The 1153433-nt window shown below is 44.5% G+C and overlaps 10 protein-coding genes and 3 long non-coding RNA genes across 50 annotated transcripts in view; 7 read left to right on the top strand and 6 right to left on the bottom strand.

Moving 5' to 3' along the window:
- Nucleotides 1-12948, top strand: part of LOC106842184 (RAB, member of RAS oncogene family like 2A) — a 21332-nt gene extending 8384 nt beyond the window's left edge. For 4 of the 18 annotated variants that reach the window (XM_070494611.1, XM_070494613.1, XM_070494614.1 and 1 more), the window contains exons 3-9: nt 1985-2014; nt 3146-3225; nt 3884-3963; nt 6982-7093; nt 7409-7506; nt 7855-7938; nt 8130-9190. In XM_070494611.1, coding sequence (XP_070350712.1) covers nt 1985-2014; nt 3146-3225; nt 3884-3963; nt 6982-7093; nt 7409-7506; nt 7855-7938; nt 8130-8210 — 565 coding nt within the window. In that variant the 3' untranslated portion in view covers nt 8211-9190. Of the gene's footprint in view, nt 1-1984; nt 2027-3145; nt 3226-3883; nt 3964-6981; nt 7094-7408; nt 7507-7854; nt 7939-8129; nt 9191-12277 lie in introns of those variants that run through there. The other 14 variants (XM_070494617.1, XM_070494619.1, XM_070494620.1 and 11 more) reach the window with 6 other exon arrangements.
- Nucleotides 4818-36635, bottom strand: TMEM19 (transmembrane protein 19). 4 transcript variants are annotated; one of them, XM_044755603.2, is made up of 8 exons: nt 36509-36635; nt 35852-35972; nt 34038-34151; nt 21720-21857; nt 21088-21342; nt 20005-20214; nt 18543-18738; nt 4818-5770 (listed from the first exon to the last, which is right to left on the bottom strand). In XM_044755603.2, exons 2-7 carry the CDS (start codon nt 35955-35957, stop codon nt 18575-18577), a joined length of 987 nt encoding a protein of 328 aa, XP_044611538.1. In that variant the 5' UTR covers nt 35958-35972; nt 36509-36635; the 3' UTR covers nt 4818-5770; nt 18543-18574. The 4 variants fall into 4 exon arrangements, with proteins under 4 accessions (XP_044611538.1, XP_044611535.2, XP_070350710.1 ...); XM_044755600.2 differs by lacking the exon at nt 36509-36635 and adding an exon at nt 36059-36361; XM_070494609.1 differs by lacking the exon at nt 4818-5770 and having other exon boundaries at nt 13088-18738.
- LOC106842185 (uncharacterized) lies at nt 36584-41928 on the top strand. The gene is made up of 3 exons (XR_006518054.2): nt 36584-36721; nt 39904-40062; nt 41791-41928. It is a non-coding gene; the product is annotated as an uncharacterized lncRNA (long non-coding RNA).
- THAP2 (THAP domain containing 2) lies at nt 41429-55685 on the bottom strand. The gene is made up of 3 exons (XM_070494610.1): nt 55230-55685; nt 48451-48646; nt 41429-45500 (listed from the first exon to the last, which is right to left on the bottom strand). The coding sequence occupies exons 1-3, from the start codon at nt 55556-55558 to the stop codon at nt 45105-45107; spliced, it is 921 nt and encodes a 306-aa protein (XP_070350711.1). The 5' UTR covers nt 55559-55685; the 3' UTR covers nt 41429-45104.
- On the top strand, nt 55611-106280 carry ZFC3H1 (zinc finger C3H1-type containing). 2 transcript variants are annotated; one of them, XM_044756408.2, is made up of 35 exons: nt 55611-56494; nt 61759-62175; nt 70008-70072; nt 72809-73007; nt 73255-73478; nt 75168-75291; nt 77241-77338; nt 78683-78892; nt 79091-79255; nt 80237-80374; nt 80933-81054; nt 81463-81612; nt 84789-84963; nt 85218-85349; nt 85718-86260; nt 86346-86455; nt 87002-87133; nt 87240-87361; nt 88305-88406; nt 88616-88735; nt 89615-89798; nt 91309-91495; nt 92845-93033; nt 93602-93839; nt 96223-96328; nt 96412-96610; nt 97156-97250; nt 100597-100707; nt 100981-101085; nt 101218-101383; nt 102479-102579; nt 104106-104207; nt 104832-104871; nt 105125-105187; nt 105317-106280. In XM_044756408.2, exons 1-35 carry the CDS (start codon nt 55906-55908, stop codon nt 105452-105454), a joined length of 5961 nt encoding a protein of 1986 aa, XP_044612343.2. In that variant the 5' UTR covers nt 55611-55905; the 3' UTR covers nt 105455-106280. The 2 variants fall into 2 exon arrangements, with proteins under 2 accessions (XP_044612343.2, XP_070350708.1); XM_070494607.1 differs by lacking the exons at nt 96223-96328; nt 96412-96610; nt 97156-97250; ... (6 more) ...; nt 105125-105187; nt 105317-106280 and adding an exon at nt 95649-95836 and having other exon boundaries at nt 55675-56494.
- Nucleotides 106281-125139: 18859 nt separating this feature from the next.
- LGR5 (leucine rich repeat containing G protein-coupled receptor 5) lies at nt 125140-238509 on the bottom strand. Of its 2 annotated transcripts, XM_044755908.2 has the most exons (18): nt 236453-238509; nt 185444-185515; nt 172736-172807; nt 165570-165641; nt 153012-153227; nt 151501-151572; nt 148875-148943; nt 147563-147634; nt 143467-143538; nt 143251-143319; nt 143042-143113; nt 139854-139919; nt 138656-138727; nt 134063-134134; nt 133149-133274; nt 131173-131318; nt 128698-128781; nt 125140-127735 (listed from the first exon to the last, which is right to left on the bottom strand). In XM_044755908.2, exons 1-18 carry the CDS (start codon nt 236662-236664, stop codon nt 126648-126650), a joined length of 2724 nt encoding a protein of 907 aa, XP_044611843.1. In that variant the 5' UTR covers nt 236665-238509; the 3' UTR covers nt 125140-126647. The 2 variants fall into 2 exon arrangements, with proteins under 2 accessions (XP_044611843.1, XP_070350075.1); XM_070493974.1 differs by lacking the exon at nt 138656-138727.
- A 140021-nt stretch (nt 238510-378530) lies between these two features.
- On the bottom strand, nt 378531-380478 carry LOC123279843 (uncharacterized). Its single transcript, XR_006518162.2, has 3 exons — nt 380263-380478; nt 379880-380122; nt 378531-379262 (listed from the first exon to the last, which is right to left on the bottom strand). It is a non-coding gene; the product is annotated as an uncharacterized lncRNA (long non-coding RNA).
- A 33055-nt stretch (nt 380479-413533) lies between these two features.
- On the top strand, nt 413534-443042 carry TSPAN8 (tetraspanin 8). The gene is made up of 8 exons (XM_044755910.2): nt 413534-414195; nt 425068-425130; nt 429306-429443; nt 430841-430915; nt 430998-431105; nt 434892-435026; nt 438300-438383; nt 442755-443042. Exons 1-8 carry the CDS (start codon nt 414136-414138, stop codon nt 442806-442808), a joined length of 717 nt encoding a protein of 238 aa, XP_044611845.1. The 5' UTR covers nt 413534-414135; the 3' UTR covers nt 442809-443042.
- A 152399-nt stretch (nt 443043-595441) lies between these two features.
- PTPRR (protein tyrosine phosphatase receptor type R) lies at nt 595442-808609 on the top strand. Of its 5 annotated transcripts, none has more exons than XM_044756166.2 (14): nt 595442-595712; nt 623055-623350; nt 707356-707469; nt 709791-709946; nt 716246-716356; nt 726276-726538; nt 767595-767781; nt 770374-770458; nt 776794-776873; nt 777300-777437; nt 787587-787697; nt 789176-789333; nt 792761-792874; nt 807432-808609. In XM_044756166.2, exons 1-14 carry the CDS (start codon nt 595655-595657, stop codon nt 807523-807525), a joined length of 1965 nt encoding a protein of 654 aa, XP_044612101.1. In that variant the 5' UTR covers nt 595442-595654; the 3' UTR covers nt 807526-808609. The 5 variants fall into 5 exon arrangements, with proteins under 5 accessions (XP_044612101.1, XP_070350936.1, XP_070350935.1 ...); XM_070494835.1 differs by lacking the exon at nt 807432-808609 and adding an exon at nt 800520-800798; XM_070494834.1 differs by lacking the exons at nt 792761-792874; nt 807432-808609 and adding an exon at nt 790430-790883.
- A 547-nt stretch (nt 808610-809156) lies between these two features.
- PTPRB (protein tyrosine phosphatase receptor type B) lies at nt 809157-918134 on the top strand. 3 transcript variants are annotated; one of them, XR_011497083.1, is made up of 35 exons: nt 809157-809313; nt 810529-810924; nt 820757-821013; nt 834800-835073; nt 847141-847416; nt 848469-848726; nt 850263-850526; nt 853014-853283; nt 854938-855198; nt 859674-859940; nt 863511-863774; nt 867566-867829; nt 868340-868603; nt 871439-871702; nt 872327-872596; nt 876195-876458; nt 877796-878059; nt 878660-878941; nt 886431-886709; nt 887173-887322; nt 888867-889110; nt 894509-894615; nt 897995-898094; nt 898856-898939; nt 899039-899056; nt 899172-899253; nt 899807-899897; nt 900572-900648; nt 902081-902215; nt 903203-903325; nt 903430-903593; nt 905009-905144; nt 910840-910960; nt 912828-913002; nt 913111-918134. XR_011497083.1 is itself a non-coding variant. In XM_070494832.1 (34 exons), the coding sequence occupies exons 1-34, from the start codon at nt 809169-809171 to the stop codon at nt 912848-912850; spliced, it is 6738 nt and encodes a 2245-aa protein (XP_070350933.1). In that variant the 5' UTR covers nt 809157-809168; the 3' UTR covers nt 912851-918134. The 3 variants fall into 3 exon arrangements, 2 of the variants coding, with proteins under 2 accessions (XP_070350933.1, XP_070350934.1); XM_070494832.1 differs by having other exon boundaries at nt 912828-918134; XM_070494833.1 differs by lacking the exons at nt 809157-809313; nt 810529-810924; nt 820757-821013 and adding an exon at nt 834274-834462 and having other exon boundaries at nt 912828-918134.
- A 9976-nt stretch (nt 918135-928110) lies between these two features.
- On the bottom strand, nt 928111-992249 carry KCNMB4 (potassium calcium-activated channel subfamily M regulatory beta subunit 4). Its single transcript, XM_044756220.2, has 3 exons — nt 991806-992249; nt 966427-966554; nt 928111-937420 (listed from the first exon to the last, which is right to left on the bottom strand). Exons 1-3 carry the CDS (start codon nt 992139-992141, stop codon nt 937252-937254), a joined length of 633 nt encoding a protein of 210 aa, XP_044612155.1. The 5' UTR covers nt 992142-992249; the 3' UTR covers nt 928111-937251.
- An 11602-nt stretch (nt 992250-1003851) lies between these two features.
- Nucleotides 1003852-1115587, bottom strand: CNOT2 (CCR4-NOT transcription complex subunit 2). Of its 9 annotated transcripts, none has more exons than XM_070494720.1 (17): nt 1114687-1114740; nt 1074253-1074325; nt 1056764-1056821; nt 1047773-1047895; nt 1036351-1036417; nt 1028177-1028324; nt 1027253-1027435; nt 1024602-1024681; nt 1021886-1022011; nt 1020007-1020131; nt 1018938-1019058; nt 1018692-1018848; nt 1015338-1015399; nt 1015199-1015248; nt 1013200-1013300; nt 1011331-1011475; nt 1003852-1004988 (listed from the first exon to the last, which is right to left on the bottom strand). In XM_070494720.1, exons 3-17 carry the CDS (start codon nt 1056782-1056784, stop codon nt 1004902-1004904), a joined length of 1596 nt encoding a protein of 531 aa, XP_070350821.1. In that variant the 5' UTR covers nt 1056785-1056821; nt 1074253-1074325; nt 1114687-1114740; the 3' UTR covers nt 1003852-1004901. The 9 variants fall into 9 exon arrangements, with proteins under 9 accessions (XP_070350821.1, XP_014714047.1, XP_044612301.1 ...); XM_014858561.3 differs by lacking the exon at nt 1056764-1056821 and adding an exon at nt 1113726-1113856 and having other exon boundaries at nt 1114687-1114729; XM_044756366.2 differs by lacking the exon at nt 1056764-1056821 and having other exon boundaries at nt 1114687-1115587.
- Nucleotides 1115588-1116305: 718 nt separating this feature from the next.
- Nucleotides 1116306-1132969, top strand: LOC106842194 (uncharacterized). 2 transcript variants are annotated; one of them, XR_006518471.2, is made up of 6 exons: nt 1116306-1116536; nt 1118919-1119051; nt 1123587-1123719; nt 1124827-1124945; nt 1131922-1132049; nt 1132790-1132969. It is a non-coding gene; the product is annotated as an uncharacterized lncRNA (long non-coding RNA). The 2 variants fall into 2 exon arrangements; XR_001400858.3 differs by lacking the exon at nt 1116306-1116536 and having other exon boundaries at nt 1118355-1119051.
- Nucleotides 1132970-1153433: the final 20464 nt, after the last annotated feature.

Below are 1153433 nucleotides of genomic sequence, written 5' to 3'. Positions count from 1 at the left end.
GTTTCCCATATAGGGACCGTGTCATCTCTCTCACTGCTTTCAAGGCTTTTTTCTTTGTCTTTTGATTTCAGGAGTTTTACTGTGCTGTCTTGGGGTCCATTTCTTTGGATTTATCCTTTGAGTTTTGTTCAGCTTCTTCACTCTACAGGTTTTTATGTCTTTTTCCAAATTTAGGAAGTTTTCAGGCATTATTTCGTCTATTGTTTCAGCCTGGTCCTCTTTTTCCTCTCTTTTCCCTACATGAATTTCATCATATAGTCCTTCAAATCCCTGAGGCTCTGTTCATTTTTTTCCAGTCTGTTCTCTTACTAGTATTTGTCTCGGGTGATTTCTTTTGTTCTGTTTTAAAGTTCAGTGGTTCTTTCCTTTGTTCTTTCCATCCTGCTAGGAGCCCATCCAGTGAGTTTTTCATTTTGGTTATTGTATTTTCCAAATGTCCTAAAATAGCCATTGGGTTCTTCTTTACATCTTCCATTTATATGCTGAAAAGTAGTCTGTTGCTGAGACTTTCTGTATTTTCAGTTATTTCAAGCATACCTGTAATTGCTCATTGGTGCATTTTTATGACAACTGCTTTAAAAGCTTTGTCAGATACCTTTAACATCTGTATCATCACAGGGTTGGCATCTGTTGATCGTCTTTTTACATTTAGTTTGAGATCTTCTTGGTTCTGGGTATGATGAATGATTTTCAGTTGAAACTTGGACATTTTGAATATCATGTTATGAGACTGGATCTTATGTAAACCTTCTGTCTTAGCTGGCTTCTTGTGGCACTGCTTCCGCAGAAAGGGGAGAGGCTGCACACCACCCACGCCCACCACTCCCCCAGCTGCTGGTGGGTGTGAAGTCCAGGCGCCTGTGCTCTCCACTGATGCTATGGGGAGAGGGAGCCCCATTACCATCTGGTAGGGAATTGGCCTTCTTTGACACCAACCCAGCTTGGGAACGTTGTGGGGGCCCCTCCTTACAGTCTCAAAATGGTGGAAGTCTAGGCCCCCCACTCACCCTTTGCTGATGGGGGGAAAGGTGGGCTCCAGTTTTGCGTGGTGTTTGGATGGTAGTTATAGTCTGAATGTTTTTTGTCCTAGGCACTGGGGATGCAGCAGTGGATTAAAAATCAAAAACTGCTTTCAGGGGCATTTCATTCCAGTTGAGGGAGAGAGACATTAAGTAAAATACTTAATATTTCAGTTGCTGTCACATGGCAGGGCAGAGATCAAGTACAAGTTGAGACAGACTTGCCTGCTATAAATAAGATAATCCGGGAAGGTCTCATTGCTCAGGTGACGTTTGAGCAAAACCCTGAAGGACCTGCAGAATATTGGGGAACTGACTTTCAGGCAGAGGGCACAGCCTCCCTGGCCTCGGTTTGCTGTGCATAAAGCGAGGGTAGTTGTGCTTTCAACAGTGTGAAGAGGTGAAAATAACGGATCTGAGAGCCTCACTTGGGCTGGTGTGTGCACTTAGGGCAACGTGAGCTGTTTGTTATGAGGGTTAGTCTGGTGATTCCTAGGTTCCAGGCTTGGAGAGTCAGGTGATGTGCTAAATAGATAATTTACAGGCAGGGGCAGGGTTAGTGGGTTGAACAAACTCACTCTCAGATCTGTTGAGCTTATGGTTCACACAGACTTCTCCAGTGTAGACACATGGTCTACCCTGGAGGCAGGCCTTTATTTCTTCAACTGGTATTGGTGATCAGCTGCTGTGGTACCCAAAAAGGATTAAGACGGGGTCCTAGCATGCAGGGAAAGCAGCTGTGGGCCATTATTACAGCGAGGGGCCGGGAATGTAAGGGCTGTCAGGAGCAGAGAGGGTGGGCAGTTCCTGGGCATTGTCCTTCAGAGGAAGCCGTGTGGCTGTGGAATAAATGGGAGTTGGGAAGCCACAGGTGGCTCCCAGGTTGTCAACCCTGGGGTCATGCAGCAGGGCAAGGAGGAGAGTTCGGGGGACATGTCTGACCACCTTGCACACTCTCCTTACAGACTTATGGAGAGATTTCTCATGGATGGATTGTATCCTTCAAGGTTTGAAATGCTCCTTGTTCCTGTGGCCCTTCCCACCCTCATGCCAACTCAACCCCACTGCCCACCCCTTTGCTCCAGTGGTCAAGGGAGGAGAGATAGGTGAGTGAATGCACCGGTTCCATTCAGGCTGGTTTCTTGCCGACTGACCCACGTGGCATTGCACATCATCGATGCAGCATGTTCTGGAGCTCACTCATTTGGATTGGCGTTGTATTAGGAGGGCAAGTAGAATGGCTAGTAGCTCCTGGTCAAATGCCTAGACTCAAGCCCCACCTCTTCTGAGTAGCTCTGGCCTTGGGCAATTCACTTGAGCTCTCTGACCTCAAAACTTGGGCTTTCTAATATTTAAAAATTCTCCAGTATGACTGAACTTTGTAAGATATGAGCTGCCAGCCTCTCCCTCCTCCCATGAATTGTCACGTTGTGTGGGTTTGGAGTGAGACCCTCCCTGACAACTAGGATAATTTTAAAAATCTTACCGGGGAATGCACTGAGGACCATGGGTGAGAAGCGCCTGGAGCCTGCTGCCCCTGCCCTGGGCCCCAGCCACCAAGGTGGAGTCTGTGTGTGTCTTGCTTCACCTTCTACCAGGTGCTCCTTTGCACCCTCCCACCTGCTTCGTCCGGCTTTGCTGGTTAAACCACCAGTGTCTTGCAGCTTTAGGAAGTATTATTCCCTGGGCTTTTTGTTAGGGTTTCACATACAGGCAAACTACAGTTCATAAGCAGCTTGTCGAGGCTTCTTTCCCTGGAACGGTCATGTTGCTGCCTATGGCTGGGTTTCCCCTCTGGCCTGCAGGAGCCCGTCCATTAAGGAGCTGGCGCATCCACGGTTGCATTTTCCAACTACCTGATGCCGTTCATGACAGCTGCTCTGTAAAATGCCGTTCCATGTTTCCCCTTGGACTCAGATGACCGGGACACACACAGCTTCTCCCGCCCTCGCCTTTCCATTGTGCCAGCAATATTTGAAGCTGATCCTCTGTCTGCAGCATTCATTCAATTTAAAACCTAACTCCAGGAAGCAAAGGAGAGAGGGCCTGTTCCATCACACAAGTGCCCCCCCAAGCACCTTCCTCACCTCCCTTTTATTCCTGTTTGCTGCTTAACCTGAATGCAGTCAGCCGCAGCAGCTGTCCACGTACGCCCTGACCCTGTACAAACACACGGCCACTGTGGACGGCAAGACTGTCCTTGTGGGTGAGCAGCACGGGGCCGAGCCAGCCGACTCTCAAGGGGGAGGAGAGGGGAGGGGGAGGGGAGAGAAGGTCCCTGAGAGAGAGTAAAGCAGGGAGGAAATGAGACCCCAGGCAGGGAAGACCCTGAGAATCAGGGGGCCAGGGAGGGTGGGAGGCAGCACTTGGACCCGGTGTTCTCATTTAGCCAGTGTAAAAAAATACAAATGTGATCTGAGTATTATCTTCCTCGGGGTTTTGACTTCCCGCGAGGTCACAGCCTTCCCCTTGGCCAGGCCACACATCCTGCCTGTGTCCATCTGCTGTCACCACTCTCGGAAAGTCTGCCCAGTTTTGACATTGGAGGGTCCTGTATCTTGTGGGTGGAGGCAAGGGGGGTACCTACCTTCTCCCTCTTCGGGCTTCCTGCCTGCATTCTTCTTCCTCTTGGCCCTGGGCCTGTGTCTCCCTCTCACCCACGCCCACGGGCATACACAACGCCTCTCACACACCAAGGTGATCGTGTCCTAATGACACACACGTGCGAGCTGCGTGGCCTCCATTCCGCCCATCCTCCCCACGTGTGTGTTGTTTCTGCACTCAGAGACCTGCACAGAGGTGCTTAGGGCGCCCAGGTCTCCGCCCTCCAGCCCCTGTCAGTCAGAGCTGTGTTCTTATTGCAGACTTTTGGGACACAGCAGGCCAGGAGCGGTTCCAGAGCATGCACGCCTCCTACTACCACAAGGCCCACGCCTGCATCATGGTAGGAGGCCAGCCTGGAGGTGGACAGAAGCTGGGCAGGTCTGGCCTAAGGGGTGAGGGGGTGAGGGGCTTAGCCCCACTGAGCCCTCCCCACCAGGGCTGGGTGCTTGGGGAGAGGGGACCGGCGCAGCCTGGGGACCCTTCAGAATGTACGTGCTCCCTGGAGGTTCTAAGTGAGAGCTTGCCAGGTGCACTCCTCTTCAGGCGGGGATGGGAGAAGAGCCACCATGCTAGGGGAGGGGCAAGTTCAGGGCTCCAACGTGAGACAGAGCATCTAAGAGGCAAACACGGGGGGCCAGCTCCGTGTCCTGGTGGTTGAGTTCGGCATGCTCTGCTTTAGTGGCCTGGGTTTGCGGGTTTGGATCCTGGTCATGGACCTGTACCACTTGTCAGCCACGTCGCGGCAGCAACCCACATACAAAAGAGAGGAAGATTGGCACAGATGTTAGCTCAGGGCCAATCTTCCTCACACAAAAAAAGGAAAAGCAAACAGTCCCTCCGTGATGGAGCCCAGCTACTCAGACAAGCTCCCAAGGCTGTCCTCAGACGTCACCTGGTGCTGCTCTCTAGGGGCGGACACGCGCTGAGTGGACTCTGCGGTTCCCAAGGAACTTACCTTCCCAAACCAGCCCCTCTTTTCCCTCCCAGCTCTCACTTTGCTGTCTGGAACACAGTCCTCAGGGGTCCACCCAAGTAGCCGGGGGTAGTAAGTCCCATAAGAGGGCCTGAAACTCAGCCATGGGAAGGACCAAGAAAGGAGGCAAGCTGTGTAAACCTGTGTCCCTAGGACCTCCTGCCTATGAACTCCCTGGCTCCATCCTCGGGCCCTACTGTCCTTTAAGCACAAGAGCCCTTGGGATTTTCCAAAATTTTAATACTAGTACCTATAAGGGGACAAAACAAAAGAGGGTAACAGGGTAGTGTCCAAAGTCGTACTTGAAGTCTTGCATAGTCAACATCTCTGACCCTTGAGACTGGGGAGGGTGGGTCCCAGCTGTTTCTGTTTCCGTTCTGCACTGGCACTTGGTGCTTTGAGCTCACCTCTCTTTTATCTCTGGGAATGACCTCCTCCTGCCTCTGACACATCTCCATTGGCCCCTTTTGGACCCTTTTCAGAGGCCCAGGGGTGTTTCTCCTGCCAGCATCCCTGCATGCCTGTGTCAGTAGGTGCCTAGCACCAGCCCCAGCCTCCTGCATGCAGCCTGGCAGGTAGAAGGCACTCACCTTCTGATGACCAGGTGGGGATCTGATAGTCGCAAAGGGAGCCGGGGTTCCACTTTCCCCCTTGAAACCCTGATGGGGATGCTCCTCGTCCCAGCCAGCTCCTCCTCAGCTCTCAAAACAAGGAGAGGAAGCTCAGGAACCCAAACCTAGACAAAAGGGGACTGTTTGATGGTGATCATGGGAGGCAGCCTGGTGTGAAGCAGGTTCCAGAAGTTCCACTACAAGCGTGCTTTATGAGAAATCTTCCTGGGAATTGAAGACAGCATGGTCATTTGCTGAAATGGGGCCTGGGGAGTAGCATGGAAGAGCTTCTCAGGTGGACCTCCTGCTGCCTCGGGGTGTGAAGGCTGCTGACCCATGCCCACCACCACGTGGGGCAGCCCCTGGCCCTGGGTGTGGTCCATGCCGCTCCCATGAAGGACTGGGTGGTTGAGAAGTGAGATCAGCCGCTCCAGGGGGTTTCAGGGCTGTTCATCTCAGTCCACTGTTGTGCTGGGCAGTTTGGGCCCCTGAGTCTTCTGGAGGACGGCTTGGAAGCAGGAGGCTGGCTTCTGAGGAGCTCCCATGAGGGGCTTGAAGGATCCCTGCAAGGGAGGAAGGAGCAACTTGAAGTGTCTTAGGATTGCTGGCCTCCCTGCCCTTAGAGAAGTCCATGTGCTCATGCTTCTTGTTGATACTTTAAAATAGGTAAAAGCTATAAATTATAGGAAGTTAATAAAAGTATGATAAGCTACAAAATAACAGATAAAAATTACTTTTAAAAAGTTTAAAACACAAAATGAATAGGAAACTGGTACAGCCACTATGGAAAGCAGTATGGAGATTTCTCAAAAAATTAAAAATAGAAATACCCTATGACCCAGCCATCCCATTACTGAGTATCTATCCTAAGAACTTGAAGTCAGCAATTCCAAGAGTTCCATGCACCCTATGTTCATTGCAGCATTATTTACAATAGCCAAGATGTGGAAGCAACTTAAGTGCCCATCAACTGATGATGGGATAAAGAAGATATGGTATATAAATAGAATGGAATACTACTCAGCCATAAAAAGGGATAAAATCGTCCCATTCACAATAACATGGATGGACCTTGAGGGTATCATGTTAAGTGAAATAAGCCAGATAGAGAAAGACAATCTCTGTATGACTCCACTCATATGTGGAAGTTAAACATGTAGACAAAGAGAACAGATTAGTGGTTACCAGGGGAAAGGGGGCGTGAGGAGTGGGCACAAAGCATGAAGGGGTGCACCTACAACATGACTGACAAACAGTAGTGTACAACTGAAATTTTACAAGGTTATAAACTAGCATAATCCTAATAAAAAGTAAAAAAAAAATACAAAATGAATAGGAAATTAAACAAAAGCTTAAAATTAAAAGGAAGTCAATAGTAACAAGGAAAATTCTAGTATTTAAAATTATTACAAAGGAATTTTAAAACAAAGCTTAAGCAATTAAGAATAGACTAGGAAAAAAACTTCACAATTTGTAACAGACTATACTGATTAGTAAAATTATGCAACTTTGTTAAAGTGGGTAAATAAGCTTAGGTGACAAGATAACAAAAACATGAATAAATATTTTAACACTTTTGGATCTGGAGTTCTAGAGGACTTCCCTGTGACGGGCACAGCTTTGCTGTCAGGGGCTGCAGCTCAGAGCAGGTGTCCAGTCCAGGATCGCAAACCTGTGGCACATGCCCATGCTCAGCTGTCTGTGCGAGTCACCTGGGGGTGGCCTGCAGATACGACGGCACACCTGAGCTGCCTTCCTTCTCTGCTCTTTGCAGGTGTTTGATGTGCAAAGGAAAATCACCTATAAGAACCTAAGCACCTGGTATGCGGAGCTTCGAGAGTTCAGGCCAGAGGTCCCATGCATCGTGGTGGCCAATAAAATTGATGGTGGGCGTCAGCACTTCATGGGGGACCCACCACCACACACTTCCTCCTCCTTTCCTGGGGCAACAAACCTTTCCATCCTCCTTCCCAAGATAAAGCCTTTGGTTGCTTGCCATCACTTCCCTTCCCAGTAAAAATGTCAACTGAGCCAACCTGCCCTCTTCCCAAGGCACAGATCCCCATTAAATTAACTCTTTCAGGGCACATCCCCTGACTGTCCCTGCTCATCCCAGTTTCTGGAATGGGGGCTTCCTGTGACCTACCCTGCAAAACCCTCTCCCTTAATGGACAGGCCAATGTCCTGCCTTCTCTCTACAGCAGACATAAAGATGACCCAAAAAAGCTTCAATTTTGCCAGGAAGTTCTCCCTGCCCCTGTATTTTGTCTCGGCTGCCGATGGTACCAACGTCGTGAAGGTAATGGTAGACTGCAGGTCATTCTAGTGAGGTCAGGGAAGGGCAGGTTGGTGAAGTGACTGGGGACGCTACAAAGAGAAGGGCTGTCTGCAGGGATGTTGGAGAGGATGGGGATTGTTGTGGGGACCATGAGTGGGCATGTAAGTGTTAGTGGAGGAGGTGATGGGCCTGGGCTTGGTGAGGAAAAAGTTCATGCATCAGGGTGATGAGGTGACTTGAGGGGTGACCTTGCTGATTTTAGGGGTGGAGTGTTGCGTGGACTTAGGATTGGGCCTCTGGGTACAGTGCAGGCCAAGTACAGGGAAGCAGTACCCACTGCCATGTTTTCCTTCCTACCACCTCCCCCAGCTCTTCAATGATGCAATTCGATTAGCTGTGTCTTACAAACAGAACTCCCGGGACTTCATGGACGAGGTTTTGCAGGAGCTTGAGGTGGGTCAGGCCCAAATGTCAGATGGGATAGAGAAAACGGCTTCTCGTCAGAGGGGTGTGGAATATAACCCAGTAGAGTGGCTCTTGCCTGCCTTTGCAGGCTGTACATGGTCATTATGCGCACCGCCCCTGGGAGTATCAGGGAGTTGGGCAAATTCAGGGCCAGGCCTCACCTGCAACCTTGTTCGCAGAACTTTGACTTGGAGCAGAAGGAGGAGAATGTGTCGGAGCAAGAGCAGCGTGGCAGTGTCGAGAGCCCATCTGCTTCCTGAGTCAGAGAAGGAGGCCTCTCTCCAGGGCCAACTTGTTGGGTAGGGGGAGAGCTTTCAGAATACCCCTCCCTCCCCCAACCCTCTAGCTCGGACCTGAGGAACTCTTCCAGGCCATCCCCCACTCTACTTCCTGCAAACCCACCCATCCCGTTTGCCTCCGCCACTTCCATGGCCCATGATACCCCTCCACCGCTGTCGCCAGGGACAGGGATGGGGTCAGCACCAGCAAGTACCTCGACGGTCTAAGAGTTCCACAGCACACCCTGAAGCGGAATTAGGGATCAGCAGCATACCCGTCTTCCCAGGATCGGACAGTGAAGAGAATCAGGGAACATGCTTTGTGTGTGTCTTAAATAAAAGGAAATTTAGGTGTTTGTTTTAATTCCCAAAACTGACCTCAGGGTTTACTCACCGCATTTCCACTAAGGGAATGACTTCTAATCCTGAACCACCCCCGTTCCCACCCCTGTGGAATTGGGGAGGCCTCCATCCTTTTTTCACATGGTCTCCCATTCTTTTTCTTCTTTAGTCCCCAACCAGCTTTTTTTTTTTTTAAAAAGGGTTGAGCGGAAGGAGCTCGTCCAGGTGCAGCCAGTATGTTGGTGAACAGTGAGGCTGCAGCCACAGGCACACAAGTGAAAGCAGGTTACAGATCTAGCCATCCTCACAGTACACAGACATCACTGTCACTAACACCAGGGTCAGTACAGCCATACAACAAGGCACACCCATTTGGTTGGAAGAAATTAAGAACAGCTTCCTTTAAAAGCCCTATTTCAGCATGTGAGGCTTTCCCTCCTCTTTTGAGGACCAGTGTGGACATCGTGCCTCCTCCATGGCGAGGGCTGCAGATGGACACACTGCCGCCTTTTCCACTTCTCGCTAGTACTTGTGGTCTGCTGTTTTTATGACCATCTTGTGCATCATTTCCATTGTTTATATTTTTTCTGTTTTTTACAGTAAAGGTTGAATTACATAAACTTTGAGTATATGTGCACGCTTTGTGGGTGTGGATTTCACTGAGCAAAAAGCCACCAAAGAACTTGTAGGTCATCAACTACATGAATGGGGGTGACTGTCTTGATCTGTCATGCAAGAGTAACCCAGGTTGACTCTTGATTTACTGTAACAGAGACCATTTCAGTGGAATTCGATGTTAAAAAATGGGGGGGGGGGGGAGCGCCAGCATGGTGGCATAGTGGTTAAGTTCACACACTCCACTTTGGCAGCCTGGGGTTCGTGGGTTTGGATCCCGGGTGTGGACCTACACATTGCTCATCAAGCCATGCTGTGGTGATGTCCCACATACAAAGTAGAGGATGATTAGCACAGATGTTAGTGACAATCTTCCTCAAGCAAAAAGAGGAAGATTGGCAACAGATGTTAGCTCAGGGCCAATCTTCCTGACTAAAAAAAAAAATGGATTGATTTGAGAGTTGAGAACAAATGATTTTCCCCTTTAAATACTGATACTTAAAATTTCACCTTAAGAGATTTAAAGTGACCAGGGGTTTTCAGGAGTGCATTACCCTGGTGAGGTAGGCTTTTAAAAACAACAGTAAGAAAATAACCCTTTAGATGTTAGCTCAGGGCCAGTCTTCCTCACCAAAAAATAAGCCTTTAGTTATTATAAATAATGTTTTTATATAATGGCTTTATTGAGATATAATTCAAATGCCATAAATTCACCATCAGTATTGGTTTTACATGAACCTTTTGCATTAGGTTCCCTAGAAGCAGAGCCTGAGAAGGCAATTCTTGTTCCGATGACTCAGTGGGGCGGTTCTCTCAGGAGAGTGAGTGAGTGGAGCAGGAGCGAGCAGGAGGCGGGAAGTTAACAAGGTTATGGTCTCAGCTGGAGGCTTCAGTCTCCCTTCCCCTGCCCAGGGGAGCTCTGAGGGCAGACTGTGCCACAGAGTGGGTCCCACTTTGAGACCAGGGGCTTTTTGTGCAAGTCAGCCAAGTGTTAGAGAAGAAGTAGGTAGAGGGGGCGGTTTGTAGCCTCCAGGGCAAACTGGCTCCTGTTTTAGGGAGGGCAATTCTGGGGGGAAAGGGCAGCTACGAGTTATCCATTAGCACTCAAAGCAATTGAGGGATTAGTGCTCAGGCTGGGTGCCAACCTGTCTTTACAGTGTTCGGCTCCACCTGCTTCTTAAAGTCCATTCCATCCTAACACAGGGAACACCACTCCTAAATCTTTTTTGAAATAATTTGAGGTAAAATTTACATAACGTAAAATTAACTATTTTAAATTAATGCAGTACCATTTACAGTTACAATGTTGTGCAACTATCGCCTCTATCTAGTTCTAAAACATTTTCCATCATTCAAAAGTAAAACCCCTTACTCATTAAACAGTTTCTCCCCAATACCCTCTCCCCTCAGCCCCTGGCGAATACTAATCTGCCTTCTGTCTCTATGGATTTATCTATCCTGGAAATTTTATATCAACAGAATCATGCAATATAGGACCTTTGGTGTCTGTCTTCTTTCACTTAGCATGATGTTTTCAAGATTCATCCATGTATCGTGTACTTCATTCCTTTTTATGGCTGGATACTGTTCTGTTGTATGTATATCCAACAATTTGTTTATCCATCATTGATGGACATTTGGGCTGTTTCCACCTTTTAGCTGTTGTGAATAGTGCTGCTGTGAACGGGCTTGGACATGAGTCCTTCAACTTTGTTCTTTTAATGATCGCTTTGACAACATTAATTCTTCCAATCAATGAACACTGGATGTCTTTCCATTTATTTAGGTCTTTAATTTCTTGCAGCAATGTAGTTTTCGTATACAAATCATTCACTTCTTAGTTAAATTTATTTCTAGGTATTCTTTGGATGCTATTTCCTTTTTTGATTGTTCATTGCTGGTTATAGAAACACAGCTGATTTCTGTGTCTTGATCTTATACCCTGAAACTTTGCTGAATTCTTTATTAACTGTACTAGTTTTCCTGTGGATAGTTTGCGATTTTCTGTAAAATAGAATATCATGTGCATATTGAAAAAGTTTTACTTCCTCCTTTCCAATTTGGATGTGTTTTATTTCCTTTTCTTGCTTAATTGGTCTCACTAGAATTTCCAGTTCTGGAATTGTTGAATTAAAGGAGTAAAAGCAGGCATCCTTATCTTGTTCCTGATCTTAAGGGGGAAAGTTTTTAGTTTTTCACCGTTGATTATGTTGTTAGTTATGGGTTTTCTTATGGCCTTTATCATGTTGTAGAAGTTCCCGTCTATTCCTAATTTTCTGAGTACTTTTATTATGAAAGGTTGGCGGGTTTTGTCAAATGCTTTTCCTGTGTCAATTCAGATGACTGTGTGGTTTTTCCACTTCATTCTATCAATGTGGTGTATTACATTAATTTTTGTATATTGAGCCACCTTTGCATTCTTGTGATAAATCCCACTTGTTCATGGTGTATAATCCTTTTAATATTTGTTGATTATGCTAGTATTTTGTTAAAGGTTTTTGCATCTATATTCATAAGGGATGTAAGGATATTTGTTGGTAATTTTCTTTGCTTGTGATGTAGCTTTGGTATCAAAGTAATTCTGCCCTCATAGAATGAGTTGGAAAGCGTTGTATTCTATTATTGGAATAGTTTGGGAAGGATGGGTGTTAATTCTTCTTTAAATGTTCGGTAGGATTCACCAGTGAAGTCATCTGGTCCTGGACTTCTCTTTCTTGGAAGTCCCCCCCCCCCCTTTTTTTTTAACCGATTCAATCTCTGCTTTTTATAGGTCTGTTCAATCTTTCAATGTCTTCTTTCTATTTCTTCTTGAATCAGTTTTAGTAATTTGTTTTTCTAGGAATTTATCCATTTCATCTAGGTTATATAATTTGGGGAGCATGTACTTTATAGTATTTTCTTTTCTATTTTTTTTTTTCTTTTACTGGCAGGAGGAGGAGGTTGGAGGAATGAGGCTGGGTGCTGGAACACCCACACTAACCCCCTGTTGCCTCGGCTCCCCCCAAGTGTTTTCTTATATTCCTTTGTATTTCTGCATAATCAGTACTGTCTCAACTCTCATTTTTTTGTTTTGTTTTGTTTTTTCGAGGAAGATTAGATCTGAGCTAACATCTGCTGCCACTCCTCCTCTTTTTGCTGACGAAGACTGGCTCTAGCTAACATCCGTGCCCATCTTCCTCTACTTTAAATGTGGGACGCCTACCACAGCATGACTTGGGTGCCATGTCCGCACCCAGGATCCAAACCGGCGAGCCCCAGGCCACCGAAGCGGAACGTGCAAACTTAACCACTGTGCCACTGGGCTGGCCCCTCCCAATGGCTTTTTATAAATAATTCATATCCTACTATACTCTGATAATTAAATCATTTTTCTATGATTCATAAATATTCAGATCTTCCCCAGGCCTTAAGAGTCCCACAAATTCTCACCTTTTCCTTCAGTTTCTACAACTGGGACCATATCCTACTACAAAGATGAATTAGACAATTTGAAGACAGATTTCAGCTCACTGCCATGAAACTCACAAATATCCCTGAATATCTACCCACCAGTGATCTCTCACCTGATAACACTCAAAGTTCACCTCTTACCCTGGATAAGCAGATTTCTGCAAATGTATCTCTCTCTCTCCTGCTCTCTCAAAGAGATTTTACTAATTATAAACTGAATCTCCTTTACCAGCAACCTCTCCATCACTTCCCCATCTATGCCCTTAAATTCATTCAATCTCTTCATTCTTGAAATAAAAGTCTTGTCTGAACCAATTTTTCTCTAGTTTATGCCTAGGTCTTTCTTCCTCTTAATAATGAATCTGAAACAGAAGTACACACTTTATTACTATTTCTTCATGCCCCACTCACCCCTTGATTTACTACAAACGATTTCTGTATTAATATTGATATGTAAATTAATTTTTCAGCTTTATTGAGGCATGACAAAAACTGCATATATTTAAGGTGTACAATGTGATGGTGTGATATACCTATATATTGTAAAGTGATTACCACAATCAAGCTAACAATCATTACCTCACAATTACTATTTTTTTGTGGCGAGAACATTTAAAATCTACTATTAGCAAATTTAAAGTACATAATACAGTATTATTAACTACAGCCATCATGCTGTACATTAAATTTTCTAAAACTTACTCATCTTAGAGCCAAAAGTTCGTCCCCAGTGACAAACTTCTCCCCATTTCACAACCCAAGCTCCTGGCAACCTCCATTCTCCTTTCAGCTTTTCCGAGTTCTAATTTTTAAGGTCCCACATATAAGAAAGAACATACAATATTTGTCTTTCTATGTCTAGCTTATTTCACTTAGCATGATGTCCTCCAGGTTCACTCATGTTGTCAAAATTGAAGGATGTCTTTATGCCTGAATAATATTCCATTTAGACAGCTACACAGATCACATTTTCTTTATCTATTCATCCATCAACGGGCATATAGGTTGACAAACAACAAGTGCAGGCAAAGGTGTGTAGAATATGGAAACTTCATACATTGCAGGTAGGAGTGTAAAATCTTGCAGCCACTTTGTAAAAAAATGGCATTTCTTTAAAATGTTATACATGGAATTACCATATGATTCAGAATCTATTTCACTCCTAGGTATACAGCAAAAAAATGAAAATATATGGCCAAAGACTCATATGTGAATGCTCGTAACAAACCTACATATAACAGCCAAAAATAGATGCACCCTAAATATCCATCAACCAGTGGAAGAAAAAATAATGTGTATATCTATACAACAGAATACTATTCACCAATGAAAAGGCATGAAGTAAGGATGCATTATACAACAGGGATGGAACTAAAATTATTAATCTAGTGAAAGAAACCAGACCCAAAAGACGACATCATTTATGATTCTACTTACAAGAAATTTCCATAAAAGGCTCATATACAGACAAAAAACAGATTGACAGTTATCTAGAACTGGGGTCATAAGGGAGATAGAGAGTGAATGTAAATGGAATGAACTTTCTTCTGCAGTGATGGAAAAATATCCTAACATTAGATCACAATTATGGTTATATAACTCTGCAAATATGCTAAGAACTTGGAATTTCATACTTGAAACGTTACTATTATGTTACATAAATTATATGCCAAAAAAGCATTTAAAAAATAAATGTCAAAAATTGTACAGTTGTTTCTGACTTTCAGAAACTCAAGTTACTAACTGAAAATTAATGTAAGTAACACATATCTTCATGCCTATGTACTATATTTTGTTTGAGACTGGATTTTTGCAAATTTTTCAAAATCTTGCTTAGTATTTGCATTTGGAATTACGCATGCAAACACTTAATTGTATGACAAAATTCTCAACACATCGTATTTTACTCTTTTAATTCATTGTTTATAAGGTAGTTTATAAAGGGAAGGAATATCACTTAAAATAATGATGGGGAGGGGTAGATGGGGAAGAGGGGTAATTCTCAGAGATTATTTTGTTTACTTTGAGTACTTTTTGATTTGTAGAAGAAACACATTTGATTGCAGACTTTTTAGAAAAGTACTTAAAATTATTTTTACAGATGTATTTTCTTTTTTTCTCCCCAAAGCCCCAACACATAGTTGTATATCCTAGTTGTAGGTCATTCTAGTTCTTCTATGTGGGACACAGCCACAGCATGGCCTGATGAGCAGTGCCAGGTCCACAGCCAGGATCCAAACTGATGAACCCCAGGCCGCTGAACCAGAGCGTGCGAACTTAACCACTCAGCCATGTGGCCAGCCCCTGCATATCTATTTTTAATAGCAGCTTTAGTGAGATATAATTCACATATCATAAACTTAAAATTATTTCAACAAAAATCATCTATAATCTTACCAGATATCATATTAATATTTAGGTATACATCCTTCTACTCTTTTTTCCTAAATAGGATTTTCTTGGGTGTAAGCACCTAACTTGAAGGAGCAAAATGATAGTACTAATTATAACAAAATTTCACTCATTAAGAAGAATGAGTGCTAAAACACACCCAAAATAAATATTACTTAGAAAATATTTCAAATTTCTAGCAGTAGCTATTTTGGGGAAGCGGGGATGGGGCTAGGTTTGTTGAGGGGGTAGTGGAGGTAAAAGGGTATTTTAGCTTTATCGCTAATGTTCTAATTTTTCAAGAAGAATAGATTCAGTGTATTACTTATGTAATTAAACACTAATAAAAAAGAAAAAAATCCAAACATTAAAAAAAGAGTTGCCACACGTATAAATCTTCAAGGGGGCGGTTATGACACATGAAAGAGAATTACGACATCTAGTCTCGGTGGGGAAGACTTTCAGGAGCCCTGTCTGCCAGCATGACCCCACCCTCACTCCTACAATCATTTCCTCACATTACTTTCAAAATCATCAAGATTGAGTCACATGATAGAGAAATAGGGAATCATCACAGTCCTCAGAAATTCAGGTAGCCACAGTGGCTTTTTCATTTTTGATTTTCCTCCAGAAATACGCTCCTGATTATCAACTTTCAGTAACTCTTAAGGAAAACAGTGATTAGAGTAAAAACAGTTTAGCAAACATATTGAACACTCATATATTTTAAATGTTTGGGACTGTTTGAAGTTATGGCAACAGATACTCCATTAAGGGATTAAAATAAGCTGCGTAATTGTGTTCTCATCTTCAAAGCATGCACAATTCACCTGGGAGTTTGGTGGCTAAATACAGTTTTTCTCACTGTGATAGCATGAGGAACATCAGATGATCAGGCACAGCATACCCAATGTGCACCAACGGCAGCAGCTGTTCACCCTGCAGGCACACAGCAAAGCTCACAATACCTGAGCTCACATGATTTTTCTCCACAATAGGTCTATATCCAGTTGGGAGGGGTTGGCATTCCTGAAGCCAACATCCTACATATACATACACACACACACACACACATATATGTAATACATATATATAGCAGCTGGAAATAAGAGAGATATATGCACCTTGGCTGAGGATAACCCAAGTAACAAGAGAAGCTAAGAAGGTTGTAGTGACTCATCGTTCTCTTGGTGGCTCCATCTGATGAGTCTTCAAGTGCCACTCCTTGACGTCTTTGGGTCCCTCAGGAGCTGCCCTGAGCCACAAACAACTTGCTCTACTGTGTAACAGCATGACAAGAAATGGTGCACACACCTCTCGGCTGCCTAGGCAGGCAGAACGTATTGTTTTATTGTACTATTACATGGAGCTCTTTCCAGGAAAAGGTTTTTTTATATGAACTGCTCACTCAGTAAAGAGGAAGAATAGGCTGAACTAGTTAAATATCCAATTATAAAGGATGTTACAGTAAACTACACCTAAGATTTTTTTTAAAAAGCCATAATTCCTTATCTACAATTTTCATACCCAATAAAGCTCTGAAAACAACAAGTTTCTCCCTAAGTTTGATGACAAAACCTGACCTGATCTGAGTTCTTTACGGTCTATTTGATAATGAGTGCTACCCTAGACTCTTTTGGGAGTTCTAAGTAAAATATTTTACTTTTCTAAAATCTGACAAACTTGGATTCCAAAACACGACTATCCCTAGTTTTCCAGATAAAGGACTGTTGTGAAGCAGTATTTCCCCAAAATACTAATGATATGGTGATTCTACCAAACTCAAAGATGGTTCCAATAAATATTTTTGTCCCATAGTACGTCATGAGGATGAATCTCGAGGAAAAGAGGAAACAAAGCTCTGCTAGAACAAGTGCATGAAGAACCGAGGCAGGAATGACGTGGGAAGCGACGCAGCTGTAGACATTCTATGATCACCGGCTGTTCACCCCCCTGCTGCTAACAGTTGTCTGCACAGAAATGAAAAGTGTCACTCTTCTGAAATCTCTTTTAGGTACAGTGCTTTAGGATATTCTTATGGAGTAGTTCTCAACCTGTTTAAACGTTAGACTCTCCCAGAGAGCTTTATAAAAATAACCCATGCGTGAGTCTCACTGTCAGACCTTCGATTTTCTTGCTCTAGAGAGGGGCCTTGGCAACAGTACTTTTGACAATTCTCTACATGATTCTTAGGGGGCAGCCAGAGCTTTAAAAAGTCACAATGCCCAGGCTGTACCCCAGACCAGATAAATCAGAATCTTTGGAGGTGAAGCACAGATAAAAGTATTATTTTAAGGTGCTCAAGTGTTTCTAACATAGACCCAAAGTTGAAAACCAATGGCTAAGACTCACTGAGTTGCTTGGCTTAAGGATTAAGGGTGTCAACTGTTTTATTTTTCCTGAACCATGTCAGTTCTAGATCGTCACTGTAGTAGTGTCACCTATGAAGTATTCTAAGCTTTATCCACTCTGATGGTGCCTTATTCATGGAATCTTCCCCCAATTTCTCTAAGAATGAAAAAGGGGCAGGGGGAAAGTTACAGAAATCATGAGAAATATTTCAAAATACTTTCAGTAAAAAAGTCCACAGCACATCACATTCCTTCACCACAAAGTGAGTCATCGTGAAACGCAGGGTGCACCTGAGCTGGGGATGCAGTGAAGAGGAAAGCACAATACAGAAGTGCAGAACAGAGAATCATGGCGTCTCCAGCAATTTCCAGGAGAGCAAATGAAAAGGATTCTCCCAGTGACTCTAACTGTTCAAGATGCCAATTCCAGATTCCTATACAAATTTCAAAGAAAGCTAGAAAATATATTAAAAAATTTTAAATTTCAGATAATTGCTGCTCAGAGATCAACTGAAATATATAGTAAGGTGCACGTTTTTCAGATACAAGATAGATCTCTTTTGCTTTTACTTAAAAATATTTTCGTGCATTCTAAATTGTCATATGAAAAAGACATTTGGTTTTTTTCCATCACTAACCCTGGGGAAGGAAGAACAAACATGGAGCAGGCCTCACAGGTCACTGGGAACCAAAGTCCACGCTCCTCACGACTGGAAATGCAAGTGACAGGAGAAGAGCAGGACACACCTGCTCGGGCTCCACACTCATTGGTTTAAACCACTCAAAACAGATATAACAATCGGCACAGCGGCACTTCTCCGCCAGAACTGAGACCACTTTAAAATTTTATCCCTTTTAGTCCCTACACTGGTTTAAAAAAACAAAAGTTTTATCTACCAAGTAGGAGCTTTCAGTTCAGTGCACAGCAACATACAGGGACATTTTAGCTTCACTGCTCAGGAAGTTCTGCTGAGTAGAAGGGAAATATGGGTACGGTCTGTGTGCTCGTCGCTCAGGAGGAAGATAGCAGCTGTTACGAGGAGCTGCTAAGAGGAAAATGTGGAATCCATCACGATGGACATGGAAGGAGCTGGCATCTTCGCCGTGTCATTACTGTTACTCTTCTTAGGATGAAACTCGGAATTGCAAATTTAGCTGAACTTACCACAGTTCCAACCTTTGTAAATGAAATAAAGTTCACTCCCTGGGCCAGAACCCCCAAGCAGCCGTTGGGAGCAGGAGGGCAGTGACCACAGAAGAAAACAGATTCACGGCATTGTTGTCCAGAATGGGTCTCCCTGCTATGTACTTTACCTCCCTCGCCGGGCTGTTGACCACCAGGCCAGTAACTTCATCCAAACCTGGAGTGGAAAATCCAAAGGACTTGATTTTAAAAAAGAACAAATTAGCTTTTCTCCTCCAAAGGAGATAATCTTTGAAAGATTCTCAGCCACTTGTAAAATGACTTTAGTGGATAATCTATATGGTGAGAGCTACAGAATCCTTGATTACAAAAGACCTCTTTGAATAAATGGGGCTCGGCACACCCCAACACCATTCTCAACACTGCTGGAGCCCTTCAGAAGCAGAAGGGAGACATGAAAGCAGAGATGGCTCCCCTCCAAGACCAGCCTGAGGCCCCTGAGAGTAGGGACCACTCTTTCACCTCCACGAATGGATACCCAAGACCCCGTAAGGTGCTGGCACAAGATTTACTGAGTGAATTAATCTGCCCCCCAGGCCATTTTTTTTCAACCCACTCAATATGATCAGAAACTTCCCCAGTTAGAGCCCACTTTAGAAGAAAACCTAGACTCTTTAAAAAACACGTGTAATGTCTCTATGTGCGTGTGTAGTGTCAATTAAAATCAGAGTGCTTCCTCCATAGTGTCTCAGTGAGACTAAAGAAGCTGAAAGAACACACATTCTGACTAGGGAGAGGGGAGTGGAAGGGCAGGTGATTACTTTGGGACACGAACAGAACGGAGAGGGGTGTCTCAGGGAACCTTCCTCCAGACGTCCAGCCTCTTTGTGTCTGACTCAAAGGAGAAAACACGGTTGGTTAGAGTATGGAGCAAATACACACCCAACAGAACATGCCAGTATACTGACATGACAGTAACGCCTCAGAAGCAAAGCACAGAAAACCTGGGGACCAAGTCTCCCAATATCCTGAGTGAGACTAAAACTCAGTAGGGAGGACAGCAAATAGGATGTCACAACAGAAAAGGAGATCATATGCATATCATCAGATCGACAGAGTACTTATTTCTTAAATGGACTTGGAAGACAGAAGAAGGGGCATTATAATGTTCTGATCCCAGACGTTCTGCTTTCCTGGGATTAGGCGAAGTCCCATAAGTAGAAGCATCTGTTTCCTGTACTGTCTTAGCCTCCCTGCATAGCTTCTGCTCATTGCTCCACAGGACTACTTCTCTTCTAATTAATTTAACACAAAAGCATAAGAAAATCAAAACCGTAGAAGACTTTGCCCTATCCTTCCTGGTCCAACAATCTGTGTCTCTGGGATTGTTTTCATTGTCACATCTTTTTTTTTTTCTTTTCCGTATCTGTTTTCCATTTCTTTAATATACCAATAAGTTGCAATAATAAGGTAATGTTCTTACCAGAAAACTGCATTGTAGCTCCTAAATATGAGTCCACAATTGATCCCAGTAATCCAGCTAAACCCCCAAATGCAATAATTGGCCACTGGGGAGCAGAAATGTCTAAATCGTTAACAAAAACCAACTGTGTGAGGAAGTACGTGATGCCCACACAAGTACCACCAAGGAGACTGGAGGCGAGGCCCACCATCGTAACCCCTCCGTTGGTCCCTGAAGAAGAAGAATGGATAAAATCATTTGGTTAACAATCAGCAAACACACAAAGTCAAGAAAAGCAAACAAGTTTGGTACCTATCTAACCAAAAACGACTATAAAGAAAGGTTCTCTTTGATGCGATCCAAAGACCACAGCCGACTTAGAAAACAGTCTTCTCTCCTCAGCTACTGCTGACGTTCTAAGCAGAAGTGGAAGGTTTAGTGGAGCCAGACTGCATGGTTTCAAACTCAGTTCTGCCACTCCCAAGCTATGTGACTGTGGCGAAGTTACCTGACTTCTTGATGCCTTAGTTTCCTTGTTTATAAGATGGAAATAATAAAAGAGCCAATTCACAGGACTACTAAGAAGAGTATAAACGGTCATCCACGTAGAGCAGTTACAACAGTGCTTTGCACAAAGTAGGTGCTCAGTGTTAGCTGCTACGATGATGATAATGATAAAGAGGAGGAAGAAAAAAGAAGGAGAGGAAGGAGGAGAAAGAAAAGGAGGAGGTGGAGGAGGAGATGATGATAAAGACAAAAAAGGAGTAGTAGCTGTTGACGACAATGGCAATGGGGAGCTGAGACAGATGCCAAAGCGCTCAACACCTAACGGGCCCTCAAGAAATATCCTCCAGTTCCCTTCCTCTTCCCTTCCCACTGATGTGTCTGTGGGTCAATCTCCATGTTTCTGTATTCTTTATCTAGAACTTGCTAACATTTCCTGAAAATATTTATTACCACCAATTTAAGAGCCTACAGCAATTTTACAATTAAGAAGACTAACCAAAATTCTTAAAATTTTGACTCAAATAAGAAACACAATAAATCATGAGGTTTTGTTCATTTCTGCTATTTAAAGAAACTTAAACCTAAATAAAGACTAACCAACTGGAACCTTCTCCCAGGTTGTTATCAGTCTTGGTGGGCTTTTACTCAGAACGGTGCCAACTTCTGAAGCCCATGTATCTCCAGCAGAGCAGGCAAGGGCAGCCAAGAGAGACAAACACATCCAGGAAGCAGCGTACTCCTTGGAAAAGTCTATTGCGATTTCCCCGGGGCCGTTCTCTATCATGTACAGCAGGGCCAGCTCTGTGGGCACAGCGCCATTGCAGAACACCTGGACCCAGTTCCGCTGCCCCCCTGGAGACAAACAAGCACAGGACAAGGACAGGAAAGCTTTCCTCCTGGAAGGAAAATCATGTGGCTATAGGAACTTTTACTGTAAACTTTAAGAAAAATGACTGTAATTTTAAAAATGACGAAAAGTGGGATGGTACCTTTGCCCACATACCATACTGTTTTAGAATACTTACTGAGAGATTTTAGTGGTTCTAAAATTCTACTGTGACTTACTATTGTGGTGAAGTAATGATAAATTAAATTAGGCTACTACTTAAAGTAATTCTCATATAAAATCTCTTTCAACAGTCTAAACATGTTCTAATTAAAAACTTATGATACCTTAGGATGAAACAAAGGTTACTATTTTAAGTAATATCAAACATAATTCACTTTACCTTCCTTATATTCTGAATCTAGACGCTTCTTTGTTTCTCCCTTCCATTTAGTGAGTTTTGAAGAAGAAAGGAAAAACATCAGCAAAGAGGTAAAAAAGCTGAAATTTGCAATGGTCAGGATAAATCCCACCACTAGCCCTGAAAGAAACACACACACACAGAATTATGCTTAGTGTCTACATTAATGATGCGAAAAAAGAATGGAATTTTTTCAGTTATTTTCACATTATAACCTGAAACATACATTTCCTATACATTTACATTTTTATCAACTAAGATATTAACAGTAAACTGAAAGTTGGTTTGATTAAATTGAGATGTATTTTCTTTTGCCATATTTTGATCTCCTTTCAAACAAACCATGCTAACTATGCTATGAATGTAAGATATTATTTTAGACACTTTATAATCAAGTTGCAGAACACAATGAATAATTGTGATTTTGTTATTATTGAACAATATGTAGTATATATGATATATGATATTTGGTTAGACAGCTAGTCTTAAGAATTTCTCTGTTTCTCTCAGGGTAGGAAAGACTACAAGTCTTTCAGGTTTCTACTTTTTACATTCCCCCCTACAGCTTGGTATTTTTTTTTTCTGCTTTATAAAGAAGATTCAAAAAAGATAAGCTTTTTATGCTTTTCAAAGAACTTTCACATGCTCTCTTGTTGAGTCTCACAAACTATGTGAGGAGATATAGTTTCTTAGCTAAGTTTTCCTACGTAAATCTATGAAAAATAATCCTGGATTTCATGTGGAACTACAAATGGTAGGTGTTCTGTGAATATGATTTTAGATTTTTAGACTTTTTTCTTTGTTTCTTTTGTTTGGGTAAACAAAGAAGAAAGGGGACATTACTTTTCCATGAGTGATCAATTTCAAGGACAGCTTGTAAAATCTATAGTTCAATCAGGAACATGAGAGAGACGCTTACATTTCGTGACACACAAGAGAACAAAGGGGAGGGAAGGGAAGATGTACCCTGGGAGCACAGCAACACGGAGAGGCCGCCGAGGCCAGCTGCTCAGGCAGTCAGACACGCCTGAGACTTAAAGAACTTGCTGCGGGCCAGTTAGGAAGTTATAAAACCTCTCTCTAGGGAATTCTATAGGGAAAGTGCACACATATGTTGGAATTGGCTTTTAAAATCACCCAGATAATCCTTAAGGCCTTCTGTTACAAAATTTAAAACAGTTCTAGTGAGTAAAACCTGGTAGTCAAGGTGGCAAAGTACCCTCATTTCTATTACCACAATGGTTAGTTAACCGCATAAAAATGAGTGCGAGAGAGGATTCTGGGAAGATGGAGGAACAGGAAGCACTGGGAAGCTGTCTCCCATCTAGACAACGACTGCACAGGCAGAATCTGTCTGATAAGACTATTTCACACCTCTGGAGTCTACTGAAGGCTTGTGGCTTCCAGGGAAAGACTTGGGAGGGAAACTGCAGTTAATTTTGGTCAATTTCAGCTCTTAGATGGGCAGTAGCTACCCATCCACCACCCCTAGACCCATGGCAGGCAGTGCAGGAGGTGCGAGAACAGCTTGCACATAGCACGTGGATGCCAGGGTGGGCAATAAGGACTTGTCTTCCAAACATCAGAATTTGTGTTCTGATCACTGGCTGCTGCTTCTGATCACGGAGGTACAGACACAGGCTGGTGGCCACCGCTGCACTCCACCCCCTGTGGCTGCAAGCCCCTCCTTTAGTCTGGCATAAGCAACTACCAGAGGATGTAAAGGGCTGGCACCAACCCCCCTTCATTTTGCTGTTTTTTCTCCTTTTGGGAGCCAGACATTAAAGACTAGGGACCTTCGAAAGCAACGGCATATACAGGGGAATTAAGAAAGCCACCACGCATACCCAGAGAAAGGCACAGGCTCAGAAAAGACCACGAAGACCTTGGGTTTATAGCTCAGGATGATCCCCAGCACAGAGATAGTCTGCAACAATCAAAAACAAAAACAAGCAAACCCTGGGGATAGAGAAGATTCTGATTTACAGAGTTACCACAATATTAGATTTAAACATCCAGTTTTCAACAAAAATATCACAAAGCATACCAAGATTCAGGAAAGTACGGCCCATTCAAAGGAAAAAAATAAATCAACAGAGACTGTCACTGAGAAAGGCCAGATGGTGGACCTAAACAAAAGACTTTAAAACAAGTGTCTTTAAGATGCTTAAAGAACTAAAAGAAGATGTGGAGAAAACCAAGAAAACAATATATGAATAATATGGAAATTTCAATAAAGTGATAAAAACCTGAAAAGAAACCAGAAAGAAATACTAGAGCTGATAAGAGCAATAACTGAAATGAAAACTTCACTAGAGATTCAAACGCACATCTGGCCAGCAGAAGAATCAGCGAGCTCAAAGACCAGATGATGGAAATTATCATGTCTGAAGAACAGAAAGGAAAAAGATGGAAGAAAAGTAAACAGAACCTGAGGCATATGTGGGACACCATCAAGTGGACCAACATAAACATGTGGAAATCTCAGAATAAGAGAGAGGAAGCAGCAGCAGAAAAATTACTTGAAGAAATAATGGCTGAAAATTTCCTAAGTTTGATGAAAGACATGAATATAAACGTGCAAGAAGCTCAACTCTAAGTAGAGTGAATTCAGAGACCCACTGAGACACAGTACAATCAAACTGTTCAAAGACACACAGAGACTCTTGGAAGCAGCAAGAGGTAAGCAACTCGTCACATACAAGAGATGCACAATGAGATTATCAGAAGATTTCATATCACAAACTTTAGAGGCCAGAAGGCCCTGGGCTGACACATTCAAGGTGCTAAAAGAAAAAAAACTGTCAACCAAGTATCCTATATCCTTTCAAACTATTTTTCACAAGTGAGGGAGAAATTAAGACAGAGTTTTTATATGTTATTGAAGTTACGCTGGCAAAAATTCAAATTAGAGTGTTATAACTTTAGGATGTTAAATGTAATTCTCATGTTCACCACAAAAAAAAAAAACAGCTATAGAATACACACAAAAGGAAAAGAGAAAGAAATTAAAACATTTCACTACAAAAAAATTATACACAAAAGAAGTAATGCAGGAAATGGACAAAAAAAACTGTAAGGCATACAGAAAAACAGCACAATGACAGAAGTCCCTCCTTATTAGTCATTACTTTAAATGTAAATGGATTAAATGCTCCAATCAAAAGATTGGCAGAGTGGATAAAAAAACAGGATTCAACTACATGCTGTGTACAAGAGACTCACTCTAAATCCAAAGACACAGATGGGCTGAAAGTAAAAGGACTGAAAAAGATATTCCATGTAAATAGTAACCAAAACAGGGCAGGAGCGGCTCTACTATATGCGACAAGAAACAAGCTTGCTACTGGGCCCATGTGACACGATCCCATCTTTTTTTTAAGCGTTTCCTTTCTTTCTGGCATAACAAGATGCTCTAGGCTCATCCCAAACCTACTTTGCCCCAGTCCTCAAAGCAGCCATTTCTTTGAGGTCTGGTTCATTTCAGTGGGGAAGGGACATCAGAGGTCAGGGTCAAGGCCCTCAGTGTGCTCACTGCTACGGAGCAAGTAAACACACACACACACATACACGAACATACAAACAGACACACATGCATATATATGCATGCACACACGTGCACATACACAGGTACACACACATACACGAACATACAGACACACATGCATATATATGCATGCACACACGTGCACATACACAGGTACACACACATACAAGAACATACAGACACACATGCATATATGTGCATGCACACACGTGCACATACACAGGTACACACACGAACATACACGAACATACAGACACACATGCATATATATGCATGCACACACGTGCACATACACAGGTACACACACACATACACGAACATACAGACACACATGCATATATATGCATGCACACACGTGCACATACACAGGTACACACACATACACGAACATACAGACACACATGCATATATATGCATGCACACACGTGCACATACACAGGTACACACACATACACGAACATACAGACACACATGCATATATATGCATGCACACACGTGCACATACACAGGTACACACACATACACGAACACACAGACACACATGCATATATATGCATGCACACACGTGCACATACACAGGTACACACACATACACGAACATACAGACACACATGCATATATATGCATGCACACACGTGCACATACACAGGTACACACACATACACGAACATACAGACACACATGCATATATATGCATGCACACACGTGCACATACACAGGTACACACACATACACGAACATACAGACACACATGCATATATATGCATGCACACACGTGCACATACACAGGTACATACACACACATACACGAACATACAGACACACATGCATATATATGCATGCACACACGTGCACATACACAGGTACACACACATACACGAACATACAGACACACATGCATATATATGCATGCACACACGTGCACATACACAGGTACATACACACACATACACGAACATACAAATACACACACATGCATATATATGCATGCACACACGTGCACATACACAGGTACACACACGAACATACAGACACACATGCATATATATGCATGCACACACGTGCACATACACAGGTACACACACACATACACGAACATACAGACACACACATGCATATATATGCATGCACACACGTGCACATACACAGGTACACACACGAACATACAGACACACATGCATATATATGCATGCACACACGTGCACATACACAGGTACACACACATACAAGAACATACAGACACACATGCATATATATGCATGCACACACGTGCACATACACAGGTACACACACGAACATACAGACACACATGCATATATATGCATGCACACACGTGCACATACACAGGTACACACACACATACACGAACATACAGACACACACATGCATATATATGCATGCACACACGTGCACATACACAGGTAAACACACACACATACACGAACATACAGACACACATGCATATATGTGCATGCACACACGTGCACATACACAGGTACACACACGAACATACAGACACACATGCATATATATGCATGCACACACGTGCACATACACAGGTACATACACACACATACACGAACATACAAATACACACACATGCATATGTATGTACGCACACACATATATACACTGACACATAAAACATCTTGGAAATCACAAGATCACACCTGACCCTACCCAAAGACTGCAGGAATACAGTTAAACACTGTGTTTACAAGCGATTCGTTTTTCTTTTCCTTTCAGTGTGCTTCTAGTGTTAATTTAAGACACAACTGAGCTCATGTGCTTTCGTTTGCGTTTAGTTTTAGATTCCTCCCTCCCATCTTTATTAATTCAATTGTATTTCTTAAATGTGTAGAATACTGGCATGCTTTCAAAAGTGAAACATACAAAAAACTACGCTCAGCAAAGTGTCGCTTCCTCCTGTCCCCTCCTCCACACCCTCTACATTTTGCTCTCCCTCCACTGTTTGAAGGTAACCCACCAGTTTTCTGGTTTATCATTCCTGTGTTTCTTTTCAGAAAGATAAGCATGTTTTCTCATTTTCCCTTCTTCTTCACACAAAAGGTAGCATTCTCTATACGTTCCTTTGAACTCGCAAGCACACTCTTGATACTAATTTGATAGTCCTTTCAGGAACAGAATGTGTTAGTCTGCCGCTGAGTGCTCAGATCAGTGGCACCCAAGGAATTTATATTCTGCTTTATAAACTGGTCTCTCACGAGTCTGACTGCTTCAAGTCTAAACATGATTCTCAACTTCCAGGTTGAGGGTTGGACAAATATCCAAGTTCTGGCCCTGCAGAGTTGGGAACCAGTTTCCCAGAATGTGACAACCACACCAAGGCACTGTTATCTTGTGTGGCCATGTCCAGGCTACCTACTTGTATTTTTAACTACAAATTCTTCCATCCCTGACTAACTCTATGGTTGACAATTTCTGTTCTCTGTAATTCTTAAGATATATTCAGGTTTGCTTTATGATTTTTATCAAATACACATTAAACAAAATTCTGCTAATAGAATAAAAGATATTAAATAAACGTTAAATGAGTTAACATTTATTTACTAAATAAGTATTAAACAATATTTTATTAAATAACAGAATAGGGACATGGTTCCTATTTCTTTTTTTTTCTTTTGGTGAGGAAGATTGGCCCTAACTTCTGTTCCAATCTTCCTCTTTTTTCTTTGAGGAAGACTGTCCCTGAACCAACATCTGTGCCAATCTTCCTCTATTTTGTATGTGGGACACCACCACAACATGGCTTGACAAGTGGTGTGTTGGTCTGTGCCTGGGATCCAAACCTGTGAACCCCAGGCCACCAAAGCAGAGCATGTGAACTTAACCACTACGCCACCGGGCCAGCCCCAGGTTCCTAATTCTACTGTACTAAGTCTTTCTATTGATAGCTCAAGGTTCAAGTACCACAACTACTGAGACATTCATTGATTGACCCATCCAGAGATACTCAATTATTGGCATTTTACTCAAGTTTAGTACACTTTAATTCAGAGTGCAAGAAATAGGGTGAACTTTATAAAGTACTAATAAAGTCCTTCAGCTCTGGAGTTGAACAGTCTTGAGTTCAAACCTCAGCTCCTCCACTTGCCTCTGCATGACTAAGAGAATGTACCTGACCTTAAGCCTCAATTTTTCATCAGTGGGATGAGAAGAATAAGAATTCCTACCTCACTGGCTTGCTGTGAAAAGTTAAACAAGATAATTTTTATAATATTATATTATCCAGCATGTAGGAGGCCCTTAATAAATGTTAATATCATTAGTAGCGTTAAAAAAGGAGGCCCAAAACAGAGTCACCTATAGTAAGTGAGCCCCAAGTCAGAAACCAAGACTTAACACCTAACTGTAGTGTCAGCCTCTCCTTTAACCAGTCAATCTGGAATTACCTGGTCAGCTCGGGGAAGGAGCTGACAGACCCCGCCTTCTCCCAAACGGAGGCACCTTGCCTGAAAGGACCCACTCTGCTGGAGTAACCTCCTCCTGCCTGTCACCCTCCACTCTGTGCAGTCCTTGGGGCTCCTTTCTACCTGCTGGGTGGGATGCTGCCCGACTCACGAACTGCTAAATTAAGCCTGTTACATCTTCAAATTCACTTGGTTGAATTTGTTCTTTTTAACAGTAGTAACAGCAGTTGCAGTGGCAAAATCTCAACGATGACATTATTTTTGTAATTATGTATTATTATTTTAACAATAATAATGAATATTATTATCATTATCTAATCTTTAAGTTTTTTCAATTGGTTTTTAAAATATTATGAAAGCAGTACATGCCTACTGGAGGGTAAAGCCAAACATACGGAAGTGTACAAAGTAAAAGTCGGAGTGTCTCTACTCACCCCCTCTTCAGGGACAGTCACTGTTAACAATTTGTTCCACTGTCTTTAAACAAACCTTAAGTAAGACAGCCCAAAAAGACTTGACACTGGAATGCTACAAAAGTCATCTACATTCTTTTTACTTCAACCACCTTAAAATACTACGTGAAGTGATCAATGTTCACGTTGATGGCAGGTGCAGACTGAGGAAATAAACTGAAGGCCTTAAAGGAATGATTTCTTTCCTGTAATCTAAAAATACCTTAGAATTCTGGGTAACTCCCAGCTCTGTCTGGACTCTCAGATTAGTACCTGCTGTTTCCAGTTCCCGTCTATTCCATCTCCCCAACCACCTCTGAATCTCTAAATGTCACTGACAAGAAGTTAACAGGCACAACAATAGGGTGCTCCCGAAGCACGTGAAGACTCAAGGATTATGGCTGACTTCTCAGTTTAAAATAGGTGAATTCTATACCTAACAGATTCCACTGGAGACATAAAACCACACTGTCTACAAATTTCTCTGATAGTGGGAGTAGAGTTACACCCAAAATTCCAACCAAGGTGACCTGGATATAATCTCTAGGAGTCAGAAAAGGGAAGGGCAGGACTAGAATTTTATAATTTAACAAACTCAAATCTAATCACTTGTATCATACATAATCTGCCTAGAGAAAGACTGTGGGAATCAAAAGAAGGCTGGTTAGCCCAAAATATAGAACTCAAAGGCCAAAAGAGCCAGAGGTTGGCAGACTTGTCAAACACTGTACAAGGTGGGGCTGGCCCCGTGGCGGAGTGGTTAAGTTTGCACGGTCTGCTGCAGGCGGCCCAGTGTTTCGTTGGTTCAAATCCTGGGCGCGGACATGGCACTGCTCATCAAACCACGCTGAGGCAGCGTCCCACATGCCACAACTAAAAGGACCCACAACGAAGAATACACAACTATGTACTGGGGGGCTTTGGGGAGAAAAAGGAAAAAAATAAAATCTTTGGAAAAAAAAAAAAACACTGTACAAGGGACAGGATTCTGGCCCGTGGATGTGCATCACCGACTGCTTCTCACAAAGCAACCTTCTAATTATAATCCGACTTCTCGAGTGGCCTGACTACAAGAACAGGGCACGCCTAAACAATGACGTCTGCATTCCGGGCTGCCTGGTGGCTCTATATTTTATCAGAGTAATAAAGTGGCATTCTGGCTCATATATCAGTCCCCTGTGACAATGAGCAGCATAAACCAGTTTTCTTGGCTCTTATCAACTCTGGGTACCTGACAGAATGAAGTTTCTTTTTCAGAAAGACTTTGGTGACCAAAAAGAGGTCAGGCCACCCTGTGCCACCACACGGAGCACAACCCCTGGCCTTCCCTGACAACATCCCGTTTGGGTGCACTCCTACTACACTTAACAGCATCTCCTTCTGGGGATTAAATGCCTCAAATCCATCTTACTGATCATCTGTCTCCCCTGAGACACAAATGTAAGCTCTCTGACAGTGGGATTTTTATCCATTTTGTTCACTACTAAATCCTAAGTGCCCAGAACAGTGCCTGGCTCACTAAATATCTGACGAATGAATGAACGCAAAAGTGGTAAACCACTAAGCCTAACACTCTTGGCAAGGGAAACCAAATTAAAACTTGTTAAGTTAAAAGCCTGATGACAAAGTACAACAGGGACATGTTCAAAGGAATACACTGAATAACTAAACTAGACAGTAATTCCTTGGAACAAACCACCTACACAGTGCTTTACAGTTTACAAGCACTCTCCCTCTCATATGCTCTCATGTGATCCTCTCCATAGTCTAGAAATACTTTCTCTCAAGGAAACCAGAGCCCTCCACTTCAGTGTCCACCGTAAGCACTGCCTCAACCCCTCCCCTCTCCTATCAATACCAAGACATGTGTTCCTGTGCCATGCAGGACTCTAAATACGCAGATCCTAAGGAAGTTCTCAATCTTTCTCAACCCCAAGCACACTAAAGGCAGGATATGGCATGCTTTAGTAACATTCCTATAACCGTGAATAGCAGTGGTAGAAGAAAAACAATAACTAACATTTATAAAGCACTTCTTATGCATGCCAGGTACCGTGCTAAACAAGCATTTGCAGGGATGACCGCTTGGATACGTCAGTGCTAGGGGTGCTATTGTCCCCCTGATTTTATAGACGGGAAAGGCATGACACTGCGAGTTTCAGGGACTTGCAGCCACACTCCAGGGCAGTATTCCCAAGGACTGCCACACTTTGACTCAGCATTACAGTTTGCTGTCCTTAAGGAAAAAACTCCAAACAAAAAGATACCAACATTCCATAGAATGAAACGATTAGGAAAAGAGCAGAGGTTTTAAAGTTAATCTACAGATACTCCCTCAGTGCCTATAACATGTGCAGCGCTATTCAAAGCAGGGACACAGAAGCAGAAGACATACTCTGTCTCCAGGGGGTTTATAACAGAGTGGAAAGAAGAGAATCACTAACAGTGAACGTCTGTATAACATTTTACGGTTTAACCAGATGTGCTGCCCCACACATTCTCGTGTTTGAGGCTCACCAATAAGCCCACAAGGACCTACTTCATAAGAGACAAAGAGTGTGAGGGCCTGAGGATTTAGGCGATGTGGCAAAGTTCACGGAGCTGGCAGGCGGCTGTGTCATGGTTCCAGAACCCACCTTCTAATTCTAAACCAAGCTGGGTAGGAATGGAAGAGATGCCCCAGGCTAGAAGGCAGGAAAGGAAAGGGCAGCAGGAAAGAAACCAAAGGAGAGATCAGAAAAGAGGAGAGCAGGACAGCACACAACATGGAAGCCACAGAAGACAGACTTCAGGAACAACTCAATGCTTCTTGCTACAGGTCAAGAACAATTTAAACATAATGGCAAGGCCACCTGAGAAAGGACATTTTTAGCAAAGCATAACTCTATGTTACTATACTGAGCCAGAGATTGTTCAAGTTATTTACAATAAATAAATGAATACTTCAAAAGTGCTAGTAGCAGTGCCTGGTACACAGTATGCACAACATAAGCATCTGCTAAATAAATAAAACATAACCATTCCTAATACTTATTGATTACATGGTAAGACAAAATTCATATAAAAATGTCAATACATCGGTTAACTATAATTCTCAACTACCCCACAGAAGGGAAAACACTCCTTAACAGAATTTGAACAATGTTTCTCAATTACGAAGAGAATTAGCATGATTCTGAAGAACTGTCCCTAATAACAAGCACCAATAAATGTTGGTGATGTGTCTAGACACTGAACTAAGAACTTTATAGTAATTATCTCATTTACTCCTTACTACAACCCTAAGAATGAAATCAGGGGTTTCATTCATTTTGTGGGGCGTGAAGCTTATAAATTTGGGGGCCCTCTTTTAAGAAAAAAGTACCTTTTACCTTTATAAAATTTATAAAACCATAGGACCATAAGAGCACATTGCTAGGACTCTTCCCAGGGCCTTGGAAGGTACTATTGCAAGTGAAATGCCATGAAGTTTAAGCTCGTTAAATTCATGGTATATCCTTCTCTAGGTTAGATATTAACAACCCCGTTTCTCTGAAGAGAAAACTAAGGCATAGAGAGGTTCAGTGACTCTCCCAAAGCCATAACTATATGCAGATGCATCCTGCCTGATTCTAGTGCTTGTTCCTTGACCATGATGTATCTGCCTCTGTGAAGGCTGCTCTAATTCATAACCTCATGAGAAACATCTGCCGTACACAGCATGTGAGGGGTAGAGGGTGTTTATGGTGCATCAGGGACTAACAATGGTGGGGTAGGTGGCCTCAAGACCCACCCGTTCTAAATAATCCTCATCCTGTAGAGATCTCATCCTATAGGAAGTATTTGGGGGGAATCCTCATGTCCTGGGGCTCATAACACTGGTAGGATATGAAAGACCCAATGTTAAATCAGATCAGGTCACTCCCCTGATTTGAGGCAGCAGAGACTCCACCTAGTTTGGAATAAGATCTTTACTGTGTCCCACAAGCCCCCACATTACCCGGCCCTTGCCTATTTATTTCATTTTCTCTCTCACGACTTTTCCTTTTCTTACTACTTTCCAGACAAATGAGCCTTATTCTCCCTCCAGAATAAACCAGGCTTGTCTATGTACACTTGTTATTCTGTCAGACTGGACATGCTTTTCACAGATCTCCTCATTGCTGGCTTCTTCAGGTTCTGGTTCAAAGCCACCTCCTTAGAGAAAAGGGTTATGCCTGACCCCATCTACAAAAGAATGCCCATACCCCCAAAATGCATGCTTTATTATCTTTAATTTTTCTCATAAACTTTATCATTATATGAAGAGTTTTATGTATTTTACTTGTTTAGTTGTTATCTAACTGTCCTAAAGAATAAAAGTTCCACAAGAACTAAAACCTGTGCTGTTCACAGCTGTAGCCCCAGTTTCTACAAGAGTGGCACACAGTCAGTGCTCAATAAATATTTGCTAAAAGAATAAATGGCCCACCCCTAACTCAGTTCTGAAAAATAAACGTAGACCACTCAGTACGGACTGCTCTGATTGGGGTTACCAGCTGCAATGCCCAGGAGGAATCCTTTCCACAGGCTCCCAGGAGGAGTGCTCCCATGTCTCTGCTAGCGGATGACAATTCAATTAAGCAGCAGAATAATCAAGGTCCTCAAAAGTCTAGCTTATCAATCTACTTGGGATCAATCACAAAGTTAAATTCGTACATTACACTAAAAGGGTATGCTAGTATCTGAAATTTTGACAACAGGAATGTTGAGCAATGTACAACTTTATCATTGCCTAAAATATACAATATTGTGATTTACAGTTTCACATATTCAGAATTTAGAAAACATGAGTTTAAATTAGGTAACCAAGCACTTACTACATAGTTAAATATTCAAAAGAAAAACATACCTCCTAAAGCCCCACTGTGATCTAGACTTTTCTTTTTAAAGCCATTAGAGACGATCAAGACAGGAACAACAATAGAAAACAGCCAACGCCAAGGAGAAATGGGCTGTAAGTTACCTGAAAAAGTATAAAGGTAGAACACAAATCATGCGAAGCCTGCACAAGTTAGTCTTGGCTGTAAGCTTTGATAACTTTCTGCATTCTGGACTAAAATATAGTCACAGGTAGAGAAACAGGGATGAAGTTACCAAAGTAAAATATTTATGTTGAGATCTGCATGTCTTCAGAGAGACAATCCCACTGGGGAATGACCAAATAAGTCCTTCCAGGTTTTGAGAACCATTTAGTTATTAATAATAATGGGTTTTTCATACATATTTGGAGGTTTGAAATGAATCCCTGGCTCCTCACTTCTTTGAAAGGAGGCAAGTATTAAATCTCAACAACAGCACGGAGCAAACTCCTTTCTTAACAGGATCCGATTATTCCTCTCCCTGCCTTTCAGGAGATTTTTTTTTTTTTAAAGTAACCTTCTCACAGGCTACACACCTCAGGATTCAGTGATTAGCAACTTATTTTTCCAAAAGTTGCATCTAGCTCACAGATGTTTTGTTGGGCTAGCACAATGTTTTCAAACAATTTGAGTCAATATCTAAAGATTAGGAGATTTCGTATAAAAGTCCAGATTCCTGGCTTCTTTTAAAAACTGTAAGTTACGCCCACGTGGCAGAACTGACGCCAGGTGAAGAGAGGCCACCTCCTCATGGCTTCCCGGTTTAGAGTCCCTGCCGTTCCTGAACGACGCCCAAACACCAAGGCTGAGTGATTAGAGTAAGAGTGTGAGCTGCTGTTTGCACCACGTTTCTATCAAAAACAGAAAAAAGAAAGACAAAGAGGCCCAAATGTTCAACCAGGAAACAGGAAAACCCTATTTCTGGAAGTGAAAACTACTCCCACGTGTTGCATATGCGAAGGCCTGGACAGCTTCACTCGTTAGCATCCGGCGCCTGGCCCCAGGGGCTCGAGCGCCCGAGCTTAGCATCCCGCCCGTTCTGTCGAGTCGAGAACAGGTGACACGGGCACTGAGTCTGCTCCTCCCGCACCGCCTGCCCCACGAACACACAGCCCCGAAAGCTTCCGTATTCGGTGCACACATCCGACTTTTCACGTGTCTCTTTCCAAAAGGACTAAAGTCTCAGAGGCTGCCACTTAGGATAGAACCATTTAAGAGTCCACTTTCTCACTCTACTTTTCACTGTTTCCTCTTAACCGAACAGTACTCTGTTTCAATGGGTACGAAGAAGTTTGTGCAAAGGCATACTCGTGCTCGAAGGGGGCTTCAAAACCTCAAAGATTTGAGCGCAGAGTACCTTAGACTTAAGCGAAGTGGCTTCAGACTTTAAAAGGAATCTGTTCTTTTGAAGTGACCAAACAGCAGACAAATCCCCCACGTCTCCAAATGTAAACATTATGCCACCTTTCGTTTTCACTGTTATTTTTACAGGACACACGGAATTGGTAACCGGCGTTACTAATGTTCTTTCCAAAAGCGTCACCGCAACGACTTTACAAAGCTGTTTCACTGACTTCTCCCCAAGACAGATGAAATAAATTCCGAAATAGGTGTGACTAGTACAGGACAAGCAGCATTTATTAAAACGCTTTAAAACGTTCAGGGCACCGCTTGTTTCCGTGCTGGCAGGCCACTTAGGCCGCGGAAGCTCGCGTCCACGCAGACACGGGTTTCGGGTCCCGCAGCGGCACCGTTTTAAAGTCCTCAGGCCGGGCGGCAGGGAGACGCCGCAGCGCCCACTCACCGTAATGGGTGCTGGCGGCCACGGACAGAAGCCAGAAGGCCAGGGAGACGCACAGCACCAGGCCCAGAACGGCGACGCCGGCGATCATCTTCACCACCTGCCGCATCCGCCGTCGCCAAGCCTGTCACGGGAACACGCCTTGGAGAAGTAAGCCGCGGGCGCCGCGCGAGCCCGAGCCCACCTCCGCAGACGCGCGCCCGCGCTCACCGAGCCGCGCCCGGCCACGCGGCCGCAGGTTCGGCGCCCCGAGTCCAGAGCCCAGTCTAAGGCCAGGCCGCAACGCCCCCCCGCTGCCCGCGCCGCACAGCCGCGCTCATGCGCCGACTGGGGCCCAGGCACAGGTCCGGGCGCGCCGGTCCCGGCGCAGCACCCCGTGCGCATGCGCCGGCCTGGGTCCAGGCACACGTCCGGGCTCGCCGGCCCAGGCGCAGCACCCCGCGCGCATGCGCCGGCCTGGGTCCAGGCACACGTTCGGACGCGCCGGCACGGGCGCGGGCTCCTCACGCGCGCATGCGTCGGAGACCCCTGCCTCGCTCCCGCGTCTCCTGGGAGACCTGCCGAGGGCCTTCGGCTTCGGACGTCGGGGCGGAGGCCGCCTCGGGGTGGCGACAGATGAGGGACGCGCGCGAGGGCGGCCCCGTCGCAAACGCGTTTCACCTGCGGCGGGGCGTGTCGCGTCGTGGAGACAAGCCTCTGGTTGAGCCGCTCGGGACGAAGGCACCGTCTGCCGCGACCTGCGCCCGTCGTGTCCTCTGACCGAGCGGCGCGGCGCGGCGCGGGGCGGGGCGGGGCGGCGCGGGCCGGTTCCGGCGCTGTAGGATCTCTCGGCGGCGGCCTCGTGCGCCTGTCCGCGTGAACCCCGGCGACAGGGTAGGGTGGAGCGTCAAGGCCGGGACCTCTGTGCCTGTGCGCGGGCTCGGGGCCAGCCGGCTGACCCACTTCCGCCGCCGGCGGGCCGGGGGGCCTGGGCGTCGGAGCCATTTTTCTCACGACCCTCTGGCTCGGGCACACGTGAATAACTGTGTTGGTGACCGGTGTAGGGAAGGAAGACATTTCCTCGTCCCAAATGTGGGTTCGTATGGCCAGAGACCGAGTTAAATTCATATGAGACAGAATAGCAAGAGAAAATTAAGCAAAGCTTTATGAGAAACCATGGCCTGGGGCCTTTCTTCCCAAAGGAAGAAGGGGCACCGAAGAAGTGGGGTGCACAGAGTGGTTATATACCCCCAAACAGGGTGTTTCACATGTCATTGAAATGTCCCTCCCACAATAGTCACAAGATTGCCCTGTCGCACAGGGCTTGATGGACACAGCAGGTAGTGGTCTGCTATCTCAGTGGGCGTAGCAGGAGGCAAGCCGATTGTCTTGAGCTGGGTGGTCACAGGTGAGGGCAGCAATCAGTTCCTACCCTAAGGAAAGACTCTTAATCCTTAAAGAAATGCCAACGTTGGGAGGGGGAGGGAAGTTAGTTACAGGAGGTTACCAGACAAGCACAATAAAATGCAGATTTAAGTCCTTGCCTTTGGCATTGATTAAGAGTTTCTAGAGAGAAGGTCATCTCCTTCTTCCTGGTACAGAGAGGGAGGCACCTTTTACAGATAGAGATTTACCTTACAAATGTAAATGTGTCCTAACAAACGGCAAGTTCCTTTCCTCAGAGCCTCCTTCCTTGTCCCGGTTTATCAAAAGCAATCAGCCTCAAATAATCCCGATGCCAAAGAGACATATCTTGGGGTGGCCAATTCCAGGTCCCTACACTGGCCTTCCAGCCAGCATGGCTCCTCCGTTCCTCCCAGTGTCCAGATTACTGCTGCGTTTTCCATGAAACAAGTCATCTGGCTTAAGGCTGAAACGGTCTGCCGGAATTAACGTCATTAAAGTATCCTTAGTCTTAAAAAAAACATGATCTTACTGATGCGGGGTCGGTGAGCCGAGGAGGCGAAAGAAAGATTTCTTAGACTCTCAAGATCTGGCAGGAGTGCTCTTTTATTTAGAGAATAGTGTGGAATAGCATGGGGACAGGACCCATGGGCAGTCAGAGCTTCTGCTGCCGGCATGGGGACAGGACCCACGGGCAGTCAGAGCTCCTGCTGCTGCTTCTGCTGCCCCCGCTGGCATGGGGACAGGACCCACAGGCAGTCAGAGCTCCTGCTGCTGCCTCTTCTGCTGCCCCCGCTGGCATGGGGACAGGACCCACGGGCAGGCAGAGCAGCTGCTGCTGCCCCCGCTGACATGGGGACAGGACCCATGGGGAGGCAGAGCTGGTGTGTAGGGACAGGACCCACGGGCAGTCAGAGCTCCTGCTGCTGCCCCGAGTTGAGGGTTAGGGCTAAATTTAAGGCATAGGTATATGATTCATCTCTTTACAAGACAAAGGAAAGAACATGAAAAAAAAGTTAAAATGGTATCAGTGCAGGTGGGGTCTGGTCATTGGGTGATCCCATGACTTTTAGACAAGAATCAAATCGGATTAAGTAAAGGTTAGAAAGGTTAGACGCCACCACCCTAAACCAGTTACATGAGATTGCCAGACAGCAACCAACTTAAGTTCTTGCCTTCCCCATTAAGAGCTTCTAGAGATAAGACCATTCCCCCTTCTTCCTGGTACAGAGAGGGAGGCATCTTCACAGATAGAGGTTTCCCTTAGAAATGTAAATGTTTCCCAACAAAGGGGCAAACAAATTCCACTCCTTGGAGCCTGAATCTCATCTGTAGTTTTAAAACTAACCAGCCTAAAAATCCTCATCATAAGCCATTTTAAAATTAAGCAGCCTAAAAATCCTCATCATTACAGTCCAGTGATTTTTATAGACATTAACTGATGGGGGCTCGGGAGCCTAGGAGTCAAAAGAAAGATTTTGTGGACTCTCAAGTTCTGGTAGTAGTGCTCCTTTATTCAGAAATGGTGTGGGGACAGGACCCACAGGTGGTGAAGGCCTGCAGGCGTGGGGACGGGACCCACGGGCGGGGAAGGGCTGCAAGTGTTGAGGGTTAGGGCTAAATTTATAAGGCATGGGTACGTGACTTATTTTTACCAAAGAACGATGATGTAAAAAGTCATGAAAATGGTATCAGTGCAGGTGGGGGTCTGGTTATTGTGTGGTCATATAACTTAAGATAAGCATCGGCTCATATAGATCAGCATGTAGGCCAGGATGCCCTGGGCTTCTCTCCCTGGGGCAGCCTTGGTGCACTCATTCACTAGGTTAAAAAATGTAGGGGCTGGCCCGGTGGCGCAGCGGTTAGGTGCACACATTCCGCCTCAGTTGGGATCCCGCGTGCGGACATGTCACCACTTGGTAAGCCACGCTGTGGCAGGCGTCCCACATATAAAGTAGAGGAAGATGGGCATGGATGTTAGCTCAGGGCCAGTCTTCCTCAGCAAAAAGAGGAGGATTGGCGGCAGATGTTAGCTCAGGGCTAATCTTCCTCAAAAAAAAAAATATGTAAGCAGTCTTTTTCTATTCATTTTAAAAGGCATTTTCTAGCTGGAGAATTGCTGGTGACAAATAAAAATGGCAAGCAATAGGATATATTGGAGTATATGAGGAAGCCATTTGGTATAAACCTAATTCGGCCTGACTTTTTTTTCAAAAGGGCCTGACTGTGGCTATTGAGCACACATTGCATATCTGCTTAGACATTTCCTTTGGCCAGAACAAAGGCCCTTGAGATAAAGGTGCAACTTACCCCCAAAATTAGCATTTCCTTAGGGATAAGCATTTTTCCTTAGGCTAGGAACTGATTGCTGCACTCACCTCCCAGCTCACCTGTGACCACACAGCTGGAGACAACAGACTGCCACCCTGCTGTGTTCACAGAGACAGAAGACCTACCTGCTATTTCCATCAATCGCTGTGCTGACAGAGCAGTCTTGCGACTATTGTAAAAGGGACATTTCAATCCTATGTGAAACATCCTCTTTGAGGGTATATAACCACCCTTATACCTCCACTTCTTTGGAGTGCTCTGTTCCTTTGTGGAAAGACTCTCCCGGGTTATAATCCTCAGATTTAAGCTCAGAATAAACTTACCCAAATTTTCATTTATAGATTGGATATGGATTATTTTCGTCGACACTGGTTAGGGGTGAGGACACTAGTAGGTGCGTCCACCACATCCAGCCTCCTCCAGCACCTCCAACATGTTTCAGGGCGAGAAGTCCCGTGTCCTCTCAGGACCACGACTGCATTATTAAATGCTGCAAGAAGGTAGGAAACGTGAATGCCTTTGTTTAAACCTTTCCAGCAGAGTTAACTGTTTTACCAGATTCCTTTCCCTCAGAAAACCTGACCGTTTGAGGATTTCTATAGTAATCAGAGAAGCAGACTGAAAATTCATTGTTGGACTAGTAATCATTAGATTTCACAATATAAATACGTATTTCTGTTGAAGCCTTCTTTAACACAAACAAGTTCGGATTTTTCTGGGATAGACACTTGGTGCTTAACACCAATTGTAAACTCATCTCAATGACAAAAAGCACTTAATCTTGCTGGGAAAATATCAGTGGATTCTATGTGCAGTCCCTTTGAATTTAAGCCAAAGGAGTGGTTTAGATTTTCTGAAATCTACTAATATTTGAATGCCCAATATATACATGTCAGACCCCTGAGGTGCAAAAAGAAAAAACAGAACACACACATACTTCCTTGAAGGAAGAGACGATGAAAATAGATATGTACAATTACATTATAATATGACTTTATCCAAGTTATGGGTAAAGCAGGACCCAGGGAGAAAAGCACTTTGGTATGTTAAGGGAAAGTGTGATGGAGAGACTAAGACTTGAAAGATGACAAGGAGTTTGCTAAGTGACCAAGCTAAGGGAAGGACAATTTGTAAAGGTCTAGTGGTTAAGAAGGGCATGATAATAGGAAGTTCAAGAGAATGCAGAAGAGTTAGCACTAACAAGGTTTGAAATATCAGCTAAATAAACTGATAATTCATCTGAGAGATGGGCACATATCTGCTTTCTTGACATTAAACACTCCCCCCCCAAAATTTTTTTTAACTTTTGGAGCACAAATTTTAAAAGCCTAGGCAGCAGTTTGAAGACTGATATGTACCTTAGATTCAACTCATTCTAAAAAGGCATTAGGGATGGGGTGGGGAGCAGTGAGGGCAGGAATAAATAAATGTAGTATTTTTTTCCAGTAGCCTTAAGAGGGACATCTATCTGATTCATCCTAGTTTCCTCTAAAGTATCAGAAAAAAAATTTAAAAATCACATCTTTCATTTTTGTTATTAAAATAATGCTTTGATACCATATCTACAAATAAATCTTTGTGCAAGTCTAAAATTATTGTCAGGATAGACAATTTTTATAGCCCTTCATATATCTGGTTTAGATTGCATAAACGGTATTTAAAAACAGTGCAAATAAACTGCAATGTATGTTTAGATATAACTTGAGTCACAAAAAAGAAAATGATAATTCTTCCAGGCTTTACATATCTTTGTTTTGTATACAGCCTGGCAATTTAAGGAGGGGGACTTCTACAGAAGTATTTTAGGGGTCAGTTTAGGGGAAGGACTCCTTTGTTTACATTTTTTGGAAATAACAGGCATGACAATTTCCTTGGGAAAAAGTTTTTAATATCAACATACTGGGAATACACTTTTTGTGAATACAATATGCAATTGTTTAATATTATAAAATCATTAATTTTAGAAAGTTTCCAACTGTCTAAATACCAAAAGAATCCCATATTGTGGCATAAACATGAACCATTTCTATATTATACCAAAATTAAAATTTACCCAGGTGCTAACATTGAGAAATGAGATAAAATACCAACATTATAAAGTTTACCCAGAAGAGATCAACAGTGACTTCATAGACTATCTTTACTGTATACCTATATAAAGTTTTTTATTTTAGTTTTTTGAGACACATGACTTGTTATTTTAATAATATGATTCATATGTTTAACAGAGAGTTATAATATGGAGGGCAGAGAAGAGGATTTGGAGCCCAAAGACCAGTGTTCAATCTAGAACCTTTTGGATTATTGGCATTTCCATCCCTTGTGCCAGCTGGCACATAGTAAATGTCTGAATGAATAAATAAATGAACACGGATTTCTTCATCTGTAAATTGGAGATACGAACACCTACCACACAGAATATTTGTGAGAACAAGTAAGAGAACTAATGGGTGCCGTAGTGCTTTGTTAACTTTACGACTCTGAGTTAAATTATTTTTAAAAGTCTGTTAGTAGGGTTTGTTATTTTATAAAAATATCAAATGTCAAATAAACTCCATTATTTGGCTTTGATGTAGTATTTTATTTAATTATGTTTTCCTTCTAACTAAGATAGCATTAACAACAAGTTTTTTCAGTGTTCATTTTAAACAGAAAAAATGTCTTACAATTCATTAAAAACACTCTGTAATTCAGGTCAACACCAATGTCCTTCTACCTCCTTTGGCTAAGTCATTATCAGGAAATCTGTTTCATTTCAAAAGAAAGCATCTTATTAGAAAAAAAGGTCTAAAGTTGATATGTTCTCATTAAATTCCAATTCAACAGCATTTACCAAAGCCCTTCACAGATATTTCATTTATAACATTTATCATATTGTATTATAAACAATATTTCAGGAGACTGAGCAACTTAAGGGCAGAAAATCATGTCATATTCATCTTTATATCAAGTTCCTAGGCTTTGGCTGGTTCTCTGTAGAGGTTAGTGCCTCAGACATTGAATGAATGACAGACATAGAATGAACGAACAGAGGATATGTGTTGTGTCCAGCAGAGGACAAAGAGCTGTTATAACTTTGATTAGTTTTATGGCATATGGTCAAAGTGATAAGAAGTTAATCAACAAACTGAAAACAGGATTTTTTTTTTTTTGAGGATTAGCACCTGAGCTAACATATTGCCAATCTCTTTTTTTTTCTTCGTCTTCTTCTCCCCAAAGCCCCCCAGTACATACTTGTATTTTCCGGTTTTAGGTCCTTCTGGTTGTGCTATGTGGGACGCTGCCTCAGCATGGCCTGATGAGCAGTGCTATGTCTGTGCCCAGGATCCAAACCCACGAAACCCTGGGCCACCAAAGCGGAGTGTGCAAACTCAACCACTCAGCCATGGGGCCGGCCCCTGAAAACAGGATTTTAAAAGATTGCTTTTAGGTTTTTTCTATGAATGAAAGTAGTTTTAAGGTAGACAGATGTGTGTTAATAAAATAATTTGATGCAGGGAGAGTTTGGAGCATGTTATCAGGACAGTAACATAAAAATGACATGGAGAAAACAGCAAAAAAATTTACTTTGAAATTACTGTGTGGTAGTTTAATCAGTGTTCTCAAATAATAATGAATGAAGACTAACTTTGCCAAAAGCTTGTATTTTAGAATGTTTTGTTTTTGTGATTTTTAAAACATTATATTAAGATATCAAGCTATTACTGTAGATGGGAACCAGCCTGCATTAGTTAGTGTTCTCTTTTGTATTAGAGAGGGGCGGTGAACCCCATGAGGGTTTATACTTGGAAAACATAGTTTACGTTTAAATGATTATTTGCCCAACTTATTTTGAGGTATAAAATACGTACAGTTAGTGTTTGCTCATGATTATATATTGGTGAAAAGATATTTGAAAGCGTATTAGGAAAAAAAAGTGACAATTCCAAGGAGCTACATCAATATTTAAGATAAAGATAAAATGACTAACAAGGTTTACAATATACACAAAAGGGTTTTCATAAATATTTGTTCTAAGGTGCCTGATGATAACTAAAAGAGATTTTTCCTACTTTTGCCTCTGTAAATCCCCTTATTAAAAGAAAGCGTGCTAATACTGTCAAAAGACTGTTGCTAGGATCCAAGCAAATATCATTAAAAAAGTTTTAAAAAGTCTTTTTCATCATCAAATAGCCATTACCTTAATAGGAAAGATTTACAGCAGTTTATGATTAGGTGTATGCTGCTTTCATATGGCAGTGTCAGAAGCTCGAATCAGGATTGAATAACTTGATTACACATTAATAAATTTTTACATGATTTGACCAAAGCTGTTTGAAGGAAAGGGTTCTTATTAAACTTTATCTGGTAAAATAAGGCAAACCGTTCAATTGTTCAAGTGGCAACTATAAGAATAGTTCTGATATTCTATTTGTAAATTAATTAGCATGTGCATAGCTTTATCAGAGAGAACCACATCTCATTCGCTTAGGCACTATGGTTGCCCTATTTGACACTCACTGAAAAAGGAGATATAAAAAGCAAGCTGATGTGTAAGATAAACTGATTCCATTTTAAGTTACAAGTTGTGAAGATATGATAAATACTTTTCTACAATTAAATTCTATCGTGGGTTCATAAAAAAAAAAAGCTTAAGAGTTTTGCTATCGACACACACAGGAGTAGAGGGAATATTCCTAAAATGGAACTTTCTGGCATGTTTGCTTATTAATGCATCAATTTCGAAAATGGAAATGTAATACTTTTATTATGAGAAAAATAGTATATTTATGTTTTTAAGTAAAAGCTAGATCCCCATCTCTGCATAATTTCACGACATATTTTCTTAGAAGGTGAATATAATCACTACAACTTTTTACTAGTCTAAGGTACCTGAGGCCTTATCTAGCTTGGATGACTCAAGGGTACTTCACATTCAAAATTATTATTTCAAAATACAATCTATTTTAAAAGTAATATTCTTATGAAGGAGGCCACGATTAGCTCACTTTTACTGGTAAAAAGATACAGAAAGTTTAAATAAAAGAATTTTCCCTGAACCTCAGGTTTTTTCCTCTAAAGTTTCCAAATCACAGTGCCAATAATAAATTAATACAAACCCTAGCAGTTCTAAAGTCATATTCAATGTTGGTTAACTCCTACTTACCATCTTATTTAGAATGTAATATCCCAACTTTGGTACAGGAAAAAAATATTTCCTAATATAAATTAAACACATTGTCATAGAGTGTTCTTTAAAAGTAGTTTTAAAAGACAAAAACACAAAACACCTTGCAAAATACAATTTACTAACAAAATTTTTAAGTATGTAGTTCTCACATAAGGCACTTCCATTCTTTTTCAAAGTTTCATAGGAAGTTTTCCATTTTTTTTGGTAATCACATCTTCATAAATTATACAGGAGTAACGGTACTTCAAGTAAAACTATTAAATACCCACTTTTGGCGTAATTGCGTTAAATATCTTTACCTTTGACTGGAACGAAGGATGGGCATCAAGTTCTATGCAGGGTAATTGTAAATGAAGGTACTCTTGGTCTGTTTTAGAGTTTGAAAATTTTTAACATTTTACCTTGTTGATCTTGTTCAAGAATCTTGAAATCTTCTAAAGGAAGGCTGCTTAAGGCAGTTGGTAAAATGTGTTCTGATGTGCCAGCAGGTAATATGTTATTTGCTTCTAGATTCTTCACCAAGCACGTAGCTTTGATCCATCTTCGAGTTGCTCTGCGCTCTTTTTGTAGGCAAGTTTTCATTTTCCTTCTTAAGCTTGCTATTTCTTTTTCCAGTTTAATTATCCTCTTTTTTGCCTCCATAGGATTCCTAAAGGCATAACTGTGTTCAAGTAGTACTTGCTGACTACTAATGTTGGATTTTAAATTCGATGGTCCGGTTGGAGTACTGCTGTTGTTTTTCTTCAAAAGATTCCTTGACTTGAGTTTCTGAGCCAAATAAAATTAGAGGGTTGAACATAAAACATGGAATATCACAAATAAGTAAAGTTTGTCCAGTTTTGGATAACAGTATTTAAACAGCTCTTTTGAAAATTGATTCTAAAAGTTTGATAGGAAACATCAGCAGCCTATCTCATGTAATCATGGATTCAGGTTTCTCAACTGGTTGAATTGATTCCAGCCACCCATTTCTTTTTGTCTTGCCTCTCCAGAGAGATACAAACGTTGGTTTGGAGATAGACAATGGACTTCCAAGGTCTCTTCAAAACTATGGAGTATGATTCTACCAACACTTAAAAAATCCTTTGCAATTTTCTAAGACCAATATAGAATGTATAAAGACATTTGGTGTATGTGTGGTACTGATGTGATCTCTTTTTTTAGGTAAATAGTATTCTCTCAATTTGGTTAATATTTCAGTCCTGGGGTCCTGCTTAATGAAAACATCTTCTCATGTATCAAGCTCCTGAATAGATCTGCTTACTAACTGTTCACAGTTACATCTTCCATTCAAGGATTTAAAATCTGGCTAGGAAGATTTTGCCCAAATCAGAAACCCAAGGACCCTTTTTTTCCTTTATCTCTTTCATCCAGTTAGTCATCAAGTCTTATTAATTCCACCTCCTAAATATCTCTGTCATGAATCCTCTCCTCTCCATCATTCTTAATGCCGCTGTCCACATCAGACCCATATCATGCCTGGCTTGAAATACTAAAAACTTCTTTCTAGATCTCCTCCTCATTCTGATCCTCACTAATCCATATTCTGCCACCAGAATAATTTTTCTAACAGATTTGATGTTTCTACACTGGCTAAATTCCTCTTTGCCTCCCCATTATCTAAAGAAAAAAATCTTTACATGGCATATTATACCATTTAGGATTTCATCCCATTCTGCCATTCATCATCCTGACTTATTCTCCAGCAAGACTAAACCACCTACAGTTTCCAGATTATGTCATAACCTCATAACCTCTTTCATTTATTCAACAAACATTTAATGAAACACACAGGAATTAACTTAGGAATTCCTGGGGACATAATGGTAAAGAAGACAAATATGGTTCCTGTCCTCATGAAACCTGTAATTGGTATTGCCTTCTGCCTAGGGGAATTGGCAGGGACTCTTTATTTTTTTGCTGAGGAAGATTTGCCCTGAGCTAACATCTGTGCCAGTCTTCCTCTATTTTGTATGTAGGTCACTGCCACAGTATGGCCAACAAGTCGTGTGTGTCTGCACCCGCGATTCAAACCCTTGAACCAGGGCTGCCAAAGCAGAGTGCACCAAACTTAACCACCATGCCATGGGGCCAGCCCCCAAGGACTGTTTTTGATCTTTTCTTCTTTTAATTTTTTTTAAGATTTTTTTTTTTTAGGAAGATTAGCCCTGAGCTAACATCTGCCACCAATCCTCCTCTTCTTGCTGTGGAAGGCTGGCCCTGAGCTAACATCTGTGCCCATCTTCCTCTACTTTATATGTGGGACACCTGCCACAGCATGGCTTGACAAGTTGCGCTTAGGTCTGCGCCCGGGATCCGAAATGGTGCACCCTGGGCTGCCGAAGCAGAACATGAGAACTTAACTCCTGTGCCACAGGCCGGCCCCGTTTTTGATCTTTATATCCTCAATATCTAACTTAGATTCTGACAAAGTTTAGTAAATATTTGTTGAATGAATAAATGATCAAAATGCCAAAAAATAAGCTATACTTCAAATTCAATAAATATCTGAGTATGTACTAAGTACCAGGCACTATTTGCGGTGCTGAGGGTTCAGAAGTGAGAGAGACAAAGTTCTTGCCCTCCTGGAGCTTTTCTAATATCTGTGATAATTAGTTCACCAGTTTCCTCTCCTGTTCACATCCTAACTCATGTATCTTCACACATTTAACTATCACAATAACTCAAGAAAAGCAGTGGTTTTTCCTCTTTCAGAGGAAAAGATGTCTGTCCCCCTCTTCAAAGCTACACCCTCTATTTTTGTTCATTCTACACCTTTTTTTTTTTTTTTAAAGATTTTATTTTTCCTTTTTCTCCCCAAAGCCCCCAGGTACATAGTTGTGTGTTTTTAGTTGTGGGTCCTTCTAGTTGTGGCATGTGGGATGCCGCCTCACCATGGCCTGATGAGTGGTGCTATGTCCACGCCCAGGATTCCAACTGGCAAAACCCTGGGCCGCCGAAGGGGAGCACGTGAACCTAACCACTCTGCCACAGGGCCAGCCCCATTCTACCCCTTCTTACCTTTCAGTGACCCTGTCTTTCTCAGCTAGCTTTTTCCTCTCTGATCAGATCTTCCCTAACTAGATAACATTGTTTTAATACATTCATCCTGTACCTTAATTCTCTCCTTCCTTTTAAATATCACTTGCTAACATGTGACTATTTTCGACTCACCCTCAACCCACTGGCTTTTGTGCTCACTGTGCTATTGCAACTGTCCTGTGAAAGGTCAAGAAGCCTCTCCTAAGTTCCAAACTCCAAGCTGAAGCCCAGCCTAAATGCTTAAGCTCTATGAAGTTTTCTTTTATGCCTCCCTCTGCACTTACATTTTTTGGTATAAATCTGCTATTCTTTGGGTGTGCTGTTCTTAAAGCACTTAGCACAAATTTTGTATATCTTAAAATCAGAGCAGAGTGATGCTGGAGGTTTCATTATTCATGATTTCTCAGTTTTACCATTGATTGAATTATTGATAACTGGCAATAATGTAAAAACCCAACATAGTAAAACAATTTGGATTGGGGAAAGAATATTGGAGTCAGCAGAATTGAGATCTAATTCTAGCCTGCACCTTTACTGCGCAAGAGGAAGTTTTTCAACTTTCTTGAGGCATATCATTATATATGAATTTCAGTACATTCTGAATTGTTCTATTTTATAAACAAAAAGGAATGGGTTCTAAAAATGGTAAAAATGGAGTAAAAGTAACATTACCTACCATAGACTTTATATGGGTACAAAAATCAAAAATGGTTGGAACAGCATCCATTTTAAGTCGTCGAGTCTGTCCTGTTAGGTCAAAACAGGAGGCTTCAAAGTGCTTTGAACAAAGAAAAGTGTGTTTTCCTGGCACAAAATTTTTGCGCCTAACCAGGCGAACCCATTCTTTTCTTCTTTTAGGATCCAAAGGAAACCTTAAAAAAAAAAAAAAAAAAAAAAAAAAGGCAAGTCAAATTCCAACTATCACACTTCTGGTTGCACCTAAGTGCTTAAAAGAAATTTTAAAAGGTGATGATTTAAAGTGTCTTCAATTTATATAAAAAATTTTAAATTCCCAATTTCCAGACACTGAAACAGAAACCAATTTATGCTAATTTTTATAAGTTGTAAAAAAATAAATAAAAAATTGACTTGAGGGTCAAAATTGACAGCCTGGTGGCATAGTAGTTAAGTTCACGCACTCTGCTTCAGTGGCCTGGGGTTTGCAGGTTCAGATCCCTGGTGAGGACCTGCACACCACTCATTGAGCCACGCTGTGGTGGCGTCCCACGTACAAAATAGAGGAAGACTGGCACAGGTGTTAGCTCAGGGACAATCTTTCTCAGGCAAAAAGACAAAGATTGGCAACAGATACTAGCTTAGCAACAATCTTCCTCACCAAAAAAACCTAAAGAAACTGACTTGAATGGTTTTATTTCTCAGAGTTTTATAGAGAGACCTTTCTTCCCAACCTATTATTTAACATGGGTAGTAAAAATAAACGACTAAACTGATCTAGATCAAGTTTATGTGGAACCACTATGAGCAGGAGTAATTTCACAATGTACTTTTTTTCAGGGAAAGATTCGCCCTGAGCTAACTTCTGTTGCCAATCTTCCTCCTCTTTTCTTTTTCCATCCCCAAAGCCCCAGTGCATGGTTGTATATCCTAGATGTAAGTCCTTCTGGTTCTTCTACGTGCGCCACCGCCACAACATGGCAACTGACAGATGGGAAGTGTGGGTCCATGACTGGGAACAAACCCAGGCCGCTGAAGCGTAATGCACCAAACTTGAACCACCACTAGGTCATCAGGCTGGCTCAGTTTCTCAGTGTTTTGATCTGCTGATGTACATGGTCAAGGCAAATCAGATACCTACAGATTAAATCTCATCAAGGAAAGCATACACAGATTCTGGTATTCCTTCCACTGTGTTTCTTCATTATGACACTAACCACATTGTTCTGTAATTTTTCCATTTTAATAAATTTCCAGCAAAATAAAAGTAGATTATAAATTTCTTGAAGACAGGGATCATTAAATCTTTTCATCTGTCTTTAACACTTAGCATAGTGCCTTGCAACCAGTAGGGACTCAACAAAAATTTGCTTAATTAATATGAATACAGAATATATAAATTAATAATTCATTGTATTACTTCCATGTAGTTAAAAGGCATATTTTTTAAAAAATAAACTCTTAAGCTATACAGTACAGTAGAAAGCATAATTATTACAGAGTAAAATGCTGCTGCCAAGCCCAGCAGAAATGTTTTTCCTTCCATATTCATTTTAAGTGCAAAATATACTGATAAGTACTCAGTATATACCTATTAAGAAAGAAAACATAAGGGACTGTCTAAAAATTCTGGCGTTGTGTTGACTGCCTTAGAAACGTAAGAATCTACATTGACTCGTAAGAAGTTTGAGTTGAACTCTTCTTTAGTTTGACTACCTTATCCTTTAAGTATTAATTACAAACTGACTAGTGTTTAAAAAGAACCATTAGATTCGTGTTAGACAATCATGTGGATCAGAAGCGCCCAACTGAAGCTTCAGTAGGTAACAGCTTTGGCTATATCAGATATACTAGGTTTGCTCAAATTACCAGCAGTGAGGGGCACAAAGAGGTGAAAGCCCAGATTTGCTGGTAAACACCCTCCCATCTCCTGTCCGTATGCCCCCAATCCCACACATACCCTAATCTGAGGATATTAACATTTGTCTATCACTCTACAGTTCAAATGTTTTCATACAAGTTTTTTCTATTTCATTAGAAACCTCTGATGGAGAATTTATCTACTCTGCCTAGCCCTCACCTCTTAATGTATTCTCATTTCAGAAATCTCTGTTCCAATATTTGGTGGTTTGGAAATGTTTCCTGAGGCCTAAACTAAAAATCAAGCTTTAATTTACAAGCACATTTCTTCTTGGGGACTCAAAAAAGGCTCAGAACAAATAAGTACTATCATTGTATTATCATTTGTTTAAGACTCTTCAGATATACGAAGAATGTCTTTCAGATAATATTTTTCAAACTTTTTTTTTTAGCTCTTTTAAACTAGCTCCCTAATTATGAAACCAGTGCCTCAAATTGAACCTTAATTTGACCAAATTCTGCTTCCTCTTTTTTAAGACTCAGTTTAGGAACCTCATCTTCCTATGGAGGTTTTTCATGGTCAGAAGACTGGGTTAGATGTCCACGATCATACAGAACTAACATCACTCTCTTCTAAGTGCTTACTTTTATGTCTCCACCACTAGGTCATTAAGTTTCTCCTGGTGAGGAGCTATGTTTTTCACTACTTTATCCTGTTACATAAGCACTACATGAATTTTTCTGAGTGAATCAATGAATGAACTAATGTGTTTAGTTTGGCATTACTAAATAATCTTTAGTTGTTTGTGGTGAAATAGAAGAATAGTCAACAATTCTGTATCTGATTTTGGATACTGTTTTATGCAGCATTAGCCTTAATCATGTTCTGCATGTGTGGTTTGGCTTTTTCTCAGCATTTTCAGAGGGTGAGAGATACAGCCTATAAGCTGAATTTAAGTAATAATAAATCATCCTGTAAATATTAAAAAGTTAACATGATGATAACAGACGGCTATATTTTTGTCTACACAGTAATAGAACCAAGCTTTCAGAAACATTAGATGTTTTGGAAAATCACTCAGTATTTTAAACGATGCTGTTTTGCTTGGATTTTTAATAAACAGCTGAATGCCTCTTACATTCCAAGCACTGTCCTAGGCACTAAAGACACAGTGGTAAACAAAACTGACCTACCTTTATGGTATCTACCTTCTCTGAGGGTATACTGTAAGGGGAAGGTAGAGAATCCAACAGCTCGATGTAGTAGAAAAGAGTGGCTGAGAGCACTGTCTCTGCAGTCAAACCAGGGTCCCACAATCCTTGCTCCTTCACGTAATAGCTGGGAGACTTTAGGCAGCTATTTAACCTTTTTAGGCCTTAGTTTTACCATCTATAAAGTGGAGTAATAATGGTACCTAGTGTGGTTCTAGGAATTAAGTAAGACAATGTAAGTAAATGCTTAGCCCAGTGCACAGTACGTGGTAAATACTAAATAAATGCTATTATTATAAAAGTAATTACACAAGTGCCATGAGTGTTATAAAAGGGCAAGTACAGGAGCCAGCCCGGTGGTGCAGCAGTTAAGTGCGCATGTTCCGCTTTGGTGGCCTGGGGTCCGCCGGTTTGGATCCTGGGTGCGGACATATCACCGCTTGGCAAGCCATGCTGTGGTAGGCGTCCACATATAAAGCAGAGGAAGATGGGCACGGATGTTAGCTCAGGGCCAGCCTTCCTCAGCAAAAAGAGGAGGATTGGCAAATGTTAGCTCAGGGCTGATCTTCCTCAAAAAAAAAAAAAAAAGGGCAAGTACAGGGTTGCATGGAACCATAACACAGGAAGAGCTCATCTAGTCAGGAGGACTTAAGAGAGGAGGAATTAGCTGGAGAAATTAGGGTGGGAGTAGTGAAGAGTGCAGAGTATCTTAGGGACAAGGAAGAATGTTAGGACATGAAATGATGCTGGAGGGCCTTCTAAATTAAAGAGTAATTTTGAACTTTACCCAAAGTGGCATTGATAAGCCATTAAAAGGCCTAATTTAGAGAGCTGATTGTTAACAGAAAAAAAAATTTTTTTAAGATTTTTTTTCTCCCCAAAGCCCCCGGGTACATAGTTGTGTATTTTTAGTTGTGGGTCCTTCTAGTTGTTGCAGGTGGGATGCTGTCCCAGCGTGACTTGATGAGCAGTGCTATGTCTGCACCCAGGATCTGAACCAGCAAAACCCTGGGCCACCACAGTGGAGCATCAAACTCAACCACTCAGCAAGGGGCCCCTAACAGAGAATGTTTTAACCAGTTGTTAAACACAGCCATTATCAAATATTGTTATGCCAATTTGTAGTTAAATTAAAAACAAAGGTAATAAATACTAAGAACTCTCACTTCCTGATTATTTTGCTATTATTTGTGTCTCTTCCAGCTACATGGTATAAGCACTATATAATAATGTGGCACTGCACACTTCTTCCCAACTCCATGATCAGCGATGTTGTTAGTTTTAAATCAGTCACAGTAGGAGTATTTATCTCATGTACCTTGAGCCAACACTACAAATCAGGGCTTTTCCCCTTCCCTGGAGATCCTGTTGTTAAACATTTAGCAACACACCACTGATTACAGAAGAGCAGTTAGGAGTGCATGAATGGATGCAGTGAACCAGCTAAGAGCTGCTGTAATAATCCCATCAAGAGGGAATGGTGAGAAGTCAAGGGAGGAGGACCTCCCAGTTTCTGGGTGGATGGTGTTTTCATTTACTGTACTGAGAAAGGGAATACAATATGGGAAGTGGTGTAGATTAGGGGAAGGGCAGTTCATTAGTACAGTTTTGATATGTTGAATCTGGGGAACTGAAGAGACCAAGGAAGTATTGAGACATCTGGCCTACAGGCATGGAACTCACTGGAGATTTGGACTGGAAATGTTAATTGGGGAGGCATCAACAAGTAAATGTTAACTGAGGGCACAGGAACAGTTGAAATCAATTTGATAAGAGTGGGAAGACTTAGGTCAGTGGGTGGGGAGAGGGGCTGGCAGAATAGATTGAAGATAGGCCAAAAAAGTAAGATAAAAATCACAAAATTAGTGTTAAATAATTCAAAAGTAGAGTATTTCAAGGAGAAAGGATCACATGCCAATGTAGGAGTGACAACTCATCAAGAGCAGTTTCAGAAGTTTGGGGAGACTGCGACTAGAGTGGGCTGAGCAAGAGAATAAAAATGGAGCCAGTAAATTTAGGCAATATAAGTTGTACATGGGGATAAAGAAGTCTACCAATGTCCTAGGAGAGGAGTTAGTTTTTGTATCTATGAAATAGGAATGTATTTTTATTATAATATTATTTTTAAGGCCTAAATTTCTGGGGTCACACATGAAAATGTTAATTTCATAGCAGGCAAATGGTCAAAATAGAAAGGAGGTATGCATGTTATTGTACCACTGTACTTCTCTTAAACATTCCATATTATTGGTGCCTTGACTCCTCCTTATCCCTCATCTTCCAAATCAGATTACCAGATACAGCAGTTCCCCCTCAAACAGTTCTCAAATCTGTCCACCTCTTTCCATCCCTTTTGTCAGCACCTCTCCAGTCTAGGCCACTAGGTGGACCCTCCCGTGTTTTACTACAGGTTCCCAACTGTTTTCTCTATCCCCTCTCAAACTCTTCTAACCTACTGCTGGTTCTGCCAGCAAGGAAGGACATTGTTTAGCTCACAGTTGACACTGTAGCAGGATTTCCCTGTGAAAGAAATAGTAAGCTCCTTGCTCATCAAATACCTCTCTTGATGATGCTTGACCAGCACTGTAAGTAACACTGTACTTCTCCACATTGCAGCCAGAGGGATTTTTAATATGCAATTAAACCCTCCATGGCTTCTCAAGCTCTCTTTGGGTAAAATAGAAAATCCTTAAAGCAGCATACTGGACCAAATCTATGTCATCCTTTGGTCTCATGTGAAATATCACATCCTTTGAGAAGTGTTCTTTGACTTTCCAAGGCTAAGTTAGGTCTCCCTGAATGTCTCTTCTGTGGCCCTCAACCGGAATTATTTGTTTTCCTTTCTCGTTACACTCTCAACTCCAGGAAGAGGAGAATTTTCTGGATCCCTAGCACAATGCCAGGCAAAATAAAAACACGGTACACATGCGATGGATGGATGAGTAAAGTAGTTGAAAAACAGAAACATCACAAGGATTTTTTTAAGTGGCAACTTTTAATAAGGGTTTACATTTAGTCATAATGAGATGGGGAAAAGGTCAAGGATATAATTTTCTACATTCTAGGATCGACTTAAGCTGTGAGGTATATAGAATCAGAACTGTTTGCACTTAACTTTTTTAACGCTTCTTCAGGCACACGGCAGGCACTTGCAAAGAAGGTAAACATTTACCGAGTACTTACTATATTTCACGTAGTGTTCAAAGTGCCTTCAAGAGTTCCGATTTGGCAGAAGGAAAGAATTTAGATTGCTCTTCCAGCAAACGAAGGAAAAACAAAACCTAAGGTCTTTCTATCGCTCTGTTCTTGTAAGAATAGAAAACATCTCTCGCCCTTTCCCAACCCCGCTCAGTCCACGGCTACTCAATCCTCCGCAGAGTTGCTGGACTCGACTATTAGACATCTAAGCGCTCCCCTGTCGGTTCAGCTAGTGAGAACGTCCTAATTTTAACGGGACCATGGCAGGCTCTCACGGTGACTGCTGCCTTCAACAGGACTCCTCTCGCGGCATCATTTATGTCAAGACCCGGCGTCACCTACAGGAGTGGAAGAGCAGGAAACTAACGCGTCCTCCCGTCACTTCTCCCTAAGGAGTCGCTACCGTACAGATCGTGGACCGCCTTCTTGGGGCGAAGACGCCTCCCCGAGGGCAGAGAATACGGGATAGACGCGAGACGCCCGCAGAGGGGAAGGGCCCGCGCCCGGTACCTGTGGAAGCTGACGTCCGCGTGCTTGTCGTAGGTGGCCGCGCAGCCCGCCGCCGCGCAGTGGGTCGGCATCTCCCCGGCCCGCCGGCCGCGCTCCCGCCGCTCAGTCGCCGCCCTCCGCCTCCACCAGCATGGCGGACGCACCCACCCCTCCCGGCCCCCGGCGCCGGCGGGACCCCCGCGTCTAGGGCGGGCGGCCGTCTTCGGAGCCGTCCACCCGCACAGCTGCCTGCCCTCTCCCCGCCCATTGGTATCAACCGCTAGCGGCGGCGACGAAGAGCGGACCCGCCCACGCCACGCTCCCAGACACCCCAATGGGGGTGGCGCCATAGACTGCAAGTCCCACCGAGAATCTCGTTGTCCTATTGTTATCGCGTGAACTAGGAGCCTGTTTCCTGCGTGCCGCAGGAAGTGACGTCACGGGCAGAGCCGCTTCCAGAGCCCCTTTCTCGCGAAGCGGAAGAGCCCTGGCCGCGGAGGAGCAAGGGGGCGCTAGGGCAGGAAGCTGGGCTGCGACGGTGCGGCGAGGCGGCGCTGGGGTGCGGGGAAGTTGGGGAGCAGAGCCCGCTAGGCGTCGGGGCGGTGAGGCCGCGCCACCGCGTCCGTTAGGGAAGCCGGGCGCCGAGAAGCAAGGATCCGGACGGAGGCTGAGGCTGTGTGGAGGGCGCCGCTCCGGGATGGCGACCGCGGAGACTCCGGCCCCGGCCGCCAGCGGCCTCTCGCCCAAGGAGGAAGGGGAGCTCGAGGACGGGGAGATCAGCGACGACGACAACAACAGCCAGGGCCGGAGCCGGAGCAGCAGCAGCAGCAGCGGCGCCGGGCTGCTGCCGTACCCGCGGCGCAGGCCGCCCCACCCGGCCCGGGGCGGCGGGTCCGGCGGCGGCTCCTCGTCGTCGTCGTGCTCGTCCCAGCAGCCGCCGAGGAGTTTCTCCCGCCCGCGGCACGCGTCGGAGCGGGGCCACCTCAGGGGACACAGCAGCTACCGACCCAAAGAGCCGTTCCGCTCCCACCCGCCCCCCGCGCGGATGCCCGGGAGCGCGCTGGCCGAGAGCAGCCCGCGGCCGTCCTTCTGGGAGCGCAGCCACCTCGCCCTGGACCGGTTCCGCTTCCGAGGCCGACCGTACCGCGGCGGCAGCCGCTGGAGTCGGGGGCGCGGCGGGGGCGAGCGAGGCGGCAAGCCGGGGGGCCGGGCGCCGGGCGGAGGCGCGGGGCCCGGGTTCGGCAGCGGCCAGGGCTGGCGCGAGCCCTCCCCGCCGCGGAAGAGCTGTATCCTTCACGTGGCGGTGCGCCCTGGGCGTGTCGCTCCCGAGGCCCCGGGCGGCGGGACGGGCTGGGAGATGAGTAACTTTCCCGAGCGGCAGAGCCGCTTGCTTGTCCCGGCGGCGGCGCACTGGGAGCGAGTCGTCCGCTGGTAATCCCCGTGCGTCACGCTGGGGTGTGCTTTCTCGAGATCGCTTTATGGGGTCTGGGGCTTTTCGGCTTTCACGTGTTGTGGATTGGGGCCGAGCTAGTGGAATCCGAGACCGTCTAAAATCAGATTTGTAATAGTGCTTCAGAAGCCCAGGTTTCCTTAGCATTTGTTATTGTTGGTATCGGAAGTTTGTGTTTGACTCAGGTTGATTTAGATTGTTAGGAGGAGGAAAGATATAGTCAAAGTCAAACAATTTGGGGAATACTTGCTTATGTCGTATTGCACTTTGACACTGAAAATTAGGAAGTTTGATTCTGCATAATCCTGCTGTTTTTTATTTCTGGTTCTGTTTCTACTTTTCTCGATTTATTCTTACACATTGCTGTCTTTTGAAGAGGAAAGGGGAGGAAAAAGAACCTGGTATCTTCACTAACTTTTGTTAATTGAGAGCTTTTAAATTCATATGTTTTTTCAGAAAACTTTTTCTGTTTCTTGTGTTCGCTTTTTTGATAGTTTATAACCCTCACTGTTGACAAATGTGGGCCAGAGAGAGAAAGATAAACTTAACAGCATTTTGATTTTAATATTTTGGAAGCCGTGGAGTGTAGTGGAGAGTGGAGATTATGGAGAAGTTGAGAAGTACAATAGCAAAATATCTAATTTTGCTCCTCTAACCTTATTCTTAGTTATCTTTAACATTCCTGAGTTTACTCAGGATATCCAGATTTGCTATTTTATGATGGATTTGTAGAACTGCATGACTTGTTCCATGATAACTGCATAAAAATAGTGCACTAAGCACTTTTATTTCTGGTTGTAATTTCCATGGTGTAATGATTTTTTAATGTATTCATGATGTATGAAACTTACATATAATGACGTTTGTTTGGAAGACACTCAACATTATTTTTATAGATACTTAGGGCCAAAGGGTCTTCCCTAGATATCAGGATATAAAGGGGGCAAGAAATGTAGTTTAGATAAGTAGTAGCAGCTTCTGGTGCTAGTGCCCTGAAAAAAAATTTGCTTCTGCAACCAAAAGTTGGGTTAGGAGCATTCCAGGATTGTTTCAGAAAAAATCATCTAGGTATTTAACTTTTAAAAAGACAGTGTTCTTTCAATGAAGGTAGAAAGCCTCTGTCCAAGATCGGTGGGGTGTGGCCGCCCCGCCCACCCCCCACGCCCCAAGATTAGCCCTGAGCTAACATCTGTTGCCAATCTTCCTCCACCTTGTGTGTTGGTCCCTGCCGCACCATGGACGAAGACGATGACGACGAGTGGTGCAGGTCCGGGCCCATGATCCAAGCTTGTGATCCCGGGCTGCTGAAGCAGAATTCGGCAAACTCAATCACCACGCCCTGGGACCAGACCCCAAGATATTTTTTAACCAGGGACTTGTTAGTTGTCAATTCTGCATCTAAAAACGCAACGGCTTTTTAAGCACATATGTATTCTTTTAAGAATAAAAGAAGATGAAACTTGTTATTTGTGTTCCAGAGAGAAATGTAAATAAATACAGTTTAATGTAAAAAGTTCAAATTGAGGTATGTAAAAAGTACTGAGGGAGCTCAAAATTTTTTCTTAATTTATTCTATATTAGGGAAGGGGGTGATGGGTGGGCTTGCCTGCCTCCTGCCGTTGAGCTTCTTTCTGCCTTTGTTGTCTTTCTGTAACCGTTCATTCAATACCACCTTGGCCTCTGTCATTTACCTTTATTAATTGTTAAGCTTACATGTTTTTATTAATAGACATATGATGTGAAAAAAGTACAGGCAAATAGCCAGTCTAATTTCTGTAATAACTTAGCAGAAATGAGATATCCAGTTGTTTTTCTTTTTCTTTTTTGAGGAAGATTAGCCCTGAGCTAACCCTAACTACTGCCAGTCCTCCTCTTTTTTGCTGAGGAAGCCTGGCCCTGAGCTAACATCCTGCGCATCTTCCTCTACTTTATACGTGGGACACCTACCACAGCATGGTGTACCAAGCAATGCCATGTCCGCACCCGGGATCCAAACAGGCAAACCCCGGGTTTCGGAGAAGTGGAACATGTGAACTTAACTGCTGCACCACCAGGCCGGCCCCTCCAGTTGTTTTCCTTTTCACAGATGCTGTACTTAAGAAAAAGATGCTTGTTTTGATCCTCTGCTCATTGTTTCCCTTGCGAAGTATCAGTAATCCATCCTAGGGGTGGTATTCTTTATAAGAATTTGTAAAGGAAAACTTAGTTCCCAGCCTCTTGTGTATAACATGAACAAACAAAATTTGCAATACAAAATTTTATTAATTCAAATTCTTTTAATACCACGATTGTACTCAGTTTAATTCATGTTTCTGCTGTGTGATTATAATGACATTTTTATTTTACAAATACTGCTTTAAGAAAGAATGAGGGTTATTGTGTGGCTTATTTCCATAATCTAGAAGTGAAGTAGCATGAGTACAGATGGTTGGTTGGTTTGTTTTAACTTCTTTCTCTGTAATGATTAAGATATGCTAGGTGCAGCTTTAAAGGAATAGAATAAACCAGATTTCTATTGCAGTACTTACTTTCATTCTTATTCATTTTTTAATTTTTCTTAGTGATAGATACTTGTCAATCAATCTTAGCATGTATCTCCTTTGGATGACTACTATTTTAAACTTCTAAATCTGATAAGAGCTAACATGATTAGGTTAGTGTCTCTGATCAATAAAAAGTCACTGCATTTTCACCTGTAGTTGTAAAGGTTGAATAGCAGTTCTTTTTTTAAATCAGGTTTCATTTAGAAATTGCATCTTGACCAGCTTAAAATTAAATCTGTTAAGTGTTGGTTTCATCCTGGCTGTCCTGTATAGACAGAAGTAGGAGATTTCACTTAACCTTGAGGGGAGATGAGTTGGTTATAGTCATAACTCAATTGCTTTTCCTCGTTTTTCTGTTCTTTAGTTACTTTAATTTTTGTTAGTGTATTGAATCTTTTCCCTTTATGAATGTTTCCAAGGTCTTCAGTCTTTTGTTTTTAATTACTCTGGTTGTACCTTTAGCTAACTTCATTGAAAAGTGAGCTGTAAATGGAGATAATTGCAGAATTTATGTGTAAAGAGTACTTAATGGTGGAATGAGGGAGCAAGTAATTCTCTGGCTTCACATAGGAGGTGACATTTGAATTGGGGTTAATTTGAAGAACAGAAGAACCTAGATACAAAGCTATGCATAAATTGTGATGAACAGGGAAAGGTGAGATTGGAAAGGAAGTATAGGTCATATCAGGAAGGCGTTATATGCCATTATAAGGATTTTGGACTCTGTTCTTAGATTTAAAAAAGGGAAGAGATCTGATCAGATTTGTATTCTAGAAAGATCAGCAGCAGTATTGGGGATGGCTTGTGGGAGATAGAGCCCCAAGTGTCTATCCCGGGGCCAGATTTCTCTCTTGTAGTATGCAAAATATGGGAGTGCTTTAAAATGCTCGAAATGCAAAGAGAAAGAGGCTAAGTAGAGCTCACTGGAGAGTACCATTATTGCAAGAGTTGGAGAGAAAGGGGTTGTGAAGAGTTAGGAAAAAAAAGAGGAAGGGAAACAAGGGGAGAGTGGAGTTATGGAAGCCGAGAGAGAGGTAGTTAACAGTGTCCAGTGCTGCACAGGGGTCGGGTAAAATAAGATTCGAAAACATGGTGGATAAATTCAGCCAGCAGAAGCCAGATTCCATTTGGTTGAAGAGTCAGTAAGACAGGTAAGGAGAAACTAGTATTCTTTCAAGAAACTTGACTGAAAAGTAGAGGTCAGAGAACCAATGATTTACCAGAACAGTTTTGCTGCAGATTTGTTAGGATTTTCAATCATAATGCTCATTTAGTTTCTAAAATGTTTGGTGGTGATTCCCATTCTTGAATTGGTCATTAGGAAAGTTTAAAAAATCTTTGCAGGTGGCCGGGCTAGTGGCTTAGTGGTTAAGTTTGCGCGCTCTGCTTTCAGTGGCCCAGGGTTCACAGGTTTGGATCCCTGGCCTAGACCTGGCACTGCTGTCAAGCCACGCTGTGGCAGCATTCCACCTAAAGTAGAGGAAGATTTGCACAGATGTTAGCTCAACAGCAGTCTTCCTCGCACACACACAAAATCTTTGCAAGTTGCTTGTCCTGTGAATTGTTAAACAGAGAAGAACCATATTTAGGGAGGTGTATGTTATATCCTAGCCAATTCAAATGATCTATAAATGACGTATTGGATTAAAACCACATAAAGTATTTGTCTTTTATTTTGTTAATGCTAGGCTGGAGAAGTGAGGTATGACAATTCTCATATGTATGAATTATTTTGAAAAAAATTGTAGTTTGCAACTTTGTAGCCATATCCAAGGAAGAAATTATGTTCTATGTATCACTATGTTAGAGAAGAAAAAAACCAAAAATAATTGGTTTAGATTATTGGTAATCCTGATAAATAATTGGTAATAATTATTTAATAATAATTTAGAAGATATATTTTGAATACTGTTTAAAGGTTTTATTTTTTATTATGTAACTGCTTTCATTGTTTTAGTTGTGCATATGTTAGATGTTAGCATACTGGATGAGCCCAAAAATTCTAATGAATTCGGTTTTTAAGAAAATGTTTTTTATTCATAAACTAGTCTTAACTATTAATTGTCAGTGTTTGTTTTTTCCTCTATTTTTAAAATTTGAGACAGGAGAAGAAACTGATTAAAAAGAAGAAATGTTTCTTTCTCATTATCTGAAATGTAAATTATCCATATCTGTGACAAACCATTCAGTTTCTCCCCTCCTCCTTCAGAAAGGAATTTTTAACATCCAGCTTGTGGGCTTCCCTGATACCTGTCAAAGAAGGATGCTATAACCTAACTAGAGAGAATATCTGTGGATGCTACGGGTAATAACTAACACTAGTGACTTTATAAGTGGACTATTTATGTGGATACTTATTAAATTTGAAATATGGGGACAAAATGAAAGTGGGTATTAGCAGCACATAGATTAAATGGAATTTAGTAATTTAAAAATACCAGTTCATCTTTCTTGAAAAACAAATTAAAAAGGGAGACAATTCATCTAAAACTTAATGTGTTTTTGTTAAATTAACTGGAAAATTTTGGGAAACTGGTTTCCTTAATATGCTGTTCAGCCAAAAGTTTTGGAAGATCTCCATCAAGAAAACAAAATTATTCATCAAAAAGTGAAAACTGTGGGGAAGAAACTTTTGAAGATTTACTTTTGAAGTATAAGCAAATACAGTTGGAACTAGAGTGCATCAACAAGGATGAAAAACTGGCTTTGAGTAGCAAAGAAGAGAACGTGCAGGAAGATCCCAAAACTTTGAACTTTGAGGACCAAATAAGCGCTGATAATGTCAGTATTACCAAGGACTCAAGTAAAGAAGTAGCTCCTGAGGAGAAAACACAGGTCAAAACTTTTCAAGCTTTTGAATTGAAACCACTCAGGCAAAAATTGACTTTACCAGGAGATAAGAATCGGTTGAAAAAAGTTAAAGATGGAACAAAACAGCTTTCCCTTAAATCTGACACTACTGAATCTAGTCAAGGTAATGGAATTAGAAATTGCAATGAGTCAAAAGATTCTTCTTTCTCTAAAGGCATAGCTAATTATTTTGGCAGTGTGCTTCATTGAAATGATTGTAGTATTTTATTTGAATTCTTTTTGCATTTTCTATATAGACTGTCATGTTATTGGATAATGTCAAGTTTTGTTTCATTCTGATCTTTCTTTTTAGTCTTATATGGTGGTCAGGACTTATGATACATTTTTTTAACATTAATGCTACTAGTGGACATCTTAATTTAAAGGAATGCTTTTGACATTTACCTTTAAATGTAATGTTTGTTAAGTTTTTGTAGGTATCCTTTATTGAATAAAGGAAATTTGGGATCCCCTCCCCCATTCCTTTTTTGAGATTTTCAGCGTGAATGTATGTTGAAGTTTATCAAATCTTTTTTCTTCATTATTAAGAGTGTCTCATTTTTCTCCTTTAATATATTAGTGTAATAGATTATATTAATTGATTTTGTAGTGTTAAACCATCGTGTGCTTGGAATAAATTTAGCTAGTTTGTGATATATTGTTTTTATACATCATAGCTTTGGTTTGTTAATTTTTTCTTTTCCTCTTTGTTGTGAAGGTATAATTTATGTACAGTAAAGTTTACCCTTTTTAGTGTATAGATCGAGTTTTGACAAATGCAGGCAGTTGGGTAACCGTTGCCAGCCGCCGCAGTTAAGATATAGAACGGTTCCATTAACTCCCACCAGTTTCCCCATGCCCCTTTGTAGTCAATCCCTCTCTGCCCCAACCCTTAGCCTCCCTATCCCTGTAGTTTTTCTTTTCCAGAATGTCATTTATAAATGGAATCATATGCTACATTGTCTTTTGATTCTAGCTTTTGTCACTTAGCATAGTGTATTTGAGATTCGTCCATGAGGTTGTGTGTATCAGTAGTTCATTCTTTTCTATTGCTGAATGTTCCATTGTATGGCTGTGCTACAGTTTGTTTAACCGTTTCCCACTTAAGGGACATTTGGGTTCTTCCAATTTGGGCAATTAGAAAAACCTTCATAACGAAAGGTTTGCTAATGTTTTGTTTAGAATTTTTTATCTGGGTTCATAGCCTGTAATTTTTTTCTTTTTCCTTGCCAGGTTTTCATACAAGGTTACAATGCTCAAAATGAGTTAGGGAGTGGTTTCCTCTCTATTCTCTAGAATAGTTTAAGACTGGAGTCATTTCTGGCATGTCTGGTAGATCTTGCTGGTAAAAGTGTCTGGGCCTGGATGGAGTTTTTTCTGGAAAGGTTTTAAATTACTGACTGTTCATATTTTCTATTTCTGGTTAAGGCAGTTTAGGTAAACTGTATTTTTCTAGTAATGTGTCCATTTTCTGTAAGTAGTAAAGTTTATAAAAAGTTATTCTTACAAATTCCACTTTTTTATTATCTCTGTCATTTATAGGTTATATCCCCTCCCCCCTTTTTTTCCTAATTTCACCAGGAATAAGTCCATAGCTTTTAAAACTCGTTAGTTTTCAGCCTCTGTCCTATTAAGATCATTTGGGGCTATGAAATGTCTGTTTTAGCTGCATCTCAGTTTGTGGTGTGTAAGTTTTTTTCATTCATTTCTAAATATTTTCTAATTTTTGTTTTGTTTGACCTATATGATATTTGGAAGTGTGTTTCTTAACTTCCAAACTTGTAGGCTTTCTAGCTGTATTTTTTGTTATTGATTTCTAAGTCAATCATATTATCAGAGAATGAGATCTATGTGATACCAGTCTTTTGAAATATTTACAGGGACCTGCTTTATTGTCTAGTATTTATTGATTTTTGTAACTGTTCTGTGTGTTTTTGGAAGGAATGTATGGATTGTTAGCTCAAGCTTTTTATATTGTTCATATCTTCATTTTTTGATCTACTTTGTCTATCAATTACTAAGAAGTTTGTTAAAACCTGAAACTATGATTGTAGGTTTGTGATTTTCAGTTTTTGCTTTAAACACTTTGAGGCTGGGGAATTAACTCATTATACTCATTATATAGTGACCTCCTTTATCTGTAGTGTTTTTGCCTGAAAGACTGTTTTGTCTCTTGTTAATAGCCACACCATCTTTCTCTTGATACGTATATTATGCCTTGTATTTCATTTTCCATCCTTTAAGTCTTTCTGTATTCTCACGTCTTGAATGTCTCTTGTATATAGTATAGAGTTGAATTTCATTTGTAATTTAGTCTGACAGTCTCGTCTTTTAACTAGAATGTATAATTTATTCACATTTTTCCAAGATTACTGATATTTGGCTTTAATTTTCTTTTCTTTTTTTCGGGCTTCTTTTGATTATTATTTTTCATGTAATTTTTTTCTTTTACTAATTTGAAAGTTAGGCACTAAGTTTCTGGTCTCATACTGGTTCTTCTAGCAATTATGAATTTTTATCAACATTTGAAGTTAATCAAGGTCTTTACCCTCTCCCTGATATACAAGGACCAATATTTGCCTAGCTTTGCCCATATATTTAACACTTTCTTGGCTCACTTTTTCGTCTATGTCTAAAACCACTTATGCTTAAAATACATTTTTTGGCATTTCTTTTGGTATATGTCTGCTGGATGGAAAACTTACTTCTGTTTGCCCTCTTTTAAAGATAACTTTTCTAGGTTTAGAATTCTTGATTGTTTAATTATATTCTCAATATATTGAAGTTATTTTCTGGCTTCCACTGTTGATTTTGAAAAGTCAGCTATTAGTCTTAAAAGTTTCTAATTTGAAGGAAATCTATCTTCTTCTCTGGTTGCTTTAAAGATTCTACTTTTGTCTTTGAAATTCTGTAGTTTAACTATGATTTTTAGGTTTCTTTTTATTTATCCAGCTTGGGATTTGTTTTGCTTATTTTCATTGATTCTGAAAAATTATCAGTATCTCTTAAAATGTCCCATTCTCTTTCTTTTCTGGAACTTTGTATAGCCATATGTTATAGTAAATCATCTCACTTTATCTTCCATTTCTCTTAATTTCTCTTAAGTTTTCATCTCTTTGTAACTCTATGCTACATTCTAGAAAATTTCCTATGATGTGTTTTTCAGGTCACTGATACTCTCTTTAGCTGTGTCTGATTGGCCTTAAGCCCACCTATTGAGTTTAAAATTTCAGTTATAATTTTTCTTTTAGTATTTTGTTTTTCAAATCACTTTAGTCATTCTTTTTGGTTTTTTTCTCTCTGCGTGTTTTTTCATATTTATCTTTATTTCTTTAAACATATTAACCATAGAGTTGTTTTGTTCTCAGGTTTAGTACCTTCTTTTATTGAATGTTTAGTGGTTTTTTTTTTCCTTAAGTGAAGTGTTCATTTTCCTTGGAATTTTTTTGGTGAGAACTTTTTGAGGCCTGGAACAAATGTGGATTCCCTAGAGAGGATTTACTTTTGCTGCTGCCAGGGACTTGTGTAGACTTTTGCTCTGCGACCACTTTATCATTGAAGATTTCTGGGCCACCCATGTGAAGTAAATTTGTTTGCACACTCGAGTGGTGACTGATTTTGGTTACACATTCTCAGGGACATGATTTTTCCTCTTTAAATTAGCATAATGCTTCCAGACAGGCAGTTTTGAAAAGTATAACCCCGTAGGATAGAAAAGACACACAAATAGCTATCATAGAGTATAGTAAGAGTTATATATGAGAGCCTGCAGTAACACAAAGGATCAAATATCCCCACCTGGATTTAGAAAGTTTTCATAGTGATGGAAATGTTTGATGTGTGTCTTGAAAAATGAGTCTTTTCCACTTGGGAAGTCAGAAGGTACCAAATGAGCAGATGAAATGACAAAGAACTTTTAAAGGATATTGAGGTTGATCTAATATGGGTGCAATGTGGCATATATGGTGTGTTTCTGGCAGTGGTTGGATATAAATTTATAAAATGATAGGTTGGGATTGTGAAGGTTTGCCAAGGCTTGCAAAGGGCCTTGGGTGTCTTGATAAGGGATTTAGGTTTCCTTTAAACATCCAGTGGGCCATCAGATATTTTTAAGCAGGAAAATGATGTGATCAGATGTCTGTTTTAGAAAAATAACTGGCAGCAGTGTGGAAGAGGTATTGGAGAAAAACCAAAAAAGCTAAAACTTACCTGAATCAGTAAATTATATTGATTAGTGTTTCTATTTATGTATTCCTGCCGACCCCCCCCACCCCCCACCAGTCTTCAACAAGACTCTCAGCTCTGCCATCAAACTTTAAATTGTTATCAGTCAGAGTTTTTTCCATTTCTTTCAACCACTCTTCTCAACCTCCATCATTTTTTCCAGGCCTTTTACTCAACCTTTATCCCTCTTGTCAGCCTGTGAGCTTGCCTCCTATTTCTGGTGATCTCACTCAGCTTCCAACTCTTCACTTCTGGCTGTCATCTTATATCCATATCAATTTTCACTTCAGTTCCTCCACTCTAAGGAAGCAGTGACCCTTTTGTTGCTAATGACCACTTTGTTTTAGCCTGTGTTTATGACTCTAACTTCTCCTACCTTCTCTGGCACCTTGCTCCATCTGTTGTTTATTCGGATTCATCTTTAACCACTTATTCTTAAGAGGTTCTTATTATAAACATATTTGAGTTTTCCATCCTAAAATATAAACACTCCCTTCTCCCCATTCTGCATTCTCTCTTCTGTCTGGAAAGGCTAGTCCACACTGACTCTTCATTTTCTCTCTCATTCCCCCTCAACCCATTACAATCTGCTTTTCTACTCTTACCAGGATACTAAAACTACTCATGGCAATGTTACCTTGACCTAATTGCAAAATTCATTTTTTATTTTCATTCATTTTTTATTTCATTGTTCTCTTCATTCGAAAATTGAGCTGTTTATTCCAGGCTCTTGGAAAAATATATCACTGAACAGAATAGTCATTTATGCCTTCATGGGCTTACATTTTAGAAGCGGAGACAGTAAATAGGATGAGTAAATAACAGACATGGAAAGAGAAAAGGTGTAACAGGGTAAGTAGGATGGGTGTAACAGGTGTGCTGGCAGTATTAACAGATGGTCAGGAGAGGTTTGAATTTGAAGGTGAGATTTAAACAAAGGCTTTGAAAAATGGTGAGGGAACAGCCTCTGGGGGATGAAGTTTCTAGGCAAAGAGAATAAATCGCTAGGGCAGTGATTTTCTAACTGTGGTCCTTGGACCAGCATTACCTAGGAACTTGATAGAAATGCAAATTCTCAGGCCCTAGCCCAGATCTACTGAATTGAAAACTCTGGAAATAGGACCCAGCAATCTGTGTTTAACTAACTTCCTGTTGATTATAATAGCTGCGAAAGTTTGAGAATCACTGAACTAGAGTAATGTGACACTTAAGGCAAAAGGACACCTGGCATATTTGGGGAATAACGGGGAGGCCTGTGCCACTAAAGAGAGAGTGAGGGGGATGAGTAGTGGGAGAGAAGAAGTCAGAGATGATGGATTGGGACAGGTCATGTAGAGCCTTATAAGAACTTCAGTTTTTATTCTGAGTAAAATGGGAACTGTTACAGGGTCTTGAGCAAAAGACTGGCATAATTTGTTTTATACTCTCAAAGGATCACTCTGGGCACAATGTTAAGAATATTCTGTAGGGAGTAGACACATCTATTATATTCGATGATGTTTTTCTTGCTAAATCTTGAAATTTTGAGGTTTCTATGATACTGTACACATCTGGAATTTTTTATAACTTTCTGATTTCCCTTTTTTTAAAAAAAAAATAATTACTTTTCCTTTGTAATTTCTTAACTGTTGGTGTCGTCCGTGTTCCATTCTCCTGGGGTATTCTCAATTATGGTTTTAACTAACGCCTGTATCCTGATGACTGTTTCTAGCTCAGTTTAAAATTCCAGGTAATAATTTTTAAAATACTGCATGACTGTGCAAGACCAATTTTCATTTTGGAAGTATTGAGTAAGAAGTAAAATAATAATTTTATTGTAGATACCCATGACAGTGGTAGGACAATGCCAAACTACATGTTTGGTCACTTAGGCTATAACCTGCTTTTATAATCTCTGTGTGAAGTTAGATGTATAGTTTGAAATTTATGGTTTGAGCTTGTTTTTAAGGTAGTCTTGTGCTCATAAGGTACCCGCCGGCTTAATGGATATTTGCCTCTATGTTACCTTAACGGGGCTTGCTGCCACCTTTTATAAACAAGAGAGATCCTCATCAACTAATAGGCTTCTCGCGACCTAATGAAACTCATAGGTTTCTCGTGTAGGAGAAAAGTTGAATGCTTTCTCCGTGTATTATTGGAAGTCTGTTTATGTCTTTATTTTTTTTCCTTGCTTGTTTTTGTCTAATAGTTATTACTGTTTTGGTGTTCTTTGAAGTATGGTCAGTTTTGCTATAATGTGACATAGGCATTCCTAGAAATGGCTACACTGCAAAATTACACAATAAACCACAGGGCTTATGGGCAAAATGGAGTTAGGGAAACAACATTCAAAGACTTTGTCAATGGCACATGGAAAAAGATAGGAACCCAATAAAAATGGTAGTGCAGCTTTACACATTAAATGGGTAAGAAAATGCTTGGAATGCTACAATAAATGTCAGTTTACCTTGAAAAAGATCTAAAGTGTGCTTGTGGAAGTGAAAGATTTGCAGCTTATGAGTTATGAAGTGGATCAAGGAAGGCAAGCTAAAATTGGACATTAAGTTATAACACCAGATGTGGACGAGCACAGTCTATAACATACACAGTGAACTGAAGTAGCTGATCGATGATCAAAGTGTGGGGGGTTTGTGTGTTCCTACATGGCTCACGTCACCTGTATAGTTTTCTGTATTCTCTTAGTGTTTCTCAGAGACAAATTGCTCATAAGCAAACGTGAAATTTGTGTTATGCTCAGATTGTTTTCTAATATATCAATCATGTTGCAACAAATTCACATTTCCAAAACAAGCCTTATAGCAGAACTGACCTAACTCAAAATTTGGTGGTTGCCTTCTATTTACTGTCTAGGGTACTTCATTAGCAATTTCTCTGTTTATTGAATGAGTTGCCTATTCTTTTACCAGTAGGCCTTCTTGAGCAATCAAATTAGGATGTTTGGAACACTGATAGACAGTACTATGGGAAAAAAAACTAGGCTTGGAGTTCAGGCTTAATTTGAATCCTAGTTTGCATCTTCAGTTGTGTCATCTTGAGGAAGATTCTCTTAGTTTTTAACTTCGTCTGTTTTGGTTTCACAAGTGTCTACCTCAGTACTGTTGTAAATGTACTATACCTTTGTTGTGTGATTTGTAGAGCTGTCATAGATTAGATAATATATAAATAAAATTTTATAAATGACTTCGTCAGAAATCTGGGCACAAGGCTAGAATTCTGAAAATAATACATGGATGGGCTTAACTTTGTTGATATTTAACCTACTTCTACTGATGCTTCCTAGCTAAATGGAACCCCATTTCTTTAATGCATAAATCCAGTATAATCTCTGAATGTTTAATTCATTTCAACTTTAGCGGTCTGAAATAATCCTTGTTATATTCTATCAGTGTATCTTATCTATTCAGTAATGAAGCTTTGCTTCTTGTCTATCTACTCCATAAATTCTGTTCTTATTTGAAATAATTAGTTTTAGTTCAGAAGTCACCCAAGTTCAGTTTTAATTTATTATTTAATATTTTGAATCATTTTGCCTTATAACTTTCAGAAATGAGGCTGATATGAAAAGTTTGGTCAGATTTTCATTCTCTCTAACAGCATTCTTTCCTTTTGGTTGAAAGATTGAGAAAATGAGACCCTTTTAAATAATTACTACTAAATATTATATAGCATTTTACTTTCAATTGATTGTAGCTATCTTTTAGAGTATTCAAAGTATGCTGTTTTATTTTAAAGGATTAGAAGACAAAGAACAAAATTTAACAAGAAGGATTAGTGCCTCAGATATTCTATCTGAAAAGGTAAGATATTGCTTTGTGGGATTGGATATCTCTGTAAGATTGTTGTACTGCTTTACTCTGTTCTTTTGAAAGGGAAATTCTGTCTTGCTTTTCACTCATTTTCTCTCATCATCGCTGTACCTTCATTTGAACATAAGCCTTAAAGATAAAATCTGGAGAGACGTCTTGGAGTATCTTCACTGGGTTCAATTAAATTATATCTAATAGAAGTGTTATATGTATCTGTAGATGATCTTTTTGTTTGTGTTTTGAAACTTCTGATTTTTATCGAGAGATTTTCTTTTCCTATTTCTGGGATTATCCTCTGTGTGAAAGCTTTGGAGTTCGGGCAGACCTTGACCTGTTATCCAGTTCTAGCTCCTCCTCTTATTAGCTGAGTGATCTTGTGTAATCTATTTAGCCTTTGCTTGCCTCTGTTTTCTTTTCTACGAAATGAGTTTGATGTCATCTGTTCTCTGGGTTGTTGTGAGGTTCAGCAGGATAAAGTGCAGAAGCATTAAGCACTGTGTTTGACATGTAATAGGCACTCAATAACCCAAGCCTTTTCTTTGTTGAATTAGAGATCTGAAATATGTACAGTTGCTTCTGTAAAGATTTCAGCTAGTTTTTATGAGTAAATGAAATGATGCAAAGAGCCTAGGAGCTTTAAGAAAGATATGGTCCTGAATTTAAGAATGATAATATTACAGGTACACACACATGCACACACAGACACACATGCATATGGATGTATATATGGTTTTGAATATCCTCACAGTAATTCCACAAAGTCAAGTGACATTATCTGTTTTACAGATGAGGTAAGATACATATAGATTTTACATACAAGTAGATTAAGCAACTTGCCCTAAGTTACACAGGACTTAAGTGTTTGAGCAAGGAGTTGAATGAGGTCCACTGCTCTTCTTGCTGATCAAGTAGCTGCATAAAGTAGCATATAATTGTGTGACAGAATCAGTGGCTTCTTTCTTTCATTCCAAAAGGAGTAGTTACAAGAAGTAATCAAAGACTTTTAAGTCTCAGTGAAGCAATGATGATAGCTTTATTTTAGTTAAACTCTAGATCAGCACTGTCCCTTAGGATTTTCTATAATAAGGGAAATGTTCTGTATCTATATTCTCCAGTATTGTAGCTGTTAACCACATGTGGCTATTAAGTACTTGAAATGTGATTAGTGTGGCTGAGGAACTAAATTGTTTATTAAATTTTGGTTAATTTAAATAGCTCATTACTGCCATATTGGACATTATTGCTCTAGAACTTGAGTACTAAGCAGTAAAATTTGATGCTTAAGTGACTTAGAGTAAAAAAGGCTTGTGATGATTTTTAAGCTCATTTGTTACATGTATTTCCCAACAGTAGAAAGGGTAACTATATCCTCGTTTGGGTAAACTGAAATACTGAAATATGTGATGGTAGTTCAGTTGGAGATTTGTAATAATTCATGTGACGGTAAACCCAATAAGTAGGATCCACTATTTTCTTTATGCTTAAGAATTAAATAACTGGATTTTAGAAAACATTAAATTATAATTCACCTATAAGAAAGTTATTAGGTAAGTGGGACTTCGGAGTCTTAGACTCTTTTGATTCCCTACCACCCGCCCCATACATACATATGCATAAAAGAAAAACATATACAGTTTTGTATTTAACTTCAAGTGGTGAGGAGGCCGAAGAACCCCCCCTTACCTTCTTCCCCTCCAAGTTCATGGACTCTAATTAAGAACCTCTGCTTAAGTTGCCTGATGTTTTCAGTTATATTTTTGCTAAAATGTAGAGAATAGATTAATTTTAAAAACTATCTCAAAGAAAAGGTAGAGTGGGAGCCAAGCCTGGTGGCACAGTGGGGTTTGCATGTTCTGCTTCAGCGGCTTGGGGTTCGCCAGTTCAGATCCCAGGTGCAGACCTACACACTGCTTGTCAAGCCATGGTGTGGCAGATGTCCCACATGCAAAGTAGAAGAGGATGGGCACGGATGTTAGCTCAGGGCTCATCTTCCTCAAAAAGAATAAAGAGTGAAAAAATTAAAAAGAAGTTATTTCAATCAGACGAAAGTTCTCAAACATTTGCTTTTAACCTATTTTCTTATTTTAGCTTCCCTGAAGAAAAATCTTGGGTGTTCAAAATATTTTAAATATTCAGATAAGTATCTGTAGCTTTCGAACATGTAATGTTCAAATATAAGCAAATCTTTACATATCTTTGTGCTTTAATTTAAAGAATTATAAAATATTATAAAAAATGTTTGCAAATTTGAATCTTGACATTCATTTTACCTGTTCTCTGTATTACTTGTAAGGCTAGTAAATCACATGATTGTGGAACCACTTCATTCTTCATTCTTTACCTCTCCTGGTTTGATTCTTTCTTGCATTCACTGCCATCAGATTGTTACTCTTTCTTGTTTGGGAAGTTCAGTTAAATGATAATGTCTAACCCTTATCTTTCCCCTTTTTTGCATCATCCTGTTCCATCAGCTGTACCTTTCCCTCCAACTCTCACACTTGTGTAGGCACACACTCTCCATGGATTGATCTTCTGTTTGTATTGTAGGGTTGGAACTAGGGTGTAGGATTATGGTAAGTAGTTTAGTTTCCTTTATTTATATTTGCCATTTCAATATTTGCCTTAAAACTAACTTTAAATTTTGATCTTATACAAGATTTGACTTGGTGAAACGTTTAAGGTCAAATAATAGAATTTAAAAATTGCAACTATTTCTTCTTTTTAAAGAAACTTGGTGAAGATGAAGAGGAGCTATCTGAACTACAGCTTCGTCTTTTGGCTCTCCAGTCAGCCAGTAAAAAATGGCAACAAAAAGAGCAGCAGGTGATGAAAGAAAGCAAAGAAAAGTTGACTAAGATGAAAACTGTACAACAAAAAGTTAAAACCAGTACAAAAACACATTCGGCCAAAAAAGTTAGCACTACAGGTGATCATTTCTGTTAAATTCTTTTGATGTCATAGATCAGTATAGTTTCTAGATTTTAATTCAGAATGTTTTGAGTTTGAGGCTTTATAGGGCCCTGAGTGGAGGACAGCCCTGTAATAACAGAACTTAGGAGCAACTGTACAACTTGGTGATAATGAAAAGAATTTTTAAAGCTGTTGTTTTCTTTTGTCCTCTAGGAAATTCTAACTCTAATAGATACTGATGTTTTTGTATTTTTAATTTAAAGCTAAACAAGCATTGAGGAAGCAGCAAACAAAGGCATGGAAGAAACTACAACAACAGAAAGAGCAGGAGAGACAGAAAGAAGAGGATCAGCGGAAACAAGTTGAAGAAGAGGAGAGAAGGAAAAGAGAAGAAGAAATCAGAAAAATTCGAGATCTCTCAAATCAGGAAGAGCAGTACAATCGATTCATGAAATTAGTTGGTGGAAAGAGGAGATCAAGAAGTAAAGTAAGGAGTGCAAAACTATAAATTTAAAAAATTACTCAAATTTAAGTGTCCTTATAGTGTTACTTCATAAATTTAGTCAACTAAGAAAAAAGTATAAAGTTCTTGTGTTTGATAGGGCTTTTATATAAGTAACTTTTGGGGAGACGGCAACGTAGGTTATAATTGAGAATGACTTTTTTGTAGTTATAGATATTAGAAATAGAAGAAATGAAAGAAAGACTAAAATTATGGTTAGCAAAGTCTACTTTTAGCTTTTTCATCATTTTCTATTTAGAAGAAAGTAGGATGATTAAATTGTAGTGAGGACTTATTCTAAAAATGGCCGTTCCCCAAGTACGGGAGCAGAAGTTCATTAGCTTTTTGTTGTTTAGTCATGTAGAATTAGAAATATGTCATGATTAATTGGTATTGACTATTTTAAAGAAAGTTAAATCATCACATAGTAATAGCTTTAATGCATGTGGCTCCTTTATTTAGTTATCAAGCATTTGTGAGCCTTTACTGTGTGTAAGTCATTGATAATGATTGAGTTGTCTTTTATGGATGGTGTCAGGAAGTAAACTGGAGATTTACTATTGATTTAGTTCTGTTAGCAGTGACACATTTCAGAATTCTGAGCAATTTGACTACAATTGTGAATGTACTATTAAGAATAGAGGGATACTGGGGCCAGCCCCATGGTGGAGTGGTTAAGTTTGCGCACTCCGCTTCAGCGGCCCAGGGTTTCAAATGGTTCAGATCTAGGCGTGGACATGGCACCGCTCATCAGACCACACTGAGGTGGCGTCCCACATAGCAGAACCAGAAGGACCTACAACTAGAATATACAACTATGTACTGAGGGGCTTTGGGGAGAAGAATAGAAAAAAAAGGAATAGAGGAATATTGAAGAGTAAGAGCTTTTTAATTGTAGGGAGTCAGGAGGTAGGTTTGCTTAAGCAAGGAATTTATAAATATTCATGCTTTGAATTTCTAAAAAGTATTTTGATAGAATCTTTTTTTAGAGAAAAGTATTTTATTTGCACATTACTCATATTTATCTGGATAGGTTTTGCTAATTTTTAGTTTGTTATGACCTGTCTCTGTAAGTGAAATTATAAGAAGTAAAAAAAAAGAAAACTGTATGTAAACATATTAACTAAATTTCTAGTTTTCAGCTATCATTAATTTATTCATAATTAAGATGTTGCTGAATTCTTTTGAAATATTGTAAATAAAGTCTTGACAACATAAAACTTGAATTTATTCATAAATATTGAATTTATGAATAAATTCTAAGTAATATCTAAGTAATAAATATCTAAGAAATATAATAATAATAAATAAGTAATAAATCTAGTTTCTTACTTAGAGAGAGGCCATAAGTGTTCAAGAACTTGGTGTCTTCTTATTTTACAGAGAAATAGCTGATGATTTAGTGGCTCAGCTAACTATGGAGGATTTCATTTGTATATATAGTATTTGATAACTTTTATTTTCTGTCTGACAGTTATAAAATGTCAACCCCAGTGTACCTATAATGTACGTTGAATTTCCCAACTCACGTGTGATAGGCAGGTCTAACTGGATCACCAAGATTTTTGCTACTGTTCCCTAGAAGATAACTGTCAATCCTTATATCATTTCTAGCCTAAGAATAGACTAAGACAGAAAATGCTTTGAAACTAAAAAAATATTTTGTGTAATTAGTCTTCAGATCCTGACCTGAGACGATCCTTAGATAAGCAACCTACTGATAGTGGAGGAGGCATTTATCAGTATGATAACTATGAAGAAGTTGCTATGGATACAGATAGTGAAACCAATTCTCCAGGTATGAGCCAAAACTTAAAACATTTGCATATTCATAAATTTTCGTAAAAACAAAATGGTCACAAAGCTACCCAAAACCTTGAAAAAACTATGTAATGAAAGTGAGATTTGCTGGTGAATTATGCAACCAGAGATATTATTTGGTGTAAAAATACTTAGAGAGTAAACCTCAAATGTGTAATGTTAGCCTTTATTTCCAAGTGTTCCTTTCTAGATAGGATTTAAATTAAAAGACAGTGTTTAAACTCTGCTGTTAACTGTTTGATCTAAAAAGTGAAGATTGTGGGAAAGATGAGACTGCCACTTTAAAAAAAATACATCGAACCTTTGATCTTTAAGTATCTTTATATCAAGGTACTTTCTGATTTAGTTAGAAAAAGAAATCTTTCTTGCTTTTAGACTTCCTTCCTCCTTCTGTTGATGATACTTTGTAGGAATTTGGAGACGGAAAGGGACACTAGTGGCATCTTAGGAAAGGCTGGCTAGCACTGGTCAAGCTGTACCTCAGCTGGATTGCACATTGTAGGATGTGGCTCTGTCTTGGAGGGCTGGAGACTTGCTTTAGTTGACACTCAGGTCATTGGCTGTGAGAGACCTATTCTCTCACTAATGAAAACACATACGACTCAGGCAGACAGCCACATGCAATTGGCGTTCCAGGAACTGCAACGCTTACTTATGATCACCATATTTCTCCCTATGGTCATATCATGAGACCAAATCAAAACTAGCATCTTACTTCAATGTGTCTAGGCAAGAGACAAAGAAAACTCTGTATGATCTGGGTAGTGTTTACCAAGAGTGCTTGGTAAACAATTTTCAGGTTATTGTTTTTAGGCTGATGTTTGATAATCTTACATTATATTATGTTTTCATGTCATAATTTAACTCTGTTTGGCCGGTTTTTAATTTTCTTATTTCCAGATTCTTGGAGATGATGCATTGCTGTTCCCAAGTATTGAGATTATTATTGACTCTTTATTTCTATAAAATAACTTTATGATCTATGGTTTTAAAAGAATTTTGTAAAAGATTATTACACAGAGAATATATTCTCTATTCAGCTCTGTCAGATTTAACCTTTTGCCATATTTGCTACAGATATTTATATTTTTAAGAAGTAAAACTTCCTAAAGGCCAATGTATATTCAAATAGTACCATTTGGGACATAAGTCAGCTATATAAGGCATATGGGTAATACCTGTATTGACTTGTGAGACAACTTGGGTAAAGAAGAAACATTAGTTTTTACCTAAGGTTATATAGTTATCGGGTAGCAAGAGTAGTCTTTGGATCTGCCATATATCATTGAGTCATAAGAAACCACTGAAGGTAAAATGCACAATTATTTTTTTTTGCTCCCAAGAGCAAGAGTTTAACTGAGATGCATCAGTTGTGTTTCACAATTATTAAAATGTGAAAAGATGTACACTTTATTGATTAAATGCAATAGATAGTTCTTCTCATTCCTAGTCCTGTTTGCTGTCTATACAGCTTAAATAGTCCCTTTCTTCACTTTTCTTTGTTCCACGTGAAGGGAAGAATAGAGCTACCACATCACTGTTTTCCTTTAGTTAGGGCACGTTAGCAGATCCGGGGGAATTTTTTGTTTTATTAATCCTTAAAAAGTATGTTTGTAAAACTAGATATATATTTCTAGCCTTTCCTCTTCTATTTCCTCTGACCAATCATTAGGTGAAAAGTGGAACAAACTGGAAAGTTTTGAGGGACTAAATGTCAGCTTAAGTGGAAGGCTGACTTTATGATGATATAAGGACAATTTTAAATAGATGGAGGTGGTCTCATGGAAGTTAAAGATTTTATTAGAGGTTAATAAAATCTAATTTTCTCTCTGCCTAGATGTATTTGTATTTCTTCAAACATATAATAAGTTATTTATTCCTGTTGAAGTATTTCTGTTATTAAACTCTTAAAAAAAATTTTTTCAGCTCCTTCACCAGTGCAACCACCGTTTTTCTCTGAATGTTCATTGGGATATTTTTCTCCAGCATCATCTATTTCTTTGCCTCCACCACCTCAGGTTTCTGTAAGTGAGAATTGATATGATTTCTGAGAAAATCATTTTGTTGCTTTGTGTCTTTTATTTGTTTTGGTTTGAAAAATTTGTTTTGAGAAAGATGGTTAGATTTGAAGAGCTTAAAAAATCAGAATTGTTTACCAAATTTAATAGCTATGAAATCTGAGGAATAGACAGTTGATTGTTTATTGGTAGGCAGTGTATTTGGTAGATTTTTTTGTGACTGATTTTTAGTCTCATGTTGACTTTCTTTCAATGCTTAGCATGTTTTATTCTTTCTTCTAAGCCGGTTGCTACTCAGACAATTTATTCCAAAGCAGAATAAGAATTATCTACTGTTTTGGATTATCTTTTCTGGAAATTAGCATTTGAGTACATTAGGATGCTTCTAGAAATAATTCTTTCCTTTCTCCTCTTTTGATGAATACAGTTATTTTTAATTTGAAAGTTCAGCAAAAGAAAGCATTGTGTGTGGAAGTTAATTTCTTTTCCCCTGTCTTTTTAAAAAAGAGCTGCCGTTTCCCCATTTAAAAAAAAAAAAAGAAGAAGAAAAAAGAGGAAGTGAGGGAATCATAAAGTAAAAGTTCTGAAGTTATTTCTAGATTGAGAGAGCCTGCAGATCACCAAACTGGGTCTCTTTCAGTAGGTTAGAAGGAGCCTTGCCATTTCACAGTTCCGGGTAGACATCTGTGTCTTCCCAGGAAGCTTAAGTTGAAGGGAATATTGGAGCAGAGAGTGAAAGACAAAACATTTTTTCTTTCTTCCTTGAAATGTTTTCTTTTGGGAAAGGGAGAATGGATGAGCTAAATGCCAAGAGAAATACTGGAAAGTCCTTGAAGCAAAAGTATATCCAAACTCAAGGATTTGTGTAAAATTGGTTTTCTTTATAGATAGTTTCTAAGAAGCCATTTCACGAGGATTTAGGAGAGTAGTGGTGATTCTTCTTAATGCTTAATTCTTAAGATACTCTGAACTATTTCCAGAATCCCTTTGGTTTCTAATTTTTTTTTTACTTAATTATCATATTTTCTTGGTTTTCAATATCTCTGCTTGTTCTAAAGTAGAACATCTAAAGACTCTAAAATTTGATTTCTCTGTCTTTTAGAGTGCTAAATGAAGGTAAGAACAGGAATGGAGAAGTTTCTATAATTACTTTCAAGTTCATAAATTAAATGTTTAAAAATTTGTTGATTTTTTTTTTATTGTAAAAATTTCTTTTTTGTGGCTGAGTATTGGAGTCTACATTAGTTTTGGGATTTATGGTATACTTAGTTCACTTATGCTTAAGCTAAAGTAATAACCTAAAGTTACCTTTTTCTAATTTATTATTTCTTCTTTTTTAAAAATAACTAGTCTCTGCCACCTTTGAGCCAGCCTTATGTGGAAGGCTTGTGTGTTTCTCTTGAACCTCTACCTCCTCCACCACCTTTACCACCTCTCCCACCTGAAGATCTGGAACAGCCTCCAAAACCACCTTTTGCAGATGAGGAAGAGGAGGAAGAAATGCTGCTTCGAGAAGAGCTACTTAAATCTCTAGCGAATAAAAGAGCTTTTAAGCCAGAGGTAATTTAGGTCCCTAAACCTCTAGGTGGTGCTCTTGAGCTTAGTTTTAGGGAGCTCGGGTTTTCTTTGCTTTTTGGGGATTCATTGGGCTTTTCAGTAAAGTAGGGATAAGTCTGATACTAATTTGCTCAAGATTTTTAAAGATGACAGATTTCTTTTTATTTAAAAATGTTTCCTGTCTGTCTTTTCCTTGTTTAGGAAACGTCCAGTAATAGTGATCCACCGTCACCTCCAGTGCTGAACAGTTCACAGCCTGTGCCAAGAAGCAATCTATCGATAGTCAGTATTAATACAGTATCTCAGCCTAGGATACAGAATCCAAAGTTTCACAGAGGACCTCGTCTTCCACGAACTGTGATCTCGGTAAAAACAAACAAAATAGTTAATCCTACTGTTGCCCAAACAGCGTAAGAGAGATTTGTTTGAAGTTGTACTGTCTTTGTTCCCCACCTCTTAGTTTATTTATAGACACATGTATTTATATGTAAATACAAATTTATTTATTTATTGTTTTTTATTAAAAGTGGGAGCAGCTTCTTCACTTGAAAACTGGTAGAGTTAAGTGATAATGTTTTTGGGGAAGCATTATTCTCATCAGAGTGGGATGCTTTCCTTTGCCATTTCCTCAGGTTGTTTTTTCTTTATAAATTGGTCCGTTCAGATTTTCTGTCTATTCTAGAGTCAGTTAGCAAATTGTGTATTTTTTATTTCTCCTATCTATATACTTTGCTCATATTTTTCCAATTCATAATTATACTGTAATGGAAGAATTTACTTAGTAAATATCTATTTATAATTTATTTTGTAAATGTCTAAGGAGGTTGAAATGACCATTTCTTTCTGCTTTACTTTGTAATGGCTTTGAAGTAAAATAAATGGAGTAAACCCAAGTTGAAATCTTGCTTCTCTTGGGTAGACCAGCTTTGTCCACTTACCCTCTGTATAACCACAAAAGCCAAAAAGTTTTGTTACTAATTATGTAGAATTATTAATTATTTCTTTTGTTGTAAAAGAGTTAGATGACGTTATGGTTCTTTATAGAAAATGGGAGAAAAGAAAACTTAAATGACAAAGGCAATCATAGTAGTATCTTTCTAGACAGACTGAGAATATAGACTATTTTGTTTTTGGCATATAAACAGTATTGGTGGAGTAAAACAAAGTCAATTAGGCAATATAACCAGAAGGAACCATAGATTGTCTACTTGAAGCCCATTGTTTTTATGGATTGAAATTTGGAGAGGTTAAGTGACTTGGCCAAGGCCACACAGCTAATTCTGGTAGAGCCAAGAAAAGAATAGAGATACTTTTGTTATCAAGAGTAACAGATATATTGTCTTGCAGCTTCCAAAACATAAATCAGTGGTTGTAACACTGAATGATTCAGATGACAGTGAATCTGATGTAGAGGCTTCCAAGTCGACAAACAGTGTTTTTGGTGGATTGGAGTCCATGATTAAAGAAGCAAGACGAACCGCTGAGGTGAGTGCAGTAATAACAGAGAGAGAGATGACTTAAATCATTACAGTTCATTTGTTCCTGAAAAGTGAACCTCAGAGGTACAGATTTTTAATATATTGAATTGTGGAAATATTTTAAGTATGTGTTATTAAGACTGTATATAATGAAGCATGTATTAATTTAGATATATTTAAGTATTAAAAATTCCCTTTATTTTTGTTTCCAGTTGACTAGTCCCTTTTTCAAAGGAGTAAAATTGAGTGGATAATTGTCCTCTGTACTAAGGAAATTTACTGTTTTATAATTGTGTTATGTTACCAGAAAAGTTTTTATTAAGGTGTATGATCTAAGTACAACATTTATTCCTGTTGCAACAGTTGTTTAGATATGATTTAGTTCAATTGTTTTCAGACTATAGGTTTTAACTACTTAGTGGATTATATAGTTAATTTGCTGGTTAACAACCGCTGTTGTTTTTTAGAAAAGGAAAATAACGATGAAGATATTCAGTTTCTAGGTATATGAGTGTGCACTGGGATTATTGAAAACTGTTGATCTAGTTGTCCAAATATTTTCTAGCAAGCTTCAAAACCAAAAGTACCTCCAAAATCTGAAAAAGAAAATGATCCTATGCGAACGCCTGAAGCTTTGCCTGAAGAAAAGAAGATTGAATATAGATTGTTAAAGGAAGAGATTGCTAAGTAAGTGGCATTTTGTGTAATTAGCTTTAAAGGCATGTGTTCTTTTCTTAGTACTTAGTCTGTGTACAGTTTATTGGCATTAGGAATTGAGTGATGGTGATTTTATCCAAGATGCAGAGTTAATGTTTTTATAACTCACACTGGAGGGGGAGCCAGGTAATCATATGTAGATTTGAATACAGTGATGCACTGAGATATAAACAGCTTAGAAAAAGATAAAAGTTGTTACAGAGGAGAGCTACACTGTCAGCTTTGAATGCCAACTTGAGTCATGCATCTTGGTCATCATTGCTATTATTAGTCAATATGATTAATAATTTTACTTTATGAAATAGAATATATCTTTAAAGAAAAGTAATTTCAGTTTATTCTTTGGTATAATTCATCTGTCTTTATTGATTGTTTTAGTCGTGAGAAACAGCGTTTGATTAAATCAGATCAGCTGAAGACAGGTTCATCATCCCCGGCAAACTCTGATGTGGAAATTGATGGGATTGGCAGAATAGCAATGGTCACTAAGCAGGTTACAGATGCAGAAGCAAAACTTAAAAAACATAGGTGAGCCTCATTATCTGATTAAATACTGCACGTATCTAAGTTTTTCTCTATTAGAGGGATATCTTTTTGTGGTGTATGTCAATAATAAGTACCCTGTATGATTAGAAAATCTTTTATACTTAGTAGAACTATAAAAACTATTGTTTTGTTGAATTATACATTTACGTAAAGTAATAATATTAACGTTTAAATAAAAATACCGAGACTTCAAAGGAGAGTTTTCCCCTTCAGATTTAAATGTGGCTTATTCATTGCTAAAAACGTTGGCGAAATTCCTTGTTTTGGAATTTTCTTTAAAACATCTGGAGTGTTTTTTGAAATTTGAAAGCATATTTTTATTATTAAGGATGGGCTTGATTGTTGAAAATAGTCATTACCTAGTCTCTTCAATAAGAAACATGGTCAAATACGGTGTTATTATAAAGTATGAATATTAAGTTATGATCATAAACTTCTTATGTGGTTTTTGAAATTACTGTGTTGTTCAAGTGATGTTTGAAAATTTTGAGAATACATGTAAACCCCACAAGATGAACATGTTGAATGATAGAATTCATTTGAATTTATTAGCATATTTTGGGGGGATTTAGTTATTTCATTGAGGTATAATTGACATATAACATTAGTTTCAGATGTACAACGTAATGATTTGATATTTGTACATATTGCAGAATGATCACCACAGTAAATCTAGTTAACATCTGTCCCCATACATAGTCACAAATTTTTTTTTCTTTTGATGAGGACCATTAGCATGTATTTGACAGAAATAATTACATCATATTATTGAGTATACATTTTCCACTTCAAACATTGAAAGCATTAGTTGATGAACAGCAAAATAGTCTTAGTTAACATTACCATTTCTGAGCTTTGTTCTGCTAGTCCCCTTTCAGATTACAAATATAAGAGGGAGGTTCTGTGCAAAGATGGGAAGATTTTCCCATCCTGTTTTTAGTAACTGACTAACCAATTCTCAAACTTCACATCTGGAAGTAAAAAATGGTTATAGTGGGGGCCTGCCCGGTGGCGTAGCACTTAAGTTTGCGCACTGTGTTTCAGCCACCTGGGGTTCATAAGTTCAGATCCCAGGCACAGACCTATATACCACTGCTCATCAAACCATGCTGTGGTGGCATCCCACATACAAAATAGAGGAAGATTGGCATAGATGTTAGCTCAGGGCCAGTCTTCCTCACACACACACACACACACACACACAAAGATTACAGTGATGAGTAATGTTGAAAAATTATTAATGATAATATGTAAGTAATTTAATGGTTTTTAAAACAAGCTTCAAAAATTCACCCATTCATAGTTAATTAAAGAAAAAAAGGTAGAAATTTACAGCCTCCTTTCTAACATTACAGCCACCTTGATACTCTTCTTTTTATTTTTTTAAATCACGGAAAAGAATGTAATTTGGAATGTTTTTACAAGGCATCACAGATAGCTCAAGGACATAGTGACTATGTACGCTTTTATATTAAGTATACAAAAATATGTTCTGTTCTCCATCTGCAAACAAAACATTGGAAATTAAGTATTCTGAACAAAATAAAATACTTTTTTTTTTTTTTAAAGATTTTATTTTTTTCCTTTTTCTCCCCAAAGCCCCCCGGTACATAGTTGTATATTCTTTGTTGGTGGGTCCTTCTAGCTGTGGCATGTGGGACTCCCCCTCAGCATGGCCCGATGAGCAGTGCCATATCTGCGCCCAGGATTCAAACCAATGAAACACTGGGCCGCCTGCAGTGAAGCGTGCGAACTTAACCACTCAGCCACGGGGACAGCCCCTAAAATACGTTTTAAAATAGTCCTTTTAAATGTCTTCAGTTTTGAATGATATTTGTCTTTGTGCTTTCGTATTTCATTACATCTAAGGAGTGCCATTATTTTTGTGTTTAAGAAAACATGCTACTAGCTAGTCTGATATGCGGTAGTGTTAAGACACATCCTGATATGAGAGCGCTAAAAAAATATGCTTCATAGATGAAATACTGTGGTGACCACAAATCTCCAAAATTATCAGTAAGAAATGGTCTTGTGTATGTTTTAAAAGTAAGAGATTAAAATAAATTAATTTAGATTCCATTTCTTTAATAGCTTTCATAACAAATGAAAAGGTTTTAAAAATATCTTTCTACTCTCTATCCTCTGTATCACATATTCCCTGTCTTTATGATTCATTCTAGATGTCAGTTGTTGGAACTGTTAATATATGGTATCTTTCTGGGAAAGATGTTTTATTTTTTTTAGCCGTAATACTCAGTAGTTGAAAAGATGCAAATCTATAACCATAAATTTGTCTTTTTTGTCCTGTTTTACTTCTCAGTTCCAAAACTTTACGTCTCTGTGGTCATGCACCACGTAATGACATTTCAGTCAATGGTGAATCGCATATGTGGCAGTCATCCCATGAGATTAGGACCATAGAGCCTAGTTGTGTAGTAGGCTGTACCATCTAGGTTTAAGTGCACTCTGTGATGTTCACACAATGACATCGCCTAACGACGCCTTTCTCAGAACATATCCCTGTCGTTAAGCAATGCATGACTGTGTATTGTGTAAAAATTAAGACTTCCTTTTCCCCTTCCTGCTTTACTTTAGGTAAAATGAGTTAGAGATTTTTAGGTTAATTAAATGTGCTCCCATAACTAGAAGGACCTGCAACTAAGATATACAACTATGTACCAGGGGGGATTTAGGGAGATAAAGCAGGAAAAAAAAAAAAAAGATTGGCCACAGTTGTTAGCTCAGATGCCAGTCTTGGCAGGGGGAATGTGCTTGATTATGTGTATATTAGGAGCTTTATAAATGAAGCTAATCAGCAATTTTCTGTCTTAAGTCTTCATTTTTCAGTAGTCATATAGGGTCAGATTCAGCCAACATTGAACATTTACTATTAATAGCTTTTCAACTGTAATTCACATTTCTCAGACTTAAGTGATTTTTTTTTTAAAAAAAGATCAGACTCATAGTTGCTTTCATAAAATGTGTCTATTTGAATATGTGATTGATGAATATGAAAATACTATCTTTTTAAATTCTCACCTGCATGTCATAAATTTATTTTTAAAAATGAACTACTGCTTTGTAGATTTTTCATTCTGATGGTATTTGTCCACTAGTTTAGAAAAACATTAATAGGAAATTTGTTATTTCCCAATTAGGATTCTCTTGATGAAAGATGAATCTGTTTTAAAGAATCTAGTACAGCAAGAAGCCAAGAAGAGAGAATCTGTTCGAAATGCTGAAACAAAGATTACAAAACTTACAGAACAGCTTCAAGCAACAGAGAAAATTCTCAGTGTCAACAGAATGTTTTTGAAGAAGCTTCAGGAACAAGTAATGCTTTTTTTTTTTTAAATTAAAATATTGTAGTCTCATGTTTACTACACTTTTTTCTGGGCCACTTTTTTATAAAACAAAGAAAACCATAAACCAAAGCCATCAAAATGTGTAACCTATATATTATTCTTCATTGACACTTAATATTGGAATATTTTTTTTATTTGAATACCCTAAAGCTGCTGTGTTAAGAAGAAATTTCCTGTCCTAAGGTTTACATTTACATTTTCAGAATTATCCTGTATTTTCAGATTCACAAAGTTCAACAGCGTGTTACCATTAAGAAAGCTTTGACTCTGAAGTATGGAGAAGAGCTTGCTCGGGCAAAGGCAGTGGCTAGTAAAGAAATAGGAAAACGTAAACTGGAACAAGATCGCCTTGGAGTAAGTTATTTGTAGAAATATTTTATTTTTGGAAAGGAGAAGGTTTTTATGATACTTTTGAGGGTAAGATGTATAAAATAACTCAAGCTTTTTCCTGCATATTCAAGGAGGATAAGATTAAAGCTTTGCTTTTAAATGACATCCACATTTTTTTGGAAGCTTGTTTTTAAATTTATTTTTGTTTTGCCCTTTTTTTTCATAGGTGATAGATGAGCTAGGAAAACTGTTGGAGACTTGTAAAACTCTTACTCTCATTATTGATTTAGTTTTATAGTGTTGACATTGATTGTAGGATAGTACAATTATCTTACCAACAATTGTTTATAAAATCATAGCAATATAAAATATTTGTCATTTTCCTCCCCCAGCCAAACAAAATGATGAGATTGGACAGTTCTCCAATATCAAGTCCAAGAAAGCATTCAGCAGAACTAATTGCTATGGAAAAAAGACGGTTACAAAAGCTAGAGTATGAATATGCCCTGAAAATTCAGAAACTGAAAGAAGCTCGGGCCCTTAAAGCAAAGGAACAACAAAACATGATTCCAGCTGTGGAGGAGGAGCCCGAATTTTCTTTACCTCAGCCCTCACTTCACGATCTCACTCAAGACAAATTAAGTCTGGACACTGAGGAAAACGATCTTGATGATGAGATTTTATCTGGTTCAAACAGAGAACGAAGAAGGTCCTTCTTAGAATCCAATTCTTTTACTAAACCTAACCTTAAGCACACAGATACACCTAACAAAGAGTGCATAAACAAACCTACTAAGAATACGGTAGAAAAACCAGAACTTTTTCTAGGGTTAAAAATTGGTGAATTGCAAAAATTGTATTCAAAAGCTGACAGCTTAAAACAACTCATTTTAAAAACCACCACAGGCTTTACAGAAAAGGTTTTGCATGGTCAGGTAACTGAACATTTCGTATTCTTTATAAAATCTAGAATTCACCCTAACCTTACTTGTCTTATGAAATGATTGTTTTCTTTTGCAGGAGATTTCTGTGGATGTGGATTTTGTAACAGCACAGAGTAAAACAACAGAAGTGAAGCCATGTCCTTTTAGACCCTACCGTAGTCCTCTTCTAGTGTTTAAGTCCTACAGGTATAAAAGAAAGATTCAATAAACCTTTTAGGAATGCTTCTTGTTCTTAATATTTTAACCTTGAATATTTAGTGATAATGCAAAAAATGTTGAATCATGGTCACTGAAAAATTGGGCTTGTCCTTTTAGGGAGAATAAAAGTAGAGTGTCTTGTTGTCAGATTTTAACCGTATCAGGAAATAAAGTTTAACACATACTTGGGTTTATTAATTCTTATCAGATTCTGATTTCTGGCCACTGGGGGAATTGTGGAGAATTCTGCATTGTTATCTGTTAGGGATTTTAGGAAAAGTAACTGGAGTCTTAGGAGAATTTTTAAAATACAGGGGTTTTTTGGTTTTTGTTTTCTGTTTCAGATCTTTTATGTTATGGGTATAAAAGTAGCTTGTCCCTATCACTTGATACTCTAGTTGTTCTCTAGAATTAATTTTGGTAGTTGGATAAATAGTAAGCTCAAAGTATAGAAATTTTAATTGAGAGGAAAAATGAAAATTTTCTCAACTTTGTGGGGAGTGTTTATGTCCTGTCCTCTTCTCTTCTCCGTAGATTTAGTCCATACTATCGAACCAAGGAAAAACTTCCCCTAAGCTCAGTGTCGTATAGTAACATGGTTGAACCAGATCAGTGTTTCTGCCGTTTTGATTTAACAGGAACATGTAATGATGATGATTGTCAGTGGTGAGTAGTTTTTATTTGTGAACATTTTATAATTTAAAAGACAGTCTTGGTTATTTAGCTTTGATGTGTACCTGATTATCTTTTCTGTATTGTCATTTTATTTTAGGCAACATACACAAGATTATACGCTTAGCCGAAAACAGTTATTCCAGGACATTCTGTCATATAATCTTTCTTTGATTGGTTGTTCAGAGACAAGTACTGATGAAGAAATTGCTGCTGCAGCAGGTTTTTAAAGACCATTTTTTGCTCTCCAAGTGAAAATTTGAATTTAGGCGATTTAAAAATTTTATATTCCACTGTTGATGTCTTTAAATACTATAATAATTCAATACAGTAGTCAATAGCCATATGTTGCTATTCACATTTAACTCAGTGAAAATTTACTTCCTCTGTCCACTAGCTACATTTCAAGTGCTCAGTAGCCACTTTTGAACTCAATAGCTCGGTAGTGTTAAGTGCTTACCAATAGGACAGTGCAGTTAGAACACACTTCCGTCAGTGCAGAAAGTTCTTTGGATGGAGCTTATCTAAATAGTTCAGTTTATTTGGAAGCATGTATTAACGTATTTCTATGGAAATTTTACTAATGATTTAAAAATAGACCCCTATTTTTATTTATTATTGTTTTCAAAAATAGAGGAGGGTTGGAAGTTAAGGTAACTGTAGGTTCAAATTCTACAATGAAATGAAAAGGATTTTAATCACTTTGACATTGTAGAAAGCACAGATTACTGTCAGGTATTGTGAGTAAATATTGTTAAGTTTTCCCCCAGATTTAGTGCCAAATAGTAAACCTTAAACTGTAAGTCTTTGGAAGTAAGGGAATTGGTGCTTATTAAATTTAGTGTTCTCACAACCCAGAGGGATTGTAAAATCACTGAGTCTATTTAATCATTCCAAATTCGGAACTTTAATTTTCACGTACTTGTTTAGTTTGTTTCAGGAAGTACTTTCTTTTCAGTCCAAATTGGATGTGCGATGTGGTCGGGTTTGACGTCGTAGTTGAGATAGTGTAGGCCTTGCCCTCTAGAAGGCCGTAGGTGTTTGTGACCAGTACCGTATACTTCCCTTTAATTCTTAAGCTGTTCTTCACTTCGTACTTTTTAATTAGCCTCATCTGTATTCCTTTTTAATACTTTTTATGAAGATAGTGTTGCTCTAATTTCAGAAAAATATGTTGAGAAACTTTTTGGAGTAAACAAAGATCGTATGTCAATGGACCAGATGGCTGTTCTCCTTGTTAGCAATATCAACGAAAGTAAAGGCCATAGTGAGTACATGTCTCTCACCCGGACACAAGGACCTTACGATTTCTTTATGACAGCAAGTTTTTTGCAGTTATTTTCTCAATATAAAAAAAAATGTCATTTCAGACTAACTTGATAGAATAAATTTAGCTGTTTTTGAATATTGTTTGGGTAGCCTTCAAAACTATTAAAAAACTAGTTATATCATCTAACAATCTCCTGTCTACTTTAGCACCTCCGTTTACAACCTACAAAGATAAAAGAAAGTGGAAGCCGAAGTTTTGGAGAAAACCGGTTTCAGAGAATAACTTCAGTAGTGATGAGGAGCAGTCTACAGGACCAATTAAGTATGGTAAGAAGTAATTTAAGACTCAAAATCATTAAATTGTAGTATTCCATCTTTGTCTAACACTTGGCTAATCTTTTGGTGTATCTACTAGCCTAGTTTTTTTATTTCTATTTTTTTAAAAACAGTGATGCCATTTGGTGTTTACGGCAATTAGTTCTTCATTGTGCAGGACTGCCCCTTCGATTGCAGGACATTTTCTATGCATGGCCCCTGCCCAGTGAATGCAAGGATCACTCTTTAGTAAATGTGATGGCTTCCGTTATTGCTAAACATGCTTGAGTCGGGGGAGAGGAGTGGTACTGCTCCCATTTGAAAACCTACCTAGCCCATGTCCTTCTTGAGGCGGGTGTTCTGTTTTGTGAGTCCATGTTTTCTGACTTGCAAGTAGGCTCACAGGATGAATGAACAAAGTAATGTGTGAATGGGTGCCTTATTTTCAAGCATATCTTGTGTGATAATCTCAAATTTGCATAATTTACTTGTTTACTATTTGTGGGTTAGCAAATATCTAATTTACGTTATTGTAACACTTTTTCTCTAATTTAGATGGAGTAGTATAAATCATCTTCATAAATTATAGCTTTCTCTTAGAATTTAATGAATGTAAATTATTAGATGATGTCACTTACTCTCAAAGTAGGGAGACCATGCATCTGGTTTGCCCAGCGGAGTCCTACTTTATACCTGTTGTCCTGGTGTCATTTTTAATAACACCCCCTTTTTCACTCTTAGAAATGTCCTAGTTTGGACAAGAAATTTTGTGATTGCTCTACCTTAAAACTATGAGTTACTTCATGTCATTAGAATCTTTAGAATATTTTAAAGATGAAGCCAATTTTTTTTAAGAGAAAGTGTGAAGCTAATGATACTTTTCCTATGTAGCCTTCCAGCCAGAGAACCAAATAAATGTTCCACCTTTGGATACAGTTGTCACTCCAGATGACGTCAGATACTTTACAAATGAGACTGATGACATTGCTAATTTAGAAGCAAGTGTGCTTGAAAACCCTTCTCATGTACAGCTCTGGCTCAAGCTTGCGTACAAGTACTTGAATCAAAATGAGGGGTAGGTTTTTTTAATCTTTGTGTGAACTGTTGCACATTTATATTTTTATGTTTGAGATTTATTTCATCTATGGTAATTAGCTTTCCTTCCTGGTATCAATGGAGTCTTTGTTTTTTGACAAAGCCAAAAGCACTTCATTGTTTAAAAGCTATTAGAAAAAATTTAAGATTAGATCTTGAGTTGTGTGTATGGGTAATAAATTAGCTACGATTTTTAACTTCAGTAGGCTCTTATTTCAAAGTAAGATTAGTTAAAACAGTAAATTTTGAATGGTATAAGTATTACTTATTGAGTTTTCTTAAAAGTCAAGTAGTTGTCTCATAATAAAATTAGGATAAAATCACAGTGTTAAAGTTTATGTTAATTTTCATTTGGAGATTTAAAGCTTGTCTAAAAACCTCTAAATTCTGGTGAATTGACTTCTGTATGTAGTGTTATGTGTATTCAGATAAGGTAAATAGTAATTTATCTCGCAAACTACAGCTCATATTGCGTAATTGCATTTTCTAACTTCTACTTTTTGATAAGAGTACCAGGAATAATCTTTTATTAGCATGATTTTAAAATTATAATAATACTGTTTTGGGGTTTTTTTCAGGCTACTCTGAATGTCTGTCTATCTTAAAACTTAGTATAAAAGCTTTTTGAGTAAGGCAGCATTGCGGAATGCTAACACACTACACACTCCTGAATGTGGTGTTTATTTAACTCACATTGTGTGTCATTTCCAAGTTAATAGGATAAGTTACAGTGTTTTCTTTTCTGACTCATTTACTGAGTGCAGGCCAAAAGAACCATACATTATTTTATGAACAGGATCATGAGAGACAATTATCTTCTCCAAGAGATAGCAAGCCCCATGACTGTTGAAAAGAACTATTATATTGAAAGCTTTGATATTTTGTGCTGGCAGTAGCTGGCCTTGAGGAAGAATTGTTTAACTTTTCCCATTCCTGCACCAGTGTAAATCATAAAAGGTAGTGCTGAATAAGGACGCAAAGCACATTTGAAGTTGATAATCTAGTGGTTTTATAGCACTGTGCTTTCATCTGGTAAATGCTCACCGAACATCCACTTAAAAAGGAATTGTTGGTTAGGGCTGGCCTGGTGACGTAATGGTTGGATTCGTGCGCTCCACTTCAGCAGCCCAGGGTTTATGGGTTTGGGTCCTGGGTGCAGACCTGCACGCCGCTCTTTGGGCCATGCTGGGGCGGCGTCCCACACATAAAGTAGAGGAAGACTGGCACAGATACTGACTCAGGGCCAATCTTCCTCACTCCCCTCCCCCGATAAAGCAAAAAGGAATTGTTGGGTCTATGGGAAATCAAAAGCTTTTTGGATAGATGTGATCTAAAATCCTAATCTACCTCCCTTTATCATAGGTGATTCTAGCTGCTTGGTATGTTCTAATAGAATGTAATTTAAAAATTGACTCATTAGATTAGCTCAATTTAAAAGTATTTTCAAGCATTTTTTTTTTTAAACACTCTTTTTTCTTTTAAATGTGTAGGCTATGTTCTGAGTCCTTGGATTCTGCTTTAAATGTTCTGGCACGAGCTTTGGAAAACAACAAAGACAATCCAGAAATTTGGTGCCATTACCTCAGATTATTCTCAAAGAGAGGAACCAAGGAGGAGGTGCAGGAAATGTGTGAAACAGCTGTTGAATATGCTCCTGATTATCAAAGTTTTTGGACTGTGAGTAGAAAAGATAACATAGTCCTGTATGTATGTACGTGTTCATAATTCTTTGGGTCATTTTAAATATTGACACGTAGCTATGCTTTATCTCCATTTAGATAGAAGAACCTTACTTTCAGTGTCCAGTAACCTCAACACTTCTCTGGGTCAGGATTAATTTAGACTAAACAAAAACAAAATATTGAGTGAAGGGTGATTTTTGTGTGTGTGTTGTTATTGTTAACTTTATTGGTAAGAGAAAAATATTAACATTTTATACGTATCTATTCTTAAGCAGTTTTAGTTTGGGTAAAGTTAAGTGAATTTTTTGCACAGCATCTGAAAACGATTTTTTTTTTAATTTCTTATGATTGTGTAACATTTTCATGAATATCAGGAAACACTTTGGTCTTTTTGTTATCTGTCCTCATTACCTATGGAAATAATCTGTAATTTGTACTAATATTGAACCTTGCCAAGATACAAAGATTTGGTGAAAAAATGAATTCTTCCTCATTCTTTGGGAGAATAGGATGTTTCCTACCCAGGCTTAAACTTAAAATTATAATTAATCCACTTGTAAAATAAATATTCAATGATATCTAAACTTTTACCAGCTGAACTCAGGAACCAGTAAATTCAGATATACTTTCAAATCTATTACTGTCAGGTCTGTTGTTAACTTGCTAACTGAAATTCAAAACAAATAGATTTGGATAACATGGTCACGCCTTAATGAGTGAACGTGCCACTCTCGTTCTCTCTCCTAGCTCAGGTACTGAATAGATCTGGACAGTGAAAGATGCTTGAATTTTGACCTGGAGCCTTGTACCAAAGTTAATGCTATCAATCACCACAAGATTTTACAGAGTTTAGGGGCCTTTTTTTTTTTTTTTTTTCCAGTTGTTTCATCTTTAAAGGGCCTCTTAATTTTTTAAGTCTTAAATTATTTATTTTGTCACATATTTGTAGTATGAATGCTATTCTCACAATTTTTACACAGTCACACACCTAAGCAATGCACATTGTATGTGATCATAAGCATAGGAGGTTTTGGAGATCCATCGTGGTCTTGCTGCTGTTTGCCTGTTGATTCAAGGAATGGAGAGATGAAACTGCTTCAGCGATAGTTCTGAGAGTACATCTGTGGTGTTGTAGTTTTCATCTGATTCCTCTTTCCACCTTGTGGGAGAAGTGGAAAGCTAGGTTGTATAGTACTGGAAGATGGGTTTATACATATTTATAATTGCCCTTTTTACAGAAATTGAAGATTTAGTATACAGTTTCTTAATGAAATTTCAAGAATCTGTAGCTTTACAGTTTATTGTTATGAAGCAGGATTAATTATATGAAACCCCTTTGGGCAGTTTCTGCACCTGGAAAGCACCTTTGAAGAAAAGGATTATGTATGTGACCGAATGGTGGAGTTTCTGATGGGAGCAGCCAAGCAGGAAACATCAGCTGTCCTGTCCTTTCAGCTTTTAGAAGCTCTTTTGTTTAGAGTTCAGCTGCATATATTTACTGGGAGATGCCAAAGTGCACTTGCAATTTTACAGGTAAACATTTATTCTATCATTTAATTACATTTTGTGGAGAGTTTCTTAAAGGTCTAAAACGTTATAGGTAACATTATTTAATGATAAGAACACAGGCTTATAGATTTGAATCCGTGTTTTGCCACTTACTAGAAAGTTGTGTGAAGTCAGGTAAGTTTATGACTGTTTCCTCCTTTGCTTAGGGGGGATAATACTTTCTTTAGAGTACTTATGAGGTTTAAATGAAAATAACATATGTTAAGTACCCACCAGAATAAACTTCAATATTCTGTTTTCTCTTTATCATTAGATTTTTAATATCAAGACACTTAAAATATACAAATAGGTTTAATCTTTTTTATGTCATAAACCTTAGCATAGTAAAAAATATGTTAATCTGGTATTGACATCTCAAGAGTTTTTTTCATTTAAAAAAATTGGTGACTATCAAAATTTTGACTTAGGTATTTAAGAACCATCCCAAGGAAATATAATACTTTTATTCTTATTTGCCTTTATATTCGAATCTTACTAAGAATAGAAGTCATTATTTTTAAAAACATTTTCAGATTTTTTTAATTTTGCCTAGAATGCGTTGAAGTCGGCTCATGATGGAATAGTAGCTGAGTACCTTAAAACAAGTGATCGATGTTTGGCATGGCTGGCCTACATACATCTTATCGAATTCAACGTTCTCCCTTCAAAATTTTATGATCCATCTAATGCCAATCCTTCAAGAATTGTTAACACAGAACCATTTGTAATGCCATGGCAAGCAGTTCAAGATGTAAAGACTAATCCTGACATGTTGCTAGCAGTTTTTGAAGGTAAATATAAGTATTTATAAATTAATTAGAACACTAACTTGTCCCTTGTTATGATTGTTTGTAATTAAGTGGAACAAATTTATATCTATATTGCATATTATAGTCTCACACTTTATTATATAAATCTCAAAAGATTAAGGATTGAATCAGATTAGATGGGCATTGACATCTGTGAAAGCCAGTAATTGTATACTACATTACCTATGCAGTTTTTCTGATTATGGCAAATGATAGCAGCTAAATGTAGATAATATAGATTATATAGGTTTAATAAATTGATCGAATCACAAAACCAGGTAATTCTTTTTTTAAGCAACCCATCAAGGTGAGAGTTAAAAGATTATAACTTACCTTGTCAAATAATTATTTTCTCCGTCAATCAGTGAGTTTTATTGCTACTATACACTAAATGATATATCCGCTATGGAATACATACACATAAGGTATAAAGCCTATTCTTTCCTAATGAGTAGATAGCCTAGTCAGAAGATAAAATCTGTACGTTTGACATAATTATTAAACATATGAGGCCATATAGCTGTGTATTAGTATAAAGTCTAAAGTCTGTGCTTAGAAGAGACTGGTATCGTGATTTATAGAATTATATGGTACAAGCCGTAAACCCGCAAGGAAGAGATAGTTGTAGATTGGCGTGATCAAGGAAGTCTTCATAGAAGAATTAGGTGTTGGAGTTAGATTTTGAAGCTTGTCTTCGATGTGACATAGTGGGCCTCCTCAAAGATGGAACACTTGTCCTATTTATATTTCCCAAGGTCCTATAATGTCTGACAGTATACTAAGTGCTTAATAAATGTTTATTTGAATAATCCAGTGAAGAAAAGGAGGACATTCCTGTTAGGGGAGCTAAGTAAACAAAAAGCAACATGTGGATGAGAATTGCATTGAATGTGAAAGGAGATTAGAAGAAGGGGAGAGTCCCTATCAAAACGAGAGGTTTGTGCTGGAGAATAGTAGGAATTAAGCTTGGTAAGTGGAATGATACCAGATTTTCAAGAATTTTTGTAAGTGTGGTAAACTTGATGGCAGTAAAGTTTCTTTAAGCAAGAAGGAATGAATGTGCTGAAGAGAAATGATACCAAAGGTAGGAAAACCAACCAGAAGCGGATGGCCATAACTGAGACACAAAAAAGTAACCTGGGAAAAAGAGAGTATTTATTAGAGACATTTGAAGTTATATGACATAGAGATGTGGGAGACAGATTAAATGTCAGGGAATAATAGAAGAAATAGTCAAAGGTGATTTCAGAGTTTTGAGACTAGGAAAAGGAAGCTCTATTGATAGAAAACTGGTAAATTGGGAAGACTGATTTTGGTAGAATTGGTATTTGTGAATGGTAATTGGTCACTCAAGTGGAAATTTTTGTTGACAGAAGGAAATAAGTAAGTGGACCTTCAGTGGATGATTATGGATAGAGAAATGGATTTGAAAGTTATTAACATAGAAGTTAGTTTATTACAAAGTGCTTTACAGTTTTTAATGTGCTTTCACAGTAAATTATCCAATAGTTGAAGCTATGAGATATTTCATCTGAGGAAATGGAGGCTTAAGAGTATAGCATTAAGGGATAAAAAAGAGAAAGTCAGTGAATGAGAGCCACAGGAAATATAAATAATCTCTTGGAAACAGAGGCAAGAAGAAATTAAACAGAGGAAGAACATTATCAAATGCTAATCCAGGAGAATGATTGTAGAGATAGGCTTTCAGGTTTGTTTAGATATGATCCTTATAAGCAAACTTCGAAAGTGCAGTTTCAGAATGGCATTCACTTTTAAACTCCACAAATTCAGGAAGTCGTGCTGCCATTGGGCGAAGAGGAAATGGTGGCAGTTGTGCAAATTAAAACAGCATACCATTCTCCAAGAAGTAGCAAGATCAAGTAAAGGACTCTTTACAGGGGGACATTGTGTTTTGAAGGAGTAAGAAAAGGATTAGAGGAAGACATATAGATGACTACGGAACAAACAGCAGAGCAAGGCCTCTTCTGAAGTGAGTCAGAGAAAGATGAAAAGATAATTCATTCTTTGACCTTTTATTCTTTTTTTTTTTTTGAGATCAGTTTTAAGGAATTTAGGATAAATGCAGAAACACTTGTTTAAGTGAAAACACTGCTAGATGTGAGAGCTTATATTGGATGTTTTTATTTTTTACCAGGAAAGTGAGCATAAGAGATTGAATTTTAGGAGTTTGGAGATGTCAGAAATATTTCCTTTGGGTAAAAGCCAGAGTTCAGTAAAGGTGAATAAGATGATGGTCAAGCAGAGGGATAGGCCATCTTTTCCTATTGGTCTCTTAGAGTTTAAATGACACGGTCAGATAATTCATCTTATGTTTGATTCATGTTATTGTGATGTTTTTGGATAGATGCGGTGAAAGCTTGCACAGATGAGAGCCTTACTGTTGAGGAAAGAGTAGAGGTCTGTGTTCCACTTTACACAAACATGATTGCTCTGCACCAGCTCCTAGAGAGGTAAAACTTAATTGACCAGCAGTTAACCTTGTGTTAAGAATTGATTTTTTCATGTGTTTAGACATATGCTTTTTCTTGTGAAGGTATGAGGCTGCAGTGGAGCTTTGTAAATGTTTATTGGAATCCTGTCCCATGAACTGCCAGTTATTGGAAGCCCTTGTTGCTTTATATTTGCGAACAGATCAGCACGACAAAGCCAGGGCAGTGTGGCTTACTGCGTTTGAAAAAAATCCTCAGAATGCAGAGGTTTTTTATCACACGTGCAAATTCTTCATTTTGCAGGTAAAAAAAAAAAAAGTGAGTTATAGTTCTTAAATACGATGTTTTTGTGTTTCACATTTAAGATATTTCAGGCATCCGCCTCTCCAGGAAACTTTCCCTGGTCCTTTTGCCCTTTGCAAACTGTGTTAGGTGTTCCTTCTCTCTCTGCCGTGATACCCTGTGCACGGTGCTACCACTGCACTTACTACAGTGTGTTTGATTTTGTTGAAGTCTGCTTTATTTGCTCTGAGAGCTCTTAGAGGGCAGGGACCATGTCTTATTCAGATTCAGAGCCCCTGCACCTAGGGTAGTGCCAAGCATGTAAGAGAAGCTTAATAGATAGTTGGTGTATGAGACTTGATGCTGTGTATATTGGGTGTAAACCTGTTTAATGGTTAGTTGGGTTCAATTTGGAGATCAGAATAGAGAGGTTATCTCTACCCCCACCTACTCAAGAAACGTAGTAGAATCGAGGATTTTTTTTTTTTTTAGGGCTTTTTCTTCCCTTGAAAGATTTTAGACATTGTAAGCCTAATGTATGTCCCATCTCCTTCTTTTTAAAATAGAATCGAGGAGATAATCTTCTTCCATTTTTGCGGAAATTTATTGCATCCTTCTTTAACCCGGGATTTGAGAAGTATAGTAACTTGGATCTGTTTCGGTAAGTTTGTATAACTCTTGATTTGTAGAGGAATGAGAGATAGTATAGTTCATTGGAAAGACTGCACATTTTTTTTGTGGTTTGATTACATTTAGACTGATTTAAAAAAAAAAAAAAAAAACAGTCCAACACTCTTAGAGAATTGTTATGAGATGGGGCCAGCCCCAAGGCTGCGTGGTCAAGTTTGCATGCTCCGCTTCTTTTCTCAGCCATCACTTTCTCAGTAATTTACGTAGAGCTCTGTATTTACTGCCTTTATTTGCTTCACTGTGAGCTCTTGTTCTAACGACCATAAGAGGCCACAGCAGATCATGAAGAATGATTTTTGAAAGGCTTTTAAAGTTCTCTTTCCTTCTTCCTGCTCGTCTCTCTGTAGAGATCAGCAGACATTTTTCTTAAGGGCCAAATAGTAAATATTTTAGGCTTGCAAGCCACTTGTTCTGTCACTGCTTCTCACCTATACTGCTGAAGGAAGAAAGTAGCCATAGACAATATAAAAATGAATGGGCGTGGCTGTGTTCCGGTAAAACCTTATTTACAAAAATAGGCATAGTTTGCTGATCCTAAGTAAAACAGCGGCAAAAGGAAAATATTTTATCATGACATACTCTATTATTTTCTGTTAGGAGGAGTTGAGAGAAGGAAAGCCTAAGCTGAGTATCTCCTGAAAGAATTTTTTTTTTTTTTTTTTTTCCTTTTTCTCCCCAAAGCCCCCCCGTACATAGTTGTATATTCTTCGTTGTGGGTCCTTCTAGTTGTGGCATGTGGGACGCTGCCTCAGCGTGGTTTGATGAGCAGTGCCATGTCCGCGCCCAGGATTCAAACCAATGAAACACTGGGCCCGCCTGCAGCGGAGCGCGTGAACTTAACCACTCAGCCACGGGGCCAGCCCCAGGAATTTCTTATGGAAAATACTAAGTGAAGATAAAAATCTTGGCTTTATATATGCAAGTCTAATGTTTGCAAATATTTATCTTTTCTTAGGTGCTCCCTCGGTCCGCCTCCCAGTATAGAAGTGTTATATGAAGACATATTTTAAAAAATAACCCACATTTTGTTAAGTTAGTGGTCCATCCACTCTAGAATGTTTTATGAACATGGCAATTTTATTTTGAGATTTGGCAAAAAAGTTTGGAGTCACTGTTCTTTCCCAGACTTGAGTCTTCACATCTGTCCTCTTATGGTAGCCAGTCTATCGACATGTGATTTTAGTACTCTTCCTGAAGTTCTTTCTGCTCTGCTACATCTAGATTAGTATCTTACAATTAATTACAAAAGAATAATTTAAAATGCAAATTAATAGAAAAGAAGTTAACTATAAGGAATTTAGAGATTGTTCAGCTTCCCCATGCTGACTTTCTCCCTGTTCAAATTAGATTGCTTTAATGTCTCAAAATAAGACATGACAAATCCAAGGCTGAACCAAATTTTTCATAGACTTACTGGTTCTGGTCTTCCTTTGGGCATGGAAGTAATTGGTTTAGCCTAAAAGAAGATGCTGCCCGTTTCTGCCGTGGTAACTAATCAAAGGTCTTCAAATTTTCTTGATGTCAGCTTAATGAAGCAGAATAAATAAGTGTTAATAAAAATTTGAAAATGGGCTGCCTCTAAATAATTTTTTATTGTTTACTAAGTCATCTTCCTTTATTAAATTTTTTGTGGGAGGAGTCATAATTCCTAAGAGTTACGAGGAAAAGGTATCCTATACTTCATTTATTTAGACAATACTGAAGTTCTTATTTACACAGAGTGTGCATATCTGTTAATTTAGGAAATCTTTTTTGCATCACATACTAGGAGAATGGCAATAGGTAGGATGGTTTTTGGCATTGTCATATTTACTGATACTGGTATAAATTTTTTAAATTTATAAATATAGCTAGAGTTGATTAATAGGAGAAGTCAGTGCTCTTAATAGGTTCAAATTTTTTTTTTTAATTTCATGAGTAGAAATTGTAAAGGCAAAATACTTAGAACTTAATATTTACCTAGAGTTGGAGTCTGTTGTTTCCCTTTCTGTGTAACGCTTAGCATAAAGATGAACAGAAAAGGGCCGGCCTGATGGCGTAGTGGTTAAGTTCATGTACTCTGCTTCCGTGGCCCAGGGTTTGTGGGTTTGGATCCTGGGTGCAGACCTACACACCGCTCATCAACCGTGCTGTGGTAGCATCCCACATATGAAAAATAGAGGAAGATTGGCACAGATGTTAGCTCAGGGACAGTCTTTCTCACCAAAAAAAAAAGACAGAGCTAGATGTGGTAAATTTCATATTTCGAATAATTTGCAGATCAGTGGATAGCCATAAATGTTAACTCAGGGATTTCATTCACTTTACTGAAGTTAGCCTAGGGATAGAGTCTTACATAGATAGATGTGAAGTCATCTTTTCTAACTTACCTCAATTTTCAGTTGAGAAAACCGATATCCTTAGAAATTAAGTGATGATAGTATGGCTAGTTATGACCAAGCCAGGATGGTAACCTGACTTCTAGATGTCCCATTTCTTCCTTTTCTTATGGTTCCTCCTCCTCCTCCCCTCAGCCCCAATACAGCCTCTCTAATCCATTGAAAGTTAGTCCCTTGAAATAATTTTCAAATCCAAGATAAATGGTTATACTAGATGATCATTGTTGAGATCAGTGTATTTCCTTTAAAAGTATCATTCTTGAAGACATTGGTAAATGTTATACACGCACATTCAAATATATTGGGGGGACCCTGAATTAGTCAAAGTCAAATAGATTTCTTTACTGATCAACTTCTTAGAGCCTTTAATATCCTAATATATGTTGTGGCTTTTTAAGAGGGGCTGTAATTTCCAGTGTATCCCAATCTTATTTGATCATAGACCCCTTTTTGACAAGTGCCTTGTGGGGCAATATGTTATATGGAATATGCTTTGACATCATGTCCAAAACTGAATCTATAATGGTATGTGTATGTATGTGATGGAAAGATTGTTTTCAGCTATCAAGTTTTATAACTCTTAAAGAACTTTTTTTTTTTAAGAAGAAAGTACAGATTTTGTAGGAAAATCTTAGATACTTGTTAGTTTCATTTGTTTTTCTGTTTTTAATTAGGTTTAATTAGATGATTATGGGGGTTTTTTGAGGCTAGAATAAAAAATTTATTTTAGGAGAGGAGTTAATTGTGTAGGTGTAAAATAATAACCATGTGATGTTAGAAATGTGACCAAAGCGGTATGGTATACATGTAACAGTAAAGTCTCGTTACTTAATAAAAATATGTGAAGGAAATTCACATTGAAACGGAGGATTTTTTTTTTAAGTATTAGTAATCCATTGTGTGCATCAGCATAATTTCAAACAGTGTGTTTTCTTTCAGGTATCTCTTAAATATCCCAGGACCACTTGACATTCCAGCCCATTTATGTAAAGGGAATTTTGATGATGAGGTGTTGAACCACCAAGTTCCTTATTTGTGGCTGATTTACTGGTGAGACCTTATCTATTGTGGAGAGAAATGTTGTATACTAGGCTCCCATTTGTTATTTATCACTGAATTGCAGGGTGTTAAAATCAACCTGATGTTAAAGTCATTGAACCAAAATTGAAAGGATGCTAAGGTTTATCCATTATTAAAGAAGAAAGATCCAAAGAAGGATTCCATTGTAATCATATCTGTAATGTTTAAAATACACATTGTCATTCCTTTACCTAATAGAATTGAGCTCCAGACATACAATGTTTTCCTTCATTTTTTAAACAGCCTTTGTCATCCTCTTCAATCAAGTATTAAAGAGACAGTGGAGGCATATGAGGCAGCGTTAGGGGTGGCCATGAGATCTGATATAGTGCAGAAGATTTGGATGGAGTAAGTTTAGTTCCTCTTAATAAGAATGGGATTTGGAATAAGGGGGTGTGGTGGGGAAAGGGGTGATCAGCTTTCTCGGTGAAAGAATTACTGGCTTAATTATTCTAAATTGTAATATTTTTCTTTTGGCAGTTATCTTGTCTTTGCCAATAATAGAGCTGCTGGATCCAGAAACAAAGTCCAAGAATTCAAATGTTTTACTGACTTAGTGAATAGATGTTTGGTTACAGTCCCTGCCCGATACCCCATTCCTTTTAGCAGTGCTGATTACTGGTCCAACTATGAATTTCATAATAGGGTAAGAACTTAAAGACTTTTTTCTTTAGATACTTGTACAAAAGAAGGGGACTTTAAAAATGACAACAAAACTCCCATTTTTATATCACGAGAGCTTTTCCTAGGACCACTTTCCTAGCATTTACTGTTATTCTTGACCATGATTCCTACTCTTCAAAATCTAGGAATAGAGCCCTTTAAGGTTCAGTTAAGATAAAATGTGTGTGTTGATTATGTCCTATTTAAGAAAATTTAACATTGAAGCAAAATGTAAGAGATGTTAAGGATTAATACATATTAAAGAAGAAAGATCCAAAAAAGTAATTGTAATAATATCTAACGTTGTGCTTGAATAGTTGGAAATGGAAAATTCTGTAACTTCAAAATAATAACAGGCTTACACGGTGCAGTTGCTCTTTTTGTCAGTATTTTGTCAAGCAAATATGTCTATACATAGGGCATAAGAAAGCTGAAATCAGGTGCTGTTTAGAATTTTAAGAGTAGAATCTGATTAATGATATATTTATAATGTTATGCTCTTATAGGCAATGAAGCAAAGGGTTTTTTTTAATTTGTTTAGTTTTCAGAGATCCCTTTTATTCAGTGCAATGTAGGCTAAAAGCTCTACTGAGGCTCAGTGTAGACCAAAACCTGGATGTATTTTATTTTTCTTTGGTGGGGTGGTTTTGTTGCCAATCGGGATAACCAATTATTATGCTTTGTACTTCTGTGCCATTCTTTATCCCAGGATCTCAAACCACTTTATGGACATTAAGTCATTTACACACGGGCATTCCATGAGCGAGATGTGGCAGGTATCATTAGCCCTATGGCTTGCCCAGCTATACAGCAAGTCAAGGCAGACTCAGGAATGAAACCCGGACTCTGGCTTCTTGTCAGTGTTCTCAGTCCATGGCCCTCATCACTAGACCATATTTCCTAATTCATATTTGGAAAGTCACTAATATAATTAATGGTAGGAACTGTAACTCACAGCATCATACATTATTATAATTTATACATTCATGTCTTAAAGGCCATGTTGGTTTTCTCATTAAAACAGAGATAATTGGATTTCACATTTTGTTGCATTCATTTCCCCCCTCAACCTTTACAGGTTATTTTCTTTTATTTGAGTTGTGTTCCAAAGACCCAGCATTCCAAAACATTGGAACAGTTTTGCTCAATTATGCCAACTAATTCTGGACTTGCACTGAGGTAAGAAAAAATAAAATTCTCTTGGTTCTCAGCTCAATGATATTGGCTCTTCATATAAAATTATTCTTGAAAACTTGTTAAGAACAGTCTGTTCTTCTGCTGTTTCCTACTTGATATATACTACTTTAATTCCAGAGTTGTTAACCAATGTATAGGTATTCATGTAAAAGTCAGTATAAGAATCTAGTCACTTCAGAAAATTGTGCAGGTTATAAGAGGGCACATAATTCAAGTTAAGTTCATCTGTGTTCCCTAAGCACACACCGTCTGTCCACAGCACATGCCTTATAAGCAGTAAACATGCTTTACAAAGGAATATTATTTCAGAGGTTTTTAAAGTGTTACAGAGACAGCAGCCAATTACACATATTTTGGTTACTATGACTTGTTTTCATAGTAGATCAGTTGCTCTCAAATATTAGCATGCATCACAGTCTCCTGGGATGCTCATTTAAATTGCAGAGTCCTGACCTTGAGTCCTCAAACCACATTTAAGAAACACTTATCTAGGGATTTCATACATTCAATTAGAAGGAGATTTCTGAGCATTTTCTTGTAGTTTCTGTGCTCCACTAGAGTAAACCCATTTTCACCCTCAAGAATTGTGCTTTCTAGTTCAAAAAGGTACCCTGCATGCTAATGCTTTGGCTTCTACTTGTGCAGTCATTCCACTGCACTTGTTTTGTCTTATGTTTCTAAGTTTGTTTTATGGATTATAAGTACCTAAAATATTTATCACATATTCCCTTGTGTTTTAAAGTATTTACATTCCATTTAGCATGTATGTGGGAAAATGGTATAAGAGATTGAAAAAAATCAAAATCCTAGGGCTGTGACAGAAATAGCCATAGTGTTTTATAATAAAAATTCTTAGTAAGCATGCTAATCTGCAGAAGCTAATTACAGAAATTTGTATAACATCGCTTTTGGTAAAACACGTGAAATAGAAAACGTGGTATTATTTTGACTCATTCGTATTTTCATAGGCATTTGGAATATAGGTGGTTTAATTGTTGATTTTGTTGGTAAAGCTCCCCTTCTGTGTTTTGATACGTCTTATTTCCCTGTGGTCATCCTTATCCTTTTTTTCAGAATAGAGAACTTAATAATTAGTCACTGCACTTACATTTTATCTCAAGAAACATTCATGATTAAGTATACATTGTGTACTAAAGAAAGAAGAAACCAGGAAATTGCATTACTGTATCAAGTCATTATTTTAGAAAATTTGAGGGAGGGGCCACATGGAGTGTCCTTTGAGAGAATGCTTTAATATTCTGAGGAATACCTGGGCCCTATTTTAGTTTGTTGAAAATGGCATGGGTCTTGACTGGACCTCTTGCTACTTTGCATGTTCCTGTCCAGGGTAATTTTTGTAAGAGACATACTACAGATACTTGCTGAGTAGCCTTGATGAAATTTAACTGACCAAAACTTGTACCTCATCAAACATTCTGCTCGGAGAGCACATTTGGGGTTCCCTGTACTTGCAATGCTCTGTTCATTTTCCTGAATGTACTTTACAGGCTACTTCAACATGAATGGGAAGAAAGCAATGTTCAGATTCTGAAACTTCAAGCCAAGATGTTTACATATAATATCCCAACATGCCTGGCCACCTGGAAAATGTAATGCAACAATCATGTACCTGTTTTTATAGCTATTGCTTTTATTTGTAAGATTTGCTCCAGACAGGTAATTTTAAAATGATGTCTGGTTTTTTTCCTGGACAGATCTCTACTCTAATTTAGAGGGTTTTTTGGGCACTTGCTGAAGTTTTATATCCAGAGTGAGGTGCTCATTAGCAATTGCTTCTAAAAGCAAAATGGATAGAGTTTTCATTTTCCTAGAAGGAGAACATTTAGATAACAATACTGTTATCAGACAAGCCTGTGAGACACATTTTAAGACCACCTCTTTTGAAATGCAGGGTTTTCCCCATGATAGTCTGGTGTCTTCTTTATTTAAAAGGTGTTAGTTCCAGGTATTTTTTTACTAGTAATTATAAGTATTTTTCATGAACGTTATTTATGTTCAAAACACTGGTCTGCTTTATTCTTGTAAAGTTGATAAAAATTGTTGAATTTTTCTTTTCACTATAGGTTACCCTCCTTGGAAGTTTAGCCTGTTACTTTCAGGAAGTTTTGTACTCAGATTCCCACAGTCAGTATTCTGCCAGTGGTAGTATCTCATTTTGTTCAAATATATATAAATTTTTCTTTTCCCTTTTCTATATTCCTTTTTTTTCTTAGAGCCATTGCTGCTGAGATTGTTCTAAAGGGACAAAGAGAGGTAAGTCATGATTGACTGTCAGATGGGTCACTTTTTTTTAAGCCATCCTGCCCCTTTTGTTAACTTCTCAATTTAAAAGGATTGAAGCATAGAAGTTAACATCCTAAGAACTCTAAATGTTTGGAAACTCCAAAGCCCAGTGTAACCATTTTGTCTTGAGAATTATATTATGAGTACCATTCAAATGGTTAGGATTATAAAGGTGTTTTTCATCGCGTTTCCTGATGGAATTGTGTGTATATCTATCTTATAGGTCCACCGTTTATATCAGAGAGCCTTACAGAAGTTACCTCTTTGTGCATCACTGTGGAAAGATGTAATGCTTTTTATCTTTTATTTCATCTTGAAGTTTTTCTATAAATTTTCTGCATGTGCCATGTCCATTGATGTGGTGATGCTCAAAGTCTAGCTAAGTCTTACTTCTGTGCTTCCCTGTCTTTTACAGCAACTCTTGTTTGAAGCATCAGAAGGAGGTAAAACTGATAACCTGAGAAAACTAGTTTCCAAGTGCCAAGAGATTGGAGTCAGCCTAAATGAGCTCTTAAATTTAAACAGTTACAAAACAGAAAGCAAGAATCACTGAACACTGGGTGCAGTCAGTTCTAAGTCCTTATAATAATTGCCAAAATTATTTGAATGATCCTTCAAGATTAGGCTGATCCCTGGCTAAGGTCTGTGTAAGGCAGACAAGCATTACTGATCATATCAAGTCCCCTACAATATCCTATCCTCAAAACCGGAAGCAATGAACATGACCCTCTTCGTTTGGATAAATGAACTTCCCGTTTGGCCTGCTTCTAGGCCCTGCCAGATTCTCATAACATCATGTACGTAAGTATAGTTCTTCAAAGTGACTGACATTTATTTTAATTTTGCTTTGTTTTTGTTTTTCTTTTTTACTCTCCCCTTCCTTTATGTTGTGCTGTTCCTGATTCACTTGACACTCTGATGCCTGAGAGATTCTTGTTTGGGAGTTAATTCTAGGGCTGTGTTTACAGTAGAAAGCAGGCAGTCCCTTTTAGTTCTTCCTCTTTAAACCTTTGAGATTCTTCATTTCAGGATTTAAAACTTAAGCAGTCCAACTTAAGGAAAGTGTAACTGCCATGGCCACAAGTCTGCTAGTTGCACTTGAATGCTCTAACAGGGTTGTTTATTGCCCTTTCTACGTTCTGGACTCCTTGCCGAGACTGTTTAACTTGAAGATTAAAGAAACTATTGCAAATGCAGTGCATCAGAACCTAAGAGTGGTCAAATATTATGTGCAATTTTTTTGTAAAGAAATTTTAATTTATAATAAAGTTTAACAGTTTAAAGAACAGTTAATATTTGAACTGCTTTGTATTGAAATACTACTTTGTAGTATTAAAATTGTTTATAAACAAAATATTTTTAATATAAGTTAACTTTTTAAAAAATGTTGCTGTCTTTATTCCCTTTGCACACTCTGGTGGGAAAGGGTTGAAGTAGGACACACAGACATTCGCTGTAACCATCAGTACTTTGTTAGCCTGAATCTACTTTCCCATGAAAACATTCCAGGGACTTTTTAATTCATGAGAAGATGGGTCATCTTCTGTTTTGAGGACAGTGAACAGATAGGTTTGCACTACCATTAAATTCCTTGTTCTCAAGACCACAGTGTTTAGAAAGTATCTCCCAACTGTAGGTTGAATGATTTGCTTAATGACATGCTGTCTTATGTTGAATATCAATATGACCAAATATAAAGGAGACCTTGCTTTGTTTTGTTTTCGGTCTATAGTGGGTTGTTCACACCTGGTAGAAAAATTGTTAATGTCACACACACTGCCACAAATCCAATCTTAACAGCTACAATGCGATCAAATTATTGGAGTCAAAGCAGCAGCCCCATGAAATACTAGGCAAGTTTATACATCTGTACATTTATATAATGCTCAGTCAAAATAAAACCATGTTTTGAGGCCCTACCAGACAGTGCATATTTAGCTAGTAAGTGCTGGTTGGTCAGGTTAAGAATGGAACCCATTTGTCTGTGTCTTTCATTAAAACAGAAAGAAACAAATTGGCTTTTCTCTAAAACCAAAGAAATTTGAGGGGAAGATAGCAATCCCAGAGGGATATCCTTCCATTGTCCACATTTAACTATTTCACCTTAAAAGCTTTTCCTGCTCTGATTATGGAAAAACATTGTTAGGTCCTTGGAAAAATATTTCCAGTCTATCCCCCCATGGTGTAACAGTTTTGATGTTAACTGAAATGTCTCAGTAGTTTTTCGGAGACACTGCTAAGTTTTTAACTTTTGTATATTCTAAAATCTACCATTTGTTGCATTAACAATTCCATCAGCAGTCACTTTTTTTTTTCTTTAGTGAGGAAGATTCTCTTTTAGCTAACATCTGTTGCCAATCCTCCCCCCATCTGCCTCCCCCCCACACACACTTGAGGACGTTGGCCCTGAGCTAACATCTGTGCCAGTCTCCCTCTATTTTGTGTGTGGGTCGCCACCACAGCATGACTTGAGTGGTGTAGGTCCATGCTCAGAATCTGAACCAAGGCTGCAGAAGTTGAGTGTGCCAGACTTAACCACTATGCCATGGGGACGGCCCCAGCAGTCACTTTTGCCTCTTTTTTTAAAAAAGAATACTTTGCATTGGTGCATGCAGCTCCCATGTTCAGCTGTGCAGGCCACACACTAATGATTCCGAGGGCAGGTTGTAAGCAGTCATGCAGGCAGAAGCCCTGGCATCTGTTAAGCAGCTGTTTTCTTTTTGATCAGTGGTCATACTGCTATTTAAAATCATGAAGCTATCTTACAGAAATTATATTGCCTTAAAGATACCCTCTTGTCACCTTTTCTTCCTGTCATTTTACAAACTCACTTTAACCTCCACAGAAAAATAGCAAACTGCGTACAAGTGAGGTATATGTTCCTGTCATCCTTCCATATTCAGTTTTACTTTTTAATGAAGTGCTTTCAACAGGTAATAATTAGAACATTAAACAAAACTTGAGGTTAAAGTTGATGTATTATTGTAGTAAGATGAATGTAAAATTTAATACACTGTATGACAGAAGTCTCGGTTGGCAGAGAAATGTCCTACAGTGAGAAAGGATCAGTCTGAAACCTGCAGTCCCTTGCACTCCCCCTTGTCTCCAGGCAGGGGTCACACAAAAGAGGCATTTTAGGCTATGGGGTTTTATCTCTGATAAAGGAAGTGGTGTGGCAGATTGCGGTGTATTTTTATGTGTTTTTCTTCATTTTAGAGAACAGCCTAATATTTCTATTTGCCTTTTAACGGAAAATGGACCTTGTAACATTGTTGCCACTGAGTTATCTAAGGCGGTTTGCTTTCAATTAAAGGGCCTATAAACCTACATTACAAAGCAAGCAGGGATCTCCAGGTGCAACATCTAAGAGCTCAAGGCACTAGGCAGACAAGTGAAAGGTCATGAAGACTGACAACAAGTGTAGAGGGACTTTATTGAAGATTGTAGTTCAAATATTTATTTTTCAAGATTGTTGAAGAAGTAGGAACATGTGGCTATAATACAAAGCAAGGCCAATGTTCTTAAAGTTGTCACATGTTCACAGATAAGTCATAATTTTCTTCAGTCTGCGTTCATATCTCTGTTAACATTAGCGTGAGGAAAGAATGGAGAAAACACAATTTTAGTGACCTTCTGGGTTTGGGAGTTATGCCTGCAAATGTATCATTCCTCCTCAGTTTAAATTAACAGTAATTATCCAGAGCATTTTGGAACAAGAGCTGTTCAAGAAAAGGCAGACTTCCATGGGATATTTTTGATGCTGTTTCTTTTTTGTCCTTCACAAATTTCACAATCAGGTCTAATCTTTATCTTTCCAAGCTGTGGTACTTAATGTAGGTGGTAAAGCTGAGCTGCAGAAGTTTTTTCTTTCTTTTGTGTATTTGTTAGGGCTCTATTCCATATACCACCAAAAAGCACCCCACTCTCTGCAGGTGTTCTTCAGGCATGTGTGTACTATTTCCAGGGCCAGTGAACAACAGCCTGAGGATGTGCTGCCCCATCCTGCCCTCGTTCCCGTCTTCCACCACCACTCCTTCCTCAGGAGTGTAGCCTTCCTCAGGAGTGGTTATGCAGTACTTTGGGAGCACTATTTGATGGCGAGATCTGCAATAAATGTGAAAAGGTGTTTTTTTTATTTTTTTCTGTCTGACATCTTTGAGGCAGATAATAGAAAACTGTATCTATCTTTCATAGATGGTAAAATGGATATAGAATACTTGTCTCCACTTTTCATTTAGTGACCTTCACAAGAGGGACCCCATAACATGTTTTCGGAGGTGCTATGGTGAGAACCAGGCATTTTTTCATTCCAGAATCAATCTGAACTCTGTGTTAGACACTCTCCATACAAAGATGAATAAAGGGGTCCCCAAGTCTAACAGAACAGCAGAGCATAGGCCAAGGAAGCTTCTCCAAAGGGGATCCAAAGTTAGGTTAGAGGTTGGGGAAGTCTTCCTGGATGAATTGTTGGCTAAGTCATAAAATAGGAGGAGGAAAACTTGAGGCCAGTAATACTATTTTCAAAAATTATGTGCCGCTTATACCTAAATATTGTAGAAGGGTTTGCACATATTTAGAAACCGGTGCATTTTTTAAAACTTCCTAAAAAGCTTCTTTGTCTTTATGCTGATTCACAGCTAACAATTTGTTAGACATGATGACAGGTAAGACGTGTAAAACTCCATAGCAGCCACATCTATCCAGAAGAGAGGTTTCTTGGGGCAGCTTGTGCTTTGAAATCCACGTGATCATGACAAATAGGAGTCAGATCTTATCAGGCCCAGTTTAGACAGCCTGGATGTGGAGAATCTGATTGGAATTAGAACTGGTGCTACTAGTTTTATTTTTTCTCTTTTTCCCTAACTTCTTGGGTAATACATGAATAAAATGCTACTGTCAACATTTACTAGTATCTACAACTTGCACAGCCCTGTTTTAACCCCAGTCAAGGCTACAGTTAACATTTGTTACTCTCTTTTAAGAGTCATGGTTATTTTTCTGTCTATATAGAAGAACTACCTGGAGATGACCCAGTCTCCAGTGCTTTAAACTGATTTTTCCAATGACGTTTTAGCCCAGTCCCAGAAATGTTTCAATCAACATGGAACTCAGTAAAGCCACCAATAGTTCAGTTGGGGAGCAAAAACTTTTGCATGAGCTTAGAAGGAATATGTGCTTCATCAAGAAAGCAGAAGGTCAACAATTATCTGAGACCAATTCGATTGGTCTTAAGTGATGTGACTTTGTGGTGAGTGCTGGTGGGTCTGAATTTTTTCCTCCTATTTAAAGATAACATTGCATAGAAGACAGTAAATAGAATGTTGAGTATGTGAGTCAATTGTATCACAAATACGATAGAATAAGGAATACTTTACTTTTATGCAAGACTGTTTGATAAATTTTGGAGGCTGCCCAAAATATAAACAAATATGACTCTTCAAAGGCCGCCATTTATGAATTAAGTAAAAGTCTAAATCCAAACATGAAAACTTTGCACATCTGTTCTAAAAGAGAATATACTGCATTTACCGTTGGTAATTTGAAAGCTTCAAGATTGATTATCAACTCAGCCAAAATCAAAGGTGGGTTTACAATATTGTTTGATGGATCAAGCAAATGAAATCTTGCAAATGTTCTTACCAGGTGCTGTAAGCCTTATGAAAGAATGATAGCCAACAGCCTAAGGGAGCTGAACCTGTTAGGGAGAGTGGTGAAGCTGTTTGCATTTAATGAAGACAATGGGGCACCTGCTGCCAAGGCCAAAACAGCTCTCAGCTTGGCACACCGTGCATCCTGAGCTGTGAGGCCACCTGTGGATGGATTGGCACTTGACGTTGGTTGAAATGGAGCTACAAAGAAATGGTTTCAGGAAATGGTGGGGTATAAACCGATGTAATAAAAAAGCACATATCTAGAAGATCTAGATATTAGATTTGGCTCCACCAGTAACTAGCTGTCATGGTAACAGGCCATTTCATTGCTCCTTGTCTGTTTCCACATCTACAAAATATCAAAATATGTGTACTTACCCCAGGGGTGTTGAGAGATCATAGAATAGAAACCATCTTTAAAAAATATTTTGAGCTTGGGATCTTTTTTTTAAAATTTTGAGGGCAAAGAGAATAGTACAAGATAACAGTTTTCTTTTGGACATTTCATTACCATCACTTGAAGCATATGGCCCTACCAGCGCTCAAGTGTGAGTTAGTTGCTGTCTCTAAATAGAAACGCAAATGAGAACACTGCCATCTAAATTCAGTGGCTCCTTCCTGGTGTTACCACCCAAAATGACAGATGGTCTCAACTTTAGGTTAAGTCAAAAGCTATCAATATGAAGATCCAGTCTGCTCCTATTTTCAATTCTGAGGATTCTCAGCATGTTAGCTGGGCTCTTTGTGGTGTAATGGAGGTAAAATGACTGCTTAATTCATGACTCACTTTTCACTTTTTTTTTTTTTTTTTTTTTGAGGAAGGATTAGCCCTGAGCTAACTGCTGCCAATCCTCCTCCTCTTGCTGAGGAAGACTGGCTCTGAGCTAACATCCATGCTTATCTTCCTCCACCTTAGATATGGGACACCCACCACAGCATGGCTTTTGCCAAGCGGTGCCATGTCCACACCTGGGATCCGAACCGGCGAACCCCAGGCCGCCAAGAAGCGGAATGTGCAAACCTAACTGCTGCGCCACCAGGCTGGCCCCCACTTTTCACTTTTTGATGGGTCTAGACAAGGGCGTTCATTGCCAATTTAAGTGCAGAGAGTAGCAAAAAAGTCCAAGCCACTTCCCACACGTTTTATTGGAGGTGGCTATGAAGGGCATGACAGTATTGGCCAATTTAAGCTTGCTTATTCTTGCAGGCAGAAGTAATAAATGACTGAATCTGGCAGCAGGACTTGCAAAAAGTTTGCATAGTCCTGGAGCTGGAAGACAGCCCTCCAGGAGCATACTTTGAAGGGAAGAGAATTGCTTTTCTTTTTAACTGTGATTTTACTTTTTACTATAATGAGGCCAGGCCTGACGGAAGCTCTAGTCCCATGCTGCAAAGAGAGAAAAATCTGAGAATGTAGAGCAGAGGTAATTGGTAGCATTCACTTCTGGTAATTGATTACTGTGGTACTAAATAGAAGCAATGTGATCTAGCGAGAGGGAAAAAGTAGGAGTCAAAATAGCCCGGAGTAAAATCCAGGGCTTCACGTATGTTGCACATGAGCCTTATGTTAGGATGGGCTAAAAAGGAAAGAGCAGTGGCTTGAACAAGATAGAAGCTTTTCTCTTAAGTAAAAACCCAAGTAGGTGCGCTGGCACTGACTGGTCGGCACTCCTGGTGACAGAGACCAGGTCACTTGTTGTCGGTCTGTCCTGTGTGACCTCTATTCCCAAGAGGCTGTCACATGTGGTTCTGCTGTTCATGTCTTGCACATGGACAAAAGGCTGAAATTAAGCCCATGCTCAGTTTATCGAGCATCCCAGGCACTGGTTGAGTCGGCCTGGAGGAAGGGCAGGCCTTTTTCTAATTCACACAACGGGACCACCTGGACCTCAAGTTCTCTGAGAGACTGGGCCTTTTTCTAAGTTGCACAACAGCACTCTGGGTGGTGGTCCTAATGAGGCAGGATGGCTTTCCCAGTCCCAGACCATTTGTTCACATTCCATTTAGCAGGAAGGAGAAACAAGAAGGACAAACCTCTCAAGGGTTCTTCCCAGAAGTTGGACATAACCACATCTGCTTTTGTCCCATTGTGCAGAGCACAGACACAGCCCTGCAACGGAGGCTGGCAAATGTAGGCTTTATTTTGGGTGGCTCTGTGGACAGCAAAAATTCAAGGATGAAGGACAAAATACGTATTTGGGGACAGCTGAACCTCTCTGCTACACCACCATCAAAGAGCAAACAGACCACAGGGTGAGGTTGGTAGCTGGAACCTAGCTTGTTCTATTCCCTGTGAAACTTGTTAGTGGTGAACCACTAAAATCCCTTCCAGTTCTGTAATTAATAAATCTTTAGTTTGGAATAGGAGAGCAGAAAGCACATTTCCCAGACTTAACTGGTTGGCACAGGTTCAGGGATGGGCATTTAATGACAGCTAACACTTACTGAGGCCTTCTCCATCAGATACTGTTCTAAGTGCTCAAGGTTTACTAAGTTACGTCAATCGTCACAACAATCCTATGAGATACTGTTATAATCCCCGATTTACAGATGATAAACTGAGTCATGAGAGGTTAAGTAACTAAGTCACAAAGACAGTAGGGGACAAACCTGGGAAGCTGACTGAGTGTATGCCCTTAACTGGAAACCTGAGATAAAGCTGAATCAAGTTGGTCCACTGAGAAGCAAGCCTGGGTGAGGCCTTTGAAGGAATCACTGAGAAGAGGCTTTTTCTTCTTTTTTTTTAAGATTTTATTTTTTTCCTTTTTCTCCCCAAAGGCGCCCCCCCCCCACCCCCGCCCCCGCCCCCGCCCCGGTACATAGTTGTATATTCTTCATTGTGGGTCCTTCTAGTTGTGGCATGTGGGACCCCACCTCAGCATGGCTTGATGAGCAGTGCCATGTCCACGCCCGGGATTCGAACCAATGAAACACTGGGCCGCCTGCAGCCGAGCACGCGAACTTAACCGCTCGGCCACGGGGCCAGCCCCAAGAGGCTTTTTCTTTTTGTTCCTAAACTGGTAGAATGTAAGCCTGGCACTGTGGTAGCTGCCTCCCCACAGCACTGGCCCCACTGGGAGTAGGGCCCAGAAGAAAGCAAAGCTGGGAAGTGGGAAGAGAGAGTTGTGGCAGCAGGATTTACTGTGTCTGAAACCAGTTACACTTGGATTTTTCAAGTATTTTTAAATTTTCATTTTTATTTTCATCAACTACCTCCCTCTCTCACCTTTTTTAAATTGAGCTTCTGAGGTTCAGTAGAGGTTCTTGTCCTCTGACAACACAATAGGTTAACCAAATTCAGCTAAACACTTGTGGACTTATGCCTGAAGAACATAAGTGGTACCAGTGATTAAGACAATGAGGACGGAGGCCGGCCCCATGGCTGAGTGGTTAAGTTTGCGTGCTCTGCTTTGGCGGCCCAGAGTTTCACCAGCTCGGATCCTGGGCGTGGACATGGCAACACTCATCAGGCCACGCTGAGCTGGCGTCTCACATGACACAACCAGAAGGACCTCCAACTAGAATATACAACTATGTACTGGGGGGCTTTGGGGAGGAAACAAGAAAAAGAAAGATTGGCAAGATGTTAGCTCAGGTGGCAATCTTTAAAAAAAAGACACTGAGGACAGAAAATGGAGTGAGTTCTTACACCTGCATGAATTAAGCGATTTAAGTAGTAACTTTATGTTGAAGTTGAGGGGTATGGAGGAATAGACAGTGAAAGAGTTGCATATTTAGGTCTGTAGGGGTGGGGCCGAGAAGAGAAGGCTGAAGCTTCAGAGAGGAAAGGATGGCAATAGTGCTTAAGACCCTTTTCCTTTTGGATTCATCACCCGGATAGATGACCTTGGAAAGTTCACTCATCTGAGCTGACGTTTCTTCATTTGTAAGATGAGATTAATACTAATATTTATTGATCTCACTTGGAGTTGTGAGGATAATAAAATCATACAGATTAAGGGCTTAGAACAGTGCCTGGAACATGAAATACTCAATAGCATCAGCTAGTCATAGCAGATGTGAGATTATAGAAGCAGTCTGAGGGAAGAAGCCTCTGAAATGTGGGCTAGGGTAGTGTTTCAGCATCACAAGAGAAGGCTTGTGGTGGTGAAGTGTAATTACTTGATAAAATGTCTTGAGAGTAAGAAAGACCTGAAGAACAAGTTAGGACAAAGAAAGTGGAATAAATCAAGCAGGTTAGTTATATGTATTCTTTTTTTTTTTCTTTTTTTGGAGGAAGATTAGCCCTGAGCTAACTGCTGCCAATCCTCCCCTTTTTGCTGAGGAAGACTGGTCCTGAGCTAACATCCATGCCCATCTTCCTCTACTTTATATGTGGGACGCCTGCCACAGCATGGCTTTTGCCAAGCAGTGCTATGCCCGCACCTGGGATCCAAACTGGCGAACCACGGGCCAGTGAGAAGCAGAACGTGTGCACTTAAGCGCTGCACCACCAGGCTGGCCCCTATATGTATTCTTAATATCAGGTTAGTGTGGACCTATATTTATTTGGCAAAATAAAGTTCTCATGAAAGCTTGGGAGCAAAATGGTGCTGAGGGATGGGGATGGCACTTGCTTTTTCAGTTGAAGATTCCCCCCAGTGGGGACTGTCCTAAAGAGACTGCAGTGATCTAGGCCTTTGCCCCTCAGTGTGGTTCGAGATCTACAGCATCAGGAGTATCTGGGAGCCGTCTCAGGGCCCACCCCAGACCTGAAGTAGAATCTGGATTTTAATAAGATCCCTGGGTGACTTTATGAACATTAAAGTTGAGAGGCCCTGCTCTAGGCTAGAGAGGAATGCATGGGTTTTCACTGTTTAAAATACAAAAGAAGAAGAAATGTGGTCCCAAATCACTGGGCATCTATCTAAATGTCTGGGACAGAGTGGCTACAAATCGCACAGTTTTCCTCAGGCTTTGTCTCATTAAGAGAAGTGTGCCTACCGGGTTTCAGAAATGGGGCCCTAAACACTAATGTATGTCCTCATCAGTGCTCTTTACAACTGATGCTAAGGAATAATTCTGGCTCCCTAAGGTTTAAATCTTAGATACTCTTGAAATTTAAGTGAATGATAACTCCTTGTTTATTCACAGGAGGATTGTGTTAATTATTTATTGGTGTGTAACGAATTACCCCAAAACTAAGCAGCTTAAAGCAATAAACCATTATATCACAGTCTCTGTGGGTCAGGAATCCAGCAGTGGCTTAGCTGGGTGGTTGGGCTCAGGCACTCTTATGAAGACCAAGTTGTATCAAGCTATTGGCTGGTGCTGTAGTCACCTGAGGCTTAATTAGGGCTGAAGGATCTACTTCCAAGCTTGCTCACATAGTCATTGGCAGGCCCCAGTTTCTCACCACGTATATGTCTCCATAGACTGCCTGAGTGGCTTCATTGCATGGCAGCTGGCTTTCCAGAGTGAGTGATGCAGGGGAGAGAGACAGAGACGGAGAGAGAGAGTGCACCAAAAATGGAAGTTGCAGCCTTTTATAACCTAATGTTGGGAATGACATACCATCACTTCTGCCATATACTACTGGTTGCACAGACCAACCTCAGTACCGTATGAAGGGGGTTACACAGGGTGCAAATTAGCAGGTGGAGATCACTGAGTGGCCATCTTGGAGCCTGGCTTCCATGAGGGTGGAGGAAGCTGTTTCCTCTTAGCAACAAAACTCATCAGTAGCTCCAGGCGCCACTTGTACAGCTGGAAGCCTCTTTAGTCTCCGTGGAGAGGAGAGAGGCAAAACAATGAATGACCTGCAGATTTCCCACCACGTCTAAACTACTTCAAGAACTACTGATCCAAGCAGAAATGAATTTTAGTCCTAACTGGATGGGGAAAAGGGGCATATGGCAGCAAAGAACATCCATTTAGTTGAGACTGCCTTTATATTCCAAAAAATTTGGATGCAGAGCAATCCCAGCAGTTCTTGAATTCACAGTTGTATCAAAAAAGGGGAAGGATGTTTTACTTGAAAATAGTCAAACCACCTCCTCTAAATAGGCCATGCCTGCCTGACATACTGACCTTCCCACATCGAAGGTCGGCCTTTTTGATCTGGAGCCAAAGAAGCATGAATGATGAGCATAACCAGATGCTGGGGACATGCTCACAGCTCCTCTTATCAACCAGGTCTGTAGATAGTGAAATAAGCTTCTGTCACTTCGCTACTGTTTCCCTTTGAAATAAGACTGCATCCTTCTGCTTCAGGCGATGCCACCTGATTCTTAATCAGCTCTGAGGACCTCCGTGCAATCTGCCACACTGAACCAGGCATGAGATGAACTCAACCTACTTTATATACCATTGTCCACAAACTATTAAAATTAGAAAAAAAAATTATAGACAAGAGCTATTATTGTCCACCTGCACTGAATTTTGGCTGGGATAGATACCTCCAGTCATATGTGAAAAATATTTAAACAATCTTTCTCCTTACTCTGAATATTCCAGAGGTTGTAGCAGGTAAAATCAGCTACACAGTCTTTTTCTAATTATTACAACAAAGCAACATATCAAGCATTCTCATTTTTCCATTGGAAAATTATGTTAATCAGAAACCATGACATTTAGTCTACTTTAGATCAAAGGCCCCTCCATTCCCCAGAGGGCCGAATTGCTCTTGTTAAGACAAAAGTCTTGGGTAAAAAGTACAAGGATTTTTTTTCTTCTCTTTTTGTGGGCCACTTCCTTCTTATTGCTTTCAATAAACCTCTCAGTGGTTAGCAAGTTTTGACCAAAATGTCAAGCAAAATCTTTTTCTACTATGGAATGAAGGTTTAAAGTTTGAGGAGTTAATCAGGTAAGTGTCAGATATACGTGAACTGCGACTCCCTCCAGTGAAAATAAAACTTTGCCTATAGTTAATATATCTTCATGTTCCATTTTACTCTCGATTTTTACAGTTCATTGGAAAATTACCTTTGTTGACAGATGCAGTTTACTATGGATATTTTATCAACTGTTAAGGTTTAGAGTTGGGATTTGAATTCAGACCACCTGGCTCAGAATCTGAGTGTTCACTATGTTCTGTTTGTCCTCAAAGTAACTGCTTGATGCATGTTTACTAAATAATTGAATTAATCTAAATATGTGCTACACAAATTCTTTGTAGACAAATGTAAACAAAGGATGGAAATGTTTGCAGATTTCTGTATTTCTCCCAGTCAATGCTTTAGCCAACATTTTCACTCATTTTTCTTTAATTTGAAGTAAATTTTCTCCTGTCTGCCTCCACCACTCCCCTCTTCTCTACACTCAGGATGCCACTGTTCTTTTCCTTTTGTCTCCTGTTCTCCCTCGCCCCAGGAGCAATAGCTCAATTCCCCTCAAAACCTAGCTCCTGTGGGCAGAAGAGGGTGGTGGTTCGAAACTCAAGCTGCATTCAGATCACCTTTGCTGGCTCTACCTGACTCTCTCAAGCAGTAGGTCTAGAGTGAGACCTGAGAATGTGACTTTCTAACAAACTCACAAAGGGACCACACTCTGAAAACCACTAATGTGGCTATTCAGAGCAATGCCTCAGAGACTCAGCTTCAATGTTTATTAGGCAAGTGAGCAAACTTTTATTTTGTCAAATCTTTGTGCCACAGCTTCCTCATCTACAAAGTGGGGGTGATAATGGGACCCATTGTCTCACAGGCTTGTCTCCTAATTAAATGACATATTGTACAGAAAAGCACTTACCACTGCCTGGCATGGTCAGTCTCCAAAAAGCTTAACTACTATTAGGCGCTGGCTTTCCCAGTCATGCATCCACTTAAAATATATTTAACAATAAAATAATAGATATCTGCAATAAAAAAAAGTATTGCTCCTTCTTGATACTTCCTTCTCAGCAGAGGAATCTCCATTCCTGCCCCATCCTGGTCTCTCAGCCGTTCCCTGGCTTCCCAGGGAAGTAGGAGTGGCAGATCTCCTGGGTGAGTTTGGGAGAGGCGTCGGGCCTGCGTGGGTAATCCCCTTCCTCGCTTTTTTAAAATTTGGACCGAGGCTGTCTGCTGCCCCCTGGAGTGATGAGAGAGAGCCTTGTGGTCATGTAGTGCTGCCTGGGTCTGGAAAAAGAATATGGCTGACTCTGGAAAGCTCACATTGATAAATTTAAGCCACGTTCTGCAATGTGTATTATTAGAAAATGTGAGATTGATCCATATCTGCCTTATTTTTTCTTATTTATCACTTCTTTAAAACTCAGGCTGAGAGAAAGGATGCTATTTATTGGAACCCTTCAAATCCACTATGAGGTTTGATTCTTCAGCTACGTAGTATTTTGACTTTGGCAGATTACTGAGGTTTATAGAGGCTGCATCCACAGATGAGTGTCTTTATACACACTACACTGGTGTTATGCCAATCTAGGGCATTCGAAAACTGAGAAAAGACCAGGTCTTTGGAGAACACAGAGGCTTCTGGAGATCAAATCTCCTGTGCCCAGTGGTTCCAGGAAGGATCTGTGGTCACAGTAGGGGCGGCTTTGTGAAGGTAGAAACAAAACTGCCCAGATACACAGCTGACACTGTGGTGGATCACAGCCCTGCTGGTTAAGCCTAAAGGATTGAGTAAAAAGAAGAAAACACAGTGAAGGCTTGGGGAGAAATCCTATTTCCCCTTCTGATGTTTCCGCCCATGTGGAGGGAGCTCCTGGCAGCCTTCCGTCCTCTCACCTGCTGTTTCCATTGGGAGGATGAGTGACCCGGCTTAGTAGAATTTAGAAGAACAGTTTCTCTACCCTCTGTTGGTGCCCTCAAGAAGGTTATATTTGGTTCTGTTCTTCTGTGCTATTTCACAGAAACATACCCCTGTGTGGGAGGTCTGTGGTGTCCAGCGTTCTCTGTGACTTGGTGGGTGAGTCCACCTAATTCTCAGTTGGGCAGGAGGAAGCTACTTGCCTGCAGATGAAAGCCCTGTTGCCTTTTATCAGCTTTATCAGTAATAAAGGTGCTGTCTGACCACCAGCTGCCTTGTTGTTTGTCCTGGTTTTCAGCGGGTTCAGAATGAAGCTAGGGAAAAGAGGTTCGATTTATTGGGCCTTCCCAAACTCTAGACAATAGCTGAACATGTATTGAGCACTTATGAAGTACTGAACACTTTGCACATGAACACTTCCTCAAGGTAAGCTAGGAGGTGGATGCTATTATTATTCCCATTTTATAGATGAGGAAATGGCTGTTTAGAGGAATTAACATGCCTACGGTCTATTAAAGAGTATGCCCACTCAGAACTAAGGAACGTGCCACCCTGGCTGGTCAGTGGTGGCACCGGCTCAGCATCGGACTGTCTGACCTGCAGCCCTGCTGCTCTCTCTGTCCACGTTTCCTATTTGAGAACAGAAAGGCCGTTTATAAAAAAAAGTAGTTTAGAGTTTTATGTTAAAAAGAAAATCCATCTCTATGTACTGTATGTATTTTATGTAAATGCAGCCTTCATTTTGTATAAGGACTTAAACAGCTAAAGAGATTTGATATGTGGTGTGTCAGCCTGGCTGTCTGTGCTCTCTGGCTGGCGCATCCTGTGACTTTGTGCTGCGACTCAGGCCTGCTTGGCCTGTACCTGCCCCTCCCACTACTTGGAAAGACAGCAGCAGAGAGAAGAGACTTCAAACTTGCTATAACCTAGAGAGTCCATATTGTTTCATCAGTAGTTTGAGAGAAGAAACAAGAGTCAAGAGCTGGAGAAATCAAGAGACTTGCCTAGCATTCTGCAGCAGGTCTCTGAGCGTGGGCATTAAGTCCCACATCTTTCTTTTTTTAAGAATTGTGTTATTTTTTAAGATTTTATTTTTTTTCCTTTTTCTCCCCAAAGCCCCCCGGTACATAGTTGTATAGTCTTAGTTGTGGGTCCTTCTAGTTGTGGCATATGGGATGCCGCCTCAGCATGGCCTGATGAGACGTGCCATGTCCACACCTGGGATCTGAACTGGCGAAACCCTGGGCCACCACACGCAAACTTAACCACTCAGCCACGGGGCTGGTCCCTAAGTCCCAATTCTTAATCCTTCATCGTCACTGCACGGACCGACTGGAGACCCATCACGAGTCATGATCGCAGCTGCATGGTCCCATTTTCAGGGTGTTGATTTAAGATCTCACTGCCTTCTCCAGCAACTTCCTGAATCTCTAAAATTCCTTCTACAATTCTGACACCAATTCCCGTGTGTGGGTTTTTTCCCCACACCAACAAATTCCTCCTCCGTTCAGATGCCAACTGCAAGTTCCAGGTTGTTACCTGTGCTTCTCACAAACTGGCTATAGATGGGGTGTTCCAAAGATCCCCTCCTTGGGTTTGATTAATTTGTTAGAGCGGCTCACAGAACTCAGAGGAGCATTTTACTTACTAGATTACTGGTTTATTATAAAAGGATGTGACTCATGAACAGCCAGATGGAAGAGATGCGTATGGCACGGTGTGGGGAAAGGCGTGGAGCTTCCCTGCCCTCTCGGAAAGCACCACTCTCCCCAGATCTCCATGTGTTTACCAACCCAGAAGCTCTCCGAATCCCGTCCTTTTGGGTTTTCATGGTGGCCTCATCACATAGACCTGATTGATTAAATCATTGGCCATTGGTGATTGAACTCAATCTGCAGCCCCTCTCCCCGCCCCAGGAGATCGGGAGGAGGGGAGTGGGGGGGTGGAGGGTGGGGACTGAAGGTTCCAACCCACTAACTACAGAGTTGGTTCCCCTGGCAACCAGCCTCCAACTTTAGGTGACCTGGGGCCTTTCTAAATCACCTTATTAACATAACAGAGACATCTTAATGGCTCTCCTCTCTTAGGCAATTCCAAGGGTTTTAGGAGATCTGTGCTAGGGATGAGGACGAAGACAAAAATATATATTTCTCATTATAAATTACAACATCACACCTTCCAAGAAGACTAACACAAGAATTCATCTAGGGGCCGGCCCGGTGGCGCAGTGGTTAAGTGCGCACGTTCCGCTTCTCGGCGGCCCGGGGTTCACCACTTCGGATCCCAGGTGCGGTCATGGCACCCTTTGGCACGCCATGCTGTGGTAGGCGTCCCACACATAAAATGGAGGGAGATGGGCTCAGGGCCAGGCTTCCTCAGCAAAAAAAAGAGGAGGACTGGCAGTAGTTAGCTCAGGGCTAATCTTTCTCAAAAAAAGAAAAAAGAAAAAAAGAATTCATCTAAAACACTGAGAAGTTAGCCATTATTTGGTTTGGCTTCTCACTCAATGTGATGGACCTTCTTTGGTATCCAAGACATCTGATGACTGAATCTTGCTTAGATTCAGGCCAACTCTGTCTCCTGAATTATTCACCAACTAGTTCTTGTTCTCTGAAAGAGTAGTTTGTGCCATTAAATAAAACCCAGGTTTTAATCCTAGCTCCTCATCTTTGACCTTAGCAAGTCACTTATCACTCTGACTCTTAGTTTCTTCATCTGCAAAACGTGAAGTCCTGCTTATGTCATGGGGATGTTGGAAAGGGGAAAAAGAGGGTGACCATTTATTAAATATCTACCACGTTCCAGGTGCTGTGATGAGAACTTTATACACACTGAATTATTAATACTCCCAATCTTGTCACCCATACATATCCCTGGTGCACCGACGTGTACTCTAACAGGAAGACTCAGCTTTGGCCAACACCTGACAGCTTCCTTTTGAGATGTTTTTCTGCTGAGCTGGGCTTCCTTCTCAGAGAAATCGCAACTGCAAACCAGCTCCCACCCGACCCGGGAGCAGGGCCTGCACAGAGGGACTCGGAGGGGACCTGAAGCTGCCTCTGCTGCTGTTTTTTTTTTTTTTTTGAGGAAGATTAGCACTGAGCTAACACCTGCTGCCTAATCCTCCTCTTTTTGCTGAGGAAGACTGGCCCTGAGCTCACATCCGTGCCCATACTCCTCTACTTTATATGTGGGACGCCTGCCACAGCGTGGCTTGCCAAGTGGTGCCATGTCCACACCCGGGATCCGAACCGGCGAACCCTGGGCCGCCGGAGGGGAATGTGTGAACTTAACTGCTGCATCATCGGGCATGCCCCTGCCTCTGCTTCTTTTCCACACAGAAATACGGCCCCTGCGTACCTTGCTAGGGACATTTGGTGCCGTGTGCAAAGAAGTTGGGAGGACTGGGCCCACGCCAGCTGTTCCTGGAAGTCTCCTCCCCTTTCCGGGGACCCTGATGACGCTTTTACTGAAACTGAAGCAGGCTCCCTCCTGGCGAGTTATATCAGACTCTCCACCAGCAGTAGTCGTCTCACAGAGTAAGCTACATTTGCGGCAAATAGGAGATCACAAGGAGGCATTTCCAGAGTCGTGGTGTCCCCCGAACAAAGGGAAGCAGGGACTTTTCATTTCGGATGGGGAATGAGTATTCAAAAGGGAGGGGTGGGTATTTGCTTGCACAGCCTCAGCTGGAAAACATGCTTCCACACACACTGCAGGTGATGGTAATAAGGCCTAAGCTCCTCCTGGAGAGATCTTAGCACTAAAAATAAGGCAAAGGTAGGGGCTGGCCCCACGGCTGAGTGGTTAAGTTCGCACTCTCTGCTTTGGTGGGTGGCCCAGGGTTTCGCTGGTTCGAATCCTGGGCATGAACATGGCACTGCTCATCAAGCCACGCAGAGGCGGCATCCGACATGCCTCAGCTAGAAGGATCAGCAACTAAAAGTACACACTATGTACTAGGGGGCTTTGGGAGAAAAAGGAAAAATAAGATCTCTTAAAAAAATAAAATAAGGCAAAGGTCACAGGTGGAGCTCTTGTGAGGCCTGGTCTCCTTCAGGGCGGTTGAGTGATGGCATCTCTTTAACATAACAAAAGGAAAAGGACAATTTGGAAAAACAGTTAAAATAGCCAAACTCCCCTTATGTTCCTCCAGGTAACGAGCCGATGACAATGCCACGACCCCTTGCCCTTTAAAAGTTCCCCATTTCCCTGTCTTTGGGGAAAAGTTGTTTTAGAGCACAGCTCCCCTTCTCAATTCCATGATTGACAAATAAAGTTTCTGCTCCACTATTCTGAATCCCGTCTCGTTCTATTGGAGTAAGTGACTCTAGGCAAAAGGCCCCACTTCTGGGTCACTGGTCCCTTAGGGCTTGCTAACAGTCCTATTAGGCTGGTGATATTATTCCCATTTTACTGAGGAGAAAGTTGAGGCTGAGAAACACTGAATACCTTGACTACTCCTACATAGGTAGTAACAGAATGAGGATTTGAAGGCAGTTCTGCTGGGCAGCCAACTCCTGGGCTCACCCATTTTAGTATTTGGCCTGCTATGAGCTGGTACTTAAGAAAGCACTTAGTAATTCAGTTATTCAAATATTTCAAATGTTGTCCTTTAGCCTTCTTTTCTCCAGGTGAAACATTCTCAGTTTTTCTGATTACTCTTTGATGAGCTCATTTCCCTCTCCTATGTCATTAGATTCACTGTCCTCATGGAGTAGCACATTTTTAACCTTCTGCTTAAAATGTAGTAACCAGAACAGGAAGTCATGTCCTAACGATGAGGATTTTTAGGCTGGTTAATTTTAAACTGCACATGAGAAGCAGGCTCTGAGGAGCAGAGTTTGCTTGCCATTTGAGAGACATTTGCATTTGTGAAGGAAATCTCCATGCCTCCCCCTCTGCACCAGGAGGAAGCGGGGATGGCCTTATCTCTGGAAACTCTTAATGGGGAAGGCAAGGACTTCAGTTGGTTACTGTCTGGCAACCTCGTGTAACTGATTTAGGGTGGTGGCTTCTGGCCTTTACTTAATCCGATTTGATTCTTATCTAAAAGTTGTGGGACCACCCAATGGCCAGACCCCACCTGCACTGATACCATTTTAACTTTTTTACATGTTCTTTCCTTTGTCTTGTAAACAGATGGCTCACATACCTATGCCTTAAATTTAGCCTTACTCTCCACCCATGTTTGCAGCAGTAGCAGGGGCAGCAGCAGCTCTGACTGCCTGTGGGCCCTGTCCCCACACAGCAGCCCTGCCTGCCCATGGGTCCTGTCCCCATGCCAGCAGCAGCAGCTCTGACTGCCCATGGGTCCTGTCCCCATGCTATTCCACACTATTCTCTAAATAAAAGAGCATTACTGCCAGATCTTGAGAGTCCAAGAAATCTTTCTTTCGACTCCTCGGCTCACCGACCCCGCATCACTAACATGGCTAGGGTTGGAAAACCCATACTCCACAATGACTCTGCAGCTGGTCAGATGTATTTCTAAGTTTCTGAATACAGACAAGCTAAAGCGTTGTTGTCATCCTACCCACTGGCTTCAAGGGTCAGACAGGCTGGAACTGGTGATGTCACCCAGGGAAGTCCCTAAATCATTCTCTATGTCTAATGCTTTGTTGTTTTTTTTTTGAGGAAGATTAGCCCTGAGCTAACATCTGCTGCCAATCCTCCTCTTTTTGCTGAGGAAGACAGGCCCTGAGGTAACATCCATGCCCATCTTCCTCCACTTTATACGTGGGACGCCTACCACAGCATGGTGTGTCAAGCGGTGCCACATCCACACCCGGGATCCAAACCAGCGAACCCCAGGCTGCATTTAGGAGACTACAAATTTGCCTAAGGACTCAGTGAAAGACTTGAGAGTATTTTGCTTTAAAGTCACACATTTCATTACGAATTTCTTTTATTTTGTATCCAATAGAAAAGAAAGTTTGGATCTATTTACAAGTGCTGTAATATTTACATATATTATACACAGTTAATGAATGTAAAGAAAATGGGCAGAGAAACACAGTATATATGGAAGAATATGCCACTGTACATGGCTTTTTATCATGGTCCTTAGTGTCACTGAATCTTTACCGTAGTAATAAATACAGCTCTATATTTACACATCTTATAAAACATCTCATAAATGTATTGTTTTCAATTCCAACTTAAAACATCTGATCAAAATAAACATGCTTATATAAAAATAAATCTACCTAACAGTCTCTCTGTTTGGATGCATTAAAGCCACTGTAGTATATCAGAAGTTAGAATTCATCCTTCGACCTTCAGCATTTAATAATTTCACTTCTTAAAATGCCTCACACATGTATTAAATACGAAATGAGCAGAGAAGTCCTGTTCCTGACACCAAGTAGGTCGACACAGCTGACACCAGGCTAACTAAGCAGGGCCTCATGGTACCAAGCCTCTGCTGAGTCCAAAGTGGCTTCAGACGTGGCTGCTGCTAGAGACACACGTGAGAAGCTGTCAGTGATTTAATTCATGTGCACTTGATCATTGCCTTAAGATGCACATCAGCTTGAATCAACTAATAAGAACTCTTGCAAAAAATGTGCACCCAGAAAAAAAAATCCCAAGTTGCCTACCCTCTTTTCTAGGTCCATCCACTGCCGGCAATGGACTTTTCTTCTGAGCTCTGGGCACCAGGGAGTTAAAAATGAATTAGATACGGCAAAGCTCGCCTGTACGTGACTGCCATCATGGCAGTTTAAGAATTTAAGTTCACATTCCTTTCCACATAGTTGTAAGCAGTTTTATTCTACTGAGGGTAGGAACTTCTAGTGCTGACACGTAAAACCTGGCATTTCTAAAAATGAAGTAACTATGAACAAATTAATAATACCTTATGTTATCCACTCACTGGGCTGGGGTGGGGAGGCTTGGCGGCCTGGAAGGAGCCTTTCTGACGAAAGCAGGGGAGGACGTCCCCGTGGTCAGTACACTTGAGATCCCACTGCCACAGCCTCCACTCAGTAACGCAGGCCACTTGGAACTTTCGTTTTCCTAATACCTCCAAACATCTGTTAAGGGGGTTTTTGGTTTAAAACCCCTTTGGTAAACAAGTGGTCCCCCGCCCCAAATCATTAGATTGGTGAGTTTCAAAAGAATTCAAATGAAATTATGGAGAATCGTTCTTGAACATTTCAATCTGTTTTTTGAGAATCTAGCTTACCTAAACAGTGTGACTGATCTCTCTCTTAGCTGAACAAGTTATCCAGGCAGCATTTAGACTTATTTTTCATTCTCCAGTATCAATAGGTTTTCAGCTTTTTCTCACTGAGATTAAAAAAAAATCAAGTTTCAACTCAGCTCTTTTCAGTTACTGTTCAGATGTACTCAATCTCACATTTTTGGATTTTCGATTTTAGGAAACTTTCTCTCACGAATTAATCAGAGACATGGGACGAATGCCACAGACGAGAGGTGACGGCTCTCAGGCCCTGGGTGAGCTGGTGGCACTGTGGAGTCGGCGGGCAGGTCATAGGCCATGCGGGCACTGGGGAAGGTCACCAAGGCCTGGGTGGAGTTGCAGGACTGCTTCTCGGCATCATCAGAGTTCACAGACATCAGGCTGGTGTGTTTCGATCTTGTCCAAAGGCGGGTTTGCTCTCCCAGGCTGCCCAGGTCCTCCTGAAAGTGGGGGTTGAAGAGGATGTACAGAAGGGGATTGAGACAGGCAGGAAGCGGGGCGACCACCAGGAGGATAAACCTAGGTACCTCAGGGCTGACAAAGGTGAGGTTCAGTAAAGAGGAGAAGGACAAGAAAGCCACGGGGCAGTGGAGGACGCAGTTGGTGAAGAGCATCAGCGCCACGTGCCTCACCATGCAGCAGTCCCAGGCGCTGCCCCGGCCGCCCCTCTCCAGGCCGCAGTAGAGCCTGGTGTAGGCCACAGTCATCACAAGGAAGCAGAAGGAGTTGAGCAAGACGAGGGCCACCACGTAGCCCGTGGTGCCAGGCTCGCCGAAGGGCAGCGGGAGGCAGAGCGGGGACGTGCTGTACTCACGGCCGCCCAGCAGTGGGGCCGAGGCCAGGGCCAGCGCCAGCATGGCACAAAGCAGGATGGCGGCTTTCAGGCTGGAAAAAGGGGCTTTCCTTTCAAACTTTGCAGAGCATTTCACAGAGAACCCACGCTCCAGGGCTGCTAGAGTCAGCAGGAAAACAGATGATTCCGAAGCAAAAACGGACAAAAACCCAACGACCTGGCAACCGACGCCCTGCTCCCACTGTGCACCATGCCGGGCAAAGCTGCCAAAGGTGACGGCGTCCACGCCAGCCAGCACCGCGCTGCAGGCCCCCGTGAGCATGTTCACCACGGCTGTTAACCCAATGAGCAGTTTTACGGAAGAGAGGTGCAGCGGGGCTCCGAATACTGTCGAGGTCACTAAGGCATTGCAAGTAAGGGCCAGAACCGCGATGGTCCACACGCCAATTCGGATCAGCCAGTTGCCCAACAGGTATTCGCAGAGTTTGAAGGGGCCTGGAAGTCCAAGGAGGAAGAAGACTGGGTATCAAATTGGGGTCAACAACTTTTGCCAAATTACCTTTCTGTTTCCCTCATTAGGGCACCAAGAGGAGGAGGCCAATGACAGCCACGGTTCACAGTCCCTTTGTGGCTCACCCTGCCACCTTCAACCACCGTGCTCGATGCCTCAGGTCCTCAAGGCACTGACCGGGTGAGCGCACCAGGTGGACACAGAGAAATGGAGATGGGAGCTTAAACCACTTGAGTAAGGTCCCCCAGATACAGCAGTGTTGAGCCACGTAAAAAGCCAGATCTCCCTGGCTTTGCATTATATTTTTTCAGGATGCTTCAAAAAGGTCCTGTAAGCAGAGAAGGGGAATCCCAGGGAAATACTCCATGATGCTAGGAGAGGAAGGAAGGGTGGAATGAAGGTGCAACTCATGCAAGTCTCATCTTAGGGATAGACTGACATTTGATGTTTGGGAGCTTGGGATAACCTAATTGTTGAAAATAATATATCAACCCTTCTCAGTGGTCTTTCTTTTAACTGGTCCATCCTGTTTCCGGGAATGGGACAGGCAATTAAGTGAAGTCAATATATAGACATTTTTTTACTTATCTGTATAAACTATTATTGGCTTTAACCAAGTAGCTATTTAGGGAAGATATAAAAGAAATCACTTTCAAAAATCAGTGATTACACGAAGCAAGACTGTTGCATGCTAGTTCAGGCTAAATTGCTAATATCATTTTAAAAATTACAGATGCTTCTAATGACGTGATTGGTTCTTTACTTTCTGTTAATCTGAATCAAAAGTCTCCCACAAAAACCCTATTTATGAATGGCGGCCAATGCCAGGGAACGAACCCCCCCGGGGAGGGTACTGAGGAGCAGAAAAGGCGGCACAGATTTGGCTGTGAAGTGCGGCCTCGGCGTGGATGGCGATGCTGCTGAGGTGGTCCCGGCGCCTCCTCACCTGGGGAAGGTGAGCACTGTACGGAGTGAAGGGCCTGCAGGTCTTCCTCAAGGTCAAGCAGGAAGTCCTCGAGATCGCGCTCATCTGCAGGAATGAGAGGGCCTGGAGTGATGAGTCCTGTTTCTCTTTTCGGGGGACCGAGTCCCAGGCAGGAGAGTCCTGGGCTGCCTGGAGATAGGAAGTGTCTCAACCGGAAAGGAAGGTCAGACGCCCCACCTTCCCCTGGGCTCTGGCTTTCTCGAAAGTCTGCTAGGGAGCAGCCTCTGGTTGCTCTGCTCAAGCTGCTCTGGGACATAGGATTCCAGCAGAACCAGGGAAAGGGGAGGAGCCAACTCCCGGCCACAACATCTAAGCTCCCTCGTTCTGTTCTTGCTCCCCGGAGCTCCCCATGGCCCCAGACTGCACTGACCTGAATTAAGGGGAGGCTGTGGGCTCTTCGTTCAAGGGAAGAGCCTCTTCGTCCAACTTTCTAACATGTGGACAGCCACAGAGCACAGGCTCCGGGCTGTGTTCTCTGAACACAAGAGGGAGAACCGGGCAGAGCAAGTTTCAGTCTTTTCTGGAGAATTCTGCTTAACGAGGACAAATCAAGCAGCTGCTTGGTGCTTGGGTGTCCAGGAAATAGGCTTTCTGTGATCTGACAGACTGAGACATTGATTTAATTGGTGTGGGGCTTGGGCATCAGTATTTTTAAAAAGCTGTGATTCTAATACGTGGCCCAGGGTTGGAAATCACTGCCCTTGAAACAAACCCCATGAAGAACCTCGTCCCTCTTGTTCACTGAGTCCCTGCTGGGCCTAGAACCATGCCCGACACAGGGCAGGACTTGAATTAGCGGTTTATTTGTTTTTTTAAAAATGAATAATATAGTAGAAATGAGGGTGGATGAGGCAAGAAGAACAAAAACTATAGCAAGACCCATAGCGAGACACATGCTGTGGCCAGAAACCGACAGCCGAGACCTCAGCCCTTCAAACCGACCGTGCAGGAGAAGCACCACGTGACACACACACAGACTGGAGTCAACAAACGGCGGAGGCCCAAGGAAGAAATGCCAGTCTGTTCAGACTCCGTGCGGACTTGCAAGGCTGGCAGGAGAAGACGTGGGGGCTGCCCGGTATGCCCCCTCCCTTCAGGTGTGTCTGAGTCAGGTCCCACTTCAGGGAAAGCTAAGGGCTTCACAGACATTATCTCATTTCACCTTCCTGACAGATGCCCCTGTGGGGCCGGGAGGGGAGCATGTTTTACAATTAGCTGGATAAGAAGCTGGATTCTGTTGAAATACACAGGCATCCGGCATGCCGCCATCCTCCGCTGGCCCCAGGACACAAGAGTATAAACAGATTCTATCTGCTGGAGAAAAAGCTCAGAAGGTGTTTGAAAAGGTATCCATAGAGATGAGGCCCTTTTAAAAGTCCATGGACATATTCATACCAATATTAATAATTACCCATGAGGACAATGTATGCTAACAGGAATGTAATTATAAATATAAGTATTAAGAATTCACTTACAGAAAAGATGAAGTTTTAGAATGAATCTTGACGGAGATTTCTCTTTCTCTAGAGTCTTTAAACAGTGGGGTTGACTCTCAGCTTGCTGGGGAGGTTACAGTGACTAGTCTTTTTTTTTTTTTTGAGGAAGATTAGCCCTGAGCTAACCACTGCCAATCCTCCTCTTTTTGCTGAGGAAGACTGGCCCTGAGTTAACATCCATGCCCATCTTCCTCTACTTTATAAGTAGGACGCCTACCACAGCATGGCTTTTGCCAAGCAGTGACAGATCTACACCTGGGATCCGGACCGGTGAACCCCAGGCCACGGAGAAGCAGAACGTGTGTACTTAACTGCTGCGCCACCGCTGGGCCGGCCCCACAGCGACTAGTCTTGATACAAGCTCAGTACAAGGTTGACACAAGGGAAGCCATACTGTAACTGTGAATGACCTCTGATTAACTAGCCCGGACATGCTCTGTAGATTTTGTGGCCCCTCCCAGCAGCTTTAAGATGATAACTTTGTTCTTTTGAGTTCCTTAGGAATGTGATGACTCCCAGCAGAGAGCCTTTGCTGATAGCCATTGTGAATGACAACGGAAAGATCAGGGTATGGGCATTGCTCCATGCTCTGATGCATATCCAGTAAAACAAAGGACTGTCAGGAACAGGGACCAGATGTCTGTCCCACCCAGAGACCAGCCACCTCTCCCACCGGGAGACCAGCCCCATATATAACTGGCCTGTGGTGTTTGTTCTGGGAGATGGTTCTTTTGGACGTGAGGTGGCCATCTTCCATCTTGCTAGCAAGCTGTAATAAAGTCCTTTCTCTCCCATCCCCTTCCCTCCTGACTGTGGCAGGTCTTGCAGCGAGCAGATGACCCCCCTCGGGCTGTAACAGTCTGGAGTTGAGATGATCTGTTTGATGACTTTTCAAGACCCTTCCAGAGACAATTTCATCCTGCGACAGAGCAGGTCTTACCTTGGACTTGAAGCATCCCCTCATCTTTCCTGTGAAGGTCGCCTGTGCTGCTGTTGTCACCTTCATTCCTCTGACTGGAAATTTTATAGACGCTCTCACACACACCAAATGCACAGCACTGGTAAGCATAAGGCATTTCTATAACCCTTCGAATGAGCAAAACCAGACAAAACACACTTGGAGAGAGGTTGTTAAACACAGTGTCCATCTTCTCACTCAATAATTCTGCCTGTGAATTTTAGCCTTAATAAATAACCTAAAATATTAACTATATGCATAAAGATGTTCATTACAGTGCTATTTATAACAACAATGGAGTTATTAAAAATTATTGCTATGGAATGTTGATAATTGCTGAGGCTGAAGATGGGTATGACAAATAAAAATGGCAAGTAATAGGATATATTGGAGTATATGAGGAAGCCATTTTGTGTAAACCTAATTCGGCCTGACCTTGTCTTTCCAAAAGGGCCTGATGGAGGCCGTTGAGCATGCATTGTATATCTGCTTTAGAGATTCCCTATGGCAAGAGCAAAGGCCTTTGAGATAAAGGTGCAACTTCTCTCACCCTCCCAAGGTTGGCATCTCCTTAAAGATTAAGCATCTTTCTTTAGGCTGGGAACCGATTGCAGCGCTCATCTGTGACCGCCCAGCCCGAGGCAACACACCTGCCACCCTGCGGCGTTCACTGAGATAGCAGACCTGTCTGCCGTTTCCATCAATCGCTGTGCTGACAGAGCAGCCTCGTGACTATTGTAAAAGGGACAGTTCAATCATATGTGAAACATACTCTTTGAGGGTATATAACCACCCTGTATACCCCCACTTCTTTGGAGTGCTCTGTTCCTTTGTGGAAAGACTCTCCTGGATTATAATCCTAAAATTTAAGCTCAGAATAAACTCACCCAAATTTTCATTTATAGATTGGTTATGGATTATTTTCATCGACCGGTATATATTATTTTCCCTACTTTTGTGTTTGAAAATTTTCATAATAAGAAGGTTAAAAAATGACTGCTAGGGGGCCGGCCCAGTGGCGCAGTGGTTAAAGTTTGCACATTCCACTTCGGCAGCCTGGGGTTCACCAGTTCAGATCCCAGGTGTGGACATGGCACTGCTTGGTAAGCCATGCTGTGGTAGGTGTCCCATATATAAAAGGTAGAGGAAGATGGGCACGGATGTTAGCTCAGGGCCAGTCTTCCTCAGCAAAAAGAGGAGGATTGACAGCAGATGTTAGCCCAGGGCTAATCTTCCTCAAAAAAAGACTGCTAGGAAAATTGCAGCACCAATAAAAAGTGCTTATGGTATGATATAATGTTGAGTGATGAAAACATGATATGTTTGTATACATATTGTGATTCTAACAAAAGCACATTAGAAACACAGTCTGGAAGGAAATAACATAAAAAGTTGCTTACGGGATATTTTTAGATTTTTTTCTCCTTTCTACTTTCCAAACTCTCTTGGGGTTATGGTTTTAATAGTAGTAAAAAGTACTGTGGTTTAAAAAATAATGTGTGTATATATATAATCTTTCAAGGAACTTCTTGATGGATAATAAGCATAACAGGTTTTAAAGAGCATTACTTCCTCAAATAAATATCAATTTAGTACATTTTATTAGAACCAACACACAAGCTAGATGAATTTAAAAATGTAAACAGGAGACCAATAATGTTATAATGTTATTTAATTACATGTCCTAGTCTATATCCTATGGATCAATGGTCTTCAAACTCTTTCCATGAACCGTCTGATTCTGGGAGGCGTCTTTGAGAAAGAACGGAAATGTGGTCAGCAGGACACACTCGCCCCTTCGGACGGGCCCTAACAATGCCTTGGGGGGCGGGCACTGGAGGGCATGAGATGCAATTCAAAGGAGTCCCGTGACCTCATAAATTTTGAAAACTACTATAACACGCCTATTATTTCACATGACCACAAATGTATCTTATTAGTTTCAATGACAGACTCACTTGAGTTCTGGAAAGTTTTCAGATGATATCAAGCTCTGCAGGCCATGATTTCCTGTTAATTTTAAGTGAGTTAAACCACGTAACCCGGTTACAGGAAAGGACGACAGGCGGTTGGACGACAGGTCACTGCAAAACATGGAACAACAGTGCTTTCAGTCTGGGCTGCACTAAACGCTCACATTAGAAAAGCAAACCAAAGAGTATCAAAACACTCGGTGAAGCATCTAAGCAGGGTCCTGACTCTTACTGCTAAAAGTAACCATTTTGGTTTTAGCTCCTGAGAACTTTTCTATTTACAATCAGAATTGCAAGGGGAAAAATGTTTAATTGCATCTAAATTTTAATTTCTATGTTCAGCTTAATTTTGCCAGGTGGGGACATCTAAAGCCATGTGGAAGGTGTTACATCTAATTTGAACAATGGTGCTGACTGGATTCGGTCAGGGTGAGGGAAGACACCACTGGGGTTTATTCGTTCCTTCTCCCCTTGACTTGTGTCTGACCAATCCCTTCTTTTTCTGTCAGACGAGGGAGATGGGGTGAGGAAGGAGCAAGAGGTAGAAAGGGGAGGAAAAAAGAGACAAGAAGGTTTACCGTTAGTCAAGAGGGTGAACCGTAAAATGAAAGCCCTTTAGCTCCAACTGACATCTTATTCCATTCCTCATGACTGCTCAGCAAAACGGGAGGTTTCGCCTCAATAACCAGAACCTGCTGTCACCCAGACCTTCACTGTCCAGGTGAGGGCCCTCACGGCCTTGGGGGCGGCTCCCTCTGCACGACAGCTCTGCAGTGGAGGACACTGAGGAATGGGCAGTCTGTGCACTGCAGGCTTCCTCTTCAAAACCAGAATTTTTATTAATTGGAAGCTCCCCACTTACTAAATGACACGCCATAGGGCAGCACTGAGATACTCACAGTTTTCTTAGAGAAGGCAACGTAGAAAATGCATTGGGGTGAATAATGGCAATTTTGTTCCAAGCTAAATTTCTAAAACAAAAAAAAGGCAAATGAGAGAATTATATAAAAAAAGAAGACTGTGTGAAGTTTTACCATATACATGCATTTTTCTACCAAAATTTAATTTCCATTCAGGACAGGAAAAATTAGCTTATCAAGTCATCCTTCAGATAAAGATATTAGTAGATAAAACGACTAAAGAGAAAACTTAAATCAACCTTGTTTAAGTCGATTGAGAAAAAACTATCCAGGCAGAAATTTTAGGTTTTACCCTCTTCTTGCTACAAGGTTGACTTTAACATGGTTGTAGAATTCCATCAGGGTGTTTCTAGGATGAGTTGGGGTGAAGGAAGTGGGAAGATTAAAGGACTCCTGAGACTCTTCCTCTGACAAGCAGCTCAAGTGAAGTGATAAAACATCCCTGGACGTGTGACGAAACTGAGCAAGACTCTGCAATACATTGCCATGTGTGTCAGGCCCCAAGAGAAACACAGGGAAGCTTTCCAAAGAATTCCCAGTAAAGAAGATGGACATTTAAATTCTTAACTGGGAAATGAATAAAAAAGGGGCTAACATACGTTGGAAATAAAATCCTTTGATAACAAAGAAAATCTACAATTTATGGAGAAATAAAATTCACTCAACATACACACGTAATGAAATGTAGATAATTTAGCAGGAATAAAGAAAAGGAGCCATGAACTTAAAATTTGTATTTTTAGAATGCATAACTAATGAGGGTAACTAAGTCTAGACATTTGAATAAATTGAAAGTCCTCACAGTTGACTTTTTTCTAGCCCAGAGAGGTGATTTATTCATGATTCTGGGTCCTCTGAGTCACTCTGGGTACAGGGTCGTTAAATTCTCATACATACACAGAATACTTGTATTCTCATTGGAAAGACTCCCTGACCTGGGGGAAAAGGAAGGCTTTTTTTTTTGCCCCTTCATTGATCTCAGAGCAGAAGCAGGTTCCAGCTAACAAGGGGAAGAAACGGCATGGAGGGGTGGGAAAGCCACAACGGCAGTCGGCAGTTGGGAAGTTGCCAGAGGAGATGGTCTTTGAGCGCTCGTCAAACACGAGTCCAGGGAGGAGTGAGTCCTCCATCCGTCAGTCTCCGCAGCTTTAAGCAGGACGTGGTGCCCGGGAGCTGCACAGTCAGTGTCAGGAACTCCCCCAGTCCTGCCACAGGCTTTATAGCGCTTTGACTGGGGTTCAAGTAAGAGGGTGGTGCAGTCACAGGAGGGTCACTCCATTCCCTTTTTTGAGCCTGTGTGTGGGGGTCCCACGGCCGCCTCGGAGGAGCCTGGTCCACTCTTCTGCCCTGCACCTGGGGCTGACCTGCTGACCCCAGGGCTCCTGCTGTTCTCAGCCGGGTTCCCAGGGGAAGCTCCCCGGGGGGGCCGGGCGGGGAGAGGGGAGGAGAGGGCTTGAGCCCTTGCGGCCTGCTCTTTCTCTGTCCTGGAATCTCGTCTCTGGTGGCAGCTGCACACGTTCTCAACCGCAGCATCCCCTCTCCACGCCTCTGCTCCTCCTGGGTTTTAGAAACACGAGTTCCTCCCTCTGTCTGTTGAGGCCCAGTCGTGTCACTGATTTCTGAGCACTCATCCTTGCCTGCTCCCTGCCAGCACCCATGCACATCTTCCTTCATTTGAACCCTCTGGGGTGAATTCTGTTCCCTGCCAGGACCCTCACCGATACACCCTAAAAGGATACACAGTTGTTCTAATAATGACAACAATAACGATGATACTGTTGCACATGTGCTATGTGTCAGCTATAGTTATGAGTTTTTCACAAGGATTACCTCATAACCTCAACACAACGTAAGAGGAAATATCATCATTCGCCCCATTTTACTGTGAGGAATGAAGCACAGTGTAATCTCAGGAGCTAGGGTTCACACCCAAGCAGACAGACCTCAAAGTCCATGATCTTTTGCTCAGAACATGTTTGGAATTCTTTTGTCTTTTTAAATTTTTTTTTCACTTTATTTTTTGAGGAGGGTTAGCACTGAGCTAACATCTGCCACCAATCCTCCTCTTATTTGCTGAGGAAGACTGGCCCTGAGGTAACATCCGTGCCCATCTTCCTCTACTTTATACGTGGGACGCCTACCACAGCATAGTTGACAGGCGGTATGTTGGTCTGCACTGGGGATCCGAACCGGTGAACCCTGGGCCACCAAAGCGGAATGTGTGAACTTAACCACTGTGCCACTGGGTCGGCCCCCATCGAATTCTTCAGTAAACAATGAGAGACCACTGCACTAGATCCTGGTGATAAGAAGATAGAGTGGTTTTCAGGGAAGGCATGTTCTACCTGATCAAGTGCTGAGTGTCGAGTCCTGTGGCAGAGAATGTGCAAAGCGCATCACAGTGCAGTAGGCTCCAGACAGGAGATCTTGTTCTCATGGGATGGACAGGGGGCAAGTTAAGAGTGTGGAGGAATCAATGGGCAACAGGCCCAGAAGAAACAGCGGCCTGTGTGTCAGGGGCTAGGAATGTGGTGAGAGGTGACGCTGTACCAGGAGGTTGGAATCAGAGTTTGAAGGGCGGTGCTGGGAAGTTTGGTCTGGATCTTGAAGACAATAGGAGAATAACAGAAGATTCTGAAGCAGGGAAGTAACATGACTAGATTTCCACTTAAGAAAGATTCTCTTTGGAGAATGAGATGAATGGGTAGAGACGGATGGTGGATGGACTGGTTAGGAGGAAGAGGATGGTGATGAGACAAATGGGTAGAGACGGATGGTGGAAGGGCTGGTTAGGAGGAGGATGGTGATGAGACAAACGGGTAGAGACGGATGGTGGAAGGACTGGTTAGGAAGAGGATGGTGATGAGACAAACGGGTAGAGACGGATGGTGGAAGGACTGGTTAGGAGGAGGGTGGTGGCGTTGGGACGAATGGGTAGAGACGGATGGTGGAAGGGCTGGTTAGGAGGAGGGTGGTGGCGTTGGGACGAATGGGTAGAGACGGATGGTGGAAGGGCTGGTTGGGAGGAGGGTGGTGGCGTTGGGACGAATGGGTAGAGACGGATGGTGGAAGGGCTGGTTGGGAGGAGGGTGGTGGCGTTGGGACGAATGGGTAGAGACGGATGGTGGAAGGGCTGGTTGGGAGGAGGGTGGTGGCGTTGGGATGAATGGGTAGAGACGGATGGTGGAAGGACTGGTTAGGAGGAGGGTGGTGGCGTTGGGACGAATGGGTAGAGACGGATGGTGGATGGGCTGGTTGGGAGGAGGGTGGTGGTGACCCAGGTGAGTGAGCCACAGGCCTGTGGTAGGGGAGTGGAGGGACTGGAGTTGGCAGAGTTTGGTGAGTGACTGGATGTGGGGTCTAAGGGGCAGGAGGAATTCGGGGGCTCAGACATGTGGCCTTCAGAGTCTGTGTCCATTCTTGTGGTATCTCTAGAGGCCAGCCTTTTATTTCATAGTGTATATATAATATGTATATATATATATATATATATATATTTCTGTCTGCTGAGAACATTTAAGTTCTGCTCTCTTAGCAAATTTCAATTATACAACACAGTGCTATCAACTACATCAGCTTTTTCAAATAGAACTGACTTTGGAAACGGCCAGAACTCCAACCTGGTGACAAGGCAGGTAATGAAATAAGTAATGCATTTGTGTTTTAAATTTATTAAAAAGTAAAAGAAGTTGACAAGCTGATTTAAACCAGAGATAAGGAAAGGGCAGAACAATTAAATTCAGAACAAGAGGCTTTCAAGGTAATTTTTGGGAGAAGATGCTTCTTAAAGGTAAATTTAAAGGTTTTGAGGTATTAATGGTATTATTTTACAGTATTAAAAACTTTAGGAAGATTTTTAACAAAATATAGTAGAGTTTGAGAATTATATATAGTCAAAATTTATCAAAATTACATTGCAATTCAGTTTCAAGATGGAAAAGTTTTAACTGTCACAAAAAAGAGCTATTACAAAGGTTTTTTTCCCTTCATTTATGGTTAATATATGGTGTTTTCAATCATAAAATGGAATTAAATATTTACAAATCTTAGTTGTCTGAGAAACAAGCATTTTCCAGGACAGTCACACTCAAACCTTACTGTGCTTGTTAAAATGCAGATCCCCAGGCCCCACCCCAGAGATTCTGGCTCAGGAGGCAGGTGGGGACCTGGAGTCTGCATTTTTACAGGTGGTTCACAGCCGCCCTGGCGATTGTTAAGCACTTTGAGACGCATGTCAAAAAACTGTTTAACCAGGAAGGAAAAATGGGCAGCAAGAACTGTGTGGTCACCGTTTGGCACGGAAATGAGCCCCGCCAGCTCCAGGCTGTGGCCAGAGCACACCTGGCCGGCTCCTTGCCTCTGTCGAAGTTCCCTCTCTGCTGACTGGCAGACAGCAGGTTGCAAATTTACTACTTTAGCATTTATTCCTGGAAATTATCACAAGCAAATTATTTGCCTTTTATAGCAAACATATGCACAAAGGCCCAACAATACACGTATAGAGTGAAGAGAAAAGATGAGAGATGCAAGAGGGAGACAGTGCTGTGGGAGGTGCTGGCGGGTGGTACTCACAGCGACCGGAGGGCAGGCAGCTGCTGGAAAGTGTCCACTCTGATCTCACAGAGCCTGTTGCGTCGCAGGTCTCTGAAACGACAGAGCGCCCAAGACTGACTTCAAAGTCACTGGTTTCGAAGGTGAGTCTCCAGAGAACTTAACTGAGACGACGCCCTCAATCAGAGGGACACGCGAAGTGCAACCATCAAGTGACTGTTTCTAAGAATTTTGTTTTGTTTATAAAAGAATACTAGTGTGCACGCTTCAGTAAGTGTCGCCTCTCCTTCAAAGAGCTGGTTCCTCTGGGTGGATCTAAAGCTACATTCCAAATGCTGCCATCACTCAAGCCCGGTGAGGACGCCTCTGCCCGCTCTGCCTGTGAGCTTCTCCTGTAGCTGAGGTCCTCAGGAGCCTCGAATCCTTACCTTCTAAAGATGGATTTGCTGCTTTTTCTCCCTTAATTGCCCAAAAGCATTCAAGAGAAATTAAGTGGGAAAGGACAGATGTTTAACAAAACTGAAGTCTGACTATCGAGCAGTAAGGCTGATGGTTTGTGGAGGAGGCAATCCTAAGAGAGGGATCAGGGCTGGCCCGGTGGCGCAGCAGTTAAGTGCACACGTTCCACTTCAGTGGCCCGGGGTTCATTGGTTCAGATCCCGGGTGTGGACACGGCACCGCTTGGCAAGCCATGCTGTGGTAGGTGTCCCACATATAAAGTAGAGGAAGATGGGCACGGATGTTAGCTCAGGGCCAGTCTTCCTCAGCAAAAAGAGGAGGATTGGCAGTGGTTAGCTCAGGGCTAGTCTTCCTCAAAAAAAAAAGAGAGAGGAATCAACTCAAATATGACAAACGTGGCACCTCTTCTAAAGATGATTATTGTTAAGCAAACATACCAACCAGCTCAAGTCCCCCCATAGTCAAAAATAACACCACCCATTGGAGGTGTAAGCTTAGAAACTCCAAGGCTCCAACAATGCTGGTTTGTTATGACACCAAGTTAGAAAAAAAGCAAATATATACATACAGTAAATGCATTTATATAGTAAAGTAACACTGTCTCTGTCGCCCAGCCTTATGGCCATCCTATGCAGTCACACCGTGTGTGTGAGAAGGGACAGGTCACGTCTCCCCAGGGAGCCCAGGGTGAGGACCATGGACCCTGGAAGCGCGAGCTCTGGCTCTTGGTCTTGGGTGGCTGAGACTCTCACAAACATACATTTTCTGAAGCTTTTGGCAGCCTGAGAAACTGGGCAAATCTTCCAGCAGGTTGTAAGATAGATCTCTGAAAAGCAGAAGGTACAAAAGGGAAAATCCGTTACAAGTTAATCATAAGGAAACAAGCCCGGCCCATGACACGGCTCTGACTGCCCCCCCCCAATGACATGGCTCTGACCGCCCCCCACCACGACACGGCTCTGACTGCCACCACCTGCCTGGTGTGGGGCAGGCAGTCATGAGCATCATCCAATTAAGCAGCAGATTCAAATGTTCACCAAAATGTACTGTTATACTTCTTTAATTGATTTAACTAATTTCCTTAATGAATTTATATTTTGTTAGTGATGATCTACAATGTTCTAGCTATTATCTTACTGAAATGAGTACAAACTAAATTAAAAAATTGTGCCTCTGTTTCTAAGAGCTACTATATCTCCAGAGCTAAGAGAATCATTGTTGGTTCTTTTCTAATCAACTAAAAAAAACCTCCAACAACAATTCAAAACATAGCACCAACTTTGAAATTAATCACTACAAGGGGGAAAAACAACTAAGAAAGTCTTCAGCCAAAACTCAACAAATTACAGAACAACACAAACATCTGGACACATTTACAGTGTAGTACAACTAATCTAAAACAAGCCATGGCAATTGGCAGAAAGCTTAGAAAAAGAAAGCTGGGAGATAAAGTAACATAGATATATATAAAAAACCTTGTCTCACGTTTTAAAAGTTATCAGATACTCAACTAACACACTTTCATGCCTGATTCTAATTCTTAAAATCAGATCACCACCATGCAACTGAAAAATCCATACTAAGAGGCATTTAAATTATCTTATTCTTGTAATTGATCACTTTATTCTACATTTACTGAATAAATGCAATTTATATAGAAATATAGTTCATTTACTACACATAAATAGTTCAGATGAAGTGGTTTGCAAACAGAAATTTGTAGTTTATACTAAAGGTTTGAAAGACCAGACAAGACCAAACCACACCAAACCAAACTAAACCAAACCAGAAAAACAAAACCATACCCCATACCTCTGCACAAGTAGAGCTGAATAATAACATGGTGTGCATCTTTGAAAAGCATTGAATGTGATAAAAGGGAATCACATATTGTCAAAGCTGATCGTAATTCGGTTCACTCGTCTTCACAGATTGCAAGGGGACAAGTCCTGCCTGGGTGTCTCAGCAGAGAGCGCATAAACCCTTCCAGATAAGACACAGTCTTGCCTTCCGCCCACCCTCCACCTCAAGATTTTTGTGACTGACACTGATCAAGCACTTCTGATATAGAGATGCCGTTCACAGCTGTCCCTGCATCGTTTCATTTAATCCTTGTGGTTGCCTTGGGTGGGGGGGCCCGGTTATCCCCATACAATGTGGAACGACTTGCCTCAGATCTCCAGCTCATTAGTGGGGAAAGCCACACACAGCCCAGTAAGTCCCAAGGAGGAAAAGAATCTTGGGGGCAAAATCACTCACATACAGAGAAATTTCCTCACAGACCAGGTACTCAGTGGATGGCTGAGCCAGAGGAGGGGCTTCTCAGACCTGTGCCTCCAGACCAGCAGCAGTGGAGGTGAGGGCCCTGGGCCCAGCCTCTCCTAACTCTGCTCGGCTGATACGCTGGCGGAGCACTGGGGTCTTTCTCAGTTCTCTCCTTGAATGAGAAGATGCCTGCGTTGCTGACTTTGCAGGGTTGTTGTGAAGAATAAATCAATATTACAGGTCGCAGTTCTCTGAAAATGGCACGATACTGCCATTAATGTATTTGTGTTCTTCCATGACTTTCGAGTTTCAACTTGAGGAAAGTGTGAAGGAGGTGAGAGAGGAGATGCTCAAGGCTAACACCGCCCAGCGTTTCCAAAGCTGCAGGTGCCGGTGTGAGTGTCCGACGTGTGGTCACTCATTTGATCCTCTGAAGGAAGTGGCTGCATGTCTACTTTACAGATGGGAAACGGAGCCCCAGAAGCGATAAACCACCTGCTCAAGATCCTGAGCTGCTACGTAGGAAGGCTGCACTTGAACCAGAAGAATAGGCCCAGAGCCTCTGCTCTTGACCCGTTTGCCAGTCAGCCTCCATTGGTGCAGTTCTAGACGTGGGTGGCTCACGTGGTGACATCGCGGAGTGGAGGCCATGTAAATACCGGCTCCCCACTTATTAGTTACAGGGCGTGAAATCCTGTCCTGTTACTGAACCAGCTTCCTCAAGAAATGAGAAGAACTATAGGCTCTGGGTGTGGTGGGCAGATTCTAAGACGGCCCCCAAGACTTCCACCTCCTGTCCACACACAATTTCTCCCAGTTAGTCAGCAAACTGCGTGCATTAGAATTCAGACTCTGCTACTTTCTTGCAGTGGGACTTCACAAATGGACTTAACTTGGCTAATTCCCTGTTTTCTCATCGGTACCTACACCTCGTTGGGCCCTGGGGGTGAAGAAGACGAGACTTGCTCTCTGTCCCCTTCCTTTCACAGCGACGCCTGACTCCAAGTCTCGCTCTGCAAACCCACGTCACTGAGCCGCCAAGTCTGAAGTGACTGGCCCGAGGACAGAGGACTGCAGGGTCGCCGAGGCAGATGACCCACTTGACGCCTGCCCTGCTGTGCAGATTCGACCCCCACAGGCGTCCACCACGTGAGCACAGAGCCCTGGTGTGAGGCTGAGGGTTCTCTCACTGAGCCCCAAGGACGCTGAGAGGACGATAACGGGGCACAGGGGGAGACGAGGGGGAGGCTTGAAAACCAACGCCCCTCCAATTCCTGTAACTACTTCCCATAACACACAGGCTGCCTCGCCATCAGATGGGATTATTATTAATTACTAATAAATAATTCATTTATTATTTTGGCATCCATATTGACTTTTAATCCACTGTTACTTTTCTAGCTCTGCAAAGCCTTTCGAGGGGAAATGAGGTTATTCTGGCTCGTTCACATCCATTTTCTGAAGGGAAACCTGTGCAGTTGAGACTCTGGTGGGAGGCTGCTTCGCACCTGGAAACAAGATCACTGCACCACGACAGGGCGCCTCAGAGAGCCGCCTCCCGGCCCAAGGGCAGAGGAGACCGGGCCTCCGGGACCCCTCGCTGCAGGATTACCAAGGAACTCGCCCTTGCCCCCTGAGAGGAAGTTCACCCAAAGCCACCACCACCGCCTCACGGACACGCACAGCGCTCGCAGGTTAGGGAATTGGGCGCACACGGTTCGAGGAAGAGACGAGATCTGTGCTCCAGTTAAAGTCCTGTGGAAACACAAACCAGACATCACTCCTGGACTCAGGTGTCACCCAGCGACATGCTCAACTCCCCGGGGCTGGGGCAGTCAGGCGTCCAGGGCAGGGCACGTTCTGGGCAGCCAGGAGCCTATGCAAGTACTTACAGACCCTCCAGGCTCCCAGTTCCAGTTAAATCAGGAAACTCAGTGATTTGTGAGGCACCATTCAAAGTCCTAGAGGGAGGGTACGTGAATATTACTGGGAGAAGATTCTAGAAAGGGGTAATTTTTATTGCCATTTTCAAAGCACTTCAACTTATAATATTCATTGGCTTTTACAGCAACCCCCAAAGGGGAAAGTATCTGTGAAAGAAAACTTACAGCGTTCTCAGTTCAGGCAAATGTTGAAAAGCAGATCTTCCGACAAGCTGGATGGGGTTGTCATAGAACTGTCTGAAAAACCCAAACACTGATGTCTGAGTATAAGATGGGAATGACAAGTGAACATCTGCCCAAATTCCAAGGAGCACATCAAACGTATCATGTAATTCTGATTGGACAATATTACATAACATTCCTGATTACTTGGTTTCAGGCAAACCTCAAAGGTGTTTTAACTCACATTATGAGACTTCTGGTAAGAAATCCATACTATATAAAATTGAAAATATGAGATACGAGAGAGAGTTACTAAGGAGAAAAGCAAATGAACTGACTATGGTTACACTTAAAAACCTTCCTCTGCCTCCAACAACTGTGGAACAGCCATTGAGTTGCAAAAAGGTAGTTCAAGGTGCTGGCAATTGTAGCACTAATTAAAGAAATGAAGTGCTGTATAATCTACATGAAGGTTCTAGTCTCTGTATATCTATGTGAAGGCTACAGTCTCTGTCTGTCTACGTGAAAGTTCTAGTCTCTGTATATCTACGTGAAGGTTCTAGTCTCTGTCTGTCTACATGAAGGTTCTAGTCTCTGTATATCTATGTGAAGGCTACAGTCTCTGTCTGTCTACGTGAAAGTTCTAGTCTCTGTCTGTCTACGTGAAGGTTCTAGTCTCTGTCTGTCTACGTGAAGGTTCTAGTCTCTGTATATCTATGTGAAGGTTCTAGTCTCTGTCTACGTGAAGGTTCTAGTCTCTGTCTGTCTACGTGAAGGTTCTAGTCTCTGTCTACGTGAAGGTTCTAGTCTCTGTCTGTCTACGTGAAGGTTCTAGTCTCTGTCTGTCTACATGAAGGTTCTAGTCTCTGTCTACATGAAGGTTCTAGTCTCTGTCTACATGAAGGTTCTAGTCTCTGTCTGTCTACATGAAGGTTCTAGTCTCTGTCTGTCTACATGAAGGTTCTAGTCTCTGTCTACATGAAGGTTCTAGTCTCTGTCTGTCTACGTGAAGGTTCTAGTCTCTGTCTACATGAAGGTTCTAGTCTCTGTCTGTCTACATGAAGGTTCTAGTCTCTGTCTGTCTACATGAAGGTTCTAGTCTCTGTCTACGTGAAGGTTCTAGTCTCTGTCTGTCTACGTGAAGGTTCTAGTCTCTGTCTACATGAAGGTTCTAGTCTCTGTGTATCTACGTAAGCCTTCTAGTCTCTGGTCAAATCTTGTAACATACACAAAGAACTCATCAAATTTTCTGAGAGGAAATAAACTATTATGGTTTTTTGGGAACATTAGAATTTTTTTGAATAGATTATTGCTCTAAAAGAGGAGATGTAAGAGCTTAGAAATATTTTGTTTTACAGACGTTTTGGAAGTAATGGTATTTGAACCACCTGGTCAATGGGGCTCCCCAAATAGTTCTGAGCTGAGATATCCTCCTAGTTCAATGAAATTCAACAAATACTTATTGGTGGCTCTTATGCTCAGAGTATGAGGGTAGGTACACGGGGATGTGAGACTGACTCATTAAGGGAGCTGTTGCTGGGTGTCTACCACATGCCTGACATTACAATACAGGCTGGGGTTTGGAGAAGAATGAGAAAATCTCCCTGCCCTAAAGATCCTGGAATCAGTTGGGATATAACAAATAAATAAGAATGTACCAGTTTCTAGTTGACAAAGCATTTTCACATCTGTAGCTCAATTCATCCACCCAACAACTTCATAAGATCCACAGCATGAACACTTAGATGCTATTTTCCTCAGTTTTGGAGGAATAAACCGAGGCTCTGGTACTTTGGCAAGTGTATTACCTCTCAGGGCTTCAATTTTCTAATTTGTTAAACTGAGGTAATAATACTGAGTTGTAGGGTTTGTGTGCATGTGAAAAGAGCTAATCTAGGTGTAACATCTGGATCTGTGTGGGGGGCACAACCGTCACTCTGCAGACCTGGTCCCTTCTGTGCTCCTATGCTCTGCCTCTGCTTTTCCCATTGATTAAACAATTGGTAAGAGAAAGAGCTAGGCTAGCATATAGGTCTTAGATTAAAAAGCAGAGTTCCTCGTAACAAATATGACATTACCGCTTATCTGCGCTGTGCTGCTATGTAGTAACTGTGTTTGTATCCGTGTACGTACATATGTACACTGGGCAGACATGGATGCCCGTGCTTGGGCACAGAAGGCGCAAGCATCAGATCAAATGGGAGCCGTAGGGCTCTCAGGGGAGAGTTCTCTCAGGAGCTCAAGAAAAACTTCATGAAATGACATTTGAAATGGACCCTGGAAAACAATTTCAACAAGCGTAGTGAGGGGATGGTATCATAGGAGCAGAGGAAATAAAGAGCTTCGTTCTATGAAGGGCTTAGTCGGTCTGAGTCATGGCATAGGGTCATTGAGGGGAGCTTGGGGAACTGGTCAGGAGGGTTGGCCTGGAACGTGGAAGGCTGTGAATGTCGGAGTTTGCATTTAACATAAATAGACAGCCCCGAGCCTCCATGTGTTCACACCGAGAGACAAGAGGGATGCTTCAGGGCGATGACACGGCTGGTGGAAGAGGCAGGGAGATGAGCTGACTGTAAAATCTAGAGGTAACGGAGAGCAGAGAGGCTGGTGGCAGAGGGGACGCAAAGAAGTGGATGGGATAGGGACTGCAGAGGTGCACAGGAGGCCTGGGCAGCAAGTGGGATGAGGGAGGCATTCACGGAAACCAGGAGTCGGGGCAAGGGTGGGGCAGTGACAAGAGACAGAAACAGACAGGAGAAGGAGAGGAGAATTTCAGGGAGAGAACAGTGGACACCATCTAACACTGGATAGAAGTGCTCATAAATCTTGGGGGCTGTGAGTCCTCCTCGAGGGGTATTAGCACGTCAAATGAGTGACGAAGAAAACCAGTCCCTTGGCTTCAAGGACCAAGGAGCAGAAGCAATGCCACTTGCCAACTTTTCAGTATGTAAGTACCCTCTAATGAGGACTCATGTTTATTGGAAAAAAACTGTAAAACCCTTCGTTTGCCAACATACTGCCAGAACATTTCAGAAATGATGAATGGCATTCTTTTCAGTTGTCAGTACTAATTGGGACTCCAGCTCATTTGTGACAAATGCTACACGATTCCAGAGGCCTCTCAATCAGGTTGGCACAGGACGGATATCTGTCAAGAAGTGCCCCAGAGTCACCTTCAACAGCTGTCCTTACTCCCCTCTCCATGACCCCTCACCCACGACCTTAAGCCAACACTATGCCCCAACCCCCAGCCGTCTTTTCATTAAGAGCCCACCTAACACTGGCCTCTTTTCATCGTCCTGTATATCTACATGTGATCAGTTTACCGTTCATGTGAGTGTGCGACTATTTCACGCCACGCGGCTCCTAACCCTCAGACAGACCTTCCACGACATACGCACCTTCTAGACTTACAGCCTAGTTTGCGTAATGAGACTCGATGCTTGGGCTTGAGGGTGAAGGATCTAGAGACACAGCATAAAGCAGAATTCCTCTCCCCTCCCCCTCGCCACACCCCCCATCCAGGCTGTAAAGGACTCTGTTTGCATATAGTTATTCCTTTATTCCCTTATTTTTATTTCAGCTTTATTGAGGCGTAATTTATGTATAAGTTGTAAGATATTTAAAGTGTACGTTGTGGTAATTTGATACCCGTACACATCGTGAAAGGGTCCCCCATCTAGTCAATTAACAAATCCATCACTGCACAGATTTACCTTTTTCTTTTGGTGAGAACATTTAGGGTAATAATTTATATTTCTAGTATACTTGGGTTCAAGTTCTGAATGACTAGGTGACCTGACACTGATGCTCTAAAAATCAGTTTTATTCCTTAGAGAATAGAGACAAATGAAAGAATCTCACGAGATCATTGTGAAGTGAGCCAAGGCGCTGAGCAGATCAGGCACAATGCAGAGGGGAACCTCTCACCCACTGCACTCAGCTAACACCGGCAGGCCACCTCCAGACGCGTCTCAATGCAGATTCCCATATCAACTGAGACAGCCCGGGGCAGACACAGGTCATTCACTGACAGCCTTTAAGTGTAGCCCACGCTATGGTGCAGGACAGGAGGGTCAGAAAGAACTCAGCCACTTACAATGTAACGAGAGAAGGGTTGCCTACAAACGCTTTCTCAGGGATCAGCCTGATGTTGTTGCTGTGGAACCCTCTAGAAAGAGAGGAAAACAATGTTTAGAGAATAATGTGGAGTAAAGTTATGTGCATTTGACACTCATGTCCTCACTCTCTAGGACAAAAGAATCACAAGCTGTCATCTTGATGTAGGAATAAAGAATCTGAAAATAACCGTGCTTTATGGAAACTTACAATCTGACGTTATAAAAAGGAAATCCACCTGTTAATTTACAGTAGAGCACCACCGCCTGACATCATGAGACGGGGGCCATCTGTGGAGAGAGGATCAAGATGGCTTCTCCTGATCCTGTTTGATGTAGGGAGAAGAGAAAACGAGGTGAGCTGCCGTGGAGTCGAGACTTGAGTAATCCCTTCATGAGGACAAGATTTCTGAGCCGAAGGAAGGTGCCCTGGCCCAGGGAGTCTGTAGTAATAACCATCAGAGCCTCATCTGTGGGAGCCAGTGCTGTCTGAAGGGCAGAGGGGCGCGTCTCTGATCTGTGAGTCCCGTGTGGCCTGAGGCTGGACGAGGTGACTGGCAGTCTTGGGGCTGCCTGACCACAGACAGTGATGACCTTCCGGACGAGCCAACCTGGAGGTTCCGGAGGCAGACCCTCGAGGGCCTTTCTTTACAGACAAGCCCTGCAGGCGGCCCCTTCAGCCGCGTGTCTCATTTCTCTCTACCTGCAGAACAGGCTCTATGCTTGTTTTCCTTTCCAAACGTGAGGAGACCCGTTACACAGGTACAAAGAAAGCTAATTAATTACAGTATATGAAAGACAAAATAGGCAACCTAACAGCTGAGAGTGAGCTTTGCTTTGGCAAAACTGTGGACTTTTTTATTAACCAAGATTCATTAAGCATTTAAAGAACAGGAAACAACGTACATGGAAGCACCTCACACACACACGTCCTTCATCCTGTCTCGGACTCGGGCAGCCTGGAAATAACTGAATTCTATTACAGTTCTCTGCAAATCTATATAGTATATAAATGTCGGGGGAATACGTCTCAGGAAAAGAGTATGGCTCAGAGAAACATGTATATTTGTTCTAATATTCATATATTAGAGAAATCCATTATAAATTAAAAAAACAGTATCTGATGCTTGCTGGTGATCGAATCAATTAAAACATATTTCAAGTGTACTTAACTATTATTTCTATGAACTTTTAAAATTTCCTAGTAAGTCATATTAAGCACAATAATCAAACATTTTAAAATCAGTTCACAAAGAACAATGTTCTCCCACTAAATTTGCTCTAAATACTTACAGTTCTTTAAGGTTGGAGAGTGTTCTGATTGCAGTGGGGAATTCATCAAGATTATTATAATTTAAATCTCTGAAAATAAGTAAACAGTATTTTCAGTTTTTCATTTACAAATTCCTATGTACAACATTTAAAGGAAAGTTAACACGCTATTCCAAAGGACCAGCATCACTGATGAAAATACTCATTCCTCCTCTTTAAGAAAAGGGATTTTCTTGGCTTGCTGACCATCATCATTCCACAAACATCTGCATCAAAATGATCATTTGACTGATCAACAGAAATTTCAGGGTCAAGGCTCAATGTCACTGGGGTGTTTAGAAACAGGGAGGGGACACACAGCTAACGCCCCGGGAGGAGGGCGCTGGGCTGGGCTGGGTGGCTCGCTGACGTCGCTCTTCACATGAACCTGGCTCACTGAGCTGCCAGCCTGGATGTGCATCCTCAGGGCTCCTGAATCGCATGCCCTTCTTGCTCCCTCCTGCACGCTCTGACTTTTCCCTGCTTTTCTGAGTCTCGCCTGAGAGGCCAGCGCTGTCCCTGACTCCTGCAGGGTGCCCTTTCTCTCCCAGCCTGAGGTCCGGGACGACCAGCAGCTTCTGGGGAGGTCTCCATGGTACACGGCACTCTCAGGAAGGACGTCAGGTCCAGAATTTCCTCAGGGTCACAAATAATGGTTCAGATCAGAAGTCTGAGGTTTTCCCTGGTCTGTGAGGCAGGGCTCTAAACTATCCTTCATGCGCGGAGATAGAATGGCCAAACAATGTCAAATCACTAATTTCTCCACTGTTAGGACACAAATGGCTTTTCAATTCCATTGCTCACAAGTGCTTTACAGACTCACCCTGCCTTATATCTATATCTTTGTATGAAAAAGCACTTGCCTCCCTTCTCTGGGCAGATTTCCCAGATGACGCAGGAAAGGCTTCGGTCAGGCCATCAGGTGTGGTCAGCTCTCCCTCTGTGGAGAGTAACTACTGTCTAAGTTTAAGCGAGATAGAGTCTGACTGAGTCAGTCCTTACCAGGATTCCCACTTGTGGGGCACAAACCATCCTTAAGCTGTGCTGCAGGCAGGAAACTCCTGTCTCTTGTGGACATAAATTGTCTTCCTGTTTGTACATCTCCCCAGACCTCTGTTGTGATTAAACTGGGATGGGGCCCTCACAAATTACTTGGGTTTCTAGGGAAAGGAAGAGGTTGGGAGTAAGCAATTTATTGGCCCTCTGCAGCCCCGGGCAGAGTGGAGAGGAGACAAGGACTCCAGGAATTAGGCTGAAATGTTTAACTCCATGGTATTTACATGCAATCCTGGGTCCTCACCTCAGACTTGGGGAAAAAAGAAAGACTACTTATGGAAACGCCCATCAAAGCCCACCTTATTTCTGCTCCTCTTGGGCTGAAAGTGACTGCAAGGTGTTTTCCATGCTAAGACTCCCACCCAGCCCCGTGCAGGAAGGGAGTTCTAACTCTTCCCAGCAGCTGATGGGGACTGCCTGTGTGCGCCAGTGGAGTGGCATCAAAGTCCTGTCTGGACGGGTTTGTCTTTGGCATCCCCTTATGACGATGAGTGCTCCCCTCTAAGAGGAACACAGTGACTGAAAGAACTCTGGAAGGAGAGCTATCAGTGTCATCGGCCTGGAGAAGACCGTCAAGAACACATGGTCCCTCAGCAAATCAGTGACCTAGACCTGGTCAGAAGCTAAACTGGCTGAGTACAAACTGCTGAGCTCTATGCGAAGGAACAGTGGGCTCCCACGGAACAGGGAGCTCTGGTCATCGGCTTCTGCTGTCGGGGGCAGAGGCTGCACTGCAGATCCAGTGGCCCTGTGGGTTTGTCACACTTGAGTATTAAAAACCCGCAAGAACTGTCCTCACGGCGGCTCTGGCACAGGCTCCAGGCGGTCAGGCAGGACTCTATTTTATCACAGGTACCAGCTCAGAAGTGAACTCAGACCTATTGTTTGGAAGTGGTGTACAGAGGTGAACACGGATTTCAGAGTCAAACTAGAGAAAGAAGAGAATCTCAGCTACGCTACTGAGCAGGCAGGTCCTGTTGGTAAAGTAGCCCCACCAGAGCCTAAGCTGGATGGCAGCGGCTGCTCTCACAGGATGGTCACAGGATGAACTGAAACAACGTGTGCCAAACACCAGCGCAATACATGGTCACAGATGCCCTCAACAAATGGCATGAACCCTCACTGTCTGCTAAGGAGACACCTGTTCCTCTCAGACTGGAGAGTCCAGCACCGCTTGGTCTGCGTCCCCTCATCCAGATGGAGGAGGAGAGGCACAAGCAGCACCTGAGGACGAGCCAGAACTGACCTCTGCGGAGTCACGCCCTCAGCACACAGTCGCCACTCAGCAGAGCATCTTGTTTAGCTCATCACAGTTCCAACCAACTGATCACTCTGTTATATCAGAGCAAACCTCAGGCTTGTGTTCAGCTGCATGTGTGTGCATGCATGTGTGTGTGTGTGTGTGTGTGTGTGAGATAAAGCCGCGTGAGCATCTGCCTAAGCTCAGGCAATTAACCAAATCAGACAGCAAGTTTGACTCTGAGGCCACGTTGATTCCTCAGAACACTCACAAAAACACTGATAAAAGGGGAACAAATGAAAGGTCACTCACAGCGTCTCCAGGCTGTGGAGCCCTTCAAAGCACTTCTTTCCCAGGGAGTGGATTCTATTGTTATGGAGATGCCTGAAAGGAACGGAAAGACGGGAAGGAGCTTAGGCACAGGTTTTGATGGCTTAAATGGAAGGAAACCTGCACTAAGGAAGGTGTTAGTTATATACAAGAAATGGTTGTTTACAGTTTTTTTGAAGGCTAACATGCACAGACGACTCTGTTCCACAGAACTGAGCAGCAGCCCCAGTTTCACCTGCTGGGTGTGCGATATTGGGGAGTGCGCAGTGACAGAGCAGCACGGCTGGCTGAGCGCACCTCAGAGGCAGGATGTGCAGGAGAGAGCCCGACCCCCACTGACAAAGGGACGCTCGGAGGGCCCCAGCTGCGCTAGGCACACTTCCCACCAAAGCTGACAGCTTATCCCGGTTGCCTTCCCAGGTTAACAGGACAAGGCAACTGAGCCACAGGGAACGTGGTCAGATGGCTGTCCAAGGAGATCAGCGACCTCGACACAGCATTAATGTGCATAATTATCCCCTTGGCTCCCTGGTCCGTCAGTGAGAACAGCTGTGCTCATGACTGAAAACCAGACCAAGTCCCAAAGAGAATTCTGGAAAATGGGCTTATGGAGGACAGGGTGAAAAAGCTGGATCTCTGCAAACTCATCCCCTCTCGTGGAGGAAAAAGTTAAAGCACTTCCCAGCTCCTGGTGGGCCAGTAGCATCATCTTTGTGAGATTCAGTACAGAAATTTGTTAATATCACCCCAAATTTCTGATCGTTTCAGACTAAGGTTTTTATTCTAACAAATACACACTGGTTTCACGGGAGACCTACGTGATGTTTACTGAGGATCTTCTACATGTAACACTGGGGGAAGGGGATTGAGGGGACCTAATAAGACGGAAGACGCCGGCCAGCCCTCAAAGGAGAGCAGACCACGTGCCAGAGACCTGGAGGCCAGGACAGCGACCAAGCGGGGCATGGCCCTCAGGCGGCAGCTGTGCTCCCACCTGCACTGTACACGCGGGGCACGTCCCTGACTCTTAAAGAAGACTGATGACCTTCCAAACTATCGCTTGAGAATCATTTTGGTTTACGTAAAATAGTGGAATCTAGACCTCTGGGGAAAAGCCACACAAACGCACAGCTCGCGGCCAAAGGGTCGTGCTCGCGCCCCTTCCGTGGCGGGGGTCCCAGGGGTCCCAGAGCTCCTGTTCCGATGACAAGGGCATATTTCAGCTATAAGGTATTATCGGGAACCGGAGTTCCGCCGCCCCGGCCACTGGCTGACTGCGCACGCTCCCCGAGGCGGAGCCGCAGGCCACCCGGACTCCGCGGGGCTCCAAAAATGTTCCTTCTTGTACACAACTGGAACATTTATGAGTCATTTTGGGGAGGGATTTGGGGGTTTTCTTCCCTTAAAAGGTCCCTATCAAGGTCTGAAGGGCCGCAACTTTAAGGCCAAGCCTGCAGCGAGTTTAGAAGCTAAGAGCAAAGCCGAGGACTTACAGAACCACCAGACTGGAGAGCTCCGCGAAGGCGCCGTCCGGGACGTGGCGGATGCTGTTCAGGGCCAGGGTCACGGCCTGCAGCGCCGGGAGGCTCCGGAAGGCGCGGACGGGCACCTCGGTCAGCGCGTTGTCGTCCAGCCACAGGTGCCGCAGGGCGCGCAGGCCGCCGAAGCAGCCGGGGGGCACGCGGCCGATGCGGTTGGCGTCCAGCCGCCTGCGGAGGAGGCGACAGTGGGCGAGGCGGCCCCACGGGGGCCCGCGCGACCCCGGGAAGCAGGAGGGGGCGGCCTCCTCCCTGGCCTGTCTGCTGGGGTGCGGCCGGTCCGCGCCGGGCTCCCTCCCGGACGCGCAGGTGCCGCCCCAGGCCGGGCCTCAGCGCGGGATCTGCCGGCCTCCCTTCCGACCCGACCCGGAGAAAGACACCCTCTCCCCACACCCCTGCATCCCAAGCCACACGCGCCTTGCTTCCCCGACTGCTCTGAACTCTGAACACGCCGCACGTGCGGATCCCCCGGTTTGCTCCTTAAGCCCCGGGAGGAGGTTATTTCAGTGTTTGAATGGGACTGAGTACTTTTCAAAGCGGGAAGATGGCCTCAGGGAGGGGGCGGCCCCTCCCTTTCTGTGTGCTGTGCTGAGAGGCCTGGAGACTCCTGCTTTCTTGTCATCCTAAACATTTGCATTGGGCAGGTGTTTTTCCTGACATTTTAAACAAATAATAAAATTGACAGCTTTGGCTTCCGTTTTCCTCACACCATTTTGTAAATGGGGAAATACATCTAAACACAGATCTGGTCAACGAGCCGCTGCAGCCTCAGAGCCAGCACAAGGGGTGCCACGCTTCTACTTCACACCAACCGCACACCCACAGAGGCCGGAATGGACCAACTGAGAGCAGCAGACTGAACTTTTCTACGAGGCGCATGAACGGCAGGACCACCGCCGCCCTCACGCATTCTTCCAATCTGTTCTGAAGGCTCACACACTTGTCTGCATTTTCAAAGCCAGGATTTAAAGAAAGAAAAAAGAGTGCATTTTAAGCTCTCCATGTATTAGGAGGGTTAGGAAATCACGAGCGGATTTTGAAAAATGTTTTAGGAAGCATTTAAGACTCAACAGATGCAGGAACCACACCAGGATCATGAAATAATCCTCTGCAAACCAAACTGAAACAATTCAGCAACGGAGAGCTAATCTCTGTGGAGAGCGGCTCCCTCACGTCTGGTCACAGATGTCACTCCCTCGTCCGTCCCTCGGTTCCTGCTTCTACTGACCGGATAGCACAGTGATGCCCTCCAGGCCCCGGGCCAAGTTTCGGTAAGAACTGAGATGACCAGTGTCAGGAGTTCCGTGTCACAGTCCACTCGCAATTAAACTTCTAGAACAACCATCTCCGTGAGCCGCAGAAACATAGCTTCCAAACGTCTCAAGGTTCTGCCAGCAAGCGGAGCTGGAAGTGTGTAGGAAATCCAGCTCGGCTCGTCTCCTCTGCTCCAGCAGCAACGCTCCAGTAAGGCACGTCTCCTTGGGGAGGAGGGGCGACGGCTTGTCTGACTAGAGGTAAAGCGCACCTGTGCGCTCTCCTTGACGATGCACTGACTAAAGAATGGAGACCTGACGCAATCTCCGCATCTCAGCTGGTGCTGTCTGATGACGCATGGAGACCACAAGGGGCCCAGGGGTCCTGAGAACGGCCAGGCGCACGGCCGGGCGACTGCCACGTGCACGCAGAGGGGGCGCGTCCGCGCGAGTCGCAGGCTCCGCCTCCATGTTTCAGCGACGAAAGTTTCTGCTGAGTCTTGAAGCGACTCTAGTCTCGGTTTTCATTGTTTATTCATCTCTGGATACAAGTCTTTTATGAATCACTGCTTTTCCCCCCAGAAAAAAAGTTGTACTGTAATCTTAGAGCAATTTGCTGTCTGAGATGAAATGAGTAAGACGAGTAACTTTTCACAGTCCTAACGCTCCAAATGCTAATACTCGCAGACCCCACATGTGGGTATCCTGTGTGCAGCACTAAAATGTTTCACTTCCTCGGCAGTTTCTTCAGATAAGAAGCTCCCAATAAATGAGACTCCTTCTAAATGCAGTTTCGAAGTCCACGTCCACCGGGCCTCAGTGGGCCAAACCTAATTTTAGCGTGGTGTATTGTTCACGCTGAGGCGGGATCTGACCTAATCTTGACAGAAGGTCCCAAGGCTAAACCGGAGTTTGGAATTAATCCCCCAGCACTCATACAGGTGGTTCTCAGAACAAGGTTAAGACTGTGGACAAAGCAGCTGGCAGAGCACGAATTGCGCCTATTCAGTGAGTAAACAGAGTCATGTCATGTCAACCTGGTCTTTTTGGACAGCTGGACACTTTCTATTCATGCTCGGAAAATGCAATATTTACACAGTGGAGTGTAAGAAAAACATCACTACACAGTACACAAAAACACATAAAAATATGGTTCCATAATACAAGGAACAGCAAAAATACCTACACTACACAGCTGCCCTTTTTAAGTGTTTCTTGTTATCACTTGTATCTCATGCAAGTCACAAAGGGTGTGTGTGCAGGAGCTCAGAATGTGTGAATTAGTGCAGAGACGGGGACGAGAAATCTCGGGTTCAAGTCAGCACTGGTGCTGTGTGACCTCTGCTTTCACGAGGGTAACACCTGTCTTATAGGGTCGCTCTGTGATTAAAGGAAATAATACAATGGGGCTTCGTAAACTATAAAGCACCTTCATGATTTTAAATTATTATTACTTGAAGCTGGTTAACAGTTTGTCTTGTCTTTTGACCATCGAAACCATTCAGAGAAAAAGAAGTAAACTCCAATTTTGCCTTAGTCAAAAGTTGGTAAAATGAGTCCTGGGTTGTTAGTGAATTTCAGTCCTGAGAAATGCAGACGACTTCTTTCATCCCTCATGGAAATAACTGAGGTGTCTGCAATTGCACTTAATAGAAGTTGCCCCTATCTTTCAGCCTTCAGTGTCATCACTATGTGTGTGAATCTCAACATCACAAAGGGCAAACAGTTTTGTTCCTGGCGCCTTACTGAGTATGACATCTTCATTCTTCAGGCGCAGAAGCGATGACGTGTCATCGACACCACATTCCAGAGGAAGTTCCTAGCAACAATCTTGGCATGTAAGTGTCCACCGAGAATGTGACAGTGCAGCACAAACCTGCATGCAGTCAGATGCCCCAAAACAAAACACGAACAACGGCAGCGGCCCCACCTGCCTTCAGACAAATAAAACCTCTTAATCACAATCTCGAAATACATTCTGAAAAGTAGTCACTATATGGGAAATGGCACCCATTTCGTCTTCCTAATGTTACTAATAACTTAGAGCAAAATGAAAGAGAAAATAAACTTTCACCCCACTTCTCGTGTCACGTACAATCACCTACATAGTGGGCATATGGTGAATCAGGAGAATTCAGACGCAAGTTAAGTCGAGACCCAGTCAGTTACTAATTCTGAGATTTGGGGGCAGATTGATTACTTTCTGGGAGGGTCAATTTTCCTGTGTGTGGAGCAGAATCTCAACAGGTCACAGGATGCTGTGGGCGTTAAAAGAGAAAGCGAATGTGGGGAGTGTGCTGTAAGCAGTAAAGCATTCTACAAACGACAGGCTTCATTGTCTGAGGAAAATCTTCATATTCAGGGGGTGGTATCATTCGCCCCGCTCCCATGCCCTGCCCTGAAAGTTTCTTTTGTTTTTTCTGAGGATGCTTCACCTTTGTAGTTTTGGATCTCTCAAGAGGAGATGGTCTTTTTCTGTCACTTGGGCTGGCAGGGCCACTGACCTTCTCCTGAATGTCCATCCTTAGCACGCATGTTCAGTGGCTACGCTTCGTGTTTCAGTTACTTTTGCAGGATGGCTTCCGTCACACATCTTCCATGCGGGGCCAGCAAAGGTCCACAAGGCCAGCAGGCTGAGGGGAAGTACGGTGTCGTCTGGCGCAGGAACATAATGTGCACTGAGTGAGTCTCTGCAATGTCAGCTGGAGGACGACACCCGACGAGAAGTGGTTTGTCATGACTTTTGGGCGTGTGTTGACGCAACTCCTTCTCTGGAAGGAGGACGTGAGGCTGGAGGATTCCACAACTGCCAGAGGGACCCCGCTGCACGGCCTGCTTGGCAAGGGGACCGTCTCTCCTCACTCCCAGGACCCGGTCAGGCCATCTAGTTCACTGACAGGCTGCGCTGACTCTGAGCATCCAAGGTGAGCATTTGGAGACCGGAGAACGGGGCCCCCAGGAGGTTTCCGGGTTACCTCACTATGGGAAATGTCCACCCTCTCCCAAGCAATCTTCAAGATCTGCATAAAAGTGTTTCTCAGGGGCAGGGTTGTCCTACTGCCTCCTGACTTTTTGTTGTTAGTGCTGTGGAGTGGATCCTGACTCCTGGTGACCCTGTGGATAGCAAAGGCAACCCTGCCCGGTCTGTCGGCGCCATCGTCTCCCCTTCCAGCGCTGCATCAGACGATGCTCTGCTGATATTCACAGGGTTTTCACAGCCAGTTTTTTCGGAAGTGGGTGGCCAGGTTCTTCTTCCTAGTCTGTCTAGTCTGGAAGCTCCACTGACACTCATCCTCCATGGGTGACCCTGCTGGTGTTTGAAATCCTGGCAGCACGGCTCTCAGTATTACAGCCACATGCAGTTGCCAGAGGATGACAACCAACAGACTGGTGGTGTGGTTCCCTGACCAGGACACGGACCTGGGCCGGATCTTAAACACGACAGCACCAGCCTCCTGGCTGGACCCCCTAATAGCAGACATGCTATCGAAAGGGCACTCTGATAGCAGCGTGCGAGAGGGACTCATGGGAAGTGAGTGACCACGGCAGCTGTAGTTGGCAGGGCAAGAAGAAATGAGTGCCTGAAGAAGTATGGAAGTGGAGAGGAAGGCCTGACCTCAGGGATGTTGCATAAGTGAGGCTGACAGAACGTAGTGACTGGCCAGATGTGGCCAGAGGGGGTGGCAGGGACGCTGTGGGGACCTAACGTTCCATCCTGGGCAACTGGGAGGATGGAGACCACAGACCAGCGGGAATGAAGGCTGCCCAGTGTTGTGCAAACTGAGAATAAAGCAGAACTACCTGCTCACGGGAGGGCAGTTCTGTAATGCCAAGGACCCTGTGTGGTGAGCAGCAGCCGAAGGGTGACAGCCCCAAATCAATCTTTTATGTTGGGCAAAAAAAGAGCTCATTTTCTTACCTTCTGTCTAAGGTTTTTTCTATAATGTTTTCATCTATAAAAGATTAATTGCATGAATTTTATTTTTTAAAAGAAACATTTGCCAATCTGCTCCACACTCCTGAAAGGAACTTTTGATTTATAAATGGCATTATTGAAGGGATTGGAGAATCTTTGAGATCATTCTTGCTATTGTTGTTGCAGAAAATGGCCCTCTGCTTCTATGCATCTTGTATATGACGCTTTGCCAACACATCACACAATCTCACGTCTCAGTTTGAGAATGTCTTCAATGAGCCATTAGCTACAAGGAAGAGGGCGTTAGTCCAAAGGTCAGCCACAGATCCTGCCTAGTCCCCATCTGAGGAGACTGTAGTAAGGCCAGCTGATAAATGCATGGCCCGAGGAGGAGAGCCACAGGTGAGCAGAGGCTCCTCCAGCCCACGAGGATGCCGTCCCTGTGCAGGCACGAAGCCTCTTCATGACAGACATTGCTCTTAACTTGGATGAGCATTTTTCTTCATAATTTTTAAGGAAATGACCAACTGTCTTGTACATACATTTGCACACTTTCTGAAACCATCTTGAACCATACGTGAATAGGCAAAGGACCTCAGTGATTTTGTTCATTTATAAAATTTTAAGAAATGAAAGCATTTTCAATTATTATCTTACTTTTGCTATGAAATGAAAGTGATGTAGTCCCAAGCTTGTATATGATACAGTTCGACGAGGTGCCTAAAGTCCCTGTCGTGGTGAAATCTTACCGCTTGGAAACACCATTGCACTGGAGTCAGTGGATCACTGGAGTTGAATTTGCTAGGAGATCATTATAATAATATTGTCGGGATAGAATTTTATCCATATGAACTCTTACAGGTTGAATGCATATTGACATATGAGTTCTTCATAATAATATGAGTCACTTTTGTTGTTAGTATGGCTTTTTAATATTTATGGAGCGACCACAATGTGAGATTCCACCTTTTAACGAGATTTCCCATCCATATCCTAGGAAGATATTAAGCATACGAATTCACATAAACACAATGATTGCTTATATGGGAATTTGTGCTTTTGTCTATTCTCCACCTTATCTATTGGTAAACTTAATGTTAATAAGGAAGAAAAATGATTGCTTTAGACTTACCCCTGAAAAAGGAAAACATTTTCCATTTTTCCAGCTTGGTGAGAGAGAATGTCTGCAGGTTCAGTGAATGCGGTAATTTAGAAACTAGTCAGCTGGCTTGACTAGCAGCCAAATTAAGTGCCGAACAGAACTGAATCTCTGTCTCTCTGGCATCAGGGGGGAGCACAAGACTCCAGCCAGAAATGTTAGGTCAATTTACGTCAAGTTGCTTGGTTTCTCAGAGGTGGTCACTGCTGTCAACTTTCTAACAGGGAGGTGATCTACAGCCAAAGCAACAAGAGCATCAACTTCTTAAGGTTCATTTTTCTCCAAAACAAAGACCGTCTTTTTGTCAGAGGCACCGTGAGTCTCCCAGGTCCCACCAGGGTTTGGAATCTGGGCGTCATCTCCGAATCTGCATGGCCTTCCAGCCAGTCATTGACCAGATTCTCTCCATTTATCTCCATCTCCCAGACTATCCATTTCCCGTCTGCTTAAGTCTCTTATCCTTTCACACCTGCCTTGCTGCCAAAGCTCTGAGCTGATCCTTTTGCTTTTGATCTCTTATCTCTTCAATTAATCCTGTCTGCTGCTGCTGGATAATCTCTCTAAAGTCGTGCTCTTTGTTAGGAATCCATCCTGCTTCCACATTACCATTCCCTTCAAACCCAAACTTCCCATCCTGATATTCCAAGCTCTCCATCTACCTTAGCTGGCCAAACTTTTCTCTCATTTTTCTGTCCCAGTCAAGTCCCTTTCCTAGCTCCTGGTGGTAAAATGTGCAGATTTTGGAGCCAGAAAAACCAGAGTTCTTATCCCAGACTCACCTTTAGCTTTATTCCATTACAAGCGATACAACCTTGAGAAGGTCAGATAACCTCTGAGCTTTTTGCTGCTTCATCGCTAGGGAGGGGTCACCTCAGCTGCCACCTTGGAGGGTCACTGCCAGGAGAAGTGGGACGATGGAGGTGCAAGTGCATTTAAGTATCCGTGGCTGCTGCTTTCATACCCACGAGTGTCAATCAGTCCTTGCAACGTCCTCACGCTGTTTGTTTTTTTTTAAGATTTTATTTTTCCTTTTTCTCCCCAAAGCCCCCAGGTACATAATTGTGTGTTTTTAGTTGTGGGTCCTTCTAGTTGTGGCACGTGGAACGCCACCTCAGCATGGCCTGATGAGCGGTGCCATGTCCACACCCAGGATCCGAATTGGTGAAACCCTGGGCCGCCGAAGCAGAGTGCGCGAACTTAACCGCTCAGCCATGGGGCCGGCCCCGACACTCTCCTCTTTATGTGCCTTCTCACAGTTCATCACAGACCCCATCTGTCCTAAGAAGGGGAAACGTTCTGCCCCATTCACAGCGTGTCTTCTAGTAGCTGTCACCCCTTTAGCTTCTCCAAGGAATACAACCTACTTTCCAAAGTTAACTTCCATTTCACATCACAAGGCTAAAAAAAGTTCATTTTACTTCCCATTTGACAACCTCCAGGTTCCTGTTTAGACGTCTGTCATTCTGGTTTGACTGTCACGTATGTGATTTGTATAGCACTGGCAGAGAACTTGATCTTCCATGCATGGAGCCTTGCATAAAGTATTCACTTTTTTCATATACAATTCTGAGGACCATGCTCCAATTTGAGCTGCCTTTTCTTGTAAACATTGTGCAGAAAGGGCTTTGTCTCTGAAAATAATTTTCTCCTAATGTTTAAATGAGGAGGTGGACAAGGCAAACTTCTCTTCCTCATAACAACCCACTGGATGCTGGTCTGCCAAGGTTCCATGAAATGAACTCTAACAATGCAACAGACCAACGCTCGGCCTCCAGAACTTCTGAGTCCATCTTCATCCCAACACATACCTAATATGCCAGCGCTCTTGTGAAAAAGCAAAACAAACCAAAACCACAGTATATTTTTATTGTGTAGGCTTGTAATTTCTCTTTTTGGAGACTACTTTAGTGGAAGGAATAATGTCATTAATACTAAAAGCATTTTTTTTTTAAACTCCTTTGATCCTTTAATCTTATCCTCTCGGCTACCTCACTCTGCTTTCCTCTTGTCTGCTCACAGCTCCTTGTCTTCTCTTCCTTCCTTTCCATTCTACATCCTGGACCTGAAACCCAACAGGCTGCTAGGTCTCAAGAGGAGACAGCTGCTGGGTCTAGGCTTGCTTCTTCCTGCTCAGCCCTGTGAGCCCCACCCCCTCCTCCTCACCTGTTTCTCTAGCTTGCTCTCTTTTTGGACTGTTATCAGCAAAACCCAACTAGGAAGAGTCTGGGTGAAGTTGCTGACATTTCACAGGATCTGGGGTGGGGTCTGTGGCCCTGAAGCTGATATCACAATAAGATGCACGGGCAGATCATGTTTCAGGCAGGAGTTATACATTCTTCTTGGGTTTTAAAATAAGTCTTGTACTTTGAAGATGAACATTAGCTAACTGAGACTAGAGATAACACAGAAGATATGTCTAATTCCCTTTCATTTTCTATTTACCAACCCATTATTTTTATGATTGTGCATATTCCACAATTAGCTTCGCTAGTGCAGATGTGGAATGAAAACCAGCACGGATTAAACACTGCTCTGGTTGATTGGACAAACATGAATGTGTCATTGTCTTTGATCATCTTGAACTTCGCTAATAACAGTGAGACGCCTGAGCATCCTTAATGACTATCAACAAACGAGGGGTGAGTATTTCATAGATGGATTTCTTAACCATTCAGATTAAGGTGTGAGGGTACGGGAGGGTTAAGTTTTGAGTTTCCATCAAACCCCTGTAATCTGACCCTAGTCATCAAATGACCATAATGCCGGAAGTTTCTTGGTGAAATACAACTCACTGTGAATTCTGATTACATTTCCTATTCCCTTCCAAAAAACAGAAAGGAAATTAAGTTATCTTTGATTACATTACAAAAATTCAATTGGTGTCTGGGCAGTCGTTGGAAGCCAAATGTTCTACTGCACAGAGGCAGGCTCTGGGCTCCTGGGCTCTGGACATGGCTTTGCCCTCTTATCCTTCAGCCAAGCAATTTATAAGCATCAGGAGAGAGTTAAAAGAACACAAATGTACTGTGTGTTTTCATTATGAACAAGGCAAACTATCTTTCGTTTATATGGAATAAACAGAAAATTACATCCCTTGAAACATGAGTGCATTTGTTTCTTCCTCATAGCAATGTCACCAATTTCAATATATCAAGTTTCTTAAACCTTACTCAGTGAAGCCAGGTCACATGGCGGAGCAAAGTACACCAGCGATCTACTTTAGGAGTTCTCAACCATTTTCGGGTTGTAGACCACTTTGTTAGTGTCACAGAACACTAAAAATTTTAATTTCTCAAATGCATTGTGCATACAAATCACCTGAGGGTTTTGTTGAAATGAAGCATCTGACCAGGTAAGACAGAGGTGAGGCCCAAGGTTGCATCTCGCAGGAGGTGCGGATGCTGTGGTCCATGGACCACAGTTGAACAGCAGGGTTATGCGGCATATTGCCTCCTAGCTGTATGTGCCCCAGATTGCCAGTAGAATTATTAGGCAGACATGAACTGTTTTAGTTAAACTCAAACAAGGCAATCCCTGACTACACCATAGTCTAGGTACATTATTAGTTCATACTGGGGTGCAAAGTACGGATTGTGCTATTATTTCAGGTTTGAAAAGAGTTCGGGAGAATACTTGCAGATCGTCTGGAGGAACGCTGCAGGACACGAGTTCCCCAATCTTCACTTTAAGAAGCACTTAATGTGCAATTAAACCAGTTAGAAAACAGCAGTGGTCGGGTCCTGCCTTCAGAGATCTGATCTTAACTGGCCTGGTGCAGCCCAGGCTTGGGGTTCTCAGTGCTTCTTTGTGCAGCGAGGCTGAGAAACCCCCTTTGAAGTTACGAGGCCAGGCATGTGGGGGTGATGCCCTCACAGCCCCGTGGGGTGCAGGTGCTTCTCAGAGAGCAAATGTAGACACAAGGAAAATAATCATGTGGAAAAAACAGAGTGAATTCAAGAGACAGAGAGAAGAGGAACTGTTAGAAAAAGGGCTGCGGGGAGGTCTCGGGCTGCCCTGTCTAAGAAGAACCAGGGAACTGAATGGAGGCCCCGCAGGCTCCGCTCATCACTCCTCGTCCTTATACGGAAGTGGCATTAGGTTGAGGGTGGCGTGGGAATGAACGAAGGATGGACAAGGAATGCACGTCTGTCATGACCGTCAAACCTGAAACTAGCGTTTTTGGTTTGGAACTGCTTAAAGGACGCAGGCGGAGCACTATTCAACACTTCGAATCTGGGACAACATTAATAAACCCTGAAAGGGGCCGCTGTGGCCCAGCCTCCAATCTGGGCAGGAGGCACTTTCCTTGGTACAACAGTGTCTGTGCTGGTCGTGACGTCTATGTTCATGATGCTTTCTTCACATCTTAATTCTTGTCTCAAAGCAGCACACAAAAAAATGTAAGTGAGAAAAGTGGCAAGTGCCCAGTGCCAACACTCACGCCCTGGGTCTGGGCGCTGGGGGCTGAGGGACCTGCGAACGCCATGTAACAGCCTGTGGGGCAGCCTGTCTGTGGGATGCCTCAGTTGGGCCGTGAGAAGGGTCCACTAGAAGGTGACCCCCGGCTTTCACAGGCAGCACATTCTTACCGGTTTCAAACACAGCTGTCTGCGAACCAGACACCAAACGCGAGAGACACCAGGAGCACAAGCAGCAACATCCAGATGGTGAGAAGCTGGATCTGAGCACCCTCCTCAGAGGCACCGCGGGTGCAGTGAACAAAGATCCCGGCTTCTCTCAAAGAGCTCACTGCCGCGGGTCTGCTGTGATCCTGTTTCAGCCGATAGTGGCTTTTGGCTTCAAACCCTTATCCTCCCATCTTCTGCCGCCTCACAGCTGCCTGAAGTTCCTCCCCTGCTATGGTCTTGCTTTCAGTTTAGCCAGCAGACCCTGTGCCCTGACGCAGACCCCCCACCGGAGGGGTCCTGCTTCTCCTACGGCAGCAGGGGCTCCCGACAATGCCTGGACTCGCCCGCCACCCCCGGTGAAAACTAGGAAATCACTTTGTTTGACTGGAGTACAAAGCTTGAAATGGCCTCAAGCACAGATCTGCCTTCATAAAAAGAAGAAAAAGATCAAAGGAAGAAGTCCCGTCTCCAAATCTCACGTGCTCCTGCCCTCGTGTCACCTCAGGGACAGGCGGCAGCAGATGACTGAGGTCCTTGACCAACGGGTTCTGGGTGGTTTTCAACCAGAGTCTGCAATACCTTTTGCATGCATTGACCTCCCTCAGCACTCTAGACTGGAGACCAGCGTTTTGTTTGGCAGATGAGGAGCTCAAGTATGAGTGAGACGAGAGCACAGCTCACACATGTGTGCACTGGAAATGCTGCACACAGTAACACTCGCACGCTGATGAGAGGAAGAGGCACTGGCCAGGGCTGGAGGCGCAGTCAGGCCAGACGACCAAGCTGCTCACAGCCCAGCTCCAAATGGCCAGGGGGGTGAAGATGCTTTTTGAGAGGAACAACTAATTTTTATTTATTCGGAGGTTACAAATCAGTGGAGGGTGGAAACTCCTGGTGGAAAGGTTTTGGATTCAGACCACTCTGTATGTCTGTGTGTCTGTGTGTGGCTGTGTGAGCATCTGTGCGGTTGTCTGTGTGGCCGTGTGTGCATCTGTGTGGCCGTGTGTGGCAATGGGGAGGCCCTTGGTTCACACACCTGCGCAGCAGGCTTTAGAATCCACTGTTGGCCTCAGCCTACTGATCTGAGGACCCCGACGTACATACACAACTTGAAAAATTAAGTTTTTGTTTGACTCACAAAGTTCATCACAAGGCAGCTCAGATAATCAAAAACAGAGTAAATGGAAGATGTCTAGACTGTGACGCCCATTTTTCTACCTAAAAGGAGAAAGTATTATTCCTGATTTGAATTCAGGAACTAAAATATTACAGGACCAGCTCCCGGAGGCCGATGTTCATCCTGAGACACCAGCACACAGCAGGGGCATTTTAATGGCAGACGCCATGGTTAAGTCTCGGCCCCGAACCCCCAAACTCCATCACCGTCCCCCCACACGTGCCGTGCAGTACGGACGTGAAGACCTGCCGCTGCAGTGGAAGCTCTCGTCAGTCTCTCCAGGTCCGCCTCCAACTGGGGAGTTCACCACACAGCCAGCTGGACATTTCAGTGCCCCTCCCAGCCGGCCCTGAGCGCGTTCTCAACTTCAACCTACTTACAGGGACTGAAGGCTTCGTAAATTCTGGAGAGCTTCTGCAGGTACCTGTCTCAGGTGATTGTTCTGCAGCATACTGCACATTAAAGCACAGAAAGAAAGATGTTAAAGAAAACTAACAATAATTGACAATAACCGGCCACAGCAGTGCCAGGCACTGCTCCAGGTGACAGGAACAGCAGATCTTCAGACGACACCTTGGCCCTTGGGAGCTGAAGCTCCTGTGGGGAGTGACAGATAATTAAAAATTAACGAGTGTATGATGTGAGACAGATGACAGATACTACGAATGAAAAGCAAAACACGGGTCTGGGTCAGACAGTAACAGGTGGTCAGGGAAGACTCTGAGGAGGTGACACCTGAGCAGAGACCAGGATAGAGTCAGGGGGCGAATCGCTTGAACATCTGGGAAGAGCAGCTGCAGAGGCCCTGAGGCCGGAGCCTGACGACCCCGAGGAGCGGCCGAGGGTCCCTGGCGACTGAGGAGTGGCGGGAGCGGGGCTGGGAGAGCAGCGGGGCCGCCTCTCAGAGGACCCTGCGGCCCCCGTGAGGCTGTGCTGGGTGACGAGGACTCTCGTGGAAGGCTCACGTGGAGAACGATGGGGTCTTATTTACGCTTTAAAGGCTCGCCTGGCGACTATGGATCAGACAAAGCGGAGGAGGGCAGCTGGGGAGGCTGGACGGGCGCCACCCTGCGTGCGGCCACATTTTGATGTGAACTAAACTCTTCCTGTGAGGTGTTTGTGCTGTGCTCTCCTGCTTCAACAGTCCGGAACAGTCCAGAACATGGGGCTGCAGGATGGAAACACTGACAACACTGAAATAAAGATAGATCCTGGCTGGAGGGAAACATTCCCATTAGATTCGTTATATTTTTCTACCTTATTCATAAACGTTTGTAACGCACTAACTTTGCAGCCATTTCCCCCCAGTATCTCACGGTCCACGTAAGCCGCAGCAGAAGACTATTCTAGGAAAGCAGATGCTTTTAGGAAACATTCCTACTTATCAGGTCACAAACTTACATGTGGATTTCAGAAATGGTTTGCCTGGTGTCTCATGTCCGCAGTTGAGAGTGTCTTTCATCGGTGGCCACCCGGGATTCTCCCCAGGATGTCTAACTGCAACCCGATGCACCTGGCTGTGCCCTGCAGTACCCTCTCGAGAGTGTCTGCCGAAGGCACAGGTGCCCAGGGCACACGTGCAGGGAGAGGACAGCATGCCTGAGAGCACGGGTTCTGGAGTCTGAGTGCCAGCAGTGTGGCTGTGGGGAATCACCCCACCTCTCCATGGCTCAGAGACCAGTGATGACACCGACGCCAGGGCTTATGCTCGGTCCAGCGAGTGACAGCACACAGAACAACAATGCGGCGTGGTCAACGGGCAGGATGGGCTGGCCCTTTTGGCGTGAACTGTGAACCCTTCTCAGACTGACGACAGTGAGATTGCACTGGACACAGCACTGTAATTGATGGGTTGGCAAAAAAGAAAAACCGATGCCAGTGGTTCTGACTTGAGACTCCTGCTGGGAGGTCTGTGAACAGTTCGCCAGGCTCCACCCGAAAGTCTCTGGTTCAGGGGGTCTGTAGGGCCAGAGGACTTGCATTTCCAACAGGCTCCCAGGGGACGCCGGGCCGTGGGGCAAGGCACCACAGGAGAGCTGCCCTGCACTGTGCCCACTGTTCCAGATGAGCGTTTCCACCTGAACTGGAGGCCACGCCGTGCTGGCCATAAGGCCCGAGCCCCGAGTCGGGGCAAAGCACAGCCCCTGCGCTCCTGGCCCGGGGTTTCCAGTCCGTCCAGTGGAGACCAAATAACATGCCCTGACTGAGAAGGTGCTGGAGGAGTGAAAGATGAAGGCATTTATAACACTTTCACATACGCAAATATGCGCTAATATTCAAGACAGATGTGAAAATATCAGGAGATCAAAATATTTACACTTTTCTCCCCATGGCTGAGATTCTCTTTTCTAAGGAATATAATTCTGTCACTTGTATTCCAATAGTTTTACTCAAGTAATTTCATTATGTTAAACTTGAATTCAACTAACTTTTCATAAATCAAGAGTCTCAAAAAGTCTCAGTTCCTTAGGAACAAAGTCACATTTTAGGGAGACCACACACTTCACTTCCCAGGTGGGAACTGGGAAAATTCTGGCATGAATTCCACATTTTGCATAATTTACTTGAATATTAAAAGTTTACATTTCTATATTTTACACTTTTCCAAGCAGTATTAATACACTGTGTAATTTTAACTTCACAGAAATGAATATTACATGCCTTGGAGAGGGTCTTTTCGCACTGACGCAATTAGGGGCTCTGTTGACTTCTGCCGTGTACTTGTAAGTCCAGCTCCCTCCCCAGGTTTGGAAGAGTCTCAGCTATTATTTCTTTGAACAGCTCTCTGCCCCTTCCTCCCTGTCTTCTCCCTCTGGGAGACCTGTAAGCCTTATGTTACTTTTCCTGATTGAGTTGGCTATTTCTTGAAGAATTTTTTCATTTTTTTAAAAATCTTAGCTCTCTATCCTCCTCCTCTACCTGAAGCATTTCTAGGTGTCTATCTTTGAGCTCACTGATTCTCTCCTCCATAAGGTCTGCTCCATTTTTTTATGCTTTCTATATTTTTTAAAAATCTCATTAATCGTGTTCTTCATATTTCTGTTAGAGCTTCAGTCTCTTTGGGGAAGTGCTCCTTCTGTTCATTAATCTTATTCCTGAGCTCAGTGAACTGTCTTTCTGTGTTTTCTTGTAACTCACTGAGTTGCTTTACGACAGCTGTTCTGAATTCTCTCAGTTAGACTGTGGTGCTCTGTGACTCCAGGTCTGGTTTCTGGAGAGCTGTCATCCTTATGTTCTGTTGTCTTGCTGGGGCTCCTCATGGTGTCTGAGGAGTTGATCCTCTGCTGGTGCATTTATGGCAGTAACCCCCTTTTCTTATTTGGGTATAGCTTTGGTTCTGAGCTGCTTCTGGTTGTATGTGAGAGCCTGCATGTTCCACCCTCCACTGCCTCTGCCAGAGGTGTCTCCCATGCCCCCATGTGCTGCTTGTGCCCCCAAGGCTGCTGGTGCCTTGCTGGTTTCCATGTCGCTGCAGTCTCAGGTGTTGACCCCAGGGTCACCAGGCTGCAAGCACCTCTGCTGCTTCTGGGATCGCCTGGGTCTTGTGTCCACCCACTTGCTCTCCACGGGCTCAGGTGCTGCTGCCCTGTGCATCCCGTGCACAGCTGCTCCTGGGCTATCTGGGGTGCTAATGGCACCACTGCCGGCGCTGGGTTCATGAGTGTCACTGTTGCTGTCGGGGCCTGGGTTCTTAGATGCAGCCCTGCTGCTGGTAGAGCCGGTGCTGAGGTGATGCCACTGGGGGCTGGGTCAGGGGTTCTGCTGTGGTTCCTGAAGCCTCAGGTCACAGGTGCCACCTGCTACTGCTGGGGGAGGGGAAGGGTAAGCCACAAGTGTTGTTGCTGGCCCGGCAGCCTCCAGTCACTGGTGTGCATTTTGAGACTTCAGGTCAGGGCACCCAGCTCCTGCAGGTGAATCTGCATTTTGGTTGCTGTCCTCACTGCTGGAGAGACCAGCACACTGCGTGGGGAGGAGGGGGCTGGGTCACCAGCACTGCTCTGTGTCCTGAAGCTCCGGACATGTGCCACCTGGCAGCCTGAGCCTCTGGTGGCAGCACTGGCACACACTGGTGGCCCACTCTTAAACCTTGGGTCAGGGCACCTGCCCCTGCTGGGGAGACTCATGCCTGGATGTTGTCCTCACTGCTGGAGAGACTGGTGCCACTGCCGGGGGAGGGGGAGGGCAGGTCGCCAGATCCACCCCTGTCCTGGAGCCTCAGGACGTGTGCACCACCACCACTGGGGGGCAGGGCCAAGCCAGGAGTGCCGTCTGCCCCGCAGCCTGTGGTCGCTGGCATGCGTGCACTGTGAGGCTCTGCGTCTCAGATCGCTGCTGTCAGGGGGGCTGCTCCCCTAGTTCCTCTGCCCCCGGAGGTCGAGTCCACCACCTTCAGACGTGTGGGGCACGGCATTCAGGTACTCTGCGGTGCTGTGCAGGGCTGGTTGCTCACCGGGTCTCTGAGTGGCCATAACTCAGAGGGTCACACTCAGCCACGATGCTGGCATCCTCCTCTGAACCGTTTCTTGGTTTTGCTAGTCAAACAGCAAAACTATTAAAATGTGGTCTTCCTAAAATACTGGAAAATTGGAGTAGAGGATGAGAGACATTTAGCTGGTTTTCCTCCATTGAATAGTTGCAAACTCTCTCAGTAGCTTCAGAAAATGGAACTTAAATCAGCTTTACCAACAATGGCTTTTAAAACTGCCCCAGCTACCCCAGCAATTTAAGTTTTCAACTACTTCTACCAGTAAAACACCAAAAAGTAATTAAAAATTACATAATTTAAGTCCTTATCTCTCCCTAAATAAAGAACTTTGTTTAATTCCTTTCAAATGACAAAACGAGCAAGTTATCTTGATTATATCCTTATAGGTCTCCAATGAGTTAATTAGAAAATTCTGTTTTTGTCTAAGATATTCCAGCGGGAGGTGGAGTCACAGCTGCTCAAGTGCCCCCAGGACACAGCTCTCGGAACATGGCCGGCTCTCCCCCAAACGCTCCCTCACGCGACGCACTGAACACAAGCGGAGGGCACCGCGAACTGAGCTTAATGAAGTTCAACAAGAGGCCTGTGTTTCATGTCTCCGCTGATCTAATGACAGCACTTTAGGAAGTGTTACTTCTCCGCGTTGTGCACCTTGAATTTGTTTCCTGGCTGCTGAGGTAGCTCTGCTGATCTAATGACAGCACTTTAGGAAGTGTTACTTCTCTGCGTTGTGCACCTTGAATTTGTTTCCTGGTTGCTGATGTAGCTCTGCTGCTGCACGAGCACCATTTTCAACGAAATGTGTAGCTGGAAATCATGCCTGAATAGACGGGGTGCACAGACTGAGCTAATCATCCACTGACTTGAGGGAATATATTTATTGCACTTAATTTTTCCTGCACAGATTGTCGGGCTTAGCAGAACCTCTTGTGTTGCTACGTGTGACAGTCCTGCTGGCGACACCTGCTGTGGAGGCACGGCCAGCAGATGCGGGAGGTCTTCATGCCGGCACATCGCAGGACAGGTCACCCCAGGCCAACCATCTAGCAAACCAAGGCCCCACAGGCTCCAGAACACTCTGTGGTGGGTGGACGATCGCGACTGAGAACTGCTGCTTTGATGCTGAAATGCTTTCAAGACATTTGACCACGGAAGTCCTCGCTGAGCATTGGTCTCCAAGCCGGCGAAGGAAAGGGAACAGCGAAGACAGCTCAGGGAGGCCTGGCTCCTCTAACCCTCTGCCCGCTGGCTGCGAGCGACCTCAACTGCCACGCCCTCCTCACATCCCTCCCTCGCCTGGAACAGAACACTGTCCTCGCTGTTTCGACGTGACACATGGGACCCCTGTGGCCAGGGCCCTTTCTCTCCTCCAGGCTCTTCTCCAGACACTCCTGCTTCTCCTGAAGCCTCGAGCACCAGCCTGCTCAGAGCTGCAGTCCGTCCAGGCAACTCCTGCCTCTTGTCTGTCTGCTGTCCTCCCAGGTGCCACCTCCTGTGGGCGGCTGAGTCCTGGCTGTGCTTTGAGATTCGGCTCCTGGGTCATTTCTCTGGAAAAACATCACTCCTGGGAAGCTGAATCTGAACCATCAGACTGAACAAATGGTTCCCAATGCCTGTGGTTCCACGGTCTCGCACACACATCCAGACACTTTCCAAAGGACTCAGAGGGGATCTGTCTGTCTGTGTCAGGCCCACTATCTCGACCCCACAACCTACTAGATTATGAGCTCCTCAAGGATGTGGACCACACTCACTGGTCTTTCCAGCAATAATTTGTTCAATGCCACTTTGAGTGGTGCACACACACACACACTCTAGCTCAGCATATCCAATGTGCATTTTTGTTAAGTGAATTAGAATAATTGATTCCAGGGGCTGGCCCGGTGGTGCAGCGGTTAAGTGCTCACATTCTGCTTCAGCGGCCTGGGGTTCGCCGATTCGGATCCCAGGTGTGGACATGGCACCGCTTGGCAAGCTATGCTGTGGCAGGCGTCCCACATATAAAGTAGAGGAAGATGGGCACGGATGTGAGCTAAGGGCCAGTCTTCCTCAGCGAAAAGAGAAGGATTGGCAGCACATGTTAGCTCAGGGCTAATCTTCCTCAAAAAAAAAAAAAAATTTCTTCCTAATAGCAAAAATAATTCAAGGGTGAGGGGACCAAACCCAATGAGCTAAGCAGGCCAAACAGTGGTTCTGCCGTTGAATTTGACCTTGAACAAAATATTAAATTTAAATAAAACTACTTTTTTTTAAAGAGCCTATGGATCTCTCAGCTCAATGAAATGCAGTTTTCATTAAGCAGAAATATATCAAATGCCTTTCCAGAGTTTATAACATTTATCTCAAAGAAAAAAAATAAAATCAGGCTATTTTCTCTGCGATGATATTTTCCTGGTGTGATGTTCAACTTGCATTATCTATTTTCTCTACTGAGATGCGTTGTTTTTTTCTACACAGAAAAAACTGAAAGAAAAGTAAGCCATGGGTCCTAGAAGAAGGAGGTATTCAATAATGGGTTCTCTGATAAACAAACTGGGAAGATAGACATAAAACAATAAGAAAACCTATTTTTATGTCTCAATGAGTTAACATTTCTGAGTGAAGCAGCTGCTCAGTGAGTCTGTGCATGAGGCCTCTCCGTGTCTGCTCACAGTGGGCACAAACTTGGCATTTTCAGCTCATCCTTACCCAGCATCATCAGCAAACAGACTTTGCAAATGGCTTGAAGCTGTGATCTCGTCATGTCAGCATCACCTGGTGATCAAATGATTCAAGAGACTCTCCCCACTTCATAACACACAAGGAAAGGGAAATGCTGTTTTAGAAGTTTGAGTTGATAAGTGGTTACTTAGAGGCAAACAAATTTAGTACTAAAGTTAGGAGAGGAGAGGTGAATTCCTTTCACACACGGCTCTTCAGGACCAACTAGGTGGACTGAACTGAGGCGAGTCATCCCACGGCTCCCAACAGCTTCCCAGAGGGTCCCAACCTTTACAAGCTAATTAGCATCCACTTGACGCTAAAATCAGAAATACAGCAAATAATAGCTGCTTTACTTACAGAACTTTGAGGCTGTAAAGGCCGGCGAATGCTCCCTTGGGAACAGAGGTCAAGGCGTTTCCGGCGAGGCGTCTGTGGGTTTCAAGGGAGAGGAGAGAATGAGCACAGCTCTCGTCACGAGGAATGCATTTTGTTGCTAAAAATGCAATACAATTATGTTCACACTCTATATACACATATATATATAAAACTCTCCTTTAAGAACATTTTTATACGGAAGCTTGGCAAGGGGATAGGCAACAGTGGCTGTGAGGCGACGAGCGTCACCACAGAGAAGACGGTGAGAGGCCACACCTGAGCCACCCAGGCATCCACGTGCAGGAAACAGCACAAAAACCCCAAGGTGGGAGTGGCCCTGGAGTGGTCCAGAAACGCACGGAGGCCACAGCATGGCTGCAATGGAGAGGAGAGGACAGGAGGGGAGGCTGGAGAGGAGAGGACAGGAGGGGAGGCTGGAGAGGAGTGGAGAGGACAGGAGAGGAGGCTGGAGAGGAGAGGGGAGGCTGGAGAGGAGTGGAGAGGGCACGAGGAGAGGCTGGAGTGGAGTGGAGAGGACAGGAGAGGAGGCTGGAGAGGAGTGGAGAGGGCACGAGGGGAGGCTGGAGTGGAAGGGAGAGGACAGGAGGGGAGGCTGGAGAGCATGCAGGGCCACCACACAGGGCTCTGGAGGCCACGATAAGGACCTGGAGCAGGGCGTGACGTGATCAGACTTGTGTTAAAAGGGTCTTTCTGCTGGGCCCCCTTTAATGAGCAGAACAGACCTTGGGGGTAAGAGGAGAAGCACAGGAGGCAGCGGGAGCTGTTCAAACCAGGGCGCTGGTGTCTCTAACGGGGGGCGATGGTGTGGCACAGCCAGTGGTGGTGGCTAGAGGTGGGCTTTGGTGTAGGAGAAAGAAGAATCCGCCTGACAAGCACTGGGCTCGAGGTGAAGCATAGGCAGCCCAACAAGCAACACTCTGTACTCGTGGCTTCCTTATATGTCACCCACACGCATCTGACCAGTTATCCGAAGGGCTCTACACCACACTGAGGTCAGTGAACTGCGTGAGACTGCACAGCAGAGTCGCTCGTTGAACTGACAGACTCAGGCTCGGCTGACGAGCACTGACAGCTTAGCTCATCCACCAGACTGACTGGTGGCCGTTCCTTTCAGCCGCATGTCCCTGACAGTCCTGCTCAGCCATGTCTTCGATAGTTTATTTTTGAGTTCTGGAACGTAGCCTTAAAATGGCTTTCAAGCTGCATGATGGTTCCTGGGACACTGACTTTGGAAACAGGAAGAACGGCAAACTTTTTATTTACTTATTTTATTAGTTTAAATCATTATTAGGGGTAATGTCTTTCTGTCACATTTCCTGAGGCACGGCTCTTTGCACGAATTGCTTTCCTTTTCTGGGCAAGACTTCCAGAGCCCGTGAGTCAGAACTCACTGTGGGACCAGTGGCCTGTGTCGTCAGGGGAGTCTGTCTGAGAGCTGAGGAAGTCACGACGGAATATGAGCTGCTCGCAGGGCGGTGCAAGGTCTATCTCGTTGACAAAAACAACCATTTAAGGAAATCACTGCATCCTCCCTTATTATGTCGTTACCATGTGGGATGGTTTCAGTCACTTTAAAATTAAACATATATGAACTATAGGGAACAAAAGACTTTCAGATGAGTTCACGAACGGTGAGCACTGCACAGGGAGCTTCCCCGTGGGGACGGGGACTAACGGACGCCTGCAGCCTCGTCCACCAGAGACCCACACACCGTGTGGCTGAGAGGTTTTGTTGTTTGTTTTTTCCCTGTTTCTAAAATTATTTCATGGGAATATCTCTTTCATCATCTTCATTTCTATAAATGAGATACAACTTAAGAAAAATTTTTATATCTTTTTATGTGATATGAAAAAGTTTTTATCCTTAAAGATACAGCTCCACATGTAAGACTCATATTGTCCCACCATTGTTAGTTGTACTGACTTAACTGCCATAAAAAGAAAAAAAATCATTAAGTTACAGCAGACACATTCCTCTTCGAATAAATCAAATAAGTAGATGTTTCGGTGCTGTAACAACAAACTAAAATAATTTTGAGAATGTATGTTTCTTTGAATCTCTAAAGTAAAGTAACCTCAAGGTTTTTTTTTGGTGGCTTCATTTCGTAAAATGGAGGAATGAGAGCAAAGCAAGCAGGTGTGGCCCTGATTTCTCCCCTGGACCTTGACCTGGAGAGCGAGAGCCGGGTGGATAAGGGTGAGCACCGAGCACAGAGGGTGCTGACCCTGCTCTCGGATGGGGACCCTTGGGAAGACTCCTGCGCAGGGGGCCATGGTCCAGCATGGTCCCCTCGGCCCAGTTCCAAAGGCAGAGGAGCACTTTCAGACTAAGGAGAGGCCTGGTGAGTGCTACCAGACCTCCCACGTCAGTTCTTGCAGAACCCTTTCTGTTGCCAGTCTTCCTCTTTTTGCTGAGGAAGACTGGTCCTGAGCTCACATCTGTGCCCATCTTCCTCTATTTTGTATGTGGGATGCATGCCTCAGCATGGCGTGATGAGCGGCGTGTAGGTCCGTGCCCAGGATCCAACCCTGCGAACCCCAGGCCGCCGAAGTGGAGCACATGAACTTAACTGCTGCGCCACTGGGCCAGCCCCAGCAAGAACCCTTTTGACTTCTAACTCTTAGGTATTTTTTTCTTCTTTCCCTTTTTAGTTTTCTTTCCTCTCACCACTAATTTGCTGTGAGACTTAACACAGGTCACCTCTCTTCCCTGGGCCTCATTTCACTTTTTTTAAATGATAGGGTTCTTCCCCAAGGTCTTTTTCTGCCCTAAAGTTGTTTTTATGTTACACGTGCAATTCCTGCTCACCCTCATGCTTTTCTCCCTCATCCTTCCTCCACTCCACTTTTTCTTCTTGTTTATTTTAAGACTTCTCTATCTGGGCTGGCCCCGTGGCCGAGTGGTTAAGTTCGAGCGCTCCGCTGCAGGCGGCCCAGTGTTTCGTTGGTTCGAATCCTGGGTGGACATGGCACTGCTCATCAAACCACGCTGAGGTGGCGTCCCACATGCCACAACTAGAAGGACCCACAACGAAGAATATACAACTATGTACTGGGGGCTTTGGGGAGAAAAAGGAAAAAAAAATAAAATCTTTAAAAAAAAAAGACTTCTCTATCACGTCACTAATATATTTTATTTATTTATTTTGAGGAAGATCAGCCCTGAACTAACATCCACCGCCAATCCTCCTCTTTTTGCTGAGGAAGACTGGCCCTGAGCTAATATCATGCCCATCTTCCTCCACTTTATATGTGGGATGCCTATCACAGTGTGGCTTGCCAAGCAGTGCCATGTCTGCACCCAGGATCCGAACTGGCGAACCCCAGGCCACCGAAGCGGAACGTGTGAACTTAACCACTGTGCTACCAGGTCAGCCCCTGTCACTAACATTTTAAAAGCACCTTCTCATACTTTATATCAGTAGATGCATCAGAGATTATTATGGTCAACATTTTGTAGATAAAGACACCAAAACTCAGAAATGCTTTAGGCAAAATGAAAGACATGGCCTCTGTCCCTTTGCTGATTTCATTTAAATGTAACCTGCTCTTTCCTCCGGAGCATGGAAGCTACAGCAGTGCTTAAGTGATCAGAGCAGGATGACCTTGAGTATGATGATCCTTATGATTTAAAGACGATATCTCAGACCACTCAGCAACTTCCTGCCGGCTCCTGAAGTTACTGTCATCTTCCAACCTTTACAAAGCACATGAGACGCAGAGGCACTCGCTCACACTTGCTGAATTAGTTTGCTCTGGAGATTTGGTGAGGGCAGACATCAGGCTTCACAGGACCAGTTTTCCCTTCTCCCAGTCTGAAGATCTGATGATGCCAGCTTATTTCCAGGTTTCTGGTACTATCGTCTTCTCCTATAAGACACTCATGCTGGATGCAAGGGCCAGACATTAGGGTTTAACTCTCCGTCATTCGTCTTCGGTAAGGTTTGCTGAAGTCTGTTCAGCAGCCTTGGACACAAGAATGATGACATTCCATCAACTGTTTCCCTATTGGAGAAAAAAGTCTTTCCTAATATGCCTGAAGAAATCGAGATTTTCAAAAACTGCGGTATCTACGCACCTCCCTCAATAAGTTAAGCATATCTAATTGGTCAAATCCAGGCCAAAATCATCCTTTCTTAACCTGTGTATTTACGACCATATTAAATTTTGTTTTCATTATTAGATAAGATAAAAAACATTCGGATATCAAGGTTTAAGGGCTAAGAGAGCACTGAACTGAATACTGGAGCTCTTCAGGTCAACAGGGAGCTCCTGCCGTGGGCGGACGGCCCTATGGTTTCTCTAACCACAGACTAACGACATTCAGTTTCCAGCTCCTTTGTGACGTCTTCCTTAGTGACCTCAGTCCACAGTCAGCTTCCCTGTAGGACATATTCTACACAATGCTGTCTATAGAGGTTCATTTTCTACTCTTTTTTTTTTTTTGAGGAAGATTAGCCCTGAGCTAACTACTGCCAATCCTCCTCTTTTTTTTGAGGAAGACTGGCCCTGAGCTAACATCCATGCCCATCTTCCTCTACTTTATATGTGGCATGCCTACCACAGCATGGCTTGCCAAGCAGTGCCATGTCCGCACCCGGGATCGGAACCTGTGAACCCTGGGCCGTTGAAGCAGAATGAGCACACTTAACTGCTGTGCCACTGGGCCGGCCCCTTCTCCTCTTTTATATGTAGTCTACCTGATTCACTTATAGGCTTCTAAGGTCAAGAATCTTATTGCCTGCCCAGAGCAGGGAGCTGAATCAATGGTTATTGATTGATCATTTGATCTTGTTTCCAAAAACAGCTGGCCAAAGGGCTGCAGTTGCTCAGGTCTGACATAACTGTTCCAAGATGGCTGGCTGGTCATTACATACCCAGATCAGAAAAGCTGAAGGATGTTCCTTCTTCATTCCGCATCAGATTTAATTCAGCAATTGACTTGAGTACTTTTAATTTGCCACCTACAGTGCTTTTGGGCATCCAAATAGTATTTACCTTTTATTAAACAATTTATAAGTGCTAGGCACAATGTTAAGTTCCTTATATACATTGTGCTATTTAATTATTATAAAAATCATATTAAACAATGACACGATTATTCCTCATTTACAGATGGAAAGTGGGCCTATGCAAGGCTAAGTTATTTGCTCATGCTTATGTACAAAAGTTTATACAAGAGAATTTGCTTCAACCATAGCATTTTGACTCCAAAATTTGAGTTTTTAACTATTACTTTGGTTAAAAGTAGGTTGGTCTGGAGCTTAGGTTGGTGAGGAGCAACCAATCTAAAAAAGGAAAAATACAAGGACACTTGGCTGCATCACTTGAGGTATTGGCCTTAAGAAAACTGTTGCTCACTCTTCTTATTCAAGGTCCTCTGGTTGCCCTCAGATTCCATACCATCTGACCACCCTCTCCACTAGGACCCTTTTTTAATTCTCATCCTCCACACACAGATGTTCCTCAAGCCTCTGTCGTCACACCTTCTCTGTCTACTTTAGTGTGCATTGCCATCACCATGCGAGGCATAAAAAGTCCGGATCCCCAGGCCCCAACACAGATTTAGTGGATTAGAGTTTCTGGGGGAAAGGATTTGGGAATCCGCATTTTTTTTAAAGATTGGCACCTGAGCTAACATCTGTTGCCAATCTTTTTTTTTCTTCTCTTCTTCTCCCCAAATCCCCCCAGTACACAGTTTCATATTTTTCAGTTGTGGGCCCTTCTAGTTGTGGCATGTGGGATGCCACCTCAGCACGGCCTGACGAGCGGTGCCATTTCCACGCCCAGGATCCGAACCAGCAAAACCCGGGGCTGCCGAAGTGGAGCATACGAACTCAACCAGTCAGCCGTGGGGCCAGCCCCTCGGGAATCTGCATTTTTAACAAGCAGCCCAGGTGATTTTAATCTGGGTCGAGCCCCACCCTGGGACACAGAGCCTATGTCCTCTCTCAAGGTCCTCATCTGCCCAGCCACCTCTGTGTAAACAACTCTCGAGTCGTTATCTCTAGAACAGACTCCTCGTGCTCAAGACCCACATTCCACTGTATTGTTGACATTTCCAATGTCCTGCGGGCACCTTACACTTAGGATATCCAGAACCCGACATCCTTTTGCTTCCAAAATATCAGTCGTTCCCCTTGAATTCCCCGTTTCTCTTGACTCTGCCCCACAAGTCTCCTGGCTCCTAATCCTTCAGCCTTACTCAGAACCACGTCTCACGTTCAGACGTCTCTTTCAGTCCCTACGTTCAGTCACCTGATGAGTCCCTGACTGTCTTCCTTTGCTCTGAATCTTCCACACATCCCAGCGGGTCTCAGCCCACTGCAGAGCTTTAAAAGAATGAACCTGGGCCCCACTGAGACCCATTAAATGAGAATTGCTGGGAATAAGCCTTGGTAATTAGTAGTTTTAAAAAAGCTCCAGGTGATTCTAATGCAGATTCAAGATGGGAGATTCCTAAACGATTCGCCCAGTTCAACACCACAGGTCACCTGGAGACTCTTTGTGGTCTCCATCCCCAGGACGATGATTCATTCACTAGTCGTTGGAGGATTAGGAGAGGGGATTCGTCAATGGGTTTCAACAGTTATCCGGAGGAGACAATGAGAACCTGAAGCAGGTGGAATGGAACAGAGTGAACACATGGAAAGACAATATGGAACTAAGAGCTTTAGGACTTGGAAACTGGCTGATACAGGAGTGTGAGAGGAAGAATGACAGACACAAAAGGAGTGAGAGACACAGCAATCACAGGTGTGGGAAATACGAACGCGATGGCCAGCAGGAAAGGCAGGAGGAGGAGCTTGCTGGGGGGTGTGGATGAATCTGGTTCTGCCCCTGCAGAGCTCTAGAGCACTGGGGGGTAGGCGGACGTGTCCCTTAGGGAGTGAAGATTCTCAGTGTGGTCCTGAGACCAGCAGGACGGGCATCCTCCCTCCCACCCCAATCTGCCAGAGAGACCGTGGTGGGGGGGTAGCAACGTGCAGTTTAACAAGCACCCAGGTGACTCTGATGTCACTAAAATTCGAGAACCACTGACTTAGGGGCAGTGGTCCTCAAACTTTGTCATGCATCAAAACCCCCTGGACAGCATGTTGAAGGCGGTTTCTTGAGCCCAGTCCTAAATTTCTCACTCACTGGGTTGGGGTTTGCATTTCTAAGAAGCTTACCTGTGAAGCCAGTGCTGCTGTCCAGGGAACACACTTTGAGAACCACTCGTCCAGCAATAAAAGGCAAAAGAGATCTGAACCAGAAATGCAGACCTGGGGGGTCATCCGCGTAACAGAAATAGTTCAAGTCGTGGGTTTCCTTCCCTGACAGCTGCAGCCTTCTCCCAATGGGTCACTCTGCTTTCGTTATTCCCAGTCTATTCTGCATACAGAAGTCAGAGAAATCTTCCAAAATCACAAATCCTATTACTTCACTAGCTTCACAAGAAGCTCCGTGGCTTCCCGTTGCCCTTATCTGAACTGCACACACAGTCTGATTGGTCCGCATGATCTGCTCTTTGCCTTCCTCCCAACCCTGCCCATGTCCCTCCCTCTCCTTCTCTCTCCAGCCACCCATTGTTCAGATGCACAGACACGGCACTCTTCCCCACCTCAGGGCCTCTGCCCACTACGTTCCCCTGCCAGAAACTCTCCACCCAGCTCTCAGGGCCACCCACCATGCTTCCTTCTGATCCCCACTGAGATGTCACCTTCTTAGAGAGCCTTTCCTTCCTTGTCGCCCCTCTTTATTTACTCTCTACCTAACCATGTCTGTGCTCCTCATCACTCTTGTCACAATCAGCAATCTTACAGGGGTTGGTTCCCTTCTTGTCATCTGTCCCCCTCACCAGGCTGTAAGCTCCCTAACGTGGGAACTTGTTGAACGAGTGTGAACTTAGCAAGTCCTGTGAGCTTCCCAGTGGCTCAACAAACATGTGTTGAGCGAATGAACCAAAGAGTATGAGAGAGGAGACACTAAAATTAAGTGTAGAAATTAGGGAATATGTACATTTTACAGGAGTTGGAGGAGAAAGGAAAGCTGCGGAGAACAAGAGGAGGAGGCAGAGGGGTAGGGAACTTTCAGAGGGTGCCTAGTTGTCAGAATGAAAGAGATAGTCACAGACATACACCTTCAGGGCACATACAAGACAAGCCATAGATAAACGTCTACATCTAGCCTCATGGATAGATGTTTGGAAGAGAACCAAAGTAGCTGCCGTGAAATAACACTGCAGAGTTTCAGGAGGCAGCATTCATGATCTAGGGCCAGATCTATGAAGACAGGAGGCTGAACACTGTGACAAGGATGAGGAGTGGGACGATCATTCACGGACATGAAGGGGTTTTCATTTTCCTAACACAATCCAACTTGCGAGTTACAGTTCACCAAAGTTCTCTCATCGTCACGTCATTCTATTTTCAGAAAAAAATCTCAAAGACCCACGGACGGCTCTCACCACGATGAGGAAGGAGAGGGCGCACGGCACTTGCTTTCAGGAAGGTGGGTGGTCTCTCATCACAAATTTCATCGGCATTAACAGACATCTGCTAATTTTGGACAGATTCTTCAAGGCCAACCACAACATGAGCAAACAGCTCTCGGGAACAACAGTAACTTAAAAACAGATCTCCCTAGAACTTCTCACCTTCCTTCCTGAATCAAGTATTTGATTCCAATAGTATTCGAATCTGGGAAATTTTAAAATACTACTCAGAAATAAAGGCCTTTAACTTAGACTGTTTAAAACGGTAAAAATTCATTCTCCCTCTGGTTTAATCAGACCATCCATCTAAGTCTGGAACTTGTAGATCAGCACTGGGCATAGTCTGTCATCAGCTCCTACATCTGACCCACTCTCTGATGAAATGTAGGATCTTTTATTTGTCCAAAGAGCAAACACAGACATGGAGCCTCTGAATGGACAGACTGGAGAAGACCCCGTTGGAGAGAACCGTGGCAGCTGCTCAGGTGATGAAGTCTGGTGAAGAATGAGCTGTGCCGGCGCCTGCGTCCCTCAAAGCTGGTGGTCAGAAACAGCAAGTCCTTCACAGGCCCGCATCCCCGGGGGCCTGCAAAACGAAGCTCACAAGCAGGAACAAAGGAGGCCAGAATCTTCCTGGGGCTGCTTTTATTTTACTAATACAGCGCGTTATACATGCATTGTATGCATGTACCAGATTCATCCTCCTTCCAGTCATCCTCAGAAACATCTCAGAGCACAGGCAGGCCAGCTTGACCGCTCCCTCTGAGGCCAGGGACGTCAGGGTCATCAGGTGGGAAATGGCAGAGCCCGGACGCCTGCTCCGGATCCCAGCACTCCTCTCTGCACAGCATGGCATCAGCACACGCAGAGACGGCTTCCGAACCCTAGCTCTAACACCTACCAGCTCCATTATCCTGGGGAAGGTCCTTATTTTCTCTGTACTTCAGCTTTTTTTTTAATCTGTGAACTGGGAATAATAACAACATGTACCTTGATGGGGTTGTTGAGAGGATTAGGTGGGATAACGTGTGTGAAGCACTTTGAACAGTGCCTGGCGCAGTAAGCTATTACTGTTATACTTATAGTATATTATTATTTCAAAGATCTAATACTCTAGAAGAGAATGTAGACTTGAACGTAGCTTAGTCTAACAGGACAATCAGAAACATAACAAAAACACACTCAAAATGTTCTCCAAAGCAGGTACTTTTTTAAAGAAAAACACAACACCCTAAATTCAGCCTTGGGAACAAAGGAATAAACCAAGCAGAGCTGATCACTTTTCCAGGTCCTACAAATACTATCCCCTTTGGCCACTAAATGAATAATGACGACTTCAAAACATCAGTCAGATGCAACACATAGTATCTTTAGGAAAATGGTCTTGATGCTAAATTCAGCAAGTCGGCCAGCTCAGCAGTGAGAAGTCCAGAACCGAGTGCATGATCCGTAAAGGGTCTCTACTTCTGAAGTTCTGACTCCACGGTCAAGATACTTGATGGAGTTTCCAGAAACATAAAAATAAGACAATACAGAAAAACAGCATTTTCAAATGGTTGTTTCCTGCCTCCCCCTTTTTTTTCCTGATTTTTCTCAATTATCTTTTAAAAAACTGGCCTTGGAAGAGAATTAACCTCCACCTCAAAGAAAGAGGAGTTACTTTGAATGAGCTGGGTCACTGAGAGAGGAAGCCTTTTAAACAAAGTCCCTGGGGAAGTGAATTATTTATTGATTCAGTTTGTGGCCTAACGTTGAAGTGTGTGATGGGGAGAGTGGGAGCCTTTTGCCATCGCATATTGTAAGGGTATTAAAGAAAGAAGGATAGGAAATGCATGTCTTAGAAATACGGGGGCAAATGAGACTAAGTGTTGTGTATTAATTATGGTGGAAGAGGGAGGGTGAGAAGGATGTAAATAAGAAAAAAATCCAGGCATTTAAAATTTACTAATATTTAAAAATATTGGCTAATGTTAACTAAATCTGTTACTTTTTTCTAATGCGACTCACTTGTATAAGAAGCTCCTTTTACACATTTGGCTTTCCCATTAGTTCATTCATTCATTCATCAAAAATGTACAGATTTAAAAAATTTTTTTTCTTCTTCTTCTCCCCAAAGCCCCCTAGTACATAGCTGTATATTCTGGCTGTGAGTGCCTCTGGTCATGGCATGTGGGACTCCTCCTCAGCATGGCTTGATGAGCAGTGCCATGTCTGTGCCCAGGATTCAAACCAGCAAACCCTGGGTCACTGAAGCAGAGCATGCAAACTTAACCACTCAGCCATGGGGCTTGCCCCTAGATTATTTATTACACACCAGCTGTGACTAAGACAGACATGTTCCTGACAAATAGAAATGGCAAGCAATAGGATATATTGGAATATTTGAGGAAGCCATTTGGTGTAAATCTAATTTGGCCTGACTTTGTTTTTCCAAAAAGGCCTGACATGGCCATCGAACATGCATTGTATATCTGCTTTAAACATTTCCTATGGCAAGAACAAATGCCCATAAGATAAAGGCGCAACTTCCCCCCACGTTGGCATTTCCTTAAGGATAAGCATCTCTCCCTAGGCTAGGAACTGATTGCTGTGCTCACCTTTGACCACCCAGCTCACCGCTGACCACCCAGCTTGAGACAACAGACCTGCCACCCTGCTGTGTCCACCGAGACAGCAGACCTACCTGCTGTTTCCATCAATCGCTGTGCCGACAGAGCAGTCTCACGACTATTGTAAAAGGGACATTTCAATCCTGTGTGAAACATCCTCTTTGGGGGTATATAACCACTCTGTTCACCCCACTTCTTTGGTGCCCTTTCTTCCTTCAGGAAGAAGGGCCCCGGGCCATGGTCCTCACATTTTAGCTCAGAATAAACTCACCCAAATTTTCATTTATACATTGGTTATGGATTATTTTCATCCGCACTCCCAACCCTGGAGAAGCTGACGTTCTAGCAATGGGAATGGCCAGAGAGAAAAGGGAGAGGGGAAAAGAGGCGTCTGAAACCCAGAGTGAAGCTCCATCCTCGAATGACAGAAACTCATCTAAGCTTCCCCAACAACCCCCTCGGTGACAGTCTGGGCATATCCAGCTGATTTCAGTAGTAAAATAATAGCATTTGTTAAAAGTATAAGGCCATCAAAAATAAATATAGATAAAAATCTAGGGAAGAAGTTAGAGAATATTATCCTCTTGAAACAAAAACATGTAATTTGGTAGTGACAGAGCATTCTTTGCACCTCCAAGGGTGGACCGAGTGGTGCATCAACAATTTAAATTACGCCCCAGCTGGACTCTGACTTTGGGATTTATAAAGGAAGTATTTTCAAAAGAGGTCATTGCCTAAACACTTCCTTTAATCAACAGTCAGAGGATTTACTCAACCGATGGTGCCAAACTCTTCTCGTGAAGATTGTGATGGCGCATCACGCCCTCCATCCTCTCACTCAAAAGGGTAAGGATCAAGTGGGTTTTTAAATGCAGATTTGGGGTTTATATAGTTCTTTTTCATCTTCTGGAAAGTGATTACTAGGCTTAATCAAAATTCCTCTGTGTATGATTAACTAATTTTAGCTCTCTTCTTATTTTTTCACAGTGAGTTTGGGAGAGCCCAGTTTTAAGTCCTCTGTGGATTTCATGTTTTTCTGTTGAAGCTTTGAGGGAAGAGTAAGAAAATAGTGAATTTTTACAGAAATGTAAATAGGAAAATTTAATTTTTAAATTTTGAAAATTAAAAGTGACGTGGACAAGAAGCTTTGGTGCTATGAAATATGTATTCAATTCTCCTGTCACAAGCCGAACCACGTGGCAGTTTTTGGTTTTGATTATAGCTTTACTTGCTATTTTAATAAACATGAACCAATATTCAAACTTTTAATATCCTGCTGTTTAACCATTTCCAAAGAGCCATCCAGCTTTTTTAAACAGCCTTTGTTTTAAAATTTTCATTTGTTTGGCTTAGTCTCACCTTCGAAAGTTGTAGCCTAATGGTAAACTCTTTTATAAGCTGATTTCCAGAATCATAAGCCGTTCTTTTTTTCCCTCCCAACTAAGTGTTTCCTCATGTGCCAAAATTGCTGGCGCTGACAGCTTTTCTGCCTTGTTTTATCTGGTTCCCACAAGTAAGTGCGGCACACACACACAGAACGCGTCCAGCGCTGACTGGCCGTCCCACGGCCACAGTGGTACTCACAGCTCCTCCAGGAAGCGGAGGCCGCGCAGGGGGTGCGGGGGCAGCTGGCTGATGTTGTTCATGCTGAGGTCTCTGTAGAGGAAAACAGACAGCCTGTGAGGAGCAGCGTCCCCACCACGAGGAAACCCAGCTGTTCAGTTCACACTTTTCAAGCAATGCAGCCAAATGAACTCATTCTTCTGCTTGACAAATGAATCGCTATTTTACATCTTAGACGCATTCCTTTCCTCTCGCCCCACCTCCCAACATCATGGGTCTCTATCAGATTAGAGACCCCAGGAAAGCTCATATGAATCAAAATGATTTGACCGTCCAGGCATGGTTGTAATTCTTCGTGTTTAAAGTTACATGAGTAGGACAGCAGAGGAAACACATAACTCAACTGTGTGTCCTGCTTTGAGTCTCGTGACAAAGAGAAATGTCTTCACCGTGCGACTCTGGGAGTCCTGCTTCTCTGGGACTATAAGCATCTTGTAAAAACAAATGTTTTGATTCAAAGAAACTTGAAAAAACAAAACAAAACAAAACAAGACAAAAAGCCTATTCCTTCCTTCAATGTGTTCCTCTTGCAGGTTCTCGGATTGCATTAAATACGTGAAATGAACCAGAAAACAAGGATGTAATGTGACCCAGCGCTGAGCACCCTTCCTGCTGGGCCTGCACAGTAGTTCCTGGCACAGGAAACAACAAGCCACTTTGGGCAGAACTCAATCAATTTTTGTTTTACGCAAAACTCCGCGTAATTAGATTTTATTCTGTTTTTACTTTTCTGTTTCTTTACCGTTTCCCAAGTGTGCCATCCGCACCTCAGAGGCCAAAGGCTGAGTGCTGGAGTCCCATCCGACCAGCTAAGAGTTGTAGAGACAGTCACTGGAGGTTAGACTTAAAAATGGCCGGCTCTCAAACCCGAATCAGCGCCAGCGCCGTTCCAACCTCAGACCAGGTCTGCACACTTAAAGTTCATCTCGAGGGAACACAATGAGCTTCTGTTTATTTATCATTTTTTATTGATTGACATAACATTGCATTAGTTTTAGGTGCATTACACTGCAGAATGATCGCCACAAGTCTAGTTAACATATGTCACTATACACCTACAAATTTTTTTTCTCATGATAAGAACTTTTAAGATTTACTCTCTTAGCAAATTCCAAATATACAACACAGTATTGTTAGCTAGTCACCACGCTAAGCCCCAGGACTTATTTATCTTGTAACCAGAAGTTTGTATCTTTTGACCTCTTCACCTGTGAGCTTTTTAAAATCTGGATTACTCCTGTTATCGAAGTGGCCACACCCACTGCACTCAGCCAGCCAACTTCAGCATTGATAGCTTGGTGCCTTTACCAAATATTAACTTTTAATCAGCGATGCTAAGAATTGAGGGACCATTCACTCACTGCCTTTAAAAAGTCACTAGCATGTACAAGGAAGATAAAATATTTTGCTAAGGTTTCAGAGTACAGTAAAAAAAACCCCATAATTATTAATTTTAGTATGTTAGTAAACAGCCACGTAGCTGAGTAGAATGTTATGTTCTCAAGCTAAAACTAAACAACACCTGCCACTCTCCTCTCCTCCCATATTTTCTGTGTGATTGGGACAAACACTGATCCCATCCATGTGAGAAAGCTCTAAACAGAACATGGAAATTCGCATACGAAGGAGGTTCATAAGCTCACATTATTTTAGCATCATTCTCTTATTTCAGGCGCCTGGAAGTGTTCCCACAGGAGCACTCCTCTGCCAACGGGATGGGCACACATTGTCAGGGCGCCCGGGCATGGATCCCCCCTCTCCCCATCCCCTGGCTGCACTGTCTTGGAAAAGTCACGTCCCTGTGCTGGCTTCCTCGTATCTGAACGGGGCATCTCTGCATTAAAAGTTTGATACCCTGTGATCAGCTGTTTCCAATCAGAAGGGAGTGACAATTTTCTTCTTAAAAGGGGAGTACCTCCCGTTCCCTCGGGAACCAACGACTTCTCAGAGTCACTGACCCTGTGGTTCCTCTCAGAAAAGGAGCTGGTCCTGAGAAGCCAGCTGCTTACGCCCTCTCTAACGAGGCCGCCACCCTCTTAGGAGCGGCCAGCAGTGCACGTGAGCCTACGGCAGAAAGCAACTCGGAATCCGTCTACAGTAGAAGGAAGGAGGCCTTCAAAATACAAACTCAAAGTGGGTAAGGCAGAAGCGAACTTGTCTGCACGCACCTCCCCCCTCTGTGTGCACCACTGCAACGATGTTCAAGTGAAACAGGTCCAAACTATCTGTGGCGACAGGACAATTTTTAAAAATGTCTAATTTGCTCTAGACTTACATTTTTATAAAATAAAAATTACTTACTAGAAAAGTGAAATAAAAACAAAGATACACAAAACAGAAGTTCAATAATTTGTCATGTGATTCAACAGAGATTATTAAATTACTATAAATGTTTCTAAACCTTTACTCTCAAATTCATATCTGTCGCGGGTCGGTAAAAAGCAGCCTAGCCAGCCAGGCCATGGGCCTCTCTGGTCACAATGCTGCTCTTCACCCAGCGGGCGAGGCTAGGATAGTTCAGCCCGCTGGGTGGAGAGCTAATGATCATGGAGGAGCCCCAGCTGTGGAGGGCAGTGCCCAATGGCCAGACGCTGCTGACCCACCAGGACCCCGTCCAGGACAGGAGGCTCTGAGGGGCGGCCTCCGTTGCATGGAGTCCGTGGGAGCCCTGGTGGAACGAACTGTCTCCTTGCCTCCGTGGTTTGGCTCTTCCTTTTTTCCAAGAACATTTCTACTCTGCACAAAAATATCCTCACTTTTACTCTTAAGTGATTTTTAAACTTTTCCTTTTTTTTCTATACCATTTGGTCTTTCTGATGCCTGGAACAGATACAGCCTTAGTAGCAGCGGGTGAAGGGACTTTAAAATAATTTTAAGCCTGTGCATTATTTACTTTTTTAAACTATTATTTTAAAAATGTCCCTATTTTGCATTTTGCTCATGATTCAGTTTCCTAACATCAATGAAGCCATGTAATGGATTTCTTTAATTTTTCCATCTTTGGCAAGATGTTGGAATTAATTTTGAAGAACTGGTCACTAGGTAAAAGACTTCATAAGCAATGGAGGATTTATTGTGACAAGACGGTGAAATGCGTTAAACGACCCCGTGCCATCTCTAGCCACCTCTTGTCTGTGCTGTCAGTGAAAGGTCCAGGAACCTGGGATATTCTGTGGGAGCAGGTGAATCGATTGGACTCACCCAAGGAGCTTTAGAAAGTATCATGCCTGGGTCCCATCCCCAGAGTCCTGAGTCGATTAGCCCACTGTGGGCGCTGGGACTCTGAAAGCTTCTTGATGACCTGAATGTCAGCCAAGGCTGAGAACCACCGCAGGACAAACTTCTAAATTTCTAGACGGTGCTCTGAGCTCGCCACTCACTCGAAAGTGAGGAGTTTTACGATTACTGAAGTGCTGTCCTCTGCACAGAGTGTTCCATTCAGGCAGACAGCACGTATCTCCCGAAAATGTTCTTGTTGCTTGCAGCTCTATTATTTTTCTTCATTTGACAAATATTGATTGCACACTAACTGTGGGCAGGTCTAGGAACACAGAGGAGAACGAATCTGAGTCATCTTTGACTCCTCCCTTCCTCGCGCCACTGCGTGTAAGACGCAGTGTTAGCTCTGCCACAGACCCTGCCTCTGGGTCCCTCTCCTCGCGGCTCCCTCGCTCAGGTCCTTCCACACTGACAGCTGTTCTGCTCTCTGTGCCTACTGCGTCTCCTCCTTCTGGGGTGTCGTCCTCACCAAGGCCAGAGAGGGCGCCCTGAAAAGTCCACCCAGTCTCGTCATGTGCTCAGAGCCACCGCCAGCCAGGAAGAGAGGCTCCCCCTCTGGGGGGTAGTGGTAAGTTACAGAAGAGGTCCTCTTCCACCCACTGAGGCAGCCAGAGCAGGTAGGGTGAATGGCTGGGCCAGCAGGTCAGCCCCTGTGGCAGGCACAGCAGAAGGCCCTCTGGGGTGGCCCTGCCCCCTGCCCGAGAACGTCTGCAGCTCCGGGTCTCAGAGGAACCTCACTGCTCAGGCCCTTCAGGATCTGGCCTAACACGCACAGCCACCTTGGTCTCTCACCACCTTCCTCTTCGCAGCACCTGCTCCAGTGGCACTGACAGTCCTGTCCCTCTTGGCTGTCTCCACACCCATGATTCTCTCTCCCCGGAATGCATTTTCCTCTCTGCTTCCAAACCGCCACTCTTGTGCTCCCCCACCCAGGATCTAGCTGAACAGACCGCTGTGTTTCTGACACAGCCTCTCATCATTCCAGTCAGGCTGCTCCCCCTTCAGCCTCTGGTCCTTGGATGCGCCCAGTGTCAGAGCCTCGTCTTAGCCTGAGCTCTCACATCCATCAGCTGGGCCACGATCTCACCAACACCCTCACCTCGCTCGCCCTGTCTGTTGTTTCACTCCACTGGCAAAACCCCAGCTCTGGAAACACTGTAATCATCTTCTCTGTTACTGTCCCAGAGTCCTGGGAGCTCCGAGGAAGAGAAAACTCACAGACGTGCAGGTCAGTCTACAAACCCACGGCCTCTGCGGCTCTAACAGGGCTGCACAATCCTGTTGTTGCTGCTCAGTTCGCTCCTGCAGGGACGGCTGAACCCTTGACTACCCGCCTCACACCTCTTAACTGATGACCACGCCTCGTGGGGCGCTTCCCTCCTACTCATGGAAATGACTGGACTCGAGGCCCGAGTGTGACACAGGCCACACGCTTGTTCTCTTGCCCTGCTCCCTCTACCCAGACTTCTCTCCTCGCTCAACCCTGCTCACGGGCGCCAACCTCCAGGATGCTACAGCACTTCACTCCACAAATCATTCCATTTCCTGTAATTGGCCTTTTCCTCTTCCCTTCAAGGTACAGGCGTGTCAAGTCTTTCCACGACTAGAACAAAAGGAAAGCAGGATCTTTTGACCCATGACTTCCCTTACCTGCTACCCAGTCTCTCTCATTCCTTCGGCCTGTTTCTAGTCTACAACTGCAGTCTCTTCTTCCCGCTTCCTTTCCAACCCGCAACACACAGGCTTCCACCTCTACACGCCCAAGAAACAGACACCTGCATGTTGTCAGACCCACAGAACTCACGACTTGCGGGCCCCTCTCCTGCGCCCTTTCTGGAAACTCTGCTCCATTGGTTTCCAAGTCATCATTCTCTCAGGACGCTTTCCCACTTTCCCAGCCTTTCAGCTCCCAGACCCCTCTGTGGGGCTTCTTCTGTCCACCCCGAATGCCGTGTTGTCTGGAGTCTGCAGCCTCCACCCACTCTCCCTGGAGGCCAGCACTTACTCTCGTGGGTTCAAGTGTCACTCAGATGCCATAAAAGCCCCAAATCCATATTCCTGGTCTTAATCTCTCTCCTAAACCTCTGAGCACATATCTGATTTCCTTCTGGATATGTCCACTTAGCCATCTTACAAGAAGGCACCATGTCCAAAACGGAGTAATTATTTTCTATTCCAAACTTCTCTCTCTCTCTGTAGAGCCAGTGTCCAGTTAGTGCCACCACCATCTTCCTGCAGAGGAAGCCCAGATCTTGGATGCTCTTCACGTCTTCTTCCTTTTCCATCCTCTCCCCATCCGTCTCCTTACTCTGCCTGGTGCAGGCTCTCACTCTCTCTGCCCAGTCTCCTGTAGCGTCAGCAGAGTCTCCACACAGAAGACACTCAGTGAGTGTCAACGTGACCGGTCTTCAACTGCCTCCCTCCTGTGAGCGAGCACAGGATCTTGCCCAGTCAATTTAAAAAATCACGTTTCTTCTCAAATGTCTACACTGCTCCTCAGCGTGAGGCACACAACTCTCTGGTATAAAATACTTTTGGGAACAAAATCACTCTGTGTCGTGCTGTCTTCCACACGACATTTGCTCACAGTGAGGGTTCTGGTTTCTCTTTTCAGTTGATCCTATTTGCTTTCTGTCCCAGGGATCTTCAGGGAGGCTCTCCCCTGCAAGGTCCCCTTTGTTCCACCCTGTGCTCAAGCTCCTTCCCACTCCTGCCGCTGCTCCTCCTCCTCCTCCTTCTTTCCATCTTCTATGTCCTTCTACTTTTCCCTCTCTCCTCCTCCTCCTGCAGAAATCTCTTTCCTTCCAGTTCTGTGCATTTGCCGTGGGAGTGACTGCAGCAGGCACTCAGTCCACCATTGTAACATCCAGCCACACTGTCTACACCTGTGACTCGGAACATGAATGGGTGAAAAAAGAGGCCGTTCCCTAGAGTGTGACTTATACAAATTAAGAAAACAACAAAAAAATGGTTCTTTAATCTCTGCCCAGTTGAAGACAAATATTTTCTTCTTTAGCAGCACAGTGCAATTCTTATTTCTTCTAAGTACAATCGCTTCCAATGTGTCTTGGGAGATCCAGGAGCATTTAGCTTTCTGTCAGGTGCCTTTGTTAACAATGGACCAGGCGGGAGCCACTCCAGCACTTCCTAATTGATCACTTTTCAAATATGTTCCTAGAGATAAGCCCTCCTGTGAACTTCAAAAGGAAAAGTGCAGGTTTGAGCAGCATTTTGTGAATAATGGCATCTCCAAGTACTTTTCTCATGTTATTGTTTTCAACTCTAAAACAACGTATCTTTGAAAAATAGTTTTTACTGAAGTATAACATATATGGGAACATGAATAAATCCTAACTATCCAGCCCACTGAGTTTTCACCATGTGAGCACACCCTGTAAAGCAGCACAAGTCAACAGAACACGGCCATCACCTCAGAAGCCTGTCGGGTTCCCCTCCGCTAACTACCCTCCCAGGAGGGACTAGTCTGCTGACTTCTAACATTTTATAGTAGTTTTGATTGGTTTTGGTCTTTCTATAAATGGAATCATACAGTGCATAGCTTTTTTTTTAAGGTGATTTTTAAGAGTGTTTTTAGGTTCACAGCAGAATCGAGAGGAAGGTACAGAGATTTCCCATACGTCCCCTGTCCCCACATGTGCAGCCTCCCACACTACCAACATCCCCACCAGATGGTTCACTGTTACAACTGATGGACCTACCGACACATCCCAACCCCCCAAAGTCCACAGCTCACGTCAGGTCCACTCTTGGTGCTGTACATTCTGTGAGTTTGGACAAAGGTATAATGACATGAATCCCCCAGCACAGTGCAATACAGAGTATTTTCACTGCCCTAAAGGTCCTCTGTGCTCCATCTATTCATCCCTCCCCTCCCCCACCCCAATACTCAACTTCCTGCTGTCTCCATAGTTCTGCTTTTTCCAGAATGTCGTATGGCTGAGTCACACAGCATGTAGACTTTTCACATTGGCTTCTTTCACTTAGTAATACAGAGCATAGTTTGTGTTTTTCTGGCTTCTTTCACTTATTATGAGATTTACCCATGTGTTGTGCATAGTAATAGTTTATTCCTTCTCAATGCAACATAGTATCTCATTTTATTATATCACAATTTATTTATCCACTCCACTGCGGATGGACATTTGGGTTCTCTCCAGTGTGTAGCTATTATGAATAGTGCTGCTATAAACGTTCCTAAACATCTTTTGTTGACCATTATTTGTGTGTGTTTTGGCTAGTACCCATCTAGGGGCAGAAGTGCTGGTCTTGGTTTATGCATACGTTCAGCTTTAATAAATCCTGCCAGACTGTTTCCTAAAGTGGTTCTATTGATTCATACTCCCACCAGCAGGGCATGAGAAGCCCAGTTGTTTCATATCCCATTGTTTCCGTTTGTTGACACTAAAACTGATATTACTTCTCTTTTAAATTTTAGTCATTTTTTTGGGGCCGCTGGGTGGCGCAGTGGTTAGGTGTGCACGTTCCGCTTTGGTGGCCCGGGGTTCGCCGGTTCAGATCCCCGGTGCGGACATGGCACTGCTCGGCACACCATGCTGTGGTAGGCGTCCCTCATATAAAATAGAGGAAGATGGAAACAAAACAAAACAAAACAAAACAAAAGATAGAGGAAGATGGGCATGGATGTTAGCTCAGGGCCAGTCTTCCTCAGCAAAAAGAGGAGGATTGGCAGCAGTTAGCACAGGGCTAATCTTCTTCCTCAAAAAAAAAATTTAGTCATTTTGGCTAAACTACACTGGTATGTCCCTGTGGTTTTAACCTGCATTCCCCCATGTCTAAGAGAGTTGAGTATCTCTTCATGTGACTTTTGGCCATCAGGATACCCTTTTTTGCAAAGTGCCAGAAGAATATTTTTTCTTATTTGATGATCTTCAAATTAGAAGTAAAACTGACGTGTTATAAGAAGTAAAACTATTCACTGAAACGTGAGGAAACGGCTGATAATCTCCTTAGTCACCTTCCAGTGTTACTACTTTTCCTGAGGTCCCAAAAGTATTCTTTGAAATGTCGACAGTGTAATAGTTAAGAGTGTGTATTCTGAGCTGTTCTGCCTCAGTTTGAGTCCCGGCTTTGCTGTTTCTGAGCTGAATAACCTCAAGCAAGTTATTTAACACCTTGTGCCTCAGTTACCTAATCTGTGAAACAAAGATAATGAGTATCTGCTTTACAGGATGGTTATGAGAAATAACATTTCTCACAAAATAACTTTTGAGCGAATATATGTAAAGTCCTTAAAACAGACCTGGCACGTTATATACACTACATATTTTGCTGTCATTTCTATTCTGACATAGAATCTCAATGTTTTTACAAATTAAAACTCTTACCTGTACAGATGTATCAACAGGAGAGAATTATTAACTTACTCATGTTTATGGTTATCTTGAAAAATCTTTCTAAAATTACAGGATAATTCTTAAATGTCTAGAGACAGCTGGCTTATGTTTTACTAGTCCTTTTGTTTTATTAATTTTTTAATGGACACTGTGAAAAGGCAGAGCCTCAAATTAAAGCTCATTTGAAAAATTTTACATGGTCATTCCCATCTCATAGATGGGAAAAGTTACGTGGCTGGCCATTCCTCCGCCTCATTTACTTTATGTCAACAACAAGAGAAGAGAGAGGTGTGGGGTGATCACGTATCCAAAAGCCTCAAGTACTCAGAACACCCCCAAAATGGGGAACTCAGCAACAGGAAACACAATAAAACAAACGAACAAAGGAAAAACAGCAATGGAAATCACATCCTCTGAACAGTCAGAATCAGAAGCCACAGGTCGGTCACGGATGCTCACACACTTTTCTCAGAGGAAAAGGTCCCAGTCAGCGGGAAGCATTCTTTATTTGGGCAATCTTGGTGGGTTTTTGTTTTGTTTTGAAGTCCACAGGAGCCAGTTACCTGTGGGAGGCAGACTCCACAAGGCTGGCAGTGACGCGCAGAAGCAGATTTAAGAACTAAAATCATCATCATCATCATCAAACACATGGTTCTTTGATCACTTAGTGTAACCGTTCTGGATGTTTCAGAAGCTTTCAACCAGCTTGGAACCAATTTTTCTCCCAATAGTGCAGTGCTTTGACATTCTAAGGGACAGTCAGTCATGAAAAATCATCAGGAAAGGTTAAGTGTCTAGGAACAGCCCAGGGTTCTCTCTCCTGATCTTCTCGGTGAACAGCTTACCACCTTGAACGAGCACCCAAATGACAGGTCTTCAATTCTGAAAGTCTTCACAGGTTAATTAGCCAGTTACGTGGAACTCAACGCATTTTAAAGGGAAACTGATCCCCGTCCCCCCTCGCCCAAAACCAGTCTTTCCCTCTGTGCCTCCTGCTCCTGGGTGATGCATCCCCATTATGAGTCTCTCATGCAACAGAGCTGGAAGCCTCAGACTTATTGTTCACGTCTTCCCATCATTCATCCTGAGCCTCCTCCAAATGGCCTTTAGCTCTACTGACTACATCTCTGAAATGTTCCTGGAATAACAACTAACACTGACCCCAGAGACACACACACACACACACACACACAGAGCCTAACGAGTGTTCAGGTAACAACCCATTTTACAGATGAGGAAAGCGGCACGGACAACCTCAGCTCTCCCAGGACGACGCCAGCAGTAACTGGGAGAGTCAGGGTCTGAACCCGGATCGTCTGACTCCACGGCTGTGGGATCAGCCTATGCAGCCACACTGTACACTGGAACGCACATCTAATTCCCACTTTTTGCTGCCTGTGGACACCATTGTGGATCTCTGGTTGCTTTTACCTCTTGGCCAGCCCCTTTGGAGTGACTCTATTCTGACCATTTCTCTGGACCATTGACTCTGTTCCACTTAGCCTTTGGACAGCATCTTTTGGCTCCTTCTTGACTCCAGGGTATGCAGCCCTGGTCCATCTCTCTCCCAGCCTCAGATTCCAGAATTCTAGTTGGAACTCTGGGCTTCCCACTCATCTGCCAGGGGAGGTCAACCAATCGCAATGAGATCTCAATGGTCCTCTCTGCTTTCATTCTTCCCTTCCCAGGCCATCTGGAGTTATCTTAATTTTTTTCCTGAAGGATAAAGGACCTGATATTTTATACCGTGCTTCCTTTTTTTCTTTTAACAATAACTCCACTTACTTGTCTAGGACTTTACAGCTTACAAAGCACTTTCGCGACCACAGATTTGTCTCTCTGTGAGACCTTTGAACGTGGCTATTTGCAGAGTCTTAACTAAGACTGTGCTATAATTCACAATACTACTGCTCACTGGAGTGATAGATTCTGATTTCCTTATGCTTAAAAAAATCAAACAACTGGCTTTGGCACTAGAAGAGGGTTTCTCAGCCTTGACACTTTGACATTTGGGGCTTGATGATTCTTTGCTTGGGGCCTGTCCTGTGCCTTGTATGGTGTTGACCCGCATCCCTTGCTCCACCCACCAGATGCCAGGAGCATCCCCCAGTCGTGACAACCCAGAACTTCTACAGACTGTTATGGGCTGAGTCATATCTGCCCCTCCTCCCCAATTCGTATGTTGAGCTCAACTCAGAACGTGACTGCATTTGGACAGAGGTTCTTTGAAGAGGTAATTAAGTAAAATGAGGTCATTAGGGTGAGCCCTTTCTGACTGGTGTCCTTACAAGAAGAGGAAATAGACAGGGACAGAGGGAGGACCATATGAGGACACAGGGAGAAGGTGGCCGTCTCCAAGCCAAGGAGAGGGGCGTCAGGAGAAACCAGCCTGCCGACCCCTTGTTCTTGGCCATCCAACCTCCAGAACCGAGAGGAAATAAACCGTTGCCGTGTAAGCCAATAGGCCTTTGGTCTTTGTTAGGACAGCCCCAGAAGACGAACGCCCAGGCACTGCCAAACAAACGTCCTCCAGGGTCAGACCAACTTGGGCTGAGAATCAGTGAAGCAGCACACACGAATCACACACAGAAAACCATCAATTTCAGCTTTTGTGATGACAGAGAAAGTAAGCTTCCAATTACTTTTTTTCTTCAAAAGAAGGAATTTCAAAGGACCTCCCCTTTCTCCTCCTCTTTCACATCATAAATTCCTTTTAGCAGACAAGTTCATTACTTTATTACGGGGCAAGACAAATACAAAACAAAAAGCAGAGCAAAAGCTATAAGATGTAGCAGGTAGATACCACAGGAGTGACTCTGGGGCCGTGTCACTGAGTCTCTTAAATAATTCTGAGCCGGTGCCTGTGCCTGAGGGCTCCATAATAATGACACAGGCCATATTTCAAAGAAAACCCTCCCAATCTTTCACTCCAGGAACTAGGTCTATTCTATTTCGCCCAGGCAGAAACTCCCATTGTTTTCTCTGTCCTGTGCAATAAGCAAGATGCAGAAATGTCTTACAGTGAACATGGTATGACTATGGGGTCCTTCCATGTCAACGGGAGGAAATCTTTCTCTCCCATCCGCATTCTGTATAAAGTCCAGAAACACATGCAAAGGCTCTGAGGTATTATTAAAAGAACGCACACCTCATCCATCATCCATCCCATGGGTTCAAAAAGCCTTTGCTGGTTGCCCATCACCCACAGAATAGAGCCTAAATGTTGTTTTCTAGCTGTGGTCTGGGGAAAGGAAAACGGGTTCTAGATTTTAAATGACGCCCAGGGTCTCAAATGACGGTTCTGCCACTAAGTGGCCGTTAGACATTATCATCTTTCTGCTCTCGTGGCCTCGCCTTCCCAGCGTTTTATCGTGACACCCGGTCCACGCTACCGTGGGGAGGATTCAAGGAGACGGGGTGAGCGCCCAGGCCGAACCCGCTGGATATGGTTTACCTTCTTAAAACTCTCCAAAAGGTCTATACTCCAGCATCCCAGGCTGCCTTCTATCCTCGCAATGTGTCCTGAGGTTTCACCCTTTAGGCTGACGCAGGAAGCGCATTGCCAGCGAGTAGGGGTTTGGAGCAGCCCGTCCGTGGCCTCCTGCGCCCAGGCCCCGCCGGCCCCTGCAGGCCGGAGAAGCTGCGGCCGGCCGCCTGCCCGTGTCCCGCTCGTCCTCAGTCCTCTCCCACCTCCCGCTTCCACTCTGGCCCGCGCAGACGCCCCGCGGGCGGGCCAGCTCCGCTGTCCCCAACAGAGTAAGGCAACTCCGGGCCTGCGCGGACCCTCTGATGGACCCCTGTGCGCAGGTTGGACGAGCCGCCTCGCTGGCTGAGGCCCTGAGGGTCTGGGCCGACCTAGTCCTCGCCTTGATGCCCGCACAGCCCACAGGCTGCTGCTCCCGCCCTGGGAGCCTTGCGCCTGCCTCCTCCTCCCCTCCCTCTCCCTGCGCCGCGCCCCGCCCCGCCCCCCACCTAGGCCAGGCCCTCCTCCCCTCCACCACGCCCTCCCACCTACACCCCACCTTCTTTCCTTCCACCCCACCCTCCCACCTACGCTCTGCCCTCCTTCCCCCTCCGCCAGGCCCTCCCACCTAGGCCACGCCCTGCTCCCCTGTGCCACGCCCTTACACCTGCGCCCCACCCTCTGCTCCTCCACCACGCCCTCCCACCTAGGCCACCTCTCCCCCTGCGGCCCCCCTCCCTCCCCCTCCGCTACGCCCTCCTCTTCCACCTCCCCTCCCTCCCTCTCCCCGTCCTTCCCTCTCCCCCCAGCCCTCCCTCCTGAGCACTGGCTCCTCACTTCTTCCCGGAGCCCCTCCTGACCTCCGTCTGGAACAGGGCCTGCCCCGCCTGCCTGCCCCCTCTCCTGCCTCTCGCCCCCTCCTTTTCTCTGAGGACGCGCTCGGTCCAGGTGTTTTTTGCTCCCAGTCTCCCGGGCACAGCCGTGGCCGGTGAAGGCTCCTGTTGAGTGACCAGCCAGCTGAGCGAACGCGCATTCCCTGGCACGAGTCCTTTATTTCTAGGAGGATTATTTTTACTAAGTATGTTTTCGTGGGTCTTGGAGGATAGTGCAGCAAGCAGATTAAAGAATACTTTAATATTTAATAAACTACTTCGTGTTTCCTTTAAACAGGTGGCTAAAATGTAGTTTAAAAGTACTGACTCTACTATAAATGCTAATCTGTTTATCAAAAAGATATTAATGAACAATGGATAGAAAAAAATAACATTAAATCTCACCGACTAATTTTTGAGTGAGTTTCCAGTTGAATGTGGAAGATGGAGAAACATGATTGTATTTCAGCATCAAACAGCGCACAGATTCTATCTCTACTTTGCTACTGAAGAGTGTGTGAGCCCGTAGAGACACAGTCACTGCTCCCTAAACTGAATTTTCCCTCCTGTTACATGGAAGAATCTTTACCTTTCTTTCCTGAGCGACATGTGGAATGTGAGTGCAATGTTTATAAGGCTTATTCTGACCCTTTGAAGTGCCTACAATACACTTAATGAGCTCTTGTTATTTCTGCAATGCTTTTAAGCATTTTAAATGCAAACAAAGTAGTAAAAACAAAAATGAAATTCTCCACAAGAACAAAATGCTACAAGATGGACCCTGAATTGAATTCAACTACCCAAGAGTTGGATTTAAATTCTCTTTTCTTTAAACTAAAATAACTGCATGAACCCTGGCTTCCCTACGTTACAAAGACAAGGGACAAACCTCCCCTGTCGCAGTGGCACTTTTCAGTTAGCTCCAGGAGTAATTTTCCAGCCTGACGTTTGTCTTCATTTCAGTCTGAGGGTGACAGGCCAACTCTGAAGAGACACTATTCAATTTCAGATAAACTTTTTCCATTCAATTTAACCAAGATTCCAGCAGAGGGAGCAGAGTTAACAATTAGAGAAGAGATTTTAAAAACAGACACGCAACAGTCAAAGAACCAAATGCTGAGTCAACCTGAGAAACAGACGAGACTCCCTCTCAGCTACCAGCACTGTGGCTTACCCACCTGCCCTGGGCCTTGCTGCCACGCGGCACCCTCCCCTGGCCTCTGCTGCGGGCACTCACCCACACGCTGCGAGCACCTCCAGTGTCAGAAAGTCACCCACGAACCCTGAAAACCACCGCAGCGTCATCTACTCATTGTTGCCGGTTAATGAGTCACAAAGCTTAGGAAAATGTAAAAATAGCTATAACATTTAGAGCCTTTTAGACCAAGTCTGACTACGTAATACATCAAATGTGTAATTATTAACTGAAAAAAGATGAAAGAGAAAAAAATGGGGAAACCTCAAAAGGAAAAAGCCAAGTTCTTATCTTTTCAGTGAATCGAGTGGCAAGTGGGAACCCGACAAGCGCACGCTGATGATCAGGCTAAAAAACACTCTGGAAACTCCCATTAGCTGTCATGTTGCCAATGCCCGCTGCCTGGAGCTGGGGATGCCCGGCTTGAGTGGCTGAGCGTGGCAGTCCTGCCCAGTGCACCCCGGCAGTGCCAGTGCCACGAACATGGCCACGAATAAAAAGAAAACCCCAGGGCAGCTGGTGGATTAAACTGTCAGTGACAAAATAAGCAGTTTATCCATTAATACAGTAGCATGTAGTTTTAAATGTGTTTTCATGAATATGAAACTTTTGATTCTTTTATTGTATTTCTTTAAATTAAAATTAAATTTTATTTTAGGTCAAAATGATTTTACACACACACACATATTTGTACCTATATACATACACATTATAATAAATTATTTATTTTATACATATAATATATAGTCTAAACAACTACAAGCCATATAATGAAAAAGCAAATACAAAACAAAAAACGGGTCGCCAGGCCCCGTCCCCTTCCACCCCGAGCCCAGGGCGACCAACGCCCCCTCAGCGGAGCCACTGGGGTCCCTCTGTCCGGCGGTAACTTTCTTGGCTTCTACCAGGTTTTGTTTGTGGTGGGAGTTTGGGTGGCGAGGACCATTGTCTTGCTGTGTGAGTGAAGGGAGATGTTTAGCGGCTTATTATAAGACTTACAATGAATCTCCCTATTTTCAACAATACTTGGATCTTCAAAAGTACCCTTTTCTAGGGTTTTATGCAGAAATTAGCTTACTCCTTGGCTTACTCTATTTCTCTGCTAAGTCATTTCACAAATTTAACACATCCTGTGTTATAATTTTCTCTCCTGTTCTCTCTTTGTAGGTTTATGTTTTGAAAGCACTTTTCTGCCACTTGAGATAAACATGTATTTAATCTGTTATGTTTCTGATATTTTTCTTAAGCTGAAACCACCAATTATTCAAATATCTACTTGTTTTAGGTGTAATGTTTATTTTTCTAATCCAAACCAGATTAAAAATGGCCACAACATATTATTTATGTGACTTTGCTCCTAGTCACACTTAGGGACTTCAGTCCCCAACAGATTTCCTTCCCAAATCATTCTGGAAGTTCCAGCCTTGGCTAGGACGACTCGTCTGCATGCCCACAGCTAGTTCTTTTGACCATAGGATGGCATCTGCTGTTTGCCCTTCTTCTGCCCTGACCTGCCACGGTGATATGTCAGGATGCGATCAATGATCAGTGAACTGTGCCCCAGATGCTCAACCCAGGCATTTTCTGCCTGAGACTAAAAGGTATCCAGGGTTCTCTTGGTACCACCATCACCAATGCCACCACCATTGCCAACGCCACCGCTCTTGACCCAAACTTTGCAGTTGGGCACAATTCCCTTCAGATACTTCCCGGAAGGGTCCTGGGTCCTCCATGTAAATAAACCCTTCCTCAGTCTGCTTGAATCCCAGAGTAGAGACAGCCGGGGCACGAGCTGAGTAATCTATCCAGAGATCCGATTTATAAGTCTGTGTACCTCCAAAGAACGTCTTCACTTGCTGCATGCCAGAAAGCTGTCAACACAGTTTCCATTTTCTGGGGAGGGCTTCTTGAAAGAGACGAGATTTTAGTAGGTTTCTTTAGCGTCAAAAGAATAGTAATGCAAGTGGGAGTTCCAACCAGCGGGTTTGGGTAGCTTTGCTGTCCACCTACGGACCTGGCTGGCTGGACAGCGTCCTATTCTTCCCTGATTAATACGTGATCCCATATGACCTTCTGCTCAAAGAGAACAACCTTCCTAAACAGAGGAACCCTGGGTTTCAATCATCAACATATTGCTGATTTTTCTATCCTATTAGCATCTCCAAGCTAACTCTCAAGGTCTTGAGGGGAGTAAAATGACCAAGGAGGAAACGAGATGTACAGAATAAATGTCTTCATTTCCTAAGTAAGATAAAAATGGTAAAAGTTCAGGGATGGCTCTGTGGTTGAGTGGTTAAGTTCGGTGCACTTGGCTTCAGCGGCTTGGGTTTGGTTCCTGGGCACAGACCTAGAACATTCATTAGCAGCCATGTTGTGGTGGCAGCCCACATACAAAGAAGAGGAAGACTAGCAACAGACGTTAGCTCAGGGCTAATCTTCCTCAGCAAAAACAAAAAACACAGTAAAACTTTCTTGGTCCTATGAATCTAATATAAGACCAATCTCCCCATAAAATCCCTCTCACATCTTAGCTGGTTGGGAACTAATCTCTTCCTCCATCAAACTCTCAAGGAACTTCCTTTTTACTTAGATTAAATAGTTAATCACAATGTTTCTGCTATTATAGATCTAAGAGGCACCCAACAAATAAACTGAGTCTTCACGAGATGTGTTGGCTGAGATAAAGGGAGGAGTGAAGGAGAGGGGCACTTCTGGTGGGAGGCAGCACATACAAACGCACTGGGGCACTTCTGGTGGGAGGCAGCACATACAAACGCACCGGGGCACAAGAGGGGAGGCAGCACATACAAACGCACCGGGGCACGAGAGGGGAGGCTGTGCTCAGAAACTACAAATGGGTTGACACGGTTGAAAAGAAGGGCCCGTGTGGTAACACGACTCAACACAAGGCCTGCAAAGTGCTCAGGATGAGGACCAGACCAAGCTGGCCTCACACTTCACGTGGAGCAGCTCTGACGGCCTGGGGCTCTGAGAGCCACTGCACAGTTTAAGCAGAGAGGTGACACCACCTTTGGATTCATTAAATCTCTTGGGTGGTAGTTCTTTTTCTTTTATTTGAAGACTTAACAAGAGAGTGTGTTTTATTTTTGGAGATTGTGTAGTGTATTTTATCATCTCTCTTGATAGTGAGCATTGAGTGTTTTGCATTTTTGTGCACATTCCGTATCAGTTTTGAATTAGACACACTAACAGGCGTAACTCAGAACAATTCTTCGCACGTTCTTCCTTTTGTCGTCAGTCTTCCTAGATGCATTTTTAAGAGACTTACATGTCTGCTGGCCTCAGACTGACCGTGAGCATCTTCTTGAACCCTACTTGCAACTCCAATTAGTTGCAGATCAAAACATTAATGTGGACAGATTAGAGCAGAGCCCTCAGGCTGTATTTCCTCATATCATCTGTCTGTGCTTTGAAAAGCACACCAGCGGGATCTTCTGCATCTGTACACTCCAAAGGCAACTTAATCTCCCTTGGCCGACATTAAAGCTTTAAAGTAACTCTACACTATGACGTATTTTTCCTCCTTTCCCAAGTTCAGGCATTATATAATTCACTTTTTTATCAGCCTCCTTCTTGTAGATGATCATTTGCTACATTGTTTATAGTTTTAACATCGTCTAAAAGAAATCTTACAAGTTTAAAGTTAAGTAAATTGTTTCACATATTATCACGTGAAAACAGAACACAAGAAGGAAATAGAGTCTATTAACATATGTTGCTTTGTAATATTTCTACTAATCTAGTATTTTAAGAGTTTGGAAGTAACCCACTCATTTATAAACCTTAAATTTGAAAACCAACAACTTCTCCCCACTTACTAGCTCTATTTTAGAATACATATTCCATACATATGGGTTTCCCACCTAAACTGAATCTTATCCTTTAAAACGCCAAATTTTTTTCAAAGTTAAAATTTCATATAAAAATCTTTAAAAATTTTTATTCCATACTTTAATGCCTTCTTGAAAAGAATGAAAATTTTTTTAAAACATTTTTTTATTGCTTTTTCTCCCAAAATCCCCCCAGTACATAGTAGTATATTTTAGTTGTGGGTCCTTCTAGTTGTGGCATGTGGGATGCAGCCTCAACATGACCTGATGTGTGGTGCCATGTCCGTGCCCAGGATCTGAACCAGCAAAACCCTTGGCTGCTGAAGCAGAGCGCGAGAACTTAACCACTCGGCCACGGGGCTGGCCCCCAAATTTTTCTTGATTATTCACAGTTGCCATCATAAAAACACCAGGACCTGTACTGGCACATCTTTTGAAAGTACTGAGTGAGGTCTGCAGAATTCCTTGTCTACACACCAAACACCGGCAGATGGGTTTGTGGTATTTTGGGGGTCTAATTTGGAAATTCTTTCTCCTTTGTTATTGATTAGGTTATCAGTCGATAAATCCTGCAGTTATCAATGAAAAGTGAAAAACTTCTTGGTGTTTAGCTTTTACATAATTGCAATTTATACTCAAATGCATTCAGAAGCTAAATAATCAAGCTTATCAAGATTGCCCCAACAGAAGACAGGACGTGAAAGAGGAAAGGCTCTTTTCCACGAGGCTTTACTGTACGGGATTTGCACAGTAATACTGGACACTGAGAGTCCTGTTACGTTTCTTGGCTCTGTGTTAGAGGCTGAAGATGCTAGAAGCCTGACCCCTGGGAAAGGGGGGAGGTGTCACATACCCACCTATGTGAGGCCAGCTCTTCACGGGCTGCAGGTGAGCACAAAGTGTATCACTTTGGGATCTGAGGATACAGGTAACTGTTTCATTTGTTTCGTAGAATAACAATAATACCAGTAGTCTGGCAAACGGAATTATCATATTGTGAAAATTAAAGATGATTTAGGTCATCAACACAAATTTACCCTCCTTTTTTACTCAAATCCTGAAAACATTTTTAAATGAATTAAACACACAGGACAGTGGAAATTAATGAAAACCTCATTCATTTTTCAGTCTCTTTCTGAAAACTCAGCTTGTCATATTGGTTCAGTTAAAGTCCATTCATTCACAATTCAGCAAATTAATAACGCACATTTTATAGAGTGTTGAATAAATGTCAATCTATACGTGCATTACGTAATTCTCCCCAAGTGATAATCCACTCCCTCATTCACTCATCTATTGACTCAAGCAGCATTCATCTGCTGTGTGCCAGACCCGAGAAAAGTGCTGGAACACAAAATCCGGCAAGATGTGGACGCTGTCAACATCCTTCAGACTAGGCTGTAACCTCTCTGAGGGCAGAGATTTGGTGAGGATCAAACACTCACATGCGACGAGGCTCATGCATGAATTATCCAGAACACACATAACTGGGCTGCAGCCTCGACCTGTGGCTTCACTGGCCACTCCCGGAGGGAATTTAACCCGAAGCCATCAAGTTTGCCCCCAGATGCTCCCAGTGGACTCCGCCCTCCCCTGGGATTAGTTCTGCATTGTCCCTTCTGATCACAGGACATGTTCACACAACAGGCTCTTGCTGTGGTATGCGCCAGCTGTGTGTAACATTTCTGCTACTGACTACAGTGATTGAAGTCAGATGTTCCAGACACTCGTTTAGCCGGTATTCCTGATGTGTCATAACACCAGTGTTCAGAGACAAGGACCACGCCGGTGTGCACAGACCCCCAGGCCTGCCCTTTCTCAGCATCTATTTGTACAGTAGCATTCTCGAGACCAAGGCTCTGCCTATTTTCCATCTTGAAAGAATATTTCTCATTGTAAAATCTCAGACAAGACAGGAGGGCCTGATGTGGCAGAGTGATGTGGGAGGTGCATCTGAATAAGGGAAGCATGGTGTTCTTCCCAATTAAGGTCGGCTGCATTATTTAAATATCATTTACTGTATTATTATTAAAGTTTTGGTTATTTGATATCCTGCTTGTCTGCCTTCCAGATAAAAAGAATCTGTTAATTCATCAAACCTTTATTGAAGAAATACTGTATTCTAGACAGGTGTGTCAGAGACCTAAACAAAATTCCTGTCCTCGTGTGGTTTATAGAATTTGAGAATAGATAAGCAATTTAAGAGTTACAGAAGTGATAAGTGCTGTAACAAAAATGAGACCAAGATGCTGTGGGAACTCAAAGTAGGGGACCCCAACTCAGCTCTGGGGAGCAGGGATAATGGGCAGGAAGTCTGTCTCAAGGGCTGCCTGGTGCTGAAAGCGAGGGATGAATGGAAACACCTTGGTGGAGAAGAGCCGGGAAGACAATCCAGGTGCAGGGACGGCTCGTGCTCTGCAAGGGAGCCCAGCGTGGGCTCCGCCTGGCCCGTCAGGGTTTGCCAAAGGTGTGTGTGAGCCGGTGAAGGGAGCCACACCGTCTGGAGGTAGGAGTGGGAGAAAGATGTGGTGGCCATGTAAGGGCTCTGGACTTCATTTCATAGCTTGTGTTTCCCAAACTACTCACTTATTATTTTACCATATAAGGACAGTTACTGAACTACTACTTTATATTCTTTTATATATCTGCATATGTGTATGTCCACCTACATGCACACACACAGATGTGTATGGACATACACCTATAGATATATATCAATTTATATATCTGCATATATGTATATACACCTATGCACACACACATAGATGTGTACATATATGGACATACACCTATAGATATATATCAATTTATATATCTGCATATATGTATATACACCTATATGCACACACACACAGATCACCCCAAGACCTCAGGAAGCGAGCAGACGCAGGTGATGGCAAAGCATCAAGGGGGCCAGTTTGAATCCACATTGCCACAGGTAATATTCTAAAATTGCATTCGGACTTTTACCCTGTGAAGAAATGTTTTGTACACAATCTCTTTGGAGATGTGTTACTCTTCAGGCTGAATAAACTTTACCTGGGCCAGAAACCAACAGTGAGATGCAAAGAATGAATGTGGAAGGAAAACGATGCCCATATTCATTAAAATCTGATTTATAATGTATATATAGCTGGGACATCCTAGAAGTTTAAAATATATCCATCAACAAAAACACTTTAAAAATCCAAACACCTTTAAAGAGCATTAATTGCATATTTGAATGTTACACTACACTTTTGACACCAGCGCTGTGTGCAGCTCCTGTATTAACAGCAAGGTAACCGAGAAAGACACTGTACGCGCAGCGGTCTGGCAAGAGTCTGCTTAATTCTCCCTGAAAAACAAAACTATGTGGGCACCTTCTGAACACAGAAGTATGTCAGAGGAAGGCTCACTGTCTTCTTTTTCTGAGCCACATGTTTTAGGAATTCAGTAAAGAGGTGGAAAAAAGGCAGGAAAGAGAAAACTCAGCAACATGTCCACACACCTAAAACCAGAGGCGGCCAGAGACCCTTCTGTAGTGGGGGATTTCCTCTAAATCCTTTTCAAAAGCATATGGCTGGCTTTGAAAGCTTAAATGGCATTTGTCAACCATCAGTAAATCTTTAAAATTGTTTCTGCAAATAGGCCAACTCAGTGCCGGCTTTTCCTATTAATCTTTATGTAGGACCAATGAAGACCATTTCAAAGCCCAGATAAAGCCCCCATTAAAAGGCTCGTTCACGAGGGCGGCTTTGGCATTCACTTTGGGCACATAGTCATTTCTCCAGGGTATTCATGGGCTGTTATTGCAACTCTGCAATTGTGCCCCAAACAAGGCATTTTTGCCACAAAGCTTTGAGTAGACACATTCTTTAGTGAATTACTGAAATCTTGCCCTTCTATTTGTCACAGCTTGTTATTTTTTGTCAAGTGTAATTCAGTTCAAATAGAAGCCTTAGATGGACAACTTTACATCTGCTACTATTTAGAACAGACAACGTTGTGTTTTATTTTTCCAAGTGCACCAGGAGTCCAGCTCTGACTACACGTACTGTCTTACCGGCTCATCATTTACAGCACAGCTTCTGGCAATCAAACACAGAAATAAATAAAACAGATGGAGGCGAAAGCATGAATAACATTCAATTATCATTTTTAACTTTCACAATGTCTAGTGAAAATTAATCTGCTTATCACACATCAATATTACATAATGTCCTTTGCTAAACTGGTGTCAGTTATATCATTATTATATCTCAGTTTCTGTACAGACTGCATCATGCTCACCAGCAATAATCTAGTTTTTATCTGTCACCATACATATGTGCCCCTTTACTCCTTTCACCCACCCCCCAACCCCCTTTCCCTCTAGTAACCACTAATTTGTTCTCTTTGTCTGTGTGTTTGTTTATCTTCCACATGAGAGAAATCATATCGTGTTTCTCTTTCTCTGGCTTATTTTGCTTAACATAATACCCAGAAGGTCCATCGATGTTGTTGCAAATAAGACCATTTTGTCTTTTATTATGGCTGAGGAGTATTCCATTGTATATATACACACCACATCTTCCTTATCCAATCATCAGTCAGAGGGAACTTGGGGTGCTTCCATTTCTTGGCTATTGTGAATAATGCTTCAGTGAACATAGGAGTGCATAAATCTCTGAATTGTTGATTTCAAGTTCTTTGGATAAATACCCAGTAGTGGGATAGCTGGGTCATATGGTAGTTATATTTTTAATTTTTTGAGGAATCTCCATACTCTTTTCCATAGTGACTGTACCAGTTTGCATTCCCACCAGTAGTGTATGAGGGTTCCCTTTTATAAATGGGATTGTATTCTTGAGTTCTCTTTCTGCTAGTTAATTATTAGTGTATAGAAATGCAACTGATTTTTGTAAGTTGATTCTGTACCCTGCAACTTTGCTGTAGTTGTTGATTATTTCTAATAGCTTTCTGGTGGATTCTTTAGGGATTTCTATATATAGAATCATGTTGTCCACAAACAGTGAGAATTTCACTTCTTCCTTTCCAATTTGGATATCTTTTATTTCTTTTTCTTGCCTAATTTCTCTGGCCAAAACCTCCAGTACTATATCACATATGAGTGGCGAGAGTGGGCACCTTTGTCTTGTTCCTGTTCTCAGAGGGCTGGCTTTCAGTTTTTCACCATTAAGTATGATGTTGGCTGTGGGTTTGTCATATATGGCCCTTATTATGTTGAGGTACTTTCCTTTTCTACCTATTTTATTGAGAGTTTTTATCATAAATGGATGTTGGACCTTGTCAAATGCTTTCTCTGCATCTATTGAGATGATCATGTGATTTTTATTCCTCATTTTGTTAATGTGGTGCATCACATTGATTGATTTGTAGATGATGAACCACCCCTGCATCTCTGGTATAAATCCCACTTGATCATGGTGTATGATCCTTTTAATGCACTGCTGTATTCTGCTTGCCAATATTTTGTTGAGGAATTTTGCATTTACATTCATCAGTGATATTGGCCTGTGATTATCCCTCTTTGTGTTGTCCTTATCTGGCTTTGGTATCAGTGTGATATTGGCCTCATAGAATGAGTTAGGAAGCATTCTGTCTTCTTCAATTTTTCAGAATAGTTTGAGAAGGACAGGTATTAAATCTTCTTTGAGTGTTTGGTTGAATTCTCCAGAGAAGCCATCTGGTCCTGGACTTTTGTTTTTTTGGGAGTTTTGTGATTACTGTTTCAATATTTTTACTCGTGATTGGTCTATTCAGATTCTCTATTTCTTATTGATTAAGTTTTGGGAGGTTGTATGAGTCTAAGAATTTATCTATTTCTTGTACGGTTATCCAGTTTGTTGGCAAATAGTTTTTCATAGTATTCTCTTATAATCCTTTGTATTTCTGTGGTATCTGTTGTAATTTCTCCTCTTTCATTTCTAATTTTATTTATTTGAGCCTTCTTTTTTCTTAGTGAGTGTAGCTAAGGGTTTGCCAATTTTGTTTATCTTCTCAAAGAACCAGCGTCTAGCTTCAGTGATCCTTTCTACTGTTTTTTTAGTCTCTATTTCATTTATTTCTGTTCTAGTTTTTATTATTTCTCTGCTTCTGCTGACTTTGGGCTTCGTCTGTTCTTCCTCTTCTAGTCCTGCTAGGTGTAGTTCGAGATTACTTACTTGAGATCTTTCTTGTTTGTTGAGGTAGGCCTGTATTGCTATAAATTTTCCTCTTAGAACCATTTTTGCTGCATCCCATAAGAGTTGGTATTTTCATTTTCATTTGTCTTCAGGTAGTTTTTGATTTCTTCAATGATCCAATGGTTGTTAAGTAGAACACTATTTAGTCTCCACACATTTGTTGCTTTCCCAGCCTTTTTTCTTCGAGTTAATTTCTAGTTTCATAGCATTGTGGTTGGAAAAGATGCTTGATATGATTTCAATCTTCTTAAGTTTACTGAGGCTTGCCTTGTTTCCCAACATATGGTCTGTCTCTGAGAATGTTCCACGTGCACTTGAGAAGGATGTGTATTCTGTTGTTTTTGGATGGAGTATTCTCTATCTATTAAGTCCGTCTAGTCTAGGGTTTCATTTAAGGCCACTGTTTCCTTGTTGACTTTCTGTCTGGATGACCTATCCATTGATGGAAGTGGGGTGTGGAGGTCCCCTGCTATTATTGTCTTGCTGTCGATTTCTCCCGTTAGGTCTGTTAATACTTGCTTTATATACTTTGGTGCTCCTGTGTTAGGTACATATATATTCATAAGTGTTATGTCCTCTTGGTGGAATGTCCCTTTTATCATTATGTATTATCCCTCTTTGTCTCTCATTGCCATTTTTCTCTTGAAGTCCACTTTGTCTGATATAAGTATGGCAACACTTGCTTTCTTTTGTTTGCCATTTGCTTGTGTATTGCCTTTCATCCTTTCACTCTGAGCCTATGTTTGTCTTTAATGCTGAGATGTGTTTCCTGGAGGCAGCATATTATTGTGTTTTGGTTTTAATCCATCCAGTCACTCTATGTCTTTTGATTGCAGAATTCAATCCATATACATTTATAGTCATTATTGATATATGAGGGCTAAATACTGCTACTTTATTTCTTGTTTTCTGGTTGTTTTATATTTCCATCGTTTCTCTTCCCTTGTATTTCTGACTGCCATTTCAGTTTGGTAGTTTTCTGTGATGGTTTTCTCAGTTTTATCTTTATTTATGTTTTATGGGTCTATTTTGATTCTTTGTTTAGTGGTTACCATGAGGTTTGTATAAAAGATCTCATAGATGAGATAGTTCACTTTCTGATAGCTTCATATGTCCATTAGCCTAAGCAGATTCCATCTTCCCCTTCTGAGCTATTGTTATCACAAATTATTCTTTTTTTGTGTGGTGAGTTTGTGACTAAACTGAAGTGTTTATAGTAATTTTGACGCTTTCCTTCCCTTTGTCTTTTATGTTATAATTAAGAGTTTGCTAACCTGTTCTGATAGAGAGCTGCAATTTTATGACTTTGTCTGACTATTTATCTCCTTGCTCAGAGCTTTTTAAACCTTTGTCTTTTTGTTTCAGGTAGGAGGGCTTCCTTCATCATTTCTTCTAGGAGAGGTCTACTGGTGATGAACTCCCTTAGCTTTTGTTTATCTGGGAGAGCTTTTATTTCTCCATTGTATCTGAAGGATAGTTTCACTGGATACAGTATTCTTGGCTGAAAGTTTTTGTCTTTCAGTATTTTGAATATATCATTCCATTCTCTCCTAGTCTGTAAGGGGTTTCTGTGGAGAAATCCACTGAAAGCCTGATAGGTGTTCCTTTGTAGGTTATTTTCTTCTGCCTTGCTGCTCTTAATATTTTTTCTTTGTCATTTACTTTTGCCAGTTTTAATTTTATATGCGTTAGAGAAGGTCTCGTTGCATTGATGTAATTAGGAGTTCTATTGGCTTCATGTACTTGTAAGTCCAGTTCCTTCCCCAGGTTTGGGAAATTCTCAGCTATTATTTCTTTGAACAAGCTCTCTGCTCCTTTCTCCCTCATTTGTCCCTCTGGAATACCTATAATCTTATGTTGCTTCTCCTAATTGAGTTAGATATTTCCTGAAGAATTTCTTCATCTTTTTAAAATCTTAGTTCTCTCCCCTCCTCTACCTGTAGCATTTCTATATTTCTGTCCCCTAGTTCATTAATTCTGTCTTCCATAACATCTGCTCTATTTCTTATGGTTTCTAGATTATTTTTTCTCATTATGCTCTTCATAACCAGAATTTGTGTGTGTGTGTGTGTGTGTTTTAGTGTTTCAATTTCTTTGGTAAAGTATTCCTTTTACTCATTAATTTTATTCCTGAGCTCATTGAACTGTCAGAGTTTTTTTGTAACTTGTTGAGTTTCTTTATGACAGCTATTTTGAATTCTCTGTCATTTAGATTCTAAATTTCTGTGAGTTCAGGGTTGGTTTCTGGATGCTGGTCACTTTCTTTTGCTGTGAAGTGTCACTAGTTCCTCATGGTGTTTGATGAATTGATCCTCTGCCAGTGCATCTGTGGTAGTGTTGGGTCACAGATTCCACCTGCCATGGCTAGGGGAGCAGGAGCTGTGTTTCTGATCCTGGCCCGTCTGCTGGAAGCTGTGTGGGTAGGGTTGTCTTTGCATAGGCTGGCCACAGCTGCTCTGCAGCCTGTGCTCACACAGGCAGGGCTTCTGCACTGGGCAGGTGGGTGGCGCACCGTAGGTGGGGACTCTGTCCTTGGCAGGGGACCAGCTGAGCTGCTGTGCACTAGGCAGGAGGGGCACTTTCTCACCTGCACTGAGCTAAGGACGAGGGGTGCCCATGCAGGGACTGAGCCACTGTTCAGTGTATCCTGTGGGCTGCTGTGCTCTGTGAGTGGGGGTGCCTCCTTAGTGGGTCCTGCGAGCTGCTGTGTGCCACGGGTGGGGGCACCTTCTCACCTACACTGTGCTCAGTGGGTGGACGACTTCACAGGGACTGAGCCACTGTCACTTGGTGGGGAGGGTTCCCACAACGGGGCTGCTTGGGCATGGTGGGCACTTCCACGGGCTGGGCTGCCCTGCCTCCTCTTATAGTCACGCTGGCTGCTGTGTGAGGCTCTGTGACCTGCCTCGCTGCTACTGGTGGTGGTGGGGGGGTGCTCACCTAGTTCCACTGCCTCCCAGGGATCCAGTCCACCCACCTCTAGGCACATGGCTGTGTGGATCTCAGGCTTCCTGTGGTGCTGTGTGAAGTCGCTGTTGGTTAGTGAGTGTCTGTTTAGTTGTAACTTAAAGGGAACAGCTCACTCCACCATGATGCTGACGTCACTTCCTCCAAGATATTTTTTGATGTTACTAATTATCACTGAAGTTACATGCAGACAACACTCTCCTTAGGAAACACCACGATTAACTGTCAAAGCAACAAACCAACAAAGCCACTTTGGGGGCCAGCCCTGGTTGCATAGTGGTTAGGTTCAGTGTGCTCTGCTTCGGCAGCCTGGGTTTGGTTCCCTGGCACAGACTATACCTCTTGTCTGCCAGTGGCCATGTTGTGGTGGCTGGTCACGTACAAAAAGAGAAAGATTGGCAGCAGTCAGGATGAATCTTCCTCAGCAAAAACAAAAAAACAACAAAACATCAAAAAAACACCTTAACTATGCCAGAAAGGATCCCAGTAATCAGAGACACAGGTGAAATGGCAACCAGCCATTCCTGATGCAGACATAAAAAATGACGACAGCAGGACGTGTATGGTCTCTTCAGCACTGAGGTCCCTGGCATTTATTGTACCCCCTTTTCTTCAGGCCAACTTCACTCCAATGGTACTTCCATACCAGTGAAATCTTGAACAATTCTCTCTCAAATGTACAATTTCCCTCACAACATTTTAAAGTAACTTTTTATTGATTAAAACGTCAGCCTTCGGAAAGCGAGCTGAAATAGGCTCACAGCTGATACGGAGGCAAGTTTCTTGTTTGGAAGTTCTTCTTGGGCACCTGAGGAAAGCACACACTTTGGAATCCGACAGACCTCTTTTCAAACCCCCTGTCTCCACTATTTATTAGGTTTGTGACCTTGGAAAATTCTTTAACTACTCTGATTTCTTTATTTATAGAATAGAAATAACAAATCTCACTGACTGATATCAGGAGTAAATAAGATAACATATGGGAAGTCTGGCACATCATAAATGATGGCTATTTTTGTTAAAAACAATCTGGTCTACATTATTTTCCTTTTTGCCTTCCTCATCCTCTAAGTATTCCGACGCTGCCTTAAATAACTATTTTGGTAACTCTCATTATCACTCAAGATTCACTGAAATGTTAAAATCAGTTGCATTCTCCTTATTTCCAAGGAGGACACGTTGCCAATTTCACTAAATAAAAGCTCCCCAAAGAGCTATAGTTATGCTCTCATCTCCTCATTTTCCTTAAATTCGGAAAATCTGAAAATGACAAGCAGATCTTAGATACCCAAGAAAGCCTTTTAATTTTCCAGTTCCTTATAATTTGCCAGATCTTCCTTAGATACTACTCATAAAAGGCCAGGGCAGACAAAGGAAATTATTAATCCCATGTAGAATCCATTTTTGTTCTTTTGGCAAGTAACCCAAATGCCAAATGGTATCATCGTGAAGAATACAGATGCGAAACATCTTTTTGTATTACTTTCTTTTTATCCCCCAAATAAATGGATTTTTATTTAGTCTGCTACATTTTCTTTCCTTTTCTTCATCATCATTCTATTCAGGTTAAAGGTGTCAAAGCAAGAAGATTTCTCTGCATGGTGCCTCAGTTCCATACCATCCAGTACTTTACCAGGCAAGAAGTCCTGAATTACGGCAAGCTTAGTAAGAGCAACTAGAATGTTTTGAGCTCTATTTAGTAAAAGAAAATCTTTGCTAAAATGAAATGAAGGAATGTGAAGCCCTTTCAGGGTTGATGATACAGAAGTAACGTAATTTCATAATCCTGTTTGTTCCTTCAGTTCTCCTCTTGATTCATAAAGGAGGATTATACCAGTATATTTTGTCCTCATTAAAAAAATACAAACACAAAACTTCTATTCAATGGATAATCCTCATAGCAGTCTGCCGAGATGCTGTAATTCATGACTTTCTACTTTTACATAAAGGCACAGGAATCGCTCAAGTGCACCAGCCGTCTAGCTGGTGGCAACCTGCCAGCCTTCCCAGGTGCAGCACTGTGTAAAAATTCTCTCATTCTGCTGAGTTCTAACAGTGTGCTAGACATTGTGCAATGGAAAGGCGCAGGGACAGGTGCTGCTGCTGCCTTTCAAGAGGTCACAGTTGAAGACCAACAAAAGGTCTTTGCTGCTATTGTTTCACTGAATTATTTTTGTTTAGGTTTTTCTGAGTGGTTAGGAAGTGGCCATTTGATAACCTCTGTGCTGTGAATTACCAGAGACTGCCTGTTTTCTCATTTCCAGTTAATCAGTTTATGTTACCTGGAAAGTGAGTTTTGAGGTACGGTCCTAACAGAGGGATGGAGAAGCATACTTTTGCCAGGTGCTAGATGGCAGGAGGCTCACAGGACGGAGCAGAATATGAATGTAGGAGGAGGGGAAGCTTGTGCAGCTAGCTGGGGGATGCAGTCCAGCTAGTACGGTGGTATTCTGAGGCTCTTCCATACCCGCCCACCCCGCCCCCAACTCGCCCCCCCCAGATCCTAGGAGACAGAGTCTTGTTTAAAAGACAGGTGGAGGAAGCGCCGTGTGGGCTGTCCAAACACTGGTGCCCAGCTTCGCTTCTGGATCTGCCAAACCAGAATCTCTGGGTGGTACCCAGAATGCGGACTTTAAAAACAATCTCCTGGAGTAATTCTGAGGTTTGCCCAGTGGTGAACCATTGAGCCAGAATATGAACGCATTCTAACATTTATGGAATTTCACCTCACCTATTGGAAAGTGGTTAAAAGTGCTACAGTTGTAATGTGGTGACCAAATTTTAACAAAATGTAACCACGGTGAAGTGTTGTTAAGTACAATTTTGCTTATTTGCTGATTTTATACTAACTTGTAAATGCATTATCCTAGTCCATGACACAATTAATGTTCACAGTTCAAGCCCCTCACAGCCCACTCGCCTCCATGGGTGACCTCAGGACGCTGGCTTCAGTTAGCCCTGAAGAGTGGTTGACAGGCGAGAGAACCACAGTGACCTGGGACGTTTCAGTGACGTCTTCTGAAGTCTGGTTTGCGGCCCCGGATGAGGTTAAGGCATGGTGGATCTTTACATAAGGGCGGCACAGCCAGAGCTGGCAAGAGGAAGACAGAAGTGACCAAAGTGTGAAGGCAGGTGGCTGGGGCCTGGGGCCGGGGAAGGAGCGAGGAGAACAAGGCAGTGGCTTATCTAAGGTGAACGCCCCAGGGAAGAGGACAATGGGCATCTGTCGGGCAGGATGACAACCCGGCCCCAGAAGAGGAGACGGCACTTGAGAAAAGTCTGAAGGAAGGGTCTCTCCACGTGAAGCCAAGAGAGCAGCCCGTCCAGCCAGGGGCACTGCTGAGAGCAGAGGACAGAGGGAGGAAGCAACGAGCAAGTGAAGGAATGGGGTGTTATCCAATCTGCTCGAAGAAGAAGAAGCTTGAAGGGAAAGTGTGGACAAATAAGGCTGAAACGTAAAATCATAGAATTTTAAAGCTGAACGGCCTTCAGCTTTAAATTAATCTGCTATTTCAATTTGCTAACGAAGACACAGAGATAAAGAGATGTTAGATGCCAATGGTCAGAGGCCAGGTTGGCACCAGGGTGCTATCTCCAGATGGTTCCTGCTGCGGTGGCACAGCAGGCCACGATCCAAGTGGACTGCACTCTCGTGTGTGGCCGGGGAGCGAGCTTTCCTGGCAGAGAAGGGACATGGCCATCATCACGTTCAGGAAGATGCATTGGCAGGGGTGCACATGTGAGAGGAGAGTGGTGAGGGGCGAGATTATGAGGCCAGACACAGATGGCAGCTTGATTAGCCCCACTTCACAGATAAGGGAACTGAGCTGCAGACTGTGGCCAGACCCAGGCCTGGCGGGTTCCAGAACACATGCATTTCAAGGCTGGGACCTCGGAGCACACCCCTGCTGAGGTGGTGGGCAAGTCCCAGGCAGAGCGGTCAGGAAAGACCCCCCTGGAGTGGCAGTGGGAGGTCAGTGGTGTTTGAGAGAGCATGACTCCAGCTGGACGGTGGGGGGCAGGCTGATTTCAAAAGGAATGAAAGAGTGAGTGCGACAATGAAGCGGCAGTGGTGAAGACAGCCTCTTTCAAGAATCCAGGCAGTGAGAGGAAAGAGAGAAGGGAAGCAGCAGAACAGAGGGAGCAAGCCCTCATTCCACCCACAGAAGACTTCACACGACACGTGCAAGTGCCAGGCACTCTGCTCGGTGGTGGGGACGTGACGATAAACAGACTGAAGAGGGGGCAGAGGACGCTGTGGCAACAACTACCTTTAAATGGAAGTCCCTTTACGGGGAACATGCCGGGTGACCAAACTTAATACCATATGGAATGATACCAACCTTTTAGACTTCAAGCTTCTAGAAGAAAATGAACTGACACTGTCTCACCTTCATGTCCTCCGGACTAGCTCGCATAGCACACTGTCAGTGAGTTTGCTGAATGAACAAGCCGTGGGTCCCAGGGGATAAGAAGGAAATCCAAGGTGGGGGGCAGCTCTGGAAAAGAGGCAGGACACCACCCTTCTGAGACATGAGGGAAGGGGAGGTGGGTGGGGGGACCTCCTGGGCCTTCAGAAGCCTGGGGGTCTAGATAAGCCACTGTGGATTCCAGCTACAGTGCTCACGACCAGAAAAGGTGCAAGAGCTGACATTACAGCAATGAGAGCAGATGGGAGCGATTCCTGGGGAAGACCTGTCACGCTCCTGTCTTCAGCAGAGGCTGTGGTGGCCGAGGGGGCTCGGAAGTGACAGCGGTTGAGTTCCCAGACACGGCAGAGCTGACAGTGCCGTCCGGAAACCACTCATTCATTCATTCCTATTTCGGGGGGGTGGAAAAGGCTGTGGGGAAGGAAGAAAGTAACGCGTCTTAGAGCTGGAGACGGAAGTGGCATCTGAGGCAGGTGGGAATGGAAGCCGTTCTGTAAGGGAGGAAGGCTCGGGGCTGGCTGACTCCTGAGAAGAGAAGTCAGTTGCGGAGGAAGCCCTGGGTCTGATTTCCCTGCTGCTCTTCCACTGGCTCGTGGACGTGCGATGCCTGTGTTTCAATGGGGTGGGGCTGTTAATTTGCAAGTCAAACACTCCTTGCTGTATATGGTTAATCCGGGGTGATATTCACACTGAAGTGGACACTGATGGAATCTCTCAGTTAGCAGATGAGAAAACAGATCAGGAAGGGTAAACAGTATTCCTCAGTCTCATCATTACTCAAGGCAAGACTGAAACCCGGGCTTCGGAGGCTTGGTCCGCTGGGGGCGCGGTCCTTCCAAGAAAACCTGAATAAAGTCCTGAGGCTGTCTGGCCGCGTGCGTCCTGACTGGAACACACTGGGAAGTCTCTCGGCACTGACTGCCTCTTCTTGAGAGCTGCTGTGGCCCCTCAGACGCCCATCTTCTCTCAGAGCTCTTGGTGCTCTTCGTGGCCGCCTCGTGTTCAGACACCCTGAACATGTCCCTCCAGGGCCTCCCCGGCCTGCGGCTGCTGAAGCGCCTCCTGCGTCTGGAGGACAGGCCCCTCGTGAGGCACACCCTCCCGTGGAGGGAACGGCTCCCCTCCGTGCTCCTGGGCAGGACCTCACTTGGCATGGCTTACCCTCCCGGGCCCGGTTCCAAGTGCTCTGCAGGTGACAGGCCTCAGGAATGATCGCACGAGAAATGCTGTTTTACAGAGCAGGACACGGATGCCACGCAGAGCTGAGGAAGCTGACCGAGGCAACATGTGGCCGTGCCAGGATGCCAGCAGAGGGTGTGACCCCAGGTGAGGTCTCTGCCGCTGTTGTGGCTCACCTGTCTGCCGTCCTGTACCACCTGTGACCCACAGAGGGCAGAGGCTGCTCCTCAACCCACCCCTCTCTGGGGCTTTGTCTAGCGCCTGTGGGACAGGAAGTGCCGAGCAGACGTTAAGTGAATGACTGAGAGAACGAATAGATGTGTGCTAGGTCTGTGAACACCAATAGATGTGTGCCTGGTCCACTCCTGCTGTGAACAGACTGGAAGAGCCCCTGTGAACGAGAAGGACAGGGGGAGCTCTTGTCCTCTACATCGGGGCTGCAGCTCACCCAGGGAAGACAGGCAGGTTCACATGGTGAGATTACCATGCCCTCTTTTCAGTTAAGTGTGAGAGGAGCAAATGAGTCAGCTCGTGATCATGTTTCAGGAGGACTGAGGAGGAACTCGGGATGCCCAGGAAACCCACAGGCTAGTGGAGCAGAAGGTACCAGAACACCACTGAGCCCCCTGCCACAGAGAGGCAGTAATATAGTCCCACAAGAGAGATCCCAGGGACGCAAGGTCAGACCTTGAGGAGGAGCTGCCCCAGAGGGTGACCGTGTCAGGACCTTCCGCAGTGCATTCAAGGTCCCCCAGCCCTTAGGGTCATGCTGTTTGTTACAGGTGCTGAGTGCATTGAGGAGAATTCAGCCAGTGCTCAGACTCAAAGGGCACAGTCTGTCTCGAATGCTCTTTCGCTCTCCGTATTCTGGCCAACTCCATCTTGTCCTCCAAGTCTCAGATCAAATGTCGCATCCCAGGGGGCTGGCCCTGTGGCAGAGTGGTTAAGTTCATGCACTCCGTTTTGGCGGCCTGGAGTTTCGCTGGTTTGGATCCTGACAGCACTACTCATCAGGCCATGCTGAGGGGGCGTCCCACATGCCACAACTAGAAGGACCCACAACTAAAATGTACAACTATGTACTTGGGGGGGGGGGCGCCTTTGGAGAGAAAAAGGAAAAAATAAAAATCTTTAAAAAGAAAAATGTCGCATCCCAGTGGAAGTCTTCCCACCAAGACCAGGCAGGCTCTCTTTCAGTGCACACCTATCCTCCTTCAGAGCCCTTTTATGATCTTAATAATGTACGTTTAAATACGCATTTGCTTCTCCCCTGCAAAGCAGGAGTTGTGCCCATCTTGTGCACTGCTATGCTCTCAGCATCTAGCACAAAGTGTGCAATTGATGAACATTGGTTTTGTCAATGAATGAATTTGCATGGACCTGAAGTTGATCCTGTTAAAGATCTTCTTCACAGCCACAGACTGAACTCTCATTCCTAAGAGTTGCCATCTTTTCTAGACTTTATGACAGCAACAAAGTGAAAACAGACTCATTTGCATTTTTAAACACCGTTATTCCCAAGAACATTTTGTTGTTGTTGTTGCTGAGGAAGATTCGCCCTGAGCTAACATCTGTTGCTAATCTTCCTCTTTTTGTATGTGAGGTGCTGCCACAGCACGGCCACTGACAGACGAGTGGTGCAGGCTGCACCCAGGAACTGAACCCAGGCTGCCGAAGCGGAATACACCAAACTTAAGCAGTAGGCCACCAGGGCTGGCCCCTAAGAACTTTTAAACCAATGATAAAAGAGTTAAAATCTTTGTTGACTGCTGCTTCCCAAAAAGAGGAGAAAAAATATGAGAAAAAGTAAATAAATTATTTTGAATCATTTTAAAAACAAGGTAGAATGGTGGTCTTATTTTGTAGTTTCCTTTGGAATTATTCTGCAACAATAGTTTCTATATCACCTTGAAACTTGGTGAGCTCCAACCCCACAGAGAGATCCTTTTAAAACATCCACTTCTTTCATAAGACACATTGAGTCTGACACGAAATGCACTCTTTGGTATCTAAGAACCCTAGCAAAGGAGATCAGTAGCCAAAAATGCAATTAAGTTTACAGTGGGGTTACGGATACTGTATCTGGTACAAGAGCTTGGAGAAGTAAGTAACACATGGTTATATCACAAAGAAAAAAAGCAACACAAAATAGCAGATTTTTTTTAAGAAACAAAATCCCATATTCCAAAATCTTTCTTTCTCATCTAATAACCACGTGTGTTTTGGTGTTTAGAAAACACAAGAGAGGAGGGCATGGCGTCACTGAGGTTGGTCCCTGGCACAGGACCTGGCGCCCCAGGCTGGGAGGCGTCAGCTTCAGAGTCAGGGTCCTGATCAGCGTTCCCAGGTCGATCTCAGACCCCAGTCTCCTACGTGGAATCCCAAGCTGGTGTGTGCACTTTACAGGAGCAGCGGCTTAGGGTTCATATAAACATATCCAACCACCCCAACAACTTAAGTATGGCAACTTCAATGCAGAACTTCTGGAAAAGCCAACAATGTTTTAGGACTAGGTGATAATCACACCTTTCGCATGAAGGTAGATGCGTCCCCACAGAGTACAGGGCTGTATGGCACAGACACAGCTATATGGCACCCTCGCTAACTGTCCAGTGACGTCGCACTGTGGACCCCAGGATTTACAAAGGCTGTGCAGCCCGTGAAACTGTCTTTAGCCGGAGTTCCTCTCCCGTATCAGTACCCTATTCTGAACCAACAATGCGCTCAGACGACTTGAAAAGATTTAGCTCCCACATTACAATTTCGGATCCTCTTTACTTTAGCTCTTTTGAAATAACATGAAGCCTTGGCTTGCTAATTACTCTTATCCCACCCACAGAAAAATTAGTTTATCTTCCTGATCAAAGCAAATTAGGTAGATCATGGCTGAGTAGAATGCAACAGTAAAATCGCCATACTTTCTGCTCCATCCCCTTTCTCTCAGACACAGGGTCTGTGTCAAATATGTAGGTATTTCCCACAGCCGGCCGGGCTCTGTTTCCAACGGGGACTGTGCCTTGGACAATGGTTCTCACACAGACACTAAGGTTCTTTAGTTTAGTCATTGTGTTCGAAAAGAACTAGTAACCTCTCAGCTAGCATTTGATGAAACATCTAGATTTACATATTTCCTTAATTACATTTTTGAATGTGAGTGAGATTTATCTGACCAGAGTTAAATGCCTCCTTTATTCAACCCTACCCAAGGCAAAATTCAACTCCACGCTCCTAAAAACAGCGAGGTGGGGGAGTATGGAATCTTAATTCCGATCTGGACACGTTTTAGGGTTTCAATACAGTGGGACGAGGGAGTTACATTACCAAAGACAGGAAAGATGCACCTCTGCCTTCCAGAGTGGAAATGTCAGTTTCTAAAGCTTGGCCTTGCTGAGCTCTTTCGAAAGGGCTATTTTGCTTTTAATCATGAATGCTATTCCTTGTTGCCAGATTCCCCAAATCAGTTGCCAAAAAGCTCCAAAATTATTTTCCTTAATAATTTCTCCCCAAAATTTCTATGTGACTATAAAAACTTGAAAGTTAGGTTTTATTTTATTTATTTACTATAAATTAACAGTAAATCTTGTATTTAGATCCATTTAAACTTCTCTCTGCAGCTGCCCATTTGAAAAATAAAATGGTTGCCTTCTTTCACTCCAGTAGGCACAACACAAAACAGCCACTGAGCTGTCCCTTTATCACGGCTGCCAATACCCAGGCGACTTTTAACAAACCAACCAAGCGGAATCACAATGCAGCTGCAACATTTTATGGTATTTCTGTTAGTTCTCTTTTGAGGCTGAAGGTGTTAATTAGGAATCAAAGAACACAACCCTGCCAGCTTTCTTTCACAAACCATACCCTGGTCACTGCAATTTTCAGAAGAAAATAAATGTAATAAAGGGATAAAAATGTTGTTTGTCACACCAGTAAAGTGTACTTAAGACCCTTTGATCAAAAGCTTTTTATACAGTCTTGTCAGATGGGCTGGAAATATTGTATTTTCCCCTTTTCTCTTCTTCATGCCGACTTCTCTGAATTTTGAATTTAAGACTGTCTGGAAGAGAGAAGTATGCGCATAGTCACATGTAGGATTCTTTATAGGTAATAATTGGTCTCAGAGTAGCACCATTTTGCTTCTTGGAAAATTATTCCTATTCCACAGTCCATCACCTTACAGCTTCATGCACTGGGCCTTCCATGGCACCTTTGTGACATCCTGCTGCCAGCGCCTCCTGCCTTGCTTCACATCCGCATCTGTCAATTCCCTGTTTAGGGTAACGATTCCTTGTCACACGAATGTCCTCGGAAGATCCTTTTTTACATGCACAGAATCGAGTGTTTCCATAAGCGTGAAACCACATATATACTCACACACACGTAGGTTAACTTATCAAATGGTCTGTCATTTTGCATAGTCTTTACGCATCTGGAGTATCACGCATTCAGACGTAACAGCGGGAAGTCATTACTCTCGTCTGCAGCCAGAGTTAAAAGCTTAAAGTCAGTTACGAAGTTAGCTCCTGGGAATTAGTCAAGCCTTCCAGCTCTGTCAGCACGAGGTCTGCTGCTAGATGCACAAATCATGCCCAAATCCATTAACCCTGCTGAGAGGCAGAAAGGGCTGCTTGTTGATTTAACGCGAATGAAATGAATGCGCTCCTGAGGCGACCTACAGAGGCCGTCTACACCGCAAAACAAACACGGTCCTTTCAGAGTCAACCACGCCCCAGCGCGGCTGCCTCGGCGGGTGCAGGTGCGGGAGCGCTGACGGGGGCGGGGGCGGGAGCCAGAGCCGGAATGGGAGCGGGTCCTGGAGCCGGAGCGGGTGTGGGAGCCGGAGCGGGTGAGGGTGCAGGAGCGGGAGTTGGAGCTGGAGCAGGTGTGGGGGCTGGTGTGGGAGCGGAGGCAGCAGCCTGGGCGGGACGAGCGTGCGGCCAGGGGGCGGGGGCGGGGACGCAGAAACCCCCGGCCCCGCAGCCCCACGACACCTGCCCCATCGCAACGCCCGCCACCGGCTTCAGGCCCGCGGAGGACGGACTCGGACTCGGCCGGCGCGTGTGCCCGGCTCGCGGCTGTGCAGACGCAGACGAGGACAGCGCAGAGCCCGCGCATCCCTAACCCTGCTCAGGTCCCCAGACTCGACCGCACGTGGAATTCGCCTGGGGACTGAAAACTCGGCGCGGTCTCCCTACAGGCTCCGCCCGAGCTGGATGCGTGTGACCCGCCTGGAGCCGGCTGACATGAGGCCTCGGCGGGAGCAGACCAGGCTGAGGACCGCGGAGCCGGACCTCCGACCAGCGCACGCTTCCAGTTCCTGGCTTTGTTGTTCTGCTGTGTGACAGTATTGATGGTGTCCCTGCTCCCGGCAGCGTGCCAGTCGTCCTAGCATCCTATAGATGACGCACGTGTTTCAACATGGAGGGTGTGGCCACAGATGAGTTTCCGTCTTTTCCCTGTGTAAATGCAGAGATGTGCCCGAGGGCATGTGTGGGCGTGGGCACGTCAGTCCCTGAACCCACCCGTGAGCGAGCCGACCCCACAGCGGAGCCGGTCCCACCGCGCCTGGCAGACCCCTCCTGCCTGGCTCCGCCGGCTCTCATCTCGCCTCCCCTGTGCATCCCTCTGACCCTCTCTCATTCCTCTCTCATCTGCCACAGTCTCGTCTGGCCATCATCTCCTCTCAGCCCCTCTCCACCTGGAGAATTCGCCTTGCCTGAGAGAGACCCTTCTGACGCTTCACTTGAAGTTGCTTGACTTCTGCTGCTTCTGACCCCCTTGGTTTAGCAATTATGCAAACTGCTTAACAAGGCTGGGCCACCTCCTCCAGCACATGCCGCTGGTGACACACCACACACCACAGCCACACGCCAGAAGGCCCATCAGGTCTGGCTTTCTGGCTGCAAAATGGGTCAGCTCCTGGCATTAGGCATTCAGGAGGCACGCAGAATTCCAGAGTTGTCTCCTCACGTGCAGGAAGACACACAGGGCCTCCTACGGGGGCTCCCTCGGCCCTTCAGAGCTGCTTTCTGACTCATCAGCCACGGCGCAGAGGCTCGGTCTCCTGCAGAAGGTGACACCACACCGGCTCACGGGCAGACCTGAGACTGTCAGTCCAGTCACTGCCTGCCACCACCCCTCACTGCTGGGGGCACGGGGCCTCGCTCTAGAGCCCCTGCTAGGATGGAGACAAGGGGTACTTGACTCCCTTTATAACTTTGAATCCCTCCCCGTCACAGATTCAAGCCACGGGCATTGATTATCCCCCAAGAAATAATCTCAGCCTGGCTGTCACCACTGGCTCAAAGATCCTGCTTCCAACTGTGTCAACCAGCCGCCGCTTCATCAGGCAGCTGGAAGTCCTCACAAAAGCTCAGCTCCTCTGAATGCACCTTCAGACAGACTAAGACTATTCCTTAAATTAGGTTTTTTTCCTTAGAGTAGAATTACCTTTTCAGTCGAGAAAAGAAAATAATCAAACGCATTTTTGTCTTGAACATCCAGTTTTTGCTGAGCACATCTTTGGCTGAGGAAAGCCAGACCCTACCTCCTCTCAGGCCCCGAATCCACCACCTCCTGCTGCTCCATAGCAGGTCAGCTGCTGACACTGGAGCTGCCAAGAGCCCACACAGTTACCAGACTGAGTTCTTCCTACAGTCAGGAAAAATCACGGGGACGGCGGGATGAACAGTGACAATCAAAGCACAGGGCCAGGACCACAAACTGTGGGCCATTCATTCACTCGATGTCTGAGGAGCGGACTCCGAATGCTGGGCTACCAGCCACCACCTGTGACAAAGGACTCGCTCAGTGCCAGCCACCCTGGAAGTCTGCGCAGTGTCCACACAACACCACACGCCCACGTGGAAAGATGCAACGCCACTCAACACACAGACCTTTCATCCACTCGACACCCAGTTTTGGGGACCAGAGGCAGACAATTCCCATGGCCAGGTCCTGTCCTCTCCTTGTTCTTCACATTAAAAAATCTTGTTTAAACAAATGTTGGAGGAAGTACGGAGAAAAGGGAACCCTCATTCACTGCTGGTGGGAATGCAAACTGGTGCAGCCACTATGGAAAACAGTAGGGAGACTCCAAAAAAAATTAAAAATAGAAATACTATGTGATCCAGCTATCCCACTACTGGGTATCTACCCAAACAACTTGATATCAACATTCCAAAGTGACTTATGCACCCTGTGTTCACTGCAGCACTATTCACAATAGCCAAGACGTGGAAGCAACCCAAGTGCCCGTCAACTGATGACTGGATAGAGAAGATGTGGTACAACGGAATACTACTCAGCCATGAAAAAGACAAAATCATCCTATTAACAACCACGTGGGTAGACTGTGAGGGCATCATATTAAGTGAAATAAGCCAGGCAGAGAAAGACAAACACTGTATAATTTTACTCATATGTGGAATATAAACAAACTTACAGACAAAGAGAACAAATTAGTGGTTACTGGGGGAAGGGCAGTGGAGGGTGGGCACAAGGGGTGCAGGGGCCACTTATATTGTGTATGACAGATAATAATGTACAACTGAAATTTCACTGTTATAAGCTATTATGAGCACACCAAAAAAAAAACCTTGTTTAATCAAACTTACGTTTACACTTGTAGTTTCAGGGCAATTAATTCAGCTGTTTTGGGGAACAACAATGAGAGGAACATTGTGTGTTTGAAAAGCATGGGCTTCAGTGTTATAGCATCGTCCTTACCAACAGAAACAGCAGCACCCACGCTGAACACGTGCTCACAGGAGTCCCGTGCCAAGCATGACGCGCATCGTCTCCCTGTCTTCACAGCAGCCCAGTGAGGTCGATGTCATCATTACTGCCATTTTATGGACGAGAACTCTGAGGCAGAGAATAACCAGCTGAGGTCACTCCAGTTGGGCTGTGGTCTTTGTCAAGAGACATTCTCATCTCTAAAGTAAACTATTTTACGTTTGTTATGGGGGTCAAATGAGAACCTGGGGGTAAGAGTTAAAAGCACTGTTTGAACTTTCTTCTGTCTTGGGAGTTCACCAACCACACAGCCCGCCATGTCTTGAGATTTGACCAGAGACACTGTCGGCCCATCTCACTCTCTGTTAGATGTTTGGCGGCCGGACAAGTGGCATCTTAGCGTCAGGTGTGGACTCAGTGTGAGTCTTCACAGAGTTGAATGTCCAGGGCGAGGAAGCAGTGCTGGCTCTCCCTCGAGCGTGCCCTGGGCACCGGCATGTATGGCTCAGGGTGTCATGAGATGTAGCTTTAATGTTCCTCGGGAATGGGGCAGCTAACAGGTCAAGTGACCGCTACTGAAGACAGTGTGCTCCTCGCAGGTCCCAAGAGGGGGCCACAGGCTGCCAGGGCCACAGGGGGCACCAGGGTCATCAGGAGGAAGAGAGGGAGGTGAGCGTGGGCAGGAGCTGCTACTGTGGTTCCCAAGGGGAGGAAGGGACAGGCCAAGTAGGCTTACAATCGGCTGGTCTGAGTAACATCAGCAGTCTGAGGTGTGGGGCTCCCCAAGCTGTCGGGTCCGGCCCCGAGGTGATGGGGACAGGAAAGATCAGCCCAGAGCACCAGAGGCCTGCGAAAGCCTGATGAGAGGTGGGGCGCTTGGATTGGCGGGCTTGTGCGGAAGGCCATTGGAGAGGAGTCAGACAGCCGGGGGACTGCGGCGGGGAGGGGGGGGGTCTCTCCTGGGTCAGCGAGGCCCCAGGAGAGCAGAGCATCACAGAATAAGAAATGAAAACTGTGATTGATGCACAGGGAATCTGTGCTCTGATCCACATCCAGGGAAACGCCTTTCTTCTTTGGTCCAAGAAAACTCTCCAGCTCCAGGGTAAACGGAGGAGTGAAGTTTTACCAGGAAAGTGCCGAAGGACTGCACAGACGGGCGACCTGCCCAGCGCTGCCCTATGGACACACTAATGTAGTGGGAGGGAGTGTGTGCGTCTCAGGGCCTATCAAGACCAAGCCCGGAGGGAAAAGCGGGGAGTGCCTGAACCCATCGCAGGGCCAAGAGAAAGGGAGCAGGCCCAGAGGCCCGGAGCCACCTCAGTATTCCAATTAAGGCCACAAACAAAACTTAAATCACAATAACACGTTTAACTGCTTTGAATAGAAATCTGGGAAACTATTTGTCAGACTCATCTGAGTATTTCCTTCTGCTCTGCAGATTTTCAGGTGATACAGAGACTTTACGTGTATCTACAAGGGGCCAAAAAAAGAAAAGTTAAAATTCAGGCACATCCTGGATAGGGACACAGAGAACAGGCATGTGCAACAGGCTGCTTGGCAACATCTGAAAAGCGCCTGGGAGTTTCAGAGTTCGTCTGAGCATCTGGCACTGGAGCAAAAGGTGACGAGAAGGAGCCGTCGCCCAGGGCCTCAGGAGACCTGGGCTGCAGTCCCGCTTTTGCCCAATGTGACCTGCCTCTTATGAGCGTGGATTTCACCGTCTGTGAAACGAAGGCGTGGAGGAGCCATTTCCAAGGTTCTTTCACTCTAAACCCCACGGGCAGACACAGCTGATGACTCACCAGAAACCTCTGTCACAGGTCCAAGGGGGTTTAATTCTGCTTACGTGGACAACCAGGTGACGCTGGCAATTACGGTTAATTCAGTCCTGTGCTGCGTAACCTGATGTTGGGAATGCAGCTGAGTCGTCCGGGTAATTTGTGGATGAAAGATTATCCTTCCAGTTCTTCACAGCAGAACTTACTCTAAATGTAGCTATTAGATCAAGTTCTGAATTGGTTTTATTACAATTCACACAAATCTACCAAAATTTGTCTTTCCTTCCCAATATACAGTTGACTATGTTCTGAGGAGTTTCTACAGCTAAGGGGCTTCAAATCCCTATGTCACAGTCATTTTGGAAGAGACCACGTCCCTCAACACCCGTCACAATGACAAGCCCCTGGGGACGTGGACCAGGAGGGAAGACAGGCAGCTGTAGGTGGAGGGTGGCCGCTCGCCCTCAGTTAATCACGTTGCTGAAACTTTTCAGATCTTCAAATGAGATATGCTTCCACCCCGGAGAGTCTGGTTTCACTAGGATTTCCTTTTGCTACCCGAGCCTGAAGACGCAATGAAAGAAGATCTGGAACTTCCTCCGGTGCTGCACCGCCAAGAGCCCAGGGCACCACGGCAGCTGGGGAGCGGGGCTGTGGGAGCGAGGGTCCCACGAAGTGGTGGTGACAGCTTCTCCAAGTGAATCAAAGACCCCAGCGTGGGATGCTTTAGTCCCGGAGATTCTACTTCCTAAACTTCTCTTGTCTTGTAGCTTGAAGCCCTGGGGGCAAGTGTCTGAGACAAGGAAAATGCAGCCTTCCAGTCGAAGGAGAAGGAAGGAGAGAGACGGGGGAAGGGCCCCTGGGCGACTATGCCCGGGGAGGCAGCAGTCTCTCGGGTCTGCACGCTGTTCCTGGCTCACACTGCCCACCTCTCTAGGCTTCACTCTACTGGGCAGCTGACCCTACTAACAATTACAGAGCAGCCCTGTCTGATAGGGATCCTTCAGAACAGGAATATTTCTTACCTCAGTCTTTACTGCAAGACTCCAAACTCATTCTGTAGATTCACTCAACAAACATTCTGAAGTAGACATTTATTTTAAAAGTCTCAATATACATACAAAATAGATGATTAAGGAATGTAACTCCTTCCACAGAAATTTTTACTTTGTCTTTATAACCAAATAATCCTCACTGTATATATATACAAAAAGTGAAAGGTTATTTTCGTGCTGATAGATTTAAAGACCAATCGATTATGTAACAGAGTTCTTCAACTAAGTGCCTCACATGAAAATTTACAACCTAAAAACTTCATGCACCATGTGGCGTTTTGTGTGTCAAACCAATAAACTCATTAAAATAACACACGGTCCACCCAAACACAACACATTAAAGGTCTAACACAGCCCACATTAACCAACCAACTTTAAAATAATATCTTTGTTATGTACTAAGGTTAAAAATTCAGCAAATTCTTTATACTTTTTCCACTTGAGATCATGTGTGGTTTTCTACTTTCCTGGGAAGTACACTTCTGTGGCTTTTTGATCAAAGGAAGGTTATTTTTGAAAATACATCTTCTGTAGAGGTCTCTGTTTTACTTAATCAAGGTTTCAAGAAAAAAGAAGCACAAGTATATTTATTAGCTCTTTAGAGAAACAAAAATTCTTAGGTTCTCTTCTTAGCATAGACTTTGGAAAGGAAGGCATGCATAGAAGGTGAGCCATCACGGGTGTGTGTGTGTGTGTGAGAGAAAGAGAGAGAGACAGACAGAGAGACAGAGAGAAAAAGGAGGAGGAAATAAAGGAATGTGGCTGTAAAATGGAGTAACAGTTTGAAACACTTGGCTTCTAGCTGTGAAAGATGAACGACACTGGGCCAGGCCGGGACTGGGCAAGTCTGGGCTGACAGGGACCACGGGAGGACAGCTTGCTCTTGGCAGGCTGCCGAGGGAGGTCCTTTGCCAGGAGACCTGTCTTCTGTACATCAGTGCTGAACCGAACTGTGGCTGCCTCCACCGCCGGCCCTCGGCCTCCCCTCAGAGGGCTGGCTCCCCACTGCTGGCCAGGTCAATGCTCTGGATCATTCCCGCCAGCAAGTGACCCACAATAGAAAGCATGTCCTGTTGGTGTGTTGAGTGCGTGTGTATGAGATGGCTACCTCCCCTGACCACTGTGGTCCTGTCAGAAGATGAAATACACAGACTCAGACGATATTGGCTTGTTCAGCAAGTTCATGTCTCTCTGAATTGGGAAGTAATGCCCAAGAATGCAAATACTTGCTTGACACATAGATCTGGTCATGGAAAACGAGTTTTTACTTTTTTTTTTTTTTAAGATTGGTACCTGAGCAAACAACTGTTGCCAATCTTCCTTTTTATTTTTCCTGCTTTTTCTTCCCAAATACCCCCAGTACGCAGTTGTATATTTTAGTTGTGGGACCTTCTAGTTGTAGCATGTGGGACGCCGCCACAGCATGGCCCGACCAATGGTGCCATGTCCACACCTAGGATGTGAACCAGCGAAACCCTGGGCCGCTGAAGCGAAGCGTGCGAACTTAACCACTCGGCCACGGGGCGGCCCCAGTTTTTACTCTTGACTGGGAAGTTATCAGTCCACTGGTCATTCTTTATGATGTGGCAGCTACTACAGTTTACCTTTGACGTGGACACAAGAAAGTGCTTCTGTGGTAGTAAGAAAAAGGACATATGAAAAGGTATCTACTAAACTTAAGACACTGGCCCTAGGCTATAACATTCTCATTTTACTGAAAATTAAAAACCGCATTTCCCAGGAGTCCCTGGAGAAATATTTCTGCTATTAGAGCTTCATAAATTGTGATCCTGAAAAGAAAAATGTGCTGAAATGTTTCAGCACCAACTACAGTTACTATGAGGGATAACTATAAATTAGGAGGCTGGTTTTCCTGTGTTTCTGGTAAACTGGCTGTCCGATAATTTCAGAGATCCAAAAGTATGTTGAATAATGCAAATGTCCTTGGAACAAGCTGACAGACCCCCGAGTTAGGGTGATAATAGTACCTGTGTCATAAGGTCTTTGTGGGACATATGATGCAGTAAACTACTTGGCATAATGCCTGGCACTCAGGAAAAACAATATCAACGTCAGCTGTTACTATTATTGTTACTAAATTAATAAAGTAATTTAGACATGTGAATCCTGATGGTGTGTTAAAATAAACAACTCACTTAAGCTGAATACGATTCAGCTGCATTTCAGACAGGCTGGGTCTGACTGTGGGACAGAGACAAGCAGCCTTCTGTGCCGTCACTCACCAGTGAGTAGTTCTCGTCCATCTGTCTCTGACTCCTTTCATCCACTGGGATTCTAGTGCTGGTTCAGCCAATTCTATTCAATGCGACATTACAACTATTTACTGAACATCCTTAAGTGTCAGGCACCGGTGTGGGCACTGGGATCCAAAGCAGACAATTCCCCAGCCTGGAGGGGTTCACCGTCCAGTGAGGAGACGAAGCCTGGAGGGAGGGGCCCCTCGTCACACCCTGGAGGGCGACTCCACCTGACTCTAAGGGAGGCGGCTTCACGGACACGGGCAGGTGCCTCTGCGTCCCTCAGAGTACACTCCAATCACAGACGTAGATGTGGTGCACGGGGGCGACACGTGGGGGCACGAGGACGGGGTCCTGCTAGGGAGGCGTCTTGTGAACAGCCTCTGACCAGCGCTAACGCTGTCAACTGCCTTCAGCATCACCTCTACGTAACGTTAGCTCGTTTCTCGAAGTCAAACGACTAACGTTCTTCCACCTAGCAGTTTCAGATAAGCCATTTCCACTGGGCTGAACCAATATAACAGAAAAATCAACCAGAGAGGTGGGAGAAAGTGCCAGGGATTCCAAGAATGGCTTGCTTCCTACCAGGTAAACTTGGAGAACAAAACTAACTTTGAATTATGAAAAATTTTACAAGGAATTGACCTTACAGCCCAGGAAAAATCTCCTCATAGATAATGAGGTCCGCCAGTGAAACTGAGCAGGTAGTCGGCTTCTACAATGAACGAATAAAAACGTGGATTGAAGCTGACGGATCTGGGAATAAAAGAGTTGTAGTAGGTTGGAACCCATGCGAGATGAACAAAGGAAATTCTCCCAGGATGCATCAGAAACAGCAACAGGTGGAGACAATGGCCTTGCTTCTCTGGGGTGTGAGGTACCCGCCACGGCTCCAATGCCCGTCTGCCTCATCTGTCTGCCAAGTGAGACCATGAGGGAAACACAGCAACACGAGCAAGGAGGCCAGACCTCACAGGAGGGGATCTGCCCTCTCTGAAGAATTCAGTTTACCAGAAATATCCACTCGTGGGGTGTTTGTAAGGAAACGTGCCATTTAGCATTATTCTGAATTTATATAAATAACTGAACAAAACCAACAAAGTACCTTGAAAATTGCTCAGTGCCGAGCTCACTACTGTTTTTCATTTGTCTTAAGGCACATGATCTGGATTAATTGTAAACATACTTCAATTTATGGCTAAAATGACTTAAACGTATGAGTTTAATAGAAGAAATATCAAAAACACTTTACTAAGGTAGGCAGACACTAGGTCTCACTTACACATTTGTGAACATTCTGTAATGTCTTTATTTTATGATGGATTTATTAGGTTAATTGCTTATTATTTCTATGCCTTTGACAATTATGTTTTAGAAATGTAAAACAATCAAATAAATCAGATAAAAAACTTAACTATGAGAAATCACAGACCAGTTTTGTGTTTCTGAACTTCTTTAAACACATCCAGTGGGAATGGCTCCATTATCAAAACATAATTTAACTACAAAGGTTATTTTTTATTCCAATCTTCTAACTTGTTTGTGACTGCTACCTCTTCCTGCTTATCAGAACCCCTTCACTGTGACAAAAACGCAGGAGGAAAAGATCGAAGATCTGACCGAAGATGACATTTATTATATGGAGAAATTCATTCTTGTCATACAAACTCTGCTGTGTACATGTTGAACATGTTCCCTAAAATATTTATTCTACATCAACGCTACACACTTGTTTGAATCAGAACCACTACTTAAAAAAATCACTCCAACAAATTTAGTCAATTAGCTTCAATATTGGTCCCCATAACAAAACACTACTAAGAAAACCCTGGGAATACTGGAGGAAAGGAAAGATCTTCACTAAAATGCAGAAAAGTCATGGACGTCATTACATTTTAAACAATTTTGAAAGTCGATTGTAGAGCAAACTGTATAAATTTTGCAATTGATCTAAATTTTAAGGCTGTTACAACAGTTAAGGCTTTTGTAATCATTTCTAAAGTACAAACATTTTTCTTCATTTAAAATACTTTTCTTAGCTTGAAGGGTAAGAAATATATTAAACCATTTTCAAAGAGGATTCTAAGAATATTCTTTAATTTTGAAACTGCATTGTAAATGCTTAAAACATGTGTATGACACCAGGGCTGCACTTAATTAGTTACAATTGATGTTTTTAATCAGTTCCTGTTAACACCAGTTTTATTAATTATGCGTAAAATTAAATTTTTTTACAAGGTCACCTATGGAAAAGTATCCAAACTACATAAAATTTTTAAAAACGTTCTTTCTCCTACTTCCTTTGATTCACGTGACATAAATTTGCTTGTGGATGAAATATTCATGTCTTTAAGCAACAGCAGGGAAAAACTCAGTTTTCATTTAAAAATAAAATGGTCTTCTGGATTAATGAAGAAAAGCAGGTTCACTGTATGAGGATGTTCATTAGGATTCAGTTTTCTGTCTGGATGCCACACTAACTGGATGAATACGCATCAAAGCAGCCAGGGGAGCTTCCTTTAAAGACCTCATTAGGAGAAATGCCCACATCTGATGCATCAGAATAACTGACCTCTAAGAAGATTAGCTGCTAGTGACTGTTTCTGACAGGTCGCTCCTGACGGGTTCAGATGCATTAAACCTTGTAGACAATCACTGGCTGCTCTTATGTCTTAACCTCGGGGTGTTCCTTATTCTCTGCTGAGCTTATTAGCCGCTGCTGCAAAATCAGAGCCCACAAGCACTGGGAGAGAGGAGAGAGATGGAGAGACTCAGAGAGAGATGGAGAGACTGAGAGACTGAAAGAGAGACTGAGAGAGAAACAGAGAGACTGAGAGGACAGAGAGACTGAGAGAGACAGACAGAGACTGAGAGAGAGACAGAGAGACTGAGAGAGAGAGAGAGAGAGAGAGAGACTGAGAGAGAAAGACTGAGAGACTGAGAGGGAGGAGACACAGACAGGCTTCCCAGGGCTCCCACCGTGTCCGGGCGCCCCGTGCCTCCCCTGGGAATGCCATGCAGTAAGAAAAGTTAGTGAGGCAACATTAATGTTGGGACTGGCTTGAGATTCAGCTTTTCTGAGGGAGAAAGGTTATCAAACTGCACGTGAACAGCTCCCGCCTTCTGTGGAGAGAGAGGAAACTCTCTTCTCCTCCCAGTCTGACCAGCCGGCCACCAGACGGTGGCAAATCTATGCGCCAAATGTGTGCAGCTGGAACTCGCCATCATCAATCTGTTTGACAGAATGAAATGCTTGTTCTCTTGTGGGGAGGAAGATGGTGAGATTACATTTTGACTCAAATGGTGATAACCGACTGCAGTTAGACAGCAGCTTGCCCCCCCCCCCACCAAGGGTCTTTGCACATGGCAGCTTTCTCGTCACCGCTGGGTCACCACGGGCCTGGAGCAGGCCTGTGGCCTTGTGTTCCCTTTCAAGAGGAAAGTGAAACTATTTCTTAAAATAAGAAAGCCAGTAAAACACATGCTTGTTTATCTGAAGACGAATCAAGACTCCTCTTTTAGGTTACCAGTGAAGTGAAGGCAGAAATGGTCGAACAATTCTAGGTGTCACCAAAAGAGGGCACCATCTACCCTTAGCGTCTACACGACGTTCCTGCGGTTGTAAACCCCAACCCCTCCACCCACAGGGAAGGGGTCCCGCGCTCCGGCGTTTTGTACTCTGTATGGACAAAGCTGAAAGCGCCCGCTGCGAAGAACAGGGTCTCGCTACTTCCTTCTGCAGCGACTCCGCGTTCAGCACTCACGCCGCCCGCAGTGTTAACCGTCAGAAGCAAGGACTTCACACCCACCGCGACACCTGCCACAGACGCTCGGAGTTTCAGACTTTATAGGGCACTGAGAAAATTTCCCCTTAGGCCACGGTTCAGGCCGTCAAGTAGCACGAGAAAAAGATGACAACGAACTTCTTAATGGCACCTTAACGCCAGCGGGTTATCCATAACGACAGGCAGATGGGGAGCGAGGAGCGACATCTCCTGAGCGCACGGGATGAGGACGCACGCGAGGAACGCGGGAAAGATGAGCCGCTTGCTCTCAGAAACTCACACACGACACAGGACTGTGACACGCTGAGGTCAGCAGTCCGGCCAGACACTGGGCGTGCTCTTCTCTCTGAACCTCGGACAGCTGCTTCGGAGGAGGAACCCCGAATTCCCAGAGAAGGATCCCCAGGCGAGCAATTTCCACGGCCGCGAACGCGACTCCGTCTGCAAAGACGCGACTGACGGGAACCGGGCGCGGAGGCAGGTCACCGCAGCCCACCCAGAAAAGAAAAGCGGCGAGCTCGTCCGACGGGAGGGGGACGCCCTCTGCCAACCGCAAGCCAGGCGTGCTGCCCTCTCTGAACGCAGGACTGAAGCAGGCGAGAGCTTTTCCCTCCACTCCGTGTCTAGAGAAGCGCCGCGACCGCGTGGCCAGCGTTGCGCAAGCCTCTTCGAGTCTCCCCGCGCACGGCGGCTCCGAGGGGAGAGGGCTCGCAAACAGCCCGGCCCGCGCCTGCCAGCACATCAGAAGCGCCGAACCCGGCTGCGCGCCGCGGGGTGGGCTCCGCCGCGCCTCCAGCTGACCCAGCCGTGTCCCCTGCGGTCGCGAGTGCCCCCGACCCCGTCTCTGCCCGGGGAACAGAGCCCAGATTCGCCATCGGGGGAGGGACAGAGTCGCCTTGGTCCCCGAGACTCGGGTCCTCCTGGGTCACTGCGTCCACGCGACCCTGTTAGCCCCCGGCCTGGGTACCAGCGGTGGGGCTTCGGACATTGTGGGGGGACCAGGGGAACCCCCGAGGGGGATAGGGCGCCCGAGCCCACTCCCCTCCCTGGAGGAGCGGGCGGTTAAAGATTACACCGCCCGCGGCACTTCAAAGGGCGCCCGGCCGCCGGAGCAAAGATAACGTCCTGGCAGCTCCCGTGGGGCTGCGGCCGCCACATTTAATCACGTCGTTAAAAAAAGAAAGAAGGAAGCAAAGAAGAGCAAAAGGTTACATCGCGCGACAGTGCAAGGGGGCAGCCGATTCTCCCCCGGGGAGCTTCCAGGGTCGTTCCCGGGCTGTGCACCGACGCGGATGGCGCCCCAGGCCGCCCAGAGCGCCCGCCCGACCCCCGCTCTCCCCGCGCTGAGAGTGACCCCCGGCGCAGAGCCCAGAGCGACCCCCGCATCCCCCAGGCCGCCCAGAGCGACCCCGCTCTCCCCGCGCCTAGACCGACTCCCGGCGCAGAGCCCAGAGCGCCCCCCGCGCCGCCCAGAGAGCACCCTGGCGAGGAGCCCAGGCGCGGCGCCTGAGCCCGCGTCCCGTCCCGGGTCCCCTCGGCGGTCGCCTCCCCGCGGAGCGCCCGCCCCCGGCGCGGCACTCACAGGAAGGAGGTGAAGGCGCTGAGGTCGGCGGGCGGCGCCGCGAGCCCCAGGTCCGCGCAGTCCACCCGCAGCAGCGTCCTGCCGTCCAGCTCGCAGCGACAGCGCGCGGGGCAGCCCCGCAGCAGCGCGCCCGGCCCCGGCGAGCCGCCCGCAGCTGCCAGCTGGAGCAGGGCGGGCAGGGCCAGGAGCGCGCCGACCGAGGGGGCGTCCATGCCGCGCCGCGCGCCCCTCGGCTCCTGCTGCTCCTGCTCCTCCTGCTGCTCCCGCGGCTCCGGGCCCGAGGGGAGCGCGAGGCGCCTGCAGGGCTCCGAGAACGCGCGAACGGGTAGGGCAGCGAGGGTGCAGCGCGGCCGCAGGGGCTGCCCGGACTGAGCGGCATCTCCGCCGCCCGCGCCCGCTTTAAGCACGGCCGCCGAATTGCGCGCCCGCTGACGTCAGCGCAGCCTGCTCCGGGCAGCCCGCCGCCTCCCCCTCCCCACGCCCTCCTCTTTCCCTCCCTCCTCCCCGCTTTCCGAGTCCTGGTGGGGCGGGGGGTGGCTCTCTTGCTCCGAGCGTCCAGCTTCGCCTGGGGCAGCGGGGCGGGGGCTGTCTGGAGCTCCGCACCGCGGACGGCGGGGCACCCCACCCGACCCCCCCCCCCCCCCCCGCGTCCTGGAGACCCAACCCGGGGCCCGAGGATGCAGACGCTGCCTCCAAGCCCACTTCAGTGCTGGATGGAACACGTGGAGTGCTTAAAAGAAGACTAAGATCCAGTCCAGAAAAACAGCGAGGTTATGAGGTGAGGAGGCCGGCGTCCTCGCGGCCGTGGGTCCTTCCCTCGCGCCACCCTGCCTGGCCCGCTCTTCACCTAAAGTCGAAGCTCTGCGTCAACCGCTAAATACCTGCGCTGGGGAGCGAGCGCCCACGCAGCCTTGCTGACTCATCGCGGCGAGAAGTCGAAGGGACCATTTTCAAAGTGTGTAGGGTCCCCCGGACAGGCAGGCCGTTTGCACTGGTTCGCGGGCCTCTTCCTCTGTCCCCGGTTCTCCGACGGGGCGCGGTCCACGCCTGGCAAGGGCCTCCGTGAGCCCGCGGCAGGGAGAGGACGGCCTCCGGGCCTGGGGGGTGCGCCCCCGGGGACGGCGAGGGCACTGGCAGGGCCTCGGCCTCGAAGGCTCTCAAGGCCTCTCCTCGTCTTCCCTTGCCCGTCCCGCCGGATTTCCCACGCACACTTCTGAATGCTCCAGCTGGGAAGATTTTCTTTCTTTGTGAAGTGATCTTCATTTAAGGAGTGATCCCCAAACCTGGGTGATCACCTGTGGAACTTTCAAAGATGCGTATTATCCTGGACCTCTGTTCGTGTGCCGAGCAGCTCTTTTCTCCAGCGAATCCCATCCTGAGCAAGTTTGTGAGTCTGGATTAGATGGAGGGAGAGAGTGGCTGAGATTTACAGATTCCATCCTCCTCATCCTGCAAATAAAGGACCTCGGCGCGGGGATCTTGGAAAATTTGACGGCAGTGCTGAAAACCCTGAGTTGACCCGGGTTTCTGGACGTGGGTGCAGTGCCCAGTTCTGGCCGTTCCCTCTCTTGTCCCTCACACGCCACAGGCACCACCATCCCTTGGCTTGTTCCCACCTTATTCTTGCTTCTCCCAGCCATTCCTTCCACGTCTACAGAATGCCTACCAATTACCTTTCTTCCTTCCTTTTTTTAACCTGTCTCCGGATTAGTTATCTTGTAAGTGCAACTCAGACTTACTCTTGGGGCTGACCGTGTGGCTGAGTGGTTGAGTTCGCTCCCGTGGCTTCCTTGGCCCAGGGTTTTGCTGGTTCGGATCCTGTACGGGACATGGCACTGCTCATCAGGGCATGCTGAGGCAGCGTCCCATGTGCCACAACCAGAGGGACCTACAACTAGAATATACAGCTATGTACTGGGGGGAATTGGAGAGAAAAAGCAGAAAAAAAAAAAAAAGATTGGCAACAGTTGTTAGCTCAGGTACCAATGTGGAAAAAAAAAAAGACTTGCTGTTTCTGTGAACCCTTCTGTGCCCAGTGTCTGCATTAAATGGTCTAAAGCTGCAGTCGGATGCAGTGTGTTCAGTCAGCTCTCGCCCGGAACCTGTGGCCTAAAGAGGATGAAAGACTGAGCAGGATCCCAGGAATCTCACTGAGGGGTATGTATAAAAACCACACAGGTTAGCCCTAAAGTTTTCTTGAATGCATATTTGTCTTGTTTTGCCAACTTTATGATGGTGACTCTGGAGGCGGAGACCAGGCCACTTGTCTCATCTTTGCCTGCAGGACTCACGGTGGTGGGAACTCAACAAGGATTTATGGACTCGACTTGTCAACAGGCATCCAAACACGGTTGTGTCCACCCTCTGGCAACACTGTCTCTGACTGCAGGGTTGCTGAGGAGAACACGGTGTTGTGGTTGTGGAAGGGGTCAGGTGCAGCTGGATTGGAACCCAGGTTCTGCCAGTTTCAGGTTGTTTGATCAGAGGTGCAGAATGAGCCCGTCTCAGGTGCCTTCTCTGTGAAGGGGGCTGTTACTCATCCAGGTTGTTCTAAAGGTTAGGACTTGTGGAACTTGACCTGGAGCCGAGTTGATGTCCAACCTGTGCTAGTGCCTTTCCTGGTCCTTTCAGGAGTTGAGGCTTGCTAACAAATTCGTGTAGAACAGAGGGATTTCTGATGCAGTTAAACGGAGGAGGACAGCTCTGCTGGATGAAGCTGGGTGTGATGAACATCTGATACTTTTTTGCAGGTCCAACATTTCTCCTCTCTCCTCTCTCCACACTTTTCCTTTGAGAAACTACCTCCCATACCTTAGGTGACTCCAGCAGGGTGCCGACCTGCTCTGTCTCCCAGCGCCTGGGGTGAGTATGTAACCAGAGCAGTCGCAGTTTGTTTGGGGGATTGTCATGGGCCCCAGGGGGAGGAGGTTTTCTCCTCTAGCTTCATGAGCTCTAAGGACAAGGAAATTTGGAGCTCAGGGGCTGCCCTTCTGCCTTGTGGAGAAAACTCACCGGACACTGAACATTAGCATCTGCAAGGAGAGAAGCAAAACCTTAGGTCATCTTTTAAACACCTGGATCTAAAGCCGCTTCTACTCCACCACCTCCCAACCTCCAAACAAAACCAGTCCACTTCGTTTGGTTTTGTCGCTTGAGGCAGAGGGTGAGGCTTTAGCGGTGACCACTCACATTTGAGTGCTCAGAAAAAACCTGAAAGCCCAGGAAGCGTGAACGTTTAAGAGGGACCTGATGAAGCCTCAAGGTCATGTTGACAGTAGGACATAGGAAATCATACGGGTCGAAAATAAGAATGGTTCGGCTAATGGTGATTTTATTGTCGGCATGTGTGCATGTTAATCGCTTTATCTTAGCTCATAAAGATGAAAACACAGCAAACTAGATTCCTTGCACACTAAAAAGAAAGTTCTAGTGAGGCCACTGAGCAGTGGTTTGTTTTGTGGCAAATACCATTTGATTTGTAGGATAAGGTTCTCAGATTGCATAAGAGCTCTTTGCACACCCTCACGCTCTCCCTGGGTCCTCACAACGACCTGGTGAAGTGGGGTTTTCTTGCCCGAGCCTGAGGATGGGAAACAGCTGGTTTTCCCGGTGTGGCCAGCAAGGCAGTGATGGGGCCAAAATCCTAACCTGAGTCTTCTGACTGTAAGTCCTGTACCCTTTTTCAAATCCCTTGGGAATTCCAGCTGCACATCAACTTAAACTGGGTAGGATCTTAGGTTTATTATTATTTTATTGAGAAAGAAATTCATGTATTTTTGTAAGAAAAGTGTAGTCTTTTTGAACTGCAGTGCAGCCAGCTGGAGCAGAGAATGGTGGTTTTCTATAGAAGGGACAAGAATATATTCAATCCTCTTTTCCCTTAAATACATATATTTCTAGTTTCTCTTGATAGCCAGTTACAGGAATACGTGTTGGTGGTCTGTCAGAGGACAACAGCGCTCCTACGTCTGATAGTCGGGCTAGGGGGCTGAAGCAGAGTCATTGGTGTTTTGTCTGAGGCATGTTCTCAGTTCTGGTTCTGGGAGGCCTCTCAGTATTAATGAGCTGACGTGTAATTGTCTCATGCCAGGAATGAAATCACGTTTTACTTCTTAGACTCTTAGATTGCAAGTTTTAAAATCAATTCTGGTGAAGTGCAGTCTGGTACATGTCTACTTTCTGGGCTTGCTAAATGGATAATTTCCTACTTCTTTAATCTTTGATAAAAGTCCACAACTAAAAACATTCATGTGCACCACAAGAATTGCTAATAAGCTTCGTTGAAGCATGCCAGGGTAATTCTAGTTAACAGGTAGGTCAATATTTCCTTTGCAAGGCAGTGAAATCGTGTTTACACAACCGGTGGGCTATTACGGACAGACCTGGCTTGTTTGAAAGAGTGGAGAGCTATTATTTCCCTGCTCATTTTACATTTATGGTATAATCAGCCTTGTGCTGAATTTCCTAACTTCCTTTCACCAACAAAGTCTAATTAATTGAGAAGGAGGAGGATTTAAGAATAAAGATCTATTTTCTTTCAGAATTATTTACTTTGCAAGAAAGCATTAGTTCAGCTAATTCATTACTTTGAAATAGCCTATTATATAAAACCAACTGGCTCTGTCTATGATATTATCCAACATAAAGGAAGTCTTTAAACATGTCCACATGTTCACAGCATGCCTCAAGGGAGGACAGTGGAATGTGATATTATCAATTCTCAGCTTATTTTGACCCCCTTGTCTTATCTCACATGTGATAATGGAGATGGCTCTGCTGGTGTGCGGCCTGCTGCCTGAGAGCAGGTGTCAGTCAAACGCACATGCCAGCCAGGGATAGATTTTCTTATCAAACTAAGAATAAAATTAATAAGAAAAAACAAAATACTTGAAACTAAATGGTCTTACTGCTTGTTCACATGCTTTATTTAATTCCATTAAACACTGAGTGTCCAGACAAAGTCTCCATGTGCCCAGTGTGATGGACCTTTTCCTGGTCAGTGTGGAAGCACAGTTTTGGGATTTTAAGCGTCTACCATGTCCATTTGCTCATGTTTAAGTGGCAGCGCTCAGACAGAGCATCGGCCTTGCTCCAAGGTGATGAGGTGTTAGCAGGTACCTGTTCCCATAGCTGCCCCCCCAAGGCCTGTTGCTGGAGTGTATGCAGACCCACAATCCCTCACCTGCGATTGTGAATGCTAAGAGCTCTGAAAAGGGAAGGGTTTTTGAAACAATTTAGTGGCACAATCTGCACTGAACGGAAGTGAGTCTGTCTTTCTCTCATTTCGTGTTAATATTCACCCACTTTGCCGCAGAAATGTCATACTTGATTGCAGGGTGCTTCCCCAGACTCCACTGGGGTTTCTGCAATATATGGGATATCGTTCTCAATATTGTCTATTTTTTAAATCCTCCAAAATTCTGCATCTGGCAACATCTATGACCCTGACGTTTTTGGCAAAGGGATTATCGACCTGTAAACATCAGCAAACTTTGGAATATTTATCTCATAAACCATTTTCAGAAGAAAAAGAAGGACAGGAAAAAGGAGCATCAGAGCTCGTTGGATGAGGAGAGGGGGAAGTACCATCAGGAGCAAACGCAGAGAGAGGAGGACGGTGAGGGCGGGCGGCCTCGCTGCAACACCCCACGCAGGGCACGGGCACACTTCCCTCCTCACTCCGCCCGTGTGTGGCGCTGCCAGCGGAGAACGTCTGTGTGTCAGGATGAGCCTCTCAAACCCAGAGCACAAATAGCAGTCCATAAGGATGTTCCAGACAAGGAAACCAGAGGTGTTGAGCAGAAATAGTAAAGTAAGAAGAAGGAATTGAAGAGCTCAGCTAGAAGAACAAATCTATGGATTTACAGGGTTTGTAGAGTAAACAAACACAGAGCACGTTATTTCCAAAATGCTTTATTTTGACGAGTCTGGTGTGTTTTAATTGAGTACGCGTGGTAGTGTTTCACTGCAATTGCAATCCCATAAAGGAGGCAAAGTACGTTGCACAAGCGTGCAGCTCAAGTCAGCGAGTCAACACGGCACCGTCCAGACGCTGAATGAAAGTCCGGAGACTGTCCGCTGCGTGTTGTTAGGTTTGTGGACTAATAAAATGAGCCTGTTTGTTTTAATTTTTCTTTAACGAGGACTAACACTGTGATTTCAAGTTTCATAGATTTTTCTTCTTTTGCGTAGATTTTAGGTTGGTATTTGACAGAAAGAAAACTCATTGCAGCTTCAAAAAATATGTATTCTAAATACATTTTCTAAGAGACTATCCCCTTAATTTCCTGACCCATTTTCGCTCTGCTTTGTTCAGTTCTCTTGTTTTCCCCACTCCCCTTCGTCCCGGACTTCCTATCAGGATTCTTGGGCATGGGTGGGATGCGTGAGGCCGTGGGCAGTCACCGGCAAGAAGGGCGGAGTGGCTGGCAGCACAGCACGGGTGTGGGTCCTTGCAGACTAGGGCCCAGGTCTCTGCTCTGTCATTTACCAGCTGCGGGACTTGAGCAACCTCATCTCTGCGGCCAGTTTCCTCCTCTGCAAGGTGAGGGTCACTGTGGAGAGTGTGGGACTGTCAGCCAAAGGGGGGCTAGCATGTTACAGGGCTCAGCATGCGGAAAGCCCTTAATAAGTGGTAGCAGTTAGGGACTGACCATTCTTTTCCTAAGAAAGTCTTTCCAGGGCCTGGCCCCGTGGCCGAGCGGCCCCAGGTTTCGCCGGTTCGGATCCTGGGTGCAGACATGGCACCACTCATCAGGCCATGCTGAGGCGGCGTCCCACATAGCACAGCCAGAGGCACTCACAACTGTAATATACAACTATGTACTGAGGAGGAGGAGGAGAAAAGAAGAAGAAGAAGAGGAAGAAGAGGAAAAGGAAGAGGTGGAAGGGGAGGAGGAGGAGAAAGAACAGATTGGCAACAGATGTTAGCTCAGGTGCCAATCTTTAAAAAAAACAAAAAACCAAAGTCTTTTCACCTCTAGAGACTGGAGGACTGAAACAGAGAAAAAGATCTTTCGCTGTTTTTTCTTTTGCTAATGACACGGGTACTTTGAACATTTAATGTGCTTTCGCATGAAAGTCAAGTGCAGATCACTGTGGTGGGGAACATGTGCTGGTGGGGCAGTCTCAGTGCATCCAGCAGGCCTCAGTTTCCAGTTGTGATTAGAAGGCATTTGTTCAAAGGCATCTGCTGCATGCCCGATAGAGGCCGGCTCGGGGACCCCGGGGACCATACACATGGTGCCTGCTTTCCAGTGATTCACGGGCGACTTGAGAAGACAGACGTGGGAGGCAGATGATTAAAATGCAGCATAGAAAATATAGGGATGAAAAGAATGCTGTTAGGGTAAAAAGGAGGCTGCAACCGACTATGCCTCAGAGGAAGGCTTCCTGGGAAAGGCGTTGTTTGGAGCGAGTTCTTGAAGGCACAGCAGGCGTTTGTTATGTGAAGTGGAAGGACGTTTCCGGAAGTTGGATGCAGACAAAGTGTGGTTTTTGAACAATTAGTGTGGCCGTAGCTTCGGGTGAACACGTGAAGCTGGGGGGACTGGCATGGGGTGAAGCTGGAGAGGTACACTGAGGCCGAGGGACTGTGAAAGGGTTGTTGTGTGCTGCCTTATAGACTTGGGCTTGATCTGGGGTGTAAGGGGCTAGGCCGTCTTCTCGCAGGGGAACGACATTGCCATGGTTTCTCTCTGCCAAGAGAGAACTTCTGTGTCAGCATGGAGAAGTCAGAGACGGGTTCTCACTGATTCGAGCGTGCAGATCTGAGCAGGAGGCGAGAAGCCCACAGTCGGTACGAAGCAGTGGACGTGAGGAGGAGACAGTGCTGGATTCCTGGGGTGTTTCTGGGGGCAGAACTTGGTGACTGTGGTACGTGCAGGGGACAGAGCAGCTGTCGTCTCCACTGCCACTGGCCTGGGAAGCTGGGTAGATGGGGATTATTTGCTGCATATATTGTTGCCATGTTCGAGTCCTTATTTGTGCCAGGTGCTGTGTGAAGAGACTTAAACACATTCTCTTTTTCATTTGTTTCTCTCAACAAACTGTAGGATAAATATAATTAATGTAATTGTCCTTTTTTTTTCTGAAGAAGATTCACCCTGAGCTGACATCTGTTGCCAGTCTTCCTCTTTTTGTACGTGAGCTGCCACCACAGCACGGCCACTGACAGACGAGTGGTGTAGGTCCACTCCAGGAAGCGTGCCGAACTTAAGCACTAGGGCACTGGGGCTGCCCACGTTGTCCCCCTTAGTAAACAAATAAGGAGAATGAGGCTCAGAGAAGTTAGATACCGTTCCAAAGTCACTCTGCCAGTAAGTGCAGAGCTGCTGTTGGGTCTGCGGTCTGCTGGCCTCCCGAGCCATCTTGTGGGCCTGGAAGGGGGAAGGCTTTGAAAAGAAGATTGTGCATTTAACTTTGGACGTGCTGAGTGTGCAGTTGAAAAAAGTTTCCAAAATCAGGAGGGGTGCTAACTGTAATATGAGCCTTTGCAGCTTCAAATCTTTCTTGACGCGGATTCTTCGGTTTGAGTGAGACCCAAACTCTCGATGACAGGCTCACCGCCATGTGTGCGTGTGTCGCTGCCTCTCCCAGCAGCAGAGCAGATGCGGGCTCTCAACACCAAACTCAGGAGCTGTGTCGGTGTCTGACTAGTTGTGGTGGCAAGTATTTCTGGCAAGTGATTTCTAAGGTTCTCTATTCTACACCCGCCTTTTCCGATCACGTTATGGCTGAAATGTGGTGCCTTTTGAAGGCATAAATGTCTTTCCCCCTTTTTTTGATGGTACTGAGCTTCATCTGTTACCCTAGTAATTTTTTAAAAAACATTTCCTTTTATAAACTTTTTTCTTAATCATTTTTGTATCATCTGGCCATAATATAGTTTCTGAAGGTGTTCTATAAATGTTTGTTTGATGAGTCAGTTACAAGAGGAATACACGCTAGTTGTAGAAATACTGGAAAATAATCAAGTATAGAACAAAATTAAAATCACGTACAATCCACCACATGAAGACAAGAGACAAGAGCTGTTAACTTTTTGTCTATTTCCTTTCAGTCTTTTTAGTGTATACACACACACACACACACATATATATATTTCCTAATTGTGATAATTTTCCGCTTATAATGGGAAAATGTTATCCCTCATTATTAATATGTTTGTACACACCAGTTTTTATGTCTTTGTGATAGCTTATTCTCTCATCCCGGAGATGAGGAAATTGAGGCTTAAAGAACTTGTAAAACCTCCCTAAGTATGAAGCAAATGTGGCTTGTCCTATACCCTCTGTGTTTAGCAAGGGAGACTCAAAATTTAGAGAAATAACCATTCCAGAACGTAGCATATTCATGAGGAGAAGCTCAAAGGGCTGTAGGAGATCGGAGTCAGGGAGAGTGTGTCTGCTGGTGGAATCAGGGAAGGCTTACAAGCAGGTTGAAGACTCGAGCTGGGTCCGAAAGGCTGCGCCCTAATTTGACGTTGAAGGAAGATTACGCAAGGGACCCATTTGGGAAATTGTGACTAATCCAATTCGGTTGACTTTTGGGCTTTTGAGAAGTTCCAGTGAGGAACAAAGCTTACACTGAAAGTTGGGAGAAGGCTGAAGTGAAGTTCAGATGCCTTGTGGGGGGATGAGGAGTCGGGCCTTCAGAGGCCGGCCCGGCAGCAGGGCCTGGGGACAGGAAGACCACGGATTCAGTGCGTACCAGCTGGAAGAATGCAGCAGGTGACGTTTCCGAGCTGGCTGGGAGGAAGGTGGTGCTATTAAAAATGAGCAGTTTTGGGGAAGAAAAGCCCAGATTTGGGTATTTTGAGTCTGAGTGGCCCTGGCCTCAACTGGATGTTCAGGCTGGGGCTTCAGAGAGAGGGGAGGGGGCTGTCCTTGTGTCTGGGGCCTGGTTGATGAGGTGGTCATGGGTGATGTCGATGTTGAGAGGTGATGGATGCAAGTGTGGGGACTGGGGCCTTGTGGAGGAGGCTGTGGATGAACGCCTCTGTGACTGAGCACTGCGCTCGCATTATCTCATTTAATCCTCAGTGCAACCCCACGAGGCGGGTTCTGTTAACATCTCCACTTAGAGAGACCCCATTTCACAGATGAATTGAGGCCACCATCACACAGCTGCAGAGTCCGATCTGGGATCTGGTCTCACGGGGCTGGCTCTGAGCCTATGTTGTCAGGCGTACGTTATGCCGCCTCCCAGACAGAAGAGCCAGCGAAGACAGATCTGCGAAATATCAACACTTAGAGGAGAAATCCGGAAGAGGAGTGTTGGAAAAGGCTTTGGGAAGAAGCCCAGAGAGGCTGAGGCCGGGAGGGAGGGCAGGCTCGGGGTCGAACGCCCAGGCACCTGTGTCTGTGAGCGGCACATCCTGTCGGCGCGAAGCAGGGGCGAGTCTCGGGCTACATCTGCACGTTGGAAACAAGGTTTCATTCAGGGCCTTGGCTGGGAGGCGCATCCAGGAGAAACACGGTTATGAAGCAGCTGGCACCTGCTTTGTTGATACGGTCTACAGCCACATCCTTAGTTTCCCAAGACCAAGGCTAAGTACTCAGTGGACGTTTGACATAAGCACATCCTCTAATTATTTTGAATAGCTGGGGGGATCACTCATTTGAGGGACAGAAAAGTCTGACGCATGTGCTTTTCACTGAAAAGAAATACGTTTGCTAGTTTAGAGTATGAACAAAAGAGAAAATTACAACTGGAATTATGTTTTAGTGAAATTGTGTCAAATTAAGCACAGGCCTGAGGAAAAGTCGCAAATGATTTACAATTATTGTTTCAGTGGTTTAATGAATAAATTTGTAAATCTAGAACCACCTCCTTCAAGATTACCCTCTTAACGTGATTCAATAGGAATTTGTTGACCACTCTTGCAGATTTAAGCCGCACTAAGTCCAGAGAGAGCTGTGAAAGGGGCATTCTCTGATTTGTTGAGTAAATATCTGTTGAGAACTCCTCTCGGCTTGGCCCTGAAAATAGAATGGTGAGGGAGACAGAAAGGATGCCTGATCTCCAGGAGCTTAAGGTTTATGGGAGCGACAGACGCTGATTAGAAACAGATGCACACAAGTAAATACTTGTTTACAAACTGATGTGAGTGCCACGAATGATCTTTTTGGGAAACAAGATTTACCAATGAGAGAACAGAATAAAACAGTATGCAAAGATATGCTACATTTCTTCCTTCTTCGTCTTCTTCTTTTTTTTTTTTGCTGAGGAAGATTGTTGCTGAGTTAACATCAGTGCCCATCTTCCTCTATTTTGTATGCGGGATGCCACCTCAGCATGGCTTGATGAGAAGTGTGTAAGTCTGCACCCAGGATCCAAACCTGTGAACCCTGGGCTGCCCAAGTGGAGTACGTGGACTTAACCACTAGGCCATGGGGCCAGCCCTGGGCTACATTTCTTGGAACGGTTTTATACCATTGATTTGTTTAGCGAACTCTTTCCACAGGCAGAGGGAGTGCACGCTATTCCTAATGCTGACGCATCGTTATCCTTCTCCATTAGCGGGACACTGCTTTAGTCTTCATCTGCTTTCTTCCTTTAGGATTTTCTTTCCCTGTTTTTCCTTTGCTTGTGAAGCTGTGTAATTGTGGTGGCAGCTTGTTGGTCGCTGGCTCATTCTAGTGGCACGCGGACAAAGAAAATGGGGCAGGAATCCTATTAATAATTGGAGTGGGGCCCCCACCACCTCGATTTCGAGGCTGTTTGGGTGTTGTGAAGGTGTGTGTGTCATCTCTGGGTGGGATACTGGCTATGTTAACTTCCTCAGATACTCAGATACAGGGTGAAGGCTTTTAAGAACAAGAATGATGTTTTCTAGTGTTAAGAAAATCTCTTGTGGGGCGGGCCCGGTGGTGCAGCAGTTAAGTTCATGCCCTCCATGTCGGCAGCCTGGGGTTCTCTGGTTTGGATCCCCGGCACGGATCTACACACTGTTTGTCAAGCCATGCTGTGGCAGTGTTCCACATACAAAATAGAGGAAGATGGGCACAGATGTTAGCTCAGGGCCAGTCTTCCTCACACACACACAAATCTCTTGAGTGACCACTTCTGTGCCAAGACTCCATGGACAGTCAATTGTCATCGACGCTAATGCCAGCCTCTCATGTTGGTTTGTCTATATATGAAAAGTCAGAAGAGGTATTTTTCAGTGAAATTCAAAATGTTTGACAATGTGCTTTTTATTTCATTGCCAAATGCTTCACCCTGAGAGCCTGTGCTCACAGCCCAGGACAAAAGCCGTGGCAAAAACTCGCAAGACCTTTTCAGAGAAAAAGGTATTATTAGTTACAAAGAAAGAAAAAGTGAATATCACAGACTTTGGAAATGGAGAAAAACTAAAAGAAGAGACCATTTTGAAAAGAAAAAAAAGAAAGAACTTAGTTTGTTCTGAGGTATAAATGGAAAATTTAAATTTCTAAAATTAATTTGTCTTTCCTTAGAAACCGTCAAGGTAGGCAACTTTTTTTCACTGAAAGCCATTTAACATGCAAAATTTTTGTTTATTTTACATAATGTGGGTAAGACTGGAAATAAAAAAATAAAGTCAAAAAAGTTTATGGCAGAATAGTGTTACAAAGAGTAGTTCCTTGGGTGGTAAGTTTAGAATAGTAAAGGAAAATGTTTATTCTAACAATAATATTTACTGATATCTCTGGCTGCTAGAATATAAGTTATGCCGATTTACTGGTCACAGCTCTAGGATTTTTTTAATAAGAATCAGCATTTGTTGAAGTACTAGAGGATAGTAAAAAAGAAAAACCAAACACTAAAAACCAAAAAATGTGGTTAAGAAAAAAGTTGTGAGCAAATTTCACACATCCTGTGATTTCTTTCCTTATTGGCTCTTTCACCCAGGTCCTGGGTTCTAGGACGAATAAATGGATTGTTTACATTCTATTGAAAACTCTTATGAAAGAAGGGGAGCTGCTCCCTGACTTCTAATTTAAATTCCTATGCACATTACCTATAATTCCAAAAAAGGGCCGCTTTGCAAAACACATGTCTTATTGTTACCCCCAGAGAGAAGCAAGAATAGAAATTCTTAGCAGAAAAAGAGCAGCATATTAGTCTGTTTAAATTCTAGTTAGATGTACAAGCTAAACTTAGTGAGACGCCATGAAAGGAATGTGTTTGCCTGGTGGGTTATATATGTCTGTGTGTGTGCGTGCACACACACGAGTGCTGGGTGCTGAGGGACCGGCTATTATGTGTGCTGGAATAGGTTTGCTTCACAAGCAAGTTTTTAAAATTTAAAATTGGTCTACTTAAGTGCCAAAAGCCCTAAGGCTTTGGTTACGTTTAGGAGGTTAATTAACATCTATCCTTGGCCCAGGAAAACCACCCTCATCATTTTCACTTATTCAACAAGTGGTTATTCGTGCCTGCTATGGCAAGACGCTGTTCTTGGTTCTGGAGACACAGCAACCAAACAAAACAGACATGAATTCTTGCCCATTACATTCCAGAAGGAGTTTACGTTCTAGAGAGGCAGACAGTTAACAAATAGATAACTAAAATGCATAGGGTGCCAGGTGGTGATCAGCTCAACTGAAGCAGGGATGGGCTGGGAGGTGGGAGTGTGAGGGCAGAGGCGGTGAGTCGTGGCCGGAGGGCTCACGGAGAGGTGACACTGGAGTGAAGACCTGAGGGAGGGGAGGGCTGCCCTGCAGGCATCTGCAGAGGGAGCTTCCTGGCAGAAGACACAGCAATTGCAGAGGCCCCTGGACGGTCAGGGGCAGGCCTGTGAGGATGCAGGGGACAATGGCACGGAGGCCGGGCTGCTTGAGGTCCCTGCGCAGGGCAGAGGCGCCTCCAATGGCCCTTGTGAGGACCTGGGATTTTACTCTAAGTGAGATGGGAGCCGCTGCAGGGTTTGAGCAGAGAAGCGACTCCGTCTAACTTGCCTTGAAAAGAGTGACTGTCTGCTGGGTGGGAACAGGTGGATTACAAGGAGGCAGGGCTGTTGTAACCCAAGCAACAGCTCGGGCCAGGCTGGCAGCGGCAGAAGTGACACCGTGTCTGGATTGGGATTGGGTTCTGGATAAACTCTGAAAACAGAGCCGACAGAAAGTGCTGACGGATTGGATGTGGGATTTGTGAGAAGGAGGGAGGAATCAAGGAGGAATTCAAGGTTTTTGACCTGAGCAACTGGAAGGATTGAAGTTGCCATTAATCAAGATGAGGAAGCCTGTGGGAAGAAAAGGTTTGGGGAAAAGGAGAGAAAGTTGGGCCTGGGCGCGCTACTCCTGAGAGCATGTTACACGTCTGAATGGAAACACTGAGGATGTAGCTGAATATATGTGTCTGGCACTCAGAGAAGAGCCTCAGGCCGGAAATTGCAGGTGGACAATTGTCAGAAAGAGGAGGTATTAAAGGCCACAGACTTTCCGAGATCATTAAGGGAGTGAGAGCAGACAGAAAGGAGAAAGGACCCGAGGACGAGCTTTGAAGTCTCCCCGGAGGGGTCAGTGTGAGGACGGGGTTGGGGGGAGGAGAAGATTGGAGACAGCAGTGCTCTGGAAGCTGGGGGAAGAAAATATTCAAGTGGGAAGAAGCATACGCTCCTAATAGGTTTAGGATGAGGAGCGAGGCCCATCTCCTGGGTTTGGCACTGGCAGGTCATTAGTAGTCTTTGCAAGAACAGTTTTGATGGAGTGAAGGGAACAGAGTCTGTTTGGAGCGGATTCATTTAACCTATTTGAATAGAAATGGAAGTGATCTAATCTATTTGAAAATATCTGAGACAGAAAAACACTCAAAAATATTCTCTATGCAAAAGACCTAAGACATACTTTCAGATATTGAGACAAAAATGACAACTGACATTTACTCAGCACCTACTTGTGCCAGGCACTGTGCAAAAGTACTTTCCACACACCTGTTTTCTCTGACTTCCACCATAAATGTGTAAATTAGGTGCTGCTATCTCCATTTTATAGGTGAGGAGATTGAAGTCTGCCTTGTTTAAGGGGCTTTTCTAAGTCGAGCCATGAGTAAGTGTCAGAGTTGGGAGTGTAGCAATCTTGAGCTGACAATTATTTTTTTTCCAAGGTATATCTATTGTTTTTGGAAATTAATAGTCTCATTCTTTAGAAGCGATCATTCTTTCACTGTGTTCATTCTATTTATTCTTTTCTTCATTCCATTCTATTCAACTTCTACAACGTTGAAAATTTATAACCAGTTGCTTAATAATTGTTTGCTTTTTTTGATGCAGAGAATTACCCCCAATTTTTCAATTCACTGAATTACATTAACATGGCCAATCACGTTAAAATGTTATGAAAGGGAATGTAATTTTCTAGAATGATTTCTATTTTTTGTATAGAAGTTTATTTTGAGGAACTGGATTCAATTTTTGGAAGTGCGTTCTTAAAATGATGATACGAAAAGCCACTGAGGGGGGAACACGCTCCTTTCACGGTGGCAGCCTCTCTGTGGGTGGGCGTTCTTGTCTGCGGTTTATACGCGGGAACCAGAGGGCTGGAGAGTCAAGACAATTGCCCGAAGTCACAGAGCTTGTAAGCGGTGGAGCAAGGACCGGCCCACGTCCTCCAAAACTGCACTCCCTGCTCTTTCCACTACGACGTCCACATCAATTTAGTTAATTCCGAAGCTCGGCTTGAAATGCTATCTCTCTGCCGTCTGTGGAATCGATTGCCCTCCCGGAGGCGCGCGGCGACCCTGGCAGCTGGGGCGCAGGCCCGCGGCCCCCGGAGCACGGGACACGCCACCGGGCTTCTCGGGACGCGAGTCCGCGGGTCGAGTTTCTCTCTTAGGGTTGGTTCTGCGTCGCCGTTGGCTGTGCTCTCGAAACTTGGGGCTCCTCTCTGGGGCTGTAACTGGGACTAGTGTGGGCAGAAGCGGAGGGACACACATTGCGCACGGATTCTGAGCCGGGGAGGAGAGTGCGCTGTCATTTTCCAAGACGACTCTACAGCTTCCCATCCCCCGGGGTGCACGTTCCATTCTCAGCACGGTTGTTGGTTTCTTTAGACTGGCATGCCCTTCCCACTTCTACTGCTGAGCCTCTTAATCAGTTTCCACTTTGGGGCCGGAATGGTCCGTTGAAAATGCAGCTCTGGTGACACCTGTGTGCTCACAGCTCTTCGGGCCTCCCCACGGGGCGTAAGGTTAAGTGCAGGGTCGCGCTGACCGACCTGGCCCTGCCCCTCTCCAGCCTCAGCAAGCCCCTTTCCCTCGGTGGCCCACTCTGCCCCAGCCCCCAGGCCTTCCTGAAGCTCCTCCCAGTGTTTTCCAGACTCCAGACTCACATCCACTGTCCGGCTGCCTAGAACATACTCTCCCGCCTGCCGCCTCCTCAGAGAGGCTCCCGACCCCCACTCTAAGTTACAGCCCGTGGCCACCTTCTAGTTGCCTTGTCCTCCTCCTTCAGAGTACTTGTCATGATTGGGAATTGCATTTTATCTGTAGGTTTGTTTGAAATCACTTTCCCCACATGAGCACGAGCCACGTGGGGACGGTTCTGTCCCTGCTCTTCTCACACTGTCCCGCTTACAGTAGATTTGCAGTACACTCTCTCCAATGAATTAATGCCCTTTCACAAACGGTTTTCTCAGCCTGAAATGCAACAAACATAGGTACCATTTATTTTGCACTAACATCCCAAGCTCTGTGATGATGTTTCAACTGGGTCAGTCCCAGAGCTGGAGCCAAGCAGCACAGTGCATGTGGGCAGCATGTGGCAGCAAAGACGCCTTGTGGACAGGAAGCTCGCTCTTTGTTCTGCTGCTGGATTTCATTGACTGCAGGTGACAGGGACAGCACAGAAGGATGGGGTTGAACATCACATTCTATCCTGTTACATCTGGATGTTCCTCCAGAGAACAGCGTGCAATCGAGAAGCTGAGATGTGTCAGTGGATCAATGTGGGTTTGTTTTAAAGAGATGAATATTCATATCAACTTTTCAATCTTTTGGTAGGGATAAGGAAAGGTAAAACTCAGCTATCCTTTATTTTCTCTGAATTTGAAAATATTCTTTTTCTGTCCCTACGGGTGCGTGATTGGGAGCAGATACTGTGTAAGCTATCATTTGAGCTCCCTCTGCTGGTGGTGGGTGATGCTTTTTAGCCCAAGACAGATGTCAGACATGCAAGTATTGCTACGAGATGGGGTGACGCTTCCTCCCACTGCTGCATCTCCCTCAGGAGAAGGATGAAGCACGGTACTCCTTGTAAATAGTTTTAATGGCTATATTGAGATTAATTTACATGCCATAAAGGTCACCTGTTTAAATTCAATAGTTTTTAGTCTATTAATAAAGTTGCGCAGCCATCACCATAATCTAACTTTAGAACATTTTCATCACCCCTGAAAAAAACTCCTACCCATTAGCCATCACTCCTCACCCCTCATCCCATTCTCCCCTGCCCCAAGCCCCTGGCAGTCATGAATCCTCTTTCTGACTCTATAGATTTACCTACTTTGGATATTTTGCATGAAGGGGAGCATACAATACATGGTCTCTGTGACTGCCTTATTTCGCTTAGTGCACTGTTTTTGAGGTTCACTCATATTGTAGCATGTACCAATATTTCATTGCTTTGTATTGCCAAATAATATTTCACTTTATAGACGTACCACATTTTGTTTATCTAGTCATTAGTTGATGGACGTTTGGGCTGTTGTTTCTACTTTTTGGCTGTTACGAGTAATGCTGCTATGAGCATTAGTATACAAGTTTTTATGTGGACATGTTTTCAATTTTCTTGAGTATATACTGAAAAGTGGAATTGCTGGCTCGTATTTGTGTTTAACATTTTGAGAAACTGCCAAGTTGCTTTCCAAAGTGGGTACCATTTTGCAATTCTCACACACATGGTTTTTGGGATGGATTTCAAAAGTAGTGCATAAGACAAAGAGAACTCGAATTTAATGTTCATTGTTCATTCTCTGTTTTATTTATGCACTTTACACGGCCCCATTTGCTTTTCATTTGCTCAGTCTATCTCTTCTTCCCCATTACTACTGCAAAATCTCTCTCGTTTTCTCCCCTGTAAAGAGCGGTGATGAGATGATGTCCAAGCTCCCACTCAGCTCAAAAATATTAGGTCAGAATGAAAAAACAAGGTTCTGTCTTGCCTGCTAGCTTCCTCTAGGACATGGGGTGAAACTCCTTCTGGAGAAGCGAGTTGTTGTGGCTCACAGTGTTGACTCTGCCATCAGGCTGTCAGTTTAGATCCTTGCATAACCTTGGGCAGGGACTTAACTTCCCAAGTCTCATGTCTAAAATGGCAATATCAATGGTAGTAATCTAACAGGATTGCTGTGGAGACTAAATGAGACAAAGGCTTCACACGGTGCCGGGAGCTCTGTAAACGCCAGCTGTTGTGATGAGCGTCGTTGCTCCTCTCAGTCTCTGAAGCAGGCAGTGGAACTATAAACAGGTCTGTAGGTGTAGAGAGCTCCTGAAGAGCACGGGCACTTCCTTAAGTGACAGCTCCTTCAGGAAGTAGGAAGAGGACAAGAACAGGCAATCAAGAGGCTGCTCTGGTATCGACGTCTACAAGTGCGAACCCCTCAATCTCTGTCTTTGTCTTCAGAAGCAAAGAGCTCAACCTCGGCAAAAATTCTGCGACATTAAAGGGCTGAAAAGTAGGATGAAATAAAGACTTCTTATTAATTTAAGTCCCCTAAATCTTTTTTTCGTGCTATAAACCCTATTTAAAATCTTGTAAAAGCGATGGCCCTGTCTGCATAAAATGCTCATATGTGCACATACTCAGAATTAGCCTACACCTTTGGGTGGTCATGCACTCCTGCATCGGGGCCACGGCAGTCTGTGTCAGTAAGTGCTTCGTTAGATGTGAAGGGTTACTTATTTATGTCACCCCCTTTAAGCATTCTGAAATACTTTGTTTTTCCTTTTAAAATATTTTACTCCAATTTTTCTCAGAAAACTTGGAAAAATCCATGTAAATCACTGTGTTTGAACCATTAAAATGGCCAATTCACTTTTTCCCCCCACAGTTTTAAAGAAAGATTATACTCGTGAAATTTAGGGAAAGATGGTATGAATCTGAAGTTCTTGGCACAACAGAGACAAAAAACAGTGATCCTCAGAGAACAATGCATGGCTCCCATATGGATGAAGGTTCCTGAGTCCCGGGGAAGAACCAAGTCTGTGTCTGCGAGAGCCTTGAGCATCTTGGGTGGGTGGGGAGGAGGACGGAGAGTGTGATGGCCTTTCCCCCTGCTGGAAGGGACGGGGGCGTTCTGTGGTCCCCTCTGAGGTTTCCAGGAGCCCTGGGACCTGTGATTCGTCCAGAATCTTCTCCCAGGCCTTGGAGCTCTGCCAGAGTCTCTGGGACTTCGAGGACAGAGCAGGCAGAGAGTGCCCAGGTGCTTTGAGGTTCATTCCTCATTGGCTGAAGAGTTCCCGCTTTGTCTCCAGAACTTGCCATGTGGGATTGAGGTCAGAGGCGGAACGAGGGGGCTTTTTCATCTTTATGTAGATGTTCACAGTTGAGGATGATACCTCATGGCTTTCCCTCTGTTCGCCCTCCTTGTGGACGTGCACTCTGTTGCCTGCTCAGTTCCCACCTCCCCAAACCCCCAGCCCTGCATGTGGGATTCCAGACCTGCTCGTCCTACACCTGGGGGCTCTGGGTGGACTCTGTCTAGAACTGGGCTCCAGAGACGTGGCCAAGTTTGAGCTCTTCACTCTGCAACCCACAGATTTAGAATAAAACCTTGACTTCTAAATCAGGAAGCTGAATCTCCAAAATGGGAGCTGATTGAAAAGGTTGTATGGTCATTTATAAATAGGAATTTTTTTGTGGCTAAATATGTTAACTTTACTCTCAGGGAATTGAAAGCTGGAAACTGCAGTTGCAGTCTGCAACTGTGAATAAGATGATAACCACAGATTTTATTTTAATTTTTCATGAGGGCTCCTTGGACCTGTAATGCAAGAAGCACTTCAAAGTTTGGATTGCCCTCGAAGAGAAAACGCCAAGTATGTTAAATTGTGCACTTAGTTTTCAGTGTGGAGGAATGAGGCCCAGATTCAGTGTACAAACGCGGTTCTTCAGAGCTCCAAGTGTGTCTGCCATTAAGACACTGTGCTTGCTGTGCGCTGGCTGACTCTTTCTCCCAGAAAGCTTTGTTTCTCTGTGAAACCAAAAATCTTGCCATTGATTTGTACTCACAAAACCCTGTTGATTTAAACAAGGCTCCCAGAGGTGGAGCAACGGCAAAACCGAGGGACTCGATTTACGGAGCTTGGGTTACAGGAAACACATTTAATAGCAGACAGTTCCTGTTTTCATTGTTTTCCATCTAAGTTCCTGCAAAATCAGATTGTCTTTAAATAGATGGTGCTGCACTGCGACCGGGTTCAGTTTCACGTCCCTGGAGAAATAAGGAGTTGTGTAAAGGCTCGCTCTCCCTCGGTCTCACGCATAATGGGCCTAAGTCAGGCCAAGAGGATCAAGATGATCAGCTAAAACAGTGATAGAAACACGACACCGAAGATGTGAACCACGTACTCTCTCAGACTCTTTAATGTAGCTCTCAGTGACCGAGGTTTAATTGCAGGTGGATGGAAGTGAAAGGGAATTTGTGTGAGAGCAATCCCGTTTTGTCTGCCTTGGAAGCACAATAGAAGTTAGACTTAAAGCTTTCTGAGGAAACAAGGAGGGGAAGGAGCTTGAGAAAACTGTCACCTGTGGTTGCTGTCATTGTTTGGAAGGAGCCTGGCTTTGGCAGGATTCCTGGAGTTTTGCCTTGAAAGAAGAGCTCTGACTGAACAGTAGTAAAGCTAATGCTGATAATAGTAATGACGATGGTGGTGGTGGTGATGATGGTGGTGATGATGATGGTCGTGATCATGGCTCGTGCTGACTGAGCGTGTGTTTTGTGTCACAGGTCCTGTGTTCAGCCTTTTCTAGATACCTGATCTCATTCAATATAAGAACAGCTCGTCATGTTTGGCTTGACGCTTCTACTTGCATGGCTGCGTGACGTGGTGGCTAAGGGAAGGTGCCGTGTTTTAGCTCTTCTTCCACTGCTAATTAAGTGACCTTGAGTAAGTTATCTCTGAGTCTTGGTTTCTTGGTCTGTAAGATGGCACAGTAAGGCCTACCTCGTTGGTTTTTGAGAGGATTAATGATATGGGCCAGTAGCGGACGCAAACAGACCACCCTGAAATTTGAACACAGTGAGGTCCATGGGACGTGAACTTTGGGGGTGCAGGACTTCCTGGAGGAGCTGTCCTCTGAGCGGAGGCTTGAGTTACCGGTGGGAATAAGTCAGGAGAAGGTGAGAAAAGGGTGTGCCAGTTCAAAGGAGTTGTGTGCTCGTGGGGAGTTGCATGTGGCTGCACTGCTGTGGGGAGGGGGCTTGAGACCGAGCTGGAGAAGGAAGCAAGCCCAGCTCCCACAGGCTTCGGGTGCCCTTCCAGGGAGTTTGAACTTCCTCCTGAGGTCAGAGGGGAGCCATGGAAGAGTTTCAAGTAGGAGAGTGACATAATTAGATTTGCTTTTTGTGACGTTCACTCTCCTTGAGATTGAAGATACTGTCTGTGAACAGAGACCATTTCTTGACCCTGAGTTTGAGCAAGTCCCTGACCTTGACCTCTTTGTTCTGGGAACTGTCATCAATGAGCTGACAGGTATGCAACACCTGCTGCTCTGATTTCTGTTGTAACCTCTTCCTGCTCTGAATCTCCCCCATCTGAGAAAAGTCTGGAGGATGGAAAGGTGGCTCTGCTCACAGACGCGGCTGCGGCCCATGGCCTGGGCCACACAAACACGTCTTTTCCTGAGTTGCCTTATTGTTTGTGGATTATGTACTTAATATACTAAATGCAGCTAAAATTTAATCTCAGGTTGACTTTCAACTGCTTTCTTCTGGATGGCAACCATTTACTGAGTTGGTTAGGTAAAGCAAACCATTTTTAATGTTAATCTAAATAAAACAATAGTGAAGAACAGTTGTAGACACCCCAGCTCTCTCTCCCTCTCTTTTTTTTGTGAGGAAGTTTGGCCCTGAGCTAACATCTATGTCAGTCTTCCTCTGTTTTATGTGGGGCACCACCACAGCACAGCTTAGCAAGTGGAGCTGGGGCGGCACCCGGGAACCTGCGAACCCTGGGCGGCTGAAGCAGAGCATGAGCTTAACCACTATGCCACTGGGCTGGCCCCACCCTGTCTCTTCTTATCCCAACCTGGCTGTTCGTTATTTGAGCAAAACACACAATGAAATCCAGTTGCATAAATGATTTTATTTTTTGAGGGGAGAGGTTATCTGTGTTTCTGCTCACTTTGAACAGAAAATTGACTCTATTTTATAATCATGATCTTATATTCCCTGAAGAGTCTAAGAAAATTCTCTTTTAAAATAAAATTAGAAAATTAAAAAATGAGCAAAGGCTCTGAACTGACATTTTTCCAAAGAACATGTACAAATAGCCAACAGGTATGTGAAAAGATGCTCAACATCACTAATCATCAGGGAAATGCAAATCAAAACCACAATGAGTTATCACCTCACACACACCTGTTAGAATGGCTATTATCAAAAAAACAAGAAATAACAAGGGTTAGCAAGACTATGGACAAAAGGAAACCCTTATGCACTGTTGGTGGGAATGTAAATTTGTGCAACCACTATGGAAAACAGTATGGAAGTTCCTCAAAAAATTAAAAATAGAACCACCATATGATCCAGCAATTCCATTTCAGGGTATTTATCCGAAGAAAATGACAACACTAATTAGAAGAGATATATGCACCCCCATGTTCATTGCAGCATTATTTAGAATAACCAAGATATGGAAGCAACCTAAGTGTCCATCAGTGGGTAAATGAATAAAATGAGATAGACGTATATAAATGGAATATTATTCAGCCATAAAAAAGAACGAAACCTTGCCATTGGCGACAATATGCATAGACCTCGAGGGCACTTTGCTAAGTGGAATAAGTCAGACCGAAGAAAACAAATACTGGATGATCTCACTTTTATGTGGAATCTAAAAAAAAAAGCCAAGCTCACAGATACAGAGAAAAGATTGATGTTTACAAGAGGTGGGGATTGGGGGTGGGAGAAATGGGTGAACTGTTGTTTTTTTAGTTTAAATAAACTAAATAAAAATTAAAAAAAGAAAAAAATTAAATAATAAGGTGTTTCTAGGTCATATTTTATATAATGATTAGCAATTACTATTTTATAAATATTTATCAAAGTATCAACACCGCACAGTTAACAGATTGAAGTCATGGGGGTTGTTTGGATTCCGGTGAAGCAGGCATTGGATGTGTTGACATCAGGCGAACCCTTGTTTAGAAATCAGTACCTTCTAGACTTGTGGTAAAGTTAGAAAGTTGTTAATCTATCCACAAATAACAATCTGTGCATAGTATCCAAAGGGTAAGCAATTACAATTTAATTTTAAGAGAAATTAAATGTCAAAGGATTGTGCTAAAACTTTTATTGGAAAATTTTAGACTTTCTTAAGAAAGAAAAATATGTACAATGGAAATCAAATATATTTGCTTTGAGTTCTTTGGGAGGTGGCTTAGGACTCTTGGAGCATTTTGCGTTTTACCAACGCTGTCAAATCCCGTCTGGTGCTGGTCAAGGCTTTTACTCTCCCTGCTGGCACAGGCAGACATTGGTTTGCATGACTGTGTGTTCCCAAAATATTTTTTAGAAGTATCTAGTGGATTTATACCAACCGTGGCAGGATGATAGAAGACCACATTTCCATTATAATGCCTTCAGGAATGGAGAGAAATGTCATCAGGTCACAAAAGATCCATCAGTTTTACACTGTGTGACGTTTGGGTAAGAATGTGAATGATTAGTGGTTTTCAAAAGTTGTTTGGAATTCAACATCCTGTGTCAATGTTACTTGAAAAATATTTATAGGTTCTGAGTCAATGAGATGCCATTTATTCCTCCATGGAATTCATTCTAAAATGTGTGGAATACTGCCTTGACCTTAGTCATTGCAATATATTCCCTGGAAGTATCATTATTGTCAATAAACAGATTGTTCTGCCTCCTTGACTGACTTGTATTGTATTATGACCACCCTATGACTCTGGAAATTAATGAGATCTTTGTATGAAGAGAAAATAATTTAATTCAGCAAGAATTTATCACATAACTTCTATGCTGGAGGAAGTCTGATGGGCATTGGGAGAAATGGAAAAGAATTTCCACTGGAAGTTTTAATTAACACACTTTATAGTGAATTCTGCTATAAGTATCGGATAGTGAAATTGCAGCTTATTACATGGAATAATGAATTCGCTTCTTTGGGGTGAGTACACGCAGTAAAGCTCTGTGAGGAGGGCTGGGAACCCCTGCACTTGCTGCCTCGTGCTCTCGTTTCTAGAATTATTGCCTCTGAAGCTGCCACACACCTCACTATACATCATTATAAATCTCCTACGGCAGACAGACAGACTTCTAAAGAACATAGTCAAGTACAACGAGTGCTTAAAGAAACATCCTTAAATTTAACACAGAAGAAAGAAAACCCACCTAGAACAGGGAGGATAAAGAGCAGTAAAGTCAGTGGTCTGGATTCCTCCATTAGTCAGACTTGGTTCCTCAAGACCAGCCCAGAGCTACTGACGCTGTGTTTCCTCCTCCGATCTCCCGGCTCCGTCACTCGCCCTGGACTCTACCCGCATTGTCCCCGGAGCTCCCATAACCTTCTCAGTCACAATTCGGTACACTTCAGTCACTAAGTTATCTAAAGGGCTGTAGAGGCAGTTTGGCTCCATAAAAATAAAGCCATGGCGATGTAACCAGATCCCTCTCATTCATGATTTTTATTTCTACTCAATATTTGTATGTGATTGGCCGAAAATTTGGATAAACGTAATGGTGGTGGTAGGAATAGAGCAGAGGAAGAGGGAACTACGTTCGCTGAGTGCCAAACCATTAAATGGGGTAAGGACAGTCTTTTCAACAAACAGTGCTGGGAAAACTGAATCTTCACATGCGAAAGAGTGAAGCTGGACCCTTGCCTTACACCGTATATAAAAATTAACTCAAAATGGATCAAAGATCTAAATGCAATTGTTAAAAATAAAAGTCCAACGAGAAGTTGCTGTTCCCTGAGATGGGGAGGACTATGAGGGGACGGGTCGGCAGGCAGGGAGGTTAGAATATCAGACATTCAATTTTGGACACGTACGTCTTGAGCTGTGTGTTAGATGTCCAAATGGAGACGCTGAGTAAGCAGTTGCATGGATGAGTTTACAGTTAGAACTAGAGAGAGAGATTTAGGCGTCCTCAGCATTTCGATGGTCTTGGAAGCCCTGAAAGTTGCAGTGATCAATGTATACGGAGCAGTCTGCGGATGAGCAGGGCAATACTCCTGGTAAGTGTTAAGAGATCAGGAAGTTGATGAGGGACGAGCACAGGAGACTGAGGAGGAGCACCCTGTGAAGTGAGAGGAAGACCAGTAGCACGGCCACCGTGAAAGCCAGGTCCGAGTCCCACGTAGCATTGCGACCATGCTAAATAGTTATTTTGCTTTTATTTTAACATAAAAATCATTTTTATGATTCTTAAAAAGGTTGTGGACAAGTGCATTAAAATATTTTCCAGGAATACAACCAGTAAACTGATGACTATCACAAAAGTGATCAACAAATTGTATCACTAAGAATTTTGAAATGACTGAGGATCTGTCAATCAACGTTCTTTCGTGGGGACTGCTTACTTTGGACTTTATTTGATACTTAGGCTTCATTAGTCCCTGAAACTGAGCTTCTCTCCTAAGAAAATTTGCCATAGTAAGCTTCACAGGAAATAGATTATAGGACTAGAGATCCAGGAAAAATGGCTCAAATCCATACAACATCAAATAGAGGTTTTTACGAAGTCTTGTGATTCCACATGAACGAAAAGGCCCTGTGTTTAGACATCTCTCAACGTGGAGAGAAAGTAAGGAGTTTATCTTTAAATATCACCCAAAAATTAGCTGGATGAACTCAGAAGATGCACTTGGATAAGGCAGGTGTAGGCTGATTTCTGCCCAAATATCCACTGACAGTCAGCCAAGTGCCACCCGTGGCCGTGAGTTTCTCACACGCGGTGTCTGTCAGCTCTGCTCACGTCCTTGCCGACTCTGGCTGTAATGTGGGTCAGTCCTGCCTGGACCTAGGCAGCTGCCGTGGAGTGTCTTTTGATGTGACTGTCAGCAAATTGCAACCATGGAACCTTCAGTTACTTATGATACGTTTACAGAGCTTCTGACGCTAGTGATGAGAATGCACGTGTGTTGGTCTGATGGAATAAAGCTGAAAGTGGGAAATTGTACATCCTGTCACTCTCTGTCTCAAACACTTTTTGGATTTCCCAGAGTTGTTTAGAGAGGAAGTTATGCAGGAAATGACTCTCAGCAGACTGACACTTGTTAACGACGGCAGTGTAGCCTGTACTAACAGATCAGTCAGCAGCATGAGGAGGGCTGAGCACGTGGTGTTGTGGTCCTGGTTACGGCTCCTGGTTGGGTTGGTTGGCAATTACTTGCTATTTTAAACTGGTTTTGGGGGTAGGTGAAAGAGGGCATGAAATTCCCTGGAAGAGCTTTCTCTCCTATTTTTAGATATGATTGGAAACTATTTTTTATTTATTTAGGAGAGTGAAATTGTGGCCACGTAAACAAAAATCTGAGCAGTAAACTCATCAGCGTCAATTATACAATCCCATTTACAGTTGCAACAAAGAGAATAAAATACTAGAATAAAAATAATAAAAATAAAAGAATAAAAAGTAGGAATAAACTTAACCAAAGAGGTGAAAGCTCTGTACACTGAGAACTATAAAATATTGTTGGGTGGTTGACCAATAGGTGCCTTTTTGTTTGTATCTTTGTTTCTTAGTTTTCAGTGTGTGCGGGACATATGTGTGTTTCCTGAACAGAAGCTGTGGAGATGTGGAAAGTCACTCTCTTTTATGAAAATACTGAATATCAAATAAGGAATTAACAAGGATCTGTTTTTCCACTCCAGAGATGTGGGAACTTAAAATGCATAAAAAACCCCATCGTGAATGCTGATTAGATTATTTGGTATTGTATTTTACAAGGTTAAAGTGCCTGGCTCAGGGTAGATGATCAGTCAATATTTATAGAATTTGATTGGGGAATTAAGTTGCATTGGCCTAGAAATCTCATCATCATTAATCAGTTTCTTTTGCTAGTTTGGTTATTAATTCATTACTCATTTATTTCACAGTTGATGCCTGCTATGTATAGTAGAGTGTGCTAGGTCCCATAAATGTGATGTGGAATATGATGTGGGCCTTGATTTCAAAGAGTTTATAATTTCAAGTGGGGAATGATATAAATGCAAGGAGCCAGAAAATAAAGTAGAAAATTATTACAATGAGAAAAGATATTCTGAGTTCCAAGTTTGTAAGTTCCAAGCTCATAGACTTTTGGAACCCCAAATGGTGGTAAGCTCAAGGCCACCAATGAACATTTATTTGTTTATCTTTGTTTATTTACTTGTTATAAACCCTCTAAAAATGATGTGATAGGAATTTTCATTTAATGAGACAATTTACTTTTAAAGTCCACTTCTGTGATAGCAAGGCTGTAGCTCCTGGTGAGACTGACGTGGAACCGCCAGAGGCTGGTCAGTGCTCCCCACAGGAACAGGGTCCCTGGATTCCACGTAGCTGCTTTCTCCTACAGGTAATTTATATTTTAAGACTTCATAATATTGGAGATTTCAAACAGGTAACATGTTTTTTATCTTTTTTTCTTTTCCAGAATTTCTTTTAAATTTTGTGCTGAAAATGCAACACTTTTCAAAATTAAGACGTACAACTAAACAGGTGGTTGTTACTATGATCCTACTGCTTTCGTAGGGTGTTTCCAAGGCTTTGATATAACAGCAACTATAAAAGCAATAATAACTTCATATTTATTATGAAACATTCAAGTTTTCTACAAAATAGTAAAAGGATCTTGTAATAAATATGGCATATGCATGTTTCTATTAATGTTTAGCCTTTATGATATTGAACTTCACAACTTTATTTGGTTAATTTAATTCGATCAACAGGATGGCACTGTTGACATTCTCGTCCTTCTGGATTCTCTTACGTTGTTTGCTTAGAGAGGCTGATACATTGAAATGATGGTCCATTGTTTTCCTCCTTATTTAGTCCATTACGTAAAATAGAACTTGGTGTCACGAAGACCCGGTTTGAATCTTAGGTTTGACATTTACAATAAACAAGGATGATATTTAATAATCTGGAACTCGTGGTCCCCACTGGTCTGTCTTCAAGCTCTTCTGTGAGCTGTGTGTTAGCCTTTTGGTTGCTGGACCATGGAGAGGCCCCTGGGCCCCGGGGAGGAGCAGGTTATGGGACTTGCGTGTTTGGGCAGCGAATCCGTATGGAGGTGTTTCAACATCTTAACACCTGATAATAATGTGCCAGTGTACACCCGCTAAATACTAGCTCTGTTTATGAATTTAATCTCACTTTCTTTATCTGTAAAATAAGTAAAAAATATACCCTCATGTAGGTTCTGCCTGCCTCGTAGAAATTTTGTGAGATTCAAATGAAGCAGTTGTTCAGTAATAACAACAGCTGTAGGTCTGGCATGCTTGTGAGTGTAATTGCTAGAACATACGATTCTCACAAAAATCTTAGGAGGTGTTATTTTTATTTCCATTACAACAACCCTAGGAGCTGACGAGTACATAATCCGCAGGTTCCAGAAGAAGTCAGTTTAGTGAGATTAAGTAAGTTGCCTAGAATCACATAGCTAGTTAGTTCTTGGGCAGAGAAAGGATTCAAACCCTGATATTCCCTGAAAATATGGATGTGAAAGCTTAATGTTTGATAGCACACACCAGTCCTGTTGGTCACACCTTGTGCACAGGGGTGCGGGACCTGTGGGCCTATAGTCCAGACCATCACTTGTTTCAGTCCTTTTTCGGATGGCTGCCAGTACTGTTACACTCTATTGCCCGGGTAAAATTTGGCAAAGAGAAGTGAGAAAACTTGGGAGGTAAAAGCATGATTAAAACTATTTTACTTTGGGAAAATGTGTTCAAACTTTTAGTTTAGTTTGGAGCTTAGTGTTATGTTGGCAAGAAATTCTGTCTTTCAAAATGAGGTTTTCAATTTCTTTATTAATAAACACACCATTAGACATTGTGTTGCCTAAGTGGCAGGTCCAGTAAAAATGTTCAAACATCATACTTGGTGGGAAACCTCAGAAGCCTCCCCTGTAAGGTCAGGAACAAACGAGGAGCCTGTGGTGACTGTTCAACGAAGGATGGGAAATATGGGAAGTGAAAGAAATAAGGGACAAGACTGTAGGAGGAGAGACAAAACTGTCAGTGTGTGCAGACGATGTAATTAGTTACATAGAAGACCCAAGAGAACCAACAGACAAGCTATTAAAGCTGAAAAAGGAGCCCAGTGCGGGTGCTTGAGCGCAGCTCAGCAAGTGCAAATGAGCAGATTCTTGGCTCCAATAGCCAGTTAGACCATAGCATGGTGTTTACAACAGCCAGAAGGAAACCCCTGGAGTATCTAGGAACTGACGTAAAAATGCAGAAGCTTCATGGAGAATATTTTAAAACCTTCTTAAAAGACATAAAAGTAGAGCTGACTTCCTAGGAAGAGAGAAATGACACACCGGTGGGAGGAACATTCAACATGGGAAACGTGAATTCTTCCCAAATTAAAGCGTAAATTTAATATAGTTAAAGGAAAAACCCAACAGAAGTGAATTGGGCACATACAAATCCAGACATGGCTGAAACTATTCTTCAAAAGAAAGGCAATGTGGGGAAATTTCTCACTGGATAGTAACCCCATGTGAGCCTGGTGGACACAGCAGAACAGAACCCAAAACAATCTGTGTGTCTGTGGGGAGGATCATGGAGGAAATGGTAGGTTATTTAATGCAGAGTGTTGTGAAAACTGGCAAGGTATTTGGAGAAAAAACAGCCCAAAACTCACAGCACAAAATAATACAAAATTATCCCCCATTGGAATAGAGAGCTAAAGGTAAAGACAGAATCATACAGCTGTCATGAACAATGTTGGAGAATATCTGTAACAATAGAGTGGGAAAGGATTTCTTAAAGGAGGTGAAAAAAAGCACAGACCATCAAGAAAAAATTGGTGTCATTGGTGACATCAAAATGAAGGATTTCTTTCTTTTTTTCGTTCGAGGAAGATTAGCCCTGTGCTAACATCTGCAACCAATCCTCCTCTTTTTGCTGAGGAAGACTGGCCCTGAGCTAATATCTGTGCCCATCTTCCTCTGCTTTATATGTGGGACACCTACCACAGCGTGGCTTGATGAGCGGTGTATATGTTCGCACCCAGGATCCGAACTGGCGAACCCAGGGCCGCTGAAGCAGAATGTGTGCACTTAACCATTACGCCACTGGGCTGGCCTCAAGGATTTCTGTTTTGTGTAGGACACTGTAGACAGATGGGAGAAGATATCTGGGATGTGAACAACCAATAAAGGGTTAAATATAAACAAATCCTACAAACCCACAATAAAAAGCCAGGTGATACAACAGAAGAATGAGCAAGCATATGAGACAATTCACAGGAGGCGAAACTAAAATAACTAAGAAAATCAAGAAAGCTCAACTTGGGTAATTGAAAATTAAAACTTTACACATGAGAATGGCAACAACTAAAAAGTTGGATAATATCAAGTTCTGCCAAGAACGTGGGAATGAGGACCGCTGGTCACTGCTGGGCGGAGCGTGAGCTGGTGCAGCCATCCTGGGGCAGTTTGGGAGCGTTTAGGGAAAGTGTGTGTACAGCCCCGTTGCCGCTGCAGCTCTGTGGCTGGGTGTGCCCGGAGGACGTCTTGCCTGGGGACACCGGCACAGGCCTGCGAGTCATCCTTCAGAGTCGTTCGCGATGGAATCTTCTAAACTCATCGAACGCCAACTTCTTTTACTCCTCGAGCATCTGGCTGGACTGGTATTCCGTGCTGTTCACGGTGGGAAACAGGATCTTGGTGAATTTAGGGACATGTCCCTCTGGGATGCCAGTGCGCACAGTGCAGCCCCACGTCGCCGTCAAACGAGAGCTGCTTGCGGTGTCCCGTGATCTGTTTAGGACGCAGTCCAGCCTCAGTGAAAGAGCTCCAGTCTGTGCTGCATTCACACCACCCCACAGGTGATGGATCGCAGTTTGCAAGTTTGCCTTTCAGCTGGTGGGTTGCGAAGAGACAGTGCACTTTTGAGAGGTGGGGATGACTACGCTGTAGAGAGAAACTACTGAAATGAGAACTTCTTTAAATAGAAATGGAATATTTGTGGGATCATTTTTAAACACACCATTTAACGTGTGTCAAACAAGATTTTAGTTATTAAACCTGCATAATTAAGATTATGCACCAAACGGATATTGGAGGCATCTCTGGAAAATGAGCTCGCCAATGATGTCTGGTTTTCTTCAGACCTTTCTATATCACATACATCTTTTACAATTAGTATGTACTGATTTTGATTCAGAAGTACAATATAACTACTTTCCTTTTGAAAATCAATTGAATATTAATTTCCTTATCAATGTCAAGAATGCAGTAGAAACTGTTTTCATCTATATAAATTGAGAAATGCATTGCACTGTTAATTCCTTCTATATCCTTCCACTTTTGAGTTTTGTCAAAAGAATCTGAGATTTTAGATTCAGAATATTATTACTAAATTTTTTTTTAGAATCCTGTATCATATTTTTTGAGACTTTAAAAAAAATTTGAGCAGTTTTATGGTAGTACTAACTATAATTAGGCAATACATTATATTTCACTACATTAATTGCTGCTTCAGTATCTATTGCCATGTGACAACCCACAGCAAAATTTAGTGTCTTAAAACCCACCAATTTGATATTGTCTCTCACAGTTTTTGGGTTGGCCGGGCTCATTTGGGTGGTTCTCATGTGGGGCCTCTCGTGTGTCTATAGTTGGGTGGAGATTGAGGCCGGAGTCAGCTGACGGCCTGGGGACTGTGTGCTCCTCCTCGTGGTCTCCCTCCAGCACAGCCTGTGTCTTCCCACACGCTGCTCGGGGCTCCCAGCGGAGGGAACGGGAGCCCCAGGTCAGTTAAGGGCCGAGCCTGGAATGTGCGCAGCATCGTGTCTGCAGGTCTGTCCACGTGGCAGTCACAGGCCTGACCCAGAGGTGAGAGGGTGGAGAGAGGCTGCACCTCCTCCTGGGAGAAGCAGGGCCATGAGGGAGATAATGTCACAGCCACATTGGGAGACCTGCCACAGTTGTTCACTCATTTCTTTTGGTTATGCTTTTTCCGTCCTTAAAACACTTTGATTCGAGTCTCTGTTGCTGGAGTATTTCCTAGAGTAGTTATTTCACAAAGTGATATGCTTCCTGAATCTTTACAGGGCCTTTTTGCCCTTAGATGTGAAGGATAATGTGAATGAATGCAGAATCGCTGGATCACAGTCTTTGTCTTTAAGAGCATCCAAAGCATTTAGTGTAGACGAAATGTCTGTTTCCAAACGTTTTCCTCTTTGTGCATTTTCTTCTCTTTTTGGTGAGGAAGATAGACGGGCCCTGAGCTAACATCTGTGCCAATCTTCCTCTACTTTATCTGGGACACCTCCATGGCGTGGCTTGATGAGCAGTGTGTAGATCTGTGCCTGGGATCCAAACCTGCGAACCCTGGGCCCAGTGAAGCGGAGTGCGTGAATTTAACCGCTACCCCACCGGCCGGACCCCCTTGTGCATTTTCTCTTTTCTTGCCACCTCCCATCCCCTATTCTGGTTTGGATATATGTAGTTTTCTTTTCCTAAAGACTTCAAATTCAGCAGTTTCATCAGTAAATGTCTAGGTTTGTTCCTTTCCACGTAAATTCGACCGGACACACGTTGATCCATGTGGCTGAGGAAGACGTGGCTTCCCAGCTAAAATAAGACTTACTGTGTAGTTTCTGATTTATCTTTATGCATTCTGTCTCTATAGAGGGTTCCTGTGGTAAGTAAATCGCGTCTCTTGCATTTGTTGTTCTTAGCTCCTCTTTTTTACTGTTGTGACTCTGGAGAGGGCCAGTCCGTGCCATGGCTGGGGCTGCGGGAGTTTCCCAGGGCCGTTGGAATGACGTGCGCAAACTCGGCGGCTTACAACAGTGGAAATTCTCCTCCCCATGGAGATAACAGAGAGAAGCCCAGAGCTGGAAGTCTGGAGTCAAGGTGTCAGCAAGCCCACAGACTCTGGGGGCGTCCTTCTTGCCTCTGTCCAGCTCTGGGTTGCCAGCCATCCTTGTCGTTCCTCAGCTTGTGGGTCATAACTCCAGTCTCTGCTTCCATCCTACGCTGTCTGTCTAGGTGTGTCTCAGTGTCCCTGTGTCTGCACATGGCCTTCTTATAATCACACGGGTTACTGGATTTAGGGCCCACCTCCATCCAGTGTGACCTCATTTCAACTTGATTTCATCTGCAAAGACCCTATTTCCAAATAAGGTCATGTTCACAGGTACTGGGGAGGGGGTTAGGATTTCAATATATCTTTCTGGGGGACACAATTCAGCCCACAACAGGGGCAGGTCAGACTGCAGTGGTCTGAGAAGTGGATTTTGCAAGGAAGTAAAGATAATGAGTAAAATCTTTTTCAGAAAACACAGTGGTGAAGAGAAGGAGAGAAGCGAGCAGGAGTTAGAGAGAGTCACAGGGTTTGGGAAGATGTTTGAATGGCTACGGGAGAGATTCACCGGGGAAGAATAAGAGACAGAGGGGGGAGAAAATGCAGACATGATGAAGAGCAGGAGCAGGCAGGAGAGGACCGTGGCAGAGACTGTGCCCCCCACATCCGTGCTTCCCCTCTCCGCATCCTTCGATGTTTAGCTGGCTTCGTAATTGTCCATCACAAAAAATGTGTGTCCTTGCCTCCTCTGCAGCTAGGTGGGCGTTGTGATCAGGTTCTGGCCAGTGGGAGGAAAGCTGATGTGTTGTGTGTTGACTGGAATGCACGCACCTCGGCCGGAGCTTCAGTAGTCATCCTGGACCATGAGGTGGAAGCCATATGCTGAGAACAGTGGAGACGCAGGTAGGACGGAGCCGTATCTCTGATGATGGTGGAGGCACTATCTCAGCTCTGATTTGCTTAGGTAACGTCTTAATTTTTGCAAAAGACAAATTTCTATTCTGTTTAAGCCACTGTTATTTTGTGTTCTCCTTCACTTGCAGTTGAACTTAATTACGTTGACCTGAATTGTGACTGAACGTAGAGCGACCGGGCAGGAGGGCTCCTAATTCATGGAGGAAGGACAGGGGTGGACAGTGGTGTGGACGCAGACGCACTGGTGAGGGTGCTGGGGAGTTCAGCGAGTTCCTGTCTTGAGGCGTTGATTTTCTCTCTAAAATGAAAGTGGGTTTAGTTGTTGAGAATAACAGAGGGGATCTTGGCAGAGCAGGTTTGAGGTGAATAGTGAAGATTAACAGAAGGTTATTGTGAGGCCTGAGAGGAGCCGACAAGCAGGCTTGGGTGTGGGCTGAGCTGGAGGGTGCGTGGCGTGATGTCAACTGAGTCCGTGTTGCAGCGTGTGTCCTGTGGATGGCAGAAGGGACACAGGGGAGGCAGCCCAGTCAGACCTGCTTTATGGGGTGAACGGACCAGGGAGCTTTGCAGCAACACCTGGGCTACCCTCTTCCCGGCCATTCCCAGACGGCGGACGGACGGTGTGAACGGGCCAAGGTGCAGCCACGCAGGCTTCCTCCAGCTGGAAAAGGGGCCGGCTGGGAAGGCTTGGCCTTGAAGAAAGCTCCTGAACGCACGCAGCGTGTTGTGTGGGTGGACGCCGTTTCTGATCGTGTCGGGAAGTGAGGAAATGCCCCAGGGTTTCAGAGGTTGTACCATGTTCGCCATCTTTTTGACAAAGGGAGATAAATCTAACTGGGCAGCCGGCTCCTTGCTGCCCCATGCTTGATTCTGCTCAGTTATCGGGACTGAGCTGCAGTAACACAGCGCACGGGGAGGGTCAACAACCCCAGGCCAGAAATCTTTTTATCTTAAAGAAGTCTTTATTGGACGAATATTTTGTCTTGGTTTTATCACTGTCATGAAAAGAGTATTATTATTTTGAGATAAAAGGGAGCATCTGAACAAATAGTGTCAGAACCACAGTGAAATTTGTGCTACTGGTTTAGTACTCGACAGTTTTCAAGATACATTCCAAACTATATCTCATTTAATCTACAAACAATGCTGTAAGGTAGGTTTTATTATGACTACTTAACTTACAAAAGAGGACATTGAGGCTCCGAGAGGTTGATGATTTTTCCAGGACACATAACTAGCAAACATTAGAACTGATTTTTGACTCTAAGGTCCAACGGGTGCATTTCACTGTGTTCGTCCTCAATGTGGTGATTACTCGCAATGCGTCATCAGTCTGGACAGCTCCACTGTGATGGAGGCAAGGTTTTCATTTTCCCTGAAGGTTTTCCAAGAGTTTCAGGCTTTTTCAAATTATTGTTCAAAATTTCAATTTGTGTGTTTGTGGTTGTTAGTTCGAGGCAGCATATGCACCTTCAGTGGGATCTCTCTTCTCTTGAATTGCTCGGTTTTCTGAAGCCTATAAATCTTGAATGCTTGAAGACGGTACTTGGAGGCGCAGCTGAATGAATAAAGGATGTCACGTCTGCGTGGGCCTCCGGACCTCACGAAGGCAGCAGAGTCTTGTCCCCGTCCCTACTCCTCGAGGGTGTTCACAGCCCTCAAACAACCCTGGTTCTGGTGTGTGGATGTGGTCACTGTTCTAATGACTGCAGCACAAGAATGTGTTTGCTTACAAGTACGTTCAGAACTTTACTTTTAAAGTCAGCATCTTCTGAGTATTCATGGCCTTGGAGAACAGGAAGAAGCAATAGGAAGATATATTTGGGATCTCTGCAAACTATTTTTTTAAAATGCAGAGAGCAAGGCCATATTATTCTCAGAAGACCAGTTGGAACTATTTGCTATCACTTTTGGAATCTGGGTAAATCAATGTATCAATGACAAATAAAAAACACTTATTTTATAGATACAGGCAGTAAAAAATATTTGAAAATAGTGTATGTATTTGTGTATAAAAATAAATGGAAAAGTATTGTTTGCTATTTACATGAAATAGTTAAAATATTTAAATTGCTTAAAATATTATGAAAACATTTTAAGGAGCAATAAATTTGTGGTGAGTGGTGCTTTGAATTTTTTAATATTGAATTTTACGGTGGTTTCCTAATAAAAATCTCTACTACTTATTGGCCATTTATAACCCACCAAACATTGTGCAGAATGCTCTTTAAACACATTTATTTTCACGGCAACCGTATGCAGATATTTTGTTAAATTTAAAAACTGGTGCTTTGTATTTGCTTGTTTTTTCTTAGGAAATGTATCCAACTCTTTCCTATCATTTATTAATCTGGAGACAATAAGCGTAGCTATTTCAAACTTTAAGTGACTATTTTAAATGGAAATATCTGTCAGTTAAGAACATATGTTCGCATTGAGAGACAGTTTTAAGAAAAAAGAATTCCAGGGCAACATAGGCAGTTAATAAACCGCGGCTATGACTGTGACGTCCCCAAGGGCTCTGCTCACCACGTGCTCGCTGGCGTCGTGAGGCCGCTTCTCGGTGTGTGCAGGCTGGATCACAGCAACGAGCAGTCAGGGTCGGGAGGAGCACAGCCAGGAGGCAGGGTTGGCAGTTACTCCTTTCGTCCTTTTCAGGGGACGGTTACCACTCAGTGAGGTGTCCAGCTGTTGGGGGCTGGCATTTACCTCTGCACCCGCTTTGTCAGGGAAGAGTGAGCTGGGCCGGAGTGCAGCAGAGCTGGGCTGGATTCTGATCCTGTTGTCTTGGGCTCGTTACTCATCCTCTTGGAGCCAGAATTCTCTCTGTGAAAGGGTAATTACATGTTCTGGCATGAAGCTCCCAGCATGGGGTCTGCACAGCCTCCTCGGCCCCTCTGGTACCTCTCTGTGCTCTCTGACGGGCGGTCCTGGACTCCTCAGGGCTCACAAGAAGAGGGAGGAGCAGCTGGAGGGGGTCTCTTCTGCTCTGTCGTCTCCTCCACCTCCTCCCTGGCAGACGAGCTCTGTTAACTCTCAGCAGTCACTATGTTTTAATCGGATGATTGGAAAAGGAATGACTGCTGGCTGGTGTCTGGCTTAGCTGGCAAAGGCTAACATCCCATGTGAGTGAAGGGTCCTGCGCCTTATGCCCCGGTGGTCTCAGATGAACCTTCACATACAAAGGACAGCAGAAGAGCGGAACAGTGTGTGAGGTAGACGAGATGGGCTCCAGAGCCCGACCATGGGGCCTACCCGCCACCTCTGCCGCCTGCCAGGTGCGCATCCTCTGCACACTGCCCACCTTTCTGTGCCTCAGTTTCTTTGCGTTCGACGTGGCGATTATTAGAGTCCTGCATGGGCTGCCATGAAGGTTCTGTGAGCTAATGCGTGTAAAGTGTTAGAGCGGAGCCTGCCGCGCTCTGAGCCCAGCACAGGTGTTACTGCTGTCGTTGATGGTCACGAAATCAAACGACGCAAACTTGGCTGCCTGAGTTATGGAAAGTGTAAGTTAGGCTCTTTAAAAAAATCTCATGTCTGTAGGCTGTTTCCCTCCTTACCTTGAATTTTCGTCCCGGTGTGTGGGTTTAGATGATGAAAACAGTGCACAGTGAAATCAGAGTGTAAATTCCAAGAGAAGAAACAGAACCACCACATTTGTGGTTTTCACGCCAAACCTACGCTGCGTCCGGGTTGAAACCTCTGTCTGGTTTGGTTTTAAAGAGCAGGTTAAAAGAGCCTTCAGTTACGTGTTTCAAGTGTCTAATGAAGACTCAGCGTCTGCACGGACACCAGGCCGCGTGACTTCGTTAGAAAAAATTCACTTGATTTGCAAAATGCAGTTCGAATTTCTGAAAAAGACTAAATCTTTGACTACATCTTGCCAAATCTAATGTCATAAAGACACAGTGATAGGATCTGCCTTCATTTGCATGTTCTTTCTTTCCTTTTTGGCCCCGCGCACTAATTTAAGAAAACAAGCTCAGAAACTGGTTAAGACCTGAGTCAAGGCTGCGCTCAGTGGCTCGTGGGCAGAGACTTCCCTCACATCGGGGTGAATTTGTGTCCAGACGTCGACACTAACCTCCAACTCCGCACACTCTAGTGACACGCGTTCTCTCTCAGAGCCCTGTCCTGTGGCCCCTCCAGCCCCCTCGGAGCCGGTCACTCACCCCGTGTTCCACCCTGGGACACTGAGCCATGGTTTTGATCGTGGAATCTGGTTAATCTATATCCAGAATAACTGCAGAGTCTGTCTCCTTCCCTCCCAGGGCCGGCCTCACCCTCGGCCGCTCCGCGCTCGGCTCATGCTGGGCCTCGTGGGTGCTGCAGGCGCGTTCATGGTGTGGGTCTCGAAGCTGAAATTGTGCAACAGATCGTTGTAATGCCTTCTTTTAGTGACTCCTAGAATCTCGGTGCAGATTAATCACAGACTTCAGCTGCTCCCTCCAGCGGCAGGAGCCCTTCTCTTGCCTTCACTCCCTGACTGCTGTGTGTCCTGGACCCTGGCTGATGCCCCATGGATGATGCTGAGTGAATAAATAAGCACCCAGAAGGGTGTCAGTTTACTCCGGGGCCGAAGTGGCTTCGCAGGTGGTTTCAACTATGAAGTAGTTCTAAGAAACAAAATGCAACGTACTTCATCTGAGTTAATGGCTAGGTGGGATTCTAGTTTTAAAATCATACGCATCTTAGGAAACCTAAGGTTTGAAGAGAGGTGTTAGTGAAGACCAAGTTTTCCTCACACCCACAGCCAGTCATCAATTAGATCTGCAATCAGGTATTTTTTAATGGGATGGAAAAAAGCCAATTCCCCTCCGGCTCACCCCAAAAATCTGTGGCAGGAACGGCCGCTGACCTCCCGCGTCGAGCTGTGTCTGGGGAGCAGCGCCGGCCAGCCCTCCCGGCGGCGGGGATGGGGCGACTGCGCCCCTGGACTGAGGGGGCGAGCGGGCGGACCCCGCCGTCAGCGCCCAGCCACCGCGGCCTCGAGGGCTGCGCGCCCGCCAGCAAGCGGTGCAGAAACGGCGGGGCCTCCCCCTGCGGGGCCTGACCTGTCAGATCGGGTCGGCCCGGTGGGGCCAGGATGTGGGCGGCCCTGGTTCGGCCCCAGGGAGCGGAAATAGGGAAGCCCTGGCTCCAGGGTCCGCGGAGTGCGGTGCGGGGCCCGCGGGAGGCCAGGGCAGGGCGCGCGGAGGGCGCGCAGGACGCGCACGTGCGGCATCGGGGTCTGAGCGCAGAGGGCTGTGGGTCCCCTGCCCAGGCCCGACGGTCCGTTCAAACCGAACGAGAGAGGGAGTGCCTGTCACAGGCAGATGGGGGTCTTATGGGGAACTCCAGGTACTGGTGACTCTCCTGCTTAGGGCATGTGCTCCAGCCAGGGGCCGCTGTCTGCTGAAGCCCCTGCAGGCCGCTTGGCCACACGAAAGGAACTCCCCCAGCAACCTTGTGCTGACTGTAGCCAGACTTTCAATAGTCGTCAAATGGGGGAAGCCACCTTCAAACCCCGAACACGCACGGTGGACTCTCACATGGATGTGAAACAGACTTTCCTTGTTGGTTAGGCCACCAGAACTTTGGGGTGTATTTGTTACAGCTGCTGTATTTCCCTGACTGACACACTGCCCTATTCCTGCATATGCATGTTGACTCTGTAATAGTGTTGCTTGTCCCTCACAGGCTAGCAAAGTGTCTCATAAACTTTTGTACCCACCATAATACTCAATCTAGGGCTGATTAGATTGTTTTCAATTCATAAGCATCTATGTTTATAAAATTGTGAGCATCAGATAAGATGGTTGAAAGTTGTTTTTTTTTTTTTTTGAGGAAGATTAGCCCTAAGCTAACATCTGCTGCCAATCCTCCTCTTTTTGCTGACGAAGACTGGCCCTGAGTTAACACCCATGCCCATCTTCCTCTACTTTATATGTGGGACGCCTGCCACAGCATGGCTTGATAAATAGTGTGTAGGTCCTTACCCAGGATGTGAACCAGCAAACTCTGGGCCCCCAAATCGGAGTGTATGAACTTAACCACTGTGCCACCAGGCTGGCCCCTGAACCTTGTTTTGAGGGAACTATCTTCTGTGAAATCTCTCCTGCTGTCTTTTTGATTCATGGAACAGTGGTGTGGATGGTAAAGTCATCTGACTTGATCGCTGGTTTTTCTTTTTCTTTTTTTTTTTAAATTTCTTATTGAGTTAATGATAGGTTACAATCTTGTGAAATTTCAGTTGTACATTATTGTCTGTCAGTCGTGTTGTAGGTGCACCCCTTCACCCTTTGTGCCCACCCCCCACGTCCCGTTTCCCCTGGTAGCCACTAATCTGTTCTCTTTGTCCACAGGTTTAAATTCGTCATATGAGTGGAGTCATACAGAGATCGTCCATCTCTATCTGGCTTATTTCACTTAACATAATTCCCTCAAGGTCCATCCATGTTGTTGTGAATGTTTTGTCCATGTTTTGTTCTTTTTTACGACTGAGTAGTATTTCATTGTGTATATATATACCACATCTTCTTTATCCATTCGTCTGTTGCTGGGCATTTAGGTTGCTTCCATGTCTTGGCTATTGTGAATAATGCTGCAATGAACATAGGGGTGCATGGGACTTTTGGGATTGCTGACTTCAAGCTCTTTGGATAAATACCCAGTAGTGGGATGGCTGGATCGTATGATAGTTCTATTTTTAGTTTTTTGAGGAATCTCCATACTGTTTTCCGTAGTGGCTGCACCAGTTTGCATTCCCACCAACAGTGTATGAGGGTTCCTTTTTCTCCACAACCTCTCCAACATTTGTTACTATTTGTTTTAGTTATTTTTGTCATTCTAATGGGTGTAAGGTGATATCTTAGTGTAGTTTTGATTTGCATTTCCCTGATGATCAGTGATGATGAGCATCTTTTCATGTGCCTATTGGCCATCAGTATATCTTCTTTGGAGAAATGTCTGTTCGTGTCTTCTGCCCATTTTTTGATCGGGTTGTTTAATTTTTTGTTGTTGAGCTGTGTGAGTTCTTTGTATATTATGGAGATTAACCCTTTGTTGGATAAATAACTTGTGAATATTTTTTCCCAATTAGTGGGCTGTTTTTTTGTTTCAATCCTGTTTTCCCTTGCCTTGAAGAAGCTCTTTAGTCTGATGAAGTCCCATTTGTTTATTCTTTCTATTGTTTCCCTCATGTGTGGGGTTATGGTGTCCAAAAAGATTCTTTTGAAGGTGATGTCAAAGAGTGTACTGCCGATATTCTCTTCTAGAAGACTTATTGTTTCAGGCCTAATCTTTAGGTCTTTGATCCATTTTGAGTTTATTTTAGTAAATGGTGAAAATGGTTGATTTTCATTCTTTTACATGTGGCTGTCCAGTTTTCCCAGCACCATTTGTTGAAGAGACTTTCTTTTCTCCATTGTAGGCCCTCAGCTCCTTTGTCAAAGATTAGCTGTCCATAGATGTGTGGTTTTATTTCTGGGCTTTCAATTCTGTTCCATTGATCTGTACATCTGTTTTTGTACCAGTACCATGCTGTTTTGATTACTGTAGCTTTGTAGTATGCTTTGAAGTCAGGGATTCTGATACCTCCCATTTTGTTCTTTTTTCTCAGGATTGCTTTAGCGATTCAGGGTCTTTTGTTGCCCCATATGAATTTTAGGATTCGTTGTTCTAATTCTGTAAAGAATGTCATTGGGATTCTGATTCGATAGCATTGAATCTGTAGATTGCTTTAGGTAGAATGGACATTTTAACTATGTTTATTCTTCCAATCCATGTGCATGGAATATCTTTCCATCTCTTTATGTCGTCATCCATTTCTTTCAGAAAAGCCTTGTAATTTTCATTGTATAGATCTTTCACTTCCTGAGTTAAATTCACCCCAAGGTATTTTATTCTTTTTGTTGCGATTGTGAGTGGTATTGTATTCTTGAGTTCTTTTTCTGTTAGTTCGTTATTAGAATATAGAAATGCTACTGATTTATGTAAATTGATTTTATACCCTGCAACTTTGCTGTAGTTGTTGATTACTTCTAAAAGTTTTCCAATGGATTCTTTGGGGTTTTCTATATATAAGATCATGTCGTCTGCAAACAGCAAGAGTTTTGCTTCTTCCCTCCCTATTTGGATTCCTTTTATTCCTTTTTCTTGCCTGATTGCTCTGGCCAGGACCTCCAGTACTATGTTAAATAAGAGTGGTGATAGAGGGCATCCTTGTCTCATTCCTGTTCTCAGGGGGATGGCGCTCAGTTTTTGCCCATTGAATATAATGTTGGCTGTGGGTTTGTCATATATGGCCTTTATTATGTTGAGGTAGTTCCCTTCTATCCCCATTTTGTTCAGAGTTTTTATCATAAATGGCTGTTGGATCTTGTCAAATGCTTTCTCTGCATCTATTGAGATGATCATGTGGTTATTATTCCTCAGTTTGTTGATGTGGTGTATCACGTTGATTGATTTTCAGATGTTGAACCATCCCTGTGTCCCTGGTATGAATCCCACTTGATCATGATGTATGATCCTTTTGATGAATTGCTGAATTCCGGTTGCCAAAATTTTGTTTAGAATTTTTGCATCTATGTTCATCAGCAATACTGGCCTGTAGTTCTCCTTTTTTGTGCTGTCCTTGTCAGGCTTTGGTATCAGCGTGAGGTTGGCCTTGTAGAAAGTGTTAGGAAGTGTTCCATCCTCCCTAATTTTTTGGAATAGCTTGAAAAGGATAGGTATTAAATCCTCTCTGAAAGTTTGGTAGAATTGCCCAGGAAAGCCTTTTGGTCCTGGGGTTTTATTCTTTGGGATGCTTTTGATTGCTGTTTCAATCTCTTTCCTTGTGATTGGTCTGTTCAAATTGTCTCCTTCTTCCTGAGTGAGCTTTGGGAGATTGTAGGAGACCAAGAATTTATCCATTTCCTCTAGGCTATCCATTTTGCTGGCATAGAGTTTTTAGAGTTTTTAGTAGTATTCTCTTATAACTCGTTGTATTTCTGCGGAAATTCTGTTATTACTCCTCTTTCATTTCTGATTTTATTTGAGCTTTCTCTCTTTTTTTCTTTGTAAGTCTGGCTAGGCGTTTGTCATTTTTATTTATCTTCTCAAAGAACCAGCTCTTTGTTTCATCGATCCTTTCTACTGCCTTTTTTGTTCAATAGCATTTATTTCTGCTCTGATTTTTATTATTTCTCTCCTTCTGCTGACTTTGGGCTTTGTTCTTCTTTCTCTAATTCAGTTAGGTGTAGTTTAAGATTGCTTATTTGGGATTTTTCTTGTTTGTTAAGATGTGCCTGAATTGAGATGAATTTTCCTCTTAATACAGATTTTGCTGCATCCCACATGAGTTAGTATGGCGTGTTATTATTTTCATTTGTCTCCAGGTATTTTTTGGTTTCTTCTTTAATTTCTTCCATGATCCATTGCTTGTTCAATAGCATATTGTTTAGTCTCTACATCTTTGTCCCTTTCTCAGCTTTTTTCTTGTAATTAATTTCTAGCTTTATAGCATTATGATTGGAGAAGATGCTTGTTATTATTTCAATTTTTTTAAATTTGTAGAGGCTTGCCTTGTTTCCCAACATATGGTCTATTCTTGAGAATGTTCCATGCGCACTTGAGAAGAATGTATATTCTGCTGTTTTTGGATGGAGTGTTCTATATATGTCTATTAAGACCAACTGTTTTAGCTTTTCATTTAGCTCCACTGTTTCTTTGTTGATTTTCTGTCTGGATGATCCGTCCATTGATGTGAGTGGGGTGTTGAGGTCGCCTACTATTATTGTGTTATTTTTGATATCTTCTTTTAGGTTTGTTAATAGTTGCTTTATGAACTTTGGTGCTCCTGTGTTGGGTGCATAGATATTTATAAGCGTTATTTCTTCTTGGTGAAGTGTCCCTTTGATCTTTATATATTGGCCCTCTATGTCTTTCTTTACCTGCCTTATCTTGAAGTCTGTTTTGTCTGATATAAGTATTGCGACACCTGCTTTCTTTTGTTTGCTATAAGCTTGGAGTATTGTCCTCCACCCCTTCACTCTGAGCCTGTGTTTGTCCTTGGAGCTGAGGTGTGTTTCCTGGAGGCAACAAATTGTTGGATCTTGTTCTTTAATCCATTTTGCCACTCTGTGTCTTTTTATTGGAGAGTTCAATCCGTTTACATTGAGGGTGAGTGTTGATGCATGAGGGCTTACTGCTGTCATTCTGTTGCTCGTTTTCCGGTTTTCCTGTGTTTCCTGTGTGTTTTAGCCTGTCCATTGACTTCTGCAATTTCTTATGCTGGGTTTCTTAGATTTTTCCTTATTTATGTTTTGTGTCTCTGTTCTGTTTTTTAGTTTAGTGGCTACCCTGAAGTTTGTATTCAGAATCTCATGTATAACATAGTCCATTTTCTGGTGGTCTCTTACTTCCTTAGCCTAGACTGATTCAGTCCCTTTCCTCCTCCCCCCCCAAATTATTATTTTCATCTCTTATTCCAACTTGTGATGTGAGTTTGTGGTTAGAGTGATAAGATTGTCTTTGCTTCAGTGATTTCCTTCCCTTTTTCCTAACGCTATAGTTGAATATTTGCTATCCTATTCTGATTCTGTCTATTTGTCTCCCTGCTCTGTGTTTTGTGACCCCTTACTCCCTTTTTTTCTTTTCTCATGTATGAGAGCCTTCTTGAGGATATCTTGTAGTGGAGGTCTTGTGACTACAAAGTCCCTTAGCTTTTGTTTGTCTGGAAAAGATTTAATTTCTCCCTCATATCTGAAGGATATTTTTGCTGGATAGAGTATTCTTGGCTGAAGATTTTTATCCTTTAAAGTTTTGAATATGTCACTCCAATCTCTCCTAGCTTGTAAGGTTTCTGTAGAGAAATCCGCTGAAAGTCTGATGGGGGTTCCTTTGTAGGTTATTTTCTTCTGCCTTGCTGCTCTGATTATTCTTTCCTTGTCATTCATTTTTGCCATTTTTACGACTATATGCTTGCAGTAGGTCTTTTTGCATTGACAAATTTAGGAGATCTGAAAGCTTCCTCCACACACATTTCTCTCTCAATCCCTAGATTTGGGAAGTTCTCTTCTATTATTTCGTTGAGCACACTTTCCGCTCCATTTTCTTCTTCCACACCCTCAGAAATTCCAATGATTCTTAAGTTGCATTTTCTCATTGAGTCAGCTATTTCTCTGAGATTTTCTTCAGTTTTTTTCATTCTTAGTTCTCTTTCTTCCTCTGTTTGGAGCCATTCAGCCTGTCTATCTTCGATTATGCTAATTTTCTCTTCTATGGTATCTAGACGGGCATTCAGGGTATCCGTATTCTGTTTTATCTGATCCATTGTATTTTTCATCTCTAGTATTTCTAACTGATTCTTCTTTATAATTTCAATCTCTTTTGTGAAGTAACTCCAGAACTCGTTGACATGTTTCTCTATATTTCCCTTTACCTCATTGAGTATTTTGATGATAGCTATTTTGAACTCATCTTCACTTAGTTTATTGATTTCCAAGTCCTCAGGACTTGATTCTGTATTTTTATTGTTTTCCTTTGGGACTGGAGCTATTATAAATTGCTGGATGGTAGAGAAGTGGTTTTCCCACATGACGCTATTATTCGGCTGCAATTACAGCCTGTCGCCACTAGATGGGGGTCGAGAGGCTTGCTTTCTGAGCCCTGTGCCTTCAGCCAAGGCGGCGGCGCCCAGCGTGGTTTGGGGGGAGGGGCCCTTTCACTCACACTGACCCTATTGGATCAGCTCTCGCTTTCTGGTCTCCCGGGGCCCTGTCTTGCTGGGGCTCCCGACCCGAAAGCTTTCCCCTGTTAGAGGGTTTCGCTGCACTGGAGGCGGGCATCCGGGAGGATCCCCCGACACCCGGCCCCTCCCCTGCTCCTTTCCGCACCCGCGCAGCGATTCCAGTCTCTGGGGATGGGAGCCAAGTTCTCTCCTACCCACTCCAGCTCCTCCGAGGGCGGCTCCAGCCTCTCCGCCTTCCATCGGTTGGCTGCTGTGGGTCTCTGACGGTTTCTGTTCTTAGGATTGTTTTTTTGGTTGGAAAGCAGTTACTCTTTTTGGTTGTACTTTGGAGGGAAGAGAGTCCCGGGTGAGCTCACGCTGCCATGTTGCTGACGTCACCCCTGGTTTTTTCTTTAATAGCATAAACTTTATTGAAGAATTTTCGGCTCAAGCTTTGACTTTACAAAGCATTTCCTGACAGCCTTTCCCCTCATTTTTCCCAAGGTAGACATGACTGCCCCTCTTTTGAGCTTGTAAAGACGTTTTCCATAGTAACTACAACCCATGCTTATGTTGTCACTTGTGTATCTGTCTGTCTCTTCTCTACCATAAGCTCTTTGAGATCAGTACTGTGTTAAATGCGTCTTTTTATCTCAAACAGCCTACAAATTCCCCACTGATAAGATGTGGCCTATGCTCTCAACGAACCTACTGTCCTTCACTTACTAGTAAGTAAGGAATAGATGTTTCAATTCCCAGCTTTGTGGGTTACTTTCTCTTCCTAAGCTAAGACTGCGGAAGCAAATCGTCATTGGTTATCCAGAGGAAAAATGTGTGAAATGAGATCAGGATAATAAAATACTGAAACCTTTAAACATATCAAAATCTTGCCCATATACAAATCTGGAAAAGCAAGAAAGTTTTAAAACAAAATAGTTACTACTGTTTCTAGAGGTGTACTCAGAAATGCAAGAAGGTGAGCAGGACATCATATGTTTGAAAAATTCGGCACAGCACCATATGTTAACTCTCAGTATTTTAACTTATTGTCTCTTTTAGTCTCTTTAGAGAGCGGAATGATAAAATAGAGCATGACTGGACTGTGAGTCTTGATTCTAAAGTGGACTGACTGTAAATATGTGAGTTAGGCATTTAACCTTTCTGGGCGTGAATCAACTTATCTGTGAAAGGGGATTGATGCATCATGCATTCTAATTTTATGATTTAATGACTTTAATTTTATGATTTAAGTTTGAATGCAGGTGTAAGGCCACAAGCCCAGCTGGGCTAGGCTGGCAAGGTATCATGCTGAGAGACCAAAGAAAGGACCTGGAGACGGCAAACGAGACATATAGGTTTATTGGGACTGACTTACAGGAGCGTGTCCAGTGGCGGCCGGCTGGACGGAAGTGTGCACCTGCAACTGTCCCCCAAGAGAAGCTTGCTTAAGTAGGCAGAGGAACAAAGGCTGCATGCTTGCCAGCGGGCTGTCCTTGGTACGACCAGCATTCCCAGAACAGTAGCTCACATGGAGGGGCTCTCTGTCCATGTAAGACGTGCTGTTCTCGTGGGATAGGGGAGGATGCAGACGGGCCAGGCCCAGATCGTTACAGCAGCTGGGTGGCCTGCCCAGAAGGAGCCAGAGGACACATGGTTGCAATGGGCCTGGGGTTTCTGCTGAGCAAGTGAGGCCTGGGCCCTACAGCAGGATGATTGAAAAATATGATATTCATTGAACATGTTTTGTCTAGGAATTATTTTGCTCAAGTATATTATTTTCTAGAAGGTTTGCTGCATTTTAGATATTTGCAATCACTTTGATCTTGTGGTCTTCATTCATGTCTTGTTTTTCAATTACTTACCTTTTAAATAATGTAACTTTTTACTTATTTTGATTTTATTTAAAAATACATAAAAGTATAAAGAAGAAAGCATAAATCACTTATAGTCCCTTCACCCAAAGAAAGAAACTACTGTTCACATTTTGTTAAGATTTTTTTGGTATTTTTAGTGTATATTTTCTAAAAATTGGGATTGTGTGCCTGTGAACATTTCCTCTCTTCTGTTGTCTTTCCTTCTTTCTTTTTTGATTTTGATGTTACCTTTGGAGCATTTTCCCTTGTCATTGGTTTGACATTCCATTGTATGGAAGACCCAGCGTTTATTTAACCATTTCCCTGAGTTTACAGTTTATTTGTTTAGCTATTTTCGTGTTTTCAGTTGGTGAAAAGCTACTCTAAGTAGATTTCATTCTCATCGGGCTTTGTTTATAATAGCTGATCATGAAACACTGTAAAGTGTACTTCAAGTAAAAAAGACTGAAATTCTATATTCTTGAGTTAGTTTTCTACACATGAGTCAGGTTGGCATTTGTCATCATCTATTAGTTGACATTTTACTCTTAATTAAGTGTCCTTTAATTACTAGTAAAGCAAAACAAACTGGAAAAATCAAAGAGCATGAGAGTACCTTTTATTGGTCAGAAAGTATTTACAGAAACCTTCTTAGATAAGTAATTAGAATGGTTTATGTTCTATTCTTTTAAGAAATTATTAAGTGGCACCGAGTCAAACAAAGTAACAATAATCCATTTATATAATTTTCTTTCAATGGCAATGTAGTCATTTCATCACTATTATCTTTATATTCTTGCTAAATAATGATGGATAGAAAGAATCATTTGTAAAAAGTTGCTTTGTGTTCATAATAGTTCCTGAAAATGAAGATTTCATTTTTTGGATTAAAAAACTACAACTCTCCAAATAGTGTTCTGAAAAAAATGCATCCTAAGCAAAAAGTTATTACTACACATTATTTAAAGAGGCTGAACACTTCGGGGGACCAGTGGCTGATCTGATGGAAGAGCGTAGCTCCAGGATTTGAGAAATCTGTGCTTCACCTTGGCTCTGCAACTGTCCGACTGTGAGTCAGAAAACCTGTGCTTCAGGGTCCACACTGCTGAGCAAGGGTTGGAGAGCATGACCGCTCAGTTCCCTTTCAGCTCTACAATTTTATGGGTCTTGGATCCTCTTTTTCTAGGCTGGGGAAACAGAAACAGGTTGTATCAGAAAGAAATGGATTGTGACCTATGACACATTGATGGCAGGAAAGGCCCGGTTCTCCCTGTATCCACGTCCACTGCACGTGACTTTCAATTTCTCCCCATCAGGAAGTAGAGTCTGTTTCTCTGCTCCTTGAATCTGAGTGGGCCTTACAACTTGCTTTGGTCAGTAGAGTGTGCAGAAGTGGAGATGTGCACCTTTCTGAGCCTCGTGTGCATTCTCCCAGCCCAACCTCACCAGCGCCTGGAGAAGGATCCCACTGAGAGATGGAGCCGTGCCGAGCCAGCCCAGCAGTCACGGCCAAAGCTTTAAACCCAGACAAGACAGCTCGCACCTGACTAGAAAAGCATGAGTGAGTCTAGCTGAGACCAGAACCATCCCATCACCAGCAGAATCTTGAACTAAATAATTTCTTTCTATTTAGAGCCATTGAGTTATGTAGCTATGATCTGGGCTTGGGGAGCCAAGGAGTCAAAAGAAAGATTTCTTGGACTCTCAAGGTCTGGTAGTAGTGCTCCTTTATTCAGAGAATAGCGTGGGGACGGGACCCACGGGCGGTGAAGGGCTGCAGGCGTGGGGACGGGACCCACCGGCGGGGAAGGGCTGCAATGTATTGAGGGTCAGGGCTAAATTTATAAGGCATGGGTACATGGCTTATTTTTACCAGATAAAGGAAAGATGATGTAAAAAGTCATGAAAATGGTATCAGTGCAGGTGGGGTCTGGTTATTGTGTGGTCATATAACTGTATATATTAATTGGGTCGTATAGATCGGCGTGTAGGCCAGGATGCCCTGGGCTTCTCTCCCTGGGGCAGCCTTGATCCACATCAGCTGTTTGTTACGCAGCATCATTGCGGCAAACGCAGAGCTAGTCCGTAATCCTCTAGGACACTTCTGTCTTGGTGCACTTGCCCCTACTCCTGAGAATTCAGCTAGGGATGTTTTCTTCTACCAGTGCAGTGTCTCACCCGCAGGCCCCTGGTCCTGAGGGCATTAAGCATGCAACGTGTTATGATGGAGCTGGCGTTTCTCCCCGAGTCCCAGCAGAGCGGCTCCTTACGTATTTCCTGCCTTGATAGATATGGTGTCATGACTCTCCCAGGTTTTTCCCAAGAAGGAACGATCTTGGAGACGTCGTAATACCTCCTTTTCTTCTCCACGGCCTCCCTGTGCTGTCTCATCGCTGCTGTCTTGGTTTCAGCCTCAGCCTCTTGCTTCGAGAAAGCTGCGTTACTCTCTAACTGACCTCTCTTGTGTGTAAACTCTCCCACGGGCTAACCTGGGAACCTGGGATCAAGAGCACGCACTGAACCTTTCAGAGAAAGAAGGAATCTGATCCTCGTAGGAAACGTGACCAAATTATCGAAAAGACAGAAGATCAGCGAAGTGCGATGTAAAACACAGGCCACAGTTTTGTTGAGTCTGCAATGATAAAAAAATCTTAACAATCTCAGCAATACAGAAAAGAAAAACAACTGCGACCACATCTGAATAATTCACTTTGCTAAAATATTATTTCTTTGGGGGAACTTCAATACTTACTGGGAAATTTAATGAGTGACTTCATTAATCATGGCACTGAAATCACTTGCTAAAAGTTGATTTTTTAAAAAAATGAAAGTTTTTGTTCATTTCCCCACAGCCAGCCCAGCAGACACTCGGTGAGAACTTGTTGTTTTCCTTCACTTTGATTCAGCCTCCTCCGTCTGAACCTCACGTCGCGCTGAATTCCATGCTTAGGTTCTGTGAATATTTCACGTGCTGACGTGTGTAATCAGGGCAGCAGAGATGTAAACTGACATGGTTTTTCTTCAGTCAGAACTGGAAACAGTCGCTTTATTTTGTGGCCTTTTGAAAAGTACGAGTCTGTGTGTGAACATCAACCTCGGTTTTCAAAGACAGGAACAGCTCCACCAGGAAAGCGAGTCTGTGCTTCTTAAGACAGGCGCTGGGCTTGCCGTCAGAGGAAACAGGAGGTTGTGGCTGGCGCCTAATTTTTGGTGAAGGTCAAAAGGATGAAAGGAAAGTCTACCTGCTGCTGAGAAGAGGAATCTGAGGCCTCTCGGATCATCACGGAAGCACCGACCCGATGCGGCGGCCTTGCTGGGAAACGGCCTGTGACGACCGGCCCCGAAATCTGAAATGCCATCAGGGCCGCCTTCCAGTGCCCCGGGCAGAAACGGCAGATTCCTAGCCCGAGCGGAGGCGGGCCCGGTCACCGTGTCCTTTCAAAGCTGACCTGGCACATCTGGGCTCCGGCGGGGGGCACCGTGGCCACGGCCCATTCTTCTTAGGGCATTGCTGGTTTTCCCAGGGTGCATTTTCTGAAGCCTCCAGATAAACAGTTTTTGAAGAAAAGAAAGGCATAATAGTAATTTTTTTTAAAAGATAGATAAGAAAAAAGAATGTAAGTCAGGTACATTTTTTCTCCCCTGAATAGTGAGATATTTTTGGTAAAGAGACTATATAGGCCTCTACCTGTGGAATCTAAAAATGCAGACTCGGAACAGAGAGTAGAAGGATGGTCACCCTGGGTTGGGGGCGAGGAGAGCCGCTGGTCGAGGGTACAGACGTCCAGCTCTGAGACGGGTAAGTCCTGGAGATCTGACGGATGCACGGTGGCTGTAGTTGACGAGATGTTGTGTACTTGAGTCCTGCTGAGACAGCAGATCCTAAGTGTCCTCGTTACACACAAGAAGGGGCTTCCGTACATACACAACTACGTGAGGTGATGGGCACATTAATTAGCTTGCCAGAGGTAATCATTTCACAATGTGTACATATATCAAATTACCATGTTGTACACCTTAAATGTATACAATTTTTATTTGTCAATCCTACCTCAATAAACCTGGAAAAAAACATTAAAACAGCTAAGCAGAAGAAAAAGAAACTATACATGTCTCTGCTTTGACAAATTTTGTTTATAAATCTTTAAAACCAACATTTCTCTATTGAATCAGAGGAAAAATCATTTATCTTGGGTGGTTACAATTCTGATTTCATTTATTTTGTCATCTGGGCATCTTATGATGGGAAATATTGTGAAAATGCCTTTAAAAAATATTATGCTTAGCATTTCATATGGCTTATTTGCAATGTCACATTGTTTATTTTGTGCTGAAAGTTAAAAACTCCCTTTATAGCCAGTGAGCTATCAGCTGTGACAGTTGACTGCAGAAAGGGAGAAAGAGAAGGGAAGATATGAATCCTTTCTGGGAAAAGTTGGTCTGAGAACAAGTTCTAAAAACTCAAAAATTTCTCTAGGGATGGAGGGTCGAATTTTGTCAAAACATTGGCTGCTTTCATTAAAAAAAAAAAATCAATGGCCAAAGTTTCAGCTAAAACCCCTGAGAACTGTCAAGAGTCAAGAATCTACCAGATGGCAGCCTGCCTGCCTCGATGAAGCTGAGAGAGTAACAAGCACGTGAGTGGGGCACACGGAGAAGAAGCAGCTCTCCAATACGCCTGTTCCTACTTGGAGCGCTTTTTAAAGGGCGCATAGACGGGGGTCACAGCCTAAGTTTATGCATCTTTTGATGTTGTTCTGAATCAGGAATAAATTTCCAAAAGATGGCCCAGTGGGCAAGTCAAGAACAAAGGATAGAGATTAATCTCCAGTGGGAAATAAAGTTGAGTGTCAGTTATTCAGCAAATGCTTCTCTCCTCACAAGTTCCTTTGTGCCACCATGACAGGCGTGAAACACGTTTCCTGTTGTGACTGATCCAGAACAGTTTCTTGGTCCTTTGAAATTTACTTTTGTCCATTTAGTTGACAGATTTGCATACCTCGTGTGCTGGGTGCTGGGATCCAAGAAGAGAGAGCTTTCTGCCCTCACCAGCCTTTTGGTTTATCGGGATCCTCAGACTGTGGCCGAATCTGCCGTCACAGGGTTTTGTAAATGAAGTTGTACGTGGACAGAGCCACACTCATTCGTCTGCACGTCGATAGGGATGGTGTCACATCACAACAGCGGAGTGACCAGTGGTGACGGAGACTGGACGGCTCTTGCCTAAAATACTATCTGACTCTACAGAAAAGGTTTGCTGACTCGATCTAGGATCTTTCTGAAGCAGCAAATCTGGAATGGAAAAGGGAAGACAAGACACAGGAATATCAAGCCCATATGTTAAAAAAATCACAGTGCCAGGCACATAGCAGATACTAAAAAGTCTTCCAATTGGAAGGAAATGCCCTTCTCTGGCTGGCTCACAGTCATAACACCATGTTGACAGGTCCAAGACCACGCAGTCAGTGCTTACATGGGCAGTTGTCTTCCCTCTAGTTGTCACAACCTCGTCTCTGAGCACAGGCATAACCAACGCCAGTGGATTGTGCTGTGGATTATCGGTGTTGGTTATAAGGGTGACAGTTGAAAGCATATGACTTAATTGGTGCAAATTTTCCAACATGGCAGACCAAATAACGGAAAGCTTATCCCTTTCTGATGCTGGGCCACCGTGCTTTGTGAGTTACACAGAGGAAGAAGTGTTGGGAGAAGTAATGGTGGATAGAAAAGAGACCGAGACGAGACGGCAGCATCTCTGAGATGGTCCTGCTGAGTGGGGGGGCTGGTGTCCCCTTGGAAGATGTTTTAGTTGAGAAAAGTCAAGATTCTCCTCTTGTAAGACGGAACTGAGGGATGGGGCACAGTGCCCTGCTCTGTGTCACCAAGCTGCTGGTGTAAGACTCTCCAGAATTGCCCTGGAAGTGAGCCACGCGGAGAAGTCTGCCTCCAGCTTTGGGCTGTGAAGCAGAGGGGTCACCAGGGAGGATGTGGGACATTGCCGTTGCATGAATCTCTTGTTTGCCCAGGATGCTCACTCCATCGCTGCCTCCATACTGCCGTGACTGCGTGTCTGGGAAGCCACCAGCCTCACCTAGTAGGGTAGAGAGGAAGTGACTAGCTTTTCACCATCGCCCAACCAGTGGAGGATCACGGGTTCTCCCGGCTCTGGGAACTGGGGACGAAGATGTTCCTGCACTCCTACGTTACAGACAGAGGCCCGTCTACTACACGCACAGAGTGCTGATGGCCGATTTTAGAGTGACCTCAGTCCAGTGCTTTGGGTTGGGAGAGAAAGCAAGAAAATGAACAACTCAATTTCAATGAATCATCCAAGAATGCAAGATCTCATTTTCTTCAATTAAATTAGCTTTACTTTTTCATAATTTGATTTATGATATCACACTTGGTGACACATATAAATGTCCGGTTCTCAGTAAATAGGGGTGACTAATTCAAACAAACAACTTCTCTTGATCCAGGAAAAACCAAGTCAATACTCAGGAAAGGCTGAGAGAGAGAAATAACGTCCCAGCAGAGCATCTTCACGGGGAACCCTGAAGCTTGTGACTCAGGCAAGCCGTCTGGTTTCGGGGCTTCGGCCTTCAGTCGCCACATGAGCCCCTTGCTGTGCCGCTCTGCTAGATTCCGTGTCTGTTTCCTCTGGAGAACATGTTTTTTTTTAACAGAACCAACCCTCCCGTTGACTAATGTACAGCTCTCTGTTTTCTTCTCCAAGCTAAAAAAGGAACTGAGCTCTTGGAAGTTGTTTCTGTCCTGGGAAACACCTCCGTAATAAAGTCAACGCTACGCGGCAGGTGCTGGGGAAGTGCAGACACGGCTGATGGGGATAAACATGGAAGGTCTCCTTGCTCCTCGGAGAAGCTTGCTCCTGTTGGTGGCTCTCGCTGACTCTCGTGTCCTTCTGCTCTGTCCAGTCTGGTTGAGTCGACCGCTAGGGTGGCCCCAACTTTCCATCTCTCCTCTGTCTGGGGCAAGACACTTCCTCTGACGCCGTTTTCCTTCTTTTATAAAATCAGGGTTATTATAGCACCTGAGTGGGCTTCTCGTGGGTATTGGTAACACGATGCATGTAAAATACTTAGCAGAGTGTATAGCACATAGTGTTAAATATCATTATAATTCAGAGTCCAAAATAAAAAGTGGCAGACACTTCTCCCCCAGTGGTGTGACTCCAGGGTGCACCTCTCTCCGGAAATCAGACTTTGTGGGTTTAAGTCTCAATATGAGATTGCAAATGTTTAATTCAGGGGAATCCAGGCTATTTTTCTGAGCAGGATAATTTCTGTTCCTCTGAAGACTCAGATGCCCTGGGTGGAGGGCTGCTTTGTCCTCAGCACCTGGGGTAAGCAGAGAGGAAGTGGGGAGCCCTCGTCCTCCCAGGAAAGGAGAGTGTGGCCGAGAAGTTCTGACCATCCGGGATGGGCTCTGTTCTATCGAGGACCTGGTTAAGGCATGAGGACGGGCCTGGAGGGCCAGGCATGGCTGTTGGCACCCGTGCTGAGACTCAGAACGGGCACGTCGCAAGGGGATGTGGTGCAGGATGGGGGCCCAGTGTTCACGTGCTTCCTGCCGTTTGATGTGATGATGGTGGAGCGGTTGGGTGAGGGGCCCCCAGGGAGCTCTTCAGAAGAGAGCGCGGCCTCGCGGCTGGGGTGCCGGGGGGCGCCCGCCACGCTGTGTGCTCCGTGTGGGCTGCCTCACGTGAGTCTCACGCAGCCGCACGGACGCTGTCGTTCCTGCAGCACACGGATGGGGCGACAGAGCTTCGAGAGGTGGAGCCGCTCTTCCGGGGCCACACGGCAAGTGAACTGCAGGGCCGGGATTAACCTCCCATCGAGGCCTCTGGAGTTCAGCTCTTTTTATTCTATTTTTTAATTATAAAATACTTCTTCCTTTAAAATAGGATGTTCAGACAAGAGAAAGGAAAGGCACAGAGAGAAAATTCTCATACTAAATACCTGAGATTGTGGGGATGAGAAACAGCCTCAGAGAAAACCCCAAAACGTCAGCGCACAAGGAACTGCAAGTGGAGGCTGAGCCACGTTCTCAGAACTGGGACTCGAGGTCAGGAAACGGGCAGAGCCAGTGTGCCTGGCATGCCCCACTCATGGGGATGCTGGGGGACGGCGTGACGTGGCACTGGGGGCCCAGGCTCCAGGGAGGACAAACTGGGGCTGAAATCTACTGGGCACTCAATTGCTGGCTCTGTGACATTAGGCAAATCCCTTGACCTCTCTGAATCCGTCACATGGGGGTAATCTCACGTGCAGGTGAAGAGAAAAACTGCAAACGATCCAGCATAATTGTAATATTAGTCATTAGTGATCTCGAAACCTCTGCTGCTTCACGGTCACACAGATCCCGCTCCCCTCCCCCACATTGTCTTTGGTCCCAGGGACACAGGCTCTGAGACGAAGTTTGGGTGTGGAGACGCATCTGCGAGCCTCTCAGGAGGGACCCCTGTGGGAAGGAGGGAGGCGGGCTGGCGGGGGGAGAAGGGCGTCTGTGACACCCTTCCACCCGAGTCCCTGCTGGTCCTACCAGGGCTCTGAAGCTGGGACGGCGCGTCAGAAACGACCTGAAACATCCTTTGTGCCCTTCTCCTCCGGTCACAGCCTCCGGGGGCAGGACTTCCGCAGAGACGCCTCCCTTTGGCAGGGCCTCGTCCTGAAGGGACTCAGCTGTGGCCGGTCAGCACGCTCTGGTGACCGTGGGAAGTGAGGCTCCAGCAGCACAACATCCCCCACGGCCCCATGGCCCCCAGGGTAGCTGGTCACCCCCCGTGTGTCCTGCACGTCCTTTTCCTTCATTGCCCCCTTCGCCCGCCTCAGTCCTGCGTTCAGGGGACAGCGCTCACGCTTCCTGTCTCTTCTGTGAGCCTGGCACAGTGGGAGGGTGTCACAGATCCACTCTCGTTTAACCCTCAGAACAGGTCCAGGACGTAGGAGGCAGCTGAAGCCTGTCGAGAGCTTGCCCAGGCGGCAGATACAGGACAGGGCTCCGAGCAGAGCAGCTGTGGCTGGAGGCCGTGCCCCACACTGCTACCTCTCCTTGTCATCACCATCGTCTCCGTTCCACCTCCAGTCTCCAGTTGTAGGGCCTGGGCCTGCTTGCTCAGCGAGAGCCCACGAGCCTGTTGCAACCACGTGTCCTTCTGGCTCCTTCTGGGCAGGCCGCCCAGCTGCTGTGACGATCCAGGGCCTGGCCAGCCTGGATCCTGCCTTAGCTCACTCAGAGAACATCGCGTCTTAGAGGGACACGGAGCCCCTCCACGTGAGCTATGGTTCCTGGGAACGCTGGCCAAACCAGGGACGGCCTCTTAGGGAGCACATCCCCTCTGTGCCCCCTGCCTGTATAGGAAGCCCCCTCCCCACCCGTGGTTGCGGCCGCCGCTGGAACTCCCCATAGGTAAATCCCAATAAACCCATATGTCTCGTCTGCTGTCTCTGGGTCTGTCCTTTGTCTTTCTGCTACCTACCCCACACTGCTCGCACAACTGGGCGGCGGCCAGACGCCAGCATTACCAGTCCTGGAGCTCTCTCAGCAGGTATCTCCAACACGCCTGAGGATGCAGCTTTCTGGAAATGTGTTTATTTTATTTTAAAATACCTACATCATCCCTTTTAAGACTCTGTATTTAATTTGCAGGGAGTTATACAATTCAAATCTGGTAACCATCAAGGATCTATAAATATTAAGATGAAGACAAAATAATTTCATTATGTTCATCGGAAGTTCACTAATTGAATTTTGAATCTTTTCATCAAAAATCCTTATAACAGGCACTGGCCTGGTGGCACAGCGGTTAAATGTGCATCTTCCTCTTTGGCGGCCCGGGGTTTGCCAGTTCAGGTCCCGGGCGCGGCCATGGCACTGCATGGCAAGCCATGCTGTGGCAGGCGTCCCACGTATAAAGTAGAGGAAGATGGGCATGGATGTTAGCTCAGGGCCAGTCTTCCTCAGCAAAAAGAGGAGGATTGGAGGCAGATGTTAGCTCAGGGCTAATCTTCCTCAAAAAAAAATCCTTATAATATAAAACAAAAAGTATCTTTAGGTTGGCATCAGTTTCTTAGACCCCACATAACGAGTCACTAAATTCTGTCTTCCCTTAACTTTCAGTAATGACCTGGAGAATTACCTCTTGAAAGCAATAACATAATCAAAGAACTTCGTCTGACTATAGTAAATTGGGAAGGTTTTTTTTAGATGAGGATAGTAAAGTGATGTCAGGTTTTTTGTTTTTTTTTTTTTTGAAACCCTAGCCCTGAGCTAACTGCTGCCAATCCTCCTCTTTTTGCTTAGGAAGACTGGCCCTGAGTTAACATCCATGCTGATCTTCCTCCACTTTATATGTGGGACGCCTACCGCAGCATGGCTTGCCAAGTGGTGCCATGTCCTCATCTGGGATCCGAACCGCTGAACCCTGGGCTGAAGAAGCAGAACGTGTGCACTTAACTGCTGCGCCACCAGGCCGGCCCCTGATGTCAACTTTTGTTGTTAGTGCTGTGGAGTGGATCCTGACTCCTGGTGACCCCATGCACCGGGTCTGTCGGCGCCATCCTCTCCCCTTCCGGCACTGCATCAGACGATGCTCTGCTGATATTCGCAGGGTTTTCATGGCCGGTTTTTTCGGAAGTGGGTGGCCAGGTCCTTCTTCCTAGTCTGTCTAGTCTGGAAGCTCCGTTGAAACCTGTCCACCATGGGTGACCCTGCTCGTGTTTGCAATACTGGTGACACAGCTCTCAGCATCACAGCCACACCCAGCTACCACAGGGTGACAACCGACAGACGGCTGGTGTGGTTCCCTGACCGGGACACACACCCGGGCCTCGGCAGTGACAGCATCGGACATTAACCACCAGACCTCCAGATGTCAATTTAGTAACAGATAATCGGTAATTTTCTCTCCTTGATTTTTCTCCCTGTGCATTTTCATAGTAGTTACTAGCCCAAAACAGATCACAGTTTTTGTTTTTTTTTGAAAGCAGTGCCAAAGGGGAAAAATCCTTGCTGGTCAAATTCTTTCCCTACAGAGATGTTGACAGTTCAATGAATTTTAGACCAATTTCTGGTTCTTTCTTTACTTCCACTGAAATCTTTAAGATATCTTTGAAAAACCTTTGTGCGTCAGTCGCACAAATTGTCTCTAATACACTGTTGTGAGTCGCACTTTCATCCCAGCGACTTTTTTCCCTGCTGTCAAAGGTAATGTAATTCTTGAGAGTTCTTTGCCCACTAAAGTTCCGAGTCCTGGAAGCCGCTGGTTTTCTATACTTGTCTATCAAATCGACAGCACCTGCTCATCACGGAGATGCTGGTATAGAATGCTGAAAAGATCTTATTGCCTCTGTGCCTCCACGAGGGAGCTACCTTCCATTTGTGCGTTTCCTTACAAAGAGTGGATTTAAGAAACAAAATCCACCTTTCAAGTCGGAGTGATGGAGCTCAACAGCCAGAGGGGCCAAGTCCGTATCCAGCCTGCCATGGACTCAGCTCTGGGGCCAACGGCAGAGTGGAGGTTGGTTCTGACCTGGCATTTGATCGACTTTTTGGGTTCCCTCTTGCTGCTCACTCTTGGAGCTGGCCTCTGGGCCGTCTCTCCCGAGGATCCTTCTCTGCCTGAGCTCCCTGAGGGTTCACTTCGTACAGCTGGGCGCCCAGGATTGTGGCAACACCGCTTCTCAAAGGTGCTCTTGGCTCCTTTAACGCCACCTCCTTCTCCATTCTCTGTTTCATCTAAAACCAGTCGTATCTTTTCAGTGCCTTACTGATTAAGCATTTTCTATCAGTACCTTAAAAACGAGAAAGTGTTACTGAGTTCCGACCACTCTGATTAGTAAAAACATTGAAGCACGAAATGATTTACAGTGTAAATACAGTGTATTTACAGTGTGTACTTTAAAGATCAAGTAATTAAAAAATGCCCTTTGTTCTTGGTTTTATGTGTAGGAAAATGTTGAGGTTAATTCGCTGACCATGTGGGATAATTTGACTCTCAATCAGTATATTTAAAAGATCTTTCATAACATGAAAAAGATTGGGCCCTGCCAAGGACAAGGCTGGCAGTGAGATTCCTCTGTTAGCCTAAGTCATTGATATGTAAAACAAAAGAAAATCCTTTGGCAGAAAACAGAGGAATGTCCAGATGGTTTCTATCTATTTTCTCATTGATTGTATAATTAAAATCCCCTTTAATCATCAGAAAAATTGAGATAGAATGTTTGTAATAGAACTGTGCTGTGTTTTACAGAAATACTTCTGCGGTAGGTTCACTGGTAACGAGTACTGGCAGCGACTACTTTGTGGGTTTCCTGTGGGGAGAGGCATCCAGAGAGCTCACGAGGGGCTGCGGCTGCCTGTTTGCAGCGTTGCTGGTTGTGCCGGAGAAGACCAAACACCGGTCCATGAGCACGAACGCCTGGCAGTGACACCGCATTTTCAGGCGGCGTTTCCCTTTCCCTGAAGCAGGAGTCACACTTTTGATTAACTGAGAGGCAGACTGGTTCATTGGTGAGGTTAGTTACGAATGAGAGCGCCAATAAACTAGTCAGGAAACTGTTCATGCCATCAGCGGGCATGGGATGGAATGTATTTACCCAGGGAACCCTGGCCTCATCTTGCTAAACTGTATTCTGTGAAACGATGTGCCAGTTGGTCAACATAGCTACACTCCCACGTGTTCCTTCTGCATTCCCTCTATTGATGATTGGATTGTATATTATTACTCTATACATGTAGCATGTGCCTGTAAATGTGTGGTTTTATTTGGTGGATGGCTTTATCTTTTTAGGTTGAGTGACTACTTAGAACCTTGTGGTGACCTTGCACGACATTATATCTATATATCTCCTGGGTTTATAAATGGTATCAGTAATGGTTTTAAAATGGAAAACAAACAAATTTTAAAAAATCCCAAAATTCTAGTGATTGACCTATAATTTCTGTGGTGTTTTTTCACTTAGTGGTTATTTTCAAGTCTTTACTTTGGTCCAAGGAATGAGACAATATTGTCATGATTCTTTTTTTTTTTATTAAGGTTATGAAAGTTAACATCCTTGTGAAATTACAGTTGTGCATCATTATTAGTCATGTTGTAGGTACACCACTTCACCCCTAGTGTCCTCCCCCAATTGCCCTTTCCTCTGGTAACCACCGATCAGTTCTCTTTGTCCATATGTTAACTACCACCTGTGAGTGGAGTCATACAGAGTTCATCTTTCTCTGTCTGGCTTATTTCACTCAACATAATACTCTCAAGGTCTATCCATGTTGTTGTGAATGGGATGACTTTGTCCTTTTTTATGGCTGAGTAGCATTCCATTGTATGTATATATACACCACATTTTCTTTATCCAATCATCAGTTGATGGGTACTTAGGTTGGTTCCATGACTTGGCTATTGTAAATAATGCTGCGCTGAAATAGGGGTGCATGGGACTTTTGGAATTGCTGATTTCAGGTTCTTAGGATAGATACCCAGTAGTGGGACAGCTGGGTCATAAGGTATTTCTATTCTTAACTTTTTGAGGAATCTCCATACTGTTTTCCATAGTGGCTGCACCAGTTTGCATTCCCACCAACAGTGTATAAGGGTTCCCTTTTCTCCACAGCCTCTCCAACATTTGTCACTCTTGGTTTTGGATATTTTTGCCATTCTAACGGGTGTAAGGTGATATCTTAGTGTAGTTTTCATTTGCATTTCCCTGATGATTAGTGATGATGAGCATCTTTTCATGTGTGTCTATTGGCCATCCGTATATCTTCTTTGGAGAAATGTCTGTTCATGTCCCCTGCCCATTTTGTAATTGGGTTGTTTGATTTTTTATTGTTGAGTTGTGTGAGTTCTTTATATATTATGGAGATTAACCCTTTGTTGGATAAATAACTTGTGAATATTTTTTCCCAATTAGTGGGCTGTTTTTTTGTTTCAATCCTGTTTTCCCTTGCCTTGAAGAAGCTCTTTAGTCTGATGAAGTCCCATTTGTTTATTCTTTCTATTGTTTCCCTCATGTGTGGGGTTATGGTGTCCAAAAAGATTCTTTTGAAGGTGATGTCAAAGAGTGTACTGCCGATATTCTCTTCTAGAAGACTTATTGTTTCAGGCCTAATCTTTAGGTCTTTGATCCATTTTGAGTTTATTTTAGTAAATGGTGAAAATGGTTGATTTTCATTCTTTTACATGTGGCTGTCCAGTTTTCCCAGCACCACTTGTTGAAGAGACTTTCTTTTCTCCATTGTAGGCCCTCAGCTCCTTTGTCAAAGATTAGCTGTCCATAGATGTGTGGTTTTATCTCTGGGCTTTCAATTCTGTTCCATTGATCTGTGCACCTGTTTTTGTACCAGTACCATGTTGTTTTGATTACTGTAGCTTTGTAGTATGTTTTGAAGTCAGGGATTGTGATGCCTCCAGCTTTGTTCTTCTTTCTCAGGATTGCTTTAGCGATTCGGGGTCTTTTGTTGCCCCATAGCATGAAAAATCCATGAATTTTAGGATTCGTTGTTCTAATTCTGTAAAGAATGTCATTGGGATTCTGATTCGATAGCATTGAATCTGTAGATTGCTTTAGGTAGAATGGACATTTTAACTATGTTTATTCTTCCAATCCATGTGCATGGAATGTCTTTCTATCTCTTTATGTCGTCGTCAATTTCTTTCAAGAAGGTCTTGTAGTTTTCATTGTATAGATCTTTCGCTTCCTTGGTTAAATTTATCCCAAGGTATTTTATTCTTTTTGTTGCGATCATGAATGGGATTGAGTTCTTGAGATCTTTTTCTGTTAGTTCGTTGTTAGTGTATAGAAGTGCTACTGATTTATGTATGTTGATTTTATACCCTGCAACTTTGCTGTAGTTGTTGATTGTTTCTAATAGTTTTTCTGTGGCTTCTTTGGGGTTTTCTATATATAAGATCATGTCGTCTGCAAACAGCGAGAGTTTTACTTCTTCATTGCCGATTTGGATTCCTTTTATTTCTTTTTCCTGCCGAATAGCTCTGGCCAAAACCTCCAGTACCATGTTGAATAAGAGTGGTGAAAGTGGGCACCCTTGTCTTGTTCCTCTTCTGAGAGGGATGGGTTTCAGTTTTTGTCCTTTGAGTATGATGTTGGCTGTGGATTTGTCATATATGGCCTTTATTATGTTGAGGTACTTTCCTTCTATACCTATTTTATTGAGGGTTTTTATCATAAATGGATGTTGGATCTTGTCGAATGCTTTCTCTGCATCTATTGAGATGATCATGTGGCTTTTGTTTCTCGTTTTGTTAATGTAGTGAATCACGTTGATTGACTTGTGGATGTTGAACCATCCCTGTGTCCCTGGTATAAATCCCACTTGATCATGGTGTATAATCTTTTTGATGTATTGCTGTATTTGGTTTGCCAAAATTTTGTTAAGGATTTTTGCATCTATGTTCATCAGTGATATCGGCCTGTAGTTCTCCTTCTTTGTGTTGTCCTTGTCAGGTTTGGGGATCAGGGTGATGTTGGCTTCATAGAATGTGTTAGGGAGTACTCCATCTTCCTCTATTTTCTGGAATAGTTTGAGAAGGATAGGTATTAAATCTTCTTTGAATGTTTGGTAGAATTCTCCAGAGAAGCCATCTGGTCCTGGACTCTTATTTTTGGGGAGGTTTTTGATTACTGTTTCTATTTCTTTACTTGTGATTGGTCTATTCAGATTCTCTATTTCTTCCTGATTCAGTTTGGGTAGGTTGTATGAGTCTAGGAATTTATCCATTTCTTCTAGGTTGTTCAATTTGTTGGCGTATAGTTTTTCATAGTATTCTCTTATGATCCTTTGTATTTCTTTGGTATCTGTTGTGATTTCTCTCTCATTTCTAATTTTATTTATTTGAGACTTCTCTCTTTTTTTTTAGTGAGTCTGGCTAAGGGTTTGTCGATTTTGTTAATTTTTTCAAAGAACCAACTCTTTGTTTCATTGATCCTTTCTACTGTCTTTTTTGTTTCAATATCATTTATTTCTGCTCTAATTTTTATTATTTCCCTCCTTCTACTGACTTTGGGCTTTGTTTGTTCTTCTTTTTCTAATTCCGTTAGGTGTCGTTTGAGGTTGTTTATGTAAGATTTTTCTTGCTTATTGAGGTGAGCCTGTATTGCAATGAATTTCCCTCTTAGGACTGCCTTTGCTGCGTCCCAAATAATTTGGTATGGTGTGTTTTCATTTTCATTTGTCTCCAGATAATATTTGATTTCTTCTTTAATTTCTTCAATAATCCATTGTTTGTTCAGTAGCATGTTGTTTAGTCTCCACATTTTTTGCCCTTTCCCAGCTTTATTCTTGTAGTTGATTTCTAGTTTCATAGCATTGTGATCAGAAAAAACCCTCTTGAACTTATTGATGCTTGCTTTGTTTCCCAAGATATGGTCTATCCTTGAGAATGTTCCATGCGCACTTGAGAAGAATGTGTAACCTGCTGTTTTTGGATGAAGTGTCCTATATATTACTATTAGGTCCATCTGATCTAATTTTTCATTTAATTCTATAATTTCCTTGTTGATTTTCTGTCTGGATGATCTGTCCATTAGTGTTAATGGGGTGTTGAGGTCCCCTACTATTATTGTATTGTTGTTGATGTCTCCTTTTAGTTTTGTTAATAGTTTCTTTATGAATTTTGGTGCTCCTGTGTTAGGTGCGTATATATTTATGTGTTATGTCATCTTGGTGGACCGTCCCTTTTATCATTATATACTGCCCCTCTTTGTCTTTATTTATCTGTTTTGCTTTGAAGTCTACTTTGTCTGATATTAGTATAGTGACACCTGCTTTCTTTTGTTCATTATTAGCTTGGAGTATTGTCTTCCATCCCTTCACTTTGAGTCTGTGTTTGTCTTTGGGGCTGAGATGTGTTTCCTGGAGGCAGCATATTGTTGGATCTTGTTCTTTGATCCATCCTGCCACTCTGTGCTTTTTGATTGAAGAGTTCAATCCATTCAGGTTTAGAGTGATTATTGAAACGTGGGGGCCTACTGTTGCCATATTATCACTTGTTTTCCAGTTCTTTTGCATTTTGTCCTGATGGAGAGCTGTTAATATTGTCATGATTCTTAGGATTCTGATGAAACAAAATACAGGAATGTAAGCTCTCTTTCCCAGCCATTTTGGGAAAAGACTATAGAGCAAAATAAATGGTGGACTCAGTGCTACAGAGAAAGCAGTGTTGTGGTTCTAGTTGTCAGGTTCAGGGAGAAAGAGTGGGGAAGAATGTGGATATGGTTTTGTTTTCGATGGCTCCTTGCAGCCTGTGTGCTCCTGATGGGAATGACTCAGTCATGGAGCCTAATGGCCCAGGCGGGTATGGCAGGAAGCATAGGGCCGAATTACTGCTGTGCTTATAAGTACTTACTCTGAGTCTCCTGTGTTACTCAGGGCTTCGCATGAATGACTCATTTAACAGCCAGAGATGGGTACCCAAATTTTCCCCATCCATGCATGAGGATAGCTGAGGTTTAGGAAAATTAGGTAATTTGGAGGATCTGCAATTCAAATCCAGGTAATTTGATGCAAGAGCGCGACTTTACATTATCCTGCCTCGAGGGAGGACGTTGAAAGACCTGCATCACTACCAGGAAACAGCAGGCAGGAAACGTTACAGAAGGGACCTGCTGGCTGCTGCAGTCTCTGGTCCTTTCCTCTCCCTGAACCTTGGGGTTCATCGGGGGTGGGGTGGGGTGGGGGGTGGTCACAGGATGGATTGGAAAGGGGACAGGTGGTGCTCAGGGCTGGACCTCTCGTGACTAGGTTGACAGTCACAAGAATGCCTCCTTCCTGCTTGGCATTTCCAAACCAAGACGTGTTTTGTGTGGTTTTTGTTGGTCTGTGACTATTTTTTAGTTGACTTATAACTTAGAGTCCTGTGGTGATCCTGCAACATGACCTATCATTGAGCACATTGCTTTATTTCTTTTCCAGTAATCCAAGGAAGTAGATATTATTATTAGATATCATCAAGTCTAAGTCACAATCCCCCCCACCCGCCTTTTCTAACATTGCTAAGTCTGGAGGTCTCTTGCAATTGATGGCATGTGTGTATCTGGTTTAATTGGCAGGATTTTTTTTTGTAGTGGCGCATAAAATAATAGCACAGCTTTAAAAAATGGTGGTATTCTGGATGCAATGAAATATAGTCTCTCCACTTTACAGAAGCAGCTGCAGAGGATAAATAGCCTCGTCTAGGTTACCCAGCCAGAGTTTGGTTGTGACATGTGATGGCTAGTTGTTGAGAAAATCAGTCTTCCTTTCATCCCGGACATAGTGGTCCATATCTTCCAACCTCCCTTGTTAGGTTTGGTGTGAGACACAATGGAATATAGACGGGTAACAGGACCCATAGAAGCCATTTGCCTTCCTCCACACTTTCTTTTCCCAGTCAGTGAGCGGGACACCACCGTCCAGGGCCACCCTGGGAGCCACCTGTTGACGATGGCCGAACTTCTGCCAACTTGATTCACGAGTGACGACTTGAAGTGCCACCTGCTGTGGTCAGCTGATTGACTTCACATGAGTGAGAGAAAAACTTATATTGTGTTAAGACACTGAAATTTTGGGGTTAATATGTTGCAAATAAATTCTGTTACCTTAACTAATACATTGGTAGAACTGGGATTCAAACCTTATTATTCTAATTCCCACCCTGTCTTCCTAACTAGCATTTCCTCAAGTTAACAGGTTGAGTGACATCTCCCAGGGTGAGAGAAGGTGGGAAACGTGCAGGTGAGTGAGTTTCTGGACGTGTGAATCTCTGAGGCGTCAGGTGTTGTGCTGAAAGCTCTCCAGGACACTGACACCGACTCCCTGTGACAGGCTTCTTTGATGACATCGAATCGTGTCTGTGTGAACACGTGTTCCTTCGTACAGGGCCATGTTCTTAATGGAGTCTTGTAAATACATTTCAAATTATAAAGAAACCTCTCTAATCTTAATGATTTTCTGGTATTATTTTTTCTAGTCAGTAAGTGTTGTCTCCACTCAAGGGACTTAATTGCCGTATAACTTATTTTGTGTAAGTTCTTAAATGATAATTTTTATTAACACTCTTTTGAGGATGGGGTCTGGTTTGCTGTTCGCCTCTGCGTTCACGGCTCCCTGGAACGTCAGCGCACAGTTGGCACTCAGAAAACGTGCTCTTCCAGTCACGCAGGCAGCATGCGAAGTGGAACGAGCGTTGAATTAGGTGCCAAAGATGTCACTAATGTGGGATCTGTGAGCCTTAATTTCCTCATTTATAAAAATACGGATAATGCTGTTACTCCATTTACTTCAAAGGATTCTGTATGAGGAAATGAAATAGTCCACGTACACAGGAGCTCTTTGTGAGCTGAGATGTAAGCCGTGAGGACCACCCCTCGCATTAATGCCTGTGTTCAGCAGACGGGGTTTGAAACATGCGTTGTCCCACACTGTTGGGCTGGGTGCAGACTGTGTTACACACAGGGGTATCGATGGCTCTTCTGGGCGTGCCGGATGGTCACATGGAAATACATTCAGCGAGTGTTTAAAAGAAGTATATAAAATACTTCAGAAGGACCAGAAAAAGTTAGTTAAAAACCACATCATGAATAATCTTTTAGGTTATTTATCTGGGAAAAACAGACTTCAAGTTTGGAAGTCATTTTCCTTCCTTTCTGAATTTCACCATGTCTAAGTGACATTAATAATCAGAAGCAGAGGAGTGTCAGCTTCGCGTCAACCCCGGATTCCCCTGGGCCTGTATGAGAAGGGCGCCCGGGCTCCCCCGGAGTAGCGTCTCACTTTGAGAGCACGTGGGGAACGTGTCTGGTGGTGGAGCATTCTTCCTGAGGGTGCACTTCGTGTCCTCGATGTGCCGTTGAGCTTAAGTGTTAGAGCGACACTATCTTAGACTGCTTTCTTTCAAATGTCCATCTTTTGTCACTGCTGGATTGGATGTTTTTATTGCCAGATGACAGGGCCACATGTGTTGGGTATTTTCAGGCAGCGAAACGTGGAGCTGCAGCACGGGGAGGAAATAAAACCCGTAGGTTCTTGGTAATGCACCGAGTGACTTACTCCCTTTTCCAAGAAACCATTCCAGAAACAAAATGTTTTCTCCTGAGCTTAAATGAAAAGCAGATACAACAAAGGCTTTAAACTGAGGAATAATAGATTCGCTGGCACTGGGACTGGAGGAATTGCTCATTATTTAGACTTCTCAAAGAACTGGCTATGCTTGTTAGCTGGGGGTCCAAAAATTCTCTGGAAATTATTGTCTATGTTAACCATAAGACTACTAAACAGTTTATTATTGTCAAATTCACTTAAAATGGATAACCTTGATCTCTCAGCAATCCCCGTAGGGAATCGCCTGTGGTATGGATATATTTTAGAAGCTCGTTGTAAAGCATTTCAATAAATCAATAAGATTGAGGAAAATTTGATATTGCTATGGAAATTTCCATGCTTTTGTTGCTCTTTCCATACTATTAGGACTGTGATTCCTGTGCTCATGAGTCTGGGACTAACATTTCTCCGTTTAAAGTCTAGTTTATGAATAACGGTGGAAAGAATGCTCCGTGGAAATTCACTTGTTGTCTTTCGCCTGCATTATCCATCTTCTTATGCTCCAAGTGTACCTGGAACTCCTGCCAACCTCACTTAGTTCCGTTATCCAGTCACAGACACGACCTATACGTTCACCACGAGATGGACTCAGGCCCCCAAAAGTGGTTTAACCTAGTTTTCTGAGGGAGCCGCACAAAAGCCCTGCTCGAGGCCACCTGGAGAGTCGGGGACGTGGATTTCAGCTGTCAGCAACCAACCATCCCTGCGGGCCCAGGACTGAAGCATTTCCTGGGATGCGGACACTTCCACGCAAACTGGGAAGTTAGTCGTCCTAGTGTGTTAATAATATATGTTAAAAAGTATACGAAACATACTTGACCCAACAGCACAACATTAATTATAAAACACATGTCTCCAGGGGCCGGCCCAGTGGCGCAGCAGTTAAATGCACACATTCTGCTTCGGTGGCTGGGGGTTCACCGGTTCAGATCCTGGGTGCAGACATGGCACTGCTGTCAAGCCATGCTATGGCAGGCGTCCCACATATAAAGTAGAGGAAGATGGGCATGGATGTTAGCTCTGGGCCAGTCTTCCTCAGCAAAAAAGAGGAGGACTGGCGGTAGTTAGCTCAGGGCTAATCGTCCTCAAAAAAAAAAAAAAAGACAAAAACAAACAACACGTATCCCCAGCAAGTCTTTATTTTTTTAGTGGTAGTCATTAGGATTGAACTCATTCTTTGAAATATTGCTTTTAAAATTACTGATCGTTTCAACAGAAATAATTTAATTTTCTGACTTTTAAAAAACGTGATTTATCTATTTAGTCTACGTGGATTTTACTATGTTCAAAGCACAGAATTTGCTGTGACATTCCTCTGTTCTTTCTTAGTTTCAATTCAATAAGACGTAAGAAATTACAGGCCAGGAACTTCATGTAGAAATACTTTTTAACTGCTGATTTTCTAGTTGCTTGTTTTCCATGTTGAGATTCCTTGCAGAGGTCTTTAAACGTGTTTCCGCTTCTCTGAATTTGAGCAGAGTCATTGTAGAGTCCCCCATGCCCTGTTTTGCTGAGATCGGACATGTCTGAAAATAACTCTCTCGTCCACACTCCTCACTCGTTCTCTTCTCCAGAGCTCAGGTTTGTGGAGCAGGCCTCGCGCGCTGGCTTTCTCTTATAGATGACTCCGCTCCCTCTGATGAATTGTTGTAATCCAAAGCTCCAAAGCTCTTGAACTATCCCAAATATTGGATTTGTTAAGATTTGTTCCAGGGAGACTTAGCATGTGGGTGGAGAATACCCACCAGACTTCCGGAGACTGCGTGCTTGGATGAACAATCTTAGAGATAAGACTCTCCTTTCTTAAACTTTAACCTGAAGGGCTTCCTTCTTTCAGAGTCCAAAGAACCAATGTTACCCTAGAGAAGTAAAGTGGGTCGTAGTATTGAACACAGCAAAGTTACGAGAGCGCGCAATTCGCTCTGTGACAGCTAATGCTCACATTGCACGGACACCCAGCTGGCGCGGTTGCTTCTGCTGACGAATGTGCGGTGACAAATGTGTCGAAGGCCCGTTTCATTCCTGGAGGAAGTGACAGGAGACAGAGGGTCTGTCCGACCCCCGCTCCAGGGACTTACGGAAGTAGACGCTCTGACATTGGGCGGCAGGGGATGCCAATCGGTGGCCATATTAAACGACAGTTTGCTGGGCCTGTTTTTGCTTGCCGGTGTCGTTCCCAGGCTGCGATGCCTACCGCACATCCCCAGGGCCTGGATGCTGTCTGTGCTCTTGCAGTCCTCCCCGTTCTTAAAGAGAGGAGGCCCTCACATGAGGAAGGCTGAGGGTTGAGCCGCACGTCATGTCTAGTGTCGGGCAAAATCCTGCTTCCAGGAAGCACGGTTACTGTTTCCTTTGTTGGTCCGTTGTAGAATCTATGTCTACTTATCTATAATTACATCATTGTATTTTTAATATTTTAGTATTATTTAAATATTATTCGATTATATTTCAAAATTTTAGTGCTTTCTAGTATTTTGTATATTAATGTTTTTAATATTCATGTTATATTTATATATTTTTTGATTGGGAAAAGACACATTTTAATTATTTCACAAATAAGTTTTTATGATCTTAATTTATATCTACAGATCTGGTTATAGACCTTGAGTCTGAAATAGATGATAGATAGATAGAAAATCTTCTATAAGGGAGTAAAGTTGAGTGCTAACTCTTAGCTGTATTGCATGTGGCCTTTTGCAACTTAAACAATTCAGTCGTCTAACCAGGATTGGTACCTGACAGCTGCACAAGAAATGTTATCTGTTTTTGATTATTGAAGAGTGAATTTATGTTTTTCTCTTCGGATGGTAATGGGGAAACCAGGGAATGTGAATTTTAATCCTTGATGACCATCCTTAAAATTGTCCCTGAGCTAACATCTGTGCCCATCTTCCTCTATTCTGTATGTGGGACGCCACCACAGCATGGCTTGATGAGCAGTGTCTAGGTCCATGTCTGGGATCTGAACCTTTGAATCCTGGACAGCAGAATTGGAGCTCGTGAACTCAATCACCACATCGGATGCTTTCCTTGTCCCTCCTTAGCGCCTTGACTATAGAAGACACTCAATAATGCTCCTTAAAGTGGCGTATGTTATGTGTCTTGGGTTCCATTCTAAGCAACGGATGGTAAACAATTAAAGATTCGCTCTTCTCATATTTGTGGGATGCCCTTCATAAGCTCTTCACGTTTAACAAAGTGATTGAGATGTAGGCTGTGGAGCCAAACAGATCTAGGTTTGAGTTCTGGCTTTGCTTCCTGCTCGTTGTGAAGCCTTGGGCAAGTTACTAACTGACCTAAGACTCTACTTATTTATTTACAAATTGGGGCATAATAATATTTCTCATCTACTGTAGGGTAGTCGTGAGGACTGATGAGACGTGAATGTAAATGCTCAGCACAATGTCTCGCACGTTGTTAGAATGGCTGTTACCAAAAAGAGGAGAAACAGCAAGTGTTGGCGAGGACGTGGAGAAAAGGCAGCTGCTATGCACTGTTGGTGGGAACGTAAAAACTACTGCCTTTTATTATTGTTGTTGGTGTCGTTCTTCCAAACCTCTGCGGGGCCCTGTCCAGTCCTCAGACCTCTCCTGTCAGACGTCAGCTGGAGAGCAAGCTTTCCATGTCACTCCTGGGTGTCTTTGGAAATAGAGTAGACACGTCTTGTGACACACAGTCCTTGGTTACGTCATTTCTCACTGTGCCTGTTGTCACTCTTACCTTTCCTCTGTGGTCTTTTGAAAAAGCAAGACAAGTAAGTATAAACACTAACCATGGCACAAACAATGCTTGTTAATGATACGAAAATAAAACAATCATGACCTCATATGGATCACAAAGATAACACACTAAAGACACCAATGTTGTCCTCTTTACTTTCCTTTTGAACAACCATTTAAAGCTAAATTAATTTAGATTGCTGAAATATAATCTTGGCTACAGTTTCTGGCGTCTTAGAGCTGAAAGTAAAATTGCGGTTTAATTGGCTTCCCTGACTTTGGCAATAAATAGTATAATAGATTTTACTTACGAAATTTTGACATTTTCAAAAGAGTCACGATTTGCTTTTTAACAGTCTCTAAAAGATTATATTTAAACCTAATGAGAGAGAGTCTCATGAGAAAAGTGTATCTTCTGGCTCTGGACGAGTATAATTTTTGGATAAGGAATTGGACTGAGGTGATGTTTGTGAGACAATTCAAGCTTCGTGAAAGAAAACTGGCATTAAACACAGTGCTATAATCTGCATGTGTGTTTATGTGGTATCCATCAATATGCTGTAAAAGAATTTAGAAGGAGATAGTAAAGAGATGTCATTGAACATAAGGAGTGCCAGGTTAAATCTCAGAGCAACACCGTATCCTGGAGTCACCAAGGAGTCCACGCATGGTCTCGCCCAGTCCTGACCTCCGTCCAGAACACGCCTGACACGTGGAGGCTTTCCACAGGTCAAACCTGCCGGTGGAGGTCAGTGTGTATAATCTTTGTGGGAAAATTGCTTCCACTTCTTCAACGTTCTAGCTTTCTTTGGGTCATTGTTGTTGTGTGGCTGCTGTTTCTGTGCTTCTCTTATTGAAACACCCCTGTCTTATTTGTGTATGCATTTAAACATTGCTAATAAAAAGTGGCTAGACCTACTGTGATGATCGCTTCACTAGATATATCAAATCACCGTGTTGTACACTGGAATGATGCAATGTTATATGTCAATTATCCTCAATAGAAAGAAAGCACTGTGTCAGGGTTAGAACAGCGTGAAGGTGCACTCACGGGTCTACATGCGGAGCCAGTGGGCTTCCCTTTCCTCACCCTCGTCTTACCCCTCAGAGAAAGCTTTTTGATCTTGGGCTATTTTAGACTCTTTGACATTATTGAAGATCCCAAAGAGCCTTTGTTAATCTATCAATACTTATATCAGAAATTTAATCTTAGGAAATTATAAAATACTTATTTATCAATTCACTTAAAAACAATAATAATAAATCCATTGCACATTAACATTTAAAAAGGTCATTTAATAACAAACATTGAAAAAGATCTTCCATGATAGGAGGTGGCGGGCCTCGTTCTGTGTTGTGTAAATCTCTTTCCCTGCTGGGTGGACAGGAGACGGGGGATCTGTCTCTCTCTGCTCCACCCGCTGTGGCCTGTACATCACGTAGCCGCCAGGAAGCTCCGCTGTGCGATGAGGACAGAGAGAACGCAGGAGGAAAAGAAGAGCCGGGGATGGTCAGGAAGATAGTTTCGACCGGTCTGTGGAGTCTCATGGGTCCTGGGCCCTATTTGGAGAATTGCTGCCTCAGACAGAGTCATTTTGGACATTTCTAGGTTTGTCTTTTCTGATTATTACCGCCGTGATGTTAAACGGTGTGCTCACCTCTCTCGTTGTTTACTTTCTAGTTAGATTGGTGTCTGATCGCTCCCTCTCCTTACATTGTCTCCCGGTGGATGTCAGTCAGGTCTCCTTGCTCCCGGCTGTGTGAGGGGAACCCTTGGCCCTGTGTGTCTCTCCCCATCCCTCTTTCTCTTTCAAAATCTGCCAACTGGACCAGAGCTTCACAAGGTCGGGTTCCACAGCATTTGAGTTCTTTGCCGCTGCTGTGAATAAGGCTTCCATGCCATAAATTAAGGCTTTCCATTTCTGTAAATTGGATTTAAAATGGAAAATAAGAAGCAACATTTAAAATGTGATGATTGCATAAATATTTCTGTGTGTAAAAATCCATAGAAAAAGAAATAGAATCTTATATCCCTAAATCTGTACTGTTTGGAAGAAGATGTTCCAAGCACGAAAGTCAAGATGGCTGTTGTCCAAAATAGCGACGTTTCAATATCCTTCTTATTGGACCATAAACTTCTCATACAGTTTTTTGTTCTTCTTAGAGTTTCTGATTGCCTTTTGCATTTTTTTCCCCAGAAAGAACTTGTTCCTTTTTTAAAAAAGTATATCCCTCGGGTAGTTCAGTTTCCTAACTACACTATTTGTTGATTGCACCAGCGTGTGTCCCAAGCTGCAGAGCCCTCATTCTGGGTTCTCATGGATCTTCTCTCTTTGTTTTTTTGGTTTCTTTTTTTTAACCATAGTGCATTTTCAAGTAATTTTCTTTTTTTACAGAAAGAGAGATAAACTTAAGTCTTTATAACTTCTTCACACGTTGGTTGAAAATTTGGCCGGCACAAAATTCTAAGTTGAAATAACTTCTCGCTCCGTCTCTGAAAACATGGTTTCATTAGTTTCCGGCCCTCAGTGTGGCGGACAAGAAAGGATCCTGATGTGCCGTTGCTCCTTGTAGGTAACTCCGTCCCCGTGGACGCGCTCCGGTCGCTTTCTCGGCCCTGCTGTTCTCAAGTTCTGCGTGTGCCTGGAGTGGGCGTGAATTCGTCTGCCCGCTCCGCCACCAGCGAGACGTCTTAAGTTGAAGACCACCATTTTCAGTTCTGACACATTTTATTGTAGTCTTTCTTTTGTTATTTCCTTCCCTCGATTTTACTTTGTTTCTGGAACGCTTATTAAGTGGAAAATGGATATTGATTGATTCTCTATCTTTTGTCATTTTTTCCTCATATTTTTAATAATTATACTTTATTTTTTACTTGTACATTATCTTAACTTTTTCTTCCACTTTTCTACTGAAAATTTATTTTGGCTACCAGATTATTATTTTCTAAGAGCTCTTTCTCGTTATTCCTTTTTAAGCTTTTTCCTTTATGTGTCATTAAAATCTTCCTTAATATCTGTGATGATATTATTTAAAAATTTTCTTGATTGAATCTGAATTATTTTTGTTTCCTCTGGGGTCAGTTCTATTTGTTCAGCTTGATCCTTCTCTTTGGCATTGCTGATCTTTCTCAAATGTCTGATAACCTTGGTTTTCTATCCGTATTTGTGAATGATGAACAAGGTGGATTCTGCTGGGGACAGAATTTGCTATCCCCAGATGTGTCTCTCTGGCTTGATTTTTTTTTTTTAAGGAAGATTAGCCCTGAGCTATCTGCTGCCAATCCTCTTCTTTTTGCTGAGGGAGACTGGCCCTGAGCTAACGTCTGTGCCCATCTTCCTCTACTTTATTATTTTTATTTATTTATTTTTTTGAGGAAGATTAGCCCTGAGCTAACTGCTGCCCGTCCTCCTCTTTTTGCTGAGGAAGACTGGCCCTGAGCTAACATCCATGCCCATCTTCCTCTACTGTATATGTGGGACGCCTGCCACAGCATGGCTTGCCAAGCGGTGCCCTGTCCGCACCTGGGATCCGAACTGGCGAACCCTGGGCCGCTGAAGCAGAATGTGAGCACTTAACCGCTGCGCCACTGGGCCGGCCCCTGGCTTGATTATTTTTAAGAACAAAAGACTCAGGATGAAACTCGGACCTTGCCCCTAACTGCCTAAAAGAATTTAAGACAGAAGTCCTGTCTCAGGAAGGAGCTGTCACCACAGACGACTATACCATGATGTGAACTAGGTGTGGTAGACAGGGGGGAACCTAGCAAGGCCCATTGACTAAAGTCCTCTCCATGTCCTGTCGTTTTTTTGCAAGGCAAGGTGAACATTTGTTTATCAAATATTTGCCTTTCCACCTCCATGTAAATTGCCTTCCTCCCCTTTGAAGTCCCAAACCACTACCCTCAACATCATCCTTTGTGTTTAGCTGAAGATGGCATTTACGGTGGTGGCTTTGGCCATTTTGGTGAATTACTCATTTTTTCTGGGTTTCTCCCATGCAAACATGTGGTTAAACTTTGTTTGATTTTCTCCTGTTCCTCTGTCTCATGTCAGTTTAGTTCCTGGACCAGCCAGACGGACCTAGAGGGCAGAGGCATAGCTCTTCCTCCTCTCCAGGCCCTGCAGATGCCTGTGTTGCTGGACACCTGACTTTCCCAGCCTGTGTTCTGACTGAGAGTTGACTGAGCTCTGTGTGACGCGGACGCTTGTTGCCTGTTAGATCCACTCTGTGTTGTGCAGACTTGGGACAGGAAGGCAGGATCTCCACCCCAACCCCCACCAGACTTGCCGAAACAACGAGGGCCGTACTGTGTGGCTCCAGGCCTCTGCTCGGAAGCCCTGATTCCTTTAAGGCAGAAGCTCAGTGTCGTTGCAGTGTAACTTTCTGCGTTGGCTTGGGTGTGTGGGACTCCACTGCGCGTGAAGGAGTGGAAAGTCCATCCGTGTAGGAACGGGTTGAAAGGTCTTCCACCCCTCGCCCATTTTCTCTCCTTCTCACGGTTTACGCTCACTCTCACTTCTGCTCTCTCCTTATCTGCTGCCTGGTGGGGACAGGGCTGGACAGGGAAATCAGCTACGAGGTTCCTTCCAGCCCACGATGTCTTCTCTGTGGACCCCGGGACTGTGATGACACGTTCTTTGTACACTTTCGGCCCCAGATGAACACAGTGGTCACCAGGTTACCTTTTGGCCTGGTCCAAATTCCAGGTCTGGTCAGTTCTCACTCTTGACTCACGTCCAGAGGAGACAGGTTGGCGGCTCATGACATCCAGAAGGGAGCGGCAGGAAGCGCATCTAATGGACAAGTCAAGGGGTGAAACTCCTGCTGAGGGTTTAAGTGGCTTTGCATGTTTCAAGCATCATCTGAGGAACCCTGCACGGACCTGCGGCCGCGGCTCAGTGAAAGGGGGGGAGTCTCCAGAGGCCCTTGGAACATAAGCTGTGCTTTTAGGTAGAGAAAATGAATTCTGCATATTAATTAAAACGAAGGAGCTCGATTCAACGAATGTGTGTGCTCACCTTTTTACAGCAGCTGAATTGACCCTCCTCGTGGGGTATGTCAGCCTCTGTGAGCAAGACGTGAGTGGTACCAACTGGCAGGTATTCTCAGGAAGCGTTTAATGAGCAAAACAGGCCCTGGGACTCTGGAAGGAGAAGATCAAAGCTGCGTCTCACTGAGTCAGCAAGAACCCGGGAGCCTCATACTTGACGTCACACCCGGAGGTGGCGTCACCCCCGAGTGGAGAGCCGCCTCCTGCGTCCTCTGAGAGTGCCTGTGCGCAGCCTCCCGCCCCAGAAGTCTGAGTCGTGACCTGGCCTCGCCTTGGCCTGTCCTCTCCCTGCTCAGCCTCACGAGCAAACCAGCTCCGACCCGCAGAGTCCGCTGAGCGGCTGGGGCTGCCCCAAGGGACCCAGGCACCTGCAGCTGGAGCCTTCCTCAGGCCCGGCACCTTCAGCCCTGCTCTGTCTGAACACAAGATCCATGTCCAACGATTTTTGTTTTATCTTGAAACTAATTCATTGGGTATTTGCTTTTCCAAAGTTGGAAAAGGCTGGAAACAGGAGACCGATGGTCAAGCTGGAGCGTTGACAGACTGGGGCGCTGTTTCTGAAAACGTTTGGTCTCCTCTCACAGCGTTTTCCTGGACTCCCGGACATGGTGTGTCACCGTTAATTTCATTGTGGGCTGGAAGTAGGCATCAGTGTTTGAGGTTTTCCATCTGAGTCTTTAAAAATAACGGGAAAAGTGGCAGGCTTTTGAAACAGTTTTAAAGGAAAAAAGGGATTGTCAGTCCCAAAGAACTGACAGATGTTGACAAGCTCTCGGTCTTCGCACCATGAATCCGAAGGGGCAACAAATGAGTCTAGAAGGTTCTAGACTTGGGGCAGGAAGCTCCGCACAGCCTCTGCCGTTGCTCCAGCCAGCAGGCCCCCTCTGCCCTTCTCCCTGTGGCGCCATCAGCCTCGCTGTCCTCTGCTGCCTCCGCCCAGCTCGGCTGCCGCTCTGGAGCAGAGGACTCGGCCCTTTCCGTTTTAAATGGGTCTCCACGTCGGCCTCAAACCTTGTCAACTCCTCATAGGATTAAAATCTTTTTCTGAAAATGGTGCAGTAAATTACACATTGCCATGCAGTCAGACCAAGATCCCGTGTGTGGGGGTACCTTTTTTAAGTTTTGGGGAAAAGAAAGATTCAGAAAAATTAAGTTCAGTATTTTAGAGTAATACAGCATGATTGCCTGACAGACGTGCTTTTCAGACAAGGCGTGAACGGCGTGTCATTCGCTCTGCTGCCCCGATTCTGCCCTTGAAGGGGGAGCAGCAGCACTTACGAAGCTGAGACTGAAGAGGGGAACCCCACACCTTCTACTCGAGGATGCAGCATCCGCGGTGCGTTCCGCAGTCGCCAGAAGCAAGGTACAAGCGAGCCTCCACTGCAACCCAAGGACGAGTGATTCTGGAGAGACCTCGTCTCTGAAGGATGTTTTCAAATTCAGAGTGGAGGGGGGACTGGAGGTGGGGAGCAGTCACAGCCCCCTTAATCTCACTTCCTTGATTAAAACTTTCATCTCCAGGGAGCCCCCAGGGATGCCCCCATTTTGAATTTGGATCTCTGCCCCACACATTCAACAAGTGTTTACTGAGCACCATCCATCCAGGTCCTGGCCCACGTGCCGGGGACACAGAGATAAACGAAGCTCCCAACCTGGAGGGAGCTCACTTCCCAGCAGAAGAGACACCGTGTGTTCTGAGTTTCATCCTATTTGCCCGCTAAGTTTGCCTGCCACCTCCTGCGGACGCTTTTAAAAGACGTGAGATGCGGGGTCAGAGACGAAGGACGGTTTGTCACTCACAGTGACAGCAGCTGCTGGAGCGTCAGCACTCACGTGCAAGTCCCCAGGCCCCAATCCTGCAGGGCGACGCTGGAGGCAGCCAGATGATGCCTGCGTGCAGGGGGAAAAGAGCCTGAATCCTTAGTAATGGGCAGGAAGACGCCTGGCCTCCCCAGAGGGAACCCGCCTCTGTCTTCCAGGGCTGTGCACTGTGCGCACGTCCAGAGAAGGTGGCCTGGAGTGGAGAGCATCGTGCCCCCTCCTCGAGCTGCACAGAGACGTGGAGTGCTGTTTCCCAGCAGCTCAGAGCACAGGCCTGATCTGTCAGGGGAGAGCCAGCTCAGCCCAGGGTGAGAAGTGATTTTTCGCACCCTGCCTTCCAGGGCTTGTGGGTGTGACCATGACACTGAAAGGGGCATGCTTTTGGTGGGACGGAGGAGAAACAGGGCTGAGCCAACGAAACTTCGCAGCCCTGTGACCACACGAAACACCACCAAGCGTCTCGTGGTTAGAAGTGCTGGCTGCAGGCGGCAGCCGGGCCACCAGGGGGACGGAGCTCCTGCCAGGCGGGGGCCCGAGGGACCTGGAGGAGCGTTAAGAGGCAGTCACGGTGCACGTTAAATAGCCTGCTTTTGAAGCGACTTAGCCTAAGTGTCTCATGTTGGCAGGATTTATTTTATTTAAGTCTGATGTACAGGAACTTAGAAACAGCCATGTGGATTTTCTTGAAGGCTGGTAGAGCAAAATGTGCTTCTGAGCTGTTGCCAGGTTTCAGCCTCAGTTAATTTTATGGGTGAGTTTTAAACTCCTAAAAACAAATGTATAATAGAAGGGCTGACATGGCACAGACAACTGTAAAAACACGTGGTGGATGCTGAGATAGACATTGCGGAATTTTGTGGGAAGAATTCGATAAAGGTGTAATGGGTATGATAATAAATCTGAGACAGTAGTAAAATGGAGTAAAAATAAAGTAAATGCTACCGGTGGGAAGTTGTATGAAACGAACGGAGATGTCTCAGTCAGAAACTCAGGAGCGCAGCGTGCGTATTTCCTGACACGCTCAGTGCGTGTTCATCTGGAACAACAAATGGTCTAATGCAAACTGTCTGAATTCTCGGACCCGGTGTCTGAATGCTTCCTCAGCAACAGAGGTAACAAAAGATAAGTTACCACTGCTTTCCTGGGCTGCCCAGGAGAGACGCTGCGGGGCGGTCCGCGTCGTATTTAATTTTTTTATTTCACTCCCCTCCTCTACGCACCCTCTGCCAGTTTGCCTCATGTACGCTGGAAAAGAGTATTTGTTTCAAAATTTTTTAAAGTTTACAAAGTGCTTTTGCGTACCTCGTTGAGTTCCCTTTGGTCTAAGCACTAAGCTTTGCGTAGGGGAGGTATTACCTCCTTTTCGCACGTGGGGAAACCGAGACAGAGCTTCGCGGCTGCCCAGAGCCTGTGAGAGCGCAGACCTGCGGACGCAGGAACGCTCCGAGCCGGCTCCTCCCGGAGCAACGTTGTCGACCTGGTGAGACGGCAATTTTTAGTGTAGATCACCCTTCCAACGGAACCGAGTCCATGGTAGTAAAAATGTGTAAATGAACAGCACACGCACACACACGCACGCACACGCGCACACACGCACGCACACACACGCGCACACACGCACGCACACGCACGCACACACAGCAGTACACACGCACACACGCACACACCCGTACACATGCACCTGCACAGAAGTGTTTTCTGTGGTTTGGTTTTGTAAGAGGAGGAGTTAGACCACTTCGGCCAATGCTTCAAAAATGAAGGAAGAGCTGGGGCCGGCGTGGTGCAGGCGTTAGGTTTGCAGTTTCCGCTTCTCAGCGGCCCCGGGGTTCGCCGGTTCGGATCCCGGGTGTGGATATGGCACCACTTGCCAAAAGCCATGCTGTGGCAGGCGTCCCACATATAAAGTAGAGGAAGATGGGCACGGGTGTTAGCTCAGGGCCAGTCTTCCTCAGCAAAAAGAGGAGGATTGGCAGTAGTTAGCTCAGGGCTGATCTTCCTCAAAAAAAAAAAAAAAAGAAAAAAAAGAAGGCAGGGAGAAAATGAAAAGAAAAAAGGATGCCGGCCACGCCTGAGCCTCTCCTGTGGCTTTAACTTCTAGCTTGTGAAAAACTCAGAAGGAGAGGCAGACCTGGAAGATCTGGGATCCAGGCACTGACTTTTTATGTTAGGAAATTACACATCCTCTTTTGCTGAAAAATTAGGAGAAAAGTTCATTCACTTATTAAGTGTAGTTTAAGAAAGCAAATCTTTTAATAAGCAGATCAATTTTAACTATGCAGAGACATTAAGTATATTTAAAAATTCCCATCCTAGCCTGTACGAGTTTGAATTGCTCCCCTTTCCAGTTTAAAAACCAAACTAATTTTAGTGCTGGTTTAGTACTAAAGATAATGGCAACTGACCTTTTCACGGTGAAGAAAACTTTGCCGTCAAACGGGTATTGAGTTCAGCAGCAGCCTTGCAGAGTTGGAAAACTGTGTCTGTATTAACACAATCATGACTTTTCAATCTTTGTGCAAAGAAACTGGAAGTCAAAAGGGAGGCTCTCGAGCCGCTGTGACTTCCTGTGCAGAGAATAAGGGTGATCGTGAAGCATGAAACTGCGAGACCTCGGAGACCGACCACCACGCTGTCGGAGCATCTGGCCCGCCAGTCTCCCTTGTCTACAGACGAGGAGAAGTAGAAGAAGTGAAAGTAGCTCGTCTTGTCCTGAAGCCTTGTTCCTGGAACAGGCAGAAGGTTCACAGGATCGACCCAAGTCCACAAAGCCTGTCGTGTGGTTTGTTGGGTCCCTGCCCCACACCCCCTGCAGGCACCATGTGCTGAAATCTCGGCCTTTGGGCCTTGAGAACCTCTCTGGTGGAGATGACACCCTGTGTGGGGCCTGAGCAGAGGGAGCGCCGTGTTTTTAGATGGTGGCCTTACTACCTCCTGTGGGGATGAGCCGCCAGCCAGTGTCGGGGTTGGGTCCTCAGATAAGAGCAGGGAGCAGACGGAGAGCAGCTCGGAGGCCAGGAGCCCGGTCAGTTCGTCCACCTGCTGAGGCTTTGTCTGTCTGTAAATAATTGGTCGGAACTTACGCCTCCTTTACTCGGTGTTCCTTTCAGATCCCCTGCTCCTTCCTTTCCTTCCTCATCTGTCTTGTCCCAAAGTGGATTTAAAGGCATACTCGAGTCAGCATTATTGGAGTCATAGGTATCGTGAATAAGTAGGTAGTATGTACAGAGGCATATTAGAATTATTTCTACTGGCTATGCAGCAAATCAGCAATTTTCTTTCTTTTGTTTTTTGAGTGAGGAAGATTGTCACTGAGCTAACATCTGTGCCCATGTTCTTCTATTTTGTATGTGGGAGGCCTCCATGGCATGGCTTGAGGAGCAGTGTGTAGGTCTGCACCCCGGATCTGAACTAGCAAACCCTGGGCTGCTGAAGCAGAGTGCACGAACTTAACCACTAGGCCACCAGGCTGCCCCAGCAATTTTTCTTTTATGCATTTCTGCGTCTTTCTTATACTCATCTTCACTGCTTTTCAGGATATTTGGGGACATTAGACACGTTTGAAAATGTTGTACATTTTGCTCTGTGGATTCACAGAGGAGCAGCAATCTTGCCTTGTCATCTTTGTGAGCTTTGTATATCCCAGGAGTTGGCATTAAAGAAATCTTTATTGAAGGTCAAAGGGTGTGAGATGCTGGTTGGTGCTCAGAGGCGTGTTTCTGCAGAGTCTGTTTCTTGCTGGCTGACCTTCCGGGGTTAAGGGGTGGGGGACCGTTGCTGGTTGGTTGGCTTGCAAAGCATGTTAACTGAGGCAAAATCATCATCAATCAATTGAATAGATGTAAAAGTGGTTAATAGTTAAATAAATATTCAAAATAAAAAATGAAAAAATATTATTTGCTATATATTTATGAAAAATGAAATAGATACTTTCCTGGAAAGTCTGATTTGAGAACAAAATGAGAAAAATTGTATGATATTAGGTATGATAAAGGACATATAACTATAGATGTTATTGAGATTAACAAAATTAAAGAATATTATATGAAACTGTGTGGTTATAAATTTGAAAATTTATCAAGCAAAATGTAAGTACCATGTTTCTCCTACAAAAGACAGAAAATCTAAACAGAGCAATTGCTGTAGAAGAAATTAGAAATGTTGTTATAAAAGGTTACTACAGAACACTGAGAATTTTTAAACATATGAGGCCCAGATGTTTTTACATCTGTGTTCTAGGTAACATTCAAAAAGAGATATTCACTTATAATAAAATTATTCAAGGTCACAGAAAAAGTACAAACACCATTTGCAGAGCTAGCATAACCTTAATATCAAGCTCAGTGCTGACTGTATAAAATTCTAGACCTGGACCTGTCTAGGCAAATGAAATTCATCAGTGTATTAAAAGAATAATATCTCAAGTAAGTTTTCGTCCAGGAATGCAGGGATGGGTCACCAAAAAAACGCCAGCATCATAATTCACTTCATTATCAAGTGAAAGAAGAAAAAAGCAGAATCATTGTATCAATAGAGTCTAAAAAAAGCAAATGAAATTTAAAATTAACTGCATTCCTAATAAAAATGCTAAAAAAAATAGTGACAGAAAACTATCACAATACAATAAAGACCACTTATCAAAAAGTTCAACAGCATGCCTCATAGTAAACAATAAAATATTAACGTTATTATCATTAAAAGTAAGACTAAGACTAATATACTATTTTCCTCATTATTAAATGCTATTTTGGAGGTTCTAGACAAAACAATGAGGCAAGAAAACAAATAAGTGGTATAGATAGTATAGGAGACAACATCTTTATTTGTGTGTAATCCCAGTGATTCTACTAAAGATATTAGAATTTGGTAGAGTGGCTGGATATAAGGTTAGTGTAAAAACAAATCAATTGCTCCTGTTTACGTTAGACATCAGTTAGAATGGAAGGAAGGCACTTAAAAGAAAGTTTGAGGATATGTGTGGACCGAACTATAAAACGTTCTGAAGGTTCTAAACAAATGAAGAGACTTGCCCGTTCCTGCATTGAGAGAGTTAATATTATGAAAATATCAGTCATTCAAAGATGAATATGTAAAATCCATTTATATATATTCAGTCAGAATTTCCACGTGCTTTTAAAAATAGGACAATACAATTTCAAAGTTCATCTGGAAGAATACAGTTTGCAGAATTGCCAGTAATTCTTGGAACGACGTCAGTGGTGGGATTCTTGTGTTACCACATATCAAAACTCATCCTAAAGCTCTGTAATCAGGCTTTATGGTTTGGCTCAGAGACCGATGGGTGGACCAGTGGAACCAAATCCAGAATCCATGCCTAGAGCAGAGACAGCCTCGCGTATCATGAAGAGGACACCTCAACTCAACGGGAGGAGAATGAGGTATTTAATAAATGGCGCTGGCAGGACTGACAATTTAGTTGGGAAACTCATATACAAAAATAAATACAAGTCCTGCTCTAAAAAAGTGAAAACAAAAGGAAAAGGAAAATTAAGAAAGAAGAAACACCAGAGACCTTAAAGAAATACATACGTGGACGACTGCAGAGGACAATGACGCTCCTCTGGATGTCGAACCACAACACAAAAAGTCAAGTGACAAATTCTGAGAAAATGTTTTCAATTTAATGATAAATAAACGATTATTATTGCAAACATTTAAAGTATTGCTAAACATTGACTAACAAAAGACAAAAAACCTAATAGAAAAAGAATAATAAAGTCAAATATCCAATGAGTATTTGAAAATCTGATCAACTTCACCAGTAGTCAAGAAAATATGCAATAAAGCTATAATGAAGTCTAATTTTTCATCTGTCACATGGGAGACGTTAAAGGGCTTGATAACATCTACACTCATGCGTACCTGGAGAGAGCTCGCTTAGCTCTTCAGGAAGGTTCCCTGGCAGCAAATTCCTGTTTTGGAACCATGTCTTGGAAAAGTGCTTACTTGCACAAGTGCCTAAGGAAATATGTATGTGGATGTTTGTAGTGGAAACACCTGGAGAAAAATCTGAATGTCCACCAGTTGAGAGAATTATTGAAAATATTTATTTTAATAAATCTACTTTGTGGAATATTATGTATGTATCAAAATAGAATAAGGTCAATTCATATTTTATATATATATTATATGAATGCATGAATATATTCACCTACAGGCGTGTCTGAGATACATTTTTAAGAGAAATGCAACAAGTTGCAGAGTAATATATAAAGAATAATCTGAATTTTTAAAAACCCAGTAACAGAAACAATGTATGGGTGTGTGTGCTGCTGCATGCCCTGATGAGGATGGATACCGGGGGCAGATTAGATGCCACACGGGGAACACGGGCCATCCCTCGAGATGGAGTTGATGGGGGCTTAGAGGAGATTATTAATTTTTCTTTTTCTACTCCTCTATTGTTTAATTTTTACAATGAGCACATCCTACTTCAAATAATTGAAATAGTAAAAAACAAAATAAATATTTATTCGTAAAGAAACAGGTCACGTAAAGCATTTTAAGATGTCAGACATCGTAGAAAGTCAGGATCTCTGGGTAAAGAGCTGGTGCACTGAGGCGTTCCGGGAGCCAGGAGAAGGAAGAGAGAGTAAACACACTACGAATTTCTGGAGTTCCTGCAAACCAGAGCTCTGAGGTGACGACAGCACTGGGTAACTAGTGTCGCCAGGTGCTATTATATCCTGCATCCGTATACTTATGGCCAACTTGAAATGGTATAAAAAACGAGCAAGCAACTGACAAACAGACCCTGACGACTGAGTCCCGGGCGTTTATCTCACACAGGCGTCTGGAACCATCAGCCTCCACCCTCGTGGCAAAAGCAAGCTCTGGTCCTCGGTTCTCATCCAGCTTTGCTGTCCGTAGACGGACGTGGCGTTCAAGTCTTCTCTGAATCACCAGAACGCGGCCAGAATAATTAGTACGAGATGTGAACAACGAGGAAGTTGTGACTCAGGAGGTTCCAACCTGCGGAGGTTCAGGCCCGTCGTGGCGAAGCCGACGGGCCCCAGACGGTCGCTTAAGCAGGTTCCCCCCCTTCTGGATCTCAGGTACCGAGAGCAGGGTTAGGCCTTTTCCCCCAGCAAACCACAAATAATGCTGTTTTAAAATAAAAATGAACACATGTGATAGACTGTACTTGTTGTTTAATTTCTAAAATACCTAAAGATCATGTCGTTATTCATAGTTTTGGCCTTCAGTTTGCTTTCTTTACCCGATATATAAACTGACTGGATTAGCAGAGATGTAAATCTCTATGATATCCTGTTCCTGTTTTTTCCCGCATCGACATTTTACAGGAGACAGAGCTTGAGATAACAGGAACGCAATATAACTAACAATGTGGATGTTTATCTCAACTCTGTAAACATATATGGCTAATTCTTTTAGATTCTGTGCTTGAGTTTAAAATGAACAAAAAAAATATCTTGTGAAGTTCAGGCTCCCCAGGGGAGATCCTGATGGATGCCCGATTATGCTTATGTTCATGAAACCATTGGTTTTTCCAATAAGTGATCATTTAGAAGAAGAAATGTTTATGTCTGAGGTAATATGTCTTGTAACAGAGTATATTTTTCTACTTGTATTCACAATAAATGTATCCATATCATGACACAGGCATATCAGGTCAACCACAGGAGGTTGAAAACTGGAATAAAGTTACCATTTGCATTATTTTGAGCTTGGTTCCTTGTGAAAAAATATTTAAGAGCTTTGGGGACATGGCTTTAGGTTCGGTCCTACTGGACGTAATTGGAAGCAGCTTTGCATGGAAACATTCCCTGTGCTTGAGGCATGGGCCAGAGTCTAGCACGGCCAGCCTGTTTTTGTACGGCCCAGGAGCTGACAATAGTCTTTACATTTTTAAATGGTCGAAAAATATATAAAAGAATATTTTATGACACGTGAAAATGATAGGAAATTCAAATTCAGTGTCCATAAATCACACGGATGCATTCACCCATTTCCACAATGTCTGTGGCTGTTTTCTTGCAACAAGGGCAAAATTGAGTGTCCGTGGCAGAGACGGCACGTCCCTCAAAGTTTAAAATCTTTACCGTTTGGCACTTTACGTAAAAAGTGTGCGGACTCTTGGGTTAGAAGACCCCTGAGTGTATCTGCCGTGAGGACTTGCGTGTGTGACTTTGTGCGTGTGGTAGGCTGACGGACATTAATTGATTCATTTTTTCCTCCTTTTATTCTTTGATTACATAAAACCTTTCTTGAGTGCTGACGCTGACTGGCATTAGGATAGAGAGATGTGGGGACGAGATCTTTGTCCTAGAGCAGATTATGTGAAAGGATTATGTATTGTTAAACAGTCATACTAAGGATTTTTACAAAGAAATGCCTTATTGGGCAGAATACCATATATCGCAGGTCCTCCAAATTCTTTCCTAAGACGAGCCCCAACCCAAGGTTTGGCGCGATGTCTACGGATTGTGGCCTTTTCTCTACCCTCCCCTCCGGCATCCGGCACTTTGGGGTCGTCTTCCTGCCCACGGGCTCCTCAGTTCCTTGCTGTCGGGCGAGCGCGGGCTCCTCTCGTGACAGCCTGAGCGTCCGGATCCGCAGCCGCCATCCCCGAGCACTTTCCGTGGGACAAGCACTGTGTGAGGGGCTTCCCTGGAAAGGACATCATTGGAAGCCTCCGCAAGGTGGACGTGGTCCCCCCATTTTTGTAAACAAGGACACCGAGTTTCAGAAAGGTCGAGCGCATGGCTAGTAAGCGGCGAGTCCAGGCTTCCAACGTGAGGCTCCTGGATCTCGCAGAAACCCATCCTTCCGGCGCCCCTCCCCAGGCTCGCCTTGTTTCCAGGACCCCAATTCTCCCCACCGCGCTGTCTTGGGTTACTCTTGACATGTCAGTTGTTAGCTGGGTCTCTCAGGCTGTGGCCATGTGACAGCAAACCAACACTTTTCAGGAAATATGCTGCCTCCGTGTTTGTGGGCGGCGGTGTCTTTACACGTGAACTAGTTCCACCCCGAGTTCCACTTTTGTTTCTAAAACGAAAAGAATTTTCCAGGGAGGCAGCGACTCGCTCTAGGTTGGAGCCACAGGGTGGGCGGCAGAGGAAACACGGGTTTAAATTTGGACTCTGCACTTTCTCGACAGGAGCCTTGTTGACAACACTGTCTCTCTGAGCCTCGGTTTCCTCGTTTGTAAAGTCATTCGTGGTGGGACTTGAGATGAGGGTCTGCCTATCCCCACGTGCACACGGCATCTCTAGAGTCCTTCCCTCACCCGATCCGATCAATAGTGATCTCTTTGGCTGGTGGGATCACAGGATCCCAGGGCTGGGAGGAGCAGTCGAGTGTGTAATCTTTGAAGACAGATAGACCGACATCCTCACTGGCCGAGGGACCAGAGGCAGCCTAACTTCGTTTCCCTGAGACTCAGTTTCCACGTGTGTAAATGGGGGACGCCGGTGCTTCCCATAGGAATCATGATGTTCAGTGCCCACTGGCAGGCGCTGTTGTCATTGCTGTGATGAAGCTGTTGCTAATATGAACCCCATCTTGCAGAAAAGGAAATTGAGACAGAAAAGTCTAAGAAGTGGAGAAGCCAGGATTTGAAACTTAGCAACCTGGTTCTTGAGCCCAAGTTCTTAATAATTATGCCATAGCTCCCACAGAACTGTGCTGAGGTTTAATTAATAAAAATATATAACACAGAGTAATAAATAAATAATTATAAATAAACAAGTAAAAACCAAGTAATGAATAAAAAACATTGAGTGGGTTTTCAGTAAATGTTGGTAACTTTCCTTTAGAGTGTTTTAAAGTGTGACCCGCATTCCCGTGTATTGCTGTCACCTGTGATGGGGCATGGATGTGTCAGAAACGCTGATTCTTGGACTTCAACCTGGACCTACTAGATTCTGGGAATTCTACATTTTTTTACATGCTTCCTGGCTGAGTTTTGGTCACCAAAGCTTGGGAGACTCCACCTGAGGATCGATCCAGCCCAGTTTGGTAAAATGCAGAAACCCTTTCATGGCCTTGCTCCAATCACCCGCGGGCTCCTCGGGAGTCCTGGTGATGGTGAGCTTCCTCTCTGATAAGGTCGCTCATCTGGTTTTTAAAAAACTTGGATTGTTAGAAACATCTTCCTTATAATTGAATGAAAAAAAATCTTCTCCACCTTACTTTCTGTCCATATGACTTATTCAGGCTTCTGAGTCCCTCAGGTTATTGGTGTAGGAAGGCGACAGGAAGGCATATGGGACCTGGGGGTCAGACTTGTTTACGAGCCTGGCAGGGGAACCGTCTCCAGGGTCAAAGTCACCTAGGGAGGAGGTCCTGAAGGTGAGCTCCGTCCCAGCAGGGCCAGCAGCCTGCGAATGGATCAGACACAGGAATCCAGGTAGGGAGGGGACAGGGTCGCATCGTCAGGAAGATGATCAAGCGTGCAGAGCAAGCAGGGACTCAGATGCTGACACGGGAACGGGGTCACAGTTTGGTCACAGGGATAAGAGTCCACAGAGTCATCGTGGGGTCGCCAAAACTTTCACTTAACACTGAGACAACTGAGCTGCTACGTCAGGGTTCTTCAAGTTCTCCTTAGTGAGGACAAGGGTCCGTGTTTCCTCATAGTGCACATCAGATATTTAATGAGTAAGATGGTGGTGCTAGCAGTGGAGATGCCAAGGCAGGGAACAGGGCACATTTTCCCATAAGATCAACATATTCAAGGAAAGCCTTTCTTTCTCCAGTTTAAAAAATTCTGAGCTTTTTCCGCTGTCCAACATGGGAGCACAGGATCTGGTTTCTGGAGCTTTTTCCAATTGGCAGCCATCTCCTGACACTTGGGTTTGTCAATATCCCTCTTAAAATGTGATTCTCAGAGCCAGACGCAGGGCACTGATGTGACATGACCACGCTGAGAGTAGCGGGTCCCCGCACCCCGGTTCTGTGTGCTACATGCCACTAACGGCCACACCAAACTATTTCCTAATTAAAAGGGCTGAATATCGTAAATATCTCACTTCTGCTGAGGCAGCCTAAGAGCACACTAGCTTTTCCAGCAGCCAAATCACGCACTTGGCTCACATTAAAACTTCTGTCAGTGAAATCCCTGAAGTTCTTTGTCTCATAAAACACTACTAAACTAAGACAAATTTGGCTTGTATTTGTGCAATTGAGTGTTTGAGCCCAAGTGCAGGATTTTACATTGATCTCTGCTAAATCATGCCTTGTTAGTTTTGGCCTAGCAGTCACGCCTGTGGAGGTGCTTTTAATTCTGTTTCTGTCATTCAGCATATTTCGCTGACCTTCCATCCTTGTGCCATTTAGCAATATCGCCAGGCCTCTCCGCCCTCATCCAGGGCACTAACGGGGCATGTTGAGCGATCGCAGGCTTGTTGTGTTTCCCCAGGACCTCCCTTCAAGATGCCGTTCCCGCTTGTCAGTATCCTCGCAGGCACCTGTGACGTGCCAGGTGCCGCGTCACGTGCTGAGGACAGAAACACGAACATGGCCTCGTCCCCGCTCTCAGAGTTCACAGCCTGGAGAAGACCAGTGAGTTAGGAGACAGATGCCACACAGGGGCGAGGGATGCAAGAGAGGGAGGCCCGGGACTGGGTAAGATTGTCACAGAATGTTGAAAACCCATTTGGGGTCAAGCAGACCCACACAGTTTAGAATCACTTGTCTCTCGTGGTTCCAATCTTGTGTCACTTTCCTCACTCGTGTGCAGGACTTTAGAAATGACCACCTGGTGTTTGTCAACCGTCCAGGTGAGGACCAGCCGTGGAGCTGTGCTGTTGACTCCTCCTCTTGTCTGGGGCTCTTCTGCTTACTGCCCCGCTGGGAAGAACACTTTGGACCCTGTTCCTTTCACGTAACTGACCTCCGCCCCACCCGCCCCCAATTCTGCCCGTACCGTGACTGAGGAGGTTTCAGTTGGTCACAGATGGTGACAGTTAGTCTGTTTCCATTTCAAATTACAGCTGTGTTTGTGTGTGTTCCCTGCACACTGGTGGCTCCAGGGTCCCACCCTGCCATCTCGTTCAGCCTGGGTGTTACGATGCCAGAGCCAGTTGGGGCCTCTGCTCGGGTCTCCCACACAAAGCAAAGCAGTTGGAGGACAGTTGGCTCTTGCTCCCTCCCACTCAACACCAGCGGGCTGAAAGCTCGCTTCGGGATCCCATGGAAAAGGTTAGCTGTTTTTATATAGACAAGTCAACTCGAATTAGTTTAGAAACAGACTTTTTTCTTTCTTTTTTTAAAAAAATTTTTTCCTTTTTCTCCCCAAAGCCCCCCGGTACATAGTTGAATATTCTTCATTGTGGGTCCTTCTAGTTGTGGTACGTGGGACACTGCCTCAGCGTGGCTTGATGAGCAGTGCCATGTCCGCGCCCAGGATTCGAACCGACAAAATACTGGGCTGCCTGCAGGGGAGCGCGCGAACTTAACCACTCGGCCACAGGGCCAGCCCCTTTTCTTTCTTTCTTTTTTTCGACCATAAAGTAGAGCTAGAGAGACTTGGAGAAGCTTTCAGACAGAAATTGACCCCATTCAGCAGATGCCGCTCAGTGGTCTTTGCTCATCTCGGGTGTTAGATAAAGGGGGCTCGGCTCCTCAGATTGGGCAGCCCCGTTGGGAGCAAGGGTTGATTAAGTATGATTTAGTCTCATCCAGCAGATCATTAAAAAAATCTTGTTCTTTCCCTTTTTGGGAATTGCTTTAAGTTTTCTCCTCGGGTTTCTATCCTGTTGCCATTGGGGGGGCCCTGTGGATTCATGGTTTGCTTCTGGAGTTCAGGTGGACCTGGCTTGGCACCACATTCCTTCGTGGCTGTGTGACCCGGGTGGGTCACAACCTCCCTGTGCCTCGACATTCTTGACTGTAAAGTGGGGACAATCAACAGGTCATTCCTCACTGGGCTGTGTCGAGAGGATTGAGTAGTATTTGAAAAAGCTCAGGACAGCACGCAGTACAAACAATCTCCTCGATGAATGTGGGCTGTTCTGCTGCTGATGTTAAGATCCTGCTTTGAGGATTTGGATGATGAAGCTGACAAAAGTGAAAGTGAAACCACTGGATTCCCATGATTGTAGTGCGATAGCTCTAGACATTTCTGACAATGTCGCAGGGACGTGTCTGAACTACTGCCCTGTGGGACCGGAGAACTTGTGTCGCGCTTGTTCCTTTCCTTGGGCGGGGGGTGCTGTGCTGTGCATGGTAGGATGTTGGTCCTGGTCTGTTCTCAGTGGGTGCCAGCAGCACCCTCCCCCGAGCCTTGACAACCGAGACTGTTTTCAGTCATTGCCTCACGTCCCGTGGTGGACAAGCAGCCCCTGGTTGAGAACCACTCTTCTGGGAAAGGATGGCCGTCAGTCACTTTCTTCAGTCCTGGGGTCACGTGGTTCCCCTCGTCTTTCCTGGGAGCTGTGGAATTGAGTTTAAAGGAACCCTTGGCTTTGGTGGAGTGGATCTCTATGGCATTTAAGAAGCTGTGTTATTTAGAAACGAGACTAATGTTTTCATGTTGCTGACAATGTACCGTCTGAGACAACGGGGCTCCTCCGTGTAATCCTGCGGGGAGTGACGGCACATTGCAGGTAGCTGTGGTTTCACTTGCGACTTCGGCTCCAGCGCTGAATTCTGCAGGAGGAAATAAGGAGTTTTCACTAACAATAAATGCCATTTTCAATAAATATTCTTAGGACTCATTAAAGGCAAAACATTGAAGTAGGGAAAATAAATGGCAAAAAAATATTATTCACATCAAACAAATGTGCTAACTGGCAGGAGCGGTTCAAAAGCAGTTCTCTGCTCTCAGGACCCTTCGGATGTCACCCATCTTTCCCTGGCAGTTCCGTGTAAAATGGGGTCTCTGAGCCTCGTGATGACATTTCGTGGGGTTACAAGACACATCGCATTTAGATTTGTGATCTACAGAAATTCCACCTGTACCATTCATCGGAGACGGTGCCACTGATGACGATTCCAAATGCTCTATTCTTATTATGTATTTACCTGTTTAATAAAAGCAATTGAACTGAAGGAACAATTTAACTTGATTTGGAGAATTCAGTCACTTATTTCATTTCTTAGAATGGTTTGTGTGGAACAAAATGTTGTCTACGTTTTGTAAAGAGGCAGTTGATTTTTTTCTTCCTGAATACACATCAGAGATTTGTAAAGAAACTGCCATCAAAGGACCCTCTTACCAGGTGAGGGCTAGAGATGGATAAAATAGACGATATAGAAAGAGGTGGATAATGAAATCCATGGTTATGGTAAACCAATCATGTTTGCCTTCTTCCCAACCCAAGTTAACAATGTCAGTTGATTTAATGGGGCGACACTGTGCCAGTCTGAGATGCTATGGTTCTTCAAGGAACGGCCCCGTGAGAATGAAACACAACCTTGGGGACCAGTTGAATGGCTTCAGTTGGCAGCTGTTGTCATGGCCACTTGAGTGTCAGGGCCCTTGATGACCATCTGTAACCGTAACCTTACGTTTGAAAACACTGCTGCTTTCTTTGGCAGCCATCCTAACCTAATTAGGAACCAAGGCAGACGTGTACGTTTCCTGTAAACACGTCAGCCGGCTGTCGGATCTGGCCAGGACTGGGCACGGTTTGAGCCTGGCGGAGGGCTTATCTTCCTCTCCTTCCTCTGCACTCACGGGCTGAACCCTGTCCCGCAGATCTCCACGTCCTTTCACTTCCCCGATTTGACATTTCCTCCTCTCTTGTTGTTTTTCTCCCTCCCACGACTTTGTTTTGCCCTTTTTAAATTATTACAACTTTATCCTTTAAACATTACAGAAGAACTGGTCTGGCAGCCTGTAGACAGCGAGGAGCAACATTTCATGATGACACAAGACGTGCTGCTATTTGTCAGTGAGCTGTGCATTTCAACTTTGATTTCCTTGTTTCACCTTCTTTTGAGAGGAGGGCTGCATCGTCTCCTCTGGTTCTGGCGGCGGCCTGCCCCCCGTGAGGACCCCACGGAGGCGCAGTCCTAATGGAGCTGTGGCCGGGCCACCTAGTTCGACCCAGAGCTGGGCTGGACCGTGCATTTTAGATTTTGCAGATCACCAGTGATAAGGACATAATCCCCAGTGTGGCCTCTAAAAAGTAGTGATAACATGGAGAGCAATTTTAAGTGTTTACCATGTGCCAGGTTTTGTGCCAAGTACTTGACCTACTTTATATAATCTTTACAACAACCCTATGGAGGGTTTCATCACTGTTTTGAGGAGAAACTGAATCTCAAGGAGGTTAAGTAGCTTTGATACAGTCATGCAGCTGGTAAGTCTGATTCCAAACCCTATATTATCAGCCAGCACATTTGATGGTCTTCGCACTAATTTGAATATCATTCTTTTTTTTTTTAACACTGGCAGCTGAGCTAACAACTGTTTCCAATCTTCCTTTTTGTTTTTTCCTGCTTTTTCTCCCCAAGTCTCCCAATACATAACTGTGTATTTTAGTTGTGGGTCCTTCTAGTTGTGGCATATGGGACGCCGCCTCAGTGTGGCCTGATGAACGGTGCATGTCTGTGCCCAGGATCCGAACCAGCAAAACCCTAGCTGCCAAAGCAGTGCGCGAATTTAACCACTCGGTCACTGCCGGCCCCTCCAATATAATTCTTTTTAGACTCCTCTAGAAAAAGAGAATGAGAAATTGTACTGAATAAGACAGAGATGAGCAGCCACTGTTCCCGGTCACTGTCCATTGGGCTAAGAAAGACCTCGTGGGTGTGTCTGCGCCGCATGTCCCTCCTGGGTGCACCGACATGTTTTAGCAAATGATGAGGGGCTGACGTGGTTTTTCTTTTAAGCTTTGTTTAGTTTCATCTGTAAAACTTGTTCTTTCAAACTAGTTCTTCTACTAACTTTGGAAAGAGAAAATTCGATTTGGCACAGAAATGAGCAAAAGTTGCAAATAACACCTTTTCCTGTGGGCTCAGTCGCAGGAGTGAGTTCTCGGCTCATGGGAACAGTAAGTGATGGAGCTGGAATAAGGACACAGGGTCGAACTTCAAACAGTGAGCGAGGTGGTGTTGCTGTTGTCCGAAAGATCCTGTAGGTTTTGCATTTAAGATAAAAATGTTTATGGCTGAGTAGTTGTTTGGAGACTTGATGTGAAAGTAATGAATGTAGAAAGTTAGAACAGGGCTTGTTGTTGCCATGACATTTACAGGACCAGAGAGCGCAGGACAGACACCTAGAGGTCTAGTCTGGAGAGCTGCGCGTGGCTCAGGAAAGCCTGTGGGGGCGAAGGAGAAAGCAGGGTGAGAAAAGGACGGAGAGAGTAGAGCAGAAGGGGAGGACGGAAAGAGGGAGGGAGACCCCCAGGAAGGAAGACTGACAGTACACGAGGAGACCAGAGGAAAGCTGTCTTCACGGTGGATAACCAACTGCTGTCTCGGGCAGTTGCTAACGCCACAGTTTAATCCGTCTTCATGTGTGGAAGAGTTCATCTGGTCATTGAATGATATCTGTGCTGGGATAACGAACGACCTGAGGAACCATTCTTTTTTTTTTCTTTGTCTCCCCTTAAACAAAATGGTAGTCTAGGGTATACAGTTGTCTGCCCCTGCTTTTCAGGCTTCATGGTGTGTTGCGGAGATCTTCTGTGCAGGACACTGAAGGCCTCCTCTGCCTTTTTATAAGTGGATAATGTTCCTTTGGTCATATAGGCTGGTGTACGTCCTTGGTCCCCTGTGTTGTTTCTAATCTTTATTTCAAACAATGCTGCAGTCCCTGATGTTGTGCATGCTGTGCCGTGCTTGAGCAGGTTTGTCTGAGGGCAGCTTCCCAGACTCGGGGTTACGAGGTTAACAAGTGAATGCCCATCGACCACCAGTGACTGCTACCATTTTGTACTTCCAACAGCGATGCAGGACTATTCTTTAATCCACTGCGTTACTATTGCTGACAACCAACCTTTAACGAGTGCTTACTCTTTGCCATGTTTTGTTCTAAGAGCTTCAAATGGCTTGTCGTCCTGAATCTACCCTATGAGTTGGGTGTTACTGTCTCTACTGTACACATAAGGAAACGAGACGCAAAATAAGTAACTCGAGCAACATCAAAGACACTTCAAGTGGTAGTCCAGGACTCAGACTCCGGCAGCCTGGCCTCAGCACTTGCATTTTACTGTCACAACCTGCTACTCACCCCTGGACAGGGCAGGTCACCGTGGCCTTCTTGTTTCCAAATCCAACATGTCCCAGCATCAGCCTCATCTTTTTCAACTTCGTGGCTGCATTCAAAGTAAAGGACTATTGTCTTTGAAGAGCCTCCTGAATTGCCCATCATTATGGGTATTTCCAGGCCTTTAATATAAGCGGAAAAGAGGGAAGAAAAGTGTGTCATTTCCAAAATCATTTAGGAAGAAGAATGCTACATGTCAGTTTGGACTTGACAAAAATACCCTCGAATAAGAGAGTAAGGTGTCAATAAGAGGTCTTGGAAATGTTCTACCGTTTAATAATAGGGTTAGAAATTTGTGAAAGTCTCTATGAAGCTAAGGATTTTAAAATTTGGAAATATGTTATCTTTATGATTTATTTAATTGGAGGAAATTTTCCATGGCGTTCTTAAATATTTATACTTTGTTGTTCACATAATTACTTAAGCAGTACTTATTTGTGAGAGTAAAATTTTTGACAGTATACATCAACTTTTTGGCCTGGCCTTGAGAACTAAGGTAATAAGTAGGATAATAAGTTACACTATTTCTGATGATTTAATCTTAACAGATAAAGGGGAATATGTGAATAAATATATCATATACTGATATTTTTTAGTTCCGTGATGAGGTGGAAGGTAGAGGAAAGGATAAAATCTAGATATCAACCAAACTAGTTAACTAGTGATTTGTTAACTAGTGATTAAAAATTACTCCACATCACTAATCACCAGGGAAATGCAAATCAAAACCACAATGAGAGATCATCTCACACCTGTTAGCATGGCTGTCATCAGAAGACAAGAGATAAGTGTTGCGAGGATGTGGAGAAAAAGGAACCCTCAGGCACCATTGGTGGTGGGAATGTAAACTTGGGCAGCCACCATGGGAAACAATATGGAGGTTCCTCAAAAAACCAAAACTAGATGTATCATTGATCTAGCAATTTCACTCCTGGATGTTTATCCAAATGAAAATGAAATCAGGATCTTGCAGAGATAACCCTCATGTTCATTGCAGCATTACTCACAATAGCCAAGATGTGGAAACAACCTACATGCCCATTAACTGATGAATGGATAAAGAAGACGGGGTATATCCAGACAGTGGAATATTATTCAGCCATGAGAAAGAAGAAATCCTGCCACTTGCAACAACGTAGATGGACCTTGAGGGCATTGTGTTAAGTGAGATAAGCCAGACAGAGAAAGACAAATACTGTATGATCTCACTTATATGTGGAACCTAAAAAAGACAAACTCAGAGAAACAGAGAGTGGAGTGGTGGTTGCCAGAGGCGGGGGGTGGGAATAGGGGGTTGTTGGTCAAAGGGAACAAACCTCCAGCTGTAAGATTAACAGGTTTTGGGATCTAATGTACAGCAGGAGAATGATCGCTAACAATGCTGCATAGTATACTTGAAAGTTAACAAGTGGATCTTAGAAGTTCTCACTACAAAAAAGATGTAATTATGTGACAGGATGGAGGATGTAGCTCATGCCAAGGTGGTAATTCATGAGTTTGTAAATGTAATTCATGTTGCCATTGTAAATGTATCCAGTCAGCACATTGCACACTTTAAACTTACACAGTGAGTGTCAATTTATCCCAATAAAGCTGGAAAAATACATATATATATTTCCGGGAGAAAAAGCCTAAAAAATTGACTATAGTTTTGAATTAATTGTTCTTTGCTTGTCTCTAAGAAGGCAGATGAACTCTCTTGAAAGTGTAAAATCCTCTTTATTGGTTGTGAGAGCGTCCTGTCTCTCAGCTGTAGCCGGCCGGCCTCCACTCTGCCTCCACGTTGGGGCTGAAGGCCTGTAAACCACTTTCCCAGAGTGCCTTGCCAGCTGCCTTCCTGCCTCCACCAGTGGGAGGCGTTGGCAAGTGACGGGGGAACGGAAGAGGCCCACAGCCATCTTTTCTCCTGGCTTCGGGCAGGTGCCTCTGGCAGTGGGGGCCGCTGGCCGGTGTGAGCTCTGACTCGCTGCTCAGTTGCTGGTGGTTCGAGCTCTGCACGGAGGCGCCAGTGGGACAGCCGGGCTCTCAGCAGCTGCAGAGGCGCACGCTCTGGGTTCCCAGTTTCCTCTTTCCCTCTGGGGTCTCGGCACAAGAACGACTCCCTGCGGTTGCTGATCGTTAGGGGAACTTACTTCTGGCTCGTGTAGCTCTTCCAGCATCTTTGTGACTAGCTTCCTGGATTAAAGTCCCACTGTCTGAAATACCCAGAGTGGTTTCTGTTATCCTGACTGGACCTGACTGTTTATGGAAGTTTTTCTTTGGTCCATGAACCAGAGCTTAGTTTTTTAAGATGACGGTACCCAGACAGGATGGTGTCACATTTTTATGGCAATGGATATATTTATGGTATAGCTGACAAGCCAAAGCAAATGACTGTAAAACTAAAGTGACGAGAATCGCAGTCTTGTGCTGTCCCTGTGGTATGCCACAGCCCCACTCCTTCCAGTGTATTCTTGGGTTGGACCTCCAGCATCTGGAAAATCTTTTATATTGCACAAAAATAGACTTCTTTTTCTCCTTACATGAAAGGCAATGAAGTTAGGGGAAAAAAAGGACCATTGAGAGCCACACTAATTTCTACCTTTTGTGGTCACATGTCTTATAGGAGCTCATCAAAATTATTGTATAAAAGAATTGGCAACTACCCTGTAAATATATGTATAAAAGAAGTTATTGATAAGCTTTCAAGGCAGACATTTGTCTCACTTTTCATTTTTATTGTATTTTGTGAAATAAGTGATCCATTCCTGGTCTACACACTGCTGTGGGTCCACCAGAAGATAAGACATCTTGTCAGAACGTAAATCAAGGACGTCATTAAGCACACAGACTGAGTTCATCAGTTATTATTATTATTCTTGTAATAAGACTCTGGATGAAGAAAGCAGTATATTGGCTTATTTTGAAGAGCACTTCTCAAGAAGACTTTAATAAGTTTCAAATTTACTACTCCCATCCCTATAATTTCACATCATTTTGCATATACTATGATACAGAATTTATATATAATAGAAGAATTTATATATATAAGAATAATATATAATAATATGATAATATAAATAAGAATTAGTTGGTTGTGACTATCTTCCTTATTGATTATGACATCTTTGAAGATAGCCTGTGGCCTAATGAAAATAACAATAACAATTTCTTAAAATCATTTATCTTTAGGCACTTGGTTAGCATATCATAAACACTTGTTAAATAAATGTTTACATGACTCTATAAAGATACATTATATTCTCATTGTTTTTGAGGGAGTGGTACAAAATGTTTAGGTATAAAATATCTAAAGGTAGGAGAGTAAAAGTAATGACTTATATAAGGGACAACTCAAGGAGAGTTTATTTAAAAGAATGGACATTTACAAGGGATGGTACAGGAACCAGGGGCTAACATCAGCTCAGTTCTCACCACGCACAGGCACAAAGGACTGAGCAGAGAGCAGATCCTGGGACTAGAAGGAACCGGAGAGAACTGTCTTGAGCAGAGCGATAACTCTGGCGGAAGAGGCGGCCAATTCAAGGCCACCTAGAAGAAGGGAGACAAGGGAATAAAGATATTGACCAAACTTTACCCCTTCCACCTGATTTCCTGGGGCCTCACCACTGGCTGAGCCCAACCGGAACTCTGCGGGGGTGGGGATCCTGCTGGTGCAGGGGGTACAGGTCAGACTCCAAAGACACAGGCACTGCAGGAAAGGATTTCCAAAAGACACGCATGAAAAGAGAGACACAGGGTATTTATTTGAACGGAAGTCTCTGCGTAGAATTGCATCTGTTCTGAGGCCACTTAATGATTTCTTCATTTTAGAAATATTTCAGACATATGTGAGAAGGTTTACCTAGAGAGAACGTCACATGCCCATCGCCCAGCCTGATCAATAAAACATTACGAAAACGGATTCAAGCTCCGTGGATATTCTCCCTTCACGTGTGCTTCCTCCTGCACAGAGGCAGCCAGCCTCTGGAATCTGCTGGTCATTCACGTCTCTGAAATGTTACGATCTGTCTTTATCCACCCAAACAATGCATGGAACCGTTGTTCAACTGGTGTAAAGTTTCAGTGATGCAAGATGAATGACTTCTAGAGATCCGCGGTACAACAGCGTGCCTACAGGTAGCAACACTGTGTCGTTGGGAGGATAGACCTCGTTTTGTGTTCCTACCACCCTGCCCAAAAAGGAAAAAAAAAAAGAAAAGAAACAAAAAGGGACACAGGAAACTTTTGGAGGTGATGGACGTGTCTATGACTTCGATTGTGGCGATGGTTTCACAGGTGTTTGCGTATGTCCAAACTCACTAAAATATTACATTAAATATGTGTGGCCTTTTGTATATCAGTTATACCTCAATAAAGCTGTTAAAAGCTTTATGTGAATGATATTACACTGCTTGTATCATTCTGCAACTTGACTTTTTTCACTCAATATTTTTATTTTTTGGGATCTCCTCAGGTTGATACATTTAGCGCTATTTCTTTTTCATTCACTTTCATTCTTCTATAGCATTCTATGAGTTAATGATGCAAGTCCACTTTCTTTTCTCAACACTAGAATCCTATGATTTTAAAAATCAGGATCTTTACTGTGACATGCTTCTCATTTTCTTAATACGAGCTCATTTCTTTATTGGATTGTATTATGCCTCGTGGGCTAATGCACTAACCTGGCACAGAGTGAGTATCGTGGAGGGGCAGGGGGCATCAGGGTCAGGAGCCAGACTGGCTGAATCGCAGCTGTGCTACTCAGTCCCTGTGTGGCTTTGGGCAGGTTACTCAGCCTTTCTGTGCCTCAATTCTCTCATCTCTAAAGTGGGGGCATAATAGTCCTACCTCACAGGGCTGTTTTGAGAGTTGAGTGAGTAGATGAGAAATGCACAGAACAGAACACGCTCAGCCAGCAGTGAGTTGTTTCTGTCATTTCAGGTTCCTCGTGCCCTTTCTCCAGGCCTCGTGCCCCTGGACCCCACCCTCCCTGCAGGCTCGGGGTGGGAGACGCGGAGTCGGGCTGAGGCACTGGTGTGTGGTGTTTCCCTGTTACATACTCACGCCGAATGAGCCTGAGACAGCGTGTCCTGAGGGTGAGCACTCGGTCCCGGCACGGCCAGGGACACCACCCTATTTCCAACCCAGGCTGGACCGCCCGCAGCCTTCAGCTTCCCACTCAAGGTCCTGTGACACAGAGACTTTCAAACCTGTGCTGTTTTCCTTCTACGCGAGCATACATCTTTGTTAAAAAGGCTGCTAGGAGCTGAACTTGTAAAGTGCTGTTCCTCTCCTTCAGCTTAAGGCTCTCGCTCACGCAACTCAGATTTCCTCCTGCCTGGGTGGCGGGGGGAGGGGATGGGGTGGGGACCAATGCACTGGGCACTGTTTGGTGGGAAACCCAGTCACTGAGTTTCCACAAGTCCGGGAGGGTCTCACCACAGCCACACCCGCTGCCTCCCCTGGGATGCTCTCTGCCTTAGTCTCATGAGCATCACTGGTCTGCTGCCACCCCCACTGCCACCTGCTGTTGCCCTCGGGCCCTCAGATCCCCTGCCCCCAGGCTCAGACCCAGGTTCAGACCAGGGCACGGACGCAGAGGGGACACAGTCCCTGGAACCCGCCTCCTTGGAGCCCCTCTGCCGTGTCGGCCAGGCTTTGTCTCCACCGGGGCAGTTTTCCCTCTGAGGCTCCGCTTTCTCTTCCTCCAGTTGGCTCCTTCAGGGAACTCCAGCCCCAAACAATGGCACTCAGCCAAACCCCAGTTGCTGGCCAGGTTTCAGTTCTTCCCCAGGGAGCTCCTGGACCCCGTGCAGATGAGGGGCCCTGGCACCCTGTCAAGACAGGCAATTGCTCACAGTGCTGGGGACACGGGGGTGGAGCGGCCCAGCTCCAGAGCCACCCTGAGGGGTTGCTCTTTGCACCCAGCTTGACCGCGGCTGCTGGGGTTTCCATGTGGCTGTGGTAGTCGTTTTGGAAGCAGAAAGCCCAGAACATGTGCAGCTTAAAAAAAAAAGGTCAATTAGTTGAGTATCAAAATGAGAGTATTCTTGTAAAACCACATGAATGAAGAATATCAGTGTTGAAAAGTTTTAAAATCACTTTTATATAAAAATCCCAGACCGTGTTCTAAGGTATGAAAGGAATAGTGGCGTCTTTATGATTTACAAATATCTAGAGAGACGGATATACCACCATTCCCTTCACGGTGTTGCCAGTCACCCAAGTACCCCTTTGTGCACACGGTGCTGAGACTTGCCGTGACGGTTGCCAGGCGCCGTCCTTGGACTAGGAGATGATGGTGAGGACAGGGCCCCTTGCTCTCAGGGCTCGTGTTCTAGGGGTTTCAGGGCTTGGTTAGACTACCTTCTGGCAGATTTGGGAATCTAGTCATTTCACATCCAGAAAAGGTGGATCTTCCCAGTGTGAAGCGATGTAGTATGAGGGACAACTGTCCACTCGAGGACCAAGGGGCAAAAAGAATGTTCGAATCCAGTGAGGAAGTCAGACGAGGGTACAGACACGTGTGATCTCATGCAGAGTGAGCTCAGCACAAAGGCATTAACAAGATTTCACAAGAGGGTGACTTAGGCTCAACTACAAGCTAATGAGTGAGTTTCAGAAGACAGCACAGAGCTGCACCAGACCAGAGGCTTCCAGGCCTGAGAATCAAGGAGACCCCCGGAGGTACTTCCAGGGTAGCTCAGGACATCGGAACTGTGGCAAGGAGTCTTAGAACCACATGTGGGAGCATCTTTCTCCTGAGGGTCGGAGACGAAGGCAGGTCATCAGGGGTCGTAATATCTGGGAAAAGGTGGAAGCGTTTCTAAAGTAATACAGAGCCAGAAGCCCAGGTTCATAGCTTGAGAAGCTCAGCTTTCTGGCTGGGCTTTGTGTCACTGCAAAACAGAAAGAACAAGTTGTTAAAATAATTCAAATTCTTACCAAAAGGAAGCATTATCGGTAACAGAAATCTCTTGCAATTCAAAGTTTGTTATATGAAAATTGCCTAATCACTGGTAGGATTTGGAGAGATAATATATGGTTTCTTTTCTAATTTCCACTTAAGAAAAGGAAAAGACTTTAGTCAAGTTGGACAGGGTCAGAATAGGCAGGAGAACTTTATTCAGCTGCAGAAGACGCGAGTACCATCGTCCTTCATATGTGAAGCCGAAACTCTCGAGCCTCTATTAGGAGGGCGTATGTTTTGAGGGTTCCTGTGACCACCCCTCAGAGGTGAGGTAATTGGGTTGATGCCCTGCTCTCTCCTCATTGCTCAATAGCTAACCTGTTGGCAGCAAACACGTGTGCAAGGTCACAGGAACACGAGGACTCGTAAGACGTGGTGTGGCCCCAACCTCTACAGAATTCAGAATCTTGAAAGAACGATATGAGGTAAGAAACAGCAATACTAGGTTGTACAGAGTTACGGTGTATACTAAGGTCTCAGATCAGAGACCAGCTGTGGTGCCCACACACAGACCCAGAACCTCCATAGAGGAAAGATGAGTAAGCAACCGAGGCACGACATTTCTCCAAACTGGAATCAGGAAAGTCAGTAAAAATCAATTTCCAAAAAGTCAATTTGTCAAAGTTGATGAATTTATGGAAGTTTTTTTTTTTTTAAAGATTTTATTTTTTTCCTTTGTCTCCCCAAAGCCCCCGGGTACATAGTTGTATATTCTTCGTTATGAGTCCTTCTAGTTGTGGCATATGGGACGCTGCCTCAGCGTGGTTTGATGAGCAGTGCCATGTCCGCAGCCAGGACCTGAAACAACGAAACACTGGGCTGCGTACAGCAGAGCGCGCAGACCTAACCGCTCGGCCACGGGGCCAGCCCGTATGGAAGTTGTTTTTAAAGTTTTAGACTCACCAAGGCATTTTCCCCTCAGCCATTTTACTAGGGATTTACCTGTCCCGTTTAGCTGGATGCTAATTTCATGCACATTTTACACTTTCGATGCCTAGAATTTCTCAAATGCCTTATCTGATTTTTCTTAAATCCAGTCTGCAGCCTTCTCTGTTCTGGTGGGTTTGTGTCCCAGCCCTGGAACTGCCCTCGAATGTTTGCAGCGGAGTCCCCTCAGCCTGGGATGTGGAGCTAACGCTCCCCTCAGATGGTCTTCTGGTGGGTTTGCCGTGTGGTGAAATGGTTTGAATAAATGGATTTTCAGCAAATTAACCCAAAGCAGTTGAAAATAACCTGGAGTGCTCCAAACCACCTCAACTTCCTAAAGTCTTCTTGTCTCTGAATTATAAAATTAGACACCAACTAACACTTTAGTGACAATTAACAACTTTTCCGTTATCTTTCCTCCCAGTGTTGATGATAAATAGTAGTAAAAATAATCCTTAAAATGTTTTTTAAAGCTTATCTTTTAGTCTCTTCAAGGGAAACAGTCCTGGATGGGGCATAGTCCACACAGGCACTGAGCTGGTGTCGAGAGCCTGGACTCCAGTCCACAGCACGAAAGTAGACCCCGTGACCCCTTCATACTCAAATGTTTGTTTCCGTGAGGTAGCGATAAACTGCCAGCCTCTGCCTTCCTTGTAAAAGGCGTAGGACAGGAAGTCGAGGTGATGAAGTAACTGCTGTGACCACCGAAGAGGAAAAGACCGGTCCTTTGACCTTCACTCACAGCCATCAATTTAACGTGCTCCAATTTCATATTTCCTTGGCCCCTCTGCTCAAGAAACAGTGTTCTGTGCCCTGGGAAATAAAAAGATGCCAAGACAGCATTCTGAGCATCCAGGAGCAATCGTTTTAGTCAGATGAATAAAATTAATAAGTAACACTAGGAGGCAGAGCACAGTGAGTGCCGTGAGATGAGGGAAATAAACCGCATTACTGATTTCATGGAGGCAACACTGGAGACGCGTCCTGAAGACTGGAAAGATGTGTGTAGACGCAAAGTAGGAGGAGCACAGTGAGAGGCACGGGGCAGGGAGCCAGAGCACCTGCTGTGGACAGTGTGTCTAGGGGAGAAATGGGGAACGATAGCGCAGACTCGCTGGGGTCATACGGTGTCGGGATTTCTGCTCTATTGGGTAGGTGACGAAAATGGAAGATTTTAAAGCAGGGCGGTAAAAGAGGAGATAGAAAATTGTAGTTAATCTGGCAGTGGGATTTGGGACAATTTGGAGAGCTGGAGACGGAGACTGAGGGTACAGCCTGGGATCAAAGGAGTTTCAAGCATGAAAAGCAGCAACCAGGCAGCCTCTTTCCCGGGTGGGTCAGAAGTCCAGTGACTGTCGTCACACACAGGCGACGGGCTGGATGACGGGCAAGCTCTCCGACGTGCCGCACAGGTCGCTCCTGAACCGGCCCTGCTGTCTTCTCGGCTTCCTCTGCCTGTTTCTCCAGCTTGTCCTGCAGCTTGTATGCACTGTGTGCATCACCTGCACGGTTCCACGTGAGCCTCGGCACCCCTCCGCTTTGCTCTGCCTTCTGCCTGGAACATGCTGCCCTCCTCTGCTGCCCGGTTCATCTCCACTGGCCCTGCTCTTTCACTCTCTCCTTCCTCCACCCTCTGCCTATACCGGTTTAGGGGTTTCCACACCCTCTTGTAGGTTTTACATCCTATGTTGTAACCATCTATGTTCTTAGTTTTCTTTTTCCTCCGGACTGTGAGCTGTTGCGAGCTGGGATCACTTCATCGAGCAGCCAGCACAGTGAGGACGCTGAACAGGGGCTCAGGGTGTGTTAAATGAGTGGATAAGTGACCAATTCAGTAAGCTCCTCAAGCATTTTTTGGTAATATCGCATTCCCAGCATTTGTATGGGCAGAAAGTGTGACGCAAAAGGAAAACTAGTCCTTTAGCTGATGGGCCCGTTCAGCCGTCTACACAGACACCTCCAGAAGTATCGTCGCAGCAAATGCACGGCTGTTTGTTCCATATTTTGGATGTAGATGCCAGAAGACTTCAACACAGAGGCTGGCTTGCATGGCATCCATGAGGGAAGGCTTCGCCTCTGCTCCAACCATCTGGGGATTGGTGCTCGGAGAAAGAGAACCAGGGAAAGAACAAGGCGGTGATGAGAGAAGAGGATCGCTTAAGGCTCATGGGTTGTGGGCCTTAAGGGTTTATTTTCTTTCAGATCCTGTCCCCTGAGAGCTAAGTGAAGAAACGGGAGGCTGAGATGGCAAGGAAAAACCCACTTGGAGTCATGGAACACAGACATCACCGAGTTGTCTCAGCAACCTGTTATTGTCAGAAAAAGATTCAAAAGACAAACCAGCATGGGCTGCCTGGGGATTAGGTTACGGGAATTCTGATTATCGAATAACTAAGAATCGTGCCAAGAGGCATATTTGCAGTCATTCCATGCTAGGGATGAAAGAGGATGATGTAAGCTTCAAGGGTAAAGTAACCTGTGATGTATTTTGGAAGAAATAACTGGAAAAAAATAATAGGACCCTCTGGCTTGATGTTGCAGGAATACAGCTAAGCAGGCCAAGATTTTATTAAAAGAAACAAGTGGATATTACAGAAATGAGAAGACGGTGTTGCGTAGGTGAAGAGGCCCTGTGATGTTTGCAGCTGGCTGAATAAAGTAGAATGTGCAATGGAGACATGAGAGAGGCATGGACACGGGGCTGGAAGAAACCAGGTGCAGAAAATTCTGTTCTGGGAGCAGACAGCTGTTAATGTTGGTACACGGAGTTGCTGTGGACCTGCATTGCAGGTGAATTTGTGCATATTGAGGACTTGGCTGACTTGTGCTCATATGGTTAGAACATTGGGAAAATTGCATTGAATGCAGGGATTAAAAATCTTAATCTTGAAGAGGAACATATTTATTCTAGGCTTTTAACATATTTGAGTAGAAAATATAAGATAAAGAGAGGATGGAAGAATCAGAGGTAAACAGTTTGATCCTACTTATGTTTTGTAGAGGCAGATAAAGGATCTCTTAAAGGGAAAAATAAAAATATTTTTATTATTTAAAGAGAGAACAATTATTCAGAGGGATCAGAGAACATAAATTATGGAAAAATTTTCACAGTGTGATACATCAACCTGATTCTTATTTTGTAACGTAACCTTCTAGAAGGTACTATCTTTCTTAACGTGCTTTTTACTTTACTTTTAGCTCTTGGAAGAAGCAAAAGGGCACTGCTATAACCCAGTCCTGCTGCAACACTGTGTCAGGACACAGACTCCAAGAACTGCGTCATAAGTAGCAAGGGCAGGATTCCGTGAGAGTGAGACGAGACAGGAAAGGAGGAGAGAAATGACGAGCACAGACACCAACTGTGTTCAGAGCTGGCAGCGGCGGTTGGTTGGGGTGGAACCCGGGACGGTGCTCCGGCTGAGGCTGGAATCCTCAGAGCGAGGCCTCAGAAAACCAGAGTGTGGGGGCACCAGCCTGCGTGCCCTCGAACGGCGGCCGCGTGTCCTTGAGGCTCCTGTCTGGCTGTGCGCCAGCACTCACAGTGAGGACAGTCCTGGGCTTGGCCAGCCCAGCTGCTTTCTCGTGGGAGAGTTAGCACAGAGACCCTCGCGGTCTGAGGGAATGCGGAGGCCCTCCGGGGGGCTCTGGTCCTTGGAATGCAGGTCGTACAGGGATGACCCCCCCTTGACAAACATGCAGCCCTTGCTCCTCTGCCTACCTAAGACGGCTTCTCTCAGGAGCTCAGGGGGCGGCACATGCACATTGCTGTCCAGCCCCCGCCACTGGACCTTCCCTGTAAGTAACTCCCAGTAAAATATGTCTCGTTTGCTGTCTCCAGGTCTTTTCTTTGGTCTCTCAGCAACCTATCCCACACTGCTCACCCAGTTGGGTGTGTGGCGGAGCATAGAGGATACAGACACAACAATGAGTCAAGTCCTATTTGGTATCCTGGGGTGTCCTGGTCCAGTGGGCAGTAGACAGTTCAAGGATCTTTCTATTTGGTCAGAAGACCCTATGGCCGGGTGCCCTCTGTCTGGCCTCATTTGCTCTCAGTGGGTCCTTTTGTCCTCTGCAATGTTATGTGGGGCCCACATCAGTAGGTCACACATTCTGTCAGCACTTGGATAACCATGCTGCACGGTTTCATGCAGGCAAGAAAGGCAAATCCGTATTGGGAATATGTGTTGGTTTTAGTCAAGATAAATTACTGTGTTTTCCAGGCTGAAGGGAGTCTCGTGTAATCAACTTGGTGCCAAGCTGGTCTGGAGAGGTGGCGCCATGCTGGGGGCTCAGCGCTGGTCTCTACTGACAGCGGGCTTGGACTTTTGGCAGAAGCGATATTTAAATCAGCTTTGGTGAGCTGGAACCCATGCACTCAAGTTCATGCCTCCATCCCGACCACCTCAGCTCCCTGTCCACTGTGCCAGCTCCGCGTGGTCAAAGAGAGGCCACTGAGGCCGATGGCCGTCCTCCCGTCTGCCTCCGCGTTTGTTGTCTTCTCTGTGGCAGGCTGTCTCTGAGGGATGACAGGCAGCTCTTTTCCCACCCACATTGGTCGATGCACATACCCCTTTCCAGACCTCTTTGTCTTCAGTCTTCTTATTTCTCTTTTACACCATATTGATTCTTGCTTCAGGCCCCTTGTCTTCCCACACAAGTGGGCCAGCAGGTGGACCACCTGAAGCTCTGTCTGTTTGGAGGGTTTCCCTCCTCCCTCCCGTTCAGGGCCACCCTGAGTCGGCTGTGGGTGGGAACCGTCTGTTTTTGGCTTACACTCACATACTGAGTCGCTCAGTCTGTGAATCGAGCTTGGCCGTTTTCCTCCTCCGTTGGTCCATCATCGTGGCTCCCTGGGGAGCCCCAGGTGTGAGCTAAGGGAGAGGAACGGCGTGAGGTGGTAGACGACGCGACGGTCTGGAGCAGCTCTGCGGCACGTGGTCCCAGATGTACTATTTGCATCTTATTACGGAACGCTGCTGGGCCCACCAAACCTTGCGATCGGTGGGTCCGACAGAAGTCAGCTTGTGATGGACATACAAGTCCCGTGCAGTCTGTCACATCCTTTCTGTGAGACAAGAATCTCCCGATGCACTTAGGTTTCTGCAGTCGGGTCTCTGTTCCTAGCAGCTGAATACAATTTCTGGCACAGGAGACTTTCTCTCTCACAGCGTGTGACTCAAACTGTGTTGTGCGAGTTAGTGTCAGTCCACAACCTTTGCCACCAGTTGCAACAGAATCAGAAGCTAGCACCAGAATATAAAACAACTTCTTCACTAAACACAATTTGGAAGATGAAAGAAGGGAAGGGAGGGAGGGAGATGGAGAGAGAGACCGAGAGAGATGGAGAGGACACAGTTCGGCCCCTAACAATACTTACGTCAAAAATTTTTGTGTGGGGATGCATTTATTAAAAGTATTAGGTAAGAATCTAATAAGGAAAATCTATAAGAAAGTAGAATTTGTAGATAATAGGATTTAAAAATAATTTACAGGAGTCTTTTAGGAATGCACTCACAGGATGAATCAGGACTTGACAGAACTTGAGGGAAAGCTGAGAGGGGTCAGGTGAACTATGATGGGGATGGGCAGAGAGGTGGAGAGAGTGGAGAGCGAACTGGAAGCCCAGAAGAGGCGAGAGGGCAGAGCTGGGCCCGGAGCTGGGGCGGCTCCGGCTGCATGTTTCCATGTGTGTGCTGCTAGCAGGGTTAGAGCTGTTCCCTGCGCTTCAATTTATTCTATTAATAGGAAACAGAAAAATCACATTTTCCCAGCCAAACTAAACCCACCCCTACTCTGGTGTTCTGGGGTCGGCCCCCCATAGACGTTCCTTCTGCCAACTGTTAATATCGCAGAAACCGCCAAAACCTCAGGTAAAAATAGAGCCCTAATGACTTTGAATTAAAAGAAATTCTCATTTGAAAATTAAGTATCTTTTTGAATTATTATATGAGAATAGACTATGATACTTCTAACCTTTCCTCTTACTGGATATTTAGGGTAACATTCACTGGATCAAAAAAATGTATTTGCAGGTTGGAAAGATTGATCAAAGCAAAAGTTCTAGGAAAAAAAGCAGAAAGAAAGCACATCTCTTCACCTGATTTTGGACTGAAAAGACGCACCATAAGATAGAAATAAGGAATGAGGCCCTTTTTCATGCTTGACACGCACTTTACTTAGGATAAGATTCTTCTGCAGGAAGCTTCTAAGGATAGAAATATTCATAAAACAGCTTGTGCAAGTGCCATACAACTGAGCCGTGAACAACCGGGTTCCACTCAGCTGTTTAAGGTAAATGTTATCCATTTCCATGTATTTAAAATTTCAGCCAAAAATATTCTAACCATGTAACTTTACAGCATATAGAAAAAAACACACATATAAGTGAAAAATGTGTTTTGCAATGAATCTGCCGCTGATATGATACGAGCGGGTGGTTAAATGGGCCGTGATGGAGCGGGGAGGGCTGGCTCCTGGGCGGGGGCCCGCGGGGTCCTCGCGCTTCCAGCCTCACGTGTTACTGATCAGCGGCCGGGGCGCGGCAGAGCCAGGCTGGGAAGGTGGACACGGAACAGACCTTCCTTTCAATTACCGCTTGGGAGGGCTGGCGTGGAGCACCCTTGATCTGCTGTCAAATATTCCGTTTCAAAGCCCAACACCAAATGCAGCATAGAATTAGATTACTTTTACAGAGTTTACCCCTTTTGTTCCTATTTGCTTACTCTGAACTTCGCAGTGGCGTTTCCTGACGGTGTAGAGTGAGGAGTGCTAGACCGAGAGATGAAGATCCTGACCAGGGCGTCCGGCCACGGACTGTGGGCTGGTCCTCGGCCGCTCCAGGCCTCTGGTCCCTTGTCTAGAAAACGACTGGTCCAGATTGATTATCAATTGTATGGAGCGACCCTTGAGCACATCTGGCCTGCAGATGTGTTCTTGGCCTTTGCGATGTTACAAGATGTGTTAACTGGTGACCAATGTAAAAAAAAACAGGGAATTTCACTAAAATATAGATTTCCAGCTTCTCTGAAAAAATTGGAAGTTCTGGTAACTCAGGGTCCACAGTTTTGCAAAGCAACCATCTGTTGGTGCTGAGTGCAGCAGACCCTTGTCGGTCTAACGGGGAACGTCCTATTTCAGCGCCCGGCTGTCAGCCGTAGACCCATTCAACTAGCTACGTTCACTCATTTTATCGCCTCTTTTAGACACTTTGGTTTTCATCCCTTGTCTAGAGCGACGGCTCCTACACGTGTCTTACGTCACTGGAGGGACCTGGTGAAGAGGCTGTGGGCGGCAGTTCAGCCCCATCCCCACCCTGCCTTTAACCTAAGTTCGATTTTTCTTTGTTTTATATATTAGGATCTAAAATGACCTCTGGGGCAGACTTTAGGTTAATCGTCTGAAGTCTCTTCTGTCCTTGTTCTGTGGCAGCTGAGTTGTAGCGGGCACATGACTGTTTAGAACAAACACCACAACCCCCGCCTCGGTGCGTGCAGGGGCTGCCACCACGCTGATTTCTGGCCAGGAGGGTAGGAGCGGAGTGATGTGTGCAATATTCAGGATGCGCCTGAAACAGGAATTTGAGCAATCTTGGACCGTGTGGACAAAGCTCCCACTCTAGCGACGGCAGGGCCACGTGGCAGGACGGCCCTGGGTCCCCGACGCCCTCCCAGAGCAGGTTCGCCTGCCTCTGCAGCGTGACGTGAGGGAAAGCTCGCGTCCATCCTCCCTCAGCCAGTGTGCATCTGGGTCTCTATCATACACGTCTAGACCGGCGTCTGAATTACAACCACCTCCAGGTTCCTTCGAGCTCCAGGATTTCCGATTATTTTACCTCTGATTTTGAATTTGAATATGTTTGAGTAATTTTGACTGAAAAAAGACAAATCACTTTTTTGAACGTTTTGAGTTACTCCCTCGAATGCTTCTTTTACTGAGTGGAACTTAAATACATTTATTTTCAGTCGCGCACGTGGTTGTATTTTCATGAAATCATCCTGCAAATACACGGTGACCTCACGCGGCTCACACACGGTGAACAGGGGGCACGTTCTGCTTCCTTCCGGGTGACCGAATGTGGTGGACACCCTTTGCTGTTCCATTTCATCCAGAGAATGAATTTGCCCCAAGGGAGTGGAGTCAAATGTGAAAAGAAATGACGCGTTTGCTCTGTTTAACAACGTGGATGGCTTGAGTCAAAAAATATAAAGTTACCAAGCTGCCCGAGAGGTCTTTGAGGTCGGCTGTTTCTGGCGATCACGGCCCCTAAAGCTGGGGCTGCTACGATGTGATAAATGAACAGAGAACTTCAGTTTTCCAAGTTTGAGAAAACAGGAAATTTCTGTGGCAATAAATTTATTTAATTTTATTTTTTTAAATACCGTACCTGAGTGGAGAGTACTGCTGTGGTTTATCATTTTAAATACATGTAGCTGCCTAACAAAATTCATGGATTGTTCAAGACAAGAAAAAGATCCAAGACAAACCAGCCTTGGACCTCATTTAAGGGGCACCTTGGAAATGATGTTCTAGTAAGTTTAGCACCTACCCCCCCTCCCCACCCAAAAACTTGTTATATAATGTTTACGAGATCCTGGGAAATTCTCAAATCCTAAAATTTGGAACTAAGAGCTGCCACCAATAGAAATTACAAGGTCAGAGCTGCTTCCAGTGGACTCACCTGTTGGGACCGACACGCGCTTGATCTTCGGAAAGTAAAGTTCCTCCTTCGTGATGTTTGTGGGATGTATTTGAAGTGACATGAGCATAAACAGCAATGAGCTGCTCCTTGAGCATCAACAAGCTCCTTTGGACCAGCAGACCACCGTAAAGAAAGTTGTAGCTATTTTGCATTAAAGACTTAATTCAGCTTTCAAACGTCCCTAAGCTGCTCATTTCAAAATTTGACTTTTACAAAGTGAGGAACCATTTTCCCGACAGCTGGGCAGAGTAAACCACTTATTTTTAAGGTGAATTATCCGAAACCACGTTATTACATGTGTAGAATTAAATAGAGGAGCCAGTGTTCTAGGAGGGTCAGGTCAGAATATTTTGAGCAGTGGGTATTTTAAAGGCGTTAAGTAACTTCTTTCCGTCCAATGCCCAGAAGAATGTGCCAGGTTCCCTTTCTTTGTTTGAATTTCAGAACTGAGTGTGTGCTCTCAAGATTTAGTGAAGAAAACCTTAAGATTCCTCCCTGATTTGCTGAGTCAGAAAATGAATTAATCGAGGAAAAATCAATGCCTTTCAGGAAAGCTGGTGACTAGACAGCGGGGTGCCTCAATTTCACTCTGAAATAAACGTGTTCAGTGGCGGAATCTCCTTTCCTGTAATGCACACGTGATCTAGAGAGCCGTGTGGCCTTGGATGTTTACACGTCATCGACACTGACATCATGGAGTTTCAGTTACACCTCTACACACGTGAATATAGAAGAGAAAGCGGCTTCTCGCACTGAAGCGACAGGGACTTGGGTCTGGTCTCTGTTGCTTGTCTTTGACGTCAGTAAGTCCTCCAGCTCTTCCATGCCTCAGTTTCCCCACCCAAACAATGGAGATGTGTGCTTTCCTGGTTGTTGCCTGGGGCTCTTGTCACGAGAAACTCCTGTTCATCCTACACCAAAAAATGCCACCGAATAACTTTGAGCAAATGTTGAGGCAGACGCTCCATCCTAGACGAAGCTGCTCTATTCCGAGCGCAGTTCAGCACCGATGCTGGCAAGGAAGAGCACCCCAGAGCTGCCCGCGGTCCCAGCCGCCACCATGCGGCGGAGGCTGCGCTCCCATGGCTGCTCCGAGCCTGCGAGGGAACGTGATGGAGACCCCGAGCCTGGGAGACTTGTCTCAGGACCTCCCAGCAGCCTCGCTGAGCTGCTTCCCGTTGCGCTGCAGCCTCAGACGCTTCCTGCCCAGCCTCCGTCCGTCCTTCTCTGCTCCACCGGGTCAGACCCGCTTCTGGGCTGCCGGCTCCCTGGGCCCCACTGGCTTCCTTCTTCATTTCCCCTCACAGGTATTTCTTCCAGTAAATCTCTTGCGTGACTAATCCCATCTTCGTGTCTGCTTTTACGCAATCCCTTTTTGAAGAAAGATCCCTTTGAGACTGCGTCGTGAGGTTTCCCTGTTTGGTAATTTGGTGGCTCAGTGGTCTCTCAATCTGCAGTGTCCATTTCCACGAGGACGAGCCACAGCCTACTTTATGGACAACCCCGCAGACTTTTCCAACTATTAAATTTTTTCTTTACGAATTACAGGAATGGTTTGTAAGAAACACATTTCATGCCTTTTGTACTGACTATTTCAGAAGAGCTTGTAACTATGCTCTTAAGAATAACAAGGATGATGCGCAAAGGAAACAGCTCCACGGGTGGTTGTGAGTCATTGCACCATGTCTGTCTCTCCTCTCTCCCCAAGCACCTATCAAAACAGCAGAGGCAAAGCCAAAGGAAAGTGTTTCTATTTCCTTGTAACAAAGATATAATTATGAGACCAGCTCACAGGAACAAAGTAAAGTGGGAGTTAAAGGACGGTTCAGGCATGAGATGTTTTCGCTGAATCAACTGAATAATTGTGACTTCTAGTGAAACAAAAATATTTTCAGCCCTTTTTCTTATTTATAGGTTTTTATAACCTTAATTGCACTGTCCTTAAAATTTCATATTTCTTATTTTTCTGCTTATATCATAAGCATATTTTTATATTGCTTCTTAATCAGTCCCATAAAAATTATATAATAATCTAACTAGAGGAAACATCGTATGTTACATGGTCTGTTCGACTGAATATTTTGATTGCTTCTAATTTTTTACTGCTGAAAATTGTGCTTCTTTGTGCAGTTCTTAAAATCTCCTCTGTTTAGAATTGTTTGTTTAGAGTGAATTCCTAAGGGTATATTCATTAAGACCACATACTAACTAATTGGTTTCAAAAGCATTTGGACCAATTTGCACAACCCACAGAAATTATATGAGTTATTTCTTTCACCACAGCCTTGCTAAGCTGCCAGCATTGACTTCTACTAGAAAACAGAATCTCTAAGCCATTTTACAGAGAAAAGAGGATATTTCACTGAAGCGTGGCTAAATAGTTGCTCCTATGTTTACCATAGAGTCCTATTTCCACTTTGTGAGCTGTTTTTCTCATCCTCTGCACATTTATATATTGAATGTTTTCCTTATTTGTATGAGTCTTGGGCCAATGAAGAAATTGCTGTAGGTTTACTGTATCAGCATCAATGTTCCCCCAGCTGGTTGTTCCCTCTCTTGGTTTCTTAGTGTTCTTCCTATTCCTTTGTTCAGCCAGCATCTGTTGACCACTTAAGTTTTGTCAGGCTCATGCTGGGGGCCGAGGATGCAGTTTTGAATAGTCAGACGTGATCCCTGCTCTCTCGTAGCTTCTGCAGCGTCTCAGGAGGAGCAGGGAGTTAAGCTGTTATCAAAAGCACGTGATGAGTGCCAGACGAGGGAACCAACGCAGGAGGCTGCCGGTGTCCTTCACAGGCCGTGTAACTCAGCTTGGAGGGGTCAAGGAGGCAGTCGGAGGAAGAGCGGGAAGGGAGGAGGGACCAGCAGTGAGACTGCAGGCCGAGGACGCACGGTCAGGGGGTTGACGCCGCCTTAAGGAGTTTGGCTTTTATCACAAGGATTCTAGGAGGTAATTTAATGATTGTTTAGCAGGAGAGAAGCACCATGAGACTTATTGTAGAAAGATCATTCTGGCTGCTGTGCGGAGAACGGCCCGAAGGAGAGCAAGCCTGGAGACAGGACTGGTGGATGACCGGGGTGAGAGGCAGTGATGGCCTGGATGGGTGTTGTCTGTGGACACATCCCGGAAATATCTAGACCACAGACTGCAAAGCACCTGGGATGTGAGCAGCAAAGGGGACGGCAGACTCCCAGGCTTCTGGCCTGAGCCACCGGAGCGGGGGCCGTTTTCTGCAGGAACAAGTCGACAGGAAGGCGTCAGCTATACGTTTTCAAAAGCCATGTTTGCATGTAATAACATTCTTGGCAGTTTTTTATTATGTAAGATTGACTAATTCTTTGTTATATTTATTTTAGGTAAATAATTTTTAATTTCTTTTGGCCTTGGTTAGATGGAGGTTAGTGAGTTGCTTTAGGAGAGAATTTCCAGTCATTCTAAACAAACGTAGTTTATCCACTGGGATTCCCCAGACTTAAGAGAAGCTATTGGGTCTAACTGCACAATTCTAACACACTGAAGTGAGGTTCAAGATTTATTTGATAATAATGACAAAAATATTTTAAAAGAACAGGCTATTAATTACTATCTCGAAAGAATACACATAAATAAATGATCCAAGGATTTTAAATGGCGCAGTTTGAAGCATCTTCACTGTCTGTTATACGTAGTGATCCCGAAGGAGAGCGAGTCTGCAGCCTGTTCTTTGCATCCTCAGAATTAGGTGACGGCGATACGTGGATGCATGGGCGGTTCGCTTCTGTTCTGGAGGGAGAGAGAAGTCAGTGTAGAAAGCAAATAACTGAGTAGTTCTCAAAAGTACTGCTAACAAAATAAGCCATAAGTTATCTTGGAAAAAAGTCCTGGGACGTGAAACTTTTATTACAGTTACACATTCCAGTCTTTGCGCTCGCCTACACCACTAACAAATTTGTTTGCTAAACGGTAGTTGGGCACCTTTTTTGTACTTTACAACTTTCTTAATGGATCATTTGGAATCAAAATAAACTCCTCTTGGGAGCATCGTGTTCCCAGGTGTGCTAGACTCTTGAGCATCATGTGTGCTCCTGAAACCAGCTGTGACAGCTTTAGCCCCCACAGTGGTAAACTGCTCTCTGTCTGCGAGCACGTCATCTTGTAGATACTGTCACAGTTTGAGTTTGTGTCCTGCAAACTTCCACACCAAATAATAATTTAATATTACTTGGATTTAAAATTCAGTCTGTGCTTTCGTAAAAGTAAACAAATGGCTTTGAAAAGAGCCCTGAAGAGGCCAGTGGATGTGGGGGTGGCAGGGTCCTATCACTTAACCATAACCCACGGTGAAACACTTCTCAAAAAGCTTATCTGGTCTATCCTGTCAAAACTAGGGGAGATCACATACAAAGCATTTGTTTCCGTCCCATGGACAGCCCAGATGGCTGGCTGGCTACGGCAATTGTGTGACCTGCACATCCAGTTTTAAGGCTGCTCAATGAAGCTAGAAATCTTGCCTCTAAGGGAATTTAGACTTCTATTTATTAATCTGGTTTCATACAATATATATATTTCAACTTTTCTGAACTCTAAGGATCTTTGAACTAAAGCTCCTAGTTTGCTTTCTGTTTAACTCTGAAACTCAGCAACAATGGAGTTTCCCATTGTTTCCATCTAATTCAACTCAATAGGCAACAGGCAAAGAGTCTTAGGCAAGACGTTCCACAAGGTGCAGTGAGGTCTTCCTTCCAATGGGGCCTCCAGGTTTTAGGACAAAGTCCGTCCCCGGCTTTCGTTGGTGATAAGGCAGTTGGGGAGCGAACTCCCGCTTCTTGAGCCAAACGATTTGTTCAGTATGTTTCGGGGAGTGGGCTGGGTGGGTGATGGGGAGGAACCTTGTCTCACGTACAATTGGCTCCTGTTGAATTAGTTTTCAATTTAGCACTGCAACTGATTTTAATCTGTCTTGGAATTTTGCAATTTTATATTACTTCAGGGCTTAAACTGAAAACAGCACACTATTTTGGTGACCTTTTGGGAAGTGTTGGAAAACTCATGATAGAGCCCAGTCTCACCAGCTTTGCAATTAGAATCCGGACAGCATCATTGAAGTTTTGAAGTTTCTAAATTTAAGTATGTGCGTCCAAGTGATGATCTCCCCAGCCTCCACGAGTATGATTTCACAATACTGTGAACCGTAAATACTGCGGAAAAGGAGCTTTTTACACTTAACGTAGGTAAGATAGAGAATGGGCGTGTTGTTGAGAAATACACACGCAAAATGATTGATTGTGCACTTAAGAGCTTACCAACAAAAATAGGCAGGACAACATTCCTTTTTAATGAATACTACCCAGAATTCTGCATCCCAAGAGAAGAGGTCTTTGGGGTATATGAGGAAGAAGGACAAAGAATTTAGTTTTCCTGTTTTTGGACTGGCAAAACAAAATTTTGAAATGCACAAAATTTAATTCTGGCCTTGCTTCCCCTTGCTCTCCTGCCATCTAGCCGCAGTCCTTCACATCCTGTGGTGCCCTACAACCCGCCTTTAGCATCTGAGTCCCCTCCACGGGGCCCCGTGTGCCAAGGTCACCTGCCTCCCCTAACCCAGTTAGAGCCCCCATCCTGAAAGCAGTGCACCTCGCTGTGGAGAGGGAAGTGACAGGTCACTCTGCAACGTAACTGGAAATAGTCACATCACCTGAAAAATGGGATTTACGTCTTAAAGAGAAGATGCTTTTGTAACCTAAATGCATCTGGGTTTAATATTGTTCTGATGAGGAAAACAGCCATGGTCAGCTCCCCTAAGCTGGCTTTATTTTCCATTTTTCTTTTCTCTACTTTTGTCCTGTAAGGTTTTTGAGGCATAGGCTTTTCTCATAATGGGGTAGTCGTTTCTGTGTATGGGTGGCAAATGTATGGGGTCTGTGTTTCTAAGTATGAAAGCTGCCCAATTATAGCAGAGAAAAGAAGAAAGCTGTTTACCAAACCAGAAACACCTACCAAGGGTTTAAGTTGAATTTATTTTTTACAGAGGTTGTTTCTACGCTCTGGCACACTTGTAACAATAAAGCACAAGGCGTTGGATGGAGCTCACACATCAGAGCTGGCTCTTGGAAGCTGGAGCGCCATCTGTCCTTCAGGATCCAGTGGGGGCAAGGGGCCTATTGCTCTCTCTTCCCCTGACCACTTCTTCTACTCTGTGGAAGCTGGATCGCATATTCAGTAATCTTTCAGTTACTTTGAATGACCCAGATATAATGTCACATCACATCTCAAGACCCACAGTCAGTAAATATTAGCTTAGGATCCGAGAGCTGGTTTAACAGCAATGGAGCACACTGACCCTGACGCTGGCCTTATTTATCATAGAGCAATTCTCTCTGTGCGCAGTAGCAGTAAAGCAAGCTCAGCGTGGTGTACAGACGAGGCTCTGAGGAGAGAGACTGCAAATCAAGAGGCGTGATGGACGGCTGAAGAACTGGCTGGAAACCACGTTTCTCTTTATAAAAACTCCCTACGATACGTAAGTTTTCTTGGCTTAGAGAAGGAGACTTTGCAGATAGAAGCACCCAGTGCTTTTTGATAATGATAATGAGAAAGTCATTGGTTCAACTTCATTTAAAAGCTTTCTGAGAGTGTTTAAGATTGCTAACAGTTTTTCTGCTAACAAAACACATGACAAACATTAAAAAAACCAACTAGAATGAACGTATGTGGAGTTCCCTCTAGACTAGCGTTGTTCACACGTAGTGTAGTAAGTGAAATATCTCCCATTGAAGATATTTTTCTCCTGGTTTCCTGAAGGCCTGAAGATCCACTGTGAAGGATTTATAGTTTTGGGGTGAGCTGTGCAGTTATTCCTGTTGTCTCCTTTCAAAGACTAAATGCGTTGGAGCGGGAAAACGTGTGAAAGGACTGGCTTCGAGGAGCACATCTAAGTTCACTTATCCGTGAAGTCAGCAAAGAGCTGCCCAGCGTCTCCCGCGTCAGGTGTGCCACTGGCCCTGAGGGTGGAAGAGCCACCAGCAAGGTTCCCGCCCTCGAGGTGTACAGTCTCTCAGTCCTTGGCTTAGGTGCGCTAGGATCGTGCGTTTCCAGTGTCTATAGCGTGAGTTTTCTTTGATGGCTTCTCAGCCTCCTAGCTCGGTGTATCCGTGATGAAACGTCATCTTTTCTTGCCAGTTGGCCACACTACCACCTTTCTCTGTCCCGTCAGTGGTGCCGCCGTTTTCTCAGGCTATGGAGCGTCTCCTGACAGCTCGGCTCCACAGTCATCTTCCCTGTCTCAAATCTCTGCTGCAGTAAAGTCAAAACCACACAGATTGGCGCTCAGTTGTTCTCTAGCCTTTCAGCGCGTGACCAGCTCGCTCCTCAGCTCTGTTATAAAATGCTTAAGGGCAACATCACTTTTGGCCTCTTCCATGTCCTCCAGACCAGAGGTTCATCGAATGTAGACCCCGCAACACGTCATCCAGATGAATCTCATTAAGCTAAAGTTTGAGAACCACTGCTCTAGACCATTATGTCTCAAGTTTTAATGTGTTTACAAGTCACTTGGGGATTATGTTAAACCGCAGAGTCCAATTTAGCTGGTCTGAAATTCTGCATTTTTAACAAGATCATAGGTAATACTGATGCTTTGGGGAATAGTCTGAAGGTCAAAAAAAGAAAGCTTATAGTCCCATGTACAGAGCTGGGTCCGTGGGGAGATGTTCAACAGATATTGAGAGATTTCAGTCTAGACCACCTTAGTGTGAATTAGTTTGTGCAACTGACTGAATAAGTGAGTCCACAGCTGAGAGAAAATAACGTTAAGAAAGATGAGGAGAGCAAAGGAAGATGAAATTTAACTCTGTAACAATTTTAAGCAAAGACTTACCTGAATCCCCAATTTGACAGATTTGTAAAGTCTTATTTTGTTTTCTAATTTCTCTAATATCTTTTTTCTAAATATTTTTGTTCGCATAAGCATGTAAGCTAATCTTATCTTTGAAAAGAAAGTATATAGGATTTATCACAATGCCAGTGACTTATGACCAACTTATTAAACTGAGGTCTCTTAAGTAAACCCGTTCTTTTAGGTACAGAAAAAAGAAAGTTATCTTTCTTTGAGTAATTTTTAAAGCATAACACTAAAAATTATAGAACTTCTACAGTATATGTTCTTGAAACAATTGAAAGTGTTCTAAATACTGCCCTCGGTGGAATGTAGTAGTTGAGTGACAAATGGAAGAGAAGAAAATATGCATTTTGGAATAACCAGCTGGTGCAGAGAAGTGCATGACAACCATCAAGCCTTTTCAGGAAAGCATGAACGAAATAATGAACGTGAGTGTCCTGGCCCTGATGAGTTTCGTATTAAACTCTGACAAAAGCACAGTTGTCCGTCAGTATCTGCAGGGGGTTGGTTCCAGGACCCCCACAGATACCAAAATCCACAGATGCTCAAGTGCCTTCCAGGAAATGGTGCAGTGTTTGCACACAACCCACGTACATCCTCCCGTGTACTTCAGATCATCTCTAGGTGACTTACAACACGCAGTACAATGTGAACGCTGCGGGAGTGGTCGTTCCACTGTGTTGTTTAGGGAATAGTGACAAGAAAAAAGTCTGCACACGTTCAGTACAGATGTCTTTCCGTCTGAGGTTGGTTGAATCCATGGATGAGGAACTGCGGACACTGGGGGCCCACTGCTTCTCTGTTTTTCTGCTATTTCAGAACTCACTTTCTTAACACAAAACACTGTCACGCCTGGTACATGGTGCACTCACTAAGCAGTCAAAAGCAATTAAATGAATGGTTTGGATAAAGTCAATTTTTATACCTTCCATGCACATTGCAAAAACAAGTTCAAATAAACCTCAAACAAGACAAATTTAATAGTGAATGGGTTTTATATTTCATGAGACTCTTAAGTAAAGGCAAGCAACACCTACAGCATGTTACTCGACATCTGTCTCAAAGTTGGAGTAAGTAGTTACTTAAATTATCCACTTTTGCCAAGATCCATAAATGTTAGGACCGTTTCTGAAATTATGGCAAAACAATGCTTTTTTTATTACAATTTTTTTAATCATGAAGAGGAGAAAAGGACAAAAGTAACCTGAGTTCTCTTCAGTGACTCAGATTTATGGAAGTCTCTCCAATGATTTCACCTCTGACTGCACTGAACTTGTTCACAGGGCACGAATGGACTTTCCGTCCAGGAGCCAGCTGTGTGATTCAGAGAAAAAAGCAAGTGGACCAACCTTCCACCCCAGATCAAACCAGAATTGAGTGCTTTCCAGGGTTTAAAGCATCTGGAAAATCTTTTTAATACTGTCTCTTCTTTTGGTCCTATCTTTTCACTTATTTTTATCCAACATGAGAGGGAAAAAAAGGCTGAAGTGTCACGAGAAAGTTATACTCAGCTGAAGTTTATGTAAGAAGAACGAGTGCTTTTCCGTCCTTGACTTCCACTCCAATGTCGCGTACTCAAGGGCTGGTCTTCGAAGGGCGCCGGCGTTCCCCTGAACCAAGACAAGCGAACGCCCAGTCCTTTGAATTCTCTTCCTCAGAACTGTGACCCCTTATCCTGGGGTCTTGACAGAATGAAAGAACACTGCTGAATTGTAAAAGGTTTTCATATTTATCTGGATATGCAGGATTATAGAAGAATTTATCCATTGGATTGACCCTTTTCCATTAGAATCCTCCCATGCAAAATTCCTGAAAAATCGGAATTTTCATCTGTAAAATGAAGAGGCAATCAGAATAAATGTTGCTCCTGTTGTCCCAGAACCCACAGCCTAGTCCAGCAGCTTGCCGCAGCTCCATCAAGGGAATTCTGCTACAAGACGTCGCCCCACTGACGTGGTCACTTTGAACGAAGGTGTTGAAAGACCCCTGGAAACGAGTTTTACTGCTTTTGTAATCAGAGACCCCAAATGACTTCCGACTGGGGAACTTTCCCCTGCGGCCTTCGAAAATCCTTGTGCCTGCTCACGCCCCACAGCCGTTCCTTCCCATCTCCTCCTGCGTAGGACTTTAACCCCTAATCTTTCCTCTCCACCTTTCAGTAAAATCCAGACGGCCCAAACAAGGATCTTGTTCCACAAGAACAGCCCCTCTATTCCCATTTGCAAAACTACCTGGACTTCAGCCAACCCCCTCCTGTACAGCCACCAAATACTTCCGCTGTCCTTCTCCACGTCCGAGGGCCCCTCTGGAGCCTTCCTTCAGAGCCTGGTGCTAACGGCTCCGGTTGATTTTCTTCCACAGTTTCTCAGCGAGTGGGCTGCCCTTTGCAGCTCAGCCCAGGGCCCCTGCAGGCTGGACCAGCACCCGCCTGTGGGCTTGAAGCGCTGCCTCAGCCTTTGTCCTCCTGGTGGTTGTCTTTGGTGTACATCTCTTGTTTTGATTTATTCTACCAATGCTGGTCCTCGTGGTCATGGTGGGGCCTAGTGCCAGGGGGAAGACAGGTTTAACATTATAAAGACCACAGCACCAGACATTGGACGTTCTGGGAGGACTTTAGAAGCTGCTGGCTCCCGGGGAACTTAGGATATGAATAAGACAATCCACTTGCATGACATCTTAGAATCAAAGCATTCAGACATTCCAAATAGTCAACGGTCAACAAGTTTTTAACTGACGTGAAGAGGCCTCTTAAAGACAAAAACACTTCTAAAAGGGAAATTATAGAATTACTTGTCTTAAGGACTCCTTAGGGAAAGCTAATAAAAATGTGGAGGGTCTAAAAATCCAGACGTAAGCTCTCTTTTTCCCTTCGGCCCCATCTTTGACTGGCTTCCCCCCGTCTCTGCATCTCAGCTTCTTTCTCTTCCGGTTCTGCTCTTCCTCCAGCACCTTCTCTCAACCCTCTGCCCTATCTTCACCCCCTGCCCGCTGCCCCTTCCTAAACGCAGCCCTCTCATTGCAGACGCTCCTTTCACAGTGTCTTTTCACGTAGATGGAAATGACTTACAGCTTTCAGCCTTGGTGGAGAGGACATTTCCACAGCGTAGCTGAGGACTTCCTGATCACTCTCAAGGAAAGCCAGACGTCTTCGAAGAATTTAAGCATCATCTTAGGAATTTATAGCCAGGACTCCTGATCTCTGGCAACTAGTTCATCTCTTTGGGGGAGCCAGAAATGCCAGAACTTGGTTTGAAAAGCAGGATGGATGCATTACTAAAATGACATGAAAAACAGGAAAAATTTAACTGCAAGTGAATATGAAAAGTGAAAGATCTCTTAGCAGCTATTCCTGAGGCCTTTCCTGTCGAAACTCATTGCTCAGAAATCCAGTTATGCAAGAAGGGAAAAAATAGACTCACCTGGTTTCAGAGGCAGCTTAACTACCACCTTCCAGAACGCTCTTTGCTCGGTGGGAGGGAAGACAGCACGGCCGTCCTAACACCTGCCCTGCTGATGGTCTGACACCTGGGGCGACAGATCCAGTTAGAAACAGAGGACGGAGAGCAGACTGTCTTCTGTGTGGATTATAAGAGCGCGATGAGCACTTTGAAGAAACTTTGGCTCAGAAACAAAAAATCACAGATTAAATGAGTAACTCTTCAGATTAAGCAATGAGATACACCCAGGAACAAAAACACATCGATCGCTAGTCCAGACAAAGAGAAAAGGAAAGCAGACACTGGAAAACACTTGCTCTGCCTTCACTTAAAGACTAAAGTGATGAAGGACCAAATCTGGGTGACAGATGACTCCCTTTGAGTAAGCAGATTCTCTGCTGTGTCCAAAATCGCTCTTCAAACAAAAGGGAGAGATTTTCATGCAATTGCAAAAAAAACCCCAAAACCAAAAAAACCTCAGATGTTCCTTTTTTAAATTGATACCAGACCCACACACTGTACCACAAACCCACCTTCCTGTCATTCCTTCCTTGGAGTAACCAGACATTTCAATGGTAGGAATCTCAGGTACTCCCCTCACTGGTCAATTTGCTTTTCTGCATAGTGATTCCACTCTGGTGCGTCTTCGGGGTGAGACCTACTCAGCAAATGGGATGAGACTCTTCAACGTGGGGTGGGTAGCCTCTTTCTGAGACCCCTGGGAAGGGAAGAATATTTGATGCTGGTACAGATTGAATTCCCAGTACCTGAGCCCTTGCCTGGGAGAGACTCTCCTGGGCCTTCTGTGACTTAAAAATGCCCTGCAAAAGCGCCTACGCCCGCCCGACTCCCCAGTCCCCACAGGTCTTTCTTTCTGTTTGTATATGAAAGATCCAAAGACAAGCTGTGGGGGTTCCAACTCAACAGCACAGGGGGCTTCAGATGCCCGTCACTTGCAATAGCCTCTCACTTTACCCTGCAGCAAAAGCCCGCCCTCAGTGTGCAGTGGCAACAGCAGCAAAGTTAACCGAATCTTCTACCAACGGAGGCTTAGGATCTCTCCTTCACCTTACGGTCCCTCATGTCAATCAGACCTTTTTCTTGACCGAAAACACTCAGTGTTCTTCTGTTTCTAGAGTCACCTTCCGTGAAATCCTTCTCTTCTCCCTCAGGCATATTTCTATCCATTGCTGTAGCCCTAGGGCCCCCCACTTTCTTCCTCTCCCAGAGGAGGGGGAACCTCACGACTGTCACGCACTTGTTCAGGAGTTTTCCTTGCTTCACTCGGATCTCCTTGAAACCCTCTTAGACAACCCAGATTCAGAACTGTTTGTGGATGGAGCCTGTTGGATGACTGAACTAGGAGGCTGTCAGGCTCCAGATGTGACCGCAGCTCACTCAGACTTACTTGGATGTTATCATTTCCCAGAAGTCAGATCTGTACCAGTTGCTGAAATCGTAGCACTTACTACAGCCTGCCAGTTAGGTAGACGTACACAGACAGCAAATACACTTCCGGGGTAGTTCATGATCTTGGTATGCTTTGAAATCAATGTGGCTTCCTAATTGCACCTGGTAATACAATTAAACATGGTAGTCACATAAAAGTCCCACTAGATGCCTTGTTTCTTGCAAAGGAATTGGCTATGTTAAGGTTGAGCCCCGCAGTAAAAGCAGGCTCAAGAAGCAAGGGGTAACACTTTAGCGGATTACTATCCCAAAGGAGCTGCTTTCATGCCTCCAGGCTGTCCAAGGCCAAGAGGGGAAGCCAAAGCCAGCTCCCAACTGTTGGCAGCAGGTCTGGAGTTAACTTCAGCATCAAGAGCTTGATTCTGAAGAAGTGTGCTGGGAAAGGTCAGATCGTTTTCTCTTCCCAGGTAGCTGTGGTGGCACCAAGATGGTCTCTCCGTCTGCCCCACAATGCTGAAATGGGTCTTCTCAAAAGTGTGACATGCTGTGACTCACTATGGAAAGGAAATTTAAAAACCATCCCAAGTAAGCATTGGTGGGAGTATTTCAGTAAGATTTCAGAGGATGTCTCTGGTGCATTTCCCATCTGCCAAACCCACCATCTTGAGAGAATTGCAAAACTGGGGCATGGACACGAGCCAAAACCCTCAGCACCTTTTGAACATCTGTCTACAAATGGATTTCACTCGGTTACTCTCCTCGTGTGATTATGAATATGCCCTTGCTGCTGTGTCTCTGTTTCCTGGTCTTCTAGACGACTTTCACTGCCATCAAGTGACTGCCTTCATAGCAGCAGAAAAAACTTTTAGACTTTGTTTTCCACTTGGCAATACACACCTGTTTGTCTAGTGATAGAGGAACCAGCTGAGACTTGTCAAACTATCTCAGGAGCTTGAGTTACCAAGGCCAAAGGCTTTGCCCTTTGTTCTCATGCCTATTGGGGCCAATCTAACAGGAACTCATAGACTATCCCCACATGAACTAGTCACTGGACGCCCAATGCATCTAGGGCTCTCACCCCGTCCTAACTGCTCTTTTACAGTCCAACATGGCAAAGTACTGTAGGGGATTAAGGCAGCATACTCAAGTTTATGGTCAACAGCTTTCCCAATGATAAACCACGGGAACTCCTGCATGACCTGCAGCCTTGAGTCTTGGGTCACAGGAAATGGCAACAACGTGAGACTGTTCTCAGGCTTCACTGGGAGGACCACATCAGGTGGTGTCATACACAAACACTGCAGTCAAACTGCGGGGAATCAACCCTTGGATCCCTGTCTCTCAGTTAAAAAGTTGTCATACATCCACCTCCTGGATGTCTGTGTCAACAGGAGATCTAAAACTGCGAATCCGTTGGAATCTTCTGGAAGATGACATCATGGAGGTGGTAGCTTTTCCAAGATCTTTGGACCAGGCAGCAGGCAACTAGGTGTGGATATCTTCCATCCGTGGTCTTCACTCAAGACTCCTGCAGCCTAAGAGGAACTGACTACCACACCCTCTGCATCTCTTCCTCCTACCTTTCTTTTTTTTATAATGAAAAGTAACATGCTATACCATGAATTCACTTTTGGAACTGGTTTTTGCTCTCCTGCGATGCCTGGGTGCTGGTTAAACTGGCTGCTGTCTCTGACCTGTGATGTCCTTCCTCGTTGGGACACAGGTGTGTGGCAGACACTTTCCTAGCTGCTTTAATTTTGAGTTCGCTTCTGGCTTTTAGCTCAACTGAACCTTGTAGTCATGACGACATTCTTCTCTATTATGTTTTAATAGCTTTATAGTTTTTCTCTTCATATTTATGTCTGTAATTTCTTTGGAATTGATTTTAGTGTATCCAATTCATTTTTTAAATAGGGATCCAATTGTCCCAGTATCATTTGTTGTGATATTTTGAGATTTTTATTTCTTTGTGATTCAGTTTTGATGTTATATTTTTTCTGGAAATATTAATTTCTGGGAAAGTTTACTGACATAAAATTCTTCATAGTAGTGTCTCTTCTCTGTTCTGTCTTTGCCTTCTTCCTTTTTAAGCATGTTCGGCATCATTTTTCATTCCTGATTTTGGTTATTGGTGTCTTTCTCTTTTTTTTTCCTTGACTGGTTACTTTTATTAGTCTTTATAAACAACCAACTTTTGGCCTTACTGATACCCTCTGTTGTTTGTTTTTTTTAAAATTTTCATTAATTTCTGATTTTCTTCCCTTCTATTTCTTTGGGTTTATTTTGGCATCCTTTTTCTAATGTGTTAGGTGGATGTGTCACACATTAATTTTCAGCTGTTCTTACTTTGAATATCTGCCCTTAAGTCTATCTAAATTTCTAGGTATTGCTTAGCTCCTCCCTCATTAATTGATTACGTTAGACACGTGTTTCCCAATTTTCAGACATATGAGTATTTTCCTGGTTATCTTTTGGATTTTGGTTCTTGGTAAGATTAAGTTATGGTCATTGAACATGCTAAATTTCATTCACATTCTTTAAAATTTGTTGAGGCTTATTTAATGATCATTTGACCAAACATATGATCAATTTTTGTGAACATTCCATGTGTTCTTGAAAAGAATGCATGTTCTGCATAATTGGGTATGGTGTTCTGTATGTGCCCACTAGTATGCTTTTTAATCATGTTCAAATCTTTTAAATCCTTACTGATTTTTTTTCTGCTTGCTATATTAATAACTCAGAAAAGTATAAGATCTCTCCTACTAATTGTGGATCATTCTGTTACTCCTTACAGTTCTTCAATATTTGCTTTATTTATTTTTTTTTGAGGAAGATTGACCCTGAGCTAACATCTGTGCCCATCTTCCTCTACTTTATTTGTGGGATGCCACCACAGCATGGCTTGATAAACGGTGCATAAGTCCACACCTGGCATCTGAACCTGTCAACCCCGAGCCACTGAAGTGCAGTGTGCAGACTTACCCTCTATGTCACCAGGCTGGTCCTGCTTTATGTATTTTGAGGCTATATCTTATATGCACATAAGTTAAAAATTTTTTATCTTCTTAGTGAGTTGCATCTTTTGTCATTATGGTGTGTTTTTTTTCTTATAGTATTACTTTTTGCCTTAATCTATTTTTTTTGTTGTTGTTGAGGAATATTGTTGCTGAGCTGACATCTGTGCCTATCGTCCTCTATTTTGTACATGGGATGCCATCACAGCATGGCTTGGTGAGAAGTGTGTATGTCTGCACCCAGGATCCAAACCTCCGAACGCTGGGCCATTGAAGCAGAGCGCAAACTTAACAACTATCGCACTGGGCCAGCCTCTTAATCTAGTTTTTTATAGTGACATCATCTTTCTTTTCTTTTCTTTTCTTTTCTATTTCTTTTTTTTATTGCAGTAACAGTGGTTTAGAGCATTATATAAATTTCAGATGTACGTCATTATGTATTTTGATTTCTGTGTAGATTACATCATGTTCACCAACCATAGACTAATTACCATCCATCACCACACACATGTCCCTAATCACCCTTTTTTCCCTCCTCCCTCTCCCCTTCGCCTCAGTAACCACCAATCCAATCTCTGTATCTATGTGTTGTTTGTTGTTGTTTTTGTCTTCTACTTATGAATGAGATTGTATGGTATTTGACTTTCTCGCTCTGACTTATTTCACTTAGCATAATACCTTCAAGGTCCATCCATGTTGTCACAAATGGCTGGATTTCATCATTTCTTATGGCTGAGTAGTATTCCATTGTGTATAAATACCACATCTTCTTTATCCGTTGGTCCCTTGATGGGCACCTAGGTTGCTTCCAGGTCTTGGCTATTGTGTATAATGCTGCAGTGAACATAGGGATGCATGTATCTTTATGGATTTGTGTTTTCATGTTCTTTGGATAAATATCCAGCAGTGGAATAGCTGGATCATATGGTAGATCTGTTCTTAATTTTGTGAGGAAGCGTCATACAGCTTTCCATAGTGTTTGCACCAGTTAGCACTCCCACCAGCAGTGTATGAGGGTTCCCTTCTCTCCACATCCTCTGCAACACTTGTTTCCTGTCTTGTTAATTATAGCCATTCTGTTGGGACTGAGGTGATACCTCATTGTAGTTTTGATGTGCGTTTCCCTGATAGTTAGTGATTTTGCACCTCTTTCCATATGCCTGTTGGCCATCCATATATCTTCTTTGGAGAAATCTCTGTTCAGATCTTTTGCCCATTTTTTAATTGGGTTGTTAGTTGTATTTTTGTCGAGATGTATGAGTTCTTTATATATTTTGGATATTAACCCCTTATATGGTATATGGTTTGCAAATATCTTCTCTCAATTGTTATGTTGTCTTTTTGTTTTGTTGATGGTTCCTTTGCTGTGTAGAAGCTTTTTAGTTTGATGTAGTCCCATTTGTTTATTTTTTCTATTGTTTCCCTCGCCCAGTCAGACATGGTACTTGAAAATATGCTGTTAAGACCAATGTCAAAGAGTGTACTTCCTATGTTTTCTTCTGGAAGTTTCATGGTTTCAGGTCTTACATTCAAGTTTTTAATCCATTCTGAGTTGATTTTTGTGCATGGTGTAAGATAATGGTCTACTTTCATTCTTTTGCCTGTGGCTGTCCGGTTTTCCCAACACCATTTATGGAAGAGACTTTCCTTTCTCCATTGTATGTTCATGGTTCCCTTGTCGAAAATTAACTGTCCATGGATGTGTGGGTTTATTTCTAGGCTCGCAATTCTGTTCCATTGATTTGTATTTCAGTTTTTGTGCAGTACCATGCTGTTTTGGTTACTATGGCTTTGTAGTATAATTTGAAAGCAGGGAGTGTGATACCTCTAGCTTTGTTCTTTTTTCTCAGGATTCCTTTGGCTATTCAGGGTCTTTTGTTGTTCCATATAAATTTTAGGATTCTTTGTTCTATTTCTGTGAAAAATGTTGTTGGAACTTTGATAGAGATTGCCTCGAATCTATAGATTGCTTTAGGAAGTATGGACATTTTAACTATGTTAATTCTTCCAATCTAAGAGCACGGAATATCTTTCCATTTCTTTGTGTCTTCTTCAATTTCTTTCAACAATGTTTTATAGTTTTCAGGGTACAGATCTTTCACTTCTTTGGTTAAGTTTATTCCTAAGTGTTTTATTGTTTTTGTTGCAATTGTAAATGGGATAGTATTCTTAATTTCTCTTTCTGCTACTTCATGGTTAGTGTATAGAAACGCAGCTGATCTTTGTGTGTTGATTTTGTATCCTGCAACTTTACCACGTTAATTTCTTATTTCTAAAAGCTGTTTGGTGGGTTCCTTAGGGTTTTCTATGTATAAAATCATGTCACCTGCAAATAGTGACAGTTTCACTTCTTCCTTTCCAATTTGGATCCCTTTTATTTCTTTTTCTTGCCTGATTGTTTTGGCTAGGACTTCCAAAACTATGTTAAATCAGAGTGGTGAGGGGCCTGCCTGGCAGCACAGCAGTTAAGTGTGCACGTTCCGCTTTGGCGGCGCGGGGTTTGCTGCTTCGGATCCTGGGTGCGGACATAGCACCACTTGGCAAGCCATGCTATGGTAGGCGTCCCACAAATAAAGTAGAGGAAGATGGTCATGGATGTTAGCTCAGGCCCAGTCTTCCTCAGCAAAAAGAGGAGGATTGGCGGCAGTTAGCTCAGGGCTAATCTTCCTCAAAAAAAAAAAAAAGAGTGATGAAAGTGGGCATCCCTGTTTGGTTCCTGTTCTTAGAGGGATAGCTTTCAGTTTTTCTCCGTTGAGAATGATATTTGCTGTGGGTTTCACACATATGGCCTTTATTATGTTGAGGTACTTTCCTTCTATATCCATTTTATTCAGAGTTTTTTTTTATATCATAAATGGATGCTGTATCTTGTCAAATGCTTTCTCTGTATCCATTGAGATGATCATGTGATTTTTATTCTTCATTTTGTTAATGTGGTGCATCACGTTGATAGATTTGTGGATGTTGAACCATCCCTGCATCCCTGGAATGAAACCCACTTGATCATGGTTTAGGATCTTTTTAAGGTATTGTTGTATTTGACTTGCTAGTATTTTGTTGAGGATTTTTGCATCGATGTTCATCAGTGATATTAGCCTGTAATTTTCTTTTTTGTGTGTTGCCCTTGTCTGGTTTTGGTATCAGGATAATGTTGGCTTTGTAGAATGAGTAAGGAAGCTTCCCCTCCTCTTTCATTTTTTGGAAGAGTTTGAGAAGGAGAGGTATTAAGTCTTTGAATGTTTGGTAGAGTTCACCAGGGAAGCCATCTGGTCCTGGACTTTTATTTTTAGGGAGGTTTTTGATTACTGCTTCGATATCCTTACTGGTGATTGGTCTATTCAAATTTTCTACATCTTCTTGATCCAGTTTTGGAAGGTTGTATGATTCTAAGAATTTATCCATTTCTTCTAGATGATCCAATTTGTTGGCATATAGCTTTTCATAGTATTCTCGTATTGTCTTTTGTATTTCTGAGATGTCCATTGTAATTTCTCCTCTTTCATTTCTGATTTTATTTATTTGAAGCTTCTGTCTTTTTTTCTTGGTGAGTTTGGCTAAAGGTTTGTTAATTTTGTTTATCTTTTCAAGAACCAGCTCTTAGTTTTATTGAGTTTTTCTATTTTTTTTTTTTAGTCTATATTCATATATTTCTGCTCTGATTTTTATTATTTTCTTCCTTGTACTGATTTTGGGCTTTGCTTGTTCTTCTTTTTCCAGTTCCTTTAGGCGCACTGTTAGATTGTCTATTTGGGATTTTTCTTCTTTGTTGAGGTAGGCCTGAATTGCTATAAACTTCCCTCTTAGAACCACTTTTGCTGTATCCCATAAATTTCGGCATGTCGTGTTTTCATTTTCACTTGTCTCCAGGTAGTTTTTGATTTCCCCTATATTTTCTTCATTGACCCAATTGTTGTTCAGTTCTACTGTTCATAGCCACCTTTGAGATTCTTAAAATTTCTTTCCATAGTCTTGTTTCCCTGGGTGAGTCAGGAGGATGAACAAGTGTTACACAAACCTGTTGATGTCAAACCTCCCTTCTCCACAGACTCAGGGTGGAGAGAGGATTTGTTTTCTGGGATAATCCCAGATACGGCAGGATCTTGGCTAAGAGGCATTGTCCAAGGCCTTGTGATAATTCTCATGTCAATACTTGTCTCCACAGCCATCTGCTGTATCCCCCCTAGAATTTTAAATGCTTCAGCCACTCACTTGGCAAATGATGAAAACTCATTTACCAAAGCAGAATTCACCAGGAGGATAGGACAAAGAGGTCCAATTTTTAAAAAAGCCCTGATGGCCTTTCTTACCAAAAAGCTGAGACTATAACAGCCATGAGCAGTGTAGATCTGGAGACGGAACAAACCGAGATCTGGTTAAATGATGGCAGTCAGTCTCTCCTGAGTAAAGGAGGGGGAATTTCTGCTGTGACCTCTCGTGTCCTGGGCTCCTTCAGCCGTTCCTCCATACCCCTCCTGCACACGACTCCAGCTCCTAGCTGTTTATCTTCATGCTTGACAAAATCCAGACTTCCTGAACAATGGCTGCTAATCCACAGGAATGATCACCTCTATTCCCTTCTGACTCTGGATGGGGGAGTGGGAAGGATGGAACAGTGCTTGGAAAGGGAGAAGGCCCTGGGAAAAGGAGTAACGACAAGCAAACGGGCAAGAATCCGACCACTGACTTTGGGCAACCTCGGAAAACATCACTGATAAACCCAGGCACAGCTCTGCATGAGGCAGCAGCCAACCTAGAGAATCATGTTTGGGACAGAAGCTACATTAGGGAGGGTAAAGGCTGTAACAGAGAAACCCCGAGAGGCAGTAGCGTGTAGGAAAAAGAGGTTCTTGTCCTTTTCTCCTAACAGTCCTGGATTTAACTGTCAACGAAAATAATCCATAACCAATCTATAAATGAAGATTTGCATGAGTTTATTCTGAGCTGAAATCTGAGGACCATGGCCTGGGGCCTTCCTTCCCGAAGGAAGAAAGGGCACCGAAGAAGTGGGGTGCACAGGGTGGTTCTATACCCCCAGACAGGATGTTTCACATAGGATTGAAATGTCCCTTTTACAATAGTCGCGAGTCTGCTCTGTTGGCACAGCGATGGATGGACACAGCAGGTAGGTCTGCAGTCTCGGTGGACACAGCAGGGTGGCAGGTCTGTTGTCTCGACCTGGGTGGTCAGCGGTGAGCTGGATGGTCAAAGGTGAGCGCAGCCATCAGTTCCTAGCCTAGGGAGAGATGCTTATCCATAAGGAAATGCCAATGTCGGGGGAAGTTGCACCTTTATCTTAAGGCAATTTGTTCTTGCCATAGGAAATGTTTAAAGCGGATATACAATGCATGCTCGATGGTAATGTCAGGCCCTTTTGGAAAAAAAACAAAGTCAGGCCAAATTAGGTTTACACCAAATGGCTTCCTCATATACTCTAACATATCCTATTGCTTGCCATTTCTATTTGTCATAACAATGCAGGTGTGGACATGTCCCTGATCCGTGCGAACATTTAGAGATAGACCGTCTTGCTGGTCCGTTATCTCCTAGACATAGCGGAAGCTGGTCACAGGCACCAGCTTTTAGACTGTAGGAGGGGGACAGTGACAGGAGCACGTGTGCTGCAGCCAGGCATCCTGAGTGGGAGTCCCTGCTCTGACCCTTTCTGGGGGGAGCAGCGACCATCACCTATGGCTTCACTTTCCCCATCTGTAAAGTGGGGTGACAACAGCACCTGCCTCGTGAGACGGCAGTCAGGGGTGAGTAAAATGTGCACATGACAAACAGTGCCTGGGACTTGGTAATTTATCAGTCAACATAACCATGACAACAATTATTATTAAAGTCGAGGGTCAGACGAGATTTTTGTTGCTTCAGAGGAGTCTGTGTGGACACATGAAATCAGAGACAAATGCCCTGGAATGGAGACTCTGACTCCGTATTTTGGTAGCTGGCTGCCTCTTCCTCCTGCCTCCTGCCCCACATCTGGACACGCTGCTAAGAAAGCCTGGGTGCTCCCTGTTTTGGCGCCAGCCAAGCCACAAGCCCGGCCACACGGGGACCATAAGAAAAGCCCAGGCCAGTCCCTTTCCCCTTTTTCATGTTGGACTCGAGAGTCTCAGTCACGTAGGTAACAAGCCTCTCAGACCCTTTCGTGTGCACGGCAGCATCAGTGTCGACCTCAGAACCAAGCTCGGGTGGGCACCCCTCTGCCTCTCGGTGAGGTCACAGCCCGCCCCTCCAGACGCTGGGCCTAGAACCAGCACCGCATCGCCCAGCCCTGGCCCGCCTCGGGGCAGAGGAGGGAAGCCTCGAACTGACCCAGCTTCCTCTCCCTTCTGTGGAGAACGCAGCTTGCTTTCTGTCCTCTCCTGTCACCTTGTTCTACTTTGCTGGTCAGGGCAGACACCCAAAGGGGACAGGTCGGCAGGACGTGCCCTGCTCGGTGATGGAATCGTCAGCAACCTGCTGGAGCAGACGTGAATCTCAGCTTGCTTTCTACCCGCAGGGGTGTGATGTACGGCATGGTGACCACGGTTCACAGCACCATACGGTATATTTGAAAGTTGCTAAGCGAGTAGATTTTAAAATTTCTCATCACAGGAAAAAATATGTTAACCATGTGTGGTGATGGATGTTAACTAGACTCATTGTGATCATTTCTCAATATATAAATATATCAAATCATTAGGTTGTGCACCTGAAACTAATATAATGATGTATGTCAATTCTATCTCCATAATATAATATATATAAGAGTCCACATGTGTGACCCATGAGGACGGCCCCCCTGGGTATGGCTCAGCCTGAGAGACTCTCAAGCTTTGTGGATAGAAATGGGAATTACTGGAGGGACTTAAAAAAAATTACAGACACTGGGAGCCTATCCCAGACCTGTTAAGTGAGAGCTTGCTGGCCAGGGACAGACAGGGCTGTGACGAGGCGGGTTAGGAACCTGCATGTTTAAAAGAAGTTCCCCAGGTGATCCCAGCGGTGAACCGCGTCTAGAACGTGTCGACAGATTACCTTCATGACGCTGGATTGTTTTAACCCCGAGAATATCTTGATCCAGGGACACCTGACCCCAAAGATGTTCCGAACCCACCATTGGCTCTTTGCTCTGCCATCAGCAGAAGTGGTTAGTACAAAATACACAAATTGACTGGAAATATGTTAAAGAATTAGTCATCAATTTAGAAAAAATCCAGACAGCGGAACAACTTTGATGTAGCTGAGGGAAACTGCTACAGTTTTCTCATGCATTAGCTAAAAAAAAGAAAAACAAATCCAAACTATCAGTTCTTCATCCAATTTGTACTAAATATTATTGGTAGGAATGATCAGCAAAAAAGAAAATGATGACAGTCGAAGGTGCACGTGGTAAAGTTTGTTCAAGATGAAAATCTGCCTGAAGAATCGTGTCTTGATGCTCATGTTGGAACACGCATATACTGAGCGGGGAAAAATTAGACCTGGCTGAAGTGACCAACACTGAGAACAGCCAACAGCTAAAGGGGAAAATGTTAAATTTATTATTGCCTAAAAATTGACGGAACCATCCAATTTTTTGACTAAGTTTAGGTATGAATAATTTGAACTGAGATGATTGGGTTTGGTACAAATAATGACTATAAAAGAAAACTTGCAATTGCAAAAACTATAATCAGAAAAATTTGATATGAGCAACATGGAAAAAATAACCACATTGAATAACCTTTTTATTTATGTGCAAAGTAATTGATTCCAATGAAAACAATTTCAGTAAATTAAAAATCAAAATGGAAATAAAATAGAAATCTCTTAATGCCTTGAATACAAATTTTATCAAGGAATTAAAGTAGTTTAATAGAAATTAACTCTAAAAAATACTTTCTCAATGAGTATTTCTCCATGTGAGCATAATTTGGATGTAAAAGTTTCTACTCCTAAATGCAGGGGTCAGAAGATCCCCGGGTCAGAAAGTCCACAGGGTCAAAATGAAAGGCTCAGAACTTCCTGTTCCCAGTTACTTATTGCACAGTGTCAGGAAAGGATTATCTGGAAGAGTCTGGAACATGGGGTAAACCCCAGGGGGAGCATGGTGGAGTCCCACAGCTTCAGGTTCCTGCACACACAGATGGCAGATCAGGGCAGGTGCACCTGGGAGAAAGAACACAGAAGACAAAGTCCATCCTTCACACACTGTCTGAAGCCCCCTCTCCTTGTCTGGTATGTTACTGAGGGAACTGAACCATAATTCCAAGCCTTGAAGTTGCCAGAAACAGTCATCTTTCACAATGCAAATCATACTATAATAAAAAAAGATAAGTAATAACAAGTGTTGGGAAGGACATGGAAAAATTGGGACCCTCCTACAGTGCTGGTGGACTTGTAACATGGCAGCCACCTTGGAAAACAGTCTGGCGGTTCCTCCATATGGGTTCCATATGACCCAGCAATTCCATTCCTAAGTATATACTCAAGAAAAATAAAGTCATATGTCCGCACAAAAACCTGTTCATAAATGTTCATAGCAGCACATTCATAACAGACAAAAATGAAAACCATTCGAGTGCCTGTCACCTGGTGAACGGATGAACGGACTTGTGGGGTATCCACACAATGGAGTATTGTTGGGCAATAAAAAGAAATAAAGTACTGACATCCATTACAACATGGATGAAGCTGGAAAACATTATGGTAAGTGAAAGAAGCCAGACACAAAAGAGCACATATTGTATGATTCCATTTATATTGAAAGTCCAGAATAGGAAAATCTGTAGAGACAGGAAGTAGATTAATGGCTGCCCAGGGCTGGAAGGGGCTGCGGAGGAGATGGGAAGTAACTGCAAATGGGCACAAGGTTTCTTCCTGGGCTGATAAAAATGTTCTGCAGTCGATCGTGGCAATGGTTGCACGGCTCTGTGAGCATATGGAAAACCATGAGCCGTGCACTTTAAATCAGTGAATTGTATAGGACGTGAGTTGCATCTCAATAAAGCCCATATTAATGCATGTCTCCTCGAAGGAAGTCACATTCTAAAGGCTTGGGAAGTCAGTTCATGTCTCTGGGGGCTCATTTCCTCCTTTATACGATGGAAATGAAATATCACCTCAAAAGGATGTGGAAAAAGTAAATGAAGCAATGTGTGTGAAGATGCGTACACACAGGCACGCATGGTAGACACAGCTAACCGTCCAAACAGCTCTGTGCTCTTCCTCCCGTGGCGTGAAGTGGGCACAGGGAAGCAGTTACCCGGGCAGAGACTGCAGCGTCCATGGCTCCTTGCCTCCAGCGATGCCATGATCTAGTGCTAACAGTGGCCTATAAGCAGCAGTGATGTGTGTGGTCAAGGAGGTTGGGCATCCACATGTCTGTTTCACCCTCTCCTCTCCCACCTGGACGCTGAGCAACGGATAGGGAGGGTGGTGCCGTGAGGTGGGAGACGCCTGTCCCCTTACATCCCTCTGTGAGGAAAACCCGCCTGCCCACTGGGTACTCCACTTGGGCTGAGGTCTCGGGGAGAAAACGTTCTGTTTGGTTGAAATGTATTTGTTACGGCAGCTAGTGTTACCTTCACTAGTACAAAAATTTAAATAGGCACTCAACAAATTTTTGACAAAGAAATAAGACATCTTTGTCTTTCGTTTGTACCTTTGGATTTTTAAAATGAAAGCCTGTTGAAACTGAGAAAAGGCCAAATACGGAAATCTGAAAAGTGGAGGACGTGCGTGGATGGGGAGGCCGTTACTGACCCCATCGCACTGGAAATCTTGTTGAGTGTTTATGTGGCATTCCTTGCTCAGCCTGATGCAGGCCCTGCTCCCTTCACTGGCTCCTGAGGTCCTGGAGCACGTACCACATCAGTTCTGAGTTCTGTGCACTACTTGCCAGCCCTTGTCTCTACAGCGAGCCTACATTCTCCAGGACGCAGACAGACAATAAACTGAACAAATAAGTAAAGCACATGATGTATTGAATGGTGATAATTGCCATTAAAATTAAAAAGCAAGAAAGGCATGTGAGCTCAGGAGGAGTGTTCAGTTTTAAATAAGATGGTCCAGGAATGTGTCACAGAGAAGGTGGCATCGGAGCAAACGCTTGAGTACAGCAAGGGAGCAAGCCATGACTTCCAGACACACAGAAGAGCACTTCAGAGGCCCTGAGATGGGAGCATGCCGGGTGTGTGCAAGGAACAAGGAGGCCAGTGTGGTGGGGCCGGGTGTGTGCAAGGAACGAGGAGGCCAGTGTGGTGGGGCCGGGTGGGCAAGGGGAAGAGTCAGAGAGGCAGAGGGCGGGACTGGATTGCATGGAGGCCTGGGGACCGAATGAAGAGCTTGTGGGATCCCACAGAGTTCAAGACCAGAGATAATTGTCTGCTGCTGTTGACGTCACCTGTGAATGCCAGCACGAAGACCCCAAAGGCACACAGGTCTGGTTTCACCTTAGCTGATGTCAGTTCAAGAACTAGACAGCAATCCCACAGCAGGAACCAGCAAGAACTCGATGGTGAATGGGACCTGAGATGCCCTGTGCCCCACCTCTGCCACCATGAAGTCACATCAGTGCCCGCGGACACCAAGATGACACTTTCTGTAGGAGCAAGGGAGAGGGAGGGAGTTTGAGAGACGGAGTGTCTACCAGACAGAGATGTTTAATCTGGAGGAGATTGAGTTTACAAGGAGAAGGAAATAAAGACACTGTATTTTCTTTGTACATCTTAGTTCTATTGGACTAGCTTACTGGTGCCCACTGGTCCCTCAGGCTCTGCTCACTTTTCTTCAATCTCTTTTCTTTCTGTTCCTCAGCCTTGGTAATTTCCACTGTCCTATCTGCAAGTTTGCTGATTCTGTATTCTGCCTGCTCACATCTGCCTCCGAATCCTTCTACTGAATTTTTTCATTTTAGTTGTTTTACTATTCAGCTCCAGAATTTCTATTTGGTTTCCTTTTGGGTTTTCTCTCTTTGTCCATATTTCTTTCCTCCATACATTGTTTTCCTGACTTTTCCCATGCTTTCCTTTAGGTCTGTGAGCATCCTTAAGACAGTTTTTGCTTTAAGGTCTTTGCCTAATACATCTGCCTTTAGGTCTTTTTCAGGGGCAGTTTCTGTTGATTTATTTTTTTCCTTCGAATGGTCCATACTTTCCTATTTCTTTGCCTTGTGATTTTTTGTTGCACACTGGACATTTGAATTTAATAATGTGGTAACTCTGGAAATCAGACTCTCCCCGTCCCCAGGGCTTGCCATTTTTGCTATTGTTTTTATTTTTTTGACTGTTGTAGGATGTCTCTGTGCCAATGGCCAGCCTCTGGTGTCTTCTCAGGTCTTTTCTGAGCCTTTCCTGGACATGCATGGTCACTTTCTAACTTTCCCTGTGCATGCGACTGTTTTTTCAATGTCCTAGTCTTTAACGTCCGGCTCCCAAAAGGGGAAAAAGAGGAAAATGAACAGAGCAAAAAAGGGTGTTAGCCCTTTAAATCCCCTGGAAGTCACTTCGGCAGGAAGGAGAGAAGCCAACGACGATGGGAGAGGTGCAACAACGTCTGACCTCCGTGATGAGGAGCAGCAGCCTCCAAGCACAGATTCCTAAAATTCAGAGGAGAGGGCCCTTCTTGCCCACCCTGGCTCTCAAGCTGGGTGTAAGCTGCACCGGCCTGGGAGCCGGGGATGGGGAGCTGCCTGCCTGGGGCTGAGGGGTGGGTAGTTGCTACTGTGCTAAGAGTTGAAACCAACCAAAATTGACTTCAATTTACATCCGAGCCTTCTCTTGGCAGTTGCAATTCTTCAATAACTCCAGAGTTCCAAAATATTAGGTCAGAGACTCACCAGTGCGACTTCTGTCTGGATGGGAAGACAGAATCCTGGTGCTCCCTGCTCTGCCATCTACCCAGAGGCCTCTATCTGTGGATGGGGCCTTTATGTGTTGAATGATGTGTTGAATCTTATGTGTTGTATGAGTCAAGTTTCTCTAGAGAAGCAGAACCAATAGGATGCGTATATAAGGAGACAGACTCATTGTAAGGAATTGGCTCACACAACTATGGAGGCTGGCGAGGTTCAAGATCTTCAGGGCACAATGCTGCAGACCCAGGAGGGCCAGTGGGTGGTGTAGGTCCAACCTGAAGGCCAACAGGCTCAAGACGCAGGAAAAGCCAAAGCTTCAGTTCAAGTTCAAGGGCAGGAGAAAGCCAACGTCCCAGCTCATAGGCTGTCAGGCGGGAAGAATGCTGTCTTACTCAGTGGAGAGTCAGACCTTCTGTTCCAGTCAGGCCTTCAAATGATTGGATGAAGCCCACCGGCATTAGGGAGGGCGGTCTGCTTTACTCAGTCTAACAATTTAAACATTAATCTCATCCAAAAACTCCCTCATGGAAACACCGAATAATGTTTGACCAAATATCTGGGCATCCCATGGCGCAGTCGAGTTGACACATAAAATTGCCATCACATTTCTGATACCGAAATTACATCTGGAAATAGCTGGATGTCATGCTCCCTTTAGGGAAGATTGGTGAAAACCCACTGGCGGCATCTTCTCGGTGTGTTGCTCAAATATCTGTTGCATCTGTCAAGCGCACTGTCATCCTAGCCCTGGACAAAAAGGCGCTTTATGATTTTGTTGCTGCCGTTGCCGCTGCTGCTGCTGAAGTGCAAGTCACTGAAATGCTCGACGGTTATATTTATGGAGAGAGACATTCCCTTCAATACTGTTTTATGGGCAAGAGGGAAAGGTCTGCAAACATGTTTTGGGTGACGTACAAGTTGGTCAGGGTCTAGAGTTACTCCGTGCTCAGAGGGCAGGGGCACCTCACACTGACGTGGAGCATTCATGCGTACAGAGAGCTTGGGGAAGTTTCAGAATATCTGGAAAAGAGACTTTGCATCAGGAAGTTCATGCTGGATGGTGAGTGTACCTCAGTTTCCCCAAGGAACAGTGCAGTAGACAAGGCCGATTCAGAGGCAGCCTTGACCTTCGGGGTAGCTGCTGCGGAGTGTGGGGCAGAGAATGGACAGAGCTACAGCATCTTGTGTCCCTACCACCTTATTTAGGTGCGGGCACTTCCTTCAGGGCCAGACCAGGGAGCAGACTCGACCTGAGACGGGAGCTGTGAATGGAAACGTTCATCACATTTGCTTACCTGGAGCGCAGAGCACCTGGGGACGTGTCCTGGGCCACTCTGGTCGGTAAATAAGGGCCAGGAGGTTGTGACATCAGTCTTTTGGCAGTTACTGCCCCTCCCTTTTCTCCTTGGCCGGGTCGTAGACTCATATCTCGCAGCTGGAAGTGCGTTTCGAGACGGGCAGCTCCTCTGTCCAGTTCAGAGGGTGGGGTCTCCTTAGGTCTGGCTGGGCCACGCGTCTCATCGCGTCAGGGCCACTTTCAAACGCTGCTGTGCACATCCTTGGAATGTGTCTAACTGACGCTTTGAGTGGAGGAGGCCTCGTTCCTCCGTCACGCACATGCTGTTGGTAGAAGTGGTTTTATTCTTTCTTCCTCAGCAGCGGTTTTCATTTGACAAACATTTGTTGGTGTTTCGGTGTTGTGGCAGGTGTTGGAGATAAAGGGCAATTACAGCAGGCGAGGACGGTCCTGATGCAGCTGACAGCTTAGCTATTTTCTTAGTAATTTTCACAGTAATTTAATTATCATTTAGGTCTTTTACTTTACGTAATTTATCAGCATCAGGAGAAAAATAACAAAAGAAATGAAATTAAAAACTCGCCCTCTGCTACCCTATTTTGACTTCTTCTATTTAAAAGATTCGTTTCACGTTGTTGCCCTGTGCCCGTCTTTTTACCCTAATTTCAGTCATGGTGCACGTTTTGCCTCGACTTTTCGTGTGTGAATGATCTTGGCAAACTTCCCCATGAATGCTGCACCACAAGTATTTTCCAGATCACTGGCTTAAAAATGATCATTTCTTTAAATACAGATAGCTTGCCTTGTAATTTAATTATTTTTTTATTTGGGGGCATGCAGTTGTATATAATTCAGTAATAAATAACATTGAAGGAGCTTCTTTTTTCTTCTCTTGAACTGTGTCTTTCAGAAACTAAAGAGTCGAGATTCTATAAATTGGAGTGGGGACATGCTTTTGTCTCGTGCTGAGCAAGACAAGAGACAGCTTGACACACTTCTGGGTCCTCAGTTTACCCTAGAGTCTCAGCTGACTAGAAAAGCCAGAACCACAAAACGAACCAAGCGTTTCTCACCTGATGCGTGATACAAAGATGTTTTCCTCTCATTTTTATTAAAAATAGAAAAAGAAAATAGAGATATTGGAAATATTTCTATGTATACACGTTCTTAAGATTACGTATACAAGAAAAAAGAAACACTGAAACCATTGACTGCGTTTTAAAATATATTTTTCCAAGTTTAAATTATTCTTAAGTTGTCACATTTTTAGGTTGGCCTACTGAATTCTAAAATGTGGCATCATCACCAAAATGACCACATTTCTTGTAATATAGAAAGAATTCTTTTTGTCCAATCTTGTGAGATCCGTCGTTGCTTAACATGCCTTCTCTTGCCAACAGTGGGCTGCTGCTTTCTCGTAGAAAGAGGCCTGGACTGACTGGAGGAAGGCTGGGCGTTGGCCTCTCGCTTGGTTTGATTCTCTGAGGGGTCACGGCTGGGGAGATGGGGGTTGATATTCCTCCCGGAGCCTGCCCAGGCCCTCAGGGGATGTCTCCAGGGGAGGACAAGTAGGAAGGCGCTCGTGAAGAGCAGGATGCAGCAAGGCAGTGCCGCCGAGTCTCGCTTGCTCCCCCTGGACTTCAATTATCCGGCGGTCCCGCGGACTCTGAATTACCACCAGCTGCTGCCTTGCTCGCTTTCTCATCTGCACAGCTGCCAGCAGCTGTTCCTCTTTCTTACCCCGTGTCTAGATGCAAACAGCTGTCCTCTCTTTCTTTACAGTTGTCAGCAGTGGCTCATTTTGCCCCAAACACATGGACACCTGCAACAATAGGAATTTTATTTTTCAGTCGTGGGGAAATACTGGGCGGCTTTGGGAAGGCTGAATGGAGGAAGGGGAAGGGAATGAGAGGAGGTTAGCTGCAGGTGCAGCCTGTGTTGGCGAGCTGGAAGGTGGGCGGGTCCTGCTAGTCGTTTTCTGGGGGCTGCGCAATCAGTGACCACAGACGCCCACACTTCATCCTTACGGTGCATTCACTTTGGAAATCAGAGCATCGTCACAACAAACACACCGCAGGACGCTGAGCACCGCGGAAGAAGTGACTGTGCTGTAAGGGCTTGGTGTTCATTCGCTTATGTAAGAAATACATATGGACACTTGCTGCCTGACTGGCACTATTCTAGACACACAGTAGGTGCTAAATAAATGAGAATACACTCATGAATATATATGTATACACACACACTTGTCAGTCGTCTCTGTTGCTAACAAAAGCTAACCTCTTGAACAAATTTCCTCTGTTGAATTCAGCCTCCCGCATCATTGGGGTTGGGAAGTTTTGGGTTATCTCCTTGATCAAGAAACATCCCTGGTTCTCATGTCTCTGCAGAGGCCAGGGAGAGGATGGTGGAAATGGGGGGAAGGGAATAAACACTTACTGAGTGTTGACTGCATCGCCGAACTGTGCCGTGGTCTTCAGGTGGGTTATCTCGTTTCATCTTCATCAGAAACTGAGGAGGCCGCCGTTCCTGTCTCCTCTAGCTGGTGAGCACACTGACCCTGGAAGCGTGGAGCTGCTCACTGAGGCCACAGGCAGGGAGGCGCAGAGCCAGGAGCGGACGCGGATGCCCCCTCCAGCACAAGCACTTCACCGCAGCCGCTTCCTCAGATGCGTTTTCTTCCTGCCATTCAGAGAATATTAGTATCAGCGTTAGAGAATACTAATAGTGACAACTGGGTTTAATACTTGATTATCGAAGTCAACCTATAACTGGTCCAAAGGCTTCATCTTCAATTGGAAATGGGCCCCAAATTCACTTACCCTTTTAAGGCATTGTCATCGAGGATGAGATAAGAGACGGGGCACTGAGAGCTCCAGCTGAAGCCATCACACAAAAATCTCTACCCCCAAGGCTGTTCTCTATTAACACTGGGTTTGAAAGAGTATTTGACCAAAGATGGGAGCATTGATGCCCTCATTTCACACCCTAACTCCATCCATTAGTGTCCAAGCCATGGAGGCTCTACCCTCTGGGATACTGAGTGAGAAGGACGCTTCCTATGGTCTAGGGAGCCATTCGGAAAACGCTCCTTATTCTTGTAAAAATTTCCCAAACTTTCTGTGGCTGGCCGAGAGTCAGCCTCAGTTAGGAGCTTGCCAAATCGAGCATCAGCAGCTCGTTTGGCTTAGAAGAAGGAGAAATGAGAAACAACCAGCGTTTGTGTGCTTGAGATTATGAGCTGTTCTCTCACAAAGAGACTGAACGCGCTGGCTCGTTTCACGGTAAACACGGCGTCGGATGCTGGGGTTGGCAGCTGGCTGTGCATGTGGAGGGCGAGTGTGAACACATGTGGAGGCACAGAGCTCACATATGTTTGCTTGAAACGACACTGTCAAGTCATTTTATGTGTTCTCCGGGCTCCATTGTTTATAAAATCTTCCTAGAAGCTTAAAAATACAATTTCTTTCCCTACTGATTTTTGTTCTTTTTTTAAAAAAACAAATATTTTGAATGAAACTCAAATAAATGGGACTGGTTCTACTTAATAACAGATCCTGCTTAAATGTGTCCAGCCACACGTTGTCCAGTCAGAGACAGAGCACAAAGAAGGGGGAGCTCCTGGAAGGGAAGCGTGGCGTCTCTGACCCCAGAGGAGAGGCTCCAGAATGGAGGCGTACTCACGAGACTACCTCCTGGTGTTAGACGTCACATACAGGTGAGGGTGTCTATGATAAATCCTCTTTTTCTGTTTTCTAAAGTATTTTAGCAAAATTCTTCTTGCTTCCTCACTAAGCAAAAATCCTTTTAAAATATTCTTGCTTTGGGAAAAAGCTGTGAACAATTCAATCAAAATGGCAAAAGACTTGAAAAGCTCAAAATCACAACCAGCTGGGAAAACAAAAAGTAGAATAATGATGAGCTATGGCTTTGCATCCGTCAGGCTGGCAAAAAGTGAAAACACACGTTGCTCACAGAGATGTGAGGAGAGGGGCAGCGCCACACATCGCCGGTGGAAACGGGGATTTTAAACAGATTTTCAGAATTAAACCTGGCAACGTTTCTTAACATTAAAAATATATTCTTAACCTTCAATCCAGCATTCTGCTCCTGGGAGTCTAACATAGAGGAACAGAAGCCCTGGTATGTAGGATAGAGACATAGAAATTCCAGAGCAGCTTTCATTATTGTGGCAAAACAGAAACATTGAAACCAAGTGAATACCCTTCAGTAAGGAACTATTGTTGAATAAATTAAGGTACGTCTATACCATGGAGTGTGGTGTGGCCTCCCAAAAGAGTGAATTGGACCAAAACCAGTTGTTTAGAAGAATTCCCATCAGACATTCTTGGAGGATAAAAGATGTATAGAAAAGTAATTATATGAGCCCATTTTATAAATCATTGACCAAAAATCTACGTATATTTTTTTCTCTATAATTTGTACACATACACACAACATTTGTATAAGGTTGTGTGATGATACAAATGTATGTGAGTGGAGCTGTACTGGCTTGTTCAGGGGGATTATCTGTAAGGGGGTGGGAGGAATTGTGGTGGTCGGGGAGGAAGATAAAAAAGGAAAAGACTAACATAAGAAAAATCTGGTATGAAAGATATGGTCACATTTACATAAAATTATACATGAAGATACATACAAAGGGATTTTCAAAATAATAAGAGAGCGTTAAAATAAAATATTCTCCTCTTCTAGTTTTTAAGATCTCCACAGACTGGGATACACGAGGATGCGAAGGTTTTGGAATAAGTCAGTAACGATGAGGAAAAACTGAACGTGAGGGTTGGCTGAAGACTTTCACGAATCTAAGGTTTCCAGTGTAAGATCAGGACGGGCAGGTTGTGTTCAGTCACTTCAGGGTGCTGGTGCCACCAAGCGGTGTCTGGAGCAATTGTTGGTGGCATTTTCTCACCCAGCCGGTGAGAGAACCTCTTGGCTCACCTATGCCCGGCACAGGAGCGAGCGGCCTGCGGAGGGCTCCAGTTCCCCTGGGTGAAGCTCACGCCTGGACCCTGGCACCCACATGGACAGGAAGGATGAGAGTGGACAGGGAGCAAACAGATTCTGCTCTGGAATCTGAGCTGCCTTGGTTTCTCCTACTGGCAGGTGGCCCCCAGGCCTGACCTCACCGTCCGGTCACTTGAGATGTGTTCAGTGTTCTCTAGCTACTTGGACTAGCTTCACAACCTGTCCGACTTCTTCAACGGCCTGATATCGTATATAGATTTTCTCTTTTTATTGCCACCCTCCTTGCTTGACCTCTCATTATTTCTTTCCTAGCCATAAGCGAATCTTCATGGGCTTTCCTATCTTCGGTCCCTCTCTGCTCCAATCCAGCCATAACCCACTTCTACACTAAGCTTCTGGAGGTGCTGGTCATTTAACACTCCCCAAGGCCTTCAGTTGTTTCCTCTGTCCACAGCAGACCCTGACCTCAGAGCAGAGTGACCGTATGTCTCAATTTGCCAGGGACCGTCCCGGGTTACTTCGGTTGTCCTGATGTAATTATTGTGACTTTGTTCACTCTCAGAGGGCTCCGGTCTGGATGACACGTCATATAGATGCCCTACCTCGTAACCATTGGTTCTCCTGCCTCTAATAGATAAAATAAGTTAACAGATCCGAGTAGAGAGTATATTTTTTCTTTGAATATTCAAAAGCTAAATATAAATTACTTGGGATTTATTACCCTATTTAAGATGCATTTTCTTCTGTCATTTAATTGACAAGGGCTGTTTTTGTTTGAACTCTAGTAAGAAAATCTATCTTTGTATTTTTTATGTAGCTCTTTTCATTTTTCACAGATGAGAATAGTCCTACTTGGGACCTGAGGAATATTACACTCGTAATTTGTTACCCAATGTGAAGAACATTCAACTAAGTAATAGCATAGAAATTCTAAGAATTTTGAGGAGATCGAAATACTCAGGCTGTGAGCTCCTTCAGCACAAAATGTCCTGTGATTTATTCAGGAGTTAGTACCGTTGCTGGTGCGTACAGCTGTTGAGAAGAGTTTAGGCCACTGTGGCCAGTTCATAGGGCTGAAATTTCTGCATTCTGGTTTAATTATTTTCTGTGTCTGCTTGCTGCATTTTGGTGGCATTGATGGGTTGAATATGTACTATTTAAGGAAATGCTTTGTCTGTAGCTCACCGTTTGTAGGAGTGAGTTTTTCCTGTAGTGGAACAGAATTTGAGCTGCCACCCTCTTCTCTCACCCAGTCCTTTCCATAACTAGTTAAACACATTTTTGGGGCAACTGTAGTCCATGTCTTGAAAGGATATTGTGTGAGAACTGGTTGACCCGTGCAGGCTTGGAGCTCCGACCTCCTTAGCACCAGGTGCTCACGAAGTGACCGGTTAGTCGTTGAATGCTTGCATCTTCAGGTCATCACGGGCAGCTCTTTCTCCTTCTCTTAGGCTCTAAACTTGAGCCAATCCAACGTCCAGGAAGTTGGAGATAATTTAAGCTACTCTTTAACTAGCCGAGAACCATTCATTCCTCGTCATCCACTTATCTGCAGGGTGTCCCGCCAGGTCCTGAGTAACAAAGAAGGACCGCGGGACCTCCTGGGGGGGATTGTGAGCAGACATACCCACACCCTCACACACACGCACATGCATGCACAGACACACACACACGGGCAACTTTAGCTTGTCGCGTTAATGGACCGAGAATAAACTGTCTTCTTGATCTTCTTTTCTGATGTAACTTAATTTGTGGTATGTTTTTCCTGATTGCACTGGCATCACGAGGCGAAGAATCTGGCTGTAGACGTGATGGCACGTCCACAGACGCGTGGCACGCTGCTATCCATCAGCTTTCCTTTACGTATGGCTCCTTCTTCCCCAAGCGTGTGTTTAATGGATCTGCAGGATGTAGATATGAGGACAAGATGTTTGTGCCTCGTGTTTGTAAAGATGCCCCAGACTGTGAGCTCTTCCAGCTCGGGGACTGTATTTTATTTCAGGTGAGGACCCTGCATCTGAGTGCCTGGATGTGAGTCCCAACTCTGTCGCCATCAGCTCCACGACCTGGGACAAAGGATGTGACCCCTCTGTTCCTCTGATTACTGATTTGCACAGTGGGGCTGACAATGTATCTCCTGGGTTTTAATTTTATTTTTGAACAGTTTTATTGAAATACAACTCATACCACAAAGTTCATCCATGTAAGTGCACACTTTAGTACATCCTAGGGAGTTTACAGATGTTTGTGACCATCCTCACAATCTGGCTTTAGAACATCTTTTTTCACTCCAAAAAGAGACACGAGCCCGTCTGTAATCACTCCCCATTCCACCTCATGGTTTTTATCGGAATTGAATGAATTAACATGTGACACACACTCAGACTCTTGTCTGGCACCTAGTAAGTGTTTACTATTATTATCGTTGATGTTATTATCAACATCATGACTATTATCTTGGTTCCCTCAGTCGATACTGTGACCACTACTTAGTAGGTCCTTGTTGAATAAACGAAACAATGAAAGAGGATGAAGGAAGCCACTATTGGTTCATCATTCTGAGTGATGGTGAGATACATGCCCTACATCCTACGTCACACGTCCCGCAGACGTGAGCCTGGGTGCAGTGGGTCTGTGTTGGAGCACAATGCTTTAGTCAAGAAAGAGACTTTGAAATGCGCTCTTACTGCAATGACATGACCAAAGAAAATTAGTCCCGAGTCCTGAATGCTGACAAGTAGGCTTGTGACCTAGGGGAAGTCTCACCGTAGTTATTGGTAAATGAAATTGGATTTGCTAAGTAATTTCTAAATTTACTACTCTTTCTAGTGTCCTATGCTGTTGCCCACCAATGAATGTCATGAGAATTTTTATGTGTCATTTATATATTGTATCCTAGACACAGAACCATATGACACTCGTTTTATGATCTTATTTATCCCAGTTTCCAGAGCGTCCTGTGTTCCCAAGGAGAACAGCAGGTGGGTGCTCCCCACCCCTGCACCCTCCACCAGCTCCCTCTGCCTGTAGGGTAAGGCTCAAGCTCTTGGCAGAGCATCCAGGGCTCCCGTGGGTCTCTTTCTGCCTGTGGAGTATCCATGCTCAGTCGTCCTCGGAGCCCCAGAGTTGATGCCAGTTTGGGGAGATCTCAAAGCCTGCAGGTTGTAGACTGTTCTTCAAGGAGCTCTCGCTCCACTGGCCGAGTTGGGCCAGTTCTCTCCTGGAAATTCTCAAGTTTGAGTAAAGAGAAGGGAGGATTGAAAACAGTTGGAGGGGCCGGCCCTGTGGCCAAGCAGTTAAGTTCGTGCACTCCCCTTCGGTGGTCTGGGGTTCACTGGTTTGGATCCTGGGTGTGGACCCACACACCGCTCATCAAGCCATGCTGAGGCGGCGTCCCACATGGAGGAACTGGAAAGACTCACGACTAGGATATACAACTATGTGCTGGGGCTTTGGAGAGACAAAAAAAAGAGGAAGAGTTTTCCTCACCAAAAAAAAAAAAAAAGTTGTCTTAAGGAAAAACCCAAAATAGTTGGAGATGACTTGTCCCGGGCACCTGCCGTGGACCCTGCTGCTGACGCGTGTGGCAGACCCAGGTGCTGGAAGAAGGTGGTCCCTCCGCTCCTGTTACCTGGGTGCCTTCAGCTGATTCTCCCCTGATTCTCTCAAGCCGTGCTGATTCGGTGTTTTCTTTGCTTCTGTAAGTTTTCAATGTCCTTGCAACAAAGTGTCTTCTCCTTTTCCCTGTTCCCTTCCGCTTAAGTCAGTAGAAATTTCTTCTTCTGACTGCAGCCAAACACGACTGACAGACTCTTTCTTGATCTGACCCGAGTCTGGGTCTCCAGATGCTGCCTTCCCACGTGGGTTCCTGTGAGGGGACGGGCTTCCTCACGGCCACCAGGCAGAAAGGTCTCTCTTGTCTGCCTGACGAGTTCCCGGCTGTCCGTGCTTGGCTCCGGCAGTGGCCTCTTTCTGCGCAGCTACAGGCCTGCCCCTCCCTGGCCTGTCGCATCCCGTGTGCACCCAGCAATATCAGGAGCCGACTTTTATTATGTGTCCAAAGCTGTTCTGAGAGTTTTCAACACAATTCGATCCTTCCTGTTGCCCGACAAAGGTGGGTACAGGCGTCACCATTTCATTTTACGGATGATGAGAGGGGCAGAGAGGTTAGGGAATGCGCTAGAGCCCAGCCAGGACCTTGACCCGGCCCGTCAGACCTGAGCCACTGTGTGGGACGGCCTCTCGCAGATGCCTCCCAGACCTTTTAGACGACGCGCTCACGTGCTCGGTTCCCTCTCTACCCTGAGGATCTGTTGAGGGCGAGGGTTTTTCTTGGTTCAGCTTTGCTATTCCAGGTCCCAGCGTGTGCCTGGCGCACGAGAAGACTCAGTAAATGAGAGAACAAACCAGTGAACAAATTGCCCCTTGGCATCTGAACTTACTTATTTTTTGCAGGCAGGTATTTTATCTCCTCATTCTAAGATCAGATTGAGAAAAATGTTTCGGAAAGTAGAAGGTATCTTACAAATAGTGTGTTCCTCGTTCAATAGGGTGGCTCCGGGCCCCTCACCCCGCCGTCCTAAACAGCTGATACTGAAGTGGCGCATCCCACGGTCCGTGGCCTCGTGGAGTCGAGGAAACACGAGGATCATCTTGTTTACCACCAACGCCAAACCATGGGACGGGCTCCTTGTTGGTGTCTTGCTTTCTGAAGCATTGTCCCTGTCTGCTCGACTCGCTCCCACTGAATTGGGTTGTTCTTCGTTTCGGTGGGTTCAGGAGTTTGCCCCAAAAAGCAGGGCTGTGGCCGTGGATGGGTAATTGTTTATGGGTAATTAACGTGGCCCTGGAAAGGCTACGCAGGTTTGGCCGTCAGGGAAAATCCGTTTGGAAGCAGCGATAAGCTGGGGCAGAGCCCTGGTGTTGGCTGTAGGGCCTCAAGCTCATACAAGGGCAGTGCTCTGACCACCGCCCCACCCCACTCAGGTGTGATCACAAAACTGGACCCTATCTACACCAGACACAGAAATCAACTCAAAGTGGATTGAAAACTTGAATGCAAGACCTGAAATCACAAACCTCCTAAGAGAAGACACAGGCAGTGAGCTCCCTGACATTGGCCTTGGTGATGATTTTTCAGATCTGACACCAAAAGCAACAAAAGCAAAAATAAGCTAAAACTATTTTTTTATTTTATTAAAAATAAAAAATAAAATAAAAATTAAATATAAAATATAATAAAAATTAAAATTAAAAATAAAATAAAACTAAAACATCAAACTAAAAAGCTTCTGCACGACAAAGGAAATCATCAACAAAATGAAAAGGCAACCTACTGAATGGGAGAAAAATCACAGAAACCATATATCCGATAAGGGGTTAATATCCAAAATAAACAAGGAACTCATACAATTCAATAGAAGAAAAGCCAAATAATTCATTTTAAAAAATGGGCAGAGGATCTGAATAGACATTTTTCCAGAGAAGACATACAGATGGCCAACAGGCACATGAAAAGATGCTCAACGTCACTAATCGTCAGGAAAATGCAAGTCAAAACCACAGTGAGATACCACCTCACACCTGTCAGGATGTCTATTTTCAAAAAGACAAGAGATAACAAGTGTTGCGAGGATGTGGAGAAAAGGGAGCCCTGGTGCACTGCTGGTGGGCATGTACGTTGGTGCAGCCACTGTGGAGGCTCCTTAAAAAATTGAAAGTAGAACCACCATATGATCTAGAAATTCTACTTCTGGGCATTTATCCAAAAATTTCCAAAGGAAATGAAATCATTATCTGAGGAGACATCTGTGCGGCCATGTTACTAGTGGCGTCATTGACAACAGCCAAGATATGGAAATAATCTAAGTGTCCATCAACAGATGAATGGATAAAAAAGTGTGATATATACACAATATATAGAAATAAATAAATATATAATGAAATATTATTCAGCCTTAAAAAGGAAGGAAATCCTGTCATATGTGACGACATGGATGACCCTGGAGGGCATTAAGCTAAGTGAGATAAGCCAGACAGAGAAAGACAAATGCCGTATCTGTGGAATCTAAAAAAAAAGTCAAACTCATAGACACAGAGCAGAGAAGTGGTTGCCGGGGCTGGGTGTTGGGGGCGGCGGAGGACAGAGAGAGGCTGGGAAAAGAGTACAGACTCTCAGCTGGCGGGTGCCTAAGTTCTGAGGATCTGACGCCCAGCAGGGTGACTACCGTTGGTAACGCTGTATCACAAACTGAACTTTGCTGAGAGAGTAGAACTCAGATGTTATCACCTAGGCTCCAAACAAAAGGTAAATCTGTGGAGTGATGGGTGTGTTGACAGCTGGATGGGGGACCCCTTCAAGATGTGCAGGTACCTCAAACCGTCAGGTCTCCCACTGCGAACGCCGCGTGATTCTGCCTGTCAGGTGCACTCATTTAAGCTGGGGAGGCGCCTTCACGTCCTCCTCCGTGGGTGGTCTGTCCCTCCCTCCATCACGCCCACCTGACCGCATGTGAGCTGCTTCTGCAGAACACGCTCGGGAGGCCAATCACTGCTCTCCCTGCCAGCCCGCGGTCAGGAGAACGGGTCACGGTGATGTTCTTCACCGCCTGCCCTCCCTCTCGACCACGGCCGCATCAGGGCGACGACGGCCGCATCAGGGCGACGACGGCCGCATCAGGGCGACCACGGCAGACGGCAGGTCTTGTTGCTGAAACGTCTCTGGGATTCGCTCCGATGTTTTCTGTCCAGAGAAATAGCCCCTGAACTGCCGACCTTGCTCGTTGCCCCTGCTGCCCTCCAGTCCTCTCTACCAGCTCTGACTACTTACTGTAGTAAAGCCAGTCCAAGAGCTCACTCACCTGCCGAAACGCCGGGAGGCCTCCACTACTTTCCACGTGGAGTCTCTTGCACATAGTGGGTCGCACAGCCCGGTTTCTGTTGGGACTTTAAGGGAGATTCTATTCCCTATTTTTCCAGTGTTAGGATGTTGTGGATGTTAAGTTACCCTAGCAATTGAATGCAATCTTTTAAAGGAGAGATGATAACTAAAAGGCAGCCTTTTTTTGAAACATGTTCTTTAAAATGCATTCTGAGACCATAGTAGCCAGCATGCGGTCAGTAAATTTCCAGAACTGAATTCTTCCAGGTCAGCTGGAGGCCTCTTAATTGTCACGCACAAATGCTTAATCAGAGACCTCCAGGGATGACATTTTTTTGCTCATAAAGTTTGAGTGTTCTTTGCAGGAAAGAAAATGAAGCAACACTTCCCCATGCTGTGGAAAACATGTAACTGGTTTGCCTCAGTTGTATAAATGTGAGAGTAGGAATCATTTTCCTGATGGGAGGATGCAACCAGCTCTTCTATATTTTGACCTGTTTAACCCAAAATTCAGGGAGGCTATCTTGGGCCGGGGGAGGAGGTGTTGGGTGGGTCCTGGAGGCTGTGGGGTGGAGGAAGGACCCGTGCTCTGGGCCGCGGCCCTGCAGGTCCCTAGAGAGCACGGCTTGTGCCCGGGAGAGCTGGGCCCTCTGCTGCCGCTGCCAGCACAGAGCCGAGGAGCCCGGGTCCTTCCTCAGGGGAGCCTCCGAGGGTGGCCCTGCAGCCCCAGAGCCCCATGTCCAAGAGGGCTCTGTGATGGGGGATCAGTAGCCCTCCTGACCCCACGGCATTTGTTTTCACATTTCACTCTTTATTTCTCATCTCTGCAAAAAGATGTTTTAAGTCGTAAGCACTGATTTGAGTCAAACATGCGATAAATCCCCTCAGCTCCACCTCTCCGCATCCTGAACCAAGGACCCAAGTGGCGGCTTCTCGAAACTTAGCCTGTGGCTGTTAGCATCAGTGGCGTTCATACTCCCGCACTGTGCCTGTCATGCTAAGCTGGGTTTGGGTTTTGAGAACTACTCAGTTTCTTCTTGGCCCACAGCTCCCTTGGCCTTAAGGACAAGTCACGTCCTTCACAGGAGGCACACTAATGTGCAGGGACTCCTTCAGTGACCGCATCTCGGAGGACACAGTGGGGATGGTGCAGCCTCCACTCAGAGTCCAGGGTCGGAGGGAGGGCTCCTGCAGAACCAACCAAAGGAACAAACCTGTAGTGGGACCGTAACTAAGAAAGTGTCCCGATGGACTGGATTGTTTCTCTCTCCCCTCAGATTTTAGGAGAGAGAGGCAAGTGGCTGCAGCATAACTTTACAACAGAGATTTATCTAAATTTTTGAAAGTAAGCAGATGACTTTGAAGGTATAATTTGTATGCATCTTCCCTCACCTGGAAGGAGGCCACAAAGACAGCAGTTCCTGGCCCATTTCGGTGCTCAGTGCTGATTTCTTCTGCGAACAAGTCTGGTTGACTCGCCTCTGCGGGTGAAGCCGGCACCCGAGGGTTCCTGCAGGCATTAGACAACCTGCTGTTTCCTGTGTAACTTGAGGGGAGCCTCAGGGGTCCTGGGGATTTGTGAGCCTGCTTTGTGGAAGAAAGAGGATGCCTTGGGGAGGTTGCAATCACCAGGTGGCAGGACCCCAGCAGCCGTTGACGCCCAGAAGTCAGACTGCCCAGGGGCTCATCAGAGCGACCCCTCTGTTTCCCGCAGCTCCTCCTGCCAAGCCCCTTAGCTCCATAAGGCCCCTGCTTTCTGTTCTTGGGAAGAAGGATTTGAGCGAACCCAGGCTGCCGCCTGCTCGTTTTGGCCAATTCGAATAGCTCTTTCCCCACCTCCAGGCTCCGATGTCTCAGGGTTCGGCCTCCTCCGCCCCGGGTGCACGAATGTGGGATTCAGAGGTTTGGCACCAAGGTCATGGTCTCAGCTTCGCTGTTCCTTCCACATGGACTTGTCACTAACGTCCAGAATGTTTGTGTTGATCCTGGTGCGAATGCTCACAGACTCACGTGGACTATCACATAGATTCACGTGAGCCATGTATATAACGTGGTGTACACACGTGTGTGCGCACGCATCCTCACGGTCGCCCGAATAGCCTGAGGATCAGGTATTAACTCCTACTGTAATTCTAACGACGAGGGACTGAGGCATAGAAAGGGTTAAAAAAACTGGCAGGGTCACATAGCTGGTAGAGTCATTGCTGGACCCTCAATTAGCAAGAACCCCCACATCTGTTCCTGAGGCTGCTTGCTGGACGCCGGACACAACCCTCCTCTCTCATGGACTGGGGAAGGGCGTGGTTGTGCGGCCTCAGTTTACCAGAAAGCCCATGACCGGGAGCTTGGATCTGGCCTCGCAGGGACAGGCGTGACCTGGTCTCTTATGGGGATGGACGTTGACTGGAAGTCTGCTCTGTGCCAGACGCTGTCCTGAGCCCTCCACGGCTGGCCCGTCCCGGAATGCTCACGAAGGCCCTGGGCGAGCAGGCTGCCCACGTCGTGCCCGGGAGGATGGGGAGGCTGGGGAGGCTGGGAGCGGAGGCCACCTGCCCGAGTCACCGCTGTGGGAAGGCTGAGCCGGACTCAGTCCCGGGCCCGTCGACTGTCAGCTTCTTTCGGCCCTGGTGTCACCCCTCTTTCGGGGCTTTTCTGGTCCATCTGTCTTCCCAGGACTGTTAGGGGCAATGTGGTCACTGACGTGTATTTTAATGAGCGAATGTTCCACAGAGAATTTCTTGAGCTTTGTTCTTACCCCAAAATATCAGTGAAGGAAATGGCAGGAATTCTCACCAAACTTAAGCTGAGATCGTTCCTCACCTGCGTTTTTCTCGCGCGTGGTTTGTTGACTGTTACAACGTGATGTTAGTGTAAACCGCGGGTGACAATGAGGGACAAACACAGCAAAGTGTGTGCCGCGCAGTCAGCTCTGTCGTCAGGCTGCAGGCTGCATTTCGGGTTATTGTGAAGGAGAATGGACGCTTCTGAAATCTCAGTTAACTTCAGCTCCCGTCCAGAGTCCAGTTGACCTTTTAGCTTAACGTCCGTTATTATCACAGAGGAAGAACCCTCGGTCCCATCGCTGTGTTTGGAAGCGAAGCACTTGATGGAGCAGGAGCGGGCGGAGGCCGTGACAGCGGCAGGGAGCCCTCAGCCTGGACTGTGGAGCCGGCAGAGTTCGGGTGCCTCCTTCCTTCTCCTCCTCGCTGCCTGTCACCCCTCGTCCGGACCTACCGCTGCTGTCTGCTCCAGGCCCTGACTGAACAGCCTGGTCACCACGAGCACTGGCGACTTGCTGAGTTACGTCTTTGAGAATATTCGCAGTTTCCAAAGGAGGTCAGAGGGAAGGCTGAGTGTGTGCAGACGGAGATCGGGGTCTGAGAGCAGGTGACAGTGGGTGGATCAGGCAGCTCCGGACGGTGGGGAGGCTGCGCTTTGCGTGCGGGCCTTAGCGTGTGCTGCCTTTGCTGGGTCTGGGCTCCCGCCTTCATCTTGCCTCTCGTCTCATCTGACTCTGTGCCAACGGCAGGATGAGTGCCGGCCCTCAGCTTGGGGCGTGTCTGCCCACTGCCCGTCTTTCTCTCTGTGCCACGTGGTCTCTTTTCTCTCCGTGTGCCCTCTTGTGCTCTGTCCCTGATCCAATATGACCTCAACAGACATCTCAACAGAGCCCAGATGAAAAACCTCCATAATTTCCTAACATTCTTCGAGGAATCGACAAACTCAGGCCCTTGGTCCAAATTCCGTCCAAAGCCTGCTTTTGCACACCCAAGAGCTAAGAATGGTTTTCGAATTTTTAAATAGTTGGAAAAAAGCCAAAAGAAGAATACTATTTTGTGAAATGAGAAAATTATGTGAAATTCAAATGTCAGCAACCACGGATAAGTTTCCACTGGAACACGGCCGTGCTCACTCATTTTCGTATCGTCCCTGATCGTCCCTGGCTGCTTCTGCACAGTGATGGCAGAGTTGAGCAGCTTTGACAAAGGCCGGCGAAGCCTAAGGAATCATTCTCGGGCCCTTTACAGGAAAAGTCTGTTGAGTCTGGATCCGGTCTCTCATCCTCATCCACGAGGCAAGTGGTCTGGACACCCTGGGAAGCTCCCCGCCTCCGTGCCTGTTGACGCTGGACAGCCGGCTCACCCGTGCCTGCGCTCTGAGCTGTCCAGGGGGGCTGGTGACGGCTGTGTGTCGCCGGGGCCCTGCATGGGAATAATGAGATGGAAATAGGAGGAGACATCACTGCAAGTTAACATTGTTAGCTCTATAATATAATTTTTCTGCCCTGAATACATTTCAGTAACTGAGTTTAAAAACCATTATGGGTACAGAACAAAGCAAGACAAACAACCGTTGTTCCTTTCCATTTGGAAAATGTGAACAAATGAAGGCCCAGAGAAACTAAATAAGCTTCGCGACCTCGCAGCTACTGATGGAAACGCACGTCCCGAGACCTCATTGCAGGATGATGCTGCTGCTCGTCAGGGAAGCTGCACGCGGACGACGCTGTGAGCACTACCCTCGCAGACGTCAGACTGGGCCTCTTCCTTCTACTCATTTCCCCGGAAAAGCCAGGTCAGGGCATCTAGCTGACTGAATCAGGCCTGGTCTACCCGCCCTCCCCATTAGCAGGTGGGGACACTGGTAGGGTCTTGCTGGAAGTTTCCCCAGTCCTTCACCAGAGAGGATGGGACGCTATTGGTGCTGAGGGCATCTGTGGGCTCTGGACTCTCCTCCCACTGTGGATCAGAGATGCAAATACTGATGTTTTATATAGATTCTTCCAGGGACAAGACCCCCTTACAACACAGGATGTGCTGAGTGGTGACCCTGTGATCCCGGGCGTGTGCATGCGCTGCTGCCAGCGCTTTGCAGTGTGAGCTGAAGTTAGGGGCTTTGACACAGGTTTTTGCGCTGCTAGGTTTTTGTAACTGTAATCACACCTCCTGGAGGTGGTGAGTTTCTACTCTTCTGAATACGTGGCCCCAACAAAGAGCCACGTGTTTGCAAAGTTGCATCCTGGGCAACTCCAAAGGAACATACCGCTTCAGAGAACAGTGCAAAGCTTACGACCTGAGCTAGTCTGTCTTTCTATACGGAAACCCACAGAAAGAAGAGGATCAGATGTGAGAAATTAGAATTAAAGAATTAGCGCTATGCATCCAAAATGTGTGTAAATGCAGCGTCAGCATTTCCTTTAATTGATTTCCAGGATTCTGGACTTCTCTCTTCTGCCATCTCTGCCCACCCGGTCGTTGCACCCCGTCTCCTGCTGCGAGTCGCTGCCACTGCTCAGGCTCTTCTCCTGAGAGCCAGTCCTTGGGGGACAGCCTTCTGGATGTTTCTACCTCAACTTCAATGCACCCATAACTGAGCTCGTCTCTCCTCCAAGTCTGTTTCTTCTTACTTTTTTTCTGCTTCAATGAATGATATCAAATCTCCCCAGTAACTTAAAATAGAAACTTTGTTATAAGTCACCTGAGGGTCATTGGTCTCTAACAGCCCTACATCTGAGTTCTGTCAACTCAACTTCCTTCACCTTGTGGTGTGTATGCGTGTGTGTGCATGAATCAAATACAGTTTTCAACACATGTTCATTTCATATCTGTGTGAGCATCATGACTTTATCTTTTAAAAAAATCCTTTAACTGTGCCCAAAACTTGTCTAATGATGATTTTGGACATTTTGAAATATTTTATGTGATGGTCTGAGTAAGACACTCTAGAGATGAAACCGTGCCTCCTATGGGACGTCAGATCATCTTTCAAGATTAATAAAACACATCAGTGCTTCGGGGCCAAGCTCAAAACCTTTTGTCTAATGGGAGGCCTGACTTCGGGATCTCTGCTAAAACGTGCACAGCTCTTCCAACAGCTCATCTCCTCCCATGAGGCAGAGAACAAAGACAATTTTTATGTATGTAGAGAATCATGTGGGGCCCTTATGGGGCTGTGGCATGTGGAATCAGAGATGTGAGAATGGCCTCGGGGATATTGGAAGGAAGACTTGGCAGAGTGATAAAGGAAGGAACACTATATCTTGAACGCCCTTTCAGTCTTTATCAGACTATAGCTACTGCGAAGGTCATTTAACCATGAAGGAATCCACCTTGACTGGATCCACTGACTTCAGGAAAGTGACAAAATATAAATTAGGAAAAGCTACTAAAGGAAAGCAGGCCAGTAGGACTGGCCGTACAGAAAACTCTAATCTGGACTCAGCGACGACGCGGAGTCTGAGTCTGAGTTCGGGTGTGCCTCATTCATGGCAAGTGTTGTCAAGAAAGACGAGTTTATGGGGTCAGGTGTCACCGAGTGAGACCTTAACTTGTGTTGCTTTCATGAGAAGATCCAAGTCATTTGCAATCAGCACATTAATTGTAGGCAAATGTATGTGGTTAAAGCCACTTGGAAACAACAGGGTTCCTTAATTAAATTAAACTTCTGCCTCCTTACTTTTTGATTACTTTGCTCATTGGCCTCACAGAACAAATGTAAAATCCCTAATTATCAGCATATGAACTAGTGAGGCTTTGTCATAATACACAAATCCAGATGAAGAACAATTCAAGGGAAGAAGAGGGAAAGGATGCTGAATTTCTCATGAGATTTTCTCTATGTTTTGTAAAATTTTCTGTTTCCCTCTTGTTTACAGATGTCACTACTGATGCTTATTGTTTGAGTGACTATTAGGATGTATTGCTAGTGACGGTAGGTTTTTATAGGCTGGCTACCACGTGTATAAGGTCAACAGCTACAGCAATAACAAGGATGATCGGTTGCTGAGCTTACAAGGGCCAGTCTGTGCCAAGCACTCGCTGTGTGAACTCCGAGCACGTCCACTTGTGAAAGAAGGAGGAGACCTTTCCTCTCACCGACAGTTATTTCCCCCTGAATCTTTCTACGGCTGGTTCCTTATTTCTCGAATCAACTGCAACATTACCTCTGAAGACGCTCTGACCATCGTGGTGTCCTCGATGTCTTGTCCATTTCCTCGCGGCCTCACCCTGGTTGAGAGCGCACGTCGTGGCAGATGCTGATTTCTTGGTGTGTTTGCTCTGCGTCCACGCCCTGTAGGATCGCCGGCTCCTCCAGGGCTGTGACTGTTCTCTCTGTTGGCTGTCACATTCCCAGCAGCTGGCACTTTACAGACACTTAAAAATGTTTGTTGAGTAGACAAAGAAACAAAGTTCCCTGAGCTGGTGAGAAGCAGATTCTTACTTTCAACCTCAGGACTCTGTGAATAGAAGCCCCTCTTTGCTGTGAGCGTGTGGCTTGTGCTGCTTCTCTCCAGATGGCTCATCATCTCCCTTTTGTGCCCCTTTCCTTCACAGCCTCTCTGATGGGGCCTTCTTGTCTGCCTTGAAAACTCAGCTGCCATGTGTTACTGTTTCAGAAGAAAAGTCATGAACCTCTCATTCTTGAAGACACTGCGTGATTCTGATGTCAGCAGACGCTGTGTTTCACCTGCTGTCTGTCAGCTTACTGGGGACCTGCTCCTCCTGGGAGCTGCGCTGTGCAAGGGACTGCGCGATGGGAATGCTGACGGGAAACCACTCCAAGGATGCCAAGCAGCTATGGGAAATGGGAGATGGATTTTAGTTAAGAGAGAAAAGGGATAAGAAGAGAGATGTAGACAACTCAGAAGGCAGTTTTTGGTTGTGCTTTGTTGCTTTCACATTAGGTTAAAATATTACAGCAGGTTTGATAAAAGGAAGCACTGAGTTTTGTGCCAAAACAAGCAGAAATTTGGTGACAATGAGAAAGTTGCTGGATCGGGGAACAGTTGTTTCATTGGTAAAAGATGATTGTTTTTCAAAATCCTACCCTCTTCTCTCTCTAGAAATTCCTTGGGAAAAAAGAAAAATCACAACATTTATCAATTCTTTTATTCACTCAACATTTGCTAATACAGTGCACGGTATGAGAGACACAAAGTTGAAGAAATACAGACCCTGGTCGCTTGCGTGCTAGTAGAGAGAAAATATAAGTCGATAACTGATTCTAATAGGGAATGCCTAAATTGAGTTATGGGGGAAAAGTGCTATAAGAGATGAAAAGAAGTAAGAGATCTATTTAATAAGCGTCTCATGTGAGAGGTATCGTTTGAGTTAAGAGTTGGACAGATCTGATGGTGTCAGTGAAGTTGTTGATAAGGGGAGAGTATTTGGGACACAGAAAATGGAAGGAAAAAAGGATAGAGGTGGTAAAAACAAGATAAAGGCAAAAAAGTCCATATTGTTTGGCATGGACGGTAGACATCGAGAAATCTTAAGAATTAAGATTAGAAGGAGCGATTGGGATACTGGTGTTGAAGGGCCTTGAATGCTATGCTAAGGAATTTATATTTGTTTAGGAAGTAGAGGACAACTAAGGGTATTTTTGTTAAACACAAGGAGCTCCTTAAATTGAATGCTTATTCTGACCGTCCACAATGAACTGGAGGGGTGAAAGATTATGCTGGGGGAAATTCTCCATGGGTCTCTCACCGTTCTGCATATCTTTTCAGCAAAGATAGTGAGAGCTTTTGTTTCAGATATCTTTGCAAGAATATCTTTGAAAAATAGAGACCATGTCTCCCTTGTGACAGAGAGAAGATTTTAAAGGGATCCCATATCAACAACTGCACTGACTTCACTCCTCTAAGAGCTTGGCGTTCCCTAAACTCTGAGTCCCTCAGAGCAGGACAAGCTCACCGTGTGCTCAGCATCCTCCTGGCTGCAGGCATCCCTCCCATGGTCTTGGGGACAAAAAGAAGTGATAGAAGCATGAAGCTCACAGAGCTTGCTGAGCCGTGAGTATAGAGACACTCATCTCTGACTCAGGAGTCTCATGTCTTCTGACAGCAACCATGAAGCCGTGGCAGGCAACGTGTTGGTTTGGAAGTGGGTAACATCTCAGAGCCTTCACAGTGTGTGACAGACTGAAACTTTGAAGTCCCAGGAGACAGTTCATATAGGAATTGAATGATGCACAATGAGGTATTGGCTGTGGACATGAGGCTAGAATTTTCCACAGATAGAATTAACAAAAGGTGCTGTAAACGGGGAAAAGAATTAGCCAAGAATGTTGGTTTTTGAACCTTAGTTTTCAGTGAGATGATGGTGGTCTCATTAAAAACAAATGGGATTAAGAGAGTGAAAAGACGAGCCACAGAGTGGGAGGAAATATTTGTAAAACACGTATCTGATGAAAGACTGTCTCCAAAAACTCGCAATAAGAAAACGAACAACCCAATTGAAAAAACGGGCAAAAGATCTGAAAAAGGCCTCATGAAGGAAAATATACAGATGGCACATAAGCATACGAAAAAGATTCGAATCATATGTCGTTAGGGAATTGTACATTAAGGCGACAATGAGATACTGATACACACCTGTTGGAATGGCCAAAACCCAGAGCCGACAGCACCTCACGCTGGCAAGGCTGTGGAGCAGCGGGAGCCGTCGCTCGTTTCTGGCGGGTGTAAGATGGTGCAGCCACGTTGGAAGACGCTTTGGCAGTTTCTTACAACACAAAACTTATTTACACCATGTGATTCAGTAATCATGCTCCTTGGCATTTTCCTAAATGAGTCGAAAACTTGTCCATACAAAAACTTGTACGTGAATGTTTATAGCAGCTTTATTCATTTTGCCAAAATTTGGAAGCAATCAAGATGGCCTCGTAGATGAATGGATAAACAAACTGTGGTACATCCAGACTGTGGAATATTTCTCAGTGTTGAAAAGAAATAAATTATTGAGCCATGAGAAGACATGGAGGAAACTAAGTGTGTATTACCAAGTGAAGGAAGCCAACCTGAGGAGAGAACTCTGAACTGTTTTTACTGCCAGCACTTCTGACACCAAGTGTTGGGGTTTTTCCCCAACACCAGCCAATTCTCCAGCTTTCCAGACATCAACTGCGTGTTCTACAATTCTGTTCAGTTCTGACACTCACTACTCAGAGTCAGCACAGACCCCACAGGTGAAGGACTCAGTCCCACAAGACTGCCCCCTGCCCCCACTTCAAACTCCAGTCACAAGTCCCAGGCTGTCGCACGTACTTCTGACAGACGGGCTATAAATTCAGGGGTTCCCACTCTCCTGTCTCAGGTTTGATAACTTGCTAGAGTGACTCACAGAACTCAGGAAAGAGCTTTACTTACAATTACTGGTTTACTATAAGGCTACAGCTCAGGAACAGCCACATGGAAGAGACGCCGAGAAGCTGCATGGAGGGGAAGGTGGGAGGAGGGGAAGGTGGGAGGAGGGGAAGGCGTGAGGGGTGCTGTTCCACGTCCCTTCCAGGCCTGCCACCCTTCCCGCACCTCGGTGTGGTCACCAACTCAGAAGCTCTCTGAACAGCACCATGTAGGGGTTTTTCTGGAGGTTTCGTTACGTGGGCAGGATGGATTAAATCATCACCCATTGATGATTAACTCACCTCCAGCCTCTCTTCCCTCCTGGTAGTTTAGGACAGGGCTGAAATTTGCAATCCTGCCTTGGTCTCTCTAACAACCAGCCAGCATCCTGAAGCTATTTTGGGGCTCCCAGCCACCAGCCATCTCATTAACACACAAAAGACACTATTATCCTCCGGAGATCCTAAGGGTCCTAGGAGCTGTCTGCCAGGAACAGGGGACAAAGGCCAAATTTGTATTTCTCATTATGCCACAGGCATACACTGTATGATTCCAGATCTATGGCATTCTGAAAAAAAGCCAAACTATGGAGACAATAGAAGGATCAGTGGCTGCCAGGAGCTGGGGAAGGGAGAGGGAGAGAGCGATGCGTCAGCAGGGCACAGGAGGTTTTAGGGCAATGAAACTATTCTGCGACAGTGTGGTGGTGGGTACTTCTCAATATTCACTTGTCAATACCCGCAGAACGTACAACACGGAGTGAACCCTACTGTGAGTTATGGACTCCAGTAATTAATAATGGATTAACGTTAGCACAGCAATTGGAACAAACATGTCGTGCTAAAGCAAGATGCTGCTAACGGGCGAACAGAGGTGGGGGCAGGGAGGGAGTTCGCGGGAACTCTGTAGTCTGCTCAGTTTTTCTGTAAACTTACAACTGTTCTAAAAGTGAAGTCTATTAGTCAAGAAAGTAATACGTAGTAGAGGTAGGAGATGATGGCTGTCTGGAGGAGCAATCAGTTTAATCTGACAGTCTTGAGTTTGAGGTCCTCAGGTACACAGAGACACCAGAATGGTACAAAAGGAATTAAACAGTCGAAGGGAAAAGTGACTCACGTAGGAAGGACAGCACGACGCTGGTGAAACAACAACTCGATTGAGAACAGCACTTTGCCCCGGTCGTGGGAAGGGAGGGGACACCCGCTCTCAGCTGCTGCTTGTACGAGCATCCTCCAGGAACCAGCCTCCTGCGTTTGCCGTCTTCATTAGCTTCCAGCTTCGGCAGAACCCACTTTCTTTTTTTTCCTCCTGGAGAATCATCTAACATGTACCAAACTGGTCCTTATACTCTGACAAAAAATTAAAAATGAAGGTTTGGAGCTAAGCCCCCCTGTCCTAGATGGGGCTCCTGGAACAGCGTTCTCTTATACTAACCTGCCTGCTCGAATCATATCCTGAGACAGTTACGCTCATTTTCCCTGTCCTGGAAACTTGGCTGCGTGTGGGGCTGGGCACCTGAGCAGGGCCTCCCCTTTATATCTCTGGGCTCCGTCTCCCACAGCCAGCACAGAGCTCAGAGCTCGCTGGTTCCCCTCTGAAGTGACCGACAGCAGATACAACACCATCCCCATCCTGTCTGCTGAGACTGGTGAGCTGTCTGTCTAAGATTCTTTCTGGAACATGCGTGATATTGCTATTAAAGTTCTCACCGTGGGTTTCCTTAATTTCCCATCCAGTACTTTTAATATTGCTTGGGTTAATTAGTTCAGTTGATATGTAATCTTTCTCATTAATATCTGTTGTGTAAGGTAACAATTCCTAATTACTCAAGTGTTTGAGTGAGATTTACCTAGGAGCCTGTAGGAAGTTATCCAAAAAACCCTACACTTTTATTTTCTGTCTTATTATTACAATTTATTAAGCTGTGATCTGCATTTATGGTTTCCTACAGGCCTTCATAGAATCATAATTCTATATGATACGACATCATAATCTTAATTGTACACGGGGTAAGAAACCTTCCCGTTTAATTTATATGGGAGGATGTTTTCACATCCCTCTGAAATTCCTGGTGGACAGTGAGCTTGGGTGGTTCCATACATATTATAGAATTTTTTTTCCTATTTCTGTAAAAAACGTCTTTGAAGATTTTATAGAGATTGCATTGAATCTGTAGATCACTTGAGGGGTATTGATCTCTTAACGAGATTATGTCTTCCAATCCACAAGCGTTGATGTCTTTCCATTTTGTGTCTGTTTAAATTCCTTCCTCACGGTTTTCTCAGTGTACAGATCTGTCACCTCTTTGTTCAGTTTATTCCCAAGTATTTTATTCTCTTTGGTGCTATCGTAAATGGGATTGTTTTCCTAATTTCTTTTTCAGATAGTTTATTGTCAGTGCGTAGAAATGCGACTGATTTTTGTATGTTGATTTTGTATCCTGCAGCTTTCTTGCATCTGTGTGTTAGTCCTAACAGGTCTTTTTTGGGAGTCTGTGGGGTTTTCTACATATAAGGTCACGTTGTTTGCAAATAGGGATAATGTGACTTCTTTTCAAATTTGGTTGACTTTTATTTCTTTTTCTTGCCTAATTTCTCTGGCTAGAATTTCCGGTACTATGTTAAACAGAGGTGGGGAGAGTGGGCACCTTGCCTTCCTCCTGGTATCACAGCAGAAGCTCTCAGATTTTCACCGCTGAGTATAATGTCAGCAAGGGGCTTTTCTTAGATGGCCTTTATTTCATTGAGGTATTTTTCTTCTATTCCTAATTTTTGAGAGTTTTTATCATGAAAGCATGTTGAATTTTGTCAAATGCCTTTTCTGGATCGATTTGAATGATCACATATTTTTATCCTTCATTCTGTTAACATGGTATTTCACATTTATTGATTTGTATATGTTGAACAATCTTTGCATCCCAGGGAGAAATCCCACTTAGTTTTGGTGTATGACACTTTTAACGTGCTGTTTGATTCAGTTTGCTAGTATTTTTTTTGAGGAAGATTAGACCTGAGCTAACATCTGCCAATCCTCCTCATTTTTTGCTGAGGAAGACTGGCCCTATGCTAACATCCGTGCCCATCTTCCTCTACTTTATATGTGGGATTCTGCCACAGCATGGCTTGATGAGTGGTGTGTAGGTCCACACCCAGGATCCAAACCTGCAAACCCCTGCCGCTGAAGCAGAGTGTGTGAACTTAGACACTACACCCTGGGCCAGCCCCTCAGTTTGCTAGTATTTTGTTGAGGATTTTTGCATCTTTATTCATTGGGCATATTGGCTTGTAGTTTTCTTTTCTTGTGGTGTCTTTGTCTAGCTTTGGCGTCAGGGTAATGCTGGCCTAATAAAATGAATTTGAAAGGATTCTCTATCTTCAATTTTTTTGGAAGAGCTTGAGAAAGACTGGCATTAATTCCTCTTTAAATATTTGGTAGAATTCACCAGTGAAGCCATCTGGTCCTGGGCTTTTCTGTGTTGGGGTGGTTTTTGGTTACTGGTTTAATCTCCATTCAAGTTATAGGAGGGGACGGTGTGCAGAGGAGAAGGTGTGCAGAGTCCTCTGTTTCCTCATTGATCTCCTCTCTGGACGTCCTGTCGTATTGAAAGTGGGGTATTTAAGTCCTACTATAATTGTCTTGCTGCCTCTCTCTCCCTTCAGTTCTGTCAATGTTGCTTTATACATTTAGGTGCTGTAATGTTGGGCGCATGTATGTTTGTAATTGTTACGTCTTCTTGGTGCATTGATCCTTTTATCATTGTGTAATGTTCTTCTTTGTCTCTTGTGACAGTTTTTGACTTAAAGTCTATTTTGCCTGATTAAGTGTAGCCACTCCTGCTCTCTTTTGGTTTCCATGCATTAAATATCTTTGTCCATACCTTTACCTTCAGCCTATGTGTGTCCTTAAATCTAAAGTGAGTTGCTTGCAGGCAGCATTTGGTTGAGTCATTTTTTATCCCTTCAGCTGCCTATGTCTTTTGATTGGGGAATTTAACCCGTTTACACTTAAAGCAATTATTGACAGGGAAAGACTTACTATCACCATTTTGTTCATTGTTTTCTGTTTGTCTTGTAGCTCTTTTGTCTCTTTTCCTCTCTTGCTATCTGCCTTTGTGCTTTGTTGATTTTTAGTGTTGATATGCTTTGACTCCTTTCTGTTTTTATTTTGTGTAAGTTCTATAGGTATTTTTTTTGTGGTTACCTTGGAGCTTATATAAGATATCTTATTGTTGTAACAGTCTCATTTAAGTTAACAATTTAAGTTCAATTGCATATAAAAACTCTACGCTTCAACTTCTCCCCTCCTTTCACATTTTATGTTACTGTTGTCACAATTTACAAATGTTCACGTTGTGTATCTTTAAACTTGTTTTTAGTTACACACTTTTTTTTTAAAGATTGGCACCTGAGCTAACAACTGTTGCCAATTTTCATTTTTTTCTGCTTTTTCGCCTCAAATCCCCCGAGTACATAGTTGTGTATTTTAGTTGTAGGTCCTTCTAGTGGTGGCATGTGGTGCTGCCTCAGCATGGCCTGACCAGCAGTGCCATGTCCACACCCAGGATCCAAACCAGCGAAACCCTGGGCCGCCAAAGCAGAGTGTGCGAACTCAACCGCTCGGCCACGGGGCCAGCCTCTCTTCTTTTTTTTTTTCAGTTACACATATTTTTAATGCTTTCATCTTTTGCTTTTTATATTTAACTTTAAAGTAAACCCACCACCATTACAGTAATAGAGTATTCTGTATCATCTATGTATTTGCCTTTACCAGTGAAGTTTGTACATTCTTATGCCAGCATGTTACTGCTTAGTGGCCTTTTGCTTCGAGCTGAACTCCCTTCTGCATTTCTTGTGAGGCAGGCCTAGTGGTTGTGAACTCCCTCAGCTTTGTTTTCTGGGAAGTCTTTATCTCTCCTTCATTTTTAAAGAACAGTTTTGCCGGATACGGGCTTCTTGGTTGGCAGTTTTTTTCTTTCAGCACTTTGAATTTATCATCCCGCTCCCCTCTGGCCTGCAGAGTGTCTGCTGATAATCTCATGAGAATCGTAACCAATTGCTTTTCTCTTGTGGCTTTTGAAATTCTCCCTTTGTCTTTGACTTTCAAGAGTTTGGTTATAACGTGTCCCATTGTGACTTTTTGGGTCCATCTTGTTTAGTGACTTTGGGGCTTCTTGGATCTGGATGTCCATTTCCTTTTTCAGATCTGGGAAGTTTTCAGCTGTTATTTCTTTGAATAAGCTTTCCAGCCCTTCTCTCTCTCTCTTCTTCTTCTTAGACTTCCATAATGCATATGGCGGCCCATAATTCCCTTATGCTTTCTTCATTTTTACATTCTTTTTTCTTTTTCTCCTCTGACTGAGTTATTTCCAGTGACTTGTCTTCGAGTTTGCTGATCTTTTCTTCTGCTTGATCTAACCTGCTGTTGAACGCCCCTGGTAAGTTTTTCAGTTCTGTTATTGCATTCTTTAGTTCTCTAATTTCTGTTTGGTATCTTTTTCATATTTTCTGTCTCAATGAAACTTCTCACTTTGTTCATGCATTGTTCTCTTGACCTCAGTCAGCATCTCTGTGAAGGTCATTTTGGATTTTCTGTGAGGTAAATCATATAACTCTTCTTCATTAGGGTTTGTTTCTGGAGATTTATCTTGTTCCTTTGTTTGGAACATCTTTGCCTGATTCTTCATTTTCCTTGACTTTCTGTGTTAGTGTCTGTGCGTTAGACAAAGCAGGGGCCTCTCGTGGTCTTCACAGACTGACCTCGTATGGGAGATTATTTGCACCAATCAGCCTGGAAAGGGATTCTTGGGGCCTCTATCAACTTGTTCCTTCTCCAGGGAGAAGCAGGCAGCAATAGATTTGGTCAGCTCACCCTGTGGTGAGCCAGGAGGGTGAGCTAGGGCATCCACAGACCCAAGTTGCCATCTCCTTTCTCACTCAAGCTGCTAGACTGTGGTTGGAGGACCTGTCTGAGCTCCAGGACTGACGAGGCAGAGGTTGGTCCTCTGGGAGGCCCGTCAGGAAAGCTGGAGCACTGGATGGGCAAGCCGACCCCTTCCATTCCCTGGGAGAAGCTGGGAGCCAGGAGGGCTCTTTCTGACCATGTGGCACTGCACCAGGGGAAGGGACGCCGGGAGGACGGTGTCCTGAATCTCTTCACTGACTTATAAATACAGAATAAATCTGTTTTGTGGTCGCCTAGCATTCAAGAGCCTTGCACTTAGTTTCTAGACTTCTCTTAAAGTAAATTTGTTGCTTGATTGGTGTGTTTGCGGGCAGAAAGATGGTCCATGGTCTCCTACTCCAACATTTTGCTGATGTCACGTTCTGACGTACTCGGGGTTAGGGCTTCAACATGTGAACTTGAGGCTGCACAATTCAGTGCATACGCCTGCCTACACTTCCAATAACACTTACATATACTCCATTCTCTTCTCCTTGGCTTACAACTCTCTACAGATCTGACCTGAAGAGCATCCTCTGATCTCGTCTGAGGGCATGATCCCCACAGCTCTTCGTGCTGCATACACACCAGCATTTCTTCTCCAGTGTGATGTTTGTCTCACCTTAGGGCCTTTGTACCATCTGCTAGCTCTGTCTGGAATTCTCTTACTCTACATCTTAGTATGGCTTGTGCCTTCTTATCATGCAGGACTCATCTATTTATTTATTTATTACAGTGTATTAATTTTTAATAATAATAATGGATACCAATTGAGAGCTTACTTTGCATGAGGCAATATGCTAACACTTACATGCTCTATTTGGTAGAAACAGCGTGCATAGTGGTTGAAGATACATGGTTTGGAGCTAGACTTCCTGGGTTCACATCCCAGCTGTATCACACTACGGGACCCTGGAAAAGTTGGTTAACTTTTCTGTGCCTCAATATTTTCCCCCCACAGAGACCATTTATTTTTATTCCAAACCATCTCAAACCTGCAGAAAAGTTGTAAGAATGCATGAAGATTGCCCATGCATTCTGCCCTGAGCCTCCATCTGTGTCCATCACCATGGCAGCGACGTCTTCCTGCAGTGAAGGGTCTGATCCAGGGTCGTGGATTTCACCAGGGTGCCATGTGTTTCTCCAGCCTCTTTGAATACGAAATAACTCCTCAGCCTTTCCTTAACTTTCAGGATCTTAAACTTTTGAATGATTTGGGCCAGTTCTTTTTAGCACACCCTCAATTTGGGCTTCTTGGGCATTCCTCATGATTTGACCCATACAGGACTCAGTTTAGACGTCACCTCCTTAGGGGTCCCCCTAATGTGAAATGGTTTCACGCAGTTACTTTTTAGTAAAGGATCCTGTCACTTTTCTCCTCTTGGAATTTTCTTGCAAATTTAGTTGTGTATTTGTTTGTTTGCTGTCTCAAGTTGATGGAATATAAGGTCCTTAAGAGCAGTGTGGCCTTTATTTTTCTTTTGCAGTGAGGTACCCCCCAGCACGTACAGTGATGGTAACCTGCCCATCGCTGTGCTGGGCAGCAGGAATCCATGGTGAGCACAAACTGATGCTCTTTGTTATTATTAAAAAGTGAATTAGATAATGTACTCAGGTAACTTGCTTTTAGTCATTCGTTCAATAAATATTTATTGAGCACCTTCTATATCCTGAGCCCTGGTGATGTGGCTCACAACACAGAAAATGCTCCTGATTTCCTGAAGTTTACATTCCAGAAATGAAGCAGAAATAGACAAATAAATAAGTCCATAATACAATGAAGGGAGAGGATGAGCCGTCCAGCTCTGCAGATGAAGAGGACTCCAGAGGGAGGCGAGGAGAGGGAAGGCCCTGAGCTGGGAACACACTCAGCAAGTCCAGGGATCAGCAGGGAGTCCGTGTGGCTGGAGCCGTGACAGGGAGAGTGGGTGACAGGAAGTCAGTGGGCAGACAAGGGCCCAGCTGGTGTGGCTTTGAGCCTCATTGTGATTGTGACGGGAACCCATTAGAGGGTTCGCAGTCCGGGAGTGATGTAATCTTTTACTGCACAAAGAGTTGCTTATGAACGATTCTTCTCAGAAAGCTCCACAGGGGATCGGTTGAGAAGCAGTGATTCTCAAGAATCTTGAAATTTCTGGCTGACGCTTCTTACCCATCAGGCCCCGTGCTGGTAGCTAGAAGTCCTGGAACGTGTTCCCAGATGTGCACATTTCTTCCTGAGGGGCCTTGGCGCGGCCAATGTTTCTGGCTCAACGACACCTCTTCACTCTCCCGTATTCAAGAGGAGAGAGAGCAGAGCACTTAGGGGAATTCTCTGGCTCTCTGAAGTCTCGAGTTAGGAACACAGTATAAATAAATTAGTGTGCAGAATGAGTTTGAGTCCATTCCACAACTGAAAAATCAGTAAGTCCTCCTTTGGAATATTTTCTGAAGGTTTAATGATTAGTGTAGGCAAAATCAGAGGCCAGCATGACTCTGTGAAAAGCATACCATCCCACGACTTTGTTTTACCCGTAGGCGCCTGAGTGACCCCATGAGCAACATTTAGAATGTTTCCAACTTCCTCACACGGTTGACCTATGGATGAAGCATTCAGCCAGCCTGTTAATAAGTAGAGAATTACTGGGAAGGTCAGGGAAGGACGCTTAATGCCTGAGAATAAACGAAGAAAGAAACCAGAAGAGAATTCTGGGAGAGATGGGGTATTCCATGCCCCAGGTCTGGAAAGATTGTGTTTGGATTTCATATTCTTAAAGACGTGTACTTTCATTTGATATGGGCTGAAATTAGGGTGACCCATTCACATGAGATGAGAGGGAGGAAAATGCAGCCAGGCCCTCTTGTTTTGGGAATGGCAGTTTCCACGTTAGGCCACACATTTCCTGGGATATCTCAGTGCCTTTTGTGCTCACATTCAGACAGAATCAGCTCTTCTAAGTGCTCAAGGAAAATCTAAATAGGACTGTCTGTGGTTTTAAAAGATTCAAACCAGGGTCTGAGTTCTTCTCTGCCTGAGTTTATTTGGGGTACGTTTAGTTGCTTCTTATAAAGGTGCGAAATGGAAGTTTGGGTGACTTTCTGTCATTTTACTTTCCCGGGGAACCAGAATAGCCATTCGATACGTTCCCACTGCACCAGGTTGAGCAAACTCTGCTGACTCAGAGCTGGCCCCTGTGGGGTCCCGCTCAGCATCGTGAGTAAGGTGTCTGCTGATTTCTGACCGCTTACGGGTAAGCCTGTGCTGAGTTCAGTGTACCCCTCTGTTGGCCCCTTCTGTCTGAGGGGCCGGAGTCTGATGCGAGGCTGAGCGTCCCCACCCTGTTCTCTCTCCTTCCTCTGTCGGTGGCCCCCACTCACTCCCCTGCCTCTTATCACTGTTACCTCAGAAGCTAATCGTGCTGTCAGCTAATGTGTGTGTTGGGAGCTGACCAAACAAGGGACCCATTCAGAGAGAGCTCACGGAAAGGCAGGCTGGCATTTAAACTTGAAAAGCAAACAACCAGGCAAATATTTGGCACAAAAATGGAGTATCCAGTGGTCTTGGGCGGGTGGCTACAACGGTCTGTTCTGTGGGCTTCATCTCCAGATGGGCATTGTAGTCCGTGTATGGACGCACAGCCTGACAGGGAGAGAAGAAAATAGGACTGACTTCTGAGAAATCAACCAGTAACATCCGTAGGAATGGACCAATCGTGTTGAAGTGAGGGATTTCAGCAACATCTAAAATGCAGTGTGATCTTGGTAGCAGGACTGAATCGTCATTGCAGCCTAGTGAGCGGACACTCAGTCAGTTATCACGCTCCTGGTCTGGCACAGGCTATCACGGGGGTGTGGACGGCGAGGAGACGAGGAGGCCACCTGGAGGAGAAGGGCGCTCGGGCTGTGTCACAGCCACATTCCAGGGCGGACGCTATCCCCCCTGAGTGTTGCTTCCAGGGCTTGGCTGTTGGATCCCCAGGGCGGTTCTAGGCTTCTCGGTCCATCAGATCCTGGCAGTGCATCCACTTACTGAGTTCACCCCAAGCAAGCACCTGTGTGCTCCAGCCTCTGTGCTGCTTTCCTAGACGGAGGGGGCTTTCTGATCAGCCACCGTCTGATGTCACATGGCTTGATGGGTGCCTTTCTCATGAGAAACTAAGACCTTGACGTCCTGGCTCCTGTGAGATCCTCCCAGGTGAGCCCGTCCTAAGACGCAGGTCACTTCAGGACGGGGGGCAAAGCTGAGATTCAGGGGCGGTCAAGCTGCTGACCTGACCTGGACCCCCCAGCGGCTGGCCCCTCCCTCGGCCGCTGCGATGGCTGTGAGGACAGGAGGAGGGTAGTGAGGCCTGATGGCATCAAGGGCGTCTCTAACCACCCCGCCCAGAAACCACATCATCAGTCACTGCACGGTTTGCCTCAGTCCTTACTTATAAACACCTAACAGTGGATTTTGGCGATCTAAGTCCATTTTCTTATGCACATTTTCATATTTTTCCTTATGTGACCTACGTGGTTAGTAACTTTATGTCCAGGCACAAATCATGAATATTTTAGAATAAACGTGTCTATAGAAGAGGAAGAAGATTGGATGTCCGTTGTCCATGAACACATTGCTACTTCACAGTGACAATTCCAAGCCACACCTTGTTTTCACCCTGGAATTAATACAAGTAGATACTGTTGTTTCAAAATGTCCTGCAAAGGAAGGAGGGGGTCATTCTGACACCAGATGCCCCCCATCCCGGAGGGAGTGGGTGAAAGGTGTCAATGCACCAGGCCCACGAGCGCTCAGGGTCGGAGGCACAGAGCCTCATGTGCGATGGAAGAGCAGGGACCCCGCACTCGGGATCTGGGACTGGACGAGGGGACGAGCCGAGGCTCTGCACCTGCACGAGGGTCACAAGACTCGAGGGCAAGCAGCCCCAATTTTCCAAAAGTGAGAAAAAAGGTCTTTGCAAAACGAGAAATGCTACAGAGCGCCAGCCCTTCCTGTTCACTGCTGGTTCAGAGTGTGTGAACCCACGACCTCATGCACTTACATGCCAAAGTGCAGTCGTTGGAAGAGAAGCTGCTGCATCACTTTTCTTGCTTCGGCCGCCAGCCTTTGAGATTCGCGATGCAGTGAAAGGACCACATGGCGTGGAGGACAGTGATGACAGGAGGACACACAGAGAAAAGAGAGTATAATCTTTTCTTTGAAACACACAGTTTGGTTTTCCAGTTCCTACTCCACTGACAAATATATTGGGTGATTAGATTTGAGGACAAAAGCACAAAGAGGAAGTCATCTTCGTTTCTAGAACGTAAGCTCAGAAGATCAGGATCGGTCTCTGCGGTGTTCACTGCTGCATCCCGGGGCTCGGGGCGTGGCGGGTGTTCAACAATATTCGTGGAATGAACAGCTAATAGCAAGCTGTCTGATACGCTAATCCATTTTCTAATAATAATAAAGAGCATCTCTGTGTTCACATTGCAGCGAGAAGATGACTTCCTCTTTATATCTTTGTTTCCAAAACCTTTGTGTCTGTTGTATAAAGTCCCTCATGAAGGCAGGGATGGTTATCTGGTTTGTAAAGTGCTGAATCTCCAGCACCTAGTGTGGTGCCTAGAATACAGGAGGCATTGCACACGTTTGTTGAATGAATTATTATTATTTTTTTTAAAGATTTTATTATTTCCTTTTTCTCCCCAAAGCCCCCCGGTACATAGTTGTATATTCTTCGTTGTGGGTTCTTCTAGTTGTGGTATGTGGGACGCTGCCTCAGCGTGGTCTAATGAGCAGTGCCATGTCCGCGCCCAGGATTCGAACCAACGAAACACTGGGCCGCCTGCAGCGGAGTGCGCAAATTTAACCACTCGGCCACGGGGCCAGCCCCTGTTGAATGAATTATTGAGTGTATCTTGCAGAGGGAAACATGATGTTGGATGAAAATGTGAACCTCTAATCTAGGCCTGCTCCTTGGTGCCATCCCACATGGAGCTGGATTTGCTTGCTGGCCTGGAGAACCCTGTATTTTGCAGGGTGTCTGCTGGTTCCGCTCGTGTGCCTTCCTCTGCTCTGGGTACAGGGATCTGTCTGCCCCACCTGGGCCCCTGCACTGTGTCCAAGCCTGGCCTGGCCGCCTGCTGCGGCGTTCTCACGACTGGTCAGGCCGGAGCTGGAGCCCACTTGGCCAGCACGTGCCGTGGGCGAGTACCTCACACAGTGGTGGCATTAGGGGAACTCTGAGATTCCTGAGATTTCTCCTCGCTCTTCCCCTCGGGTGTCACATTGTGAGCCCCTCAGTGCCTCTCCCCCGGCCCGTCTGCACTGGTCTGAGATTCATCCTGACCCTCCCAGCCCTCCTCTGTCCCACGTCTCTTCCACGACAGTTTCTCAGGGTCTAAGGGGTGACTGACTCATCTCGGGACCACAGCACAGAACTCGAGAGAGAACACTGAGCTGGTCGCAAGGAGACCTCATTTCTGGAGAGAGCTCTGCCTCCAGTCGGCTCTGTGAGCTCGGGCCCCTTGGTCCGCCCGGGCTTCACTTTCTCGGGTGTGAAATGTGAGGTTTTGTCTAGGTCAGTGTTTGTCTAAGTGCTGTAACACTGATCCAAGGACACGTCCTTCAAAAGTATCTTCTGGGGTCACGTTCATTTGGGGATTGTTGTGCATTTTGTCACCTTCTTGAATATTAGCAAGTTAAAGGTTCTGACAAGTCCTGAAATAAAGGAATGATTTCTCTTTACCTGATATTTACTTTTTTGGGGAGGGTAGCATGCCGGGGTTTCCTAACTCCATGAGGGAGTCCCTGGTTGAACCTTCTGAGGTCTCAGCTGCAAGTGCACATCCATTATCTCCACTGCCAGCTGCTGTGGGTGTAGACATAAGTGGGTCAGGATCTTGTCCTTTTAGGCATAAAAAATCCAATAGGGCAGAGACAAACACCAGTGAGCAGAGAATGACAACTGGAGACTAAGGTTTGCTCCAATTACAGTGGGCTGAGGACTGAGGAACCCAAGGTCTGCCTGGCATGGGCCCATTGGCCGAGCACAGAGGGGCGTTGGCAGTAACTCACCGGGTGGAGGAGCTTGGAAGGGATAGTCCCGGCAGGGGGAACAGAGGGCACAGAGGCCCAGAATCCCAAGGTGAGCTCTAGGCCTGCAAACTGATTCTGTGGTTACAGAGCCCGGGAGTGGGGAGAGCCGAGGGAGAAAGCTCTGGAAGATGAGTAACAGCCTGCTCGCCACGCGTGTGAAGTGCCGTTCTGAGGAGTCTGAGATGTACCCTGTAGGTGACAGGAAACCACCCTTAGATTGGGTTTTAATCAGGGGGATTACATGACCAATAAGTATTTTACAAAGAGAATCATGGAACAAAGAGAACATTCTGGAATGTTAAGGTAGAAAGAAGGAGGAAGAGAGGGCAGAAAACAAATTACGACTCTGCTGAAATGTTCATATGAGGGGATGAAATGCTGAACAATGGCAGAGCCAGGGCCGCGATGGAGGGGAGGCAGAGGCCCACGGACCGGGAGGCGGCTAGATGGGAGGCTAGATGGGAGGCAGGAAAGACAGCGACGCAGCTGGGCAGGTGCTGGGACCACCCGGCAATGGGGGCGGGAATTCAGAGCAGGGGACGGCTCTGCACAGATTTTGAACTGGACTGAGGTCAAAGAGCTCCCTTTCATGGGCAGGAAGTAGAGAGCAGCGTGCCCCCAGTTGCTGTCATGGAGTAGCCTCTCCTCCCTGACCCGGCAGGGCTTGCCTTCACCCGGGACGTCCGCCTTCTGTTAGCGCCAGAAGCAGGCTGTGCCATCTACGGCCACTGAGCTAGGACCACTGCTCATTGTGAACTTTTTGTCTGAGAGGATGGGCATCCAGAAACCGAGCTGGAGGAGAGGAGCTGCTGATGGACGTAAGTCATCAGAGAAGCGAAGGGAAGGGCGGGGTCCGCCTGGGAAAGAGCCGAGCAGCTGAAACGGCCGCCCTGCAACATGAACGCAGCAGGGGCAGGCAGGGGGTGACTCCGGAGAATTTTTTTCCTTTTGCATTGGAAAGAAATAAAGATAAAACCTGAATGGTCTTATGATGGGCAGGGTGGCCTCTCCCTCCGCACTTCCCCCAACTTCCCTGCATTTCGGGCAGCTCCGTGGAGCTGTTTGGAAATAAATGTAGACGCTGTGGGAGGCAGGTGCGCGTAATGTTTGTTCCTCCTGCTCTGGGGTTGAGGGTGGAAGGTTGCTGTGTCTGAGCCTTCAGACTTCCTGATTTCTAAATGCGTTTTATTATTGCATCTAGAAGAAATTTTCCATTCTTGAGGAAATGCAATGCAAACATGAGTTGGAGACACGATGTCCATTTATCTCAGAGCAAAACAACCCTGTTTCCCGTTGTGGAAACGGAGGGCAGGGAAGGCGGGCTGTGGTTTCTGAAATCAGCAGCCTCCTATCTCTGTGCCATTCTCTGCCAGGGCCAGCGCCACCCCTTAACTTGATATCTGTTTACTTTAGAGGAGGTAGTTTTGAGAAACGTCATAAATATCCTGGCCGGGTGCCCCAGGAGCCACGACAAGCAGAACACGCCTGCCCAGAGATAGCCGTTGTGATATTTGAATGTGCAGGTTAATTTTTTATCCACTTTAGTAACCGGATTGTTTTACTCTTCTGTTTCTTTGCTTTCTTTTCCGCTCTGAAGCTGCAGGCACAGAAATCTCTGCAGACAAATTACTCCGTAGCACATTGCCGGACAGGCCTGTGCAGCTAAATTCACAGCATCTGGAGCCTGACCCACTTCCGACATGGCAGGTGTGAGTGGCTGCATAAAATATTCTATGTTTATCTTCAACTTCTTGTTCTGGGTAAGTGTTTTTCTTTTAACTATCAATTTTATGCAAGAAAGGGGATCTTGACATAAATACCATAAATGAGAACAGACTCCGCACCGGAGAAACGGCAGAAGGAGGAAAACGTAGTTCCCATTTACTAGTTTGGGTTTGTTTGTTCTTTCTTTGGTTATTTCAGTAATTGAAAATGAGCCAATGACTCAAAAAAGTGCCCTTCAGGATCTGTGAGGATAAACATTTCATAAATGTTTCAATATTGTTGCAGAACAATCACAGAGGAAAACGCACCCCTTAATTAAAGGACAGTTATTGTTGGTTGTGTATCAGGCCGGCCTCCCTACTTCCAGTCCCTGTGGGGAAAATGCCGTCTGAGCCCCTCGGAGCCCAGCCCTGACTCCTAGTTACATCTGGGTTGAAACAGGTGAACGGTGCACGGTGGGCGTCAGACAATGGACAGGAGAATGGGATCATTTTTAGAGGCAAAGAGGAAACAGTGGGTAGTAAAAAACTTGAGAGGGAAGCAATAAAATTATTTAATCATGAAAAGACTAAACTAAACCACTAAATTGTATCAGGAATTTACAGTAGCATTTTAATGTGTCATCACCCACCTTTTCATCAACAGGATTTGTGTTTTAGCAAGTTCTTATGTTTCTCTTGAAAGTCTGTTGACATAAGACATAGCAAATAAATTAAGTAGCATCTAATGTTGGAAAATGAAGAAATAAGACATGGAAAGGCAGCAAGGTGAAGGCAGGCTGGGACGCTGGGACATTGGCATCATCATTTAGTGTGCATGGTGCAATTAAAGGCTGTTCAGAGTAAAACAGAAGAGATAGCTCAAAGTGCTTAAATGAAAGAAACATTTCGTATTCTGATTTTAAAACAGCTTGTCCAGCATAAGCAGCAGAGAGCTCTGTTCTGTTTTTCACCTGTTTACCTTCAGTGAACAGGCAGCTGGGGTCTATATGTTGGTAAGTTTCTGTGCTGTTAAAACAATGATGCACCTGATTAAACGTAACTTATTGCCTAGAGTGACTTTCCATTCGATGTCAGAGCCCTAATGAGCACAGATGAGATCTTGGTGACGTAAATAAGTGAGTGAGCATATAAATAAATTAAATTAAATAATGACATTTTCTTCTTTGTACTTCCTCTTTTCCCTAGAAAAATGGGCTGCTTTTGCAAATATTAAATGAAACTCATGAATATATGCCAGTTTTTTAAAGGTAGTCCTGATAAATTTCTTCCTTTGAAATATTTAAAACTGGTTAACCCTTGAGAGTAGAATATAAACAAAGAAATACTTGTGTACTGTGCATGGTTTTGTCTTTAGGTTTTTACTCTGGAGAGCCTCAAAAATTGACAAAAGAGGACAGGGGGTCACCCCACGCCCCAGCCCCAATGGCCATGAACCATCCCTGTTCATACTCTCACCCACTGTCCCCACCCCATATTATTTTGAAGCAAATCCCAGACATATCAGTCATCTGTAAAAATTTTAGTACATATCTCTAAAAGACAAATAATTCTTTAAAAACTGTAACCACAATGTCATTATCTACACTAAAAACTTGGTAAGAACTTCTTAATTCATTATCAAATGTCCATCCAAGGTTCAGATTTCCAACTGCCTCGTAGGTGTTCCTGTTTGAATCAGAATCCAAGGGAGGGTCACGCCTTGTGGCTGGTGATCGGTCTTTAAGTCAATTTTCACCCTTGGGTTCTCCCTCCATCTTTGTTTCGTTTTCCCCTTGAAATTTCATGTTCTGGTGTGTATGTTGTCTCCTGACATCCCCATGATCTGGATTTTGCTATTTGCATACCCATGGGGCCTTCCAACAAGTCCCCATCCTCTGTCTGATGTCTAACTTAGTAGCTGCATCTGGAAGCTTGCTATTTTGGGGCATACAACTACATTGTGAGAGATATTGTGTCTTTCATCAGGAGGCAGGTGGTGTCTGACCATGTCACTTTTTATGGTGTTAGTAGCCACTGATGCTCAGGAACCTAATCCACTAGTTTATTAAGAGTTTCAAATTGGTGATATCCTATTTCTATCATTTTTTTTCCTTTATTGGCTGGAATACTTTCAATAAGGAGAAATTTCTCCTTTACTGATTGGTTAGCAGTGGTCTACCGTTTTTATTTAAAAAGGCAGCATAAATGCTTCTACTCTATACTTAGCAGATTTCAGAATGATGAGTTAATTTTCTGGTCCTGTACAATGGTGGTAAGCAGGTATTTCTTTAAGTGCCTTTATAAAGTGATAGACTTAAGGGCCATCACAGGTCTCGTCCTCACTGACGTGCACTGTATTCTGTCTTTGGCCAGCGGGAGCATCTTCAGGTTGGCTCCTGAGCTTTTGGACATGATCCTAGTGACTTTGGTGACTTCTTCACTATTTGGTATGACAAGATGTTCCAGGCTCACTTCCTCATTTCTTGCCGCAGACCCAGAATCAGCCATTTCTCCAGGAAGCCCTGACACCTGTTTTTAAAAAACTACAACCATTGTCTTTTTGTGATACAGAATATATAGGGTCCATTTAAACAAACCAGAATATGAATATGCTGACAAACTCATGGCTTCTATTTTAACAAGATGTCCCAAACTGGTAGCAATCCTCAAATCATGGAACAGTTTGGAAAATATGTCTCTGTTGTTAAAAACAGCACACGAAGTGCTGGTGGCTGCTGTGGGTGCATCAGAGGTCAGAGTCTCATTAAATAGCTAATAAGGAATTTGGAATAGGTCTGAATTTTAAACCAAAATGACAAAGACAGTCTAAGAGAGGGTATGTTACAGGCGCAGGATTATGTATTTAAAATCAGCTCGAGGTGAGTTGTATCGAAGGGCACCACGCCACACCCGGGCGTCGCCACTGCTGTCCTGGGAGCTCTGATTACTTTATGGTTCCCATTATCTCTGTTTTTTGAGAATGAAGGCAAAGTCTTTCTGATGCTGTAGACTTCAGGTCTGTATTTCTAACTTCCCGGGGTAAAGGCCTTGTTCCTCCATCAGCCTCTTGGGGGTACCTGCATTCTCTCCATGAGGCATCTTGAAATGGAGTCCCTGAGGGACGGTTACATTTGTAAAGACTAGGGATAAATTCTCAGCCAACAGGTGACAGACACATTTCCATGAAAATCTAAACAGCAGGAGGAGTCTCTGAGGTGAGGGGACGGTTCCCATTTCTTCTTTCCCCTCCACCCCCAACCCAGAGTTCTCAGAATTTTACTATCAGTCATAGGAAACTAGCGATTTGTCACATTCCTAATGTTTACCTAAGCGAAATTTTAACGGTTCCACTGATGTGGTTTTCTTGTAGATATCTGTGGCCTCATGTTTTCAAATGCATTCTTTCTGGTGTAACTTGCAAAACTAAGCCTTTGCAAAGCAGGGCCAGATGCTGAAATATGGCTAAGACGTGCAAGCGCATGGTCATTGAGCTAAACATACCAGCTCCTTTTGTGAGAGAACTTGAGATATGCCGCATAAATGTCCACCGATTTCCACTCGTTAGAATTAGTGATTGAAGAAAACCTGTGGAAGTGAAAGTCATTCCTGACCACTCAGGCTAGAGGTGGAGTGACCGAGAGGGCCCGCAGGTAACAGGCGAATTGCAGCCCGAACCTGTTTCTCTCAGTCTCGTGTCGGAACAGACGAGCCGCCCGGTTCTCTCATGCTCCTCCTGGACAGCTCAGACTTGGGAGCAGTGTAGACACTCGGGGTGTCTCAGGGTCCGGGAGCGTGGACGCTTGGTCTGTGGATGCAGTGGAACTGCTGCCAGAGGGAGAGAGCTATGCAAAGCCCAGCTCTCAGGAAGAGCAGAGGGAGGAACATCCCCAGGTCCCAAAGGGTGGGGGTGAGAAGGAGCCAAGTGCATGAGCAGCTGACGGAAGCGACGCACGATGTCGTCTAAAGAGAACAGGAGGCCAGAGCTCGGGGTGTCAGGGGCCCGCGCCCGTGTTCAGCATTGTGTTCTCCACGGCGCCTGGGCCTCTGTTGGCTGTGCTGAGAGCGGAGGCAGAGCAGACGGAGCTAGAGATAGGGGCACATTGAAAAATAGGGCACAACTCTGTTTCATTCTGTCAGCTGATGAACCCCAAGACAAACCCTCAAAAATGGCTGCAATGTGTGAACTTTGTCAATACAGTGGTTGCCTGCCGCTCTGCTCTCAGCGTGGAACTGTGATGACGAGACGCTCCGGAGCCCCGTGGGGGAGCCCTCAGGCTGAGCCTCGGCTCCTTCGTTGCCAGTGTGTGATCTTGGGGAAATCAGTTAACCTCTCTGTACTTTAGTGTCCCTCAGGATAGTGGTAGTGTCTGCCTCATAGGTTTGTTGTGAAGATTAAATGTTAATACATATAAAGAAATCAGAATAATGCTGAATAAATGTTTAACTGGTATTTTAGTCAACACTGGATAGGCATTTTTATGAGACAAAGACATGAAACTGCTCTGCATGGTGCTGACCACACCCCCGTGTTAGATTGTGGAACAGAGGAGGAAGGAAGACAGACAGAATTACGATGAGGCAGAACTTCTTCTATGATGAGTCAGGAGAATGAAAAGAAAATGGATTGAGATTCAGATCCCGAATCCACCTGTATTGCTCTGTGGCCTAGAACCTGTTCCTTGACTTCTCTGTGCCCCAGTGTCTGCATTTGTTAGATGAGGACGATACTTCAGCTGGAAGGATGAATCATGAAGATTAACTGGGGTGCTTTGTGAAAGTCTGTAATGAGGACCGACACACAGTAATAATTCAGCTAATGCTATTTTCCCCAGTTCCAACCAGCATGTTGCTCTTTAATTTAAGAGCATTGGAAGCTGGTGTGATAGCATTAGGGATTTTTTAACACCACTCTGATCTTCCTCTGGCCTCTTGGGGTTAGAGGGGTGTTTCCACCCTGAGCCTGGCCTCCACTTTGGGCATATGGGACCCCAAACTTCCCTGCCCAGAGGGCCCCAGCCTGCTCCCAGAGCTGCACAGGCCCTTGTCCGGGTGTGGTCCAGGGGTGCTGTGCGCCGGCAATGGCAGCAGCTTGTGAACAGAGCTGGCTTGCGGGCGAAGGCTGCCCGGTCGTTCCTGGTAGATCCCCCGGGGCTCCAGACAGAGCCGGGAGGCAGGGCTGGGGTGGGGCCGCCCCCCTGGTCGCAGACCCCAAGGAGTCTGAGAATCTAAATAGAACCGTGTCTTCTGGGGCGTTAAGCTGGCACGTTTGTGAAGGCAGGAGGACAGGACACGTTTGTGTGTGTTATTGCCCTGACTTACAGCCTCTCACACGGAGACCCGTGGTCCGTGACGTTACTTGCATTGTTGCTCCAGGTCCTGCCAGGGTGGGGACAGGTCTGCGGGCATCACCTATACAGCAGTTGTAGCTTTGAAAAAGTGATAAAAATCTTCCTGAATCTGGGTCATTTTGTAATTTAGAAACGTCAGGACGCCAGTCAAATGCTGACCTCTCCCCTTCTTCACACATTTTGAAGTTGTGTGGATTTCAGTGATTTTACACTTTCGTGCAGGAAAGACGGCTTGAAGTGCGTTTCCTCAGGCCCTATTCGTGACAGGAAGAAACGGGGTTGAGTTTTCCCCTAAGTGGAGAGCCGTTTAAGGTCAGCTTTGCAGCCGTGCTCCTGGGTGATGGTTCCTTAATGGTTTAGAAGACGCACAAGAAGGCAACCCCGGAGACTCGCTGTGTGCTCGGCACTCACTGAGACAACCAACGTCACTTGTTTGGGGCTGAAGATAGAAAAACCCAGACCGCGGGGCCTGCTGAGAGCTGTGTGTTGATTGACCCCACTGGTCGGAGCATCAGAAGACCAGACGTTGCATGAGGAGCAGGACCAGCCGGTCAGAGCCACGCTCAGCCAGGCGCGTGGAGAGCGCACAGTGACCCCCTCAACAGGAGATGGAGACGTGCCATCCCTGCCTCGTTAGGGAAGGAGGCAGGCACCCATCCTGCACCCAGTGAATAAAGATCAGATTGGGGCTCTTCTTGTTCAAGGACAAATGAGGGAAAATCTAACAGAAGCCTAATAAACACGCTGTGAAGCGCATGCGGGAGAAGGTCGCCTGCAGCCCCAGAGGACAGCACATCCCTGACACACGCGGCAGCATCCTGAAGGGGGTCAGGCAGGCGGCACCAACGCACGGCCAGGAAACAGCCCCACGGAGCCGCCACTGGGGCCACGGAGAAGAAGTGAACTGGAGACCACGGGATGAGATGGAAAGGGGATGGGTAAACTGAGGAAGCGCTTCAAGTTCCCTGGAAGCACGACAGAATTAAAATCACTCCAGAGATCACGCTAAATGCAGACGGTCACACAGAAGCCCAGGGTGAGACGCGTTCTCAGAGGAAAATCAGAGACAAGGATGTGAAAGAGGACGATGGATACGCAAACAGAGGCCGGAAATCCCAAACCAGCAACAACTGCACAGCCCGCGTGATCTTACCGAGATGCAGTTAACCGAGACTTTCAAATAACTGTTTAATAACAGAAGAAACGTGGAAATTAACAGCAACAGCAGGTCTTTCCTAAGATGCCCGGGCTCCCGGGATCCGTGACTCCTGTCGTCATGGCCTCTCGTGTTCTGGGGTTATTGTAAGAACAAATCCTGTTGTTTTCCAAGTTGTCCGTTCGGATATTTTCTTATTCTTTCACAACCTCTCAGGAACAGCACAGGACAGGTTCCCTGAAGCTTGTGTAAAAAGTGTCCGTTTTGGACCAATCACGGCACAGCTCACTCCTCCATTTTCAACACTCTTCAAACACACTTTGCCCGGTACCAAATCAGGAGATGGTGTTGAGATGGAGGGAGCAGGGTGCCGGGGAACATGGCATCAGAGAGGCGGACGGACCGGCTGGGTCCGCACCCTCAACCTCATCCCATTTCCTTCCTGGCAGCTTATGGTTTTCAGCTCCTGCCCTGTCTTAGCTCAGGCAGCCATGACAAAATACCATGGACGGACTGGGATAAACAACAGAAATTGACTTTCTCACAGTTCTGGAGGCTGGAAGGCTGAGGTCAAGGTGCCAGGGGGTCTGGTTTCTGGCGAGAGCCCCCTTCCTGGCTTGCAGACGGCCGCCTTCTCGCTGAGTCCTCATAAGGCCTCTCCTCGTGTGTGTGTGGTGGAGAGCGACATCTCTCTTCCTCTTCTTGCAAGGCCCCCAATCCTATTGGATTAGGACCCCACCCTTATGGCCTCATTCACCCTTAATTACCTCCCCAAAGCCCTGTCCCTAAATACAGTCACATTGGGACTTAGGGTTTCAACAAACAAGTTTGGGGGAGACAATTCCGTCCACGGCATGCTCGTAAGCACACAGCCCAGTCACCTAACTTCTCAGAACCCGGCTCAGACCACCTGCATCCCAATTCCGTGAGAAGAAAGGTGTGCCCTGAGAGCCGAGTGACAGGTACAATGACTTCCTTCAAGGAGAAACCAGAAGATGGCTTGAGGCCCCTGGGGTCAGCTGCCAGTGGACGAGGGTCCCGCACAGAAGCTGCTTCCTTGATCAGTGGGAGGTGGACAGAGTCAGACCCTTCCTTCTTGATTTATGCTCCCACTTACGTAACACACTGTGATAAGACTCGGGACAAACCCTAAGGCCAAACTGGGCGAAGAGCTGGAGCACCGTGATGACGGCTGATACGGTGACAACGCAGGAGAACAGGTCAGCACGGGCCCGACCGCTCCTGGTAGAAAATCAAGTTACTGTTAAAGTCACTCAACATGTTTATGAATAATTTCATGTTATTAAGACTGTGATTTTATATGTGGATTTCTTCAACAAAATGAGAATGATATATTTTAAACATTTGTTTCTTTTAGTTTTTAAAATAAAGTTTGAAGAAAAGACAGAGATAGGGATGGAAATGTCGTTTGGCCAACTTCTAAATCCCTAAGAAAGTTTGCCTAACTGTGAAGATTGAAGCTGGGCAAAATATTCTCACCTCCTGAAATAACTGGAAACTCTTTCTTTCTGTCTTTCTTTTCTAAAGACAATTGTTTTTAGAGCAGTTTCAGGCTCAGAGCAAAATGGGGGGAAGGTACAGAGATTGCCCGTATATCCTCTGCCCCCACGCGCACAGCCTCCCCCACAATCAACACCCCCCAGGTGGGACATTTGTTATAGCTGCTGCGTCTACCCCGAACATCAGTGTCACCGAAGTCCACAGTTTACATCAGGGTTCGCTCTCAGTGGGGAACCGTCTGTGGGTTTGGACAAACGTATAATGACACTGACATGTATCCGTCATTATGATATTATGCAGAGTATTTTCACTGCCCTGAAAACACTGTGCTCCACTCGTTCATCCTCCCCCACCCCAGAAACCCCTGATCCGTTTACTGTCTCCGTAGTTCTGTCTGTTCCACAATGCCGCACAGTTGGAATCCACAGTATGGAGCCTTCACAGACTGGCTCCTTTCACTGAGTCACGTGCATTTAGGGTTCATCCTTGTCTCTTCATGGCTTGATAGCTCATTTCTTTTTAACACTGAATAATATTCCAATGTCTGGATGGACCACAGACTGTCTGCTCACCTGCTGAAGGACGTCCTGGTTGCTCCAGCTCTGTGAATCATGGATAAGCTGCTATAAACATCATGTGAGGTTTTTGTGTGGGTGTGTTTTCAGCTCCTTTGGATTGTACGTTAAGAGGATGCTTAGTTCTGTAAGAAACCACCAAACTGTCTTCCAAGGTGGCTGCACCACTTTGCATCCCCGCCAGCAGTGAGTGAGAGTTCCTATTGCTCCCCATCCTCGCCAGCACTTGGTGGTGTCAGTGTTCCAGGTTTCGGACATTCTCATCAGGGTGTAATGGTATCTTGTTGTTGTCTTGATGCTTTTTTTTTTTTGGTGAAGAAGATTTGCCCTGAGCTAACGTCTGCTGCCAGTCTTCCTCTTTTTGCTTGAGGAAGATTGTCGCTGACCTAATATCTGTGCCAGTCTTCCTCTATTTTATATGTGGGATGCCACCTCAGCAGGGCTTGATGAGTGGTGCTAGGTCCACACCCAGGATCCGAACCCGCAAACTCCAGGCTGCCAAAGTGGAATGTGCAAACTTAACCACTGTGCCACGAGGCCGGCCCCTGATGCTCCTTCTTTTAAGTGTTAATGTTACAGATAATTTTCAGAGGCTGAGAAGACTAAAGTCATCATTTGAGGCACAAATATGGGTGATTTTGTAAGATTTCTGAATGATTTGATGTCCAAATACATTGAAAAGTGAACTAAGAAGTCACACAGAAACAAACAAAAAGTGAAGAGTTTAAAAAATATCCCACTCAGTCTCCAAGGGTCATGCAGGTTTCTCGCTGATAGCTTCCTAAGATGTGTGGTTGTTATAATAGCTGTTCAGATAATTATTATTTCCAGTTAAAGCAAAAGGCCAGAGTGATTATTAAGAGAATTAGTGTAAATCTACTTGTTAAAGGAGAAGAAAAAGAGAAAGAAAATATCAGGGAACAAATGAAATAAACACAAAATCCAGCTGCCATAAAATTATTGAAAATCCCAGATGGTCTCATTAGCATTTGACACACATTCTTACAGACTCATTTATTGATGAGGAACCATAAAAAGGAGCATTTATCTCCCTCTGCAAACGAGATCAGGATTCAGCAGAAGGAGGGGAAGACGTAAGGAGGGTGTCCAGGCTTCGAGCTGTGCTTTCGATGGTCTGCCTTCTGCATGTGCACACCCGAGAGACCATCAAACTGCAGGTGCCGGCGACTCGTTGTCCGGTCCCAGTGAAGCACACAGCGGGCAGGACGGGCTGGGGGCGCTGGGTTCTCACCACTCGGGGTCGTCTCTCAGGGGTCTAGTCTCGTCTGCGAAGGCGGGTTGGCACCAGACAACTCTGGGATCTTTGCGGGAGCACAGATTCCCCGGTGGTTCCAGGGCTCCCTGCTCTCTGTCAAAGCCCTTGGCTCCGTGTCCACAGCAGCTCACGAGAAGCCATTAAAAGTGAAACTGCTGTTTGGGGATCCTGGGCGCAGGGCCCAGCCCTGCCTGAGACGGTCACGCGCCAGGGCCCTGGTTTGGAGGACTCCGCTTTGCTCTGTCAGAGCGCCAAGGGCCGGAATGGTCTGGAAAGTCCTCCAGGGCCTGCTGTGTTTGGTATGTGACCAAGCTTGTTCTCAACGTCTCCACCTAATAATAGAGCTTTGATTTTTCTTTTGAGGCCACAACATATAAATCTTAAACAAAAAAAACCCAAACCCGAAAGACAGGGGTTTTCCTTACACGAAAGTAAAATGTGTTTCCCATTTTATGTGTTGGCTTTGGTCCAAATTAAACTCATTAAAGAATTTAAGACCCGAAGTCCTCCTCCTCATTGCTCCTGCTTTCTGGGCAAGCTTCACTGCCGAACAGAGCTTATTTTGAAAGAGTTTGTTTGGGAACAGAAAGTGTTGCAAACCCTCGTTGCTCATCTGCAGACTTTGTCAGATGCTCTTCTGCTCCTCGTCTGTCCCAACCTCCTCCTCCTTGGATCTTGAAGGAATCTTTGGTGATCAGTCAGTTATTCCCTTCCTTTTTGGTCTAAGCCAGCTTCTCAGAGACCAACCAGGGGCATAGTGAGGATATTTTGTCTGTAGACTGTCACTGTCTTTCGTAGGTTACAATCTAGCAAACGCAGAGCATCCTTCCTCCCCAGGGGAGACGACCTCCCTCCGGGACCTGTGAGTGGACTGTAGATGGGAAATCAATTATCCAATGATGGTGGAACATTTTGGCAATTATCTGCACGTGGATGTGCCTCATTTAATGCATATGATGATAAACCTTGTAACCAGCGGGTTAGGGAGGTGTGGAATGAGAGCTGCAGTTTATCTTCCTGGGAGGCTAACATTTTCGTTTTTTCCTGCAGCTGTGTGGTATCTTGATCCTGGCAGTAGCAATCTGGATACGAGTCAGCAAAGATGGTCAAGAGGTAAATAAGTAAATACAAGTTTCTCTGCTTCCAGAGCAGTTTATTTCTCTCATAGTGATGACAGTAATAGTAATAAATATTTTTATAGCATTTTCTTTAACTGCCTCATGTAATCATTTGTGCCAACATGTGATTTTATAATTTAATTCAATTTGATTCATCGAAATCACTCATGATAGGCCTGGCACTGTGCCAGGCATGGAAGGATCCTTCTGAAGAATGGAGGGGGTGTTATTCCCCAAACAGGAGATGCAATGGAAGTGGAGGGGGAACCGACCAGTGGCAACCAGCCTCCTCCTGCGTTCCTTGTGTGAGACCAGCCCGACGTGTAGCTGGACGACAGAGCCCGCCCTCCACCCCACCAAGAACAACTTGTGTGTGGACAATAGTCCCGCTGATTGGGGCGGGGCGGGGCGGGGGGTGGTCCAGAAGGAAGGAAGGTGAGAAGTTCTCTTGAAGACAAAGAATCCGAGTCTGTGTTGTAAAGGCAACAAAGTCCGAAGGTGGTGGATTCCCTGCGGCCCCCGGCATTGACGGCGGCCCCTTGTGACGGCAGACGGCTGCTCACACGACTGCAGCTCAGCAGTTGGCTGGGGATGTCCAGCTTCCTGCTGTCAAGAAAAGACCCAGTCCCCACCACCCGCCCTTCCATGCCCCGTGCAGAGCTCTTACCAGGGTTTCCACGGGTCTGGAGGAAGGTTAGTTCACGCAGTTTATTCCAGCTCCAGCCTTTGGATTCCTCATTTGCTGTTTCTGTCCCGCACCGCGGTGTCACCGACGTAGGCGTGCAGACGTGGGAAGAAAGGGTGAGGCTGGGGGGCCGTTTCATTGGCTTTCCCACCCCATCTCCTGCCTCCATGGCTTCCATCTGCTTCCTCCTTCTTCTCAGGAATCTCTCTCCCCAGTTCTTCTTCTTGCTTTCTCCTCTGTTGTCTGGGCTCTCTTCACTATTCAGGGTCACATTTTCTACTAGAGCCATTTCAAGGTCTTTGCCCAAATAAACTTTCCCTCTCCAAGAGGATTTTGATTCCTATTTGATAATTATTAAGATACATTAAGCCAGCAATTAAGGTAACGCATTTTCTATAAAAACTTATTATACCACAATGTGGCTAAATGCCTTTGGAGACAGCCTAGTTAAAGGAAAGAGTAAGAAAGAGTAAGAGCAAATGAACTCTCTTCTGAGTCCTTCCGTAACTGGGTAGCTTTCTGTTTCTCTCTCTCTCTTCCTTCCTTCCTCCCTTCCTTCCTCCTCTTTCTCTCTCTCTCATTCTTTTAAAGTTTGATCTCAACTGTCAGGGCACCCAGGGGTGGCAGAGGCAGGGTGCTGTTCTGGGGGCTGGGCCTCACCAGGTGGGGATCGGGGGCAGGTGTGGTGCCGGCTGATAACACCCTTTCCATTGGACGTTGTTTCCTGGTGGAGGCTGATAAATGTGACTGGGGCTCCCTGGTGGCCGTGGGCTCTGGGTTTGAGCTGAGAAGGGTCTTCGAAGATGAGCAGAGTCTCTGTTGTCCGGAGACTGACATCTGATGTTGGGAATGAAAATCAAGCACTGAGATTCGCAGCCACGTGCTTAGAGGATGTCCTGGCCCTTCTAAGGTGTGTGCAGCCTGTGTTTTGCTTCATTCTCTCCTTTCTGATTGATATGGGAACATTACCCTTCCCCACAGTGCTCCTGTAAACAACTTTGGTGTTTAGTCTGTTAAGAAACTACACACATTGAATGGATTAAAGGAGAAGGGCTGTCTTGCGAGTCTGTCACTCCACATCTGGGCGGAGGATGCACTAACAGGGCTGGGCAGCATCACTGGTTACTCTGTCGGCCTCTAACCCTGGACAAAAGGCAGCTCTGCCAGGATGACAGTAACTGGTCTGATGTATGTGAAACTGGCCTGGTTTATGCTTATCCGAAGTCAGTGACAAAGGATCAGAGAGCTGGATTTTTCTGGTGGAAAACAGGCAGCAGCTTTAGGAGCGGCAGCAGGAGCACAAACACAGGGAAGAAGGCTGCCGGGATGCTCTGTGCACATCTTCGGCCTCTCTGTGCTGTGTCTCCGAGGGACGCTTTCTCCCTCACGATAAACTCAGCATGGAGGCCAAGCACATCGTCCTGTCCCAGGAGACCCCTCACGGTCCACAGGGGACCTGAGCCTCTGCTCCCAGGCTCAGCCGCTCCTCTGCCTTCAGGATTTCTCCGTGTGCCAAGACGGACACAGACACCAAGCGTCCGAGACTGCTTGGAGCACGCTGCCACCCCTCTCCGGGAGCGAACGCCGGGCTCAGATTTCCTCTCCTTCCCTGGGTGACAACAGCCCCTGCGTGGGCTGTAGCGAGACAGGGACCCCCGGGCATCTGGCACACTGCCTTCCGCCAGTTGCGGTGGGTCTGTGCCCACATCAGTCTCAGAGGTGCTTCGTCACTTGCTGAACGAGGGCCGGCCACACCAGCCCGGCCTCACGCGCAGACGCTTGACCTGCTCTGTCTGCATCTGGGCTTGTGACTGGAGTCCTGACACCTCAGCCAGCGAGGCCGCCTTCCCGGACGCCTGAGGGGTCTGTCTGCACCGCCACAACGTGCCGGGGAAGCGGATGTGTGGGTCGAGCCAGTTTCCTGATGCTGCTTTTTCATTGTGATCTGTTTTGACCCAGATGCCACGCCTGTTTATTAACAAAACTGACTCCTCAGCTCTGATCTTGACAGACAACAAAAAGCTGAAAAACAAACAAAAATCTCGAGGACGTAACCGAGCTCTCTAAATATGCAAATTGAAACATTCTCTGTAAGCGTGGACTCTCAGAGACAAAGGAGGCTTTGGTGGCTGACCCAGTTCCCTTTGTGAACGGGACGCGGCCCAGCCGGCTTAGCTGACTGGCCAGGGCTGGAAACTTGCTGTGTCTAAGGACGCTACTTGAATATAGATCTTTGTTTTAATGCCTTTACAACGTTAGCACATTCTTTCCTACTGATTGTCCCCTGAAGGTTTCCTCTAGGTTATGAGCTGATTTTAAAAGTCTCTGAAAACGTAAAGATCACGCGTAGTAGTGTTTATTTCCCGTCAAGGAGCTGACTTACATGCTGTGCAGCAGGTTCCAGGAGGCGGGGTCTCTGAGCCAGTCTGGGAACTGGTGGTCCACCTGGGGAGAGCCCCCAGACAGAGGCCACAGGGGAGGATGGGCTCCTGCCAGCCCTCATGTCTGCATACCCGGTTCCACTTTCCGGTTGTGATTTACTCCTGGACGCCTCTGAGGACGAGTGGTCGCCTGGGGCTGGGTGTTCTGACGAAGACGAGAATGTGTGGGGGGAAGAATGTGGGTAGCCCACCCATCACAGGGCCCTGGGGTCTTCCCCCAACATCCATTACTTCACAGTCAGGCAAAGTAAAGAGTTTCTGGAAAACCCTGTGGACTATTCCTTCCGGAAACAAGGAGAGAGAATTGATTCGGAATATCAGGAACTAGACTTATTTTCTTAGTTTAAATTTTTTTGTTTGTTTTGGCAGACGCACAGACCTGTGTAATCACTATTACAGTCAACACACAAAGCGTTTTTATTAACCCATAAAACTGCCTCGTTTTCCGTTGAGATCGAGCCCTTCTTTCCTTCCTCCACTGCTCAGCGTCTGCAATGATTCCTGCTGCGATGGCTTAGATTTGCTTGTTCTCGAGCGTCGTAGAAATGGAGTCATAGAGCCATCATCTTTTAAATACGGCTTGTTTGGCTGGACATGGTGTTTTTGAGATTCATTCATATTGTTGGGTCTACCATTAGTTTGAGGAACTTGGCTTTATAATTTAAATAATTAAATTGCCACAAAAAACACATACTTTACAATGCCACTCTTAGGTAAAAAACACAAAATATGCAAACTTTCATGGGTGAAAGTACCTGTCCTTCTACGCTTTTTAAATAATTGGTGTTTTAAAAGCCTATTGCCTTTCTTCCCTCCAACATCCAAATTGTCAGCTTAGGAAGATCAGACACTGGCCGCATCCTCAGACAAGCGATGCCTCAGTGGAACAGGAGCTCCTCAAGGGCGGGGCTCTGCTTGCTCTGGTCACGGAGCTTCTCCAGGTCCGGGAGCAGGGCCCGGGCAGAGCGGGACCCGCCGGGCATTTGTGGAGTGGCAAACCCCAGGAAAGGCATGTGCTGTCACTAATTGCTCTTTCATTTCCAGGTCCTCACGTCTGGGGACTCTGACGCTAACCCCTACGTGGCTGTGAACATCTTGATCGCGGTGGGCGCCGTCATCATGGTTCTGGGCTTCCTGGGCTGCTGTGGCGCCATGAAGGAGAGCCGCTGCATGCTCCTCCTGGTGAGCTCTCCAGACAAACCCCCGCGCCCGCCCGCAGGGTCCTGGGGGTCACCTCCCGCCCCGTCCTCTGTCTACGGGGCTCACCCAGGCTGGTGGGGCTCGACTCAGACTTCTGTCCAGACGGTTTGATGGTGGAAGGTAATGTGTTTAGTTAGATTAGAGGACACCCTGAGAGAAGACAAAGTTTAGTCATTCATTCATTCATTCACTCATTCGCTCTTTCCGAATACCTGCTCTGCGCCCGATGTTGTGCTAATGACACATAGGCATTAACACACTTAGAACCAGGAGGGAAGACAGACAAGGAAACAGTCAGCTACGGCCGGGCGGCCCGAGAAGAGAGAGGAGGGCACTTTCAAGCCAGAAGCAGCAGTGAATACGGTGTTGCTCTGGGTGAGGCTGTGACGAGCTTCCTGCAGGACAAGGCTGGCGTGTCCAGGGAACTCGAGGCCTTGGGTGTGGCTAGAGGGTGGCAGGGGCCGCCTTCCAGAAATGACGTGAGATGGATTGGAGTGTGGACTGCAGTCAAATCCTGCTCCAGGCTAAGGAAACTGTAAGGGACCAAGACAATCGGATCTGTCACTTAGGAAGCTCCATGGAGGGCAGATCGGGTCCGGACAACCCACAGACACTCACTTTTAACATATATATTAGAAAATAACAGTGGATATAGAAAAATATTAGAAAAATCCTCAAGTATTTATTAGCTATAAAGCAGACATAAGGATTTGTCAGAGTTCGTCTAAGCTCGTTTCTCTGATGAACTCAGTGGTGTCAGTCCCCGGGAAGCTATTTCTAACTGTCCCTTTATGACAGGGAGGTGGAGATGGTCTTAACGGGACTGTAATAGCATCTCTGGTGGCTGCTTCTTGAGTGACAAGGCCTCTTCTGCAACTTGGGGAATTTAATTACTTGAGGAGCTTGTGTTAAAAAAAACTAATTTGTGGGCCATATTCTCCAAACTTAGATTCAGCGGATCTGAGGCAGGTTTCAGGAATCCACATTGATAAGACCCCAGGTGATTCTAGAACTTTGTTTTGAAGTCGGTTCTGTTGCTGTTTTGATGTTTGATGAAGAAAGAGAAGGAGAAAGATAATATTCAAGAAATGTTATCTAAGTGTTCAAACTTCCCTCCATTCAGCATCACACCAATGCCCACAGTCCCATCAATAAATCCTCGTTTTAATCACTTTCCTTCATCAGTCTTTGCAGCAAATATTTCTTAGTAGTGATGCCCCAAAATTTGCTTCTTGAGGCAAAGGGTGGGATAAATGAAGAGTGTGGTTCACAGCCCAGCTGTGACTGGGTCCCCACTGCCGAGAGATGCTTCTGCCCGAATGTCCCTGGACGTTGCTGATCACACAGGAATGTAAAACAGATGCCCCTTCTCCTCTCAGTTCTTCATAGGCCTGCTTCTGATCCTGCTTCTCCAGGTGGCAGCCGGCATCCTGGGGGCCGCTTTCAAGTCTCAGGTGTGTACACACATGACATTTGACAACTTTGGAAATGCTACCTTCTGGCATGAATAATTTCACAATACTTTTCAATTTCCAGACTCAGCGCATTCTGAATGAGACCCTCTATGATAACGTGAAGCTTCTGAGCACAGCAGATGAAAGTGGGAAATCCTTCCAGGAAGCTCTGAGTGAATTTCAGGAAGAGGTAATTAGAACTGTGGTCATTTGGGGAGTTGGACATAGCGCTTCTGTGTTGACTTAATTTTTAACAGGTGTATTCTTTAAAGGTTGAAAGATGTGTCCATTTCGCAGATTTTGACTGATTATTCCGTCACCATGCAATAAGAAAAATCCAAGAATATTTCTAATTCTTTTCCAGCTTATTTCAAAGTTCTGAAGCAGTTTAGAATGACAGAGATTAAGAAAATATGTTTATGACAGATTAAGCTTGACTGGGCCAAGTCAATAATTGCTTTACTATTTGCCGTTTCGAAGGAGGGTGTGTTTGAGGAGTCTCTGTTTCTCTCTCTGGCTGCGTGCCTGCCCCCCTCTTGTGAAATAATTAGAGCTGACAGGCCTGCCACTCACCACGCGCCAGGCTTTATGCTCAGAGTTCACCAAATTCTCGCCACAACTCTGCGAGATGGTAATGCAGCTCATCTCATTGTCCCTATTTGACAGATGAAATTAGGGCTTAGAGAAGTCGGACAGCCAACAAGTGACGGGGTTGGAATCTGAACCCAGATCTGTCTGACTAGTTAATTCTTTCTAATCAGTACTCTTGCTCCTCCCTTATTTATTTATTCATTTGTTTATTTTGGCTGCTTCGCTCTCTTTTGGGTAAAGTAAAACCTTGGGAGGCACTGGAGGTGTACCCTGTCTGGCTCCTGCCCCGTCTCTGAGCCCTGCTGAAGACTGCTCCCCAAGGAGCATGCCGGGCAGGCCAGGGGCCCTTAGCAAGTCTGCCTTCCTGTCTCTGCACCATCCCCGCCCTTGCAGTATACTTACTACTTGTCTCTCTCTCTCCAAATACATCACATTCTTTGAAGCTTGCCTCAGATATTACTCACTGTGAAACTCCTCCCCACCACACCTTCTCAGCTCGGAATTCCCATCACAGTGACTGTATGGAGAGTTCATTCCACATGTGTCATAGAAATTCCCAGAATCCTAGAGGAGAGCTGGGTTTCACGACGTTTAACCAGACTTCTCATTGATTGAAGTATTTTACCTTCATGTGCATCCACCCTCTGAAGAGCTGAAAGTTTACCAATCTTTGCCCACCCCATCCCATTTATACCCAAGTCTGATGATCAGTGTGTTCTTTCCTAGTTTGAAACAAAATCTGCCTCCCAAGAATGCGCATCATTTAGTCCTACTTCTTCTTTCTGGAGTTTCCGAGGAAAAAGAAAATCTACTGATGCTTCTGCACATTCCAACTTTTTCTTTGAAAATGGCTACCATGTGACTGATAAAAGCTTTGTTTTTCAAGTGGAAGCATCCTTGGTTTCTTGAGCTATTGATCAGACGACATTTTTACCAGAGCGTTCCCCAGTTCCCATTTGGATAGACTCCAGCTTGTAACATTTCTGCTTAAAGTGTCGTTTCCAAGAGCAGAAGCCCAGTACATCAGTCCCCGTGTTACTGCCCAGGTTGTGCTGCCCCAGCCCCGCGACAGCAGCAGCCTCTGACCCTCCCCTCCACAGTCATTCCCCCCTCTAGAGCCCAGATTAACCCAGGTTTAACGCAGGAGGAATTTACACAGCTCAGTTCCTCTGCTGGGGGACTGAGCATCCTTGGTCCTCCCCACCAGGGACCAAGCACACGACAGGTGACCACTGGGTCTCTGGCCTGGGTCCTGAGTCACACTTGCTGCGTGTTGTCCCTGTTTCCCAGGTCTCGATGCCGACCACAGGGTCTACATGTTCTGTGGTCGTAGCACAAGTCCTAATTCCTTCCGTTCTCACACACAAATCCTGTGTCTGAAGCTCTCTGTGTTCCTAGGACTATAGGCCTTTTTTATGGTCAGTTCTGAGTCGTTTCTTTTCTTATCCACCAGGGCTTTGTTTTTTTAGTCATGTGTCTTTGGAGAAAGACTCCTACCTCGGACCCTGGCTGGGTGACCGGGGGCCCACCCCACACGGACAGAGCTTTTAGATACTACGTGGCTTTCTCTCAGAGTGTGCCCCTCTGGAATTCGCGGGGTGACTATTTGTCCAGAGGTCACTGCTCTGAGCCTTGTTCATCTGCTGATATAACACTTTCAGCAGTCCTGACCAGCCTCCTCCCCAGCTCCTCCCACTTCTCACCTGGTGACAGGTATCAGGCCACGTTTAGCCCCTTTGCCTCCCACTCCATCTCTGTAAGGATGTCTGTGCTTCCCGAAGGAACCCCAAGCTATATTGCACTCCAGTGTGGACTGATCTGTGCGTGCATAGAGTGGGACTTATGTTCTTTCTGGTCTGGAGTGTCTGCATCAATACTATTCAAGATTATTTAATCAGAAAGAGAGAGCAATTAGTCATGCTTACCGTGGAAAGGAAAGTAGTTGTTTCAAGATTTCCCTCTTTGCTAATATTGATTGACCTTGGGACCAGCGGAAACTTCCAGCTGTTTGTCCTATGAATGTCTAGTGAGTCATATGTTTGTGCAATTAAGTCTCCCAGCCAAAGTGCAAGACTTTATGTCCACCTCAGTTGAACTCGTTGGTTTGAGTCCATGTGTGAACTGTCTCTGGAAGTCGATTCTGTTCTCCAGTATATCGGTCACCACTCCCACCTCCATAGCAACTGCAGAGCTGATGAGAGTTTCACATCTTTATCTAAATCATCGATGTCCACGTTGAACAGACCACGTTCACGTGAGAGCACAATGGAAACGAGAACTGCCACAAAACAAAAGCAACAACGTAACAGCTGACTTGTAGTGAGCGCTTTCTGCAAGCCAGGTGCCGGGTGAGCACCGCATAGCTTCACATGGGTTTTCTCATTTTTATCTTTACAGCAAATCTACGAGTTAGAGCCTATCATTAGCAACTACTATTATCTGTGTCTTACAGATGAAGAAACGGTGGCACAGAGAGGTTTCGGTGATGTGGGTAACACGGTCACCCAGCCAGTATGGGGAGGTCCTTTTGCTGTCCTGGCATGCGAATGCATCTGAGGCTGGAAAACCACCCCGTCTTGGTTCTATTCTCATCAGCAATTTTTTTCCTACCGTTCTGCATGACGAGTTTTCTCCCTAATGGAGAAAATAGGACATGATGAGGCATAACTGCTTCTCTCTTTCGTCTAATAATATTACGTGCCATCTACCCTGAGTCGCTGGTCTTAACACTTCCTTGTTTTTCTTCCCCAAACATGACCACAAGTTCCTGTAGTGTTTCCCCATGTTTCTGTTTATTCTGGCCCCTTCCTGACGTTATTCAAGAGTTTCATCCTCATTTGCACCCCTTCCCCCATTTTGCGGCCGTCCAGGTAAAAGTCAATCTCACGGGGGCCCATTAAGCATCTTCTTTGCCCCTGAGATGCCTCGAACCCTCTTCTCCGTCTCTTCCAAAAGTCATCAAAGATCATGAGATGGAATTTTCATTTTTTAAGCCTCTCATCTCTTTTGAGCAAAAGTTCTTCGAAGAGACCATGACTCTGTGTCATGAACTCTTTGGAAGCTTCTTTCCCAGGATCTAGGATACGTAGATTGGATTCTGCCCTCTCTTTTGTCATTAAAAACTGGCAGGTAAGTTTTTTATCTTCTCGCCAAGTTCCTCACACTTTTGCATCTGCAACCCTATTTTCCTTCATCAATATTAAGAACAAAATGGACGATTCCTTCATTTTTGCTTCTACCTTCAGAGAGGTGGGTGAAAAGATTTACACGATATTTTAGTATAAAAACTTCTTAATAGTGGTTTCAGAAGAATATGAGTGAATGTGTTGACAATGTTTTTATCTTCTTTAGTGATACCTTTTCATATCTACTTTTCATCAAACAGTTTAAATGCTGTGGATTGGTCAATGGCGCTGCTGACTGGGGAAGTAATTTTCAACAACATTACAAGTCCTGTGAATGTACAGACACATCAGGTTCATCTTGTACAACTTATGATAATAAAAGCGTTTACAAACAGGTGAGAACTAAGTCAAATTTGCCACAGTAAGTAGTTCTGTTAACTTTTCACACTGAAAGTCTCTACAAAAAATTAGATTGCAGCACTTCCAACGGGAATCATGACATAAAGTCCCAGGAATTTCCGAAATAAAAAAGAAATCTTTATTTAAAGATAAAAGCAGATATAGAAAAAGGAAGCATTTCATTTCTTCTGTGAGTCTCGCGTCATTTAAACTCAATGGTAACAGATCAAAGAAACATTCCACCTCAGGGGGAGCAAAGGACAAACTAGCAGATGAAAGCTTATTTTGGCCTCTCTCTGGTGACTTTAGTCATTATTATCTTCTATTTTTCCTATTGTAACTTAAGTTCTAGAAATCTATATTTTCACAGCAAAGTTTTCTTTTTTTGTGAGAAGTCCCCTTTTTTCAGGTAACTGTATGGGTGGGAGGAAAGTACTTGGCCTGGGGGTTTGGGCTCTGGATGTTATGTGTACCTACCAATCTACCAAATTATCGCTGCGGTTGAGACGGCGCGAACCCAGACGTTTAAAGTCAGGTAGAAGAGCTGGGTTTATCTTGTACGTGCTGGAGATGCCATACTTATGTCACTTGTGGAGGTCGTAGTCGTATTTCTTATTATTGTTAATTCATCAAATATGGACTGACCGCCTCCCACACACCAGGCCTACTGCAGCCACTGGCAGTCCATTTCTGGACGGCGCGACGCCTGCATGCACGGGGCTGAAGTGTAAACAGGAAGGAGAGAAAGATAATCAGGCAACTTTGGTCCAATGAAGCCTGGGTGTTTCTTGGAAAGGGGGCACAAGGAGGTAGGGGACCATCTAACGCAGTGTCCTGGCTTCGAGGTATGGCTTCCTGGAGGACCTGACAGCTGGTCCTCAGCACAGGGCTCCACACATTTGCTCCTTCTGCCGGAAGGAGTGTTTACCAAACTGACACTGATCTCCATGTCCCGTTACTTGCCGTGGTAGGGGAGGAAGACATCTCCTCTACCCACTCTGGGTCCTTCTGGCTGGAGAAGGAATTAAATTCCCATGAGAGAGAACAACAGGAGAAAATTAAACAAAGCTTTATAACATGTATACATGGGAGAGGCTCAGGCAACCTGGGCAACTCGCCAAAATGGCTGAAGCCCCCACCTTAAATACCCTCTTCAGCTGCAAAGGAGGATGTTGGGGTGGGGGGAGTCAGTTACAGGAGGTTACCAGACAAGTACAGTAAACGAGAGTCAGGTTATTATGCAGATTTAAGTCCTTGCCTTCCGCACTGATGAGAATTTCTAGAGATAAGGTCATCCCCCTTCTTCCTGGTACAGAGAGGGAGACACCTTTACAGATGGAGATTTCCTTTACAATGTAAATGTCACTTAACAAAGGGTAAGTACATATTACTGTTCAGAGTTTCTCTCATGTCTGCAGTTTTTAAAAGTAACCAGCCAAAAATAATCCTCATGCCAAAGAGATGTATCTTGGGGCGGCCAATTCCAGTCCCCCACACCGTTATCCTTCAGGGCCAGCTGTGTGTCAGACAGACCCTGGCTGGAATCATTCAAGCTTCTGGACCTCGAGGAGATTACAGTCTCCTTGGGAGACAGCTCCACAAAGGCTGCTAGGATTCGGTAAACTAATTTCTGTAATTCCTGAAGGCTGTTCTCACTCTTGCTTTGGTTACTAATGGCGGCTGAGGTTAATCACGTATCAGGAAACAGGAGGGGTCTCGGGATCCTCTCTCCTGCTGACTGTCATGTCCTTTACCAGAATCCTATCGAGACTGAGTCCTGAGGGCGTTGCTGTTACTGGCATTTAAAGTAACTCAACGGGGAAGTTTTCTCCCGACTGAGCTATCGCGTGTTTTCACTGTCAAAATAACATCTCTAAAAAGTCTTATTCTCACCTTTCATATTCCTCCCTGCTCCCCTCCTGCCCACCTAACTTTAGACACAGTCTCTACAAGGAAGAGGGGAAATGATATGGGGCAAATGAAGGTGGTTTCCACTCAGGAGGAGGAGGAGACTGGTGAATTCAACTGCAGATTGCTGCCTCCTGTGAAAGATTCAACTTAAAGAGGTTTTCCTCAGGATAGATTTTGAAAAGCCCCAGCATTATCCTAAAAAATAAGAGAAATTCCCTCTAAATTCACACACAGATCAGCTGAAGTTAGGCTGATAGAGACACCAGTATCGCAAAAGGAAGGTTATAAATTCATAAAATACTTCCATTTGCCCTGTGTCATTTGCAAGAAGTCTGGAAAAATTAAAAATCAGGAATGGCCATAATTTACATTCCTTCCCCCCCCCCCTTTGCCAAGATAACCTGGTTATCTGGAGGGGACGGGGCCAGAAAACTTCTCCAATATACTGACTGTGACTGAGTACACGCAAGCATTAATCTCGCGCTTCACCCGACTGACGTAATTTCCTGGAACGTCCACCCCGTGGGATCAGATGAGAGTGGAGAGACTCGGCGCTCAGGAGTGAGGGGGAGAAAGCTGTCGCTCTCAGCCTTGGGGAGAACTCGTATTTTATGGAACAAAACAGCAATATTTAGTTGACCCTTTGTGCATGTAAGACTCTCATAAGAATGATCTATTTTCTGGCAATATAGACTATACCACTATTACACTGTGAAATATTTTTCCATTTTTGAATTATTCAAATAATTGACAATTGTTAGAGTTTTTAAGTCTGGTCTGAAAAGTTTGAAGCTTGGAATTGCATGCTGGTTTGGATAAATTTCAAAAACTGTGTCAGAGAGGAAGCTTTCTAAGTTCTCTGTAAAGTACGGGCATAATCGTGGACATAATGTGTTTTTCTTTTTAAGGTAAAAATAACCCTGATAAATATTATTAAGGGATTTTAGAAAAACCTTGTTTTAAAAATGAAAACTTGCAATACAATTAGCTGGAGACCCAGCCAGGGAACTCTCTGCTGTAGATTCTAGACGTAAATAACACACAGTCAGGGTGCTAACTGAAATGAACAACCACAAGTCAGGATAAAATTCTTATTTATAGCTAAAGATCCCTACATTCAGCAATCAGGTAGCTGAAGCAAAATTTTGCTCCTCAAATGCTTTCTAATATATAAACAAACTGCAACAATTACAACTTTTTTGGGGGAGGAGCATGCAGTGGTGGGAATAACCGAATTCCTTTTTGCTGAGCGTGTTCCTAGGGAGCAATGTACAAAGTCAACCCAATGGAAAAAAATTCATTAGAATAAGGTAAAAACTTGATTAAGGATAACTTTTTATGTTTTGTTCTCTTAACAGCCATGCATTTCTTTGATAAAAGACTTAGTTGCAAAACATATTCTCGTGGTTATTGGAATAGCGTTTGGACTGGCAGTTATTGAGGTACAGTACTAATAACTTGCATTATTGACTCTTCATTCGTTTCCTTGTTGGTTCATTAATTCTTCTAGCAAATATTTATGGTGAGCCAAATAAAAGCTGAGTGCTTCAGGAAAGCACCAGGGACCCAGGACCCCCATATCTGCTCTCAACACCCCAGCCTGCACCTAGCACCCCCATATCTGCACCCAGAAACCCCTATTCGCCTGAGTCTGGGGAGGGGGTTACAGTTGTATGAACTGAGCAGGGCTGAGGCTGTTACTTCTGAACGATCTCTCTACTGGGAAACAAAAATGGAATTAATTTCCACACAGTTCTTAGTCCCAGATAGCCTTTCCCACTGAAAACCAGCGTGAGAGGTAAAGTTTCCTGATTTGGAAGAAATAGCACCAAACAAACCTGGACACAACCTTCACCCTTTTATCTCCCTTTCCGATTTTGAAACAGAAAATAAAATCCGCATGCAGGAGTATGGGAGCTGTCTTCCCGCTATTCCATTCTAGAGAAATCCAGCAGGTTCCAGGAACGAGGGAGAGTTGACTGATTCCTTGCTGTCAGGATATGGACTCGCTTGGAGAAGATTTTAGGGAAGCTCAAGGCTTATGCGTTTACGCTCATCAATTTGATTACTGATGTTGAAAAACAATCCTGTATGGAGTTTTATATGTTGGCATGAATTTTTTTAGGAACCTGAAGGATATTTTTTACGTGGCCTAAAATTCTTTGCCAAAAAGATAAAATAAGAGTCTTCAGACAAGCATTTTTGGAATGGTCCCAGATCTTGGTTAATTTAGAGAGCAAGTGAGTCAAATTCACTCAGATCCCATTTCGGGGGGTTGGCAAGGATCCCCCACGTGTGAGGCGTCTCTGGTCAGCGCCTCCGAGGGCTGGCTGGTCAGCTCCACGTTCGCGCCTCGCTCCCTGGCGTTCTGGTGCTGCCCCTCCTGCGAGTGCCACACTGCGGCCAGAGAGGAATCTTAGCCGGCCCTGAGCACTTTAGTGTTCTCAGCCGTCATCTGGGTTCCTGGTGCAATTTCGCAGCAACCATTAGAGGGAGGGTGGGGACAGCCAGCAGCAAGCGGGCTGCTGAGTGTCGGTTCCTTGTAGCCCAAATGAATAGTCTAAAGATGCAGCGTCCTCTGACACGTGGCTGTTTATGACCAGAGCCCAGGAGTGCTGCGCAGTTCATCCGAATCTCTCGATTCTGCCTTTGGAAAATGTCCTTCGTTTCTCTGCTCTGTATTCTGGGTTCACGCTAATTTAGAAATACAAACTAGTGGCTGTAGAGGTGAGAGAGGAATCCCCCACGTCCACTCAGATGTTTATAAACATAAACTCACACACACACACACAAACACACACGTATGTTGGCAGAGTAGCCTTTAGACGAATGATTGAAAAGCAGGCTTCAAATGAGGAGATCGATGTAAGTGTCAAATTCCACATTAGACTCAAACCCACACAGCTGACTGTGACCGCCCACAACTCACAGATGCTTCTAAGAAGCTTCTCAAAAGCAAAGCCAGAGAAAACAAGGATGGAATCCCCTGGGAAGATTGGGGTCTCCTCTGTCAGAGCCAAAGGCGTTGCCAAGCATCCAAGTATGTGTAATGGAAAATGAGATTTCAAGAGGAATAGCATTGCAGCATTTTATGAAATTGGTGTGGGGGCTGGCCCTGTGGTGGAGCAGTTAAGTTCGTGCGCTCCACTTCTGAGGCCTGGGATTGGTGGGTTCAGATGCCAGGTGCGGACATGGCACTGCTTGTCAAGCCATGCTGTGGTAGGCATCCCACATAAAATAGAGGAAGATGGGGGCACGGATGTTAGCTCAGGGCCAGTCTTCCTCAGCAGAAAGAGGAGGATTGGCAGCAGTTAGCTCAGGGCTAATCTTCCTCAAATAAAAAAGAAAGAAAGAAATTGGTATGCTCCATGTGTTTGTTACATATTTAGATATTTTATTGGTCGTTCTAAAGATGTGTATAGGGAAATACCTTAATAAAAAGCTTCTGTTGATTAATTTATAGGAATGTAATTTATATGATAATATCATAAAATATAACTTTTTTGAGTTACGTTGGTTAAATTAAGAGCGATTTCTAGACTGTGGGTAGATATGATATAGTTGGTTCAAAGAACTATTTGAAACTTTTTTTTCACTTCCTCAGTCTAAAACCTGCCCTCCCTCTAGGATTTGAAGGGAAAAGCATCCTTTGGTGTTCCTCTCTTTTTATTCAAAACGGAGCTTAGAAAGCTGTCTCCTGGTAGCCAGTCTATGAAATGTATCCAGTAGACGCAGGCATGAGTGCAGCTGCCTAACACACAGGCAGCAACCCGCTCGGCTTACCAAGTTCAGATTCAAGAAGACACGAAGGTGCCTGGAGAGAAAACCCCTGCAGTAAATATTTTCAGGAAGGAAACAGAGCAAATAGCTCCCTGCGGAAAATACATTCAAACTATCTCCATAGAAAAACACCAAATGAAAAACCCACGCTCCGACACGTGGCCTCTGGCGGTGGTGCATCTGAGCGAGGCCCCGACGGGCCCAGGGTTGTTTTCCAGGCTCTGCTAAGACCACGTCCTGTGGGATTCTCCTCTGACGGGATGCTGGGAATCTATGTAGAATGCTTTATTTTTCTAAGAAAATTTTATCTAGAGACATCGGAATTCTCATTATTCTGAGTTAATTATCTAGACTATCATCTTTCTCCTTATTTGATTACAGCAAATTACAAGCACAAAAAAATGACCAGCACTTTCTCTCCTCACTTTAATTAAGAAAAAAAGCCCTTGACACTGGCAGTCATCACTTTGTAGGACAAAACTCATCCCGATGGGAGGTCCCGGAATAGAGCAGATAAAAGAGAAAGGTGATCATTTTACTTCTTTTTCTTTTTTGAGGAAGATTAGTCCTGAGCTAACATCTGCCAATCCTCCACTTTTTTCTGAGGAAGACTGGCCCTGAGCTAACATCCGTGCCCATCTTGCTGTACTTTATATGTGGCACGCCTACCACAGCATGGCTTGCCAAGCGTTGCCATGTCCGCACCAGGGATCCAAAGCAGCGAACCCCAGGCCGCCAAAGCGGAACGTGCACGCTTAACTGCTGCGCCACTGGGCTGGCCCCAAAACTTTACATTTTTCAGGCTGCCTCAGATTGTGGGAGCTCATGCACATGACTCAGTAAGTTTATCCCGAGTTTTGGCATCGCTATGTGGTGAATCTCTTTGCATTATTTGCTATTTTTATGAACAATGATAAAATTTCTTTTCAGAGGCAGAGAAAGGCAAGAAAGTGGGACATTAGCTGTCTGGCCTGCTGACAGGCGGGGGAGTCTGTTTCAAGGGGGCCGTGGAAGAGGGTAGTTGCCTGGTCCCAGTACTTTGCCCATTTTCTTGATTCTTTCTTGGTACTTGTCGCCCAGACTTAAGGCAAAAAGACAATTTCAGTCCTGACTTTTAGAAGATTCTGAATGAAATCACTACTTTTGCAGAGAATTGGCATCGACTTTTTTTTAAGAAGGAAGAAATACAGGGCAGTAGTTCTCGCCTGAAAAGCATTTCCGGGAAAGAATGAGCAGGCAGGACTCAGTGTGGGAGGGGCCATTGCGACGATGACTCGGGTACATGGCCCCTCATCCTCCTGTCCCCTCACGGGGGCCTGGGCAGCAAACTTTCCCCCTGACTCACACACAGCCCTTCTGTCATTTCCACATCAAGACCACAGCATGCGGGGCATGACTGCAGAGCCAACTGGGGCAAGTTTTGGGGTCCCTCATTCTTGGGAGAGGCACTTAATGAGATGGAAATTATGCCCCAGAGTTTCAGCTGTGATTTTTCATTTCAAAGGAAATTCCTGCATTCAGCTATTCCCCATAGATTTAGAAGCTTTGAAAAAAAATTTACTTTTCTTCATTTCTGTTGGCAATGCCTAAAAATATGGCAAGAGAAATTCTGGATTCCTTGACTTTTATGCAGATGATCTAAACCAGATGGTGGCAACCCTTTTATGGAACCGACAGGTACATTCAGCCCCCAGAGGTCTGGGCCCCCCAGAGCCACAGGGCTGCACGCCCCAGGAGGGATGGCTCGAAGGGCAGGGTCCTCTGGTGGCAGCCGTACCACGCGCGGTCCGGTAGGCAGGGTTAGACGTGGATTGGCAGCTGAAAACCCTCATTAAAACAGAAAGTACTCACAGAGCTTTTTCAGTGCTCTTTGTCCCGTTGGAGTCTCATTTCCCAGGAAGAGAGATGATTTAGAAAAATAGGATCAGAGCTCTCAGAGTCTTTTCATCACATAGAATGTTCTTTCTATCTATTTATCATGTCCCAGCGTTTCCCCTTAAATTCCACACTAATCCTGTGATTTTATTTTCCAGATACTTGGTCTGGTATTTTCCATGGTCTTGTACTGCCAGATCGGGAACAAGTGAACCCAGGGATGTGTCAAGCTCCCATCAGTCAAACTGCTTTAAAGTCTTGCTTTGGCTTTGTGACTAAATATTTGAGAGCTGTATATGTCAGGAGCAGCTGTCCTATTAAAACGCCTCATTTCGCTGGACCACAGATATCTTCCAGACATAGTGAACAGATTTAAGATTCGAGTGACACAAGGAAAATGACACGAATGTGCATTTTTACTCAAAATAAAACTAACATTGTTTACATCGGTGCTTTTTCATGTCTGATCATTGCGTTCAGGTGTTGGTGTGCTCGAAACGTCCGTCTGGAGCCGCCCAGTGGGGTGACCTCATCCCCAGGTGACAGGGCCGTGCTTTGTCGGGCATGAATCTGAGATTTCGGGAGCAGCGCTGTCTGTTGTGTGGTGTATCAGCCATCACTGCTGAGAGCGGATTAAATCTCAAGTTGAAAGGTTCAGAGTGGCCCAGATAAAAGAGCCACCATCTCCTGTATGTCTGTACCAGAATCTTCTCATGGTCTCTCCTTTCTCTCTCTGCTGTGGGCACGAGAAAATCTGGGTGCTGTCTTTCCAGCCACTGAGGCTCTGGTACCCCTCTGGATCTTCCTCTGGGACATAATGTAACTGCTTTTGTCTTTCTAGGTCTTACAGACATTTTTACATTTTACTTGCTACTGAGGTACAATTACACACAATAAAGTGAACAAATCTTGAGTGTACGCCTGTGTGAGTGCCATGCAGATGGAGACATGGAATGTTTCCAGCGCACGAGAACGCCCTGCGTGCCACCTCCCGGCGCGTGCAGAGCCGCAGCAACTTGCCAGGGCGGGCAGCACACATGTACATCTCATCCCGGCTAACTGCGCTCAGTGACGTCACGTTGTGGCTTGAAATCCACGTTGGCGGGAGTATTCACACCACAGACAGTGGCAAACGCTATAAATCAGGGGGTTTTGCTTCTTTGAGAGTTGGTTGTTAAACATTTACCAGTACACCACTGCCCTTCTCAGCAAAGACCTCCCCAGAGGTAGCCGCTCTTCTGACTTCTATGACCATAGATTCGTTTGGCCTGTTCTGGAACTTTCCATAAAGGGAACAGTAAGTAAGCTGTGGCTTGTTTTGCTCAACATTCTGTTTGGGAGATGCATCTGCATTGTTGCAATGTAGCTCATTCCCGTCGCGCGTGAGATCCGCTGTCCGTGAATACACAGCACGGAGCGCGTGTCCACCCTCCTGTTGGTGGGCTCGGGCTGTGCCTCCAGTTTGGCGCGAGTTTGAACAAAGCTGCTGGAAACGCCCTCTGACGTCTTTTGGCTCCTGCAGGTTCTCGTTTCTGGGTGGACAGGGAGGGGTGCGTTGCTTTGTAGACAACATTTAGATCTAATAGATTCTGTCAAGTAATTTTCTGAAGTGGTTGTACTGGTCCACACTCCTTCTAGAGAGTAGGGTATACTCAGCCTCTGAGAAGGAGGATAAGGAAGGCAAGCAGTTATCACCCGGTGTATCAGTGGGGGCAAGGAGCGGGAACACGGGGGCCCTGGGCTAGTTGGGCACCCCCATTCTAGCTCCTCTGTTAATGATAAACACGCCTATCTTTCTCCTAGGAGCTCTACCAGAAACTGTGCTTTCTTATCTCGTTTCTTCTCACCATGTCCTTATGGGGTAGACAATATGGACAGACACTATGGGCAGACGATTTTCCCCCAGGCCCTGGTCATGAGTCCTGCTGTGTTTGGCTTTCCTGTGGGATGTCTATTACTAAGCCTGCCCTATTTTATCATAATTGCCTGTTCATATACTGGGACTCCTCGAAGACATCGATCGTGTCTTGTCTTCACGGTCCAGTACCTGCCACAGGGCTTGGAGGATATTGGGCACTCAGTAAACTGTAGCTAAGAACTACACTTAGATTTACTGAGAACTTCCTGTACACCACAAATATTGTGAGCACTTTTCATAGAGCTGCTCACTTAACCCAGAACCACCCTCCAGGCTGGTACCATAATTAGACCCACTTTGCTGTCGAGGAAACTGGGACTCAGTGATGTAGCTACTTTCTCAGCCTGCACAGCCTGTTAGAGGAGGGGCTGTGACTCAGCCTCGTGGACCCGACGCCTGTGCTCCTTATGCTGTGTCATCACCCTGCCTGACGCTGTTGTTGGGAGAAATAGACAAGGAAATGAATGTGGAAGCGCTTTTTCATAGTGTCAGGCACATAGCAGGGTATTTGGTGGTAAAATCAATGATATAGAGACCGCGTCTGTCGGGCAGGCAGCAAAACGCAACTCTCTGGCTGTTTCAAACAACAGGAAGATAACTCAGGGCACAGCTGTCTCAGTTGGCTCAGCTGCCACAACAAAACGCCACAGGCTGGTTGGCCTCAGCAACAGAGGTCTCTTTCCTCACCGTCTGGAAGCTGCTAGGGCAAGACCAGGGTGCCGGCAGGTGGGTTCCCGCTGAGGGCTCTCCTTCTGGCCTGGGTGGGCGCCGTCCCACCATGTCCTCTCATGGCAGAGAGGGAGCTCTTTGCTGCCTCCTCCTGTAACGACGTTGATCCTATCAGATCAGGGCTCCACCCTCGTGACCTCGTTTAATCCTAATTACGTCCTTACTGCAAACACAGCCACACTGAGAGTCAGGGCCCAAACAGAGGTATCTGGGGGGACACAGTTCAGCCCCTGGCAGCTGTTTACACGGGTGATGGAGGAAGTGAGAAGCCAAATGGGATGGCAAGCTAACCCAGAGCTTAGCAACAGTAGGAAGGTGCTGCCACCCTTAGGACTAGGGCACAGAGGGAGCATTTCCAGAGCCCAGGATCCAGGCCACCTCGAGGGAGATGCGGCCGTGGCTGGACCACAGTCAGGCAGGACTGGGAGCCATGGGTGACGCGGCAGCTGTCAGAGCAGAGAAGGGCAGTGCCCCTGCTTCTCCTTCCCACCCCTCCGACCCTTTGCCAGCACCTCCCATTGGCTGAACTCGCCTGGAAGCCAGAAAACAGGGGAGCCTGGGAAATGCAGTTTCCTCAGAAGAAAAGCAAAGCAGGACCAGGCTGCGCAGCTGGAGGCCATCACAGCCCAGGGGAACGGGGAGCCGGGCTGCGGGCGCTGACAGCCGTGGGAGCGCAACCGAGATTAACGCCTTAGTGCCTTAGTGAGGAATCATACAAAGTTGCCGGGTTCTTTCTCTTTTCGCTAAAACTCATAGCATTTTACGGATAGAGAGGACTTCTTGTTCTTGTTCTTAACTGAACAATCTCTCAGTTGTTGCCCCTCAGGGACATTTGGCAACGTTTCGAGACATTTTGGGTTGTCAGGACTCGGGGAGAAGAGGGTGTTACCACATCTGGAGGGCGAGGCCAGGGACGCTGCTAAATGCTTCATGGTTTCATGATGCACACGAACAGGCCCCAGAACAAAGACCATCCTGCCAAACGCCCACACACGTGGCGCTGCGTTTGAGAGACCCTGCTCTGGGGACTCCGGTCTGACCACACAGATGCTCATTACCGAGGGAGCCAGAGGAGGCCAGGGTCATTGGGGCCGGCCCTGAGGGCTGGTGGGCTTCACAACCTCTGCCAGTCACTTAACTTGACTTTCCTCAACTGCAAATGAGAAATTTTATCTGGAAGAAGATGTGGATTGCTCACGACGGTTCGGTGGGGTTTCAATTGTGGTCTTTGGTACTGAAGGTGATTATGAGGAAAGCTTCCACTCTGCGGGGTGTTAAAATCAGACCTAAGAATCAGCCCACACTTCACATTCCTGCCTACAGCAGACCACGATTTTCAAAGACATTAACTTACTGGAGAATCATGGCGAGAGCAGCTAAAGGGACTCTCACCAAACTGATACTTCAGTGTAGATGGAAGTGTTTTTCCAATTGAGAGAAATGTAGGGCTCATCATCATTATGTGTAAGGCTGTACAACTGCACTAATTTAGATGTCAGAAATTTATATTAACTCTTGCCTAATGCATCTCAAACCCGCCGGCTTCTCCGCTTCCCTGTTGCTGCCGTCCTCGCGGATTGCTCGCCGTCCCTCTTGAGTAGAAGCAGTTAATGGTCCACTCAGCATCCTTTCTTTCTTGTCTGCCTCATGGAGAGATCGCTGATTTTGTTGGAGTACAACGAGCCCAACTGAAATATTTTATTTCCCACCTGCTCCAGTGACATTGCTCTCTAACACGCCAGCCGACACACAAACGAAGAACACACCTAATTAGTGTTTCTTGTTCTCCCCAGCAGGTTGATCCCATTTTTAATTGATCTCGCAATAACATAGAGCATCTTTCAAGCAACTGAATTTAACCTCACTTGGCATTAAAGTAGAGTGTTATCATATGTGATGACAGAGACACCGCTGCCTGTGATCTGAACTGGCCAAGGGTCACACAGTTTGAACCATGCACGGCGTGGCTTCTCCTGGACCCAGCCTGGGAAGGAGGCCGGGCGTTCGCTCAGCCCCAGACAAACACAGAGAGCCTGCTGGCGCCGCGGGGCCTTGTCCACACGGCCTCAAGGTCTGTTTCTGGACTCCTTGTTTTGTTCCGTCCTTGGACCAATGCTGTACTGTTGGACTTTATGAGGTTTGCTATAAAATAGGAGAAACTCCCTCTCCTTGCTGCTCTTCTTAAGTGCTGGGTATTCTTTGCCCTGCGTTTCTGCAGGAATTTTGGAATCACCTTGCCGATTTCCGCACGCACACACACATACACGCACACTCCTACTAGAATTTTTATTGAAATCACTTGGAATCTATAGCTGACTTTGGGGAAAATTAACATCTTTACAATAGGGAATCTTTCTATCCATGATATAGTTATCCACTTATTTAGATTCTCCTTAGTTTCTCTTAACAATGTTTTAGAAATTTTCTGTCAGAAGTCTTTCAATTATTCAAATTAATAAGTAAGTTTAGCAAAGTTGCTGGATTCAAGGTCAACACACACAATTGTAATCCTATATACCAACTACAAACAAGTACAAATTGGAATTTTTTTTAAAGATATCATTTACCGAATCATCATGAAATGTCAAATATCTAGCAATAAATCTAATGAATAATTGCAAGACTCCTAACAGAAAATTCATAAAATATTAAGAGAAATTAATGCATACAGAAATATAATTTTTGTGTGTTGATCTTGAATCCAGGAACCTTGCTGAACTTACTAATTAATTTTAATAATTTATCTGTAGATTATCTTGCATAAGGATTTTCTATGTATACCACTGTGTCATTGGCTAATAATACAGCCTTATTTCTTCCTTTCCAATACTTTCACATTTTTATTCCTTTGTCTCGCGTTAACTGAGATGTGCAGGGCAATGTTGAACAGCAGTGGTGTTTTCCGTGGGCACGCAATGTAGATACACAGTCACACGTCGCACGGTGACATCTGAGTCAACGATGGAACACTATACGATGGTGACCCCATGAGATTAGGACCATAGAGCCTGGGTGCGTAGGAGGCTGTCCCATCTAGGTTTGCGCAGGTGACTTGTGATGTTCGCACAATGAAATCGCCTAACGACATCTTTCTCAGAACATATCCCCGTCGTCAAGTGATGTGTGACTGTAGAGGATCTTTTACAAATTATAGAATTAGGACATATTTCTGCTAGCTCCATTAGTAACCAAAATTATTTTAAAATTTGGCATAGGACTAGGGAAGTATGTAAAGAAAAAGCCATTTTAGGTAACATTCTTGATTAGATAGTTCCCAAGTCTGGAAGAACACAGAGGTTTGGAGAAAGGGCTGGGATGGAGTGAAACAGGATTGAACAGCACTGGGGCTGGCAGCGCAGTGGAGACGGACCCGCGCCCCAGACGTCTATCTACCCGAGGACCTCGCAATGGGCATTGGACTGAAGGAAGCAGATGCTCAAACACATTTGTCTTATGTTAGCAACATGCACACTTCTCAGCAGGCGAACATTCAGCCGCTTGGAGAGCAGTCTGAGAGGAAGGTGACCTTTGCAGTGAAAACATCGGGGTTTGGATCCAGCTCCACTGCTGTGTAACCACAGGCAAGTGCCTCAGTCCTTCCGAAGCTGAGCTCCTCACCTGCAAATTGAGGGGAATGATTCCTACTTACTTATCAGGATCGTTATGAAGGAAAATGAGAAAATGTATGCATGTTGTGGGTTATATAAAAAATGGACAATAAATGTCAGTTTTCTGTCTCTTTTTGATTTGAATTCTTTATCATGTTGTATAATATTTATACATTATAATTATTTTATATTAATTTATATTATTTGCTATAATATTTTCATTTTGTATAATTGTAAAATTTATGTATATTTTATTTTTATAATTACATAATTTACATAATTATATTATTTACTATAATAGAATTATTTATATTATTTATCATCAGCTGTATAAAATTTTTGACGTATTAAGCTACATTCTTACACCTTGGTCCTTCTCTTTGCAGCCACCCCTAAGTTTCCACCCGCTTCGAGCAGACAGTAGGGACGCTGGAGGGAGAAGCAGAAATAACCCGTGGCCTGCCGCTCTTGCGTTGGGAAGCTTGCAGTTTTAAGGCGATGTCTTAAGCTGACGGGTTCTGCCCTGTATTCGCCTTTAGATGTGTTTTGTTTTGCTTCACAGTGTTTAAAATGTTTTAAGTAATTCTAGCACTTAAAAATTGAGATACTGAACGTAAAACTCTGGAAGACCTGGTGCCTCGGGGTCTGCTGGCTGAACTCCACAGGCCGGCCCCACGCGAGCTCGGCCCGTCTGGCAAAGCCCTGCGGGCTGCTCCGTCCGCGTGAGTGACCTGTGCAGCTTCTGGGGGCATCAGGGTTTGAGAGGCCTACCCGGGGACATGTGCTGAATCGAGGGTACAGGCGACTGTTTGAGAGAAGCGAGGGGCAGAGACGGGGCATTGCTGGCCCCTCGCCGGTTTAGATCAGATTCTCCTGGACCCAGACTGTGGGCCGGAGAGGACGAGGGGAGAGAAAGGAGAGAATGCGTGTGTGTGAACTTGAGCAAGACGTCCTGGCTCAGCGCCCGGGAGGGCGGGGGGGCAGCAAGGGCGGTGGGCCTGTGTAGAGCCGGCACGGGGGTTTCCAACACCCTCCTCCCCATGCAGGCACTGGAGAACAGAGAGAGTCTTGTCCTCCGCCTGGAGTGTGGCTTTGTCCCTGACATGGCCGTGGGACCCAACGAGGCCTTTCTCACGGTGCTCTCTCTATGCCAGCGTGGGGCCTGATGAACAGGAAGCAGCTCGGCCCCTCCAACCACACCCCCCCCCACCCCCCACCCCCGATATCCTGGCACTGAAGTTTCCAGAAACCTGCTCAGACTAAGTTTCTGCCTCAGTACCCAGTATTACACCTCCCCCTCCCCAGAGGCACTGAAATAGTCGCGTTCCTTTCTGTTTCTGTGAACTGAGAGTCCCGGCTTCTGCTCTTTCCTGACCCCTTGCCTCTCTGTCACCACAGCTGTCTTGAAACCCTGTCCTGGAGCTCCCGCACTCCCGCTGCCTCCCGTTTCTCCACCTCCTCTTCCACCTGCCTTCAGCCCTGCTCCTTCCAGCAAGCTGTCCGCGCTCGCTGCGCGCGCTGCCCTTTCAGTGGCTGTTCCATGCTCCATTACTGATGCTCATTCCTCAGGACTCCCTTGAATTTGGGTTCCTTAGGCATCTAGTCTTAGTCTTCTTTCCATTCTGCTTCCTCTTCTCTGTTGATCCTATTTCCAAGCCCCCAGCAAACTCTCAGACCTTCAAGTCCACAGTCGTGGTCAGGACTGCTCTCCTGAGCCCCTGAGCTGAATGTCACCTGCTAAACAGAGACGGCTTAGAGACGTCTGCTTCTCCCCCCACCTTATTTATTTTCATTATCGTCATTAACAAATACTTAGCATCCAAGAAGACATTTCTGGGTCATCAACATCTCCTCGCTATCTGCGACATCTGATCGTCACTCCTCTTTGTGGACCCTTCTGCTGTGTCTTCTCTCTTACGTTTTCTGTGCACCCCCATCTTTGTGTGCACCCCCATCTTTGAGCATACCCCCTTTGCGTGCACCCCCATCTTTGTGTGCACCCAAATCTTTGTGTGCACCCCATGCTGTGTGCACCCCCATCTTTGCGTGCACCCCATCTTTCATGCAGCCCCATCTTTACATGCACTCCCGTCTTTGTGTGCACCCCATCTTTGTGTGCACCCCATCTTTGCATGCACTCCCATCTTTGTGTGCATCCCTCCCCCTTTGCGTGCACCCCCACCTTTGAGTGCACCCCATCTTTGTGTGCACCCCATCTTTGCATGTATCCCCCTCTTTGCATGCACCCCCACCTTTGGTGCACCCCCATTGATGGTAACTATCATACTGTATTTCAAGGCTTTGTTTCCAAGTCTGCCTCTTTCATCTGATTGGGAACAATCTGAGGCAAGGAATGAGTCTTTTTTTTGCTTTATGCTCTACCCACACATAGCGTGGTACCTGACAGATGCTTGCCAACCAACGTTTATGGACTGAAAGAACAGGAAGTAGTACTTACATCTGAAGATGCTAACATCACCACATCCACAAATGAAAGTTGACAAGTCCTATGACTTAAGACCAGTTAACTTCACTCCAGGGACCTGGAGGGTGGAAGAGGCTGTCCTGTCCCGTGAGAGGCGTTCGTTCACTCACCACAACGGGCGGTGGTGAAGAGCCACAGAATCCAGAATCCAATTTGTCTGCATTCAAATCACGGCTTCACCACCTAGTAACTAAGTGACCTTGGGTGTGTTACTTACTTTCTCTGAACCTCATCCAAAAACCAAGGATAAAAAGAAGTCTCTCCAGGGCTGTTGTGAGATTAAATGAGACAGAGCATGCAAAATATTTGGAACCTAAGTACTCAGTGTGTTAGTCGCCATAATACCATCATTCTTATAAGAATAAGCAGGCAGCATCAGTATTTAAAAGTTCACTTATCAAGCGTTGCTTTTGATCACGAGGCTTCTTTACATTTGCAGAGAGTTTAGGGCCTTCAAGGACTTCATCTTCAAAGGTCTGAATTTTTGAAATGGATTTTGACGCCAGCTGCTCCACAGAATGATGAATCTCCTGCTCTGAATCTCTTTCCAAGGCTGCCGTCCAGCGATCATGTTAAGCACTGGAACCAAAAAGACGGGGCAGGGATAATGGGCCAGGAGCTGAGCCACATGGGAAACACAGAGTAAACCAAAGGGGTTTATTCCGGGAATCGCCGTGACATTACAGAGCTCACATCAAGCCGAGTGGAGAGACAGCTCCATCAGCTTTGCCGGCAAGGCAACACCCAATAAGTCAAGTCTACTTAACAGAATCTGAGCCCCCGTTGTCGCAAAGCCAAGAGCAACAAGTAACCAAGAGGAACAGGACATTGCACCTGGCTCCAGACATCTCCAAGAGTAATTTGTGACACTATTTCAAATGATTCCAGGAGAACATGTTGTTCTCTGAAGAAAGGGTGATTTTGGAAAACAGGTTAGGGTTCGTGGCAAAATATGAGATGAAAATGGTCAGGAATGTTATAAACAAGCAAGAAATCATTAGTAAGTTCGTAACTGGAAGTCATAATAACTGGCAATTGGACTTCTTTTTTTTTAATAGCCAAAAAAAGAGCTTAATACAGAGACAGGCGAGTCACACAAAGCAAGCCCAGTGAGTGCTCAGAAATGAAATGAGAATCACGTGTGTGACGGGCATCAGGATGTGGTGAGTTCTTGTGGGACCAGGAAAAGCAGTCTCTAGGGTCTGGGAGCTGGAACTGTGGGTTGTAAGTCAGACTGTGAGCCTGGCTCGGTGTGAAGCTGGCTAACCCCCAGTACCTTTTTTATCCTCATTAATTATCCCTCAGTGTTTTAAAATTCCCAACTTTGGAAAGCACTTTCCAAAGATCTAAAAATCCTTGCATAGAAAGAACAAGTTTCTGGTGGAGGAACCAACTTTCCTGGGAAGCATCCAGCCACAAAAAATCTAAAAATATCTTGGAAAGAGCATATATTTGAGAAATATAAAGCAGGACTTCTATTTTCCCCATTCCCCAGATTACTTTCACATGTAATTATCCTCTATCTTTATGGTGAAATGGTAGTAATGTGTGTCCTGGATAATGAACTGAGAAACTTGTACTTTTTAAGAAATTTGTTTTTAATATTTTTAGTTTTCCTGTAAAGATTGGCAGCTGAGCTAACATCTGTTGCCAATCTTCTCTTTTCTTTCTTCTTCTTCTCCCCAAAACCCCCGGTACATAGTTGTATATTTTTAGTTATGGGTCCCTCTGACTGTGCCATGTGGGACGCCGCCTCAGCATGGCCTTGATGAGTGGTGCCATGTCCGCACCCAGCATCCCAACCAGCGAAACCCTGGGCCACCGAAGCCGAGCTCGTGAACTCAACCACTCAGCCAAGTGGCCGGCCCTGAAACTTGTACTTTTCAGTGAAAGGAAGGAAGAAGAAAGGAACAGTGTTGGGATTGTAAGACCCTAAGTCTCCAAAGGAAAAGGGCTGTTCCAGTAAGACTTTCTGAGGCTGCTGGATTCAACTGCCATGTTGGATTCCCTGTCGTTGTCCAAAAAAAGTTGGTAAAATAATTAAAATTCCTTATGTGACTTATACAATCATCCCGGGGGGATGAAGGCCATCGTGTGGGAGAGGAAACTGTTGCAGGCACCGACGTTTATTTAGTCGAGGCCAGCTGTCTGTCAGGCTCGGGACCAGGCACTTCACAGGCTTTATCCCAAGTCAGCGTCTCCATACCGAGGCCTGGGTCCCAAGCCCAGAGATTCTGAATTAACTGGTGATTATAACGTGCAGCTGAAGCTGAGGACCGCGCCCTCAGAGACGTCGGGGAGGACCAGATCCTGCCCCCAGTGCCCTTTGCTCCCGCGGTCGAACCCCGGGCGTTTCCTCAGGCGTGTTCCCAGACGGCAGGGCTCGCCACCCTGAAGCACACATGTCCTTCAATGTCCCCCTTCGAGGCTGCGTACAGACCTCCTGGTCCAAGGTTGGGCCTGCCCGGGCTCCCTCCGGGACAGCCTCTCCGGACACGCGCGAATCTTCCGAGCCCTCGTCTCCTGATGGGGCGCAGCAGGCTCGCCCCAAAAGCCGCAACGCGCGGCTGTGCCTTCCGTGGTCTGATGCGGAGCGAGCATCCTCTCTGTAGACACGTGCCCGCGGAGCAGTGGCAGCAGCCTGGACGGTCCGGCGGCAGGCACCTCCCGGGGGTTATGGCGGTGCCCACTGCCCCGCCCGGCCCCAGGTCCCATCCCCAACGGCCAGGCATCGCGGTGAGGCCGCCACGCGCACAGCCCGGCTCCAGGAGCCCCCCTGCCTGTGGACAAAACGCCACAGGAAGGGTGTCTGCCAGGCTCAGGCTGCCCCGGGAACGCGACGGTCACACTCGGTGAACACCCCCTGCCAGGCTGAGACCGGGATGCGAACCGCCCGGGCTGTCCTCACCCACAAGTCCCCGTCCGCGTCCGCGAGTCCCAGGCCCGTGAGAGCCTCTTGGCGTGTTGCCTTGGTCCACAAATTCCGCTCCCCATTTTGCTCTCAGCGTTCAAAGCGCAGACGCCGGATGCTGGGTTTGAGATGACTCCCCGAACTGCAAGAGCAGCCGTGAAGCGAGCAGCCCAGGGGCTCGCCCGCTTCCGGGGAGGAGGGGTTCGCCGAGCGGTCCCCTTCTTCACCCCAATGTGTGTCAGATGGATGCCCCGCTCTCCCTGGGGAGGAGGGCGTGGGCCGGGGTGGTGTGGGGCGGGACCGAAAGGGTTAAACTAGCAGAGCTCCCTGAGTATGGGGGAAAATCAGGCCTGGGAGGGAGAACTTCTCCTAACACGCGTCGTTTGAAATAATATTTTAAAATGGTATTGTTTTAACTTCTACCTGAGGTATGGTAAATATTCAGAAAAAGGCCTACAGGTGTGAGGTTTTTAAAATGTGTGTTTGCTGCTACTTCCTCCAAAAGTACAGCCCAATTCTGCTCCCCTTGCATGTGGGCCCGACTTCCTGACCCATTTCTGACACGGGGGACGTGTTGGGAGCCGCAGAGTGACTGCTGAAGCTGGGTCTCCAAGAGCGCTGCGGCTTCCTCCTGGCCCTGCCGCCACTTGCCTGGAGGAAGCCGGACGCCCAGCTGTGAGGACACTCATGCGGCAGTATGGAGGGATCCGCGCAGTGAGCACTGAGGCCTCCTGCCAGCAGCCTGCCAGCCAGTCGTCCTGGAAGCAGACCCTCCAGCCCCAGCCGAGCCTTCACAGCCAATCGTACCAGCACCATTTAATAATTAAACCATTCTTTCCCACTGGTTTCTAGTCCTACCTCTGTCACATGGCAAGCTCCTATATTTAAATAAACATATAGATATGTTCCTAAACTTTGTTTTCCATTTATTTGATTTTCTTATCTATCCTGTTAGAGTATAATTCTGATTTAATTTCTATATGTTTGCAATTATAAGAACGGTAAAATGTGAATCCTTCCTTTTAAAATTCTTTCATTGAAATTTTTTGTCTATTTTTGCATTTTAATTCTTCTGTATAATTTGTAGGATGAACTTGACAATTATACTAAAAGAAAACTGTTGGGATTTTGGTCTTGCATTTAACTAATAGATGATTTTGGAAAGACTTGCCATCTTTATGAAATTAAATCTTCCCATCTCTCTCTTTATTAATCTATTTTATGACTTTCAATAAAATTCACCAACAAGACATAATGATTCAAAATGTGTTCACACCTAAATAACAGTGAAAAACACAGCAGAACTTAGAAAAGAAATAGACAAACCCACAATCAAAATCACATATTTTAATGAACCTTTCTCAGTAGTTAACAGAAGAAGCAACAAAAAAAAGTTTATAGAAAACACAAATAACATTATTCCTCACCTTGCACTAGTTGACATTTATAGAACACCACACCCAGCGAGGGCAGACTGCATATTCTCTTCAAGTACACGTGGGACATTTGCCAAAGTGGACCATATGTTGCCATACACAGTGAATGTTAATACGTTTAAAAAGACTGAGATCGTATTGTAGGTTTTCTCACCACAATGCAATTCAACTAGAAGTCAATAACAAGAACAAAAGTTCTAGAAAATTCCCAAATGTTTGGAAATTAAGCAGCATATTTTAAATGACCCATAATTTTAAAAAATCAAGAGAAAATTAGAAAATGTTTTGAACTAAATGAAAATATGATGTATCAAAATTGGCAGGCTGCAGCCACAGCACAGCTTTTAGGGAACTTCCATTTTCAAGAAGCTATAGAAAGAGAGAAAATTAAACTCAAAAAGTAGGAAGAAAAAAATATTAAATATAAAAGAAACATCAATAAAATAAAAACAAATATTTAACAAATAAAATTTTGAAAATGAGAAGTTAATTCTTTGAAAAGATTAATAAAATTGATAAATTCTAGCCGTATTGATCAAGATAAAAGAGAGGAAAACAATATCCAATACAAAGAATGAAAAAGAAGATACTTCCAACATTAAAAGGCTAATAAGAGATATTATGGGCAACTTTATGCCAATAAATTTGACAACTCAGTTTAAAAGGACAAATTCTTTGGGAATCACAACTAACCAAAACTACGGAAAAGAAATAGAACTTTAAACTCTTAGAAGTCATAAGTAGATTTAGCAAGGTTTCTGGACACACTATCAATACAAAACTGTTTTTCTATATACTAGCAACAAAGTGGAAAATGAAATGAAAAACTACACCCATTACAGTCCTATGGGAAAACATCAGATACATAGGATTAAATCTAATGAAAGATGTGTAAAAACACTAAGATGAAAGCTACAGACAGTATTGTGAGGAATTAAGGAAGTCATAAATAAATAGAGGAATAAATCATGTTCATGAATATATTCCTGTGTTTAAGATGAAAAAAATCAACACTAGAAAATGTCCATTCTTTCCAAACTGATCTATAGTTTCAAAGCAATCTCACTCAGAATCTCGGCATTTTTTAGCGGAAACTGATGAGCTAATTCTAAACTTTTGGTGAAGAGGCAAGACAATGCTCCAGGAGAACAAGGTTGCAGGACTCACACCACCAGAGATGAAGACTCATGTGACAGCACAGCGACCAAGACAGTGGGGCTGGTGGGAGAATGGACAAATGGGACCGCGACCCAGGACGTGGACTAGAGGCCAAGAACGTGCCATCTATGTGGAGTCCCTGATTTATGGTGACATTCTGCTGCCATTCAGCACGTGGACGGTGACGTTCCACCATCATTCGGTGAGTGGACAGACGGTGCCTCAGCTGAGGCTCTGTCAGAAGATAGAAACTGCACCAGTAATTCGAACAGAGAATTTAATATAAAGCGTTGTTCACCCGGTAAAGTGTGGTGAACCCCGAAATACAACCCGAGAATCTGCATGGTACAAGCGCAGGCAGCCACCGCCCGTCTGGCTGGAGGGCTGCAGGGAAGTCCCGGAAAGTTGGAAACGGTCTGCAGGCTGACGCTCAGCTCTGAGGGCGCTGCTCCGCTGGGCCTGTGCAATGAGCCTGGGAGGAGGCCTGTGGGGGTTCCGGGCCCCTGAGGAGGGAGTGTTCCTGCTTCTGCTGCCCCAGTGAGGAAATCCTGCTGGGTGCCATGCACAGAACCCACCGGCCACAGAAACCACCAGCCATGGAAGTCACTACCCACAGAAGCCACCACCCACGGAAGCCACTGGCCACAGAAGCCACCACACACAGAAGCCACCACCCACGGAAGCCCTCAGGGAAAAACCAACCAACCAACTGACACCTAGTCAGAAACAAGTGTCTTCCTTCTCCTCCAGTTTGGGAGCCTCTCTAACGACCCCTGTTGGTGGGCCTGATGGAAGCCGGCCAGCAGCGTGAGACAGGGGTGGGGAAGTCCCGGCCTCAGCATCACAGAGCAGGTGGGTTTGGAGCTGGAAGGGGACAACCTAACAGCTGGCATATGTAACGTTTGCAGTAATGGTCTTGGAGTGACTCTATTTCCATGTCATAAAGTATGGACTTTAACCACTATTTCAAACCAAACATAAAATTAATTCAAGATGGACCATAGACCTACATGAGAAAGAAATCAGTTTTCTGGAAGACAACAGAATATCTTTATAACCTAAAGATAGGCAAACACTTCTTAAACAGTCACAGAAGCCGTTAGCCCTAGAAGAAGTGTTTGAAAAATACACTTGGTTAAATTACAAATTTCTGTTTATTAAAAAATCATTAAAATGGTGAAAAGCCACAGACTCAGCAAAATATTCAAAATACATATAAATGATGGAACAAAAATAATATAATTACAAAAAGGATAGAATGAGAGATATAAAGCAGTCACTGGTCTATAAAGATTCAGAAATTTCACGAGGCAGATGCAGTCAAGTCCTTTAGCTCTGAGAGTGGGGACAGACTGTGATTAGAATCTAATTCAAAGGACTTACACCTAGTATGTAGAAAGAAGACTCTCAGATCATGAAGAAGAAGATGGGTAATTTAATTTAAAATAGGCAAAGACTTGAAGAGGCAATCTACAAGAGAGATGATCAAAACGCCCTATAAATACAAGCATCATTAATTATCAAAAAATTCAAATTAAAATCACAATAAGATACCACAATTTACCCACTAGGATTGTTAATTTCTTTTAAAAAAAACTGACAGTAATAAGCATTGGAGAGGATGTGGAGCACAGAAACTCTCTTACGTTGATGAGGAGTGTAAATTGGAGCAATCATTTTGGAAAACTGTTTGATCTGAAAAAAGCTGAACATAAGAGTTCTCTACAACACAAAGACTTCACCCCTGAGTATACACCTGACAGATAAAAATGCTTATGTGCACCAAACAACGTATGCAAGAATGCTTATAGTAACTTTATTTACAAGAGTAGAAAACTGGAAACAACATGAAAGTCCATCAAGATTAGAATGGATAAATAAATTTTGTTATACTCATACGATGAAACACTACACATCAACGAAAGAACAAATCACTGATACAAGAAGCAAATGGATTAAACTTACAGATGTAATGTTGAATGAAAGAAGTCAGATGCAAAGGCAGCGTGCCATGTTCCTCCACCTACATGTAATTCAGCAAAGGTTAGAACTAACCCATGATGATGGAGGTCAGGATAAGGGCTCACCAGGAGAAGCAGTGATAACTGGGACAGGAACAAAAGAGCCTTTGGGGTGATGGAGGCGCTCTATATCTTTTCTCTTTAGTGCACATCATACTTTAATCAACCATATTTGCTTTATGTTTACAAATCTATTTAACAATAAATTAATAAAGTAAAATATTTGGGACTTACTTTTGCCAGGATTCTCCTGTTTGTTTTATAGGTATTAATTTATTTACCCTTACAACAACCTCTCTTGGATGTGTGCATTAATATTTTTCATCAAAATGGAGATGTATTTTACCATTGTTTCCTGACAGCTTTTTCTTCTTTCTCTCTCTTTTCTCTCCTTGGACTCCCACAACGCACACATTGTTATGCTAGATGTTGCACAATAAATAGGTCTTTATGACTGTTCTGTTTTCTTCAGTCTTTATTTCTTTCTGTTCTTCAGATTGAATAATTTCTATTGATCTATTTTCAAATTCATTGATTCTTTCCTCTACCATCTCAAATATGTTGAGCCCCTCAAGTGGTTATTTCAGTTATTTTACTCTTCAATGATTTCTTTTTGGTTTTTTAAAATAATTTTTATTAAAAAATAATTTTTATGTCTTTATTTAGAACCCCTGTTCATCATTTATTGTTGTCATGCTTTCATTTAACTCTTTACTCATAGTTTCCTTTTGTTCTTTGAACATATTTAAAATGGCTCTTTTGAAGTCTTTGTTAAGTGTAATACCTGAGGACACTCAGAGACAGTTTATCGACTGCTCGTTTTCCTGAATGTGGGTTACACTTTGTCATAAGTTATTTGTTGAGATGTTGACGTTTCAGATGATACATTGTATCAATGCTGTATTCTGACATTTTCTTCCCTGAAGGTTGTCGTTGGTGCTGCTATATTTTGTTTGTGAACAAAAGTTACTAAACCAACTTCCAAGGCTGAGTTTATGAAATCTCTCTCTCTTTTGGTGTGTGGCCACTTGTGTCTCTGCCTGGTTTTTTTTCATTGTGGTCTGTTTTGATTTTTAAGTCTGGGCTCCTAGGGGTTTCCTCTGTAAGCACATCTTAGTCATCAGCCAATGACTGGATATTAGTTGTGCTCCCAACCCCCCAAGATGTAAGGCTTCCAATATCTGCTGATGAAGCCATGCGTCTGCTCTGTGTCTTGATCTGAAAAGTGGTTACCTGTGTGCATGCATGTGTATGATGAGTTGAGCTCTACCTTAGGATTTGTGCTCTTTAAGAAAGTTATACCTCAAAAAATGTAAATAAAAAGATTTTGTTGTTTAAGCCAGAGAGTGAACCACTTGAGCCTGAGGGCCAAATCTTGTCCATTGTCTGGTTTGGTAAACAAGGTATTACTGGAGGAGAGCCATGCCCATTTGCTTGCGTATTATCTGTAGTTACTTTAAAGCTACAATAGCAGAGTTGCAGCAAAGGCCACAGAGCCTGCAAAGCTGAGAATATTACCTCTCTGGAACCTTATAGGAAAAGCTTTCTGATGCCTGGTCTAAGCCATTGATATTTGGAGAAGCATAGACTAGCCTATCCTGAAAGGTTCAGTTACAAGTTTTAGGAGTGGAGTGGAAAAATAGTAAAAAATAAAATAAAATAAGAGCACCAGTTTGGGGTCAGTAGTCAGTGATTAGGAAACTTATGGAGGCTTTATATGTGGTGATCTATTTTATGCACTGGCAACATATTTGATTTCCACAGTAATTTTCAACACAGATGATGAGCCTAATAAACTTGAACTCCAGGGGAAAGATTGGAAATGTTAATAGTGTGTGTTGGTTGCTGTTGTCTGCATTTGGCAGGCTGCTAAAACAAAGATTTGGGAGCAGGAATAAAACAGAATAAAGAATCCAGAAATTCAGGTGCCAGTAGGGTTATAAAAGGCAACTGCTTCATAGTCACAAGTATTAACAGCGAAAAATAAGATTTTGACAACTTTGAAGGAAAAAAATTGAGTAAATCCCAGCCTTGCTGGCAAAGGTCAAGCTAAGAGTACTTTATGGCTTTCATACTCATTAAAACCCCTGAAACAATTAGTATTTTTTTAGTAAAGATTCAGTTAAATGTGGAATGCTTAATAGCTCACACCCAAAAAATCTATCAGAGCAAGAGAGATGAAGAGGGTAGCTTTCCCATGGAAGCCTGCTAGGCATGGAGTCCTTGCAGTTACTATTAAATGACGAGAAATAGGGACGAGGGGTGGGAAAGCAGAGGAATACTGTGATCTGAGGAGTGTCTCTTTAAAAAACCAGGTGTAGGTTATGGTACAAAAAGCTGACAAGAATTAGTAGAAAAGCTGTCTGTTAATATGTGAGACTGGCAATACTGGGAATGAAAGAGACTGTGCAAGACTTGAAACAATGCTTGAGTTCCAGCTGTCTCTGAGGACAAAGTGGGCAAGACAGTTGTTCAACCCCAAGTGGACCGTATTCCTCAATTCCTTTTTCAAATGTGGTTAAGGAGAATAAATAAAAGGGAAAACCTCTGAGCAGGAAGAGTCAGGGACCAGGGAGAACAGGAATGGGCATCCCCACCTAGAGATCTTAGACTTTGAATCTGCTGCCATGATGGGAAGGACTTTGAGCTGTCTCCCTCAGGGCAGAGCTGGACGTATGCTGCATGTGGGAAGGAGAGGGGACCGAATATTTGGCGACTGTAGGGGTGGATGCTGGTAGACGTTAATGTCCTTGACCTGTATTTCTAGTTCTCCTTCTTTCAAGCACAAGAACGGCACAAACTCAATAGGAATTTTCCTTCAGTCTGTCTCAGAACAGGAAGGAACTTGGAGCAGAGTCTAGCAGAATCTCAGCAGGCACAGCTGACGTGTGCCATCAACATCTAATGTGACTGAGAAATAGATGCTGGTCGTTGTAAGCAAATGGAGTTTTGGAATTTTTTGTGACCTTGTCAAACCTGATGAATGGCGTAAATATAATTTTTATTCTGCAATAAATCCTTACAGCAGCAATTAATTTAAAAAATGAAAGGGCATGTTTAGTGAAAAATTAGATGCTGAATTTCTGTTTCACAAGGAAGTAGATGATGAACGTATAACATGCACAAACTACTTTTGATTTACCACCTATCAGAGGGACCATGGTGATGTATATGACCACACGAAAAGCAAAACACACACATCTGAAGAAGCATATCACTCTGTGCTATGGTCTCAATGTTTGTGTCCCCCCAGATTCATGTGCTGACATCCTAACACCCAATGTGACACTATTAGGAGGTGGAGCCTTTGGGTGGGACGTAGATCATGAGGGGAGCCCTCATCAGTGAGATAAGTGTTGTTATAAAGAGACTCCCACTATGTGAGGACACAGAGATTAGATAACCAAAAAAAAACCCCACTTTTTTCTTTATTGTACATGAATATATGTTATTTTACTTTTTCAGAAGAATTTTATTTTTGTAAATACTTTTGGATAGAACTATTTTTTATAGGTCAACCATTGAAGTGAAACCAATTTATAGGTCAATAAATAAATGTTTAAAAATGATAATTTCCTCAATACCCCTTTCATTTCATGCTGTAATATGTCCCGCTTGGAATATTAAATTATGTGGTCACTTTACTTCTACAATTTTTATTTTCTATAAACATGTATATGTTTTTTGCTTTCTAAATCTAGCCTCCATCTATTTTAATCTCTTACATTTCCCTGCTTTTAATGCTCTGAGTTGTACTATGAAACCTTAGATCTTCCAATTCACTAATTCTCTCTTTGGCTATATCTAATACGCTGGTTAACCCATTCATCTTGTTTTTAACATCAGCTGTAATATTTTCCCTTCTAGAAATACTATTTATTTCTTTATCTAATCTGCTTTTCTTTGATAGTAGTCTTATTTCTTTAGAATTGTAGTGCTTTCTTATATCTGTAACCATTTTTTTTTCCTTTGGTGATGAAGACTGTTCCTGAGCTAACATCTGTGCCTATCTTCCCTCTCTTTTGTATTGGGTCACTGCCACAGCATGGTTGATGAGTGGTGTAGGTCTACGCCTGGGATCTGAACCCACAAACCCAGATTGCTGAAGCAGAGTGTGTTGAACTTAACCACTATGGCACCGGGCCAGCCTCTAACTGTTTACAATATATTAATTTTTTATTCTCTTTCAGATTGTTTTTATCTCAATTTCTTGAGCTTCTAGTTGTCTGTTGACCCTTGCTCAACTGTTTCCTCAGTGTGTTTTATACTTCTTCTTCTTCTTCTTTTTTTAACCATGAGCTCATTTTTAGAAAAGTTTAGTTTTTTGTTCCTTGTGTGCATCTCTTTGTGTTTTGGGTTGTGGGAGCTTTCCAGTGACAACATCCATCTGGGACAAACTGATATTAGTTTTTGGGCTTGGGTGTTTTCAGATGATTTTGGTAGTATAGATTTCAAATTTTAACATTCCCTCGTAAATTCAATCCCAAATTCTCAAGGGAGACTTTTGGCTCCCAGATCCTAAATGGGGACAACCAACGACCCTGCCCTATCTCTGAGTGGGTGAATTGGACTAGCCCGCCTTCTTATTCTTCTGCCTTTCTACGGAGAGTGCAGTACGTCGAGGATGGTGGCTTGACCTGGGAGTTTCTGTTACATTCTCCCTCTGAACATGTCCATGGCATCATCTTTAATTCTATGTCCCGAGAGTCCGAGACCAGGAACACCTTCAGAGAATTATCAGAATCAGATCAACACTTACCCTCTGGATTTCTGCACAGAATTAACTCTCATGAAGGAGACTACAGAGGCTCTTTCCTCATCCTTTGCTCCTTTTTGTGGACACTGTCTAGAGTGCGCTGGAAAGACCTGTATTAGCATTTACCTCATTCTAACATAAAAAATTATTGTTTTCGTGTCCATGTCGCTGACTAATGAGATTTTCAGGACTGTGGGGTCAGGGATTATATTTTGTTTATCCTAGTATTTAAAACATTTGGTGTAATATGCAACAAATTGCCAGTTTTCAACAAATTCAATAAATATTTTGGAATACATGAATGGAAGAGAGACACCAGGAAGACTATCCTATTGGGAAATGAAGAAAAACAAAACCCTTTGTCACTATTGTGTTTTGCATCTTTTATTCCTTCCCTTTGCCTCCACACTGTTCAGCCACTTTGGGATTGCAGCACCCGTGTCTTTCTCCCTTAGTTTGTTTCCTCGATTTACACTAATTGTGTCTTCTCCAACCCTGCTTCCTCCCTATGCCCTCTCCATAGGTTCCCTCATAAAAAGTGAAATAAAAAAATCATGGAACACTAAAATATTTTTCCCTTTCCCTTTAAAGTATATATAATGTATACTTCCTAAAATCTAACGATATATAATAGCCAAGTATACAAACAATGATACCTAGAAACCATAATTTTAAATGAAAGCCTTTTTTAGGTATTATATTGTCACTGAATTGCATGGACAGACTTTATTTGCCACCTCAATGAGCAATTATCTTTCAAGCATAGTCATTTTACAACTGTTTAAAAGTATTTATAAAGCCATTACAGGTCAAGTAAATATTTCTGCAAACTGAGCTACCATGGTTCATTGATTACCATCCTCTAGGAACTTGACCCTTTGAAAGGGGATAAAAGGCTCAGGAAATAAGAACAATTCCATTTATTCCCTTAGTAATCTTATCAATGGGTGGCATCAGATGTAAAGGAAAGCTAATATTTTTAAGAATTGAAACATTATGCTCTGACTCACAAAGGAAACCCAGGACGATGGGGACCATCTTGGACATGACCGTGAAGTCAGAAATGTCCTTCTTCTGTGCTGCCTCCTCCTCCTTCCTATCTCTTTCCCCACTGCCCTCTTTCCACTGCTGCTCCGACCCTCTTCTCGCCCTGTGGTCACACTCTTGGCGCCCATGTCTGTGTTTCAACCTTATGTCTATTTTTTCTTTTAATTGACTGCTCCTCTTTATCTTTTAAGGTGTTAGAAAATAAGGCTGAGAGTCCTACAAAACGGCAATGGTACTTTGCGGACCCAAACAAATGAATGTTTAGTATTTTGGGCACCATGCCAGGATAAGGGAGGTATTGGGGGCAGGAGGACATGCCCACATTGCTTAAATAACATGCTGGCCTCCCATTTACTCATGAATTAAATCGTAAGTTGATGACTAATAAACATAGTAAAATAAGTTTAAGTGTATACTCACTGGACAGCCAGCTACAGATTAGTTTTCACGGACACTTGCTTGACTATCATTCAAAAGTATAATCAGAATAAAAATAGAATCAAGCTAGACTGGGGGCTTGCTCATCTTATGATCACAATAATAAATGTTTTTACTTATTTAATTTAAATAAATAAGGTTTAAGTGTTTTAAAAGATACAGTGGTATAAATATTTAACTCCATTTTGCAAAGATAGAAGATGAATCATTCAACAAACATGTGATGTGAATAAAATTTGGCAAAGGGAAGATGTTAGGCTGTGACTGTGTACAGGCACTCACATGCCTGGTGATGGTGTTGATGGAGCAAAGTCGGTTCCTCCGGATCTAGTGGAGAGGAGGCACAGGCACCCCCAGCCCCCAGGTCAAATCCAGCCCATGCTCGCCCATTCTTCCATGGCCTATGAGCTGAGAATGGCTTTTACATTTTAAATGGTTGGTAAGAGAACAAAGAAGAAAATATTTTGTGACATGTGAAATTATATGAAATATAAATCTCAATGTACATAAATAAAGTTTTATTAGAACACAACCCATTTGTTTATGAATTGTCACTGGCTGTTTTTTTGCAAAATGGCAGATTTGAGTAGTTACAATGAAAGCGCTTGACCCACACAGACTAAGGTAATTACTCCCTGATCCTTTACAGAAACAGCTTGCCAACTCCTGTTGTGGAGCACGAAATGAAGAAGATAAACTGGAACACGAGCTACCAAATTTCCAACACTCTAGAGCAAAGACTAACTTTTCAGTCCACAAAAGAATTTTTGTGTAAGGCTTAGGTTCAGTACATTTTAATGTCTGGAAACTCATCCAAGATTAATATTTTTAGGGCTTTCTTTGGGAAGCATAGAATTTGCAGTAATATCTTCTCCCTTCAGATCTGATTTATTTATAAAGCATGGTCATTTCATTGAAAAATAATTTTCCTTTTATTTTAATTATTTCATTAAGGGTCTACAGTGACAGATTAGGGATACAAAGATGGATAGAGTTGGCCCTGCCTTTGAGGGGCTGACAGCCAAGTGGAGAAAGCAGACATGTAGACACTGGCTTGCAGGTTTTTTCTCCAGTTTTATTGAGAAATAATTGACATACATCACTGTGTAAGTTTAATGCATACAGCATGTTGGTTTGATTTACATATATTGTGAAATGATGGCCACAATAGGTTTAGCTGACATCCATCTTGTCATATGGATACAATAGAAAGAAAAGAAAATAATTCTCCTTGTGATGAGAACTCCTAGGATTTACTGTCTTAGCAACTTTCCTGCATCACACCGCAGTGTTAGCTACAGTCCTCATGCTGTGCATCACATCCCCAGCACTTATTTATCTTAGAACCGGAAGTGTGTACCTTTGACCACCTTCCTCCAATTCCACGCCCCCAACCCCCAGCCTCTGCTAACCACAGGTCTGATCTCTTTCTCCATGAGCTTGGTGACGGTTTTGTGTGTGTCTGTGTGTGTGTTTTTAGATGCCACATGTCAGTGAGATCATACAGTATTTGTCTTTCTTTGTTTTTTTTTAGTGGCTGAATAATATTCCATTGCGTATTTTTCACCACAACTTCGTTATCCACTCATCCATCCATGGACACTTGGGTTGTTTCCCTGTCTTGGGTCTTGTAAGCAATGCTGCTGTGAACGTGGGGCACCGGCATCTTTCGAGTTCGTGTTTTTGTTTCCTTTGGATGTATTCCCAGGAGCGGGATTGTTGCATCATATGGTATTCCTATTTTTAATTTTTTGAGGATGCTCCATACTGTCTCTATAGTGGCTGCACCAATTACCTTACAGTTTAATAGAGACAGTTTTCCAACATAGGTCAAAGCGCATATAGACTTCCCTCCTTCCAATCCGTTTCTCACCCAGCGTTCAGAATGACGTGACTCATGATGCACACATGACCCCACCACTCCCTGCTTTGATCTTTCAGTTGCTGCCCTCCTGATTTCAGGATAAACTGCAAACTCCTGAGTGTCGCAGTGCGGGTCCTTCAGTTCCAGTCCCTGTAATGCTGCCACCTCGTCTCTCGACGCTGTCTTCCTCCCCACACGTTCCCCCTGAATGTCCCTGTTCCTTTGACTGTAAGCCTTTGCCCTCCTTTCCTGCTCTTTCTCTGCCCAGAGCTGGTCTTCTGCCTGGCTGCTGGGAGAGGACCCTCTCTGATCAGTCAGAGCTCTACAGGCCCCCGTCTCAGTGGGGGGTTCAGAGTTGGGCAGAAGCCAATCCTGTGACGGATAAATCTAGGATTCCTGGTGGATTCCTGGTGGAACTGTTGGGACAAAGCTGTACTTTTTCTGTTGCAGTTGCTAAGCTTGTAGGATCTAAGTCAAAACCCCCTCTGACTTAATTATATGAACCACTTTTCTTCTTAAGCCAGTTTGAACTGGATTTCTTTTACTTGAAGCCAAAAGATTTCTAATAGAAGGGCCCTCACAGAAGGCTGACATGTAAGCTGGATAGAGAAGAGCAGCGTGAGTTCCCAGGTGGAGCAGGGGAAAGGCAGTGTTTACACACGGAATGTGTGTCCTTTTCAGAATGAAAAACTTAGAACCATTTTTATGAGGCTTCTGAATCCCTGCTTAGAAAGGCGATTATTCTGTTTAATTTTTTAAAATTTCTATGGATGTTTATCTCTCAAAAAAAGGTAAAAGTTTGACGAATCAGTCTGATGGTTTTGTAAGGATCCATATCGATGGGAACGCGTCTATTGCTTTCACTTCCCGTGATGCCCCTGGCTGACTGGCTTCCAGATATAGAGCTAGAAAACCAAAAATTTCATACTAAAAATGCAAAAAAAGTAAAATGGAAAATGCCCAGTACTAAAAATCTAACAAAACAAAATTCTCAGAAGGAATTCTCGAGGAACAATGCGCATGTTCCTATCTTCTATCTGAATTCCCATCATAAGTTTATTTCACGAGGAATAAATAGAAACAGAGAAAACCCATGCCTAATTGAACTCCTAAATTAAAATAAAATCTTCAGTTCGTTATAGTTTTAAGAGGATCGGAGTCTTCTTCTGAAAGGTATTGGCTCATGGGACACTGCCACATTTGCAGAGGCAAAATTCGTTAGCCAAGCAGTTTTTTGGCAAGTACGTTTGTTCTTGTGTGAATCTGTAAGATATAATCATGGAATGAGAAAGCTAAAGACACGCCAGCAAGGGGGACAACAAGCACAGTGGTGAGTGTTCCCGTTGTGTCCCTTTTCTCACAATTACTTAGACTTTGAGCATCAACAGCACTTTCACGTCAACTCTAGTACCCTCGATGGCTCCCACTTACCTTGAGATGAAGATGGACTCAGTTGGCAGGAGAGATTTTCTATAATCTCGCTCCAGGCTGCCTTTGGAGAGTGTCCCCACTCCACTTCCTTACAGAGTCAGGGTTCTTAGATTCCACTGAAAATTCTACGCAGGCATCAAAAATATCTTTTTATGGTTATGTAAGTGGTTACAGGTCCTTTATAGAACATTTGGAAAAGAGAGAAAAGTAAAAAGAAAGCAAAAGTTACCACAATCCCTTCATCCAGAATGAACTATGCTGAACATTTTCATGCCTTTTCCTCCAGTCTTTGTTTTTATATTTATCTTTTAGTAATTTTTCTCATGCTGTATCCTAGCATTTTTTCCTTCTAAAATTATGGTATCAGCAATTTCCAGCACCATTTAAGGCAAATTTGGAAACTTTGTCTTATTGGCTGTGTCGTTGCGTTGAGAGGGCAGCCTGCTGTGGGGAATGCAGGCTGCTCCTCATAGGGGTCGTAACTGGAGGATCCTGAGGTCGTGAAGCTCTTCACTGAGGGGCGTGACTCTGCAGAGGGGATCTGGGCTCCCGCTGGGGTTCTTTTATGAGGTGTGTGACCCTGAGTTTATTCATTCCCTCGTTTACTCAGCAGGTATTTAGGGACAGCCAGCTATGAGCCAGGCAATGATCGGGAGATGGTGAGACAGCAGGAAATAAGTCAGTTCCTCCTCGCGCCTGGCAGAGGAGCAGGACAATAAACAATTCGTGATGTTGGGTAGTGACAAGCGCCATGTGGGGACTTTGACGGACGGAGAGCAGGCAGGCCCCCAGCTCAAGGGGCTCTGGATGAGCAGAAGCACTTCATCTTATTCATGGTACATCCCTATGCAGACAGGTGCCCAGGGCATCATGGTGGAATAACCAGTTAATTTATGTTATCAACTGGGATAACTTATATTATCAAATGTAAGTAAATCACTAACCAAAGTTCTGCAGATGGCAATGTGCAAATTTCTGGAATGAGTCTGCTTAAATTTAACAAAACTTCACAGCAGAGTTTGCCTCATTTCAAATGATTTTTTCACTTTTTTAATATTCTGCTTCAAGAGAAAATCAATTGCTTTCTCAAGAAAATTTGTCACCAAAATTATAAAAACAATGGAATCAGCAGGAAAGGGGGCCAGCCGTTACCATGCTTCTGATTCATGAAAATTAAATTATTTTTGTGCACGTGTTTCAGTGACATCAGCTTACAGAAACCTCGCTGGCTTTCTTGCGACTGCTGGCTGAGGTTCAAGAATTGGTGGCTCAAAATGGCGAGAAGAAACCTAAAAGGGCAGCCCCGTGGAGGGTCCAGGGCTCTTGGCCTTGACTTCACAGCGCAGTGCGCGCCTTTCAGAACCATCTCGATGAGAGAGAGTCGTGCAGGGGAAAGTGGAGACCTGGCAGAGCGGGCTGTGTTTCCGAGGTGGTGTCGTCTCCGCATTTTGCTTCCCTGGGTGATGCTGCTGACTGTCAGCCGTGATCCGGTTACAGACGAAACACAAGCTGGGTTTCTAACTCATCAGTCATGGCTCGTCCTGCTTGTGTTGTGACTCATAAGAAAGACGCAGGACCTTATTTTGGTGTCGCCCAGCCAGGACGGAGCCCACAGCCTCTGTTGGAGACCACAGCTTCCCCCCGCCGGGTGTGGACGTCAGCCCCTGTCGCACAGCCCGCAGCAGCTGGTGTTCAGACGCGGTGCCCGTGTGTCTCGCTGGGAAGAGCATTGCGTGGACTCTTCTGTCCCCGTCACCAAGAGAGTGCCCGAGCCGGGAGCAGTCAGTCGTGCGTGGTCAAGCTGAGGAACAGGTGCCGCGCTCTGAAAGTGAGCCCTGTCCAGCCGCAGAGGAGGTCATGTGCAGTCTCCTCCCAACATCGGGAAGTCACTGCAGGGCTAGCGCCAGCGCAGTCCAGGCGAGCGCGGCCCAGGGGAACGGCGACTTTGCAGAACAGCGTGCACTCTGCTCTGTGCGTCTGGACAAAGGCAGTGGAAAAGCCGGTGCTCACGAGTTCACTTGTGGTTTGTTCCGTCCCTGGACTTGATTTAATTTGAATGATAGTCTCCAAGCGGCATCCAGAATGTTGGTTTAAAATGTAAGTCACATCGGTCACTCCCCCACAACGGCTTTCCATTGCTCTTAAAGAATCCAAACTCCTTCAAGGTTCTACATGCCCGGCTCCCACGCTCCATCCAACACCGCCTGCGACCTTTGATGACCATCCTTTAGCCACTCTGCACGTTTTCTCCTGAGTCCCCGGTGCCTAGAACAGCCCCAGGGCATAGCTGGGGCTCAGTTTATACTTGTCGAATGGTTGAATGAATGAATGGCTCAGAGCTGTGGTCAATTTGAATCATCCGGAGAACTTTTAAAAAATGTTGATGATATCTGAAACCCACTCCTAGGGTTTCTGATTTAATTTCTGCTCTGAAGTGGAGCACTGGTATTTTAAAAAGTGTCTCAGGTGGTTGTAACGTGCAGGTGGAGTTGAAATACAGTGATCTGGAAGAAAGGATAATCATCGATACACCACGAAAGGGGCTCGTCGGACCCCTGAGCTCTCGCCATCGTGCGCTGTCACTGTCATACAATCCGATATATTCTCAAAAAGAGAATCTTTCCTTATTTATTGCTATGAGACCCTGTTAGATTTCAAATTCCTGGTAGGTTCTGGCTGTTATAACACAATAAAGCTCGATTTACTTTGGTTTGCTCTGGGCTAGAATCACTGGGTTGGGTTTCTGGACGTTTCCGACGTGGAGAAGGAAGGGCCTTTGGATCTGGTTCATACACCACGCTCTGCTGATTAGAAATGTCTGGGTCGCAGCCAAAGGCGTCGTCACTGTGGCCGCAGGACTGTTGCAAACAAACCCCAGCCCCGGGCGGATCTGAAGTTCAAAGCTCACTCAGATGGGGAACGCTTATTAAAGAAAATGTTGTCTGTGCTCAGAATAATGGCCTGTGACTCGTCCAGCATTATTTTTCACCTAATCGGCTTCGTCTTCTGCAGAGCCAACTCCAGGGAGGAAATCTGGAGAGTCTGGCCTCGCATCCATAGAGACCAGATGGCCGGCAGGTACGGAGCTGGCTTTGTAGTGGGTACACTGAACGAGAAGGACAGGCTCTTTCAGACGACAATGAATTTCCCAGATGGTCTGTGTGAGCTGCTTCGAGGTGGAGGGTAAAGGTTTCGAGTCACGTCATCCTTACTGTGAAGGGGATAAGTGGAGCCGGTGGGCTGCTCTTTCCGGCTGGAGCACAGCTGTCTTCTGAAACTGTGGACGCTGGAAAGAAGCTGGTTGGAGTCTGGAGGCAGAGAGTTACTGCAGCGTCTACACTGGAAGCACACACATGTGCTCTCTGCTTACAGGCACCCTTATGAAGGCGGGACGCCGAGGCCTTGATTCGAGTGTTAGCCCTCGAAGGATTCTTGTAGCTTCTGGGAGTGGGGAAATAGGTAGATCGGAGGGCACTCAGGCAACTTGCATCTTCCTTCCGCATTCCCTTCTCTCAAATACTCGTCCGCTGCGGTCCACATTCACCTCAACTCCCAAATCCAAGAAGTTCTTGAAAGAGAATTTCTTTTTCATAATGCATTTCAGGACAGAGTTGTCCTGACTGGTGTGGGGCTGTTAGTAACCTTCATTTACCCCTCTGAGTGGGACCGTCCATATGTTTCAGTGACGTCACAATCACACGTCTGATGGGTGTTTCCTCAGTCTTCTCTGCGGATGCACGTGAGCCGCCTTATCCTCCAAAATCTGAAAAATCTGAGTCCCAAAATACATCGGGCTCAGGTTAGGAATGCACTTACTCAAACTGCTCAATTTGCATGAGTTAAAACACTCACTAGGGTTGGTGGACTGGCGATACCATACCAGGTGCTTTTGTCATATCGTGCCAAAACACGACCACAGCCGTGGCTGCCCCCAGGGACACTCCTCTGAGATGGAGGAAGAGAGACTGGGAAGACCTGCCTATAAATGGCTCCTAATTTGCAAAATAGAGGGATGCGTCTGGGACATGTACAGAAGGCTCTTCTTAGCACGCTGGGGCCGGTAAAGTTGGACTTAACATGAAGTTTTCATCTTTTTAGAATTATTGTTGTTCTTTTGGCAGTCCTCAAGCCAAACGCTGAGTGAAGACTGTGATAAGATTTATGTAAACATCACAGAGAAAAAAGAATTGGCCGAAGATGGTCAGTTGAACTGAGTTTGAGCTGGCCTTGGGTCGTTATTCTGGACTGACATGTAACAGATTTATTTGGACTAGATTTATAAGCTCCTTTCCTATGAAGCGGTCAAAGTTGGAAAAAATGAGTTGATTGCTTTGATTTTGCCTATTTGGAGTCAGTTAGACAGATGCATTTGCCTGAAAACAATTAATGAGGTTTATTTCCAACTTAATCCAGAGGCCTTAATATGAAGAAAACACGTGCACACACAGCACACACTCAGTTTCATAAGTGGAACTTTTTACAGTACTGAGCTCAGTTGTAACATCTGAGACAAGAACAGACAGTGACCTTTTTGTGACGGTTCATCGGTTGGTTAGATTGTGGTCAGTTGGTGGTTGACCATCGTGGTGACAGATCCCAGAGAATCTAAGCAGGAAGTTGAATTACAATTCGAGAGATGACTGGCTCGGGGTCTCCTCAGGGTGTGCTCATCATTAGGACGTCCACTATGAAGACCGTTTTTTCACATGACGTATTGAAAGCTACGGTAAGCTTACAGATGTCGTAGATTTTGTTCCCTGTGCCCCCTGTAATCTTGGAGAGTGTTGCCCTTTTGGAAGAACATAGGTGTCCTAAAAGCTTTTGGCCATCACCTGCCAGTCCCTATGTTTCACAGACGAGGAAGTGGAGAGTGTTTTCATTTTGCCTGTTCTGTGTTGAGCTGATAAAGTCCCAGGAAACAAAGTGAAATTGGTTGTGACTGTGTGCTCTTCTCGTCCACTTGAAACCCACTGGAGAAGGCCCTCTGCTCCTAGGCATCGCAGAGGAGGAAGCCTCTGCAATGAGTTAAATGTTCTTATTGTGGGAAAGTTTCCCATCATGCCATAGAACACCCGTCACCAGAATCAGTTAATTATTGAAAGCATTTGGTTTATCATTTCGTCTTTTTGGAGAACACAGAAGGTCCTGTAGGGCCACGTTGGGTGTGTTTTGCCGAGACCCTGATCTCTTTTGTGGTTCCCCAAGCCTCCAGGAGTAGGCAAGGCGGGGTGCTTCCTGTCATCTGTGTGTGCAGATGAGGACGCTGAGCCTCAGTCAGGCTGACGGACTTAATGAAGGAGTTGATCGCGAGTTAGGACTTGAGCCCAGTTTTTCTGTGTCTCCATCTTTCCACTTTACCGTTCTTTTGAGCGACGGATGAGCTGGGTAATAGAAGGTTCTAGTTCCAGATTCGCTGGATGTTGACTTCTTCTCTCGAATTTGCAGCATATGTAACGACTCCGTGGGCGTGTGACCCACTCCCGAGCTGGTCCCAGCCTTGCTCAGCTCCGCCCTCACGACCTGGTGACAAGAAGCCAGAGCCCAGGAACGCGTCCCAGCTTCCTGGAGCCCAGTGCCCCTACGCCAGAGTGCAGTCTGTTTAGCTTATTTATATTCTTTTCCTGGCCTTCATCTTGTTGTCCGCTTTTTTTTGGTATTATACACACTCACAGTTAATTTTGGGACAATTTTAGGTTCACAGAAAAGTGGCAGATATTAGAGACACCCGGCTCCCTCTGCTATGAACGTCTTGTGTAACCGAGAGACACTTAGCGCTAAAAACTAACGTCGGAATAAGACTGTTAACCAATCTATGGACTTTATTCAGACTCCCCAGATTCCCCACTAATGTCCTTCTCTGTCCCAGGATCCAGTCCAGGGTCCCATGTGGCACCGAGTGCTCCTGTCTGCTCAGTGTCCTCTGATGACAGCCTCTCGGTCTTTCCTTGTTTTTCATGACTTTGATCCTTTTGAAGAGCATCCTGTAAGATGTCCCTCCATTTGGGTCTGACCAATGTTTTCTCGTGATCAGACTGGGGTAATGTATTTTGGGAAAACTGTCCCAGAGGTGAAGTGCCCTTCTCACGTCAGAGGGCATGTGACAGCAACACGGCTCACCCCGGGCGATGTTAACCTTGATCACTTCACTAGGACGGCACCTGCCAGGTTCCTCCACTGTCACGCTCCTATTTCTCTTCTCTTCCACACTCCGTTCTTTGGAAGCAAGTCACTAAGTTCAGCCCACACTCGAGGGGAGAGACACGAGGCTCCACCATCTGGAGGAAGGGGTATCAGGGAATTTGTGGACCTACGTGAAAGCCACCACAGTAATCGGTGCATATTCTGGGGGAGATACGGTGACGCTATTCAAACATCCCCTTTCTCTGGAGAGTTTTGCTGCTGTTTCAGTATTCATCCGTGCATCTTGCCCGCAGCCGTGATTACCGTGCTGTTCTAACAGGGATTTTCTGTTTTCCTTGTTCTTCTACATTTACTATTGGGAATTCTGAAAGAAAGCTTTATCTCCTTTTATTTATTTAACTAATCAGTTATTTATATCAGTGTGGACTTATGGGCATTCGTTCTATTCTCTGGCTTCTCGTTCAATCCTGTCGTTATTCACCTTCCCGCTCACATTGTTCCAGCGTGGGTCTCTGGGGCACTGGGAAGCAGCAATCATGCACAGTCCAGCGTGGGTCTCTGGGGGCACTGGGACGCAGCAATCATGCATAGTCCAGCGTGGGTCTCTGGGGGCACTGGGACGCAGCAATCATGCACAGTCCAGCGTGGGTCTCTGGGGGCACTGGGACGCAGCAATCATGCTCAGTCCAGCGTGGGTCTCTGGGGGCACTGGGACGCAGCAATCATGTACAGTCCAGCGTGGGTCTCTGGGGGCACTGGGACGCAGCAATCATGCTCAGTCCTTCTGCTTCACTGTTACAGCTTCCCCACACTGTCTGGAAGCTGAGTTTTCTCCGTGTTGCATCCTCCGTAGGTCCATTGACTCTGACTGTGAAGCATGTCTTCTCTGGGAGCGGTGCTCCCCGCCTCCCTGGCCTTCGTGCTCAGTCCTGTGCTGAAGCTCAGCTCCGAGGTCAGGCTCTGACGCCTCTCCAGTCAGGAGGCGTCACCCTGGTACAACCGAGGCAGAGCACAGACCCGTGGCTCTGCCCTGCTCTGCTCTGGGGCCCACGGCTGAGACATTTCACAGAACACGGTTCCCACAGAACTGAAACCTAATCTCACTATCTTTCCACTTCAGATAGTTTTCATGAAAATAGTTTGAAAAACTCATGGATTTCTCAAAGCAAAATGAACACAGTAGATCTTTTTCTTCATATCTCAAGGTCGTGTCAGGAACATTTTCTTTAAAATTCCATTTTTACGAGGTAATGGCCTCAAGAACTTTTGATGTGCATAGGGCCGTTTGCCCTGACAACCTGATCGTCCTCGAGATCCCACCAGTTACTGGGTCTTAATCTGGTCATCCCAACCTCTGTGTCCAATAGCCCCACTTGCCAGGGGGCGGGACTGCCGCTCTCTCCCTCAAGGGAGGCTGTCTGATGTATCATGCACCTCCCGCTCTGTCCTCCCTCTGCTCCAGCCACCCCCACTTTCTCTGGTGCTGGCTGTCTGCTGTGGGTCCACTCACCACCTGTACTTCCTCCACGCATCTGTGGATGGACTCATTCATCAAAATCGTCAGTATTTATTAAACACCTACCCCTTGCCAGGGACGCTTCTGTAGGCTCGGGCTACATCAGTAAACAAAGTAGAGGAGGGTCCCTGCTCTCCTGGATTTGGGTGGGGGGGCGGACAAAGGGTCAGGTGAGTCTCCGCGGATGCTCTTCCTACTGCCTCCCTCTGGGTCCCCGCAGGTCCAGGGGCGTCTGGATCTTGGGCTCTTCACCTCCTGTCTCTGGCGAGCATCCCTTGCTTGTGTTGCTACAGCAGAGCTGCAAGGACTCCCGCATTTGTAATCTCTCGGGGACGGAATATAGGGCAACTTAGGTTCAGTCCCCAGAACAATTGCTTCTTATCAACACATCGTGTCCTGTCTCTGAAGCTCCTCTTAAAATGATGGCGATTTTTGATTCAAGGGCCCCGTGTAACTTGAATTTTGTGGCCATCCCTTTCTCGTTCTAACGTGGCTGCTTATGTCCGATCTCCAATTAGCTACATGACATATTTTTCACAATGAGAATCTTGGGATTCTGCTAGATGCCAGTGATGGCATCCTCTGAATTCATACAAGGCATCTCTGAGCCTTAGCTTTGTCCCAGCCGTCAGTGACGTGCAGCCAGCAATTAATGTCTTCTGTAGGTTGCCTGTGTCTAGAGGGTCCCTTTTTCCTGTTCTCATTTATTCTGGGTTGGCAAGCCCCGTTATTTTTTTCCAGTTTTATTGAGAAGTAATTGACATACATCAGTGTATAAGTTTAAGGCATGCCGCATGACGGTTTGATTTACGTATATTGTGAAATGATGACCACAATAGGTTCAGCTAACACCCATATTCTCATATAGATACAATAAAAAAGAGATAAGAAATTTTTCCTTCTGATGAGAACTCCCGGCATTTACTCTCTTAACGACTTTCCTGTATACCATGCAGCAGTGTTGGCTACAGTCATAACATACATCACATCCCCAGTACTTACTTACGTTAGGACTGGAAGTTTGTGCATTTTCACTACCTTCCTCCAGTTCCACTCCCCCCTCCACCTCTGGTAACCACAAATCTGATCTCTTTTTCTATGAATTTGTTTTTTTTTATGATTCCACATATAAATAAGATCATACAGTATTTCTCCTTCTCTGACAGGCACTTAGCATAACACCTTCACGATCCATCCCTGTGTTTGCAAATGGTGGGATTTCCTCATTTTTTATGGCCGAATAATATTCCACGTGTATGTACACCACATTCTCTTTATCCATCGTCCAGCAATGGACGCTTAGGTTGCTTCCGTGCCTTAGCTGTGGTGAACTCACGGTGTGGATATCTTTCTGAGTTCGCGTTTTCATTCCCTTGGGCAAACTGTGTTGTTCCTGTTCTCAGACGTCCATGTGAAGTACAGGAAACAGTCTTAGGGAGGCTCACAGGATTCTCTTTTACTAAAAGTGCAGGAAATTAGAGTCTGTGTTTTAAAATGTCTGGAGACTTGTTTTTTGCTTTTTATTTCCATTTCTTCCTTCTGGATCTGGTTCTGGTCTCGATAGCTAGCATTTTTGGTAAGTGAGGTGTTGCTGAGTGAAGATTTCGTGCGGAACATTTCAAAACTTGGGCATCAGGAACTGAGCGAGAGCACAGGGCTAGAGCTCCAGCAGTCAGGGGCTTTTGTCCGGGTCTCCTAGTGACCGTGCTTCTAGGCCAAAGCTTTGAGCCCCGAGGTCTTTCCTTTCCTCCTTACATTTAAATTTGGCATGGCAACTTCTTCAGAACCTTCAGGTGTGACCATTTCTACTTTCCCATTTTACCTCCAAGGGCATAGCTGGGTAATGTTCTTCCAAATTTACTGAAGGGAGCACTTTACTGTAAAAAGATCAAGTGGAAAATCTGGGTCAGGGGGGCTGATGATTCCGAATTTTCTGTCCTGTGCATTTCTCCTAACAGGGACAAAAATATGCATTCTTGCAAACATTACTGCAGTATTGGAAAATAAAATATTTAAATTTTGAAAAATCTGAAAGGAAGGTACTGTTGTGTCCAAGATGGCGAATGTGTCCTCATGATCCATAGAACATCCTTTGAAGACAAAGGGGGCTTCTAGCGTGTTGCTCCCCATCCTGTGTGACACGAAGAGAAGCAGGTTTCATGAGATGGTGTCGGAAAAGTGACTGAGCAAACGTGGAACCCCACTTTCGTCTGACGGACGGAACCGTGTTTATAAGCTTTGCTGTGTTTGTTTCCACATTTGTGTCATCCTTGGCTTTTACGTTCCAGATTCTAGGCAAAGAAGCAAAGAGGGAAGGAGAGAAGACAGGGGGGCGCTGTGAGGAATAATGCTCAAGAAAATGTTCAAACTCAATACACAGGCTCATGGGTGTGCATCATTTCGACAGGCTTCGAATAAGCGTCTAAAGTGACACAGAGCGATGTCACGGGATGTTCATCCGTCGCTGAATTTAACCTGTTGTCTGCATCATGCGTGTGTCCTGTGGCTTCACCAGCACGGTGTGTCTCTGGATGTCATTTGTCTTTGGGATTTCTCCTGTGGCTAGGAGAACAAATGTTGCCCTGTTGCAGGAATCGTTCCGTGGCATTTAAGGCCATGAACCTGACAGACCCGGGCCTGGGAGCCTCTGACAGAGCATCACCCCCTTCTCATCTGCACACAAAGACACCTCATTTCTTTCCTTAACTTCAAGTGGGGCTGTTTCAAAATCAGTTTCTCAAAATGTGACGAGTCAGTTTGCATTCGGCATGATGGCAGAGCATAAACACAGAAATGCATATTTCTGGAAAAAACAGAATAATTGTGAACCGGCTCCTTTCTTTTGGTTCAGTTTACTGACTCATAAACCTGCACCACGTCTCCTGCAGAGATGGCTCTGCTCTGCCGTCCTCACAGCGCTTCTCGTTCAGAGGCAGCTGTGCACGGACTCAAAGGCAGGGTCCTGCGCACTGTTTCCTGCAACCTCCAAATCTGACCTCAGGCAGGCGTCCAGTCCTGTCCTCTGGGCTCTTGTCCTCCACTGTTTGCCTAGAACCTTGGTCTATGGGCAAGGCTGCGAGACCGTTTCCTCCTGGCCTGTTCTCCCTGCGCAGGTGTCATGCAGGGTGGGGGTGTGGTTTCAAACAAGCCAACGTGGTTTACGTGGTTAGTTATTGTTCTCCCCGACTGTTCCTTCTAACACATTTTCATTAATGTTTTATTGAGCCTGAGGCTGGTCAAAGTCCAGGAGACACTTTTATAAACGCACGCCCCTCCTCTTACAGTTGTCCGTCGTTCACTGGTTCGCTTGTGGAACTGCAGATGACAGAGATTTTAAGGACAGCTGGATGTATTTTTAGTGGACTAGGAGCTAAACTTCGATCAGTGAAACAACCACAAAAGAAAAAAAACACATGAGTTTCATTTATCAGCTTTTCAGTGAGGAAGTACAAGCAAAATCAAGTTGAAATTCTCTCTTTTTTAATGTAGGAAGGTGCAAGGACTATGAGCTTGAGGCATGGAAATTAGGAAATCTCTCTCTTTGTTCTCTTAGATTCCCCACAGTGGCTGGGTCATTTATAATATGTCATTTATAATACAAAGTGTTATGACAGGCACAGCGGGGGAGGAAAGAAGTTACTCAGATGTAAAAATGTACCTTAACCCTTCCCACTTATGGAAGCATTCACTAAGAACTGAACAAGTTGTACGGATTAAAAATGAGACTGGAGTTTGGAGGAGGGAGGGCAGCTAGCTTGGGGTGGCGCAGTCCAGAAGTTCTTCATAAAGGAGCTGGGAACCTAAAGTGAGCATCGAAGAGCGTGGACAGTTCTAGCAAGAGGAGTGAGATTTGTAAAGTGAATTTGTTAAGCATGGTTTCTATGTCCAATGTCCATCTTCCTGCATGTTTCTGCTTCCTATCCATGCATCCATGGCATTATTGTAGGTTGACTCCATTATAAGTTTCAGGAGGTAACAAGTAAATTTCCCTTCACTCTTTTTGATAAGCGCCAATGACTATAATTGATGAAAATAATAAATAATGAAATTGTAGTTTCTAGCTTTCTTGTAACAATCGAAGTAAGTGTTCTGAGATTTGTACTATTTTAACTTTTTTTTAATTTAAAAAAGAAACATATTTTCCTTATAGAAATTTTGGAAAGTACAGAAAATTTACAAAGAGGAAAATAAAAATGCCTATAATCTCACCAGAACGATAAACAAAACCATTTTGGTAGATGCCCAGAAGGGTGATTCTGCACAACTGGGCTGGCTGTGGATTTTGTAGCTTTGGGGCTTCCCTTCGCGTCAAATGCCAACATCGTGCAAATGTCCTGCGCCACGCACCGCAGGGCCCAACAGCCATGCTGGGGACATGTCAAACTCTGATATAACCTAAGTCTTTCTTTTACTAATATTTCAAAATATTTTTACATATATTAATTATTTACTTCAAATATATTTTTAAATAGCTAACAGTATTTCATTTTTAATGTATCACAATTTTAAACAAATTTCCTACTATTTCACTTTTTCTTTCACTTTTTAAATTTAAATTAGTGTCATAATGAACATCCCTTTGGGTTATATTTGAAGTTTATTGTAATTTGTTTTTTCTCAGGTTAAATTCCTAGAATAAGACTTGATGGGAAAACCGTCTGAACACTTAAAAAAATTTCACTGGGGTAGAAATACTCACCAAAAGTGCCCAGGTTGTAAGTTTGCAGCTTCTGGAAGCAGTACCGTGAACAGGAAGCTGGACCCATGCTCCTGTCTGCCGCGGCCCTCCGTGGTGTGAGGCCTGCTGGGACCACGGGCTTTCTTGCCAAGTTTGTGCTCTATGCAAACGGCGTGGAATCATCCTCACGGCTCGTGAGGGTCGCCCACGTGGCGCACATGGTTGAGGACCGTTTGCCGGTTACTGTAGAATGCGTTGCAGGACTTGACCACACTTAATCCGTCCATTCTCCTGTTGAAAGACACCACATAGTCTGCTGTCTAGGACTCTCCCAGCAGTGCTGCCAAGAGCATTCTGGGGTCGTCTCTCGGTGAACATGTAGGAAGTTCTGCTCGGCACATGCCTGGGTAAGAAGTTGTCGGGGGCGCAGGAAATGCACATATTCAGTTTAGAAAACTGCCAAAGCGCTTCATGAAGTAGTCTTGTCTATCTGCCTCCCCGCCAGCAACATGGAAATCCGTGTTCTCCTCAGCATGGCAATACTGACTGTCAGTCTTAGCCGTGGGGTAAGGGAACACTGACGTTTCATTGCAGTGTTAATCCACATTTTTTTTCTGGACACTCGTGTAAACACTTTTTCATTTATTTACAGTTATTGGCATTTGGAAATCCTCTTTCGTGACATGTCCATTTGGGTCTTTTCCCCATGTTTCCAGCCAGTAGTATTTTTCCAATTGGTTTGTAGGAAGGATGTGAACGTTTTGTTTAAAGACCCTTTTGAAACCTCAGTGGTGTGCACAACCATTTACTCTGTTGAGAAATGAGGAGGACGATAGTCCCTGGAACCCACAGGAACATAAAGAAAGTCTGCTCTGTGAAGAGAACCAAAAGGATTCCCTTTAGACTTCAGAGAGTATTTTCATTCTTTTATGGCATTTTAAAAATAATGCTTTCTATAAAATTCCTAATGTGTCATAGTGCATGAAACAAAGTGTAAAATATAGATATTTATTCTGACACTTTATTTAGAAGTATTTAAGATAATCAAATTGTGTGAACGCTCCAGCCTGGCAATCTGGAAATAAAAGACAAGGAAACAATTTTAAATTCTCTAAAGAAAAAATGAAGAAAGAAATTATTCTACAAATGTTCAAGTTTCCAAACGCATCTCTATCAAGATGGTGATGATATATCCGGGGATATTGAGCAGATGTGTTGGCCAGGATCCAACCTGTGCAGAGGTTTTGAATCAAGGAAGATGGTTACATGGTGTGCGAAACGCCACCTCAGCTCAGAATTGGCCAGCAAATGGGTAAAACCAACTTCATAGTCTTTTCAGGCTGATTAGTGAGAAAAGCATTCCCAGGTGCAAATATCCTCAAGTTTAAATCATTTTAAAGAACAAAAAATGAGCAGGAAACAGCATATGATCTGTCTCTGGGCTCTTCTAGATTCCATGGGCTGAATGATTTAATAGTATTTCTAAAAGTAGATGCCTTTAAGGGCTACAATATTCCTCTTTCTTGAGGAAAATAAGGACTCCATGCCAAACTTTACTGACACTGCATTAAATTCTGTTGGTGAAAAGAGTTGAAGAGTTAAGCAGAATGACATCTCACTGGTCCGCTTGGGCATTCTTCCAAAATATCTTCACAAATTGTACAACTTTCACTGATTTTGGATTGTACAAACTACTGCGGAAGGTTCTGTCCATTATTTCCTCAGCTGTGAAAAGACATTATCTTCAAAAACAAAGCACAATGTACATGTGAGATTGTATTATGCAGCCTTGAAACATTTAGAAAGCGCATTCTGTAGAGATAAGACCAAAGAGTGCTCATGCGTGTGGCTCCGTCTCCGCGCATCTGGCTTTGCTCTGGGGCTCCTTTTCTTTCTCACGTAGCAGGGCGGTTTTTAATGGTTTGTGGGAGGGTCAAAAAAAGAAAGATATTTTAATGTGATAATAAAAGGCAAATAAGGGACATATAAACAAGTAATGAAGGATCAAAGATTTTTCTTTCCGTCAAGAATTTCCTGATGAAATCACACAGATTTCACCCAGGTGATCAATGCCTTGTTAAAACCCCTTCTCTGACTTCTTACCTAGGTTCACACAGGAAACTTTTAAACACATGCGAAAGCACAGAACTTGGGCGACCATCAGTCCATTAGGATAAAAACTGGGGGTGACTTGAGGAAACTGTGGTTGGCTTGACTGGAAGAACAGCTGCTCTTTATGGATTTCATCAACTCGTGATTTCATCGGCAAACGGTGCCTTTCTTTCTTCTACGGACTTTTGACCTGTGATGATCATGAATTTAAGATCAAGGCACATGACCCAGCATCCTTGTTCTGGGACTGATTATAGAAGGACGATAAATCAAGAAATGAGGTGCGAGGCCCAAATTAACAAAGAACATCACGTGCACGAGATCAGGGGCTTAGGTGACGTCCCCAGGCTCAGGGATCACAGGGGAAGTGCATCACTCATCGTCATGTCCTTGAGGCTCTCCAGTCGGAATTGAAATATCGTCATTTTTAGGTTGTATAAACGAAGAGGCAAAATATTACTATTTTAAGTTGTGTTTTTTTTTTGAGTGCTCAATAAACACAAATATTTTTCCTGACATATTTTTTACAGCATTTCATGAGGGAAAGTCATGAGACCGGTGTTTGTGAGCTGCCTGTGGAAACAATGTCACTGCTTCCAATCCTGCCTCAAGCTTTTCTGGGGCTTGAATTTCCATCTCTGCATATAATGGCTATGTGAGCAAGATGGATCAAAAAGACCCTTACAGACTATACTTGAAAAAGAACTCCTGGTATTAAAAAAAAAAAGTAAAAAGACAGAATGAAAAATTATGAGGGAATAGTTCATTTGAAACTGAGCATTTTAAGCCTGTCTCCCATCTACAGAGCTCACAGCATGGAGACCTACCTAGTCAGACGGTTTTTACTAGGTTTGGGACACTTTATAAATATAAGCTATAATGTAACCACAGAATTAGAGAAGCTAGATTTGACCATAAATCTGGGAAAACACTGACTTCAGAGTCCCCTCTGTGCTCAGGAGCTTTCAGATCACATCGTCTCTGCAGCGTGGAGGCACCACACCAGCCATCCCATTCAGGACCGAAGACCACACTGGCGCCACGTCCTGCTCAGAAATATTTAGTGGATTTCTCTTTATCTTTGGGATTAAGCCCAAACTCCTTAGCCTGACACTCAAGAGCCTTCATAATCTGTATTTCTAGTCTTATTTCCTCTTATTATTATTCATTCTTGAAGTAGGGTCGCTGAATCGCCTGATGCTCATTAAAACTGAAACTCAAGCTCTCTGAATACTTCGTGTGCACGTTAAACGCTGAGGTCCCGCCGTTCGGCACCAGCAAACGCGATCCGATGTCCCCAACGTGGTTTCTTGGCTTTTATCTTTGGGTTCTGGCTCATAACCCTCTTGGCAAGTCTTTTCTTTCTATTTTACTCGTCAGTCAAGACTCAACTCAATTCTGACCTCCTCCATGAAACCGTCCCTTGGCCTTACTTTTTTTCCATCCATGAAACAGGACGATAATAAGATAAAAATAAAGGATTATTGTGAGATTAAGCTATTACTGCAACTGAAACCTGAGCCAGAACTCAGAGATGGTACTTCCAGCATGCTGTGGGATTAGGATCCAGGCTCACGTGATTTCTGAGAACGGGTGCTCCTGCATGTTGTCCCCCTTGAAGCATAAATGTGTTGGACGGTTGAGTCAACCGCACCCTTTCCATCCACTGCACTCAGTTTGGGCCCCCAGCTCTTCCTTCGCGCCTCCCTGGGGTCTGCTTTGTGTTTCTTCGTTGCTCTTATCTCCGCCTGACCTTGTGTCCTAGAGTCCACACTCACTCTTTCCATCTAGGGCGTGGCCCTATCCCTGTCAGTGTTTTCTAGAACCTCAACTCATCTGTGGATGAACGGTGAGGGCCAGTGTGGCCAATACACGGAGCCGGAGGAGAGGAGTGGACAGAACCGGGTGGGGGAGGCGGGAGCTCTTAAAACACGTGAAGCCTTGAAGGCCATGAAAAGTCTGAGCTTTTTCCTGCTAGAAGTGAAGCCATCGAGGATTTTTTTTTTTTGAGGAAGATTAGCTCTGAGCTAACTACTGCCAATCCTCCTCTTTTTGCTGAGGAAGACTGGCCCTGAGCTAACATCTGTGCCCATCTTCCTCTACTCTGTACTCAGGACGCCTACCACATCATGGCTTTTGCCAAGCAGTGCCATGTCCTGACCGGATCTGAACCAGGGAACCCCAGGCCACAAGAAGCAGAATGTGGGCACTTAACCGCTGCGCCAGGGCTGGCCCCCATTGAGGATTTTTAAGGAGTAGGATTGCAATCTGGTTTACATTTTTAAAAATTTTCAATGAAATTGTGTGTGAGCCTGAATGTTTCCTTGACCCCAGGAACAGTTCAATGGACCTGCCACTGACGAATGCATTCTGAGTCGCTTTGTACAACTGTGTTTAACAAAAATCACTTCATGAGGTTAAAAATAACTCCTATAGAGAAGAGTAACCTGATATTACATAACTTTTAGTCTGGAGAGGCAGTTACTGCTGTGCGACTTTTAGAATGAGACATTTTAAAATACTTGAAATTTTACTATTGCCAAACAAAATATATTTTCCTGTACTTTTATATATTATGTTAAGCTAGTTAGACTTAGTTTCCTTTTACCCTTATGAAGACAGTAATTGAAATAGAATGCCTGTTCTGAGCTAGAGGATTAAAAAGGAAAAACAAAACCTGGGCGTTTTGAGCAGAGCCCGCCTGCAGCCCAGCGCCGCCTCTTTCCGGCGCCGTTCCGCGGCCGCCAACGTTCCCGGGATATTCAGAGGCCTTTTCTGTAAAGGGGATTCTGGCGCCAGACACGTTTCAGAAAGGACGGATTAAGTGAAGTTGTGTCTTTATTCAGCATTTCCAGAGCCTCTATCGCCACGTGACCTGAGTCCCCAGGGCGGGGACGGGCTCCCCAGGCCCCGCTTCGCTTCGCAGAGGCCTCCCTGCAGGGCAGGCGGGGGAGCCGCTGCAGGACGAGGCGCGGGGACGGCAGGCCGCCCCGTGGGCGCGGGGCTCAGGGGAGCGTCTGGTTCCACGCTCTGCGGGCAGCAGCCTGAAGCCTTTCACGGTGTTTTCCATCCTGGGCCGAGGGTTCCGCGGCTGGAGCGCGCAGGCCGGAGCAGCGCGTGGGCGCAGACACAGCGGCGGACGCTCCGGGGGCGCTGGGCTGCTCCGCTCGCGAGCGCGGGGTGGGGGCCGGTGGGGGCCGGCCAGCCGGTCGCTCCCGAGGCCGGTCTCCTGCGGCGTCCGCGCGGACTTCACCTTCAGGCCCGCGCGCTGGGCCTGGCCTGCTGCGTCGGCCTAAAGCGTTGAGCTCACACCGCGCTGGTGGAGAGGCCGGGAAAGCGTGTCGGCGTTACTTCCCAATAAGCCGTTCGCCCTCCTGACTCCGCCTCAGAATGTGCTGTGCCGCACCCCATGCTGGAGACGGGATTCGGCAGGGAGCAAAGGAGCGAAGGAGCAACGCATCATCCACGTTCTGGTCAGGAGAAGCAGGGCACCAGCATGCACGTCTCCTAGGAAGCGAAAGGCCAGGAGACGGGGCTGGGGAGGCTGATTAGTCAGCAGGGCAGGCGGGTGGGGCGGCACCGGCTGAGTGAGGCACCTGGGCTGAGAGGCTGAGTGACACGAGAGCGTGAGCCCTGGGGGGACCGCGGAGGACACCTGAAGGAGGAGCGAACAGCCAGTGCAAAGGCCCCGAGAAGGGCAGGGCTTGACCCGTTGGAGGAACAGAACCGGCGGCGCCGCGCGCTCCCGCGTGCCAGGGGCGGGCCGAGGTCACGGCGCCCGTCGCTTCGCCTGGTGGTCGCGGCAACCGTGCGAGGCTGGCACTCGCATCAGTGAGGGTCCAGCCGGAAACAGGTGACACAGGGGACGACAGTCCATTTACAGAGGTTCGGGGAGGGCTGGCAGGCAGGAGGGAGGGAGCCGCCCCGGGGCCGTAGCATCTGAGCCCACCCTTCTCGCCCAGCCCAGCTCGGAACCCCGTGTCCCCGAAAATAGTTCTGTCCGGCGTCCGGAGGGTCGCTTGGCTGGGAAACGGTCACATCCTCGCTGAACGCTCAGACTCCTGCTCGCGATTCGGTCTTAGACTAGTCTACGCTAAGGCAGCTGTTCAAGCCAGTGAGGTGGGGTCTGGTCACAGGGCTCTGCTCGCACAGCCGGGGACTCCGGGGCCGGTTCTGACGCAGCCAGAGGTGGTCATCCGCATTCTCGCAGGAGCACAGGGGTTACTGCAGCCTTCACGGGCTGTGGGTCCCCGTGTAGACGCTTTAGTCGCAGCCTCGTGCGCCCTCCTTAGCCTGTAGGTCAGCCCTCTGCACGCTTCCAAGTCCTTCGCGGAGCTTTTGGCTGAAACAGGCTGCAGGTTCACATCCAAACGGGTTGTTTTTCCCCTCGACAGTAAATTCTGAGGTCTTTTCTCTTAAGCACAGAACTGAGACAGTGGAAACAGCGGACAGTGTGCGGTCCTTCGTGGCTCATCGAAGCGACTGCAACTTCCCCCGAAGCTCCGGAGAGGTGGGGGCGCAGGGGCGGCTACGCCCACGGGGCTGGTGGAAGGATTCGGTGACTGGGACGGCATCTGAGCCCGGGTTCCGCCTCTCGCGGTCTCTGTTCACATTTTCTTAGAGCGCTGTGTGGCCAACAATCCTGGGGGAGCAGTTTGCGCCCAGGGCCTTGGGGGTGACCTCCGTGGTCTGACAGGATTTCCAGCGCACAGAGAAAGTTCCTTTTGTCCTAAATAGCTGCTTACGTGAATGGAACAATGCTTGAAATTCCACTATTACAGACACATTCCTTTGGATGAAGCAATCCCTCTCTTCAAACACTTCAGAAAAGAAAGAATAAAAGATTCTGTCTGTTACAGCCTAATGTATTTCTATCAAGAATTTTTTCCTCCGCGAGTGCTTTGGGGCCCTGACGTGCAAGGAGGGTACCGTTGCTACGAAGAAGGGCAAAATCAGGCTGGGAACAGAAATGACGTTCTCCAAAACCCTCCCGCGTCTGTTCAGCCATGACCTGTCAGGCGTTTTTTGAAGAGATCATCTCCTTTGTTTCTCTGCAAACACTGTGATTCAGGGGTCAGAATTCTCATTGTCCACACAAGGAAATGACCTGGGCTGGTTAAGTGGCTTGTGAAGATGTATGGTGATAAGATGCCACGGGGCTGGGATCTCCAGCCTGTCGCTCAGTTCCACGCTCCTCCCACTGCACCGCTGTTTCCTGAATGGCGCTGCCGTCAGTAAGTGTGTGACGTCTCTGCTGTGGTGGGAGCTGCGATGAACTGAGCACCCTGTGTGAGTGATGAGCGCTTGGGCCCAGGAGCTGAGTGGTCTGGGGTTAAGTCTCGGTTCCAGCAATTACTGATTGTGTGCCTTTCGCCAGATCACTAGCTCCGCTTGCCTTGTGTCTATAGATGGGGGTAATGGTCTCACTGAGCCCCTGGGGTGGTTGTGAAGTGATTTCAGTGACTGCGTGTCAGGTGCTCAGAACAACTCCGAGTGCACAGCGACTGCCCAGCAGTTCCAGCTGTTAGACCTGCTGCCTCAGTAAATCTCTGCAGAGACACTCTTAAGGGAAAAGCAAACTGGATTCAGGAAAGTTGGGTGACTTGCCTGAGATCGAGATCAAATGAACCAGCAAGAGACTACTTTATTTTGCACCAGGGTTCATTCTACCCTCTGCGGCAAGGTTGAGAAGCACCTGCGACCTGAGAGAAGAACTGTTTCGTATCCAGGACTGGCTGCACGTGAGCCAGAGAGCTTACATGAAGCTCAAGGGCCAAAATGGCTTCAAGGCTTTGAAAGCCACCGCCAGGCCAAAGGAGATTCTGGGGACAATGGTCACGGCTGTAGTGTCCACCTTGGAAGTCTGTCTCCAAGACAGCAGAGTTTGGGACAAAGCCTCACTTAGAGCATGGACTGAATGACGCACAGAAGGGGACAGGCGGGTGAGGCTGGGCAGGCACTGGCCTTAGGAGACGGCTGGGCAGAGGAAGCAGGGCTGGGCGAGGGCACCACACGTCTGCTGCTTCATGACAGTTGTCTCAGGCTCAGCGCCAAGTCAACGGAAACAATGGCCTGTAAAGACACTTCAGGGTGCGCTCCTCGTGCAGCAAAGATGATTGCATTTTCCACAGTTTCCAGGTAATGAAAGTGAAACTTAGAAAGATTCAATTAACAACGCAGGCCCACGACTAGCAGGGTGCCAGGACAGTGCTTGACCCTGGAGCTGTCTGATGGCAAAGCCCTTGGCTCTTTGTAGGATGGGCCGGCTGCTGAGCTCCAGGTGCTGGGTGTGGGAAGGAAATGGAAATGTGGGCTGGATTTCACTGAGAGATGGAATCACACCTTCCGTCACTTTGCCAGTTTGTGAACCCATTAAGGAGGTGGCCTCGTGACACCCCAGCATCAGCGTGGCTTGTGAGAAATACTAAACCTCGAAAGCAAGCTCCCTAGTAGTCAGTTCAAACTGACGTAACATGATGTAGATTGTTTGTAGACGTTAGCTATGTCTTGGGAGCTTGAAATCTGACCAAGGTCTCCAGGACTTTTTATGGCATGTCCATAGAAGTGTGTAAGCCCTGACGTCTGCGGCTTCTGACAAAGGACAGTGAGCGAATTAGACACGAGAGGCCGGTTGCTCAGAAGCCTTTGTCATTCTGTGTTGTCATTCTGGGGAGTTGTGTTGCTGAACCCTCAGGGACCCGTGACCCGCAAGTGGAGTGGACTTGGCTGGAGTCACTTGTGGCGATACGAGGAGACCGGGTTCCTGACAGCAGAGCAGATGCTTCATTCCCTGATCGAGGAATTGAGAAGGAGAGCTGTGCTCTAAAACACCTTCTCCTCAAAGACAGGGAAATGGGGGTCTTTTAAAGGGCAAGGGGTCGTGGCGTCATCAGGGTCCCTGGAAAAGGGAGGAAACTTCCAGGAACAGCTGGCGTGGGCCCAGTCCTACCAACTCCTTTGCACATGGCACCAAATGTGCCTAGCAAGGTACGCAGGGGCCGTATTTCTGTGTGGAAAAGAAGCAGAGGCAGCTTCAGCTCCGCTCCGAGTCCCTCTGTGCCCGCCCTGCTCCCTGGTCGGGTGGGAGCTGGTCTGTAGTTGTGATTTCTCTGAGAAGGAAGCCCAGCTCAGCGGAAAAACATCTCAAGGGAAGCTGTCAGGTGTGGGCCAAAGCTGAGTTTTCCTGTTAGGAACACGTGCGGGTGCACCAGGGACGTGCATGGGCGACGGCCGCCATCCCAGGAAGATCCAGAGCTCAGAGGAGCCTCGTACGAGACCACAGCGCTGGTCTGAGCGGCGGCGAGTCCAGAGCAAGGTGGGAACTTCAGTCTGTGTGCAAAGGACCAGATTCCTTCGTCTCTTGAGAGGGGTGCATGAGTAAAAATAGGACATAATTACTGTTGTTCATGTTTGAAAGCAAATTCAGCAAGCAAATGGCGGCAGGTTGGAATTAAACCCCAGGTGAGGGCCGCTCGCAGCTTGGGAGGTGACGCAGTGACCTTTCCTGCGTTGGCCTCGGCGCTGGAGGAGGAGTGGCTGGCATGTTTGGTGACCTCGGGCAGTTCCTTTGACAATAAGCAGCAGGACGATATTTAGATCTTTCCAATGATGATTCTGTTAGTGGAAGGCAAGGATGATTTAGCAAAAACATCAGCTGAATTGTGAATCCCAAACTGAAATGAACCTTACGAATTTGCTGGCCCCTCGGTGGAAAACAATTTTTTTAATCTTACGTGTATTTTTTATAACTTACAGGCTGCTACTTCCAGAAAGGACTTGACACAACCTGACCCCACTCCAAAGAGAAAGCACACCACACCACGAGGCAAACTAAAGTGTGTGTGTGAGCAAACCATCTGCAAAGCGTTGCAGAAGAATTCTGTCTTCATATTTGAATGAAAGAGTAAGAGAGCTGAATAACAATATCAAAATATTCTCTGCGTCTAACTCTACAAAACCAGTATTTTTTAAATCTGTCACAGCTCAGTGATCAAATCATCCCCTTTTTGCCCAGCCCAGGGCCTTTGCTGTGTTAGTTCAGTTATGCCCTGTGACACTGACGCACAAGTTGTGTCCTCGTCTGTGACCGGCAGCTAAATACTTGTCCCAGAGCTCCCGTGTCTGAGTAGGCGGGTGACCAGCTGTGACAACAGGGTGTGAGCAGAGGGCATTTGGCCACCTCAGAGCTGAGGGGCCAAGAACAGGGGTCCTTCATCCCCACCCACCAGCCGCAGGCCCTGTGACTCTCGAGCCAGCGGTGGTTCTCGGGGGGGGGCGGCCCCCTGGACCAGTAGCATGAGCATCACCTGGGAACTTGTTCAAAATGCAGGCTCCTGGGACCCAGCGCAGACCTACTCGCTCAGGAACTCTGGAGGCGGGCCCAGCATCTGTGGATTAACGAGCCTCCAGTGATTCTGAAGCGCCCTGGAGTCTGGGGCCATGTTCTAGATGGGGGCAGGGCCACAGGCTGAGAGAAGCCAGGGTCCCTGGAGGCTGCCTGGAGCAGAGGCTCCTGCATGGCCCCTCCAGCTCCCTGGGCTGCATCGAAAGGCCCATTCTGTGTTCTCTCAGCCCCTGGATCTTCGTTTTTCCACAGCAGTCATCCCGTCCTGGCAAATGCTGCCTCCTGTTCCTCTTCCTCTCACTGCTCTTGATGAATGTGACAGCGTCCTCTTTCGTCCCAGTCGCCACAGTCCCAGGATCAGTGAGGAAGGAGTGAACCACCCAGATGACAGGGTTGCTCTGCCTTGCGTTGCCGTGTTGGCCCTCCCCGAGTTCTCACTGACCGCTTCCTCTCCCTGGACCGGGTCCACATCGCCATCATTTGCACACTTAGGTCAGTCAATTCTCCTCCCTGGCTGCATGGAGTTTGAGTTGAGCTTCTGTCACTGGATTTCGAAAGCTGCCAGCTGCTATAAACATGGAAATCAACTAGCTCGTTCCTGAAACAGGGACGGCAGTGGGCCTTGGGCTGAACAAGGAGAAGAGAGACCGAGAAGCGCAAGAAGTGAAAAAACAGATGTTTTAAGCACGACAGGGAGACGTCACATAGAGAAATGGCAGATGAATGAGGAGGGTTGTCTCGGGCAGGACAGGGCAACGTGCCCAGACCTGACCCTTTATTTACCAGCTTCATGACTTTTGCCTTTTTCTTGCACATCTATGGTATTGGTTTTTTTTTAACGTTAGAAAAATTTAGCCTAGTTCTAAGCAGTAATGTCCACAAAATCATGGATTGATTTGCTAGTTTCGTATACGTAACTACTAGAATTTTGAGAAGCTCCTTTGTGGACGTCCTAAGTCACTGTACGTGCTATGAACTGTATGAATATCACACTTTGGGAAAGACCGGGACAAAGGGTTGGGTCTGCCCGGGGTGGAGGGGACGCACAGGGTGGTGGAGGGGACGGGAGGTCAGCTTCCTCGTTCCCAGCTTGAGTTCAGCCAGGTTGAGAGCAGCCTGCTGCCTTCACATGACAGCCTAAGGGAGCGACGTGACCGCGGCAGACAGGACCCCACGGTCCGTTCAGACACACGGCCCTGTCACTTGTTGAAACACCCAAGTGGTTCTGTGCAAGCTGGAAGCAGCCTGCACACGGCTCCAGCCCCCCAGCTACCTGGCTTCACCTCGCGACTCCCTGGACCACCCATGATCCAGCGTTGAGAGGGAACGGCCATAGCTGGGGGCCTCGGGCCCTCACATCGGCCTCGGCAGCTCCCATTCAGGTTGTTGGTGGCCTTGCCAACCAATTTTGAAATAATCTAACAATCTGCCTCTGTCTCTGTGTGGACCGCAGTGGGTCGCGTTTATTGGTTTATCTGTTTTCCTTTCCTGTGTCTCTAGTCTAGGGACAAGAACTATCTGTCATTTTCTCCACTGTCTCATATGAGTGGAGTCTTCCAGCTGGAGAGAGGCGAGGAGGTCACCAGGACCTAGAGCCTGCCTTTCTGCCTCTTTGACCGCCTTCTCTGTGCTGTAGGAAGACGGCGTAGCTGGGCAGGCCATCGAGCGCTTTGCGGGCCCCTGGACTCTGGAATTAGCCGGCTTGAGTCCAGATCCTGGTTCCGTCCTTTACAAACCCAGTGCTCCCAGGCAAGTGAGCTCTTCTCTCTGTGCCTTGTTTCCTCTTCTCTGAAATAGGAGCAATGGCAGGGCCTCCCACACAGCTGACGCGAGGGCAGAAGGCTGCCTCTCGTGTAGTGCACAGCCCAGAGCACTGACTGCAGTTCTCACTGTCGCTTACGCGGGTGCGAGAATAGACGTCACCCTCTTGCTCTCAAGCACGTTATATAAACAGCTGCACAGTTTCCATGTGTAAACAGGCATTCTGCATAGGGAGAGTCTGCGGTCAATTTCGGTTTGGAAAGGCTGAATTAATCGGGATCAAATGAAGTTTGCTGCTGGCTGCGTCGACATGCCAACGTAATGTATTCTGTGAAACTCCAAGACGTATTTCCTAATCAGTTAAAAAACTGATTTTTACCACCAAACTTTTCTTTCTGTTTCTGAGAATACTTTTCTGGAAATGCCACAATGAGGATTTTGACCTCGATCCTTATGTAGAAATCCCTGGCTCTCTCAACTGGATCACAGGGAACCACAACGGGCTTCTTAAGAAGTTCTCAGTTCTAAGTGGCATGGATGCAAAGCAGTTGCGGCCCCTCACCTCTTCCAGACTCGTCCTCTCACTCCTACGGTGAGATGAGGCAAAGAACGACCAATCCCAGCCAAAGAGCCGAAGGAGAAGGACCTTCTCCCCTAAGCTTGGGGTGGTGTACCAGCCCTCTCCTGGAGCTCCTGGACTCCGCCCTGGTCGGCTGGTCTTGCCATGCCAGATGCTTGCTCCTACGTGGTAGTCAACCCCGGCCCCCTCCTCCTATTAGTGGATTTTAGTTTCAGTGGGCATTTCGAAGAAAGACTTGGCTGAAAACAGCTACGTCGCATAGACACAGGAACTTCAACTGTCTTGGCTCATCGCACCAAAAGCGTCACTTACGAACTCTGGGGAGCAAGGATGTGCTTGACTGTGAGCGATGATGTGGTGCCCTCCTCGTGTCTGCAGCGGGGAGCTGGGCACAGGCTCGGGTGGGCCCCGGGCTGGAGCAGGCTCGGGCCAGCCAGCACAGCCACCCGCGCCTGTCGACTCAGGGAAAGGATTAGAGACGAGCGTTATGTGAGGTGGGAGGCAAACACCACGCTTCCAGTGGGCTCGAAGTACGGCCGACGCTGCGTAAATTCTGTCAATAGTAAAACCATTTATTTAAAGTTACTTAATCAGATACAGTAATTTTTTACTTCAGCTTATAGCGGAAATTTAGCCATTTTGGTTTTTTCTTCTCCCTTTTTTTCTTGGATCGTCAGTAGTTTCACAGGAGGGTTTGTGTGCCTGTGTGTCCCAACTTAGTTATGAGAGTTCATTGTGTTGACTTCCTGGCGTCACTGCTGCCCCTTCAGGAAATTCACGTCCGCTGCTCTCACTTGCTTATCCCTGAAGTGGATGTTATTGGTGACCAAGCGTCTTCCCATCAGGAGCGTTGTTAGGGCCCGGGCGCTCCGCCTAATGCCGCAGGGATCCCTGGGGGCGGAGAGCTCCGTGTGCAGCACAGAGAGGGCCTGTCCGCGCCTCCACGAGTGGACGACGCCCGGCCTGGCAGGTGCTCCGAGCAGGCCCTTCCGTCAGGACTGTGGCGTCGGCACCCGTTATCCCTGGCCTCGGGTGTTGCACAGAGAAGTCTGAGAATTCCTGATTTGGGCTTCTTTTAATATAATCTTACTTTTATAAGATTGGAAATGAAAAATTCTTTCATTTTTCTTGAAACTTAAAGATTTTTCCAGATTTTGGTTACTTTACTCTTACTGATTTTGATTAGGAAATAGTAAGCCTTTTCAATATCCAATTTCAGTTTTGTTTGTTTTTTTAATTCTGAGAAATTTTCTTCAGTTTCATCCCTGAGTGTGTGTCCTGATGTTCGTCCCGTTCTTTCTTGCAGGAATGGATATTAATTTGGGTCAGATTGCTGTCCTTCTTTCCATGCCTGTCATCTTCCCTGCATCATTGTTTCCTGTTGTGCGTCCTGCGTGTGTTCCTGGAGGCCGCCTGTGGCCTTGCCGATACGATTCTTCGCAGGAATGCCCGTGCTCTTACCACACCGCTGTCACCTGCGGGGTTCTGGGGTCCAGCCTGGTTTGCACTGGCCATTCCCCGTCTCTTCTTGCTGAGGGCACCAATGCTTCTTGTCCAGCTCTCCCTCTGAGAGCTCATCTTCTGCACTCTTCTTTTCCTGTTGTTGTCGGGCATTTTCTTAGTGTGGTTGCGTTACTCAGTTTCATGGATCCAGGATGCAGGACTCAGCGGAGGGTCCAGGAACAACACAGAGGTGGGTTGAGATTGACCTGTGGGTTAGAGACTGGGGAGAAAAGGAAGATCTGAAAGGGGGCCTGGAGTGATGAGGAAGAGCAAAGACCCCAGGACAGAGTCCAAGCACGGCCACAGCGTGAAGGTCAAGAGCGTGTGGAACCCGGGATGGAGAGCCACGTAAGCACTTCGGAATGGAGGGCAGAGGGCTGCGTCTTGAATCTCTGGGGCGCTAGAGGCAGCTGCTAAATGTCCTGGGCAATTTGGACAGAAGGGGAAGCTGGAGCAACACCTTTCCTGAAGCTTTTGCTGGACAGGCCTGGGATGTGGCCACGTAGCTTCCGGCAGAAGTCCTTCCTGGGACAGGATTTGTAGCTCAGGTTGGTGGCCAATGTGGACTGATCCTCCTGACCACAAATAGGAGTGTGCTCAATTCTGTTTGTTTCGGCAGCTGCTGGGGTTGCTTCTCTCTTGTGTGATTCTACAGGTACTTTAATGGAAAGAGGGAAAGAGTTCTCAGGAGCTTTGGTTCACTCTGCCATTTTCTGTCAATTCCAAAATTTTATTTAAAGATGTATATCTTTGTAAGGCACAGAAGAAATATGAATAGAAAACGTAAGTGCCAATTGCTGCATATAATATCCTGTAATATGCCTCCCCCACACCCACCTCCAGAACAGCCTAGAATAAAGCGTAGACGTCTAGCGTTGGAGGTAGACTGTTTGCATAAGACCACAAACAGAAGCGTCAGTTGCCTAAGCTTATATGAGGTGGAAAAGTGCCCAGGAGGAAGTAGGATGAAATTACTGGGTCACGCCACACTTTCCGGAGCCTCACATGCTAATCTCTCTGAGAGATGACTGGCAGTTTTGGTATTAAGTTTCAAGCATTGCTGCCATTTGAAAACTGGCCGTTTAAATGAAATTTATCTTTTCAGGGAACTTTAGAAAAGCCAATGTGTTAGGGTAGAAGTATTCATATAAGAGTCAGGGAAGCTTTCAACAAAATGTGCTTTACTTGGCCAAAAAAATGGCTGTCTAGCCCTGCCCTGAATCGGTGGAGCCCACCTGAGGGACTCGACACACAAACAGAACATTGAACCACAGAGAAACAGGCCTTCCAAAGTCAGTGCATGTTTTTGTTCCAGAGTTCCCCACTTAAGTCTATTTTACACTGAATTTTAAAAACACATGAGCAGAGTTGGTGTCCAGCATGTGATGGGTAGCTGCTGAATACACACAAAAACAAGGGACAAGCCAATGAGAGATTAGATTAGGACCTTCATAGTGAATTTACATCAAGTGATCTTTCCAAGCTTGGAGGGATGCTTCCTTCATTTCATTCATAAATCTTGTCTTTAAAATGTGCTCTAACATGGGGACTATTTTTCCTAGCAGTCATTTATTGATCTATCCATCCACTCGCCCGTCCATCCATCCTTCCATCCATCCGTCCATCCTTCCATCCATCCATCCATCCATCCGTCCATCCACCCACCCATCCATCCATCCATCCACCCACCCACCCATCCATCCGTCCATCCACCCACCCATCCATCCATCCATCCACCCACCCACCCATCCATCCGTCCATCCACCCACCCATCCATCCATCCATCCACCCACCCACCCATCCATCCATCCATCCATTCACCCACCCATCCATCCATCCATCCAGTATCTTTTGAGTTCTTAGAATGTGCCAGCCCTCATGTGAGTGGCTGGGAACACAATGAAGAATAAGAATAAGACAGACTCTGTTTTTGACAGTTTTGTGAAATCCAGCTGCCTTCGCCTCCCCAGACTCTTTGTTCCTCCTCAACTCAGGAGTTCACTGAGCTCTTCCTGGTCCCCTTCCCAACATGTGGCCTAGAAACTCCCAAAGCAGAATGCTGGGGAATCTAGGGCTCACTTGTTTGTCTTCCTGCTCTCGGGATCACCGTCCTTTGTTGCCTGATGCCCAGTACCTCGAAAACCATTGTGCCACATATTTTGTCCCTTCTGTTTTGGTTGTTTTAGCCAGGAAGGTAAATCCAGATCCTGTTATCTCATCTTAGGTGGAAACAGATGTCTACTATTGAGTTTTGAGAGTTCTTTGTATATTCTGGACACAAGTCCTTCGTCAAATATGTGATTTGAAAATATTTTTTCCCATTCTACAGTTTGTCTTTTTATTCTCTTAACAGTGTCTTTTGTAGAGAAAAGTTAATTCTAATGTTTAATTTGGTCTCATATCCAAGAACTCTTTTCCTGACCCAAGGTCACGGAAGATGCCACCCACGCATTGGGCACTGTTTGAGCCATTGTTCCTTTCATTCTGTTTCAGTTGTGTGCACGGGGAAAACTTATTTTTGTTGCTGAATTGTATGATATCTATCTCAAACCAGACATCCATTCTGGACTATAATCCTCTGGGATTTTAACACACCTGTAATTATTCTGAGTCTCCACTGGGTGTCAATACTGCTCAAGGAAAAGGAGTTCACACAACATGTTGGGTGCACAAAAGCCATCCATGCCTTAGAGAAGGGTTAGTGTGGGATGGTTAGAAAGGAAGCTAGGAGAGGTGAAAGACATGAAGAGGACTATCTCTTCTTCACCCTGTAATGGACGTCAGGTGGAAGGTGCTCATAGTGCTGGAATCTGAACCTCAGACTTGAAAGACTGAATTCTCTTTTCCACCCTGGCTCTTTGGTTGTTGACTTACGCAAAAATGAAACCACATTTTTTGCTTGAATTACTTGGCTATTTCTCACAAGGTGTTTTATTGAACTAGAATTAGGGGTCCAATCTTTATCTCATTTTCTTTGCTCACTTCCCAAACATCTACAAATTTCAGCAGTGATCAGGCGGAAAGGAAAGACTTTGGTAAGAAAATTACCTGGGCCATCTTGGTCCATATCCAAGAATGTCACTGAGCTCAGGATGACACAGGACCAAAGAGTCAAGTGGCTTTGGATTATACTTAGAGCAGGTTTTGCCTCAAGGAATGGCCTCATCCATTCAAGGACTGAAATAAGAAAAGTTGGATTTACATTGTTTTTGTCCTCCTAATAATCTGCCACAAAATTGCAATTTGAGGCTTAAAAGTTTTAAGAATTGAATTCTAGGTATTGTTTTTAGTTTCCTCATTCTGAAGTGGATAATTAGGTATGCTATGATTGTGTTTTTTGAGGGAAAATCATGTCTTTCCATAAGATGACCAATCTTGAAAATTGGAAAGAGTAGAACATACAGTGTTTTGACTCTCTGTCCCCAGGTGGGACATGAGGACACAGGACTAAGCAGATTCTTTTAGCAAGGAATTTCTTCAGTTGTATTTTGTGGAATATCTTTTTTTTTTTTTTAAGATTGGCACCTGAGCTAACAACTGTTGCCAATCTTTTTTTTTTCTTTCTGCTTTTTATCCTCAAATCCCCCCAGTACATAGTTATATATTTTAGTTGTGGGTCCTCCTAGTTGTGGCATGTGGGACGCCACCTCAACGTGGCCTGATGAGCAGTGCCATGTCCGTGCCTAGGATCCGAACCAGGGAAACCCTGGAACACCGTAGCAGAGCGCACGAACTTAACCACTCGGCCACAGGGGCCGGCCCCTGTGAAATATCTTATATGTGTCATATGAATACATTTGACAAGGCTCTCAGCTGACAGAGTGTAAAAATGAGTTTATCCTCATCATTGTCTAACTAGCCTTGTGAGGGCATGACTAGAATAATAAAAATATTGAACGAACAACCATGTCTAAAGCAGGCGAAATTTTTGAGTGAACAGTTAAAAAATGTTCTAACATTTGGGAAAAGATATCCAAAATACAGCTTAGAGTGTGGGGATAATCTGATTCAAGTAGAATTATCTCTTAAAAGTGAGGTGCTCTTCTAATAAACATTGTCCGTTCAGGTGTTGGTGATAGAGCAGACCCGAGGTGATTAACTCTGGAGACACTGAGTTTCTGCTGGGAACTGTTTCTTGTGGGAGCTCAGCTTCCCCGAGCAGCTGAATACCACAGGAACCTAATACTTGAATTGTCGTAATTGGGCTGCCCAACAAATGTGTGCCGCTGACACCCCGGGGTTGTTTTCAGCCCATGTGGTCGGTGGAGTTTAACTGCATTCGGTTTTGACATTTCATGTGGTGACACGACTCAGTCCTAGCAGCGTAGTTTTTAGGCTCTTTCTCCACAATGTATAACTCGTCAGATTGTTATAATCATACACCTGCTTTGGCAAGGGGCTCAAATCCTTGTACTATTATTCATTCCCTGGGTCAATAAGGCTTGTAAGATGTAAAATTTGACAACACTTTTATTTACCAAATTTCTCATGTCAAATGGAAGACCCAGATTGTCTGCTTGTACCTTGCAGTTGGATTTTCCTCTAGGTTGCTGGCGTAAGATACAGAAAATGTTGAAGATGTCAGTCATATTCCAACACGGCTCAAAGCTTTGCTCTAAACATGGTGTTGGCATAAAACTGAAAATATTGGATTGATTTTCCATAAGTTCAGAGCCATGGTTTTCACATCCTTTCCTTTAATGCCAGATTATATCACTAGTGCTATTTTTCTCTCTGTTGACATGATCTCGTGCTATGGCCCCGTCTTTCAAATTTCCTATTCAAATTACTCTCTGGCTTGTCTTTATCAAACCAGAGGAACTCCAAATCTGGAAGACTGCTTACCGTCCTTTGGATGACCACTTTGATACTTAAGAGTGAAATACAGCCATTCTGCAAAAATGGAATATTGGAAGCATTGCATTGGAATAAAAACAAAATGCTTAAAACATATTCTTAAATAGCAGTCACTGGTTCCAGTGTGTTAAATCAAATCTGTGCCTCGTAGGATAGTAATTTTTCCACTTTCAAATTAATTAAACCAAGTTTTAACTTGTATGGCATAATAAATCTTCATTTGTTTGGACAATGAATAACCTTTGGATTATCTGGATTAAGGCTTTGGTGTCTTCTAATAAAATTTTGCCCTAGAAAGAAATGAGTGGTGAGGAGAGAACCTATCACGCAATAAAAATAATTAAATGAATTTTAAAAATCCAGATAATTCAGGAACATATATTTTCTCAAGTATTGTTTGCTGTTTGAGACTGGCTTCACATAAACTCATTCCGCAGTGGTGTTTTCTCAGGTGACCCCAAGTACTGCTTTAGGGTTTTACCATCAAAATCCTTTGCGTAGAAGGCCTAAAGACAAGTGTCTCGCTCCTTGGCTCCAACAGCCTCGGTGAACTAGGAAGTCTGGGCTTTAGGAGCCCCCAGGGGCACCTAATAGAACCAATGAGTCCCTGTCCTGTCCTGGTGTGACGCGGCTCAGGGCAGGTGTTCAGCAAGTCAGCCGTGTTGACCGAATGGATGAGCTCGTGGGCTCGTGCATCAATATACAGCACGACCGGGGCTCACCGGGGAGCAGAGAGGGCTGGAAGCCAATCGTGGAAATGGAGCAGCAACAAAAGTGCCAGAGGCAGAGTCCGCGACGCCTTTGTCTCCAAACTGGTGATTTATCTTGAAGGAACAGACACGGGCCCACAGCCTGTGATGTCCACATCCAAAACCCAGAAAGCTCAAAACAGAAAGGCTTTTCCTTAACTTGTTTGGAGGTAAACCCAGACCTGACCTGAGAGAGGCTCTTCGTGTGAATAGCCAAAAATTCTGCTGCAGACACGGCGGTGTGTGTGATGCTGGAGCCACTGGTGGGAGGTTGGATAACATGCACTACACGCACTTTAACACCTCTCTGAAACGCGTACAATTGTGAGTTTTGGCCCTGAGGTTTGGGACAGGGGTTTGCGACCCTGCGTGAATTTTGTGAGTTGTAGGAATGTTTTCTGCTCACCGTCCAGTTTGTGGATCTTCGTCTCCTTTCTGATGCTCAACTAGTGGCGACTTCCTTGCAGGGGAGCCTCTCCTCTGGAGGGTACACACTCCTCTCTCTGCTCCTTGGCTCACAGCACGAGGCTCTGCCCAACATCAGCCATCAGCCCTCATGAGACTTGGTTCCCTGGAGAGGTGTTGTCTGTACCTGTGAACACGGGAAAGCCCTGGTGCCACACGTGGCCTGGAGGTGGGCGCGGCACGTAAGCAGGCTCCCTGGGCCGGGTCTGGGACTGTCAGAGACATCGCACCGTCTGTGTGGGCACACAAACTGTGCGAAGTTTTCCCCATGGTGTCGTGTGTGGACAGAACCGATCATCTGGGCTTTGTTAGCTTCAGATACCGCCAGTCTGGAGATCCAGGGAAGAGAATCCCACTACGTATTTATCCTTGACAAAGAACACTCCTTCTGTATCGCTGAGGAAGATTATCATCCATGAAAGCCAGTCTGCTCTGTCCCCATGGGGGACGATCTCAGGTGACGCCTTCACATCTGGCCTTAAGTGACTGACCTAAGAGGCCCAGGTTGAGACGGGGTCAGGACAGAGAAGGAGAGAAACTAAGTCCACTGATTCTGTTCCTCACTAGTAGCTCTGGCCGTGGGATTCGGGGCTGATTGCGGGTTAATGCTCTAAACTCATCCATGTAATCACTCTGCACTGAGACCTGGAGACCCGGACAACTGGAACTGAAAGTCTGCCGGGACGCCCAGGGCACAGGAGCCCGGGCTCTGTCACTGGCCCTTGTTGTCTCTTCCTGACTGTGGGATTGGGAGGTCCGGAGAAGACCCTGGTTCCACCTGGCTCCTCTGAGGACACCTCTCCCCCTTGTGCTCCCTCCTGTCTGTCTCTGTCTCATCACCCAGCTGTCACCGTCCCCCTCTCTGCCTGACTCTGTGTCCGTCAGTTTGTTTGCTTTTTTCCATGATGGGAAAGTATGAGAAAAGATGGGAAGGGAGACAAACAGGCATCTGCCATCTTTTAGTGAGACTGAAAAATATTGCTGAAATCACTATTTACACCATTTTTAGCCTTATAAAAGTGAAGCTTCATATGCCCACAACGGCAATTCCTCAATCTCATCTGAGAGCCGCTTAAACTGGAGAGTGTTTAGTTTGGGTGTCGGGAAACGAGACGCGGTTCGCACAGCCCTCCGAGCTCCTCGGGAGACGTCGGCCGGATGGAAGGGAGCTCACCCTTCGTAAGAAAACGAAACTGCTGTCTGTTGACCTGGAATACATTTTCCCAAATCACCCAGAGTTGATTTATTTAGCTATCTTGTCAGGGAAGGTTCTGAAAGTTTCATTTTAGAGGGGTCTCGTGAAATTTTCTCGCTAAAATTCTTGTTTTGATATGCTGATGCATGTGACTCTTTTCCTTAACCAGAAAACAGTTAAACAAATGAGTAAAACTTCGTGGTCTATAGAAAGTGGCTGTAGCCTCCTTGTTAATTTTCGGGATGCTCGTGCTCTGAATTGCACTGTGAAATGCCTCAGGGAATCTTCGTGCCTGTCTGAGCGCATCGTCAGCTGCGATGACAGCACAGTCGCAGCACGGCGGCTCCTTACGCGGCACCTCTGCAGGCGGGTAAACCCAGCTTCTCATTGAAACCAGCCGAGAATTGGAACTGTGGTGGCCTGCCCTCCTGCAGTCCACTGTGACCCCGGGGGGCCTGACACCACGGACCAAGGCTTCAGGCATGACCCTAGACCAGAGGTCACAGGCACAGAAGCACAGGTCCGAGCAAGAGACACAAGCGAGGGTGTGGGCCATGGCGGGCAGCCCAGCCTGTGCAAGAGGGGAGGGTTGTACTCTGCTCTCGCCCAGGACGAATACAGCTCCATGTTGTTGGAGATTCCATTTCTTATTTTCAAAAGAAACGCAAAATCCAGAACATCTTCTAGAAGCAGTTTTGTAATTTTTAAATATTCTGTTGTCATCACTCAAGTTTTTTGGAAAACAAAAACAGCTGCAGGCTGGATCTGGCCTGTGGGCTGCCTGCTGTGACTTCTGCTCTAAAGGAAACAACCAGGAGGGGACGTCTGAGCAGCTGACCTCTGCACTCGGTGACGCATCCATTCCACATGGGAGGCTTGGGGCATCTTTCTCCTTTGTTAGGAATCACAGCCTGGAGACTGTTCTGATGCCGCGGGCAGAGCGCATGCAGGAGCTCTTACTCCACGGTCTTGACCACTCTTGACCGTCGGAGGCATCCGCACGGCGCGTGAGAGGAGAGAGACTCGACCAGTCCGCGTGGGCTTGTGCTCGCCAGCGCCGAGCTCACTGCAGATGCCATCGACCCTGCAGCACGTAATCTGCTCTAACGAGGAGGCAGTGCCCGCAGGATGAACTCACCGTGAGGAGCCCCTCAGGAGCCCGCCCAAACAGATGCTGAGTCAAAGTCCCCGTAACACAAGCCATCATTCATGGGGATGAAAAGCACTGAAGAGATGACTAAAATTCACGGTGGTTTCAGACCCACGGGGCCTCCATCTCCTCCCGTACATGAAGCAACTTCATGTTGAGTCATTTTCTACAGTTGTGGTTGTTACGGAGCCGCCCGTCTAGGATCTGGACACGATTGTCTCAGAATGCAGCTGCTCTCAGCACAGTGGACGGGATCACCTGAGTGTCACGGTCGTGCCTCGGGCTCCCCTGGACCTCACAGACATAAACTGCCTACGTGATGCAAAGTAAGGGATGTATTTTTTTTATTTCAACAAACAATTGTGAGTTTTGTGTTAAGCGTTAGCAATTAAAAGGTAATTCTGACAATGCTTGCCATCAAAACCAAGAAGTCTGAGAGGAAAGAGAGAAATACAAGCTGCAAATTAAATATAAGACGTTAGTCACAATCACGGCGTGACTGTTCCCTCAGCGTCTCCTCTGTTCCCCGTGTTTATCTAGAATCTGTCCGCACCTCTCCACTGCGGCATCCTCGTCTAGGACGCTGTCCTCCCCCCTGGACTCCAGCCACAGCCCCCTGTCTGCCCTCTGCTTCCCTCCTGCCACCACCGTCCCCTCTAATTCATGACAGCAGAGCAATCGGAAATCAGTGACACAGCCCTGAGGTCCTGGCCGTCCAGTCTCCGTGGCCCCATCTCCACGGCCTCGTCTCCGCAACCTCGTCTCTGGAGCCGGGCGCCCTGGGCTGGACGCTCTAGGCTCAGACCCCTGCTGCTTGCTGCTTCCCCCACAAGAGACTCCCCCAGCCCAAATGTCACCTCCTTAGAAGGAGGGTGTCAGTTTCCCTGAGGGCCTCACCCCTCGGAATGGTTCTGACTGTCACTGCAATGTGCACTTGCTCTTGCTTGTTTCCCGGATTCCTCCGTCCCCACCGCTGGATTTCACAAACTTGGTGTCTTTGTCTCCATCTCTGTTGTACTCTCAACATCCAGCAGAGTGCTCGGTGACACAGCAGTCCCCTCAGTTAATACTCAGGAAGTGAAGGACCGACAGGGCCTGTGGGACAAACACGGAGCAGTGAATCCTGTCGAGATCGGAGAAAGGGGAGAGATGGTCGATCGTTGCAATGGTTTCCTGAGGCCGCTTAAAAAATGCACCACAAGCCGGCAGCCGAAAACCAGAGATTTACTCCCCGGCTGTCCTGGATGCTGGAAGTCTGAAACGAGGTGTCCGCAAGGTTGGTGTCCCTCGGGGACTCAGAGGGAGATTGGCCCACGCCGCTCCCCTAGCTCCTGGTGTCAGCTGCCGATTTTTGGTGCTCCTTGGCTTGTGGCGGCAAAACTCCAATTTGTGCCTCTATCGTCACGTGGCATCGTCCATGCGTGTCCATCTGTGTCCAAGTGTTCCTCCTCTTATGCGGGCATCAGTGGTTGTATTATGGCCAACCTTAATCCAGTAGGACCTCCTCTTAACTTGGTTCCATCACAAAGACTCTATTTCCAGACAAAGTCGGGTCCACAGGCACAGACAGTCAGGACGCGAACATTTCTTTTGGGGAACAGAGTTCACCCCAGGACAGTCAACTATCTTCCAGGGAGGGCGACATCAGAGAGGGGTCTAAAAGGTGATTAAGAGTTGGAGAGGGGACGGGTGGGCAGGGGAATGGTTAGGGTTGGAGGGAGAGCCAGCGCAGTACACTCTGCACAGGAAAGACGTCCACGTTGGGAGGTAGAGGGTAGGGCAGACGTGAATCCTGTAGGAAGGAGTCTTGATTTTACCCCGTAGTCTTAGTCCGCTTCTCAGGAGGAGCCCTGCCTGGTGTCTACGTCACAAATCAGGGCCACGCCAGGAACTCCTTCACGTCCAGACGCTGAATCTGCAACCCCTGGCCTCTGCACCCGTCCTTCCTGTCATCCCTCACAGGGCGTCAGACCGCTGAGAACAGCCCGGAGGACTTGACCCAGGACCCTGCCCCTGGGGAGGGTGGGGCGCAGGTCACTGCCGCAGGCGCAGCCCTGGGCGCTGGAGGAGGCTGGTCCGCGTGAGGAGGCCGCGCTGTTCCCAACTGGCATTTACTGAAGTCGGGCTCCAGCCCTCCAGAGACCGATACTGAGACGGCCATCCTCCTTGAGGATCCCATTTCACAGGAATGGCTCCCAGGTCCTTGAGAAAGACGCTCCTGGCCGTAGGAAACTTATGTCTCAAAGAGTCGCAGAGAGAACTTAGAATTGCAGGTTTTCTGAAGTAAATGCTCTAAGAAAAGGGCTGTCAGGAGCCTACGCGTAGGAGGAAACCTGTCTAAAGTTTGCTGAAGCCAAGAGGACTTGATGGCCCCCTTGGGTGCAGGGAAGGACCCCCTCCTGGAGCTCTGGCCCTGAGTCCTGGCTCCTCGAGTGCTGTCAGCTCTCAGCTGAAACCTTTCCCGTCTCTCCACCTTCTCTGTTGCTTCTGGGTCCTTCCTGACAGTATTCAAACATTTCAAACACTTCCAATACACTCATCTTAAACCGAACCAATAAAAGTCCCACGACCTTCCTCTTGGCCTCCGCGTCGCCCTCTGATGGTGGCTCCATCGTTCTGTCCCCGTCGTAGCCAAACTTGTAAATAGGCTGCTTAGACAGGCTGACTCCACGTTCTTACTTCTCCCGCCCCTTTTCTTCTCTCTTCTTTCTGTAGGGCACACAGAACTCAAGAGGTGGCAGCTGCTCTGCCGGCTAAGGGCAGTGCCCAAAAACCCGCACAGCTTTGCTTCTGCCCGTTCTGTTGATCCGAGCGATGAGAGGGCCACCCACATGCAGGGGCTGGAGAAGGGGCCCACCTCCCAACGTGGGATGAATCAGTTGTTGCATCTGTTTTTGGAAAATGCTATTGCCACGAGCCCTATACATGTGGATTTTAAATTTCTTTTTGTGTTCTGTCAGTGTTTTCAATCATATATTTTGATGCTATGGCATTAGTTGCAGGCAAATTTAAAATTATTTTATCTCCTTGGTGAATTCTATCACATTAAGAAGGGAGCCTCTGAATTTTGTGATGACTTTTGCTTTTATCTTTTCTTTGATAAATATCAACTTTAAAAAAATATTTGCCTGGGGGCCAGCCCAATGGCTGAGTGGTTGAGTTCTCACGCTCTGCTTCGGAGGCCCGGGGTTTGGCCGGTTTGGATCCTGGGTGTGGACACGGCACGGCTCATTAGGCCATGCTGAGGTGGCGTCCCACATGCCACAACTAGAGGCACTCACATCTGAAATATACAGCTGTGTGCTGGGGTCTTTGGGGAGAAGAATAAAGATAAATAAGTAAATAAATATTTGCCTGGTGCATTTCACCATTCCTTTGCTTTCAGCCTTTCGATGTCGTATGTTTTAGATGTTCTCTTTTATCTGACAACCTTTTTAACTATATCCTTTACTCTCTTGCACTGCCTGTCCAGTTGTTTAAGGATTCATCTGGGTTTATATCTACTATCTTACGATATATTCTATCTGCCCATGGTTTCTATGCTTTTTCCTCTCCTTGCTTGCCTTCTTTACAATTAAATTTTCTTCTCGTTACATTTTTTCCCTCATTGGTTTAAAAGTTATAAACCGTTTCTGTTACTGAGTGATTACCTTTGAAACTAAAGAAAACTAAGGTCTAAATTTAATCCACAACCTTACCTTTCTCTAGCACAACAATAACTTGAAAAGGTTTCGAGCAGTTTAACTCCATTGCTCTCACCCTGCTTTCTATATGTTACTGTTTTTGTGTAATTCAATTCTTGTGTTTAACCTTAGAGGACAGCACTGGTATTGTTTTAGACAGTTGGTGCTTATTTAGATTTACTCATAAATCTACAGTCTGCTGTGTTTTTCACTCCTTCTTGCATCTCACACTTTCTGTCTGGGGCGCTGACTTCCTAAAATGCTCCAGCGTTTCCTCTAGTACGCGGCCCTGGAGTGGAAAGCCACCTCTCTTAGTGTGTCTGGAAGTGGCTTCAGATCCACAATGTCATTTTATTCACTTCTCTGTCCCTTGATGCTACTTTTAGTCCAGAGTGATCCCATAACACGAAAAATAAAAAACACCAAATCCTGAAGTCACGGTTTTATTTAAAATCACGGTGCCCAGGCTCCAGGCTGAAGGAAGTCAAACGCTTTCTGGAGGAATCCACCTTTACGTCAGGCCTTCAAGAATCCCCGTAAGAACGTTTCCAACCAAGTCTGTAAGGAAACTGTGCTCTTTCTGGGGGCGGCCTATTTTCACAACCTCCCATGAAGAACCGTTTTCCCTGGCCCACTCCTTGGCCCCAGGGTTTTCCTTGCAGGCCCCTGGGAGTGGCAGGTCAGTGGAGTTTTCTTCTGGTTTACCTTTAACTGGACAGTACCGCTTTATGGAGAAGAGGGGGAGTCGAGGCCACGGACACCTTCCATCCCCACCCCGTCTGACCACTCATCACTCTTGACCCAGGAAACTGCTCCCCACTTCCTGAGTCGTTGGCTGCTCTTGGCTTCCGTGTCATCATATCTTCTGGCTCTTTAGCTCTTTTCTTGTCTGGGAACTAACCCTTCTCTCTGCGTCTTTTACATCAGAATTACTTATGCCTCAGTGGTTGACTCTCTTCTCCTTTTGTGCTCATTTCCCAGGTAAATTAATGTAAGACAAATTTAAACACCATCTTGATTCTAATGAAACCTAAACATCTATCTCTAAACTGAATCTTGTATCTCATCTGAGTCCGTGCCTACTTGACATCTCCACTCGGATGTCTCAAGGTTCCCTGAGACTGAACGCGTCCTGGACTGAACTCAGCCCGATGTCTCCCCTCCCCCAGCAGCCTCTGCACCCACCCTTCTCTAGTCTTACTTTCTTCAGTCACGAGACACCATGGTTCCCCATCGCTCCCTCCAGACACCTGCCTGCCCCTCTAGCTTACATTTTACGGCGTTTTCTCCCTTGTTCACTAGGCTGCCCCCACCCCCCGCCCCCCGCTTGTCTAGATTCCAAGCTTCTTGGGAACTCTTCCCAAGCTTTTCGGTCTGCCGGGACTGAGTCCTACGTCCTTCAGATCTTCGTGGGGACCTCACTTCATCAGGTGCACCTTCCCGACCTCTCCTCCCGAGCAGAGAGAGAGGGCTTCCTTTGTACAGTGTCCTCACACGCCATGCTTCTCTTCAGAGCACTTTTAACAACAGTCATGAAAATAATCATATGAAAAGTAAGTAATAATTTGGGGCCAGCCTTGGTGGCCTAGTGGTTAAGTTCAACACATTCCACTTCGGCAGCCTGGGTACAGCTCCCAGGTGAGCACCTACATGTCTGGTCAGTGGCCATGCTGTAGCAGCATCCCACATCCAAAATAGAGGAAGATTGGCAATAGATGTTAGCTCAGGGACAATCTTCTTCACCAAGAAAAAGAAAGAAAAGGAAAGAAAAAGTAGAAAAAAGAAAAAAGAGATAAATAAATAAATAATCTTCTTGGATTTTTCAAAACAGGGTTTTCTCTGTGGAATCATGTCATGCATTACAACTTTATCTTTCATGTCGGTTGTGTGGAAAATAACATTGAAGATTACCAATGAATGGGGAATTATTGAAGGTTTTTGATCAAAGGAATGGGGCCTGCTGAGGCATATAGTTTGGAAAAGGAACTTTAGGATCAGCATAGAAAGTAGATTGAATGGGAAAAAACCTCGGGCTGATGAAACATGGAGGGAGAGACTGGAAGAGCAGTGGTGAGGCATGGGGGGACTCATCTGGGACGCATCCCGGGGGCGGAGTCCCTGGGCTGGGCGCTGTCGTGGAGGGTGGGAGGGAGGGGTCAGGATGACGAGAGCGTCTGGGAGGCTGGGGGCTAAGCCCGTCTTCACTCCCTGCACTGCTGGCGGAAGGTTCCTAAGGCATTCCCTTTCATAAAGCCGAGACTGTACCCCAGTTTCCCCGACTCCTACTTTTTGTTTCCTGACTCTAATTTTCTCTACTAGGAAGCTTCTTTCCCAAATGCTGGCTGCTTGACTGCTTCCTGAAACCCCAACAGTCCTTCTTGGTCGCCTCTCCTGGAAGGTTGGGCTCCGCCCCTCACATGCCAGTCCCAATCCAGAAGCTGTTGTGATTTGCACCCCCGCCTGGTTTTCGTTAGAGCTGCTGCTGAGACAACACCACTGCGCACACGACACCGGCCTTTCCTGGTCCCGGCATGTGCCGGCCTCGCCTCTGGCCTTGCTGAGCCGTTTGGACGTTCAACTCTGGCTGTTTCCGTTAAGAGCCAGCTTCCTGCCAGGATCATTTCCTCCCACGCCTCCCTCCCATTCTCAGCTTTCTCCCAACTGGCCTTGATGTCTGACATCTTGGCCCGTCTTTTCTCAGCGCTGGAACCTTCTAACTCAGGCAGCCGGGAAGATGGAAAATCGCGTAGACAGCCATTCCTCCCCTCCTGCCCCGAAGGGTTTGTTGCCTCAGCAATTTTTTGATGCTTCTGCACCGTAATAAATATTTGTTCTTTCATAAGCGGTATAAATTTTATAACCTTCATGTTCACGTCGCCTTATCGATAGATAATAGCTTCTTCCAAATCTGAAAAGTTGAACTTCAGTGTTTGGCTGTAAGGTGCTGCACCTGGCTGATCCGACCAGCGGCCGCAAAGCTGGACGTCCCTGGGCTCGGGGCCGCGTGCTCCTGCCGCCTGGGAGAGCGCTGCCAGCCTCGAGAACACGGGGAGGCGCTTCTCGGCCCCACTGCTCAGGATCAGCCCTTCTCTCCCTCAGGGTCTTGCTGAAGGTACTTACATTCTAGGCATCATTTCGAGGCTTTAGAGAAATAAGAATGTTCTCCACAGAAAGTTTATGGAGCCCCTTTTGGAGTTTTGGTTGGTTCTACTCCCACGAGACAGCCCAAAGATGGTGTGAAAACTTGCAATCTGTAAAACGACGACTTCACGTATGAAAATAAGTAAACATAGTTAACTTATTAGACTTTTCCCAAATAGTTCTGGTTTGGGGAGTTTTATCAAAACTTACAGTTAAGTTGCATCCGTAGGTCCTGTAGCTTGTATCCTACAAATAGTTTAATGTGCGTTTACAGTGTAAAATAATTTGAGTTTTCGTACACATATTAAATTGCTTGAATATGAATTTTGTGAATTTATCTTAAGGGGTAGAAAGTAAAAATCTGTTTTGGAAGGGTAAGTTTCTGGAGGGAAGAAAAAGAATATTTTACAGGAGGATAGCTTGAATCACATGCCAAAAGAACTCAGAGAGAACAAATTCAGTTGTTTCAAATGTATCAAATATCAAAATGTAATTTTCAAATTAAAAAATACTATTAACGTTAGCATCTCAATTTTTATGTGGCTTCTTAATGTTAGTGAGCAGTGCCAAATGGCTCCTCGAACCAACTTACTCTTTTCCACTGAAATTGTTCTTTCCAAAGCCTGTAACGTTGTTCCACTCCAATATTCTAGGAAATATTTCTGTGAAGTATGAAGTCAACATCTTTAAATGTGATATTGAATATCAGATTGAAAGTAACATTTTGTTATGGGGGAAAATCTGTAGATATTTTACAGTATAAAATACTCAATTTACAGATGTGATTAGGAAAGACCCTTTAGATTTTTATCTTACGAAAATAATGGAAATCACTATCTCGGGTCGGGTCTCCTGCCTGGACTCTGCCTGAGGTGAGTTTGTTTCTTGTAAGTCGGCAGTTCCAAGATGGTTGCCTCCTTCCTGCTGTTCGTGAAACACACGGGGGCCGTGAAGACGTTGGTACTGGGGTCGGCGAGCTATCTCTCCCTCGAGACACTGCTACATCCAGTTTTCTCCTCCCTGTCAGTATCAGGTTTCAGTAGCTTACTCTGGAGTATGGTCCTTGAAATATAAAAATAGTCTTTATGTTATAAAATGATGTGCCATAGAGCTCCTTTAAGGGGCAAGCTTTTTAGCGGGCTTCGCCTCCAGCGGGGCCAGGATCTGGTCTGCTGTTGAGAGGACTATGTTTATGATTTTTCCTTTTTTCATTCACCTCAGAAGTTATTGTCACAAACAGAACAGAGAGACCCAACCTGCCTCCAATGTTCCTTCCATGCACAGGACACTTCCTTCAAAGAACCAGGAGTCCTCGTAGCTTTGTCTTTACACAGTAGGATGACCCACACACGTCCCAGAACACAGGGCGGAGATGAGTCTGTCCCTGTTCACAGAAAAAGTGCTGGACGCTCAGTGCCTCGCCCAGATGACTGCTGGATCCTGCGTCCGGTCACTGAGCAAGTCTCCCCAGTGCTGCCTCTGCACCTCAGAATCCACCTGTCTCCACCCCCACCGCCTCCAGCCTGGTTCTGGTCCCCACCGTCTCCGCCTGTGTGGCAGCCAGAGCTCCCTGTCACCTTGGCCTCCGTCTCACCTCCCAGAAGTCTGCTGTCCATGTTTCAGCGTTGCTGAAAAGCCTAGACTTCACATGCTTCTTTGTCACCAGGAAAAGTCCCAACTCCTCTGCATGGTGTACTTTTTACCTCTCCACCTTCAGCTCTCACTTTCACGTATCTGGCTTCTTTGTATCGTTTCTCCATCCTCAGTCTCTGCACCAGCTGCCGTGGCCTGGAACTCTGCTCCCCTCAGCTCTCTCTCGGCCCCCTCCGTCGCCTGCCCTCCTCCCTGACCAACCGTCTGGCCTGCCGCATTGAACCGTCATTTAGATATGAATCTTGATGTTTCCCGTTCTGGAATCTTCTCTGACACCCAAAGCTGAGTCGGAGACCGTGCTTCTGTGCTCCCATGAGAGACGCCACTCTGTGTGATGGCTTCTTTATTTCTTACCTCCCCCACTAGGCCATAAGTCCTTGAAGACGAGAGCACGTGTTGCTCATTGCCGCACCCTCAGCACCTGTGGTTTTGCCGGGCACGTAACAGGCATTTGCTTTCTATTTGTTAAGCGAATATTCTTGTGCCCACTTACCCCTTACTCCCGATTTCTTTCCTAGAAATCATTGGCTCCTGGAAGTCTGGCTGGGCTCCTTCGCGTTACCCTGTGCTTGCGCCATTGACTCTGACGTCCAGTTGACTTTTCTTATTTTCATCTTGGCAGCTGTTCTCTCTTGCATGTGTCTTATCCCAGCCCTGTCTGTTTTGACTGCTTTGGAAAACTACACTCTCCATGACATCTGGACATCGCTTGCCTAACCGATGTCCCTTCTGAGCCTGTGTCTGCATGGAGGGCCAGGGGATGGGATTAGATATTTTGTTCCTTATTACCTGTTATTACCGTATCACTCTGCAAAGCCAAGTGACTTTGCCTTTCTTTAACACAGCTGGAGAATCACTCCAGAGCCCACACCGGTCACCTGGGTCCATCCCAGTGCAGTTCATTTTCCTCGCTGGGTGACTGTGGGTGGTGAGATCCTCACTGTGACCGTCAGCTCTCTAACAGCCACTAGCCCTTTTCTTTATCTGAGTCTGCTTTCTGCGACCTTGGCACGGCTCAGGGAGAAACACCTTAATTGTGGCTTCCTCAGTAGCCTCTACCTTCTTTTTTTCCTATCTCCAACTTCCAACTCAAAGGATAGAGACGAAAATGTCCCCAAATCTTTCCCAAAACGCTGAGATTTTCCCCCAAAGAAAAGACAGTGACCAAGCTATTCTCTTGGTTCCACTTTCTCGTCTCTGCTTCCTGTTCCGTCAGGACGTTCTCGCTCCTCAGGAGTGATTTTGTTTGTCTGTTCACTTACCTGTTGGCCACCTGTATGTCTTCTTTGGAGAAATGTCTACTCAGGTCCTTTGTCCCATTTCTTAATTGGGTTTTTTTTTTTTTTTTTTTTGCTATTGAGTTGAAGGAGTTCCTTATATATTTTGGATACAGGGTTTGCAATTATTTTTCTCGCATTTCATAAGTTACCTTTTCACTCTAAGTCTTTTCTTTTGCTGTGCGGAAATTTTCAGATTGATGTAACCCTACTAGGTTTTGCTTTTGTTGTCTGTGCTGTTGGTGTCATATCCAGGAAATCATTGCCAAGACTCCTGTCATGAAGTTTTTCCCCATGTTTTCTTCTAGGAGTTTTCAGTTGCAGATCTTACATTTAAGTCATTTTGAATTAATTTTTGTGATTCCTCAAAAAATTAAAAATAGAAATACCATATGATCCAGCAACCCCACCTCTGGGTATTTATCCAAAGTAATTGAAATCAGGTTCTTGGAGAGATGTCTGTGCTCCCATGTTCACTGCAGCACTATTCGCAACAGCAAAGATGTGGAACAACCTAAAAGTCCATTGATGGGTGAATGTGATCCATACATATAATGGAATATTATTCAGACATGAGAAAGAAGGAAATCCTCTCATATGCAACAACATGGATGAAAATTGAGAGCATTATGCTAAGTGAAATAAGCTAGTCATAGAAGAGCAAATAGTTCAGGATTCCACTTCTATTAGGAATACGAGACAGTCAAACCCACAGAAACAGAGCAGGGTGGTGGTTGCCAGGGTCTGGAGGTGGGGAAATGGGGAAATACTGTTCAGTGGGTCTAAAGTTCCAGTTGTGCAAGATGGCTGTGTGCCAGCGACCAGCTGCACAGCACTGTGCCTGTGGTGAACGGTTCTGTGTGGCACACAGAAAAATTAGTTAAGAGGGTAGATCTCATTGTACGTATTCTTACCACAGTAACAAGAAAGAGTGGCGCGGCCAGGTGCAATTTGGATGGCTTGTTGAGTCAGGCGCTCAAGCAATTTAAAGCTTTTTATAAACTTCTGCAAACCCCTGCTTGAGCGACTTTGAATGATTCTTCCTTTTGAAAACTAAATAGCTCAAAAAGCGACTAATCTTGTAACAGCATCACCTCCGTGCACCCCTCAGAGAGGCCCCCAAATAATGTTTGAAATTCATGGGAAGTCTTTGTTCACTTGTGACAAGTTGTTCTGGTGGTCAGGAAGAGAGCGTGGGTTTTCATCTCTAAATATCCAAAGGATGAGTTCATGAGCGTCTGTCAGACTCTAAAGAAGAAACTTTATAGAAGATCCTCAAAGGAAAAGGGTTATTTTAATTTTTAGAGAAAAGGAAATGAGCTTCTATAGGACTTTGTTTCTGAGAATGTCTAAGCCACACTGTGTGAACTGAGTCAGAGGAAACTCAGCTAACTTTCTCATCGCAGTAGGTCCACTGGTCTGCAAAGTACCCGGGTAACAACAAGGGAAATGACTTTGCTTGACCAATGCAGCCTTGTGGTCAGGAGGAAAGACATGACCAGAGATGCAGAGCCAGGCTGTGCGGCAGAAGAATGCCACCCACGCATGTGGTCAGTGTTTCTAGCAGCTGTATTTAAAAAGTGAAACAAACAGGCGAAATTAATTTTAATAATACATTTAGCCAAATGTATCCAAAAATGATATCAGTTCAACATGTAGTCAATTAAATATTACAAATGAGGGCTCTTTTTGGTACTAAATCTTTGACATTCTGTGTGTTTCACGCTTACAGCCTATTTCATTTCTGACTGCCGTGTGTCAACCGCCACATGTGCTCCCACACTGACTGTCACAGATGCAGCGCCTGCAGGAGTGGCTCTCAGGTGACATCAGAGTGGACACAGATGAGGCCTGGGGGTCGGAGGTCCTCACTGTGTCCTTTGCCACGACACTCGTAACGTTCTCTATTATCTTTACGTGTTTACCATCGTCTCCCAAACCAGTAATATTAAAGAGCCACTAGGAGGCCCCACACCTCCCTGGGAGACGACCACCTGGATCTGCTTCCTGGACCAGGAGTACCGATGTGTCTCCTCCTTGTCTTTGCACGTGTGACTCACCCTGCCCACTCTTCCTTCCCTAATTAACCTGGACGCGCGGACATGTAGAAAGTATGATAAAGTGATGTGCTCTTTCTCGTAAACAAATGCACATACACAGAATTTTGCAGACAGTGCCTGGCTGAGACACAGTCTCCCCTAAGATTGTCCCAACACTGCCAGACCCCGACAGTGCACCCGCCTTCGTCGCCGTGTTTGAATGCTTGTTGATGTGTCTGACCACCTCGTGCACTCTGAGGTCCTACCCGATGGGCTATCTCTTATTCGGGCTTTACTGCCAGGACGCTCAATAAATATTTATTGAGAATCGATTCCTTGAGACTCAGCTGCCTGAGGCTCAATTTGTGACCAGTCATAAATATTTAAGAGCAAATTCTAAGATTTGGCTAAGAGGGGCTTCCGGACAAATGTTGAGTGAATACTACAGTTTACAAATAGAAATGGCAAGCAATAGGATATATTAGAGTATATGAGGAAGCCATTTGTTGTAAACCTAATTCGGCCTGACTTTGTTTTTTTCAAAAGGGCCTGACTGTGGCGTTGAGCACGCATTGTATATCTGCTTTAAATATTTACTACGGCAAGAACAAATGGCCTTAAGATGAAGGCGCAACTTCCCCCCACATTGGCATTTCCTTAGGGATAAGCATCTTTCCTTAGGCTAGGAACTGACAGCTGTGCTCGCCTGTGAGCCTGTGACCACCCAGCTCTGGACAACAGACCTGCCACCCTGCTGTGTCCATCAAGTGCTGTGCCGACAAGGCAGTCTTGTGACTATTGTGGGAGGGACATTTCAATCATATGTGAAATATCCTGTTTGGGGGTATATAACCACTCTGTTTACCTCACGTCTTTGGTGCCCTTTCTTCCTTCGGGAAGAAAGGCCCTGGGCCATGGTCCTCAGATTTCAGCTCAGAATAAACTCTCCCAAATTTTCATTTATAGATTGGTTATGGATTATTTTCGTCGACAAGTTTAATTGCCTGACTGTGTGGTACTTTGTAACATAAAAGATGTTCTTGTGTATTAATTTTATGAGTAAGCCAAGTTCACATGCATACCGGCAAGCAGACACACACATTCTAGTTAGAAGTGGACAGTGTAAGAAAGCTACTAACACGCCCAGTCCCACACACAAAACGCTAGAGTGTATTTAGTGCGTGGATGCTGTGGATCTGTGACTGAGGCTTCTACCTGAGGACAAAGAAGCACGACTCACCCTCCGTCTCTGCCGGTCTGAGGAAAGTCACCGAGACTTCGGACAGAAACTTTCAGGCTTGCCTCAGATTGTTGAACTGGCTGCTCCCTCCAGTGGTCAGGCCAGCGCTGACCCACCTCGGGATGACGGGAGAAGAACAAAGGGGAGGAGAGAGGGGCCCTGGCTTTCTGCTTCTGGGCGACAAATGGCTTCATGGCTTAAAACGACCCGGCTTTGTTCTCTCAGAGTTTCTGAGGGTGCAGCTCAGCGAGCCCTCTGCTCAGGCCCAGGAGCTGCTGTCACGGCCGTGCCCAGACAGAGCCTCACCTGGAGGCTGCCCTGCAGAGAGGTTTGCCCTCGAGCTTCCTCGGAGAGCTGGCAGAGTCCCTCTCTCACACCTGTGGACTGAGGTCCCCGTCCTGCTCACTGTCGTGCGCTGACTGCTGGCAGCTTCCAGAGGCAGTTCTGAGGTTGCAGCCTGCGGGCCCTGCCACGGCCCTTCACACTTCCACTCTCTCCGCTTGGAACCCAGAGCCCGGGCCCTTTGAATGCTAATTAGATCAGGCCCGTCAGACAGGTCAGGTCAGATTGGATTAGGTCAGGCCCATCCAAACGTCTCCCTTTTGATGGATCTGAAATCAACAGATTAACCTGTTCCAGGAGCAACGTCCCATCACGTTTGCAGGTTCTGCCCGTTGAGGGGAGGGCGTTACACCGGCAGGAATCTGAGAATTCCGCCGAGCACACGGGATGTTCTGGGAGGTGTCTGTGGGGCTCTGGAGGAGCCCTGAGAGGTTGCCTGACTCGAAGACGAGCATCTCACGCCCCAAGGCAGTCTCCCCTGGGGGTGCCGTGGACGGAGCCCAGCGAGCATGTAGGGAGTTCCTGGGAGGTGTGCCGTGCGTTCCCTGAAGTCTGTGGGTAAATAAGACTCACCATCGGTACCAGGACATTTCTGCAAAGGCAGAACCTTGAGGGGAGATCTGGCAGCAGAGGCAGTGACAGATGGAGGTGTGGGGCCTGAGAAGAGGGTGGAGTCGACCTGCTCCAGTGGTTCAAGGCTCTCTGGGGGTCACGGCGATGCCCCACTCTGCGGGACCTTGGGACGTGGACAACCTGAGGGAGACTAGAGGAGACCAGGCTGCCCTCTGAGGGGCCCCAGGGGTGCAGAGGCTGAGAGGGTGTTAAACTCCTTCCCGAGAGAGCCGTGCTCGGAATCTCCCAAGACCATCGCCTCAGAAAGGCAGACAGGATCCACCTGAGCCTGATGGAGACCTCGGCCGCCTCCTCGCCACCAGCAGGTGGCCCTCACCCCACACGAGCTCTGCCCGCCCAATCTCCCCAGTCAGGGCAGCTGAGTTTTGGAACAGGGAGGAGAAGGAAGGAACCAGATGTAGGCCCTGCCGTCTCCCCTCCAGATCTTTCAAGCGTTAGCCTGGTCTACTGGGAGGGGGAGGAGGCGTGGGCAGGAGGGGAGCAAAAGAGATGGAACCCAGTGTGAGATGAGCATCCTGAACAGCCCTGGACTTTCAGCGAAAGGTGTGGCACGTTTACACGAAGTCCCTAAGGAACAGAGAAGGGACAGTGAGAGAGCAAGACCAAAAACAGTGACTGGAGAAAAAGAAAAAAATCTCATGTTTGTGACCCAAGCTGAAGCTACTCGATAAAACAATTATACATATATCTAAAATTTCCCCCAAGCTTCCAATTTTTTCATGTTCAAAACGGAATGTTTTTCCCATGACTCCCAATTTTCCAGAAAACAAACATGGCAGAGGGAATTAGGAGCAGATGCCTTTCGCAAGAGGGAGATGGCTCAGGAAAGCGTGGATGAAATCCGTGCACAGGATGTGTGAGCAGGCCGATGAAGAGGGATGCGACCAAAACCTAACAGAGAAACAGCTGGGGAACATTTCTGGAGGGAAGCTAGTTTGAAACGGTCGCTTGTTACAGGCAGGACCTTAGAACAAGTTCCTAGTCTCTGTCTCTGAACGCAGCTATCATCACGTGTCATGCTCGACGTTTTAAAATAAGGTGAAGATACATCTGAAAATACAAAAGTGTTTCACAGGAATTCAAAGAAGCCAGGAAACCATGGCAACGAGCTGATTTTCTCCATCCCCTTCTAAATAAATTGACTCGTTACGAGGTGAAAAAAGAGTAGTTCCTATGATACTCAATCATCTGAATAGAATTGTACCGAATGTAAATAGTGTCTATAAAACTTAATGATAAAAGATGAGTCCACTAGCTGTTGCTCTTGGTTCAACTGGCACACGTTCCATTTTGAATTCCCATGGTATGTATACAACTTGTATACAACTGGTGTGTGTGTATTTGTAAGTCATCAGAGCATAGTAATCATAGTATAAACCTTTAGAAAGATTTATCTTCAACTCTACACAAGTAGTAAAAAGGTCAAATTAGCATCAGAAGAAACCAATCTCTTCAAATTTAACAGTAAGAAATATTCAGCGTGACAGTAAAGATCACATCCATGTGTTGCAGATAAACCACGAATGGTAGGCTACGAAGGACCAACTTAATTTTGCTGATTTGGCCAGTGGATAACCAGCACAACAAACAAAACATCTGAAAGCTAAAATAACTGTTAAAGACATTGCAACATTAAAATCAAATTTTGTTAAGCTTCTTGGTTTTAAGATACTTTTATGCAAAATTTCATTGTTTTACTATAACACTTTAAATACTTGAAATTATTACTTCAAATATAAGAACTACTTTGCTAGGAAGTTCTGTGTGCTGTGTATTTCAGGATGTGCACGTGTGAAGGCGCTGGCGTGAGATGAGGTTGATGGACGGCCACTGATGAGTGGTGGGCCCTGCAATGCTCCTAGGCAACACAACTGAGACTAAACAGCGTGCATTATGGGTGATTTTTAGATGTGATTAAGGGTATTAGAAGACATTCTCTTTCAAGCGCAGTTGTACCTTTTTATAAGAGACTCAGCTATCTTAGACTGTTGTCTAGGACATGGAGTATTCCCCTCTATTTTGGATAATTGGAAAATTGTTAAAAGCTTAAGTCGTACATACATAAATATGTCCACATGTGCATACACACGTATATACATACACACACGTGTGTAAATGGTTGCTGATGCAAAGGGTACTTTTGGGAGGGTGAGAAACAGTGGAAGTGGTTGTGTCTGGGGTCAGAAGAATGTGGCTGGGGACAGGGTGGGAGGGAGCCTTGCTTGGCTTCTCCCAAAGCAGACCCCGTGTTCAGAGCATGGGTGCAGGTAATTCATGAGAGCGGAGGCAGGAAGCACAGCGTCGGAGTGGGGAAAGCGAGGCAGGAGAGGGAAAATCCAGAGAATGCTGCTGGGGGTGTCACCACCGTGGGCAGAGCGGGCTCAGTGCCCTGGGGCCTTGCAGAGACGACGTGAAACAGTTCAAAACTCTGCAGAGGGGGAAGGAAGGTTGGGGTGTCCACCGACCGCTCCCGCCCTCCACCTCCCGTGAGGGGAGAGTGTCTCCATCCTGCTGGGCAAAGAAGGGGGTGACAGATGGGGTGCCTGTGAGCGGCTGTTGTCGGCGCCCGGAGACTCTGTGGGGGCTGGACGGCTGGGAGACCATGCTCACGTTTCACGGAGTCCCAGGTGGGCGCCGAGTTCCTGCCTCACGGTTCTGCTTCACCCTGAGTTAGATGCGCGTCCCACCCCGGGCCTGTCCCCCCCACACTCAGGCACAGGGAAACGAGACTTTACCTGGAACGACCTAAGTTAGTGATGAGCACCTCTGTTCTTCCACGGCCTTTGGAGCCCCCGGCCCCTGCTGGACCCTCCTCACTTCCTCTCCCGCTGTGTGGCACGGCCTTCTCCTTGGACTCACCCCTGAAACCTCTTCTTTCCCAGGAGCACGAGCCCCTGAAACTCTCCTGCGCAGCTGTCTGACTGCGCTTTGTGGCTCCAGCCGGCTGTTGGCAAGTTCTCACCTTTACACCAGGTTATCTTCCCAGTTCTCTCCCTAAGAGCAACTTCAGTTCTTACTGTTCAGATAACAATTAACACTTTTGTTTACCCTGCTACATCTGTAAGGTTGGTACACAGTAAACCATCGTAACAATACAGTGGGTTCTGGCACTATTACTTACTGATTGATTGAATCTGCATCTGCTTTTTTCCTTTTTTTGAGGAAGATTAGCCCTGAGCTAACTACTGCCATTCCTCCTCTTTTTGCTGAGGAAGACTGGCCCTGAGCTAACATCAGTGCCTATCTTCCTTTACTTTATATGTGGGACACCTGCCACAGCACGGCTTGACAAGCAGTGCCATGTCCTCACCCGGGATCTGAACCATCGAACCCTGAGCTGCCGAAGTGGAACATGCAAACTTAACCACTGCGCCTCTGGTCGGCTCCTGCTTCTTGGGTCCTGTTTGGCTCCGTCTCCCTACAGAGCCGTACGTGTTGGAAGGTCTACCTCTTGCTTCAAGGGCTGATCACTGATGTTTCTTAGACTTTCCTTGTTTTCCCCAGAAATCATTACGTAACGCTCCGTGCTAAGGTATAAGGGATTGTTAACCCTTCTCCTCTTGGTGCCTTTGTGAAGGACAGAAGTTCTTACAGAGAAAAAGATTTTCCTGGCTCATAGTTCCACCTGAAAACAGCTCCTGCCCTGCAGTTTAATCTGCCTCCCCATTGGGGTTGGACCCCGGCTCCTGCTGTGTGATGCCATCAAACCTCCCTGGGCCTCAGATCTCTGCACACGACTCTGATCCGCACATTCATGGCGCCGATTGACTTCCTTTTATAAGAACCAGAGGGCATGTGAGAAATCCTCAAACTGAGTCTGAGAAAGACTTGTATTTCAAGCTGCGTTTCCTCTATCCTGAGCTAAGATGAGTAGTTAATTTTAGAAAAATTTTAGGGAAATAAATATGTTCTTTATTTGCCCTGGAGCTTCTAATGTTGACTCTGTCACTCTCTTACCGTGAGGGACTTTGACTGGTGGCTGAGCCAAGGCTGTAATGCCAGAAACGAGAGAACAGAGCACAGGCAGGGTTCTCTCTGGCCCCCACTCCGCCCCGTCCCCAGGCCGTTACCGCTCAGGAGGGAGATGAGGGCTGAGGAAAACGCAACTCGAGGCAAGTGCTAGTCCCAGCTTTCCTTCCTGATAACCTAGTTCATAATTGGGCACGATGATTTCCCAAAAGGTTCTTGCAAATTAACATTCCGTTTAAACAAGCAACTTCCAATAAGCCATTGAACCAGGTCGTAAGATTTCAAGACAGTACAAATTCATCTCCTGGGGGATGTGAGGTGCGTAGGCAGCTAGGCTTGTCCATCCTCAGCCATCCTCCAAATTAGGATCCTCTTTCTCTTTCCCAGAGACCTGGCATTCTGCAGACAGCCTGGGAGGTCAATTCCAGCTCTGTCTCTGTCCTGGCCCCTCGGTTTCTCTGGGGGTCCAAAGCGGGTAATATTCCCAGGCTGTGTGACATCATGGCGGTGACTCGTAACTAGCAAATCTTATTTTAAAGCACTTCCAATTAGAAGGACTTTATGCAAATGATAGCTTATTTCAGAGAAGAAAAGCGGTAAGCTAGCACATGGAAAATATTGGATACAATGATAAAATACGTACCACCCTACCTGTTTTATTTAAAAATGCTTCAGATCAAGAAATGAGAATTTACAGTGACTGTTTCCTTAACCTAAACACAGAAAAAGACCTATCTATCTGTCTATCTCTGAACACTCAGGAAAAAATCTGCTTGTCCTGTCACAGACTCATAGGCTCAGGGAACACAGGGAAGGCAGAAAACAGGAAGAGCGCACCCCCCAGCCCCGTGCCCCCTCCCCACTGCGCCCACCCAGGGTGAGCGGTCACAGCTGGAATGGACGGGCTGCTCTGCCAAGCCCACGGGCTCCAGCAAAGAAGAGGAGGATGTTAATAATACTCTGCATTTGCATAGCATCTTATGGGCTCCAAAATGCTCTCATGTAGATTGTTCCATTTAGAGAGAAGCACTGCACAGATGTTTTGTGGATTTGCAACCATTAAAATCGCTAATTTTAATTAAACGAGTCTAATATTTCAAGTTCTGTTTCACTCGCGTATTTTATCCTGCCTTCTGGTTCACAAAGAGGTTTTATTAAGCTGATGTGAAGAGTCAGTCATTTTCCAGTTCCTAAAGCTCTTCCTCAAATGGAATCATAGAAAGTCTGAGCTGGAAGGAACTTTGGAGAAATATTATCCCAGTCCTTTTATTCTGCAGATGAAATGCCAAAGTTGGGAGGGACCGTTGAATGCCCAGGCCCAGGCTTGCGTTTCTGCTCTGAAGTCTGTGAGGTTTGCTGATGTGAAGTGTCGGGCGTTTGTTTTTTGATCCTTCCTGTGTTTTAGAAAAGGCCTTTCTGAAAGAGATTTGTTCCATATTTAAAACGAGTGCCTCCTTTTTCTTCTTGTCCACTATTACCAGATATTTATTCTTTTACTTAAATCCAAGGTCTTTAGATTCCTAATTAAGTGTTGTTGTATTTACTCTTTTCTCTTTAGATCCTTGTCAGAATCCTGTAAAACAGGCTGGGCAGGTGCTATTAGCATCATTTTAGAGTTAGGAAATACGATACTCAGAGGAGACACATGACGTGTACAAGGTCACATCACTGGTTAGTGGAATCACGAGATTGGAAATGACCTGGTCTGATTTTCAGTCTGGTCTTTTTTTTTTTTTTTTTTACTGTGTATTACACTGTTGGCCCTAGAATAGAGTTGATGATCATCAGATTTTCCCCAAGGTAGATTTTTGCATTTTTCCTAAATAGCCTGAGAAAAGGACATGGTAATCAATATATGCCATTGAAGTGGATACAAGTTGAAGTTGGTCATACATGCGTGAACTTGTGAAAACACTTGACTGTCACACGATGTGTTTCTTTTTAATATATTATTTCCTGTTTCTATGGTTTCCAAAATGAGATTAGGTGAAAGATTTTTACATAACATAAATTTTAAACTGAAGATTTTACATTTAAATTAGATATGGAGTCATAGGGTTAGAAAAGATCCCAATGGGGAAGTGGGTAACCAACATTCATTTTGTGTCTACTGGTCACCAACTGCTACCTTTTCTGTGTAAATACCCACAGCAAACCTGAAAGGCCCCCAATATTACCCCTCTTTTTTTTTTAACATTTTTTATTTTTTTCCTTTTTCTCCCCAAAGCCCCCCAGTACATATTGTATATTCTTCATTGTGGGTCCTTCTAGTTGTGGCATGTGGGGTGCTGCCTCAGCGTGGTTTGATGAGCAGTGCCATGTCCGCACCCAGGATTCAAACCAACGAATCACTGGGCTGCCTGCAGCGGAGCACGTGAACTTAACCACTCGGCCACGGGGCCAGCTCCCCAATATTACCCCTCTTTTTAGAGAAAAATGAAGTAATTTGCCCAGAGTCCCAGTTCTGCATGATTCCGAAGTTCATGCTTTTTGTGCAATATTTCTCACCTTTCCCAGAAAATGCAACTGAACTGCAGAGAAACACATCTCAGTGCTTATAGATCGCTAATCATTTCAGTCAGTTCAGAGGAAGAAAATACTTGCTTTTGATTGAATAGACCTGTAAAGATGTCTCTTTATTTACATTCCTAACAAAACACAAAACGTTCTAGAGTACGTGGCAAATGGTACCTAGTGGCTTCTCTGAGACTGATAGGATTAACCTGTCTCATTTTCACTGAGTTATGGGAAACATCCTTTCCCTAATGGTTAATTTATCCTTACTAGCTTGTACTTATGAAATAATGATCATGAGTATTTCTATCATAATAGAGGAGTTAAACTAATTGTATTTGAGACTTACAAAGACATCACAAATTATTATTCATGCACCCAACGTTTCACCAAGTCTATTGGCTTTAACTTTTAAGTGTGTAAGTCTTTTAAAGAAATCTAGGGGCCGGCCCAGTGGTGCAGCCGTTAACTTCGGCGGCCCGGGGTTCACCGGTTCAGATCCTTGGTGCAGACATGGCGCTGCTTGTCAAGCCATGCTGAGGTAGGCGTCCCACGTATAAAACAGAGGAAGATGGGCACGGATGTTAGCTCAGGGCCAGTCTTCCTCAGCAAAAAGAGGAGGATTGGCGGTAGATGCTAGCTCAGGGCTAGTCTTCCTCAAAAAAAAAAAAAAGAAAGAAGAAAACAAAGAAATCTAGCTTGTAATTTGCTTCTGGTTTACTGTCACGTAAGTCATGACATCAGGGTTGTCTGATGTAAACATCCTTGTACATATCTCCTGGCCCTCATACGGACGTGCTTCTCCAGGGTATATACCCCGGACTAGAATTTCTGAGTTATGAGGCATGCACATGTTTAAATTTAATAGATGATGTTGCCAATTTTTCGAACTAGTTGTACCAGTTTACACACCTATCGACAGTGAATGAGAATTCCCTTTGTTCCATATCTTTGGAAATACTTGATATTTTCAGACTTTGAAATGTTTTTTGAAGAAGACTGTCCCTGAGCTGACATCTGTGCCAATCTTCCTCTATTTTGTATGTGGGATGCTGTCACAGCATGGCTTGACGAGTGGTGTGTCGCCCTGAGCCCAGCATCTGAACTCGCCAACCCCAGGCTGCCAAAGTGGAGCACACGAATTTAACTACTAGGCCACCAGGGCTCCCCTAGAGGTTTGAATTTTTTCCAATCTGGGGGATACGTGCAGTCATTGTTATTTCATTTTAGTTTCAACTTAATGTTCTCCGGAAAGTTCATGAGGTTTAACATTTTATCATGTGTTTACTGGTCGTTGGATTTTCTCTTCTGGTGTGCCTGCTCACACTTTTTCCTTCATTATCCTATTTAATTTTGCCTTTCATATTGATCTGCAGAAGTTCTCTACTCAGAACATAAATCCTTTGTCAGTTAAATATGTTGAAAATGTCTACCTTCTGTGGCTTTTCTTTTCATTCTCTTTTTGACGTCTTTTGAAAAATACAAGTTCCTAATTTTAATATAGCTGAACTATTTTAATGAGCCTAGCATAGCGTAAATACCAATTATGAACCAATCTCTCAAGAACATAGATGAAAAATGGTAAACAAAATAGTGACAAATAAAATCCTGTGGTATATACACAGCTACCTATCTATCTAAAGTCACCTGGAGGTGACAAAAGTGACGATGCAGTTTAAAGGGAAGTGCTGGGCCCATTCGATGCACCCACGGGGGAAATTTTTCCTGATCTTTAGCCTGCGCTCAACACTGAGTGGTACTAGAAGTCCTAACCAGGTTGATAAGGCAAGAAAAATAATAAAATGCACACAGATCATATGGGAAAATATAAAACTGACTTTTTTTGCAGACTCCATAATTATCTACGCTTAAAACATTCTAAGGGATCTACGAAAAGCTGATAGAACTGATAAAGGAGTTAAGAAGATCACAGGACACAAGTGTAACACATAAAAATCAAATAAGTTCTGTGGATACAAAATTGAATTTTTAAAAATGCCCTTTACAATAGCAGAAAACCACAAAATTAATTGGAGAATAAGGTAATTCTGCACATTTGTTACTTAATTATATTTGGCCCAGATGAAGATTACTGCCTCCTTTAATAGCCCACATCCTATTCCGCTGGTAACAGAGATGAGCAATCCTCTCTGATTTCACGTGTGTTTGAATTCAGGGCCAAAGAGAGGGTGCCAGAAGCTGGCACCACGGCAGCGTCTCCATCCTCGCTGAGCATCCGTACGAATCCCATGGAAAGATTTTCAGTGAGTCAGCCTTTGTTCCACCCCCTCAACCTTATTTTCTTTTTTACCAGAGTTCATACGCATTGTCAGTAGCGCCGTTTGTACTAAAAAAGATAGAAAGAAAAAAAAAATCTAACATACCTAGTATTTACATTATTAAGACCCGAGGGTGCCAGGAATTGTGTCTATAGTTTGAGTAAATGATCCCCAGAGGGCAGTTTTGCACACTTGGTGGCGCAGGATGCGCCATAAATTTCCAGACAGTACTATGAGTTGAGACTCAAGTTTTCTTAAGTAAGCTTGTGATTGGCAGAATGCAAATACGTAACTTGGTAACTTGCTCTTCTGTACCAGAAATAAAATATTATTTGAACATGCAAGTTTACGCTCCAAACTAAGCATTTTACTCAGTTTTTAATTTCTTTTAAGAAAACCAACCCCAACTATATTCAAGATGTTGTAGGAAACATGAAGATGAATAAAGCTTACTTTTTTGGCCCTGGGGGGCTCAAACTATACATAAATGCTAAATTAAAACACACCCTGACTATAGTGGCATGAATAAAGTGCAATAAAATCTTTGGAAGAGGTTAATTGTTGCTGATAAGATCAAGAAACGTTTTATTGATGAAATGTCAAATGCTCTGATTTTCTCTTTCTTGGAGTTGAACTGCAGATGCTCTACCAGAACCTCTTCCAGTTGGAAGCCTTCCGTCTGTCTTCTCGGACGAGACAAGTGCTCCGTGCCTGACACAGCACAGCGGCTGAGGAAGTGTCTGCCCCTCTCTCAGGCCGGGACCCCGAGGTCAGTTCTGGCTGTGCTGGGAGAGCTTCAGCCCACTGAAAACATGCATGACAGAGTCAAAACTCAGCTATCCTTGGAAGCAACTGAGTACCATTCTCTGTCCCTGGAACATCCGTTCTTCCTCTCCTCCCCCTCCCACCACCATACGCACCTGGGCACAGCAAGAACCCCCAACTTCCAGCTAGGAAAAAACTAACATTTACTGAAAGCCTATATGCACCAGGGCCAGTTATAAAGGTTTTATGCATGTTATCTCAGGATTTATTGTATGATAAAATTAAATTCTCTCATGCACACTCACACGAGAACGTGCTTTTCTTAGAGAGAAGCAGCGTGGCGTAGAACAGAGGTCAACATTTAGGCCCTGGATTCAGATCTTAGCTCTCCTGTGTACTATCTGTGTGTCTGTGAACAAGCTAACTTACTTTTTTTGGCCTCAATTTTCTCATTTGTAAAGTGAAGATGATAACAGTGTTGTGGACTGTGGCAAATTGTGTTTTCCAAGGGTGGCTGGAACGACCTCTCCCACCTCACATGTTCTTCTTATGCTCCCACTCTGAGAGCTGGAACCCGTGCCTCTCCCCCTTGACCCTGGGAGGAACTGTGTGACCGCCTGAGCCAATGAAGGGTGGCCGCGGTGGTGCTCTGTGACTCCCAAGTCTGGCTCAGCCTTCTGCTGGCTTTCTTCAGGATGCTCACTCTTAGAACCCAGGCGCCCTGAGGAAGCTAGACACGGGGTGATCCAGCACACAGCCTTAGATGAGGTTGCGGCCTACAGCCCCTATTCAGTGCCATGCTGGTGAGGAAGGAAGCCGTTGAGATGACGGTAGCCCGAGACTGTGTGCATCCAGCTGTCTGAGAGATCCCAAGTGAGAGCTGCCGGCTGAGCCAAGTCACTCTCCAAACCACGAGACATGATAATAATAGTATAATAAATATAATTTATATAATTTTATATAATTATAAAAAATATAATATAATAAAATGACTGTTGTTGTTCTAAGCCACCATATTTTGGGGTGATTGATTGTGAAGCAATAAATAATGGATAAAATCAGCTGGGGTTTTAGCTGGAACGGTTGGGTGTGGGCTCCTCCTGTAACGTGGGCTCCCTCACAGCATGGCGGCTGGACTTCAAGAGCCCGTATCCCAGGGGCACCAGCTGAAAGTCATGTCTCCTTTCATGACCTAGTCTTGGAAGGTGCCTTGTGTCACTTCCACGGGAGCCACAGACTCACTCCCATTGGAGGGAGAACACCGCAGACTCCACTTCTCATGGGGTAGGTGTAAATGTCACGTGACAGGAAGAGCATGTGGGAGAGAAATCTTGTTGTAGCCATCTCGAAAAATACAACCTCCATGTGGAACATACATAAATTAATCTGGAGTAATTTTTCAAATAATGCCTGGCACAATTGAATGAATGTTATTTATCATTGCGTTTGCTCCAAAAGTGTAATCTAGGACTAATGGTGTGAAAGAAAAAGCAATTTGAGTGTAGGTAAGTCAACCCACGACTAAAACAAGAATAAATGTGGGCTCTCCCAGACATCTAGGATACGGGCTCACCATCTCTGGCTCTCTCTCATGGCCTGGGGAACTTCTGTACGTTTGTATTTTCCCAAAATGCTGATGGAGTTCATCCTCATTTCCCACTGGTTTAAAATGCTGGCCTTTATCCACATACCGGAGTAAAATTCTGGGTTTCCCACATTCCAGACCGGAAAGCTCAGAACTTCAGTCAGGTGTGTGAATAATCCACCGGTCTTGTACCGTGCTGCTTTGTCACTATTTTGATTTTAGCTTCTTGGTCCGTTTTGACGTCTAGTTGAACACATCGTTCAATTGCTTTCTTCCTCTTCAAGACTGTCTTGGTTATTCTTAAGCATTTATTCCTCCATATGAATTTTAAAATCATTTTATCAAAGTCTGTGAAATTCATGTGGGGATTTTGGTTTGGATTTTATTTAATTTATAGACTAATTTGGCTTATTAAAATACTTACAATATTGAGAATTTCTATCCATAAATATGGTTTATTTTCCATTTATTAAGTTTTCTTTAGATCCTTCAGGAAAGTTTTATAGATTGTGTCATAACCTGTTACTCAATTATTATTTATAACTGAATAAAGTTTTTATTGCTTTTTGTAAATGGAATCTTTTAAACATATTTATCTAATCTGTTTTTTTGTGTGTGTAACAGTAGGCTATTAATTTTTGACTGCTAATTTTCTCTCTGGTTACCTGACTGAATTCTTGTGTTAGTTCACATGGTTCTAAGTAAAAGACTTTATCTGTTCCCTTTCAATCTATATACTTATATTCTTACTTTTATTCCAATCTGTATACAATTTATTTATTGCCATGGATATTTCCACCTACAGAGGATTGAACTGAGGTTTATTTTTTTCTATTCCCCTAAATTTTGTGCAAATAAACACTTGTTGCTTTTATAGTCAGAAAAAAAATCAGGAAGTATTTCAAGGAAGGACTCTTCAACAGCTTTTCACTTTTCTTAAGTATCTTCAACTTTTAAAAGTGTATGTTGGAGAAGACAATTACTTAACTTAAAAAGTTTAATTCACTGTTTCCTACTACTTTATTCAAATAATCATTATATTTTATTTCCTCTATCAATTAATTGTTTCAGAAAAACACTAACCCTTGGGGCTGGCCCCGTGGCCGAGTGGTTAAGTTTGCACGGTCTGTTGCAGGCGGCCCAGTGTTTCGTTGGTTCGAATCCTGGGTGTGGACATGGCACTGCTCATCAAACCACGCTGAGGCAGCGTCCCACATGCCACAGCTAGAAGGACCCACAGCGAAGAATATACAACTATGTACTGGGGGGCTTTGGGGAGAAAAAGGAAAAAATAAAATCTTAAAAAAAAAAACACTAACCCTTACTGTTTGCTCTCAGGGTCTATTTGAAGCTCCTTTGTAAAGTTTTGTGTTCACACATTTACTCTCATTTTTTTAATGTAAAAATGGAGCTTGTAACTCCATCTGGATCCTGACGATGGTCGTAATCTTCCCCTTCCTGAGATTTAACTAGTCAAGTCCACTTTTCCTGAAACTTGTCATCGGCACTGAGGGAGCGTTGCACTTGCGTGGAGTCTGGTCTCATTTATTTGTCTCTGTTGCCTAAGTGCTCCCTTGTGTGTTTCATTTCAACCGTTAAGTTCGGTGATTTGCTTTAGCAAATTGTTTACGGGGAGTTATCAATTTCTTTCCCCAGGTTTCCACATTTACTCTGGTTTATGTTCCTGTCATCGTGTATGAGCGTGTGTGTCTGTGTGCGATAGACGTGAATGTCTGTATACACACGGATTCAACGTGCATGCACACGTACGCTATTGTGTGTCAGCGTTTCTCGAATGGGCTTCCGTGACTTCTCGGAGAGCACCGGGAGTCACTCTCCTGTGACGTTGGCTCCGAATATGTTGTGATGCATGTTTTAAGTGGAGAGCCGATATTTCCCCTTTAATTAAAAAGAATATTCTCAAACTATTACAATAGCCAAAGCTATTTCAGAAGGCACGAGCTCTTGCTGAAAAGCGGTGCTCCCATCATTACTGATGACCGTCATCCTATAACACGGGGTCATTTGACAGTTGTTTCTATGAGAATGGGGTCCATGGATACAATTTGCTTATAGTGAGTATTGTATCCGTTGTATGATTTTGGCATTGATAAGAGAAAGGAAATAAAATGCGACTGGACTGTGACCCTGTCAGAACTCTCTGTCTTCCTCTTTTTGCGTCTTGGCTGTGTCAGCCTTTGTAAATCCATGCAATGGTGAGATGCTTGCTGTACCTGAAGTCCAGTCTCATGAGAGTAATGACGTCTTCCTGGAAACTGACTGACGCTGAGCGCTGCCCTGGACAGGGGTGGAGCTTCGACTCGTGGAGGTGAGGCCGGAAAAAGTGGCAGCTCCCCAGACATTAATCTTGAAAATCGACATCTGTGTGAAACCTCCAATAAACAGACTATCCAAAAGTAGCACAACTAAGAACTTCGCGGTTTGTTTTCCTGAATAACAATCATTTAACTTTGGTTTATTATTCCAGTTAAACTTATTTCCAATAATTGAGATCATTTCAAATTATTGCCTCTCTTCTCAAACATTATTTAGCTACTTTCATACTCCTAATGATCATCCTTGAGAGAACCTTTCTATTGTGTATTTTTGTGTGTGTGTGAGGAAGACTGGCCCTGAGCTAACATCTGCACCCCCTCCTCTATTTCGTATGCAGGATACCACCTCAGCTTGGCCTGATGAGCGGTGCTACGTCCACGCCCGGGATCTGAACCTGTGATCCCCCGGGCTGCCAAAGCCAAGCGCTGGAACTTAACCGCTCAACCACCAGGCTGGCCCCTCTGTAGTGTTTTTAAGAAAGGTTTTCTCTAAAGTGGGAAAAAAAAATTTTGATGAAAAAAATCTCCAGACTTGAACTGGCTTTTCTCTGTCTCTTTCGGCACAGAGGACCTGACGAGTTTGACTCGGTGGGCTGGGTTGGATGTCGTGATTATTGATGCAAACTGTCAACCGGGGCTGCTCCCGGCTGCACAGAAGGTTATCAGCATGATCTTCAGCGAGGCCCCATGCTGCTTTTGCATCGAGTGTTGTAGCCATTGGTTTTTATTCAAGAACTGAAATTAATATTTGCATGACTTCATTTTCAAATAACAGAAGAGCAATGACTTTTTCTGAAATCCTCTGGTCTGGACTCCAGTTGGCCGTGGGTACACGTGGACCACTCAGTGACCCACCCCCGGCATAGTGAGCCCTGAAGGGCCTAGGCGGCCTGCCCTCCCAGCTGCCCTCTGCTTCTCTCCCTGCTCCTTGTGCATGGTCTCAGTTCTGCGCCTCTAAGCAGACTCTCTCAGTGTCCGTATTGTACTCCAGCCTGCTCCTGGAGCGTGCTTCTGCTGGCACAGCCAGGGAAGAAGCTGAGTGAGGAGTTTGCTGGCACTGTGCCTGTTCCCAAAGCCGACCGAAGTGTGGTGCCAGCAGGATAAGACCTGGGGGCTGCATGGGTCCTGTGAGCCAGATTCGTCAGTGTTCTTCCTGTCTGTTGTGTACTGTTTATCTTTTTAAAATAAATCTTGCATTCTCAAAATCAAGGATATTCTCCTATATAAAAGTCTATACTTTTCCCATTTGGATCGTTGATCAAAGTGAAATTGTTATTTGTCTGCAGCACGAGGTAGGAATCCAATTTCTTTTTTCCCCACATGGATAGCCAGTCGCCCTGTATCGTTTATTCATTGTCCTCACTGATCCGCGGTAACACTTCTGTCCTCATCACATCCATCGAGAACTGACAGACTGTCTGCTCTGTCCTGCTGGGTCCCTGTCTGTCCGTGCTCCACACCACAGGGCTGTGGTTCCTACAGCTGCATCCCAGATCTCGATGCCTGAAGAGCGAGCACTTACTCTTCCTCTCTTTCAGGGTCATTGTAGTTATTGTACATTGCTTTCATATAAATTTTGGAATCATATTATCATGTTTACAAAAGAACATATCATGAGGTTTTGATTAAAATTGCCTAAAACTTTTAGGTCTATTTGGAAATAATTGAAATCTTCATTTTGTTTACTCTCCCAACCATTTAACGTGGGGGTGTCTGTCCATCTCTTTAGGCCTTCTTTATTGTCTTTTAATGAAGCTTTAAAGTTTTCTTCAGGAAGATTTTGTGAATCTATATTAAATATATTTGTAGTTATTTTATATTTTTGTGGATAATTGGCGTATTTTTAAAATTTCAATATCTAATTCTTCCATTGTTGCTGATATATAGATATATAATCATTTTCTACATTTATTTTTCATTCCAAAAGCTTGGTACACTATCTCATTAATTCTAATGATTGGTTGTTTAGATCGTGCGTGTGAGCAATGTTATTGAAGGCCAGACTTTAGCATTCTCAGTCCTCGGGCTTCTGGGCTCGACTGACTCACACCACCAGCTCTCCTGGGTGTCCAGCTGGCGGGCGGCGGGCGGTGGACTTCTTGGCCTCCATCACCACATGAGCCAAGTCCTGTAATAAATCTCCTCTTGTATTTGTCAGTGTGTATGTATCCAGTTAACTCTGTTTCTCTGGAGAGCCCTGACTCAAGAGAAGCAAACTCTTCCCCACGGCCTCCAGATCAGAGCCCACCCAGCCCGCGTCTCGCTCACAGTCCCAGGAGATGCTGAGCGGAGAACACAGGCGAGCCCCACAGACCTGTGGGTAACGGATGAGGGTGGTTTGGGCAGCTGAGTTGTGGTAACTTGTCACACTGCAGTGGTAAACTAATACACTCACTTATTTTCTTCTGATTTCTGGGTAAACCACATCTTGGTCAGATACTATGACTGTCATAAATTTTTTGACGTTTGTTGAGACGTGTTATACAGCCCAGTGTGTGGTCAGCTTCTGTAAATACAGGTGAGCTTTTGGGAAAAGTGTGCACTCTGCAGATGTGTGCAGTTGCACACACATCATTGGATAAAACTTATTATTTGTGTTTTTCAATTTTCTCTATTTTTAAAGTTTGACCGTTTGTTTCTACCGGCTTAATCTATCAACTACTTAAAAATGTGCAGTAAAATCTCCCATTATGCTGGTAAATTTTTCCATTATTGGAACAATCATTATTAACTGTGGTCCATGAATGGGCTTCAGAGTGTCTGTGTTGTATTTGTGTGTGTGCATACATCCTCCTGCAGGACAAGGCTTTATAGCCCTCATCAGACCCAGCTAGAGAAGAGACCCAGGCCCAGGACCAGAAAAGCAGCCCTTCTAAGACTGGAATAAACAAATACGAAAATTCAGTAAGGGGCTGGCCTGGTGGCGCAGCAGTTATGTTCACATGTTCCACTTTGGTGGCCCAGGGTTCGCCAGTTCGGATCCCGTGTGCAGACTTACACGCCACTTGTCAAGCCATGCTGTGGTAGGTGTCCCACATATAAAGTAGAGGAAGGTGGGCAGGGATGTTAGCTCAGGGCCAGTCTTCCTCAGCAAAAAGAGAAGGATTGGTGGCAGATGTTAGCTCAGGGATAACCTTCCTTAAAAAAAAATTTTTTTTAATTCAATAAATAAATGTGTCGGTAGTATTTTACTCAGTTTGGAAATCTGAAAGAACTAAAGTGTGCACAATATTAAGCACAACTAAAAAATGAGTATAAAAATGGCTAATATTATTATATGGAAAAAGAAAGTATTAACATTCTGAAATTATTTAACCTGGAAGTGAGATGTGCCTGGAACCAATCGTCCTCAACCTTTTGTGCACATAAGCACATCCCCTTAATATTCTGATTTAATCAGCCTGGGGTGAAGCCAAAGAGCCTGAATTTTTAAAAAGCACCTCAAATGTTTTTGAGACAGCCGGCTCGTGAACAACGATTTGTAAAACACTGCCTTCAAGCCTTTCAACGTGAATGCAGACTGTGGTGACAACTTCCCTCTCCCACAGCAGAAGGCGTTCACTTCACCCTCTTATCCGTCCAGTTTGAATCCATTTCTCTCTGAAGGGCGGCTCCTGGACCACGTGGCATTCCAGCAGGAGCACCTGTCCCGCAGAGATGGTCACGTTCACGTGCTAGGAGCGGGAGCTGTCTCAAGGGAGGATGTACCTTCATGAAAAGGGCTGAAGGTGAAGGGACTCAGCAGCCGTGGGGATGAATATAGTGTTGTTTGTATAGAAGAGGTCTTGACACATAAGTGTTTCTAAAACGTCACTGAGAAGGCAAGTTGAACATCAATACCCCACTTTCTAATAATTTCCGAGTCTGAGTAAATGGGAGCACATACCGTATTTTGCTGACTGTGCTAACTCTACACCAACCACAAATTATCTCCCTAAATCAAAATGTTAGTTGACAGGGGCTGGCCCCGTGGCCGAGTGGTTAAGTTCACGCACTCCGCTGCAGGCGGCCCAGTGTTTTGTTGGTTCGAATCCTGGGTGCGGACATGGCACTGCTCATCAAACCATGCTGAGGCAGCGTCCCACATGCCACAACTAGAAGGACCCACAACTAAGAATATACAACTATGTACCAGGGGGCTTTGGGGAGAAAAAGGAAAAAAATAAAAAAATCTTTAAAAAAAAAAAGTCAATTGACAAAGCCCTACATTTTCAAAACAAATATTAATTAGCTGCATTTCAAAATTAGTTTATTTTGTAAATGATGTCACTTTGTGTTCATCAAAGACTTTAAAATAAAGGACTGCTACTGGATTAGTTACTTGTATATTGATAAATATCTATATCCTGGGTAACTAAGGATTTGCAGTGCCTTAAATATCCACAAGCATCTCAGAGAATGTCGTTATTACAAACCGGGATGTTGCTCTGTGGACAGATTTTGGTTTTGAACTTAGAAGACGTGAGGTCAAGTCGTCGCTCCACTGGCTTGCTGACGTATATTCCTAGATTGATTACTAACGGTTTTTGAGCTTCAACATCTCCCTCCATGCAGCATGTACAATGATACCTGCCTCGCAAGATAATTGTAAAGATTCATGATTTACTTATTGCCGAGCACACACTAGACATTTCAATAATTATTTTTGTTGAGTATTTGTAATTCCATGACATAAATAATAATGACAATTTATGGTGTTTTATAATTTGATCAATTTTTATATGTAATAATTATTTAATTGTCATCCAGGTCTGTGTGGCAGATTTTTTTCCATTTTCCATATTAGGAAACTGATGTTAAGGCAGATTGATGACTCTCCCAGGACGAGCAGCAAGGAGGCAACAGGACCAGCAGGGATCCCAAACACTCTGACTCCATGTCCAAATTTCTTTTCATTAGAACAGACTAGTTTTCTTTGAAATAGATAAATACTTCCTAATACATTATTTTTAACCAAATACAGCTAATATTTAGAGTCTGTCAGATGTATAAATTGTACAGCACCAAAGCAATGTTGTAGATGAAATGCGATTTTTATTTAATAATTCGTTTGGTAAACAAGTAGATATTGTTTCTGTTCACTATATTTGCTAATGTAAAACATTATGGTTTATCGTCCAAAGTATGATTTTATAATCACAACCTTATATGCTTGATGTACTCATCATTTTTCATGTGCATGTGTGTATATTCATCTCTGAATAACAACGGAGTAGGATTTAAGCTGTCTGTCCTGGCCATGTGTGATTAATCTGGGTCTAATTTGTTTGGTACCACATGTACCGCCATCTTTACGTTGGTTTCATCTGCCTGCTTCTCAGCGACAGCTCAAAGCAAAAACACCTCTCAAAAATCAATATGCACTTAAATACCCTAAGAGCCTTTGTATTCTATACTCTTGAGATCTCCACGGTTAATTCGGACAGAAAGTTGTTAGTAGCGACCAAATGGTGCATGAATGTTATTGAGCAAATACGCCCATGTTAAAACTGTGACCAATTAAACACGCCGAAATAGCAAACTGAAAGTAAAAAATTGAGTCAATCAAAGGACGTGAGTCCACTCTCCACTTAGCTGACCGGCTGCTGTGGTGTCACATAAACACCGTCTCAGTTTATGCCTTTGTGCTGATGGGGTTGACATGAGTAAAACTTAATTTAAAAACTTAAGAAAGACTAGAAGTTTCTTTGACAGTTATTGGAAGTCTTTCCACTTCGCCTCTCTTTCCGGGCTGTTGCATCAGTGACTGGCTTTGACTGCCTGACAACTGGAAGAAACTTGAGAAGAAATTCTGCAGGCTGTTCTTTCTTCTCCTTCAGAGCCGATCTTTGCTGGACTGTTGGCAATATCGTTTGGCTTAAGACTATGGTGAGGCTTAAAATGAGAGCCGGTGATTCCCAGACCGCCTGACACTATCACTCTGATGTGGCTGTTGGGAAAAGTATGCAGGTTCTGTCGGAGGTGGAGTTGTACTTCCTGAACAGAAATATTTTCTGATTGTTTTAAATGGTAAGAAGCAGTAGAAGCTTCATGGGGAATTGAATTTTAATCAAAGAATCTGACTCAAACCTTCTGCTGTTGTGAAAGAGGGAGATTTTTCTCTGCCATTTCAAACATCTTTCCCAGTGTGGACTGGAGCCTGCTCTCCTGCTCAGATTCTTTCACAGTTTGATCTTTGAAAATGTAGACTTCAAATGCACCCCACACACCAGCCGAGCAATGTCTTAGATGCTGTGGCTTCTTTTTCTTTGCTGAAGAAATAAGATAACGTATGAAAGGTGGCAGTTACTGGCCGTTGTTGTCAGGAGATCCCCGGCTGAATGATGGGTCCGTGAGAGCAACGTGAAGATGAGTTTCTGGAAGACGCGTTCACGGAACAGCTCCGACTGGTGAGTTCTCAGGAGCCTGACTGCATGTCTGCTTAACACTGTCTGGCTCACCACGCTCAGGCCAGTCTTCAGCTTAATCCCAATCCAGCTCACATTGTGCGACTGCTTCACAGTGAAAAATAAAACGGCTTCATTACCTCTGAGTGTTGTATTGGTTCTAGACTTTTTAAACTGAAAGGGTTATGAAAATCTAATTTGTTCACATAGTGTTAAAGCAACAGACGTGGAGGTTGTGACTTGCTCAAGGTCTGAAGTCAGAATCTGCACAACTGCTCTTCGGTCCGAGAACCCAGGCCAACGTCAAGGGCTTTTCATCATCAGAGAGAGAGGAAGGGAAGCGAGCTCTCTCCCCAGGGAACACTGTCCCTTGCTGACTGTGGTCTCCGGTACCAGAGAAGGGCCTATCCCATTATTGACCCTCACTCACCCATATGCATTTGTTTTAAAAACGCAAAGTTTGTTGTGTTTGAGTGGGCAGGCTTACATCGTCACAGTATAATTCACTGGGAATTTAGAACAGATCAAACATTTACTGGAAAGGAAAGTCACCTTCTGCTCAAATGAATCCATTTATCCGTAGCACTAAATTTCATATCTGTCCAACTTTTCTCCTTAATTAGCTAAAACTAAAGCTAAACGAGATTTGAAAGCTTTAAAGTAATGTCAGCTAAACCGATAAGATAATGACTGACACAAGCAGCTGAATGGCGTGGTTAAGTGGCCATGATGTAAACCATTCACGTCAAGTTGCCTGGCACCATGCTTTTTGGAGTGGTCCAGATCCAAAGAAAGCAGACTTGAAAGGTTACCATACTGAAAAGAACGACCATGAGCGTGTTTAAGCAAAAATGACTTTTTACCCCGACACTGGAAAGCAAAAAGAGGTGGATGGAGGCAGGTAACTTCGAGAAAAGAATCTAGCGTTTGCCTGGGGACCTGTGTCTTGTACTTTGATGGAATTTGAAGGGTGGGTGCCCAGGAGACCCTGCCTAGTGGAGTGCCCATGAGTGAGCTTTCATCATCCCGTCTGGGGAGGGTGCCCAACCCTATGTGAATCCTATGGGCAGTGCTAAGGCCAGCATGGGTTAGCTTCACTCCAAGTGCAGCAGGAACAGCCAGAAGAAAACATCTGACACTGAAAACAGTTTCAAGAAACCAGAGAGAGAGAGAAAGGAGGGAGAGGGAGAGAGAGATCAATATCAATCTGTGGAAATGTCACCTTCAACAATTAAAGATGCAAACCAGATGACTTTGACTCCTGAAACACTATCTGTGCCCTTGGTTTGAAACTGGTTTATAAAAATGTGGAAGTAATGTATTCTTTGAAAAACAGAGGGGCACACATTTAGAAAACTTCTCTGTCCAGGAATTTTCCACGGTTATGTGTTCTGGGCTGAAGCAAGCTACAAAACTCCTGCCTGAGAGTTTGATAATGTAAAGCCTTTATCAAAACAAAGTTGGGGACCACCATCACCCAACGTCTCAGCTTTTTGATATTAGGACAGGTTAGAAGAAGTTCCTTCTAAAAATTGCTGCTTTATGTGTGCTGAATTGTCAGGCGTGCGGTCAATAACAAAGCAGAAAGAAGCGCCACTGCTTGCAAGAGACTTTCAATTCTCCCTTGATTTAAAGAAATGAGGTTGAGTAACCAAGTCCAGTTTGCCATGCGATTCAATGGCTGCCAGCTAACAGAAACCTGACGGCAAACTCAGCAGGACAGTGTTCTGGGTCAGCTTCGCTGTGCTCCACGTTTGGTCTTGCTGTTTCCTCCATGTGTACTCTGGGCTGGAGATAGAAAGTGGAATAATATGTAAAAAACCAAATCTATCTCGACTACTGGAAAAGCAAATAAATGCCCTCAAAATGTTTCTCCTACACTGGTTGATGGTTGATGGTTGATAGCATTGCCTTCATGTACAAACATCAGCAAAACTAAAATGACCTATCAGGAAATCTCAGAAATTGAAATCAAAGTTGAAATGTAGATCGTTGTTTTCTTAAATAGAAACATACATCCAAATTATGTGTATCATAGTTGTAGAAGGACTCACAGAAAGATATGTCAGATTCAGGTCAACATATTTATATGTTTTTTTTTTCCTGAGGAAGATTTGCCCTGAGCTAACATTGTGCCAGTCTTCCTCTGTTTTTTGTATGTGAGCCACCGCCACAGCTGCTGACGAGTTGTGAGTCGGTGCCCGGGAAGCGAACGCAACCACTGAAGTGGATCACACCAAACTTAACCACTAGGCCATGAGGGCCAACCCCGATTCCACACATATTTTTCAGTGTTGCCCCATGAACAACAGGAGACAGTATTTACAGCTTTTCTACTGGGGGTAGAGCCTCATGAGTTGGCTTCATTCAAGCATCACCCCCACCCTAAAATTCTTTTTTTATCTCTGACTTCATAAAAGACTTCATAAATGCATACATGTACAGTTTTAATTTGAATTCAAAGCAGATTCTTGGATGAAAAGTGTCATACATTTTTGTGTAATTGTATAAACAACATTCAGCTGAAGACAGAGCATAGAACTCGTTGTGAGTGGATCAGGCAGCCGTCTAGGTGTGGTTTGCTCTGCAGCTGCGGTGACCGCCGCACCTGCTTCCCTCAGGGGTCACGGGGCACATGGGGTTACCAGTCTATGAAGCACTTGCCCCAGATGGTCAGAGTCCACGGAAACCGCAGGTCTGTGCTGAAATGCGTGTGACATGACAGCACTCTGAAACTGTTGTGCTTGATCCCCTGGGGCTCAGTGGCCTGGAGGAAGTCACCCCGAGAACGACTCGTGAAGGGCAGGCTGACTCAGGAGCGGCACAGAGGAGGGAACCTGCTCGTCCTCCAGGGCGTCTCCACTTCTCCTGTAAATGGAGTGAAGCAGATCAAATCCGCCATCCCCACATCCGGGTCAGAGTGACAGCGTTCTGTCCGGCTGTGCGGTGGGTCACCTTTGCTGGTTCTGGACTCAAGTTGACACAAATATCTCTAGGAAGAGCTGGATCCCTTTGTGGGGGAGACCGGGGAGGACATACATTTCAGACTTAAAATATTAAGCCCCGAAATTTTTCAGGTGGGTGTGAGGAGGGAAAGGCGGCCACAGTCTCAACAGAATGTACTGCTCGCTGGTCAGCTGCTGAACCATCCGCCAAACGACTGCAGGTCAAATCGAATTTTGTTGCTATAACAACCAAACAGTTGGCCCATTGAGGGTCCATTCTGGTCAGTAATGCAATCTGTTGTTCAGAGAAGGACTGTTTGACTGTCCTCAAAACTAAACCCGCAGGAGACTGTCGACCTGGTGCCATCAGGCCTCAGAACGTCAAGAAAGGACACGCGGGGCCCTTGGTCTCTTTCCTGAGTGTGGACGGCGCAAAAGCCAAACAATTTATATTTTTGTTTTTCTATTTTTGGTCTCCTGTTATGGCATTTGACATTTTGGGGGCACTTCAAAAGTAGAATGAATACTTTTTGTTAGATTTAAGACAAGTAGAGAGAAGCCAATCTTGACGGGACCTCGTTCCAACCACACATCAGAGGGTTGCGTTTATTTACGAACATCAGAGCTACAAGAGGAGACAGAAAAAGGAAACACACACCTGGGAATTCTTAAACCTGCTGGTGATCAGAGAAAGACAGATTAAGTGATAACAGGGACCCCGTGAGCTTGGGCCTGAGGACCAGGCAGCGTGGACACTGCAGGAGAACACTATTGTCATACTGAATGCAATCGGACGATAAATTTTAAGAACCAGAAAACATTACTCTACCTCTGAAATGCTTTATCCTGAGGAAACGGTTCACAAGAAGGAAAAGGTTGTTTGCAAAAACGTTTATGGCAGCAGAGGAGGATCATGTTTGTGAAAATGTGGAGGATCTGAAGCCATAAAGCTCAAAGGAATGACAAATGAGATGTTAGTGCTCAGCAGACTATTCCTGAGTGGCCGTAAGAATCATAAATACGGGGAGAACAGAGGAAAGGTGTTAAGTGAAAACAGGGCGAACGGCAATCTCCACATTCTCTGTGGTCACGATGTGCAATGTGTGTTTACATATGGACGAGATGTGAGGGGAACAGGAGAAATAAGAAGCGTTGTGTCTGAGTGGAGAAAACCCGGGTCATAAACGTACACAGGAGAAGGTGTCTCTTGAAATCACGAGGGCGTTTTGTAATGTAGCTAAAAACTAAATGAACAAAAATGTTTTGTTGGAAACCACGAGCCTTTTGAATTTGAGAGTATTTGAGAACAGTGAGGAACACGGACCTGAACACGCTCTATGTGCTTCCGCTTGCTCAGCGCAGCCCCCCAGTCAGGTTTCTTTACTTTTTTATGAAAGCAACATGTGTTACTTATGAAAGATATACACAAAAAACAAAAAGGACAGTCAATAATTCACCCACACCGTCTCTCACTTTCTTCCAAACCTCCTTTTTTATCTTTTACAAAAATCAGATTCTACCACAAAAAGTATTTAGTGACTTTATACAAAATAGTCTGAATCTTTTAAGCAAACTTCTCACGTTAGACAGTTAGTTTCTCTCCCTTTTCCAAAGCCATGAGCGGCTCGCAGCAGCTCCCGTTTGCTGATTCAGGCCCGTGCTGGTTCCTGCGCAGCTGCTCGCAAGCACGAACGTGTCATACGCCATCCTGCACAGCAGTAGGGCCAGCTGGGGTCAGAAGGGCTCAAGCCGGAGCCTCCTGCTCCCAGGCCCTGACCCCTTGCCTTATAAACCCCTCTCTGGAGGTGAGACTGGCCAGCCAGGCAGTGTCATCCGGCCTAGACCTGGGCCTCGTGTGCCTCAGTCCCCCTGTTTCCAGGCTGTGGCCCTCTCTCCCACACTCAGCCACATGCCCGGGGGAGCTCAGGACTCACAACCTGAGGTCACCCCTTTGTGGGGGACTGGAATTGGCCACCCCAAGATATGTCTCTTTGGCATGAGGATTATTTTGGGCTGGTTACTTTTAAAAAGCTGCAGATTCGAGAGAAACTTGAAAAGTAGAATTTACTTACCCTTTGTTAAGAGACATTTACATCATAAAGGAAATCTCCATCTGTAAAGGTGTCTCCCTCTCTGCACCAGGAAGAAGGGGGATGACCTTATCTCTAGAAATTCTCATCAGTGTGGAAGGCAAGGACTTAAATCTGCATAATAACCTGACTCTTGCTTATTGTGCTTGTCTGGTAACCTCCTGTAACTGACTCCCCCCACCCCAACATCCTCCTTTGTCTTTAGCTGAGTATGCTATTTAAGGTGAGAGCTTCCTCCATTTTGGTGAGTTGCTCAGTCTTCCTGGGTCTCTCCCCTGTACACATGTTATAAAGCTTTGCTTAATTTTCTCCTGTTATTCTGTCTCATGTCAATTTAATTCGTTGTCCAGCCAGAAGGACCCAGAGTGGGCAGAGGAAATGTCTTCCTCCCCTACAACGTGGAGGGCCCCCAGATGTGGCAGAGTGACCTCCTGCTGGCCTTTTGCAGGATCACAAGAGAGTCTAACAATAACACCAGGATGCTGGTTCGTGTTCCTCCTGAAAGCCACTCTGATCCTCTAACTTATTATTACTATTTTTTACTGCTGCTCAGCCAATGTTACCATATTATATGAATTTTGGAGAATCCCATGATCACAGCATCTCACGTAAGAAATGAATATTTGTCCAAACAACAGCTGGACTCCCCTTGGCCTAACGTCATTAGGATTTCATTACATCCTAACGTGAAGAGTGTCTACATTATCCTTCCTCATCCTAACAGCCGCCTGGCATGCCCTGACTGTGCTCTCACGCAGGCTTCTCCCAGAGACCGCTCCTTCCGCTATGGTCCCCTGCCATCTGCAAGGAACCTCTCAACCCCTTTCCTCTGTCTCACCATGCAGGCCTGGGTTAGAATCCTAATCCTGACTCGTACTGCCCCTTACCAGCTCTATATTTCCTTGTCCATAACATGAACACGTCAACGTCTAACTCACGGGTTGTAAACACTAGTTGTTGAGCCGTTGCCTGGTGCTGAGAGGTGCTGAATTTACTTTCTCCTGAGCAGAAGCTGGCATCCAGCCCCCCAGCATCCTGCCCCCTCTACCCTGGGTTCCTCACCCTCCTTCCTCTCTGTCCTACTCACCACACACATTCCAGCCCTTAGCGGCTGCCGTCTGCTCTCCACGTTCCCTCTCCAGTGCTGTTAACTGCAGCCCTACGCTGTCAGTCACTCACGCTACGCCATCCATGCTCTCCGACCTCACCTGCGTGACCCTCACTGCAGTGTTTTATTTTTCTCCTACTAGGTTGAAGTTCCTATAGTAACTTCTCAAAATTTCCATATTTTAAAGATCCCAGTTGCGTGCTCACTTCCTTACTCTCAGCGGGTGAACAGCTTATTTTGTTACAGAGAAGATAAGGACGGAAAAGACCATTGGATGGATCTCAGACAGCGCAATATGCCCCTGGAGCATTCCTGTTAGGATGACCACTGCCCTCCAGAGCATCTGTCCTCACACACAAAGCAAGGTCACGATCGTGATTTTGGTTTAGTTTCGTTTCGCCTTTCTGAACCCTACACTTCAGCCATTCTGAACGACAACCCCAAACCCCTTCCGATGCCACCTTTGCGCCTAAACTGTCACCATTTATTTCTCAGAATGCCACTCCCCTGCGTTTTCCATGTGCCAGAGTCCTGCCCATCTCCCAGCATCCCAATTAAAATTCCGTACGCTCCACAAGCTTCCTGTGATTACTCCCGCTCGCTGTCCCATTTTGAAACACGTGGCTCTTTGTTACAGTTAGGATGCGTCCACCTTTCGTTGTGTCGTCCGTCCACATTTCCTCGCTGCTCTGAGAGTCTAAGCTCCTTACCAGAATGCAACCAGGAGTTCCCCGCATTTCTGGATTCCTAGGAAGCCACTGTCGGAGTAGTTCACAGATAAAGGAGAAGGCCGGCTTGGAGGACCCCGTCGGCCTCTCTCCCTCTCTCTGTCTTTGAAGTCTCTTTGAAGTGAAAGAAAGCTCTACCCAGAGAAAAGCTCCCCAGGGGGATGGGTCAGAGGAGGACCAGGTCCTGAGTGCTCCGGCGGGGTCTCTGGAGCTAAGAGACAAAGCAGAGGGAGGAGGGTGTCCTGGAAAGGTGCTCCAGTGGGCTCGCCGCCTCCTGCAGCTCAGCGGGGTCTGACCCGCACTCTCTCTGGGGCGGAGAAGCCACTTTAGTCAGGTTGTGCGGATCATAACTTTGTCAAGAAAAGCTCCCTCTGCCTGCAACGTGATCCGTAGTGAGCTCAGCTTGTGCGTCTCACAAATTGAGAGATACAAACGCTGGTCAACGTGTACTCGCGTCCTGCCCTTTTCCTTAAAGAGCTCGAGTGGAAGGACACGGAAGGAACAATGGCCAGAAAGGAGGAAAAGCGAGTGTTGGTTCAAAAAGTGTGTGTGTCCACATATGTCTGTGCACATTACATATAGTGAGTGTGTGCATCCACACATGTACATGCACATCTCATGCTGTGGGGGTTGTGTGCCCACACATGTGTGTGCATGTTACGTGGAGAGGTGGTGTGTTCTCAGTGTGTGTCCACACATGTGTGTGTACATTACATGGAGGGAGGGCTGTGTGTGTGTCCACACGTGTATGTGTGCACTACATGCAGTGAGGGCTGTGTGTGTGTCCACACGTGTATGTGTGCACTACATGCAGTGAGGGCTGTGTGTGTTTACACGTGTATGTGTGCACTACATGCAGTGAGGGCTGTGTGTGTGTCCACACGTGTATGTGTGCACTACATGCAGTGAGGGCTGTGTGTGTCCACACGTGTATGTGTGCACTACATGCAGTGAGGGCTGTGTGTGTGTCCACACGTGTATGTGTGCACTACATGCAGTGAGGGCTGTGTGTGTGTCCACACGTGTATGTGTGCACTAGATGCAGTGAGGGCTGTGTGTGTGTCCACACGTGTATGTGTGCACTACATGCAGTGAGGGCTGTGTGTGTGTCCACACGTGTATGTGTGCACTACATGCAGTGAGGGCTGTGTGTGTGTTTACACGTGTATGTGTGCACTACATGCAGTGAGGGCTGTGTGTGTTTACACGTGTATGTGTGCACTACATGCAGTGAGGGCTGTGTGTGTGTCCACACGTGTATGTGTGCACTACATGCAGTGAGGGCTGTGTGTGTTTACACGTGTATGTGTGCACTACATGCAGTGAGGGCTGTGTGTGTGTCTTTACACGTGTATGTGTGCACTACATGCAGTGAGGGCTGTGTGTGTCCACACGTGTATGTGTGCACTACATGCAGTGAGGGCTGTGTGTGTGTCCACACGTGTATGTGTGCACTACATGCAGTGAGGGCTGTGTGTGTGTTTACACGTGTATGTGTGCACTACATGCAGTGAGGGCTGTGTGTGTGTCCACACGTGTATGTGTGCACTACATGCAGTGAGGGCTGTGTGTGTTTACACGTGTATGTGTGCACTACATGCAGTGAGGGCTGTGTGTGTGTCCACACGTGTATGTGTGCACTACATGCAGTGAGGGCTGTGTGTGTGTTTACACGTGTATGTGTGCACTACATGCAGTGAGGGCTGTGTGTGTGTTTACACGTGTATGTGTGCACTACATGCAGTGAGGGCTGTGTGTGTGTTTACACGTGTATGTGTGCACTACATGCAGTGAGGGCTGTGTGTGTGTTTACACGTGTATGTGTGCACTACATGCAGTGAGGGCTGTGTGTGTGTCCACACGTGTATGTGTGCACTACATGCAGTGAGGGCTGTGTGTGTGTCCACACGTGTATGTGTGCACTACATGCAGTGAGGGCTGTGTGTGTGTCCACACGTGTATGTGTGCACTACATGCAGTGAGGGCTGTGTGTGTGTCCACACGTGTATGTGTGCACTACATGCAGTGAGGGCTGTGTGTGTGTTTACACGTGTATGTGTGCACTACATGCAGTGAGGGCTGTGTGTGTGTCCACACGTGTATGTGTGCACTACATGCAGTGAGGGCTGTGTGTGTTTACACGTGTATGTGTGCACTACATGCAGTGAGGGCTGTGTGTGTTTACACGTGTATGTGTGCACTACATGCAGTGAGGGCTGTGTGTGTTTACACGTGTATGTGTGCACTACATGCAGTGAGGGCTGTGTGTGTGTTTACACGTGTATGTGTGCACTACATGCAGTGAGGGCTGTGTGTGTGTTTACACGTGTATGTGTGCACTACATGCAGTGAGGGCTGTGTGTGTGTCCACACGTGTATGTGTGCACTACATGCAGTGAGGGCTGTGTGTGTTTACACGTGTATGTGTGCACTACATGCAGTGAGGGCTGTGTGTGTGTTTACACGTGTATGTGTGCACTACATGCAGTGAGGGCTGTGTGTGTCCACACGTGTATGTGTGCACTACATGCAGTGAGGGCTGTGTGTGTCCACACGTGTATGTGTGCACTACATGCAGTGAGGGCTGTGTGTGTGTTTACACGTGTATGTGTGCACTACATGCAGTGAGGGCTGTGTGTGTGTCCACACGTGTATGTGTGCACTACATGCAGTGAGGGCTGTGTGTGTCCACACGTGTATGTGTGCACTACATGCAGTGAGGGCTGTGTGTGTCCACACGTGTATGTGTGCACTACATGCAGTGAGGGCTGTGTGTGTTTACACGTGTATGTGTGCACTAGATGCAGTGAGGGCTGTGTGTGTTTACACGTGTATGTGTGCACTACATGCAGTGAGGGCTGTGTGTGTGTTTACACGTGTATGTGTGCACTACATGCAGTGAGGGCTGTGTGTGTGTTTACACGTGTATGTGTGCACTACATGCAGTGAGGGCTGTGTGTGTGTTTACACGTGTATGTGTGCACTACATGCAGTGAGGGCTGTGTGTGTGTCCACACGTGTATGTGTGCACTACATGCAGTGAGGCCTGTGTGTGTGTCCACACGTGTATGTGTGCACTACATGCAGTGAGGGCTGTGTGTGTGTCCACACGTGTATGTGTGCACTACATGCAGTGAGGGCTGTGTGTGTTTACACGTGTATGTGTGCACTACATGCAGTGAGGGCTGTGTGTGTGTCCACACGTGTATGTGTGCACTACATGCAGTGAGGGCTGTGTGTGTGTTTACACGTGTATGTGTGCACTACATGCAGTGAGGGCTGTGTGTGTGTCCACACGTGTATGTGTGCACTACATGCAGTGAGGGCTGTGTGTGTGTCCACACGTGTATGTGTGCACTACATGCAGTGAGGGCTGTGTGTGTGTTTACACGTGTATGTGTGCACTACATGCAGTGAGGGCTGTGTGTGTTTACACGTGTATGTGTGCACTACATGCAGTGAGGGCTGTGTGTGTGTCCACACGTGTATGTGTGCACTACATGCAGTGAGGGCTGTGTGTGTGTTTACACGTGTATGTGTGCACTACATGCAGTGAGGGCTGTGTGTGTGTTTACACGTGTATGTGTGCACTACATGCAGTGAGGGCTGTGTGTGTGTCCACACGTGTATGTGTGCACTACATGCAGTGAGGGCTGTGTGTGTTTACACGTGTATGTGTGCACTACATGCAGTGAGGGCTGTGTGTGTGTTTACACGTGTATGTGTGCACTACATGCAGTGAGGGCTGTGTGTGTGTGTCCACACGTGTATGTGTGCACTACATGCAGTGAGGGCTGTGTGTGTGTCCACACGTGTATGTGTGCACTACATGCAGTGAGGGCTGTGTGTGTTTACACGTGTATGTGTGCACTACATGCAGTGAGGGCTGTGTGTGTGTCCACACGTGTATGTGTGCACTACATGCAGTGAGGGCTGTGTGTGTCCACACGTGTATGTGTGCACTACATGCAGTGAGGGCTGTGTGTGTTTACACGTGTATGTGTGCACTAGATGCAGTGAGGGCTGTGTGTGTTTACACGTGTATGTGTGCACTACATGCAGTGAGGGCTGTGTGTGTCCACACGTGTATGTGTGCACTACATGCAGTGAGGGCTGTGTGTGTTTACACGTGTATGTGTGCACTACATGCAGTGAGGGCTGTGTGTGTCCACACGTGTATGTGTGCACTACATGCAGTGAGGGCTGTGTGTGTGTTTACACGTGTATGTGTGCACTAGATGCAGTGAGGGCTGTGTGTGTCCACACGTGTATGTGTGCACTACATGCAGTGAGGGCTGTGTGTGTTTACACGTGTATGTGTGCACTACATGCAGTGAGGGCTGTGTGTGTGTCCACACGTGTATGTGTGCACTACATGCAGTGAGGGCTGTGTGTGTGTTTACACGTGTATGTGTGCACTACATGCAGTGAGGGCTGTGTGTGTCCACACGTGTATGTGTGCACTACATGCAGTGAGGGCTGTGTGTGTGTCCACACGTGTATGTGTGCACTACATGCAGTGAGGGCTGTGTGTGTCCACACGTGTATGTGTGCACTACATGCAGTGAGGCCTGTGTGTGTTTACACGTGTATGTGTGCACTACATGCAGTGAGGGCTGTGTGTGTTTACACGTGTATGTGTGCACTACATGCAGTGAGGGCTGTGTGTGTGTCCACACGTGTATGTGTGCACTACATGCAGTGAGGGCTGTGTGTGTGTTTACACGTGTATGTGTGCACTACATGCAGTGAGGGCTGTGTGTGTGTTTACACGTGTATGTGTGCACTACATGCAGTGAGGGCTGTGTGTGTGTCCACACGTGTATGTGTGCACTACATGCAGTGAGGGCTGTGTGTGTGTCCACACGTGTATGTGTGCACTACATGCAGTGAGGGCTGTGTGTGTGTCCACACGTGTATGTGTGCACTACATGCAGTGAGGGCTGTGTGTGTGTCCACACGTGTATGTGTGCACTACATGCAGTGAGGGCTGTGTGTGTGTTTACACGTGTATGTGTGCACTACATGCAGTGAGGGCTGTGTGTGTGTTTACACGTGTATGTGTGCACTACATGCAGTGAGGGCTGTGTGTGTCCACACGTGTATGTGTGCACTACATGCAGTGAGGGCTGTGTGTGTTTACACGTGTATGTGTGCACTACATGCAGTGAGGGCTGTGTGTGTTTACACGTGTATGTGTGCACTACATGCAGTGAGGGCTGTGTGTGTTTACACGTGTATGTGTGCACTACATGCAGTGAGGGCTGTGTGTGTGTTTACACGTGTATGTGTGCACTACATGCAGTGAGGGCTGTGTGTGTGTTTACACGTGTATGTGTGCACTACATGCAGTGAGGGCTGTGTGTGTGTCCACACGTGTATGTGTGCACTACATGCAGTGAGGGCTGTGTGTGTTTACACGTGTATGTGTGCACTACATGCAGTGAGGGCTGTGTGTGTGTTTACACGTGTATGTGTGCACTACATGCAGTGAGGGCTGTGTGTGTCCACACGTGTATGTGTGCACTACATGCAGTGAGGGCTGTGTGTGTCCACACGTGTATGTGTGCACTACATGCAGTGAGGGCTGTGTGTGTGTTTACACGTGTATGTGTGCACTACATGCAGTGAGGGCTGTGTGTGTGTCCACACGTGTATGTGTGCACTACATGCAGTGAGGGCTGTGTGTGTCCACACGTGTATGTGTGCACTACATGCAGTGAGGGCTGTGTGTGTCCACACGTGTATGTGTGCACTACATGCAGTGAGGGCTGTGTGTGTTTACACGTGTATGTGTGCACTAGATGCAGTGAGGGCTGTGTGTGTTTACACGTGTATGTGTGCACTACATGCAGTGAGGGCTGTGTGTGTGTTTACACGTGTATGTGTGCACTACATGCAGTGAGGGCTGTGTGTGTGTTTACACGTGTATGTGTGCACTACATGCAGTGAGGGCTGTGTGTGTGTTTACACGTGTATGTGTGCACTACATGCAGTGAGGGCTGTGTGTGTGTCCACACGTGTATGTGTGCACTACATGCAGTGAGGCCTGTGTGTGTGTCCACACGTGTATGTGTGCACTACATGCAGTGAGGGCTGTGTGTGTGTCCACACGTGTATGTGTGCACTACATGCAGTGAGGGCTGTGTGTGTTTACACGTGTATGTGTGCACTACATGCAGTGAGGGCTGTGTGTGTGTCCACACGTGTATGTGTGCACTACATGCAGTGAGGGCTGTGTGTGTGTTTACACGTGTATGTGTGCACTACATGCAGTGAGGGCTGTGTGTGTGTCCACACGTGTATGTGTGCACTACATGCAGTGAGGGCTGTGTGTGTGTCCACACGTGTATGTGTGCACTACATGCAGTGAGGGCTGTGTGTGTGTTTACACGTGTATGTGTGCACTACATGCAGTGAGGGCTGTGTGTGTTTACACGTGTATGTGTGCACTACATGCAGTGAGGGCTGTGTGTGTGTCCACACGTGTATGTGTGCACTACATGCAGTGAGGGCTGTGTGTGTGTTTACACGTGTATGTGTGCACTACATGCAGTGAGGGCTGTGTGTGTGTTTACACGTGTATGTGTGCACTACATGCAGTGAGGGCTGTGTGTGTGTCCACACGTGTATGTGTGCACTACATGCAGTGAGGGCTGTGTGTGTTTACACGTGTATGTGTGCACTACATGCAGTGAGGGCTGTGTGTGTGTTTACACGTGTATGTGTGCACTACATGCAGTGAGGGCTGTGTGTGTGTGTCCACACGTGTATGTGTGCACTACATGCAGTGAGGGCTGTGTGTGTGTCCACACGTGTATGTGTGCACTACATGCAGTGAGGGCTGTGTGTGTTTACACGTGTATGTGTGCACTACATGCAGTGAGGGCTGTGTGTGTGTCCACACGTGTATGTGTGCACTACATGCAGTGAGGGCTGTGTGTGTCCACACGTGTATGTGTGCACTACATGCAGTGAGGGCTGTGTGTGTTTACACGTGTATGTGTGCACTAGATGCAGTGAGGGCTGTGTGTGTTTACACGTGTATGTGTGCACTACATGCAGTGAGGGCTGTGTGTGTCCACACGTGTATGTGTGCACTACATGCAGTGAGGGCTGTGTGTGTTTACACGTGTATGTGTGCACTACATGCAGTGAGGGCTGTGTGTGTCCACACGTGTATGTGTGCACTACATGCAGTGAGGGCTGTGTGTGTGTTTACACGTGTATGTGTGCACTAGATGCAGTGAGGGCTGTGTGTGTCCACACGTGTATGTGTGCACTACATGCAGTGAGGGCTGTGTGTGTTTACACGTGTATGTGTGCACTACATGCAGTGAGGGCTGTGTGTGTGTCCACACGTGTATGTGTGCACTACATGCAGTGAGGGCTGTGTGTGTGTTTACACGTGTATGTGTGCACTACATGCAGTGAGGGCTGTGTGTGTCCACACGTGTATGTGTGCACTACATGCAGTGAGGGCTGTGTGTGTGTCCACACGTGTATGTGTGCACTACATGCAGTGAGGGCTGTGTGTGTCCACACGTGTATGTGTGCACTACATGCAGTGAGGCCTGTGTGTGTTTACACGTGTATGTGTGCACTACATGCAGTGAGGGCTGTGTGTGTTTACACGTGTATGTGTGCACTACATGCAGTGAGGGCTGTGTGTGTGTCCACACGTGTATGTGTGCACTACATGCAGTGAGGGCTGTGTGTGTCCACACGTGTATGTGCGCACTACATGGAGGGAGGGCTGTGTGTGTCCACACGTGTATGTGTGCACTACATGCAGTGAGGGCTGTGTGTGTTTACACGTGTATGTGTGCACTAGATGCAGTGAGGGCTGTGTGTGTTTACACGTGTATGTGTGCACTACATGCAGTGAGGGCTGTGTGTGTTTACACGTGTATGTGCGCACTACATGGAGGGAGGGCTGTGTGTGTGTTTACACGTGTATGTGTGCACTACATGCAGTGAGGGCTGTGTGTGTCCACACGTGTATGTGTGCACTACATGCAGTGAGGGCTGTGTGTGTTTACACGTGTATGTGTGCACTACATGCAGTGAGGGCTGTGTGTGTTTACACGTGTATGTGTGCACTACATGCAGTGAGGGCTGTGTGTGTTTACACGTGTATGTGTGCACTACATGCAGTGAGGGCTGTGTGTGTCCACACGTGTATGTGTGCACTACATGCAGTGAGGGCTGTGTGTGTTTACACGTGTATGTGTGCACTACATGCAGTGAGGGCTGTGTGTGTCCACACGTGTATGTGTGCACTAGATGCAGTGAGGGCTGTGTGTGTGTGTTTACACGTGTATGTGTGCACTACATGCAGTGAGGGCTGTGTGTGTCCACACGTGTATGTGTGCACTACATGCAGTGAGGGCTGTGTGTGTGTCCACACGTGTATGTGTGCACTACATGCAGTGAGGGCTGTGTGTGTGTGTTTACACGTGTATGTGTGCACTACATGCAGTGAGGGCTGTGTGTGTGTTTACACGTGTATGTGTGCACTACATGCAGTGAGGGCTGTGTGTGTCCACACGTGTATGTGTGCACTACATGCAGTGAGGGCTGTGTGTGTCCACACGTGTATGTGTGCACTACATGGAGTGAGGGCTGTGTGTGTGTTTACACGTGTATGTGTGCACTACATGCAGTGAGGGCTGTGTGTGTTTACACGTGTATGTGTGCACTACATGCAGTGAGGGCTGTGTGTGTGTCCACACGTGTATGTGTGCACTACATGCAGTGAGGGCTGTGTGTGTTTACACGTGTATGTGTGCACTACATTCAGTGAGGGCTGTGTGTGTTTACACGTGTATGTGTGCACTACATGCAGTGAGGGCTGTGTGTGTGTCCACACGTGTATGTGTGCACTACATGCAGTGAGGGCTGTGTGTGTGTTTACACGTGTATGTGTGCACTACATGCAGTGAGGGCTGTGTGTGTGTCCACACGTGTATGTGTGCACTACATGCAGTGAGGGCTGTGTGTGTTTACACGTGTATGTGTGCACTACATGCAGTGAGGGCTGTGTGTGTTTACACGTGTATGTGTGCACTACATGCAGTGAGGGCTGTGTGTGTGTCCACACGTGTATGTGTGCACTACATGCAGCGAGGGCTGTGTGTGTCCACACGTGTATGTGTGCATTACATGCAGTGAGGGCTGTGTGTGTTTACACGTGTATGTGTGCACTACATGCAGTGAGGGCTGTGTGTGTGTCCACACGTGTATGTGTGCACTACATGCAGTGAGGGCTGTGTGTGTGTCCACACGTGTATGTGTGCACTACATGCAGTGAGGGCTGTGTGTGTTTACATGTGTATGTGTGCACTACATGCAGTGAGGGCTGTGTGTGTGTTTACACGTGTATGTGTGCACTACATGCAGTGAGGGCTGTGTGTGTGTTTACACGTGTATGTGTGCACTACATGCAGTGAGGGCTGTGTGTGTCCACACGTGTATGTGTGCACTACATGCAGTGAGGGCTGTGTGTGTCCACACGTGTATGTGTGCACTACATGCAGTGAGGGCTGTGTGTGTCCACACGTGTATGTGTGCACTACATGCAGTGAGGGCTGTGTGTGTTTACATGTGTATGTGTGCACTACATGCAGTGAGGGCTGTGTGTGTCCACACGTGTATGTGTGCACTACATGCAGTGAGGGCTGTGTGTGTTTACATGTGTATGTGTGCACTACATGCAGTGAGGGCTGTGTGTGTGTTTACACGTGTATGTGTGCACTACATGCAGTGAGGGCTGTGTGTGTCCACAAGTGTATGTGTGCACTACATGCAGTGAGGGCTGTGTGTGTTTACATGTGTATGTGTGCACTACATGCAGTGAGGGCTGTGTGTGTCCACACGTGTATGTGTGCACTACATGCAGTGAGGGCTGTGTGTGTTTACACGTGTATGTGTGCACTACATGCAGTGAGGGCTGTGTGTGTTTACACGTGTATGTGTGCACTACATGCAGTGAGGGCTGTGTGTGTGTCCACACGTGTATGTGTGCACTACATGCAGTGAGGGCTGTGTGTGTTTACATGTGTATGTGTGCACTACATGCAGTGAGGGCTGTGTGTGTCCACACGTGTATGTGTGCACTACATGCAGTGAGGGCTGTGTGTGTGTTTACACGTGTATGTGTGCACTACATGCAGTGAGGGCTGTGTGTGTGTTTACACGTGTATGTGTGCACTACATGCAGTGAGGGCTGTGTGTGTGTTTACACGTGTATGTGTGCACTACATGCAGTGAGGGCTGTGTGTGTGTTTACACGTGTATGTGTGCACTACATGCAGTGAGGGCTGTGTGTGTGTTTACACGTGTATGTGTGCACTACATGCAGTGAGGGCTGTGTGTGTCCACACGTGTATGTGTGCACTACATGCAGTGAGGGCTGTGTGTGTGTCCACACGTGTATGTGTGCACTACATGCAGTGAGGGCTGTGTGTGTCCACACGTGTATGTGTGCACTACATGCAGTGAGGGCTGTGTGTGTTTACACGTGTATGTGTGCACTACATGCAGTGAGGGCTGTGTGTGTGTTTACACGTGTATGTGTGCACTACATGCAGTGAGGGCTGTGTGTGTGTCCACACGTGTATGTGTGCACTACATGCAGTGAGGGCTGTGTGTGTTTACACGTGTATGTGTGCACTACATGCAGTGAGGGCTGTGTGTGTGTCCACACGTGTATGTGTGCACTACATGCAGTGAGGGCTGTGTGTGTGTTTACACGTGTATGTGTGCACTACATGCAGTGAGGGCTGTGTGTGTGTTTACACGTGTATGTGTGCACTACATGCAGTGAGGGCTGTGTGTGTCCACACGTGTATGTGTGCACTACATGCAGTGAGGGCTGTGTGTGTGTTTACACGTGTATGTGTGCACTACATGCAGTGAGGGCTGTGTGTGTGTCCACACGTGTATGTGTGCACTACATGCAGTGAGGGCTGTGTGTGTGTCCACACGTGTATGTGTGCACTACATGCAGTGAGGGCTGTGTGTGTCCACACGTGTATGTGTGCATTACATGCAGTGAGGGCTGTGTGTGTGTTTACACGTGTATGTGTGCACTACATGCAGTGAGGGCTGTGTGTGTCCACACGTGTATGTGTGCACTACATGCAGTGAGGGCTGTGTGTGTTTACACGTGTATGTGTGCACTACATGCAGTGAGGGCTGTGTGTGTCCACACGTGTATGTGTGCACTACATGCAGTGAGGGCTGTGTGTGTGTCCACACGTGTATGTGTGCACTACATGCAGTGAGGGCTGTGTGTGTCCACACGTGTATGTGTGCACTACATGCAGTGAGGGCTGTGTGTGTTTACACGTGTATGTGTGCACTACATGCAGTGAGGGCTGTGTGTGTGTTTACACGTGTATGTGTGCACTACATGCAGTGAGGGCTGTGTGTGTTTACACGTGTATGTGTGCACTACATGCAGTGAGGGCTGTGTGTGTGTCCACACGTGTATGTGTGCACTACATGCAGTGAGGGCTGTGTGTGTGTTTACACGTGTATGTGTGCACTACATGCAGTGAGGGCTGTGTGTGTGTTTACACGTGTATGTGTGCACTACATGCAGTGAGGGCTGTGTGTGTGTTTACACGTGTATGTGTGCACTACATGCAGTGAGGGCTGTGTGTGTGTCCACACGTGTATGTGTGCACTACATGCAGTGAGGGCTGTGTGTGTGTTTACACGTGTATGTGTGCACTACATGCAGTGAGGGCTGTGTGTGTTTACACGTGTATGTGTGCACTACATGCAGTGAGGGCTGTGTGTGTGTCCACACGTGTATGTGTGCACTACATGCAGTGAGGGCTGTGTGTGTCCACACGTGTATGTGTGCACTACATGCAGTGAGGGCTGTGTGTGTGTCTTTACACGTGTATGTGTGCACTACATGCAGTGAGGGCTGTGTGTGTCCACACGTGTATGTGTGCACTACATGCAGTGAGGGCTGTGTGTGTGTCCACACGTGTATGTGTGCACTACATGCAGTGAGGGCTGTGTGTGTGTCTTTACACGTGTATGTGTGCACTACATGCAGTGAGGGCTGTGTGTGTGTCCACACGTGTATGTGTGCACTACATGCAGTGAGGGCTGTGTGTGTCCACACGTGTATGTGTGCACTACATGCAGTGAGGGCTGTGTGTGTGTCCACACGTGTATGTGTGCACTACATGCAGTGAGGGCTGTGTGTGTGTTTACACGTGTATGTGTGCACTACAAGCAGTGAGGGCTGTGTGTGTCCACACGTGTATGTGTGCACTACATGCAGTGAGGGCTGCGTGTGTTTACACGTGTATGTGTGCACTACATGCAGTGAGGGCTGTGTGTGTCCACACGTGTATGTGTGCACTACATGCAGTGAGGGCTGTGTGTGTGTTTACACGTGTATGTGTGCACTACATGCAGTGAGGGCTGTGTGTGTGTCCACACGTGTATGTGTGCACTACATGCAGTGAGGCCAGTGTGTGTGTCCACACGTGTATGTGTGCACTACATGCAGTGAGGGCTGTGTGTGTGTCCACACGTGTATGTGTGCACTACATGCAGTGAGGGCTGTGTGTGTTTACACGTGTATGTGTGCACTACATGCAGTGAGGGCTGTGTGTGTGTCCACACGTGTATGTGTGCACTACATGCAGTGAGGGCTGTGTGTGTGTTTACACGTGTATGTGTGCACTACATGCAGTGAGGGCTGTGTGTGTTTACACGTGTATGTGTGCACTACATGCAGTGAGGGCTGTGTGTGTTTACACGTGTATGTGTGCACTACATGCAGTGAGGGCTGTGTGTGTGTGTCCACACGTGTATGTGTGCACTACATGCAGTGAGGGCTGTGTGTGTGTCCACACGTGTATGTGTGCACTACATGCAGTGAGGGCTGTGTGTGTCCACACGTGTATGTGTGCACTACATGCAGTGAGGGCTGTGTGTGTTTACACGTGTATGTGTGCACTAGATGCAGTGAGGGCTGTGTGTGTTTACACGTGTATGTGTGCACTACATGCAGTGAGGGCTGTGTGTGTCCACACGTGTATGTGTGCACTACATGCAGTGAGGGCTGCGTGTGTTTACACGTGTATGTGTGCACTAGATGCAGTGAGGGCTGTGTGTGTCCACACGTGTATGTGTGCACTACATGCAGTGAGGGCTGTGTGTGTCCACACGTGTATGTGTGCACTACATGCAGTGAGGGCTGTGTGTGTGTTTACACGTGTATGTGTGCACTACATGCAGTGAGGGCTGTGTGTGTCCACACGTGTATGTGTGCACTACATGCAGTGAGGGCTGTGTGTGTGTTTACACGTGTATGTGTGCACTACATGCAGTGAGGGCTGTGTGTGTCCACACGTGTATGTGTGCACTACATGCAGTGAGGGCTGTGTGTGTCCACACGTGTATGTGTGCACTACATGCAGTGAGGGCTGTGTGTGTTTACACGTGTATGTGTGCACTACATGCAGTGAGGGCTGTGTGTGTGTCCACACGTGTATGTGTGCACTACATGCAGTGAGGGCTGTGTGTGTCCACACGTGTATGTGTGCACTACATGCAGTGAGGGCTGTGTGTGTTTACACGTGTATGTGTGCACTACATGGAGGGAGGGCTGTGTGTGTGTTTACACGTGTATGTGTGCACTACATGCAGTGAGGGCTGTGTGTGTCCACACGTGTATGTGTGCACTACATGCAGTGAGGGCTGTGTGTGTTTACACGTGTATGTGTGCACTACATGCAGTGAGGGCTGTGTGTGTGTCCACACGTGTATGTGTGCACTACATGCAGTGAGGGCTGTGTGTGTGTGTTTACACGTGTATGTGTGCACTACATGCAGTGAGGGCTGTGTGTGTGTTTACACGTGTATGTGTGCACTACATGCAGTGAGGGCTGTGTGTGTCCACACGTGTATGTGTGCACTACATGCAGTGAGGGCTGTGTGTGTCCACACGTGTATGTGTGCACTACATGCAGTGAGGGCTGTGTGTGTCCACACGTGTATGTGTGCACTACATGCAGTGAGGGCTGTGTGTGTGTCTTTACACGTGTATGTGTGCACTACATGCAGTGAGGGCTGTGTGTGTCCACACGTGTATGTGTGCACTACATGCAGTGAGGGCTGTGTGTGTGTTTACACGTGTATGTGTGCACTACATGCAGTGAGGGCTGTGTGTGTGTCCACACGTGTATGTGTGCACTACATGCAGTGAGGGCTGTGTGTGTGTCCACACGTGTATGTGTGCACTACATGCAGTGAGGGCTGTGTGTGTGTTTACACGTGTATGTGTGCACTACATGCAGTGAGGGCTGTGTGTGTTTACACGTGTATGTGTGCACTACATGCAGTGAGGGCTGTGTGTGTGTCCACACGTGTATGTGTGCACTACATGCAGTGAGGGCTGTGTGTGTGTTTACACGTGTATGTGTGCACTACATGCAGTGAGGGCTGTGTGTGTTTACACGTGTATGTGTGCACTACATGCAGTGAGGGCTGTGTGTGTTTACACGTGTATGTGTGCACTACATGCAGTGAGGGCTGTGTGTGTGTCCACACGTGTATGTGTGCACTACATGCAGTGAGGGCTGTGTGTGTGTTTACACGTGTATGTGTGCACTACATGCAGTGAGGGCTGTGTGTGTGTTTACACGTGTATGTGTGCACTACATGCAGTGAGGGCTGTGTGTGTGTCCACACGTGTATGTGTGCACTACATGCAGTGAGGGCTGTGTGTGTTTACACGTGTATGTGTGCACTACATGCAGTGAGGGCTGTGTGTGTGTTTACACGTGTATGTGTGCACTACATGCAGTGAGGGCTGTGTGTGTGTGTCCACACGTGTATGTGTGCACTACATGCAGTGAGGGCTGTGTGTGTCCACACGTGTATGTGTGCACTACATGCAGTGAGGGCTGTGTGTGTCCACACGTGTATGTGTGCACTACATGCAGTGAGGGCTGTGTGTGTGTGTTTACACGTGTATGTGTGCACTACATGCAGTGAGGGCTGTGTGTGTGTCCACACGTGTATGTGTGCACTACATGCAGTGAGGGCTGTGTGTGTTTACACGTGTATGTGTGCACTACATTCAGTGAGGGCTGTGTGTGTTTACACGTGTATGTGTGCACTACATGCAGTGAGGGCTGTGTGTGTGTCCACACGTGTATGTGTGCACTACATGCAGTGAGGGCTGTGTGTGTGTTTACACGTGTATGTGTGCACTACATGCAGTGAGGGCTGTGTGTGTGTCCACACGTGTATGTGTGCACTACATGCAGTGAGGGCTGTGTGTGTTTACACGTGTATGTGTGCACTACATGCAGTGAGGGCTGTGTGTGTTTACACGTGTATGTGTGCACTACATGCAGTGAGGGCTGTGTGTGTGTCCACACGTGTATGTGTGCACTACATGCAGCGAGGGCTGTGTGTGTCCACACGTGTATGTGTGCATTACATGCAGTGAGGGCTGTGTGTGTTTACACGTGTATGTGTGCACTACATGCAGTGAGGGCTGTGTGTGTGTCCACACGTGTATGTGTGCACTACATGCAGTGAGGGCTGTGTGTGTGTCCACACGTGTATGTGTGCACTACATGCAGTGAGGGCTGTGTGTGTTTACATGTGTATGTGTGCACTACATGCAGTGAGGGCTGTGTGTGTGTTTACACGTGTATGTGTGCACTACATGCAGTGAGGGCTGTGTGTGTGTTTACACGTGTATGTGTGCACTACATGCAGTGAGGGCTGTGTGTGTGTTTACACGTGTATGTGTGCACTACATGCAGTGAGGGCTGTGTGTGTCCACACGTGTATGTGTGCACTACATGCAGTGAGGGCTGTGTGTGTCCACACGTGTATGTGTGCACTACATGCAGTGAGGGCTGTGTGTGTTTACATGTGTATGTGTGCACTACATGCAGTGAGGGCTGTGTGTGTCCACACGTGTATGTGTGCACTACATGCAGTGAGGGCTGTGTGTGTTTACATGTGTATGTGTGCACTACATGCAGTGAGGGCTGTGTGTGTGTTTACACGTGTATGTGTGCACTACATGCAGTGAGGGCTGTGTGTGTCCACAAGTGTATGTGTGCACTACATGCAGTGAGGGCTGTGTGTGTTTACATGTGTATGTGTGCACTACATGCAGTGAGGGCTGTGTGTGTCCACACGTGTATGTGTGCACTACATGCAGTGAGGGCTGTGTGTGTTTACACGTGTATGTGTGCACTACATGCAGTGAGGGCTGTGTGTGTGTCCACACGTGTATGTGTGCACTACATGCAGTGAGGGCTGTGTGTGTTTACATGTGTATGTGTGCACTACATGCAGTGAGGGCTGTGTGTGTCCACACGTGTATGTGTGCACTACATGCAGTGAGGGCTGTGTGTGTGTTTACACGTGTATGTGTGCACTACATGCAGTGAGGGCTGTGTGTGTGTTTACACGTGTATGTGTGCACTACATGCAGTGAGGGCTGTGTGTGTGTTTACACGTGTATGTGTGCACTACATGCAGTGAGGGCTGTGTGTGTGTTTACACGTGTATGTGTGCACTACATGCAGTGAGGGCTGTGTGTGTCCACACGTGTATGTGTGCACTACATGCAGTGAGGGCTGTGTGTGTGTCCACACGTGTATGTGTGCACTACATGCAGTGAGGGCTGTGTGTGTCCACACGTGTATGTGTGCACTACATGCAGTGAGGGCTGTGTGTGTTTACACGTGTATGTGTGCACTACATGCAGTGAGGGCTGTGTGTGTGTTTACACGTGTATGTGTGCACTACATGCAGTGAGGGCTGTGTGTGTGTCCACACGTGTATGTGTGCACTACATGCAGTGAGGGCTGTGTGTGTTTACACGTGTATGTGTGCACTACATGCAGTGAGGGCTGTGTGTGTGTCCACACGTGTATGTGTGCACTACATGCAGTGAGGGCTGTGTGTGTGTTTACACGTGTATGTGTGCACTACATGCAGTGAGGGCTGTGTGTGTGTTTACACGTGTATGTGTGCACTACATGCAGTGAGGGCTGTGTGTGTCCACACGTGTATGTGTGCACTACATGCAGTGAGGGCTGTGTGTGTGTTTACACGTGTATGTGTGCACTACATGCAGTGAGGGCTGTGTGTGTGTCCACACGTGTATGTGTGCACTACATGCAGTGAGGGCTGTGTGTGTGTTTACACGTGTATGTGTGCACTACATGCAGTGAGGGCTGTGTGTGTTTACACGTGTATGTGTGCACTACATGCAGTGAGGGCTGTGTGTGTGTCCACACGTGTATGTGTGCACTACATGCAGTGAGGGCTGTGTGTGTCCACACGTGTATGTGTGCACTACATGCAGTGAGGGCTGTGTGTGTGTCTTTACACGTGTATGTGTGCACTACATGCAGTGAGGGCTGTGTGTGTCCACACGTGTATGTGTGCACTACATGCAGTGAGGGCTGTGTGTGTGTCCACACGTGTATGTGTGCACTACATGCAGTGAGGGCTGTGTGTGTGTCTTTACACGTGTATGTGTGCACTACATGCAGTGAGGGCTGTGTGTGTGTCCACACGTGTATGTGTGCACTACATGCAGTGAGGCCTGTGTGTGTCCACACGTGTATGTGTGCACTACATGCAGTGAGGGCTGTGTGTGTCCACACGTGTATGTGTGCACTACATGCAGTGAGGGCTGCGTGTGTTTACACGTGTATGTGTGCACTACATGCAGTGAGGGCTGTGTGTGTCCACACGTGTATGTGTGCACTACATGCAGTGAGGGCTGTGTGTGTGTTTACACGTGTATGTGTGCACTACATGCAGTGAGGGCTGTGTGTGTGTCCACACGTGTATGTGTGCACTACATGCAGTGAGGCCTGTGTGTGTGTCCACACGTGTATGTGTGCACTACATGCAGTGAGGGCTGTGTGTGTGTCCACACGTGTATGTGTGCACTACATGCAGTGAGGGCTGTGTGTGTTTACACGTGTATGTGTGCACTACATGCAGTGAGGGCTGTGTGTGTGTCCACACGTGTATGTGTGCACTACATGCAGTGAGGGCTGTGTGTGTGTTTACACGTGTATGTGTGCACTACATGCAGTGAGGGCTGTGTGTGTTTACACGTGTATGTGTGCACTACATGCAGTGAGGGCTGTGTGTGTTTACACGTGTATGTGTGCACTACATGCAGTGAGGGCTGTGTGTGTGTGTCCACACGTGTATGTGTGCACTACATGCAGTGAGGGCTGTGTGTGTGTCCACACGTGTATGTGTGCACTACATGCAGTGAGGGCTGTGTGTGTCCACACGTGTATGTGTGCACTACATGCAGTGAGGGCTGTGTGTGTTTACACGTGTATGTGTGCACTAGATGCAGTGAGGGCTGTGTGTGTTTACACGTGTATGTGTGCACTACATGCAGTGAGGGCTGTGTGTGTCCACACGTGTATGTGTGCACTACATGCAGTGAGGGCTGCGTGTGTTTACACGTGTATGTGTGCACTAGATGCAGTGAGGGCTGTGTGTGTCCACACGTGTATGTGTGCACTACATGCAGTGAGGGCTGTGTGTGTCCACACGTGTATGTGTGCACTACATGCAGTGAGGGCTGTGTGTGTTTACACGTGTATGTGTGCACTACATGCAGTGAGGGCTGTGTGTGTCCACACGTGTATGTGTGCACTACATGCAGTGAGGGCTGTGTGTGTGTTTACACGTGTATGTGTGCACTACATGCAGTGAGGGCTGTGTGTGTCCACACGTGTATGTGTGCACTACATGCAGTGAGGGCTGTGTGTGTCCACACGTGTATGTGTGCACTACATGCAGTGAGGGCTGTGTGTGTTTACACGTGTATGTGTGCACTACATGCAGTGAGGGCTGTGTGTGTGTCCACACGTGTATGTGTGCACTACATGCAGTGAGGGCTGTGTGTGTCCACACGTGTATGTGTGCACTACATGCAGTGAGGGCTGTGTGTGTTTACACGTGTATGTGTGCACTACATGCAGTGAGGGCTGTGTGTGTTTACACGTGTATGTGTGCACTACATGCAGTGAGGGCTGTGTGTGTCCACACGTGTATGTGTGCACTACATGGAGGGAGGGCTGTGTGTGTGTTTACACGTGTATGTGTGCACTACATGCAGTGAGGGCTGTGTGTGTCCACACGTGTATGTGTGCACTACATGCAGTGAGGGCTGTGTGTGTTTACACGTGTATGTGTGCACTACATGCAGTGAGGGCTGTGTGTGTGTCCACACGTGTATGTGTGCACTACATGCAGTGAGGGCTGTGTGTGTGTGTTTACACGTGTATGTGTGCACTACATGCAGTGAGGGCTGTGTGTGTGTTTACACGTGTATGTGTGCACTACATGCAGTGAGGGCTGTGTGTGTCCACACGTGTATGTGTGCACTACATGCAGTGAGGGCTGTGTGTGTCCACACGTGTATGTGTGCACTACATGCAGTGAGGGCTGTGTGTGTCCACACGTGTATGTGTGCACTACATGCAGTGAGGGCTGTGTGTGTCCACACGTGTATGTGTGCACTACATGCAGTGAGGGCTGTGTGTGTCCACACGTGTATGTGTGCACTACATGCAGTGAGGGCTGTGTGTGTGTTTACACGTGTATGTGTGCACTACATGCAGTGAGGGCTGTGTGTGTGTCCACACGTGTATGTGTGCACTACATGCAGTGAGGGCTGTGTGTGTGTTTACACGTGTATGTGTGCACTACATGCAGTGAGGGCTGTGTGTGTGTTTACACGTGTATGTGTGCACTACATGCAGTGAGGGCTGTGTGTGTTTACACGTGTATGTGTGCACTACATGCAGTGAGGGCTGTGTGTGTTTACACGTGTATGTGTGCACTACATGCAGTGAGGGCTGTGTGTGTGTCCACACGTGTATGTGTGCACTACATGCAGTGAGGGCTGTGTGTGTTTACACGTGTATGTGTGCACTACATGCAGTGAGGGCTGTGTGTGTTTACACGTGTATGTGTGCACTACATGCAGTGAGGGCTGTGTGTGTGTCCACACGTGTATGTGTGCACTACATGCAGTGAGGGCTGTGTGTGTGTCCACACGTGTATGTGTGCACTACATGCAGTGAGGGCTGTGTGTGTTTACACGTGTATGTGTGCACTACATGCAGTGAGGGCTGTGTGTGTCCACACGTGTATGTGTGCACTACATGCAGTGAGGGCTGTGTGTGTTTACACGTGTATGTGTGCACTACATGCAGTGAGGGCTGTGTGCGTGTTTACGCGTGTATGTGTGCACTACATGCAGTGAGGGCTGTGTGTGTCCACACGTGTATGTGTGCACTACATGCAGTGAGGGCTGTGTGTGTCCACACGTGTATGTGTGCACTACATGCAGTGAGGGCTGTGTGTGTCCACACGTGTATGTGTGCACTACATGCAGTGAGGGCTGTGTGTGTGTCCACACGTGTATGTGTGCACTACATGCAGTGAGGGCTGTGTGTGTGTCCACACGTGTATGTGTGCACTACATGCAGTGAGGGCTGTGTGTGTCCACACGTGTATGTGTGCACTACATGCAGTGAGGGCTGTGTGTGTGTCCACACGTGTATGTGTGCACTACATGCAGTGAGGGCTGTGTGTGTGTCCACACGTGTATGTGTGCACTACATGCAGTGAGGGCTGTGTGTGTCCACACGTGTATGTGTGCACTACATGCAGTGAGGGCTGTGTGTGTGTCCACACGTGTATGTGTGCACTACATGCAGTGAGGGCTGTGTGTGTCCACACGTGTATGTGTGCACTACATGCAGTGAGGGCTGTGTGTGTCCACACGTGTATGTGTGCACTACATGCAGTGAGGGCTGTGTGTGTTTACACGTGTATGTGTGCACTACATGCAGTGAGGGCTGTGTGTGTGTCCACACGTGTATGTGTGCACTACATGCAGTGAGGGCTGTGTGTGTGTGTTTACACGTGTATGTGTGCACTACATGCAGTGAGGGCTGTGTGTGTGTTTACACGTGTATGTGTGCACTACATGCAGTGAGGGCTGTGTGTGTCCACACGTGTATGTGTGCACTACATGCAGTGAGGGCTGCGTGTGTTTACACGTGTATGTGTGCACTACATGCAGTGAGGCCTGTGTGTGTCCACACGTGTATGTGTGCACTACATGCAGTGAGGGCTGTGTGTGTCCACACGTGTATGTGTGCACTACATGCAGTGAGGGCTGTGTGTGTTTACACGTGTATGTGTGCACTACATGCAGTGAGGGCTGTGTGTGTCCACACGTGTATGTGTGCACTACATGCAGTGAGGGCTGTGTGTGTGTTTACACGTGTATGTGTGCACTACATGCAGTGAGGGCTGTGTGTGTGTTTACACGTGTATGTGTGCACTACATGCAGTGAGGGCTGTGTGTGTGTTTACACGTGTATGTGTGCACTACATGCAGTGAGGGCTGTGTGTGTTTACACGTGTATGTGTGCACTACATGCAGTGAGGGCTGTGTGTGTTTACACGTGTATGTGTGCACTACATGCAGTGAGGGCTGTGTGTGTGTCCACACGTGTATGTGTGCACTACATGCAGCGAGGGCTGTGTGTGTCCACACGTGTATGTGTGCATTACATGCAGTGAGGGCTGTGTGTGTTTACACGTGTATGTGTGCACTACATGCAGTGAGGGCTGTGTGTGTGTTTACACGTGTATGTGTGCACTACATGCAGTGAGGGCTGTGTGTGTTTACACGTGTATGTGTGCACTACATGCAGTGAGGGCTGTGTGTGTGTCCACACGTGTATGTGTGCACTACATGCAGTGAGGGCTGTGTGTGTTTACACGTGTATGTGTGCACTACATGCAGTGAGGGCTGTGTGTGTGTTTACACGTGTATGTGTGCACTACATGCAGTGAGGGCTGTGTGTGTGTTTACACGTGTATGTGTGCACTACATGCAGTGAGGGCTGTGTGTGTGTTTACACGTGTATGTGTGCACTACATGCAGTGAGGGCTGTGTGTGTGTTTACACGTGTATGTGTGCACTACATGCAGTGAGGGCTGTGTGTGTTTACACGTGTATGTGTGCACTACATGCAGTGAGGGCTGTGTGTGTGTCCACACGTGTATGTGTGCACTACATGCAGCGAGGGCTGTGTGTGTCCACACGTGTATGTGTGCATTACATGCAGTGAGGGCTGTGTGTGTTTACACGTGTATGTGTGCACTACATGCAGTGAGGGCTGTGTGTGTTTACACGTGTATGTGTGCACTACATGCAGTGAGGGCTGTGTGTGTGTCCACACGTGTATGTGTGCACTACATGCAGTGAGGGCTGTGTGTGTGTCCACACGTGTATGTGTGCACTACATGCAGTGAGGGCTGTGTGTGTCCACACGTGTATGTGTGCACTACATGCAGTGAGGGCTGTGTGTGTCCACACGTGTATGTGTGCACTACATGCAGTGAGGGCTGTGTGTGTGTCCACACGTGTATGTGTGCACTACATGCAGTGAGGGCTGTGTGTGTGTTTACACGTGTATGTGTGCACTACATGCAGTGAGGGCTGTGTGTGTGTCCACACGTGTATGTGTGCACTACATGCAGTGAGGGCTGTGTGTGTCCACACGTGTATGTGTGCACTACATGCAGTGAGGGCTGTGTGTGTCCACACGTGTATGTGTGCACTACATGCAGTGAAGGCTGTGTGTGGTGTGTGTGCATGTGTCTATACAAGTGTGTGTACATTACATAGAGTAGAGTGTGTGTCGCCCTCCACACCAGCAGCAGAGTCCAGGGAGCAGGCCCTCTTGCCTTTCACTCCAGCCCATCACGCACGTGTGGACAGGTACAACCTCCCAGCGTGGGGCTGGGCTGAGAACAAGGCCCGAGTTCCTAAGCAAAATGCTTTGAGATGCTGGATTTCTCCTCGCTCGTTTCTCCGCAGCAGCAGTAACCCTAAGCAGCTTTCAGAAACTTCTCTCCGTGCGAAATCGAGGGAGGCCTGGGTACTCTGTTCGCAGTACCCGACTTCAGTCAGAAGGCACTTCCTCCTTGCTCTCTCTGTGAAACAGTGACATCTGCTGCTGGAGGGCCGATCCTAGGGGACGTCCCAGGATGGAACAGCCGCGTCTGGACTTTCTCGCCTTCGGACCGACACTGGACCACAGTCACAACCCCCACCTCCTGTCCCGTGAGGGCCCACAACACTGTCACGTTCGAGCTTTACACAAACTGGATTCTCTTCGTTCTGGAATAGTCTATTTCTTCTACAACCTGTTAGAAAATCCTTCATCGTATTGAGCCCAAACTTGTGTCTTTTTAACTTGCAGCTTTCTCTTGGCTCTGTGCCTGGCGTCATGCTCCACGGTACGATTCTCTCTCCACGGGACAGCCCTCAAGATGGAAGATGTTGTGTCCCGTCAGAGGTTTTTTTTCCATCTAGACAGTCCCAATTCCTTCAGCCCTCCTGGACTTTGTTTCAAGCCCCTCTCTACACCTTTCCTATTCTCTATGTCTTCACACTGATTCACACACATCAGAAAAGTGTAAGTGCGTGTGCCATGGAGGTCTCGCTATGTAAACACTGACTTCCTCCTCTGCTCAGTGGCGGCCGCGATGCGGCAGGTGAGCAGGTGGAGACGGCAGAGATCCGGGCTCCATCCTGTCTCCTCCACGTGAGCTGTGGGCCTGTGCAAACCACGGCCACTCTGAACTTGTATTTTCTCAGCTGTAAAGTGAACGTGGGAACAATAACCACCTGGTAGCTTTGCTCTGAGACTGAAATGAAAGTCAGCAAGGTGCTACTCGACGAGCACCGAGCACGGTGTCCAGGGGCCTCAGTGAGCAGAGGCCTTCTCGCCACGAAGCCACTGCTGCCGGACCAGAGACACGAATAGGAGAGGAGTCAGGGAGGGAGGGAAGTGAAAGGCAGCAGAGGGAACGGAAGAAAGAGAGGAATGTGCAACATGTTTTCAATTAACTACAAAATGTAAAATTAAAGTCTGGGCCAATTTTATGCATATCCTGTGTACCGAGCTCATATCCAGTGTCTGGCATATAAAGGGAGGTCGGTAAGTGTTTTCTGGATGAATGCACTTCACATAGATCAAAATATACTGCATAGCAATGGAGGAAACCATCATAAAGTTGGTATTATGGTGACATTTCCTGTATGAAATGTGATACAGTATGAAAAGCCCAGCACAGCAGATGTTGAGCCAGGCCTAGGTTGCACGGTACATTTAATAACCTGAAAGAGGCTGTGTGTTCAGCAATTTTTTATTCATTTAAACTATTGGAGCCATATTGCATGCATCTATTAAACCCTTTTCTACATAAATATCATCAAGAAAAATTCATTTTTAGTGACTACTTATGTTTAAGCGTAGATGCTAAGAATACAAGTATAAAATATCGTTTCTTCCTAGAGGAGTTTACAATATAATTGAGAAAATAATTAAGGCGTATAAATGATCACCAACAGTACAAAGAATAAAAGACTCGAACAGCCACTGGTGTCCAGCCCATTCTGGCAGATGTCTCGCATCATACCTAAAACCACTGGAACCATTCTCCATCATATGTGATTCGAGCCCACCAATTTCGGAGGTGTATCCCCCACTCTAAGTCAGCGGAAGTGGCTAAAGAAGGAAAAGAAAATGGGGAAATCTGAGTGAACTCTGAGACAGTTCAGTGCAGCTGCTGGCCATGCAGGGCTCAGAGGGTTGAGGTCTTCAGTGACCTCCAGGAAAGCACGCCGGGTCCTAGCAGAGGCTCCGCGTCTTCTTGTTGACTGTGCTTTCAGTGGAACCCGTCTTTGTCTGGTCTCTTCATTTGCACAATGAAGAGAGGAATAGCTGTGCTGTCTAAGTAACAGTCATGAGGATAATAAGAAAGAATAGAAGAAAAAGGCCTTTGAAACTCTCACTATGCAAAGGCAAGTTGATTTATCGCTTACATTACCCCCTTGCGAGGAGAAGCACATGCTCCTGTCTGTCCACAGAGGTCAGACAGGAGCAGGCTTACGCTCACACCTCTGCCATGAGTCATCCTGACAGAATAACCCACAGTCCACTTTCTAAAAATGAGCCTTAAACAAAGACATGTTAGATGGATCTGTACACAGAAAATAAATGTCCAGTGTGGCGAATTGTTTGGTCAACCTCATTAGTTGATGTGGATTCTGATATAGTCATTTTGGCTGCAGTAATCAATATTGATCATGAAAGATGCTAAAACGAATAATTTGGGCAGATTTGTGGCAATTTAACTGTGCAGTATGTACATGGTGGCTTTTAAGTGATTAACACACTTATACATGCAGAAAAGCCTGCTACTGACCATAATGACTTCCCAGAAGTCCATGTTCAACAGGCCCTTATCTCCAGTAAAAGTGGACCGTTGTACAAGGGGAACGGTTTTCTAGCACCGCCCATCTGAGAGACTAAATAATCCACATGAAAACTCGGCCGGCTCATGACTCCCGCCTGCTGACAGCGAGCCCACCCCTTCTCCTGGTCCCCCTAGTGTTTTCCGGGCAGTTCCAGGAGTCCCTGACATGAAGGCCGCTCCTGGTCTCCACTCTGACACCTTCATGGTTTGCTCCCTGCAAACTCCCCATGGGAGGCCCTGCGTCACCACCGTGGCTGCACTGCCTCCTTGACAGCCCCTGGGGACAGTGACACCACAAGGGAGTGAGAATGGTCCAGCTTTACTGAGGAACCCACATCACTGCTGCTTGTGCCAGAGTCTCTCAGGAAGGGGATTATCCTCTGACTGCAACCATACACAGACACATACACCCTAGGACACCCTGGGGTAGACACCGTTCTCTTCCGACCTTGGCCATAATTTCTCACCCTTATCCAATGAAGAATATTACACTTCTACATTTTCCTTGAGCCAAAAGAAAAGCTTCTATATGCACCAGCTTATGCAAGTAGATGTCCAGCAAAGTCACTAGGTTAGCAAAGAACCAGACCTTAAATCCCAGTTTAAGATCATCAAGAAAATCCTGTTAGAGTATTGCTTGAAAAATACATAGAGTCTTATGAAGATTACTGAAAGTACACACCTGTAAAATGCATTTTATTTTCCAATTGTTTTTAATACAAAAATCTGACGTTCCTTACTATTCAAAGACATAGACTGTGTTAGAATCTTTTGCAAGGAGGACATGCCTGTCAAAATTTTGGATTTTCTACATAAAACATCATGTCAGCTGTGAAAAAAGACAGTTTTATTTCTTCCTTCCCAATTTGTGCACCTTCAGTTTCCTTTTCTTGTCTTATTGCATTAGCTAGGACTTCCAGTATGTTATAAAAAAGCAGAGGTGAGAAGAAACTTCCTTTCCTTGTTCCTGACATGAATGGGAAAGAAAGACTTCAAGATGTACTATAGAGCAGCAGTGATCAAGGCAGTGGGATTGGTGAGAGAAAAGACCACAGATCAGTGGTACAGAACAGGCAGCCCAGAAATTGACCCACGTAAATTCAGTCAACTGATCTTTGGTGAAGGAGCAAAGGCAATACAATGAAGCAAAGATAGTCTTTTCAACAAATGGTGTTGGAACTACTGAATATTCATACGGGAAAAAAAAAATCTAGATGTAGACTTTACACCCTTCACAAAATTAACTTGAAATGGATCATAGACCTAAACGTAAAATGCAAAACTATAAAACTCCTAGAAGATAACACAGAAGAAAACCCAGATGACCTTGGATATGGTGATGACATTTTAGATACAACACAAACGGCAAGTTCCATGAAGGGAATTGATAAAATAGACTTCATTAAAATTAAAAACTTTTCTCTGTGAAAGACATTGTCAAGAAAATGAAAAGACAAGTCACAGACTGGGAGAAAATATTTGCAAATACTGTATCTGATAAAAGACTGTTATCCAAAATATACAAAGAACTCTTAAAATTCAACAACAAGAACACAAACAGCCTGTTGGGAAAGGAAGCTGCCAACCACACAGTCTTTCTACCTCCACTTGGCTGCACTGAGCCTGAAGCACTTCCTTACCAGAAGACGAAGTGCGTACACAGCCCATGTGGGCTTGTCACAGGGTGCAAGACTGTCTTTCCTTGTTTCAACTCAGTGAGCTCTCTTTGTCTCCACTTAAAGAGTGTGTGGCATATGGCACCTGGCCGACTCCACTGCGTTATCTGTCCTCGAGGGGAGGCGGAGGGTTCTTCCCACTGTAGCTGGAGAGGAGGAAAAACCTGTGGGCGGTGGGGGCCAATGCCCTCTGCTGAAGCTGGTCTTTCTCTGTCTCTTCTCCACGTGAGTGAAGTGTGTTCCATCCAGTGCTTGACTGCGCTGTGTTTTCCTTGGTGACTCAATACCAAGATGCAACGGGCAGAAGCGCGTGGGCTATTACTGGTGTAGCAATGATCTTGCTCTCCTCCACGGAGTGGGAGCCCTCCCCTGGGACTGGTAAGAGGTGCAAAGTGCTCTGCTTGACACAATCTGATTAAGAAGTAGGCCAAAGACCCGAACAGACACCTCACCAAGGAAGATACATCAATGGCAAATAAGCACACGAAAAGATGCTCCATGTCATACGTCCTCAGGGAAATGCCGATTAAAGCGAGAATGAGATACCACTGCACACCCGTTAGAAAAGCCAAAATCTGGAACACTGACAACACCAAGTGCTGACAAGGACGTGGAGCAACAGGAACTCATTTATTACTGGAAGGGATGCAAAATGGTACAGCCACTTTGGAATGCAGTTTGTCAGTTTCTTACAAAACTAAACATACTCTTACCATATGGTCCAGAAATCATATTCCTTGGTATTCACCCAAATAAGATGAAAACTTATGTCCACACAAAAACCTGCACATGGATGTTTATAGCAACTTTATTCCTAATTGCCAAAACTTGGAAGCAACAAAAACATTCTTCAGTGGTGAATGGATAAAGAAACTGTGGTACATCCAGACAGCGGGATATTAATCAGCACTGAAAAGAAATTAGCTATCAAGCCGTGAACAGACATGGAGAAAAAAATGCATATCAGTAAGTGAAAGAGGCTGATCTGAAAAAGCTATATTCTATGTAATTCCAACTCTATGACACTCTGGAAAAGGCAAAAGCACGGAGACAGTAGGAAGATCGGTGGTTGCCAGGGGTTAGGTGGAGAGAGGGATGAACAGGTAGAGAACAGGGGAATTTTAGGGCACGGAACTACTCTGTGTGACCCTATAATGAGGAATGCATGTCATTAAAGATTTGTCCAAACCGACAGAATGCACAGCGCCCACACTGAACTCTAACATGAACTATGGTTTTTGGGTGACAGTGACGTGTCAATGTAGGTTCATCAGTTGTAACAAATGTACCATCTGGCAGGGGACGTTGATAACGGGGGAGGCTGTGCATGTGTGAGGGCAAAGGGTACGTGGAAATCCCTGTGCCTTCCACTCAATTTTGCTGTGAACCTAAAACTGCCCTAAAAAATAAACTCTATTAAAAAAAAGTCAATGGCCCAGCCAACCTTTTTCTTTCCCCATCTGTTTTTCAGTATCTTCTACATGGTAAACTCTATACACCAATCGCATTTAAAATAATGGAATTAAAAATTATCTTGTAGAGTTTATTTCAGTGTATCTTTGCTTGAAGGATGGGAGACAAAAAAGTAACATGAAGTAGAGAGTAACAGTCAAAACCCTAAAGATTCCATTTTAATCAAATGATCTGGATAATTTTTTCGGGCAAGTAAGCAGTAACACTGGGATTTTAGATAAATTTTAGACAAACTAGATCTTGAATTTGGGGGTCCCATTTCCCTAGTTATAGCAACAATTAGATTTGTTTACCCAAAAACGTCGGGTCGCTAAGGTAAGCTGAACTTTGTGTGACCAGCTGGGCGCTGGTTGAAAGAATCTCATTACATATCTGTGAGCTATTTTGGTTACGGTGGACAAGAACATTTTTCATATTTGCTAAGATTCTTTAAATTCTTTGGGGAATTCCAAGCCACATAGTATTTAATATCAAGTATTGTTCAAAGAAAAATGATCTAATGCTAAGGAGACTTAGCAAGGCTTTCACAAGTACATTAAAGTAGACAAACACTAAAACGAGAATAAGTGCATTATCAAAAGAGGAGAAATAATAAATCCTGAGAATTTTGGAAGGCAGAATACACAGGACTTCTAAGCCAGTCCTCAAAATGGAACATGTTAGATCGTTGTGGTTGTTACAAGAAAACTGTTAAGGGAGTATTCGGGGAAATTGAAAGTAGACACATTAGCAATTCCAAATGACACGGTTCTGGAGGTCAACCGCTCACAGAGGGAAAAAAACAGCAGGCAAGCGACAAAGTAACGTCTACCAGTATGATGCTGTAGAAGTCAGACAGGACCCAGAGGAAATGGGGACAGAGGTTTAAGAAAAGCATCAATGTGGTAAAATGGAAATATGCACCATTGGAATGACCGTCAAACAAAAACTGCTACCGCTCTCTGAGATAAAATGGAAAAGAAGCAATAAGGACCCACGGGTCTGTGTTACATTCAGCTGTGTAACTCGTAAATAAGGAATCTTGGTTTTACGCTTAATGCTGTCCACATATTAAAGCCCTTAACAACCATGTTGACGGCATTGCCGGTCTACTGATGTCCATGATGACGGGGTGCTGGAATTTGGTAACATCGTGTCCAGGAAGAAAATTGGAAAAGGACCTTTTTTCTTAAGGAAGAAAATGAATTTACAAATTTTTAACCACTGGAGCCCTCATGGGAAATAAGAAAGGTGTATGTTTAAAGAATTTCATTCCAGACAGTTACAAATGCCTTTCTTTAAAAAATGGCTTAGCTGTCATACAAATGGCAATAACGAAGCCTTCTTTACCGTTGTGCTGAATGGCTCAGGAAATGGCTCAGGCTGGGGAATTAGGCAGCTAAGGTCACTGGTGGCTTGTTATTATGCAAATTGTACAAGCAACCGAGCCTCTGTGACCCTCGGTCCCCTCATGGTAAAGTGGGGACGTAGACGTGTTTCCTTTATAGAGCGAGCTCCTAGCTCGTGTCTGCTTAGCACTGAATGTCCGGGGGAGATAAACTTGACAGAAAGCTTGGCGTTATGGTTTTAAAACAAACACTTTGGGGGCCAGCCCTCATGGCCTAGTGGTGAAAGTGTGGCCCTCTCCTGGCTTCTGCGGCCCAGGTTTGTTTCCTGGTCTGGGAACCACAGCACCTGTCTGCCAGTGGCCATGTTGTGGCGGGAGCTCACACAGAAGCACTAGGACTTACACTAGAATGTACAACACACACTGGGGCTTTGGGGAAAAAAATGAGGAAGATTGGCAACAGATCTTAGCTCAGGGTGAATCTTTCCCTGAAAACCGAACAAAAAATCTCTTTGGAGCCTTAAATACTGAAATGGGACTATTCTAATAACAGTGGGTAACAGCAAGGTTATGGATTCTGGCCAAGACACTATGAAGAGAGCTTGTACCCAACAGGAAGGTGAGACTCAACATAGAATAGTGGGCGGCAGTTATGAGAACAAGTCAGTCCACTTCATCATAACATTCCAGTGGATTTAAATTCTTCAATCAACCAGTTACAATTACATATTTATTTAATACATACTCTAAATAATATCTTCTGAAGTTACTCAATATCCCCCCAACAAATCCCCAAAATTTTGAAACATGAATACAGTCTCATAGGAGAATAAAACAGGTGCCAAAGAGGAAACATAAGCTTCTTTTAAAGGATACTTTTCTAAGACATTTCAAATGTTTCTGCTGTGAAAAGACAGATGCTTAGTCTTTTCATCTAGAGCATTGCATTACTGACAGGTGGGCATTTTTTCTACAATCCTTTCAATGCACTGTGAATAACCAACTGGTACAGAAATGAGTTTCACAGAAAGAAAAGGGCTCCAAATTGTAAGTAGGATGGTAGTACTGTGATCTTCACTTTCTGTTGACTATAAGAACAAAAATAAAACAGCAAACAAGTTGCTTCTTCTGCTGCAAACAATTGTATCTTCTGCTGCAGAGAGAATTCTTTGAAACTTCTGTCTGAATGTCACCTGTCCCGCAGCATCGCCATAGCATCACACAGCCAGTTCTCTGGGACAGAGAAGCAGAGGAATGGTAATAATCTGCTGTTCCATAACGTAAGACTCCCACTTTCTTACCAGCGGAGAGTGTATCTCAGGTGGAGATCACGATCCCAATAATACGTAGCCCACAGAATCCTATTTATGTGTAAGATCTGAGGAATAAATATCCCAACGACCCCTCACATCAGGGATCTTCTGCAAGAAAACCTAGTGAAAAAGACAGTATTGGTTATTCTTTTAGTGTTAAGCCAGTATCTCTAGTCATCTGTTTACAGGGAACATTGGTGGACCACGTCTTTTAGACAAGCAGTTATTCTGAACGGGAGAATTAGATAGCATCATACTATGGCTTAAGGGCTCGACTTGGCCTCTTCTTGTTGGATTAGATTTGATTTCAAATCAAAGAAAATGTTAGTTTAGGTTACTATCTTGGTCAGTTTCACATCCACTGGAAACAGACTTTGTTTGATTGAGTGATGATAGCATGTCTGTTTTCAGGGCAATTTTATGCATTCAAACCAAATCGTTAATCTTTGCCATAAAAATAGGAAAGGATCACGTATAAAACAACTTAGCCTCCCTTGAGATTCTAAAGCTGGGATTAACCCATAATCCACCAGTCCTCAGAGCTGCTCTGGAAAAGGTAAGACCTCCATGGGTAGATAACTGTGTTCAGTTTCTAGGCATAGACGATGGAGAAAGCTTTGACAGCACGTGAACTCACAGGTCTTAAAACGTCTAGATTCACTAACACGGAACAAAGTCAGGTAGCTGGTGTCCCCTGCTCAGTAGAGTTCCAGGATGAGGTCTAGTGCAGAGACAAAGGGAGCAGATGTGCAGCAGCGAAGGCGACAGCAATCCTACGAGTGACACTTTTCCCACCTACGCAGTCTACACACACGGAATAGCATTCGTTCATTTAGTCATTCAACCAACAAACGTCCACTGACTTCCTTCCAAATGCCTTGCTTTATGCTGCATTACGGAGATGCAAAGATATCCATCTTTGCACAACGCCTGCACTCAATTTATTATTAGGGCAAATAAAGACTCCGATGTACCTGATTTTAGTGTCTCATCCAAGTACTGAAAAAATAGTTGTACAAAAAGATCTTGGCGTAGATCATTTTGTGGGTGTCGACTCGTCCACCACGGGAAGGGTTTGAATCAGTAATCTTTCCCTTTCCTTTTCTTTCAGCTCTCAAAATTCCACGCTCTGTTCCAAGTCCACACACCTCTCTCTGTGAGGAGTGCCTTTCTCGTTTTCAATAATGCTTTGCAAATTATTTCCCAATATCCTCTCATAAAGTCTGATGTTTGTATTCTCATCATTTTAAATTTTAGTTTGCTCTTTTTATATAACCGTTTATTTTTATTTCAATATAAAGCTGATGCTAGTGTTACTATTGCTTTTAAAACTGATCTGTCAGTTTTAAAGTTAAAACTGAGGCAGATGCAGAAATCGCTCGTCTGTCACAATTCCAGTCTGGCTTCTGATGGGGCCGCATGGGGGCTCTTTCACTTCCTTTCAGTTCAGACAACTCCTGCTCTGGGTGCTGTAACAGGCCTTGGAGCACAGAGATGGACAGGAAGAGAATTATTTAGAAGGGATAGATACCTGTGTGGCCAGCACATATTCGTAAAAGATCATCTGCACTGGAGAGATTCCCGGCCTCAGGGTGAATCATTGCATTCAGGCACATACGTAGAGAGAGAAAAGGGGTAATACGTCCACACACTGTTGAGATCCTACTGTGTGGCAGATATCTGATCTCCTGTGGATCCTCAGACCAACCACCCACATGAGCGAACTGCGGAGAGGGCTGGAAGTTTCCATGCGGAGTTTCTCGGCTTCCTCCAGATTTATCCAGATCGATACCAGTTTTGCCTGTCGTCTTCCTGCTCTTTGCACTCGTGTGTCTAGTTCTCAGATTCCCACTTGGCGTTAGATCTTGGCTTCCACTGCTTGGCTCCAGATCCCTGGCTGCTTTTAGACAAAGTTTCCTGGCTTAAAATTTCCTGGCCACGTCCTCTCAGAGAGGATTCTGGCTTTTGACGTCGTGACGCAAGTATTGCGAGCCATGGCTGTGCGACGTTCCTGACACCCGCCGTGGCCCCAGAATCACACAGAGCACCCGACCCACCCCGCAGGAGAGGCAGACAGCAGACGTGTGTGAACCACTTTTTCATCCGAGGCTTCACGGCTGGGTCCTGTCGTCTTCCTACGACGTCCTCCTCCCCAACACACTTTGCTGCTCGTTGTCTCCCTAGACACCTCGTGTGCTCCCGCCCTTCTGAGCCTGTGTGTTGGAATGTTCTCGTCCAAGGGGTTCCCACGTGCCCTTCAAAGGCAGCCCAAGCAATGCTTCCTCTCAGAAGCCGTGCGCCCACGAGGTGACCCTCACCTGTGACCCCACACCGGTTGATTCACTGTCCAGCGATGGCTTCTCTTTCTCGTCTGTTTTCGAAATATCCTATGAGTTCTGTGGAGTCCTAGTCAGCATCTTGTTCATCCCTGAGTCCCTGGCGCCCAGTTGGGAGCATGGGCTGCAGCGCTCGCTTCCTCAGGGGAGGGCTGAGTATGTGAGCGCGTCCACGACAGGGGCACCTTGACTGCAAGTGCCACAGTCTGGGAACCGTTTGGGGTTAGTGTCAGGTTCAGAAACAATTTCATCTTTTCCATTCATAACTACGTCATTTCTCCTGCTGCTGCCTGCTTTTCTCCGCTTCTCATTAAGAATAAACACTGAATATTTGATTTTTTCCCTGTGCTGCTTGGGGATGTTTCCTTGTTATGAACACCTGCCTTGGCTCTTGTCCCCTCCGGTGGGATGCCAGCCTTCGCTCAGGCGCACGTTCCCATGTGTGGGGAGTGTTTCACAAAGCACCTCAAGCATCGCGGCGTGACTTCAAATTCCATTATTGTAACAGAACCTTCTTTCCAGCACTTCGCTTCATCGCATCTTCCATTGGAGTCCCTCAAATGCCGCATAATCCTTCCCGGCTGGAAATGTACAGCCTACTCCCGAAATCAGCCATCCTCACACATCAGCTGGGCCTTCTCAACTTTGTTCAGGTGGCAGAACGCCTGGGGAACGAGGCACGCTGAGCTGCTGAACTCTCATTAGAAGGAGAAGCAATTTTAGTTACGAAAAACGTGGCTGTGCTGTGTGTCCACAAAACAAAAATCTCAACACCGAATGTACATATTCTTGGAAAAGAAGCGAGCTGGTGAACCAGACCTAATTATTGCAGTCATTTATTTCTTATTTCTCTCTCTGTGTTGTGGAAAAAACTGAATAGAAAGATTCTACATTTAAAAAAAAATCCTATGTGAAGACTCGATTCTTATGGCAAGCCAGAATTTCTCTCTGGATAAAAGGTAGTTGTATATTTCAGTGTGTGTAATGTCTTGTGAAGCGCTTTTTCAAAGAATGTTCTTATAGAACATGCTAATTTCTCTACTAAATTGAATGACAGAAATATTTTTTCTAATATATAGGTAACATTAATGAATATCATTTAGTCCATTTTGTGTTTTTCTCTCACGATTTTCCTTCACTCCTTCATTCTTTCTATGTTACCTGTTATTAAGACGACAAAATGAACTTACAATAGTGAACGAGTAATAATGCAAACTCCACAATGATGATGATAATAATAGTGACCACCATTAGCCACCTGTTCTACTCACACCAGGCACTATGTTGAGTTTTATTTATACACGATATATAATGTAGTTCTCCCACTGACACTAGAGGACTCTATTTCCATTTTACAGATGGGGAAACTAAGGTCACAGAGGATAAATAACTTGCCTAATGCCTCCTAAGGTTTCTGCCTCTCCTCCATCGTTCTCTCACCCAGAATTTCAGGTTCTCTCCAGGAAGTGTTTTGAGGTGGATAAAGGAGGATATTCTAATTAAATCTCTTTATGATATTTGTGTGATGGAAAAGATTAACCCAGAACTTATTTTTTTTTTGGTGAGGAAGACTGGCTCTGAGCTAACATCTGTGCCCAGCTTCCTCTACCTTACCTGTGGGATGGTGCCACAGCATGGCTTGATGAGCAGTGTATAGGTCTGCACCTGGGATCTGAGCCCACAAACCCCGGGCCACTGAAGTGGAGCACTCAAACTTAACCACTATGCCACCGGCCTGGCCCTCAAGCCAGAACGTTTTAGGCTGTGTTCTATAAAGCTTTTGTTTTGCTTCTAGTTTTGGTCGGTGGGGGGGGGGGGGGGTCATCCTTTCCATTTGTGAGGTGGCAAGATGTGAATTGAACTTGAATACCTCTAACAATGGTCAGTTGCAACAAGGATTCTGTAGTATCAGCAAGGTTTTCTCACTTAATTCTCAGTTTGGCTGCCCTCTTTCAAGCTCTATATCCATCGCTAGGATGCTGACTTGAGTAGTTTTGTTCTATCACACGAGCCTGAGTAAAAAGCAGGTGAGGTCAGGAATATATGAATTGGGATTCAATTCATGGAATAATGTATTTTCCTCCTTACAAAGAAAAATAGAGTTCTCTGGATTTATAGCCACCGAGGAGTTATTGACACATGAAATTCTGAACATCGTTTAGAGGAATCATTGAGATTTGCTGGTCCCATGACATGATTTGCGATGTTTTCTAGGACCTCTGGGCCCGGAAATCAATGAGTGGCTGGTGCTTATCAACACATGCCATTCTTCATCTATGACAGAAAGAGTATGGGAGATAGATTCCTGTTAATTTTTAATAAGATTCACAAATAACATCCCTTTGGGGCACAGAAGAGAATATAGCGGTACAGAGAGTTTGCTCTGTGATACATTAAGGACCCACATCAAATATACATCAAAACACACAGTAAGTACTCACAGGTGTATCCGAACAGCCGGCACGGGAGCATTGGTTTGCTGCAGATGTGTCTCAGGAGGGCGCGCTGCCCCACGCAGCTCACCACCTGCGCTCCCCTTTAGCACGGAGCTGGCAGACGCCCCTGGTCCCTGCGCCCCAACGCCTGCTCTCCTCTCTGCCAGCGCGGCCGCAAAGGGCTCGCCTGCAAACAATGCTCCCACCCTTCCCCCTTCCGCAAGGCACTAGGGTTTCCTGTACCCTCAGTGGCTGGACAGCCTCTTGTCACTTTAAAAAAGCTACCTGTGAGAAATAGGGACTATGGGTGACAAAGGAGAACAGAGGAAGGTTGCTGAAATGCCTGTGTTGAGAAACAGTGTGAGACCCACCTGGGGCACTGGATATGGTTGGTCTCACGCCTGACGTTGTCTGAGACTGGACACCCTCGCACCGTCACGACAGGTGAAGTCCCCTCGTCCGCTCCGCTCCGCTCTCTTTAGCGTTGGTGTTTCTCAGACCTCAATGTCGTAACCCCTCGCTCTTTTCTCCTCACACACTGCTAATAAGTCTTCTGATGCGGTCTGGTGTCTTCATCTCCTAACTATACGCTTTCCCCTTCTGTTCTAGCCTGGACCCTTGTGACTCAGTCCTTAAAGCTGAACATGGCCCGCACCCCTGCACATGACAGGGCCCCAACATCATCACACCAAAACCAGGGCCCCTTGTCTCTGCACTCCCTGCTGGAATTCTCCTGGCAGGTGGTCCGATCTTCTCCAGGAACGTGGAAGCCGTTCTGGACTCACCTCCCTCCTAGAAACCGCTCATTCGGCCGTCACCCAGTCACGGCGACTGCAACTTCAGAACGCTTCCAGGATGGGCTCCCTTCGTCCCCTCTCTACTCACTTCTGCTGACCGCTGAGACCCTCCCCGTCTCCGGCCTCTGCTGTTTCAGTAGCTCCCTGTTTTCTTTTACTCCAGTCTTGCTCCAGCTCCTTCATGAATCCCCCGCACAGCCTAAGTGTCTCTCTACAACGTACTCCTGATCCTCTCCCCAGCCCTTAAGACGCCTGGACTCTCCGTGGGCTCCGGAGAAGCGGAAGTTCCCTGGAGCGACGAGAGAGTCCCTTCGCGTCCTGACAGTCTCCCTCCGTGTCTAGTTTCTCCCCATTCTCAACCTCGCATTCTGTCCTCCAGCAAGTACGCATCACCTCCCGTTAGCATGTTGTGCCTTCACTCACTTTGATGCATCCGAGTGACACCCACCCTTCCTTCCTTGGCCAGCACTCGCTTATCCTTCCAGGCGGTACTTTCTCCCGGGAGTCGTACACTGAGTGCTCCTCTGTGCTCACAATACACCCAGTGTGTGTCCACAGCACCCTCATTCCTTAGGACACGTACTGTGTGTCAGTCTTACCCACTGATACCAGCTCCTGCAGAGCTGCCCCGTCTCACTCTTGTGTGCCGTTCTTCGGGCCGAGCACCCAGGACAGTGCCTGACATGTGGCGGGTGCTTCCTAACGGGAACTGAGAGCTGTTTCAAACATGAGTGTGGACGCTCGGGACGTGCTTAACTGTTGAGGTTCCCCATAATTGTATCTTAGTATACTATTTAAACAGTGTCGGGGCAGCCCAGTGGCGTAAAGGTTGGGTTCGTGCACTTTGCCTCGGCAGCCTGGGGTTCACGTGTTCGGATCCCAGGTGCGGACCAAGACACCAGTCCTCAAGCCATGCTGTGGCGGCATCCTAAACAGAGGAACATGGGCACAGATGTTAGCTCAGGGCCAATCGTCCTCAAACAAAAAGAGGAAGATTGGCAATGGATGTTAGCTCAGGTCTAATTTTCCTCACAAGCAAAAAAAAATGTGTTGAACGAATTCATTTCTGATTCTCACAGGGTAAAGATACAAGAGGAGGGTAAGGTACAGTTGTTAATCTGAAAGAACTTCCCAGTGTAATCAGGGATGTGAGATATTTCATGATCATTATTTAATTACATATATCACATGTTTCATAAAACGTACAGACATATCTGTGAATTCATATGCATTAGTGTTACACATAATGTACTTTCAGAAGATACTTGCGATTACCAATCGTATAACAGGCATCAGATATGAAACTAATAACGCGTGGCCCTCACCCTCCAGGAGTTTACAGTCTGGTAAAGAGAGGAGCCATCGGGAGCTTACAATGCAGTGTGCACGTGCTTTGTGCGCCAGGCCCCGTGCCGGGCACCAGGTGTGTATGTGGGTAAGAGAGCAACTTTCCTTGAGGAGCTCACACGGGAGCCAGTGCGATGGAGGGCATGAGCTCAGGGACGGGAGAGATGGGGGGAAGCCGAGAAGTGGGTAAGGAGTTCATGCAGGACGTGAGACCGCGTCTGACACTAAGGGAGACACAAAACGGGCTATGACGACACATCGGACAAATCAGCTCTTGCTCAGAATAGATGGGCTATAACTGTAATTAGATTGCAGTATGTATTTTCCTTTCCTCTCCTTTATCTAGAAAAGAAAACAGAATCATTTCTTCTTATCCTCTAGGAATAACACCAGTTCTTTCCTTTCATTCACAGTCGAGTTTCGTAACTGAAATTTATCTATAAAAATTATGCACAATGTTAAAAGAGTAGTTGAAACAACATGAAAAGCTGTTCTCGGGAAGCACTGACCTGGCTCTGACAAATTTTAAGCTGCAATCTGTCCTGTTTACCTGAGTTTCAGGAAGAGAACATGTCACACTCCTTCTCTGACAACACCTCGGACAGAGTGAGGAGAGAAAGGGAAGGCGCAGCACAGCAGTGACGCAGCGTCGGCCTCCGCTCCTGTTCCTGCTTCTCAGCAGGACCTGACTGGGTGGTGGTTTCTGGAACTTGGTATAACTGTACAGCAGAAAATGTCAGAGTATCGTGGACTTTAGGTCATCTTGGTCTAATGAGTGAGAACAGCATTTCAATCTCTATGAAACTAACGAAGCATCGAGTATCTCCAGGCCAAGGATTTCAAAAATTGGACCAAAAAGCATTAATCCAAATACCAAAATGAAAAATGGTCCTTTTACGCATTTAGCAAGTTATTTAACCTAAACTCAAGAGGAAACTTTAAGCAGAAATCTTCCTCAAGTAATGTGTGACGTAACGATGAGCAAGCGCCTGTTTGAGAAGCGTTCCCAGAGGACCGGAGATCGCTGGTCTCAGGAGTCAGACCACCACTGGCTCCCAACGGCCAGAGAACCCTGAGAGCAATGCTAATGCCACTCTCGAGGCAGGGGGACTGCGTGGCTTTGAAAAGTCTTCCTCTTCTGAGAGTAGAACTACATTTTCGTTGATCCGTGTCTTCTTGCTCCTTTGATCTCCCCGTGACAAGAGGCACACACGTTCGCGAACCAGCTGACCAGGTGAACGGTGTGCGTGCGGTGGGGGGACAGGCAGGAGCACACCGTTCACCTTCTTCATCAGCTCTGGATTCTGAACGGCCTTCAGCCTCTTTCAGCCGACTGGTCATCACTGTGACTGCATCATACTAATGTTTAGAAGCCGTTTCAGGCCTATTAAATAAGGAGAAGGCAACGATTAACTGAGTTCACGTTCCTATGTCTGTTCAATGTATTCAGAGAGCTCTTGAGGGCAATTCACAAAGAAAACTACGCTCCTGATTGAGCCTCCTAGCACTGAGTGGACCACATCTGGTTTCACACTGGTGCTCATGTAACGAAGCCCTCGGCTGATGCGAGCCAGTGGCAAGCCAGGCAACCTCGCTGAGCTGCACCTTATGGTGCGTTTCTGTACAACAGCATATGGATTGAGGAAAAGAAATGCTCTCATTTTTTGTGATTATAGGGATTTTTTTAGTAAAAGTTATAATCACCAACATCATCATCATTATTTTTTCTACCAGGTGACAATGGCTATAATGGCAAGTTTATGTCATGCTATTGCTCAAAGTGTTTCAAAATGAAGAACAATACAACAAAGAAGGCAAAGATAGTCTTCTCATTCCAACAAAATGGTAGACTGAACTAACTTCTTCTTAAGCCTTCTGTTTGAAAATACTTGGAAATGATGAATAAATGATGCCAGTTAAATTTAAAGTGTAGCCAAACTCAAAATAAAAGAAAATCTCTTAATGACAAAAATCGACAAGGAAATGGGAGTCAGGGTACTAAGCACATGACGTGGAGACAGGAGAGGTTTGGCCAGTGGTGGACGTGGTGATACAGAGGAGGGGTTCAGGGAGTTTATCACATTTTGTAATGAGGTTTTAATTCTCAATACAGACAAATAATGAACCTTAAGTACGACAGAGAGTTGTAAAATGAGAGATCTCTACGTATACTTGGAGCCGTTAAAGGACTGACATGAACAGGAGTGTAAAAATTCTGAGTTATGCATTTGATTTGGGCCAGATGCTACTGGACCAATGCTCTCGCAGATAATAACTATAAACCCTGAACAAAAGATACAAAAAAGATGAACTTCAGGCACTGAAAAGTACGTGAAAATAGGCAGGCAGTGGAGGAGAGGCGACATTTTGAGGGAATGGCATAGAGTGAGCAACTCATCTTTGTGGCTGTTAGCAAGAGGGCAAGCATCCTGTAGGGCAGCTAGAACTCCACTAAGAAACTCCCAGTTCTTCTGCAATAAAGAATTAAAGACAGAGTTTGGGGCAACTTCTGCTGCTGGAAAATCAAGAAGGAACTCCCTAAAGAGAGAAAAAGGAAGAGGGCACCCCAAGTCATATGTGCAAATTCTGCCCCAAGTCTGGCTAACCTCCAAACCATGGGTGGGTGGGCACAGACTCCTCCAAGGAGAGTGGACCTCTCTAACTCTGTTATAAACCTGCAAAAGGCCCTTGCTGACCCTTGAGCTGCTCGTGCGTTGGACGGGCCCAAACAGCATAGCAAGGGCTTGGAGAACTGAGCTACTGTTTAGCCACCACCCATCGCAGACAACTCCTCAAGCAGCGAGTGCCTGGGACGGGCCTGCAGCAGCTTAGCAGAGACTTAAATGAGCCGACCCTGGACCCACTATGAGCACCAGAGGGCAAGGCCGGATGTGTGGTCTTCACTGAGCCGACCATGGGCCTTACATTGCCAGGAGGTTTTAATAGGACCCCCAGGCTTGGGAGCACGGCATTCAAAGAGTCCAGGGCAAAATCTGAAGTTACTCAATATACCAAGAACCAGGAAAATGGGACCACTTCTCAAGCAAAAAATCTAACTAACAGATGAAGCCATAAGATGAGTCAGGTGCTAGAACGATAACTCCAAGTCAACAGTGAGGGAGGGATGACGTCTCACTCCCCAGAGCAACTACCAAAGAAATGACACAAAGAGAACTAGCCGAAAGGCCAGTAGATGAATGTAAATGGAGCACTAAAAATACTCCAAAAATCCAAAAGAAGAAATGGAAGGAGGCACAGAGAAACATTGAAAAGAGGGGACAAACGGGAAATAAATGATAAAATGATAGTGATAAATCTAGTCATAGCAACAATTACACTAAATGTAAATGGTCTGAACAAGCTAATCAAAATAGAAATTGTTAGATTATATTAAAAAAAAAAAGGACCTGACTACATACTGTCTACAAGAAACCCACACTAAGAACAAGGGCATAGGGGCCGGCCCGGTGGCCTAGTGGTTAAGTTCAGTGAGCTCGCAGGTTTGAATCTGGGCACAGACCTACGCCACTCCTTAAGCCATGCTGTTTTAGGCAACCCACATATAAAGTAGAAGAAGACGGGTACTGAAGTTAGCTCAGGGTGAACCTTCCTCAAGCAAAAAGAAGAAGATAAGCAACAGATGTTAGCTCGGGGCCAACTTCCTCAACAAAGTAAATAAACAAATAAGTAAATAAAACAAAGGCGTAGATAGTTCAAGAGATAGACTACGAATATGCTAATCGAAAGAGAGTTGGAGTAGCTTTAATACCAGCAAAGTAGACTTCAGAACAAGGAATATTTCAAGGCTAAGAAGGATTAAGAAGAACAGTGCCTAATGATAAAAATGTCAATTCACCATGACATGACAATCCCGCATGCGCCTAACAAGAGACCCTTCCAATAGCTGAGCAGAAATTGATTGAACTGAGAAGGCAAAGACTGAACTCGACACTGGCTCCTCCATAATCAATACTACAAGTAAACAAACAAACAGGAAAAATCGGTGAGGATACAGACCAACCTGACCCAATGGGCTTTTCTAGAACGCTCCACTCAACACGGAAGACACAGGTCTGTTTCAAGTGCACATGGAATGTTCTCCAAGACAGGCTGTGTTCTTGGTATAAACAGTCTTTAACAAGTTTAAAATAATTGAAAATCATACAGTGCGTACTTTCAGACTGTAATGGAATTCACTCAGAAAATTATAACAGAAAAATATCTGAAAAATTCCCAAATATTTGGAAATTAAACAACACATTTCTAAATAACCTATGCATTAAAGAGAAAATTATGTAAAATGCTTGAAATTAATTTGAACTGAATGAAAATACAAATAAAATTTATGAGAAGCATCTGAAACAGTGATTATTTATAACATTAAACGATTATATTAAAAAAGTTCATGATCTATGTTTCTACCTTAAGAAACAAGAAAAAGGAGTGAATTAAATCCTAAGCAAGAGGAAGAAAGGTTAAAGACAAAAGCAGAAATCTTTGAAATTGAAAAGAAAAGGCATAAAGTAAAATCAATGAAACCAAAATCCTGTCCTGTGAAAAAGATCAATAAAATTGATAAACCTCTACCCAGACTAATTAATTAATATGACTAAATTAAAATTAAGAACTATTGATCAAAACACCATAAAAATGAAAAGAAAAATCATACCATGACAGAAGATTTTTGCCAAATAAGTAAAAAATCAAATGCTTAGTATATAAATTCTAGAGTATATGGAGAACTTCTAAAAATAAATTGCAAAAAGGAAAAGTAGGCAAGGATATAAAAGAGCAATTCACAGAATAGGAAACACTATTGGCCATTACACATTTCTAAACATGCTGTTATTAGTAGCCAAGAAAAGACAAATTTTAAAAATGATACCATTTCATATATATCGATTTTGCAAAATAGTGAATCCGATACTTATGTGTGGATGAAGCTATAGGAAAATTGGTACTCCCATACGTCGCTGTTGAGAATGCAAATTGGTACCAACACGGGAGCAATTTAGTGACTTGAGGTGAAGGTAAAGACGGTCGGAGCGTATGAGAGGGCAGTTTAACTTTATGTGTCTACTGTAGGGAAACTGGAAAATGTGCTTGGAAAACACGAGTAAGGATGTGTTAAAACAACGACAAAATTGTAACAGGGAGAAAAAAGTGGAAACAATTTAACTTTATGGGATATAATGCCAGTTAGTAAATTTTAAAATAAAAAGTTACTGCATATTGTTTATGGATACCTACAATAAAGTTGAAAGGTATGATTAGGAAATAAACTACAAAAGGGAGGAAGAGAATCGGATCCTGAGTGTAGCTGTATCATCGAGGTTTTTGTGTTTGTTTTTAAATAAAAAGAAACCAGAAGCAAAGAAAAAATAATTTTTAAAAAGAAAGGAAAAGTCTAAATTACTTATGACTCGCATGTACACAATTCATTTTGCAGCCCTTTTTACCCAATGGGCTTTTTGTGATGGTTTTTGTGATGATGTCAGTGTCAGTGAACTGAAATATCCAGGGATGATGGAGAAAGGGCTCGAAGACTCCTCTGCCCTGTGCACAGCCACGATGCTCAGGGATCTGAGGCAGTGCCCACGTTTAGCTTCTTCCTAATGTGCTTGGTTTGAGGTGTGCCTCAGTTTCCTGTTGTGAAAGTCCCGACACCTGTCTAACACTTTAGAATTTCTTCTTTTACTGGAGTAATGGCTTCACCAGCACTGGGACTGCCTTGTTAAAAATATTGTAATTTTCATTCTGCCGTACACGTTTTCAAACATTCTGGGGGTAAGCAAACATCATTTGAATGCCTTTTCTCCCTCTTCTAAAGCAGCTCACATTAATTGAGGAAGAGCTCTAAAAACCAAGTCAGCAATAGAAAACTACAGCACAATGCTGTGCAACAATCAAAAACAATGACATGAAAATACGTTCCCATAATACTGCGGGGTAGAGAAACAGTTTCCAAATCCACAGCATGGTCCCAGTGATGCACAAGTTACGTTAAAATTAGCAATAATGACAGGTCCATGCATGGGTGGATACATCCATCCCCTCCCTGGGTGGTGGAGGGGAAATCAGTTCACCAAACATCAGCCGTGTTTATCTCCAGGCAACATGAGCCACAGGCACACCCTGTCTTCCTCCTTTCCGTGTCGTCCACTGTGCAATGGATGCTTTTCCTTTTGTAATTTAGAAAGCTCAACTTCAGGCTGAAAACAATTGATTTAGATAGACAAAAACTTCAGAAATATTGTGCCTGTGCTTTCCGTCTTCCTAGAAATAGCAATGTGAAGTTGGACTGCCATCTTACTATGACTATGGCTGGCTCAAAAATAATTAAATTTACTTGATTTCCAAATTTGTAACTGAATTTGGTTTTGAAGGGAGTACATTTTCCAATCTTTGTCATCATCACTTTCGGCAAAGACCTAATGTAAAATATGGTTTGAATGTAAGTTCTGTAGTCCAAATATCAGCTAGATGGCCTACTTTCTTTGCTGAAGTAGACTGCGTCTAAGACTAGGGGTTCCAGAGGACTCCTTTGCAAGAAAGATGATGTGTGTTCTCTCTCCTTTTGTATTTTGGTGAGTGCTTATCCCATGGAATTGAACAAAAAAAGACATTTATTAACATGTAAAATGAGGTTACCTTCTGTTCCATCCCAGAATAACAAAAAATCAAAATTATTTGCTTAAGCTATACCAAGAAACAGACAATTCGTGAGATCTTTATTCTCCAGCCTTTGGACAAAACCCAATCCAAGAATTTGCCAAGCGAGAGGCAGAGGACACAGAAGTGCCACCTGGTGCGTCCCTCAGCCTTTCGCTGCTTAGATCCCTCACCTGCAATCCATTGGGTTGACTTTTCTGTTGGTGGTTTAGTGTAAGGGCAGTTCACAAAGTTTTTCTCTAAGTTTCTTAGGATGAACAAAGTATCTGAGTATGCACACACATTTCTAAATTAATAAAGTGTTTATTTTACACCAAAAGTCTGAAGCAAAGGGTGGAATTGTGAGTCTCTCTGTCTGTTGGGGGTGGGTGGTTACAATCTCTAAGTCTTGTTAATGCCTTTGCTGTTCACAGCTGTGTTATTGTAATTTGAAGTCAGTATAACCTGAATTAACAAAAAGCTCTGGTGGAGAGCGCTTCATCTGGTCTAATTTGGCCTTTTTCAACTGTGTTTCTCTACGCCTGCTAAATATGCTTAAAGGTACGCTGGAACTTTTTTCTGATGCAGTGCATTTTTCCAGATTGGCTTACGTACCTGTGGAACCACAGGAGCCAGTACTGTAGCTGTTCCTTCCTTCTGGAAAGTTCTTTAACCAGATATCTGCCTTGATAACTCCTCCACCAACGGCAGGTTTCTGCTCACGCTCACCTCACACAGTTCACCTTAAAGACCCTCTTTAACTCTGCACACTCCTTACACTCACCTTCCCTCCCCGCCCCCACGCCCCCAGCCCCTTTTTTGATCGGCTTTTCCACTTTCCCACAGTGATACTATATAACTCACTTCTTTCTTATATGGACTGTGGAACGCATGCCTCTCCATCCTAGAGCACAAGCTCCACGAGAGCAGGAAACCAAACGCAGGACCCGAACCCGTGAACCCAGGCCCGGAGCAGGGCGCACAAACATAACCACTATACCACGGGGCCGGCCTCAGACAAAGGAACATTTTAATCTAAAAGTATTTCTCAACCTTAAATCATAGACTGATAAATCATCTCCTCTGTTAGATATACAGCTGCAAGAATGAGGGAAAGAAGAAAGTATGAGACAGAGAGAAGCACAGAACCAGGATTTTCAGCTTCCAAGGGGAGCCGTCAGTGAGAGACGCAGGAAGGCGCATGTTTGGGAAATATTCTTTTACACCGTCTTATGGCTACGTGAGACAATAACGTAACAGAGGTGGAGTGGGAGTGAGTGATCTACTCAAGCCATAGCTACATTCTCAGGATATTCTTCGTGTCTGGGTCTGTTGAGAGAATGAGTTGTTTCAAAGTGGCCTTGTTCAAGGAAATCCAAATGACCAAGCATCATAGCAAATGTGTTTGACTGGTGCAAGCAGCTGGTCTGAGCCATAACAGAGGCTCTCACGTCCGTGCTGCTCAGGATGAAGGATGGAGTAAGTGCAGCCTGATTAGTGTCTTGGGATGGACAGAGAGCTAATGCAGGAGAGTCAGCGGCTTCTAAATCCATTACTGACATCCGGGATGAGTCTGCCCTGTGCAGAGCCCGAGTGGATGACGGCACAGCACGCTGTACCAAGGGCCAGCTCCGAGGAAAGTTTGTACTCCATTTTGAATAAAATTTTAATGAGAAACCAATAGCAGAAATAGATACCCGCAGCCTTCCTGTCTCTGATATTTTGTTTTTAACTAGGGCCCCATATTTCACACATGTATAGAAAAATATATATCTTATTTTGGGTATCTAATTTTTTTTCTTAGAATACACATTGCTGTCTTTATGTGTTTGTATATGTGTGTGTGTGTGCACCAAACACTTCAAATAGATAAATCTTAACAAAAGTAGAGCTGTGTAAAGTTGTAAAATCTAATCGTCATTAACCATTTTGAAGTCTGTTTCTTGAGTAAAAACCCACCACATTTTCCACTTAAGCCCTGAAGTAAGTTCCTCCGCGAGCCAGGAGGCAGTGTTTGCCGTTTTTCACAGCATGGGGCCAGGGCTGCCAGTCCTGGGCTCCAATGCCACCTCCCCGCCCCTTCCCCCCACACCCGCGCCCCCGCTGCTGGTGACCACCCACAGATCGTTAGCCTTGCGCTGAGTTTCCGTTTCTTCCTCCATCACAGAAGGAGAATACTCCCTCACTGGGCTCTTGCGAGAGTCCAGTGTGATCATAAAGACTTTGCTAATTTTAGTGCTTTTCCTCCCATTATTGCCCTTTGCTATTTCACTCTTTTCCTCACTGAATGTTCAGACAGGAGGGTAGGTTGTTCTGCTTTGAAAATATTTTTAAAAATTGATGATGAATCCACACAGCTGAACGTGATGTCTTTGCCCATGAATTTCCAATTCATTCATTTTCACTCTGAGCCATTGCACTCTGAATATAGCTTAATTCACGTCAACTCTTTACTTAATAAAAATAAATTACTACTCTTCCTTTTCCCCTCTTATACACAGATATCTCTCAGACAAAAGAACAGACTTTGGGGCTGAGAAAGTGCCTCTGTAGCAGACGGGGTGGGTGATCACATTACAGATCCAGTGAGACATTGGGTACTGACACCTATTGTTCTGTGCACACACACGAGTTCCTTGAGTCCATTTCACCATTTCGCGTCTCTTCCACAGGCTACACGATCCGACAGCCTCTTTCTCCATGTAGAGCAGTTTGAACCTGCTCCTTCAGCGAGACTCAGTTCATTACTGTTCTCCACAAAGCGTTCCTCGTTTGTTCCCAGTCCCACCTCTGCACCCACCCTCCATCAAAGCGACGGTTTCCTCAATCCCGCTCTCCTTTACCTCGAGCATCCTTCTGACGTGGCCCTTCTAAACATGGTCTTACTTGCTGTCTGTCTCTGTCCACTAGATGCTGGACCCCAGGGTCACTGCCATGAGCAGCGCCTCATCCTCTTGGAGGCAATCTCGTTTCTCACCACAGAGCTTTCCTGCCAGGTCGGCTCAGTCTCTCCCGCCCTGGCCCAGATCCAATTCTAGCAAGCCACATACGACCGGCACTGTACATATTTATATGTGAAGTAGGATATCATAGTGGTTTGGTATCAAATTATCTGATTGTACATCCTAACTCCACCAACTTACCTTTGACTGATTACTCACTCTTTGATTTTGGGCAAGTTACTCCTCTGTGCCTCAGCTGTCTCAACTCTAATGAGAGAAGATAGCGTCTCCTTGTAGGGACATGGTAAAGTGTAAAAGGGACATCCATATGCTTAGAACAGAACCTGGCACCTAAAGCACTTAATCAATGTTAGTTCTCATTATAAATAGATAATAATAACTTAAATAGGAAAATCTAACAGTCAGCAGATCCAATTTCTCTATTTAATGTGTCTTAACAAAAGATGGCCAACACAAATGGTGTTCATCCACTTACAGACAAGCTAATGTGGAGGCTCATAAAAGTTAAAATTGGTTGAGAACAGGCTCTGAAAGCTCTCTCCTGCATCAATTCTCCCTGAATCTCACCATATAAGAAACAGAGATTATGCATCTGCTGGGGAGGGCAAGTCCACACGATGCTAATTTTCTACTTAGCTTTCGAAATGTAAATGATTTCCTTTAGGACACAGTTCTGCAGGCCAGTACTAACTTGCATGACTCTCTCATATTACTTTCCATGCTTCTCTGAATTGGAACTAATTTTTTTAAAGCCTGGTTCAGTGTTTTAACCAAGCTTTTTCTCTAAAACACCGAATCGCCTTCACTGGTGTTAGATCACAGGGTCGAGGAAAGCACATCTGTGGACTCAGAGGGACTGTTCTTCAAAGAGTGAAGGGATTAACTTTTTCACTAATTGGCGAATTCATTTATTGTCCTTCAATTTCACATGTCATGCAGTTGAATCTATTGGAGGTATATTACATCAGTTCACCAAGGAATATGAATTTTTCTTGCTCGTTCATCTTTTTCAAGCATATTAATAATGAATGTCCAGTCACCAAAATTACAGCTCACTGGAGGTTATTTTTACCATGCTGAACTATTCTAGCAGTATATCTAGTCAAACTGGAAATTGGAAAATTTTGCTGTTAAGGGGATTTTTATGCACAGTTTAATAATTCAGCTACCTGCACCCGGGGCAAAATAAACCACTAGCCAACTGCTTGTTAGCAAAGTCACAGCCAACAATATTATTTGAAACTTTAAGTGTCCCTCCAAATAAACGTTGGATTTGTTGGAAAGCAGGATTCGGAGCATTCTGGCAGCGTAGCTCCATCACCATACGGGCATTTTCTTCTTGGAGACCTATGGAAGTTCGGTAATTCGGCTTTTTTAGGGAGGAAGAAAACTAGGGAAGCACGTCCATTGTCGGTGGGCTACAGTTAGTTCCCCCACTCCCAGCCCCACAGCAGCTCTAGCCCACATGTTAGATGAGAAGGGTACTCCTTTAAGCTTTAAACACAGCTAAATAAATCACCTCAAATACCTATTTAGTAAGAATTCCAAACAGCTGGGCTGTCAGAATTGCACTTTATTAATTAATTGTTTTTAATTAGTTCATTTTTTTGAGCACGTATTTTGTGTGAGGCACTGTTCTAGTCGGTCAGCATACGTCAGTGAGTAAAATTGTCAAAGATCTCTGCCATTGTGGAGGTTGAGTTCCATTGTGGGAAAGCGGGTGGGGAAACAGACAATAAAAGACAGATTTAATAAGCAATTCTTTCGGTATGTTGGAAAGCAATATATGCTACAGGAAGAGAGACTGAGGAAAAGCGACTCCAGAGTCGAGGAAGAGGCTGCAGCTTAGAGTGGCTTGGGGGAAACGGTAGTGCTACAGGAACGGTGCGCGACCCCGGGGCCGGACGTGGAGGAGCACGGAGAGCGAGGCTGTGTTTCTCTGTTTTCAGCACGGAAGTCCTGCCGAGGTACCAACACACGTCTCATTCTCCCCTTCTCTCACTGCTGGAGTCGAAGTAGATTATAAAGGAAATGATGCTCTCTGGGCTGTGGGCTCCCCTCACATCCTGCCTGACCCGAGCTCTCGGGGGCAGCGTATTTCCCATCAGGTGCCCCAAGTCACAGAGGATGGAGGAAGAAAGCATTGAAGGACACGTGCATTTCAATCAACCACCACTTATTAGTACCTTTCATTTGCCTGGAATGGCTTTATTCACTTAAGTGACACAAAGATGGGGAAGTTCTTATGGAGCCTTCAACTGTGTTGTAAGACAAACCCCAGATAAATGAATATCTGAAAGAAAACTAGGAGGTAATGCTAAGCAACTTCGTGTATACATCCGTGTGTGGAAGAGAAACACCGCTGCACCCTGGAGGCAGCCCAGGGCTTTCTGGAACGGGAGCCCACTTCGACTCTGCAGGCTTGAGTGTGGTGGCGACCCGACTGGAGGCGACCGCCAAGGTCGCCAGCAGCCCACGAAGACGCAGAGGCAGAAAGGCCGGCGCTCCGGGAGAGTGAAGGGAGAGAAGTCAGGTCGAGGGACTTCCTGACCGCGAGCAAGTGGCCACCAGACTGATGTGAAGACCTCGGCACTGCGAAGTCTTACCCCGGGGTGGGGGGCACCTTGTGAGACGGACCGCGCGCCTCCCACAGACGCGGAGCCGGACCCGGAGCCCAGGTAGAGACGTCAGTCCACCACCTGCACCTGAGACGGTGAAATGGAGGCTAGGGACAGTTATCTCCGAAGAACAGAAAGGTGCCTTCTTTGCTCGGTTGCGTGGACATATGCCACTAGTCTGAAAGTATGGCCTCTCTGCTTTCCGTCACTGTGTCACAGACTTGGGACTTGAGGCAGAGAAAGTGCAAACGCAGGGACCGAGCTGGAGAGCGGAAGGAAAGCTGGGAGGACCGGGCGCCCCAGGTCCCCGTGGACCGCTCCGCCCCAGGCCCGGGTGCGGGCAGGAAGACCCTCTGCGAGCCCGGTCTTGGCCCGAGAGGCGGGCGCGCGGGGCGGGCGGCACATCTCCTCCGGCGGCGCTTCCGCGCGGGAACCCGATCTGGGCGGAACGCGCGGTGTCCAGGCTGACGCCTCCTCCAGCTTCCCCCGCAGGTGCTGCTGACCCCACCGCGCGCAGCCGCCCTCCCCGCAGGTGCAGCAGATCCCCTCCGCGCACACTCGCTCCGCGCCCCCCGCAGGTGCGGCAGACCCTCACTGAGCGCAGCATACACCCCACCCCCCGGTGCGGCAGATCCCCACCGCGCACACCCGCCCCGCCCCCCCGCAGGTGCGGCAGACCCTCACTGAGCGCAGCATACCCCCCAACGCCCAGGTGCGGCAGACCCCCACCGCGCACACCCGCCACCCCTCCCGCAGGTGCGGCAGACCCTCACTGTGAGCAGCAAGCCCCCGCAGTTGCAACAGACCCCCACCGCGCGCGGCCGCCCCCCGGCGGCAGCCAAGACCCAGAGCCGGGATTCAGGGAGCCCCGCGGCGGAGCGCAGTGCGCATGCCCAGCGGCCGCCCTACCCGGCTGCGCCCGGCCCCGCGCCCGCCGCAGACGCCCGCCCAGCGCGGCTCGGCCGGCCCACCCTCCTCCCCTCCCGGTGGCGAGGCCGGAGCCTGTTCCTGAGGGCGCCACGCAGCGCCCGGCAGACCCGGCCCGGACCTGCGGAGGGACCCGGGGCCAGGGGACCCACGGCGAGGCTCTCCTTTCGCCGACCCGCTCTGCCCGCGGAGGGGTCTTCTCCTCCACCTGTAGGGGCGAACGCCATGCGGGGGGCGGGCGGCGCCCCCGCGCTCTGCCTGCTGCTGAGCCTCCACGCCGCAGGTAAGGGTGCGGGCGGGAGCCGCGCCTGCCGGGAGCCGCGGGACGCCAGGCAGGGCCGGCTCGCGGAAGCCTCGGGGAGGCGAAGCAGGACAGTCCTGGCGGGGAAGGGGCGAGGGGTCGTGCACCTGTTGGAGGGCGGCGGCCGGAAACTTACGCTCAAATCAGCTCTCGGTTTTCCCTTGCCCTGTACGAATAGTAGGGCCGTGTTCCATGTGCATACAGCCTGCCTCCCCTCCCTCCCCTCCGTCGAGACTCCCTGATCCCGTTTCTCGGCTGTGCACTTGGCCGCCAGCTTTCCGGGAGACGGGCGAGGCGCCCTGCGGGAGGCGCCCTCCGGCGCTGCAGCGGCTGCATCGGTGCGGCCTCCGTGTCTGGGAGAGCTCAGAGGGCGCCTGGCTGGGACCGGGGGGCCACATCTCCGCCCCGGAGATCAGGGTGCACGGCTCGCGTTAATGATGCCGCTCCCGGCTCCTGCTGGCCCGGTCTCTGGTCACGCGAATTTTCTAAACCAGTAAGAGGAAGGAAAGCTTTGAAACAGCACCGTCTCTCCCGTTTCAGCACCACGGCCAGCGTCCGACAGACCTACAGTGTGGAGGCTGACAAGCCGGTAGGACTGTCCCTGGGGCAGAGTTGATGAGGCCAAGCGTGACAGGGGACTGCTCCCAAATGGAAATGTTCCTGGTGTCAGGACCATACCAGGTTTTGGTAGAAGCCAACCTTAGGAAGTCCCCAGGGAATTTCACATGCATGTCGCTACAGACCCTGCCTTTTGGATACATGCAGCCTCTATGTAACGCAAGGACTCACTGAACTGAAAGCCTTTATCATTTTTACACACGCATGAACCAGAATAGAATATGGCAGAGGGATTTTAGGAACCCTACTGCGACAGCAGTTGTCTATGCAGTAGTCCTGTAGCAACCGGAGATGGGGTGTTTTCCCTGAGTTTGCTTGTCATCCAATTACACATATTCATCCATTGCTTCAACTGACATCTACTGAGTATGTGCTATGTTCCGGGGGTAATGAATAAAAATAATGGTTGCAGAATTACAATTCTTGTGGTATCTTTTAAAAAGAGTGGGTGAGGATCTGGCCTGGTGGCATAGTGGTTAAATTCACCCGCTCTGCTTGGGCGGCCTGGGTTTGGCAGTTCAGATCCCAGACACAGACTTTACACCGCTGGTCAAGCCACGCTGTGGCAGCATCCCACATAAAATAGAGGAAGATTGGCACAAATGTCAGCTCAGGGCCAATCTTCCTCACACACACACACAAAAAGAGTGGACGATTCTTTTTCTGTGTGTGCAGTAATGAAAATGAAGTATGGTACTTTCTTATTTCTAGCTATTGCTATTTTAATGTATTGTGAATCTCAAGTAATGTATAGGAACATTAAGGCTATAATTAAATACACACATTAATTGTTATAATTATGATATTATATTGTGGAATTTTCAATAGTTCTTTTGCACCTTTTGAAAACTAGAAAATAACTATGACTTGGTCATTAAATTATTTGCAAGCAGCTGTAGGGGATCCTTTTATTAGCACGTACAATTTTTCAATGTTGAAATATGACATGGAAATATACACATTGGGTTGAGTTTCATTTACATTATTGTTTAAAGATAGCACTGATACAAACACCCATTACCAAAAAAAGAGACTCAATTTGTATCAAACTTAGGAATGATTTAGCTGACCTATCAAAAATATCAGTCTACTTATTTTTTAAAACTAATATATAGACAATTCTCAAGACCACATTTAATATAGCTTGAGTAATTATAGCTTAAAATTTATAAATAAACTTAAAACTAAGCAGAAGGAAAACATTTCTAAATTTATTGTAGATGAACATTTGGGATGAAGAAAATAGAGGACTTTTGTTCATCAGAGGAAAACCCTAGGATTCTGTAGCCCTAGATTCTACCTGGAGCTCTGCCAAAGGGCGTATTACCAAAGCCACATCAGCTGGTCTCTACTTGGACTTCTTAATTTGCAAAAAAAAAAAAAGATTATTCAACGAATGTGAATTTAATAAGGCAATGCAATGAAGGGATATCTTTTTCAGATTTCAGTTGCAAGATACTAGGTAGTAATTAATTGCATTCATATTTAACATAGAGCTTTTGATAGGTGTTTTCCACAGCAGATTGCAAGTTTAATACGTGGTCGTCTTGCCAGTTTCATTTTGAATGCATTTTAATTTTAAACAGCAATTTGTGGGTCACAAGCTGTCATCAGATTAAAATTCATCACAGTTATCTAATAACGTTGTTAGAACTTTTCATTAGAGCTGAAACAAACACAAATTTCTTGATCTAAGCTCTTGCTGATTTGAGTTATAAGAAAGTGAGTGGGTGGGAGGACAAAGATCAAGAAGACGCTGATTTCTCTACTTGTTGAATGTCTGAGTTTGTTTCATTTACAGAAGGCTTTTCTCTCAGGACAGAAATGGTCTTCATAAAGAAGGGAAATTAATTCTATATATTCAGGTCTCTTTGACTAAAAGCTAATTGATCCATTTTGGTGATGCCCAGGGTACCAGCAACTGCTTTATGCTGGTGGAACTGAGGACGTGTTAGAACCCTTTAGGGTGGGGAGAAGTTGGCTCCAAGGATGCAAGTGCTCTTCTTAGCTATACTAGGAACTGTTGACTTTGATATAGTCATTCTCCTAATGATAAGGTAGCAAATTGTTTTCAACTTGAGTGCTGTCTCTAGTTATTTGGTCATGATTGCCTGAGTCACTAAGCGAAAAAAAAAAAAAAAAAGATTCTGACCAACCCTGAGTTCTGATTGATGCAGTAGGGAAAAGTACTGTGGTCTGTTTGTACTGCCTATGGGAACAAAATGGGGAAGCGGGGTACGGTGCTGTGTAATTAACATCTCTGGGTAAGGTATCGCTAACGAATTGCTGAGCCTGAAGCTTGTTAGAGAACTCAGCTCTGTCCACGGCAGCTGATTTTCATAGGTCTCCATAACAAGAAAAGTTATACTGATTGTCCATCCAACTGCTTGTGATACAGATGAGAAAACTAAGATTCAGTAAATGCTAGATAGGAAAGTATCTAATTTAAATAGTAAAGTGCCAGTTCACAGCATTGTCAGGATGAAAACCCCGGGTTCAAGACCTGCAAGTGCATACTATATAAAATCACACACTGGCTCTAAAAGGTGAGGCCACCATTGAGTTAGTGGTACAGATCCTTTTTACTTAACTGTCCTTGTTCTTTACTCTTTCTGTGAACCAGTGTAACACTATAAACTCCATTTGAAAAGACCACTTCAGGAATATCCAGGAAGGCAGCTAACAGCCACCCCAATAATACGGACGGTGAAAAACATCATGTGGGACATCCACAGATAGCTTGTTTTCTTCAGCGTTTCTTCTCTTTCTTTGCCGAAAGAACTATATTCTGTTCCAGGTGATGATCTTTATTGGGTAGTATTTTAGTTGCAAGAGTGAAGGTCTTGGGATATCTTAAAAATTCTCGTGTGAAAGTTTGATTTTTCCTAGTGAATGTTCTGCTTAAGAAAACAGAACCTGAGTTCAATGCATTACTCTCTCCTCATGCTCTGGAAATTTCTTTCAAATTTCCACCTTGTTCTTCCTCTCGGCCTCTCTGGATGGCACAAAGACCGCCTTCAGTGTGCCTCCTGAAGATGCCTCTTCCTTCTCAGAGAAGAGCACAGCCCACTTCTCTAGTCTCTGAGAAGGAAGGGACCTGCGATGGGGCCAAGAGGATGAGGGAGCCATTTGTAGAAGCACCACCCCCAACAGAAAGGGTGGACTGATGGGAGAATGACGGCTATTGTTTAAGATTTTAAGGCGTCTTTTATCGATGAAGAGTCTCTTAGAACTCCAGAATCTGTTTTTCCTGCTCAGAATCACTCAACACAGTCCTGGAGTGGCCCCGGTTCTACTGTGTTCTCTCCCCGTTACCTTTCTTGTATCATCTCACAGGCTTTCCTCGTGTTTGTTTCTCTCCAGCCCCATTGGTCTCCTTTCTGTTCCTAGAAGATGCCGGGCACTTGCCCACCTCATATGTTTCACTTTTTTCTTTGCCTGAAACACTTTCTTCAGGCAGCTCCATGGCTTAATCCCTCAATTTTAGATCTTTACTCAAATGTTACTTTCTCAGTGAGGCCCTCACTGACCATCCTATTTAAATTTCATCTTCCCCCGAATTCTCCAATACCCCATTCCTGCTCTGCTTTTTCTTCACCACCTACCATGCCAAATGTTTTACTTGTTTGTTTTGTTTATTGTGGTCCCCCTCTCCTCATTCAAATGTAAGCTTCTTCAGGCACCAATGTTTGTCTGTTTTGTTTCCTGCTGTATGTACTACAGACCCCGCCCAGCCTAGCAGGGGGTCAGTGCCTGCATAAAAGCTGCTAAAGATTAAATAAATCCATTGAATAAATTAGAACAATGCAATGACTTTTCTGGTCTCTTTTTGCCTTAAATTTCTTCTTGGCATCGATGCGAGACACGCCTAGTCAACTTAGTCACTTCCAGGATGGCCTGGACAGAACTCATTTATCCAAAACTTAAGTTGCTCCCCAGGAGCCTCGCATGCCCGGGGGACACACGGTCTCAAACAGCCTCTGCTGCCTCTGTGAACTGAAGAGCAATAAGTGATGTGCTTGCAAGACCAGAACCACCCACCAACTCAGTGGCAAAGCCCTTCACACTGACTGCCAGATGCTGCACAGCCAAACGCCTTGCTCGTTGGCTGCTTTTCACTTCTTAGTGAAATGCTTTGTACGTATAGGAATGGCTATAGTCATATGAAAAGAGTCATCCAGCTAATTTACCAGCAGGGTTTAAGGCACTAGCAGAAGCCCATGGTCGTCTTTGGCATTTGAGAAGCGTAGGTATGTGTGTGGTGGACTCACCCATTCCCAGAACCATGGGGACTGCATTTCCCATTGGAGAGCACACCCTGACGCACCTTGTAGAAATTCCGGGATGCGCTATCCACCGTCAGCCTTCTCTTCTTCATTTCTCGTCTACTTCTCTACCAACTCCAGTCTTCATCCTGTCATCCTACTGTTGAACGGAATTAAGGTGACTAGTTTTCTCCTCCTTACCAATCGATATTTACATCTATCATTTATCTATCTATCTATCTATAATCTATCTATCATTTATCTAATTTGATCTCTTCCTGAATTTTGAATATTCTCCTCCCTGATTTCCTTGGATAGCCACTGTTTCCTAGCTTCCCTGTTATCTGACAGCCATTCCTCAGTTTGTACTTTTAGGTTTTCCTCTGACTATTGTTTAATGGTTAGTGCTCACTAGAATTTATGTGTCCTTGGTCTGTTTTTTTTCTTTTCTCTCTATACAATCTCCCTGGATGATTATATTCAGACCTACATTTCAAAGATTCCTAAATCCATATTTCCATCCCAGATATTTCTCCTGAACTCTAGTCCTGTAATTACAATTACCTGGGAATCCCACAAGCCCCTTATATCCAACTGTTAATAGTCAGTGCTTCCCATCACAATTGCTCTTATTTCTATATTTCCTGTCATTGTGAATGACTCTCACAATGCCCCACAATCACCCAACTCTGAAACTAGTAACTCATCCTGTACTCTTCGTCTGCTGCTTTCCTCCAGAAGGTCGGCAAGTCTTCTCCTCTCTCCATGTCCGCATCACTGCCTTGGAATAGGTCTTCATTTCTCGTAAAGTATCTTACAATACCCTACGATCAAATGCATCCTTCATAATAATATCAGAGAGAAAACTCTAAAAAGCATATCTGATCATATTCTCTCTTTGTAAAATTCTTTAATACAGCTATTTCCTTTCCTCTTAGAATAAAACCCAAACTCATTAACATGGCAGAGTCTGTCACTGTCAGGTCTTTCCTAATTCCATCCTTATTTCCTGTCATCATGTCCTCCTTTGCAGACTATTATCATACTAAGACCAAATTTCTTTTGGTTTGCCATGCCTCTCATCCTTTTCACAGACTCTTCCATTTATCTTAAATACCCAGACTCAGCTTCTTTTTCTGGACAATTCTTTCTCCAACTTCAAATCTTGGTCAGGCATTGCCTGCTCTGAGAACCCTTCCTTTGACATCCACCTCATTCGAGTAGCTTTCTAGATTTTTCTTTTGGGCCCTGTATAACCCTCTATAAATGTTCTTAACCTGGATATTGAAACTTCTTGAAGAACGATAGAATTATAGCTTTTATTTCTGTATACCCGTTATGTAGAACTGTGCTTTTTAACTAATATACCATCAATAAATGTTTAACGAATGGATAAATATATTCAGGATATATTTGGAAAAATAAATTATGATAAATTAATTTACATTGAAAGAGAGATTATATTTCATTTTTATGACCTTAAAGAGTGAAATTGACTTTTGTTACTACTTCTTCAATCTAATTTACATTTATTGGTTACAAAGAAGTGGAAATAGGACAGGAAAGCTTTCATTTAAACATAGTCTAATAGGCAAGTTTGTGTCTCTTGGGCATGGTGCTAGTTGTGATGGACGAGTCTACATGATTTTCTGGTACTTCAAGATGGAATGGACGAATGTCTTTATTTCAAAGAGATCAAGAGTCAGATCAGGTACATAGCATGACAGTTGTGCACTAAGGAATAGACCCTAATCCTGTTATTATCTATCTTGTAATAGCAAACCTGAGCCACCTACATGTGGGAGTGAGGCAGTGGATTCCATAAATCAACCAAAAGCAACCCAGCCTCCCAGACAAAAGCCAAACCGTCACAGAAAACGCCTGTCTTTGGATGGTTGTGTACGTTTTCTTTCTCTCTTTTTGTGTGTAGACAGAGTCTTTATAGAACCACAAAGTTTTTGGATCCCACACCTTTTTCTTATGGGAGAAATGCTGATCCCTGAAGAATAGAGGCTGGTTCATGAATTATGAAAAGTCACTTTTACAAGATGGCGGGATCACACATCAGAAGCCCCCTTATTGCCGTTAGCATTAATGATAACATGAGCGTTATGTTTTATAGTGAGTTTATTGTTAAACCTTTTTTTTAAAGATATGCTCTTTTTTTTGGTGAGGAAGATTGGCCCTGAGCTAACATCTATTGCTAATCTTCCTCTTTTATTTTTCTCCCCAAATCCCCAGGACATAGCTGTGTATCCTAGTTGTGAGTCCTTCCAGTTCTTCTATGTGGGATGCTGCCCCAGCATGGCTTCATGAGTGGTGTGTAAGTCTGTGCTCAGCATCCGAACTGGAGAACCCCAGGCCACCGAAGTGGAGCACACGAACTTAACCACTTGGCCACGGGGCCAGCTCCTATTGTTAAACCTGTTAAAAGCTGTCCATAAAGTCAAATTCAAACGGTAGAGAAAGTCATTTTTCCCTTTAAAGGGGGATTTTGAAGGAGCCTACTTGGCCCGTAAGTGCGTTCTTCATCTTCAAAGCACTTACAAATGCTGACACACTCAGAGTAGCATTGATACTTCCCAACATGAAGGATTTTAATAGCTTTGAAACAGTATTAACAGTAAAATGTTATTTTAAGATCAACTTTTCTATTGCTTAGTCACTGAATAATGTAACTATAAACGTCTGTTATTGTGATGATATTTGCCACAGAATGACAATTACCAAATTTATATGTGAATATTAGCACTTTATATTTAAATGATGTTTTACTAATAATGGCTGTCTGGACTTTCTTCATAATCAAACCTCATTGGATTTCAACTTATGAAGATGCTGATATCCATTAAAACTGCAGCCACGTGGACCAACAACACGGCACGGGTGACTGTTCACGCGAAGCGGTCTGAATCGATACGTGTGGTTGCAGCTGAAGGAAATGCCAAGTTCAGTGAGGGCAGGAATTATTTTTTTCCTAGTTCAGACCTGAGGCAATATCCATTTCCTGACTTAAATGTGCACAATGGCTCAAGGCAGCCGTAAACTGCTAATTCTCTGGAAGAGAGCACTGAACGAGCAGAGGGCGCGCGGCTCACGTGACTCCCTGGTCTGTGTGGCTGCGGGTACAGAGCAACAGCACCTTCTTCCTCAGACGGAGAAGGCTTGAACTTAGCTCCAATTACAGATTTCATCACTCTGTGTGTGCCTCCTAAATCTGAGCATTGACTGAAGCTATGAATGTGTAATAACAGGGTCTTCTCTCAAGAAAAACTTTGGATTTTGTACAGAAGAGACGAATAGACCTCATCATAAGAAAGGAAGGAGAATACGAACGAACATTTCCTCAATCCCTACCATGTGCTGCACTCTGTCCCAGGTGCTTCTATGAGATGATCGTCTCACCCTTTAGGATAGAAAGTCTGCTTTGAAATGGCATGCTCGTACTTCAGAAACAGCAAAATACGCTCTAATTCATGTAGCATACTGAAACAAACTGACTTAGGTTCTAGAATCGACTACCTGGGTTTGAATCCGTTCTCTACCATTTACTATTTAAATTCTCTGTGCCTCCCCTTTCTTACCAGACAAATAGGGTTAATCCCGTGGTAACTAACTCGTAGGGTTGTTGAGGATTTAAAGAGCTAGTTCCTGAGGCCCCGCAGCCTGGGGATGGAACGTGGAATGTATTCAGTAGCTCAGAGCTGTCAGAGTTATATTAGCATGTGAAAACTTCCGTTGGCCCTATATTTCTGCTCCCATCCCTGAAAAGATAAAACATACACATTGACTGTTGGTCCATCAAAGAGAAACCATTTAAAGGCCTTCTTTTGTGAAAAGTGCCTGCCATGAAAGTCGATCGACAAGCCCCCGTTTTTATAAATACTAATAGGAGGGCCAGCCCCGTGGCGGAGTGGTTAAGTTCGTGCGCTCTGCTGCGGCGGCCCATGGCTTCGCCGGTTCAAGTCCTCGGTGCGGACATGGCACCACTCATCGGGCCATGCTGAGGAGGCGTCCCACATGCCACAACTAGAAGGACCCACAACTAAAGATACACAACTATGTACCGGGGGGCTTTGGGAGAGAAAGGAAAAATAAAATCTTAAAAAAAAATACTAATAGGACCTTTGCCTTACAAATTTAGAAATGCTCCGAATTAGTAAGTTTGTGTTGGAGGAAATAAAGGCTGTTTTCCAGAGTGAGGTATATAGGGAAGGAAACCCTGTAACCACCAAAGGGGCTGCAATAGTGGGCAGCCCCTCTCCTGGTGAAGTACCTCGGTCTTGGGTCTGGGTGAGAGGTGTGGTGTCGTCACTCTTGCCGGCTCACTCTGCACACTGTGCATTCACAACATCCAACAGCGACCAGGATACCCAGCTTATAACGCTGAGCTCCCTCCATGTTCACGGACACCTTGGAAACTCTGTCCACTGCGTGCTTTGCCCACTCCAGGCTGAGGGCCCTGTCCATGTACCATTGGTGTGTGTGGCAAGGTGGGGTGCGCTTCGTGAAATCGGTTTCCACACATGCCTCCTGGGAGTCAGGTGGCCTGCCTCCCCCAGCGTTAGGTTCTGCTGACGGGCCATGAATTCCTAGGGGGAGCAGGGCTGTGCCTCGGGTCCCCCATACTTCACCCACAGCATCAGCTCCCACCGCTGGCAGCCCCCTTCCCGCCCCAGCGCTTGACATCTTGAAGGGCAGGGGGCCCATCCTCTCCTCTCCGTCCCTAACGCAGGCGAGGACCAGGGCAGGGGCCCATCCTCTCCGTCCCTAACGCAGGCGAGGACCAGGGCAGGGGGCCATCCTCTCCGTCCCTAACGCAGGCGAGGACCAGGCAGGGGGTCCGTCAGTGGCCACCATGACCACCTCCCTCACCCTCCTCCTGTCCTAGTGCCCGGCACTTATGTCTCTGTAGGATCATTTCTGTGGCCATATTTTAATTTTTTGTATGTTCTAATGTTCATTTCGCTATGTTTTAATTTAATTCCTAATCTACTATGAGAATTATTCTTAAAACAGACACTTCTTTTTCTCTGTCTTGTAATTGAAGCCCAGATTTTGAGTCATCTGGAGAACTCTACTATAAAAATGATGGAGATAGTTTATAATTTCTGTAACTGTAAATAATAATACTTTAGCTGTTTGTGCAATAATGGCTGGGGTATAGAATTAGATTTTACAAGGTATTGCTTCGTTGCTCAGTAAGTGCATGTAGAACTCAATTCCTATGATGTCTGCAAAGCTTAGTATTTCTCAGCTTCCTGGCCATGTGATCACTTTTCTTCACTTCTCATTTTCCCAGAGGGCATATCTTGATGAAGGTCTTCTCTTAATGGCCGTGTAGAACTTAAGAGATAGCAACATTCTCTTCCGTCAGCCTCTCCTCCGAGCATCCTTCGACTCAGTTCTTCAGGAACTGGGGACGTCTGACTGCTCCTGTCTGAGCCGTAAATCTCTTCCCCCGGCAGAGTCTGAGGCCAGGGCTCTTGACCCTATTCCTTCATTATGACTTAGGTCCAGTCATGTTGTCCCAAAGGGTGCTGGCCTATTTGTCCTATGTTCCACTCTAATATGCACTTATCAGATGAAAAATAGCTCTATTAAAACTGGGTAAAACCAGGAAACATGAAATCCTTCCATTATAATTTTGCCAGCAGCACATGGCATACAGTGGATTTTTCCTGAAATCGCTGTCAGTTCTGTGACCCCCCCAGTAGAGTTTTCCACTGTGCGGCTCAGCCTGGGGCGGGTGAACAGACAGGAGGAAGTGAGGGGCGCCCAGAGGAGTTGCAGTGGGCGGGAAGTGGGAGCAGGAACCACAGTTTGAGAGGACTATTTGAGGAAATGCCAAGGAGTGTTTCTATCAAAGAACACGCAGGAAAAGTTTCCAGGATGCTTAATTAAAATCTTCCCTCGTCTCGTAGGATTCAGTCCCCTCCTACACAGAGAATAATCGAGCCAGCTCTACCGAAATAGACTGATTACTTTAGTGCTGGTTTTTAATTTTTATTGGAGATATACTGGACACATCACTGGCCGAACACAGGAAACATTAAATACTATTAGGGATGACACAGCCCTTCCTCATGGGATTACGTTTTCACATCATAGAGACCAACGTGTGGCCCAGAGTTTAGGAAAACCATTCCTGGAAGGAGGTGTTCTTTCAATGACAAGCTGATGCAAATCTTTTTGGGGAGGCCCAGGATGGTTTACAATTTTTATAAATTTAATCACTGTTGCCTTATAGAAACTCTTATTTTATTGTTATTTTTATACTTTTTATGACAAAATTGCTGTTATGAAGAAATTTTTGGCAAATTGGTTGATTGATGTCAGGATACAAAATAACACAAATGGGTACACATATAAATAAATATATACATACAATACATACGTTGTTAGAATGTGACTAAGGCACACACTGAATCTTATAAAGCTGACTACGTATGCGGACAAGCCATACTGGACGCTTTCAAAACACTGAAGCAATTTCCTAGTTTAGGGTTAGGAGGTGTGAGGTTATCCAGTTATCCTGCAGACCCGGGTGTCACATCGGGAAGGCTGTAGCCTTCACTGGTGTTCCTGTGGGTTCCCTTAACTGGAGGTTAGTACTGTGGTGACCTCGTGGGTCACCGTTACCAATAGGATCACAGCACAACTGGAAGGGCAGTTTTAATATTCGCCTCCTTATGTCCAAGGATATCACTTCTGGAACTCTCTGCTCTTGTAGGTTCCCAAGGGGTCTTTCATTGTAAACTTATCTCTAGAAAAAATCAGCACATTGCGGAATCTGCCCCACGGAATTGAGGCTCCTCTCTTGCTAAAGTGTGCTGTGAATCCAGCTGCAGGTGCACAAGGACCTCCTGCAGTTTCTGGTGAGGGACCCGAGGCTCAGAGCAGTTAGGCGACTTGCTCGAGTTCACACAGATGAGCGGAGAGGGTTGGGGTATTGAAACTAGAATCTGAGTCCCTTTTACCTCTTAATCCATTGCTTTTTTTGAAGAGTGTGTTTCTTTCCTTTCTCAATGCTATTAATAGTGTTTTCTATATAAACTTTCGCTGGTTCTCCTCTGTATTTTTAGCTTTTCTGACAGGCATTAACACGTCAAATGAGAGCCTGGTCATTTCTCACGTAGAAATTCCCAAGGGACTTCATGAAGTTATCCATTTATATCTTCTTTCTAGAGAAGAAAGTGTGGGCAAAGCTTAAGAACAATGATGGTCCTTTCACAAAATGATCAGAGAACAAAGTTGCCTTTTTTTGATTGTTCGCTTTTTCAGGTCTCTTTAGAGACCTTACTTCATCCTTTTGCTCCTTTCCTAACTTACTGACGCTGGTCTAAATGGGCACTTGCTCTGAGAAGGTGTATGCAAGGCCAGTCCACCCTGTGCATCCAGGAGTTACCAATGTCAAATCTGAGGTGATGAATCCTAATGTGCTCTAACTCAATACTGCAATTTCATACAGTTCTCTTTCCTTTGTTAAGAGATTATCAAACTCATATCCAAAGTGAAATTTCAGTTGTGGAATTTTGTGACCATGGAGAAGACTGGTTAATCTCATGTAAATGTTGCTTCTGTGCTGAAAGTACTTTTATTTTAAATGCACGTGAGAATCTCTGACAAGCTGTTTCCTAACATTCTGGGAGAGACACTGTCCCTTGGAGGGTGGAGGAAGTTGTCGCTCTCAGGGAAGACGAGGGCGCCCACAGCGCATCTCACACCAGCTTTCTCCCGTTCTTTACAAGAACTGTTTCGGTCCTTTGCCTTCTCCTGAGACCTCTGATCGTTCCTCCCTCATCCTTGCTCTCTTTTGAGATGACTTCACCCCCTTCTGCACGGAGAAAATAGAAACCACCGTAAGATAACTTGGTCAACTTCCACCACCAAGCCCCTTAACACTCCTGCCCCCCCCCCATATTATAGTGGAAGCGACACCTCCGTCCACTCCAGGCGCCTCCCCCGCCTGACTCTGGGTCGGCTCCTCTTTCTCTTGGGGGAGCTCAGTCTACTGATTGTACCACCACTTTCTCCTGTTTCTGAACCACTGCTTCTCAACCGGCTCCTCCCTTTAAGGATTAAATACGCTCAGATCTCTCCCATCTTGAAAAACCACATCCCCTCGCCCTGCCTTTCCTCCCTGATCACGCCCTGGTTCTCCAGCACACCCGACTTGTGGAGAGTTGTCTCTACTTTATCTCCCACTTACTCCTCAATAGACTAAATCCAGCTTTCTCCCACATACACATTGAAACTACTTTCTATAGTTTTTTTTTTTTTTATTAATGTTATGATAGATTACAACCTTGTGAGATTTCAGTTGTACATTTTTGTTAGTCATGTTGTGGGTACACCACTTCCCCCTCTGTGCCCTCCCCCCACCCCCCCTTTTCCCTGGTAACCACCAATCAGATCTCCTTATCAGTATACTAATTTCCACCTATGAGTGGAGTCATATAGAGTTCGCCTTTCTCTGACTGGCTTATTTCGCTTAACATTATACCCTCGAGGTCCATCCACGTTGTTGTGAATGGGCCAATTTTGTCTTTTTTTATGGCTGAGTAGTATTCCATTGTGTATATATACCTCATCTTCTTTATCCAATCATCAGTTTCTGGGCATGTAGGCTGGTTCCACGTCTGGGCTATTGTAAATAATGCTGCGATGAACATAGGGGTGCAACGGACTCTTGAGATTTCTGATATCAGGTTCTTAGGATAGATACCCAGTAATGGGATGGCTGGGTCATAGGGTATTTCTATTTTTAACTTTTTGAGAAATCTCCATACTGTTTTCCATAGTGGCTGCACCAGTTTGCATTCCCACCAACAGTGTATGAGGGTTCCTTTTTCTCCACAACCTCTCCAACATTTGTCACTCTTGGTTTTGGATGTTTTTGCCAATCTAACGGGTGTAAGGTGATATCTTAGTGTAGTTTTGATTTGCATTTCCCTGATGATTAGCGATGATGAACATCTTTTCATGTGTCTATTGGCCATATTCATATCTTCTTTTGAGAAATGTCTGTTCATGTCCTCTGCCCATTTTTTGATCGGGTTGTTTGTTTTTTCATTGTTAAGCAGTGTGAGTTCTTTGTATATTATGGAGATTAACCCTTTGTCGGATAAGTGGCTTGTAAATATTTTTTCCCAATTAGTGAGCTGTTTTTTTGTTTCAATCCTGTTTTCCCTTGCCTTGAAGAAGCTCTTTAGTCTGATGAAGTCCCATTTGTTTATTCTTTCTATTGTTTCCCTCAGCTGAGGAGTTACAGTGTCCGAAAAGATTCTTTTGAAACTGATGTCAAAGAGTGTACTGCCTATATTCTCTTCCAAAAGACTTATTGTCTCAGGCCTAATCTTTAGGTCTTTGATCCATTTTGAGTTTATTTTGGTGTGTGGTGAAAAAGACTGGTCAATTTTCAATCTTTTGCATGTGGCTGTCCAGTTTTCCCAGCACCGTTTGTTGAAGAGACTTTCTTTTCTCCATTGTAGGCCCTCTGCTCCTTTGTCGAAGATTAGCTGTCCATAGATGTGTGGTTTTATCTCTGGGCTTTCAATTCTGTTCCATTGATCTGTGGACCTGTTTTTGTACCAGTACCATGCTGTTTTGATCACTGTAGCTTTGTAGTATGTTTTGAAATCGGGGATTGTGATTCCGCCGGCTTTGTTTTTCTTGCTCAGGATTGCTTTAGCAATTTGCGGTCTTTTGTTGCCCCATATGAATTTTAGGATTGTTTGTTCAATTTCTGTGAAGAATGTTCTTGGGATTCTGATTGGGATAGCATTGAATCTGTATATTGCTTTAGGTAGTATGGACATTTTAACTATGTTTATTCTTCCAATCCATGTGCAAGGAATGTCTTTCCATCTCTTTATGTCATCGCCAATTTCTTTCAAGAAAGTCTTGTAGTTTTCATTGTATAGATCCTTCACTTCCTTGGTTAAGTTTATCCCAAGGTATTTTATTCTTTTCGTTGTGATTGTGAATGGGATTGAGTTCTTGAGTTCTTTTTCTGTTAGTTCATTGTTAGTGTATAGAAATGCTACTGATTTATGCACGTTAATTTTATACCCTGCTACTTTGCTGTAGTTGTTGATTATTTCTAATAGTTTTTCTGTGGATTCTTTGGGGTTTTCTATATATAAGATCATGTCGTCTGCAAACAACGAGAGTTTTACTTCTTCGTTACCTATTTGGATTCCTTTTATTTCTTTTTCCTGCCAAATTGCTCTGGCCAGCACCTCCAGTACTATGTTGAATAGGAGTGGTGAAAGTGGGCACCCTTGTCTTGTTCCTGTCCTCAGAGGGATGGCTTTCAGTTTTTGTCCATTGAGTATGATGTTGGCTGTGGGTCTATCATATATGGCCTTTATTATGTTGAGGTACTTTCCTTCTATACCCATTTTACTGAGGGTTTTTATCATAAATGGGTGTTGGATCTTGTCGAATGCTTTCTCTGCATCTATTGAGATGATCATGTGGTTTTTGTTTTTCATTTTGTTGATGTAGTGTATCACGTTGATTGACTTGCGGATGTTGAACCATCCCTGTGTCCCTGGTATAAATCCCACTTGATCATGGTGTATAATCTTTTTGATGTATTGCTGTAATCGGTTTGCCAAAATTTTGTTGAGGATTTTTGCATCTATGTTCATCAGTGATATCGGCCTGTAGTTCTCCTTCTTTGTGTTGTCCTTGTCAGGTTTGGGGATCAGAGTGATGCTGGCTTCATAGAATGTATTAGGGAGTTCTCCATCTTTCTCAATTTTCTGGAACAGTTTGAGGAGAATAGGTATTAAGTCTTCTTTGAATGTTTGGTAGAATTCTCCAGAGAAGCCGTCTGGTCCTGGACTCTTATTTTTGGGGAGGTTTTTGATTACTGTTTCTATTTCCTTACTTGTGATTGGCCTATTCAGATTCTCCATTTCTTCCTGATTCAGTTTGGGGAGATTGTAGGAGTCTAGGAATTTGTCCATTTCTTCCAGGTTGTTCAACTTGTTGGCATATAGTTTTTCATAGTATTCTCTTATGATCTCTTGTATTTCATTTGTATCTGTTGTGATTTCTCCTCTGTCATTCCTAATTTTATTAATTTGCGATTTCTCTCTTCTTTTCTTGGTGAGTCTGGCTAGGGGTTTGTCAATTTTGTTAATTCTTTCGAAGAACCAACTCTTTGTTTCATTAATCCTTTCTATTGTCTTTTTTGTTTCAATATCGTTTATTTCTGCTCTTATTTTTATTATTTCCCTCCTTCTACTGACTCTGGGCTTTGTTTGTTCTTCTTTTTCTAGTTCTGTTAGGTGTCGTTTGAGGTTTCTTATGTGAGCTTTTTCTTGTTTAGTGAGGTGAGCCTGTATTGCGATGAATTTCCCTCTTAGGACTGCTTTTGCTGCATCCCAAATGATTTGGTATGTCGTGTTCTCATTTTCATTAGTCTCCAGATAAAATTTGATTTCTTCTTTAATTTCTTCAATGATCCATTGTTTGTTGAGAAACGTGTTGTTTAGTCTCCACATTTTTGCACCTTTCTCTGCTTTTTTCTTGTAGTTGATTTCTAGTTTAATAGCATTATGATCAGAAAAGATGCTTGATATTATTTCAACTCTCTTGTATTTATTGATGTTTGCTTTGGTTCCCAAAATATGGTCAATCCTTGAGAATGTTCCATGTGCACTTGAGAAGAATGTGTAACCTGCTGTTTTTGGATGAAGTGTTCTATATATATCTATTAAGTCCATCTGGTCTAACTTTTCATTTAATTCTATTATTTCCTTGTTGATTTTCTGTCTGGATGTTCTGTCCATTGGTGTTAATGGTGTGTTGAGGTCCCCTACTATTATTGTATTGTTGTTGATGTCTTCTTTTAGTTCTATTAAGAGTTGCTTTACAAATTTTGGTGCTCCTGTGTTGGGTGCGTATATATTTATAAGTGTTATGTCTTCTTGGTGGAGAGTCCCTTTTATCATTATATACTGTCCCTCTTTATCTTTCTTTATCTGTTTTGCTTTGAAATCTACCTTGTCTGATATTAGTATAGCGACACCTGCTTTCTTTTGTTCATTATTAGCTTGGAGTATTGTTCTTCATCCCTTCACTCTGAGTCTGTGTTTGTCTTTGGGGCTGAGGTGTGTTTCCTGGAGGCAGCATATTGTTGGATCTTGTTCTTTGATCCATCCTGCCACTCTGTGTCTTTTGATTGGGGAGTTCAATCCATTTACATTTAGAGTGATTATTGAGATGTGGGGGCCTACCACTACCATTTTGTGTCTTGTTTTCCGGTTTTCTTCAGTTTCCTTTGTTTCTCGTCCCATGGTTTAATCTGTTCTGATGTAGAGCTGCTACTTTCTGTTGTTGTCCTTCTACTTATCTCCTCTGCTCTTGGTTTTGTAGCCCCTTTCCTTTTTTGGATTTTTCAGGAATGAGGGTTTTCCTGAGGATTTCCTGAAGAGGAGGTTTTGTGGCAATGAACTCCCTTAATTTTTGTTTATCTGGGAAAGTTTTTATTTCTCCATTGTATTTGAAGGATATTTTCGCTGGGTAGAGAATTCTCGGCTGTAGATTTTTGTCCTTCAGATTTTTGAATATATCATTCCACTCTCTTCTAGCCTGTAAAGTTTCTGCTGAGAAATCTGCTGATAGCCTGATGGGGGTTCCTTTGTAGGTTAGTTTCTTTTGCCTGGCTGTCCTTAGTATTTTCTCCTTGTCGTTAACTTTTGCTAGCTTCACTACTATATGCCGTGGAGTTGGTCTTCTTGCATTGATAAAGTTTGGAGATCTATTGGCTTCTGTCACCTGAAGATCCATCTCCCTCACCAGATTTGGGAAGTTCTCAGCCATTATTTCTTTGAATAGGCTTTCTGCCCCTTTCTCCTTCTCTTCTCCCTCTGGTATACCTATAATCCTTACGTTGCATCTCCTAATTGTGTCTGTTAATTCTCGGAGAGTTTCTTCATTTCTTTTTAGTCTTGCTTCTCTCTCCTCCTCTGCCTGCAGCAATTCTATATTGCCATCTTCCAAATTGCTAATTCTTTCCTCCATATTATCGGCCCTACTGTTCAGAGCATCTAGATTTTTCTTAATCTCCTCTATTGTGTTCTTCATTTCCAATATTTCTGTTTGGTTCTTCTTTATCGTATCAAACTCTTTTGTGACATAGCTCCTGAACTCGTTGAGTTGTCAGTCAGAATTCTCTCTTAACTCATTGAGAATCTTAATGATGGCTGTTTTGAAGTCATCATCATTTAGGTTATATATCTCATTTTCTTTGGGATTGTTTTCTGTGTATTTGTTACTTTCTTTCTGTTCTGGAGATTTAATGTATTTTTTCATATTGCTTGATGTTGTTGATTTGTGCCTCCGCATGGAGATAGAGTTTAGTTGCTCCTTTCACTTGTTTCATCTGCTGCGGTGGGGGAGCAGCTGTTTATACTGCACCAACCAGGAACCCTGTCCGCAGTTGCTAACTGGGCCTGGGCCCCTCCTCATAGCCACAGTGGCCCTTTGGATTCCCTCCTCTGCCATGGGGGCCGTCACAGGGGGGCTTCAGGCTGCTGGTGCCTACTGTTGCAGCCCACCTAGATGTGCTCTCTCCTTGGGGTCTGCAACGGTGTTATGGGCTTTTCCAGCGGCCAGGGGTGGGATCACTTATATTTGTCGCTCCATTGCTGTCGGCACCCACAAAATCTCACTTGTCCTCTATGGGTCGCAGGAGAGCTATTGGCATCTTCTACAGTCTGTGGTTAGTTCACCTAGCTATGCTGCTTTTGCCCTGGGGTCTTCCAGCCTTGTGGCTGGCGGCTGGGTGCCTTCTACTGGTGCTGTGCAGAGGCTTTCCCTAAGGCTGCTGTGAGCCTGTAGGGTTTCCCCCTAGGCTACGAAGCTGGGTCTCTGGAACTCCCCCCAGCCCCAGTCCTCTCCAAGATCTCCGGCTATCCCTAGTCCCACGGGGCGGGCAACGGCAGCTGGGGGTCGCCCCGCCCTCTGGGATTCTCTCCAGGCCTCTCCCGGAGCCGTGAATGCTGGGCGTGGCCCCTCTGCTAATGGCAGACAGAGAGTTTTGTCTGCTGCCCGGGCGGAACTCCAGCGCATCCCCTCCGGGTCGCAGAGCCGGCCTTTGAAAGTTCCCCCAGCCCCGGTCCTCTCCGAGATCTCCAGCAATCCCTACTCCCACAGGGCGGGCAACAGCAGCTGGGAGACCTCCGTACCCTCCGCGACTCTCTCTGGGACCCTCCGGGCGCCATGAACACCAGGCGGGGTCTCCCCGCCAATGGTGGGGAGAGACTCTCCCCGCAGGCTCAGGTGTGCAACTCCAAAGTTTCCCTCTGCGTTTAGGAGTAATTGCGGGGGGTTTAGGTAGGGTTCTGGTCACCTGTTTCCACCGTCGCTCCTCTGTTGTGTACTCGCTCCTGCCCTAGATGTGTGTAGATCCTCTGGGGGTGTCCGTTGGAAGAAAGCCGCTTGCGGGTACTAGGCTGCTTGTCGGGGTCGGAGAGTTTTCACCTATTTCCACATCCTCCCAGAGGAAAGTCCGTCCGCCTTCCGATGTATAGTCGCGTGGGTGTCTCAGACGTCCTGAGATGCTGTCTGGATATCCTTTGTCAAGCGATAAGTGTCCAAATAATTGTAGACTCGAAGAGGGGAGAGACAAAGAGGACTACTCACGGCGCCATCTTGGATCTTCCCTCTATAGGTTTTTCAATCATTTGTCAATGATATAGATTTACATTTAATGATGAAAAAAGATGCTTTGATACAGTTTTGAGTGAAAAAAGTAGCTTACGAAACAATAGAGCATAATCTATTGATTTTTTTGGTATATAGTTCTATGAACCTTAACATGTATAGATTCATGTAACCACCACCACAGTACAGAAAAATTCAATCCCCCAAAAAACTCCTTCCTACTGTCTCCCCCCACCCCCAACCCCTAAACCCTAATGATCATTGATCTGTCCTCCATCACTAGATTTTTTCTTTCCCAGAATGCATATAAATGGAATCGTGACTTTTTGCGACTGTCTTCCTTCATCAGCCTGATGCCTTTGAGATTCATCCAAGTTGTTGTGTGGATCAATAGTTCATTCCTTTTTATTGATAAGCAATATTCCATTATATAGATGTATCACAGCTTGTTTTTCCATTCACCTACTGAAGGACGTTTGAGTTGTTTCCATTTGGGGGCAGTTGTGAATAGAGCTGCTTGTAGATTTTTGCGTGAGCATAAGTTTTATTTCTCTAGGGTAAGTATGCAGAAGTGGGATTGCTGCGTCATATGCTAAGTACATGTTTATAAGAAATGGCCAAACTATTTTCTAGGGTGCCTTTGCCGTCTTGTCTTCTCACCAGCAAGTCATGAGACTTCTACTTGCTCCAGATCCTCTTCAGTATCTGAGTATTGTTAGGATTTTTCATTTTGGCCATTCTAAGAGGTGTGAGTGATATCATGTGAGAGTTTTAGTACGCATTTCCCTACTGGCTAATAGGATTGGACAAATTTTCCTGTGCCTTTTTGCCACTCATGTATCTTTGGTAATGTGTCTGTCAAGTCTTTAGCCCATTTTTAAGTTGATTTTTTTGTTTTCCTACTGTTGAGTTTTGTGAGCTTTTTCTACTTTCTCATGGCAAGTCTTTTGTTGGGTATGTGACTTGTGAATACTTCCTCCCACTCTGTAGCTTGCTGTTTCATCCTCTTAACAGTGTCTTTCCCAGAGCAAAACTTTGTTATTTTGATCCAGTCCAATTTATGAATTTTTTCTCTTATAGATTGTTATTTTGGTGTCGTGTCTAAGAACTCTTTACTTAACTCTAGGTAACAAAGATTTTTTCCTATATTTTCTTCTAAAAGTCTTATAATTGTGTATTATGCATTTAGATCTATGATCCTTTTTGAGTTCACTTTTATATAAGGCGTGAAGTTTAGGTAAAGGTTCATTTTGTTGCATGTGGATGTCCAATGTTCCAATATCATTTTGAAAAGATTATCCTTTCTTTATTGTGTTTGCCTTTTTGTCAAAAATCAAATGGTGACATTTTCTCTGGATCTCTTTTTGAATTGTCTATTTTGTTTCATTGATTTATGTATTTATTCCTTTGCTAATACTATGCTATGTTGATTACTGTAGCTTTATAGTAAATCTTAGAATTGGGCAGTATTATTCCCCCACCTTTATTCTTCATTTTCAAAATCGTTTTAGTTTTTCTATTTCTTTTGCCTTTCTATATAAATTTTAGAATCAGTCTCTCTCTCTATATGTATATATTTATATGCATATATATATATATATTTATAAAATTCTGCTTGGATTTTATTGTAATTGAGGAGAATTGACATTCGTTATGCAGAGTCTTCCTGTTTGTGAATGCAGTGTGTCTTTCTGTTTATTTAGTTCTTCTTTGATTTATTTTCTCAGCATTTTGTAGTTTCCAGTACACATATCCTATACATGTTTTGCTGGAATCATATCTGAGCATTTTACTTTTTTTAACTATTGTAAATATTTTTTTAATTTTCAGTTTTCATTTGTACATTGCTGGCTGATAGAAATGTCATTAATTTTTTTGGTTGACCTTGTATTCTACGACCTTGCTAAACTCACCTGTTAGTTCTGAGAAGGTTTTGGTGGATTCCTTGGGATTTTCTACACAAACAATCATGCCATCTGCAAATAGAACAATTTCATCTTTTCTTCCCCAATCTGTGTGCCTTTCACTTCTTTTCTTTGTCTATGGCGCTGACTAGGCCTTCAGCCCACTGCTGTGTGGAAGTGGTAAGTGTGTCATCCTTGCCTCATCCTCTGTCTTAGGAGGGGCTCACTGGTCTTTGACCATTAAGCATAATGTTAGCTGTGAGTTAGTTTTGTGTAGGTACCTTTTGTAAAGTTGAAGGAGTTCCTTTCTATTTCTAGTTTGCTTAATTTTTTTTTTACTATGAGTAGATGAATTTTGTCAAATACTTTTCTGCATTAATTGATATGATAATGTTGTTTTCCTTCTTTCTTTTTGGCACCTGAGCTAACAACTGTTGCCAATCTATTTTTTTTTCTTCTTCTTCTCCCCAAATCCCCCCAGTACACAGTTGCATATTTTTTAGTTGTGGGTCCTACGCTGTGGCATGTGGGACGCCGCCTCAGCATGGCCTAATGAGCAGTGCCAGGTCTGTGCCCAGGATCCCAATCGGCAAAACCCTGGGCCACCAAAGTGGAGTGTGCAAACTTAACCACTCGGCCATGGTGCCGGCCCCATGTTTTCCTTCTTTAAACTATCAATATGGTGGATTACAGCGATTATGTTTCGAATATTGAAGTGGCCTTATGTTCCCAAGATAAGCCCCACTTGGTTATGGTGTATTATTCTTTTTATATATTTCTGTATTAAATTTGCTGATATTTTGTTGGGGATTTTTGCATCTTCTTTCATGAGTAATATTGGTCTGTAGTTTTCTTTTTTAGTATCATCTTTCCCTGGTTTTGTTATCAGGGTAATTTTGGCCTCATAAAAGTATTTGGGAGTGTTCTCTTCTCTTCTATATTCTGGGAGAGATGCTGTGGAATTGAGGTTATTTTTTTCTTTAAATGTTTGGTAGAATTTGCCAGTGAAACCATTTGATACTGAAGATTTCTTTTTCAGAAAAAAATTTAAGTAGGAATTCGAACTCTTCCATAATTTGAAGACAATTGAGGTTATTTATTTCATCTTGGTGAGTTGCGTTAGTTGGTGGTTTTCGAGGAGCTGGTCACTTCATCTAAGTTGTTGAGTTTCCATGCAGAGGACTGCACGTGGTGGTCCCTTCATATCCTTCTCATATCTGCTGGGTCTGTAGTATGTTCTTCCTTCCATTCAACGTTGGTAATTTGTGTTTTCTCTGTTTATTTGTTAGTCTTGCTGGAGTTTTATCAATTTTTTGATGTTTTCTAAGAATCAACTTTGTTTCATTGATTTTCTCTGTGTCCGACTTTGAATGTAATTATTTCTGCTTTTAACTTTTTAATTTCTTTACTCTGCATACTTTACATTTATTTTGCTCTTCCTTTTTTCTAGTTTCTTAAAATGGAGCCTTAGCTTATTGATTTGAGACCTTTCTGCTTTTCTTATATAAGCATTTGTGCTATACATTTTCCTCTAAGCACTGCTTTAGTTGCATCTCACAAATTGTGATGTTATATTTTCATTTTAGTTCAGTTCAAATGTATGCTAATTTGTCTGTGGTTACTGTTTGACCCACCGATATTTAGAAGTCTGTTGTTTACTTTCCAAGTGTTTGGAAATATCATGGTTTTCTTTCTGTTATTGATGCCTAGTTTAATTATTATGGTCAGAGAATATACTTTGTATAGTTTCAGTTCTTTGAAAATGTGCTAAGTTTGTTTTATGACCCACGATATGGTCTATTTGGTGAATGTTCCGTGTGCACTAGAAAAGAGTGTGTGTTCTGGTGTCCTTGGTTGGAGCATCCTAGGAATATCTGTGAGACCCAGGTGGTTGATGGTGTGATTCTGTCTTTCATAATCTTGCCCTTGCTGATTTTCTGTTTGCTAGTTCTATCTGGTATTGAGAGAAGAGTGTTAAAATCTCCATCTATAATTGTAGATTTGCCTGTTTCTCCTTTCATTTTGGTCACTTTTTGCTTCATGTATTTTTATGCTTTTTTGGGGGGTGCACACACATTTAGGATTACTATGCATTCTTATGTACATTACATCATTATGTACATATGTAACTATGTAATGTCCCACTTTATCCTTGGTAATTTTCTTTGCTCTGAAGTCTACATTATCTGATAGTAATATAGTCACTCTAGCTCTCTTTTGATTGGTGTTTACATGATAGACATTTTTTCCATCTTTTCACTTAAAACTTATTGATTCATTATAGTTGAAGTGAGTTTCTTGCTCTTCCACAACTCCATCTGAGTTCAGGGTCACGTGGTGGGAGGACAGAGAGAGGAGAAGCTGGGATGGTTGGCTCCATGCTCCTAGAATTGCAGCTTCACCAATATGGAGGAAGAGTCCCCTCCTGCAGAGTTCAAATCCTGTGGACTGTGGTTAATGGCCAGGCCCACAGCTGCCATAGGATCGCCTGGCATGGAGCATGGAGAATGGAGAAAAGAAAAGGGACCCCCTATACTGGGTTTCTTCAATTACTCTATTTTTCATTTCTATGATTTCCACTTGGATTGAAATATGCCTATTCTCTTTTCCTTAAATTTCCTATTCTTATTTTTCCTTTTTAATCTCTTTTGATGTTTTAAGTCAACTTATTTTAAAGCCCCTTCTCTTTTTCTCTTTTATTTATTATTTCATAGATGAGAATGTTTCCACCTCTTCTGTTTTCTGACTGTCTCTCATGGCAGGAGTCTCTTGGTGTGCTTTGTAATTTTTTTAATCTATGAGTATGTCTCCAGTGGGACTTTTCTTCCATGGAAACATGAGGATGTTCCATTTATATCCTAGTTTCGAGAGACATCACGATGAGATAGTTTTTCAATTGCTTCTGTCTAAGACCCTATGCTACATACAGGTTCTAAAACATTTTCCTTTTGAGCTTCTGTGGACACGCTATTGGTTTCCTCCTGCTCTGCTGCTGCTCCATCTCTCTTATCTTTGCTGGCTCCTTTCATTCAGCTTCCCGACACTCAGTATTGGACATCTGCAGTGCCCTGTCCTCCACGCTCTTCCTTTTTTCTATCTACTGCCAATCACTTGGCTTTAAATTTTATCTGAATTGGATGACTCACAAATCTTTCTCCAACCGTGAACTACACGCTTAGTTATTCAATTTCTAATTCAACATCTCCACTTTGATATTTAATAGGCATCTCAATTGTAACATTTCCAAAATGTTTACTTGAGTATATTCATAATGTTGAAGTGAGAGAGGTGATAGAGAGGTGGCATGTGAAGACAGAGAAGACAAAACTAATTCAGACACTAGCTCAGTGGTCCTCGACTTCAGAGTCTGAATGTGAGAATTCCATTGTAAATCCAGATTCCTAGGCGATGTGTCTGGAAGAGATTCTGCGATGGTCGTTCTCAGCGGGATCTGGGGACCTGCCTCTTAAGATACCAGGTGATTCTGATTCAGAGATCTAAGCACAGCACTTTGAAAACGTTTTTCCTACCTCATGGCTCTGGGGGGCTCCTAATACTATGCTGCCACGTGGGTCTCATTACTCAAGGACAACTCAGGACTAAGTCCTTTCCCTTATACAACTGGATAAGTCTGGGAAATTTTAATTGTGTTTCAATTGCACATAAAATTAGATTTTTTTCACTTTTCCCTGTAGGCCAGTTTTAGCACAAGAGATCTTTTAGCTGGACTCACGTATTCTATTTAGATAAGGTGGCTCTGAAAAGGTTTGCCAAGATTGATATCATATACAAAGAAAGATTGACAGTAATTGTGTATTTTATCCGTTCTTCATTCATTTCTCCCCGTCTCTCAAATCTGCATTCTCAGATCTTCTAAGCTGCTTGTTTCTTTCTTATTGAAATTCATCTCCACCCCCCACTATTTTATCTTTTACTTCTCAAATCTTGCCAGGACCTGTGCCTCTCTTTTGCATGTTGGTCTGTATTAACATGCCGTTTCAATAGCACTGTCATGGCAGATAGAGTTTTCATGCTACTGAACATGAAAGATTCCTCTTTTTGGAAGGAAGAGTCCTTCAGGTGAGAAGCCCAAATGCATTCAAGCATTCAATATGCCTTTCCCAAAGCAAGGGACCATCTTTAGATGAGGAGTATTAAAAAACTCAACTAGGATAGAAATAGTATGCCTGTTCTATTTCTTGACCCCCAGCTGACCACTTCATTGCTGCTCTTCACAATATCAGACTCAGTTCTCTGAGGGGGAAGGGGCGTGCTCAACTTCCAGGAGCGCGGAAGCCCTTCTAGGACTCCAAGACATCACTGAGTAAATTACTTTTAGTAACATGCTAAATGAACACCTAATATACATCTAAAACACTTTAGAACCATTCTCCATTAATAAAATGCTGCAAAATAATAACTCTGAAGTACCCCATTCTGAATTTCATAATATTGAATATGTTCCTAATGCTGGTTTCATTTCCAATATAAGGAACTCTTATTTCAGTCAGAGAAACAAAATTTACAGTGATTTCAAGGAGATCACTCCCCAGTCTTCATCTTTGGCAAATTATGGTAGCTTGATTGCTTTAAAAAAGTTACCGTCCAGTCAGCATGCTCAGGACAGGAGACATGATGATCCATTTCTATTACTATTTCGGAATCCACAGGAAATGTGATTGTGATTTGAGTGATCTGATACCCTACAATGATTCCCAAACTCTCTGTTTCATCATGGGAGAAAGCACTTGAGCTGGTAAGAAAATAACCTGCCTTTATATCTGTAAGCGAAAGTTGTAAGCATACAGGTAAGACAGAATTGCTGAAGATGCTAGAAATATACGCCTGTCACAGAAGTCCTGAGAGAGGACAAAAGCTATAAACCCAGAAACTCCTCTAGTATAAATACTCAATCAGAGTTCTAGGTACCCCAGAATTCTTATAAAAAGTGGTAAGTAAATTTCTCAGGGCAGTATTTGTACAGCTTATGGATGCCATAGGCACCCAGGGAGAATCTGGATGCCCAGGTCACATGGCTCTGTGGGTGGCATTGCCACATCATGATCCATTCCCTCCACTTATCGTCTTATGCAGAAGATCTTAAGTTTGCATTTCTAATTGATGTTTGACCTAGTGATGTTCTCTTGACTCACATGTATTTGTTACCTATTTTCTCCTGTGGTCAGTGACAAATAGGAGAAACAGTTACTCGATTCAACGGGTATTTAGCTAGCAGAGGAAATAAAGGTGAAGGTGTTACTTTACCTGGCGGCCGTGTCGCTAAGTCAGAAGGAGAGATTCGATATTGCTGCACAACCGGAAGTTGCTGTCGTGATGCGTATGCTCAGACTTCTGCTCTTAGTGAGCTTAAAATATTCAAACTTTAAAAAAAATTATACAAAGTTAACTATAATACAAGCAGGATAAAGTAGTATGAAAGAAGAATTGCATGAAATGTGATTGATTAAAGGGAGAAAATCTCGAATAAGATCTAAATGGTTATCATTTGGGGAACAGACAGGAAATCTTGGAATAGAAGCCCGGCAGGTGTGAGAACTGAGCCTGAGAAACAGGAGAGAATTCCTGACTAAAAGAGGTGTTAGAATATCAGACAAACAGGACTTTTTCCAACTACACCCACTTCTGTCCACCCGAAGTCTCTGAGATGCCTGCAACCACCAAGCGAGCTGTACCTGTTGGGGATGATGGAGCAGGGGGAAACGATGGGCACACTGACCTCAGTCCTTCGCAGGTCTTCAAGCCTCCTAAGGGGGTAATTGTCCTGGTTGGATGTTTCCACTCATCCACTGAATAAGGTCTTTGATTTTCATTTCTGCTTCTTCTTCTTTCAGGGTGCTTTTCGGGAAATAATGCTCACTTTTTGGAAATTCATCAGAAGAGCAGAAAGCCAGCATTCATTTACCACCATGCACAAGACATTGAGAAGAGCCTGGATGAAGCTCCACAAAAGATATATAAACACAGCTACCGCTCCTCTTCCGAAGCTCAGATAAGCAAACGCCACCAAATTGTTAATTCGGCATATCCTCGACCTGCGTATGACCCATCGCTCAATCTGCTGGCCGTGGCTGGTCAAGATCTTGAGGTGGAAAACCGTCCACTCCCAGCAGCGAATGTGATCGTGGTGGTAAGTACCGCATTTCGCTGAAGCTGATGCTGATGTTTCCTCCGTGGCTGGTGCTCGGAAAAGACACTAATGGCGAACGGCTCTCCTTGGGTCTCAGTGATTATTTACCACAGCACTTCTCGCTCTCTGATATTTCTTTTCTGTTGCTTGCGTATTGTCTGTTGGCTTACTCTTGAATGCGAGCCTATGAAATAAGAAAGCTTGTCTGCATCGTCTGTGCTCAGCACAGTATATGGTGCCTAGTAGATGCTTTATAAATATTTGAATAAAAAAGTGCTTTAGGAAGGCCTCTCCATGACAGCAGACCATGCCCTGTGGTCTGAGCTTCCCGCCCTGTGATAATCTTTTCTGAGCAGATAGGCCTCAGTCTCAGCTTCTGCAGCTAAGTATACTTATCAAAGATCTTCTGGTTGCTTGACTCAAATTGTAAGAAATGAGGAGACCTCTGGAAGGGAGGGGCTGCTGCAGCGGGAGAGTAGTTTCTGTCACTAGAGCAAATAAGATGGTTTGGCGGTAATTGGTGGATAATATTGCTGATACTCCTGAGCAAGCATCACCCTTGATCAGTAAGACGAGGCAATGATCCTGTTGTGTGTGCTCTTGGGTTGTGTAACCCGGCCAGAGGTTCCCACTTTGTGGAGGTGTCAGAGTTGAAAGTCTTGCTGAGGCTGACACCCTGTTTACACTATGGTCCCTCTCAAGTTTAAAATCACAGTAGGAGGATCCACCTTAAAACTACAAATCAGTAGTTAAATGGCTGTTATTGCATTTCTGCCCCAAACTATAATCAAATATGTTGACTTTTAAGGCCGTGATAATTCAATGAAACCATGGTTGCATTTTGGCAATCTCTCTATGCACCAAATGTAATTAAATTTAACAAACTTTTTTTCCTTTCCTTTATTTTTTATCTGCTACGTATAGGACACTTAGTATTGAGAATCAAAGATCATTCATGGATGCTTTCAACTAGCGTCCATGGAGTGTTTGTTATGAACTAGTCTTCATTTGGGATATCTAGAAAAACAGATAAATGGAATGGAGTCTGGTTTTGCTTGAGAAATGTCTGGGGGGAAATGTCAGTAATTCAATGAAAACCATACATTGAGAACACAAGATGAGCTCTTATTGAGAGAAAATATGTGGGTCATTTGGTCTGCTGAAACCCGTGAACAAATTTTCTGCATTTACATGATTAACAGAGGTTTTGAGGGTGAAAGCCACATACTCTCTCTCTTCAGTGTGGATGAGTGATGTTGACGGTGTCGCTGTGTCTGGATACGCCTGTGTGAATGCCGGGGCACATGGGAACTTTTCCTCTAGCGACCATCATATACCCCCCGTCGTCCATTTTTAAAGTCGCTGCGAATTACAGTTCAAGAGGTTTGTTCTGTCTTGTAATGTCATGTCCTGTCTAGCTAATTTACCGTTATGGAGGATAAAAGGTATCCATGAGGAATTCTGACAGGGCATTTTAATGTTAGCTGGTTTGTGGTTTGGAGATTCCTGGAGAAGCTGTGCTTTTTCTTTTAGGAGATGATGACGTGGAGGCGACGGCCGGTTTGGTGCATTCGTCTTCCCTAACCTCCCTCGATCTGGTCTTACCTGGCCGTGGCTTTGGTAGCTGACGACAAGAATTGCTGGCGCCAGTGTTTCCCGTGATCCACTTCCTTATGCACAGGGTGTTTAGTAGGGGAACCAGGGAGGGGGTTCTTTTTCAGTAAGTCAGCAGCGTTCAGCTTACTCAAAAAGCAGGTCAACATCAATCAAGTATCAGCTGGTTTGAAGGTTCCTTCTATTCAGAAAATAGGTTTAGGAATGGAGTGTAGATGACGAAAGGGAGGTATTCTGGTGGCTGAATGACTTTGATGGGGTAACTGATGTGTGTTTGTGTGGCTGAGGTGTACCCGGGTATATATTGTGTGTATATATATATGTATACACACATAGACCGTATTACCTGAGGCTATTGCAGTGGTACCAAAGGATTATTTGGTGGCTTAATTTATACCCAAATGATCAGTGTCGGTGAATATCATTTTCCTGAATTAGGGGAATTATTGGGATTTTTTTTTTCAGCCGGAGTAGAAAACCACTCCCAACTTCTGAGATGTACATGTAACTTTTAAGACTTCCGAGCCTGGACGGAGCGATCACGTTTTTCCTCCTCCTATGCGTCTTTCTCTCTCTCCTGTTCCTGACGTTAAGGCAGTGAGTTTTGGAATGAGAAATGTGACAGTGACGTGAAACACGCGTGTCCCTCCTCCTTTCCTGAGTCCAGTTACCCCCACAAAGCATTTTAGAAAAGCATTTGTCCAGAAATGATGTTTTTCTCTGTTTCTTCTTTCTCTTATAATCAGGAAAATTTGTAGTTTATTTATTCCAAGGAGAGGACAGCACAATTAGAATGTTTATTCCAAAGAATGCTAATTATGTTCCAGAAGCTCAATTAAGAAGCTGTTATTAAGATTTCTGTACAAATGCAATATAGAGGGAATATGAATGTCCTCAAAAAACAAACAAACAGCAAATGGTTTAACCAAATGTGTGCTGGAAATTCCATAGATGTATGTCAGGCCACGAGGCCACAGCCTCGAGGATGAGGTAACCTAGGGGTCTGAATGAAAATCATAGAAAGGAATCAGCTACATGCTCTTCCAGCTCAGCAAGTTCAGCGGAGGTTGCTGAGAGAAGAGTGTTCGAGCCTGGGCAGAATCTGGGGAACTGGGGCTAGGAAGGATTTGGAGTATAAAGAGTGGAAAGATTGTGGCTTATTCCACAGGGTGGACTTGAGGAAGGAAAATAAAAGGAAGAAAAAGAAGGAGGAAGAGATAGGAGGAAGAGGAGGAAGAAGAGGACGAGAGGAAGGAAGGAGAAGGGAGGGCAGAGCAGGCGAGAGAAAGAAGGGAGGGAGGAGGAAGGAAGGAGGCTCAGTTTTGGGAAAGTATGGTAAATTTTCCCAACACAAAATTTAACTTTGTAAGTTAAATTCTATTTAAGTTAATGATAATGTTAATTTTCATCCTCTGAAAATATGCTCAGTGATCACTAGATGTCAATGTTGGAGCCAGAGGGTGAGAGGTGGAAGATCTGTGATGGCCATTTTGCAGATAATAATAAAAAATGAATTATAGTGTCAGAGTTCATTTTATTTTTAAGAAAGTCTAGAAAAAGAAATTCTGTAATCTACTTCAGAAATTTGGTTAAATTTTTGTTCTTTTCTTAACGTAAATGCTTCATGTTAAGCTGTAAGCTCTTCTTATATAATCACCTTTCTTTTTGTCCCAAACATTTGCATTCTGGGAAGCTTTGTGCTTATATTCCCCTGCTCTTGCCGTACTCCTGCAAAACAGTCTTGACGCAGACTCCATTCTGTCCTGACAGTCAGCCCGCCATCTGCTCTGTCTCCATTTCTACTCCTACAGCAGCAAGAAGGTGCTGGAACATGTTCTGGGAACACTAGAGGTCAAGCTTAGGCAACGTCCCTGTGGTCCAACTGGACCGCTCAGCCCATCTGCTTGTTTTGGATCATTAGACTCAACATTAGGATGACGGAAGTCTTAAGAGAACTGGTTTAATTGATTACCGTACTAATTGGGTTGAATATCCTCATGTACAGAGAATAATTTGATAATAATTATGACTCCAAAAGTAATGTGCTTTCATAGAATTTCAGAATAGTTTGAGATATAGAGAAAGAAACAGAGGAAATAAAACTAATCCTTAACTATTACATAACAATGTCATCTTGATATATGTAGATAGCCTTTAAGCGTACGGTGTAGACTTTTTTAAACAAAAATATGGAATCTGCATACATAATGTTTTGTAGGATTTTTTACTTAGTTTATGTTATGGATACCTTTTTGTGTCATTAATTATTTTTGTATAACATCATTTCTAAAAGCTGCTAAAAATTCCATTGGTTAATGGATTTTACAGTTTTATGTATTGAGTTATATTCCCAGCACATTCAATGATTTAAAACAGCTAATTCTGAGAAGGAGAAATAAATGTTGAATCTCTCAAATAGAGTATTCTTTTCATTGCAACTGTCTAATATTACTGAGAGAATTTAGGGGGTTTATGTTAAGAACTACTCTCTTTATCAACTCTAATGAAGATAATTGTAACATAGGAACTATTTTTTTTCACTTGGCCAACTTCTTTATGTTCCATAGACCTTAAACCTTAAGCAAGAGAAATATTTAAGGCAGCCAAAGAAGTTAGCAGGACAAAAAATGAGAATGTTCTGTTAAGAACATATAAAATGTTTCATTTCAGGACTTTTCATTAAGAAAGATGGAAAGTGCTGTGTCTGTTTATGCTGGAGCCTAAAAACTTTTTTCAATTCAAAATTTCAACAATAGTATAAAAAACAAATGAGGTCTGCATATGAACAAAGAGGGTATCTTTTCTTTGGAGCAAGAGTTTACTTGTAAGGTCTCTCTACAAATTCCCTTCTGCTTTTCCAGCTGTCAGAATCTCTCTTGCACACTCTGCAAGTGACTTTGTCCCTTTTTCTTTATCTATTTCTCTCTAATCGTAAATATGTGTAAGTCCTGCTTATTTGTGTGTGTGTGGGGAGGGCTGTTTGTTTTCATTATGTAATCCTTTACTTTAAAATTTGACCACCAACGGGTAATCTTGTTGGGCTCTCTGGGCATCTGGCCCTGCCCGTGCGTGATGGGATTAACCCCATTTAGCAAATGCCTTAGTTCTCTCAACCTGATCCCTATAACTCAGATGGGAGAAACAATTTGTTCCTTCCCCTTGTTTTAGGAAAACCTAGGAGCTAGAAGTCTCTGGAAGGTTCTCTCCCTGCGCACGGTTGTGACGCTGACTCATTGGCCACTTTACCTTTAGCAACTGAGCTCAGCACAGCTGTGACTTCATACCACGGGCGACCACATGGCCATCCAGGGACCAAAGGCTCTGCATCGCCTGCCCTTTCATCTTCTCCCTTCCCCACAGCACGTGCTTCCATGAGCCAGGACTGTTGTCCAAGTCCCACTTCTAACGCCAAGGTGTAAAGGGAAAATTCTTCTGTGTTTCTCCTTTACTCTACATTCTCGACTCTCAGTATGTCACTTATGATGGTTCTGTCACCAAATGTGAACAGGGGGAAGGTTCCCCACACTGTACAGTTCTGTGACACCAGCTGAGGGCCCTACAGTTTAATTCAATTCTGACACTCCCTGGAGACGGCCTCAGATCCCACAGGTGAAGGGCTCAGTCCCACAAGACTGCCCCCCCTCCAGACCCCTGTCTCGAGTCCAGGTTGTTGCATGTGCTTCTGACCCACTGGCTAAAAGTCAGAGGTTCCCACAACCCTCTTCTCAGGCTTGATAATTTTCTGGAGTGGCTCACAGAACTCAGGACAACATTTTACTTACTAGATCATCAGTTTATTATAGAAAGATGTAACTCGAGAACAGGCAGATGAAAAAGATGATAGGGCAAGGGATGTGGGATGGGGCAAGGAGCTTCTGGGCCTCTGTGGGAGCACCACCCTCCCAGCACCTCCACCTGTTCACCAACCCAGAAGCTCTCTGAACCTTATTCTTCTGGGTTTTTATAGAAACTTCAATATGATAGGCATGATTGATTAAACCGTTGGCCACTGGAGACTGATTCAACCTCCAGCCCCTGTCCCCTCCTCAGAGTTGGCAGGTGGGACTGAAAGTTCTGTCCCTGTAATCATTTGGTTGGTTCCCCTGACAGCCTGCCCCATCCTTAGGGGGTTTCCAAAAGTCACCTCGTTAGCATAAATTTAGGTGTAGTTAAAAGGGCTTATTATGAATAATGAAAGATACCTATTTCACCTTCATGGTTCTGAAGTTATTTTTGGAACTGGGAGCAAAACTAAACAGTATCACCAAAGATGCCGCTATGGCTCTTATACAGGAATCTACAGGGTTTTAGGAGCTCTGTGCTAGGAACTGTGGATGAAGACCAAACTAGTTTTTCTTACTGTAAATCACAGTATCATATCACCTTAGCCATTTATCATTCTCTTTTCATATAGAAAATTGGTCACAATCTGTATTTTAAACGTCTTCCAAATTTTGTTTTTGAAGTCGATCCAGCTGCTTTCATATCCCCAAGTGGCTTCTTTCCTCGCCTGCCCGCCATATTGGGACCACGTGAGTCCAGAAAAATGAGTCAAGATGACATCATCACCTTCCCTTATCTTTCAGCTTAGCCTACGTTTTCATATGATTTAGTCTTTTAATTGAAACAATAAGTTTGCAAGAGATAACTTTATAGAAAAAAGAAGAAAAGACCCACCTTTGAAGGGTAGGCCAGATGTTCACAGACAGTTTCTAAGATTGCAGCAGAGCTATGTGCCTGAGGACTGTCTGCTGTCCTCTCTGGAAATGACAGCCACGTGGTGTGAATCCCGAGGGGCCTGGGAGCCTCAGAGGACTGAGGACAGGCATCGAGACAGTCAGGGCTGGAAGCTGTGTTGTGCGGAGATTTCGTGGACCGCGTTTATCAGTGTCATCCAGTCAGTTATTGTGAATATCTGGGGTTCTGCATGTGTCTGTGTGTCTGTGGTTCAAAAAGTTGCCTCATTATGTCATGCTCCTGTTGCTGACCTCTGAAGCTGCATTGTTTAAGAATTTGATTATTTTTCCTGCCTGAAAACATGGCAACTAGAATTAGGTGTTTAACCAGACAAAGAACATGTTTTTTGTGCTTTAAAACATCAAGTTGCTTTCTCTGTCTTTTTTAGAACCTTCTGTTTTTTAAATGGGAAATATTGGGCAGCAAATAGCAAAATCTGTATCGAACAGGCCACTAGGCAAATTCTTTGTAGGTAGGCTTTTAAAAATCAGCAATCATTTTTAATGGGCAAATGAATAAAAAAAATTTCTTCATGTGTGACAAGCAATGGTGTCATCTATATTCTTAACTATAATTTTTAAAGTTATAAGATCAAATGAATAAAATCAAGTCTGTGTCAAGCTGGATTATGAAAAATAGCCAAGTTATAGGAGACAATACATTTTTGGTGAGTAACTAATATAAGTCAGTCATGGAGCCTGGAGAAGAATATGTAAGTAATATCTGTAAGAGACTAAGAATAAGCAATATCTGTAAGGCAACTGGATTCTCAAACATGGAAAAGGTTTGAATGGACACCTAATGCTCGCTCCTTCAAACACTCATTCATTCAGAATGTTATTGAGTGCCTCCTGCGTCCTAGGCAGTAAAGCAGACCCCCAGGTACAAGGATGTCAAGACAGACAGACCATTGCAGCCACACGGCTCACATGCTAACAGGAGAAAGACAATAAAGTGAGTGAACAACTGAACACGATAATTTCAGATGGTGGTAAGTTCAATGAAGAAAACAAATCGAAGGGGTGGGTCCCGTGGCTGAGTGGTTAAGTTCGCGCGTTCTGCTTTGGAGGCCCAGGGTTTTGTTGGTTTGGATCCTGGGCGTGGACATGGCACTGCTAGTCAGGCCATGCTGAGGCGGCCTCCCGCATGCCACAACTAGAAGGGCCTACAACTTGAATACACAGCTACGTACTGGGGGGCTTTGAGGAGAAGAAGCAGAAGAAGCAGAGCGGTGTGCCTGAGGACTGTCTGCTGTCCTCTCTGGAAATGACAGCAAGATGGTTGGCAACAGATGTTAGCTCAGGTGCCAATCTTTAAAACAAAACAAAACAAAACAAAACAAATCAAAACTCTGTGGCAGGGAGGAAGTGGTGGGGACGATGTTTATTGGATATTGAGGGATTCTGTGGGATTTTCAGGGACCCTTAGGGACTGAATCAAGGCGTGGCTCCTCATGGAAGCCGTGCGGTAGAAGGATTACTGTGGAGGCCGCAGCGCAGTGTTGGATCCCAAATCAGCTGCTTACTAATTGTGTTATTTTAGCGACTTCTCTGCATTTCAGCTCCCTCGTTTGTAAAAAAGTGATGCTAATAATACCCATCCTATGGAATTGTTGTGGGAACTGAATGAGATAAAGAATTCGAAGCACTTGGCATCGTGTCTGACGTAGTGAGATCCTGAAAAGAATGGGCTGCTATTATTAGGGTTTTCTGGAACAATGGAAAGTATGTCTTACTACTCGTAGAACCAGGAATACTTGCGTTTCTCCTGAGCCACTGGCTGGGCTGTAATTATACCTTTAGATGCTGTGGGTCACAGTTCCCCCTTTCTCTTGACTGCTGGAAAGCTGAGAGCCGAGCTCGTCATCTGCCTCTAGCGGACACAGAGGGCTTGACTGAGGCTGGTTTGTTTGTGAACTCGCCTCATTTTGGCTGGATGTTTTCTTTTATTCACTCATTTTCCTTTTAATTCCATTGCCTCATTTCCTTACTTTTTTTGAATTTTCTTTTGTGTTATATGCGTTTTGTAAGCTGCCATGAATCCTTTCTGTGGCACGTTCTGTCTAAACAAATAGTCACAACAACAAAGTAGCAGTCAGTGTGGACAAGCTGAGTCTGAAGGTTCCACAGCAGGAAATCCCCTGACAGAGAATTGGTTTACCCCTCGGATTTGAAAAAATAATAAAATATGGCTGCTGTGAAGGAATCGCAGTGTGTGTAATGACTGTTTGGCTCACTGCTCCGCAGGCCTGCCTCAGCCCATCGCCGTGCCAGGGACCAGACTTCATCCCACTGAGAGCAGCCGATGACAGGTGGTTCCAGGAGGCATCCAGGTTCATACGCCTGTTCTGCCACTCACTCCCTTCATGATTTTGAGCAGGTCAATGCACATTTCTGAGTCTTTGTCCTTCTTTTTAATGGTAATTGTCACAGCTGACCTGGCTGCCTCCTTTGGATCTTTCTAGGGTCCGTGAGTGTGTTCTCTAAAGCGTCACACGTCGTCGTGATGTTGGTTGTCGCTGTGGTAACACTGATGGTGATGACGATGATCGCAGGCCTGTCGGTTTTGTTGCTGGTCTGCTCTGATCTTGGGTAAAACCCCAGCTTGTAGAGGGCTTCCGGCCTTGCTGTGGAAGGCTGGGAGGCAGCCTCACACTGCAGATGAAGCCAGCAGCGTCCCCGGAGCCGTGCAGCACGCAGCCCACACCGCGCACCGGGCCTTGCCTGAAAGCTCGGCTTCTGTCCATTGCTAACAGCCAGTTCTCGTCAGCGCCCTCCTTTGCTGAGCGGCTGCTCGGTTCAGTGACCGGCCCTTCCCTTCCTCTGAGTTCCCTTTGAACTCAGATCTCGCCGCCAGCCCCACCTCTGTCTGCTGGTAGCTTTTCGTGTTGCCGTGGGCATCTTCTGTGAAACACTGGCCTGCTGCTCTGAGCTGCTGAGAGCCGCTGCCTTCCCGTCGGCCGGGGTGTGCCGACACCTGCGACTCCTTTTCTGCGCCTGAAATTTCCTGAGTAAAATAATATAGTGTATAATATATAAAATATATAATATTCAAATAATAATATATAGTAAATATATATATTTAACATATAATGAATATATAATAAATAAAGATAAATACACAATAAATCCAATATGCATCTGTATAAAGTCTAATTATGATTAGCAATACATAATTATATATTTATTTAGTAAATAAATATAATAATATATAATAAATATAATACTTATATATAATATGTGAAAAGTATAATAGTATATAAAATAATGTATTTCAGAAGTAAAATAATATATTTATTGCCTTTAGGATCTTAACATTAGCTGTATTGTCAGTAGCTTCTGTTATAATGAAGACTTTTATTTTTTAAAGGTATTATTAATCCAAATGCAGAATAACTTATTGATAACCTAATAATTTATTAATGTAATAAACATCTTTTATATACACCCTTGGAGAAAGAAGAGCATATATATGTGTGTATGTAATATATCCATAAATATGTATTGTTTGTTCATTTATGAATTTTATATATATGAATGAATAAGAATTTTCAAGAGGGATTATTTATCCTGTTTTATTAATATATTACTAAAGTATTATTTTCCACGGCTGTGGAGTGCACCTCCCCCAGTGGTGTAGAGAGGGCCTGGCCGACTCGAGGGCTCTCTAGCAGCGGTTGGTGGTTGTTCTCTTTGATTTTTGCTGACCAAGGGAGTAAAGATTATTACAGTCAGCCCTCCTTATCCTCGAGCTCTGCGTCTGTGGATTCAACCAACCGCAGACTAAAAGGCCTGTGGTGTTTGCCTCTGTCCTGACCACCTGCAGACTTTTTTTCTTGTCGTTATTTCCTAAACGATACAGTGTAACGACTAGTTACATAACGTTTACATGGTACTGGGGATTATGAGTCATCTAGAGACGGTTTAAAGTATGTGTGTAGGTTGTGTGCAAACACTACACCATTTCCTATAAGGAACTTGGGGGTCTGCAGAGTTTGGTGTCCACTGGGGTCCTGGAACCAACCCCCCGTGGATACGCAGGGGACTGGACGCACATTTGCATTTCCACGACTGTGAAAAAGGAGCATCTGTCCTGTGTGTCGGTTGTGTGGATTTCCTCTCATGCACGTTGCCTGTTCTCCTCTTGTATATCAGGTTGATTATCCTCTGATCATTTATAACCTCAAATCTCCAGCTTAGGAAAGGGTTATCACTCCATCACGACACACTGATGGACTCTTACACACCACACTCTGTGTTGTCTCGCTCTCCCTGGGTCCCGCCACGTCGCTGACGTGGTCCCTATGGTGTCCTAAATGCCGGGTCTGGGAACATTTATAGTCTCTCCCACCTCTCCCTGAACGTGCCGCTGATGTATTCTCATGGTAGAAGTGTAGCCTGGACAATGACCGCAGTAGAGTGTAGTGGAGACAGCCCCCAGAAGGAGAGAGAGCACGTGAAGGGTGTGGTCCTGTGCACCCAGCACCCTCCCAGGGAATCGAGTCTTGGTCACAGGATTCCAGCTGTTCGATTCCGTAGGTTCATGTGTAGTGAGAAAATCCTTCCTCTCTCTTAAGGACTTTTTCATCCATCGTTTAAATTTCTTTGCTTTGGTTTTCGAGTCAACAAAGCTGACTTCTGTTCAGGGCTGGGTCTCCCATCCAGCTTGATTTCAGGTGAACAGACTCCAGCAAAATGGGTTTTGAGAATCCTGCTTTCTGAACAGTTGTTTCTCACTGGCATCTTTATCAGCTCGCATGGTTCCCTCAGGGGTCCGCCAAGCCTGGGCACCGACGAGAGGCGGCGAGCCTCGGAGCTCAGTTCTGAACCCAGAAGGCTGGCAGCCTGGTCAGTCCACACACACACACAGTGACGCCTGGCGTCTTCCACCACCTCGATCTCCACGTTGACACGAGGACCAGTGGAGGAAGTGGTCTTACCGCCCCCACCCCGTCTCACTCACTCATGTGCAGATAAGCCCAGAAATGTGAGACAGAAGGCTCATCAGGGACCAAAGAATCTAGAATCAGGTCATCTGAATCTCAATGTTTCTCATGAAAAATTAGGTATTAACTGCCCCATTTCTGTCACAAGGATTTTAGTGAGGATCAAAGCAATCGGTGTGTATGAAAACACTTTGAAATATTTATGTTACGCACAAATGTCAGGTACCACAAAATTGTTTTACAGTTCTGTGTTGCATCTCTTCCAGTAGGAACGTCAGAATCTCTGGATGGGTGGTCGTAGCCGCCATCTATCGAGTTCCTATGCACAGACCCACTACCAGACCCAGCTCGTCTAGAGAGTTCATTGTCCACCTCTGCCTCGTCCTAGGAAGCAGGGGATAGTTGGCTTGGGAGCATCAGGGTGTCCCTGCCGTCCTTTCTGGAAGACGCTTAAGATGGGCCCTGTCTCATGGGCCGGGCTCTGGGGCCAGGCTTCAAACTGGGCAGACCCTCTCCAGCGTCTGTGCACGGACACGCCTGTCTTCACATGCATTGTTCCCTGCGGGGTCCACGATGCCTGCCTTCTTGTGCACGGACCACACCTGTCTACACGTGCACGGACCACACCTGTCTTCATGTGCACAGCCATGCTTGTCTTCACGTGTAGGGAACACGCCTGTCTTCATGTGCACAGACATGCCTGTCTTCATGAAGCCTGTTTTATGTGCCATGATATGATCGTCCATAGATATGAGAGAGACTGATTTTACAAACATGAAACAAAAGCTGCATCTGAACCTAAGTTCCATTTACATCCATATTTTAAATGATCTTAAAAAAAATAAAATGGACTTTTAAAAAAAATGAAAGGTCACTCCAATCGATTCTGTTTATGGTCTTTATGAAAAATATGGTTGAGTGCAGAGTTAAAAAATAAGATTACTAAATTTATTTCCATTGTTTTTTGTTTAGAAAGATGGCCTATCTTTTTAAAAACAGGCTCGAAAGAGCCACTCCGAAGGCCAGTCTGTCCCCTCTTGCGCCTTCTCTGCTGACCGTCCTTTCTCTCCTAATGGGAATGAGGCAGGGTGTGACCTGAGGTGACAGATCCCTGCTCAAGAATGTCACCTCCAGCAGCTTGTCACAGCCCAGGCCCGAACCGTCAGGGGATGCCCTACTCATAGCAGCTCGGAATTCCCGGGACACCCGGGACGGAGAGAGTCTGAGGTGCACGGCGCTCAGGTACTGAGAGATTCTCTCACAGGAGTTTTCAGGTGCTGCCAATGAAGGCTTCACTTGCGCAGCGTGGCCTATTGGTCAGGCGTGATCCCGCGTGTTGTGGTCGTGAGGCTCCAGGCCCCCAGCCTTGTCCTGAGGGAACGAGTGTGACTTCAGACACATAGTTTTGCCACAAAGAGAAAGAGCGATCTGGGCCAGAACAACCTGTAAGCACAGCGAGGTCCTGCCAGGGCTGCTGTGAGCGGTGGCAGTGCAGGGCACAGGTGTGGACGCCCCGGAGGAGGGTATGCGAGGGAGGGGAGCGACGTGGGGACAGCTCTGCGGACAGACAGCTCCTGGACCCTGCTTCTCCCTCCGGCTGAGTTTCTGCTGTTGAATTTTTCGGCAAAGTATCATTAGCCCCAGGGTCCCAGGTGAACTGAAGTCAGCCCATACCCAGTCTGCCGGCCCAAGGGGTGTGGAGGACGTCAGAGGGAAATGCATGCACACAGGGCCTGCAGCCCGTGTACGCGGCCCCACCACTGGCAGATGCTCTGCTTTTCCCTTCGGGTTCCCGCCCGGATCCTGAAACCACTTATTTGTGAGCTGGTTCTGGATCCCAGAGTCCACTGAACTCTACATCCCAAGTGTTGGTTATACTTTTAATCTTTTCCGAAATACGTTCGTGTCCTCTGCCTGTTCTTTTCAGGATCGGGTCTGTGCATTCATCCTGCTTCCATATCCTCTGCTCAGTTAACGCGGCAGCTCTGTGAACACCTCGGGGGAAATGACGCCGCGCGTGTCTGTGAGGCCAGAAGCCGCGAGCCCGAAGTGTGAGGTCGGAGGCCGTGATCACTGAGCCGTTCTGCAGCTGGTGTTTACCTCAGTGTGCGTGCCTGGACCCCGTGGCTGTCAGCATGGCTTAAGGGCAGCGGACGTTTCCAGAAGCCTCTCATTCTTCTGTCATTCTGGTGGCAGGAGGTTGCTACTAATGTCACACTTTCACAGTGTGGGAAGCATCTGTGGCCCGCTGTCTCTGAGGGAGCAGGGCCTGAGGGTCAGACTTAAAGATCGTCCTCGTCGTCCTTCCCGCTGAGCTGCCAATTTGCTTCATGGGAAACTTAATCTTGCGATAAAGGCAAATCTAGAAAAAAAGGGTGGCAATAAAGGAATAACAAAAACAGCGATTTCTGCCACTGGCTGGGCTCCCAAAACCACCAGTTGCTGCGGTAGAGGATTCTGTCACTCCAGGTGGCTTTCTTATCCCACTTTACAGTCATGACCCTGAGGCTCGGGAGGCCGTCACATGGAAAGTGTCTCGTGTGGTTTTAGTGGTGGTGGTCTTTCCACCGTGTGGCTTTGAAAGGCCTGGTCTGGACTGGAGATGGTTGACACCATCCTCCTGGGCTCCCAGCATGGGGAGAATTGTTCCCGGAGGGGAGGTCGAGGGCCTTCTATCCAGAAGACAGCAGGTGCCAGCAGGGCCAGGGAGCTCTGAAAGTCACGGCCTGTGTCTGGCAATGAAATCTCCTCTCTGGCTCTTCCTCCCTGTGGACCAGAGGAGGATGCTCAGCTCGGGGAAGCTCTGTTGCCGTGTTAGAGCCCTGTGGCCGCTGCAGCAAACTCCTGTCAACGTGCTGGCTTACCACAACGTGACTTTGTCATCTTGTAATTCGGAGGCCAGAAGTCCGAAACCAGCGTCACTGGGCTAAAGTCACACCTCCTTCTCTGTGTGACTCACCCTCCTGCCTCCTTCTCATAAGAACTCTTATGGTTACATTTGGCCCATCTGGGAAATCCAGGATAATTGCCCATCTCAAGAAGCTCAACTTAATCACATTTGCAAGGAAAATGTTTGCCACATAAAGTAACATTCACAGGTTCCAGGGGTTAAGACAGGGACATTTTTGGTGCCCGTTACCCAGCCTACCACAGCCGCTGACGCTGGTGATTTCTCCATCAGTAGTGACACCCACTCTGGGCAGCTCAGGACTGCCTGGGGCTCCTGGGTCACAGCATCCAGGGTTTCCTCATGCACCTCCTCGAGGCAGGTGTGAGTGGAGAGGACAATTTGTGCTCCTTGTGGGCAGACAGGGCTTGCAATTTGTTAGACCTCAAGCTGGACGCAGCTCCAGATGTATTTTGAAAAGCCCTCAGTGTGTTTTTTTCTTAAGTGGGGAATTTCCTACAAAAATTTGCATTTCAAGTGTTTGTTTAAAAATTGGGAGGTTTGGCATCACAGTGCCATGTGTCGTGGCTTCCCTCTTCAGACAGAATATGCTGTCCCACTGCCCCTCATTCCTGCCGCTGTCTGATGGTGAGTTACAGCTGACTTGTTTCGCTCACTTATCTCAACTGCTTGCACCCTGTCGTTTAAGTGTCTGAGTTTACAATCATGATTTTAAAGCTACAGCATTCATACGTGCATCAGAGAACATCTGTCCAGTAATCTGGGCAGGAACAGTGGCTCTCTCTATGTGCCAGCAACCTGTGTCTGCATCCCCGGGTATCCAAGCAGAGCAGAGCCTGAGCCTGGTCATCCGGCAGTCATCCTCACGTTGGCAGGCTGGTTGGGTCTTCCCTTCAGGTAATTCCTTCTTCAGCCTGACTCCCAGCCTTTGAGCCACCAACACCTGGGCCACACTTTCCTGGTTGTCATTTTAGTGTCCATCCATTTCACTGAAGGCAAAATTTCCTGCTGTCATTGGGAAAGCGGCCCCCCTTTCCTCTTCCCACTGCTGTCTCATGAGCATATCCATTCCTTAAAATTTAAAATCTATTCCAAACAAAGATATTCATCGTCTTTATGTGCACACTCTCAGAGAGTGGCTGGCATACAGTGGGAGATTAATAAACGTTTGCCAAATGAAAGAGTCGGTGATGATGATGACAACGATATCGATAATGGGAGCCGACATCTATGAGGACTGAGTTGTGGATGAATGTTCTGTCTTTGAATGAGGTAGGAATGGGGATCCTGAAGACACGGGTTCGATGTGAGTGCCCGCCCTCCCACACGCCCTGGGAAGGAACCCCACTAAGCATGTGACCCTCGGTTCCTGGACACAGCTGATGGAACCCAGAAAGATCCCCAACCAAGGCCACTCTGTCCTCAGCTGCCCAGGAGTCTGTGACACGGCCTGTTGTGAGGGGCTCTCCCAAGAAAGAGCCTCACCCTTCAGGGTTTTCTCTTTTGAGAACTCAAGCCAAGAGGAGCCGTCTGTCTGAAGTTGGCTGTGGATGCTTCAGCAAATGGGATTTCGCCCGGGCTCCCAGTCTGGCCACATGCAAGACGATTATGCAGAAATAATGCAGCCACGAGGGACAGAGAAGAATGTCAGTTCCTGATTTTCTGGCGCCCAGTTATGGTTTGCATGAGGATCGGCTATTTTTGGATGACTGTGAAGTTACCATTTGTACTGCAGAGGGGAAAACTTTTCCTCTCTTCCCTTCTAGGTTCTTTGGCTGCTCTAATAATTAAAGTGACATAAAACAGATTAACAGGAGAAAAACAAATTTAATTTCATATGTACGGGAGCCCATAAAAATATGAGACTCAGAGAGGTGACAAAAGCGTGCAGCTTTTATGCCTTTTACACAAAGAAACAATGCATTCATGAAGAATTGATGAGACAAGAGGTTTGGGCTTGAGGTAATAGATTAGTAAAAGAGTAACGAGGTTTGTTTATGCAGCTTCCCCAGCGGTCGTTTCCCTGCCTCTGGGGACAAGGCTGTCTCTCTTCCTCCTGGTACGAGGAGGGTGCCTCACCCCTGGGAGGCTTATTTCCTGCTTTAGGGGATGGAGGAGGGTCACAGTGTCCTTCTTGGACCTGCTGTTTCTCAAGTAACTTTGTTTAAAAATAATCTATAGCCAAATGACATATTTGGGGATGGCGTTTTCTGCTCCCTTTCAGTATCCTCACAGCTTTTCTTCTCTGCCTTTAGCTCCGAGAGGCTATTCCTCGTCATTAAAAGACTGGCCTGGACTGTTGCCCTAACCCGGACGCCAGCCCGAAGCAGAATCTAATGAAGGGGGCTGGAGACGTGGCAGGGCGGGTTACAGCAGTGCACGAGTCCTGATGGCTCTGGGCACCACCAACTCCCCGCGAGTCGTTCTGAACAGAATTGGGACTCAGCAGTTTTAAGTGTGGAATGTTTTCCAACGTGTGAATGTTTCTGAGTCCTTCAATTCTGAACAGAAACAGAAAATAATGAAAACACCTGGGGAACATTTCACCCTGTTATGAAGCAGGAAGAAATGACAGCTGTTGGTTTGTTAGAATCACTGCACTGGAAGGATGTCAGTTAAACAGAAAGAAACTGTTCACGTTTAATTGGGCATTTTAGGAATCACCTTTCTAAATTTGAAAAGGTTGCATTCTTAGTTTTAGATATGCTTCCTGGAATAGCTACCTTCAAAGTGGATATAATCTTATAAAATAGCCTCAGCATTAATTTTTCACAAGTCAAAAAGCATGCTAGGGGATTACAGCAGAATAATAGATGTGCTGTACATAAAGTAGGACACGCATAAATCATTCACGACTTCCTTGCTCATCGGCTTGTGGCTTTTTGAATCTTGATTGAAAACTGGTGTGGCCATACTGTTAAACAAGTAAATTGGTTATTCTGGGAGCAGACAGCTTTCATTAGGGAGTTAATTAATTTTGGGAGGCCGAGAGCCGGGCGCATTGACCATACGTACGCAGTCCTGTCTCGTCACGGGACTTCATCTCATCAAGTCCTGCTCTGGGCAGGGCACATGGTGCATCTTCTGTTTTCATTTGATCAGCTAGTTCCACACAGTGTGAGTTACTGTGACCATAATTGTACATAAAAGCAAAAAGTGGGGTTAGGCCCCAAGTAGGCAACTGGGCAACTGGTTGAGGGGAAGACAGGTTCCCCAGCAGCCATGACACCAGACCAGTCCTCAGCCGTCCTGCTTCCATCTTCTTTTCGTGCTTCTTACTCACCCATTGCTGTGGTAACCCGGAACACTTTTTGGATCCCAAATGAGATGCTATTACAAAGGTAAATTAATTGCTCTTTTCTTTCTTTTTGATAAATTAAGCAATGGATGGAATGGCGGACACACTTTTTTTGTTCTTAAATTATTTAATTTCTTTCATTTTTACCCTTTGAACTTTCTAACTATCTTAGTCCCCTCCTTTAATACAAATAATTAAGTCTACTAGTTACAGAACACTTAACAGCACTAGTTATGAGACCTACGAGTCTGTAGGAGAGGCACCATTATCTTCATTTCACAGATCAGGAAACTGAGGCTCACGCATGTCACCACGGGTCACTTCTCCAGGCTGCAAGCTCACCAGTGCTGACAGTGGCCTCCAAACTTGTGGGGACAGTGTTAAGGACACCCTGGAGCACCTCCTGAGCTCTTGTGACTTTTTGCACACTGCTCCACTTTTGTGTATGTGTGAGGAAGATTGGCCTTGAGCTAACATCTGTGCCCATCTTCTTCTATTTTGCACGTAGGATGCCGCCACAGTGTGACTTTATGACTGGTGCTAGGTCTGTGCCCAGCATCCAAACCTGCGAACCCCGGGCTGCCAAAGCAGAGCGCGTGAACCCAGCCACCACGCCGTGGTGCCAGCCCCACACTACTCCATTTTCACCTGGGACGGTGACCATCGCCCCACTTTCTCCACCACTAATTGTAAACTTCGTCATGCTGACTGTGGACTGGTGTGGGAAAGAAAGGTCTGGTCAGGAGGAATTTGCCTTGTGCCCCCACCCTCTGGCCAGATGTCATTCTGTTTAAAATTCCTCCTTGAAAGAGCATGACAGTCTGAGGATCACTCCATTCTGAACTTAAGTTTACAGCCTGGTTTTGAAATCCAAATCTGATTGCTCAAGAACTGTATTAGGAAAGCGGTGCCCAGTTAAGGCGGGGTTCTGTGTTTGGAAGAATCTTCATATAAAGAAGGAGATTGATGGCACTTTAAGAACACTGTGACTCCGTTAGGCAGATGACTGCTACTTGGGGTTGGGAGCATGGATGCATCTGCTCACCCAACCCCAGGACCAAACACAGGTGTCCGTGTGACCCAGACCACAGCCCTGACCGTGGTGAACCCAAACCATTCCACAGGGCTTTGGGAAATTTGCATGGATGCTGCTGGAATTCAATCTCAATAAGGATATTTGGAGCAGAAAAGCCCAGCCTTCAATGGTTTTATAGATTTCACGTGACCTCCACAAAAGCATCTCCTATTTCCTGTTTGACAGGCAGTTTCTCCAGCTCAACTTCATAGCCACCATATCAAAACATTTGGGAATTTGAAAATTAAATACGTTATCAATTGTAGGAGTGGGAAAGACCACATGTGATACTAATTTTACAGAAACCCACGGCAAGAGAATGGTTTAACCGTACCGTTAACGAATGCCCTCACAGACCATGGAGAGACCTCTCTGTCTTTCCTCCTGCTGGCATTTTCTCCCCATTGGGTCGCTCCTCTGTCTTCCCTGCTGAACCGAGGGGGGCTTGTTCCATGGAGCTTCCGATCACTGCTAGGTTGTGTGGGTCTTGCCCTACTCTAAATCCTATTGCGGAGTCCTTCATTTATTCAACCAATATTTATTGAGCGTTTTTCATGTGCCAAACCCTGCTTTCACCTCTGGAAGTCCAAAATCAAAAGCTCTCTTTGGTTCTATTGGAGGAAGACAATAGGTGCATACTATTTCAAGCACTGATAAGTTCTAGAGAAAAATAAAACAGAGCAAATAGAGTGATATGGAGACCTGGCTGACATGACCGGGCTGGGAGGAGGCTCAGTTTTCCACATGCCCAGCACACGCACAACACACGCTAAAGACTCAATAAATATTCATTGCATTAAATATTCCAAAAGTGTTTGTTGACCGGATGCTCAGTGTCTTATGTGCCTAACCTTCCCTGACTCATCTGCTTTGCATGTTCCTGATGAAAAAAGACTGGTTCTAACATTTATTTTTAAATTCCTGTAAACACTACATAGAGCTAAGCTTAGAAGAGAATAGGGCCAGCCCTGTGGCTGAGTGGTTAGGTTCGTGCGCTCCACTTCGGCGGCCCAGAGTTTCGACGATTCAGATCCTGGGCATGGACATAGCACCACTCATCAGGCCATGTTGAGGTGGTGTCCCACATGCCACAACTAGAAGGACCCACCACTAAAATATACAACTATGTACTGGGGGGATTTGGGGAGAAAAAGCAAAAAACCTAAAAAATAAGAGAACAATGAGTATTGCTGGTTGGTAAAACCAAATCTGGTCATGGGGTTCTCATAGGAAGTGTGAACATACATGATAATAGGGCAGCTACATTCACACAGTAAGTGTGGGTCATGCAGCACCAAAGACAGTGTATTTCACTTTCATGCAGAAGTTTCCAGGACATGTAACTAAATAGCCACATGAAAGTGGATTCCTAGGCATGTATGTAATTTCAGAAATGCAAATCTACCTTTTGATTTACCCTCAGATGACAGGACTCTGAACTTTCCAGGCTTCAGTTGCACTAACTTGGTGTGTATCAAATATTTTTATATAGGATCCCATGTAAGAAAACTTGTCTTCAAAGGCTCTATTCGTTTATGCTTGTCATTATGTTGAAAACTGAAAAATGCTTTCCATAGGAAATATGTATTATATATCCATTTCCTGTGTTTAACTCTATTAATTCTGGTCTGCATTTTCTCAAAGTGGTATTGCCTACACATAATGCTGCCTTGTGGAGTTTAAAAGAGACACATTCACAGAACGAAAACTTTCACTGTGTTCTTTTTCCAGAAGGTAGCCCAGTGTCCACTTGGTCTTTTTCCAGAAACTGTCCCAGTGTGGATTTTTTGAAAGAGAAGATCTATAAAAACTTCATTAAAGGGAAGAGTTTGAACACAAACCATGAAGTTAAAAACAAAAAACAAATCAATGGCTTGGATTGAGCAAGTAATAAACGGTTTTCAGGATGAGGAAGAAAGAGAGAGAGAATGATTATTACAATAGCAGGAATGAAAAAAGAAAGGAAATTATGAGTTGAGATCAACTAGAATGTTTTTTGAGCGTGTGCCTTGTGGTCCCTGTAATGGGGAGTTGAGAAGAACAGAAACACGGAGTTCCTCTGTCATCAGGAAGATGATAAATCTGTTGGGAGAACAGACTTGCATGCGGTCCCGGCTCACCCAGAGCTAGGGTCTGGGTGCCATGAGTTTTCAGCCTCACTCTCAGCTGATAAACTTGTTTCTTGTTGCTCAGAAAAAAATACAAGGCGTCACAAAGAACTCGCTCTGCTTCCTGTCCTGCTTCTCATGTCTATAAACGTGTCTGGATTTGTGTATCTCCTTTCCTTCTTTCCCTGAGTTCCAGAGAAAAGACCACCCTCCTAACCAAGGGACACCCTGTGGCCTGGAGCCCTCGTCCTTCCACTTTTCAGGAACCTGCTCCATCAGTTACCCCCTCCCCCTAGAATCTGCATCATCCCTCTTCACTGGTATTTTCTCTCAGCGCACAAACATATGCTCCTATCACAAAACAAAATAGATCAATGATAACGTTAACAGCAAAGCTTCTCCCTTGACCCTGTGTCCATTGATATCAATGTTGGGGACATATTAGAATCCCCTGGGATCTCTGAACAAAATGCTGACAGCTGGGGTCCGACTCAGGTCCAGGGAACCAAAATCTCTGTGTGGTGCTACCCGCCTGTAAAGCTGCTCTGCTGATTTTAAGGCACAGCCAGAGGAGAAAAGTGTCGGCCTACAGAATCCTGTATCTCATTCTCCTCTCCCCTTAGCATCCAATCTTCTGTAACTGTTTATTTCTATTAAATTTCAAAGAATTCACAAATATAACACCTATTGGAGAGTAAAGACATGTTTAGATGATGGAGTTGGCATCAGTTGGTAAAAGATTGGGTGTCCTGGCATGAACAGCTGGTGCTTAAGCCATTGGTGCCATTTATCGAGATAAGAAATACTGGAAGAAAATCAGGTTTGTAGAGAAAAAAATAAATAGGGAAGTTTTATATGTGTTGAGTTCAAAATGCCTAGAAAACATGCATCTGGAAATACAGGCCATTACGAGTATTCAGCTGGATGTACAGGGCTAACGCTCAGGGGAAAATCTGTGCAGAAAAGGTCAGTTTAGGGAGTCGTTAATATACAGTGATAACTGAGATTAGGAGCAGATCACATCCCCCCCGACAGTGAGAAGATGGAGGGAACTTAGGCCACAGGGATGTGAGCTCACGGTTTGTGAGTGTAGCTCGGGGCGACAGACAGAGGAGATAAGCCCAAACCATAATGAGATGTGGCACCGAGGCAGGAGGGATCCAGGAGACAGTGCGGTCACAGAAACCAAGGCAAAGGTGCCCCCAAGGGACAGGAGGTACCACGCACACTTTTTCATCCCCTGGAGGTCATTGCTTGAAGGTCATTGGTGACGTCAGGGAGAGTTGAAAAGCGGGATGTGGGCGAGCGAAGACCTGGCTGTGAGCGCCCGTCCGGGAGTCTGGCTTTGAGAGGAGAGAGATCGCAGCCACAGGGACGAGGGCGCCGGGAGGCCTGGCTGTGAGCGCCCGTCCAGGAGTGTGGCTTTGAGAGGAGAGAGATTGCAGCCACAGGGACGAGGGCGCCGGGAGGCCTGGTGGTGTCCATTTAAGTTTGAAGAGGCTCAGTGTGTTCTAGCACAGACTGGAAAGCGACTGAGAGAGGGAGAGAGGAGACTGAACTGAGGGGCTGGAGCAGCACCGCTGAGGAGCCGGGCTCTCAGAGCAAGAGAAGACGTCGTTCCAACAGAAACAGCCTGAGAGGCTAAGGCGATCGGGTAAAGGACCACAGGACGCAGCATGTACGGTCGTGGACTCCACGGGGCTGTCTCTGATTTGTTACCAGTGATGGGAAGAGAATAGCTTGGAAACAATAAACAAGGTTGGGAACAGGCATCGTGGAAAATTGGAGGGAGAATGGAGTGGGAAACTGGAGTCAAAGGACAGCGAGATTGTGGGACCATCCCTGGGAAACGAGAGGGAGATGAGGACGGACTGGCTAGCAGCCTCTGACTCAGTGCAGCTCTGAGAGCCTCAGCTGGGCTGACGGGGAGCCAGAGAGCAAGGCCCGTCCGGAGACAGAGCTGCAGGTGGGCAGGACGGGCAGGCCCCAGTGCCCTGGGCTCAGCCCTCGGCTGCAGCCGTGAGCGGACGGTGACCTCAGCATGGAGCTGTGCTGGAGCCTGACGGTGTGGCAGCTCCAGACCATGAGCAGCAGATTTTCTCCCGAAGGGAGGCAGGGGCACAGCCCTGGGTGAAGGCCCTGCTTCTGGCTCCTGCTGGTCCTCTTCTGTGCTCCCGCTGACTGTCATCCGCTGTCTGTTGTGGAGAAACAATACAGTTGAGGGGCCGGCCCCGTGGCCGGGTGGTTAAGTTCCCGCGCTCCGCTTCAGCGGCCCAGGGTCTCGCTGGTTCAGATCCTGGGTGTGGACATGGCACCGCTCATCAGGCCACGCTGAGGCGGCGTCCCACACAGCAGAACCAGAGGCTCTCACAACCAGAATCTACAACTATGTACTGGGGGGCTTTGGGGAGAAAAAGCACAAAGAAAAAAAGAAACAAACGAAAAAAAGATTGGCAAGAGTTGGTAGCTCAGGTGCCAATCTTTAAAAAAAAATGTAAAAAACAATACAGTTGAGTTACGTGCCGCTTCCTGGGTTTTGCGTAGATTCTTCTCCTGTCTCCCTGAGATAAATCTTGTCACCTCAGTCAGGCTTGTGTGTGTTCCTGAACTCCTAGCACATCGCAGGTGATTTTCCGATGGCTGATCTGTTCATCGTGTACGGATTTCAAAAATTCAGCCTTATTTTGGAAACACTTTATTGTTGCACCACTGCCGACGTCCACCTCCCAAGTTTGTTAACATTGGTATATTTTACGCTCCCTGGTTTATCCTATGCAAGCTAAAATAATTACTAAATCTTACGTACTGTAATTGATAGTCACATTTAAAGTCAAGCTTCCTGAAAGAGTGGTCCTCTGCACCCGCAGCTCATCTGCCGACCCGGAAGACGCCCCCATCTCTCACGTCCCGGCAGACCAGGCCTCCCTCAGCTGCCACCGTAGTTGCTGTTACTTCCTTCACCCTCGCCATAGTCCCCCCCCCATCATCCTGAAGTTGTCCATGTGTCTGTCCCCCACACATGATGCTGGTTGGATGCAGGGCTGTGTCTTCTGGTCGGCCCGTCCCAGGGCTGGGCGGTCAAGCGTCTGATGATATTCATGTTTGAATGAGCGCACGAAGGAGTTCCAAGGGTTGAGCCTTGAAAATCAAGACTTTTTTTTTAAAAGTTAGTACGTCCTCACCTAAGTTATTCTCAAATAGTCGCCTGAAGAGATACAGGAGGGGAAAATAGGGAGGAGTGGAAAGTGCTGCGGGCTGTGGAGGAAGGTTTTCCTCTATTTGCTAAAGTGCACAGATTTCATTCTGTCACAGGCAACTTCAGAAGTTTATCTCCAACCTCCTGTAACAGCCTCAATTGTATCAAGAATTCCCCGCATAATTAGGGCACGAGGGAGTCAAAACGTGGTTATGTGAAGGGTTTCACATGCTGCGTTGTGTTTATAGGGATTTTGGCCTGAAAGCCTTAAAAAACACCTGTATTCCTACAGTGCTGGACAGGCGCCGGACGGTTTGCACGCCCTGATTTTATCTGGTGTTCGGAGCATCTCAGTGAGGCGGTCAGGACAAAAGTGATCGTGTTTTTACAGAGAACACGGGCTCCGAGAGGCGGGGAGGCTCGCCTGAGGCTGGCAGTCCTGGAGCTGCAGCCGAAGACAGGACTTCTGGCTGCTGAGCTTGTGTCCTTTCTCTCCCTCCTCGCGGCCTCCTGGTGGTTTCCGTCTGCAGGGCACAGAGGGCTGCAGGCTGTCAGTCCGTCCCCAGCTCAGTCTGCGTTCCTACAGTGCTTCTCGTGGCCCCAAGCTCGCCCGCCCCTGTCAAGACCGTGGGTGCTGTGGGAGCTCCCTCCCTTCACAAGTGCTTTTCCTCCACAGCTTTCCCAGTCGCCCGGGTTGAAGCTCCAGACGCCAGCAAACCCGTTTGCTGACCCCACATAATTACCGTTGCTCTTGGGTTTGTGTCGCAACGTCAGTCCTGCGTTTGGTGGTTTTACGGTTCCATCTCCCTGGATGTAAAACAGCCATCACAACAATTTAAAAAAAGGGGGACCTTAAATTCTTTAATTCCACACAGAGGACTAGAATACTCATCGTGTCATTCACAGAAGGGTTTTCTAAGCCCGTGTTTCTCTATAGCAGGCTACATTCACGGTGCTTTAAAAAGCACTTAGAATTTGAGATTTTAGGCTGAGCATGCGCTCTTGAATTTGCCATAGGCCCCAAAATAAGTCATTTATTTTGCATTTCTGTCCCCAGAAGAAATCTGAGTTTGCAACCTTGCCTGTGTTAATTTACCTCACTGGGTAAAATTTACCTCACTTGGTAATGTTTACCAAGCACTGTTTTTGACGTCCTACAAGCATGAGCTCATTTAACCCTCACGACAACCCCCCAGGGGTAGCTAACTCCTAGTGGTGCCGTCTCATCATCCCCACTTTACAGACGAGAAAATGGAGGCAGCGAGAGTTAAGTAACTCCCCCGGTCATGGTCTCGAAGTGGCAGAGCTGGATGCAGAGCAGGCAGTGTGGACCTGTGCTCGGGTGCCGGAGACAATGCCAGCTTGTGTGTGATTCATAAAGGAGACAGAAAACACGTCACCAGTCAGTAGGCCTCAGGGGAGGTCAGGACGTAGCTCTCACTGACAAGAGAGCTAGGGGGCCCTCGGGTAGTTGAACCGAGAATGGCGCGTTTGCACACCCAACGCCGAGCGCCTCTTTGCACGTCGAAAACTCTGAGGCCTGATGAGGATGTCACCTCAGTCAACAAGACGAGAGGAGCACATGGCACATGGTGGCCCACTGAGCCTTCTGGACAAGGCGCGCCTCCCTGGGCCTCCCTGCTTTTGTGGGACGTGGAGTGCTAGATGGTATCGGCCGGAGCAGCTGGCTTTGCTCTGCGTTTCCTCCTCCGCCAGCCCTTGAGCTTGCCCCATGTCACAGGGGTGAATGCGAGTCCCACGAAACCCTTGGCAGTCGAGCTGGGAACTGTGTGTGGTCCCGGGAAGGGAAGGGAGGGTGAGCAATCCTTACCCAATACATGGCTTCGAAATAACTGTGTCATTTCTGGCCTGTGTGCAATTTTAGGATGGAGAAGAGGAGAAATGATTCAGGTGTTTCTAAGTTTTAAGAGTTAATAGAACACTACTCTAGGTCTAATAATAATAATGATATTTTGGCTACCGGGCTCTCAGAGATTTGTTGTTGAATCAGTCTGATTGAGTTTATCCCACTTTCTGAAATACAGAAAGTGAGGGGTAGAAACACTCCCAGACTTATGTGTCTATGCTCCTCTCTTTCCCACTTGTTGACTGTAGTAAGCTTCTTCATAAACACAGTGCCCAGTATCTTTCATTTTTGTTAGAGCATTGCTGGCTGCCTGGTCCTGTTGCAAGCCTGGGACCCTAGAGCTGCCGGGGCCAAGTTAGAAGCAGTGAAACCAGACACAGTGGGGAGGGCCAACTGGTCCTGGGGTGCACACGGCAGGACCTCAGAGCCCCGTGCAAGAGGCAAACAGCTGTTTGGGGTTAAGGCAAGGTCACACGTCAGAGAGCAAGGCTGAGAGAAGGTGGGTGGGAGGCCCGAATCTGTGGGCAAATCTAGGAAAGGGGATGTGGTCAGGCAAGGGCCAGGATGGGTTGCTTAATACTTAGAAGTCTGGATTCCTATTCTCCTTCTTATTCATTGTGTGACCTTGTGCACGTTTTTAACCAGAACGTGCCATGGCTGGGTACTGGATTCCGTGATGGGATTCCTTAGGTGTGAATCCTGTTTCTCCACCACGACGATGTGACCTGAGGAGAGCATTTAATCCTTGGGTGTTTCGGCTCTGAGGCTGGGACCACCGCAGGACCTTCTGCATGAGGTGGATGTGAGGAATGAGTGAGTTAATATATGAACATCCCTTAGCACAATAACTGCAGAGAGTAGGCACAAATAATTGTCACTATCGTTATTAATAATCTTTCTTGTGTTCCTGTTCCTCCTCCATAAAATGAAAGTCATAACAGCCCCCTCAGAGGGCTGCTGTAAGGAACTAATGGGATGAAGTGCGGAGGCGTCTGGCTCCTGAGCGGTAGTCGTAATTATCTTCAGGCCCGTGGAGTAGACGCTTACGAAGGTTATATCCGCTGAGGACAGAACCTCTTTTGAAAGCCCCTGGGTCCTACTCATAAATCGTGAATAGAATGGTGTGCTCCAAGCCGAGCGTCTGACCACAGCTCCTTTCCTGCCTGTCTCATTATGTGGAGCATAATATCAGAAAATTGAAGAAGATGAGGTGGAAAGAAATTTAAAGTCCTGCATTCAATCTGTGCTCTGTACGAACAAGGGCACAGAAGCCCAGAAAGATAAGATATCCCACAGTGTCACACAGCCAGTCTGTTACAGAGCTGGTTTGTGAGTTCAGTTAGCTGGGCTCCCAGCTCCTGTCCACTCCACCCCGCCACACAGTGCAGCCCCCCCGAGTCCTCGCCGTCCACCTGGGCCTCCTCTGGGCTGACTTATGTCGTGAAGGGCGTAGCCTGACTTCAGGACAGAGGCAGCCTCTTCCGGGTAGCTGCCAATTTGTGCTTGATGAGTGCTGAGTCCTCCTGATACTGTATAAAAAGTATGAAAAGAAATAATCGAGTGTTAACAGGGAAACATTATGCCAGCGATGCGGAAACCAGGTTCTGGCCACGCAGCTAAGCCACTTTTACCATAACTTTGACGCAAGTTTTCTCTTACATATTTCTTCTTTCCGTAACCGATAACGTCTTACTCATTCTCATATCCTTCACATATCACATACAGCACACTGAGTTCACACTGGTTAATTTAACTTAATATTTGCTGAAAGAGTGATTTGAATAACGGATGTGTCTCAAGTCTGGCAGCTCATCTTGACGCCTGATTCAACTCCTTGCGTTTTCTGGTTCTCGTTGTCGCTAAGTAGCTTTGGATACTGAGCTGAGAAACTTTTAGAGTGTCCACACGCCCTCACCCTCTCCCCTTCACACCCACCGCACCCGCATGTCAGCCTTCCGTCCAGAGCTTTGTGCCTTTCTTCAGAGGACTTGGTACCACAATGAACTTTCAAGCCTAAACACGGGTAGCATTCCCAGAACAACGATACTAAGAACTGATGACTAGGCACAAAATATTTGAAAAATAATGAAGAGAAAGTGAAAAATAGAACTGAAAAAAATGAAAATGCTAATGTACTCAAACATTTAATTCTCCCAAATGGCTTCTTCTTTCTTCTCTATTCTTCACAGAATAATAAAAGGGTATTTCATGAAATCTAAGACATGCTTCTTTTTTTAACATTTCAACATCTCTGACACCAGGATGCATCTCCAGATTGATGGCATCTTGCACTTATAATAGGCGGGTTTTCTAGTGGAGCCGTACAGAAAATAGCAGGCCATTTTATAAGGACGGTGCCTTCAACATGGTGAAATGCAGCAATGACGACGTTAGCGAGTATTGTGTGCTGGTGTCGTCTGAGTACTTTATACACAGTCACTTCTCTGATCTTCACAAATGCCCTTGGCTGCTTCTTTTATTCCTGCTCATTTCAGGCTAGAGAAACAAGGCGGATTTGCGGGAAGCAGGCTGCCCAGGGCTCCACATCCCGTGTGTGACAGCGTAGGGGTGTGAACCTGGAAGGAATCAGGGCTGGGACTCTCTTCCTAGTAGTTTTTCTGCCTTTTCCATGTTGACTTGGATGCTCTTCTTGTTTCATCTCTGGGTTCGTCTTTTAGAATGCTTTCCCATCTTCCATAACATCACTACACTCTCCATTTCCATTCTCACTGTTACTCGTGTTGTGTGTCTGGGTATTTTACCAGAGGGTCACTAGGTTCAGGATAAACACACTAGTTAAAGGCACCATCTCCGGAACCCGGAACTACCTGGTTCAATAAGGCTTTTCCACTCACCAGCCCCCTCCCTTGGGCACGTTACCTAACTTCAGTTTCCTCGTTAAAAAAAATAAGTATTTAATGTTTTTAACAAGCCCACCCTACAAGGTGGTTATGCGAAATAACTTATGTGCACAGTATTCGGAACGAGGCCCGAGTGTGATGGACGCCAGCAGATGTGGGCTGCTCTTCGTGAACTCACATTTCATGGGATTGAGGTAAAAGGGAAGGGAACAAAGAAAAAATGTTAGGAAGAAACAGTCAGAAAAGCTGGCAACTTGTTTACTTACTCACGTTTTCAACCAAATACACATTGAGGATGTATTTTCTCCAAAGCAACCTTGGGACAGCATCTTCCTGCGTACGGCGAATGGTCAGCAGGAGGAAGACACCTTGCAAAGTGCCCTTGCATCCTGGACAGGGTCTGGCAGTGAGTGGAGGGAGGAAGGGAGGGAGAGGTACAGCAATTCTTATTCCCAGGTGGACTGGGGGCCCAGGCAGAGCTCTGAGCACTCAGAAGGGTGGAAGGACCCCCAGCCAGGTGGGTTGGAAGACCCTCCTTCACGTGTTTGAGGGCCAACTCTCCATCCTGGACACAGAGATGAAACACCAGCCCTGCTCCAGGAATGAGCTCAGTTGGGACTTGGTGGTGGAGGCTGGTCTGTGGCATCACTGATGTGTCAGGTGGTCATTTAGTCGACAGAGTTGATTCATCTCATTAATGCGGCGAGCGGGCCCTGAATTGCTGCTGTGGTGCTCTTTCTGGAAATGGACACAAAATGACTCTTTCCCCGTAGAGAAATGTATTACTGTATTTAAATATTTGAATTAATTTCAAATTTATGAGAACAAAAAACTCGAATGAGTATTTTGGTAAAGACTTAAATAAAACAATTGCATTTATAGTTTAGGCGATTGGATATTTTCTGTTTGTCATTTCCCTGCTGGATGATTGCGCTTAAAAGAACAGACCTTAATGGCAGCTGAGAAGGTCACGTGCTCGTGTCACCAGGACAGCAAATTCATCCTCAGAGAGCCTGGTTTCAATTGATTTAAAAAAATGACTAAAAAGGCATTTATTGAATACATATTAGAGGACCAGATGGAACAATTATCTTCCCAAGTCACCTGACCATGAATAATTATTCTTTTGTCAACTGTATATTTATGTAGATAGATAGATTGACTAATTTTTTTCATAAAAAAGTCAAAAAAGCATGTAAAATTTGAACAGGTAAACAAAACCCCTTTCGTTTTCCTTATTTCTTCCACCAGATGTCCCTCTTCTCAAACCGGGTGATGTGTTACTGCATGAGTGTCTGTGTTAATGAAAGAAATGGGTAGTTGAGTAAAATCCACAGACAATCCCAAACTGTTATTTTGGCAACTGCAAAATGGCAAACCTCAGCAGCGAGGCCTAAACACCCCTCCAGTCTTGGGCTCTCTCACCCAGCGTTGCTGAGTGGCCGTGGCCAGTTCTCAAGAACCTGCTTCCGCGGGAAAGCTGCTCACATCCTTGGCGGCCAGTCCATCCCGTCGGCTCCACCTGTGGGGAAATTCCTTCCTCCTTGGATCAGAAACTTCCCTCTTGTACCTATCACCCCCCGACTGGAGTTCTGCCTTTGGAAATTATATAAGTCACACCTAATACGTCTCTTCCAAATAATTCAATGGCTGTTAATTTCCCTGTATTCTCTCAAACGTATTCTGTGGACTCTCTTCTCTGGGCTAAATATATTGTGGCCCCAAAGCTCGCTCATGAGTCAGTTCTTTGGAGTAAGAGGCATCTTTTCCTATAAACACAAAATTGTAGATGATGATTAGGGTTGTGAGCTAGATCACATTTTAATTAACGTCTCAAGATGACATAGTCAGAAATTATGTATATTACATAAATATTGGTGAAATACCTCCTTAGTTTTCAATGAAGTTTATTAAATTTATTAACTGTATTTGGTTGAGTGGACCCTACACAGTAATTCCCTAGAAAGCTATTCCAAGATTCAAATCCTAATTCTGAGCATCTATCACATATTCTGCCCCAGCGTTTTGTGTGGCTGTGAGTAATCTGAATTGCAAATGATTATTTTTCATTATTCAAAATCTAAGAGTAACCAAATAGCATTCAAAGTACATTTCCATTCTTAAATTATTACATAATTCTCTAATCTGATCATTACAATTTAATATCCATTAATCCGCTTGAACACAGACGAGCATATAAATATCCAGAGGGAACAGGACTGAGAGAACGAAATTTGGCCACAGAACCAGGTAATTACTGCAAATGGAGATTTCTCAGCCCAGAACAGCTGTCTACACAACACATCATTACGTCCTATTTTTAGCGTTGTGTTTAGGGCTGTGTAGAGTCAGCGTCAGAACTCCATGCTGATTTTAAAGCCGTTCCTACCGATACAAGTGATACGAGTGGGTGGGCTTTCCTTGTAACACGTTGTAATGACCCTTATGACACATTCACTTCTGGGTAGCAACACATTATGATCACACCCACGTGAAATAGTTTCCTCTTCAGAATCTCAGCGAAAAGATGAAAGCGTACACCAAAATCAGCTGACGGCAAATTATTTTCACTGCAAATCATTATGTTTATGCAAATCAAGTACCACAAATTATATGTTACAACTATTTCTAAATTGTTTTTTAAAAAAAATAGAACAAATGCTTCTTAAGATGAAAATCCAGCTAAGTTTCCAGTTCTGCTGAGTCCTTCTGGAGTCTCTAGCCGTCCATCTGCTACTTGAAGCCACAAGAGTTTGAAAATCAAAATCCTCTGTCCCCACGCATTAGGGTTGTGGGAGGATTAACCCTAAAGCCCATTATCGACAAATCCTATCAATTGGCGGTTCATCTTTTGATGAGGCAGGAATAAGGGAGGGCCTCTAAACTTGGTTAAAAAGTGGAAAATGGAGGGGAAGGGTGAGACGTGCCTGGTCGTTCCAGAATTCAGCCTCACCAAACAAACCGAGGGAGGCAGACATCACACCACCACAGCCTGGGACCTCACATCACAGGACGTGAATTCATTGGTCACCTGAAATATCAGTGCCAGTCAGACTGACCATATTATAATCCATGTCAACCTTTAGTGAGGACATGTTGGACCAAATATTTGTGCTTTGAACATAACTTTAATGCATTGATAACACATAATAATGAGCTACCCTTTATTGAGCAGCTGCTCCCAGCCAGGCAGATGCTGAGCACATGACTTGTGCTGCATTTAATCTTCACAGCAGTCCAGTGACACAGACACCATTGTTATACCAATCCTACAGCTGCACACACTGATGGAGCAGGGCCTCTTGCCAAAGTTTTTGCCCTTAACTCCAAAGTTCTCACGTCAGGTGTTTGTTTTCCACATCCTTCAAAGCGGGAAAGTTCATCTTCCACTCACGAGCTTTTTTTGTGGAAGATTAGCCCTGAGCTAACTACTGCCAGTCCTCCTCTTTTTTGCTGAGGAAGCCTGGCCCTGAGCTAACATCTGTGCCCATCTTCCTCTACTTTTCATACGTGGGACACCTACCACAGCATGGCTTGCCAAGCGGTGCCATGTCCGCACCCGGGATCCGAACCAGCGAACCCCGGGCTGCTGAGAAGCAGAACGTGTGAACTTAACTGCTGCACCACTGGGCTAGCCCCCACTCATGAGCTTTTATAACAGGCAAGGCACTTGGTGTGACATGCCTGGACACATCACTAAAGATCCTCGTGCCAAGAGCCCGTAGTCAAAGTGGAGGGTGGGAGAGGACATGAAAAAGTGCAGAAATGCTGTGCTGGGACAGCAGAGGGAATTTTGGTGAGACTACGGAGGGACAGATGCCCATGTGTGCTTTCTTCTTTGCAGCCAAAACAACCATTTCTTAAGATAAACAAGTGAGTCTTAAGTGCCTGCCTGTGCCAGGTGCCTGTGCTCGGGGCTTCATACTGCACTTCCTCCAGCCGCGTCTGGTGAGTTACTGGTCCAGCCCCAAATGCTCACAAGCCACATCTCTATGGTCTTTCTAAGAACTCCAATGGGTTTCCCTGGCAGGTCATCTCATAATCTAGTCTTTGAATGGACCTAACAGCTTTTTTATGGTCTCTAATTGTTGAAATATTTTCTTTGCTCATTTCTTTCCGTTTCACTTTCCAAAACAATATGCCTCAAGCTGATTTGTCTTCTATTTTTTCAGTTAGATTCTGCAAATATTTGGAGATTGCTAACCTATGTCCTTTAGTTGTTTCTTAGTTGGGCTACATGTACTGTATTTCATTACTCATGCAAATCTACTTTCCATTCTTAGACTCTATTTATTTCACTTGTTATTTTTAAGTATTGAAGCTGCGTTTCTTCTCTGTACCAAAGCCCTAGGATCCACGTCAACGCTCTAAGACAACTGGGTCCTAAACGCAGACTCGGGCACTGTGTGGAGGACGGCCTCGTGAGCTTACCCCAGCTCACGGAGGAGCTGGGGCACCAGACAGGCCATCGGGGGCGGTGCCTCCACAGAGCAAGATGCAGGAGTGGGGTGACCTGCTCGCCCCTCCTTCTAGGCTCTCCATTTTCTCCCAGCTTCCTCAGCTACTTTCACGTGGCCGTTGATAGAACTACTGAGCACAAAGCACAGCACTGGATTTCCGGAACTTCTTGGGCATTTTAGCCAAGAAAGACCTAGATTCATGCTGTGGTTGAGGGTCTTCTTAAAGGAAACAATAGGCTTTTTGGGTTGTTGAAGAAGTGTGTGTGGTGTGTGTGTGATGCAGATGATTAATTCAGGGAGAACACGGGAACAGTGCTGGAAGGATCTAAACAAGCATTCTGAGTGTCGAGCTGAAGCCCACGGGTGAACCCTTCTGATGCGGCCTTTCCAGTCCCCTCTCTTAGACGACGTCAGCATCTATTAAGATTCTGACAATGCAACCCTACTATGGCTCAGCATTGTCTCTTCCCTTTTTGGGGGGAAAGATTTATTTTTCAAGCCAAGATAAGTGCTTCCAAATATTTTCTCTAGTTTTCACTTGTTGACTTGGTGTTTGGGGGGATATAAGCTTCTTCCTGCCTCGCCTCTCATACCTTTCAGCTCTCACCGACTGCAGAGCCTTCCTGGAAGAAGGAAGTGAGCATCCAGCAGCCTCTGTGATCTGCTTTCACGACGACGCCTAGTGCAGTGCTCAGCATTTGCTGTTTATGTAAACTGCACTGATCTTTATTTTCTGTAAATTTGTCTACTGGCTACTATTTCCACAGCATCCAGTTGAAATCTATTAGGATTTTTAAGTGATTCATTTTAAAATCAAATTAAAACTATTGTACAAATCAAGTCCAAATATAGTATAAACTTTCTTATGTAAGGTAGTCAAAACTGATAATTGGTAGACCACCCAATTCAATTCAATGGCAGTAGGAAATAAGAAAAATGATACACTTTTTAGTCTTGTTTTATTTCATTTAGCTTTAAATATATAACCTTAGACCATCTTTTGCATATGAATGATTAGAGTGACACATTATTTTTTCTTGTAAAAATTACACTCAAACTTTATCATATCTAATTTCTGCTTTTGATTTCTTTAAAATGGAGTGAGAACCTAAAAGAAACAATATGAATACAGAATCCGTCTAGAATTTTATAATTTTTGTTTTTCTAGTACAATTGTCTAACCTGAACCTAATTCTGTAGGAATTCTTTTTAGCAACATATGTGTCCCAACTCTTTCAGAGCTTTCAACTTAGTTTTCATAGAAATAACAATGAGGGGCTGGCTCCCTGGCCGAGTGGTTAAGTTCGCATGCTCTGCTTCGGTGGCCCAGGGTTTCACAGGTTTGGATCCTGGGCACAGACATGGCATCGCTCATCAGGCCATGCTGAGACAGCGTCCCACATGCCACAACTAAAAGCACCCACAACTAAAATATGCAACTATGTACTGGGGGGCTTTGAGGAGAGGAAGAAGGAAAAAAAAAAAAAGATTGGCAACAGATGTTAGCTCAGGTGCCAATCTTTAAAAAAAAAAAGAAAGATCTGGTTTTTGTGCTCATGTTAGTCATCTTACATAAGAGTTCTTACTTCAATAACAATAATAAATATAGTTAGCATAAACAGGTTTGGAAACATACTCAGCTGACTTTTAGTAAACAGACGAGTTGGTGTGGAATCACACAGACCTACTAGAAGTTAATCCACTGGTCACCAGCTGTCAGCAAGCCTTGAGAGTCACTCTGTCCGTTCCACAGAGCAATCAGGGAGCTCACTGCAGACCGCGTGACCCTGGGGATGGGTTAGAGACCTCCTGTGGTCACATCATGTTCATGTTGCCAGTTCAAACTTTCACGTTCACCTCCACAGAGACCCAGCACACAGTAATCGCTCAATAGACATCAGCCATTCACACGTTTCACGAGAAAGTTAAATATTTTTAAATGTTTTAAGTCCATACAGACTTTCGTAGACCGTCTAGCCTGCAGTCTCCATTTCTGAGTTAAGAGGAACATAATCAACGAGCAGAAAGCCCACCAGGTGGTGGTGAAGCTGCAGGACAGTGAAGGTCCAGGGTGTCCCTTCTATTCATTGATTCAACAGTCGACACACAGCTCCCACGTGCCAGCCGCTGCTCTCAGGGTAACAAAGTCAGTTCTGAAAAGAGACTATTGCCACTTTTTAGTACAAGTATTTCTTTGATTTTTCATTTTGTGGGGGATTTCTTTCAGCTGCTGGAGTAAAATACTTTTTCCAAACTTGACCAGAACAAGTTTCTTAAAATATTTAAGTAGCGTATATATACACAAAATTTTCTAGGATTATCTCTAGTTCTTTAAATATCCTAAGGGAGCAATGGTATTATAAAACAGAAAAACTGGGCAATTTCAAGCAAAATTGTTTTAAATGTCACGCTGTAATAGGTTCTTCAGAAGAAATCCACACCACGTCTCTGGAATCTGTGAATGTCACCTTATTTGGAAAAGGGGTCTTTTCAGATGAGAGTACGTTAAGGATCTTGACTTGAGGAGATAGCTCTGGATGTCCTCATGGGCCCTAAATCCAATGGTGTGTCCGTACAAGAGAAAGACAGGGAGAGATTTGAGACGGATGGAAGAGAAGACGCAGAGAACAAGGCGGCAACGTGGCCACAGAGGCAAAGACGCAGCCGCAAGTCAAGGAATGCCAACAGCCACCAGCAGCCGGAGAAGCAAAGACCAGGTACTCGCCTGGAGCTTTTGGACGGGGAGCAGCCTGTCAACACCTGGAGTCTGACTTCTGGTCTCCAAAGTGTGTGAGAATAAGCTTCTACTGTTTCAAGCCACCAGTTTGGTGGTAACTTGTTACAACAGCCCCAGGAAACTGATGGACGTGCCCTAAATCAATCTAGGAGGCGTCTGCCAGCTGATGCCTGTGCCACGGGCAAGACCCGAGACTAAATAGGTACCTAGGTCCTCGTCAGGCAAGATTCCAAAAGAAGAGTATTGAGCAGTTCAGTGATCAGATTGATCTGACGGTACTCATTATGATCTGTTGTTCTGCTTATAGAAAATCATGGGGAAAAGGTAAAGTATATTCATATAAAAGCAAAATTCATGAGTCATAATGAAAAGTGATAACAGTTGGTTCCAAATACAATATATTTTCATTTCCGTAGAAATTGCTTTATTGGGCTTTTGAAGAGGAAATATGGCTCTAAACTCCTTCAGGGAAAATATTAGCATTGCTATTTGGTTTAAAAAAACTTCTCGTAAAATTAAATTTGAAGATCTGAGACCTGATATTATCTAAAGGAAGTTGGCAATGCTAACAGGCACCACAGGATGTTCACAGAAAGGCTTATCCACAAAGTAAGTTGTTTGCAGGTCCTGTGTGCCCATATGTGTACTCCCATTAATAAAATGAGAATCGGAGTTTGAATTTATAGTGAAAACTAATGCCACAAGGGGGTAAATGAACAAACAAAGGCTATGCTGGCTGATGTCAGAAATCTCTACTAAATTAGGGGAAAGTTGTCTTTACTTTTAACCAGCTTAAATTTGAAACATATTGAATATCTTAAAATATGCTATTGCACAGAATTGGAATTAATGTACACTTTCGGTCCTTAGGTTATTTCCAGTAGGTTTTCCCATGACAAAAGTCTTCCTGCTGTCCTGACCTGAAGCCTCGTATTATGCAATCGTGTGATAGTTTCAGCTGTTTCCTAGGGACGCTGGAACTCAAGTCAGGAGCCCAGCTGTGAGGCTTAAGTTCTGGAGATCCTCGTCATTTGGGGATCACCCAAGTCGGGGCTGAGAGAACTAGCCAAGGAGGGAGGGATACCCAGTTTGTGACGCAAACGGAGGTAAACAAGAAATGTGGGAGACCACGCAGTACCCCACCGGAGGCGGGATTACCACCCCGCATCCATGTGTGTGAAATGAGATCTTCTCATGGAGCGCGTGGAGGCGCTGTGTCCCCGCTGCTGCTGACGCACAAGGCGGCCTGGGGAGGCTGCCCACAGCGGGTTTGTGTTGTGCTGTTTGGTTGGTGCAGTGGAGTCTGATCCCAGCTGCGACGGACCTGGAGTGAAATTTCCACACAACAGCTCTTCTGGGGCAGAGAAGAGGCCCAGTGCAGGAATTCCTCTAGGACCAAGCAAAGAAAGCTTCGTTGCTGAGCGTGCAAAAAACTTGGTTGCAAGGCTCTCTTGTCTCTGAGGTAAGCTGCATTTAAGAAAAAAAAGCTATAAAAACTTAAGACAGAGCGGAAGATAGTCTGACCGCTGATCACAGTGTGAGAGTCTGTGGTGACGTCACAGCATCTCTGGTGAACCCGACCCTGTCCTGTCCTGATGATTTTGGTGGGGGAGACCATTCTGAGCTCCCTTAACCTCCATCTCCTGCTGTGCAGCGAGAAGTGTCAATATGCTCCAGTGGAGACACAGGACAGCTCCTGCCCCTCCCCGTGGGCCCCAGGCCTCCCGAGAGGCGGAGGAATTTGCAGGAAGTGCTTCCTGTGGTTTCCAAAGACGACCCATGTTCACCTCTCCCGTGTGCTTTCATCCCAGTTGTTCAGAGTCACCTAAATCTGTCTTGTGTTGGAAAGAGAAGAGTTGAAGAAGTCCAGCTACAATCAGACTCAAAAATTAGCCTACTTAATTCAGAAGTGGTTGTGGTGGGCAGAATAATGGTCCCCCGTAGATGTCCATGTCCTAACACCTGGGACCTGTGAATGTGTCCCTTACGTGGCACAGGGGAAATACGGTTGCAGATGGAATCAAGGTTGCTAATCAGCTGACCCCGAGGTGCGGAGATTGTCCTGGATTTCTGGCCCAGTGTCATCACAGGGGTCCTTAAAAGTGAAGAGGGAAACGAGAGAGGACGTTAGAGTGACGCGATGGAGAGGGACTGAGCGTGTCACTGCCGGCTCTGAAGATGAAGGAAGGAGCCACAAGACAAGGAAGAAGGAGCCTAGACATAGAACCTCCCCAGCTCCTCCAGAAGGACGTGGTCCTGTAGACACTCTGATTTCAACCCAGTGAGACCCCTGTCGGACTTCCGACCTACAGAACTGTAAGATGAATGTGTATCATTTAGGGCACTAAGTGTGAGGTGATCCGTTACGGCAACAGTAGTAAATTAATACAGTGGCATTCAGGAACAAACACAAAATCAGGATGCAGTGACGCGTGATTACTTAATTCCTGCTTCAGAATCCAGAGCCGTGGTCACACTTGTGGGGCAGCAGCCCGGCCATGAGGAGGCATTCATGTGGCGCCCCAGCCATGAGGAGGGCGTTCACGTGGCGGCCCAGCATAGGCACCTTGGTGTTGAGCTGGCGGTGGTTTGTACCAGCTTCCAAGAAGGGAATTTTAAGCACAGATAAGAGTGCCTATGAGAGAGAAGCCGCACTCTGCATCTGGCTCACGAGTGGGCCGTCGGACAATCACTGAGAGGGTGAGCCCGGAACCGAATCGTCCCAGGCTGTGTGTGTGTCCCAGGCTGCTCATCTACAGTAGTTTATTGCACCTGCTACCTATGTCTATGGGGATTCTTCTACTGTTAAAAGAAAGGGGTTTGCAGACCATACGGACGATGTCTCATGGCTTGTTTTGTCCTCCTAACTGGATTCCCCAAACCAATGTGGGTACAATTACCCTGGGTTACTTTTTTATCAAGTTTTATTTACTTTTTTTATTGAGGTAACACTGGTTTATAACATTATATAAATTTCAGGTGTACATCATTATATTTCAATTTCTGTGTAGACTACACCGTGTTCACCACCCGAGGACTAATTACCATCTGTCACCGTACACACTGGGTCATAACAGTCATTCTAAAATAGCATGGCTAACTTCCCAGAGGAAGTGTATGTTGCAGTTGCGTATTTCCAGGACTTTTTCCCCGTAATCTTAAGTGATTTAAGTCATCTGACTCTTGGTAACCATGTTCAAATTATCAACGACGTAGTGGACGCCTTTGAGACACGTATGTCCAGGTGTACACACACCTGTGCACACGCAGAATAAAGAGGAATAAGAAAGACTCATTGAGCTGGGTTATTAGTTCAGCGGCTTAACCCTTTCCTACGAAAATCTGACCTGGTAGGCAGACCTGGTGGGCAGGATAGTTCTGACCCAGGAGTTCATCAGGGACCCAGTTGTGTCTTTGTCGTTGTTCAACCCTACTTTAGTGGATGACTCTTGTCCACGTGGCTCAGCGTCACAACTCCCAGGTTCTAGGCTGTAGGTGGGGAGAGAAGGGGGCAGACAGCCTCTGTTGTAGGGTGTGAAGAAAGCTGCGCATGTTACCTCTCCTGACATCTCAGGAGACAGACTTGCGTTAACACGGCCATCCCAAGCCACAAGCTCCAGGGCTGGGGGTGCAATCTGCAGACGGGTGGCTCAGCTAAAATTTAGAGGATTCTGTTAGGAAAAAACGGAGAGACCAGATACTGGGGGAATAATTAGCAATATCTGTGTAGAGGCTAGAACAAGCCCTACCAGTCAAAGCAGACTGATCCCAGGGCTCCGTGTGCGTCCTCGCTTCACTCCCGCTGCAGTTGCCTGATTTGGGTCCGTCTCTGGCTGCCGTTCGCTACCTTCTGGATCCAGGTTTGCCCACTGTGGCTTCACCTGCCTTTGCTGCCGGTTCACGGTTTTCGTTTTCACTGTGTTCCTGACATGTCACTCTGGTTTCTGGTTGTCTGTCCTTGCTCTGTCCCACAGTTAAGTGGTCACCTTCCTAACCAACCAAAAACCTGGAATCCCAAGTACCTCTGGTTCTTCTCTTCCACCCCAACCGATGACTGTGACACCAGTCTTCCTCGCGCTGACTGCGTCTGAGAGCTTTGTCCTTCAACAAAAAGCATTAAGGAGGAATGACATAAGCAGGCTTCAGGTTTTAGAGTTATTGACCAGTAGACTACATAAAGCTTGTGCTGAATAGTTAGTGGCCTACTTAAGCAAAAGGGATTGCTTTGAGACCAAATCTACACTAGGCAGTCAATACACAGCCTCGTTCACGAAGACACGTCAGTCCCGATACGGGGTCAGCAGAGAAGTGATGAGCCTCCAAGGACGCCACCCTCAGGGGATTACTTATTCTGGATATTGCTAAGAAGATATCTTATCTTCTTACAGAAGATAGAGAGAGAGATACTATCTTTGTTGGCACTTTGAAATTTTTGTTTGTTTTGTAAAGGAATGCTGAGAAAATGAGGTCCAGACTCCAGGATCAAAGAAGACACATTTCCAGGTCAATAGCTCTCTCTGTAATAATCGGGAAAAGAAAGAGGCACATTGAACTTGTGGTGGGAAATCGTAATATTCCACCAAACTGAGGGATATTTATCTCCCGTCAGAGTGACTGATGAGTGCTCACAAAGGCAGCCAGTGGCCTCAGCAGCAAAAACACAAGCAGTGGAAGCACGCTTAGCGACGGTACAGCCCAGCGTCTCATTTTACCGAGCGAGTGCCGCACCCAAGGAAGGGGGGTTTCTGCTGGGAGAGGGAGCTGGTCCAGGGACGGTGTTCATGCAGGGCGCAGTGTCCTGGATTTCTACGCTCACAGCCACATCCCCTTTTATCTCTTCTACCTTTTCTGTTTGTTTTTGTTTTTGTTTACACACAATGTTGCTTCATTTTGGAAAATGTTCAAGGAAATAAATCAGTGGCATGGTCTGGTCTCTTGGTGGATGAGCTCTACTGACCCCACACACCAGGTGAGCATTGGCCAAGTCAGGGGAGCAGAAACATGCGCACGTACACAAAAGCAGAAAGAGAACGAAACCCCTTCTCTGCCTTGCAGGAGTTCACATTCAGAAGCCTGTTAATAGGGCAAAACTCAGTTGAACACCGGAATGTGTTTTCAAGGTCATGAAAGAAATGAATTCCAAGTCCGTTTTATAAACCTAAAACAATATAGCATCACTGCCTTTTCTTCTAGCATTTATCAAAGTTGCATATGAGTTTTTAGAAGGTGATTGGGCCTAATTCTTGAGAATTTACTTTCTCTGAATTAGAGGGGCCTGAGAACAGTAGGATTTCCTGATTGGGTGAAGAGCAGCGGGAAGCTGATGTTCAGCCCGTCGGGGTCACCACAGCAGACATGCTGGCCTTCAGGGGCCCCCTGGGCCACAGCTCTCGGCTCCTGCTCTCTGTCTCCAGACCCACAGTGGACAGAACTCTGCTCTCGGGCTTATTACCCGGCATCTCTTCCCGGGAGCCGTCAGCAGGACTCACGGCTGCATCACCCCAGGGTCTGTCGCCAGCTGCCCCAAGGGGGTGTCCTGCTCAGGACAGGCTTGTGTTTGACCTAAGTCAATGCCCTTTTCAATAAGTCATCCCTGCACTAATTGTGGACGGGTTCCTTGACTGTAAATTTAACTTTGAACGTTGACCATCTCCAATTAGAGAGGCCAGAAGAATATTTCCCAGGCCGGAAGGAAAAAGATGAGGATGTCCTGCATCTAGAAAGGCAAATACCACCTCCTGGAATAACTACGTGATTTTCCTCCTTAAAACGTTCTTTTTGAGAGAACTGCTCTTAAGGATTATCTGGGAGTAACGTCCTTCTATTAGTCAACAATTATATACATATATCAGTCAAGCAGTTTCTCCACTAGGTGCCAACGCCAACTAGTGTGAGAAAATGAACACATTTTGCATTTTGCCCTAACCTTGTGATTTTATCAACCTGAAAAGATTGATCAAGGGAGATCCTCATGTATCGAAACTTTCTGTTAGGAGTCCGAGCCATTTGGGATGTGCAGTGCGGCAGCTCAGGACCTGGTCATTCCACCCGGCTGTGCTCTCAGATGTAGAAGCTCGTCACCATAAATGTGGAGCAAAAGCCCACAGCCCTGTAGAAAGTTAAAAATAAAACAAATTTTAAAAGATTGATAAGTAAAATGTAAGTATATTTGTTTTTAGAAATGAGTATCAAAGCTGGTTACCATATTCTAAAGGCTGCTGGGGTGCTATCAGTAACAGCCAGGTGTCTCTGGTGCCCAGTGATATTCTTCGGTTCCCCAAGCCCCATGAGGCTGCTATCTGTGGCAAAAGGCGAGGTTTCTGTCCCCCATGATTTGCCTGTGCAGATTCAAAAGTCAGTAACTGCCTGAGTCTCTGGGAAGCCTGCTCGTGGAGTCAGAGCCACAGTCATTGTCCACCTTTGCCAAGTGTGATAAAATGCCGGGCTGGTGCTTTTTGGAGAAGAATTGCAGGGGAGGGAACTCACAGCCCTGGGAAAGCTTCTTTACTGTTTCAAACGTGCCGCTGCAGCCCTTTTCAGAGCCATTGTCACAACTGGTTCCATCACGGTCTCCCATCGGATTGCCATCTGCACGGTGCGCCTGACGCCTGTCAGCACAGGTATGGGAACCATGGCAGCGTGTGGCACCCAGAGCACTGCTCTCTCCCACGATGGAGGCGGACTGTGGGATCCACGTTTCTGAGGGTACACGTGATGGGATCGTCTCACTGATCCCACAGTCGTCGCCCTCTATGCCCCACCTGACAGGCTGCTCTCCAGCCCCGGTTCCCGGGCTGTCTCTTGTCTCACCATCCACTCCCACGGCCTTTACTCTGACGTCTCCCGAGAAACTGTCTCCAGCCCTGGGGCTGCCACACAATCACGTCACACAGAACTTGTCGAAGGCTGAGCGCGTCCTCCACCTGCCCCACCCACCGGGCTACCCTGCCTGCTCTGCCCCTGCACGTCCAGCCTCAGTGAGCGACGGAGTCATTCCCTACTCACTCTTCCAACCCGGACATCCAGGCGACATCCTGCACACCTCCTTCTCCCTCACTCCCGCTTTGAGCCCCTCACCACGTCCTGCTTCCTGTCCTCCTGTGAGCGCCTGGGTCCGTCTGTCCCCTGCACCCTTGCCAACATGCTCCTCGGGACTGCTGTGGCATCCTCTGGTCCTGTCTCAACCCAGTTTTCTCTTTGACCCACCCTCCTGACCGCTCAAATATAAATATGAGTGTCATTCTGTCACGTCGCTGCTAATGTCCTCAGATGGAATCTCGTCACTACAGGATAAACCCAAGTGGCTTTGCAGCCCCTCTCCCCACTGTTCCCCACTGTGCACTCCACTCAGAGCGTTAAATGGCTTGAATTTCTCCAGACCCACCGCATGCTCTCAGGTTCTCTGTGCCTGGAAGGTCCTTTCTCCATAATATTTTAAAGTTTGATATAACACTTAAGAAGTTTTCACATTAAAAAATCTGAATGTTGAACTCCTCTTGAAGAATCAGATCCTGCGTCATCAAGCAGCCGGCTCTGCAGAGCGAGCCCAACTGTGTCCCATCGCTGTCGAGCCTGCTTGCTCTGCTCACTCACATCCTTGTCTGGTCACTCAACCTGCAGAGGTGCGACCCTTATAGAAGCATCGATCAATGAACCACAGAGCGTCCAGCGTCTGGGACACAGACACCGTGACCAAAATGAACAGCGTGCGTTAGGGAGCAGCAAGTTCCACCCTGTTGTTCTCTCCCACATGTTGGGGGGAACAAATCTGGTAAATAAGGTGATATCTGTGTAGGTCGTGGAGGAGACACTCAAGCTGGGAAAGAAAGGTTTCGTTTCAGAATGTGAGCATTATAACTAAACATGCTGGTGAGCAGGAAGAGGCAGCGTCGGGCTCTAACACAATTGGGGCCACTGGAAAATCCTTCGGTGTACGTGGGACAACCTGGTGGAAGGCTTCCTGACCTTAAGAAAGAGATCTGGGAGGAGCACTGGGGACAGTCAGAGACTGTGAGTACTACTTGAGGTGGGAAACGGTTTCCCTTGGCTGCGCACAGGTGAGCCAAAGGCAGGCCTGGGACGACGGCTGGCCCTCCGTCCTCCAGGAGCAGTGCTGCGAATACCAGCCAAACTGAAGATGGTGACACTAGTGCGGGCTGCTCTGCTTTGTAGCATTTGCAACAACAGAGTGTCCGCAGCCATTTGGACCCTGGCTTCCTCGGTCCCCCCATCTCCAGGCCAGTTTGGTTCATAGTGAGGTGGCACCCTTTGGTGAAATGCTTTCAACCCCACTCCCACCCCCAAATTCACTAGTTAAAATGAACAATTAATTAATATCGTCAGCATTTATTGTTCACGCCATGAGGGGACATGAGAGGGCCGCACTTGAGTCAAGTCTGAACCAGAAGAAGCTCATGGCGAACGGCCTCAGGGAGAAGAACATTCTGGACAGGAAAAGAGCGAGTCAAAGCCCTGAGGCAGGAGTGAGCTGGGCGTTCACGGGACAGGAGGCAGCCAACGTGGTGGGAGGCCGTGATGAAAGGGGAGAGGGGTGGCGTCAGGTCCTGCAGAGTCTCGAGGGGCAGGGCAGGGTCTCAGAGGTTGGACCTGAGGAAAGTCACGGGAGGGTTTTTGCAGAGGATTGGCGTGATCTGCAGCAGAGAGCTAATGAACTCAAGATGTTTTGCCATCAGCCACCCCCCCCTCCCCCAGCGTTCTTGCAATCAGTTTATGTTGATGTATCTTCAAAGCAGAAAGCGGGCACGTGAATTGCCAGGGTTAAGTCCATAGGACAGAGTATTTCACGTTGCACTGTCTGGGGAGGCCTAGGCCGAGTGTTCACCCTGCCTCCACTGTGCCTGGTCACGCGTCTTGTCACGGGGAGTAGACAGACTGGGTTCTCGCTCTGTATGACCTGCGGGAGGTGTTTCTTCAGTGTCATAAACAGGGCTCATTAGCACAAGTGGCTCTCAGTGTCACACCACCCCTGTCCCTGGGGTGTGGATCGCAGCCCTTCCCACCCTCTCCTCGCCTTCCCCATTAGCACCGTGCCATTTGCACCCCACGCCTTCTCTCCCACACCCCATTAGCGCTATCCGCCCGGACTACTTGGAGGAAAAGTGTTGCAAATTTCAGCTTTCTTCCCGGCAGTAGCCTAGGAGTTCAACGGGCAGACATCTCCCTCCTCCCTCTTCTCCCCCTTCCCCCTTCTGTCCCCTCTTCCTCCTTGGCTCCTCCTTCCCCAGGACGGGTTCACCCAGGACTTCAGAAGGTCCAGATTAAAAATGTTTAAAATCCACCGTGGTAGAGAAGCATATTTTCTGAGGAAGATTGATCATCAATATACTTAAATCAGGGGATAGGTACTTATAAGAGCTTAACGATATTTCGTAAAGATAGACTTGCAATGTTTTCTATGCTGAAAATAGCCGAGATTAATAAAATGCCACCTGAACGTGTCAGCCATTTGTCTCACGTGGTCGCTTCAGATCCGTCGTCTCTGCCCCGTTTGAGGAGGACATCTGTGTACCTGGCACAGACCAGATGCCATGAGCCAGCAAAGATACTCTCCCTGCCCTCCGGTGACACAGTGCAAGAGAGACTGTGACAAGGCCACCACAGAGGCCTGGGTGTCATGGTAGGACTGGGGACAAAGGGGACTCACTTCCACGGGGCCCTGGGAAGGCTGGGGAGGGGGGATTTGAGAAGAGACAACGTAAGACCATCGCTGACTGCCCTGAGGCAGCCGCACACCTCCTTTCTCATTAGCACTGAACCCGGGGCGTCCACCCACATTTGGGTGGTGGGTGGCTGGTTCTGGCTCTGCAGGATTACCAGTGAGCGTCTGGAATTGGGGGATGTGAGTGGGCACTCAGCCGGGCATCCAGGCTGGGACTCTGTCTCCATCACTTACTCTCCAGGTGAATTTAGACAAGTCACTTAACCTCTCTGTGTGGCTTCCTTGACTGGAACGTGGAGCAATCACATTGCCTGCCTGTAGGGCCATGGTGAGGAGTCCACGTACATGTATGAGTTCTCGGAACAGTCACACAAGCGACGCTGGGGCGGTTCCTTCTCGGGCCTGTCAGAGCGGATGTCAGAGGCGTCGCCAGTCCTCAGGGAGGGTGCTTTCCATCCTGACTCTCACGGGCGGCCCCTCATCTCCACAGCCCAGATTTGCAGCCGAGCCCCTGCTCTCCAGCACCAGGAGGACCGGGAGGGAAGCAGAGGACCTGGCAGCTGACGCCACGGCCACACTGCTGGCTGTGGCTTCTCCCCTGCCAGGCGACGGCCGAGACCCAGCTGCCTGGGGAGCCAGCACTGTGTGCGCAGCACGCTCAGTCTCTTGTGGGAGAACGCTTGCACGTGGATGTTGTGCTCTCCTGAGATGCTCAATACCGTTTTTCTTCATACCCTTCATGGTGGCTTTTAGCGTCATAGTTTCTCAGTGAAGAGGATAAATTTATTGTGTGATCACCCCTTACATTTTTAAACATTTGAGTTGCTCAAAATTATGTATTCCTTCAACTGAAAAACTATTTGTCGAGTGACTAAGGCAGGTACCGTGTGAGACATAAGAGCGACTAGAACACGGTGCCCGCCCTGGGAGCCTCCTGATCAGACAGAGGCGGGATGGTGAGCGCTGGGTTGGCATGAAGCAGGCATGCGATAAGGACCCCAAAGAGGGCACCTGACCAGGGGCTGCTTCCAGGGCGTGTGCTGTCCAGCCCTGGACGCTCCATCTGTGCTCCTGGAGGTGGGGGTCTGCCGCTCACAGGCTGGGGGGAGCCCCGTCCATGCCCAAACCTGGAGCCTCTCGCTCTGCGTGGCCCCACCAACATGGCCCCCGCCTGAAGGAGGCCCCAGGCTGAATGCACAGCCCGATCCTGGTGGACAGCAGGAGCAGCCCCTGGCTGGGGCGCTCCCCTCGGCCCTCCCTCTGGTGCTGGCCTCCTGGTCTCACCTCTCCGGCCAGGACCTGGCCCCTGGACAGGGGGGAGCACCTGGAGGACAGTCTGTGTTCTTGCTGCCTCACCGTGGAGACCATGGGGAGTGAAACAAGGCCTCAAGCTGAGCACAGGGAGGTAGGAGGGAAAGGGGGTGAGTGTAAGTCATAAAAGATGATACTAACAAATAAATGGAGGACACTTTGGGGACACCGAGGAGGGAGCTGGTGACCCTGCCACTGGGTCAGAACGGGTCCAGGGCGGGAGCTGCCGCCATGTTCTCTACTTTCTGTGAGAAAGGATGGTGAGCGAGGCCGGAGGCTTGTGTGAGAACTGATAGAGGTGTTCAGGTTTCCGTCACTGCTTTGCCGTCTGTGGGCCAGTCCTAGAATGTGCTTCAGCGGCTCACTGTCCATCATTTCTGTCATTGTCACAACTGCCTGGTGTCACCTGCAGTCACAGCAACGTCTCTGCTGCTCCTCTCTCCTTCCAGCCCAGCAAAGGTCGTCTCAGACCTCGGGGTCGTCCTACAGCCCCAGCCAGGTCATTTCAGAGAGAAAACAGTCAATTGCATGTGTGCATGTGTGTGGGGGGTGTGTCCTTTGCTGGAGGGAAAGGCAAAGGCAGAGAAAATTAGGGAAAGAAGGTGAGCCCACAGTGCTGTCTTTACTTGATTTTTTAAACTGGCCTCCAGGGGCAGAGGTTACACCCGAAGGTAAAGACATGCCCTCCCAGAGTTGGTCTAAAGAAGGGTCAAGCCCCACAGCCGTGGTGTTATTGGCATCGTGCTCTAATCAGCCAATGAATTAAACGAGAGGACGTTGCAATCAATTGTGGTCACATGAAGTCAGTGGCTTTCTCCGTGGTGGCAATTGTCTGAAGGCCAACAGAGCACTTGAAAGTGCTTTCTATCAGAGACTCTTTATTGGCGATGCTGCCCTGGTATTGACGGAGGCAGTCACTGAACGTCCCTCCTGTGCGTTCACTCAGGTCGGCTCTGGAAGGCAGGGTGGGGGAAGGAGCTGTCCCCATGACTGTGAACGGGGAGAGAGGAGGCCCCGCCGCCCGCGGTGTAACTGCAGGCAGGATCCCGGCAGCCGTGCTGTGTCCTCGGCTGCCTCCCCGCCACGTGTCTGGTACCAGAGACACGAAATTGTGAATAAGCACATAACTGGCTCAGCCTCTGCAGTGCACAGCACGTGCTTTTCATGAGCATTAAATTCATTGTTTTTAATTTGAGAGAAAATTGAACCAGGTTCTGGCATTAATTTCCACTTGTCTTCCTCCTGGCAGCACAAATTGTTTCCATGATGCAGAAGAGCATAATTCTCTTCTTTGTGTGTTTTGCAAACTCCATCCTTTTTCTAGGAAACGTTTGCTGTCTACCACTCACTCGTTGGACTCCAGCTGGTGACTTGAGTCTGTCCAGGTTCTATGTCACGTCTGTGTTCCCTGTCCTCCGGGTCAGGGTCAAGGGTTGCCCTTCGATGGACCCTTTTCTTTGTATTTCCTGCAATGTTGTATACAGTGATGCCCAATAAACGCTTGTGACATAAGTGGAGCTTCCTGGGATGTTAAAGTGGGGGGCAGTGGACAGAAAATTGCCAGGAGGAGACATGAGAGGCAGAGGATTCCTGCTAATCCGGCACAGCAGGATCCTTGCTGAAGGCAGGCCAGCGACTTAGACTCCAGAGGTGGGGTGAGAAGATGGACCAGGTGTGGAGGGTGATCAGGCATTGAGGATGGGGATTGTCTCAGTCTGACTTAGCAGGAGTCTTGCTAAAAGTGGCCTCTGCAGACTGAGGAAGGGCCCACAGCTGGGGCCGGGTGGTAGTGAGAGCTCAGAGGAGCCCGTCTTAAGTTTGGTCAAGGAGAGACTGTCAGGAGTCACCCCTGTGGTTTCTCGTCCTGCTGGGTGCCGCTGTTGCCAAAACAACGGAGCGGAGTGGCGTCCCCTGGTTATTTCTGAGCAGGTCGTCCGTCACGTTTCAGCCGCAGACGTCGAGCATCGTGCTGATGAAGCAGGAACGGCTCACCCTCCCCGAGTCCTGCACGCAGCGGGTGTGTGCCATAGACGCTGTTTCATTTTTCTCGTGTTGTTTCAAGCTATTTTGAATATTCTTCACTCCAAACATAAATATAGCTTTCTATTCTTTTTTTTATGCTTTTTGGTGAGGAAGGTTCTCCCTGAGTTAACATCTGTTGCCGATCTTCCTCTTTTATTTTCTCCTCCCTGAAGCCTCAGTGCATGGTTGTGGGTCATCCTGGTTCCTCCGTGTGGGACGTCACCCCAGCACGGCGTGATGAGCCGAGTGTAGGTCAGCCCAGGATCTGAACTGGCGAAACCCCGGGCCGCTGAAGTGGAGCGCACACTTCACCACTCAGCCACAGGGCCGGCCTCTATTCTTTTTTAATTTTCAGTTTGAGTTGTCATAAAATGGTGCTCTTTGCTCACATTCCTCAAAACTAGATTGTCGTAGTTGGGCGACATCATAGGTGTCGTTTAGACTGAGTACAGAGAATGTCTTTAAATAGTTCCGCAGTGTAGAAAGTGTACACGTTTATATTGTTGGACTATCTGATTCTGATGCCGCTGAACAAAAAGTCTGACGGGAAACCACACATGAGAGGCGATGTGGCCTCCGCCCCCCGCCCTCTGAGGCGCTGTGCTCCCTCCCAGGCTCCGCCCAGCGCCTCCGCCCCCCGCCCTCTGAGGCGCTGTGCTCCCTCCCAGGCTCCGCCCAGCGCCTCCGCCACACGCCCTCCACTGACCTTCACCTTACCGTTCAGACTGCCTGCTGTTCCCGGCTCTCCTCTGGGGATCCCCACGGGGCTGAAGGTCCCCCAGCGAGTAACAGCTTCACGGTCCCCCACGTCCAAGATGCTTCATTCTGTGGTAGCCCTCCCAGGCGACGTGAAATTGTTGAGCAGTTGCAGTTTTCCAGCGACCCCTGAAATTACAGCTCGTTGGCGACACCTGCTCTGGGGGACGCGGACCACAAACACTTTTTGCAAAGTATTGGCCAATCCCTAGGTTTTTCTATTTGTTCTTCGTCCTATTTTGTTCTTCCTTTCCTGTAGAAGACCGAGGTCTCCGAAAGTCAGGTCGACACTTCTCCACTGTGGGTCCCACGCAGTGGTACCCGCTCAATATGTGTTTGTAGAATTAAATCACACGACAAGCTCACAGAAGGCCCGTGTCACCTCTCATTCAAACGTGGAGGAAAGACAGATCAGCTCAAACTGTTCTTTGGTTTGCCATGACTTACTCTGGAGTACAGGTCAGTGAGGGATCAGTGACTGGTTTTTATTAATATCACTATTATTTTCTTTTATTTTTTCTGAAAATATCTTTAACATAAACATCTTAAAATTTGTTTGATGTCTGTTCCTGTTGAGTTGACCGGACGTGGATTCTTGGGAAAGTGTCCACAAGGTGGACTGAAACAGGCCCTCAAGGCAACCTGAGACGATGACCCGACGGTGACTGCCGGCACTCTGAGATGGAAGCAGAGAAACTCCGAGATCTCAAGTCATGTCGGCCTCTCTTCCAGACTATCAATTTCAGTCTTCTGCTGTAACTGTTTATTTACAAGAACTTCAGACTTTCTGAAAAGCACACGGATTTGCTCTCACGCACCTTCACCCGGTTTCCCGTTGTTAAGAGTTTACACTGACTTTGTTGTTCTCCTCCCGTCTCCTTCTCCCTCTTTCTAGATAGATGATGGGTAGGTAGATGGATAGATCAATAGACAGATATAGAGATACATATTTGTGTGTTTGTGTGTGTGGCCTGTCTCACGAATTCATATCTAGTGGGGGGAAAAAGGAAATAAAGACATTAATAAAAAAGATAACTTTCCAGAGCTGTAAACAGTTGAGAGGAAATATACTGAGTGGCACATTGAGTTGTAGCATCTCTGTGTGTGTATGTTTGTGTATCAAATGTGTGCTTGTTGACAAACACGTCTCTCGACACGTACGCACCTCCTGCCTTGGAGGACGTCGTGCTGCGTGAACAACAGCCTGTGTTCTTTGGGTCCACCGCTTGGAACTGGCGTTTCCTTCACTGTCAGTCTAATGAGCATCACTGTTACCAGACAACAGCCTAGGGCGGCATCTGACGGCCCTTTCCTGAGCAGCTCGCCCATCGTGGTTTAGGTTGTAGATGTCAACTTGAAAATGTACGAAATTTTTTGAACCATTTGAGAATATGTACAGACATGTTGACTATGTACTTGCAAATAGCTCAGTACAAGAACATTGTCTTTCTTAATCATAGAGCAATTGTTAAAATCAGGAAAATAACACTGATACAATAGTATTACCTAATATAAAAACCTTATTCATTTATTCATTGCCAAATTGTTCTATGTTTTTTATAGAAAACAAAAAGGAAAATCTTCAGACTAGCCATTTTTTTATTGTTTTCTTTGGAAAACTAGGACAGAAAGTCTACAAATATTTTATGTTTATTTCACTTTTCATATACTTTAAGCTTTTCAAATAAATTTAAACTATTTTAAGAGTAAATACATATGCTAAGTTTTGATACTTTGTAGCCCGTGAACACATTAATATGTACTGCCTGCTGGGCTCATTTTCCTGTGGACCTTAAGGCTTTTCCTGCCACCTCTGTTGAATAGAAGCCCTGCCAGCACTCATTCGTTTGTTCCTCCATCCACTAGGCAGACCAGTAGTACTGAGGATCCAGCACTGCCCTGGATGAAATAAGCTGGTGATACACTGTGGTTATTCACAGCTCCTCATCTGTGAGTATTGCAAAACCCATGGAAACAAATCCAGCAGCCAAGGCTGGTAAAATGCTACAATTATCCATAATCTTTCATTTCAAATCAAATCATCTTCATCAGTTTCATAAAAATCAAACATTATGACTTGGAAGTTGGAAAATAGTGTTTATTAAAAAATATTTTTTAAATGTTACTCATCTTTTCATTTTGGTGTTTCACATAAGAGTTCGAGAAGGGGAACTGCTTCTAATAATGTTTAAAAATAACTTCTCCAGACCTGTGGTTTCCAAATGTTTTTGGTCATACGCCCATAAGTTTAAAAAGTATTGTATTCCTAATGTGCGTATGCTGGCTTATTTATAGAAAAGTATACATTGGGTACCAGTACCTTATGTACGTTATAAAACTTACCCCCTCCAGAAATTGTAAAGAACTACGTGAAATAAATATGAATAAACCTTCTGACGAGTTCTTCCCGGCTGCACTGGCTCACTCGTACCCCCTCGCGGTCCTCGTACTGTGCTCTTCAGAACTTTGAGGCTGAGCTATTTTCTTCCTCATTGCTTGTCCCCGCTGTTGTTTCATGGTGGTGCCACTGCGATAGTGCGTACCCTGTTCAAAGGCCATTGTCCTGTGGACGGCTCCTTCACTTTCGTGTTTGTGCATCACCCACGTAGAGGTCATTGATCTTGGGTTGTGCCCATTTGTTTCACGTTTGTTTGTAAATATTTGTGCACACCGCATGACTGTCACGTCTCTACCTGTCAAACTTTGATAAGAAGCTGCAGGCAGGGTTGTGCCAGAGATAAGGGATGACGATTGAAAGAGGGGACTGAACGGGGAAGTATTCCACAGCAAACCGCGCCCGCCCTCCTGGAGGATGGTTTCACACGCTACGAAGACATGAGTGCCCAGGAAAGGAGCACTTCCTCCTCATCAGCTGTGGCCTCGTGTCCAGTGTGATGTGTGATAAGGAAGGAGGAAGGAACAGCTATGGTCTACGTGTGTGCCTGTCACAACTGTGGAGCAGTTTCAGCCGTAACACCCGGCAGGTAGCTCGATGCTCAGCGTGTGATGGCAGGGCTGGAGTCCTTCGTCTCTCTGTGTCCTCATGTGCCTTTGCAGAAACAGGAGCATGATGTCTGTTGAATTAATGTCAATGGGTTAATGAATGAATGAGATTTTATACCATTTTCCCAGATTCAGTGCAGATAATTTTGGTCAGGAGTAACAGCCTGAGTTGCTTAGCATGTACGAATCCTAGAAGTTCTCTGTTCCCTTTGAAGGCTGTTCTCATGACGCTAACCCACCACCGTGTTCCAGACGCTGTGCCTCCCTCACACCCGTCGTGCTCACCGTAAACTCAGTGTGGCCATCTGACCTCTGACATTTCAGCCACTGTGCGCTTTAGCTGCTGTGTCGTAGTTTTGCTGACGTTTCTTCTGCATTGGGTTCACTGAACTTGCACATGTGGTTATGATTTTTATTAAATTTGGAAATTTTTCATCCATTATTTCTTTAAATGTTTTTCTGAGTGCCTCCTCACCTAGGGACTCCAATTACATGTGTGTTAGGCCACTTGAAGTCGTCCCACAGATAACTGAGTCTCTGTTCATTTCTTCTCTGTGTATCTCATTTGGGATCATTTCCATTGCTGTCTCTAAAGTTTCTCATCTATTCTTCCGCTGGATTTAATCTGTGGTCAATCCCGTCCCCTGTAGCTTTTATCTCTAAAAGTGAGACTTGGGTCTTTTTATATCATCAATAGTTCTCCTTAGGGTGCTCATGCTTTCCCCACCTTATTGATCATATGGGGTAGAGTTGTAGGAACTCTTTCAACGCCATTACCTACTAATTCCATCATCTGCATCATTTCTGGATCTGTTTCTATTTCTTTTTATTTTTCTCTGCAGTATAGGTTGTATTTTCCTGCTTCTTTGAACAGCTGGCAAAATTTTTCATTGGTTTCCAGACACTGGGAATTTTGACTTACTGAGTGCAGAATGTTTTCTAATTCCCTAAATATGTTGAGCTTTGTTAAGTTTCTTGGTTAGATATCCAAGTGGTAAAGTTACTTAGAAACAGTTTCATTCTTTCAAGACTTGCTTTCTAATCTTTGTTGAATCTTTCAAGAATTTGTTTGGTGAGACCAGAGCGATGTTTCGTCCAAGGCAGGGGTCCTCACACTGTCGTCTGCAGGCCAAGTCCAGCCCACTGTCTGCTCTTGTATGTCCTGAGGGTGCCACTCAATCACGGTGAGCCACAAAGACGCAGCTGGGACCTCCTTCTCCATCCCCAGAGCCTGCTGGTGGCTGTGCCTCACTGCTGTTCAGGCCGGGCATGGGTTGCCGCCTCCAAGTTGGAGACCTCGCTGTCGGCACCCACCAAGCATCAAGCACAGAATCCGAGTCTGGGGGTCAGCACATTAGAAAGTCAACTCCCTCCAGCAAGCTGCCGTCTAAGACGGAGAACCCAGCACACAGGCTCCGGTGTCACCGGGCAGAGTGGTGCTGACCGAGGTGGCTACCCGTCTTTGTCAGTTTGGGCTGCTGTAACAAAACACCATCCACTGAGTGGCTCAAACAAGCAAACGTTTATTTCTCCCAGTTCTGGAGGCCGGAAAGTCCAAGATCAGGGTGTGTCAGTTCAGTCCCTGTTCCGGGAGAGAACCCTCGTGCAGACGGCTGCCTTCTCGCTGTATCCCCACACGGCAGAGACAGAGAGCAGATGCTCTGGTCTCAGGGGCAAGGGCCCTAATGGCACCATGGGGGCACCACCCTCACAACCTCACCTAAACCTGATTACTTTCGAAAGGCCCACCTCCTAACAGCATCACACTGGGGGCTAGACCTCCAATATGTGAATGTCGGGGACACAAACACTCAGTCCGTAGCTCTACCCTTCCCCTCCCACACACTAGCCAGACCTCTCCCCCAGGCCCGTGCTTTCATCTCAAGGATGTCTCCAGCAGATGGCAGTTAGGCGTAAAGCAGGCCCACCACGTGGCAGGGCCCATCTCAGTCAAACGCCGAGGGGGGAGAGGAGTTGTCTCTCTTGTTACAAAAGTACCTATGAAATGTGTTTGATTTTGCCTCTTGGCCCATAAAGCCTAAAGTATTTACTGTATGAACTTTGATAGGAAAAGTCTGTGGACCTTGGTCTGGGGCTGACTGTGCCCCACTCCTGAAGCGACACCGTTCTGACGCTCCCTCCAGTGCCCTGTGAGTTGTAAGGTTTTGACGCTCTGGCTGGAGGGCCAGGAACTCTTCCCAGCCCTGTGTGAGCTCGGAGGCTCCTTCTCCCATTCCTTTCTGGTGGCTTTTCCTCTTCCTTAGGAAGTTCCCTCCATCCACGAGCTAACCAGATTCAGCTGAGGGTTCCAGGGGGCCCAACGCTGATCTCCAGGACAATCTCTCTGTGCAGCTCTCTCTCCACGTAGGTCTCTGCTCTCTGTTCTCTACCCTGTGAATTCCAGCCTCCTTGGGCTTCCTGAATTCTGAACTCAGAGACACCTCTGGGCTCCATTCAGGTCCCCCCCCTCCTCCAGGCAGCAAACTTGGGTGGTTGTAGGTTCCCCCCACGTGGTTCCTCCCCTTGGGGTTACCATCCTGCGCTGCCTGTCGTCCAGCGTCTGAAAACTACTGTTTCATGTATGTTGTTTGGTTTTATATTTGTTTCAGGAAAATCAGTCCCTATTCCTCCATGATGCCTTAAAGCGTAATTCCTGACTTCTCAAACTTGAAGAAACATAATATCCATGGGACCTAAAAATTTGATGAATTAAGTTCGAAAGAGATGGGAAATGGATTTTGATAGGGAAATTTCTAACAAGCTTAAGTTCCGTTTTGGCAAGAAAGTAAAATGTCTGCCTTAAGACGAGGAGAGTTCTCAGAAGGTTTCCCTGAGGACATGTGGGTCAGCAGTGGAATGACCTTGTCTTCCAGAAGGCTTTGTCAGGAGGGCGTAGCCTTCCTTTAATTCTAAGATTGTTTTTATACATTGACTATCAATATTTTGGAAGGAAAATAGGTCAGAGATAGGGCATTAGCCAGCGCCGTGAACGGGGTGATGAATTTATGTGCTTGGGCAGAAGGACGGAAAGCTCAGTTTCTGAATGCGTATAATGAGAAGTTAAGGCTTCACATATTACAGCAGAAGAGAAGCTGCCGTAAACAATGGCTCTCCATCCTGATTTTGAGACAATCCGAAGGGCAGCAAATTGTGTCCGAGTGTGCTGAATTCTCCCCAGATTCTAAAGCTAAAATGAATTTGAGACCCAAACATTGATTTTTCAGAAAGAAGAATGTCTAAATAACCAAACAATTAAACTAGGGCTTGATTTTATGGATCCAGAAGGCATCGGGTGCCGTTTTTCTATTGCTGACTCTGTTCAGTGAAGTATTTCATCTGCCCGTGATTTATGAAAATGAAACACATCTGCAGTAATAATGTAAAAACTATTTAGCTCTCGTTTTATCCCTGAGAAGAACACTTTCCTGAAAAATGTGCTTTTCTTGCTAAGATAACATCCTTTTGACAGATAAACACACCAAACTGCCGAGTGCATTGTGACAGATTGCCAAGGGAGAAGAGGCTGATCTTCTTGTCATTAATAGTTCATTGTTATTTCTCAGATGGGGGATGTGGGCCCAGGGGCTGGTCTCCAGCCTTTGTGTAAGTGCCGGGATATTGTTAGAGCCATCTCACGGCAGAGCATACAGCTGTGCCCTGGAGGACGTAATGGAGTGGGCCTGTGGACGTCTCTTCTCCCTTCTCTAAAGCACTTCAGAGAGGCGCTCGCTTCCGCGAATGGTCCACCTGGGAGAGTTGATCAGTGCTGACGTTTCGTGAAGCTCTCGTGCTCTGGAACGATTGGCATCGATGCCTATCTAAAGCTCTATTCTGGGGGTGAGGCGGGTGCCGTGGTAGCGTTCACGCGTTACTGAAATGCTTCTTTGACCTCCTCCACTGCTAGGGTCTCTTGTTTAGAGCAGCATCTTACAGGACTGGGAGTGAAGGCTTCTGACGCCTCTGGGATTTTGTGGTTTCCTAATTGAGGAGAAGAAAGCTGACAAAAATGTCAACTGGGGAGGAGAATAAAGCAGGATTTTAAACTGTCCTTCAAACACAGCAGAGAGACAGAGAGCTCGCTTTGAGAATCCCTACCAGCAGGCAATGTGTCTTCCATGGGTTTTTGACTAAAGTGAGCTGAAAAGCTAAAATGAAGCCATGGCTTAAAAACGGAAAAATCTTGGTGTAAATATTAGTCGATGCTGAATGAAACCATTGAAATTTTGCTTTATTTGCATCAGGCACGGTCTCTACAGGGCCTCGTGACGGATAACGCCCCAGCAGCAGAGCTGGGCCTCCTCCGATGTGCACAGCTGTTTGACCTTGGCGAGTCCTTGAGCTCTCAGCTTTTGTCTGTAGTTTCCTCATTGGCAGAGAGGACATGGTAATGGAACCTGCTGCGTGGGGTGTGGGAACCAGAGCACGGAAAGGGCTCAATAGATGCTGGTATTGTTGTTAATAATCATAAATATCCAGCACAATCTGCATTTGCTTCAGTTGCCTGGTTAATATTCAGTGAAAGTAGCTTGGAGACCAGAACTGCCTGGGTTGACAGGTTAAGATTTCTGCTGTGTTTTGCGCGGAGGCCGACCCCGCCTAACGATGGGTTCAATTGGGAGACTTATTCAACAGCCAGAGCACATGCTTTGGAGCGTTTTGTAGACAGGTTTTTTCCTTCCTAAAATCACAGAAGTATATTAGAAAATGAATATTTTAACTTATTTAATCAACCAGACTATGAATATCATCTCTGTATTCATTTCGCCTTTATAGCTACTTGAAGAATCTCACATTTGGGGACATATTTACTGAACTTCTGACGTAAAATCCAAACAAAACACAGATGAGGATATCACTTGTTGTAGGCACCTGTCAGTTCGTAAGTACATCCCGTGAAATTATTACTTCAAACAGAGCCTGTCCTTGTGGACTTTGCGTCGGTTCAGAACCTGCAGTTGTGTCCTTCAAATGCGAACATCTAACATGGATGCTGAAGATGCCCTTTCTGTCTCTATCAATGTGAGATTTTCTTACAGGGAACCTTCATCTCCCGGTCCTCACTGTCACTGACAAGTCACAGGGACACCCGAGGGCACCCTGACTTTTGTTAATGCTTCACTGCACGTATGCTCACACGCATTACCCTTTAGAAGAATAATCTGTTAGATCCTAGTTAATGCTGGCAAGATATGCTGTGGTGGAATTTCCATAGCACATTGCAACTCGGTTTGATTTTCTTACCTACAAGGTCTTAAAGCTCGTCGGCTCAGAGAGCTTTTGTCTTCTTGTGAAAGATAGACACACAATTATCCTGTTTTGTTAAGGATAAGGAAGTATGCATGGCTCTGAGACTTCCATTATTTAAAGTGCTAGGGACCACGGCATTCTTATTCTAGTTGAGAAACTACTTAAGTTCCAAACACATTTATCAGACAAATGTTTTCACGGTAGGCGTTTTCAGGCAACATTAGTTTTTGGTTTAAATTTCATGTTTATTATATGTGACAGCAGCATCGCTGCATTAATTTAATAGTCAAGGAAATGGTCCTTGAAAGTGTAGACTCGAGTAGCCGTCAGGAAGTCAGATGGTTATCCTTCTTGAAGAGATCAAGGCATACTGACCTTCTACAACTGACTTTTGTGTGTACAAGGCAAGAAAATCAGGAAAAAGGCCGCAGTGAAAGTAATGATATCCACGTTCTTAAAGAGCAAATGTCTTTTCACATCACCACTCAAAGTTAGAAAGTAGCCCAGGCAGTTCCGTCTCTTGACATCTGATAACTGACCTTTACAAAATAAATTCTAGGGACTGTATGTGTTTTGTGTCCTTCCAATCCACCACCACAATTGCTTATTCATCTTAGAGGAAGTTTTTATTGGGACAAAACTCTGAAAATAACCTCAGGGTGGATCTCGAGGGTTTAACAAACACAGTGTAGGCTTACCTGGATGTGTTTACAGGGGAAGAGTCCAAACAAGGAGAGAGAGGTGGTGAAACACGATAACACCACTAAGGAGTCCACCCTGTTTACACGGCAGGTTCCTTATCTGTCCTCCTGTGGTGTCTGACGAAACCAGTCACTGAGAAGGCTGCCCTTCCAAAGTTCATCTAACGAAGGTGGAAATCGGCTCACTAACCTTCTGAGTTCAGCTTTGCCCAGATTAGATAATAGATCAACAATGAAAATGCTAAAACCAAAAAAAGGGTTTCACAGAATATCTTTTTAAAAAGTACACCATTAGGTAATGCTTCTTCAGCTGCGTCTACTTTCTCCCTCTCCCTGTCAGTTGAATTGATCACATTGATAGGTGAAACCACGTTCAATCAATTCAGCATTTATTGAGGGCTGGGCAATAAATACAAAGATGAAGCTATTTGAGACTTTCTGTCAAGGAATTTATATATTGAACCAGAAATTTATAATCCAGTGGTAAAGGCGGGCAAGCAGATGTATCCATTAGGAATGCCTTCAGCAGCAAGAAACAGAAAATTCAGTTAACAGAGGCTCCTGTGATTAAGAATTGTAATTTCTCACGTGTGAGGAGTCTGCAGGCGAGCAGTCCTGGTCAGGTGCAGTAGCTCAGCAATGTCCCTTCCCTTCGCTTTGCCGTCCTTGCATGTGCCTTCTGGCCGAGTGCTTTCCACCTCGTGGTTGCAAGGTAGCTGCCACATCTCTGAGCATCGCGTCAATGTTCACAGCAGAAAGGAGGAGGAGGCAGAGAGCTCTCCTCTGGTGCCTGTCTCCTTTATAAGGAAGCATAAGCTTACCCAGTAAGCGCCCTGTGTACGTGTCAGGACTGCGCCGTGTGACCACAGTGGCCTATAAGGAAGCTGCAGAAATGAGTGCTTAGATTTTCCATCCCTCTGTGGGACACGGCAAGGGAGAGGGAGGGCCTTGAGAGTTGCTGCTGAGTCCATCTCCCAGTAACATCCCCACGTAGACCAACTACGTGAGGCAGGAAGAAATCGGCTCAGGAGAGGAGAGGAGCGATTTCTGCTGTGGGACCAGGCTAGTGCAGATGCAGCACCCAGGACGAGTGAGAGTCAATCGAGGAACTGGGACCACGAGCAATTCAGAGCAGGACAAGCAGAGGAGAGGCACGGCGTGGGGGTGAGAAGCAGTGGTGCGCTGTCTGGATCTGGGGGTCTCAGTGCGCTGGGGCTCGTGGGCTGAGAATTCAGAGCGTTTGGAGACTCACTCACACCGGACTTTCACTGCTCTGCTAAATAGTGTAACTTTCACTGTTTCCCAGAATCCACAGAATCCCAATCAGACTTTGCAGCCCAGCCATCAAGGCTCTGGATTTGACCTGAGCTGCTCTGCCCGTTCGTCCTACGGCTCCACCCCGTGTACGTGCCAACGCCTTGGCTCAGCCTGCTTTACCTACGTGCCCCGAAACAGCACCCTCTTTCTACGTCCATGCAGCGCCTCCCGCGGTGGATCCTACTGAGATACTCCCCCCATTTCTTTCCAAACTGGAGTTTTACCCATGGAGGCTCATCCCATCGAGGGATGGAGGGGGCCCCTCTCTGACCCCTTAGTGCATCCAGTCGCTCTCTTTTAACTATCGTACTAGCATTTTAACTATTCTGGTCGTGTGTTGGGAAGGGTGAGCCGGGACGATGCAGACTCCTGGCCCAGATTCAAGGGCTGGCAGGAACGATGACTCAGACTCCGTTCAAGTGGCTTTCATGCCAGATGACTCCTAATCGACCAGGCCCTCAGGCAGTGCCGGGCACACCCAGGATTGGGAGGCCGGTGAGTGGACGCAGCTCCCGTTTCTCCCCAGGCCCTCGTGAAGTCGTGTCTGTAGCTGGTTGGTCCACTCAGGCCGGTGGGGGTAAGAAATCCCCCAGATCTGAGGAGGCCAGAGCCAGGGGTCCAGTACCTGTGTGACGCTGGCCGGAGGAGAGCCCACATCAGCACGTCGGGCTCTCTGTCGCCGTGGGGAGGGTCGTCCGCTTTGGCACAATTACAGTCCACGTTTTGTTCCTGGCCAGGACCCACACACACTGTCTCACCACGTGTTCTTTCTAACATTGGAGCTATTTATGTGTATCTTTTGGACACTGTAACACGGTGGTTAAGAGCATAGACTCTGGAACCAACCTGCCAGGATTTGAATCTCGACTCCCAACTCACGAGCTCGAGGTCTTGAGCGTCACCTGGGGATGCTTCCTCGTCCACGCAGTGGGAACAACCATGGCGTCCACCCATCTGGCTGTTGTGAGGATGATGTGACATCATCCCAGAGCCTCAGATCAGTCCATGTCCTTGTCAAACGTGGACAATTTTTTGAGGGGGAAGACTATCTCGTTCATGATTTTCCCTCTCATTTCTAAAACATGCTATGTGCACAATAAATATTTGAAAAATGAGTGAATGAATGACTAAATTAAGTGACTTCAGTGTTTTGTGGCTAAGAAATAAAGAATGGCCAACGGACAGCACAGGGTGACAGTAGAAGCTCAGAGTGAATGGGCTTGTCTCCAACGGAAAAGCGTTCGTCTGTTCCAGCTCCGCTGATGGAAACGCACATTTACAACCTCCCTGGAGGGCAATTTGGCAAAATTATCAAAAGTCCTTCAAAAATCATAGATTTTTGACCCAGTAATTCTATTTCTGTAAATTCTAAGAAGGCAATGCAAGAAGTGCACACAGAAAGTTGCAGGGTAGAATGGAGATGGCAGAGCTGTCCGTCGATAAGGGTCAATGCTGTGGGTTCTTCTAAATCCACAGGATGCTAAGACAGACCTATATTTCAACTGAGAAAAGCTATCATAGGTTAAGTGAGAACAAGAGGAAGACATCGTAGAGAGAATAAGCCTATTTCTTTACGAAGTAACTGTAATAAAAGGATGTGTAATATCTTATTAGTGTGAGAAATAAGCCTGGGGAGAGAGAATAAAATCTTAGTTGCTATCTTTTAGTTAAAGTATGAGTGATCTTAACATTTTTCTTTATACTGTTTTGTGAAATTTTCACGGCTATGAAAGCAACCATCTTGAAACTTCAGTTCTCACAGACATCCATGCAGTGCCCGTGTTCCCAGCGTGTCCAGACGTCCATCCACGGTCTGCCTCTGGACGGGACAGCGGGTGGTGTGGGGGAAGCTCGGAACCGAGAAGACTGATTCTAACCCCATTTCTGTTGCTGACTTCCCGTGTGGCCTTGGGCAAGCTGTCTCCCAGTGCAAAGAGCCATGTGGACACTCACACAGTTTGCTGTGAAGGGCCCCAAGTTTATTCATCTGTAAGTAGCTAGTATCGAATGCTTCGAGTGTGAAACAAAGAGCCCTAAGCAGCCCAGCTGCAAAGAGCATAACGAGGATGGAAAGCCCAAATCTGGAGTTAAAACACATGCACAGACACGCACGCACACATTTCAGCAGCAGTGGAAGGGGTGACACCTCTCTGAAACGATTGTCGATTCTATAATGTTTCCTTGTCAAATACATAGAAATGACCTGACTGCATAGAGAAAGAAGGAACTGCTGTCTTCTGATGGGTGACGGGGGACGATAGAAATCTCTGTTGACCACACGCTATCGCCTTCTTCTCTTTCTTCCTCACGATCCTGTTCTGCTTCCCCGGGGCTGTTATTGTCTTCTGGTGTGACCCCAGAATCTCCACATTAGAGTCCAGAGGAACCGCACAAAAAGTTCCCGTCCGGTGGTCTGTGTGTCCTCTTGGAGATCATGGAAATCTTCTGTACGTCTTCTCACCACAGGCGTCAAGTCTCACACGTGTGTGGCCACCTGCTGGCCTCTCTCTGCTTGAGGTCACATACCTCTTCTTCCTGGTGTTTCCATTTAGCTTTCGTGTCCACCTTGGATGTTTGAACGTGGTGTTGACCTGGCAGCCTCCAAGGATGCTTCTTTTGCCTCTGCCCCACAGTTCTTACCTCTGTGATCTGAAGTTGCTGACTCCCCAGGCCCAGAGCAGGCCTGGACTCCATGGCCAGAGGGACGTGCTGAAGCGAGACTTCACGGGTGCCGCAGGGTTGTGGGGACGATCCAGCACTTAGTGTGACCATCCTCTGTGCACACAGGCAGGTGGCAGGTGCCCTGGTGATGGAGCTTCAGCAGGACCCCAAATCGAAAATTACTTCTGTGAGATCTGATGTTCTCTTTAAAGTTTGGTTTTGAAGAGAAAGTGAGCATTTCAGCCTTGTTAAGTTAGGCTTTGGCTCTCTGTTAGGATGTAACATAAACCAAATCTACATGATCGTTCACCCACACACTCGCTTGTTCTTGTGAGTGGAAGTAGGTCATTCTGACGTGTGTAGACCAAGTTCCATTCGTATTGTCACTTCAGGCCTAAATCTGTTTTTAAATAAGATGTTTCCAAGGCACCATATTGGGAAAAATTTTATTCAATGCTGAGAGCAGTTACTTATTTATGTTCTCACAGAATCGTATATTGAAAAGCTGTTTCTCAAAATAGAGACACTAATTATAAATGTGATGAGCAGAGAGAACGTGTTCTTGGCATGAAAATCTGGAAACCTGGGTACGGGCCCCCGTCTCCCCTCAGCCGTGTGACCTCAGGTGGAGCACCTTCCTCTGGGTTTGGAAAATGCATCTGTCAATCGAGGGAGATAAGACAGCATAATCTCTGAGACCCCGTTACTTTGACACGCCTGGTTTCTCAACTATCATCTAACAGGTGTTTGCGAAAAGAATAACAGCACGTTCGGAACTGATTACTACACATCCACTCTCCTGTCATTGCAGTTAATACGTGAAGCCATTTGAACTGTTGTATCACTTACCTAGTTTCCATAACTATATATTGATCAAAATCTCACAAAGTGTGACTTCTTCTACACAGCTGTTCTCAATATAATTTTCTCATAATTGCCTAATGGAGTAAATGAAACAGTATTTTATGAATCACAAAAGGACATCTGTGAAAATATTACTCTTTATAAAGTTGAGTTAATTTAAATTATGTTTGCAAAGACAGCTGTTTTAAGCTGGTGTTGCTGATATTTTGTGAATAATTCTTTTACTTTTATTGTTCATTTTTTTTCAATGAGAACTCCGTGTAACCTAATATTTTTTCCTTGCTGTCACACAAGGGAGCTAAAGCAGAGGGTGACAACTGTTTCAGTTGCACAAGCATTCTGTTCAGCCATGTGGCAAAAGACAAACCTCTTATAGGTTTCCGATAAATATTCTCTCAATTTGGTAACCCGAATCGACTCTGCTACACCCCACGCCATCTGTTTTCACCCTGTGTCTATCGATGAAAGCCACAACTTTCTACAAATACAAGAAGGATGTCATTATATACATATCTACCATTATATATGTCATTATGTATGTCATTATATCATTATATGTCATTAGATAGATAGATAGATAGATAGATAGTGTGTGTGTGTGAGCAAGATTGGCCCTAAGCTAACATCTGTTGCCAATCTTCCTCTTTTTCTTGAGGAAGATTGTCGCTGAGCTAATGTCTGTCCAGCCTCCTCCACAGCGTGCATGATGAGTGGAGTAGGTCTGCCCCCGGGATCCAAACCTGAGAACCCAGGCTGCTGAAGCAGAGCATGTGAACTTAACCACTACACCACTGGGCCGGCCCCAGCAATCACAATATATTTGAGCAAACTGTTACAGGTCGTCAGTATTCTTAGACGGGTGTGTTAGTCTGAGCTCTCCAGAGACGCAGAACCTCGGCTGTGTCTACACCCTACGTGTTGTGTTTAGATAAGAAAGACTTTTATGAGGCGTTGGCTCACGTGGTCATGAAGGCTAAGCCGTTCCACGATCTGTAGTCGGAAAGCTAGAGACCCGGAGGAGCCAGTGGTGGGAGTTCCCGTCTGAGTCCAAATCCTAAAGCAGGAGACCAGTGTCCCCGCTTAAAGACAGAGCAGCAGAGACAGCAAGCTCTGTCTTCCTCAGCCTTTCTGTTCTGCTCAGACTTTCGACAGATTGGACAGGGCCCCACGTTGGGGATGGCGATCTGCTCAGTCAACCAGTTCCAGTGCTCATCTCATCCGGAAACACCACAGGCACACCCACTCACGTTCAAGCAAGCGTCTGGGCCCCTGGGCCAAAGTGATGGATGCGTAAAATCAGCGTCACAGCTGACGCCTCCAGAGTGTGGAGTCCGACTCCAGCCGTTGAAGCTGAGAGAGCTGGACTCCAGAGAAGGAGACTGCCCAGCTCATGCAGTGAGTGGGAGATCCGCGGTCATAACCTAAATCCTCACATTTTATGATAAATATTACATTATGTTATATTTTCATTCAACTCTCATTCTACTTTGCCACAGTGGTTCTTTTTTAAAAACTGCCTTTAAAACTAATTTAAATGTGATCTTCTCCATGTTCATGAGTCCCATTTGTGTGTGTGTGTGGAGAGGGAGAGAATGTTCATGACTTAACAGACGTGTGACCTTGGGAACATCATTAATACTCTCGAGCCTCAGTTTCCTCATTAGTAAATGAGGCTCATGGTTGAGCTTGTTGCAAAGATTGGTGAGGTGAAGTGTTACGGATCGGCGCTTACGGTGACTGGAACACAGCGAGTGCTGCCTGAGTGTTAGCCCCCATATTCAGTTTCTCCTTATTCCCCACCATGGCCCACCGTCTCTGCCCTAATCTCTGGCCAGGTGTCAGATGGCTCCCATCTCTCTTTGGTGCTGCATCTCCTTCTCTGAGTGCTCAGGGATTTCAGAGCCAAGCTCTTCAACCACACACAATGCAGAAGGAGGACAGCGTGTAGGAAACGTGACAGGCCAGGGCAAGGGTGCGTGGCTTAGACGAATTGGAGAAGTGGGCAGGGTCCAGATCAAACACCCAGATATTTCATTACTATTCTTTGTTAGGTTTGGGATTTTTGTTTTAGTAAAACAGCCAAACCAACGCGTGTGCCCACATGCACTGCAGTCTTAAGCTGTGCAGTCAGCAGCACGTTCCACAGTGGGTGTCATGTTTCCAGCGCTGGCTGTCCCTCCAGGTGGGCAGGTGGCCTGACCATGGGGAGACAGAGCTCTCTAGGCTGTCCTCGACTTTATTCACCTCGTCCCGACCGTCAGCTTCTCCTGCATCACCTGTGATGATGTTGCTTGCCACGAGGCACTATTGAAAGGGCTGGCAGAGCCCCCTGCCGTGCTGTGGCTCCCTCAGATTCCACCCCATGACCTGTCCCTCTGTGTGACAAAGTGCTCCCGACATGGATTATTTTGGGTGCTGTAAAAATAAAAGTGCTTAGACTGGGCTTATTTTGTGAAATCCCATCTCTTCTTTGAAATGATTTATACGTCAAACAATTGAGGTGTTCTTTGTTTCTCATCAACAAGGATATTTTCTGGTGTTTATTTCTCAGAAAGAGTAGACTTTTTGTTACTTACCAAAACTTTGACATACATATGAAACATATACATACCCACCTGAACGTATATGTCCATATGGTGTGAGAAAAATCAGTGCTATAGTATCTCTAACAACCAAGAAATAGAAATGTCACCCTTGGGCATCATTTAAGAAGTACATACAAGCTTCTCTCGTGGCCCCCGCCTTCCTTGAGACATCGTCTTACTAAAATTCAAGGTATGAAGATAAACCTTTGTGTTACAGGAAGTGAACACGTGGGCTGAGACTTCAATCAGAATCTTCAACTTGTGATACGGAATTAAGAACAACATCCCCAATGAATCATAAAATAATACATGGTGTGGTGGTATGTCTACCGTTGAGTGGGTTTTATTCAACATGGGTACATACAACATACATGTGATGTGTGTGTGTACCCATTTGACACGTGTGGACACAGACTCACCGTTCATGGCTGAGTGGTGCATTCCGTCTGGAGGTGCACTGCAGTGTCCTCTGAAGTAAAGACTAGTGTGTACAGGTGTCGTCGGGACACAAGTGGACCTTGGGCTTCTCTTCCCCGATGGAAACATCAGTGCCCTTGGAAGGTGCCCGTGAAGCCCCGTACCTCCTCTACCGGGGCCCTCAGACAGTTCTTTGTTACTTTCTGTTTGCTTCCACTGGTCTGTTCAACAAAGATTTATTGAGCACCTATGTGTGTACTCTCTCTCTCTATATATATAAATATTTACATTATATTTATATATGCTTATGTTCATTTACTTAAAGTGAATACGTAAATGTAGTCCTTCGAGATTGTAATAAGACCTATGAGAGAAACACACAAAGTACTGAGTCAGAAATCGTAGAGAGGGTAAGGGTGGGGTGCTTCTTAGATAAGATGGGCAGTGGTCTCCATGAGGATGGACGCTTTAGCCAAGACCTGAAGAACGAGAGTAAAGCAACATTTCAAGATTTGGAAGAACAACGTTACAAGCAGAAGGAATAGCCAGCAAAAAGCTTGCAAAGCAGAAAGGATGCCAGTGTGGCTGGAGCATTGGTAAGACAGGAAGATGAGGCAGGGAAGTAAGCTGGAGACACACACACGCAGGGCTGTGTGGGCCACAGTGAGAAGCTGGGCCTGCATTATAACAGCAGTGGGGAAGAAGCTTCAAGAGTTTTTGTGTGGAATAGATGTGATCCAATTTACCTTTTTAGAAGATCTCTCTTGATGCTACGTGAAGAATGGATTGGGAGGGGGCAGGACGGAAGCAGGGATGCTGTAATGGACCGCAGATGCGGATGATGGCAGCTGAGCTTTGTGCTGAGAGTGGAGACGGATCCAAATGGGAAGACTCTGTGTATTTGGAGACAAAACCTACAGCTTAGATGAGAGAAGAAACAATTCATCGGTGCTTCTCAGGTTGTTATCTGGGCATTTGGGTGGTTAATAGTTCCATTCGCTAAAATGGGAAAGTTAGAAGAATAACAGGTTTAAGAATAGTCGGAATCTCAGTTTTGGATGTATTAAATTTGAATTTCTTTTAGACATCCAGTGGAGATATCAAGTACCAGTTAGATGCTTGAGTCTGTGGACCTGAGGGGAAACATCTGGGCTGGAGATAGACATTGTGAAACATCAGCATATAGGGAGTGGAAAGCCTGTGACTGGATAATATTTACTAAAGGGTGAGAATGGATAGAACACAGAATATGTCCAGCAAGGAGCCCTACGTCCCATGAGCACTTAGACCTTGGGGGGGAGAAGAGTCAGCGAAGGAAGTGAGAAGGGACACCACTGAAGCCGGAGGAAAGCCGTGAGAGCATGGTGGCACAGAAGCTAAGGGAAGACAGTTTCAAGAAGGGAGAGTAGTCAACTGTGCCAAGTAGCTGCTGAGAACCGGATGAGGAAAGAAGTGTCTCTTGGACCCAGCACCGCGGCGGTCATTGGTGATCTTGACAAGATCGGTTTTCTCCCGTTGCTGGGGTCCATGTCAGATGAGAGTGGTTGAAGAGTGACATAGAGAGAGGGAAGAGGCAGAGACTATAGATGATTGCTTTGAAAATATTTCATGTGGCACAGAAAACAACTCAAAATGGATTAAAGACTTGAATGTAAGACCTGAAACCATGAAACTTCTAGAAGAAAACGTAGGCAGTACGCTCTTTGACATCGGTCTTAGTGTATTTTCAAGTACCATGTCTGACAGAGCAAGGGAAACAAAAGAAAAAATAAACAAATGGGACTATATCAAACTAAAAAGCTTCTGCACAGCAAAGGAAACCATCAACAAAACAAAAAGACAATCTAACAATTGGGAGAAGATATTTGCAAACCATATATCTGATAAGGGGTTAATAAGCAAAATATATAAAGAACTCATACATCTTGACAAAAAAACCTAACAACCCAATTAAAAAATGGGCAAAAGATCTGAACAGAGTTTTCTTCAAGGAAGATATATTGATGACCAACAGGCACGTGAAAAGATGCTCAACATCATTAGCTATCAGGGAAATGCAAATCAAAACTACAATGAGGTATCACCCCACTCTAGTTAGAATGGCTTTAACAAGACAGGAAACAGCAAATGTTCAGAGGATGTGGAGAGAAGGGAACCCTCGTACACTGCTGGTGGGAGTGCAAACTGGTGCAGCCACTATGGAAAGCAGTATGGAGTATCCGCAGAAAATTAAGAATAGGTCTACCATATGATCCAGCTATCCCACTGCTGGATATTTATCCAAAGAACATGAAAACACAAATGCATAAAGATACGTGCACCCCTATGTTCACTGCAGCATTATACACAATAGCCAAGACCTGGAAGCAACCTAGGTGCCCATCAAGGGTCGAATGGATACAGAAGATGTGCCACATATACACAATGGAATACTACTCAGCCATAAGAAACTATGAAATCCGGCCATTTGTGAAAACATGGATGGACCTTGAGGGTATTATGCTGAGTGAAATAAGTCAGAGCGAGAAAGTCAAATATTGTATGATCTCACTCATAAGTAGAAGATAAAAATAACGACAAACAAGCACACAGCAACAGAGATTGGATTAGTGGTTACCAGAGGGGAACGGGGAGGGAGAGGGCGAAAGGGGTGATTAGGCTCACATGTGAGTTGATGGACTATAATTAGTTTCTGGGTGGTGAACATGATGTAATCTACACAGAATTTGAAATATATTACGATGTACATCTGAAAACTATATAATTTTTTGTTTTGTTTTTTATTTTTACTTTTTTGAAGACGATTAGCTCTGAGCTAACATCTGCCGCCAATCCTCCTCATTTTGCTGAGGAAGACTTGCCCTGAGCTAGCATCCGTGCCCATCTTCCTCTACTTTATACGTGGGACACCTACCACAGCATGGCTTGCCAAGTGGTGCCATGTCCGCGCCCAGGATCTGAATCGGCAAACCCTGGGCCGCTGAAGCAGAATGTGTGCACCTAACCGCTGCGCCACCAGGCTGGCCCCATGAAAGCTGTATAATGTTATAATCCAATGTTACTGCAATAAAAAACAAAAATTAAAAAAATATATTTCATGTGATGGGGAACAAAGAAATGGACAATAGGTAGAGAGAGATGTGGACCCTATGAAGGTTTAATTCTCAAGATGGCTTATACCTATTTATATGGTTGTAGGGATAACCCAGGAGTAAGGAAGGAACTGAGGATGCAGAAGACGGAGGAGGAGGAAAATTCTTAAGAATACAGCAGCGGGCGGGGGAATGAGTGGAGGGCTTTGCCTTCGATAAGAGCAGGAAAGGACTGTGGGGGCAGAGATGGTGCTTAAATTGTATGCTCAATGTACGCAGTGCTCGGCACACATTAGATGCTCAATAAATGCTTGCTGAGCGACTCAGGTGGACATCCACTCAAGCCCAGGAACAGAGTGAGCAGCAGGTGCGCAGACAATGAAGAGTAAGCAAGAGCACAGAGAGAAATGGCTTGTTCAAAACCCGTGATCAGTCATTGCCTATTTGATCACGTGTTCCCTATGATCCCGATCAGATAGTTTAGGAAATTTCTTTAAAAAATCAAACTGGATATTTTATGTGAAAACACAGACCACATGGTGTTTTGTTGATTTAGTTTTTGGTTTGTTTAGTGTCTCTCGTGATCCACTAACTGTGTACTCTCAGAGGGAAGAGCTGTGTTTTCTACTTGGTAACACATTTCAGACCCATGGCAGGAGCCTGATAAATCTGTGATATGCAGGCAATTTCCCTTAGTTTCATGAATATCTTCAGCGCTGATAAAAGTACTGATTATATTAAACCCAAACACACATTTACGAATCGCATATCTATTTTGCCTTAAAGACACAAACTTGTGCTTGGTGGGATCCAAATATTTGTTTACACGGCTGAGCAAACTGTAATGTAAAAAAAGTCTGTGTCCTCTGGTCCAGTTCACAGAAACTCACTTTTATTGCACCCATGTCAGGGCCTCCAGATGAAATGGAGAACAGATTATCTGTTATTAAAAATCAACTAAATATATTTTGAACATATTAGGACTCAAAATGTTTTTGGAAATTTGCTATTTAGCAATTGCCTTCCTCAAAGGACGTGAGGGCCAGCAATCCTCAAAAATTGAACACTATAAAGAAAGCTCATCAAACAAGCTACATTTATAACCTGAAATATTTAAGATCTTGTTTTCTTTTTATATCAAGAATGAGTCTATTGATGTTAATAAATTATGAAACTTTGTCATTGCATTTGGAGTAAAGGGAATAATAAATTTTGAGGTTCTCATACATTTCTCTAGCTTCATGCAATACAAACAGAAATGATATATACACCCTAATGGAGTGCATGAATAATGAGTCAGGCAGCTGTATTTTCATCTTATGGTAATACAAGAGTGAAAAATAATATACTCGGAAGAATTCTGATGAGTTAATAACAAATGTGAATTTATCTCACATATTCAGTGAATGAGAATTTATGTTATTTTATTCCAGAGTTACTGTGAAATTTTTATTCATAGCTTGTTAGGAAATCATCAAAGATTTCATCTGTCATTAGTCTGTTCTGAAGCTCTTCCAGCATCCTGATTATTTACTTGAACTTTCTTGAGACTTTGAGCGATACTGTATAACAGCCATCTTATTTAGAAAGAATTTCAGCCTAGGAAATAGAAAATTTAATTTAATTCAAATCAGAGGGAGTAGCAAAGAGTCCCTGAGGAGGGGTCATTTAAGCTGACACCTGAATGATGAGAAGAGTGAGGCAGTCGAAAGGGACAGAGGGGGGCATGTTGGGGCGTGTGGCACCCCCGGCGTCCAAGGACCCCGTGTCCCTCGCCACCCCAGCGTGGGGCTAAGACCTGCATTCCCATGAGACCCCGGGCAGCCTCCCCGAGCCCGCCTCCCACGCAAACACCACCCGTCCCCAAATGGCCAGCCGTCTCTGATTCTTCCTCCCTCATACTCGCTGGGATCCCAGGAAGACGTCGACTTCCTCCTGAACGCAGTTCTTTCAGTTCTGCGTGACACACAGGAGACTCCTGCCTTGCTCCCTCGGGTCCCCTGCCCTGGGGTCCCCTGTGCCTCAAGGTCACAGCTGTTGGCGGTGGGGACATTTGCCAGCGTGCGCATGGCTTCCAAGACGGCGGCTGATGCCATGGGTCCCTCCAGAGGATGCTGTTGGCTGGTGGCTGCCGAGTCTCCTTGTTGGGGACCCTGCTTAGCTGGCCGACCCCCCGTGGGCTGACGCTCTGCTCTGGACGGCTCCATTCTTGTGTGCCCCTAGATTATGTGTGTGTCTGAAATGGGGTTTTCTTTTGTTTTATTGTTTCAGGCTTGATTTCCCTGGAGTTCTGGCACAAGCCTGGACCCCCATTCCTCGTTCCTCCTCTTCCAGTTCAGTGAAGTCCATTGTCCTTAAATCCTTCTCTCGAGACCCAGCCCTCATTTCCCCGGCATAGGCTTCTTCCCAAGGAGCTCAGTGGGTAGAACAGACTCATGGCTGTTTCTAGCTCACAGGTTTTTCTAGTGATGCCAGATTTTCCTGAGTCCCTAGGTGAACACCATTATTTCAAGCCATGGTCATCCTCATATTAATTCTATATTTTTGGCACCTAAGTTTCTCAACCAACATCTTTTACGAAAGGTTTTTCAATATGTGATTACATGTGGATTTTTAAAATTCCATATATGATTCCAGAATCTTCATTTGGTGCCTACGAGGGGACCTAGAGACAACACGTCTGGCTGGATCAGCTACCCCCCTCTCCCTCATCTCTTCTAACGTTGTTGAAAGTTCAGTAGTAAGGAAATATGATTACCTTGTAACAGACTGGAGGAGTTAGGGTGTGTATAGAATTCAGAGTAAATTGTAACCTTAATAAGAGATATGACGGGAAAGTTCACCAAGAAACAAGGCGTCATTCCCCACACCACCTGAGTCTGAGAGCAGGGTCCTGGGTGGGTCAAGGCTATAATGTAGAAGAAAGAGGAGATGAGAATGGAACCTGGGCCCCAATGTGGAGACATCAGAGAGGAAAGGGGACTGAGAAGGAGTGGCCAGTGAGTAAGAAGCAAAACGCGGCCAGCGAGGAGTCATGGCAGCCTGGCGGGGGGAGGCGGCCAGCGCGGAAGAGGGAGACCTCCAGTCAAGGCTGCTGGAGGGTGAAGCAGAGTGCAGAGGAGGGTGACCTCTGGGGGCAGCAGCGTGACCTCTGGGGGCAGGACCCTGACCTCTGGAGGCAGCAGCGTGACCTCTGGAGGCAGCAGCGTGACCTCTGGAGGCAGCAGCGTGACCTCTGGAGGCAGCAGCATGACCTCTGGAGGTAGCAGCATGACCTCTGGAGGCAGCGGACTGCTGTGCGTGCAGGAGCCGTGCAGGGAGAATGCAGGCGGAATGGAGGAATTGGAGACAAGGAACACGGACAACTCTTGCGAGACCTTTGTTTGGAAGGAGAGCAGCAAAAAGGGGCGACAGCTAGATGGGAGGTCTTTCGGTCTGTTGGCTTTTGTTTTAATGTGGGAAAGCGTACAGCGCGTTTGAAGGTAGGTTAGGAAGAGGACGGGGAGGATGAGCTGCGTCGTCAATGCGGGAAAGGGAGGAACCTCCCCCACGGTCACCGCCGTCCGTGCCTTAATGTGCTCATCCTTCGTGCTCTGACGTTCTTCTAAGTGGCTTCTCATTTTTTACGATAATGCTGCAAAGAAAATCTTTGTGTCTGTTTTTTATGCATTGAAATCATTTCCTTGAGATAAACCTGAGGTGGATTAAAGATCATGAACGTGTTTAAGACTCTCGACGGCGCCCTGATCTTTAAAAGGCAGTGTGCCGTGCCACCGGAGATGTGAATGGTTGTTTACTGCGCTCCCGCTGGAGCTGTGCGTGCATCTCAGCGCCGTGGTCCATGGCCCGCCGCGGTGGCTCCACCGCCTGTGCTCACGGACTGTCGGCCCCTTGGAGACGGAGGTCATGCCTTAGTTATCTTCGTTCCCTCCTTTATTCAGACTAAGCATTTCACTAATAATAATAATTACAGCAGTCGTTTATCTGAAACCCCTGTGTGTTAAATCATAATGGTGCGTATAGGTGGTGGGAGGACAGTCACCGTTTGTGGCCATTTGAACAGCAGGTCATTACTTGGGCTCCACTGCAGTCACTTTAACTTCCCCGTCAATGAAAGATCAGTAGTGACCCCTGCTCTCTAACGGGTGACAATCTGTGAAGACCCTAGCACAGACGAGGAGAGTTTGGGAGGAAATAGTGGGGCTTTAGGGAGAACTTTATCGTGAAAATATCCTGTGAACATATCATTTTTAAAAGACAGAAAGAAAACCCCTTCACTCAGCACAGCTGGTCTGTAGCCCGTAAGTTCTCCTCTTACTGTTTTGCTAATTACCAAGAAGAAAAGCCTGTGAACCTCCACTCCAGGGACTGGGGGCAGGGCCCCCGGGGCGCGGCTGCTGCAGGAGGCCCGGGTCAGCGGTGTCTGGAAATAGCAGCAGGCTGCTCCCTTGGGGGGGCGGCCGAGCGAGGCTTCCTTGCAGCCAGGGCGCAGGAAGCTTTCCATTAGGCCAGCTTGCTCAGCGAGGAGCACGCGGGAAGGGAGCAGATGGGGGTCAGACTCAGCCCAGCGTCTGGTTGGTGTCCAGACAGGTAGGCGCCTCTCTGGGGACGGTGCGGTGCGAGGGCAGGAAGGCGAATCCTGAGATTCATGTGTGCGTCTGTGGTGTTCGAGTGAATCAGGAGGCTCCTGGTGAGGTCGAGAGGAGTGTCTTTTGGCTCTGAGTTTGAAGTTAAAAGAAACGCTATGCAGTTACTCAACATCTCTAAACAGTGATGACCCTCCCACTATCATAAGAAGTTTCTCGTAAAATGTAGATCCATCCTAAAGAGAATGAATTCAAATACGTCTGCTTGGGCAGAACTGAAACATTTCACAGAAGATGCCAGGTGGAGCAGGTGTTTTCCTGGTTTATGTGGCGTGGATGCTACACTGACCCTGGGGAGAAGGTGACTGCTCACATCTGTGATAACGAGGAAAAGAAGCTACCACGAGCGAAGTCACCAAATCCAGACGTTTGCGTCATAACGGCGTCTTGGGGACCCCGCCTTTGCAGACAGGTTTCACTAAAAGACTAACCAGCACCTTGCATCGTAGTCGGCCGCGGAGACCAACGCATGAGAGGTGACACCTGGAGACATCCTAGCCTGATTCCCAACCAGGACGCAGCTTTGTTGTTTCTACCAGCAGATCAGGAAGCCTGTGAGTGAGGCTTGGCTGTCCTCACAAGAATTACAGGCCAATTAAAACCATGTATGAATTCATGGGTTAATCTACACAGAAAGTGCTGTCCTCAGGGGCGAAGTTTACAAGATATTCAATTCACTTACGTGTATTTCAAAACATTTGTGTTTAGTTCCCTCTGTGTTCCAGGCAATGATGAAGTTCAGGGCATACGAAGATTAAGAATAGAATTTAGTTTGAGTGTTTAAAAATGATATAGTGGTTCTGGTGTTGGTGCAAAGTTAAGGATAATTCTGATTTTGTCTGTGGTCCGTGATGATGACTAACAATGTCAAAAACAGTGCGTCTGGTGACTCCATCCATCTGAATAATAGAATAGGATTAACCGCCTGTCTGATTCAATATTGCAGAAAACAGTCATCAAGATGGCCCCAATAGTATATCATTTGATTCAAGAAGTCAGTCTTTATTTGCCATGAAATATAGCACTGCCAGATTTCTTTCTTTTCTTTCAGTGTTTCTCTAGTGGGAAACATGAGTAGATAATTATGCCAAATCATGGCTTGGCAATAATTTTAAAGTGGGATTTAGGGTTTAGTAGCAAGATTTCAGACCAAAGAAAAACAAAATTTTTTAGTGATTTTCCTCTTAATATCTAGTATATAGGTGATTTTTAATAGGAGGAGGACCAACCTGTTTAAATCTGTCGTTTAATAGAATTTAAAGCCTGAAGGAAGATGTGGCTTCTTAATTTTTACACCAAAATATCTTCCCCTGGAGCTTCCACGGTCTTAAATTTATTTTTTAAATTGCTAGCATGAGTTGCTCAGTTGATAATTGATGCTGGGTTGTGTTCTATGAAATTAGCCTTGTCTATATTTGGCTGTAACAAGGAGGAATAAGCTATATATAGTCTCCTTTGTTCTTCTGATCAATCCATGCACGTCTATCTAACAATTTAACAATTAGATCAGCAATACAGCAGTGCTAATAAAGACCACGGCCCCAGTCATGCTACGAGGGAAGAAAAGGTATTCCAGGCAGGACTGAGAAGTAATAACAGGATGAAACTGGCACCATCATGCTGTGCATTAAAGTTACAGACAGCGTCACTCAGAGTCTTTTCTAGAAATGAGATGGTTCTTGGGCAACTAATCACAAAAATAACACGTTGTGGAAAATCATACACATTATCATTTTGCTGTCTCCTTCTGTAGATGAACAAACCACAAGAACATTGGCTAAACCTTATTCCACGTTGTCTTTATTCATTCTTAGTTATGCAGAAAATTGTTAATTCCCACTGTGACAGAAAAATCAAGATTACCAAGAATAAAAGTTGAAAGGACATTAAATCATAGAGCTTTTATTTGCATCTCAAAAACACATGCCAATAAAGCTGGTTTCCTTTTACCCTGTTTCCTGGAGAATTGGGCAATTCACCAGAAGAGTGAAGAACAGAATCCTGTTCCAGTCACTGAGGTCAGACAGAAACTGCTTCAGGGAGGGAGCAGAAATAAATGTGAATTTGTGACGTCCTTCCGTGGACGTCAGCCTCCAAGCCACCTGTGAGCAGACCAGCGGCCCAGAGCCTTGGGGTACCCTGCCGCTCACGCTCAACCTCCTGCTTGTGAGACGATGACAGGCCCAGAGGATGGACTCCTGTGGACTGACCCTGAGCACAAAGAAAAGGGAGCCCTCGCCGTACTGTCCCCACATCTGGAACAGGCCCCAGTGGTCTGCAAGGCTGTTAATTTCTTCACTTTTTAAGTGGTATTTATAGTTTTTTTTTTTTATATAAATTTGCTTCTAGGCAGTTTTAGCTGCTTTAACTGTATGCTACAATTTTTTTTTTTTAGATTTTTTATTTATTTTTCCTTTTTCTCCTGAAAGCCCCCCTGTACATAGTTGTATATTCTTTGCTGTGGGTCCTTCTAGTTGTGGCATGTGGGACGCTGCCTCAGCGTGGTTTGATGAGCAGTGCCATGTCTGCGCCCAGGATTCGAACCAACGAAACACTGGGCCGCCTGCAGCAGAGCGCGCGAACTTAACCACTCAGCCACGGGGCCAGCCCCGGTATTTATAGTTTTGATGGGTTGGGACAGTATCGGTTTCTGACTAGAAAGCCAAGTGCTTGGGGGCTGAAGGACGACTATTCTGCCCTCAACGTCTGTTTCCGAGCACCCCTAAAAGGCACCTAGGAGTCAGTGTGGTCTCAGTTCTCACCGAATTGAGACAGTCTCCTCTGTCTTTTCAGGAAATCGGAGTGAGTGGAGCTGTCACGGCTGTGAGGGTTAGTCCGTCACCAGGACGGGGCTGGGTGGAGAAACCTGAGTTTGTCTGGCCGCGTTTTCAGGCACCCTCCGCCCAAGTGTTGGACTTTTGTCTGTACAGGGTTTCTGCCTGGCCCGATTCCAGCCGTTTTTGACTTGAGCTTTTGGCTGCTGTGTTCTGCCTCCAGCTTGAGAAATGCTGCAGGAAGGGGAGGGGGCGTAATTTAGGGGAGACTGAAGAGAACCAGGAATAAGAAGAGAGGGAAATAACACTCAAGACAAGATGGAAAACATAGTCAGGGGATGGATGTGGAAAGCTCTGTTGACTTGAACATGTTATAACGAGACCTGAACACTCTGTTAGAAGCAAGTAGCTCGCTATTATATTTGTTTACTGTACCCAGGAAATATCTATTTTTGGTTAAGTCGTGATTTTTCTCCTGTCTCTAAAGAACTTTGTGTTAAACCTCTGTTTTCTTCTATTTTGTCCAGAAATGTTTGTGACTTTTATAAAAACATTTTTGCGAGCATGAATGGACACAAAATCACCAAGAATAGGAATGATCGCATCGTGCAGGCAGGTGGAGCGCTGGTCCACCACCCGTGGGGCCCGATCTCCTCTGGGTGTTTGTATTTGGAAGACTCAAGACCTTCACCATCTCACGATTTTTAAAAGTAGCTAATTATAAGGATGAGGTTTACTCCAAATTACGCAGAATTTAAAGTTTTTGGAACAATGTATAAATGTTCTTTGCTTAATTGCTGAGTTTTATGAGTCTTTAAAGGCAAAAGAGAAGGATTTTTTTTATAAGAATGTTGTTAGGGGGTGTGAGAGGAAACACTAATTGAGAGGTGATGTTAAAATAGAGAAGGGAGATTAATTAAGTGAAGGAAAAACTAGGTTATAAAAAGCTTTTCAAATGAGTAGGATAAGGGCATCTCATCTCGTCACTAAACTGACTCTTTCAATATTAGTATTTAATTTGTTGTAGTAAAGAAAAAAGAAGAAAAGATGATGCATGTGAATTTAGTTCAGTGTCTGCAGAGTCTTCTACCCTCTTTGGGATTTGGGGTGACTGTCCGCACAGCCGTGGTGTGAAAGTTCAGGTAGGGAGTGAATGGAAGCAGAGACTCTGGAATCAAAGAACCCTCCCTAAAATGTGCCGTTTTAGACCTAAACCTCGAATGTGTATTCTCTCCGAAGATTATACCATTTTAACAAAACCAGGTTTCCTTGACCGTTGCTCCGTCCTCCACTGTAGATTCCCGAGTGGCTTTGGCTAAAGCTCCTTGACAGGTGCGACAGTCAGTAAACGTGAGCCCCGCAAACCCGGTCGGGCCGCCTCTGCGTCTGCTGATGTTGTCACCGTTCCGGGGACAGAGCACGGACGTCCAGCCAGCCCCCGGAGTTGCCGCTGCACTTCTCCTCTGACTGAACATCCAGAGAAGCGGGTCGTTCTTTAGCTGCTGTTAGCTGTGACGCACGGCAGATCCCCGTCTTTAAGCAAAGTTTGAGGAGCGCTGTCCGTCTGTCACTGTGGGCTGTCTTCTGTCTGATGGCTCATGCGGCCCTTAGACGCCCCGTGAGAGGGTGCAGTTTTCATCCCCATCTGACAGATGAGGAACCTGAGGCTCAGGAGAGTTAATGAGTGGACCGAGGCCCCCAGCCTGGGACCCTCAGCCTGTCTGTCCCTCGAGCGTCCTCCTGACCGTTGCATTAGGGGGCAAAGCTGTCTCCTCTGGCATTTGCTGTCCCACCTGCGCTTCCAGACACACAATCGCGGGGCAGAGCAGTGGTGGCGCAGGCGGCTCAGGGTGGGAGCCCCGTGCACCAGCTCCTCCCTCCACACAAGAGGTCACACGCCTTCTCTCACTCACCGCCATGTTCCTCGAGCTCCTTGTGAATTGCTGTAATTGATGAGCTGCTCTGCCGACTGAGCCGCCCGGAACCGGAGCAGAGCCGGGCTGCGAGAGACTCGTGAAGTCGGCCTTGACTTGTCCTCGGTGTGTCAGGTGTCCCTCTGACCAGAGCTCCCGTGCTGTGGCTCCACGTGCTGGAAAGGCTGGCTCCGCTCAGTGAGGGCGTCTCAGGAAGGAAGGCTGAACCGTCTGCTGCCGCGGCTGTGCTGTCCTACGTCAGGGGCAGACCCTGGGTTTGTGACCCCTTCCAGCCCGCTGTGGAGCTCAGCTCTCCCACTTGCTAGCTACACGGTGTTGGTTGTGACAATTCACGTGCTCCTTCATTCCGCAGGGCTTGTTAAGCCTCTGCCACATGCCGTGTGCTGTGCTGGGCCCGGGACAGACCAGAGACCAGCCTGACAAGGTCCCCACCAGTGGGGCCCACATTTTAGTGAAAGGAAATACACAATAAACAAGTAAAGAAGCTACAATCTGTCAGATCTGATAAATGCTATGAGAAAATAAAGCAGGAGGATGGCGGGGCCTGCCCAGTGGAGCAGCAAAGTGCGCACATTCCATTTCCACGGCCCACGGTTCACTGGTTTGGATCCCGGGTGCAGATCTATGCACCGCTTGTCAAGCCATGCTATGGCAGGCGTCCCACATATAAAGTAGAGGAAGATGGGCATGGATGTGAGCTCAGGGCTAATCTTCCTCACCAAAAAAAAAAAAAAAAAAAAAGGCAGAAAGCCGGCATAGGGAGCGGCCAGGCCCGGAAGGCCTCTCTGAGTCTCTGAGGAGGCAGCATGTAAAGTGAGCTGGAAGACCAGAAGGAGCTCCATCCAGTGATGCTGAACAGCCCTCCGCAGGTGAGTGCCAAGGTCCTAAGGGGAAAATGGGCTCTACTTGTCTTAGGGACTGGAAAAAGGACCAAGTGCCTTGAGAGAGGGATACGAGATGAGGTTCAGAAGTAACAGGAGCCAGAGAAAGTAGGACCTCTTAGGCCCATGTCACTGAATTTTACTCTAAATAGGATAGAAAGCCATTGGGTGATTTTAAGAAAAAAAGAGAAGCTGAACTCTTTGAAAACAAATAGATTTTAAAATGGATTCAAAAGACCCAAGAAACTATAAATATTGTGTCGCTCCTTGTGTGGAACGGTTAAGAGAGGGCATCCCAAAGAATAAGCTGGCAGAACTCAGAAGATAAATGAAGATAATAATAAAACTCAAATTGCAGAAATGAAAACCACATTAGAAACAAAAGAAATAGAACAGATTCTGCTGAAAACATATGAGGACAGTGAGCAGGCCTGAGGAAATTTCGACTGAATAAGGATATGCAAGTGGTAAGAGAAAAGAAGTATGTACGACAAAGCCGTTAGAGAGAAAGACAAAGAATGTAAGGTTGCCTAAGTGGTGTCCTTGAAGATGAGCCAAAAAATATTTAGAAGAAAAATCATTCAAATGTGTATTTGGAGAAAATATTTAAAGAGGTAAAGAGTCTGGAATGTGTAGACTTCAAGGGCATACATACCCCAAGCAGGAACTATGAACGCAGGAACGCCTGGTGACGTCTTGTAATCTTAAACTAAAGACTCCTATGAGATTGCAAGCAGAAAAAGCAAGATATCTACAGGACAGGCTAGCCTCAGGCCAGGGTATTTTTCACAGCAATATGCAACCCCAGAAGCCCTTGGAATAATAGCAGCAGAGTTCAAAGGCAAAAAATTAAAATAAGGATTGAATCATGAATTTAATATCCAACGAAGTTGTCATTTATTGTTAAAGGCACCATAAATATCTTCTCACTCACCTAACGCCTCAGGAAATACGGCACTGATGACCCCTGCCTGAAAGAAGCTGTTTGATCATGAAATCCAGCTAAATAAGAGACACACCAAGACAAAGAATTCACGCGTGGTGACATCCATTTAAAAAAATACCGCTCACGGGCGCTGAATCCGTTTGAATATATGACTGACACCATGGACTTTCAAACCCTTTAAACATAGCGCTGTGGCCGGAATTCAAGTGCTACATTTTGACCAGTCCCGTTGGACTGATTTATTTCGAAGGCTCACGGGCTTCAGCCGCCTTAGTGGACAGTCTGGTGACCAAAGGAAGTCTTACGAGGAACAGTGTCTCCTTTGTAGGGCGTGGAACAGGAAGGAACGGAGGCCCCAGATAGAGCAGTCGACTCAGGAGCGTCTTAACAAGCCAGAGGAGTGTGAAATCTTCAAATTTTTCGTTATGTTTAATTTTTTCTGTATGTTCACATATTTGTAATATCAATAAAAATACTCACTTGTTCTCGGGTGTAACTCTCTTTGGGTTGTTTACTGCTGTGAAGTGGCTGAGCGTTTGCATTTAGAAAGAGCGTTTTAATCTCTGTTGTCATTGCCGTGGAAATTGACATCCTGTCCCTGTTGTTCCGAGTTCACATCATGGGATGGGGAGAAGCTGTGCGTTCTAGCATCTACCCAGAAGGAAGGAGGGAGCATGGGCCCTAACCGCTTCCTGCGAAATTCTCATTTCGCCTTGAATCCTTTCTTTTTCTCAAATTGCACTCATATATGATGTCGGGCACGTATTAGGCCCTTAAACGTTTGTTTGTAGTACTGTGTTTTAGCATCACTGTTTTCTGGGGAGACGTCAGAAGTACATGCGTGCGCCGTGGAGTCAGTCCCGCTTTTCACGGGCAGGCAGAGCGACCCGGCCAAGTCTTCAGATGTTTTGATGCCGTGAATCAGATGACTGCATCTTTGAACTAATTTCTTCAACTCACGTCTTCACTTCAGGCAGGTGGTCTAAACCCGTTTCAAATGTACAGCTTTCACCTTCTTGGAAAGCTGCCTTTCTGCGCGATTTTTAGTCTTGAGCTCCCATTTCAGTCTGAGGGACTTAGACGCTAATGCTGTTTCCACAGTAACAAGCCTCACGGTAATCACAGCCCTGGGAATTGAGTTCTCAAGTGTGTGTACAACCCCCTTGACTCTGGGTTCCCAGCATAGACCGCTGGCTCCAAATCCTGCCCACGGGGAGCAGGGACGGGCCTGCCTGCTCACCTCTTGACAAGCACTGCTGATGAGCCACAAGTCCACGGCCCACAGGCTGCGGGAACTGAGGAGACGTCCTTGGCCTTGCAAAGAAGGGGGTAAGCAGTGTCCAGTACAACGCCCGGCTCTTGTGGCAGCGTCCACAGCCTTGCAGAGCCGGAGGTAAGCTGTTGGAGAAGAGGACGCCTCTGCTTCTCAGAGCCACCAGGTGGACTGAGTTTTTCTGATCTCCTGGATTTTCTGGGTAGATTCATACAACAAGCTTAAAAGTACAATGTTTTTCTCATTCCAAATCCTACTCGTCCTTCAGGGTTGAGCTTAAGTCTTACTTTTCTGCATTAAATTATGTTGTTAGACATTGGAAACATTTTTAGACTATAGGAAAGTAAGGGGAATAATATAGCAAACAGTTGTGTACCATTAGACGATTTTACTTAATAAGAAAGTATTACTGATGGTGTGAATGTAGCTTTTCTACCCACCTCCAACGTAATTCTCCTGTTCCCTCCACAGAAGCAAGCTGTACCTTATTGTTGGGCAGTTGGGTAGAGTTTTTCAATGGTTCTGCCCATTTCTGGATCTTAGTTCTTTGCAAGGAGTCCATTGACCGAGCTCTACGGCCGCCGCCCCCTGCCCCCTAGGGCGTTAGAAGATGCTAAGGTGCCAAAGGCGGCGGGGCTTCACTGGGCCGTTGGACTGGGAGCCCTTACTCCTCGTCTGACCTCCCCAGCCCCATCTGATTGCTGTAGCACTGAGCATCCAGTCCAGCTTCCGACCACTCGTTCTATACCAGCTTTACGTATAGAGTGTGTCTCATCTCCTGACAAACAGGACATTCTTGAAGCAGCCTCCGTCTCCTTTTCCAGCCACCCAGAAGAAGGTCCTCTAAGAGCTATTGTGCTGTAGTAGTCTACACTTGGAAGCCAATCTCTTTGTCAGAGACGTGTGTCAGAGAAGTGTGCCTCCCCTTACAGAATAGCTGATACCACAGCCATCCCGCAGTTATTGATAACCTACCGTGGTCAACTTAGTGAACCAAGCATGATAAAATATAAGATATGCATAAAGATTTGCTTTCCCCCTCCTTGCAAAGTATCTATCTCAAATGATTATGATGCATTTTTGAAAATACATAGTGAATTAGTTCATGGTTTAAGTGTAGTAACAGCATGCATGGGTTAAATTAAGGCTGTATTATTAATTTCGTAACTTGATTTGTGTTTTGGGAATTTTTAAATGTTTGGTTGTCTTTTCCCAAAAGAACCTGAAAATAAAGAGTGTTTGCCCAAACAACTGAATGAGAATTGTTTACCTTATGCCGAATTATCAGTATCACTGGCTTCTTTACCAGCATTTGAAAATTCGTTGTTGTACCTCATTCTTGCGCCCACACTGGCAGTGGGTCAGCGCGTGGAGAAATGCGGGGTCTGGTGTTATTGACCTTACACAGCAGCCTCCTCTCTGTGACTGCGTGAACACAACTTCAAGGTGGCCTTCAGTGTGCATTACTGAAATGTACTTGGCCACATATTTCATTTTGTCATCTGGACTTAAACCAAGCCAAAATAAACCAACACACATTTCAGTGAAGTTCTTTATAAATTGATCAGTTATTCGCATTATTCATTATAACTAGACAAATTGCGTTATTATACAATACGCCATCTTTCTTTTCTTTTCTTTTCTTTTTTGAGGATGATTAGCCCTGAGCTAACATCTGCTGCCAATCCTCCTCTTTTTGCTGAGGAAGACTGGCCCTGAGCTAATATCCACGCCCTTCTTCCCCCACTTTACACATGGGACACCTGCCACAGCATGGCTTGATAAATGGTGTGTAGGTCCGCACCCAGCGTCCGAACGGGCGAACCCCGGGCCACCGAAGTGGAACATGTGAACTTAACCACTGCGCCACCAGGCAGGCCCCAATACAGCATCTTTTTAACTAACACCATTTAAAATTTCACATAAAATATCTCTGTAACTTTATCTCAATTAAAAATGCAATAAGGCCCCGTGAGTGTGAATTTACCAAAGTCACAGAGATTGCTGTGGTCCGTCATCAGTCAGGAACCAAATGTCCTAAAAGCGAAGAATTGCCATAGTTTGGATTTCTTTTTCTCTTTATTTTTCAGACACTGCAAATGGACGTGAACAGGATGAACGTGACCTTGCTTCAGATATTCCGCCAGGGAGTGGCCGCGGCTCTGGGCGTCTCCCCCCAGCAAGTCCACATCAATCGCCTCATTGTAAGATGCCCACCACGCGCGTTCCCAGAACAAGCTTTGGCCTTCAGTGGTGGGTTCAGGAGTGAAGGGCGCCCTGCTCTGGTTCTGTGGCTCCCGAGCCACTGCTGGCGTCACGCCTGCTTTTGTAGAGGCAGAGTTATTGGAACAAGCCACACCATTGTTTACGTAGCGTCCACGGCTGCTGTCCGGCCACGAGGCCATTGCCAAGTGGCTGCAGCACCTTGTTTGGCTAAACCAAAAGCTAAAACATTTGCTCTCTGACCCTTAACAGAAAAAGTTGGCCAACCCTCTTATAGTTCGAAGCTGGCCACCGGGGAGGTGGGAATAGAGGAGCCCGAATGCCCATCTCACCAACCTGACACAACTCCCCAGATACTCTCCCTGATGCTGGAACCCCCTGTGTCGGTTGTGCTGTCCCCCAGACAGCGTTAAACCCCTTCCAGTACACCAGCAGGATGAAGGGTCCTGAATGCTCCAGGCGGAGGGTTTTGAATAAAGAAGAACCAGGGCTTGAGGACAGCAGCCCAAACGGAGTGAAGACTAGACAGTCCTGGTGTTAGGGGTCGGGGTGAGGTGAGCCCAGAGGGCCCCCGAGACCCTCTCTCAGTGACCACACCCTTTCCTCCCCGCCCCTCGGTGTCTGGGAACCTTGATGTCATCCCCGTGTGTTCCCCCTGCACTCGGAGGCGGGTCGGGTGAAGGCACCCAGGCAGATTCGAATAACATGGTTTTCTCTCTGTGAAAAGTGAGTCACCTGAGATGCCTGTGAAACGAGACTGTGGCATCAGCTCACGGTCATAAATTGTCCTTAACGTCCCGTGCCCTGGGCACTCAGGCAGGGCCTGTGGGTCCTCACTCCTCACGTCCTGCGCTCCTGCTTGAGCTCCGCAGCCATCGCCTCAGCGTCTGCAGGTCCAGCTGTGGGGAGAATTCACTTCTCCTTTTGGTTTACAGTGTTTCTTTCTTTTCTGTGTGGAAGGTGAGTTGTTTCAGTCCCCATCATAACTTTTATTCTGTGAGTCAACTATTTCTGGGACTAAATGAGCTTAAAAAAACAAAGCTGTTAGCTCAGTCGCACGAAGGAGAAAATAGAGCATTCCCCGAGGTCCTGAAAGAGTGAAACAGACTTTCCATCAGGCACACGCTGCTCCAGGCAGAGGACAGGGGAGAGCGGTGTCTGGATCGAGGTCTTTTACACATGCTTGGAGTCCTCAACAAACCTTCGTGCGTGTAGGTTTAGTGACATGACGGCTGTTTGCAGAGAAGAAAGAGGGGTTTCCACACCCGGCAGAAGTTGGGGGCATTTCCGCACGTCTGGGTCCAGGAAAGGGTGTAATAATCAGGAGAGTTAGGATGCCTGAGGCGGCACAGCACGTGCTTGGAGACAGACAGACAGACAGGCAGACCGCACCCCACCCCCAGCTTGGCCGTGGGCTGGCTGTGCAGCCTTAGGAAACTGTTTACGTTTTTTCGTTTGCAAAGTGGAGATGCATCTGAGGCCCGAGCCCCGGAGGCGTGCGGGGCATTGAGTCGGCTGACGGGTTTAGGGTGTGTAGGAGCGTGTGGGGCAGGACACGGGGCTCCGTTCCCGCGTTGCTGTTATTGGTGGTAAGCGTGTTTCATGTCAGCATTGTGCCGTACTTAGTCCTCGTCCGTTGTTCCCTGAAACCCGGAACCGTTTTGTCTGGATTGCTAGGCGTGTGTTGGTATCCCACTTTATACCTGGCTGACCTTCTGGGTGAATTGCATTAAAAGAAGATTTTCCAGCAGGAGAGAACTCCATGTACCAAAAGAAAAGCTAACAATGCCCTTCTCTAAGTGCGTCGTGCGAGTTGCAAGGAGACTGTCAATGGCATGTCCTCTTCGTGTGGGGTTTGTTGTGTGTGTACATGGCGTGTTAGCCACTTACGGTAGAAATCCCCCTTCTCCGTCTCAGCTGGCGAGGTCACACTGCTAGGAAGCTGTCGTGATTTTCCTGCGCGACACGTGCGTTTCCACCCGAGGGTAGAGTTGAAAGTGTGACATCTGAGGGAGCATCTGAACAATATATTTTGAAAATTACAGTATGAAATGGAAAATAAACCAGCATCAAATGAAATATAAAATTGAAATCTCGAGGTGTAGACTAGTTGAAAGACGGCCGGTGGAAGATTTTGGCTTTGGGCTGTGATGTCAAGTGTCCCAGAGAACGGGTAATAACTGATCTGCCAGATGCCTTTTAGGATTCTGACTTTCTTCAACGTTTCTAGAGGAAAAGTGAAGATATTTCCCAACGTTGTTTAAAATGTCTATAACACATACAACTAATCCTCTTTTTCTAGGAAAAGAAGAACACCGTTGAACTGTTTGTGTCTCCCATGAACCGGAAGGCAGGAATTTCCGATGCTTTGCCGTCTGAGGAAGTGCTGCGCTCACTTAATATCAACGTTTTGCATCAAAGTTTATCTCAGTTTGGGATCACAGAAGTCTCGCCTGAGGTATGTGGTTGCCTGGAATATTTTGTTAAAAAATGTGTCAGCATGTTAACAGCGTGACGTGGGGACCCAGTCCCACGAGGCCTGGAGATGAAAGCTGTTTATTATGTTATTTGAGAATAAAAATCTCCCGCAGGGTCAGAATTCTCTGATCCTCACACCGCATGTGTTTATTCTTAAGGAAATTCATTTTCACGAAGGTTCTCTTTTTGACCCGTCCTCTCTGAATCTTTATGGCCTTGTGCTCTACCCGACTTCTCCACTGAGTTGTCTAGAAGAAAGGCCGTTTGATATGTTGTCAGATGAATACCTGACGCTGCAGTGTCGGAACCGCCTGGATCTTCCTTCCTCCACAGCTGTCCCTCCACTTCCCTGTCAGATGGTCTCAGGGAGTCACCTTTTTCCACAACCTTGGAATTAATTGGAAATGTGATTTTTCTTTTGCTGAGGAGCCCAGTTTAAGAACTATGGATATTTTCTTCATAGTGTTTTCTAAATTTGGCACTTTTAAAATGTCCACACCCCTTCCACCATCCTCACTCCTGAGTGAACTCAGTCCTTTTTACTTCTCCTCCTGCGTCCCACTCTACCGAACTCGCTAGAGTGATCGTCATCCTAAACGTGTGTGATTAGAACCACAGAATCAGAGAATCAGACCTCGAGGGAACATCCGTGAGCATTTACAGATACAGAAAGGAAGGCCCGTAGAAGCTGAGCGGCTTCGTCCAGGTGACATCGCAGGTGACATGTAAAGCAGCATCTAGAGCCTGCAGGCTCACTTCCTGCCTGTTCCCCTTTGAGTAGGGCACACAGCCTCTCGTTTCAGTGGATCTCTGGCTGTGGTGTAAACAGCTTTGGTGCAGGACTGAGGCTGGTCCCTCGTCCAGCACGTGAGATGTGACCTCGGCAGGTCATTCAATCTCGGAGATTAAGTCTGTCTTTGTATAGTTTCAGCCTCTCCGAGCCTCAGTTTCTTCATATCCAAAGTGGGTACAATCCTTATCTTATAGACTTGAAACGTCAATTAAATTTTGAAAATACACGTGTGGGGCCGGCCCGGTGGCACAGCGGTTAAGTTCACCTGCTCTGCTTTGGTGGCCCAGGTTTGCTGATTCAGCTCCCGCATGGGTGCTCCCTTGATGAGCCATGATGCGGTAGGCGTCCCATGTATAAAGTAGAGGAAGGTGGGCACGGATGTCAGCTCAGCAAAAAGAGGAGGATTGGCGGTGGATGTTAGCTCAGGGCTAATCTTCCTCCAAATAATTAATTAATTAATTTAAAAAAAAAAACCTATGTGGAAATCCTCCGTAGAGTGAGCACCGAACAAACATTGTTGGAGGGCAGGATGGATCAGCAGAAACGCGTTTCATCATTGAACCGTGACTGTGACAGCAGCCTCCAGCCAGTCTCCTGCACTTGGTTCCTCTCCCTCCCTGCCCTCTGCCCCCACACGTGAGCGTGCACTCACGCACACACACGCACGTGCAATCGTTCTACAAGCAAACCTGGGTGCGCCCTCCCAATGTCGTGCTGCTTCTTGGGCTTCCTAAATGGGGCAGAAGCAAGCCTGGATTTCTTAATCTGGTGCGCGGTCCGTTGTGCGCTGGGCTTTATAATTGTTGAGCGACACTCTCTGTGTTCTAATAGGGCAAATAAGATACAAGCAGATAAGGACAATGTGGGGCTGTGATAACGTTACCAGTAGCACTACGGGAGCTGTGAGGATGAGGGGCCACCTCCCGCTTCAGGGCGGCCAGTGACGGGGTCATCCTGAGCCTCAGCTCCCTGACGCCTGCCCAGCCCGACCTACACGTGACTCTGAAGGGTCTCTTTTATCCATCAAACCAAACCCCATTGCCATGGTCCAGGCCCTTCACAGACTGACTTGCACACGTCTTGCCCACAGCAATTCTTCTTTAAAATTTAAAAAGACCATTGGATTAATTTATTCTGCTTCCCACAAGCTTTCAGGGAGCAATGTAAGCATTCCTCTGTGTGGCTTTATTCTGAGTTTAAATGCCATTGTGAAGGCTTTAGGAATATGGCGGCTCAGTGAGCCATCCAGATTTGAGCACCACAAGAAGCTCACCATCCAAAAAACCTAGTTGAAAAAACTAGGTAAAATGAAGTATTCGGGGTCCTCTGACACATCCAGGCCGGCAGGGGTGAGGCCCTCAGCCTGACTGCCTGTCACAGAGCCACCAACCCACAGTGGACCCAGGTCTGGACGCACTTGAATAGTCAGAGTGTAGCTGATGGTCAAAATGTGACTTTTAAAATGAAATCGTGGGAATCTAGAATCTAGGAAAACTTACATTACAGGAAACTGGGAAGTATTTTAGTTGAATATGAGGAGCGTTTCCTCAGCAACAGATATGTCCTTGGAGCCTCTGTCCAGGAAGCTCTGGGATGGCCAGCAGGACCCTCTGGCCTGAGCTCCAAGAGCAGACGCGGAGAGCAGCTGGCAGGGCGCCGCTCGCGGGGCTCAGACACGCGCGGCCCACGGGCCCTTATTTGCTGAGAGTCGTTCCTGCCGGTGAGGGTGTTCTGTGCGTCTCCCACTTCTTTATTCATCTTTGTGGCTAATATGTGATAACAGCTTATGTCCCAACCCATTCTCTCACATTTTTATCACCTAATTATAGCTCTGCTATGGGAACATATTTATTAACAAGAAAAAGGAATATTGGTGTTTTGGGGTTTCGCCCTTTGCATGAATTACAGAACATCGAGGATGACGTCTCAGAGCATCCGTTTCTGGACTTACTTTAATTACTTTCAGGGAAAGATGTGTTTTTGTTGTTGCTGTTTCTTTATTTGCTTGATTTCTTTTTAATCGCAATGACTCTTGGGAAGCTAAGAAAAATGCCAAAGAGAGAATTGCTTTCATTTATTCATCTGTTTTCATTTCAAATCTAAGTTTCTTGGGAGAAAAAGACATTATTTCTTTTATGTATTTTTATGTGGTACCTAGAACATTGTAGGCACTCAAATGATGTTTTATTATAAGATGCTCATAAAGATAAAACTAGATGTCCTCAGGCCTAATAAGTCAAATCTCAGGGAAAAAAAATTAAGTTTATTATTTCAGTTTCTATTTTTAAATGTTTTTACAAAGTTAATTAAGTATGTATTGAAACAGGTTCTGCACTGATATTGAAAAAATGATTTAGGATTTTGTAGTTGTTGTTCAATTGCAAATTACTCCAGTTTCACAGGTCTTAGATTTCAAAGGAGGAAGTTACTTTCTTTAAAGAACAGGCCAATATATTGACTGATACTTTCATGGAATAGCCACAAAGAGAAAACAGCCAGGCCAAATAAATACAAACCGTAATCCATGAGTTCGATGACTGTTCCTTCAAACCAGGATCATTAGCCAGCAGTCCAAAGAATCATGGTCCTGGCCGTGCACGGCCAAGAGGGAATGCAGTCAATATCAGTGTGTCAGATCATCCAGACCAAACTGTGCACCGTGTGCATAACACATCGGAAGTTTGGCATTTATCTAACAAAACCATCCTGTTGTGGACACACCCCGCTCATCTGCCTACGTCAGTCAGCTACCCAGATAATTTATGACGTTTCCATATCACCCCGTCCTGTGGGCTCCAGCTTTCCTGGAGCCATGTGTCTCCTGAGCCTCTGCACTGTCTCTCCCAGCCCTCGGGATCATTCCTACCATTTGGGATAACAATTGGTTTAAAAAAACCGAGAAAGTCATAGTGCATCAAATTATTAAACAGGATATAGAAAAGCCATTGTTATTGATACAAGAAACTGCCCAAATTTTAAATAATAAAACAAAACGAAACCTAGCAGTTTCTTTCACAAAAAAGTTACAGGACAAAGTGATGTAGCTATGAATAAGGCGTCAAGGTGACAGGGTGGCATGGGCGTGACTCGGATTACAGGACCCTGGGCACCCAGATAAAATATTAAAGATATGTTGACCTTAGGCAAAGGTTAGACTGGAGAGTCCTGTGAATTAAAATCTTTTGACTTGTGGGATCTTAACTACAGACTTTCCCATTTATTACCTGGCCCTTATCAAGTTGCTTAGATCTCTGAACAAATTTAGTGGTGCTCAGCAGGAGTAGCATGACTCAGAAGGAAATCTGTTTACCAGGAAGGTGCGGTGACTAAGTTCTAGGAGTTCAAAACAAGTGTCTTTCTAATGGGGGTTGGGGGTGGGGGTGGGAGGTTAATTCTTCCATCGCCACTGCTTTGGTTAAAAGAGAAAATAAAACAGAAAACAGATTTGTCTTAAAAGAAAGGAGCATGATGACGTCCCAGGGGTGTAGAGCTGTAGCAGGAAGAAAGAATTGAACCAAATCGGGTTAGGAACACAAAATCTCTTCCCGCCCGCCTAAACACCCCTTTTTATCCAAATTTTACACGAACTGGAGCTCAGATCCTCATCCTTAAATCTGACACGTTTATGCTGCCTACTTGAAGGCTTAACTAGTTTTCTTTTACAGCAAGCAAGAGGTGTTATTTAGTTGCCTGCAAAAATTCATTTCCATATTTATGCCTGATTTCTACAAGAGTTTTCTTTTCTATGAGTTTCCAGCTCTGTTTATAGAGACATTGGAAGAAAATATGATCTGGCTGAGGTCAAAGAGTAAAAGGCAGGTTGTCACTTGAACCCAAGATTTCCTTTCCAGCAGGACACGTGGTTTCTAATCATTTCGTCAAGCAAGTACTTTCAGATTCTCCATCAAGTTACCACTTCCATATTTTTAAAACATACAGAAATCATTTCTGGCATCTATGAGTTTGTCCATGTCTTAGAAAGTAGGCAAGATGTTATAGTGAGCACATCAGTGTTTTCCAGGCGAAAGAAATGGAAACTCAACTGCTCCAAGCAAGAGGCATCTCCTCCAGCGGTCTTGCAATCACAGTTGAACTCAGAGGCCCTTTCTGTCCCATCTCTCTCAACTCCCCACCAAGACTCGCTTGAGTTCCAGGATCAAAGTTTTCATAAAATATTTTTCAAGGCAAATATTTCTTTTTGTCCACTTTACAAATGTTGAATGTGTTTTATTTTTTTTTTAAGAGTCTTGAAAACTGGTTAGCAATGACTTCAAAGTTCAGACACCTACACGGACAGGTTTTTTTCAAGGCTTTTTTCTTTTTTTTTTGAGACAACTACTGTTTATTTCTCTTGATTCCGTGGGTTAACTAGGATGAGGTGGGTGGTTCTTGTGTCCCTCGTGGTGGAGGCTGAAGTCACTCCAGCGCTCACGTTAAGCTGGAACTAACTCACCCGCCTGGAGTGCCCGTGGCCTCTCGATCTCTGTGTGGCCTTTCACCGTTCCGTATCTTGTTGCTCAAGGGTTTCTTAATCCTTGGAGACCACATCCAGGGACAAGCAAGGGCTCTCACCGGGAAGAGGCCGACTCCAGCCACAGGGAATTCTAGATGTGTAGAAGCGTTTCTTAGCCTATATGCCTTTCCTAACTGTAGACCCTTTGGTTTCAAGCTAAAGTTTCTTTAACTATAAATCTATAAATTTCACTGAATTATAAAACTTAACTACATTCTAAGAAGTGATTTAGTGGATGTGCTTTTTTTAAAGAATAGGTGAAAAGAAAACAAATGGGTGAAATAAAACCAAGACACCCATTCACATGTTATTCCTGCTTCTTCTCCAGCTTCCACCCCAAAGAAGCAAGCAAAAAGTAAATAAATATAGGTAAAACTATTTATTTTACCTTTTATTACCAGTAATCTTGGATTTTTTGGTGTTCCCTGCTGCTTTAAATAAAATATAATATCCTAACAATGTAGGTGAGGTGGTACTTTAATCAGATTTTGACAAAGTAGACTGCATTTAAAAAAAATGATTTGATAAAAGAAAAAGCAGGAAATGACCCCGACATTGTTGCTCTGCTCATGAATGCCCCATGAGATTCTCTTTGCACCTGTTTCACTTTTGCTGGAAAGTTCAGAGCTGAATCTTTCTCGTAAAGCAGGGTGTTGTGCGGTGGGAGGGGCGGAACACGGGTGAGGAGCGCTCCAGAGCAGGTTCCTCAGCACGGAAAGAGCACTCTCTCACCTGTGTTGGGGGAATTTCCAAGAGGCGGTGAGGGGCGAGCTTGCTTCTGACAGGAGATCAGTGTCTCGTGTGGGGACGGCACTGCCTCGTCGGGATCGGCTGAGAGCAGCTCGCAGTGGGGGCTGTAGGTGTGTTCTACTCCACTGAATGGAGAAAGCTAGAAGTATGCTTAGAGTCTGATAAGAACGCCAGCATCCTCGAGCTCTCCTTTAACATCGGACTTTCTGTTTTGCTTTTAAAGAAAAATGTTTTACAAGGGCAGCATGAAGCGGACAAAATCTGGAGCAGAGAAGGATTTTATGCTGTTGTCATTTTTCTCAGCATCTTTGTTATTATAGTAACGTGTTTGATGGTAAGTGTGCTTCTTTCTATATTTTCCTCTGCCGAGCCCACTGCTTAATGTTATTTGATGCATTGCCATTCGAATGAACGCCGAAAAGACTGGGGACTCTGATCCTGTTGGATGGGGAATGTTTCATCTCTGACAGCAGAGACACAGCTGGAGGAAAACCTGCAGAGCTGTGGACTCTGGGCTGCAGGACGAGCTGTGAGGGGCCGAGGCTTTTAGTGACTTATCAGCCCTGAGGAGGAAAGTCACTGAAGGCCTCGAAGTCACGCAAGTCCCACGGCACACCTTGGGCTTACTCTGTGTCTTCTTTTATATCTTTGGGAACTCGGGAAAAAATTTGAAAAGCAATAGGTCTTAGGGGAAGCTTACTACTTAGAAGGGTTTGATTTCCTTATTTTTAAAGAGCTTGAAAGCATTCTATGAAATTCCAGGCATGAAAAGGAGATGATTACAGACTCGAAGGCTGAACAATCCCCTACCAGCTGATTTTTAGGTGAATGAATAATATAAAAGCATCCACTCTCTGCAAAGCTCTGAAAATTACAAATTAGAAATGTGTAGCCTTTCAACGTATATTTCTAATTTTAAAAAATAAAACCCAAAACAAACATAAAACCCACTAAAGTAGGCAATGCTACCTGGTGTCGAATGAGCTACCTTTCAAACAAAATGATAGAATTTTCCTGTTCTCTTGAAAATTCTGTGATGTGACCTAAAATATTTGAACTTTACAAATGGGTTTTAATATTTTTTCTTGTTTACGATGTTCTTTTTAATTTTGCACATTTTTAGAAACTTTCCTTCCTTAGTTTTTACATAGCCCCCCAAAATACATCGTGTTACTTCCTTCCACTGTCAGCAATGGTGTCTGTCTGGATTTGGCTCCTTTGTGCTCCCCCTGCTGGGAAGGGCTTCTGTTAGAGAGAGCAGGGCTCAGTTTGGAAAGACAGGCTGGGTAGGTGTAAATTTGAAGGATGTGAGACAATGAAGGCCGTTAGGAGGGTGAGGATGGCACATTTCCCCGAGTCTGGGCATCGGTGGTGGCCAGCTCCCATCATCGTGAATTCAGAGGTGCCTCCTATGGCCCAAGCATTGAGAAAGAAGATTTCTAAAAATTGTGACACAATAAACAAAAGGATCACTTGAGAACTGAGTAAGAAAATGGATTGTTATATACTGAATGGTGGAGATTCAGAAAAAATGATTTCAGCGAGAGAAAGTTGGAGGTTCTATGGAAACTGTGGCAGAGACGTCTGGGCTGTCTCAGTGCTTTGGGACGTGGCCCTTGTTCTGGTTAATGGCACTTCAGACTACGTGGTTCTTCTTTTCCTTAATTCAGGGAATCTCGATGCCGTTCTCTGTCTCATCCGTCACAGTGAGGGTGTTTTTCTCTTCACAGGTGAAAACAGAGGCAAGGAAGGAGAATGTAGAGGCAGAGAGCGATGAGAACGGAGGTTGTGCAGGGGTAGATGGTAAGATTCAGAAGAGCGAGGGTGAGGACGGAGGAACGTGGGACGCCGCCCCCGCGCGGCTGTGAGCAGAGGGCAGAGGGAGGCAGGGCCGAGCCAGCCTTCCCGTGGGGATGCGCTCCAGATAAACCCTGCAGGACACACTGTCCCACGCAGGGCCGTGGGGGCCACACCCTCAGCCACTCGGGGGTGGGACAGCTCCTCCTTTCCCAGTATTTGCAAAGCAGCAAGGTGAAAGTCAGAAACCGAGATGAGTTTTCTCCAAAGTTACTAGAACAAGCTGAGAAGGGAATGTTTCCAAAGCTTAGGTGAGTTCCGTCTCCTGGGCTGGTGGGTCGCCTCATCCATTCATTCAGTCCACGGGTTGCTGCTGAGGGTCATGGTGGGTCTGTCGTTGTGCTGAGGGCGAAGGAGAGACCGAGAGGATAAGCTCCTGCTCTCAGGAGTCTGCCTTCTAGAGGGGACACAGGCAATAAATATGTTAATGTTTTACAATCAAATCGTGAATATGCTGTATGGTTCCAAGAGTATGCCATTCAGGAAAAGGCAAAACTACCAAGACACTGAAGAGGTCAGTGTTGCCAGAGGCTGGGGGCTGGGGGGATGAGTAGGCGGAGCCCGGCAGATTTTGGGGGCAGAATGACACTGTATCGTCTGGGGAGGAGCGGGAGGAGGCATGCACCACTATATTCTCTGCTCAGTTTTTCTATGAACCTAAAACTGCTCTTAAAAAATAGAGTCTATTGGGGCTGGCCCCGTGGCCGAGTGGTTAAGTTCGCGCGCTCCGCTGCAGGCGGCCCAGTGTTTCGTTGGTTCGAGTCCTGGGCGCGGACATGGCACTGCTCATCGAACCACGCTGGGGCGGCGTCCCACATGCCACAACTAGAAGAACCCACAACGAAGAATATACAACTATGTACCGGGGGGCTTCAGGGAGAAAAAGGAAAAAATAAAATCTTTAAAAAAAAAAAAAAAAAAAAAATAGAGTCTATTAATTTTTTTAAAAGTTCAAATAAGTGCCACGAAGAGATAACATACTGATGAGTGGGTGGAGCAGAGCAATCTGAGACCCATGAAGACATGGGGAAGGGCCCCCAGGCAGAGGACGGGGCAGCGGAACAGCTGGGGAGGGAATGAGCTGAGCCTTTGTGGGTTCAGGAAGCGGTGGGAGCCGAGTGGGGCAGAGCTGTGCTGTGACCTGGGGTGTGCGAGATAGTGGAGAGTGTGTGGGGCAGAGCACGAGGCGAGTGTGAGAGCAGAGGACTCTGCTGGAGGCTGCTCTGTAAGCCGATGAGAAAGATGCGGTGGCCCCGAGTCGGTGGGGAGAGAAGGGAAGAGTTCCATAGGCGGAACTCACGGGCCTTGCTGAGCACTGATTCTCAGGGAGAAGGAGAGAAAGAGATCAAGGCTGACTCCTAGGTTATGTGGGTTAGGGATGGGGCCCCCAACTCCTGGACGTGGGGAGGAGGGAGAGGCAACACTTCTGATTTGTATTCCAATAGTTCTTGAATAAATAAAAGACAGAAGTAGAAGGACATATTTCAAAGCTTATCTTAAATTTTAATATGAAAGAGTCACTTAAAAAAGTAACAGAGGAACCAGCAGTACGTAGAAAGGAGTTAATATTGATAGAAAAATAAATGCTACCTAATAGACAAGACTCAGGTGAATTTAAGTTTATCTGGTGCAACTTAGCCCTGACAGGTCAGCAGTTCACAGTCGGGGCGAGTCAAACGTGACTCTCTAAAATGGGCTCCTACTGTAAACACCCCAATGTTTTTGATAATGATCTTGATTTAAAGCAGGTTTCTTACTTGAGTCTCTCAGGAATAGTGACACTACCACGTCTGTGATTCTCAAACATGTATATTCTGATTCTGTTTCCCATAATTTTGTTGATTCCATGGTAAAGGAAAGATATAACTCAGAATTTTCCCTATGGTATTAATTATATTTATGAAAGATCAAATAACTGTTATTTGCATCCAGCCTCCCTACATACCATAGAAATGAAAAGCGTGTGGCTTTATTATGCATTTATATTGGTAAATTGCTGTAATGGTGGACTAAGTGTGCTATATAACAATAACATAAGGCTTGGCAAAATTTTTGAAATGTGGCATATTGTTTACTTTCCATAAAATAAAAAAAATTATGTTGCCAAGCATAAAATTAGACATGCATGACATTTTCAAAAGTGAGACTTATTTAGCACCTCTCAAATGTGAATGTAGAGTGGGTAGAGTGACAAATAGATAAATACAATTTTCCAAGAAAAAAATGTGTGGGCAATTTCTAATCCATTCAGTCTGTTTTAGGTGGAGGAAATTTATTACTAAGAAGAATTATTCTTAAACTTGAATAAATAATAGAAAGAAGAGCATTTATCATCTCAATCAGATCTTCAAATGTGCTTAGAGGTTTATTAACAAGCGCAAAGGTATTTATGAAATGTCAGTGGAGATGTCTACAAGCCAGCTTGCTTCTGGAAAACGATTTTAGAAAACACATGAAAACAGCTGTTTGGGTCAGTAAAGCTCTGGCGTGTTGGACTCGCAGGAGAGCCATCCATGTGTCAGGCAGTTTCTCTAGTGATGGTCTTGGTGGCTGAGGCAGGAGATCCTGGATCAGACCACCTGCCGCAGCCCGAGCAGTACATGCGTGTTGAGGTGGACGGACACAGCACGCTGTTCTGGTTTGTTACGTGTAATCCCTAGGGTTTGAGGGAACCAGGACTAGATCCTAAGCTGGCATGATCTGGTTGCAGAACCATGTTCCAAAGTAGGCATGTGTCTCAAACTAATTTTCAATTTTTTTCTGTTTTGGTAAAAACCATTCAGCTAAGGATACAACCCTCTAAATAATAATCAAATAATAATATTAACAATAATAGTTTCTTCCAGTTATGCACACTTACTGGTTCTAAATTTACTGCCTGATACTAAACACAATATATTTTTTAAACCACATTATTGACATACAAAAACTGTGCACATTTAATGTATACCACTTGATGACTCTGGAGATAAGATACACCTGGGGAACCGTCACCACAATCTATGCCATAAACTTATCTGTCACCTCCAGAAGTTTCCTCTCGCCCCCTTTATTATTAGTATTTTGTGTTGTGATAAGAACATAGCATAAGATCTACTCTCTTAGCAAATTTTTAAGTAAACAGTACAGTATCACTAACTATAGGCTCTAGGCATGAACACTTCATGTGTTTCAGCTTCCTAATTTTAGGATGAGGAAACCAACATTCAGAGAAGATAAGTGATTTGACCAGGAACACGCAGTGGGAGGGTATGTTGTGGGGGCTGGTGTCTGAGAGGAGCGGATGAAATTCAAACCCAAGTCTGTCTGGATTGAAGTCCGGGCTGTTTGCCGTGATTCCGCGTGAAGAGGAGTTAAACTCCGGCTCCTTTAGGTCCTATCGCTCTATCTCATGCACGTCTATTCCTGGCCACAAAGGAGTCCAGTAACAGATGAGAATGCACGTATAACCCAGAGACACCACCCAGGCAGAGCTGATAAAGGGGCGCCATGCCACACCTGCTGTGCAGCCACCTCTGTTTTGCACGCAGTTTCCTGTGCTGGTCACAATTTACACACGCCTGTCTCTTCCGGAAGCCTGCGAGTTCCCAGAAGCCGGGTGGTGTGCTGTTTCTGGAATGCAGTAGCAATTGATTCACGTTTACTCAACTGAAAGGAATGAATGGATGAACTCTTTCAGACTACCTGTGAAGGAGTGTATGGACTGTCAGTTGGTGACATCTTTTTAAAATCTGAACGTATTTTAATCCAAACATATGGTTTTTGGTGTTACCTACTTACGAGATTTTTTTTAATGAAAACTATAAGCTGCAAGGGAGCTTATGGGATTTTTCCAGCGTCCTCGCACTTCCCTATTCCTCTGGTTCCCTTCTCCCTGCCATTCTTCTTTCCTCTTGCTGTAGTTTGACTTTTACAGCTCTCTCATTCAGTGCTGCTCTCTCTTTTCCTTTTCAAACCATCAGGTGACTTCATTGCACCCCAAGAGTCAAGCTCTTAAATGGAAAGTCAGGAATATTGACTAGCCGTTGCTGTGGTAAGCTTTCAGGGTGAGCTTTGAAACAATGTGCATTCCCGTGGAGAAATGTGCATATGCTCGATTTCAGATCTCGATCAGTGCAGAGAAAAGTCTCTGACGCCCTTTTCCAGAGACTTTGGGAAGAGGGTGTGGGTATAGAGGGAAGAGTGGAGGGGGGTGATCACAGGTGTGAGTCAGAACCTGGATCCTAGACTTTATTTCTAGCTTTCCACAGAGCATGCAACCACTCTGGGATTAAATGTGAAACGAGGAGATTATAGAGGATTTTTAAGATCCCTCATACCAGTTTCTCAATAGCAGCACTGTTGACATTTGGGGCTGGATAGTTCTACTGGGAGGAGAAGGCCCGTCTTGTGCATTATGGGGTGTTTAGCAGCATCCCGAGGGAGAGAACTCCTGCCTACCGATTGTGTCCACGGCAGCCGCCCTCTTGCCCATCAGTGACCCCTTCAGTTCTTTCCACGTCTTGTCAGATGGCCCAATCTCTCTCCTGAGTGTTTGGAACAGTGTCTTACACGTGTGATCCGTTCTACATGTTCTGCTTTTCCCTGATTAAAGCTTAGAATCAGCTTGCACACACACTGCAGAGGCGGATCAAGAAGCTGACCTGTAACCAGGGCTGCCGTCAACAGGGGGCTGGAGAATGTGAGGCAAAGGTTCCTCGTCAGGAACGTCAGCTCGGGGATGGCAAAGAAGGACTTTGGACCAGAGCTGGTTTTACACAAATAAAACCATAAAGGTGTCCTGTCGAGAACTGTCGAGAAGGCAGCACCTTCTTGGCTTTCTCATTTTCATTTTGAAATATGCTTCTCCAGCACCCGGAGGCGACCAGACAGGCAAGGGTTCCGAGATATGTATTATATTTAGGTGTGAGGAACCTAGAATATACAGTACCTACATGATCTTCTGTTAAATGTATGTCTGTAAAAGTACAGATGTATTTTTCTCTTTTCTCACTCAGGAAAATCACTCGCTTGCAATTAAAAAATAAAAAGCTATCTCACCTTAAATTCTCTCACCTCATCCTTTGGTAATTATGTATTCAGCTCAACATACACGTGTCATCTGACTGGTATTGTTCCCGTGTGGGTTTTGACGAGAAGCAGTAAGTTAAAAACCTCCCCATCCTCAGGCCCTGTGACAGGGCGAGGGTGTTCACCCTCAGTGCGGGGGAAAGCAATTAAAATAAGGGTCAGACGACTTCTCAGTGTCAGGCAGCTTCTTCTTCTTGTGCTGTAATATTTGTCACCAATTAGAATAATTAGAACACACTGTGTTCAATAATTTAAGATGGAGCTTTACCCTGCCAGAGTCAACAAATACCACTGGCATAAAGGTTTCTGGGTTATAACCAGAAAAGACAAGGACTCTCTTTAATTTCCCGGCGGTTCAAGGGGCAGCAGGTGTCTCTGGTCGTACCTCATACTCACACAGCCCTTTTCCTCACAGAGAGCTTTCAGTCCGCGAGGATGGGCTCTCAGATCCAGGGGTGCTGAAACCCATCGGTGGGATTTGCCTCTGCTGCAGGTGCCATTCCAGAGTCCGTCTCTAGGACGGTGACAGGGGAGAGTGGACACAACCTCAGGGCCGGGAGGTGAACAGACCCGCAGGTCAGAACCGGGTCAGCCTCGGCGCTGCCATGGCGAGTTGCTGACTCTGGGCGCCCTGCGGTCGTTAGCTGGACCGCAATTTCTTTAATGTGTATTTAGGTCAGAAGACCTCTAGGGACCATTCCAACTCCGGTCCCTGCCATATCCCTCATCAAAAACTCACCAAGCAGACATTCACCCCTCCTTTTACCCTGCTGCCCTCCCAGACTTCTTTCTTGTTGGGCTGAGACGGCAGCTGGGATGTTGGACCTGAGACATCACTAAATTTAGTTTTCACTCTGTGTTTAAGTAACCCCAAACTTCCCTTTTATATCACAGTTTCTAGTTCTTCAGTTCTTAATTTTCAGTCATCTTTTTACTCAAAAATTTGAGTAAGCTTTTTGCAGGAAGTGCCCTTATGAACTTGAGAAATTCTTTCTGTTGGCTTCATACACACGATCATCAATTTGTCTAGTTGTGGGATTCATGCATCCTCTGTAATAGGCGTTTTTTCCCCCGAGCCATGAAAATCGCTCCATTTTCTTCTCACATTTACTCTTCTTTCAATTGACGTACATTTTTCTTAAACCAGGAACTTTCCCCTTTCCACACCCCTGAATTCCTAGGAACAGGGTGGTCCGTTCTGTTCATAGCAGCTACTCCCTGCCTCTCAGGACGCCCGAGTGGGCACTCAACAAGAAGTAGTTGTGACTGGCTCACTTCTCTTTGTTTATCCTGGTTTATCATTTACAGTGACTTCTCTGACTTCCATATCCTATCTTTTCTCCTGTTTTCATCTTCACTTCTTTATTTTTTGCCCTACACTCCAGGAGTCTCCCAACTTCACCATCTGTACAACAATTATGTATCCTGCATTGTCAGTTCTGTTCTTTATTGCTTGCAAAGACGTACACACTGCCACTGAGTTTTCAGTTCTTTGAATTCTTTTCTTTATAATCTCAGCCTGATACCTTTTCATCTTAGATTGTTGCATTTTTATTTCATCCTGATTCTTTGTTATAATCTTATTTTATTAAACAGACTTTTTTTTTTTTTTGGAGGAACATTAGCCCTGAGCTAACTACTGCCAGTCCTCCTCTTTTTCCTGAGGAAGACTGGCCCTGAGCTAACATCCATGCCCATCTTCCTCTACGTTATATGTGGGACGCCTACCGCAGCATGGCGTGCCGAGCGGTGCCATGTCCGCACCCAGGATCCAAACCGGCAAACCTTGGGCCGCCAAGAAACAGAACGTGCGAACTTAACCGCTGCACCACCGGGCCAGCCCCTAAACAGACTTTTTTTTAACCAACATATTTTCAGAATACTGGACAAATATTTTCTAAATTTTTCCTGAAATAGATTATCGCAGGTACTTATTTCCTTCACAATTTCAGGTGAATTCTTTTCTAATTTTCTTTTCTCTTTAGTCATCCTTTAATAAGAAAAAAATTTATTTAGACTTTCTATCTTTCCAGTAGATTTCAAATATAGAGCTTACTAGAATTGAAGGGAATTTAAAAAAAAAAAGGAAAGGAAGGATTAGCCTCATGACTGGTTACAGTAAATGTGATTGAAAAGATCCAAGATCACTCTCATTCAGCTACCAGACTCCAGAAGTCAGACGGGGGAGCCCCCTGGCTGAGTCTCTGTGAGACGTAGACGCCACCACTGCTGTAACTGCAGATAACGGGCCAAGTGAGCTCTGCACTCGAAGTAACTTATCCGGTCCCTTCCTGGAGACGGACTTGAAGAAACACGAGGGCATCCAGTTTCTGCAGGAATCGGAGGAGAAGAGTCAGCATCAAGAGAAGAGAAAACATATCCAATCCTCACATTGTGCGCCTTAAACTTATATAGTGCTGTGTGTCAGTTATATCTCAATAAAACTGGGAAAAATAAAATGAACTTTAAAAAATAATAAATAAATGTTTAAGAGAGCAAAGGAAAAAAAGGAGGCCATAAGAAGGGAAGCCTGAGGACAGGAAAGACGAGCTTTGCTCCCCTCACAGTCTGGTCCATTGGAGTGTTCCAGCAAAGTCTCCAGTTCTTTTAAAAGTTAGGTGAAGGTCCTACCATTTCTAAATTGAATTAGCCATTCCAGAAAGAACTCTGAGAAGGAAGGAAAGTGATACTTTTGATTTTCTCTACATGCATTAAAACTTAAAAAGGGAAAGGCTAAGAAAGAAAATTCTCATTGTCCAAATGATTCTTCGATAGATTCCCTAGATGTAAGGTTTTCAAGTATTTACCAGACGCTCAAGTTAATGTATGACTGTGCAGATGTCTGCCAACATAGGAAATCATGGTTATAGCATAACTATCCTTTAATTAATATTTTGCAAGACTTTCTTACATGTTGTCTTCGATGGCGGTCTCTGTTTCTATAAATGTTGTAGGCCCACATTTTGTGGCTATTCCTTCTATAAGCTTCCATTTCAGTCATTTTGAGTAAAAGCTTACATGTGATCAAACAGACACCTGGCACCTTTATAAAATTAACTAAATTGCTTTTGAATATATATTTGAGGAATAGATTCCTGTACAAATAGATTTAACACATTTGTGCACTGTAACTAGAAATGCCAAGTGTATCCTTTTGAGAAAAATCTCAATACAACAAAACTGAGAAGCCATCCAGATGGATTTGCTTGCTGGTGTTACCATCAAACCTTTATTTTGCTTTGTCTTCTAGATTGGGGTGAAGGAGATGATGCTTTGTTGTTGAGTGGGAAAAAATGTGACGGGAGCCTTTATATCTCCTTCTATAGATTCTTTACAGAATAAAAGAAAAATGTCAGCTTTCCTTGAGACAAGATAAAGAGAAAAATCAAGAGATCCACCTGTCACCCATCACGTTACAACCAGCGCAGTCCGAGGCAAAGGCGGTCGGCAGCATGGTCCAGCATGAGCAGCCCCCGAAGGTACTGAATGTGGTCGTGGACCCTCAAGGCCGATACGCTCCTGAGATCAAAGCTGCCACCTCGGTCTGCCCTTCTCCTTTCAAAATGAAGCCCATAGGACTGCAGGAGAGGTAAGCGCGTTTCTGTACCCGCTATGTGTTGCTTTTTTGTTTCTGGAGGATTCACCAGCTGAAAAGGACAGACCTAGAGAGGATTGGCAGATTGCGTAGAAGTGTTCATCACCTAATGGACACCAGGAGGAGGAGGTCTTTCTTGACCCCAAAAGAGTCTAGCTGTGTTACCAAAAGTCTTTTAGTTATATCTGATTCTGTTAAGCTGGTGTAGACCCAAATCCAGGTCTTCTTGAGCTACCGGACAGCTTCTACCGTCATTTATTGAGTGGTTTTTGAGGGTCACTGACCTAACAGCACTATCTTGTTTACTTGTCATCAAAACTCCAGTAGACAGAAGGCCTGGGAATGAACTTAGGCTGTTTGTCACCCAAGACCATATTGTTTGGAGTAAGGTAGAAACAGTCTATGCCACAAAATAATCTTTTTAATAAAGTTTTCCCTCTGCTTCCTTTGAGAGAAACAAACAGTAAATAACTGAAGACCCACGAGGTTATTTTTGTTGCCTCACACGCCTTTGTGATGTGCTTACACTGATTCATTCCCATTTAAAGCAAATCCAACATATGAAAAGAAGGGCATGCAAAATACATACAGGAGAATAAAGCTTTATTATAGCTTATATTAAAAGCTTATATTTATTATAGCTTATATTATAGCTTTGCTATTATAAAGCTTATATTAAGTAAAGCTTTCCCATGGTATGTCTTAAAATAAGCTTCATGTTTATATTTACAATATGATTGATATTATATCCAACATGACATGCCAGGGTAGTGGGGGAACTGAGAGGTTCTCAAGGTTCATTCTCCTCTTATTTTCCTATATCTCCATTTTCTTTTGCTGTCCTTTTTGTTGCCTTAGGTTTTTAGATCACGTATGTAAATTTTGATTATATTTCCCTTCACACGCACACACACAACATCCTTTCAGAAAATACAATTTGGGGCTTTAAGAACTGCAGAGACCAAGTTGGTCCTTCAAATTTGTTTGAAAGTATTGTCAAAGAACAATGAATGATGTGAAAAGAAAGGGATCTGTTGTAGAGATCTCCAAAGTCTTGTGAAGGGAGAACACTGACCCCAAAACAGAAGGAAAATGAGAGCAGTAGAGTCATTCTTTCTAACTCCTCCCCCCAAAGACTTGGCTTCCTGACGGATCTGAGTGGGTCTCTGGGTACCATTCTCTTCCTCGGACACCACTAACTTGCCGTCTGGGCTGCAGTCTGGAAAGGCAGACAGGCTGGAAGTCTCCTCTGAGGCTAACGAGGCATCACGAGGCCTGGATTCCAGACCCAGCTCTGCCATTTCTGGATTGAGTGGGTCCATGAGTCATTCACCTATCTGGGCCTCGCTTTCTTCTGTAACACGAACGGGTTAAACCCTTGAAGCAGGCATTGGAGCGTCGGTGGAGTGGCATGGGCACGGGGGCGGAAAAGATCTGCTCGGATGAAGGCAGTAAGGGGTCATTTTCTATAGACAGTTTAAAGATGATAATAAAACTGACTAAAAGTCAGACTAATTTTTGTTGTCATCATGCAGCACAATTCTAAGCAAGGTCAGCGGCTCAGTCCTCCAGGGTGGACGTATTCCCAGCATCCTGCCCCTTGAAGGCCACTGCTGGGCACGTGGGAATTTCAAGGAGCATAAGGTTAAAGATCCGTTTATTCATTTCAGCGAAGCGAGTGTTTGAGAAGGGAGCGTGCAGGGATGGTGTCTCGCTCATCTTCGTGGTCCACATGGAGGCACTGGCAGAGCGAGGGTGTAATCAGTGTTAAATGGGTTCCCTGGACCCTGGTCTGCTGACTTCCCTGCATCCCCATCTATCTCCTCCCACCGCCTTCCCACCTCAGAGCAGAAGGAAGCTATTCTCTCCACAAGGGCTCCGGGTCATTCCCTCCCCACCCTGATAACCCTCCATCAGTTTTCCTTCTCTGTTTTCAGCTGTACCCTCTTTGCTGATGCAGTCTACTCAGCACAGAAACAGGTTCTGTTTTGTATCCTTGACTCAATTCCTCCTCTGGTTCTTGTCTCTCTTTCCTTTCCCAGGTGTGTCTTAAATGAGCAGAGCATATTTGTTACCTCGTTGGTCTTCTTCAAGCTTGCATCCTCCCCATTTCTCTCACGTGTGCTTGCCAAGTTTATCAGTGGTCTAACCGCCAACTCCAAAGCACGTGTCCTGTTTCTTTTCATATCCAGCACTAGTGCCTACTTCCTGTGCAAAACTCTCTCTTCCTTTGGCCTCCAAGACATTACTTTTCCAGTTCTTGGGGGCTACCTTTGGGTCCCACACAGACGCCTTCAGAGTTTCATCAGAGAGTAGACTCAGCTGGAGGCACTTCTGTAAGAATCATCTGTGTAAAAGGTAGTAAGAGAAGACGCACCTGTGGTTGGATTGCCCAGGGAGGAGAGAGGAGGAGTGGGAGTGAGGAAGGAAAGGATACAGAGAGGGAAATTCAAGCACCACCTCCTCTCGGAAGCCATCCCAAGCTCCCTGGGCCCCGTCCCCTTCCTCCTCTAGCCCGCCCCACCACCCCAGTCTCAGCTGCCTCTCTCTGCTCCCTCTCCGCCAGTCCCACAGCCTGTGTGCAGACAGCATTCGTAGACTTCTCAGGTGTAGGTAAAATGTCCACTTACTATCTCACCCCATAGACTCTAAGCTTCTCGAGGGCACACATATGATTCAATCGCCTCTTACGTACAGAACATAACTCCTGCAAGGCAAGGGCTCCTGAAATGGATGCTTGAGTGAGTGAACGTTACAGTGAGTGGTTCCCAGGTCAGCTCCCAGTGGTCGTAGGGACACACTGCTCATTCCACCATCCTTTCCTCTTCTGTTCTTACCCCATTTTTCTACCATAATTCTCTGCCAAGATGGCATAGGGGCGAGTTTTGAGAGTGATAAATAAGGATATATGGTGTTCCACGCAGTCACGAAACTTTTCTGAGAGTTTTAAGCCTTAAAACTTAATTTAGGTTCATGTATCCTAATGGCACATTTAAAATAGCCTTCTGTTTTACAGCCCTCCATCCCGATCCTGGAGTAAAATGACAATTCCCTGTTTATTGCATGGAAGTCTGGTTTCATTAAAGTCACCATGAGACCATAAAAGGCTGTAGTACAAGTCACTTGTCCCAAAAATCTTTTGGGTCGTGTCATATGGAGCTCTCAGCCCTGATGGGGAGACTCTATTACTCTGACATTATTAATGATAAAATATAATTTAAAATTTAAAATAAATAAAATAAAATATGGAAATAAATGCATATGCTTAACTGAGTACAAAGGCTACACCCTGTAAATTATGAGGGTAAGTCTTGAGTTCCCTCTTCTTTTCTCATCTCCAACCAGCCACCAGATCTAGTGACCCAGCTGCTCTGACCTCCTCATCATTGATTCTCTCTTTTTGTAGCCATCGCCCTGGACCCAGCTTGCATTATTTCATATTTGATTTTCTGCATTTTATGACTGTAAAGATGATGTCAGGACTAGTATGTGTTACGTATCTCACATAAATTATTTTGTCATCCTAGCTGCCTGATCTAATTCCCTGCCCAGACTGATCTTGCTGGAACAGCACTTGCACTCTGAACTTTGCTGTGTGAAAATGCCCCGTGGTTCCCCTTGGCTCCACCTTGCTAGGCCTTCGTGTCCTCTGTGCCTGGCCCTGACCGTTCCTTCCAGTCTGTTCTCCCGCGTGCTGTGTCCCTGCCCCCATTTGCGTCTTTGTTCACCGGGTCCATCTTTGTCCTCCTCTCCGCCTCTAGTCTCCAAAGCCCAGCACAAAACTTACCTCCAACCGTTGGCCGCGACACCTATCCATGTCCACAGTGACTTCTGACCCCTCTGAATGCTCTCACAGACGCTCCTCCTGCAGTGACGTTAAAGAATAATTCCGAGAGGGACTGAAACTGGCTTTTGAGTGGTCTGTCCTGTCCCTCAACCAGCTTGTAAGAATCTCAAGGACACGCACAGGCTCAAGATGCTCTTGGGTCTCCCCTGCTTCCGGTACGTGGTAAACACTCAAAAATATGACGGAGTTAACTGATTAATTAATGTTCCTTTACATCTGGGGACCTAATATCTTTCTGAAGAATCTTCCATAAGAACAAGGAGCCTAATGAGAAACTACAAGCTGAGTCTCTGGTTAATATGACTTCTGACATTTACTAAGTGGCTCAACAGGGTAGCTAACTAGTCGTTTGTGGTGTAGTTTTCCCAATCTGCAAAATAGGTATGAGAATCCCTGTTGCGCCTTTTTTCAAAGGATGCCATAAACCCCACAGTCGACGTAAACCGCACTGTGCCCTGGAGAGGCAGAGGAATCCAGGTGCTTTGTTCTGTTTGTTCTGTTCTCTGATTTCATTCCTCAAGCTTAGACTAAGTCAGTTATATCTTCAAACTCAGGAAAGTGAAAGCTTTTCTTTTACTGAATTGATAAGGCTGAACCTGCCATTTGACATCATAAATATTTTTTAAACTGTCAATTGACTTATAGTTTTTCTCATCCTACTTATACATTTATAAATTTGGCCATTTAATGTTACTTAACAAATATTAGTATCAAATTAAATCCATTCTCGTGTAACAAATGAATTCATTTCCCATGGTGAGTCCGTGAACTGGGAGGTGCGTTCACACCTGCCCACACCCGCCACGGGCACAGTGTGTTCACCGGCAAGAGGAGAATGGCATGTGCCCTGCGTGGCTCTGAGACAGTCAAGCCGGGTGTCATGTGACCAGCACGGCGTGAGGCTGTAGTGAGCTCCTGTTCCCCCTCCTTCGAATCCCCCACTGTCCTTCTCAAGGACACTGCACACAGGCCCAGTGAACAGAGGCCACAGTCAGACCCTGGAATGAGGGTTTTCTTCAGTCATAAGGCAGAGAACTTGCAAACGTGAGTGTCTGCAGGTTCCCCTTCAGCCTCTGTATGACTAACGGCCAACTGCACACAGGCAAATGGGAGGATTCACATGATTTCCTCATTTTCCTCATTTGATTCTCTGTTGGAAGTAAAAAGTGAGCAAGGACTGTTGGAGGGCTGTCTGGAAAGGAAGGGTGGACTCGTGATAACTCGTCACTCTGTTCCTGACTTACGTTCTCCTCGGTGAGCAGTTAGTGGCCCCTAGGAATCCACCGTGAAGGGGGCTTTCTGTCTGTCACAGCCGATGTCTCCACAGGCCCCAGGCGTTGCTGGTTCCCAGTGAGCAAACATCCTCTAACTGTTCTTAAACTGCACCACAATATGACTTATTTTGGCACCCATAAACTCTGTGCAAATAACACCCAGGCGTGTGAGTGTAAAGGTTTTCTTGGGGGTCACAGCCTGGCTGAGCGTGGGGGTCCTCTCAGAGCTGGAAACACGTCTGCAATGGTGGAAGCAAAGGGACATGGGCCATGCCCAGTGTCAGAGCCGGTTCAGTACAGCATCCTCCTAGCACGGTGAGATGTCCTGGCATCTGTCCCCGGCTCCCTCTAGCGGAGAAACACGTCCATGCTCAAAAGTTTTAACTAAGAAAACACTTGTTGGGAGACCGGAGCAAAGGAAAGAATATAGAACGGCTGTGACTCATCTCAGGGTGCCAAGTATATGAAGTGACTCTGGGAATCAAGATGTGTGTGCGTGAACCGGAGCCGGCAATGGCAATGGATGCAGCTCCCTCATTTCCTGTCACGTGAAACTGAGGCCCAGAGTCTCTTCTCTCGGGTCTGAGGTGAGCGTCCCCGGAGGCAGAGGCTGACATGAGGAGTCACTTATGGAGAGGGTGCTCCCGCACGTTGTCACTCCTCAGCAAATTTCCTGCTCGGCTTTCAGATTCCGAATCAAGTGAAATGCAGTTTGGTGAGGCGCGTTCAGAGCTCTCCAGGTGGACAGCCACTTCACTGCCGGGCGAGAAGCCCACCGTCAGTCTCAGGCTGCTCTGTCACGTGGTTGTCCCCATTCTGGAGGCCCAGCAATAATCCAGCGTAAAGGACCCAGAGGGTGGCAGACATGAGGACAGAGAAGAGGCCGAAGGGAGAGGGAGGTTTAAGGCGGTAGTCCAGGAGCCTCGTCAGAACTGTCCTCCTGGGAGACGGGGGAGGTCACTGTTGTCCATGCTGCTGGATAGTGACTGAGCCCACTCCTCTGAGTGGGCGGTGGACAGCGGGGCCAGAGGAGGGGCAGGGAAGGTGTGGGTGTGTGCCCCTCCGCCAAGCTGCTGTCCTCTGTGGGGAGAGAGAAACCTAACACACTGACCACGACCACCATACGCCCGCCACCGCAGATGCGCCATCCCATACGCTGGTCACAACACGCTTGGCAGGTGTTACTTCAATGCCCTTCCTGCAGGTGAGCTCACAGAGGCTTAGGGAGCTCGAATAACATGCTTGATGCCACAAAGAAATAAAGATGGAGTTGCAGATTCAAATCTGGAGAGTCAGGCTGCAAAATCCATGCAGAACCACTCTCTTCCACCTCCTCCTGGAGGACACACGTGACAGAGGCACAGAGGCCAAGCTTCTCTTATTTCTTATGACCAAGTCTTTATAAAATGCTGTTATGGGGATGTCCAGCGGGGGGCAGGCATTGGACACATGCCCAGTGAACATCAAGCTGTTTTCCTCTTTATTTGTAGGAGGAACGTGACTGTATTTTTATGTAGGGGGGCTGGGGTTCCGAAGGAAGTGAAAGAACTTTAAAAGGTTCTTTATTCTTTTTTAAAAAATAAAAAACCTACTGGGATTAAGAAAATGGAGGCAAAAGTTTTGAAATCTGCCTAAAAATGAACATCAAGTTATGAGGCCAAAGGTAATTGTGGTAAATGAAGTGACGTGGATACAACCCAGGGAGAGCAGGACAGAAGGCAAGATAGATTCTCCTGGAGTTAAACGCAGCAGAGCTCTGCCTAAAAAGGCAGGAGGTGGCCATCGCTTGTTGGCAATGCAGCCTGTTCTCTCCAGGCAGGCTGAGGTGGTCCAGCCTTCGTGGCTGATGGGCCCCAGGAGTGTGGACCTGGAGGCAGCTCCAGCAGCAATCGTGGTGATGGCTCCTTTCCTCTCCCACCTCCTCCTTCCCAGTCAGGGCTCCTAGCGGAACAACAGGAGGAGGTCCTGCTGGGCCCTCTGACTGCTGCATCTTCCCCAGACCACCCGTCACACAGGCTGCCTCAGCCGGAGACCCAAGCAGAAGGGGCTTCTCAGCACAGGTCCCCATCCATCCTTCAACATCCATTAACTGGCAATCTGATCCTGGACCGGCCTCCAGCTCTGCCAGGTGGTCTCCATTTCCACCCACACTACCCCCCCACCCAGTTCCCTCTGGGAGCTCTTGTGGCCTTCTGCACAGTGTGACCTATGTTCAGAGAGAATGATGCACTCTTCCTGGCTGCACACAGTCAGCATTTCTAGAGCGTTCTTGTTGTCCTGACCCTGAAGAAAAGGTGCTGCCAGTGTAATTTTTTGAGGTTTCTCTACCCGTGATCAAACTAGAGTTGCCCTGTGGAGAGGACTAAGTGTGGTGCTTTTTAAAATGAGCTTTGTCTCTACTGGAGACGGTGTTGCGGGTCCTAACGTAAAGGCTGACAGAATTCGATGAAACGGCGTGGTTGTGGAAGCCTCTTCATGGGGGGCGGGGGGAAGAGGTGGGGCGCCCTTTGCTCCGGTTTGGAGGGGGACCGGCTCGGTCCCTTGACCTGGTCGCGAGGCCGTGCGCAGGAGCCCCGTGCGCTCCAGGGGCCGCGCCCGCACTGTCTTCCCACGAGGCGGGGCGCACTCCGCTCCCAGCACATCTTCCCGGCTGCTGACACGGGGCCCCGCGGCAAGGGTGAGAGATCACGGGTGGTCCACGGCGGGTGGCTCCGGCACGGTCACGCTGCTGTTCAACTGCAGGGCTTGTTTTCTCCTTGCGAGTGTGTCACGGGCGCTGGAGCGCCGCCACCATGCGTCAGGACGCGCGGTCACGGGGCGATGTGGCCAGGGGTCTGCCCAGGAGGCCAGCTCCGTCCTTGTACAAAGTACCCGTCGTGATTGGATGTCCTCGGGCAGGCGGAGCGTACTCTCTCCTGGCAGACGCTTTAGGAAAGGTCTGGTGTGGTGACGAAAGGGCAGCGACCCCGGAGTTAACAAGCAGGTGTAGACACCCTCAGCGACGATGCGCTTTCCACCGCGCTGGGCAGGCGGTGATTTTCATTCCCCACTTAATCCACGAGTAAATGTCAAGGACAGTGTGTCGAGTGAAATTATTATTGCCAATATGTCTTATAATATATAGATCCTTTACTTAGGAGCCGATTCTTTCTAAATCAGAGGTTTGCGTGGGGCCTCAGTGGGTCTTCCCTTTCGGAGCCCGTTCGTCCTCCTCACTTCATACCTCCGCCCTGTTCTCTCCTGACTCTGATTTCCCCGAAGGGTGGTACCATGCCTGGCACAGACCACCTGTGCCGTAAATAGTTGTTAGAAAAAGGAATAAGTTCTCAAACTTAGGTTAATTTTATGGAAAGAACTACTTAGAAGACAAAACTGATGACCCCCATCACCTCCCACGCACCCTACAGACAGAAGTCTCCTGCGCTGGCGGGCACCCGGCCTCAGCAACCACACGAGGGAGAGCGCGAGCTGCTCTCCTTCACGTCCTCAGTGACGTCACGCTCGCCACGTGGCCTCGGGGAGATCGTGGAGACCCTCCTTCTCCCTCTGGATACGGCCTCCTGAATGACTGGTTTAGTCTCCTGTTTTATTCGCTGTTGCCTTTGACTCTTGAGTTGGTATTTTGTTAGTAAATCCCTCTTCAGAAGAACACTCTTCTCCTGACAGAATGCTTAGTCTGCCTAAGGATTCTGAGAAACTGTTTGAATTTTAAACCCCTCTTAATCAATAATGTGAGTAAAAATGATTAAGTGCTAAAGGACCCTTGAGAGTAAATACATTAAAAGTACAGCCAAGACCTAGTGTCTCCTGAGGGGACACCCTCAGCGTGGGTCCTTAGCTAGTCAGTCTCCGATGGACACTGGACGCTGCTCCAAACTCTGTCGCTTTTTCCCCTCGGCTCTTTCTCATTGCCCAGGGCAGCCTGTCTGTGTGTGCACCGCTCTCCTCAAATTCCCTCCCCTCATCCCATGCGTGGAAAGCACCCTGACCGGCAAGAATGAACGACCTCTGACCCACCTCCCCTCCCCGGTCCCACGAGGGCTCCCACACATACGCACACACGTGGACACTGCGAGAACTCCTTCACCTGTTTCCTGACTTCTGGTCCCACACAGAGGAGAGTTCTTTAAGTGTCGGTGAATAACACAAAGTTAGCCTTCCCCGCCTAGTTCAGCTCTGCAATGTCCACTTCATTCTAGAAGCATCTCTTTAGGTCAGGGAGAACCTCTTCCTTCACAGTTCATTCCAGCCAATTCATGTGACCAATGAGCTGTTTAGCTCTGTGGCCTGTCTGCTCCTGTTCAATGTATAAATCTTGTAACGTTAAAGCGACTCTGTCCTGAACCTGTTTTCACAGCACAAATAGACATCAAGACACTTGGCAAGAAGAACCGTGCGTGTTTGTAAAATAGTGGTTTAGAAGTCGAGACGGGGTCTCGCGGAGAACGAGACCGCAGGTCCCCCAGGGGAGGCGAGACCTCTTCATCTCCAACGTGCTGCCACATCCTCATCCTAGTCTTCACTTTCCTATTGCACATTTTGAACTTCAACCTTCTTTTACATAATCATCAGAGTTTTGCAGAGGAAAGATTCTTCCATCCAATTTATTGATCCAAGTAATCTTTATGATCTTGGTAATAACGGTAACAATGGCTTAATATGCCATCACTCTTTTGCAGAAGACAATTTATTTCACCTTTTAAAGTAACCTTTAAAGTGTATTATCTCAACTTTAAAAGGGTTTTATTGCCCACTCCATTCTCATCAGTCTTGGAGTGTTAAATACATTGGGAGCAGAAATTAATAGAAAAAGCAAGTTAATGGAAATAACTCCTATTCTAGCCAAAAATTGTATAAGGGAGGGGCCTAGGTACTTAGGTTCAGAATAGAGTGAACGCACTTCCTGTTGACGAGTGAGATTCAGAGGCTGTACGTGATAAAGCCTTGTGCATCTGTTAGGGACTGGGGAGCTAGCCCTGGGGGTCAAGCCTCACAGCCCAGGTTCGTTTCCCGTCAGGGAACCACACCACCCATTTTTTGGTTGTCATGCTGTAGTGGCTGCGTGTGGCTGTGATGCTGAAAGCTATGCCACTGGGATCTCAAGTACCAGCAGGATCACCCACGGTGGACAGGTGTCAGCGGAGCTTCCAGACTAAGACAGACTAGGAAGAAGGACCTGCCACCCACTTCCGAAAAAACTGGGCACGAAAACCCTGTGAGTAGCAGCGGAGCCCCGTCTGATACAGCGCTGGAAGGGGAGAGGATGGCGCAGACGGACCGGGCAGGGTTCCCTCTGCTGTGCACGGGGTCGCCAGGAGTCAGGATCCACCACAAAGGTGCAGGGGCAGAGCTTCTGTCCTTTGCTATCTGGGCAGGTCGAGTCTGAGAGCCTGGCTGGTGTGTGGAAGCCCGTGCCCGGAGCTGTTAGTAGAGGCATCAGCTCCCCCAAGTGTGAGATCCCCCAGCTCAGAGGGACACGCGCAGTGGAAGTTATTATGAAGTGGGGACGCAAAGCTTTCTGCTTTCTGATTCACATCTGTCCTGCCACGTGTGACCCTCAGGGGGCGCACTAAAACCACAATTCGCCCTAAAAGTGAGTCCATGCCCATCTGCGCGGCAGCAGCCCCAGGCGGCGCTCTCCATCCTCCGCGGGGCACAGGGGCTGTGAAGCCCCTAATGCGGGGTCCACGATAGTCTCCGGGGACCCCGCGGTGGGAGGGCCCCGTGCAAACGCAGACGCATCAGAATGTGAGGTCCTCAAACGCTAGAGGAAGTAAAGTCACGAAAGCATGGCTTTCGCAGGATTATTTGACCCCGCGCGTCTTTTCCAAGTCGTCGTTCTTCCTCAGAGTTCTAGGCCGTGGTCCAGCAGTGACTGGTGGGCCCCTGAGGACCAGGCGCGGGCCTGATGCTGTGTCCTTACACCATCGAGGGCCTGGCGCGCCGGGGACCCGGGAAGGCCTGGTCGGGCGGTTCCCACTTGCCGCTCCTATGCGTCGGGTGGTCCAGAAGGGGGGCGGTGTCTTCGAACTGGGGCTTCTTGGAAAGTCAGAAATACAGCATTTTGGATCAACGGTTCCCAAACCTAATTTCGTATCATGCTCACCTAGAGTAACTTCAACACTTCTAGACATTCTTCTAGATAGAAAATATTCTGGAGCTGAACCACAAAATTTAGCCTGGAAAGCTCCGGGGCAGAGTTGAGGAGATAGATAGATATGGATGTATACACTTATAGATACGTATCAATATATACACATGCGTGTATACTAAAATATACACATTTAAATGCATATATTTAAATACCTATGTCTACTCAAATAGTCTTAAATCACTCTATTTCTATATGTAAATTACTCGTGTTTGGGAGCTGTTATCTTGGGGTCCTGGTCCGAACCCCAGGGACTTTCTGGACTCTGCCGCTGGTGGCCGAGCCTCCGAGGCGAAGCAGCGGCCCGATCCCTCAGCAGAAGAAGCGAAGCTCTGGACCGAGGCCACTCGCGGGCCGCAGACCGGACACGCTCCCCGTGCCCTGGACTCCTGTTGCACTCCGGCCTCACCGCACCCGGCTGGTCCCTGTGGCCGGACCTCGAGCTGGACCGCGAGGATCCCCAGACGCAGACGCTGGAAGGCGCCCTCCTTGGCGTCTGCAGGGGGTGAACGAACTTCTTTACACAGGACGAGACTCCTCGGGAGCCCTCAGCCAGTGCTGGGCTAGTCAGCCGCTGAGCTGGGGCGGCATCCGTGCTGGCTGTGGATTATTCCACGTTCTGGGTTAGCTCGGGGGCTCCCCACTGCGCCCCACGGGGCTCTGGGGAGAGGTGCGCTGCCGGGCTGGGCGTCCTGCGACTCGCTGTGAGCCCAGCTCTGCAGACTCTGTTCTGCCCGTTAGTCTCCTCGAAAGGCTTTCTTTTATTTTTCAATCAGGAGCCCCCAGTTTTTGTCTTTTTGTTTTCTTAAAGAAGACTTTTTTTTGGTGAGAAGATTGGCCCTGAGCTAACCTTTGTTGCCAATCTTCCTCTTTTATTTTGTTCCCCCTGCAAAGCCCCAGTGCATGGTTGTGTATCCTAGTTGCAGGTGATTCTAGTTGCTCTATGTGGGACGCCACCACAGCATGGCTTGATGAGCAGAGTGAGGGTCTGTGCCCGGATCTGAACCTGTGAACCCCTGACCACCAAAGCAGGAGCATGTGAACTTAACCACTGCACCATCAGACCGCCCCACGGAGCCCCCGGTGTTGAAGAGTTTGAAGACCAGCAGTGTAACTGGTTCCTCAAGTACACTGCTTAGGATAAATCTCCTCACGGATGTTCCAGAACCATCCTCTCAGCCTCGGGAGGTTCGCGAGGATGGTGTCCGTGGCCTGTGTGGAAGCGTTTCTTATGAGACTGTGCTGGTGAGGTGATGGAGCTGGACTGAATTCTGCCCGCATCCTAGCCTTCCCTTCAGTGTATGTGAGACATCTTTGGGATTTCCTAGGGCTGTTGATAGTGAATATAAATCCAAAATTAATTCCTAGAAAAGCTGTTATTTATTCTCAGACACATTTTTCGTCGGCCACGTGGAAACCAGATCTCAGTAAAAAGTGTCTGATAACATCTCTTAAAAATTCTTTGATAAAGTTTTATAATTCTTTACAAATTAACTCTGATATATATGATTTATGCTTCAAAGTTAATTATTCTGGGATTTTTTAATCCTCCTAACCCATTCTAAATGTTGTGTTTTACTTTATCTTTATGATTAAAGTTTCCAGTCACCTTTTCCTGATATTCCCAAAGACAGCAGTAGTCGTTCGACAAAACCCTCTGTCCAGGGGGACTTCGAATCAACAGGTGTCTGAGTGCTCTCATCTTCTGAGAGAGGAAAAGCAGGACTGGGAACCAGACTCAGTTTCCTCCAGCTGGGATCCTACCGTGCAAGCATGGGGCCCCTCAAAGTCGATAACACAATCCCAAGGTTTCTCCTCCCATGACACTGCCGTCTGCCAGCCTCAGCTGACCCACACGCAGCAGTTAACGTGCGGCTTACCTTAGTGCTCGGCAGGAAGTTTCACACCTGTATTCGTTCCTTCCCCTCCCCACCCTCTTCCCTGGCACGTCACAATCTTGAAGAGCAGAAGGGGAGAAATGGGACTACGTAGGAAGGAAGCTTGTTTTAGATGCAGACTCTCCCATCAGATAATCGTGGTGACAGAGGGCGTTCACGGAGCACTTGCTGTGCCCTGCGCTCTGCTCCAGACGGTTTCCACGCAGGTCGAGATACTCAGAACAGTCCTGCTGTTATGGTCCCTTTTTACAGAAGAGGAAACCAAGGCCCCACGAGGTTATGGCCCTTGCTCAAGGTCACCTAGCTGGCCGTGGAGCTGTGAACCGACCGTAGGTGGTCTGGCTCCAGACCCCGAGCTGTCAACCTCTGCACATGCATTTCTAGGGCCTTAAATTTCTATCCAAATCCGAAGCCTGATTTTTGACTAAAACTGTCTTGCTTACAGTAGACACACAATAGATATTTGTTGCATTGATTGGATTTTTGCAGGCTGAAAAATGAAAGCAGCAGCAGCGTTCCTGACTGGGCTGGCTCGGGTCTCCTGGCAGCCTCCCACAAAGTTATGTTGAAACATGACTGTTCTCCTGATCCATCTGTGATGGGAGTCACGCAAGAAGCAACACTGTTGGACCACGATTTTCCGATTTAGGCTCAGACAGGCTCTGAAAGGCCCCCCTTGGCAGAGAAGGACAACAGCCCACTGAGGTTTCCTTCAGCCGGAGTTCCGCCAGAGTCCCCAGGGTGAATGCACCCATCCCAGAATTTGACAGACAGTCTAGAAATAAGGTCGCCATTTGTCATCTGTCTCATGGAGTCAGATATTTAACCCTTTGACATGTAAAGTTTCAGAACAGTAAAGGGAACAAAAAAAGGATTAAGGGTTGCTTTGTCATTATTCTAAAAAAATCACCTTATTTTGAATGCTTTTCTCTCTTTTCCCCCACCTTCTCTGTTCCACTAAAGCCATTTGTACCTCAAGCACAATTGTCAGTGTTTATAAACTCTCCCAAGTTGGCACTGGTATGTTAGTTTTTCAGTACTCGGCCCCCAAATCAATAACTGGGGAATCTGAGTTTTTTCTACCTTCTAGATTCTTTGGTGACAGAAGCATAAGAACATAATACATTGAAAGAAAAGCTTTAGACTTCCTGACTAAAATGTAGCGGATTTTCCTAGATCTGGTGGATAATTTTATCCATTGTGCTTTATTTATTCTCAGTGGAACTTTGGGGATTGTTTTCAGGATACAGTCAGAGTAATTGTTCAAAACTGAGCTAGGGGCCAACCCAAGGGCATTCTCCTGGGAACAGTTTGGCTAAAATATACAAAAGATCTCTCTTCTTATCAAAAATATTTTTTCTTAAACATAAAGATAAATGAGGAAGGGTTTGACATGAGGTAAAAATAACAACAAAATAAGTCAGTGAATAAATGCTCTGTGTGGTCTTAGTGCATGCTTAGATGGGAAACAAATTGTGCGTCCTGCCCTGTCTCTTCATGCTAATTATATAATAGGACGATATATGGGATGCTCTGTACCCTGTGGAAGGCGCCCCTGCACCCGTCCTTTCTCAGGAAGGAGATATTGACCTTGAGGCAGGACGAAATATTGGCGAATACGAGACTCAATGTTTCTCCAGCCCTTATTAATTTTTTTCAATTTTTAATGAACTATACAAAGAATACATTCTTATTGCATAAATTTTGAAAGCATATTTATTTATTTATTTAAAAAAATTTTTTTAAAGAGTTTGCAAATACTTTTGGTGAGGAAGACTGGCCCTGAGCTAACATCTGTTGTCAGTCTTCCTCTCTTTTTTTTTCTCCCAAAGCCCCAGCACATAGTTGTATGTGCTAGTTGTTAGTCCTTCTGGTTCTTCTATGTGAGATGCCGCCACAGCACGATGAGCGGCATGTATGTCCACTCCAGGGATCCGACCCCTCAAACCCTGGCCACCGAGGCGGAGGGCGAACTTAACCACTTGGCCACGGGCAGGCCCTTGAAAGTGTATTTAAGCCAAAACAAAGCATGGAAATTATTTCACAGTCAGTCGCACTCTGTGTACACTCTCTGGACTTACAAACACTCACACTCCCCAGAGTAAGCGCAGGGCAGCGGGGCAGGGGGGCGGCGGGGCAGCGGGGCAGGAGGGACCCTCAAGGCCATCTGACCCTAGCAGGGGCTACAGCCCGGGGTCCGCAGCAGCAGTGCCCAGAGCTTGTGCCCTGGAGCGTGGCTGGGAGAGTAGAGGCGGTCGCAGCAGCGGCTCTGAGGCCCGTCAGCCGCGGGGGCAGCAGGAGTGTCAATGACGCCAGTTGTTTGGTGCCAGGACCGTTCCAGGCGTTTTACACACGTTACCTCGATTACCCTTCACCATGGTCTGATGAAGCCTGGGTGCCGGCTGTTCCCCCATCTCACACGTGAGAAAACCGATGCACCTCCAGGCGGAGTGACTTGCCTGAGATCACACCTTTCTCAGGGGAAGAACCCGAATTCGGACCCGGGCAGACTGGCTCCGTGATCCCCTCTTACACACGACATGGGTAGTAATGGCAGAAGGAGCATGAATGGCAAAGTACAGTGTGAGCGGAGCTTACACTTTATATACGCTTACGTGAGGAACGAATGAATTTTGAGAGTGATTCTGAAACTGGAAGGAAAGAACAAGAGGATATGAAGTAACTTTCAAAAGAAAACACCTTTTACAAGTAAAATGGTCATTTTTTACAATTTTCAACTTAACTGTCATTCACAGATAGTATATTTTGCAAACTTTTTTCTCCCCTATTTCCTTAGTGCTCAACAATTTGCCCCCATCCCTTTGTATGCTGGTCTAGCTTTGGGGCTCTTGGCTGTGAATTCTTAAGAAATAAAGAGCAAATTAATTATGCTGCTCAGTTGTCATAATCCTCAGATTATAGGTGCGCCTCCATATATTTAGATGCTAAGTAGGAATGAATAAATCAATAAGAAATCAAGTTCAGAGTCCACACTGACAGCAAGTGGGGTTGAGCTGGACTGAGCACAAACCCCTCCTGTAGGGAAGCCGCCTCCTGCTGACGGCAACAGCAGCCGGGGTACGAAAATCTCAGAAGCAACAGCAAGGCAAATGTGGAGCTCTGGTTCTGTTTTATCTTCTTTAATTCCGTATTTTGAAAGTTGGGGCTGTATTGAATCTGCATGTACACTTGGGACCATCCTTACAGGAAAGTCCCCTCCTCCCCACAAAGCCATAAATCAAGACAGTGCAAAAACTGACACAAAAGTCACTGCAACGTGTTAGCAAAATTTTATCTTTTGAATGATGAGAAGTGTTGAGTTGGGCAAAATATGTGACCCCTGACTTAAGTGTGAATCTTTGCATCCTTTTTAATGACTTCAGACGGCCAGCAATAGTAAAATTGGATGAGGTAAAATAAACTTTAATTATAAAATAACTTTTAAAAATGCCCTCAAAAGTTATCTTGGGACCACTCTGCTCAGGGTTTCCAGCTGAAGCTCTGTGATCCGACTTGATTTAATTTCCAAGCCTCTTATCTGTGGTTTATTCTTGTTCCTGCCGTTGCTGCTGGTTTTAACTTGTACACAGGAAGCCGGTGCCCATCAATCCTGTTCCCAAGGTGACAGGAAACTTGGGCTGGCCAGATGCTGATTGTGCTTGCAGCTCATGCTCCACCCATCACATTTTCTTCCCTTTTGGCTGAACTTAAGACAAATTAATCAGTGGCTGACATCTGGCAGACAGTTTTGGTGTCTTCTCAGAGGTTTGTTGACCCACACAGTTAAAAGGTAAAAACTCGATGCGTGAAACTTACAGACACTAGATAGAAACACTGCCGAGAATCCCTCAGAAGGGCTTACAGGGAAGGCCCATCTTCTGGATTTTTAACTGTGAATTTTCTTGAGTGATGGAACATCTGGTGAATAAATAGTTCACCTTTTTTACGATGGAGAGCAGCTTACCTCACCCTATTGTAAGGTCCAGATATTGAGTGTGTCACGGGGGCGAGGAAGGGCTCAGAGAATGCTAAGCTTTTTAACAGGTCTCTGCTGTTTATGCTTCATCTTTAGCCACCTGCACGTTTTCTTCGCAGGGAATCCTATTCCACATAAACACGTCCCTGATCCCTGAACTCTCTGAGGACACATGTGGTACCCAGAGCACGACAGGCACCATAACTCATAATTAAAGGCTCAGTGTAGAATCGAGCCAGGTAGGCTGCCCACCCCTCAAAGCCAGGTTTCTGTGGCCTCCTCTTTCAAACTCACAGTCTACGAATCTATAGAAAGAAAAATGACAAACTGTCTACTGGCCTTGTGAACTGTTTTCAGAAATCATTAGTTTTAAACATGGTTGGCAGTAAAATGTATGTCTGATTTTATCAGGTCTGGTGATAGTACAGATCATGAGAAATGTACAAGAAATGTTTTTTTCTGCATGGGAAGATGAAGGAAGGTAACAATCAGGAAGGTGAGATTAAGATAAACCTAAAAAGGGCAGGTATGTTGGACCGGATAGGCTTTTCCTGTTCCTAAAATGTCCTGTGTTCTTGCACAGGAAAAGCATTCTTATTCACCCAAGGCATTTGCAAGTCCTCGGCACAAGACCCAAAAGCACGCTGGGCTGTGGTGGTAAGAAGGCAGGAAAGCAGTGGGTGGGAGAGGAAGCGTCCACGGTGGGTCCATGACCAGGACAGGTTTCCAAAGAGCACAGGAGTGTTTAGCCATTTATTCACCGATGGCTCCATTCTGAGAACAAACTCTGCTGGTTTGTTCTTTCTGAATATTTTCCACACCAGAATTTACCTACATCTAAAGTTGGGGTTGACTCAGCCACAGAGTTGCCAAGAATTGGTGAGCGTGCTCCTGGAGAGCTCGATGCCCTTGCCGACACTGTCAACTCCAGCGCCACCCAAAGGCCCAGGGCACCAGCGGGGCAATTTGGATCTGCTCGTTTTACTTTTTCTTCTAAGTGTTCTCCATAGAGAGGCCAGATCTGTGAAACAAAGATTAAATGCTACAACAGTTTGCGATGTTTTGCATCCTAAGCATTTTGCAGAGCTATAATCCTGGTTTCACCAAGAGCCAAATAGCAGAAAAGCGCAAGACGGGAAGTGAGTATTTTTAAGCAGTTGGGGAGAATCAGCATGTGCCAACGCCCCAAAGGAAACTCTGTTGGAGACCCCAAATAGAATCCTAACATGCATCTGAAAGGTGTTTAATGACCTCCTCCTTGCCCCTCATATTGTTCCCCATTTGATTTGATGACAATCTGTCTGGACAGGAGCAGCCTGCTGGGTGCCCGCCCTTCTTTCCACCTGTGGTGCCATCGCAGTGAAAGAAGTATGCCCAGGGCGGGGGGCGGGGGCTGCTAATTGTCATCCACAATAGCAGGGGGTGCCCCCCATGAGATGCTGTCCAGGATAGGTGAGTGTCTGCCCCTGGACAGCAGCGTTGCCATATGCAGCGTGGACTGATGACTGTAACAAAGTGTCCCCACGGCTCTTCAGCATCATTTCTAACCCACTAACCTGAGAGCTCCAGGATGTTTGGCAGTTGGGTAAGTAAGAGCTTTTGTAGGGCCCCCGAGCACTAGAGATAACAATGGGTAAATGTCTGTGATGCATTTCTTCCGGGGACATATGGCCAGTGTGCTTTTCTGGATGGTCTCGTTTATATAACACACATTTTAAATAACTAAACCTCTCTTGGCATGCTCAGAATAGAAACCGTTTCTGTTATGGAGTGCCCCTCTGTATATGCAGACTTGTCCAGTGAGGAACCATCATCAGCTTTAATCTGAACCCAGACAGAAGAAGCTGCTGAGGACAGAGACAAGGGGGAGGGCGAAGAAAGCTCACTTATTGGGCATCTTTAAATAGAAGATAAGATCTCAAGGTCTATATTAATACCAATGAAAAAAATGTCCCAGAATCACTGTTCTTCTCCATGTTGAAGGAGGGCCTGGAAAAGCCTCGACGTGTCTCTGCGGGTCCCTCACAATTGCCGAGCAGCTGCTCTGTGCCAGATACATGCAAGACGCACTACAGCTTTGTCGTATCATTTCCTCCTCATAAGACCTCGGGGAGATCGAGTTTATCATCTCAACTTTGTGATGAGGAACTTGAGACGGGCATCTAAGTGAGCATCGCGAAGCCCGTGGGCTGTGCAGACGGGCCCGGGTCTGCGTGCCACCAAACTCCTGCTTTTTCCCATTTCCTGCCTGCCCTGATGCCCGAGGCACCCCGTCATCCTTCTGTTTTCGCCTCTTCTATATTCATAATCTGACTGTTTTCAATTTGCCGGTGGAGCTATAGAAGCCTTATAAATAAAGTCACTGTCCTGCGGACCCGCGTGAACGCACCGCCTGGAGGAGCGCGGCCGGCTGCCTTCCGCCGCCAGGTGGCGCCGGCGAGCCGCAACAGGTGCGAGAAGACAGGTGCGCGCAGGTGGGCCCAGCTCTGTCCAGATGGTGGGCCTGCGCCTCAGACGTCCTGCTTGAGATATTGGTTGCCATTTCAAGATTTAAAGGCAAACCAAATGAGCACGGAGAGGGCGGGGAGGCGCGGGGGCCCCTGCGGAAGGCGCAGGGCCGCGTGCGCACGGCAGCAGGTGCGCGGGGCCCGAGGACATCCTCCCTCCGCGGTCAGGGCCTCTCCTGCTTCCTCGTCAGCGCTCACACACACTGCCGTGTGGAAGCAGGAGGATCCGGGCGCTTGAGCCTCTGCAATTTTCACTCGAAAACGAGAAAGCACTTGTCGTCTTGCTCCACTCCTGACACAGCCGCCCGGCGAGTCAGGGGTTCGGTTAGGTCCCTTCGGATTCGTTGAGACGGGCAGGTGGGACGAAGCGCCCCGCCCCAGGGCCTGCGGGTGGGGGGCCGGGCGCCTTGGCAGGACGTTAGAAAGCAGGTTCTGGGAGGGAAGGCGAGCTCGGCCTCCTGTCAGCTGTTTTCCTCCACAGGATGCTGGGTGTTGGCTGTCCTGACCAGATACTGATTACTTACGGCTCAGCCCGAGAGCTCTGTGGAAAGCGGTTTCCGCAGTGTGCTTTGACTTGCTGAGGCCTGAGAACTTCTGGAATCTGCGAGGTGTGGGCCTGAGCTCCAGGAACCGCGCGGTGGGGGCGGTTAGGGACTCCGCCCATTTGAACAGATTGTCTTAAGTGCCTCGTTTTCCGAATGCCCTCATCTGACGTGGAGAATTGTTGGTGGGAAATGCGTGTTGATAATCGAGACAAATGAAAGTAAAAAACGTCCAAAGGACTTGTCTTCAAATTGTTTTCTACAACATTTCAAACGTATGCAAGCTGCTGGCAACGTGTAATACAAATCTACAAATTTACATATTCTCGTATCCCCAGTGTAATTGCATTTCTTAGGTTTTATGAGTATTTCACTTCGTTCATAATATGGACAAACTCAAAATATTTAAACTATTGAAGACTTTTTTAGAGCGAATAAATTTTCTTCACATGAAATACAAAGAATTTATGTAGCATTCAAATTTTCTGTTCTACCAAATATTCAACCTAGAATGGTAAGACAAAAAGGGGGTGTGTTTGTACCTAAACCAGTGGACCACGAAGTATTTTTAAAATCTTTCTTGGAAGGACAACTCCCAGTACTAAGGCCTGCCTACTTTGTTGTTTCAAATGTCCGGCAGTCAAGAAGCAGTTCCAAACACCACAAATAATATAGTATTCAATCAAAGTAACAGATTTTCTAAAACTCATTCTATCCTGAATCAGACAGTTAATTTGAGAAGTCTTTCAAATACTGTGGCTGTGTGGGGTTGTTAAGAAGAAGATTTTATTTTTCCTGTCTGAGCATGGATCCCTGTTTGTCCTAGAAATCAATGGGCATCGTTACAGGAACATCACTGGCCGGTTGTCAGGTTCATGTTATAATCGTTCGGTACATAGTAAAAGCAAATACTGGGGTTTGTTTCTTTTGGAGTCAATGAAAAACATTGTGATAAACAGAAGAAACAAATCATTTCTAGTCAGTCTGGAAAATCTCTGCATACCTAATTCTTATTTCACTTCCCGCATCTACAAATCTCTGCCATGTGGAGGGGGAATGTGCGAGGTGTAGACGGAACTGAATCAGGCCGGTGTGCTTCCCTGGGTAGGGATGCCAGGCATTCTGTGTATACGGGGCACATCCTGTATTTAACGGTTTTGTCCTGTGTCCTGTACTGACTTTGTCAGGATGCCCTAAATGTCCTGTATTCAGCTTTTTAAGTTAAATTACAAAACTTTGGCAGTTAGAGTTATTTTTCAAATCTAACTGGGTGGCCTGTGCTTGTATTTGCTAAATCCGGTGACCCTCCACCTTGTTGTCGCTTGTTAATCTTTTGTAGTTGGACTCATTTGCATATTTCTGAAGTCCCCTCTAACCATCAGATATGACCATTTTCAGAATCAAGTGACACTGGACTAGCTTAGGACCACTTCATGGGCTCAGACGGCAGAGTTAACTGGTACTGAAGTCATTTTAGTCTTCCATTCTCGCTCTACCTGAAAGGTGATAAATGGATACATTTTCCTTGTTCATTGTTACATCATTCACAGAAACATGTCTTGGAGATTAATAAAAACGTCATTATTGAACATCTCAGAGATTAAAGTTTATCTAGATGAATATTAGGATTTCTGTGTTGAGGTCTCTGATGAAAAGAAATAATGAATTAACTTATAAAACAACACCTGAAGGAGAATGGGTTGTTAGAGAAACGGAATATTCCTGTAGCTGTTGTTCGAAAGCCTGTTTTTGCATATTCCACTGCCTTCTGCCTTGGAGAAGTGCCTGAATATAGTAAGTTTAGGACATTTTAATTTTGTACAGTTATCGACGTCATTTGGATGGCAAATTCTTGTTGTGGAAACAATGATTACCGTTGCTCATCTAGAGGGCAGAGCAGAGTGGCTTCCGTGACAGACAAAAAGTGCTATTTTAAACCGTCTTCCACGAGTAGTGACTATTGCTGATGTGGTAGACGTCCACTGCAGCGTCTCAAGCGCCGGCGTCTCGTCCATCCAAAGCAGGAGCAGGAAGCCGCTGTCTGGGTAACTGGGGTGGGGTGCGCACCCACGGGATGTGCAGAATGGCCTACTGGGCCTAGAAAGAAAAGATTAGAAAAACCATTTGTTTTTATTTTTATCTTGCCCTTTCTTAATACAAATCTTGTAAATGCTTTATATTTCCATAATATATAAGTACAGCAGTACATGTATGTAATTTATAAAGAAACTTCAGCTGAGATGTGCTCATTTTTTCCTTATAAAAATAAACAACAGAAAAAAATTGAAAATGACTAATAATTCTATCTGAAAATGGAAGATATATTTAGAATGCAGATATAGGGGAATCATCCAAGTGTTTTCTAGCATGTCATAACTCTAAAATTCTAAAAACTCTATCCTGTTACAAAGGCTTAGAAACTGACAGAAGGGAAAATACAAGAGAAAGAGGCTGCTTTTTTTTAAGTATGCTTTTTTCTTTTTTGTCTTTCTTTTTCTTCTTCTTCTTCTTCTTCTTCTTTTTTTTTTTTTTGGTGAGGAAGATTGGCCCTGAGCTAACATCTGTTGCCAGTCTTCCTCTTTTTTTTTTTTCTCCCCAAAGCCCCAGTGCATAGTTGTGTATCGTAGGGGTAGGTCATTCTAGTTTTTCTATGTGGGATGCCACTCCTGCATGGCTTGATGAGCAGTGTGTAGGTCTGCACCCATGATCCGAACCAACAAACCCTGGGCTGCCGAAGTGGAGCACGCGAACTTAGCCACTCAGCCATGGGGCCAGCCCCGAAGAGGCTGCTTTTTGTAATGTCTTAAATAAAAAGAAAATTTCCTTTCACCATACTTGATAATAGGAGAAACATTAATTATACCTTTTATAATTGTTCCTACAGATAGCTTTGCACAAAAAACAAAGATACAGTTCAAGAATGTCCATTGTAACATTGTTTGTAACAGCAAAAAGAATTGGAAGTAAATGTCTATCAGTAGATATTTATCAATACATGTGCATTATTGTATATTTATGGCTTAGGAGATCCTATTGTTACTTCAATAAGACAAGCTTTCCAACAGTTAATGTAAAGTGGAAAAGAAGTTGAAAACTATATGGAATTGTATGGTCTAATTTATGTTGAAGACTACGAACGTTTATCTTTGTAAATGCATAGGCAGTTTCTGGAAGGTGTGGTGAGCTCGCAGGCGAGGAACAGAAAGTCCGGGACGGGAGGAACCAGGGGAAGAAGGTGTTTTTCACGTGCCTCTTTCTGTGTTATTTGAAAACTTGTCCTAAGTATGTATTAATTTTATAATTAAGTTAAATTAATATTTTAAAAATCAAAACAAATAATTCAGATAAGTATTGCTTTCCCTGAATTAATAGATATTTATATCATAGAAGTGTCTCTCCAACGTAAAGTGCAGAGGGGCTGGAGCAGGAGCACATCATGACATCACGGGTGGTGACGTGGGCAGACACAGTCACCAAGACCAGGGAGCCGCCTGTGTTGTCTGCTTTAGAACAACCGAGCGGGGACAAACCACACTTCAGTCTACGCCGTGAGACACAGCCCTGAGGTGGCATGCCTCAGGTGCCCCTCGATATCTCGCTGCGTCACTCTCACATGTAGAGGGTTACATTATGAATAGCCATGCTTCTACATCCAGCGTAATTAATAATACATCATAAATCAATAGAGACTCCCCTTGCTTTTAACTCATCTAATTCTCCTCCCTTTCCATCAAAGACAGCGCTGTCCTAAATTTGGTGTTTGTCATTCCCACAAAGATTTTTATCGTTTTCCTTGATGTGCACGTATCAACAAACAGAATATAGTATGACTTTGCTAATCCTTCTGTCTTACCAGGTCAAAGACCTAAATGTAAGAGCTAAAACTAAAAAACTCGTGGAAGAGGACATAGATGTGAGTCTTCATGACCTTGAATTAAGCAATGATTTCTCGGTTATGATACCAAAAACACAGCAACCAAAGGAAAAATAGACAACCAGGACTTGATCAAAAGAAGAACGTTTGTGCTTCTTAGGAGGCAGTATTATTAGGGTTCTCCAGAGAAAGGGAACAAACAGGGTGTGTGTGTACACGCACGCACACACACACAAAGAGTTTCATTATAAAGAGTCGGCTCACGTGATTACGGAAGCTGGCAGGTCCCAAGATCTTCAGGCAAGCGGGAGACCCAGGAGGGCTGCCGGCGTGGGCCAGTCTGAAGGCTGGCGGGCTCAAGACCCAGGAAAAGTCAATGTTTTAGTTCAAGTCCAAAGGCAGGAAAAAATTGATGTCCTAGTTCCAAGACTGTCAGGCAGGAGGAATTCTCTCGGTTTGGTGGGGGAGGGTCAGCCTTTTTGTTCTTTTTTTTTGGTAAAGATTGGCACCTGAGCTAACAACTGTTGCCAATCTTTTTTTTTTTTTCTGCTTTTTTACTCCCCAGATCCCCCCAGTACATAGTTGTATTTTCTAGTTGTAGGTCCTTCTAGTTGTGGCATGTAGGACGCCATCCCAGCGTGGCCTGATGAGTGGCGCCATGTCCGCGCCCAGGATTCAAACCGGCGAAACCCTGGGCCACTGAAGCGGAGCACGGGAACCTAACCACTCGGCCACAGGGCTGGCCCCAGCCTTTTTGTTCTATTTGGGCCCTCAATAGATTGGATGAGGTCTACTCACGTGATGGGGAGAAATCTACTTTACTCAGTCTACCTACTTAAATGTTAATCCCACCCCAAAACACCCAGAATAATCTTTAATTAGATATCTGGGCACCCCATGGTCTAGTCAAATTGGCACATAGAATTAACTATCATGGGTACTATCAAGAAAGTGAAAAGACAACCCACAAAATGGAAGGAAAGATTTGCAAATCACATATCTGATAAGGGTCTAGTATCCACAATGTATAAATAACTTTTCAACTCAAAAATTAAAAGACAAATAATCCAATTTAAAAATTGGCAAAGTATTTGAATAGATGTTTCTCTGTAAAAGATATACAAATAGTACATGAGGGCTTGTTCGACATCATTAGTCATTAAGGAAATGCAATCGAAACCAAATGAAACACCACTTCACACCCACTAGAATGGCTTTAATCAGAACTACGGACAATAACAAGTATTGGCAAGGATGTGGAGAAATTGCAACCCCCAAATATTGCTGGTGAGAATGTAAAATGGTGCAGCCACTTTGGGAAAACATTTGGCAGTTTCTCAGAAAGTGAAACCTAGAGTTACCATATGACCAAGCTATTCCATTCCTAGGTGTATACTCAAGAGAAATGAAAACATGTTCACACAAACACTTGTATGTGAATGTTCATAGCGGAATTATTCATAACAGCCAAAGTGGAAACAATTCAAATGTCCATCCACTGAGAAGCGGATAAATAAATGTGGTGTATCCATACAGTAGAATATACTGAGCCATAAAAGGGAAGGAAGTAGTAACAGACACTACAACATGCATGAACCTTGAAAACAGTATGGTGAGTAAAAGAAGGTAGTCTCAAAAGGCCACATGAAGTATGGTTCCATTTATGCGAAATGTCCAGAACAGGCAAATCATCGGCACAGAAAGTAGACCGTTGGTTTCCAGGGACTCAGGGGGAGGGAGGGTGGGAGTAACTACCAGTGGGTATGGAGTTTCTCTGTGGGGTGAGGAAAATGTTATAAATTTGATTGTTGTGATGCATATACACCTCTGTGACTATGCTAAAAACCATTGAATTGCACACTTAAAAAGGGTGAATTTTATGGTATGTAAATTGTATCTCAATAAAAAAGGAGGGAAGTATACGTAACTTTAATTTTATATCAAAATGTTGGCTATTTCTAGAAAATTGATTGGACATTGCTTCTGGCATTTTTTCATTTTATTTGATTTGGTTGAAACACGCTAATTTAGGACATCTTTATTTATGGAAAAGCAAAGAGACATATTTCCTACAGCAAGTATAAGAGTGTCCTTTACACGACAAATTTCAGTTCACTCTTAAAAATGTGTATGGCATTTTGCATTCCACAAATATTTATTTTTACCAGTCCATCTGCTCCTTGGGCATAATATAGATAATAAAACCCAGTATCCAGAGTAAGAATTCTTTACTTTGTCTGCTATGCATGTTATGTGTACTTGGGTGAATGGCTATTCAATTTTCAGGGTTATCCTGCAATTATTCCATCTGACAGTGGATAAGAGAAGACCCAGAAATAAAAATGGATGATTATGAATGACATCAAACCACAAATCCCAGTTACTTGAGGGAAAAGCTTATTTTAACTATTGGCAACTATGTTCAATAACTTATATTTAACCATGTGTCCTTGTCCTGGGCGTCACTGATAACATGATTGTCTATTTGCATTGGCAAGAAGATGAACACGGGGATCAGATCAAGTGCCCTCTCTTCATTTATCGCTAACACAGCTCTTCCAGGTAGTGGAGGCCTTCCTTCCACCTGAGAAGAGATGGTACTTTAGATATAATCACTGGCCACAGAGCAACCCGGCAAAGTCATTGACTCTTCTGTGGCCAAAAGGAAGCAGCTCCCTTTTCTGATGTTGCAAGGTGAAAGGCCCATGACTCTCGCGGGTGCCGTCATCCTGGTTTATTCCTACAGCGTTCTCACAGGCCGAAGGCCCCGGCTGCACTCCTGGGTGGTGCACTTTTAAATGAACACTGAACAAAAGCAGGAATGTATAAATAAATTACTGTTCTTGGATAAACATTTGGGGGAAACTCTGGAGAGAGTTGGTTTTCATGAGCTTGACTGAGTTCATTTTAGGTAAAAACAGGCCTCGATGTGCTCTGGTTAGTGACTTAAGAAATCTGCTTCTTCCCTCAAAGGAATGAGAAAGAGTCTTCTAGCAGCTTTCAGATAGATATTAAATTTAATTACTTTTAAAATACTAATTCTTACCATGAATGTGAAAACTTGCTTTGTGAAAATTTAATTTTATGTGTTCCTCTCCAATGATTAAAAATCCTAGCGAGTGTGAGGTGGTATCTCCCTGTGGTTTTGATTTCAGACGCCTGATGATGTTGAGCATCTTTTCTTTTCCATTTCCGAATTCTCGGTTCTCTTCCATTGATCTGTATGTCTAGCCTTGAGCTAATGCCACGTGTTTTGGTTAGTGTAGCTTCGTGGTGAGTTTTGAAATCAGGAAGTGTGAGTCCTCCAACCTGGTTCTTTTTCAAGATGATTTTGGCTATTCTTGGTTCTGTGCATTTCCCTATGAATTTTAGGATCAATTTGTCAATTTCTGCAAAAAAGCCAGCTGGGACTTTGGCGGAAGCTGCACTGACTTTGCAGGTCAGTTTGGGGAGTGTTGCCATCTTAACATATTAACTCTTCCAATCCATGAGCGTGGTGTGTTCCTCCATCTGTTTGGGCCGCTTTTAATTTCTTTCATTGATGCTTTGTGGTTCTCAGGATACAACTCTTGCCCTTTTTGCAAAAGGTATTCCTAAGTATTTTGTTCTTTTTGATGATGTTGTAAATGGAGTTGTTTTCTTAGCTTCATTTTCATTATCCATTGCTAACATATAGAAATATAATTGATTTCTTACATTGATTTTGTATCATTCAACCTTGCAGAACTTGAGTATTACTTTTAATATATTTTTTTGTGGATTCCTTGGAGTTTTCTACATACAAGATCATGTCATCTGCAAATAAAGGTAGTTTTATTTCTTCCTTTCCAATCTGGATTTCTTTCTTTTATTGTCTTGTCTAATTGCCCCGGGAGAACCTCCACTGCGATACCGCCTAGAAGTGGTAAGGGCAGACGTCTTTATCTTGTGCCTGATCTTAGATGGAAAGCTTTGAGTCTGTCACATGAAGTATGAGGTGAGCTGTGGGTTTTTATAAACATGCCCTTTAGCAGGTTAAGAAAGTTCCTTCTTTCCAGTTTGTTCAGTGCTTTTATAGTGAAAGAACGTTGGATTTTGTCAAATGCTTTTTTATGAATCTATTGAAATAATTATGTGGTTTTTGTTCTTTATTCTTTTATTGGCATATTGCATTGTGTCATTTTTGCATATCTAATTAACCTTGCATTCCTGTGATAAACCCCACTTGGTCATGGTATATAATCCTTTTTGTATGTTGCTGAATTTGGTTTGTTAACGTTTCACTGAAGATTTTTGCACCTCCATTCATGCTGGTAGAGATTTGTATTGATGTTGATCTGTAGCTTGCTTAGGCTGTCTTTGGTTTTGGTTTGGGGTAATACTGGCCTCATATAACGAGCGGGGGAGTGTTTCCAACTCTTCTGTTTTTTGGAAGTGTTTGTGTCTTAAAAATTTGGTAGAATCTGCCAGTAAAGTCACCTGGTCCTGGGCTTTTCTTTGTGTGGAGTCTTTTTCGTTATTAATTCATTCTCTTTATTTATTATAGGTCTATTAGATGGTTCTATTAATTATCTACTTTATATTGAGTCAGTTTCAGTAGCGTATGTCCTTCATCTCCGTCATCTAATTTGTTGGTGTCCAGCTGTTCACAGTATTCCCTTAGAATCCTTTTCTTTCTTTCGAGTGAGCAGTGATATTCCTTCTTCTAATGAAGGTTTTAATTAAGTCTTGTCTTTTTTTCTTGGTCAGTCTAGCTAAAGGGTTGTCAATTTTGTTGATCTTCCAAAGAACCAACCTTTGTTTCCATTGATTTTCTCTTCTCTGTTTGATTTGTTTCTACTCTAATCTTCACTACTTCCTTCCTTCTGCTTGTTCTGGGTTTAGTTTGCTCTTTTTCTGTTTTCTAAGGGTCAGTTACTGATTTGAGATCTCTCTTCTTTTTTAATGTAAGAACTTACAGCTATGAATTACCCCTCTAAACACTGCTTTCACGGCATGCTATAGGTTTTTGAATGTTATGTTTTCATTTTCCTTCATCTCACAGTATTTTCTAACCTTCCTTGAGATTTCTTCTTTGACCCATTGGTTACTTGGGAGTGTGTAGTTAATTTCCACATATTTGTGAATTTCCCAAATTTCTTTCTGTTATTAATTTCTAATTTCATGCCATTTGATCAGAGAATATACTTTGTACAATTTCAATTCTTTTAAATTTATTTAGACTAAATTTCTTAGACTATTTATCATGGCCTACCCTGGAGAACATTCCGTGTGCACTTGAGAAGAATTGTGTTCTGCTGCTGTTGGTGGAGAGGACTGTGGAGGGCTTGTTGGGTCTGGTTGGCTTACAGTGTGTTTAATACTTCTATTTTCTTACAGATCTTCCCTCCAGTTTGCTGTTCTTTATTGACAGCGGGTTATCATGGTCTCCTGGTCTTACTGTGGAATGCCTCTCTCTCCTTTCAGCTCCGATGCTCTGTTGTTAGGTGCATAGATGATTATAATTCTGACGTCTTCCTGATGGATGGACCCTTTTGTCGTTATAAAATGTGCTCTTTGTCTGTAGTAACATTTTGGGGGAGTGGATACAGGAATAGAATAAGTTAAAACACCACAAAGTTAGCCATTTTACTGAGATTCAGTTGTTTTTCTTGAAAAAAAATCTCTCAGACTGTTACAAGCCTTTGTTAATTTTCAGAATTCTGAAAAAGTTGATTTGACCATTTTTGCTAGTATTCTCACTGCTTGTATAGGATTGGGTTTTTCGATGTCCTTACTCTGCCATTCTAGAAGTCATCTCCTGCTCATTTTTAAAAAAATATCCCTAGAGGTGGAAGATATTTGTCCTTTGAGGGTGGATTTGAATTTTGGAAACAGTCCAAAATTTCTTGGAGTGATGTATGTTGAAGTAGTTGATCACTCTGAGTATAATTAGTTTGGGTGAAAAATTGAAAAATGATCTGGACTATGAAATGATGAACTTGAATTTCTTCTGTGAGTCATAAATAGACTATAGGCAGAAGAAGAATTCCAAAAGAACATTTTGAACAGTGACAACTTCGTGAACCATGTCAGATCTGAACATGTGTTGGATGATAAATCCATAGAGGAATAACCCCTATTTCTAGACATCTTTTGGAATTAGCTTCAATTCCATCTGGCTATTATTCTAAATAATCCCATTCTTATTATAATATAACTAAAATCTTTAGTTGGAGAAAACAACTCTGATCCTTGTCAGAGATTAGGTCATTTGGTTCTGAACCTTTCATTTATTTGTGTCTAAATCTAGCTTTCAACTGGCTACACAAACTTCCAACTCAGACTGGCTACTTTCTTGTAGCATGGTTAAGATTCTAACTGCAGAATATCTTCAATATGTCCACAGCTGCATAAAGTTGCAAATTTAGAGAACAAAGGCTTGGTCAACTATATTTCTAAAGTTCTTGTTCTCATCCCAATCATAACAACGCAGTTCCACGTGTGCAAGGACTTCCACAGTGGCCATTTACGCTACATAAATATGCACACATGCCTGATAACCTGTGCAGAGGCAAGAGGAAGAAGTTTACCAACTGTCTGACTTTTTAAAGAGGAAAAATTGTACAGGCTGCTCCTTCTGCATAAGAGTCCTCCAATATTCAAAGTTTCTCTTTTCAGTGATTAGTTCCTGAGGTGTATGATTAGCGTTCACTCCAGCTGCAGCCGGAGGTGAAAATATCTGCTTACTGCCCTACTGTGGGCAGTACAGATGTGCCCGTATCAGTTATGTTGTGTTATAGCTATATTTCATACCATACTATTGATTATAAAATTGTGCCTTTGTTCCTATTTAAACCTGAAAACATAATCTTAAACTAAAAAGCAGTTAGATTTCCTAAAGGGCTGCAGAATTCAGTTTTAAAAACTTGGCCTGCATGAACAGATGTTGTAAAAAAAACTGAAGAAGCTGAGAAGTTCTATATTTTTTGAATATTCACATTTTAGTTGAGCTCTATGGCTCATTGTAATCATGTGTGTCATTTCTGGTCTTGAAAGTAAATGAATACATTTAACTTAGTTGTAATGTTCAGCACTAAAAGAATTCTTTGGTAATTGATTGCTCAAAGAGACAGAGTTATTAATTGTACTGTGTTACTTAGAAAATAGTGTGTGTGTACGTGTGAATATATATTAGCTAAAGTTCAAAGAAAGATGTCTCATTTCAGAAAGAATGGTTTATTCATTGAGACTTATTAATGTTTCTTCAGCATCATCTTTTTCTTAACTAATTATATGAACTTGGAAAAACTGAACTTGGAAACTAAAATTAGGGCTACCAACACTTTGCTCTTTTGTTAAAAGGGAAGCAGCCTCCTTGCCACAAGTGACAGTCAAAACAATACCAAATGCAAAAAAGAGAGTAGCAATTAGTCATACTTGGTTACAAGACAAAGCATTACCTTTTTTTCTTTTTTATGAACAAAATCAGCACATCTCCTTAGGATATTAATGCTCAGACTTCATTGATATTTAAATGAGACTCAAAGTAAATATCGACTGTAACATTTGCTGTACCTGAGTCAGCTTGGCTTCTGCAGTCCAAATTTTCACGCTCCTGTGTAACACGATCCGCACTTCCCCTCTTTTCCAAGGGAAAAGCCACCAGAACACAGTGGCTACACGTAGTGTGACCCTCACCATCGGCTGTGGCCATTCACACTTGCAGACCAGAGTGCTCTTTCCCACGTGTTCAGGATGGATACAGAGGGAGGACTAAAGTCAACGTCTTGCCTTCAAGGAGTTCATACTTTAGCGTCGGTCCCGCATAGTGAACACAGTGTTTATTGGAGAATGTTGGAAAAATTGCTAAGAGGTTTCAAAGGAAAGAGACCCTAGCGTTGAGGACTGGGTCTGAAAGAGCTGCGGTAAGCTCATTTCAGGCGTAGAAAACAGGGCTGCAGGTGGTAGGCCTGCCCGGAGCACAGACCTGGACAAGGACATGACAGGAGAGGAGGCGTTTTGTGTGGGTTTTATTGTCATATTTTCAGTGGTTGAACATCATTCCGGTGAAATCTGGAAGAAAACATGTAGGACTCTGAGATTTTAGAGTTAGGGAAACTTGCTAGGGAGCTGGTAGAAAGGTCTGAGCAAGAGAGGAAGGGGGTCTGAGCCAAATCAACGTCTGGGAGTCCAAGAGCCGGTCTTCAGCACGTCCACGCTCCACGTGTCCAGTGACTTCTCCAAACTCAGGGATTTTGAGTTAGCTTTTAAAACTTCTTGACCTAAAAGTAATCATGGAAATGCATAAATATTTAGATATAAGGATATTCATTTGCAATCTTGTCTATAATGGTGAAAAATTGAAAAAAACTCAACGTCCAAAAATAAGGTGTTGGTTAAATGAACTATGACACAGCCATCTAAAGGAATAATGTAAAGTGTTTAAAATTAGTGTTTAAATAAATTTGAAGACATTAAAAGACATTTGTGGTATATTTAGTTAAATAAAAAAGCAAGCCATGAGAGAATATGTAGACTAAAAATCTGCATTTCGTTACACGCATTTATACATATAGAGACTTGAAGGACATACCAGTAAAATGTCATTGTCAGTTACTCTAAGTGTTGATATTGTAGGATATTTTTCTTCCTTTTCATTATCTATATTTTTAGTTTTTCTACAGTGAATATGCATTATTTTTTAATCTGAAAAAAGTTACTAATTTTAAAGACATGAGGTAAGAATTTTAAGGGCTTGAGGTATGAAAAATGATCCCAACTTAGATGAGTTTGCATGTGTAACACTGCTGCTGACTCTTCATCACTAACCTCCTTTCCCAACCTTGCCTTCTTCACATGTTTATCAGCGTGTGTGCCATAAGCTCCCACACAGCCGTGCGCACATGGGTAAGCATGACCCGTGATCGTTATTAACTATTATAACCGTTCACATATTGTACTAGGCTGGAAAGGTTCACACATTTCTGCTTCTTTAGCTTTGATAATGTCAATCAACGCTGAGTTTGATTGTTGTCCCCATTTGCAGCTCAGGGAGTCTGAGGCACAAGAGTTTAAGGGAAGGGCAGAGCGTTCATTGAAACTCAGATCCCAAGGCCGACGCTCAAAGAACAATGTAACAAGTTCAATTTATTTTCCTATGATTGTTTTGATTTTTATTCTTTAAAATAATAGAATAAAGGTGTAGTGAATTTTGCTTTGTCCTGTGCAAATATGAAAGGTCAGCTATCGCTGTATGAATTCAGAAGCGTCTGTGAGCTCCCTCCAAAGGCGAGCAGCGTTCCATCCGGGGAAGGAGGTGCTGGCAGGTAGGGAACTCATTCTTCTCTCACCAAAAATGTTCTCTATGTTGTAAGATTTTCTTTTCACTTCGGGGTGAAATTCATTGATCATTTCCCTGGGCCCAGGCCTGCTATCTTTTATACTTAGTACATTTCTTCTCCACAGGGTTTCCTTTGGGAAATTTTATTATGGATGGTCACAATAGCTATTTATTTATTTCTGCTTCTAGAAATTAGTAACACTGCATTTACGTCACAATTTCACTTTCCAAGAGCTTTGAATTTAAGTTAGCATTCCTTATCTTCTTTTTAAAAAAATTTCCCCTCTCACCTGTCAAGCAATCCAGGGAGGGAGTTAGCACCATATGTAATTTATTTGAAGGTAAAGGGATGGAGAGAAACAGCAAACCACTCATTAAATACAATTGCCTTTGGAACCTAAAGCCATAGAGTCTGGAGTTTCAAAGAACCGTGAGGACCCTCAGTCCACACAGAGGAAAGGAATTTATTCTCTCCACTTCACCACTGGTTTTTCCTTTGCTATTCAAATGAGTAAGAACCTCTTTTTGTCTTTTTCTTTCTTTTTAATTAGACGTCTCCTAGAAACCTAAATATGTGGACAAATAGAACGAGCAAAAGTAATTAAGAAAATTCAAGTTGGGATGGGGCTTAAGCTCACCTTTACCATCAAACCAAGATTGTCAGATTTGTGATCATTAGGAGATTACAACCCACAAGGAGGAAAGGTTGCCCGAAGGTCTCAGACCCACGGCGTTTCAGCTCTGGAGAGGACGTCAGCATCAGACTGACTTCTCCCACGTAGCATTAGATGTGTGAACTGATAAAGACAGCTCTGAATGAATTATGAATATGTTTTACAGAACAAAAAAATTAAGATTGGAAAAGCTCTCAGAGATCTGTTTGCTTTCCTTCTGTATTAAATTCTTCGTATAATCTTTAGACGCATATTTTTCCGTTCTTGTTTCAAGTACTTCAAGATAAGCAGCTGCCACCGACCGTTTCCCATTGAAACTTAATTTCGTAATCCAATAGTTTCAGGAGCACATCTTCCGGGACTACAGGCACAGAGGTCGTTTGCCTCATTTTGTTCTGACTCCCATTCCCATCCTTTGTTGGCTGCTAACTGAGGCGCTGGGCCTGAGGCCCCCTCATCTCAGCGGCTGGGGTCCTGGGAAGGGGCAGCCGTATCTGAGAATTAGATGGAGCCCATGGACACAATGCTGGGCGCTGTCGCCCTCCAGCCCAAACCCAGCTTCTGAAATCCAGCATGTAGCCCCAACTACCAGGAAAATAAATGCCTAGTTTGAGCCATTCCAACCTTCAGTTGTAGTGTTCTTATATTTTTAGCTGTATTTTCTTCCCACTAGTTGGTCACTTGGAGCAGTGATGCAGAACTGAACGAGTTTAGCAGAGAGTCGGGGAAATTCTCTTGCTGAAGTGGATATGTGGCCCTGGCCCATGATTTTTATCCGTGTTTTCCGTCTTACTTAATTGTAATTAGCATGCTGTTCATTGCATTCCTTTTACCTTTCCTTAAGAATTTGCTTTTTCCTTCAATTGTTTGCACTGGTATCTTTTGAATTTCCTCCCTCTTATTTGTTTTCTGGCATAAATAATAATCCGTGCTGCAGTGGGAGCTTGATAAAGGATTTTATTATGCTCCCTTTTGTCCACCAGCAATCACGAGGCATAAAAAACCCGAGTGGTTTGTCCAGAGTTACACAACAAGGCAGAGTTGTTAAAGGATTTGTGCTCTTAGTTTCCCACATTCTGCTTTTATTAAAGGTCCAGGTCTCCTTCTATTATTTGTGTTGATTTTTTTTCTCTAAATCTTTTAGATTTTTTTCCTGTATCTTAATTTGAATTTTGTCTTAACTTCTTATGTTTGTTTTGTTTTTGAAACATCTTTCTGATTCTATCCTCACTTCCTATCGTTTGGCTTGTGGATACCATGGAATAAATGCACATCTCTTAGTTCGGTACAGTGGTGTTTTCTCCTCTAGATCATTAGTCAGAGATACTAGTTAAAAACCTAATATTCCCATGTTTATAAAACACATCCTTTCACTACCTTATTTAGTAAATTGTGTTGGAAACAATTGATAACCTATTTGGAGGGGAAAAAACCTAGATGAGTCTCACCTTTACCATACCCCAAAACAAATTCAAATAGATTAAAATATTAACTGTTAAAAAAAATCTAAACTTCTAGATGAATCTCTGTGTATTAAAGCAATGCAAGAAACCACAAAATAAAAGATTAATATGTTTGACTGAATGTAAATATGACTTTTTAAAAATCCTTAGTATTTTAAGGCAACTGTAAACTGTATCTATGCAGCAGATATGTCTGAGAAGTAATTATCTTATATTTCATAGTAATCAAAATAAATACGCTAATGCCATAATGTAAATATTAGTAAAGAGCATCAATAGACAACTCTCAAAGAGAAGGACAAACAAATGAGCAATAGTCATGTGAAAGCTGTTCACATTGTCTCTAACCAAAGCATAAAGGTTAGACCGTGAGTCACTGCCGTTACCCCTGCCGTTACCCCTGCCATTACACCTGCCATTACCCCTGCCATTACACCTGCCATTACACCTGCCGTTACACCTGCCGTTACCCCTGCCGTTACACCTGCCGTTACACCTGCCGTTACCCCTGCCGTTACACCTGCCGTTACCCCTGCCGTTACCCCTGCCATTACCCCTGCCGTTACACCTGCCGTTACACCTGCCGTTACCCCTGCCGTTACACCTGCCGTTACCCCTGCCGTTACCCCTGCCGTTACACCTGCCGTTACCCCTGCCGTTACCCCTGCCATTACCCCTGCCATTACACCTGCCATTACCCCTGCCGTTACACCTGCCGTTACACCTGCCGTTACCCCTGCCGTTACCCCTGCCGTTACACCTGCCGTTACCCCTGCCGTTACACCTGCCGTTACCCCTGCCGTTACACCTGCCGTTACCCCTGCCGTTACCCCTGCCATTACCCCTGCCATTACACCTGCCGTTACACCTGCCGTTACACCTGCCGTTACCCCTGCCGTTACCCCTGCCATTACACCTGCCGTTACACCTGCCGTTACCCCTGCCGTTACCCCTGCCATTACCCCTGCCATTACACCTGCCATTACCCCTGCCGTTACACCTGCCATTACACCTGCCGTTACCCTTGCCATTACACCTGCCGTTACCCCTGCCGTTACCCCTGCCATTACACCTGCCGTTACCCCTGCCGTTACCCCTGCCATTACACCTGCCATTACACCTGCCGTTACCCCTGCCATTACACCTGCCATTACACCTGCCGTTATCCCTGCCGTTACCCCTGCCGTTGCCCCTGCAAAATAGCAAAATTAGAAGTCAATTTAAATTCTAGTGAAGTTCATGTGACTCTGAGTGATTTTAATACCTTTTTTAAAACTTCTAAATTTTACAAATTTTCTACAATGAACTTTTATAATGAGAAAATTAACACTGCAAAATATACATGGATGTGTATTTAATCTCTTCTCTCCAGGCACGAGACACGACTAAGAAGGGCACAAATTCTTACACTGATTCTACTGATTCTATTTCCTAATTCCACTCTATTCCAAGTAACCTAAACATTGTTCACTTCTTAAAAAGAAGAATTAACAAAAGCGGAGATTTTTCCAAGTTAATGCCACCCTAAGGTAGTATTTCACAGCCAGAATAGGGGATACCTGCCACTGTAAGGGCTGTTTTGTGGAAAAGTCAATGGCTTGTGAAAATTTAACTCCACGATGGAACTTTGAGACATTGCCTGAGGTGTGGAGGTGAAGTGTCCTGGAATTGTTTAGGGTTCAGGGGAAATGGCTTTGCCGTAATAAAGGGAAATTTCCAGATAAATAGGTTATCAAGAAGGATGTATTTTTCTTTAGCAACAAATATGTAGATTTGATCCATTGATTTTAAAACGTTAACATTAATCTCAGTGTAGACAATTTTTGAATTTTGGTGAAGATCTCTTAAAATAGATCCCTTAGAAAAGCAGAAGGCGAAACTTTGTACGACTTTATTCATTACGACCCAAATTAATAACAGCCAGTCAATGCTTTTTGTGAGCAGTTTACTGACACTATTTGATCAATCATTGTGACAACCCTCTAAAGTGGGTGCACTTTATTATCCATTTCACAGAAGAGGAGGGAACTGAGATGCAAGGAGGCTCATTAGCCTGACTAAAGGTCCACCCCAAGGCCGTGGGAGAGGCAGGCCAGAGTGACCCCGAAGGTTGAATTCACGCCCTGAATGCAGTGCTCCCTCCACTTGACACTTCGGTAATCTCTTCCCCCAACAAGTGACCCCGACTCCACGTGGGGCACTGGGGAGTCTGACAAAACCCATCTAGCACACCCTTGCTTTTGGGTGGCAAAGTGGAGGGAGCTTGGGTTTCTATCGTAACTTGATTGAGTCCTTGCTCCCCCACTGTGTTTCTAAATTAGTTATTTCTTCACCGTACGATGAGGGAAGTAGAACCTCAGGTGGCCGCCGTGGGGACTGAGATGCCAGGTGTGAAAGTGCTTAGAACGGAGCTTGGCAGATGTTTAATAAATGTGAGTTTCCTTCCTCCTTCCCTTGCCGACGAAAGTCCTTCTTCCTTACGAAGTCAGTTTCGGTGAAAATGCTTCTGTGGTTCCCAGATCATCAGAGGAGCCTCGGAGGACGACTGGCTCCTTGGATTAAATGGGCCTTGGTGGGGACTTGCAGAGGCCTTGCTCTCGGGCCTGGGTGGGGTGTGCTGTGGGCACCCAGAGCAGAAGCCAGTTCCCTCTGATGTTCTGAATTCTCCCATTTCTGGATGTGGACAGGCTCTCCATAGTCTGATAGTTCCTGTGACTCTTGCTTCTTTCATCTCTCCCACAGAACCCACCCCCAATTCCAGAATGCGTTTTTGTACAACTGAACTCCAGCTCAAACTGCTTACAGGCCATTTCTCAAAGTTGCTGCATCATTTCCTGCTCCCACTTTTCCTCCTGCCAGGCTCCCTCTCTGAAACAGCCCTGCACCGAAAGTTTATCTGTCACACTTTTACCCTCGAGGCCTCTTGGCCCGTGCATCCGCTCTGAGCGCTCTGGATGGAAGAGGTTGGCCTGCTGCTGAGCCGCTGTGGCCCTAGGTGTCACTCAGCAGGCAGAGCGCGGAGACTTCCGTCTCTCGGGCCTGAACATGGACTGAATGGAGCAATGAACTGATGAGCAGTCCCCTAAGCAGCCTCTCCTGGCTCCTTACTAAAATATCTATGAAACCAGCAAAAGCCAAATTCTTCCAAATACACCAAAAACTAAGACCAATAGACAACCTATTATCAGAACCAAGAAGGAATTTCTGCCCATTTAAAGGCCAAAAAAACCAGATTGAGAAACTCGAAAAACTGCTTTCCCACTAAAAATAGATTAAAACTCTTGTCCTGAAAGTAGAACCGTTCTCTGCTCCCCCACAACTGTTTACCTCATACTCAACACACAGCCCTGCTGATCACCACCAACAGCCACCAGAAAAAGGGACGGGGGACAAACATCCCTTCATCAGATCGGTGATGGTTTACGGGGTATCAGAATGCCATCCCCTAATCCCTAAAGCAGTGATCCAAAGAGTCAAAAATAATCATACAGACTAGAAAAGGTTTTTCGAGAACATGCTAAAAAAAATAGTATGTCAATATTAATATTTTTTAAAAGTCAGATGTGAATCCAGACGTAAAATTAAGGGGAAAGTATTTAATATTGATAAAATTTACAGAAAAGGTAAAATTACGAATTTCTTCAAATAATACAATGTCCACAATGTATAAAGGAGGGCCAGCCCTGTGGCCTAGTGGTTAGGCTCAGCGCTCTGCCTTGGTGGCCCGGGTTTGGTGCCTAGGTGCTGACCTACAACACTTGTCTGTCAGTGGCCCTGCTGTGGTGGTGGCTCACATACAAAAAGAGGAACATTGGCAACAGACGTCAGCTCAGATGAATCCTCAGCAAAAATAAATAAATAGTAAAATATATAAAGTAAACTGTTACAAATATAAGGAAAAATAACATACAGTTATTATGGAAGACTCACATATCTCATGCTTTGACAAATCCAGTAGGAAAAAAGTAAGGAAACAGAAGATTAGAATAATATCTTTGATAATATAAAATAATATAATAAATAAGGTGATATATATTTGTGTGTGTATATATGTTTCAATAGCTACATAGTAAGTAACCAAACTAGTTCCCAGCAAAAGCAGCTATGAAATATTTAGAAAAATTCATAATAGTATTTGTCTCAAAGAAAGAGTGAAGAAATTCCAAAGATTAGAAGTCCAGCTGTTCTCTGACTTCCATGTGCTATAACTAGAAATTAATAAGGAAAATAAATGGGCAAACAAGTTAGGGCTTGAATTAAAACTACAACTACAAACCATTTAGAAATTAACAAAAATGATATAGCATTACATATCAAACTATGGAATGGCCCAAAGCTGCAGCCAGAGGGAGATTCATAGGAGGAAAGAACTGAGAAGTTCTTGTTCAATGGGTTTTTTTGTTGTATGTTCCAATAGTTTTCCATTGTTTAAAATTAAGCTCTAGCCACTTGAATGCTTCCTGGTGAGTCCTCCACAATAAGCACGTAAGACACCATCCAAATGAAGTCCTATGCAGGGCCTGTCTCTGATCTTGCTGTCTTACTTACGTTCGTTTTGACCGGTATTTCCCTGCTCTCCATTTCCTCGGGACACCAACCACCTGGTGCCGTATTTGATCACCTGACACATACCTCAGGCCCCTTCAGATGTGACAGTTCTTGAAAACACAGTCTCCGACTTTGATCCTCAGACTTGCACATGCCACTTTATAGTTACTCCTTGGTTCCACACAGTTAATGTTACTGTAAGAGACACTCACACCTCCATCCAGGACACAAGGGGTCTTTATAAGTCAGAGGAGCCCTGCTCCCCTCCCAAGAAGAGGAGGGAACTTACAGAGGAAAGATAAATTGTAATTTAGTGTAAGAGTCTGTGATCTTTATGATCCCTTATAAGTTTATTACAGAATTAAATAAACACAAACATACATATGCAAATACACACATATATGCATACATACATAAATGGTGGATACAAAAGCTATTTCTTAGGGACTCATCTAGAAGTTATAAAAAATATATTTTAAGCTTTTGAATTCTATTTCAATGGGAATAATTTGAACTAAAATAAAGACATTGTTTTTTCCTTTGAGCTTCCTGGGTCCAAAAAATCATGAGTACAGTATATTGATGTCAAAAATACTAGGCGGCTCTGTGACTTATTCACTAGACTCTCAGACATAACATAAATAAAGGTGATTTGTGTTACATCCGATTGCTCAATTCAAATGCGATGTTGACTTTTCCTAAAATTTTCACTTAATATCATTAACCATCCTATTATTTCTGTACCAAGTATACCCATTAATAAATAATAGTGCATTTTCTCAGTTCAGAGCTATTTCTAATGACAACACTGTCAGTTTCCTGTAAAGAAACTATAGATAGTTGCTATGGTCAATTATGGTGCCATAAGAGAAAAGGAGAATTGGTCCTTCTTTCTGTAAAAGTTCTCACTGAACTATGTGTATGTACAAAGACACATTTGTACAGTCAAAATAATTCATGGTGTTTAAACCTAACAACATTTTTCTCTACTGTAGACGAGGCTCCAATGTGTCTCTTACTTTGGACATGAGCAGCTTGGGGAGCGTGGAACCCTTTGTGGCTGTACCGACCCCACGGGAGAAGGTAGCTATGGAGTACCTGCAGTCGGCCAGCCGAATTCTCACCAGGTCACAGCTGAGAGACATCGTGGCAAGTTCCCATTTACTCCAAAGTGAATTCATGGTGAGCCTGCTGTGTATTATTCACTCTTCCATAGGTATTTTGATATACTGGGCACTAGAGGCAGGCACTAAAATGGCGCTGCCCTCCGCTCCAGCAGCTCACGGTGAACAGTTGGTTACAGTTCAAAAGGTTAAGGGCAGGGTCTTAGGTCTGCCCTGCGTCTCATCCGCCATGGACAGGCATTCAGACTAGAATGTGAGAGCTAAGAGGAGGCAGAGTGTGAAGGAGCTGGCCAGGCAAAGAAGGGTCAAGGAGGAGCTGGGCAGAGAGGGGGGCATTCAAGGAAGAGGGACCGGCCTTGCTGTCACTGTTTCGGGAATTAAATTGCTCAGTTTGACTAAAGCGTTGAAATTAAGGTGGGAAGTGATAAAAGGTGAGCCTCAGAGACGTAAAAATAACCCAAGTTGTAATACATATTTAAGAATTTGGACTTTGTCTTGTGTTTAAGGAGATCACCATCTGCCGTTGAGTCGGCGTTAGAAAGAGGTGTTTGGGAGACTGGAGATAATCCTGTGGAACTGTGATGGTGACGTAAACTAAGAGAGCAGCCGCGAACACAGGGAGAATCTATAGGAATCTACAAGAAATGGACTTATCGGATGAGGCAGCCAAGAAAAAGGAGTCTAGGATGATACCCCGATTTTTTGACTTGAGCAACAGGGTGCTTAGAGTACCCTTTAATGAAATAAGGAGCACAAGGGAAGAGCAAGTGTGGGCTAAAAATGACGGAGAGTTTCAGCTAAAAATGATGGTGCCCCATCAGTGTTGCTGGTGAAGCTTAATGTTTGAGAACACCATTTCCGCCCAGAGAGCACGGAGATAGATAAGACCTTCTTAGGTCCAATTGCTGCCCAAGGGAATGTCCATTTTGTAAACACTCTGTATCTTAAATCAGCTGTACATCTTAAGCCATGTCTGTTGAGTATAATAATTGACCACAGTAGGGTCATTTCAGTTTATTTGCGAGCACCTAACTGTGAAAGATCCAGCAGGGGGTTAGATCTGCCAAACTCATCAACTGTTATTATGTGTCCAGAGTAAAATACAGACAAGAAGTTGCTTAAATTAGACTTTGTAGCACGTCGTCTTCTATATATGAAGACAACGACACCTGGAGGGATGAAGGACCCAGTCAGTGAGCACACAGGTAGCCAAAGTTCCTCAGTATTCTTCTCCAGAATCGCAGGTAGGTCTTTATAAGATGAGCACTTCACGTAGCTACTTCCCTGAAAGGAGGGATGAGGCCGACGAGGACCACCAGGGAGAGAGAGAACCGGAAGAAGACAAGTGTCAGAAAACGGGAAGGAGTGGGGAGCAGCAGAGACGCTGCCAACCTGTGGCTTTGCCAAGACAGACCGACCTGTCTGAAATTATCAAACGTGAACATGGGTTTCTATGGAACATTCAGCAACTTTGCTTATTTTGGTAACTTGGAACCGAGAACTTATAACATTTAGCTGGAGTATCATAAATATCTAAAATAGTGCAGGCTTGGGAAAGGATATTTAAAAAAGTAAGCTACTCCTCCTGTAGACCAAATTTCAAATTCATGATACAGTCAGGCTTTTCTCACTTTTCAGATTGACTGAAAACTAGAACAATTCAAATTAATTTGTAGATAATTTCTTTCATTTCAATGAACATTAGGCTGTTGAGTAATATTTTCTGTTGAAGAAAGTTTAAGTAACAAAGATATTACTTCATGTGCTCTAGGGATAAAAGTCATTTTATTTCACATTACCCTTATCTGAGCAATCCTTTGCAGAGTTTAAGTGAGAGAACATAGTATCTGTTATGATCAAATCCTTCAATATTTGTCTGGGCCCTCTGAAGGCTGGCTTGTTGCGTCGTTGCCCCCGTCGGCGGCAGACGCTCACCTTGTAGTCTAACGCGTTTCCACAGAGCCGCTTCTGCCCCAGTTGTTCCCTGTCGGAGCATTTGAGGCGTGTGACATATGCTCTGACTGCATGAGAATATTTATGTTCCTGTTAAGTGGAAGAGAGCCGTGTCTGGATGCCCTTCACTAGAAATATTGTATTTACAACCACAAATGGAACAGGACAATTCTAAACCATTTCTTAATACAAAAAACATCATATCATCATCACTGAATCAACAAAAATGCCCTTTATATTTACCATTTGGGGAGGAAGGTTTTAATAATCCGAAAGAGTCACAATTAATGTTAAGAGAGAATTCATCATAGTGAAATTCTTGGTACTGAACCTACATAAAGATTTGAAGGAGTTTGAATACATTGTTAAAAAATCAATTTTTTAGCTACCTGTTTATGTATTCCTAGCAATTATGTCAGAACATGATTCTTAAAGTCTAACCAAAGTTTCATATGTCTCTTTAATGACTACATATAAAGTAATCCTTTCTAGCACACAGAGCTGTTTCTTAGTCCAGCTTGTCAGGGTGCAGCTGGTGTGTTTATAAAAGGAAAGGTGTTGGTCAGTCAGAGGTGCTGCTCTGTTGTTTTATAAGTGACTTTGAAGTCCAACCCAGCTCTCGATCATAGGGCCCCCTGTGAAGATTTTCCTTGTGGCGGCATTAGATACACTAATTTGATATCATTTATTTTTGCAGGAAATACCAATGAACTTTGTGGATCCCAAAGAAATTGACATTCCACGCCATGGAACTAAAAATCGCTATAAGACCATTTTGCCAAGTAAGTTTCTTGAATTAAACAGTTTGTGTTGTAAAGCACAGGCCTCCCCAATTCACCCCCACCTCACCCTTTCCCATCCTCACAATTTCCGAAAGCACACCAAAATGGTGTTGCAAACACATATCAAGACTGATAATCACTAAAGGGGTCAGAGGTTAATGGCTTTATCTGTATCACTCTTACTATAACGGTCAGCTCGCAATTCCAGTAGACACGTGTTCTAAAACTTTGTTGTGCCACACATTACGGTCGATTGACTTTCGTCAAGGGTATCAAACAATTCAATGAAGAAAAGACAGTCTTTTCAAAACAATTGGATATCCACATGCAAAAAAATGAGGTTGGACCCTGACTCACACTATATACAAAAATTAGTTCAAAATGGATCAGAGATCTAAATGTAAGAGCTAAAACTATGGAGCTCTTAGTATAAAACAGATGTAAATCTTCATAACCTCGAATTAGTCAATGGTTTCTTGGATATTGACACCAAAAGGACAGCAACAAGAGAAAAAAAATAGATAAATTGAACTTGATCAAAAAGTTTTGTGTTTCAAAGGACACTATTAAGAAAATAAGAAGATGATTCACAAAATGGGAGAAAATATTTGTAAATTATGCATTTAATAAGGGATTTATATCTAGAATATATAAGTAACTCTTACAACTCAATTATAAAAAGACAAATAACCCAATTTAAAAATGGGCAAAGGATTTGAATAGACATTTCTCCGTGGGAGATACACACTGAGTTGACTTGGTGGCAGTTAACAGGAGCAACTCGTGACTGTGGACACGTTGATGCAGGTGACCTTCGTGGAAAAAAGAAGATATACAAATGGCCAGTGAGCACAAGAGAAGATGCTCAACGTCATTAGCCACCAGGGAAATCACAACCACAATGAGACACTACTTCACATCCACATGATTAGAATAAAAAACATAACCAACGGAAAGTGTTGGCGAGAATGTAGAGAAATTGGAACCTTCTTACGTTGCCGGTGGATGTAAAGTGGTGTGGCTACCTGGGAAACAGTCCAGCAGGTCCTCAAAATGCAAAACTGAGGGTTACTACAGGACCCGGACGTTCCGCTCCTAGGTGTGTACCCGAGAGAAACGAAAACATGTGTTCCCACAAAAGAGTATACGAAAGTTTGTAACAACACTATTCATAATACCCTAAAAGTGGAAACAACGAGAATATCCATCAACTGATGAATGGATGGGTACAATGTGGTATATCCACAGAGCAGAATATTATTCAGCAATAAAAGGAGTGAGGTGCCGATGCATGTTACAGCCTGCGTGAACCTTGAAAACATCATCCTGAGTGAAAGAAGCCAGCCAAAAACCCTCGTACTGTGTAATTCCGTTTATGTGAAGTGTTCCGATGGGCAACTCCATAGAGACGGAAACTGCGCTAGTGGTCGGCTAGTGTCGGAGGCTTGGGAAGTGACTGCTAGAGGTATGGATTTTATTTTTTGGATAAAGAAAATGTTATAAAATTGATTGTGCTGATGGTTGCACAACTCTGTGAATAAAAAAAGGAAACAAACCCCAAAGATGGCTCACTTTAAATGGTATGTGAATCATGTCTCGATGAAGCTGCTACCAGAAAACTTCATTGTGCGTGACAATGACCTGGAGTCCTGATTAGAATCCCAGGGTGCTGGGCGCACCCCAGGGCTCTGTTTAAGTGGCTCTGCTTTGGGGCCTGAGAAACTGTGCCTCCAGCCAACACCGAGTGATTCTAACACAGACAACACCAGGGCAACACTCTGAGAAACACGGCTGTACACTGTCTTACAACTGAATTTAGCCTAATGAAATTTATTGACGTCAAGCAACGAGCTGATGCCAGAAGCCAGAAAGAAGGAAGGAACGGTCTGTAAGATGAAGGCGGTCACAGACTGGAGGTAGAGACACTTAGATGAGTAATTATGCTCAACGTAGGAAGAGCCAGAATAGAGACCCGGCCAAGCGGTGCAGGAGTATAGAGAGGATTAATTAATTCTGCTGGAGCGGCAAAAACACTTCAGAGAGGAAGTAACAGTGTCAATCACTAAACAAACAGTTACAGTTGGGGTTTTGGCAAAATCCATAAATATTTCAAGGCAACAACTCTGGAAAGATGGAGCCACAAAGCCTTTTAAAAAGTACCCACATTGAAAGAGCAGAGTCTTCATATTTCAGTCCATTAATTCACTAGTCAAACAAATTCTCCACACTTATGGTAATGAGGAGGATTGCCATCAATGGTGTTTTTGGGCTTCCCTCTCTGGTGGAGTTGGAAACATTGTTAAAGTCATTCCCCTGTAGCATATTTTCAACTGGTCTGAGTCTTTAAGTCTGTTTACCTAAGGTCACTATTGAGAGTTATCCAACTACCCCTGGCTGGAGGGCGTGAGGGCGCCGTGTTAGGACTGGTGTTTCTCTCTGTCTCTCTGTCTCTTTCTCAAGATTCTTCATCTAAAATTTACTGAACATAATTAGGGCACATACATCCACTGCAATTATTATATTTAACCATCTGATCTCAGAAGGATTTGGGAATTATTAGGATTATTCAAAAGCTCAGTCTTCTCTGTTTCCTGCCCAGATGCTATCAGACAACCGCTCCGTAGTCCTGTGTCAGCTTTTCCATTCCCAGAACTGGGTGGATCGCTTGAACCCGGGCACCTGTGCTGATAGCTGACGTTGCAAATGATGGATTTTCTGTTGAAAATGTCTGTAGCCTGAATGCCCCACCCAGCCCCTGTTGCACGGAATGTAATTTAGTTAATGTGGCTTGGAAAAACCACACCGTGGGCTGAAAATCGTCAGAAAAGACAAACGAATATGCAAAGCTGTTCTTTATGATTTATTTTAGGCTATAATATGGGATAAGTTTGAAACACTACAGGAAATAATAATCAGTAAATGATTAAGATTTAAAATATCAGGATTGTTTCATTGTTTTAACCCACAATAAACTCTCTCTCAAGTTTAAAACTTGCCAGTTTGTACATGTTAATGAGGTTACATAATTTGGAGAGTGTTTTGCAGCAGAAATATGGAGGGCCGAGAACCAAATAAATTATAGCAGTTTCTCTAAGGACAGTGTCAGCCTGTTCAGGACACTCCAAGTAGTAGATCAAGGTGTTAAGGTCCGATTTAATCAAGTGATTTTGCAATATAAATAAATATTAGTGATGAAAACATGTTTACGTCCTAAATCACAAAAGCAATGGGAAAAACTGATCATATATCAATATGAAATTATTTATACAAAAATGAAGAATAATAATAAGTTTTACGTTTATTTCTTCCATTGCAGTCAATTTATTTATACAAATATAAAACAATGTAGATAAAATTAAAGAATCCTATTTACTCTGGCCATCATTTCACATTTAAAAAGTTAAAATCTGGTGATGTTTCCTATTTAAATTATGTTTCCTGTTTTATTATATTAAGTACCTGTAACAGAGTAGATATGCACATAAGTGAGCCACTCTCTAAGGCAACAAGTTGTGTGGCTAAAGGAAAATATTGGAGTTAAATGATTTCCCACCTGGCAGAAACATTTACAATTTATGGCAGGCTGCTTAATCTTCCTATGTGATCCTTTCTTCATCCCTAAAAATAGTGCTAATAATATTACCCTCTAGGGCTGTTGAGAGAATTAAATGATAATATGTCAAAAACGCCTAGAAAAGTTCCCCAGTCTGTACTAGCCACATTTCAGTAGGCACACATGGCTAATGGCTACAATTCTGGACAGCACGGATGGAGAACATCTCCACTATCACAGAAAGTTTCACTGGGCAGTGCTGCTCTACACCGTCTGCATTGTCAGTTCATACTGAAATAAGCTCAGTGGACAATGCGTTTATATCTAATACCTTCTCTGAAAGTCACAAAGTCCTTTAGCATAAGAAAGACCCTAAGAAGTCTTGCAGTGGAAGAAATGTGGTTCAACTTTGGTTAATTCGGTGTTTACCATATTTGTTTGATGACTGAACTCTTTTTTTTTCCTTTTGAGGAAGGTTAGCCCTGAGCTAACATCTGCTGCCAATCCTCCTCTTTTTGCTGAGGAAGAGTGGCTCTGAGCTAACATCTGTGCCCATCTTCGTCTATGTTATATATGGGACGCCTGCCACAGCATGGCTTGATAAGCAGTGTGTAGGTCCACACCCCGGATCTGAATCAGTGAACCCCGGGCCACGAAAGCAGAGCGTACGAACTTAACCACTACACCACCAGGCCAGCCCCTGAACTCCTTTTTTAAAGACAATCTATTGTCTAAGTTCAGTGACCTAATTCTATATGTTATAGTAGAGATGATTTACAGATAACGGTTTGGGAAAACTGCTGTGGCGGTCAGGACCATGGATGGCGTTTAGGGAGGGAAGTGATGTGACCAGATTTTGTTTTACAAAGACAACCTGAGCAGCCCTGAGAAGGAAGGATTGGAGAAGAAGCAGCTTGAAGACAGTGAGACGGATGGGATGCTCAGTCCTGGTCTGAGAAGACGGCCGTGGGAAGAGGGAGCCTCAGAGCCCAGAGCATGTTAGGAGGTTGAGCAGACAGAATGTGAGTGATAGATGTGGAGGGTCAGGTCCAGAAAGACAACTAGTCTTCACACATGGGCTCTGGCTGCGGCAGCAAAGCCACGAAACAGAAAACACCCGACAAAGAATGCCAGAAGCTCTCAGGGAGCCCTGGGCACGAGGAGTTTCACAAACTGAGGTTTATCCAGAAGGAAACAACAAACAGAAAACCATGGTGTATAACCGAGGGAGAGGTCTGGTCTAAGATGAGGGTCTGGGGGACCTCGAGGTTATAGGGGATGGTTACAGTCAGGGGAATGAATTGATCATCCAGAAAGGCAGGTTCAAGTGAGTGTAGACAAGGCCCAAGCTGAATCCTAGAGTTAACCTCGTGAGATGAGAGAAGCAGGACGTTGAGAGAAGAGCAGGGGAGCAGGGGAACCGGGGTGCTGTGGCTCAGCTCCCCAGGAGGAGAGGGCTCCACAGGAGAGACGTGCTGGGTGGTCGTTGAGTCGTTCATGCCATCGAGAGAACGAGAAAGAAAACACCACCAGGCGCCCACCCGGTCTAGTAGCAAAGGGTCAGTGCTGGCCTGAGCAAGGGCGACCTCTGCGCAGGACTGGGGCGAGGATGGATCGGCGTGGACACGAGGAGGACTGGGTGGTGGACGAGGGGTAGAAGCGGGTGGTGATAAGCTCTCGGGATTCACCTGTCTGGAGAAGAAGAGCCAGAGAGCAGCTGCCGGAGGGGAGTCCTCAGAACCAGCTCCCTGGAAAGCGGAAGGATGATTTAAATCAACGCAGTGGACGTTTGCTGAGTGTCTGCTGTGTGTAGGAGCACTCTAGACACCGGGTCTCAGAGAGAGAATGAAACATCCCCAGCCTCGCCCTCAAGAGGCTCAGAGAATACCCAGTTAGAGAGATCATAGAGGGATGACGGGATCTCAATTCACTTATGTAAATGTTGGCAAAAATAGCTTCCATATTTTCTCACAAAGAGCCTTTCAACCTCTTGATGGAAAGTAACTTTAGCATTTAGACAATGTTACCAGCACTATAACCATCTATCTGATATCAGATATTCGCGCTGTCAGTGAACGTCGTAACTTCAGACGGCTTCTTCTGAATGGAGGAACGGTTCGTCCAGACCGAGCATCTGTTGTTGGGCAGGACAGGAGAGAGTCTGGAGGAGAGAGACCTGGTGAAATTGCAAATCCAAAGAACGAGAAAAGGAGCGTAAATGAGAAATGGGCTCAAGAGTCAAAACCTCACGAACAACAGCGAGAAGTGTAGACCCATCCCCTGGGGCTTATGGGCGAGATTGCATGAGGAACAAGGGTCAGGTGGCCCCAGTGCCCTCAGTAAACACGATGGGTCGCGAGACAGACACACAGACACCCCGTGGCAAACATCGATATTTGCCAAATGGTGGAGACGTAAGTTCACAGGGCCGTGTGTCCTGGTGCCTGTGCCCTAAGGAGCTTTAGAAAGAGTACAACTAGGGGCCGCCCCCTGGCTGAGTGGTTAAGTTTGCGTGCTCCGCTTAGGTGGCCTGGGGTTTGCCAGTTTGGATCCTGGGTGCAGACCTACACACAGCTCATCAAGCCATGCTGTGGCGGCATCCCACATAGAAGAAGTAGAATGACCGACAGCTAGGATCCACAACTATGTACTGGGACTTTGGGGAGAAAAAAAAAAAGAGGAAGATTGGCAACAGATGTTAGCTCAGGGCCAATCTTCCTCACCAGAAAAAAAAAAGAAAGAGTACAACTGTTTAATACATTCTTTTTTGTTCTCTTTATAGATCCCCTCAGCAGAGTGTGTTTAAGACCAAAAAATGTAACTGATTCTTTGAGCACCTACATTAATGCTAATTATATTCGGGTAAGTAGTTACATGTCCATTTCTTTCTGATAAGCATGTCGACTTACTGTTTAGAATTGTCAGCTTTAGTTTTTTTCCTCAGAGCAGATTAATTTTGATTTAACTTGATTACTAGCAAGTTTTTCATTTACTTAGTCGTACAACACTGGCAGTGGGTCCTCTGTGGTGATCTTCCCTTCCTGGGCGTCGGCGGCTCCAGGCGCCACACGGGGGCTCCGGGAGGACTGAGCACTGGGACCCTCAGTACCGTATGAGATGCTGACATTCCAGGAGAACAGCCGCATGAGCTCTGGTGCTGGAATCAATGAAGCCGAGGGATCTGGGCCGCTTTGGGAGGAGCAGAGCTGTTTGTTCTAAAGACCTTTCACCTTTCAGCTCAAGACGTGAACCTCAAAGCCAATATTTTTGTCTCTTTACTCAAACTAGGGCTACAGAGGCGAGGAGAAAGCGTTCATCGCCACGCAGGGCCCCATGATCAACACCGTGAACGACTTCTGGCAGATGGTTTGGCAGGAGGACAGTCCCGTGATCGTTATGATCACAAAACTCAAAGAAAAAAATGAGGTATGACCTTTACCCACGTCCCGAACACCCCGTATTTTCTATGTTGTCTAAGGAAATTGCCACGTACCTAACAACAGATTTAAAGGCTGGGTCACTTTATGCTTCTGAAAACTGGCCATTGGTGTTGCTCTATGAGCAGCGACTTTCTTTCAGATAAATCAATATATTGCATGCACGTGTCCCATTTGCACCCACATGTCTTTGTAAGGAAACGAGAGGCCATGAGTTAGCACTTGGATTTATAGGTGGGAAATAAAAATTTATTCATTTATATCTCATTTAGTTTTTGAGTGCCTCCTATGTGACAGGACAGCTTTAGTTGTTGCCAGTATGTTAGGAAACAGAACACAAGGAGATTCCTGCCCTTGGTCGATTTTAACTCTCTAGTGGGAGGAGACAGACACAAGACAACAAAATTCATAAAAACATGGCCTGTTAGAAGGGATAAATGCCATAGGGGAAGAGCGGGGAGGATCAGGGATGGGAGAGGGAGGGAGCCAGAGCATCCCGTGGGGCAGGCAGTCTCAGAGACAGTGAGATTTGAAGGAAGATACAAACACGAACCAACGTTCTCAATATCTTCATAACAAGGAATCCAAGAAAGAGACAAAATTTGACTCCGTTTCCACACTAGTGGTCTCCTCTAAGGATCCAGCTGACAGAACACGCATTCTGTATTTTGCATCATAAAATGAAATCGTGCAATTCCCAAGGATGCTGTCCTGTGTGCTGCTTGCATGTTAGAGCATCTTATTGGGATAATTTACAGTCTGACTTTAGTCACATTGGTGTTCGTTTTCTTGTCAAAATTACTACCTGACCTTCGTCATGATGACAGAAATTTCAGAAAGCCTAGCTGTCCTTGTACCCCTTTGGGGAGTTATAACCCTTGACTGCAGTTTGATCCTACTGCTTCTCAAGCAAATCCGGGCTCACAAATGGCAACTTTCAGTTTTTTAAAGTTTGTTGTTTTCTTCCATTTTTTGCTACAATAGATGAAGGATTTTTTTCTGAAATTTATCCTGGAAAAAACAATATGTTTTTGGCCAGTAGATGAAGTTATATACTTAATTAAGTATATGGCTTACTAAGTAAATGCATTTCTATGAATCTTATATGAAAGCCTGAAGTGGCATAGTAAAAATAACCCCTAATATTCTCAGCTGTTTCGCCCACTCCCAGTCAACATATGAAGCCACTGATAATTCCTGCACCATAGTTTAATATCTGTGACACTGTTCCTTCATGGTGGGAAAAGATTCTTCGGGTTTAAAAGGTATACTCTCTGTGTATATATACCCTAGACCTTGTGTAATACAGCAGCCTGGGTAACCCGAAAAACCTCCCATTACAAACCAGTCATCCTGAGTAAAATATGAAATAGTATGCTTAGCAGAGCTTGAAGAAGACAAAGTAAAGGAAATCCCAGCGGTCAAAAACTGAACAAAAAGCATAAAACCAGAGAATGACGGGTTTTTGTGTTTTAATGAGAACTCGAGAACCGGAGACAGAGCTTGGGGCTCACAGGAGCCAGGAGCTGGGGCTGAGACCCTCCCTGACATCAGGGGTAGGACGACTCCTGCAGAGAAAGGTGGACCTGAAAATGAGCTGCCTCCCAGCAGGACTGCGGCCGGAAGTTATCTGTCTGCCTCTGGGTTCCCACAGGATGAACCAAAAGGTTCTCCTGAGTATTTAGGATTCAAAAGCCAGGAAATGCCAAGTGGAGTGATCAGTATAAAAAGTAATCCGGGTTGGAGACGCCCTGTGGCACTTTACAGAAACAAAGGCAGACACTTGCCGGATGGATGTGCACACTCTCCGCATATACTTCCCAGGATTTCAACAGAGAAAGCCCAGCCAAACATAAGCTTGCAAGCCAAAATTACGAGACATGCAAGTAAATAAACAGCATAAGGAAAAATCAGAAGCAACAAACAGTAGAAACAGATCCGCAAGAAATTAAAATAATAGAAACTATAAATGTAGGCTGTATTTTTCATAATGAAGCACACAAAATATAAAATAAAAAACTTGACAAAGGAACAGGTTCCTATCAGAAAAGACTAGGAAGACAAAAATAAACTAAAGGGTCCTAGTAATAAATGTTATATAGACATCAAAATGAACCAAAAAAACCCACCTCACTTAGACAAGTTTAATGGCAGGCTGGACACAGCTGGATAAACAAATACCTGATTAAAAAATAGAACTAAGGAAATTAGCTAGAACCTCAAAAGGACCAAAAATATGAAAGAGAGTTTGACACATAGAGGACACTATTTAAATGTCCAATATATGTCTAGTGGATGTTTTAGAAGAAGAAAAAGGAGAATGTAAAAAAAGAAGTATTATTTGAGGAAATAATGGCTAGGATTTTCCAAAACTGATGAAAGACATGAGTTCTCAGATCTGAAAAGCACAATAAATCCTAGGCTGGACAAGTAACAGTAAATCCACAAGTAGACACATCTGTGGATGTGAAAAACGCTACAGAAACAATTTTAACAACCAGAGTGACTAAGAAATGGCTTCTCAATAGCGACAACAAGGGCCAAAAATCAGCAGAAACAGACCTACAAAGGGATGAAAGAAAGTAATTGACGAGCCAGAGCTCAGGCAGGATTTAGCGACATTTCCTGGATCTGAGCAGAATGCGTTCCTTCTGCCCACTTTGGTTTCAGTTATAATTTTCTGAATAGGTTGTCAGGATGTATGTGTTTTCTCAAAACACATTCATTCTATTGTTACTAATTCTATTTCTTCTTCAATTAAAAATAAAATCATGTACAATCAACATAGAAAAAGCACTGTAATTTATCTAGTTATATAAACATTTTGAAACAAATAAATATTATCCACAGAAAACATTACTCACTTGTCAGTGTTGCATATTTATTAAGGACTAACCCTGGGAAAGCACACGTGGAACCATATCTCACAAGGTTACAGAGTGGGTTGTAGGAACCACCTAAGCTAAACTATAAATTTTGTTGATTTGAGCATGTCAATCCTCGAATCTTGCGATATGCTTGTTCTCTTTTATAGAAAAAGTCAAAAATATACCTTTACTGCTTTAGCTTCTTGAATCAGGATTTCACCAGGACGGAAGAAGCTGAGGTGTTGGTTAGTCGGAAAGCATCGTCTAGAGGTTGAGGGACGTGCGACATATTTTGAAGTGCAATGAGGATGATACGAGCAACTGGCGAATGTGCCAAGGCCCCAAGAGACAGAAATTCTTCTCCTCTGTCCCTAAGACCAAGGCTGCCATTCTAACAGAACTGCCGTAAGAGATAAACACGTGTTTCCAAGTGAGGCTGAGCTGGCCCACTGGCAGTGCTCAGAGCTCCATTCTGAGTCTGCAGAGGAGCAGAGGCCATCTCGCTCTTTCCTTTCCAGGCATCGTCCTTGGAGCTGACCTCTTGGGACGGTTCTCAGAATTCACGTTCTCCATAGGAGAGCCAAGTGGATCTGTTGAGAGCTAGAATTTCTTTTTGAAATAATACCCACATTAAAGGGTGATCAAAGTTTTTATTTTTCTTTTTGGCCGCATAATTCAGAAATTGGAGAGGTTTTTGGTTTTTTAAACTATTTTTAGCCTCTTTTCTTTTTAAATGTCTGGAATATATCTTCTGGAAATATCAAAGTCAAATATATTATGTTACACATTTATCAACGTGTAATTTGCTATATGCTTTTCCTTTGGCCAGTCATAATCCCCAATATTGCAATAAAGACCTTGACATTTTTTATTGTTGATTACTCATAAATTAAAATAAAAATTTCTTTCTGACCAGACTCTCCCAAGATGTAAATATAATACTGGAGAGGAAACTTTGACATTTTACAGATCAAAATGATATGGAGAAGTCTGGCTCAAAAGAAATACACAGTAGACTTCACACTGCCCGGAAAATGCTGTTTACCAAGAATGTGCCAACTTTCAATTGTGTTAAGCGTCATTGTTTGGAATAGACAAAAATCATTTCCTCAAAAAAAAAACGAAGGTGGAGTTATCTTTAGAAATTCCCAGGCTTTGTATTTTTATGAACCTTTCTAATAAATAAATAAATGAATAACTACCAGCTCTTAGTAATCCCGATATTCTCATACTCACTTTTTATAGAATAAGAATAAACAACAAAAAATTTTTTAAATAGAGCTGAGAAGTTAGTTATCTTATATTGGAAGACAGGAGAAGAGATTTTATTGCTGGTAAGTTTGAGTTCCTTAATTTAGAGGAATCTCGAGAAGAAAGGAGTTGCTCTTGAAAGAAAGAGAACATGGAAAACACAGTGTTCAAACTTTTTTACATGAACTATTTCGTCACTGGGGAAGACACAGTGGCCAAAACCTGCAAAGGTGGAGTTAGATGCGTCCAAAAATGACAAGAAGCGACTGTGCATGTCTAAAGTCCTCAGGCCGCCCCGGGGTCGCACACCGCGCCTTGTCCCTTTCCAGGAAAGAAAGGAAGCAGCTATAAATGACAATCATGCTCTGTGTGCTGTGCAAGACGCTTTCTACCCACGCCCGTTTATTGAATGTATGTGCTAAGCATAGTTCATCCGTAAATTCAGCTAATTTCACTCTTACTCCACAAAGCAGGTTTTACTGTCCCTACGTTACAGACAAGAAACCCGAAACTCAGAGAGGTTAAACCATTTGCCTAAAACCTCAAAATTAATGAGTAGTGGAGTTCAAATTTTCATCCAGGTTTGTTTTGCTTATTCGTTGCCCCAACTTAATAATGGGCCAGATAAGGACGCAAGACAGCAGAAGGCAAGTGACCTGCTGTTGGCCTCAGGGAGCAGCCAGACGCCGAATTTATTTTTCACAAAGTGAGGCGGTCGCTTGGTGATTTGGCCTAACAAAATACTTCTCTCGAGTGTGTAACACGGCTGTCTTCTTTCTCGGTTTTTTCATGCTTCTTTCCTCCGAGCTAAGCTCTGCGACTTCCATACTCATAAACTCCATTTTGCCCATTGACCTGTTCAGCATTTTGCAAACAGTTTAACCTGAAAAATCCAAATAAAGACATCATATTTTGAATTTTCCCTTCTTCCTTTCTCTATCTGAAAAAATTGTAGACAAGATTGATTTTAATTACATTTATTTGGCCAAATAGCTCATGTGGTGCCTTCCAGCTTCTCAGCAGGGCCCCATAGAGTGAGTAGGTACACAAGGGAACATAATCCAGGCCATGTGACAGCTGGAACTCAGACACGAGCCACACGGCACGATGAGTGCAAGAGTTTGATGTGGCTTGAGCATAGGCAGCGCCATGGGAGAGAAGGGAGATGAGGCTGGAGGGTTAAACTGTGTGGGAGAATGTAGGACTATGCTAAAAAAAACCCCTCTGGGCTTCATTGTACAGGCAGTAGGGAGCCGTAAAGGTGTTCTTGAACTAGAGTGACATCATGTAGTCTGTCTACCAGGAGTAGGCTTGGTGGCAGGGGACAGGGTTGGGATTTGAGAAAGGCAAGGAGTAGCGGTGTGAGGTGGACAAGGGACTCATGCCTGGTACCAAGAATGGGAGAAGAGCAAACCAAGTCCCATAGCCAGAGCATCCGTCCAGACCAGCTCAGGGAGGGCGACATTGGAGGCCAGCCTGGCGTGTGGACAGCGGAGACCCCTGACTTCCTGGAGGACCAGAATGGGACACTATAACGTCCAGAGGGGCAGTGGGCCCAGCACCGCCCAGCAGCCTAGTCCCATTTCCTCCACGACCTGGGCTTTGACGGCGATGCTGCCGGAGCGAGTGAGGGCAGCCAGAACTGCAGAGGCTGACAGCCCCCAAGCAAAACACGCAGCCTGCTTTCAAACACGCTTCTATTCCCAATGTCGCTGGCACCTGAATTGTGAATCTGCTGGGCTGTGCTCAACCACTGAGCCTCTCCTACCTGTGGTTAGAAGTTGACAAGGTTAATCAGAAAGTTGACACAGTTACTCAAATAAGTCAGAGTAGGGAATCACACACACACACAAAAACAAGGTTTCATTTTATCCTAAAACATGTACATTTGTTCATATTAAAATTTGTTCATGGGGGTCTGCACAGTGGTGCAGCGGTTAAGTTCGCACACTCCGCTTCGACAGCCCCAGGGTTCATGAGTTCAGATCCCGGGGCAGACCTGCACACCGCTCATCAAGCCGTGCTGTAGCAGGCGTCCCACATATAAAGTAGAGGAAGATGGGCACGAATGTTAGCTCAGGGCCAGTCTTCCTCAGAAAAACAAAAAACGTGTTCATTATTTTATTACAGGACTGTCTTTTTTCTTCTGAGGATTGGTCTGAAGCTGGAGCTCCAGATCACAGAGCTCATGTAAATCCTGCACTTTATGTATCATTAAAATTTCCCATTTCAGTTTCTTTGAGACGAGAGAGAATACGGAAAGTTTGTGACAACATGAGCACAGGGTCCGTCTAGGTCGTCAGACTCTGCTCTAACTTCTACATCGGCCTCACTGAACCTGATTTGACCACAGTTTTCTTTCCCAATGCACTTTTTTCCCACTGGACAACTTATTCAACTTATGCAATTATCTCAGAACAACTTTTTTTCTTCTCACCCTAATGGTCTATTGATTCATGTAACGCTTAATTAAATTATCAGACTTTAACAACTTGTACAACTGCCATGAAGAGGTTTGAGTATAAATACTGGTTAGTGAGCACACGACCCAGCAGAGACAACACGACTCCTGGGATCAGTGCGCGGGGCCCGAGGGCGCTCAGCGTCCAGGAGCACTAGCATCTTCACAGAGGGAAGGGAGCGTGTTGGGTAAGAGACAGTGCAGAAATCAACGACGGAAAGTTGAATTAATAAAGTGATATTTGCTCAGAGGGTCCTAGCCCCCAAGGGAATTTTCCCAGAGATCCTACCAAAAGCCCTGGGCTTCAGTTTCTTCTGCTGTAAAATGATTGATAATTATTATTATTATTATTATACTTACCGCCTGCTCTACGTGACTCAGATGACCGTGAAAGGGATTAACGAAATGTTGGTGAAGACGCGTTGATACTAAATTGCTGCACCAATGTTAGTAATATTCAGCTGGAACACCAGGAGTGACAGTGACAGCAATAATAATAGCTGCGGGCGGTCTGCCCCATTCTGTCCTCTTCAGATGCTAATGGAGCCCAGACAGAGCTGACCCTCTTCTCTATGTGTTTAGAGCCACTTCTCATGTGACGACACACGCCTTTAGCTTGAAAAGCAAGATCTCTTTGATTTTAAATGCATAGAATTTTAAAAGAAAGTAACTTAAAAATAGATTTTTTTTCCAGGCCACTAAACTACTAGCTTCTTTACACACAAACAGCCCTAATGTGGTGGAGGCCAGAGGGAAGGTCATAAAAATAGGAGTTGGCTTTGCTGTGCACTGCCTTCGACGTCTGCTGTGGAGCACAGATTGTGCAGAACTGGTTGATGCCCAGAATCTTCACAGTCAGGGTCGGCTAACGGTTTGTTTGCACAAGACACATGTGACCCTCTGAAATGCTCTTTCTCCTCCAAATTATGAACTCTTAGAGCATATAGATAATTTTACTGAAAGGTTAGCAGAAGAAGAGTGACAATTTGGGGCTATGTTCAGCTAGATAGCATGCTCTTTTGAATCACCTACAATTAGTGTGGTTCCACAGCATTATCTGCAGGAGAGCGTTGTCCTTCCTTGCATTCTCTGCCTCTTTCATGTCATTGTTAGCACCGCAGTGAAGAAACCTAAAAAGCAGTTCTCAAAAATACTTGAAGGTGAACTTGTGCTCCCAGGAATGATTCCATTTGCTGCTCTCCCCCTTCGTGTTCAAAAGCACCACACTTATCTGGTCTCTTTTTCTACGCTCTCCTAAAAGGGAGAGAAACGTATTCAGCGTGTAAAAATAAGCTATTGTATCTCAGAAAGGAGATGGCATGCTAATTAAGGGTTGTTTGAATGAACGAGTCACACGGCATTGTCTACTGGGAACTGGCTGCCAATTGCATTTTTGGTAAAGAGTCAAGAAAAACATTCAAAAGGTCCCCGGCAAGCTCGGGAGAGAAGTGAGCAGCACTTCCCTTTATCAAGTAGGTGCACAGGCTGTTGAGGCTTGGGAGAGTCAGGGTGCAGGCTGCGAGCTCCTGCCTCCTGGCTTTTCCTACCAGTTTCGAGAGCCACCTTCCCAAATAGGGGCCTGCAGCTCAGGTCTGACCGTGGTCAGCGGGGTGCACACGCCGGACCGCTGGACCACTGAACGATGCTTTCTCTGCTCACTGCCTGACTCGAGGTGCCTTGCCACTCTTCTTGGATTCATCTGGGAGGCATGGGTTTTCAGATACACAGTAGCTCGGGTCTTGCAGCGAAATAATTGATGCTCTGTTGAAAGAAACGAGGCAAATTGGTTAGTATGATTATCTCTAACAAACCGGGAAATTTTAAACCTTTGACAGCTCACGAATGAGGAGGGAAATAAATTGCTCTGTTTTTCAAAGGTTTCTTTTCTTAATGTTTGCGTTATGTGAGCCAGACTCAGCCTGTAGCCTGATTGCCTGACAGTCTGGGGTGTGGGGAGTTGTGTAAATGGAGGTGAAAGGATATGCTTTGCTGGGAAAAGGACCACAACTGGAGGATGTGAGTGTGTTTTTGTTGTAATGGGTGGAAGCAATAGTGAGTCCAGCAGGCGAGTGCCGTTTCTGGCGTGTAGACAGCTGTTCACTGGCGTGGTGGAGGCCCGAGGTGTGTTTCTGACGCCCTGCATGTCCTTCCTTCAGTGCTGTGGGTCTGTGGTTCTCGTGCTGCTGTCTTGAATCCGTAAGTGCTTATTTTTTAAGGGGGGTCATCTGCCTTTGACTTAGATGTGAAGACACAAGTGTCCTGATTCCTAAAATGTCCTGGATGAAGGCAACAAGGGAAGGAATTTCTCTATATATGTGCCTGTGTGCTTGGAAGAAAATAGCAAGTTTTATTTAAGCATATTTTATATTTTAATATTTCTAAAATTACATGCTTTCCTGGGCAGTCAAAATAAAGCATCAAATTTCACACTTTACATTCTTAATCATTAAAATATGTGGTGTAAAAAAAGTTCTTTTGCAATTGTTTAAAAGGCAAAATAGTGGATAATATGGGTTTATGTGTGTACTTGAATCTCATTTTGTAGTTTTCCTTTAGTAATGTAGGTTGGATATAATAATAACATTTAATGCATAATTAAGTAATGATCTAATCACTTTAGATCAAAAATGCATTCCATCACCCAGTAGATGTAAAATATAACGACAACAATAATAATAACACATTTGAGTGAGTGCTGACTTTGTCCTAAGAGCTTTCCGCGTATTAAATCTGGAGGAAACTGAGGCCAGAGAGATTAAGCATGTTGTTTATGGACTCACAGCTAATAAATGGTGGAACCAAAATTTGGACCCAGGCTCTCTGACTGCAAAGCTTGCACCTTAACTATCGTATTATATTGCCTGACTTGCAATATAACTATTTTTGCCCATTAAACCCTTCAAAGAGGATCCATTATAAAAGTATTTTTTAGATAATTTTGTTATACATTTATTTCAATGGACCCCGTAGGTGAACAGACCACTGGTCCTGGGAAATATAATCCCGCAGGTGTATTGACGGTCACTGCGTCAGCCTCGCACACAAGGGAAATTCTGCAGTGGCACCTGGCACATCACAGATGCTCTTCTTAGGCGCTTCCATTTGACGAGGCAGGACAAAGTGGCTTGCCCCTGTCACTATGGGAGAACTTCCCTTTGTTTCTAGTCATCACAGGATAAACTCTACTATTTGAATCTTAATTTCTTAATTCTTAATTTTTTAATTAATTTTTTAAGTAGTTCTTAATTTCTCTGTGAAGTTTGGGAAATTTTGCTTTAATCCTATTTTTATGAGCTTAGTAGCAATGGTGTTTGACATGCATAGGCAACACTGATAGCTTATTAAAAAATGTGATTGAGATATAAGTTACAGCCCATAAAAACCACCTGTTTAGAATGGACAGTGTTTCAATGGTGTACGTACAACTACAACATTGTAAACTTGACAGTTGATTTTTTAAAATTAATTAAATAAAAACTTCTGAGATGCTTGGGTGAAAAGTACCCCAAGACCAACGCAAACCATCAGTATTCACCTTGTCCTTCTTAACCCCCTCCAGAAGTGTGTGCTCTACTGGCCGGAAAAGAGGGGCATCTATGGGAAAGTCGAGGTTCTGGTCATCAGCGTAAACGAATGTGACAACTACACCGTTCGGAACCTTGTCTTAAAGGTGAGAGCATGTCGCTATAGCTGGCTGCGAAGGGGCTGATGTCGAGGAGGACGTTTCCACCTTGCAATATTTATCTCAGTCAGTGCTACAGAGTCAACGTAAACAAGTTAGAGATTGCTGAGATCAAAGGGCAACTGTAACCACTCCCTCGTGGGTTTCTTTGCTGTCAGCTACAGTCAGTGTGTGGGATAATTAAATTAATGTAAGTAGGCATTAAGGAAATTCACTAAGAAGGAGGTTATGGTCTAGTTTGCATAAATAAAACAGCTCTGATTTAACCTTCCAAACGCCTTTAACTAAAGGCTCATGCTGGAGACTTTACCGTGATGATTTTTTCCTTTTAATGTCACTTCAGTCTCAGCAGCTTTAAGTGAAGCCTGGAAACTGAAGGAGAGAGTCTGCCCCGTGGGTGGCCGTGGGAGGGAAGACGAGCCCGAGGTGTGGATGAGAGCCTCCCAAACTCGAGTTACAGTCATTTATAGGGACTTCCCCAGACTGGATGCTGTCACAGAAAACTTGTCTTATTTAAGTCTCGGGCAGCAGACGCGGAGGATCGTTGCCATGGGATTGTGTTTGCTCCCAGAGAGCAGTCGTCCCACAGGCTCCAGGCCAGTCGAGGGCCTCGCTGCTGGGGCGGGATCGCCACCAAGAAAGGGCAGGAACAGGGCAGCACTGAGGGTTTCAGCAGGAAGTTCGGGGAAGGACGCACTGACCAAAACCTGATTGTCAACTCCTGTTCTCCGGAGCCTGGTCCAGGCCGGGCCCCCAGCCGGGTACGGGGTTGAGTTGATGTGCATGGACCCCTCCCGAAGCAGTTTCAACCTAGGGACCGCTTGAAGCTCCTTGACTATGGGACTTCTCACTGCTGTTAAAACTGGAATTGGGGGGCTGGCCCTGGTGGCGTGGTGATTAAATTTGCTGCGCTCCACTTCAGTGGCCCGGGTTCGGTCCCCAGGCACTGACCTACACCTCTTGGCAGCCATGCTGTGGTGGTGACCTGCATACAAAAAATAGAAGAAGATTGTCACAGATGCTAGCTCAGGGTGAATCTTCCTCAGGAAAAAAACTGGAATTGAGGATGAGTGTAGGAGCATTAGCATAATGGAATATAAAATTGTGTTCTTATATTGGTTAAAATGTTTATAAAGAGCAGGAAACATACTATATCCCAAGTCTTTCATGACTACATTTTCATCCACAATTTTGTTTATAACTTACAAATGTAACTTAGCATATGTTACATACACACTTTCTATGTTAAATATACATTCTCATTTAATAGAGGCAAGACTGTCAAACTTTTACATCAGGATATTTATAGTAAAGTTTTCTCCAGGCAAAAACTTTACTAGATTTTTTTCCACCTAGAAATAAGCTGCCATCAGGATGGGAGTGATAGAAAGCATTCAGTGTGGTGGTTTGGATGGCTTTTAGTTTCACAAGTAAATGAGGCATTTGCTGGCTGCTGTTGTTTTCAGCAAGGAAGTCACACCCAGCACGTGAAGCATTACTGGTACACTTCGTGGCCCGATCACAAGACGCCAGACAGTGCCCAGCCCCTTCTGCAGCTCATGCTGGATGTGGAAGACGACAGAGTTGCTTCCGCAGGCCGAGGGCCTGTGGTTGTCCACTGCAGGTAAGGCACGGGCTGTCCTTTCTGCCGGAGCAGCTGTCTATCCTTTGTAAAGGCATGGAGCTGCTGGAAGCTGGGTTTTGCTTCCTGCTTGTGACTTTGTTGGTAAATTAAATATTTATGGAAGTTAATTAATTTCCCAATATTTGTGTCTTGATCAAGATGACACAGAAATAAAGTGACATTATTAGGGCATTTTCGGCAAACAGTTACCTTGAGAACAGGAAACCTTACTCAGTCCCCTGCCTGGAAACTTATATTGATTCATTTAGTCTCATCCGTCTCATATACACTAGGAAAGACAGATTCTTTAAAAATTATCAATGACTTTTTTGTTGTCTGAAGATGGCACCTGAACTATACTTGAATTGTATCTTGATAATATTTATTATGCCAAGTTTGGTGACAACCAGTCAACTATTTTAAAAGTTACTTCGTGAAAAACAGATGGAACCAAATTTACGAAATGGGAAATGGGCAAGTGGCAGTTCAACAAAAGGAAAACCGAGTGCTGTTAGCAGAACATGGAGTACTGGGGGCGAGGCTGACAAAGAAACAGATGTCCATGGTGGTACCCTTTCCTACTGTCTAGCTTGAAGCTCTCCTCTTATAATGGCTATCTCATCCCTCTTGTCTTCCTTTTAGAATGCCCAAACTAGAGCAAATATTTTTGAAGTTATTTACATAACCAGTCATTTATTCTCCATACTATCTCAAAGTAATTTGTCTTGGTTTGTTTAACCTCATAAGTTTTATAAGACGGCTTATGATGATATCTTTAATAAATAAAATACATTATTTTAGATTATAATTTTGGCCTCCTTCATTTTTGAACCTTTGTGGTTTAATTGAGAATAAAGTTTACTGTATGTCTATTTATTCAAAGGCATCATTATCTGGTTTCTGGCATTAGGCCTCATTCTAAACTTAGCCTGGGGGCAAGGAAAAACGGCCTAATTGGCCATGCTTTAGGGCTGGACCTGTCCCCACCCCAAATCATAAAACACTCAGGATATCGAAAATGAAGTAGCCGCTTCCCCTATAAATCCTGCTCCCCTTCTGATTGCGGTTTCTAAGAACGAGACCATCTTTTTTCCAGGCGCTCGACGGCGAATGTCGACAGTTATCTTTGGCCTTCCCCTCAGCTCCAGCCGCCGTATCTAATCAGTCACCAGATTGGCTTTGCCTTCAAAGCATCTCCCGTAATCGTCCTTCCTGCCAACCACCCAAGTTCGGGCCCTCGTGACCTCAGCGTGTATTTTAGAAGTAGTCGGCTAATTGCACAAACACGCCCTACTTCCCCCCGCCCCGCCCCCACCCCTCTGTGGCCCGCCCTGTACACGTCCCTAAAACCCTCTCTCATCACAGGAGCCCCTGCTCAGAGCTTCTCGGTGGCCTCCCATTGCCTAGAGGAAAAGTTCTTGACCTGGGGTCTATAGATGAACTCAGGGGTCGGTGAACCCCTTTGAATTACTTGAACAAACCTGAGTACATAAAGTTATGTGAATTTTTCTGGGAAGCGAAAGTTCATAGTTCTCATCAAATTCTCAGAAGAAAAAAAAAAAAAAGAGTCCCGCTGTTGTAGAGAATGCAGCTCAGACCTCTCAGCTTTCCATGCAAGATCCTCTACAGACCCCAGCCTACCTTCCCAGTCCCGTTTCCCACTGTTTCTGTAGAAGAACTTTCCTTTCAAGCCAAGCTCGTCTTCTCGGTGTCGCACGTCACGCGGCCTGTTCAGCAGCTCTTTGTCTTCTCATCGTGGAATATTCTCGCTTAGTCATGAGAAGCGAAATGCCTGCCATTCGCAGGGTGCAGCTCAAACCCTCTCTCTTCAATGAAACAAGCCTTTATAGACACTTCATTCCACCTCTGAATTCCTCTGCACTCACATTCAGTAGGAAATAAGCACCAAATATGAGAAACAGGTGCTATTTGAGTGCCAAGAGGGGAACGATTAACTTAAACAATGAGGACCAAAGAAAGCCTCTAAAAGTTGGAATAACGCTGAACAGGATCTTAAAAAGTGACCTTTGTTTGTGGTTTTAAAAGGGAAGGCATTTCTGACTGAAGAAATATTGCCAACACGCAAAGGAAAACTGGAAAATAAAAGGCATTTTTGGCAATGATTCATGTAAATTAAAAATTGGCAGAAAGGTATGGGGAGTATGGTAAGAAGTTAGTCACAGCCACAGGCGGCAGGTAGGGACCACGGTGGCAGGGGCTTAGACACGGTGCCGCAGCTGGTGGCAGCCTCTACAGCCTGCGAGTGGAGAGCAATACGGTCAGCCCGCTGTTTCAGAAAGATGAACCTGGCAGCTGTGTGCATCGCGAATTCGTCCAGGGAGAGACTTGAGGCTAGGGAACCATCATAAGGTGTTTGCTAGTCATGAAGTAAGGAGCTGTCGAAAACGTGAGCACAGTCTGTGGAGGGCGAGCCTGGATCCCAAAAGCTGAGTGGAGGTGGAAAATGGAAGAATTGGTGACAGATTGAATGTGGGAGGTGAGGGGGGGAGATGTGAAGACAGCTCCAAGATTTCTAGGCTGGAAAACTTGTGGCTGACTGGTAACGCCATTGAGGGAAAAGGTAGTTAATTCTGTTTTAGATACATTGAGCTTAGACACATTGAACTGAAGCAGGTGCAAAATAGTAACATCCAGAGTTCCAGCTAAGGGATGGAATGCCAACCCAGAGCTTAGGAGAAATTTAGGGCACTTGGATGTAGATTTGGGAGAAATTTACATGAAGACCATTAGTGGTTGGAATTGCTGAGAGACAGAGAAAGAGAGAGAGAGAGAAAGTCTTGTTAGGTGGATGACAGCCGTCTAAGACAGACAGTGTTTCCATACAGCACCACCTGCATGTAAGTGACTTGGAAATCCGTGCCTCCAGCCACACTGTCTCCTGAATGGAACCGAATCTTCAGTTATTCTCGGGGATCTTCAGCATTAGTGTAGCTGAGACCGAGGTCGCCTCTCCCTCCCTCCAGCCAGCCCTGTTCCAGAACTCTCCCCGGCGTCGCTGGCACTACCAGTCGCCCCACCCTCCCAGCGAAGACTGCTTTGACTTTTTGCTTTTCTCGCTGTTCAACGCCCATCCTCCAGATTCACATCTGTGACGTGCCTAAGTCTTTCCCCCGTGTCTAGTGCCCACACCTCACCTAAATTCAGCCCGAGGTGTCCTTTGCAGAATTGTCACAGTGCCTTCCTCGCGTTTCCCCCACCCATCGCGCTCCACTCCACGCCTCCTACTGCCCGTGATAGCAGACGGTGTGGGGTGAGCATGGAGCGCGGGGCCGGAGGTGTGATCCTCAGCTCCTGGCAACTGCTGTTGATTCCAGCTGTCGCTTCAGATTCTAAGTGCCCTTTAAAAGAAGATATTTTGTCCCTGCTGTTTTTCCTCCTCTTTTCATTCCTCATCTTTCCTTTTCAGCGCCGGCATAGGAAGGACGGGCTGTTTCATTGCCACATCCATTGGCTGTCGACAGCTGAAAGAGGAAGGCGCTGTGGACGCACTCAACATCGTCTGCCAGCTTCGCATAGACAGGTGAGTGTCCGCGCAGCCGCGCTAGACTGCCTCTCAGGGCAGCCCGGTCCCGCACAGCTAATCTGGTCGCCTGCCGTTCCAAACATCACAGTCTCCGAGGTCCTAATCTCTGTAGAGATTTGTGTAAATGCTTAAGAATAGACACTACGTTAAAAAGCCAGCCAAGACAGAAATTATTGCAGCACGGACCGTCGAGAGTCCAAAACCAAACGCTCCTGCTCGCTCCCCCGTCGTCTCCAACCTGGGCTGTTTATGGTGGACGTGCGTCCTTCGAGGTCCTCACCCCTGCTCCTTTGCGTGTGCTCTGCATCTCCACTGGCTTTGACCGAACCGTCCACTTTAGGATCTTGATCCTTTAAAATGAGGGGCATGTATCATACAACCAAGAGTCATCTTTTTGTTTTTTTCAGTCTAGTTTTTTTAACTGTGAAAAAATGCACATAAAATTTACCATTTTAACCACTTTAAGAGTACAGCTCAGTCCTGTTAAGTACATTCACACTGTTGTGCAACCATCTCCAGAACTCTTTTCATCCTGCAAACTCTATCCCCATTAGACAACAACGTCCTGTCCCTTGCTCCTCACGGCCCCTGGCACCCACCACTCGCTTTCTGTGTCTGTGAGTCTGACTACTCTGGGTAGCTCATATAAGTGGAATCACACAGTATTTGTCTATTTGTTATTGACTTATTTCACTTAGCATAATATCCTCAGAATTCATCCATGTTATAGCGTGCATCAGAATTTCCTTCCTTTTTAAGGCTGAGTAATGTTCTGTGTATGTATATACCCCATTTTGTTTATGTGTTCAGCCAACGATGGACACTTGTGTTGCTCCCACCTTTTGGCTATTGTGAACAATGCTGCTGTGAACATGGGTGTACAAATAGTTGTTTGAGATTCTTTTGAGTATGTACTCAGAAATGAGACTGTTGGGTCAATAGTAATTCTATTTTTGTTTTTGAGGAACTACCATCCTGTTTTCCACAGTAGCTGCACCATTTACGGACCCACCAACAGTGCACAAGCATTCCAACTTCGACACATCCTCGCCAGCACTTATTATATTCTGTTTGTTGGATTTTTAATAGTAGCCATCCTAATGAGAGGGAGGTAGAAGAGCCATTTTTATAGAGAGATGGTTTGATCACCTTTGTGATGATCTCTGTTTATGTGTTGAAAACAGAGCAAGAAACTTCTCTTCTCCCCCGCTGCACAAGGGAGCCTAGCTGGGTGCGTGAACAATGAGTCAGTGACGGGGAACAGGAACAGGTGCTCCTGGAGAACAGGCAGAGATAAAGATGCCGCACTGGGCCGTAGGCAGCCGGGCCTCTGCCCCACAGTTCAGCGCGCTGCAGCAGAAGAAGAGCTGCCCTGAAATGTTCTCTTCTTTATTCATGCAGAGAATATTTATTAATTACCTCCTGTGCCCAGGGCATGGTTCCAGAGGCTGCAGGTACAGCATTACCAGGGTGAGTGAGGCTCTGCTCTCCTAGGGTTACAAGCTGACATGGAGAGACAGACAGAAAATAAAAAAGCTGAGAAACAAACAGGGTGATTTCAGACAGAGATCAATGCTGTGACGTAATAACACAAGAGGCCTCGGGCCTGAGCCCCTTGGACTCCAGTCCTAAGACCTGGAGTTTCTTGAAAGGAGAGAGCACTTTTAAGATTCACTCGACAAGTATTTATTGAGCACCTGCCATGTGCTGGGGTCTGAGATTTCAATAAAAGAGACAAGAGAATTGTTCTGGAAATTCAGTAAGATCGTACATATAAGGCTTTTAGAGTGGAGCCTGGCGCGTGGTGAGCCTTCAACACACGTTCATGGGCAGTTATCCTCTTGGTTACTGTAAGAATTAAACCTTCAAATCCCCTTTCAGGGCGGTGTTTTCCCTCCCCGTCCCTGTCAGTCCTCGTCTCCTTTTAAATATTAGCTCCCAGGTCTCTGTGAGCTTATCTTCTCTCTTTTCTCTTAATTCCGACTGGCTTCATTGAGGCTGTTGACCGTGGTGGTAAAGATTCGGGAAACAGATTGCGTGGGTTTGCATCCTGGCCCCCACCATCTCCTGCTAGTGTGGCCTTGGTTTTCCCGTCAGGAAAATGGAAGTAATGATAGAATCTACATTGTACTGTTGGAAGGATTAAGAGAGAACTTGTAAAGCCCCAGGCACAAGATAGCCATGCAGTGACATTCCCCATAGCTCCCGTCCATGCACGTGGCCTCTGTAGACCGGACACATTCCGCACAGCTCCCATCCGTGCACGTGGCCTCTGTCAACTGGAACTGTCATACATCCCACACAGGCTGCAGTACTGTGTCTTGAGGTTGCACGTGTGCAGGACTTAGCCGTGTTCCTTACCGTGTCTCTACTTTCCCCACCTCCCCCTCCATCCCCAACTTGTACCTGCTTCTGAAACCATTTTCTTGTTGTGCCTGAGAAGGGCAGCTCCGCTGATCTCCCCCCTCTCGTACGATCGCTCCCTTGGTCTCCTGAAGGCCCCTGCTTGCCTCCAGTACCGTCCATCCAGCGGGAATCGGGGCCTGTGGCTTCACTTCAGACCCTGGACACCCTTCCCCAGAAGAGGGCCCTGCGTCAGGGGAAAGGACACAGTCAGCCTGGAGCTGCTCCCACAGTGGCTTCTCTCTCCGGCTTTGTGCTTCTGTAAATGAGGCTCCTACACAAACCCCAAGTGCCCCAGGACCGCAGTTCACATCCCCTCCCCTGCTGGCCAGTCTGAACTCCACGAAACCCAGATGCCTGCATGGCTCTAGACTGACCGCGAGCCGACGGCCTCCGCACCTGCTCGACCGTCCTTGGAGCAACGCCCTGAGGAAGGGGCTTCCTGGTCGTTTTGTTCTCATTGGTCTTTAACTTGGGCCCTTCGCCCTCCGTCCTCCCACCACCCGCTGCTTCTGTAGCCTGACCTCCACCTGTGTTTCCACTTCCAGGTCACAGTCACTGTCAAGTCCACCGGATTGTCCTTGGGCTGTGGCTGGAGGTGCAAATGCGTTTTTAAACCGTATCACAATGCCTGCTCCGTCAGCGCCTTCCTTCCTAGCGCGAGTGGTCAGAGACTCCAGCCTTGGCCTGGCCTTCCCTCCCCATGAGCCTCGTCTTTTTACTGCTGATAGGACCCTGCAAACATCCAGCTCCTCTGTTGGCTCCTCCAACGCCTGCGGACTCCCCAGCCCCCGGATCTGAGTTGCTGCCAATACGTGTCCCGAAATCCTTCTCACTGGTTTATTAATCAGGATCCTTCTAAGTAAACTCTTTCTGAGCAGCTGCTTCTGTTGCTTGTGAAACGGATCCTCTCCTTAGAACTTTCCTTGAAAGGTCTTTCGTTTGCCTTCCTTCCGTCACGGGATCAACATAGATTTTCCTTTCCTTGTTGTGTGTTCCTCTAGTTATTATGAAAAGCAAAACAGAAACCTTCCCCCTTTCCTTGACCCCATTCAACTTCTCTCCCCACCCCTCTTGCCTCTTGCTTCAGTTCCTCAGCTTTTTCTGGTCATGCTTCGTTTTAAAATTCCAGTGCAGGTGACGGCCACCGTCGACTGCGTCCTTGACTCAGGCCGGTGAAGGGAAACCTGACTGTCTACCTTTCAGCTCTGGCAGCTGTCGGTCCTCATGAGTCCTTCGGGCCATGTCCAGCTCTGGTCTCAGGGCCGTCCTTGCCTTCGGTTCTGGGTCTGTCCTCAGACATTCCAGAAAGCACTCTTGACCCCAGAAGTGTCTTTGGTCACGGTCTCTCCACCATGGTCTTCAAAGCACAGGCCTCATGTAACCCTCAAAATGAACCCAAGAGTTGGAAAAGAGGTATTCCTTGCCATCTTTTTTTTTTTTAATAAGCAAACAAAGAATTCAACATATCAAGTAACTTGCCCAAAGTCATCCTCTTTGGAATCCAGGATTTCTGATTTCTAACTCAAAAGGCTCGACTGTTAGAGACGAAGGTAAACCGGCTTTGGGGATACGATTGTTACAAAACTGCCAGCAAAAACATGTCCCCTGGATGATGCCTTGACAATTAAAAAGAAATGCAAGGACACCGCAACTTTGAGAACAGTGTGAGGTGTGGATGAGAGTGGCTCATGGATAGACAGAGTGGTGCGTCAGCAGTCGCCGTAATGGTATAATTTGAGGGACGCGGGAAAGTTGCCTCCTCCCAAAGTGTCTGTCTCTGGAGGGAGCTGGACGTCTGTGCAGAGCAAAGCTCTGAGGCTCTGCTGCTCGAGGGCCGGTCCTCGGTGGACGGAATCGTTCCCTGGTCAAGTTCGTCCAGCCTGGAGGTGGGAAGACTGTCTTCTCAGCCGCTGACGCTCTGACCTGAGCAGGCGACCCAGCCTCTCCAGCGTGTGGCTAGAGCGAGGGGAACTCCCCACGTCGTCATGTCTTCAGAACGTGGGTTTGATGAAGGGGACTGAAGGGAGGGGTCCAGGGCTGGGCGCTCCTGAGGCCCCGCAGCCCGGGAGACTGGGAGACGGCACTGGGCACTGGGAAAGTGGGGGGCCTGGAGAGGGAGTGGCAGAGCATTAGCAAGGGACACCTCCATCAAGATCAGCTGCATAATTCGGGGGCACAGCGCGAAATGAAAACGTGGGGCCCTGTTTTCAAAAACCGTTAAATATTTCAAGATAGTGACCGCAGAGCATTAAGCCAAGCACACAGAGTGGCCCTGCTGGATGGTGCATACATTTGTTCGTTTATTCAACAAACACTCACTAAGCACCTGCTACTGAACGTGCGTCAGGCGCCTGGGTGTAGAAGGGTGGGTTCCTCTGCAGGAGTTTCCAGACGGCATCTCTCAGCTGCGAGGGGCAGCTAGTGCCAGACTCTTAGACCGTATTCAGGCAAAAAATAGGTTCTTAACTAAGTCTGAGCAAAAACGACATACTATATTCCTTCGAACCCCTCTCCACTAGGCTATTCACAGTAAGTGTTGAAACATTAAAGGATCTGAAAAGCCCCTGAGTCTAGAACCCGTCCAGCGTCCTTTAAGGGCTCCACGTTCATTCGATGACACGAAACGTTCCTCCAAGACCGTCCAAACGCGAGGGAGAGAAGATGGAAAATAGTAAGGATGAACTGTCCTTTCAAGGAGTTTGTGGTGGAGAGAAGACTGCAGACGGTGTGGGATTTCGAGCCTGGGTGGGGACCACGAGAAAGGGGGAAGGAACGGAGGAGGCTGACTCAGGGGAAACGCCTCGCTGCGTCTACGGAGGGCAGAGCCAGCGCAACGCCTCGAGGGCACGAGCGCACGAGGCTCCTGTCCTTCATGCTCTTCAACCACGGCTCTGCCCACGCCGGATCCACTGCACGCCGCACATCTTTCTTATAGTCTACACCCCCCCCCCCACACACAGACACACTCGTATCTGTCTCCTCCGGAAAGGCCTGGGCACGGCGAACAGCAAATAAAAAGAAAGGCAGTGGTTTGGATGCTTGAAATGGGCTTGTTCCATGACTGTTAAGTCAAGAGTTTGAGCGCTGAGCAGGATCAAAAACCTGATCCCACCCCCCAAAAAATTAGAACACCTGACCATTGTTACTCAGTATGACCAAACAGGCAATTTGTACTCACATCACAAATCTGCATGTTAGCGATAAAGTCAAACTGTCTTCTTTAGGGACGCGCGTGTTATGCTGAATGGATGTTTCCAGTGTAACAACAATGACAAAGCCATTTGATGGATTCTTCATTCTCTGGCAAGACATTATTTTTATTGGCTTTAGGGCAACTTCTATTAATAGATGCTACGGTTCCCACTGTGGATTCATGAGTCTGTGAGCCTCCTCTTAATAATACTTTTGAGCAAATTTTGAACTAAAATAGGATTTTTTTCCGAATAGGAGTTCAAATTCAGCACCAGGCATGCACAGGTGTTTTATTTAAAAGTGTGTCAATGGCATCATGGCGTTTGTTTTTAATTAAACGATGAAGTGGGTGGCAGGTGGTTGGAGCCGAGCGCTGGCTGGTGGGACAGGTAAGCAGGCAGCCATGAGAGAACGAGGTGCCAGAGACCCTGGGCTGGGTGTCAGGCTGCTGGTGCGAATCCTGGCTCTGCCCCTAATTTCCTGTGTGACCACTTGTCGCTCTGTCTACACACGTAAAAGGAGAGGCGGAGTGTACCAGTGGTCCCCAGCCTCTTCTGATGTGGGGACCCCTTTTTTAAGAGTAAAATGTTTCATAGACCTCAACCTAATAGTTGTATTTCAAATCCCGTAATGCTTATAATTTTCATTCTGTGACTCCAACAGCACTTCCGTACATTTGAAAATTAGTGGTACCTGTGTACGTGTGTTTGTTTGCTCTACTGACAATGCTGGGAGAGCAGGTGGATTTGAGGACCCCTCCAGTCAGATGCCTTTTCCATTCTGGATTCAGGGACTGGCAAGTGATCCATGGCTCTAAACCCCTTTCACTCTTGCAGTCTTTGAGTCTTTGAACCTTTGTTTCCGTAGAGAACAATGGAATGGCAATTATAGACGGTCATAACATTTGCGGAACGCCTACTAGGGGAAGGATAGTAAAAAAATATGGCCGTAAGAATACGGTGCGAATCTCTCATCCTTCAGGGGAATCCGAGACCTGACGGAGGGAACGATGCATCCAAGGTCACATAACACATTTTGGCTGTTTTTTTTTTTTAACATGCTGAACTGGACTTCCAATTTTGCTCTAATTAGATTGGCTAAATTCTGGATTTGTCTGGTTCCCAAAAGACTATTGTTTTCTAGGGTGGGAGCCCTAAATGGGTTAAGCACAGATTAAGAGACAGGAAGTCCACGTTCCAATCCCGCCTTTGACATTGACCCTGAACTAGTTGCTATATAAACCAGGGAAAATTGTTATCTCTGATGGTTTCGGTTCAGATTATTTATTATTAATATCTGAACACGAGAAGAGCAGTGAACTTTCTAGGGGTCAGCGTGGCTGTGAAAAGGGATATTTTGCTCAATCACATTTTCCTGTTAATGGAAAGTTACCATGCATACAGAGGTCAACAATTTTCAAAAACTATGATGAAAAGCAGGAACCATAACATTAGTGCTAAACTGGACACAGTGTGATCATGCTTTATTACTTAGAGAGCCCTTCCATACCTTGTTTAAGTATTCTAATCTTAAACATCACTAAATCGTTGTGACTAGACCACCTAATTAAAAATTCTAGTTTCTATTGAAGCTAAACCCGTCCGCTTTCACTGTGTGTAGCCTCTGCTACAAGAGATTCACTGAGGATTCTGGACACCAAGATTTCACAGTGAGATGGTGACAGAGGTCATTCACACATCGAGTGGGAGAGAAGCACCTGTCCCTTTAAAAAGTGATAATAATAATCCGTGGTAACAAGGTGGCCCAGGAAACTCAGAGAACGCTCCCATGCACATCGACGTACAGGAGGGCAACTGAGGAGCAAGACGTGACCGTCAGAGACGTCTAGGCAGAGACTCGAACTCGTTCCATCGCAGGCTGACCTCGGGCAGCTCTCTCCGCCTCATCTTTCTTTTGCTCCACGTTAGCACCTCTGGACACTGCAATAATGTGAGAACAGAACTGGAGAAATGAAACACATAAAATAAGATGCAGCCCCAAGGCCTTTTTCTTTTCTTTTCTTTTTCTTTTTTTTCTTCCCCAGAAACAGGAAACAATCTGTCGGATCCTCCTCTCAGAGAGTCGGTGGTGAAATCCGCGGTTGCCCTGGGCGTCCTTGCCGTGGAGGCCTGAAGCTGGAACGACATGCAGACAGGATAGAAGCTTCCAGTGTACGTCACATCATTGTTTAGACGCCGTGATTAATCACTTCGGTTGGACGGTTTTTTCTTTTTTTAACTGTGACAACTCAAGAGGAGGAATACATATGCCATCAGTGTCCTAAGATGATATGTGTCCCCAAAATATTCTTTGTTTCCAAAGCTTGGTTAAAATAACTCCAAAGCTAAAATGTCCCCAGTTGGCAGAATTTTTATCAGCCCTAGCCTTACGTTTAGCCGCATCCCCTGCATTCCTGACGAGTGGCCGAGATCCCTTTAATTAATGAATTTCAAAGATCCCATTTGAAGCTCAGGAATTGGGCATTTTGGTTTACTTATTTTAAAGACACTCAAAGAGCAAGCCCTGGAGGTTGGTCTGGATTTACCCACGTCACAGTTCCTGAGACCACAAGCAGAGGTCCTCTTGTACAACAGACGATGCCGACTGAAGCTCCTGGGTGGTTGCCAGGTCAGCCTTTTCCTTCTTCTCAGCTTGGAGATAACTGAGTGCTAACCTGAGTGTCCAGAAGAGAATTGGTAATTTTCAGGAAAAAATGGAACTCAAGATAAACTAGAGCATTAGATTATCATTGAGTTTTCATTTGACCTGTGCTGGCTTTTATGCCTCACAGATACTCTGCAGAGAAAGTTTTTGTGTTCAGAATACCTGGTCAGAATCAGCCACAACGTTTATGTCATGTTTTCCCTCTGTGAGGTGACGTCGGATAAAGCCATGGGGAAAAGCTTGGTCGGGGGCACCCCAGCAGCAACAGCACAGCTGACCCTGCTGGACTCAAGGCCCTGCTCGGGGCTGCACCCTCGGGGCACGTTAACGTCCACACCTTTTGTTCTAAATTTACTGAACCAAACTTTACCGAAAAGATTCCAGATTCCAACATAATAAAAAGCCAAGGCGCTAGGCCCATTGTTAGCCCATTGTGAGTCACGGCTGCAGAATTCCTCGTCCCCTGATGAGACCGGATGCCAGCTGGGCGGTGCGGCAGGAAAGCCTGTTGCTCTGTACGTGTGAGTTAATAGTCACAAAAGGTCACAGTTTTAACATGTTAAAACCCAGATCTCTCTCCTGGGCCTCTGGAGGAGATTTTTCGACACACTCGCCCAGTAGCAAAGGGAAAAACTACCTTTTTTCCTTCTGACCTGAGTTCACCCCCAGCTGACATAGCTACGTGCCTCCCGGCATGGAGACGAGCCGACACTGATTTTTGTGTTGGGCGGGGCCGGTGTGATGTGAGACATCTGACATTTCTGGAAGGGCCGTTTATCTGAATTTTCTCTGGCCTGGCTAAATGTACTATCCACAGTCTGTGGCCACAAAGAAATCAGAGCCACACAGCCAACACCACTTTTGTAATCAAAGAAAGGACTTTCTTCCACAACCTGGAACAGGGCCTCGTTAGGGTGAACAAATAACTTGTCATCCAAACCAAGGCACTTGTGAGAGTGAAGGGTTGCCCTATTAAGAATGACGCCAGGACAAGAGGCATGAACCGGGACCACCCCACAAACCAGATGCACGGTCACCCTCGGCACGGCATTAACTCAGCATCCAAAGAGCGGGAACGGAATGTGGAGCGCTCATTGATTGCCACTAATAACAGCCACTGTGCTGAACGTTTCACGCATTATCTCCTTTCAACCTCGGGAAACTCGAAACCAGACTCCGTCCTCGCTGTTTGCCAGGCCAGTGGGTTTCAAATTTCTTTGTAAACAATGGGAAACAAAACAATGAGGAGACAAAACCTCCCACAGAACACCAAGATGGAAAACCAATACAAAATGATAATTAAAAAAACCAGAAAGCAAGACCACCCTGGTCAAAACTGGGACCAGGAGCTTTTCCCAAAGGCCACCCTCCTTGTCCAGGCAGCCTCAGCCCCACAGGCACCACAGAGAACCCAGGCTCCTGGGGAGTTGGGAAGAGCTTGACTCATTTAATCTTCACTATTTGATGAGGTTTATCTTTTTTTTTTTTTTTTGGCTGAGGAAGATTGGCCCTGAGCTAACATCAGTGCCTGCCCTCCTCTATTCTGTATGTGGAACGCCTCCACAGCATGGCTTGATGAGTGGCATGTAGGTCCATGCCCGGGATCTGAACCTGCGAACCCCAGGCTGCTGAAGTAGAGCTTGCAAACTTAACCACTACGCCACTGGACTGGCCCCATCATTAACGTCATTTTACAATTGAGGGAACCCCAGCTGGGAAGGAGTAAAGGATTTGTCCAAAGTCGTAGAGCTAGCAAGTTCAAAAGCAGGAGTTCAAGCTTGGATCTGTCAGCTCCGAGCCCACTCCTTTCCATGGCATCACCCGCCTCCACCACTGCGGACTTCCAGGCTGCTAATATCTGGAGACATACCTGGATCTTTCCATCGACGCTGACTCAACCTGGCGACATTGTGTCCTCTGCCAGCACTGCTCTCAGTTCTCCAGAACCTCAGAGGCCCCATCCTAGAGCTTTCTGAACAGTGCTGTTGACCAGAGAGACCAAAGAGTAAGAGTAACAATGAAATAGCTAACAACATGGTACCCACACGTGCTCGGCTGTGTGCTGAGCGTTTTCAGTGGACTGTCCCATGTCTTTCTCACGACAGTGCTATGAGGCAGACGCTGTTATTTTATTAGCTCAGCATTTTGCCGATGAGAAAACCAAGCAGTGCAGAGATTAGGGAAGAGGTGGAGAAGGTAGCCATTGCGTGGTGGAGACAACAGCGAAGGGTGTCTTTTTACCTCTTGACACATTGGTCCCTGCTGATAATGAACCTGACCCCTTGGCGTTCCAGACCTTTCCAAGCCCATGGACCATCTCACAGAAGCTGGGCTCCCTGCCCTGTCCCTAGATGAGCCTTCTCTTTGATAGACTAACTCCTGCTCAGCAGTCGCTGAGTGTGTGTTATCCATACTGGAAAAGATGAGGATTCTCCAGGGAGAGATGATGCTCCTCCTACGTGATGGACGAGTGATGGTGGTGATGTCGGGCTGCCCGAGGGGTGATGGTCCGGCTGTGTGGGCTCCACAGGCCTTCTCCACGGAATCATCATCTTGACATCTATGGAAATCTTTTAAAATGTTAACCTTGGTTGAGTTTAAACTCTGACCTGTTGGAGGTCAAGGATGATTTTGGCGCCTGCTCTCTAACAGGGAGCAGGGTGATGCCCTTTAAAGTCATAAACGAGCATCCCTGCTTCCACCTTGCAAACCCAGCCGGGTTAGCAGATCTATGTCAGAGACCACATCCTAACTTCAGCAAGTCCATGGTGCCCTGTCTGATCTGAAAGGTACCTGGGGACCGAGTCGGAGCTCTCCTGGAGCACAGGGCTCTCCTGAGGGTGCCATAATTAGTGTGGCATTGCTCATTGATTCCATAATGTATTTTGTATATAGGACTATATTTGCTTCTTGGGTATTTTTTACTGTGGCCAGCCTGTAAAAAGACTGTATTTGTCCCATACCAGAGTAAAATCTGCAGGGTAACGCTGGGTTTTAAGTTCTTACAAAGGTCAACAGAGTATTCTATATCAATATATGCAACTGGAGATTATTAACTATTTTCAAAGATGATGGTGATGGTTCCTGAATTTCATGGTGATGGGTTCCGGCCTCCAGTGAATGCATTGTGGGGTGCCTTGTTACCACCTCTAGCCTGGAGTTTATCTGTTTCCCCAGGAATGGAAATAGCCTGGCCTGGGTAACCTGTTGACAGGTATTCACTCAGGACTAGTGGGTGCTTTTCACTGTTGCAAATTCAAGGAGACTGTGACCTCACGCTTGCCCTAAAGGCCCTACAACCTGGTTGGAAACGATTCTGGAACAAGATTAGACCGTATGTAACATGACATCAAACTACTTATAACAAAGACCCTCCCTTGGCCCTGTCTTTCTCTACCCCTTTATAAGTGGCAGATAAACAGAGAGAACGTATGCTTGCTAAAAATCTGGAACACCCAAAGTTGGAAGTGAGGCATGGAAGGCTAATATGCTAAACAACAGGAATAGTGATTTCAGTAAATAAGAACTTTGTGCTGAAATCAACAAGTTGAAATTAATAGGAATAAATAGAAAGTCCTGCATTTAGTTTCAAAAATTCATTGGCATAAGTACAGGATGGGAGAGAGTTGTAATTTTCACATTCAAAAAAATCCTATGGACTTTTTCATTAACCTAAACCTTCACTCAATATCCTAAAAGGCTTGCTGAGCAGCAGGCACTGCGTAGTCACTGTGGGATCTTACCACTGACGTAGCTACAAATGCAGCCTTGTTGGCACGCAACGTGCAGCTCACGGGAGAAACATTCCCAACGAGCAGATCTCCTCGGGAGTAGACACAACACTCTGAGAAGGTCATAGGTGATCAAATGACCTAGAAAAGAGGGAGACTAGACTGGTGAGTGACAGGGGAACCAGGCTGCCCAGAAATGTGGAGTGGCCACAGGATGTTTAGTCTAGAGAAGAAAAGATCATGGGACTTTGATGGTTGTTTTCCAGGATTTACAGAGCTATTGTGTGACTACAAGAGGAGCCGTAAGACTTTTTTGGGTCATTTCAGTTTGACCAGTGGGGTGACAGTTGGAGAGGGGCAGGTTCATTTTGATGCCTTAGAGGTGTTTCTGCCGACCCCGGGGAAGGCTGCCTCTTAGGCACCTCACCCACGAGCGTTCCGGCAGAGGCTAGATGACCATTGTCCTTTGGCTGCTCCCTTCTAGAAAGACCACGTCGTGCTGGTGATTGGAGTGGAAGATCTCTGAGGACCCTTCTGATGACAATTCTCTATTTTTATTTTCCAAAATTAAATGGAAAGTAACATGACTTTCCATATACCTTTCTTGAGCCTTCAGACCTGCAAGAATTTTGCTAGCCTACAGCCAATGAGTCTCTTTCCCCCTCTTCCCCACCTTTACCGGCTCAAACAACCTTGACTTAGTTAATAGAATGTCATGGTAAAGACACTCCACACATTAAAATTCACTGCTCAGCCGTTTGGGGTAAAATGGTTCTTAAAACCCAGACTGTATCTCCATTTGCTCACCAGTTGGACCTACAAATACCAGAGCTCACCAGAAGAGACAAGAGGGAGAAAATCTTGCCTCAAAGTGAGGGAAAGGGTGAGAGGAAGGTCACGGAGCAGAGCCCACGGATGGAGCACAGACAAGGCTCCACACGCCGTCTGCAGCCCAAGGGGATCGGACGGTCCCTTGAGTTGCATGAATGCCAGAGGAAGGGAGGTGCCTCCCAGCTCCTTGGAGCTGCCCTAATATTTACGGCTGCTGTATCTCCCAAGTTCACGGTCAAGGCCAGCATCTTCTGGACACCTGCTGTATTTTAGGTGTGTCCAGATGTCATCGTCCAGCTAAGAAGAGGAAGAGTTGCCACACCCTCAGCTGGCCGTTTCTGTTGTCATCTTGTGACCAAGGAACACGTTGGCCAGACAGTCGCCTTCAGAGCAACAAAATGTACAGTTCTGGGGGAAAAAAAAACAGTGAAAAATTTCTGCCAATTAGTTGCTGTCACCAAAAACTTCATATTTACCACTTTATTTCTTGCCAAACACATCATTTTGGCATCCCATTGACTGCTTGGTTTAGTTTAAGAGGATGAAGTCTTACTGCTTTAATATCTTGCAAGCTTATGTTTATAGAGATTGACAAATATAGATACAAGCCCAGTTTTAGTTATTACCGCTAACCAGAAATTGTGTCACAATGAGGCAATACGTCTTGTTTTTAAGTCGAAGTGCTTACATGGTCTAAAAATAATTATTTTGAATAGTAACAACAGCCACTAGGAAGGCTGGCTAAAACAATTTCAAAATTAGTTGTATGATTGCAGAGTTATGGAGATTTTATAGGACTTCCAACAATTACTGACAGTGATGCTGTTATTCAATGAGCAGGAAAAATAAATAACATTTGGACTAGTATCTAGAGGCTTTGCCCAGTAAAAGAACCATTACTGTAAAGAGCAAAATGTGACACAGCCATTTTATCTCTGGAAGGGTAACGAAGAGCATCACGTTTCTCACGACCGCAGCTGCCTTGTACTAACCCAGTAACAAAAGGTGTGCTGAGTAACTGTGATGATAATGACGAGAACAAGGGGAAAACCAGAGCCGATTCCCTTTTTCCAGCTCATTTGAGGGCCCACCCGCTATTGTGTGGCCAAGGGCAAGTCTGTTTCCCTGCAGCGCAGTCACACAGACCGCTCCCGGGTGGTGAGCTTTTTCCTTGTAGAAAGAGTGACATTTCACAGTTGAGGGTTTTTTTGGTAAACCTACTTCCATCGATTTTAATCCAGTTGCACAAGCCACTTTAACATAAGATGCATGATAAGGCACCTGAGAAGTCGTACGAACCCTCCAGACACGTGAATTCGTTTGACCTCACGACAACCCTGTGAAGTAGGTTCTGTCGTTACCCGACTTGAACAGTGGAGGACACCAAGGGGTTTGCCCATGATCACACAGCTCACAAACGGCCGGGGAGGGGTTTAAACTCACAAAGCCTGGCTGGCCCCAAAGTCCAGGTACTTCACCATCGGCTGTGCGGCCCCCCAGGAAGGCATGCAGGTGAACCTGAGCAAATGCTAGTGTGCACCAGCACCGTGTTAAGCCCTTGCATCCGGCAGTGCATCCACCCACCAGCCGGGTCATTTGGAAGGAGGTAAGAATCCCCAGGCCCGCTGCTGTGTGTCTCGGCACGACAGCCTAGCCTGGCTGTGGTCGCTGTGCCGCTTTGCTTGCAGGATGTCAGCAGTAAGACGTTCTTGTGTGGTCTCTTCCTGCAGGGGTGGCATGGTCCAAACCAGCGAGCAGTACGAGTTCGTGCACCACGCTCTGTGTCTGTACGAGAGCCGACTTGCGGCAGAAACCGTCCAGTGATTCTCTGCAGACTCACCAGACCCCCGATCTCCAGGGGGAGTAGTCAGCATGCACTCGAGGCTTCTAGAAGGAGCTTCCTGGAATGGAAGGAAGGAGAAGCCCCGAAGCCACGCTGCGGTGTGGACTGTGGAAGACGGCCGCCTGTTAGCGACGGCAGCCTCGTGCACGTGAACACGTCTGTAAGCATCCCGGCACTGCGATGAAGGCCCCCAGCTGAGGGGGTAGGACAGGCTTCTCACGCTGCCAGGGAGGACTTGTTTTGTGTCTTGACACCTGCCACACGGAATGTGAGTATGAAATGCTCAGTGACACGTGTCATCCAGTGACGCCTGGAAGAGCTGCTGGAGAGAGGATTCCTGTGTGTCTAGACGCTTTCGTGTTTGCAGGTCTGCCCGCGATGCGCGTCAGCTGGTGAAATGCCTGGCTCAAGTGCTGTCACCGTTCTCAGTTACCAGAATCTTGCCGCTAAAGTTGCAAGCGATTGATGGCAGATTTTTAACAAATAAGTCCTTGTTTTTGAAAACAAAAATCAAAAGCTGTAACTATTTTATATGGAAATGTGTCTTGATAACATGCCCTATTGCAAGTGTATTGATCAGTACCTCCTATCAATCAATCAAGAGCACAATGATTGTCACTGGGTGTCTATGTACTTACTCTCTATTCTTGGGCATCAAGGCGGCTTCTGCCCCAGAATCTGTCCACTGTGTTCCTACATTGTGAGTTATTTCACTTTAAAAGGGAAAAACAAATTTGTAGCAACTACGATGTATCAAGAATTTTAAATACTTGTCTCTTTTACTAAGAAGGAATTTTTGAATATGCTGTCTACTGGGAATCTCTCTCCCAACCAAAGGCACGTGCCTTTGGGAATGATGGAACCTGTCCCATTTTGAAAGGTTCTGCAAAAGGATGCTGCCATGCATATCCTTAAATTTCTGAAAGGTTTAAATCCTCAAGAGACAAAATAAAGTTTAAAAAACTACACTCAGCAACACTAGACGTTCTGCTCAAATATGAGTTTTTATTGCAGCTGTGTTGACTTTGTTTCATACTGCCAATAAACTCTTAATACTAAATATTGAGTAAAGCATCTACTTTTTCTCCTATTTGGAGAGAGGCCGTTATCTTTTGGGGGAAGCCTGAAGTAGATAAGGTGAAGGGTTTAATTTTAGTCTCTGCCTCTCCCCAGTGGAGATGACTATCTGAAAACATAATATTGTCACTCCGAGATAATGACCTAGAAGCGCCATCATCCTGTGGTTTCCCCGCAGACTCCTGGCGTATCGTCACACCAACGTGCACGTCTGTGTCACTTGCCATAGACCCTCATGAGTTACACGGTCTGTGTGTATTCAGCAGAATCATGTCACCTGAAGGGAGGTAACTCTGTAGAAACCCTCAGTTCTCGAAGATCACGATTCCTTTCTTCCCTCTTGAGGTTCAGAAGCAGTCATGTGCCAAAGGAATGGTAGGACAAAAGTTGTGAGCTTTGTCCTGCTCCTGGAGGCTGGGATTTTTCCTTCATAAAACAAGAGAGGGAATCAGGATCCCTTCTTTCTAAGGAAACAGACAAAAGGACAGTGGTGTAAACCTCCCCCCACAATTGAATAGGAGGAAGCGCTCGTCACCAACTCCCCACCATGAAGGGTTTCCTTCCTCCCCTTTACTTCTCTTATCTGGGAAAATTTTTTTTTCCCCCAAGCGAAGCAGGAACAGTTGTTAAGTGGAAAATGGAGGCTGGATTTTGTGTGGCGATTCTCACCTGCCTGCTCTTCAGGGTCTCAGGTGAGTGGGGGCCTCAGTGCCCTGTCTTTCTCCCGTCCCCAGTGGAGGAGCCCTGCCCTTGGGAAAGAGTCTGGAAGAAGGCGGAGACGGAGCCAGGTCTCCATGGCAGTTTAGTCAAAGACGACGAGCAGGGGGAGCGCCAGGAGCCAGCTCTGCCCGCACTCGGGCCCCCAGATGCCCGGCAGCTCCTGAAATGGCATCTTGACAGCAGAGCGGAGGGCCAAGGGGACATTTTTATTATTATGTGCTGTTATCTGAGCAGTCTGTGACATGCTCCAGGCTGTTCCCCAACCACGTTATAGTTTTGTTTTCTTTTGTCTTAAAGAAAGAAAATACAAGAAATAAAATTACAGGGGTGAAGAACTGGGGTGTGTTTTATTTGGGAGTCATTATTTGGAGGGAAAGTCTGAATATTTTCATGGGAGAGCTGGGCAAATTAAGTAAAACTCAGAAAATAGTTTCAGAACCTGAAATCTCACTTTTTAACGCTGATGTTTAGCAACTGGATGTTTAATATTCTTACCTCGAGAAATGCTGGTTTTTTAATCTATTAATATTTGAGAGAAAACTGTAGATATTGTCACAAAATAGAGAAATATTTCTCTCCAGGACTATAAGAAATTTAGTTTGTGATAATCAATATTCTGATTGGTTGCTATTAGCTAGCTAGGAGGGAGGGCTTAGAAGGGTGGGAAAATGAGTTTTATTTTTGGATAAATATATCCAGTTTTTAAATTTTTATTCAAACTATTCCATTTGTATACAAATACTTGTTGCAATAGTAACTTGAGCGAGGAAAGGGGTGCTTTTTCTAGTGGGGGACAGAGGTAAGATGGGAAAAATAAAGTCAAAACTGGGTTTTTCATAACTTCAGCCTATTTAACTAATGAGGCTAAAATATCACACCATATTTTTTGGATGGTTTCATTTCTTTTTCAACCTTCATTATTTCAATGGGGATGTGTTTTCCCCCCTAAACCATGTGAAAGTAAGAAAAAGGGAACTTTTATGTGTGACCTTTGGGCATTTTTACATTGTCAGCCATGGGATGTTAAATCATCTGTGCTGGGTCTGAAATATTCACTTGAAATGACAGCAATGGCAAAAAATGAGTAAACCTCGTATTTTCCTTGGCTGATTTGTGGGTGGGCTGTTTTGTTTTCTGGGGACCTTGCAACTCACCACATGGTGCTTCACGAGCTTTCCCTCTTCCAGAGAGCTTTCAGATTGCCCACGTCCAGAAACAGCAGTGCCTTTTCGAAAATAAGATAGTTGCTGTGGGCTTCTGCAATGGGACCAGCCAGAACCAGCAGTGGATGTGGACCGAGGATGGGAAGCTCCTTCATGTTAGATCTGCAAGGTGCCTGGGCATCTCCAACTCCACAGGTGGCCCTTCCCAACCAGCTGTCTTTGCCCACTGCTCCCAAGCACCCCGATGGACCTGCCATGAGAAGGAAGGCTTCCTCCAGGTGGAAAACACCTCTCTCTTTCTCAAGAAAGAAGGCTTCAAGGTAGTGGTCAGGAGGGGCAGGAAATACCTCCATAGCTGGATGAAAATAGATGTCAACAAAGAGGGAAAACCAGTCAATGAAAGCCTCTGCTTAAAAAAAGGTGAGCTATTCCTTTCAGAGTCAGTTCTGAAAGTTCTGCTAAATGTCTTGTTTTTCACATTCAAAGGAAGTCCACATGCCCCAACAGATTCCTATGGAAGCTTCATAAGCTAATGGAAATGGAGTGTGTGCCACCCATCGACTTGGAAAACTCCATTATTCTCATTATAATAAGCCCAACTTTTCTCTTTCTGGATCTCACTCTTCCTTCCCTTCTCTTCTTGCTTCTTTTGTTAATTCAACAAATATTTCTTGAGTTTCTCTTTTGTGCCGGACACAAGGCGCTTTGGTTAAGTACTATCAGATGTAGAAACACGGCCTGAGGCGCAAACATGGCGCATGTGTGGAAGGACTAAAGCCAATGACGAGGAGGTTAATAATTTTGCTGATGTAGACATTTCCATTCTCTGATTATGAGGAGCGATGAGAACATCAAAATCGTGCTTGAGAAGACTAGAAAGATAATAAACAGTGCTTTTGCAAATCTCTATGCTAGTGTTTACAGGTAGATACCTTTTGGAGGTGACATACTTTTGAAATGGTAAGAACCAATGTGCAGCCACAGAGTTTTCTGATTTGTTGACCAGGATGGATGTGACCCAGATGATAGACACGTGTAGACCTCGTACACAAGTGCGCAGATTCTTGGTGTGCCACACAGTTCAGAACTGCACTTGGAATTTTTATTTGTAGATACAGCTTAGTTTTCTATTTTACTTAGTCATTTTATTGCTTATTGACTCTTCTATTAGAGGTTTGCTTAAGGAAGTCGTGAAAGATAAAACTAATAGAACATTATATATCAGATACAAACAGACCTTATAAATCCCTGGAGAAATTATCTAGAAGTGAAGCCCTTCATTAAGGAGACTGCGGTCTGTCCAGATTAAGTGACTTGTGCCAGATAATGTAGTGGCAGAGGTGTGGTTAGAACCCAGCTTCTCAGCCCTTTGTCCAGGGCACGTTCCACTACACTGTGTTTCCCGAGTGCTGGTCCAGAGCCTTCTGCCCAGCTGGCCACGGACAAACACGTAGCACAGGGAGGGAATCGTTCCCATCATTGCTGCCCGACTACCACCTCCAAGATCCTGTTTCAAGAAATCTGGATTCGGGCATAAAACTTGATGTTTCTTAAAAAGATCCCCAGTTAATTTTGATCCATGATCCCAACTGGGGATCAGCATCCACTGTACCTTTATATGTTTCTCATCAGGTGTCGATTTTTGAGGCTTATTTGAGTCCACCACGCTGATCTTTGGACAGTTTTCCGTCACTCACTCATTTCATAAGTTAAGCATTTAATTCTATGCAAATGAATGCAACGGGTTCTTCTACAACAGAAATTGAGCATTATAGTCCCTGTTCTTATAAAAGACTATGAGAATAAGATAAAACAAAAGTCAATTAGAAAATTCAACTTTATCAGAGAACATTCAGCACATGGTGCCAATTTGTACAATCCCCTTCCTGCTCTAGCAAGGCCCGTCCTACACACACAGAAACGCTGTTCACACTCCCATTGCACCACAATACACAAGAAGCGAGGTTCCCCCCAACTCCCAGTCAAACCTTAGAAGAATATTCTTTCATTGGAACTTTAAAGAAGTAGATACGGATTCAGTGGAGAGTTATTCAAGATAGAAGACAATTCATGGAAAAAGTGCCTCCTTTGACCTTCCTACATAACGTGTCCGATAACGGACTTCATTCACTCCAAAGGTAAAGTGGATGGAATAGGACACTTTACAGTTGACCACTGAAGGTGCCGTACCCAAACATGCCCCATGACGCGTGCTGGAAAAAATGGACTTCTAGGAAAACCAGAGTTAAAATTTGCAAAATTGTAGTACAAAAAAAATCTTACATTTAATATGCTTTGAATATGCACAGGTATAACATACTTTTGCATATGCACAGGTATAACATACCTTTGAATATGCACAAGTATAACATACTTTTGCGTTAACACAGTCATAAGCTGAGACACATTTTTCTGCTCCCTCTCAAACTCACCATTGATTAAAGATACAAATGACGTGAGTTGACCCACAGCGTGAAAGCTCACTGACTTGCTAGAGAATCCATTGTGAAAAATTGCACTCAGATGAATGATCCCAAATGCTGCTTTTTAAAGAGTTGATAACTAAATACTATAATCTAAAGCAGCACAAATATGCATGGTGTTCATGCATAGGATGTGAATTTTTTGATGAAATTCTTCAGTAAAAGATAGTGTACCTGTGAAGATCAAAAGAGGGACTACATGTTTCACACTTGTTTCCCAGGGAACACCCGTGATGTCATTCGAGGATCTAAGCAGTGTTTCTGTAATACCTACTCTGTGTCAGAGCTGTGCTACAAGGACCATCCGTGATTCTCAGACCAAGCTTTGCACGGAATCCCAATGGAAGCTTTGAAACTAAACTAACGCCCAGGCTCCACCCTCCAGGCCACTTAAGTCATGCACTGAATTTTCTAAATGCTCCCAAGGTGATTCTAATGTGCAACCAAGGCTGAGAATCCCTAACAGAGTCTTGCTGCTTAGGGTAATGGGGAAGCCAGATATGTAAATAGTTAATTATAATAGAGTGTAAATAGAAAAAAGCATCCCTTCCTCCAATAGTCTTGCCGGTATGTCACGTTAAACAACTCTGTTTAAAAACATTTTTAAGGAAAATTTTTCAGTTGCACATTTCTTTACACAGTCCTTTGCCCACTGGATGTTGTTATAGTTTGGCTGTGTTCCATTCCCACTCGCTGCCTTTTTTCCCCTTCCTCTCCTTTGCTCAGAGTCCCTCTACAGCAGGGTGAATTGAGGAGGCTTCCGAAGTGGATAAAAATTCAATTAAAAAATTAGTGTGAAGTTTTTTCAGAGGAGGAACTGCACTAGAGTCAGAGCTCCTCAAATAATCATAGATACTGCGTGGTTCTCATTAGAAGACCGCAAAATTGGCCTGTCTTTTTTTATTTTCATATGGTTCTTATTTCTTTAAAACAACCATTTAATAGGATAAATAGAATAATAGAATAGAATTCAATGGGACCTAATTAAATAGAACATATAGACTGTAGAACCAGGATCACCTGTACATAACAGATTCCCAAATTAAAGATGAGATTGAGATTTTTACCACTTTCACTGAATTTCAAGTTTACTTTTAAAGATAATACTGCATTCATTTTGGGCAAAAGGAGAGTGCACTGGTAGACAGATTCTTTTTAAAAAATCAAACTTTTAAAATCTATTTTTAAAAATTAGAGCCCTATAGCTATAATTTTGAGTCATAAGAGTGCCAGTAAAAGCATTTTTTGCCAAAATGCAACATATCTGGATAAAAACTGAAAACTTTCATTCTCCCCCTATATTCTTTTGTCAGTCAGGTGCCATATATCCAGATATTTGCAAACATCCAAATGTCATCCTTTAGCAATATGTCAATAAAACAGGTAACTGACAGAATTTCTCAATTTTCCTCCGTATATTTTGATGTTATAGCTACAGTAGTAAAGCCACATCCTCAGAGCCACTGAATTAAGAGTAGAATTTTTATAAATCTCTTGTATATAATTTCTCAATCTCATTCTATAAATTAACACCAGGCAGCCATCAATAATGCAATAAGGAAGAAACAAATTTTGTCCTATTCAATAGTATTGCAATTTTATATAATCACATATTTGACTTTTTTTGAAAGGATTATTATTATTTTGGAGTAAAAATGCTTTCTGAGGTCCAAATCCCTAATTTGGAAACGCTTGAAACATAACACTCACGAGCAGAGGGCTTCCTGCATAGTATAAACCTTGCGAGCTAAAGGGAAATTATATTGGCCTACACTTTTGGGGGTACTTGCCCATTTCCAGGAAAGTTCACTCAAAATTCAATTGAAAAAGTCATTTCCCCATGAGCAAAACTTTCGACAATACAGGAGATGCAGAGGGAAAAGAGTTAGAAAAACTAAATTACTGGAGCTCAAGCTTATTCAGAACAGAGATCAGACCTTTGAAGTCTTGACTTTCTTTAAAGGTAATCTTGGTCCCTGTGCTTAACAAATGCTGATTAAATCAGAAAATGTCTCAGCTTCTAGAAGGTGTTGAATATCAGAACCGTGGAGGACAATACAGGAAAGCTGAGGACGACTTTGAGCAATGACACTATTGAAACCACGGCCGCTGCTTTTCTCTTCCACATCTTTTCCCACTGAAAATAGTATTGGCTCCACAAGCAGACAGCAAAGATGACAGTGGCCCAATTATTGAAGTTTTTGGACCTACATGCTATGGAACACATTTCCTTCCTTGGCCCCCTTTTCTATATGGGAAACAGAGGTATTTACTCAAAGGACATTACTGATTTGCAAGCATATCTAATCTTTGAGATGGGGAAACTAATCTTTATGAGGGGGAATTAAAATATTCTAAACTGGAAACGGGCTTCAACATCAGCACAAGTCTGTTGGCAGACAGGCCACATCCGTGTAGGTCTAGGGCTTTCAGAGGAAGGGTGCAAAATTCCATCCATCACTTGGATACCTTTTCTGGGGGGTACCAAGTCTCCCTACAGCTGGATGATGGTCTAAAGCTGTTACTTTCCACTCAGATGTTCCCTGTTGTATGTAGCGTAACACTGTGTATGTCAGCCAGCCAACTGGGGTTTAGGCAGCATCTGCTACAGACTCATTCATTCAGATCTGGTGTGTACCTGAGGACAGGCACATTTTTGCACACAAATTTTCAAGTGTCTCTGATGTGGCTGAGCCAGTGAAATCACTAAAAGAGATTTTGCTGCTGAAGTAAATCAAATTGCTGGCAGGCTGGATACAACCGCTGGTTAAAGCAATTGCTTAATTGTAACAACCTGAGCGAGGGAATAGAATGCACAAGGTTGAAATAGATAAACAATCGTATACCATGTAGTCTGGGAAGAAAGGAGTTCAGTGGAAGCTCTTTCCTTAGTGATTTTTAGGAATGCTTGTCAATACAGAGACTTGACGGGAAAAAGCAGAACAAAAGTGTCTTTTGTATACATAGACCCTGCTTTTACCAAATTGGCTGTCTCAGCCATTTTATGGTTTGTTTTCTCCTTGCATCATTATAACAACATGGGCTCTGCAATAGATGGTTTATTTACATGCTCACTGAAAGTCATATGATCACTGATTATTGATGTATGATTTATATGATTGCTGACAAGTATCTGGCGCAGCATCCAGAGCCCCAAATTATTTTCAGCTGTGACACATCAGTGAACTCATCAGGGCACGTCCCGGCCACATTCGACTCTCACAGGCCTGGGCCCTGATATCTTCATAGGCCCCTTCCTCTATTTAAAAAACAAAAGTGAAATAATTTAATGGATTTGCATGGGCCTTAAAATTCTCATTTTTTCCTGATGTGTGGAAAAATTTAAAACATTTTCTTTAACCCTGGAAGTTTTTTTTTTAATTTTCAAAGAAATTAAATCACTTTGTGGGCTCTAAAATATCACGGGCCCTGGGTGCTGTGCCTATTGTTCCTAATGAACAAGCTAGCCCTGGACACACCAAGCTGCTCATGCTCTTCCCACTTCCACTTTCCCTGAGCCTTTCAAGGATCCCCTGGCTCAGCATCTCTCGCCCACAGCCTGGCAGCCATGAGCTTACAAGCTCATCCATCCAGCATGGCTTCCTTCCCCCCACCTCATCCTTCTCCCGGTGTGTGCGCGCGCATGTGTGCATATGTGTGCACACGCGTGTGTGTGTGTGTGTGTGAATTCCTAAAAGAAAACATGGGCATTGGGAGGAACCAGGCGCATCTTCCTAGGGCAACTCATAGTTCAGTAGCTGAGTAAGAACTGGCCATTGAAAAGTATTTCTTTGATTCATTTTTTATTTTAATTTTTTTACTATGCTATGCTTTGATGTTTTATTACACCATGTCTTGGCATCAACTTCCATTTATTAATTTTAGTCAATTTCTAATCTTGGATCTTTTTTAAATTCTGTGAAAAAACCTTTTTGAAGTCTAATTACGATTTCTGATTTGCTTGTTCTATCTCCCCTAATTTGCAAATTCTCCACCTTTGGTGTCTCTTTTCACAGACCTTTCACCTCTTTGTTCACTTTCTCAAATTTTAGATACGCATTTTTTAATGTACGCTTTATTTTATTTACATTTTCTGAAATGTTAATAATTCTCTTTACCATTTCTAATAATTATTTACACTATAATAATTCCCATCCCTTCCACTTCAATTCTAGCCCAATCTTGTTTAATATATTTAGTGTATTCACATATATAAATGTAAATCATCCTTTTCCTAAAGAATCTTTTGTTTCATTTATCTCTTTTCCAGATTATTTTTCCACTTTTAAAAGGCACATTAATTTAGCATCTTCCTGCAGAATAGAAAGTACTAATATAGTTAAAATTTTCTATCTCCACAATGAGTTCTATTCAAGTTATTGTGTTTTCAACACACTTGAAAGTTTTTTGTATAATTTAAAGGAGGGAAATTAACAAATTGTGTATTGTCTTTATTATCATTATACAAGAATTCCATTTCTATTATTGATTATATTTGAGCCAGTCATAGACTAAGTAATAAACTTAAAATACATGTTTTTCTTAAAAAATGTATTCAGAATATGATCTTGATGTGGTGCAGTCATTGCAAATCATCTTAGGTGAACTGTTTGCAATTTAAGTGCTAAAACTTTTTATATTGGACCCAGGATGGTCCACCTTATCTTGAATTGTGTTCTAAGAGGAATTGAGTATAACGTGGAAACAATGTGTTAGCAGTGGTACAATAAAGCCTTTTAAAAATAGCTTCAACATATTGTTCCATTGTGTAAGAACTTTTCCTTGCATTTGTCAAAACACATCTTGCTCTTTCACGAACTGTAAAATGTATATAACTTTTACAGAACATCAGAAGAATTTATAGATACCAAAATGTCCAAAGAGATACTCTTTTAGTATAATTTCAAAGCACCCATTTCAACAGAGAGTTCCGGAGATGAAAAGATGAACTTATTTCGACCACCTCATATATTTCTGTAGTAGGTTTTCTTTCTTCTCATCTGCTTTACAACCCCTCAGGACCCACATAAAGGACGACTGGAGTTCAGCTTCGGCTCGTATTGTGTGCATAAAACCACAGAGTTACAGATACAGTAGAATCGCCTGGAAAGTTGGAAATGCGGGTGCTGGGTCCCTCTCAGATCTACGGGATCACAGTTTTTAAGGGGAGGGCTGAGGCTTCAACATTCTAACAAGCTCCAAAGGTGATTCTGAAGCCAAAGTCTGCAAACCACTGCTTTAAAATTCACGAACTTTGGAAATGGAATGTTCAGACTAAAGCTTCTTCTTGCTTCTTAAATAGCGCGTTGAAAACACAGACACAGAATGAAGGGGTACCAGCCTCGGATATTCTGTAGGTTCTTTCTTTGGGAAAAAGGTGGTCGCCTAAAACGGATAATGGATGTATTTGGTTTGTGGTGTTTTAAAAATACATTTAGAAGGTCAATTAAAGACAACCACAGAAGACTGAAATTTTTTCCATAAGACATTCCAGCTTCGTGCCATGGCAATAAGCTATGTTATTTGTAGAAGAATGCTCAAGAGTGTTTTGATCATTTATCTAATTTGGGGAGAGTCCTGTTTCATCCATTGAATTAATTATGTAAATTGAGTAATAAAAAAAGTCCTTAGGATGAGAACTTACCAACTTGCCCTCAGTGAAGAAGAGTGAGCACAGGACAGCACGCTATGCTAAGACATGTAATTACACACTGGGTGTGGAAGCTTCTCCTTGTCCTAACCCCATCATCAAATCTTTTTTTTTTTTTTTTTTGAGGCTCTGAGAGCTAGAATTGTCACAGGTGGTAATCATCTCAGAGGATTCACATTGGCTAAAGCTCAAAATGACCAAAATACTAATCTCCACATACAGAAATGTTTACATTCCAACAGCAGGCAAATGTCTGCTTAAAGGAACATTTCGAGCCCCTAATTCAATTAAGACTGTGAGTTAAGACCACTTCTTGGAGTTTGTTGTAAAGGAATATCCCTAATAGTACAGTTGGGTTTGTCACACAGAAAACACCCCAGGCATAAAGAAACCTCCTGGTCTGTGTTCCGAGTGGCTAACCCAAGCACAACCACAGAAGAAGCAAAAGAAAGAGAAACCAGGGGGCTGCTCAAAACCTAGCAAAGGCCAGAGCCAGCACACTGCCAGGTAGGGTGGCCAGCATCCTGTCACATGACAACTCCAGTTACATTCGAATTTCAGATAAATGACAAATAGTTTTTTAGTGTATTTCTAACCTACAATATACTTGTATTTTGGGGATATACTAAATATGCTGAGTTATTGGTTGTTTATTTGAAATTCTAAGTTAACTGGGCATCATGTATTTTCATTTGCTAAATCTGGCAACCCCACGTGCAAGGTACTTAGCACAACCATCCACATCTCAAGGAAAGGATGCTTAATAGTCATGATCATTTATTAACTTTTAAGAGAACTGCTGATATTTATATCTTCCTAAATTTTAAAAATACTTTTTCCATTTTGGTCCTCTTTTTTGTGCTTTATCCCCCTCTTCTTTATATACATTATCATATGAAATATGTTCATGAGTTGAAATTGGAAGGGAAATGATGAGATTCAAAACAGAGTTCAGTCAGTTGGACCAGGACAGGAAAAACACAGTGGGGACTCCACCTTGCACATGGTAGCTGGTTAATAGATAGTCATTTCAATGAACTGGTAAAGGAGTAGTGAAAATAAAATCTTTCCTCTGCTGGTCTTGACACTCTTCAAAGTGATAGTTACCTGATTGGGCAAGATTTTATATCCCAGAGAACTGTGATGCATTATGGAGCTGATGGAAGCATCTACACATCCCACCCCAGCCCATAATTGACCATCCTTTCCAACGCTCCATATTATATACCCATTCTCTATGTCTCTTTACACCAAGTGTGGTCCAGAGACCATCAGCCTCAGCATCACCTGAGAGCTGGTTAGCAGTGCTGACCTGACTCTGACAATCTACTGAATCAGAATTTGCACATTAGCAAGATCCCCAAGACATGGAGAGCACAATTTAAAATAATGGCTGGGTGAACCTAATCCACAAATCAATTTTTTTTTTTTTAAGTATGGCCAATTCAGCCTTGCAAAGCAAAGCTATAATTAATCCTACCAGCTCATAAGTTTTAAATCAACTTTAAATCAGTGTTCTTCCAGAAGATAAGGAGCTTAGAAAATACAACCATACATGATTTGGACTCATGCAATTAAGATTAGAAACAGTTTGCTCTGCGGTCAAAGAAATGTCATTTCCTTCCAACGAATTGTCAGTCTTCACGGTGAAGATTAAGTCAGTCACTAACAGTGATTCTCACCCTGGAGTCTTGCTTAATGACCTGTTTGAGAAGCAGAGGGAAGCTCCCCACAGAGGAAAAGCACATGCACATATGCTGAGCATTTTGCACGAAGTTGTTAGACATTCACGGACCCCCTGAGGCCAATTCAGCGACTCCCCAGATGTTCACAGAGTAAATTTAATTCCACCCTCTACCCAGAGCTAGGTTTTCTCTGATAGCACGGTTTCCACAACCCTCCCTCCGCCCTATAAAACTGGCCGGTGGATAAAGGATGGGTGAATTGGACAGGGCAAATCAGCAATTTCCACCCCAGGTATCGTTGATTTTTGTCTATAACTGAAGCTTATCCACATGCCTGTTATTAAAAGCCATCTTTTTATAAGTACAATTGCTTTTATGTGAAGAATCCATAAAACATGAGGGTAACTTTGGCAACTGTCGTTTCTTTCCCTCAGCTGGCCTGGGAGCAGAAGTTCCAGCGCGGACCACTAGGAACACCGCTCCGCTCCAAACCCCCACCACGTTCAACGCGGTTCCGCGCGGCCGGGGGCCCCCGGGTGGGAACACCACCGAGGCCTTCAGCAGGAGCACCGCGGGAACCTACGGCCAGAACAGCAGCCAGGGGCAGCCCCCGCCTCCGCAGGGCACCGGCGTCACAGAGGCGTCCTGGGCTCCCCGCGCCCGGCGGCCCGTCCCCAGCACCACGGAAGAGGTAAGAGAGGGCTGGGCAGGCCTGTGAGGGGCTCCAGAGGCCCGTCGTTCACAAAGACCCGCTTTGCTGGAAATGCCGCCGCCGAGGAGCCACTGGGGCCCTGCGTCCTGGCTGCTGGCTGTACAGGAACGCATGCTGTGCAATGAGAAGGTCTGTGAGGCGGAAATTAAAGTTTCCGCATCTTTGCAAGGTGAAGATGATTAGGCCGCCGTGTCGTCGCTGCGCTCCTGTAGGCCGGCCACGTTTCTGATCCCAAATCGGGGTTCCTGGTCCCACACACAACCTGACCCAGAACCAGAAATCGAAATCAGTGCCCTGCAGGTCCTCCCGCGTGGGTCACAATCATCGTGCTCCTAAGGGTAGAAAAAGAGTCACAAAGTCGTGAATCCGGTTAAACACGAGCCCAGCCACACGCCAGCCCCAGGTCGCCCCCCTCAGAGGACGGACCACTCGCGGGCGGAGGGGCGGCGGCCCCGGAATCCCCGCGCAGTGTTCCCGCTTCAGGAGTTCATCTCTTTACTTTTGCTTTCCACTCAGGGTTTTAGGCCACCGTTTTAGGGAATAACAGTGTAATGAAAGCAAATTTAAAAAGCTAAGGTTTCATTTTGGCAGTGTTGAGCTGTTTCCTAACAAGCAACCCGAATAATTTAAAGAAAGGAAAAGCCCCACCCTACGCACCCGACTGGGCGCCCGTTTCAGCGCCCGGGGCTCCTCCGCGCTGTGCAGTTTCTGCCGCGCGTGTTTCCCGGCTGGTGAGCACCGACGTCGTCATCCATCACAAAACGAATCCAGCCAGGCTCCGAGCGGCCCGTGGGATGTACTTCTATCTCCACTATTCCTTTCCTGTGAATCTTCCTTGCGCGTTGTTCTTCCTTCTTGGAGGGACGTTAGGAAGGCGGCCTGACTTCCCCGGACGCTCCTTCTGTCGCTTAAATCTCGACCCTGACTCTCAACCCATCAACAAAGACACCCGTTTCAGGAAATAACCCAAACTCGAGGTTCAATTTAAATGTTAGTTTCTCCTCTCCCATCTCCCCTCTGAGTTTGGGCTTGAAACCAAGAAAGGAGCGGGTCCGCATCCTCTCACTCCCCACCCAGCTTTGCACCCGCCTCTCCCGACTTCATGTGGCTCCAGGTGTGTCGGGCTTGGAGGGTGAGGAAGGGACACGGGGGCCGGGAGCAGGGGGCGGTTACTCAAGGATGGGCACCAGGCTCTGCACCTCCCGCAGCCCCCACTCCTGAGCCCTCCCGGCCCCCGAGCCTGTGGACCCACCGCTCACTTTAGAAATCCATGGCTTCTTGGTGGAGCACCTGATGTATATATACGTTTCATGTTTAATTGTATACGTGGATAATAAGCGTGGGAAGCGGAGCGTGCCCGAGCCACGCTCTTCCAAAGGCAGGTTCTAAAACTGCAGTTTTCGGTGCCTCCCTGCCCTGGTCACACGCCCCTGCTAGACATTATTTGGTTCATCAGGAGCGTTTACTTTGTAACAGCCAGTTATAAATGCTGTATTACTCTGGGGAGAAAGGTGAGTCACGTGGGGGGTACAAATGCCCGTCCCCTGAAACTGCTTCACAAGGGCCTCTGTCTTGACGCCTAGAAGAGTCTAAGAGAGGAACGAAGTCGCTCCAGGTAATTGCGTGGGGTCGTGCAGAAGGAAAGTCTGTGTGTGGGTCGTCATTATCAGGCGGCACCTGGTCTGGGAGGATCTGGGACTGACTTAGTATGTTGGCTGTCACCTGGGGTGGGCTGTTATTGGATGAGGACAGGAGACATCTGAATGTGGGCTTGTGGGACTGTATTTATTCAGCTTTGTGTCCCCAGCACCTGGACATAATGCTTACTACTTACTACAGTTTTATAGAAAGGAAGGGGCAGGCGCAGGGGTGGGGGCAGTGAGAGGGCAGAGAGAATGGGCGGACGTGTGGGGGACTGTTGACTGAGTGGGTGGAACTGTGGACTAGTGGGTAGCAGATGACCCAGATGGCCCGTCCACCGCCAACGTCCATCCACCGCCAACGTCCATCCACCGCCAATGTCCATCCACCGCCAATGTCCATCCACCACCAATGTCCATCCACCGCCAAGGTGAGACGGTCACGTTGAGTAGCCATGCTTTTCTATTGCGTAAGTGTTTTGAAGTCTGTGTATACCTACTATTTAATAGGTTCCAGTTTTCTAATATATATAGTTTTATTCAGGGTCCAATTATCCAGTTGCTTTTTCTCTCTTCGAATTCCCCCCATTTTCGCCTCTCAATCACCGTTCAACTCCCACCTCAGCACACACACACAAGTGTAAGAGAGCGAAGTGAAGGAGGCAATGATTACTGTTCAATTTAGTGACTTTGGAGAATTTCAGGCACTCGGCAGATATCTCCTGAGGACCTGACTCATGTCAGAACAGAGTGGTTGAGAACTCGGGCTTTGCGTCGAACGCCTCTTGCTGGGCAGTGTCTGGGTGAGTCACGTAAGCTCTCAATGCAGCCATCTCCTCACCCAGAGTGGGCACTCCGCCTGGAGGGCTTCAAGGCCTGGGGGAGAGGACACAGGCATTCCTGGTCCTTAGGAAGCGTTCGAGGAGTAGTAGCTGCTGTTGCCGTTTTTCATTGGGACATAGGGGTGAACGACAGATGCTACACAGCGTCTGCAAAGAGGAGCATCTAGGGCTGAAAACGAAGCCAGGGCTGTGTGCAGGAGCTGTGCTGAGCGCTTCACGCACTCCAGGAGTGGTGCTTCTGACCATATTCCGTCACTGAGTGGCAAACAATGACAGTCTGCCACTTCTCGTGATTTTCTGGGCAGTGGGTGGTCCCCCCGCTGGAGTCACTCTTGGAGCTGCATTCAGCCTGGGGGTCAGCCGAGCGGGAAGATTCACAGCAGCCTCAGGTGCGTGGCCAGCGGGTCGGCGCTAGCTGCAGGTTCGGAGTCTCAGTTCCCCTCCAATGGCTCCGCCCCGGTGGGCTGCACCAGCCTCTTGACACTGTGGCTCAGGGAAGCTTTGCGGGAGGCAGAGGCGGGAGCTACAGGTCTCTGTGGGCCTGGGCTCTGGAATTGCAGGATGTCATTTCGGCCACATTCCGTGGGCCGACGCAGTCACAAGCCAGGCCAGCTTTGAGAGACGGAGACACAGCCTCCACCTCCTGACGGGAAGAGCTGCGAAGCCACAGTGCAGAAGGGCATACCGTTGGGTGGGAGGAATCAGCAGTCATTAAACAATCTATCATAGTATTTATCGTTATATTATTCCTTTGCAGATGCCTAGTTTACGCTTAAAGAGGTTAAGGACTTGCCTAAGGTCAAATGATCAGAGTGGCAGAACAAGAAGGGCACACACGCACACACACTGCACACACGCATATGTGGTCACCTCGTTCTCTCACACAGAGGTCCTGTTAATGAAGGTCGAAGCCAGGGAGGACATGATTGGAGCCTAGCGACCGCTTGTTAGCGCTACCTCAAAGTTGTCCCAGGCTGGTTCTTTCTGTGGAAGAATTTTCCCTCCTTTCTCCTTCTCCCTCTTTGCTCACGTCCTTACCTGCTAGTGTGAGGGATCTGACTTGGGAAGGTTGTGAACTTGGGCCAGTCCTTCGCTTCCCAACTCTCTCTCTCACCCTGGACATGAATTAAGTGAATTTGTATGTCTCTCTTGCCAGGAGTAGCGCCTGGAAAACAGTGTTTAATGAATGTTGCTAATATTTAATTGATTAACATCACTGCTGCCGTTACAATTTCACATAGCCTCTCGCGTGGCTGTGTGTCTGCACAAGGACAAAGGTGCTGGGACAAGAGCTTGTCTGTAGAAGGAGTCAGGATGTATGCAGACCAGAGGCAGGTGTCAGAACTGCGCCCTGCACGTAGCAGCAGTTCCCTGCGGGCGAGGGAGGCAGCAGTGGGGGCAGGAGGGGGAGTTGAGTGCAGAGAAGCAGCCCCAAGGGGGGGTGGCCCTTGGAGTCCGTTTCAACCTCAAGACCTGACGAGCCTGCGCCCGTTCTTTGAGCGGTGGGCTCGGAAGCTCGATCTGGACCCAGCCCAGCCTGTGATGGCGGCGGCGGTGGTTTGACACGGTGGGTCGGAGGAAGCTGGTCTGAATGCCGGTGGGTCAGCTGCTAGCTGCTCAAGCGGTCGTCCTTGCGCCTCTCTGAGACAAGTGTAATCTCGGTACTCTATCTGCCTCATGAGACCGTTCTGAGGGTTAGAGGCTGATTAAGCGAAGTGCTTGGTACTCTGGCTGCGCGGGGAAGCGTTCGCCAGTGTGGCCGTTACTGCCCACCCCTCCTTGCTTCTGCATCTCTCCCACTCTGCCTCCCTCGTGCAGCTGGGGAGAGCCAGCTGAGCTAACGCTCTGTGTGAAGATGCTTTGAAAGGGACGAGATGCTGAGCCTGCACTAGAAACGCTCCTGGCTGGCTCTGATTCTGCTGAAAGCCCTCAGTCTTGTTTGGGACACACGCCCTCCTCCCCTCCCCACCGCCTGCCGGCCTCGGGGAGCAACTGCGTTTCCTCGGCTCAGGAATGGCCTTCGTGGTGCTGGTCTGGGTTTGATGGTTCTGTGTTTCCTTCTGTTTGGCTTTCAAAGAGGTCACAGCCCAGGGAGTCTCCACATAAGTGAGACGGCAAATGCACCCCCACCCCTAGTCTGGGGTAAACTCCCGTATCATGTTGCTTAGGTCACACAGGGGTCTCCCACGGCCACCACTGTTCTGTGGCCAGAACTCAAGATAGGACAGTATCCCCTCCACTGAGGCAAACCCCTGAGGGGAGAAGAGCACGGATGGAGGAACCCAAGAAATGAACCATCCCCGACTCATTCCTTGTGGACAAGGACCCCAGACTATCGAGTGCCAATGGGATGAAATGGACAGCTTCTGAGGCTGCTGGTGGGGCAGAAAGGCTGCACTGGGGAGCAGCAGATGTGAGAGGGGTGGGTCCCCAAAGACCCTCATTCAGAATTACCATCATTTGAGCCTAATTCTGACAAACGGCTGCAGTTTTCCGCTAAATCCAGCTGATTTAGCACGTGCCGATAGCATAACGTGGCTTATGATTCGCTCGACCTCCTCCGGCTTTAGAATCTCAAGGGTTTTTCTTTTCTTTCATTTTCTCTTAGTTATAGGTGATTCACATTACTCTCCATTTTGTGCACAAAAAGGCTGTGTTCATATTTTGTCACAATCTATCGTGTGCACATAAAATGCAACCATGAAACAGAACGTGTGCCTTGAAATGCTCTTTCCATGCCAGCATTTCTCTGGCACGCTGGCTTCCCCGGGCGGCCGAGGTCTCCCCCAGGCGAGGCTGATGCAGTGGGAGAGAGAAGGGTGGAGCGAGGGCAGAAGGGATCAGAGGAGGAGCCAGGACGTGCTCACGGAGACGGCAAGGCTGTGGCTCCCCGCCCTGGCCTTAGTACATCTGAATTACCTGGGAGCTTTTCAAAAGTACTGATTCTGCAACTCCGCCTCAGACCCACAGTCAGGATTTACTGAGGGGGGACCTCAGCACCAGAGTGGAAGCCCACCCACTGATGCTAATGTGCGGGTAGGGTTGTGATCCATTGGAGAATAATCACCTGTTAGAGAGAAGACTGAGCAGGAGAGAAGAGGACAGGTCCTGCTGGAGACACGGACCTGCAAGTGACCCCCAGACGCAAATGGAAGATGCTGCAGACGGAACTGAGCCGAATCTCCCCAAAGCCGAGGTCAGAAGATAATTTTAAAAGGCGGAGGAATTGTTCCAGATTGAGAACAATTGAGAGACTTGACAACTAAATGTAATGCAGGATCCTGGGTGGGATCCTTAATAGAGGAAAAAAACAAAAACAAAAAAGTGCTAAAAAGGACATTATTGAGACAATTGACAAAGTTGAAGTGTGGATTGTGGGTTAAAGCATTATGTCAATTTTTATTTTCCTGGATTTGATTACTTTACTGAGATTACACACAGTTCAGGATACATGGAGCCTACTCTGAAATGGTTCAGGTAAAAATATCACATTCAGAGGGAAAGAGAGAACGATATAGCAAATTTGGCAGAATGTCCAAAAAAACCCACATGTGTCTGGGTAAGGTATGTGGAAGTACTCTGTATGATTACTGCAACTTATCTCTAAGTTCGAAATTATTTCAAAACAAAAAAGTTTAAAAATAGAAAGAGTGGTTTGCTTAAGGGCTTTTAGACGGTCCAGTGGACACCGCTGAGTCAGGGAGCCCAGCGGCTCAGACCTGGTTCCTCGAGGACCAGGAGGAGAGAGGGCCGGAGAGAAGAGCACAGACACCGGGAGAGAAACGGTGGTGAATTTGCAAAAAAGAGCAATAAAGACAAGCGACAGCGCTGGGGGATGAGCCAGCTGCTAAGTATGGAGATGGGATCGAGAACCCTGGAAAAGGCGCTGAGCTCTTCAGATCTGGGCGGGTAACCCCGGCTGCACAGTGGGGGCACCCGCATGCTACCCGCCCGCGGACTGACAGCCTCAAGGGCCAGTCGTCGTCGTGAAGCTTGGCGAAATTGACCGCAGGGCAGACGCTGGAATTGCAGGAGTGTCTTTGAAGTGAAAGTGCTTCCCACTCTTCCCACACTTTGGGGAGCTGGCAAGAACACAACGTTGCTAAACCCAGAAGATCCTCCGCTGGACTGGGGACCCCTCTATTTGGGGGTGCACAAGAGACACCTGTTTCTTCACCCAGGCTCTCCTGATGGATCTCCCACAGATCTGGGCCGAGGAGCACACCCCGCGTGTGTGGCTTTACTGGCACCTGCCTTCGTCTGTGTGTCTGTGGACGTCTGTGTGTCTGTGGACGTCTGTGTTTGCTGCTCTTTCTGGAGGCTGAGCTCCAGCCCAGGACAGCAGAGTGGCGGCGAGGAGCCATGGAGTGTGCTGTGTGAGAGTTTTGCCCCTGGTGGCCTGAATCAGGTGACCTCCCCACGATTCGAGAAGGATTCCATCTTCCCTGGAGTCAGTTTGTTCACTGGAGCAGGAGCTGCTCGGTGCTGGTTTGTCGTGAGGCTGATGTGCGGGTGCCCGTGGCTTCTGTGATGCCAGGGTTCCAGGTCTGCACTGGAGCCGCTCGAGAGCGCAGCTGTGTGTCAGACTCACACGTTCTGTGCTTCCAGGCCCCTGTGTAGCTGGAGCGCCAACGTTTACTGTCAGTGTGAGGTGGACGTGGAGGCTGAGCAGCCTGGGACATGGGCACATGATGAAGAGACGTTACTCCTCCCTTCAAGAGGGTTCTGATCTAGCAATGGCTTTATCGTCACATTCTTGAAAAACGTGATAAGATCCTTTGATCTTCCATTTGGTCCCTCAGAGACGCCCTGAGTCTGCTCCCCCGCAGGGCAGTGTGGGAGGGGGAGCTGCACCGAAGAGGCAGCGTGGGGGCCCAGCAGGCCTCCAACTTTTGATTTTTCAAAGAAAAGTAAAAATCTGGAGTTTTTTACATATAAAGTTTTTTTTCTCAACGTTACCTACTTACCCCAGTTTTTTAAAACAATGCTAAGATCACGCTATAAAAGCCAGAAAAGGCATGTGTCCTGGCCAAATAGTGAGCCCCCCGCCACCTCCAGAGAATTCATGGGAAACAACGTTCCAGCAGCTGATGCACAGAGGAAAGAAGACAGAGTCTGCACCCTCCCATCATCGCTTCCTGAGGGAGAGGAAACGGGGCATCGTTTCTTTTTGTTTTTATTTTCCTCTTCCTTTAAGCCGATGTGAGCTATGTTTTGTTTACCTACCACCTTAGGGTTTGGATATTCGTGAAAATCATGACCCGGCTCCTGGAACCACATGTGCACCAGCCAGCCCACAGACAGCCCCTCAGGAGGCGGTGACGCCTTGACCGGGCTCATATGTGAGCACTCGTTTCTGAGGGTGGGGCGGGACGAGAAGCAGCAGCAGCACTGGCGGTTGAAAAAGTGACCAGCCCACAGCCTCCTCCGGTTTTAAGTTGTCTGTCTGTGTGTGGTCACACAGCTACGACAAAAGCTACGCAAAGCCCATTTCCCTCAGATTAAAAGAAGAAAACTGGGGGAGGGGAGGAGGGTGAGAAATCAGTGTAGAAAAAAGTGGCAGGAAACCCTGGAGATGTGTCTGAGAGATGGAGAGCCTGCTGTTGGAGGCAAATCCGGGGCCCCCACCTTCCCTCCCAGGGTCCAGAAAGTTGGCGCCACCAACAGTCATTCGGTGTCTTCCTGTTCATCTACCAAAGAGGTTCTGTTGGGCACGAGATTGAAGCAACGATAACTTATTGTCGTTTGGATGTTCCCAGAAGGACGTTCTCATCCACAGACTTCGTCATTCTCTAGCACCACCGGGTGCTCAGCATCCAGTTATTGTCGTTCTTATACAATTATCAGCTCGTGATCACAGGGTCTCACCTTGCTGAGCCCTTCAGCCCAGGGCTGCACTGTACGTAGCACACACACCTTCGTGCAGTCCTTGCAACCGACCCTCAAGTGCCTTCCTCATTTCCATTTTCCTGGAGACCTATGACCTAGGAAGGTTACAAGCTAGGGTGCCAGAAAGAGTCCTTGAAATATAAGTATCCCAAAATGGTATCTCTAAACACAAAACAGGATGGTCGTGGTCCTTTTTTAAAAAACTGCTTATCAAAATTATCTCACCTCGAATTTTAATGGGCTTCTTTCTAAATGCATGCCACCTGCTACAGGTTAAAATTGTGTTCACTTTTGCCGTAATTTGCTATTGAGCCAGTTCAAATGAAAACTCAGCAAAGGATTTGCCATCTTGAAATTGTTTTTAATTGACACATTCCCTGATGGCTAGGCTTTCTTCTTTTTAAAAATATCTGGAGAAACACACACAAGAGTCGCATAACAGAAGTGCTTCCTCGGAGGAAAAGAATCGGCCTGTCATCTAAGACTTAATAAGTTGGAAGCCTGTTGATCCTTTCTCCTTGAGCATCCGTACTTTATTGGGAAGTTAAAAATATCAAAACATGCATATTATATATTATGATAATATTATAATGTATAACATGCATATTATATACTTTAAATATATTATTGTATTTTATACATATGTCACCAATCTACTTATTTGACACATTCTAAAATTAAGACCTTCTAAATCATTTACACAGCTTCTTGTAACCGGAGAGCTCAGTGAAGTTTAAACTCATGAACTCTCTTTAATATAAAATGACCCCTGGTTCAGGGTTTAGGGTGGGAGTCTGACAATCTAAGACTTTTTTGGAGTTTGAATAGCTCTTTCTCACCAGCTGGAGCAGGAAGGCTTGCTCACACACACTTGCACACACGCATTACTGGGCCCCAACGCAGCCATCCTGACCCCTCAGGTTGAGGAAGGGCCCCTGGACTGATGTTCCCAGCAAGTCCTCCGATGATGTGACATTGCCTGTGGGAACCACTGTTCTCGAGGACCCCCCTCCCGCCCTCCCCTTTCTCCTGGTCCCCCCTCCATCTTCCCTTCATCCTCATCTTTTCCCACTGATTTCTCTTTCTCTTAAAAATCAGTCCTTTTACTCGTGCCCCCTTCCCTCTTCCTGTTTCCCTCCCACCCTCCCGGATGGTAGCTGAGGCATCCAGCAGGAGCTTGTTTAGAAGGACTTGTTTAGAGTATTTTTTCTCATAACAGTATTTACTGAGCCGCTACAAAGATGCATCATACATTCATTCATCCATCCACTCAACAAATATTTGTTGAAACTCTCCTTTCATGCCAGGGTCTGAACAAGACAGACAAAGACTGCCCTCAGAGAACCCCCACATGCCCAGGGAAGGCAGACAATACAATGTATCAATAATTAGATTTTTACCAAATCTCGTCAATGCTCAGAATTAAACAAATGGGTTGCTGAGACAAAAAATAATAAAAGGACACTCTTTCCTTGTGCGGTCAGAAAGGACCTGGCCCCATATGGGCGTGTTTAAGCTAAGACCTAAAAGTTGAGAGGAGGATAGCCAAGCAGAGCCCCTGGGGAGGAGTGGTCCAAGAGGATGAAATGGTAGGCACAAAGGTCCTGGGGCAGGAAAACATCAGTTCTGAGGAGGTGTCTCCAAAACCTAAACCAGAGCCTGGTGCACAGTATGTGGTCAGTGAGTATTTGTAGAATGAATGAGTAAGTGATCATCACCCAGGCCACTGGAGCATAGGAGGCAAGCAGGAGGGAGGTGAGGGGTGGGCAGAGGCCAGGTCATGAGGACATTTTAGGTCACGGGTGATGAGTGCGGGATTAACCAATCAACCTTATCAGTCCACTGCCCTCCCCTCGTGCAGCAGCTGTCCCCACGCCCAGCTCAAAGCCTGGTCTAAGGGAGCAGTTTTCACAGTGTGGCCCCTGGACCCCCTTGACCAGCTGTATCACTCAACATGTATGTTCATCATGTGACAAGAACCGAGTCTTCATCCATGAATTCATAATTAGTGAATATGTAAATTAGAACAATTATTAATTAATTGCCAGGACAATTTTTTTAAAAGGCAGCTGTTTATTCACTCATGTCTAATCAGAAGCAGCCCCACCCTTCCCGTGCGGTCTGGGAAAGGTTTCCTCATGGCACAGAGAAGACATTGTCCCCTGACAAGTCACAGAGAGGCTGGTCCCAAATTCCTGGAATGCGGTAACTTCTAAAGCAGACACAGTGTCATTATGCAGGATAATGGGTTCAAACGAGTGGAGGAATTCCAAACAAAGCTGAGAACAAAGAAAAAATGAATCCATTTATTTATGCTTTGGACACTAGTTTCAAATAAACTTCTCATTGATAAGTTGATAAGAAAAGATGGTATCTGGCAGCTCTTCCGAGTCCCACTGCCTCAAATCCCTTAAAATTCTAATTTCTCACAGCAATACAAGTGCCTTTAAGTGGAAAATGTAATCAGTAAAAGCCTGAGTTTAAACTTCCCCTCATTGTTTCGTGAAAGTTAATTCTGACGGGTTACTTAGGACCCGCAGTTATTGGGGGGGGGGGGGGGTCTGTTGTGAGCCTCAAGCTTCTCCAAAAAAGAGCTGGCAATTACAGACTTGGAAACGAAGCGTCTGTGGCCCCTGGTCCTGTCCTTCATGTATCCCAGAATGCTTCACGTGCATGGATGTGGAAATAGATGGAAGACAGCCCATGATTCTAACTGCATGCGTCTCTCCCTGACAGATCACAAATAACATCATTGTATTTACAAAAGTCACTCCTTCTTTTCCTAATTCCTGTTCCCAAGGGCACTCTTGGCAGACCATTGTGAATGACAGAATCTGGAAGAGTCTGAACTGTGTGGTTAGAGGATATTTTGTTAGTGCCCAGACAGTATATTGGAAATGAAGTGTAATTTTAAAATTAACTTACAGGGCAGAGTAGGTTGGTGGCACGAAGTGTTGAGGGGAAAAAAAGATGTTTAGGAAACTTGGAGGAGAGAGGATTTATTGAAGGTTTTTGCCAAGCACTGAAGAGTATTTAGTATATTTGGGTGAGAAGATTCCAAATCTAAGGGGCAATTTATGAGAAAATTTTATAAACCTTAATGGAAAAGACGAGGAGAAGGACAGGCAGCAGAAGTTAAGAAAGTGCGACCTATGTGCCTTTGAACGAGAGCAAAAAGCAGGCTTTGTGGGCACCCTATCACCAGGCAAAGTGACACCGCACCTCGCATTAAAGCTTCAGCGGTGCCTTAGCACGTGTGATCTTGCTCACGCCTCATGGCAGCCCTGGGAAGCAGTCAGAGCAGGCGTTACTCCGGTTTTGCAGACAAGGAAACCACATTGTTTTCTGAAGGTAGCAAGAAAAGAAAAAGTGGTGTTGAAAAGGACTCAAGCTGACAAAAGACCCCTGTGCAGGCTGACAGCCCCCGCAGGCTCCAGGCACCTGACAGTGAGGAGGGGCCGTCCCTGGGAGCATGCCAGGCTGTGAAAAGCCATTGAACTTGGGGCCAAAATACGGAGGGCAAAGCCTCTTTTGTGAGACAAGTGACCTGGGCAGAGAAGGAGGAAGGATTCCGTTTTCCCAGAAATACTCGCATGTTTTAGGTTCCACCTTCTTTGAGTGTTTACTAACTTGAAAAGGAGATTTGAGATCTCTTGTCTGGCAGCAGATTAAAAGCCTATAGAATCTTTGAAGGAGTGGAAACTCCATTTTTTCATTGAGATTTTTAAAAAACATATTTTCTAAAAGAATTGAAACAACTTTCACTTTTTTCCTTGAAGGAAACATGGCCAATATAGTAGCCAATAATATAGCTTTATGTATGATCTGTCTATTTGAAAAAGAAGGGACTATGTCATGCTTTAACTGGTTTAGCTCCAGAGTATTCTGTCGGGAAAATTGAAATGTGGACTCTCATCTCTCCTGGCAGTTGTCAAGGATGGCAGCCAAAGTAGACCAGTCAGACATGGTGAAGGTTGTTGATCCTTTGCTGTCAGCACCTGTGTACGGCGGAACATTTTTGCTCTTCGGTTATTGGGAACTCTCTTAAAATCCGTTTTCAGATACACGATCATTCAGGTACTGAAGCAGCCACTAAAAAGTGTAAAGTCAGTGCTGAAAACTGAGTGAATTGCAATTTCATGTAATTCGTGGGGGAGCTGAGCCGTCAGTAGTATTTTCCACAAACGAGAGTTTCTGTCGCTTGAAGTATGGAGGGAGGGGCTTTACCTACTGGATGGTGGGAGATGGACGGGCTTCGCCTGCGGGCTGAACAGCTGGTTGCGACGGCATTCGTTCCTGGTCCTAAGATTTAGGGAGGACACAGACGTCTACACAAGAGCAAGGGGAAAGTGAACGGCAGGAAACGGTCAAGTTGACAGTGACAGATGCTTCTGGGGTCTTTTGTCTTGCCGGTGTCGGGGATGCGCGCTGGGACGCGCGAGCGCTTCGAGGTGAGAAGGGCAAAGCGCTCCGCGAAGAGGCTCCAGGAAGGAGCGCGCGGCCGGGAAGTCGGCCGGGGTCAAGTTTAATGCCGGGAAGAGACCCGGAGAAAGCAGATGCGGGGTAGGAAGGAAGCTGGGGGAGGGGGCGCTGGGGGAGGGGTGCGAGCGAGGGTGGGAGGGGGCGCGCCGGGCCGCGGGGCCGCAGCGAGAGTCGGGGAGGGGGCGCGGGCGCGGGCGCGGGGCGGCCTGGGACCCCGGCGGCTCGGGGGCGGCTCCTCGGGCCCCCCCGCCCGGCGCATTGTTCCTCGGCCCCGAGACGAGGAAATTGCCTTTTGATTGCGGAAGTCGGCGGCCGGGCCGGGCGGGCCGCGCTCGGAATGGCCGCGTGGGGAGGGCGCGCGGCCCGCCCCGCCGCCTCCCGCGTCCGCAGCCCGCCCGGGGCGGCGGCAGCATCAGCACCGGCGGCGGCGGCATCGGCCGCGGCGGCCCCTGCGCGTCGCCCGCCCCGCGCGGAGCGCTGAGCGCGCAACAAGTGCCGCGCCCGGGAGCGGCCGGAGCGCGATGCTGGGCCCCGGGGCCGGGCTGGCCGTGTGCGCCGCGCTCAGCCTGCTGCAGGTGAGGCCCCCTCCGCCCTCGGGCCTCCGGGCTGTTTCGGAGAGGCAGGGGGCAGCCGTCATTCCTCTCCACTGGGAAGAGAGATCTTGCTGGGAGCCCCCGGCCAGACCGACGGCTCGTCCTTCTGCCACGGGCTAGAAGCCACCGCTGTCTCCAGCTGCTCCAGAGCGAGGCCCGCTGGGGAGAAGTCGCCGCCCAGCTCCCTGCGGGCCGAGGGCGAAGGGATGGGCTGAGGCTGGCGGCGAGGGCCAGGGAGGCGGCGTGGGGAGCTGGCCGGGACCTGCCCCTGGGCCGTCTACACTGCGCGCTTCAGCTGTTGTCTCTGGTTCCTTTGCAGACTGGACTGGGGGAGCCAGAGAGATGCAACTTCACCCCGACGGCGTCCAGGGTCTCCAGCCGGTCGGCGTCTCTCCAGTGGAGAACTTTGGGGTCACCGTGTAACTTTAGCCTCATCTATAACAGTGACACATCGAACGTCACGTTTTGCCACCCCGTGCGGCTAGACACCACCACCTATGGATGTAACCCCAAGGATTTACAAGCAGGAACCATCTATCACTTCAAGATTGTGTCTCTGGATGGGGAAGAGAGGACTCTGGACTTACAAACAGGTAAAGGGTGATAGGTGCAGGTGGACCTTCCCCCGGGGCTGACCCCTGCCTTTCCAAGCTGGTGTTTCATTTGAGTTCCAGGCATGTTTTAAAAAGGCAAAAATACCTGTGAAGATAAATACTGACAAGGAATTCTAGTCTCCTCGGACCCGGTCCGGAGCAGCTGGGCTGGCCTTAGAGAGACTTTCCTTAGTGGGAAAGGCAGGGGGCTAGGCTGGAAGGAGAGCAGTGAGGAGAGACCCGGCTGTGGAGGGAATTGTGGAAGTCATGTGGTCTCAGCCTCCATCGCATTAAGTTGTCAACTCCTGGAACAATTTTGAGTAAATGTTTTTAGAATAAATACTGGAAGTGGAGTGATTAAGGGTATGCCTTTCCCTAATTCAGTTTTATTTTTGGAACCAGGACATAAAACCTTCAGGAACAGAATAGAGCCATTCATGGGGGAAAATTAGAAAAGTCCCTTGAAACGAGGGTGCAAAATCATTTTGTAAAACAGCGTAACCTCGGAGAACATCCTTTGGTGACGCTGCACCTCAAAGCAATGATGTCTCTTGCACTTTTGGTAAACCTCCTATGCATCTCTGGTGAGAGTTTGTCTTTCCTGCCTCAGTTTTCTTACCTGTAACACGAGTGTTAGACCTGGTTGTTCCACTGCAAGTTCTTGCCAAGTGCCAACCACTTCTGCACGGGCTCCTTAACCCCTACAGCCACCCTCAGACGTGCTCTGAATTCTCAGACGACTTTGAGGTTTTGTAACTTCTGCAGTCTTCCTTTTAAAATTATCTTTATCTGTTGCAATAGAGAAACCTTACTTTCATCCAGAAAGCCAAATTTAACCAAGAAATTCTGGAAGTTAAATGTAGAAATGTGTTGTCCTGACTGTTCTTTCCATTTCAGCCTGAACACAGATGACTCCTTTAGCCTCAGTTCTCCCACGAAGCGTGAGCGCTTTCGCCTCCCAGGGTGTTACAGTACGGTCAGGACAGGTGCTGGGTTCAGGGAATACGTCAATCGAACAGTAATTCTCTTATTTTTTCAAAGAAAAAACTAAGAATGCCCAGTTACGTCACTTGACTTACTTCAGATGAAACTTTTAGATAATTTCTGAGATTTGCAGGAACTTAAATTGAAAAGAGACACTGCTTGTTATGAATTTGGTTATGTTTTTTATGTAGAATCAAAGAGAGACTGAAACCAGCCACATACTTAGAACAATTTATAGAAGTTTAAGCGGCTGGTTTTTATTCATAAAGTTGCTGGCTTCTTGGTCTGTGAGGATAGCTTTGCAAACACTCAGGCTGCTGATGCTGTGAAGTTTGTGGCGTAGAACTTCCAGATGAGTTCATTCCATTTGGTCAGGTGTCTGAGTTGAATGGGGCAGAAGGATTTGTAGACATAGGTGAGCCTTCAGAAGCTGTGGGAGAAAAGGGGAAGCCATTCGGAAGCCGCAGGTCATTAACCCAGAGGTTTTACTCTTTGGAGAAAATGTTGATGGAATAGGACTCGCTGTGGATGTTACTAGTTAGAATCTGCTTTGAGTTTATGCATGTAGGTGTTTCAAGTCCAAAGGCATTTGTGAAATGTAAGAAACATTTGCATTTTATTGACTATGTTGAGTTAAAAAAGACTTCATCAGCTAACACAATGTATTAGCATTCAGGTTCTCATCATTTTTCTTAAGGAGGTATTTTTTACAGTACTTTTCACCACAAATTTTATTAGCTCCATGATAAATGTGAAGAATGACATTTGCAGGTGATGTTTGTATGATAATTTTTTCACACTTGAAGAGTTATGATGATATAACCTTTCTTAGGATTCTCTACATTTTTCAAATAATTTTATTTAAATAAACATTTTAAAAATTAGGATATTTTATGTTTCAGGGGATTTTTTTTTGGTTCGTTATTTATTTTTGGTCATTAGGGCTTTCTATATTTTAAGGACATAGGCAAATTTTTCATTTAGTAAAGAGAAAGTATTAATCTTCCTCTATATTAATTGCTAAGCTCAGAGATGAGCTTCAGAAATCATAGTTTACTGTTATTAAGGACTAACTAGTAGAATAACATTAAGTCTGAGAAGTAACTTCAAGCAAAAAAGTCATTCAAGATGTGTGTATTTCCTTATTCCATTTTGCCTGTCTTGTTGGTCTGGAATGAAATAGAGTGACAGCAAGATGTGATTGGGCTGGAGTTGCTTAGATTATCTCTGTATCATTCCAGGTGTGATTTGTCTGATTGTTTTTTCTGATAAATTGTCTAAAATGGTTTTTTTGGTGTCGTGTAGACATAACCTTAAAGATAAAAAATTTTAACTAAATGGGAACTATTTCAGCAACAGTGTTCACTCCAGATTTAAAATCAGAATTGAAAAACATGTGTGGTTTCAAATTCGGTTCAGCAAACGTCTCTCGAGCATGGATACTGCAGGGAATTACCATCGAATAATGACTGGTGAGCTCGTAGAGAGGACGAACAGAGAGTGGCCCTGTCCTGGAAGTCCCATGCAGAGGGGAGAGGCCATGACAAGGTGGGGACAGAGCTTTAGCACGTCTTTGGTGGAGGAAGACCTTGCCCTGCCTCGTGCATCCCAAGCCTTCATGGTCAGAGAGAAGACGCAGCAGTACTCAGGTTTATAAGGGTCGATGCAACAGCGATGTAGCAAATTGAAAGCAGAATTATTTAGTCATGAACTCATCAGAAATCAGACAGTGGGGATAGCAGACATTGAAGAATTCGAGAATCTTATATGACTGTGTCCTCAGAGTCTAGAGCAGAGGCTGCACACCTGGTGTCTAGGTGTCTAGTAATGGATCTATGTTTTGTTTGGCTCACACAGTATTTATGAAAAATTCAGATTATTTCACCAACATTAAAAATGGAAAATTCACATAAATATCAGATGTGTGAATTCTCTTAAAATATTAGAAGACTTGATAAAACTGAGTCTGCCTAGAACTCTCTAGAACTGAATTGTGGCTTCTCTCCTTTTAGATACCAATTCTCTGGAGTCCCCCTGGGCCACTCATTTATTTCCTTACCGGATGCATCTGAAGGACATTTGAGTTTGTTTAAAGGAAACTTTAGAGTTTTCATTTAAAACTTTTGGGAGGCTTTTATCTTCCCACCAATAAGAAGTAGTTTCTCAGTAACTAAAATGGCATCTAGCACATGATACATGGTCGATAAATATTGATTAAATGGCTGGACAGATGGATAGATGAATGGACGGATGAATGGGTGGATCTGTGGATGAAAAGATAGGTAGATAGATTATGGATAGATATGAATGAATTAAAGGAATATTTTAGTGAGAGAATGTACAGATACTGAAAACATGGTGTGTTCTCTTTGGCTTAGGGTAAGTTATGGAGCCCAGGAAAGTAGGCTGGTGGTAGAGAACTTTACCTACAGGAAGAATATCTTAGTGGCGTGTATGCTCTTGTCAGTAAGTTTTAGTTACTTGTTGTTCAACCTAGAACAAAAATTTGGAAAAATATTTTAACTCTTTTAATATGGGTAATTCCTTTGTCCTTAATAAAGAACATTTTAAGAGCTTTAGTTACCAAGTCATCATATCAACTATTATTTCCACTTCAAAATGTTGCTTATTGTATTAGTTTCCTCGTGCTTCTATAACAAGATACCACAGACCGGGGGCTTAAACAACAGAATTCCTTTTCTCACAGTTCTGGAGGCTGCAGTCCCAGACCAGGTGTGAGCGGGATCCTCCTGAGGCCCCTCTGACTGGCTGGCAGACACCGCCTTCGCGGTGTGTCCTCACGTGTTCGCCCCTCTGTGTGTGTGTGTGTCTGTGTCCTAATGTCCTCCTCTTATAAGGACAGCAGCATAATGGACTAGGGCCCACCCTAACCACCCCACTTTAACTTAATCACCTCTTTAAAGACCTTATCTCCAAATACAGTCACTTTCTGAAGTCCTGCAGGTTGGGATTTCAGCATAGGAATTTTAGAGGAACACAATTCAGCCTATAACACTTACACAGCTTTAAACATAGGCTATTATTTCTCATAACATGTGCAGGCTACTTACATCAAAGTCTCTTGTAGAGCTTCTTGTAAAAGCATATTCTCGGCTTCTGGCCCACATGTAATGAACTGAGAAGGAATGGAGCCAAGGGTATCCAATTTTAAACAAACGTCAAAGTGAATCAGTGCACATTGAAGTTCGAGAGCTATTGACGTAGTTTTTCTCTTATTTCTCTTATTTCTATCCTATGTCTATCTACCATGGTTTAATTTTACCCTCGCCGCAGTCCGGTGGTGGCAGTATTGTGTGCAGGTTGAGCGGTGGTTCCGAGCGAGCTCTGGGAGTAGCCAGCTCCGTCACTTGACCAGCCAGGCTGCCTTGGGCGCATTACTAACCTCTCCAGGCCTGTTTCCTCATCTCTAAAATGGGGATGATAATAAAAATAATAATAATAATGCCTGGTTCATAGGGTCATGCTGAGGTTTTAATTGGTTCGTGCGTAAATTCTAGAACAGTTTGTCCCAGACTAAGTGTGAGGTGAGTTTACTATTGTTACTTTCAGGTTGGAGATGAGACCGATATTCATAAGCAGTAACTAGTCACAAGTCCACACAGCTAGTACGTGGCAGACCCAGAACCTGAGCCCTGGCTTGCTGGCTCCAGCTGCAGGTCTCTCCACTACTCTGCAGAAAGGACATCATTTTTAAGTTGGTACTAGCTCTTTCAAATTACCATACGACGTTTTGTTAGTACTTTTCAAGTCACCTTTTAAAGAGGAAAACGTATATTTAAAAATACTTTAAATCTATAGATACTTAGCCTACACACAAGTGGGGTAATGATTGAATGTGTTTTAGTGTGAAGAAATTATAAGCAGTTACTGACTTTCGATTGAGTTGCACTTTTGGTGATGGACTTTGGTGTTTAGCTGTCTGCCGCTTGTGGTCTATTTGTTTTAGCTGAGGTCAGCTGAGCAGCGTTTATGGAATGAACCAACCTCGTTCTCTGAACTTGATCTTCTTTTGGGTGCTTAGGAACCTTCCTCCCTTAGTCTGACTTCTGTTGGTGGGCATGGTGTTCCACAGGCTAGCAAGCAAGAAAGAAAATCTAACTTGTCCAGAAAGAATGAGAGAAGAACAAAAAAAATTGTTTCACCTTCCATTCCCAGCCGCTAATTCGCTGGAATCCCTGTGGGGGACAAAGGAAAATATTGACACCTTTCCTTGTAGGAGAAATCCAGCCCATACTGTATGTGTGAATGTTTATAAATGCAGATTAATAAATGCCCCTAGACATAAAATATGCAACTAAGGCTAACATGGTAGGTATACATATAGATTTCCAGAGATTTTTGTTTTTCATTTTGTTTTTCTTCCTTTTATATGGAAAAATTCAAACACATGAAAAAGTAAACAGAATAGCATAATGAACTACTGTGTGCTCCTCTCCTGCCTTCCACAGTTCCTAGTTGATGGCCAGTCTTGTTTCATTTCCATCCCCCACACCCCACTTATATCATTTTGATGCAATCCAAGTCATTTAATTTCATTTATAATTATTTCAGTATGCATTTCTGAAAGATAACTATTTTTTATCGTAACCACAATATCATTATCATACGTAACATTAACAGTAATTCCCTAATTTCTGGATGTCCAGGTTTGGAAGCAGACATCAAGGGAGAGCTCAGGAATTTCTACCTGAGAGGGCATCAGGTTGGAAGAGGAGGCCAAGGGACTTCTCTTAATGCTGCATTCATGTAGCACTTTAGATAAAATTGGGAAAGCCTCAATTGTGAGTATCAGGGAGCTGCAGTGGGGCTGCTGAGGGACGGCACGGGGATGCAGGCATCAGTGTCTCCACAGTCATCAGTGCACCTGCAGTGGGGCTGCTGAGGGAGGGCATGGGGATGCAAGCATCAGAGTCTCCACAGTCATCAGGGTACTTACAGTGGGGCTGCTGAGGGAGGGCACGGGGATGCAGGCATCAGAGTCTCCATAGTCATCAGTGCACCTCCAGTGGGGCTGTGAGGGAGAGCATGGGGATGCAGGCATCAGTGTCTCCATAGTCATCAGTGCACCTGCAGTGGAGCTGCTGAGGGACGGCACGGGGATGCAAGCATCAGAGTCTCCATAGTCGTCAGTGCACCTGCAGTGGGGCTGCTGAGCGACGACATGGGGATGCAGGCATCAGAGTCTCCACAGTCATCAGTGCACCTTGCAGTGGGGCTGCTGAAGGACAGCATGGGGATGCAGGCATCAGAGTCTCCACAGTCATCAGTGCACCTGCAGTGGGGATGCTGAGGGAGGGCACGGTGATGCAGGCATCAGAGTCTCCATAGTCGTCAGTGCACCTGCAGTGGGGCTGCTGAGGGAGGGCATGGGGATGCAGGCATCAGTGTCTCCATAGTCATCAGTGCACCTGCAGTGGGGCTGCTGAGCGACGACATGGGGATGCAGGCATCAGAGTCTCCACAGTCATCAGTGCACCTTGCAGTGGGGCTGCTGAGCGACGACATGGGGATGCAGGCATCAGAGTCTCCACAGTCATCAGTGCACCTGCAATGGGGATGCTGAGGGAGGGCATGGGGATGCAAGCATCAGAGTCTCCATAGTCATCAGTGCACCTGCAGTGGGGCTGCTGAGGGACAGCAGAGTGATGCGGGCATCAGTTTCCATCATTGTCAGGGTACCCTTGATGCTGACATGCTTCTCTAACACTCAGCAGATGAGCATTCCAGAGCTTTGCCTTAAACCGTGCTGGCACTCTGTGATGCCCCGCTTCTCTCTGATTTCTGAGTTCTGCTTGACCTTCCAAACTTGCTCAGTTCATTCCCTTCATGAAGCCCATCTCTGAGACCTCAGCCCTGGAAGGTCACCCTCCCTGTGCATGATCAGCCTTGATTCTGGCCTTGGTCTCTGAACAGGAAGCACAGCAGCAACGCTCCCGTCAACGGAGTGTCCGCCACGTGCCAGGGCGGCAGGTACCGCTTGACTTCTGCTCCCTCTGACACTTACAGCTCAGTAAAGCAGGTATTGTGAGTCCCATTTTACAGATCAGGAGACTGAGCACCAGCCAGGTCGAGCACCTCGCCTGCAGCCGCCCTGTGAATGACGGTGTCGGGATTTGAACCCAGGTCCAGTCTGATATCACGGTCAGCCTCCCTGACAATTCGTCTTTTTGTTCACCTTCTCACATGTGTCTTAACTACCTGAGTAGACTGTAGCCTCTCAGAGGGCCGGCCATCTGCTATTTGCATACCTGGTGCCAGATATGATGACCTGCAAAATAACAGGGCATCCTGCGCTATCAATGATGATGATGCAAATGATGGTGCAGAATGCTTTGATTTCCCTTTCAAGGTTGCTAAGGGGTTTGAAAGATTTTTGCTGCCTGAACCTTATGTCTGGTGTATAAAGGTGATAAATTTAGTGCATATTAATCTGATGTATTAGCCTAATACAGTGTATCATCTTTAAAGTAAGTCAGAAAGCTGATTGTAGTCAAACGGCAACAGTCACAAAGCAGAAGAAAGTGACCTCTCTATAAATGTATTTAGTTAACTGGAGATTGTGAGCAGGGCTTTTTCCATTTTGTTCTTCTGCCCACTTTCAAAGACCTCTCCCAAGGGATGGTTTGTGGCTTTTGCCCCACCCGACCCTGATTTCCATGAGAAAAGCCCCGGTTATTTTCTCTTGAGGTTGGTGTTCACTCCATGGCCAGCAGAGCACCACACAAATGCAGCTCCCAGGCCCCCGGCCATCGTGCTGTAATCTGGAATCACGTCCTCTGTACGTGCTGAGAAGAGGTCTCTTGGCCTGCAGTTGGTGGTGAAAGAGGGGGCTGGGCAGGCCGCTGTCACCCAGTTTGAGGAGACCTTGCGTCCTGCAGAGACTTGGACTTCATCTTGTGGAAATGTCTTCATCTTCAAGGGGATGAGGATGGCAGATGGGGGAGAGAGACAAAGAGGTAATTTAGCAATAGTGCAGGGAGGACAGAGAAGAAGGAAGACACCCAGAAAACTCTTGGAGCAACCCAGCGACAGGGAGCCTAGGTAAAGGCGGTAAGACTGGGGGAAGGGAACAGACAAGAAAAAAATTAGTCAAGAAAAGTCAGTGGAACTTTCCTGGCCATAGGATCCCATTTAGCTGTCATTAGTGTTGTTGCTCGTTTGGTCTACAATATCCAACCCGTCAAGTGAACATTCTGTAAATTTGCCTCTTACTTTCCTTAGATGTCTGGTTTGATTCTTTTGTTGTTAGACTGAATCCACTACTCATGACATCATTTCCCACCCTGGGACAGCTAAGGTGTGACGGAGTGAACGCATGGCTTGCAGCCAGGTGCGAGAAGCCCAGCTCTACTCTTGCTACCTGTGTGACATAAGTCTCTGCGCCTCCTTCCAACTGAGAAAGCACATTGACAGCTGCCTCACACAGGTAGACTGAGGTGCTGTCAGGACTTCGGGGGAAGCTGTTGGCACCAGTCCCTGGATTGGCTACACTCTTGAGATTAGGTTGAATTTATTTCCAAAGTAAATACTATTGTTTCAAATTCTAAACACTCTGGAAATTCATATATCAATAAGTAATAATGTTTTAATGGCCATATAAAAAAATGTAAAGCAAATATTACATGCGTTTTATATATATGAGTTTCTCCCTCTTCCTAAATTACATTTTTTTAAAAAAGGGAAAAAAGGAAGAGTTTGTTTTGGTTCAGGAATTTAGCTAAACTTCTTTCCCTCTGAGAATGGAAAACTTGGGTGGACATCAAGCCTACTTATGAAATTCTGGGGCTTCCTGACACTGGTAGATTCATTGAAATATAGCAGATGAACCGTGAAAACTTTCCATATTCCAGGTCTGTCTGGAACTAAGACGTACAAACAAAGATGTCTTAAATTTATGGCTAATGATAAATTTTGATATATTGATTGAGATTCAACAATTGATTTATGGTTTTCGACAGTTCTCATGGTTTATAATACTTCACTGTTACTGCATGTATGAGAGTGATGGGTAGAAAAACCAGAAGGACCGTAAATGCACACAGATGTGCATAGAAACCTCTGGCCGTCAGCGTCAACTACAAAGGTCAAGTAGGGTCTTCTAACTACCTATGATCTGTCCTATGATCAGAAGATTAGACACATGACTAGACTTTCAAATAGCATTAAACATCTCTTTCTTTCATATATATGTGTGACATTAGCACCCCTGACGGAAGTCTCTGATTTGTTTCTAATAAAATATTGGAAACCTTTTTTCATATGGCCCAGTTTTCCTGGGGTTCAGTTGGAAAAGCCGCCTGAGACTGTTGAGTTCTGCAGCCTGTGGGGTGGCGGGGCCCCCTGCCAGCGAGGGCTTTATCGGTGCAGAGGGGTTGGGCTGTTTGTCTCTGGCGCGGGTCTCGCAGCCCAGGCACTTCCCAGGCTCATTGTCCTTTGTTCTGGCGGATGTACAAAGGATTGACTGTTTTGTTTTCTGGCTCCGAGAGATTAGATAAAGTCTGCCTTTCTGAACTGCACCCTCCAGGCACGCAACCTTAAAATTCATTTTCTAGAGGTCATATTTTGCAGATTATATACATGTAGATTATCTTGACCCCAGCATCATTTTCTCCAGGCTTGATCTGACCCGATTGTAGACATAGTTGACAGTACTGATCCCTCGTGAACTGTCCCCAGGAAACAGCTGTCCCCCTCACCCTTGTCCTTGAGATGCCTCTTCAGCAAAAACGCGTCATCTGGGTCTGACGGCTTGTTCTTGAGTTCTGTTGCCTGTTGGAATCTCACAGTACTGAAGCGCCTTCTCCTCACTGGCAACAAGAAAACTTTCTGTGAGGGGCAAGTGATTCTTTCCTTTGATTACGACGCCCTTAATTATAGACCATTAAGTAAGATAGAAAATTTAAATAATATTGCCAAGAAAAAAAAACTGTTTTTCCTCAAGAACCTAAAAATAAGAATCATCTTGGGAATTTTTTATTTTATCTTAAGGCTTAGAAAGTTAGTTCATGGGAATAAACTGATAAGATTTTACCAAGGTTTTCTTTTATGAAGAAGGCAATTAAGGCTAGTATTGGTTTAGTTTCAAAAAGTTTTATTCCACTTTTGCCTCCATTTTGTCGGTGACTCAGAGGAATTGTCTTTATGATCAAAGTGACAGAAATAAGTTTATGTTACTGTGCCCATTGTGTGCCAGGTACGTCTCCTCCGTATCTGATGCTCCTCGAAACACGGAGAATGTGATGTTCTTGTTATGCTCCCCAGGCAGACGAGACGCAGCCTTGGGTGGCTGAGTGATCTGCCCAGTTCTGTGACTGAAACGGGGTGGAGCCAAGATTTGTATTTAGTCCTCCCTGACGCCAAAGCCCATGCTCTCTGCCACCACATCTCCTGCTCCTGGGACAAGATCTTCTCCTGAGTCAGGAATAATAATAGTAATAATAGCTAACATGGAATGCTTACTATGTGCCAGACGCGCTCTCAGTGCTTTAGATCAAGCGTTCAGTTTAATCTTCCTAACAATTCTACTGCAAAGGTAGGATTATCATCAGCAGTGCACCAATGAGACCGCTGAGGCAGAGGCGAAGGGACCACCCGGAGTGCCCGGCCCCACAGCAGGAGAACGGGTCCGAGCCCAGGCCGTGAGCCGGCAGAGCCTGCACTCCCCAGGCGACCCTGTGCCATGCCGGGGCGTAGTCCACACGGCCGCGTCCCCCAAACCCACCTGTGCTTTGGGATCTCGAAGTCACGGCTGCCTCGGTTTACTTGTCAGCTGATACTTGTATTACTATTGATTACTGATATTATAAAATGTTATGTGGCTTATTTAATTTTTGCAGCATGATGTACTCATGTAAATCATAGTATTAAACACAGACAAAGACATTGGACTGATCACAGGCTGCGTTTAGGCTAAGTGTGGTGTCTGTGGGTAACCCGTAGTCTGTGAGCAGTCCGGCCATCTATGGCTTTTGAATGTAGAATAAGGTTTCCTTGTTCCTATTTGTATTTATGTTGATCACAAGTGAGCACCTTCTTAAAACATATGCTGTTTGGAGAAGATTCCAGAGTTCCTGGAGTTATTTCATGAGTAAAATTTGATTTACCAGGAGGTACATAAGAACTGAGCTCCCGACAGCCGTGCCTCTAAAGCGTCAAATCAGACTCTCGAGGTTTAGTCTCCAGGGTCATCATTCTGCTTCCTAGACCAAGAACCGTGGAGGGTTCGCGTGCAGTGTCTCTCAATGGCTCTGCTCTCAGCACTTGGGGTGGGGAGCGCCTCGTTTCTCAGAGGGTCCCACTGCACCACAAGACGGCTGCTCACTAAATGCCCTTGACTCAGTCCCCAACCTGGAGACATGCTGTTCATCCCACTCCAGGTTCCACAGTGAAGATTCAACACGTGGGAAGTGGGACTCCTCAGACTGACCCGGGGCTTTGAGTGTTGAAGCTAAGTGAACAGCTGGGTGTGTGCCTAGCCCATCGCACCTGCTCTGGGGCTCCTGTCCCAGAACTCAAGCGGAGAAAGTCTAGGGCCATAGGGAACCAGCTGCTGGGAGAATTTGCTGTGTTGAGCAAACCCAGCTGAGGCTTCTGATCACATCTGTAGCTTCTGTGGTTTTCTGATACGTGAAAACACCCAAAAGTTATGTACACTTGACCCCCGAAATCCACAACCTAAAAAAGAACAAATTCAGTACAAATTTCAAAATCAGTTCTTAATATCTGTATTTGTTATTGAGATTTTCAGCGTTTATCAATGTTTGAAAAGTTTGCTAGAACTGCAAGCCAAAGAAAGTGTAACCTTACTTGGAATTCCAAGCTCAGAGCTTGGAATAAAACAAAAAAAGTCTTATTAGAAAAAGGAGTTTGTATGACTAGTAGCTAAGTGGGTTTCTTTTTTAAATAAAACGGTAAGTTTGGAAGTGAAGTAAACTGCCAGTCTGTTTCCTGGGCAGCGGATTCTTCAGATTTTTAAGGAAAGTGAATCTGGATTATAGTAGGGGAAGCAGGTATTTGCAAAAGTCTTCAAACCACATTCTCTTTCTTTGTATCTACCTTGCAGATCCTTTACCTCCTGCCAGGTTTGAAGTCAGTAGAGAGAAGACAAATTCAACCAGCTTACATGTTTCGTGGACTCCTTCTTCTGGAAAAGTCACCCAATATGAAATGCAGTTATTGGATGATAACCAAAAGATACAGGCGACCCAAAGCCAAGAAAGTACTTCATGGAATGAATACACGTTTTCTAACCTCACTGCTGGGAGCAGATACAATATTACCATCACAGCTGTCTCTGGACAGAAACGTTCCTTGACAATTTATACCAGTGGATCAACAGGTAAGACCTGTTCACAGGTGGTGGGGTACGTAATATTCTGTGCTCCTTTTGAAACTATATTAAATTCAAGAATCAGGAGTAAGAATGCCCCTAGACCAAAAAAATATAGGTAGGTAGATGATAGACAGATAGACGATAGGTAGATAGATAAATAGATAATAGATAGATAGGTAGATAATAGGTGGATGATAGATGATAGATAAATAAATAGATAATAGATAGACAGATAGATAGATGATAGATAGATGATAGGTAATAGATAGATGACAGATGATTGATCGATAGATAAATGATAGATGACAGATAGATAGATAAGTAGACAGGTAAATGCTGTGCCATCCAGTGGGAAGACTGGACTGAAAATAAGGAGGTGTGGCTTGCTGCTGGCTTGCTGGATGATTTGGAACAAATCATGGAACTTCCCTGGGAGTAGAATTTTCTCCAAAATGAAGGAGATGTTTCCTAACAGCCCTTCGAACTCAAATCTTAGGCAACAGCATTTCCTGCCTCCTTTTCTGGATTTGTGCCATAAATCTTATTTCTTAAATGTTTTCCTCCTCTGTAGATTCTTCTCCCACCATCAAGTCGTGATGTTTCCTACATATCCGTGTGTTTGGAACAAGTCTTTGGGTGCACCCACACATCCTGAGACGGTGACACGTTGCACCTCCTTCCCAAAAGTCTGTCCTTCCTGCCACTCGCTCTCCCCTCATTTTCTCCCTGCTTTATTCTCTTTCCATCTTCCATCTTCTATAGTTCTTTCCTTTTTCTTTTCCCTTTACCGCCGTGCCACGTCATACTTCATCAGCAAAAACTCCCTTAACACCTATCAGGTGGGGAGACGGGCAGGTAATCAATGAGGCAACTTTAGGCTGTGGACTCTGGAAAGAGCATTCATGCAGGTTCCAGCGGAGCCTCAAGATTTCATTAGTTGTTGCACAAGTTAGATGTACAGAGAAGCAGAAATGAACGTGTGATTTTAAATTAAATGTGTCTGTGTCATCCAAAGGAAATTATGAGTGACGCTTTGGAAATGTATTTTGTCCCACTAGTGCCATCTCCAGTGAAAGATATTGATATTTCAGCAAAAACTAATTCTCTCCTGATTTCGTGGTCCCACGGCTCTGGGAACGTGGAAGGATACCGGCTGATGCTAATGGCCGACACGGTCCTGGTTCACAGCAGTGCCGTGGACAAACACAATACTTCCTACACTTTCCGAGGACTGACGCCAGGCCACCTCTACAACCTCACCATTGTGACTGAGGCCGCAGGGCTGCAGAGCCACACGTGGACGCCAGCCAGGACCCGTAAGTGCCCCCAGCCAGCTGAGCAAGAATGAAGCTCAAGTCAACAAGGCTTACTAAGTTATTGGAATAATGGTGCTATAGGACAAATTGAAACTCACAGGCTATAGAAGGCCTTTATATGTGTCCACTCTTCTAGTTAGAGAAGTAAAGATTCCCTTTCATTCCAAAGTTCAGGCCAGCCCTTGGCAACACTGAAGGAGCAGTTAACCCCTGATACAGTCCCAGCTTCTCCCTAGTGTGCCACTCTCCTCCCCAAGGATTCCTACTTCCTTCCCTTCAACAGGCATCCGCTGCCTTGTGACATCACCCAGAATGAACCAGGATTACTTTTCTTGGGGCTGTTCAAACACCACTCCCGTGAGACAGCCATTTCTAACACCCTGTGTCCACACAATGTGTCCTGAGACCCACTGAGCTGTTCTCACAGCTTACCGTGGCTGCGTGAACTGACCCACCCCAAGTTTTAATGAATAATTCATGTACACGTTCATTCATTCAGTATGTACTGAGTGTAAACCAAATGCCAGGCATTGTGGATCTGACAGTGTCCCAGACAGACAAAGTGTGTGCCCTCATGCTGCCTACATTCTAGTGGATTCTCGTGCTTCGGGTGGGTCCAATGTGTTAATAAATCCCTTCCCTTGCTAAGCTACCTCATTTTAAGAGAAACTCTAAAATCTGTAGTGCCTTAGAAATCACTCTAGTGGAAAGAGTTCTGTAACTATAGGAGGTTGGTGGAAGAGATATCTGGGGACCCCTGACATTTACGTAACTTTCATATCACGCCTCAAAGACGTATAGACATTCCCAACAAAAATGTACCATATGTCTTAAGAACTGTTTATGTATAACAAGAGCAAGTTACAGTTCTAACGCCGATGCAAAATCAGTGTGCTATGCCCATTGTTATAATGAAACATTGTTAATTTATGTTGTGCCATTAGAGAGGCCCAAAATTACAGCGTAGACGGGAGGTAGAAAGAATGCTCGCCAAAGTAGCTCTCTTTTGTCGTCGTGTTCCTTTGATGAAATAATGACACAGCTCTTAAGCTTTAACTTTATCATGATTTACTATGAAAAATAAGATAGTTTTAGCATACAGAATTTTGTTATGGCCAATCAGTTGACCAATGTACTTATTATGTGCTTGCTGTTATTAAATACATAACGATGTGGAGAAATTAGGCAGATGAGAGACTTCTTTGAGCATTCCACTTAAAGAATTTCAGAACTGGAAGATGCCATTTGGGGTCTTTGGACCAAGCCTTCAATATGGACTCCCAAGCTCAGGGGGATGGACAGAGCTGCCCAGGGCTGCCCAGCCGACTACTGGCCAGGTCTGCTGGAACCCGGCTCCTGCCTGTCCTCTTTGTGCTCTTTCCACTTTGGTTTTGCAGCACGTTTTTCTCACGCGAAGCTGTTATTTTCTCCTGAGCAGGGAGCGTGCTCGTAGGGGTTCGAATGTAGGTCGGAGTTTGGCCACAAGACTGGCAAGACATCCTGAGTCAAAGTCTCATTTCCTTTCTTCCTACTTAGTCCCCATGGCAGTCTCAAATCTGAGGTTGACAAACGATGGCACTTCGACCTCTCTAAAAGTCAAGTGGCAAAGACCTTCTGGACATGTGGATTCCTACAACATTACCCTGTCTCACCAAGGCACCATCAAAGAATCCAGAATGTTGGCACCTCAGGTTATTGAAACCCAATTTAAAGACTTAATCCCCGGACGGCTGTATCAAGTTACCGTCAGCTGTGTCTCTGGCCACTTGTCTGCTCAGAAGACGGCCGTGGGCAGGACAGGTGAGTCCAGGGCTCAGAAGATGGCCGTGGGCAGGACAGGTGAGTCTAGTGTGCTCAGAAGATGGCCGTGGGCAGGACAGGTGAGTCCAGGGCTCAGAAGACGGCCGTGGGCAGGACAGGTGAGTCCAGGGCTCAGAAGACGGCCGTGGGCAGGACAGGTGAGTCTAGTGTGCTCAGAAGACGGCCGTGGGCAGGACAGGTGAGTCCAGGGCTCGGAAGATGGCCGTGGGCAGGACAGGTGAGTCCAGGGCTCAGAAGACGGCCGTGGGCAGGACAGGTGAGTCCAGGGCTCAGAAGACGGCCGTGGGCAGGACAGGTGAGTCCAGGGCTCAGAAGACAGCCATGGGCAGGACAGGTGAGTCTAGTGTGCTCAGAAGACGGCCGTGGGCAGGACAGGTGAGTCCAGGGCTCAGAAGACAGCCATGGGCAGGACAGGTGAGTCTAGTGTGCTCAGAAGACAGTCATGGGCAGGACAGGTGAGTCCAGGGCTCAGGAGTACTCCTTGGCTGCCCAGATAACTCTGATCCATCTTAGCATAGGAAAAAGTAAGTTGGTAGGAAGACTCCTTTCCCAACCTGGGAAGCAGGCTCTACACGACTGTGGGTGTCTGTGGCCAGGGCCCCAGATACAGAGTGAAGCAGGATCATTTTCTTCATCTGAGTTATTTAAACACACGTGTTTGGATTGATTCCTGAATGATCCCATAACTGGCTCTGCCCTGTGCTCTTTCATGTCCCACCCACATGTAGCATGAATGCATTAGCATGGATACTGATGAATAAAACATTTCCCATCAACAGTTATGTGAGGGCCAGTGAGCGCTCAACCAAGCGTCCCGTAAGTTATTTTATTAGTTTATGTCACCAGACATTTCTCCCGTGGCTTCTATGTGTAAATTACTGGACTATGAGTGTTGGGAGCTGTTAAAATGGCAGAGTTCAGGGCTGGCCCGGGGGCACAGCGGTTAAGTGTGCACGTCCCGCTTTGGTGGCCCGGCGTTCACCAATTTGGATCCCAGGTGCAGACATGGCACCACTTGCCAAAAGCCATGCTGTGGCAGGCGTCCCACATATAAAGTAGAGGAAGATGGGCATGGATGTTAGCTCAGGGCCAGTCTTCCTCAGCAAAAAGAGGAGGATTGGCAGCAGATGTTAGCTCAGGGCTAATCTTCTTCAAAAAAAGGGCAGAGTTCAGCAGACTATGCCCTTGGGCCAAATGTCGGCTGTGACCTGTTTTTGTATAGACCCACGCAAAGAGTGGTTTTGCATTTTTAAAGGATTTTAAAAAAAAGAAAATGAAAGAAAAATATGAGACAGAGGCCATAGGTTGCCCACAAAGTGTGAAATACTTGCTTTTAAGGTAGTTACATTTTAGTCACAAATGTAGAATACACACACACAAAATACAAATAGTACATTTTAATGACGGCTATTGTGTGTTGGTACTTCCATGTGTCAGGCACTCACTAAACACTTTACACCATGATTTCTTTTAGTTCTCACAATAAAACCATGAGAAAGGCCCTGTTATTGTCACCATTTTACAGATAATTCAGAGACGTCAAATAACTTGTCCTCGGTCATCCAGCCAGTAAATGGTGGGGCTGGAGGTTAAACCAGGCAGTCTAATTCCAAGTCCACTGTCTGTGCTGTTAGAGATCCCCAATAAGAGCCATATGGTGAGAAAGAACAGAGCAAAATTCTCTTTCAGAAGATCAGTGAAGACTTCCTGGAGGAAATGGCCTTTGAGTGGGACCTAAAAACTGTGAAACTCTTGGCAGGTGAAGAGGGGAAAGAAGGAAGGGCATTGGAGCAGGAGGAATAACATAGCACAGGTTCTGAGGCAGAAGAGCCAGGGGACGTACAGGCTGAAGAATGTGCAGCTGAGGCCAGCACTGAAGAGTAGGGGAGGAGGAGAGTGGCTGTGGCAGAAGTAAGAGCTAAGGCTGGAAGGATGTGGGTCTGATTTTGCAGAGCCACGAGTGCCACGCCAGACTTGATGCTTATTCTGTAGTTAAGGGAGAGACCTTGAATGTTTTGGAGCAAAGGAATAGTAAGATGAGACTATCTTGCAAGAAGATGGATCTCTTCAGTTAGAAAAGAGAGGGAGGAATGTTTCATGACCACGACATCCAGAGTGTCTTCCGAAGGTTGCCACACCCATCAACGTCACCATCTTGAGAAGCAACATCAGTATTGTCTCTAGAGCTGGTGTGCAATCGGTAAAGCAGTGTTCATATCACTAGGTTATTAACAGTGTTCCAGAAGATCGCATATTACAAAAATGATCTTAGGATACATTTCTTGAGTGTCAGATGTCTCCAAAATAAGGAAAGAGCGCTCCTTTGCAATTCTGAAACATCAGGAGGGGGTAGAAATGTTTTGAATTGCAGCCGTCAGGTCTCTTATCTACTGTTGCCCATGAAGAGCGACTGAGGATCTTACTCCTGGCTTTTAGTATCTCCCTTTGACCTCCTTTCACTGTTAGTTCCAGAGAAAGTTGGGAACCTGGAGGTGAACAGCAATGGTTCTCTGAGGTCCCTCGTGGTGAGCTGGTCGCCCCCCGCTGGAGACTGGGAGCGGTACCGGATCCTGCTCTCCAACGGCTCCCAGGCACTGCTCAACGCCACCGTGGGAAAGCAGGAAACGCACTACGCCATAGATGATGCGGGGCTCGTGCCGGGAAGGCAGTACGAGGTGGAGGTCACTGTGGAGAGTGGAAATCTGAAGAATTCTAAGCGTTGCCATGGCAGGACAGGTAAGCAAACAGCAAGGGGTAATGACTGATGGAACCTGAATTTGCAATTAGTGCCTCTCCCAAGGAACCCAGGTGACCATCAGTGTCGCTCCCCAGTGTTCCCTGAATCTGAGGGATTATAGACTCGCAGACTGAAAGAGGTTGGTAACGTTTGATTTTGTTAAATTAGGACATTAAAAATCACTTCCACTAGTAACTCCATTATTTTATAAGCGAAAGACATTTTTAAGCATCAAAAGAATGGGGAGGAAATCTGAGAATCCTTCCCTGGAGAGTAGGTAGTGATGACTTTGGCTGGCGCTCAGTGTTAGAGAACCTCTGCCTCGACCTCACGCAACCATGGGGGCGCTTCAGCACCCAGCCAGGTCACTGAAGTGGAGAGAGCCAGCTCCAGGTGTCAGGGCGGAGGGGACGGGCACCCTGAGAGCTGGGTTTGGGATTCTTGCTGTCACCACTATACTGTAATTCCTTGGGCAAGTCACAACCTCTTCGAGTCTGTTTCCTCAGCTTTCAAATAAGAGAGTTGCCCTGCTAAGCTCAACGTTTCCATGAAAATCCCTGGGACGTGGAATGGTCCGTACTTGGAGTAAGATTCAGACATCTTCTCTCTTAGTCTTGTCTGATGATAAGGAAATAACTACATTAACTCAACGTTCTTCTTAAAAGAATGTCAGCGAAAAGGACTGGGACACCTCCTCAGCCTCCCAACTGTGTCTTCCAGTAATCTCTTCGTTTTCCAAATATTCACATCCATTGGATGATAAGCAAGCACTTTTAGAATTTCGCAGAACAAGTGTCTGTGTCCTCTCAGGTGTTTGCTCGCTCCCCTCAGACGACCTGGGCGCACAGTCGAGGGCAGGAGGGCTCTCGGCACGTGCACGAACTCTCAGGAGAAGCCTCCTCGACCTGTACCTCTGGGGCAGGAGCACGTGCAAGCAGGCTTTGGTGAAAACACGCTGATGCATTTCCGTGTACTGTGTTGAAGACGGAAGGTGCAGATTTAGGGAGTCAATTAGAACGGAATTATAGAAAATTTCTTTGGTGCGAAAACCGCAATATAATTTTACACAATTCATCCATGCTTTGGCTTCCCTGTTGTTTGTGGGCCCAACGCTGTGCTCTTAACAATGTCTCCTAGAAATTGTAATAATAACACCTTTTAAGGAAATGGAAGCAATTTCAATTCTTTGCATGCTGGGAGTTCTTACTCAGCTACCATCATTACTCCCCGTCTCACGGCACGTGGGTGTCCCCCGCTCAGAGATGAAGGGGAGAATCATCGTCTTCCCAAGCCCTCAGTCCACGGACGTGGAATACGCGGACGTGGACCTTCCCTGAGGTTTTTGTGGGCAGCAAGATTAAACTAAATATTTTTGTATCACAGAATTCATATGAAGAGATAAACACTCATAAAGTACCGTGGTGAAAATTAAATGACCCAGTAAAGCATTTTCCAGTACTGTTCTTTTGAATCCTTATTTCCGTTATGTTACACGAACAAAGTTTTTTGCGATTAGCTTTTTTTTCCTTATTGCTCACAAGTATTCAGAGAAGAAATGCTGAGCTCCCGCGGATGGCCGCAAACAGCTCTCTAAAAACACTCGCGTGTATCTGAGTTTGTCACTGACCCGCGCCTCCACTGCTGTCTCCTCAGCCCCCCTGGCTGTCCTCCAGCTTCGTGTCAAACACGCCAACGAGACTTCGCTGAGCGTCATGTGGCAGACCCCCGCCGCGGAATGGGAGAAATACGTCATCTCACTAGCCGACAGAAACCTCTTACTCGTCCACAAGTCACTCCCCAAAGATGCCAAAGAATTCACTTTTACTGACCTGGTGCCTGGGCGAAAATACGTAGCTACAGTCACCACTATTAGTGGAGACTTAAAAAATTCATCTTCAACAAAGGGAAGAACAGGTAATAGGTTTTTAAATAAATTTTAGGCTTTAAAAGTATCCTGTCTGCTGAATTGTTCAACATTCAACTGACAAATGTTCGTTAAGTGCCTGTGATGTCCTGGGCGTTGTTTTATGGATCCTTTCTATTGTTTGTTTTCTATTTGACTAATTTCAGCTCTTGTCTTTCCTAGTACCGTTTTTTCACTTTGTTTGGGTTTATTCTGCTAAAAATTGAAACAGAACAGAGAACAGCCTTTCCAAGGAGTTTTGCTGCAAAGGAGAGCAGAGTAATAGGGCAGCATCTGAAAGAGGATGTGTGTTGGAAAAGAGGATTGTTATTTGTGTGTGTGTGAGGAAGATTGTCCCTGAGCTAATATCTGTGGCCATCTTCCTCTGTGTTGTATGTGGGACGCCTACCACAGCATGGCCTGATGAGCAATGTGTAGGTCCATACTCAGGATCCGAACCCATGAAACCCGGGCTGCCCAGTGGAGTGCAAGAACCTAACTGCTACGCCACTGGGCTGGCCCCACGGAGGATTATTTTTTAAGGATAGAAGAAATACTGACCTGTTTTGTGTTGGTGGAAATATTCTGGAAGAGGGAGGAGTGGTGGTGATGTAAAGAGAGAGGGAAGAGCTGCTTCAGTGATTCTGTGAGTAGGCAGAGGCCTTGGGACCTAGAAAAAAGGGAAGGAGTTGTCCTTAGAAGGGCGTGTCGGTGGTTTACCTCCAGGGCGGGCTAGAAGCAGAGAGGACACAGGTGCAGATGCCAGTAGACAGATGGGTGCAGTGTGGCCAGTTATCTGTCAATAGCTCATTTTCTCAGGGAAATAGAAAGCAAGGTCATCATCAGAGACTCCCCTTTCCAATTTATATATTATTGTTGCCCTGTATTTTATTTCTCTCTCCTTTTTTTTTTTTTGAGGAAGATTAGCCCTGAGCTAACATCTGCTGCCAGTCCTCCTCTTTTTGCTGAGGAAGACTGGCCCTGAGCCAACATCGTGCCCATCTTCCTCCACTTTATATGTGGGACGCCTACCACAGCATGGTTTGCAAAGTGGTGCCATGTCCTGACCCGGGATCGGAACCAATGAACCCTGGGCCGCCGAAGCAGAACATGCACACTTAACTGCTGTGCCATTGGGCCAGCCCCCTGTCTCCTTTTTTAATCCCACAAAAAATATAATTATTGTTTTATGCAGCCAATGTATCTTTTGGATTGATCCACCAATTTACCACTTTTCTTCTCACCTTTCCTTCCTGTATCTCAGAGGTTCCATCTGGGATGACTTTCCTTCATCCTGGAGAACATTCTTCACATTTGTTTACTGAGAGTTTTTATTTGTTTATTTAAACTTTTTTGAGAGGAAGATTGGCTCTGAGCTAACATCTATTGCCGTATTCCTCTAAGCGGATGCCACCACAGTGTGACTTCATGAGTGGTGCTAGGTCCACATCCAGGATCTGAATCTGTAAACCTGGGCTGCTGAAGCGAAGCCCATGAATTTAACCGCTATGCCACCAGGCTGGCCTCTACTGAGAGTTTTTAGGGAAAAACTCTCTACACATTTGTTTTTCTGGGTATGTCTTTATTTAGCTCTCAGTCTTGAAAGATATTTTCCCTGGGTTACAATTCTATGTTGAAAGTTATTTTCTCTCAGCACATTGATGATTTTTTTTTTTTTTTTGGTGAGGAAGCTTAGCCCTGAGCTAACATCTATTGCCAATCTGCTTCTTTTTTCTTTTCCCTTTCTCCCCAAAGCCCCAGTGCATAGCTGTATGTTCTAGTTGTAAATCCTTCTACTTCCTCTCTGTGGGACGCCACCTGAGCGCGGCCTGACGAGCGGTGCTAGGTCCGAGCCTGTCTGTCACTTGCTTTAGGTCTCTGAGAATTCCTTGCATTCTTGACAACTCATTCATGCATTTACGTTTTCATGTTTTATCCAACACCTGTAGTTGTGTTGACTGGGGGGCCTTTATGGCATGTAGCCTGCCATACTGCCAGGAATGGCAATCCAAGGCATCGCTTAGACTAAGGTCGTTTTCATCATCGCAGCACTCAGACCGCAGGGTCATATGGTAAGAATATGCTTAACTTTGCAGAAACTCCCAAACTGTTCTCCAAAGCGGTTGCAGATTTACTTTTGCGTCAGCAACATGTGAAATTTCCAGTTCCTCTTATCCCCAGCAGCTCTTGGTATTGTCAGTTTTTTTCTTAATTTTGGCCATTCTAATGAGTGTGTAGTGGTGTCTCATGTGGTTTTAATTTGCCTTTCCCCAGTGACTAATGGTGTTGAGCATCTTGTCATATGCTTATTTACGATCCATTTATCTTCTCTGGGGAAGAAGATATTTTCAAATATTTTGCCCTTTATTTCGGGGGGAGGTGAAGAAGGTTGGCCCTGAGCTGACATCTGCTGCTAGTCTTCCTCCTTTTGCTTGAGGAGGATTGTGCTCACGTCTGTGCCCATCTTCCTCTGTTTTGTATGTGGACTGCTGCCACAGCATGGCGTGATGAGCAGTGCAGGTCCCCGCCCAGGATCTGAACTTGTGAACCCCAGGCCACCGAAGCAGAACGTGCAAACTTAACCACTATGCCACTGGGCCGGCCGCTTGCCCATTTTTTAGCAGAATTGTTTGTTTCTTATCATTGAATTTTGAGAATTCTTTATTCTAAATACGTCTTTTGTCAGAAATGTGTGTTGAAATGTTTTCTCCAAGTCTGTGGCTTGTCTTGTCATTAATTTATTAGTGTATCTTGAAGAAAATGTTTTTAATTTTGATATCAATTTGTCATTTTTTTCTGTCATGCATCATGCTTTTGGTGTCCTATCTAAGCAATCTTTGCCTAACACAAGGTCACAAAGATTTTCTCCTAGAAATGTTGTAGTGTTAGGTTTTAAATTTAGGTGCAGCATCCATTTTGAGCTCATTTTTATATATGTGTGAGATAGGAGTCAAGATTTACTTCTTTACTTATGGACATTTAATACTTTCAGCCCTATTTGTTGAAAACACTATCCTTTCTCCACCGAATTGCCCGTGCGTCCCTGTAAAACATGAGTTGCCTGGATCTGTGCCGGCCTGTTTCTAGACTCTGAGCTCTGTTCCTCCCATCTGTGGTCTGTCTTCGCCAGGATCACACTGTCTTCATCACTGTAGCTTTCTAGTAAGTCCTGAAATTAGATGATGTTCGTCCTCCAAGTTTTTCTTCTTTTTTGAAATTGTTTTGGCGTATGAATTCCTTTGCTTTCCATATGAAATTTAGAATTAGAATTGAATCTTCTGACCCAAGCATAGTAATATCTTTAACAAATATGTTTGTATCTTAATCTGAAAGTCAGTGAATTCCGAGAAGGGTTGTGCCAAGGTCCCAGTCGCTTTGATCATCCTGATTCAGGGAAGAGGCACAGAGAAGGTGCGTGCTGATCAAGTGCCAGCTTCAAGAGCTGTGGAAACGATTCGTTCACAGGTGGTCAGAAGTCACAGTGGCTGCTGACCAGCAAGAGGGCGCAGGCTCACGGGCCAGACCGGGCCGGCTTCAGGCCCCAGGTGGACTGGTTGTTGGCACCGGGACACAGGCTAGCTTACTCACTCCTTATGATCTTCAGTTTCCTCCTCAGGAAAGGGAATAGGAAAATGAACCTTATAGAGTTTTCAATGAGTATCAAATAACGTAATCTCTATAAAGCATAGAGCCCATAATTGGCACACAGTAGGCACTCAGTAGTTCTTATTAATTATTGTTATATAATATAACATATTATTGCAACATTTTCATGTATAATAATAATAGCCCTCTCCAGAACATGCCAGCAAAGAATTAGCCCGTGTTCTAGACTGCAGCCTATCATCGGGTTGAAGGGATTTCCCAGTTCCACCCATAAGGACCATGGCTCAGGCGGGTCCTGTGGCTTTGAGTTCTCACAGGGTGTGGATGGATAAAGTCACCTTAAGTAAGCAGTCTTCAAAAGTAGCAGCCTTTCATCATGTAAAATTTAAAATCAAAACTACTTAATAGGCGTGCATCATCTCATCCTTGGATTTAAAATAATTTTGATTTCCCATATAAGCAGCTTTGTCAGAAGGGCAGAGTCTCTGTAGGGGAGTAGTTCTTCCTGATGCACAGGAAATAGACCCGAGAGTCTATAGTAAAAAAAAAAATACGTATATATATATATAGCATTTTCAATCGTGTCTCCTTTTTTTTTTTTTTTTTTGCTGAGGAAGATTTGCCCTGAGCTAACACCTGTTGCCAATCTTCCTTTTTTTTTGTGTGAGACACTGCCACAGCATGACCACTGACTGATGAGTGGTGTGGTTCTATGCCTGGGAACCACACCTAGGCTGCCAAAGCAGAGCGTGCTCAACTTAACTACTGGGCCACCGGGGCTGGCCCAAGACTGTCTCCATTTTTTACTCATTTCTGTTATGCTTCCTCAGGGTGAATAAGTGTCATCCGTCTTTTCTTCTCTCTGCCCCCTGTGTTTCAGTGCCTGCCCAAGTGACCAGTTTGCATGTGGCCAACCAAGGGACCACCAGCAGCCTCTTTACTAACTGGACCCGGGCACCGGGGGACATAGAGTTCTACCAGGTCCTGCTGATCCACGAAAATGTGGTCATCAAAAACGAGAGCGTCTCCGGGGAGACGAGCAGATACAGCTTCCACTCCCTCAAGTCCGGCGGCCTCTACTCCGTGGTGGTGACGACAGTGAGCGGAGGCATCTCGTCCCGGCAGGTGGTGGAGGAGGGCAGGACAGGTAGGGGGCTGCCTGGACCTGCAGCCTGAGCACGCGGAGCCCCCGAGCGTATCCTGGGGTTTGGGAACACCCTCCACACAGACCTGCGTTCCTTCCTTCCTGAGGGCCGCGTTTCCCTGCCATCCAGGTTGCACGCGCTGCTCTGCTCTCCCAGGAGTGCCAGTCAGAGGGCGGGCGAGCGCCAGGGAGACCTCTGTGGGATGTGATGGCAGCTGACGCATAGGCTTGTCCCTCATTCAGCTGATTTCCTCTGAAGTGTCTGTGTCGGTTGAGGAAAACAGCTAATGAGATTTAAAAAATAGTATCTCCCCCTCTCTTTCATATTCTTGGTTTCAAGACATAGAAAGGAGACGCTCTCCGACTTCTGTGGTCAAAGTTGTGTCGGTAAAATTCCTAGATCGCATGTATTTTCATAAGCAGCACTAGACGAGTGCGGGATGCTATACGCCACGTAAATGATGTTCCTGGACCCTGAGGGGCCCGCAGTCACACAGGCCAGGGTGCTGAGTAGACAGATACCTGCCGTCTGTTCACATGTGTCCGACGGAGGTGCCGCCCCAAGAAGGGATGTAATTTCCTACACGACCCAAAGAAAGATAGAAACACAGGGTAGAATCCACCTTCTAGTTTCCTAGAAAGAAACTAAGTAAATCCAACAGAAACTTTGGTAACCGTTGTGACCTTAGTCAGCTCGGTGGCTTTGCTTGCTTAGTTCTATGTGATTCTCACAAGTAGGATTTCCGGCTCCTCCTGGGTCTCTGGTGCTCAGACTCTGTGTCGGCTGCAGGGATTACAAATAGATCCTTTTCCAAAATCATGAATCTCGTCTACTTACTGAGCCCGCAGGACGTTAACTTCATTAACGCTCTCAGAAGAGCACCCAGGTCACTGTGAGGACGTGTCGCAATCTCGGTGGAAGCCCGCTGACGCATGCCCTTTCTGTCGTGCTGTGGCGGCTGACACTGTCGCGCGTGTCATTCTCCTGATCCTTCTTTCCTTCCCTCTTAGTGGTTCGTGGCACCTCCCACGGGTGTAGCGTTATTGGGGTGGAGGACTGGAAAGCTTAGTTTGAGAATCACGAAGCTTAGATTCTGGTCCTGTCTCCGCCATTAACTTATTTCTCTGTCTCGGTCTCTGCTCCATCTGCGGGAATCACCCCAACACTGGGTGTGAGAGTGGGGAAGGAGAAATATCAAGGAGGTGGGGGGAGTTGAGAGGGACCTCGCAGGCGCTCCCCAGCCAGGTGCAGTTGGATCAGGCAGGTTACGCTGGCTGACTGCTGCTCGCCCCGCTGTGCAGTGCGGGGGTCCAGACCGGACAGCTCTGTTGGTTGGTTTTTCTCCAAGCGGTGATGCGGGGTCCGGGCTCCTGCTGGCTGTGGTTCTTCCCTCCTCTCAGTCTGCGGAGGTCTCCCCATCTCTCCAGAGAACGGAGGTTTGGGGAGGGGAGTTTACCAGCCCGGAGGTAAACACTCGACACTCTAGTGTTGGGAACACAGTCGTACGGCCACACGTAACCACAGGAGAGGCTGAGAAACAGTGGAGCTGTGTGTCCAAGGAGAAGGAAATGGTTTGGTGAGCAACGAGCCAGACTCTGCCACTCAGGCTGGTTCCCATTTCAGACACCATAGGGCTGTCCAGCTTCTTGGGATAGAATGAAATAGCTTGGTGTCTGATATCACTTGAAATAAGTGGACTTGCAATTATTTTTGTACCTAATTTTAATGTAACAGAGGTATCAGTGTTTGACTCAGATTATATAAGAGGCATACAAAAAGAGACAAGAAATTCTTTGAAGAATGATCATAAAGTTTTGAGGAAAGGGCAGAATATGAATTAATACAAGCATGAGTTATTTTATTCAAACACATTAAGAGTTCACTGGCATTATCATGAGAAGGGAGAAAAATGGGGTACGACCAGAGAAACACAGTAACTAAGATTTTGAAAGACACCAGATTAGTAAATTTTGTAGTTGATTGTAAAAAGTTCAATGGCTAAAGCTTGATAATCATTACCATCTACCCAGGTTGCTGAAATATTGGTCAATACTGAAATAATTTTGAGAAGTTTTCTCATTCTCTTATATTTCCAGAATTGAAACATGTAAGTAAACTCCCAGCCCATATAAGGTGACAAAATAGTTAAAATTAAAGATATCATATATGCACAACAAATCTAATTCTAACCTGAGAAAATGCTCATTCTGAAGGAAAACAAACAAATTTTATATCTATTTTTTCTTAAACATGAATTTATATTGTTGGTATAACTTTTGATAATTGTATCTTTTCTAATAAAATGTTAGTAGTTGCAAATATTTCTAGCAGTTTTGAAAAACAAGCCTAGTTCTTTTGAGATTAGATGGAGGGAAGAAGGAAGAAGAAAAGCATCGATACATAAATATTATGGCTAAAAGTTCAACTTTACATCTAGGAAATGTCCATAGATATGGAACAACATTCGCAGGATTGTTCAATGAGGTGCTGTTTGTAATCTTTGGTGATGGATGAGTGCTTGTACGTGAGAAGAAGACTCTGGGGCCTAAGTTACAGAGTCAGAGTATAATATGTTAGAAAGATCCCCAGGGTCGTCGAGCCAAATCTCATTCATTGTATGTGATGTGCTGATACTGACAATTATATGAAAATATTTAGCTGAAGTTAATCAACTAATGATGGAAACAGTGGTGCCGTTCAGCTGTCCTGTAGGATTTTACTCTGATGTCACTGCTGGAAGCACTATTTACTGCCCACTTATGTCTGTTACATGGTGCAGCTGTTACTCAAATCCACAATGATGAATTTGCAGACTATCCTTCCAGCCAAGGAGCTCCTTGAAGGCGTCCTCATCTTTTCTGCTTTGTACACTCGGCAAATAGCAGGTTCTCAGCAAATGTTTGTGGCACCCCAGGTGAAATAAGCAAATGATCATGGCCGACGTCACAAAGCCCATTATCACGGCAGCTCTTGCTGCCCACAGTGGGTCGTTTCCAGACTCGTTGCTTCCAGGATAGGCGTTTAGGGTCATTTCTTGCCACTAGAGGGCAGGAAATGCTTTGCAAAGAGAAAACACAACCCCTCTGGTCGTGGTAGTTGTCAGACTCCCCAGGTACGAATAACTTCACCCCCAGACGGTGGCATCGTCCCAGAGCCCGAGGCCTTTAGAAAAGCCGTCGCGCTCTTCGCCTGTCCCCTGAGCCGTCTTTGCCTTATGGATGAGTTTGGCTCCAGCCGATTCCTTTGGAAAGTGTAGCGTTCATTCCCTTTCCCTCAGAGGGAACCTCCCGACACAGTCACATAAAACGCCCCCACCTATAACACTTTTCAAACAGCAGTGCCATAAAAATGCAGCCGCGGCGGCCTTGTGTCTGTGAGGCACCCACGAGGCCTCCTGCATTTTTATCTTGGTGGCTGCTGATGTGAGAGCGCTCGGCTTCGGAGCTAAGGGGGGCCCCCGCGCTCCCTCCACCTCCCGGCCATCCTGAGTCCTCACTATCTTTGCTGACGCGGTGGACGACCAAACTTGCGATGGAGCTTTTCCTCTTAACTTCCCCCTTTTTAAACCGCAGTCCCTTCCACGGTGAGCGGAGTGACGGTGAACAACTCGGGCCGTAACGACTACCTTGGCGTGTCCTGGCTGCCGGCCGCCGGAGACGTGGACAACTACGTGGTGAGGCTCTCCCATGGTGGCAGCGTGGTCCAGTCGCTCGTCATTGCCAAGTCCGTCAGCGAATGCTCCTTCAGCTCCCTCACGCCCGGCCGCCTCTACAACGTGACAGTGACCACGAGGAGCGGCCAGTACGAGAGTCACTCCTTCAGCCAAGAGCGGACAGGTGAGGCCACGGGAGGGACAGCTCCGTACCGACGGCTGCCACGTGGCACGGGCTCCGTAGATCTGCAGCGACTCTGTGACCACGGGGTTAGCGCCGCGGAGATCACAGCACTGTTGCAGAGTCTTCATATCTTACCCAGAAACTCCTTATGGGAGCAGTCACCTTTAGAGTGAGATAAACACCCTGTTCGTTTCTGGAATTCAGTGTATTCAAACATGTAACAATGTTTCCATCTTGGGAATACTTTGTGTTGCTAGACCCGGGTTTTACATGTATCACTAACTTAATCCTTCAAACTCTCCACTGAGGAGGTGGTTATTGTTCCCATGTTACAGAGCAGGACACCGAGGTCCAGGGAGGTGAAGTAACTTGTTAAACAGCCAGTGCATCTCAGATCCTGGGTTTAAACCCCATTCTAGGTGACTCCAGAGCCTACAAATTCTGTGTCCTGATCCTTCTGCAACCTCTGTGGGTCAAGACCACCGTTCACCCTTCGCCATACAAGGGGAAGGGTGAACAGTTGTAGTTCTGGGACCGGGGAGCCAAATCTTAGCAAAGGCGATGAATGCCAGGTCTTCCACGTGCTGGAAAGAACTGAATTCAGCCAGCTACCGTTTTCCCCAGTGCTGACGCTTGCTGGGGTTTACGTCTGAGAGCTCTGCTTCAGGTTGACGTTAATATTTAGTCAAACCTTTCCTGCTGAGTTATGGGTTATTTGCATTTTAAAATGTCAGTTTTTCCATGAGGATCTGGGACAATTGACGTCGTCCTATCACCCAGCACAGTGTCTGGCTAGGAGGCACCCAATAAATGTTTGATGGGTGAGAGAATCATCAGAAATCGCCTCGGTCGGGGTTTTCACCTGGTGCTCCACGCCAGACTTTAGGAATTTAGTGATGCCCGAAATTGTCCTTGAAGTTGCTGAGGATGGAGAAGGTGTGTGCATCTCCTTGAGGAGAGAGCACGTGGCTTTCGTCAGATCCTCACAGTTTCTGTGACCTCAGAAAGGTTAAGAACCCCTGATTTACGTCGTTACCACATGCTGGTGTTGAAAGTGTCCGTAGAACGGTCTAAACCCGCAGACGTCCCGGAGAGAAACTGTGGCTGCCCTCGGGCCACACGGCTGACCGGCTGACCTGTCTCTGCTACATGATGCAGTCCCTGAAAGCTCTAGTCAGGGATGGACAGAGGTGTCGCCACCCCGAATGATCTAGGGCCTGATTATCCTGATAGTCACGATAATGACTTAGATCTGAACAGCAGATTTCCATTCACAGAGCAGCCTTACGTCAGAGTCTCAGGTGATCAACTTGGAGGCTAAAAATTGCCAGAAGCTAAAGGATATGTCACCCAACCACTAATCCCGGCTTCCCCTCGGCATCAGTTCATGAATGTCTCCTGTCCACGTGGCCTTCATACTGCACGGCCTTTTGCTAAGATAGTTTTTAAGTGCAAGAAAAGGGGTCCTCTAGTTAGAGCGGCCTGTGGCTCTTCACCAGCATGAACTGGATTTGGTGCCGGGTGATGGAGGCAAACCATCGCCCGACGGCTCTGTTCACTGGAGAGTCGAGTCCGGGGCGTTGTCTTGTTCATTTGGGCTGACGGTCTCACTGCCTTTCTCCTTTCCTGAGGTTCTTGTTCTCTTTTGGGGTGAAAATACCAGTACTTCTGATTGTGTCTCATCATCTCACCATGCAGGGAGGCAGGTCTCACAAATTACCTCCAGGTGCACCTGCAGAGCCCCTGACGGGCGAGCGTGGTGTTCAGCCTGGATTTCTTCCTGTAACCCTGGCTTTGCCTCCAGTAAATTGCCTGGATCATGGACTTTCTTAGCCCGTGCGACAGCTTCAGAATTTCTTCCCCTTAATTCTGATGTGACTACTTCCGGCAGCACTGCACGTGGCTCAGGTAGACGCCCTGAGAGAGCGTGTCTGTGCTCGCTCCACATCTGCGGAGACATATGTTCCAATGCGGAAACTAACCTGCACACGTGAGCCAGCACAGGGTAACGGTGCAGCTGGAGATGTGAGAAGCATGGTGGAAAATGCAGCTGAGATGCCAAAATACTGTCTTTTCTGGGCCATTTCACACTTTGGGGGAAAGTAGAAGAGAAGACTTGGACACAGGCTCTGTCCAATTGATTGATCGATTCCTCAGTTGATTGAGAGAAAAACCGTGGGTACACAGAATTGTGTGTTTGTATCATAACTGGAGGGAACTTCAGGTGCACAAAATTGGATTAATCATATTCTTGGTTCAGGAAACCATGCATCAATTGCCACTTTTGTTTATTTTTTAGGCTTTTAATTTAACTTAGGCATTTAATTAATAATTTTTAGTAATTTAATATATACACAAGAAAACTACCCAAAATGAAAGCTAGGAGTTGGCAATAATCTATCAAATCACATGGTTCCCACGTCACTAATCCATCCCAAGGTAACCATCATCTTGACTCCTGTTTTCAACTCTCTCTTGCTTCATCTTGCAGGGGTTTTTAAAATTTTCTTTTGAAGAAGATTAGCCCTGAGCTAACATCCGCCAGCAATCCTCCTCTTTTTGCTGAGGAACTGGCCTTGAGCTAACATCCGTGCCCATCTTCCTCTGCTTTATATGTGGCACGCCTGCCACAGCATGGCTTGACAAGCGGTGTGTATGTCTGCATCCCGGATCTGAGCCAGCAAACCCCTGGGTGCCGACATGCAGCGTGCGAACTTAACCACTGCACTTCCAGACCAGCTGTCTTGCAGTTTTATTGTTTCTGTAGTCCTAAAATTATGGATTTTTGCATTTTTAGTTGTTTTAACATTATAAAAAAAGGTTATTTTATGTAGTGTGTAATCTTTAGGACTTAGTTTTTCACTTAATATTCATTCATATTTTGTGGGTTTTCTTTTTAAAGATTTTCTTTTTTCTTTTTTCTTCCCAAAGCCCCCCAGTACATAGTTGTGTATTCTTAGTTGTAGGTCCTTCTAGTTGTGGCATGTGGGATGCTGCCTCAGCATGTCCTGATGAGCGGTACCATGTCCGCGCCCAGGATTCGAACTAGCAAAACACTGGGCCGCCGCAGTGGAGCACGAACGTAACCACTCGGCCACTGGGCCAGCCCCCATATTTTGCGTTTTGATGTTAAAGGCAAGAAGTCTATATTTTTGTTTTTTGAGTTAAGAAGAAATTACCTATGACTGCTGTGTAATATTTCACTGTGTATATGTACCAGTTCATTCACACAATCTCCTCTGAGTGGGCATCCCCTCTCACACTTGGTTTTATCAGGTTTTTAAATTTTGCCAATCAAATGAATATAAAATGGAGTTTTGCTGGAGTCTTGACTTGCATTTCCTTCATCACCAATGACGTTGGACCCCTCTTGATGTGGTTGTTCCATGTTTGCTCTCTTCCATTTTCTTTGGATTGTTTATACTTTCCTTGGTAACTTTGTATCACATCTTGAGTCCCCAAGGTTTGTTGGAATTATTAACATTGTTGCCATCATTCGTATTAATCATGTTATCATGTTTAATGTTCCATCCTGTTCATGACATTTTGTGTAGGCAAACAAAGGATTAGAATTAACTCATGAGGTTCTGTTAAAAGATCCATTTAATCACTCAAAGTCGTGTAACAATCTTTCTCCTCCAGAAATTTGTGGTCTAAAGATCTAAGATTTTGCTTTTAAATGCACACAGTAAAAATCTGCTCACTTTCCTTTATCGTTCTGGATGTCATCTGTGCGCAGGTGCTCACTCAGAACCACTAAGTCTTTGGCTGTTCTCTGTTCTCCTTCTCAGTGCCTGACAAGGTCCAGGGAGTCAGCGTTAGCAACTCGGCCAGGAGCGACTACATAAAGGTGTCCTGGGTGCACGCCGCTGGGGACTTTGATCACTATGAAGTCACCATTAAGAACAAAAACAACTTCATTCAAACCAAGAGCATCCCCAAGTCTGAAAATGAGTGTGTATTTGTTAAACTAGTCCCTGGACGGCTGTACAGTGTCACCGTTAGTACAAGAAGTGGACAGTATGAGGCCAGTGAGCAGGGCACTGGGAGAACAAGTAAGTGGAAAGATGCAAAACCTGGCGGTTGGTTGGGACTCTGACGTCACCAAAGTAAATCATTTATCCGAGCCTTGAATCTTCTGATCAGCACATTGCATTCCCGGCGAGCCTCACTTGGAGCCAGCTTCGTGGCCTGCAGGACAGAATGTTGGCTGATGATAAAGAAAGCCTAGTTGGGGAGCACGAAGCCCAATGTCCCATTTTTCTTCCCTGTTCCCCTGCGTTGTGGCATTTACGGTTCTAGACTTGTCGTATCTTATGATTGAGGTCATAACTCATTTTATAATTATATTCTACCAACACGTAGCGTAAAAGATTTATGGCGGGGGAAAAAATCACAAGTTTAATGGTTGCTTCCATTCTTCTTGTTTAATTATGCATGAAGCAGTTCAAGAGGTTTATTTGGGAAGGGAGATGTCGGCTGGGTCCTTGAATGTGTCTCATAAATTACCGTGTGGGTACACTGCTCAGTCTCTCTCCTCAGAGTCTTCTCGTGTCCCTCCGTAGTCCCAGAGCCGGTGAAGGACCTCACCCTGCGGAACCGGAGCACTGAGGACCTCCAGGTGACTTGGTCACGAGCTGACGGGGACGTCGACCAGTATGAGATCCAGCTGCTCTTCAACGACATGAAAGTGTTTCCTCCTTTTCACCTCGTAAATACCGCAACTGCGTATCGGTTCACCACCCTGACCCCAGGCCGCCAGTATAAAATTCTTGTCTTGACCATCAGTGGAGACGTTCAGCGCTCAGCCTTTATCGAGGCCCGCACGGGTAATTTGAAGCACGGCTCTTAGACCTGCCTGGGTGCAGCGGTGCAGTCAGCGAGCTGGGGCCAGGCGTTCGGACTCCTTGGGGATTTGGGGGGTAGAAGGGGTGGCAGGAAGGGAGAAGGTCATCTTGATAGTGACAACCATGTTTTCCAATGCATTATTCCATGCATTAACAAAAGCGAAGTATGATGGAGGGGAAGAAAACAGAAGCTTTCTGAGAAATGGCATTGAGTTGATGTGACCGGCTGGTGCCTGTAAGGCACGAGATTAAGTACAAATAACTCTGCTGGCTGGTGTTCCTTCTCTGGGACTGTCTTAGGAGTGTTGCTAAAATAGTTAACATTTACTGACAGTTGACCATGAACCAGGCCCGCAGCACAGTGCTTTACGTGTACACTTTGTGCAATCATACGTGTGCATGTGCATGGGCGTATGTCATGTATGTGGGATATATGTCCACATGCGTGTGCACTTTGTGCAATCATGTGTGGGCGTATGTCATGTATGTGGGATATATGTTCACATGCGTGTGCACTTTGTGCAATCATATGTGTGCGTGTGTACAGGTGTATGTCATGTATGTGGGATATATGTCCACATGCGTGCGCACTTTGTGCAATCATACGTGTGCATGTGTATAGGTGTATGTCATGTATGTGGGATACATGTTCACATGCGTGTGCACTTTGTGCAATCATACGTGTGCATGTGTGTGGGCGTATGTCATGTATGTGGGATATATGTTCGCATGCGTGTGCACTTTGTGCAATCATACGTGTGCATGTGTATAGGTGTATGTCATGTATGTGGGATACATGTTCACATGCGTGCGCACTTTGTGCAATCATATGTGTGCATGTGTATAGGTGTATGTCATGTATGTGGGATATATGTTCGCATGCGTGTGCACTTTGTGCAATCATACGTGTGCATGTGTATAGGTGTATGTCATGTATGTGGGATATATGTTCGCATGCGTGTGCACTTTGTGCAATCATACGTGTGCATGTGTATAGGTGTATGTCATGTATGTGGGATATATGTTCGCATGCGTGTGCACTTTGTGCAATCATACGTGTGTGCATGTGTGTGGGTGTATGTCATGTATGTGGGATATATGTTCGCATGCGTGTGCACTTTGTGCAATCATACGTGTGCATGTGTATAGGTGTATGTCATGTATGTGGGATACATGTTCACATGCGTGCGCACTTTGTGCAATCATATGTGTGCATGTGTATAGATGTATGTGGGATATATGTCCGCATGCGTGTGCACTTTGTGCAATCATATGTGTGCATGTGTATAGGCGTATGTCATGTATGTGGGATATATGTTCACATGCGTGTGCACTTTGTGCAATCATACGTGTGCATGTGTATAGGTGTATGTCATGTATGTGGGATATATGTTCGCATGCGTGTGCACTTTGTGCAATCATACGTGTGCATGTGTATAGGTGTATGTCATGTATGTGGGATATATGTTCGCATGCGTGTGCACTTTGTGCAATCATACGTGTGTGCATGTGTATAGGTGTATGTCATGTATGTGGGATATATGTCCGCATGCGTGTGCACTTTGTGCAATCATACGTGTGCATGTGTATAGGTGCATGTCATGTATGTGGGATATATGTTCGCATGCGTGTGCACTTTGTGCAATCATACGTGTGCATGTGTATAGGTGCATGTCATGTATGTGGGATATATGTTCGCATGCGTGTGCACTTTGTGCAATCATATGTGTGCATGTGTATAGGTGTATGTGGGATACATGTTCACATGCGTGTGCACTTTGTGCAATCATGCGTGTGCATGTGTATAGGTGTATGTCATGTATGTGGGATATATGTTCACATGCGTGTGCACTTTGTGCAATCATACGTGTGCATGTGTATAGGTGTATGTCATGTATGTGGGATATATGTTCACATGCGTGTGCACTTTGTGCAATCATACGTGTGCATGTGTATAGGTGTATGTCATGTATGTGGGATATATGTTCACATGCGTGTGCACTTTGTGCAATCATACGTGTGCATGTGTACAGGTGCATGTCATGTATGTGGGATATATGTCCACATGCGTGTGCACTTTGTGCAATCATATGTCTGCATGTGTGTGGGCATATGTCATGTATGTGGGATATATGGTCACATGCGTGTGCACTTTGTGCAATCGTGCATGTGTATAGGTGTATGTCATGTATGTGGGATATATGTCCACATGCGTGCGCACTTTGTGCAATCATACGTGTGCATGTGTATAGGCGTATGTCATGTATGTGGGATATATGTTCACATGCGTGCGCACTTTGTGCAATCATACGTGTGCATGTGTATAGGTGTATGTCATGTATGTGGGATACATGTTCACATGCGTGTGCACTTTGTGCAATCGTGCATGTGTATAGGTGTATGTCATGTATGTGGGATATATGTCCACATACGTGTACCTCCTCACAGCTCTCTGGGCTGGTTCCTATTATCATCGTGACCATTTTTCTGATGAGGAAACTGAAACTACAGAGGTTCAGTAATCCACCTATAGCCCCACAGCCAGCAAATGAGAAAACCCCCAGGCACGGACCGCAGCAACCCAGTGAGCCCCTTGCTGTATCCTTTGTTTCCACCCCGGCCTTGGTGTCTCTCTAGACTTCCCCCCCACCAACCAGTCCAGGCAGAAAAGTCAGAGAAAACTGGTAAATTGATACCACTTTTTTGTATGTATTCTTTCAATAGATGTCAAAACACAGGGAGCACAAAAAAAGCTTTGGTGGAAATTTCCACATTCATTCTCTAATTGATGGTTTTTAAATTTGTTTTCTTTTTTAGTTCCTAGTGCTGTCAAAAATATCCACGTTTCTCCCAACGGGGCCACAGACAGCCTGACAGTGAACTGGACTCCTGGCGGGGGCGACGTCGACTCCTACACTGTGTCGGCATTCCGGCAGGATCGGAAGGTTGAGTCCCAGACGGTCCCCAAGCACGTCTCTGAGCACACGTTCGACAGGCTGGAGGCAGGGCAGCAGTACCACGTCGTGGTGGCCTCGGTCAGCGGGTCCCTGAGGAACCAGGTGGACGTGCTCGGGCGGACAGGTGAGCATCCGCCTGGAGAAGGGCCACATGGTTCCACACGTGGGCTTAGCTCTCCACGGAGTGAAAATACCCAGGTTCAAAACCACCTAACTTTGTGCCGTTCAACGTGGTTTCAAGAGCCTTTCTCATATTTTCTCTTTTTATTTTTCTTTCTTAATAGAGATTTTCAAAACAAATGAAAGGTAATCAGACACTAAATCATTTGAATAGATTTTTATACTTGCTAAAGGATATAAACATCTTAATTTTAACAAGGAGACTTCTTTAACTGTGCATTTTTCAAAATTTCACCCCTTTCTCAAAATTATTTTTTTAAGAAAATTATGAACCTGTGCCATATACTTTACCTGTGATAGCTAAATAACAAGCAACAAATGAATTAATAATGAATCTGTTTATTTATATGAATGTCACTATTAATAAATTACTTTTAACAAACATGAGCTATAAGCACCTGCTACTACCTGCTAGGCATTTAGAATTGTCTCTAGTCACACTACAGGGGAGAGGTCATTCTCTCCATCTTGCAGACCAGGAAAGAAAGGCTTCTGTGGTTGAGTTGGAGGAGCTCTCAGTGGGTTCTTGGCCCGCAGTGATGGAACCTGCCTGTCTTCTGTCCCGCAGTCCCGGCGTCTGTCCAGGGAGTGACCGCAGACAACGCATATAGCAGCCACTCCTTGATAGTGAGTTGGCAGAAAGCTGTCGGCGTGGCAGAAAGATACGACATCCTGCTTCTCACGGAACATGGCACCCTTCTGAGCAACACGTCCGAGCCAGCCGCCGCGAAGCAGCACAGATTCGAAGACCTAACGCCAGGGAAGAAATACAAGATACGGATCCTGACGGTCAGCGGGGGCCTCTTCAGCCAGGGGACCCAGACTGAAGGCCGCACAGGTAACTCGCACAGCTATGGGGGTGCGAGTCCCTGCGGGTCTGCTCTCCGCAGAACAGAGGGCGAAGCGGCCCAGGGTTGGAGGCGCGGTTCCTGGCACAGTAGGGGCTCACGTGCCTCTTTCGCGTCAGCTCCCTCAGCCCACCACACTCTCCTCCAGAGTTTCCATCCACACCGGCTGTGCTGTCTTCCTCTGGCTGCTGTAGTAAATTACCACTAACTTTGCATCTTGAAACAACACGGGTTTGTTATCTTACACTTCCGGAGGTCAGAATCTGAAACAGGTCCCCCGGGGCTAAAGTGAGGTGTGGGGAGACAGCAGGCTGCGTTTCTTCAGGGGAGAATCTCTTTCTTGCCCTTTTCAGCCTCTGCAGGCCACTCACACTCCTTGGCTTATGGCCCCCTTCCCTCAGTGGTGTCACTCCTGCCTCTGTGTCCGTCATAGTGTCGCCTTCTCTGCTCTTCTGCATCCGTCTTCCATCTTTCAAAGACTCTTGTGATCACACTGGACACCACCCGGATAATCCAGGAAGACCTCCCATCCCCAGAGCCCTAACTTAATCACATCTACAAAGTCCCTTTTGCCACATAAGGTGCCGTCCACAGGACCCAGGGAGTGGGACATGGACGTCTTTGGGGGCCACTATTCAGACAGCTCTGGTCTGGTTGATTACTTCTTTATCAAGTGCCTGGTCTGAAAGGGGATGGGACATAAGGATGGATTGGGCTTCTCGTCCTGGGATTGCTCACTGACTCACGGGGCAGACAGACGCATGGACAGTAGGGGGCAGTCACTGTGACAAGGGCTGTGTGTAAGAGCAGTGTCCACAGAATGGGGGCATGGAGGGAGCAGAAGGGGGAAGTCTTCAGAGAAGTGACGTCAGTGCTGTCACCAGGGAGGAAGCAGTGTTCCCTGTGGAGAGCAGGTGGAAGGACGCCTGAGCAGGCAGACCGTTCTGTGTGCAGACAGGGCCGTGTGCGAAGGAGCACAGAGAGGGTGTGGGTGCTGGAGTGTGCACGGCATCATGGAGGGAGGCTGGGAAGTCGGATTGGGGCCAGACGAGAGGGAGCCTGGTGCCTTCCTCAGGAGTGTATTTCTCATCTTGGAAGCAGTGAGGGGCCAAGAAAAGTTTTTCGGCCAGACAGTGAATGTTTTCTAGTAAAAACACCTTTAAAAAGATAAGTCAAATGGGAACAGGGAAATGATGGGTAGAGAAGAGAGCAGAGGGGGAGACCTGTTTGTCCATTCATTCATATCGAGCATCTACCGTCTAAAGGCTGGACGCAGAGTGAGCCAAACAAACCCTGGCGGGGAGGAAGCTTGTGTTCCAGTAGGAGAGCAAGACCATAAAGGAAATAAACACATAAAAGAGGGAGCAGGTTAGATGGCAACAAACACCAAAGAGAAAAGATGGCGGGGCAGCGGGGCAGCAGCAGGTCCTCAGAGGTTCTGTTGAGAAGTGACACCTGAGTTGACGTCTGAGCAGTGAAAAGGAGCGAGGTGCAGGTATTTGGGAAGACTGTGCCCAGGTGGAGCTCGCGGACCCTGCGGCAGGGGTGTGCCGGCCTGCGGGAGGAGGAGCGCAGAGGCCGTCTTGCTGAGGCAGTGAGAACAGGACAGAGGGATGAGGTCGCAGAGGGGACTGAGCCGCAGGACAGGAAGGGTGGGGCGGGTGGACCAGCGCAGGCCTGAGGAGGAGCAGTAGATGCCATCAGGACCCGTCTCCAGCTCAGACGAGGTGACACTTGGTGGCCGAGGGGAGCACAGAAGGAAGAACAGAAGATTCCAGAGTTTCTCCCTGGGGAGTCGGTAGAGACGACGATGCCAGCCCTTGAGACGAGGGAAGCAGGAGGGGGCGTGCCAAGGGAGGTGCTGAGATGGGGTTCTGTGCCGAGCCCCAGACGTCCTCATGACCTGCAGAGGGAGGTTAACAGCAGTTGAAAATATGGGCCTGAGCTCTGAAAAGTGGCCTAGGGATGACGATTTGGACAAAAATTCTAGTTAAATCCGTGCCTTAGTCTGTTCAGGCTGCTATAGCAAAAATACCATAAACTGGGGTGCTGACACACAAATGTTTATTTCTCACAGTCCTGGAGGCTGGACGCGCAAGACCAAGGAGCCAGGAGATTCTGCATCTTCTGGTTCATGGAGGGCACCTTCTGCTGTGCCCTCACGGGGGGAAGATGCCTCTCTGGGGCCTCCTTTTAGAGCATTAACCCCGTTCTCGAGACCTCCGCCCTCACGACCAATATCTCTGCCTCCTGATGCCGTCGTTGGGCGTTAGGTCTCAACACACAGGTGGGGGACACGGACATTCAGAGCATAGAATGTGCAGCATGAACGAGACTGTGGATGGCTCAGTAATGCCACAGAATATGAAGGGGACAGAGGACGGAGCCGTGGGAAACACCAACTTTAAGGGGCTGGCATGAGGAGAGGGAGAAAGCGAGGAAAAGGGGTTTGGGTTGGAGGGAGGAGAACCCACAGGCAGCTGTTCCACTGCCTCCTACGACCCCGCGGAATCGGGCAGCGCCTGGGCCGGCAGTGTGGGAGAGGCCGTTCTGGTGGCACGTGGCCACCGAGCCAACAGGAAGCACTGAAGGGGTTGCAAAATCCTAATGGAAACCCTTCTTTTTTTTATTATTGTTATTTTTTTTTGAGGAAGATTAGCCCTGAGCTAACATCTGCCACCAATCCTCCTCTTTTTGCTGAGGAAGACTGGCCCTGAGCTAACATCTGTGCCCATCTTCCTCTGCTTTATATGTGGGATGCCTACAACAGCATGGCTTTGCCAAGCAGCACCATGTCCACACCCGGGATCCGAACGTTCGTGTGAACTTAACCACTGCGCCACTGGGCCGGCCCTGGAAACCTTTCTTTCTTTTTTTTTTTTTTAAATTTTATTTTTTCCTTTTTCCTCCCCAAAGCCCCCCAGTACATAGTTGTATATTCTTCATTGTGGGTCCTTCTAGTTGTGGCATGTGGGACGCCACCCCAGCGTGGTTCGATGAGCAGTGCCATGTCCGAGCCCAGGATTCTAACCAACGAAACCCTGGGCCTCCTGCAGCGGAGCTCACGAACACAACCACTGGGCCACAGGGCCAGCCCCTGGAAACCTTTCTTTCTAACGCTTTGGGTTTTCCTCTGCTTTCCCGTATCCCTGACTCTAACTTCCTCTTGCTGTCTGCTTTTCCCCTTCCTTCCCACTGCCATTCCTCCGATGGCCATTTCTTAGCTCTCGGATGGCACTCAGAGGCAGTTTTTTGAGCTCTGATCTGGCCCTTTCTTTTAGAACATTTAGTCACACAGGTGAACATTTGTTCTGTACCCAAAAGATGTCTGTGGAGATAATTTCCCATTACTGGGTTTTCTTTTTGTTCTCTTATGGTTTTGTCTTGTGAAACTAACAGTTTCAGCATCAGTAATTCACAAAATTCAGATTTCTTTGCTTTGGGGTCTCCGTGACATCAGTACGTTTTAACGGCAGTGCCCACTGTGTTTTGAGTGGCCGCTTGAGTGTGTCCATCCCGCGTCAGTCCTGGGCTGTGTCAGGGATGTGCCAAAACAGTCTCTCTCTTGCTTCTCAATGTTTCCTCCAGTCCCGGCAGCCGTCACCAACCTGAGGATCACGGAGAACTCGACCAGACACCTGTCCTTCCACTGGACCGCCTCGGCCGGGGAGCTCGGCGGGTACAACATCTTTCTGTACAACCCGGATCGGACTCTTCAGGACAGGGCTCAGGTCGACCCGCACATCCAGACCTTCTCCTTCCAGAACTTGCTGCCAGGTCGAATGTACAAGATGGTCATCGTCACTCACAGTGGGGAGCTGTCGAATGAGTCTTTCATATTGGGGAGAACAGGTGAGGCCTGGACCCGAGCGGGAAATTGCCGCAGTGTTCACCCGCTTTTCCTTCATGCGCCCTTCATTCCCCATCCTACCCGGGGTCCCGCTGTCTGTGAGCTCTGACCCTCAGGCTTTCTGGCCCTGAATCAGACCTTGCGTACTTCTCAGAATGGTTCTGCGCTGGCATCTGCTCTGTGCCCTCCGCTTGTTGACCTCAGAGGGTTGGGTGTAAGATGGACCTGGCCCTCTGCTTGCCGGCCGGCCGCTGCAGGACGGGCAGCGCGCTGGGCTCAACATCTCATTTTCCTATGCGGTTTTTTTTTTTTTTTCATGTGAGTAGTTTTGAGAGCTCCTCTGTGCCGGGAACCAGGCTGCCTGCTGGACCGTGACAGTGACCATGGCAGACAAGGCCCCTGACCTCAGCACAGAGGGGAGGAGCTGGGACCCAGATTCTCCAGGGGATGCTTTGGGAACGCCTTAAATTCTGTGAAGGAAACAAACAGTGTGTGGGGACCGAGAGTGACTTGGCAGAGCAAGAGACTCCTTTAGACAGAGAAGGGCTTTCGGTGGAGGCCTGAAGGTGAGGGGGCCACTGAGGAGCACATTCCAGGCCCCCAACAGGAGTTCTCAGTTTGAAGGGAATGAAACAGAGCAGCCTAGAAGCCTCAACTGTGAACAGACTCAGTTTCCCGTCCCCGGGGCAGTCTGCCCTCTGCACATCTTTCCTTAGCTGCCCAGTAATGTGTAAAGTTCCCCAGCCAGGGACAACAGTCTTCACTCTCCAAAGAGTACTGGAGCTCAGTACCCAGGGGCCAGGTGCCAGTGTGGCCCATGTGCAGACTGGTAGAAGTGACTGCTGACCCTCCTTCCCTGGCGAGGGCCCACCAGTGTAGACTTCGGTGAGAGAGCGCAGGAGAGAACTGAGATCTCGAAAGAGGGAGAGGAAGTGCGGATGCTCAGAGAGGGACGTGATGGGGGGTGGCCGCCAGTAGGATGGGCCAGACGGAGGGGCTGGAGCCGCTAAGAGAATTTCAGGGCCTTTTCTGAGTTAAGTTATGGACCATTCGGCCAGCTTTGGTTGATCGTTTCTGAAGATCTAGTTTTGTGCGTTTATGGGTGCATGTGTGGGGAGCATATAGAATGACCGGCCATTGCATTCAGTTTTATTTTGATTTGTACCCCATCTCTAGACCACACCCCCTGAACTTAGGTGACCTGAGATGCAGGCGAGAGCTGACTCTGCACAGGGACCAGTCACCCACAGGCCCCCTATAGCTTGTGTGTTCACCTGGGGCCAAAATGCCTTCGTTTCTAAGTGTCTTGTTTCCAGTAATGGTTTCCCCTCTGCTTTAGTCCCGGCCTCTGTGAGTAACCTCAGGGGATCCAATCGGAACATGACGGACAGCCTCTGGTTCAGCTGGAGCCCAGCCTCGGGGGACCTCGACTTTTACGAGCTGATTCTCTACAACCCCAACGGCACGAAGAAGGAAAACAGAAGGGACAGGGACCTGACAGAGTGGCGTTTTCACGGCCTCATCCCTGGAAGGAAGTACTCGCTGTGTGTGGTCACTCACAGCGGGGACCTCAGCAACAAGGTGACAGGGGAGAGCAGAACAGGTAGGAAGCCAGGGGCCCACCGACAAGTGTTGATGGGAAGCAGCTTCCGAAGGCAGGTCCTAACTACAGTGTTGATGAGAAATAAAATTGGTGGTGGTGTGCCACGTGCTGGCCCTGGACTTGGGAGGGCGCTGTGTATAGTGGGTAAAGCAGACAGACTTTGGTCAGAAAGATCTGGGTCCTTATCCTACCTCTGCCACTCACCTTCTGAAGCTGGGCAGATCGTTGAGCATCTGTAAGCCTCGTGTGTAGATGGGGTAATCATACACGTCACTGTTGTGTGGCTGTGAGCCCTCGCATCCCAAAGTCTGATGGGATCAATCCTTTGCACACTTGTAACCTATTTAGACATACTCATGCTCCACAGCAGCCTGGTGAGGAAACTCTGGTTGTGAAAATGAAAGAAAATGTACATAAAACACTTGAGGGCAGTGCCTTACACACTGTTAACAGTGTAAACGGAAGCTCCTATGACTATATTATCACAGTGTCTCCTCTTAGAAAGCACATTCAAGTGTGTGTGGTGGCGTCAGCTGCCTCATGTGCATCTGCTGTGGCGTATGAGTGACCACGTGACCCCTCACTGTCTCCTGCACGCAGCCCCGAGTCCTCCCAGTCTTATGTCGTTTGCTGACGTTGCAAACACGTCCTTGGCCATCACCTGGAAGGGGCCGCCAGAGTGGACGGACTACGATGACTTTGAGCTGCAGTGGCTCCCCAGAGACGCCATCACGGTCTTCAACCCCTACAGCAACAGGAAGTCGGAGGGACGCCTCGTGTACGGTCTTCGTCCAGGGCGAGCCTATCAGTTCAGCGTCAGGACTGTGAGCGGGGATTCCTGGAAAGCCTACAGCAGACCAATTTCGGGATCCGTGAGGACAAGTAGGACGTGTTTTCTTCTCTTGGTTGTCAAATGGGGTGAGGAGGAAGTATGTGTCGCAACATCTTGCTCCCGTGGCACTCGATTTATATCCACATTTTTGTGTGGATTGGTTAGGATTGAATTCAGGCAGGAATCTATACAGATTTGTTCATTCATTCAACACTAAAAACCATGGGCGATAAAGAAATGATGTCTGCCCTGGTGGAGCTTACAGCCGAGTGGGAGGTGCTGTGGTTGAAAAGGCAGTTACGTTGTGGGTGTGTGAAGGAAGCCTTCGGCACTCTAGAAACGTGTGTTAGGGCATCTGACCCAAAACAAGGGAGCTTCCTGGAAGAAACACATGAATTGAAACCTAAGGAAAGAGCAAGATTCCCCAGGTGGAGATGGGGAAGGAAGTCGAGAATATTCCAGGGAGAGAGAATAGAATGTTCCAAGACTGGGCAGGAGAGACAGAGAGGAGTTCAGGTGGCCAGAGCCTAAAAGGGGCGGATTAGGAGGATCAGGTCGCGAACTGTCTGTGAGCCGTGGTCACGACTTTGAACTTTCTCCTCCATCAACTGGAGCCACTGAAGGATGCTCGGCCGAGATGTCACAGTCAGATGTGCACTGTAGAGAGTCACTCTGGGGGAGACTAGAAGGGGCAACTAGAAGCAGAGGGTCCATTGGGACACATTGCTGTGAATCCTAGAGATGAAAATCCTTCAGCAAGGAAACAGGCATCAGTTTCTTCCCAGAGGCATCTGGGGATAGAGACGACACACTTCAAAGGAACAGAGGTTTTCACACAGGAACCTCAATCTAAATATCCATTTTCCAATAATACCCAGGAAATGTGGCTTCTAGGATCAGACCAGATAGCTATTGGTTGTTGATAAAATCTGTAGCTGAGGGGCTGGCCCGGTGGCGCAGCGGTTAAGTTCTGACATCCGCTTCGGCGGTCTGGTGTTCACTGGTTCGGATCCTGGGTGTGGACATGGCACCACTTGGCAAGCCATGCTGGTAGGCATCCCACATATAAAGTAGAGGAAGATGGGCACAGATGTTAGCTCAGGGCCAGTCTTCCTCAGCAAAAAGAAGAGGATTGGTGGCAGATGTTAGCTCAGGGCTGATCTTCCTCAAAAAAAAAAAATAGATGTAGCTGAAAATTAGAAATTTAAGCAAACGGTTATTTTGCTTGTTGCACAAACATTAATGTTGTGACAGCTGTAACGTGTCCTCTGTGTCTTATCCAAAGAGCAGTTTGGGATCAGATGGTTGTGTGTCCCGAGGAACACGTGTCCAGCGAGCTCAGGGTGGGCTTTCCGTGGCTGACTGTGGCTGCGTAGTCTCAGGGCTCAGTGTGAGAGCTGGGAGGCGGCCGGGCTGGTCAGGGCGCATCTGGAGTACTGTGCTCAGTCCTGGATGCTAGGGCTGGAGAGCGGCGGGTACCGCCTGGGCACGGCAGGAGGAGAGCCGCCAGCGTGCGGAGGGCCCGGATGCCGCGTTTTGAGAGGAACGGCTGATGGAACTTTGAGGGTTGTATTAGCCAGGATTGGGTTTGGCTGTGGGTCACAGGAAACCCAAAATATCAGAGGATTGAACAGAGTAGAAGTTTGTATTTTCATGTAAAATCGGCCCAGCGCTCCATTCTCACAGCTGCGCTCCCGCTGTGGTGAACAGCTCGCAGGTCTCCTCATCTGCCTCCTGGTTCCTCCCAGCCCCACCCTTGGGGCCTGGGGTCGTGGGTCGTGGTTTTCTCTGCCTGAAATGCCCCCTTCCCAGGATCTTGGCGAGGTGCCCTCTCTGCAGAAAGCCTTTGCTGAGTCCTGCCCACCGCTCACGCCAGCAGCGGAACGTGGTCTGTCAGTCCACACAGCATCTTCTTGCTCCGCGTCTGCTGGCGCGTTCTTCTTTCCACCTTATGTCGTGGCTATTTGGGACTCGTCTCCCCTCCTAGAGGCTACAGCTAATGTGTTCTTCACCTCTCTGCTCTTCACAGTGCCTAGCAGAGCACCTTGCACATAGTAGGTACTCTTTTCTTAGTGAATGGGGATGTGACCTGAGCCTCAGAAGACAGCTGGGACTCAGAGGTGAAAATGAGAGAGAAGGAAGCGAGGGAGGAGGTTGAGGCAAATTTCCGTGATGTTCTTTGTGCAAATTATCAGACTTATGGCTTAGGCAGGATGTTTTCTTTTTTTTCTTTTTTGCTGGGGAAGATTCACCCTGAGCTAACATCTGTTGCCAGTCTTCTTTTTGTATGTGACTGACAGACAGTGGTGTAGGTCTGCACCCGGGAACCGAATCCAGGCCGCCAAATCAGAGTGCTCTGAACCAGGCCCCCGGGGCTGATCCTAGGCAGGATGTTTTAAAAAGCTTCCTCTGAGGCTGAAAGAGGAGGTGTCTGTGGGTCTCAGCCATGACTTGGTTTGAAGGGAGTTCACAAGATCAACAAGCAGTTACTGTTTGAAAACACACAATTACTGCTTGCCTCAAAGGCCAGTTCTTCCCCGAGCCTCAAAAATCTTCGGGTTGACTTTTTTCTAGCCTGTCGTGACTTGGCTGACATCTGTACCCCTGGACGTGCAACAGGAATTCACTCAGTGGTCACAGATGCTGAGCATTTCAGAGTCGGGGTGCTGGGGATGAGGACCCTACAGCAGGCCTGTGTCAGGGGCAGGTGTGAGTTCTGAATCAGAGTGACAGGCGCTGCTCTGGGAGGGCCGAGTGGGGAGGGCACATGGCCCCCAGAAGCTCGCCTAGGTCCTGGATCCTTCCTGAGCTGGGAGAATGATCTACTCTGCACGCAGGGCCAGCGTCACCAGCTGTGCAGGCATACGGGGCGCCAGGCTGGGAGGGGCCCGCACTTGGCTTAATTCTCTGCTTTCACCATCTGCAAACTCTTAATAATATTTTGAACAGGGGGCATCACGTTTTCACTTGGCACTGGGCCCGGAACATTATGTAGCCAACCCTATCTACAAGGTTTTTGAGCGAACATACAATTCTAATTTGGGGAGGCACAGGAGGTGGAGAAGAGAGGAAAGGAGGAAATTTTTGAGACCACGTAAAAACCCAACAGTGAAACGAGGGGTTTTCCCATTCGGTGTTCTTCAGGTCAAGCGTGACTGTCTTTTTCCTTATTTTTTTAACCCTTTTGATGGATTGGCCTATGGTTATTGCCGTCTGAGAATTCTTGCTGTATTTTGTGCTACGGTCAATAGAACAATGGACTGTCTTTTTAACTTTAATCTTTATGAAGGCTTTCGACTCTTGGAATGAAAGAGGGTGGTCTACATTTAGGTTTTCAAGTTCTCTTCTGGAGCCTGAGGCTCCTCAGAAATCCCTGTGGAAAGGGAGTCGCCCAGCGCTGACCCCGGTGCACGCTGAATTCACAGGGTGCACAGTGCACGCCGACAGACTGGGCACCTGAGAATTCTGCTTTAAATGGCTCAGCTGCTAAAATTAAAATTCAAAAACTACTGTCTAAATTTAATAACTGTCCATATTTAACTTTAATAAGAATTTTTAGGAAACAGCAGCAAGAAAATTTTTTTAAAAACTACTACCTGAATGGTACAAGGTAGCTTGCTAGCATGTAATTAGAGACGGTGGGCGTGCACGCTGGGCCCACGGGGTGTGGTTATTAACCTGCACGGTTGCAGAGCTGCGTTTCTTTCAGACCGAATCTTTTCCTCGTTGTGTCACTCACCCCCACTCACTGAGTCCCTCCCCAGTCAGGCAGGAGGAACTGAATGACCATAAGCACAGGGGCGGCACGGCTTGGTGTACACGGGAGCGAGAGCAGTTTCAGTGCTAGAAGCTCGGTGTGTGAGCAGGGCAGGCAGGCAGAGAAGGGAAGGGGGGACAGAAGCCAGAGCCTAGAGGGCGACAGGCCAGCACTGCCCGTCTTCACCTCCTTCCTGGGAGAGCAGCATCCACTGAGCAGTTACCCCGCCGGCCACGGTTCTGGGTGGGTGCATGTTTCATCTCATTGACTCATTGCAGAGGCCACGAGAAGTAGTGGCTTCACTTCTCCACTCCACAGATGGGGCGCAGACATGTTGCGTGACTTGCCCACATGTGTGCAGATGTGGGAAATAGACCTTGAATTCAGGCAGCCAAGCTGCACTTTTAGCCTCTAGACTCTCTGCCGCCTTCTCTCTGACTGCTGCCGCCTGATTCAGTGCCGGCCTGTGCATCTGTGTGTCAGTCACGCTGGCCCTGGAGATTTTCTAGAGGGACAGCATTTTTTTTCTTTTTTTTTTTTTTAGGAAGAATACCTTTATTAAAGTTTTCACTTCATAATCATTCTTGCTTTCTATTGGAGGTACACATTTTAAGTTTTTATTTAAGGTATATCAGCAACCAATAAATCTGTGGCAGAGAGTTAACCCATGCATGGCAAAATACATAAAATACATATTCCTTTGTTTCATAATAAATAAACCTGTAGCATAATAAAGAATAGTGCAAACTACCATTGAAAAAGTTGTATAAATAAAACAACTCATTATAAATCAGAAATATTTTGTTCTAATAGGTTTACAATACATAAATTATCCCCCCAAAGTTTATACCTTATCTTATTTTGTCTATTTGAAATAGCTTTGAAAGTGAATAATATGAAAATCAAATAAACTTTAAAACTGTAGAATCATTTTATATTCAAGTTTTATGGTCTTTTTCTTTATAAAGGAGGGGTCTGCATGTTTCATCTTCACCGTAACAATCTGAAGACAACATTGAAAGGCTTTCAAAGTGACAGCACCAGGCACTGTACTAGCAATATAATATATCTATAAACTATATGTAATCTCGTCAACACAATGCAAAAAAGACATGCAGGAAGAGTCCTGGTTTTCACATTACACTGTTCATTCAAGTAAGCTTAAAAATATATTTTCCCATTTCCTTTCCTTTTTTTTTTTCAAATAAACCATGGATCATAAACAACAATCTTTCACCAAAACATATAATATAATTCTTTGGTGTGCTTTGAACTCTTCCAGGAAAAAAAAAGGGATGACGTCTGAAAATAAATTAATTCAACTGTACAAATAAGAGTGTTCACATACAAATTATTAACAATGACAAGACTCCATCACCCACTCACAGTACATAAAACAAATTTCTACAGACCCTGGGGAGGGGAGTCTTCAGGGTCTCTGAGGATAAATTAGTGCCCTTTAGTATATTGGTATGATGTTTGTGATGGACTACATTTTGCACACAAGATGTGTTGTACCAACCAAAAATAAATTGACTAAGACTTATTGTCCTGGGTCCCTGACCTTTTTCATCCTAGCTTGACAGCTCTGGCAAAGGTCACACATTCATCAGTGTTTGGTGGTAACTATAAACCTTTTAAAAATTTTAATATGTCTAGCAACTCCCTCCCCTCTTTTAATGTAAATCATACACTTCACACACTGTCATTTTCAAATGGGCTAGAGTTCGATGTGCTCAGCGTTCAGGTGGAAGAAAATGCAGTTTCAGGCAATGAAAAATAAAGACTTTTTAAAAGGTTGATACAACAGTATAAAAGAAGGGTTGGCCTGTTTTAAAAACAACAGCTTTCCCAAAAAAATAGGCATGTTGCCAACATCCCACCTCCTTAGGCTTGCCTGTTAATTTTGGCATCCCAAAAAACTTAAGATCTAAAACATGGACGTAGCAAAGAGGCAGCATCTGAGATTTCAGATTAAAAAAAAAAAATACCATAGAGGAAGAAGAAAGCACTTGATTTCTTCTATTTTATAAAATATCACAGTTGTCTATCGCAGCAGCCTTTTCTTCTCTCCACTTTTGCTTGAACAATCACAGTAGCACAATACATGGAGACGTATGAAGGTTGCTGCCTCATTATTTTTTTTTCTCATCATTCAAGCAGGGTAATGAAGAAATAATCCTGTGTAAAAATATTGTGTTAAGGTGAGATCAGTAATAAAAGAGTGGAAATTAAAAATTACAAGTATTAGGACTTAAAGGGTTTTTACAAATATTTTTGGACACAGGTACAGTCCAAGATCTGTTGGCCATGCAGCAAGTGTGTGGTTGACAATCAAGAGGCCTTTGCAGAAATAGGGCCCAAGGAGGAGGCAAAGTGGCTCCAAAGAAGCCCACGTTATGGTGTCAAAGGCATTCTCGAGGCGCTCCAGGAAATGCAGAGAGCCTTGCTGCTGCGTCGAGTTCTGACTGAATGCTCTTTCTCTTCCCTTCTAAAAGATATATATATTGCATCGGTAGTATGTATCTTGATTAGCTAATCTCTCCATGCATTTTCCTTGGTACAATTTGCTCCCAGCCCTGTCCCCCTGCAACGTACAAGTCCAGCTTGGTGGTTATCTTGTTTGTTTTCTAAGGAAAAAAAAAGCCCAAATATCTTAATTAAATTAATTAAATGTACAAACACCATAGGGTTTCATACTGAATAAATAGGGCTCGTTAGACCCGGCGGCACGTCTGAGTCACGGGTTTGTCTCAGGCTCAGCATTATCTCAGGTTAGGATATGGTCCAAGGACTCCCACCTCTGATTTTACTTATTGTTATGACTAATAAATTCTAATGTATCGTCCGCACAACTTCAGAGTTCCCGTACATCTCCTCATCTTCAGACTCAGAAGTGGTTCCGTTGCTGGAAGGTGTGTGGAGGTAGCTGGGGGCCCCACTGGCCTGGCAAACGTACCACTCATTGAGGTTGGTCACCTGAGGGGAGAGAGTGCTAGAGCGACTCCTGGTTGGGTCCAGCACAGGGGACAAGGGGGCACCCACTGGAGTAACCGAGGGCGCCTGGAGAAGGTGGTGGGACTTGCAGTGAATCTGCATGTGCTTCCTTAGAGAGCTCGGGTGAGTGTAGGATTTGTCACAGCCTCACATCTTGCAGTAGTAGGGCTTGTCGCTGGTGTGGACATGGGAATGTTTCTTTCGATCACTGCTGTTGGCAAACTTTCTGTCACAGCCATCAAACTCACATTTGAAAGGCTTTTCCCCTGGATGAGCACGCTTGCGGATCTTGAGGTTCTCCGAGTGCGCAAAGACCTTGCCGCAGCCCGGGAAGGGGCAGCGAAAGGGCTTCTCGCCAGTGTGCACGCGGATGTGGTTGGTGAGCTTGTATTTGGCCTTGAAGGGCTTGCCCTTGCGCGGACAGTCCTCCCAGAAGCAGACGTGGCTGCTTTGCTTGGGGCCACCCATGTGCTCCACCGTGACGTGGTTCACCAGCTCGTGCATGGTGCCGAAAGTTTTGGAGCAGGGCTTGGCGCCACTGGCCGGGGGCAGTGGCGGCGGTGGCGTCTGCCCCTAGAGGGACAGCATTTTAACTTTTAAAGTTTCTCAGAGCAGGATCTGGCAGGCAGAAATTCCTTTGGTGATCTGTGAGAGTTTTTTCCTCGAAAAACAATCCAAATAAAGTTTGAGAATTATTTATTTAGATCTCTGAGCTAGTTGGACCCAAAGGAGCTGAGAAAAGATGTCTTACGAAGTTGTGCAAAGTGTCTCTCCTCCTCCCTTAGAGCCAGACAAGATCCAAAACCTGCACTGCCGGCCTCAGAACTCCACGGCCATTGCCTGTTCCTGGATCCCGCCAGACTCCGACTTTGACGGGTACAGCATTGAATGCCGGAAAATGGACACTCAAGAGGTGGAGTTCTCCAGAAAGCTGGAGAAAGAGAAATCTCTGCTCAACATCATGATGCTCGTGCCCCACAAGAGGTACCTGGTGTCCATCAAGGTGCAGTCGGCCGGCATGACCAGCGAGGTGGTGGAGGGCAGCACCATCACCATGATAGACCGTGAGTGTCCGGAGGTGTGCCCTGGTGCCTCTCTGTCCTGCCCTGCAGGCTGCCCCGTGAGCGGGCTCGCTGTCACTAGGACGGGAGGACCCAAGGGTTCCAGGAGGCGGAAACATGGCTCTGTGTAAAGGAACCAGGCGGCAGACAAGTTAAAGGATCTTAAAGTACTTGAATGAATTAGGATTTAAATACATCACTTCGCCCCGCGTAGTTAGAGCTAATGGGCTCTTAAGCAGTTTGACGTCCCAGCTTCAGGAAATCCTGCTGAGGAGCTGCCTCTCCCGCTATGTTTGAGGTGCCGCTGGCAGACGGCTTCCCTTCGGGGAGGGGAGTTTTCTTAATTACAAGCTTTAAACACATGCGTGCTCACACACACACACAGTCTATGCCCACGAGCAGAGACCCTCCTCTCACTGTCTGCACGTGAAGGCAGAGTCGTGACCTTCTTGCTCCCCCGTTCCAGGGCCCCCGCCTCCACCTCCGCACATCCGCGTGAATAGAAAGGACGTGCTCGTCAGCAGGTCTTCCATCAACTTCACTTTCAACTGCAGCTGGTTCAGCGACACCAACGGGGCTGTGAAGTACTTCACGGTGGTGGTGAGAGAGGCCGAGGGTAAGTGACGCGAGCCACCTCTGCTGCGGGGTGCAGGGCCGCTTTCTCAAAGGCCTCCACGGGGCTCCTTCTGCGACAAGCTTTTAAGAGCAGAAAAGTTAGTCTTTCTATCATTCCACTTTCTCTCTGCGGGATGCCGGGAGATGTAACAAAAACTGGCTCAGAGGCTCTTTCAGCGATGAAGGCTGTTATCTGCCGGGTTTAATTATTGAATGAGTGAATAATGATAACAGCAACCACAACAATAATAAATAACATCACTTGCTGAGCCGGGACCTCGTGCCGGCGCTGTTGGAATCGCACTGCATGTGTTGGCCCGCTGTCCTCCCCACCACTCGCTCAGCCCTGCTCACCACTCTTCTGTTCTGCCTGCCTCAGCTGCCTTCCCCGCCCCGTCCCAAAGACCTCAAGCCATCACACGCTCCCAAACCGCCCAGCAATCCGCAGAATTACTCAAAACCTCAGAAGAGGGAGAAGTTGATCGTGAAAAGCATTGTCCTTTCTCTACTGGATGTGCAACAGCATGTTTCTTTCTCTAGCCCATTCGACTATTCAATGTCCAGCTAATTCCCGCGGACCTGGCAAAGACCAGGTGGTAGTTATAACAGCGTCCCACGCAACCCCCGAGTGTGATCTTTAGAGTTTGTTATATTGACACTTGTCAAACACCTGCAGGGGTGTTGTATGTGGGGCACACATGTCCCCAGAAAGTCCAGATCACACAAATGCCGGTTATGGCACACGTGCTGAGCCTAAAGGCAAGTTTCCTTTTCAGCCACTGCCAGCAAGATAGTATTTCCAAGACCCACTCATTTTGAGCAAATTTTATTAGAGTCCAGGGTGCAATGAACCCAACAGTGCCACTCCTTGAAGTTCATTGTGGATGGTGTTTGATTTCTATAATATTTACCTTCCTAATTATGCTTTCCTCCAGCCAACCTCAGACTCGTCGGCAGTGCCAAAACACGCAGCAGGCTGGGTGGACAGGGACGAGTTCTGGGGCATATTCCACATGTGGGGCCACATCCAAGCCGGGATTAAACTGTGCTCAGGGTGGCAGAGAGCTGGGCCTCGAGCAGTCATCTGGCCGGGCGAGGCTCGTGGAGCGTGCTTGGGCTGCTGCCTGGCCTTGGACTTGATTCCTCTTATCTTTCCCCATTTCCCAGGCCACAGGGGTTTCCTCATTAGCTCAGCGACAGTGGGTACTGGCAAGGTGGAGGGCTGACCGAGTGGGCCGACTCTCACAGTGGGAGTCTGGGACACATTGTCATTTGATTTCTGGGCTACGCTCTCGCACACACACTTTATTTCCTGGAAAAGTGATGGTATCTGTGTGTGTATAAAATTTTGTATATACACACTTTATTTTTATTTTTTATGTTAGAAAAAGTGGGCCAAAGTTAATTTCATTGGAGAATTTCACAGCGTCCTTCGAGATCACAGATTCTGCACTCTGGGATGAGCAGACACAGTGGGTGAGGAGGCAGCCTGGTCACTCCAGTCAGCAGAAGGGCCATCCTTCACTGTGGGTTTTCTCGCTCCAGGCAGCGACGAGCTGAAGCCGGAGCAGCAGCACCCTCTGCCCTCCTACCTGGAGTACAGGCACAATGCCTCCATCCGAGTGTATCAGACCGATTATTTCGCCAGCAAATGTGCCGAAAGTCCTGACAGCAACCCCAAGAGTTTTGACATCAAGCTCGGAGCGGAGATGGAGAGCCTGGGTGGGAAATGCGACCCCCATCAGCAGAAATTCTGTGACGGACCGCTGAAGCCTCGCACCGCCTACAGGTTAGATGTATCCCCATCATTTTGCTGGAGGGGACAGGCTCCATCGCTGGGTGCTCAGCTGTCTGGGCGTCTGAGGCACACGAGCTCCTGTAGATTAATAACCTGCACCACAAGACAGCCTTGCGCTGTGTGGGTAATTTATAAAGGCCGCGTTCCTGCCTCCACTCACAGGTGATGCGTAAAGAGGACCTTGGCGTTTGTGCAGAAGTTCCAGTCCATTATATGAAGAGCTGAAGGCTCCTAATTGATTGTTCTTTCTCCTAGAACTTCCTTTAGTACAAATTTCCCAGGTTAACGATTGTGAAAATGTTCAAACAGAAAGATTGAGTTTAGGGAAGCATGAGGTCTTATCTTCCACTTTCAGTGAGGTCTGGAATTACACTTATTTATTTACCTTCTAAAGCGTAAAAACATGGAAGCGCTCTGTGACCTCCTGAAGGGTAGGCCCTGAGTGAATGGGAGCTCCTTTCCTCACGCCCAGACAGCAGCTGAAAAGCAGCCGCTGGTGGGCCGTCCAGGAAGTCCTGCTGTGGCTGACGCCCTCCAGCTGCAGGAACGGCAGTGCCCTCAGCCTGCACGGTCTCCCGGAGAGCAGGGACAGCAGAAGAACGGTCTCCCAAGCAGGGTCCTCAAGAGGGTGGGGACCTGTGCTGCTGCCTTGGGTGCAAGGATCCAGGCATCCAAGATTAGTACTTCTGCGAAGGCCATGCCTCCTCTCTTGGGTCTTCCCAGAGCTGACAGCCAGCCAAGATGGCAGCCAGCCAGGTTCTCTGTGGGCCAGCGTGCACTCTTGTTGGCCGGTGCCCGGGTCTTATTGACTCTTACGTATTTAAGTGTCACCCCTGAATCTCAGCAGAAGCTTTCCTGCTGGCTCCAAAAGGAGACCATGACGTGCCCTCACCCCTGAGCGCATCCTTAGCCCTCCCCTCGCGTCGACAGAGGCAGGCCAACTGTCTTCCTAGAACAGGGTAGTCATCGCTCCTTACCTTGCAGTTACCCGAGGTCCGCCGCGGTCCAAAAATATTACCTGGAAAATTCCAGAAACAAACAATTCATAAGTTTTAAGTTGCGTGCTGTTCTGAGTCACGTGATGAAGTCTCATGCCCAGGAGGTGACTCATCCTTGGCCCGGCGGATCCGCCGTGTCCGCCACCCGCCCGTGAGTCACTTAGTAGCCGTCTGGGTCGTCAGATCCTCTGTCGCGGTATGGCAGTGCTTGTGGTCAGGAAGCCCTTATTTTACTTAATAATGACCCAAAGCACAAGAGTCGTGATGCTGGCAATTCCGATATGCCAAAGAGAAGCCGTAAAGTTTCCTTTAAGTGAAAAGGTGAAAGTTCTCGACTTGGTAAGGAAAGAAAAATATCGTTTACTGAGGTTGCTAAGATCTATGGTAACTTTTATTACAGCTTGTTGTTGTAATTGCCCTACTCTAGTATTAGTTATTGTTGTTAATCTCTTACTGTGCCCAATTTATAAATTAAACTTTATCGTAGGTCCGTATGTATAGGAAGGAACCTGGTCTCTCTAGGGTTTGGTTCTACCCGCAGTGTCAGGCACCCACCGGGGGTCTTGCAACGTGTTTCCCACGGACCCGGGGGGACTGCAGTACTCGCTTTGGACAGCATCTCCGTACAGCTCCTTCTGCTCAGGACTCACGACGAAAAGGCTCTCGCCCCCCCAGCCAAAGTCAGCACCTCGAGAGTAAGCACACAAACTTCTGAGTGACGTTTGCCTCAAGAAGAGGCCGTGAGAGTCCGCCTGGAGCAGCTGAGGTCTCGACAGAGCGAAGGAGAAATTTAAGCGATCAGAACGCTGGGTCCTTCCATTCTGATAAGAATCAAGAAACGCCTCAGTTCCTGGTCACTTGGGCTCCAGGAAGTTTGAGCAGAAGCCCCCCGAGGGCTGTCTTCTCCTTGTGAGCTGGAAGGTCCAAGCTGCTTCTGTTGGTTTGCTGCTGGCGGGAGGAGAGAAGCCGACTCGTGGCTGCCTCTGAGAGACTAAGGAGCTGCAGGCGGTCCCCACAGACGGAGCCCGGCAGCCCCCACACACCTCGCGGTCCATGGCGCTGCCCTTTTCAGCTGTGGGGCCTGTGGCCCCCACTGTCTTCATCCACAGAACATCAGAGTCCCCCTGAGGACAAACGTGGGCAACGGATTGAAGCCAGTCACGTCCGTCAGGATGAGGGTCTGCCGGGGTTCCCGTTCACTTCCAGGCGCACCCACCCTCGCTGTCTCCCTTCCACTCACCCCACGGCTCTGTCTCCCGCCACTTGCCATGTGCACCCTGCCCCCTGCTTCTCTTGGCTCCTCAGAGCCCCCTGAACGGGACATGGCTCTCTTACACCTCTGAGCCTCTGCACTTTCTCTTCACTCGGTTTCGGACGCCCTCCACTCCCTTGTCTGACCCAGGAACTCCTATGGACACCCCAAAACCAGCTCAGCCCTCAACTGGCCCCGCACCACCCTGTCAGCCACAGCCAGGCAGCTGGCTCAGCTCCGTTCCCACCCCAGCCTGCACCGGCTAACAACCAGCCTATTGACCCTTTGTTGAAGTGCATGCTCCTTCTCTGGCCTGTGAGAGCTCAGCCAGAGATGGGACATCGATTATGAGATGATACGGCGTGGCCCTGGCACCCAAGAGCCACCCAGCAAACGTTTATGAACAACTAAGAGAACGCACCAAGATGCTTTATGAAAGTCACACATTCTTATTATAACGCAATCAACTCACGGCGCACAGATCTGTTTTCTAGAACACAGCTTTCCTTATTTCTCCAGAATACATTTGGTTCAGACTTGTGAAAATCATGCCAGGCAGCCAGTGCCTGACAAGAGGAGGTGCTCGGGGGACCGCAGAGCACGCAGGGAGCCACATCTCAGAGCCGTGGCTCAGGGCCGTCTGCATCCTCCATCTCAAGATGCTGTCTCCACCATGACCCTCAAGCCATCAGGTAGATGGGAAAGAACACGGAAAAAGAAAAGTCAGAATTGGAGAGAAATGGGAAACGCTGAGCTTAGCTGATGTGCAAGCTTGCGGAGTCAGTGAAGGCAATGTGCTCCCCTTCATCGTGGGGGTCCCCTCACCCCGCAGGTGACTAGCGCTGTTCCCTGGGGAAGGGGCCGCCCGAGAGGGTGAGAGGCAGCTGGAGGTTTGGAAGTGCCAGCCTGGTCTTGTTTCTGTTCTAAAGAGAACGGCAACGTGGCCACACCAGGTGGTCAGCTTCTCTTGACCTCATTTTCCTCAAATGAAGGAAACTGAACCACAAGATCTGTGCTTTAGACTTCTGATTCTGTACACATTTAAAGTAGAAATAATTGCTATCAGATATCTGCGCATTAACATAATCTTATTCCTACACGCATACAGAAAACAGGTCTGCAAAACACAGGCGGAAGTGAGGGAGGACCCAGACAGTGCAGGTGAGGAAGTGCTGTGAAGGTTCCAGAGGCTTCCTGGAGGAGGTGTCGTTTTAGCCGGGCGTTAGAAAGTAGGGAAGGATCTGAAAATGTGGAGACCGGGACCGGAGGAGAGTCAAGGGACTGGGAACAGAGGGGGTCAGCACAGAGGCAGAAATGCACAGACCCTTTGGAGGAGTGAATAGTCCAGTTTCGGGGTGGGCATGGAAAGGGGTACTGGGGAGACGAGACAGGAAGACAAGAGGGGATGGGATTCTGATGGGTGCTGAGAGCTGGGCCATGGTGTCCACTTTTGGACAGGGCTGTGAGCACAGAGTTCCTGATGACCCAGTAACTGTAAGCCAAGCCTCTCCCAGGTCATCGTCTCCTCCCCGGTCCCTAGAGGTCCTCATTTCTCTGGACCTGGTTCTAGTCTGCATCTGCATCTGTGAAGCCTAGAATTGTACAGCAGAACACGTCAAGGTGTCATATCCAATGCTTCACTGTACAGATGAGGAAACTGAGGCACAAAGCACTTTAGGGGCCATTCCACTCATCAGCGACAGAGCAAGAGCTGGACCTCAGACCCTCTGCTTTAGACCCAGCCCTTTTCATCCCTCTGATAGAACTCTGCTGTTAAACCAAGAGGAAGCCAAGAGGAAATGAGAGAAAGAGATCTAGCCTAGGAGTCAAGACGTGGAGTTTGGTTTTCTTGAACCAGCTTTCGCTGTGACCTGGGAGGAAGCGTCTGAGCCTCAGGTTCCAGAGGATGCAGTCAGCTTCCTTATACTACTGTAAAGGTTGGAGACCATCTTCTGGGCCATGTTTGTGCAAGCACTTCCACACTTAGAAATCACTGCACGAGTATAAAGAATTCAGGGCGAATCTTCCTCAGCAAAAAAAAAAAAAAAAAAAAAAACCAAAGCAAAGCGAACAAATGGACAAACTCCATGTCCCTGTGACGTGAGCCCCCGAGTCAGTTCCACCTTCAAGAAGAAAAATAGTCATGTCTGTTTCCTCGTCCGCATGGCAGACTTCCTGAAATTGAAGCAATGGCCACGTTCCTCTACGGCTTCTCTGCCTGCGTCCTGGTCAGTCACCTCGAATGATCTCTAATGCCTCCTAAACTACATGCCCAGAAAAATTGGGAGCTGCCTCGAGCCTGGGCCTGACTTGCCCCGAGAGCGTGAGCGCAGGTCCTGTGTTGGGACCAGAGGCTTCATCCAGGCTGAGACGACAGCTCTGTGTCTTAGGAGCTGCATCCTGCTCGCCTGTGGAATTCAGGGCCAGCTGGTCTCCAGGCACCATCCTGCATGGCCACATGGACGAACCCCATAGCAGCCTCCTGTCCACGTGGCTGGACTGACCCCAGATGTCGCTGGAGGGTTCTGAGCCCACATCTCACCATCTCTCTGAACCCAGTACAGCCCAATCAGGCTCACCCTCTCTCTCCATCCAGCTCTCCCCAGGTGACCTGAGCTCACGTCTTGTAGCCGTCCTCGCCTCCACCATCCTCCTCCTTTGGGCCAGCCTGCTCTGCTCCCTCCTCTGCCTGGAATGCAGCCATGGCCCCTCTCTCCCCTCCCGCAGGTGCAGGTGTCCTCCTGTCAGGACCTCCCCTGACCTTGCCCGCACGCCCGACGTTGCTCTCCACCGCTCTCTCTGCCCTTTTCCTTTCACAGCACATGCCACCATCTGGCGTATTAACTTTGTGCATTGTGGTCGGAGGATGGAGCCTCTGGGGTGGTGGGGACTTTGTCTGTGCCTTGCAGTGTCTCCAGTCCCTGGGACAGGGATGGGCACAGAGTAGGGCTCAGGAAATGTTTGATGAATGAATGAGAGTGAACGCACGAACTCAGGTCTGTCTGATTCCGTAATTCGCATCCTGCCCCACACACATGCTGACCAGGTGCCCACGCTTTTGCCCCTTGAACACATGTTTCCATCGGCCCTGCCCTGGTCAGCCACTGACGTGCACTCGACGAATGGGTTATCTTTTCAGAATCAGCATCCGGGCGTTTACGCAGCTGTTTGACGAGGAGCTGAAGGAGTTCACTCAGCCGCTGTACTCAGACACATTCTTCTCCCTGCCCATCACCACCGAGTCAGGTGAGCCCGGCCCTGCCGCCCCCGTGGGCCCCAGCCTCCTGTCACTTAGGGGGCCTCTAGGATGGGGTCTGCAGATGTGGCTGATGTGGCATATTTATTCTCACCTGGAATTTAATCTTATGTGACCACAGATTGAGGTGGATTGGAGAAATTGTACAACTTCTGTAGGAATAGACTGACGGGATTATAGAAATGCCAGCTTTTTTTTTGACTAAAAATGAATTTTTAAAAGCAGTGAATGAAAAACATCCACATCAAAGCTTGCATAGGGGCCACCTCGTGGCGTAGCAGTTAAGTTCACATGCTCCACTTCGGCGGCCCAGGGTTTGCTGGTTCGGATCCTGGGCATGGACCTACACACCACTCATCAGGCCACACTGAGGCGGCGTCCCACATAGAAGAACTAGAAGGACCTACAATTAGAATCTACAACTATGCACTGGGGCTTTGGGGAGAGAAAGAAAGAAAAAAAAGAGAAACAAAGATTGGCAACAGATGTTAGCTCAGGGCCAATCTTAAAAAAAAAAAAAGAGCTTGCACAGGTCAAAACATTAAGTAGATACAAAAGGCTTTCAGGGGCCAGCCCTGTGGCCCAGTGGTTAAGTTTGCGCGTTCCGCTTAGCAGGCCCAGGGTTTCACCGGTTTTCACCCTGGGCGTGGACATGGCACCGCTCATCAGGCCATGTTGAGGTGGCGTCCCACACAGCAGAACCAGAAGGACCCACAACTAATAATACAGAACTATGTACTGGGAGGTTTGGGGAGATAAAGCAGAAAAAAAAAAAGGCTTTCAGTCATAACTGGCAATGTGCATATTCATATACATAGAAATGCATAGAAAAAAACGACAAGGAGGAAAACACCACTGTACTAACAATGGATATCTCAAAGTAATGGGATTATAGGTGGTTTTTCCCTTTTGCTTTTATATACTGTTTTTACACTGTGAAAAATGTTAACATAAAAGACTTTACATAAACTTAGGAAAGAGACCTCTAGTATGTTATGGGAAAGCGTGAGTGACAGACGCAGCTCGGGTCTCCTGGCCCTTCTCATGAGATGCGGGACGTGGCCTGTACGCGGAACCGTTTACCCAGTCCTCACTCCACCCTTTGAGAAGCAGACACTGTTATCCCCATTTCACAGGTGAGGACCTGAGGCACCAAGAGGTTGAGTAACTTGCCCGAGATGGTACAGCTGGGATTCTGGCACTTTCCACCAGAGCCCTTGACCCCTGCCCTGCACGGCCTGGAACTTCCACCTGAAGCCGAGAACGGCATCACTTTTCGGCATGTTGTTCCCTCATAACATGATCCGTCCCGGCCTTTCCCTGCAGCCGGGAGCCGGCAGTGCTTGGCGCAGGAAGTTCTTCCTTGGAGCTAAAACAGTCTCTCGTGCTGCTGGAGAAAAGATGACTCAGCCTCGCAAACACTCCCGTCTATTTAGGCCAAATATAGGCATAATCTCCCACTTTTCAAACCAAAAAGGGATCAGAACACAGTTAAGAGGATTTAGATGTGTTTGCTTATCATTTAATGTTAAGTAGGGGCTTTGTAAACACAATTCTTTCCTATCTGAAATACTGTTATAGACCAAAAATTGTATGTAGTCCAGTAAAGGAAGATGGTAAACATATATTCAAAAAAAGAACGCTAACCACATGAAAGGAAAGATGATTGTGTTGGCTGGATGAGTCTTGAAAAGCAGCACTGAATAAACAAACCCACGGGCTTAAGAAGCACCTTCAAAGATGGGCTACTCCATAGACCTAAATGTAAGAGCCAAAACAAGAAACCTTTAAAATAAAACATAGAAGGCAATCTTTGTGACTTTGGGTTAGGAAATCTTAGATTTGATACCAAAAGCACAAGCAACAAAAGAAAAATATAGGTAAATGGGATTTAATCAAAATGGTAACCTTTTGTGCTTCAAAGGCCATCATGAAGAAAGTGAGGACAACCCACAGGATAGGAGAAACTATTTGCAAATCACGTGTCCACTAAGACTCAGGTATCCGGGATATATAAACAACTCTTACCTTATAACTCAATAATAAAAGATAAGTAACATTAAAAAACAGACAAAGGCCATTAATAGACATTTCTCCAGAGAAGATAGGCAAATGTCAATAAGCACATGAAAAGATGCTCAACATCATTAGTCATTAGGGAAACGCAAACCATAACCACAATGAGATACCACTTCACGCTGGCTAGAATGGCTATAATCAAAGACAATAACAAGTGTTAGCAAGGACGTGGAGTAATTGGAACCCTCACACGTTGCTTGAAATGTAAAATGCTGTCACTGCTTTGGAAAACAATTTTGCGGTTCCTCAAAATATTAAACCTAGAGTTACCATCTAACCCAGCAATTATACTCCTAATTATAACCCATGAGAAATGAAAACATATGTCCACACAAAAACTTGTACATGGATGTTCACAGCAGCGTTATTCATAATAACCAAAAAATAAAGATAACCTAAATGTCGGTTGATGGATTAATCGATAAACAAAATATGATGTAGCCACAAAAGGGAATATTATTCAGCCATAAAGAGGAATGAAATACTGACACAAGCTGCAATATCGATGAGCCTTGAAAACATGCTAGATGAAAGAGCCAGTCACAAAAACCCTCATGTTTATGATCCAATTTATATGAAATGTTAGAACAGGCAAATCTATGAAGACAGAACGTAGATTAGTGGTTGCCAGGAGTTAGGGAAAGGGTGGAGTGGTGAATGACTGCTAAGGGCTAGGGGTTTCTTATTGATGAAAATGTTATAAAATTGAATGTGGTGAAGTTTGTAAAACTTTGTGATTATACTAAAAGCCATTGAATTGTACAGTTTAAATCGGTGGTATGGTATGTGAATTATATTTCAATAAAACTGTTTAAAAAATGGGTTACTCATACCTGTTCATAAACCCCCATGGCAGCGTCAGACCAGATAATAGAAATGAGATTTTGTTAAAATAACCCTCCACATGTCACTGGATTTGCCAAAGTCCCAGATGCTGTGACCTGTTTCATGCAAGTGAAATAGCATTTTATCTTGGTGGCAAACGGCTGGCCTTTGTCTCACGTGCCCCAAGCTTTACCCACAGGCACAAGGGAAGTCCAGAATTCCTTTCTTGGCTGAACACCATCACCTTCAAAAGCAGAGTCACAGGCCCGCCGTCCCTGGTTGGCAGGCAGGCAGCATCTCGTCTTCCTGGTGGGACTGCCGGCCCGCAGGCGGTGGCGCCTCCGTGCGGCATGGCTGGAATTCTCTGTGGCGACGCTCCTGGGGAGGAGGGTGGCAGTGGCTCTTCTCCTGGCGCTTGGGCACTAATTCCTCCCCCGGTTTGCTGTCTCCCCCGGATTCTTGCAGAGCCTCTCTTTGGAGTCATTGAAGGTGTGAGTGCCGGGCTGTTCCTCATCGGCATGCTGGTGGCTGTGGTGGCCTTATCCATCTGCAGACGGAAGGCGAGGTGAGTGCCCCATGTGGAGAGGCAACGGGAAGTTAAGAAGGGAAAGTAAGGTGATTCTGCAGGTTAAATATGCTTTGTTTCTCAAGAAAAACAAGTCAAACCCTAAAACCTTGACTCCCTTTTTTAGCCTCTCTACGTGCCACTGTTGAATCCTGCCCTAACCAAATGACTGGGGCATGTGTAGCTTCATTTTAATGGGAAATACTCGTTTTGCACAAGAAAGAAACGTTGGTATGTGGTTTAGGCTCCTCATGAAGACAGAGATGTCTGCAAATCGTGTGCCCAGATATGTCTGAAATATGTGAGCATGTGGTTAACACCCCCACTTTGTGGCTCATCGTGGCCGTGCTGCCTTAAGAAGGGATGAGACCCAGCAGCCTGTAGCCCCGGCCACGCTCTCTTCTCGTGGGGAATTTCTCTTTTCGGCACATTGTCCTCTGTCTTGCACTGATGTCTCGCATCTGAAGTTTACTGGTTTTTTAAGGAAAGTTTTTTGAGAGTGTGGGAAGTGGTTGTGACCCGTAGCCAGAAATTAGAAGAAAAATCTTCAGCCATTCAGAGACCCGTTTCTAGTGGGAAAATCTGTTTCTCCTGTGAGCCCTTTCTCCCTTCCCCCACCCCAAAGAGACGTCGGCTGAATCTAAATCTACATGAAGGCAGGAAAATCCACATTGCACAGACAGCACAGCCTCACCATAAATGAAAGCTGTGTCTCAACAAGCTTCCTGGTGACAGCATGAATCCCCTCCCCTGTGTTCCAGCCACGGCCGAGAGGGGCCCTCCGCCCGTCTGAGCATCCGCCGGGACCGCCCGCTGTCTGTCCACCTGAACCTGGGCCAGAAAGGGTGAGCTGCAGTTTCCTCGCACGATGTCCTGAAACACGAGTTGGTTGTGTTGCGTGAGGTTTGCTAACAGGTCTTTCTTCTTTTGGTTTCCCTTCACAGCAACCGGAAAACATCCTGGTAAGAGAGAGAACCCCAGTTACCATATCATCTGCTTTTGAAATACAACTCGGACTTGTTATGGTATTTTCCCTTTTCTTCAGTAATTTCCTTTTCTTTCTGTTTTTAATTGTAGCCCAATAAAAGTAAGCCAGTTTGAAGGGCACTTCATGAAGCTGCAGGCTGACTCCAACTACCTTCTCTCCAAGGAATACGAGGTAGGGCCCCGGCGCCCCCGTCCGTGGGGGAGCTTCCTCCCAGCCCGCACTGAGCAGTCACGGGGGAGGGGCTCCTGCTAGGATGAGGCTTCGGGTCTCAGCTGAGCGCTCCTTTTGGCCCGAATGCCGTCCCTGCATGGTGCAGCCCCTGGTCTGGGAGGCCAGTTCACTGTCCAGAATGGCACAGCGAACAGGTGCTCCCTGGATCAGACGATGAGAAAGAATTAACCAGCTTCAAGTGCAAACCTAACTCAGTGTTTAGCCTGCCAGTCGTGTGCCTGGGAGAGAGTGTGGTTTGGCGACAGTGCCCAGCTTTGGCACCTGTGTGACTCGGGGCACGTGAGTTATCCTGTGTGAGCCTCATCTGTCCAGTGGAGATGAGAACCCCTCACACGGGGCTGCTGTGGGGACAGACCTGACGCGGGTCGAGTGCCAGGCCGTCCACACACCGTAGCTGGGGCACACATTCTGTCATCCTGGATCTCAAGGATTGCATGGTTTGCCTCGTTCTAGCTCATATTCTCCACTTGCAAACTTATTTTTGACCTAATAGGACTTAAAAGACGTGGGACGAAGCCAGTCGTGTGACATCGCTCTCTTGCCAGAGAACAGAGGGAAGAACCGGTACAACAACATATTGCCCTGTGAGTTTGTGCTGAGATTTGTCATACTGCTGTCCTCCAGCCACTTTGTCTCTTTTGCTGCAATGAAATGGGGCCGAAGAATAGGGTGCTGCAGGATGGGGCAGGTCTGAGGCTCTGACTGCCTTTACAAGGGGAGACTTGTCTGTTACTGTGCTTCTCTCCCGAGGGGTAACAACCAGCCTGGCTCTGGTCACGAGAAGCCTCATGCTGTTGGTGTTTCACCACAGGGTCCTCCTGCAGGCCTCGAAGGCCTCAGAGCAGGAACGGGGTTTGCATCGAGGGCCGACCTGGGCTCACTTAACAAAGTCTCCAGTTAGCAATTATTCTCTATGTTTTCATCATCCTTACTCTGTTAGGTGAAGTCATAGAAGATCGTTTTTCTGGACTGTGTGCATTCCAGCAGTGACAGGAGCTGGCTGCTCCATAGTGTTACCAAGGAGAGCCCAGAAGGGGCTTCGCAGGGCACGTGTGTGTGTGTGAGTGTGTTTATGGGCCACCTGGGCAAGTGAGCTATCGTATCTGAGCCTCAGCTGTAAATGGAGATGAGAACACGTCCCGTGTGAGGCTATTGTGGGAATCAGGACTAATGCATGTCAAATACCAAGCATTCCATAAATGGTAGGAAATCACCCCAAGACTCAGTGGCGAATCTGTCTCAATAAACTGCCTTCCAGATGACGCCTCGCGAGTGAAGCTCTCCAATGTGGACGACGACCCATGCTCCGACTACATCAACGCCAGCTACATCCCTGTGAGTGACCGCCCGGCCTGGGGCCTGGGAGGCGCCTCTGCTAGGACCACCCTGCAGACACCACTCCTCCCACTCACTCCCGCTGTTCTCAGGTCTGGACACATGTGGGCTTCAGAAGACCACGTGTGATGGCCAGAAGCGCAGGGTGTCTAATTGCATCATTGCTAAGGCCCACTCTTCACAAGGGCTGTAGTCACCCAGGGTTATAATGAGCCCAGGAGGCCTTTCAAAGGGCGTTTCCTCCCCAGAGAGATTAGCGCTCCCCAAGGAAGCTGGGCCTCCGCTGCTGAGGTCGCCAACTGGGGAAGCCGATTGCACCCACAGACACAACTCGGAGTTGTGTCAAACCTTTGGGCTCAGATCCTGGCTGACATCTTGCCAGCTTCCTGCAGTTCTCCACAGCGGAGAGAGCTTTAAGGTCAGACAGATCCAGGTTTGAATCCCATCTCCGCCCCTTGCTGGCTCTGTGACCTTGTGCAAGTGATGTGATGCGTTTGGGCCTCCAGTTCCTTTTCCACAAAGTGGAGATGATAATATTTCCTCAAATAATCATCGAGTCCCGCACTAAACACAACAGCTAAGTGCTAACGGTGAGTCGAATGCTGAGCTGTCACGGTAGGGGGGATACGATGGAACCCTGACCTCAGGGAACGCTTGGCGGAGTCGAGCGTTCAGAGTCAGGCTGAGACTTGCAGGACAAATGAGGATGCCAGCCGAGAGGCAGGGGCTGGGTGGGGCGGCGCGGGGCCTGCGGTGGAGGTCCTGTGGGAGCCAAGGAGGGAGGGAGCGTCGACCGGGATCTGCAGGTGACCCTGGATTGCTGAGTGTGAGCGAGTGGGCGGAAATGCCCCAGCCCAGAGGGCCGTGGTGAAGACTGAAGACCATCCCTACCCACGGCATGTTCTTCAGTAGATGCTCAACGAGCAGTGGTTTCTCTGCCCTGACGTCGCCCTGGCCTGGCAGCCTAACATTGATCTAGTGTCAGTTATCCAAAATGACAAAAACTTTTCTACATTAGACAGGGGAAGAGCCTATCAGGGTGAGTCTTCAGACAGTCAACACACACACACCCGCATGTGGACGCACGCACGCACACACATAAACGTGCATGCACAAGCACATGCACACATACAGGCACATATGTGCACGCACACGCAAGATGCACACATGCACACACACTCACATAGACACACACGCAACTGAGGGTGAAGTGTTGTCTGGATTACTGCCTTTTTGAATAGACCAGCCTGACAACAGGGAGTTTGGCTCTTGACCCAGGTCAGTGTCCGGCCTTCCTCCTCCTGCTCCCAGGCCGGACGCTGTGTCAGTGTCTTTTCCTCAGGGCAGGGCCTGGCAGACCTTGCGCATCGTCTAGTCTGCAGACCCAGCCCTTTGTCTACAGCTCTGAGAGGCCTGTTGTTCTGACTCGCAGGGCAACAGCTTCAGAAGAGAATACATCGCTACTCAGGGCCCTCTTCCCGGCACCAAGGATGACTTCTGGAAAATGGCCTGGGAACAGAACGTCCACAACATCGTCATGGTGACCCAGTGTGTGGAGAAGGGCCGGGTGAGTGCACGGTCTTGCTGACCCCCCAGCCCTGCTTCCTGCCGCCTGGATGGCCTTCTGCCCCATCCTCAAAAGCCACACCCCACAAAGCCACACGGGGATCCTGTGGGAGCAGCGTTGTGAGTTAAGCCTCTTGGTTATAAACATGGGCTTCAGCAGGTGAGGCCGATTCTGATCCTGGGCCTGCGTTTCCCTCAAAGGTGTTTCCACGGGGGCACTGGGATTCTCAGAGGTGCCCAGGAAGATTAACTGGCCGCTCGTCTGCTCCGTCCCCCCATGGGAGGAGACACCTTGCCAGAGTCACCGCTCGGCCCCTGGTGTTAGGAGAGAAGGAGAAGTGAACCACAGACACAGAGTGAGATGGTGCTCTGGGCATATGAAGCAGACCTCTTGTAATGCACTTGTAATCCTCTACTTTATATGGTTTTCTGAGGATTAAAAGAGAGACTGCGTGTAAAGTGCCCGGTATCTGTAGTCAGTCAGTCCACATCCACCATCCTCTTTCTCCCGTCTTCCTGCCCGTAAATGTGAGCTTCGCTAAGTGTTCTGACTTCTCCAAGACCCCTTGGCACAGGGCTCTTGGTCCAGGTTAAGACACTGGTGTCAAGTATGAACCCAACAGGGCCGGGAAGACAATGCTTCCTGTGCCAGCTCCGTCTTTCTTCAGAAAGAACCGTCGTACGACGTGGTTTATGTGCTAGTGGAACCGAAATGCTGAGGAAATGGACCACAGCACTCAAGCCAGGGGCACCGTGCCTGGAAGGCCAGTGGCTCCACGCTGGGGCTGCTCCTCGGCCACTGCCTCTCCCTCGCGGGCAGCAGTAGCCCAGCATGAGCGCCGGCCGGGGGCGGGCTGACGCAAAGCAGGTGGTCACATTGCTGTGGCAGCTGACCCTGGATCCAACTCAGGAAGACACTTCCAGAGGGAAAGTCCAGGTCAAAAAGGGGTCATGCTTCCAGACTCACCCTTCTGCTATCTTCCTCCAGGTGAAGTGTGACCATTACTGGCCCGCGGACCAGGATTCCCTCTACTACGGGGACCTCATCCTGCAGATGCTCTCAGAGTCTGTGCTGCCTGAGTGGACCATCCGCGAGTTTAGGATATGCAGCGTATGTCCACGCAACGACCCAGCTGGGGCTCCCGCACGGGCACACTTGTCACGCAAGAAGGCGTGCCCTGGGCCGTTCCTCTGATTGCCCCTCTGCCCTTACAGGAGGAACAGCTCGACGCACACAGACTCATCCGCCACTTCCACTACACGGTGTGGCCGGACCATGGGGTCCCAGAGACCACACAGTCCCTGATCCAGTTTGTGAGAACCGTCAGGGACTACATCAACAGGACCCCCGGGGCCGGGCCGGCCGTGGTGCACTGCAGGTACCTGGCGCCTGGGAGTCTAACGGGAGGCCTGAACGGGGGCGCTGGAGGGTGGAGGGCCTGACCCTCCTGCCCCACGTTTTCCCCTCCCGCCCCTCCTTCGCCCTCTCCAGGCTTCTCTCTCCCTCTGGCTCTTTTTCCTACCGTACAAATGCCGAGTCGTACGTGACTGCCAGGCCCCCATAATTGGGCCCATCTGCACCCCCAACCCAACTTCCCAGAAAGCCCCTCGCACCCCAGGGGGAAGGAGGCTGCGCCTGCTGCTTCTTGCCTCTGGCCCTTCTTATTCCGTGGAATGGCCCTGTCTTGCCCTCCACCTGCGTAAGCCCCTCTCCCCCTCAGGATCCCGTCTCCAGACCTCCCAGCAGGTCGAGCAGCACCCAGCTTTGCTCTTAAACGTCTGCTCCCTTGACTTCTCTTTGCTTCAGACAGTATGCCCACAAAATCAGCCTACACATTGTCTCTCTTTCTCTCTCTCTGGGGACCCCAGTGTTTGGCTAACTAATGTTTGCAGCAACACTTTGAGCCCTAACCGAGTGGCGTTCATAAGTGAGGGGCAGCAGGCTGTACAGTGAGAGGAACGTCAGATGCTGGCGCTCTCCCCCAGTCCGCCCCGCGCTCTGGGAGCCCTGCTTCTGTGTGCCCCAGGGACCAGTGCTTCTGACAGGAAGGGGAGGCCCCGGGAGCTTCCCGCTTTCTGGAGAACGGCAGGAATTTTTGCCCAGGACCACTGGAGAATGGTTCTTCTTTTTCTTGTAAACGTGTGCGTCAGAAATCCCCAGTTATACAATGACTTTGGGGAGCAGTGTGGTACACCCTCGTGAACTGAGGTTGTTCACACCTACGATCCAGCCGTTCTGCCCCTAAATATTGACCCTGGAGAACTCCCTACACACGCGCACAGTGATGTTCCCTGTAACACAATTTTAATAGAGAAAAACTAAGAATGGTCCCACTGTCTGCCATGGGGCGTGGGTCAGTGGTGGTTTGTGAGCTCTGTAGAGCAGTTAAGGAAATTAGATCTAATGTAACAACATGGGCAGATCTCGAAACACAATGTGGAGCAGAAAATTTGGCAGAAGGATACATGAAACCTGTCGCCATTTTAGTAAATTTTTAAAACACATAAAATGAACCTGTTTTTTTATGGATTTGCACCTGTGTAGAAACAGTGGAAAAACATCCTTGGAAATGATGCACACCCAGTGCAGGGCGGTCCTGACCCCTGACCCCGACCCCAGGGGAGGGGCAGGAAAGAGGGCAGCTGGGTCTCCAGGTCCTATTGCCTTAAGAGAGCACGAGGTGGGAAAGAAGTATTCCTGTATTCTCCCATAACTTGGAAAAGAAAGGTCGTGCTCGAGTCTTGAAAGGCCAATTGAAGGAAAAGGCTGATCTTCCTTCCGCGTCTCTTCCAGCGCTGGCGTGGGCAGGACTGGAACCTTTATCGCGTTGGACCGAATCCTCCAGCAATTAGACTCCAAGGACTCGGTGGACATCTATGGAGCGGTGCACGACCTGAGGCTTCACAGGGTGCACATGGTCCAGACTGAGGTGAGAGTCACAGGCTGAAGGAGGCAGACCATCCGCCAGCCTTCAACCCGATGGGGAGAAACAACCAGAACTCATTAGGGAGAGAAAGAGAATTGAATACACATGCTTTCTAGGACGCCTTACTTTAAAACAAATCTCAGGGACCTTGAGGACAATGACGTACTCATCTTTACTGAGCTGGTGGCCATCTTCCTCAGGTGGGTAGGAAGAAAGACAGACTTTTTAATCAACGCATACACATGGGGAAGGGCCAGGCCAGTCCACCTGGGTGATGGTTTTCAGATGGGCTGGTGGGTGAGCACAAGGGGAAGCAGAGCCCGCCCAGCCGCACGGCCGTCTCTGGAGACAGTGAAGGCACGAGTGTTGGTTGTGAAGGACAAGTCCTTCATTTGCAGGGCGTTTTGAACGTGGTATCTGATTAAATTTTCACCATAGCCAGATACGAGAGCCATCATTTTCTATTTCCAAGCTAGAAAACTGAGGAGCCGAGGCGAAAGGGCTTTTCAGAGCTGAGGAGGGGCCGAGCTGGGGCTCGGACTCTGCTCTGGAGAATCTCAACCCCCAGGACCACAACCCCAGGGTCGGGTCTGTGCCCCGCAGACCAAGCGTGTCACCCGCTGTGAAACCGCCTCACGAGACACAAGTTCGCTTGCCCGGGCGTTGCCCAAGTAACTGCCAAACCCTCTATGAAAAGGGTTCCCGTGGTCAAAAAGTGAAACGTTGCCCCGCTCCTCTCTCCCCTCCTGCCGTACATATTATGAACTTGCACCTACCCAAACTCCAGCTTCCACGACAGTCGATGTTCCGTTTCCTTTTCCATCTACATCCCACGTGTACTGTGCCCCTGCCCCACAACCTCACTGGAATATTTTAAAGCAAGTACCATTTCATCCTTAAATATTGTGGGTATAGATAATATATATTTTACAGATAAGGACTCTTTTTAAAATCATGACCACAATAATGCCATTGTCACACCAAACACTTTCAACCATAGTTCCTTAATATCATGTAATATCCAGTCAGTGTTTGAATATCTCTAATTATCTCAAAAATTACTTGTTATACATGGTTTGCATTAGACCCCAAGTCCACGAGGTGCATTTGACTGAAATCTCTTTCAATCTGAATCAGTTTTATTCTCATGACATTCACGTGTTGAAGAAACCAGTGCATTTGGTCCATCAATTCCCCACATTCGGACGTGGCTGATGCTTGTTCTTGGTGATGATGCTCCCTCGGTCCCTGTGGGTTGATGCTTGTTCTTGGTGATGATGCTCCCTCGGTCCCTGTGGGTTGATGCTTGTTCTTGGTGGTGATGGTCCCTTGGTCCCTGTGGTTTGAGGCTTGTTCTTGGTGGTGATGGTCCCTCAGTCCCCGTGGCTGATGCTTGTTCTTGGTGGTGACGCTCCCTCGGTCCCTGTGGTTTGAGGCTTGTTCTTGGTGGTGATGCTCCCTCAGTCCCTGTGGCTGATGCTTGTTCTTGGTGGTGACGCTCCCTCGGTCCCTGTGGCTGATGCTTGTTCTTGGTGGTGACGCTCCCTCGGTCCCCGTGGTTTGAGGCTTGTTCTTGGTGGTGATGCTCCCTCAGTCCCTGTGGCTGATGCTTGTTCTTGGTGGTGACGCTCCCTCGGTCCCCGTGGTTTGAGGCTTGTTCTTGGTGGTGATGGTCCCTCAGTCCCCATGGTGTGTTGCTTGTTCTTAGTGGTGACGCTCCCTCGGTCCCCGTGGTTTGAGGCTTGTTCTTGGTGGTGATGCTCCCTCAGTCCCTGTGGCTGATGCTTGTTCTTGGTGGTGACGCTCCCTCGGTCCCCGTGGCTGATGCTTGTTCTTGGTGGTGACGCTCCCTCGGTCCCCGTGGTTTGAGGCTTGTTCTTGGTGGTGACGGTCCCTCAGTCCCCGTGGCTGATGCTTGTTCTTGGTGGTGACGCTCCCTCGTTCCCCGTGGTTTGAGGCTTGTTCTTGGTGGTGATGCTCCCTCAGTCCCCGTGGCTGATGCTTGTTCTTGGTGGTGACGCTCCCTCGGTCCCCGTGGTTTGAGGCTTGTTCTTGGTGGTGACGCTCCCTCGGTCCCTGTGGCTGATGCTTGTTCTTGGTGGTGACGCTCCCTTGGTCCCCGTGGTTTGAGGCTTGTTCTTGGTGGTGATGCTCCCTCAGTCCCTGTGGCTGATGCTTGTTCTTGGTGGTGACGCTCCCTCGGTCCCTGTGGCTGATGCTTGTTCTTGGTGGTGACGCTCCCTCGGTCCCCGTGGTTTGAGGCTTGTTCTTGGTGGTGATGGTCCCTCAGTCCCCATGGTGTGTTGCTTGTTCTTGGTGGTGATGGTCCCTCGGTCCCCATGGTTTGTTGCTTGTTCTTGGTGGTGATGGTCCCTTGGTGTCTCTGGATTTTGTCAGCAGCCGTTGATCCCGAGGCTCCATCGAGTTCAGGTTCCCAGTCAGCCTGCAGTGGCTGGCGGTGGTGCTGAGCACTCCCCATGGGCCTCTCAGTGCTGATGATGTCTACGGCGACCACCACTGTGGCACCCCCGCCCTCCCTCCACGGCCTGGGCAGCCCCTGATCACACCGCACAGCTCTGTTGTTTCCTTAAGGGTTGAGGAGTTTTTACATCACACGACCCCAGGACACTGTCCTTCGGCTTTTTTCTCGAGAGAACGAGTTCCCAGACGGTGTGGACTCATCTTGCCTCTGTCCCCACATTATCTTCTCGCTAAGTGAATGAACAAATAGCCCATAATTATGTGCTACAATCAGCATCCTTGTTTCCTTATTAGTTCATTGTCACTTCCACAAACTCAAACGGCACTTAACTTGTAATTTCAGGAAGAGGAGGTTATCACATTTGAAGTGGTCTTGAGGTGCGTGTGTGTGTGTTCAGACTCCCTAGTGACTGTCAGAGGCTTCCCGGCCCGGTGACCACACCGCCCAGAGTGCTGGAGACACACGGCGAAGAGCAGGCCCACTCTGCTGTGACTCGCTGGCGGCCGCCCCGGGCACAGTAGCTCCACGTGCCCAAGCTCCCCTCCTTCGCCTTGGACATAACTCCTCCTTCTTCCCGTTCTCTCCTCCCCCGCCCCCAACGTCTCTGGGGCTCCTGTTCCTCAGCCTTTTCGATGTTCCAGTTCCCCAAGGTCTGTCCTCAAGCACTGCTCTTCTTTCCCTCCGTCTTCCTCTTTGGGATGTCCTCCACTCCCCTGGGCTCGCTCAGAGTTACCCTTCCCCAAGTCCCTGCCTCCCAGACGGTCCTGCCTGGAAGCCCGTGGGCATCTCAGACTCAGAAAACTCAAAACCAAACTCGTTACCTGTCTCTAAACAAACAACCACAGTGCGGCTCCTTCCGGTTCAGGGGACATGCTGCCATCTGTCTTCTCTCCACTGTCTGCCCAACAGGGACCTGACTTCTGCTCCCACAGCTCCCACATCCGGCAGTCACCAAGTCCTGTCCGTCTGCCCGTCTCTGCTCTGCTCTTCTCTCCCCCCACTGCCCTTGCCACGTAAAATCTCCACTGATGGCTTCTTAACTGGAGCTTTGTCCACAGTTCTGTCCTGTGTCTGTCACCTTGTGGGTATTTGTTCACACATGTGCAGTGCGCTCAGGGACCGTGACAGGCCATCCATATAATCCTATAAATATCATCGAATATTATGACGATTGGTGAATGAATGGAACTGAGGCTTCGCCAGTTATCTGGACAGAGCAAAACATGATCTTTTATGATCTGAAGCTCATGTATTAGACTTTGTCTACATTTCGTTGAGAATTAAGTGGGAAGCCTATGATCAATATGAAGGTTTTAGTAGTAATCATTTTCAAAGGGACATTCTGTTGGGAAAAGAAGAATTTATATTAAGACAAGGCAAATTAATGAATATTAACTGGTTTCAGAGCCCGTGTGGATCATTGTTGAAGGATTTATCCACAAGGCCTAGCACGGAGCTCGTTCACAGCTGAACTCTAAGGTCCCACAGTCATCTGGCATCCCAGGAGAACTGACAACGTGACTTATGCTCTGGATGAGAGGACACAGGGAAGCGTCAGCCCATAATCCGGCGGATTGCTTTCAAGGCGGTAAAAGTGACCGCCCATATAGCAACCGTTTTCAGGATAGCACCCTCCTCAAACTTTCAAGATCGAGGCATCACCCATATGAGTGACCTGGGTCGGAGAGCAGAATGCAGAGAGCGGTTGTTAATATTAATGCAGGCCTCACTTACTGTGGATCCATTTCTTTGAAATGTCCTCATCTAACGATGACACCAGACCCGCACTGGGAGTCCCATGAGTCGGGGACCAAGCTGGCTTCCAACCAGGCGCCGAGTGCCACCCATAAAATAAATACTTGTCCACTCTTAAAGCTCGTTGTGAGGAGGATCTTACAGTCTCTCTTTGCATCTCAAACCTTTAAAATATGCTAAAGCTCACTACATCGCCCACCTTAGACGCAGGGTCCAGCGACATTTCTGATATCCGTCTAATTGACGGCAATACAGAGTATCACACCTTTGACGGTCAGAGGACGTTGGCTGTGGAAGAGCCTTGGCTCCTTGTTTCCTAGATGGGAAGCTGAGATCGAGGACCCTCGTGAGTCCACACGGGTGGCTGGAGGCAGACGGAGAACCCAGGGTCCCTTGCGTGGAGTGTGCTGTCCTCCCAGCCTGTCCCCTGGGCTCTGGGCGGTTGCTGTGTCATTAGGGAGCCTGAGGCTGGCACCATGGTCACGAGGACATGCACTCCCTCCTTAGACACCTCGGCTGGCAGTCAGGAAGGGTCCGACGCACACGTGTGGCTCCTGTGGCTGAGCGTCTGTTGTCAGCCGAGGTTTGGTGGTGGCTTGTGGTCACTAAACACTGACTCTTCTGTTTTGTTTCTATTTCGAAAGCAGTTAGTTCCCAGGTAGCTGACAGGTGGGTCTGTCCTCACGGGGTCACCCTCTCTAGGTCTCTGTGGTCAGCCAGCACCTCTGAGGTTCTTCCATGAGCCAGACTCAGATGCAGAGAGGACCAAGACAGATAAGACACTGGCTTTGCTCTCAAAGAACTGATGGTCCCGTGGGGTCTTTTGTACACACCTCCTTTTTCTTCCTGTACTCCCAGAAGAAAGCGAACAAAACAGCAGTGTCAGGGACATGACTTTCTCATTCAATAGCACAGTGAACTCAGGATTCATCTAAGAAAACTGGTGTAGTGAGAAGAACATGAAGTTTGAGGTCACACACCCAGAATCAAGTCCTGGGTCCCGTTTCTTAGCTTTGTGACGTTGGAGAAGTTACTGAACTTCCCTGAGTCTCTGTTTATATAGATGATTGTATCTACTTCACAAGGTTGTCAAAATAATCAAATGACATAATTTATGTAAGACGCATAGCACAGTGTCTGACATTCATTCATCTATTTAATGAATCTTTGTGGAGGACCTACTTTGCACCAGACAGAGGTGGAGGCACGCACAGAACATGCTCTCTGTAGAGATGCGTGCGCGTAGAGAAGAATGAACAAGCCCCGCTTCTGCCGGTTACCATCATTCTCTTCTCAGCACTGACAGAAAGCACTCGTCTTCTGTGTCCTAGAGGTGTCCGTGAAGTGATGATCTAGGAATTTGCTGACCACACAGCACGCCATCACTGCTGATGCTTGGTGAGAGCCCCTCTTTCTGACGCTAGGACGTGCCCTCCTCTGACGCGCTCTCTGCTCTTTCAGTGTCAGTACGTCTACCTGCACCAGTGTGTGAGAGACGTCCTCAGAGCCAGGAGGCTGCGGAGTGAGCAGGAGAACCCCTTGTTTCCAATCTACGAAAATGTGAACCCGGAGTACCACAGAGGTAGGAGCTGACCCACTGACCCGGGCGTCCACTCGTCAACATACGCTCCATCTGGAAACCATTAGAAACCTAGAGCCCTTCCAACAGGCACCACCCTCTCTTCTACTCAAAGGCTTGAGGGGACGGCCCTCTGGAGGGCCGCAGGGGAGAGGCAGACTGGGGCTCCCCCCTGAGCACTGAGCTCACGTGGCAGCTCTTCCAGCCTGGCCTCGGATGGCTTCTCTTAAGGGCTCTGCTTAGCATTTCTTTCCTGAGCCCATCTTGGGAGGAGGCTTTGAAATCGCAACCCAGAGTTCTAACTGTAAAATCCCCTTGGAAGAACTTGGCCATAGGTCTTGAGGTCCTTAATAGGTTCTTATCTTGTCAGCCAGTATTTCCACTGCCACCCCAAGGACTGGAACAGCTTCTCATTGTTAACAGTTTGAGTGGAAAAACCTACATGACCAACAGTGAGGACCACGTATGCCATGGTACATCCACTGAGTAGAATATGATGCAGTCGTTAACAATGAGATTTTTGAGGAGATTATAACAACATGACTATCCTGATAAATAAGCTAAGAAAAGCAGAATGTAAAATGAACACAAACAACACATGGGGGGGGAAGATAGGAAGGGAATATTCCACAATAGTAAAAAGAATTTCTCTGAGCAGTAAAATGATAATTTTTCTTCCCTCTTATGTATTTTGTAAATTTTCTAGAACGGGCATGTAGCACTTTTAATGAAAAGTTCAGTAGGAAAAAATGTATAAACATTATAAGGCACTGCTTTGATCAGACAATAATTGCATGACCAGTGACGGGTCCGCTTGCCTTTTCTCACTCTGGACCATCACTGAGACCTAATTTATCACACAGGCTAATTGCAAATTTGAAGTTACATTGTATTTGTTATTGATTCTGCCTAACAAACTACCCAAAACTTAGCAGCTTAGCTCAACATTTATTATCTCGCAGTTTCTGTAGATGAGGAATTGGGGAGGGCTCAGCTCTGGCTCTGGCCCGGCGTCTCTCCTGAGGTTGCAGCCGAGACACCAGCCAGAGCTGCACCTTCTGAAGGCTCGACTGGGGCTGGAGGATTCTCTCAAGATGGCGCATTCATGCAGCTGTTGGCATGAGTCTCAGGTCCTTGCCACGTGGACCGATATCCATCTATAGATCAGATCTTTTTTTTGACACACATTATTTCAGAGCTATTTTGTGTCCATTTCTAAATGATCTTCAATTTTATTTAGTTCTCTGCACCCTCTACACCCACCCACCTAGCCAGTAAGCTAAACAGTTAATAATCTGTAAACCACAAATACACGAGAGGGCTGCTATTTAAAGGAGTCCTCTGTAAATCAGATAATCCTTTTGTATTATAAGTAATTATCCCCTAATTTGTCTGTATAGTAAATGAAAGTTTTGCATGTCAGATTCTTTAAGAAGCTCTCAGATGGAGGGGTTCTGGGGCCTCTTGGAGGTTCCTATGTCTTATTTTGAAATGTCTGAGAGCTCTTTTTAGAGTAGTCTGTGTGCTCCTGAAGGAAGCTGACTATGGTATGGTCAGCTTCAGGCATCTGGAAATTAAGATGCAGGTCCTGGCTCTGGAACTAGCTAGCTTCATCCAGCTGTGTGGTCCTGAGTGAGTTACTCTGCCTCTCTGGGCCTGTGGGCTCATCTGTAAAACCAGAGGGGATGGAGCAGAACCCCTAGCCCCTTCCAATTCTAGTAATCTGTGGTTCTGACCGGGTGACCCAGCCCCGACAGGGACAGCCGCATCCTGAACCCTGCTGAGCTTCAGTCCTCTCCCCTTGTAATTTTCATAGAACCAGCTGTGACGCCCCTGGCACAGTCTCTCATCACAGTGTCCTTCCTTGCAGACGCAGGCTACTCGAGGCATTGAGAATGTGTCGAAGATCTCCTGGACGAAAGCTACTCACTGTGTGATTTTTTAAAAAACTTGCTTCGTGCCCTACAGAGGCGCCAGCTATTCCTGTTGATACTGTGTATAATTTATTAATCTGGAGAATTTTAAAGAATTTATGTAATTTAAAGGTAACATATTATTGTACATAGTTGTATTTTGCAGTTCCTTCTGTAAATATGTATTTTTCATAATGTTTAATATTAATCTTTACGTAATGCTATTTTTCCACACTGAAGTGTTCGTGGACGGTTCTGCGTAAGCTGATTGGCCTATGTGACAGGACCTGATGGTGTGTGTGTGGAGGTGGCTGCAGAGGAGACCCCTGGGGCCGTGGTTTTCAGCTGTTTGAAATTCACTGGACAGGAGGAAGGGCCGGGCTGGAGAGAGCACGCAGGGCAGCCGGCTGTGCTGCATTGCTGTGCTACAAGTCTTGGCATCTGAAGATGATCCAAATGCTATTTGGGCAAATATAATGATCAAAGAAAGGATCGTCGAGGGGAAGAGACTCAGCAGCCAAGCTGAAGGAGCTGGTTGTGCCCGAACCCATTAGTGGCTCTCCTGCTGCCAGAGGCTCGAGCCACAGCTCAGGGCTCGGGGCCACGTAACTCGCGGGGTGAGTGCACGCTGCAGGGCTGGGGTTCTGACGGAGAATGGTCCCAACCGAAGTGAAGAGCTCCTTGTATCAAGAAGACAGCCACCTGGGCCCTGGCCGGAAGCACTGTCAACACGCAGAGCCCCATCCACAGAGACGAGGTTATTTCGCTGCTCTGAGAGCATGTTGCGTGAACCTGCAGACTGCGCCGTAACCACCGTGCTGGTCCGTGTCACATGCTCGGCTGTCTCCTTGTGAGTGGTCTGCATTCCTGGAAAAGTCAAAATTAGGCCAGTCATACTTGGTTTTCCCATTAAGAGAAGACTGTGGTGGCAGATTGAACGCCTGATAAGGGACCAAATGTCAGCATCCTTATAGAAATGTCCACAAACATCGTATCTAGTTAACTGAAAAACCAAACAATGAAAACAAAAACTCAGTGGTGCTTTGTGTAAAATTTTCCAAAAGACCTTTTTAGTAAATCCTCAAAGTCAAGATGTCAAGTCGTCACTTCACTTACGCTGCATTTGGTAGGAAAGGCATGCGCCCGCCAAGTTTATCTCCAGGATCTGTGCCTCTGACTACAGAAGGGCTCAGTGAGTCGGACGCAGGCATTGCCCTCCTCCAGGTCGGTGCGAGGTCTTCTGGGGGAACAGTTGAAAGGCATCTGTACGGAACCCTCCCAGCTGCCTGAGAAATGAGCCAGGAACGTTTGCCTCCTTCTCACTGCAAACCTCTCTGTAATAAACTTAAGAATTAGTGGTCAAGTTTGCTGATCTCACAGCTTCATTTGCAGATAGAGTACATTTATTTTCAAAGTGTATATTTTTGCTGCATACATAAAGTCTCACAAGCAATATGAGTGTAACTGGCATAGTAATCGAAAATCGTCAAATATATCTGAAATAGTTAATTATAGTTGTGTAAGTCTCCACCCAAACCAGAAGAATTTCTGGAACTATTTGAAGTTTATAAAAATGAAAAACTTTGTGAGTGTGAAGAGTGCTAAGAGGAGTCCTGGTTCTCCCATTTTCATTGTGCAGAATGTGGCTGTGAAATGACAGTGTTGGCTGGCATTCGGTCCCAGGGAAGTAGCTGGCCCTGCTAGAAATGGAAAGGAACAACTCTAAGTGTGGCAGACGTGCCCCCAGGGAGGAAAGAGAGGTCAGAGACTGATGAGATGTGGTGTCTGCTGGGAAGCACTTTCTCTGCATTAAAAAGAAACAGCAAGAGAAAAACCAAACAGAATTTTAAAGTAATGTGGCTCAGCGCAAAGCACGTTAATCCATGGAAAGATAAATTCATTTTTGGCTTTTCATTCCTTCAGAAGAGTTTTAGTAATGCCTGCAACCTGCTAAGCCCTGTCCTAGAAACTACACGTTTCTACAAAACAAAGAGAATGCTTCATAATAATAAAGTTAGGGTTGTCGTTACTATTTTCAGTTAAGCTTGGACGAGGCCTCCACGGGCAGTGACCTAACCGAGTGGCCCAGGGCTGCGCAGCCTTCTGATGACGCAGGTTCAGCAGCAAACCACTGACCTAAAGAGAGCCACTAATTGCAAAATGACGGATTAAAACCATTAAAAACCTAGAATCTGTGAGAGTAAACAGCACTCACACACCCTGGCATACTGGGGCAAAATCAGAGTTATGGAAACGGACTTGATGAGTGAAAACTATATGTCCTTTTACTCCAATCCAGGAAATATTCATTCCTACCCTCCACCTGTCTAATTTTAAATCTCCTTAGCAACAGATATTTCTCTATCTTCCACCGCCAAAGACTAAATACATAATCTAGTTGGTCTGTTTATTAAATTTAGGGAGGAAAGGGAAAAAAGGTTTCCTTGACATTCAGCTCAATTGGACGCATTTTAAGTTAATTCCGTCAGGTGTTGTGTCTTGTAAACACTCCATCTCCCGTGGAGGGGGCATCCTGTCTGTGCACCTGCGCCGTACACTATATTCAAGGCTTCTGAGCTATCAAATCTTGGGAGAGTCCTGTCTTGCATCTTAACAATTATTTATCCAAGTTCTTTATAATTAACTCCTTTGATCTCTACCCATTAAATCAATTTCATATTATCATTCTTTTGTTCTCTGGACCACAGCTGATCTTTGAGCTCTTGAATCAGAGTTTTCCAGGGCTGGTCTCCCTGTCCAGGCCTGCATATATTTGACCTCAGTCCTTCACTGTCCCTTAACACTTCTGAGTCCCTCTTTCTCACAGCTCTCCCCTTCTCCCTTTTGAATATGTTTGTTTTCCAGGCAAATGTGATTTTATTTTCTGGTCATCTTATCTGCTTATTCCCATTGGTATTTCATAGTCTTTTCAGGCTCCACATTATCGAAGAGATGACCATGATTTCCTTTTAAATACTAAAATGGTCACAGCACACAGACATTTTGGGGAGAGTTTCATTTGGGAAAGTCTTTAATTTTGTTATTACCTCTTGGAAGGAAGCCCAAAGTGACATGTGAAAATGACATGAAACCACTAAGCAGATGTCCAGAAAACAAAAATAGACTCACACGTCGTACTTCACACTCTGCTCCTCTTCCTTAGTCTCAGGATCCAGCTCTTAGATTAAACACTCTCCTTACCTTTTGCAAGAGAACTCTCTGCCACCAACTAAATTCTCATTCACTTAGCTTTCTGGGTCTTTGAGGTCGGGATCCTGATGTCACAAACCTGTCAGATCTGTCAGACAGCGTGAGGCAGGGCCTGAGCCCCAGCTCTGGGGGGCCCTGGAGCGCTAGTTCCCACCCGGGGGCCGGACCCCCCCCACCTGGTGGGAAGGAGAGGTATTTGGTTGCTTCTTCAAGATGGCGGTTCAAGGACATCTTGGCTCCTTTCACCAAGGAAATGAAAGTGATTGATGAGTCAAGACAGAGTGGCCAGAAGTAATGGGCGATGCTCGCGGTGGCTGAGAGCAAACCCTCCACCCTTCCTCACCCTGAAGAGTCAGAGCGGAAAAGGCCGTGGTCAGCCCACCCGCCCTGTGAAGTTCCTGAGACTTGTTAACCTGAGATTTCAGCTCACATCAGACGTTCAAAGACTGTTTCACCTGGAAGGAAAAATCTGTAAACCATGACCGCAGAAAGCAAGTGAAATAACACAAAGGAGGGAAAATATTTGAAAAGGAGGCTCTAACCACCAGTTGTCGGGAAGAGAAAACGGCAGCCCTCCTGTGTGTCCGGCTGTTCTTTGAAATGTCATGTGTTCCTCTCAGGACGTGCCATCCTTGGGGTCCACTCCCACTACGGCAGCCAGATGACTTAGCTGATTAAGCAGCTGAATTGCTTCGTTTAGTTTTGGGAAGTGACCAGCTGTTGGACTAAATTGACCGAGTCGGGGATTCCAAACACACTACCTTAGAGCCTCTAGTGGGTGACGCCTTTGAAACGTTTGGCCATTTTAGTTACAATGCAGGGTAACATTTGATGCAGCCACAATAATGACAGAAATCTGTTCTGCTCTAAAAACATTTCTAGCAATGGAAATATTTCTGACTAAAAGAATACTCCTGACTTGTAGGGAGGCTCCTAGGAATAAATGTACGCAACAAAAATAAGGCATTTCATTTCTTAAAAGGTTGTCTATATAGATACATTCACGAAATAAGGAAGTTGTTGGTGAATGCTCCTAAAATAGAGGTTTATGCAATGGGAATAAAAGAGATCTATTAACAGATTTACCAAAGATTATTTTTATAACCTATATGCCAATGTATTTGATCTTATATAAGACACTGAAATAAGTTGTTCAAACTATGAATAATGTCAGACAAATGTAATGTGTCCCTTCCAGAACATTCACAAGAAAGCTTAGCTATGGCTGTTTTCTGCCTTAAGTAAGTTCTTTTAAATAGTACTGTCTTCATCCCAAGAGCACGCTGTCCATTACATCTGAGATGCTGTGGTTTGAGTGAGCAGACAAGCGTCCCAACAGGAAAGGAGCACATCCAGCCGCGACTTCAGGAGTTGGAGGCAGAGCTGGACACGCTCCACCCACAGCTGCTCAGGGGCCTGCAGCGGCCTTTCGAGATTTCCCAGCTCAGCCACACTGACGACCGGGCGCACCAATGTTCTCAGCCTGAGGAGTCCTTGATCTCCAGTCTTCCATGCGGGCCCATCAGGCTTATAAATTCTGCAAGGACAAGGACCACGTCTTTAGTCTCTTCTCTCCTCCTCCATTGCAGAAATCAGTGCACTGCTCACAGGCATTCAACGTACACTCTTTGAGTGGAAATGCTTCTGATCCAATACTTTGGATGTGAGGTTGTCAGAGTCTAATAATACCATTGTCCGTGGAGGTTCATCTGGCTGTTCTTGAAGTTTGAATGAATAATGTAAATAAATCCAGTAGCCAAACTTATTATGTTCTATAATAGAGCACTTTTATGTTTTTAATATCATGTATTCTTGCTCTGCAGATCTGGTTCTTTAAAATGGCAGCAGATGATTCTATTTTTTCACACTATATACCTCCCCACAACACTGTGTTTCTAACCAGCTCCATTTGAACAAAGAACTTCATTAGTCTTCCTATTTAAATTATGTATTTGCTTAATATATTTTCATATTTGTAACTGTGGTCAGAAAATCTATATGGCACCTTACACGCCTTCTCACCAGTCCAGGAATAAAACTGTTTGTGGAAGGAATGTCCTGTCTTCCGTTCCCCTGTTTCTCATTTATCAAGTTCTGTCACCTTCTGCTCAGGAGAAAGGTCAGAAGTGGCTGCTTTTAAATGAGAGAAATCTTCCAGGCCATTACCGTGAAGCACTAGGCTGTCTTCACCTTTATTCCTGTGGGCGTTGCGCTGGCCACCTAGGGCGTCATGTCCACGCCATAGACTCTCCAGCCCACTGTCCCCAAGTAGCTTCCTGCTTCCAGCTCTTCAGTCATCAGTCGCCAGATGTCATCTATCCCCAGCCTCGCTGGTGCACCTCCGGGCTCGGCCCAGCGGGGTCCCGAGGGGCCTGCCGCCGCACGTCACGCATCAGCTGCAGTGTGACATTTGGTAAAGGGCTGCTGTGCCTGTTTCCAGAATTATTATTTTGCCCTTTTGCCTTTTTCACATTTCAGTTGAAAGATCAGTGTCCTTACAACTCCAGCATTTCATTTTTCTACAACTTACAGAAAACTTTATTACTAAAAACTGTGCAATAATAGATTTACTTATAAAGCCATCAAATCAAAGCAATCCTTTTTAAAACGGTCTCTGGATTTGAAGAATTAGTTTAACAAAATAATTTAACCTATGAGGCTGGGCTTTTTTTCCCCAAAGTAGCTGTTTGTTTGGTGTAATTTACTCTTAAAGAAAAGGAAAATATTACAACTTGAGCTAAGCACTTACCAGTTTGGCTGATACATCTTCCACAGTCCTAAAATGTTAGAGCTGGAAGGGCCACCTGAGGATGGACAATGAAGCGACACGGCAAAGTGGGGCAGGGCTGGAACGGGACCTTGTGTTCCTGTCTCTCGGTTGGGTGGGCGGGGGGAGAGGGCAGACTGTCTACATGTAAACAGAGACAAATCAGAAGCTGCTCAGAAGCCAGTGGACGTGACAGCCATCCCCACGCAGAGACCGAAGCTCCAGGGGACTGTTCACATTCCGTGTGATTCTCCCTCTTATTTTATGTTTTGTACATTTGTTAAATCTCAGATCATATTGAGAGTCACACTTTAGCAAAAGTCACTACAACCTGAAAGCTGAAAATTACTGAATAGAAAAGGAGAAAACATGACTTTCTAACATAATACTATTATAAAACATTATTAAAGCTAATTAAATCAAACCACCTAAAACCCAGAGGCTCTGCAGCTGGATTTTGCACGAATTGGCAAAGCTGTTGATGCTGCCAATAAAAGGAGCATTCATAATGGAAGAGTGAAAATTACCTGGTAGAATTCCAGCTTGTCTAATGGGGAAATAGAGGCATAGGGGAATAGGGGAACTGCTCAGGGATGGTCCTGAGTAGGACTAGGACTTCACCTCCTCACCAAAGGGAGACAAACCCCAAGGCCAAGCTCGCCTGCCCCACCCAGGGTCTCCCAAGGGAGCAGCTACTGTTATAGCAGGGAACTGTCCATCTGAGAAAAGCTTACCTTTTTCCTGGGGTTTATTGTTCTGATGCAAGAGGCTTTGTGTAAATTATCTTAAAATTAAATTACTTTCCTCTTTGCTCTTAGAGCTCTTGACCCCAGGAAGAAACTTGGCATCTATTTCCGTCTTTAAGAAAGAGCTAGCAATGAAATATGCTTACTGTCTCTGCTCCCCTGGTACAAGCTGTTGGTGGCCAAGAATGTTCTGTATCTTAGTGCTTGTCAAGGAGCTAAGGCGAAAACTAACAACAATAACAAAAATCAAACCCAAAAAGCTGACAATACAATGATAGAAACAAAGAGCATGAAAAATGGAAAAGTTCACAAGCTAAGAACATCCCTAAATCTCATCTCAATCAGAAACTATCATTTGTAAGACATTTAAATTAAATTTTTCTTTTTTTTCGTATGCTTTTTTTGTGTGTGGTGAGGAAGACTGGCCGTGAGCTAACATCTGTTGCCAACCGTCCTTTTTTTCTTTTTTCTCCCCAGAGTCCCAGTACCTAGTTGTGTATCCTAGTTGTAGGTCATTCTAGTTCCTCTCTGTGGGACATGGCCACAGCCAGGCTTGATGAGCAGTGTGTAGGTCCGCCCCCAGGATCCGAACCTGCGAACCCCAGGCTGGGAAGCGGAACAACGGCAAACTTAACCACTCGGCCACCGGGCCAGGCCCTAAATTAAAATTTTAAGCCGGATTCCATTCTTAGAGAACTTTCTGACTTTCTGATGCCCCCGACCCAGTCTTCGCCCGTGTAGACGTGGCCCCCGCTCCGGACGGAGGGCGCGAGGGGCCGCTGGCTCATACAGCAGGGACGACAGGCGCCCAGACGGGGGGGACAGAGGCGAGGGTCCTGCTCGCCGAGGACCTGGGGAGAAGCCCGGAGGCAGCCAAACCCGGCGCGAGGCCTGGGCCGGGCCGGGGGCGCGGGTCTGGGGTGTGACCCGCGAGGAGACGCCGGCCTGTGGTCCGCACTCCGGGGGGGCCGCGGCCCTTCTCCCGCCGGCGGAGGAAGTCTGAGGGTCGCGCAGCTTTGCTCCTTCATTGAGCTCTCAGGCCCGTATGTCACCGAAGGGCTGCACCTGCCGCACGCGGTAGGTCACAGGCGGGGGGCAGAGGCGCGGACGCCGGGACCTCGCCCCAAATTCAGCCGAAGCAGGGGAGCAACAGCCAAGCCCACTCTGCGCCGCGTGAGCGCGTGCCGACCCTCGGGGGGCCGCCAGCTCGCTCCTCCTCCCGCGGCTGCTCGGCTTCTCCTGGAGACGCAGACCGAAGTCCCGCGAGACGCAGGGCGCGGCCCGAGGCCACGCAGCGCCAGAGCCCCCCCGGGTCTGCACCCCGACCTCGGGGCCCCTCCGCCTCTGCCCGCTTGCCGCTCGGGGCGTGGTCCCCAGGCCTGCAGCGTCCGCATCGCCGGGGTCTCGTCAGAAACGCAGATCCTCAGGCGCCCCCATCGGTCCCCTGGCGTCTGAACCTCGGGGCGGGGCCCAGCCACGTGGGTCCCGGGAACCCCCCAGGCCACGCCCGTGGAGTTTGGGCAGCCTCTGCCCTGCGCTGCTCGTCGGTCAGCTCTAACGCTTTCAGAAGAACTGTCAAGCCCCGGGTGACCAAGAGGAATGGTAATGTGTGATATTTTGAGCCCTAGCACATAACAAGCTGTGAATAAATGTTAGCGGCTATTTTTACTGTGTGCCAGGTGGCTCTCAGAACTGCCTTATCTGCAGCCCTCTCAGCGGTAAATAAGGCAGGGACCACAATTGTTCCCAGTCGACAGGTGAAGAAACTGAGGCACAGAGAGAGTGAGTAGCTTGCCCTACGTCACAGAGCTAGCAATTGTCAGAGCCTTACTTGGATCAAGGACAGAGTGACTCTGGAGCCTGTGTTCTCAACCTCTCCCTCGTGTGTGGCAGGTTGGAGAAAAGGTGGATTCGCTGCACAGCTTAAATTAAATTCAACTCCGGGCCTCGAGCTTTCAACTGGGTTAGCAGACTCACGCATGTGCTAAAGTCACCTCCCTCCGTCCTCACCCTATTGACTCTAAGAGGCTCATCAGCCCGTTAGCTGAGGCTGACGTGCCTCCCGGCCTTCTGGATGGTTGTGAAGGCACAGTCACCCACTCCAAACTCAGCCCCCTGCTCCCTCGGCCCGGGAATGGGCCGGTAAACAGCTCTCAGGGCAACACCGAGTTCTGAGGGCAAAGGGACAGGGCTGTCCACACAGAAGCGGCATGTCAGCTCAGAATGGCAGACAGCGCAGAGGCTGCCCGCAGACCGTGGAAGGAATGGGCCCTGAAAGGCGCACCCAGCTCTCAGATTCCAGCAACCAGCAGAACCAGGTTCCAGCACAGTTAGGGAGGCAGAGGGACCCGGAGCGCCGTTGGAGCCAGCAGGACAAAGCCAGTGTCGCCTGGCCATGAAGCCTGAGGGAGAATGAAGGACAGGGGCCAGGACCTCAGAGGTGCCCCTGCCCTGTACCCCACAGAGCCCAGCCCTGAGCCAGGAAGACAGAGGAAAGCTCCTGGCGCTTCCGTCTGGGGAGGCGGCCCCCACTCACCGTCAGGGGTGCAGCGGGAAGCGGGGGCGCTCTGGGGCAGGGTCGTGCTCAGAGTCAGCACAGGGACCTTGTCGAGGAGGCGGGCAGTCCTCCCCTCCCAGGGTTTCCTCGGAGAGCGAGCTCTGAGCAGCTGCCCAGGCCTCGGCGTCAAGCCCCGCACACGCTCTGCTGGGTGGTGTGCACGAGGAAGGGGGGAAGCAGGAGACCCCACACCCACAGGGAAGCTGGGTGACCTTATTACGTCTCCAGGACCAGCTGCCTTCCCGCCCACGTCTCCTGGACGGGAGCCGGCGCCGTCTCTCTGACTGTTGCCGTTTCTGTTGACCTCCTGGGCACCAGCCTTTCTTACATCCTGTCCTGTCTGCTCAGCTCCCCTCATCCCAGCCGAACCCTGGGGTCCCTGCGCGGCGTCTGTCCCTGGTGGACACTCCACACCGCCACCAGGATGATTTCTCTAAATTACAGACAGGGCCGTGGTCCTTCTGGAATTGATCAGTGGCTCCCAATTACCCACAGGTGCAGCCCAGAAGCGCCTCGTGACTCAGCCTGGCCTTGCTCACACTGAAGCTGCAACCACTCCTCGCCTTAGGGTTTCTGTCCCACTCTCCCAGTCTGCTGTGCTTTCAGGGGTGCACCCTGCTGCCTTGTACAGTTTTGCTCTTGTATATTCCTTTTTCTCTCCCAAAATAGTTCTCACCTCCTCTCTGACACCCAGGACCCACCACAGAGGAGGCAGTAAGGCCGTTAGCCACGGCCTCATCCTCACAGAGGGCTGCAGATAGAACACTTTGATTTGCCTACAAATAAAGTTAAATGTGGGGTCTGGAGGACACAGACAGGAAAGCGATAACAACACGCTTCATGTAACTTTAAACTCAGGCCCGTTATTGGATCAATCTACCCATAATGCACTATAAAGAAACGTTTAAAAATAAATCCTTTCACTATTTTGTGAATTAAGCAATTTTATAACCCTCTTTAGACACTTTTTAATTTAGAGTTTATTTTTTACCACACCAGAAGCCCCGAAAATGGCGGTGACTGTCCCCTGACCTCTGAGATGGCCACAGACCTGCTCCCTCCTTCACGGTGTCATCCCGCATCTGCAGATGCTCCGCATTGCCCGCCGCATCTCGGGTGTGAATCGCTTGTTTTCCCCGCTGGACTGTGAGCTTCTGGGAAGAGGCACCAAGCGAGCAAGCGCGAGGCTGACTCCAGATGTTGACTCCAGAGGATGATAAACGGTAACTTGCAGCACCGATGGACACATTTCCACAAAGTGCCGCATCACTCACTGCATGCGGCCTCATTTCAGTTGACTGAGTCCTCCCCAAAACCGTATGAAATAAGAAACTGAGCCCTAAGAGGCCACAGCTGGTAAAAGGCAGAGCCAGGCCTCAAACCCAGGCAACCCAGCTCTGGAGCCTGCGCTCAAGGCCTCTGCCGGAGCTTCTCAAACTGTGGGCGCCACAGCCCACATAGCCCACATAGCAGGATCCCCAGAGGCTGGTTAGGAAGACACAGGTCCATAGTTTCCAGGTCAGGAGATTTATACTATGCTCTGGTGCTGTCAAAAATGATGAGCCAAAATTTTCAAAGTTATTTCATTAAATTATTTGACGATGATTTAATCTAACTAAATAGATAATGATATTTCAGAAAATAAGTTTGCCACTTTTTAAAAGGAATCAACTTTAAAGAGGATTTTGCAAAGGCTGAGTTCTCCTTTGTAGCTGGTCTTCTCTGCAGAGGAGCACAGAGTTTTGAGACTGGCCGATCTGGGCTCAAAAACCCCCCTGAGAAGCTGTGTACTGGTGCCTGTTTGCAATGAGGAGATGGGTTCGGGGGATAAATGAACCACTCAAGTTGCTGAGTCAGCAGACAACCCCTCCAGGAGGCTCCCCGAGGACAGGCTGGGCTGGGGCGAAGCCATCGCTGACCTTCCATCTGCTCACCCCGTCGCCAGCTCAGCCGCGTCCCCGCACCCGTTCTTTCTGCCGCGTTCACTCCTCTGTGTAAAGGACAATCTCTTTCCCGCCGGCCTTGGAGACGTGCCCAGATCTCGCAGACAAGCACCCTCTCTGCAGTGGTCCCCGACACCATTACTGTCATCCCTCCCCTCCCCACCCCATGCCCGTTTGCAATAATTCCTTCAGATAAATTCTCTCCTTACCTGAATCTGGGTTGATTTTGTATTTGACACCAGCTTGGGTTTGCCTGGACACGCACGTGATTTCTCACCTCCGTGGAATTCTAGGTCCGCACAATGCAAAGGCAGCATCTTCACACAGAAACTGATGCCCTGAATTATCGTTCACAGGGGCTTGAAGTGCTTACCTCTACAACTTTGCACTCGCTGGGATGTGACTTGACTGTATCCTGGTCTGTAATGAAAACCCAGGGTAAATTTTCCCAAGAATGCTATCGACGCCCTCAGAGCGAGATCCTCTCGGGGTGCACATTAGACGTGCTGGTTTAATGAGCTGAGCTCTCCTCAGTCTCTGAAGAGGATGCAGCTTTCCGGAGCTGATCACACTAAAAGCCCATCCCCTCCAGGTTAAGAGGGTGTTTCAAGCTCATCTTTTCTAAGAGTTTGGGCTGTCAAATCCGCCCTGCAACGTCCTGTCCTCACCAAGTGGTTGGCGGATGCTGGGAGACTCAGCACCCATGCACATTTGGACATTCCCACACACAGCACTTCCTTTACCAAGGCGAAAGTGCTCTGCCCACACCTTCCACCCACTGGTGCATTCGTCACGCACCCATCCTTTGGATTGTCTTATAGGTTGAGACGTGTCTCCCCAAACCCACATGTTGGAATCCTGGCCTCCAGCACCTCAGAAGGCGACCTTATTTGGGAACAGGGTCGTTGCAGATGTAATTAGTCAAGATGAGGTCATGCTGGAATGGGGTGGACCCTAATGCCGTAAGGCAGTGTCCTTGAAAAGGGAGAAATTTGGACACAGACGTGCTCACGGGGAGAATGCCATGAGGAAGGCAGAGATCGGGGTGAGGCATCTACAAGACAAGGAACCCCAAAGATTGCCAGCAAACCGCCAGGAGCCAGGAGAGAGGCACAGGGCAGATGCTCCCTCATGGTCTCAGAAGGCGCCAACCCTGCCGACGCCGTCATCTCAGGCTTCCAGCCTCCAGGCTGCACAACAGTAAGCTCCTGCTGTGTAAGCTATGCAGTGGGTGGCACTTTGTTACGGCAGTTTAGCGAACTAACACAGATTGTTATTAAAGATTAATAACGATAGGTGCTAGGATTTATCAAGTGCTCAGTCTGCCCCAGAACTCTCCGTGAGTGCAGTGCTATGAGGTGAGTGCTGTTTGTATCCTCACTATATTATTATCCTTATGTGGCAGACAAAATAGTGGGCCCCACAGAGGTCCACATTCTAATCCTGGAGCCCCCGAATACGAATGTGCGAGATTACATGGCAAAGGGAAATCAAGGTTGAGATGGACCTAGGCTGCTCATCAGCCTACTCTGGGATGGAGAGATTGTCCTGGACTATGTGGGAGGGCCCGATGTAATCACGAGACTTATAAACTGAAGAGGGAGGCGGGAGAAAGAACCAGTGAGACAGCAGAGAAGGACTCGGCCCAACGTGTCTAGTTTTTTGTTTCTGTTTTTATTTGTGCTGAGGAAGATTCACGCTGAGCTAACATCTGTTGCCAATCTTCCTCGTTTACTATGTGTGAGCTGCTGCCACAGCACGGCCACTGAGAGACAAATGGTGGAGGTCTGCTCCTGGGAACCGAACCTGAGAACCGAAGCGAAGCACTCCAAACTTAACCACTGGGCCACAGGCCTGGCCCCAACATTTCTGGTTTTGAAGCTGGAAGAAAAGGGCCATGAGCTAAGGAATGCAGGTGGCCTCTAGAAGCTGGGGAAGGAAAGGAAATGCATTCTTTCCAGGAGCCCCAGAAGGAAGGCCGCCTTGCTGACATCTGGGTTTTAGCCCAGGGAGACCCACTGGGAGTCTGGTCTTCAGAACCGTAAGATAATAAATTCAGGTTGCTTTAAACCGCTAAATCCATGATAATTTGTCACAACAGCAATGGGAAACTAATCTACCCCATTATACAGATAAGGGATCTGAGGCTTGGAGAGTTTGTGTAATTTGTCGAAGATCACACAACTGGGAAGTGATGGAGCCAAACTGGAACCCAGGTTTATCACACGCCCTATTTCCACGGCCGCGAGAACGTGTAAAACGAGCACTCGTTCCTCTTCCACACAACAGCCTTTCAAATGTCTGTGAGGAGATATCGTGTCCTCCTTAGTCTTCTCTAAAAAACACATTACTTCTTGGGGCTAGCTGGTGGTGCAGGGGTTAAGTTCGCACGTTCCGCTTCGGCGGCTTGGGGTTTGCCGGTTCAGATCCTGGGTGCAGACATGGCACCACTTATCAAACCATGCTGTGGCAGGAATCCCACATATAAAGTAGAGGAAGATGGGCACGGATGTTAGCTCAGAGCCAGTCTTCCTCAGCAAAAAGAGGAGGATTGGCAGCAGTTAGCTCAGGGCCGATCTTCCTCAAGAAAAAAAAAAAAAGCATTATTTCTTTAACCAATCCCCAGGGGAGAGTTTCAAGTCCCCCAGCCATCCTGGAAAGTGCAGCACCCGAGCTGAACACGGTGCCTGTCAGGCTCCAACACCCGCCTTGTGCATTTCAATCCAGCTTTTGCCAAAAGGAGATTTACAAATCATAAAACTTAAGCAATGCTTCTTGAGTTTAAAAAAAATGAGGTGATAGTTTTCTTATATTGACAAATTGGATGTGAGCTTAATGTTCCTACAAAATGAGTCATTTGAATTGGAACATTAATTTATTTGAGCAGCAGGGTCCACATTATCCTAAGAAAAGTGCCATTGCTGTCCCTACATAGATCATTTCCAAAAAGTCCTGACAGGGGCCAGCCCGGTGGTGCAGTGGTTAACCTTGCATGCTCTGCTTTGCCCTGAGGGTCACAGGTTGGGATGCTGGGTGTGGACCTACACACTGCTTGTCAGCCACGCTGTGGTGGTGTCCCTCATACAAAATAGAGGAAGATTGGCACAGATGTTAGCTCAGGGCCAATCTTCCTCCTTATAAAAATAAAGTCCCGACAGGTGGCTGGATTGGTACTGGCTCAGGCTTCCTTCTTGCCGTCCCACTCAACTCAACTCTCAGATCCCGGAGGTCAGAATGCCCCCAGGAGAGTGTGCGGGGTGCGTCTACCTGGCCACCCTCGTCCCTCCCAGAGAGACAAATTGCTGCCTGAGGCTAGGAGTCAACGGTGGCACGTGGTTTTCATTAGAGACAAGCTCTCTGTCAGAACAAGTGGCGAGAGACAGACAGCGCCTTCAGGTTTGAGAACCCACGTGGCCAGTGGGAACTGCAAGGGCGTCAGGGTCAGGGAAGTGGAGCCAGAGGGACACTCAGCTCTCGCAGTGGGGTTTGTCCCGGCCCACGAGAGCCGAGCATTCACGGTTCTGAACCCGCCATCAAACACAGCCCTTGTTAAAAGGTGTGTTATATAAACTTACAACTTCATAAATTATATTAAAAACAAGGTTACTAAATACTCAAAACTCATTGCTTCCTAAGTATTTTACCACATTTTACTACTCCTCTGCTCTGGAGGTTGTTTTTGTCCACTAATCTGTGTGGTCAGAACACTGTGCAATGGTGTGAGGCTGCGCATCTTCCCAGCTCCAAGTTCAGTGACGTCATTTGACAGCTGCGTCAGCCATGGTGGGTAATTACACCACAGAAACCAGCAAACACCTCGAAGGAGGGCGTCCTGCGCGCCCCCGGCTGGGTGTCCACACCTACCAGCACACCCCTCCCACCAACACACCTTCCACCCCACACCCCAAACTCACAGGAGCACTGCTCAGCCCCCATCGTGGGGAGGGCCCAGCCCCATCCTCTCATCCAGCCTCGGAACGGGCAAAGTCAACATCTCTGGAGGGGTTTTTTTCTCTTTTAAACATTTTATTTTTCTTGGCTCAGAAGATTTTATTCACACATTTATACTTCATCTGTTTCCTCTTTGAATTTCAGAGTAGATTTGAATTTCATAATAACACAGAGTTGCCATTTAGGATAAGAAAGGAGGATTTTAGGAACTGATGCAGACACGGCAGTTTCGGTGTCTCTGGTCCCTGATGTACAAGGACAGCATGGAAACCTCCCGGCACCTCCTGCCTAAATGACCCTTCGTGTTCATGGAGCTGGTGCCCTGCGACCAAAATACACCGAGGTGTCCGCTAGACCTCAGTTCACCACCTGCATAACTTAATCCAGACGCCCTCATCAGCCCCAACCTCATCCAAAATGCTATTGAGAAGTTGTTAGGTTTGTTCGTTTATTTAGGGAAAGTGACAGAACAAGAAATCTGCTCAATTATCAGGGGCAAAGTATTCTTCACTTTTCACTGTTAAAATCAAATGTCGCCGAACAGAGGCCTCCACTCAGTCCTCCCCAAGGAAAAGCCGCCTGCAGGGGCTAAGGACTGGATTCCTCCCTCACTTGCTGGGGGACTGAAGGGGATCGGGGTCAAATGCTGGAAGGAAGGAGGAGGAGCAGGCGGCCCCTGCCAGTGCCGCTGGGTGAGAGACCGGGGGTGACCCCTGACCTGGCGTTGCAGGCTGCTCTGAGGTGCAGGCGGAGGACTACGGCAGGCGCTGTGATGAGCCAGGACTCTGCGTGCTGCCTCGTGCCAGGACCTCGAGCACGCAGGCACTGCCTTTCCATCCATCATCTGACCAGGTACCTCAACTGAAAGGCCGGAAGAGTAAACACTCTTCTCCAACTGCCTGCACACACTCCCAAGAAGGAGATTTAGACGATCTAGTTAATAACAGCAAATAAGCTTTACAGAAACCAAATACTGCTTCTGGCTGCAACGAGGTGAATTTTGTTGGAGATCCCAGAAAAGGCTGTTGAGCCAACGAAGGTGAGTTTGTTGAATTTACAGCAGCAGGGGAGACGCCCTTGTCTACGTCTCGGCAGTCGCTCAGAAAGAGAAAGGAAGGAAAGGGTGTTTACAGAGTTTGGGGTCTGAGCCCAGTGGCCTAGGGCCGTTCTCTTCAGGGGCAGAGCTCACTGGGCTGAGCCAGGCTCACATGGCAGGAACTGAGGACTGGCACAGCAGTGAGCTGAGGATCACGAGACAAATCTCAATTAGATCTTGTTGTCCTTAATATGTGACGTTTTTTCTGGTTTGGGAGCCAATCCCTAGTGCCTTGTCATAGATTTGAACTTTTCCAAAGACCTGGCCCTCCAGGGCATCGTGGAAACTCTCAGAAGGAGCTGCCTGGCTGTCATAAGGGCGGGTAGGGCATCTCCTTCAACCTTCATGGCCCCCTCATGAATGGCATTCCACCTCCTCAAGAAACAGAATCTGTAAGAGTTTTTTAATCTTTGGACCATTTTTCTTTGCATTTTCCCCACGGAGATTAAGATCCTTAGTTATTTCCAAAACCTTCCCCACCTCTCGCCATTGTATTAATCCTGCTGCGTCTGGTTGGCTGGCAGTCCTGGCGAGTGCTGGGGGCTCTGCCTCGGGTGGCTGGCTCCAGGAGAGGACGGTTGCTCTAGGACACAGCTGACACAGCCAGCCTGGTAATTTCCTGCTTTTGCCTTCTGCTGTGACCCTTCGACCCAAGGTTAACTCTGGGTTTTCCGGAGGAGGGATTTCCTCAGGGCATGGACTGTTCCGAAACAGTCATGAGTTACCCCTTCTGCTAAAAGCAGCAGAGTAGCACGATTTAAAGCCTGACTGCCAGGGAAGGAGATGTGTGAAGGAGAAAGCAACAGAACTTCATGAGAGGCAAGGCTACCCGCTAAGAAACAGTGTCTCTTCAGAAAGCAACAAAGATGGTGCATCATGAGCGTCCACACGTCCGAGGAGACCCCCGCCAGCGGCAGCCTTCACTAATTTAGCTGCAGTTACCACCCCTCTGCGAATAGGAGGGGGGGACTTTGGCCACTGGGTCAAGAGAAAAGCTGTAGCAAGCTTCTCTCTGATAAATAACATGCAACTGAGTCCAAACACCAAGGCCTGTTCGGATTGTTTATGCATAAATAGGTAGAAAGGTTTAAGATACTTAAGCTGACCCAGGGTAAGAAGAGGTTAAAAAGCGAATTGTAAATCACAAAATGTTGGCCCATGTTTAGGTTCCCAAGGAAGAGTCTGGGTGACTGATAACTTGGTTACATGACAAAAAGGCAATTTCAGAACAGTTGGGAAGTAACCGGCATCCTCTTAATTAGACCTCTGAATTAGGTCTGAACGACTGGCCTGGGAAAGCTTTGAACGACTTTTAGTCTGTCTAAAGTGAGAGATTTGCCTTCTTGGGATAAATCTTGTCCTAGGTGATATAATTTGTTTTGGTGAAATTATAACATTCCTTCTAAGTTAAAGCCCTGTCTGAGTTAGAGCTGTTGAGAAGGTCGATGGCACCGAGAGCGCCCAGCTCAGCTTTACCACCCAGCTGGAGGGCGTCCAAATATTGGGTGAAATTAGAATTGCAGGGAAACTTCAGGTCCAAAAGGTCCTAGCCAGGGATTGGGGACAAAAAAGGAGGGCACCTCATTAAATTACAGAAGCTGAGCTGGCGAGGCACACGGCTGACTCTCCTAGGGAGGCACAACGGGTGTAACCATCTCAGTCTAAACGGAGAACCACTGCAGAAAGCACAGCACAGTGAGTGAGTCCAGAACACACACCCACGATGAACAGCGTCCCGCGGAAGTGAGGAACAGCTGCTTCATTTATGACCCGGAACAAATCTGATGCTCGCCCATCGAGTTTCCCCACTAGGAGGACAGGAGTACAAGGATCGGGCCAGTGAGGATGAGTCTGTTCAGTAGGCCTTCACCTCTTGGTTTCAGTCCTTTGGCTACTGTTTTTGGAAGTTACTACACAAGCTTGGATAGGGTTTGAATGTGTCAACATGAACCTGGATGGAGTCAGCCCTAAAAATTCTACCAGTTTAGGTCTTTCGAGTCCATCAGGAGTCTGGTACTTCATGAAGATCTTCAACTTGGGTTTGATTTAGACACAAGGATCCTGGGAAGTTAATTCCCAACTTCTCCCTGCCCTGAGTTGAATGGGGGAGTGTTTGGGGTCTCAAGAAAGAGGTCTTCAGAGGAGCATCTACTGTTGCAGGTCCTTTCACACAGGAGCCCCCCACTGAAGCAAGCAGGAGCAGTGTCACAAAGGATGAAGCAATGTGCCTTGGTGAGGTCCAAGGGGGACGTTATGGGCTGGGACGTGGGAGTCCCCCAGGATTAGGAGAACTCCCACCACTGGAGAAGTTTGTTGACCCTGAAGGAGAGGCAACATAACAGTGCCAGGGTCTAAGGTTGGTACTGTGGTGCCCACTATCAAGAAAGCATTTAACACTTAAAGAAATTTCAACTTGCGAATTTAAGAGTAAACGGCTAAGTGGGTACTTGGTCCCCTCACGGCACCACATTGTTCACTCGCTGTATTTCTTCCTTCCCTTTGTTAACTGGCACAGTTGTTTCCCAGGATCTCTTCTGCTAACATCACTGACAGGCATCTTCATCATGAGCTTCCCCCATGATGCTTCTAGCAGTTTTATCTGTAAGACATTAGTTTATTCTCAGTCTTAGGCCTCTGGGGCTCTTTCAAACATTTCCCCAAGGTGTTAAATAACGACAGTGGCACTATTTCCAAATCCAGTCTTTGTTTGCTTGTTAAATCCCATATTTCTGACTTAACATTATTCGCAAAAAGTGAGGAAAGACCAAGAGTTACATATGCTTCAGTATCTACTCTTGAAAACTGTCTAAAGTTACCGAAAAGTCTATTCCTGAAGCCTCCCGTGACATCTTCGGCCTCGGCAGCCTCTTCGTGCCTCGAAACACACAGACGATTGTTCGCAGGTGCTGTTACACGGTAACTGTGTCCTTGTCAGACGTGCCCTGTAATCCTGCAGGGCTCCTGCTTCTGGTTTGTTCCACCGTGACCCTGACTCGTGCGGCAAAATTTCACCAAGAATGATTTAGAATCACAGCTAATTCTAGAATTCCTGACTCCTGACTTTCAGAAACTGTCTAAGATAACAAATGTTTCCTGTTTTAAGCTGTTGAGTTCTGGGGTAATTTGATAATAGAGTGATTTTTCTGCTCTTCATTTGTTTAAAGGGGAGCATATGATATTTAAATACAAAAACCTTAGCTTATCTTTATCATACATTTTCATTTTAAGGCTAAAATTGCAATATGCATTTGTTTATTCACTAATTTACATTTTTCAGAGTTAACTCTGCCCGAATGTGTGATAAAGAATTCAGATGCACACAGGAAGCACTTAATAGTTAGTTGGGGGTTACTATTATTATTATTGTCATGTATAAAAAGATCAATAAGCTATGTTTCTTGTCTCACAGGTGGAAGATAAGGAGCAATCACTGGATTAGCAGCCATACCACACGGGATAAAAATGACGGTACACACTCAGTTCTTGAAACAACCAGGGTCACAGAGGAGGAAGTGATTGATTCTCGGGTAGGACAGGGGGACGAGGTGGGCCTTGAAGGTGCAGTAAAATTCCCCAAGACAGGAAAGGAGATAGGAAACATGTACAAAGGACGTCATGGACCTGGGAGCATTCGTGCACTTATCCACCCAATAAACATTTATTTAGCACCTTAATGTGTTGGGCATTGTGTGCCAGGGGAGAAAAAAAATACCCCCAACATCATTCCACCTTCATGGATCTTATCATCTAATGGGAGAGATCAAGAATAGACAAGTAAACAAACAAATAAATACCAGCAGCAATAGGTACTACGACGGGAGAAAGCAGGATAAAGAGGAAGAGGATGACAGGAGAAATCTGCTTGTATAAGAAGTTAGGGAAGGCTTCTAGGAAGAGTCATATCTAAGCTCAGACCTGATGGATAACAAGAAACAGACACTCAAGCATGGTGAGAAGAGAGGTCCACGTGGTGGGACATGACCACAGATCTCATCCCTGGGGAGAGTGGGGCTATATGGTTTGATAAACTTCCATACTTTTTCAGAGGGATAAATTGTCTGAGCCAGGTAAATGGTTCCCATACGTGCCAGCTGATAGTATTTCGTCCCATTATATTCTGTCACTGCACTCTCTGCCCATCGCTAAGCTTGAGACAGAGGCCTAAGCACGCATCCGAGCTATTGCGAGACACACCTGGGGCCTGGAGCAGGTAAGAGCTAGACAACATGGATCCAGGAGTCACCAGCTGGGATCACAGGTGAGACCATCCTAGGAGGGCCGTGGAAGTTACAGGCTTGCCCTAACAAGAAGCTGGAACATGTGGCTTGGGCATTGTTGCGGGCAGCAGCTGTGAGGAACCGACGGTGCAGGATGGAAAACCAGCGAGCCTTGTTACGCTTGGACTGACCATTGGGAGAAACTCACACTGCCAGCAAGGTGGACGGCAGGCCAGCAGCCTCGGGGAAAGCGGTCAGAAACAGCAGTGATGATGGCACTGACTGCTCCTTGCTGGTTTTTAGTGAGGGCCTGTGAAAGATAGCTGAAGTGAGACAAGACTAGTCTACAAGCAGATGAGACAGCTCTGCTGTCTGCGGGCCAGCACTTCCACCTCCATAGAGCAGGAGACGTTCCTGCAGAGGCCTTCCCAGGAGTCCCCAGTAAGTCCTACTGGCCCGGCGATGGGAGTCACTCAGCAGAAAAGATCAGCTAAAGGGTGTCGCGTTCCCACTTGAACTCCCTGTTGCAGAAGGTGACTGCCGGTAACTTGAGGGTCGGGGTCTGGGCCAGGCACAGAGACTAGTGGATAAGATGCTGCTGGTGTAAGACTGTAAAAGAGAAGCCCTCTCATTGTGGTTACTTTCACAAGAACTGAAAGAAAATAAACCAGGAACCTTCCATGTTTCTGATGAAATTTTATCACTAACATCGTGGGCACCCTCAGAGGTCTCATTGAACCCCCAATCCAAAATCTGGTTCAGATGTTGAGACTGATAACCACACACATCAAGAGGGTATGAAAAGGTTTATTATTCATCTAATGGGACTTTCAGGGTAGAGCAAGGCGGTTCCAAGCAGATCCCAAGGTGACTTGACTGGCTGGCTTCCTTGTTCTCGCGGTGTGGGGCCTGGGGCAGGTTCCTGCGCACAGGCCAGGGCTTGTGAGGTTGGAACTTCTCAGCCGGGCCGAGGTGGCGGGCCCCTTGGCTTGTAATCAGCTTGCCCAGAGGTGGAGCACGAGGGGAAAGAGTGGGGAGACTTGACAGCTGCAGCATTCACACGGAAACAGAGCCGGCCTCTAGCACAGCCACATACACGCTGAGCGATGAAAGCCTGCGTCCGCTCCATCTCGAAGGCCGTCCAGCTCTGCGAATCTGCAGCAGCAGGCTGGCACCTGGAAAAGCTGTGGTGCCCCAAAAGCTTCAGATGTGGCTATGAGTCTGAAGAGCGCGAATTTCCTGAAGTCAAACCACAGGCTACAGAGGACAACTGACACGGAGTTTTTCCCAGACGGCATATTCAAGGTTTAACCAAGAGCCTCATTTCCTGCCAGGACCTTTGCCGGATTTCCCTCCCAGCGCGACCATCAATGGACGGCTATCCATCGTTCTTGTCTTCTTCTCCAGCATTCATTCTCCCTTCTTCCTTTTAACAACAGAACCCTTCCCCTGGAGTTTTGCTAGAACATACGGCCATCTGGCTGGAGACAGCGGCCATAGCCTTCCGTGAAGCTACGTACAGCCAAGCAGTAAGTACTCAGGAACGGATTGTGCACAGAAGTGATGGGTAAAACTTCCCCAGAAAGAAACAGCTTGCTCCCAACTTCCTCTCCTTTCACAGGCCGCAAGGTGGGTGGGCTTCCTTGGGCCAGCTTTGAGCACGGAGCGGACGACACCCTTGGTAATGACAGACCAGCAAGGTAGACGAATGCTGGGTCCGTTGATCACCTGGTGAAACAGAGCCGCCCTGCCCGCCCTGGACTTCTCACCTCCCCCTGGATTGCCACCTCTCTCTCATGCGCCATCATAGTTTGGGGCTCTGTTACAGCAGCATAGATGGTTTCCTCACTTAAACAAAAAAGAGAATTAAAATATTAAGAAGTTAAGCTTCTTTATCTTTTATGATCTTAAAAATGTCCTCTCCTTGTTCCTTTGGATTTTATCCTTAACGACAACTATAAATAAACAGCCTCAACGGTAACCAGCTGTAAGCAAGTAAGACCCTAAAACCACATGCAACCTCATGAATTCAGCGTGCTCCTCCCCACTTCCAGACGTCGACCTGCAGAACACAGCCACGTAGGCTTTTGGACCTAAATAGAGGCATTTAGTTAATATCATTGTGTGAGTATCAAACAAATAAATGAACTCAGGTCAATATGTATCAGCTTCCCTTTTCTCTAAAACATAATGTATGCTACGCACTATTTTTATCTACTCTCTGTAATCACTTAATCATAGGTTATCGGATTAAGGTAAAAGGGATAAAGTAGACTTCATCGCCCACAATGTGACGCAAAGACAGTTTTCTCTGATTCCCCGTGTCGTGTCTCTGTGCTTAGAACAGTTCCCGGTGTTGCTAAGACAACAGGGATGCTGCACAGAAGACTGAGAATGAAGTCAAGGCAGCGTTGCTGCCTGAGAGGATGTCATAAATAGTGTGTTCAAGGCATTTGTCACAGTGAAACCTGTAACGCTTGAATTAGAAAAAAATTATCATACTCATTCAACGCTCTTCTGCAGACGAGCATGGCTCTGTCAATTACTTGCATTCTGAAATTAAGAAAACAGTGGTATGTGGACTAAAAGTCAGGAAATCATCATTCGCTAACATATGTGTTTCTTAGAACCCTGAGCAAATAACTGAGGGGAGCTTGTCCTTAAATTCCAGTTTGCCTTTATTCTAATGGAAGCACATCTGAAGAACATTAGAGAAAGAAAAGAAATTACGTTGTCAGTTGTTCCTCCACTAAAGATGTACACCTCATCTAAACAAAGGCTGCATTCTACCTGGTAAACACACAGGGGAGGGTTGATGTTCACTGAGACCTGTGGTTGACACTTGGAATTGGAGCTTGTGGCAGACGGGAAGTGTGGTCTCCACAACAAACTCTGAGAAAGGCACAGAGAGCTCAGCAGCAGCAGTGATGTGAGCTGGGCCGCATCTCCAGGTTTGTCCAAGCAAACTGAGCAACAATATTCTTGTTTTAATACTGATAACACCAAGGAAAAGACAAAGAAAATAAAAACGAAATGCTTGAACTGATTTTGAGTATTTTTTTCTGACCCGAAAGAAAAAAGAAATGAAAACAGCATTCAACTCAGCTGGAAAGCGTCCTTCACATCACGTACATTCTGCTGCGCAGTCCATCAAGGTGACAAGAACAGACGAATAAAGGACCACGTGCTCTCAGGGCCAGGACAGGCGTTGTGCAGAGTCTCCTCCCTCTCTGAAGAAACAGCCTGGAGAAAAATGGCAGAGACACAAAGCCGAGTGCCGGAGGACATCTTCCGGGTCTTCGGGGCCCCTGCTGCAGGGTCTCAGAAGTGCCTGGAGACTGAGCTGACCTTACAGCTGCCTTTCCTCAAGCAGGAGTCAAAGGTACCCTGTAGTGATGGAAACTGGGGATTATATAGTGAGGTCAAGACTTGTGCAGAATCCTTGTCTCCAAGGAGAAGTTTAATCTAGCAGAATCAAACGAAACCTAGAAGACACTTTTTTTAAACTCTGGTGTCCTAAGCATAAAAAAAGGAAATAGAAAAGAACACAGACCACTCTATTTTAATATATTTAAGTAGCATAAATCATAGTGGTTTATATGCTACACTGTACAATTATATACTATTACTTTCCAAAGAAAATTAACTTCTTATAGGATTTTCTGATTACTCCATACAGCTAAGAGCTCGACCCTTTGGCCATTGCCACGGCACATGGAGTACAATCGATGAGGCTCCACGTCTTCCAGTTGTGCCTGTTCCTGCTGCCACTGAGGGAGGAGCCTCTCGGAGACCCTGCATAGCCGCTTCCAGCTCCCGCGCCGGGACGAAGCTCTGAGGCAGACGTGTGCAATGAGTGCAGCTCCTGTGCTCCCTTCCACAGCCCCCTCCCCTCTAAGAGGACTTGCGCTTCTTCATGGCTTCCGCCTTGACGGCCAGGCTCTTGGCACAGATGGTCAGGACCACGATGAGGACGCCCACCACAAATGTCACCAGGGGCCAGAGGAAGCAATGCAGGAGGACAATCTCATCATGCGTGCGATGCAGGAGCACATCGTCCGGTCTGCAAGGCAGTGGAGACAGGAAAGAAAGAGTGGTCAACCGCCTCGGCACGGCATAACTCTGCAACCCGGGGCCCAACTTGCCCTCTAGCCCAAAGGGAGCGATCGTCATGGACTCTGACTGTAAATACTGTATGTGAGGGTCAAATCCATTATGAAAAGTTCTGAGGTCTTGAATCAAGTTATTGGTGCAAATCTGCAAGTTATTTACGAGGTAATTTACAGGTTGAATATGTCCAAAGTGAAGCCACCTCTTCTGCTATTATTTCCTCCACTCTTAAGTTGTTTCCATCATCCTCTGTCTCGCTGACCCTTCCATGTCTGCTGGTCAAAGTGGCTTGAATCAACCTAAAAACCACTGACGGCTGGCATTCTCAACAAACCCAAACTAGACCTCTGCACTTGGGTGGGACCCAAATGATCTTAGTTTACCAAAAAAGTCAGTTAAGGGCACTGTTTGGATTCAATCAGAAAGACCTATGATCGACTCGGCTTCTCTATGTGAAGGTTTTATTAACGAACAGACAAGAGAATGGTTGGATTTCATGCATTTTTCCATGCTTCTGCGTGGGATTAACCACCATTTCAAACCACTGACCACTTTCTTGATGAATTTTGCAAAGTCTTAGCAACATATTTCTATCCTATCAATGTGGAATTTTCAATTCCAGCATTGGTCTCATTCACAGGAAGTGAAGACGAGACCCATTCCACGAGCTGCGATCTCTCATCCTTGATCACGAGAGAGACCCTGGGAACTTAGCTTTCATCCAAGGGGTTCACCTTTTGCGAGCTGTTTGTTGAAGGTTTGTTCAGTTATGCTAAAGGAGCAGCACTTCTTCCAGAGGGTAAACTAGTGCAGAACCATGAGTCCAAGGCCCTCAGGAACACCCGCGTCTGCAGAGCACAGGGCATTTAACAGAGAGACGCCTTCCTAGGTGCCCTCACTGATCACAGCTCTCATGACTCAAGACCTGTTTTCCCAGAAGACTGACAGAGAGCGCTGGGTACTTCTCTTCTACCCATAATGCGGCCATCACGTGGTATCAACAAAAACAGTTTTGCAGACTAGCTTTCAAATTACATAATCCTTGCCCTTTTCTTGTGCACAGTATCATTTCAAATTTTGCACAGAAAGTGAGATTTTTATTGACATTTTATTTTACATCATTTCAATTAAAATTTGTACTAAGTGAATGCAGAGTCACTGTAACAATTAAGCAAAAAGCGTTCCAACTTGCAGGAGCTACTCCTTTTTCTGAATTCCCGTAACAATACATTATCTTCAAGATTTGTGCTCCCATTAATTTGTGACATATATTAATGTACACGTCCTTCTTTCCCGTAAGGTCCTTGACTTTGTCACTGCCATTATTCTACTCATAGGTGTCAGTAAACAACCGCCACTGATGAAGGGGACTGCCCGGGTGGCAGCCTTATTATCTGAGCAACAGTGCAAGAGACTTCCAGCCTTGAATGTGGAAAGGTAGAGAAGCAGGTCCAAAACAGTCAGACCACAACAGTCTTGGTCATACTGCACAGTCCTTGAAACCCCAGACCCGAACGCCAACGTGATTCTCTCCCCAGCCGTGAGCACTCACAGCCGTCAGGCGCCTCAGCTAAGTGTGCAAGGAAGGTAAACGCTGTCGCGGGTGATCCTGCCGCCTCCCTCCCTCCTTCCTTTTTCCCCTCCTTCCTTCTCTCCTTCCTCCCTCCCTCCTTCCTTCTCTCCTTTCTTGGACTGTTCTACTCCAGAATCTGTTGGTACAAAGATGAGCTAGATTCTTCATCAAAGGCGAAGTTGCACAACAATGCGAATGCACTCAATGCCGTGGGACTGTTCACTTATAAATGGTTGAAGTGGCTAAAAGTGGAGGCGTATGTGGCTGGGGGACCTTAACTTGTATTTTTAACACTATTTTAATTGATTTGCCTGTAATTTCCATCAGCGATGTGTATTACAGCTAATTTTCTAGTAAATGCCTCAGTGAGTATCGTCTTTGTGTTCCTTCTCCGTCACTATTGCTGATGTTGAATTCTTCACCACAGTACTGTACAACTGAGCCAGGAAAACAGCCACAGGTGAAGGTAGTTGGAGCCATTACGCATATTTCCCGAAACACAGTTTGAAGAACATTTACTAAAAAAGAATGTGAGTAAAAAGGAGAGAAATAATAACTGGAAATGCTGGATCCAGATATTTGTTTTATTTAGAAACTTCTTGGAGTTCCACCCCCATAAGAGCCCTTGAGGCAAAGCTTTATTTTTATATTTCAAACGACAAAACATCATTCACTTGAGTCAGCGATGTCGAATTTGTAATCGTTTCAAAATTCTGCCTTGAGATAGAAATGTTTCATAAAAATGTTCATGTTTCTATGAAAATAATGAATGTTTCTGTTTGGCACAGTTCTAAGATGCCCCACAGACCCCGTCCACGGCACGAAGGGGAGCAGAATCTGCCCTTTGGCGTGAGGATTATTTTGAGCTGAAGGCCATTGAGAAGAAGCACATCAAAGAAAAGCTCTCTGCCCTCCCGCCATTTGCCTAAAAGCAGGACATTAATTTGTAAAGGTGCCCCCTCCCCTCTCTTCCAGGAAGGACAGAAGTTCATCACCAGAGGCAGCTTGAGACCCTCATCAACCCAGAGAGGGCACCAGAGGAAGCCACACAACAAACGTAACTATCCAGCTCTTACCTTCCACTATCCCGTATAGTCACCTTCCCACACACGCTGCCCTAGAAACTCAAAGTCCTTTTCCTTTGTCTTGCCACCTCTCTAAAAACTTATTGCTTCCTTTAAGATGCTATATAAGCCTAAGTTCTAACCGCCTCCTTGGGTTACTCATCCCTATGTGGCCCCATGTGTCTGCACGATGTTAATGAACTTCTCTGTTCTTCTCTTGTTAATCTGACTCTTGTCAGTCTAATGTACCGGGACCAGCCAGTGAACCTAAGGCGGGCAGAGGGAAAACCGGTTTTCCTCCCCTACAGGAAACACTTCTCTGCACGGGAATGCTTAAGCCCATCATCCAGTTACAGGATTTACTGAGGTTTTCTCCAAATTGATACTTGGGACATAATTAAAGTCTGGGTCATTCAAACTGGGCCTTCAGGGCCTTAATTGAAGGCACTCCTCTGCCTCAATTTCCTCCAATTTTATCAGGCAGCTTTCAGATGAGTTAGCAAACATTACTTGCAAACGGATTTGGGCTTAGAATTCAGTCTCCCATAATTCCATAGCGGTGGGACTGAAGATTAACTTTTTTTTAAAAAACCACTATTTTTGCCCACCAACTGGGAAAAAATATTTGCAAATCATATATCTGACAAGGGGTTAATCCCCATAATATATAAAGAAGTCACACAACTCAACAACAAAAAATCAAACAACCCAATCAAAAGTGGGGAGAGGATATGAACAGATATACGGATAGCCAATAAACACATGAAAAGATGTTCAACATCACTAATCATCAGGGAAATGCAAATCAAAAGTACCCTAAGATATCACCTTACACCCATTAGAATGGCTATAATAACCAAGACTAAAAATAACAAATATTGGAGAGGATGTGGAGAAAAGGGAACTCTCATCCACCGCTGGTGGGAATGTAAACTGGTGCAGCCACTATGGAAAACAGGATGGAGATTTCTCAAAAAACTAAAAATAGAAATGCCATATGACCCAGCCATCCCACTCCTGGGTATTTATCCAAAGAACTTGAAATCAACAATTCAAAGAGACTTATGCACGCCTATGTTCATGGCAGCATTATTCACAATAGCCAAGATGTGGAAGCCACCCAAGGGCCCATTGACTGATGACTGGGATAAAGAAGATGTGGTATATACATACTATGGAATACTACTCAGCCGTGAAAAATGACAAAATTGTCCCATTTGCAACAACATGGTTGGACCTTGAGGGTATTATGTTAAGCGAGATAAGCTAGATAAAGACAAACACCGTATGATTTCACTCATATGTGGAAGATAAACAAACATGTGGACAAGAGAACTATTTAGTGGTTACCGGGGGAAAGAGAGTGTAGGGGCTGGGCACAAGATGCGAAGGGCACACTTATATGGTGACTGACAAATCGTAACGCACAACTGAAATTTCACAATGTTGTAAACTATCATAACCTCAATTTAAAAAAAATCACGATTTTTGGCATTTGAGGAACTGGATAAATGGGCTAATGAAATTTGAATATAATGCAGTAAAATCAGGATGGTGTGGAGGATGCAGGCAAAAAGCAAAAAGAGGATGATTACACCAAAGGACTCAAAAAAGTAAGCCAGGGATTTCTTCCGCGGTGTGCGGAAATGCTAACCGAGGGGGCGAGTATGAACGTTCCAAAGCAAGAGTCGGTCCGCGGGCGCCTGAGAAGGGCTTTCCAGGGCTGGCCCCGCCCCGCACCCAGCACTGGGCGTCTCCTGTGAGAGGACAGCATTTACTCAGTGCTTTCTACCCTCAGGTGCTCTGGCAGGACACTGAATCTCCCTTGATCCTTAAAATAACCCTGGGCTGCAAGAATTTTTAATTGTCCTTTTACAATCAAAGAAACTGAGGCACAGAGAGGTTAGTTTGCCCAAGTGTACACAACCGAACAAACGACAGTGACTCGAAACAGTCTCTGTATGGTTTTACCTGCACTATTGGCCCCTTAGCCAGCCTTTCTCAGATCTGGGTCACCTCTGGTGCTCGCTGAAATGCAGCCTCTTGGGTTTCAACCTTACTTGACTGTATCGGAATTTGGGGTCCGGGCATCTGCATTTTCGAGAAGCTCCCAGGTGATTCTGACACACAATAAAGTTTAAGAAGCACAGTGTAAAGTTCTAATAGTGAAAAAAAAAAACTGGTGTGAAACATGAAGCTACTGAGCCGGCTCTTTCTGAGACTGCCTGGTTGAGTCTATGTCCAGGTCCTGTTCATAGTGTCCACACACTTCCCTGCAGAATGAACAGGTGCCCTGGGACGAGACAGGAGGAGACGGGTGCGGAAATGGGGGTGGAATCCAGACCCTGACACGAGGTGCACCCAGAGGGCCCTCGGGCCTGAGTGGCAGAAAGGCTCCACGGGCCGGCCACAGACCCAGTTCCACCAGACAAAGAGACGAAGAGCTGGTGCACAGCATCCTAGACATCAGTCGTCTCTTCCTTGCGACTCCGTCTCTCCAAATGAGTTCCTTCTACCCCACACACCTGTTCTGTCAGCTGACAGGGAAAACAGCAACCTCTTCTTCAAACGGGCTGGAAAACTTCTTGAGCTTTTCTTAACCAGTTCATGTAAAAATCTGAACTGCATTACAATTTACTAGCATCGCGTGATGGCAGCTGAACCAATCAAGAGACAAGACAATGGCCTTCAACCTGAGCTCCCACGGGAAACAGAAATCTTAAACTTAGGACCACAGCTGCTTCCTGCTCGTCTGAGCAGAGTTTTCCTTTCCATGCGGGCTGCTAGCAAGGTGAACTTTGGGCCCATTTCCAGCGAGACACTGTGACTTTTTGTGCCAACCAGACCCCTCACGGTTTGTCTTTTCGTCACACGTTTCTAATTTATGTTGTATTGTTAAATTCTATCAGTCTTCAAAGCCTTCGTTAAACCCTTCTGAGAACAGGTGTTTCCATTCTCTGTGTTTACAAACCATGTAGATGAGAAACCTGGGCAATGTTTTCAGTTGTCAAGCTTGACCTGCATTTCTACGAGAAATAATACAGCACAGCATTACAGGAGTTTGCACTTACGTATTTTGCTGAAAGCTTACTTTAAAGTCTACAGTCTTCACCACTTTCACCATCACACAGTAATTCTGCAGGCGTGATGCCGTCCGGTGTGCCAGGCCTCTGGTGGGGCAGCACAGCCAACTGATGCAAAAAATGGCATGATTTATCCTCCACACCTTTTGAAGAGGTGCTATCTATTCCTGCTCTAAACCTTATTATTTATAACATGACCTACTTTTAAAAAGAATCTGAAACGGATCACAATAAAAACAAAAGACTTACGCACAATACAGGCCTTACTGACAGTAAAGAGCAAGGACGATGTGGGTAGGGTGGAAAAAATAGAAATCCCAGGCTAAGAAAAGCTCCTGCCTTAAGCATAAGTGGAACTTACCTCTGAGCGTCCCGGCACCCAAGGGAAAAAGAGCAGAGATGAGTCACACAGCTGCCCTCACTCGAAAAAGAAGAATGCCAATGCGTCAGAACAAACTTTTTGCTAGGACTAAACTCGATAAATTAGATTGCGTTTATTTTTACATAAAGTAACCTGTATAATACATTTAAAGGGCCCTTGATAGCAGTTTTACAAAGCTGGCTGATGAAATCATTTGAGGTGTTTTTATAATCCTGATTCCAAGGTCTCAGATCTATTGAATCACACTGAGGTTTTTTTTTTTTTGAGGAAGATTAGCCCTGAGCTAACATCTGCTGCCAATCCCCCTCTTTTTGCTGAGGAAGACTGGCCCTGAGCTAACATCCATGCCCATCTTCCTCTACTTTATACGTGGGACGCCTACTACAGCATGGCATACCAAGCGGTGCCATGTCTGCACCCGGGATCCAAACTGGTGAACCCCGGGCCGCCAAAGTGGAACGCGCGCACTTAACTGCTGTACCACCGGGCCAGCCCCACACACTGAGGTTTTAACCAGCTTTCCAGGTGGTGCTGATGGTTACTCACATGTGGGAATAACTGACTTAATGCTTTTTAAAGATCAAATGCATCAGCCTGGTTTTTGATGCAAATCATTCAAGACTGAAATCGCTCAGCAGCACGCTGTCACTGGTCGACTGGAGAGTCTTTCGTCAGGTTAGACTCCTGACACGGAAGTGACACAATGACATTTCATAACGAAGACTGAAGCACCTGCCGTGTAAGCATTCCCAGGTAGCTTAGTCCACGTGGAGCTGGGACTCAGCCGGCCTTTGTCAGTTTTCTACAAAAGCCTCAGTGTGTAAACAAATGCTCAGTGGAGATGCTACAGGTGAGAGGTGACCACATCACAGAGGATTTCCAGGCAGAAGTTGTCGATCGTTGATATCTAATCCAGACACGTTTGACGTGGTATTATCAGATGTTTTCATTTTTAGCAGACTCTGTGCTAGGGGCTTTCTAACAGGAGAGGGAATGAAAATGCACCTCATGGAAATACTGACTCGATCTACTGATTAATGATTTTTAAAAGATTTGTTTCTACCAAAAGATGTTGAAGATTGGCTGATAAAAACATTGAATTTGGTTTTGGCACAATTGAGCTGTCCTTACGGAGAATAATTAGCCAATGTGACTAGCTGCTGTTTGAAGCAATCATAAGAACTTGCCAAGAGAAGAGAAAAGAATGCTTGTCCTCTTGCATGACCACAGGACGGCACCCAACAGCTGATCCAGAAGCTGCATGAGGCTGTGTCACAAATCACAGGAGGGGCACAGCGGCCGAGACGGAGGCCGTGGGAAGCATTCTTACCTCGATTTGCTCCATCCTGAGCCATCTTGCCACTCAAGTTCAGCAACGACATTGTCCTAAGGGCTTCTAAAAGCTTGGGAGGTTTCATATCAACACCACAGCTTTGCTCCACAGCTGGTTCCACCTCTGGATGGAAGGCTGATTACAGATCTATAAATGTTATAAATATCCTTACGCTTTCTTTACTATGGTCTCCAATTAGGTGAACTTAGAGTCGTCACGTTCAATTGTGTAAGAGTTGTTCCTCGAGCTTGCCTATTCTTCACGGAGGAAATTAAACCAAGCCCCAAACCTGCAGTTTCCGGAGAGAAAATTTGCATTCAGCTTTGGCAGGATATACAGCAAACCGGCAGGTGTGTTATTTTGCAGCAATAAAGGTTTGAAACAATTATAAATAGGAAAGACTATACTTGAAGTCCACCCTGAGGGAAAACCCTAAGCAGCCTTGCGGTGTAGGACATTTCAGAACAGGAACTTGAGTTAGACAAACCTAGGTTTGAATAAGCCCTTTACAACTTGCTAACTCACCATCTTAAGAAAAATACTTAATCTCTCTGAGTCTTAATCTTTCGTCTGTAAAATGGGGATGATAATATCTACCTTGCACGGCTGTCCTGAGGAGTAAAGGAGAGAACATATGGGAGGTGCGTGGGGGGATGGCTTCCTGATGGTGAGCGTTCAGTACTCGATGGGGCTGGTCATGATAACGATTATCAGTACAGATCTGGGGCTCACAACTCGGAAAATGATTTTAACATGTTGGCAGTGACATATCTTTTCCAAGTTTCTTCTTCAGTGTAAGCCCGTCAGGCTAAAATCACTGGAAATTCCTTTGATCAAATTAAAACTCCTTTCGGCACTGCCTTCACTCCCCTCAGCCTCCTTTGCCCCTTGTAGTCGGCATTCCAGCCCCACGCGGGGAGCTCACAGGTAGCGATGGTGAGAAACAGAATAGGTTCAACAAGCAAATGACCACTTTCAGTTCCAACACACGCATCTCAGACAGAGATAAGCAAGAAAAAAATTAATTCAATACCATTCGTCCTTGATTGGGAACACAAATAGAAGGTGCCCCAAATTACCCCACAGCCATCATTTAACAACATCAAATCCCCAGGGGAGCTGGGCTGCACACACGTTTTCCTGCTGATTACGGTGGCTGTCCCCACAGACGCAGCCCTGGCAAGTCATCGCCTCAGCCCAGGTCTTCTGCTGCAGAGGCTGCTCTGTGCTGGGAGCAACAGACTGCTTATGGGGCGCATTCCCACGGTGTGGCAGTTATTTCTTATACATCTGTGTGTTTTCCCAACCCAAGGTCAGGGACCTATTAGGAATAATTGCTGACTGAGAAAGTATCTCCTGAGTTCTCAGAAAAAAAGGGGTTATTGGCAAGACTTGCAAACCAGGAGGATGCTCGTGACATGGTATCTTAAAAGAAAGCAAGGCAATGAATGCATTTTATCCTAGAGTCAGCTTGATAGACAGAGGTTTTATCAATTATAAGTCCTTTGTTGTTTCTCCACTGGAAAAAAATGGAGAGGGAATTTTTAAACTATCTAGATATTCTCTAAGATCAGACCTTAGAAGTGGCATTAAATTTATGGTGAATCCCTTTCCTCTTCCACCACGTCTGCAGGCTTCTCTGGGAGGGTCACCCCCATTGGTGACTGTGAGCTGCAAAGCCTGACTTCCAGCCTGCTGATTTCATCAAGGAGGTGAAGGACTTTGTTAAACCAGATGACAGTTTTGGTGCAGCAATTCTTGTGAGCTTTTCTTAAGAAAAGTATTACTGGGGCCAGCCCCAGTGGCCTAGTGGTTAAGTTTGGCACACTCCACTTTGGCGGCCCAGGTTTGGACCCCTGGCGTGGACCTACACCACTCATCTGTTAGCGGCCATGCTGTGGTGGTGGCTCACATACAAAAAACAGAAGCTTGGGAATGGATGTTAACTCAGGGTGAATCTTCCTGAGCAAAAAAGAAAGAAAGAAAGAAAAATATTACTATTCTTTAGGGTAATTCGGTCTGTTGTGTCTCTGAGTTACCAGGTAAGTTATTTATTTCACATTGGGCTGTAAGTGTTTTATGGCCAAAATGCTTAAATTTAAGGTCTAAGCAGAAATAAACTGGAGAAAAGAAACATATTTTCTTCTGAGATAGAGATTATTCTCATGTTAGTTCTCAGCTTGTGTACTTACTTTGTAGTTCCAACTTTAAAGTGAAAATCCAATACCATTTTAAATCAGTGTGGGAAAGACAAATTAGTCAATAAATTATGTTGGGACAATACTGGTCGTTTGGAGAAAAAAGCATTGGCTCCCCATCTTATTCTTTCCACCAAAAGAAGAAAATCCAGATGGATCAAAAACTGAATTGTAATAAACAAACCATGAACACTCTAGAAGAACACCTGAATTTTTCAAAATAACCTTGGAATGAGAAAAAAAAAAAAGCCTTTCTAATGGGGTTTTTGGTATAAGTATGTCCCAAATTTTCTGTTGGACCTATTTATTTCAAGATATGATTCATTGTTTATCGGAAATTAAAATTTAACTGGTGTCTTTTATTTTAATTTGCTAAATTTGGCAACCTTAATATCTAAGTAAGACACAAAACACAGAAACTATTAAAGAAAAACAGATGATGCAATTACAGAAATGTAAACATTTTTGTATAGCCAGAAAAACTCCACAAAGACCCACAGGCAAAAGTAAAAACAGATAGCTAATATTTATATGAAAAGATGCTCAATTCCATTTATTAACGAAAGAAAAGCAAATTAAAAGCAAGATACTATTTTTTACCTATCAAATTGGTAAAAATTAAGAATTGCTAATACTCAGTTCTGGAGTGGATGTGGGCAAACAAGCATTTTCATGTAAGTTGGTACAACTGTTTTGAGTGGTTGCTGGCATCTATTAAAATTTTAGGTGTATATAACTTTTGACTCAGCATTTATACTTCCATGAATTTACTCTTCAGATAGATTCCCATTAAAAAAAAAAAGCAAAGATAACTGGCAAATTTTTTCTCTGCAAGATAAAAATTTGAAATAGGGGCATAATTTAGGATATTTTCTTTCCTTTGGAATCTAAAACTCTCTATTCACTATAGAGTCATTCTTCTACACGAAAACTTCACTTTTGCATCTCGCTTTCAGTTCTTCAGTTATCCTGCCAATGTCTGCAGACGGATGACTATTAGAACTACTGGGAATGCATTTATTTCAAAACATTCTTCACACTGTAAATCACGGAAATCTGCTGTCCCATAGTCTCTGAGTTGAACCCATACTATGGTCAAACATGTTCTTCGTGAGTTTTCGAAGAACCTTTCACCAGTAGGGAGCAGCAGCGATCACAGAGAGAGAAAAGAAGAGTCACCTAAGAAAAGAACGAGGCTGGACTAGGATTCTTCAAAGAGAAGCGGTTTTAAAGGACATCTAAAAAAAGATGGGAGGGAGGGTGCAGGACCAAGGATGAACAAGCAAGGACATGAGCCTAGGAGAACACAGTCGGGAAGGCAGCCAGAATAAGATGAGGCTGATGAGAAACGCTGCATCAGTGACACTCTGTCGAAAGAAGAATCAGGACAAAAATGGACAGGCTCCCTATTTAGGACAAGCCACACGGTGTTAACAGAGAGAACCTGCAAATACGCATTGTCCTCATCTTCTCCGTGGAGGAACACACTACCCACATGGAAATTATAGCCCAAACCAGGACAACTGAAACTCAGGACAGCAAGAAGACAGTCAGAGACGACACTTGTAAGAGCTGTCCTTTGCTGGCAACAGGAGAACCCCAGGCAAGGGCATTCCTACTTCTAAAATAGGAATGACTTTCCACCTTTCCTTTTCTCACCAATGTGGAAAATTATCACCCTATGAAATGTTCATCTATCGTTGGTGCTTTCTCAATACCTTGAGGTCCCCAGGTGTAGACACATAGGCCCAACAGGGAGCTGTGGGACCCCAGAAAGAACACCGGCTTTCGGCTTTGGGAGTTCTGATTTGCCACTGAATTGGGGCAAGTCATTTAACTCACCAAGCCGCAATTTCCTCATTTGTAAATGGGGAATAAAACCTATATTAGGAAGATCAAATGAGGGTATTTATATGGATAGTGTTTTTCTACAATTCATACCCAGCACAGATGGCTCTGGGAGGTTATAAGAAATAGAGAGATTGGCCTCCGTCCCCGGTTCCTGACACAGAGCTCCTGAAGCATCGTAAGTTCCTAAGTGAGATGAGCCCTGGGAGCATCGTTTGCCCCGTGGAGGGGACGCTGGGTGGCTCCTGCTTGGGGGCTGGTTGCCAGAAACACCACACCGCGATGAGAAACTTGGAATTTTCAGCCTCCCCCGCTTCTCTGGAGAGGGGCTTGAAGTGGAGTCAATGATGAATCACGCCTACGGGAGGAAGCCTCCGTGAAATCCCACTAGTACAGGGTTCAGGGCGCTTCCAGGCTGGTGAGCACTTCCACTCCCGGGGCGCTCAGGACCCTCCCAGACCTCATCCTATGGATCTCCTCATCTGCCTCCTTTATCACGTCCTTTAATAAACTGGTCAATGTAAGCAAGTGTTTCCCTGAGTTCTGTGAGCTGCTCCAGCAAAGTGGACCCAAGGAGGGGGTCGTGGGAACCTGCAATTTGTAGCCGCGTCAGACAGAACTCGTGGGCCACCTGGGGAGCTATCGCTGCGACCGGCATCTGAAGTGGGGTGGGGGCACACTGAGCCCTTCACCTGCAGGACCTGACACGACCTCCTAGAAGACAGTGTCAGAATTGAGTTAAATTGTAGGACACCCAGCTAGTGTTGCAGAGAATTGCCTGGTGGGGGGCAACCCTCCCTCTATGACATTTGGTGACCAGAAGTGTCAGAAGTGAAGTGTTTGTGTGAGGAGTAAAGGAGACCGACCACAGGAGGGAGACCGGACTGAGGTTTTCCATCACAGCCTCAAATCAAGTCCACATCCAAGTTTCTGAACTTGGAGAAATGAACCTGTGAACCCACAGAATGTAACAACACAGAGCCAGAATCTTTAGAAATTTGTGGCATTGTCAAAGCTTAGAATTGAAGGAAAGCTCACAGGCCTTCATTGTAAAAGTCAACGACACTTACAGCTATCTAGAAACTGCGACCTGTGTGTTTTCTGCTGCTGCTGTAACACGTTTGGTGGCAGAAAACAACACAAATGTATTCCCTTGTGGTTCTGGAGGTCAGAAGGCTGAAATTGGATGGGCTTGGGCTAAAATGAAGGAGTTGTTAGGGCTGTTCCCCCTTTCAGCTCCAGGCGAGAGTCTCTTTCTTTGCCTTTTCCAGCTTCTAGAAGTTTCCCATGTTCCCTGGTTCACGGCCCCTTCTTGGCGTCACTCCAACCTCTGGCTTCCATCGTCACATCCCTGCCTCCTCCGTCATCCCCTTGCTTCCTCTTGTACAGACATGACTATGACATTGCGCCCAACCTTCCATCTCAAGATCCTCACTGAATCACATCTCTAGGTCCCTTTTACCACGTAAGGTGACATAAATCCACAGGAGTAGGATGTAGACATCTTTGGGCAACCACGCTACCGTGAACTGCTGTCCTGTGTTATACTCAATTCTTCACTGACACGAGCTGTCTATGCCTTTCCCCAGTTAGCCATTCAGAATTAAATCATCAACGGAAGCATTTAAAAAAACTAGACAATACTTTTCTATTATCTCCACCTAAGTTCTAAAAAATGTGTACTTTTGTCATTCGTTTTTCAACATTTGCCCTTTGATGTACAAAACACACCTACCCCAGGACATCACGAAACCTCGTCTTTCCCGCGTCCACACCATCCTCCCACATCCTGGCTGTGCCCACCTCGTCCTAGGCTCTGAGGCTCCTAACCGCATCCTTAACGCAACTTTGCAAATTCTGACAGCACACCCTTGGAATCCTCCCCAAGGAACCGCCACCTCATCCTCCACAGGACTTCCTTTTGTCTCAGGAACACATCTTTGCTGTTTCCTTTCCAACTTTAGTGCTTATCAATGTGTCCAAAGCCTCTAGACTCCTCTTTACTCAGCTCTTTCAGGAACAACACATCAGAAGCACCGCTCCACATCAATGTAACCACGATCCTACGCCATATCCTAAGTTCGACCTTCCGGAGCGTGTTTCCATTAACTACCCTTTACATCTTTTTTCAAATTCTGAATTTAAAAACGGAGGTGGAGTTTCCACACAGGGAAATTCAGAGGAAATAAGTGCACAGTGTGATCAGAACTTCATATCACTTTAATACTATTGATTTCTAACCCTTTACTCCTATTTTATAAAAACAGTTTTACAATTTCTAGCCAACCATTCTGCTATTTAAGCATGTGCATTCTTCCATGCAATTACTTCTCTCAGATTTGAAGATCGATGATGTGTCATTAAGTCAGATTTTAGGGAGAAGTGGAGAAGCTTGAGGGTGGGCCATTTTGTCCCACAGGAAGTGTCTCAGAACCCGTTTTCCACCTCAGCATGCCCCCTCCCAGAGAAACATCCTCAGAGACAGAAATGCTGATTTACGATGTTAATGCTGGAAATACCCTTCTGGTTTTCAATTCCTTATTGAGAGGAACTAATTCTAAACATCGAAACGTGCTGTTGTCATCCAGCATGTCTGAGGATACGGTGATACGAAAGGGACTCCTAACAAGCCTGGGCCGGGAGGGCCGGAAAACAACAAATTTGACCAGGACATCCCGGCACTCCCCTCCCTGACGGACACACAGCAGCGGGGCCCCCAACACGAAAGCAGAAACACAAGCTCTTCTTAGAGAAACGGTTGCGAACACTGGAGGATAAGCACTGAGCAAAGTTATTCTGTGTCTTTTTCAAAATCTTCAAAAACAGGGCAGAGGCTGTCCTCTGAAATGACACGAGATGACATCCAGGGGGTGTCCTCCAGGTCTGTCCAGCACCGTGCGTCTGCGGTCCTGGCTTCCGGGAGGAAGTCACAGGTTGCCCCCGCAGAGGAACTGCACATGTAGGAAAAGACTCTTTGGAAGGGCCACTTAACAACCACATCTTGTACGTTTCCCTAAGCTGCATCTTGTTCTCAGCCCTCGCTCCAGGCAAAGAGGATGCGGAGCCCAGAGGGAGGTATAACCACAGATCACACGCTGGCAACGTGGGTGTGAGAAACCGTTTCCAGGGAGAAGATGACAAACACACCCATGTGCCCAAAATATGCCCCGAGCAGGGACTCCACTGGTGTCTGTGAGGCTGGCAGGAGCTCCAGAATTTGGTTCTCAAGGAACTGAGGCGGGTAAGGGATCCCCCAAATGTCAACGTATCTTCCAACCATCTGAGCAACACTGGGCACGCTGTGTGCAGCTGAGACTGGCATTTGACAGAGGTCGAGATGCGTTCTCCCCACGACTTTTGATATAATCAAGATTGCAGGAGCTCCTTGGCTGGTGAAATCGAAGCAGGGGAACAGCAATGAGGCTCCCCCACCCCCGTGGCTCAAATGCAAATGCCCCACCAAGAGCCGTGGTCTCGGCAGGTCCACCCGACTCCACAAAGCCTGGACTTTCTCCAGCGGTTCCCACACCTAGGAGAGCATCACATCGCATCGCATCACGAGGCTGAGCTGAGCTGGAAGTGAGAGCTCAGTAAATGTCAGCGGAATAAGAAGGGAGTGAAAATCCAGCACCAGAGAGTCGCAGTTAAGCAAATCTTTGGGGGAGGGGAGCAGGATCTAAGGCTCATGGGAATTCTTTCAAAGGCCACAGACATTTGTCTGAAACTGTAAATACCATAGAAGTATTTGCATAAACAGTCATGTGTATTTGTTTGTGCTTTTGCAGATTGTGCCAACTATTTTCAGATAATTTCCAAGAGAAAGTGATCATGTCTACTATTCTTTCTGTCATTACAAAATTTCTTTTCTTTTCTTCCTGCTTAGCTATTTTAAATTCTCTCTCTCTAGCCCATCCAACCAACCCACGTGCGCATCACGACCGTCTCCAGCGTTTGCTGTTCCCTCAGCGCCCCGGCCCGGGCTCTGGCTCTTCACCCTCCTTGGGAAGCTGGCCAGCACTGCTCTCCCACGCGCGGCACTGCTCAGACCGAGCGCGCTAGGAAACACTGCCCCCACCGAGGGAAGCCCATGCCAGATGAGCCCAAGCAGGTGACACAGTCTACTTTCCCAAGCCTCTGAAAAAGATCCTGCAACTCATTCCACAGTGATTTGTGCTACGCTTTGTCTCAGGAAATCACCGCTAACGTCTGCTTAGGTCAAGTCCACTGACCTGTAATGAGATCCTCCGTGAAGAATTAACCAGTTGCCATGATTTATTTTCTTTTATCTATCTCTCCCCTCAGCATGGCTTTGTTATCTTGGCAGCTTTGAGGAAAGGATCTGGAATATGTCTGCTGGGTGGGGAAAAGTGACTTGCATATCTTTTTGATTATTATGAAAGCTCCAAGGAAGCAGGGCTACCTCCTGTTATAACATTGTCATTCCAGAAGTTTCCCACTTGTTAAAACCCCATTTCATGGTAACCTACTATGCACCGGACAGTTACTTCTTAATTAAACAATTAACAGAGTATATATACTTTGCCACTGCCTGTGGGAGGATAGAAACAGGCTGGCGTCTCCATCGACGCGAGCAATGACTCACTCACCCCAACCCCTGAGTCATATAGTGAAGAGCGTGTGACCAACAGCTTCACCTCAAGTTTTGCTGTCGTCTGTTAAGCAGTGATTTTTCTCGGTACAAGTGCATTGAACAGACACTGAAATACTTCTGCACAGCAAAATTAGCTAAATTAATCGTGAAGCTCTTTTCCTGACTGATCAATTGCTTATAAATATATGTTTGGAGAACAAAGGCTTTATGGAGAAATATGGGTGACAATTAAAGTGATGACTTATGGTACAATAATAGAATTTTTTAAACTTGAGTAATTAAAAAGACCCTTTTGGTCAATCTTAACGTTTCTCTTGAATATGCCATAACTTAACTTTACCCTGGTAGCATGCAATATCCAAACTTCAGGAAAATACATGTAAATAGCCACCAGATTGTTGAACTAAACATAATGAAGACTTTGAAAATCACTAAGAATTGTAGGCACAGGTATTGCTGGGAAATTTGTCGTCGTTTCCTCCGCTGAATCCCAGATGGGGCAGCTCCTTCAGCCCGGGTCCTGCAGGGACCACGCCAGGGGGTCAAGCTGCTTGTGACCCAGGACAGGTGCGTACTGTGTGCAGGAAATAGACTCTCATTGTCACGAGTTATCGAGTCTTCAGGCTGTCACCACAGCACAATTTGGCCTGAGCTGACCGAAACGCCCAGGTGCGGGCTGCATCTACAGTTTCACTGGGTAAACAGCCGTGATGAGCAAACTAGTCCTCTCCTAACCTAAACCACAAAACAGTTGACAGACGCACGTTCGAGCATCTTATGACCATCTCGGTACTCGGGTCTCTCCCTTCCAACCATGGGCATTTGTGGAGCCCTGCACGTGCCAGGCCCCAGGCCGGCGGGTGTCGGCCTTCACCAGCCAGCTGTACGCTTGAGGCTCGGACACTGCGGCTCGAGTCTGTGCCCCTCACCCCACACAGTGCCAGCACCTGCTCTGAAGCCTGTAAATGTGTGTCATTTGTTTTTGTTGAAATACATTTCAAAATGCAATAGGCAAACTGCGGACGTAACACAAAAGAAGGAGATAAAGAGCAAAGATGAAAGAAAAGGAGGAGTTTCGAGCCAAGTTCCTTGGGAGCAGAGACAGCACATGCAAAGGCACTGGTCCCTTGGTCTGGCATTCCAGATGAGTCTGCCACCAATGGCACATTTAAGGAATGTTATCGTAGCAACGCCACTGATGAGAGTTAATAGGGTCCCTTGTATCATCTCACCCCCTGTGGGCTCGAACCCCAAGGGTAGGTGGCAGTGCAGCAGAGAGCTTAAGAGCACGGACTCTGGGGGCGGAGGATATGGGGTTGAATCCCCTTCTGCCACTCGCCAGCTGTGTGATCTGGACAAGTTGCTCAACCTCTCTATGCTTCGTCCCCTCACGTATAAAATGAGTATTATGACAACAACCCCTTGTAGGGGTGTCGTGCAGATTCAATGAGATGCAGTGTCTAAAGCTCTTAGTTTCTGGAGCAGAGTGAGCGCTATGTGAAGGTATTGCTATCACCAGGCAAGACCAGAGGAGATCGTCAGTGAAACAGTCAGGTCTCCGTCTGACTACTGTAGTCAGAACCCGGCCTGTGTCAGCATTTCTATCGATAAATTGGATAAGGGGACTGAAGTCATTTTGATTTACAACTAGGATAACATTTTACGATGAAAAAAATAACACATACGATGCATGCCAGAATCAAGATTCAAAATAAGCATGAGAATGGAACAATCAGTAAAAAAGCAACAATGTGTATTTATATGGGGATAAATTTTAAATTCTTGCATTTAGATCCAGAACACCATTCTCACAAGTTTAGGAATGGGGAGAATCTCTTTTAAGAGCAGCATGTATAAAACAGACAAGGGGGGAGGAAGTTTATAAGATTATAAGCTCTGTGTGAATCAACAATGTGTGTGGCTGCCAAAAAAAGAATGCCAGGTGAGGCCTTACTAACTGAGGGTTCATCTCCAGTTGAAAGTGGTGGCAGACACATTCAGCGCCCCCCTGTGTAGGCCAGCTCACAACACGGGAGCACCGCCAACAGCGAGAACGCGTCTGCTCCCGCAGTGACGCAGGGGGACCAGAGGACACCCACGGTCCAGGGGGCAAGGACTCTGTTCGGATCCTGACCCTGCTCCTTCCTGGTGTGCGACCTTCTGTAAAACTCAGATAAACGGTCTACCTTCCTACTGAGACCACAGCGCTGCCCACGATGAAAACTGTTTACTATGGTAAAATACATACAATACAAAATTTGCTTTTAGTCATCTTAAGTATACAATTTACTGGCATTAATTACATGCAACCATCACCATTATCTATTTCCAAAATTTTCTCATCATCCCAAAAGGAAAGTCTGTAACCATTCAGCAACAGCCCGCATTTTCCCTCCCCAGTCCCTGGTAACCTCTACGCTACTTTCTGTCTCTATGAATGTGCCTCTTCTAGATATTTCCCCAAATGAATTATTGACAGCTAAAAATGTTTGGAAATGGAGGTGATGTCCACTGTCACCAGAGTTGTTAGAGTGGAGAATGGAAAACGCTTTCAAACAGTGCTGTGGCAGGGGTTCCTCTGGGGGAGTAAACGACAGGCAGAGGCCTCCCAGGTGTGATCCCCTCGCCAGGGTCAGAGGCTCACTCTGGCCCCATTTTGTCTAAGATGAATTGAGGCGAGAGTCTTCAGGAAGTAGCCCAAGGTCATAAACTGAGTCAAGGAGAGAGCTGTGGATAGACAGGGAGTCTCCTGACGCACAGCCCGCCCCGCACCCGCCACCTGACGAGGCCGCTCCCTGCGACCTACTTGTCCTGCGGTTCCTGTACTTTTCCTCCCAAATTCCCTCGGGGCTTGGCTTGAAGGCTGCATAAACTATCTTAAATGAAAAGTGATTTAATAACATCAAATTCTTAACTTTATTGCCATGACAATAAAAGCTGTTAGAAGATTAATTTGCAAGCCTAAGAACACTTTGAACAACCACTGGAAAACAGACCTCGACATTTCTCTCATATACGTGCTGTCCGGCCATCTGGACTTTGGAAGAACACGGGAATGAAGTCCATACGCATCCCGAAGCATCCTGGAGAAGCCATGGCAATCATTGCTTTTTTTAAAAAGTATGTATTTTGAGACCAAAGAGAGCTTTCAATTCTGATGTAATCTCTCTTAATATGGAAACAGACACAAATGTATTCGGAAAAGACTCAATTTGGGTAAGATTCCAGATTCACTGTTTTGTTTTTAAGACTCAAGATACATCATTGGACTCAGTGTCTAAAGAGAAAGCCAGCATGTTCCTTTAGAAATTAACTACAGAACCAGCCTCTTGTTTAACGATAGATAAGAAATATTTTTTCAGAGCAAATAAAAACAAAAGCAAAAAGCTCTGTCAAAATTAAATTTATACCAAATATCAAGGTTAGTATTTAGTAATTCATTCAAAAGTCAATCAAATTTCCCTACGGAATTTGTTCAGAGTATCATTCCCATCTTTATATACACTTTTTTTCCCATTTGTATCTTAAGAAATCTCCCAGTAAACATCAGGTTTTTTTCTCTAGTAATTTGTCCTATAAAAAAAGAAAGGAAAACTTAGAAGCCAGTGGAACAATTGAATTCAACTATAAATATACTAAAAGAAATCTGTTTTTAGGGCTTCATAAGACAAAAACAAATGCAAACATGTTGTGAAAATCAATTAAAATTGACCAATTGTTTTTTTACTGTATTGGTTAACAAACCAACTCAGAGGCACGTTCCTGAACATCTGAGAAATCCAGAGGTAGGCAGGCGGGGGGCCGCTGGCTCTTTCTACTTTTCGCTCCACTCTTCTTAAAGTGTGGATGTCAAGCTCACACTCTCACCTCCAGGCTACACGGCGGCTTTTGCACTCCTGGCATCAGGCCACCTCCACCCACTTTTCTGCTGGGACAAAGGTAGCGGAAATGGGCTGCTGGTACTTATGTCAGGAAAGCAACAGCTTTCCCAGAACCGCCAGTTGACACGACCGCCAACACAGTCACCCAGGACGGAGAGCGAGAGCCACCCCATTGCGCCCTCTTCCTGACCTGCATCACTCTCTGTGGACTCCACTGCCTTAAAGTCTAGAGTCCACCCCTTCTCCTCCTGCATGAATTCTGCCTTCACCCAGGCTCTTTTTACCCCATCTAGACTGGTGCAATAATCTCCAAATGCTCACCCTTCCTCCAACTCGGGTGTATACCCAGTCTACCCTCCATGCAGCCACCAGACCGGTCTCTCTAAAACACGAATGTGATGGCCACTCCTCCACTGCACGTGGAATAAGGTCTAAGGCCCTCAACATGGCATCAAAGCACAGTCTTACCTGCCTCAGCTGCTTCAGGTTCCTGTAGCGCTTTTCCCCTAAACGCACTTTCCGGGCATGTGAAGCTCCTCACGTTTCTTCCCGTTGCTCATGATATTTCAAATCTTAATCCTTTGAGCATGTTATTGTTGTCTCTGAAATCCCTTTCCTTAGGCTTCATTCATCTGGAAAATTCCTACTCGCTCCTTAAAACTCAGCTCAGCCTTCCGCTGTGAAGGCTTTTCTCGCTCCACCCCTCATCGCCCTCCAAGCAGGGCCAGGCACCATATTTACGTGCACGCCCTGTCATCATAGACTCACCACACTACATTCTGACCTCTTATTCTTGTTTCTCTTTTGTACCAGTCAGTGAGCTCCTTGAAGACAGAGATAAGCCTTAGTATCTTTGACCACTGCTGCCTGGTACACAGCAGATGATTAATAAATGCTTGTTGGGACCAGCCTGGTGGTGTAGTGGTCAAGTTTGTGCACTCACTTCAGTAGCCCAGGGTTCCCCGGTTCAGATCCCAGGTGCAGACCCAGAACCGCTAGTCAAGCCATGCTGTGGTAGGCGTCCCACGTATAAAGTGGAGGAAGATGGGCACGGATGTTAGCTCAGAGCCAGTCTTCCTCAGCAAGTAAACAAATAAGTAAATGCTTATTGACTAAATGAAAGATAAATGACTGACAGGTTGTAATTCTACAGGAACACTGAGAAGGGTGGCACCGTGACAGAAGAGCAACAAGCTGTTTTGTGGCAGGAGGGCTCTGTAGCCCCCTACAATGATGTTGCTGATTTCAAGGAGTGGAAGTAGGTATTTACATAAGTGAATTCTCCAAATAATTGAAGCTTAACCTTTGAAGTTGAATAAAAACTAATAAAACTGTGAAAATATCATTGGTAAAAATCTTTCTAAAAATGCATTACACATGTCCTTGCCTTTTAAGGAGAGTATGCTGAACCAAATTTAACCTTTTTTGACGACTCGGCGTGGTGGTTATGAAACGCAGTTATTGCTGAGGTCGGAGGACTGTGTCTCCTCCACTAACAGCTTCAGACTGTCAACTGTCTAGACTGCTGCGAACTTTCCTTCTCTTCCACCATCAGGATCTCATCTAGCGTCTTCAGCTGTCGTCATCGTACAAGCCGTCAGAATCAGAGATTCACAAAACCATAAAACCTGCGAGTTGAAGGAATCTTAGATCCTTTATCAGTCTGTCAAATTTTATAGATAAGAAAAGTGAGCCCTAGGTGAGCGCGAGGTCATTTCCAAGCGGTTGCTTTTCACCTTCTGTTTTAATGGCTTTCACACTGTGTTCTAAAGGGCACTCTGCTCCGTGTTAGCTTTGGCCATTATGTTCATCTGTCTCTAAAATGCTAAGGGTAAATTTAACTTGAAAATGTGTACTACAGGACAAACATACTTTAAATGAACCTAAAAAGTAGAATATATCAATTCAGTATCAGCAATACAAGATATTTATTTTATTTAACAATAGAATCTCTTCAGTTATTTTGTGTTCTGTTGCTTTGCTCAATAATAGAATCCCTATTATTTATTCATTCAACACCTCACTCAGCTTCTAACGAGTGAATAAACAGGCTATTCAGTGACTAGCTGTTTCTACTCTAGTTGCTAGAAATTTAGGGGGCAGGAAAGTAAACATACATGTTTACTAAGCACTCACCATTGTGCCATATGATCCTTATCAAAAACACCCTAAGATGGATAACGTTATCCCCATCTTATGGCTGAGGAATCCCAGACCAAGAAGCCGCACAATTTACAGAAGGCACACAGATGGGAGATGGAAACCCAGATGCCGGATGCCATGTGGCCGCTGCCCTTAGGAATCATAATCTATAGAAGGAGAGCACACACTCCACCAACCTGTCACAGCGCTGAGGCGGCCGCGGGGGCACGGGGTGCAGAGGAGGACATGGTCAGTTACACACGGGAAGGTGGGAGATGGCTGCCCGGTGCCACTGGAGGCAAATCCCCTTAATAGCAAGAGACACAGGAACAGCACACATGCTCATAGGAGTTACTCTGGTTCAGACACATGCCACCTCATTGACGAGTACAAGTAGTAATTGATTATTACCCGCAATAACCTTACTATTTCCCCTTCTGCAAAGGGATGGGTTGAAGTGACACACCCAAGACCACGCACCCTGGACAGTGGCTGGTTCCTGGGCCCTCCTGTGACCACTGTGTGTGCTGATTCCTGGAGGCAGGAAAAGGGTAAGGTGTCCCGTGGGGGAAGAGGAGAGGGGCGGGAGGAAAGACATCACTGTGCAGGAGAAACAGACAGCTGTCTACAGCCGGAGTGAAGTTAAAACACGTGACTCAGATCACGTCACCATGCCCCTTTACAACCTGTTCCGGCTGCTCGCTGCACGTGAGAGGAACCCAGCCCCACCTCGTCTCCCTCCAGTGTCCCCGCCACCTCTCCGCCTTACTCACAGATCCCCCCACGTTGGCCTTTCAGGTCCTAAAATTCGCCAACCTCTTTCTTGCCCCAGGACCCTTGCACGTGGTGGTGTCTCATTCCAAAACACTGTCCCCTCACATTTTACCAGGAAACTCCTGAATCCTCTGGTCTCCACCTAATTAGGATTTACTCAGACGGGTCTTCAAAACTCCCCACCTTGTGATACCACCTCTCAGTACCTCGCTTCTCCCTCTACACCGACTCTACTCCGATTGTCTATCCAACAGCGTCACGGTGGACTGTACGCTCCCTGAAGGGGGGACCAGGTCGGGTTTTTCCCTGATGTTCTGCTTCTGCTTCCCCATGACTGGCACATAATTAAACAGCAGAAGTTGAAGCTGAATTTGGGAGGGCCTTGTTGACGGACAACGAGAAGGCAGAAAAACTTAATCAAGGACGGTGACAAGATCAAATAGAGGCTTAAAGAAAGCAAAACAAACCTAGTGTCATGTGGGCGATGGACAGGAGGAAGGCCAGGCTGAAGGCCAGTCAAGGGTCCCGTCGACAATCTAGAGGAGAAGTCGTGAGGGCTGGAGCCCAGGGGCGAGTGCAAGACGTGACAGGTGGCACAGCTGGATTTGTTCACTTGAGCATCGTGTGTGTGCGTGTGCATGTGTTTGCATGTGTGTGCACGTGTGTGCATGTGCCTGTGTGTGTGTGAGCCTGCTCTGTGCACTCTGTGAACAGCTGTCCACTCAGGAGGATGAAACATGAGAAGCAAACCTGTATGAGAACGCTGCGCTCTAAGAGGAAAGGTTCAAACGAGAAGGACCGATGGCTCCTCTGGGCCTTAGGTCCAAAGGGAACGAGGATGAGTCACCCTTTCCAGGGCCAGCCCTCTTCACGGGAGCTGGGCAGGCAAAGATGGAGGAGGAGAGCCGCAGCGGCAGGCGGGACGGGCCGCAGGCCTGTGTGGAGGGAGCGGGCCTCCACGGTGCACTGGGCAGCTCTGGTGAGAGGGCCTGAGCTGGGTTTGCCGAGAAAGGACAAGCTGGGGAACGGCTAAGGGAAAAAATGGTCTAAGGAGGAAAGCGTGGCGTTACCTACCTGAAAAGTGCAAAGGAGAAATCTACACACTGGAGGGAGACGGTGAGCCTGAGGCTGCGGGAGGAGAGGAGCGAGAGGTTTAGGGGAGATGGTGACCCCGTGACCCGGGCCACCACGTGGGGACGCCTCCCGGCAGGCGTGGCTATGGTGGCTGCTCGGCCACGGCACAGCTCCGCCAAATGTGACCTAAGCAGTGGAAAGCTGAGCCTCCAACAGTCTTTGTCTTAGATTTTGAGAATAACGTCCTTTTCTTGAAAATGGAAACGTCTTGGTAACTATTCTCCCTAATTTCCTGCATTTGAGAGAAACCGAAAGGTTACTTTACACGAGAAGATCGTCTTCCCAGAGCATCTGGGAGTCTCCACAGCCAGGCTATTTCTGTCTGCCACGGCGCAGCAGTAAAGTGTGCTCGGCGTAGATGGCACCAGACCTGCTACCCCTCACGCCTCCAACCAGCACGCTCGGTCCCTCTCGCACACGTCACGGCAACGGAGCCAAATGCCAAGCTGCTGCTTCCTGGAGTCACTTCCAATCACGGCCTGAGTGGCGCTGGGCTGTGACAGGCCACCCACTTCTGTCCACACCCGACAGCGGGAATGGGACAGCGAGAGGATGGGGAGGGCAGGGGGCTCGGTCTGAAGGAGGACCCGGGCTCGGCTGTACCGTCACCAGCCTTCCCACAACCGCCACACGGTGCAGGGGGCCTTCTCAGACGGCCCTCACTCCTCGGAGGACCCATCTCGTCGGTCCTGAGGATGCTCAGAGTTCACATCCAACAGGAGGCGGCCATGCGCAGGGAGGGTGCCTCTGGAGACCCGGTGCTGAGAGGGGACGTCTATCACGACGACCCAGCTGGCCCAGACAGCCTGCGGGGGGCCCTGTTCGCTCAACCACAAGCGCAGCCCAGCCTGATCTGAAGGCAGCTCTGGGCCCCCAGGGGTCAGGGTCACCTGGTTCCCATGGCAGTGGGCTCAGAACCCACCTGTCCTGACCGGCGCCTGCCCCTGTTCCTGGGCTCCCACCTCGCAGAGAACACCCCTTGACCGAGGCTGAGGACCTTTACTCTCATGCCATCTCGTTTTCTTCAGGGCGTGTTCCACCTTTGCCTTATTTACTGTGTATAGTCAGCATCTCCGTCCTCCTCAGCATCTTAGACTGTGGGGGCCCGTTTCTCTGCACCCGCCACTCAGCTCTTCCCCAAACCTTTTCCAGTCATGGCAAATGCCTTGAAGGAGGAGTCCGCAGACGAAGGCCTCCCCTTCTCACCCCGGCACCGCGACACGATTTCCAGCCCCGTGCTCCAAGCGGGACCCAAGCTGTCTCCCCAAGGATCCCCCACCTCTAACTGCCAAGGCCACAGCTCCTCAGAGGCCCTCGGGATGACCCTGTCTCCTGAAACCCCCTCCAGGACACGCCTCTCTCCTGACTGTCCTCTCGGCGTCTGGCCCTCGTTCCTAGAACCTGAATGCAGATGATCCCCAGATGCTGCCCACGTCCCTTCCCCGGACGAGTCCCGGGATGTGTTTTTCTTTTCGCTTTGACAGCAGCTGGTGTCACTGGTCCCCGGCCCCGTGCCACCGGGCCCTCTGCTCTTGGTCCTGAATGAACGTCTGTATTTCTGACTCTCTCGAGCATCTCCTGGTGTCTTACGAGTCCCTCAGACGCACACGGCCAAGGCTGGGCTGTCCTCTCCTCACAGTGGTCGGGTGTGAGACTGGCTTTTCCTCATCGCTGATGCTGTCACCGAGTCCGGCTAACTGTGACTCCAGGACGTCGCTCTGACGCCCCCTCTGTCAGCTCCCTCCTGACTCTGCCCTCAGCCCAGCTTCAAGATCCTCCTCAGCACCAGTGGGCCGTTCAGAGACGGGCTTCGCAAGTCAGATTAACTCCATCCCGTTTTCTCACTTAACAGCTGTGCGCATTGGGCACGTTACTTAACTTAAGACTCAGTTTCCTCCTCTGTTAAATGGGGCTGGTACTTAGACCTATTATAAGAAACTTGGGGATGTGTAAACAAAATGTTATTCCCATGGCTGGCCCATGGTAGCCACTCAGAAATGGTAATTTTTCACTCAGGACTGTCCTCGCTTCCCCATCTCTGAGCTGGAGCCCCTGCCTTGACCTCCCCTCCCGCCAGCAGACATTCGACACTCACACAGTCACTTTCTAAACCAGGTTAGTCTTTGGTTTAAAACAAAAACTTTTCAGGAATTTTCGTTGCCACATGAGGATGACCATCTCGTTAGTGTGGCATTCCCTACCCTTCAGAAATCCAGGCTCAAGCCACCCTTCCAGCTTCCAAACTCCCTTCCACTCCCTGCTGTGTAACCCACGCACCTGACACACCTTACATAGCCCAGCCCTGGCTTCTTCATCACAGCCACCCCGTCCTCAAGGTCTCCCCTCTTCATTTCTAGCGGATGGAGTCATATTTATATTCGCAAAAGCGTCTGATTCCCCCCATAAATTCTAACTCCTTGGAAGCAAAGAACACTCCTTATGAATCTGGCACATTGCATTCATTCATTCATTCATTCATTCACCAAACGTTACTAACTGAGAGCCAGGCACTGTGCTCAGTGCGAGGGACACAAGGCCAAGCAGTTCCGGCCCATAGCAGCCCAGCATGCGGCCCAGCGTGCGATGCTGGGCGAAGGAGCAGTTCCAGCAGAGGGCAAGAAGCGACCACACACAGCAGTGGCCCTGCATCCCGCTCATGTGTCGGGCCCGGGGGTCAACACCTGCCTTCAGCCACCAGAGATTCTAATCCCATTGCTCTGTGGGGCCCTTTCTTGAAGCTCCTTGGGCACCGTTACATGGAGTGAGGACGGTGGACCTCGGACAGGGCTGTGCCCAGACCGCGGGAGACACACCTGGAGCTGGCACTAGTGGTTGTTGCACAAATTCTGTCCCCTTTATTCCTCTTTCCCAAATCTGCACGGGTGTTCACCCTTCCTCCACGTGACTCAGGAGACACTGCCCTATCCCAAAATCAGAGGTAGATTCTGATTGTTCTTGCTTGCGATTGCTTTAGGTGTAAGTAAAGGGACTCATTCTAGACAAGGGTACCTGGGGGGGGAGGGGGGTCAGTCGTGGGAAGTTGGGAAAAGGTTTGCTCATCTCAAGAAAAACATACCAGGAAAGACAGGTTTCTTTCTGCCTTTGGACACTGCTGTGCCTGGCTGTGACATCCGGAACCACAGCAACCATATTATAAACATGAGGGGAGCCACCCAGAGGTAGAACTGAGATGCAGGAAAGACCTGGCTTCTTGACGCTGTTAAATCCTTGTATGCAACTACCCTAATGTCGTCCACCTGTGCACTTCCTGATGCATGAAATAATACATTTCAAAATTCTTTTTGCTACTTTGAGTCAGTTTTCTGCTTACCTGCAGCAGGCGGTACTCTAACTGACGTACAAGTAAAGCGAACCTGGAGGTCAAGGACAGCCGCCCAGAGAAGGCCGCTTCTGGGAAGTCTTCAGCGGGCAGTCGAGGCAGGAGAAGCACGTGACAAGGCACAGGTGCCATTTGGAAGATATTCTGGGCACCACGTGTAGTTCAGAACGGCTCTGCAAAGGGCGTGAGGATGGAGACGAGGCTGCAGAGGGGAGGCCGGTGGGAACCTGAGGGCCTCGTGTGCTCTGGAGGTGAAATACAGCCACAGCACCGAGCAGCTCCTCCTGTCTACAGGCAGCGTCTACGTCTACACCCCACGAGTCTGGCTGGCTTCTCCACGCGCTGTGAAGGTGTCAGAAGGGATGTCGTGAGAGCTCCAGAGCCAGGCTAGCTGTCCTGGGATGCCGTCCTAGGCTGCACATTGTAAGGAAGGCCATCCACACGACTGGAGGAGGGGAAACCAGGTGGGGAGGACTAAGGGCTTCAGCTGAGCCAGGACCATCGGCGGGACCAGCGAGGGCCAAGGCCGGCCTGCAGCACGCGGCTGCCCAGCCGCCACCCCAGCGCACCTGAGCCCAGGAGAGGCCAGCCGGTGAACCGCCCAGGCAGCCCAGGGAATCACACGAGGCGATCAGTCACTGTTGGGTGAGCACTAGATTTCGGGGGCTCGTTACGCAGCAATAGCTCCGAGCACACAGGCCGAGGCAGGATGCGTGGACTTACTCCGAGCAGCGTGAGCAGGAACACGACTGTGCTCCCGTCTCGGGGAGACGCCGCGGCGGTGGGCCGGACGCTCAGGGTGGGGCAGGCGGGAGGCGTCCGCGGCGATGGAGCTGAGAAATAGCGTGGGCCTGAACTGGGACGGCGCCCAGGGAGGGCGGAGCAGGGGCATTTCGAGGTAAAATCAGGGTGACAGTGAATAAGCTTATGGAGTGTAAAGGAGAAAAGCGAATGAAGAAGTGCTCCGAGGTCCCTGGGCCAGGCCGAGCGGAGGACAGCGCCCCTCGCCAAGGGCGGGAGGGAGGGGAGGAGCCTGGGGTAACCGGGGGGCGTCCACGTGGGGACGTGCGCGCGGAGCTCTCGACGCTCGGTAAACGCTGGATGAGCACATCCCGTGAGCAGTCTGGCGGGTCCTGAAGTGTACGAGGCCAAGGAGCCGTGGTCGTGTGGCATCACTGGAATTCTCTGTAAGTCAGACTTTCATGGTCTGAACTCACTTTACTGACACTTCATCAGAAAAGGAAAGGAAAGATCCGAGGCAGTCAAATGCTGACGGCTCCGCACGCTGTCTAGCTCACGTGCCTCCATCTGTCATTCTCAGCAAACACTGCCAGTAACGACCTGTCTACCTAAAGCCACTTTCCAGCGTCCAGAGGGTGAGCTCTGTGACCCGAGTCCCCTCTCTTCCTGGCCTGCGATTGTCTACACGCCTCCCGGCCCGTAGGGCAGGAAAAGCCTTGGGGAAGGACATGCTAGAAAGAGCTGAGAGGGTGTCCATGTCGGCTATGCTGTCAAGTGAGCACCGTCTTGATTTACCAGTGGAACAAACACAGAGGGTCCAACAACCGTGACACACACAGGTAAGTACCGCTTACCTTTGAAATTGGTTAAAATAGCAGGTAAACGGCTGGGAACCAATCTCCTCCTCCCAGTACTGCTGCCAGTTCATGACGCTCTCCAGGTTCTTCTGATTTTCTCTCTTACAGGGAGGAATATAGGAGCACTAACAAGACAGAATGCAGAGGAAACCTATTATTCCACAGAATAGTGAAATACAGCCCATTTTTTAATAGAGAGATGGCATTATGCAGATGGAAAGTTAATCTAATTCTCACCTACCTAATTTTTAATATCACGAAATCGAAATTGCTAACCTACGTCTCAAATTTCCAACTTGGCACAATTACAATAAATATTCCAGTAACAAAAATACAGCAAAATAGAGCTTTCAGTCATTACTATAAGGATATTTTATAAACAACTAGTTACAAACTAATAGGAATCGATAGCCTCTCTTTTTGAAGGCCTGTCAATCAACAGAGGGAGGCAAAAAAAGAGTTGCTTTTCATCCCCAGTTTCCAGTGGACCGTGCTGTCTCCTCTTCCACCTTTAACCACAACTCAAGCACAGGCTCTCCTCAGACACTGCTCTCAACCACCGAAGCCCCGTGGAACCAACGAGCCCAGAACCAACGCACTTTGCTGACCGATGCTTTCCCAGCCTGCAGTTCCCCCTGAAGGGACTCAGCTGCTCTCTTGAGATTGAGCAGAATCAGAAAACTGCTCGTGTTTAGATGTTTAGTTAACCTGAGCACTCTCGTCCATCCCCTCCAGTTCAGGCTTTTGCGATGATGATGACGATCACGGGAGGAGATGCCAGCTTGGTTACTATTTACAAGACGCCGGACACTAAAAAATGCTCGCCAGCCTCAGCTCGCGCTTCTCGCCACGACCCTGGATGGTCTCCCCTCCACGGACGGGGAACTGAGCCTTCTGTCAGCTCTTCGACTGGAACTAGACGCCGGCGACTTTGTCACATCCCACTCTCAGATGTCTTCCCAAGCTGTCGACGCCGAGGAGCAGGAAAACGCCCGTTGGCTTCAGAGCATAATTGGAGGCACATTATTTTAGAGCGCGTGGTCTGCAGCCTCTCCCCACGATTTTACAGCAAATACAAAGGTTAGCGAGGCGGACGACACTCTGCACATCGGTCCCCGCCACGCTGTCCCCACTGGAGCCGGGGCCACACCCTGGAGACGCACCTGCCGCGCCGCCTCCCCTCGCTCCCTCCTCCAGGAGCCGCCCGGCGCGGCTGCAGCCAGAGCCACACAGCGTCACACTCGTCCCTTTCACGCCAGCCCCCTCGTTCGCCAGCAAGTGGGACAAGGGCCATGGTTTTTTCTTTTCTGTATCTTCACATTTAGGACTATGCCTCGTATGGGGAAGCTTCAAAAATGTTGGGAGAATTAATTAAATAACACACTTAGACACATTTTTATTCAAGATGATGAAGCTGTTTTCTCAGTGGTTAAAACATTTAAAAATACACAATATAGACACGTTTTAAATTTTGGTAAATTTGGTTATTTTCTATTACCTATAACAAGTCCACATGTTATGCAAATGTTATTTTAATGATTGAATCACCGGACATTTATCCTCTGCATACATAGTTCCACTGCCTATCAACAACAGTAGTACAGAGCTAACATTTCTGTGAAATTGTGAATTCGGAGTTCAAAGCAGCATTGGGACCATTAGATAGGGCTCCGGTCCTATTCTCTGTTGGGTGTTTAGGCTTCAATAAATTATTTCCTTTTTCTGGATTTCATTATTTCCAATCTGTAAAATCTCCAAAATACGTTAGTTCTACCTTTCGATGATGCTCTTCTTGGGGATACACCAAGACAGGACCCAGCAGAAGGCAGGACCACGAGCACTGCTGAGCACTTTTCCCAGAGGAGATTCTGCCCCCTGGGAGGTGGCGGGCAAGGCTGACCAGGCCAGCATGCCAGCCGCAGGAAGGACGGCCGGGGCTGGGAGGCCCTTTTTCGGGGGCCTCTATTTGCTGTAGGAAAATGATCACAGGAGGACTCTGACGTTCTCGTCGCTCGTTTCCTATACGACATTGACATGCCTTTTCCTCTTTTACAATAGTTTTTCCTATATCATGGTCAGTTTATAAAGTGAGAGTGGGGCCACTTGACTCTGCTCTTTGCAGGAAGGAGAAATTCCCATATTTGGAGGTAGAGCTGTGAGGGGTGAAACCCTAAAATCCACCACAGCCCTTTTTGCAATGAGTGTCCTCGATGTGAGGGACACTAAACATTTTAGCGAAAACAACTAATAACCAACTGTTGTCAAAGTAGATTTTTCAATTTTGCAAGTTAACTCCTTTTGAATTCTTTGCTATTCAGTTTTTTGGGGGAGAAATGGATTTAAAAGAAACATCTCTACTGAATGACAATGACTCCAGGACGTGACCAGGGGCCCAACCTGCGCGTCCCGAACCACAGGTGGAAGCTCTCAGCAAGTGTGTGCAGTTTCGTACAAGGTATGGTTTCACATGGGACAAAAGAAACGTTTCTTGCCTGTAGGAAACTTTGAGCCAATGTGGATGGATTTTTGGAAGCAAAATACTTTTTTACATTGGGAAAATACCCGAAGATCAAAATGCAAGTATTTTTACATGACTGCATTCTTTCCAAGGAGCATCCCAGATTAATGAGCACATAAGACTCCAGTGACTTTTAAAGCTTGCATTGCCTTCAAAGGACAATTTTTTAAAGGCTAAACCTTATGTTCTTAAAAATCATGATTGCTCATCTTCTTCTATCTTGATTCTCCAGTTGGTTTGTCTTTAAAATTTCTGTGAAGCCTAACTCAAACCCTCCCTGGACGCCTCCCCGATTCTACTCAGTGGATCAGGGTAGATTGTTAGAACTTTAAATAAGCTATGAATGAACATTCAAGACAAAAACAGAATCCTAGAAAAAGGAATTTGGAAATTCAGTCACAGAGACTCCTTTCCTTTCTAGGTTGTTCAAGACTGATGGTTTCCAGACACCACAATAGCTCCTCCATGAGTCTCTCCTCTGGGGGAGGAGCACACATAAGAACGTACCCCATCCGCCTCCTCCTCATCACTGTCTTCATCGTGGCTGGCATTTATCCACTATATGTTGTATCTCATTAATCTCAACCTCATTTAATCCAGGTGACCATATATTATAATAAGAAAACCCATTTTACAGATGAGAAAACTGAGGGGCAGAGGGATTTGAGAAAACTTCCCCTGAGTTACAATAACTAATGGGAAAGCTGGGACTCAGACTGCAGGGTTTTCCCAATCATTGCACCATACGGCCTCCCACGTCTCTGTCTTTAGGGCTTCCCAGTTTTCTCTTTGGAGCTCCCTGATTTGGGGGTAAGCAAGATGCCCTAAGTTTTGCATCCCTCTCTTGGAGGACCAGTGTATTGCTTCCTGGGGAATGGGGCTGGCACAGTCCTCCTGAGGGCCGAGCTGGGGCAGGCGCTGCATCCTTGTTTTCCAGTAGATTCTCAGAGAAATGCATCCTAAGTCTTTGCTTGTTCACTCCTGTCTCAGTTTGGCTCCAGGGCTGGGTTTTGGTGCCATGGATGTCATGTCACTTTGGTGAATTTATAGACACCACGTCACGGTCACGGAGGACAATGAGCACTCTCTTGGAGAAACTTCTTCATACGCTTCTGACCTTTTCTGTTTTCCATTTGCAAAGGCAGCATTTCCCAACTCCTAATACCACCAGTGCTCCAATAACCTTCACTGGAGTCTGTGTCATTTGCTGCCTAAACTTGCACGAAATCACTGTCTTTAAAAAGTCAGGAGGAAAAGAGGCATGTGATAAAATAGATTTGTTTAATGCCTACCTGTTAGAAAAAAAAATTTGGCTTTTGCATTCATGAGCAATGTTGATGGGATCCAGAGGGCTATTCTGAGTTTATTAACATAAAAGCTTCCAGTGCGTTTATTAAGGAAAGACACCACCATCACTCGACACGGAATATTTGATTATGCATTTATTATTCTTATTTTTCCATTATCTTATTTTAGGGTTTATCCAGGTTATAACAGTTCTTTTTCAGCCACTCCAACGGACTGATGCGTTCACAGAGCCCACTCCAGTGCCTCTCTGTGAGCGTGTCGTGAGGACTGTGTTTCAATCACTTGGGCACAGAAGCCAGAACTCATTTTCCCCCTTTAGTGAGTCATTTAAAAATCCGTTGCACAAATCACGTGGTCTGCTTAACTAAACGGTGGGCCCGGTTCTGTTAGGCGCCACCTAAGAAGCAGAAACCGAGAAGCTGGATTTTTCCCCAGTTCCTTTGACTTCACTCGGGTGGAAGGGTGGCATTGAAAGACACGATACTATAACTTACTGATTAAATAATTCCCAGAGTAAATCTGATTAGAAAATGAATTCTTAAAATCATCTACTGGAACTTCAGTCTGATTATATTTTATACTATAATCCCCCATTTTCTGAAATTCTGTGAGACATCTCTGTCAGCTGTGATTTGTGACTTTAATGACATTTTTACAATATAAACATATAACCAGAAAAGCACTGAGGAATAAAAAGTGTAACTGAGCTGTTGATAAACTCCACAGTGGTGCCCGCGCCCCCAGACCTCATTAATAGCGTGCATACACACGTGCACGTGAGCACCCACATTCTTTATGGATGTAGGTGAACTGAACAAACACACACAAAATTGCACATCAGCTAATAAGTTAAATTCCAGGGCCAGTGGTTCCAGAATGTATATCCATACCTGAAAGCTAAATGAGAAAAGTCTTATGGAGGAATCTAAAGGTCAGATAAATAGCTCAGAAAATGTGAAAAGCAGGCTAAGAATGGGATAAGCCACGATGAGTTCTTTGGAGAGAGCGGGCTGGAGGGAGCAGAGTGGCCCACAGTCCAGGACAGTGTGTGTCAGTGTGTCCCACAGACCACTCGGGAGCTTGCCACAGAGGCGCACGCTCCTGAGGGTCTGACGCCGTGGGACTCGGAATCTGCATTACTAATAGCTCTTCTGCTGCCTGGAATGACAGATTTTTAGAACTGATACGTCATGCAATAAATCATCCTGATTGCTGAGGACTGGAGAGGCTGCAAAGATTGGATGTTACTCACTCCTTACCCGCTCCCCCTCTCTTCCCAGGAGCATGCAGTGTAGTAACAGCAGCATAGTCACAAAGTGCTGTGTGAATACAAAAGAGGAGGGGAAGATTGTGGCTTTGGGGGTGTGTGTGCAGGAAGGTGCCACCGAAGAGATGACTTTTGATTTGTGCCTTTAAGGAGTCTGTTCTCAGAGAATGGGTTGGGAAAGTGACATTCCAAGAAGAAATGGAATATGCAAAGACGTTGTGTATGGATGTTCCAGAAAGACTGAGTCATCCGACGTGCTTAGCACAGGGGGCATGGAGATGGCGCTGGAAAATGCCCACATTATCTGAAGTACTGCTCAGTGAAGAATTGCTCCTCTCTCCTTAAATCTTCCATGAAAAGTCGCTCACTACCTCCCGTGGAGTATTCCCACCCACCCACCAATGGTCCTTTAGTTAGAATTTATTAACATGTGTTGATACTACATCTGCATTCTTGTAACAATAACATTCATTTAACTTCTGGATTCGAGCAGGCTGCTAAGGTTGGGATAGTACTAAAAATATGAGAAGTGTGGAATGACATTCACTTTCAAGAGAAAATAGTTCATTCAGTTTTAGAGTTAAAAAATAAAAATATACTGTCTTTGCCAAATATAGAGGTCAAACCTAAATATAAGTCAGACCAAAACACGAAGTTTTACTCTGGAAGAACCTCAATAGTAATTATTTATAACAAGCATGACAGCACATGTAAAAACTTGTTCAATGGCTTATGATCACAATTTAAAATCCTTGAGGAGATGGCCAGTCCTCTCTTGATCATATAGAACACTGCAATGAAAAAATCGTTCTTAAATGCTCACATACGCATTCGGATGTGCCTCATTGATGGTGCTATCTGTGTAGTGTACTGTGCACAAATTCAGTATATTTAATGAAATGTTGCCACCAGCATTTCTGCATGAAGATGACCAATACGCTCTGTCCATGATAATCCTGGTCCCCTGGAACTAGGAGTGACCAATAGTGGCGATGAAAAATTGATGCTTCCTATTTTGTGGCAGAACGCATTTTCCAAAGATGACTGTACCAATATTTACCCCATTTCACAGGCTCTTACAAGGTGATGTCGACACTCCTCGATTCAGGCACGTGGGTTACCCTTCCCCAGGACATGGATGAGCCTGTGATTAAGTGGGAGTGATGCTGTGGGACTTAAGGCTAGATCAGAAAAGATGATACAGCTCCCGCTTGCATCTGTCTCGAGAGTCCTTGCCCTTGGACTCCAGACTCTGCTGTGACGAAGCCCCAGCAAGCCCACACAGAGCGACCACACGGAGAGCCTGTGTGGAGAATGGAGCCCCCCAGCCACAGCCAGCATCAACTGCCTGCACGTGAGTGAACGAGCCTTCAGATGATTCCACCTCCAGCCTTCAAGTCCTCCAGCTGGGGCCTCCAACACCAGGGAGCAGAGACAAGCTGCCCCCTTTGTGCCTTGTCTGAATTTCTGGGCCCCCTGGAATTTGGAGCGTAATAAACATGATGTGATCCTCAGGGATCTTTGACAGTGGCTAATGGATCGTGGGACCTCCAGGACTGAAACAGGCAGACAGCCCTCCATGGTTCTCCTCCATCTACATTCCCGAAAAACTAGAGTCTGATGAAATGAAGTCCAGCCGTCACCAAGACCTAAGACAGGCTCCTCCCGTCCCCAGGCCCAGAGCTCCCTGAAGGTGACGGGGGGACCACTGAGGAAGGAACCTGTGGGAGCACCTCGAGGGGTGCCCCCTGGAAGTCTCCTAACCTTTCCCCAGAGAAGGCAGACACTTGGCAGAACAGCTGTGCGCTGGGGAAAGGGCGCAGGTTTAGAGGATTACTGGACACTGGCCCTGTGCGAGCCCTGACCCCTGGGGCCCCCGAGTATGACTGTGCTCAGAACAGGGCTCATGGCGACAGGGGAAAATGGAGTTTTGGCCCAAGTTGGGGGCACAGTGGGCCCAGGGAGTCCACGAACCCTCCCGTGGTCGAGACCCTGAACGTACAGAAGCAACGCGCACCTTAGCGCCCGTCCTAATTCCAACCTTGCCCCCTTACCGACGGCGGCAAGGCTTCGCGGTGGGTGACGGGAACTAGCTGCTCTTTCCCCGAACAGGAAACCAATAAACCAGTCCTGCGTCCCTGGGGAAGTCAAGAGTCCGCATCCCTGTCACGGGACCCGGTGACTGACGATGCGGCTCTTGAAGAAGACGGGAAAGTCTGGAGAACGACCGTGGAGCGAGTCCGGGCGACGCCACCTCCAGCTGCTGTCTCAGACTCAGGCTCTTCACTGGAGCAAAAGACCGGCCGCCGGGCCGATTCTGCGGCGCCTGGGGCGGCAAAGGCCGTTTCCTCCACCCCGCGCACGGACGGCACCGAGGCAGCTGGCAGGCGGGCACGGGGAGCCTGCACCACGCCACTCGGACCCCTCGCCGCCTCCAGCGCCGCACTCCCGGGCTGTCCTGCTGCAGTCTGCAGGGACCCGACCCTCGCCCCACGGAGCACCACGTCGGCACGGGGATGGCGCCGTGCTGTCCGAGCGCCGGAGTCTCGGCAGCGCCCGGGCCTGCGGGCAGCGGGAGCTCAGCGGCCTGCCCCTCGGGGCTGCGGGGCTGGAGGGCCAAGGGGTCCGGCGTCCCTCCCAAGGGAAAGGCAGATTGCTGCACTTTCACCCCTTAAAACCGGAGAAGGCCCAGGCGGCGGGCTCCTCTATACCCGGAGGCAGCGTGTGCGCGCCTTCGACAGGACCCGGGGGCTGGCCCATCCACCCGGGCGCGAGGGCCCTTGGAGTCCGGGGCCCACTGCGCGCCGGGGGTCTGGGTGCCTGAACGCGGGACGTCGAGCCCACCTCGTCCCGTGCACTGCGCTCGGGCCCCCGGACCGAAGCGGGTCCTGCAGGCCAGTAAGACTCGGGAGCAGGGCCTCACCTGCGTGCGCGCGCTCACCTTGCCCGGCCTGTGCCACCGCGCGGGTTACTGGGGCCTGTGCTCACACCGCCCGGCAGCGTTTGGGCAGATGACGAAGTCGCTCTCTGTGAGCGTAAGTTTGAGCGGAATTCCTGACTGCTTATTTGTCGGTAAGGAACGACGTTGGAGACAGACCGACACGGACTTGGGGGCGCTGCCTGACAGGGTGAACTGTCTTTAAAGGGGCCGGTGTGTTACATCCTCAGAAACTGAACTCTGATCAATACACACGATCTGAAAGTTGTATTTCCCACATGCCCTTTCTCAGGAAGCTCCTTGGGGATGTGCTCCCCCAAAATAAAGGTCTAAACCCAGAAACACGAAGGCATGGGGTCAAGGAAACAGAGTACCCAAGCCGGGAGAGACTGGCCCAAGGCGTAGCCGATCCTATTTGGGGCAGAAGGTGGAACGAGTCCAAAAGGCTGTCCCAGGAAATCTTTCTGAAAAGAGAAAAAAATGGAACTAAATGACGATCTATCCTAAATAACCATACGAAAAACAGCGGGCAAAGGAGTTTTCTAGCGCTGCGGGAGAATTTTGGAAAAGTTAGAGACAGGTGCTAAGGAAAGTAAGAAAATATGCAAAGGGGACGATTATTAGCTCAAGGAAAAGAAACGAACAATGCATAGTTAAAACAGCGTTCAGTATTAATTTAGCCAAGAATTATGAAGAACCGTACTTAAAGGAGGGGGGGGGTGGGTGGGGTGTCAGAACGCCGTCTCCTCATGGCCCCTCGGAGGCGGTCGGCGTGTCTAACACACATCAGAGCCTGCTGTTTAGAAACACGGAGGTGAACAGTAGAAAATAAACCTAAAAACAGTAAAGGCAGTTGTCTCTCAGTGGCAAGAGCGGCTGGGACAGAGGAGTCCCCATAAAGTTACCGCGCTGTTCGATGTCTTCACCGTGGTCCTAACACGAGCAAAGAGCCATCGAAGGCTTCAGGCTGAGAGCTGTTCCAGGGGCTTCCCACGCATTCGCTCACCCACCCATGACCCAGTGAGATGGGGCCACGACCATCCTCACCGCGCAGATGAGGGAACTGAGGCAGAGAGAGGTTAAGGAACACCCAAGTCACACCGCTCTTTTGATTAAAAATGTATAAATAAAGCATAATAGATACACAAGGTAGGAAAGCAAACAGTAGGAAGCGTTACACGCTGCAACGCCCCGGCTCCGACCCTGGACGCCCGCCGTTGGGTTAACCATTGCACGGCCCCCACGCTCCACGCTACCTGGATGTGAGCGCTCTCCTCGTCTCACTCTCTGTTGTTTCACTCAACGATCGTCTCGTGCTCGGGTGTCCCCACACGGAGATCGAACTCCTTCTGTTTTGAATTCTACTGCACGGATGTGTCAAACATTACTAACTGGTCCTCTCCTGAAAAGCTGCAAAGGCGTTTCCGGTCTTTTGCAATTACCAACAAAGGAGCAACAATCATCCTTCTACAAGCATCTCGCACACGCGTGTGAGAGCAGGAAAAGTAAAGAGATTCAAAACTTAGTGTGTCCCCAAGAGACCTACCAACCGCAGCTCCGCCAGCAGTTTCCCCATATCCTTAAAACATAAACTGGTACAATTAAACTTTCTGATAACTGAAGCACGGGAGTTCTTGTTTTAATTTCTATCTTTAAGTAAAGGTAATAATTTTTCATATACTTTAAAACTATTTATATTTCTTTCCTACAAACTGGCCATCCGTGATCTTTCCCACCTTGGTCATTTTCTTACTGATGTGTAAGAGTCTTTACATAGTGAGGAAATTAAATCTTTGTCACACGCTCCGATTTTCCCCTCATTTTGTCTTTCTTGACTTAATTTGTGGTACGTTTGCTATCTAGCCATAAGTAATTTTTATAAACTCAATCTGTGGGAATTTCTACAGTTAGACCCCCATCCATGACAGGCCCATCATCTATGAAGACACATCAGTCACTGAAGCAAGACCCCCACTTTCGTGCTGTCTCAGGCTTACAGGGTAAGCCAGGTGACACTGTTCGGAAAATTCTTTAGAAAATATAGACAAGAAAAATAAAAATTTCAACCTCTGGTATGGCTATCAGTCAGATAACTCATTTAGGATTTTACGTTAGGATTCTGAAGTGAGGCTGTCCTATAATTTTCACCTGTATGTGTTTGTTATCATAGGTTTTCATTGCAATGTAATCCTAAAATTATAAAAAAAATCTGGAAGTTTTCCTTCTTTTTGGGTGCTCTGGCATAGTTTAAGATAGGATTAAAGTTATCTGTTTTCATAGAATTGAGCTGGAAACACTGACAGTGGTAGTTTCCCTGAATATTCGTGAGATTACACATATTTTCACGTGTCTGGGTAGTTGCAATTCTTCACTGAACTGCCTGTTGATGCTCCTCCCTAGTAGTCAGGGTTCTCCAGGGAAACACAGCTAATAGGACATATGTAGACACACGGAAAGAGATTTATTATGAGGAACTGGCTCACACCATAACGGAAGCTGAGAAGTCCCACAGTCTGCCATCTGCAAGACGAAGATCCAGGGACGTGGGTGCTGTAACTCAGTCGGAGTCCAAAGGCCCGAGAACCAGGGGCGCCGACGCCGTGTCCCAGCTCCAGCACAGAGTAAATTCACCTTCTTCCGCCTCATTGTTCTATTCAGGCCCTCAACGGATTGGATGACACCCACCCACACTGGTGAAGAGGAATCTTCTTTACTGAGTCCACCGATTCAAATGCTAATCTCCATATAAATTTTAGGATTCTTTGTGCCATTTCTGTGAAAAATGTCATTGGAACTTTGATCAGGATTGCATTGAATCTGTAGATTGCTTTAGGAAGTATGGACATTTTATTCTTCCAATCCAAGAGCATGGAATATCTTTCCATTTCTTTGTGTCTTCTTCAGTTTCTTTCAACAATGTTTTATAGTTTTCAGTGCAAAGGTCTTTCACCTCTTTGGTTAAGTTTATTCCTAGCACGAAAACAGACACACAGAACAGAATTGGAGCCCAGAAATAAACCGACACATCTACGGACAGCTAATCTTCGACAAAGGAGCCAAAAACATACAATGGACAAAGGAAAGTCTCTTCAATAAATGGTGTTGGGAAGACTGGACAGCCACATGCAAAAGAATGAAAGTAGACCATTGTCTTACACCATACGCAAAAAATAACTCAAAATGGATTAAAGACTTGAAGGTAAGACCTGGAGACATGAAACTTCTAGAAGAAAACATAAGCAGTATGCTCTTTGACATCATTCTCAGCAGCATATTTTTAAGTACCACGTCTGACTCGGCAAGGGAAACAACAGAAAAAATAAACAAATGGGACTACACCAAACTAAAAAGCTTCTACACAGCAAAGGAAACCATCAATAAAATGAAAAGATGATCTAACAATTGGGGGAAGATATTTGCAAACCATATATTTGATAAGGGGTTAATATCCAAAATATATGAAGAACTCATACATCTCAACACCAAAAAAAACTAACAACCCAATTAAAAAATGAGCAAAAGATCTGAACCACCATTTCTCCAAAGAAGATATACAGAGGGACAACAGGCACATGAAAAGATGTTCAACATCACTAAATATCAGGGAAATGCAAATCAAAACTACAATGAGATATCACCTCACACCTGTTAGAATGGCTATAACTAACAAGACAAGAAATAACAAGTGTTGGAGAGGATGTGGAGAAAAGGGAAATTCCATACACTAATGGTGAGAGTGCAAACTGGTGCAGCCACTATGGAAAACAGTACAGAGATTCCTCAAAAAATTAAAAATAGAACTACCATACGATCCAGCTATTCCACTGCTGGATATTTATCCAAAGAACATGAAAACATGATGAATGCATAAAGATACACGCACCCCTATGTTCACTGCAGCATTATCCACAATAGCCAAGACTTGGAAGCAACCTAGGTGCCCATCAAGGGACAAATGGATAAAGAAGATGTGGTATATATACACAATGGAATATTACTCAGCCATAAGAAATGATGAAATCCAGCCATTTGTGACAACATGGATGGATCTTGAAGGTATTATGTTAAGTGACATAAATCAGAGGGAGAAAGTCAAATACCGTATGATCTCACTCATAAATAGAAGATAAAAACAATGACAAGCAAACACATAGCAACAGAGATTGGATGGTTGGTTCCCAGAGGGCAAGAGGGTAGGAGGGTGAAAGGGGTAAGTGGGCACATGTGTGTGGTGATGGGTGGTAATTAGTCTTTGGGTGGAGAACATGATGTAATCTACACAGGAATCGAAATATAATGATGAACGCCCGACATTTATATGATGTTATATACTCATGTTACCACAATACAAAATAAATTAATTTAAAAAATAAAATCTTATAAAACTTAAAAAAATAATTAATATACATTTCACATATTAATTCTTGATTTTTCATATAACTTGTAACCACAAGTTACAAGTATGTATAATGATTTTTAAATACAAAGTTTAAAAAAAAGATGCTAATCTCTTCCAGAAACACCCTCCCAGACACACCGAGAAATAACGTTTTGCTGGCCATCTGGACGTCCCTTAGCCCGCCTAGTGTTCTACTAAGGAATAGTCATTTATTGCTAAGACCTCTTCAAATGTCAAGCTTTGAATCTCTTCTCTACTGTAGTGCAAATATTCGCCCAAGTTTGTCATTTTTCTGTCAATTTTAATTTTTTTTAAGTGTAGGTAAGTTTTTCTTTATTACGTCACTAAATAAGTCAGTATATTTCCTTTATGAGTTCTGTCCCTGGTCTCATTCTTAGAAAGGCTCTGTTGACTTCCCCAAATTATGTAAATATTTACCTAGATTTTATATACTACTTTCATAGTTTATTTTTGTACATTAAAATTGTTATTGTCAAAATTGCGATTTTATTTTAATTAAATTTATATTTTATTTTTATTAAATTTGTTTCCAAATAATTTTTGAGTATTTTCAAAATAAACTTTATTTGGAAAATTAAATTTTTTAAATATACATTTTCCAAATAATAGGGAGGTTTTAATTATTTACTGAATAAGACAACTCTTTAGAAGTTATCTGAAATGCCAAAACCTGCAAAGAAAATCTACCATAAACATTTTTTCCTGGCAACAGCTTTACTGAAATTTAATTCACATGCCATGTAACCCACCCATTTAAAGCTTACAAGTCAATGGCTGTTAGTGGATTCACAGAACTGTGCAGCCACCAGCACAATCAGTTTTAGAATGTTTTCATCTCCAAGGAAGACCCCCTGGGCCCTTCAGCCATCCTTCCCAATCCTCGCACAGACTTCCCCAATCTAGACCGTTCATGTAAATGGAGTCATGTAACATGTGGTCTCTTGTGGCTGACTTCTGACATTTGGCACATTTTCATGTTAGCATGTATCAACACTTCTTCCCTTCTTCTAGTCAAATAATATTCCTCACGTGGATATGGCACATTTTGTTTATCCATCTTATCCACTCATCAGTCGAAGGACATTTGAGCTGTGTCCACTTTTTGGCTATTATGAATAATGCTGCTACGAATAGTCCTGTACAGGTTTTTTGTGTGGACTTGTGTTGACATTTCTCTTGGGTATATACCAAGGGATGGAATTGCTGGGCTGTATGGCAACTGTGGTTAACTTTTTGAAGAAGAGTCAACTATTTTCCAAAGTGGCTGCATCTGTTACCTTCTTACCAGCAATGCATGAGGGTTCCAATTTTCCCATCCACTCAGCAACACTTGCTACTGCCTTTGTTATAATAGCCTTTCTAGCGGGTTGGAAGTAGTATCTTATTGTGGTTTTGATTTACATTTCTCCAAGGACTAACCATGTTGAACATATTTTCATGTGCTTATTGGCCATTTGTATCCCTTCTTTGGGAAAATATCTATTCACATCTTTTGCCTATTTTTCAATTGGGCTATTTGCCTTTCTGTTGTTGTTCACTTGTGAAAGTTCTTTATATATTCTGGATATTTGACTCATCGATATATGATTTGTAAAGGTTCTCTCTCATTCTGTGGTGGTCTTTCACTCTCTTGACGGTGTCCTTCCAGGCACAAGTTTTCAATTGTGATTAAGTCCAACTATCTATTTTCCTTTGGTTGCTGGTGCTTTTCATGTGCTAATGAAGAAACTGCCTAATTCACAGTGACAAAGATTTATACCTTTGTTTTCTTCTAAGAGCTTTATACTTTTAGCTCGTACATCTAGGTTTCTGATCCATTTTGAGCTAATTTTTGTGTATGGTGTGAGGTAGGAGCCCAACTTCATTCTTTCGCATGTGGATACACACTTGTTCCAGCACCATTGGTTGAAAAGACCGTTCTTCCCCTGTTGAATGCTCTTGACGCCCTTGTCAAAAATCAATTACCCATAAATGTCTGCGTTTATTTCTGAACTCCCAATTCTATTCCATGGAAGGGAATGTCTATGTGTATGCCACTACCACACAGTCTCGATCACTGGAGCTTTCTAGTAAGTTTTAAAATTGGAAAGTGTGAGACTTTCATCTTTAATTCTCCTTTTTCAAGATTGTTTTGGCCATCCTGGGTCCCTTGCACTCCCATATGAATTTTAGGATCAACTTGTCAGTTTCTGCAAAAAAAAAATCCAGCTGAGTTTTTGATAGGGATTATAATAAATCTGTAGGGAAGTGTTGCCATCTTTACAACATTGTCCTCCAATCCATAAATAAGATATCTTTCCATTTATTTAGGTCTTTAATGTCTTTCAATAGTTTTTGTAGTTTTCAGGGGACATGTTTTATACTCTTGTTAAATTTGTGAAATATATTCGTAAGGATTTTATTTTTTTTTAGATTTTATTTTATTTTTCTTCTTCTTCTCCCCAAAGCTCCCCAGTACATAGTTGTATATATTTTAGTTGTGAGTCCTTCTAGTTGTGGCATGTGGGACGCTGCCTCAGCATGGCCTGATGAGTGGTGCCATGTCTGCACCCAGGATCCAAACCTGCGAAGCCCTGGGCCGCCAAAGTGGAGCACATGAACTTAGCTGCTCGGCCACAGGCCAGCCCCAGATTTTACTATTTTGATGCTATTGTAAATAGAATTGTCTTCTTAACATCATTTTTTGGATTGTTCATTACTAGTGGATAAGAATACAAGTGATTTTTGCATATTAATCTTATATCCTGCAACCTTGCTGAAATTGTTTATTAGGTCTAATAGCTGGGTTTGTGGGGGTTTTTTTGTTTTGAGGGATTTTTTGGTGAATTCTTTTGGAGTTTCTATACACAAGATCAGGTGACTTGTGAATAGAGAGAGCTTTCTTTCCTTCTTTCCAATCTGCCTGTCTTTCATGTGTCTTCTTGCCTCGTTGCCCTGGCTGGAACCTCCAGTGCAAGGTCAAACGGGTGGCAAGAGAGGACATCTCGTCTTGCTCCCGATCTTAGGGAGAAAAAACTCTGTCTTTCACCATTAAGTATAATATTAGCTGCAGGTTTTTCACAGATGCCCTTTATCAGGTGGAAAAAGCCCTTCTACTCCTAGTTTATTCACTTTTTAAAATCATGACAGGATTTTGTTAAATGTTTTTTTCCGCATATACTGAGATAATCACAGGATTTTTGTCCTTTATTCTATTAATATGGTGTATTACATTGATTGATTTTAGCATGTTGAACCAAGCTTGCATTCCTGGAACAAACCCTGTCTTGATCATGGTGTATAATCACAAACTCTTCCAAAAAATAGAAGAGGAAACACTTTCCAACTCATTCTATTACCATGATAACGAAATCAGACAAAAACATCACGAGAAAACTACTGACCGATATACCTTATGAAATTAGAGATGCAAAAATCCTCAACAAAATGGTAGCAAACCAAACCTAGGAACATGTACAAAGGATTATATATCATGACCAACTTAGGGGAATGAGTACTAATGTGTATGCGATTTATTTTGGGAGTGACGAAAATATTCTGGAATTAGTGATGATGGTTGTAAAACTTTGTGAAAACTCTAAAAATTGTACATATTAAAAGGAAAAATAGTACAATATGTGAATTATATCTCAATTTTCTGGAAAGGGAAGCTGCCTGCCCTCTGTTTTCTCTTTGCCCTTTTCTACTGCCTAAAACACAAACATGATCAAGTTAGGAAGAACACGCTAAGGGATGGGAGAGCAACAAGACAGTAGGAACCTGAGCCTTTGGATGGTCTTCCACGTCAGAATGGCACAGGTCCACACACTGCCTACCAGCTCCAACACTTACATAAGAGGAACACTAGCACCTGCTTTGTTCAGGTCACTGTCATGCAGCTCCTGTTAACGTATTCCATCCAATATCCTAATTAATTCAATTAGGTTGTTTTTACCCTTCACTCCTACAAACAGTTCTGCAATGAAAATGCTCATATATGTTTCCTTGGACATGTGTTAGAGTTTTTTAGGGTAAACACCTTGAAATGACATTGTTGGGTCGTCAGCCACTCACAGCTTCAGCTGCACTTAGTATGTCTGATTCTTTTTCTTAGTGGTTGAACCAACTTTCCAGCAACAACTAAAATTTATCATTTTCTTGAATCCTTACCAACACTTGGACATATGAAACATACTAAGTTTTGCAAATCTGATGGGTGTGAAATGGTATTCCATTATTGTTGTCATTTGAATTTCTCTGAGATTATCAGAATTGAGCATTTTTTCACATTTACTGACCACCTGTAGTTCTTTTATGGATTGTTTGTATATGTCCTTTGCTCATTTTCCCATTATGTCATATGTCTTTTTTTTTTGGTGAGGAAGATTGTCCCTGAGTTAACATCTGTAGCCAATCTTCCTCCTTTTGCTTGTGGAAGATTGTCACTGAGCTAACATCTGTGCCAATCCTCCTCTATTTTGTATGTGGAATGCCACCACAGTTTGGCTTGATGAGTGGTGTGTATGTCTGCACCCAGGATCTGAACCTGCAGACCCCAGGCTGCCAAAGCAGAGCGTGTGAACTTAACCACTATGCCACTGGGCTAGCCCCAAATATGTCATTTTCTTAAGGATTTGTAGACATTTTCATAAACTCTGGATAAACCTTTGCTGATTACTGGTTTTGTCATTATCTTCTACTAGTCTGTGGCTTACACTTTCCCTTTATTTACAATAATTTTAGTCACACAGAAATTATTTTATCATGCTCAAATGTATCAATCTTTCCCTCTTATGATTTGTTCTTTAAGCCTCATGTAAGAAAATCTTTTTTTTTTTTTTGAGGAAGATTAGCCCTGAGCCAACATCTGCCACCAATCTTCCTCTTTTTGCTGAGGAAGACTGGCCCTGAGCTAACATCTGTGCCCATCTTCCTCTACTTTATATGTGGGACGCCTGCCACAGCATGGCTTGATAAGCCGTGTGTAGGTCCACACAGGGATCTGAACAGGTGAACCCCGGGCCACCAAAGTGGAACATGTGAACTTAACCACTGTGCCACCGGACTGGCCCCAAGAAAATATTTCTTAAGCTTATGTCATAAAGATATTTTCCTACACCATCTCCTAAAAGTGTTATAGTTTTCTTTTCGCATTTAGGTTTTATTCCATTTAGAATTTGTTGTTACAAGTGTAAAGTATGTATCAAATTTTATTTCCTTCTTATGTAGAGCTAACTGTTCAAGCACCATTTATTCATAATGGTCATTTTTTCCCCTGATGAATTTCCCACATCTTTGTCTTTCAGTAACATTTAACTTCTAGTTTAATCTTACTGAGGATGTAATCTTAATTATTCTACTCCTTCAAAGTTCGTTGAGGCTGGCTTTATGACCCAGAACATAGGTTTTTGAAAATGTTACATGGGCCCTTGAAATAATGTGCACCCTGCTGCTACTGGACACACTGTTTTATACATGTCAGTTGGCTCAGTTGGTAAACTTGTTATTCAAATCTGCTAGATATGTATAAATATTACTTTTGTCTGGTTATGTATTTGAGGTCTGTTGAATTAACTCTCTTATAATTATGAAATGTCCCTTTTTATCTAGGAACACATTTGTGCCTCAAAGTCTACTGTTTCATATAATACAGACACTCCAGCTTTTCTTTCTTTCTTTGTTCGTTTTGGTTGATATTTGTATGGTGTATATTTTCCCATCTTTTAACTTTCAACCTTTCTGTGTCCTTGTATTTTGTATGCGACTCTTGAAAACAGCATATATTTGGGTTTGTTTGCTTTTTTCTAGTCTCTAATCTCTGTCTTTTAAACAGAAGAGTTAGTCCATTTACATTTAATATAATTACCTATAAATTTGGGTTTAAATTTACTATCTCATTATTTTTTATTTGTTCCACCTGTCTACATCCCTTTTTCTCTCTTTTCCCACCTTCTTTTGGGATATTTACCTATGTTATTTCATTTCCCCATCTATCAGCTTGGTAGTTGTGCACCTTTTTACTGTACAAATTCTTGAACTCCAACACAGAACTGCTAAATCAGACATTGGGGTGGAGTTTCTGATTCAGTGGCTCTAGGATGGGACTTGAGAATGTGCATTTCTGACAAGTGCACATATGATGCTGCTGCTGCTGGTCCCCTGACCACACTTTGAGAAGCACTGGTTTGGAGGAAGAAACGGAGTAGATATAAGGAGACCAGGGAAGAGACACTGTAATGAGAAAAGCACATGATAACAGTCTTGACTAGGACAGTGGCAGTGAAAATTTTAAAAAGTATTAATACCAGAGAATGACATTTATAGAAGCAAAAGATTCCAGAATAGAAGCTGGTTTTGGGGAGATGAGGATAAATTTTGTCGCCATCTTTATCCTTGAAATAGAGAAAACAGAAGGTAAGTAAAATCAGATCGAGGATTTAGCTTTCACTAAGTAGTATTATTGCCTGGTTTCCCATTCCTTAGAACTGTTTTAAAATAAAGTTGTCCTGATAATGATAAATAAATATATTTATTACAAAAGAAAAATCGGATTAAATTTCTAGGATTTAGGATTTAGTTTTCTAGGATTTAATTTCCTCTAATGAGATACAACACCAATATATACTCCGATACAGTTGGATTATAACCAGCAAACTGGGCATTGGAGAAGGTTTCATAGTCCGTTTGGTCTCCTGCATCAGTTAGATGAATGGTACAGAAGAAACTGAAGAACAGACATTCCTTCACTTGTGCTCAGGATACCGAGACTTCCAGGGACCCCATCAGCTGGATACTGCTATTCCACAGTCAAATACAGTCCTGTGTTGTCAACAAAGGGGATGCATTCTGAGAAAGGCACCATGAGGCGATTCCATCATTGTGAAAACGTCACAGAGTGGCCTTCACAACCCTAGATGCTATAGCCTACTACACACCCAGGCTCTGTGGTCCTAATCTCATGGGACCACCATAGTATCTACTGTCCATCACTGACTGAATCATTGTTCTGCCGTGCATGAGTGTACATGAAATAAATTTATTTGAATCAGTTTATTTACAAAAATGGTCGCAAAATTAAATAATTTAATAAACATGTGGTTTTCAGTTTACAACACTAGTTATTTTAAAAGAAGAGGATATTTCTACAACTCAAAAACACACATTTTGAAAACTGACAGTGTCCTAGAGAACACTTACGGCATAGCATGAGGGATAGTTAAAAACACACGGAACATCAAAACCTTTCTGTTTAATATTTTACTGTGAGTAATTCTGGTAATTGTAATATAAGTGTACTGTTTATCTACGAACTCATCTGAATATGAAACTCTGCTAAAAACTGAAAAAAAATTAAACCGCAAGTAAACAAAACTTGACATCTTCATTCATAAGTGAGTGCCAAACACGTTTTAAATAAACAAAATGTGACAACAACTTATAAAAAGCTTTATAAATCTGAAGCAAGTTTGCGATAAAATAAATGCATTTTTTCCCATGTAACTAAAATAGATTGTAACATCACCAATCTCTTTGGTAAAAGGAAATAGTTTCTGATTAGGGTTTTAGACACATAATTTCAGGGATCTCACAAATAATTGAGATCTTCATTAAGGACGCCCACAAATGGAGGGCAGCGCTGGGTGGCGGTCAGTAACCTTGGACAGGAAGACCCTAGTGGCCTGCATATGGGTTGCTTCCATGCAGCTGCAATTCAGGTGGATTATTAACACGTCTGACCAAGGCTTCAAATATCTAATCACATCAGTCACCTACTCAAAAGCCTTCCTTGGCGTCTGCATGAGTTTCCCATTGCTCCTGTAACACAAACTTCGAGGCTTAAAACAACACGAATTTGGGGCTGGCCCCGTGGCGGAGTGGTTAAGTTCGCGCGCTCTGCTGCAGGCGGCCCAGTGTTTCGTCGGTTCGAATCCTGGGCGCGGACATGGCACTGCTCATCAGACCACGCTGAGGCAGCGTCCCACATGCCACAACTAGAGGAACCCACAACGAAGAATACACAACTATGTACCGGGGGGCTTTGGGGAGAAAAAGGAAAAAATAAAAATCTTTAAAAAAAAAAAAAAAAAAAAACACGAATTTAAGTCTCCACATTGTGGATCAGGCCTCACTGAGCCAAAACCCAGACACCAGCTGCTTTCTTTCCTGGAGGCTCTAAGGCAGAATCCATTTTCTTGCCTTTTCCAGACGCCTTGGGAAACCGGGCTGCACGTGTTCCCGGGCTCGTGGCGGCTTCTGGACTGAAAGCAGCGGCTGGTCCAGCCTTCCTTGACCGGCTCCCTCCGGCCTCCCCTTCCACATTTCAGGACCCTGTGATCACACTGGGTACCAGGACAATCTCGTATTTCAATGCCAGCTATGTGCCACCTTAACCCCACCCGTAACCCCAACTCCCCTTTGCTGCGTAACGAGACAGGCACAGGCTCTGGGGACGAGGAGGTGGACACCTTGGGCGTGGGGGCAGTGTTCCTCCCGCCACGCTCCCCACTGTCCACCAAGCCCCTCACCGACCCCAAGCTCCTATCCCGCCTCACCCCAAGACCCCGCTCCCTGTGCCCGTGCTCCAGCCACATCAGTCTCTCCACTGACCCCCCGACACGCGCCGTTCTCCCAGCTCCTCAGCTTTGCTCCGGCATTTTCTTTTCCTCGATGTTCTCTGCATTCCTCCCCACCTTTCTTCCCAAGGCGAAAATTCTATTAATTCTCAAAAGCTCACGGCCAAGTCTCACTCTCCAGGAAGCTCTTCCCCAATGCATCACGCCTCCACTCCTAGTCATCCTCACTGCTCCTCGCACAGCCTGGCAGTCACTTGCCCCAGGGCCTTTGCACTTGCTGTCCCCTCACCTGTGGGACACTCTCTCCGGAGAGCCACATGATTCATTCCTCTATGTCCTTTAGGCCTCTGCTCGTTCCGCCACATTCTTTGGGTCTCTGTGCAACTGTCACTTTATCGGAGCCACCTTCCCTGACCATCTTATGCAAGAGAGCCACCCTCCATCTCTTGCATCACTGTCTATACCTTACGCTCGCTTGAATTTTCTTTACACACCTCTCAGGCCGTGACATGACATGGTGAATCTATTTCTCATCTGTCACGCGCCACCAAAATGGAAACATCACAAGGGCAGGGACTGTGTTTTGATCTCTATTCTAGTCTCAGAGCCTGGAAGCACGCGTGGCCAACGAGGCATTTAATGAATGTCCGTTAAGTGAGTGAACTCGTCTTCTACGTCCTCCGGTTTCCCGCCCAGGTCTTTGATCATAACAGATGCTGAATAAGTATTTGCAGAATTGGACCTTATGTATTTATCAAAAGTTATTTAATATGAGCCCCAGAGGAAAAACGTCAGTAAGCCACTTTTTCACAGAGAAATAAAGATTGCAGAGAAGTTGTCATAATTCAGGGGAGTCTTTGATTACTTAGTTTTGATAATGACAGATGTCCCCAGAGCACAAAGGACGTCACGTTGAATATCCGAGTCAAAGATGGAGCTGAGAAATTGACCCCAGCAGCCCACACGGTCTGCACGGGGAGCATGTGGGGCGTGAAGGACACAGAGAGGCGGCCTGAGCCACACTGCCTGTCGCCAGGCGCGTCCAGCTTCAGGGGACACTCACAGCCTGAAGCCTCTTCACCCTCCACCCGTTTCCACTCTTCAACGCATTTCTCTCGCTTTCACAGGACTGGTTTCTTAGAAACAGACTCTCATCCTTTGTTTCCAGGTTTTTCATGTCAGAGAAAGAAAAGAACTCAAAACAAAAACAAAGCACATGGCCTCCAGCCACCCACTCTCTCTTGTTGCCCATACAAGGGACCGGTTTAAAAATTCATCTTTTCTTTACCACCCAATGTATATACTGATGCAGAAGCAAATGTCCGGAACTGCACACATTCATTTCATTTACACTAAACCAATTTAAATCATTCTCTTCTTCTGCTTCAGAATTTCCTTGAGTCTTTCCTTTATACCAGCTCCCTATATTCAGTAGCATTGTAACAACTTTTACCCTAAAAACACAAATATTAATCACGATGAATCCCTCTGGTTTTTATTTTACTTTTCTTGCACAATAGATGAGCACATTTTCTAAGCTAGTGGTTTCTGACTGTGTCTACACATTAGAATCACTTGCAGAACTTTTTAAAAAACACCAATGCCCAGGACCCACCCAAGACCAAGTCGGAATCTCTGAGGGCTGGACCCAGGCATCAGAATTCCTTTTAAAGTTCTTCCCATGACTCCAACGTGCAGCCACAGTTAGGAACCAAAGCTCTTAGCACACACGCTGACGGCCACAAAGAAGCAATGCAGTGATGGGGACAGGAGTGGAGGAAGCCGACCCCAAACTTAGGTTTCACTTTGGTTAATTCACAGAGCAGATCATGGCCCCGTGGACCCCTAGTTACCTTGGACTCTCTATTACCGACCGGACACAGTGACTGCTTGAGACAATGAGGATACGATTCGAAACATAAATAAGTTGAATCGGACTCAAAGATATTTTACAGAAATTATTAGTCAAAGGTCAAGTTTATCCACACTCGCTTCTTTGTCGTCTGGGGTTCTGCCCCTTCCCTGCCTTTCACTGCCATGAACACAGCAAGCTCAGGGGAGGGGGCGTCCCTGTTCTAAGAAGTGATTTCTAAGTGGTTCCTTGGCGTAGAGGGTCATGAAGAGGAGGCTGAAGGTGACTGGCATCCGTGACACTGTGGGGAACCCAGACGTCTACAGAGGGAACAGGGGGTCACGGAGGCTCAGCAAAGAGGCCAGGGAGGCAGAGGAAAGCGCTCGGGGACCGAGCCGTGACAGCCCGGGCAGCGGGTCTTGCGTAACTGCAAGGACCCTGTGGACCGTCTCCTGATGTGCTGGACTCTGGCACAGTGTTCTGGACACATTCAATTTTTCCATCACTAATTGCTTACAAGAATTTCCAAGTTGAGCATTTAATTGCCCAAAAGTAGAAAGGTGACTGCAAAAGAACCAACTTATGTTCTATAAATGCTACAAAGCAATCGTAATTTGGATAAAGAGATATATACTGTTTTGGCTGAGGAATCCTTGACTACATCGACTGGGATATTGTTCATCATTTTCTGGAACATAAATACATCTTTCTCCAGTTCTGTCGTTTCTTGAACACTTTACTTTTTAAAATGCTATTTCGTTCAGCTACTTCTTCAAAACAATTGTTGCCAGGATCCAAACTGGCACTGGAAGAAAACAGACTATTTGCAACAAAAAGAGAGAGAGAAAATCATAGTATCACAGAGAGCACTATGGCTGCCTCCAATGATTGAAAAATCTATGTCTCAAGGATCCCAATGTACTTTTTCTGCCAGATCCTTCAAAATTGCCTGGAAATTGCAAAGCAGCCTTTTAGTAGCAAATTCTAGCTTCTCAATGTCTTGATTAGACACGAGCCATTTACTGATATATGTGTATGTAATTTACTGGCGCCTGAACCCCCGTCTCAACCAATCAGCAGTGTGCGCCAACACCAACAACGCCTTCTGAACGACGACCCACCATGTAATCTCTAAATCACTATTACTGCTTGGCACCTTTCTTTTATACTAATGGTTTAACTCTAAAAAAAGAAAAAGTGATGTTTCTAAAACCCTGAGATTTCTTTTGAAATTCCTGAGCATTAAGCAGATTAACTTACAACATTTATCTTTGAGACATTATTGCTTCTCAAGACTTTGAACATTATACTCTATCTAAATTCCGTATTCCTATATTTACTGCTTATATATTATCTTCATTTTCAAGGTAAATGAATATTCATTTGTCAGCAGGAGCCTCTTTTTTAAGAGGAGTCATGTTTTTAAAAAAGAATTCCTTTTCTTTAGTTTCCCAAATTTAAGAATTTACTGTTTAGGAGATAAGACCAGGAGTGTTACTGCAGAGAAATGGTAAGTTTGCTTAAATACTTTTAAAATATTAATTTGGCATTTTGCTGTGGGGTTGGTATGCTTACATCTCATCGCGTTTAACGGGAAGTTTTCCCATATACACAAGAGTCACTCCCTTTCCTACTGTTTCCTGCTCGATCTTCAAGCACAGACCCCACAAAGAAGGAAATGTCAGAAACTTAAAGAAGATACACACCTTTGCTGTGATAGCTAAGCCACAAAGATAGCAAAGCAGACCAAGAGAAGAAAAAGACGAAAACCCCTCTCGCAGAACCAGGTGACCCCGAGCTCAATTAGTCCACAGGCTGAGGACACGGCTTTTTATAAGTTTTTCCTCCGCTGGGAGCAGTTTTCTGCGTCTCCCTCGCTCTGCCCTCCGTCCCTCGGGTCCTAACCAGGTTTTTTGTGTTTTGCTGTGAGAACAAAAAAAGTTGCTGGGGAAGGAATATTCGGTCCACTTCACGGAGGGTTTTCTATTTTCAGTCATTTTCACGGTTCTGCAGGTGGCTCCCGACTGTCCCCGGACACGCAGTCGCCAGGCGCCCTGTGGACCATTTTGAGCATCCCTTCGTGAACGCCAGGAGCCCTCTGACCCCGCAAAATGGCCCTTCTCGGAATCTCGCGTTCGATTCCACAAATCCGCTTCTCGTCGTAAGTCAGAACGTCTGTCTCGGCAAAAGGCAGAGCCGCCACCCATCCCACGGGCTGGAGACCCCGCGGCTCCCGGGAGCGTTCCGGGCGCGGGCGGGGGGCAGAGGTGGGGGTGGGGGTGCGGGTGGCGGTCCCCGAGGCTCCCTGCTCTTCTCCCGCGCGTCCTGCCGGCGCCGGACCCTCCGAACCCGAGGGCGGCAGGTCAGGGGCGCACGCGGAGCCCAGGCGCTCGCGCCCGCGCGCAAACACCCCTGCCGGCCGGTTCCGAGCCCGCGTCCCGCCTCCGGCCCGGGGCGCCCCCGGGTCGGGAGCCCGCAGCCCGGGGTCCGCCGCCCGCCCAGCCCGCGGCCGGAGCCCTACCTTGGGGTTGGCGAGCAGCTGGCGCTCGTCGGGGTGCAGCAGCGCCCGGGAGCTGGCCTCGGGGCCGCGCACGAACACCTGCACGCACGGGTAGTGCGCGGTGCCGCTGCAGGCGGAGCCGCAGGTGAAGGTGCACTCGAACTCCTCGCGCAGCTGCTGCACCGACAGCACCGTGCAGTTGGCCGCCGTGGCGCGCAGCCCCTGCAGCGCGGGCCCGAGCCAGCAGAAGCCGAAGATGAAGAGGGACACGACGCCCGAGACGATGAGGAACAGGCCGAGCCGCAGGCTCTTGTCCTCGGCCTCCGTGTACTCGTAGGCCACGCGCAGCTTCGCCATCGCCCCGCCCGCGGCGCCGCCACCGCCGAGGGGACCGCGCAGGACCGCGGCCGACGGCGACGCCCGAGCCCCGAGCCGCGCCCGAGCCCGCGCCCGCCGCCCGCCGCCCGCCGCGCCAGCGCCCCCTGCCGGCCCCCGCGGGCCCCGCCGCGTCCCCACCCCCCGCCCTGTCCCCGCCCGCGTCCCCGCCCGTGTCCCCGCCCGGTGTCCCCACCTGCCGGCGCTGTCCCCGCGTCCCGCCCGCTGGCCCCGCCTGGTGTCCCCACCCCCGCCCGCTGGTCCCGCCCGTGTCCCCACCTGCCACCCGCTGGCCCCGCGCGCTGCCCGCTGTCCCCGCCTGGTGTCCCCACCTGCCGCCCGCTGTCCTCGCGTCCTGTCCGCTGTGCCCGCGCGCTGTCCCCGCCTGGTGTCCCCACCTGCCGCCCGCTGGCCCCGCGTACTGCCCGCTGTCCCCACCTGGTGTCCCCATCTCCCGCCCGCTGTCCCCGCCTGCTGTCCCTGCCCGCTGTCTGCACCTCCTGCCCGGTGTCCCCGCGCCCCCGTCGCCCACTGTCCCCACCCAGTGTCCGACTGGTGACCCCACCCGCTCTCCACGCCGCCCACCTGCCGCTCCTCGCGGGTTTGCCCACAGGTGCCCCGCCCTCGGTCGGATCCCCTTGGTCGGACGTCGGAGTTCAAAGTTTAGGATCAACACAGCTCAACCCGAGTCGGAGTTAAACCCCAAGGAGGCAGAGGGTGCGGCGCAGGCGGGGCGGCGGGACCTCGACCTCCGCTCGGGGCCGGGCCGGCCGGGTGGTCTCCCCCCAGGCCCCTGGCCCCGGGGTCTCCCTCCCCAGCCCGCAGCCCGGCTCGGGGACGCAGGATCCGAGTGAACCAGGCCGAGCGGCCGGAGCGCCTCGTGCAGGCAGCGCGCGTGGGGCCAGGAGCCTCGACCCGCAAGACCACGGACAGTTGCTGCCGGGCCCGGGGGGACCTCGCGCCTACTTGGGTCTCTGGCAGCCGGTGGACCCCAGCTCAGTTGGCCCCAAGGCCGGGGGACCCCATCAGGACCCGCCCCTCAGTCTGGGACGCCCGAGAACAGTCCTTCCCGTTCTGGTTCCTCCCTGGAGCCTTGCGCCCTCGGCGCGCCCGGGCCTGGTCGCCGGGCTGTCCGCTCCCGGAGCGCCCTCCGAGGTGACCACCGCGCACACCCGCTCGGAGCGGGTGTTTGAGGCCCTTCAGCCTCTGTTCTTTTCATGACTTTTTTAAAAAGTTGATTACCTTTTTCCAAACCACACTTCTATCGTATCAAACTCGAGAACTATTTCGACCTACATTTTGAAGAATCAGAATGTTCACTTCTTTGCAAAATAATAAACACATCTTTCTCTTGGTTTGCGAGTCCCAAATGATTATTCTCTCAATTAAATTCGATTGTGTTCCCGATGAATATGGAAACAGCGAATGGTGGATTCTTGCCTTCTCTTTGTTGGGTTCCAAGTTCGCTTGACTGATGTGGATGGAGCACCTTTCCCCTGCAATCTTTGAGGTACTGTGAGGTACTGTCTTCCTTTATAAGACAAGTAACAGTATTTCCAAGCAAGGGGCAAATTAAGTTTAATTACAGGAGGAGTTTTGAGTGTTTTTCTGAATAAATTAAGAAGATGCAGTGTTTGGAAAACTTCCAAATCAGGAAGACACTTTGTGCCTTAATATCTTTCAAGTTTTGAGAGAGTCAATTTCCTTCTTTCTTTACCTAGAAATTATATTATTTTCTTCCCTCTCTGTTGGCATAAAGACAATTGCTAGTGATTACATTACCTGAAAGGAAAAGCGAATTTAATAGTTGGAACAGCAGAACCGGAGATCAGAGCTCTTTCTCTGAGTCTTCTTCCTACTGCGATCACCTCCTTTTCAAGAAGGCTGAAGCCCGGTCTCGGACCTGAGGCAGAGGTGATCAGGGAACAAGATCCAATTATTCCAGTTCGCTATACTGAGCAACTTAACCTGGAGGTAGAATTAACTCCTATTAATACTCATAAGTGAAGGGATGGGGGCGGCTGAGAATAATTTCGTGAATATGATTCATTTTTCAATGATTCCAGAGCGTGAAGATCTCTGTCAATGAATCCTCTGCCTCAAAACTGAAGGAAGACGGTCTTCTAAGACGAGAGAACAAATATCAGAAAACGTCGTCTTCATTTAACCTAAGTCCTTGAGGGTTTTTAAATGCTTTTTATTGTTGTTGCTGAGGAAGATCGTCCCTGAGCTAACATCTGTGCCAGTCTTCCTCTAGTTGGTATGTGGGTCCCAGCCACGGCATGGCTGACGAGTGGTGTAGGTTGGTGCTGGGTCTGAACCCACAAACCGGATGGCCGAACTTAACCACTATTCCACCAGGCCGGCCCTGGCTTTTTTTTTTTTTTAGTTCCGCATTTAGTTGCTTTCCTTCCTTCTAATTATTCTCAAAGTATCTGAAGAACCTATTGCCATCTAGCCATCTGTGCTTTACATACTTACTTTTCTCTTCTTATTTCCTACTTTTAAATTAGCTGGCTTGTCTTCTGGGCCTTTTCATTAACTTCATGTCTTTTTTTACTGAAAATCAGACATGTCAAAAGACTTCACAAATTAAATCAATTTCTATTCTATCTTTAATGGAACACTGTATTTGTTATTAGTTTCATTTACTTGAGGTGGGTCTGCCTTATCACATTCTCCAGGAAGATGAGATATGCTGGTGCCTCAGTTTCTGAAAATGGGCCACCACTGACAAAGCTAGCACAGCAGCAGGGCCCCGGGACCTTGGCGTGCTGAGCCCTGAGCTCATCAGCACCTTCCAGCTCCGTGGAGGACAGAGGAACACAGGAAAAGAGGCTACTCCTTTCTTTCCATCATGTCCCACCGATTAAAATTAAGATTAAAAGGTAATAAGAACCACATTGACTTATTGATGTCCATTGTCCGCAGCAGTTTTGAGGAGTGTCATGGCCAAGCCTTGATGAAGCTCTATTTCAGAGAAACATAAAACTTATCTAAACAAGAACATTAAAACCATTGTTACTTATAGTTTGTTCTCATGGTCAACATTCTTCAAAAAGTCCTGTGACTGATGTTAAAATTGCAATATACAATTTCCTATGAATATATACATTCTTATTAAAAGACTCTAAAAAGAACTGTTACAGGAGTGCTTTGTACCCCAGGAATAGCAGGGAATTCAGAGCATGTTGGGAAAATGTTTACACACCGTTTTAAAAATTGGCACATTGTGAAGCTTTTCAACAACAAACTGTCACCTTACACTTGAATAGATAAATACACAGGGGAGAAAATTAATATTGTATAGTCACCTTTTCTCACTAGAATTCATGTTCTTGATCGATTCCCAATGTTTGCAGCTAGAATAATCAGATAAGAACAAACACAAAGGAAAGCATGAGGGATCCAACAACGAAAGCCTTGCAGAAAAATCCTCTCTTCTTTTTCATTCAGCTTATATAATTGTAGATTTTGTTACTGTCACAGAAAATTGTTTCCTTTTATTTGGTTTTAACTTAAAAATGTTTACAGTTGTACTAAATCATTTCTAGCCTGCTGATAGCAAGAAATTAACCTTCTCGCCAGGTTTTATTGTGAATGTTAAATATTTGTTATTAGCTTCAGAATTTTAAACTTGAAATAAACTTCTTGTGTGGTCACTATTTTTTCTAATTATTGTTTTTTCCTGTCCATATCATCCTGTCATTATACTGAGCATATAATTATTATTGAGAACACTACTTACTATTTCTAGGTATCTATAGTCATATTGGAACTGGGAGGGTTCTTAAGTATCACCTAGTTCAGCATTAAGCAAGAAAGGAAGCTCCCAAAGACTTTGCTTTTTGTTTGAAATAGTGAAGAATGATGATTAAAAATAGCTTTTAAAGTTCAAATTTGTTGCAAACAAGCTTCATGTTTGCAACTGAGAAAGGAAAGCAAAAAGCACAGACACTAAGTTCATAGTAGTAAATTCATAACACCAAACTGGAAGTGGGGCCAGATTCCCTAAATTCTTACTACCTTTTTGTCTTCGTGGTGATGGAAGTGAACTTCTGTGGGAGATAGACATCGCTCTCTCTATATCTCTCTACACACACATACATAGTAAGGAGGAAATCAGCTTTGGAACCAGAAAGCAAGTAGCCAAGAGGTTTTGCTCCCAACATGAACAGTAAATAGTTTGACAGAAGAAAAGGAATTGCTGTCCTTGGACTGTTTCCTCCTCCTGGGAAAGGGCTGAATGGGAAGATGGTTAGAACATTCTATGACATTTATTCCAAGTTGATTTTGTTCTTGCCATGTTCTTTAAAAACTTGGGTCTTACTATCTAACCCACCTAGTCAGTTTAAAAGGTCTTTCAATAATTCCAAAGTACGCAGAACGCCTTCGAGTACAGCGGCTAACAGGGAGAGTGCTTGTCTTCAGAGAAACGGGCCTGCCTCTGCTGAAGTCCTGACATAAACGAACGCCCTCCCGTAATCTTCCCATGAGATGAAGAGGGAACAAGAGACTAAGTCTCTTTCCAAGGCTGCACACATTGACAGAGCCAGACCACAAGGCCGTTCTTTTTCTACTACGCTGTGTAGGTAACACCAACGGGTGTAAACGGGCTTATATTCTCACACTCAAGTAGAGTCAGGCTTGAACAACGCCCACATTGTGAACCTGACTATGGTGGGGGGGGGGGAGGCAGCTAAAGATGCACCCCATCCTGTTTCCTTCACTCTGAATCACATGTTGAAAATGAAAATAGCTCTTTTTTAGAGGCATCGCAAATCTAAGTAGTATCATTTTATGCGGGAGAGGCAGATTACGGAGAGGCTCATTGGAAATTCAAGCTGGATGCAAAGGAGAAGGAAACACAGGGAAAAACCAGGTGTTCATGAAGCCAGGCCCCAAGTACTCTGGGGAAGAGGAGAAGCCTGCCTCCTGCTGGCAACAGTTCTCTTGCCCTTGCCTGGACCCTTCCAGTCCCAAAAAAGTCTGGAACTCCTAATGTTACCTGTTGGATTTTGGGACCTTGAAAAAAATTATGAAATAGTACTTTCTTGTAAATTGAAATCTGCCTCGTCATAACCTCTACGTCAAGGTCATTATTCTGCCCTCTGGTGTTACGTGGGATAAAAATACTCTGCCTCACAAATGACCCCACTTCAGATGTGGGAAGACGACCATTGTGTCCCTCCTAGGCCTCTTCTTATGCTAATCTTCACTTCTATCTCTTAATATGGGTTAGAAAACTAAGGTCAAATCTTTAGCCCAAAATGCTGATAAAAACAGATAATTCAAAGTTGGAAAGGATACCCAGTTTCAACATTCTCTAAAACAAAAGCCTGCACCTTTCTTTTCCATGCCATCCAACCTACAAACACTTCTAGGATGATGGATTTTGGTGTTCATTAATCAACGTCACTGCAAGCGTAGAGAGAAACTGGGAAAATGATTTGGGCTCATCCTCATTAGACAGAATTTGGATTCCAAATAGTGATGTGCAGGTCAACCAATTTGATATTCAAATATTAAATCACTTAGAGTGAACTGAGAAAATATATAAAAAATAAGATTTTAAAACGGAGGTCTAGAAATAACTGTTTTTTTTTTCTTTGAGAAAGATTAGCCCTGAGCTAACATCTGTGCCCATCTTCCTCTACTTTATATGTGGGACGCCTACCACAGCGTGGCTTGTCAAGCGGTGCCGTGTCCGCACCCGGGATGCGAACCAGTGAACCCTGAGCCACTGAAGCAGAGCGTGAACTTAAGCGCTACACCACCGGGCCAGCCCCTAGAAATAACCTTTTGTGAGCAGAGGAGTAACATGACTTATCAAAAAATGAGGTATAATTTTCATTCAATAAAGGAACACTGTTTTATATTTGAAGAATATTAAACATTTGAAGATAAATTACTTAAAACATTCAAAATAAAAAGTATGTCTAACTCTCTTAAGAGGGGAAATATTTAACAGATAAAATTTTCTTTTAAAGACAATCCATTTTTTCATGAAACTGTTACATATGGTAATGAAAACGACATCTTAAAATAAATGTTCAGTATGTAGCAGATTTAAAGGTAGCTTCCAAACATTCTGGCTGCCCCAAATCTTTATTTTTATACAAAAGATGAAACTATTTATGTCAGTCCCACATGTAACTTTTTCTTATTGAGCTGTATATTTTTGAAGAATGATCAATGTTTAAAACTTTTTTCACTACAAATGAGTATCAATAGGGCCGATCCTTGAAGAATCAGGCAGACTCAGCCGTTTGTTGACAACACACCACCCTTGAAACTTGACGCATTCTTCCAAAACGTTTAAAGAGCACTCATGTGTGATTACTAAAATTATCTTCAGTATATACTAGAGAATAGACTGGCTGGAAGAGAAACATCAGGTGTTAGTTATAAAAATCAAATTATGCGGTCAAAATGTCACCTAAACACAAATGCAAATGACCAAACATGCATTTCAGAGCATGCTTATGAAAATTAGAGACCAGCGCTGGCTCAGAGTGGAAAATTTTGTTTTCATCAGCTAGTAACCAATTATTACTGTTTAAAGAAACTACCACTTTTGGCATAAATAGGGCCAGTTTTATTTCACCTTCTCCAACAAAAATGTCAAAATAGATTTTTGGTGTGGTGGACGCCTATCCGGTTTTGGAAATAAAAACTAAGATAAACCTCATGAAGAATGAAAAACTAGTTTTGATATATAGTAGATTACTAAAGTATTTTGGCACGTGTCAACTGGTGATCATAAGCTATTAGACTATGCAGTAATCTGGGTTTTCAATAGATAGGAAATTATGACAATGAAGACTATTATTGTGAATTTCATGATATTTTCAAGAAGTCATTTAAACGATTGAGGGAAAACTGTATGGCAAACATCTGGGAATGATTAGCTTTGTAAACTGAATACTGAATCCTTATGATAAAGAAATAGCCCTTAAAATTCTGTCAGGTCATAGTATTTACACACTAAGATGACTGGATTAAAAATAAGTTTGAGTCGATGCACAGAATTGATAATGTACATAGTTGCCGTTAGAGGTTTTTATGCATACCAACTGAAGTGGAAATCCAAGATCTAGCAAAAATATCCCCAGGAAATAGCTGAGGCGGGAAAAGCATCTTCACTGTTTTACCCTTGGGAACAGCTCCCACTCCCTGAGTTCTGCTCTGATAATCACTGTGCGATAATGTGGTTTCTGAGCTAGAACACCGGGTGATACAGGAAGAAGTAAACCAACACCTCTGGTCAACGCGGGAGTTCGTTACCTCAAGATTAACTTCTGTGGACTTCACCAGAACCCTAGGATTTCATTCCAGTGAGTACTAGACAAAGGGAAGTCTAGGATAACTGGTAGTTCACTAACATCAGAAATGACTTGCCGTATTTACTAAAGTACATATCCCTGGCCTCTCCCTAGACATTTCAAAATCAGAATATCTAAACATGAGGCCTAAAATTGGTATTCTTCACAAGCTCCCCAGGTGATTCTCATGCACAGTAAGTTTGAGAATTACCTGATGAGAGGAGAACTCCGACTCTGGTGAGTTCTCGCAGCTATCGCAATCCACACTGAGCTTTTTATGCATCGAATTTAATGATCAGTTTTCTTTTTAAGCAAGCAATAGGATTATTGCTTTATCTAATTTTGTGATCACCATTGTAACAGAAAACAGGAGACTGCACAGTAACGCAATGTATAATTTCAGGCTAAACATTCACCTCAACGCTTGTCAAAAACTCTCTTCCTTTGCATGTAGAACATTCATACATAAATACATCTGGTGAATATATATATATGATTTACTATTTGTTTTGCTTTACTCATGTTTCATATGCCTATCCCTAAAGTTAAAAAAAAGTTGAATTGCCTTCTGTAACCTTATTTAAATTTCCTTCCCAAGACATAGGAGCAATTTTAAGTAAACCTTATCTATGACTCAGAAGAGCACCTTTTACACTCTGTCAATGCTTTAAGTATATACTTTTTAGCCCTGATGACATCATATTCCTCAACTTCAGATCAAGTAAAGGGTTTCAACAACTTAAAGAGCTGGAAAGAGGCCCAGGAGTTATCAAATCCCACTTTTTCCTCAAAAAGGCAACAGCAATTCTGACGGTCATCCAGTTTCTGCTTGAGTGCTTTCACTGATGGACTCTTCACCTCCTGAAGCAGGTAGTACTGTGGGGCAGCACCTTAACCTATGGAACCAAAATGTCTCACTCAACTGCCACCTGCTGGTTTCAGACTCACCCTCTTCCTCATTTAAGTCCTTCCTGTTGGACAGCAGCTGTCGTGTCTCCCCTCAGTTGTCTCTTCTCCAATGTCTCCATCTCACCAATTCTAAGACACATTCTTTCCAGGACATCTTTGAAATTGGTATGCATTTGTAACCAGCAGATGGCCGTCGTCCAACTGAGTTATTTTTTCCTTAGTGGTACACAAAATAACGGTGTAACTTACAATTGTTGGCAATTACGTCTGTTGAAATACAGGTATTATCCCACATCCTTTAACATGTTTTCAGTAAACGACAGAAACATTCAAGATTATCCAGTTCAACTCCTTACCTTATATACAGAACACCATCCAGCCAGTCTCTCCTTGGTTGTGTTTCACGAAGTTGAATGTAATGCCTTAAAAGCAATGCGTTTCACAACCTTTCCTACCTCAGTTACATTTTAATATTGCACTGAAATCTGCCTCTGCTGGTCCTAGCTCTGCTCTTCAGTCACATAAAGGAATGTCTTTCACTGGTAGCTCTAGAATTTGATAAAGACGGATACCATGCTCCAAAGTCCCTTCTCTAATACTCAATATTCCTTCCTGTTTTTTTCTTTTTTGTGTATTTTAAATTTAATGTAAAACGGGGATACTAAAACCTCCCTTATGATGCTGTGCTGAAGACAGGACACAATAATGCAGGTAAAACACTTAATACCTGCTTAGCAGCCAGAAGCCACAACACGTCCTCTTCTCTTACCTTCCCCAGTCAATGCAGCTCCTAAAATACAGCAGACTTCCTACTTTGTTCTAAGCACTATACTGTTCTTAATGTAGCCAAAGATTACATTAGTATTTTTCGGCAAAAGAATCACAATTTACATTGATCTACGTATGAACCACTCTTAAGCCATGATATAGTCCACCAACTTATAATTATTTAGTTTTAGCAACCAATGTGTAAACTAAATGATTATGCTGATTCAATGTGTCCTACTTGAAGCAATTCAACACACAAAATTACTGGGTTAGAATCAGATCCCAATTTTTATTTTCATTGTGTTCACTTGCTTCATCTCCTAGATTTATCATTATTCATGGTATGGTCTAATTCATTGGTAATGCTAGTGGCAAGCATGAGAGCGCCCTGTGACATCCTATTAGGATCCAGTTTTTACAAAGACACTGAGATACGTCTGGCTGATCTCATTCTCCAGACCTGTCTTAACGGACTCAGTTAGCGGGTATTTCTAGGTCTTCTTTAATAACTACACAAACCATGGTGAAGAGAACATTAAATATGGACACCCCCAGTGTTTACAGACATGCATGTTTAGGTTTTCTGTAACTTTTTTTTGTAAAATTGATGCTATTAAATTAATCTAAGTTAAGTAAAATGAGTCCTTCTTTGTAGCCATGCTCAGATGCCACACACACTTTAAGAGGAATGGGTATAAGAGAATGGAAGATCTATGATTTTTGAATGGAGGAGAATTCAGGGGAAGGATCAAATAAACGGGGCAGAGTGAGAAAAATCTGAATGTTTTGAAAGTTAACTGAAAATGCTTTCAAAGATTCTTTTGAAAATGAAATTACAGCAAAAAATAGTAAATTATTTCAAAGCTCAAAGCTTCAACATTTTATTTTCAAACTGAAATATCAATTTATACCATTCAACCAACATGGATTAATCAAGCACCTACTGGGTCCCAAGTTCAGTGGCAAAAGGAAAAGACCAGTCAGTCAAGTGGTGGCTTTATACACACTCTAAAGAATAAGTGAACTTTCCATTCTTAATTAAAATTTGTTTTATCTAAGGAAAGCTGTGCAGTGAAAAATCCCTGAACATGGAGTTTTATCATATAAGTTATAGTGTCACCACAATAAGCATAGAATATATATTTGAAACTAAATAGTTTAAAGGACTTCCCTTTGCAACTAATAGTTTTTGTTTCCAGAAAGCCAATTATATTAGAATCACAAAAATTATTTAACATAATGTACGCATCTATGTCACTATATAGTGACACATAGAAAAATTAACAGAATTAAACCTAAGAAAGAAAACCTGAAATATTAGTTTAGGTCAATTTCTGTACATGTATAACCACGAGTTATAAAACCAAGGAATATAACAGTGTGTTCTATTCAAAAGTTTAATATAGTACTTTAAAGATTTCAAGTCGAATTTTAAAATTTGGATTTAAAATCAGGAGTATGGCAATTTCTACTATTAACAAGGTATAAAAAGTTGGTTTACATGCAAGAGTTTTCTCATTTTGATGACTCAGGAGAACTCAGAAGACTGAAAAGGGTGTGCACTTCAAATTCTGAACATGGCAGTTAGAGCCGACAGCCAGAGCCAAGAGCACAGCCACGCGGCCCCAGCCCTCTTCCTGAGCCCTGCTACGGCACCACCACCACGTGTCCGATGACACCTTCTACGCCCCTACACGCGAGAGCAACTCGCCTTCCATTTTCTTTTTATTTTCCACCTGCTTCTCATGGTTATGTAGAAAAAGTTACACTTTATAAAGTAAGTCATTATGAAAAAATGTAGTCTGTTTAAGAAATTGATTTCTAGGATTTGACTCAATGTCAAATATGCTGTGTGTTCCGGGAAGGTTTCATGCACAGCAGTTAAAACTATAATTACCTAAGTGTCATCTTTCCTGCAGAGGAGATGCTTTGGCTTAAACCTGAAAGATTAAAAAGTCCTGACATTTTTATGTCAGTTTCTCATATCGCAAAATACATAGAAAAAGGTAAATCTTACATCATTTTATATTCCTGATACACAAACACAGCAATGTCATAAATGTTTCATTTTCAAACATGATTTGATTTGGTAACTGTCAACAAACTTACACTCATCATAGAAAAATAGGTTAAAAATGAAAATTTAAAGAATCAAACTCACTTTTTTTTCCCTACCTCTAGGTTCTGCTTTCATAATTTCAGTCTGCAGACATTTCTGAGACAGTATCTGTCTTGAGATGGAAAACAACCCATGAGCTTGTAAATGGGAGCTATCGAGGCTGACACACTGAAGGTACAGTCTGCATCAACCCTCTGGCTTACCTTAATCTGCGTACTACTTCTTGAAGACAAATCTCAAAGGTCTATCAAGAAATTTATCACAAAAGTATTTTGATTGGGTTCCAAAAGTATTCAGGAAGTTTTATTTCTAATGCTGCCATAATCTACTTTAAAAAGTTCTCTCTGTTCTGAACTTGGTTATTAATACTAAGAAATGTCTACATTTTTATTCTACAAGTGAAATAGTATATGGTTCCATTAAATTACTTGTCAAAAGCTGAAAAAAACCCTGTATTTTAAATTGTTTAGTCACACCATTCAATTAGATACTTGCACAGGATTAGGTTTTTCCTCTATTTCTCATGTTGAAGAAATAATTTCACAATTCCAAATCAAAGCCAACACTGTAGTGAGGAGAGCTTTTCTACTTTATTACAAAGAGAAGAAGCCTTTATGTGGTCAGAAAATACAAGATTGATCTTTTTCTCTTCCTATGAAACGCTGCTGTTCAAACAGCCAGAGTGAACTGCCTCAGCTCACTTCTGTAAGTCCCATCACATTCACTTGGGTATGATGTCCTTGGCTGCTGAAAATCTGGCCCTTCAGTGCACAGGGCGACAAAGTCCCCTGACCAGCAGTTCCAGAATGTCCCATTTTCATATATTGCATCCATGCACACCTCCTAAAAATGAGGTACAGCAGGGCAAACATTTTCCAAAATAGATGTCATATATATAATATATACACATTCGTACATACATACCTTTATTCATGTGATGTCCAAAAATTTAAAAAAAATGTACACATTTATTACAAAATCGTAACAAAGACTGGACAGTGTTTTGCTCATTCTGGAAAGATGAAGCTCAGTAATAACACAACCCTGGAAAGCAACCAGAGATTGTGGCAATATCTTTCTTCTAAACAGTCAGATACTCTTGCATTAAGCTTGGCGAAACTGCCTTTCAAAAACAGAAGGGGAAGTAAAATGAAGGAAGCAGACCTTGCTCATCTTTCCAAATGAAATACGAGAAGGATCTTCACATAAAAATGCACAAACATTTGTTATTTTATTACCAATAGTGCTACAATGAACAATGCAAATTTTGTGGTCTAATTTTGTTGAGTCTTTTGTTGTGGGTTTTTTTTTTTTTACATTTTAGAAACTAAATGGTAAACTTCTGTCAGTGTACTTGCTTGTCTTTACAGACCCAAGTCTGTCTGCTGGCAAAAAAAAGAAAATAAATGAAAAAATCCAGACCCTGCTCGAACTAGAGAAAAACAAATGACAAATTTAGTTGTTGGGCAGCACATAATCAGTAAGGCAGGACCTCAAATGGTGACCCTTTGTGTAAGCCAATTGCCAGATCCTCAAGGAGTTAAAGCCGGGGCGCCGGAGCCCCGTCTGCCCTGCAGTCCGCGGAGCATGGTGCCGGGGTGGCTGCGCCCGGGAGGGCCGCTCAGAAAGCCTGCTGAGCAGGGTTGTAGTTGAAGGCGGATGGCAGGTGAGGCCGCTCTTCCAGTTTGTCGTATTCCAGATGGAACTCCTGGAAAACCAAAGTCAAGAACTTAGGTGATTCCTCTCTGTCTCAGAGTTCTGTCAAAATACATTCCACTACACGAACAAATAAACACCTACACAGAGGAGAATGAACAGATGCTGACACGCAGCTCTTTGCCCCTCTAAGTTAGATACAGCCTGAGGAAATGTGCTGCAGTTTCTGATTAAGTATAGAAGATACGGACTTCTCGAGCAAAAGTCAGAGACTACTCATGAGCATCCATGTTCTAAGACTGAAATTTTATGCATTTTTTGGGCTTAAAAATAAAAGTTTGAAGGGGGCAATTACCATATCACTAATAAAAAGCAGAGAAAATTATTAAGATTTTTAAAGTAAAGCCTCCTTTAATGAAGTATAAAACCTAAAAATTTACTTTTTTCCCATGGAAAAAAGTTTAGAAATAAACAATTTTCCAATTTATCTTATTACACTTAATTTTTTAAAAAAGCAAACAAAGTTAACCTAACCTTATTAAAATCTGGAGAAAACGATGAACTTAAAACACACATCTCCAGACTTCTCACTTTATAAACCCAAAACCCTGAAAAAAATGTAACTACCACCCAAAACTACACAGTGGTTTTGCTACAGGCACATTTGAAGACGAACCATATAAGCTCATTTTAATTAAACTTTCAAAATACTATGTTAACTTCATGAGTTTTAAAATTTAAGAATGGTAAAGCAATTTCTCCATACTTCCCCAAGATGAAGAGATGCAGAATATAACTTTGTATATTAAAAAGACAAACAGCAAAAAACATACCTTTGCAAATCCAAAAAGCAAGAGGTTCTAAAATTACTAACTCTACAACCTGAATTCTATTAGCACAAACTATCTCAGTCAATCCCAATTAAAAATTATGAACCTTACTGTGTATTAGGTATAAAGAAAGCCAACAAGTAACGTTAGCATCATGGGTTAACACACTTTACCTTATCTGTCTTCTTTCAAATTGACTCCGTAATGAATATTTCCATTATTAAATTAAGCAAGTTTCATTATTAAATTAAAATGAAAATGTAGGTCATAATGATTAAATTTTGAGATACAAAACCAAGTATTTAAAATTTAAGGATATTACATTAGCAATTACAGAAATAGCACGTATAACTTATTTAAAGTCTAATATGTGTCAAAACTAGAGACACAACAAAATTTATTCTAATCTTTATGCTAACTCTGCAAAGTAGATATCATTATCTTCATTTTGCACTTGAGGAAAATGAGGTGCACAAGTAACCTGTCCAAGTCAGACAGTGAGTGGCAGATCTAGGATCAAGATCCAGACCCATGTGACACCAAAGCCCATGACTTGTCTAGTATAACATAGTATTTTTAATATTTTTAGCCCAAGATCCAAAATAGAATTACTTTATTACATTCCTATGCAGAAATAATGTTGAAAAAATTCAGTTCACTGATAAATGTTTATAAAGAAGGCACACTGTGATGAGTTTAATCTAAAAAGGTTCACTTTATAGGACTCATAGAGTAACTAAGGTACAGAAGTTACTCACGTATCAGTAAAACTCAGCAATCACCAGAATCACCGTATCCCCCCAACACATCGTGTAAGCACCCTTCTCTCTCCCTACCCGTCTAGGCTTCAAAAGAATTTTATTGCCTGGCTGAAGACGAATATACAAATTAGTGAAGAAAATATCTCCTTGCTATATAACATTCTTTAGAAATTAAAATTGGCATTTTAGTTCCAAAATATGTATATACGGTAAAAAGTCTATTTTTTGCAACTGTGACAAGTCATATACTCTACTACCTAAGTTACAGAAACTAAACTTTTGTTCAATTACCCTGTCCTCACCATTGTTCACTGGTGAGCTACGCTGGATTATGAGAATGTAAATTAGACTAACTTCATCAATACACATTGTTTTTCCTACACATTAAAAAAAAGGATCAGTTTAAACCTAGGGAACAAATATTTTAATATGATAATTAAGAAAATCTCAACGACCTTATACATCAGAGATTCAGAAACTAAACGGTCAAATTTTGTCTTCCATTTTTAAAACCTTTTTTGCGGTCTATATATTTTTATTCTTTTTAAAATACATAAAGCTTACAATATAGTGGTATCTCTGTTCCCTAACTTTATTTGACCGTTATATCTTTTACATGTTTACGTTAAATGTACACACAGCACACACGTGCACGCCTCTAATCCGCAGGGCAGGACATGTGTCTGTTTAGACAGTGCCACCTCCTGTCTAGAATGGTGCCAGGCCCCTAGTACATGTGTAATTATGGCTGACGAATAATAAACACATTTTCTTCATTTGTTTTAGGAATAGAACACTTAATTTTTGAAATATTCAAAGATTAGGTATGAGAAGGTCTATGTATATATTTGATTCTAACAGAAAAAAGGGATTTTTAGATTACAGTTTAAAAGGCTAGAAAGACTTCTGGATACTTTTTTTAAACAACATTTAATGTCTTAGTTTTTCTATTAATAAAATTAGGCTACATATTCTCAAAAGGTTACTGTGAAGCAGAATTAAAATACACGCACTGGATTCAGATGACCAAATAAAATTATTACAAAACCATTAATATCGTCACTGATCTAATTACACAGAAAATCATGCACTGAAAGAACGTTTTCTCAAATTCTCAGAAACATCAGTTTTCTTTTAACTAAGATAAATCCTCATTAACTCAAATTTTAGGAAGTAGCAAACTACCTTAAATACAATTATTAGAAATAAATGTCATTATTTTGAAGAAAAGCACACATTACTGATTAAAGGATAAAGATGTACTAATGTGTACCAGTGAAGTTAATGAAAAGAAATACTACATTGGTATCAGGCTATGACATAATAAAAGATCCTAATCATTAAACATTCTCTTCAGTCTACTCAGTGAACATTCTATTCAGTGTAACCTCACAAGGGGAAGTGACGCTGAAGGAGTTCTTAAATGTGTCAAGTCTTTAGTTTGAGGGAGCTGTTGATACTAGGACAGCCGCCATCACCTAAAAATTCTCCGTGGATGAAATTACTTAAAAATTTTACTCTTTAAGACTACACATACTATCTGAATTACCACAAATGTTAAATTAGTGGGATACTGAGTAGTTCTAAATTACACAGGACAGACCACACAGCCTACTGACAAGTCAAGAATATCTAAAAGGGGAGAATAAGCAAATACAGCATCCAAATTTGTATGTACATACATCTCCAACACACGGGAAATTCTTTAAGTAAATGATGGACTGGATCCTAGAACTAAGAGTCATACAATTTTTAGGGGATAAGAAATACTTCTGATTTAAATCATCTAATCGCTTACTTACTATTACAATTCTTCAACTCTCTGAAAATATTAAGTGATTTGCAAAAGAGAAAGAACTTTATCCAAGATATTGTGAATGGAGACCTGACTACGGTCCAGATCAGGTCGATATTTCCCGACAACATCATGGTAACATCAAGCTTTACTTATAACACTGACTCGTACTGCAGGCTTCTTACGACGAGGTGAGGCTATTTAACGCAAACTCTTTACCTGTGAGGAGTAAACCACACCCACTTTACAGATGAGGACTTGGACGTTAACTTGGGACATGGCATTTTAATGGATTTTCTGTAGTCTGATGAAGTCTGTTCATAAATATACTGTGAATGGAACTAAATTTCTTAGTTCCTAATCCAATTTCTGGGAAAACACTGAAAACATTCCTTAACAACAAAAAAACCTTAAAGCCATAGTGAAAAGTTTATTCTGTGAATACAACTTAAAAGTTTTAAGTTCATGAATCTGTATTTTAAGATAACCAAAAGAAGGGAGCTGCATATTAATACTTGATAGGAACCAATTATTTCTGCTCACTTTTACCACTTCGAAAATGATTTTGTTGAAGAACATCAGTGCAAGTGGCCAGCAAATTACCTCAAGAGAGGTTCCCTAGGGAAGAGTTTAATGACGTCTCTCGAATTTTATTTTCCAACTTCACAGCTAAAAATTTTTAAAGGTGAAAGACAAAAGCTCAACCATACAGGAGAGATCAGATAAAATTGGGTAAAACTATTACACAATAATACACACCATCTATTATTTTTATATATATGTATATATAAAGAAATTTATTTTTTTATATAGTCAGTCTTTAAATATATAATATATATAATATAAAGACAGATACATATATTTCTTTAAATGACATTTACCTGACTGAGTTGTTGCTCTTGTGGGAAAGTAAAGGGGTCCTATTAACGTTTAAGTTATTTCTGAATATTTAACTTATGGGGAGAACTTAGTTCTAGAAAACTGACTTTTTCCACTAAGTTGATTTCTTCACATGTATCAAAACTAAAATTTAACTAAAATTATACATCTATCTACTGCAAACATCCATTCCTTTTTGCACATATAAGTTTGGAATAATATACAATGATATTGAATAAAAAGCTTAAACTGAATGGAGAAAACTTAAGTTATTTACTAATAGAACTTCCCCCCCCTCCAAAGATACTTTCTCTCCCCCATAGAATCAACTAACTGAGAGATTCTCAAAGTATGGCTCCAGACAAGGACCAGCATCATCACTGGCTTCACTTGGGAACTTGTTAGAAATGTCGATTCTCAGGTCCTAGCTACAGACTTACTAAATTGGGAATAATGGAGGTATGGCCCAGCAATCATGTTTTAACAAGGCCTCTATGTAATTAGGACGCAAGCTGAAGTTTGAGAACCACTGATCTAACCTAACAACAATCAGGTACAATTTCTCCGTCTTTGGAAGAATAGTAATAAGCTGTGATAACAACAATGATAAAAACAACAACAAACTACCACAACTACTCCCATACATCAAATACCCAGTGTATGCCAAGCCCCGTACTCTAGTGCATAATCTCAGTTAATCTTCATGACAATCTAGCGGCCAGTGTCATTTCGATTTAACATGGAAGGAAGAATAGAAGGGAACTCACACAGGTTGAAATATAAATAGCAGAGACGAGTTAAGTTAAAATTCATGATACAAAGACTATGGCGTTCTATCACACTACACCTTTTAGAGAACAGGTAACATACATAATGTCTCATATACTATTTGTAATTAATGTAATTATTTCTATTTACCTAAAAGGTTAGGTCATGGATCTTCCTTTTGAAATCAAGATATGCATATTAACTAGAACTGTTAAAATAACTCAAATACAGGGTTTGGTATCTGGACTTGTTCTGAGCACTAATGACACTTAGCACTGAGAAACAACCAAAAATAATAATAAAACATTTAACCTCTTGTGTGTGTCTTCTTTTAGTGTTTTTGGCTAGGCTCATCTTTTCCTATTTTTTTCAAGTTTTATATGAAATCTTCCTGTGATGTAAAACTTTTTTGTGATAAATATCTGGTATTTTACACTGTTCTCTTAAAATATTTTACCTTTTTATTAGTTTAGTAAAGCTGCCTCAAAAGAAAAAGAGAATCCAAACAAAAAGTATGTCCAATAAGCTAATCATTAAGCAATATTTTTCTTCTGTTTAAATTTATTTAAAACAAACAAAACTCTTTAGCTTTTAATCCCAATAATCTCATCAATGAAAAAAGCATTCAGAGAAATCTGGGAGTTACGAAGTCACATAACGTGGGTTCTATCCTCTGCTAGGCAGACTGAGTACCTACATAAAGTCTTGAACACAAATGTGAGATGTGCATTGACGCTGATGAGAATACTGCACATGTGACAGCTAGTAAGGTGTTTCTGTAAGGAAAAGTTGCAAACCAAACCAAACAACCAACTCTTCCACAGCCCTCTTCCCCCCAACACTCAGCATACCAGTCATGGGAACAATCATGGTTAATGCTTGCAATTTTCTTTCTTTATATCACTTGCAAATAAAAACTCAGGCATCGTTCCTGCAGTGAGTGTGAGTGTTTTCAAAAGACTGTATCTGTTTATATACTGGTTTTACGAAAATCACATACTTGATTAATTTGAAGTAATAATAATATGAGAATACATGACTGGAATTGCAAGAGGGTATCTTTATTTTACAACTGAGTAAACACAAAAATAGTTCAAATGTTAGCAAGGAACTTGCTTGAGAAAAATTACAAAATCTCTTACCAAGTTCAATCATTTTCCTAAATATAGGTGAAATGAACTGTTTCCAGAAACTTTCCTAGAGTTTAAATCAAGCCAGGGAGATGCAGACAAAAGACTTGGCAATTATCTGGCAGATTACTGGAATGGATGCATTGGTACATACAAACAGATATAAGAGGATATTTCTTTTTAAAATCTAGATTTGCACATTTATACATTTGCACACGGAAAAAAATATACCTTAGCTACTTTCCTCCAGTTAAGACAGTCAAAGAAGTAATATGTTCCCCTCTCATATGTATTGGTTTTCATTGTTGGCTCCATGCCTGGTGCCCTGGTAATCCATACTCGTTCTTCTTTGTGGTATCTCCAATCACGGTTAAAACTTCAATTTTTAAGAGAAAAAGACAATTAATTTTTTCCTGTGGCTCACATCACACATTTTCTACATTTTGTAAAACTTTTCTCAGAAAATAATTACACATAAAATACATAAATATGGATGCTTCTTTATCCTGACTTTTATTGTTAAATACAGCCCTAGGGAAACAAATATAGGAAAATAATTTATTTGCCCAAAAACCACACTCTTTAATTATTATACACATCTTTATTTAACTGAAGAAACTTTTTATGCAAATAAAACAAGATCTTAGAAGCTCTATGAGCAAGGTGATAAAAACTTAGGCAGACCAAATAAAGATACACTGTTCCAGAAACTTCACTCCTTTCTTATTCTTCTTAACATTCAATAGAAATTGAGATATCTATTAAAACAAACAAAAACCCAAACTATCTGTATTATTTTGTAAGGAACTAAATACAAAGTCTGTTTGAATTAACTACTTAAATTCACCTAATTTTGTGACTATGTTGAAAATAGAATATCCACTTTGAAAATTCTTAATGAATGTACTACTTTCATTTTTTATTCAAATCTCATTGATCCTAAATTCTCAAGAACCAAAAAGATATCCATTAGAATTCATGCAAGAATCAATGAGGATTTATACCACTTGTAAACTGGGGAAGTAACATCCAAAGGAGGTACATGTACCACAAAACATACCTTGGGCAGAACACACCTCCATGTAAACAAACACCTTCCTACCAATACCATGAGGTAATTTTCAGACATAAATAAGATATGAGACAGAACTGCCAGTGATGGATGGATGAAAGACTGAATGAATTTATTTACTTATGAATAAATTAAAAGAAACAGGTAACAATTGCTATCTTACAAAAAATGAGGGGAAAACATGGGAAAAAACAAATTCTCAATTGAGAAATAAAAAACAATTTATTATCAACACAGTGAATTTTACATTTTTAAGTATCTGATTCAAGGCCATTTGCAGAAATGTTATGAGAAATATAAAATACTCAAAATGGTTAAAAATGTCATAAATCTTAGTAACAATTCACTTTATAATAAACATGATCAGTAGAATAGTCTGTTGGTAACAAAACATGTTACCAACTGGACATATGAGAAACGACACAAAATTTTTATTTTGAGAGCATCGGGTAAAAAAACAGAAATGCTCAGGAAAAAAACACATCAACAGACCAACTTCTTAACACTAATTTATTTAAGTTGGCCTATAGGCTTCTGATAACAAATGTGGACTTTATTTTATCAACATTTCAAAACACACAACAAATATGCACAGTGCCTTGCCCATATAATACTCCATAGATGTTTATTAAATGATGAAATTCACTGTTACTAGCATATGTGGTTCCACAAGGAGTATAATGAGCCACAGTTGTGAACCATATCTTATACTTCATATATTTATAAAAGTTAGATTCACCAAATTCATGAGTCAATTCTGTCTTCTTACAAATTAAGGGTTATCAAGTTTGAAATCCTTCTTTTATGTATATAGTGATTATAAAGCCATGGTAATAAAAAGTTTCAAGCTAAATTAACTTTATTGTACTAAATGTAAAAATGAACAACTTAAATTTCTTGATGGAGAAGTATTTCCAATTTAAAAACAAAAGGCAAAAACTAAAGCCATCATCATTTTAAAAAAGAGGCTTTCAGAATAAACAAGAGCCACTATAACACAAAAGTGTTTAAAAATACTTTGAACATACAGCTCTACTGCAGCTAAAAGTTGTAATACGTCTCCTCCATTCATGTAATAGAGATAGAAGAGAAGGTCTTCTCCGTATCGGGCAAGTTTTATTGCAGCCAGCTGGAAAAGAGAAATAAATTATTCTGAAATGTAAAACAAGTTTGAAAATCCTAACATATAACTGCTACCACTAAAGTAAAAACAGAGACAAACAGAAACTTTTCTTCGTGGGAGGTAACTGTTATTATATGACTACACAGGTAGTTATAATTCTACAGGGGGCTTTCAACATTTCAATGACTAGAGTCATTTATTAATTATTTCTGGTACATCTATTTTCATGTACTAAGAGGGAAAAAAGCTAAATAAAAACATCTGAGACAGACCAAATGCTGACTGTCTTCCTCAAGGGACTCCCTGGTGCCTAAGGTGGTGATAACAGCGGAACACCACACTCAGAGACACAACTCACACTCAAGTCCTAGCGCCATCACTTATTAATGTCGCCGTATCCACGTTACTTAACGTTGCGGAACCTCAGTTATACAAGGTGCAGTCACGCCTACAAAGGCTACTAAGAATGTAAGGGAAATTAAGTAAGCAACTGCATGGGAACACACCTTGTAGAGTGCCTGATACACGGAAGACCTGTGAGAAATGTTAACTGAATCTGTATCCGACAGTGATTCACAACTCAGCTGGTTACGTATTTTTAGCAAACCACAGGCGGTATGTACAAAAATCATAAAAGAATAGCTCTTTATTTTGTTTTGATGACTAAAAGACGCACATCCCTCAGCAAAACAGAAACATACCTGACCACCAAACTATAAAACCTGAGTGAGTTCAACAGTCTCAAATGACCACATTAAGATAAACTTTTATTAAAAGCACAACAAAATGAAGACACCTTTATCTCATTACCTAATAATGTATCTAAATGTTTAATTAACTGTTACACATTCTCTTAATGTATTTTTTCTCTCCATTCCTATTATCACCATTCAGGCTGCAGTCCCCCAAATGCAACAAATTCCCCTAAATTAGTGTCTCTTCAATTGGCATGGGGCAAGGCTCTGGAACCCTTAGGTAACTGGAGCAAGAGAGCACTACAGTGGAGGCGGCAGCAAATCACACAACCCACAAGTAGAAAACTAGCCTTCCCCATCTCAGACTTCGTCTCTCTCCTGCTCAAGGATGGAAACACACACTGAGAAACGAATCTCTTCAGCTGCCTGTCCTCAGCATCAACATCCATTTGACTACGCACTGCACGGTGCAGACGCAGAACACGGTCATTTATATGTACTTATGTTTTACATATTCAAATACATACATATGACATAAATATATAATTCTTAATAAATTATATCCTTTCATAAGGCCAAAATCTAGATACCATTTCTAACAGAATGAACTCTCAGTTTTTTCCCCTAAAGCGTTTATCATTTTATTTCTTGGATTAAAAAAAAGGTTGAAGCTGCAATCTGTTAATAGTTACTTTATAACTAGAATTGTAGGTAATTAAAGAATGGAAAAAAAATACAAGAAAAAAAGCCAAAGGTCATATATAGTTTTTAAATACAAATGTATTGTTCCATTAAAGACACTGTACCTGTAATATGTATAAAGAAAAACCTTTCTGATTGATAAATAAAATAAAATAAAATGAGAATAACAGCTGGAAATTCACCAAATTTTCCAAGTTAGTTATTCCCATCAACTGTGGTTACAGTTGTACCCTGTTGTTAATGGCTGTAAGAAATATTTTACTGGCCTTAACATTGTTTTGTTTTTAAAATATTTTTAAAATATAACCCAGGACTTCATCAAAACATTAAGATTACAAACAAAAATAAATAAACAAAATTGTTATATATAACTGAATGGACATACAAAAGCATACCCCTGAGGCCATTGCTAATTATTTCAGAAACATTATGCTGCCTGAACTGAAAACAGCACCTGACAAACAGATAAATTCATGCTGGCTGAGTAGAATAATAAACTACACTCACCTTATCCCTAATGTGAATGTTCGTTAAGTACTCAGATGGAACATGGAAGTCTAGACAATAAAATGAAAAAAGCCTTATTAACTGATTCTCAGTTACAAATACCTTTTTAAAAGGTCTGAACACAAGTAGATTCTCCTACCTATGTCTTGAGGTCGACAAGGTGAAGACGCCCAGGGTGATGCAAATTTAGGGTAGAGATTTCTGAATAAGGGGGAAAAAAAACACTCTGAAGCCCAAAGTAGAAGAAGACTTCTAATTTTATTTCAGGAAATCAGGAGAAACAATGACTTCAAATGTAAAATGAGCAACTTTACTTCCAGTTTCCTTTCTTGGGTTTACTATGACTTACATAGTGGGAAACTGAAACGAGGCTAAATATACACATACACACACAGACACACACAGACACACACAGACACTCTCTCTCAGAATGCTTTAAATTCCTTAATACCAAATCCCCGAGTAAAATTATTTTCCTGTCTACATGGGCAGAAAAAAAATCAGTAATAATTAAAAGCAAAAGTTCCAGGGGCCGGCCCTGTGGCTGAGTGGTTAAGTTCACGCATTCCGCTTCGGCAGCCCAGGGTTTCGCTGGTTTGAATCCTGGGCGCAGACATGGCACTGCTCGTCAAGCCATGCTGAGGCAGCATCCCACATGCCACAACTAGAAGGACCCACAACTAAACAATACACAACCATGTACCGGGGGACTTTGCGAGAAAAAGGAAAAAATAAAATCATTTAAAAAAAAAAAAAAAGCAAAAGTTCCAGTGGGCTGGCCTGGCGGCACAGTGGTTAAGTTCATGTACTACACTTCGGCAGCCTGGGGTTCACAGGTTTGGATCCCAGGTGTGGATCTACAGACCACTTATCAAGCCATGCTCTGGCAGCGTCCCACATACAAAATAGAGGAAGGCTGGCACAGATGTTAGCTCAGGGACAATCTTCCTCAAGCAAAAAGAGGAACAAGACTGGCAACAGATGTTAGCTCAGGGCCAATCTTCTTTACCCCCCCCCAAAAAAAAAATGAAAAGCAAAAGTTCCAATTCACCAAATATTTACTGAGTACCTATTATTACATGCTTGGCACTGTTCTATTGTTCTAGGTGCCTGGGACCCATCAGCGACAGAGCCAAGATCACTGACAACACGAAATTTACTTTCTGGTTGAGGATAGTGGGTTGGAGGGAGGCAAACAAAAACAATTTGCATAATAAACAAATAATATTCCATGCTGGTGGAGGGGGGGGAGGGGGGATTAGTTATATAATTAAACAGGGTAGTCAGGTTAGGTCTCCTGGAGAAGGATGTTGAGGGAGACAGCCGCAGTAGTTACGTGGCAGAAGACCACTCTAGTCACTAGAGGGAACTGCTAGATCAGTGGAGGCAGGAGGATGACCGACGCATCTGAGGTGCAGCCACAGGGCCAGCGAGGCCGGAGCAGAGTTGAACAAAGGGGGAAGCTGTTGAGGTAGGGGTAGGGGAGAGACACAGATCATGCCTGGAGAGACTGCAGGCCTGTAAAGATTTGGGATTGTTAATCATAATGAAACTGCAAACCGTTACTGGGTATTGAGCAGAGGATTAACTCATTCAAAGAGGACTGTCCTAGCCACTAAACGAAGAAGAGATGGTGAAGGGCACAGGAGCACCAGGGACACCTGGTGACTGGCTAAGGAAGTGATCCAGGCACAGAGGACAGCGATTCAAACTCAGGTGTACAGTTGAAAGTGGTTAGAAGCAACACACCAATGATTCCACCATGTCAAATGCTGCCGGGAGGTCAGGGAGGAGAAGTTCCTAAAAGTGACCTCCAAACGCCCTAACACAGAGGTCATTTGATGACCTTGATGACAGCTGTTTCAGTGCAGTAGTCAGGGCAAAATCCTAACTGAAACGGGTTTAACAGAGAATGAGAGAAGATAAGCAGAAGATACAAAGATGGCTCTTGTTTTTTTCTTTTTAAGATTGCTCACAGCATTTCAAATAAACATAGAATTCAACAGGAATTTTTTTTTTAATTTTTTTTAAAGATTGGCACCTGGGCTAACAACTGCTGCCAATCTTTTTTTTTTTTTTTTTCTGCTTTATCTCCCCAAACCCGCCGTGTATACAGTTGTATATCTTAGTTGCATGTCCTTCTAGTTGTGGGATGTGGGACGCCGCCTCAACATGGCCTGACGAGCGGTGCCACGTCCGCACCCAGGATCCAAACCCTGGGCTGCTGCAGCGGAGCACGTGAACTTAACCACTCGGCCACGGAGCCGGCCCCCAAAGATGGCTCTTTTCAAGAGTTTTGCTTCAAAGAAGAACAAAGAAATGGGAGCAGTAAGTCATAGAAGCAGCTGGATCAAGAGAAGATATTTGTTAACATGGAAGAAGTACACAGCATATTTATATGCTGGTGGAAATGATCCAACGAACTGCAAAACACTGTTAGAGCCATGTCCTTGAGTTTTCAAGAGAGGTTTTAAGTAGAAAGCACAGATCAACTGTGGCAAGACGGCAGAAGACAACAATAAGGAAGGTGCAGATCGTCACAGGCAGTTAGGTTTGGTGGCAGGACTATGCTGCCTTTCTGTTCTGATTCCACCTTTCTTAGTAAAATAGAAATAAAAAGCAAGGTCATCTGATGGACAGGGGAAAAGGAATTAGGGACCTGAAGAGGCAAGTATAAAACAGTTGCATAGGGGAACAAAAGAGTGAATGGACGAGCCTTGCCAGCTATGTTTATGGGGTAGAATTAAGGGCCCACTTTTGAGGTTCCTGGCCCTGAATCTGAAGTGAGACCAAGCAATGAGATCGTGTGTTTTCTCCAGTCATGCTCAGTAGCACAGGTCCAAAATGGAATAGACAGAGATACAACCAGGGCTGTGGTTTCTGCCCTGCTAGTCTGACAAAGTGAGAGAGGGGCAACGTAGTCAAGGGAACATATAAAGGAGCATCCATGACTCACCACAGAATTTAACTGGATGAGAAGGAAGTGAGGGGACGAGAGACAGGGATGGTGAGGAACAGTGAAAGGTAGAAGAATCAATGGATTGAAGCTCCCAGTGGAGTCAAATGATTACAGAAGCCAGTACCAGAGAGGAGAGAGAGAAAACAGAAAATGGCATGGGAGCACACACCTAAAACTACAGAGAAACTGAAGTCACCAGTAATGGCAAGCCAGGTGAAGGGATGACTAAGGAAGTCAGTAGGTGAGGTATGGGGGATGGTAAGATTTTAGGAGGAGAGAAATTCAAGGAACTAGGGTTTCAGGATTTTGGAAGGATCATATATGTGTATTTGAAACTGCCAAATCATGAGAGAAATAATACTGTAAAATGACAGTGATCCAGGAGCTATTATGAAAGGAAATGACTCAAAGAGTCAGCAAGTAACAGCAACGATGAGTGGCAACAGGTGATACAATTTGACGACACGAAATTAAACAGTGGGAGTCTGCAGGGACATATTATATACAAATGTGGAAGAAAAGAAAAAAACTTACTCAGGAGAGTTCAGATTGAGGCCTAATGTTGTTAAGTCACTTCCTAACGCAAGATGTACCATTCCCGGGTCTGTCTCTGCTGCCCTGATAAACGTTAAGAGGCCAATCATCCCAAACTGGTCCGTCACCATTCCCTGAGGAATATTAGTAACCCGACCTGGAGAAGAACAGAGTTATTTTTACCCTTGAGGAAAAAGCAAAGAAAAGAATTCTATTATATGTTCGACATATTTTATAGAGTCCCACCATCAGGTAACACCTGGATCCCTTTTTTCTGCTGGTTATTATTTTGTGTTGTTGAACTTTTATCTCCAGGGAATTTGGGTCCATCTGTACTTGAAGTTGTCTTGCCAGATGTATTCAAATTCTAACATAAAAAAAATTAAATGTGACATTAAAATTTAAGTGTAAAAATTTCAAGTTCACATATTAGTAACATTTCTACTATTATATTTAAACTGGCAGTAATTCACTTGTTTTTCAACTTCTACATGAAATTTTTTGCTTCCACAACTGTCCCATGGTATACAAATAAACCCCGTATTGTACACATTTGAATACTTAAAGGACAACAAACATACAGAAAATATCCTTATTTATCTCAGCTCTTCAGTCACAGAACAAAGACACTCCCTGTCTCTCTGTCTCAGGACTTGCTGCTTTGGGACACACCTGAAGTTACAGTCCTCAATACGTGCATTTAGAAGAGAGATTATATATAGTATATTACATAAAATATCACCCATAAAGACCTCCAGTTAAGTTAGAATATATGAACTTTTAAAATTTGCATTTAATTCTTACCCAGTAATCTTCTTTATCAATTATTTTAACAATATACAAACTCCCATCACACACACAAAAAAGCTATTTTCAGTGAAATGTGGAAGAAATAAATACATTCGTTAAGTCAGAAAGAGGAAGCTGAGTTGGCTGAATCAACACAGGAATAAAAATGTGTATAAAGATTCTTCAAGGAGAAAACTTACTCAAGAAAAACACAGCTCCTTAGAAGGCTATAATATCAAACTTCATGGGATCCAGCTGAGAGGGACTACAATAAAAGTCTAAATTAACTCTGAGAAGTTCAACAGAAATTTGCAAACCTACATGAAATAGGAAAACAACAGGCTATCTTCTAAGTTATAAAGGTTTTCCACATTCTTCAGAAGTTAAGATTATTACAGATTCAAGATACACAATTTTGTAATAGTAATTAGTAAGTCCTTAATATAGTCTATAAAACCATTAACATAAGAGAAATCTGAAGGGAAAGAACTACGTCACTCACATACATAATTCTCAAATTACTTACTGATTTACTGTCATCATTACTTGATGTTGGATCTTTATAGCTGGAACCAGGTAATGCTGGAAAATCTTCGTTGTGTATTGAGAAGTCCTGGGATTGCTCATTTGCTGGTTTTGTTACCATTCCAACTATGTAATGAAAATAAGCCAGAGAATTACAATTGATATTTATGATATTGTTACAAACTATAAAAAGTTAACTTTCCTCATGATAACAGACCAAAAGGATTTTTGTATTACGCTATGAAAGCATATTTCAAAAAGTATTCAGCATAACAATGAACTAAATTTTTATATACTGATTAATAACTCAATATATAAAATAATACAAGGGAAGTAAGTGGTAATTCTAATCTAAGGACATACAGAGATGCTTAAAAATATAATTTGATGTTGGTAATAATTACTAAAATTTTTGGTTTTAAAGTTTGCTTTATTTAAATATTTGACTAGCTATTACAAACACCAGTTAACTGTCGAATATAAAGGAACAAAAATAAATTTTAAAAGAACATGACAGTACGCTACTTGAAAGTGACTTACAGAGTGAGTAAATTGCAATCAATTATAAAACAACTCCATATTATTTCAGATTTTCTTGAACGCCATGTCATAGATGTAAAACATGCAAGAACTGGGAAGTAATCCTCCCACTATACTTGGCATTAGTCAGGCCCCCATTGGAGAACAAGTATCCAGTTCAGGGCTCCACAATTCAAGAACGATACGGAGAAACTAGAGATGGTCCAAGGAGAGCAACAGGAATGATTAAAGGGATGAAAGCATGGACCCATGAGGAAAGGTGAGAGCAGCAGAGTCTGAACTGACACCCAAGCAGCCAGGCGCTCCACTTCCAGGGCAGATCACTGTTTGTTATTTCTGGAAGACTGATTTGGAAAGTTTAGAATAGGAACAATACTTTTTCCCTTCTTCACATATTACTATTCGTATTCATATTTTAAAAGGCACAGAAGTCCTGCTTGGTTGAAAACAGGAAAGACAGCGATGTTAGAAAGCAATGAACTGATCCCTCTGAGTTCACTGTTTCTGCCACTGGTCTCCGTCAGATTCTCGCAAAGGAAGCTACTGCGCGCAGAGGATGAAAACAACACGGCTGCCCTGCAGTTCCGTCCTTCTGACGTCCAAACTGTTGTTATATGTGTTTCACATCCCCTCTGCTTTTCATTTAGCCTCCATTACAGCCAAATCTCTTATTCATTAGAGACAGTGAAAAAGGGTATTAATGATGACCAAGAGTCTACATAAACTATACATGAACGAGGAGCAGCAGTTCTCAACAGAAGGCATTTTTTTTTCCCATAGGACATTTGTCAATGTCTGGAGGCATCTATGATTGTTACAATGGGGGTAGAGGGAGTGGTGTTACCAGCAATGAGTAGGGAGAAGCCAGGGATGTGGCTTAACATTCTATAATGCACAGGACGGTCCTTCCTTTATAAGGAATTATCTGACCCCAATGTCAGTAGTGTCGAGGCTGAGAAACTGGCTTAGAAAAAATCTTCAGTGTATATGGTCAGTCATTATTAGTAACTAGGAATGAGGAATGGGTCCTTTAAAAAATGTGCAATGAATTAAGAAAAACCAAACCACAAAATAATCATTAAGGTGTATATTAAGGCAGAGATGCCAGAAGAAAATAACTTCTGAATACCAATGAGGATTTCCTTTTGGGGATTCTGTACAAACTGCTATCGTGGTATTCTGGGAGGAAAAAACACTTTGCATATATCAATGCTGACAAAACTGGACTACTCCAATTGGAAAACGTATCTGTGTGTACACACACGCAGATGTGTACGTATATGTATATACTTGTTTGCAATGCAAAGTCTCCACTGGCCATCATTAAAAAGCTGAATTACCGTAAGGAGCTCTTCCAGCCAAGGGGTTTATTAATGGAGTTGGGTTACCACTTCCTTCCCTTCTGTTTCGGTCTGCTAATGCTGGAAAATCTGAGAGGTCCAATCCTGTCACATTTTCGCTTCCATCTAAATAATGAGAAAAAGCACTAGTTATTCATTCCACAAACCTTTTTAACAGATTATTAAAGACCAACCATAATGTAACTTGATGTGACAGTGTCTTCTTCTTAAATAATGCAAAGCACTGTACTAGGTCTGTGCAGGTGCACAATAAATACTTGTGACTGATTTCATGTGGAAAGAACTTCATGAACAATTCAGCAAAGCAGTATGTAACTAGCATAATAAAACCTCCAAATCCTAGAGACTTAAAGCAGAGAATAAGGACTAGGTAGTACATTATCTCCCTGTGGAAGATGGTACTCTAAAGTTATAGCCTGCTAGCCAGCAAGAGGCAGACTGCTGTGATACAACTGCTCTTTTCATTATATCCAAAAGCAGAGGTTGCATGTGGAATGCTCAGAGCTCAAGTGTAACACGGGTGCAATAATAACAGTGCCTCCTGCAAATGGCCAGAAACATATCTGAGACACAGGAGGTGGGAGCAGAAGCCCTGAGGCCCTCTGTCCTGTGGCCTATTGGTCCCATACACAAACATGAAGGCATGCATGTGTGTGCAGTTGGGGGTATAGACAGGGTGGAGTTGGTAGGGTCTAAGTAGGGTTCCCCTGTTTGGTGAGTGCTTGGCAAGTGTGGGGATATGATGCAAAGCCCAGAAGTTTACATTACCTATCACACAGTAGGCGCTCAATAAATATATATCAAACGAATAAAATTTACTTTTGCTCATTTTATATTTAAATACAAGCTTGCTTTCTTTTAAAAGTTAAAATTTAACCCAACTTTTCTACTTTGCCTATTTGAATGATCCCTTTGATTTCTTCTCAACTTTTATTACTCTATTATGCTTACAATCTTGTAATCTCAATTTTTGAAGAATTTAATTTTCTACCTTAGCTTTAGCCTGCACTATGGCTTTTCTGCAATCTTTGTTTCATCCAGTGTTTTATAATCATTTTCAATTTACTTGGCCCTTTTTTCCAGTTAGTTTTAACTTTTCTCCATGTTTCATAATTAGAAGAATCTCAGAAAGAAACTATTGTCTCAAGATTACTTTGTTAATTGAAGAACAATACACTTTATTAACACCGCAAGTCAGGTGACAATTCAAAATTATAAAGGGTAAAAGAAAATCATCGATATCCATTGTTTAAATAATTGCAGCTTATTTGAATTTTAAAGATACTACTATATGAACAAGACAACAGAAATTGATTTATTTAATAGTGTTTCAATTTACAAAGTAATTTCTCAAATTATGATTACAAATTAACTATAAACTTTGAATATATATTAACTTTTAAAACACATCTTTAAATCCTTTAAGATGGAATTTAAAATTGTTATATGTTATTAGAGAATAATTTTAACCTAAAAATAGTTAATAAACTCCCAAATTTACATTTTTAGGGAAACATTTGGAAACAATTTTCCTAGTGTAAAATATACTTAATTAAAATTGGATTTTAAAAATAATTCTAAAATTTATAAAAGTGTATAAAACCATAATTCAGAATATAAGATGGCATTGTCAGACAAACTGTTACTTTATGGTCCATAAAGGAGGAAAAAACAACTTTCCCATAAACCATGATTATGCAGCCTGCTTTCAAAGATATTAAAATATGAAAAAATATTTTAAGAAACAATGGAATATGGTACTTCATGTTATTTTAACACCTTAAACACGAAACTATAATTTTCAAAGGCTAAAATTTGGAATTTAAAGTCTCATTTGATGAATCTATGTTGTTAGAGAGACATTTAAAAATTAAAAGCCCATAGCCACACAGGACATTTCATTACTAAATCTTCTCTCGTGCTGCCACAGACGCTGTTTCACTATCACGCTCACTTTCCACTTCCTCTCAATGATTGTATTCACCTTTGCTCCCATGACCATAACAAGATCCTCATCTCCTCTCGGGAAACGGTCTGGAGGCGAGGGTGGGACCCGAAGCTGAACAGCAACAAAGCCTCCTGCTCACTTCGGTGTGAAGCAGTTGACAAAAGAAAGAAACCAACAGACTGCAGGGACTGTCGACTGTCCAATCAGAATTGGTCTTCCATGTAATTAAATTTTGAATGTTTACATAAAATTGAATAAAAATTCATTTAAGGGTTAAATGTCAAAATGAGTATCATAAGAACTATTAAGAAAAAACTGTAAGTGCTCCATAGAGTTTTAAGGGTTCTTCAGTCTGGGTCTCTACGCCAGGATGCTCTACCACCCGACCTGGTTTAGAGTAGGTCTTGCAGTGAGAGGACTGAGGACAGGAGAAGCTCCTGAAGCAAAACAGATTCTGAGGCATAAACACAGGCTAAGCTGACATTCAGTTAGGCTTTCTCCAGGTATTAAGGAAATAATCCTGATTCTAGAACACTCTGCCATTACCATGCCAAGTGAAAAAATGTATTTACATATCTCTTGACTGTTCACTGAATTAATTCCTATCCCTGTCAGATTCTCCTTAAATTAAATTCTACCATTTAACACACAAAAGTCCTGTCAAATTTTCAGACCAGTCTGTTGAATTGCTTTATAAGTCAAAGATCTACTAATTTTTATAGGGTACTAGCTCCAGAATACGCTTACCTGTTCCATTAAAAATGTTACTTGATAAGGAGTTATTCATTCCAAATGCCTGATTCCTGTTCATTCCAAATCCAGACATACTGGGTACATAGAAAATAATTGTAGATATACAGTAAGAACACTAACTTTCAGATGAAGAAAAACAAAGTGTATACTTCTGATCTCCTCACATAAAACAACAGTATGTTTAAAAACAAATACTAATTTTAGTTTTCTAAATTTGATCTTTATTTTTCTTTAAAAACTTCCCTAAAGTCCTTCCATGAACTGAGAAACAAACGTCTTAAACAGATTAATTAAAAAACAAAACACAAAGTATCTATGTATAAAGCTGATGAAAACAGAGATTAAGGACACCATTTTGTGTACCTGGAGAGTCAATTTACTGCATATACTGGAAGAAGTAACTAACCTCAAAAACAGGCAGTTTAGCGGAAGACTGCTCTTCCTGAATACTTGTTTTTCTTCTACTACTGGTAAAGTCTTTCCCAACTAGAACATACACTCCCGTGGACAGAGTCCACGTCACATTCCTCTTTGCATCCTCTGCCCTTAGTGTTCAGGAAGATACAACAGGCACTCAGTAAAAGTTTAGCTGACCTGAAGTAAATGATGATTTTCTTTAACTAAATTCAGTATTCTAAAACACATTATTTTTATCTAAATATAGTTTATCTTTCAGCTACTTGAAAGAAAAAAAATCCCTCTGTAGTGCCCTCAATTCTGAATTAATGCACAATTGGTACCTGGTAAATAGTTACAAATGCCTCCCTTTTTTGCACAAGCCTGAACATGGGAAAAAACCAAAAACAAAAAATAAGACTGAACTGAAAGCAAGGCCAGAAGTAATTAAGAACGTGAAAAAGAATTGTTAATGCAAATTCTACAGGGAAAGTATGCATCTTGAACACCAAATAATCTGATAAAAGTGTATCAGTGTTATGAGTAGGGTTAAACTGTTTGAAAATGACACGGGTTTTTGTTTTTCGTCTAAATCTGTAAAACTAACTAAGGCCAAACAGCATTTTCATAAACTATGCAGCTGGTGAAACAATACTCCAGAGCAGAGCATGACAGCCAGCAGGAACCTGTGCAACAGCACCTTAGAGCTGCTGATGGCACAGTACCCTCAAACACCCAAGAAGTACTAAGAGGTGGAAACAGTTCACAATAAATACAACTTATCAAGAGTAACAAGCAGGGTTTCAGAGACCCATTTCATTGACAATTCATGAGCAAAGAAATTTTTAAGAACAATTAAAATGTGAAAAAATATGGAAAGGCAAAAATTTAAGTATACATTCAACAAACAATACTACAAGAATGTGGAGAGAGGTGATAAAGCCCAAAAGGTCTTATATGATTAGGAAGCTATCAAGGGGGTGAGCATTTTGATAACCTTTTACAAATAATAACTTTTTAAATAACCAAAAGAGCAGTAAAATTACAAAAGAAATACTCAAAAGTCTAAATGAAAGTAAGAACTGGAGCTTACTGGATGAAGGTTAAATGAGAAATGTGCTAACATTCTATTTTAATTCAGATTTTATAACTACTAGATAAAAGAAAGTGAATTAAATTAGTATGATGATAGCAACTAGATCCAGGTCCTTTTTCCCACTATAGTTTCCCATGGAAAAAAATGGCAATAAATTTCAATGCTGTTTTTGCAAGAAAGCAAGCTTTATATCGTAGACATAACTCATAAAATTACTTAAACAGCTTAAAAATCCTAACAAACAGGATCACTGGTCTTCATATTGTTATCACGATTACATAGTAGTATATGCAACGGGCAGTGCAAAAAAGAGTGAAAAAGCACAACAGCTCAAATTTTTATTCTAAGTCCCAGGATAGGACACTATTTTCAAATACTGTAGATGTTGTCTTAAAAAGTCCTTGGTCAGGGGCTGGCCTGGTGGTGTAGTGGTTAAGTCTGCGCATTCCACTTCAGTGAACCAGGGTTCACAGGTTCCGATGCTGGGCGCAGACCTACACGCCACTCATCAAGCCATGCTGTGACGGCGTCCCACATTCAAAAAATAGAGGAAGACTGGCACAGATGTTAGCTCAGCAACAATCTTGCTCAAGCAACAAGAGGAGGATTGGCAATAGATATTAACTCAGGACTAATCTTCCTCACCAAAAAAAAAAACAAAAAACAAAAAAACAACCCACCAAACAACAACAGCAAAAAAGTCTTTGGTCAGTAAGTCACCAAAGCACAGAACTGAATTTGGGTTGAAAAGGTCCTCAACCAAAGCGTGTGAGGCACAGGAGTCACAGTCAGACTTGTCTCCAGCCCTGTTTGTAAGGCTGGACTCTGCCCACAGGAGACCAGCCTCATGCAACAAAGGAAGGACGCAGCAACAAAAATGGGCCTGGTGGCAACCTAAAAACAATCCTTTTCTGACAACAGTAACAAAAAGCTTTAATGTGCTTTCTAAAATCAGACTGATTTTCCAAAAGAACATGTCTTTAGTTTGGGGGGGTTAAAGTGGTGGTGTACAACAGAAAGAGAATCTTTGGGCATAAATATATGGTGAGACACACTTATGAGAAAGAAGCCAAGAACAGAATGTTGAATATGAAAAGGCAAATTTGAAAATACCCAGAAAGACAGTTATACACAGTATCAATAAACGTCTTACCTGTTCACAGTAAAAGGCTGTCGAGAAGGCTGCTGCTTTGGCATACATATTATGCTTGGCGAGCTTCTGCTGGGGCTACCTAACCCTGAACTGCTCATGCTATTTGTCCTGCTAGGAATTCCAATGCCCTGACCAACCTGGGAGTGGTTCATCATATTCCTAGGATTCATAGGCAAAATACCCCTGAAAAAGAAGTCCATTATACTAAATAAGCTCTCTATAATCACTCATTAAATTCTCTGTAAATAATCAATTGATCTAACCCTAGAACCTCAAATATACTTTCAAATTGCACTGCTAATTTTTATTAGCTTAATTCGTTTATCATTCCAGCTCTTTCAAAAGAAAAATCAAACAAACCAACAAGAAAGGGCAAATTATAGTGGAACTAATTTAAGGTGATATCTAAGATGAGAGAAGTACTGCTGTGACTATGACATAAAATAATACAAACATATATATTTAGCATAATTCCGTTACAAATGCATGTCATTCCATCTTCTTCATACTAACATGCATCATCTACGGTCTACGTAACCTGTTTTATTACTCTCACTAGAGCAACGGGTGTGGTGAGGAGCAGTAGCCAGAATTATCTGAGGAGCAACTTGAAATTGCACATCCTCCTCTGAGGAAGAGAGGTGGCTTTCGGAAAAGCTCCTCAGGTGGAGATTACTTCTTGACACCCACCCAGCTGACACCCAGAAGGCTAGCTGCAGGATAAAACATCTTACACTATACTTATCAATTTGCAATGAAATAAAATGAGCACAGGGTATCAACTCTCTTTTCCTCAGTGAAAGACACTGAACCAGAAAATCAATAGTTTTCTTATTAAATAGTTACCTTATTAAAAAAACTAAAAAGCTTGCTTACTCTACAAAGACAGCATTTTGCAAGATATTCTGGCCCATCAATAAATACCTGCTTGGAGATGGAGGCGTGTGAAGTGACATTGTTGGTACCCCTGTTGTTGGCGTGACGTGGCTCGGTAACTGAGTGCCTTGTGATAAGCTGCGATTTAACTGAGGGGTATTGTTGCTCATCCCCCTCATTGGAAGGCCTAGTGCACCTATTAAAAAAATTCAGAAGAAGGAAATTCATTGCCACCAGGAATGAAATTGTTATCCATCTTCTGGAGTTGGCAATTTAAAACATTTTAAAATGACCTAATATGTAAAATAATATGCAAATTTTAAATGGATATATACTTAATTAACCCCCAAATGGACTCTGATTTTAACAAAAATATGTTCTATCTGAAATTTAATATTATGAATGGATATTTCTTTCACATTTATATCTTCTTTTCACATTTCTTTTTACAATAAACTATGTCTATCAATGACTGTAACAATTACATGACTTCTGTTTCAATAAAAACATGTTATACAAATACGTCTAAGAAATTTGTCGTCTTGTGTAAGCTTATGTTTTAAAATCGTGACTGAGGTACACGGACATTTAACCCTGCTCTACTGAGGAAGCTTTAATTTTTATATGATCCTTTTTAAATGCATTTAAGAAAAAGTCTCTGTACTACTATTTATACATACATACTACTCAATATTATAATTTTTATGAACTCAACATAAATGTCAGCAACTGTTTAAAAACTCAACCTGATACAGCTATGAGAGACAAGAATTTAAAATATTTTAAAAGATTTCAAAGTACAAGGACCTTGTGTAGATCTACTCCCCCTGGGGCTAGAGCAGGGAGGGATGTGTGCCAACAGGTGTATTTTTAAAGACTACTGAGGGTTCACCGTTCAGATACAAAACATAGAAAGAAAATTAACCAACTGGGATAAACTTATTTCAAAAATGTATGGCATATTTTCTACCTTTTTATTAATATGAAATATAAATTACTTTCTTAATGACTCAGAATAATTGCCATGGATAGCTAATGTTATAAATGTTTATTTTTCCCCTTTTATCCTTCACAGTAAGGATGTTCAGCTGTCACTACGATGTCATCATATCTGCCTATGATTGCCTCCTTGCCTCCATCATCCTGCCCCACTGTTAGTGCTTTCTATTTCTAGTCTGCCATGGAATGGCTCATCAGTCAACCAAGCTTGTTCTGCACTGGAGGTTCAACAAAAGTGATAGGATGGAGTGAAAGCTAGTGAATAAGTAGATGCCTTTAGTGCTAGGAATTTAAAGTGACTGTTTTTCTCCTTTTTGGTCCAACAATTTTAAAGACCTGAATATTTTGAAACTATGCCCTGTAAAAAAAATTGGAATAGTACATATACTCTGAATGTTTTCCTTCAACTATCTTTGCAAAATTTCTCTTTCAGCAAAACAATGTAGCACCTCCTAACCTAAGGATACCAGTGGATCACAAAGACGTCACTGGAATCTGCCAACCTCAGGACTAGGCTTACAGCCTAATTTTGCCTCTCAACTGAACGAAGCCAATGAATCCAATTCAATATGGCTGCCATGTCCTGTGTGTGCTCCTTCACTCGTGTTCCCTGAAGACAGGAGCTTGGCTCTGCATCTCTGTCAGTCATGGCCTAGGTTATACGTTGGTTTATTTAGTCACCACATGTATGTCTGGTCACTACAAGTTTTGTGACCATGAGTATGCCACTAGCTGCAGCCACTTTCTCTGAATCTGAGACAAAATAAGGAAGAATAGCAGATTAAAATCAGCCAATACAAGATATCTTGAGAAGAAATAAGTCTTTTCTTTCTGTCAAGCACACCACTTTCCCTCCAGGTCCTCTAGATGCTCCCACAATGACCCACCAAAGTGATACTTTTCACCTCACTCATTCGACAAACATTTATTGAGTGCCTACTATGTCCTAAGCACTGTGCTAGCTTGCTGGGGTTACAGTAGTGAACAAGACAGAAAAAGCTCCTACCACAGGGAGCTTACATCCTTCTCCCCAAACACGCTGTCCTAAAGTCAGCTATAGCTGCAAATTTCCCACAGGAATGTTTCTCATGGTTACTGATCACCAAGAAATATTACACAATTTTAGAGACAGAGGGACCTTAAAGATCACTAAGTCCAATGTTCACATTTTACAGATGAGGAATTTGAGCCTCAGATAAGTTACCTGACTTCTGCAAGGTGACACAAAGAACCAAGAGTAGAATTTAGATTTCTTAGCTCCTACTGTTCTTAATGGCAGTGCTGTGGGAGCCCAGCACCACGCTAAATGAACATCCTTGTGAGTGCCTACTGAACCGCAATGCCCATTATCCAGTCTATTCTCTTGCTTTCTTTTTCTTTTCTGAGTATGTTTACTTCTCAAACTTTTTCTCAACCTCCACCACTTGCTCTCTTCCCTCCTCTTTCTTTCTCCCTCTCTCTAGACAGCCAAGTTATTCTTCCCTCTAGTTTTCCTTCCCTTTCCTTTCACTCCTTCTGTATCTTCATCACTATAAATACTTTCCAAAAGTCTAGAACCATTCGGCTCTTTTCTACTAATTGATAAGTCCTACAAAAGACTCAGTGAGATTTCTTTATTTTAACCCTTTGTACACATATTATTCCACGCTGTATTATGAAAATTTATAACTTCAGAAATATTGCAGAGATCAGAGATTATCTGAATATTAGCAAAAAAAACTTTTGGAGAAGGAAACAAAAATGGGTACGGTTATTTATCTAGTGAATTGCGGATTGGCACATTTGAGTTAATTTATCGTGCTGAGAGTAGACGAAGACAGTATGATTTAAAGAAACTCAAAGATTAGCATTTATTTTTATTTTTTCTTCAACACTCGATTTCATAAAAACAGCTAATAAGTTCAAGAACTCCGAGTTGCAATTTGTTGAACTAGGTAAGTATGAAAAAAAAAAAATAAAAGAGAAGCAAGTAGTGCATCAATTTCAAACTGGATCTCAACCCTTGAATACTTAATAATAGAGTTATTTTAAATTCAATTTAAAACCTCAACTCTTTTAAAACATAAAGAATTAATATAACTGAACAGGAACATACAAAATTATATTTTTATGAAGCAAAATATACTGTCATTAAATTTGAGTTACTTGAATCAAACTATTGTAACCGGGTAGGGTCGAGGAGGGAAAAATTTATACCTCTACTAGTTTAATTAGAAAAAATCAGAGAAAATCATCTCCAAACACCATACCATGAAGCAGACATGCAAACTAAAGGAAAAAAGCAGTGCATAAAATTTTTTTTGATGTAAAATAACTTCAATAACTTTACCTTTAACGGGTAAAAACATAAATACGTATGCATGAGTTTGCATATGGGCAGGTGACTGGGCGGGCAGGAGAACGAAAATTCATAAAGCACCTAACAACTGTGTGTCAAGCACTACGCTACTTCATCTCCTTTCCTCCTCATAACAACCTCATAGAGAAGGTATTTATCCTCTTGTTTCAGATAACGAATAAAAGAATGAAGAAAAAAAGTTAAAAAGCAGTTAAAAATGTTATCATTCTGAATTAAATTTTTCTTTCCATTCAACAAATTGATAATAAAGAATACAACATAAGGAGAAATACACAAACATACTCTAAGTAGATTTCTACCTCTAATTTGGCAGGGTGCTAAACAAAGAATGAGTTCAATTCTTTATTGATCATTTACCAGAAATTCAAAAGAACATGATTTAAGAAATGTTTCCAAGAATTATTTCCACCGTACAAACTGATTAACAAAACATCCCTGAAATACTTATCACAAAATATGCCATCCTTTATTCAATCTTTGGCTAAAAATAAACAACATTAATACATCATAAGGAAAAAATTCAATCGCAGCAACCAAATCCCTAATACTCACACTTAAATGAAGTCTCCTGAAATCTTTATTAAGGAAAGGGAAGAAAATCCCTAATTGACGTAAGAGGGCTTAAAGTACCACCCTTTCCAATGCCAAAGCAACCTGCTTCCTCTAGGAACTCAATGTCTTGCCCACACTAACAAAGGACAACCCTCTTCGTTCCTCCAGCGGGTCCTGCACTTAGCTGGTTCATCTTCCCCATAATATTCTCTCATTATGCAATTTCCCTCAATAAAACCAAAGGATGTAACAGAGAGAAAATTCTCCAGAAATCACCCAACTAAGTTACAGATGAAGATCTGCTAACTATGTTACAGATGAAGAACTAACATCAGGCATTAAGTGACTTGCCCAAGATCACAATAATGAAGAGTAAAAATAATGATCCAATTTCTTGACGCCTATTTCAATCCCTTTTTTCAGTCAATCACTTTCTACTTCTTAGAGTAGCTGCTAAATTTTGCATCACCTGGGGAACTTTAATCTCTGGATCCCATGCCCAGAAATTGTGGCTTAGTCTGGGTCTGCATAATTCATGAGCAGCAGGATTTTGAAAACTCTCCAGGTGTTTCTAGGCGTGCAGCCAGGGTTGAGAACTGAATGCTTGTCATATCATGTACCGAGTACTGAGAATACAAGGCAATGAAGACATGCAATAACAAAATGCAGTAACATCAATGCGGTGTGTGTGCTGTACAGAGACGACACAACGGAGCGTGACCTCTCCCACCACGCCTCTGCACGATCTAGCATGGCGCAATATATATATATGGTAGGCACTCAGTGAGTATCTGTTCAACTCAACTCCCACCTCCTTTCAAAGCTTTCTCGCGCTGTTGCAGCTTTCTGTGCTCTTCTCTCCAAACCTAAGTCTGCCCCTACCACTCAACATGACACTTTTTAACTTACGCATCTAACAGCTGTGTGCTGTTATTCAACATTTTCCATATAAATATTTCTTGACCTCCCCAACTATAACATGTGCTTCTTGAGAGCAAGAAATCACAAAGCATTCAGTATTAATTCAAGTATCTGTTAAATGGTCCTACAATTGCCTGAAGCTACCAAAATGTACATTGCCCAATTACACTGTCAACACCACCACTTCTGAACCATACCACCTGTGCTCTGGTTCGCCACAATACAAGCAGCCTTCACACAAGAGTTCTTAAAACAGGAGGACAAAGGGATGTTGCTGAAAGCGTGAGACTAGGCCGCTGCTCTCAAGCTAGGAGTCAGATCCCAGAAAGATAAGTTTACTTCCTCTCCCAGCTAGAAGCTTAGGTCCTCTGAGAATTCAGATATAAATGTGCATAATGGATTCATACAGACAGCTAGTTAACCTATGTGCCTATAAGATAATAGGCATAACAGAAATGCACCATAAACAGTAATTTTCTTTTTCTATAATCCTTCAAGGCTCTAAATCCTGTTGGTAAATAAGAAAAAGTCACTCCAACTACACTATCACTTAACTTGAATGTATTGACTATCCAGGAGAAATTAATTCCTACTTCCCTGTTCATTCCAATATAGCAGACAGCTTCAGGGAGCCCAGGGGTCGTTAAACCCATAAGGTGTACCTAAAGCCTTGTGCATACAGTCACAGAAGACAAGGAAAGGTCATACAACTTGGATGCAAGACTCTGTTCACTGTCTTCCACGGTTATCATGGGCACAGTATTCACATGAACTCCTGGATGAAAAGTTACTCACATATTTGGATACAATCACACTATCCTAGAACCTGTAATCATACAAGAACCCTAGTCCAGCATTTGCTGGGTACCCTTACATACTACACAATCACTTCTACCCCAATCTGGCAAAATGTAGGTTTAAGCAGCTCTGTGTCCATTCCAAGAGGAATTCCCTCCCTTGTTTTATCTCCGTGAGTCTCAGTTTTGAAGGGGGCACTCGTTCTTCTCCACCTCTAACCTCTCTAATCATCAAGAACACAAGACAGCAGACCTCCATTTTAATGACACAAATTCCTACTCAACTTTGCCAGTCTGAATACAGTTAATGGTGGTACTCAGCACACTTGAGAGGCCAGAGAGCTTTTACTTATATCAAGCCCAAAGCACAATTACAATCAGTTGCCCTAAGAATAACATTACTAATCTACTCCCATCTACTTAATCCTTCTATCTCCTCATCCTTTATTAAGATCAGCCCTTCAAGTTTCATCATTCTGACTGACTGACACTATTCAAACCCTGACCCTTAAGTCCCACGTGGTGGCCGGTGTTCTGACAAGGTGTGTGTTTGGAGTGCTTCCCAGCTAAATGACCCAGCCGGCCCTCTCAGATCCATCCTAACAGACGCTGGAAACCCAGGCTGTCTTTTTCACTACTTGTAGTTCCTAGATCTGTACCCTGGAAAGGAATAATTGTACCTTGACTTGAGGCATTTTAGTTCCAGCTGATGTAACGTTCAATTTTCTGTAGGCTAATCCCTACAACGACAGTTAAGAGTGAGCCACGCAGTAAAAATGCTGGTTCCCCGGTGTTACGGGAATACAGCCATTTACTACACTAAACTCCAATGGGAAATGTTTGTTATATATGACTTCTTTCTAAACTAATAAAGTACCTTAAAATATTTTCTTCTAATGGAAATAACTATGCTTATTTATTAATCTTTGTACATCCTTAACAATCAGCACAATCATTTACACAAATTAAGAAGTCAATGAATGTCTACCGTACCAATGAAATAACTCTATTTGAAACCTAACCCATTCCATATGTTAGCCCAATTACAATTTCACATTTGCAGGTTGAAAAGATTAGATCAGATTTTTAAAGTCCATATAGCTGGTATTACATTGTAAAATAATTGCCATCTCCTTCATTCCATGCCTTAGCTTCTCAAATATAATTCTTCTCCATTCCATGTCTACTTTCTGCTGTGATAAATTGTGAGCTTAAAAAACCAAACCAAAACAAAACAAAGTAAGTTCTTTGCAGTTACTCTACAGAAATAAAGGGTAGCCTTAAAATAACTACTATTTCCATGGTAACGGTTACCAGAAAGGTGAAAGTCACAGGTTTCACAATAAAACACAGGCTAAATGAAACAAATTACTAGCTAAAAATATTCCCTCAACAACGAGGATCAACATTTGTGGATAAATAAGGAACACCTTTTTATGTAATAAACTTTTAAAATATGTTTTCCACTTAACTAGAGGAAAACTGCTAATATCTATTTATTTAATACTTCTGTATTAAGGAAATCATTTTCCATAGCAAAAGAGGAAGGCCACAAGAGATTGAGAGAAAAACGCAGATAGAAACCATATTTGTCTAACAAAGTAAGTTTCTTCCCCCTACTAAACTTCAAAATCAATCTGAAGGGTGAAGTGGTATTATAAACTATTCTGATATATATCAAAACTTTGCCTTTTATTATACTGGGAAAGAGTTCCAAATCAAGTAACTGATTTTAATTTGAAGCTGGTTAAGATGCTCGGTCATCAGACTGTCTCCTCCAGTTACGTGATGATTGCGTAATCTTTGCTAGGAACTTACAGCCCTTCTGACTCTCCCCTCCCATTACCAGAGACAAGAGATTGGCAGTCTCTGACACTAACAGAGACAATAAAATCTTACTAATCTATAACGGTTTGGGAAATTAATTTGAAAAACTAGAAGACTCAGTACTTTAGTTTTATAAGAATTTCATGTGATAATAACAGCTGACATTTATTGAGCGCTTACTATGCGCCGGGCTCTGTGCTGAGTGCTATGAAAGTGTCACGACATTTACAAAGAAATAAAAACCTGTACATGGAAAAAGCACTGGACTGTTAGTCAAAAACATAGATTCTATACCGAGATCGAGCTAAAGTAAAAGAAGAAATATTTGCTAAACAAAGAGAACATTTCACGGAATGTTAAGTAATGGGCTTACGTTAACAAAAAGGCCAAAAGACACAAACCACAAAACACCTACTCAACTGACCAAACAAAAACTCTTTAACTTCCTCTAATTGAAAACACAGAGGATGTCTATTTTTAATTTGTTTAGCAAATTCTTCTTCAAAACTACTATGAAGGAACATACAGATACAAAAGATATAGAAATAGATTTCAATCTATCCTGTATCTAAATAACAAATTTTGAATTAGAAAGCTCTGAAATAATGAAGTATTGCTATATAAGTAAAATAAGGAAAACTGAAAATTAAACGATCTTTCCTTTCAAACCCTAGAATAAACCCACGAGGGCAGCATTGGTTGTTCTTTATTTGGTAGTTATTTTTTTCCTTAAATAAAGTATCCCAGAATAAATACAAAATTCTTACTTTGTTGCCCGTATAAACTTGCCCCAAACTGAGACAGCTGACCTGATGTAGATGGTGATGCCAGCATCTAGAAACAAATTAATTATATTAGAGCATAAAAAAGTACACAGAGCATTGCATTTACACTTTACAAATCTATATACAATATACCATAATATGTGAGAGTTAAACCCACATTTCTCATTCTTCAGAAAAACATAAAACAACACATAATAAATTCCACGTTTCTTAAGAGAATATCACAATTGGATGAAATCAAACTCTGCAAATAAAATTAACTTTTGATTACTACAAAAGGTTTTTTTCCCCAAGTTACTCTAAATGAAACTATAGCAGCACCATTATTTCATTTAAAAAAAAAACAAACTAGGCTAACAAAAACATGGAGAGTATCTCAAAAAGTCAGCCTCTATAAATTTATAAGTGAAATTACTTGATTCTTAGATAATCTATTAAGCTAACTTCTAAACTTAGTTTACTAAAATTCAAAATAAAATTACCTAAATAGAAAAGTGTTGTATTTTGTAAGAATAGTTCCTGACTTTGAATATACATATAATTGATGTGTATAAATTGGGCAGAAAAATCTAAGAAACATACACACAACCATGTAACAGAGAGATGACACAACACCAAAGGACAAGTCGAAAACACTTACAAAAATACACAGACATGGCATATAACGTACAGTTTGTTAGTGAGTGATGTGAATTTCATGGCACCTGTGGACAATGCCTTTCAATTTATTGCATCAACATCTTTTTTTTACCCTAGAATTAAATTCTCTGAAGGCATGTTATATTCACGGAACATGTTATATTCATTTCTATTTCCTCAAAGAGACTGGCACTGAATGTGACAGTGCTGTACACAAAGTAGATATTCAAGCTGAGTACATGAAAATGTGTATGTATTGAAAGTGCATGTCTGTGCATTCCCTGCCTTATATTCTGCAACCATCAAAACACGTTAATTAGATAAGACACAGGCCATGTCATCAAGAGGGTTATAATGTAGTGGAAGAAGAGAACGAATTGCACAACTAGTTATATTCGAGGGCACAAAGTAGTAGGTACTCCAAAGGAAGGACAAAGTGTCATCAGAGGAAGACACTTCTAAACAAGGGTGAGCTAACAGGAATACTGGCAGAGGGTAACACCTGCTATGGGTACAGCTGAGGGGTCTCCCAGGCTGAGACCACGCTGTGAATATAGGTGTGACCAAAGTTAGTGAGATGGTTAGAATACAAATGCAACAAGAAACATGAGTGAGTGGATAAGAGGGGACTTAGGGAAAGGAGGTGAGACTCACTCCTGTGCCCACTGGGGCAGAGAAAAATGGGCCAGACTGCAAAGGGTCTTCTTAAATGTCCTACAAAAAGGCCTACCCACTATGGCAATAAAGAGGAAAAAAAGATTAAGCAAGGAAATGACATGATCAAGTTGTGCTTTGGAGAGACAATTCCTTTAACAAAACTGGATGGAGAGGGTGAGATACTAACTAGAACTGCTGAGCTGGGACTACAGAGAGGCACTCTGGCGGCAGAAGCAAGGGCACTTGATGTCTTGCTGTAACAGCTAAGAATGGGGAAAAGGAGGCGGGTAGAGAATCAGCAGACAGGGAACCATGAGAGGCCACTGTGCAGTTTCCAGTGAAGAAGTGTGCTGACATTGACCACAGGAGGAAAACCAGGAGGAGAAATATTTAAACAGAGGTTTTACAATACACATTTCATGCTATTTTCATGTCAAAATTCTGAGTTGTTTTAATTATTCCAAAATTCAGAAAAATTTTTATACAACAGTAGTTTTAAACTAATAATACACATCAGACCTCTTCTGAGGTAGGGACAAGCTACATACTACTCTCAAAACAGGAGTATTTAAATATAGTAACAAATTTCCTAAAAAAAGCACCAAACCTTATAAATATTACTTCTCAAACCCAGAGGGTATGCAATCTAAATAATTAAACTGAAAGAACACAGATTTTACGCCTGATCAAGTTCTTCATTAGGCACAACGCCTTTACTGTCACCACATAACTGGAAATACTTCAAGTATATTAAAGGTTCATTTCCAAATTGCAAGAATAAATTCATAGAAAATCTTTAATATATAATGAAGCTTTAGTTGGTGACAAAAAGGTAAAAAGTTCATATAAAATGCTTAAGAAGCATGATTTTGTCATTAAAGCTATAAATGAAAAATAAGAGTACAGTTCTTTCCAAAGCCTTCAAATATAAGACGTTGGTCAACATGAATGCATGACTTAGAATGATCCATAACATGAAGATTTTTAGAATGGACTACTTAAAATTTTACTTTTCCCAGAAATTTATATGTGAGTGAATACATAACTCCAAAGACCACATTTCTGTCTCCTTCCTCACAAAGGTTACACATCGACAAAGGAGCCACCAGTGTGCCAAGACGTCAGCAGTGGAGGTCAAGGAGGGAGGGGGCGCAGCATGAAGTAGAGAAGGATGACTCCCCAGTCCTAGTACTGGAGACCAAGAGCAGTAAGATGACCCACTTACCAGTGTGACATATTAAACAGCGTCATTTTCTCTATGTGTGAGTACACGAAGCAGGTTAGGAAACAGTTTTACAGGAATATGAAAGCAGCTTAATGTTAAATTTAAGAGTTTATAATCTTCAAAACATCCATGTAAAATAAGCATTGATCTTTTACATAAACAGATGTTAAAATGGCTGCCTCAAAATGTGTCAAAAATGCAAATACATAATTTCTTATGATATCAATCCCTAATGGCATTTACAGTCATGTGTCGCTTAACGACGGGGACAAATTCTGAGAAATGCATTGTCGCGTGATTTTGTCATTGCATGAACATCAGAGAGTGCACTTACACAACCCTAGATGGTACAGCCCACTACACACCTAGGCTCTATGGTACTAACGGGACCACGATCGCATAAGCGGTCTGTCACTGACCAAAATGTCATTATGCGGCGCATGACTGTATTTTTAAACTCTGAAACCATGCCTCATGGAATCTATCAGTGCTGAAAATGGATCTCACACACAATGAAGGAATGTCAGTAGGCAGAAATGCTACATGTGAGGGCAAAGAAAATGCACAAGAAATGCACGCTGGCAGAGCATAACTACATTTAACAGACAACAGAAAATTTATATATTTTTTAAATGCTGGAAGTTAATAATGTGAAGGTAAACTTCTTAGAAAAATACAGAAATATGGATCAACGACACATTACAGTAGGGTATGCAGCGTAAGTGGAAAGAGCCCAGTTTGGGAGTCAAAAAAACTCTGGGTGTTTGAATCCTGGTTCTTCCACTTACCCATGGGACACCAGAGGCACTGTTTCCTTCCTGTACGATGGAAATGACACGACCTACCTCACAGAGCTGAAGAGAAGATTAAATGAGGTAAGATGCAGCACACAGCAGGTGCTCAATAAACGGCAGCAGCAGCTGTTAATAATCTAACCTTCCCCATGCAGGACTCTTATTAACAACAGTCAGAGGGCACTCAGCCTTTGAGGAATTTGTTGACTAGCACCCTAAATTTATATGTTTTTAGTTATATGTTTGCCTGAGAAGCTAAGAAAGAAGTTTATCATCACAAATCCCAGGTAAAATAAGGAGTACAACTTGTGTCCTTAGAGGGGCAAAGGGTAGAAAAAGATTGGATGTCACATAATTAGTAGAACAGGAAACCAACAAGCAGGTTGCTGTGTTCCCAGTCCAAAGCCATGGTAACCGTTAGACTCTTCCTCATGGCTCTGAGTCTGTAACACGCACTGCAGTCGAACAACGACACTAAAGGTCAGAAAGTAACTAAAGCAGCAAAGTGATGCAAGTAACTTCCCTGACCTAACAAAGAGCCCCTTTATCTTTTGTTTAATATACAGAACATCAAGAAAATCAATAAATTACAAACTCGTTTTTAGGGGCCAGCCCCGTGGCGCAGCAGTTAAGTTTGGACGTTCTGCTTTGACAGCCTGGGATTCTCCAGTTTGGATACCGGGTGGGAACAAGGCACCGCTTGGCAAGCCACACTGTGGTAGGCGTCCCACATATAAAGTAGAGGAAGATGGGCAGGGATGTTAGCTCAGGGCCAGTCTTCCTCAGCAAAAAGAGGAGGATTGGCAGCAGATGTTAGCTCAGGACTAATCTTCCTCAAAACAAAAAAGAAAGAAAGAAAGAAAGAAACTGTGTTTTTAAAACTATTTCCACTGTTACTAAATACAACTCTGAAACCCATGACCAAAAAAGTCTAAAAAATTTTTGCTTAAAAAAAAGTGTATTTGAAAATAATAGGCAAATCTGGCTCCTGCCAGCAATCCATAACAGCAGAGAAGTGTTAAATATTCTATTCTCCTCATGCTTCTTAATAGTGATCGCCTCTCACAATCATTCCCACCAATAAATGTACCTTCAATCACAAAACCTATTAAGAAACATTAAAATCAGATTGGTCAAGAAATTATTTTCTACGTAAGAACAAATGACTTCAAAATGCAACAAAGTTTTGTTAAATACAAATTCCCTGACCACGAAAGCAATTAAAAAATGAAGTAAGGGCTGGCCCCATGGCCTAGGACTAAGTTCAGTACGCTCTGCTTCAGCAGCGTAGGTCTGGTTCCCAGACATGGAACTACACCACTTGTTTGTCACTGTCACGCTGTGGCGGCAACCCACATACAAAAAGAGGAAGACAGGCAACAGGCAACAGATGTTGGCTCAGGAAGAATCTTCCTCAGCAAAAAAAAAAAAAAAGGAAAGAAAAAAAGAAAGAAAGAAGTTTTAAAAAGTTCTTCCAAAGTTCATTGTACGGGGGCTACCCCTTGGCCAAGTGGTTAAGTTCATGTGCTCCGCTTCAGCAGCCCACGGTTTCGCCAGTTCAAATCCTGGGCACGGACATGGCACTGTTCATCAAGCCATGCTGAGGCGACATCCCACATGGCACAACCAGAGGCACTCACAACCAGAATATAAAACTATGTACTGGGGGACTTTGGGGAGAAGAAGAAGGAAAAAAAAATTTCATTTTACAATATACTTAAAGGTACAGTGATAACATAATTCCTAGCATTCTGTTATTATCCCAGGACAAAAACAATAAAGAAATATCACTCTATCATATCTACAAACAGAAAAACACAAGGAAAGGAAGTTCTAGTCTAGACAGAATCTGAAGAACATTTTAAAATTAAATACAGTATGGTTAAAAAAATGAAAGCACTGAAGTCAGAACGAAATCTAGCAAATAGGTACAAAAAGAGAGACTATAAGAAGATAATACATTAAAAAGACCAAAAGAAGACAGGGACAAGGGAGGGAGAAGGCAGAAAAAAAGTCACCAAGTCACAGGACCTGGCAGCTTATGAAAGAGATAACTAACAACAAATTATGAGTTCACTAGGTATTTTAAGTAATTTTGATTAAACCATCAAGTCTTCAAAAACATTTTTAAAAAGTGTAACATATGCTGAAATAGTTAATGTAATTAATTCCTATTGAACATGTAACATTCAAATTCTTCACTTAAAAAGCATGGCGATGAACAAGTTTGTATTGCAATGGGTGAATTTTAGGTTTGAGCCAAAGCTCAAATTTACAGAAAGGTATATGACTGATTCAAGGAATGGTTACATTTTTAAAGGTTCTTAATATGCATTGCTAAACTGTTTTCACAAAGTCTGTCCCTTAATTACACTTTCCCAGCAATCACTTCAATGCTCCCTCTCAGACACTGATTAGTCTTCCACTAGAAAAAACTCTTTGCTAGTATGATAGGAACAAAATGGTATTTTCTGACTATGAATTTTTATTGTTATTATTGAGATTAAATATTTTGTAATTATTTTTGTAGATAAATGAAAATTTGATATATCTTGTAAGTATATCATTTTAACTCCCTTTTATAAACAGGCTTTTATCTTGAAAATACTGAGTTTGAAGGTCACGTGAGTATCAATGAAATTAAGAGGTTTTAGAACATTCCCTTCAAACAATTTAACATTTAATTCTAATTTCTTTAGAGTATAGTCTGATTCATTTATATTTAATTCTATCAGGTTGCCACTGTCATATAAATATCTGACACATCTATATATTCATATTTTCTATTAAAAGTTTTAAAGATGATTTTATCGTCCCATTTGCAACAACACGGATGGACCTTGAGGGTACCTTGAGGGTATTATGCTCAGCAAAATAAGCCAGACAGAGAAAGACAAACGCCACATGATTTCACTCACACGTGGAAGATAAAGAAACACATGGACAAAGAGAACAGATTAGTGGTTACCAGAGGGGAAGAGGGCACAGGGGTGTTAAGGGGTAAAGGGGCACGTATACATGGTGACTGACAAACAATAACGTACAACTGGAATCTCACAATCTTACAAACTATTATATCTCAGTAGAATAAAATAATAAGGTTTTAAAGGTGATTTTTGAGTTTTTAAGAAAAATATCATCTGCAAATAATGTGAATTTTGTTATTTTTAAACATCAACTCCATTCCCTCTCTTTCTTTAACAAAGACTCACTGAGAGCCCACTATCTCCTATACATTGTTATAGACTCTAAGAACACAGCAGTGAACTAAACAGGCAAAGTCTTAGCCCTTGTTAAACTTAAATTCTAGTGGAGTAGACAGGATAACAAGAGTTAATACATACTTTCAGGTAGAGACAGGTGCTACAACTGTTAAAATGCAAGAAAGAATTCAGAAAGATACTGGGAGTAGTACTGATGGGTGCATACAAGGCTACTCAGGAGAAGAGTGATCAAAGAAAAAGCTTCTCAGGTTAAGATATTTTAGAAGATACCTGGATGCAGTGAGAGAGATAACCAGTCAAGAACTGAAAAAAGAAAGCGGCATGATACTGGGACAGAAATGACTTCAATGAGCTGGAGTCAGCCAGCATGACTCCAGCATGTAGTTAAATACTGATCATGAGGATGACAGCAATAACGGTGATGATAGAAGGTACTCTGATTTATATTAGGTCTTAGCAAAGTACAATTAATTGCCCTGAGGACAATTCTAGTTGCATAATTCCTGTAGGCTAACACAAGTACAAAAGCTAGGTATGAGTTCAAAATGGTGGTTGGTTGTCAAAACAGGGAAGTAGCCTACTCTTACCACTTTTAAGAATTTTTTAAAAGTAAGGAATAGGTGTCACATTTCATGTTTCTACAGAATATATTAAAACAAGGGAAAATAGGTTCCTACAAGTTTGTACTTCTAAAATGATTATGCTTAAGAATCATCAAATGAGTGCACAAAGACTCATAGGACTAGAAAACATGTTAGTAATTAAAATACAAACATACTAAAAGTTGCTTAGGTTACTATTACTCCCAAAGAGTAGTCTACTACATGTCTTATACAAATGCTTTTCCTTTTCTATAAGGTCTCCAAAAAGAAAATAAGTACAAGAAAAAGTAAATCAAGCCCATATCTGCTATGATTTATTTAACCTTGTCAAAAACTTAAGTAGCATATCCGTAATATTTATAAAACTAATTTTATACCTCAGAATAACCAATTTAGCATTCTACAGAAAGACATGAAAATGTGCAGGCATCTCTTGAAATCAAAGGACTTGGAAAATAAGAAGTAGCCCTAAAGAATCACTCACAATTTAATCAGCACACAATCCCACAGAGAGCAGTTCCCCAACACTTCTGCAACCACGCATACGACCAAGAAACACTCACATTCCACCTTCTGTGGACAAGGTAAATCAGGGAACTGGCTGAAGTGGGGGCTTATTTTTTGATAGTTGGTTTCAAGATTCACTCTACTGGCCCATTTTCCTTTATCATAAATTACACTTTAAAATTATTTTCTCACTGTTCCCAGAGAGAAAAACTACAAAATTATCCCAGTCATTTATTTCGTATGTTTAAAATTTTTCTCTTCAAAACTTTTATAAAGGACAAAAATAATCATTATTTGCAGATGATAAACATAACTACCTAAAAAAACCCAAGAGAATCAAATGGAATAATAATATTATTATTACTCATATTAATAGCAACATTTATTTAATATTTACTATCTGGTCTTCTAAAAATTTTGAATACATTTACTCATCCAATCTTTATAACCACCCATGGGTCATGTACCAGTAAAGAGCTGGTAAATCACGTGGCTGTGATATAAACTCAAATGGCAGGATTTCCAGAGCCCACATTCCTAATCAACAAAAGCTAATAAAAAAGCCCTGTAAGGTAGCTGGTTATAAAATAAATACATACACACAAACTATTCAATATATCAGTAAAAACCAATCAGAAAAACGTAATGAAAATGGCAATCATAAAACCCTACTTACTAAAGACATAAAGAACAACAGGAATAAAAGAGAGACATAATCTTCTGAAAGAAGGTAAATACCGGTATACATGTACAATAGTCAAAAACATTTTTAAAGAAGGATGTGAGAGACCTTACCTGACTAAGATGTGAAAATTGACTATAAAGCTATGGCAGTTCAACTATGCTGTAGTTCTGCCATAGAATCAATATGATAAACAGAATAAAACAGTTTAGAAACAGGCCCAAGAATACATCAGACATTAGTATATATTAAGGGAGGATTTCAATTAGCCATAAATGATGCTCTAAACTCAGGGGTGGGCAAGTTACTGCCCGAAGGCCAAACTCAGCACACTGCTTGTCTTTGCAGGGGGCATGAACTAAGAATGTCTGCTTATATCTCAAATGCTTACATAAATACCTAGATAATATCCTTGATTTAGTTTCTTGGGCCACAAAGCCAAAAATATTTACTATCTGGTCCACTATGGAAGTTTTATGACCTGTGATTTCAATTATAAACGGTGTTGGGGAAACTGGATAATCTTGGGGGGGGGAGTATTTGGCGGAGAATTTGGAGTATAAAATTCACAAGCAAAATACATTTCTACGGACACAGTTATACGTGAAGAACGACGCACAAAAGTGCTAGAAGAAAGTAGCTGGGAGAAGTCTTTCTAAGTATGATCTCAATACCAGAAACCATAAAAAAAAAAAAGACTGATGAGTCAAATTCAATAAAAATAATAAATATTTTTATATTAAAAAACCCCCATAAACTAAACTAAAGGAAAAAACTGGGAAATATTTGCAACAAATGACAAGAGATTATTCATCTTAATATATGAAAAACTTTTAAACAAGACTTGTCTCAATAGAGAAATCGAAAATGGCATAAAAATAGGTAATCCACAAAGGAAGAAATAAAAATGGCCAATAATCACATGGAAAAGACACAGCACCGTGTGTGTGTGTGTGTGTAAATTTAGCAATGTTTTAGCGTATGTTAAAACAATAAGCTGCTTTTGTCTATTGGCAAAGGCTTAGAGCTACTAGTTGGTATTCTCAAGGGCAGGAAGAGTGCTGATGAGAAGAAAAATTGGTACAAACTTTCTAGTGGAGAATATGTTAATATGTCCCAGAGATTTAAATAATATTATTTTAAAAATGAAAATAATTAAAGTATAAAATCAAAATTTGAGCAGTAAATTATTCCTGACATGCAACATAATGAATAATTTTTCTTCTCCTCCAAGCATATTTTCTGTGCTATTTTGTGATTTAAAAAAAAGTATCGGGAACAGCAGAAATTTCTAAGTAGCTACTCTATTATTATTCCACATTGTTAAGAAAAGAAAACTGAGACTTGGAGAAGTTCTTGCTAACGGGCAAAGCCAAGATCCAAACAGACATCTGTACTGCTTTAGAGCCCAAATTCTTAATCCCTATGTCTTATTACCTTCTTAATTAACTTAAGAAAAAACAGCTTTGTGATGCAAACCGTCCTCTTAGCTCTGTGACAAACGACTAAAGTGAACTGGTAGCCAGCACATGTGAGGACGTGAGTACATGGAATGATTCCTGCTAAAGCACGCTGACACATAGTACCCTGCTCTCTAGGAGACAGACATCTCTGTCATTCATTCTCTGAATACTTTACTTCAGATTCAGTGTGGAAAGCATCATATCTTCCCAATCAGAATGAATGCTTCTCATGAATAAGTAGCATTTCACTATCATTTTCCCACCAAACTGAACTTGCACTATACAATCAGGTATCACACACACGGACTAGTTTTATAGTTTCTGCAGTGATGCTACCAGAAAGACATCCCAAATTCTTTAACAAGATCAACACTTAAACATAGAAACTTATGTAAAAAATAATTCACTTGTAATTTACATCACATAAATAGCTAGAAGGGCAGTAAGATGACAGAAAATGAATCAGATGACATTATTCTATGAGCTATTAAACTGCTCACTAATTACTTAAAAAGCCACCAGACACATAATTTGAAAAGAGTGCTAATAATGCAACTGATACTTCGTTATAAAAATGACACAATTTTTCAAATAAAAATAAAGGAGAATAACACCAAAACAGGGAAGGGAAAAAAACACCACTACCAAAATCCTAATTTAAACCTAGGTTAAATTAATTTGTGAAATTCTAAGAGAGACAGAAGTGCTTTACTAATGATCACTTTAATGAAAATTGAGAGCATCTGTTACATATCTTAGCATTTTGTAAGTGTTTTAAGCATCAGTAAGAATCTCATTAGGTTAATAACTAGAGTTGACTGTTATATACCACAAGGAAATTAAGAATACCAAGTTTATAAAGGTTTGAAAGGAGAAGAAAGTTCGGCAGGTACAAAGGACAAGAATGCAACTTGTTTGAGTACTCTCTATAGTGTATAATTTAAGTAGCTTACTAGAATTTGAAAATAACAATTGAACTTTTTTAAAATTATTTTATCAATCTGTTATCTATGACTTGGCTGCGCCCTAAATCCTTTCATTCCAAGTGGGATTACTGAACTACCAGTCTTCCAAAGCACTGACTTCACACCTCTATAGCATCTTCCACGTTTTGAATGTAGTTCTTCAGAAACTTTTCTATTGGAGCATCCCTATAGCTCAACAGGAGAGATGCCCTTTCCGAGGTTTTAGGATTACAGCCAGAAGATTACCCAGCAAAGGTAACGTTTCACTGAAGCCTGCTATTCTATCTTTAAATCTGTGCAAATCTGGTTTCTACTCCATATGTGTATTTGTTTTAATATAAAAATAAAACTTCACAAATTAAAAAAAACAATCGATGATCTGGAAGTAATACTAGTTCACCCCATGTCTCTGCGTACTTCCTACTGCAGTACACCACATCCCAACTTTAGAATTATAGACATTTTACACCCCACTAGAATGCAAGCTCAGCATCTTTGTGTCCCCAGGGCCTAGCACTGTGCCTAAAACATCGTCCCCTCCCCCAGATCACACTCCGCAGTTCAGGCCCTGCTTTTCAGGACCAGGAGGAGCTGAGTAACGACAGTGTGCCTTCCACCTAGAGCATTTACATTTACATCTACTTACGTCTTTCTCTGGCCGATGTGGAAACACAGACGACTGGCTGTAGTACATGTTTTCGTCATGGTAGTCACTGTCGACTCCCTCTACAAACTTCTTTCTTGAAGCACCAAACATGCTGTTTGTCACCTAAACAAAAATATTACTTTTATTAAGAGTAACACTCTGGAAAACATCAAGCTTTATCTTACTCCCATGAGGAAAACAGACAATAAAGGGAACATTGTTAAGATGAAGAAACAGATCAACTAAAGGCATTTAATGGGCATGTGAGAAAGTCATAAATCTGACTATAACAATATACTAGTAAAAATAAAAACCAACAATATACTAGTATTAAATATTTACAATTCCAGGTCCTACAAGTAAGAGGAAAAACTTAAAGCCTTATGTATGCAATAACTCCACTTACTTTAAAAGAAATAAATATCACATTCTTGAAAAATAACCCCAAATATAATTTTCCCATACAAAGATTTTTTAAAAATTAAGTTTGGATTAATTATTCAAAATCTTCACATGCATCTTCAACATTAGTGTCTCTGTCATTACTACATCCACTTTTTAAATTATCTGTTTTCCAGAGCCTATCATCTTCACTTACAATCTAAATTTATTGAGACATAGCATTTTTTGAGTCAGTGTATAATAGCATACTGGAAACTTATCTCAAACCACAACTACCCACTCATATAACAGTAGGATTCTTTCATTCATCATCCTGGTGTAAATTTATGATCTTCATTATGTAACCTGCTTATTTACTCTTATGCTTTTTAAGTATTTACGACACCCAACACTAGTAATTCTGAGCCCACGCCAGGAAAAACAACTACTAAATGTGTGCTAATTTTTATTTATTTTTCTTAAGGTGGTCTCGATAAAGTTTCCAAAACTATCAGTTGATTGAGGTTATTTAAGGTCAATGTGTCTTCCCTCTAATAGTATTTTGTAGTTCAAAGTAAATTTTAACGTCATAAAAGGAGAGACTTGTAAAGACCTGACTACACGGTGACTACATCTCTTCACAAAAATTATGGAGAAAAACATCAAACTTGACATGTCTTGTAGACTCATTATGAAAAAAGGTATTTTCTTCAATTTTAAGAAAAGAATAATTTCTTTTACTTTGCATTTCAAAATGAAACACTATTATAAGTTACTATGCTTTATCAGTAGACATGGTAACTGATATACTGCAGACTTTAAAGGCCAAATTTTACACGCAAGTCTGTTGAAAGCACCCACACTATTTAATAATTGATTTATATCAAATTTTCTGTTAAATTTGAAAAAAACTCAATTATTTAATTATTCTTCCTGTCGAGGACTGAGAAAAAGCTATTCAGTTAAATATGAACAATAGTCTGAAGACACCTTAACCACTGCTTTGCTATAAGTTTTTGGGCTAGTAATCTCTTTAGGTGTGAAATACAGAAAAGCATTTTTAAAGGTTCTAATAATATTTTAGAATATATTTAATCTTCTCTGGGTGGTGGACTCCCTGGGAATCTCATGAAAGCTACTCTAGAATTCTGAAAGTAATTTCAGGAACTAAGATCCCACATGTCTATCCACCAACCCCCTACGTGGTTCCTAACAAGAAAAAGACGTGTTTTTTAGTGCATTTTATTTCAGAAAGGTAACAGTGGAAAAAGGCACTTTATAGTCTTCAAACTAAGACATTGCATATGAGATTTGAAGTTTGTTTTGCAAGCAAAAGTTAAGGATACATTTAATTCTCTTTAAAGGACCATTACCACTGAGTTCTAACTCTAAGAAAGGATATATATGGGAAAATGGCATGAAACTTACAGAATTCAATAAAATTTCAGGGGAGTACCACAGTATCTCAACAAATTTTACACAAATAAATTGACTCAAACGGATACAAAGTAAACTCTTTTTTGGACAATTTTTGTACAACATACATCCTCAAGACTAATTATAGACTCCTAGGATCCCCAAATTGAAATTAACTGTATAGAATAAAAAACTTCATGCTAATATTGTACAAAGAGGTTTCACTGTTTTGAAAGCAAAAGTAAACACAGGAAATGCCTCAAAGGGAAACAGACATGTTTCTCTTCCATCAATACCAGATCTTCCCAGACTGACTGTGTGTGTGTGTGTATGTGTGCCACAGAGAGAGAGAGAGAGAGAGAACACACAAATATGCATAATTTCATCTTTGTTTCGTGCGTTTCAACGCAGAAATGACACATCAGTGAAAATACTACTCATCCCCATGTGACTTCAGCAGAAAAGATCGGTAAGAGTGCAATACTCTGCTCTCTAAACACAAGCCTCAGTCCAGGGGTGGGTACTGCAACGAAACAAAGAATTCTCTGATCCACAGCAAAATCAGAAAGGAAATGAAAAAAAAGACAACACAGTAAGTTTTCATAAAAGCCAGTTTTATTTAATTTTAAAGGGCCTGTCCTTTATCCCTGACGGAATGGAGTCAGAAAGTATTTTAGAATAGCCAGGAAGGGTGAAACTAGGAAGACAACAATCAAGCAGAGAAGGCAGGGAACCAACCAGGCAAAGCCCTGCAGGAAGAGCCTTCCATACCCAAGAAGCAAGAAGATCCTTAGGGGTGAGGCTCAAGGCGTGAACTTGGTAGAGACACGGGGTTGGGGGTGGGGGGGGGGGGGGGGGGGAGGCAGACCACACAGTGCCTTACAGGCCTGAAGGACTTCATTTTATTCTATGTGAGTTGGGAAGCCAAGAGAGGGTTTGGAAGCAGTTTAAGAGTGACATAATTTGGCAGATATATTTTCTTCTATGACTGTTGTTACCTTGCAGGGAATAGGCAAAAAGAGGGGACGAGAGTGGAGGCAGCGTAACGGGCTCGTGAGAGAGGATCACACTACAGTGGTGGTGAGAGAAGGGGTGACAGTGGTCAGACGAAAGATCAATTTGGAGGGAGAGGTGACACTAACAGATGGACAGATGGATGGATGATACGAAAGAGTAAGGTATTCACAGTACCTCCTGGAAGAGAATAAGCAGGAATCAAAGGAACCTAGAAATCAATTTTGATCAATTTCAAAGAGGATCTGTCAAGACTATATTGAAATATGCTGAAATCACTGGTTATGCCATATAAATTAAAGTCAAGTTGGTAAATGGCAATTTTAAAAACTAACAAAAATAAAATCATACTTTGTTTTACATTACATATAAACTTTATGAGAATCTTTGGTGTGTACGATTTGTCAGCTTTTTTCAAGTGAACACATCAAGGGCCTACATCTACTTTTGTTAACTGACGACCTTCTCTCTCGACTCTCATACCAGATGTTATAACAAAAAGTAAAAACTGAGATTTTATCAAGAGAGAATATAACATGTATGTACCCAAAGCAATGGCTTTAAGCCTTTTCTGAACACAGATCTAAAGCATTTAATCAAGACACTTCACCTTTGCTTTGATTCCTCAAGAACTAATCAGAAAGTATACATACAGGTTAGCTTTCTATCAGCCCGTGCCCTCCCCCAGCCCCACTCTCCACCAAAAGCAAAGAACTAGCCTCAAAATGAAGCAGTGGGCCCAGCCCCATGGCCGAGTGGTTAAGCTCCCGCACTCCACTTGGGCGGCCCAGGGTTTCGCCGGTTCAGATCCTGGGTGCGGACATGGCACCACTCATCAGGCCATGCTGAGGCAGCATCCCACATGCCACAACTAGAAGGACCCAAAACTAAATACGCAACTATGTACTAGGGCAATTTGGGGAGAAAAAGCAGAAAAAAAGAAAAGAAGATTGGCAAGAGTTGGTGGCTCAGGTGCCAATCTTTACAAAAAAAAAAAAAAAAAAGAAGCAGTAAAGAGAGGAGAATTACCTGAGAGGCAGCATGGAAGCTGGATTTCTCCAGTACATGTCATTATTTAATCTGGACTACCTATGAATTCCTAAGGTATAACATTTAAAAACAGTATATTTCAAAGCCAAATGCAGTAAATCAGAATTACTACAGAAAAAGAACTTGCAAATCCCCAAACTTGAGATAATCGTTAACCAACAACTTCAGAGAAGACTGGGAAAAAGTTGCCCTGATCTAGGTGGGATGAATAGCAATTAGGAAAGAGGAGGAGCAAAAGGCAAGGCCCGGAGCTTCCTGATTGGTCAGGGAAACAGAACTAGGACTCTTTATAAGTGAAACTTGAAAGTGTGTGTGTGTGTGTTCTGTGTTTGTGTGAATATATATATACACAAACATATATCTCTCTATATATATAGACATATATATAAAGATAAATAGGAAAGAGTGAAAAACGGACTCAGATCCTGTCCAAGACAGGACAATATTTAATCCTACAAAGATTTCCTTCAGCAAGGCCTCTGGAGAGCAACTTACTCTGAAACCATTTACTGTCTATAATGCTGGCAAATGCTGGCCCAGGCATGGAATCCTATTCCCGGGGAAGAGAAACGCATCCCGTGGCAGAGTGGTCCTTTTCCCAATACAAACAAATGTAGACTGATTTCAAAATCTATCTCCAGTCTCAAATCAGGTTTCTAGTAGAGTATTTTAAAGTGCTGCTGGACATTTCTACCTGAGGAGTCCAATTTAATAAACTAAATTAGTAGCATTTAAATCTGGTGTTCTGGGTTACTACCTCCTGCTTTGTTCTGCACATCCATCCTCTTCTAACCTTTCTCCACAGTGGCTTTCACATCTGTTTTGCCATTCTTCCTATCATCATCTTAGTGTAAGCTCGGGGCTAGTTTTTTTTCAGCCTCCTGACTGGTCTCCCTTCACATTTCAATGAACATGCTGAGGATCGACTATATGAACTATGCCAAAAATTGTGCTAATGAAGACAAAAGCTGAAAAAGTAACAGCCCCAAGTCCTGAACAAGCTCACAGTCTAGCTAGGAGACTCACCTGTAAATAAAGACAATCACCACATGAAAATCTGTACAGGTGCTTTGGGAACACAAACTAGGGAATATCTAACTTTGCAGGAAACAGAAAGATTTTATTATAAAGGAAGTCCTGTTTGAACAAAGTCATGATCAAAAAAAAGTAGAAGTGTGGGAGGTGGAATCAAACTTTGGCATAAGAGAAAGCATGCTCACAAGCTCAGAAGTGAAAGCCACAAAAGACAACAAAACTTTCAATATAGCCAACAGGGAGGGTGTCTGGAAGGAAAGTGAAAGGTGGTGAGGAAAAAGAGGCTGGACTTCAACAGCAGGCTAAGAGGGCAAGAGTGTAGAAATCCAGGTGATGGGGGTTGGCCTGGTGGTGTAGCAGTTAAGTGCGCACGCTCCACTTTGTCGGCCCAGGGTTCACCGGTTCAGATCCTGGGCGCAGACACGGCACCACTCATCAAGCCATGCTGAGGTGGCGTCCCACATGCCACAACTAGAAAGACCCACAACTAAAATATATACAACTATGTAATGTGGGGTCTTTGGGGAGAAGGAACAATAAAAAATAAATAAAATCTTTTTTTTTTTAAAAAAGAAAGAACACTATTACACCAATTAAAAAGTAATTACTGTTTCCAAATTCCAAATGAATATTTTCAAGTACTTTCTAAATATACTGAACATAATTTAATCCTTCAAGGAATTAGGATGATTATACCAAAACCCTAAATTTCATTCCAAGCTCCTGAAATGCACATTGTAGCATTAAATATGTAGGAAACATCTAGAAACTGGGTTAAAACAAGAACAAACCGCTAATGGCAACATTTTTCTTGTGGATTCTCTCTATAATGTAGCCAGGAGTTTTTACTGTTAACATGCTGATGTATGTGTCCCATCATAAAATCAACCATTTCATAACATGCAAGTATAAAGACTTTTCACGTCTTCATAGACAACAATTTTCACTTCCAGCCACAGAGTTTGCACTCATCTTGTATTATAAAGGATAAAGAGGGCCAACTACAGGTCATATGGGGTGGCATGGGGGAGGGTGTTCTTTCTTACCCCATTTCTCTAATGAAGATTATACCAATTCACTCTCATTGCTGAATACAGAATTTGACTTCTTGCTTACTTTTCCCCTCCCAATTCCATATTTGCTGTGAGCAAACAGTAGACGTACATATACACACAAGTTCTCTGCTATCTACCAAGTAGACAGAAACTAATTAATAAAAATCACTGCTAACTGCCATTAACATTTATCTGTCTTTATCAAGATGTAGCCAATCAAAGTTTGAAGCCAATCATGAGAAGCCACAATATCTGAAGACAAAAATCTGATATTTTTATTATTGCCCTTTAGAAGGGTTAAGCTGACAGGTCTAATTTCACTGAGAGACTAGCCAAATTCTATGGAACTAGAATATTCCCATATCAAATATTATATACTACAACCTAGAAAGACTTATTACCCAAGGAATTTTTGTTCTAGCAGTATCTTTTAGTAACGGGATTCTGAGCCGCCAATCCTGCTTCACAGCTGTTATAAATAATCCTAATTTTGTTTCATTCCTGAAAAATACCAAAAAAAGAAATGTGCTTAAATGAAGGACAAAAGGGCACACACATCAGACCAAAAAAAAAAAAAACACCCTAGCTTCTCAAAGAACCAAGAATTTAGTATCTGAAAATCTTTAGAAAAGGAACAAATGATCTTTCTCTCCTCATGTAAGAAATGTATTACCTTTGAAGACCTACTAGTTCCAGAATACTGTGGTTTGATGTTTATAATATGATAAAAGTAAAATGTAAAATGAATGGTTTATGAATCTGCTTAGGATGGATCTAAGAAAAGTGAGAAGTTCTGATAAATTGTAAAGGTAGAATTTCTAAATTCATCAACTTGAATCGATAGCATGGAAATAAATAAAAGCAAATCATTTCATAGTTTTAGCAAATGCAGAAGGACTCATAAATGAGCAATAAAAGCCTTAACGAATACTGAAAAGCCAGTTAATAAGTAGATGCAGAGGAAACATGACTCTGCTTGGTAATTGATGCAGCAGAAAACTGGGGGCCTATATGAACACATCCACAGTCATTATTTTGGAGAAAAGGTAAATATTCTGGCACAGAGTACTTTCCACGGGTTACAGGAATATTTTATAAGACATCCCATCCAAAATACCAGGGCAGCCCACATCTGAGAAAAAGATGGAGAAGGCAGATGAAGAGAAGAGAACACATCGCTCTTCCTAATCCAAAGGCTGTTTGCCGAAATCTGTTGTCTGGAGCTGTTTTACTCAGATGATATTCCCAAAAACCATGCATACTATCCCGTAATACGTGCCAAAACATCTACAAAGAGTGTTAACAAGAATCTATAAATGCCCCTATCAGTTTGACTTTATTCTAGGGGGAAGATGTCGAGCATGCTTCAACTTAAAGAACAGACTTTGTGGTTTTCCAAAATCTTAAAATCACCTCTATCAATATGCCTTATACAGATTCAAACTTGAAACACTAACAAAAAAGCCTTAAAAGGTAACTGCATCATCCTAAAACCAAAACTCTAATAATTCAAAAAATGCTGATCCACAGAAAAAAGTATACAACAATATACCAACCATGATTGGTACACCTTATGAGCAATAAGTCAGAGTTGAGAACTCACACAACAGGGGCTAAAATTAAAACAAGCAGTACTTTATCTTTAAATATTAGGAATAAATTTATAAAACACAAGTGGAAGGACATGTAACAGTACAAAAACTTTAAGTTAAGGATACAAAACAAATCCTCTAAGCATAAAGGAAATTTTTAAATGAGGATGAATACCCTAAACCAATCCTTACAGGGGGAAGGAGATCGGTCTAATAAAGAGGGGAGAAAGGGAACCAGAAGAAACTGGATGTATGGTCTGCTTTGCTGGGAGATATGTATTTCTACAAGGCTCCCAGTGAAAGAAAAACGCTCTAGAACTTAGGACAGGAAGAAGAGAGATACACTGCTGAGGAGTCCGTATTTTGAGGATCTGTTCTGAGATGTAAAATGCCAAATACTTGGTGTCCCAATCTCTCCAAGTTTAACACACTTCCTCTGTGAAGAAATGTTAGTAATCACAAGCCATATTAAGTCAATTTTTCCTGGGTATAATTTTGAATTTCTTGTTATGCACAAAGAATCTAGAAACCAGGTGACTGAGAACTACAGTGGACGGATCTGGGACAACTAAAGAAACAGTTGTTGAAGGCTTTCTGAGAAGCAAGAGCTTAAAAAGACAGTACTAGCAAACAAAGTAGTGCAGACCTGGACTACACAAAATTATTTCTAAAAATCATGCATTAAGGAAAAAGATCTGTAACATTAGACTACGGTTGTCAGTACAAGGCAGACAAGGTGAAAATGCCAAGAGTGTTGGCATTTTACACACACACACACACAAGATTTGGTGAATTTATTCATTCTGTATATATTTGCTGCACTTTGTACCAGATATCGTGCCTTCACTGCTTCTATACTTGTTTTTGTTAACCTTGAACCTGCAGATGAGTAAAAATATTCGTCTTCCCATCTAGACTTCAAAGAAAAAGATGTTTGAAGTATCTATCCCTGCAGAGATTAAAAATATAGCTACCTGCTTAAAACCTTGAGAAAGAGAAGAACAGCATGTCTAAAGCCACTGAAAAGAAACTAAAACTTGCCTCATTCTGAGACCAAGTTACACGTGGCAAAATTTTTGTCTACGGATTTATGCCTTCCTCAACTTTTTTTCTTAGCTTCTTTTCTGAAAATGAGTTTTCTGGTCTTGCTATGCACTGTGGAGAATAAGGTGTTTTAAGGAAATCTAACAACCTTCCTTTGCATTACAACAGTAATGATTTAATCATTTTAAGGTTTTCCCTGTTTCACATCTAACAAGAAGTAAAATTATTTCTTAGAACACTAGACTTATTTAATAATTTATGTGACAGTTTTATGAGAAAAATAATTTATATGCAACATATTTTTAAACTAAAAGCACAACTCACTGGTAAAACGGCCCCCATCCACCCTCAAAACACTGATGACAGTACCATTTTTCCCCCAGCCTTTCCCACCACATACTCACCTGCGCAACTTCTTTCAACATTTGCTACTCTGGGGATGGGAAAGCTCAGAGCTGGAGGCTGAAGTGAAGAAGGAAAGGTTGGAGGGTGAGCCATGGCACCAGCCCCACACTAGGAGCTCCCCTGAGATACTACAGCAGGGTTGACACCATAGCTCGGAAGCTCAAACTCCAGCAAACGATAAGAAAGGAGTCCAACCAGAACATGATAAACGATGGGATTCTTCTGCTCTTTGAAAAATAAGGAAATCATGCTATAAAGATCTGAACGTCCAGTTTCAACATTATGACTCCCTGTTCACATCTTCATTATTCCCCAACCCCAGAATCTTCTCTTAGACTGATTCAAAGTTCTAATTAAAAAGGGGAGCAGGGCAGAGCCTTCTATAAACTTGCACACTTTTCAGGAAAATGAAAGGATAGGGCTTACCTGGCCACGAAAACATCTAAGACAATATATTAAAAAGATGTATTTAAATTCCTAAAAGTGGACCAGTGAGCTTTTTAAAAACCAGGGATAACTTTTGGTATAAGTATATTCCTTGGGAGGAAATGAATTTCTTAAAAGTGTCTCACTCTGATAAAAACAAATAGACTCCTCAATTAAAATAACTTTAATCAAACTAAATGATAAAGAGATAAAGATTTTTAAAGAAATCAATCTAAATATAGGATTTAAATGTGATTTATTCACTTTTATAAAAATGTGAATCCTTGTCTTAAATATAAAATATAGTGAATTATTGATTCAAAGAAAACTAGATTCTGACTATTATGAATACTAAGGCTAATAAAAATAGATGCTTATTTAAGTTATTTAAAGATGACTTCTACTTAGTAACATAAACATTACTGAAGGTGGCAAATATTTTAAAACAGTAAATACAGACAAGTATCCAAATCCTGAATTATGTTACATGAAACAGTTATAAAAATGAAAAGCATTGCTTCAGCAAGGGAACACAGGAGGTCTAAATTACTTCTAAATGCCTTGTGATCTAAAGTAAGTCAATAAACATTCAGTGAGCATCTACTATGTAGTGTGCTCAATATTACATTTACACTCTCATTGACTATACCCATTTGATTCTGAGAATAAAGGAACACCTCAAGCCAAAGGGAGCAGAGGTGAAAACACCTTTCCAACAGCTCCCTGCACCATCACCGTGGCCTCGAGCCCTCACGGCACTTACCCTTCATCCCTCTAAGCTCGGACATTCCCCTCTCCCACTGTGCTCCAGCCACACTGACCCCCCTTGCTGCTCCTCAAACACATGAGGCCTGCTCCTGTCTCCAGGCCTTTGCACTTGCTGGATCCTCCAGGAACGCTCTTCCCTTGATACCTCCATGGCCTCCTTCCTCACCTCACTTTAAGTACTGAGTTATCTGAGTGAGGACTTCCCTGTCCACTCCACTTCAAATCATACTACCCTTTTCTCCAGCCCCTTGGCATTCTCTAAACCCTTTCCTACTTCAATTTTTTCTTCACAGCAGGTATCATTGTATTATACACAATGCATTTTATTTATTTCATTTAATGTCTTCCTATGCTCTACAATGTCAGCTCCATGAGAATATTCTGTTTCCATACAATTTGGAACAGTGCCTGGCACAGAGCAGGCCCATACCATAAAGTGCCCTCTTCTTCCTCCACGCCTGCTGTTACCTGGGTGTTACTTGACCCTAACTGACCAATGCAGCGCTCACAGTCCATGGAAAAATTGTATGAGCATGAACATTATTTGAAAAAGTAATGGAATTATGCAGAAAATTAATGTTAAATTTTACATTTCTGAAACACATATGAATAAAATTGTTTAATGCCTTTTCCTATTGAAACTGACAACCACTTCCAAAATACCTAATAGACTATAAGAAACTTTCAGCGGTTAGAATGTCATACTTATGTGGTGTGACATAAGGATTTGGAGATTAAAAAATATTTTTTCCATTTCCAAATTTTTTCTCAAGTTAGAGTACCTTTTTTTAAAAAAGTTGTTTCAAGACTATTTCAGACTTACAGTTCAATATAAGACAACAAATGTTTCTTTTCTACCACAAAATCCCACTGGGAGAATTATACCACTTAGAGCCACTAGGCTGCACTGCAGTCACGGGAGTGCGCACTCTTGGAGCTGGCGACCAGCACACTTCTGCACAGTCTAACACAGTGGGCCTGGCACAAACACACAGTGCTATGTCCCGAGTGTCTAACAAACGGTGAGTGCCGCTCACAGCACTTTATATACATTACCTCACCTATCATAACAAAACCTCTGAAAGATGCTACTATTCCCTCAAACTGGGCCTCAGAATAGTCTATAAAGGGTTAGACTGAAGACGTCTCCCTGTCACAGTGATCATGGAGAAGACTCAGCCCCTGTAATCTCAAAAAGATACCAAAGGTTTATTCTCCAGAAAAACTCAAGCAGACAGGCTCCAAATTTTGGATCTTAGCCAAAGGGTAGGTGGGGGGTGAGGCAGGGGCTTGCAAATTGAGACACAGATCTACATTCTGAACTGTGGGATCCTCAGCTTTGTTTCCTTACCCTGCTTACAGAATGCTACAAGTCAGATGTAAGAACCATCCCTCTACCCTGCTCTGAAACTCTACATTTTCTGTGGAAAAACTGAACTGCTCCAGAGAAAGGAATGTCAAACACTACCAAAATGAGGCTCTCCCCAATGAAAAAGCTAACTCAACTACATGTTAACAACGCTGTTACCATTTTCTAAAAATTTGTTACTTGGAAATAACTTTAGACTCAGAGAAAAGGTGCAAAAATAGTAGAGTTCCCATACACTCTGCCTTCCCCTAGTGGTAACATCTTACACAACCATAGGACAAGTATCAAAACTAAGAAATTAGCTATTAATTAAACAACTTTACATGGGTTTCACCAGTTTCCCACGAATGTCCTTTTCTATTCCAGGATCCACATTACACTGAATTTTATGCGTCCTTAGTCTTCTCCAACCTCGGCCTATACCTCAGGCTTTCCTTGTATCTCACAACACCGATGTCATCAGTTATACTGACGTAACTACACTGTAAAATGCCCTGCAATTTGGGTACGTATGATGCTTTCTCAGGACTAGATGACTGAGGTTATGCATTTTTAAAGCCACATCACCACAGAGGTGCATGTGATGTTAGTATGTCTTACTATAGGTGATATTAACCTTGATCATGGTTAAGCTGGTGCACCTGCCAGTTTTCTCCACTATAAATTACTATTTTCTCTTTTTAAAGAATAAATGTTTTGAAAGAAGTACTTTGAGACCATGCAAATACCTGTTTGTCCCTAAATTTCTGCCCACTGATTACAGCATTCACCGTGGACACTGCCTGTGGCACCTAATACTGTGATGTTCTACTGGCGATTTTTCTTCATTTCTTCTGTACTACAGTGGGTAAGTGAAACGCTCTACAAGCAAACCAATCATCTTTTAAAGATCTCACTCTTAAATATGAACAGTCTCAAAGACTTTACCCAACTGGTCCAAAGTGATAAAGGTAGAAAGTGAAGAATAATGTCTCAAAATCAGGGTCCTTCACTCTACCAGGCACAGTCTTTCAGGTTTATTACATTGCCTTTATCCCAGTAGAAAAGAAGAGGTTTAAAATTTCACATGCCCCAAGCAGTCTCTCTTAGGATTTCTGGTTCTAAATAAGAAATATCTTTACTTTTCTGTTTCCTTAAAGAAATACCTTCCTATTTTCATTAGCACATGTAATATAATGTCTTTAATTTACTGAGCCAGATTAAACAATACAGAGATAATATACTATTCTATGCTATAGAACACAGATTTTTGCAGTAAAGAATAATAATTAGTAAAATTATTATCTCAGCTGAGAAGATAAACAGCTACTGCATTTAAGGGTCTATTAGATTCTAGGGAATCTTGAAGGAGGGAATTTAAGGGAAATAGTCCAATTTTTTGCTTTGGGTAAAACAGAATCATGGCTATGATGACTCCACACATGAACTGGACTTTATTTACGGACTTGGGCTGTTTAATCTTTCTTTCCAAATGACCTAAGCGCTGAGAACAGGCCCAACATTTCTGTGTACTGCACACCACAGTGTCTTACACAACAAAAAGTACTCACGCCTTGACTGAACACTGACACAAAAGCTTATTCTCTTTATCAGGAATGATTTTTCATTCATCTTCTCAACCAAAATAGAATCTTTTAAAAATGAAATCTTAGTACTTCTACCAAGCAAGATGAAGTAGTCAGGACAGCCTTCTGCCTGATCTGAAACAACTTAAAAAATGGGCAAACTATATTACACAATGGTTTTCAAACATAGGCCATCACACAGTGCAAGACAAGGATCCCTGAAAGCAGAGAAAGAACTGATGAGAGCCTTACAACTGCTCCTGCTGACAGCCTGGAGCAGCCTCCAGGCTGTGGTGCAGGGAAAGGACCCAGCAGAGCCCAGCCATCTCAGTGACCTGAGCAAGAGTGCTAGGAGGCTGGGAGGACAAGGCAGCTTGAGAGAGAAGCCAGAGCACCAGACAAGAGACAGCTGCAAAGAGAAAGAGTTCTAGAGATGGGAGGGGTCTCTGAGTCTTCAGCTAAGTCCTGATCAGCACGTGTATGTGAAGAAAGTGCCAGAGGCTCAGAACAGGAACAGGAGAAACAATCTCCAGGGCTCACAGGACTGTCCAGGGCACCGGGGTCAGTACTCAGAAGAGCACAGCCTCAGCACTTGGGAAAAATTAGCCCTGGACTAAAGGCTATTGTGGTTCTGTATAACAAAACTTTAAAAAAGAGAAAGAAGTCTCTTGAACAAAGAATCCTAAAATTCATATGGGGCAACAAAAGACCGCGAATTGCTAAAGCAATCTTGAGTAAGAAGAACAAAGCCGGAGGCATCACAATCCCTGATTTCAAAACATACTACAAAGCTACAGTAATCAAAACAGCATGGTACTGGTACAAAAACAGGTGCACAGATCAATGGAACAGAATTGAAAGTCCAGAAATAAAACCACGCATCTATGGACAGCTAATCTTCGACAAAGGAGCTGAGGGCCTACAATGGAGAAAAGAAAGTCCCTTCAACAAATAGTGCTGGGAAAACTGGACAGCCACATGTAAAAGAATGAAAATTGACCATTCTTTTTCACCATTCACCAAAATAAACTCAAAATGGATCAAAGACCTAAAGATTAGGCCTGAAACAATAAGTCTTCTAGAAGAGAATATTGGCAGTACACTCTTTGACATCAGTTTCAAAAGAATCTTTTCAGACACCTTAACTCCTCAGTTGAGGGAAACAATAGAAAGAATAAACAAATGGGACTTCATCAGACTAAAGACCTTCTTCAAGGCCAGGGAAAACAGGATTGAAACAAAAACCAGCCCACTAATTGGGAAAAAATATTTACAAGTTACTTATCTGACAAAGGGTTAATCTCCATAATATATAAAGAACTCACACAGCTCAACGACAAAAAATCAAACCACCCGATCAAAGAATGGGCAGGGGACATGAACAGACATTTCTCCAAAGAAGATATATGGATGGCCAATAGACACATGAAAAGATGATCATCACTAATCATCAGAGAAATGTAAATCAAAACTACACTAAGATATCACCTTACACCCGTTAGAATGACAAAAATATCTAAAATTAATAGTAACAAATGTTGGAGAGGTTGTGGAGAAAAAGGAACCCTCATACACTGTTGGTGGGAATGCAAACTGGTGCAGCCACTATGGAAAACAGTACGGAGATTTCTCAAAAAGTTAAAAATAGAAATACCTTATGACCCAGCCATCCCACTACTGGGTATCTATCCTAAGAACCTGAAATCAGCAATTCCAAGAGTCCCATGCACCCCTATGTTCATCGCAGCATTATTTACAATAGCCAAGACGTGGAAGCAACCTAAGTACCCATCAACTGATGATTGGATAAAGAAGATGTAGTATATATACACAATGGAATACTACTCAGCCATAAAAAAGGACAAAATCGTCCCATTCACAACAACATGGATGGACCTTGAGGGTATTATGTTAAGTGAAATAAGCCAGACAGAGAAAGACAAACTCTGTATGACTCCACTCATAGGTGGTAGTTAACATATAGACAAGGAGAACTGATCAGTGGTTACCAGGGGAAAGGGGGGGGTGGTCGGGGGAGGGCACAAAGGGTGAAGTGGTGTACCCACAACATGACTAATAATGATGTACAACTGAAATTTCACAAGGTTGTAAACTATCATAATCTTAGTAAAAAAAAGTGAAATAAAAAAATAAACTAAAATACATAAAAAAAAGAGAAAGAAGTCTCAAACAGCTTCTAAGTAACTTAACAGTGTCCCAAAGAGAGCTCAAGAATATTAAGAGAAATATAAAAAATATATAGCACTGAACAGCTAAAATTTCCAAAGACTGGCAACCAAGAACAATTACCAGGCATGCAAAGAAGCAGCAAAATAAAACACATAAGCAGGGAGGGAAAAAACCAACAATCAACAGAGACAGGCTCAGAAATGGCACAGATGATCAGATTAATAGACAATGACATTAACAGTTACTATAACTACATTTTGCGTGTGAAAGTTAGAATAACTGGCATGATGAAGAAAAGATTAGTGAGCTTGAAAACACAGCAATAAAAAGCTATCCTAAATAAAACATGGAAAGAAAAAGAATTTAAAATAATGACCAGAGAGCATCAGTAAGCTGTGGGACAACTTCAGGTGACCCAATACATGTGTAAATGTGATCCTCAAAGTAGAACAGGGACAAAATATTTTTTAAATGGATAAAAAAATTCCCAAATTTGATAAAAACTATAAACACAAATTCAAGAGGATCAATAAATCTCAAGGACAAGAGTCATGAAGAAAATTATACCAAGATACATCATAATCAAAATGTGCAAAACCAATGACAAAAAAATCTTAATAGTAGCCAGAGAGAAAAACTTACATTATGTAAAGAGGACCAAAGATAAGAATGACAGCAGACTTTTTGTCAGAAATGATCTAAGTCAGAAGACAGTGGAGCAAAATCTTTAAAGCACTAAAACAAAAAACTGTCAACTTTGAATTTCACATCTAGCAAAAATCTTTCAAAACTGAAGGTGAAATAAAGACTTCTTCACACATATAAAACCTAAAAGAACTCATCATCATCAGAAATGCACTACAAAAACGCTTTTTAGTTGAGGTCTATCCCAACAGGGCTTACTCTGCAGACCCACAGCGTTGCAAATGCCTCAGACTCAGAACTATCTGCAAGACCCTGTGGGAAAGAAAGAACCAAAAGACAGAGATGCTAAGAGTATGAAAGATCTAATAGTCAAATTTGTAAACTCTCAGGTATTGGTATACCGCCCAGATCTGTACTATTCCAGGGTGTAACAGCTTAGGAGTGAATACGATCTGAACTTATTCATGTTTAGAGGGTGTCTGAAATTGAAAACCAGGCAGATCGACCTACTCTGACCCTGAAAGTGGCCCTGAAGTAACTTACTTGAAGAAACTGGATCCCAACGATTATAGGTGGGGAGGTACGTCATCAGTATGTCCATATTCAAGTGGAGACCAAAGGAGCCCAAGTAAAAGAATTGTGGACTGACAGGACAACTGTGGATTACGGAAAAGTTGTCTTTTCTTTTGAGGAAGATTAGCCCTGAGCTAACATCCACTGCCAATCCTCCTCTTTTTGCCAAGGAAGACTGGCCCTGAGCTCACATCCGTGCCCAACTTCCTCTACCTTATATGTGGGACGCCTCGCACACCATGGCTTGCCAAGTGGTGCCATGTCCACATCCAGGATCCAAACCGGCAAACCCCACGCCGAAGATGCGGAATGTGTGCACTTAACCGCTACGCCACCAGGCCAGCCCCACAAAAGTTCTTTTTAAAAGGGCTATCTTGAAGAGAATGACTCCAACTTTGAAGGAACTAAGGTGATAAGCAGTGGAAGAAATCACAACATGTGAAATTCCTTAAATAAAAGTTGACAGATTTTAAACGATTTTGCCTATGTTACAGCACATTAAAAAAAAAACTTGAAAAAAATGGGTTTTTTTTAAGTCCTTCAGGTAGAAGGGAAATGATACTATAAAGAAAGAAGGAAGGAAGGAAAAGAAAGAGAAGTGAAGGAAGGAAGAAGGCAGGAAAAGGAGAGAGGGAAGATAAAAAGAAGGAAGGAAGAGAAGGGGTGGACAGAGAAAGGAAAGAACAGGAAGAAGAATCAGCAAATGTCCTGGCTCATGGACGACAACAAAAAGCAGCAACAACCCTAAACACTATCCCAACAGGGCTTACTCTGCAGACCCACAGCGTTGCAAACGCCTCAGACTCAGAACTATCTGCAAGACCCTCGCCCCAACTACAACAAACAAGAGAACAGACAACTGAGGTCTCACTGGGAAATGCTTCCCTTCAGAAGAGAAATTCCAGCTGAGACCTAAAGAACGATTAACATACACGTTTCTGGTAGCAAGGCAGACAACGAATAAAGCTCCACTCAAAGATAATTAAAAGTGCTCCATGAAACACTGATTCAGTCAATCAACAAATATTAACTGAGCATATGCCAGGTATTATTCTTAGATGGGGATACAGTATAAACAAAAATATCAGTGAAAACTATCAGAGATTACATTTTTATTTTTAAATGAATTGCTGAGCCTGGAAGGTAAGGAAGGAGAGATGAAGGGAGACTCAGCACCCAAAAACAAAGTATAAGCTGGAATTGAGAGAAGCCAGGAGCCTATCTCCCCAAAGGGGTATTTGCCCAAGAGATAAAAGCTATTAGAAGACCTTCTTATTAGGCAGGTAACTTAAAAGGGTACATCATAATTGCAGTAACTCCTTAGGGCACCAAAAATTCTTGATGGTCTTGATTTTGATGCTAAGCAGAAGGAGGTAACGGAAATCTCTTCTGAGACTCTACAGCCATAAACCAGCTCAAATTCACATTACGTGTGTGGACTGCAACATCAAGATTTTTGGTTGGTCCTGGATTGGTAGTGTCTTAGGCACTGGCAAAAGCTAATGCAAATTCCCTTGGGAAAAACATCCTTCCACCTAGTGCTCAAAGAATCCTCACAGTTCTAAGAAACATGGAATGGTTAACTTCACTAACACTAACACACACACAAACACACACACACACATACACACACACACACACACACACACACACGGTACCATAAGTGAGAACCAGCAGAAACAAGACATCAGAATGATCTGTGGCAACTTCCAATTGTTAGATTTATCGCATATTAAACATGAAAATGTAAACAATTTAAAGAAATACAAGAGATGGCATAGTGGAATCCAGGTCTAAAGAAAGGAATGAATGATGGTAGTATGTGACTAATAATGGTAAATCTGTGGGTACAGAAGACACAGACAACATTAACAAACTTGATCTAACGGAAAGAAAGAGAGCAACACACCCATCAATTGGTCAATCTGCATTTTGTTCAAGTACATAAACAAATAATTGGTACCATAGTGACCACATTCTCTAACTACAATAGAGTTACATGAGAAATCAGCAACAGAAAAGATAACTAGAAAAATCTCACAAGTTTGGAGAAATAAAAACACTTAAGATTAAAGAACAGGAAAAAGTCTAAGAAGTAAAAGGAAATAAACTAAAAGTACAAATTGATGAATATAAAAGAAAAAATACATTAAAAAGATAACCAAATGAAGCTAAAAGTTGATTGCTAGTAAAATGGACAAATCTCTAAGCAAGACTGACAGAGGGGAAAGGCACATAGTAAACAGCCTTAAGAATGAAAAAGGTGCGAGAAAAATATATAAGGCAGCATTATGAATAATTTCTTTATTGTGATAAAGTATACTATCTACAAAAAGAAAATCCTGAATCAAACATCATATTTACTGGTGATAACTTGAAGCCTGTAAGACAAGTAACAAGGGAAAGGCTTCTATTAATACTTCTAATCAACATTGTATCAGAAATACTAGTGAGTTCAGAAAAGATACTCAAGTTATAAAAATTACAAAGGAAGCATCAAAACTGTAATTTCCAGATGCTATGTGTAGTTACATGAGAATCCCCAAAGAACCTACAGATTAATTACAAAGAATAAAAAAGCTTAGCAACATAATTTAATATAATAATCAGTTTAAAAAGTCAATGGTACATCAATAAAACAGTAGCACCTATAAAATATAATTTTAAAAATACCACTTACTAAAAAAGGGCAACAAAAAAACACCTATGTACAAATTTGACCAGAGTCCATTATGGGGGGGACCCCTTAAAACTTTATTGAGAGAAAATACAGAAAACGTCAATATATGAATTCAAGGAGAGGAAGAATACCAAAAACATTATCAATTCTTCCCCAAATAAAAATAAAGCCAATGCAATTACACTTATAAACTCAATACTTTTTAAAAATATATTCTAAATGTGTCATTGAATAAAAGGCCAAGAAAGTAAAAACAACTCATGAAGGTGGATAGACAGACATGAAGATTTAACGTAAAGCCCTAGTAGTTAAGAAAATGTGATGCTGGTACAGGCATAGACAAACACATCAAAGTAACAGAACAGACATAAGAAACAGACCCATGAATACAGAGAAACTTGATTTACAACAGAGCTAGCTAGCACTGCTGATTAGTAGAGGAAAGCAGAACAAATCAATACATGATGGTAATATAATTATCTATATGCTGAGGAAAAGAAATTGGACTCCTAACTCACACCATACACAAAAATCAATTTCAGATGGATTAAATTTAAGTATGAAAGACAAAATGAAAAATCTTTGAAAAGATATAGGAGAGTATCTTCATTTACTTACTATCAATAGCGAAATATGTCTCAAACAAAACCTTAATAAATTCAAAAAAATTTAAAATTTGGCATTATCAAATGTCAGATCCATATGACCACAGTTGATGGGACTCAAAATTGGTACAAACACTCCTACACATATTCCTGGAAGAACTTTTGTGAATCAGAAACTTTTCTAACTTCATAAAGCTCCCTCTTCTGCTGTTTTCATGTAGTGTTTCAAAATACAACTGGTTGTCTTCTGAGCTTTTCTGGCTCTGTTTCCCTCTTTCCCTTTTATCTGGACCTTCTCTCTTCTCTGTCTCTGTTGTCCTATCCCACTCAATTGTGATTCCACTCCCAGAAACGCCTCCTCAGCAGGTCTAGAAGGGAGCAGCGGTGCATCAATCTTGAGAGCCCAGAGCTGGGCTTGAGTCACCACAGGCCTCACCCCAGGCCCCTTAGCTGATCCAACAAAGTGGGCAAAACCTCCCCCAATTTCAAGTTGGCTAACCAAACCACCACTTTCAAATTGGCTGTTCACCACTTTGAGGTGCTCCTATTCTCAGGTCCAGATACCCCAACGCTTCTCTCCTCTTTCTTATGCATAAAAACTAAGACGTAGGTCTTTTTGTTAGTTCTCACCTGCTTATATTCTGAGGTTCATGGGAATACCTCATCACCAAGTTTGTTACAAATGTTTTCATGGGTCTTGGTGGTACCAGCTAGTTGTTCTGTCCTAATGTGGGAATTCAGAGAGAGAAAAAGTACTAAGCTGCCACCAACGGTGCAATCATCCCAGAATCTAAGCAAGGTTTAAGATTATAACTTAAAAGATAACTTTGCTTACTTTTATATTTTCTCTGATTCACAGAAACTTTTGCACTAATGTTTTAACTTTCTAGTTAATGATGAATACATTCCATATTCATGACTGAGGCAAATTACTTAAATGTACAATATTTTTCTGAAAGAGAACACAGTATTTCATGTGCAAAAGCCTAGGGCCTAAGTTCCCAAAAAGGAGCACCGCAGTGAACACACAGGGGCGTCAGCAGACATTTTAAATCTTCTTGGGGAAACACAGCAGTATCTGTCGGATACCACGTGAACTATACTGCTGTAAGTGACTTGGACCTCATTACTTAATTTAACAGAGCTGTTAATATTTCTTTTGCCTTGGGCACTGTGAAAAAAATACCAGGACACTAAGGGTGCTAGAAACCATGTATCTTGATGAAACTTGCTTTTTGGAAAACAAATGTCACCTCATTTGATGATTTCAGTAAACAAGGGGGGAAAGTATCAGAATATATAATGCATACAAAGAAAGGCTAACACTGTTAGTTAACATCACGTAATAATGAACCAACCAATGAGGAACTTGGGAATTCATTTAACTTGATATTCTTGGTTGGCCAGAGGAAGAAGAGAAAGAGGAGAAATGAATGACAAATAGGTCAGGGAGTCAAAGTGACCTCTGTGGTGAGAATGTGATCATGAGCAGAGGCACCACATTCCAAAGTGTAACTGTAAGAGCAACCTCACGTTAGCAGTTGTGGAACTGCCAGTGAAGGGGAACTGTCTCCAGTGCGAGTTTTTTCTATCTCCTTGCCTCATCTCTGGCTACAGACAACAGGTCATAGCCATTTGTTTCTTTGAGTTTCTTTTTCTTTCTTTTTTTTTTTTTTTTTTTTGAGGAAGATCAGCCCTGAGCTAACATCCGTGCCCATCTTCCTCCACTTTATATGTGGGACGCCTGCCACAGCATGGCTTGACAAGCAGTGCCACGTCCGCACCCAGGATCTGAAGTGGTGAACCCCGGGATGCTGAAGCAGAACGTGTGCACTTAACTACTGAGCCACCGAGCCTCCATGAGTTTCAAGAGCAAGGAAGAGTAAATTAGCGTGACACAGTTTGTTGCTTTCAGGCATTTACTTCTGAACTAATTCCTTCCTTCGCTCACTCTTGTTCACCTTAACTCAACACCACACAGCAACAATGACTAAAGCCTCCATCTTTCTGCTCTAGGCACTAGATCCACTGACAACTCTTGACTTGCTAAGTAAACATTTTTTTAAATTCTTGTTCATTTTATTTTATTAAGTGTTCTTAATATTCATTATGTATCTTTAACATACTCGAAGTATCACAGATTCTAAGATCCTTCTATGCTGCTGCTGTTTCTAATCATATTAGAAGGTATGAAGAGAAGGTTGCCAGTTTACAACATTACACAATAATGTTACAACTATGACTCCAAGATACCATCAGTTGTAAGAGGCATCCTGACAGCAGAAGGGATAAAAAACTTCAATAATGTGTAACCTAGAATAAAAGAAATGGGTACCTCATTGCTTATTTACATTATACTTTTATTGTAGTACAAAAGAAACGAATGTAATTTGTACACAATACTGTACAATACTCTTATATACTGAATGGAAACATCTGCTGATGCATTTGTATGTGTTAATTAGTTGACTTGTGTTTTAAATGCTTTGTATTATGAAGAAATCCTTCGCAAATTATCACATAGGTGTTGAGTGTTTTAGCAATATCTAGGAAATTGTTTACAGTTTTGGATGGCCTGGAAATTATTGCTTTTCCTATTCAAAATAATGGAATATACAGTAGCAGCTTCCAAAAGATTGCTACACAATACATAAAAAAAGATGCACCTGTATAAACTGAAATATAGTGAAATATAAAAATGAAAAGAAGGAAACACAATTCAAACTAGCCATTACATCTGGGGAAGGAGGCAGGGGAAGGAGGCTACGTGGAAATAACTCCATTAAGTACAACACGCATGCTGCAGAAAAATACATGTTTGTTAAAAACAGACAAGTCACTTTTGCACCTGTATAATCACAGAAAAGATCTAAAAAGATACACATTAAACTGTTAAGAGTTAAACTGTGAAGGTAAACTTTCACAACTTTTTAATATTTCTTATACTCTATTTTTCTATCTCACATTTTTATATCCTATTGTATATTTCCGTATTTTTCTTCAAAGTTTTTGCAATGAGCATCTATTACTTCTGTGATTTAAAAAACTAATACAAAAAATAAAATATTCGACAGGGGGAGGAAATGGCAACACAATCACTGCCACAGTTCTCCGACACACTATATCGCACAAAGTTAACAGGGCATTTCAGATCACGAGGTATTCTGCACGAACATATGGACTGGGATGCATCAGATCTAGTTCATAGATAACATACTGAACTTGCCAGCATATGATGTGATCAATGACCTCATATTAAGAAGTTCCATTCAGAGTAACATCCAAAAATCCTGGAAATATTGGTAGTATGTTACCCAGCACACTTTACAATTTCTTCCTTTCACTTTCACTTCTGTTTAATGAAACTTTTTAAATTAATTTTTATTTTTAAACTTACTATTTATTCGTTTTATTTAAAATTTTTATTGAAACAACATGCACTGAACACCTATAATCTTCTGGGAACCATGCTGGGTACTCAAAGTACCAAAATAAATAGATACGGTTCATAACACACAGTAGTACTATCCTATACAATTTTTTGCGATGATGGAAAAGTTCTACATCCACACAATTTGATATGGGCGCCATGAACAGCATGTAGCTTTGAGCATTTGAAATGCAGCTACTGTGACTAAGAAACTAAATTTTTAATTTTATTTAATTTAGATGAATTTAAAATTTAAATAGTCACTTCTGGCTGGTACCTAGAGTATTGGACAGCACATGTCTACAGGAAGACAAGGACAAATAAACAGATAACTACAAAGTATTCTAGAAGTATGCAGAAGGGCTATAAAAGCAGGGAAAGGAGCACTAAACCATGAGAAAATGGCTTCTGCAAGTAGTGACACTTAATTCTTGAATCATGTGAAGAAGGCTAGGCATTACATCAAGAGGAACCAAAAGAAGTAAAGGCTTCCAAGCGTAAAAGTGGAAGGAGACGGAAAGCTGTTGTGTGTCACTAAACGGAAAGACTCACTAGACAGAGTCAGGGGAGAGACACGGAGAGGGGAGAGCCTGTGGGCTCAGGAGGTGGAGAGATGCTGGACACGTGTAAAGCTTGGCTTAGTATGTGAGACAGGGAACACTACCAAGGAGCAAAACTGGTAAGTAATATGATGAGATTTGCGCATGCTCATAAGCTGGAGAAAATCAGTGTAAATTAGAGGAATATATGAAAATTATAGCCAAAAATCGGAATTACATTTCCTTGGAAAAAGCTTGACAATCCTTTCCCCAAAAAACAACTATGAACCATTTAAATGACTAAATTATCTTACCTGAACTAATATACCAGTATATCTACACAAATAAACTTCAACTACTCTATTCAAACTCCGGAAGCTTAACCAGGCTTATAGTAAGAAATACACAAAGTATACACCAGTATAAAAAAATCAATATTTCAACCAACACCCATGAAAGTCACTAGCTTTTAGCACAAAGCTGAGGGAATATACCATCCTAAACTAAATTCCTAAGGTTTTAATCAGGTCTACAAGGAAATGAGAATTGGAGAAATACTATCCTTCTTATTAAACTCTAGAACATTAGCCTATTATTATCAGGATGTTTAAAGATCACTATAAGACATCAAGTGCCTTCCAAAAACAAAAGCCCTCAAAGATAAATTAAAATGAGTATAAACATGAACACAAAGAAATCCTACCTTACATCCATGATAACCAAATAAAATTCTTCCAAAATGGAATTTTTAAAAGTCCAAACCATTTCATTTCAGCACATGCAAACTCTTAGCACTACCAACACAAATGTAAGTGATTTATTTAATATTCCTTTGAATTTCCCATATGCTCTTAATGTATTCATCACAATATCAGACAGGAAATTGTATTTCTCTATATGTGCTTTCCAGAAGAGGTTTCAAAATTAAAATAATTTTACAACAGATTTAAACAACTGTTTCCAAGGATATTTCAATTTGTATTAAGTGTCACTAAGTAACAACAAAAGAGAGAAAATGGAAAATATTTTCAGCCAGAAAAATCCTATACAAGAATGTATTTTTCAGGTAAGCTCAAAAAACCTAGATTATTTGTAACTAATGTGACTGGAACAACGGAGAAGTTTTAGAGTTGAACAAACAGGAATCAGGAAATCTCTTCATGTGAAAAACATAATCTTGTTTCATTCCTTTCTTAAGTGTAAATTTTGGAATTCTATACTAATACGATTCCATGAAATAAATTAACCACACTGCGTCATCAGACAAAAGTTCTATACTTACACTTTAAAACTGGATTATCAGCACTGAAAAACCACACAATCTAGAATCACAACATTCTTAAAATATATTTAGCAGAACCTATCAAATGATGCAAGAGCTCAAGTAGTGTGACTAATTAAAATCTAATGAGTCAAGGTAGTTGGAAGTGGTTGTGAGGCAGGAGGAGCTATAGCCAGTATAAATAATTAGCAAAGGCCATATTGGTCAAGTCCATGAGAACAACTCAGAGCAGAAAAGGTTACAGGGAGAACTGATTCTGCGTATCATAAAGATCTGGCAAGAAATTGCAGACATCAAGTTAGGTGAAACTCTAGAAAGGTTAAATATGACATTATTCTTTATTAAGGACAGTGCCCAAATCAGAACCTCAGTCTTATAATCAAAGGCTCTTTGCTATTTACACCATGAACACCCAGTTACAATTTTCGCCACTGTTCACTTTCCCAATTCAAGGAAAGAAAAGATTAACTGGGCTAAAACAAATGATTAGCAGATAAACAGTTAGTTAACCAAAGCTGCTGCTGTCACACTAGCTGCCTTCACAGCCTAGAGGGAAGGAAACGAGTGGGTGGAAGGGGGAGAAGGAAGCTGAGTATGTATCTGAGCAGGAAGCCTACAGCTTATTCCTACTGGAGCTTTGAACTACTCTGCATTCTGAATCGCTACATAACTTGACAATGAATTATAACATCGTGAATAAAGCAGATTTTCTTTGAAAAAATTAAATTCAAACGTTAGGTTTTTTTTAAGCCACTATTTAACAGCACTATCTTTAAAATTCACCTTCTTTTAAAAGCTCAGAAAGAAACAGGAATATTACACTTCAACCATCCTTTCAGCATCCTTACACACTACATAGGGGATGGATATTATTCACCAACTTAATAAATAGGAAAACAAAATCTAGCATTCTAAGGACAACAAACTAGTGACAAATTCAACAGAAGTTGGGTCTCTGAGTATCCTGAGATTTTCATTTCTAATTCTATAATCTAACCAATTTTGTCTACATTTCTAAGGTGCTCTATCACCCTGAACACAGTCTAAGACTTTAGGGTTAGTCTTCCAGGAGTAACATGTATGCAAGCAATCAACTCTTCGTCTGATGGAGTACTAGCTCTGAATCAAACCAAGAAGTCATCAACTGTGTATCAGAGAATCTAAGTTTTGACAAAAAATACCCCAGAAAATTTATGTTTTGACACTAAAAGAATATACATTTATTATAAGCATGCTTTACTTTGAAAAACGTTCCCAACTATTTCAACTGTCAAATCCAATACAAACCCTTAAATTACAACCCAATTTTTTCAAACTGAGGTGTATCCAACCTGCTGGCTCTAGTTTAATACGACACATCAAACAGTTCAATGCAGCTAGATGACCAATAGAGAAAAAGAAAAAAATGAGTCTTACCTGGTAGTTTCTTTTCTCAGATAATGTATGTCCATCAGTCCTCACCATAGAGTCGTGTCCTGTCCTCACAGTACTGGAGGCAATCAAACAGAACTGTCACTCAAGGGTCGTGTCACAGGAAGGACCGCCCACCAGTTCTCCCTCTAGAGTGGAATTATCCAAAAGCCGTCAAAATTACTAACATGTAAATATATGAACAGTAGCAAAAATATCCAAAATGATACACAGAAAACAAAAAGTACATTTTTAACATCCTAATTTTTCTTTCTCTTAACCATCTAGGGAGGATTAGAGTGGCAAACATACTTTATTTGAGATAGAAATGACTAAATATGAGAAACTCTTCCCACCCACTTCTACTCTCTCCAATTAAAACTGCCTGCCAGACCTCACACACAAGGAAGAAACTTATAGTGAACAAAAATGGAGTGGACAAAACAGTTCAACCTTCAATTGACATGTTTTTTCTTCTAAATAAATATTCTCCTGTTAGTCTCAGAAATGTCTAATAATTCAGTTTCATTTAATTTCCAATCCCTCTCCTCCAAATGCTGACTTACACAGCTGCTACTACGCCGTTTATGAGGTTGATTCCTAGGGCCATAAGATGGGAAACATCATACATTCTTAGGATGATTAAGAGCTGCAAATTTAACGTAATATTCTACTAAAATTCACTCCAAATGAAGAGTAGCAACAAACGTCAACTTTCTGGATGCCTTTCTCCATCAGTCCTCCAATTTCATGCATCTTCTAATAGAATTTGCTTTTTATATTTGGGCAGAAAAATAATGGGGCTCATTTCTTAACTTGGACAGAGATAAGTCCAAAATTACCAGGCATTGTGCACCTCACAAAAAAATCACTGAAGCAAAGATAATAGTTGCTAGAGATGCTAACTCAAAATGTAAATTGAAAATGAGAGACCAAAAATTCAAAAGCGGTATCTACAAATTTTAAAATGTATGTTTTGAAGACAAATGTCTCTCATCTAAGTCTTAGTAAAACGCTTACCCTATGGAAGGAGTAAGTATACCTACTGAACTAATTATAGTTGCTAAACACTAAATATATTTAAATTTAGAGCAATTACTTAACATTATATGAAATTTACCTTGGGAGAGCATAATAAAAACTACTCTAAATTTATAAGTAGTATGAATTGATTTTATGAAAAACCAACAAGCACACACATAAGGATTACCTCTAATAATCTAATCAGAAGGGAAGAAAACATTTTCAAGGAAAATAATCATTAAAAATTAATACTAGATTCAAGGTTTAAGAAAGCACCTAATGAAAACCTATATTCTGGCTCCTATTTTATGCTCAATCACAAAGTTAGTCGGTGCTATACTTTTACTTAATTTTGACCACCTTATATTGTGTATATATATATATATGGCTGAAATACTTCAAGATACCTGGCTGTATGGCAAAAATGTAATTGCTCACTACCAAATTTATATGTACCATTGGTTATAAGTATGTCTCTCTCAAAAAAACAAGGAGAAACATTCCTTAGGCCCTAAGTACATTTGCTACTGCTAATCTAATTCTTACTATGTAGCAAGTTAGGTTATTCAGAAGGAAAAATAATCACGTGAATTGGATCTCCAAGAACAGTTAAGCGACACACATTTAGCTCCAACTTAAATGTTCACAATTGTCATACAATGAGAGCAAAACTATTTTATTACACATCCTCTAAACAAAATTAACCGTATTTTAATGTTAGTGTTTTATAATATTAATAGGCTTTAAAACAGTACTTGCCTAACTCTTAATGTATTCCTGGAAACTCTGAATTCAATGAATAATAGCGCAATTTCAGTTTTTTCTTATACAATAGGAATGTTTTCCTCCTTAGATAAGTTACGTTTAAATTAAAGTTCATGCATTATCTTTAAATCATACTAGTTTCATCAAAAAATATGTTAGAGGCAAGGGAAAACAGGATTGAAACAAAAAAACCCACTATTTGGGAAAAAATATTTACAAGTTACTTATCTGACAAAGGGTTAATCTCCATTATATATAAAGAACTCACACAGCTCAACGACAAAAAATCAAACAACCCGATCAAAATATGGGCAGTAGACATGAACAGACATTTCTCCAGAGATATATGGATGGCCAATAGACACATGGAAACATGCTCATCATCACTAATCATCAGGGAAATGCAAATCAAAACTACACTAAGATATCACCTTAAACCTGTTAGAATGGCAAAAATATCCAAAACAAAGAGTGATAAATGTTAGAGAGGTTGTGGAGAAAAAGGAACCCTCATACACTGTTGGTGGGAATGCAAACTGGTGCAGCCACTACGGAAAACAGTATGGAGATTTCTCAAAAAATTAAAAATAGAAATACCTCATGATCCAGCCATCCCACTACTAAGTATCTATCCAAAGAACTTGAAATCAGCAATTCCAAGAGTTCCATGCACCCTATGTTCATTGCAGCATTATTAATAGCCAAGACGTGGAAGCAACCTAAGTGCCCATCAACTGATGATGGGATAAAGAAGATATGGTATATATATACAATGGAATACTACTCAGCCATAAAAAAGGACAAAATCGTCCCATTCACAACAACATGGATGGACCTTGAGGGTATTATGTTAAGTGAAATAAGCCAGACAGAGAAAGATGAACTCTGTATGACTCCACTCATAGGTGGAAGTTAAACACATAGACAAAGAGAACTGATTGGTGGTTACCAGAGGAAAGGAGGGTTGGGGGGAGGGCACAAAGGCTGAAGTGGTGCACCTACAACATGACTGACAAACAATAATGTACAACTGAAATTTCACAAGGTTGCAAACTATCATAATCTTAATAAAAAGTTTTTAAAAAATACTAAAACAAACAAAAAGATATGTTAGAAATCTAAAATCAGGAAAGACAATTTTCAACAGTATAATCTAACTATATAAAAAAAGATAATTATAGCTTCATATGCTAAATAATACCTTGATTAAAAATAAAAGTTACTATTTAATCTGTAAATTTACCAGATAAAAGAAATCCTAACTTCAGAGTACTACGGATTTTAGCACAAATAGAAACTTGTTTCTGTTCATCTCTTTTGTTCCCCTTTTGGGATAACGAAGTATTTCACAGCTTACAGTTTCAATCAATAGCCACATATGCTCTAACTAATACAGGAATCAATATTTTATATTGAACTCCTAACTAAGGATCATATCTCCTTTCAGTAAGCAAAAGGAAAAACGAATAAAGCCCTCTATTTTCTTCCAGGCAAACATAAAAGCTAACATTTGTCACCACTATCAGTAATAGATTGTGTTGATACTTGTCACACCAAGAATAAAAAGATGCACGACAGATGAAAAAGGATGTGAGTATACATGTGAGACAGTATATGAAAAGGAGCAAGCACGAGTGAGAAAGTGCCTAAATTTGTGCAAGTTTATACACTGATTTTTCCAACAAAGTTCTACAAATATTCAAAAAGTTGGAAAAGATAAATATTTACAAAATTACAGTGAAATTTTTAGTAAGGCAGGGATGCCTTCCAAGATGGAAAAACAAAGACTATATTTACCCTCCTACCTTAAGTAATCAAGAAACTAGACAAAATACATGAAACTGATTTTCAGACACTGGACATCATCTCAGGACAGAGATCATCGGGAAAAGAAGAAATAAAGTAAGCCCTACTGCCCGCCAAGTTATGACGCTGAGACAGGAAGAGGGGACGTAGAACCCAATCAGAGCCCAATGGTTCCAGTGAGCTAAGGAAACGGAGTTCAGAGTTAGGGGACACACAACACAGCTAGAATTCGTAAGGCAAACAGAAAGAAGGAAGCTGCAGGGACAAAGAGCTCCAAAGATCTGGAGAGAGATTCCCCTCGAGGGTTTAGCTGAGTAATGATCTGTGCAAGCATGTGAAAAAACTATTGAGTCTGGAGAAGAATCCTCTGTAAAGCAGTCAGAATAATCCCCAGAGCTCATGTTCCCATCAACCAGAGAAGGAGCTCTTACCACACAGGGTATTGAATAGAGTTCAGAAGGTAAAGAATACCTCAGCAATGAAACCATATAAGCTTTAGACTAAAGGATGTTCTGGCGTAGCACTAACAAAGCTTAAAACCAAGCCTCAAAAGGATCAAACTAACTCTAAGTACCATAACTGTATCCCAAAACAAAGCCCAGCAATATTTAAAATAATATAACAAATTCCAGCATTAAGTAATGTAAAATTAAATGTCTGGCATCCCTGGGGCAGACCCGGTGGCGCAGTGGTTAAGTGCACACATTCCGCTTCAGCAGCCCAGGGTTCGCAGGTTCAGATCCCAGGTGTGGACACAGCCCCGCTTGGCATGCCATGCTGTGGTAGACGTCCCACACATAGAGTAGAGGAAGATGGGCATGGATGTTAGCTCAGGGCCAGTCTTCCTCAGCAATAAGAGGAGGACTGGCAGCAGATGTTAGCTCAGGGCCAATCTTCCTCAAAAAAAAAAAAAAAGAAAAAGAAAAAAGAAAAAAAAAGAAAGAAAAGAAAAAAGAAGAAAGAAAACTTAAAAATGTCTGGTATCCCATCAAAAGTCACTGGCCATGCAAAGAAGCAGGAAATACAACCCATAAGACGCGGAAATATAACAAATGGAAACAGACCCAGCAATGATTCAGGATGAGAGAATTAGTAGACAAGGAGGTTAATACTGGTATTGTAAATATGTTCCATACATTAAAGAAGATAAAGAAAAGTATGAACATGGAAACAGAAACGCAAGGTATCAAAAACGTAAATGGGGAGCACAACAGAGAAAGTTCTTTATGGTGACAGAAAAGCTTCGTATCTTGCTCGTGGTGATGGTTGTATGACTCTTCACTGATAAAATGCCACAGAATGACAAAGACATACAAACAAGTGAATGAATGCAAACCCGGTAAAATCTGAGTTAGATTTGTAGCCTAATTAGTTATATTGCACCAATTTCTGGTTTCAATAATACACTATAGTTACGTAAGATGACATGACTGGAGAAGATGGGTAATGGGCATATCGGATCTCTATGTACTATTTTTGCATCCTCCTATGAGTTTATAATTATTTGAAAGTTAAAAGATTTTTAAAAAGCTCAAATTGATCTTCTAGAGATAAAAATTCAATTAGATAGGATTAACATCAGATCAGATACTTTGAAGAAAAGTTTAATGAACTAAAAGACATAGCAATAGGAAAAATCCAAAATTAAACACAATGAGAAAAGCGACTAGGACAAAAGGAACTGAGACAATACCAAGCGGGACAGTGAACTGTTCGGCAATATCAAGCAGTCTAACATTACTGTTACTGGTGCCCCAGAAAGAGTGGGAGAGGAGGATAGAAAACGATGGCCAAACTTTTCCTAAATTTGATGAAAATTATAAACTCACAGATTCAAGAACTTCAACAACCTCCAAGGAGAACAGAAAAACACCTCATCATTTTAGAGTCAAACTGCTGAAAAACAGTGATAGAGAAATCTTAAAACAGCCAGAGGAAAAAAAACAGAATACAGAAACACATATAGCAACAACGCAAATCAGAGAGTAGATCAGCATTAAACTACAGAAAAGGGGCGAAAAACCCCTGTCAACCAACAACTTTAAATCCAGGTAAAATATCTTTCAAAAATGAAGGTAAACACAGCCACCCTGGAAGAGTCTGGAAGTCTTATAAAGTTAAACACATTTACCATATAACCCAGTAATTGTGCCCCTGGGTATTTAACAAAGTGAACTGAAAATTTATATTCACACCAAAACCAAGATATTAATATTTACACCAAGGAAGAGGTCCTTCAATAGGTGAACGGATAAACAAAATCGTACAACTATACAATAGAATTCTATTCAACAATAAAAAAAAGAATAAGCTATTAATTCATGAAACATAGATGAATCTTAAATGCATTTTGCTAAGGGAAAGAATTCAGACCAAAAAGTCTATATATTAAATGTTTCCATTCATATGAGATTCTAGAAAGGCAAACTACAGGCACAGAAAGGAGATCAGTGGTTGCCAGGGGAGTGGAGGGGGGTGGGGAAACAACTGACTGCAGAGGGGACACACAGCGAGACTTAAAGTGACTGAACTAGTCCAGACGGTACCAGAGTGTGGGCAGATGACACTACGCATGTGTGAACATCCAGAGAACTTCACAACATAAAGAGTGAACTTGAATTTATGTGAATTTTAAAAATCACGGGATGTCAGAAATGCAGACCTAACAAAAGGCTAACTGTATTACAAATGTGTGAAATAGCCACACTGCCGCGGGTATGGGAAATGGTGCTAACCTAAGTAACTTTGGAAAATGGAGTTCTGACTGGAAATGCAAAAGAAAAAAAAGAACCCTATATAAACATTGTATTCTAGCTGGTGAAGTGACTTCCCACAGTGCCATGGGTTAATAATTCTGCAACTGCTATGCATGTACACTGGAGATAGACAATAAGCAAAAAAGGTGGTGGCTGGCAGAAGCCAGGTTTCTCACTGTCACAGAGGGAAATTACAGACAAGCAGAGGAGGTCAATCTAGAACAAACTACGTGGTACTGGATTAGAGTCAAGGACAGCTCTGTTGTCATCAGTGTGTTCTCAATTATAAAATACTTTAAATACAGTAATCATTTAGACTGTTACAGAATAGTTACCATCATTGGTGTGCTGTATGCCACTTGAAAATAGATTAAGTTGATAAAATGCTAGGTGATTAACAGGTATTTCGAAATTATATTTTAAAAGATAAGCTTCAGGGAGCCAAGGGGTTAAAGTTCCACATGCTCCGCTTCAGCCACCTGGGTTCTCGGGTTCAGATCCCAGGAGTGAACTTATTCCACTCATCAGCCGTGCTGTGGAGGCATCCCACATACAAAATAGAGGAAGACTGGCACAGACATTAGCTCAGGGCAAATCTTCCTCAAGCCAAAAAAAATAACCAAAGAGGAAGACTGGCAATGGATGTGAGCTCAGGGTGAATATTCCTCACCAAGGGAAAAAAAAAATTACAATGTAAAAGATAACCTTGAGAAAAGGGTATTTTAAAGATTTTTTTTAACAATGTAAACAAAGCTAATATTGAAAAAGCTCCAAATTTTATTGAATATTTGCAAGTAACTAAGTCAAATAAGTTTCCCTCTAATCTTTTTAAGACTGATAGAATTAAATTTCAAGAATGCAAAGTAATTCATGTAACACACACATCACTAGTGTCGACCCCTATGCAATAATTTCTCTTAAATTCAAGATACTTTTTGAATAGGTTACTGAATTACACCACCATAAATGGTGAAGAACAAACATTTTACACCTTTTCTGTGTTGTAAAACCCTTAAAATAGATTTAGTCACGCTATCAGCTTAAAAATCTGACAAGGAGTCAGTAACAGGGAAAACATAAATCAAATCTTAATTAATAAGAAAAAAACAAGCAGGCTTATTCATCCTAGGTGTTTCCCTAACTCAGAGCCTAATAAAAATTCAGGACACAACATTCTCCAGACTAACAAATGCTAACTGAACCCCAATTTTTCTCCTTTCTGAAAAAGATTTCTCAAAACAAGAAATCAACAAGAGGGCTGGCCCCGTGGCCAAGTGGTTAAGTGGTTCCCCACGTTTCAGCAGCCCAGGGTTTCACCGGTTGGAATCCTGGGCAGGGACATGGCACCACTCATCAAGCCATGCTGAGGCGGCATCCCACATGACACAACGAGAAGGACCCACAACTAAAAACACACTACTATGTACCAGGGGGCTTTGGGAGAAAAATGAAAAATAAAACGCTTAAAAAACAAAATAAAATAAATAAATAAAAAGAACAAGAAAATACCTTACTGGAGAGGAGAAATAATTAACTTTATTCTCCAACTTCTACTAAATTTTGGATGTCACATCATCACACAAAAATATATACGTTGAATGGAAGAGAACCATAAAAATCTGAATTCTAGTATGAGCTTGATCAATTTCTCCTCTCTGGCCTCAGTTTCCTAATCTGTAAAATACAGTGATTGATTTAAATGAATTTTTAAAACACGAGTAGCTCCAAAGTTTTATATTGGAGTATCATGGTAATCCACTTTGGAAAGTGGACAATTACAGTTGATTTTTTCCATGTTTCCTTCTTTCTCCCATTTCATTGCTCAGTAGTACTTATAACACTGCCCAAATATTTTGGAATTTGGGAATGGTTTCTAAAATATCTATAATTTGGTAGTCATTGCCACACTCGACTTTAAGTCACAATGTGAGTTTGGTCAGGTGAACACAGCTGAAGCAGCAGACAGATTTGATTTTTCAATATGGAGGACACTATATTCTATGTTGCTATTAGTTAGAACAGACTACCAGATGCGACCAATTTCACTGAGGCTCAATGAAAGCTCAAGTAAATGCACTTGGCCATTAGCTTTAAAATCGAAGGGTTTCTTAAATTCCAGAACCATGTCAAGCAACTTTTTCTTGTTAATAAGTAGACTGTAGTTAGAAAAATGTTATGAACTTATTTTTCTGAACTAATTTCTGGTTGAATCACATAGATGAATGTTTTCAAAATTCTGAGTTGACGACTTGTGGTACATACAAGAAACGTGGACAGATGAAATAAAAGTAAATAAAACTCAAAATTTCCATTTCTGGGAAAAACTGTCACATTAACTAAAAATAGCTTTTCTGAATAATATAGGTTTCGTGGGTCTATAATTAACACGTAAAATGAAAAGCTGCCCATATTTACAAAGTAAAACAAAAATAAATCAACACTACTCTCTTGAAATCAGTTTACTCTCTGGATGTCATAGTTTAACGTTTTGTAACTTAAAATTGTGGCTCTTATTTCCTGTAGTGGCAGGCTTCCTGATGCACCACCTCTAACATATCTGCACAGGTCTCTCACATGTACTCCATGGAGGACTCCAGGCACCTGATACATACAATCTACAATATAAGTAGAAAATCCGTACATCTATCTGTCTAAAAGGCTCAGCATCTCAAGACAGAAATTTTCTACTACCAAGTCTTAAAAAGTCTCAAATAAAATGAAACATAATAGAGCCCTATTGAACTTAAATGATAAAAGTTCAATAATTTCTGAACCACAGGCTTGAAAATTAAAAGCTTCTCATTTGATTTAGGCTTAAATAAAACTGAAGTCCAAAATTAAAACAATCAAGGGATCTTTCTAGTCTTCCTGGTGCCTGAAACTTACATGTTTAGACAAGTTGCTTAACCTCTCTGTGTGATTCAATTTCCTCATATGAAGATGGTAATATCTGCATAGTCTAGCTCATGGCTATGATCAAATAAGTTTGTGGGCTAGATTTATAATACATAAAGCTTCATTTATGTAAACAGTTGTTGTTTGAATTAATTAGAACAGACTAGCAAATGTGACCTTTCTGAATGTGTAAATGACCAAACCAACTTTCTGCAAGTTTAGAGCTAAAAAAAAGTATTTAAATTAATTAAATGTTTTAGAACCTTTCGTTACAATTAGCTAAAAATCCACAAGGGTTTCCAAGGATTGACGTAGCTATTGCCAAAACAGTCCCTCTAAAATAAGATCAAGTCATTTAGCCTCACAATCTACTGTGGAATGGAAATGCTGGTTCTATTAATTCAAGAAAGGAAACTGTGTAAGTTATAATCTGTAAGTAAAACCTGTTAAAATAGATAACAGCTCTCTTCTTACTCTGCCTTATAGAACAGCTATAAGGTTATTAAATATTGTTATTTTACGTAAGCAACTGACCTACCATATGTGAACCAGAAATCTGAAAACTGTAACTCTCATACTAATAATTTTATAGGAGATATATATGTGTGTGTGTGTGTGTGTATATATATATATGTGGGGTTTTTTGGTGAGGAAGATTGTCGCTGAGCTTACATCTGTGCCAACCTTCCTCCTTTTGCTTGAGGAAGACTGTTGCTGATCTAACATCTGTGCCAATCTTCCTCTATTTCGTATGTGGGTTGCCACCACAGCATGGCTTGATGAGTAGTGTAGGTCTGTGCCCAGGATCCGAACCCCAGGCCACCAAAGGGGAGTGTGCGGACTTAACCACTATACCACCAGGCTGGCCCCAGATAAATATTTTTTTCATAATAATTTATATAGGTTGTTGATTCTACTGATAAGGTGATATTAAAAAGGTCATTTCAACTGACTAGTTCATATCAACTAATTCATATCAACTGTTCAGACTTAACAAATTATCTCAGAAAAAAGTGATAATCAAGTGATGGGGGAAATTATCTGGCTGCTTCTTACAAAAACGTAATTAAAAGGTTGCTCTTAATATAAATCTAACAGGTCAATTATATATTAAAATACATTTTTTTAAATCTTAAAACTAAATTATCTTTCCAGTTTTCATAACAGAGAATTAAAATAAAGCTTAAGTGAAAAGCAGAAAAGAATAATCACAGCTATCCATTTAAAGAAAACATAATAGCCGGTGAACAAACTAAATAGACATTTTCCCAACCCCTCAAAGTTAAGTTCTTGTAAAAGACAAGAGGGGCACCTGGTACACTATTTCTTGCCTGATGGACAAGGGAGCGGCTAGAGATGCTCTACAGAGCCCTAGGTCATGAATGTCTAGAGCGCTAACAGAGGAAGAGACAACAGGCACATTTATCAAGGACAGAAATAGACTACAGGATTTACATTGCTTTGATCACAGGATGCACGTCAGAATTGCCTAGGAAGTTTTTAAAAAATACTCATGTTTCCTCCCTTGCCCCTACTTTAATTAACCAGTCATGGATGGAACCTGGTCATCAGGTGCTTTTTAAAGTGCTCCAGATGATTCTGATTTACAGCCAAGTCTAAGACTGTACAGGAAAGTGAAATCCAAAAATGTTTTCATTCAGCATAAGCAGTGAGCAAAAAAGGTCCACTATAAATCGAAGGTAATGTATGAGCATTGTCTATTTCCTATGCACGTCAACATGCCCTTCGATGCTCTGAGCAACTCAAAGGAGGTTTCAAAACCACTTAACTGTTTCTCAAAGTTGTTTTTCAGTTATGTTAAGAGATGCAGTCACCAACTGCCCTGAACGGGTCCAAACCCAACCACAAGAGCAATGCCTGCACAGACAGGCGAGAGTGTCTAAAAGTTACCTTTGCTTCATTTTAATGTTAAGATCTCCACCCCAGGAGGAGCTGAAGCCTTATTATCATAACATGCGATGTATGTGAAAGCATGTTTTCAAACTATGCCTATGTGAGCTTATACCACCCTCTACGTGTGATGATGAAACTTCCCTTTTGAATATTCATTCCCCTACCAACAATAAAAGGTGCCTGTTTTCCCTTGTTGGAGAAGCCACAGCTTTGGAAGTGATCCCACATGGTCTCTTTATTTGCTGCAAATAAAATTGTACTCTGTGTGACAACTACTTCTGGTGAAGGCTTTGATTTCAACTCACCAAGAAGGGAACTCACTTGGATTCGGTAACACTTCCTTGCCCCTTACTCACTCACCTCTGAGAAATAATGCTAGGCCTTAAGCATTGATTTTTAAAATGTCTTTTAAGCAAAAGATTTCTTTTGTTGAAATACATACATTGTCAGGTCAGAAGTGAATAAAAAGAAAAAGCAGATGCAAACATTACAGTAAAACTTCTTTATTAGAAGAAATTTCTAATAAAAAAGTTCCTCTAATATATTCAATATATTTTAAAAACATGTCCACCATCTTAACGTTTCTTCCTAGAAATGTAATATTAACTATCACGTGCCAAGTATTAAGCACTGTGCACTAAATACCTGTATAATTTCCTTCAATCCTCAAAATAATTCTATAACTCCAATCCTGTTTTTCTTTTACTAATGAGAAAACAAACTCTGAGAATAAGGAAACTTACAAGGTCAAGGGCGAGTAAGTAAGCTACAAGTAGCAGGACCAGAATTTGAGCTTACATCACTTGACCTGAATCCAGTCTTAGCCACCATGCACTACTACCTCTCATACATATATACTTTTTTCATAAAACCATTTCAAGAAATACCAGCTGTTAAACAATACTTCTACTCAGAAGTCTCATTATTCTGTTACAAACAGGAAATTAGCAATGGAGAGGCAAGTAACAGACGTTAATCAGCTGGAGATTGAAAGTTCAGAAAGACTCTGATCAGGAAGTAAAGTGGCCACAATAGCCTTTCAGACACAGCATGAGAGCCTAAGCAGAGAAAAACAGGCAATGTGCTGCAAGGCCAACAGTACATCGTTTTGTTTAGTTTCAAAGCTGGCAGGTTATTTTGTCAGCGGAGGTCTTTGCATCTATCTCAGTCACAGAAATGTACAAATTCAATATATCTTACCTTTAAATAATTCTTTAAGAAAGGGGCTTCGAAATTCCTTCATAAGTCCACTTCCTCCATCTCTATTACCACCACCTTAGGTCAAGCCACAACTATTTCTAGCCTAATTGGTGTCCCTCTATTCTTTCCTGTAGGAATCATTTAACAGCCAATATGGCCTAGGCAGCAAGGCATTTTGACATCTAGAGGTCAAGAGATGAGATGCAACAAGCAAAAGAAATAGAGGAGCAGCCAGTGAGGGAGATGAAAATCAGAGGGTGTGGTAAATACCTTCACAGTTTACTGGGAAAAGTGGTTCAAGGAAGAGTGGAACCAACTTTTTCAAACGCTGTTGATAAAAAAATAAGATGAGAATTAATCTTTGGATTTAACAGCATGGAAGTCACTGGTAATCTTGACAAGAATAATTTTGGTGGAATGGTGGAAACAAAAGCACTGACTGGACTGTGTTCACAAAAGAACAGGAGAAGAAAAACTGGAGACAAAATACAGACATCTTTTTCAAAGAGTTTTGCCATAAAAGTGAGGAGGGAAATGGGGAATAGTTGCAGGAAAATATAGAGGTGAGAGAAGTCTTTTATGAAATAGGGAAGCTTATGGCATAAAGGCGAAAACTGATGACACAGATGGGAAGAATTCCCGGAGTGATGACTGAGGAGATGCGGATGGAATCTCTAAGAGCGACTGGGCTTATACAGGCAGGACATAGCAGTAGAAACAGAGAGAATACAGTAAATGGGTGGGGATTCAGGTAGGTGAATATATCTAGAACTTCCATCAGTTTGAAATTCTCATCTGGTTGCTTCTGTTTTCTATTTTCTTAGCAAAATAAGAAATGAGGTCATCAGCTCAGAGTGAGGATATAGAAAGAGGTGTTAAGAGATTTGAGGAGGGAGAAAAAGATGTGCAACACTCGTCCAAGAAAGTGGGAGGGGCCAGCCCCGTGGCCGAGTGGTTATGTTCGTGCGCTCTGCTTTGGCAGTCCAGGGTTTTGCTGGTTCAAATCCTGGGCATGGACATAGCACTGCTCATCAGGCCACGCTAAGGCAGCATCTCACACAGCACAACTAGAAGGACGGGCAACTAGAATATACAACTGTGCACCAGGGGGCTTTTGGGAGAAGAAGAAAAAAAAAAAAAAGAAGAAAAAGATAGGCAACAGATGTTAGCTCAGGTGCCAATCTTTAAAAAAGAAAAAGAAAGAAAAACATAGGGGGAAAAAAAAAGAAAGTGGGAGAGTGAAGAGATCAGAGGAAAGAGTACAGTTGCCAGTAGCACTAAAGGCCCACTTGAGGTTGGCGTTCATTGCTGCGCTCTTCTCGAGGCACACACAGCTGCAGTTGACGCAGGAGGAGTGTTAGGCAGAGCTGGATTTAACCAAAGCTGGTGAGTACGATGAAGCACGAGACCGGCAGCAGGCTTAAAGGGTACAGCCAAAGTGGTGATTCTGATGATGGGTAAGAAGAGAAGTAAGCACGGATCTTACCATTTGCCTATGAAGCTCGAGCCACACGGGATTTCTCTGTCATTCTCAAACACATCATTAAGTCAGTTCTCAACGTAGGGCCTTTTCATTTGCTGCTCCTTTTCAACGATCTTCCCCTAAATCTTCAAATGCCAGGCAGTTTCCTGATATTAACATCTCTGCTTAACTATCCCTCTTCAGAGGGGCCTTCCCTGAACACTCACTATCTGAATTTTGTTCCCATTTGCGTACTGTCTGTGTCCACCCCTTAGGATGTAAGCTCCTTAAACAGAAGAACCTTGTCTATTCTGCTCACTGCTATTAACTTCACTACCTAAAATAGTGTATCATCATAGATGGACTTTATTGAATAAATGAACCACAAAAAATACACTAAATCCTCTAACTTTAATTTTATGAAAACATCAATTTCCTTAAAAGGAGTGCAGTAGAAGCATCTTGTCTGGTAAGAACAAGACCAGTAATCCAGAAGGTAAATTTTAAAAGTTGGCTGCTGCAAATGCCACCCAAAAAAATACAGACTTTTAAAATATAAACGTACATTTATTCCTCTTGATATTTTGATGCAAGACTAGTTTTAAGTTTAGGATTACTAATCAGGCTTTCACATGATCTTTTTGAATAAACCACATCTACTATGCATCTTTTAAGAGTTCCTGTTTTAATTTGATTTAAAGTTGAACAAGATCTTAAAGGTGCCTAAATAACAGAATCTTTCTGAAGTTTTACAAGTGTTTTCTAGTTTTTAATAACTGTCTCACTGGAGCAGACACTCCTGGCTGACTCCTTAACAGGGCTTCTCCCTTGTGACTGCCAGAGCTGTTCAGATGTTCAACCTTTCCCACATGATGTACGGGGAAATGCTGATCAGTCTAAGTCAACATGACAATGACAGCCCCTTGTCAGTATCTGATTTATGGAAGGGCATGTGAACCAATTCCAGCCAGAAAGACATGAGGGGAAATGTGACAGTAAGATTTTAAGAAAGGGGAAAAAAATGGCCCTTCTTTTCCCCCTGGATGTTGTTACATCTAGAGCTACTCACTGTAGCCATCGTGTAACCATGATGAGAGCTAGCGCAAGGAGAACCTGACAATCTAACAATGGCACAACAGAAAGATGGAAAGAATTTGGCCCTGGGGTTAATCACTGAGCTGCTGCATTCACCAACACAAAAACTGCCATTCCTCCCAAGACATGAGAAAATAAATTTTCTTTACTGTTTAGTCAGTTGAAGCAAAAGATACCTAAACCTTTAGGCTTATCCAAACCTAATCCTTCAGTAATTTTTAAAGCACTTTCTGTAAAGTCTTTCCAAAGCATCCACTTTGCTTTTCACTAAGACAACACTTCTTTCTACACTCATATTTCATTAGCTTAGTTCATATTTAAACTAAAAATTACATTAACACTGGCATAAAAACAACCGATTCTTAGGCATATAGCTAACCCAGGAGGGGAAAGGGACAAGAGTAAACTAGAGTGGTTCACAGCTGCAGGTGCTCAGAATATGTTGAACTACGGGAACTGAAAGCAATGGTTTAACAGAGTATGTCAGTTAAGTGGAGGTTTATTAAGGATCTCAGTCACAAACACATTTCTGTATATAACAGATTTTGTACATAACAAACAGATATTCTCCTAGAGGGAGGAAGGCAGCTGAAAAAGCCTTTAAAACTTTAGGACTAGGTTTCCAGGAGAGCAAGTAGAACTGGAGCCACCTGGAGTCAACGAAGCCCGAGCATGAGTCTGCTCAGTCTCAACCCCAGTGAAGCAGCACAGTGATGAGAGACCACAGAAACGGGAAACAGCCTCACCCCAATATGTGTTGTTTCACTGATAAGGAATTGAGAATATTGACAAAATTCCACAATTCAAAATTTTAAGGCAATACATACAAAATGTACTATTTGCTTTATGTGCATAATAGCCAAGTTCCACTTTATCATATGTCATGTTAAGGATAACCACAACAGTTTGCCATTTAAAAGGGATATTTGTATCCCCTTTTAAGAAATACATACTAGACAAATTACTTCAAATAGAAATTTTCCAGAGATTTTGAAACAAACAGCCAAAGCTCCTCAACATTAATAATCATACTCTTTTCTAACTTCCTTCTAAAAATACTTAATTGAGCTCTACTATATGCCAAACAGTAAATAAAGAGAACTCAATGAGAAATGCCCATAAAAAACACAGAACTAGAGAATTTATTTCTGGAATAAAAACTCCACTTGTAAAGATCCTGGGATCAGAAACTATGTTTCCAAATTATTCTCCATGGAGTTATAAGGCACTTAATAACACAAAGTTACAAATGGTAATAATATTCACATCTTTAATAGTAATATTCATTTGCTAAGAAATGTATTTAATATTTATTAAACATAATTTATGTTTACCTAACACAGAGTAGACACTGTATTAATAATGTCTTGGTGGGCTGGTAAGAGCAGGAGTTCTTAACCTGTGTTACAAACCCTCAGAGTTTGTTGACTGAATGCAGAGGGTGCATGAACTTGGATGGGGAAAAAAACTGTATCTTTATTTTACTAAGCTCTAATTGAAATTTAGTACTTCCTTAATTAAAATGTAAGCAACAAGCCATCCTGGTATTTCTGTACCTGTGATTTTGTTATCATTAGAAACCACAGATACTTTCATATCATTTTAGTTTCTTCAAATCTCTAATTACCATTTATCCTCATCACTAGTTTAAAAATTACACCACTAGAGTTTGTTGATATGCAGATTACCGAATTTATTTATTTGATATTTAAAAGACTTTCTAATATGTTCAGCATCCTCATAAGCATACATAGTTAATTTTGCACAATTAAAACATTATTTTAAGGGGTCCACATGCATCACCAGAGAGCCAAAGGGGTTCATGGACCAAAAAGTGTAAGAACCCCTGGATTAGAACATCAGAGCACGGACTGGGCTGTTTGCAGCGCGTAACAGAAAGCACAGCACTTTAAGAAGAGGAAAAAGCCTCAGAGTATATTTAGCTGAAAATCCTCATTTTAGAGATAAGGAAATTGTGGTCTGGTGAGAGTAAATGCTGTGTTCAAGGTCACACAGACAGCTAATTAGTGACAGAGCCAGAGAAAAGAGAATCCAGGTTTTCTGGCTCAGAATCCACGGTTAAGTCTATTGTGATGTGACTTTGCTCTAAGAAGATAAGAGAGGACAACTTGGCAAATGATGACAAAAGTTATTAGAGGAAGAAATAAACTATACAGGAAGAAGAGGCATTCTTACAATGGAAAATGATGGGGTGAGATGTTAAAGCATTTTGAAAATAAATTCGACAGCACGACATGGCAACTCAAATGTTGAAAAAGACTAGTCAGAAAACAAACAGGTGAGACCCTCTTTGCATATCGAACACAAAGAAATGGTCCAAATATCTGAATATTCCAAGTTTTATTAATATCTTGTCTCTCCCACTCTTTGTGAAACACGTACTTCTCAGTCTGTTTCCTACTTTATAGAAAGACATGGGTAAAGTGAAAATTTTACTTCCCTCCTAATCTAATCGTCGTGAAAGTACAACAGCATAAGAGCAATAGTAAATATCAAACAACAGTTGGTATCAACGTCAAGGAAACAACAAAGCAGGGACTGTGCAAACTGGAGACTCTGTAAACTGCCTGAAGAAGGCAGTTGCGACTACTTAATTAAAGCTAGATGCTGCCAAAAGATGAACCATCAACCCAGGATTCTACATGGAACAAAAGTATCCTTCAAAAATGAAGGTGAAATAAATACATTTTCAGATAAAAGAAAACTAAGACAATTCATCATGAGCAGACCTGCTCCAAAGAAAGGAAGTTTCTTTGGACAAAGAGAAACCAGTAGAGAATTTGAAATTTCATGAATGAAAAACAACAAAAATGGGGGGCTGGCCCCGTGGCCGAGTGGTTAAGTTCGCGCGCTCCGCTGCAGGCGGCCCAGTGTTTCGTTGGTTCGAATCCTGGGCGCGGACATGGCACTGCTCACCAAACCACGTTGAGGCAGCGTCCCACATACCACAACTAGAAGGACGCACAACGAAGAATATACAACTATGTACCAGGGGGCTTTGGGGACAAAAAGGAAGAAAATAAAATCTTTAAAAAAAAAAAAAAACAACAAAAATGGCAAATATGTGGGTATGTATAATAGACCAGAAATTGGCAAACTTTTCCTGTAATGGGCCAGTCAGACAGTAAATATATAAGGCTATACAGACCAAATCGTCTCCGTTCTAACTAATCAATTCTGCACGGCAGCACAACAGAAGCCAGAGACGACACATAAACTGACAGATGTGGCTGTATTCCAATAAAATTTTCTTTACAAAAGCAGGTATAAGGCTAGATTTGGCCTGCAGTCATAGTTTGTCCACCCTGTGATAGTTCTTCTTAAGAACTATTAAGTTCTTAAGTTCTTCAAAATACATGTGCTAATTTAAAGCAAAATTTACCTCATCGTCTGAAGAAGTACTGGAGCCATGTAGATGAAATGCACACAACTACAACATGGAGGGTGAGGACAGGGAATCCGCTGACAAGATTTCCACGTTCCACTTGAAGTGGTAAAATATAAATTCTAACTGTAGTGGGTGGACTCCTGTACACGATAAAGATACACTCGAGTCCTAACCCCTGGTATTACTGCATGTAACCATTTTCGGACACAATCTATGCAGATGCAACCACGTTAAGAAGAGGTCACTAGATCTGAGTGGGCCCAAATCTGATGACTGGTCTCTTTATAAGAAAAGGAGAGGGAGACAGAGACAGGCAGAGAGGAAAGATGGCCAAGTGAAAACGGAGGCAGAAACCGGAGTGACGCAGCCCTAAGCCAACACTGCCGGCACCTCTCAGAAGCTGGAAGAGGCAGCAGGGATTCTTCCCTAAAGCCTTCAGAAGGAGCATGGCCATGCTGACACCTTCATCACAGACTCGTGACCTCCAGAACCAAGACACAACACGAGTAGTCTCATATCTACTGAAAAAACTGAATTCAGTTAAAATCCTCCAGGCACAGACAGTTTCACCAAACATTTAAAGAAGAAATAATACCAACTTGACACAATGTCTTCCAGAAAATAAAACCTGAGGGATTACTTCCTAAGTCATTTTGACGAGGCTAACATTACACTGGTACCAAAACCAAAGACAATACAAGGGAAAAAAAACCTTAAAGACCAATATTCCTCCTGAACATAGACGCAAAAATCATCAACAAAACACTAGCAAATCGAATTCAACAAAATACCCAAAGATTAATAAACAATGAACAAGTAAGGATTTTTCTGGGAATATACTTGCTCTCTTTTTTTCTTAAATAACATGAAGTCACATGAAGTGACAATAGCAATATACTATCAGGTTTGTAAAGTATATAGCTGCAATATGTACAACAATAGCATAAAAAGGGAGAAGACGGAATAAAGCAATAAGAAATAAGATCTCTATCTCTCACTGGAATTAAAGGAGTCTAAGTCTCAAGTAGATCCTGATAAGGTAAGACGCATAAGGTAAACTCTAGAACAACAACTAAGAAAATAATACAAAAGGTTACAATGAAAATATCATCAAAGGAATTAGAATGTTACAGTAGAAAAAAATTGCTTGATGCAAAACAGAGCACTAAAGGAGGTAAAAAAACAAAACAGGCATGAAAACATGCAGAAAATAAAGCAAAATGGCAGATTCATATCCAACTACATCAATAACAATAATAAATGTAAATACTTAAAAACGCAAATCCAATCAAAAGGCAGAGTGTCACCCTGCAGAAAGAACTACGTGTTGTCTACAAGGGAGACACTTTACATAGGAAAATGCAAATAAGTTCAAAGTAAAGGGATGGGAAAAGATATATCATGAAACAGCAATCATAAGAAAGCTGGACTGGATATACTAATATCTGACAAAATAGACTTTAAAAGTATTATTAGAGAAATAGGAAAACATTTTGTTATGATAAATGGGTCAAGCATCAGGAAAATGTAACAGTTATAAACATGAATCTCACAACAGAGCCCCAAAATAAATGAAGCAGAACAAAAGAGAGAAATAGCGAATTCAGCAACAGTAGCTGGGAGACTTATAGTCCACTTTCAATAAAGGATGCAAGAACTAGAACCAAGATCAACAAGCCAACAGGAGTCTTGAAAACCAATACAAAACCAGATCGGACAAACATATACATAGAGAACGCCCAACAAGAGCAAAATACATGTTCTTCTCAAGTAACACTGAAACATCCTCCAGTATAACCAGATGCTAGTCATAAAACAAGCCTTAATAAATCTAAAAAGATTGAAATCATACAAAGTATGTTCCCCAGCCAAAATGGAATGAAATTAGAAATATAATGACAAAATGACATTCGGGAAATTCAAACAGATGGACACTAAATAACACATTTTTTAAAAACCAATGGGTAAATGAAAAAAAATCACAAAGCAAACTAGAAAACGTTTTGGGAAGAATGAAACAAAGATAAGAGATACCAAAATGTATGGGGTGCAATGAAAGCAGTACCAAAAGGGAATTTATAGTTGTATTGTAAAATACCTACTTTTAAAAAGATGTCAAATCAATAAGTTAAACCTGGTACCTTAACCAATTAGAAAAACATGAGCAAACTAAACTGAAAGAAAATAGTAAGGAGCAGAAACAAGTAAAATACAGAAGAGAAAGACAAAAGGGAAAAATTCAAAAGAACCAATGCTGATTATCTAAAAAGATAAACAAAATTGACAAACTTTGAGCTAAACTGACCAAAAAAAGAAAGAAAGAGGGGCAGGCCCCATGGCATAGTGGTTAAGTTCAGCACACTCCGTTTCAGCAGCCTACGTCCACAGGTTCAGATCCCAGGCATGGACCTACACCACTCGTCAGCCAGGCTGTGGCAGTGACCCACATATACACATATAAAGTGGAGGAAAACTGGCACAAATGTTAGCTCAGGGTTAATCTTCCTCAAGCTAAAAAAGAGGAAGACTGGCAAGAGATGTTAGTTCAGGGCTAATCTTCCTCAGCAAAAACAAAAAAGAGAGAGAGAGGACTCAAAGTACTAAAATCAGGAATGAAAAAGGGCACATGACCACCAATCTTACAGACACAGAAAGCATTATAAAGGAATAATATGAACAACCATACGCTAATAAATTAGACAACTAGATGAAATGGACATATTCCTAGAAAGTTATAAACTACCAAAGCTGACGGACTCAGGAAGAAATAGACACTCTGACCAGACTTTTTAACAACTGAAGACAGCAATACTAATTTTAAAATTTCCCACAGAGAAAAATCCCAGGCCCAGATTGCTTCACTGGGGAATTCTACCCAACATTTAAAGAAAAATTAGTATCAATTCTTCACAAATTGTTTCACAACATGAAAGCAAATGGAACATTTCCTAACTTGCTGTACAAAGCCATTATTATTCTGATAACACCAAAGATATTACAAGAAATGAAAATTTCAAACTAATACCTCTTATGGAAATAGACACAAAAAGTCCAAACAAAACACTGGGAAACTGAATTTGGCAATATTTAAAAGGGATGATAACACCATCACCAAGTAGGATTTATCCCAGGAATGCAAGGCTTTTTCAACACCCAAACATCAAATGATGTCACACAGTATAGTAACAGAAGACAAAAACCACCTGATCCGCTCAACAGCATAGAAAAAGCTTCTGAAAAAAAGCCCAACAGCCCTTCACGATAAAAACACTCAACAAATGAGGACGAGGAACAGAAAGGCACCCCCTCTAACTGATAAAAGGCATCTAGGAAAAAAACTACAATAAGGCTGCCCACTCGCCATTTCTGTTCAGCACTGCTCTTACTGAAGGTTCTAGCCAGAACAACTAAGCAAGAAAGTGAAATTTAAAAAGCAACCAGGTTGGAAAGGAAAACAAGTCTATTTGCAGATAAGATGATCTTGTATACAGAAAATTTTTAGGAAGCTACTAAAAAAAATCTATTAGATTTTATAGCAGTTTAACAATAGTTTAGATTTTAATAATAATAGATTTTATCACAGTTTCATAAAAGAGTTCAGCAAGGTTGCAGGGTACAAAATAAATATGCAAAAACCAACTGCATTTCTATATACTACCAATGAAAAACCCAAAAATGAAATTAAGAAAACAAGTTCATTTCTGAAGCATCAGAGAGAATAAAATACTTAGGAATAAATTTAACAAAAGAAGAAAACATTTTGAAAATTACAAAACATTATTGAAAGAAATTAAACATAAACTACACAAATCGAAAGACATCCCATGTTAACAGATGAGCAGACTTAAAACAGCAATACTCTCTGAACCGATGCACTGATCCAACACAACCCCACCAAGAAACTGACAAGTTAACCCTAAAATTCACATGGAAATTCAAAGGACTCAGACTAATAAAAACAATCTTGAAAAAGACAACAAAGTTGGAGGAGTTGCACTTCCCGGTGTGAAAGTTTCACAATGTAATCAAGACATATTGGCAGAACAACAAACATACGGATCAACAAAACAGAATTAATAGTCTAGAAATAAACCCTCACATTTTACAGTCATTTCATTTTAAACAGGATGCCAAGATAATTCAATGGGGAAAGTATATAGTCTTTTCAACAAATGGTACAGGGACAACTTGATACCCACATGTAAAGCAATCAAGCTGGACCCCTTTCCTCACACCTTATACAAACATTAATTCAAATGACTCACAGACATAAACACATGAGCTAAAACTATAGTCCTCTGAGAAAACATAGGAGTAAACCTTCATGACCTTAGGTCAGGCAGTGCCTTTTTCAATATGACAGCAAAAGTATAAGCAACAACAACAAAATAAGCTGGATTTCATCGAAATTAGAAACTTCTGTGCTGCAAATGATACCATAAAAAATGTGGGGAAAAAAGCCAGAGAATGGAAGAAAAAACTTGAAAATCACATACATAATTAGGAATTTGTGCCTAGAACACATAAAGAAATCTTACAATTCATTAACAAAAAGCCAGACTAATTTAAAACTAGGCAAAGGATCTGGATCCAAATAGGCATTTCTCCGAAACATGTATAAATGGCCAAATATGTACACAAAAAAATGTTAATGTGATTAATCACCAGGGTAATGTAAATCAAAACCAAAATGAGATACCACATCATACAAAGTAGGACAGCTACAATAAAAAAGACAAAACAATAAGAGGCAGTGGCCAGGATCTGGAGGAACTGTAATGTGCACACTGCTGGTGGGAATGTAAACGGTGCAGCTGCTGTGGACGACAGTCTAGCAATTCAAGAGGTTAAACAGTGTTACCAGACAGACAAACAACTCCACTCTGCATGCAACCATGAGAAATGAAAACATATGTTCATACCAACACTTGTACACAAGTGTTCAGAGCAGCATTATTCTTAACAGCCAAAACTGGAAACAACCCACATATCCATCAACTGATAAATGCAGAAATAAAATGAGGTATATTCACACAATGGAATAGTCTTCAGCAACAAAAGGAATATGATACTGATAAATGCTTCAATGTGTGTGATCTCTGAAAACATTATGCTAAGTCAAAAAAGCCAGTCATGAAAGACCACATATTCCACTCACATGAAATGTATCAGAGGCAAATGCATAGAGACAAAAAGTTATCTTTCTAGTTGCCTAAGGCTTGATGGGAGCGGGGGCTGAAAAGAAATGGGGTGGGCCTGCTAAAGAGTCTAAGATTTCTTTTTGGGGTGATAAAAATGTTCTAAAATTGATTGTGGTAATGGTTGCAGAGCTCTGTGAATATAGTACAAACCACTGAAGTGCACCCCTTAAATGGGTGAGTTAATGTATGGTCTGTGAATTAGAACTCAATAAAGCTGTTAGATAAAGAACTGTCAATCAGTGTAATCGACCATATTAACAGCCTAAAGAAGAACCAAGCGACCATATCAACTGACACAGAAAAAATACCTGGCAAAATTCACCATCCATTCACCATGAAAACTTTCTGTGAATTAGGAATAGAACAGAATTTCCTTAATTTGACCAACTTACATCTATATACTTAACATACACACTTCATGATGAAAGACTGAATTCCTTCACACTTTAAGAATGCAAATAAGGCGAGAATGCTCCAGGGGGTACAAAAATGCAAAAAAGAAAGAAAGAAAAAAATGTCATACTGATTGGAAAGACAGAAATAAGAAATCTTCCCTACCTGCAGATGACACGATTTCCTGAGTAAATTATGTAAAACGATCTACAAAAAACTCCTACAACTACTATGTAAGTTTCACAAGCTCACAAACAAGATCAATGCACAACAAAAATCCTACTACCGCATGCTAGTAATAGCTAGTATAGCTCCAAACAGTTCCCCCAAAACGATATTTAGGTATAAATATGAGATATACAGTTATAAATCTAACAAAACATGAAGGATCTGTATGCTGAAAACAAAACACTGATGAGTCAAATCAAAGAACTAAATAAATAGAGAGACATACCATGTTCAAGAATTGGAAAATTGAATAAAATTAAGATGTTAACCCTCCCCTAACTGATCTATAGATCAATTATTACAATGTCAATAAAATTCCCAATGAGATTTTTTTCTAGATAACGAGAAAGATTTCCACTAGTCATTAAGAAAACCGAAATTAAAACCAGGATGAGATCAAACTCACTAGAATGGCTATATTCCCAAAAACTAACAATAACAAAAGTTGGAGAGAAACTGGAAAAACTAGATCCCTCATACATTGCTGGTGGGAATGTAACACTGTTCTAGGTGCTGGAGACACAGACAAGATACTAAGTAAAAATAAGGCAAGCAAGATACTTGCTTTTATGGAATTTTTATCTAGTTAACAAAAAATTAACAGAAATGATTTCTGCTAGTGATAAATGCTAAGCCAGACAGGGAGAATCATGATATTGCAGTTTAAGAATGGCAAGACATAAGTAATCAGGAATGAGCTGAGATTACAGCTGATATATCATTCAAAGGATGAGATGGATATACATACATACATATACACACACACACACACTCTTACCTGTTCAATAAGTACTCCAAAATATTTTTCTATGTATCATTTTATTAAATAAGATGGTTTTTCTATCTTTATTAAACACACGTAATTACCATCCAGAGATTCTCATCTACAGAAGATGACCACTATTACCATAGATTGATTTTTTTTTAATGAAAAGCCAAGAACACTAATTTTAACTAGCCTGTTCACCCTCATTCAAAATAAATAAACAATTTTCATTAGGTTTGATTTTTTGAAATACTGAAATAACAAATGCAGCTCTATCTTCAATGACCCTCCTTGGGTCTAAGGCGCTCAGGATTAAGAATGACAAGCCTCAATGAAAATGTTTCTAGTGTCTATTTGAATGCCTAAAAACTGAACACTAGTTTTGAAGAATCTTATTTTAACTCATTTTTTGTATCTTCAAAAGCGTAATTTACTCTATTACCTGTCCCATTCTCATTATCACTGATAACCCCATTTAATCTCCCATTTGCACCCGTTCTACTAACTTCTATCTTTCTATTTTTCTACATTATATATTTTCAGACTGAGCCATCCTTTTTCCTGTTTTCACCTAGTAACTTTTACTACTGAAAGTGTTTACAGCATGTTTGGTTTAACAAGTTTATCAATAAGATGATAAATCAATTAGACTTACCCTGTAAAATTTAAGAAAAAGAGTGACATACTGGCAAACAGTAAAATTTTGGAGTGAAAAAAACCACCAAAAGGTATCCTTATTCTATATTTTCTATATACCATACACAAGCAGCAAAACCTACTACTGTTCCTTCAACATTTTAATTTCTTTTCCAAAGGTCAAGTCTAATTTGATGCAAGCATAACGAGGAGTCACTTAAACCATATCAGCATTTATGGTCAAAATACAAACTTCAATAATCTTTTAGTTATTTAGGTGACTTCTGGTCACAAGTACACACTACTGATTTAATCTGCTAAAAACCACATTAACTCTCCTCAGCTGCAAGGCCAAATTAAAACACTAATGCTTTCAACAAAAATTTACTTAAGTACCAGGCACTAAACTGAACAGGACCAAAAAAAAGTATTCATCTCAAAATCCCACAAATAGTGAGGCATGTCCTAGAAGAGTATCTGGTACCTAGTAGGCATTAAATTAAAATCTGGTGAATGAACAAGCGGTATGTGGAAAGCGTCCACTACAGAACCCAACTCAAAGAAATCTTAGTTTCCTGGGTGCCTTCTCCCCACTAGCATATTACTCTCTGAAATAATTATCCACCAAAAATGAATAGTTGGGATTACTCTTCGTTTTTTCTTCATTATATTTTACTAAGCCTTCCAAGATGTTAAAAGAGTTTCATGAATTATAATTTTATTTATAACCTTAATTAGCAGAAATCTATAATTTTGTGACCTAAAAGTAAACTAATCAAGACCTAAAAGTAATTACTTTCACTAGATGAAACTTAGTAGGCATAAACATGTGTTTCTCCAAATTACTAATGCATGAATACTAACAAAAAATATAAACCTGCAACTCACAGTAGGCACAATTTTGTCAGTAGATGAAAGCAAGCACTGGACACGGTTGCCCAAAAATCCCATTGAATCATGTGACCATTTTTAAAGAGCCTAAATGTTTGCTTTACATACAGCATCTTTAATACTTCAACAACTATCCAAGGTAAGGATAACTACCTCTATTTTACAAAAGAGGAAACTAAGCTTCAGAAACGTCAAATAACTTGTGTATATGTATTGGTGGTGGAACCAGGATTCATACCAAGGTCATTTAGCTCTAAACCTTGTATATCTTTCACTTTTAAATCATCCCTTCACATAATCTATACACAAAGTTAAGTCTAGCAACATACACAACCTAGAAGAGGTTTCAGCATCCTCGTGATAGAGAGAGAAATGCAGCAAAACGGAGGGAGAGATATTCACTGTGCCAAATATGCATTCATTCAACAAACACCTTTCAGGCACCAATGAGAAAAGGACAACAAAATACTATCCAAAAAAGAATGATTGATACAGGAAAACAACACTGATGAATCAAAAAATGTTCAGCAAAAGATGTTAGACACAAAAGAATACATACTGGACAATTCCATTTGTTTGAATTTCTAAAAAAAATTCTCATCTATAGCGAGAGAAATCAGATCAGTGGTTGCCTGTGGCCATGAATGAGGACAGCCTGGAATAGTGAACTATGCGGGTGTTGGGAATGTTTTCATCTGGATTGTGGTGATGGCTACAGAGGTGTATAAATTTGTCAAAACTCATTGTAAAGGGTATTTAAATGGGTGCCTTGTATTATATGTAAAATTCCTTGACAAACTTGATTTAAAAATAAGAATGGTAAGAAAAGCCCTTAGAGGAGGGGAAAAAGAATGGTATTAGTTTCCAGAGATATCGAAACGAAAATGGACCTTGCCCTGAGAAAGAGCCAAGATCTTCACTGGAGATATATGTATATATTTTTTAAAACTTAAAATATTTAAGTAGCATATTAACTTGCTTTAAAAAAAATCTGGGCCAGCCCTGGTGGCCTAGTGGTTAAATTTGGCATGCTCCACTTCAGTGGCCCAGCTTCGGTTCTCGGGCACAGACCTACACCACTTGTCTGTCAGTGGCCCTGCTGTGGTGGCGGCTCATATACAGTAAAAAGAGGAAGACTGGCAACAGATGTCAGCTAAGGGGAAATTATCCTCAGCAAAATAAAAAAAAAAAATACAATAAATATTTAACAGAAATCACTAGTGGTAGTAGCAGCATTAGCTTCTTGGTCTTAATTGCCCTGTCCTCTTACTGCAAGATTTAATTCAGCCATCTAAAGTTTCCTTGCTGAGTTGCAGTTTTTCTGCAAGGAACTTAAATCATATATGAACTTTCAAATGTTATACATACACACTTTTATAATCTGCTAATTGCATTACATCTTGCCAACTAAAGAGCTAGTTCTACAGATACAAGGATATTTTTTAAGTAAATAAAGCAGTTGCTTTTAGCATCATAATTCAGAGCTATAGATAAATTTGAAAGTTCCGGCATTCCAAAAGAAACAGCACAGTGATTTTCAAACTATAGACTCTAACAGTGGACCATGAAATCAATTCAGTGGGTCAGAAATAGCATGTTTAAAAACATGATATATAAGAGAAAACATCTGAATGCATCTTGCAGTAAGGGATCTGTTTTCTGAGCTTTTTTTGTTTCAGTCACACATGCATGCATGGACACTCACCCTGGATCCACACTATGGATCCTGATTTAAGAAAAAAAAGTGAAAGGCTCTAGGAGTCTGCTAGGGCAAGGATGATAGTGTCACGAAAAAACCATGAGCTTTGAAGCCAAAAACCTAAGTTCATATCTTACTTCTGCCACTTGTTAGCTCTGACCTTGGAGAAGTTAACTACAGACTATCCTACAGAACCTTTATTTATTCAACTATAAAATGGGAAAAATTCAACTAACTTTGTACAATTGTGAAGAGTACAGCTGAGATCATTTTACTCAGAGTAAAAGCCGAAGTCCTTACGATGCCTCACAAAATTCTTCTTGACAGGCCTCTTGCCCTACCTTTTCAGCACCCATCCACCATTCTCTTTCCCCATTCCATTCCAGCCACAGAGGCATCCTTGCAACATTCCAATCTTAAGACATCAAACCATAAGACATCCTCTCTCAGGGCATTCGCTCTTGGTTGTTGTCCCTTCCTGGAACCCCTTTCTCCTGGATACCCACATGATTGCTCCCTCACCACAGGCTCATTCCATCACCTTCTGCAGCAGGACATCCAGGATCAGCCAATTTAAAGCTGCATCCCACACATACTTCATACTCCCTTAGTCTCTTTTCCTCCATCTCCTTACCACCATCTGCCACATCACGTTTTATTTTTTATTTTGCACACTCTATATTCTCTCGGAACACTGCCTGGCACATAATAGGAGATAAGCAAACATCTGCCAAATGAATGAATAAGCGATATACAGAAAGCATCTAATACAGTATTTAAAGGTACCTAAATGTTACTTTGCCTACTCCCCGCTAGCAAACCACACATTCTTTTCAAATTCATCCATGGCTATCAATTGAAGCCTTCTAGACAGCTTAAGAAATAGTAAAAATACAATCTGATGTTAGCATTCCACATAACATCTTAGCTATGTTTTTAGTGTTGATACAGTAAATCAAACTAGGCAAGAATTCTCTTAAACGTTTACATTGTTAGTTTATCCAGTTTAAACCACTTTGTCGTCAATTTGGTATAATACCTCTATATGCTGCTAACCTCACTTCATGTTTGTGGGATATTAAACATGTACTTTTTTCCCCAGGAAACATGAAATGATGCTTGGGAGGGAACAGGAGACAGGATTATAACTCTTTATTATTACTTTTATTCTTATTCTTCTTGAGAATGAAGGATATGAACATAAAACATAAGTTTACACCTTCAAAATTTAGCACAATTTTTTTTACACAACCATACTCAGCGTCACTGACAATAAAGTGAAAAAGACAATTCACACATAGCTGGTGAGAATGTAAATTGGCACAGCCTTACTCTAAGGAAAAAAGCAAGTATAGGTATTCAAAGCTTTGGAAAATAATCTTTCATACATTCAACAAATATCTGCGAGGCCCTATATGAGGTTTCAAACACACATTAGTGAACAAGACTGACGTGACCCCTACTCATGATCCAGTGGTAGAATGCGAGAGAAAACTGTTCCAATAAGGACTGATTATGATCGCTGCTATGAGAAGAGGAGCCTACATAAGAAAGGGCAGCTGGGGAAAGCCTCCCTGAGAGACGTCCCGTCTGCTACATGCTGTTTTAAATGCTATACATCTACTGTCATTTTCTCCTCCTAACAATCCTATGAGATAAGGATCATTATTACACCTACTTAACAGGAGAGGACAGTAGAGCTTGAAAAGTAACTTGAGTAAGGACACGGCAATTAGTTAATAAGCACTGGAGCCACCTCCAATACTTTAAAATAATAATTATACTTACAGAAATGTTTTCTAAAGAAATAATCAAATGTGCAACCAAAAATTCAGGTACGAAAATGTTCACCACAATGCTATTTATAAAAAAGAAAAATCAAAATAAAATTAAATGTTCAATAGTAAGGAATCGTTAAGTCAGCTATGCTCTGGCTATTAAGAATCACGTTTTGCATAAATATTAAATGACACTGGACAGTGCTTATGATGGAAATTTTTTTTAAAAGAAAGAGGTCACCAAGTAAGTATGGCCAAACTTCTCTATTACAAAAACGGGAACAGTGGTTGTCTCTGAATGTTTTTCCTCTTTTTTTATACTTTCCTGTATTTTCTAAATTTTCCGCATCACCCCGTGTTACTTTAATACTGGGGGGGGGACCATAGTGCTTTCAGACACACAGAGGAAACAAATGTAGTTCACAGGACTGCAAGTGATTTTTTTTTCTTTTCTTTTCCTCATCTTTGTTTTCCCATATTTTCTATAACAAGTACATATATGCTCTTACTACTACTTTTTACTTTCTCTAAGCTTTACACTATAAGTTTTATAAATAAGTGTTAGATATGAGTGTCTTTGTTGCATATTATCCGCCATAGTTAATATGAAATGGAGGAACAATCTGACTCAGGATTTGAGGTAGCAAGATTCCAGTGTCTTTTAGTATGTTTTTTGAAGAAAAAAGTACTTTATTTGAAAACAGCTTTTTTATAACAGTACAAGACTAAATCATCAGCAGACCTCACAAGCACATAACATCAGCAACTAGACTTGACAAGGGTGACAGCAAAAGCAGTGCCCTTCCTTCGATGCACAACCAGCACCTTCCAAATGCCTTGCTCTGATTCACTCCCCTCACTGCGCTGCTGCAGCTGCTCACCGCTACTCTGCTTTCCTTACATGGTATTTACTTTAATGCTTCAAAAGGCTCAGCGCCCACGAGATCTCACAGATCTAAGGGAGGAAGAAGACCAGTAAAAGGTATTCATACACATCACATACACAAAGAACATACAACAGTTTCAAACCACTGCACTGACATTCTCAGTGCTCCCATTATAACTTACAAATGAATTTAATTTGTAAGGAAAAACAGGCATGATGTTCACAAAAATATGTCTGGCTAACAATGATAAACAGAAAGCACACAAATACAATTATAAAAAATGGGACTAGCCCCCAAAATATTCATGATCTTTCATCCTTAATGAAAAGGGAATGAAGATGAGGTAGACTTCTTGCTATGTATACTTCCATACAGAAATTATCAGAACTTCAGCATGCAAAAATATCCAAGTATGAAGTGGCCTACTATGATGGAAAGAGCAGAATCCTTTTTTCCCACTCTCCACACTCCCCCTCCCAAAAGCCCAGTAAGCCAGACATTTAATTAAACCAAAATAAAGGGCAAACCACATGATGCAGCAGTACCACAAGGTAAAATGAATGAATGAAGAAATGATTCACACAACTTAAGAAACTACTAGTTTCATTACAACTACTAATAATCAGGAATCATTACCAGAATACTTTCACATGTTTTAGAGTTAACCAAACATTTTTGCTTTCATTATCTCAATTCTCATCAGCAACATTAGGAGGTATAAAAGACTAAAAGGCTGAGGCTCTTCAGTACTAATTGATTTGCCCAGGCACATAGCTAATAAATTCATGGAGCCCAGACCAGAATCCATCTTCTGAATCCAAGTGTGGTAGTCTTTCCAGAATAATATCTCTCTCTAAAGATGAACATATACTCAAAGATAAATAAATGACCTGACTTTCTCAACTTTCAAAAAAATAAATGAGAGGTGCTATATTAAGTATTTCCTCTGAACTTTCCCCAGAATTCTGAAATATTTACTCTGTATAAAGGAAGAGAGGAACCAATATTGCTAAGAACCTTTTGTTAGGTGTTTTACGTGACTGTATTAAATACACCTACGAGAAGATGTTTTATTTATTTTAAGGATTTGGAAACTGAGGTATAGAGAAGAAACTTGCTATAGATATAACTCAACATAACTCAGGTTCTAAGTGGAAGACACAAGCCTGAGTCCTAAGCCAATGCTCTTTCCCATTAGATTTATCCCATCTAACAAAGGAATTATTAAATGCCTGTTACGTGTCATGTACCATGCCAAGTGCTTCAGATAGAGCACTGCTAAGATGTATTTGTTATTCAAAATACTATACATAATACTTAACACAATGTCATCTAAACAAAACTCCTGATAGGAAAAGCATGTCTAGATTCTAACAACAAACGGCATCCCTCATTTACATTTACAAATTTGATACAAAAAAGAGCACAGCGCACTCTATGAAATAAATTGTGGCTTATTATCATTCGCCTCAAAAATTCATCTTTAAGTAGCAAGCCCCACTCCAAAAGAAAAAGAAGAGCCTTTGTTCCTTATATCAATTCTATGAGGTAAGTACGGTTATTTACCGACATTTTTCGAATGAAAAAGTCAACTTTAGGGAGGAGAAGTCACATAGCTAATTAAAAGCGGTGGAATGGTGATTCCACTTCAGGCTGGCCAGTATCAGAGACTTTAACAACATCATGTAAAAGTCCAGCACAATATAACTCTCTTTAATAGAAATATTTATCAGCTCCATTGTATTCAGCAAAAAATGAACTAAACAGACAATTAAGCAAATTGGGCAGCTCCAAATCATCATGGTACAATTATTAAGTTTTGCTATGAAAAAAATGATACATAATGCCTATTATCAAAGTAGTAATTTGCTGAAACTGCATTCTTAGGGATGCAATTCTTCTTACTTAAAAACATTCATTTGGGCTCTTTTTTTTGCCTGTAGAATTAACAAATAATGCTAGCAACCTAACATAAGCATAACTATTACTACAGGATTCAGAATAATGTATGCATGTACACACCCCTCACCTCTCACCAAAGTAAACCAAGCACTAGTCACATGATACAGCCATCAGCTCCAGTGGACAATCACACTGTTCATTTAGATTTTCTTGGTGTTACTGTAATTTATCCAAGTAATGTTAAATCTCATGCCTGCAAATAATGTCAAATAACAGCGTCCGAACTTTGCCTGCCCTAACACTTAGCTAACAAATTCCATCCATTAATGTAAAACTTTTAACTATTCGCATTGATTTATATGTATGACAAGTTCTCTGGAAGATAGAAACTACAGAGTTTCAAAGTCATACAGTTCTTAATGAATAAAAAGTCCTGCCGATATGAATACAAAACACTGAATTGGTCTAACGGAAGGAAAACAGCCCTTCAAAAATTTCACAAATATACTACACCATCAAGCTTGTAACTTTAACTATAAATCGACTGTAGAATCTAAAATTTCCCCCTGAAGCACAAATCTGATTATCACATTGTTTTTTTTTTAAAAAATTGGTTAATTATTCCTCATCAGGTAAAAAAAACTCTCTCACACTACAGCTAGTTCATTCCTTCAGCCAACCTCTCGTGAGGTCCCAGAACTCCATCAAGAACTATAGCAGATTACTTTGCCACTCTCCAAATCCAGTATATTCTCCCATTGTGTATTTGCAATGCTGATTCCATACCCTCCCGCACCTAGTGAACTCCAATTCACCCTTCAGAACCCAGTTCACACATCACCTCCCTGAAATCAACTCGTTAACTCTCTCAGACAAGGCTGCTCTCTTCTCTAGCATGCACCACAAAAACTGAACTTGAAGATTATCCAGTGCACCTATACCAGTGATGGCAGTAGTAATATTTATTGAACTGTACAAGGAGATCTCATTATGCACAAAAATCATTACCAATTAATTTCTAAGAAAAATCTAACTAAAACTTTGCAAAACTAAAAACTTTTAAAGGTTTTGATTCTGTGCAAACACAAAGAAAGTTTGCTCTCCTTCATAATTTTCCACTAATACAGAGTCCCAATTCCACCTGATCCAGAAAACATCGTCACAGCCTCTTAATGAAAAATAATCCTTTCTCCCTATAGCTCTTCATAAAATTTATTAAAAACTACTGAGTCCACTACAATATTTTCAGCAGTGGAAAAACTAGGATTATGTCTTAATCATCTCTTTCTCCCTTTAGAATTTACCCTCATTTATGCAGAAAGCACTAAGTAACTGTTCATGAAATTTCCTGTTATCAAACACGCCAAACTTGACTCCATCTATTCTTTCTGCCCGAAAACCATTCACCAGATTTTTGCACGGTTTTCTCCTTTGTCAGTTTCTACTCAAATGCCACCTCCAGACAGAGGTCTCCCCTTGTCACCCTACTTCAAATCTTCTCCTCCTTCCATCCCTAATCAATTGTTGTGCCCTCGTTCTCCTTTATTTTCTTCATCCAACTACCACTCTGAAATTGTTTATTTGGGTTACTTGCTTATTTTCTGTCTTCCCCTCCAAGATGTTAGCTCAAGGAAGGCGGAGACCTGTCTTGTTCACCATCATATATACCTAGCACGACAGCAATGTCTAGACGAGAGTACACTCAAATTATTCAACGATTTAGGTGAAAATGTCTATAATGTTAACATCCAATCAGTAGAGCCTCAAATTTAAAGAATTTGTATCCAGGGCCGCACCGTGGCCAAGTGGTTAAGTTCCCGCGCTCCGCTGCAGTGGTCCAGGGTTTCACTGGTTCAGATCCTGGCCACGGACATGGCACCGCTCATCAGGACGTGCTGAGGCGGCGTCCCACATGCCACAACTAGAAGGACCCACAACTAAAATATACAACTATGTACTGGGGGGCTTTGGAGAGATGAAGGGAAAATTTTAAAAATAAATGATTTACATCCAAATGCTACTCAAAAACAAATAAATTCTATGAATTTTGCATCTGCAGAGAGAAGGAAAAGTACTGACTTTTTAAAAACACATAATTTCAGGTTGGAAGATCATCAAGTCCAATGGTTTCCAAATTATGCTCTGAAACACCTTAAGAGCAGTCAGAGGTCAAATCTCCTGACACACTGGACTACATGTTTTACACATAGGCATCTATTTTAGGATGCGTGATTCACACGCACAGAGAACACAAAGTGTATCAGACATCAAATGTAACACTCTGCAGACTGCTTCCTCTACTGCCAGCTTAAACAGTTTTGCTCTAGAGCTCAAGGTTTGGCGTGACATGTCTATATTTACAATTCCTCATACGTATGCATAGATAGAAAGGTTACAGCTCAAATCTTTTTCTAAGACAAGCTCACTCACATAAAATTATAAACATTTTACTACACCCCTAAAGCATTATTTTGTGCACTAGTAAGTCAAGGCAAATCTGCTCAGGACATGATTCCTTTGCCAAATAACTGTGCAATAATAAGTAAATTTGTAAAATGTGGCATCAGTGTGATAAAACACTATTACCTATTATCATTATAAAACAGTATCATTACTCAAAGTTTTGGTGTTTCTTGATGAGTATGTTTATAATTTTTAAAAATATGAGCAGCTGTTGTAATTTGTCAAAAAGTCAAGCTTCAAACAAAAATTTCCTACTACTTCTCTTTCAAACTTCTATATTAATTAAATTATCCTGAATCTGCAAGATGATCAGTTAAAAACAAAAACAAACCTTCCACTTACACCTACTTAATTTGATAAATCAGGATTTTCCCCATACAGTAGCATTAAATTGAGAAAGACATTAGATGCTGGGTTCAGTCTAAGGATAAAATGGCCTTCGTAATTCCCAGTTGCTAATTTTCACACTAATCAATACCACTCGATTGTTCTATCTTTATGTTAATATAAAAATTTAACCTTATTTAAAAAGTTAACATCAAAATGACAACCACATAAAATTGAGATAATATATCTGAAAGTGCTTTGTAAGCTGCACAGCATTTTTTAAATATTAAGTAGTAAAATTAAACCAAAAGGAATCTCGTTCTTTGAATGGCATGATAAACTTACTAAATATTATTATTTTACCAATCTATGAAAGATTCTTTTACAAATAGGAAATTAAATACAAAATTTGTATGAAGGACAAGTATTATAATTTACAATGTAAAAAGTAACACAAAAACACATTCCTGCCAGATATGACACAAAACCAAATTGCTCCTCTCCCAAACACATTGTATTACATAATCAGTCATTACATTTTGTCCAGATGCTGATACAAAATGGAGTTATGTTTCAATATCCAAATACATAAGTGGAAAAATGGTATATCAACATGTTTGGAAAAAAGCAGGTCTGCTCATTGTTACTTAAATTACCAGGACACATAATTTTCTCTTGCTTATTTTATCATTCCTTGGCAAAGTAAAAATTTACTAAGTGAATTTTTTACTTTAGTAAGAAGTTTACTAAATTCTCATCTACTTCACATAAGGAAATACATTTCAAGTCAGTAAAGCAGAGAAAGGACTGGCGTCCTGAGTACTGGATCAAATTCTCTTTTAAAAAATATACCCTCTCCGCCTCTTTAGTAGTTTTTAGTCATTAAAAAGCCTCTGGAAAATATATAGACAAATGAAACATACAAAAAGATTTCTAAAATCATAAGTCAAATGTTAGCATCTCACTAAATGAAATACTGGGATTTGATTTCTACATCTCAAAAACAGACACAAAACTGGTGCACAATCTCTTATTCAAACCCTTAAAGGCCAGACATTTCTCAGAACTGGAATTTTTCAGATGTTAGAAAGGTAAAATTGTACATGTATCATACAGGACCTAACACTAGAGGGTAGGCAGCATCTGTAATCAAAAACACATCGATATTTCTGCATCAAAATATTGGAAAATTAGGTTAAGACAGATAAAGACAATAATTAGGCTACCAATTACATTTGGAATTTGCCACCAATCTTGCTTAAAAAAATCCAGTTTTCAGAGCTTTTTGGATTTTGGATTGCCAATGAAGATACATTAAATCATCTCACCCAATTTTCATAAGGAGACGAGCATTCAAACTAGAGAACTCCTACTTTGTACTGGGCATTGGACCAGGTATTTGGTGGAAAAAAGTAACAAAACACAGAATCTGACTTTAAAAAGCCCAAATCTAATAGAAGCTCAAGGTTAAGCAATGGTAAATATATATTACTGTGTAAATACAGTTGTCTCTCAATATCTGTGGGGTGCTCAAGTTCCTTAGCCAGCCCTCTGCATCCATGGATTTGGAGGGCCAACCGTACAAATAGAAAATACCTCCTTCAACCAACAACCTTAGCCACACAAAATACAGCAAGAAGTACAGACCTAAACACTCTGCCAGAAGCACTTTATCACTAACATCCTTCCCTCAGTCCTGCACTCACTCTAGACACATTTCTCTAAGAAACTGGTTATCGAGTTTCCCACGAGTGATTAAGAAGCAAAAGTGTAAGACAGGACTCACCAAGCGGAGCAATACAGGGTGGCCTTCTCCCCAGCCCCTTTTCCATTCTGCTTCTGATTCACGGACTGGGAAATGGCACTCCCGACAGCACTAAGTGTCAAATGACAATCTGGCACCAGTTCAGTTCACTGCATTTTTATTAATAACTTACTAGGTACTATGCACTATAGAAGGTACTAGAAATGTAGATACTATAAGTAAGATAAAGCCCTACCTCTCGGGTGCTCACAGTCCAGTGGAGGTTAAGGTAGATGGCGGGGATGTTCAATAAATAACAAGACAGTGTGTCCCACATGCAAAATAGAGGAAGACTGGCACAGATGTTAGCTCAGGGCCAATCTTCCTCACCAAAAAATAAATAATAATTATTTTAAAAACTTAAAACCCTAATGTCCACCCTATTTCTTTTCAACGGCAGACTTTCTATGACAGACACCAATTTTAGTACAGCTCTTTTCAAAATATCTATTAAAATCACAATGAAATTCAATTCCTTTAAGTGTCACAGGTAGAGATCATCCTTAGTAAGGAAGAAAAGTCCCCTGCCTCACCAACCAGAAGGACTCCTGTCACAGCCCCAGACCCTTGGCATTGACATTGCACGTAATCCTAGTCAAAGAGGACAGAGCAGCTCAGATGAGCTCTGCCTCTCAAACTGCCCACCTGGTGCCTTGGTTTCTTCTGGTTCTTTGTGATACAAAAGCCACCAGAGGTCCAGGTAACAAACACAATCTTATTTAGTAGTATCTTTTCCTAATTAAGACAGTATCACTATTTGCATAAGTTGTCCTCAAATGCCTATTCAAGCAAGCATATGGGAAGTTTGATTTTAAAGATGTATTCATAATAGAGTGCACTTGTTACAGTTAAAAACTTTAAGACAATCAAAAAACACTAGTTAACACTGCTTTTAAAAAAATAAATTACCTCACTTATTTTTACTAATTAGAGTCTGCTCATTATTTCATATATTGACGTGAAGCATAACTTTTCTATATTTTTCTATATCATCAGAAAAGCTTATGAAGCAAACTTGTCACTAAAAAGTTTGGTGAAACTATAACTTCCCACGAGTTGTGAAAAATTCTGTAAGCGTCTTTCAAAACTCAAGTACTTCTAATACGAATACCTACTGAAAAGATAAAATCCAAAACAAGTGAGTTAGAAACACTTCTAATAAAAACTATTCATAAATCAACTACTTTATTTACTTTTGAACAAAGAGAATTTTCAGGTTATAACTGTAAACTATCTCTGAATAATCAAGAAGTATACTAAACTTCCAAAGTTATTAAGTAAAAACATAGGTAATTAGTTCTCTTGGGGAAGAGTATCATTCTGACTTTCATCTTCAAGATCAAGTACTTCTCAAACGACGCGAATATAAATCACTCATACCCAAGCATTTTGCCCTCATTTTTCCACCATATAAATTTACCTCAAAACGCAAGTATTATAGAAACTGAAAGTTTTCAAAGGTTGCGTTTGTTGCTTGGTTAAAGATACAGGCAATTCTCATTCCCAAGAGTATCAGATTAGATTACAGATATCTCTATACAGCGTACTTAGAATAAAACGGTTCTGCCAAAAAATGATGCTTAGGTTATTTTTATTGATGTAGCAATAATTAGGATGCAAAAAAAGGTGAAAGTTTCTCAACTGCTGTCTAAAATACGAAGTATTCACAGAAGTCACCGCAATTCAAGCCCTCAGAAAAAAGTGAGAGAAAAGTACCTTTTTAAAATTAAATGAGGATCTTACAAAGTCAAGAAAGAAGTGGAGCAAGAGGAGTTTTATCTTTTTTACGTGTTTTTTGTATTTTTCCTTCAGATTTAACATTACAAAAGAACTACAAACTAAAAAGTTCAACATAAAAAACTTACTAAAGCTGTTGGTCCATTAAGAAGCATTTCAATGACAAGAATCTGAATGGAGACATCTAACCATGTGAATGCAGGCATTTAACCATTTCAGTCCACCGTGATTCTTAAACAATCCTTTAAATCTGGGATAAACATATCTTCCAAAATTGCAGGAGATGTGGGCACTAACGCTGGGGAAATACCTGTTTCCAAACATTCCCAAACAGCCCAACAGGAAGCAGGTATGCACACAGACACTCTTCAAACCTCTCTGCCCCCCACTTCATCATCTCCACTTAGGGTGTCTCAAAAAGCAAATCGAAAGTTGCACTCACGATTCTAGAGGTCTAGAATTCCTGCCACCAAGCATGACAGGAAACGTGTCCCACTCTGAACTCCACGTTCAAGCGCGGCCTCCCTCTGCACAGACTGTTAACTCAGTACCTCCCAGCATTTCGCCGAGAATCTGAGGGTTGACATCAGAGAACTTGACCATCAGAAACCGCCCAGAAAACGGAGGAGGAGAAGGATCCTCGGGCCCGCTTTCCCAACCCCAAACAAAACGTGCCGCTGCGGCCTCGGGACGGAGGGGAGCGAAGGCGCCCCGGGCGTGCGGAGGAAGCGGGCGCCCAGGCCGCCGAGGGTGGGCCCGCGCCCCCGGGCCGGGGATCCCTGCGGGTGCGGAAACCCTGGAAACGCGCTCGCCGCCGAGGAGGGCCCCCGGCCGGGACGGGAGGCCCGGGAGCCGCTCGCCGCTTCCGCCAAACTTTTCCGCGAGGGCCGGGCGGCGCGGGCGGACGGGCCCGGCGGAAGTGGCGCCGCGCTGGGGCTGGGGCGGCGGCGGCCGCGCCCGGGTTGCCTCCGTGCGGACCGCGTCCCGGCCAGGCCGCGGGCGGGCGGCAGGCGGCGGGCGGCGGCCCCGCTCTCTCCCGCTCGCTCCCGCTCCCACGTCGCCGGGCGGCGCGCCGGCAGCGAGCGCGGAGGCCGCGGCATCGGGGACAGCCGTACGCTCGGGCCGCGCTCCTCCGCCCGGGGCCGGCACGCCGGCGGAGCCCGGGCCCAGAACCGGGGCCGCCCGCCGCCCGCGCCCGCCGCCGCCACCCCCTCCCCGCCGCTCGCCCTCTCGATGGGAGCCAGACAAAAGCAACGGGAAGCGGCGGCCCGGGACGCTGTCCGCCGGCCCCGGGCGCGGCCGCCCCGGCCCCGGGGCGCTCCCCCGCCTTGCGGGGGCCCTGAATCCGCCGCCCCCGCCGCGCGCCCCGCTGCCAGACTTCCGAAAATTTGCCAAAAACTCACCGCATGAATTTTCTTGTCCCGCGGATCCAAGATGGCGACGTATCCACCGCGGAGGCTGCTGGGAGCAGGACCTTTACCCTCTGACCCCCGCCGTGACCCCCGCCGTCCGGCTTCGCTCTAGGCGGCGGAGGAAGGTGGGAGCGGCGGTCGCGGCGGGCCGGGCGCCTCCCTCGCACGTGTCCCCGGCGGCTCCGGTTCCGGCTCCGGCTCCGGCTCCGCGGCCGTCCCGGCGAGCGGCACGGGGCGCGCGCACGCCGCGGGAGCCGCCGGCGGGGTCGGGCGTCCGTCCGAGCGGGGAGCCGCGCGCCGCCGAGCGGCCCGTGAAGCAGCCCTGTGCCGCGAGAGGGGCCGCGCCCGCCCGTGCGCCCCTCATAGGGCCCGCCGAGCTCCCGGAGGCCCGCGGCGGGGCGGGGGCGGGGCGCGAGCGCGGGGGCCGGCGGGCCGGGGGCGCTTCCCGTCTGGCCGCTCGTCTCCGCAGACGGCGTGCCCCACTGTGTCCCCGCGGAGCCCCGAGGAGGCCGCTGCCCCAGTGCCCGCAGGAGCCCCCGGCACCCGGCCCTGGCCCGCGGAGACCGCGGGTGCAGGTGTGCGGTCCGGGCGCGGAGGCCGCGGGTGCAGGTGCGCGGTCCGGGCGCGAAGGCCGCGGGTGCAGGTGTGAGGTCTGGGCGCAGAGGCCGCAGGTGCAGGTGTGCGGTGTGGACGCGGCGGGCGCAGATGCAGGTGCGCGGTGCGGCCGCGGAGGCCTCAGGTGCAAGTGCAGGTGTCCGGTCCGGGCGTGGAGGCCGCGGGCGCAGGTGCAGGTGCGCGGTGCGGGCGGGGTGGCCGTGCCCCTGAGCTGTTGGTGCATTAGAAGCGTGGCCGGCAGCGTTGGGACCGCAGGGCTCGGTGATGAAACAGGGTGTGCGCTCACGTGCAGCAGCGTCGGGGGCTCCTCACCGTTCCAGTCTGTAGTGTGACTTCGGGATGGCACTTCGTTGAGGCCAAATCTCAGACCTTATTCCTGCCATCACTGTATGTACGCAAAAAAGTAAAAGTTTGAAATAGCGTGAACGTCGGTGAAATTGGAGCTATCGCTTCCAAATGGGGACAGGTCTAATTGGAAGGTTTTGTTACCGTGATGTTTTTTTACTGGAAGAGATGGAACAACAAACGTTTTCACGGTAAATGTGTAGGGTAGGAGTGATAGGGAAAAAATACACTGATCCTACTGCTTTCTTGAGGACACTGTTGAGGGTAATTTTACTTCAAGCCTTGTTAAAAAACAGGTTTTAAATCGTATTATTACTGGTGCTCATCTATTATAAGTTTGTGAAATTTGTTTGATACCTACTGTAGAAGTTGGTTCTAGGTGTTAAATGAGCTAACATTTGTTAAGGGCTTACATTTAAGGCTTTCTAGTAAGCACTCTAAATGGTGTATTTTTTTAAATTGTCGTATTGCATCAAAAAGTTCATCTTTATTGCTAATGTTGATCAAATTTGCCCGGTTGGTAGAGAGTTTGTGGCCTTTGGGGTTTTTTTGACTATTCACTTTGACAGATGTTCTTACTTTTACTTGAAAAACAGTCCATACTAAATATGTGTTGCGTGTGTAAAGTGCATTCCTTGTGTACCTCATAGGAAGAGTGAGTTTGTTAACCGGTGACCAGCTGTAGGAAAGCAAGGCTGCACCACGACAAGAGATACAATGACAGGCGTCTCCAGTTTAACGTGCTGACACAGAACCTCCCGTCGTCTTCCTGATTTCCATGCACGGTGCCACCACAGTTCACTCACTTGCGTCGGCGTCACACTAGGAATCTTCCGTCATCCCTCACCGTCTGGGTCCCACTCAGCAGCCAGCACCATCAGGTCCTCCTTGTGTACATTCTGAATCCAGCCACTTTGCATCCCCTCCAGTGCTCCCTCGCCGTCCAGGCCACCATCATTTCTCGCACAGCAACATCCACACTAGCTGCTTCCACTTTTCCCTACATCCCTTGAAACCATTCTCTACATACTGGCCGGTGTGATCATTTTTAAAACTTCATAGGGTTATGTCACTCCTTTGTTTAAAACTCTCCAGTAGCTTCCCTGGGAATAGAGTGAAATCCGCTTTCCTTGCCATGGCCTTTAAAACTGCCTCATCTGGCCCTGCCTGCCCCTCCCGCCTGGTCTGTCCTCCCCCTGCCCGTTGGCTCCCTTCTGCTTCTGTCGCGCACCAAGCTCTCGCTGGTCTGTAGCAGAACCTGTTAGTTGTCCCCTAAAATTTCTCCATTTCTTCTGTAGTAATTCACATGGACACATGGCTGTCAAGAATAAAGGTTATATTTTCCAGCCTCCCTGTGGCCATATGGTAGTTCTGGCCAATGGGATATGAGCCGACCTGTCGTGTGATACCCTTCCAGAACCATCCTTAAAAGACAGCTGGTGCTCACCTTCAGTCCTCTGTTTCTTTTCCTCACATCCTGCACCCTGGGATACAGGTGTGATGGCCTGGAACTCTACATGGGCCGTATGCAAGTTACCCCCCATCCTAGGGATGGCAGAAGTTTAAGATTTTAGAAACCTGGGTCCTTGAGACCTTTGTGTAGTCCTGTACCAGCCTGGCACGCCTTACCTGCAGATCTTGATGTGACGATAAAGTAAACTGTCTTATTAAAGCCACGATTAAGGGTCTCTTGTCAACTGAACTTAATCTTAACTGATACTTCATCTCAAGACCTTCGCACTTGCTATTTTTCTCTGTGTGGGCTGTGTGTTCTTTGTGTCTGTTTAGATTGACTCGTTCTCATCCTTCAGGTCTTAACTCAGCTGTCGTCCCTGACAGGCCTTCCCTGGCCACCGTATCTACAGTAGCTCCTTTTCCCGTTTATTCTCTCTCATGTCCTCCATTTACTTCTTAGCATTTATAACTGATGGTTGTCTTCTTTCCTGTTGTTCCCTTCACCCTACTAAAACGTGAGTTCCCTGAGAACGTTGAGCACTGCCCTCTCCCCTACACCTGGTAGACGTTAGATGAGGACCATGGAATGAATGAGACAGTGAAGAACTCAACCATTCAGTGAATGAAGTAGATCCTTAGCCAAGATTAGGTAGACTTTTTTTTTTGTAAATAAATGTCTTGAAAGGTTTTCTTCAACACATAATGTGTAAAATCCAAGCCAGGAAGCAGCCAGGAAAAATAGTGCTAAACTGACGGAATATGCCTAGCTTCCAGCCCTTGATAATGAAGATGTATCCCTTTTTCTGGGAAACTTATAAGCTTATTACAGAGGGAAAGAAAGCTTACTTGGTGAGGCAGACTGTCAGATCATAAGGAGCTGCAGTGTACTGTCTAGGGCAGGAACTCCCCCGAATGTCGGTCTGATGTGTGTAACGTACTGGGCCTCAGCTTGTTCCCCTAAAATATACGTCAGAATCTTAAGCTTTGAGTGGGAATACTACAAAAGTTTAATAGTAAGACCAACTTGTGAGTGGCGTAGCCTGTGTTAGACATGATTTGGTCTTCAGGTGTTATTTTAACAAGTGGTTATGTCTTGGTGATACTGGCAAGGGTTCAGGGAGACAGAGCTGCCTCCACTGCCAAGAGCGTACACTGGCGCATTTCTGGAGCGCGGTTGGCAATATGTATCGAAAGCCTTGAGCAATTCTTCTTCCAGAAATGTATCATAAGGGATAAGCATATGTGTAACAGTTGGACTCCAAGAGTGTTCATGTCTGCATTGTTTATTAGGATATTAGTTAAATTAAGCCTCATCCACTTAACAGAACAGTATTTAGCCATTAAAAATGATTTGAAGGAAATTTTATCGACATGACATGTTAAGTGCAAAGAGAAAGTTTTAAAGTATAATTCCAATTTTGTAAAAATTTCTGTGTCTCACAAAAGTCTGACCGGATATACACATGGTGTTAGTTCAACCTTGCAGAAGAAACTATTACAGTTATTTTTATTTAATCATCTCTATTTCATAGTTCTTTAATTTTTATAGAATTAAACATTTTTTATAATACTAATTAAAAGGCTGCCTTTATCTTTAAAGAAACAAATGGATAATTTGGGGAAATAGTACCACATACTCAGTTGCCAAGCCTGATATCTTTTATCCTTTCTTCTTCCTTGTGCCCCACAACTGCTTACCAATTCTTAGATGTTTTACCTTCTAAGCATGTCTGGGATCCACCCTTACCTCTCCATTCCTTCAGTCATTCCCTTCCTCATTCCCTCATAACCTCCCGTAACCGTTTTAGCTTGTCTTCGCTGAGTGTTACCTCTGTCCAGCCTTCCAAACCAGACCCTGCAGCGCCTCTTGGGAACGCCCTGCGGAAGATCTGTGCTGATGCCTCACCACCTGCAGGACAGAAGTGCAGACTCCTGCCCGGGGTAGGGAGCCTTTCCTGACATACAGCTCCCACATCTGCAGCCTCGCGTACTCCTTGTGGTCGCCTCCCAGCGCTCCGTGCTGCCTCCTCCTCACGCCCTTCAGGTTTCTTCCTTCTGCCTTGAGTCACCTCTCCCTCCCCCAAAATGTCCTAACAAATTTGTGTAGTGTTCTATGCTGGTTTTAAAAATATGTCGCAAATTATTTGATATTCCATTCTTCAAGAGGTGGGACTTGATTCACCTCCCTCTGAGTGTGAGTTGGACTTTGTGACTTTCTTCCAATAGACAGAATAAGATGGACGTGACCGTGAGTCTGAGACTAGGTCATAGAAGGCTCCGGGACTTCTTCCTCATGCGTGCTGTCTTGAATCGCTCTGAGGGAAGCCAGCTGCCGTGTCCTAGGATGCACAGGCAGCCTGTATGCCCAGAAAGGGAGTCCGACAGCCAGCGGGGGCCCGAAACCTGCAGCACCACGCACAGGAGCCTGAGATGGCTTCAGCCTCTGCCAAGTCTGAGAAATAAGTATTTGTTTTAAGCTGATAAGGCTTGGATTAACTTGTTACACAGCAGTAGATAACACCTCTTCCTTGGGGACTCATCATCTGTGAAACTTTTCTGAACCTGCTTGTTCTTCCCTTAACCGTCCTATAGAATTGGGTTTTGCCATACTAGACAATGGGCTTCTTAAGGGCCAGAATCATGTCTTCTTTGTCTTTTTTCCCCCAATTTCTAGCACAGTACTGACAGATGATAAGTCCTCAAAGATATTTTTCCAGAAGGAAGTGAAAATTTTTTGATCAATTGTAAGCAAACTGAAGGTAGAGACCACGTATTTTTATTCATCATCTTATCCTATAGACAGAATAGGAGAGCCAATAAGCAGCTGTTCCAAAGAGATCTGTGCAATGAGTAAGGTTGGACCTAAGTGTTTGGTACAGCAGCGAGCGTTCCTAGCACTTATATGCCCAGCGTTGTACTACAAGTAATAACATGATTTGATTAGAGAAGAGTATAACTGGCAACAGTAACAGCAGCAACACCTGCAAGCCCCAAGCTCACTGCATGCCCTTATTAATGCGCCAGTCCTCTGCTGTGCGTGCCAGGAGTCGCTGAGACCCATGGCACAGACTCTAATTCTCTGCCTGATCAGAAACGGAAGTGAGAGGACTGTGTGTCACAGTAACTTCACCCAGTGCTGTTTAAGCTGCATGCTGAGTGACAGTGTGGATAGATGTGGTGACAGGGAGGGACATTTTCAGTGAGGGCAAAGGCAGACTGTTCTTTTGCTCATGCTGCCACAACAAGGTACGCATCCTGGGTGGCCCACACAGCGGATTTACTTCCTCCCAGTTCTGGAGTCTAGAAGTCCAAGACAGGGTCCTTTCTTCCAAAGGCCTCTGTCCCAGCTTGTGGACAGCTGTCTCATGTTCACCCGGTGTTCCCCCTGTATGCAGGTCTGTCTCCAAAGTCCCCGTCTTACAGGAACACCAGTCGTATTGGACTAGGGCATACTCATGTGACCTCGTTTAGCCTTAATTACCTTTTCAAAGGTACTGTCTGCAAATAGAGTCACATTCTGAGGTACTGGGGGTGAGTACCTCATAAATCTGGGGAGGCACACTGAGGCCACCTCAGAAGCAGAATTGAGCGTGGGTCAGTGACTGGAACCAGTCAAAGAGAAACAGCGGGGGCTGGTGGGATTCATGTAGAATCAGGTGGCAACACTTCGGAGTGCTTTCCGTGCCAGGCAGAAGAGTTGGTATGAATGGCTTTCGATAAGTCACTGCTAGTCAGCCCACTCCCAAGGTTTAGTGGCTTGGTCAGAGAGACAGTGCGTGTGCTGTCATACCCACTTTTGTCACCTACCATCGCCACTCAGCTTGCCAAAATGATTAAGTTATCTGAATCATCTCAAAATTAATGTGATGTAAGTTTTCACCCATTCAAATCAATTTCATACGATAAAAAAAGTGGTTTTTTCCCCATGTCCTGCAAAAGAATCAACAAAAAATCTGCTTTCTCAACTACATCAACTCTGTTGAATGTTTAGATACATGGTTAAGCTGTTCACTTAATAAAAACACTAATTATTCTATCCTGTGTATGAATTATAAGGTATCTTCCACTTTAAAAAGTAAAATTACTCCCCCCAAAGTTACCAGATTCAGTCAACAGATAATAGTAAATCAGTTTAAAACTCACATATAATCAGCCAATACATTGTCGCTGGCAATGAAAAATTAACAGAAATCTGTTTTGAAGGGAAACCTGGATTAAATAGTGAATCAATGACAGGAATGAAAATAATTTATACACACAACAGGTCGGTGAAAGAAGAAGGTGTGCTTCTTAAGTAGTAATGGTGTTAGTGATGGCCATTCAAATGCTGAATGTTAGCCTGTTTTTTAACTAAACAACTTAAAGTGAAAATAGAAGAAAGCGAAGATTATAAAGTTACAGATCCCAAGGAAACCATGGGCCTGGAAGAAACAATCTAAAAACCCTACTGCAAAATGATTCCATCCTATTCAAGAATTCTTGCTCTCAGGAACTGTTTGTATGTTTAACTTAAAATTTTTACATTGCTTTTTTGGTTTTACATTTTATTTTTCCTTGTTCCTTGAAACTGCCCACATTGTAAATTGTTCATGGATGAAATATAGAGCTGAGCAGATTTTTCTTCTACAATATTGTGGTATAAACCTACTCAGTTTTCTGTCTGGTTGCTGATAAACCTTATAGCACACAGTTGTAAAGTAAACCCCTAAAGGACTGAATGTGTAGAGCCTGCTGCCCGGTACGAGAAATAGGCTAAACATAAGCGTGTAAATGGCAAACATCATCATAATGCAGGGAAAAAATTTTAACGAGAGACAGTTCAGTCCTGAAAAGGTTAAGTAGAAACCTTAATGGATTGTTGTTTCTAACCACCCTTCTCACATTAGAGTGCTTGAAAACAGAAGTCTGGCACAAAAGATTCCACACGTGTGTTCAGTGTACATCAGAAACATAGCAGCTTTTGAAAGCAGAAGTAACTTGATTAATAATTGAAAAGCATTTTCTTTCAAAAAGAAAACCTCTGTTGATTATCTGGTTAAACATGAATAGTTAATTCTCAAAAACACATCTATAACATTGAAAACAGGTTTTCCATTGCCCTGTAACTGTGATTATGCCCCAACACTGAAAATAAAATGCATCAAATGCTCCACATCGTAACTTAAAATAACTTTTAATAACCGCACAGTATCAACTGAGCAGTGTCACAACCAGCCCTGTCACCACCACCAGCACTCCTATCTACTGTTAGTCAAAGAAACAAGAGAGGAAAAGGACGCCTATTGTGGAGAAAGCAACGTCTGTGGACAAGCTGTTCCCAAAAGTAGTTGGAGTGGAGCGTGCTCAAGGCGAATCACTTCTGAAGATTGAGTTTATGAAAGGAGGGGGGACACGTCTCTCTTCTCTGTTGGACGTTTGCTTGGCCATGGATTTGCTGGTCTCCTGGAGCTGAGTAGGGAAGCAGAAATTGCACCTGATGGACTGAGAGGCCAGGACAATGGACAGTAGCCCCATGCCCATCCCCTGGTGTGGCGAGGATAGTGAGGTTTCCCACCGGTGGTGTGAATACCAGGGGAGGTGAGTGGGCTGAGCAGCAAGACGGAAGAGCTGCAGCATGAGGAATGAAGGGGGCCAGGGAGCTGGAGCCAGATGTCCACCCTCAGAAAGCCAGGGAGTAGGGGCCCCGCAGGCTCCCTCAGAGAAGCCTCACTTTGGCTTGCAGCCAAAGACATCCAGCTTTGGACATTGCCAGGTAGAAGTTACCAACATCCAGTCAACGAAGACTGCGTCCTCGCCCGGTCAAGCAGGGAAGCACTTGCCCTTACCCCCTCCCTTCCCTCTGCCACAAGCCAAGGGCACCAAGCCTAGAAGAGGCAGGAGAAGCAGGTGCCCGAGAGCTGGGTTGCCCCCACTGCCTCCATCTCGAGCTCTCTTGCACTGGGGATTGGCGAGCGGGAGGAGGGAAGAAGAGCTGGAGGCTGATGGTTTCAAGTTGACAGGATTGATTCTCTGATCTTAGATTGTGACTGTTCCAATAAGGTGCCTGAAAAGCAGAGAATATGTGTAAGGTACCATAGGAGCCACTCTGAAAAAACGGAAGCCCTTCGGTATTGTTGGGGAGGCATTGGAAAAAAGAAGGACGTTTCTTGTTTATACTCTCAACAGTTTGAAACATTTTAGTAAAGACAAATACCTAACACATTTGTGCTTCAGTTATATAGTTAATCTCAAAGTGTGGTTTCTATAATTCTTCATCAGTTTCTTTTGTGAACTTTATCAAGTTCTGAAATCTAAAACATCCTTTTAAGTATTTTAAAGATGTATTCACAACTGATAGTCTTGGTGAAGATTCTGGGCCCAGACAGAACGGACAGAGTAAACAACGCCCTTTACAGAATGGGGTTTTTTTCAGGGAAAGATTCGCCCTGAGCTAACATCTGTTGTCAGTCTGCCTCTTTTTTTTTTCCTCTCCAAAGCCCCAGTGCATAGTTGTATATCCTAGATGGAAGTCCTTCCAGTTCTTCTATGTGGGATGATGCCACAGCATGGCTACTGACAGACAGGTGGTGTGGTTCCAAGACCAGGAAGCGAACCCGGGCCGCTGAAGTGGTAAGAGCACCAAACTTTAACTGCTAGGCCATCAGGGCTGGCCCAGAATGGTATTTTTTAGAGTCTTGCTTCTTTTTGCATTTGCCACCCATTATCAATCCTGATAGTGTCACTCACAAGCAGCAATGTCATTCAATCCTGCTGTTGTCACCCAGTCCAGAAGGGAAACAGAGAAGTAAGACTAAAGAGCAAAGGGGTCTAAACTGCTCTTTACTCTTACATTTGCCTTGCTTACATCTTTAAGTCATGTGGAATGTCACAGAATTTTAAATCACCGTCTTTACTTATAATTCAACCTAATGAATATGGTTTTACTCAGAAAAAACAAAGAGCAAATCTAAAACTTTTGAATAATAATATTTAAGATTTTATCTTCCAGGTCAATACTGAATTTCATTGACATTTGGTGGAATAATATCTAGCATGTTTCTATCCAAACCTTTTAACCATCTCACTCGATATGGTATGAAGCATGAAGAACTATTTTTTGTTTGTTTGTTTACTAGTGAAGGAATAATACAAATGCTTGCTTAGCAACTTCAGATCTGGAGACAACAATTGTGTCATTCTCATGTGAAGAACAACACGAGTGCGTGCGAATTACCAGTGCGTTCACGCCGACAAATGTGTCAGGCACTGGCCCAAACACAGGGGATAGAGCAGTAAGGAAGGCAGACGAGGTCCCTGTTTTCCTGGAGGAGATAGACAATAAACAAACAAATAAATTTTCAACATAATATTATGCAGGGATCCTAATTATGAAGGAAATTAAGGAAGATAAGGGCTAGAGAGTGACGGGGGCTCTTAGGTGAGGTGGCCAGTGAAGGTGACCCTCAGGACGTGACAGCTGAGCCGGGAGCTGCAGCAGTAGAGGTGGCTTCAAGTTCATCTGATAAACATGTAATTTAGGTGTCAGGCTATGAATTTAATATCCCTTAAAGGCAGAATTTTTTATTATCCCCAACCCCATCCAAGAGACATAGTTAACTCCGCTTTACAAAAAGTAGCATATTTCTATGTGCAGTTATGTCCTCAGAGAAACTGTTCGATTTTTTGTTGTGTGTGTGTGACTATGTGTCTGGTCTCATTCGTTTCATTTCACTTTAGTTCTACAGATCCTGATTGAGTAGTGATTGCTGTGTTCCAGGCTTTAGTCTAGGCTGTTGCCATACGTCAGTGCATGGAACAGATAAAGATCCCTACATTCTAGCAGGAAAAGACAAGCAGTAAGTAAGAAAGATAAATAAATTATATACTGTTTTAGAAGGTGATTTGTGCTATAGGAGAAAAAGTAGAGCAGAGAGAGGGAGATTACTAGGAAGAGGATAGCTTTCATTAGTAAATGGGCTAGTCGGGGCGGGTGTCAATGAGGGTAGACCAGAGCAGACGCCTGAAGAGGTGACGGCGTCAGCCTAGCGCCCAGCTGAGGGAGCAGCTCTCACTGACACCTGCACATGCACACACCTACATATCCGTACACGCGCTTCTACACACATGCTTTTGCCTCCAGAGAAGTTACTATCTTTTTTTCAAGACTCATGTTTTTAGCTTATTAGAAATAGAGTGTATGCGATATACCATCACTATGTATAACTACTTAAAGGTGTGAATCTATCTTCTATTTACTTGAAAGGTAGCCACTACTATAGACAGATAAATTTTTTATCATCTGAGATTATGAAGCACTATATTTTAAAAGGCATTGAAAAACAGCCTGATTAGAAATGTAAATATTTTTGTATACTGGCATGAGTAGATCATATAGCAAATATACTATATCTTTTCTTGTTCAAGGGTAATGGTGTTCTCAATGTTGGAAATCCAAGATAATTTAAGACAAATTGGAAGACATGGTAGATTACTCACTTCATGCTATAAAAATTGAGTGCAGGACTAAGAATCATAATGATTTGTTGGTATGAGTAGTTAGAAAGATGGACTTTTATGAGTTCATTCAATAAAATCAGAATAATGTAGATTCTTCTTATTTTTGCTTACTTCCATCTGTTTTCCAGATATCAGTAAATTTATTATAAATTTGTTTAAAGTCAACCCTTATCACTTTGTAAATTAATTTTGGTAAATTGATACATACAAACGGATATTGTATGTATACATTCTGCAGAGTTAAGTGAAATCTTCTAATCTTTGTATTTCTAAGACATGCCTTTTTTAAAAAGTAACTAGGCAATTACAACTAGCCATAGAGATAAAGTAACTATATTTCTTTTTCATTTTCAAATTGCTTTCTGTGTTAATTTTTTAAGGACAAAATTACATTTCACTTCTTTGGTTTGTACTTTGAATCAATGTTGAATAACAGGCAACTTTTTGTAATTTTAGGTACAGTATCTTTTACTGAAAAGGTCACAGATGTTTCACAAACTTAAACATTTTGTATACTTCCTTTACTAACATGAAGTAATATGTTTGATATGCTAAAAAAAATTTTTACCTGTTTTTTTTCCCTAAAACTCTTCATTTCCAGCCCAGTCTGCAATATCCTCCTCCTTCTTCTGAACTTATTTTCTATACCACTTATTTAACCCTTAGTGTCTGCTATCCTGTGTCTGTTTTAGCTTCCAAAAATAGACCATACGTTTTCCAAGGACAAAGATCCAGTCCGTATCAGTTAGTGTAAAAATCTTTCACAAAGTAAGTGTTTCACTAGCACTTTTTCCTTGATTGATGCAAGTATAATTTGTATAACTCAAAATTGTACTGTACTGTTGTGATATCGTGATTTTTTTTCTTTTTTTCCTGAGGAAGATTCACCCTGACCTAACATCTGTGCCAGTCTTCCTTGTTTTGCTGAGGAAGATTCACCCTGAGCTAACATTTGTGCCAATCTTCTTCTTTTGGTATGTGAGCCGCCCCCCAAACTTGGCCACTGACAGACGAGTGGTGTAGGTCCATGCCTGGGAACTGAACCTGGGCCGCCAAAGCCAGGCACACTGAACTTAACCACTAGGCCACAGGGTCTGGTCCAATATTGTGATTTTTAATAAGAAATATATATTTGGGTTTCATCCCCATTCCTGGCACAGAGCTCCTAAAACCCTTAGAATTTCCTAATTGATAAGAGAGGTATGGGGCTGGCCCGGTGGTGCAGTGGTGAAATGCACACACTCCACTTCGGTGGCCCATGGTTCGCCAGTTCAGATCCTGGGTGCAGACATGGGACCGCTTGGCAAGCTGTGCTGTGGCAGGCATCCCCCATATAAAGTAGAGGAAGATGGGCATGGATGTTAGCTCAGGGCCAGTCTTCCTCAGCAAAAAGAGGAAGACTGGCAGTAGTTAGCTCAGGGCTAATCTTCCTCAAAAAAAAAAAAAAAAAGGTAAAGTTGTCTTGTTCATAACAAGCCGCTCCCAACACACTTGAGTTTATGTTAATGTGGTGAATTTTGGAAAACCCCCTAAAGGTGGGGCCTGGTTGCCAGGGGAACCGACCACCTGATTATAGGGTTGGAACTGTCAGCCCCGCCACTCTACCTCCAGGGAGAGGACTCATCAATTGCCAATGACCAATGATTTAATCAATCCTGCCCACTGTAATGAAGCCTCCATAAAAACTCAAAAGGCCGAGGTTCGGAGAGCTGTTGGGCTGGTGAACAGGTGCAGGGACAGGGGCGCACCTGGACGGGGCACAGAGGCTTCATGCCCTTCCCCTACACTGTGCCCTGTGCATCTCTTCCGTCTGGCTGTTTCTGAGTTGTGTGTCCTTTATAATAAACTGGTAATCTATTAAGTAAACTGTTTTTCTGAGTTCTATGAGCCGTTCTGGCAAATTAATCAAACCCGAAGTGGTTGTGGGAACCTCCGCTTTATAGCCAGCAGGTCAGAAGCGCAGGCAACAACCCGGACTTGTGACCAGCATCTGAACAGGGGGCGGTCTTGTGGGGCTGAGCCCCTCACCTGGAGGGTCTGATGCCATCTCCAGGTAGACAGTGTCAGGATTGAATTGTAGGCCACCCAGCTGGTGTCTGCAGAGAATCGAATTGTTTGGTGTGGGGAAAAACCCACACGTTTGGTGACTAGAAGTGTCAGAAGTGAAGTGTGAGTGTCGTGTATAGAGAAGGAAAAGGAAAGAGTTTTTCCTTTACAACTGTGTGTCTGTGTATATCCTACTCTATTGTACAAACTTTCACTCTACTCATGCTGGGGTCTTCTCAAGTTTGAAAACGTCTGCGTGGTGTGCCTCCCGTATGGGAAGAAGCAGACTCCACTGTTTCTTCTTTTCTGTGGCTGTTGGGATTCTGTTAACCTGAAAAATTGTGCATTCACACTGGCAATCACCAAGCTTTACATATAAAAAGTGGTCGTGAGGGGCCAGCCCCAGGCCCTAATGGTTAAGTTCGGTGTGCTCCATTGCGGCTGCCTGGGTTCAGTTCCCGGGCGTGGACCTACACCAATCATCAGCGACCATGCTGAGGCAGTGTCCCACATACAAAATAGAGGAGCACAAATGTTACCTCAGGGCAAATCTTCCTCAGCAAAAAAAAAAAAAAAAAAAGTGGTCATGAGGAGAATTAGGTAGCAATAAAGTGTAGCCCCTCAGTGTTTTTGTCTTATTATGACACCAGAATGTTCTTGCTTTTAAATCAACACAGTCTGAGGATTCAAAAAGTAAGGAAATGAAAGGGCATCATTCTATTTTTTCCCCTCTAATGTGTACAAATGTTAAATGTCGCAGTGGAGCCATTAAAATATTAAATCATTAGATATGAGCTGTGAGAACCCTGCTGTCTGACAGACTTAATCTTCGGGTTGCTAAGGTGGCATGCTCCCTGGCTCTGCCCATTGCACACGTCCTCAGCACTGGTGCTAAACTAGACCCCATGTCAGGTGAGCTGCGCCTAGATGACCTTCGGAAGGCAAGTTAGCCTTTGACACCGGCGCCTCGCTTGCTTTCAGTCCTCCTCCCTGATGAGGACTTTCCTTCCTGCAGAAGCACTCCAGCCAGAGGTGGGGCAGACAGACTCCAGTCTCCTAGAAACAGGGCCGGAAGCAGGGCTCATCAAGGCCTGGGGACCCAGCTGCGTTGACGAGAGATATTGTGGAAAGGTGGAGAAGGATTAGCCCGTTAACCTGACGCAGTGACATGGGCTGTGGATGTTGTGCTCCTCAAGTTTTCCCCACAAAGGGCAACACTGACCCGTCAGCTCTGGGCTGGGCTGCAGCTCGTGCAAACTTCCGAGTGCACAAGGGTAGGGAGTGGAGAGAAGGAGCAGTCCACGCTGACCCAGTTTCCCCTCACCCTGCCTTCCCTCTACCTGTGCACGCTCTCCGTGGGAATTTATCCGTTCTCTATACGTTGTTCTCGAAGTCTAGCGACCCCACTTTAAAAAGCTATCGAGGAGCTGGTTAATCTGACAATGCCACCAAACACAGAGCCCCTGCTCCTGCACAGACGCGTGCCTGTGACCCCGGCCTCTGTGCCAGACGTGCAGGGAGACTGCAGCCCGCACGGCTTCTAGTCTTGTCCCCGCAGGAGCTCCTAAGAGCACCTATGCTTTTTAAGGTTTTATTTGGAAAATCACTCAATATTATAATTGCGGTTATCTTTAGCATATTTTCTAATAGTTTAAATTAAAATGTATAACTCTGTTAAAAATCCAGAGATCCTTATTAGTTAAACCATAATTTTTGTTATTTTTTTAAAAGACAGATATACATAAATTCAGACTTTCTAAGGAGAAAAAAAGTTATTTCTTAGTTCTGACAAAAGTATGAAATCTTAATAAATTTTAGGTCTTATCTCCTATGTTAATGGCATCAGCTTGAACTATCATTCTTTCAGTAGAACATTCTTTTGGCCTCATTAATAATAAATTATGTGTTAGTGAAGGAAGCCTAGCATTATGCCGGATAGCTGCTTCATTGGCCTGATCGTTAATAATTGCTAGACAAATAACCAGGGGGAAAACACATTTCGCGTTTGTCAGACAAGCTCATGACTTTAAAACCTAAAAAGTACAGCAGTTAAATTGCTGTGTGCTCAATCAAGCCTGTTTAGTTTACATATTCTTATAATGTGGAAAGTGGAGTTTGACCAAGAACCTTTCACCTAATCCATTACAACAGAGTTCATAGCCCTTCTCTCCTTAAGCACTTGACAGCAGTTAAGAAAGCCCAGCTAACTTGATCTCTTTCTTAACTTCTGGCTTGGATTTTTAGATTGGCTGCCTGATTAGTGGAGGATATTGATAAACAGGCACGATCATTCTCACTGGGACAGTTCTTTGTAAAACAAATTCATGGCTATATAAATACAGAGCTTAAGTTTCAACCCTCCTAAACTGCTCTCTTGAATTCTACAACCTACTCTTGACCTTGAGAAACTGGATCACTGAATGAAGTCTCTATTCACAGTTCCCTCTTTCTAGCATCTCCTGTGTGCCAGATGGAGATAATTCAGTTAGCAAAGCCGACCCCAACCCCTGCCTCGTGGGGAGAGCAAGGCAGGTGATAGACAAAAGTATATAAGCAAAATTTTGGTGTGTGGGCTGTGGGTAGGTACTAGGGAGAAAGAGGAATATAGGGAGTCCAGGGGAGGGTGGGGAGGGCTGCAAGGCTAAATGGGATGAAAGGAAGTCCTCTCTGAACAGGTGACTCAATGGGAACCTGGAGGAAGGAAGAGGATAAGCCATTGACCATCTCGGGAAAGAGCATTCTAGGCAAGAGGGAACTACAAATGCAGAGTCCTGGTCGTTTCCAGGTCCCACCAGGAGACCCGTAGGACTGGAAAGGAGTGAGCGGGTGGGAGTGCAATGGGAGACGCGGTAGGAAGGGCCATCATGAGAGTGGAGGCCCTGGGGAGAAGGGACAGAGTTTCAGTCACATGGGTCCCTGTGAGCCATGGTGATGACTTTGACTCCAAGTGAGGTGGCAAGACATGAGAGGATTCGAAGCAGGGAAGTGACAGGTCTGTTTTGTTAACCAGGTCTGACTGAAGTGGGCAAGAGCAGAAGCAGGAAGGCCAGTTAGGATGCTGTATGGTCCGGATGACAGCAGATGGTGACATGGACCAGGGCAGTGGCAGAGGAGGGGACAAGAAACGGTAGATTCTGAACACAGGATAAAGAACTCCCAAATCTATTCAGTTTATCCTTGATTGAAATATTTTTATAATCATTTATGTTACACATTTTCGTGGTAAAATATTATGATCATTTCCCATTTCTTTAAATATTCTCCTACCACGTAATGTTAGTGGCTGCATAGTGTGGTTTGGATATGGCATAATTTAGCCATTGTGTGGATAGGACAATTTATTAAACCAATCCCGTTGTTGACTGTCTAAGCATTTTCCAGTTTTTCTCTATTATAAATACCATTCAACTGAACATCCTCATTGTTGCAGCTTTGCAAATATAATTACTGCATAGTTTAGGAATCTCTGCTTGTTGATTTTAGGAATAACTCTGCTGAATTTGAACTGGAAAGGAGAAACCAGAAAGGCAAAAACTAGAAAAACAGAACTATTGCTATAAACCAACAACTCTGGTATTTTTTCAGCTATAAGCATAGAAAGAAGATTATCTACCTCAGATGCACATTGATAGAGTTTAAAGGGTGCCACAAATGAAATATGAAATATTTATAAATTCCTGCTCAAGATTGAATAAACATTCATGTACTTCAGAATTTGTTTTCTATTTCTAGTAGACTTATTACTGGGAACAGATGACCAATTACAAGAACTGTCACCATTTTAACACTACGTGAACTGTGGCCAGCCCGGATTTCTGGCACCTGAGCAATCACATCCATCTGTTGATAGGGCATTACGCCCGCTGATGACGTTTATGCCAGTTTCAAAAAGTCATGTGTAAATCAAGATAGGAAATATATATTCTTTGAGATATGTCATTTATTATTTAGCCTCTTTTAGTTATGTTTTTAGAAAGACCTTTAGCCTCTTACTGATTTGAAATAACTTGAGATAATTTGAGGCATATACAGAAAGCAAAATATAAGCAAAATTTTAATTTTACTGAGTAATAAATAGAATACCAGCCTTCTTCAGCATAAGAAAGTTGAAATTAGAGAAAGTGGTACAACAAATCCTTGAAAAAAGTTTGAATATACTATTTGACGGAAAGAAACCACCATTTATTTGGCACCTGCTGTGTGCAAGGTGCTTTTACATAATGCTCCCAACAACCCTGTGAAATAGGTGTCATTGTCCCTTTTTTGCAGGTAAGAAACAAAGAAATGACTTACCCGGGATCACACCTGAGAAATCACCAGGGTCATTTCACGCCCGATTCCATGTGACTCCAGTTCTATGTGACACCCTTTGAAGTGGTTGGGATCCAGACATGAGGGTGAATTTACAAATCCATAATGTTGATTGAAAGTGGTTTTTAAGTTAGGATTTATCAGATGGCAATTAGACTTTGGGTGGTGAACACAACATAGTCTTCACAGAAATCAAAGTGTGATGTATGCCTGAAATTTATATAATGTTAGAAACCAGTGTCACCTCAAAAACAAAATTAAAAAAAAACAACCAACCAAATGAGTGCTTTACTCTTAAAACTCAACTGAACTTTTCAAGGTAAAAGCGAGGATGCAAATTAGCTCTCATTATCAGGAGGGCAATGCCAAAGAGCAATTAATTATTTTTACTGTAAGAGAATAGCCGCTTAGACAAATATTTAAGAAAAAAAATCTGATGAGCTGTTTGCTTATCTGTAGATCAGTGATTCTCAAACTTAAAAAAAAAAGAAGCTATTTCTTTCCCCAAAAAAAGCTGCATAAAACAAATGAGAACAGTTGAAGCAAGCATGCAGGCGGGAGGGGAAGCCATCTGCTCCCTGCCCACTGCACCCCCTGCCAGTTCCCCTCGTAGCCTCTGAAGGAATTCTTACAAACCCCACACTCAGATAAAGCCCGTGTCGTGGCTGGAACACTTGGTCAATACTTTTTCAGTATTCAACTAATTTATTTCAGTTATCTACTGATCACAATAAAAAACGTGACTTGAAAGTGGTGGGAAAGTTCCCAGGGCAATGGCTAAGAACTTTTTATTTTATACTGAATTATCTTTCTTTGTTTCTCCCAGTCACAATCAACTAATTCACCTTTCAAATGTTTTTTGAACCTCGACTGAATGCTGGCACTGTGCTGGTTCTTACCGTCAGGAGCTTAGATTCCAGTCGGAGGGACAGAGCAAAGAAGTGAACAAAGTCAATATGTGCTATAAAGTAAATATGCGTTTTTAATAAAGAATGGTTATGACGTATTGGATTATTTTATTATTGTCTTATTGGTAAAAGTTACCTGTACTGGCTTGAATGTGTCCCCTAAAAGTTCATGTCTACTCAGAACCTCAAAATGTGACTTTATTGGAAACAGGGTCTTTGCAGATGTAAGTAGTTAAGATGAAATCAGGGGCCGGCCCCGTGGCTGAGTGGTTAAGTTCATGCACTCTGCTTTGGTGGCCCAGGGTTTCACTGGTTCAGATCCTGGGCGCAGACATGGCACCGCTCGTCAGGCCACGCTGAGGCAGCATCCCACATAGCACAACTAGAAGGACCCACAACTAACATATACAACTATGTACTGGGGGGATTTGGGGAGAAGAAGAAGGAAAAAAAAGATGAAATCATACTGGATTAGGGTGGGTCGTAATCCAATGACTAATATCTTTATGAAATGAGAAAACAGAGACCAGACCCCCAGCGGAGAATGCGCATGGAGGAGGCAGAGCCTGGGGTGGGATCTACAAGCCAGGAACACCTGGACTGCTAGCAACTGCTGGAAACTAGAAGAGGCAGGAAGATTCTCCCCTCCAGCCTTGGGAGGGAGCACAGCCCTGCTGATGCCTCGATTTTGGATTTCTAGACTCCAAAACTGTGAAAGAGTAGATTTCTATTGTGTTAATGAACCCAGTTTGTGTTAATTAGTTATGGCGCCCTGGGAAACTAATACACTACTTCAGATAGAATAGTTAGGAAGGCTTCTCTTATGTATGACTTTTATTCTTTTTTCTTTTTCTTTTTTTTTTTTTTGGTGAGGAAGATTGGTCCTGAGCTAACATCTGTGCTGATCTTTCTCTATTTTGTGTATGGGACACTGCCACAGCATGGCTTGATGAGCAGTGTGTAGGTCTGTGCCCGGGATCTGAACTTGTGAACCCCAGGCCGCTGAAGCAGAGCACAGGAACTTAACGACTATGCCACCAGACAAGCCACTGTATGACTTTTAAACAGAGACGGCAATGATGGGATGATCCAGCCAAGATGAAAAACTCATTGGTCTTATTTCATCTCCGTGGTAAATATTCCACAGGTATTTACATGTTTCTAAAACAAGGTCTTTACCCCTTGCTCCAAACGCCTTTCCTTGCAAAAACTGTATGAGGCAGACATGATGTCTCTACTTTTCTATGGAGGCGAGGACCTTGGACAGGGTAGCCCGTCTGGTAAGTGGCAGAGTCTGGATGCAACCTCAGGTGACCGGACTCCGAGAGCCTGGATTTACCAGATCATCCTAGCACTGCTTCTCCAGTTCATTCTGTGCATGGGCGTCCGCGGTTGCCCTTCCATGCTGTTCCGCTCAGTCGAGTCCTATGTGTGGATGTAGCTTCTCCCTTTTGTCTCCTGCTCCTCGCCCTGCCCTTTATGACGACAGTGACAGTAATGATGATAATCACGGTTGCTCAATATTGAGCGTGAAGCGTGCCAGCTCTCCAAAGCCAAGCAGCACCCCGTGAGGTAGATGGTAGTGGCATTAGCCCAGTTTTCCAGATGAGGGTCCTGTGGCTTAGAGGAGTGCAGGATCTTAGCTCTAGTAAACGGCGGGCCTCAGGCGGTCAGGTCTCTGGCTTCAGAGCTCTCGCTCTTTCAAAAGTTCACTTGTTGAAACCAAAGCGTAACGCACGCCTAGTCAGTGTGCGATGCTGCGGTCCCTCCTTGTGTGAGCTCCGGTGCTGCACCCGTCTAACCACCAGCACCCCCAGTGGGGAAGGCTGCTGCACTCCTCCGGCGGGAGGCCTCTGACCTCTCCCACGGACTAGCTTTGCCTGTTCTTGAACCTCTGAAAAGTGGGTTATACCCTTTGGTGTCTGTTTGTTTCCAGAGTCCTCACTTTTAATGACCATGTTATACCTCCGCCAACCAAACTGCCAGGTCCTTGCCTTTTCCCCTAGGCTTTTGCTGAGTAATTAATGTTAACGACATAATAAACAGTTTTTACTAAAATGTCAGTGGGTGACAGTGGTTTAAGTTACTTTTTTCCAAGTAACTTATTGTAACTGACTTTAAGCCTAGAAGAAGACAATTATGGGAATTCTAAGCAGAGCCTGAGAGACTTTTTTGGGAGGAAATAAAGGATTTTGTTTTCCCTTAAATCTGAACATACAATTTTTTAACTAGTACATAATTGTGTACCTGTCAAATTTCTTTCTAAAATGCAAACGCTGTATCTGTGAATGTAATTGAAATACTACGGAAGAAATCTTAGATGCATAAAAAGAAAGTTTAATATGATGTAGAAAAATGACCATTGAAGCCGTCAGAAGTTTTGGGTTCTATTCCCTGCTCTGTGGCTTGCTAGCTAATTACCTCGCTGAAATCACCCCGTCTTTCCGAGTCAGCTTCGGAATGAGCCTAAGAACACCTGCGCCCGACAGGACGGGTGTGAAGATCAAATGGGAAGTAAGATTATGTGTATTGAGGTGCTCCATGAAGTCTCGTTTACACTTGCCGCGTGTGCACAAGGTTCACAGCCACACTTCCATGACAGCCACTCTAATAACAGATGTGCATGAAATGGAAGACTGGCCGTGGGATGTGACAGGAGGTCTCAGTGAAGAACTTCTAATTCATCACCTGTGCGGCCCAGGGCTCCCCTCAACTCTGTCAGACCCCTGAGTGAGCTGATCTGGGGAGACGTGACAGCAGTTGGCTTTCCCATTTCCTCTGACCTTGATTCACAGCTCACCTCTCCTCAGTCCTCAATGTTGTTGGAATGCAACACATACTTTTTTAGTTTTGGCTCTTTCCTGAGAATTTCTTGCATGTCACATACAAGTTTGTCTGGGGATTCTCCTGTAACAAGAATTATCTAAATGCCGCCTAAGAGTGGGAAGAATTTATTAGAAAAATGCGAAAGACTTTTCTCACTGGTAACCGCTTACTAATTAATGTATCACCCATGAAAAAAGTTTGGGGAGTTGGGTGGGAGAGGGTGGGTGGGAAGTCTGTTCGGCTCCACTCTGGAGCGCCACCTGCTGATAAATTAGGTCCAATAGCATTCGGCAAACACAACTATGTTGGCGATGAGAACAGTCAACTTGTTTCACATAAAACATCATGCTAGTTATCAGAACCATTGTGGAACATGCAGATTTGACTTATTAACTGAATGAGTCAATTATTAAAGAGATTTTTCTCAAAGCTTTTTGGGGGAGGAATTGTTTATTCTAAATTCTGAACTCTAATCAGAAAAACCACAGCTATGTATTGAGGGTCCATTATATTAGTCCAACGTCTGATTGACGTGCATCCCCTTGCACTGGCCACGGGGCGCGATGGTGAACGGGGCAGGCGGACTCTGCCCGCCCGCATGGAACTTAGAGTTAAGACTAGAGTGCAACCCAGTGACAGACAGATTGCTCGAAGGGGACGTGGATGAAACACACAAGGTGGAGAGCGCGGATGCGGGCTGGCCGAGGGAGACACTGTGGACGGACGCTCGGGAAGGACTCTCTGAGGAGACCTTGAAGCTCTTGTTCTTGGCTGTGCTCCCAGCACAGAGCAAGTGCCTGGAACATAGCAAGCACCCATGAGTGTTGCTGAGTAAACGGGGGGATGACCTGGGGTGACACCACGAACAGCCTTGAGCAGGGCTGAACATTGTCAGCTTTCGGTTTTCACCTGGTCCTGTGTACACGGGTCAGCTTGGCCTAAGGATAAAAAAATGGAGTGGAGAGGAAGTACAGGGAAACTGCTGGAAGTATAGACAGCGGAATCTTTTTCCCTTTGAGCTGGATCAGCTTATAAGGTCCAATCCAGGTTCAAAGATGGATGAGAATGCTGACAGTTCAAGGCCACTTTCTCTTTGGTTTACCACTGAACAACCAGACAAGTAGTGTTGGGATCTGCACACCAGATGAGGATGCGAGGGAGTAGACAGGCTCCCTGATGCCTTCCTCCTACTTCACAAATGCCCAAGTTCAGGGGCTGCCCAATGGCCTAGCGGTTAAGTTTGGCCCACTGTGCTTTTACAGCCCAGGTTCACTGGTTGAGTTCCCAGCCGCAGACCTACACCACTCGTCAGCCATGCTGTGGCATACAAAATATGCCCACATACAAAATAGAGGAAGATCGGCACAGATGTTAGCTCAGGGCTAATCTTCCTCAGCAAAAAAAAGAAAAGAAAAAAAGAAAGAAAAGAAAGGAAGAAAATGTCCCAGTTCAGTAACTGAGGCAGCCCACGAGGAATCGGACCAAGAAGTTCCAGAACCGCAGAATTCATGACATTAGGCAGGTGAGGGGTCACACTTAAGGATGTGTTCCACACCATGTAAAAGATTCACTATTGCGTACAGTCATGACTGTATGCAGTTTGGGTCTCGCACCATCGTCTGCCCCGCACTTGACCTGTAGGCCGACCAAACCTCCAGTGAAGCCAAATCTCACTGGAGAGCTGAGAGTAAGATGCAAACTCACCTGGAACAATCAAGGACTAGTTTGTAACTGTGATAAGAATTTAACGAGAAAAAAGGAAACATCGTTTCTATGACTGGCCTGACTCTGAGAAACGGGCTCCCACTGACAGCCTTTCAATCTGCGTTCAGTAGACCCGCCTGTCACACACATCTTTTTTCCACACGTAAACCTGCACCAGTAACACACCTGCAGATACATCTATAAGCGTTGATAAGTCACCTTCTGCAGTAAGAGACCCCTGGATTTCATTTGGATATGTTGTTGTCCAGACGGCATTTTCTAGCCTACAGCTCTGCCTGGAGTGGCCGTGTGATGAGTTCCTGCCAATGAGATTTCAGAGGAAAGATTGCGAGGAATTTCTGGAAAATCTTGAAAGAAAAGAAGTGCGTCCCTGTTCTTTCCCCTCTTTCATCTTGCTGCTTGGAATATAGTTGTGGTGACGGCCGCTCCAAATTCAGGTTGGACCAGGAGGGCAAGAGCTGTGCCTGAGGCGAAACAGAAGAGGACACTGGAAGGATCTCGGTGCAGTGTGGAGCCCCACGCCAGCCCTGGGTTGACCACCTCTGACTCTGACACAGCAGAGAAAGAAGCGTCCACCTTGTTCATGACCTCGCTCTTCGGCGTTTCTGTTACCCGCTGCTGAACTTTATCCTAACTACTTTGGTGAGCAGCGTAGATCTTGCTGACTTTTTCACGACAGGTGGAGGAACAGGCAACATTTCACACCACACAGCAAACTTAATCTTTTCGTTATGCGTGTCCTCTCTCTAGTCTCTTCCCAGATCCAAGTTCTCTTTGGACCCTCCCCCACCCCAACCGTCCGCAACATTCTTCTCCTCCCTTGCAGTCCCATGTCTGATCCTATAATGACACTTGTGGGGGCTCTCTACTTGCTTCGGCCCTCCTTCAGGGATTCTTTTCCCTGGAAAGAGGGACAACTATTTTACCCGAGCTTGTGCTCGGTGAAGCTTCTGAACACTGTGCAGTCTGCCCCAAGATGACCTAACCAGATCATCAACAACCACCACGTGATGGTGTTTCCTGTGGGCAGCCATTTAATTCTCCCAGCAACCTGATAAAGAAGCAGCCTGCTTTACAGAGAGGGGAGGTAATCTACCTGTGCCTGGAAAGACTAGCTGTCGACCCCAAATGCACACTCCTCCTTCCCCAGAATGGAGTTTCCATTGAGAATTGTCCGTCTGTCGCAGACTGCGTAGAGGCTCGTACTTGTCATGTCTTCCTAACAGGTGGATCCTCTTTGTCCCTGGTGATTCTCCTCTTCATGAGTCCGTTCTGTCTGCTGCTCATAGAACAACTCCTGCTTTCTGGCACTTGCTGTTTGCATGGGATATCTTCCACCTTTCTCGCTTTAAGTCTGTTTGTGTTTAAAGGGCGTCTCACGCAGACGTATGTGGTTGGCATTGCTTTCTTGCTGTTTGTACAATCTCTGCCTTCTGACTGGAGCATTCAGGGAGTTTGCTGTAATAGGATTCTTCATCTGGCTGTATTTTGTCTGCCATTTTGTCATTTTCTATTTATCTCATTGGGTTTTTAAAATTTTTTTCTTCCTTATTTCCTTCCTTCTTTTGTGTTAACTAAATATTTTTCAGTATCCCATTTTAATTCTTCTGTTGACTTTCTAACTACCTTTCTTTTCGTTATTTTTTAGTTTCTCTAGCATTTAAAAAATGCTTCTTTAACTTATCCTAGTCTATTGAGAATTACAATGAATTACTCCAGATAAAATACTTACTCCAGATAAAATACAGAAAACCCCAACAGTATAATTCCAACTGCCCCCATCCTTAGTGGTAGTATTGTCGTATACATTGCATCTATATTTGTTAGAAACCCATCAACACAGTGTCATACTTTTTTGCTTTAAATAGTCATATGTCTTTCAAATAAGAAAAGAAAAATATATTGATTATTTTTTACACTTGCTCACATATTTACTGTTTCCACTATTTGAGTATAGTTTCACTCTACTATCAAGAATCTTGAAATATTTATATTTTTTAACCAATAATTGCACTTACAGGAATTTTTATGGCAATAATTAGAAATAGGAATTATTTATTTATTTATTTATTTATTCATTCATTCATTTATTTTACTTGAGGAAGATTAGCCCTGAGCTAACATTTATGCCAATCTTCCTCTATTTTGCATGTGGGTCGCCTCCACAGCGTGGCTAATTAGTGGTGTAGGTCCACACCCAGCATCCAAACCCACGAACCTGGGCCACTGGAGCAGAGCTCATGGACCTTAACCACTAGGCCATGTGGTTGGCCCCAGGAAATAAATTTTTTTATAATTATGTTTTTCTCACTGTTTATTATAATAAAAATTTGAAATAATTTAAATGTCTAAAAATAGAAAAATCATTATGTAAACTATTACATGCATGAGATGGATAAGCATGTTTGTTTTTAGGATATTGGTTAACAAAGACTCGTATATAATTATTATAATTAACATGTAACATTGTTAGAGTTTTTAGGAAAAAAGACTGAAAAGAAGCATACCTGGGTATTAATAGTGGTTCTCCCTAGCTGGTGGGTTATTTGTTTGGATTACTGCCTTGTGCTTATTTGCACTTTTCTGTATTTTCTAAATGTTCACAACAAATAGATGTTCTTTTATAATCAGAAGAAAAATGCAATGAGAAAGAATTCAAGGGAGGTCTTGTTATGTAAACACTGCTCAGGATCTTTGAAACTAATTAATCACAGCATTAAGAATAAATAATTTTCATAAATATATTTATCAACTTGAATTCAGGATAATATATGTCTTCAGTTGGACAAGTTTGGAGCGTAGAATGTAAGAAGGCAAGTTTTGGTGAGAGGTGCATGAGCTTATGTGTTGTTCAGCGTATTACAGCCTGCTCTGTGTAGGCTTTCCTCTTCCGCGGGGATTCAGAGTTGGCACAGGTCCGGGAGCGTCTCAAAGTCTCTCTCTCACTGGCAGCATCAGCCCTTATAATTCCTATAAAGCGACTCCTTTCGTTTAAGGTTCTTTTGTCTTTTTTCCTATGAAACCTACCTTCTTTTATCTGGCAGGGTAGCATCCACTGACTCATAGCCATCACTGTGTCAGACTCACGGCATTCTGACCAAGAGTGCTTCGGCCCCTTGGGTGAAGACCTCCAGCTGCAGAGCCGACAGCGCAGGGCGACTCCAGGCAGAGTTCTAGGGTGGGCTTTCCTGGAGGTTCAGTTGTGGGGTGAGGTCCTGGGCACTTTGTAGGGTTGGTAGGTGGGTAGAAGGGAAAGAAAAAGAAGAAAAAGGAGAGAGAATGCCAAATGCAGGTGCATTTGTACATCCAAAGCTTCATTCAAGGGGTGTGTTCAGAGCTGCTGAGCCCCTGTCCCCTTGAAGTGGCATTTGTCTGTGGCCATTTGCTCCCATGGCTCCTCGCTGCTTGCTCCTTCATTGAGACAGACGTCAGAGTCCTTTGTGAAGTTTTCAGTCCTTTACCTAGGCAGGATACAAGGATTGTTTTACCCTTCTCACCTTCAAGTGCCAAAGAGTTGCCTCAGTAATTGAAGAAATTAATATGCAATGAAGAGCCATTGTGAGTGACCCTTACCAGGGAAAGTGTGAACTAGTTAATCGGGGCCTTCTGGAGACTGCACCCCTTCTCCCCTGGCTGTCACACCCGCCCACAGCTCTCTGAGATGGAATTTAAAGGCAGAGGAGAGAGAAGACAGAGGTCTGTGGATGCTTTGTGCTAGATGGACCTTCCGGAGGCTCGTAAGTCAAGTTGCATTGGCAGCCTCTGTGCAGCCTTCCCTGAAGACCAGTATGAAGGGAGGAAGTCTCACACACACACGGTCAGAGATCCAGAATACGCAGAGATGTAATAAATTCAAATCTAAGACCCTTCGTTGTACAGACGAAAAAATTCAAGTCTTGACAGCTTGATTGATATAACTAAGATTATAACTCGTTAATAGCAGAGCCAGGATTAGAATCCAGGTCTCTTATCTGCTAATCTAATGGGATTCCCACAACGCCAAGTTGTCCAAGTCCAGGTATTACAGACGCACCTTCAAAGCCCACAAAATTAGCAGCCAAAGCAGGGCGAAAGCCAAAAGCAAAAGCTGCGGGCCTGACCCCCACCACGGGGAGAAAACGTGTGAACGTGAGGTACAATGGAATCTCAAGCCATGTTGCTTTTATAAAAAGTGGATTATACATACACCAGTGTGACCTCAATAAAAAAAGGTCAAACCCAGACTTACTATATGACCTCTAAATACTCCTTCGAGGTATAAGTTTCAATTATGCAAGACTAATAAATTCTGGAGATCTGCGGTGTGACTGCATGCCATAGTTAACACCACCATACCATGCATGAAAATTTATAAAGAGGGTAGACCTCCTGGCAAGTGCCCTTACCACAATAAACAAAAGCAAAGAAAAAAAGTGGATTATGCCAACTGTACTAAATAAATTTTTCCTCCTAAAATTGCTAAACAAGAGAATATAGGTTGCTACTTATTTGGGCCCTGAGATATTTTTTTGACATGAAATGATGTATATCATTTGAAATCTGGCTTTAGCTGATTTGGGCAATACTTTTCAGCCACAAAGAGTAAGAACGAGCCTGTTGCGTCAAGATGGCTGGCTGGGTGCCACAGAAGTTCATGTTTATTCTACTGGACATTTACTCCTTATCTAGACCCTGAGAAGGAAAGAGCATGATAATGAAGTCCATCAGTGACCTAAATTGGGAGACGTTATCAATGTGAACGAGGACAGAGAAGTAAAATAAAGTGAGTACAAGTTTAGACTTACGTGCCGGGGAAGATGACGTCACTCCAAAAGGAACCTAGCAGCTTGGAATGGAAATGGGTTCCAGAAATTCTAGAGATAGGAAAGTCATAGAAGATGATAATGACTAAAAAAGAAAAGAGGAATTACGGCAGTTTGCAAAATGATGGACAATTCCAATATGGAACAGAGAAAACAACGCCCCAACAAAATGGTGTAACCGTGCACTTACTGACATTGACATACTCGCTCCTCAAACCTGCAGTAGAAAGATTCCGTGATTATACTGGAGCTGTAAACACTTTTGGTGTGGAATTAGAGATGGTATAAAATAACCAAGGAATGGAGGCGTTGCATATAAATGAGACTGTTGGTACGATGTGAAGGTGTCGGTGGTCTCCTCAGGATCCCAGTTAAATTGAAGACAAAAGAGGAGGAATTGAAAAGAGAGAAACATAGAGAAGGAAATGGCGGTTTCTGCCCCCTGTTGCCTATTATGCTTTTCTCTCTGCTGCTTCATCAAGAAAAAACGAATAGAATTTTTCTCTTAGGTCCTTGCCAATTTCTAGTTCTGGAAAAGAGCAGCCAGGCCAGGAGGTCAAGTGGGCTCCCTCTGTAATCCCAGGAGCGTTCTTGATGTCTCAGGGACCAGAGCCAGTGCTCTTCCACTCTTGTCATCCTCCCACGTTTTTGGAATTGGTGGGGTTAGAATTCTCTCAAAGCGTCCTTAAGCAGAGCATATAGCAGTCTGTTCCCCACCATACGAGGAATGTCATGATGGAATTCAGTACATGTGGTTGCTGTGTAATGAGATTCTTTCAGAAATCGTATGCCCTTGGATCAGAGATAGGCTATCCCTGCACAACTGGACAGAGCGACAGAGGCGCCCTTTTCAGCAGGTGCCTCTGTCTCGTGGCAGAAGGAATCCATTAAAGATGGCAAGAGATAGTTACATTAAAGGTGACTTAACCGGAAATACTAAAGGACCCAAACACGCAAATTCTCACTGAGCCACAGGTAAGTAGGGGTTTGATTATTTTGCAAAAGTGTAATAGAAATGATAAGTGATGTGTGGTTAGTAAAAGGGAACAGAATTATAAGAAAAAGGATACTTTAGCTTGACTTTTGGTAAACATCCATCCAGTGTCCAGTTTTAAAGGGATGATGCCCCTACAGTGAAGGGCCAACAATCTCCCGTCAGGGATCCTGGGAGCTCACCAGCAACAACTTCAGATGCTCTCCCAGAGAAGAGGAGGAACGACCTGGATGCCAGGCTTCCCTTTCTCTATTCTGAAGGCTGGCTGTTTAAAGACACCAGATGTAACATCGCCATCTGGAAAGCTCTGCTCTTTCCCAACCAGCACTGGGCGACTTGTGACCGTTTTCTTGGACCGGTGCTATTTTGACAGAGGGCACTGTGTCAGCATCAGTTACCTCGCTATGCCCTTTCATGAACCAATCCAGGCGTTCTAAACCACATCCTCCTTCCTTCACCTACTCGGTTCTGTGTATCTGAAAGATGAGCTTAAAAAGAAATTCAATGAAAGGCCCCAACTCTCCAGATTTCTAGAGTAACAACATCGTGCGTGCCGTCAGAGCAGGAAAAGGGCAGCAACGTCTGAGGCACGGGGTGCTCATACGGAATTCACTGGATGCATCAGATAAAAGTCATTCTTGAAAGAATTGATTTTATTTTCAAACAACTTCAAATAAGTGCTTTGGGGTTAAGAGAAACCTGTTTCTGATTCAACTAATATTTTTGGGATTTATTTCTCGGTACCAAGTACAGTGGCCAGGCGCTACTTATTTCATTGCAGTTTTACTAAATGCCAAGAATTGTGCTTATGCTAGGGACACACAGATGAATGAAATGTGCCCACTGCCTTCCAGAGGCTCCCAGTCTAGTCGGAGATGGATTCATAAATAGGCAGCTGACTTCAGTAGCAATGTAGTCCGTATGATGAAAGAGGCATGGGGGCTGTGGGAGCACATGGGAGGTCAGGCAAAGTTTTCTGCAGGATAGCAAGTCTTGAAGGCTGGAAGGAAGAGGCAGCAGGTGGAACTAGGGCCAAGAGCTGAGACACAACGCTTACATGGTCCCAGAGAACAGAGTGGGATGTGGGCCGGGGTGACGATGGCTAAAGAGTCAGACAGGGTCCAGGTCATGCGAGGCCTCCTATGACAGGTGAAGGAACTTTCCTCTCAGGCGCTTGATGGAATATTTTATTCCTAGCAGGAGAAATCTGTGGGGAAAAGTTTGGAAAACGTTGAATCAAAAAGACTTCTTTAACATCGAGACTCTTGGAAATTGAAATATGCTGATGTGCATTGTGACACTCCCAAACAAGGACGTGCTGTACAGTCTCTGCCACACAACACTTAGGAAAGATTGTCTTTGGGGACTAGAGCTCCGACAGGCACACTTTGGGAAGTAAAGCTTAAATCTTTGGGGAACTATTCAGGGTTTTAAGTAGATCAATGATATGGACAGGTTTGCATTATAGAACACACTCATAGCATTTCAGAGCCTCCATCCGGAGTACGGGAGACCGTCTAGCGGGACAGAATTGGTGGCAGTGAGACCCGCTGGGGGACCATGATTCTAGGGGAACAAAGATGAGGGCCTGCACTTAGGAGTAGGAAGAAGACGTGTAGGAGATTGACAGCACTTGATCATTGATTGAATGTAGGGAGGGTGAGGGATGGGAAAGACTCAAGGTTTCTAACACGAGTGATCCGGTGGTTGGGGTGCCAACAAGTAAATAATTATTCGAGAAAGAGTAGGTTTAGGGAAGATACCATGAGTTTAGGCTTGGACAAGCTGAGGTTGAGGAAATGTATGTCACAGCTACTGGAGATTTTAGGAGATAGTAGGATGTGAGGGTGAAGCTTCTGTTAAATACCCAGATTTGGTAGTCAACAGTATATAGGCGTAGTTAAAATTATGACAGGATTAAAAATCACCTAGAAAGAGAAAGTGGGATTTGAAGAAATGTGGGCCAAGGATAGAAGCTGGGGGGATTCCAACAGCAGTGTTTAGACCCGTAACAGCTTCAGAACCTGAGTCAGCTCAAACCGTAAACACAGGTTGCTATTTAAAAACACCAGCAACACTGTTACCTCTATTCCAGTGATGACCGGATCCACGTTAAGTTCACGTCTCTCCGTGCTTAAACTTCATATTGGTCTACATCAAGCGTTTCAACAAGCATTCTCCACTTCCACTCCAGCTAAGTTACCAGAATTCTCTTTTTTTTAATTTTGAAGTGCTTTCCTTCTTTTAGTTCCTCCTTGGAAACAGAGATTCAGCAGCAGAGAGAGATGTGGAGTGAGGCCGTCATAGTCAAACCCGTGATCTTGCAGATCGCTGGTGATGGCTTGAAATCTGCATAGCAAGGGCTTGGGCTGGGCTGAAAAAGGTGCTAAAGCGAGGTTTGTACAGGTTGTGTTTTTACTGAGGTTGAATGTTTCCTTGGGGAGATTGAGGGTTGATGAAAATTATACGTGGGGTGGAGGAAGCTAAATTTCCCACAGAGCCTCCACTTGGGCCCACAATGGCTCTTTCACATAATTAAATATGTGGTAATTAATGTTTCCAGCCGATATTAAAATTAACCCTCTAAGTAGCTAACAATGTGTCAATCTAAAAAATATCTTCTGCAACCAAATTGTGCTAAGCCACATCTTCATCGTGTATTTATTAACCTAATATATACGGTTGATTACGTTTCCTGTGAGCATTCCATTCTTTAGTACATTGAGGTTGCTTTTTTGAAGCAATGTGGTAGAACTTTAAAATACAACCACCCAGGGGCAAACCAGAGCTTGGCTTAGCGTCTACCGCTGTTGGTCTCGTCTTTATATTACAGGTACTAAAATTTTTACATAATCATCTAAGTCCTTTGTGGAAAGAGTCAGAGTAAAAATAAAAACGAGTAAACAAGTATTTGCAGTGTACATCTAATCTGAGTAACAAATGACACCTAATCTGGGTAACAAATGCCGTATGTAATTCACTTGTGAATGACATGCTTTGGGGTTTGCGTTGCAAGTTTAGTGTCTATGAATGTGAAGGAGTATTAAGGAACAGAACAAACGTTAAAAAATGAAATCACAAAATATTCTGTGTGTATAGCAATTAACGGTAATTTAAAAGATTATACCTCACCTATTTGAAGAATTAAAGCCATTCGTTTCTTTGGCACAGAGTTTTCCTCCCAGGGGTAGTTGAGGCCTTACAAATCCAGCTTGTCACACCGTTACAACGTTGGAGAGGGCAGAGGCAGCATCTCGAGGGTGCACGCCCACTCCACAGACAGCCTTGCCGAAGGAAGGGCTGCCTGGCATCCTGGTGAGGCGTACATTAAGTTGAAGCTTAATGAAATCAAGATGGTTTTCAATGCCCAGTTTCATCATCGAAACGATGTTTATTGTGACGTTCTGAGAATGGTCCGTGTTGTTTAGTTAAAGGAATAAGGGAATGGCAACAATGACTTTCTCCGAAGACTGTTTTCCTTCAAAGAATGCCAAAGAAAGGGCATTTCATAGCAATAGAGTCTTTGCAAATTTAGAGCAGAAATAGTAAATTGCATCTCATAGGACCTCAAAGCTGGTGCTTTAAAAAAATTTATTATTGATGAAGAAGAAAGACAAGTAATAAGAACAGGAAGCATCAGGTTTGAAGAAAAGATATTCCATATCTTATTCTTTGTTGTAAAAGGTTAGAGTTGAGGCCCCGAAGCTGAGTTTTAGTTAATGGGCTAGATGACTATATTAGTATGTCTTAGGAAGCTTAGCTGGTATTTCTTAGGAATTTCTTGGGAAATTCTCATAAAACCTGCTGTTATAGACGCACAATATAATGTTTATGAGGAGCTATCTCCCCTACAGAGAGATGCCAAGCCCTTCTTTGGTCTGAATTTTCTGGTTTCAAATTGAAAAGGAACCTCAGAAGATGTGAATCTGGAGCTTAATGATGGCTAAAAAGGAAAAGTCTTAGTAAAAAAGCTAAAGAGAATTTCACGATCCTGAGATGTTTAGACATGCGCTTTCCTCCCCCACCTCTCCCTGCCCCATTCCCAGAACATACACTGTCCAAAAAAAGGAGAAAAATATGGTTGAGAATCAAAGAACAGCAACATGATGTTGGTAGAGGAAGAAACTAAACATGTTGCACTCAGATATACGTGATGCTCTTCTGTGCGTCTTCATTCATCAGAGATGCAGGTTTTATTGTGTCGTCATGAAAAGCAGCCCACGTAAATGGCCAAGAAATCCAGGCAGATGTTTGTGAAACGATCTTGATAGATTTTCCGTGTTTAAATATGTGCTCTCACTTAACCCACTTTCTGGTAAAGTGCAGTTAATCTACAGTAAATTGCAGACTCGGTGTTGGCTGATTTCTTGGGTAACATTTACATACCTGTGCTATTTCTAACCATATTGTCAATTTTAAGTAATGGTTGTTTGACGTCATAATGTGGTTTCTTTCTATTTTTATATAATTATATGTACATATATAATTATTTACATATTATGTAAACCACATTTATATTCATAATTACTGTTTGTTCTTATTACAACAGGACTCTAAGCTGTTGAGTTTTAAAATGTTAGTTAGCCTGGTTTTGGTTAATGTCTGAACGCCTACGATGTTGTTCCATCTCTGCCTTGTCGTCTGCTCTCTCTGTAGCCATCTCTCCCGGCCGCTGGTCTCTACACCACGTCGCCCTGTTCCTGCTGAGTCAGGTTGGAACAGCCTTGCCTAGGAAAACTGTGAGTTCAAACACAGTATATCCAGGTTTGGCAAAAGCTGTGAATGGTATTTTTAACTATAAGACTCAGACGACACCCATGGAATCTAAAGCAGAACAAGGCTTTCAACAGCGGACGTTCGGCACCCAGGGTGTGTGACAAAACTGTCAGTACTTCTATTTCAGTTTATGTCTCCTTATCCTCTCAAAATGTCAATCTGTGCATGTTTATAATGCACATGATGTCAGTCTAGTAGAGCTCATATGTGCCAGTAAGAAGTCTGTCCTGCTGGGATGTAAGCTCAGAGACGGCGGGAAAGCAGAGTGGAGATTAACAGCACTTGCTTCCTAACCTGATAGGCTTGCATTTGATTCTCACCTCTCACACTTACTGCCTGTGTGATTCTAGGCAGGTTGTGTAACCTCTCTGTGCTGCCCTATCCCCATCTGTGGACGGGTAACGATCAGACAACACGTCCCTCACAGGGTTCCTGGAAGAGCAGATTGAGTGGCCACTGTATGCACTCAGGGCATGGTTTACACGCAGAGTGTCAGTCCTTGACGACTGGACATGGTCACATGGAAACCTTGGAGCAACAGAGCTAAACTCAGGGGTTCCTTCACCGAGAGAACAGCTTAGAAGTGTGTTACGGCCTGAGAAGTTTCAGCTATCACGCATTGTTCAGGCAAGCCTGTTCATTTGAAAGAACATAGACCACAAAATCACTTTCCTGGGACCAGTGGACTAGTGTGAGTTGTACACAGTGTTCATTTTAGTTCCATTTAAAAGAGTATTTTCACTTAATGCAGGAAGAAATCAAATGCCTAAGTAGGTAACTCCAGGAGCCCTGCGGGCAACAGGGTTTTTTGCATATTTTTCATGATTGAAGTTTGTTGATTTTCAACGTTATTGCAAAACTCATCCCATTAGAAAGAATTTTTTATTTTTGTAAAGAGGTAAAATAATTGACAACCATCTACTTACTCAACAATTATTGTGCATTGAATTTGTGTCTGTACATATATATAATGAGCAAACGCTCACTAATAATAAATACTGGAATCCTACAGATGGTCCTAAAAGGACTGATTATTGATAACTTGGTCTAGAATTAGAGAATAAACAACAGAATTCTAAAAAAATCAGTGAGAAAGTAAGCTTTTATTCTCAGGAATGTGGTCTCATCTCACTGGGGTTTATAGGTCTTTTCAGTCTTTTTAGGAGAGCAGGATTTTTTCTCCCTAAAGCTTTGGTGAAGATCAAAATACATTTTAAAAGGTTTTTTGTCTTGTTTTTTGTTTCTCAGTTGAGGCTGTGTTGACCCAATGCCCAGTCACTTGGTTCAGAGAAACCTCAGGAAACCTGAGTGGCGAGATGCCTGGATGATAGTTTTGTTATGTTCTCACCATGGAATCCTGAAAGGAAAGGATGGAAAGAAAAAGAAAGGCAGAGAGTGGAGTTTGAATACTTATGACAATCTACCTGACACTGGACTTTCATCAAGTCAATATGTGACTTTAGCAGAAATGTATCTTAAAGAAGCATATAGTGAAACATCAGATCTAATGAGATATTCATAAAGGGGTCAACATGCTCAACAACAATGTGTTAAGCACCTGCTACGTACAAGACGGTGCAAAATTCTGGGACTGAGGTTGGAAGAGATGAAAAGCAATGAGGGATATAGATGAACGAGACATGGTCTTTCTCCCCAAGGAGCTTCCGGTCTGGGCAGGGAGATACGCTTCTACAGGGTAAGCATGGAAAATATGGAAAAGCTGTGGGACAGCAGAGAGAAGACGCCTGGAGGTGGATCTTAGGCTTAGATTCAAAATAAGTTTCCCTTACTTACTGGTCTAGACTAAGTACAGGACATCAAGTACAGGACACCCAGTTAAATGTGAATTTTAAATAAACAATGAATAATTTTTCACTATAAGTATACCCCATTGCGTGGGACATGCTTACACTAAAAAATTACTTTTTCAAAAAATCTGAAATTAAAATTTAGCAGAGCATCTGTATTTTTATTTGCTAAATCTGACAACCGTACCCTAGGCAAGTGCTGGTTATTCATAGTTTGCCAAGCCCATCCACCCTTTCCTGCGCCACTCTGGAGGCTCCTGGAGGCTGACCCCTGTGATCTCTATTTCCTGTGCTCTCCTACCAGTCGGCTTCTTGTTGAGTCAGCCTGTGGGAGGGCCTGAGAGGAGGGCAAACTGCAGGAGGAAAGAGAGGCCGGGTTCTCTTCCTTGCCTCTTCTGTGCCTCAGCAAAGCGTCTCTGGTGGTAGCATATTCCTGTGCCTACAGCTCATGCCTGACAGCTCCTCCTGCATGGTTTCAGCTCTCCTGGGGCTCTGGTCACACGTTTTCCTCCCATTGCTCCTCCAGGCTTGGGAGTAGCAACAACTTCCCTTTGCTGCTCTTCTCTGGGTGCCTCAGCATCCCTTTTGGTTATCCTAACTGTGCCCGTATCCCTGTAGGTAGTATATTATCATCTTCATTGGAGCCACTGAGTTAAATTCTCTTTCCTTCCTGGACGCTGACTGGTAAAGCACGTCTCTTTAACTTCTTTGAGCCTCATCTCTTTATTTATAAAATGAGGAGCAATTGGCTCCAAGGCTCAGGAGTTAGAGTGCTGGTCTTATAAAGTGAGGAGAGGAATGCTTCCTTCACGCATTTCTTTGGTAAGGAGGTTATGCATGTGGATATCATGGACTGGGGGTGGGGGCTCTAACATTTGAATTGATATTTAGCACATCGTATCAACACTTCCCAGCTCTGGTATGGCTGAGAAGATCTACAGATAACAACTCTAAACTCTTGCCCAAATATTAAAATCAACTATATGAAGGAATTGGATAATGACCCAAAGCAGGCAGATACTGGAGCAGAGTTAACCAGTGGATGAGGGGAACAGCACTGGGTGAGTTTCTCATTTTTATAGCTTTTTTTTTTTTTTTGAGGAAGATTAGCCCTGTACTAACTGCTGCCAATCCTCCTCCTTTTGCTGAGGAAGACTGGCCCTGAGCTAAGATCTGTGCCCATCTTCCTCTGCTTTATATGTGGGACGCCTGCCACAGCATTGCTTGCCAAGCGGTGCCATGTCTGCACCCGGGATCTGAACTGGTGAACCCTGGGCTGCCGAAGTGGAACATGCGCACTTAACTGCTGCGCCACCAGGCCAGCCCCTCATTTTTATAGCTTTTAGACGAAGGGCAGACCCTGGTCTGCACCACGTGGGGAGGCTAACAATCCAACAGAGAACTTGCAGTCTTACTGATGGAAGGACCAGAGGATAGAGTTTAGGGCAGCTGCAGTCACTAGAAATTGTGGGAGGAAATCCAAGGAGGAAGAGTTCCAGAAAGGAGGAGCCCCAAATTCTATGTATAAATTCTCCCCAAATTTCTGGCTGACCCCCGTGTGGGGCCGACTCAAGCACGTCAACTAAAACGAAAAGAACAGCACTGAGGTTTAAGCTGCTGCCTGTGGCAGGAGAAAATCTGTAGTTTGAGTCCAGCCAAGCTGTGTCTATTAAAACAAAACAATCAACACTTTTCAGAGAAATATAGCAGAATCCAGAGTCGCTACAACACATCATTCACAGCGTCCAAAATACAATCCATAATTACTTGATGAAGAAACGGGAAACATGAACAATTTTAAAGAGAAAAGACAATTATCAGAGCCTGACCTCTAAGAAAACACTGTTATTGGGAGTGGCAGACATGGATTTTAAAGCAGCTATTATAACTATATAAAGAAAAATGTGCTGATAATAAATAAAAAGATATCTCAGCAGGGAAACAGAAACTATAAAAACTAAAAATTCTAGAACTGAAAAATAGAATATCCCACTGAATGGGATTAGCACATAATGAATATGATAAAAGAAAGAATTAATGCACTCAAAAATAGGTCAACAGAAATCACACAACTTGAAGAACAGAGAGAAAAGACTGAAAAAAATTAACAGCCTTGAGTGCCTACAGAAAAATATCAAAAGTTCTGACGTTGCATAATTGGAATCCCAGAAGGAGAGAAGAGAGGAAATGCAGCAGAGCAAGATATTTAAATAAATAATGGCTGAAATTTTCTCACTTTGGTGAAAGAAAGAAATTTACAGCTTCAGGAATCTGAGAAAGCCCCAAGCAGGGTGAGCCCAGAGAAAAGTCACACCCGGTCACGTCATAGCAAGGCTGCTAAAGTCAAAGGTGAAAGGAACATTGTGAAAGAGGGCTGAGGAAAGTGGCACATTGTGTGCAGGGAAACAATTCAAATGGCTGCTGACTCCCCATCTAACAGTGAGGTTAGAAAACAGAGCAACAGTATCTTTAAAGTGCTAAAAGAAAAAACGGAAAACTCAGAAAAAAAATTCTTCTATAATGAAGGCAAAATAAGCACATTTTCAAATGAAAGAAAATCAAGAGAATTCTTTGCCAGCAGAACTGTGCTGCAAGAAATGCAAAAGCAGGTTCTTCGGGCAGATGGAAAATGATAACAGATGAAAATTCAGATCTTTAGAAAGAGTGAAGAGTTTTTCAAATGGTAAACATGTGGGTAAATAAGTATTTCCTAGCAATCGACATGAAAATAATTGTTTCTCTATGTAGTGTTACTTTGCAATATTGTATCTAAATACGTGTGAAGGAGTATTAGATCAGAAGTTTCAACTGAGACACGAGACACAACAGAGGCCACAAAGCAAAGGATCTGGTAATCCAGATGCAAATTTTCAAAAGATTTAGCCAAGAATATGTGAGATGACCCACCCATGTTCAGAGTATGAAAAGTTTGGATTTGGGGGAGGTTGAAGAGACTTTTGAGGGTGATTAATTTAGAGAGAGTCACGCTGTGCCGTGATTAGTACCTTTCCCATCAAAGGGATTGGGGTCGGAGCCTGGCGCTCAAGTCCAGTGAAGGCAGCTTCAATGGGAGCAACCATTTGGACAGCTCGACGTGCGTTCCCCATGGCGGAAGGGCATGCACGGATTTATTTTATTTAGTAATTCAGGCTTATTGAGATATATAGACAGTAAAACTCACCTTTTTCAGGTGTACTATCCTATGAGCTTTGACAAGTGGATATAGTCACATAAATAAGACTATCATCATTGCCCCCAGAAGTTCTCGGGTGCCCCTCTGTGGTCAATTCCCTCCCCATACTCCCAGCCATTAACAAACACTGATTTGAATTTTGTCCCTACAGCTTTGTCTGTTTGAGAATGTCATATAAATAGAATTATATAGTATGTAGTTTTTTGTGTCTGCCTTCTTTCAATTAACCTTTTGCTTTTTTTTGGGGGGGGGAGAAGACTGGCCCTGAGCTAACATCTGTGCCCATCTTCCTCTACTTTATACGTGGGATGGCTGCCACAGCATGGCTTGACAAGCGATGCCATGTCCGCACCTGAGATCCAAACCAGTGAACCCCCTGCTGCTGAAGCGGAACATGAACTGGACCGTTGCGCTGCCAGCCGCCCCCTGGCTTATTGC

The sequence above is a fragment of the Equus asinus genome, chromosome 22, assembly GCF_041296235.1.
Source record: "Equus asinus isolate D_3611 breed Donkey chromosome 22, EquAss-T2T_v2, whole genome shotgun sequence".
Classification (NCBI taxonomy): Eukaryota; Metazoa; Chordata; class Mammalia; order Perissodactyla; family Equidae; genus Equus; species Equus asinus.
Note: the sequence above shows the minus strand (reverse complement) of the source record. Positions and strands in the feature narration are given on the sequence as shown.

What these genes read in the sequence shown, in the direction of transcription:
- PTPRR (XM_070494834.1), top strand. Translation starts at nt 595,655, where the DNA reads ATGCGGGGGGCGGGCGGCGCCCCCGCGCTCTGCCTGCTGCTGAGCCTC. An exon ending in TCCACATCAATCGCCTCATT is followed by an intron (nt 707,470 to 709,790) that starts GTAAGATGCCCA and finishes CTCTTTTTCTAG; the next exon opens with GAAAAGAAGAACACCGTTGA. An exon ending in CCCATAGGACTGCAGGAGAG is followed by an intron (nt 726,539 to 767,594) that starts GTAAGCGCGTTT and finishes TCTCTACTGTAG; the next exon opens with ACGAGGCTCCAATGTGTCTC.
- KCNMB4 (XM_044756220.2), bottom strand. Translation starts at nt 992,141, where the DNA reads ATGGCGAAGCTGCGCGTGGCCTACGAGTACACGGAGGCCGAGGACAAG. An exon ending in AGCTGCTCGCCAACCCCAAG is followed by an intron (nt 966,555 to 991,805) that starts GTAGGGCTCCGG and finishes CTGTCTTGTTAG; the next exon opens with TGCTCCTATATTCCTCCCTG. An exon ending in TATTTTAACCAATTTCAAAG is followed by an intron (nt 937,421 to 966,426) that starts GTAAGCGGTACT and finishes ACTGCCTTGCAG; the next exon opens with ACCGGACGATGTGCTCCTGC.
- PTPRB (XM_070494832.1), top strand. Translation starts at nt 809,169, where the DNA reads ATGAAGGGTTTCCTTCCTCCCCTTTACTTCTCTTATCTGGGAAAATTT. An exon ending in GACAGGGGAGAGCAGAACAG is followed by an intron (nt 878,060 to 878,659) that starts GTAGGAAGCCAG and finishes TCCTGCACGCAG; the next exon opens with CCCCGAGTCCTCCCAGTCTT. An exon ending in TCAACGCCAGCTACATCCCT is followed by an intron (nt 900,649 to 902,080) that starts GTGAGTGACCGC and finishes TCTGACTCGCAG; the next exon opens with GGCAACAGCTTCAGAAGAGA.
- TMEM19 (XM_070494608.1), bottom strand. Translation starts at nt 36,232, where the DNA reads ATGCGCACGGGGTGCTGCGCCGGGACCGGCGCGCCCGGACCTGTGCCT. An exon ending in GCGTGGCCGGGCGCGGCTCG is followed by an intron (nt 35,973 to 36,058) that starts GTGAGCGCGGGC and finishes TTCCCGTGACAG; the next exon opens with GCTTGGCGACGGCGGATGCG. An exon ending in CTGGGAGAAGGTTCCAGTTG is followed by an intron (nt 20,215 to 21,087) that starts GTTAGTCTTTAT and finishes CTTCTTCTTCAG; the next exon opens with GGACCAACGGAGGGGTTACG.
- LGR5 (XM_044755908.2), bottom strand. Translation starts at nt 236,664, where the DNA reads ATGGACGCCCCCTCGGTCGGCGCGCTCCTGGCCCTGCCCGCCCTGCTC. An exon ending in CTCCACAGCCTGGAGACGCT is followed by an intron (nt 148,944 to 151,500) that starts GTGAGTGACCTT and finishes ACTTATTTTCAG; the next exon opens with AGATTTAAATTATAATAATC. An exon ending in ACTGGGAGCCTGGAGGGTCT is followed by an intron (nt 143,114 to 143,250) that starts GTAAGTACTTGC and finishes GTGTTTCCACAG; the next exon opens with GACTTTAACTGGAGCACAGA.
- ZFC3H1 (XM_044756408.2), top strand. Translation starts at nt 55,906, where the DNA reads ATGGCGACCGCGGAGACTCCGGCCCCGGCCGCCAGCGGCCTCTCGCCC. An exon ending in CTCCCCGCCGCGGAAGAGCT is followed by an intron (nt 56,495 to 61,758) that starts GTATCCTTCACG and finishes TATGCTGTTCAG; the next exon opens with CCAAAAGTTTTGGAAGATCT. An exon ending in AAAGAGCTTTTAAGCCAGAG is followed by an intron (nt 78,893 to 79,090) that starts GTAATTTAGGTC and finishes TTCCTTGTTTAG; the next exon opens with GAAACGTCCAGTAATAGTGA.
- CNOT2 (XM_014858561.3), bottom strand. Translation starts at nt 1,113,760, where the DNA reads ATGCTTGGTGGCAGGAATTCTAGACCTCTAGAATC. An exon ending in ACGCCTCCATCTCCAAGCAG is followed by an intron (nt 1,027,436 to 1,028,176) that starts GTATTTATTGAT and finishes CTTCTTTTTCAG; the next exon opens with GGGTATTTTGCCTATGAATC. An exon ending in ACTGGAGGAAAGTAGCTAAG is followed by an intron (nt 1,004,989 to 1,011,330) that starts GTATATTTTTTT and finishes TTGGTTTTCCAG; the next exon opens with GAGTTCCATCTGGAATACGA.
- THAP2 (XM_070494610.1), bottom strand. Translation starts at nt 55,558, where the DNA reads ATGGCGCCACCCCCATTGGGGTGTCTGGGAGCGTGGCGTGGGCGGGTC. An exon ending in GCGGACGTCAGCTTCCACAG is followed by an intron (nt 48,647 to 55,229) that starts GTACCGGGCGCG and finishes TTTTTTTTTAAG; the next exon opens with GTTTCCTTTGGATCCTAAAA. An exon ending in GTACCCATATAAAGTCTATG is followed by an intron (nt 45,501 to 48,450) that starts GTAGGTAATGTT and finishes TATTTGGCTCAG; the next exon opens with AAACTCAAGTCAAGGAATCT.
- TSPAN8 (XM_044755910.2), top strand. Translation starts at nt 414,136, where the DNA reads ATGGCAGGTGTGAGTGGCTGCATAAAATATTCTATGTTTATCTTCAAC. An exon ending in TCTTCAACTTCTTGTTCTGG is followed by an intron (nt 414,196 to 425,067) that starts GTAAGTGTTTTT and finishes TTTTTCCTGCAG; the next exon opens with CTGTGTGGTATCTTGATCCT. An exon ending in TCAGCAAAGATGGTCAAGAG is followed by an intron (nt 425,131 to 429,305) that starts GTAAATAAGTAA and finishes TTTCATTTCCAG; the next exon opens with GTCCTCACGTCTGGGGACTC.